This window comes from Epinephelus fuscoguttatus, linkage group LG21 (assembly GCF_011397635.1).
Source record: "Epinephelus fuscoguttatus linkage group LG21, E.fuscoguttatus.final_Chr_v1".
Classification (NCBI taxonomy): domain Eukaryota; kingdom Metazoa; phylum Chordata; class Actinopteri; order Perciformes; family Serranidae; genus Epinephelus; species Epinephelus fuscoguttatus.
Genome location: NC_064772.1, coordinates 8757671 through 9911103, shown reverse-complemented (window position 1 = coordinate 9911103; position 1153433 = coordinate 8757671). Strand labels below are relative to the sequence as shown.

The 1153433-nt window shown below is 41.1% G+C and overlaps 5 protein-coding genes, 3 long non-coding RNA genes and 1 pseudogene across 14 annotated transcripts; 3 read left to right on the top strand and 6 right to left on the bottom strand.

Moving 5' to 3' along the window:
- The window catches only part of LOC125882276 (uncharacterized), a 22764-nt pseudogene extending 7464 nt beyond the window's left edge, over positions 1 to 15300 (top strand).
- Positions 15301 to 191360: 176060 nt separating this feature from the next.
- On the top strand, positions 191361 to 277932 carry LOC125881764 (cadherin-6-like). Its single transcript, XM_049565078.1, has 12 exons — positions 191361 to 191706; positions 219853 to 220239; positions 234749 to 235043; positions 238838 to 238957; positions 246609 to 246776; positions 248958 to 249145; positions 256626 to 256879; positions 264095 to 264231; positions 266194 to 266315; positions 270384 to 270501; positions 270759 to 271010; positions 274091 to 277932. Exons 2-12 carry the CDS (start codon positions 220003 to 220005, stop codon positions 274591 to 274593), a joined length of 2394 nt encoding a protein of 797 aa, XP_049421035.1. The 5' UTR covers positions 191361 to 191706; positions 219853 to 220002; the 3' UTR covers positions 274594 to 277932.
- A 119-nt stretch (positions 277933 to 278051) lies between these two features.
- drosha (drosha ribonuclease III) lies at positions 278052 to 439688 on the bottom strand. Its single transcript, XM_049564597.1, has 32 exons — positions 439521 to 439688; positions 436394 to 437249; positions 436241 to 436309; positions 431874 to 432177; positions 430561 to 430702; positions 428611 to 428771; positions 421743 to 421823; positions 418292 to 418378; positions 417949 to 418035; positions 413731 to 413802; positions 413319 to 413400; positions 409785 to 409853; positions 406508 to 406677; positions 402745 to 402869; positions 396727 to 396826; positions 385608 to 385715; positions 378661 to 378768; positions 365744 to 365882; positions 365565 to 365625; positions 365159 to 365218; positions 360448 to 360547; positions 355202 to 355304; positions 343119 to 343189; positions 330267 to 330311; positions 325305 to 325462; positions 314004 to 314109; positions 308577 to 308718; positions 300521 to 300603; positions 298913 to 299016; positions 294302 to 294394; positions 293285 to 293331; positions 278052 to 279731 (listed from the first exon to the last, which is right to left on the bottom strand). Exons 2-32 carry the CDS (start codon positions 437245 to 437247, stop codon positions 279601 to 279603), a joined length of 4062 nt encoding a protein of 1353 aa, XP_049420554.1. The 5' UTR covers positions 437248 to 437249; positions 439521 to 439688; the 3' UTR covers positions 278052 to 279600.
- LOC125881506 (cadherin-20-like) lies at positions 423750 to 1136406 on the top strand. 5 transcript variants are annotated; one of them, XM_049564598.1, is made up of 16 exons: positions 903185 to 903356; positions 904040 to 904186; positions 931236 to 931455; positions 937737 to 937846; positions 1014873 to 1015026; positions 1096814 to 1097114; positions 1107796 to 1108090; positions 1109009 to 1109128; positions 1114110 to 1114277; positions 1116925 to 1117112; positions 1117805 to 1118058; positions 1124879 to 1125015; positions 1128126 to 1128247; positions 1129691 to 1129808; positions 1130941 to 1131192; positions 1134571 to 1136406. In XM_049564598.1, exons 6-16 carry the CDS (start codon positions 1096896 to 1096898, stop codon positions 1135086 to 1135088), a joined length of 2391 nt encoding a protein of 796 aa, XP_049420555.1. In that variant the 5' UTR covers positions 903185 to 903356; positions 904040 to 904186; positions 931236 to 931455; positions 937737 to 937846; positions 1014873 to 1015026; positions 1096814 to 1096895; the 3' UTR covers positions 1135089 to 1136406. The 5 variants fall into 5 exon arrangements, with proteins under 5 accessions (XP_049420558.1, XP_049420557.1, XP_049420555.1 ...); XM_049564601.1 differs by lacking the exons at positions 903185 to 903356; positions 904040 to 904186; positions 931236 to 931455 and adding an exon at positions 423750 to 423763; XM_049564600.1 differs by lacking the exons at positions 903185 to 903356; positions 904040 to 904186; positions 931236 to 931455 and adding an exon at positions 894667 to 894680.
- Positions 526293 to 530107, bottom strand: LOC125881509 (uncharacterized). Of its 3 annotated transcripts, XM_049564605.1 has the most exons (7): positions 529919 to 530107; positions 529124 to 529224; positions 528649 to 528908; positions 527529 to 527654; positions 527207 to 527347; positions 526900 to 527023; positions 526293 to 526611 (listed from the first exon to the last, which is right to left on the bottom strand). In XM_049564605.1, exons 3-7 carry the CDS (start codon positions 528814 to 528816, stop codon positions 526388 to 526390), a joined length of 783 nt encoding a protein of 260 aa, XP_049420562.1. In that variant the 5' UTR covers positions 528817 to 528908; positions 529124 to 529224; positions 529919 to 530107; the 3' UTR covers positions 526293 to 526387. The 3 variants fall into 3 exon arrangements, with proteins under 3 accessions (XP_049420562.1, XP_049420561.1, XP_049420563.1); XM_049564604.1 differs by having other exon boundaries at positions 528649 to 529224; XM_049564606.1 differs by having other exon boundaries at positions 526943 to 527023; positions 528649 to 529224.
- On the bottom strand, positions 531824 to 532699 carry LOC125881512 (uncharacterized). Its single transcript, XR_007448241.1, has 3 exons — positions 532391 to 532699; positions 532222 to 532305; positions 531824 to 531954 (listed from the first exon to the last, which is right to left on the bottom strand). It is a non-coding gene; the product is annotated as an uncharacterized LOC125881512 (long non-coding RNA).
- Positions 655646 to 657531, bottom strand: LOC125881510 (uncharacterized). The gene is made up of 4 exons (XR_007448239.1): positions 657434 to 657531; positions 656417 to 656852; positions 655927 to 656168; positions 655646 to 655836 (listed from the first exon to the last, which is right to left on the bottom strand). It is a non-coding gene; the product is annotated as an uncharacterized LOC125881510 (long non-coding RNA).
- Positions 676877 to 678411, bottom strand: mc4r (melanocortin 4 receptor). The gene has a single exon (XM_049564603.1). The coding sequence runs from the start codon at positions 677961 to 677963 to the stop codon at positions 676980 to 676982; it is 984 nt and encodes a 327-aa protein (XP_049420560.1). The 5' UTR covers positions 677964 to 678411; the 3' UTR covers positions 676877 to 676979.
- LOC125881511 (uncharacterized) lies at positions 748741 to 749739 on the bottom strand. The gene is made up of 3 exons (XR_007448240.1): positions 749656 to 749739; positions 749009 to 749164; positions 748741 to 748901 (listed from the first exon to the last, which is right to left on the bottom strand). It is a non-coding gene; the product is annotated as an uncharacterized LOC125881511 (long non-coding RNA).
- Positions 1136407 to 1153433: the final 17027 nt, after the last annotated feature.

The following is a 1153433-nucleotide window of genomic DNA, read 5'->3' as shown; positions in this document are numbered from 1 at the left end:
GAAGCCTGAAGTCTTTGTTAGAATAAGACTATGACTCTAAATCTACACCATGCCAGTGACACTGTAAAAGGCTTTGCTTAGCCTTGCTTACAATTTTTCCCACTGGCCACAAAAAAAAAATCTCCTGTGGCCAAGAAAGCACAGAAAACCATTATGAAACAGACATCTGTAAAACTGTCAGCAGAACACATTGAATTGCAACCAAGGCCAATCATGACTCTTTATATTATGAATTTTTGATCCATAGAGAGAAAAGTGATTTAAAAAATGTGTGGTGTCATCATAATGTAAAGTCTATGTGCTGAGCAGAAACCTGTGGGCGGAGCCTGCAGGAGAAACACTACTGTGCATATTCAGAGGGTTGCATACCCCGGAAGTAAACTCCGAAGCTGGAAACATTTTTGGTGTATGTGCCAGGCTAGCGGTTCTTCCTCAACTGAATAGGCGCCATCTTAGGGCGTGGTATCCAGATCTAATAATACATCCATGGTAGCCTACTAAGGTAAAGCAGTAGTTTTAGCTGTATGTTAACGTCAAGATTCTAACATGCTTACAATGACAATGCCAACATGCTGATCATTAGCTGTTATAACCATGTGCACCATCTTAATTTGCCATGTTAGCATGCTAATGTTTGCTAATTAGCACTTAATACAAAGTATGGCTGAGGCTGATGGGAATGCAGGTAAAAAATAAAAAAAAAATTGTCCTGTTTATAGCACTAGATGAAAAGTTGGGGGCATATTTTATCCAGCAGTTGTTGAGATATATTAGTCTGGACCAAAGAGAGCTGGATACAGCAATGGAGGGGGGACCCCATCCTTTTTCATAAAGATTGCTCAGAGGCACATGAAGCCAAAAAGCTCTTTTTCCGTGGCATGGAAATACCTGCATATTTCCCATTGTGGGGTGGAGACTTTCAGCAGCTAAACAACCAACTTCCGCTGGCTTAGTGGCTAATTAGTGGCCAATGAAGCACTCAGCTACTTTGTATGAGGATGACATGATTAAATTGTGCTGTTCCTCTAGACTTTATAAATGTTATCGGAACAAACAGATGAAATCCTGACAATGAAATGAGGAAGTGAGTCAATTGCGTGGGTTGTGACACTCAAAAGATTTAATCCCTGATTTACAGGCATCTCTTTCGCAGTGTCAGTCTATGGGAATAAGTTGTTTTGGGCCCAATGGAGCAATGTTCCATATTTGGCTGTAAAATTGGCTTCAAAGCTCAGCGTTGTTGCTGGGGGCTTAGTTAAACCAAAGCGGTGGAGCAACCAACTCACAGCCCAACACTGCCATCCTTGATGCCACGCTGCCGGCCACAGTTAAAAAATATTTAGTTAGTGTAGGGAAAGACTGTGGGCAATAATGGGCAACCAAAACTGAGAGGTGATAGAAAACCAATGGTTACCAGTGACCAGTGGTATCCTGTGGCCTCTACTTCATGCTGGTTATAATGATTTTTGTCAGGACAGTGAACAATGGACACCTTCTGATTGTCTGAGTGATGTATTGTAGAATGTGTGCTCGGCAACCTTTCTTCCTGGATAAGCCATCAAGATGCGCTGCACACTTTCCCTGGATGAATGTAAAACATTATTAACTGATCTAATCAAATAAGTTTAGGTTGGATTGGAGATCTAATTGCAAGCTGTACCTTTAAGGCATATGCTGTGGTATTATACAGTGAAAAGATTTAGCTCAAATATTCATCATGACAGCCCAAAGGCACTGCTTCAAGAATAAACCATCCTTCCGAGGAGCATAAAGGGAATGCCAGGAGGCAAATAACATATCTCGTGGTTCCTTGACTTTCTGCTAATCTTGCATGTTTTTCTGTTGAAATAACATTTTCTTGCAAAGTCCATGTGGGCGACCTTTGTAAAATCAAGTCAGCTCCAAATTGAATGAATTCACTGGTGACCTTGAAGGCATCTCTTTGTCTGATTCGATGTGCTTCTCTCTATACGATACCTCTTGCACAGGATAGACCTATCCATCATGTTCCCTTGTTCACCTTTTGTCTCAGAGACAACATTTTGCACCTTGTTTTTCTTTTTCTTGTCTTTCCATCATCCCCCTCTCTCTATCATCTCAGCGGTCTCTGGGAGAAGTCAGCCATGGATATGTTGGTGTGGATGTGGCTCTGTGCTGTCATGGATGCTTCAAGGTCAAGAGTGCTTAGCTGGATATTAAAGAGACAGATGGGTGTAGAGACCGAGTGGGATGGCAACGCAATGCAATTATAACCCGTGCCCACTGTCCACCACACACACACACACACTCAGTCACGCACAGCACGAGAGAGAGCGAAACCAGCAGAGAAAGTGGGTGAGAAATAGATAGACAAGAGATCACCGCTATCTCAGAAAACTCTGCGGAGACAATCTAATATCAGCATGAGTGTAAGTCCACAACAGTTGGAGCATGCACGCACCCGTGTACAAACAAACCCGTGTGCACATGCACGCACACACATGGCACAGAGATTGTCTGATAGGAATTGTAATGGCTCATTAAAGCACCAAAGTGATCCCGTGGATGGTTCCAGGAGGAGGAAAACAGAGTGAATGATTGATACAGTGATACAGAGTGTGCTCCCTCTACCAGCCCATTAGGGGTGATTTAGAGGGACTGTGGAGTGCAACTGGAATAGAAAAGAGGCTCCTGTCTTTACATTTTTGATTCCAACCAACTCTGTGACTGATTGAGAGAGCACAAGAAAATGACTCTGTTTTTCACCATCATAAGATCCCACTGTTGTTCATAATGGAATTTAGGAGACCGTGATTGCGAAGGTAACAGCCGCAACATAATAGGTGGTGCAATTTGGGGATGTGACACTCTCTCTATGCCCGCTTAATTGTATTTTAGGCTGTCGTATGAGTTACGAGTGGCACAGGGTCATGATATGGCTGCGCGTCAGTTGGTGACAAACCAGGCTGAGTGAAAAAGTAAAATGGCCCGGAAGAAAGAGTTCTTTGAAGGAACAGTGCATGATCAAGGCCTGGTGTAATTTGCCTGGATTGGATGTTATTCACTATCACTAATGTTCATGCAGTGAGGCACACTCTCTCGTTTGATTCTGTTCACGTGAGATATTTCACAGTTACAATAGTGCACGCATATATAATAAATTTGTTGTTGTTTTCTAAGCTGTATCTGTCTTTAATGTGCAGCACTAATAGATTTTACCACCTCATAACGCAAATTAGCCACCATGTACCTGTGGAGAGTTGATAGCATTGTTGGTCAGTACTAATGAGTAAAGGGTCACTTTGCCAGGTGCAATGACTCCACAGTGTCTGGCACTTTAAGACGCTCCCAATCCACTCACCCTACCTACTTGGATTTCAAGTGCTCAACATTAGATTACAGTGCTGTTTCCACGGAAGCACCCAAAATCCCTTGTGTCCTTGGTAAAAAGGCAAATTCCAAAGCAGGTGTATTATGACTTTATTTTTAGGGTCATCATTAGAGGTTGAATTCCTGTTGTGTCTGTGCTAGTTTATTATTTTTCCTCAAAACTGTTTGCAAATTGCTGATAGATGGTACATTGTAGACACATTAAATTTTCACCAGTGATTGGAAGTTGTGACTTAATGCTGGTCAGCAAATATAAGTCCAATCAGCCTGATGGGGGGGTATAATTAAAGGTCAAATTTAAACAGTCCTAACTGCTTTGTCATGAGTCCAACTGACATAAAACTTGGTACAGACATCCATCTCAAGTCTGACTGACAAGATTTTCTGCCATTTTGAATGTTTTGAAACACATTTCTGACATCTCCTTATGAAGGAGAAAACAAATGTTAGATTCCAGGAATAAAGTTGCAAATCTGTGAGAATAAAGTCACAAAATTACAAGAATAAAGTCGAAACATAACGAGATTAAACCTGTAATTTTAGGAGAAAAAAAAATCACAGATTCAGAATGAACAGTCAGGTAATGTGGTATAAAAAGCGACAAAGTGGTAATGCGTTATGTGAAATAGCATCACTCGAAATCTTGTTGGTAAGGCGTTATATTACTTAAGTACTGCTAAAACGTATATTACTGTCACCCTAAACACCTACCATGTTACCCAACTTCCAGGTCTTACATATAATTATATAAATATAAAATAATACTTCTCGTAGATTTACGACTTTATTCTGTAGTTTAAACTCTAGTTCCATTTTGTACTAAATTTTCTTTGGATTCAAAATTTGCATAAGTCTTGCTGGGTTCTCATTGCATTTTCAAGATGTTGAGCTATGAACATTTAAAGGGCATGGCTCAGCACATAAATAGACGCAACTCCATGACTGTTGGGCCCATCATACTGAAACTCGTAGAGCAAGTTCAGAAAAGTACCTGAGATATAAATAAAAAAAAGAATAAAAAAATGTTTGTCTAATCAAAATGTTTCATTTCAATGTTCAACCACGTGTGTAAAATTATTTTAAAATCACTCAATAGGGGGCGCCCTCAGTCCCTCCTTGGCTGGAGGCAAAATTTGGCCATAAATCAATCACAGTTGTTCCAAATATTACCAAACTTAGTCAAAATTTTTAGTTAATTTATTAAAATATCTTGCCAAAATGTTTTTCACTGTTGACCAATAGAAGGTGATGGCATTGCGGAAGCATTGCCAAAACTGTTAGAGATCTTAATCAGGTTTCAACTTTTAACAGTCATTGCTGACTCTGAAATGATACTTACCACTAAATTCATTATTATCTTTTTGGTTTTGTACCATTTTACTAGAAAATGTAATTTTTTTTAAATTTTTTTTTTAAAGGAAGACATAATGTCCCCAATTGCACTAAAAATGCTCTTTCTGCCTAAAAGCTGCTGCTTGGGCATCATGATTTTAAAAAACAAACAAACAAACAAAAAAGTATAAACAATTAACTAGCTGTTTAAATCCAAATTTCACCCACATTAATAACAACAACCCAAAAGCTTATACCCATTCCAAGATGTCTGGGTATAAGTAAGACCAAACACTGTGACCTCTACTGTAACAAAGTAACCATTACTTGTGTAACCTATACCAGATACTTTTTAATGTTGCTGAGATGTATTTGTCCCCAGTATGGAAATGAAAGTAAAACAACAGAAACTGAGAAATATTGAAAGCAGCTGGTGCCTTCATGTCATGTGTGATGATAGATGTTAAAGGGTGGCTTTGAAGTGGAAAGATTCCCTTTAAGGTGCCGATTTCCTTACAGATGCCATCCATGGTTTGGTCTGTGATGGCTGACTTTAAATGGCTATATTCACATAAAAGAGAGAAAGAGAGACATTTTCTTAATGCTGTAATACCTGTATATCATGATCGTGAACAAAGGAAGGTATTGCAGACTTACACACAAATATACAGAAAGAGACATGCAAGCATGAATAAATGCATAATGATGCCTACATGCCATCACTTCATTACCCTGAGATCTCATCCATATGTCAGACATGTAGCTCAGTGAACTTGAAGACAAAGTAAGGGACGATTACACTGTAACGCACTGCTGACAGTAATGTTTGTATTTTAATGTCAATTAAATGTTCACTTTAATTGCCCCTAACTTAGTTTTAATTTACGGTTGACCAATTGAATCTTCAGTCTTTCATGGCGGCTTGATTGTAACAGTGATACTCATTAAAATGAGAGTCAATCCCATTAGAGATCACAAGGCTGGGATCAGACATTGTAACGCATGATCACACAATGACCCTGTGTCATTATTTACTCATGATGATAGAGACGTCCGCTGTATGGACTCCCACATGAGTCCACATGATTGTGGACAAGAGAAGAAACAGCAGTGCTGTGAAATGGAGCCCAGCTCATGCTGAGGCAATTGAGACAGGAAATAGGGGTCGGTGTGAGGTCATGGCGTCCAAACTCAGCAATCTGAGGATTTTGTATTTCCCACAATCCCTTACTCACCCACCAGCTCCTGCTGTCACACAGACACACACACACAAATGCACACACGTCCAAACCCACTATGCCTCCCGGTCCTTTATCCCCTGGAGGTGAGAGTGTGATATCAACCAATCTGTTCCACCTACCCCCGTAACCCCAACAGTCTCACCAGCACCACCCCCGATCCTCACAGCTCCTTCCTGTTCATACCCAGTGTGTGCCACAGTGGAGCGACAGCCACACCAAAACACACTGCAGTGAGCACTGGACCAGCACTCGCAAAGAGGGTCATAGCGAAGGGTTAAGTGAGCTGAGGAGCGAGACATGAAGTCCTGCTCAGGCCCCAGTTTGACCGATATGGGTATTTCAAAGAATTTAAACACCATTAATTATCAGTCGGTGCATTTAAAGCAGCGGTAGGTGACTTTTATGTGTTCGTATTTGCTTAGAGGTAATAAAAATGGCAGTGGCCACAGATGAGCAGGATGATGTGTCAGAAACAGCGGTAGCCCCATCTCTCTGCTGTTCTCATTTCAAAGTGAAATGTGTGGAAACCCATCTGATCAATGAAGCGAGTTTTGAGGCGAAAACTGTGACTACTTAGCCAGCAGGAGGCCAGCAGGGTTGAGAGGCATGTCATCCCTCGTGTTGCTTTTAGATTCCAGTGATTTCTTTCCTACTTCCCCAACTTGTAACACTTTTGATTCAAGGTATTTGACAATTTATGCACCAAAAAAAGAAAAAAAGGAGACCTGATGATGTTTGAATACTACAACTTTTTACTAAAGCCCAAAAACATTGAGTTATTTGAGGTTAGATCTTAGTTTTGTATTCATTGGTTGAGAAGTATTTCACTGCTGGAAATAGTTTTCACAAAACAAGGCTGTCTATACTGTAAAATGATGGTGCCACATACAGAAAAAGCAGAGAAAAAGGGGCTGTGGCATCTGATTTTTCTCAAGAAGTAGAAAACCTACAACTTCCAGAATGCACTGCGCCACCCTGAAGCCAATACACACTCACGCTGGTGGGTGGCGTAATGCAAGCTTGGTGATTTTGACACAGGAAACAATATGGTGGCTAGTAACAAACAGTCTTAAATAAAAGTCAAATGGTGAGCCAAAATATGCTTCTGAAAACATCTGAGACAAGAAATAGGTGACGCAGTAACTGAATCTTGGTTCGTATTAGCACTGTTTAGTTTGTCGTTTGATCACCATTTTTACAACGCAGGAAACAGTATGGCCCCTGCTTCTTGTTCACAATTTCTCATATTACAGCCAAACAGTACACTAAAATAGGTTTCTGAAGACATTTTAGGCAAAAAAATAGGCAATACAGTAACAGAATCTTGGTTTATCTTTGATCAGCACTGCCCAGTTTTACAGTTTGATCGCAATTTGGTATGCTTTTGAGAGATAGAGAGGGGTGGATCTCTCTTGATCCGCTTAGTTACTTTTGGTGGTGGTGGTGATGGGTATACAAAAATGCGGAAGCAATCTGTAGTACAAGCAACAGCCCTAGAGCCAGTGAAAAGCATGTCATTCAGTGGAATTGAGCTGAGAGATGAATTTACCACAGTACATTTCCACATTCTACCCACATTGTTAGAATACAAAGCTGGCTAGAATTCAGCAAAGAAGCGAAGAGAATTCAAGCCTCATTTGTCCAGTCATATGCCAAGTACTTCCACAACACATGCACATTGCTACGACCTTACTGCTAATAACATTTACACATACATATGCAGACCCCTATGACTTCAATTAATCAAGACAGTTTTTGAATTCTTTATTCATCATAAAGGCTTGTGAGGAAAACAAAGTTTTCTTCATGAAGTCAATGTCATACAGGGTGAGTTACTGACATACAAATTGTCATTTTATAGTTGAATTATTCCTTTAAATTAAAAAAAGAAAATATGCATTTGTAACATTTCCTTCAGGGTGCCATAGATTGTTTTAGTGTTGCTGATGATCATTTTGGCAGTGGAAATATGCTTGGATAACATCCCATACCTAACAGAGGTCCAAAATCAGCCCCATATGCAGCATGTATCTGCAAGCCAATTTATTAGTTTAACAGTAGTTTCAACATCTCCTCTGTGAGAGGCGATGAGAGGAGGAGCACAGAGGGGAGGCAGTGATGGAGGCGATGAAGCAGAGCTCAATTTGGACATCAAACACAGAGGGAGAGATGTGAAGGCGGTGGCACGTGGGCCTGAGATGTCAGGAAGGAGCGGTGTCCTGACTCCATTTCCAGCCCTCCCATGGGAATCCCACGCATGTTGCAACAATGTGGCAACAGACTTCATCCCATTACCCCTGAGGCTCTTTACCCTCAATCTGCTCTCGTCTAGAAAACTGACAACTTGACTGTATTGAACTTGTTCAAAGGGTTTCAGGGTTCCTGGAAAGTCTGGAAGGATGAGGAATTAATCATTTCTGTGTCTTTGTAAGTTTAAGACTTATACAAAAAGCATCTGGGAGCACATGAGAATTTTTTTTTTAGAATTCAGATTATATTGAGTTATTTGACTCTTGCCATTTAACATACTGAGGAATGTAGCGGTAGAATGATTCAGCCTAGCTAAATTATATATTTTCCAGGCAGTGATAAAATACATATTGGACACCAGCAGAAATCTTCCATCACTGTAATAGTCTGAACTTAATATCTGTAAGAAGCATAACAGGAGTTTTCAGTTCAAAATGTGTTAAATCCTTGTAGATTTTAGTCACTGCATAAAATTCATCATTCATTAACCTTTAATTTATCCCATCAACCAATTAACAAAATCACAAGTGTTCACATGTTATTAGCAGAAGCTAAATGTGTGGTTTTATGTTTCATTCACTTCAGATCATCTACGTCAATTATGAAAGCAGTCCAATCACTCCTGTTCAATAAAACAGGGCAAACAAAGGGAACAATTAGTGGCCGTCATCAAAGGTGATAATTGCAAGTTGCACTTGTATAATTTTACTTCCTTCTGCGTGAGTGGAAAACAGTGTGAGTTGAATGTAAGCAGAGTAGCCATTATCACTAGCTGCATGATAAATGGAGATGGCCCAGGGATGCCAAATCTATAAGCTTTTTAATGATTGGTAAGTCATGGTTTCCGGATTGGAATGAATATGGAAAAGATCCTTATCCACCGATGGACTCAAGGTCACCACTGATCTCCTGTCCCCGGGGTGCTTACCAGGAACTTTTCACAAGGTGCAAATGATACCTGCTGCCCTGCTCTATTTTGCCTAGCCAGCATGGTGGAATGTGACACAAGCCATATCATTTATCATCATTTTTCAAAGTGTAATTAACAGTATATCAGGCAAAGGACACCAACATTTAACATATACCCCGTACAGTGCTGCATTCAGAGTGTTGTGCTTACAGAATGTACTGATATAGAAAAGGGTCAGCAGTGAGTGTATAGGTTGAAGGTTTCTGCTGGACCACAGCTACATAAAGCAATTAGTGAGACCAGCAATAGAAAGAGAGTACTGCAGAGTTTCTCAACCTTGTGGTCAAATGGGATTGCTGAATATGCGTATGTAGCTGTCAGGGTTTTTAAGACGTTTTACTATACTAATATACTGTGCTGGAAAGGGAGATATATTTGCATATCACCTGTGAAATGAGCCACTCAAAGAGTTTTTACATGAATCATAGTATTTCTGCTTTATTATACTTTACACATTTATTAATCAGAGAAAACACAATTAGCAATTAATTAGCATTAATATAATGTAAATGTGTCACATTTCAGACTTTTTATCTTCAGTCCCTGGGCAGGACAAACAAACACACAAGATAAATTGCAGACCAAACACCACCAAGCTGGCAAAACAACATTAAAAGCAGACAAAACATCATTTGAAGGCAAAGGAAACAACATTTACAACAGATAAAACAATATTAAAAGCAGACATAACATAAAAACCAGACAAAACAATGTTAAAAGCAGATTTATGAAAACAAAAGCAGACAGAAACAGATGAAAATACATTAAAGGTAGACTAAACAAAATGTTGCAAATGCAGACAAAACATTAAAACAACAACATTAAAAGCAGGTAAAACAACATTAAAAGCAGATAAAATAGCATTAAAAGCAGACAATATGACATCAAAAGCCAATAAAACAACATTTAAAGCAGACAAAACAACATTAAACGCAGATAAGGCAACTTTAAAAGCAAACAAAACAATTCTATAGGCAGACAACTCAACATTTAAAAGAAAATAAAACATTAAAAGCAGAAAAAACAACAACATTAAAAGCAGACAAAACAACAAATGTATTAGAACAATTCAAATCTCACTAAAATGGAAAACTATTACAATTATAACAATAAAAATAAGGAAAAAATGAAATCAATCACCTTAATAAAATTAAATAAACCTTTCAGTACAATTAATTTCCAGCTCTTTCTAAACTCTTGAAAATAGAACACTAAAGTGTGCCATATCCAAATTCGCATGTCAACTTGACAACTCTAATTGGGGTCATGAGAATTTTGGGACCTGAAAATGGGGTCACGGGCCGGGAAAGGTTGAGAAATGCTGTGTAAACGTGTCCCAGGTGGAGTAGATTGAGCTACCTAAAAGAATTACATCCATCTGTTTTGCAGTGGAGGATATGAATATCCCAATACTGTCTGAATCTTTTCAGATGTGATGGCAAGACATAATCTTTTTGACGTGTGCAGGTTTGTGATTTCATATAATGATTGAATAATGGCGAGTATCACCTTCTATATACAAACATTCTGACCTCACTATCAGGTTTCAGATGCCTGCACTGGGTGAGTCCTAATATATAGTGTAAGATTAAACTCTCCGCAATATGTATACGCACACATTCCCCCAAAAGAGATTACATTCATTTTTCAAATGAGCCAAACTGTCAGTGATTGATTTTAGCAGGAGGCTCTCCAATAATGAGATCTGTGTTTGATGCCACTGACCACTCTTTCTGGTGACTGATACAGTGATTGAGTGATGTCACCTGCACCTTGATGAACATGTCACCACCGCGACTGACAGGCTCTGCCGCCACCTCATGCTGTCGCCATCCGCGAGTCACTCACCTGATTTACCGCCCTGATCGCTCCGCTTGTCCTCATCATTTTTTAAAAGCTCCTGAAGTGTCATTTCCTGTGCTATGCTTGACTTGAATCTGAGGAAATGAAGCCTGAGAGAGGTGAATTATTACCCACGGTGACTTTTAGACTAATTGAGACCATTACGCTATGCAGCACAGCAAAGAGAGAGTGCCGACTCCGGTGGTGAACACAGACGCCCAGTACACACACACCCCCCAAAAAATACTTCGCCCTAATTTGTCAGTTAACCTTAAATGTCAAGGTGAAACTGCTGGTGAAATGCAAAGGTTGAATGTAAATTAGTGGCATAAAAAAACATGCTTTCGTGACCCCAATCTGTATAGTTCATGGTCTATGTTTGGATTTGCTTTTTAAATGGGTTATCTTTAATTATCAATGACCCTAAGGCTGAACTGCTTGGTTAGTTCATTCTGTTAACAGTCCACCGTGCAAGGATAGTTGACTAATCAAATGTCACAGTTCAGTTGCAACCACGGTGACCTGCATCATTCTGGTTTACTGTAGGAAGGGCCTGAACAGGGGGCATTACATTATCATGATATATGGCGGTGAATATGCCGCCACGTCTCTGAAATGTGATCCATGTAGTCTTGCCAACAGATAATACATGCAAGGCTGTAAAGAAGATTTCATCCCTCTGAGTGTGAGTGAAAAAGGAGAGAACAGAATGAAGCAGAGAGCAAAATGGAACCCAAATCCCTTGAGAATAATATGGAGATCTGCCTAACATAAGATCCTCGTGGTAATGCAATTTAAGTTAGAAGGAAAAAATGTCAGGGTAATCTCATCAGTCCGTCAGAGAGAGGGATGTCAGACGTAGCCTGTGGCGAGCCTCCAGCAGGGCTGCTTCTATCCTCCACTCTGCACCGCGCTGTCTCCCCTCTCCCCTGCCTTTCTTCCTTTTCTTTCCGTCTCAGAGCTATGCCATCACTCTATTGTGCCACCATCCTCTGTCAATACTTGTAGCCATGCAGACCTTGCAACATAACCCAAATCCTAGGGATAAAAACTGAACAATGCCAGAAACAAAAGGGCATGTAAACAAGAATTTGCATAAGAAAAATAGCCTTGCCATGTCAAAAACTCAGAGATTATGCCTCAGGTACCATATGCAATGTGACATGAGGTCAGCACAGTGCAAATATAATATAATATGCATTGGAAGGGTGAAATGACATGCATGAAAAACATCCTGTCTGTCAGATGTTCCTTAAAGGCTTGGCCATATGGAGATCTGTAAATCACTGGCCCCTGTAGGCCTGGGGGCGTAGAGGAAAGGGGCAATGACATCCCTAAAGTGGACTAGAGATAGTGGGTGGGTGTGGGGCGCCCTCAGACAGGAGGAGGCATCCTTTTTCTTTGGAAGCCTTGGGCAATGCTCGCTCCGAGGTCACCAGCCTGTTGGGGGGAGCAACTCAACGGGGACAAAACCACAGCAGGAGTACGGGGAAAAGACAACATGATGTGGGAATCATTCTTAGTTAAACTAATGGTTGATGGAGGGTGAATACAGCGAGAGAAGGCAGCCAGACGTGGTGCAGTCTGTGATATTTGAGGAAAATAATAGGCCCTGCTGTTTTCACTTTGTCTGTTGTTTCCTTTTTTTTCTTAAAAAAAAGTTATTTCACCAAATTTAGAATCTTTGAGTGGTGCCCGGCTATACTGACTCTTGGCTTATTGGAAAAAGGTGGCAATCCATAATTGCTGTCAGCGTTCTCAGATGCGATGCCGGAGGACATTGGAGGGTGTGGAAAAGTGGCTGTGCAGCATATCAGAGGGGGAGATAAGGCCAGATTGTGGTGTATTGATTATAGATAGACATCTACTCTCCAACACAAGCTGCTGGTCTGCTCTCAAGCGCTGGAGAAGGCCTGATAGGTTTGGATGTGCATGTCCCCTGTTGATCAGATCTGTTATTAGAATGCCTGGTTGGAGCAGTTACAGTAGTTTCATACACTGAGGCTCGGATTCATTTAAGGTTTACGCGGGGAATGCTCAGTGTGTCGCCAAAATGAACAAATCAAAGAGCTGTGTGGGTTTCTCACTGTGTGTAATGATTGGAGAGGGAGCCTAATAGCGCCGTCTAAAAATAAATCCTGTTGTCATCTGTTGTAGTCTTGGGCATAAAAAGCACATGTTAAGCACATTAGTTTACTCGTGTGCTAAACAGGCAAGGGAACAAAAGTCAATTTTAAAGATCGGGTGAAACAAAAATAAATATGTGTAATGCGTTTGTCACACCTCAGAAAATTGGGTTACAAACCACCCATTAATTTTGAGTGATTCAAAAAGAATATCAAGCAACTGCGAAGCAACTCTTATTAGCAGCTCACTTAATAACACAAAGCATAGACACACCCCAAACTAAAGTAGGCAGGCTAAGCAGCTACAGACTCCTGTTAGCGGCAGACTCACTTGCACAGTTGAATACAGCCGTCCTGTTCTGAAGAACAAGCCAACACACAGCTACAGACTCTTATTAGCAGCTAACACACTACAGAGTAAGATAGTAACATACACAATCCCTAAGCACAAGAATGAGCAACCGCACTGCATCGGATTCTCGTTAGCAGCTAACCAAGTAGAAGAATGAGCAACCGTCAACTATAAACTTTCCTTAGCAGCTAATCCAGTAGCACAATAATATACGCACCTCCTAAGCCAAAGAACAGGCAACCGCTTAGCTACTGACTCTCGTTAGTAGCTAACCAAGTGGCACAGTAACGAATGCACTCCCCAAGCGAAAGAACAGGCAACTAGCTATAGACTCTTGTTAGCAGCTAATTCAGTAGCATAGTAACATACACGACCTCAGAGCCAAAGAATGACCCACCGCGCAGCAACAGACTCTCTAGCAGGTAACCCAGTAGCACAGTAACATATGCATCTCCTGTGCCAAAGAACCGGCAACCATGCAGCCATAGACTCCTGTTAGCAGCTATCCCAATAGCACAGTAACATACACAACCCCTGTGCCAAACAATGAGCCACTGCACAGCAATAGACTCTCATTTGCAGCTAACCAAGTGGCACAGTAACATACACACCTCCGAAGCCAAAGAACCAGCAAACGCGTAGCTAAAGGCTCTTGTTAGCACCTAACCGAGTAGCACAGAATCATACACACCTTCTAAGCAGAAGAACAGGCTACCACACAGCTATAGACTTTTGTTAGCAGTGAACCCAGTAGCACAGCAACATACACAACCCCAGAGCAGAAGACTGAGCCGTCGTGCAGCAACAGACACTCTTTAGCAAGTAAACCATAAGCACAGTGGCCAGGAAGGCTGGGGTTGGAACCACCGCACCCCCTCCCCTTCTTTCCTTGGGGAAAGGAGTGGAGGCAACTTGTCCAGAATGAGGTGAGAGCAGCCATGGAAGAGGAGAGATCCAGCAGAGCAGTGGGAATGAGACAGCAAGGCGTCTGGACCAGATGGGAGCAAGTTGTGGAGAGGAAGATCTCGTGGACTGACCTTTGGCGGGCAGAGCCACATCGCATCAAGTTCTTGGTCCAGGCAGTCGACGACGTCCTTCCCAGCCCATCCAACCTGCACTGCTGGGGTTTGGTTGAAACACCAGCATGCCCCCTGTGCCAGGGAAAGGGGATACCTCGAGCACATTATGAGTTGCTACCCAAAAGCTCTGGGGGAAGGCCGATACAGATGGCGGCACAACCAGGTGCTCAAGACCATCACAGAGAGCATCGATAGTGCCATCACCAGCTGTCGGAGGTCTAAGCCCAAGAAGAAAACCATCAACTTCACCAGAGCTGGGGAGGAGCCAAGAACAACATCCAGAGCAACACCAGGGTGTCTCAACACTGCACAGGACTGACAGCTGTCAGTGGATTTGGGCAGCCAACTCAAGTTCCCCCAGCTTGTCGCTAAGACCACCCTCAGACCTGACATCGTTCTGGTGTCAGAGGCAACGAAGAACGTTGTCATGCTTGAGCTCACTGTGCCATGGGAAGAACGCATGGAGGAGGCCTTAGAGCGCAAGAGAGAAAAATACGACAGCCTAGTCAGCAACTGCCACAGACGAGGCTGGAAGGCAAGGTGCTTGCCTGTGGAGGTCAGGTGCAGAGGCTTTGCAGGACAGTCCCTCTGCAGAGCTTACACTTCCCTCGGCATCACAGGTGAGAGGAGAAGGAGGGCCATCTATAACAGCACAGAGGCGGCAGAGAAAGCCTCTAGGTGGCTCTGGAAGAGAGGAAATCCGTGGTCGAGTGCTGTTAGGGCACAAGCAGAGGCCTGATCAACCTCAGCTGTCTGATGCTTGAAAGACCCGAAACACCCTATGACCTCAGGTAGCATCACTGACGATGTGCCCTAGCTATGCATCAGAAGATGTTTCACTGTAATTGTTGGCAACTAACACAGTAGCACAGTAACATACACAACCCCTGCGCCAAACCATGAGCCACCGCAAAGCAACAGACTCTTGTTTGCAGCTGACCAAGTGGCACAGTAATATAGACACATGCCCCCTGGCTGTTTTATTTTTATGTATTTAGTAGACTAAAAGAGCTTAGTTAGCTTATGGAATGAGCGAACCTGCTAACATTAGTGGTAATCTAGTTTTAAGTTAAAGATGGCTCTAGTACATCATCAACCCACAATTTCAGGCCAGCCCAAAAAACCCTGGACACAGAGATGTTAAAAATCAGTCGGTCTAACTCTAACAACATCGTTCCCAGGCTTTCAACATTGTTTTCAACAAGTATTTTTTAACCCTATGGGCCCGAACAACACATAGTGCGTCCAAATTCACACCTGTTCTTCTCTATTGATTTTCTCCGCGACCGTACATCATAGCAGAAGCCACGCATATCACATGAAACAGTGGAATTGTAGCTTTCCGACAAGGCCAAGCACTTGTCGGCAGTCCAATGTTTTCACAGCAAAAAAGAATGATAAAATTACACTAAAATTATGTATAACAGAGCTTTCATACAGCTTTGCACACACATTACTCTTGGATGGATTACTCGCGAATGCAGGCTCGCTCAGAAATGCCACGTGTATCACATGAAAGTGCAGGAGTAGAGCTTTCCACTGAGCACAGTTACATGTGCACAATAATCAGATAACTGGGAATAATCATGTAATGGTAATAATCCGATTTGACGCGTTTACATGCACTTCATTAATCTGATAATCAGAAAAATCTGGTTTACATTATTCAGTCCTTCAGTTGGATTTCTCCCCAAGTACATGGCATAAAACTCAGACTTCCTGTTACAGTAGGTACTCATATCCTTGAAAAACCTCAAAAAGTACGCAAGTTATATATTTGCAAAATAAAGCACTCATCATGCTGACAGCTTATATTCTTACAGTACTGTTTGTTTTTATCATTAACAAATACATTTGAGAGCATTCTAATGTGTAATTTATCAATGTGGAGCCAATTTTACATACTTAGATAGGTAGATTTGGAATAAAAGCTGCAAACTGCAAAGTGCAATATACAAGTGTATTGTATATAAACTTGTCACACAAAGTGGCATATAAGTAAGATAAAATAAAAGTGACAATTTAAACACTGAGAATATAAAAATATATTATTTTATGTAAAATCTTTATCTGAAAGGAAACAAAAGCTGTCAGATTAACGTAGTGGAGTAGACAGTACAATATTTCCTTCTAAAATGTAGTGGAGTGGGAGGATAAAATAGCAAAACCCGAAAGAAACCAGATTAAAGGGTATACATGCACCGAATAATCTGACTACTGGGGGAAAAGCTAGGTGTGTTTATCTGATTTCTCATAATCAGATAATGGCTTTTATCTGATAAAGCCTATCGGATTATGCTGTTTACATGACCACTTGAATAATCAGGTAACTCCAGAAATCAGATAATGATCGGTTTATTAGTGTGCATGTAAACGCGCTACCACACACATCATTGTGCTGTCATCCCATCACGCTATAAATCCAGATTAATTGTCTACAAAATAAAAACCTGACGCATTTCTTTACAATCCATTAAACAGATCTTGTTATCAGTTACTTCATATAGTGAGGAATATCGTATCTTACCACGTCTTAGGCTTGCATGTGTTTCTCCCTGTCTGTCCACATTTGTAGTCCGGCTTTCAAGATGCAAATATCTCCATATTGTCCAGTTGACACTCCATCAAACTTTGTATGACAAGACCAGGGCACTTCATCTTTGTGCACCCAGACAACTGCAGCTTAATTATGCATGCTGACAGGGCTGTAGTCACCATGTGTCCCCCTCAATGCCCAAAATGCCCCCCAGTATATAACTGAAACTGAAAAACAACAACAAACTTTGTTTACTGCAAACAAAGTGGCAAATATTATCTTGGAGGACATCACTGCACTTGGTTGACTCTTTTTCTATGATCTTAGATGTAAATATTGCATGTTTCTTTCAGATAAAACACATTTTTGACTTGTGAATGAGTCAATGGAATTTCTTGCAATAATGAAAAAATACTGGCATCTATGTCCGCCTGGCACAAACCACATGTTTTGGACAGCTGGGAAGTGACAGAATGTCCCAGCATCATGGTTCTTATATTGCCAGATTCCAGAGAGGCTCCCCTCTTCAGATATGGCAGAATATGTCAACTTCCAACTTGCTATGCTGAGATACATGTCAAAATGTAAGAATTTAGTCATACGGGTTTGTTTTTTTTCATTGATATAAAATTAATATAAAATACAGGCACATAGAAGGACATGGAATGATGGCAAATCTGGATAGCCCACATTGTCCTGAAAAAAACCCAACAAGATATAGCATGTGTATGTAGCCTTTATAATGACTGTGATATGAGCTTAAAAGTAAAGGCAGTAAAAATACCCCAAAAAACGCCTAGGGCCCATATGGTTAATTACATGTGTTTAAAAATAAGTTGTAGAGTTGTCTTTACCCAGACTTTAATATCCAGTTCACAAGCACGCCCATATCATCTTATCACTCATTAAATCTTTTGAAATGTATAAAAATACATAACAGATGATTTGCTTCAGCCACAATGTCAAGTAATTAAGTGCTTCAGAATGGAGTGCCACCATCATAAGATTGGTCCTATAAATAAAGAATGCAACTTGTTTGAAAATAAGTAGTCAAGACACAATTTGTGCCTGCAACTTGTGTATAAGACAGCACTGTATAAATAGAAGAAAGAGTCTTTGTATTTGAAACAATGAAAGTTTGTAAAGGAGTCACGGACAACACTGAACCATTGTTAACTTCTCTAAATTAAACTGTGCTCATGACTGCTAACCTCAGACTGCACTTTACTTTCACACACTCTTTGTTATAGTCGCTGTATGTGATATGTGTATTTTTGACCTGTTTATAATGATTGTTTTTTACTTTACATTGCGTACATTTGCGTTCTCCACAATGGATAAAAACATATTGAGCCAAATTGAGTTGTAGATTTGCTCTTAGAGGTCTCCATTAACAGCCACTACACTAAGCAGTCTTCTGTGTGTCTCTGAAACGCTGCCAAAGGTATGTGGTAAAGTGCACAAGAGTAACGGTCATATAAAAAACAGTATTCTCGTTTTTAGCTGTTATCCTTTTTATGACCTTGTCCTTCACCGTGTTCTTTCCAAACTTCTGTAGCTATCGTCAGGGCCAATTCATTGTCAGTGAGTCCAGAAAACATACAATCAGTTCAACTTGAAGATACATATGTTTCAATGGTTCAGTTAGACTTAAAGCAGGTGGGTATTATTAGTAGTATACATACAAATATGGTATGAATTTGCAGGGAAAAAATACAAGCCAGCATTCACCTGGCTACAATGGCCCAGTACAACTTTAACCTTCCTTTTTATCAGTTTGTGTTAACAGCACCACACCGCACACAAGCACAGTAGTTTGCTAGCAGCTACTATAAAGACTTAGTTGGCTGGAGCTAGCGTGCATCACTTTGCTGTTCCATGATCGACTTTGAAGACTGTCCGCCCAAAAAGTTCATACATGCTGGGTTTTTACTAAAACCTTATTTTCTGTGCTGTGTCAAAGCAAACACAAACCTGGGCACTTGATACTATTCCTTAGTGCAAACACTCCTCTAGGACTTCCAGGGCTTGGCTGCCTGTACATATATTACCAGAGATTGAGGGGTTGGCTGCCAAGCTAAAGGTAATGGATGTGGGCCTACTTGTTACCTTGCTGTCCCGACCCTGATCCGACGGCCATACTCAGTCAGCTTGCTCTCCGTGGTCCAACATTGCTTAGCGTTGGCATTGACAATTCATTTGTAGACATTAACCACATGGCCAATATCCCTGTGTCTCTGTGTCATCATTGCAGCTGGGGGAACAACTGTGATGGGCTACGGTGGCACTTTTCACCATGAAAAATTTCCCATAAAATATTTTAAACCAAAACCTTGACAACTGGTAATGTTCCAGCAGGAATATAATCAGAAATGAGACAGAAATTAACAACATCGGCAAACAAGATTCCAGGTTTCCCTGATGTTAGCATGTTGCTACATGTAGCAGTGTACTTACACCCTTATGCTGTGTTCCCACCAAACCTGATGAACGTGATTTAATCGCTCGTAACGCCCGTAACGCCCGTAACGCCCGAGTTTGGACGCCTGACCATTTTGTTAATTCGCGTTATCGCGTTATTCACGCGAGTAGCGGGGAAGCCGGCTGTGTTAACTGGAGCTAAGCTAGTGCTAACGTTCATAGTACAACCATTCTGCAAACTAATTAAAGACACATATTTACAGAACTTACCAAGTAGACCAGTCTCCTCGGCGTCTTTCACCCAAGCCTGCTCCTTTTTGTTGTGGTGTCTGTAGAGTAGACATGTAGTATCATATAGCTCCGGGTAGCCACTGATGACCATGGCTGAGATAACCACCATCGCTGCTTTGTTGTTTACCTCCTCTGGAAGTCCCAAATGCGTCGGAGGGCGAAACGCCGTCGTTTTTGGATTCACCCTATCCTGCAGAAGCGCATCCAGCTCGGCGAGTTTCACCACCTCCTCCAGGAACTCTGTCTGGATGATAGCCACTTTCAGCGGTACTTCAGGCTGACTGGGGCCCAGTTTGAGGATCTGTTGGCGAGGGTTGGCGCCAGGATCTCCCGGCAGGACACCAACTACAGGCTGCTCCATTTCAGCTGCGGAGCGTCTGTCCATCTGTGTCCGGTGAGTAGCAGTTTATTGCTGTGTCAACAACTGGACGTTGTTGACACACGCCAGTGACGTCGGGAGAATCTCAACGCTTGATTTGCTTTCGCGGCACAGCGTCATGCGAATCAAAAGTTCAGTATTTTCAACTCGAGCAATGAGGTGTTGGGCACGAATTTCACGTCTATCGCGTCGCGCTAGACGCATCCATTGCGCCGCCCAGTGCGATTTCGCGTCTTATCGCATCTTTGCATTGACTTTGTTTGTAATCTTGACACGTGAATTTGCGAATTTGCGTTTGGTGGGAACACAGCATTAGAATGACAGTACCAGAGAATGGCAGCACTTTCTAAATCAAATCAGATCAAATCAAATCAACTTTATTTATATGGCACTTTTCATACGACAGTAACACAAAGTGCCTCACAGAGGTTAAAAACAACGACACACACACACACACACACACACACATACACACTAGCTATCACTAAAGAGACATGGCCGAGCACCGAGACCCAAGGCAAGGAAAAAGCCACCTCTGGGGGCCGTTCACACCGAGAGGGCCCATGGTCCACGGCCACAGGGAGCGCCACCATAGAAATCTCCCCGACCCGGGCAGACATGAGGCTCCACACCAAGGTGCAGTGCCCTACAGCCACCCAGGTCAGAGCGGTCTCCCGACGGCACCCCCATCCGGAGACCAGGAACAACTCTCAGTGTGGTAGGCCCCCATGAGGAAACACTGGAGCTAAAAACTGAGGGACTAAAACAGTAAGATAGGATAAAAGGTATAAAAAGAACCAAATAAACAAAAAGTTATTTAGCTCATAAAATTGAGTTAATAGCTAGGTAAGAATGATCTAAAACAGAGACATAAAATGCATCAAAACTAAAACCTATAACTAACATAAGAAAAGATAAAGGTTAAATGAGATAAGAACGTAAAAAGAGGAAGGGTAAGAACATAAAAAATAAATAAATTAATTAAAAAAAAAATAACAATAAAAATAGATAATAGATGGATAAATCGGTTATAAGAGGAATTTAAAATAGATAAATAAAGAGATCACTTAAAAGCCTGATTAAAGAGATGAGTCTTGAGCCTCTTTTTAAAAACATCAACAGTCTCTGCAGCTCTGAGGTTCTCCGGCAGGCTGTTCCACAATCAGGGGCCATAATAATTAAATGCCGCCTCCCCGTGAGTTTTAGTCCTAACTTGTGGCAGGACCATGAAAAACCATGAAAAATCATCAGTAAGAACTTTTAAACACAACCACACATGTTCCAACAGAAAGATGATCTGAAATCAGGAAGAAACTATCAATATTAGCAAACAAGATTCCAGGTATCTTTGACATTAGCATGTTACTACATGTAGCAGTGTACTTGCTGCCTGGGAATATCTATAACAGAGTGTGGCAGCACTTTCCACTGTGAAAAACCACCACTAAAAGCTTTCAAACACAGCCAGACATATTCCAGCAGAAACATGATCTGAAGTCGGGGACAAATTAACAGCATCAGTAACCAAGATTCCAGGTTTCCCTGATGTTGGCATTGAGCTACATGTAGCAGTATCCTTGCAGCCTGGGCAATATTGTAACAGGGTAAAGTGGCATACTCTACTATGAAAAATCACTTTGAAGCTTCTAAACCAAAATCCTCACAAGCAGACATGTTCTAACAGAACACGATTCAAAATCAGGGAGAAATGAACAACAGTGGAAACCAAGATTTCAGGTTCCCCTGACGTTAGCATGTGGCTACATGTAGCAATGCACACACAGATTACTTTTAAATACATTTACCTAATTATTTGCAGCTTTGTCCATGTTTAATATGAACTTCTGACATTGTAAGATTATATATACGACAGTAACTAAGGAATAGTAAGGTCTTCCTTAACGACTACTTTAACAATTACTGCAACACCCTTCTAATTGGAATTCCTGGCAAAAGTCTGCAAAAATTACAACTTATTCAGAATAGTGCTGCTAGGATCTTCCTGAAAGTCAGAAAACACGAAACACATCACACCCCTACTCCGCACCCTTCACTGGCTCCCCATCTGCGCCAGAATCAACAACAAACTTGCTCTTATCACCCATCAGTGTATCCATGGAAATGGCCCGGATTATCTCAATGAATTACTCACCCAGCAAGCTTCAACCCAGAATCTGTGCTCCCAAAACCAATACCTTCTCCACCTCCCCAGAACCAAGCTCCGCACTATGGGAGACCGTGCCTTTTGTTCTGCTGCCCCTCGTCTCTGGAACTGCCTACCCGGCCACCTCAGAGCCCCACAGACAGTGGATGCCTTTAAGAGAGACTTAAAGACTTTCCTTTTTCAAGAAGCTTTTGACTTGGCCTAGGACTTTTGAATTTGTGTTTATAATGTTTTAATTGATCTACCTTTTTACCGTGTAGCACTTTGAGATTTTCTTATAAATGAAAAGTGCTTTATAAATTAAATTTATTATTACCATTATTATTAACTCAACAGTAGAACATGGGCCTCTATAAATATTGGGTATTCTAGTAAACTTGACTATAAGCAAGAATATGACATATTCTTGGCCAGTACTGGATGTATTAGAGAAAACTGCATTTGCAAACACAAGCAACATTGACAAAAAAACATTGTCAAATCACAGAAGAAATAAATAAGATTTTATTTCTATTACAAAAGGACAGTAGGACAAACCCGTGTACATAAGGAACAGAATAACAATGCAACCAGCTGAAAACAACAACAAAAATCGAGGAAAAAATGAATCAAACAAAAAAAAAAAAAGTAATTAAGGTATTAACTGCCATGCCGCAGAAATATATCACTTTAACACATAAAGAATTGTGTGTGTGTTCCCTATATGTGGTGCTGCACTTCTGTCTTTGGGCACATGAAGTATACATTTTAATAACACTCATGGATGCCCCTTTAAACAGTCATTTGTTTGTGTCTGCACTGCACAGCACTGTGAGAGCAGGCTGTTTATCTGTAACATAAACTCAACAACATCGAGAAAATAGAAACCACTGGTTAAGAACTCTCCTCCTTTCACTTCCCCTCCCTCTGCTTTCTTGCTCCTAACGACTACACATACACAAACTGTACCGCACACTCACACAGGCTTGTACAGCAACACACACACAAAGCTGCACATTGAAATGAGAACAGAGAGGGCATTTTTCTCTCTATGGGTGAGAAATGGAGAGGACACTGTGGTTTTGTTGTTCTGTTGCCCTGTTTTCTTCTCCTCATTTATTCAAAGCTGTAAGGCAGCAGTCTGGTGCCATCAATCTCAATCGGTCTGCACTTCCTGCGCTGCTCTGATTGGATGTAATGATCTCCGGATGTCACTCCACACACTGATATGTTTCTCTCTGTGACCCATCTGCTTCCCTATTCTGCCACGAGCAGCCGGGTGTTTACCATGGACATGCAGGCGGGATCCTCCCACGCTCCATTCACTCCACACTACTTTACAATTCCATGTCATCATCATCCCTCCTCCCTATCTCTTTTGTGTTTTGCTCATCGTTGTTGTGACCTATGGATATCACTTGCGTATGTGGCAAAAAAATAAATAAAAAAATATTTTTTTTTTTTAATTCGAAGGTAGGTTTGTGCAAAAAGTTCATCTAGCCTCTCTTTGTGAGCTGCTGATGAGAGCATTGGCCTGCTGATCTTTACAGAAAAAAAAAAAAAAAAACTAAAAATATGCCACCACATGTTGCCTGTATTGTGTGAGAACAATAAATTCATTTTCCATGCAAGACCATAGTGTAGATGAATCCGCTCTGGCAATTATTTCACAGTTTTCAGGGTTTTCAGGAACTTTAATCAATCAGAATTCTCAGTTTCTGTGTCAATCTGGTACAAGGATTTTCGATGAGGAAACCCTGCTTTGTAATTCATGTTTCCATTAATCCTGATACTGTATAGCTTTGTAATCAAGGCCCATTTTCTTTGACCACTCCAGTTGAGCACTCACATTACTCAGATCTGATTCTTTTTTCAAGTTAACTGTAAAAAAAAAATGCTCAGCCTTCTGTTGCCTGCCAACCAAAGCATACCCTGTGTAAGTCTGTCTAAGTGGCTTTTGGTGGGAATCAGATAGCAGTCATGTTTCAGAGATTAGAAGGGAAGAAATGGCACAGTTAGGAGGCCAAATCTGTGTAAACGCAAGCCCCCCAAGAACACACATTAGCACTGCAAAAACAGCGCCAGGGCGAGACCCAGCACGGAGAACGGCAAGGCATTAGTGGAACAACAGCATGAGGATCACGATAAGGACGCCACTAAGTCAGATGATACCAATCTGTTTTGTCTGACTTTCTACTTGACATGGAGGAGTGGACAGTGGGCTGTATCACTGACAAAGAGAGACCCTCAGCTTAGACACCTGAGGCAGTGATCAGATAGGATGCTTTTATTGTCCAGCTTGAAATGCAGCTGTAAGCACCCCTGGTCACAGGAACATTCAGGCCTAGATTTATCAAGCATCTCAGGTTGTCTTTCTGGAAATCTTTAAAGGACCGAAAGCGGCCTGGAGTAGGACTTCAGAGTATCACATTTCCTATGACTGTTTTTTTTTAGCAAGGAGACTCCTGCTGAAATATTTCCTGCCCAATGCAATTCCTCTGTAAAACACACTATCCATCCATCCATCCAGCCAGCCAGCCAGCCAGCCATCCAGCCAGCCAGCCAGCCCCACCCAATCATTTATCCATCCGTCCATATGTACATCCATCCATCCATCCATCCACCCAGCCAGCCAGCCATCCATCCATCCAGCCATTCATCCATCCATCCATTCATCCATCCAGCCAGCCAGCCAGCCAGCCAGCAAACCCCACCCAACCATTTATCCATCCATCCATATGTACATACATTTATCCATCCATCCATCCATCCATCTGGCCAGCCAGCCAGCCAGCCAGCCCCCCATCCATCCATCCGGCCAGCCAGCCGGCCAGCCATTCATCCATCCATCAGTTTCACTATTCTTCACGTGATTGGGACGGGATGGGAAAAAAAGTCAACGGGAGTGGGCGTGACTGGGAATCATAATTCGGCCTGTCGCGATATGCGATAAGTCGGTTAATTGCACGGTAAATTAAAAGGGATTAATTGCCATATTCATGCGTGTTTGTTTTCCTCGTCTCTCTCCACCAAAGAGACTGGACGACAAGAGCGTTCACTTCCGTGCATCGTCTGGCAGCCAGGTGAGTTGGTTCATTAGCGTAACGAACGGAGGGAAAGCTCTTGTCATCGAGTGTCTTTGTCTCTGTGGGGGAAGTGGGGCTATGGCCTACACACACACCTTCGTGAGGGGGAGACGAGGCGGAGAAGAAAACAGAGTTGAGCGTAAGAGAAAGACATGGAACTTGTTCCTAAACCAAATGCCACGGCCCCTGTGTGGGAGTGTTTTGGATTTCAACCAAATGATAGAGGGCAGCCCAGTAATTTGGACGAGCCAGTGTGCTGGGGTTGTTCAAAAAACGATCTCAACAAAAAGAGCGAATACGACCAACTTAACTGCACACCTGCTACAACAGTAACATGCTGTTCTAACACTGATGCTTCAGTATTAATAATCTAATGATGTCATATATAATAATATCAGTCAGAGGAACCAAACACTACTTTTACTGCAATAGTTTAACTACATTTTTCTCTCTCAGAACTGGTTTTTATGGCATGTTGTCTGACCACATCAGAAATCAAATGTGTTTATCATTCTGAACAGCATCAAGGTGGAGTGAATGTAAAAATAATTAGGCAATAAACATCAAAACACAACATTAGATGTCATATTTGGGTTTATATTCAACTAAGGTAGGCATTATGTGATCCATGTACTATAGATAGGCTATATATATATATATTTTTTTTTTTTTTTTTTTACTGTAACTGAAACACAACATGGGAGCGGGATGGGACGGGAGTCATTCTTGTGGGATTGGGATGGGACAGGATTTTTTTTTTTCTTTTTCATGGGATTGGGATGGGATGGGATTATTTTTGTGGGAGTGGGATGGGACGGGATTGAAAATCCACTCCCGTGTCACCCTCTACCCCCCATCCATCCAGCCTGCCACCCACTCAGCCATCTATTCGTACATTTATCCATCCATACATTTATCCATCCATCCATCCATCCATCCAGCCATCCATCCATTCCCACACAACTATCCATCCATCCATCCATCCATCCATTTATTTATCCATCCGGCCTGCCACCCACTCAGCCATCTATTCGTACATTTATCCATCCATCCAGCCAGCCAGCCAGTCAGCCAGCCATTCATCCATCCATCCATCCATCCGGCCAGCCAGCCAGCCAGCCATTCATCCATCCATCCAGCCAGCCAGCCAGCCAGCCAGCCAGCCAGCCATTCACATAGTTAGGTTCAATTGTTTTACAATGCTTGTAACAGCAAGCATTGCTCATCCATGACTTCTAACCGACCAGTGGGAAAATAAATCTGCATGTTTTAAAATGTCATGACATCCGACTTGTTCGTTATGACAGATCAAACTCACCACTGTCGCAAAGCTGGATTTGGCCTTTTGCCATAAACTGTAAGGTTGCAGGGATCTTGGCTCCTGCAAAAAACGCTGTGTGTTCTCGTCATTGATGGAGCCATTCCATCCCACACAAGGTCAGTTACAAAAAATTTTCAATTTCTGTCAAAATGGCATTTTTTTTTAATAAGCTGATTTTCATCCGAGCGTTCCCCAAAACATCTCTCCTCTCGTGGAATGTGCCCACATATTTCTCAGCCTGACAGCACTCTCCTGGCAACTCCTAACAGGTTAGGACACCTCTCGAGGTCTCTTGAATATTGGCAGAAATATGACTCATTTCCTAGGTTAAGGAAGTTGATAATATGTTTTTACTCTTGAGCCTAAAAATACGACGGAATATGCATCCCTCTGAACTTTTTGCACAGTTATAAGTAATTCTCTACTCTGAGATGCTTGAGGAAAAACTGAGCTCTGATTACATGTAGCCTTTGTGAGCTGATTTTGTCATTGGGAGGTGGAGGGGATGCTGGATAATGTGACATCTGGTTGAGACAGCTGCCGGGCTGTAGACCACTGCTCAACGCCAACAAACAAGAAAAAACAGTTGTTTTTTGGCAAATTTGATATTACTGCGATTTCTATCTACATTTGTGCTACAACAACTGGGTATTTTATTTAGACATCAGTGACATTTCCAGCAGCATTTGTGCTACCAAATCTTGATGTTTTGTAGCAAGACATCACCTGCATTTTTTGCCTTGATTGTGCCACCAGGATGTTTTCTGGTGAGACATCTGCAGCATGATTATGCCAGCAAAACTACGTATTTTTACGTATCCATTAATGACATTTCCAGCAGTGTTTATGCCACCAAAACCAGGTGTTTATGCAAGATGTAGGCAGCATTTCCAGCCATATTGTGCTCTCAGAAATAACTGTTTTAGTAAGACATCGGTGGCATTTTCAGCAGCATTTGTACCATAGAAACATGGTGTTTTTTGTAAAATTTACAGCCGTGATTTGCCAACAAAACCTGGTGCTTTTTAACGAGATATCGCCTGCATTTCTAGCTGTGATTGTGCTACCAAAAGTGAATATTTCCAGTGATGATGGTGCCACAAAGCAGGTTTGTTATGCCAAAATATGATCTTTTCCTCACTGTAACCAATACGTTTTTGTGCCTAAACGTTACCACAACTTAACCACAGCATTGTTGAAACATACTGCAACATAATAACGTACAAATCTTACAAATCCGTGGTTTGCAGGAACGTGAGCAAGGTCTCACTCCAAAGTCATCAAGTGATTTGCAGCATAAGAAGCCAATGAAAAAAGGAGTCCTTTAACACTGGCATGATTATTCTGCTGATTGAGTTTACCTGAAAGGGCACAGCATGATTTAATCTCACATGACACAATAAACATTGACAAATTTATCAATTAAAAATGACCAAGTTAGCTTCGAGAAGCACAGGAGATAATATGAAAAGGGAAAATTTAGAAAGTTTTTCTCCTTGGTTCTGCAGAAAAGTCTGAAAACCCCTTTTTGAAATTAAGGAAGGAGCTCCATGATGTCCTGTTCAGGAGAGAAGAGCACAGAAGGTTTCATCATCTGGTCCAAGAGATCTGCCTACATAGCGCTCATTTTAATGGTTATTTCTGCATTGCTGTAGCAGGGCTAAGCTAAAGTAGGTTCATTATAAACATTAGCCACATGCTGTAGTGTGGAGGAGCTTGTCATGTCCAGAACATTAATAATGCATGGAAATGCTGCTGGTTGGTTAAAAGAAAAGCATCCTATGTGTTCCCGGCCTTAACGCTGAGTTGCTCAAGGTGTAATGGTTAAACAAAACAAAAGCTTTTGGGATATTTTTTGAGCTAGCTACCACAACAGCCCATAGACTCTGTGTGTTCAAGAGTGTGTGCATGTTTGTGTGCGTGGTGCAGTGGGGGGGCCTCTGATGATCAAAGCCTTGAGAAGTCTGTGCTCAGCAGGTAGAGAATGTGTTTGGCAAGCTTGAAGGAAGTGTGATCCACTTTATATACAAACCCTGAAAATTTAGAATATCATTCCACCATATGGACATCACTGCAAGGGAATTCTTAACTAAAGGAGTGGAGAAAAAAAAAGCAAAAACACAGAGAAAATGCAAGACAGAAAAAAACCACACAAACCAAAGCAAACAACCCAGAGGCATCCATCTGAACCACATTTCTTTTATGGTTTTATTAATATGAACAAACATTGTCCTGTGTGTATGAATAAAAAATCATGTTTCAGGGTATCTTTTCAAAGCCTTTGGTCCCTGGACACTTCTCCCTTGTGATGTCGGGGCTTGACAGTGGACATGAACAAGCACAATGGATGACATAGAGAGAATACGTTACAGCCAACAAAGGACAGGGGCTGACATGACCGCCGTGTGTCATGCGGGCATGGGAGCTGACATGCAACTATGAGTGTTTCATAATTCATCGGATCTCGACCGAGAAATAAAACAGCAGTCCCTGTCAAGAGCATTTAATCCAGGCTCTACAGTGAGTGAAGATATCAACAATCTGTCAGCCCCATTTGATGCTAAACTTTGTCATGGCTTCTGCCAAACACCTACACGGTTAAGTGACAGAGAGCTAAGGAGGTGGGGAGCACGGCGGGTCGAAGAGGAAGGAAAGATCCGATATGACAGCGGTGTGAACATGTCACAAACGATACACACATTGGACCTCATGCAGTAACATTTTCTTAAAGTTTTCTCATATTTTTAATTTGATTTTCTATTAAGACAAAGAATAAGAGACGTCAACCCCAAATGCACCAAACATTCTTAATCATCCAAATCTGCTCTTACCCAGGTCTGCTGACTCCCACCTGATCATAAGTAACCTATGAACATAGGTGACACCCTCACATCACAATACAAGAGCAGGTGTTGTACTGTGTGCAAAAACTACTCAGGTTCATGCCCAAGGAGACATACCACCAAAAAAAAAAAAAAAAAAAAAACCTTCAGCAGCAAACTCAAAGACAGTAACTGTGATGTGAAACATTCCAATCCTTGACTTAGAGTATTTTTGCAGTGTGGTAGTAGTACTTTTACCTGTTACTTATTAAAAGTCATGCATTGAAAATGTTAGTTAAAGGACCAGCGTGTAAGATTGTAGGGGGATTTATTAGCATCTACCAGTGAGGATTGCAGATTGCAACCAGCAGAAACCTCTTCTAATCAATGTTTCTTGGATTGTTTTTTTGGGATTGTTGCAGATGGGCCGCTAGCCAAGCTTCTGTTAATGTCTGCTTACCTTTTTTTCTGATCCAGATTCAGGAGGCTTTTAATCAGCTATCTGCAGAGGTCTCTTCCTCTTCACAACAAATGGACCAGGTGACTTTAACCAGTCAATGAAGAAAGACAACACGCACTCTCAAAAAAGAAGAAGAAAAAAGTCTGGAGGTGCTCGGCCACAGAACAACAGTAAAAACAAGAAAAAGCCAGCAACACCCGGTGTCCTTCGTTACAAACTTTTAACACCTCACTGGTACAGGTTTCGACAAGTGTCTTCCTCAGTGACACTTGTCGAAACCAGTCTGTGTGTTTGATCGCCTAACCTGTACCAGTGAGGTATTAAAAGTTTGTAACGAAGGACACCGAGTGTTGCTGGCTTTTTCAAATTTAACCAGCAAAAACACAGAATAAAGCAGTTTGACATAAATAATTAGCATTTTCTGAAGATGCTTGTTGCAGAGGGGTTGCTAAGTACTGTGGCCAACCCAAAAATGTGAATGGCCCTATCTAGAGCCAGCGCTGGTTTGTCCACTCTGGGCTATTGTAGAAACATGGCGTTGCAACATGGTGATCTTCATAGGCGAGGACCTGCTTTCTTTGTAGATGTAAACAGCTTTTTCCACAGTCACAAAAAGGCATTCTGATTCTTATAATCTTATACACCAAACAAAATATATTAATGATATTATATGCCATTTATGCCAACATGTCCCCTTATCAAATAACTGTAGCAGACCAAAAACTATAGTATAAGCACAGTGTAGTGGAGTAGAAGTAGAACATGGCATCATGGATGAATTACGAAAGGGGTCTATCGGGCACAGGCCCAGGGGTGCAAAGTGTAAGGGGGGTCTCTCGCCTTCACTTACAAAAAAATCACTTGAGGAGACGTACCAATCTTGGAAAGATTTAAAATGACCACAACGAAGCACAAAATGACTACAAAGAGATGCAAAACAGCTGCAAAGAGACTCAGAAAGACTACAAAACCATACAAAACAACCAGTATAGCCCAGATCAGACCAAGGATTCGCAACGAGATGAGCTGAAACAGGCAACTTCTTGCAATGTGCTGTTCTGCAACGTTCTAAAAACCTGCTGGTTCACACCAGTGTGACTGGATGAGACGGTGGATCATCTCAATGCAAGAACTCTCTGTACTTCTGTTCTGGTTACATGACAGGTGACGTGCTGTAGAAGGCTGCATTGGCATTGGGTCCCGCAGGACCCTACCCAAATCTCGGGCTCTGCGGGCGGGAACGGGTGGCTGAAAAAAAACACTGCGGGATTGGGATGTAGCCTATAGCGACAGGATGGAGTTAACAAATGATGTGGAAAAGAAGTGCAAACAAGGTCTGAAGGCGCACTGAGCCCTCTACTTCCCAGCGCTCTCAAAGCTGGCGTGTTTCATCTTCAGTATCCCCGCATCCAGTGCGCCTTCAGAGCGGGCCTTTAGTGTCTGTGGGCGCATCTTGGAAGAGAGACGCACGGGATTGGGACCACAGTCGGTCAGCAACATTCTCTTCCTCCACAGCAATATTATGGCCAAGTGATTCATTTGTTAAATTCATTTGTTTCATTCGTTAACTTTGTTTATTTTATGTTATTTATTAGTGTTATTTGAGCCACTCGCAGCCTACTCTCATTGCTATTTGTTAATGATGATGGTGGTGTTATTGAGCATAGGCTTTATCTTTATCTCATTAATGTTTCTTATTCAGGTTTCTCTTAGAAAAGAGACCTTAACCTCAATCACTGTGTGATTATATAAAGGTAGAAAAATAAATAAAATACAGAGGAGAACAGAATATGAAACAGCCTTTATTTCATTAAAAACTAAATGAAAATAACGAAATAGGAGTGCTATTCCTGACCCGTGCGTCAAAAGACATGCAGGCCAGGGAAACGAAACAAACAACCCCATGAATCTCTCTATTCATAGCTTATAAAATGATGTGTTTTCTCCTGCGGGACGGGAGAAGACACAAAATCAATGCATCTCTATTATTGTGCGAGCATAAATTCTCAGAGTTTTGCGGGAGCAGGCGGGAGTGTAACACACGCGTTGCGGTTGCGGGCGGTAATGATCAGAAATTCAGCGGGAGCGGGCAGGAGCGGGATGAAGAAAACAGTCGCGTGCAGGGCTCTAACGTGCTGCACGTTCTAAAACCAGCCACTGGCAGTTTGACCAGCTGAGTTGCCGGTGACACCATCAGTCGGCTTGAGTCAAGATCAGAGGGCCAGTCCACACTGCTGCAATGGTTTTGTCTTGTTGCGAATGTGATGCGGATTGTTTTTGTTGTTTTCGGGTTTTCTGTTTGTGTTCTTCCTTGTTTCGTGTTATCCATCCATGTTTAACGTGTTTCCTCTTTTATTTTGTAGACTCTCCTCATGTGTCCTGTCTGGTTTTACTTCCTGTCTGTGTGATTTCCTGTCTGTTTTCTATCACACCTCCAAATCAGTCTCGTTAGTCCTTCCCTGTTCCCAGAGTCTTCCCTTCACACCTATTCGATATTAGTCTTATTTGCTTCATCCTAGTGTTCCCCACCACATCCTTGTCGTAAACCAATCCCTATTTCTCTCCTTTTGTCTCCTACTCCAGCTGCGTCTCGTTCTTGGGATTGGTTTCCTGTGTGTGTCTGTATACCTGTGTGTTTCCCTTTGTTCCTTGTCAGTTTGTCTGTGTTCATCCTTGTGTTCATAGTGCTGTTTCTTGCTGGTTTCTTGTGTTTCGTTTTGGTTTTCTTGGTTCATTGTGTTAACCCAGTTGGTTTTCAGTTCAGTTTTGTTTCTTCTCTCTTTTGGACTTTCAGTTTCCTGCTTATTTTTGGATGTTTTTATCAGCTTCATTAAAGCTCGCCTTTTGTTGCCGACTGCTCTGCATTTGGGTCCTTTTCTGAACTGATTCCTGACACAAAAAGACAGATTGTAACAACTACAAAGAAATGCAAGACCGCAACAAAAAGATGCTAAACGACTCAAGTTTTTGTTTCTTGCGCTAATGTAGGAGAGGTGGTGAGACCTTCTGTGTGTCTATGCACAGGGGCCCATTGTTTCATAATCCACCTACGAGTGGCATGAGATTACAATACTCAACTTAAAGAGAAAGTACCTAAAATTTTTAGAAATTTGTTTTTCAAATATAACAGGTATGTTTCCTTTGTTGGCCAAAGAATTTACGGACTATGAAAACAAGGTGTTTTTCTCCCATCTTGAGGGAGAACAGGCTCTGATTGGAGGGAGAGCTAACCACGGCCACTTAGGAGACAGGAAGAGTAACCGTTTTCTTAACATTGGATAAGCCTACAGTGGGGTATCTCCTTTATCCAATATCTCTGCTGACCAACTGTCCTCTTTTGCCCGGACATGTCCACTTTTCACGTCCTGTCCGGGTCGTCTGGGGGGTGTTTATAAATTGATTATAATGTCCGGTTTTCCTTGTCTTGTGTGTGTGTGTGTGTGTGTGTGTGTGTTAGAGTGCAGCATATTTCTGTCTGAACCCAACAGTCATTCTGTTTTGTTATGTCTGAAACCAAACCGAGCCCGACATTATTTAAAGACTAAAGCACTGAGTTTGTGTCACACAGTTGTTATGGTTACAGGCTATTTAACAGGCCGGGCGTGCACTGTGAGTGCTCCGCAGAGAAGGAGACCTCCATGTTTGAGATGGGAGCGGGCGGCGGGAGGTCTGACGCTTCCAGCGAGGGGAGAGGGAGAAATAAAACAACATAAGATCAAATAGGAAAAACCTGTCTCCCTCTTTTATTTAATTTTCAGCGTTTAATCAAGGCGGAGGTGGGCTGTGGAAGGTCTGAGGCTTCCAGCGAGGGGAGAGGTAGAAACAAACAGCCAATGTGTGTGTGTGTGTTCTGTTCAGGTGTTGTCACGTAAATAACAGTCCCTAAGCAATAAACAGGACAGACAATAGGATTTTATTTATTTTTACACTACATTTTCACTGAAAGCTGACCGAATCCGACCCGAGCCCGAATACAATTTATACATTTTTGACCGAACCCGGCCCGACCCGTCGGGTAGGCCTACCGTCGGGACCCGTCAGGCTCGGATCAGTTAGCCACACTCTAGTGTGTGTATGTGTCCCCTATCTATAGGGGCCAATCTGAATTTCTGTCTTTGAGAGATATTATTTTGTAATATAACTGAATTTTCTATCCATACATATAAACTTTAAATATAAAAATTTTTAAATATATAAACTTATAAGGCATCTTTGAGTAAACTGCGAGTATCATTTAAGTAGGCTATGTCGTGGCCGGGATGAGTGTCCTCTTTTTTGGAAATCAAAATATGGTCACCCTAACGTTAGCTAGAGATGTTAAAGATAACTTTATATTTCTTTCCAGCAAAGTAACAATACGTTGCCTCAAACACAATGTTGACTTACCTTAGAACAGATGTAGACATCCTTGTTAATCTTACTCACGTTGAGTTGATGTTGTGGTCTAATGTTACCACACAACTTTATCCATAGGAGACACTTTTCTCGGTTGAGATGTGGTTTAAAGTGTAAAAAATACACATCGTCGCCCAGCCTCTCAGGATACCTTGTGTCGGAGTTGCATGTACCCCATGCACACCGTTTGACCATTTTTAAACTTAAAATCTCTGAAAAAACTCATTAAACCCAACAAAACTGACTTTCTGTAATGCATTTCAATGAACGTCCAGGCAGAGAATGTCCGAGTGTATGGGAATGGCTATATGCACTGTGATTGGCTCATCGCGTTTGAGGGTGGGATTTAGCCATAGGTCAATTGTAAAATTTTCTCTTACCCAACAAAAGAGCTTAATAAAAAATATTGGTAAATCCAAAATATCAGTGGGTGCTCAAAAAATAAAAGCAAAACTTGTGGATAGGAACAATAATAATAGGATATTTGTTTGTATAATGCTCCCTGCATAACAGCCATTGTCTGATTTGCAGTTCCATCTTTAGATGGGTTTCCTGTTACCCTTTGGATTTCCCCTATTTTCTCCAAATGAGGTTTAGGTATCGGGTTTGGTCACTTCTCCACCCAGAGTGAAATATGAACTGTCTCATAAAGAGCACTGAACACTGTGTCCACAGAAATATGGACTCAGCAGTGTTTGATAATTTCTCTCTCTGGTCAGTTTGTCTCTCTGGTCCCTTTGCTGTCCGTTTGGCATAAAGGGATCACAGTCTGGCTGCATTGGTAAACATTTGCCTGCTGTCTGCGGTTTACTGACATCATGTCACATGATTTGCAGGGCATTAAAGCTCACATTTTTCAATGTTTATGCCGTTCGCTGCAAAGTCGCCTGGTGCACCTAACTGTGGCTCTGTAATTATTTCAATGAGGGGCCGAAATAGCTGTTATGCTTCTCTCACACTTTATCATGTCGGCCTCACAAACACCTTAATCTTGAACTCATTTCTGATCGCAACATAATAAATAGAGATGTAAAAATGTAATCATGAATCATCACTGTTGTTGGCAAAGAAGCACAGCAACAAATACAATTAGGGTTGCTGTTTATAGCAGGATTTACTGATTTTCCAATTTGGACTGCAGTGGTATCAACCTTGAGCTAACAGAATTGACTGAGGGAGACGCTGCTAATGTTACTCTCTTCCTGTCACAGGGAAATTGATAAGGATATAAATATAAAATCTTTACCCTCACCACCTGCACATCTAAATCTATAATGTCTATAATTTTATCAAACAATCACAGCTAAAATAAACATCTGCTGACAAAGGTGACAACATATCAATTAAACTTGGAGTCAGAAATGTGGGATTAACAGATTAATTACACCTCATTACCCCTGTGAAGCACATACATGGGTCTAAAGATAGTGGAACGTTTTTGATGAGTCAAAGCACAGGTCACAAACCTCATGTTGTCTGTGTAGATGGAGGATAAGGATGTGTGCGCACTAGTAAAGACATAACTGCTTTAAGAGCATTGCAATGATTTTTTTAAAGCTGAGATTGAGTGGTATTACCCTTTAACCTTAACTGTCCATGTACTGTTTCTATGCCAACAGCAGAAGAGCCTTGTAGCTCTGACTGGCTACCGCATGTGTGTGTGTGTGTGTGTGTGTGTGTGTGTGTGTGTGTTGTGCTGTTTTGCCCAGCAATTTCTAATTTACTGCAGTTTTTGAAAATAATTGCACAAGTCATCTTGATATAGTTCATATACACTACATGGCCAAAAGTATGTGGACACCCAAACATCACACTTATTAATTTGCTAGAACAGGCTCTACTCATCTGGTTTCACACTATCCACCACAAGAGCATTAGTGAGGTCAGAGCCAGCGGGTCGAAGCATTTATATATCCCTCTTACCTGTAACAGTAAATACAATGATGATACATTTCCCATATTCATGCCTGAAAGAATCTCGTTATGTGATTTCAGACACCCCTAAAGTGGACCATACCATTTCTCAACCTTGACATTAGTTAAAGGTCTTTGCCTGCCTGCCTCACTCTCATCATTGCAGTGGCTTGCATCCTCATTAAAGATATAGCTCAGATCCTTTGAAGCAGAGCTGTATTACCTGCAGTAGCTGGCAACCAGCACGCCGCCAGTTTGGAAAAGCAGACAGGAGTACCGACACAGAAGCTCATCAATGTACTGCTGTGGACTGGGGCAGCAACAATAGATAGTTTAGCCACCTAAAAAAATTCCCAAGTAAAAAATCAGTTCAGTATTAGTTTAATTGTACCCTGTATTTAGAATACTTTTACCACTTTGTCTTGGTGTCAGACAGCGATTTCCAACAGGGAATGGAAGCCATTTTAAATATAGCGTACACTTTTTAGGTAGCTATAGTACACTTTGGTGCTTCCTTCGTGCACGACAGTTCATTGCTTAGCTACCTTCAACATTGGCTATGGATAAGTACCTCTTACAACCCCACATCAAAAGACCAAAATGAACCCTTTTACATCAATGCTCACCTGCTTCGTACAAGTCAGTAAAGACGCCATAGGTTATTGTAAGTAGGTTTAGCAATCCAGTGAATTAAATGCACTTTATTTTCTTACCTTCAGTGTTTCTGAAACAGATTGTGTCAAGTGTCAGCAGATGTTAGTTAAGCACAGGCCTAGATGCGGTATGGTAATAACACATCTGCTTACCTCTTTAGCATGATAGTGTCTTTGCTTCTGGGACAGCGTTGTGTGGGTCTGTGTTTGAGTGGAACTGATGGTCTGCTTTTGTCGTGTGTGTGCTGGTCTGACTTGCTGATAGTATTGCTCAAAGATACTTTGTTGGTCACAACTGAGCACAATAATTGTTGTGTGGTTTGTGCCCCATGATCTACAGACTGCGGATATTATGTTAAGCATGTAAGATACTGTAAGACTTTAGTTTACCAAAGCCCTGCACTTTATGCCCTGAGGACAAAGGCTGCCCCCCCCCCCACCCCCACCCCACCACCACACACCCACACGATTGACATTGTATAATTTGCACTCTGTTCTACACGCATGTTGGCTCATAAGGTCTTGCTCATAGTTGACATTCCAGTTAACCCGAAAGGTGTTGGACTGGGCCGAGGTCAGGGCTCAGCACAGACCAGTCAACCTTCTTTCTGGAGCTGGCTTTGCGCACTGAGGCACTGTCATGTTGAAACAAGAAAGAGCCAAACACAAAGTTAGAAGCACAATATTGTCTAGAATATCACTGTATACTGTAGCATTTAGATTTCTCTTAATTGGTGCTAAGGGACCTAAACCATGAAAAACAGCCCCAGACAGAAAAATCACTAAAGTGTGTCCTCAAAGTTGCAGTCATACACTATATTTACAATCCCCTAACATTACTTAACTGGTCAATATTTTCCAAGCACTGACCAGCAATCCTCCTGAAATGTCAATAGCAGTTTTACTTTCTTGTGGTGGAGTAGGTTCCAACAGAGAGAGAGAGACCTTATTTTGAAGTGGAACAGAGAAAAATATTTCACTGTGGACAGCTACGTGAGGTTAGAATACAATTGAGGCCATATTTTCAAGGATTGAGATCAGAGCTCAGTGTTATATTTCCTCACCGCTATATAGCTTTTTCCAACTTAATGGTCACCAAGAACAAGTGTGTCACTTAACAAATGGGCTGCTTTGCTCAATATGCAATTAACCTATATCGCTGGATGGAAGTTTTCAGTCCACCGAGGAGAGTTTTCATAGAGTGAATATCTAAAAATGGCAGTATACTGTGCAGAAATCAATCCCTTTCTCTCCATTGATTCCATTAAAAGCCTTTTTGGAGATTGATTACACTGAAAGCCTCCCTCTGCTTTGGATTACAGTTGCACAGTTCCAATCTCATTTTTTACAGTCCAAAGATATGGGCATTTATTCTATTACAGTGCAAGGTGCAAAGCCTGGAGCCTGAACATCAGAGACCACCCTTTTCTAAGAATAATACTTTGTACAGATAGTAGAACATCCGTTTGAGTATTGGGTATTGCCCTGCTTTTCTCAGATAAGCGTTATCACTCTTGTCGTTCCCTTTCAAGATCCGTTTTCTCCCATCAAGATCAAAATGCATGTTTCATGAAATCTGAAAACAACTCTGCAAAAAGGAACTGATTCAACCTGTTTCCAACTCCCTGTCGTGCTCCAATTTTTTTTTTTTTTTTTTTGCCAGCGCTGATGATAATACACTATTATTTTAGTGCAGTGGACTGTGTGAACTTCCGTTGTTTTCTGGTAGTCTTAGTGCAATATGCAGGAGCTTAGAGGTCTAAAAACCCAAGGAAAAACAAAGTAAATTACATATAGATTTCTTTGCATGCCATAGCTCTCAATATGGCAGCCTTATCTCTATAATGGAATATTTATCTGTAAAGAGTACAGCAAAAAAGAATGCTGCCCATGGCAACTGAATGCATAAAACATTTAGTTATTTCTTTGTGTTTGTATATCAACCAGATAAATGATCAAGAATATTAAGGCTTGTACAGGGGAATCCTTACTCAGCACCTTGTGGAAGTAGCCATTTTGAGGGTAAAATCAGGGGCAGTGTCCTTGCTGGCCCGCTGTATGATTCATTTATCTGTCACATATTTCTGCTGAGCATACCACTATCTGCTAGTGGGATGTTTATGAATATATCCACAAAATGATATGAAAGCAATAACACTTCACGAGATCTGGGTTACTCCACTGAAAAATCGATCAGATATGTCTCCTGAAATTGCATTTCTCTCACTCCGAGTTGTTTAATATTGTGTGCATTTCACAAGGGTGCAGCTATGTGTATAGGGAGAAAGACAGCTGGGTTTTTGCATACGCCTGTGTGTGACCTTTTCCTGGTCCGCTGCGTTGCTTAGTGCAGTATTCTGGCAGACTTAGGTGTTGTTGCTGAATAGATAAGCGCTCATCCTGAAACCTGTCCCTGTGAGGTCTGGCTTCTCAGTACCATGCTTGCATTTTAAAAGGTTACTTTAGGATGCCAACTTGAGCCGCCACATAGCCCAAGGCTACTTCCCCGTCTTGCCAGGCCCTCCTCCTCTGGCATCTACCAATAGGACGTGGATGGGGAGAATGACGGGGGACGGGGTAGGTGGTGGGCACAGAGTTTATTGCTCTGGCTGCCAAGTTGAGCCAGAGGACAGAAAAATCAAAAAGGGGCCTACAGTCACTGGACGTCTGCCCAAACAAGTTTATGACTCTAGTATGGCCCGAAAACATCTTTTCCATTTACTGTAAGTGTGAAAACAATGTCATATGATTATTAAATGCGTGTCTGGGCCTATGTGTTCATTTATTTCATGTACAAGTGCCCCCACAGGGACAGAAAAATAAGAAGAATCCTTCACAGGGAGGACAATTTGCCTTGGCACACTTTAACAAGATGGTTCAGTCCCTGATAGAATGTAACCTCACATTCAGTTTGCAGTTTAGTGTTACACCCAGTACCATAGCTAGATTACTGAATGGGCCTACCAGGCACAGGCCCTGGGGCCCAAAGTGTCAGGGGGCCCGCCTGGTCTTCACCTGCAAAAGGTCACTTGAAAAGACACGTACTGACCAAGAGGAGACTCAAAATGACTACAAAGAGACACAAAACAACTACAAAGACATGCAAAACAGCTGCAAAGAGACACAAAGATACTCACAATGATTATGGAAAGGGGCAAACAATCACAAAGAGATACAAAATGACTATAAACAGACACAAAGCAAATACAAAAAGACACAAAAATACCACAAGGAGACACGAAGCAACTACAAAGAGATATAAAACAGCTGCAAAGAGACAAAGAGTCTAACAGCAAGTACGGAAAGGGGCCAAACAATCACAAAAAGATACAAAATGACTACAAAGAGAGGCACAAAAACTACAAAGAGACATACACACAAAAAAAGAGAAACAAAACAGCTACAAATGTGCAAAACAGCTGCAAAGGAACAGACTCAGGCCCTGTAGTTTAAAAAACTTCTGTGTTTATATGACAATGGACCTCATTCACAAACAGTGCGTACGCACAAATCTGTGCTTAAACTGTGCGTACGATCGTTTGACGCGCAAATCCGGGATTCATCAATATTTTCTTACCCGAATTTGTTCTTACTCTGCGAACAAATTTAGAACTGCCTCAGACCATGCCTACGCACAAATGAGGAAGGCCGAACTGACTTAGAAAATGCAAACATACCGTTTAAGTACATGCAGAGTCTATAAAACCACATTCATGAAAAAGAGATTTAATTAACATTTTTTAAAATAATTAATTTACTAATATATTGGCCAAATGGATTAAATTACCATGAAATTGACACACGTTCACCCTCATCATTGTGACAATTAAAATATTAACAATAACATGAACAGAAAAACTATCACTCCATCAGCGTGCAGATGATCTGTAATGCTGACTGCCATATCCTTAAGGCTGTGGCCCGCTGGCCAGGAGGCACCACGACTCATTTATTTTGCAAAACAGTACAGTGGGAATGCGTTTGGAGGCAGGGGCTGTGAGAAGTGGATGGCTTGTTGGTGAGCATCTTTTGTTCTAGTCTTTTATTTCAGTTGTTTTAAGTTAGTATTTTCAGTAAGTCTCTATTCCGTTAATGCTAAAATGTTATATTGTTTGGGTAACCGGGCATATGGCCTTAAAACATGGCTGATGACACTATACGCAAACCCTGAAACCCCTCAAGAGGTGCGCTATAATAACATACATGCCCACACACGCACCATAGAGCGCACTTTTGCCATGCTTAAGGGCCGTTGGATGTGTTTGGATCAGATACGGCCGGTGGCAAACTACTTTATACCCCTGGGAAGATGTGCAAGATCATCTTGGCATGCTGTGTCCTCCACAATCTGACAATGACCCATGGCATTCCTGTAAGACCCGGCGCCATCACTTCTAACAAACTGTGAAATTTACTACTTCTCTCCTCGCGTAACCGCTTCCTTCATTCACGAATCAACTCTAGGCAAGTGGTTTCCTTATATGGAGAAATGGGGGCGTGGTAGTATGCTGATTGCAGATCGCGGACACGCGCCTGTCAATTTAGAATGGTTCTGATTTACTAACATACGCACGGTGGTGAGAACAAAATTGGCCGGTACGCACGTGTCATGAATCCGACGGTGATTTTGCGCAAGTACTTATTTTTTGCGGAGAGTAAGAACATTTCTGCGCAGATATTAGTGAATGAGACCCATTGTTATTGAAACGATCCCCGTTCACACGAGCCGCAAAATCTACTGGAAACGCTGTAGTATGCACGCCAGGCCAATGGGTGGCAGTGTAAATTTGCAAAGCAACACCACAGCATGATGCCATGCGCCTGCGCTGAAGCGCCTTCCTCTACAACGCGGTGATTACAAACCAAAACAAAGAAGACACAATGGCGAAAGCACGCACAGATAACTTTGTCTGGACGGACGACGAGGTGGAGTTGCTACAGTAGATCTACACTTTGCTGGAGAAGCTTTGATAAATTTAACAGGGTGAGCAGCAGGGGAGCGTATCTATGTTTCCCGGGTTCTATGTTCCCCACTTAACCCTGCAAAAAAGGTTCTATGTTCCCCGCTTACACAAAAAGGTTCTACGTTGACCGCTCAACCAAGCGGGAAACATAGAACCCTGGAAACATAGGGATGACCCCATGCGCATGTGCGAAAAGTCTCCGTTTTTAGAGGAACTGCATATAGTAAGTTTACATGACAACGGAGATGGTGCCGTTTCTAAAAAATTGCACTCTGGAACCCATTTTCAAAACGTTGCATTTTCAGGCACCCAAGACGCCGCTCTTGTGTAAACGATTGGCCAAAACGGTGAAATCGTTGTCGTATAAACGGGACCTCAAACGATCACAAAGACAAACAAAATGTCTACAAAGAGACACAAAAAGACCACAAAACAACTACACAGAGATGCAACACAGCTGCAGAGAGACACTAAAAGACTCATGGCGACTATGGAAAAAGGCAATGCAACCACAAAAAGAAATACAAAAATGTCTACAAAGAGACACAAAGCAACAACAAAGAGACTCAAAATGACTACAAAAAACACGAAATGGCCACAAAGGCACATAAAATGACTACAAAGCGATGCAAAGCAACTATAGAGACACGCAAAATCATAGAGAGATGCGTATCAACTACAAAGAGATGCAAAACAGGAACAAAAAGATCCTAAATAACTATACAGTCTGTGTGTCTTGCCCCTATGTAGCAGAGGTGATTAAGGCCCCTGTGTCTCACAATCCGCCCATGCCCAGTACTGCTTTTTAGTATCACTATATTTTGGGCCAAAATTTTGAAAAACCAGTTAGATTAATAAATACTTCTGAAAACAAAACAAAAAAACTCCAATCAACATGTACAGACAGTCACATTTTTAAACTTACACTGTGTACCAACCAAACACCATATACTGTACAGTAGTACTGACTGGCATTTTTCATCATGTCGTCACACTTAATGCTGCGTTGCCTTTGTTACTTACAATGTTAGACACTCTTTCTTTCCTTGCAGTCCTTGTGTTATCACTTGTTTTGTTGAGTTTCTCCCCCTTAATTGGAATTCCTGCCACACAGCAGACTGAAAACTTTAGTCCATCTTTACTCTAACAACATCTTCAGTGAATGAGTTCACTTGGACTCAGTGAAGGTACAATTGCTCTCCAGTGTTCAAAGGATGCAAAAACAAGAGCATTCTCATTTCTTTAAGAGCAGCTGAAAATCCCTAACATCTTTATATGCAATGTTTATTGTTTCAGCACACAGTTTCCAGATCCTGTTCCCTGACAATGTAGTTTATATTGAACAATTTCACAGCACACAGTACAAGGATTGTGTAGTACATGAGGATGAGCGCCCATCCCATCCATCAGTGTGTAGCAAGATCAAAGACAACAGTGTGCATGATGTCTCCAACCAGCAAGTAAAGTTGTGTTTTCCAGATCATGACCACAATCTCTCCTAAACCTTTCTATAATACAATACTCACACGTCTCTAAGTAAATGGAAAGTTTTTGGTTGAAGTCATTGTTCCTCTTGGCCATACTAGCCATCAAGACATCCCAAAGCAGAGGGGTACAGACTCCACAGCCTCCGCTCTGTACAAAAAAACGCCTTTTAACATCAGCCAAAGCTTATATGAGGCTTCAGCAGTCTCACTTAGTTAAATCAAGTGGGTATTTTCTAAACCTCCCGTCTTTTTAGTGTGAAATTCTGTCTTTGTGCTTCCACAGACTGTGTTTGTTTGCTGAGCCATGCCAGAGGAACAAGCTTGAGCTAAACTTTCGAATGCCTTTTACAAAGAACAAGGATTGTGGAATTTGTCCCCCATCACTTACATTGAAATTGCTTTAGCAAGGGATCCTTTTGCAGCCAAGAGACAAGAGGAACAATTCCAGCAACCAATAACCCTTTTAATTTAGTGTAGACTTGTGAAAATGTGAAGTTATCCTTTTTCTCCAGTTTATTTACCTCAACCTTTCCCTATTCTTAAGTACTTCCAGTAGTTGCCTAACCTTAATTCCCATGCACAGATGTTGTACAGGTAATTAATGTAAAGGAGAAACAAAAGACGCTGTCATTTATCATGTAAAATGTAAGTCACAGAGTGTAATGTCACAGTTTTTCTTAAAGGAGAACTATTTTATCACAGAAAGGTCAGTTGACTAGTTATGTGGAGAGCTGCTCAACCTGTGAACACAGTTGTAAAATGTCTTCTGTGACTAAAGAATATGAGCAGTCGAGGAAGTCACCCCATCGTCAGGGATTATTTTCTTGAAAGCCTGCTTTACAAACTGGGGTCACGGAATTGACAGACATGGGTATTTACCAGGCAGGGAGGTTTCTTACAGAAAGATGTTATCTTATACATTAAGCAAAATGTAAGAGCCAGGATTTCATTTTTTAGATGACTAAAAGTCAGGATAGAAGTTGGCCAGAGGTCTTCACAGGTCCAAAATGATGAGCCCGAACCCTAATGAACCCAAGAAATTCATACCGAGATCCAATTGGACTCGATGATGTTTAAAGATATATGTATACCTGACCCATTTTTGCTAGAAATATTACAGCCCTGACCCATGTCTGCATGTCTGAGAGGACGAAAAATCTGGAAATAAAAATTGCTACTAGAAACTGCATTGCACTGCTGAAAACAATTACTATGTGGGTTCTTACCCATCTTACTGTATATAATGTGTAGGAAGTTTTAAAGATGTTTCAGCTATTTTTCAATTTTTTTATTCAATAGTCACTTATTTTGTTGTTGTTGATGCCCCAAAAAGAGATATTTGTTTTTGTGCACACAATAAGTCTTATCTTAAGTTCACAAGTTAGCGTATTATCTTCTGCAAAAAAAAAGAAAAAAAAAAACCAAAATAACCACTTTTCTGCACAAAATAAAAAATATCACCTTTCAGGACGTTAGAGGCTGGTTTGACCTCTTTATATCCGTTTTCTGTTAGCTTTTCTTTTCACCTTAGTCAAGAGGGTATCCATCTTCCCTCCGTTAAGTCTCCAACTTCCCGGTGCTATTGCTCGCTTCTTTTCAAAATACACTTCTGTTCCACAAAAAATCTTATCGTTTCTGCTCATTCCATACGTACAGTATTTTTTCCAAATAAACTTACAATGTAGGTAAAACACTTGGTTTTTAGGTTTATGTCCTTTAGTTTAGGCAACAAAAGTCTGTGGTTAGGCTTAGAAAAAAAACACCATGGTCTGGCTTAGAAGAAGTACAGTTGGTACCAACACACACTACATCGTTAAACTCCACTGACTTTTGGTTTCAAACAGAATATGAACAGTGGGCTCTTACGTGAAAGTCTAAAGTTTATTTGACCATACACCTCCACTCCTGCCCACCCCATATAGACTTCCTCGCTTTTTATACTGTGAGAGTTGCCAGCAGCCACCGCCTGGTGTTTATCATGCCACCACGAAGGGTGCCTCTGTGCGTTGGTTTCTGACGTTGCAACCTAGTCTCACTCAAAAGTCGTGAAATCCAGCACTTAGGCAGTGATTTGCGACATCAGACACTGACGGAAAAAAAGCCGTCCTTTAATGTTGGCACGATAAATGGCTGTTTACTGTTATATGGAGAAACACAGCCGGGCAATGTCTAAAGTTACTATGGCAAAAGTCTGAGAAGGGTGGGTGGGACGGGTGGTGGATGGGTCTAAAAAACACTGACTTTCACCTGGGAGAGCGGCGTTTGCATCCCGTGAGATTATAAAGCCAAACCCTGTTCTTTTTTCCTAAACCTGACCATATGATTTTGTTGCCGAAATCTAACCATGTGCACTTGTTGTTGAAGGAAAAAAAACCATTTACAGCGTCATACCAATGTAGTGCTTTGATTTTGAAAGAGACTGTATGTAAATGTTCCATTTCCTGTGAAAACAGAAGTGTATTTTGAAAGAAGACAATGCATCTAACAGGCAGAACTTGACACGGCTTCTCAGAACGTCAACAACAGGGTACCAGTCTCGTCATATCTGGACGTAGAAAGTTCATGACCAATGTTGATATGTATCAAAGTCGGAGTGAGAATGTGTTGAATGTTGAGGTCCAAGGTCAGAATAGGCTAGACGAATGCTTATCATAGGTCTTCCTGGATCCACTTGGGTAATACACATAATGATAAACAGAGCCAGGACCTGTGGTAATAGAATAGAACCCGACCTGTACCTGACTAACCCTAATAAGTCTAGACTCAAACCCATGTGGATCTCAGGTCCTAGGGTCTAGGTACATAGACCTGTGAGGATCTCTACTCTTGGCCTTTACTACTTTCTTTTTTTTTTTTTACTGTTTAATTTTTAATCGATCACTTTGGAAGTGCGATACTAAATTGCAGGTAAACCCGTTTAAGATTTACTTTGATTATTGTTTAGGTTTAAGTTCAGAATTAGAATTATCTGTTGTAAGTGGGTTTCACCCACTAAGAAAACCCTCTCACACATGTGGACATACACAATGCACACCTACCCCACAGAGCCATGACTAAGCCTGCTAGATTACCCCATCCCTCTTGGCACCGCGCTGCTATTGGGAACATCGGGCCTTGTCCTGTGTGGTTGGCTGGCCAGTGTGCTGTGTGTCCTGGGGGGGCTGAAGTCACAGGGTTTAGCTGCTGCTGCCACTGACCACAGCCATCTGAACTCCTTTCCCATTCCGACCCCAGGCAGCACACAGTCTGCTGCTTCATTAGGTCACTCCACCACCTCTAGCTAGGGGGGAATTTTAAGGCAGGTCCAGCCTGGGTTACCATATGGCTCCTCTTGGTTATGCTGTCATGAAATATGAATCCAACACAAAGAATACTGCTCCTAACGCGCTCAGAAGTGTCACATGCACAGTTCGACAATGCAAGAACTCTGGGGGCATCGGTGTTGCAAAGATTTCATCACGCTTGAAAGTCAGGAGTTTTTGTATTGTGAGTTGCTCAGTTCACGGCACAGTCCACATTCTTTACCTTAGCTCAGTCTGCATTATGCTCACCTACTTCAGTGCACAAAAGATGATGCTTGACACAAATATTAAGGTGTTGGAAAAATCCGCTCTGCTGGAAAAATCGTGTTGTGGATGTCGTACTTGTAGTGAAACTAGCATCCAGGAGGAAAAACTCATTCTTCAACACCCTAATTGTCTTGTCTTCTTCTCCACCCACACCATCAATTAGTGTAAATAAAATCCTCCCTTTGTGGAAAAAGTGCAAAAAAAGCAACAGCAGTTTTACATAGTGTGCTGAAAAAAAATCTTTTAAACAGCAGATGCACAATCTGTGTGTCAGGTAAGGAAGCACTTTTATTCCTTGAGGCCCAGAGGTGGCTTAAGTGACAGAGGCCAGATGGTTGAATCAACATGCCTGCGAGGTGAACACAGACTGACAAGACAGCCGACGGTCCTCTATGATGAAGTGTGTACAGTGGAATGCCTCTATACAGCACTCATCTCGCTCTCAAACCATGTTGTTTTCTCTTTTGCTGAAATATTAAACATTACAGGATTAGCCTGAACAACATGTCAGATAAGTTTCTTTTCCACACTCTCTGCATGCATTTTACTTGCCAGCCCGCACTGCCACAAATCAGACTCACATTTTATTTAAATAACACAAAATATCATGCAGAATATTATTTAACAGTATTTTTTAGGTCAAAGCACTGGTATAAAAATAGAATGTAATAAAAAACATATAACACACCACACAGGAAACAAGTTGTCATACCCATCTGGCAGGTTGTCTCACTCATCTGGCGGTATATTTCACCCAACTGGCAGCATTTGTGTGCATGATGGAGAACTGGAACTGGTTCCGATTTACGTTGATAAACTTCTTCAGTCCCATTTGCCATTTCTGACAGGTGTTGGCCCTACGTAGGAAAAACAATATCTCAAACTCCCGGCCTTAGCTGTGGGACAACCTTTGGGGTGTTGAATGTCACCATCTGTTGAGGACCTGCTTAGTTGAAGTCATTACAGCACGTGGAGTGGAGAGCTCTCACCCATGAGGGCCACGGTTTATTGCACAGAAACTCAGGTGGGCCCTGATCTGATTTCAGAGGCTCAGTTGGCGATCAGTGGGAGCATTTGGGTTGACATTATCTGCTTCTAATTGTTGTGCACACAAGAAAATCCGCTCAACCAAAGATTAAAAGTGCCGAATTCATCAGAGTTTGGTTCTGTTATGTAGTGTTGGACAAGTTATTCTCAGAATTCAGTTAAAATGAATAAGTTACTTTATAATATTACACTCTACATAGAACTACATGTTAGTTATTACACGACTTTAGTGTTACTTCCACCAAAATAACCTCATAAAAATGACTATGCATTATATGGATGGCCCTCATCCATTAATCAATGAGGGTCATGTTTCATAGCAGGTGATTTAAATGCAGAAGCTCCAGTTTATTACAGGTCATTTCAAATCCAGTGCTGCACAGGTCTGACCCATTCATGCATTCACATTCAGTAGTTACCACTAAAATCCCCTGTTTCTATTAATAATAGCGTGATGATATAGAACCATTAAGCAGCCTTGACCTTCTAAAATAAATTAATAGCCTTGGACACAGGGAGGGTCAGGGAGAGGGTTCAAGTCTTAGTGAGATAGGGATCAATATTTGTGGGCTTATCATATAAAACACAACAAACAAATGCTAAAGTTAGTGCAACAAACGGAATTGCTTGCAAGTAAGTCACTATGACGAAGTGGCAACCTACAAGGCTGAAAATTGAAGCCAATGCGCAAGTGCCAAAAACTGCAGTTCATCAGATGGCCACTTGAGGCTGGCTCCAAAGCAGAGTAAACACCCATGTTAAAATGCCCAGCTTTACAGCAGAAATAAACATGTTTACAGCATGGTACAAAAACAGTTTTGGTTTCTTTAGCTAATTTCAGCATAAATGACAATTATATGGAGGCATGAATTGTTTTATAACTCACCTGTTTACATTTTATTGAAGCTTAAACTTACACATGTTTAAGGGCTCCTCCACAGCTCCACCCTCTCATCCAAGTATGGTCACCTCTGGCTCCCAAAAACCAAGATGGCGACGTTTGCAGTGTTGAACTTTAGGCTTCAAAATGGGTCCACAAATCAATGAGCTTCGTCGATTATTTCTCCAGTCTATGACTATGACGAGCATTAATTAATACACGGAGCTGGAAGACAGACCTGTGGGTTCCCTGTACACTGATCAGCTACAATAGTTTGTAAAGAGCTGTGCGTAGGAATTGTGTTGCTCCGTTGTTGTAGGTGATGTGAATGGAAAACATCCAACATACAGTACTAATGCACATTTGATGGCATTACCCAGATGTGCTGATCACCAGGACATGGAAGAAACAAACCGGAGCCTGACTCCTTATCCGCACTTCTGTCAAGCAGCCTTAGGTTTCAAAGGCAGAACATGTTACATTGTAGACGTTGGAGGTATATTAATGGAAACACTCTGAACATGATAACACGCAGTATAGCATCACCCAGATGAGCTGATCACAAGCACTTTTCCATAATGTCGTTAGTAATGACATGACAAGACAAAACAATCTCAGGGGATGTTTTTTTCCGGTGGTACACTGGCGGAAGTGGAGCGTTGTGGATCAGTGTGGATGAATGAAAAATGTAAAAAAAAACAAAAACAGTTTATTATTATTATTATTAATAATATTACCCCAATCCTATTGGTAATGCGTTATATTACTTTGTTACTGCTAAAACAAAGTATATTACTGTAATGCTTACTTCTGTAATGATTTTTTTGTACTTTTGTAACACCGTACCCCCAACACTCCTGTCATGTTATGTACTTTAAATATATCATGAATCCAGAAAACATTTTAATGTCCTGGAACAAGCTATACTGCTACAGAAATTACTCTGACATTTCTTTAACCACTGTACCTTCAATCAAACCTACCACTTCCTGCACAGATGTTTCACACATGCACGCAGGAACATTGTTCTGCTGAGGGGTGCTGCACGATACACATAACTATGTATGTGCATTCATTTACACAGGAGCCACGGGAGACTGCTTCGATGTACTTATATGGAGGTTCTGTCACCTGCTGGTCTAAATAATGTGCGCTTCCTGGCCTCACACACACAAAAAAATCTGGCCTGCATGTGCCAAAATATTTCATTTTGAATGGTATCCGATATCCAGTTGTCTCTTTGTTGAAGTTACTCATGTGCCCTGGGCAAGCATGCATTCGCTTGTTGTCTGCTCCATCAATAGCTGCCATAAAACTTCATCCCAATGGCTACACCCCAGCACTGGAAGTCCCAAGATATTTTATGATCTAAAAATCATCTCCAAAACTGTCCTGGCAATTTCCTGGTCTTTCTCAGCCTGTTTAGCCTGTCTGTGCTATTTATTAGCTGGTACCAACAGCAATCTGTCCCCAAGTTTAGTTGATTTATAAACCAACCTTGACCCTTGCACTTGTTCTGACTTCAAGTGTTGTTAGATTGGAGGAATAATCACATATGCACATTTAAAACAGCTTTTTATTTATCTGACAGGCACCTTTATCATATGCTGGTCTAAATTTAAAACAAATGTTCACATACCCCACTATTCACGGTAAACTGGCCTATTACTTACAAACTGTGTTGTTCCACCTTTTGTCAATATGGAGTGCTGCAGCACCCCCAGCACCCCCAGCACCCACCTTCCCGTGCCAATGGTTTCACATGTACTATGTGACTTTCTGAGACTCTAAAAAATGCTAAATTTTAAATCTACAGGAGCCCTGTGAGGCACGGTGAAAAGAAAATTGTGGGCAGTCAGGTTATCTCCAACATACCAGATAGGCCTATTATCTCCTACGTAAAGGAAGTTGTCTTCTACTTATGAGTTATTATCTTGTAAGTAGGAGGTTTTAGCCAACATCGCCCACAATTTTTTTTTCAACTTTCATTATTACCTGTTCATTTTTGGGGGGGGATGGGGGGTTGGCTAACTAGGGGCAGATAAACTCCATATACTAGCTAACATTTTAGCAAACAATTGGCTATCACCACCCAGCAAGCACAACAACACTAACAATAACAGAGTTGTGTTTTTGTCCACTTGATGAAAGTTGACCCTCTTTTAACTCTGGCTCAATCTCCACTAACTCCTGACATAAATATCTGGCCTCATAGCTGCTATATATTTGTACCATTTTCTCACAAGCTAGGTGTTAACTCTGTCTGATTGTCAATTGACACTATGAAAGCAACATACAGTTAATTTATCTCAGCTTTTTTGCTGAGAACAGCTGCCTACAGCTGCCAAAACTGAAATCAATGAGAGCTGTCAGACTGAACCAAACAGTCACTTTGCTTTATGCCAAAAACAATGAGCTAAAACAGGCCAAAAAGCTCAGTAGAGCCTCAAAGTCTGGTGAGAAGTAAGTGTAAGTTCTTTATCTATGAGAAGCCTCTCATGTCTCAGGTAGTGTTATTTTTAATATAAATGTAGAGATATGTACATTTTGAGTATGCATAAAATGCACTGCTGAGTCCAATGAAGCTCCCTACAGCAATAAGAACCCAGCTGTGTTCAGTCACCAGCTGTGATTATTGTCCTCTGTTTTGCAAATATGCAGTTAGTATATACAGTATATAAACAGCCAGCCTTTAAAGATTCTTACAGATGACTCAGGTCCAGTGCTTTGAGATACTACACAATTAGTTCCGTCAGTCTTCCATGGTAAACACGGTTTGATTAAGTTTTCTAGTGTTGATGTATGTATACACTGCAGGGCGCTCCATCTTTCATCCCTGCCTCAGGTTTCTGTCACACATCAGCAGGAAAGGAGACTGAGGTGCGCCGATTCACCATAGCCAAACTTATCTCCGAGCAGATAATTCTAGCGAGAGGAAGGTATTATGTTTCTCAAAACCAACTCACAGCCATAGAATCCTGGTTGATGCGCTTCTCAGGTGGCCATCATATTGCCTGAATGGATTTCAAGCAGTGATGTGGAACGATTCCTTTGAGAAGGGTACCCATTCAAATGAAGATAAAGTCATTAAACTGCAGCAGCTGTCCTTGGATCTTTGCTTTTTCCTCGATTGCCTGTGATGAAAATGTGTGCCGCATATGTTTCAAGGATAAGATACTCTCAAGAATGATGTTCATTCTCAGTGCTCTAGCATTAAGAGGTGTCTTTCTCTACTGCTGCTTGAGGACTGTAAGTTGTCAGTTTTTCACTTCTTGCCATTGTCAATCGGCATAAATCAGTTTGATCTGTACAGGTGAGTCCTCATAAACTTTGAATATGGGCATTTTGCCCACATATACATTCACCCCCTTGCACACACGAGCACACACTTGCAAAACTCATTTCTAGAGTCACCCTGCATTGCAGAGCTTACCCAGCCTCCCATTGAGTGGATGTATTTACACCCATCTTGTCTCGTCTCAGGGATGTCTGCCTGCTGGCCTGGCATTCTAGCGATTTGTTACAACCTGGCACATTTCCCGTCTTTTCTACAAAACCAACTCTGCCTCATACCTGGCTGGGTCTGCTCCATCTCCCCATGCAGAATGGGGGCATTTCTGTCCCACAGGTCTGCAACATGCTAGTCTCTGAAGGTGCAGAATGCTCAGTTGGCACAGAGGGGAAAGAGTACCAAAATATTTAACTCATTAACAAATGCTTATTTTGGTAAACCTTTGTACATAGTCACTGCCATTGCAAAGCCAATTAATACCTTTGTAATTGGTTTATATGAATTTGAAATCATGTAAGAATACTGACTATATCTGAAATGTTATCTGCAATATTGTAAATTGAAAATGTCATTATTGATGTTTCCTTTTGGTTCTGAATATGATAAACCAGAAAATGTCTCCTGTATTTGTGATGTTTTATCCACAAAGTTGTTCTGTAATCCCCTGTGGAACGGGCCAAATGTTTGGCACGACATGAAAATTGAAATAAACTAACACCGTTTGACGGTACTGAATTTAGATCTTGGCAAACACATCTTGTGCTTTTTACTCAGCCTGTGAAGTTTATCCCATTTTTATCGTGCATTTTGAAGTCAGATGTCTATTTGCACCTTGCTACTTGTTATCTTCATTGCAGATGTAAAACGCTACCGCTGAGGGACTCAAGAGGTTACCAGAGTCATTGAGTTAAAAATTCCACTAGTTTTTTTTTAAGCGATAAGGAACAAAAGCGAGGGGTCACATTGATGGGGCCGTGTTGCTACAGGGTAACAGTAAGAAGATGAAATACAGCAGGTCCATTTTAAAAGGCAGACAGCACTGAGTTTGCTCGTTTTTCTCCTTTGTCTCATGCAGAATGCTACAATCTGCATACTATAAGATGCACTATATGTGGATGTCCACTCAGTTTTGGTCTGAGTTTTTTTGTCCTTAGTTCTAATGAAAGGAAACCATAATGCTACAGCATTAAATCACATTTTAGGTGTGAGTCAAAATACTAACAAAGCTCACCTTCTGACGCCTACTGTGCTTTCATATTTTACCAAACTGAAATGACTGAAAGGAGTGCAATGCCTTAATAATTGGAGCCCTTAAGAACTCAAAAGATTGATATATTTAGAGTTCCAGACCTTGGTATGCAGAGGCAACATAACACTTGAACTTCCTGGCACTACCCATGAACAAAAACAGGTTCATTAGAAAAAGAACGGTTTTGCCAGTTTGGTGTGGAAGAACTTGACTGGCATGCACAAAGAATACTGCCCTCAACTCCGTCCAACACTTCTTGGGTAAACTGAAATGGCAGCCAGGCCTTCTAGACCAGCATTAGTGTTTGACACTCTTAATGCTAACATGGTTGAATGGCAGCCAATCCCTGCAGCCATCTCATACACCAGCTCCAGAATCTGGTATAAGGTACTGTATTCCCAGAAGAGTGGCAGAAGGCTGTTAGTGCAGCAGATTATTACTCACGGGGCCCTATCTTACACCTGTCGCAAAGCGGCACAGCAGAGCCATCACTGCTAGTTTCAGTCTGGTGCAGTTGTCATTTTCAAGGCAAGCATCCATTAGGTTGCAAATTTAGCTGCCACATTCTGTGCACTAATAGGTTTATAGGTCTAAAAATGAGGTGTGGTCAGGTGCATTGTTTGGATTTTGCTATTTTGAGGCCCCATTGCACCATTGACCAACAAAAACTTGGTCTTAAGTCAATTTTTGCAGTATTTTCCTGCTATTTAAAGGGAACATTATTCAGATAGTAAGATGCACCTATAAATGCGATATCGTAATGTCTGTATGCTCATGCGGACATGCAGATGGATTGTGGTTGACTGAAATAAAACATTAATAACAAGAAAAATATTACCTCCATAAAATGTGAACGTAGCAGAGAGCAGAGCAGAGCTGCTGTCCAACTCCCCATTAAGAGAGACGTTGTGTGTGTGTATACACACGAGGAGCAGCGTAAAAGCTAAAAGTTTAGTTCTGTTTCCTCTGTCCTTTTTATTTTGCTGCTTCAATGCCCCAAAATTTTTAATTTAATAATATTACTCTCAGCAGAAAACTGCTTGCCTCTCCAGTTTGCCAAATCGCAATTAGCACTGCACCAGGGGCAGGTGTACCTGGCTTTTAAAGGGAATAGGAGATGACATTGTAATTGATTGAACTTATGTTACACCTTAAACACCTATGATTAATCAAAGGACTAAATACAACCTCTTCACCCCCTGCGCCTTACTTTGCACCCAAATTATGTGTCATCTGACTAACAGGAATGGAGTTGGACACTGCCTAAATGCACATGCACCACACGCTTTAGACCATGCACTATGGTTGATTTAAATAGGACCCATGTTTTGAGATCTTCAGCAATCAGGAGTGGTATGTTTAAGTGTCCAAACACTTTGGCCATCTGGTGTATTTCATTGACCAAAGCTGTACGTTGCTGACTAGCATTGCATTGCACTGTTCTAAAAGTTGGTTCAGGGTCAACACTTGACGCTTTTTCTTCCTCAGTTTCTTTCACTTGCCCTCCATATATCTCACTGAATATGTTTATTCTAGAGTGCTGAAGGATGTGGGCTCTCAGTGTAGATATATCAGGGAATTTATGTCTTTTGGTCAGACAAGGGCCTTATGTTTACGCTTTCAACAAACTTACAAAAAAAAGCCCCGAGGCAACCATTCCAGGATGTGATGACACCAGTACAGAATGTAGCACAGGGTAAAATAAAAGCATTTCTGTTCAGAATCAGACAGATGGATGGGTAAAAATGCAGGTGAGTCACATCCAGAGGAGACAGCACGTCAAAATCACAATGTACAGGTAGATGTTAGGGTATAGGTGGGGCTTAGGGAAAGGCGAGAAGCAGCTGAGTGGTGAGGGCTGAAATCATTTGGTTTCCAGTGCAGTTTGTTCTGTTTTGATCTTTTTCTTGTAACAAATGTCATAAGATGGCTTGCTACTTCACAGTCATAACAGCTTCCCTGAAATGTCATGTTTTATGTAGTAAAGAAACTGCATGAGACCAGGAGAGTTTACATAGGAATACACAGGTCTTGCTATTTATTAGGAGCAGTCGAAACGCTTTGACCCACCCTATCAACTTAGCGGACATGTTTCAGTCAGTTTTTTTAGAGCTCTGTCTCACACTCCTTTATCAGAACAAAAAGTGTTTCTCTATTTTAATAAACTAACAATAATGTATGAAATGCCTCAGAAGAAATGGGTGTAATAGTGTAAAGCCATTGTCAGAGGTTTTATCCATGCTAGCATAAAGGCTCTAGAGATTTTTTCGCAAATGTTAGCATGCTAACATGCTAAACTACAGTGAATGTGCTTAATATTGTACCTTCTAAATATTAGCATTTAACATTTTCACTGAGGTAGTCGCAATCAACAGAATAAAATGTAGCCATTGTACATCTCTGCAAACCATGGAAATGTTTTGTATGTTTCATACATCTCACATCATAATCTCTAAAAGGACAGTTCAGATTACATGAATATGAGCTGAGTTTCTCATCAGCAGGACAAGGGGTTGGTGGATGGCAAGAAATTTAATGGAGACAGCTTGATGACATGTAAAGAAATTTCCAGCTGTGATTATTGTGAAAAAAAAAAGGCCTGAAAACTTTTTAACAACAGATTGGGACATTTCCAGGCATGTTTATTGTGACAAAACCTAGTATTTTTTAAAAGCATGTCAGGATATTTCCTTCACAGTTTGTTACGACGATCCTGGGTTATTTTTTCACAATACATCTGGAAATGTTCAGCCATATTTGTTGCAACCAAATGAAGAATTTCCTGACATTGCATCAGGATATTTCCTTCACTGTTTGTTGAGACAAATCTGTTTTTTGTTTTTTTTTAATGACACATCTTGAAATGTTCAGCCATATTTGTTGTAACAGAACCAGTATTTTTTAACACACTGGGACATTCTAAGGCGTCTTTGTTGGAACACAACTGGGTATCTTTTTACGACACATCTGAAAATTTTCAGCCATATTTGTGGCTACAAAACGCAGTAGTTTTTAATGACACATTTCCCGATGTGTTTGTGGGGACAAACCCGGGATATTAACCCAAGTTGTAATGTTTTCCTAACCGTAACAAAAAGTTTTTTGTGCCCAAACCTAACAAGGTTTACCACAGGGTTGTTACAACATAACGCTCTTATTATTTTCATTCTAAAATTGAGAATGGAAACACAAAGAAATCTATAATTTCAACAAATCAACTACATATAACCTAGATAGTACACATACATCTGGCCAACGTTGGCCTGATGTATCAAGTTTAGATCGTTAAGACGTAGCAGGGAGAGCGTTTGCTCATTGCCAAGACGTCGCTGACACGATGGCCTTTAATCGAAAATGACCACCACGCGATGTTCAAACGATCAATAAAAGAAGCTGTGCTCAGTGGGCGCTCCTTCATTAATATTCATATGCTTTGTTAACTACGACCTTTATTCATTTAGGTCGGACCTTTCAAACTACAAATATTTCACCATTCAATGTGAGAAATCAATGCTAACATTCAAAAATAGCTGATGTTACCGTATTTCGTGTGTAAGTGTGCACAACGAAGAGACAAAAGTCAATATGAGAAACTTTATTTTCAAATTTCCACAAACAACATCTGACGGCCAGTCCGCTTCTCCTGGCAGCCTGCAAGAGACAGAAAAGATGATGAGCACATAACTTCAAGAAACAAATCCCAACTTCACCACTGTATTTTTTGTTTGTTAGCATTTCAGCTGTCTTTTAGCCAGATTGAAGGCTTTGGGTCCGTCACTCTGCTTCATTTAGTGTTGAAACGGTTAAATAACGGAATCCGTTAACTCTGTTAACTGTTAACAGCAGCTCAACAATCAGTCCTTCATCTTGGAAAAACAGTGGCTTCAAAACTGCGCTATTACCTGTAGCCACCGGGTCAGTTTGCTTTGCAGAGGAGGAGACCTCGACTGATAAATTGCCATAAAATCACATGAACAACATACCAAAGGCATCCTTAAACTTCACTATTTGACCTCCGCGCTCCTCTCTGCGCCTGTCACCCGCACTCGAGCACCCGTTCTGGGATACACAGTGTCGGCCCACCCCGCCTTACCTCCGCGCTCCTCTCCGCTCCACTCCGCTCCTGTCACCCACACTCGAGCACCCGTTCTGGGATACACAGTGTCGGCCCACCCCGCCTTACCTCCGCGCTCCTCTCCGCTCCTGTCACCCACACTTGAGCATCCGTCCAGGGCCCCGGAGATCAGGCCGGGGGGCCGCGGGACCACGGGTGGCAGCTCCGGGCACTTCCACTTTAACCCAAACGAGTGCTCACGATAACCAGATGAGCAGATAACGTCAACTAGGGAAAATAAAATGAAAAAACCACAGTTATAGCCTGTTTGCTAACATGAGCTAAACCGCTAAACTAGCTAACAGCTAACAAAAGATAATGTTAGCTGGTGGGGAGCTGTGCTAAGCACACAGTCGTGCCTCACCACTCACCAGGAACCTCTTTTAATGGTCACAGAATAAACAACATATCTATTTTCTGCCAATTTACTCCAGTTAGCTTACCTGAAACCAACTGCGATGAGATGCTGTGTCCTGTGAGCTCAGTTCCAAACAAAGACCGCAGAGATGAAATTCCGCCTCTGTGGTGACTTCCGTATGTGGGCAGACATTCTACGGCACTGGGCCAACCCAAAGCCGACGTAATAGAGACGTTTGATAAGCTGGGACAAAAGAGTATTAAATTTAAAGATATCCGCCCATGCGGCCAACACTTGTCAGACGTTATAAATTCAGGGCCGATGTGTCGTCCTCAGGCCGACGGCGGCCAGATATATGTGTGCTATCTGGGAATACATACTAATGTAACATATCCAAGGTTTGCAGTGACACACAATGCCAACATATATTCTACCATGTGGATTCCATGGAGCACGTTTGCATGTCAATGTTAGCATTTAGCTGAAAGCATTGCTGTGCCAACTCTTGGTCTCGTTTATACATTATGCCACCCCAACTTTGGTACCTGTTTTAAATTGCAACAACTAGAACTGTTTGAAATGACATTGGTTTTAGTTTGTTTTTCATGTGAATTCAATTCAAATTGGCATCATAGCTATATTTTATTTAAGTGAACATTCTGATGCATAATTATGGCAAATGCTGGAACACGCATTGAAAAAAATACCCCAGCAGAGATCAATGTTGTTTTCCTTTTAATTTAGCACCTACCACTTTCAGTGTTTTGTCTTGCAATGTACGTATTGAACGCAGTGATCCCAAAAACTGACACAAGCATTTTATTTAATTAAAAAGAAGATGTGTTTATAACTTTTTTTGACAAGATGAAACTGCTGTAGAATTGTACCAAAAGTTTCCTCAGTAAACTGACTGCCAACCATCTTTTTCCAATTTTTTTGAGCAGTTCTTGGTACAAACTGCTGTTTCTAAGAATCTATCTTTCGCAGAATATGGTAAGAAAGTGAATGTTTTTGTCGGCATCTCGGCTACAAGTAAATGCTGTTTCAACATTTCAGTAACTGTTATTTCACCCTGTAAGAAGGACCTGCTTCAAACTGAAGTAGAGTCATTAAAATGCTTTTAAGCATCTTGTTCTATTTCTTTATCTCCACTTTTCAGCCAAATTTTGCCCAATTCAAACCTTGATGTCTAGACATCTTTTGACTTGCAACACCAAATCTGTACTTATATAATATCACATCAACAAGCACCAAGGAACACATCACAGTTCAGGTTCGCCTGTTGAGACTTGGACGTGACTGGCTACTTTTGTCTGTGCACTGAGCTTTAAAGTCAGAATGACTCAGCCTGTATCTCTAATACGAGCACACCAAACTAAGTGATCACACAAGTTATTTTAAAAGCTTGGATGTGGTATTTTCACAGGAAATAATGCTTCTTTGGCATTCTTTGTGGAATCGGTTAATTGATTGAGTTAAAAAAGAAAGAGCATCAGCCAGTCCTCTCTGAACAAAACACTTTCAAATCCATACAACAATCAGTGGAAAATCCATTTGATTTGCTTTATATAATTGCAAAACTCAAAATAATTGCTGTCATAACAGACCCTGCATGGCACAACTATCTTAAACAAGGCATTGTTTGAGACGTGTTGTTATCTACCCTTGCACTTAAAATAACTTTGCTGGTACCTAAAGCCTTTTCTGGCTGGTGTAACCTTGTTATACCAGCACAGCACTACAACAACACACTTAAGCATTCAGCCCACTGAAACGTTGGATCTAATCTTAAAAACTTGAACTAGAGTGAGTCTTTATTGATTGTGAGCCCAGAGAGCAACAATGGGCGCTTTACCCTCTAATGGGATTGTGTTCTTTGTTTGAACACAAAAGTACACCTCTGACATGACTTTTTTCATTTGCAATCAAACAAACCGTGTCCGCCTGCATCATGAGAAGTTAGCCCTCTAATGTTACCGAAGCCTGAAGCGCTCCTTGATTGTTACTGTGCCGCCAAAATTAAATCTTTTCTAATTTCGCCCAGCACTTGTCGAGATTGTTGTCTGTGATTTTTCAGATTGCTTTCTTTGATTGTTTTGTCTCTGAGCAGCTCAGATGGCCTTCAGTAATAATGTGTCACTTTTCATGTATCATTTTATTGAAGCCTGATGAAATGCGCTGTGAGAGACAGTAGCGCTGGATTACATTAAAAAGGCCGTTGGCTGTACCGAGTTCATTATTCATTTTTACCAGCATTATAAGCCTGGTCCCAGAGAAGCTTCAGAGATTTGTATGCTTGATTGTATCCTTGATGACAAAAAACGAGTCTCTAAAGGGTTGCAGAAGGATTATTACCCCATTGTTCTTCTTTTATCCAGGCCAAATTGTGTGTTAGGTTGAATTGGTAATCAATTGAAAATTCCCTGTCCTTTGGTTAGACTGCAGTAATCACAGTTGTTCACTCTCTATATCATCACAGTATACCACCTTGTCTCTATCAGGGTGTCTGGATGCATTCCTTCGTCTCTTATTTTTAGTTTTAAATTGAGTGCCACAAATGCTGCACTACACAAGATGTCTGTTTAAATTGCCGTGAGGAAGCATCACAGCTTCTGTTGATGCAGGACATGGCTGCAGGCACTGCTTATAGCTGTTTCTTTTCAACCCAGTTGCCAGAAAAATATTGGCATTGTACATTTCTGCAAACCATGGATACATTACATTTGCACATTAAAATGTAGCAATGTTGAAACTTCACATTTTGGCAATGTTGTGCTTAACATTTGCTCAGGTTTAGCCATAAAAACCACTTGGTTATGGTCAGGAAATGATAATGTTTTTTCTTAAAATACCCGGTTCTAGGGGCACATTCACTGGTGGTAATGCAGCAACGTCTTGGTAAAAAAACTGCCACTTTTCTTGCCATTGTGCTGGCTGAAAACACTGTAGCATCTAGGTGAAATACAACCACTTTTTGTGGAACTATCTCCACTAGAAAAAGAGCCACAGTTTGCCAAAAAAAAAGCACCCATGTTTGGGGGCTAAAAAGCCACTGGAATCACATCAATGACCCGCTAAAAGACAACTGGTTTGTTGTTTGTTGGTCTTAAACAGTGATCGGCAGAACAGCAGGTATCTCACCTAGGAGTCACCCCATCCACCATCCACACTACCTCCCAACAAAGGAAGCTCTGACACTCTGTCCCTTTGAAAATGCTGACATAATAGGTATGATATGTACAATGCCAATATATTACTCTGGCAAGCTGGCTGTTCTTTTTTAATTGCTCTACATGTACACACGCTTTCGAGCGCTCACAAAACCAGTTATGCAGTCCCTTCCAGGCAACCTGAAGCTAAAATCTGTGCTGCTGTTTAAATTATCATGATTCATCTGTCCATAATGTAACAAAAATTGCTGTATTTTCAGTTACTAAAGACTCCGTCCATTTGACAGCACTTCTGTAAATATTGTTGGATGACTTAAAGACACAGCGAAATGAAAAATAGCTTTCAAGTTCTAATCCTGTGTCCCTTTGCCAACTGTTGAGTAACATCAGACAAATAAATGTCAAGAAAATATTTTTGAGTGGTTTTATGTTTATGACTCATCTTGAACAGCAGACATGTACATAAATGTATTCAGTCAAATGTAATGTGGGTCAACCAGCCAACCCATTTCAACATATGTAACTACACTGAGGTTTCAGCTTGCAAAGCTTCACAGTTGGACATCTGTGTTTGGATCTCAGTCAACAAAAAATCAATTTACTTTGCCTAAAGAATGTGGCTGAAGACGCTCTTCCTTCATGTTCTACTTCCTGATCTTACATGGTGGTAAGGGATGTGTGGGTGGAGGCCAACAGTCCTCTACAGCTTTATATCTGTCTACAACTCTGTATTATGCAGTATCCACTATGCCCTGCCCATGTTTGAGTGATCAAATCGAATTATCATAGCTATACCTCGCCTGCATATTAGACTACAACACTTGATAGGAGATAAAAATGCTCCAGCTGCTGCTCCACTGTGACTTTAAGTGGCTCATATTAGTTTAAGGGTTATTCAGTCCAGTTTATCATAACTTTTTTTTTTTTTTTTTTTTTTTACACTTCATTATATCTGTCAGTTTTGATACTATTTTACAGGGATGGAGCAAGACATAAACATTTGGGGCTCAACACAAACCTGGGGGGGTTGGGGGCATGCTTCCCCAAGGATTTCCCCCCCTAATTTATGGCATCTTTACGCACTATTTTTAAGCCATTTAAGATAATAGAATGCTCTTAAATCGGACCATTATTTTGAAAAAATATGATAGTTGCTGAGGGAAAAAAATAATTTATGTTAAAGTTATGAGTAGAGGAAAAGTCTGCTAGCTGCTAGGCTAATTTATAATGCAATATAAAAGTGCTTATGCTAATAATGGGTGACTAGCAAAAACAAATTGTCTATCTGACCTTGAAAGTTATTACTGAGCTGACTTTTGTAAAATGATTTTGTAGTTTATCATGTTTTGCAGCCCCTTCAGGGCTTTAAGTGAGATAATCCTTAAGTTTTAGGAAACAGCAGATTAGGTTAATGAAAGCATTTCCTCCGGAAAGGCTTACTTATCATATGTGTTGTTTTATTTGTGTTAGAGGATTCAGTTTAAAGTAAACTTTACTGCACTTAAGTGGTTACAATTATTTACATCGTTTGTGTGTTATATCCTTTATGGCCAAAAGCTAAATAGAAAGGGGTGGCAACTTCTGTAACCGATTTTATTGAAAAATTATTTATCTCATATTGATCACAGGCCCCTTAATCACATCAAATCAAAATTGTATCATGGCAGACTTTATAATATTGGCAAATATCTTACTCAGTCTGAGTGCCGCAGTAGACTCTGGCACAAACTGGGCTGTTCATAAATTCTGAGCACTGTCTGAATGTACCGTTCAGTTGTTCAGAGCACTGCACTCTCAGAGTGGCAGAGTGTACTGTAGGCACTCTGTCTAGGGGGAAAGAGCAGCAGAGCTCCAAGCAGAGTAAACGTGTCATTATTTTAACCATTTGTTAATTTATATAGAAATATAACACTCTGTTTTTTCAACAACACTTGAGTGGTTTCCTCCGGTTTGTTTTGATATCAAAGCTAATGTTAGCCAATGAACTAAAAGTTAGCGATACGGAGAAATCAAATATTCCTCTTAATACTTCCCCGATTTCTGATTATGTGGACATGATAACTCTAAATACACATAACGTTATTCATTCCTACAACAGGAAATACTTTTTCCCTAACCTGATATGAAGTGTGCGCTGCACATGCAAACATTTTTGATGATCACCTCCGTCCAGTCCTTTCATCTTTTCCTATTTAACCATCGTTGTCCTTTTTGTTGTAGGGCAGTGGTGGCTGGTATTCTATAAAATTTCATTTTTGAGCCATGACTCCTTCTATTCTGGCTCCTAATAACATTTTAACACTCCTATGTAGCATACAGCCCTTTAGTGGCAAAGGTTTTGTTTTGCCTCCAGCTAATAAAATGATGTCATTGTGATGTCAGCCCTAGAAGGGTCTATACTCTGGATTAAATTTCAGGCCAACAGATGAACAATTACTCAATTATATTAGATACCTGTGTGAAAAAGTATAGATTCTGGGCTTTAGAGAAAATATGGGGGGCTGGAGCCCCAGAGACGACCTCTCCACTCCGCCCCTGTTGTTATCAATGTATTTGCTTAGATCTAGGAACATGGAGTCAAAACAACAGCAAAGTCGAATAGGACAAGAAACATGTGCTTACAGACAAGCAAACAGATTGGAACAAAACAAAAAAGTGAAATGATCTTTACCATGTTTTTTGGCAGTAAATCCGAAAACAATTATTTTCCCTTTAACTTCGACTGACCTGGGGGTTTGATTAAAAGTGGTTTGATTGTCTGACTTGTGTTTATTTTTACTAATGTCACTGTGTTCCTATATCATAACTACCTACAAATGACAGACAAACATACAAAAATAAAATCAGTGTTGTAATAAAATGGAATTATCCTTTAAATGAACTCATTAAATACTATAAAAATGTGTGATTTAGGTCATTGAAACACTCATAGCAAAAATCAAACGTCTGATCCGATTACAGTCTGATGCTTGTGTTTTGAACGGACAGGTTTTAATCATGTTTGGAGTCCAGCTGGTGAAGATTAAATCAGATGAGTGGGTGTGTTCCCTGCAAAACTGACATCAGTTAAAGACAATGTTAAAGTGAGTGACAAACACTAAATGTAATTATTATGCTGAGAAAATAAAGCTCAGGTTAAACATACTGAGGATAATCTTTTAACATTATATAACCATAATGTAAATATTTTTTTCTTCTTCTTTTGTGTGTGTATTTGGAGATTTTCATTGAATTGAAGGAAGCTCTTGTGGACAACTATGAACAAATTCCATGGATATCCTTGAACTTAACTTGGGATATGTTTTTAATGGTCCCAGACTTCAGTTTCTCTGATGTCAGCTGGAAGCGCCTCGCAAAAGAGCCTGAATTCCACTTCCACTGAATTTCTTGGATGGGTCGATCTCAGTGGCACACTGTAATGTAATTTTCCCCCCCATTCTTTTATCTACCATTTCAAAAAAAAGCTTTTGATCTGAATCTACAAGGGGGAGCCTGTGAATGTTATCATTATGAGCATAATTTCAACTGGAATATTATTTTTCAAGGAAGCTGCACAATAAGTGAAACTGACAATTTCAAGATGAGATAGAAAACAGATGGGGACAGAGACTAAATGAATAGTTCCCAACTTAAGAGGGGACTGTAGTTTGTGAAGATAGTCAAGCTGTCTGCTTTAAATTATATTTTCTTGGAGTCCTTGTTCTTTTTCAGTGTCTTCATCAGCTACTGAATGGAAATGGACTCACTTTTTTGTTTATTTGTTTCATGTGAGTTGGACTGGATCTAGTGATGTAAAAAGCACATAAGCTTTTAATTAAAATGTTCAATGTGGCCAAGAGGAGGCATTGTTTTTGTCTGCAGAAGTAGTGCTTAAGCAGAGAAAGGTCTTATATAACTTCATGTATACACACACACACACACACAGATAAACACACATTATGTTAAGCATTTTGAAATGAACCCCATTATAAAGACAAAGCCTTTCATTCCCAAATTATAGCCACAATTTAAAAAAAATTAGAATGTGTTGCAACAAGGCCGTGTTCGAACAAACAGAAAAATTGTTTATTTTATTTGTTTATTTGACCTTTATTTAATCACAGTGGTCGCTTGAGATCGAAATCTCATTTTAGAAACAGTCCTGACCAAAATGGCAACATAATCATGTTACAAGGACCACCAGATCGAGGGAAAAAAAACAAACATAAAAGGCACTGAACGCATTATACCCATTTCAAGAAACTCTGTTAATAAAAAAAAAAAAAGTTTGTCACAGTTATTGACTAATAGCATTTTTATTGACAATTTAATTTCTATTAAAAAGCTAAAATCCATTCTGTTTTCCAGCAATAGATGAAGCCAGCGTCCTTGATGCACAGCAAGTCCAACGTCTGTTTCAGACTTTGTAGTGGAGCCCAGTCCTGTGCACTGGCTGTATAACACTGTGAGGAAGTGATAACTTCAGACAGAGTGTGCCTGTACGACTTTGTTTTATGTCTCCACAGAAAGTATACTATAAAGAAACTTCAGTAGCATCAGAGAACCTTCAAAGTGCCGGAAAGCACAAGTAGGGTCTTGATTTTGTTTCTTTCCTCCCCTTTCTGTCTATCCTCAGCTGGAAAAAGTAACACAAGTCAACTAGGTCAGGGCTCTGTCAGGTTATCAAGTTGTCTGTCTTACTTCTCCTCAAACTGACTTTCAGACAGTCATATCTGGTGTGACTTTGTGCAGGTGTGAGTATATCTCTCTTTGTAACTGGTGGTGGTAGACCAGGAGTGAAGGGTGTATATCATGTCTGGGAAAAGCCAGAATAAGATAGTAATTACAGTGCACATATATATGTGCATTTAAGTTACAGCTTACTGTCATGTCAACCCAATCACCAAAATTAAAATTAGCATTGTACAATTCTGCAAACCACAGATAGGTCCCAAATCTAGAAAGATTTAGGGTCTGGCTATGAGTAATGCAAATGGCCCAACTCGAGGGCTGGCACCAAGCATGCATTTGAAAATATCACTGCACGCAATTGGATAACACTACAACCAATCAGAACAATACACAGGGTGACGTATGCAGAGCTTAGCTACCAGCGGAGCTAACTGGTAGATTAGACTCTTGCCGTATCCGGGCGGCAAAACAACAAAAACGTCCTTCTTGCAAAGGAAAGATTCAAGCTCCGTCTTCTGTTCCTCTTTTAGATAAAAAGCCAAGTCTATCTCGTTCATTGTAGCTGCCAAAGCCGTTTCAAACAATTGGTGTTCATCCGTAGCCATCTTGCAGTGTTTACTGACTGATTCCGGACTTCGTCATCGCAGCCCTGTTGTCATCTGTTTAGCTCGCCTCTGGCCCGCCTGTATCAGATACACTGATGTGATTGGTGCAGCTTGGCTCCAACAGCATGGGTAATGAGCATCATTACTGATTGCCAGAGTGACTCGCTGAGCAAATTCAAATTGTGCTCTCGCAAGAACTCTGGGTATTTTTCATCCCTGTTTATTGCTACCCTGGAAATCCAGTTTTGTTGCTACAAACAGGGCTGGAAATGTCCAGAACTCTGTTTAAAAAATAGCTGCTTTTGTCGTTACAGACACACCTGGAAATGTCCAGAAAGCTCTTTAAAAAATACCCACTTTTGCTGCTACAAACACGGCTGGAAATTGAGTAGTTCTTCATTGAAAGAAATAATATCCCAGTGTCCCAATAAATCATATCTATAGACTTACAACAACTTGTATTACCTGGTAGATTTACTCCACTTTCATCACATTTTTTGTGGTTGTTTTTTGTTGCAAATTTCTGGGTACATGTAAACACTGTCTCCAGTCTTAAAAGAATACTTCACCCACAAATATGATAATTTGTGTATCAATTACTTACACCATTTACCTTGAATTCCTGAAGACAAACTTTTCTTACTTTTCCTGTCATGGCTCCACAGTTGCATGCTTAGTACGCTAAAATGTTACTATTTAAAACACTTATGCATAAACAGTCTCATGCATGGACAAGTAGCTCACCTGGGCAAGTGTGTGTATTTGAACTCTGCTCAATAAAATGGCACGCAGTTGCCCAGGCATGCTATTCATAAGTGTTTTAAATAGTAACGTTTTAGCAAAAATGTATGTGTTTGGCAGGTCACGAGCATAGGACTGGATAAATGAGACTTGTATCATATTGCACAACTTGTGTTAGAGTTTGTAAATGGATGATTTGATATCATTCTGATGTTGTTTAACACAGTCGCTCTTTAATACGATTCACCAAGTATTTTCTGGTTTTTGGATTCTTCTTTCACTGTAAAGGCATATGTGAAAAAAAACAACCACACTATTTTTTACACTAATTGACAAATGATCGTTTTGTTGGTGAAGCATTTCTTTAACCCTGCTCACAAAATGCTGATTGGTTTTGTTGTTTGTCCAACGGGTGCAACAGCCATCAATAAGCACAATACCCGACCTATGTACAGCCCCCCCACCCCCCAAAAATATGGGAGATATGTGCTGCGATTCTGATTTGGAAACAGGCTACCATCATGTAACAACCTCACACCTTTTTTTTTTAGTATGAGTACACAGGTTTTGGTATGACTACATGGGCAATATTGCCAAAATGGTTGAATACATTTCCAGTGAATTATCTCATCATGTCAAAATGCATTCATTAGCCAATGATGTATCTGTGCCTTGATTTCAGTGGAAATTACAGCTAAGGTAATCAAATATTCTGCTTTCAAGCTGCGGAATGGAGCATGTGTGTTTCAAGCTTGTATAAAGCACTTTTATAGCATGTATAATAATGGCAGAGATGAATAGCTGGTTGGTGAAAAAGCAATATCTAATATGTGATTGGATCTTTGCATTGGCCGGGCCTGCTTGTTCTGACTGGGCTGACAGTGACAGCCAATCAATGAGCGCTAACTGCATCAATAGAGCCCGTTGTACTAAATACTCTAAATCGACAGAATTGGTATAATATATGGAGTTAAGAGAGCAGCTGTCATCCGGTGAGACAAGGTAAATGGATAATTATTCCTTTAGTGTTTATCACGTGTAATTTTAGTTTGTCGTGTGAGTGATTATTTCCTGCAGGAGGTAATAACATATGTATGTGGAGCCCCGGAGCTGCTTCGGTTGTTCAGCCTCTCACAGGTGTGAAAATATTTTTCAATGATATAATCAAATAATTAAAGTGCAAAAAAATGCAGGGCTGCAGGACTGACTATTTTTTCTCACCTTTCAATCTGAAATACAGCAAATCTGAACAAACAGCAGTCTGTTATTATACTATCCGCTTGACAGGCAAACCAAAATATTAGTGCTCGAATACAAACAAGCAAATAACAAGTATTAGAGTATGAAGTGACACGGATTTTATAACCACAGCATTACACTAATTACTGGCACATGGAGTATGATTCTGTAAGCAAAGGAACATTGAACACTACATATTCATCAAGTAAATAAATCATTACCGTGAGCTCAACAAATTAGAGGCTCCAGACTGCCAAAATGTCAAATGTAATTCCAGGCTAATGATATTTCTTATATTCTTTACTTTGTGTAATGAATCAGTTAATGTGAATTGGTGTCACCCCTTTTCAGACGCTGTATATCTCATTTTGGAACAAAGCTGTTCATATACAAACAGAGTCTCCTTACAAGCAGGCTGTGCGATCACACAGGGTCTTATTCATTCTGCAGCAGCAGCCTGTAGTCGCATATGGCAGCGTGCAGATGGACAATCTGTTTGGGGCTTCAAAGTTAGGAGGCAAAGTTCATTAACACACCATGAGCTTTGAGCCTGCGATTAGAAAATAATTTCATCATCCTTCTAATTATATTCAAACATTTCCAAAGTTTCCCTCGGCTTGCCAATCATTGCAACTTTAACTAAATAACTGCCTCGTGGAGGTTGTATTTGCATCAAAATCAATTCATTTGCCGCACAAAATAAATGTGCATTAGATAGTCTGGGTGTGAAGTGTCCGTCAGCAGCCATCAGGAAAACACCAGCGCATCCTGGCAAACTCATCACAGAAATAAAAGATGTCGCACTTGAGAGTGACAAAAGACTTTATATAAAACTGTTGTGTACTACTTAAACTGTGTATAACAGAGTAGGACATAAATTAAACAAATATGAAGAGGGAGTTCCAGATTTAATAATGAACACATTTTCATCCAATTAAGTTACTCTTCTTTGTTTAACACAAGCAGGCATGTTTACTTTATCTTGTTTGCTCTCTCCCAGTTTCCCCTCCTTCCCCACCTGTGTAGATGTGGGCTGGCAAAGAAGAAAAAAGAAGCAACTCTAAGAGCGTGGGGACATCTTCCAGGGAGATTCAGAAAATAGCTGGCTCTCCTGGGCCGCATTAGTCTGAAGGTCATCGAAGGGGAAAATGACCCTGGTTCCTCCCTCCTCTCTCTCCTGCTGGCCCTCTCCTCGTCTCTCCCCCCCTGTAATTGAGTATGGTGCGTGGTCAGGGAGCCTGTGCTCATTGGCGGTCTGAACATGGTAGTTAGTTACACACGTTTTCACCGTAATTACCAGGCAGACTCTCCCTGTCTCCAGATCTTTTCAAGGTCGCATCAATTTCACAGCTATCCACACTATCCGCCCCCGCTACATCTCTCCGCGCGCTGGCCGCTGTCATTACAGGCTTTCAGACCCTCTTCCTCATTGTGAATTTCCTCCTCCTCCTTTCTTAAAAGCATATCAAAACCAAAATGCCAATTATTAGTTGATCATCCAATCTTTTCCCGGCAACCGTCGCCGCTGCAGGAGGAGTGTTGCAATAACCTTCTAGTCTGAGAGTGACTCATCTCTGGCTGTAAATGTTATTACTGACTCACTGTAATGCAGATTTACTACTTCTCTAACCGCCATTAAATGCTGCTTGACTGCCTCAGAGGGAAGAGGTCAGTGATTTTGGCAAAGGCACCTAAACATTCGAGTGGCCTCGCAGTGTAATGCAAACCCAACAGAGGCCAGAGTCACTGACATAAGCAGTTCTGTGACACCTATGCATTCTGTTCACGTTTTCCCTCCTCTTTCACTGCATGTCTCGGATCAGCTGCATTGCTTATACAACCGGATGTCTGCTTCCTCCGTTCCTTTCTCTCTCTCGCCCCTCCACAGGCTCCTCTCATTTGCTTGACACCCTTGTCAGACCATGCCCAGCAAGGAGTCAGAGTCAGTACTTACTAGGTTCACAGCCGCTGTCAAGTCCTCCAGCAGGCCCGTCAGCCATGCCAGGGACAGTGTATACTTCAGTAGGCTTTAAAAGCGTGAGCACCACTCAAATCAAGGCACAGCACAGCAGAACATCTGTTTCACCATTTTATTCCATTTGGTGCCGCGTGTATTGGCAAAGCGCCGATAGGGCCACCTGTTTACCAGCGTCACGCCATAACCCAATCCCCTCGACCACAGTCTCAATTTTGGAGTCTTGCAGAAGACGTCCACTGAGTGCTGCTGAAATGATCGCTCCGCTAAGTGGTTGTGATTTGTTTATGTTGCCTATTAAACTAATAAGTCCTCATATCATTGTCAAGGCTTGACATTGGAAAATGGAGGAGGATGATACTAGCTGTGACTACATGGCACAATGATGGCACAGATTAGCAAGAGTGCCGCTTCACAGATCCTTGTCCTATGAGAAAGGGAGGGGGTGGGTAGGTGGATGGGGGGGTAAGGGGGTGGGGGTGCTTTATTGTGCCACTGTTTGATTGAGTTGCAATGTGTCAGGACTATCAGCCCATGCCATCTGCACGTGTCCCGCATCCTCAGTGCTGAATTGATTGAGATTTATTGTAAAGGATGATTAAAGCACTGGCGGCATAGTCGATACGAGGAAGAGTGAAGCTGTGAACACACATCAGCTTCCTGTTCTCTGACAGAAGAGGTTGACGGAGCCAAACAGCTCCTGCAGCTCAGAGTAACGAATCGTTAGAAGGGCCCACTAGTGCCGGGGTACCCAAATAGAAGTAGGTGAGTGTAAGGCCAGGGAAATGCAAGGTTTAGCAAGAGATGTGTGCATCCCCTCCCCCCCTGGGCTGACCGTGCCCTGGGATTGGCAGCACTCGGCCTAATGCATCTCAAAGCTGTCCTTGAGTGGATACAGTATCCACCACGCCAATACCAGCATGATTAATTGCTCGGGTGGTCTCATCACTTTTAGTCCAGAAAAGGCTCTGAACCCCTAAGGAACAAACAAACCTACTTAACCATTTAGTGCTTTCTCTGCCTCCGGTTACTACTCAATCCACCCACCTGGATATACTCTGACAACCGTGGACACAAGGGAAGCATAAATCTTACAACACTGCACTCTTAATCATTCTGCATCTTTGGGCAGATATATGAAGGTTATCCTGCATTTAAAGCACCTTTCTGCAATCCTCTAGCAATAAAAAAGTAATAATTTACTGGCTAAGTTCTCATTGTTGACTTTATTAAGTTCAACCTGCCTCCCTGTATGCATATGCGTGCACAAGCAGCTGACTATGTGCACATTAACTCTCAATGCATGCTCATGAAAGTGAAGTTGACTTTTTCAGAGGTTGCGGTGCTTTGCTCCGGCAGACATGAGTGTGCAGAAATGGCAGTGCAGTGGGTAAAGTCTATCCTGATTCAGAGCCAATCCCTCTGAGGCGAGCCTCCGAGTACAAACTGAAAACCGAGTTCTGTCCGCGCTGATAAGGAGGTCAGCGTGGCCGTGTGACACAGACCAAGATTGCCGGACTTCTCACGGTCAGCAACCTTTTCCTCTAATGCAGCCACCTGAGCTGACCCAGATTTCTGAACGTCTCCAATTGGCCCTTAAGGAGTCCATAGCAGATGGCCGTCATACACCAAAGGGTGTAGATAACAGCCATTTATCAAAGCATTAGAGGACTGCCACAGAATAAGGCCACCGGACATGCATCACCCGATCCACAAATTCTCACCGCTGTTTCCAAAATGTTGCTCATAAATAATTCAGCTGCCTTTATGGCCATGGGCGCCTCAGACTATATGGCATTTTTTCATGAAAAACACTGTTTATGGCCTCTGAAGTCACCCCCACCTCTGTATTGGATTCCCCCTCTCCCACACACTGACTGAATTTCTCTCTGTCTCTTTTTCACTTAGAGCTGGTCCAGCACTTGTGTGGTCTTTCTGAATTACTCGGCGCTTGACCTTTTTTCATCACCCATTAAATGAGGCTCATGTGTTCAAGAACCAGAGGCTTTTTAAATAGAACTGATGTGTTCTGCAACCACAATCTCATAATCGGGACTGATGCCTTCCAGAAGCAGAATTTGTTAAAAGAAGGTGGTTGTTCCTGGAACCAGAATCTAAGAAATGGAACCGATGTAGCCCAAACCAGAATCTATTGAATTACAGAACTTTTTTCATCTCCATTCATTCATCCATTATCTTTCACTCATCCATGGATGGTCACAGGAACAGCAGGATAAGGAAGTCATTCCAAATGTACATCTCTCCAAAAGCATTTTCCGGCTCCTCCTGGGAGATCCCCAGGCCAGGTGAGATATAAAATCCCTTCAGGGTATTCTGGGTTGACCCCTAGGCCTCCTACCAGTTGGACGTGCCTGGAAAACCTCAAATGGGAGGTACCCAGGAGGCATCCTGGCCTAATGCCCTTTCGAGGTGAAGGAGCAGCAGCTCTACTCCAAACTCCCTCCAGATGTCTGAGCTCCTCACCACATCTCTAAAAGCTGGTTAATCATTGTATGTTGGCTATACGCAGAGCCTAGACCAAGGCCTATGCAAGTGGCCTACACCACTGTGAGCACTGTGAGTACTTTTTTTAAGATATCCTTTGGGGCATTTTAGCCTTTAATTGACAGGAAAGACAAGTGTGAAAGGGGGAGAGAGAGGGGGAGCGACGGCAACAGCCTTGTACATGGGGTGCCTGTTCTATCCACTAAGCCACCGACACCCCAGCACTTATACTTTTGTGGTGGTGTATCTGTATCGCTCAGCAATAAACACCGCCAGAATGGTAGTTGGCAGTGGGGTTTCTGTGCCACTGGCTTGAGTTTCTGTGAATCAAAACACATCAAAAACATGACTTATTGCAACAATATTAAACAAAAGTACAAAATTCAGCTCCATTACAATTCACAAGGTTGACAGACAAAACAATTATGTTTAGCTAGACACGTTTTCCCCACTAATACAGCATGCTAACACTATTAGCATAAGCCTTTGATATTTTACACCTAGTGGCTAGTAGAGTTTTTCTTACCCATATGAAACAGGGAACAACAGCAACATTTCACAAAGGTTCCATTAAAAAATGTGGCTCTGTTATAACTACCTAGGTTCATAAACGAAACAATTGTGTTTCCCTAGACAAGTTTTCCCCAGAAATACAACATGCTAACACTATAAGCATAAGCTTCTGAAATTTTACATTGCATAAATTAACTTAGTGGCTAGTGGATTTTATTTTACTCATGGGAAGCCAAAATGAATCACTCACAGGACCTAAAATGTTATTTTGTGGGGCCTTTATTGTTTTCACAATTTACTGTTTTTCAGCCTACAAGAATAAACAGGAGGTATGCATCGTCGTACATTACTGGGAAAGTGCACATCAGACCACAGCTTAGGGTACCCATCAAAGCAGAGTTCATCCCATAGGTACAGTGTCGATGTGATGCAGAAGTATGAATTCAGCTAAAGTCTGAACCCAGCCACCCTTTTACATCTCCCATGAAATAAAGCAGACATGTTCCACAACCAGAGTCTATCAAATGGAACTGATGTGTTCTGGAACATCTACCTCTCGGCAAGAGAAGCAATCAATTCAATTCCAGAACCATAATCTGTTAAATGGATCCAGAATCTAATAAATTGAGCTGATATGTTCCAGAGCCAGAATCCATTAATTGGATACAAATGGTCTCAGATCCTTTAAGTAAAGCTGGTGCTTTCTAGAACTTTGTGTGTCAAGGGAAGTCTGAGGCATGCTAGTATCAGACTGCAGTGTTTTTTGCTATAAGTCAGATGTTACACAACATTTTAGATTTCTATGGCCAGAGACCACAGTTTGTATTGATTTTTGCTTGCACAGGGGAGCCCAATGGAAAAACATTTTTTTCTAATATTGAAGTTATTGCAACTTTTTTTTTTTATTTCAACGTCTCAGACCTTTGAAGCTAGGAGACTGATTAGTAGTTTGCCAGGGTCTTTGCTGTCCACCAATATCACTGATTATAATTTTCACTGTGTCTTATTGCGCCTCTTTTTTCGAGCCATGGGTGACACAGTTGGGTCTCACTGGCCTCTAGACACTTAATTTGAGGTAATCAACAACTTGGCATGAACTCCTCTGATTACTGGTGACTTCATAAGCCGCCCAGGAAACCTGCCTGCGATGACAGTTCAGCCTGCTATGATGGAGGGCAATTTCTGGAGGTTTGATTGGATATTTGTCATGTGGTAATTCCTAAATAGGAGGCATTAGTGATCTAGGTCAGAACACAGTGGTAGGAGTAGGGCTGTCATTGACCATAGTTCAGTTAGACATATTTCTTAATTAGCCTCACTGTCTGCTCCCCTCAAAGTAATTAACTTGATCAGAAAAGACCTTGCCTGAAGTCGGAGTAGAGTCAGAAAAAAATGTCATGGCAATGACTAACTACATTAAAAATTCTGAAATCATATGTTTATCCCAAGCTGTCTGCAATTAGTATGCATAGAGAGCAGCCTAATTTTAAATCCTCATAGATTACTCTCGGGGAAGTGATCTGGGAATGTGCTATCATAATTTATTTGGCTCAAGGTGTTGTTTTTTTTCCAACTTACAGAACATTGTTGAACAGGTTTGTACTATAACAACAAACAAATTAAAATTGAACATGACACTTTGGCCTCTGCTTGTTTTTATTTCCTGTTATTTGGCACACATGCTACATACTTCGGTTTTTGCACGTGTGAGAGAGAAAGAGGGAGCAAGAGCAGAATCCACAGAGACAGAGAGATAAAGAATCACATGATGGGCACTGTAATTGCATCCGAGACAACGAAGCACATTAAAAAATCCCCTCCCTTTCTGGCATGTTTTATTGTCTCATCCTCTCCCCTTGATGGAATTATTACCCTATTTGTCCTAAGAAAGAGGAAGCTGGCAGAAACCATTGAGACAACAGCCCATCCCAGAGGGTAGATTGTCCCCTGTGATATGGATGTGTTCCGACACAGTGATGGAGACCTATAGTCATATCAGTGGGGAGAGGATTTAAAGCAGCGATGGTCCTCTTTTCTGCAGTGTCCATCATCTCTCTATCTGTGGTCCTGAAGGCATGACGCTTTTTTGGGGAAGATACTGGCACAGCTGCATATTATTATCACCCTGACAAGATATTATTCTCATATATTTACCATAAACATTTCATCGCCCAGCTGTTGTCCCTCCTACTCACTTGCATTTATCACCAGAGCTGAGAACAAAAGGCAAACTCTCTCTTCTCTACATGGACTTATGCTGCAGATTGTCTGGATTTTTCCTCTTACCATCTCTCCTAATCTTTTGTATAGATCTGTAGGGCTTTAAAGTCCATCTTTTCCAATTGGCTAATGATCTATTTTGAGCAGTTGGAAAATATCTGTCTCAGTTAGTTCTGGTGTTGAAAAGTTTGAGAGATGGTGCTGAGGGGAGTGCAAAATCAATAAACCTATCAGAGAATGGTGACATGATATATGCTGGCTGGGTAGCCACTCCACAAGAGCAGGAGGACTTGGCAAAGGCATGAAAAGATGAATATACGCTACTTAAAATATCATAAACTGTGCACAGTAAAAACAAAACTTTATCGGTAGTTGTCTTTGCCTGTCGTTTATCACAAAAAGTAAGATTTAGTGTTGTTAGGGCCTTAAATCTGAGGCATAAACTGGTTTTGTGGCGAGAGAGGTTCTCTCATAACACAAGAAGACACAAGCTCAAGTGCCAGCATCGGCTGTGTCAACACATTTTCCTACTCGTCAAATACCAACACTTGTTCACCATTATTATTGTTACTACTGGTTCAAGAATTACTGCACTCCTGTATGTGGTTTGTCCAAGTAGTGTTCCCGTACCCCAGCAGAAACCTTTGTTTAACTGCTGCGGGTAGGTAGCGTACACTCACTGTATTTTGGACATCACCGAATTTCGAGCGCTTGACCTTTTGACGTACAGGTCACAAATCAAATTTAAATCTGTGTCAGCATTTATTCATCCATTTTATCTTTTGACCATTGAAGAAACATCTACTTAAGTTATTTGAGAGAAATCAGGGGTTTTCCAATGTCCAATCTGCACAACCATGGCAGGGTGGAGGATTTTGTGATGGGAAGCCTGTGTCAGCAAAATACGATTTTAATCATGATAAAGTTTGATAAAATAAAATAAAAAAGTCTTAAATGGTCATACAGCGTTTCAAAGCTCCTCTTTTATAATGTTTTTGTACCTAAATTATAAACTTTACAAGTTTAGAAGTAACATCACTGCCAGATATAAAGTTGTTAAAAAACTGAATGTAAGTGTTTTGAAATAACAATTACACTGTAATCAGTGACATTTAATAAAACAAATATATAATGGTTTTAGGGCACTGGAAATGCCTGCTGTCCTGGATACCATGAGTTGAATACAGCACCTGACCCATTACCAGAGGGGAGGCAAACAGTCAAGCTTGTGTGTGCATGTATTAAGACAATAAACCGCAAAGAGTGTCTGAAATATTATGAGTCTAAGTTACAACCTCCGTCGAATGTTGTAGTATCTCTCTATTTTATTACTTTCAAATGTAGTAAAAAGTTGAGGACTAGAACGTAATATGTTATGTTGGCTACATCAATGTCTATTGTTTGAGTTTTTGTTGAGAAAAAAATGTTAATTTCATAAATGGTCATCTGCTCACTATGTTATCATAAATGCCTGTCAGAACATTGCTGGCTAGCAAATAGCCCATACATTCTGAGCGTATTCCACTAGCTAGCTTTGCCTAAAGGTAGGATCCGCTAATGTTCCCATCAGTTGTTGATGGGAAACTTATTATTGTGTCACCATACCAAAAATAACAATTTATTTTAGTCAGGACATGTATAAAGATCTATCATTACCAAAACCCCCCAGAAGATTTGGTTCTCCCAGTGTTGACTCTGTCGCTACGGCCTTGGGTCAGTGGCACTTCACATCAAACTATGACACTCTAGGTACCCCTCCAGTGTCAGTTTTTGACTCTCTGTTAAAAATTTGTTATATGCATTGTGTCTTTTCAAAATAAACTTAGAATGTGGGTCCAAAAAAACTTGTCTTCAGGCTGAAGTTTAGGCAACAAAAGTATTAGGTTAGCTTTAGAAAATAATGAGTTTGTTTGTTTCTAACATAATGTAACTTCACATCCCAAACCTCACATACATAATGTGACATAGCCTATGTCTCTAGTGTAATGCTACCACAATACGTGGCTATTAACCCTATCAACCTGATCTCACAGAAATACGTGAAATGACCACGACCTCTTAACACCGCATTCCGTGGTGGCAGCACGTAATGGGTTGAAATTACGTGCTGCCACCACGAAAACAATGCCAATGTAAAGTCAAGGATCCTCTCCCGTGGTGGACACACGGATTCCCTGATTCAATCACGTCACGTCAACCTCGTTTTCCTCAATGATATCTTTAACATTCCTGTACACACACAAAAACACTCTATTTACACTCATATTAACTCAACAATATGACAGGTTAATGTCAAGGCCATAAAATAAAATAAATGTATTTTGCCAGCTTTTGATAGCGTAGGGCTTTAAGAGCATTGTGCTGTGGGCGGATGGGGCGCGTTCCACTACTGTTTTGTAGCTGCTGTCCGCCGTCTGTGGGCTTCATTCCATTTCAGATTGCCGTAACTGAATCCAAACGCCACTAATAAATAAATAAAGAAGAAGATAAAAATAAGGCCGAGCACGGAAGAACCAGAGAGGAAACACCATCACATGGAGCCGTCTGCCCCTGGCAACCCGGCCACCCTCCACTCCACCAGGGGAGAGCGGACCCCAAGCCAGCGCCACAGAACCAGCGGCTGCCCCCTGGTTATACCTCCGACCGTGGCAGCTGTCACACAAACCGCTGCTGAAAATAATACATTTTGATACAGGTAGGCTATATACATATTGCAAAACTCTGTAAAAGTACGCCAAAGCATATTTTCATTTCCAAATATTTATTTGAAAACGAAACCATTCATACGGTCAATATAAAACATTTTGTTAGTAATAAAAAACAAATGTAATCTCAATGTGACCACGCCAGCTGGCGGGACTGTGGCTGAACCACTTCCAATGTTCATTCATTCATTCATTCATTCATTCATTCATTCAATCGCGTGTTCAACATGTGTATAATAATAATATTATAATATCTATAAAATCTATAATATTATAGACCAAATGTTAATCTAATTATTATTGTAGAATGTATTTAGCAAATCACCACTCTCAACTGGAGACAGCAGCAAAAAAAAAAAAAAGGTATTATAAAAAGCCAACAAATAGTGTTAATTAATTGATGTGAGACATTGAAGAGGTTGTCTCCTATAGTCTGTAATTTTTTTATTTTTTTTTTATCATAACTTCTCGGAAATTACTCAAAAGTAGAACATGCTAAAAGTAAATACAATAATAGGCTAAATAGTATCTAAGCAATAATAAAGTGTCTAAACAATAATAAATATTATTTAAGTTATCTATTAGGCTACCATTCCACTCTGTAAATAGATTTTAAAATTTCAATATGATTTTAATATTATTTTTGCTTATTTCATTATTGTTATTATTGGTTTTACTTTTTAGTAGTATTGTATTGTCTGAGGATGACTCATGTTAGTAACTATCTACAGTAAAAAAGAAAAAAACAAGCAAAGAAACAAACAAAACTCATTTTATACACGGGGCCTTCAAAGTGTTCTCTGAAACTACACCTGGCATGGCTTGTGTCCAAAAAATGAAAAAATCTAAACTTTGTCGTAGAGCTAAACCAAATACATCATTGGAAAGGTCTCAACCTGGAGAGTAACATATGTCAGTATGAAGATTCTACATGGCTCCTGCTTTCAGCCATTGACCTTTGAACCTTGACCTCAGTGCATGTTTGAGGGCTTATAACTCAGCAACTAAAGGGGTTTCAGACATGGGACCAACTGTTATAGAGAGCTATTGACCTCAGCTATCATGTGAGTGTAGTCAACAACTGAGGGTGCTGTCAGATATGGATAAAATATGGATAAAATTAATTTTCACCCATTTAGAAATTAGATATTTAAAATCTGATTTCACAAATGTGTTTACCACCCTTAAAGTCCACAGTGTACTCTCAATTCAGTATTTACAACTTCCAAATCTGGGAAAAACACTTAGATTTTTAAAAAACTACAATTCCCTGGGACCGCACCATGCAGTTTGATACATATCAGCAACATAGTTGTAGTTCTTCTGATTTGCAAAGTAGGGCTCTAAATAGGGTCGTAAAAAGATATATCTACTGAATATATCTAATATCAAGTAAAGCCGAACTAGTTATTACACTGCACCTAGATGAACTATGGTAAGAAAAAGTAAAGATGTCGGCTAATTTTCGATATTTTAGCTAATACACTAGAAACGGCGTTTTTGGGACAGTAGGTTCGTTCGCGGCGTGTAAAATAGGGTTGTAAAAAGATAGATCTACTGAATAAATCTAATATCTAGTAAAGCCGAAGTAGTAATGACACTGCACCTAGATGAAATATGTTAAGAAAAAGTAGGCATGATGGTTCATTTCAGATATTTTAGCAAGTTCTCTAGAAACGGTGTTTTTGGGATTGAATATTTGAATAGGCTATAACAAATATCTAGAACAGCCGAACTATCACGTTATTATCATTATTATTATTATTGGTGGGAAATTATAACAGAGGAATATATTTGCCGTTTTAATATCAAGAACACTTCCGCGTTTTTGTGTGTGTACAGGAATGTTAAAGATATCATTGAGGAAAACGAGGTTGACGTGACGTGATTGAATCAGGGAATCCGTGTGTCCACCACGGGAGAGGACCCTAATTGACTTTACATTGGCATTGTTTTCGTGGTGGCAGCACGTAATTTCAACCCATTACGTGCTGCCACCACGGAATGCGGTGTTAAGAGGTCGTGGTCATTTCACGTATTTCTGTGAGATCAGGTTAACCCTATGGGCCCGAACGGCGCATAGTGCGTCCAAATTCACACCTGTTCTTCTCTATTGATTTTCTCCGCGACCGTGTGTCATAGTGAGAAGCCACGCATATCACGTGAAACAGCAGAAGTGTAGCTTTCCGACAAGACCAAGCACTAGTCGGTAGTCCAATGTTTTCACAGCAAAAAACTGATAAATTTACACTAAAACTATGTATAACAGAGCTTTCATACAGCTCTGCACACACATTACTCTTGGATGGATTACTTGCGAATGCAGGCTCGCACAGAAATGCCACGCGTATCACATGAAAGCGCAGGACTAGAGCTTTCCAGGGATACCACACACATAATTGTGCTGTCATCCCATCACGCTATAAATCCAGATTAACTGTCTACAAAATAAAAACTTGACGCATTTCTTTACAATCCATTATACAGATCTTGTTATCAGTCACTTCATATAGTGAGGAATATCGTATCTTACCACGTCTTAGGCTTGTGTGTGTTTCTCCCTGTCTATCCACATTTGTAGTCCGGCTTTCAAGATGCAAATATCTCCATATTGTCCAGTTGACACTCCATCAAACTTTGTATGACAAGACCAGCCACTTCACCTTTGCGCACCCAGACAACTGTAGCCTAATTATGCATGCTGACAGGGCTGTAGTCACCATATACATTGAGGAGGACATGCCCCCCCCCCATACCTCAAATGCCCCCCCAATATATAACATTATATAAAAAAACAACAACAAACTTTGTTTACTGCAAACAAAATGGCAAATATTATCTTGGAGGACATCACTGCACTTGGTTGACTATTTTTCTATGATCTTAGATGTAAATATTGCATGTTTCTTTCAGATAAAACACATTTTTGACTTGTGAATGAGTCAATGGAATTTCTTGCAATAATGAAAAAATACTGGCAATCATTTTCCGCCTGGTACAAACCACATTTTGGACAGCTGTGAAGTGACAGAATGTCCCAGCATCATGGTTCTTATATTGCCAGATTCCAGAGAGTCTCCCCTCTTCATATATGGCAGAATATGTCAACTTCCAACTTGCTATGCTGAGATACATGTCAAAATGTAAGAATTTAGTAACACAGATTTGTTTTTTCATTGATATAAAAATTGATATAAAATTCAGGCACATAGAAGGACATGGAATGATGGCAAATCTGGATAGGCCACATTGTCCTGAAAAAACCCCAAGATATAGCATGTGTATGTAGCCTTTATAATGACTGTGATATGAGCTTAAAAGTAAAGACAGTAAAAATACCCCAAAAATGCCTAGGGCCCATAGGGTTAAAGTAGATTGTCATGTAGTTTCTCACAGGAGACAAACAGCAGGCTTCCACCCCTGCCCGTCCTATGTGGACTTTATACCCCAGCAGTTGTTCGTAATATCGGGGACCCTGGCGTAGGGTGCCATGGTGTGTCGGTATCTAAAGATGAGGGCAGCTGGCCAGGTGTCAGTATTTGATGAGTCTGGAGTGAGACAGGTTTGGTTGTGTGTCTTCTCCAAGTGTCCTTGAGCAAGAAACAATGAACTCCCCTTTAGGTTAGGCATTATGAGATTCTCTGGGCGAGAGAGTCAGCAATAGTCGTCACATAAAGTTATCCTCAGGTCCATTCTGACTCAGCTCTATTAGATGAATTTGCTGTCCCCTGCTACCTGAATACATACAAAATGCCATAGCCGTAATCCTTGATGAATATACTTGCATTATACTTGCAATTACAGCACTAATCTGAAAACATGTTCTCTATGGCAAGTTGGTGTTTTCATTCTTTTCCAATCCAGGATTTAGGGGTGTTATGGGAGCCATAGCATTGTCTGAGCATGCATGGTTAAATGAAGAAATAGATTTTGTTAATGAAAAATGCAACAGATGGTGGCTGTAAACCCAGTCCCTGCAGAGCATGAACATTTCCTGCAGAATGACGGAGAGCGGATTAAGGTCATTTTTGCCTGGTTTTTCAATTTATAAATTCATGCTCAGAGGGAACTGAAAAAAGGGTACTGGCATCCTGCCTCGACACTCTTTGGGAAATCCAAATGTCAATGAGCACATATCGGAAATGTGCAAATATTAGAACAAAAAACACAGTTTAGGAACAGAACATTTAAGGCGGCCATCATAACAGACAATCAGACGTAGAGGCTGACAAGGGCCACCCAGAGAGCCCAAAGCCCAAAAGACAGACTGTTGTTTATCAGCATGAAAACAAGACTTGAGTTGATCAGAGGTATGTATTGTTTTAAAAGATGAAAAACAAAGTAAGTGCCATTCATTCAGCTCACATTCAATTCATTTTCAATTTCATGTTCATGCTTATTGCCAGATTATGATTCAGGCTCCATCTTTTTTTTTCACCATAATCATAAAAAAAAGTCCCTATTCATTAAACTATGTCTTTTCTTCTGTGTCCTTGCAGAGTCTGCAGACTCGGGCCAATGTCATTTCAATGTCATAATTTGAATAGAACAATCTTCCAGAAGACAATGGCCAATTTTCAGTGTACAAATTGCATTTCTTTTTTCTCCCATCGCTAACTGAATAGAAAACTAGGTTGGGTCTCTCTGTCTTGCCCTTTCTCCACCTCTGGCCTCAGTAATAGGCCGGCCTGTTTAAACCCTCTTTCTTCCCCATCAAAACAAAACAACCCCGCTTGTCGTCGCCATATAGGAGGTGATCAAACAGCCAACCCCCCGTTAGCACAACAGCACACTGATGTCCGTAAACGTGCAAAATGAGAGAGGAGGAGCCACGTCGTTAGCAGAATAGCAATGCAACGCGCTTGTGTTCAGCTCAAAGCACCCACATGGCAACTCCCCAGCGAATACACAAGCCAGTGGCCGTGACAGATGCCTGGGACGCGGAGCATTAAGTGTCACATATCTGCATATGCTTTTCGGCAGCGCTCTTAGCTGCGCACACATAGGAGCATATGTCTGATGAAGGTCAGTGATTTGAAAACAAGGCACCTCGGCTGTTGCTGTTACTGCTAATGTGAAGGCTGCTGGAGTCGCTCAAGCTCTTCACTTTTCCCTTAATCCTGCAATGACAGAATATAGCTAATGACCAGCAGATGGATGTGACAGAATGAGGATGATATACAGGAAGAGTAAAAATTGAAGGGAAGACGAGGAGTATAAATGAAAGCAGCCTGACTTACTGAAGAAACACTGCTGATATCATAGGGGGGCATTCATTTCTTTATCGCCTTGGGTATGCTTGTTTATCATTTTCCAAAGTGGGCAGGATCGGGGGAGGTGGTGAGCGATCATTTAACCCCTTCCATCTGGGCTTTAACCCCAACAATATCCTTGTTGGTCTGAAATTCTCTGCCAGCCTTGACATCGTCATTATCATCCATCATAATCAACACCATCCTTTATAGTTCTACGCATCTGGTGTATACAGAAGAAGTTGGCAATGCGGTGTTAAACACATAAACATTCTGCCAGAGGAAAGTTATGGCTCATGCGTGATTCCGATCACAAGCAAGATAAATTATGCTCAGATTGTGATTGTAATTGGGGAAGCCAGAGGTCTGAAGCGCCACACTGCCTGCTGGGAATAGCAGAACAAGAGGTGACGAATGGGAGGAGTCACAGAGTTGAGGACTTTGGTGGAAACGTGGCAATAAAAGGCAGGTTAAGAGATTAGCAGAGAGAAAGTGTTGTGGAGGAAAGGATGTTCCCCCATTGGAATTCAGGACAGGCCTTCAGAACACATCAGAGGCAGGAAAAAAAAAAAGTAGAACAATGAGCCGCTGCATCCTTTTATTAGAGACAAGAATGTCTAGAAATTTAAGACCACCATATTTTTAGAACCCCATCAACCTGGCCTTTATATAGCTCGATAAAATAGGCCTCCATGTTTCGAGCTTAACTTATCCCACCATCTAGCTGCTTTTGTACACTCACTCTCAGGGGGAGGACGTTCAGGCAGAGAAAATGTATGGGCTACATCACTGAATCTTATTTAGATTGATAGAAGCTGCTCAACCTGTCAGCATCTCAACATGTTTGCGAGCAAAATGATCCAGATTACCTCGGGAGCCCGGTGTGAAGCAATACGAGTGAGCAAAAGACAGACCTATTTGCTTGTGTGCTGTTGTTTGTATTCCTTTATGTGCATCTGGAGAAGAAACAAGCAAGTGAATAAATTTGTGTTCAGTTTCTCAGAGCTGAAAAGAAAAAAAAAAGTATCTAAAGACATCCATGAGCACACACATACACCCTCACTCCCTGTTGCCTTTCTCCCTGGGGTGTTCGTTAATCACCCTTTTAGATCTGTCAGCCTGTGGGTGGGCCCATTACCCTTCAATGCTGCCACTTTTGTTGCCCGAGACAGTACCTCCATTCAGATCCTCCACAGACGTCTCACCCCTCGGTGTGTCTCGCACAGGCCCCACCTTATTAGAGGAACATAAGAGATAATGAATAAATAAACAAAGTGAAGTGGATTCTGGAACGTGAGGGGCATAGTGACAGCTCAGGGTGTTCATTAAGACAAGGTGTCGGGTGTCGTGCTGCGTTCGACACCGGGTGGCAGCCAGGGTTTCAGCGGTGCCGCTGAGGACCCCTCCTCCACATCCCCCAAACTCACAGCCTCCTGTCTGTCTGTTATGGCGAGAGATCCGGAGCTCACCCTCGAGATGGGCAGAGCTCTTGTCAAGGGAAAGTGAGGCACCATATGGATTCAGGTTCAAAGATAACTAGCCTTGAGCTGTCAGGGTTGCCAAAGCTCTTTCCGTAAGGTCGGCTGCACCTTGACATTAAAAAATTGGTCTAAATGAGTGTGGGTCCGGCTCTTAAGACAGATTCGTAGGGCTAGTGTGACACATGTCGTAGAAAATGTACATTCAGACAGGTTGTCCTTTGAAATGAAATATGATTGTTGTTTTAAACATTCACATACAGGAGGGAAAACTGCAGCTGGAGAATGCTACACAGAATGTCCTACCGAATATGAGAGTTTTTTGGGTGAATTGTTTATATATGCTCTTTAACCATCCGTATGATGGGTGATTGTTATTACCTGGAATTAGGCAGGTGCTCATGAGTTGCAGGTTTGTAAATCAGAGTAAACAGTGAAGTTACCTATTAACCTAATTGACCAATTCCGTAAATGGCCAATAAATAATATGTTACTGCCAATTAGACTGTATCATGTGGGGTGTTTGTGGCAGAAGCCATCTGTTCCATCCAAAGGTGTCTGACCTTGGCTTATAAAGGTTGCATTTTAAAACCTTATTGGGTCATTATGAGCCAATCTAAAGGTGCACACTGCTTTGTTTCATATTTAACTTGCTCTGCTAACTGCAGTTGCTTAATATTCCTAAGAACTTAATCAGCTATGTGCAAAAGCATGATGTTCCTGTTGTTTTTCTAATTGTCTTAACTAACACTGTGTCTGACATTCTGATGAAACAATTTGGACATGCTAATGGACATAAAACGGGCTCAGGACATTGTGATTGAGAAACAGAACTCCATGTGAATTAGCAGTTGCAAATTTAAGTCTTTATGAAGTTGTGATGACTTTGTCAGGAGCTGGAGTAAGAATGTACTATTGTCATTGCAGTAGCAGTATCACAGTCCAAAGGTGATTGTAAGTGAGGGAATTTAATTAGTCATCAGTGGTGGGTAGAGCACTGAAAATCTAAACTCAAGTAAAAGTACAATTATTCCCATTTAAAAAAAAAAAAAAAAAGAAGTGAAAACTACCCTTTGAAAAAGTTACCCTAGTAAAAAAAAAAAAAAAAAAAAAAAAAAAAAAAGTATCTTAGCAATTACTCAAAGCGCAACTTACTTTTCATCTTGATATTTTTTAGGGTGTGCGGGCCAATGCAAAATAAAAAGATTAAAAAAACAGCACTTGTTGATAAAACCTAATGAATTAACTTAATGAATTCAAAAGGTCAAAAGACCACTAGCTACAAGATAAGTTAAAGGAATAATTTCTTTTTTTTGAAGTGGGTTGTATGAGGTACTTATCCATAGTCAGTGTATTACCTAGAGTAAATGTCAGTATGCGCAACCTCAGTTTGGAGAAGCAGGCTGGAGTCCGACACCGAAGTTGAGCAATGCACTGCTGTGGATGGGGGTCAGCAACAAAACATAATTTAGCCACCTAAAAAAAGTCCCACCTAACAAATTAATATCAGTTTAATTTTTAATTCTGAGTATTTTCAGCGTTTTACCTCCAACAGAGAGGCCATTAACAATTTTAGCTCCCTATCTATGTTATCATCAAGCTACCAGACTCTATGAACAAATACAGTCATTTTGGCTCGCTGACAACAGGAGCTGGTCTACCACTGCCACTATCAGTTAGTTACTTTGTGTTATTGTGTGACTTTGATGAATCTCATCTACCACTTTTAAACACCAAAGTCACACAATACCTAAGACAAACTAACTGATCAAGGGAGCAGGATAGCAGCAGCTCCTGTGTTCAGCAATGTTAAATCACTGTTTGTCTTTTTATGAAGTCTGGCTCTTAAGAGACCGATATAACGGCTTTACTTTCTTGTTAGAAATCACTGTCTGACAGCAACTTTACGTAGTGAAACCGTTCTAAATTTAGTGTACACTTAAGCTGATAGTGATTGTTTTTGGTGGGATTTTTTTTTAGGTAGCTAAAATACATTTTGTTGCTGCCTTTCTCTCCAGCAGTTCATTGCTTAGCTTCCGTCTCCAGCCCAGTGTTGCCAACTTAGCGACTTTGTCGCTATATTTAGCGACTTTTCAGACCCCTCTAGCGACTCTTTTTCAAAAATGCGACTAGCGACACATCTAGCGACTTTTTCTGATGTTATTGAAGACTTCTGGAGACTCTGTTGTGAGAGCACATATCATTCTTATTTTTCTCAACGAGCAGTGGATGCTGCCGTGACGTGGGCTCCTCTCTCGCCCCAAAGCACTCACAGATGGCCCAGTCCTCTCTCCCAGCTGCAGTCAGAGCAGGAGATGTTAACCCCTCCATGTCCAGACTGCAAGTGAATCGCGCATGCGCGGAACCGCCACTGGCTGATCCCGACCTGGTTTACAGTCAAGGCGGGATGTAAATGTAAAATTTTCTTTGTCTAATATAAATCACTGAAAGAAGGTTTATTTGTAGTTCTAAACATATTCAGGGTGTTTTTTTACTCAGTTTTTGTCTCTCCCATGACGTTATTCCTCTCTCCTACAGCAGCCATTACAATTACATGCATATGGACTATTATGCAAATTCAGCGATGACGTCATTTAATAATAATAATAATGATAATAATAATAATAATAATAATAATACATTTTATTTGTAATGCACTTTGAGATTTTTCGTTAAATATAAAGTGCTACAACAGCGAGAAAAGAAAAAAAATAAGTTAAAACAAGAGTTAAAAGCAGTTATCAAAGTAACATGAGCAAAAATTACAGATTAAAATATTTTTTAAAAAGGTACGTTTTAAGGCCCTTTTTAAAATAATCAATTGACTGTGGAACCCTCAGGTGTTCTGGGAGGGTGTTCCACAGTTGAGGAGAAGAGGAGCAGAAGGCTCGATCTCCCAGTGTGCAGCTCTTAGTCCTTGGGGGGAGAAGTCTGTGGCTGTTGGTGGAGCGGAGTGAGCGTGCTGAGGTCTGGGGGATGAGGAGTTCTTTGAGGTACTGGGGGGCGTTGCCATGGATGCACTGGAATGTGAGGAGGGAGACTTTGTAGTCAATCCGAGCGGAGATGGGTAGCCAGTGTAGTGAGTGAAGAATGGGTGTGATGTGCTCATATTTACGTACTCTCAGCAGGATTCTAGCGGCGCTGTTTTGAATGTGTTGTAATTTCTGTATGCTCTTGCTGGGAATCCCGCTGAGAAGTGCGTTACAGTAGTCGAGTCTGGAGGAGACAAAGGCGTGGACGAGCTTCTCTGCATCTCTTAAGGTGAGTGTGGGATGAAGTCTGGCTATATTCCTCAGGTGGAGAAATGATATTTTGCAGAGGTGATTTATGTGGGCCTCAAAGGTTAGCTGGGGGTCGAACCTGACACCAAGGTTAGTGACTGTTGATGATAGAGGGATGTCCTTGCCAGAGAAAGTAATGCAGGTTATGAGTTTCGAATCTGATGAGGGGAACCAATGAGGATGGCTTCAGTTTTCGAGCTGTTCAGCTGGAGAAAATTATGTCTCATCCACGCCCTTATCTCTTCCAGACATGCAGTGAGCATGGAGAGAGGTGATACTACTGATGGTGATGAATGAGTGTCCGTTTTGATGTATAATTGCGTGTCATCTGCATAACAGTGGAAAGATATCCCGAAGCGTCTGATGACTTTACCGAGGGGGAGCATGTAGAGAATAAACAGGATGGGTCCAAGCACCGATCCTTGTGGAACCCCACAGCCAACAGCATGTGAGCGAGACCTTGATCCTCCCATGGCAACGTATTCTGACCTGCCAGTGAGGTAGGACTCGAACCAGCTCAATGCTGTGCCTCTGAGGCCAACAGAGTCATGTAGATGCTGGAGCAGTATGTGATGGTCGACTGTATCAAATGCTGCAGATAGGTCGAGGAGGATGAAAAGGGATGGTGAACCAGAATCAGCAGTCATCAGCAGATCATTTGTAACTCTCAGTAAAGCTGTTTCCATGCTGTGGGTGGAGCGGAAGCCAGATTGAAACTTTTCAAAGATGTTGTTGTGTTGGAGGTGATCCTGTAGGTGGCCGGCAACTACTTTCTCTAGAAGTTTGGAGAGAAATGGCAAATTGGATATGGGCCTGTAGTTTGCAAGTACCTGAGGGTCAAGGGTGGGTTTCTTGAGAAGTGGTTTGATAATGGCTGTTTTTAGTGCAGATGGTATATGGCCAGTCTGAAGAGATTGGTTTATAACTGTGGTAATCAGAGGACAGAGGGCAGAGCTGTGCGCTTTCACCAGGGCAGTGGGAAAGGGGTCGAGGGCACAAGTGGAGGGTTTCATCCCTTTAATGATGTCTTGCACCTCAAGTTGAGTGATTTCTGGAAAGGAGTAGAGGGGCGACGTGATACCAGTCTGAGGGTTGACAGCTGGAACAGACAAGGGGGAAGGAACGGAGAGGGACGAGCGAATAGTATCAATTTTGGTTGTAAAAAAGTCCATGAAGTTATTACAGTGATCTTGTATAATTCCTGTAAGTGGAGGGTTTGAGGTTGAAGGAGGTGGCTTATAGTGGAGAACAATTGCTTGGAGTTTCCAGGACTGCTTTGGATGATGTTGGAGTAGAACTGTGACCGAGCGTCTTTGAGGGACTTGGAGTAAGTCTTTTGGTGGTCCCGATATGCCAGCTTGTGGACAGTAAGTCCAGAAGCCTTGTATCGGTGCTCAAGGGCACGTCCAGCTGCCTTCATTTTCCACAGCTCACTTGTATGCCAGGGAGCAGAGCAGAAGAATGTTGCTGTCCTGACTTTGATGGGTGCATGGAAATCCAGAATGTTTCTCAGGGTTGTATTGTAGAAGTCCACTGTTTCAGTGACTGATGACATAGGCACAAGGTGGAGGTGTTTGAGGTCAGAAGCCAAAGTTTTTGTGTCAATGTTTTTCAGGTTTCTGAAACATATTTCACGTTTGGGCTTGATATGTGATGACAGAAAATGTAACTCCACAGAGATTACCTATAGTCAGACACACCCATATCATACACAGAAGGTGCACTTACAGGGGCAGAGTCAGTGATAACAAGATCCAAGATGTTCCCCTTGATGTGTGTGGGAGAGTCTACATGTTGCCTGAGGTTAAAACAGTCCAGTAGCTGTAGGAACTCGGAGGCAAGGTGGCAGGAGGGGGTGTTGACATGGATGTTAAAATCTCCAAGAATTATGATGTTGGGGGAAGTTGAACAGAAGGTGGAAAGAAGATTGTACATCTCTGGGATGAAACGTGGATTTGGTTTAGGCGGACGGTAGTTTAAGAAAACAGTCATGGGGAGAGGATACTTGCTATTGAATGCAAGACATTCAAAAGAGGACAGTTCAGGGAGAGGCAGGGGAGACAGGACCAAGTGATTGCGATAGATGACAGCCAAGCCACCACCACGACCAGAGCTGCGGGCTTGTTGGAGGTAACAGTAGCCAGGAGGACAGGTCTCATTTAAAACTGAAAATACATCTGGTTGATGCCAGGTTTCTGTTAGGCACATTATATCCAAACACTTGTCCCGTATGTGATCATGTATGAGGCATGTATTTATTTAGCGACTTCTAGCGACTTTTAGGACAACCAATAGCTACTTTTCTTACTGAGGAGTTGGCAACAGTGCTCCAGCCTACCTCTCCAAACTCGGGGCATGCTGACTGACATATACTGTACTTCAAAGAATCTGAACTAGGCCTACCCATTAGCTTTTATCCGTTAGAGCTTGTTCACTATATTACATGAATGCTGCTGTCAAAGTGAACGTCCCACTGAGCCACATTCAAACTTTAAAGCTTTACATGAAAAAATAAATATGAATTGTAGAATATTGGTATGGATGAATCTGATTCAACTGACATAATTCTACAGTAACGTTAGAGTACAGCCCTAATTTTGATGTTAACAGTTATTACTGAAATTTTATGAGTAATTAGTTACACTACTTATTACTGGAAAAAGTGTAACAACGGTGTTGGGCAGTTACCCAAAAGCCAAACAACTCATTACAATGTTTAAAAAAAAAAGTTAGAACTTTTGTGATCACTTCGCCACTGGCTTAAAATACAACAGACTCGTTAGCATTAGCTGTAACATTACAGTCTAACAGTCTAACGTTAGCTTACCGGTAACATTAGCATTAATACTTCTTACCTCACTGACTTGGGTTGGATTCTTAAGGGGATTTATGGTGTGTTCCAGGCAACCCGTAACTCGTGTTTTCACAACCTGTAACCCGTGAAAGTGCACTGGAACGGCAGTCAAACCCGTAACTTCCCACCCGTGAACTCGTACCAGATCGATGTACTCCCAGTTACGCTTTCTGACGTCACACAGCCCTCTAAACCAGTTACCTTACTCCTCTAAATAACAATGGCAGCCCTATGGATGCGGTGTTGATGCAGGTGATACATGGTGAGAAATAGACATAAAATAACCCTAATGTTAACTCATTATTGGCAGCCGCTCTAACAGCTGGTTTCCAGTGCAAGAATAATCAATACAAAATACGTTTCCAAACACACAGATAACATAAAATAAAAAGTATAATAGCATCTGTGACCTTGTGCGCTGTTTTCCTCCTCCGTTTCACTCAAATGAGCAAGGAGCAGGCACCTTTGGCAATAGAAATATTGGGGAAGCACACATATACGGTTCGCCATATTCAACGTTAAACAGGAAGTAACTGGCAGTTTGCCGTAACTTTCCTGGAATGCTACAAAGTCGTAACTCGTGACTTGAAGTCGTGACTTACGAGTTCAAAAGCCTGCCTGGAACGCAGCATTACATTTGTGCGACAGAGCCTACGCCATAGCCTACGCATGGGACCCTCACTGTCGTGAGCATTTATAACGTTACTTGTGCAGTGGTGTGTCTGTGTCACTCTGCAGTTACACCTCCGCTAGCGGAGGTTTCTGTGAAGTGCTGTAAAGTTTAGTTGATTCAAAACACACCCAAAACACACAAGGCTTGATAGCAACACTTTCAAACACAAGTACATGTGAAGCCCACTAATGTGTGTTCACATTTGTGTATATTGGTTTAATATTAGTTGTTTAAAACAAGCCTTACTTATTAATTGTACATTATAAATTCATTTTTTTTAAATGCTTATTTATACTACAAGTAACAAATTAGGAAAGCCAGATGCAGTATAGATAATTGCCACGTTCCTGCCAGTAGGAGGCACTGTGAGCCTGTGGTTTGCCTGCATCCCGCTGTCTTCCCTCATAACTGAGGAAGATTCAGCAAAGACAAGCCACATCTCCCGTGTCATCCTTTGTTTTCTTTTGTTTCAGGTATGTGGTATGTGAAAACGTAATGAAAGTAGCTGTAACTGGTGGATAAATGTTTGAGGATAATTTTGCATTAGGTACGGGTTTGTTTGTAAGCCATGAGGTAGTATTTGAGTGTTTTCGGACTCGACGCCCGCCGAGGAAGTGGTGGTGGCGGTGCCATGTTCTGTCATTGCTAGCAAGTAGCTAGATGTGGAGGGCTAGTGTGGGCTGCACAACTATTTCTTTTGGTTTAATACATACCATGGTAAACTCCTTGATTTATTTTATTATGTTTAAAGGTTCATGTTGTGTGGAAGTGGTTTGAGAACTGGTTGATGGGAAATATTGAAAATCCATATGTCAGAAGTAATTGAGTAAAAAGTATACAAATTCATTAGAAATATGTTTGTTAAAAAGTTAATATGTATGGATTGATATAGAAGTTGGTTAAAAAAAAAGGTTAAAAGCTCATGTCTATTTACATGCTATTGTGTAACATGTAAGTCCAGGAAAATACTACAGTATTCTCTTTAAAGTACATTTAAAGTGCAATTATGACCAGTGTTGAGCTGGGACATGGAAAGGTGACATGAAGATGATATTGTGACGAAAGGTGGTTATTTTTAGTTTGATAGTGTGTTTTGTGGAAAATGTGTGTTTTATGAACACTGAAATATGTCTGGAAAGACAATACATATACAGTATGATGCTGAGTGAATATTAAAATGGACAGTGTTAACAGTACAGTGAATGACATGTGACGTAAATTAATATAACTGAGGAAGATTCAGCTGAGGAAGATTCAGCAAAGACGAGCCATGTCTCCCGTGTCATCCTCTGTTTTCTTTTGTTTCAGTTATTCATACAACTGTATACTGGTGCTGCAACCCGGTACCTGTAACATGCACAAATCAGCTTCGCTATAATTCATAGCATTCACAGACTAGGCATTTATCTTTATCTGGACACATTTTCTCCACAAATACAACATGCTACTGTTAATAGCATGATGGCATTTTACATTATATAAATTAGCCTAGTAGCTAGTGGACTTGTCTCTACTCGTATGAAGCCAGGGACAATAGCAACAATTAACAAAGGCAACGTTACAAAATTCAGCTCCATTACAACTCACAAGGATCATCGACAAAACAACTGTCTTATACTAAACATGTTTTCCAAATATATTTAAGCCCATGGCATTTCACATTTTAGCCTATAAATTAGATTAGCAACAAGCAGAGATTTTCTCTGCTCATATGAAAGCCAGGATAAATCCCAAGGTTAAATCACACACAAGACATAAAATGCTATTTTGTGGGGGCTTTATTTTTTTCACAATTTTATTGTTTCTTATCTGTGAAATTAAAATATATAAAAGATTTGTTTCCACTGAAGGAAATGGTTTCAGCTTACAAAAATAGACAAGTCTGGGTCGTCGTTAATTTCTGGGGATACGACGCAGAAATATAAATTCCGTCTTAGTTAGCTGTGGCTGTCATAAAGTCAGAGGCTGGCAGCTCTGTGCTGTGTGTGTTGCTAGTCAGCTTCATTTTCATCGCTGTTAATCGTAACATCAGGAGGGCTTTTTTCATACTCTCTAGGCAAATGTAGTAAAGTGCAAAGTAGATTATTGACTCAAAATATATTTGACTAAAGAGCAGAAGCACAGTTTTAAAAAAGAAACTTGAAAAGTACTGGTTTGTTAAAAAACTACTACTCATGTGTATCACTACCCAGCCCTGCCTGTCATGTGTGCACACAAGTTCCTCATGCAGACTTTGTTGAAATATGATTTCAGTGCTTGAATTTAGAATTTAATTAAAAGATTTTGTCAAAACTCCAGCCTCTTTGTTGTGACGAGCAACTAAAGTCTCTCAGTCTTTGTCCCAGAAGTTTTGAAATCCATCACTATGCATGTGCTGTTTCAGGAGACTGCCAGCTGAGCTAATGCAAAGAAATGTGGGAATGAGACTCATAAAGTCATTATGGCTAAGTAGAAGTTTTGCAACATTGAGAGACTGCAGTCTTAATCCCGAGCGAGTCGTTTTAACACCAGACTGGTTGCAGTTTATCATGAATTATGTGCTTGTTTACAGGCAGTTTTAGATTAACTCCAGTCAACAGTCACAACTGCTTTCGCTGTTGATTTGCTGAAGTTGCTAAACAATTACAAAAATCCTGCCAATCAGGTAAATTTTGCTGCATTTGAAAGAGATTAGAGGAGCTGTTGTTGTTGGCCTGTTGAGTTCTCTGCCTGTGAGAACATACAGTCCTTTTTACATATATTCTGGTATTAAGAGTGCTCTATTCAGGATTTTTGGGGCTGATCACCACTCACTCTATTTATTGTGTATTATTTATTTCTTAAACTTTTCTTAACAACATTGTATATCAAGTATTAACATTAAGAGATGAAAAAGTATCATGAACAGACAATTGATTATTTATTGGCAGGCAACATACATTTTCATTCACAGCGTTTTTAAATGAAAACAATGTACACACAAGCATTTTAGCACCGTCTTAGTTAAAGGTGTTAACAAAAAGCAGATTGTCTGCTCTCTGCCACTCTGCAGTTGGTTGCTTAGTTGCAGAAAATACCACGTACGAAGCAATGGGGAAAAGTAAGACCTGAGATTTATTTGCTTGGACCAACGACAAGCTGGAAATTCACTGTATAAGGTGGTCAAGGGGCAAAAAACATAGATTGGGAGTTGTTGCAAAGCAAAGACAGTACGACTAATGAGACCCAATCAGGAAGCAAAAGTGGATATCTGCATTAAAACTAGAGACACAACTTAACCACAGCCAATTGCCAGAAAAATAAATTGGCAGATATGTTACATTGTATATTATTATGTAGCGGGTATGTTGACAGTTTACTTTTCAACAACATTGTGATAAACATGTGGTTTTCAGCACAAAAACCATTTGGTAATGGTTAGAAAAATATTGCATTTTCAGTTTTAAACACCCAGGTATGGGGGCACAATTCCCGCTGGAGAGGCATCGATGTCTCTGTAAAAAACAACCACTTTTTGTGCCAGTACTCCCTGTGGATAAACACCAACAAGTCTAGGGATGGGAATCGAGAACCGGTTCCTGTTAAGAACAGGTTCCAACTGGTTTTCGATTCCGGCGAATCTTTACGTCGATGACGCACGTCACACTCGTCAGTCAGCAGTACGTTCAACAACAAAGAGGACGTAATGGCGGAGAGACAGAAGCAATCGAAAGCTTGGCTTCACTTCACCAAAAAAGACTCATGACATTCACTCATCACAACAGCATGGCGTGCAATTTATGCAGCACAGTAATTACATGCAAGGGCGGAAACACCACCAGTGCTACAGTGATTTGTTTTCCACTACAGGGCTCTACTGTACGAGCATTTTAACGTTACTCGCATTTGCGACTAAAAATAGTTTTGCGCGAGCAAAATAAATCATTCAGCACGCTGTGCGAGTACATATTTCAACCAGCAGCAGAAACGAAAGGCGAATCCTGCCGGTTGTGGGTTGAACGGGGGTCACAGACACAGACACGGACAGGAATACGTATTCCTGTCAAATACGGCAGCCATAGTGCTCTGCAGCGCAAGATAACGGCTTACCAGCGACCGAGAAGCTGGGCTCCAGGTCCAATAAGTTCCTCTTCTTGGTGTCATGGCTGCCCAAAACTACCTGAACAGCCGAGCCGTGGCGGCACACAGGTATGTGACGTGTCAGAGGAGAAATGAGCCGTTCACATTTCCACAAACCTCACCCCACTTAAGGGACTGTTCTTAAAGGGATAGTTCGACATTTTGGCAAATTAGCCTATCGCCGTAATCCCTATAGTCATATGAGTAGGTACATTACTTTTAATTGTCAGTGTGTGCTGTTCTGAGATCGGTGGGGCAGAGCTGCCCACTGAAATGGAGGTGAACAGTACAGGTCCCTCTCTCCCTCAAAACTAATCAAATACACCATCAAATGACTCCAAAACGCTCTTGTGGACAACTTGTAGCTTACACATTCACCACGCTATGAAATAATAATGTAATATTGCGAGACAGAGTTGTTTTGAAGCCAAATGCAGAGCCGGAACTACATTCCAGACATACAGTACTTGCTGGGCGGAGTGATTTCAAACAGTATATGTTTAGTGCAGTTACTCCCATCATCAAAACAACAAGAGAGGCTGAGGCTGCCGAGCAACCAGGGGCTGAGGGGAGACCCAGAGCCGGTGGTGTAAATGTGGGGCTTACTTGCCACTTTATTAGGTACACCTGTGCAATATAGAGTATGCCTCAAAATAATCACTGGAACACGGGGAGAACATGCTAACTCCACACTCATAAATCACCACAACTCCTGAAGGAACAACAACATAAAATGTTCCCTAGCAGTCTGTTTATTCCCAACAATGAGAAGTAATGGGTCCATGTCATTGGTTCGACAGTCCATTGGTTCGACATCCCATTAGTCCGACTGTCCGCAGTGCTCAACGGCTCGCGGCGGGCGTATGGCGTGCCGCGACCGGCTTGAGGCGGAGCAGGCTCACGGCTTATGAGTTTGTCACTTTCTTTTTCATTTTAACCCACACCATGATCTTTTCCTGACCCTAACCAAGTGTTTTTTGTGCCTAAACCTAACCAGACCTTAACCACAGGGCATCATGATGATTTCGGAACGGACTTCGGAACAATGAATTTAATATGGTCGGAACAATGGGATGTCGAACCAATGGGCTGTCGAACCAATGGGCAGTTCCCGAAGTAATGCCAGTCACTTCACTATATGCTCTGGGCAAGCACTTATCCATAACATAACCACAACAACATTTGCATTTTAGCCTTATTTACCATGCTTGGGTTGTAGGCTAATGTTACTCAACATGGAGGTAACATTACAGTGGAGGGATTGGTGAGCAAATTACACAACGATCACTTACCACATCTGCTCGTTTTGTGATGCCGACAGATGGTATGAGTATCTTTCCAGAAAAGCGTTTGAACCATTCCTGAGCTTCTGCGGTCCATCCTTTCAGCGTAGTCCTCCGGAAAAAAATGGCAGGAGCACACAAACATTTTCCGGACCATTTCCACAGGCGTGTTGGGATCGATGTCCAGCACAAATAGCCATTGTTTCATCCTGTCCGTATTACTGGTTGGAACTACATGAAACTTCACTTTGCTCCATGTCTTCGGCTTGTTACTGCAACCTTTTACAATACATGTGTAAACCATGATTTACAAAAACACTATTTGCTTCATGTGTCGTAATGTTACTTAATTATACATTATTATTTCATAGCGTGGGGAATGCGCAAGCCATGTGTTGTCCACTAGAGCGTTTTGGAGTCATTTGATGGTGTATTTGATTAGTTTTGAGAGAGAGAGGGACCTGTACCGTTCACCTCCATTTCAGCGGGCAGCTCTGCCCACCGATCTCAGAACAGCATGCACTGACAATTAAAGGTAATGTACCTACTCATATGACTATAGCGGTTACGGCAATAGGCGAATTTGCCAAAATGTTGAACTATCCCTTTAACTTGTCAGGGGAGGAGGGTGGCTAGTTGATTTTTATTTTATTTATTTATTTTATTTTGATCCCCCCTATGTTAATCACTGATTGATGCTGTTTTTGAAGTATGAATAAGTCAGTAAGTAATTTATTCCATTGAAATATCATTGATGTATTATAGAAAAATGATTTATCTTTTTATAAATGACAAAAGGCACATCTGCCTAATTTTTGCTGTGGTATCATGATACTACTCAGAACTGTGAAACTTTCACTGGTATTGTACCGTGGGTCCCAATTTTGGTACCGTGACAACACTAACAGATTCTGTAACTGTAACTGTAACAAATGCGGTACAAATATTCTTTCATTTGTTCCATTTTAGATGATAGCAGTGGACCAGTTTCATATTTTATTTACTTAACTTACTTAGCACTTACTTCTTGTTTAGAATAGAAACTCAACAAAAATTTATGTTGTTGACACCAAAAACCTGTAAGGTCTACTTTTTCTACACAGAAAATTCACAGGAGTAATCAATAAGGGAATCGATAAAAAATCGGATCGACAAGCAGAATCGAGAGTGGCACTGATATCAATAAAATCCCATCAATTCCCATCCATAAACAAGTCTCTAAAAAACATTTGGTGCCTATCCACCTTATTTTCAAACACAGAAGTAAATAGTGATCAACTTCCGTTTTTTTGTGCATGACTTCCGGTCAGCCGCTTTCCCTCATGCTTTCCCTTACCGGAGCTAACGGTGCAAGCTATTTTTTTTTTCCAATTTTCAGTTTTATGTTAGTCAATCAGTTAGTTAGTTAGTTAGTCTGTGTATTTTGTATAGATAACTGTGCCCACGTTTCCGTTATAACGGAAATGTATTCCATCTAAACATGAATAAATTGCACAACAATCATAAACTATGAACCAAAAAAAGCACAATCTATCCTGAGTGAGACAAACTGCTTGATCCCCATCTCCAGTGTACCAGCAGAGAACCTGCAGAACCGAATCAGCGAAAAAACACACCGGGCTAAGCCTCTCTACCTGAGCAGCTGAAGCTGCGGCTCGCACCCTCGACACACAGATGGTGCTTCTGCATGCCAGCCAAACATGTGCGCAACTGTGAGAAATAAATATGTGAGGTGTACGCTGCTCTTCTGTCTTTTTTTCTCTTTTCTTTCTTTCTTTCTTTCTTTCTTTCTGTCAGCGACATACACTCCTAACACAATCCCAATACCCTCTCAATACCCCCCCTTGTCCACTACCCCTTAGCCCTTAGCACTACCCCTAGCCATTGCCCACTAACCCTTGGCCCTCGAAATGAAGGAACGATGGGTACAGGTTGAAATCTTTCCCTAGGAATTGGGACACCACTCACTACGTCTCAGTTACATTCACGCATACATAACTATTTTTAACACGAAGCTGCGAGCCATCTACATTTCTTACCGGCATCTAAATGGAGTCTCCAGTTGAGTTGATCCTACCTATCGCGTATGCTGTATTCATCATGCTTTGTGTGATGAATGACAGATGACGGGGACTTCTGCTAGCTAGCTAGCTAACCAGCTAACATTACGAGGCAGCATAGTTATACTAGCTAGCATGTTATCGTAATGTGAAAAATCCGACAATTTTCCAGAACAGGACAGATGACAGACACCAGATAGTGCAAGCTAGCTAGCTAGCTAACAAGCAACCTGATGACGGTAACGTTAGCTATGTATGAACTTTTTTCCCCGTCTCTTGCTCAGTGGTAGCCATGGCGACGTCTACCTCTTGTTGGCAAGTCAGCATCTGAAATCCCTCGCTCCGAAGGGCTAGTTTCATACCCACTACCCCTTGTTATGCCCCCTACCCCTACACGCAAAAAGGAATTGGGACACCTCTACCCCTCGCGGGAACACGCAAATGTAGGGGTAGAGCCAAAGGGCAGGGCTAAGGTGGAGTATTGGGACAGGCCCAAAGAATGGATAGGGAGACAATTGTTGCTGAGGTTGAGAAATATCCCGGGCTAAACAATTCAAAATCCCGTCATTATGAGGACAATGGCCAAAAAGATATTGCCTAGCGAGTCATAGCTCTGGAGATTGGCTCTTCAGGGGAGAAATCAACTTTAATTAGCTGATGTCCACACTTGATCTCAGGCAAACGCATAGGTGGAGGAAGTACAGTGGTGGAAAAAAGTTTTCGGACACCCCATGCATTTGTGCAATATTGCATTAAGGATCACTCTTAGGTCTTCAAGTGCAATTTCTTTTAGTACAGTCACAGCCAAAATACTAAATAAATCCTAAAAAAGCCATTAAAAACTTAAAATTGATTGGTTCCATAAAAATACATAAGAAATTTTGACTATTGGGTCATTTTGGTACCAGTGATGAAGGTCGTTCTTTTTATTAAAAGACACAATTTTTGCCAAGCTTTGTGTCTACATAAAGCCAGCACATTTGAAAGTTCTTCAGACACAAAAATGGCTAAAACAAGGAACCTAACGCAGGAAACACGCCTGAAGATAAAGATTCTCAGCCAGGAAGGGTACAGCTGCCGCCAGATAGCCAGGAAGTGCAGATGCAGTCCTTCAGCAGTTGGATACACTCTGCAGAAATACAGACGAACCAACAGCTTGGAAGACAAACCAAGATCTGGCAAGATCTGGGCGTCCAAGGGTTTCTTCAGCAAGTAATGACCGCATCCTGATCCGCATGTGCAGGCAAAACCGCCGAATGATATCACAGGAGCTTCAGCAGCAGTGGTCAAACCAAACTGGTGCCCAGTGTTCCACCTGCACTGTACGTGGCCGACTTTTAGATCATGGCTTAAAGTCCTACAAGGCTATCAAGAAGCCCCTGATCAATGAGAGACAGAGGTTAGCCCGGCGTCTTTGGGCCCAGGCACACAAGAACTGGACAGCCAGGAATTGGAAGAAGATTTTGTGGTCAGATGAGTCCAGTTTCCAGCTTTATCTTTCTCCTACTAATGTGAGGGTACGCAGAAGGCCAGGTGAAGCATTATCTCCAGCATGTACAGTACCTACTGTCAAGCATGGTGGAGGCAGTATCATGGTTTGGGGATGCATGAGTGCTGCTGGTGTTGGTCATCTCACTGTCTGTGATGGCACATTGAACTCTACCAAGTATTGTACCATTCTCGAAACCCACATGCTCCCTTCTGCGCGTGCACTGTTCCGTCGAGGTAAAAACTGGATGTTTCAACAAGATAATGCCCCTTGCCACACATCCAAGGCCAGTAGAACTTGGCTGCAGGAGCACAGTATCCAGGTCTCAGAGTGGCCAGCTCAATCCCCGTACATGAGCCCCATTGAAAATCTGTGGTGGATTATCAAAAGGTCTGTTTCAAAGCATAAACCAAAGAATTTAGAAGAATTAAAAGCAGTAATTCAAGAAGAATGGGACAAGATTACCCCTCAACAGTGTGAAAGGCTCGTGGGGAACATGCCAGCCAGGATTAGAGCTCTACTACGTGCCAATGGCAGGACTACTAAATATTAATTTGATGATGTGATGGTCGGGCGGCACGGTGGTGTGGTGGTTAGCACTCTCGCCTCACAGCAAGAGGGTTGCCGGTTCGATCCCGGGCGTGGGAGCCCTTCTGTGTGGAGTTTGCATGTTCTCCCCGTGTCAGCGTGGGTTCTCTCCGGGCACTCCGGCTTCCTCCCACAGTCCAAAGACATGCAGACTGGGGACTAGGTTAATTGATAACTCTAAATTGTCCGTAGGTGTGAATGTGAGTGTGAATGGTTGTTTGTCTCTATGTGTCAGCCCTGTGATAGTCTGGCGACCTATCCAGGGTGTACCCTGCCTCTCGCCCGATGTAGCTGGGATAGGCTCCAGCCCCCCCGTGACCCTCAAGAGGATGAAGCGGTTAGAAGATGAATGAATGAATGAATGATGTGATGGTTTATTTATTTTTTGTTCAGTTTTGAACACATTCTCTGTTATTTGTTGACTTTGATACCGACAATGTTGAGAACTGACATATTGAAACTGTCAAGAATTTAGTTTTGTTAGTTTTTCTTGTAAACAATAAAGAAAAAAATATAATTTGTATTTGTTTGTATCTGCCTAATGCAGCCACACCTTTTGAAACACAAAAAAGATTTTTCCACAAATATTTCATGATAATATTAGAGATTGTGTAAAATTTTAAGGGTGTCCGAAAACTTTTTTCCACCACTGTACAGATTGTTCAGTGAAAGTAATAATAACGTGCGTGGTTGCCTGCGGATGAGCTACAGCGCAACGCATCCAGTGTGTGCTAGGGGCGACACTTGTCACACATCACGATGGACCGTGCCACAGTAGCGCCGGTGTGTTTTCAGCTTTAGACCTCTGCCACATCACTCTGGAAATGAAAACAAAGGCTGGCTGATATCCAGACACACATCTTTTCTTATCTCTCTCCATATTGCTCTGTTAGCCATGACAACAACACAGCCAGATGCACTTTTCTGTGACAGGTATGGCTTGCTAGTTGCCCACAATTAATTGGATGACTCATCAAACTTCTGAGACCATTTTACAGAAATAGAAGTAACAGGGATTTTGATGTAAAAATACTCTGAAACAGGTTTTTTCTAATTTATTAATTTGGCAGATAACAAGAGATAAATAAGTATTTGACACAAGGACACAGCATTAAAACCTGGAAAATGTAGTCTTTAATTATTATCCTTATTGTGGCAGAACATTATAGAAGAGAACATGGATAAACTGTAAATTAGGCACTTGAGCAACTGATATCGAAGCTGTCCATTTAAGAGAGGGCACTCCTGTCATTAAAACCATCTAACCCCAGCCATGAGATTCATGTTGTTTACAAACTCACAAAACACTCAGCAGTAGCACTCCCAGCATGAATCACAAAGTGATCTGATAGCGTTTAAAGAGCCTCACTGTTGTCAATTTGAATATAAGAAAATGTGCGACGACGCATCACAAAGCCAGCAACTGAATATGCAGGGAGAAGGAAATGGAGGGGAACAGGTGAGCAGAGGGAGGTCACACTTAGTGAAAAGATAAATAAAGTGAGGAAAACTCACATGCGCTGGCAGAACAAACAGCTGGAGCCATAAACTCGGTAGATTAATTAAAAACAGCTCTGCCTTCTTGTAGATATAAATTCAGCAGAGACACAGGTTATGAGTGATGACTTCCCTCCAACATGCTCTCAAATTAAGACTTAAACTTGCTCTTCAATAAAAAAAAAACAAAAAAACAACAACATTTTTCCCCCTATTCCTTGGGTAATGTAATATAGCTTTTGTATTTTTTCTACTAAAACCACAACTCAAACCTATCCTTCACCCCTCCTTTGTCCAAGCACTCAACCATTTTGTGCACTCACTACGCAACCACACATTACTCCCGATCATAGTTAATATCTTGAGTGGAGATGCATTATTTTTATTGTAACTTAAGGTTATCAAAGGGAGAAACAACAAACAGGCTTTTTCTTGGTAATAGTCATCTCTATCGCAAAAGCTCTTAGGGTTGAAAATGCACAGACCTCGCAGTAATACGTTTGAATTTACCCGTGATTGGTTGCATGGCTAATGGAGAGAGACAACACCTTGCCAGGTGAAATCACGTAACCCCAAAAAAGATTTCCACTCACGTTGCCCAGGGGTCACCTGTCCAGTCCTCTGACAACGGCATTTGATCAAAAGAGAAAAACACACATAAAAAATTGTAATGTACGTGCTGCGGGGTGTACCGAAGTAATGTGTGATTTGATGTGAACAGACAAGACATCATATACTGCGCCTGTTCTATCAAATAATCCTCCGTGCTGTACATGTAGACTTGGAATATTATGCTAATTTCTGAAATACGTACGGTACTTTGAAATTAAGAGTCAGGGTCAATGCTTGGACTTGTTCTGTATACATAAATTTCATGCATCAGGAGGGATGAGAGACAAGGTTTTCAAAGACAATGCACGCAGTGCTAAGTGGTCTAATGAGGAGCTCTGCACATTCTTCCGCAGGACCACTTTATTTCAGTCCTGTCAGTGCATTTCACATTATCAGGCCACCTGAAACACAGGATGTTCTCTGATAATAAAGCCAAGAAGGAGTCTCATACTTTTCAAAAGTTGAGATATGGGCGATGATGGAGTCACGAAGACATACTAGAGAGGCAGCTGCGGCCCTTGTCAAAGTGCACTCTTCTTTTATAACCTTATTACACTGCAGCCCATCACTCTTTGACTCACCGATACATATGTGGCACTTGCAATTATTGGAAGAATTGAAGAAATAGAGAGGAGAATAATAGCGTAGATAAAAGAGAACAGTGTTGGATTTAATTCTGTGCTGCTGGGTTGGCAAAGCAGAACCTGTTACTTTCCATTCACCATCATACCATTTGCAAGGTTGTTGTACCTTTCATTTTGAACTAAAGCAACCTCATGCACAGGATCAAGGGCAAAGATCTTCTTAATCACACGCAAGTCACTATGTAATTTGCACTGTTAACCTTCTGCTATCAAAGTTAATAGAAAAATTGGTATAACTAACCAATTTTTTTTGCAGTATTCTATAATTTGGCCTTCGCCATTTAGAAAAGAATTACATCAAGGTGACTGAAGAGTGAATACGAGAGCTCTGGCCTTAAAAAACCTGAACTTAAGAGACATTTGGAAGTTGTTCTGTTGATACCACAAATTACAGTCACTCAAAACACACTTAATTGCGTCTCTGACACATATGGTATCTCAAATACTATTGATTGCTGTTCAGAATTGCAGAAAGAACCTTGATTTCAACATAGCAGACTTCTCCAGAGTGCCAGAAAATTACTGTGGGGAGTGCTCTCTGAGACTCGTGATCGACCTCAAAACATCTGCCAACCGTTTTCCTTGCAACACAGTAGTCAAATAGTTCAACTTTCCAAAAAGGAGTGCAGATATGACACACTCGCTCACCCACCCACCCACAAACACCTCTTATTGCTGTGAAGGGTAGAGAAGGTAATTGGATTTTCTTTGGTAGCGCATCAAAATGACAATCTGCAAAAAACCTTTTAATTCTTTAACAACATATTTTGTGCTAAGCAGTCATTGGCGTGGCTCTGAGCAACAGATCAATATGTATACTTGCCAGGACATCGCTGGAAATTAACTATTAGCTAAATCTATTCTATTTTCCTGTGGTTGTATTTGTATTTTTACATGCTCTGTGGTGAAGGTACCATAATGAATAAATCTTGTGGCAATCAAATTGCAGGAAACTGTAATTTCCTGTTATTGACATCTGAGTTTCTGTAGGCAGCACTCTTTTTGTCTCTTCAGCCACACTGACTTCTAACTGTGTGTCAAGGCATTATTACAGGCCAAGGCCGACACAACAGTAACTGCACAAGCTCTCATGAAGTGGCAATACACTGAATCAGCACTGCGTTTTACTGTCTAACACTCAGGCATTGCAGTTCTCTTTTCTTCTCACTCAAGCCTCATTTCAGTCAAGCAGTTTGGTTCAGCTCAGTTCAGCTCGTTACACATTAGAATAGTGATTTTAAGCCCCGTTTACACCAAGCAGTCCGGTACGTTTCAGTTCAGTATGCATGTTTCCTGTTTCCACTGTGAAAAGTTGTCGATGGTACCAATGGAATCGTTGCGTACCTTCCCCATTTTTGGTCAGCCTTCTGTTGGGGTGCCAAGCACACACATCTGGTACTAAAAGGTGGAGCTGCCTCTTGCAGCAGTTGTAAAGAAAATTAACTTAATTCACTTGGCCGACTGCCTGCAACTTTTAAGGGGGAACGTCTTGTAATGTTGCTCAATGCATGAGCTGTTGACGTGAATCCATCATCCATCATGAATCCACCATTCCAATCAGTTTTTATTGTCTCTTTTGGATGACACAGACTTTTAGTAATGAGTGGATCTTCAAATGTTTAAAAATACATTCATTTCAACTGGATTATCGAAACTGCATATATTTTAAAACCTTTTAAACCCTAAGCCTTTTTTATAGGCCTCTGCTCGAAAATTGCATACCCATAATGAAATGAATATATCTCTGCAACCACAAGGTCTATTTGAATACTTTCGGTGTCATGGTAAAGGGAACACTTGTGAGATTTGTTAAGATGTGTAAATATCAGTATATGTGTTATATGTGAAGAGTAAATGAAGATGACACACAGCACAAATTAAACATTTTGAGGTTCGCCTAAATAAAAACAAAAAAAAAAAAAAAGCATTTTCAGGATGAGTATCCCTTTGGAATGATACAGCTGCAGCTCTAAACCTCTATCAAATCATAGTTCAATATGTGAACATTAACTCTGCAAAGGTTGATTCTGATAAAGTGAAGCAGAACAATATAAGAAAGGTTTTAGTACAGAAAATTCAGGTGAGCTCTCCAAAATTGCACCATGTTTGCATGTGATTTTTGTCGTGCAATCCTGTATCTTTCATTTTTTGTTTCTGTAAATCCCTAGTGATGTTTAGGGTATACACATACATCTGTCTGTTTCGGGGTTGTTTTTTTTTTCGTGAATTTCCCACTCCAAACTGACCAATACACATCTACTACATGTGAAACTGATTTTCTCTAATTCTCTCAATGGGAATGTAGCGTAATTTAACAGCAGAATGAGCTTTTCACGGCAAAAACAACAAAGGTAAGAGAAATATTAAAACTATAGCTCGACGAAACGATTTCTGTTGTTGTTGTTCTTTGGCCTCTATCTCTCTAATGCTTTGGTGTAGCGTGCTTTGGCGCATATGTGTGGAAACAGGGGAGTCTCTGCTTTCATTTGAGATGAATGGCGTGTGTTTTGCATAACGTGTCATCGAGAAATTTCCCGAGTGGCTCAGGATATCGGTGCTGTATGGAGTTGGATTTGTTGTTGTTTATTTAGGTGTTGTTTGAGCTGTGTTTGCGGCATGTAAATGGGGTTTATACAGCCTTGTAGCCCAGGTTCTGCTGTTTAATTTGATGTGCAACATCACTATATTCTTTGTGATCAGTGCATTGTTTCACACTCTGTTTGCAAAGTCGCTCTCAAAGTTTAACAGGCTAATCCTCACTTCCTGTGGGATCCGGCAACACTAAACCCCTGAGCTTGCCTGAGAAGGACAAAATGCACAAACCTGTTATTTTTAAATTTCTCATGGAGAGAGACTCTCACTGCAGCCTGTTGTATTTTGTTCTGAAAATGCTGGCATGCAACCTCGTCCTGTGGACAATACATGAGGTGCAGGTGTCCTGGTGTCCTGGATTGTAAACTACTTGACTGGCAGACCACAGTATGTGTGCTTGCAACGCTGTGTGTCAGACAGAGTGGTCAGCAATACCGGGGCCCCGCAGGGGACTGTCCTCTCTCCCTTCCTCTTCACCCTCTACACCATGGACTTCAGCTGTTGCACTGAGACCTGCCATCTTCAGAAGTTTTCTGATGACTCTGCTATAGTTGGATGTATCAGCAAGGGTGATGAGGATGAGTACAGGGCTGTTGTGGATAACTTTGTCACATGGTGTGAGCAGAACCATCTGCAGCTCAACGTGACAAAGACAAAGGAACTGGCTGTGGATCTGAGGAGGACCAAGACACCGGTGATCCCTGTTTCCATCCAGGGGGTCAGTGTGGACATTGTGGAGAGCTATAAGTACCTGGGGGTACACATTGACAATAAACTGGACTGGGTTAAGAACACTAACGCTCTCTACAGGAAGGGCCAGAGCCGTCTCTATTTTCTGAGGCGACTGAGGTCCTTCAACATCTGCCGGACTATGCTCAGGATTTTCTATGAGTCTGTGGTGGCCAGTGCTATCCTCTATGCTGTTGTGTGCTGGGGCAGCAGGCTGAGGGTGGCGGACACTAACAAACTGATCTGCAAGGCCAGTGACGTCGTGGGAATGGAGTGTGACTCTCTGATGGTGGTGTCAGAGAGGAAGATGCTGTCTAAGCTACGAACTATCTTGGACAATGTCTCACACCCACTCCACCATGTGCTGGTCAGGCACAAGAGTACTTTCAGTGGGAGATTCATACCACCAAGATGTACCACTGAGCGCCACAGGAAATCATTCCTGCCTGTGGCCATCAAACTGTACAACTCCTCCCTCTGAGTGGCCCTGAGACTTTTTCACACACTGCAATAATTTAATTTAACTTGTGCAATAACCCCATTCACCCTGACTGTATATATTCTGTTTGTGTAAATAATCTTGTTCAGTTTACAATATATATGTATATATATATATATTTATTTAAGTTTATGTTTGTTAATAATTCCTGTTTATTTAATTCTATATTTGTTAATACTATTGTTTAAATTTCTTATATTTTCACGTATCTTTCCTCTCTTGCAAGGAGCACCTGTAACATAAATAATTTCCCCTCGGGGATCAATAAAGTATTTCTGATTCTGATTCTGATTCTGAGATCTGTTACTTTTGGTTCCAAAGGTACCACATCAAAATTGTTTGGTGGAAATGGGACTTAAGTGATTCTTTCCATTGTCAAAAATCCTTGATGGTACCAACCACTCTTTTACAGGTACCTAGCAGACTGATCTGATACCAAAGGGCAGAGTGAGAAACACTGCATACTGTTGATTGGTCAAGAGAGAATCATCACTGTTGCCTTACATGGATTCAATGTACAAACCACACACCTGCCATTTTTAACATCCCATCAATTACAAAAGAGACCCTAAACATTCTAGCCTGTTCTTTTTAGTTCTAAAAATGCAGCTATTGATATCTGGCAACAGCCCTGCCTACATTTAAGAGTACTGTCTGGGGTTGAAATGCAGAACAGATCTGGAGTTTAGGTATGGGTTATATATGGCTTCTAAGGGTACAGTACTTAAAGTGTTTGGTGGAAACAAAGCTTTGGTTTTCATGTTATAGAGAACATAATGTCTGTGGATATTCAACCATGAATTTTGAAGTTATATGGCATTAGAGCGATCACTCTGTATTATTTATGACACGCTGGCCAGTACATTTTCTGCTTTACTGTCTTTTTTAAAGCACTTGTTAGTGTATAAACGCTGAAAACTGTCCCCTTCTTTTCATCTAGTGCAATCATCAGATGAAATATTTCTGTCATCCAAGCCTCAGCTGTACTTTGGGTTAAGTGCTATTTAGCAAATGCTAGCATGCTAACACTTCAAGGGAGAGGTGATTTGATCATTTTTAACACGGGAAACTGGCCCAGTTCTTTGAGTTCCCTTGTGGGAAGAATCAACGAAGAGTCTGTCCATTCTTGTTTAAAAGCTCTGTTATTGCATTTCTCTCTTTAGAACATGTCATATGAAATTATTTTTCTTTGACTCACTTATTTCTATATTGTCTCTTGTCTCATCTCCTCCTGTCTGTGTATCTTACTCACTGTTGCAATGCTTATCAGAATACACAGATTTGATTGTAGCATCATATTAGATAATTTCGCACATGCAAGTAGTCTGTGGGTTACCTGGGCTGCTAAACCAGTGCTACACATGCTGTGTAGGTTAAAATAGAGATGCTCTGTTCAAATTTAGGGGGCTCAATCATTTATATTATATATATTTGAACAAGAAGAAAAAGATAAGCCTAACGCTAGCTGCTAGCTGAATAGCACGGTGCATTCAAAGCTATAGTTAACTGTGAGAATGTGCACACTAATTTTTGCTACCAAAAAATAAAATTATTAACACAAAATGTCCTTACTGGAAAAACGGAATATATGACTCCTTTGAGGGTATTTTAATATAACCAATACTTTTTTATAGACCACCAAACTAATTAACTTTCAAGAACTGAAACCACACTTAAATAGCAACAAATAGCTATATGACTATGCCTTAATCTGGGGCAACACCATGGTTATGTTACCCAACCACAATGTTGCCATGGTAGTGACTTGTTAGCAGCCAGCACCCACGTGTTACTCAAAGTGGCTGCACCCTAATTATGCATACCAGTAACTTAAATCCTGAATAACATTTTAACGATTGAGTTATGTAAAAATTCATCCTCCTTAAGGTGGATTTATACTTCAGCTCTATGCAGAGCCTATGCCATAGCCTACACACGTGGCCTATGCTGTTGTGAGCATTTATACTTGTGCAGTGGTGTATCTGTATCACTTTGCAGTTACACCCTCCAAACCACTAGTCTCCAAACCACAAGTTAAGTTAATTAAAAACACACCCAAAACACACATTAATCATGGTTCCACAGCGACAATTTTAAACACAAGTACACAAATTGGCTTCACTACAACTCGCAGCATTCACAGACAAAGCACTTGTCTTTTGCTGGACACATTTTCACCACAAATACAACACGCTAATGTTATTAGCACGAGCCTAAGGCATTTTATATTGTATAAATAAGATTAGCGACTAGCAGACATTTCCTCTACTCATACAAAGCCAGAGACAACAGCAACATTTAACAAAAGTAACATCACAAAATGTTGCTCCATTACAGCTCACAGGGTTCACTGACAAAACAACTGCCTTATACTAAACATGTTTTCCAAACAAATACAATGCTAACATTATTAGCACAAGCCAATGACATTGTAAATTGCATCAATTAGCCTAGCAACCAGTGGACATTTCCTCTATCCACATGAAGCCAGGATAAATCACACACTAGGCATAGAATGCTATTTTGTGGAGGCTCTATTGTCTTCACAAATTATTTTTGTTTTTATCTGTGAAATCAAAGTAAATTAAAGCTTTGTTTCCACTGTGGGAAATTTAGCTTACAAAAATAAACAGGTCTGCATCGCCCCGACCTGTAGTTACATTTCCGGGGAGGTGCACATCAGGCTACGGTGTTGAGTACAGCATTGACTTGTCTTGGAAGTATAAATCTTGCTTTAAAGTTGTCATGAAGGGGGGAATTAGCTACAGAGGCCACAACTGTTTCTGTACCAGGCAATAAAAATGTTTATTTCTGCTATAAAGTAAGGCATATTAACATGGGTGACTATGGGGATTGACTGGCTTTTGCAGCCAGCCTCAAGTGGACACTCAAAATACTGCAGTTTTTGGCACTTTTACATTCCTTTTTCAGCCACTGAGGTTGTCACTGCTACACTGTTTATCACCAGATTAACAAGCTGAATCAGGTCTTTAATGGCTTTTGCACATGAGGCGATAATGTGATGTGTCACAGCTAAACAGTAAATGAGGATATAAAAATCAGAAACAAAATGTGGGCATTTATATTTAGAGTTGGATTCAAAGAGTGAGCAGGGAAGGGTCAGTGCCTTGTCAAAGAACTCACCGGCTTCTGCAGGGATTGAGCCTGCAACCTCAACGTTTTGGGATGTTTTTTTGCCCTCCAATCTCACAGGGAAACCTTGCCTCCTGAATGCACCTCAGCTCAGCACAGCAAGACAAGACCAATTAAAACTTGTCGCTTTTCCCACTCTCCCTGTTTTCCCTCACCCTGCTGTGTGACTGGTGGAGTCACTAATTCAAATCAAATCTGAAAGTTGCACAGGGAGAGAGAGAGATAATGACAATATGTTTGCAGTGGGGAGCATATGAATCTGTGTACTAACATAATTATTTGCATGCTTTTTGTTTAGGTAGAGGTTGCCTGCTGTTCTGGCCCAGATGTCCGTCATCAGCTGCCAAACTCTTTGAATGCATTACTGCAAATCTCGTCTCCACTGGAAGAAACGCAAAAGTAGACATGATGTCTGCATCTCAAGTGCAGTCGAAACTGAATACCAGATGTACAGCATAAGAAATCTACTCCTTTTGGATTTGTCCAACATTACATGTTCATACTTTTGTTTTCTGATGTGTAGTAAATCCACTCTGGCTGCTTCAAGCTGTTACGGTAAATTTAAGCAATAAGCCACTTGAGGCGGTGGTTCACAGTGATTTTAGAAGAGCTAAGGAGTGTTGTTTGGCACGACGCGACCCGAGTGCCTAAAACCCCCTTAGCTGATCGTCTTCAATTTTTGAATTTTGTAATACCGCTGTCTTTCCTGGTTTTACAGGCTGCATTACAGTACATTTTCTGAACTTAACAAGCTCTTCTATAATTGGCATTTACCCACTTAGTAATTAAATCCACATTTCTGATGATTATTTATTAAAAATATTCTATGTAAATATTTTGTAAAAGCACCACTAGTTAGCCCTACAATACTGATGCAATGTCTGACTTTCTCCATATCTCCCAGCTCTACCTCCTGAATATTATTTTGTTACAGTGTAGTCTGGTTACTTGGATTACTTGGAAAAATGATTTAGATCTTCTCTTCTAGAGAAGATGAGCATCGCAAGCTACAAATAAAAACATTCAAGCTTGCTAATGTTACGTCATTAACTTACCAGATATGGTTGGTGTAGTTTGTCCGCTTTTGGTGGATATAAAAGGCCGGTGGATTGGGCGTCAGCAACAACAGGTATTTCTTTGTTTTACTTCGCAGCAATTCTGTTGGATTTTTGTGTATTCATTGAATGACAGCATTGCACACTTTGGACTGATCTCTTCCTAGCGGATGATAAATAATTCGGGCTTCAGTTGCGGTTGCCGCTTTAGCTCTGTGTCGCATATGACAATAGTTGACTAATTGACACAGTAATACTGTAATTGTAATGAAGTCACAGCTATGTGTTTGTTAGGGCTGGGATGATATGGTTACTTCCCAATTTTTATACTGCCACGATACTTGGGTGTCGATTTGATATGTATTGCGGGTTTTCAGTATTGCAAATCAAACATATGATTTTATGCAATTTTTTACTACTGCACAATGGCAAAAGTCAAATCATACTCTTCTAGAGACTCTATATCATTAGGCATATTTCTAAAATCAATGCACATCACATTTTTTCCAGCAGCACGTATACAGCATGGAAATGTGGTAAATAAACTATTAACTGGTTTACAGTCTTATTTTTAACAATATTATTCCAGTGAAGCACTTTGTTAACTTGCTCTGTGAAAGGTACAACATTGAATTAATTAAATATAAATAAAACCAAATACTTTGTGAGGTAAAGTTAACATAAGTTAACCTGCTCCATTTAGCTGTTCTTGCAGTGTTCCCATTACATTACAAGACATCAACATTGACCACCACTGACTGAGTTGCTTTTTTTTTTTTTAGTATTTAAAAAGTTTAAAATCGTGTACCTTTGTAGAGCTGAGCTCAGCACTTTGATTCGCTCTGGCAGACCAGGAGAAGAGTGGGCAGAGGCTCTGGAGACAGACTTCTAGTAGTGTCCCCAGTGCCAGGGTGCATCACAGGCTGGGTCTAATCTGTGTAATGGCAGCAACAGCAAGTTTGCTGATCCGGAGGGGAGTTTAGACTGGCTACATTTTAGTTGCTGTTCGAGTTGCTGAAGGTCTGTGTCCTTGGCTGTCTGCTATTTTTTGCTCTCTCAGTTGGCTTTGTTTTTCTTGGACATGACATCATGTTTCTTATGAACTACCACAATAAAAGCTGCAACTTGTTTTCCCCTTAGCATTTGAATTATATCAATTAATTCATATAAACAAAGAAAAATCCTGAAAAAATGCAGTCCTCTTTCACTCAACCCCTAGTGTCTTACTATATAATGACGAAAACTATGTCTGTCTGTCTCTGGTTGTGTCTGTGTGTGTGTCTGTTCCACGTTTTTCTCCTCACTGACTTGGTCAATCCATGTGAAATTTGGCACAGTGGTAGAGGGTCATGGGAGGATGCAAACGAAGCAATATTAGATCAACTGGCCAAAGGGGGGCGCTATAGCAACCGACTGAAATTGCAGACTTTGAATGGGCATATCTCATGCCCCGTATGTCGTAGAGACATGAAACTGCACAGAGATGCCTCTCCTCATGAGGAACAAATTTCCCCCAAGAACCAATAACTTCTGGTTATATAGATTTTCCGCCACTTTGAATTCTTTGAAAAACACTTCAAATTGCTTCCTAAGTTCTCTAAATTCTTCCTAGGAAGTTTGATCGATCTGCATGAAACTCGGTGAACATAATCTAGGGACCAATATCTAAAGTTCCCTCTTGGAAAAAGTTGGAAAACTTACTAAAACTGAGCTTCTATAAGGCAATGAATATTGTGGAGGGCGTGGCTCATCACATAAAGGTGTATAACATCTCAAGGGTTTCACCGATCACCACGCAACTTTGTAGGCATATGACCACACATAATCTGAGGGGACCCCTCCATTATTGGCCCCATCAAACAAAATGGGGGCGCTAGAGAGCTAATTTCTTATCTAGGCCGAACCGCCATATTGATTTTTACTAAACTTGGTAGATATGTAGAACAGGATGCCTCAAGGTGACTGGAGAAATTTAACTCTAATTGACAACTGGGTGGCACTATAACAACAGAAAAATGCTTAAAAATGGCTAAAATACGACTGATCACTGTGGCCGAATGTTGTTGTTTTTTTTCTAATATTTGGTATGACTAAGTCAGGATAGGGTATGCTGTACATAAACTGTCAGTGTATTATTTTGTCAGTCCCATGTTGGACAAATGATACCATTCTACTATTATTGGCAATGGTACTACTGTACTTTTAATAAAGCAATCATACTATCAAATTCACAATCATACTATCAAATTCACAAAAACTCTGTCTGAATACATTGCTCTTCTTAATGGGTTCAGTTGACTATTTAATCTGCAATTTCCTTTGACCTGTATCCCAAACACACACCATGTAAAACTGTACGTGGGTAACTGTGCACTCAATGTGTATGGACAATTTATAGTATTTATAGTATATATTACAGTGGCTTTGAACACAGCTCCGTCAATCATAAATGAGAACTGCAACAATCCATTTTATAAACAGAAATGACATGTAAATGTTTTTAGAAACTTTAATTTCCAAAACCCACGTAAGTCACATTGGTTTGTTTTTGCGTTATAATATACAAACCAGAAGGACCAGAGTCCAGCTGTCTGTTAAATAAACCACTGAGACACTTTGCTTTTGACTCTTTGACTAAGTTCAGCTGTGTCACTTTCTGTGGGCAGAGAGGTCATCATAACCGACACCCAGACTTAATTTAGACAAATCTACAGGGTATCAATCAGGTTAAATGAGATACTCTTTTCAGCTGAACCCTTTTGTGATTCAGGCTGATAAGAGAGAGTGTATTCTTTTTCATAAAGTCCTGCTTTGCGCAGCTTTAAGTGACAAAGGGATGGCATGGCTGGGGTGTAACAGGGTCAAAGTCATCTACATGTGTCACAGAACTGTGACATTTAGAATCCACTCAACTGCAACCACAAAGGAAACAGAGAACAGCATAAAAACACACGGTGTTTGCCTCTGGGGGGTTTCTGCTTCCTGTGCCATGTCTCCCGCTCACCTTGGACACTGGGTCAGTGTCAGCTGTCAGTGTCAGGTTGAGAGCAGGAATGCTAATGGACCCTTACCACATTGCATCTCTCTCCTTCTCTCCCTCCCTCTCTCTCCTCTCTGCTCTTTTTCTCTCTGCGTTTTGTCTGAGGGAGCCCAAGCTATTAACTTTCCTTTAGTAGTGGAGCTCTGCATCTGACTATGGTAGCCTGCAGTCTCTGTCTCTACAAAAGATAGGCAGGCTCCCTTTGAGAACCGGAGACTAGCCTCAACACTGTCTGTCAGAGGCACAGTTACTCCATGTGCAGTCCCTCCCTCCTGCCTCTCTCTCTTCCTTGTGCTTGCATAAACGCCAGCAGACACTGCCAACATCTCCACTTCTAAACCTCACAAGAGTGCAGAACTGTCGGTGAGTTTGAACGGAAAAGGACCCATGGTCACTATAGTGCCTCTTTACTGCATCACAAAAGAAAAAAAAGTGTTTACAGAAAAGTTCAGTCTGAAGATCTACGATTGTGCCAGTGAGATTAGATATGATCTGAATGCACTTTCACCTATATCAGAATTAATAATTAGTGTCATATGCCTGAAGGAGAGCTTAAAGGATAATTCCAGATTGTTTCCATTTAAATTTTATTTTTGGAGCTTTGGCCATCATTTCTATCAGTTATGATAACATTGTACACACCAAGTTAATTGCTGAGATATGGGAAATTAATGCAATTGAAAACCGGCCAGATGTATTTATATTTTATTTTCAGCAATGTCACTGACGTCACACTATAATCAAACTACATCCTCCAAAAAGATCATAAAGCTGATTTGACATAAACTGAATAATATAACCTGCATATGGGGTAGGATTAGTTTCAGCTGGGTGTAAATAATAAACTTCTTTTAATCTTTTGAAATACTAATGTAAGACTTCTAGATCTTGGCTCCAGCACATTAACTAGCACAGTCACTTAGAAAATATTGTCATTTTACATAAATGAATGCAGCTATCAATTTCACTGTGATAGAGTTTACAAGTAAAGCATACTTCAATAGTCTGCCAGCAGATTTAAAATATAGGCAGAAATAAATGGAAACAAAAGGCTGCGTAGAATGAAATTGAATGAAGAATGATGAAAAGTTCATCCTGATTTCAGAAACACCGCAGCGTGGTTTGGTTAGCTGTGATCAAGCAGCAACGTCCTTGGGCTGAAAAATGAAGCCAATATGGAAGTCAACCCAGACTTAGGCTGAAGTCTCCGAAATCCGGTGCTTGGTCAGTGACTTCTGGCATCAGACACAGACGAAAAAGCCGTCCTTTCACATCAGCATGATATGTGGCTGGTTGTCATTATTATTTTACAGCATCCGGCAACGTCAGGGGGAAACTGGGGAACAACAACAAAAGTTAAGCCAGTGGAAGTCCAAGTAGGGTGGGCAGGAGGGGTGATGGATTGGTCCAACAACCACCGCCTTTCACAAGGGAGGCCGGTGTTTGCTTCCGATAAGATTGCAATGCCAAAAACCTGGTCTTTTGCCGCAAACCCAACCATGTGCTTTTGTTGCCTAAACCCAACCACATGCGTGTTGTCAAAAAGTAACCATGTGCGTTTGTTGTTAAAGGAAAAAACACCAATTTGCACTGTTGTACTGACGTAGTGCATTTATTTTGAATTTTTTGACTGTATGCAAACTGTACATTTCCTGTGTAAATGGAAGTTTGTTTTGAGTAGAGTAAAAACTGCAGTATGGAGATATTTTGTGGCTACAATTTTGTGTTCTTGGATGTTAGTCTGGGGCGCCGTCAGCCATTAGGTGTGCTAGCCGCTTCCCCTGCCGATCTCCGCAAGGGATGTGAGGACTCTAAAACTTCACCAGAGCGTTCCTCAACATGAGGGTGAGTAGATAATGGCTGAATTTTCATTTTTGGGTGCACTATCCCTTTAAGGGCTCAGCCGCTTTGAGTGACAGGTGGGTGGCAACTGTTGACAACGATGGTTCGGTAATGTAACCATGGCATAACCCCAGATTCACAAAGTATAGGCATTGCCACAGCTGTCACTATTTCAGTGAATTTTCAGTTCATGAAAGATAACATTTTTTACTCACCTACAGACGTTTTATTCAGCATTTGATTGTACTAAAAGACCTCCTCTAGTCGGATGTTCAGTTTTTCATGCAAGAGCATTGTGTTTTAATAGTTTTAAGCTTATTTTTGGTAATTAAAAAAAACAAGCATTAGCATTGTCACAGTTAACCATACCTTTAAATGCAATGTGGTAACCAGCTAGCAGCTCGTATTAGGCTTATCTTCACTTTCTCATCCAAATATGGTCATTTCTGGCTCCAAAAATACAAGAAGGTGACAGTCAAAACACCAAACTCAAGGCTTTAAAACCATGGATTAATAAAGAGAACCGGTTACAGCATTGGAGGTAGGCCGCTATTAATTCGTATGAAAGCTGCTCAGTGTGCATTAAGCCTAAAAAGCTTGATTTCAGTGTTATTACATTACCTGGATCTTTCACATTCTTGGGCCCACAGAGCAAACACACCAGATTCTTATGGCAGCTGAATGGCAAGTTTCCACCAGACGTGGTTAATTTCTGGTTTAGCCCTTACAATAAATGGGGATAAAAATGATTTAATCATGCAGCTCTTCCATAGAGCCATGGATGGTGTTGTGCTGGCTATGTCTGTTACTTTTTATATACTCTATGGCTTTGATGCAAAGTATAAATGATTTGCATGAAATGGTTTAAAACCACCAAAACAATGGACCTTTTTTTTTTTTTTTTTACAGAAGATATTTTGATGAGCCATAGTAGGAAAAACAAAGGTGTTACTAATAACGTTAACAATGGCTCTGTTATTTTCAAGTGTGTGTGACAGCCATGATGGTGTGACGGTGAGCAAGCATGCGCATCATTAATGTTATTATTTACACCTCTGCTTTATTCTTCCTTGACAAATCAAAATGTCCTCTGTGGAAAAGGCCTGTTGGCGTGATCCTTTCACTGGTGTTTTACAACATAAATAGGGTTTTTTGTTTGTTTGTTTATTTGTCTGTTTTTTTGTGTTCCAATACATGTAAATGTCAGTGAACAAATTTTAGAAGTCTTTCTTGTCAGCAACATAAACTACAACTCCCACCTTAAAAGGACAGTTTTTTTGTGAGTGAAGTTCCAGTTTCTGACGAAGGGGTCAAAACTGTTGCTCCAACATTTGGATGAACTTCAGAACATAATTATTGAAACTGACATTTCATGAAGATTTCAAGAGCAGTCTTTCATTAAGAGCTGAAATGAAGGGATCTGTTTACAACCAATCACTTTGAGGAATCTCATTGAACTATAATCTGACAACAACAACAGCAAGCTTTTTTTTTTTTTTTTTTTCCACCGGCGCAATTAATCAAAAAGCAATTACATTAGCATGCTCGGGAGATGGATTAAATGATTCTGACAATTTCTGTGGCTGCCTTGGCTTGCTCAGGCCCCGTCCTGCTGTCTGCTGAGCGTTAAAATCACGAAGATGAGAACATTGGGATAATTAGTCCAGAAGATGAGCAGAGGCTGTTCATGTCTGTGGCACATCTCCAGAACCAGCCCCCACGTACTGTTCCAGCCACCATGTATTAAAGCAAACGTCTGTTTAATCACAGTGCACCACATACCCTCCATGCTTTATTAGACTATAAATGTGCTGAATGAAGGCCCAGTGCCTAATTAGGGAAGACTTCAGTTCACTCACTATCGCATACTGTTTTTTCCCACCTTACATTCCCTCTCCCTGTGTCTCTTTCTCTCTACTGCTCTCACAGCAACTCTCAACGCAGTAGGAAGCAGGGCTGAATCCCTCCAGTCTTAAGAAGTCAACTCGCCTCCAACTTAGATGTTGAGGGGATTGCACTGGAGGCAAATCTCACTGCAGCCATTTCAGCCATTTTCTGTCTGTGCGATGCAGGTGGCCCTGGTGAGAGTGCCAGGGGGAAAGTAGTCATGCAGAGAGGAGTCCTCAATCTCAGCAGATGGACTATCGGTGGTGGGAGTGTAGTATCGAGGCTCAAAGAACCAACTTGAGAGGCACTGCTTCTGAAAGAGTTTCAAAAGGGTCAGGAGGTATCAGCCCGCGTGGGGCTTTGGAGTAAATGATGTGGAGAGAGACTTGGGAACTGAGGAGAACCGACTTGCCAGGCCAAACTAATAAGAGAGCCAACATACAGCACATAAGTGCATTGGTTAATAGCCTCAGCCATTGAAGATAATAGGTGCAGTCTGCGGGCCAGAGAACCTGAGACCCAGTCAAGGTCCCAGCGGTGGAATTAGGGTGAAGGACGGCGTTAGAGATATGGGGCGCTGGGAAATTGCCATGCCCACCTCACCAGTCATTTATTTATATAAGCCTCCTGGTTCATGGAAAAGGTTGGTAATTACCATTAGCAATTACCACTGAGCAAGTACAGACACCTCCGTAGCCTGGCTGAAAGTGCCAGATGTGATCCAGAGGTGAGAACAGGTCTCTGAAACACACCCGAGGGCACAGTTCTAGATCCCTGATGCAGCATCAGTAGTCTGAAGCACATCTTCCCAAACAGCTCTAACTCGACTGTAACACCGTACAACCTAAGCTGGCAGGCAGGCGTATTCCGGAGCTACTCTGTTTTTTATCTGGCACAAAAAATCTCCTTTAGATTGGTGTTATTATTATCTACTGGAGATAACAACTCCCTCTGTATGAGGAGAGGAGGACCGCGTCACACACAGCAAGGCAAGAGGAGAGAGGGAGAGGTGGTGGAAACACTGCTCAGCGAGAGAGAGAGAGGGAGAATTATAGGCAATGGGAATAATAGGTATGGCCAAGTGAATGCATCACTCTCTGTATCCAAGGTAAAATAGGGTCTTATTTGCACATAGGGGCTGCCCATTAGCAGCAAGTTAGCAGCAGGTTTTCAGGTACAGCTGCGGCTGGTGCTTTCAGGAAACGACTGGACACCTCTGCGTCCATGTCGTCAGCTCAAGGGGCTGGGAGGCAGGAGACATCACGCTGTTCACTGAAAGCACGGACACCCCACCACGACGGTAATGAGACAAGACCACCACCACTGAGAGAGAGGCGATAATTACACACACATATACTCTGCACAAACCCAAACACACAAAGCGGCCTTCTGCTAGCACACACTACCATTTTTTTTCCAGCAGAACCTAAGATATAAAATGCTGCAGTACCTTACCTGCCTTGTTAAGGGGATGTGAAGGTGGTTTGGAGACTGTCCTTCGAAATGAGACCGGATCATTTGTACAAGCAGCTTATTCCAACACATATTTACACTTATTTTTAGGCAGCGACTTCGGTCATAGTAATTCTGACGGGAGCAAAGGAGAAAGTCAGTTTGACGTGGTATTAAAAGCAAGAAAGTCTGCAGAGGATGGCGGTCGTGATGGACGAACAAACATCAGACTTAAGTTGGATTTATACTTGTGCATCAGTTCTCTTCAGAGCCTACGCTGTAGCCTAGGCACGTGGCCCACGCAGTTGTGAGCATTTATGCTTGTGCGGAGGTTTGTCTGCCACTCTGCATTTACACCTCCAAAACACTAGTCAGCAGTGGGGTCTCTCGGAAGTGCTGTAAAGTTTAGTTGATTCAAAACACACCTAAAACATACATTAAACATAACTTAATAGTGACAATTTCAAACACAAGTACACAAATCGGCTTCATTATAACTCACAGCATTCACAGACAAAGCACTTGTCTTTTGCTGGACACATTTCCCCCATAAATACAACATGCTAATGTTATTAACACAAACCTATGGCATTTTACATTGTATAAATTAGCCTAGCGGCTAGCAAACTTTTCCTCTACTCGTGTGAAGCCAGGGACAACAGCAACATTTAACAATTTTTTTTGGCTCCATTGTGTTTAAAACTGCAAAAGTGAACAGCCATATACGCAAAATACTGTAATTCACTGGTTACCATGAAATGCTACAAATTAGCCCCCTCGCTAATGATGTTACATCCTTAACGTAAAGTTACCAAATTAACTTAGAGTTGTGGAGGTCAGGTTTGGGCAAGTAAAGATACAGTAGTTAGAGTTTAGCAAAAGAAACATGGTGAGGACGTACTTTAAAATGACTCAAAGTTCACTCAGAGATCACAAAGTTCCGAACACCAGTCTCCTGGGGAAAGCCCAAGGGACAGTCCTGCATTTTGTGACTCATCCATTACCCCGCCTCCTTAGCAAAGAGCCTCCTTCTTTAGTGCATTAGTTACATGATCGCAGCCTTCTTAAATACATGGGTTATGCACAAATTACTGGCTCATCATCACGTGGGATATGTAAGAATTTTGGAGCACTACTTTTCCTAGAAAACCATACAAACAGTACATGAGAACAGCCTGATATAGGACTTATTCTGCCGTTTAGGTATGAGGATGCGTTGATCTCCTGCCACCGGTAGAGGTGCTAATTGAGGACACACTCTTGTGGGTCATATTAGAGGGTAGGAATAAATGATTTACTTGTTTTACTGTTGTAAAGACCTTCAAACATAGAGCATACACACACTAAGGATTTACATCATGACGTTTTGTACTATAATTAAAGTGTTCTGTTCTTCAGTTGTTATGGCAGCAAATGGTAGTGAGGTAACGTTAAGTTGAAGAACAGATCACTCTACCTGTTTGTTCTGCACAACATGAAACGCTAAATACATCTTGTGTGAACTCCAATCTGAGTGACAGACTGATTTCCATTTTTTGATGCAACATGAATTGCAGTTCAGATGTAAAGCTCTGCTTATCGTTATTTTTGACAGTGGATCGAATGACTGTATGTAATGTAAAAGGGGCTGTTTGCCTGAAAAAGCTACAAGGAACTTTTAAGCCTCTTTGGTGAATTGTTTTGTTTGCAAATTATTATTATTATTATTTTTTTTTTTTTTTAACAAAATCAGTTTGGAAGACCCATTTTAGGCTAACTACCGGATATTAAACTGCAGATAAAGTTAAAGTGACAATTCATTTTGGAATTTTTGGAAATGTTTTTGTTTGCTTTCTTGTGAAGACAACATGAGATCGATTAATACCATATCATGTCTGTCCATTTGATATGAAGCTTCAGCCAGCAGTCGGTTAGCTTCCTTAAGCTTCGCATAAAGACTAGGAAAATGCAGAAAACAGCCTGGCTCTGTCTGAAGGTAACACATTCTGCCTTCCAGCACCTCTAAAGCTCAATAATTAACAGTCAATGTAATTCCTAAAATCAAGTAGTGACGAATGAAGAATTCAATGGAGTAAACTAACAAGATATAACAAGTTATTTAGCTTTTGAGGTGCTGGTAGATGGATTTTGTTACCTTTGGACAGAGCCACGCTATCTGTTTTCCCTTGTTCCCAGTCTTCATGCTAAGCTAAGCTAACCAGCTGCCGGTTGCAGCCTCATATCTAACAGTCAGTCATTAGAGTGGTATCATTGTCACCATGTAACTCTCATCAAGAAAGCAACACGTCAAACTTCTGCTATAACAACTAGCTTGTGAAGAAATTTCAACATCTAGCAGCGGATGAGCCACATATTTCAACATGTTCTCATCCCAAATTGTCGCATATTGCCGCTTTGTCAGTGGAATGCAGCGCTGCCAGGTGGGAAATGTAGGATTATTGTACCAGAGACTCAAAATTATCGTATTTTGAGGGAAATTATCATACATCCGTCATAACCAAAATAATAATCCTACTGATGCGCTATAGGCAAATATAGTCACTCTAGTGTTTACTTTGTTGGTTTACTTTTTTTCCATTTTCCTTGCTTCTGTTTTTCCCCTATTTCTTCTTCTGTTTTGAATGTCATTCTCGCTTGACTTCCTGACTGGTCCTAGCACCTCGTGGGGCGGGTACAGCTGACCATTCAGCCAATCGTGCTCATTGTTCAGAGACCAACATCACCCTGATTACAACCACACATTCATGAAATGGTCAAATTATCGTACATTTGGCCTTTTTTGGGATTATTGATCGTACATCGTACAGAGGGCCAAATTATCGTACAAATACAATAATTATTGTAGACCTGGCAACACTGGTGGAATGGCATGTCTACCTATTACACATCAGGGTTAGGCTTCACATTCACACAGGAAGCAAACATGGGGCTCCCAGGTGAGTTTGTTGAATCAGTCCACCAACTTGCCAGCTTCTTATTTTAATTTGTTACCAGTGGCATTCTAAACCAGCGTTGTCTGGCAGCATTAGGAACTGACGTCACCTGGCCCGTATCATACTAACATAGTTACTGATGGCGTTTCTACCTGACACCACCTGGCGTGTATCATATTGACATTGTTACCACTGGTGTTTGTACCTCACACTGCCCAGCGGCATATCATACCAACATTGTTACTGCTGGCGTTATAAACTGATGTTGCCTGGCACGTATCATACAGACGTTGTTACCAGCAGTGTTTCCAACTGACTCCATCCCGCAGCGTTAAACACTGACACTGCCTGGCAGTGTATCACACCGCCGCAAAAGATGCCTTTTTGCAACATTGTTTCATGCTGAAATCACTGGCAACGAGGCAATATGTGACAGCTTAGCAATGAGAATAGGCTGGGTATTTTTCTCAGGAGTTCAGGATGTTGTGGAGTTTTTCTGTCCCCTAGTGGACGATAAATCAACTAATGCAACTTTAAATTTAGACAATGTATTCATCTGTTATGAAGAACCTCTGTGAGTTTTTTTCCTGCTGTTCAGACTGCAGAAAAAACAAAACAAAACTAAGCAACCATTTTATAAAACTGTGTGCAGAAGAATTTGGTATATTCTCACCTGAATATAAACTCAGATACTCGATTTGCACAAGCAGCAAACATACACACAAACGGGCACCCAGTTGTAATGTTGAGGTCAGACCTGCACACTTGTTTCACCCTCTCCTCCCAGAGTTGTTGTTCAGGTGGTCAGATAACTGTTAGTGTTCCTCTCTGCAGTGCAGCGCTGTGCCGTGTAATTATCTTTAGCCAGGATAATCAGTGGTGCTAAAAGGTGATGGATGGTGAGGGAATGCATCGCAATAAACGAAGCAGGCAGTCCTCTGATAAGCTGAACCACTCAACTAGGCACTTTAAACTTCTGATATATCTGACTCATTCCAAATCAAAACACAGAGAAATTACATGTCTTACCAAATGTTCTAATTGTAAAACATCTGCATGGGAATTTCTTTTTTTTTTTAATTTACTGAAATAGATAATTAAGATCTCACCAATTAACATAATTGTTGCTCTTTTCAGACAATGAATATCATGTAAATTCCGGTGTTTCTGAACAGAAAGGAAACTGTTTAAGCAGCATTTGTTAAGGTCCTAAACACATAAATAATAGGCTCTAAAAATATTGCCACTGCAAGGTACAATTTCATCATTTTTGCTGAATCTGATTTAAATGAGAAATGGTATGCATTTGCATTTAAGGCATTTAGCTGACGCTTATATTCAGAATGGCTTGCAGTGAGTGAGCACGCAGGGGTTCGGAGTCTTGTTCAAGGACACTTTGACAGGATACGTGGCTCTTTGGCGAGCGTATTGTCTGTTGGAATGATGAAAACCTGTGACCTTTCAGCTTGAGGATAGTTTCTGATTCTGAGTTTTAAAAGTCACAATGAACAATAGAGAGAATCAGTTTTTCTGCTTTTATCCTTTGAGTATTTGAGTGTTAAAAGGCCACTGAGGACTGAAACTATTTGCAACTTCTTATTTGCGCAAGTAAAAATGTTGGTTAGCCAGTGGTTTAGCTCATAAAGCTTCTAACAATGTATGTTGCTGTTTTGTAGCTGAAGTGCAAATTGAGCATTGACATTATTTACGGGAGCAAAGTTTATCTTTTACATTGTTTAAGATGCCAGAAGGTAAGTATCTACATGGCATGATGTCAAAGAGTGATCAAATTGTAATTAGCTCTGGTTGGACTGTGTTTATTTGAGATATTATTGACACTGTAATTATTGATTTCTAAAATGTATTTTAATATCCAAAACTGTAAACAAATTATTTGTAGCATTTATACTGCATCTGTTTTATTTATTATTGCATTAAGGGATTCATGCTTTACTGTGGGTGATTCTTACTGAACAATGCAAAAATGCTTTGATACAAGTAAAAGTCATGCAGTCAAAATCTGAAATACAAAAGAATTAGCAGCAAATTGTACTTTAAGTATCAAAGTGAATGTACTCATTCTGCCAAGAAATTGTCCCCTGTCAGTGTTATATTATATATCATTAGACTGTTAGATTAATTAAATTTCACTATTGTATCTCGTGACAAAACAACCCAGTCTCACTCCAGAGTCTTCGAAATTTGGTGCTTGGTCAGACGAAATAAGCCACATTAGCCGTCACTGCTATTGTTTAAGGGTGCCTGGGGGTGTCAGGAGGAAACTTCGCAGGACAACATTGACAGTTAAGGCAGCGGAAGTCTGAGTAGGGTGGGTGGGAGCTGTGTTGGATGGGTCCAACAACCACCAACTTTCAACCTATGGGACCGGTACCCCATAAGATTGTAAACCCAACCACATGCTTTTGCTGCCTAAACCCAAACACGTGTGTTTTTTTGGCAAAATGTAACCATGTGCAATTGCTGTTGAAGGAAAAAGCGTCCTTCAAAATTGCGGTGTTGTACCAATGTATTGTGTTTATTTTGAAAGAGACTGTATGCAAACTTTATATTTCCTGTGAAAACAAAAGTGTATTTTGGAAAAAGGCAAAGCATGTAACGGGCAGAACTTAACACGGTGTCCCAGGACATCAACAACCAATGCACCCATGGTACCTTGCATGTCATATCTTGACATGAAAAGTTCATGACAAAATGCTTATATGCGACGAGTTCAGAGTGAGAATGTGTTGGACATAACCACCTCTATCCTCCTGCATCCTCATATAAGGACATTACATTGTGGGTTTCCTGTACCTACTTCATTCTGCTTAACCTAGACCTGTTGTCCTCTTTTGTGGACATTTTTATGTCCTATCTAGTCAAAACTAGAGCATTATACACTATCGATGTGAGAACATGGCAGCCATCTCGGCCAAATCATTCTGCAGCCAATCCTGACGCAGAAGTGGACAATGTACAAAACCTGATCAAATTTTATGGTTAAAACTTGTTTATTTATGCTTATTAACATTTGTACTTTGATATGGCAATACACTGACTAATTTTAGCAATAGTAACAAGCTAACACCCTGTTAATTAGAAAGTACTCATTTGAGGACATTGAGACTAAATTATTATTTTAGCATTTCACATAGACCAATTAGGTGTGGCAGACTGTTCTTGAAGACAGTAAGGACCTTCTTAGTGTAAAATATGGAGCAAGAAAAATTCATACAGAGTTACAAAATAAACAAATTATAAGGCTTTATAAGGCAAGCGTTAAACAAAAAAAAAAAAACTGAACTGATGTTGCATTGTTGGTAACTTTGTTTTAGCAGAACAGTTTTCAGACATTGAAATAAATAGTTTTATACTTTAAAGGCTCTCTAAGTCTTCCTAAGCTTGAAAAGTTTTTGTCACATCTCTCCTGCCTACAGAGACATCTCTCATGTCTCTGTAGGCAACCCAGGCTCCGCAACTGGAAACAAAAACACTTCTGTTTACGTTCAGCAATGTTATCAAACACAACGGAGCTAGCCTCATTGTAGCCTGTAGCTCTAACTGCCTCTCTGGGCACTGCGTTCACGTGTGCACGCTTGCGCGAGATGGTGAGCTGGCTGGTTGGTGCAGCCTGGACCCAAATGTTTTTTGTTGCCATTTGTGGAGCCTGGGCTGCCTACAGAGACCGGACTTTTTCACAGCATATTCAGAGGACATGTAGCTAGTGGATCGTGAGGAGATGTTTGCTGTATGTGACAAAAACTTTTCATGCTTAAGAAGACTTAGAGAGCCTTTAATACACACTTGCGACCATTAAAAGTAAACCCTATGTTTCCATATGAGGACATCTTTTTTTTTTTTTTTTTCCTAAACTTACAGTTCAAACATAATAACTACTTCACTATACTTTTCAGGTCCTACTTATCCCATATAGCTAGGAGAAATGAAAAATGAATACCAAACAAAAGCTCGGGTCTCAGGAGACTATACAGTTTGGTACTTTTGTCCAGTTGTTCCCAACCACGGGGTCGCGTGCCAAAATAAATCTGAGGGGATGTGTGTTGATTAATGGGGAAAGGAAGAACGAAGAACTAAGTTCCACTGCACTAATTTCTATTCATTGGTCTAATTTGTGCTTTTTTGTGAAATATTAGATAATTTACCTCTTTGTACCTCAAACACTTATTTAAATGAAACCATCTGAGATGTTTAGAACAGATGGAACTGCTAACAACTCAGCGAGGCCCGACTAAGGGGTCACAAGCCAAAAATGTTGTGAATCACTGGTTCTGCTCATCATGTGCTTTAAGGGAAGGTTGAAATAGAAAGTAGCATGAAATGGAAATATTCAGCTAAACTGGAATGCTATAAATGTACTTTAAACTTACTTTTCACCACTGTGCTCGCTGTAAGTGATTCTCAGTGAATGTAACATATGTTTGTGTTCTTTTCTTTCTTGCAGTTTAAGCTGTTAAAAGGCTTCGAGTGGCCATGTGTTTGTCTTTAAAGGTCACTGACGGCAGTGCCAGCTGGCTTCAGGAATAGATCTTACAGATAACTGCATATCCATTCAAGACAAACATGAAGGCTGTGTGGCAGTAAATGCATCTGCTTGTATTTGACAGTGCACTTTTTGTCCTTAATTCAGTTCCACTGTTGCTACAATAAATTTGTGTGGACAGAAACAGTCTCAGTAGAGAGATGAATGTTGGTGCACTTTGTTGTATCGTACTGTACCTAAATATGCTGTCTGTCTGTTTTACTAGACAGTATTTAAAAGCTAAATCACTTATTGTGTTCTGTTCTCTGCTTCATAGTTGGAGGTACATACAGGGGTAGGGAGAGAACCAAAATCCTTCCCTTAGAAAAAAAATTGGGAATAGAACATGCTCTGACAGGGGTGTTTTAGGCAACACATTCTTACTCTCAACCCCACTGATACGGCCTCTTGGTCAGTGGTCCTGCACTTAAACTATGATGTACAAGGTAGCTCTCTAGCATCTGTTTTGGAAGTGTCACTCTCTCGTTACATGCATACACTGTCTTTTCTTGAATTAACTTTTTAAGGTTTAGGCAACAAATCTACTTTGTTAGGTTTAGGAAAAAGTGCAGGATTTGGGTTAAAATAACATTGACTTTTAGTTTCAAACGGGACACAAACACATCTCCTGATTGAAGTCCAATGTTTTTGACCCATCCATCAACACTAACCCCCTGACGATGTGGACTGTCTCTCTTTATTCAGCATCCATGGCTCTGATACCTGGTTTCCACCAACATGGAACCGGTTCCGTTCCAGTTCCTGCACCTAATGGTAGCGGCCCTGGGGCAGTGGTGAGTGTGAATGAGTGGAGTCAGCTGTCAGTCAGTGCTGGAGCAGAAAGGCGGAAGTTGTCCCCGCTTGATAATGTAAATGAGTATGTGTGTGTGAAGTGTGTGTTACACTAGAAGAGTCAGAGGACGGAGTCTTCTACGTGCTACCCCCTGGAGTGTTACCGGAGATTTTGGAGTGCTCAAATAAACGGGCCTTTTTCCCAAACGCAAGAACAGGATGTTGCGCAACACCCCGTACAGCTTTCATAGGCTGCCTCTGTCGGACGGTGAGATGCTGAAGTTGTGGCTAGTTGTGCTACAAATGGATGCTAACACTCCTGTCCAGACACTGTGCCTTGCAGACCATCGGGTCTGCAGTGCTCACTTCTCCCAAGATGACTACTGCCAGCCGAAGAAGAGAAGACATCCAATCCCGAAACCTCTTCCTCAAGAAAACGGCTGTCCCACGAGTAGAGAGAGCTACAGACACAGTGGAGCAGAGCTCGTGACATCACACAGCCCAGAGGTAAGGGAAAGGCTAAGTTAGCATGCTATTTACAGAGATAGCACTGGCGATCTGAACCGGTCAGTGGCGAAAAAACACACACTTCACACACACATATTCATTTACAATACCGAGCGGGGACAACTTCCGCCTTTCTGCTCTAACACTGACTGACAGCTGAGTCCACTCATTCACAGTCACCACTGCCCCAGGGCCGCTACCATATGCTATTTACAGAGATGGCACTGGCGATCTGAACCGGTCAGTGGCGGAAAAAAGCACTTTTATATGGGACGCATTTGCCCCCATTACCGTTTTAGCTCGTTTCGCGGCTCAATACTGAACCAATTTTAGAACGAGTGGTACCCATGAATCATACGCATGCATACACATAGGGAAATAGAGCCCAGGTTGAAAAATACCGAAGTTGTCCTTTAAGTGCAAACTGCAAATCAGTGGGCGCCAGGTATTTTGGGCCCCATGAAAAAAAATCACACTGGGCCCCCAAATTACCTACAGTTCTGTATCACCACCACTAGATTACATACAGTAGATACATGTTTTTGTTTTGTTTGTGTGTGTGTGTGTGTGTGTGTGTGTGTGTGTGTGTGTGTGTGTGTGCAAGCTGCTCAAATAAATTGCCCTTCATGGGAATAATAGTCTGTATCTATAGATGTCATTTAACGGCCATAATTCAGTCTAAATGAAAGCATCTAACTGGATTATTTTAACATTGCCTGTAACTTTAATACAGTTTGAGTTAGGTTACTTAATGTTTCCAACTGTCCAGCATCCAGTACAGACAGTTGTCAGCTGTTTTTGTTTCATAATAATCATTATGTGGAAAAATAATTTGTTTGAATTTCTGTCATTAAAAAATATTTCGTTTTCTTTTTGTAATGGTAAAAAAGAGCAAGAGAGAGAGAGAAATTGCCACAGACTCCCTACAATGATGCTAACTGGCATGTCATTCAACACAATGTTGCTCACCGTCTTCATTGGGACGGGGAGGGGTAAAGTTATGGGCAGACAGGGCTGCTGCTTCTGACTCATCTGTTGTTGAGTCTGGTAAAAGGGACAGGGACAACTGATTTAATATGAATATCTTGCTAAACATTTACCTGCACTGATTAAATGTAGGTTAAAAGGGGTGAAATGTAGGCTAACGCTAGTCTGTAGCTAGCTTATTTCACTATGGACATTAAGCTAACAGGTTCGTTTTTATCACTCAGACTATAGGCTACCCACCTTTCTTGGAGAAAGACTGGCTCACATATTGACACCCTTTCTCTTCTCTCTCTACTTTCTCTCTTTCCTTTTTTGAAAACCGGATTTTCTTTTAGTGCTAGGTAGCATGATGACTACAGCGTTCTAGCGCAACTACTGACTGCTACTACGCACCGTCACTGTCAGTGCGCTAAGACAGGACCAAACCATTTCATGCAGATACAGGGGGGTGGTCAGTCAATAAGGATGGTTACTTTTTGGTCAATGGGGATATTTAACTTTTACTGACAAAAACAAGTAAAAACAAAGAGATCATTAATCTTACTTCTATATTTGAAAAAAAAAATATTTTAATGATGATGGTTTAATAACTTTATATTAATTTTTACCTATTTTGGAATTGTCCTAACTTTATTCTACAGGTTGCAAAGAGAGGATGGAGAAAGCAACAATGGAGCAGTCAAGTCAGAAATTGTGGGGAAAAAAACATAGCATGCCATGGTCTCATTTAAAGCTGGTCCATGTTTGCTTTAAAAAAAACAAACAAACATTTGCGGGTAATCACTGTGATCCATGATTTTGCTCCTGCTCACTACTGTTGTGCATTGTGCAACACCTGATCATGCTTGATTACAGTGGTTCCACTCAAAACTGGAAATGCAGGCTGGTTTACTAGTCAGCACAAAGGTCCCACAAATCCTAAATGGAGCCAGTCAAGAGCCAGATCCAATTTTGTGGAAAAAGGGGTATGAGTGTCTAAAATTGCAATGGATGGGCAATGCTAGTTACTGGTTATTAGGCACACACATTCACATGCCATATATTGTGTTGTCTCATCACATGACAAATAAAGACATTAACAACATCAACATACATATTACCCAGTAATCATTTTTGAATATCTGTAGATAGTATAAAATAAGAAATTATTAATCTAATTGAATAGTTTTTATTGTTTACCATAAAACTCAGTTGAGCTATGGCTAAGCCCCGCCCTCAAACGCGATGAGCCAATCACAGTGCATATAGCCATTCCCATACACTCGGACATTCTCTGCCTAGACATTCATTGAAATGCATTACAGAAAGTCAGTTTTGTTCGGTTTTATGAGTTTTTTCGGAGCTTTGAAGTTTAAAAATGGTCAAACGGTGTGCATGGGGTACATGCAACTCCGACACAAGGTATCCTGAGAGGCTGGGAGGTGTATTTTTAACCCTTTAAACCAAATCTCAACCGAGAAAAGTGTCTCCTTTGGATAAAGTTGTGCGGTAACGTTAGACCACAACATCAGCTCAACGTGAATAAGATTAACAAGGATGTCTACATCTGTTCTAAGGTAAGTCAACATTGTGTGTGAGGCAACATATTGTCACTTTGCTGAAAAGAAATATAAAGGTATCTTTACCATCTCTAGCTAACGTTAGCTAAAGTTAGCCTAACGTTAGCTCCTAGCTGCGTTGTTCATCATGTCACCTTGTTTGCTGGGAGTTCATTAGCCTATTTTGTTCTAGTTTTGTACTTTGGTGATCGTACATCATTGTTAGCTGTTGTCCAAAGGGCTCTAGTTAAGCTAACGTTAACTTCTGGAGCTTAGCTTCATTAACTTATCTGTAATGGCAGAGATAACAAAGGTTGGCAACCATTATGCTGAATGATTCAGTGGAAATACTGTAGCACCAAACTAACAGAGAGACACTCTTGGTAAAGATGGTAAAAAGGCTGTTATCCTTTTCTCATATTCTGAGCCAAAAACCTTAACTTCAGTGGCACTTTAACTTGTTGTCTTTGATGGTGACGGCAACGAGATGCAGTTCACAAGTGTACACTGTGACCTGTAAATTTTGGCTTGTAATTTAAGCTTTTCATCGACCTTCTCAACGATAAAATAATTAATATATCCCTCCAATGCGTAGTTTAGGCCCTTTTGGTTACTTCTCAATGACATCTGATCGTTATGTCCCCAAAAATCATCAGTTGCCTCCTGCGAAAAGCCGTGTACTGTGACACCTGCCATAGCGCTGGTCACTGAATGTTGATTGTTTGTCCGAGTGAGTGGAGGGGGGCGTGGCTTAGCCATAGGTCAATTAAAAACCCAGTCCCTTTTACTAGCCCGGTGTGGCGACGTATTTTAACAAATAAAAACCTGTCTCAATTAAAAGCCTGGTCTGGTTGCCAAGCTGTTCATTATTATAGAAGTTAATGGATGTATAGAACTAGGCATTGGCTACCCACTTACGCTAGTATCAGTTAGCTGCTTCAATAACGCATACAAATATAGCCATGAGCACCAAAGAAGACAGTAATTCATTCAAATTTACTGGCCTGGTAAAAAGAGACCCCCCCCCAAAAAAAGAAGAAGTGGTGACTCCCAATCTGTAAAGCTGTCATAAAGTCAAAATATGTGTCCATTCCTCGATTAATCTGTAAATTATTCAGACTTTAAGTTATTGCTTCAGTCTGTAAGGGTCCTCAGATCAAGAGAATCAAAAGGGTTTTTCATACAAATGAATGCAAGTTGAGGATATTGTTTTAACACGATGAAGTGGTGTTGTGTTAGTCACTCTCTCCCTGATGCCCTGTCTGTCAACGCTAGATCAAATGAATGAGTCATAATTAATGTTATTTGAAGCTTAATTTTTATGCAAGTAATATTCATTCATTGTATTTCCCATCTTTGTTGAGCAACAGTCCTGTGTGAAAGAAATTAGAGGCCTATCCCATATAGATGCCTGTCCTAAATATAGGCCCTTTGAGCTCAGCGATTTAAGCAAATATTAGCCTTGGCTATTAACAGAAGTTTCACGGTGGTAGAATTAGGATATCATTGTATTATAGATTTCCCGACTGTCTCCAAAAAAAATGACAAACAATGAATACTGGCATATTTCTAAGGTGGCAATCTGACCTGCCCTCTGCCCAACACATTGTTGAAGGGCCCACTCTCTCTATAGGCCCCAGTGCAACCAAAGTGCCTTCCTTATCTATAATTACGCCCCTGATACAGATGCTAAAAGGTGCCTTGTGCATCGGTATCAGACACTGAGGGGCATGGCCAAGCATAGGTATTTGAGGCCCTGGAGAATGGTTGTAATTGCCTATTTACTGTATTTAAAAACAAATAAAAACTACTGGACAGATAACAAACATTATCTTGCCTTAGCATTAATTAAATATCTGAACTGTTGAATGCACATATTTTCTTCTATATAAGCAATAACAGTAAGAAATACCAGATACACAAAGTTAAGTAAAGCTTGTGGAGAGTTGCATCAAACTGCAGTGTAACTGCAGGAGTCAGAAGTTGCTGAATATGGAAATACTTGAGCAAAGTAGAGGTACTTAAATATTAATCGAAGTACAGTACTTGAGTAAATGTACGGTGTTCAGCTCCACAGCTGCCTCTGCCTTGTAGACCCATATGGTCCCCTAAGGTGATCATTTCTGCAACAGTTGCTAAAGTTAATTGTTAATATGTTTCCCTGCGGTGCTTGGGCAGCCTTTATGAGTGGGCATTCCTACAGGTGCTTTCAGGGGCTATTTTTACAGATTGTGTGCTTCCTAGAGACGATTCCACCAGGCACTTGAAGTATAAAATGAGCTTGCAGTGGGAGAGAAGGAAAGCATCTGTGAAGCTATAATGTGAACCTACAGAGTGCTGTAACAATATTTGAAGCTAAAATCACATTACCACGTGTCACAGTCTCTCCGTGATTGACTGAAGCAATGCTTAATGTTGATAGTAGTTTTAATTAAATGTTTAAAAATTCCAAATCCTGAAGTGGCACTCCCTCAGCACAGCTACAGTGACTCTGCACTGAGAGTGCTGTGAACAACAAGTCAACATGTCCTATAGAGCTGAGAGACTGGGGACCCCTGGCTGACATGCAGACACTCAACGAGCTTGTTGGCCGAGGGGAGCTGGCCGCTGCTGAACTTTTCTCACTCAGCGGACGTCAACAACCAGTAAAATGTCTGTGTTTCTGTGCTTTTCCATTTTGTTTTGTGAACACAGTTCTGCCTGGCAAGAGCAAAGAGGATGAGAAGTTGATAACAGCTTTAAAAGCCTCCCAGTTCCCCACAACTTTTATTTAAGCAAGCACACAATCTGTTTAAGCCCACAGTGCATGACCAGCAAATATGATTAATAATGAAGGTTTGAGATGTCTTGTTTATGATATGTTTTTGCATGTTTAAGATGAAGGTCAATGGTGCTGTACTCACTAATGTGGAAATGAGGGATTTGTTTTCCTCCCCAGTCAAAGCGCACACGGTGCTGTGGCTTAATGCTGAATGTCTGCACTAATGGTCTTCAGAACAAATGTAGCAAAGTGAAAACATAAGCCTCTTTTCTACTGCACAAAAAGGCCCACTAACACCCACCAACATCTGGCTTTTTAATGTAAAGGAAAAGGTTACCACTGGCATTCATACCTGGGTCAAATGACCCTGCCGCAGTCACAGGTATTTATTGGCTCCAGCTCTAATTGGCATTGATGGAAATACAACACCCAGGTGAACAAGCTAATTTTAGCCTCTTTACCGCTGAGATGCAATGACACGCCAACACAAAATACCATCCAGCAGCACTCAAACATTGATCCAGAGGCTGAATAAGTAAGAGATATATAAAAAGAAGTAACATCTGTAAAGTTTTTCCAGGCCTTCATGCTGCTCAATAATGTTTACTAACCTGTTTTCTGGCCTATCTGTGCAACAAATGTTCATTCATTCATTCATTTTCTGTAAAAATGTATTCTTTTTGGGGTCGCAGGGGGGCTGGAGCCTATCCCAGCTGTCACTGTCAGTGGGGTACACCCAGGACAGGTCACCAGACTATCACAGACGTAGAGACAGACAACCATTAGCGCTCATGTTCACACCTATAGTCAATTTAGAGTCATCAATTAACCTGCATGTCTTTGGACTGTGGGAGGAAGTTGGCGTACCCGGAGAAACCCCACGCTGACACGGGGAGAACATGCAAACTCTACAGATAAGGGCTCCCCCATCGCAGGGTTTGAACCCCCCACCCCGGGTTCGAACCAGGAATCCTCTTGCTATGAGGCGACAATACTAACCACTGTACCACTGTGCCACCTACAATAACTGTGACATACCAAAAAAAAAACAAAAAACCCACAAACACAGAAAGACATACTTGTCTGCTGCAGTATACACATCTCTGGTCTAGTGACAATGGGAAACCAGGCCTTGTATAGCATAGTTAGCATCAACCTCTATTGTTTGTCTGGCCAAATTAGTGACTGTAATTTATTTAAGATTGTCAGAATTCCACGGTTTTCCCATTCTTCACCTTGCGTCTTATTGCCTGTATCTGCTTTTGTTTTGTCAAAGGTTCAATTTTTCTCTTTCAGCAGCTTGTTAAAACTTAGTTCTGGGTTCTTTACCCTGTTGGTGGTCCATCCCACCATACAGCAGCTTTTAGCCATTTTCCTGTTGTTAGCTAGATCATGCAATTCAAAGTCAATAGAGAGGGATGAATTAGGTGGTAATGGCTGACAACATGGCAACAAAACCAACCGATTCTCACTCCCAACTCGTCAAATATCGATGCTCGGTCATGGCCCTTGGTGAATCTTATTTTGAAAAGACACAATGTATGTAACAAGCAGAAATTGACAAGCCATCCGTGAGCGTCCAAAAGTGACCATGGAGGGGTACCAAGAGCGTCATAGTTTGGCATGTTGGACCACTGACCAAGTGATGGTATTTGATGATAAAACTGTCATATACGTACACTATGCAACACGTCATTATCCATACTAAATTTTGTAACCATTCATTATAGTTTACAGACTAATATCCTGATTCAAATTCGTAGTTTTGAACTGCCATGGCCAGGGGCATTATGTTTTCCATTGGTCCGTGCCATTCTCATGAAGGCTTCATTGGATAAAATTACAAAGTAATTATATTTTATATCCAAAAGGTCTAAGGTAAACTTTGTCGTAACATCATAATGTTTTGCATTATGACAACACTTTTCTGGCCATTACTTAACATCATAACTCAAGATCAAAAGGGGAAAGTATATTTCACATTTGGTCTGATGCTACATGAAACTTAGCATCTAAGTGAAGACAGCAATGGTCTCAATGGAAATTATTCATTGGAATCATACATATCATATAATAATAACTTCCATTTAGCCAAAAAATGAAAATTCACTTTAAGTCTTGACTACATATATTATACCAGTCTGTACAGACATGGATGTATACACATGCAGCATACAATGCACTAATTCTAGTTTTAAACATTTAAAATGTTTGGCAAAATTTTGGGTTGTTGTTTTTTTGTTTGTTTGTTTGTTTGTTTTGACACCTTGTCTGATTTCCCGATTGGCAATATTTCTTGCTCCACTGGACTTTGTATATCGTGACTGCCAACACTACGAAAAAAAGAAACTCCCAATTTGTAATAAACACCAATTATCCCTTAAGCCTATGGTGCAAATGAGTCAACATTGGCTCAGATTCCTGGCAAACATGAATAAATCCATTAAGTATAATGAATTTACCCTATCCTTTGTCTATAAGACCACAGAATAATGTGGATGTTGATTTGAAGGAGAATAGTAGCTAATAAATGGCACTTGTGTTAAAAAAGGAAAGCCCTGAACTACACATAATACACACTTACCCGAAAGCCTTGGTAAAGTGAGAAAACAATGTGAAACTTAACTTTTTCAACATGGTCATGAACTGAATTTCTGTTCAGTGTCAGCGAGCTGAAAGCGAGCTAATCACTGACTGAAGAAAATGTACTCACAGTGAAGTTGCACAAGTTATTGCAGATGTCTGGATCAGGTTTACTGATTAAGGGCACCTCTTTAAGTTTCTAGGACAAAAAAAAAGAAGTCTAGGCAACAGATGACAGATGTCCTAACCATAATGCAAGGTCCATTTAGTCACATCAATACATCAGATATATAAAAAAAAATACAGGCTGTTCTCATAGACTGTTCATATGTTTCCCCATAGAAAGTAACGTACCAAAATACTACATCTCGTGTAATGATATGCCAGTAACTTGTGCATAACCCATGCATTTTGGAGGGGTGTGATCATGTGACGAGAGTAAACAAGGAAGTGGTCCCGAGCAGCCCTGTCCAGGAGGCAGGTAGGGGTGCTGGATGGGTCACAAAACACAAGACAATCCATTGGGACTCTCCTCAGGAGACTGATGTTCAGAACTTTTAGTGAACGTTGAGTCATTTTAAGGTACATCCCCACCATGTTTCTTTGCCTAAACCTAACCACAGTAAGTTTACTTGCCTAAACCTAACCTCCATTACTTCAAATTATTTTCATAAATTTACATGAAGGATGTAACACCTTATTCAGATGTATAAACTTTTGTACAAGGATTGCAATATAAAGTGTGATATTTCAACACGATTTCATCCCAAGTCGTCACATATTGCTGTTTTGTCAGTGGAACTTTACGTCTACACATTAGGCACTAGGTATCCTCCTGCACCTGCTGCTGACAATCCAGGAGCCACTACCAATGCCAGAATGTCGACAACAGCATGTGGCTAGGATTAGAAAAAAAACATCATGGTTTGGCTCTACACTGATACAGGAAGAGAACACCTGGCTCCTGGATGAAAGTCCATGGTTTGTTGGACCCATCCACCACCCCTCCCACCCACTGTATGGTGACTTTCCAACTCCTTATATTACGTTGTTACAGGCAGCGTTTCAAAATGTCACCATCCTGTGGCTTATCATACTGCCTTGACAGGTGACATCCAGCCGACCGGCAGCGTACCATTACCATCATGAAAGGTGGCTTTTGCCATTGGTGTCCAACGCTGAAGTAGCAGGTTGATGCTTGATTGATGCTTTTGGAAAGAGTCAAAAAAGGATGCAATTTTTGAGTGTCCACATACTTTTGGGCATGTAATGCACTGTATCTCAGCAAAACAATGTAATGCTACAAAGAGCAAAAGCTAGAGCAGTTGAAAACTTTAAAGCTTCAGCTGACTGCATAGGTAATGGAGCCTCCCGAAATCCATCAGGACATAGAAACCATTCAACCAAGCTGTTGGCAGCTTGTAGCACACATCCACCAAACCCATCAGATGGTGTCGAAAGCAAAGAAAGCCTTGCAGAAAAATGCCTGGTCATATGCGCTGAACCAAAACATTCACTTTCATCATTTTCTGTGGATAATCTGATCATAAATAAGCATCTCAAGATGTTACTCAGAGAAAGGTCTATTGTAGGGGTAGATGATAAATTCAGCAAGCCAGTGTTCCATTACAAAGTGCAAAACTGAAGGAGTCCACTGCATATGTAATGGAGCCTCTTGTACCACCCGAAATCCATCAGGACACAGATACTATTCAAGACAGACAGAAAAGAAATCCTCACAGAAAAGTATCAAGTTATATGTGCTGTATCAGAAAACACAATGTTTGTACAATCATTCTGAGTGTCCTTTTCAGATGGGTAATCTGGTAATATCGCAACAACTTGGGAAATGGCAAAGAACACAAGGGTTCATAAAAAAAAATGTCTGCCGCACTAAGCTTGGCTCAGTTTCTGATGAAACTGTCTGTCTTTGTTGTGCTATGCCATGTGTTCAGCATCCCATTCTGTTGTGCGCACGAGGCCTACAGCAAATTTGTGTTTATGGGTGTTGTGCGGTGGTTGATTCAGCCAAAAACCCAAGAGAGAGAGGGAGGCAGACATTAAAGGGAGAGAAAGAGACGAAGCGAGATAGAAAGAGGGACAAAGAGAGACAGAGGAGGGCAGTTACCTCAGATGCAGTTTGCCCACATCTCATTAGTGCCTGCTTTCAGCCCAGCTGATGTTCATCACCTACTGAATTATACATCCGCCACTAATTTGGGAAGGATTTAATATTGTATCTGCTTTATCTCTATCAAAAAAAAAAAAAAACTGCAGGCATTTCATAATTTATTTGTTAGGGCCCTCTAGTTATACCTTCTAAGCTTTAGAGGCAGGGGAAAGAATCGCAAATTAGCCTAATTTTGGGTGTTATGACCCACATGTATTTTCATGCATCTTGAGTGGCTTATCAAAAAAGAATAAAAACTGTTATTCACTTTCAGAAACAATAAAGTCTGCAAGATAAAATCTCAGAAAAGTTCCAAAACATGATATAGGAGTTTCATCTTTACACCAGTATTCTAATGTTAGAATAAATTACTGTGAAAGGTATTGTAAAGCAGGGGTGGAGCTGAACCCAAATCTAGGGAGGTCAGAGGGCACGCTTCTCTAAGGAGGAGATCATATTCCCATTTACAGTAGCTATATGGACTATTTTAAAACCATTTTAGATTGAGTACCTAAAAATTGGCAAGAAAAATATCATCCTGCATCCTATTTCATATCTAATTGTTCTCCAGCTGTCTTCATCATTCTAAAATCCTAACACAATAAATCTTAAAGTGGACTCATTTTCACTCCTGCTACCTAAGAAGACACAAAAATTATCTGTTACTATTTTTAGGTTACACAACAGTGCATTAACAACACTAATCTTGAAACCTATTATTACCATACTATGCTGGAGTTCACAGAATAAATGTTCAGCGAACAAATCTGCAACATTTGAATCTATGCCATAATAATCTGGGTTGCTCTAATTGCAAATTAAGGATCACTAACAATGCCAAGTGATCTCCAGTACTAATAATTATTAGGTCAACTAAAGAACATTTATTCAATTAAATCAGTTTTTTTAAGGAATAGCATAGTGGGATAAATAACACAGGCAATGACAAACTTCCGACATAGGCAGCCGCCTAGGGGGTTGTCAAAATTGCCCCCTATTTGTTTTTTTGTTTGTTTGTTCTTTTATTTAACATTTAAAAAAAATCAAGGTAATGGAAAAACTATCCAAAGATCTAATGCTCTTGGTCATTCTGTCATAGGGGTACCAACTCTAGTCCTGGCACTACATTTCACCGTAATGTGTTCATCTGTGGAGAGTTTGTGGCAAGAATAAGAGAAAATGAATAGGCAACACACTCTCATTCCAACCTCGTCACATATCGACATTTGGTCATGGACTTTCCACGTCCACGTATGACGTGCTAGGTACCCCGGGTGTGTTGGTTGTTGACATTCTGGGACACTGTGTCAAGTTCTGCCTGTTACATATATTGTCTTTCAAATTACATTTTCGTTTTCACAGGAAATTTAACGTATACCTACAGTCAAAAACACAAAATAAATGCACTACATCGGTACAACACTGTGGGTTGATGTGGTTAGGTGGTTAGGTTTAGGCAATAAAAGCACATGGTTGGGTTTAGGAATAAAGGCCAGGATTTGGCTTTAGAATCTTACGCGACGCAAGCACTGCTCTCCCAGGTGAAGGGCAGGATTTGTTGGATCCACCCACCCCACTTGGACTTTTGCCGCCATAACTTTTGTTCTGTCCTGCTGCATTTCCCCCTGACGCAGGTGGGCGCCAACAACGATAATGGCAACCGGCAGCGTATCATTTTTGTAGGTGTCTGATGCTGCAAGTCACTGCCAAAGCACCAGATTTCAGAGACTTCAGAGTGAGACCGGAAAAGGCAAGTGCTGTCCAGGGCTCAGTACAAAAAAAGACGGTGTGGTACGGTAAAAGATTTTTAGCAGAAAGGGTGGCCAGCAGGGGAAGCTTGCCCAGGGTGCCTGATGTTCTAGGTTCTGCACTGAACATGGGACTATTGTATTGTCTGAATTAGACAAAGTTGAAGGTATTTTTGAAACCTAAAAGATTCAGGGCTTCTCAGAAAACATTGGGGGCCAGAGCCCCAGAAGCCTCCCTCCTGCTCCGCCTCTGTTGTGGAGTAACTTACTGCATGCCAGATAAACTGCACTCTCCTGCTTGTATGAGACGTGATTGATGCATGTGTGCGGTAGATCCCCAATAAGTCATGCATATTTAATACACTAAATGATCTTTCACCTCCAATTTCACCTGATAGATTGCACGTACAGTATGAAATATTACATGGCTGTATTTTTAGTTATGTTAACAGAGCGTACACAGCACACAGACAGAGGCCACATGGGCTGATTATGTTACAGTGATAAAAATAATGCCAGCCATCCATCAGGGGCTCAGAGGAAAAGTCTATCGCTCTGAGGCTGTGGCGGGGGGGTATTATCTTTATGGTTGAACTGCAGCAACGCAGTCACACAAGCATTTATTCAAACTCCGAAGAGTTTACTCTCAGAGGAGGTAAATTGCGGCAAAGAGCTCAGACAGGTCCATCAGGCTTAGCTGAAGTTAAGGGGACTAGAATCAGATCTGTTCCAATCAGCACCTGGCAGGATGACAGGTTACCAAAAACGCTGTCCAGCTAACAAGCTGCTTTTGTTTAGAGGCCCTGTTTGCCTGTAATTGGGCAGTGTAAACGAAAACCAGCCAAATTTTAAAATAAAGAAATTGCACAATATAAATGCTTCTCAAAAAGGATAGAAGGATAATTTATGTGAAATATCATGTTTCTGATATACAAACATCATGTATCATCATGTTATCGTGTTATTCAGCCTCCAGGTTTCTTTGAATAATTAATCACACGAGCAAGGGAAATTAATTATCTTCTGTTTATGCCACAGTTCACCATTCTTTGTAGTTGCCCCATGACTCAGCCTTTGTTGTGTTTATGTTGCAAAGGCCAAGCTCCTTCTTTATTTAAATTCCTGTTTCTTTAATTGAAGTTTCAAAGCTGTCAGAATGTCTCTCCGTGACTTTTCCCTCAATATGCATATTTGTTTAAGAAAAAAAAATCAGAAATGAGTTGGAATGATGCTTCACTGAATGGCTCATTGGCCTTCTTTTAGCCTCCCACAAATTTCAAAAGTAAAATAAAAAAAGGCCAGTAAAAATCAGATCTACTTTCACTCACTTAATTTCAGATGCAGTATGAGGGTGTTTTTTTTTTTTGTTTTTTTTTTTTTTTAAATGGAAGTGTGAAATGAACTGCCAGTACCTTCTGCAGTATGCAGGCATCCCTCAAAAAATAAAAGACAAAAAAATAAAAATGAAAAATAAAACACGAGTAGCAACTCCATTCATCAGATAATAAAGAGAGATTCAAGGCAACATTTCTATCTCTGTTCTTCCAATAGAATGTTACACCGTTGCATCCTTATTACAGCACAATAGCTGGTGAAACATCTCATCCCTCCTCAAACTTATTGTTACTACTTTGAAGAAAAAAGGAGAAAATCTCAAGATTGTATCAGGACAGAAAAATAATGTAGAACCACACCAGGTTTTTTAGGAATAAAGCTGAAAAAAAATCCTAAAATCCCCAGCAAAACAAGCCCACACACAAGAAAAAAACTCACCAATTCTTGTGCGAGATTACTGGTTCTGGTGCTAAACACACACACAAGGAAATGACACGGTAGGAATCAGCAGAGTTAATCTCGGGCTGAATCACCTGGGGAATAACGGTCCCTCAGCTCATCAGAGTCCAAGGCAAAGTTGAGGAAGACACCTCTAGCAAACAGCACCATAACACATCCAATATCCCTGACATGTTCAGCTGTCTGCCCGTGTGTCCCCTGCCAGAGGAGAAAAACCTGGAGATTAGATCATATTAGATAACAGGGCAGATGACCCGCTAGGTGGGATTTTGGGGCGTGTTTTGAACCTTTTTCCATCATGGGCAGCAATTCTTTCGGAAGGCTAAAAGTGACACGGCTACACAGTTTGTCATAGCTCCTTCCTGCATCAGATAGATCAAAAAATGTTTTCCGACACAGTACTGCGGCACGGACACACACGACAGTTTGTTGCTGCAGAAAAAAGCATCTGCTGACAATAGATTCCCAGATAGATTCCCTGGCCACTCTGCTGGTTAATTATCATTCCTTTATAACTTTCAAAAACAGCTGAGCCCTCCATTTAAAAATCCATAGACAATATTCCCTAAGACTATACACACAGCCAAAAAACATCCCATAAAGCCAGCCAGCAGCAGACCCACTAGGCCTGCCACTATTTTCAAAACAAACGTTGACTGTTTAAATAGGTCTTTTTGATGAACTTCTCCAAACCCCATTCGAATTTGATTTCTGAATACAAAAGAGGATAATTACATAAACACCATCTAACCACGCACGGCGTATAATTAACAGCATCTAACAAGTCCTGCAGACAGAGAAGAAGTAGCAGGCAAGGAGAGGACTCCGTGTGTGGGGGAAGTGTTTGGTCTCAGATATCTACAGTGGGTACACAACGAGGTGAATGTTGCAGGGAAACATGTGCCAGGAATATACAGAATACTTTGGAAAATAAAGATGAAAGATGGAAACGTCTGTCTTTGGTATTCTGATAAACTGATCACCTCCCTCCCTCCTCCACATGGCTCACTTCTTTTGCAACCCCTCTTCAGGAAATCACAAAGGAGCGAGCTGCGTTTGTGAATTCCTACCATGGAGAGGCTCAAGGAGGAGCACTGAATTATGGGCACCCTGGTGCCGAATGAAAGAAATATTTCTAAAACTTCCTGCAGAGCAGCTGAGCTCTCCGGGCCGTGTGAACACAATTTGATTTATGTTTAATTTCACTATTTTTCTTTTTCTTGCACCTGACTCCTGGACAATGACAAGAGCCTTGTGCTGCAGCTGGAGGGCAGGGACTGTTTCCATATTGGCTAATAATAACATCTCATCTGCCATTCAGTTGCAAGGCATTATCTAGATTTTCTACAAGCTATTGTTTATTGGAATCCCTTCTTTGTGTGCGTTTTGACACTTTATGTTCATGCTAAACAATCTGTGCACATGTGGAGCTTAATTAGAAGTGTAAAACAATGATTCTTTCTAATGAAACTGTTTGTCATGATTTCCAGTGTGTAACCCACCTGCACATGGTCTCCATATGGAGAAGTTTCCACCAACGCCTCTCTGTGGTCCACCGCTCAGTTCTGTGGATTGCAAAAAGACTTTCATCATCTCAGCCATAATTGACAAGCTTGTTTTAACCACGTCTGCACACAGCCACGGGAATGCGATTTGACATCTGTTGCGGAAGCCATTGGTGTTGCATTACTTATGGTGGTGGCAATAGATTTTTTTTTTAAAGGCAGTACAGTAATACAGCTGTACTTTTTTCATCTCAATTTTCTCTCCCTCCCTCTCCATCTCTCTCTCTCTCTCTCCTCCCGCCCACAGTATATTCTGGTACTTTGATAAAACAGTGAAATTAGAGGTCATTTTGGTGAGCTCCAAAAATAGAAGGCAATCCAAGTTTTCCAGCCACCGGGTCTCTGTGGAGTCTGGTAAAATCAGAAATGTAATACTAAAACAATGTTAAGAGAGGACCCCTGGCTCCCTGCCAGTGACACACAAAGTGTGTACCTTAGAGAGACACACCCCTTTGGATAACATTGTTTCATTTGATCCACATGGCCGCACAAACATGATGTGTTTTGTTCAGAAAAACTCAGTTTAATAATTCAGTTGTTGAACAGAAAGTGATGACAGGAACACTGGATACACATCTATCTATCTATCTGCATTCACCCACCCATCCATCAGGCTGTTCTCATGCACTGTTTGTACCTATGAAAAGTAATGCAACAGAATTTATATGTAACCCTCATAATCATGAGCCAGTAATTCTTGTATTACCCACGTAATCCGGAAGGATGTGGTCACATGGCCAATAAGCTGACGGGAGTAAACAAAAGGTAGTATAAAGTGCGTTAAGTGCACCTAAGGAGATAGGTCGAGGTGGTCGAAGGGTCAAACAAACACAGGACTTTCCCCCAGAGGACAGGTGTTTGTCTTCTTTGACTAAACTCTGACTAATTTTATTCGTCACCATGTTTCGCTCTCTAAACCTCATCCGCTGTACTTTCCTAAACCTGGCCTTTGTACTTTATGTTATGTAAACACATTTTCACTCTGACCTCATCACATATTGACATGCTTGGTCATGGACTTTCCACGTCCACATATGACGTGCAAGGTACCCTGGGAGTGTCAGTTGTTGAAACATGATGTGTTTTGTTCAGAAAACCTTTAATAATAATTTAATAATTCAGTTGTTGAACAAAAAGTGATGACAGGAACACTGGATACACATCTATCTATCTATCTATCTATCTATCTATCTATCTATCTATCTATCTCTATCTCTGTGTGACAAAGCTTGTGACTGGTGGAGGACAGGGGGTGACGGGGGCAGCAGTAATTTCCTCATCCTCCTCCTCAGTGAGATGGTGGACAGAGGATGTGATGGGGCTGTAATGGAAGCCGAGTGTCACAACAACATTGGCAGGACACGGATGCAAGGAGATGAAGCACGAGAGAGAGAGGCTGGGGCCAAAAGGGCTGAGCTGTGAGAATGAGGGGGAAGTCTTTATGAGCTGTTTGGGATGAAGAGGGATAAAAATGGGTGTTTTTTCCACTGAACTGGCCTTATGTGGGGGATCATATAATGTCACTTTTCACTGGACTATCACTGACCAGAATTAACAGGAAGCCATTGCTTGTTTTCCATGCTACAGTTGGTTACAAAACCTCCATTAGCGAGTGATCAACCATGAAAATAATAAATGCAGCAAGTGCCAATTTAGACCAGGATTAGTATTGTTAAAAATGCACCTTAGTCATATTATTTAGTTTTGGTGCTGGATAATTTCCTGTTATTATTCCAGCCTGCAGTGTTTGAGGACAAAAAGTGGTAGACTGCAAGCTTATGTTGTTATTTTTATCTCTTATCTAGGTGCTGAGAGCTAATTGCTGTGAATTTTTTTTGCACTGCATTTACCACAATACTGGTACAGTGACACCTTTTCCGTGGATTGTTTGGCTCTCAAACTTGGATTTTTGTGAGTGGCACTCTTTTATACGCTCATCCAAATGCTATTCACTCAGTCCTTATTCATTTTAAAGTCACTGCTGTTGCTGAAACTTCAAAACAAAAGCATAGCCACATGCGCTCAAGGTTTTCATACTGAACTTAGCAACTGGTGTAACGCAATCTGAAACTAATGGTGTGCAGAACGATTGTGTACAACCCCACATCACATCCATATCAACACTTATTCAGTTACTACTACCACATCCATGCAAGGTAATTGCAGTATGGTTTGGGCTGGCTTCAAATAAGCTTAAAGGGATACTTCACCCCCCAGATGACCATTTGTATATCAAGTACTCACTCTGTGTTACACTGAATTCATTAAGAATTTTTTTTTCTTGCATGCCTCAACACATGGTGTGTGTTTGGGATACAGGTCATAGGAAATTGCAGATTAAATAGCCAACTGAACCCATTAAGAGCAATGTATTCAGACAGAGCTTTTGTGAATTTGATAGTATGATTGCTTTATTGAAAGTACAGTAGTAAAAAACTGCCAGTAGTGGGATAGTTACTGGGCTAAAACTGTACATTAGTAGCTGAGGTAGCACGTTGAAAGGCAGATAGTTAAAATCATTGCCTTATAGAAGCTCAGTTTTAGTAAGTTTTCCAACTTTTGCCAAGAGGGAACTTTAGATATTGGTCCCTAGATTATGTTCACCCAGTTTCACGCAGATCTGTCAAACTTCCTAGGAAGAGATCGATTTGAAGTGTTTTTCAAAAAATTCAAAATGGCGGAAAATCTATGTAACAGGAAGTTATGGGTTCTTGAGGCAAATTTGTTCCTCGTGAGGAGAGGCATCTCTGTGCAAAGTTTCATGTCTCTATGACATACAGGGCATGAGATATGCCCATTTAAAGTTTGCAATTTCAGTCGGTTGCTATAGCGCCCCCCTTTGGCCAATTGATGTAATATTGCTTCATTCTCATCCTCCCATGACCCTCTACCACTGTGCCAAATTTCACATGGATTGACCAAGTCAGTGAGGAGAAAAACCTGGAACAGAGACACACACACACACACACACACACACACACACACACACAGAGTTTTCATGTATGTATCCATTGTATAGTCAGTACTTCATAAACACTTTAATGCCAGACTCCATTGACAAAAAGAGTAATTTTACCTCACCGAACAAGGGAGCTGCTGGTCTACTGCAGCCTTGACCAGTTAGTTTGTCTATGTTAGTGTGTAACTTTGGTGTTTCAAAGAATTAATTTGAATTCACCAAAGTCATACGATAATGCAACATGCTAACAATCAAGGCTGCATTGGCACTGGCTTTGACGACAGCATGGACATTTCACTGTTGGTTCAGTTCCCATCGGAAAGGTCTGTCTGTTTGGGAAGTACTGAGCATACGACTCTATGTGCCTACGTGATTATAATGCTAGGTTCTAGACCCCTGGATTACATTTCACATCAGGCATTTTTTTCTTAGTGATTCTAAACAACCAAGAGTGCTGTATGTGGGATGAAGAATGGGAAAGTCATCTCCCTGTACTAGAGTCCATTACAAACAAAAATGGCAGTAAGCTTGGGTGAGATTGATGCAGCTATACAGGTTGTTGTCTTTTTATAGAAACTACAGAAAATTGTGTTTATGGAGCAGATATTCCACTCAGTTCTGATTGGTTAGGGCAAATATATTTATGCTACCGCTAGGGCCTGCCAACTCAAACAATCCTGCACTTATTGGCTTTTTAAAAACCAGCGTTACTTGTTGGTCTGACACAGAATGTGACCCACAGTCTCTACTCTACTCTACTGCCAAAGTTGAATGTCTTAACCTTACTTTTTGCCATGCTGCCTAAAGGTCACTACTATCTGCACTGGCACTGAGTTTTGGCATTGGATGTAAATGCCCTCACCCACTATGAACTTACCTCCTTGGAATACTAGGCTGGTTATATCAGCCAGCAAGAGTGAGGGGAGAAATACTGTAGATATTTATTTGAAGACATTCAGCACCGGTTGAGTAAACCATATTCTGATATGTTAGTTGAGGGCGGACAGGAGACAAAAGAGGAGGAGTGGTTTGACTGTTCTGTTGCAGCAGCTGGAGACAGTGCATTTAGAAGGCAAGCCTTTTTTAACCCAGGTCCTGGTGACAGATAGGAACGTAAACGACTGTAAAGAGCCCTGAAGAGAGAAAGACAGGATTGGAGAGAAGGTGAGAGGCTTGTTGAGAAGAAAGAGCTGAAGACAACATTTTTAGGCACTGACACTCTGAAGTAGAGGAGGATAGAGGGATACAAAACTTGGTGTGAGGAGAAAAAGGAACTATGAGGCCAAAGACCAGTCAGTTCCAGTGGTGTTCATGCAAATGAAAACCGCTGCAGCTTATTAATTTTCAAGGCCTTGTTTTGCCCTATATTCTCAAATGTCACAGTCAATCTGAAGCCTGAGAGAAATGTCAAACTTGTATCAGAATAAAATCAAACTCTCAGGTAGTCTGTGGTAAGGTATGTTTCTATATGTAGGGGGAGAGTCTGCGGTTAACTCAGTGGGGATATGCAGACGCCACTGTGGGCCCATTATGTGTAAATCAATATTTTGTGTTGCCATGAGCAAAAAAAAAAAAGATATTTATATCATACAGCTGTTACACAGTCTATGGTAATAATACTGTATGAATACAATGTTGACAGACAGCGTGTAAAGTGGAATAGACCCACTTAAGTGCTGTGTTTTAGGCTGGATAATGCGAATCAAGTGACATGGCGCCACTTTCCTGCAACCTGTCAGCGATTCATTGCCAAACCAAACCAATGGTTACCTGTCACTTCCTCCATTACCTCGTCCGCATTGTTAAAATATATTCTAATCTTCCTGCGATGTGGCTCACTTATTGGCGAGGTGAACATTCCCAGGTGAGGATGACAGGGACGCTGTCGACGCTCAGCGCTGACCCCGCTCCAATTTCCTCCTCATCTCATTTCTATCCAGCTGCACTCAACCAGAGAGAGAGACAGGAGAAGCAGATGAAGAAGAGGGGGAGTCATCCTCCGAATGGAAATGGCCACTTTGAAAGAGGCCCTGGAAAATAGGCCGTCCCCCAGTGTAGTTTCATCGGAGACGGGGGCATCAAAAGAGCTCTGCGCTGCTACAGCAAAGGATACTAATGATCCCATGACGCTTGGAAAGGGGTGCTGGAGCGTTAACCTCGCTCTAGACGACCCATCCTATGTAGGTCAAAATGAATAGGTTCTGCCTCAACACCCCTCTACCTGAAAATGACTGATTCTGTCCTCCTTTTTTTCCCCGGCTCTATCACAATATGACAAAGGAAGCCCTCTTTGTGACACATCTCTGAGTTTTACTGCAGTTGATGACACATTGGAAAAGCTTTTCCATTGTAACAGCGTTGTTTTTCTCTTCAAATGAGTAAAGACGTCTTCAAATCAGTTAAGGTAATTGTACTTGTTTCAGTACAATTTAGGTTGTTTGAAAGATTTTCTGGAACGGCAGCAAGATTACTGTGAAGAACAACTCTCATGCTTTCAGGTAAATTGTTCAATTCAGAGCCTTTTCAGAACTTAAAGATCACCATCCCTGAACCATAGGTAGTGCAAAATCTCTACAACTGACTGACAGACTAATACCCCTTTTCCACCAAATTAGTGTGTCTCTGCAGGTTTTTTATAAATGGGAAAACCTGTTAAAAATGGGGGATAAACTAGGGCCGGCTGTGGGCAGAGCGGGTTGAGTCCACAAATCAGAAGATTGGCAGTTCGATCCCCAGCTCTTCCAGTTCACATGTCGAAGTATCCCTGGGCAAGATACTGAACCCCAAATTGCTCCTGATGGCTGTTCTATTGGTCTGTGAGTATGAGTGAATGGTTACTGAGTAGCAGGCACTGCCATTGGGGGGGTACTGTTGCCAGTCAAAGTTATTCACTTCACTTGTCAGGACTTTTAATGTTTTGGCTGATCGGTGTACTTCTTTCCTGTTGCCAGTAGACCAGAGCCATGAACACAGCTCTGCAGCAGACAAGTATGCCTCTCTGGTTTACGTTCTACACCACAGACAAGCTGGAAAACATGTTAGTAAATAGTAGAAAGCAGCATGGAGGCCAGTGAAAATGTTTTTGACCTGGGAGTGAATGCTGATTGGAACCTTTCCCATGGTGTAAGGCCAGGTGTAAGCTGGTGTTAAACAGTTTTTGTGTCCAGTGGGAAAAAGGCTTAATACTAGGCAACAGTACAATCGAAAATATAGATCTATCAGTACATATCGATTCTAAATATTAGAAATGGTTTCAGTACTCTTTTTTGGAAGTATGGATATACCAAAACCAATGGTACGCTGTCATTCTACTGTTCTTTGCTAAAAGATTAGCTGATGTCTATTAGCCTTATCAATAAAATAATTACTCTGCCCATAAAATGACGAATGATGAATGCCTAATGTTTGTAAGTGAATTACTCACTCCGTGTTACGTTGAATTCTTGAAGAAAATCATTTTTCTGGCATACCTCTGTAGTGAACAAAGACTCCAAAAATCAAGAAATTTCTTGATCGATTACAGTAACAGAGGTCCGCATTCAACAACTGCAAAACTATATCAAAACATCTGTTTACAAACTCTCACACACATTATGAAGTATAATCCAAGTCTCATTTATCCAGCCATGTGCTCAGTACTTACCAAACATATGCATTTTGCTAAAGCCTTACTATTTACGACCAAGCTGCAACCTCCAGGTCTGAAAAGTGAAGCCAGTGTGGAAATGCTTGTAACCTATATTCTTTCTAACGGCCAGCAGGGGCATCTTCACTGATTGTATAGTTTATGAGAAAATTACCCTATTTCTCACCTGGTTTATTACTTAAGTAAACATTTTCCCACTGAGCTTTTATGGTCACAGTCAGTGTAACAAGGGATTGTTTCTATAGACCCAAAATGCAACCCAAAATGCTGTATGTGCACTTGCAAAACAAATCAATCATATTTGAATATTTTAGGAGACAGAGTTGCTTTAGGGTAAAACAATCCTATATATAGAATGCTGATTCTTTAAAAAACAACAAAACCTATTTTTTTATCATCATAAGAGCAAATATAATTGTACTTTATATGTTTAAAAAAAGGACAGATTAGGGTCTTCAACACTAGACAGAATGACTCAGTGAGATGAATCTTTTGTTGGTTTAAAAATGCTCCGTTAATTAGACATACGTCTTAAAGGCCTTGTGTGCTGCGATAGTGTGATGTGAATAATATCGCATATTGGAAGCATGAGTGTGATATTGATTCAGTCACACGTGTTCCCCTGCAACAGCGGAATAAAAGACATTTGTGGGAATTAATGAGCTGATTGGATTATGATGCAGTGTAAACTCTCTTTCAGTTCCCTTATGAGGTGATAATGACACAATTTATTCATACAGACATGTTGCCAGATTAATTTTCCACCAATTTTGAACAATTATCATTATTGGGTTGTGGGGGAGGGGGGATTTTATTCAAGATAAATGAGGTGAAGAAAAGTTTTGCTGGCTTCAGTGCTGATGAATACACAGACAAAGCATCCTTATTAAGCACCACTTCTAATTCCAAAAGCACTCTCATTCATCATTCATAAACATTTGTTTTGTGTAGTTATTGTATTTGTTTTCCAAGCCCTGCTTTTTCATGCCCAAGGCTTGTTTTCACACAGGAAAATATGTCCATTGTAAGACTGGAGAGCCGGCTCCCTCCCTTAGGACTCTTTAAGGGTGTTTAAAATGCATTCAAAAGATACGTGCTTGTTCTAATGCTTCTTGATGTGCTACGCAGTCAGGAAGAATCAGACTCCTCATCTCTCTTTATGCTGCATGCACATTAATATAACACTGACATGGTCATATGTATGAGGCTATATGGCAGCAAGGCAATCAAATTTGTCAAAGAAGCATTGCGTCCTGCTGATATTCTCCATTAAGCATGGCTTCTGCAGCTTTATTGGTTGCCATGCCAACTCCAGTGTTAACCAGGAAGCTAATTAGCAATGTGTCTTGTTTTCCCCTTGCTGTTATCCTCATGTTTTTATGCATTAGTACTCTGCCAGTCAAAAGTTTTCGAGCACCCTATATTTTAGCATTTTTGGGGGGGAATCTCAAGCAGGATGTGATTGTAAATGCCATAAATTAGAGGATATACATAAGGAATAATTATGAGTAAGAAATGTTTTGTGGCACTGTGGTAGATTTAAGTGGAAAGTGCCTAATGAACTCAAAATGTCAAGCTTGGATTCATCAGTCCACAATACCTTTTACCACCCTGCAGCAGTCCAGTGTTTACGTTCACAGCCTGAGCCTCTTAACCCTGTTTCAATGCTTTAATAAAGGTTTCTGAGCGGCTACACGACCCGTCAGCCCTGCGTCTTAAGTCTTCTCTGCACAGTTGAATTTTTCGTGTTGACTCTCATTCAGCTGTGCCTTGATGTCGGCTGCAGCAGCCGGCCCTGTGTTATGCCGGCTACAGCAACTTATGAACTTGTTTGATTTTGTTGTCGATCTGGGTCTGCCAGGCCTTTTTTTGATCACAGTCCTTCTCAGTTCCTCAACGCCTTTTGATAGCGAAAACCACAGCGCTCAAAGATACTCTTGGAATTTATTTTTTTTGGGCTATTTCTCTTCATGACAGTCTTTCATTCCTCAGAGTAAGAACAGCTTGCCTTCCCTGTCGTGAGCTGTCATTTTCCCCATGATGACTGCTGAGTGCCTCAGAGTGTTCCACCAGCGACGTCAGTCGATGTATTTAAGAACCTATTAATTTGCAACCTCTAAAATCCTAATGGATCTCCAGAAGTCACATTTCTCAATTCATTTTTACTTATTTCTCTTTTATATTTTCTAATTTAGGCTTTACAAAAGGCACACTTCTTGAGATTTAACCAAAAGTGGCAAAACGTGGTGTTAAAAAGAGGGGGAATTTTTAGACCGACTGAGCAGGTTGTAATATATACTCTCCTTTGTGTACAAGAAAAAAGAGATGAATGAAATGATAAAGAAAACCTCCATATATTTTGTATACACAAATATTTGTGTACAGAAGTATTCTGTATCTTGTGCATCTTTTTCTCCGCAGTGTGAGTACAGCCCAGTAGCTATATCTGTGATTGTATCGCTGTGCTGTATGCAGGCATTCCTATACTGTGAGCACGCTGCTTCCACAAGCAGCCCTGTGATGCACCATACTACAGAGTGGAAAGATGCCTGCACTACAACTCCTCTTTCTCCCGCAGCTGCAAGACGTTTCCTATCAGTGCAGATTATTCCCAGCCAGGCCTATAGCTTTCATCTAAATGTCAGTAGCAAAGGCGTGTCAGTGAGATAAAAGCCCAGATAGAAGACCGCCGTCAAGGCACATTCAACAATGCGGGGGTAGAGGTAGAGAGCAAGGGATTGTATACACACCAGTGCGAGGTATTGATGGATGCTGCACACTGAGTGCTATAGTCTCTGTGTTTAGGATTGCCATGCCTTTTTCACCCACGCCGATCCAAAGTTTATCTCTCCTCGTTTCTTAAGCGTGAGATGAACTGGTGAGTTTTGATAAGACTCCCGCTGTGAATGACACCCGCATGCATGCTATTTCCTTAAAGGGATCGTTTGGATCTTGTGAAGTGGAGTTGTATAAGATACGTATCCATAGTGTATTACATAGTGTAGATGTTAGTCAGCACGCCCACAGTTTGGAGAAGCAGGCAGGAGTCTGACATATTCCCCTTTTTCCACCAAAACTGACACATCTACGCAGGTTTCTCTGATTTCTTGTTGCCAATAGAACATGAACACGCCTCTGCACCAAACAAGTATGCCTTTCTGTTTTATTTTCCTGGTGTGTCACATTCAGCATCACTGACTGGCCCGAAAACAGGTTAGTAAACAGTAGGAAGATGCATGGAGGCCAGTGAAAATGTAAGGATGGTTACCCCTTTTTTTCATATCTCTTAATTATTCATTCTCTCTTTTAAACTCACTGCAGATTTGGACATAGACAGATGGTATTTTGTAGTGGTGTGTCATCGCATATCGCGGGTATCTCCATCCAGGTGTGGTATTCTCATCACTGCTGATTTGAGCTGGAGCCAATAAATACCCGTGACTAATGCTGAGTCATTTGACCCAGGTGTGAATGCCAATTGACCTATGGCTAAGTCCCACCCTCAAATGCGATGAGCCAATCACAGTGCATATAGCCATTCCCATACACTCGGACATTCTCTGCCTGGACGTCCATTGAAATGCATTACAGAAAGTCAGTTTTGTTCAGTTTCATGAGCTTTTTCTGAGATTTGAAGTTAAAAATGGTCAAACGGTGTGCATGGGGTACATGCAACTCCGACACAAAGTATCCTGAGAGGCTGGGAGGTGTATTTTTAACCCTTTAAACCACATCTCAACCGAGAAAAGTGTCTCCTTTGGATAAAGTTGTGTGGTAACATTAGGCCACAACATCAACTCAACGTGAATAAGATTAACAAGGATGTCTACATCTGTTCTAAGGTAAGTCAACATCATGTTTGAGGCAACATATTGTCACTTTGCTGGAAAGAAATAGCCATTTCCAAGTTATCTTTAACATCTGTAGCTAACGTTAGCTAAGATTAACGTTAGCCTAACAAGTTCATTAGCCTATTTTGTTCTAGTTTTGTACTTTGGTGATCGTACATCATTGTTAGTTGTTGTCCAAAGGGCTCTAGTTAAGCTAACGTTAACTTCTGAAGCTTAGCTTCATTAACTTATCTGTAATGGCAGAGATAACAAAGGTTGGCAAATGTTATGCTGAATGATTTAATGTAAATACTGTAGCACCAAACTAACGGAGCGGATCTTCAAGGGGGGATGATATGAACTAGGGAGAGTTTTATTAATGGTAAAAAGTTCACACAGCTGCTTTAAGCTTTTCATCGACCTTCTCAACAATAAAATGATGAATATATCCCTCCAATGCGTAGTTTAGGCCCTTTTGGTTACTTCTCAATGACATCTGATCATTATATCCCCAAAAATCATCAATTGCCTCCCGCGAAATGCCGTGTACTGTGACACCTGCCATAGCGCCGGTCACTGAATGTTGATAGTTTGTCGAGTGAGTGGAGGGGGGCGTGGCTTAGCCACAGGTCAATCGTAAGCTTTCCAATTACATATGAAGCCAGATATTAGTGGGTGTTAGTGGGGTTTTAGTGCAGTCGGAAAGGGGCTATAGAAGCTAAGCAATGAACTGTGGACGGGGTCAGCAACAAACAGTATTTTAGCCACCTAAAAAAAAAATCAATATCAGTTTAAGTGTACACTAAATTAAGAACATTTTCACTGTTTTACCTTTATCTCAGACAGTGATTGTCAACAGGAAACTGAAGCTGTTATAACATTCTCTTCAGAGCCTGACTCCATTGAGAAAAACAATGATTTAACAGTGCTGACCACAGAAGCTGCTGGTCTACCACTGCCTCGATCAGTTAGTTTGTGTTAGTCATTTTGTGACTTTGTGTTTGGAAGGGCTAGTTTGGATTCATCAAAGTCACACAATATCACAAACTAACTAACTGACGGAGGCAGCAGAAGACAATCAGCTCCTGTGTTTAGCAAGCTAAAATTACTAATTTTGTCAATGGAGTTTGGTGGTTTTGATGAGAGCATATATTGGGAACTAAATCGGTTAGCAGCTTCCTCGTTATAACAGGCTGTCTGACTGAAAGGTAAAGTGATGAAAATATTCTGAATATGGCATACACTCAAATCGTTATTGAATTTGTAGGCTAGGAGGCTGAAATATGTTTTGCTACTGCCCCCATCCATAGCAGTACATTGCATAACAACCAAGTCGGTACTCCTGCAGTTACACCAAATTGGGGGCGTGCCGACAGACATCTACTATATGTAATACACTGACTATTGATAGGTACTCCATGCAGACCCACTTCAAAAAGTCCAAACTATCCCTTTAACCATCTTTTATTTACTGGAGGCAAAACTCATTAAGCAAATTAATTTCCAGAGCCACACTGTGATCCTCTGAGCTTTATGAGCACCAAAGTCTGGCTTGTGAAGAAACAGTTGTAGTTTCTAGGCCACTGCTCTGCACCATCACCAAAACAAACTTGCTTTGTGAAGTGAAAATGTCTGATTTGTGTTTTCCTCTCCAACACTCACCTCCCACTCAATCAAATTAAAGCCACGTGCCGCCTCAGTGCCATCAGCGCCAGTGAGCTCCCTCAAGTCTTCCTTGTTTTGCTTGACCCAGACAATCCTCTAACCAATGATGCACATGATGCGGTCCTCAGCAGGAGGGGGAGGGGGGAACCCTGGTGAGAGTCCCTTTCACTCTGAACTCTAAGATGAGGCTGCAGCCCCACTCTCTAAGGGGGTTGCGGCCACAGATGGGGCCTGGCCGCCCGGCGTTCGCTGCTGTGTTTGATCTCCGAGTCACAGTCCCGGTGAGGCAGGGCCGCGTCTGAATTGGCCTCTTTAAAAACGGGTCTGTGTTTATGTTAACTCACAATGATTGGTTTCAGTGAGCGCCAAGGATAATTACCAAGGGTTTTCCTTTATTGAATGGTAATTACAAAAGACAAATAGACTCCAAGCAACTGACTTCCTGAGTAAAACAGCTCTCTCCCAGTGCAGCTGTGGGTGGTGATGCCGCCAAGAGTCAGTGTGTTTATTGGTGTTGCTATCCACTCAAAACACTGAGATATATAGCCAAAAGGTGGCTGATTAAAAAATGAATGAATGAGGGAATAATTATACAGTTTACAGTGTTACTTGACCAGCTTTCTTTATTTGTACTGAACACAAATTGCTTGCAGCTTAAGTGAGGGTAATAAATCAAAAAGCTTCAGCTCTGACTTACCTACTGCTGTACTGACAATACTACCATTGAATCTACTGTAGCACAGTTGATATCAAACTTTAACTTTTCCCAACCTTCAGATTAATATTATAATGACCTTTGACAATCTGCCATTTCCAAGGCCAGCCCAGTCGCAAGGTATGCGGCCAGAAATGGAGATCGCACATCATCACTGTAATTGACTTCTGTCCAGGTCTTGACTGAAGGTCACGCAGGCAGCCAGACAGATGAGTAATTAAAATCTCTTCTGCTCTTTAAGACACTCATTGAAGTCTACCCTTCATTTGGAACATCATTAGTCATGCTACAACTGACTCGAGCTTTCTATCATGAAACTTCCCGCCGCACATTTGCATTCACACACAATGTATAATCATTAGCAATATCCTAAGTAATTGAAGGTGGCACTTGGGAAATGGTTACCTGACACTGACAAGTGGAGGATGGAGGGCGCTGTCAGTGAGGTGCCAGGCGTGTTCCCGTCTTTGCTTCATCAGTCATAGTCTGTCAGAGTGCGATGAACGGGAGGTTAAAACATTCACCACAAGTCGGACACTTGAACTCAATTCTCCACTTTGAAAGGGATTAGGACAAATTCAAAATGCACAAATATCTCATCTTTAGTTAAACAGTACACCCGCAGAACAGTCTGTACTTATTCAGCTCTCAGAGTGTTGAGCCAATACTTACCATACATAAGTCAACACTCACATGGGCATCGCTTTAATGGGCAGACCAAGAGACAATGTACGCCTGGGCACAGATATGCAAAAGGCCCCCTATAGAGAAGCAAAACACAGAGACCTTCTGGTTTTGCCTCTTTGAAGTCATTATGTGCAGTTTTTGGTTGTTTTGTTTTTTACTGTTGCATCCACATGTGGTAATGTTGGTTCTTTTCCTGGTCTGTACATGTTACTGATGACGTGAGGGCTGACACTTTAAACCCCTGGATCTGTGCATGGTAGGCTCGTTTAGTACTCCATCCATGGTCACTTTGTGTTGAAAAGTGGTGGATCAAAACAGTTTTTAAATGGTCTTCAGAATATACAATTTTGCCAGTGTAATGGGGGATTAGTATGAGATCTGAGTCGATAGTTACGACAAGTCGGGGAAAAAATGCGTGATGGTGCATAAAATTTGCATAGCCTAGGCTATCACCAAGGGCGTATGTTTTTGTTTCAGCATTCTGGGGGCCACATATTGAGGAGGGGGTCCTTGGGTCTTCCCCCAAGACATTTTAAGCATCAAACACTTAATTTCCTGCATTCTGAAACATTTTTATCCACCAATTTAAGGTGGAATTGTATTTATTCATGTAAAGGGTGTTATGACCCGCTTGTTTAGGCCACAACAAAGAAGGGAGGGCCACACAGAAAGCTTAAGTTTTAAACAATGATTTTACTTGAAATTATAACAAATAATTACAAGAACAATAAAAAGGTATGAAATGTTAAGTCACTAATCAGTATGAGTGTGTGTGTGTGTGTGTGTGTGTGTGTTTGTGGTACAAAACAAAATAACCAAACCAAACAGAAACTGGCAGGATCTTGGCTGTCCGGGTAAGGGAATGAACTGAGGAAGCCTGCTTTTATAGACTTCCTCACAGGTGTAGCCAGCCAGCAATCTCAGATAGAGGTGGAGCCTCCCAACAAGCAGAGGTAGAGCTTCCCAGCAACCAGGAAGGTAAATGAACAGGAGATCAGCATAGCAGACAGCAGAGGGCCTTGCAAAGCAGCAGTGAAACCAGCCCAAGCCCAGCACCTGTAAAAGACAGCAAACAGCCAGCCAGACAGGAAAACAAAACACGGCCATGGCCGTCACAAGGGAAACACAAATTCAAACAGTAGTAAAACTCTCCACGGTATGAACAGTGGTTACATAAGCTTCAAAATCAGCCACAACTCAGCCCTGAGCAGAGTGACCGTCCGCTATTGACCAATCAACGAACTGCAGCATTCACAGCCCCACTTTTAGTACCAGATCTGTGTGCTAGGTACCCCAACAGAGGAGTGACCAAAATTGGGGACGGAACAGAAAGGTTCCATTGGTACCATCCACAATGGGGAAAAAAAGCGTACCGAACTGAACTGCACCGTACTGCTCAGTGGAAACATGGCTTATGTAGATATAAACTGCTCATTGTACCGTAACAAAAACCCAACAATTCTCATTTTTTGGTGATGATGTGCTTTTTTGGTGATTATACACCTTTTTACCTTCTTTATGCTGTACCTCCTTCCTCTTGGGCAAATTTAAAAAAAAACATGGCATCTCTTACCACTTTTATGCAGATGACACACAGATTTATGTACCATTGAAAAAGAACCACTGTGGCTCCCTGACACCCCTGCTTGACTGCCTGAATGACACCAAGGCTTGGTTGGCCCAATTTTTTTTAAATTTAAATGAAAGCAAAACTGAGGTAATCGTGTTTGGACCCAGTGGAGCTTCTGTTAACCCTTCCTTAGCTCTGAGCTCCCTCAGTCACTGTCTTAGAACCACCAACCTTGGCGTCAAAATGGATACAGATTTTAAACTCAACAAACAAATAAAAGCTGTCGTCAAATCCAGTTTTTATCATCTTCGGCTTTTAGCAAAAGTTAAATCTGTTTTATCGTTTAATGATTTTGAGCATGTGCTGCATGCTTTTATCACGTCACGTTTAGACTACTGTAATGCTCTTTATGCAGGAATTAATCAAAATGCCCTGTTATGCTTACAGTTAGTCCAGAACTCTGCAGCTCGTCTTTCAACAAGAAGCAAGAAACACACAGCACATAACCCCCATTCTGGCCTCGCTGCACTGGCTTCCAGTTCATTTTAGCATTGATTTTAAATTGATTGTTCATTTTTAAATCTTTGAATGGACTGGCCCCTACGTACATTTTGGACCTCATTCAAATCTACACATCCCCTAGATCACTGAGGTCCACTGGTCAGCTCCAGCTCATGGTCCCTAAGACCAGACTTAAAACCAGGGGTGACCGAGCTTTCTCTGTGGTCGCCCCTAAACTGTGGAACTCCCTACCCCCTCAGATTAAAATAGTCCCAACAGTTGAAAATTTTAAGTCTCGTCTTAAGACTCACTTTTATTCTCTGGCTTTTAACGTATCTTCTCTATTAACATCACATTTTTTGTTTTCTTATTGTAAAAATAAACCTTTCTCAAAGCACTCTTAATTTTTCTCATTTCTTGGTGCAAGCTATTTTTCCGAGCATTTTTAACAAACTATGCATTTAAAAAGTGGCCGTTTCCCCAGCGTCTCCAGTATTAATGACACCTGTGCACACTTATCAGTTTACTTAAAACCCTGGTTACTTGAAAACACTTATCTACATCTATTTTTACTCTATAAAACCATCAAGGACTCCAATCAACACTTAAAAGTCAGTGAGAAGTCAACACTTTGCAAAGTTTGCAAAGTAGTAGCACAAAACATGATAAAATGGGGTCTACTAAAAACCTCAGTTTGTATGCTGAAATATTCAGTGTTGCTTTATTTTTCTTACATGATAATGTTCACTTTCATTCATATTTAATGCATATGATATAGGGTTTTATATCATATGCAAGTCATGTACAAAACAGATGTTAAACTAACTAAAACACACTCATATTCATGTATTCAAAGCATACAAATTGCACATTTTGCAGCATACTGTGATTAATTTTTCAACAAATAGTATTAAATGGATACAAATAACACCAGATAACCCCTTATGATATAGCCATATCTGAGAAAAATAATTTTAGATGGTTTTAAAATGATACAGATGTAGTTATTCTGCTTTCTTCAGGCAATTTGTTCCATAATCCAGCGGCGCTCATTGTGACTAATTGTTCAGCTTTTCTATTATCTCGTGTTGCCCCTGAATGTGAATGTGGAAGCATTTGTAAACAGAAAACAATATGCACACATGGTCATACACAAATGTGGGCTGTGCCCATGAACAGATACCAACACACACAAAGCAGGAAAACAGTGAGCAGCACTCACATAACCAGCTGCTGTGTCCCTGCGTTCTCGTTTACAATGTTAGCTGTCGACACAGTTCTGCAGCAGAACCGCCAAGACACATCTTTACCTTTATTGTACTTGGCAAACTGTTGCTTACATGTGGTGATTGTGGTTCTGATTTCGAAACAACACAGCCATAACTGGGAAAGAGACAACGAAACACTCCCGCACGTACAGGCAATCACACAGACAACTCTAGTCTGGCCGGCTGTGGTGAGTGAAGGGAGAATGGACACATCACAGCAGCCTGCGGTGCTGATGGAGCCTGGCCCATCCGTGGCCTTGCCAATCTGTCATCCACTGTGTGCCCTACACACACACACACACACACACACACACACACACACACACCCCTAGCCGCCCATGAATCAGTCATCTCCTGCTCTTCTGCGACCTCCACTCACTGCCGTTCGTTGCCTGACTGACAAAAGCAGCAGGCCAGCCTGCCACAGCTCTGCTCTCCTCATCTCTGCAGGAACCTGTTTGGAATAGCCGCTCTTTGATTCCTGTGTGACCCACAGGCACGGGCTTCAGGTCCACTTCCCTGCCCGGCGGTGTCACTGGCAGGTCCGACTTGTCGGCAGGCAGACTTTTTAGGAGCATTCTCGCTCGGTTTACTTGGGTAGTTGCAAACAATACCATTTAAACTCGGATGGCGTGAAATAACTGCACTGGAAAATGCAGGTTTCAAGAGAACTGCAGGGCAGCTTGTTTGGAGAAAGAGTGATATCCACAGCACATAAACAACCTCGAACATAAGAGTTCATGAAGAGGCTGATATTGGCATCTGATGGCCAGCCGTTCATCAAACCCAGAAGCCAGAAAGATTAACGGAGGGCAAAACTCATATTTTGCTACTTCTTTATGTGTTCAGAACTGCTATTAACACCAGAGTAGGTAGTCAAAGCAAAGAAGTCCATAATGATTAGCGACAGCACTGCTGCAGGGAGTCAATTCAGAGTTATTTTGCCCGACCACCCACCTCTACGCCCCGCAGCCCACGCCAAATCTCGAACTTGGCAGGATGACAGGTTACCAAAAGTTTCTCCAATTAACAAGCTACATATGAGTCCATGTGACAAGCTCCTGGTTGGCTTGTAATTGGGCAGTGCCGACCTAAATGAGCCAAATGCAGAAATGCACCAAAGTAAAGTCTGACTTTGGTTGACAGAAACAGAAAACAAATGCTGGGCACCAGTACCTACAGTATTGATGGCTTGTCAGATTAAATGCATCACATTATACTGCACTGTGCATTTTCAGCTTTTCATGGAACTGATTCGCAGCCATGTATAAATAAACCAGCACAGAAGTCACAAGAAAATGTTATTTTACATCCCTGCAAACCACAGATATGTTCCATTTGCACATTTCAGACATATCACATTAACGTTTTTAAAGAAGTATATGAGCAGAATTTGTTATCTAAAGGTGGAGATGATGGTGGATGTCATGACACTTAGGCAAGACATCTGCCAAGCTGCAGACCACTGTTTAAGTCCAACAAACAACAAAACCAGCTGTGATACAGTGAGTTATTGCTGTGTTTCCAACGGCTTTTAAGCACCAAACAAGTTTTTCAGGCCACCGTTGCTGCTTTTCCAACAGATTTTTTAGCAACCTGTCGCTGTTTTTCCAGTGGATTTTTTTGGCAACAAGCCTGGGTGTTTTGTAGCAACCTGTCACTGTTTTTCCAGCAGCTTTTTCAACAACATATGGCTGTTTCCAGGGGCTTTTTAGCCACCAACCACTTGTTTTTTCAGTGGATTTTTTATCAACCCATCACTGTTTTCCAAGCTGCTTGTTTAGCAACCTGTCTGTCTTTTTCCATTGGCTTTTTTAAGCACCAAACCCAGGTGTTTTGTAGCCACCCATCACTTTTTTTCCAGCTGCGTTTTTAGTCACATATAGCTGTTTCTATTGGCTTTTTAGGCACCATACCTGGTGATGTTTTTCAAGGTGCTTGTTTAGCAACCTGTGGCTGTTTCCAGGGCTTTATAGGCACCATACCTGGTGGTGTGGTTGCAACCTGTAGCTGTTTTTCCAGTGCTTTTTAGGCACCAAACCCAGGTGTTTTGTAGCCACCCATCACTTTTTTCCAGTTGCGTTTTTAGCCCCATATGGCTGTTTCCAGAGGCTTTTTAGGCACCATACCTGGTGGTGTTGTTGTGACCTGTAGCTGTTTTTCCAGGGGTGAACATACCTTGGAGTTTTGTAGCGAGCTGTCACTGTTTTTCAAGCTGCTTGTTTAGCAACCTGTGGCTGTTTCTCAAGTGGCTTTTTTTTAGCAACATATGGCTGTTTCCACGGACCTTTTAAGCACTATACCTGGTAGTGTTGTAGCAACTTGTCGCTAGTTTCCAGCTACTTTTTTAGGCAGCAAATGTGGGGGTTTATAGCAACTCATCACTGTTTTTCCAGTGGCTTTTTTAATGACCCATGGCTGTTTCCAGGGGCTTTTTAGGCACTCAACCTGGGTGTTTTGTTGTGACCCATCACTGTTTTTCCAGTGGCTTTTTTTTTTTAGCAACATATGGCTGCTTTAAGGGGCTTTGTAAGCACCACACTTGGTGGTTTTGTAGCAACCTGTTGCTGTTTTCCCAGTGGCTTGTTAAGCCACCCATCACTGTTTTTCCAGTGGCCTTTTAGACAACAAACCTGGGGGTTTTGGAGCAGTCTGTCGCTGTTTTCCCAGAGGCTTTTTTTACACACCAAACCTAGAGGTTTTGTAGCAACAAGTCGCTGCTTTTCGAGCAGCCTTTTTATCAGCCCATGGCTGTTTCCAGGGGCATCAAACATGGCTGTTTTGTGGCAACCCATCACTGTTTTTTTCCACAACCTGTTGCTGTTTTTCTAGTGGCTTTGTAGGCACCAATTAAGGGTTTTGTTGTTGCAGCTTTTAACTGGTTTCCCAGCGGCTTGTTTAGCAACCCATGGTTCTTTCTAAGGGATTTTTTAGGCAACAAACACAGAGGTTTTTTAGCGATCTGGTAATTCTAAGTGCTGTGAAAAGCTGTTGTTCTCTACCTCTCTATCGCTGCTTTTCCAGCTGAGGCTGTGCTTCAGGTATTTTCAGCTAAAACATGATCTTTTCCTAACCATTACCAAGTTGTTGTTGTGCCTAAAGCTAACCACATATAAACCACAGCAAGTTTCAATGTATCCGCTACATAATAATGTGCAAATGTAATGTATCCATGGTTTGCGGGAACACACAATTTTCTGTTTGTTTTTTTTTTTGCCTATGTTGAAAGAAACAGGGTGTTGGAAGATGTGATTCAGGTGGAATCGACTGATTTTAAAATGCACCCTCTAAATGCATCAAAAATGACTATGATGATTGAGTAAATGTTTGTGCCAAGATGTTAACTGTGAATTTAACCATCATCTTCCTCCTTTTAACGCTGAAATGATAGGACCAGAGGTGAAATGAGCATTTAGGCATGTGTAACAGTTGCTACACATCCTGTATTATGTTGTCTGACAGACTTGTTTTACCAGATAATCAGAAACAGAGGTAAGCAGCATCCAAACCCCATCTGATGAATAAAACATTTCCAAAGACAATCAAACTCGCTTTGACATATATAGTCAAATCACACGCCGGGTTCTCTGATGGCTGTCAGCTAGAAACGCCAGCCCTGTCTTTGTTGAGAGTGGCGGGGAGGAAGTGAGGGAGAGTGAGCGGGGAGAGAAGCTCCAAGTCCATTATCTGTTCTCTCTCACTTAAACAGCGTGGCTTCCCCTCGTCCTCCCCACCATCACCTATGGACTTTCTCCCATGGTTCAACAGCAGGGAAGTCTGATAATTGGTTAGACTGCTGCACAGTCAGAGAAACACTGTTCTTTTCTTACCTCATTAGAGACACCCATATAGCTGCATTGAAATTTCAATAAGCTTTTTGATTCAAGCCACTTTAACATTTGCAGATATTTTATTGACTGAATTCATTCTATTACACCCTGATACATGGTCTGTATTTATACTTAATTTGCTGGCTTGTATGACAATGAGCCAAGATGCTTGTCTGAAAGGAAAGATAAAGCATTTTGAGAAATTTTTTTTATGTAACATCACACATTTGCATGTAAGTAATTGCTGTGCTGTTTGACATTATGTATGTTAGATACATAGAGAGATGTCTTTCTGAAGCAGACACTTTGATTGTGTTAAATGTATTGAACTGAATGCTTTTATCAACCCACGCCTTGTTTTTCTTGGTCGAAATGACTGTATACAGGTCTGTAAGGCATGTACCATCTGCGCTTTCTTTGCACTTTGTCAGTTGTTTGTACATCAGAACAGGAAGTTACTAGGAATGGCAAAACATTAATATCATATCAATATACTGTTATGAGACGAGATATTACCTTGAATTTTGGATATCGTGAGTGTTGTCTCTTCCTGGTTTTAAAGACTGAGTTACAGTAAAATGCTGCGATTTTCAGACTGGTCTAGCTGCTAGTCATTATATCCACATTACTCATGATTATTTGTCAAAAAGAGTCAACCCTACAAATATTCAATATTGTTGCATTATCTTTAACAGATTATTTTTGTCATTTGGCTATTTTGTTGTTTTTGATATTCTCCATATCACCCAGCCCTGAGAGTCACAAGGCTTTTTTCACAGGGACTGACAATATAGCTGCTGAATGTTATGTTTGTTTAAAGGCCAAAAGGATTTGTGCCCTCCTATTCTGAGAAAAGCTGAACTGCATTGTCATCATGGCATTATTTTAGAAGCAGAGCATCCTGTGAATTAAGTGACAAAAGAAGCATTTGAAAATATTGCTTTTCCAAAATTGATTTATAGATTATCTAAAGTAAAGTTAGCCGAAGGTTTCACAGCTTTTACTAAGCTACACTACCCTGCCAGCATCAGTGGTTTCCCAACATGCCCCGAAACGACACGTGATTGTATTCAAGTAAGTTTTGTCTCTTTACTGGTCAGTTCATGTGAGGCTGCACTGAGGAGGATGGTTGTAGATAAATAACTGATAATCAGTTGTGTGCTCAGGCTGCAGCACTGTTTAAAGACTTGGAATTTACTGTTTGTTTTGGCACAAGGGCTTAGGTTGCTGATGTTGTTCAACTAGTGAGGTGGTTGACATTTAATGCCTGTTACTCAGATAAAATGATTAAATATTTTCACAAGTATACTTTCACTTGAGTATAGTTTCTTTGGAGTAATAGTACTTTTACTTAAGTGCGGTTTTCTAGTATTCTTTCCACCCTTGTACAGTGACATTTACTCATGGATAGATAACTTAACGGGTACAGGCTACCAAGCTTTCACCTGCAAAATGTCACTCAAATAAACACATACTGACCAGGAAGAGGCTCAAAAAGACCACAAAGAGATACAACATGACTTAAAAGAAACACAAAATTATGCCAAAGAGACAAAGTGAACACAAAAAGACATGAAAAGACTACAAGGAGACACAAACAACAAAAAAGGCTCAAAATGAACTAACTCAAAGATGCACATTGTGAAGTCAAAGAGAAACCAAATGACCCCAAGGAGACACAAAATGAACTCAAAGACACACAAAGAGACATGTAATGACTGCAAGGAGACACCAACAACCAAAGAAAAGACAAAAAAAATTAACTCAGAGACACAAAGTAAATTCAAAGAGACACAACATGACCTAAAAGAGACACAAAATCAATGTAAGACAAAAGACAAAGACAAAAATGACCAAAAACCACAAAATGATCTGAAAGAGACACAAAATTTATTCAAACATGCACATTGTGAACTCAAAGAGATACCAAATGACCCCAAAGACACACAAAATGACTTTAGAAAGACAAAAATTAAGTCAAAGAGACAAAAAATGACTACAGAGAAATAAAGAGACACAAAACATGGGGCACACACACAAAAAAAACAACATGAACAGAAAAGAAAGACACCACAAATCTGTGGGTCTTGTTCCTCTGCAGGAGATACGGTGGGGACTTTTGCAAATCTGTACCCAGCAACCCATTGTCTCATAATACGCCCGTGCCTTTACTGTGCTCATTTAACTATGAAGCGAGGAATCTCTGTCTGTATGTCTGTATGCAGGGATGTGTGTATGTATCCTTTGTATATCTCAAGCACTAGAAGCGGTCATCCCATCTACTTCACTCTGAGCAGATGTACTGCTGGGGACCAAAGGACATGCACTGCCAAATTTTCTGCAGTTTGGACATGTGACACATCCAGTAAAAAAACAAACAAATAACAAATAACCTTCAAATGGAAATACAACACAACTGAGATACTTATTGTCGCCCTCCTTTTGTCAACACTGGCTTCTGAAATGTAGGCTACATAAATTTATTTACTTATTTAAAACGTTTATGTATTTATTGGTGTGGTAACATTTTCTTGTAAAGCTAGCTAAAATCCAGCAAGAACATATTTAAGAGAAATTACATTTGATCCAGTTTAGAAAATTGATTTATTTCAAGACAGAGTGTGTTTTGTGATCCTCAAAAACAATTTTTTTTTTTATCTATTAAAATGATTCAGTGTCCCAATTTGACAGTAACAGGGTGTCCCATTTTAACAGTAGGATAGCAGCAAAATGGGACGTGATCAAATTTCACTTTTTTCAAAAGGGGGACGGTATTGAATGAGTATTGAACTGATTCAAAGTCAGTTTGATACACGATTATGTCCCATTAAAAACAGTGAGTATTTGTTTTTAGATTTTTATAGACTTAATAATATTTATATCAAAACAGTCATTTCACTTACTGGTGTGATTCTGAAATCAAGGGTCAATGCCATGCCTACCTATATGGCGTCTCATCAGTGTGACTTCTTCTTCCATATCAGATGCCTTTTCAGTGAGTGATTTTGTATATTCACTGAAAGTTATTCATTGCAAAGCCTAACTGTCCCACTTTGCCAGATGTCTCAATTTACCAGTACTCACCCTACATTTATGGAAACTTTGAATGAACAAGCTAACAGCACTATGTGGCTCTGTGCAGCGGAGGGGGCGGGGCTTCAGGCCTCTGCAGAGAGTCAAGCAGCATGTCCTCCGCAGCAGGCCGACCACAGCTCATTGACTGCATGTTGGATATACATTACAATCGAACTCCTCTTCACTTCCATGGAGTCTACGGCTCTGCGGACTGAGTCAAGCTTGTTGTCCTCAGACAGCCAGCTGTGGCCCGCTGACTGCAGGTTACTGTTGAATGCTGGATGTAATGACGTTACAACCAAATACTTCTTCACTTCCCTGAGGTCAATCAGCATGAGCTCATACAGGAACAGTGCCACTCTGCCATTGCAACTCTATGTAAGTTTGCCATACTAAAACACCTGTAACGTTACCTTCCGCCAATTAAACCCATGTATTTTATAACCTTTGTGGTTAAGTTAAAGCAAGTGACTGGTTTCAAGGAAATCTCCACTAGTTGCTAGGCTAATTTATACAATGTAAATGCCATAGGCTTGTGCTAATAACATTAGCATGTTGTATTTGTTTGGAAAACGTGTTTAGTATGAGACAGTTGTTTTGTCGGTGAATATTGTGAGTTATAATGGAGCTGAATGTTGTAACATTACCTTTGTTAAATGTTGCTGTTGTCACTGGCTTCATATGAGTAGAGGAAAACTTCACTAGCCGCTAGGCTAATTTATACAATGTAAAATGCCATAGGCCACGTTAGCATGTTGTATTTGTGGGGAAAATGTGTCCAGATAAAGACAAGTGTTTGTCTGTGAATGCTGTGAGTTATAGCCTAGTGAAGCTGATTTGTGTACTTGTGTTTGAAACTGTCATTAATTAATTAATGTGTGTTTTGAATCAAACCAGCTTGACGGCACTTCACAGAAATCCCACTGCCGGCTACAGTTTTGAAGTTGTAACTGTGTAGTAACACAGACACACCACTGCACAAGTATAAATCCTTGCCACGTGCATAGGCTCTGCATAGAGCTGACAGACAAGTATAAATCAGCCTTAACTGGGAATGTTAGTATCTGCAGTGGTAGAGGAAGTGCTCAAACCCCCTGTGTTTTTTTTGAGGTTAAACTATTAATCATTCATTGTAAAACATCATTTTATGAGTAAAAGATATCCCCCTTAAAAACAAATACTGTAAAGTAAAAAAAAAAATTTTTAAAAAAAATGGGTATGATGTTAGCATGTCTAGGATGATGATGCATAACCAGCACACTGTTCAGGGAAATATATTGGTAAACATGGGCCAATTCTGTTGTTATGGCACAAAAATGAAAATCTTGCCCGGGGAAAGAAGCCCCCGAGCTTAAACGAGCTGTCTAACTAAATAAAACAAACTAAAATCCCAACTATTATCCATTAATGAATTATCTGGAAGCCTTGTAGCCTTTCCCTCAGGCTAATTATTTTTATTTCACCATGCCTTCCTCCAACAAGCTTGCTATAAATGTTGGCTAATTCTAGATAAGTTTTTCATGTACAACTCAAAAATAAATACACAGATTACTATTTTCCAGTGACAGAAAATTAGATCAGTTTGCACTTAAACCGTTCTGGTTGAATAAATCTTAAGAATGTAGCAATTCAGATGAAATGTCACAATTCACCAGAGCATAGCCATTCAGTAGATGCTATTGGTTGGGAGAGGAATTGAAGGAGTGGAGGCATCTTCCCCCATTTTACCCTACCTAAATTTACTCATCAATGTGTTCATGGTGGAGCTTTCAGTTCTAAAATATTGCTGAGTAGTTTAATGAAGGCATCTTCCCCCATTTTACCCTACCTAAATTTACTCATCAATGTGTTCATGGTGGAGCTTTCAGTTCTAAAATATTGCTGAGTAGTTTAATGAATAATGCATCACATTTTTATCATTATATTTCGTGGGTAATGTCTGAATCGGCAACATTACCAGTGACCCTAAGTGTTACATCGTAGGTAACTGAACTTGCTTGAGTTTCTCTCCTTTCATCCAAGAGGCTTCTTCAGTTCTGGTCTCTCGTGTCAGGAATTTCTGTCTGTCGTTCCTTGGCCTTAGTGTGTTGTGAGGTCTGTGCCCTCTCAACAAACCTGGAGACATTTCCCAGGACTTCACTGGGTACAACTGTTGTCAGAAGTGAAGAAGCCTCTTGGATGAGAAGTAAAATGTCTTTAAGAAACTCAAGCAAGTCCAGTTGCCTACAATGTTATTGCAATACTCAGCATATTGTAAAACATTTAACGGCGGGGTTTCTGTGAAGTGCTGTAAAGTTAAGTTGATTAAAAACACACCTAGAACACACCTTAAACATGGCTTAATAGCAACAGTTTCAAACAGTTTCAAACACAAGCACACAAATCAGCTTCACTTTAAGTCACAGTATTCACAGACAAAGCACATGTCTCCTCCTGGAGACATTTTCCGCACAAATACAACATGCTAATGTTTTTAGCACAAGTCTATGGCATTTTACATTGTATAAATTTACCTAGCAGCTAGCAGACTTTTCCTCTACTCATATGAATCCAGGAACAACAGTAACATTTAACAAAGGTAATGTTACAAAATATGGCTCCATTATAAGTCACAAGATTCACCGACAAAACAAGTGTCTTATACTAAACACATTTTCCAAACAAATATAACATGCTAATGTTAATAGCACAAGCCTATGGCATTTTACATTTTATACATTAGCCTAGCGAATAGCTGAGATTTCCTCAGCTCATATGAAGCCAGGATAAATCACACACAAGACTTAAAATGCTATTTAGTGGAGGCTTTATTGTCTTCACAATTTATTGTTTCTTATCTGTAAATTAAACTAAATAAAAGCTTTGTTTCCACTGAGGGAAATGGTTTAAGCTTTCCAAAACAGACAGGAGGTCTGCGTTGCTGCAATGTATAGTTACATTTCTGGGGAGGTGTACATCAGGTTACAGCTCTAAAAAGTGTTGCTGAAGAAGTTGTGAGTGGGTCACAGCTGTGCGAAGAGTGTGAGAGAGGAGAGATGCACTGTTATGCACCATGTAACGCAACTTGACCCAATATGAACGGTGTTGTCTAAATTTATATTTTGCTTGAAAATATATATTCCCTCTGATATCACATTTCCATGATGAGTATATGGCTTAAATTCCTGTACATGCAATAGCTACTACTATTTACTCCTAATGTGTGAGCATGCCTGGGGTTTTGGTTTCTGTTTTATTTGATTGCCCTGAACTGGCATGGATTTGACATGTCTGTTTACAACTGTTAAAGAGGGAAAACAAGAAAACTAAGCCTAACAACAAAAGAAATGTGTAATGAACTGTGTAACATGTTTTTCATGATAAAAACCATAATAAAATATTTTTAATATCCAAACATTATAATAAATCTATCGCTGTTTGGGGCCCAGGTGTATTGATCAGGACCCAAAGAAGTGTTGTGTCCAGTGTGAAGCTGTTTGGTTGAGCGGATCTCGATAAAGCTGCAAGCAGCAATACCACAGGCCAGGCAATCGACCTGTTTGGAGTAGGCATGTTTTGAATGGGCACAGCATTCGTGTGTGTAATGAAGACTTTCAGGACATTGGATTTGTGAAATGCTCAAACACATGCTTAAGACATGCAAGTTTTGATCCCAGGCCTACTTGTGAAGCCATTCATGTGAAAAGCTGTAATAAATAAATTACTATAACATTTTAAGTGAAATATTAGAAAATCACATTTCACGATGATTTAACTTCTGTTTTTTTTGGAGCGACCTTCTGTGATGAGATATATTGCTGTAATTTGACCATCTTGCAAGCAAAGCAGAGCTAATAAGCAGCTCTTGATGTACATTTAGAGAGTTTTCTCATGCACTGGCCGCTCTGTTACCTCCATCCAAACAGCACCTGTCCATTTTACACTAAGGACCTGATTCAGCGTTGCCTCCCTCCTGTTTTCTGACTAGATCTGCATTACGTTGCGATGTTCCACACTGATGAAAGTTACTGCGTTATATGTATGCACTCTGAAAACTGGCCTCATGGGGGAAAAGCAAAAAAAAAAATCTGCCAAGTAGACTGATACTGATAAAGCAAAATTATCCCAACTCATCGTACACACTCTGTGATCCTGGCTAATAGACATATTTTGCCTGTGTCTCGGTGATTATATGGGCAGGATGAGCCCCCAGCATGCCCCTGTTTTTGTCCTGCCATTTGCAAGGCCTTGTGGGATATGACTAATGGAGTGTTGTGCTTAAAGGATTGTGGTGTCTGGTGCGAGTGTTCCCTAGGTCGTGGTGAAGTTAATTACCTGGGATTGAACAGTTACTTTGTCCCTCTCCAGGGATCCAGTCAGCAGACAGGAGAGGAAAGTGATGCGTCTTGAACCGGCTGCATATCCAGGTCACTGTGGAAAAAAACAACACCTTTTTTTTGTTTTTTGTTTTTTCATTTGCCTCTTCTGCTTTAACCCTCCTGTGTGTGTCTTTGATCTTTGCATATGGCTTAAGAGCCAGAGTCATTTCATCAGAGCCATAGGACACCAATATCTCCCCATGTGGAGACACTAGGAAGCTGGCTCTCTGTTTACTCTGTGAAGGAGAGACAGAATGTGTCTCAGCTGTTCCCAAATTTATTATGTTATGAGGCACTGTGCAGCCCAGTCACCAGAAGAAAATGTTATTGTTATATTGCAAACCATGAATATGTTACATTTGTAGGTTTTATACATATCATATCAACATTTCTAAAGTAATGTAGTATATGTCATACATACCAATTAACAACAAAACTGGTTGTTTTTTAGCAAGTCATTGCCATGTTTCCAGCGGCCTCCTAACAACGAAACACAGGTGATTTTAGTGACCCACTGGTTTATTTTTTAATCAAAGATAGTGCCAAAAAAGTGGTTGTTTTTTATATTGCTGTATTTCTTGCCCGGACAGTGCCACAACATGTAGTTTTTTACTGAGACATCCCTGTGGGTGGGTTCATAAATCCAATCTCTACACTAAAATGGGAGTCCTATTGTTCGAAGAACCGAATCGTTCTCTCTACATGAATTAGTGAAAAGAAGCTAATCACACATTCACTCCACTTGGCGCTTCACTACTCTGTCTACCCAGACAGAGCGCCCAAAGTACACTCTGCTGTTCTGAGAGTGTGATGCTCTAAATAACCGAATGGTACATTCCAACAGCACTCTGAATTTATTAAAGTTTCAGTTTGTGCCAGAGTGCACCGTGACTATAATTGAATGCACCCTGTTTTTCCTGCCAGGATTGTGGCATGAAAATCAGGCATTTTGAACTGAAACATGACTGTCTCCTGTCTGTAACCAAGTGGTTTTGTGCCTGAACTAAACCACACGTTAACCACGGCATTGTTAAAAAGTAAAGGTTTAAAGTATACGCTACATAATACTTCCAAATGCAATGTTTTCTAACTCTTTTTCCAAACAAATGTTAGCATTTGTTCAGCGAATGGATTGCAGTGTAATATAGTGTGTGTACACTGCTTGCACCCATCCATGATGTCCTTGTAAAAACATCATATCACTATTATGCCTCCGTGCTAGTGACAGCATGACTACGCATTTTGTGTTCCTGTTTTTCATCTGTCTATCCGAACATCTGTGAATGCAAAATCTCATGAACACTTTAAGGGAATTTTTTCAAATTTGGCACAAGCGTCCACTTGGACTCAACAATGAAGTAATTCGACTTTTGTTAGACAAAGGTCACTGGGACCTCATCTGGCTCATTCTCTTGAACATGATATCTAAGGAATAACTTTAACAAATTTCCTAGAATTTGGCACAAACATCCACTTGGATTTAAGAATGAACTGATTAGATTTTTGTGGTCAAAGGTCAAGGTCACTGGGACCTCATAAAACATGTTTGTGGCCATAAGTCAAGAATTCACACGCTAATCATGAAAAAATTTCATACATACTATATCTATCAGAATAAAATGATGACGTGATGGCATTTTATTTCCAAAAGGTCAAAGGTCAGCTTCACTATGACATCATGTTCTAAACACTTTTTTGGCCATTATTCAATGTCATAACTCAGAAACAGAGGGGGAGACTGTACAGATCTTCTGTGCTGCCAGGTTGAAGCATTCATGTATTACATCTGTATTTAAAGCATTGTGAACTGTCATTGATACGTATGAGTCTGGACAGACATGGATGGAAACTTTAACTGCATCTTGACTGGTTCATAGAGGCAAACACCTGCAAGGCAGTGTTTCAAGTTTTATGTAAGGCTTTCTAAAATAATATTTACCGTCTTACTTACTTTTAAGGTGGTTTAAGGAAAGGAAATGAACTGAAACTTTGTTTGGGAGTCACCTGGATAAAACCTTGAATTACTTTACCACTTCCTTTGATAACAAAGTAGCATCAGAGAGAAAATGTCAGGTCTTAAATGCTCAACCTTTGCACTTCAAGTACGCCTAAAAACACCCAAAACAACCCAAACAACCAGTAACCTTCAAAAAATAAATAAAAGCCAATCTGAAAAAAAATAATTTAAAAGTGGCTGAATGCAGAGGGTGAAGAAATGAAAAATAAAATAAAAAAAGATGAAGAAATCCCTATGAGCGTTGGAGCGTTTATCAGGGGATATATATCCCCAACTAGTTGGCAAGTGTGCAATGAAGCCTGCCACAGTGTCACGCCGCACTGTGGCTTTTAATAGGAACACGGCTTAAGAGGCCCTTACATCTTTCGTTTCACTTGAAGTTGTCACTCAGTAATCCCTCGGTAAAGTGTAATGCCGCTGGATTAGCGCCGCAACCCCAGATTTCCAAATTATCATCTGAAAAAACCCACTGAATGATGTCGCTAATAGGAACCAAATTATGCAAAAGAAGAAGAAGGCCATTTCTCCCCCCTCCTTCTACCCTCTTTCAATTCGTCATGTCACTTTTTTCTCTCTCTGTGTAACTTTTTTTTAGCAGATTAGCATGCCGCTGTGTTCATGTCCACTAGCTGCTCGGAACTCAGAAAAGGGAAGAAAATGTCCAGATGAATATACAGCATCACAGGAGGATTTATTAATAGGGGGCAGTCTCAGTCCATCTGTGGTTGAGCTCAGGCCTAATCCTTCCCTCTGACTGAATGAGACTGTACAAATTCCCCATGATGGCCCACGTCAACAGCTGCTGGAGTGGGTGGAGAGGATGAGAAGCAAAGGGAGAAGGAGAGGAAAGCGTCCAAGGCCTCCTCCTACTGTCCATACTCCCTGGAGTCATCTTAACCAAAGCCGAAACCCGGGCTGACCATGTTTGTTGTGATCACTAAGCCCGGAGACTTCCACTTTCAGGATAAAGATGATTTCCACCGGCCCTCCTCCAAACCCACACACCAAGTCTGACTTCGATTCTTTTTTTGGCAAACTCTCATTGTGTGCTTTTTCTCTTCCACTCCCTCACTCATGCAGTACTTTCATGTACCATCTCTGTCTCTCTCCAAGTTTAAAGACTGAGGAGACTTTATCCCAGAGTGCATTTCAGCGCATCTCACCCATGCTAAACCTCGTGCACCCGGGGATCATGTGCTGTTTCTGTCCGTACTTTGTATATCAAACCGCTGCAAAGGCACAGCATTGTGACTGGGCCGCCACTGTAGCCACTCACCCCGCCCGCCGAGAGATCAATGCTGATAGAGAAAGAGACAGAGAGAGCAGACATGTTTTTGCCGTTCCACTTCTTTCTTCAGACACAGCCAGGGGACATAGGAGGAGGGATGATGGTAGCTTCAACCTGCCCTCGCAGCACAATTGGGCTGCCTGCCATGAGCCCCATGATTTATGATGCCGTCAAAATGTACACTGTTTTTTCGGTTGCTTCACCAAGGGTCACTGTGTTGTCTTAGATGCCTCTATCTCCCGGTGTGCTGCGATGCTCTCACATCTAAAAAAAGAACAACTAATCTCCGGCAGTCAGTGTCCATTTATCTGCTACACCCAAATATGATGTTAAAATGCTAATCCTGCATTTTTAATATTCTTTCTCATTCCTCGATGCTGTGATAGAATCCATTCTCTACCTTTGTTGCTGAAAAGGAGCAGTATCTTAGATGCTATATGCCTACATAGTCTTCAGATGTTAGCACCAATTACAGAGAAACCTGCAGAGCTGCATATCTACACAGAAGGGACTATTAGGCTTTGAATATCACCTTAAATGGTGAACTGCTTAACTTATACCTCTGCATATGCATGAAGCCATGTTATTCAAACCTCTGCAGAGATGGTGGAGAAAAAAAAAACCTCCCACACACCTTGCAAAATTCTGGAAGAAGTGGAATTATCATGATTTAACGGGACACTTTGTTTGTGCATTTCCTGCCAAATCTGGGAGAGTAAGTGCATTGCAAACTGTTTAGATGTGGGGCTAATTCATTACCCCCCACCATCCCCCCACCCCTCCCCACATGCTCATCCACACCTCCTACCCCCGCCGGAGTCAGAGCACCACCAGTTCATCTGCAGCGGCACTCCAACAGGGAGAGGGATTTCTCTCCGTCAAAGGACACGGCTCGGCTTGGCTGATTAGCTACGCTCACTGAGCATGCCCGGATGTCTAGGCCCCGCCGTTAAAGAGGTGGAATGGATGCGGCACCAGGAGGGGGGGGCAGGGTAAGAGGTGGAGGGGAGAGGTTTTTGCCAACGCAGAGTGCAAAAGCTGAGGTTGCATGCTAATAAACACAGGGTGTCACAGTGTCATGCAAATATAAACTCCCCTTGGCAATTTCTCTGCATGTTTGATACAGTCCCTGCGTGCCGCTCTCCCTCACTATTGTTAAGGTGGCCTGGAGTATGGTTTCGACTTCTGCCTTTTAGTTTCTGTAGAGCATGAGGTCCTCAAATTTGGGTCCAAATACCATTTAAAATTCTTTTCAAATGCTTCACTGTGATTTATTAAATTGCTTAAGCGAACCGGCTGAAGCACCAGGCCCCCTTTAAAACTGGCACTCCTGGTGTTCTTTAGCTTCAGAGAGACTGTGAGAACTTCTGACGCGCAGAGTCAAGCCATTTTCATGCTTTTCTATTAGCTTTTCAATAAACATGACAATTGAGACCACATGATTTGCCTCAGTGTATGAGTCATCTGAAAAGAGAAGTCACATCTTTGCGATATTTCTTTGTTAGGAATATGAATGTTTGCCAGTAAGGCTTTCATGATCTGGGATAAATTAGTCTCTTGGCTGCTGAGAATCCTTTAAAATATTCCCAGTGACTAATCTGCTGATCAGCATGAGGTGTGGCTGCCATTCTGTCAGCAGAGAATTATGTTGATTATTGCACAATGTTAGAAAATGTGCGCCGAGTTGGGGGGGGTTTCCAGAAACAGTTATTGCTCTGCTTTCCTCTGCATAACACCAATCTCCACTCAGTGGAGAGTAATCTGAATATTTCAGTGTGGGAATTTAACGGAGATGGCAAAGGACAGATCATAATCCCCGCCTTGTGTGTGTGTCTGTGTGTTTTTTCTCTTAAACGGGAAAAAATTGCAACACTATTCACTAATAACTTGCTGCTGAAGCTGGAAAGGGTATTTTGGAAACTGGGAAATGTCATCTCATTATTGGGAATTACCAGAGGAAGTCATATCCCCATGTTCAGTATATACACATACAGTAGAGGCCAAACACAAGTGCAAAGACCTTATCAGTTTTCTAAATTAGTAGTATGTGCATAGAAGAAACGGCACTAAGTCCGTCTCACTGTTAGCATGCAGATCCACAGTTTAATTGGCTTCAGTGTATGCTTAGGTGCCCGTGCCAGTGTCCTATTAAAACATGCTAACCACTTTATATGTGGAGCCACTGTACTGTAAATTAGATTAAACAGCAACTCCTTGGTCATTATAAAAAGTCGATCAGTTGGAAGTTGCTGAACAAAATACTATAATTTAAACTTTGCCTTGGTATTATTTATATAAATATACTGTACATATATAGATTTTTTTTCTACTTGGACTTATGATCTTATGTGCAACCACGAAATACAGAAACAATCTCATATCAGTGAAATCTGAAAAGGAGTATAAATCTCAAGGGGGAACAAAAACCTATGTTCTACGAATGCAAGCTTAATGCATATGTGGCTATGCAAGCAACAGACTGAAGCTGTGCACTCATTTTGCTTAATTTGGACAGATTTTCCTGAAGATATGAGCACTTTGACTAAATGACAACAACAGATTCCGTCATCGAAAAACTCTTGTAGAGCCACCGCAAGACGCAATTAAAGGATATCAATGCCAGCAATATCTATACAGGGTTCGCTAACATTAGCTAAAGTTAGCCACTATAGCAACGGTCAAACCAGACCAAAATGTTGACATTGTGCATTTCTGCAAACCTGTTACATTTGTACATTTTCTACATCTCAACAGTTCTAAGGTGACATCATATATGAGCTGACTCTGTCTTCAGAAGTTGGTGGGAACGATGAATGGTGTGTCACCTATGTGAGACTCCTGCCAAGCTGCAGACCACTGTAGACCGCTGTTTGAGACCAACAAAACTGGTTGTTTTTTAGCCAGCCTTCGCTGTGTTTCCGGTGTCGGGAATCGGAAAAAATCAACCGCTTTTCCTGACATTATTCCCAAGACAAGATAATGCCACAGAGAGCACTTATTTTTTACAGAGACATCACTGCATTTCCTGCCAGGGTAGTGCCAGAAAACGCATTTATTTTTTACAGAGACATCAATGCCTTTTTCTGCATGGATAACGCTATGTAAAATGGTTGTCTTTTACCGAGACATTTGCTGCGTGCCACCAAAACTGGGTATTTTAAGCCAAAACATTATCTTTTCCTAACTGTAGCTGTCTTTTTATGTCTAAACATAACCACACACTAACAACTGCCTTGTTGAAACTCAAAGTTTCAGTGTATCCACTACATAATAATGTACAAATATAGCGTATCAATGGTTTGCAGAAATGTACAATGCCAACATATTTTTCCAGCAATTGGTTTGGACAAAATTTTCTGAATGCACTGAACTGAACAGAGGTGCATTTTACTGCTGATGGAATCAAACTTCTATTTGCAAGAGGAAGAATGTGCTACTTTTTTTTTTTTTCAAAAGTTATTGTCCTGCTTCAAGCAATATTCAGCAAGTCAGAAGCCTTTAGAAAAAAACTTCTTCACTTGGATGCTGGTTTGACCACAGTTTATCTGGAGAAACCTTGGAAACCTTTAACACTGGCTATTTCCCTGCAACCAAACGTTATCAGCAGACTGTCATTATTACTATGGTACATATTGTCCTCCACCAGATCAGCTCTACAGCAGAATTCTAAATGTAAGGGTACATGCTCTGTATGAGGCTTTAATTGCACTCTACAGAGGGTTATGCAGAGTCCCTCACAGTGGTTTCCTTATTCCTTCACATGTACTAAAGGTAATGTCACATGTTCCACAGTCATTAGAGGAGCACAGACACATCCTCAGTGTGAACAGACCTCTGACACGCCTTATTTTCAGCTCAACATTGCCTGCAAAAGGTGGGATGAGTGTTTCTACTGTTCTTTCAGTGGTGTTTGTGAGAGAGAAAAAGGGATTTCATTACTTAATTTTGATCTGCTTTAGTTTATCTCACCTTAATCCACCATCTGCTGCAACTCCCACCTTGTCAGTATTTGCAAAAATATAGCATCCCCATCTTTGTCTGATTACACCATTTTTTGTTTTTTTTTCTCAAACTCAGGAGGACTTGGGACAAAGTCTGTTTTTCTGCCTTTCTCGGAAAGGCAGCTTGGTCAGCAGTCAAAGGAAATGTGCATCATATAGCCATGTCAAACCAATATTAAGGTCAAACCCCTAAGCAGTGGGGAAAACAATCTACCATGCAGTGGAAAACTTGTGACCATCAGCTGTTTTAAGTGTGAGTTACTCGAAACAGTGCACTGATTCAAGAAATGCCTCCAAAGATAATTACACAATGTACTGTATACGCTTGTGACAGAATCGCTCCTTTGTGTTAAGTGCTGCTTTATCTCGGTTGAGAATGACAGGAGAAATATGGTCGACGTTATGCAGGAGTTTATGCAGGAGCAGCAGCATTATTTGCGACTTAGTGAATATTTATGCCACAGAGTCCTCCAAGTTGAAAGATGCAAACATTTTGCCTTGTTTTTGTTTCTCTTGGGAGTTGGGAAACTATGTTGATAAAAACTTATCTTTGCCTCACAGAACAACAGTCTATCTGATATTCCTTAAAAAAGACTATGATATCTGTGATAGGGGGTGCTTGGGCGCCTGACTCCTCTGTGCTCCCTTGTTCACTTTCCTGTAGCATATTGATCTTTTTCTGGGATTGTTTATAGGACTCTGTGTGTCTAAAAGGAGACCTATTGATTTCCTTTTGGGGGGTTCTGTCACAGCAGAGCTCCAAGTCTCACCCATTAAATTAAACACATAATAAAATAAGTCAACTTAATCATTAATAACGAGTCTCCATAGTGAAGAACACATTTTTAATGGTAATCTGTAATCGCTGTATTTTTTGTTTTAGTATCGTTAATGCAGTGCTACTGTACTGCATGTTCCAGAATGACTTTTGTGTTGCTGATGCTGTTCAGCAACGGTGGCTATCACAGCTCATCTTAACTACCCAGGTCTTCTTTTAATCCAAACATACTGCCTTCCTTGTTCTGGATGAGATGCAACAAACAATGTAGGAGATAAGAGTGAAGTCTATGGACAGCTTGTGTGGCCAAATGTTGATAAAGGGAGTTCTTCATCCGTGCCATAGAGCTCCAGTGTTGTCCAGAAACTATAGACCCTTTCACAGATCGGAAACAATTACGACATACATACATAGGGGTGCGCATGCAGTATGCCAGCAGAAGTATGGCAGTATGGATAAGTTGTAACAAAAATTGAAGTCTTTTAGAAGCTTGTGTACCCAAATGTTAATACTGAGCTTATTTTTGTGCCGAAGAGCTCCATTGTTGTCTGAAAACTGCAGACCCTTTTACAGTTTGTTAACTATGATGACATACGTAAGGGTTAGCATGCAATATGTCAGCAGAAGTATGGCGTATGGCAGTATGGATAAAATGTGATGAGAAAATGTAGGAGATAAGAGTAAAGTCTATTAACAGCTTGTGTAGCCAAATGTTGATAGGGAGCTTAGTTCTTTGTGTTGTCGAGCTCCATTGTTGTCCAGAAATTATAGACCCTTGTACATTTTGTAAACAACAATGGCGTATGTAAGTATGAGCATGCAATATGGCAGCAGAAGTATGATGGATGGTGATAGCTTATTAAGCTATGCAAGGGTATTCCACCAAAGACTGTAAATGCTTTACCTTAATAAATTGACTTTGGTAAATGGTGACTGATTGTTAGATTTATGTACTGTTAGTGAGTGTGAGGATGTAAGCAAGTGGCCCAATATTTAGGTGCCAAATATATACACATATTTGGTGGAGAAACTACAGGCTTATGAGTTCATTATCTGTGGTCATGTACAGAATGTCAAGTCCCATGACAGTAGGTTGCAACAGTATGAGATTTCTCTCAGAAAATATTGTGGTTTCACGGTATCACAGTATGATAAAGCTTTTATTTCTAACAATCAGAATGACCCTTGAAAATAACTAAAATAAAGGGCAGATTCTCCGTCCATTTGCATTTTTTTTCCCAATATCGTAATTAAGCAAATGTACACGGTACGATACCCATCAACTCCAATATCACGATATACCTTGAAACCAGTATATCGCTGCAACCCCACATGACAGACTCAGAATTTTGTGTTTTGAAAAATCACAAACCCTCCGTAGCCAAAGATAAGGACACAAGACGACGGCTTCTGTTATGATTAACAAGCCAGAAAACTATGCCCTAACAGGGACTTGTACCTGCACCTTGTGTTGCTGGCTTGCTAGCTAGCATAGTTCAGAGCTTCATAATTTAGTTGTTATGCAAAAATGAACTCTGCTCCTGTTTTACCATAAACAGAGACTAACTGATTGTGTCCTCAGTTGAGTGGTAGTCAGTAGTCAGTGTTTCGGTTAAATGAGTGACCGTTTTGGGTAGATAACACACCCAGATGAATATGTAGTTCAGTTGATCAGGGTAACACTGAATGCTTTCATGGGGCGCCTACGTGTTCTCTGGTCATGTTTTCAACGGGTGCCATCACTACAAGCAACCTGACGCTTTTGGCCTAACCAGCTGAGACGGTGACTATTTAAACCAAAACATGGTGACCCTGTTGAAACTCTGTAGAACCAATGCCTAGAGCTTGCTTACTTGTCTGGATGACTGGGCAAAATGTCATTTCTGTTCCCAAAAAGTGCACGCATATTTTTTATGATGTTGGCTGTAAAAGGGTTTATTATTAAAATCATGCCCCCAGGAACAGCGCCAGGCTTTGAAGCCAATTTAACATAGCGACCAATCGTGGAATTGTGATGTCTAGGATTGTCATGTGATGCCATGGGGCCCAAAAACATTTTTCCCCATGACTCAGATTGTGAAAAAGAAGTCTGTGAATCAGAAGATACCGTTTTTTGAATGTGAAAACACTCCCAAAATTATTCATTTACCATTGAGATTTGATCCATTTCGTTTCGCAACATTTCGAACTTCTAGAGGAGACACACAATCAAATCATTTTATCCCCCTTCAAGTTAGCAGGGAGCTAAATGGGAAATTTGTCACTTGGCCAGCAGAAGTTTCTAGTGCATTTGCTCTAAGGGTCACAAATGTGGAAGATCCCGGTATTTTCATACCACGGAAGTCAAGCTTTTTTGGCTTTATGCACCACTGAGCAACTTTCATACGAGTGTACAGGAGCCCACCTCCAATGCTGTATCCAGTTCTCTTTATATACATGATTAAAACACATCAGAGAGCCACACTGTTGCACTGGGTGACATGTTCCTTAATTACCATGATCACACACACACACACAATGTGGTTAATTTTGACTCAATGCCACACACACAGTGGTGGTACTGTAAATACACACTAGAGCACCAAATGTGTGATATTGCCCAACTTAAAGTAGTCCCCAAAAAACAGACTATTTACTCCTGTTTGAGTAATATTTGGTAAAAACTACAGTGCCCAGCTATGTTAGCAAATTACAGAGCCTTCTTCAAAAATAAAGTTACATATTTATGACCTGATTTTCAAAGATTACCTATTGGTTCAGTAGGAACCATTTGGCTTAGAACAGAGTGCCACAGACAGAGTAGAGGAGTCATCTAGCTCATTACACATTAAGGTTTTGGTCTTTTAATTTTTATGGTCACCTGTTTACATTTACTTTTTAAGCTAATTTGCAACTTTATTCCAGGTTTACTGTGTTTACACTCACAACAACCCTCGTCTGTACAGGAATAAATTGCAGACTTAAACCTAACAACCACAGCCAAATCGCTATCTGTAATGAGTTCAAACAAGACATATAATAACTGATGAAGGAGGGTGAGTGGGGGTTGGGGTGACGGCTCAGGGGACTGGGTCTGAGGCCGGATGGTTTACTTTTACCAGGCGCTGTGAACAAAGCTTATTGTGTCCTCCATTTTTTATTGTCATTTTGACACAGACTGTGGCAAGGTGAGGCAGATTAATGAAATATGGGTGTCTATAAACACAGAAGCTGAGAGTATCGGCAACAAATGAGGTTGGATTTTCAGATCTGATGCTTTGAACAATTTCTTTCTCTGACAAATCCTGTAGTATTTCAGCTGTCAGGAATAATAGGAGTACAAATTTGTACTGAGGTTGCCCTCTACATCCCCTGTCTAACTCCATGCCCCATAACTGTCATTTTTCTGGAAGTAACACATGGTGCATAAGGATGAATATCCAGGCTTTCTATTTTAATATGATGCAGTCTATTACAAGGAAACTCTCACAGACATTTTAGAGGGAAATAAAATCTTTGCCTTGACCTTTTTTTTTTTTTAAATTTTTTTGATATTATAATACTATAATTAGTTAAGAGATAAGATACAACAAGCACTAATTACACTGGAAGAAACTGCATGTCCACATATTATTTTTAACAAGTACTGGGTATGGCATACTGGGACAGAATTGGTGTTTGCAGACCGCCTTCACTGTTGTGATATGTTTACGGAGGCAGGCTGTTAAATAAACTGCACAAAATACTGAGGCAATGTAAGCTCATTCAGTAGCAATGATGCAGTCAAGGGCAGCGGTTATTCGTCTCAGGCTGATCTCCTGATAGAACATGATGCCAAATGCAGACATCCCTTTGGCTCACTGCATTTTGCGCTATAGGCAAGAGTTTGATGTTTGGTTGAGAGGACAGGGCCGCAGCAAAGTGGATGCTTGGAGCGCTTCCAGGGATTAAACTCATGAATCTAACAGCAGCCAGTGGTCATCATGACACAAACACTGCATGGGTGGTAACGCATGCACAGCGTGGGGTCTTTGGCTTTGAAAAAAAAGGGAAAAAATTGAAACCATAAAACCGTAAACGCCTGCAGACTTTCCTTCCATCTTCATATTGCACATTTTATGTGTACTACATTTTTATTAGATGTGACACATGTTGTGTGGCTCATGTGTCGCTTAAGCTGTGCTTTGAAAATTAAGAGGCACAAATGAGAAATAAGTGTATTTCATACTTTCCTTCTGACACAATATCATATGAAATATCAAAAGCCTTCATTTGCTAAAACTAGTACAGGAATAAAATCATACAGTGCTTATAGAAAGTATGTACAGAAGCACAGCGCAGCTAACGGCTAAGTTTGATTTTATTCCCGGTATCTTATCATCACAACTTAATTATCCTGTTATCTCCAGAAATCACGCTTTGTTTACTTGTGTTTATAATTTCATTATCTCATCATCACAAGATAACACTGAACTGCTTCTGCGACATCACAACTTAATTATGTGACTGATTATAGTTCCAGTGTCCAGTATGGATATCTCTGTACAACACTTCTCTTAAAGGTCATCACTGACTAAAAGGTACTGAAACACACATGCATTATTAATTGTTCAGTGTGAGATAATTAGACGAGCATTGCAGTAACATGCTTTGTTTGAACTGGAAACTACATCATTTTATTATATTCTATGCAATCTAACAAAATGCATTGTTAGTATCTGCCTTTGCAACATTTTGTTATGTGAGTGCTTTGAGACTTGCATTGTTTACAACGGATTCTTGTCTTGGTGTGGCTGTGAGCTTTATTGCTACCATTTGTTGTTATGCATTTACATCCTCTGCAGTTCACAAAAAATAACTATTGTGGCCATCATATCTTGTTTGTTAGGTGTATAAGGGGCGCACGATATGCGAAACAAATTATATTGCGATTAACTTGACTTGACAGGTCACAATTTTAGAAGGAATACTTATTTTTGCATTTTATTTTCTTTCAAAAACAAAGATGATGATGATGTGACTTTTTCTGGGCTCTGTACCAACTCGCATGTTACCATACGTCTGGAACACTGGAACATGATTTGTAGACCAGGGCATCTCCTTAACACCACAATGGTTCGTGTATTATGGTATGTTCTGTCACATTTTATTGCAGCTCCTCAGAAACTTATACACTTACACCAAGGCTAGCAGTAAACAAAACATCCACTGTCTATGGTTTAACTGTTTTCTCAAAAAAAAAAAAAAAAGATGAAGCTGGATGAAAACTGCAGCTATGCACAAAGTTAGCAAAGTTCCATAGCCCATTTGCCTATTGCAGCCTAACCTGAATGAATGTGAGTTTACTCCTTATACATGTACACAGCTTTATCTTGAAATTTAACATCACAAATTCATGACCCAGTTGAAACAACCTCACCAGTTTGATGAAACAATTCCTCTGCCTCAACATCATAAAATAAATAACATGAGAAACTTTTCCTCATCATTTGTTGAGCTCAGACACAATAACGCAGTGTTTCCCATACATTCATTTATCTGTGGCGGTGCGCCACGAATAAATTATCTCCGCCACATATAGATTTTTCTGCTTTTGGCGCTACCTGTTCGACCTCGCTCATAAACACATTATAATGGGACTCAGTGTCTGTGAATGTAGCTTGTCGTTACAATTCCGGTGCAATAGGTGGCAGTATGCATCGTAAAGACGCACTTAACGCACCTGGTCCACCAGAAGAAGAAGAAGCAGACGTAGTAGCAGAACGGATCCAAAGACCTCTCGGTACAAATATGTGGGCAAACAAGTCCAAAAGTGGTCCGAACAACTCTAACTCATCATGTTATATTAGCTGTTTTATTAGCCTGTGTCTGTATTAACATAGCTGGAAGCTCAACATGTGCAGAGACATTAACTCACGCTGTTAGTAGTGTTAACTGCAGCGCGAGTCCCGTAGCAGCTCGCCACCCTGTTAATCAATTACAGCGGCTCCATTGGCAACGGGAGTGGCACGACAACCCCCGTCTGTCGCGCGACAACTCTCTATTTTACGCGGCTCTTCTATTTTTGTCGCGCTATGCTCCCCTACGTGACTCTCCAGCAGATAAAAACTATATGAAATAGTGTGCTAAACGAGCACAATGTGTTTTTTAATGAATAAACCATTATCAGAGGTGATATGTGATGATTTTTTCCATGCATTTACCCATGTTTATCCGTGACATTGTGTAAATGTCCGTGGCGGACATTTGAAAGCGAGTAGATGACAAACAGTACAGTAAACTTGTAGATAACTCAAATATATGTAATAACTTAGGTGGAAAATGCTTTAACATTTCATGCAGCCTACATGCAGCCTCTCGGCTTGGCAAACAGTAAACAACCCCGCTAGTGTCTCTACGTGTCGCTTCCGTACGCAGTCAGTGGAGCCCAAACGAATACGCCGCGACGCTATGCTGACGTGACGTAGGTTTGCAGCCGGTGGAGCCCGGCCGTGTGGTTCTGCTCGTTAGTAATTAACTCTGACGTTGGATGTTCACTTCTTCACACAGATGAGTATTGAAAAATATTTTTAATACACCCCCCCCCCCCCAGGACCACACCACCACGAATAGATTCCTGTCCTGTGGGAAACACTGAATAACGCAACACAAGAATGCATTGCATGCACATGTACTCATACAAATCAAGTATAACAGATTACAGTGTGTAATCTGGTCCAGGCAGAGCAGTGGATCAAGCATTTATAAGCTGCATTAGTTTGATTACTCTAAAACCCCACAGTTTACAGGCGTGGTCAGTAATCAGATTTCCCTCTTACACTTCTCCAAACAGAGTCTGACACCATTAACGGCTCCAAACATCAATGGACCATGTAGGTCAGATTTATTCAATTGCAAGGTAGGGATGGTCAAATCACTGTAGAGCACCCAGCCATGAAACAGTGACTTCAAGAAAGTTCAGTTATCTACCGGCAAGAAATTAAGTTGGAATTGAATTTGGTGGACTTTCAAAATAACAGTATAGCTGCAGGTTTTTGAGGTGACGGTGTTGTAAACTTGATCCACATGGTACAGTAAAAGCAAACGAAACAGTTTAGCATACAATGGATTAACTGCTTTGTTGATATTATCATATATTTTACCCAGATAAGGTGCCCATATTTGGCCCATACCCACTTGGTACCCAGGTAGTCCTACCACCTGTGTGGGCAACTGGCATGTGGCCAATTTGGAACCCATGGACAATCCCATATTGGGCTTATTTTTCAGCCCACTTACAACCCACATGGTTCCCACTTAAAAATGTTTTCTGGGTCAGGGCTCAACAGTACCGGTTGTAAGGTTTCCACTGGCAACCATTTTGAGAAATTGGCAACCAATTCTTGGCCTTTGGTTGCTGTCATCAGCTTTTTAACATATAAAAATTAGGGACAGCAAATGGTCACCCAAAAATAAATACATTTTTTAATATTTCAGGGTTCCCACGAACATGAAAAACCCGGACTAGTCATTAAATGTCCCAGTCTCATATTCCAGGCCTGGAAATGTAATGGAATTAGTAAAAATCATTGAAAGTTTTGGAATAGCCTTAGAATTTTATTGTGTGCAATAAAATTAATTTTTGCAGTCTCTTCGGTGGATAAGCTTCCATGTAATGTAACAAACATAAAGGTTGCTGTTTTGTTTTCATACAATTGGAAACATACATTTGGAGTCAAATATACCATATAGATCTGTTCATGTTATACATTGTGAATGGTCTTTAAATTTCATTATGGGTCCTTGAAAAGTCATGGAAAAGTTTTAAAATTTTGTCCATAAAATGAATGGGAACCATGATATTTGTTGCAGTAGTGATTTTAAGAATTGTTCTAGCATGTTACAGCGCTGCATGTGCAGTGGTGTGTTGACTTGTGTTTGCACAGACATCTGTTATAGAGGCAGTGATGAAGCAAATCAAGTTTGACTGTGGGGTAAAAAGTTCAGCTACACTGCCAACACCACAACTTGATTGACTGATTGATTGATTGATTGATTGAGTCAACTGACAAACACCTGTTAAATATCAGATAAAACACAAACTACAAAGAAGATTGTTCGGTTAGTGTAATAAAACTTTCAAACATTCTCTTATGTCACATTTTCATTATCTATCATTATAACTGTATTGTATTGTAATTACTCAAAATATAAGGTCACTAATAATGGCAACCATATTTTCAGTTTTGGCAACCCAAAGATGATGACTGGTTGTCAGCCATCCAACCACTTTTTGACATTAGTATTGAGCCCTGCAACTTAGAAATACTCCTCAGTATAATGCAATACAACTTGAGCACAGCACAGCCAACTGCAACAACTATAAGGAAAGGATTTGTAGCAATGCCGTCATATTGGACTGCAGTACTTTGAGCTAGGTATCATAATATTGTATTGGGGTCCATTTGATAATTTGGTGCACATACTACTAGTTGTCAGTGGTGTCATTAGACCTGAGCCACCAAGGCTTCAGCCTCAAATGTTTTATGAATAGCCCCAGATCTAAACATATGGGCTATAAGTAAATTTCAAAAATAAGAACAGGCCCAATAATAAAAACAATTAATACATTACCAGATATCACTATAATGTTAAAAGCTTCATATATATATATATATATATATATATATATATATATATATATATATATATATATAGCATAAAATGGAAATGCTCAAGTACAAGTAACCCAAAGTCCTCTAAATTTTAATGTTAGTAGTTGCAAAGTCTTCTGTTTCTACTCAGTACTAATTACAAACAGGATATCATCACAATACTTTGGTCATGATACAATATTATTGCTATATTAAATGTATTGCGATATGCTGAATATTGTTATAACATATATTGCGATGTATTGTGTGTTACTGAGATTTTTCATCTTCAAATTAAGTAAAAACTTAATTTAAACATCTGTTTTCATCTGATAAGATAAAGTTATCTCACTTCAGTCATTTTTATTGTAGCCACATGTATCTAGTCAACTCCAAGTTTCACTCCGAAATCATCAAAATCTGGCACTTAAGCAGTGACTTGCGGCATCTTATTTACCCATGAAAACTCCCAGATTAATTGGTAATTGTGATTTTAAAAATATTGGTAGTTATTATGGGCTGGGGGAAAAAAAACATACAGCATCGTATCGCGATATTTTGCAATATAGTATCAATACACAAACGCAATATGTCAATTTTTTAAATAATATAAATGATTAATGTTGCAATTACAAATTAAACTTTTGGACTTTCCATCAAAGTCCATGACCAAACATCAATATGGTCAGAGTGAGAATGTGTTCATCTAGTGGGCTGTAAAAGCAGTGATTCTATTGGGCTACCAAAAGTTTAATTTGTAATTGCAACATTACCAATTAATCTGGGAGTTTTCATGGGTAAATAAGATGCCAGAGTGCACAATAAAGCATCAAAATAGAGCTTGTTCATAAAAAACACTTCCCAGGGGAGGATCCCCCCAGACCCCCCCTACAGAGATCCAGGCTAAGCCTCCTATGTCCTCAAATTCTAGAAACGTCCCTGCTAGTTGTAATAGATACTGTAGCATTAATGATACCAGTCATAACAGCAGCGTTAATTAGTTGTAGTAGCCTTAAAGGTGCTGTATGTAAGAATGTGGCCAAAACGGTTACTGCACTCAAATTCAAAATACTGCCGCGAGTCGTGTCCGCCCCCCCTCCCCTACAGATTCGAGGTTGCCGGACAGCGGCACGCTGGAGGCTGATTTGTTTGCTCACGGGCGGCTGCCGTGGCAGGGCCGTGTCGCCGCGTCCCTGATCTTCGGTTTTCCAGCGGACCGTTTGAGCAAGTCCGGCTTCTCTGCTGCTAACACTGCTGCGGGATACAGCTGAGGACACTGCTAATGCTATGTACCGGGACACTGCTAACGCTGCTGCGGGATACAGCTGAGGAGACTGCTAATGCTATGTACCGGGACACTGCTAATGCTGCTGCGGGATACAGCTGAGGACACTGCTAATGCTATGTACCGGGACACTGCTAACGCTGCTGCGGGATACAGCTGAGGAGACTGCTAATGCTATGTACTGGGACACTGCTAATGCTGCTTGCCGTGCTGCTGTAGCTCAGTCGTAACTGTAACTGATGCTGAGACTCTACTGACTGCGTGACTGGTAGACAGCGGTGGGTGGCGCAACAGGCCAAAACACAAATTCAAAACATAAACATGATTTGCAGACCGTAAAATATTTTTTAAATGCGAATATTCTGGCTGTACTATTGTTGTCGGTGAGATCAGTATGTTATATGAACATTATTCCTTAGTCTCTGTGACATATTAGGAGGATTTTACGACTACTTGCTTTAGATTTCTTACATATAGCTCCTTTAATGTTGGGCTATTACTGACCGTAGAAGTGCAGGAATAGTAGCTGCATGGTCATAGCTGCAGCAGCAATTAGTTTAAAGACTTGATTGTTTAAGTCCAGCTAAACTGAGTTTGCACATCTCCGTTGGGTGCACACACACAGAAAAAAAAATGTCACTTAAATAGTACAAGCAAGGATATAATCATTAGAAGTGCAGCACTAAGCTGTGGTACTAACATGATAATATCAAACACATGCTAATTTGCACTGGCATGATAGTAGCTGCTGCATTTATTAATTCTCCTCATACAGAGGCGCCCAAATTTAATCAGCCATTGTAATCACACATGATCCATGGTTTCCAAGGTTTCAAACCAAGCACCGAGTCTTAACAGGAGGCTTTTACAAAAATAACCATTTATTGATTGATTCAAACCCACACTCAACCTCTGACTTTGCAACTATTAATCAGGGATTATGCAAATGTAAAGAACGCGCGTGCACAAAAACACTTGGCTCTTATTATTAAACTTGAACATCGCATGGCAGTTGAAACGCAGCCCCACCGGAGCACTAATCTCCCATTCTCCCCTCTCCCTTTTGTTTTTTATCGGTCGTGTTTTTCTTTTTCTTTTTTTTCCTCCCCTTCTCCTCCTTTTTTTTTACGCCGTGTTCTGCTGGGGACTTGTGAATGGCAGCCAATGGGAGGGTTGAGTCCCCTCAGCCTTTCAGCCTCCCTGACATCCACAGCGAGAAGTGATGCAGCGCGACTGAGACGCGCAGTTGAGGTGGAACAACGGGCAACAAAAGCTGCAGTGAACGGATACACTCGGCTCCGACGTGCGCCTCCACAACCCGGGGAAAAAATATCCTCCTAGAATAAACTTCATTATAAGGTGAGCGGCTCTTTTGCCTTCAACTTCTGTCCGCTGTGGAAAATGCTCTCATTTGTGGCACATTTCGCCGCCCGAGCAGACAACACTTACTACTTCTTCTTCTTCTTCTTATCTTTCTGCGGCGTTTTGAATTGTCCGAGCCGGGTTATTCTGGGCTGCTCTAACACACATATTAATGCGAAAAATAGTTGCTTATATAAGAGCTTCATCTCTTCTTGTGTACATTGTAATGAAATCGCTAGCGGAGCAGAATCCAAACGCGCTAATTATTGGAATGGCTCCGGGCTTTGAATTGGAAATGAGTTTGAATCGGAAGTTATTAATGTCCACAGCCGATTCATTCAACTTATATCGGGGGGTCAGTAGACTGCAAACGGGCTCATCAACTTTTGTATTCTGTTAAACGGCTCCGTGCGTAATTCTCATTCATGTGCCGATGTAAAAGGCAACGTGCCCCTCCGGTACAGAGGTCCTGCTCGACGCAGTACGCTTTGCCCCGCCGCGCAGGAGAAGTGATGCGGGCCCGAGCTCCTCTAAACGCACCTTTGCCTTATTTTATTCTAAAACTTCAGGCCTCTCTAACGCTCTATTGAATCAATCAGTGGATGTTTTTTCCTTCCCCTCCCTCCCCACCGATGATCTTGCTGCAGCCAGTGGCAAATCCACGGGATTGCGAATCGATGCAGGTGGGACAGCGTGCTCCGATAAAGGCGGATGACTGTCTATCTGTGGTTGCCTGCAGTCGCGCTGTGATGCCCTGCTGCCTTTTTTGTGCTTGCTGTTAAAAAAAGGAAAGGCCTTTCACCCGATTTCTTTTTTTTTTTTTTTGATTTGGGTGTGGAGGGGGGAAACAGTCCTGGAGTTGACTCAAGTTTGCTAAAACAACATGTCCTCTAGCGTTATTGACTACAAGATGATATCAGTGATGTGGCTGTGAATATTTAATGGGGCTCGCTGAATAATGCAGGGCAGGGCTATAAAAGAATTAACTTGGCTCCTTTACTCAAAAGTTGCAGGTATTGACAGAGGGAAGGGAGCAGAGGTGTGGTGAATCTAACTGGACTGTGCAATCTTGAAAATTGAATTTAGGAGAAAGTTTTACTGTCCTTCCTGTTGCCTGCAGATTGCTCCATGGTAGTTACTGCACTGGCTCAATGTAAGCCTGAGGTAATATGCCTGAAGGCGGCCAAGAAGTTGTTTGGGGGTGTTTTCAAACTACCCAGGGGATATTCCACAATAATCACTCCTCTGCGCACATGCTTTTTAAATTACAAACAAGGACTTGTGAGCATCAGGGGAGATTGGGCAACCATGTAGGCTCTGAGAACGAAGCTTTACATTTGTAGAGGGTAGGTTAACTTCGCTGCTTGTTTTTCTTTCTGTTTTTTTTAATTGGAACAACTTCCTGCTTGTTTTTAGAAGGCAGAGAGCAGCTTGGTGAACAGAGATTGTCTGAACCAGAACAGGTTTTGTGGTCCAGGTTTTTCATACGCTGGTTTTGAAGTTCAGAGATGAAAGGGACAGAGTAGAATCTGTGGCTGATCAAAGTCATACAGAAAACACGGCAGGTACTGAATATTTAAAGGCTCTGCAAATAGAGTTCCTGTGTGTGTGTGTGTGTGTGTGTATGTGTGTGAGAGCATGTGTGTGGGGAACATACAGTACAGCAGTGTGTTTATGGTCCGAGCTGTGCAAGCCCTTCGTATGAAGACATGCAGAGAAACACTGCAGAACTGATTTGACAGGCAGGGGAATAGACACATCAGAGCCATCTGCATGTTTTAAAGCAGAGCTCAGATTACAATAGACAGTCGCTCACATTTCATCTTTCTCTTCTCCCAAATATCTTCACTCCGCGGGTCATGTGCATCAGCTTAGGGGATATTCCAAAAAGCTGGAGTCTCAATCTGCTGGCCGGCTTCAGCCTGTCCCTGTGAGCGGTGACGTCACAGGATGGTGGGTTTACCCGACGGCCAGACGATGTTGACCGGTGACCCGAGTTGATTACATTATTTGTGCTCCAGATGGGCAGCATCATTTTGATGTGTCCTGCTCATAATATTGAGCGTTTCTAGTCCTCTCTTCAGCAGCATCTGGAGCTAATAAAATCATATCCCGGTGGCCGGCGCTGAAGCAAACTCCAATCCCCTATGGGAATGTCTATGGCCTTCTCTCCTCCTCCCATGTGTGCGCTTGGGTACTTGTGGACATTTGTTGAGCCTGCGTGCACAGCGAGTGGCTCTAATACGTATGTGCTTCGCTTATGAATGTTTGTGGCAGAGAGCACCCCTGGGCATTGTAGTTCACTAGATGCACCTTGATTGTTTGAGTGCATTAGTCACGGTCTGCATGATGTGATAATAAATCATGACGTTGTTTGTACTGCGTGTGTTACGGGATTCCTCCTAAGATTTTCTTGTGCCAAATATTTATCTGGAGTTGCTACTGTCAGTGCCAGCCAACTGGGCTTCCTTCCTTCCTTTCTTCTCTTCTTTTTCTTTTCTTTTTCCAGAACAATGCCCCTGCTGTACAGCACAGACTTTTGCCTAGCCACTTGGTGACGAATGGCGGATTTGACTTTTCTTTTTCTGCCCCCCCTACAGTGACATTGTCTTTTATTTCTCGAGGCGTCTTGTGACCATTAGAGCAAATTTCCTGCAGGCACAATGGCAACTTAATAACTGCTCCTTACTAATGAGACAGATTCCCTTCAGAGACGCCTATTTACGGAGCAGTCAGAACCATAATTGCACAGAAACCAAAATAAGGAAAGACATATTTCTCAACCACCAACACATAGAGACAGAAACCGTGCTGCCTATTTCTAGTTAAATCCACTATTGGCGGGGGCCAGCGTCACCTTCTCTCCGAAGGTCAACCTTAGTCCTAGATTGAATTTGCTATGACTAAAAAAGACATTAGAATTAGACGGGATACGTTTAAGCCATGGCGAGGCTGTTTCTCGACAGGTTTCAGCAAAAGGGATTTGAGAGCTGGACGGAGGCCAGGAGAGTAGAACGTCGCTGTAGAGTCTGCCTAAATCCCCCAAAAAGGCCTGTTTTGCTCTCTGTGTGCTGAGAAGATAAATACACACGGATCAGACAATTTACACCTCACTTAACAATGGGTAATTATCTCTCCCTGCTTTGTGCGGGAGAACACCAATTACACAAAAATATACTCATAAATCTATTTTCAAAGTGGTAAGACAGAGATATGAAGCATATGCTGTGTGAGAGTACAACCCAGTCTCCAGAAAAAAGGTTGGCACTGCACATTTCTGCGAACAGCAGATACATCACATCTTTACATTTTCATGTAGCAGATATGTTGCAACTTCACATTTCTTTATTTTTCAACAGTGCTTTAATTAGGATGTGGTTAGGTTTTGGCACAAAAGCCATCTGGTTATGGTTAGGAAGAGATTATGTTTTGGCTTAAAACTACTGCTTTTGTGGCAATATTCCCTTGTTGAAAAACAGTGACAGGTTACAAAAGAACCCAAAGTTTGCTGGCTCAAAATCAACTGCTTTTGATGGCACCATGTTGTAAGGAAAGACAGCAATGTCCTGTGAAAAAACATTGTTTCTTGAGGCATTATCACCGGTGGAAAAACAGCGACTGGTTGCTAAAAAACCCATGTTTGGTGGCTAAATGACGCTGCAAACACAGTGATGCTAAAAACAACTACCTTTGATGGCAGTACCCCAGAAGGAAACACAGCGGTGCATCACTGAAACAACAAAAGCTTTTTGTGGCACTAAATCTGGTGGAAAAACAGCAATTAGAGAGGGGTCACAAAAAAAAATCCATGTTTGGTGGCTAAATAGCCGCTGGAAAGTCAGGGATGACTCATTAAATTAAACATTTTTTTGTGGCACTATCTCCAGTGGAAAAACAGCAACAGGTCACTAAAAAGCACCCATGATTGGTGGCTAAAAAGCGACCGGAAAGTCAAGGATGACACGCAAAAAAAAAAACAACCACTTTTTGTGGCACTATCCCCGGTAGAAAAACAGCCACATGTCCCTAAAAAAAACAGTGAGGGATCACAAGAAATGAACATGTTTGGTGGCAAAAAGCTACTGGAAAACCGATTGGTCACAAAAAGTTTGGTTGGCTAAAAAGCGGCTTGAAATGCAGCAATGACTCCTAAGACAATGGACAATCCCAGAAGGAAATGCAGTGATGTCTCAGTGGAAGAAAAAAGCAGTTTGTGCCATTATTCTTGGTGGAAAAAAGCCATTAGTGAGGGGTTACTAAAAGAACAGAACCAGTTTTGTGTGTTGGTCTTGGACAGTGGTCCACAGTGGTCTTGCCAGATGTCTGGCCTAGGTGTCACTCCATCCACCATCCCTTCCACCTCCCGATGACAAAGTCAGCTGACATACAACATCACTTTATAAAGGCTGTCACGATACATATGAAACATACAAATGTAAGGTATTCATGGTTTGCAGAAACATACAGTGCCAACATTTTCTACTGGCGACTGGGCTGGAATGTATAGAGCTGGATGAAGCTGATAGTACACAGTGCATGGCTTAAGAGCGGCGATAAGAGAAGAGTCCAGCTTTATACAGTATGGCACACTAGGACGGATGTGACTATGAAATCACTTAGATTCATGTCTTTGGGGTGGGAGACAGTAAATTGCTGCCAATGTTGAATAATGCAGTCTGCCAACAGCTTTTTTTCTCCTTCTTCCCCCTCAAACTGTGGCTTGGCTCCACAGCTTTTCTAATTATGAAGTGGCTGAGAGATAGCTTCACAACTCCGATACTGTGGTGGTGAGCAGAAGCTGGCCGAATAGCAATCTAACTGAATTACCAACAAAGCCTGACAGACTTGTGGAGTTTAGTGAACATATTTGCAAAAGTAACATCCCCACCTACCTATTCAGTCACAAAACGTAGACACACACGCAGATGAACACACATTTTGAAGTATAGGCACACACAAGCACACACAGGCACAAATGCAAGCAAACAAACACGGTACAAAGAGTGAAGGTGTACAGTTCTCCGCACGCTTCTCAGCACAATTTAACAAGATATATTAGTCACCCAGGAGGCAGCGGAAAGCCAGGCATCCACAGTGTACAGCAGACTGCAGTCTGACAGTGGGAGATAGTGATTTACAACAAAGCCCCGTAGACCATGGCACAATTTCAGAGTTGCCGAAATGACACTGGTAAAGCAGGGGCATGAAAGTATATCCACCAGCCACGTCTCATTTCTTACACCATTTGCCCCAGGAAGGGGAGGGAGGAGAAGGAAGGGGCAGATGACAAATCTGGTATTGTAGCTACCACACAATGCGGAGTTGAGCCTGGGAGTCGAATTCTGTTTGGGTGTCATCTAAAATGTGAGCAGAAAAACTAGAAGGAAGCCACCCTCAAGGACGTCGAACATTCCCTCTTTCTTAAATTTAAGGTGAAATCGATTTCTTGACCCTGCGAGTGTAACGTTAGGGTTTGGATTGGATTTGGAATTAAATCTCTGTATCCAATATGTGGGGGGGGGGGGGGGGCAATAATCATCTAATAGTGGAAATCACAGATCCAGATCACTATCAAAATCTAATCAACTGGTCCTTGGCTCGAGGCTGATCTCCCCACCAAATTTCATGGAAATTTGTGTCATGATTTTTTCCGACACCCTGCTCACGTCCAGATTAACTCACAGAGGTGACAATACAACTTCCTTAGCAGAGGTAAAAAATGTAAAATGAAGAATGAACTTGATCAAAAATTAGTCTTTAAGATGCTCTCGCATCTTGCTTGCATAGATTTTATGCCCTGTGGGGAAAAGTACGCGCTGCAATGATTAATCGTTTAGTCGTCAGCTATTAAATTAAACACCAACTAATTTGATAACCCATTAATCAGTTTAAGTTTTTCAGGAAAAAAAGTTAAAATTCTCTGATCTCAACTCTTAATGTGAATATTTTCTGTTTTTTTTAACTCCTCTGTGACACAACTGTATGGCAGGTGAATGTTTTTATAACTCACCTGTTTACGTGTTATTAAATCTTAAAGTGACACATAAATAAGGGCGTGGCCACAATATGCCGATATTTTCCAACTCATTTTGGCTGATTGCCAATTTCCACCTAATTGCAGAGAACACTGAGTCTCTCTTGTAGCGGAATTATCATATTGTTTTGCCTAATCTTAATGTGATGGCCCACTGGCAGGTGTAGACATTAAATACATTTTTTTTTTTAAATAAACATTCACTGGGCAACTTGAGTTACATGTTAAACATGCTGTACTTATTTTTATTCAACATTTTCAAATAAAACTGTGAAATCCATCCTCCTTTAACGGCCCTGGATGATGCTCTCCTTTAGACGCTCCTGACAATAAAACCAGGGCAAATCTGACCTATTTCCGCTAATTAAAGTCACATAATTAAAGCATCCTCTTATGGGCCTGTTACATGGGCAGAAATGGTCATGTTGGGCTGATGCCGATATCTGCAGATAACGACGACCTACTAGTCTTATCAAGCATCCCTACTGTGAGGTGTCTGCATGTATGGAACTACTAAAACTTGAGAGAAAGTTATGTAATGTTAGTATAGTGATAGGAAAATATGCTATCTTTAGGAAAAACTTTTTCAGTTCATTGTCACAGTCAAAATGGGGAATTCTGTCTAAGTTTCCATCCTTCAACCCTAAGTAAACGATCAGTTTTTATTTTAGAAAAAAGTGTGTTATTTCAGTTTCCCCTAATCTGGTCATCTGCTCCTCTTCTACCGTATGTTATCCTACAGGGCAGAAAAAAAACATCCCAAATGTAACGTCTTGTATGATGTGTGTGTTTTGGTCCTGGCTCGAGGTAGCTAGTGCAGGAGGAAGAGTGTGAGTGAGTGCAGCAGACAGATCATGTCTGCAGGTCCTGCCTTTCCCCTCTAGTTGGATTCCTGTCTGTGCAAAGCCCAGAGGCTTAACTCTGGCTGCAGTAAGTGGACTGAGGAACGCTAAACACTGTCTGGGGGAAGGCTGCTGAACATGACAGCCAGTTAATAAGTGTATGGAAGACGAGCAAGTGCATGAAGGAGTGAAGGGGGGGGGGGCAACATTGTCTGTCTGACTTTTGAGACTTTTGTGAAAGCAAAGGGAAGGAGAGGGGAGGATTGGTCAGGAAAAGGGGGGGATAATATTGACTGTCGGATGACGAGAGGGTAATAGGAGATCAGAGAGTCCAGCCACAGGACAAGGAGCATTAGCGCCTGACTGGAGTACAATGAAGACAGAGTCGGCGGTGAAGGGAAAAGGGTCGGGTTGTGGATAAAAGAAGGGGAGACTTTGGGAGAACGTTATGCTTGTTCCAACTAGAGAGAGGTATGGCAAGAGAGAAGGCGATAATGATGCTTACTTTACTCCTGCAAGGCAGCCGCAGTGAGAGCTGTCAGCTTCAGGCAACACTGGCTGGTGGGACGCTGCTGGGATGCCACTTGGTATGTTAACCCCCCAGACATCCCTGACAGTATGTGATAGATTACAGGTGTGTGATTACATCTGTGTGTATTTGTTTGCAAGTGCGAGGAGAGATGGTGATGCCGTCGAGGCTGTTTGTGGGCCTTCTGTGCGTGCGTGTGCATATTGAGGTGCGCCTTTGTGTGACTTTTAGCGTGTCAATTTTTCTTGGCAGCGGTGAAAGCAGAGTGATGTGATTTTCCCCTCTAACAGCCTCCAGGAGTAATGATCCAGGTTATTGCAGATGACGTGTAACACCTCAACCCAGCGGACATCGGCGCTGCAAAAACCTGTCCTCGTAGGTTAGGCTTCAGGGAGAGTGTTGTCTTGGTGGCAACGTAGCGCACACAATTCCTCCGTCTCCCAAACCTGTCACCTTCAGATGGGCCCCTCCCTCTGTGGATAATGGTCTCCTGTCTATGTTGTGAATGATATCTGGACTCCATTGTGCACCCATTTCCTCCGCTGCGCTATTGTCCTGCAGAATGCCTTTGTGAGTTTTTCTTTTTTTCCTCCATCGAGGTACAATGTGCAAGCTGTATTCTAAGGTGCTGTAAATGAACAGGCAAACACATCAGCAAAGGTCCTATTTACTTTCAATCCCCAGAGTGAAAAAGAGAGGTTTCTGCCATTGTTCTGCTACTTCTCAAAACATTAGGATGGTTCATTGTGAAAGAGAGAAATAAAAAGACCTCCCGCACAAACTACCTGGCGAATCAAAGCGTGCGGGGACTGTATATTCCTCAGGGAAGGACACAATACAAGCTTTCTGCAGCAACATGGGACACACAGTAATAACAGCGCAGTACTGTGCTGGGCTGAATAATTCCCAGGGTGTCTCTCAGACAGTGGGGAAAACCTGTCCCCTTTGAGAAAAGGTCATTCTTTGAGAACCCCAACAGCTGAACACTGTGCTCTGACATGAATAACTGACAAACGGATGTGTATGGGTCTCACAGGCCTCCAATTACTGTTTCACGCCGCTGTCCATCAAAGACAAATGGGGCAGGACCTGCCAGAGGACCTTCAAGTTGCTGGAGCAGGCAGCCCCTGCGCCAGAGGAGCTGCAAGCGCTCTGCAATAATTGAGTTTGATCTAATGAAGGTAATGCCAAACTTGGGTTATTGTTTGCCTGAGGACAATGCAAAAGAGTTGAATTCGTTGTTGGGAAAGATGCCGGGGGAATTTCTTTGAAATGGAAAAATTGCATTAAACATTCCATTTGTATTAATTATATTGTGCCTCTTATTAACATTGGCACGCTGAGCAGCAGCAGCAGTGCTGCCGGTAGTATTGGGCTTAAAGCAGCACTCCAAGCAATAATATTAGAGGCAACCATCCATGCCTGAGGCGTACTGAAACTGCCTGTGATGTCACTGAATAAATGACTATAGCTTTATTCTGAAGCATTGTGTCTAGACCTTTGGTCCTATGAGACATCAGTCACTCAAGTTACTCACCACTAGATTCAATTAATCATAGCCTTAATTCAATCGGATGGTCGGGCCTCCCAGCTGTAAGCCTCTAAGTGGGTTTTAAGAGAGCCGGAGTCTGCTGGTGTACAGTCCTCCATGCAGGAGCTGAAGGGCTGCCTGTCTAGCAGGGATTTAATGACACTCCAGGGGTCAAGGGTTAGACTCACAGAGGCAGGTGGAGTGGTTACTTGGGTCTGGAGTGAATGTGCAAACACAAATACGTAAGCACACACTTGTGCATTGGTGCAAACGTGCAAAAAAAAAAAAAAAAAAGGTGGACCTGTGTATTCACTCATCAGCTTCCACCACAGACATGAGGAAGTAAGCGGATGTGTGTATGTGCGGGCACACACGGAATACAATGTCAGAACTCGACCTACAGTAGCAGAAGCAGACACTTGTGAAATGCAGTGTGGATCTCCTCAGTCTCATAAATAATGGACGTTGGCGAAGCATCTGTCAACTTTTCTGTCAACCCTGTTCCAGATGGGAGTCAGACAGGCCAGGCCGGAGCAGCGTGTTACATACACATAACAAACCTCCATCCAGTGTGTCTTAACGCACCCGCGCCCTGTTTACATCAGCACACTGACACCCGTGCTCACCTACACGCTTCAGCCTATCTGCTGATTTATTAGGTCCTGCACCTGGCTTCCCCCAGCGTTTCTTCTTGGACCTGCTCACCACACACACACAAATTTAATCATTGCGAGAAAAAAAGTGCAAGCGTGCTCCTAAGACCTCCCCTTGGTTCGATAAATAAAAGTAAAAAAAAAACAACATTCTGTTCTATCTAAACACACAAAGCTCTTCGAGTAAACGCATCAGTAGCACCTCATCACACAGCGGTGGGGAGATGGTAAACACACACCTCCAGCGCCTTACATGTTTGTTGACTTAAACATGGCACCGCTCACTTAACACTAAACACTCGCTGTGAGTTCCTTCCCAACGTAGCCACAGAGCTGTGCGCCCACTAACTTCCTTGACAACCTGGCTTTGAGAAATCTGGGTGTGTTGTCCACGGGCACAAGGCCAGGGAAAGGGACAGCGAGCAAACAAATGAGCGAGTTCTGAGGGGGTTTGCATCTCGGAACGAGTTTCGGCAGCGGCTCGGTCTCTGTCTTGCTTCCCTTCCCCTCTGGCAGCTGGGTGGTAGGATGAGTGGATCGGGTGCTGCCGGGTGGCGGTTACTGTACGGTTGCTTTATGGACTAAAGCACCGTCTTCCCGGCCTTGTCGTAATAGAGGATTCAGCTCATAAAGCAGCATCATGATTTGCAATAAGCAGAGTTAGGGGAGAGTAATGAAGGTGTAAATCAACTGAGCCATTCTTTTTTTTTCTTCTTCTTCTTTTAATCTGACATTGGCAGTCTCTCTCCCTCTCACTCCTTTCTCTTCGTCCGCTCCCCCCCTTTGCTCCCACCCCCCCCTTCTCTCTCCCTTTGCAGTAATGGAAAGCCTGGCACTCTGTAATAAAGCAGAGTGAACAGCAGTATTAGTAAACAGTCTCCGCAATCATTCAGCCAAGTCCAACTCCTTTATTTTGTGTGCGTGCGTGTGAGGTGTTTTATACCCCCGTACGGTGTTCGGGCTGTGGGCGTGGGGGCTAATGAATGAGGATGGAATGAGGAGTATTTAATTCCAGTCTGAGAGGGAGCGGCAGGGACTATTTGTTGGGCCTCCTCATAAGAACGCCTTTGTTTTCATTTTTTCACAGAGGTTCTGAACAAAAAGCCTTTTTCAGAGGCAGCATTGGGAATGTAGATGCAAATTTGCTGCATACAAGCCTCGCAAAGAAGGGAATAGGACCACACAGCCAACAAGAGGGCACCAGGGCTCGCCTCTCTCACTGCCCTTCCCTTAAATAAAGACGTCATCCAAATTTTGAAATGGAGTTGGATTGGAAGCAGTCATCAAAAGAGAGGGGTCCAATACTCCTGAGTTAAAATGCCTGGCTGGGAATCATGTTAAAATTTCCATTCCTCGCTCCAAATCGATCGTATGGGTCCCTGCTCTCCAATATCCATGGTCACCTTTGCTATAAAGTAGGGTATTACTTCTTTAATGCAGTGCGGTTTCGTTCTGTGACCAGTGAGGAGAGGAAGGAAAAGGAATGTATCTGGCGACCTCAAACACAAAGAAATGATGGCTGAGGATAATGAAAGAAAGTGGCCTGAATTTTCAATACACATATATATCGGTTCATGAGCAAGATTAGTTGCTTGAAGTCCGCCCATGACATCGGGTTGAATTATTTTCCTCGTCTGCCTGTTTAACTCCAGGTAGCCTCCGTGGACACGTTAATGCAGTATTGATTGTTTATCTGTAATAACACCGTGCTGTTGCTGCGCTGGCGACAACAGGGGAGGAAGGAGGGGGGCACAAGAGGGTTTGGGGATAGAAAGGAGGGTGGTGCGGTGGTGATAGATAACGCACTATACCCTCTTTTGACTGGTGGCTGGCGATTTTGAATCTGGGGGTAAAACGAGGTGGCTGAACATATCCTATCTGGCAATAGTCCAAGTGTGAAATGGGAAATAGAAACTGGGGTGAAAACGTCAGTGCAATGTGGCCGCCGCTCGATAAGGCTGTCTCCTGTCTCCGAATAATTCAATCCCCTGCTCCGACCATTCTGGTAACTTGCCGGTGCCAAAGCCGGCGTCCACCCACTCTCTGCCCCTGGGCCCGGAGCCCATATGGCCAGCTACAGTGTCTCTCCGTGACCTATGGCCAGGCCTGTTGTTCAGCCAACCCCCCCGAGGAGCTTGGTAATTACAAATAAGCTGGAAGTCACACCAGCCACGAGAAAAGGTGAGTGTGATTAAAGATGTGTGTACAGCAAAGTTCAAGGGGTGCTCCAGTGGCATGCCAGCGTATTGAATCGTGTGTCTCGGCAGTGCTCGGGAATCAAATGCTAACCTGGATCAATCAGGCTTCTTTGTTCATTAGAGTTGTCCGTTCCCAGGAGTGGCAATAAAAAAACAGCCCATCACAGCGCTCATTTCAATGATGAGGCTGCTGTCCCTCAGGGATAACTAGCCGAGGTAAATAAACATGAGTCACAGTTAAGGTCAGAGGAGATCATGGCCGTCTGTTGTTCATCTCAGACAACGCCCCGATCCCTTTTGACGTGCCTGGATTGAGGACGGTGCAGAAATATCCTTATTTTAGCAGCAATACTCAGTGGTGTCCCCAAGAGGGGGCCGGGGGGGGGGCATGGCCACTCTGATACAATTGCTGGTCCCCCACTGTCCCCCTTGCTAAAATAATTGGAGGCTGACACGGCTGTCTTTAAGAGGCCGTTGTGCGCTCGTGGAGGTAATGGTATTTTGTGAAAACTAGACAGCTTAAGGCATCCGTGGCACCAACTGTGTTGGCATAACTTGTCAGGAAGAAGGTAAATAGTGCTCCAAATTAAGGCTTACTTTTGGAGAGGGAACAACTGGCATGGCCATTTTCAAAAGTCCCTTGTACTCTCACCTTAAGATATCTGAATGAAAATGGGTAAACCCTAAACTTGAGAAAGCTTCCATCCATCCATCCGTCCGTCCGTCCATCCATCCATCCATCCATCCATCCATTCTCATCTGCTTATCTGGGGCTGGGTCGTGGGTGCACCAGGCTGAGCAATGTACTCCAGACATCCCTCTCCCCAGGAACTTTCCAGCTCTTACTGGGGGATCCCGAGGTCCTCCCAGGAACACGTGATGAGATATATAATCCCGTCAGCAATGATGCGGGTGTTGCGCTGTACCGTCATGGTAAAAAGGGAGCTGAGCTCCATTTACAGGTCCAGCTACGCTGTGACCCTCACTTATGGTCATGAGTTTTGGGTAATGACCAAAAGAATGAGATCTCCAATACAAGCAGCCGAAATAAGTTTCCTCCAACGGGTTGCGGGGCTCAGTCTTAGAGACAGGGTGAGGAGCCAGTGTTGAAAGGGGCCAGCTGATTTGGTTCAGGCATCTGATTTGGATGCCTTCTTGGCACCTCCCATTAGATTTTTTCCTAGAACATCCAGCTGGTAGGTGGCTTCGAGGCAGACCCAGAGCAAGTTTAAGAAGGCTTGTCCCAATAAGCTTTTTGTTCCCTACAATCAATGTACACCTTTAAAATAAAACTGTATAATTATTTGTGTTTTTAAGGAAAAGAACAGCCAGCGTATTTGAAGAACAACAAAACACCTAACCTGTGTGGATACATTACACATTTAAACATTCAAAATGTTAACTATACCAGTATCAGTCAATGCACGTCAGATAGTGGTTATGGCTTTTGGTTTTGGTGTGCCACCCCAAGATTTTCAGTGGCCACCACTTTGGAAAATTTCTGGGGGCACCACTGTTAGTATTGCATGATCTTTTCAAAATGTACGGCAAAGAATGAAAAGCCAGCAAATCCCCCCCCTTTCATTTCTTGAGGAGCTTTGCTAACGAAATATGTATTTATACAAGGCATTTGAATTCAGATAGCATCACAAATTGTGTGACTTATTCTTGAATGGCATTCATGCAATTTGTATTATTTTCATTTGTTTTTTATCCCGAGGCTGGGCTGATACCCTGGCAGAAGTCCTGCCTGTGACAAATGGCTTTCTTAACACTCGAATGCCTCAGTGGTTTTAGTTGGGTGCAGTTTGAGAGAATTTTGTCCAATTTAAGAACAGTCAAAAGCCATAGTGTCGGGGCTCGTCTCTAGCTTTTGAGTGTGTGTGAAGACTCCGGTATTAATAATGTAAAAACAGGTGCTCCTAACTGTCGCCGTGTTATTTTATGGTGGGCTTCGAGGAAAGGTCATTAGTCTTAGTCGAGGGGAGAGACACACTGCGTCTGTGCAGCCTTTTATTAGGGCCATATTTTAGGTGTGCAGTGTCTTTGTTTTAGCTCCATGTATTATTTAGTGTTGTGTGACAATTGTGTTTGTAGCTGTCATGCTGCTGACCCACTGCTACAGTCAATATACGCCTGGATGGAAATGTGCTTCCATGTCGTTCCTTCTCATGTAATTGTCACAACGGGAGGCTGAGACGAACGTGGGAACACAACTCCTTCACTGATTTTCAATTCACTGCACCAAGTTTGACCTTTGTGTAGGCCAATCAATGCATCTGCTTCCAGAGACGCACTATTCATTTAAGAAACAGCGGCTGCAGTGTGATCTAATATCCTGGTAGGGCAATATTATCAAGAGGTAAACAACATTATTGATATAGAAGTAACATATTTTAATTCTGTGATTTAATGTGAATAATATTCCTGCATTGATGCAGCTCTGGCCTTTTGCTCCTGATTGTTCAGGGCTAAATGTACAGAAAAAAACAGAGTCTCGTGCTTGACTGCACATGGCACACACAAACACTTGGGAAGCAAACACTGATTTGCATAGAGTCGGAGGCTCCCATAACCACCAGTGTATCACCACAAAGGCCACAGTGGGGAAAGCAGGAAACCGCCAGACCCCTCCATTGAGCCTCCGCCATCCTCCCATCCCTCCCCCCTCTGCCATTGTCAGTGCCTCTGAAGAGAGCTGTGTCAGACCACACGGCGGCTGGTGACAAAACATGTGCTCCGGTGAACACACAGGAAAAGCAAACAACCGAGGATGTCTCATCTGCAAAGGTGTCACCGGATGAATGCCATTAAGCTATTATTTCTTTGCTCTTTATGTGCGAGGATGTCTCATGCCCATTTGTTCTGCCGTCGAGCAAGGATGACCACATCTGTTTGCCACCGGGGTACTAGGCATTATTAATCTTCGCGAGAGGACATTTAGCGAAATCAAACCTCCATTTATTAGCCCCTAGCGCAGGATTGGAGAAACTGGCAAGGGGAGATAATGACTTTAAGCTCCCATTTAGTCAATTAATTCTGAGAAGTGGAATCAGAAACTGCACGCTAAAAAGTGAGAGTCTCTGTTGTTTATGATGGCACAGTTCAAAACCATATTTCAGGGCTGAAAGTCATTATTTGGCACTGGAGCTGGAACAAAATGATGCTGCCCTAATATACTAAGAGAATCTGGAGTGACTTCAGAGAAGAGGGACCCTTTAAAATAATGTGCTGAGAGGGTCCTCTTCAGCTGCTGTGCCGCTCGATGGTAAACACAGCCATAAACACTGGTGCAAGTTCATAGAATCCCATCTTTGTTTTTGTCAAAGTGACAACAGGGAGAAAGAAAAGGGAGTGAGCTGAAAAACAGAGCACTGTGTGGAGAGCTGGCAACCCTCAATTTAGTCCAAGCTGTGGAGACATAAAATCAAGTGCACTAGAGGAAGGGTTACTTCAGGAGCCCTCAGTGGGTTCTAAACTGGGCCACTCCGGCGACGGCTGTTAGAGCTTCGGACTGAGTGATGCAAGCTCTGCTGAATGATGGCACTGTGGAAATAACTAGAAAACAGGGAAAATAGGGGGCTCTCATTGACTTGGCCCAGATTGTATGATTTATATGGGTTATTTGGTATGCATTTGGGCAGCGAGGCAAGGTAATGTGTTTGCAGTGAGCTCTGGAGCAGAGCACTGGGATGAATACTGTGGGCACACCCCTGCCGCTGACAGGGATAGTATGAGCTAATTTGTTTGGATTGCTGTCATTCAGTCAAAGGCACAGTCCCACATCCCTATATGTGATGTATGATCCAGACAATGGTTAAAGGAATATGTCAGCCCCTCATATGATCATTTGCAGATCAATTATTTACCCTGTATTAGGCTGAATTCAGGGAAGTACAACTTTTCTTTTTTTTTTTTTTTGCAATCCTTTACGGTAAATGAAGAATCCAAAAAAGACAAACATTTGTGGTATATTAGGTCACAGGGTTCCCTCAATGTCTTGATGTAATTTTACTGTTGTTAAATTTAACAACAGCAAACCTACATCAAGACATCCATTTACCAGCCTAGTCTGACAACATACTGCTTTAGCATCTGTTCAAGACACATCAGGCTTTCTACAGACGTCAGTGTAAACCCATCATCATCATTACTAGATGCAGCATTAAGAGTGCTAAAGCCCTCATAGAGTGGTTGGGTCCAACAAGCACAGGACTTTGACCCAGGAGACCAGTGTCCGTGCCTTGTGTGAAACTAAAAGTCAACGTTAAGTTGTTTTGCAGATACAGATATCTGCAAAGAAAGTGTCAAGTTTTTCACAGCCCAACCCCAATGTGAAAGGTACAACTTCTGTCTCCTCGGGTTAAAAAACGAACACCGACACTTGTTTTAAATTGAAACAAATGCAGTCTAAATTTGAACATCTTGTATTTACAATGTCACTTTTACACAGTTTCAGAAAAACATATTATATTTTCATGAATCACTTAGATTTCAAATTTGGCTTTTTTTCAAGTTTCATTTCAGCTCAATGTGGTTACACATCAGGCTTCCTACAGACTTCATTGTAAACCCATCCACTTCATTACATACACAACGCATCATAAATAGCGCTAAAGCCTGCATAAGGCGGTTGGGTCTAACAAGCACAGGACTTTGACCCAGGAGACCAGTGTCCGTGCCTTGTATGAAACTAAAAGTCAAGTTTTAGTCAAGATCTGCCAACCACTTTTGCTTCAGAATACAAAAGGAGAAATTTGACAAGTGTCAAAATATGAGGAGCAGGCTCTCAGACATCTTGTACCGTATAATCCAAGTCTCATTTATCCAGTTGTGCCGTATGCTCAGTACCTTGCAAACATATACATTCTAGTCAAAACTGTAATATTAAAAATACTTCTCCACAAACGGCACAATTGCACTACTTGTCTGTGTCCTAGATTGTTTATGTAGAAGTGTTTTAAAGGTCTAGTTTGTAGGATTTCACGGCATCTAGCGAGGGGGTTGCAGAACTAAAACTTCCATAGGAGAACTACAGTGGCTGACATGAAACAGCGAAAGCTATCTCAAGCTTGTGTTTGATGTAGCCATTCTGGGCTACTGTAGAACAACATGGCAGACTCCGTATGTAAATATAAACGGCTCACTCTAAGGTAACGTAAACACGGTTTCTATGATCAGATGATGATAAAACAGTCATCAAAATAGTTATGAATATTATATTCCATTACTGTCAATAGATGGCTCTAAATCCTACACACTGGAGCTTTAAATAGTAATATTTTACCGAAAATGCTTGTGTTATTAAAGTACTGAGGATACAACTGGATAAATGAGACTTGGATTATACAGAACAAGTTGTGTGAGAGTATGTAAAAGGATGTTTTTGATATAGTTTTGCTGTTGTTAAATGTGGACCCCAATGACTTCAGTTCATGAAGAATGTTCACCTTTTTGGATTCTTCGTTCACAGCAGAGGCATGCGGAAAAACCCCCCAAAGTTTTTCTCACAAATTCAGTGTAACACTGTGCGAGTTACTGATATACAAATGATCTTTTGGAGACTGAAGTATTCCTTTAACCACACAGTTCACACTTTGAGGGTTTATACCAACCATGTGTTCTCTTGTGTATTTCTTAATATTTCCTCAGATATGTTACTAGTTTGCAGATAAACATCTAACAACATCCTTTAAATGATATTGTTAGGAATAAGTTGAATGTTGGCAACACATCTTGGAGTGAAACTTAATGTGCTATTTAGAAGCAGAAAGGGGACTTAGAGAACCGTTAACTAAATCTTGGTGCTATTCCAGTGTTGTAGGTTGAATCCTAATTTGGACTAGAGGACTCTGGTGTTTTGCACTACAGCACTGACATTCAGTCAGGAATTTCGGTTCAGCTTTGCATTCCAATTTGACTGGGGATTTTCAGCTGTTTATTCGCCGGCATTTTATGATGATGATTTTTGCCCTCCTCAATCCGTAGACAGTTTTTATTTTCCTTTGTGGTAATATCCCCCATCTGTCTGAAATCTCCTTTTAGTGATCAATTTCCTCGCCTTAATCTGTGAGGCGTGCGCTTTTGTATGTCAGATTGGAGTGCGGGGTGAAGTTATTTTCAAGACAATGCGGCAGTGTGTCTAGACGCTGTTTCTCAGCTAAACAAAAGATCAATATGTATTGACAGGGACTTTTTTTTTTTTGGTGACATCTGGGTCCATTTTGCTGCAAGGACAGGGGACACACACACCGCTTGTTTTTACACATTTGGAGAGCAAACGTTCACCCAGCTACACAGTTTTTAATCATTTGCCATTGGGAACTCGGTTGTGAACCACTAACCCACATGGGCAATAAGACAAATGGAGAGCCCCGGATTTGGGTCGAGCGCACGGTTTTCCCAAACCACACTCTGGGATTTAGCTGTAAATTTCTCCAGCGAGCTGCATAACATGAGTTGTGAATGACACCTACTCTGAGGCTGGGTCCTCTTAACAAACTGAGTCTGAGATGAGGTGTGGAGGAGGACGAGGAGGAGGAGGAAGAAGGGAGGGAGGAGGCCAAAGAGAGCAGAGATGGTGGAGCAACCTGCTGCTGACACCTCTGCACATTAGCCGCCTTTAAGGGTCTCCTTTGTGGATTGTAACATGACCACGTTACCTGTGGCACCGATGCCCAACCCTCCCCATCGCCCCTGCCTCCCTCACCCCCTCTCCTTTTCCTTGCTCATCCCCCTGGCTGACATTCTCCTCTCTCACTTTTAATTGCACCCCCGGGGCTCTTTCTGGGTTGCTGTGGAAGTCTTTGGCTCAACGGGCGCGATAGGGTGCTTTGCTGTGTCGCTCATATCCCTCGTTAGGGAAAAGAAAAAGAAAAACAGGAAGAGAAGGTGGGAGAGGTAGACAGAGGAGAGAAGAGGAGCAGGCCTACTCTAAGAGATCACTCCCAAGTCTAGATTAGGCTAAAATGCCACCCAGGTCATTGCGTGTAACGGCACATGTGTACTGGAAAGGCCATTAGCTGGCCAGATCCAATATGTATTGACAAATGCATTTGTGTGACTCTCTGTGTCCCTGTCTCTATCCTCATGGTCTTGTGTTCGATAAAACCAATAGATACATTTAATAGCTAATTGTCCTGATTCAAAATGTTATCCCAAGCAATTCTTTGAGCATGGAATCACGGAGCATTCGAAAATTGGCAGCAGACACATTAATCTTGCTTACCCAGCACCCAACACAATGCGCAAGTCTTATTGCTCTTTGGCGACTCCACACAATCTGTGACAGGCAATTTAAAGCAATTTACTTTTTTCATTTTTTCATCAAGCATTTTTTTTTAATGCAATTAAATGGCACATGATATGAAGCGAAGACGGGGCAGGCAAGAGAGCGAGACAAAGAGAGAGTGAGTGTGTGTAAGGAGGGAGAAAATAAAGGCAGCCTTGTGCTTGTTGTAAACACTGCCTCTTAACTGGGAGAATATAATTATGGTGTCATGTTCTATTACACACCTTCATTATGACGATGGTGCTCCCTGAGAAAGCGAACAGGGAAAGACGAGACCTGTGGCTCCTTTTCAAAAATCACCTCCAGCGACAGGCGTTGGAGGAAGATGGCTGTGAACAAGAACACACTCTTTCTTTTGGCACTTCTGTCATGGTCACACAGTCTTGTTCCTGCTTCTATTCCTTGAAAGGAAAATTCAGGTTTAATACAACCTGGGTTTGCAGGTTTTTCCATTGGTTTTAGTAACATTATAGTCATCATGTTAATTGCTGGGATCTGGAGACACGGTGACATTGTTACAATAAAATCTGATGGGGCAAGAAGCAGGTTTATTTGAAGGTAAAAGCGAAAGTGAGTGCAGCCGAAATGTCGATAATAATTAGTAATAAAACTGTGTGCCCACAATTACAGCAAGTACGGTGGGTCAAAGTTGAACCAGGACTTCAGTCTGTAAACTGTGATGGATGTTCACAGCGGACTGTTTTTCTCTTTCCAATTTAGTGCGACCAAACTGGGGATTAGTTTAAAATGTGCCTGATTTTCTGACTGCTAGTGTTTCCTGACCTGTCAGACTGCTTCTTAGCGATATTACCAAGTCATTATTGTCATTAATAATCTGAGTAATTAACTTGGTGCCAGTAGATGTGAAGGCCAGTGGGGGAGAGAGGGGTCAGCTGGGACACTTTTGTATTAATATGACTGAAAGACGACTTAAATCGCAATGAAAATATTTTGATTCCTGAACAGATACAAGTGTTTGCAAACAGATTATGTCTTTACAGCCCAATCCAAATGTGAGAGGCATAATTTTGTTAAATGTACAAGGAGTGCATTTTCCCAAGATTCCGCCTTTCCGGGATAAAAAGAAACTGCAACAAAAAATGCAGTCTAAATTTGAACGTCTTGTTACAGATTTGGAATTTGGCTTTCTTTCGACTTTCATTTCAGCTCAATATGGTGGCTACATGTAGCTTATAGGTTTATTGAGGCTATTAAGCTTGTTTTGTTTTGAAGAACATAACAAAACAAAACAAAAACAGAATAACAACAACTTGAGAGTTAATAAAAAGTTAAGTAGTTGTGGCACATTGAAAAATATGCTCAGGGGTTGACATGTAAGTCTGTATGTAGTTCATGCATTTTTGCACTTGGCCTATTAATTAAACCAGTCTGAACCATAGAATGTGTATAAAAAATGGACTACGTGACTCCACTTACCCCAACTGTACAAAACGCCGAAAATATCACAGATAACTGCCACTGCCATCTTGGGCTGGTGACCTCATTTTGAGCCTGCCCATCAGTGATCTCTGCAGCATCAGACCAATCACGAGCAGTGCCATCAACCGCGAGTAGACCAACTGACACACATTGCTGCCAATTATGACATCAAGTTGGCTTGACTTGCATACACAGTAGCGTGATTAGCACTACATTAAATGATAGAAACTATTGTTGAGGTGTACTTTGAGTTTTAAGTTACATGTTCTATCCACTAACGTGGAGGGGGCGGGGTTAATGACCTGTACTGACTGACATTTTGGCTTCACTTTTGGACTTTTGGGGAGCTATGATGTCTTATGTTAACATGTTAACTCATTTAGCAGTTTAAATATCAGGCTAAACATGACTTAAAGCACAAGTTAAACCAAGTTAATTAAATCATTCAACTATGAAAAGCCTTTGTCTTGCTTTTAGTTACTTTTTGTTTATTTGTAACAAGGTAGGAACTTCAAATAATAAATTTCCAACTGTCCCAGGAAAAACAGATACACTTTGAACTAGCTAAATCGGCCAGCACTGGCATCAACAGGCTGACTTTCCAGCAATATGTTTGTGTGTGGCATAACTAAAAACAATATGGTAGATGAAGGCCAAATGTTAATCCACATACTGTAGATTCTCAAACTGTGAATAAAATGTGAGGAATAGTCAGAGGGTCTTCACTTTGAAGTGAAAAGTGAAGGTGTGGCTTAGTATGAGCATAGTTAGTTTTTAACTTGCTAAAAAAAAAGGCATCGTCCCCTGTCCCAACTGACCCCACTCTCCCGTATTACAAGTAAGATCCAAGTCGCAGGAAATCAATAATTCTCTTTAAGTCTCCCTCCATCTTTTCTTCAACTCCACTCTCATACAGTACAACTATAAAGAGGCAGGCATTTTGTCATAGCCACTGGGCTACATGTGGCACCATGGCATTCTTAACCCGCTGTGACATTTTTTGATGTAGCAAAATAAAGCTTTAGCTGACTTACTCCTGGTCGTGGTCCCTTGTCAAGAGAATTATCAGGGCAAGGAGCTGTACAATATGGCTTCCAGGGTATGACAAATGTGGTCAAGGGGCGAACGCTCCTTAGGGACGGCGGAGCCCTCCATACAGTGAAAGCATTAGCTTTCCACAGTGACATTATGAAGAAATCTATTGTAAAGACCAGCTTCCTTGTGCTGGGGGACTCGAGGTAGAAAGCTTCATGAGTCCACCCTAGAGACCGACTGGTATTTCCAACTCCGCTGAAGCCTACAGCAAATCAATAGCTCAAAGTCCCACATGCTCCTCACCAGCGTCAATTAAGTAAATTCATAAAGTCGAGTGCGCTGGGAGTTGGGGGAGGAAAATAAAAAGGGAAATACGAGAGAGAGGGGAAGAAAAAGCTGGGAAAAAAGCATCCAGTCATGTAGCAAATTTGGATAGGAAACAGAGCTTCTGCCATGAGAGTTGCGGCTTAGAGAAAGTACAGAGTGGTGGTCTGAGAGACTATTTCTCTACGGGCGTTATTAAGAAGCCTGACAGTCCATCTCACTTTCACCTGCCTCCATCAGCACACGCACTGTTGACCCGGGAGTCTTTTTTTTCCCCCTCCCCGTGCTGAGCCAGGCAGAGGACACATGCAAAGTGACTGGCTTTCAGCGAAAAGCCCAGCGATAATGCATATCAGCTCAGGTCTATGCAAGCAAAGTAGGCAGCAGCAGGGGGATGGGGAAGTGGAGGCAGGAGGGGGAGAGTGGGGTTGTGCTATAAACTGCAACGCATGAGGGAAAAGAGAAAGAAGGGACCTAACCCCCAGCTTCAACCGCCCGCAATTTGCCTCATAAGGGGAAAGCAGGGCATGCCTTGGCTGCCTCTGGAAGACAGGTAGCGTAATGGATGGGCCAGTCTCCCAGCCTGACTGCTGACGCTGCTCTGACAGGACGTTTCTACCTCTCCTTCACTCCCTCTCTCCCCGTTTGCCCCTTAGTCTTGTCACGGTAACTACATCTGATTTCAAAAACTTTCAGCAAGTCTGTTTGTGAGATGCTGAAGTTCCACTTCAGCACCACATCTCGAGGGCGTAAACAAACAGCGGGATTTGAATTTGTTTAAAGAATAGCAGAAGTTCATTAAGACAGTTTGACGTCATCTGGTTTGGCCCAGAAACTCCCTGTCATCCAGCAAAGCAGACATGCAACCATCCGCTCTCAATTCAAAAACAATAGCACCAGCTGCACTGACACAAAAGCAACCTGAAGAGTGGACTGTTGGGAAACTGAAGAGGTGGCTACTCGTTTGAAAGGCTAAGATTATCTGTAAACTGTACAAAAGTAAATAATGTTAGTCAAAAATAATGATCATTCTCTTTTTCCACCTACTCAAATGCAGGAATTTGGAGATTTTCCCATGTTTTATAATTGTAACCTGGCAGAGAAAACTAGGCAAAAATACATTAGTTGCAGACCTAAAAATGATGTACACAGAATACAAAGAGCTAACTAGCAAATAAACGAGCAAGGATGTTGTTTTCTACACCTTCCCACCAAATGAGCTCTGATTCTTGAATTATCCAGCGAACCAGCCTGCATTTCCACCAGTTTTGAGCAAAACCTCTGTAATCTTTGAACAACTCACACAGGAAGTAAACAGCAGTAGCAAGGTGGCAGATTGCACTGATTACCTGCAAGCTTTAGTTCTGTTTCTACAAATATCTGTTGTTATCCAAAAAGAGCATTGACCAACTGTTAATGTTGAATGACACTGAACAGTGGTTCTGAAATAGTGTGTCGTGATGCAAATTTTAATGTCAGAGTGGGGCTGCCCATGACAGGCGCTCCGAGCAGTTGGGAGGTTTGGTGCCTTGCTCAGGGGCACTTCAGGAGTGCCGAGGAGGTGAACTGGCACCAGCTACCAGTCCATGCTCCATATTTTGGTCCATACAGGGACTTGAACAGGTGACCCTACAATTACCAACCCAAGTCCCTATGGAGTGAGCTACTGCCACCCAGTAGCATTGACTGTATCAGTATGTTGGCAAACTCTACCTAAAAAATGTAATTTAATTAAAAAATTCTTCACAGGGAACTTATTTGTCGCCGTCCATTTGAGGGAATCACAAGTGTGTGACACATCACATTATTTTGCATTGTCTTACATCATTTCCTGTTTAAATGGATGTTTCATTGGTGCTTTGATGTAATTTTAAAAAGTTGAAAATTGATTCTTGAATCATTTTGTTAATAAATATATCATGAGTAATAGTCGGTTGTTAAATGCTATTTGATATTAGTAAATAAAACATTTTTGACATTTTATGTGATAAATGATAACACATGTTATAGAGGCTATTGTGCACAGCTTTTGGCTTGCCCTGTGGTGTGCCTAAGGCACAAAAAGTTTGAAAACCACTGAACCACACAGAAGTCTATTGTGTACGGGCTCCATCCTCTTTTTCCAGCCTGTAGAATGTGACACGCCCACTGATGTCATCATGGTGTGCACTTCAGGTCAAGGACAATTTGCTGTTTTTTGGTCTCAGCTGGGAACCAACTTTTCTGGTTACAAACCTTTTGGTAAAGAAAACATTATCAGCATATCATTCGATATATGGACATGACCTCAGCCATTTTGCCGACTCTAGGGGGGGTCGTAAACGTCCTTTTTACTTGCCTGTGTTTGTCTTTTTTTATGAGCTCCTCTGATTTTTCCTCAGCAGCAATTTATGGAGAGTCATAGGGTGGATAATTGAAAGGCCAGTTCAATCAGAGCTAATCAAATCAGATTGATAGATGAGAGGTGCAGCTGTTTGTGACTCAAAGCAAACTTTGAGACCCAGTGCAATGAACGGTTAAAAGTTTCACTTTCACTGTGCCTGGCCTTCTGCTACTCTGCCTGTGCCCAGTGTTCACTCTGTGCTGCGAGTGTTGAGCATAAATAACCAAACGGTATATTTATTCCAACAGTGCTCCTACTAACGGTCCAGCTCCTAAAGTAGAAAATCATGTTTTAAAACCTGCATTGTCTGAATATTCTTAAGAATTCCAAATTTATTGCATTATCATGCTAAAATATTATCATTTTTTCAGTGGCATGAAATGGTATCAAAATGGCAATAATATTGTTCATTTTGGGGACAATATATCGTCCATCAAATGTTGTTATTGTGACACGCCTAGTTCCATGTCATTGGAAAAATGAGTGTGCCACACTTTTTCTCTTTTTACCATGTATGTTAGGACCTGTAAACTGTGGCAAAGTGAGGTACGCCACACTGTTGTTAATAAAAAACAGTTCACAAGTATCTTTACATGATGTTGGACTCTGAGCCATCGTGGCCCTTTGGGATGGGCTTGTAGGAGAGAGTGAAACTGTCTTTATGAACCCCTGCCAGTGGAACAGACAGAGCCAAATAGCTAAAAAACAGACAACTGTATCAAACATTCCATTATGTTTTGAACCGTATCCTTCTTCACCACAAACAGCTTGACAGACTGGCACAGGAGTGAAATATGCAGCTACTGTATTTTGTTTATCGAGCCAACAAAGACACCCAGCCGACATCAAAACCCCTGTACAGAAGTTGCTATAAAGCTTTCCCAGTCGATGTGGTAAGACATCTGTTTGTGTAAAGCTCAGCGGTTGCTCTGTGACATTGCTTGATGGTTTTTCTTTATTTCTCTGGTATCAGATTTTCAGATACTAAACTTAGCGCCAGTATCCGAGACAGAATTGTGATATTGTGACAGGACTACACTCCCCTTAGCCGGCACCTTTCCTCTCACTCCTCTTCTCTCGCTCCATTTCTCTCACTCCCTTCAGTCTGTCTGGCTCCACTTCTGCATGCAGGTCAGGGTACTTAATTCATGTCCAGAGACATCGTTTCCTCATTCCCCAACATACTGTGTGAGGAAAGCCAGCCAGACTTGCCATACATTGGGGCTAGACTGCACCCTCCTCCCCACCCCACCAGCCTTCTGAGAGAGCGCGATATGGAGGAACGTTGCAGACGCTCCCCAGCGGACCCACTGATAACCCTCCTACCAAACCCCGGCCGCGGAACACTGGCGGCCTGGATATTGCCCAGCCGGGGAGGAATAATGAGAACAAAGGCAGAATACATGGCCTTCTTTCTCTTTCTTCCCACCCCTCCTTCCCCTGCACCTCCATCCTGCTCTGTTCCTCTTGTTCCGTTTCCTCCACACATTTACCAGCACGTTCTGCTCCGGCCTTCAGAGGACGGCAGGCAGAGAAAAAGGAAAGGAGATGGATGCGAGAAAATGATTGAGAGACAGCGAGCGGAGATATTCCACTGCCCACATCAGGGCCCTTCTCTGTGGTTTGCAAACAGTCATTTTGTTCAGTATCTTTACACTGATCTTAAGGTAATAAACTGGGGTTGACATTGCCCAGGGTCTCCATTGGCATTCTGCTGGGTCTGATAACAAAGTGTGCCGAAGCAGATTGTTTAAAAAGATAGAATGGGCCGCTCCACATTGAGCCTTGCACTCTATTAGATGTTGATTCAGGGGCTTAATGCAGATAAAGTAGCTCTACACATGCTGTACAAGATGTAAGCCAATACATTGATGTGTAATATTTCTAATCTGATATTTATCAGGTTAGGCGGCACTCAGCCTGCCCATCAATCAGATGACTGACAGTCAACATGCAGCACGTGTGTGCACATGAATGTTTATCAGAGCTTGTGTGGATGTGGGTGTGTGGTGGTAGAAAAGTCAATCACATGCAAAGCTGTGTTACAGATTCGAAGTCTGCTCTTTGCTGTGTTGGCCTTTGTCTCATGCCAGTTTTTGACCTGGACTGGATCACTCAAAAGCTTCTGCCTCAAACTGTGTATTGTCAAGGAATGCAACAATTTATTGGTTGAGCATTGGTATTAGCTGATATTTGCCTTGTTGACTGCTATCTGCCTTTCGGCTAAGAAATAAGAGGACATTCGCTGATGGCAGTGGGCGATATTTTTCAGTTTTGCACAGGTTAAAATGCAGAGCTCCAGACTAATGGCATACCATTGTCAATAACTGGACAATAGTAAATGTGTTTGGAACAAACAGATTTTCTCTGAGGACATTTTCAGCATGAGAGGATGCAAAAAAAAAAAAAAAACTCACTATGAAGTGTCAGGGGATGCACCTTTGTTTCCCTCATATTTCCCACTACATTGTGAAAAACAAATCCACATTGAAATCAACAGGAGGAGGAGAGGTAATTAACATTAGCTGTTAGCGCAACCTCCGTTAGATGTTAGTTCCAACCACTAACTGCTAACAGCTGAGTTACATTTCACTAAAATTTAAGATTTGGTAAATTATTCTCATGATGTGTTCAGTGTAGTCTTGTACAATTTTGTTTTGTTTTTTTGAGAACTTCAATAAATACGATTGTTTGAAGGAGACATTTGATGTTTTCACAGCATTCTAGGGAATTATGATGTATCAAATATAGTAAAAACTAGAGATGAACCACTTTATCGGCCAAACATCTGTGTCAGCCAATATTTGCCTTGTTGACTGCCAATACAGCAGATAAGATGGCATTCACTGATGGCAGGGGCAGATGTTTCTCCGTTGTGTCACATCAAGTCTGCGCAGGCTAAAAAGCAGGACTTGAGATTAATACTGTCCTGTTGTCCTGGCAACAACAGTAAACAGTTTTGGCATGGACAGATATCTTCCCAAGGACGGCTTCAGTACTGAGGGGAGGCACCCTACTGTTCCCCTGATAATGCTACAAAATACTTTAAGTCTGTGCTGAAATCAGCAGGAAGAGAGCTAGTTAACGTTAGCTGTTAGCAGCAGGTGGCCAGAACTAACAGTCAAGGGAGGTTGATGTTTCAAATGTGATCTTGTAAAATGTCGTGTTTGGAGAGAAACCTAAAAAAAAATACAGTTGTTTACAGGAGAAATTTGTTGATGATACCAAAAAACAAATTATATAAATTATATTGAATAATTTGTTCTTTTGCTCTTCGATTTTAGGCAGGTCTTTTCAAGTGATTGCCACATATCAAGGGTCGCATCAGATCTGCCTTTCCAGCATCTTTAGTTTATTCACTAAAGCAGGTGGACACTGCAGAAGATGGGAGAGAACATGTCTGAAGTAAGACGATGGTACGGGATGAGAGAATGTAAAGAAAAGCGGAGGATTTGAGAGTAAAATTAACTTTGTGTCAAAAAACTAGGTCAATTGATTTCACTGAAACAGGCTGGCATTTCGCTGGTTTGTTTCATTCCTTGTTTTGAGTGTTTGTTCAAGGTTTACTTATTTTAGTTTTCATTTGTTTTTGTGTTCTCATAGATCTTTATCTCTATTGATTTTATAAAAAAAACAAACACTTGAAGCACATTTTTGGAAGTACATCTCGCGGAGGTTTTTTTTTTCTTTCCCTGTCTTTCTCAATCCCTATCTGCACTTGGTCTTGACTCAATTTTAAAAGCACTGCATCTTCAGAAAGCCTGGAGCTCAACTCAGTTGGTCTTGACTACAGGTTATGGAACAAAACGAGAGCTTGTGCAGTAACAAATCGCTGCCTCCCCTCCCAGTATTGACACTCTGTTTTTCTCTGTAAATGTTCCAGGTGCTGTTTGCCGCCCCATGTGAGTCAGAGGAGCCTTTCCTGCTTCAGTAGATTACAGCATGTGGACTGATCCGATACTCTGACCAAAAACCACTGGACACAGACCACTGAGGGGGGGGGGAGAAGACAGAAGGTTGTGGTGGTGTGGCCATGGATAGAAGGAAAGTTTACGTATTGATGGTGCTGTGGGTCATGGCCCACCTCAGCTCTCCAGGGTGCGGGCTCAGGGCCCTGCGGAGGACTACAGGGGGGCGGAAGGGGTCCACGGGGCTGACAGGAGAGGACGCCAATGGAGTGCCGCTGAGACGCTCCAAACGAGGTTGGATGTGGAACCAGTTCTTTTTGTTGGAGGAGTACACCGGGACAGACATGCAGTATGTCGGAAAGGTAGTTAAAGAGCATGCTTTCTTTCTTTTTCACTTTATCAGACACTCAGAGGACCTCACTGCCACACCAGCTGTAGACTACAGCTGCTCTTAATAGCAGTGCTGAACACACACATTCACATGCGTGCTCTGTTACACCAGTGATCACACAGCAGTTTCATGAGATGATCACAGATGAGTCCACCTTAGATAAGCTCATCTGATCTGAAACCAAATGTACACAATAATCAAACGGGACTCCCTAAAATCTTCACCTGGGGCCAATGCCTTGCATCCTGCTTCTCACAGAGTGTTGTGTGCCTTATGCATGTACTCGTCGGCTCACAATGGGTTGTCTTGTGACTATGTGGATAAGATAAGCAAAACTGTAAGCCAAACAGTTGTTTATTTACCTAATCTTTGCTCTAACCACGGATATGATTTTTCCTTTTTTGTGATCATCAACTTACGAAGATACACTCAGATTTTGCTCCTTCTGCTGCTGGCACGGCTGCAACCCCAGCCAGGCATCCCTGTAGATTTTCAAATGACTTTTATCTGACTGCTGATTACTTCTTAAATTGACCAGCATAATGTCACACTGGAAAATGTGTACAGCTACATACTGTTTAAATATATTGACATGTAGATGGACTAAATTGTGTCCAACAACAAAAATTTACTCAGACGGGGGGTCTGTATTCTGATATCAACGTAGTTTCTTCCATCAGCGAATGCCAAGACCAAACAGGCTTACAAGGCAGACTATCAGTTTCTACGGCTGTACCTGAATCAGCATTGTGTCAGTTGAATCAGATTCGGCTGTTCAAAACAAATATTCAATGATTTGTTTTCTTTTTTCCATTTAAAGTTTTAAAGTTTACTGGGGCTCAGCGGGACATTCAGTGTGACAGCAACAAACAGGTAATATAGTAAACAAGCTAAATATGCTAACAACAGGTTGGAAATGTGCTGCAACATTTTTTTGCCGACACTAGATATCAAACAAAAGCCAGAGACTGTGTCGTTATTAAATTGCTGTGAGATTTAATTCACCATTTCTTTTTTTAAAGATATTTTTTTACCTTTATTTGATGGGACAGCTATAGTGTGAAATCGGCAGAGAGAGGGGGAATGAGCACACAGCCTTTGTACATGGGGCACCTGCTCCACCAGGTTAGCTAGTGGGCACAGAAAATATCTCAGAGCCTTATGTTGTGTTCACACCAAATGCAACGCAAGTTTTTCGCATTGCGTTACTTGGGCAAGTTTGAACACTAGAATATTTTGTGTTGACTCACTTCTTATGGGCGTACAACTTGCATCATACATGTGAATCAATGAATGAACTTCTGCTGGTACGTCCTCGGCATCATACATACGTGGAGTATCTCATTGCTGATTGGCTATCTCGGCACAGATTGGTCACGGAAGTTCTGATTTTTAAGGTTATGATGCAAAGCCACTTTATTTGTGCTGCGTCATTCGCGTTACATCCATCATGCTACCCAGCGGGAATTTGTGTCTAATTTGCGTTGTTACATTGACTTTACATGTAATTCACTTGCACAAATTGTTTTACTTGAGCCTAGTGTGAACACTTTACACTGCAAAGTCTCTCCTCTGGGTCACTGTATCATGTCCACAACTGCTTGTACCTAAGAGCAGTATGAAAGTCAAAAGTGCTCACACTGCAACAGAATCTGGGGACCAAAATGTCCCAAGAAATACACTGCACAGCACGCTGACTGGCAAAATAAAAAATCAACTACTCAACTAGCGAAGCGATCTCAGTCAACTGAGGGGTCTTCAACTGATGATTTGAATCTCCAACTTTAGGGGGGCGGGCCTATTAATTTCCATGTGCATGACACACCGAATATTATAGGGAAAACATGAATTGTGTACTCTGTATGCCTACGTACTTGACATGTGTATTATCTAGTCTAGTCAGTCATAGAAAGCTCATGGACAGCACTCACAGCACGGGCTGAGACGGTCAAGGATTTCACCAAAGCGTGCCCTGCTAGTCCACAATTAACCACAATACAGTCTTTTAACTAGGGCTGGGTGTCAAAGTTCGAACGTATGTACTGTTGCACTAGAGAAAAGTTGGTCTGTTATCTCGTTCTTCTATTATTTGATCAGATCACTTCCTTATTTAAAAATTATTTCAGTCAGGCATAATTCTCACAGAGCTGCTGCAGACAGCACTTAACATTTGAAACTTTGGCTTTTTTGTAGCAAAAGAAATGCTTATATAACTCAAAGTTAGGTAATGAAAAAGAATTGTTTTGTTCTTGCAACTAAAACTTGGGTATCCTAATGAGACTGTTAACAAAACTCTTAATTATCACAGATTGGATACAAATACAAACACAGACATCAAAATATTCATGATTTATAATATAATTACGGCGCTCAGTTTGCTGTGAGGTTTATCAGATGCTGCACTGGGATCAGCGCTAGCTTTTCGGAAAAGAAAAACTGATGATCTTTGTGTTTTCGGGTTTGTCTACATTTGGAAGTTGTATCATAAAATCTGATATAAATCATGTACCTAAACTAAACAGTTTCAAACAGTAACCTTGCATTAGTAGAAATGTCTCTGCATCTATTTTCGGACCTGTCCAAACTCTGTCTTCAGCTGGACTCAGGTCTCTTGAGGGAGCCGAGCCCAGCTCCGAGCTCCTTCAGAATTTAAACTCTTTGACTCTGTTTTTCCATTTCTGACGGCAGTTTGTTCAGAATGAAAAAAGGAAGTACTCAGTAGTTGGTGTGAGCAGATGTAACCACCAACCACAGCTGAAAAGAAAAGAGTGGCACATACAGAAATTTCATCATTAGAGAACCCAAGGATACTTACCGTGCTGCTAAGTTGATAAGTGACCTCTAAGAAGTGAAGACACCGCAGCAGGGAGCACTTCAGTGTCGAAGATATCTGCAAGAAAAACAACGCCACGGTGTCCATCTCACTTATTGTAACGCTGAGCTCAGTTCATTACATCTACAGCTTTAGTCTCCTGAAGTATCTCTCCCTCACTCTGTGTCTTTTCTTCAATGTCTATTGTTTATTCTTCCAGGATTTAGTTTCCATGAAGCTACCGTCTACGCAACACAACTTGAACTTGTTACATGTCAACATTTGAAAAGTTGCTATTTTTTCTTCATTTAAAAAATGCCTCATTATGTACTGTCTTGTCAATACATATTCATGAAGACAGGGTTCTGCTTTGCTTTTTTTTTTTTTTTTTTTAAATCTTCTCCATCCATCAATCCAAATGAATGCTAATTTCACAAGATATTGGTTTATTTGCATATTACAGTCACACACACACAAAAAAATCTGAATTTGTAATGCAACTATTTTGAAAAGTTTAGTTTCTACAATAGCAATGAAAATGGAAAAAAACTGCTTGTGGTGCCTTTTCTTAGTGGCACAATGCAGTTTCACAATAATGTACAGAAAAAAAATCTGGTCTTAAATGCATAATGTCATTTTTTTCCCTACCAATTAGGATTCCTACAGTGTTTATCAAGGTTTTTACCAGAGGCCAAATTATTGTAGAGCTCCTTCCTCTCCAGAATAAACAGACTCATTGAAGACTGTAAAAACACTGAATAAAACAGTTTCACATTAAAGATCAGTGTTTCTCCAACATTGTTCGGCTCATCACGGAGGGGCTGCTATTCCTGCTCTTGCTAATGTGTGCTCACCTTTTTTCTCTGGTAACGTAAGCTCAAAGCCATTCAGGAGGTTTCTATCGGGAGCTGAATTATCCGCAGAGGTCTCTTCCTCTCCGAAACAAACAGACTCGCTGATTTAAACAGGTAAAAATACTGAATAAAACAGTTTCACATTAAATTCAGTGTTTGTGCAGCACAGCAGGGGCTGGAGCTGAGCTGCTGCTAACATTTACTCAGCTTGTTCCTCTGATAACTTAAGATCCAGATATCCGATGCCTTAAAGGAACAGTGTGCAAGATTTAAGGGGATTTAGAGGCATCTAGTGGTGAGGATTGCAGCTTGCAACCAGCTGAAACTTTACCCAGCCAGAATTCCTTCAGTGTTCTTTGTTCAAGAGTTTTGTACCAGGAGCCAAATCATCCACAGAGGTCTTTTTTTTTCTCCAAAACAATTGGACCAAATCAGTGTTTCCTTGTCACTGTTTGGTATGTCGGAGTAGGGCTTCCAGACGAGCTCCTGCTACTGTGTGTTCACTTTATTTCTGATCCAGACATTCAGGAGGTTTTTACCAGGAGCCAAATTATCCTCAGAATTCTCCTCCTCTCCAAAATAAACAGAACTGGTGATTTAAACCGGTAAAAATACTGAATAAAGCAGTCCCATGTTAAAAATCAGTGTTTATCTGATGCTGTTTGGCACGGCAGGGGCTGGAGTGGAGTTCCTGCTAATGTTTGCTTAGCGTGTTACTCTGATAACTTCAGATTCTGACATCCGATGACTCAAATCCTTTATCGGTTTAAAGTGTAGTTAAAAATGACCAAGATCTATGAAGTGTATTGTAACTATTGTGGCTTTAAACTGGTTAAAAAGTCAGCTAATGACAGCTTCTAGTGGACAGCCCTGAGGCAAAGGGGATATGATGGCTGCCAAATAACACGGACCATGTGCTTGATTGAAATTACAGATTTCAACATTTTTGGAAATATTTGGGATAATGTGAGTACACAACTTACCTAAAAAAAAACAAACAAATATTGGTGTAGTTGTTTTTAGACATTCATTGCTGAAAAGTTACATTTCATATCTTTAATGAGATGCTTAAAGATAAATAACAAGCTGTATATGAGTGTATGATTCTGTCTCTGAGAATCATCTCATCATCGGATAACAGACATGACATGATACTCTGATCGGCTAATGCTCATATATCGGACTTCTATCCATCCATCCTCAGGCTTTGTTTGCTGTTGGCTGTCCAATATATTTTGTGCTTACTGTGAGCTCTGTGGCCGCTTGCACGATGTCCATTCCACTCACATCAAGCCGTCCTAAAGCGGCTGTCTTGCCCTACAGTAAAATATGACTTCCTCCGAAGGTATTATTTGTTCAACAAAATGAAAACACAGTGTCGACCCAGATAACATTGGGGGATGTACAAGAAGACGGGCCAAATAATGCTTGCTTTACATGCAGCGGAGCGGAAGTCAAGATATCCGTCTCCTCTTCCAACCTACTGTAATTGAGGAGATTGTGGAGCGTTGTGGCAAGGTCAGGACGACTGAGGAGGAAGAAAGGCGGTTTTGTGTGAGGAGTTGAATGGGGCTAGTGCTTTGCATTCCTATCGTGTGTCCACGGAGGATAGAGTCATCCAACCAAATGAGATTCTGCAACATACGTCCTCCCAAAGTGAGGGTTGACTTTCAGCCCCAGTCTAAAAGGATTACAACACTCAGTATGGTATGAGGGGAGCAAATACAAGGAAGAACAGAAAAAGTTGAAAAGAACAAAAAAAGCACAGAGTGAATGAAGATCAGAAGTAAGTACCGAGCATGATCAAACCACTTTGTCTTCAGAGAGTGGTGATTGATGTGCCACTCGTCCTTTTAGCTTGTAAAAGGACTAATAGCAAAAGAAGAATGGATTATCTGAGTGTGGTATACACTTAGAGAGCCAGAGGCTGCGGCCTAAGAGCCCGTCTCCTGAAGATGCCATTAAGACATCAACCTTTGAGCACCACACTTAATCATGGCTCTGAGCGCTTGTTGTTTCCCCCAAGTACATGCAGCTGGGCGCTCCTCCTCATTGTCAGCTCACTAGCCAGTTGTCACACAGGATTGCAGTACGTAGATCCTATCTGATTGCAATTACTGTTTGTTAATTGCTTGATAAAGTACGAGTGATGAATGAGGCCCTAAAAAGAATGAATAGCTTTTGAGTCGAGCACATGGCTCAACATAGAGAACAACCATCTGCATCTGTATCCTCAGGTGGAGGCCATATTCTCACAATGCAGTGGGTCTGAAGAAAAAAAAATAAAACACCACCAGAAACACAAAAGGGAAGGCTTTTGTCATTGCAAGTGACATTATGGCAACTAGAGAACACAGCATGGAACAAAACCACTTTTGTTAGTGGTGAAAAAAATGAATTGGAAATAACACAATGGCAGGTTATTATAAACAAGGGAGCAGCTCTTGACACACAGTAAAAGATAGAATGATGAAACTATACTTGAATTACAACATCCCGTCTCCGGTTATTTGGTAAACTCAATCTCCCCCGGTTGCTTTTTTTTCGCTCCTTTTTCTTTTTTTACGACGGCTTTATCGAGTTGTGAAGTGCTAACAAATGAAAGTTTAATCATTCCTGAACAAGCGTAACAAAAGCAGTTGGAACGGGAAGGAATTAAGGGAAGCGATCGAGATGAAGGGGAACAGGAGACTCTGGCAGTGTCTTGTTGTAGAGCTGGTTGGCTGCTAATCTTGCTAATCTTGCTGTATTGGCCAATGATTTTTTTTTTTCCTGCAGGAGGGGAATCGTACACTGCCTCTCATTAGCAGGCGAGCTGCATGCAGGCCTCCGAGGGCCCGGGCTGTCACTGGGGGAAGAGAATGTTTGTTTATTTCATTATTTCTTACTTTACCAAAGGGCACATATCCACTGAAAATGGTTAATGGCCTGTGGTTTAGGAGTGTTTGTGCTGTACTATCATATCTCATAAAGTATTTACAGCCCCTGATAGGCCCCAGTGGTTCTGGGTCTGCTGGGTAGACTCCTCAACACAGTCCCTAGCAAGTGAGCAATGTTCTCTGCATGTGAACAAACACACCAGCGTGCACGCAAACACACAAACACACACACACACACACGCCTGCAACACTAGCCTCCAGTAATGGGCTGGAAATCAGAGGAAAGAAAAAAAAGGCAGATGAACTCAGACATAATATTCTTCCCAGTCCTGTATGACTCAGCGGTTGAGGCGACCTGGGGGAAGGACTCGAGCGTCTTACGGCAGCGGAGTGGAAAGGTGCAGGGATTTGTGTGTTTGTTTGTGGGGGTTGGGGTGATTTTCGGTCTCTGTTCATGCTCTCCCCATTACCAGCTGCTCACCTTGGCAAAGAGGCAAGGAGTTTGCAATATGGCACAGGCCTGGTTGTACTCGCGCCATGGCAACCCCTACGGTCTCCAGCGGCGACCTGGAGCACACATTGGCAGTGTTTGTTGATTAGGCGATAAGTTCCCGCGTGCACGCTGGGAGGGGGCGACTTCAATTATGCTCTTCCCCTTTGCCGTGTGAGCGGCGGAGGAAAGGGTGTGATGAGGTCATGCGGCGATGGGGCCCAGCAAACATCTGTCTGACAACGTTGCAGGCGTGACGCGATGTCTGAGCAAGATACGGCAACATAACCACAGCACCTCACAATTGTTTTCACACTATCACCCGCCTACTACTGTTCAAACACCCATTGGTTTTGTCAGGGTGAGATTAATTGATTTTCTATCATCAAACATTCAGGCTTTGTCTCTGCTATCAAGCAGATAGATGGCCAGGTTTAATTCAGATAAAATCAGATATGATATTCATTCATTTTTTGTCTGCACTGCAAAAAATCTCAACATTACATAAAGTTATTTATATCTAAATTGAGATGTAAAAACTACAGAAGCCCTGAGAGGCAAAGTGAAAAATAATATTTATGGGCAATGTTTATCTCCTGTGTAGGAGATATTATCTCCTTTATATTAAAATGATCTCATACATACAAGGTAAGTATGAGGTTATATCTTATACCTACATGCCATTATACATATGACATATTTAAGCTATTATCTCATAGGTATCATATGTAGGTTATGAGATAATATCTTGTACGTAGGAGACTATATCTCCTTTATATGAGATAAACAACAACAAAACATTTTTTTCACCCGCCTCTTAGTGCTTTTGTAAAAATCCAATTTTTAAAAAAAGAATAAATCTTTCAGTGCACATATTTTAGCCTCTTTCCATTAGAAATGAACTTCTCTTTGAATCTTATGAAAAATAACCTTTATTTAAGCAATATCACACTAGAGGGAGTGATGTTGTACTGTGATATTGTCACGGCTGTGATTCGGTCGTAGGCACGAGGCCGCAGGCCGAATCAGATGGATTCAGCTTCTCCTCTCCCTCATCTTCCTCTGATGACCATTCATAGTTCAATTCAAAACTTATTTTAGGAAATAAATCCATATTTTTGGCTGTTTGACAGTGGATGAATTAATTAGCCTACAACACAACTGCTGACCTAACTGACACTAACCGTCAGTTTTGATATGATTGTTGATTGCAATCAACTGTGAGGCGGAGTGATACATACACAGTGAAATAACCGTGATGTTGTACTCCAATATCATCACGGTTTTACTGTCTCTCGACCAATCAGATTGCAGGGCCGAACTAACTGTTAATAAATCTTAATAAAATAAAGAATTATGCAAGATGTTGCACTAGCGTCAAGAAAAATTAAACTTGATTTTGAACTTGAAAGTCGTTGAAATACACAACTAACTACACAACTTTTTTTTTTTAAAAAAAGATTATTTTTTTGGGCTTTTTGCTTTTAATGGACAGGACAGATTGCAATGGGGTGAGAGAGAGAGTGGGGGTTGACATGCAGCAAAGTGTTGCAAGCCGGAGTCGAACCTGCGACCGCTGCAGCGAGGCATCGCCTCTGTACATGGGGCGGCGGCACTATCCACTACGCTACCGACGCCCCAAACTACACAACCTTTCAAAAATATTTTAAAAAAAGCATGGTCAAAGACAAATATGAGGTAATAAAAATACTTTTTTGCAGTATAGAAATGCAAATTTTAGGGATATTGTTATAAAATAATCTCCAAAATCATATAAAAAGACACTGTACAGTTTGCGTGTAATTGTACAGTGTAAACAGCTACTCAGGTTGTTAAAATCCCCCAAATTCCCAAATCCAACACTGAGGACATGACCTCGGCTGTGGCCCTGCAGCAAAGCGAATACAAACTGTTGAGCATTGCCTGTAATTAAAAGATAACATGCAGGAAATTATGCATGGGGCACAAAACAAAAGATGTCAGATGTCCACAAGAGACAAATATATGTTAACTGACATTTCACCTTTAAGTCTCTGCAGCTCTGACCGCAGATCTCAAGTTTACACATCAACAGACATTTGATAGGCTATTTTTGTGCACAGTCTGAGGCTACCATCTGGCTACATAGAAGGCAGCCAGTTCTCGACAGGCCAGGACACAAGGCCTTAAAGGCTAACTGGCTAATTGCCCTAAGCAGCCCATTTCCAGTGCCATCTTTTTGGCCTAACTCGAGTGAAGCACAAATGGCGGCCAGATCGAGTCTGCACTAACATTTGCTGCACTTGAAGCAGATTAATTTCACAAACAAAGACGGCTCGCTTCTAAGTTCTCACGCACAGATGTCTGATGAGTACCACTTCATTTCTCAGCCCACTTCAAACTGGAAGGGTGAAGCACATAGAAATAGAAATAAATATCTTTGACTATAAAAAAAAAAAAAAGCCAACCATTGGAAATATTATGGTATCACTCAGAAGAAAAGGCAAATTAGGTGGAAGGTTTTGAAATATATAGCTTGTCACTGATGATTTCATAGTTTAAGTAAACGCTCAATTCACGGTTAATTCACTGCACAGGTATTGTTTCTAGTTGTTTTCGCCTTTGAGACATATTTTCTTAGTACATGAGAATATTTTAACCTGTTCCCAGTTCAAATAAGCTTTTGTCTAAATTCAAGTGAAGCGACCTCCCTTGATGTTTTGTCACTTCAGATATAGTGGCTGAGTCTTTAGCAAATTAAAACACAAGTAACAAAGAGTTTGAAATGTTTTCTCAATTCAGTGGTAGTCTGATTCACTTGTTTTTAAGGAAAAATAGGAGTAATTTGACATTTTGGGAAATAGACTTATCTGCTTTCTTGCTGAGAGTCAGATGAGATGATTAATACCTCTCTCCTGGTGTCTCAAGCATGGTGAATATGACGCCACCATGAGTTGCCTGTTAGCTTAGGTTAGCAAAAAGAGTGGAGAAACAGCTAGCTTAGGTCTTTCCAAAGGTCACAATATCAGAAAGCACCTCTGAAGCTCATTAAATATCACATATCTCATTCTTGTAATCTGTACAAAAAGTGAACTGTAAAATCAACAACTGTATGTTAGGCTAAGCTAACCAACTGCTAGCTGTAACCTTATATTTAACCGACAGACTTATCTAACTTTCGGCAAGAAAGCTTAAGCACCAAAATGTCAAACTGTTTCTTTGACGGTATACTATACAGGAATTGTCAGTTTGTAAAGACAACATTTTAGCTTGGTTCCTCCTCCTCTGCAAGCTACTTGTCTTAATGTTATTGTTATAATGGAAGAGCTCATACTACAGACGGCTAACTCACTCTGCGTCGTTCTTCATCCCCGTCCTCTCCTTCACTGGTGAAAGTAAAAGCAAACCCCAGATTCACTCTTATTTTGGAACAAGCTTTTTCCATTTTTCCTCGCTATATTTGCCTTTTTTCTGGTGCCTAGTTTTTGTTTTTTCGTAGCTTTCTTTTAAATGTGTGCGCACATGGGAGAAGTTTTCCTCAGGCCTTCTCCTAGAAAACCCTCTCTGTTAGAAATGTTTTCAGTTTAACCCAAACTTTTTTCTAACCTTAACCAAGCCAAAAAGCCATTTCTTGGTTAGGTTTTGGGAAAAGATCATGTTTTGAGTTAAAATGAATAGATTTTGCCCTAAAGGCAAACTACTCCCCTGTGTGTGCTGTTTATGGTCTGGCACCTGTTCACTACAATTTTGTAAAAACTTCACCTGCGTGTTGTTTTTGGCTGGGGGCTACACACCCATAAACATCCAGAACACAGCAAAATAAGAAGAAAATTAGAAAATACAGGCAAGTGGTAGAGTGTATGTACAAAAACAAGCCACTACACACTTCTAGATGGTCATAAGGGATGATTTAGAGGGATTACTTTTGTACAAGGCCATATATATATATATATTGTTTTAATGCCTCTGCGTCGGCAGTAGCCCAAGCTGAAGGCATTATGTTTCTGGGTTTTCCGTGCATCGGTCCCATTCTTGTGAACACAGTATCTCGAGAACACCTTGAGGGAATGTCTTGAAATTTAGCACAAACATACATCTGGACTGAAAGATGAACTGAGTGTATTTTAGTGCTGGTAGGTCAAAGTTCAAGGTCACTGTGACCTTGTTTTACTCATTCTTGGGAACCCAATTTCTCAAGAACAGCTTGAAGGATTTTTTTCAAATTTGGCACAAACATCCATCAAGACTTTATTTTGGTGGTTGGAGGTGAAAGGTTTTTCTCATTCTTGTGAATATGATATTTCAAGAACATCCTCAGGGAACTTTTTGGTCAAATTTGGCACAAACGTGCAATTGGACTCAAAGAGAGACTGATTAGATTTTGGTAGTCAAAGGTCAAGGTCACTGTGACCTTGTCCGTCTCATTCTTGTGAATGCAATATCTCAAGAATGCTTCGAGGGAATTTATTCAAATTTGGCACAAACATCCACTTGGACTCAAAAATGAACTGATTAGAATTTGGTGGTCAGAGGTCAAATGTCATGGTCACTGTGAACTCACAAACATGTTTTCGGCCTTAAGTGAAAAATATACATGCTAATAATGACAAAATATCACACAAATGTCTCATAGGAAAATAATGATGGGGTGTTGACATTTTATATCCAGAAGGTCAGCTTCCCTGTGACATCATAATGTTCTGCAAAAACACTTTTCTGGCCATTACTTAACGCTTTAACTCAGGAACAGAAGAGCAGGCATTTGGTCAGATTCTGAACTGGTGACACTAACCTTGGGTGCCCACCTTGAAACTGTACCGACTGCATGGATCTGCTGTACTGCTGGGAGTAAGATGTGTGTAGCGCATTACATTTTCACAGACATGGATGAAAACTTTAAGTGCAACTTCACATACAACCACAGGATGGCAATTCTAGTTTTAGCAAATTCCTAGATTGTAGGCTGCTATTTTAGATGGAGTGAGTTAATAAGATAGAGATTTTTTTACAATGCCGTCTTCTTTTACAAAAAGACCAGAAGTCCCAGTGCTAATGGATATAGCGTCATGCTCTCTGCCTTTTTTACGATTTGGTACCATAGGAGGGCAAAGGAGAAAAGGCTAGCTATTGATGTGCCAGAGCTTCTTGGTGACCATGCTGAATGCACATGTGGCTTTCTTTTCTCCCCCTGTGACAGTTTAATTGTATTTTCAATATAAATTGATCAAAGGGCCATTGTAAATGCAAGTTGGGCTGCCACATTGATTTCCGGGAGAGGTTTTTTTTTCCCCTCTTAATTTGAGTAGAAGGGCAGCAGTAAATTCTCCTCGCCAGCAAGGTGGGCAACTGGGAGGGACGGGGTCACTGCAGCAGGCGCTAGAGTTCGATACTCTGAGCCGCCTTGTAATATCCTTCAGGGAAGTGAGGAGGAACTCTTCAGAACCACAAGATCTCTCTGTTTCCATAGAAATGACACAGCATATGTCACACTGTCTATCTCACATCTCAGCCGAAAGGAGAGGACTCAACGGTTATTAACTGAATTGTCGTGCCGGCAGAGATAGGCAGCTTGATAGACAATCATAGAAAAGGACATTGCAGCTATAACAGCGGGGGAAAGATAATAATGTTGAAGTGGATTGTTTTCAGCCAACTGAGTCTCTGTTTGGGAGCACGTACTGTAAAGCAGAATAGAAAACAAATAAAATTCTGCAGGATATTCTCCTGGCTTGGTTAGACAGAGAGAATAAGAAAAAAACAAGAGTTGTTTTGACCAGAATTCAAGTGGGTTAATGAAACAGTGCTCCATGCTAGATCCTAATCCGAAGATGCTAAAATATTGCAACACACTCGACTGGCTTGGTTCGACAGACAGAGAAAGGAATGAAAACAGTCATTTTTACCAGCATTCAAGCAGGCGAACAAAATAGTGTTAAAGATGCTAATCCACAAAGCTGTTCGTCTCACATGTGCCAGCTTTGCCCTGATAAAACAGCATGAATTAGTAAAGCTTCCGAGCACCTGGGATGAAAAGCTTTTTAATATATGATGAGAAGGGAGACTTTGCAATGTGCTCCCACGTGACCCAGCTGCAACGCACAATATCCCCCCTCAGTCTGTCCACCGGCGAAGCCAACAACGCTTGTAGACACAACAGCAACTCGTGCTCGAAGGAAAATATGCATTCATACTGTTGAAATCAAACGTGCCGGCTCACTGGAGTTAACAGGGTGTCAACAAAGGATCTCACGAATCACATACTAGTAGTGCTCACTTATTGGGGTAAACATTCAGATGGCGTTTGTACTTTGCAAACACGTGCCCTCTTTTTGCCCTTTACCTCCCCCTGCAATTATTACCATGTCCTTGGTTATTAAAGGGGGGAAAGGGAAGTAGGCAGGGAAGCAGTGGGAGGGGAAACGACTGGACAAGCTTTTGATGAGTTCTCGGAGATAAATATGTTGGGGGGATTTGGTGGTGGAATTAAAATGTCAGTGCATGCTAAGCTGCTGTTCATGCAGAAAAAAATTAAACAGGAGATAGAGAGGGAGAGAGCAAATAATAATGAGAAGCTCCACAGACAAGTGGACTCTGGTGGTCCTCTGGCATGTTGGTCATGTTGCTGATCCATCAGAGATTGGCAGGCGGTGGACGTGCGCGCACTCATGCTGGTACTTCACAGACTTCGACCCACTGGCATTCTGTTTTACAGCACTGTGAAAATGCCACCATGGCCCCGCGGCAACAAGCATGATGACAACCTGCATGTAACAATACCAGGGAATGCAACATTTGAAACGCTCCGGCTCTGTGTTTTTCTCCTTGGCAGGATGTGAATTTCACAGAGATGAGGTGAGGCGGCGAATGTGTATCGTCATGACGCGTTGACAGTTTACTAAAGATGATATGAATCTGTTAAATAACACCAAACGCACTTATCAAAGCTGTCAGTGTTTCTTTGCCAAGGCCCAGATTGGTCAGATCACTGATATGTGCACAGTGTATCAGAAATACTTAAGTGGAAAACTGTGATTCTGCTTTGAAATTTGATTTTGTTGACATCCTTGGTACAAAGTGCTTATTGCTGGGATGGTTTTTTTTTTGCTCTGCACTTCTCAGAGATCACCCGTCAATCAAATAGTGCAGCCAGCTCTGTGATGTTTCTCTTTTTTCTTGGCCTTTATGTAGATGACGTTTCTGTTCACTCCGGCTATTTCTGCTCATGCCAACTAGGAGATATTTCCCTGGAAAGAGTTAGCTGACACTTGGTGTTTATGAAAGCAAATTAAGCAAATGTGAAAGCTTCCATAAACCCAAGTTTGAATCACTGTTGTGCCATAACAATTAGTAATAGAGCACTGCAAAGTGGAAATTTATTAAAATGAAAACGCCACAAACTGTTGCCTGAAATTGTTGTTCTGGAGCTACATTGATCTACATTATCATATTTGTGCTTCTCTCCAAAGCTTCACTCAGATTCAGATCGAGGAGATGGAAGTGTGAGGTACGTCCTCACAGGGGAGGGAGCGGGGACTCTCTTCAAGATCGATGAGAAGTCAGGGGACATCCACGCCACCAAGAGGCTGGACCGAGAGGAAAAGGCCTACTACATCCTCCACGCCAAAGCTGTCAACCGCTTCACCAACGAGGCACTGGAGGGTCAGTCTGAGTTCATCATCAAGATCCACGACATCAACGACAACGAGCCTCGATTTACCAAGGACCCGTACATGGCCTCTGTCCCTGAAATGTCTGACATCGGTGAGTTCCTGCTGTATATTCCTCATAATTCCACAAGCTCATCATGTTTCATGATTCCGAAATTCTGCAAATTGTAAGTTAAACTACCAAAGTGAGTTTTTGAAGTTGTTGTTACCTTTGCCAAGGATATTGTGTTTTTCGTTTGGTTTGTCTGTTTGTGAGCAAGATTACAGAAAAATTACCAGCCTGACTTTAATGAAACTTGGTGGAAGGCCGAAGCATGGGCCAAGGAAGAGCCCATAAAGTCTGGAGCAGATGTGCCCTTGTAGTTGTACATGTTTTTAGATTATGTTTGATGTTATACTTAATGGTACAACAATGGTTTACTGCATCAAAGATCAATTTGATTGAGCGTGAAGATTCAGCTTTGACCTTGGAAATTGTTTGACAGAAAACTCAAGGTCCACTTACTTGCTTTTCCAAAGCCTTAAACAGCATACCATGGTCTTCATCAGCAGAAACTCCATCCAGCTGATGATGAGGACTGTGAAGTGTGGTTGAAAGCTCTGGAAGTAGGTGGACCTTGAGTTAAGATAATGATTTTTAAATACATTTTCCAAAACACTAGTATTGTGAATCTCTTCAACCATATTTCACACCTAGTCTTTAGAGATTGTGCGCTGGCATTACCTTTTAATTGTAACTTTTTTTTAAAGGTTATTTTTTGGCTTTTGCGTTTATTAGACAGGACAGACATAAGTGTGAAAGGGGAAGAGAGAAGGGATGTCCACTCTAACCACTGAGCTACTGGGTGTCCCTATTCATTCTAACTTTGAACACAGTGAAACAGATTAGTTTACTCATGTGTTTGTCGAAGCCAGTGGGTTTTAATCTTTTTTCATTAACATACCTCATTTTGAAATATTTTTTTCAGCTAAGTACCCCCTGGCCAACGTATGACCTGGCTTCCTGGTGGCAGTTAACAGTTTATGGCAGTCAACGATTGTATTGAAAATAGGAATATTGAATATGAAATGTGATTTATAGAACCACAGTATAACCATTTAAGAAATTATGCATGACTGATATTTTTTAAATTAATATTAAAAAAATATGACGCACCCCCTGCAGTACTCCAAAGTACCCCTAGTGGTACCTGACCCCTATTTTAGAGACGCTATTCGAAGCGATGATGTCCCTATAAAAAATGTAATGAATAGATGATTAAATATTGCATAAGAGTGTCTGAGGAGCAACTTGTAGGTTGAATGTTTTTACTGAGTTTAGACCTAAGAATTATAAGCCAGTGCAGGTCAATCACCAGTACGTCCAGTCCTCCATTAGCTGTTATCTTTTCTCATTTTTTGGCTGTTTCCAGCCCTTTGCACACCTAGCAGGCTCCTAATTGCAATATTGTGGTCCGTCAAGCACAAACAAATATGGATTTTCAACCTCATCTGTGTCAGAACCAGCATGGAGGTCCATGCTTATAACATAGCTTGATTGCTCATCTTTATTTGATGCCACATACAGTCACTCTGTTTTGTGCTGGACATGAAAACTGCCTCAAAAATGACATATGTCACTTTTAAGTAAAAAATATCAATATAAGTTTCACTAAGTTATGTGTTTAAAATTCAAAACACTGACATTCTTTCTTTGTATTTATCGACTGCACTGTATAATTTTGTTTTTAAGCATTATGAAATCACCCCATCACCTCCACCCAATCCTGACGGACGCTACAGCCCTCCCCCACCATGGAGATGTTTTTGCCATAAAAGGAAATTAATTAGTTGATAGATAAGACAAATAAACAAATAAGAAACAGACCAGAATAACACTAGTAATAACATAAAAATAAATAAATCATGAAAAAGAAATAATTAATGAATAGAAAAAAATGCCATTTTTTGTGTACAGCAGGCAAAGAGAGCTGCATTTAGTGTGTTTAGTGTGTAAAACCATATTTATTGATCATCAAACACACAATAATTAAGTATTTACACGCATTATCGTGTGTGCTTGTATGTGTGAGGAGCTGGGATTAAAAGGCCTCTGATTCAAACAGGATAGAGATGTTATAAAATGCCAGTCTTACTGGATCAATGGGACTTTATCAATCATAATAACGATGCAGACTCAACAAAGAGGGCCCGACTAATTAAATGAGACTCAGAGCTGTTTTATGACCAGAGAATAAACAAGGTAAAGCGTCTCTGTGACGGTTACGGCACTGGCGCAGATAATCTTTTAAATACAGTATTGTATCTTATTAAAACAGTATTTCATTTAATTACTGGCATTGTCAGCTGTGTCATCGCAGTGAATAATTGAGGATTCCACTTTTCTGCAGTGGCAGTTTCTGAGACAGCACCATTTGCTTTTTTTCGTATTATCATTTCTTTTTGTCATTCGGCACCAAATTAAACTTTAATTCACCGTGCACTTTGGCTCTGGCTCTTAGTCTGAAAGTACATAGTGGCCTCATGAATATAGATAAACAATATAAAAAAGGCTCCTAATCAATACTTGCATGGAAACATGGTTTGAACTCTCTGTTCTGCTGCTGCGGAGCTTCAGGGACTGAGGGACATTGGTCTTGCAGCCCAGACATGTGACAGAGTTGTCACTTGGTTCAGCAACCCCAAGAGAGAGGCCAGCACTTATCTAAGGGCAGCACGGGTGCCCATGGCAACAACCGAGGTGTGATGTCACCGCTTGGCAGAGCATGTGTTCATGAGTGACTGCGTCGAGACACTGCCCCTTTAAATGTGACATACACTTTGAGTTTTATTATAGTCTCATGGCTCTGACATTCTTCTCTCGGAACTCTCAGTGTGGGACGACGTTGATGCGCCGCTCCTTTGACAACTGAACGATTACAGTCGAGGTAATTTACTCCCCCTGCACAAAAAACTGCGATTATTCCTGACTTGTTTGTCAGAAAATTCTTTTCTCAAAAGCTTAAAGCCAGCGATGAGATGGCTGATGTGGATCAGTGATATTTTCTAAAAGCCGCCATGTCAGAAAAGCCTCTTTGAGTCTAATTCCCTAGTTAAAGGTATTAGTGATCAAGGTTCGGTGAACTTGCTCGGGAATCCTCCCGAACTGTCACTTACACCAAATCAGACAGCCGTGGTCTTTCTCTCTCTGCTTCTTGGTCCTATATCCACCACACATACAAATGACATTGATTTTAAAGGAGGGAAACTCTCCTCTCACCCCTTACAGATCATAGCTGACATCAAATTAGAGAAGTTTCATGGGGTCGTTATCCCATTGTATTGCACAATTCTATATTTATACCACTTTGCCATTAAATATTTCTACTCAATTAATTTTCTTCTGCATGTAATGAGGCAACACTTGGCCCCGCAAGGCGCCATTTGGGAGGTAGCACTTGGCTAACCGTTTCCCTTTGTTCTACTGAAATAGGGCTTCAGCCTCTCTGGAAGAGAAAATGGATCACAGTCGTTCGCCTGCTATCAGATATTTGGCTTCTTAGACACTCCAGATCTGTGGATACACTAATAGGCTTCTTGGGGTTTGCAAAGAGCCAGTATCGGTGCCGCTTGTATGCTTAGAGAGATATACTTAGAAAAATACATTAGGACTTATCGATTACCCGCGAGAATCAATCATGTATAAGGGTATAAGTGGCCAAGGAGTAAAGATTGGTTTGGGTAATGCAAAGGGACAGAGATGATCAGTCACATTCTGCATGAGCATGATTAGAAGAGGATCCGACACCTCATCAGAAGGTGCATCAGCTTGACCAATTATCCAGCAGGCAATTTTCAGCAGTATTGAAGAGTTGATCTAAATCATTGTCATGAATCTTCTTCCCCCAGGCACCTCCGTAATTCAGGTGACAGCCACAGACGCAGACGACGCCACGTATGGGAACAGCGCCAAGGTGGTGTACAGCATTCTGGAGGGGCAGCCGTACTTCTCTGTGGACCCAGAAACCGGTCAGTGTTGACTTAAAAATCAAATCAACCAGAATGTACTCTTAATTTACAGCTATTGATGGTGTACTTTGTATTCCTGTCTCCATTTTGCTGCTTTTCCTTTCAAGTGTAGAAAGTGTGACATGTTCAGTGCAGAGAATCAGCTTCTTTCAAGGACTTTTTACAAATGACTGTCTGTACCTTGAAGAAACACACTCTGCTTTACTAGGATGAAGGAAAGGAATGAAGCAAACCTAAACATTACTTTATAAAATACTTAATTGGATTCAAGTTAACCCTATGGGCCCTAGGCGTTTTTGGGGTATTTTTACTGCCTTTACTTTTAAGCTCATATCACAGTCATTATAAAGGCTACATACACATGCTATAACTTGTTTTTTCAGGACAACCTGGGCTATCCAGATTTGCCATCATTTCATGTCCTTCTATGTTTCTGTATTTTATATTAATTTTTATATCAATGAAAAAAACAAATCCGTGTTACTAAATTCTTACATTTTGACATGTATCTCACCATAGCAAGTTGGAAGAAGACATATTCTGTCCTATATGAAGAGGGGAGACTCTCTGGAATCTGGTAATATAAGAACCATGATGCTGGGACATTCTAAGAACCATGATGCTGGGACATTCTGTCACTTCACAGCTGTCCAAAACATGTGGTTTGTACCAGGCGGACATGATTGCCAGTATTGTTTCATTGTTGCAAGACATTCCACTGACTCATTCACAAGTCAAAAATGTGTTTTATCTGAAAGAAACATGCAATATTTACATCTAAGATCATAGAAAAATAGTCAACCAAGTGGAATGATGTCCTCCAAGATAATATTTGCCACTTTGTTTGCAGTGTTTGGTGGGGGGGCACATGTCCCCCTCAATGTATATGGTGATTATGGCCCTGTCAGCATGCATAATTAGGCTACAGTTGTCTGGGTGTGCAAAGGTGAAGTGCGCTTGTCTTGTCATACAAAGTTTGATGGAGTGTCAACTGGACAATATGGAGATATTTGCATCTTGAAAGCCGGACTACAAATGTGGATAGACAGGGAGAAACACATGAAAGCCTAAGACGTGGTAAGATACGATATTCCTCACTATATGAAGTGACTGATAACAAGATCTGTATAATGGATTGTAAAGAAATTCGTCAGGTTTTTATTTTGTAGACAATTAATCTGGATTTACAGCATGATGGGATGACAGCACAATGATGTGTGTGGTATCCCTGGAAAGCTCTGCTCCTGCGCTTTCATATGATATGTGTGGCATTTCTGTGCGAGCCTGCATTTACGAGTAATCCATCCAACAGTAATGTGTGTGCAAAGCTGCATGAAAGCTCTGTTATTCATGATTGTAGTGTAAATTTATCTTTTTTTTTTCGCTGTGAAAACATTGGACTACCGACTACTGTTTGGTCTTGTCAGAAAGCTATGATTCTGCTGTTTCACGTGATATGTGTGGCTTCTTGCTATGAAGCACGGTCACGGAGAAAATCAGTAGAGAAGAACAGGTGTGAATTTGGACGCACTATGCGTCGTTCAGGCCCATAGGGTTAACATTAAATCTGAAAGTAGCAATGAACAGGCCCTACTGCGTCCCTACAAATTGGGGGGCACTATGGGACACTGGTCGATGCAGCCAGCATTTTGCATGGTGTGCACGTTGGCTGTATTGTAAATTTTGTACCACTTCCAGTGTCCACTATGTAGAGAAACAATGTTGCTGTGTGTGAAATGTAGACCCCACAATGTAAAGTTAATGTAAATCCGATGATGTTTGTCACACAAGGCCTACTTCCTACGATTCATTATTGGCATGTAGATGTATTCAGGCCTGGAATCTTACCAAGCATGAGAACTTTGAGGCAGATCTGACCATGTATGCTTATGTTTAAACGGTTTCCTGTTTTATGACGAAATAGGAAAAATGGCTGTTCTGCCATGGTAACGTCATGTCACAAAATCTCAAAATTGTATCAACTTTTCATCATTAATGTCTTAAGATTGTACGTCCAAAACTTAAAGTTAATTCGGTTAAATCGCTAGAAACAGTTTGTTAAAGTACAGTGCCTGGAAATGGTCAAAAATACACTAAATTGCACATTAAATCCAAAATGGCTGACATCTTGTTGGATTTAGGGTCCTTACTATTACTTCCATGGTTTTTCTTTAAGGACGTGGGGTGTTACATGTGCCCACCAAATATTATACATCCAGGTGAGATATACCACAAGTGCTACTTTGTTGAAATTATGTAGGGGGCAATATTGAGCCATACTCAAGTATGGCACCAATAAAATATAAGTTTTTTCCCCAGTTCCGATGCATATTTTTCAGCCATGCCCATGTGCACTGATCAATATGACTATCTAGATATTGGCTGATACTTGGCCCCATGTGCAAATTTGGGGAAATTCTGTCATCTGGTAATTGAGGTATGCCTTTTTTTATACCACATACACATACATGTATATGCATATACCACATTTTTTACACTTCATATATAAAATAAACGTGGTGCCTCGGATGAGTTGAGTTCAAAATGCTTTGGTAGGCCTATTCCCCAACACATACTGAAAATATCTACCAAGATTTATGAAGACTGGACAAATCATTACATTTTTGAGCATCTTTAGCCCCTCAAAAATGTGATTTCTTTGCTTAAATAATAACAATTCCTTGCTTTAAACTTGGGTCCTCGAACAGGTCAGTGCTCAAGTCCTATACTGTCAACCCTTGAGAGAATAAGATTTGATTACAGACAAAATTTATCCAGTGTAGTTGAGAGTTTTGCTGTGTTGAGATCTTTGCAGCTCAGCATGAAATTTAGCAGAATCCAAAACATCAAAAGTGATCTTTCAGATCTTGGTGTTAGTCTTCAGGAATCAAAAGACAGATAGGGGCTTCTTTGATCATTTTGCACCAAGATTTTTCACTCATTCAGGGAGAAATCCATCATAGAAAAGGCAAAGATTATAACGTAGCCTCTGTATAGCAGCATGCACTGCAGCCATGAAGGATGTTGCTTTCTGACTAATGTGCACAACTCCTCACTCTTTCTTCCGTGGAAAAGCTCTTATCCTTCTGCTATACTGCCATTGCTCTCCCCACCTACATATGTAACCGAACCCAAGTTTACACCCTTTCGTCTGGAGGTGGCCATTCTGGGAAGACATAACAAATCACTAACGCAAGCAGAAATAGAGGAGGCAAGCTGAGCTTCACCAACAAAGGAAATTAAAACAATTCATCACAAAATAACTCTTGGAATGCTGTGAATTTTCCTTTAACTGAACCAAAAATACCAACAACTCCTCTCGCAGCCTGATGGGCAAGGGGGATTTGTAGTAGAGAGAGTGGCAAATCACCAACCCCCCAAAAAATCTAGCCGCTTGCTAGTTTTAATCATTAATGTGCGCTTTGGAACACATCCCGCTCGTGTCTTTTTTGCTTAAACAAAAGGGGAAACGACAAAAAAAGCCATTTGCAGATTAGTGGAGGGATTAACAGTAATATGGTTTATCCCACATGTGGTATGTAAGCTGACATCCCCTCTTACACAAAGACATGCCTGGACATCACATTATAAGCAGGATTTGTTTCTCCTCTCCTCCTCGGTGTGTGTGTATTGTAGTCATTAAGCAGTAACAAAGGTAGACAGAGATACAGAGCAAGCGTGATGCTGCTATAAAGCGGCCATACGTTTGTTTCCTTTCCTCAACGATCGCTGCTCTCTTAACAGTGCGTTGTCCGTGAGATAAATTGCACATCGTTAGGTGGGAGAAAAAAAAAGAGAACTTGTCTTGTGCTTGCATTTTCCTTTTTGCCATGTTATGTATGGGAGGAAGAAAAGAGCAAGTTGGAGGGCCTTTTGAATAGCGTAGGCCAGTCTGATCTGAGCCTGAGTGATGCGCCACATCAGCCTCTCTTTCTTCCTTATTGTTTGATATGCAATGAATCATCTATTCAGACTGGAAGTGATGAAGTTTGTCAAAGCAGTTTATTTAGGGTGAAATTTATTTTTTCATCTTTATTCTCCCACTCCGCTACTGTCTGTGTACCTCTCTCTCTTCCCACCAACTTGCCTCTTCTTTATGCTGCTTCAAATTCAAACGTGTAATAGCAGACAGGATTTAAGAAGCCGCTCTGATGGGAGACGGAGCGCACCTTTTGAATATGCTGCCAATTACCGTTTCACTCAGTCTCTGTCCTGACTCCAAACTGGAGATCTAACGTGTCAGAGCGGAGAAGTAAGCAACTGCGCGGCACTTGAAAGGCAGAACATTAACAGAGTCCTAATTCCAAAGAGGAGATAAATGGCGGCAAATGCATTTGGAGGCGAATGTTACACGTGGAAAATTAAAGGAAAGCACTGTGGTTTTAGTTGATTGGCCCTTTGGTCCACTTACCAGTTAAATCATAAGAACACAGACACCAAAATGTGCTCCTGTGTGACCGCTGAGCTCCACGCCACCGCACGTACTCCGCAAGAGAAGTGACCTTTCAGTAATAAAATGTTCTTAGTGGTTTAATTATCTGGCCTGTAGATGCATAAATCTAAAAAATGAAATATCATTAATTCAATACAGCTGATGCAGACGGGCTTATTTTTAGATCTGTTTCAGGGGAGTACAGTGATCTTTAGATGTATGCAGTCCACCTGTGGAAAAGGTTCATTATTTATATGTCATGAGGCTGGCGGTGGATTTTGTGAAGGTTGTTGACAAACCTGCCGCGCTTGCAGTTTAAACAATCCTTTTCCATTTCACACACAGATTGCGTTATAGGGACACTACAAAGTCCCCTCTTTACACCACTTATTCATTTTTACACAGAACCAAACAATGGCAGCATCATGCCCATGCAGTGTGTGATTTTAGACAGCATGCAGGGAAGCAAAAGCGACGTGCCATATAACACAAGCATCAGCAGCGCTTGCTAAACAATAACAATGGCATAACATGGCAATGACAGTTATTTACTGTCCCTCTCATATGTCGGCTGATCTCGTCCTCTGGTCGGAGGGTAAGGCGCTCCTTCACCTCAGTGTTTTCCAAATTACATTTTGGGCTGCTGCACTTCTTTTACTTCTTTTATGAGTTAGCTGCTAACTGCTACTACTGCTTTTTAAATCTCCCGGGAGTGGGCCACACATGTAGCACGTCGTCAAATCATCAAACCAATCCTGCCGGCTTTCCCTTTTGTATAGACATTGTTTTGGTGCTGTTATTACCTCCTCCTATGCAGCCTTTAAGGTGAGACAACTCTGTCCCCCCATTCCACAATTGTACCTCTTATACAGAACAGCGAGGCAGTGTAACAGCGTGAAATTCCAACCATGAAGAGGCAGTGTAAAAGGGGTCTATTATTAGCACTGTTCATACTGTGTATATCATAGTCGCATATAGCTGCATTCACTTATGCACACTGTGTTTGTGCCAGTCCAGTCCTGACACTTTCAAATGCTCTAAAGTGGCACCCCCAGAAATTTTTCATAAGATAAGATGAAGCCTCTGAAGATTTTGGGGTGGCACACCAAAACCAAAAACCATAACTGAATCTCACCAATTCTTTTATGGTGTTGTTGTATACATTGTAGCTGAAAACTTTGTTAATATGAAAGTGAAGGAATGACATACTGATATACTTGGGTTTCTTATTTTACATTTAAAATGACGAATTATCTGATGTGACCAATGTCGGCACAGTTAACATTTAAAGTTCCACAACAGTCCTGTTTTTATGCGTTATGAATCTATACATGTTAGATGATTCATTACTCTTCAAACAGGCTGGTTATCCTTTTTCTTCAAAAGAAAGATTTACTGGGAACAACAAACTAGACCAACATGGTTGGCTCCAATGGATGCCTTGGGTTGTCTAGTTTCACAAAATACCACTACCTTCACGCTGGCTTAAAAAATGAGTACACCACAGCCTCTGAAAAGCATTTATGTTGATCTCCAAATATTTTTGCCAGGAGGGGCCAGTGAGGGTGCCAGCAATTATATCAGGGTGGTCATGCCCCCCGCCCCCAGCCACTGATGCCTTGTTTTACCCAGATCATACTCCTGGAATACTGTGAATTTATAGAGTCAAGTTATTTCTGCTGCTATAAAAAGACACTGTTGACCACAGTTGAAGGGTCAACGAAGTCAGGAGGTCCTCAGTAAATGCTTTCAGTCATAGAAAGTCAAGAGTAAAATGGGCAAATGAGCTGCTGATGATGCATCAGAGTCCCACTCAGCAAATACAATACAAGTGGTTAAAAGTTTAAGTTTTGTGCTGCAATTTTCAGCAAGGTCAGGTTTTCATCCAGACTTTTAACAAATTAAATGTCAGAATCAGAGTTGCCTTTACTGGCCAATATGTGCTCACATACAAGGAATTTGACTCTGGTACTTAGACAGACATATAACAGCCAGGAACAAGATAACAACACTGGATAGATAAGGGTAAAGAACAGACAGGTCTGTTATAGACAAAAAAGTTGTATAAATATGTGTAAAATGCATCACTGACCAACAATAGAAGTGAAATGTTTATAAAGCACAGCTGCCATCCGTGGCAGCATCTTCATGAACCTTGATAAATTCTGTCAGGATTGCAACAAATGGCTATTTTCATAATCAAGGAGTCTTCCCATCATCTTCTTGATTGATCAATTTATTGTTTTGTCTACAACATGTAAGAAAAATTGTGAAAAATGGCCATTTTAATTCACCATTGCCAGTGTTCTAGCTGACTGTCAATTCGAGACACTCATCAGGTATTGTGTGTGTACATATATATATATCAAAAAATAGCTGTAAATTCTTACATTTGAAAACTAACTTGCAAATGTTTGGCATCTTGGCTTGAAGAATGACTAAATCCCACCACTTTATTTGCTGATTTGTTTTCAGTCAACCAACTATGTCTCATCTTAAGCGGAGATGCTACTGATGAAAACATTTCTGGTCTAAAAATGTATGGAATTTTACAATTAAATATCTTTAAGAGCAATTTTTCCTCATACTTTTCTCCACTTCAGTAGCACTTACATACTGTGCACCAAACTTTCCATTTTTATTCCTGTCTATGATCTGAAGGTTTTTATAGAGGGATTTGTTCATATATCATTCATAGCCTGATATACAGTATAGTACATTTTATTCCTAAGAACATGGCAAGAAATGAATTTTTTAAGGCTGTTGACAGTATTTTCTGATTTATGGGGTGATAAAAAGAGATATGTAAGATTCTCTCGGTAAAAGCTTGACTCTAATATGTAAACAAAATGAAACAGGAATTTTGAACCTGGCTTTATCCAGTGTAGAGATTTCTGTTGTAGACATATTTAATGACATAATGCATCATTTTCATATTTAAACAGAAAATTTCAGTAAACTTGTAATAAAGAGAATAGTTGTTTTAATGCAAGTAATCACCTAGGAAAGTTTCATGGTGACATCTATAGTTAAAAGTTTTCCCCTCCTCACCTGTCATATTGAGATAAGGATTTTTATGAGTCTGCAGATTGTAAATCCCTCTGAGACAAACCTGTGATGTTGGGCTGTTTAAATGCTCTTGACTTGACTTTATAATAACCAGATGGCTGTTATTTTTTCTGAATAAACTCTCACCATAGATCTGCCACTTCTCCTCAGGCCTCATCAAGACAGCCCTGCCTGGCATGGACAGAGAAGTGAAAGAAAACTACCAGGTTGTGATCCAGGCTAAAGACATGGCGGGACAGATGGGCGGGCTCTCAGGCACCACGACGGTCAGCATCACCCTCTCCGACGTGAACGACAACCCGCCACGCTTCACGAAGAGTGAGCACAGCCTTCTGGAACACCCCCCTCTCCCTCCCTCCACACACACACACACACACACACACACACACACACACACACGACACACATACAGAGTGACCAATACTCATGAAAACCACTTGTCAGTGTGAGCCAGTGCCAGGCAGGCAGCCCCCATCTGGTGTCAGTTTCAAAATGAATTTGGATTATTGCAGGGAGCTCTGGGTTTTGTGTGACTAAGGCGGGCCTCTTAAAGGCAGCGAATAATTAAATATAGAGCCATATGACAGAGCGAAGGGTCCTGCAAAGTGCATCAGATCAGCACTGTAATCCCTATTAAATGAAGAGAGTACATTCACTGGGTTTTATCTCCCCTACTCTTCCTCTCTCTTTGTCTATCTCATGCTATTAAGTCTTTCTTCTGCTGCCTTTTACTCCATAAAAACCAATGTTCTCAATTTAGTGCTCCAACTGTCCTTGCTGCATTTTTTTCCCCTCCTTTTTGTTACCCTCTCACTCATCAATCATCAATCCTCCCTTTCTACTCCCATCCTACTCACTTTCAGTCTCACACATTGTCTCCCTTTCTTCTCTCACCCCCCCCCCCCCTCACCTCCCCCCTTCCCCCTCCCCCCTCCCACTTCCTCTCGTGCATCTGGCAAACGGCAGCCAGATCAGATTGACAGATTACCGGTGTCGTCGTGTTTCCCCTCAGTAACAGCAAGCGCCTACTGTACAGTGGGCGATGCGTGTGCACAGGCGCGAGGCACACACGCGACCGCGGAGCTCCAGCCGTACCCCCATTTATCACGCTCCCACCAGCTCGGGGGAGGGATTGAGTGGGGGGGGGGGGGGGGGCAGACGCTGTCATCTCAGCCCCTCCACCAATGAATGAACAGCGAGAGGAGGGAGAGAGATGGATACGAGAGGGATGGAGGAGGTGACAGGAGGGGAAGATAGAGGAAGAAAGAAGAAGAGTGATGCAGACGACAGAAAGACAGGCTGTGACGGAGGGAGGGGGGACAGACAGAGAGGGGGGAGATTGAAAGAGGGAGAAAGAGGAAGAGATATTGTAATGGGACACCCAGAGGAGGTAGAGTGTCAGGCAGCGATATCATTGTTGTCTGCCGGAGTGATGCCTCTTCTTTTCCACCCAATGCTAAATACCTGTTAGCCCAGGGAAACCTTCTCGTAGTGCGTCGCTTCCAGTGTGTGTGTGTGTGTGTTTTTGTGTGTGTGAAGGCAAGTGTCAGCGTCACAGAGACCTGCCGACTCAGGCGTTGCCAAAACACTGTCAGCATGTTTTATTAGTGTGTCAGTGCTGTTTGTCTCCGCAGGCTGTGTGTATATCATGCTCGCTCCCTCCTGCAGTCCGGCTATTTATTTAAGCATACGAGATGCAGCTGGGGCCGCTGCAGCCGACAGTCAGCCATCAATTCATCCGCCTCAAACCAGGAAATCATCTTACAGAATAAAAAAAAGGAAGAAGGAAAAGAAGCAATTAATTTATGTTGAGCAAATTGGCCCAGAATTTATGTTACATTCTAAACTTGGAGTAGTGAGTCGATACCGCTTGTAGCAACTCATGTGAAAGGCCAAATGTCTGTTTTGGAAATGAAATATGTTTTACCGCATATGAAATGGCTGCTCCACAGCTGATCTACAAACGTTGCAGCACTAAATCTCCCACACGGCTTTCTCCCTTTCACACGCTCTCCCTCCCCGGCTGCCTCGTACATTGCTGCTCTCTGATTGGCTCTGACTCACTCTCTCCCTGACTTGCTCTCTTGTCTTCTTGCTCTCTGACTCACCCGCTTACACTCATTTCTCTTCTTTTTTCACTAACAGGGTCATACAAAAGATACGCAGGTTGTGACGCTCGGCGGGTGTCAGGGGTTTCTTTTCTAGGCTGGTGTATCCTCCGTGTCTTTGTGAAGTAATCTTGGGTGGATTTTAGGGCTTCTCCATGATACTTTTAATCGTGATATAATCTCAGAAGACACATCAATGAAATGAATTGTGTGAAAAACTGAAAGTGGACATGAAAAGAAGGGCGTGACCTGGGTTGTCACGACCCTGCTCACATACACCGTCTCTGACTCACCTACCCTCACTGTAACCTTTCCTTCTCCAACTTTTTTCTTTTTCTGTACTTTTTTCATGTGACCACAGAATCACAAAGATAGTGTTGTGTCTCTGCAGCCCTCTATGAGTTCAGAGTGCCCGAGTCCAATGAGGTCGGGTCTGCAGTGGGAGTGATCCGAGCCATGGATGCTGACATCGGCGAGAACGCAGAGATGGACTACAGGATCATTGGAAGCGACGGCCCCGGGATGTTTGACATCACCACCAACAGGAGCACACAGGAGGGCGTCATCTTGCTGAGGAAGGTCAGGAGCTCTCTGTTGGTGTTCTGTGAAGGGTGTTGTGGGGTCGTATTTATAATGGTTTTCTCGGGACATGGTTACCCATGTTTTCTCCCCTATTTTAACAGTTCCAGTTTGATTCACTAACTTAAATCTCTTAGTCTTGCTGCTGCCAAAATCCAGAGGAGAGAAGCTCAGAGTTTCTGTGTTTCCCCTCTAACTGTACAGGCTCAGCCGGCTGCTATCTACATTTTTTGTCAGTTTCCCAGAGTTTCCATGGTCATGAAATTCCTGGAAAAGTTCTGAAATTGGAAAAACAGTATTCTAGGCCTGGAAATAGTTTAGAATTAACAGAATGCCTGAGAAGAGTCTTGAATATACATTGTTTTCTCTATTGTTAAACAAGTATAGAGGTCTGGATAAGCAATATCTGGCCACCGCGTTGGGTCAGTGATCCACTTGAATGTGGGAAGCCTCATGAGGGGACATGAAAGCCATCAACCTTAAATTCAAACAATCGTGTACGCTTAGATTCAGGCAGGTCGATCAAATATTATTAGATGTTAAAATGTCAAGAAATAAATGCAATCAAATACACATTAAATTGCATTGACATCTACAGGATGGTCAGTTTTCTTTCCCCCAAAAAGGGGCGCTGTCTTGATTGTTTTGTGAAGTACCCAAATGTGCCTGTCTGGTCTATTGGCATATGCAGCTAGTTGGCGACATGAATGTCTAATGAGCGAATAGGAGTTTGCTTATCCACAGATGCCTGTGAAGTGCAGGTGTAATAATGTATGGCTGTGTCACTGTATGGGTCTACCCATTAAACTACTGAAACAAAGTCATGGAATTGGGGTAAAATGTCATAAAAAAGGAACCCTGGTTTTCATACAAACTTAACTAGGGGTATAAGTACACACAAATCATGGTTTAGTTCATACTCCGCTATACGAGTCCTAGAAAAATGATTGCGTAAGGATCAGTTTGTTTTCATTTATTGTGAACAGACAGTAGTGCAAGTGTCAAAGACAGACAAAATCCTCCTGTTGGGGATCCCACAAGAAACTTTGGTAAACTATTTTTATTTTGAAAATAAGCAACATTTCAAACAGTTCTGTATTCCACACTTTCAACACTTTCCCACAAGGCAACAGGTCACAACAGGCTTTAAAACTGAAAAGTATCTCTCATGCTGAGAAATTGAAAGTACAAAATAAATAGAATGATAAGAAATAAAACTTGAACATGAGGAGTATTACCATTAGTTCCACCTTGGCTGTATGCCAATGTTAACACCAACTGCTTCAGTTTTTTTTTCTTTTGCCTCTAAATGCTGCTTGAAAGCACAGGGTAGAAAGAGTTGGGCCGCTTTTTGTTTCTTCCTTATCCCAGTGATCAACACGTCTGGGTGATGCAGTTGAGTGTGTGTTAACATGATGGACATGTTCACATTCGCATAGCAAACAACAGCGGGGCAACACTGACTCTTTCTGTTGCAGCTGTCAGGTCAGTCTTCCGGGAACTGCCCATTGGTTTGACATCCCACTGTTCCAACCATATTAAACTTATTGTTCCGAAGTCCCATTGTTCCGAAATCATCATGATGCCCTGTGGTTAAGGTCTGGTTAGGTTTAGGCACAAAAACCACATGGTTAGGGTCAGGAAAAGATCATGGTGTGGGTTACAATGAAAAAGAAAGTGACAAACTCATAAGCCATGAGCCTGCTCCACCTCAAGCCTTTCCCAGCTGAACTAGAGCCGGTTGCGGCGCACAATCAAAGCAGAAATACACCCACTGCGAGCCGTTCAGCACCGCGGACCGTCGGACCAATGGGATGTCGGACCAATGACATGGACCCGGTCTTCCAGCTTCAGTTTACAAAATATATAGTAGGGGGTGCTTGGCCTGAAAAACACTGAGGACTCCTGCCTTAGCATATGTTGCAAACAGCATACAGCAAAAGGTTCCTGGACTTTGGCTCTGCGTTATGTGCCTAAATGTTATAAATGTCAGGCACATCAGTGTGACCAATGAAAATGTTTATTTGCAGTTGGTTTGACATGGGTTTTGGTCCCATGTAGGTCAGAAATAAAACAGTGGTATCTGTTTACTGCTCAGTCAAACAGCCTCACTTTGTTTTAAGACTTGAGTCAGTCAATAATCAGCATTTTTCCATCAGGCCATCCACAATCTGAACAACCACATTCTGATTTCATGCTGCAAATGGCACAAGTAGTTTTCCCACACAACAGCAGGACACAGTGGAGGTGGTTACCTTGCTGAAGAGCTGGAGGTGTGCAGCTCTTCATCTAACAGCTCACTGTGGCTCCTCCTTCTTCTCTGTAATCCTGCAATATTTAAGACTGCATCCCAGAAATGACCGTCTGAACTTGTTTTGTGGAATATTTTTGATGAACAATCACAATAGGCACTATCCGCAGTGACAAATGTTTCCCAGTGACTGGTTCACAATAAGAACCCCCCTGTGTTTTGCCAATTGAAAGCCTTTATTGTGAAACAGCAGTGGTGCACGTTTCCTATGAATCACTGAAGTGTGAAGGCAATTTGACTCCAGTTTGTTTATTACTAATGCAGCAGTTAAAGGGATAGTTCAGATTTTCTTTTCTCGTGGGGTTGTATGAGGTACTTATCCATAGACATTTTATTATAAACAGTGGATATCAGTCAGGATGCCCCCAGTTTGGAGAAGCAGGTTGGAGTCCGATATGGAAGCTAAGCAATGTACGGCTGTGGAGGGGTCAGCAACAAATCGTGTTTTAGCCATCCAACAAAAGTCTCACCTAAAAAATCAATATCAGTTTATATGTAGCCTATATGGAAGGTATTTATGCTGCTTTACCATTACTGTATGTCAGACTGCGATTTCCACAAAATGAAGCCATTACATTGCTCTTTTAAAGCCAGACTCCATTAAGAAAAACAGTAATTTAACATTGCTGGACACAAGAGCTGCTGGTCTATCTTTGCCTCGATCAGTTAGTTAGTGTGCTTAGTGGTGTTTAAAAGGCTTAGTTTGGATTCACCAAAATCACACAATAAAACAAACTAACCAACTGATTGAGGCATCAGTAGACCGGCAGCTCCTGTTGTCAGCGAGCTAAAATTACTGTTTTTGTCAATGGAGTCTGGTAGCTGTGAGGAGAGCATTGATGGGGCCATTAATTTCTTCCCCATTGAAATGGGCTGTGAAAATACCCTCAATACAGCAAACACTTAAACTGACACTGATTATTTCGGTGGCTAAAATATGTTTTGCTGCTGACCCCTCCACAGCAGTAGATTGCTCAGCTTCCATGTCGGACTCCAGCCTGCTGTTCCAAACTGGGAGCATGCTGACCAACATCTACTGTATTTAATACACTGTCTATGGATAAGTACCCCATACAACCCCAGTTTAAAAAATCTGAATTATCCTTTTAATAAAGCATGAGTTCAGCATGATAACAATGTCATCATCTATTATTTGCAAGATTTTTATAACTACTGTAAATGTAGCATTCACATACTTTTACTTTTGTTTTTGTTTTTGAATTCATTTTTTAATGTTGTTTAAGAACACTTGATGTCTCTCCCCTATACCAAACCTACACTGTTGCTTATACTGTAGGCATCACACTTCTTATTTGGGCAAAGAAGAAATCACACAATGAACTGCACTCAGTAAAGAGAAGAGCAATGGAAACTTTTTATTACCATACGCTCTGACAGCCACAGGATGGACAGTAGAATGATTAAATTTCAACGTACACTTGCCTACAATCCTGGTACATGTGTTTTCAGCGAGATTCATTTTTCCTCTCAGCTGAAACCAAAGCAGAAATATTGATGCTTAATATGGATCGTAGCATTCAGCAGTGTGCTGTGGTGTGTTTCTGATGTATTCAACAGAATCTGCCAGTTGCCTTATCAGGCACCCTCTCTGCAGCCTTCGATTGATCGCTTCCATCATGCCATCATTAAGTAGAAGATGACATAATTGCCTTTTGTAGCCGCAGCAGCACTGTAGTGGATGTGGTGTGCGGGCAGAGTGTGTGTGGGGAGTGAGCGTGCCCTAATTCTGAACCTACTAATTAAACGGGCTTGTCAAGTGGGAGTGTGTCCCATCTCCGCTTGTACCGGCCCTTCAAAGCAACATATTCCTCCCATTGACGTGCTCCCCCCCCCCCCGCCTCAACATGCATCGGCGCAAATCACAAACTCACATTATGTTATTATTCATGGCTTCAGAAAACGGCTCGTTCCATCTGGATTTTTCATGCTTTCATTGGCTGTTTCCAGCGATCACGGACTCGGCATCCTTTCATATGTACAGTAGGCAGCCTGCAAGGAAGCTCACTCTGATCCAGCTGCTCCTGCTCAACGCTGGGCGCAGTATTCATTAAAATGCACCGCTCCCCAATTATCCCCATCAATGGGGAGATACCTTCAGTGGCTACAACTTCAAAAAAAGTTCATAAAGGGAAACATAAAAGCAGAAACATACCACCAACCTGCACTGAAATGCACAAGGACAGAGAACATTAGCAATCATGCAGGAATCAGGCTACTAATCATTGTGTGCAGTCCATAAATTATGGGATGTAAGAGCAGTGTACAGTAGATGCAGGATTATAGAGGATCACAATGAAAAATAACAAAGCTGTCTCCTTTTAAGTTAACAAATGGGTACAATGAAAGCATGTACACAAACAGAAAAGGTCTTGCATAAATATACATTATATTACTGTATATAAATATATTTACAGGCAAAAGCAACTACCACAAAATGAAGCCATGTTGATTCGAGATTCGCAAAATGCTTTACTACTGTCATCTGTTCAATGTGAACTTAACATCTGAAATATAAATGTAGACATAGAAGTGCTCAGCAGATGTGTCCTTCAGCAGCATGATATTATTTTATTTTGTATGTCTTTTTAATCTTCTCTCCTCGTTGATAGATTTGAATTTAGAAATGCGCACAACCTTGATACTCCCTACAAATTAAAGTGGTTGTTGTTTGTCTGCATTAAAATTCCTGTTTTCCATCTAGCAGTCAAATGAAACGGCACACCAAAGTTCTTCCATCCACTGACACTTCAAACCGCAATATTTTCTCCATCTCTTATAAACCAATCTGATGCACTGATCTCTGCATTTAACAAAAAAACAAACAAATAAAACAAAAATGAACAGATGTCACCCAGCAGACAGCGAGAGACAACTTTGATTGATTGTTTCATAGAGTGTGGCAGGGATCAGGGAATCAAGTTGAAGAGCACAAACATCCAACAAGTTGGGATGTCTTTATTTCTGCCTAAAGAAACAGAAACAGAGAACAAAAGAAACTTAACACTATCTAACATCAATGCTCAATAACTGCATTAATGAGATGCAATAAAAGACGAAAAAAATATAATAAAAGTTTACCTGAAATAGATTATTTGTCTAATCTATAGACTTTCTAGCTAAAGCTAGCTAAATTTGGAAAAGGCAAAAAGAAAGGCATAATTTGAAAATACATTCATCTCTTGCAGCTCTCCCCTCTCTATCCTAAGCCCCTCCCACCAGGCGATCACAGACATATGCACACACTTCATACAGTAACCTAGTGTTTCCCAAACATTGATTTATATAATATTCTTTTATTGTAAAGCCCTCTGTCATTTTATCAGATAACAAATGGGACAAGGATTAGTAAGCTAGCGTTAGCCACCCCGCAGTCCCGCCACCTTGTTCCCCGCCACTGTGGACTGCTTTATCAGGATGAGAGCTGGAAGCAGCTCCAGAGACTGATCTTCGGTCAGCAGATGTAGCGGCTTGAATTTGCCTAGCACAAACCTCCAGTGCTGCATGTCACGGCAGCTGCGATGGCTCTAACCTGTGTAAAAGCAGCAACTGAAAGTTTGTTGATCTGGCTGGATTCGCCGCAGTCTGGTCGCCTGGAGCTGAGGTTTGTGCTGGCTGGATTTGGGTTGTTGCTGCCGCTGACTAGGTGTGAGGTTTTCTGTAGCAGGGGGAAAAAGACAAGGGACACACTGCAGTGTTTCCCACAGAATAAGAATCTATGGGTGGTGAGAGCTGATGATGTTTCTTTTTTCTTGCCTGTGTGTCAGTCTGTGTCCCCTGTCTAAATTTCTGAGGGTTTTGTGGGTCTGTGCTTGCAGTCCAGTCCTAAGTCTTCATGAGCTCATGTTTTTCTTCAGTGGCAGTTTGTGGAATTTTGAGTCACGGAGTGAATAATGCATCAGTTGAACTGATTTGAGCTGTTCAGATCAGATCGATTGATTAGAGGATGGATGAGAGGAGCAGCTGCTGCAGAGGCGAGTGAAGGCAAACTTTTAGATTTGGCTGAATGAATGGTTGTGTTTCACTTTCACATATATATGTATATATATATATATATATATATATCTATATATAGATATATATATATATCTATATATATCTATATATATATATATATATATGTATACTGTGATTCAAGGCGGCTCTAAAATTAGCTCCATAGATGTGAGCCTTTAGTTCCAGTAAGCTGGACTCTAAAGTATTAGCAACAATTTCTCTCCATCTCTGAAACTCCTCCTCCATATTGACATGTTTTATTGCATGTCTTTTAAACTCTCTTTTTGATATGTCCGCCTTCCTTCTTTGGGTTGCTTTGCAGTGTAGGCTTTTCTTGCCAATGCTGGAATAGTATGTTTCTCTGCAGGATTCTCTGCCATCAAAGGAGGCTTTCACCATCTAAAGGGATGTCCACGAGCATCTGCATTAGTAGAAAAGCCAAAAAGAACGCCCTCTCTCTGAAATGGCCCTGGCCAAAGTCTTCCATAACTGGCTAGATTTTCTAAAGCCTGAAAACAGAGCCAAAAGGGACTACAGAAGTCTAGCTTTCTCCCAGACCACTAAAATTACAATACGCTGAAAGTTTATAATGTGTTTTAGCCCATTGATGCCAAAATTAATTTGAAACAACAACAACAAAACCACACTTAGTCCAACCAGATTCCCTGGCTGAAAATACGCACATTAACCCAGTCATGTTGTTGTCATGCTAGTTCCTCACCAAAATGCCACATCTTTTACGTTAGTCAGGATGTGGCAGCAGTTAATGAAAGGCCTTTACATGATTACAAGAGCACAGGTCTGAGCTTTGCAGCAGCCCTTGTGTGTCCATCAGCAGTCTTGTTAGTGTCCTTGAACAAGACACTGAGCTCCTTCACACGTGCTCATTAGACGATGCTCTGGAAAAGATTGCCAGTTTAATGAATAAAATCCCAATCTGACCTGAAATTAAATGTGGCAGGATGCTCTGAATGGTTATTAGTTTTCCCCAAATCAACAGCTAAATGTGCTGCTGCATACAAATGGGTGTTTAAAAGTAAATATTAAGGGACAAACAAAAAGTCACAGTGGAATTTTCTTTTTACTTCAACAAAACAAAGAAGCAAAGTCACGGTTGTGTTCAACATCTTTCCCATGCTTCTTTCTGTTTTGCAGCCTCTGGACTTTGAGAGGAAGCGTCAGTACAGTCTCCGTGTTCAAGTGGAGAATGCCCACATCAATCCTCGCTTCTTCTCCGTGGGCCCCTTCAGGGACGAGGCCACCATCAAGATTATTGTGGAGGACGTGGACGAGCCACCGGTGTTTGAGCGTGCCAGCTACGTCATGGAGGTCAAAGAGGATGCAGCCAAGAACACCATTATTGGCTCTGTCAGCGCGTCCGATCCTGATGACAAAAACAGTCTTGTCAGGTACTGAACCACATCACATCTTGAAGGACCATATCAGTGTTTCACAGTGTTTTGATCGGACTAAAACGTATCCCATGGCCTGTCCTAAGGAGTTATCTCTAGGTCTGAAAAGTAAAGCCAGTGCAGAGGTGCCTTTAACATTCATTCCTTCTAATGACCAGCCGGGGGCAACACCACTGATTTTCCTGATGAATTTAGGGTGTCAATCACCAGGCCCAAGTCTTCTTCAATGGTCCCATTTAGAGTAAAACAGACAGTATGCTTTAGGGTGTGGCTACCGTGTGATTGACAAGTCACTACCATAGTGGTGTCCTCTGATTCTCAGTCAGATCCATCTACTTCTGGCTCCAAAAAAACAAAACAACAAAGGCCAACATAGTAAATTCTAGGCATCACAGCAGTAGCCCACAAACTAATAGGTGATGTTATACAGGCCATATCCTTTTTTTTTTATACAGTCTATGTATGATATGACCTAAAAGCTCAGGAAGAAGCGACTAAGTAAATCACAGGTTTATAAGAGAGGTCGTCCTTTCAAGTTTTCAAATTGGAGGAATTTTATTCTGATAACTGTGAATTTTTTTTGTGTGTGCTCTTAAATGAATTTAAATGGTCCTGAATTGCTATGTCAGGCAATTACAGAACTTATTACTTTATGCATTCAAGCAGTGAAAGGGCTCCAATTAAAAGAGCTGTATGCAGCATTCATAGCATATCTATGATGAAGAATCTGAGCTGGGATTGCCTGCACATGGCCTCAACATGGAGGTAGTTAAACTAGCAGCTAGCAACTAACGGTGCTAACACCAGCAACAGTGCTGACAGAGCTAAGAGGCGAAGGGTGGGCATTAAACTTCCATGACAATGGCGTTCCACCACCATGGGTCGTGACAGTGTTATCAGCAGTAACCACCTTATAAGGGCAGCACAAAGTGGCGGCAAAGAGCTACCCACTGGGATACACGCATTAAGTGGACACATGCTCCAACATGCACATGCGGTTGGACCAGCTTCCAGAAAAAAGAACAGACCCAGCTGACCACCAGCATCTTTAGACACTGATATTTGGTTGAATTAAGGTTGTAACATCAAGCGACCAAAATCCAGTGTCAGGACAGATTCTAATGCCAATGTAAATGTGGCATAGAATACTGACAACAGATGGCGTTGATATTTTGTTCATTTTAAGTTTTGTGTTGTGAAGTAAACAAAATCCAACATCTTCCAATTGTCTCATGCCACTGCCATCTTGTTGTAGAGTAACAACATTTAGTCCCAAGATATGGAAAACCAACCCAACATCTGCAAGCATCATTACGTTATTGTCCACACAATTGTTAAACATTTAAAATGTCACCAGAATGGTTTTTATTCCAACCACAATTTAGCATCTGTCCAGCATTTGAGTCCACCGTCTTAATGACGTCGTATTGAGGTCGGGTGCCAGCTCATGATTAACTCGGATTACAACACACACACAGGGAGCGTGACCTCATTCTCTGGTCAGCACGCCATTAGTCCACTTTATCTTTAAATAGCAAATCTGTTTGCTGTGATATTAATTCTGTCAATGTCACATAGAGCACCTTAAGATGAATTATTTGACTATTAGAAATGTGGTTAAAAAGCTCCAAAGTGGATCTTTGTCCTGAGAGTTTCTTTACCATACACATAATCACAGCATTAAAGTACATGATAAGGCCTTGGCAGAGAGACACGTTGTTCTGTTAGACATACCAAACTCTGCTAAGTACTGAAATGTGACAGAAGTTCACCTACGCAACTTCACAAATTCACGGAGATACAAAATTATGCAAGTATTCTATTAAATGGGAGTAATGGCAGCGAGGTGTGAGGCTGCGCCTTCCACTCTGTCTCAAAGACTTTTTCATTTTTATGATGCACTAAGGGAGTTGGCTCTCAAGGTTGAAGTTCCACCACTTTATTGCAGGTGTCAAATATGATATCATTCTCTTTTATCGCCTATCATCAAGGAAGTAGCTACCCCGTGGCATTTAAAGCCGCGCAGTGGAGAAGGAGGGCCGGTAAAGCCCGGAGGCTGCCTGGCATGAGGAAGTCACAGAGACGGTTATCTTCATTCGCTCGCCGCGACAGAGGAGCTCACTTAGGCATGGATGTGTACACAAATCTCTCAGTAAGCAAGGGTGTCTGCGTACATGAACATTCAGTATGTGCGGCATATAGACACAAGAACACAGGCGGATTCAACAGGATCATAATGGCCTATCTCCTATTAGATTTAAGCAGTCAGTGTCATCCAAGGCCAGTATGATGGAAACTCATTATGTTCAAGCCCTTAAAACATGAACAATACTCAAGGTTCTCAAAAATTAATTTTTTTCCTCTTGTCACACATGCAGGGATATTTTTTGAATGGGGTTCAGATAACCAAAAGTTTTAAAAAGCTGCCAACTCTTAAAATGTTTTTTATCAACCCTGGTTTCAATAAAGTATTTTAGAGCCGCGATTTTCTAAATACTGTTTCCTGTCTTACCGAGGGCAGACCTTTAGAAAAAAATAGTTTGGTGTGAAAAATCAAACAATTTAAAAATTAAATAATTATTCAGTGTCATCAGTCTTCGGTTTTATTCTAAAATAATAACGCACCATGTTCAAACACCAAAGTGGTCAGTAAGTGTGGATTTGGTCATCTGAATTAAAGATCTGTGTTAGTCATTTATGTTTCAAGTGAGCAAAAATTTCAGGTTCAAAGTTTATTCTTGACCTCAAGGTCCGTTTTTGCAGCTATTCTGGAGCTTTCAACTTTGTTTCAAAAGCAGTCAATGTTGGCGAGCATGAATAAGAGGTTATTAAAGAGCATACAGTCATTAAAAAATGAATCTCTTCAATTCTTGACTACAGGCAGATTCTGTTTGTTGTTGACTATCATGTGATGTGATCACAAGGTTTTATTAGTCATCTGAATTCCACAAAACCACTGTTCAACAACATTTACAGAAATATATTTTGAAATGTAGGTAGGACTTACTTTACATTGCAATATAGTGGAAAGATTCAGTACAAAACTGGGACTCAGTTGCAGAGAAAAAACATGAAACACCAACAACAGTTTATTAAAACCAAATCTTTACTTAGAGGTCAGGGGTTAAACACGTGAAGGAAGTCAGCAAGCAGAAAAATCAGTTCAGGGAAATCACACAAAAAGCAAAATCCATAAATCCAAACAGAGTCAAAACCAAAGGAATCAAACACAAGGAAAGGCAGGAGAGCATGAACACAATCTGGCAACTGCATGTGGAAAACACTGGGCTTTAAATACGCAAGGGCTGATTGCTAACCACACACAGGTGAGTAGAACAAGACACAGGTGAAACACATGAAAAAAAAGGCAGGAAAACTCAGGAAGTAAAAGAAACACTAAACGCAATGAGAACACATTTCAAAATAAAACGGGTACCGGACACCAAGACATGGACGTAAACTTGACAGAATATCACATATAGTAATTTAAGTGTTGCTTAAACCAGTGGTTCTCAACCTTTTTCCTCTCAAGGACCCTAAATTAATAAACACTAGGTTATGGACCTCCATTTTGCTTTAGGGTCGTCCTTCTGAAAAGCTTTTTGTTGTTAGATATGATGAAAACCGGAATTCAGTTGTAAATCACTGTTGAGGAGATAGCCATGGGGGATATGAAACCCATGATCAGAAAACTCGCTCTTATGACTCCTGCTCACATTGGGCTCAATTTTTCAGTGGATTAAATAGTGAAAATAAATTACGTTATTCCCCATTTTTCTTGGGCCCCCCTTAATTTGTGATGAAAACTGAGTTTTTCTTGCATGCCTCCACTGTAAACGAGGAATCCAAAAACAGAGAAAATTCCTGATGAATTGGGCACAATGGGGGCCAAACTTAACAACAGTAAAACAATAATCATTTTTACTGAAACCTTACTATTTAAAACATTTATGCATATGAGTAGCGCACCTGGGTAAGCCTATGCATTTGAACTCTGCTCATGCTTTCCACTGAGCAGAATTCAAACTTCAGTTCAGGAAGACTTTTCTCCATTTATAGATTCATCGTTCACCTCGAAGGCATGCGAGAAAAAAGTTTTTCCACATGTAACACAGGGTGAGTCACTGATATACAAATGATCATTTTATGGGTAAGGGATTTCTTCAACAGCTATAAAACTTTTCATCCAAATATAGCCCAGGCAAAGCTAGACATCTTTTGACCTGCAAATCCCCAAATCAATACTTTGCTGGATTCCCACTGACTCTTGTTCTTGAAGGATATCTTCTGAAAGTACTGTGGCAAGCCAGCCGGCCATGTAGCTTCTGTAGAGAGGAAAGAGGATATATGTCCCGACCTGCTGATCACTAACATTTCTGTAACCCTCCATGTCCTTCTGCCTGGCCTCCCATCCAGCCAGCTGCCTGCCTGCTGAGAGCAGCACTTTGGATGCCCGGTCAGGACGAGGCGCGCTGTTATCTCCCTGCCATTAATCAGGGGAAGGGTTAGGCCCAGCCAGCTGAATTATTGGGAATATTAGAAAAGCAATTAGTAAAGCCCACGGCCGACACAGATTTAACGAGGTTAGAGTTACTGTCGGGCCGGCGAGGTGGAAGGAGTGGAAGCGAGGCAGGCAGAGATGAGGAGGGAGTGTTTAGATAAAGACACTAAAATGGTTGATGCAGGAGAGGCAGTAGGGAGGGGCTGGGGGAGGGGGGGTTGGAGGGGGGGGGACTGCGGAGAGGGGAGAGCGGTGCAGCGGTGCATTGAGAGCCCAGGTTCATAGTCTCCCCTCGGGGGTCTCCTCCCTCTTACGCCGGCCCTCCTGATGCCTGCTACTCCATTAATCACACTGATGTATCACAGTAGTCTGGGAAGCAGAGAAAAACAACACGACTGGATAACCTGTTGGCTCGTGTGTGTATGTGTGTATGAGTGGGACTGCAAACACTTACATAAATCCGTCATCAACACAGGACAGGACTACTCGAGACTGTTGACCCAGTGAAAGACAGTGTACCATGTATATAGCCCCTTTCCCACTGCACAAAAACCCCCACTAACACCCACTTACATCTGGATTTGTGGGAAATGACTGTACAGTAGTTAGGGGTAATTATCGTCTCTGGCTCCAATACGCATTTATAGAAATACAACACCAGGGTGAATGTGCTCACTGTAGCTCTTTTACTGATGAGATGCAATGACAAGCCACCACAAAATACCATCCGTCTCTGTCCAAATTATTCTGCACCGAATATGAAAAAGAGACTGGATAAGTAAAATGAATATAAAAAGAGGTAAACATAGTGGCATTTTCACTGACCTCCATGCTGCTTTCTGCTGTTTACTAACCTTTTTTCCAGCCGTGTATATGGCTCCAATCTACGGCCAAAGAGAAAGGAGTCCATATGCTATTTTTAGTGGGTTTACCTGTGTTTAAAAAACCCACATACATATGCTAATTTTAGTGGTAAAGGGCTATATGTTAAAGAGTCACTTCACCCTAACCATTCTCATATCTAGTCATGCAGAGTTTTGGTTTTATATCTGATTAACATGGGCTGTATAAAATAATGGCAGTAACCATTGTGATGTCATTCATGAATTGTGGGCTCCCTTTTAGAAGCCTCAAGTTTGCCATTTTGACAGTCTTTGGTTAACTGTGAAAATGCTAATGCTAATACTTTATAAATTAGGCTACTTTCATGAACTGAAAACCCACTGAAATAACAACAGCTACGGCTATGCCTATAATCTGGTTTTACACAATTGTTATGTTACCTAATCTGCAACTTGTCAACGATGGCACCTACCCGTCACTCAAAGAAGCCACGTCTTTAAATATGCTGAACATTAAGTCTTAATAAAGCGTAAATGGGTGAGTTATAAGAAAATTAAACCCTGTATAGTTTTCAAGATCAGGAAAATGATCTAGAGATCCCTGTACCAGGCTGTGAACATGTTTATTTCTGTTGTAAAGCTGGGTATTTTAACATAGGGGTCTGTGGGTATTGACTTGCTTTTCGAGCCAGCCTCAAGTGGCCATTTGAGGAACTGCAGTTTTTGGAACTTTAGCGTTGGCTCCGCTCTTCAGCTCCAAAAAGTTGCAGCTTGGTGTTCAAGATGTTGGTACTGAAGCATTTGATTCTATGTGAAATCAAACAAGAAATGCATTACCTGGAGGGAGAGAATAAGCTGGTAGTTCTGAGAACTTCAGTCATGTCAAAATTTTATCCAGGTATTTGTCAAAGCAGTTGAGAAAATCTGTAGAAAACCCTGCCAATCAATGTGAGAGTGACAGAAGCATCCAATCCCTTGGTTTGGATGTGGTGGGGCTGCAGTTGATGTATGATCACTGATTGTTTTTTTAAATACAGTGGAGGTGAAAGGGATCTGTGGGGACATTTGAAAGACTTAAAACTAACTTGTCCTTCTAGAAACAATATCCTGGTAAATCTGGATGTGTAAGGATGAAATAGTCCCTGATGTGAGGACTGTTGACACTTAGGTCTCTGGATCATTATTATTATTACCAGGACATTGTTTCTGTAAAAGGAAAGAGCTGTTGAGTTTGTTCGCAGCACATGTGAAATTCCATACACCATTGTATTTGTGCGATGGCAGATGTTTCAGAGGCGGATATGTCCAAAGCTGTGCACACAAACCTGAAGCTATCTGCATGCTTAGATAACACTAAGGGTAATTGAGAAAATATGTCTTTTTTGATTTGTGTAAAGTGACCCTTTAAACAGTAGTCTGAAAATGCTTAGAAGCGGCTTATTACCTCCTGTAGTTTGGCTCATTTGTGCAGGTGAAAACCAATTTTGTTCTCTTCAAAAAAACTTGGCCTTTCTTTTGAGGGCAAGCCACTGCTTGGATTGATGCTAAAATTCATCTTTTTTTCTTAATGCATTCTTGTGTGGTATGAATAGCAAAGAAAGGAAATAATGGCAGAGTGCAGACAAGTCCATCATGCTTAGTGAGACTTGTTTTGAGTACCCCCTGCTTGCCGAAACCCTTCTAACCACGCAGACTGTCAGTTTAACTCAGACTCACCAGTAAATGTGACCATTTTCACTCCAGTTCACACCTGAGAAACTCTGTAAATGTGACTGTTCCCTGTGTCCCTCACCCAGGGAATGCGACACACTTCCATAAAGCCTGAGCGCATAGGTTTAAAGCCGATGTCTGTGTGTGTGTTTTGAGCAGGTACTCTATTGATCGACGCACAGACATGGACAGAGTGTTCAACGTCCATTCAGGCAACGGGTCAGTCTTCATCCTCAGGGAGCTTGACAGAGAAGAGAACGCCTGGCACAACATTTCCGTCATCGCCACGGAGTTCAGTAAGTGCAACAGGATGGGAAGCAGACATTTCTGTTCACCCACTTTCTGTTGGTCTGTTGGCCAAATTGGATTTTGGGGATTTATACTAACCTCTGAATGTTGTGCTGAAGTAAAAAAGGAGTTTTTTGTAAAGCACTAGAATAGTCACTGCCAGTTCACCCCCTATTGGCTGGTAGGTGGTGTTTGTTTCCCGCCCTGAGTAGAACTCCAACACCATCAACTCTCAAAATATGGCAAAGGCTTTTAGTCAAAAGTTTTTAGCAGGCTTTTTTAATCCTGAGGTTTCCTGTAATTATTATATAACAAATTAGTGAGAAGCCTTCTGTCTCCATGTCACACTGGTTGTAGTGATGAATTCAGTATAATGTCCACAGCTTTATTTTTATTAGTACGTCAGTCATGTTGCACTCACCAATATGCTGCTCTGAGTTTTTCTTTTAAAAAGAATTACTATACCCATTTGTAAATTCATTTAACTTGCCTTGTGACATACTATACTCTGACTTTTTTTTTTTTTTTTTACATTTTTATGACATACAATACTTTGACTTTTGTAATTGAATTTTTAGATAGATTTAATGACATGCTAGACTATGACCTTTTATGACTTTTTATTGCATACTACACTATGAAATGAAAATTTTATGACATACTATACTATGATTTTTTTTTATGGCATACTGTACTATGACTTTTGATGACTTTTTTGTCATACCATACTGTGACGTACCATAGTATGACTTTTTTTTTTTTTAATTTTTTTTTCAAACTATACTATTAATTTTTTTTAGATTTCCACGACATTCTCTATCATGACTTTTTAATTCAATTCTCATGACATACCATAATATGGCTTTTTAAAATATATTTCTTGATTTTTGGATGGATGTTTTTTTTATGAGATACTATACTACGACATTGTATATGAAAATGTATAACAAATTATAAGATTTCATAAGATAAGAATCATAAGATTTTTTTAAATTATGACACACTACACTGACATTAAACTAAATTTTTATGGCATACTATAGTGTGAGCTTTTTAATTATTTTTTTATGACAAATTATGCCATGACTTTTAAATGATTCAATTTTTTTTTTTTTTTTTTTTTACATATTATGGTATGCCATTTTTTTTATGTTATGACATACTATACTATGACTTTTTTTTTAAAAAAAAAAATAAAATAAATAAATTTAATGTTATTCTGTGCAATGACTATTTTAATGAAATTTTTATGACTTAATATACTATGGCTTTTTTGTGTCTTTTTTATGACATTTTTTAATAATGACATTTTTATTTAAATTTTCTGGAATACTATTCTATGACTTTTACAAAACTATTCTTTATAAATGACAGAATTATTCAACAAGGCACGCTTCTGTAGGTTTATTTTACCAAAATCAGAGACAGCATCAGTTCAAATAAAGTAATATACAAAGCAATGCAAGAATAAAATTCACCCCCAAATCATATTTCACAAAAAGTGTATTTCTGTGTTGTCACTATGTAAAATGTGTGGATCCCAGAGAGAACAGTTGCTTCAGTGCAAATGCCATTGGGAATATTATCACAAACTTTTCTTACTTTCTCATGTCATACCAACTATGACTCTTTTCACTGATCTGATATTTTTTCAATATATCTATACTGACGGAGTGCATGTAGAGACTAATCAAAACGTGTATGCACCTTAATTGTATTTCTTTATGTGAGTTATTTATATATATTCAGTTACATGTCACATACATTTGTGATGCTGTCAAGAACAATTTAAATATCACAATTACGCTGTTGTCTAACAATACGTCCATTCTGTTTGCATGGAAACAGGCAATAGCTACACACACACACACACACACACACACACACCCACATGTATTATAGAACACTTTTGTTAGGCAAAGAAATAATTATCTGTGTAAATTCACTCTTCCCACCTTTGTGTTTCCTAGACAACCCGCGCCAGATCAGCCGCGTGCCTGTGTATGTCAGAGTGCTGGACGTCAATGACAACGCTCCAACATTTGCCACCAATTACGAGACATTTGTGTGTGAGAACGCCAAAGCTAATCAGGTTGGTACGACCAAACACAAAGCAGTAGCCATGGTGTCATCTCAACCTCTCCGTTAGGATTACTTGTCCGCTTTCTGTTCAGCATGAAAAAGTGCTCTCACACCTGTAGTTCACTTCATTTGGTCGCAACAAAGTGTAAAACAGAAACATTGTTGCATTTTAGTTTTGTTTCAGCTCCTGTTCACACTGACTTTTTGCAAACAAACCAAGAGATGTAAACACGAAGTTCAACCGAGTGACAGGTGACTCATTGTTTGGACAGTTTTGGTGTTTGTCATCCTGCATCATCAGGACCCACATGGGGAAATCAAATTCTGGTGACAGACGTTCATTCAGCAGCACTTAAATGCTTCTAAAGTGTTATTATTTTAAACTCATAGAGAAATAACTGATTGTAGGATATTATTAATCGATGGCATGTTATGAGTAATGACAAAGAGACAATGTAAAGAAGCCGTCTTGGAGAGTAATGTTTCAGTGCTTAATACTGTGGGATCACTGTCAAACAATGATGGCAGTTTTAGCAGCCTTTTTACCAGGGGAAACACCCTCACTGACGTGCATGTGTTACTATGGTTACATGTATGCATTGGCATAAATCAGTTATGGGATATATGTGGCTTTTATCAGGATCAGTTGCTATTATAAAATCCTGTGGTTGCTTTGTTTTCTTTCACACCACAAGCAAACTGCACCAGAGTCCGTTTGGAAGCGGACTAAGACCCACCTTATTGTGCGATCTCAGTTCGCTTGTTTGGTCTGCACCACGGCTCGACTGACAGCTTTCACACTACCCAAGTGAACTGTACTAACCACATAAATGGACTTGAGTTCGTTTAAACCGAACCAAACAGATTAGGTGTGATAGCACCCTTATCAGCAGACATCAGAGATCATTTGTAACTTGTGTTTTAAGCTAGAGGAAGTACTAGATGGGTGGGATAGCTTTTTAAAGCTCAAATTTCATGATGATAAAAACACCTTATGGATCAGTTTCCTCCTCCAAATAAAGATAAAAGATGTCAAGAACACAAACGCAGCTGTGGAACAGAGGTTTGTGAGGAAACAGCTGCACTATCAACTATTTGCATGTTATGTTTAACACTCCCAGTCTGACAGTTGTCTCCTCAGTTGGACTGCTGCCATGTCTCCTGAATTAGAAACCCAAAGTGCTGTGACACGTAACACATAAACTTTGACACTCTGAGTCTTCAGTTTCACTATCACTTGCCAGTTGCACCACACATTCTGTGTTCGCACTGGGGACTGAACCAAATGTCGCTGTGTGGGCTCAGAGAAAGTATGATGACCCGAGCCCTGGCTTGTTAGACTTGCACTATGGAATATTAAGCAAAGATAAAAAGTTTGTTCAGAAAGGGGGGAAAGAGAATTTATCATTTACGTAAATACCATAAAACTTCAGTTAAAAGCCTAGTCCCATTTAAAGACCCAGTCCCCTTTGCTGGCCCGGTGTGGCTACACATGTTGACAAATAAAGGCCTGTCTCAGTTAGAGGCCTGCTATGGTTGCCAAGCAGTTCATTTTTTATAGTAGGTCTTCAGATGAATAAAACCGGGGTTGTTGGCTACCTCCTCGATTACCATGTAAGTTATTCATATTCCTTTAGTCCCAGGGTCCTCAGATCAAAAGAATCAAAAGGGTTTTTCATAATGTACCAAGAGTTCTCATTATGCAGAATGTATTATTTAAAAATAATATATATTATATAATTGGATTATACGTAGTGATGCATTCAGGTGTAAGCATCATTTTAATGTTGGAGCTGTAAAAGGTGGGGCTAATTCTTACTACTGTGTGTACTGCTGGGTAACTTAAAGCTATAGTGCGTAACTTCTGTCGCCTCCCAGCTGAAAATGCGTTATTACAACTAATAAGCCGGCGGCACTTCGATGTACACAGAGTAACACTCGCCACACACCGCGTACACAGAGTAACACTCGCCACACACCGTGTACACAGAGTAACACTTGCCTTCGTAGTAGGATCCACTTCTGAACCGTGTCTCGGCCGCTTCTCCGCCATGTTGCTTTCTCTTTCTACCTGCGCTCTACTTCTTGCTATGAGACTCTCCTCTCTTCCTCCCCGTCCCTTCTTGTTGTGAGGAAGCATTTCCCGTGAGCCAGCACGGGAATGTCGGTGGTCTACACGCATACTAAAAATGATATATATTGAAAAATACCGCGAGATGTTAGAGGAGCTGATCGGCTTAATCAGCATTGTGTCATCTCCTCTAGTAGTGGCTTGGGTGAAACGGTCATTTACGGACCTGTAGAAGTTACGCACTATAGCTTTAACCCAGTGGTTCCCAACTGGTCCAGCCATAGGGTCTATATTTCTCTTTAATCATCACTGCAAGGCCCACATAGTTTGATATATTCAATGTCATACTTGCATTTGGCCATGTCGTTGAACAAGTTTGTTGTGTCTGTCAAGTAGCTGTCCATGAGTCACTCACTCTTCAGCAGGAAATTTACTGTACGTCAAAATAAAGTGTTTTTTTTTTCTTTTTTTTTTTTTAACAAACTTAGCACATTCACAAGTTGCTTGTGGTCTATTCAGAATGAAACCGGGACCCACCAGTTGGGAACCACTGGTTTAACCTATACAAATAACTAGTCCATACCCATTGGTAGCTTTGTCTCCTTCTACCTATGCCAATCCTCAATGCCTATGTGCAGTTTCACATAGACTGACCACGTCATTCTGTCTGTGGGACAGACAGAATGACACACTAACAGTTTCCGTGATTATGTATAGCATACCATACCATGACTTAGTCATACCAAAAATTAGAAAAAATTAGAAAAAAACCACATTGGGCCACAGGGGGAGCCACAGCGATCGGTCGCATTTTAGCCATTTTAAGCATTTTTCTGTTGTTATAGCGCCACCCAGTTGCCAATTACAGTTAAATTTCTCCAGTCAACTTGAGGCGTCCTGTTCTACATATCTACCAAGTTTAGTAAAAATCGATATGGCGGTTTGGCCTCTCTAGCGCCCCCATTTTGTCTGACGGGGTCAATAATGGAGGGGTCCCCTCAGATTATGTGTGGTCATATGCCTACAAAGTTGCGTGGTGATCGGTGAAACCCTTGAGATGTTATACACCTTTATGTGATGAGCCACGCCCTCTGCAATATTCATTGCCTTATAGAAGCTCAGTTTTAGTAAGTTTTCCAACTTTTGCCAAGAGGGAACTTTAGATATTGGTCCCTAGATTATGTTCAACAAGTTTCATGCAGATTGGTCAAACTTCCTAGGAAGAGATCGATTTGAAGTGTTTTTCAAAAAATTCAAAATGGTGGAAAATCCATATAACCGGAAGTTATGGGTTCTTGAGTCAAATTTGTTTCTCAAGAGGAGAGGCATCTCTGTGCAAAGTTTCATGTCTGTACCACTGTGTCAAATTTCACATGGATTGACCAAGTCAGTGAGGAGAAAAACTTGGAACAGACACACACACAGACAGACAGAATTTTCGTCATTATATAGTAAGATAAGATCTATTAGTTGACTATATGTTGTATTAATAATTTGTGTGTGTAAAGTAACTATAGTTGTCAAATAATAATAAGTACAGATCTTGAGTAAATATACTTAGTTAGTTTCCATCCCTGCTCTGCTGACGTATCCAGGCAACCATGATAACACTGTAAAGTATTGTGTGTACATGTATAAGCATTTTGAATGTTGAGGTTCATTACTTGTTAGCGAGCCATTAACTGTTTGTCTTTATGAAATCCCCGGGGACCAATCTACCCCTTTAACCAGAGTGAACAGCTGATGTTAACATGCAAATACACGCCAATAACAAGCTTGTTCTGTTGGTATCTTTGTTAATTAGATGGTTTACAGCTAGTGTTGGCCAGATATGGCATCATAATGTATACTGTGAGACAACAGAAATCAGAAACGTGTGAAAATGTTTATACTATGTTAGCTATTTCTTTTATTCTAAGCCATGGTGGGCGATGCAAATGCAGCTGGCCTTCAGTACAGCGTATTCTTAGATTTACATGTTGCTCTCTTGTCTGTTTCTTATTTCAGAGGATACAAACCATAAGCGCCACAGATCCTGACGAGCCACTTGGAGGACACCGGTTCTTCTTCAGTCTCGCACAAGAGGCTGCTGGGAAGGCCAACTTCTCTGTCCGCGATAACAAAGGTAATACACTCTCAGCCGATGCTTGTGGCCATCACATTAACTTACTCTTCTGTATAATGCTCCCATAAGGCACTTATACCTGTTGTTAAACTTAACCACATCTCGTGCTGCGCTGCACATGATGTGATTTATAGTTTTTCATCTCGCAGCACTAAAAGCGCATTCACAGACCAAATGAAATTTCTCGTGGAGTTTATTGAAATATTCATTCAGGTTATTGATTGCTGCGTGGTAACCGGACATCCTGTTGTTTTCAGACAACACGGCCTGGATCCTGACTCGGAGGAACAGCTACAACAGTCTGCACAAGAGCATCTACCACGTGCCTGTGGTCATTTCTGATGGAGAGTTCCCGATGCGAAGCAGCACCAACACCCTGACCATCAGAGTGTGCACCTGCGACCGCGAGGGAAACATGAAGCTGTGCAACGCGGAGGCGCTCACAGCGAGGGCGGGACTCAGCACGGGAGCCCTGGTGGCCATTTTACTTTGTGTCATCATTCTGCTCAGTGAGTAAACACAGGCAACCACCTGCATCTCCATCTTGCAAACATTTGTTTTTTAATTTGAGCTTTATTTAACCCGGGTGGCTTCACTGAAAATTAGATTTGAGCGCTTCTTAAAGCCACACTCGAGAGCTTCCTACTGTAGCAAAGCACCTCTCGCAGGTGATAAAGAGACAGTTTTGAATTTCACTCCTTAATTTGATTCATCACTTCCTGTGGGCGGGTAATTCTGCCAGTGACCACAGCTGACATGTTAATTTGATTTGAACAGCAAAGCAGCAAAGATCTACAGCATCTCAGTGGGGGGATGGAGCATCGTGCTTTATTGCAGAGCAACTTTGTGCTTTAGGTTAGTACATTTTTGCATAAAACGTGTGCCTACTGCAGATGCATTAGCTTAGGAAACACTATTACTATCTGTCTCTCAAGTCCTAACAAGGTACAAATGTTCCAGTGGTCTCTGGTTCTTGCATCACGCATGGCTGACTTCCTGCAAATACAAAAAACTTTTCAACCTCAGTCATATCAGAATATTGAGAATCTGTCCTCTCCAGGATAAAACAGCAATAGCACTTCAGGGGAATTTATGTCTGCCGTGTGAGGGGCTTAAATTCAATTTCTAAAGACTCAAAAAGAAGTGCACCATGACCCAAGTCAAGATGTTTTACAAAACTAGCTTTACGCCCATAGAGTTTCCAAGGCACATTCAAATTAGCTTCAATCACCATATTTTTTAATGACCTGCCATCGTTAGAAGCCATCTATTGAAGAAGGCTTTCAGCTAGATAAACAGAGAGACACTGATTCATGTTTGACTTCATCCAAAGAGGCCACGTCAGCTTCAAAAGCATCAGACAAATGAAGGACTGTAATCACCTACTTAACATTTTTAATGCACACCCCCATACATACTTCCAAGACTGACTTTTTTATGGCATTTTGACACAACTTTCTTTTAAATAACATTGTTCTGGCACTATACTGGCATACCATAACTTTTTTAATGAATGTATTGAATGCTATACTATGACATTTTTATATGACAAACCAAACTATGACTTTTTTTAATGACATTTTTGTTCTGTGACAGTTTTAGAGCATTTCTATGACATACTATACTATGATGTTTTTAATGATATACTAGACTGACATTTCATGACATATTATACTTTGACTTTCTATGACATTTCTATAAGATTAGAGACTTATTTGTTATCCATCTGTATATAAGGTGCAGTGCAATACACAGGGATAAAACAAAGTTTGCAGATGCGAGCGACAATATGCAAAAACAGGGACAGAAAAAGATACAACAAAGGGTAGCTACATATAATGCGGTATCAAAATGTAGTGCAGTGATAGAAATTTCTCCCATTGCTATTCATAGAGATGTGGGCTGGGAATAATGCTACCAAAAAAAAAGACAAAAGAAAAAAACAAGACAGATCACTGTTAATTGCTATTGTTGTACATTTTTATGATTTTTTAGTGACATTTTAGGCAGCATATTACACTATTACTTTTTTACCATCAATTTATTTCGACATACTATATACTATACTATGCCCCTTTTTAATGAATTTTCAATGACATACTGTAGTATGACTTTTTCTGACATTTTTCACTACTTACTGTACTTTGACATTTTTATGAAAACTTTATGACATACTATAGGCTACTGTGACTTTTGTAAAACATTTTTCATGACATATTATGAATTTTTTTGATTTTTTTGCGACATACTAAACCATGACATTTTAATGAAAACTTATTGGTAAACTGTAATATTTCTATGAAAATTTTATGGCATACTGTACTTTGACTTTTTATGACCATTTTCATGACATAATAAACTATGACAAACTGTACTATGACCTTTTTTTAATGACATCTTCATGACACCATGCAATGACTTTTTATGACATTTTTATGATTTTTTTTGACATTTTTCATGAAATACTATAATATTTTTATGAATATTTGAATACTTTATAACATACTATGTGATGACTTCTTTAAACAGATTTTTTTGAAAACTACTATGACTTTCCATATGAAAATTCTAGGGCATATTATACTAAAACCTTTATTATAAATTTTTTAAGACTACAGTTTGGCTTTTTATGACATTTTTCCATCGCATACCATACTGACATTTTTGTGAAAACATAATGACATATTCTAGGACAATTTTTTCAATGACAAATTATTCTGTGACTTTTTATGACAATTTCTATACCATGACTTTTATATAAAAATTCTAGGGCATGTTATACTATGACCTTTTTATGACATTTTTCATGACAAACTATCACATTTTTATGAAAATGTTATGATGTACTACACTATGGCCTTTTAAAATGAAATTTATACGACATATTATACTATGACATATTCGTGACATTTTTTATGAACATTTCATGGCATACTTTAGTAAGACCTTTTTTAAAACCTTTTTCATGACACACTGGACTATGGCTTTTTATGACATTGTTCATGACATACTATACTTTCTCTTTTCATTACAGTTTACATGACATATGGCAAACCATGCTGATCTTTATTATGATTTTTTTTATGACATACTATACTATAACATATGTATGACAGTTTTTGACTTAACCGTGACTTCTTTAAATTAAAATTGTATGATATTCTATATTCTTTTATGGTTATAAATTTAAAACAATAAACGTTAAAAAACGAAATACACTTACTGATTGTTACACTTGTAAACCCTGAAGTGTATTGTGATCACACTGCAGCTCAAATGTCCCAATGCTACATAATGGTACAGAAAGTTGTGTTTCTAGCACTCTGTGTACTTGTTCTTAAACTGCATTCTTTTGTGATCTTAAGCAGCAGTGGCCCTGAGGAGGGAAAAATACATAATGCATCCTTGTGGTAGCTGAGCCTGTTTCTACAAAGTCACAAAGTCCCTGAACATCAGTGAACATTCACGCAACATCAACAATTCCCCCTGGACAGTCACTGGCCTTCAGAACAAGGAGAGGGAGCAGAGAAACAACAGCAAAAGTCACCAAAGTCTGTTACTTGTTCTCTTTGTTTTGTTCTCCCTGTAGTGATCGTGGTGCTGTTTGCAGCCCTGAGGAGACAGAGGAAGAAGGAGCCTCTGATCATCTCCAAAGAGGATGTCAGAGACAACGTTGTCAGCTACAATGACGAAGGGGGTGGAGAGGAGGACACTCAGGCCTTTGATATTGGCACACTGCGCAACCCAGAGGCCATCGAGGAGAGCAAGCAGCGGAGGGACATTGTCCCCGAGACCTTCTATCCTCCAGTTCGACGGCCGGTTCTGCCCCCGACCCGGGACAATAACGGGGACGTGAGGGACTTCATCAACCAGAGGCTCCAGGACAACGACAGTGACCCAACGGCGCCGCCTTACGACTCCCTGGCCACCTACGCCTACGAGGGAAATGGCTCCGTAGCAGAGTCCCTCAGCTCACTTGAGTCGGTGACCACCGAGGGTGACCAGGACTACAACTACCTGAGTGAGTGGGGACCTCGATTTAAGAAACTGGCGGACATGTATGGGGGCGACGACAGCGACAGGGATTCCTAACGAGAGCCTGGCACACAGACAAGGAGAGAAAAGTGAAACAAAACACATGTTCAAAACTTGTGGGCAATCCTGGTGCATGTGTGGCGAGAAAAATGGCAAAAGGACCGAAAAACGAGCACCGTGCGCTTCCACCGCCACCGCTCACCATTCAGTTGTCCCTCCGGCGACCAGACGTAGGCTTTGTGTGTCCAGTCAGTGTTAGTTGCGTTTTTGCCAGGGTGCAGTGAAAAGAGACTTTGTGTCAAGACTTTTTTTGTGTGTATATGGGGTGTACATGAGGCCCAAATATATCTATACCGATACTTTTCTTTTTTGTTTTTCCAAAGCTGCGTGTGATGGACACGTTCAACAAGCAGTTTTGTAAACCAACAGATATGCCTATGTATTTTTCAGTGTTTCTGGGACAAAAACATGCTGCATATTGTGAGTTCTATCTTAGCTTGTGTACGTACGGTAATATGATACAATACGCTGTACAGTTGTTTTGTTTTTCTAGGGATTTCTATCGTCCAAATGATCCCCTCTTCCAGCGATGTCTGCCTCACATTAGCCACTTATCCACAGTTGTGCTCGAGACAGACTCACCAGAAAATTATGGTATTGTCGTCTCTGATGAGAAAATGAGAAATCTCAGTACACATTGGGTGGGGAAGGTATGCATCGATAAATTTGCGTCAGCCGTGGCCCATTGCTGTTGACAAGTGGCTAATGATATTTAACGCTTACATGAAGCTGTGGTAAAGAATGTGGATTTTACGGCCACGAAAAACATCCGCAAACACACCAGTTAGTCATCTGTGCAGTATCTGATTTTCATCTCCACACAGCTTCGAGCATTCGCTGTGAGGTGAGCCAAATACCAAATATTTCCTTATTGAGCTGAATGTCTTCAGAAACATTTTTCTCTGTGCTGCCAGCTCTTTGGCTGAAAAATGAAGTGCACAGAATAGTGTTATTTCCTACGATACACTGATAAAAATTCACCAATCTAATGTGCGCCAGGCTGAGTTGGAGGAAAATACTGGTCTTGTTGGACTTTTTTGCTCGACCACAGAAATGTGTAAATGATTCACTCTGTACAGCATGGTGTAAGTCAAAGTCACATTAACTCCCGGTGCTGAAATGATGCCACCGAGCTTGAAACTGCGACATCAAATTAGACTAGGTGAAACATCTCGTGGACAGTTACCATTAAAATTGATCATGCATTTTTATTTTCTTCCCTGAAATGGCTCATTTTATCGGTTCAGGTGATGAAAAAAAAAAAAAACAAACAGGAAAATGAGCATTTGAATCAATGCATCGATGATACTTCAATTGGAATTTAAAGAAGAATTATACACACATTTATAAACTTGGACTCTTTCCATCTGTAAAGCTTTTATACTTTATGTGACAAAGCATCAAAGTCTATGATGTAAATCAAAAGCCTTAAAATGTGAGAACAAATAACGCAATGAGAAGTGACCTAAAGTCTTCTTGATTTGGGGGTCAGATTCTTGTCACAATCATAAAAAAGCATCCACAAGCATCTAAAATAAGAGTGGTCCTTCCTTCTCAGATGAAATCTACATGTGTTTGATGAAGACTTAGTGTCCTGAGAGGGGCTCTGCTCTGCACAGTCGAATGTATAATAATGTAACATAGCGGTTTAGTAATGGAAATGTGCCAAAAAGCATAAAAACACCAGTATTTTCCTTTAAAGTCCCTCCAATTTCACACTGTCCCCTGCCCTTCATTACATGTACTGTATGTAGTGTTGAACATGAAGCCAGTCCGAAGCGTTCGCCGGCCTGATTTCCTGAGGGACGAACAGCCTTTTCCATAAAGGGGCTTATCAAGGGGCACCTGACCTTTGAGTGGTGTGGAATAAGGTTCTTAAACCCAGAAGTGTGTCCTTGGCTCCCAGAGAAGGTCAAAACATTATCCTGCAACAAGAACACAAACAATTTTAATGTGATTTTTCAAAACAAAATAAAAAAGCAATATTATCAAATTACTTGAAGACCTCCTAACTCTGAATAAACAGTTCTGGAATAAATGGGGCTTGCTGAACTTGGAGGGCAGGATGATAAAGAAGAAAGCTGAAACAAGCTCTGCCCTCACTCACAAAAGGCCAACCTGAGAAGAGGCTGACATTTATCAGACATTTGAAACAGTAATGACCAAACACAATGGTATAATTGCAACAGTGGCACACGTTTTCTCTCTGTACCCTGAATCAGGCTTGACAGCGACAACTGTGCAGCGCATTAAATAATCCAATTGATAACACAGTGGTTGGAAAATTTCTTTACGCTCGGCTGTTGTATACACGTGTTCTCCTTTTCGCCCCCTTGTTTTGTTTATTAGCTTGTTGCTGGAGCTCCCATTGTGCAAGTGGCCATTTCAGACTGCGGCAATGTTGCCATGATAAGCATTTAATGGGTTTAGAAACCCTTCACTCGAAGAAAAAACTGCTTTTCTGCCTCAAGGTACAGTGTGAGGTCTCAAATGGAAATCAACATGACAGCAGCACTCACCAAAAGCATTTCTTCCTTCAGTCTTCACTATTTTCCGTCTTCATTCAGGGTGTCAGCATATCGCCATTACGAAGACGTGCTTGTGTTTTCCTATGGAGAGTATAATTGCCTCCAAGCATTGGCGTCATGCTCCGCTAAGATAACAGAAAGTGTTTGCACATCGTAACGTACCGCACCGCCACTTCTGTTTTTGTTTTTTTTTTGTTTTGTTTTTTTAAGTTGAGGCAACTAGATGGTGATGCTCTCTTTTCTCCAGACATAGATCTGTGGTTGTTGATGTGTAGACACGGTCAGCCCCGGGGCTCACCTCTACTACGGTATATTATGTTGGTGACAATGTGATTGAGCAGTGGAGTTTTGTCAATGTAGAAACAATTTGAGAGGTCGTGGTAGTGTAAGGGGCCCTACATCATTGGCCATTCATCAATCTGCTTTGTAAAACGTGATATTTTGTACTGAATATTTATATGACACGATTAAATATCTTTAAAATCAGCCTCTCTAATTTCTTTGTGAGGTGTTCTTGCAAAATAACATAACGCATTAAACTGAGGGTTAATCATGTGACAGGTTTATATACTTGTGTAGCAGCTTCAGTGGACTTACTCTCCCTTTTTTCTTCTGGTTACAGAGGATAATTTAAGTTTTATCTGAAATGTGATAGCAGCCACAGGCTAGCAGGCAGGAAATTTACCACCCTCACAGGTATGTATATATTATCTACAATAAATCTTAGTATAAAAGACTCAACTCTACATGTCAGATAGTAATTCATGCGACGGCCGTTGTTAAATAGCTGGATCCAGAGGCGACTGAGCTGAGGAAATTGTTAATTAGACAATCTATAATTAAGATCTGTCAGACAGCCAATCGGATTTGGAGAGAGGTTAAAAAAAAAGAGGGGGGGAGGGGGGGAATCACATTTTGATTATTAGAGGATGAGTGGCAGATGTGAGACAGATGGTGACGTTGTGGTGATTGAATATAATTGACTCAACCCTTTTTGTGGTTTAGGCCTCTTAGCGGTACGCTGAGCAGGAGAGGATTACAATAAATACAAAATCAGATTTTCAACTGTTGATCTGAAACTTTATTTACAATAACAGATTTGATGGTTCATTTAGCATCTCATACTTCATTTAAAAACTTGTTCTTTTTCCTTTTTTTTGGCATGTGTCAGTAACATTACGAGCTCCTGTTGTGGTACTGGGTTAAAAAGTTAGTTCATGGAGTCAATATTTAAAGATTGAGCAACAAACATAAATATAAGAAAACATAAGGCCACCTTTGACAGTGCTACAGTACCAAACAGCATAAAACATAACAGTGTCTTGCTTTATTTCTAATTCTCTTTGCCTTCTGTCCTGCTTTATCTTTGGAAATTGTGGACTAAAAACTACTTTCACCTAAGTCTGTGGATACTTCGCCACAAAATGACCATTTGTATATCAATTACTCAACATGTTACCTTGGATATGCTAAGAAAATGTTGTTACTCTCGAACAAAGAATCAAAAAAGGGAAACATTTTTCATGAATTGAAGAAAGCTGGGATCTATATGAAGACATCCATTTACACTCATGTACTCAAATATTTTGGCTAAAATGTGATTTAAAACAGTGGTTCCCAACTGGAGGGTCCCAAGTTTGTCAAAAAACACACTTTATATTTTGAGGTACACTGAATTTCCAGCAAAGAGCTTTTATTTTGAAGTGCCGTTTCCTGTTGTAGAGTGAGTGATGAACGGCCAGCTCCTTGACAGAGACAGTAAACTAGCTTGACGACATGGTCAAACGTAAGTATGACACTGAATGTATTAACTATGTGGACCTTGAACTAATGACTAGTGAGAAATCTGGACCGTGTGGCTGGATCACTGATTTAAAACATGTCAGTACAAACAGTCTCATGCACGGCAGAGTAGCGTGCCTTGGCACACCCGTGCGTTCGAACTCCACTCATTCACTAACACATGGTCAGGCTTACTCAGGGTGCGATACTCAAAGGTGTAAGTGTACCAGAAAAATCATGTGTTTAGGAAGTTCTGAGCATCAGCTGGATAAATGAGACTTTGATAATACTGCACAAGTTGTGTGAGAGTTTGTAATCTGATGTTTTGACTTAGTTCTGCTGTCGCTAAATGACTTAGATTCATGGAGAATATTTGCCTTTGTTTGGAATCCCTATTCATCAGAGGTATGCAAGAAAAACAGCTTCCTTTACTCACTGAAGGTAACACACTGAGTAACTGATATAAAAATGGTTACTTTGCAGGTGAAGAGTCTTTTATACCAAGCCAACCAATCCTCCCTTGTGTCCCATCTATGTTCCTGTAGAACTTGGGAAACAGTCAATTATCACTGCTAAGCTATCACAGCTCCACCATCAACTAGTGGCATCACTCTTGCCTGGAGAGCTGCCACATCTGCAGTCAGAGCTCCTTAATGTGAATTCGGGTCCTGATTGGCCTCCGAAGAAGGTGCTGTCACTTCCTGCATTCCTCCGGCTCGTCGGTCTCCTTCTCCTGCCGCTCGCGCTCTCGTCTCATCTCCTTCAGCTCCTGTCTGTATTTCCGCTCGATGAAGCGCTTCTGATGAGCCATCTGTGGGAAGTTATCTGGTACAGGGAGAGGCAGAGCGGGAAACGGAGAGAAGTCGACCAAGGAGAACAGATAAAGAGAGAGAGAAAGAGAGAGAGAGACAAAGAGGCAGGGGTGCGAAGAGACAAGGTCAGTTTCCAACTGGGCGAGGACAGCAATTTAGGGCTCAAATTGCACGGACTATAGTTTTCATAGCGAGTGTCATGTTGTCACTTTGGTCAAATGAGCGAAAATGTTGCAGGCAGTATTGTGATTAAATTGCCCTCGTGTTGTTATTTCATTAATAATGATGAAGTAACAAGAAATTAGACAGGCCTTGTTTGGTTTCAGCACAATGACTATGAGATCTGATAGCATAATTACAATGAACATTTCTAAGTGAGATCTGTAATAAGATGGTGTAGTGTGACAGCAGAGAAAATAACACAAGCTGATAGGATGTTAACATATAGGAAGGAGACAACAGAAACTCTTATTTTCCAGCCAATGGATCACAGATGATCTATAAAAGTTTATTTAATTGTCTCTTGCTGCTGACGACTGCCAGACCTCTTTTATAGCCGACAAATGCTACTACTTGTTGACAACCAGTAAACTGTAGAAAAACATGAATGTAGTGTTGGCTACAGCAGCCATTAGTTTCTAAAATGAAGTTCTGAAGCCTCCACTTGGGTTTTCTGCTCCCTGCCAACTTGGCTGAAGCCACACAACCCAAATTTGGACAAACAGAGAGGGACTCTGGGTGGATGCTGTGAGAGTGGAGAAAAAAAAAAAGTGTCGACTGTAATGACTCAGATGCCTTTCAATTAATGAAATACACTCGAAAGTGCACCCAAACTTAAATGAGCCTGTAATGTGTTGCTGCAAAAATAAACTTTGTATTTCAATAAAGACATTTAATATTTTTGACTGAATCCCTGAAACACTTTCTTTTAGGCCAGCACCTAGTGGTCATTAGTGGTACTGCATGTCACGCCACTTTTACACTGTCTTGTGAAAACCATACATCTCTAGAATGTCCATTTCTCATTATCTAAAAACCCCCAAACGTCTGCTATTGCTCGTTTTGGAACAATAAAGACCTGCTCTATCAAGTGGACAAATATCCCATGTGTCCTACATCGGTTTTGTGGAAAATTGTGGGTTATGTTTGCCTACAAAAGTATTTCACTGTTGGAGAGAAGGTCATAAAACTAGGCTGTCTGCAGTAGAAAGACACAAATTCTTTTGAAACTGGTGCAAAAGGAAAACACAGAAAAAGGACTGAGGCATTTGCTTTTGCTCAAGAGGTAGAAAACCTACAACTACCAGAATTCACTGTGCCACACTGGACCAATAAACGCTCCCCCTGGTGGATGATGAAATGTGAGCTTGGCTTGGCTGTTTTGATACAATATCGGTCAGGTGGCAGCAAACAATCTCGTATTATAGTTAAACTGTAAGCTAAACCATGTTTCTGAAAACATTTGAGGTGAGAAATAGGCAACCGTTTGAGCTCAGTTTTCACAGTCCAGTATCATAATCTTGATTTATATTCAATCAGCACTGCCTAGTATTAGTTTCGTAAAGTTTAGTAGTTTGATTTTGAGAGAGAGAGGGGCGGGTCTTTCTCTTGATCTGCTTCTGTACTCTATCTGTCCATTGTGGCAGCATGGGTAGCAGGCAATACGAAAATGCTAGGTACAGCCTGTTGTTCGAAAGACAGCCCAGGAGAGCCAGCGGAACTCCCATTTGGTGAAATCTGGAGAGGAGTTCCAGCTGGGTTAGATGAAGGGAAGTTTACCACAGTTCATTTACACATACTACCAACATGATACAAAACTGGTTAAACATCGGCACAGTATCCCTTTACGCAAAGTTCTAGAAAACCAAAGCAAAATCCCATAACTTCCCTTAGGTTTCTCTTCCTTTGTTTCATTGTCCTTTGAAAGCTTTGTTGACCCACACGTGAAGTTGGTTTGTTTTTGGTGTTGCAACTATAATATGGTAAGGTTTTGTTTTAATTCAATACAAATATTAGTTTACCCAATTTGGTCCTAATGATGTGAGTTGGTAATGTACCATCAAAAGACAATCAAAGTAAAGTGGTCTAAAAAAAAAAAAAAAAAAAAAAAAAAAAACACATGCCAATGCATTTACTGATATTCATATTATATTAAAAGTCAGATGATAGATCACTAGATTCTATCTAGGTCGTATTTATCATCATACAGCAAACTGCTTAGTGTAATCAAAAACAAAGTTAGAGATCACACAGATGTTAATGCCTTTAGCCTTGGTATGACCCTGTATTATTTTGCAGAGTAGATGATGCAAATACTGAGTACTTTCAATTACGAATATGGGCCAGAGGTCAAGTTTGAGCTCAATGTCTTTAGATAAATAACTTCATAACAAAAACTAATAACTGTCACAATTCAAATATTATACCTACAATTTATTTATCTGGACAACAAAATAACTTTAAAGTCATTTTTCTCAATTCAACACTGGTGAGTTAGGGTCTTTAACCTCTGTGGGGCCGAACTGTTTTACCTTAAAGTTATAGTGTGTAACTTCTACAGGTCCGTAAATGTCCGTTTCACCCAAGTCACTACTAGAGGAGATGACACAAAGCTGATTAAGCCGATCGGCTCCTCTAACATCTTGCAGTATTTTTCAATATATATCATTTTTAGTTTGCGTGTCGACTGGCGACATTCCTGCACAGGCGCACAGGAAATGAAGGGCAGGGGGAGGAAGAGCGGAGAGACTCATAGCAAGAGGAAGAGCGCAGGTAGAAAGAGAAAGCAAGATGGCGGAGAAGCGGCTGAGACATGGTTCAGAAGTGGATCCTACCACAAAGAAAAAGCCTGGATGTTCGGCTGAAGGTCTATTGGCAAAGAAGGAAAGTGACCGACGGAGAAGGCAAACAAGGATTTGTATTGGCGTTGCTTTTCCTTGGTGGAGAGCCCTAAAGGAAGAAATTGGGCTGAGGGCATACACGGATGTTGCCTTGCTGCTGTTGGATAAGTAAGTGACTTGGTTTATAATTATATTATGAGTAGTATGTGTTGCTGTTACATGTACTGGACCTAGTACTTCATTATTTTCTTGGAAATGGTGCTATGAATGTAATGTAATGTTAGCAGCCTGGTGTTCGCCACGTTGTGTAGCATTGTGTACACTGTGTGAAGCGAGTGTTACTCTGTGTACACGGTGTGTGGCGAGTGTTACTCTGTGTACATGGTGTGAGGCGAGTGTTACTCTGTGTACGGTGTGTGGCGACTGGCGAGTGTTACTCTGTGTACACGGTGTGTGGCAAGTGTTACTCTGTGTACATGGTGTGTAGCGAGTGTTACTCTGTGTACGGTGTGTGGCGAGTGTTACTCTGTGTACATGGTGTGTGGCGAGTGTTACTCTGTGTATGGTGTGTGGCGACTGGCGAGTGTTACTCTGTGTACATGGAAGGGCCGCCGGCTTATAAGTTGTAACAAACACATTATCTGCTGGGAGGCGACAGAAGTTACGCACTATAGCTTTATAAAATGTCAGGAAATACTGAAAAATGCTCATTTCGACTCTCTAAAGCCAAAACAGACCTATTCAAACTACTAGTTTTGTCCAACCAGGAGTAAAAACCCAGAGATGTTCAACTTACAATCACAGACAACTTAGAAAACCAGCAAACCTCACTCAATTGAGAAACTGCAACCAAAAGATTCTTCTCATTTTAACTTAATAAAATGACTGAAACAATGATTGTATAACAAAATTGTTGGTGATTCTGCAAATTAATAAGTCAACTAATTAGCTCTGGGTGCATCTAACAATTATTCTGATTATAAACTGATTATTTCTTTTATCTATCCATTGATTGTTCAATCTGTATAGTATAAAAAATAGGGACATTTGCCCATTACAAGTTCTATGAGTCCCAGATGACATATTTAAACTTGATTTGTTTAACCAACAGTCAATTTACAACAATCTTAAACAGAGAAAAGCAGCAAAACTTCTCTTTAAGGGAGCCATTTGTTCCCTATTTGCTTTTTTTCTGTGAATCAGCTAATCAATAAATCAACTAATCATTTCAGCTCAACAGAGAATTTCACAGCCCATAAAGGAGCATATAATCCTTCAGTTTAAGTGACAAATTCACCCAATTTAGAGATACCTGGATTTAACTGGAAAGTGCCGACTGGCTTTGGTTTTCAGCCCTGACAGCAGGATTCAACCCAATGACCCACCAGGCAGCACTGTTTGTAATTTTGTTATTCAGAGCTTAGGTAATTTTCCATTAAGTGTTTACATTACTGGGTCTACCCACTGCACACTTCAATTTAAAACAGCACGCATGACAGCTGCCCGGTGGTTTGTGTCAACTCGCTGAGACACAAATTTGACTGTGCAGTTTTTTCCGGTCGCTGACCATGACCATGCAAACCTAAACAAATTAAAATACTTTTTTCCCATAGAAGTTTTAAAGTCAGTCTGTGATGGAAAATGGAGAGAAAATGGAGAGGAGCAACAATGTTTTTCATACTGGCCTTTCTGCCAGTGGTTTATTAGTCACAGTGCATTTTGTAAGTGACTGAACGGTAACACATTTTTTTTATTATTATTATTAAAGCTCTGTACTTCAGCATGTTGAGTTTGAAATAAGAGGGAAGGTAACAACTCTGACTTTCAGCTTTAATTCAACGGTGGAAGAACTGCAGCTTTTAAACACAGTATTCAAATTTAAAGGGCCAAAGGATATTGGACTAATTAGCAAACGTTTAAATAAAGTCATCATATTTAATATCTGATTGTAAAAGTCTGCAGGAGTCCATGACCCACATACATCAGAAGACACTTGCATTTTCACTGGTAAAGCTCTGTCAGCTTCTGCAGACTTGTTGACTTCAGTCTGATCTCAAACAATACACTGACTATTCCAAGAACTACTTGGTCATAAGTGGTCATCAGTTCACTCTGCTTTCTTTTTATTAACACCCTGTCTTCTTTGGTTGGTTGTTTAGGTTGTTTTTTTTTTCCTGCTAACCTTGGAAAGTGTGCAAGTTTGCTGTGTATAGATGTAAACAACCTTAAACAACCTTAAAGCTGGGAGTCAGCACTTTAACCTCACATATTGTTTCATTTAAAATCCAATGTGCTGCAGCACAGAGCCAAAACAACAGAAAATGTGTCACTGTCTAAATACTTAGGGCCTGCGCTGCAGATAGTGTATATTATCCTCTGATAAATGGGAAAATTTAATTATTACTATTGTCCAGACAGTGGACTCACAACTGATAATATGGCGCCTTAGGGTTTGAGCCAACTATTCGACTAGGCTATCTGGTGTGGATATTGTGTTTTCCGGAAATGGCTTCCGTCCCGCTGCTGCAGACCCATATCCACGGTCGGAGAAACACACCGCAGGAGGAGAAGTAAAAATGGTTCTTACATGTTGGAGCGACACATTATCCATCTGGTTTGTGCTCAAATCACTCTCTGGTGCTGATAAGTTCTTCGTTACCAAATCAGGCGTTTGAAACCCCATCACTCCAACAGTTTATTTAAAGAATGCCTCATCTACTGTCTAATAAAGAGCACAGTCTGAACCTTTTTTGTGTGTTTCTTCTGCTAAACAATTGAATGTTTGGGAATTATGAGAATTTATTTAACATTTAAGTCATTTATCAAGTTAGAAATGTAAGAAATGCTGCTCTCTTTGTTGGTTGGACAAAATAACACAATTTAAACATGTTACCTTGAGTTCTAAAGAAACTGTGTGGTATGTTTTCACTATTCTGTCACTTTATGGACTGAATAGTATTTGGCCTCAGTGTGTTACAGAACATTCTTACACTGGTTGGCAGAATAAAGTGGCTGTGAACAACTAAAGGCCATGTAGTATCTTATGTTGTGTCTCAAATCAGATACATCTGTACTTAAACTAGGTAATTCAAGTGCAAAAGTGTTCACACTTAAGGGCTGAAAAATGAAGTGCCAATGCATAAGTGTCAAAACCATATTTCCTGGTACATGAATGGTTTTGATCTCTAAATCTAGGCTGACCAAACGTCCTCTTTTGCCCGGACATGTCTACTTTTCACGTCCTGTCCGGGGCGTCCGGCCGCATATTTCTGCCCGAACCCGACAGTCATTCTGTTTCGTTATGTCTGAAACCGAACCGAACCCGACATTATTTAATTACTAAAGCACTGAGTTTGTGTCACACAGTTGTTATGGTTACAGGCTATTTAATAGACCGGGCGTGCGCCGTGGATGCTCCGCAGAGAGGGAGACCTCCATGTTTGACACGGGTTTTTTTTATTTTATTTTCAGCGTTTAATCGAGGCGGAGGCGGACAGCGGAATGTCCGAGGCTTCCAGCGAGGGGAGAGGTAGAAACAAACAGCCAGTGTGTGTGTGTGTTCTGTTCAGGTGTTGTCACGTAAATAACAGTCCCTAAGCAATAAACAGGACAGACAATAGGATTTTATTTATTTTTACACTACATTTTCACTGAAAGCTGACCAAATCTGACCCGAGCCTGAATACAATTTATACATTTTTGACTGAACCCGGCCCAACCCGTCGGGTAGGCCTACCGTCGGGACCCGTCAGGCTCGGATCAGTTAGCCACACTCTAGTGGTGTTTGTGTGTCTCCTATAGGGGCCTATCTGAATTTCTGTCTTTGAGAGATAATTTTTTGTAATATAACTGACTTTTCTATCCATACATATAAACTTTAAATACATTAAAATTATAAGGCACCTTTGAGTAAATTGCGAGTATCATTTAAGTAGGCTATCTCGTGGCCGGGATGAGTGTCCTGTTTTTTGGAAATCAAAATATGGTCAACCTGTCTAAATGTAATTGCCCCATTGAAGGGGGGGTGACATTCTATATGACTCACCCATTAAATGTTATCAAGGCGTTAAGTTATGGATAATTCAGGGACCTGACTACTTTGTGTGACAGAAGAGTGCCATCTGTTGACAAGTTACTAGCAAGGTGATGAGCTGTTGCTATTTCAGTGTTTTTTCAGTTCATCAAAGTTAACTGTAATGATTTGGTCATCTAAAAAAGTCTTTTACAGTGTTCAGTTGTGCTAAAAGACCCTCTAAGGAAACGTTTTTTCTTTGTAAGCTCATTTTGTTTTAATGGTTTTACAACTCGTTTCTTGCTGGCAAAAATTAGTGTAAAGTTTTATCAGAGTTAAGCATAGATTTGAATGCACAAGGCTAACACAGCTAGCAGCTAACGGTAGAGTTAGCTCCCCACTCTTGTCCAAATATGGACACTTCAAGTTCCAAATATCCAAGATGACAACAGCCAAATGTCAAACTCAAGGCTCCAAAACAGGAGTCCAAAAACAAATGGGTGACGTCACAGTAGTGATGTCCATTATTTCATATTGTCTAAGGTTTACTGAAGAATATGGCAAAATGCAGTGCATCATGAGTATCCGAATGGTGCATTCATGACAGTCATAAAGTAACCTACGGAGTTCAAGAGGCAGGACCACAAACACATTTCAAACTTTAGATGTAGCAACCAAAAGTAGACACTACCACACTGAACACTGACACACTGTATAAATGTAAGTTAAGTTATGCATGTGTTTGTTTCAATACCACTATACTGTTGTCAGATATAAGTCATCAGTTTGTTTATTGGATAACTTCTGTAAGAACGATAAAGTGAATGCTAACACTAGCTTGCTAGCTAGCTACCAACGGCACATATCGCATAGCAGACATCACATATCAGACGTTAAATGTGTTGTGGAGTAAGCAAAAGGACCTATGGCCATAAGTTACCTTTGGTGTTAATACATGTTCGGCTGCAATTTGCCAAGTAGAGGAAGAAGAGCTGTCAAATTTGCAATCATCATTTCTGGTAAGTGCACAGTGGCTGTGTTTGATGTGAGAACCCAATACCCAGTCAAAGTTTGTGCACTATGCAAAAAGTACATTGTGTACGCAGCATATTACATGTAAGTGTACTAACAGAAATATCCAATTTGAGACACAGCATTAGTTGTCTGTAGTTAGACTTCCTGTAATCATAATTTTCAAACGTCCAATGGTAAATCAGACACATATGTGTTTGACTTGTGAATAGAAGAGGAGGACATATTCTTCGTCTTGCAACACTCTAATTCGTCATGATGGCAACAGAGAGGAAAAGTGCAAGATAAGGGCTATATCCTATTAAAAAGGAGACGGATCAAAAAAAAAAAAAAAAAAAAAATCCTGAAGAAAGGACGCACTATCATTCCGAGGGAAATTTCAGACACACACATGCATGGATGCACACAGAAACACACAGTCTATTTCAATATGCTTTCAGTGAGTAAGGAACACTTGGTGAGCCTTGGAGAGAAAACTACATATTGCAGTTAAAATATGGAAATCACCAGCATTTTTCCCTAGGAGATGACTTGTGAATAACCCACTCGAGAGGAGCAAAAAAAAAAAAAAAAAAAAAAAGCTTCGGCCATTTACATTGTTTAACATGCGGCACAAGAGCAGGCGTCAAAGAATAAGGTTGCTGAAGAATACACAAGGCTTTTCATTTCAGTCTGTGTTGGGCATTGCAAAGACATATTGAGAATTCTCAGCTGTCCGGCGTTCTGGAGAAAAGCACCTTTGAGAAATGGTGCGCTCTGCATACTGATAACCTTTGGTTAAGGCATTAACGCACTTAGCTCGGCTCAGGTCTTTTGTTTATCAACAATGCAGTAATTCCTCTCAAGGACCGAGGTTGCAGTCTTGAGATTTTGGGGTTGTAGCTGCTTTTGGAGCAGAGCTGGCAGTCGGAGGGCCTCGGCAACAACGCGGCCTGTTGTGCCCGCCGACAGCAGTGCTGAAATGCGCGCTCACACAGCAGCTGGATGTGGAATCTGTGATGAGGGATCAGCTCCCCTTTTAAGGGCACAAGAACATACAGTGTCCTTTCACTTAGGCATTCACTATTCAGCCTGAGCTCAGGCTGTGAGACGACTACACAATAGACTGTGTCGGCTAAGTCTATCACCTAGAGCTTGGGCGCACCACATCAGTCAACAAGCCAATAGTGCACCTGTATAGCGGTGCTGATGAAGGGATTTCCCTGCCATGCCAAAGGCCAAACAAAAGGCTCTAGCCATTGAATAGAGATCCTGCATACTGTACTTTACTTTGCCTCTATCCATCCAATGCTTTTATCCAGAGATTAAGGGGTTTAGAGAAAGCTGAGGAAGAAATGAAGTCCCCTTCCAGCTACTAGCCACATCGAGGCTCATTCTCTTATTCAACAGATATTGCATTGTTTGAGAAACAAGCAGCTGCGAGGAAGCTAAAAAAATGCAAAGGGGAGGGGGCTGAGTGTTGGAGAGAGTGGAGACTTTAAACAGAGACAGTACTATCTGTAAGGATGCATGATAAATGGTTAAACCGTTTCCATGTATATTTGATGTCGCCCGGGCCTAGACCTAAGGGTGCATGGTGCATGGAGCCTCAGGGTCTGAGAAACTCTGCACCACAGACTTCTTCCTCCCGTCAACTGTTCCCCAACCTGGCTGCTCTCAGCTCGATTTGTTTGCACTCATGTTTCTCCCAGTCTGGGCCTTGGTTAACATTTAATTCTGCCTTGACGGATACAGGCAGGAGACTGTCAAAACGTGGGCCATCAAATAATGAAATGTGAATCAGCTGAGCCACCAGCAGATCGGCTACAGACAGAACGCGCGCACCAAATATTGGGCCCCGCTCTCTTTAATGAGCTCTGAGCTGTCTGACTGAACACAGCCATGTCTCTCACCTCTCCGACACCGCTGGAGCCGCGGCTTTCTGTCTGCCGGGAAAAGCTCTGCAGCAGAAACAAAAAGTTCAATCCTGCTCAAAGTGCTCCTGATACTCGAGGAGGCCTTAAATAAAACATGGAAATGAATCCTGACACGTTGCGGAGAGGTGCTTTCGATCCGAGAGTAACACAAGGTAGGGCTGTTGTACACGAGGAGTAATGGTGCAGCCAATGCTGCAGTGAGGGCCAACAAGACAATCAATGACGAATTACATGACACCGAGGCTAATGTCCTTGATTAGTCTTGCTATGTGAACAAATGAAGCGAGGCCCTTGACAATCACATGAGAGACAATGCGGCTCCAACAGGAGTTGATGCGTCAGGCGGCTCTGTGGCAGCTGAGCTCGAGACTGGTTATATAAGCCCATGATCAGGAGACAGAGATCCTTAAAAGGCTTGTTTGAACTCAAGCTGGAAATATATCAATATTTTATCAATATCATGATATGGGATGAGATATTATTTGGATTTTGGATATTGTAATATCATACATGTTGTCTTTTCCTGATTTTAAAGGCTGTATTACAATAAAGTGAAGTAATTTTCTGAACTTACCAGACTGTTCTAGCTGTTCTATTAATTGCCTTTACCAACTTAGTCATTACATCCACATTACTGATGAATATTTATCAAAAATCTATTTGTGTGAATATTTTGTACGAGCACTAATAGTACAGTATTGTTGCGATATAAGGTCTCCAAAGGTAGAATGAAAGCCAGAGCCTTCAGCTATCAGGCTGAATGAAAGCCAGAGAATGAAAGCCAGAGCCTTCAGCTATCAGGCTCCTCTTCTGTGGAACCTTCTTCCAATTTCAGTCAAGGAGGCAGACACCGTCTCCACATTTAAGAGTAGGCTCAAAACTTTCCTCCTTGATAAAGCTTACAGTTAGGGCTGGCTCAGGCTGGCCTTGGACCAGCCCCTAGTTAGGCTTGATATAGGCATGGTCTGCCGGGGGACTTGCTATGATACACCGAACTCCTCTCTCCATTTGCTGCTGCACACTGCAGTTTATCAAATGACCACTCGAGGCCGGCTCCAAAACAGAGTCAATCCCCCCATGTAAAAATACCCAATTTTATAGCAGAAATAAACATGTTTACAGCTTTTCAAAATTCATGACAACTGTACGGGGGGGTGAATCTTTTTTATAACTCACCCATTTATATTCTATTAAGGCACAAAGTTGTGAATATTTAGGGAGAGGCTGTCTGCGAGGTGTTGCTGCAGTCTGTGAGCCAGATCTACCACTTGCTCCTCCACACCTCCAGCCTCTCGTCCAAGTATGGTCACTTCTGGTTCCAAAGAAGGGATCGGGACCGGGATCATGGGTCGTGGTTGCACCTGGATCATGGGTCGTGGTTGCACTGCTGCCATGGTCCTGCCAGATGCCTACTACTACAGCTATTATTATACCATTATGACTATTACTGTCACATACACATACTTTAATATATTAATATGTGCATATATCATATATACTATTATTATAATACAATATAATACTTTTATTTATAATTTATTTTTATTTATATTTTTATTATTATTATTTGTCATATGGATTACTGTACATTTATTATGCTGATCTGTTCGGTAAGATATCTATTGCACGTCTGTCCTTCCTCGAAGAGGGATTCTTTCTCAGTTGCTCTTCCTGAGGTTTAATTTTCATTTCTTTTCACAGTTAAAGGTTTTTTTGGGGGAGTTTTTCCTTATCCGCTGAGAGGGTCCAAAGGACAGAGGGATGCTGTATGCTGTAAAGCCCTCTGAGGCAAACTGTAATTTGTGATATTGGCCTTCATAACTAAAACTGAATTAAATTGAATATAAACATTGAGGTATTTGGTCAAAAATTGAGTGCTATTTGATTTTCTCCACATCGACCAGCCCAGAATTTGAACCCTGAGGACTGACCTTGGGTATTTATCTCAACAACAGTGGAATAAGAGAATATGCATGCTACAGTGCCATTTCTTGCAAAGAAGTAATTAATTTAGGCTTGGATAGTGAATTCTGGAAAATAATAATAATATAAAGATAATCTTACTATATTTAATTGAAAAAAAGACCTCCTAATAATGAGTACTTCTGGGAAATGATGGATAGTGGAAAAGATCTGATCAACCACAAGTGACAATTCACTCGTGCAGATTTTTCAGCCTGTGTAACCGCATCAGAGCTGTGTCGATAACCCTCCCTTCAATCTGTAAATCAACACTGTTCCTTTTCTATTATAGGACCAATATTATTGGTAATATTTAAAAGTGAGCAGTCTGTCTGTGTTTTTCCCTCTAATAATTAATTAAAATCATATAATTGACAGGCTCACCTCAGTTGCTCAGGAGCACTGGGTGAAAGAAAAGAGTACATTGAGCCGAGGGGCGCGTTGTAAATTGGCGGGTTTAAATTAAGTGACAATACAAAGTCAAACAAAGCCCTCGAACTGGAAGCATTTTGCACCGAAGGAAGGAGACTTGAAGAGATGATTTTAAATTAACTGACCTTTTAAAAGGCATTGCTAATCTAGTCACATGAAACAGCAATTTATGAGGGGGGAAATGTTCATTTACTAGCAATGAGCATCTATCAATCATGGTGACAGAGGTGTACACTGGGGAGAGGAAATGGGAGGAATTAAGGGAGGGAGGAAGACACAGGAGAGAGAGTGTGTGCACTGAACTACGCCCCCTGATAAGGAAGGAGGGAGATGAGGGAGAGGGGAGACCGGAGGGAGACACAGAGGGAGACTGAGAAAATGGTGTTAAAAAATACCACCATAACACTAATGTTTCATAAAAAGCTAAAGCTTGGACGCACAAACAGTATCAATCACAAGAGGCTGGAGGCCTCATTTATGAGCCAAATTAAATCAAAGTCTGACCTTCCTGCCCTTTGCAAGCTCTACAGGCCTGTTCCAACAAAGCCATTTGTGCTCACCTCCAGATAATTAGTTGAGTAAAGAACAAATTGTACATTTGATTAATGTGGTGGTCGCAGGGATGGCAAGCAAGACCAGTCCAAAAAATTACACTTGAACACATACCAAACTCTACACGCTCAGTGTAATGCATGATATTATGCATCCACATACATATGCATTGAGTATAAGAGGGGAATGGGAGATGATGGAAATGGCTCGTGGATGTGTTTCTAAGAGCCCTGTAATTGTATTTTTACTTGGCAGTGAATGAGACATTGTAAATGCCTAAAAACCACTATCTATTTTCCTTAAGTGGTGGTTGATGACAAGATGAAAAACAGCCAAGGAGTGAAGCAGCACACAGGGAACGCAGCGGCCGCGCTCCTTCAAATCTGAAGAGGAGTGCTGAGCACAAGAGAGTCGCTCCGAGTGTGAAGCCTCGCTCTCATGGTCTGAAAAAGGGCTCCAAACACAACAAAAAAAACCACAAACTTTGCCGGCCCTCGACACAAACTTCCTGCACTCCCTCGGGATGATCGACATGGTCGAGGACGCTTAGCTTCCCCCGTCCTTGTTTTATTGGTTCTCCATCTCTGGCTAGGCCCCATGCCTGTGCTCTGGGCTAGCACTTCAAACAGCCTAATGTCCTATATGTCGCAGCCAACCGGCTGGTCAGGCCACAGCTCTCTGCCAGCCATCTTGCATACTGTACAGCCAAGGCTAATATTCAACACTGAGGCAAAGCGTGTGAAAGGCTTAAAGTGTGAATATGTGTGTGTGTGTGTGTGTGTGTGTGTAGGGGAGGGGTTCACGTTGCCAAACAACTCACATTTTTCGAGCGCATCCATCGCAGCTCCCATTTCTGCCTGTTGGATGCTAGATTAGAAATATTTTTAAAAAGGAGACAGAGAGAGAGGGAGAAAAGGTCTTTAGCATATTCAAAAATGTCCCTTTTTTGAAATTCTGGAAAAAAAAAAGAAAAAAAAAAGAAAAAAAAATCAGGCCCAATATTGAGAGGATTATCAAAACTGCTTTATATTTGTTTTGAAAGAGCCCTTTTGCCTGATAATCCCAGGTAACACAGTGCACACATTTCAAAAAGGTAAGCCTATTGGCGCCTCTGCGCTGGGCACTGTTTACGCCTGCAATTCACCGTCCCTCCGTATATATTATGTGCTGCGTGATCATAGCCCAGCAGCGGAGGTGGCTGGGAGCTTAAGTCATGTAAATACAAAAACAGTAAGCTGTCAAAGATCCTATGGAAGGGACAAACTTATCGCCAGCTTAGAGCAAGAGAGAGTGCTTTCAAGTAGGGGGCCGTGGAGGGGATTTCCACATGTGGTGGTGGGGAGGGGTGAAAGATGCTTGATGGATTTACGTTTCATTTCTCGCAGGCTCAGCTTCAGCTTTATTGTCAACCCCTCCAACCCTGAAAAGGCCGTCTCGCGGAGATTCACTTTCTTTACTTTACAAAAGCGTGACTGTGGGAGCGCACACAAAGGTGTGCAGTCAAACACAAAAACACACGCACAAACACATCACTGTCCTGCTGTGAACACAGAATCCCAGGTATGCCAAAACGCAGCTACAGTGCCGCCTGGTCACAGACTCTTCTTCTGCACAAAGTGATATTTCCATAACACAATTTACGTCAGATCAATAATGAATCGATTTATTTTCATTCTGCATAATGTCTCTCCCGATAGAATAGGCCAACAAGAGCTTAATTGCTATAATAAACACCATCAATAAAGCGCAGCCATTATTCTCAAGCCCATTAGCGGTGCATTGAAAAGTGGAGCGCCTTGTCCTGTTGTGTCTTATTATATTGTACTGTCTTACTCACCTTGGGCCTTTGCCACAGCCGATTCGCTCCCCTTTGAAATACACTGCAACGGTGTAGGTGCGGGCATGAGAGGGCCCCACTGTCTGCAGGGTCCTGCAAATTCAAACACAGAAATATGGGATGACAGGGAGGAGGGTAGAGTTGAGAAATAATAATAATAATACCCAGGAGAGAGGCGCAAGGACACTCAGGGACATTGTCCTTCAGAGAAATAACAAGAAAAAGGGAGGTGAGGGGAAAAAAAGTTTTCAATTGGAACAAATATAATTCATCTCAAGTGGCGGGTTGAGAGGAGGGGAATAGCGCTTTGATTCAGTAGCGTGCTTTGAGAGTGTGCAGAAGCCATCTGAGGGACATATAAACAACTTTTAAAGCCTCCCAAACTCCCCACACCCATCATCTTCAGATACCAAGATCTGTGTTTGGTAAAAAAAAAAAAAAAAAAAAAAAAAAAATGACATGTTGGGAGAGGAATTGACAATAGTCTTTGAGACCCACGAGTCTTTGGTGCGCTAGAAGGGTAAACAATGAAAAAGCTTAAGAGGGACCAAGAAATCTAAGAGAAAGATGACAGCAGAATATCACTGAACTAATTTACAGATGTACCTCATTTAAGACAGAGAATAAAAATCATGCTGTCAATTTTGTTACATTTCTACAGGGACATAAGTACAAGACAGCAGACAAAACTTGGGAGATGTTTGAAATGTTAACATTAGCATAAACATCTCAGACCCAAGCTGTGAGTCACCTAAATTATTCACAGACAATTTACTTATTTCAGGAGAGCAATCCATTTTTAATGCAATGTGGTCACTTATGACACTTTATCAATAATTCAGCCCCCCTTTCTCGCTTACAAATGAAGAAGCGAGTAGCATGTGCGGAGCAAATAAGACTCCTGTGAGCGGCGTTTTAGCCAAATCTCAACAGGGAGAGCGTGTCACTTGGAATTATCACGCTGCTAAAATAACACAAAACGAGACGGAATAAAAAGGAAATCTGTGAGCTGTTGGGAAATTGTCAACTTCAAGGCTGCACACAGATGGAGGCGTGCGAGGGAGAAGAAACAGCACCGTAGAAGGACTGTACGAGCTTCAGCTCACACTAAAAGGAGCTACTTACTGACTCAGGCCATTCTCTGCACAATGTGAAAGTGTGTACGTGCTTGCTCCCTGGTGTGTCCTGCCCAGACGAGATGTACAGTAAAGTGATGGTGCTGGGGTTGAGGTGCGAATCTGTCATCAGCTAGACACATTCGCCAGGGAACCTTTAACAGGGGGCTCACTGCATTAACTCCTTTCCTTCCCCCTTTTCTGTGTCCTTTCCTGCCCTCCCTCATTCATTTAGTCTCTGTCTGTCTGACTCACACTCTTGTCTCACCCTCTTGTTTCTCTGCTCTTCACACTTGTAAACAAATTCAGACGACCCCTTAAGACAGTCTGACAGACTTGACGCCAACAACTGCTGATGAAAAGCTATAAAAGGTCTATGATTCTGGCTTATCGACCAACAGGGGTCAGGTCATCTCATGAGGAGGCTGCTCCAGATCATCGGCTGCTCCTGTGCATCCATGGAACAGGACAAAATAATTACACTCAAGGCTGTAGCAAAAGCCTCAAATTCACTGGTGGCTAGTTTTATGTAAGATGGTGTCTATTCTTGTGTATGTATGTGTGTGTTAAAATGTTGAAATTCAAGTCACCCAGGAGCTCTATTTGTTTCTCGTTCACGTTCTTGCGGGCAACAGAGTTGGAGGGAGGTGTTGATTGTAGTGTCAGAGTTATGTTGTGTCAAAAATCACCATCCGTCGGGCAGATAGACGGAATAATAAACAGAGGAGCGCTGAAAAGCTATCAAATAAGTATGCGGAAGATAGAGGGGAGGAGGGAACTGATTAAAAGCTGGATTGCAGAGTTCATTGTATATAAAACTGCTCCGTCTCCAACTGCCCTTGCTCGTCCAGCTGACCACCTTTTTTTTTTTCGCTCAGAGAAAACACTGTTTGTCAGTTTCCATGGCGACAAACACAGTGCTTCATGGCAGCTCTCAAAAGCATTCTGTCAAATGACACTTGCTCCTTGACCTTTTGTCAAATAAGAGGTCTCTTTGGGCGTGTTTATTTATCACAACAACAGGGACCTTTACACAGCTATTCACAATGTTCAGGGACCAATGCTGAGGAGAAAAGTCCTGTAAATTATGTTTGTCCCATTTTATTTCTCTGAATGTGTACCGTGGGCCATGTGATGCCCGAGTGAACCCATTTCAACTGTAGACTGGGTTATACTGAAGAGAGGGAAGAGACTTTTTTTCCTGTGCCTACACTTATGTATGGTTGTTAGAGCTTACATTTCTATCAATACAACTGGCCAGTACAAAAAATACAAAGTTAAAACAATAGATCATTTGTGAGATTGGGCAATATGACAATATGCACCTTGAGAGGACAGAAATGTGTAAACCATCAAGGATTTAGCCATTCTGTTCATATCATGGCAGCTTTTATGTTTATAGAGATATTAGTCCAATGATTCCCAACCATACTACTAGTTTTGCAGTTGATTGGTGCTACGTGAAAAGATGGAGGCAAAAGCAAAAGTAAATAAATAGTTCAAACAGCTGGCAGTAATGTAATAATGGATGTACTAATGGATAAATAATTTAAAGGAGTAAAAGTAATAGATAGACAGTGGAAATAGTTATCTCAATGTAATAGATAAATTGAAATAGTAAGGTTAAACATAATGGAATAAGGCTGGATTGCACCAACAAGGATTCACTTTTTCACTTGATAAAATCACAGTTTAAGTTTTAAATTCTGTTCCACTAAACTTTAAAACTATCTTAAAATTAAGAAAGATTACATTTAAAACTCTCTCTAAATCTTTAATTTTTACTCTAAACCTAGATTAAATTTACTTCTGTTGCACCAAAACTTTTAACTCCATTTCAATCTGTGATCCAGGGCTAACGTTAAATCTACAGTTGAGTGAATGGTTGCTTTGTTGAGATAGATTCAGCAAAATAATCAAGTTGTTCGAAGAAAGACAGACTCAACCCACTCAATCTTTATGGTGATGATGATGAATTTTTGTCAAAATCACCAAGAAAACTGTTTTGGTGCTGAACAGAAAGATTGGGTCAACTGTCAAGCATGGTAGTGACAGAAACACAGCTGCACCGCTGATGTTTCAACTCCTGTTTCCAGATGGTGGAACTCACAAACACAAACCCAACAAGTTTTTCTCAAAGGAGGAAAATCTGAGCCTCTCTGCCAAACCAGATTAATTTTTAATGGTGCAACAGGGATCTGCTTAATGTAAAATCTGGATTTACTCATTTTAAACCTAGTTTTACTAAACTCTGATTGGTGTTAATCTGAGATTAAATTAATTAGAATTAAAGAGATAAAAAGGCTAAAACTAAAAGTAGTTGAAATAGCTAAAAGTAAGTGATGAACAGTAAAAGTAGTTTGGTAAATGTAAAGGATAAACAGTAGAAAGAGTTAGCTAAAAGTAAGGGATAAATGATTAAAATAGTTGGTTAAAAGTACAGAATTAATAGTTGAAATAGCTTAAAGTAACAGATAATGGATAAATAGAAACAGCTAAAAAATGTATAAACAGTTGAAATATTTATGTAAAGTATTAAAACTTGAAATAGTTAGCTAAAAGTAATGGATAAACAGTTGAAATAGTTAGCTAAAAGTAAAGGATAAATGATTAAAAGAAGTTGAAATAGTTAGCTAAAATGAATGGATAAATAGTTGAAATAGTTAGTTAAAGGTAAGAGATAAATCTTTGAAATAGTGAGCTAAAAGTAATGGATAAATGACAAATGGTTTCAATAGTTAGCAAAAATGAATGGATAAATAGTTGAAATAGTTAGCTAAAGGTAATGGATGAATAGCTAAAATGGTTTGCGACAGGTAAAAGACAAATAGTTAAAATAGTTAGCTCAAAGTAATGGCTGAATGATAAATGGTTAAAAGAGCTAGCTAAAATTAATGGATAAATAGTTGATATTGTTAGCTAAAGGTAATGGATAAATAGCTAAAACACATCGCTATGGTAAAAGATACATAGCTGCAATAGTTAGCCAAACGTAATGGATATATGATAAATAGTTGAAATAGCTTAAAGTAATGAATAAAGTATAAACAGTACAAATATTAGCTAAAGGTAATGGATAAATAACAAAAAGCAATGAAGAGTTGAATTTGTTAGCTAAAAGTAAATAGCCAGTTGGCACAGCTAGGTAAAATAGCAGATAAACAGTTTAAATAGTTTGGTAAAAAGTATTGTTGAAATACATGAAGATGGGAACCACTAAACTGTACATATTGCCCACTTGTAATAATGTATCATTACTCTTAGATCCTGTTAATCCTAAAAAAGGCTATATTAAACTGAGACTTTATTTTCAGTGGTAAATTTTTGTGAGTGGCAAAGTAACTATGTCAAGATATTTTACAAAAATATAAACATATTAACCTAAAGTTAGGTTGGGCAAAAAGTCACTCTTGGCAAATCTTTTCAAATTCCTAAAATTCACTGTCAGTGCTAGCTTCAAATAGCTGGTGCATCTCTGTGCTTTCTTGGGTCTTACTTGTACAGTGGGATATCGGGCTCCTTGCCCTCAGTTCTCAGGGTCAAACAGCACTGCTGCAGCTGAGACTTTGGGTCATTCCAATCCTGGTTGAGAATGAACTCCTGTAACACAAAAAACACACACGGAATCAAACTACTTCCTTCGCAAACTTCTTCCAAAGAATCAGAAACATAACAAACAAAAATCAGCAGCAGCTCTCTCCCTTGGCTACTCATGCTTTTACTTCATTCTTGCCATGACCCTCTCTACCATTTCCCCCCCTCCTTGTGCACTCACTTATTTGCTCTCTCCCTTACTGACTCTCCATCTATGTCTTCACGGTGAGTACAAATCACAGGCTACTTAAGACAAAAGCCAATCCCCGGCCAGATATAAAGAGCGTCTGGGAGTCTCCCAGGTGTGCATCCCTGATACATTTCTCTTATCCAAGGGGGACTTCTAAAAGCCCTTCCATTAACGGGAGGCAGCCTTGTCATAAAAAGGCAGACTTTGAATCCAGAACTGTCTGCTCCTATTAATTTTCTACAAAGAGTGCTTCTGCTTCTGTTGCTCGCTACTCTCTCACTTTACTGTCCCCCCCCCCCCCCCCCCAAACTCCTGCATCTCTGCTGTTCTTGCTTTTGCGCTTTACTTCCCTTTTTCTCCTTCCCATTTTTCCTCTCTCTGGGGGGCATCTACACCCCTTTAGCCGAAAGCAGAGAAATTAGGCTGTTTTCGAAAGAGCGTAGCTTTATTCTACGCTATCTTTTTAGTACTTTATTTTATAAGGAAAGGAGCGAACATAAGGAAAGGAGCGTTTATGTCCCTGGTTTTGCCTCTCTATTCCCATCCAAATTGGATGAAGCAGCACAGTGTGCAACACTGTGGTTTCCAGAAGGCTATATAAGGAGACGTGCTGGCTGTTTCACAACTTTTCTCTTGGAAGTGGAAATGAGGTGCTCTCTTGCAGCGACCATGACGCAAAGCTCAGCTCCTCCAGAGTTGGGGATTCTCCCTGGAGAGGCACACCAAGACAGCAATTAGCATGGCATATCAGACCACTGCAGCAGCTTCACAAGGAGAGGTCCATGCTGTGTGGGTACTCGCACATGAGCATGTGTGTGTGCACACTTGTGCGCATGCCCGTTTAGACATGAGATAGTATGTGATAGTTTGTGTCTTTTACCACAGCAGCTCTATTAATGGGAAAATAGCAGTCGTAGGGCTCTTCTGTCTAAATCTGGACAATCCAAAAGTGCTTCAGAATAAAATGCCCTTCCTTCCTCATTCAAATCTGACCATGGGAGTCTTGACTGAAGCGATTCATCCAAGTCCTGGAACACTCCAGAAGTGGACCCCATCAGCACTTCTTGGACCAATAGAAAAAGGCTGACGACACTGTTGTGATTCCCATTAAAGGTGACTAAAATAGTGATCAAAGCCGCCGTCGCCGAGAGTCGTTCAACAGCTGAGCACCACTTCAGGTCTTGCGTCGATGCTAGCGCCATTAAGGCTCAGCCATTAGCTCCCTTCTAATCATCTCCCTGGTTCTTTCTCTATGTGGTGCCTGGCTGAGCGGCTCATTGATCAGGTGCAAGTGGTGAATGACTATCAATAGGGGCTCACCTTCAGGCGCGGGAAAAAGCAGACGTTCATGAAGGTGTGCACATACTCCAGGTCTTTATCTATGTAGAGAGCTGCGATGAAAGCTGCAGACAGAAAAATACAGACAGCAATTGCTGAAAAAATAAAGCAATAAAAGACAGTATTTGACGTGTGGGTTCTTCTTCTGCTTTGCTTAACAGTTGGTTTTCTTCCTGCTCTTAAAGCAAATGAAACATTAACAAAGAGGACAATCCTCAGCTGTGGCCTTCCACTGCAAGTGATGTGATGTTAATATAAACAATTGGAAAAGATGGCTCTCTAGTTCCCTGCCTTTTTCCATCAAACAGGAAATTGGTAAAGCGAGGGCCACGCAGAGTTCACAGAAACATATATAATATATAAGATAAAACTGTATGTCAAGCTGAACTGAGAGTAACTGGCAGTCTAACTGAACTGAAAATGATTTGAAATGTAAGCAGTAGGTGCTGGGTGTCATCTTCATCTCGTAGCTGTCCCTTTGTTTTCCTCTTCTATTAGCTGCAAGTGCATTCACTCATCACCGCGACTAAGACAGTGGGACATGGAAGAGGAATAATAGGTAATATTTCAGGAGGCCAGTGAGGGTCTGCTGTAGCTGCAGGGCATGACTGTTCATATGCGCAAGAGCTGCACTCATTTCCAGCGCTGACCCTCGTCCCCTTCCTGTGTCATCAACTCTGCTCCGGCCTCAACTTTGAAAGATAATTTCAAAGGCAAATGATGTGAAGCTTATGTATTAAAGGTCTGCCTATTGAATGCTGACCTGGAACGCATTAGTGCTTTATTCTTTTTGTTTTTCCTACTTTTTCTGCCAGTCTGGACAGTCCCTGTCACTGCTAGCTCTTTGTTGGCCTAATGTGGACTGCAGTGGGTCTCCTCCAACACACATGAGCTCAGTCCTAATAAGGCCTATACACTCTCTCCACTCTGTCTCTGCTTGCATGTTCCTCTGATTGTGTGGAGGGGTCACCACCTTGTCTGCTAGTATTAATCTGGACATGCACAGAGCTCAAAGCTTTGCTACATCTTCCTCTGCCTCTTCATTGTGGCATTGAAATCAATGAACAAGCATTGACAACTGAATGATTATTTGTATAAAATCACTCACCTTGTGTTTGGTTGAATTTGGGAGGAAAAACTGTTTTTCTCTTGCATGCCTCCAGGGTGAACGAATAATCAAAAAAAAAAGGTCAACATTCTTGATGAACTAAAGTAAAGGGGGCTGCATTTAACAACAGCAAAACTGTATCAAAACATCTGTTTACAAACTCTCGAGGCTAAGGGAGGTGTTGGCCCCAGGCTAACACTGGCTAAATTCTGACACAGTTCAAGTAGGCAAACCCTGACTTTAGTCTAGGGCTTCCTGGCCCTGCTGGGGAGCAGGGTTACCACCAGGTTTGAAGGGTTATCTCCTAAAAAAGGACTTAACCCGGAGCTAAAAATTGCCAATGTGAAACAGGGACACTTGAATGGTTGTGTTTTTGTTACCTTAAAATGAACCATTTATATATCTACTTATAAAGCAGGTCCTCTTCCATGGAGTCTACCATGTTGTCCTACAGTAGCCCAGAACACAGAAATCAAACACTGGCTCTGGATGGGGCCATGCTTGATTTTTGCATTTTCTTCTCAGCCACTGTAGTTCTCCTTTGCGCTTGGTACACAGGAGAAGTTTCAGTTCTGCAACCTCACTGCTAAATGCCTCAAAATCTTAAGCCCAGTTCAGATTGATGATTCACAACGAGATGAGACCGTTTTGGAACGTTGCAGAGAAAAGTTGCAGTGGTGTGAACTGGCCAGTCTGAGCTGGGTCTGTCACCTGCAACTCAGCTGGTCAAATCGCAGGTGGCTGGTTACAGTCCATCTGATGCTGGTTTTGTTTAAGTTTTTTGACCGTTTCATCACCACTACAAATGCAACTGAAGCCAGTATCTCACTATCACTATCCTCATTCATATTTTAAGAAGCTACAAATTATATTCAGCCACAAAACAAGCCCGAAAAGCTGGAAACCAGAATGGAAGTACAGAGAGTTGTTGCATAGAGTTAATACACCATGTCATCATCTCTTGTATTGGTGTGAACCAGCAGGTTTTTAGAATGTTGCAGAGCATCAATCGCAAGCAGTCACTTGTTTGAACTTGTCTCATCGCGAATCTTTGGTCTGAACTGGGCTCTACACACTGGACCTTTAACCCAGGTCTAGTAGAATGGCAGTTTGCATGTATAGCCTTGGGCTTAGTTTAACCCTTGGTTAACAATGGGTCAGTGAAAAGCGGCTGAGTAAGCCCAGGGTCAACTCTAAGTACTTCAGGAATACGAATTTTCGCTAAAACCGTAGTATTTAAAACACTTTGGGCAGGCATGCTACTCGTCTGTGTGTAAGAGTGTATACGCTGAGGTGGTTGTAATAGTAACATTTTAGTAAAAATGCACATTTGGGAAGTACTGATCATACACCTGGATAAATGAGACTTCAGCTATAGCTTGCAGGTTGTGTGAGAGTTTCTCAACCGATGTTTGATGTAGCTTTGGCTGTTGTTAAACATGGACCCCTATGACTTCAATTCATGAAGAATTTTTCCTGTTTTTGGATTCTTTATTCACCGTGAATACATGCAAGAGAAACTAAATTTTCTTCTAGAAATCAAAGTCAAACAGGGTGAGTGATTGATACACAAATGATCATTTGGCAGGTGAAGTGTTCCTTTAAAATAAAGGAACCATCACTTTGTCTCTAGCTGTATTTGTATCATAATATGCAGGCCTAAATAAAAGAAGAACTTATTATGTATTTTATATCTGGGGACTGGGGGACATTACGCATTCATATCAGAACAGCAGGACTCCATTATAGCCAGACCAATATTGGATTTCTTAAGGCCAAAAACAATAGATATCTGAGAGCTTAAAAAAACATTAAGGGATTCTTTTCTTTCTGTGGTACGTGTTTATGAAAAAAACATGATCTATGTTGCTGGACTTCTAAACTCTTAAATATTGATATCTGTATCGGAATTGTGACCACGATGTGTTTGAGCAGTACATCAACAACTTGCATAATGAAGACACTGCTTCTTAGTCACCTTAAACATGTTTTGGCATTTCTGTTGTGTAGTCAGCAGGGATCGGCCTGGGAAAGGGCCAGTAGGCAGGCTTCCCACCCACAAGCACTGCAGCATGTGTTCGACAGAGCCTCACCAGAAGCACCAGTGAAAAGCACTGAACTTGCTCCCCTGTGATGTCGCCCTCTTTATACTTCAAATATCTGTCAAACTTAGCACGAGTCCTCACCACCACTGCACATTATCTTTTTATTTTTACAGTCAGGTCCATAATTATTTGGACAATGATACAGTTGTCGTTATTTTGGCTCTGTACACCACCACAATGGGTTTTAAATGAAACAATGAATACGTGCTTAAAGTGCAGACTCTCTGCTTTCATTTAAGGCTTTTTCAAAAATGTAGTATGAACCATGTAGGAATGACAACCATTTCTTCACACAGTCCCCCATCTTTAAGGGCTCATAAGTATTTGGACAAACTAACATAATCATCAATTAAACAGTCAGTTTTAATACTTGGTTGCAAATCCTTTACAGTCAATGACTGCCTCAAGTGTTGGACACATAGACATCATCAGATGCTGGGTTTCTTCCCTGGTGATGCTCTGCCAGCCCTTTACTGTAGCCGTCTGCACTTCCTGCTTTGGTTGCTTTTGCAATATGCTTCAGGTCAATGTCCATCTGCACTGTGAGGCATCGTCCAATGAGTTTTGAAGCATTTAGTTGAATCTGAGTAGATAATGTAGCCCCAAACACTTCAGCTTTCATCCTGCTGCTCTTGTAAGCAAGACAAGACTTCACTAGAATAAATACAGAGGGTTTATCACAAGATGCAAACCATTGGTTAGCCTTAAAAATGGAAGGCCAGATTAGAGTTTGTCAAAAACCATCTAAAAAGCCTGTACAGTTGTGGAACAGCATACTATGGACAGATAAAACAAAGATCAACTACCAGAATGATGGGAAGACAAGAGAAGGAAGAAGGGAAGGAACTGCTCATGATCCAAAGCACACCACCTCATCAGTGAAGCATGGTGGAGGTACTGTTATGTCATGGCCATGTATGGCTGCCAGTGGAACTGCTTCTCTTGTATTTATTGATGATGTGACTGCTGACAAGAGCAGCAGGATGAAAGCTGAAGTGTTTGGGGCTACATTATCTGCTCAGATTCAACCAAATGTTTCAAAACTCATTGGGCGATGCTTCACAGTGCAGATGGACAATGACCTGAAGCATATTGCAAAAGCAACCAAAGACATTTTTAAGGCAAAGAAGTGGAATGTTCTGCAATGGCCAAGTCATATCATCTGACCTGAATCCAACTGAGCATGCGTTTCTCTTGCTGAAGCCAAAACTGAGGGCAAAACACCCAAAACACAAGCAGGAAGTGCAGACTGCTACAGTAAAGGGCTGGCAGAGCATCACCAGGGAAGAAACCCAGCATCTGGTGATGTCTATGTGTCCAACACTTTAGGCAGTCATTGACTGTAAAGGATTTGCAACCAAGTATTAAAACTGACTGTTTAATTGATGATTATGTTAGTTTGTCCAAATACTTATGAGCCCTTAAAGTCGGGGGACTGTGTGAAGAAATGGTTGTCATTCCTACACGGTTCATACTACATTTTTGAAAAAAGCCTTAAATGAAAGCAGAGAGTCTCCACGTATTCATTGTTTCATTTAAAACCCATTGTGGTGGTGTACAGAGCCAAAATGATGACAACTGTATCATTGTCCAAATAATTATGGACCTGACTGTATGTTGCAATAATGCAATGTTATTGCAACCAGTTATTTAAATGAAGACAACTTTGACTTTCTACCCTTCATCCCATTAAATAGAAAATGTCCTCGGTACAGCTACGACCACATGAAGAAACATGCAGTCTAACAGTTATACTGATTATAATGTATGACATATTAAAACACATTTGAAATATAAGCATTAAGTGCTGCCTACTCACTGCCACTGCCCTGAAGCACACTTATTCTTGATTTTATTGCTATTAATTTTCTTTTTTTCAATTAGTTAACAATTAAATAGAAACTAACTCTCAGTGTGCGAGAGAGACTGATGCACAGCTACCACTGCTGATAAACCTACACTGCTGTGTTTTCAGTTTGAATTTTTTGATGCTTTATTAGACTCTACCTTCCAGGGCAACTGCCCACTCTGATTTGTATAATATCCTGAAAGCAGGACGTTAAGTCCACCAAAGCCAGGGTGGGTGAAATCACCACTGGACAATGCAGATCATTTTCCCTTAAGCTGCCAAATGTAACTTTTCCGCCATCCACTTATCTTACTAAGCATATTTTATGTTTTATTCTGTTCCAACAATCTATTAAAGGGATAGTTTGGAGTTTTTGAAGTGGGTTTGTATGATGTCCAGCGTTGGTGTATAACCTACAGTACAAGGCAGTCAGCACAGGGGTACAACATGGAACCTAACCAATGTGTTGCTGTGGACAGGGGCAGGAGCAAAATGTATTTTAGTCATCTTAAAAAAAAAATTGACATCAGTTTAAGTGGAGGCTGTATTGAGAATATTTTTAACGCTTTACTTTGTGTCACGCAGCCTTTCCTTTGGCTCTACATTTCTCAACTGCAGAGCTCCCCTATTCCTGTTCAATAGCGCAACAGTTCCATGCATTGTATTATGCAGCAGGTCAGCTGTTCCGGTTAAAAAAGTGCTGTTGTGTGATCAGACCAAACAAGACTTCACTTCTCTAAAGATTTCTACGATGCGTACTTGTGTTTTCTAAGCTAATTTAAAATAAATAAATAAATAAATAAATAAATAAAACAGCTGTGATTAGTTACACTGAATATAGACACCAACACTTCACCTGCAAGACTGAGGCAACTTGGTGTTTATAGTGAACGTTTCTCTCAAAAGGATTATGTAAAACCACCCACAAATATGCCACTGATGAGAGCACTGATGCATGCAACAGTAGGGCCGGGCGATTTAAAGATATAATATTGTTATCAAGATATGAGACTACGTACTGTCTTAGATTTGGATATCGTTGTATCGTGAAATGGCATAATTGGTGACTTTTCCCTCGTTTTAAAGGCTGCATTGCAGCAAAGTGATGTAAATGTATCAACTTACCAGAATTTTCTATTTGTTTAAACAATTGCCCTGACCCACTTGGTTGTTATATCCACATTATTGATGATTGTTGATAAAAACAAAAACAAAATAAAAACAATAGTCATCCCAACAACTCTGTGGCATCAGAGAGGGTATTTGGTCAGAAATATTCTTATGTTTGATTTTGTCTTCCAATCCTAGCATTGATGAAGTGCTTTTGAGGAGATTTAAAAATATTGTGATATGTATTATGTATCAATATAGCCTAAAAATATCATGATATAATTTTCAGGGCATATCACCCAGCCCTATGCAACAGTCAGGTAACATTAGGCCAGATACCTACAAATAAATGAAAAGATTTACCCAAAAACCAGTAAAGCGTGAGGCGCTCACTCTGGATAAGCGCTTCAGATCCTGAAGTTGTGTTGTAATTAAGTCCTACTCATGGCAGCAGTAGCTCTCTGGCTCTGTGAGCAGGTGTTTCCAGTTTAGGCGATTAGCTTGTGCTCTGTCTCAGCCTCCGGTTTCCACAGAAGTTTCTGCTCTCTCTTTTTTGCCCCATTCAGTCCCCCTCTGCAAAATGTCTTCTGTATTCTCTCATCTCCACAGGAAATGACATTCCATTGTCAAAGTCAATATCATTTTTTTTTCTTGTGTTTGGTGTGTTTTCCATACACCACTGAAAGTCTGACCTGAAATGCTGACCAGCAGCGTAATACAGGTGTGGCATAGCTGCAGCACAATTGCACTTATGCCTAAGAAATACTTAAGTTATAGGTTTGAGAAAATGTAGCGCCAAGGATAAGGGCTATTTGATGGCAAGATAAAGCAGTGAAAGCATTCTGAATATAGTGTCCACTTAGACTGCAAGTCAAAGACTGTATATAAAGATGGACGACATGACAGCTCCCCAAAAAGTGAAGCCGAAACATCTCGATCGCCCCCTATTGGCTGACTGCAGTACATATCATAAAGCTTGTCCCTTGCATGTTAGCAGATGGTACATAGCCAACTAAAACCATAAATACATTTATCCCAAAGATGCTTTTAGTCATTTAAGGTTGTTTTTATCACGCTGCTGTATGTTCAAGTGTTCGTTTTCCTGCTAAGTTTGGTTTTTAATAAATTATTTGATGCTATAAATACAGGATGTGACATCATGATTGGCAGCTACGTGCACCAATCTGTGCAGGCAATCAATGGTGCTGTTCACGATTGGGTCAGACAGGTGTTTGGGTGGGAAATTGACGCCTCAGATATTGCTACTGCGGAGACGCTGGCTCCAAATGATGTCACCAGCACAAGATGGTGGGGGCTGTATCAGGGATATTTTGGCTTCATTTTTGTACAGGAAGTATCAGTAATATAGAGTCTATGCTGCAAACCCCCATTCACAGCAGTACATTGCTTGGTTTCCATTGGTAGTACTCTGGCCTGTGTCTTCAAACTGCGGGTGTGCCGACTGACATCTACTCTTTGTAATGCACTGACTATGGATAAGTGCCTCATACAACCCCAATTCAAAAGATCCAAACTATCACTTTAAGGTGGTAAAAAAAACCCACAAGTAGCTTATTTCTTGTGACAACAGTAGCTGGTGGAATCAAAAAGAAAAGAAAAAAATCACGACTAACTGCTCCAGTCATACTAAGCACATAGGGAGGTTCTCCCAGTGTCTTCAGCAGAGAAGTGACTGTGTTTGACATCTAACACAAAGGGAACAAAGAAATCAATAATGGTCCTTCATGCTGCCATCTTAAACTGCACATTCTGGAGAGACGTACAAGAAAGAGGTTGAAGAGAGGGTTTAAAAAGGTCTATAAAGATTTTTCTTTTTGCAAATGAATCAAAGAGATGTGAACATACACTCCAGCAGGTCGGCCAGAGTCTTGGTCCGCAGCGCGACTGGCCGTTTGGTTTTGTCGTTGGTGATGGCGAACTCCTGCATCCCCAGCTCCTCCGCCACTTTGGCTTGCGTGCGGTTGTTTACCAGGGAACTGCGGAGCAGCTGTGGACAAACAAAAGGGGCGTCACCTTTTCATGTCCACCTGTCAGAAATGTACTCAAACACTAGACACAGAAGTACACAGAAACATCAAAAAAAACAAAAAAACAACACATGGAATAATTCATCAAAGACAGAAATGGTAATGCAGAGTAAATGTTTCAGGGAGATTGCACGTTGCTCTGTTAAATATTACATTGTGACTCGCAGCTTAGCGGATGACAACATGTTAGAGCGGGTAAGGTACATTTACGTCTCTAAAAGGAAAAACACAAACATGTTAAATATAGCCACGAGATGCGGAAAAGAGCAAATAGAATGGAATATGACTGTCTGAATTCGTCTTGCTGCGATGTGCCCTCCTTAACAGTACACACGCAATCAGAGCCCCACACACACACACACACACACTCACATACACTAGTTGAATAAGCACTTTTCTCCCCGATTTGAAATCCATTTCAGATGTACCCCATCTTGACTCTTGGGCATAGGCATTGCTGGAGCTTTCAGTCTCTCAAAGAAAGCTCGCTGGAAGCTTTTAAACAAGTGACGTCACCGCTTCCATCTATAAGGAATATCCACGAATAAATATCAAACTGCAAAGGTTCTTATTCAGGTTCAGACCCGCTCAATCCCTCTGGCCTCAAGTAGTCAGACTTCTGAAGAGAAGTGCTGAAGCTCAAATGAAAAGAGGGTGTTGTAACGCCATCTGTCAGAAAATGGACTTGCATGTTCAAAGTGTGATCATTTGCTTTGTACCTCTGTTACAAGCCATGGAAGTTCGCATACACACGTAACTTCATTTTTCAGGCGGTTGACAGCTCGGGCAAAAAAATCCGCCCACAAAGATGTGTTATTGAAAACCACTGAACAATTTTGTCTCATGACAATACCCATCACACGGAGTACAGTAAACATACAGGCGCAGTGTGGGGTGAGGAGTGGAAGAGAGTTATTTTGTGGAAACAAGAAAAAGAGGAAGGGGGTGAATACCTGGCTGGCACTCGGAGATTCAAAGATTGATGGGCAGGAAGGAAGGAAGGAAGGAAAAAAAAAAATCACCCACACATACAAACACAAAAGCACAGCTGCAACTTCATCTCAGGTAAACTCGTGAAAGAAGCGGGGAGCAGCCGTTTTGAGAAACCTCAGACAGCAGCGAGACAGCACAAAGATGGAAGAAAGACACAACACAGGTGCAAAGATGCAGATGTAGATGTAAAAAATACATACCTATGGATGAGAAAACAGCCTGTGAGTGGGTGAATGTGACGACATATGATTTAAAGATATAAAATGCAACTTTTCTGCATTAAAATGTCGAGAAATTACCGAGACCAATGTTATATACTTTATTGAGTTGGGTACTTAAATTATCCCAAATGTTTCCAATAATGTTCAAACCCTAAGAAATCAGTTATTTCACGCCACGACCTGTGTCAATTGTTCACAGTCGCCTGTTAGTGGCATCATATCACCTTTGCACAAGCTTTGTTGTGGTTATCTGTAAAAAGCTCTCATAAACTGACTTCTACTACACTTTTTAGATCTTGGTCGTTTTGTATTTTTATGTCTTAAGCTGGTGAAACGGATTTTAAGTGATTGGACGTCTGGATCTTAAGTTATCAGGGAAACATCAGAGCTAACAAACGTTAGCACAGGGCTGGGCAACAGAACAGTAATGAGAATTACACTGATATAATTTTCATTGATAGAGAAATTGTAAATTTGAATCCATCATCCATATAATTACACCACTCATGTAATGTACCAAAACACCAGGTGCCTCCTGCCATTAACAGGAAGAGGAAGTAGTAGCAGTAGTTGTAGCAGTAGTAGTAGTAGTAGTAGTAGTAGTAGTAGTAGTGGTGGTGGTAGTAGTAGTAGTAGTAGCAGTAGTAGCAGTAGTAGTAGCAGCAGCAGTAGCAGCAGCAGTAGTAGCAGCAGTAGTAGTAGCAGTAGTAGCAGCAGCAGCAGCAGCAGTAGTAGCAGTAGCAGTAGTAGCAGCAGTAGTAGCAGCAGCAGCAGCAGCAGTAGTAGCAGCAGTAGTAGCAGTAGCAGCAGTAGTAGCAGCAGCAGTAGTAGCAGCAGTAGTAGCAGCAGCAGTAGCAGCAGTAGTAGCAGCAGTAGTAGTAGCAGCAGTAGTAGCAGCAGCAGCAGCAGCAGTAGTAGCAGCAGTAGTAGCAGCAGCAGTAGTAGCAGTAGCAGCAGTAGCAGCAGTAGTAGCAGTAGCAGTAGTAGCAGCAGCAGCAGCAGCAGCAGTAGCAGCAGCAGTAGTAGCAGCAGTAGTAGCAGCAGCAGTAGTAGCAGTAGTAGCAGTAGTAGTAGCAGTAGCAGTAGTAGCAGCAGTAGCAGTAGTAGTAGTAGTAGTAGTGGTAGTAGTAGTAGTAGTAGTAGTAGTAGTAGTAGTAGTGGTAGTAGTAGTAGTAGTAGTAGTAGTAGTGGTAGTAGTAGTAGTAGTAGTGGTAGTAGTAGTAGTAAGGCTTGTGCTGGTTTGAAAATTTTCCAACCAGTTTGATTTAAAACCAAATATCTAACCGAACCAATATATCGAATTATATACCTACTTTTACCACTGGGGGTCGCATTTGGGCTATTTTTCCCAATAAAAGCCTATTATAGGTATAATGCGCTTCCAATCCACTAGGTGGCGATAATGCTGTATTAACCGCCAACACACACAAGGTTACACAAGAAGAAGAAGAAGAAGCAGAAGGACACTTCTCTCGCAGCAGCAGCAGCAGACAGCTGAACGGAGCTGCGAAGTCCGCAGTCTGCGGAGCCTCTGAGACAAACACTTATAGGCTCCTCAACTTCATTTATAAACACACATAAACCTTATTAATTTGTCATAATGCATGTTTCAATGCAAGATAAGTTGAATATAGTCCCTTGACACGCCGCTGATGTGAAAAGCCCCCACACCCAGTTTATCCGGTTGACGTGAATTAAATCGGGTGGAGCTCTAAACCAGACCGAAAATTTCTGCCTCTGTCAGATTAGAGAGATTTTCATCTGCAAAAAAAGACACCACGATATTACATACTGTTGACATACAACTTGTACGGAAAGTGTCCACCATGGTTGAGGTTTTTGTTTTGTCTACTTCGAGCAGTGAGGGTCTGCTGGGAACGCCTGGCAGAAGAACCTGCCAAGATGATCTTCAACTCCCACTTCCGGGAGAGCTTTGACCGCGTCCCGAGGGCAGAGGGAGACATTGAGTCCGAATGGGCCTTGTTCCGCTCTGCCATTGTCGAGGCGGCTGTTGCGAGCTGTGGCCGCAAGGCCGCGGGGACCAGTCGCAGCGGTAACCCCCAAACCCGCTGGTGGACACCAGAGGTGAGGGGAGCCGTCAGGCTGAAGAAGGAGGCCTACAGGGCATGGTTGGTCTGTGGGTCTCCAGAAGCAGCTGACGGGTACCGGCGGGCCAAGCGGAGCGCAGCAGAGGCAGTCGCGGAGACAAAAACTTGGGCGTGGGAGGAGTTCGGTGAGGCCATGGAGAAAGACTATTGATCGGCTCCAAAGAGGTTCTGGCAAACCGTCCGGCGCCTCGGGGGGGAAGGCGGCAACTTGCTCACATTGTTTACAGTGGGGGCGGGGAGCTGCTGACGTCAACTGGGGACATTGTCGGGCGGTGGAAGGAATACTTTGAGGAGCTCCTCAATCCCACCAACACGTATTCCAGTGAGGAAACAGAGCCGGGGGTCTCGGGGGCGGGCCGTCCAATTTCTGGGGCAGAAGTCGCCGAGGTAGTGAAGGAACTACGCAGCGGCGGAGCCCCGGGGATGGACATCGGGGGCAGTGGGGGCATGGGAGTTCGCCCAACCAGTCCACACATATTTTGTGGATTTAGAGAAGGCTTACGACCGTGTCCCCAGGGGCATCCTGTGGGGGGTGCTCCGGGAGTATGGGGTGGGTGGCCCTCTGCTAAGGGCCATCCAGTCCCTGTACCGAAGGAGCATGAGTCTGGTTCGTGTGGCTGGCAGTAAGTCGGACCTGTTCCCGGTGAGGGTTGGACTCCGCCAGGGCTGCCCTTTGTCACCGGTTCTGTTCATAACTTTCATGAACAGAATTTCTAGGCGCAGCTGAGTGGTGGAGGGTGTCAGGTTTGGTGACAGGAGGATCTCGTCCCTGCTATTTGCGGATGACGTGGTCCTCCTCGCTCCATCGAACAGTGACCTCCAACTCTCGCTGGGACGGTTCGCAGCCGAGTGTGAAGCGGCTGGGATGAGAATCAGCACCTCCAAATCTGAGGCCATGGTCCTCAGCCGGAAAAGGGTGGATTGCCCACTCCAGGTTGGGGGGGAGGTCCTGCCTCAGGTGGAGGAGTTTAAGTATCTTGGGATCTTGTTCACGAGTGGGGGTAGGATGGAGCGGGAGATTGACAGGGGGATTGGGGCGGTGTCAGCAGTGATGCAGCCGCTTAACCGGTCCGTTGTGGTGAAAAGGGAGCTTAGCCAGAAAGCGAAGCTCTCGATTTACCGGTCGATCTACGTTCCAACCCTCACCTATGGTTACGAGCTCTGGGTAGTGACCGAAAGAGTGAGATCGCGAGTACAAGCGGCGGAAATGAGTTTCCTCCGCAGGGTGGCTGGGCTCAGCCTTAGGGATAAGGTGAGGAGCTCGGACATCCGGGAGGGACTCGGAGTAGAGCCGCTGCTCCTCCACATCAAGAGGAGCTAGTTGAGGTGGTTCGGGCATCTGGTAAGGATGCCTCCTGGACGCCTCCCTTGGGAGGTGTTTTGGGCATGTCTGTCTGGGCTTCTTTGCTGAGGCTGCTGCCCCCGTGACCCGGACCCGGATAAGCGGAGGAGGACGACAACAATGACTTCTTTTGTTTCCATTGTCAGCTCAAGCACATGCAAAACATTTTAAATCATGTTGACAAAGAGTTTGACATATTCCTGTCCAGAATTAAGATTTCTCTGTCTATTTATTGTTTTGTCTGTTGACGTCAGATTTGTCTCCAGTTTCTGTGATGTCAAACAGTGTTGGAAAAACTGTGATTTTTAATGTGAAACTGTTTTATTAAGTGTTTTTTCCGGCTTAAATCATCATGTCTGTTTGTTTTGGAGAGGAAGGGACCTCTGCGGATAATTTGTCACCCAGTAAAAACCTCCTGAATAATGAACACTGAAGGAATCCTATTTGGGAGAAACTGACAGCAATGACGGCATTGCAACTGTCTTTTGTTACTGTTTTGATTGAGACACCCCCAGCAGCAGAAAATTACACACCGTACATGATTCAAGTCTTACTGTTAAATAAGAGGAATTTGATCTTACTGTTAAATGTCCTTCATGGTGATCTGGGAAGTGGATGAAGAGGTATTCTGTGGCAACCAGCTGCATGATTGAGTCTCCAAGGAACTCCATCCTCTGGTTGTGGCCCCTGGAAAAGAGAAAGCAAGGATGGATTGATGGAGGCAAACAGAGAAAAGGACGAATGAGAATAAAAAAAGAAAATGAAAACACAAGGTTACAGGAGGATATACAGTAAAGGGATTGACATAGTAGGGGTGATGTGGGAGGGCAGGGGGAGATTGTGCAAAAATAGGGGACAGCGAGGTTTCACATGAGGTTATTCAGCTACATATCAGTGGGGCATGAAAGGCATCATGCACTGTCGACAAATCTACCAGGCTTTTAGTCTTTTAACAGGAATGGTGAAGTTGGCTGATGTACATTTCACGGGTGGCCTCTGGGAACAGCTACACTGACAGGCTGTGTGACAACTCGGAGGCTGCCTGGAGTAGCAGCCCTTCTGAAGAAAAACGCCGGGCTTTGATTGCAATTTGAATGGGGAAAAAAAGAAAAAAAAAAGAAAAGAAAAAAAAAAAAGCATACTTAAAAAACCTCTGGTACACCTGCAGGAGTGTCTGTCAAAATCCTAAGCCCATAAAGCAGCAAGCGTGCACATGGGTTTACTGAACTTTCTACCTTCTAACAATTCCTAGAAAAGGCTAATGGTAGCACTGTGATGCTGTACATCAGCTTCCTGCGTTTCTCCCCATCAGTGAAAGGCAGGTCATTAATTAAACAGAATTATAGATTAGCATTGCAGATGTGGACTGGTGCTGTGCCAGGCAGGCAGGAAGCATTGGGTGGGGGGGCGTAAGTACAGCGGGGAGGTATATACAGCAGCAGCGCACACATCCATCTATAGATATGTGCTCCTCGCAGGAGAGGAAACTCTGAAGAAGATGAGAGAGAAAAGATGCAGAGGTAGAGGCAAGGAGGAGGCTGACATCAAAGAGGAAGAAAGGTCAAAGTTTATTGTCCGATTTCTGGCTCTGCCTTTTATGAGCATATCTGTGCAAGAGATCTAAACGAAGGACTCAGAGAAACAGCAGCTTGAGCTTCTTTAGCAGGGCTGCGACTGTCAGTTCCTCAATTATTAATTCATCTCGATTATCTTTTTGCAGACTAAATGTTTCTTGTGTAAAAGATTGAAAAAAAGGGCCAACACAATCTAGAATTGTTTGTTTTGTCAAACAAACAGTCCAAAACCCAAAGGTATTAAAACTATAATGACATGAAACAGAGAAAAAGCTCATTCTCACACCTGAGAAGCAGGGCTGGGTGATATGGCCTATAAATAATATCGCAATATTTTAAGGCTATATTGCATTACACAATATATACATGTTAATGAGGAAAAATAGGGAGTGCTGCACTGGGTTAAGGCACTATGTGGTTGGTTGTAAAAAAGATCAGGTGCTCTTCGAGGATGGGGCAAATAGTCACATAAGGATAAAATACAATGACTGGCTCACTCAGTGTAAAAGTCCAGTAAGAAATATTTATAAAGGATTTTTAACTACAGTCAGAGTGCCTAAGATACATTTTTAAACTGCCTGACTGTACCATGGACCATGGTCGTTGTTTATTATCCTGATATACATACATACTGATACTTTGAAATCTCCTCTAAACTCTTGTGGACTGCAAAAAAAAACTAAACTACCAAATGAAAAAACTGTTATAATAAAGTTAAATTAAGTATTGTTACAATAAAATGAAATAAAATACTGTCATAATAAAACTAAATAAAGTACTATTACAATTAAGTTAAAGTACTATTAAAATAAAGCTAAATAAAGCACCGTCATAATAAAGTTAACTTAAGCACTGTTACAATAAAGTAAAATAAAGCACTGTTAGAGTAAAGTTAAATTAAGTATTTTACAAAAAAGTTAAATAAAGTACAGTTACAATATAATTAAATAAGGCACTGACTTAATAAAGTTAAATAATGAATTCAGCCACTCTACTCCCCAATTCTGGAATTCACTCCCCCATGACCTCCAAAATATTGATTCACTCCCACACTTTAAATCCAGGCTGAGAACTCACCTGTTCAGGCATTCCTACTCTCTTTGAGTGGGTAAGCCTGAACAGATGTTCTGTTTATGTTTGTTTTGTTTGCATTTTAAACTGATATTTGTTTGTTTGTTTGTTGTTAAATGTTTAATTATCTTGTACTTTGTATTTTATTGTATTTTACTCTGTATTTTACTCTGTAAGGCGACCTTGAGTGTCATGAAAGGCGCCCAGAAATAAAATGTATTATTATCATTATTATTATTATTATTAAATAAAGTACTATTACAATAAAGTTAAAATATTGTTACAATAAAGCTTTTAAATAAAGCATTGTTACAATAAAGCTAAAATAAAGCTAAATAAAATACTGTTAAAATAAAGCTAAATAGGATACTGTTAAAATGAATTTGAAATGAAAAGTGTTCTAATAATGAAGTTAAATCAAGTATCTTTAAATAAAATAAATTAAAGCGGAACCACTGTTGCTTTTATTCTGCTAGTGTTGGTGATATAGTCATTTTATACATCCTACATGGAGCAAGCCGAGATACATCAAGTATAGTCAATATGTTACTGAAATCCCTACTGAGAGGCTCAAACCAGAGAATGTTCCCATGAATAAAAAAATGACTTCAGTCAATCAATTATTAAAAGTGTTATTAATTAACTTTGATTAACTTATTGGTTTATTGTCTGAGCTCTAATCAATCTGAAGTCTCTAAGAACCACAGTGAACCCCCACCACCTTATTCACTAATAGAGCACTGCTTGCCTCCATAATCACTTCTCTCGCCCACACTGCTGTATAAGAGGGCAGAAGAGGAGGGAAAAATGAATACATTCTCGTCACTTAAACTACAATGGCAGCACTTTTGGAAGTGTGCAAAAACTTTCTTCAAACTGACGTCCAAGTACATACCTCTGATCTACGACAGCGCCCAATTATTTTTCTAACAGATTCATTTATGGATTATTTTTCCCATTCATTGTTTAGTTTAAGACATGTCCAGAAACAGTGCAAAAGGCTCATCAGAATTTTCCAGCATATGGTAATGTCTGAATTACTTGTTTTATATGTTCAACTGTTTAAACCCATAAATACTATTTAAATGACAAGCATTATGGTTGATTCATAGTTTGTCAGTCATTTAGCTCTAGTCAAGTGTAGTTTTATATGATGCGAAGGGTTGGCTGGTTGCCCAAACCCCCTTTGAACAAACAAATTAAAAAAAAAAAAAGTATTTTGATAGATACCAAAGATAAAAGATAGCAATGTCGTTATTGCGGGGACATAGGATAAATAAGAACTTGAAAGGCTACTTTTTATTTCACTCTGTCTTTAAGATCCAGAACTGAGCTTCATTAGGAGGGAAGGGACAGCGCCTGACGCACACTCCCACATTAAAAATAATCACAGAGCGTCTTAATGAAAAGGCTCTGCCACAACACATGAGAGTGTGAAGAAGCGGAGGTTGGGATGAGGGGGGAGGTGGTAATAGAGGAGGGAAATAAAGGCCGTTGGGAGGCTGACAGAACTCCCTGTTCATCCTTCACTTCAGTACTGTACATGTGAACGCGTGTGTCAACAGGTTTGCTGCGGATTTTCTCAAGACCCATACCATGCATACTGTGTGTGAGCTGGGAGAAGGGTACAGGAAGAAGCAGATTGAGAAGGTGGAGCATGAGCTAATTTCATGTCCAATCGGAGGCGGAGAGAGGATGGGAATAGTGGAGCAACAGTGAGAGAGGAATGGAAAATAGAGAAGCGATGGAGGGAAAAGGGAGAGACAGAGCGGGTCAAAGAGGAATGCGTTGCTGTGTGAAGTGGCGCAAAGAGCCATCCCTTATTCACTTCAACAGCAGAGGCACAATGCTCTAGTAAGGTGGGGGAAATTGAAGTAAAGTGTGAAGCCGAGGTCTTTATTTGCCTTTGACTTTGATCTAAAATACCTTTAACAGCCCCTCTGAGGAGGCAGCGACAGGCTGCCCACTCCAAAAGAGCGGGGCGCTCTATCTTTTAAGGCCATTTTTCCTCTCAGTTCTTTGGGAAATAATGTTCTTGTTTCATATGTGCATGCTTTTGTAAGGTTCAAATTTGGAATCTGTACTTTCTGCAGAAGTGGTAGTGTGGGGGGCAAGCAACATCCAGTGTAATTCTGGGTAAAGGCAATAAAGAGAAACTCTGTTGTATGATATGAGAATAAATTTAGCTACATCAAAAGATCTTATAGTGGCTAAGCTTAAACTTAAAGCCACTGAGTGCATAGAGAGGCTACTTACTAAAGCCCTGTTTCCACCAAACACTTTTGGTATGGTACCTTTGGAACCAAAAGTAACCCTTCAGACATGGTACCTAGACCCTAGCGTTTCCACCCCAAACAGTACCTTTAAATGTAGGCGGTGCTGTTGTCACTCACTGCTCCATCCAGCACTCACTGTATTTCCTCATTACCTGTGACACAGAGGGAGGTCTGCACCTCATTTATTGTCCACAGAATGAGGTTGCACGCCCACATTTTCAGAACAAAATAAAGCAGGCTGCAGTGAGATTCTCTCTGCATGGGATATTTACAAATAGCTGGTTTGTGTGTCTAGTCCTTCTAAGGCAAGCTCAGGGGTTTAGTGTTGCCGGTGCCCACAGGAACAATGCTCTCCAGCGCTTCATTTCCCCCTCCAAGTGAGGATTAGAATTTATAAAGTTCACAACCCAGTCGAAATTAATATATATAAAATCTTGAAGATCCACTTGTTACTTGTATGTCGATAAAAACTAAAGTACTGGTCAAAGTTGTCACAGTGATTTAAGGTGTGTTGATTGATTCACAACGTCAACTCAGACATGGAGTAACATAAGTTGACATTTCACCTTAAAGGTCACCAGCAGTTGGCCCGGTGAATGAAGTTATTTTTCACTCTGACTCCAGCTGCTGCAAGAGGCAGCAAAACATCCTTTCATTTTATAGTTACAGTTTACTGATAAAAATCTCTACAGTATGAACAGTGGTTACATAAGCCTTAAAGCCAGCCACAACTCAGCCCTTAGCAGAGTGACCGTCCGCTATTGACCAATCAACGGACTGCAGTGTTTACTAATCCACCTTTTAGTACCAGATGTGTGTGCTAGATACCCCAACAGAAGGGGACCAAAAATGGGGATGGTATGGAATGGTTCCATTGGTACCATCCACAAGTTTTCACAGTGGAAACGGTCAAAAAGCGTACCAAACTGAACTGTACCGTGCTGTTTGATGGAAGCGGGGCTTAACTGACATGCTTGCCTGACCTAATCAACCGCTGCTCATCAGATGAAAACAAAGAGTCTATGTCGTCTTCTCCTTTGATGCATAATTCAATTATCACCTCTGGGGTCTTCAATGAAAAACTTGCAAACATCCATGAGTCTGTGTCCATAAACAATTCAAAGGTACAAATTTACAACATGACATTAAGCGGCGTACACCTGACTTGACATGACCCAGCAATGCGGTCAAAAAACTATTTGTGCCCCCGCATCTAGCAACACCTGTCCCTCAATGAATGGTTCCTACCTATACTGACAGACACCCATGACAATACAGTGATGTCTTCAGGTCAAATTAGCATCCCACATATACATTTTACACTGGGGATGGCTCCTATACACCACCCCCTACTTGTCATGTACCAAGTATAATAATTTAACAATTCCCATATTTAGGAGCCATAATCACAATGACACTATCATTAATATAGTTTACCACATTTAAGTCAAATGTCATTGACACATTGCTGTAAATGATCTGCTACTTTGCACACTCATGTACCAAGCAAAGTTTAGTCACTGGAATCTCAATGATGCCACTGAAGTCCATTCCTGTCATGGGCAGCCTCCAGGAGTCTTCCGAGTGGCCATGATCCTTGAGAGGCAGATGGATCCATTACAACCACAATAACTCCAGACGTAAGGTTTCTCCTTCTTTGGTTCCATTTTTGCCTTTGCTGCAGCAAAGGCAGGTATTCCCTTACCCATCGTGTTCAAAACAGATCAGGGATGTACTGAACTTGTCTCCGTCGCCATTTTATATGAATCCATCAATTAATCCAGTCATCGCATAAGAAATACTTTTGCCTTATCAAAAGCAATAGTAAATATGCAAAAGAGAAAATAAAAATACATCTAATCTCTTTCCCTCTTAGAAAAATCAACATTTTTATTGCTTAAATTGCAACAACAATTAGGCTCCAACTGCTCGTGACACCACCTGATATTTGGATATTTGGGGTATTTATGCATGGCTCTGAGGGGAGTACTGTAGGTGTGTGACTATCACAACAATAACATGAATGAAGCTCCAGCTTTCACAATTTGACTGCAGCATTTTATATTCTGTGTTTATGTCCCTCAGTTAACTCAGTGTTGCTCAAGAAAATAACCTCAGTAAATAAAATGCTGCAGCCAGTTAGTGAGAGTTGAACCAGCCACCAAATTGATGGACGTTGTTCAAAGGGAAACACAACTGATTTTCAAACAGCTTGGAGTCACGGCAGTGAGGGCATCTGTGCAAATAAACGGTGTTCTGCTTCCTTCCGTGCTGCCTGGAGCTCCCCGTTCATCTGCCAGCGGTCCCTGGGTTTCCCGTCATACTGCGGACCTTTGCTGGTGGATGAGCGGCGAGCTGCAGACGCTCGCAGCCTGGAAGGAGGCGAACATCAGTGTTACCTTGTGTCGGGTCCACACTGTGGACTGAATGCTTTCTGCTGAGGTCCTACTGACGTCGTGCTATTGTGGTAAGGTAGTTTGGTTTCACAACAGATACTCAATGATTCAAACTTTGGACAATTTCTGTCGTTTCCTGTCCTGTCTCTTCTCCGTGGCCCTCGCTATTTTCTCTCTCTTCCATCATTTTGCAATTAGCACTATTAAATTCCATCCTGTATTTTGAGCATGGACATATGAAAAACAAAGTGCGCTGCAGCAAAAGAAGCACCAAGTGTGCATCTTGCCCGCCCACTCATGGTGTGCTCAGGACAACTTGGAAAAACAAGCTCTGACTTGTTAAAATGAACTCAACAGCTGCCCAACTCGATTTACAATATGGAAAAGTGCGGGGGACATAGGGGACAGATAGGGCAGCTGCGAGGGGCATGTATCCTGCATACCCCGCATCCACCATGCCCCTGCCTTTGTGAACCACTCAAGTTGCACCTACAGTTTACATCTATGTCTGTGAAAACTTGGACGCTTCACACACATCTTCCCCCCCAACAGCTCAGAAGATCTATACAATAGCACAGTTTTGAGGTGGACACCCAAGAGAAGTGTCACCAATTCAGTATCTGACCAAATGGCTCCCCATCTGTTCCTGAGTCATAGCGTATCGACTAGAACATTTTTTTTTTTTTCTCAGAACATTATGATGTCACAGTAAAACTGACCTTTGACCTTCTGGATATAAAATATCACCACTGCATCATCCTATATCCTAGCCATTTGTGTAAAATTTTGTCATAGTTGACATATGAATTTATGAGTTGTGGCCAAAAACTGGTTTTGTGAGGTCACTGACCCTGACCTTTGACCACCAAATTTTAAGCAGTTCATTTTGAGTCTAAGTGGACATTTGTGCCAAATTGAGGAAAGTCCCACAAGGCCTTCTTGAGATATAGCATTAAAGAGGATGACACGGATGCAAGGTAACAGTGACCTTTAACCTTCACCCACAAAATTCTAATCAGTTCATCAGTGAGTCAGAGTGAAGGTTTGTAAAAATAAAAAAATAAAAAAACTCCCTCAAAGTGTTCTTCAGGTACTGCGTTCATAACAAAGAAACATACAAAGTCACAGTGCCCTTGAACTTTGACCTATCATCAGAAAAATTTAATTAGTTCATTATTGTGTCCATGTGGACATGGACAGTTGTGCCAAATTTTAAAAAAATCCTGGCCACAGCTATCACCAGCACGACAGCTATCGCCTATTGGACGACATTAAAGCTCCCCAAAAGCGAAGCCAAAACATCTTGATTGCCCCTGGTGGCTGGCTGCAATACATGTCACAAACCCCACCTCCTCCATGTTAACAGATGGGACATGAGTCAAACTAAAAGAGCACCAGAAAACTACTGGAATTACCTAATCCAGTGGCAAGTCATCATCATCATTACATATTATTTTTCACGTGAAATTGGATGCTAGACGACAGTGATATAGATAATTTGCAATGTTCTGAGAATAAAAAAGCAACAATTCTGTGCTATAATTTGTTATAGAAAAAACAAAGCTGAAAAAAAAAAACAAAACAAAAAACTGAAAAAGCCAGAAACTCTGCATTTGATGATTTACTTAAACTTTTAATTGAGTATAGCCTCAATCTATTTCATAAAATGTAATTTCATGTGTAAATGTGACCAGTGACTTCTCTCAAACATGCACAGAGAGATGTACTTTATTCACTTGAACTTGAAGAGAGAGATGGATCCCTTTTCACTAACAGTGAAATTCTTGCAACACCCAGCTCTTCCGCTGTGAGAGGAGATAGGAAGCCCAACGCCTTGGGGCCACAGCTCTGCTGTCTGATAGTAGCCTCCGGTCTCCACTGCCTCTAAACAGGGTCAACTCCCTTCTTTGCTTCTTGTGCTGTCTTCTTCTAGGTCACTTTGTCCTCTATTTCTGCATAAAGTGATAGGCTGAAGGCCAGCCTGGGTCCTGTCTTCTCATCTGCTGCCCACCTTATTGTCTGACCTCTCTTTCCGTTATCTGACCTCGTTGTTCTCTCCATCACGACAGCATGACCTACTTTGGTATAACCTTTAGTCCTTATGGTCAGACGCTGCTCAGTTTCAGCTTTCAAATGAGTCTGCTCTATTTAGGTCAGCCTGCCTTCGGCCACTAAACGAGCCAATGAACATAAATTATTCTGAAAAATATATCAATTATTTCCTTTTGCTCCAGGAAAAGTAACAATACAATTCTGAGAAATAAAAAATGCATTAGGTTAAATTTCCACCTTAAATATAGTGAACGAAAGGCACTGGATGCTATGCCACCAAGATAGAAAATATCATTGGTATCAACCTTGAGTTGGAAAGTCCTCAAAGTAAAGCTCAGCGGGAGACAAACCTCTGGACCTCTAATCGACTTCACTGACCATGAGTGGGTAGAGGTTTGACATTTAAGTGATGGATTAGAACATACACAGCAGTGTACTGTATGTGTGTATACATCATATACACACACACGTCCACGTACACACTCACTCTCAAACACACACACACACACACACAGCAATGTCCTTGTGGCAAACCTAACCAAGCAATTATAGAGTGCAGCCTGCCAATAAGATATCAGAGGTGTGCTGCCAAGGCTAATTTGCTTTAGCTGTCAAACTCACTATTGTGTTGTTTTGTGAAGCTCAGAAGTGAGTTAAGCTTCCTTTGCAAATAACACTCTCAAACCCAGCATCAGAAACACCTCAGATTGGAGTGAACAGTCTCATTAGTGAAAATGTTTCCTTATGAAAATAGCAATCTGTTCAAACTTGTGTTCTATCAATGAATGAGGAAGGTTACACAGTAGCTACACAACGGTGGCATGTTTGTTACAACAGGCAGGGTTGTCCAATCAATTTCAAGTGTGTAGAACTGTAGAGGTTTGTAACTTTACTGGCTATTGAATAAATGTCATAGTGGAAGATGAGAGGAAAAAAAACATTTCAAATGTCAGGGCTAAATCACCATAGCATCTCTTTGAAACTTTGCAATTAACAAAGAAAGTCAACCAAAAAAACAAAACAAATACAGGTATACTATAGTATTGTATGTATGATACATGAAGTCAGATTAAATCTGAATAAAAACTAATTTAAAGGAATACCTCATTCCCTAAATTACTCACCTTGTGTTATGTTGAATTTGTGAAGAAAAGGTTTTTCTTGTATGCCTCAATGATGAACGAAGAATCCAAAAACAGAAAAACTTCTTGAAAGATTGAAGTCATAGGGGCCTGCGTTTAACAACAGCATAACAATATCAAAACATCTGTTTATAAACTCTCACACTACTCGTGCAGTAACAGTATCTCTCTTTAAAGCCAGACTCCATTGACAAAAACAATAATTTGACCTTGCTGAGCATGGTAGCTGCAGGTCTACAAATGCCAAAATCTGGTTGTTTGTATTATTGTGTGACTTTTGTGTTTTAAAGGGTTTGTTTGGATTTAGCAAAGTCACACAATAATACAAACTAACTAATCAAGGCAGTGTCAGACCAGCAGCTCCTGTGTTCAGTGAGGTAAAGTTACTCATCTTTCAATGGAGTCTGGCTCTGAAATGAGCGCAGATTAAATTTTACTTTCCGTTCAGTTCCCTGTTAGAAGGGGCAGTCTGTTGGGAAGTACTGAGCATGTGACTGAATACATGAGACTTAGATTATATTGCACAAGTTGTGTGAGAGTTGGTAAACTGAGGTTTTTGATATAGTGTTGCTCTTTTAAATACTGCCCCCACGACTTAAATTCATCAAGAATTTCCTCTGTTTTTGGATTCTTCGTTCACGGTGAGAAAAAGTTGTTTTAATGAAGTCAGCATAACACAGGGTGAGAACATGATATACAAATGGTTATTAAGGGGGTTTGGACATTACTTTAACTGAGAATCCAGGAATTCACAAGTGGATTGAAGCATGACAATGACAGAGAAAAATCTGTCAAATAAGAGATGTGGCTGCAATGAATGAAAAAGAGAAATTTTAAACCCTCTACCCTTGAATACCTAGTGAATCAAAACCCCATTTCCCATGAGGCACTGAGTTATGGCCTCACAGAAATAGGCAGACTACACATACGGGGACTTTGGAGTCCCCCTGGGCCTCTGAAACCCCTAGATTAGGGACTGGGCCAAAAACCAGTGAAAGAAGCTATCTCTCCCTATGGCTCTTTGAACTAGAAATTCAAGGCTTCACTTTTTATACAGGCAGTCTTAGTGACTGCAAGAAAATGTATAACCTGCAGGGGGTAAACATAATGATGATGTGGGAGGAGGAGGCTGCCACATTCACAACAGATAAAACAATTTAAAATGCTCGACGTATGATAAAACTCCCAGCATCTCAGATCATATTATATATTATAATGCACCATGCCTCATCACCTCTGAAGGGAACAACAGACAAAGTCTGGCTAGTTCTGCAGCCTCCTTGCAAATTACATCTGGCCAACTAGCGCCTCACTTTGCATTTTAATTGGTTGTAACTCCATTATCAACAAACAAACACTGACCGTACTTACAGGGTGAGGTGGTTGAAGCCCACAGTCCTCAAGGTGAAGGCTCTGGCCAAGAGACGCACATGTGTGAACAAAACTCCGATAGAGTCCTCGAAGCTGGTGAGTTTCTGGAGGACAGGAGAAGTCTCAATCAGCTGCCTGTCCGTCTGAGGCTCCTGGACCTGAACAAAAAAATGCACAAAGGTAGTTTTGTCACAAAAACGGGGGTCTTGTTGTTTCCGAGCACAGGAATTTTACTTGGCATAGTCAGTATTTAGTTAAAATATTCAGAAAGTATTCTTTTTTGACACCAATGTAACAGTGCTGTACCAAGGTCTATTTCACTGTTTGGGCTAGGGTCCTTAGTTCCAATGTATGTTACAGCATAAAATTATATTTTCAACAATAGTGTTCTTCCCATTTTCTTCATGTTCAAGAACTTGACTGGCCTGCACAGAGCCGGACCTCAACCACATCCAACATCTTTGGGATGAACTCAAACGCCAACTGCCAGCCAGACCTTATCATCCTACATCAGCGTTGTACCTTACTAATGCTCTTGTGTCTGAACCATAGACTGTATATAAAGATGGACAAGGCATCTTCACTTAATCCCACTGTACAAAAATGAAGCCAAAATATCATGGATTTCTTGCGCTGGTTGAGAAAGCAGTAAACATCATTTGGAGCCAGAGTCTCAGCAGCAACCCTTGTTGTACGCACTTCCTGCCCATACATCCGTCCAACTAATAGCAAGCTGCGCCACTTATTGTAACCACACAGATTAGCTCACATATCTGTCAATCATGACATTAAACCCCCCCTTTTAAAGCATCAAATAACTTACCAGAATAACTAATCAGAAAAATGAATACTTGATCATACAGCAACGTGATAAGACCTACATAAAATGACAGAAGCCATCTTTGGGAAATAACCTATACTGCAGCCAGCCACCAGGGGGTGATTGAGATGTTTCTGCTTCACTTTACGGGAGCTGTCATGTCGTCCATCTTTATATACAGTCAGTGGTCTGAATGGGAGCAAATCCCTGCAGCCAGGTTCCATTAATGGCTTTTATTTTGGGATGATATGTTCCAATTACCACATATGGGTGTAATATTCTGAAGTCCACATATTTTTGGACATGCCGTGTGATTTACTGGTCTAGATTTTAGACAGTTTACCACACAAGTAAACTCAGAATTGATGAAAGATTATGAAGGGAGGTGTACAAACTTTTATTAACACAGAGGAGAGATGAGTAAATGGTCATAATGTGCATTGTTCACAAGATGACTATTTGCTTTATTTGCGATAGTATGTCTACTTGGAACAACAAGTGAATAAATATGAACTAAAATCCGTTTCACATCAAGCAATGATTTTCATTTGAAAAATATGCACAGAAATCGCCCCATGGGGCGAATAATACTCAGACGGACCTTGATTCCAGCTGATTTCCAACTGCAGGAAATGCCCAGTGAAATGTCTTGTTCCAACTGATGTCGTACCTCGAGGTCATAGCTAGCTTGATACCAAAATGGAGGAACTTCTTAAAAGTTTGGTTTCTCAACAACTAATATAGTGCAACAAACACCATGATGACCACCTCAACAACCAAATAAAGGACAATATATGTCTAGAGATCATCCAGCAGCTGGGATACCATAAAAAAAAAAGAAAAAAGTAATGTAGCTGATACGCACTTGCTAACATTGAATGTTGGTCACGGAACGTGGCTAGCCAAAACAGCTAGCATTAGCATCAAATTTGGGGTTGTATTAGTTCACGTATTGTGTTGTTTACTTTAGCCCCTCAGACATGTCTAAATCTGGATAGGTAAGAAACTGCTTTAAGTCTGTAATATAGCACTGCAGTCTCTATATAACATATTTACAGAATGTATGTTTTTGTTTATGTTATATTTTTGCAATTGTGTTACTTGTATAAATCTAAGACAGCCAAACCAAAGGGAGAAGACAGAGCAAATGTGTCTAGAAACAACCTGCATGACCACTTCAAGGATCCTTAAACCAGACACACAAAAACCCTACTTGCTCAATGAAGTCGCTTCGCATAAGAGTGTCAAATAAAATCCTTAAATGAAATGAACCTCTGCAGTATGTGCTGCTTGAGGGCCTGTTTAGAGTGTGTGTTATTACTCTGCCTCAAAACAAACTCTGATGATCTGCAGCAGATGGAATCTCTTAGTCATTAAGTTTTAAGTCAAACAGCTCGCTTTTCTCTCTCTTTTTAAATCTGGTGATTCAAACGGTCAATTAATATCTCTGGTGACTCAGTCGTACAGGAAGTCTTGTTTGGTCTAAAGCAGGCTGTATCAGAGACTCCCGGCCTTGTGAATTTGATAAGTCTTGAAAGAATAGTTTTTGGTTGTGGAAATTGCTGTGGATTATGTCTTTAACATTAGCTTCAGGGCTTGGTGAGTTTGGCGGTAGATGGGTTCAGTAAAAACATGCTGCTTGCTTTAACTACAGTATTTGCTCATGTCTGTGCTCATTAGAAAAAGAAACGATATGCTATGAAAATATGTGCATGCATGTTTGTTGAATCAAGAGATATCCTTATGGGTGCATTAATTAGACTGCTAGAAACATCTAATTGGTCTCTGCGTGGTACAACTGTAAGCTTGACCAAGACATCTTTTACAAAGAAAACAGAAACATCAAGCCACATAATTTCATGTGGACATTCAAAGGGAATTAAAGTACATTAAATTGACTCTGTAAGTGTGCTCCATTTAGCTGTACATAAAGTGCCCCAAAAATAAGAATAAAGAAAGCTACACTGAAGGCTCTCCAGGGGAAGACGGCCACTTTCGTCATTTTCCAGCATCTTCTTTGTCTGTGTTTTCATGAAGAAATGACGAGTAAACAGCTTTCTCACAGTCTCCCATGTCAAGCCACTGCACAGAGCAGAGATGTAGCTTTAAACTCAGTATTTTAATTGGAGTGCTGCCGGTAATGTCATGGTTCCATCTTCCAGTATGTCCTAAGAAACATTTCATTTCTGCCTTTTTTCCCTCTGTTAATTAATGAAAGGCGTTTAAATGTCATGCATCACAACTAACGGCATCTGACGAGTTCAGCCCTCATAGGCGCGAGCTATCCTTCAGGGGGAATGGCCAGCAGCAAGGCTTCAAACGAAGTGAAGAGAGGAGAAAAAAAAAAAAATCAACAGCAGTTTTGAAAAAATAAAAAACACTTTTGAAATGGCTTCAAAGCATCACTTTCAGCTCAGTCCAGACAGAAAGCAGAATCAGAGCCGAGGTCTTTTAAGGCCCCCAAAAAGCTTAACACTCATGTATCTCCCCTATAAACCAAAGGAATAACGCTGAAAACCAGACTCAACGTAAATGACGTTGTGGTGAATTATTCTGGAGAGCCAGGGGTGATGATGCGCTGGTGCGAATCGAGCAAACTCCAAAGACATAAAGACGTGCCTGCCGACCACAAAGCATTCCACTGCGCTCTGTAGGGCACGGCGGCGGCAAGGCTAATGTATGCATGTATGCCAAAGACGGGCGTATGCTTAATTACCCACGCCATGGCGGGCTGCCATTGCCATCTACTCAAACCTCATTAAGACAGCTCCTCTTTCACCTCCGTTTTGTCTTCCTCATCTTAGCGAGCAGGAGAGAGGGGTGGCACCTTGTTAATTCTCAGCAACAATTTTGGGCATAATGTTCTCTCCCAACTCCTGCGGGCTTTCATCAATTATAGAATAAATAATGAAATAAATAAATAATGAAGGGAAAGATGTTTTTCCTTGTGTGAAACTGCTTAGATTATATCATCTTGAGCCAAAAGGTCAGGATGCTATCAAGCTACCAAGAGGTTGGCACAATTTAACAGGCGTTACCCCACTGGCAGGGGACCACCCTGAGGAAACCTCAGACACGCGCAGTGTGTGGTAATGAGGCCGCGGCTCAGAAGCGGCTAATGACTACTCATGCAGCACACTGTGGAGCTTCCCCTCGCACCACAGAGCGGTTGTAGGGCTGACCCTGGGGCTCCACCCTGACCGAGGTGCCCACCGCTGGGGCCTCCACTGTGCTACTCACCAGGAAAACAGACTGCTAGATACAGTGGTTTTATTCTGAGCACTGAGCTCAACAAAAACATCCATGCGCTCTGTGGCTGCTCAGCATTTGGGGATGAAACATGCAGGGGTGAGGAGGCAAAGATGTGGAAGAAAACCAAACACGTATATGCGGATGCATGCAAACAGAAACGTTATTTTGGGCCAAACATGGATATGCAAAAATGTACATTTGAGGACGCAGCGACACTCGTGCACACTCAGGGAGATGAAGAGAATAAACTGCTTAAAGACGAGTCTCGGCATCCACACAAAGAAACACTTTCTCCACACAAACACATCAGAGAGAAGGATGCCTGACGGTCCCTGGAGGCCCCATGTGATTCGGGACTGTAATCCTGTTATGGCATCTTTGATCTCTTCTTCCAAATCCTAATTTCAAACAAACACTGTTGACATGTTCAATGTTTCTGGGCAGATCATGCAAAGCAAAGAACGGCAGAGCAGAGAGAGACGGAAGAGAGACACAGGGAGTGAGTGTATTATGATGGAGAAGGGGAGAATGATGCTGCAGAGAAAGGAGCGATGGCGAGGAGGAAAAGAGGCTGGGTGAATGAAAAAGAGGATTAGGGTCTCGACCAAAACGGAGAACAGCGAGACACGGGTGCAGAACAATGAAGACTAGTGGAGGGCTACTGGGGGCCTTGTGACAGCTATAAAGAACCCAGTCAGCCTCAGGCAAAATAACTAACAGCTTGCCCACCTCTGTTAACAACACACACACACACACACACACACACACACACACACACACACACACACACACACAAACATACATTCTTTTGTGTTGGGGGTGAGTTGAGTTTTAATGAGAGGCACCACAGCCCAAAATAAACATCAATAATAAAACATCTCTCAACCAACCTGCAGGGGATGTGGTGGGTAGTTGAGCCAGACCTCCTGTAGGCCCTGCAAAGACAGGAAAGGAGGGAAAGAGAGATGAACAGTCAGAGGAAAGAAATTACAGTGTTTCCCCCCCCTTTGGTGTGAGGGTCATCTATGCGGAAAAAAAAAACAACAGCATTCTAACAATACATTTACAGTGCAAATAAACATAGTAAATTATACACTACAAAAAGTAAACACTGTATGATATTATAAGATGCAATTACAGCCTCAAGTACTTGTTTGCTCCACAAAAAATTAAGGACCCAGCTTCAAAACAAAAACCTTGTATGATAAGTTAGATTTCTAAACATTTCTTTTCTTGAATTTCATCAGCCTTGCACACTTTCTGTGATGTAATGGTAGTACTAAAATTTTACTGCCCTCTCTGATTGACAGGAAACCTTCACATTGACTCAAAGTTCTTTAACCCGCACATATAAGGAAAAAAAAACAACAACAACCTGAAAAGCTTAGTTGAGAGAGCCAGACCTCCCAAGCTCAATCGGCCGATGTAATGTAAGCTGCAGGTAACATTTCTGTCAAGTGTCTTGTTATCCTACACATCTATACAACAGATTTGTATGGACATGTATGGTAACAGGCTGGGCAATGTGTTGTCTATTAGAGAGAGCAACTGGAAATTGCTCAGGATAGAATACTGTCCAAAATGAGGAGTGCAGCAAATGAGAAGCATAGCTCTTCTGGCCCCTGTGAACTGCGCTCGCCCTGGTTAGCCATGTTTATTAAAGCTGCAATAATTGAGATTTTTGGCCACTTGGGGGGAGTGAGACAAGCTGTATAAGCAATCTTGACATATCATTACATTACAGTTAGAAATTTGTAAGGAAACGATCGCCTATTTATCTAATGATCCAGCAGATATTAAGCAGCATTAGCTTTTATTTGGAGTCAAGTTTCTTGACACATCCAGGAAAATATGTTCAATATTTGCTCTGTTTGGCTTTCCACTGACTCCTGGGGGATATTCTGGCTCTTTAGTAGGTAAATGCTCAGTCAGCTGGTTGCTTACTTGGTCTCTCTACCAATAGGTGCTGGGCATGGTTTGCTGCATGTGCGTTAATGATAGCAGTGAAAGTGGAGCAAAACAAAGTTGCCATTATAATACAAAATGAAACAATAGGCTGAAAGATACTTAAATACTTTGTAGAGCGGGGAGAACTGACATATCAGGTCATAATTCTTTGAACAACCCCTTTTACATTACACACAGTCATTCGTAGGCATGTCATGATACCAGAAATTTAGCTGTCGATACCAATACCAGTGAAATTTTATCATTCCCGATACCCAGTTGGAGAACACGGGAAAAAAAACAAAAAAAAACCAAAACAATAACTGCAGTAACTCCACTGAAACATTTAAATGTGATTTAATTTAGATATTATTATTAACCCCTGATGATCCGTCTAAAACGTAAAGTAGTGCTCTGTGTAGGTCCATGAGATATTGTGGGCAAGGAAACATCTATTAATATATAGCCTAAAGTTTATTAACACATTTCTCCTCCATCGTTTTCCTTTATGGTAGGCAGTTTGTCCCGTCCATTCTCCACTTTGATTGGATGTCTGTGTAAAAAGTGACAGTGACGAGCGTAATGTTTTACCCAAAGCAGAACATTTTTAAACTCTCCACAAAAAAGCATGCCACATCTGCAGCATTCAGCACAGAATAGATGCTCAGTGCGTAATTACACTGCTGCCAAATGTAGCATCATGTAAATACGTGGTGTTTCCATTGCAAAGAATTAACAAGGCATTCTTCTTCAAGCATTTAACAGTAGACTAGAACTCTTGTAGGCATACATGCTGCACTGTCAAGTCTGAAAGAACTGCATCCTTGGTACCTATGGTACTAAAGCAAAACAAGTGCCGTAACATTAACAGAATTTTTGCATCGAATTGGTACCTAAGTATCGGTTCTCATAGTATGCCTTGTCATTTGATCCATTGCAATGCAGAAATATTGATAACAGCAGATTTTAAAAATGCTGTCAAAAAGGACACGCAACTTTATTTACACTTTTCAGCCTTGACAACTAACTCTTCACCGATATAAGAGGTAGCAGTCCTGTTTCTCGACATTAAGAGTTAATTTAAAACTTAATGTCGGCATTTGTTTTTTAAAATTCTGTGGCAGAAAAAAAAAGGAGATTGTGATTCTATCACAGATGGTTCTACGTTGGGGACACTCTGCATTCCTTTGGTCCAAGTGCTTTTAGGTGCCATCAGCAGCCCCAGTGGGGGGGTGGTGAAATAACAGCAAATGAGTCAGAATCTCATTTTCAGACCAAGAGGTCTGTCTATCGACCACCCACTGGGGAGTGAGGTGGTGGGGGTGGGGATGTGGACTTGAGCGGAAGGCAAGGGGTGCTGCGGTTTGAGGGTTGGTGGGATTTTACTTTGAGAGGTGTGTTGTCTCTGGAGACACACACTGACAGTGCTGGACTCCTTTTGCCTCCCTCTGCATGTGGAGAGAAATATGTTCAAGATCAACATGTTTCATGGAACCCTGCTCTGAGGTAACCACACAAGTGGAATGGCAGAAAAGACTAAGTCTGAAAAATAGACAGCAGAGAGAGAGGGGGAGAGAGAGAGAGAGAGAGAGAGAGAGAGAGAGAGAGAGAGAGAGAGAGAGAGAGAGAGTATACGCTGTGGCTCTCAAGTTGTTGCCATGGACAACGCCAGTCAGAAGCAGTTTTGGGCCTGGGGTCTAATGTTGGGTGAGTCATAGTAGTGATAGAGATGTGGCGAGGGCCTCTAAAGTACAGTATCACTCAGGTGTTTAAAAGGTTCAAGGAGATAAACCTTTAAAATGCGGTGCAAGCCCGGGGGTGGGGGGGGGTGGGGGGGGGGGGGATGGTGGGTGGGGGGGGGGATGTGTGTGGTCAGCGGCATGGAATGGGCGCCTCATCTTCTCAACCCACCCAGCTGGCAACCCATCGCCTTGAGCAGCCAATGAAAAATTCATGAAGGTGGTCAATACATTTGAGCAAATGCTTCCTTTTGGTTGCTTGTCTCTAAGCCTGAGACTGGAGTTGAAAAGAAGTAAGTAAATGGCAGGTATCAAGTTAACGCGGAGCCTGCTCGTGAATACAACATAGGCTTTCGGTGTAGTGACTTTGCAGCTTCACAAATTGCCGTAAAATACACATGAAAGTGATTCAAGCCTAAGATATGCATGCACACTGGCAGAAAAAAAGGACACAGAACAAGAAAAAGCAAAAAAAATAACAAAGAGAGAGGAAGTGAAGTACACACAAGTTGCTTCGGGTTGTGATCGAGGCTTATGATTAAAATCCGTCCACAGGGCGCACGCGATCCGCCCACATGCTGTATATAGACCCGAACAGCTAATGTTTCAATTACAGCCATTCCAAAGACAAGGCAGACAATGATTAAGCCAGCATCGAGTGGGGATTTAAGAATAACAACAGGTTTTTTTCTCGGTACTCTCTCCCTCTCTCTCTCCCAGCACAAGGAAGGTATAATTACTGGGGGAACAAATCATCATGTGCAGCAGCTGAATCTCAGCCATTTGGAGGATGGACGCTACAAACACAAAAAAAAAGAAGAAAAAAACATATGCAAACATATTTATTTGAATGTCAACGGCCTTCCCATAATGAGAGTTGAAATTAAATGCAAAATGAGAGGCAACTTGGTAAAACCGCCTATGATCTCCGGTTAAAGATGGGCTTCAATCGGCGCTGCTACAACCCACGGGGGAATCAAGGTGCAGGCTCAGTCTTGCGCATACTCGGGGCTCACAAGCCATCCGTGAATAGTCAACACCACTTCACCCTCTGCCCACACTCTCTCTACTCCCACACACCCCTGGGATTGTTGGCCATCCATGATTGGGACATAATGGTGCTCTTCTCTGACAAGGTCCATTGCTCCCTGACAAATTGGTCTCCAGCTACAGGCTGCCAATCAATCCATCAAACGTAGTAGTGCAGCAGAGAAATCGATAAGAGATAGCATCCCTAATCAATACCAACATAAAAGAAGCCCTAAGTCCAAGACGGAGACTTCTGTCAATGAATGGTCAAGGTGATTTTCCAAATATTAGAAAAAGAATGTAGACTCTTTGGTGAGGTCATCACGTGATTTAGGGTTAAGGTTAGGAGCACAATTTTTACAGTTATCATTATTGTGGGCAGAAAACTGCGTGAACAGAAATTGTCTGGTAAATGTGCGTGTGCATTCATTCTCCAAGCTATTGCCAAACCAAGGACACAGTGGAGAAGGCACTCCCATTCAAACAGTGGACATACTGGCTGTAGTTGTCACATGATAAAGCATACAAACTGCACACATATCAACAGAGAACAGAACAGGGATGTTGGGGTGTTGAAGGGGTAAAGAGTAGCTGAGTGAAAAGAGACGTTTGTTGTTCATGTAACAGAAAACAGTTCTCACAAAGGCTCATGTCATGTGGATGTTCTTTTAAAAGGAACAGAAATGAATAATCTGTATTTATGCACAAAGAATGGGCTTGAATCCACCAAACAAAGACAGAGGTTGCTCTTGCTGTATGCCAGTGAGGTGACCTTAGTATGGAGGGAGCAGTCAGCCAGCCACTAACTTGTATGAGCATGCAAGCCTAGCACACTCTACTGGTGTACCAAGAGACCAAAATGATATTAGAGTAAGTCATGATTATGAAACACACTTAAAAGCCAATTTACTGGCAACTTTTGCAAAACCACTCCATTCAGAGTACACAGCAGCACTGCTAACAACATCAGGGGTTTCCAACACATTCATTTATTTGTGGCAGCCCACCTCGATTAAAACTTTTGCCACCATGTTTTGATTTTCTATTTTTGGAGCTGAACAGTTCATTGGGAGCGCTGTTGAAATATATGAACTGTTCAACTATTCATTGCGCCATACTCTCAAAGCAGTGCGCATACTCAGGGCACAGACTGAGCAGCAGAATGCTGGGCGTAACAAAAGTGAAACTTAACCGTTCATTGCGCTGGGTCTACAAGTTCCTCTGCAACAGCTGCTCCTATCAGCCATTGATCTGATCAGCTCTGATCAGATCGACTGATCAATTATCCACCTCCACATACCCGCAAAAACCTCCAAATTTAGAGAGGTGAAATGGAATGACATACGAGCCCTCCCCCCGGTATCAGCGACCACCACATATAGCAACACCGAACAAAAGAATGTGGAGAAAAGGTTGAAAGATTCACCATATCTCTCCTCAAGTCAGTTGAAAGCACTGCACCCAGAAGTGAGGGAGGTAGAAAGAGGGCTGCAATGACAAAGTACCAACAGCGACCATCGCAGTGCCATGGTGACCATCCCCGTTGTCACAGCAACCTTTGCTGCATTTGGTGTTTTGAGTGTGCATGCTTGTGTGTAGTGGTGTTAATAAAAGCCAACTGATTAGCCCACGGGTAACTCGTGAGATCATCATTATGATGATTGCTCCTCAAAAAAGACTCTTCCCTCAGGACAGCACAGTGTCATCGACATATTTTCCCGACAATATTGCACTGCTGTTGAGTCCAGGTTGGGAGCAATCGAGCAGCTCCCCCTAAAGAAGTTGCTTCCTGCCTCTGTGCTGAAGCTTTAATAACCTCCACAGTAACATCATTAGCAAATTAGCATCTATTGTTTCCTCTGGGCTTCTGTGTGCAATGAAGCTAGATTCTATCCTCGGCGAGAGCACTGTTCTTTGGGAAACGGTGCCAGCAAAGGTGATATGTTGAGAGAAAAACAAGGGGACGGAAATAACTGTTGCGCTCCAGCCATGAATGCCATACCAATTACTGAATAACAGAAAGAAAGGGGAAAGGGAGAAAAACTGGGGCCACTGTTCGCCTGGATAGGTCTTGAGGTGGAAATTACATGCATGCTTTGTCTTAGGTAGTCAATTCTGAATTCTACCTCCGGAGTTGTGGAGCTTTTGTGTTGACTTGTCATAAGAGGACTAGAGCAAAACATCTGTGGGGGTAATGACATCCTGGAGTGTTAGAGAGAGGAAAGAATGGAAAGGAGAGACAGAGGAAACAAGAGGGAGCAAAAGAGAGACACCAGCCAGCATCCTGTTGTTATGGAGAGAAAAGGAGCACATGGGATTGATCACCCATGTGTGAATGGAATACCATACCGACAAATAGGAGCGGCAAAACCTTGCGGGGCGTGATAAAGAAAAATGTAGAGTCCTTCAATTTTGCACTGCCTCTCATTAGTTTGGTAATGTACTGTGTGAAGACCCATTCTCACATATTAAGCTAGAAATACAAAAGGATTCAAGTGGTGCTGCAGACCACAGAAATTTATCACACCCTCTGTTCCGTCCATCTTTCTGGTCTGCCCCACAACTCCCCACCCCCATACCCACCATACCACCCGGCTAGTGTTTGGCTTTCTGGTCTGTGTCCATCTGTCTTCTCTCAGCTTTGTATGACAGAGCAGCCATCAGGAGGATTCAGCAGGGGGGTGACAAGCCATACTATTTCAATCCTCAGTCAGCATGTCTAAAAACCTTCAAGCCACAGTTGAAAATCACTCAACTTTGGTCTGCGCAACTTCTCTTAGGAATCTCAGCCACATGCAACCTGACCAATATGCTCCCTCAGCATCTTAAGTTGTACTGCATTAAGTGTGTGATCTCAGCTGTGGTTTTACTTTACAGTAGAGCTGAGCATATTGACTGCACTTAATGGCTGTGATTTTATCAGTGATTGCTATGCACTGTAAAGGTTTTATGTAGTGAAACTTGAACTGTACAGAGCCTCTTCACAGTTGCACAACTGACATGATTGGCTGTCAGGTTGGCAGGGGCTGGTTGTATGTTGGCAGCACAGACCTTTTTTATGAAGTCCCCTTGATGAATGTGACCGGGAACCTGTGTTGGACGGGCCCAGACACACCAAACTGACTTTAAGGAACTATCAGCGATGAAAGCCTCCTGCCTCCTGTAAATTCTGTACCTATGTGAGGGGAAATAGCTCTCCACACCAGCAGACAGTGGTAGTCTGCATTTGTCATTCAAATAGGAAAACGGAGACCATCTTGACGCTAGTAAGCCAGAAGACACAGTAGCAACACAATCCAATTTTGAAAGATCAAAATCACATTTACCATGCGCCAATGAATGATAACACAAACCATCACAAAAGGTTTATGTATATATGGAGGTATGTATGTATTACATTTACATTTACATACATTTATATACATTTATGTATATATAAAGGTATATGGAAATATTCCTATTACTTTGATTGCGTTGGGACGAAAGATGACAGAACAGTGTTATTCCAGAAAGTGATTCTAAGACTCTTTCCACTTTGAAAAACACGACCTCATCCACCTGAAACACCTAACTATGACAACAGCACATCAACGTGAACCTCATGGAAATACAGCCCACCAAAGCTGAGCTACCCGTGGACCTGGAGGATGGCTCTAGCTCAACAATGACTAAAAACAAATGATGGACAGCTACAGGCTACAAGCAACAAAGAACAAATGAAGCTTGTGGCTTTACATGTGGTGGATGAAATGTTGCTGATCTCCATGTTTGACTTTCAGACAGGTCCTTGGGAAAATACTGGTCATAGGCAACAAAAGACACCCAGGTGATTTTTTTTTTCTTTATAAACCCAACCACCACCACCCCTAGTGGGAACCTTTCTTTTTTCCCTTCTTCTTTCCTTATCTTTTTTTTGTCATTTTTAATGGTAATTATTCATAATTTTCTGGTAATTTCTTGTCACCTCTGGCATTTAGAAAAAGGAATTCAGTGTAAGCAGGTGGTGATTACATACAACACAACCAATACACAAACAAACAGCATCACTCCATTATAACATAAATAGAAACAAACTAACTGACAAAGAAAAAACAGAAGACAAAAGCTAAACAATGTACCTCACACGACACATGGACAAATGGTCGTACAGTAACAATTTCATATTGGCATAACAATATTCCAAAACTAGCTCGACTGCAACAAATACAAATTGACAAAAAAGGCATTCTTCAAGAGATAAGAGTAGAGACCATACACAGTTTTAAGTTTCACCACATATCTTTTGTCACTACCCCTCAGCTTCAATTAACTTTTCCTACCTATCTAAGTAGCTGAAGAAAGGAGGACGCACAACTCCCATATTTTTAAAAACAATGTGGGCAAGTGCCCACAAGTTTTGTTTTTTTTTACCTATCTAAGTAACCTTGGTTATAATATCCTTCCTATTTCTAGTTGCTAGAAAATTATAAATTATTCTTAATTGAAAATATCTTGTAAATGAGTCAACAGTTGTTTTATATATCAAACCAAAAACCAGTTTTCATGGTATATTGCAGTCTAAAGTATCTTCCCATTTTTGATAAGTACTGTAAGGAATACTTCCTAAGGACTGGTACATTAGAGTAAATGTTTTGATTTGATTTGATTTTGATTTTATTCCTGTTTTGCAGCCATTTGAGATTTTTTATAGCTGGCTGACAAACTGACAGTTTATAATTTCCATCCATTTTTTTTTCTTTTCAAGTGCATTCTAAGAGCAGAAACCAGTTGATTAAAGGATTGGAGGGAACAAATACTGCCATACATAACAGGGAACTGGTTGTTACTCATAAGCTTTCCTTCTTCACTAACAAGATCATTTATACCACCCAGGTGAAAAATAATTTTCAAGTAGTTTAGCCTTAGTTGCACTTACTGGAAATTAACCTGATATTCAATCAGTGGTGCATGTGCATAGGCATAAGTAATATAATGAGCAGTGTAACAAAAACACTGTTGGCAAAGAGTAATAAGAGAAGCCATATTACTTTCGAAAAGAGTAATGAGTTATAATTACATTTTTTGAGTAATGAGCCCAACACTGCCAGGCATCTGGTATCTTTTACTTGCTGGATTAGTGTTTGTTTCTGACCCTCCAATCCTTGGAAAGTCTTTTTAGCCTTGTTTCTACTAAGCAGCCAGGTTCAATTAAATTTTGTTTAGTTCAGTTCAGAACACATTATAATGGTTATTTTTTCATTTCCATTGTGAAATGTTGTGAATGGTACCAACAGAACTGTCCCCGTTTTTCGTCACCCCTCTGTTGGGGTACCTGGCACACTGATGTCTAACTTAAGTCCGTTGATTGGTCAATCGAGAACTATCAGGGCTGAGTTGTGGCTGGTTTTAAATGTTATGTAATCACTGTTCATAACATGACAAGTTTTTTATACACTAGTAAACTCTGACTATAAAATAAGATGTCTGCTACCTCTAGCAACCGCTATAGACTGAGAAAAAATAATTTATTTCTTTGGGCCAAGTGCCGGTAGCTACCGGCAACTTTGAATGTGGATCGTACATTTAATGTTACTCAGTGCATGAGTTGACTACATCAACACACCTTAAATGTCAACATGACAACTATGACCATTCTATTTGTTTTTATTGTCTCTCTTAAATGACATACGCTTTAGTAAACAGTCCAAACTGTACTTTTGTATTTAAATTTACATTTACAGTCAGTGTGATAACAAACTTCAGGAAGGACCTTGAATGAGGAGAAACACTGCAAGGATGGAAGCTGGTTTTGGCCACCTGTACAACAAGCAGCCAGTCCAATCCCAGCCAGTTCATTCAAATATCAGTGTAAAGCATGGCATCTTGAGGTTTATTGATTAATTTGCTTATGCGGCAACCCCGCTTTGTGTTAAAGGCCATTCAAAAACTAATGTACCACAGGTGTGAACCATGCTGATCATAACATTTTACTTAAGATCTTCCTTGTTGGAATCACAGAGACTACTTTACTTTCTATATGAAGTGGTTTCTATTGTGGCATTTTCGCTTCTTCCTGTCATACGTGGCATTCCTCAAGGTTCTATTTTTAGTCCCTATCAGTTTTCTATTTACGTGCTCGCCATTGGCAACATCACTAAGAGACATGGTGTCTCTTTTTATTGTCATTCAGGTGATAACAAAATCTACAATTTAACCCAGAGTGAATCACATAATTTTGCATTTTGTGCAGAGTTGCCTGGTTTACATAATGAAAGGATTATTGATAAACTTTATCTACAATAGGACAGATGCTTTTATTCTCACTTTCAAGGCCATGTACAAAGGGTTGTTAAATCATGTTTTTTATCCTTTTCAGATTTGGAGAAAGTCATTCATGCTTTCATTACTCTTGTATTGACCACTTTAATTCCTAGTTTCTTGTGTAAGCTGCAGAGCTCACACTCATCTCCAGCAGTTCAAAATGCTGAAGAGACACTTTAAAGCAGAACAAAGAATACAGATCACATATCCCACGTTTGGCCATCCTTTGACCAGCTCCCATTAGATTTTAGAATTGATTTTAAGATCTTGCTTTTCACTTGTCCTTCATGACCATTAATCTAAGATCCTGTGGTGCAGTTGTATTGTTATTATTCTTATACAAAATACAGACTTCAACTCAGATTGACCACAATATAAAGAATTGTGAATCTGATATTATACTCCTTGTCTACTTGGGTTCCTGTTTTTTCCTTCAATCATGCTACTAATACACCCTGTCTTAATCTTTTCTTTCTTCACTGTACACGGATGCTCCATCTGGAAATTTTACCACAAACACACCCAGTGTTTCTCTGTTGTCTCCCTGAATGATGAAACAAACAGTATAACAGCAGGTATCTTTTGTAGCCATGGGATATCGATGTGCTTAATGCCTTCTTTTTTTTTTTGCCTTTAGAAGACATGTTTGTGAGTACATGTGTGTCTTTGTCTGTATGCTGACTACTGTTTTTAACAGTCTTGATAACGGTGTATCCATCCTCTTCCCGTTCCAATAGATGCTGCACTGCTCTTCGTAATAAAGTTATTAGAATACTTGACATTTTGTGGGTTTTAAATCCACATCTGTTCAGCGGCTTCACAGAATCAGTCTTTACAAGGGAATCTCTCATACAAATAAAGACCTCCAATTCATGTCAGCTCAATAATGTGATAACTGCTGTCTACGTTCATGGCCAGAGGATGACAGTAAAACAGAACCAAGGATGTTTCAGCTCTCCACATGGAAACAAATACTGTACAGTCTGCACTCAAACACAATGGCTGGGCACGCAGCAGAAAAGACTTACAGTAAATTTGACCAAGTAAATGGAGACAAATCAAGGCTAACTGTTTTGTCAAAAACGAAAAAAAAAAAGTAAATAAAAAGCTAAAATTTGAAAAGACTTTTTTGGTTGAATTACTGGTCTTGAACCCTGAAAAAAACATGTCACAATAAAAGTTAGTGCTAGAATTACTGCCTTATATGCACGTCTGTGAAAACACAGGTGCTTCACACACATCTTCCTCTGTGCCGAATTTCAAGAAGTCCCCTCAAGTTCTTAAGATTTTGCGTTCACAAAAATAAGATGCATGCAAGGTCACAGTGACCTTGACCTTTGACCACCAAAATTAAATCAGTTCATTGAAGAGTCCAAGTGAACATTTGTGCCAAATTTGAAGGGATATTTGAGATATCCCGTTCAGGATTTGAGACCTAAGCAAGGTCAAAGTGACCTTGCCCAAATATGAAGATATTCCCTGAAGCTGTTCTTGAGATATTACGTTCACAAAAATTAGAAATGCAAGGTCACAGTGACCTTAACCTTTAACCAACAAATTCTAATCAGTTCATGCTTGGGACCAAGTGAACATTTGTGCCAAATTTGGAAAGAAAATCCCTCAAGGCTTGCATTCACAAGAATGAGACAAGGTCACAGTGACCTTGACCTTTGACCTATTACCACAAAATCAAATCAGTTCATCGTTGGGTCGAGTGGACATTAGTGCTGAATTTTAGGCTTTTTTTTTTTAAGGCATTCTTGAGATATCCCATTCATGAGAATGGGATGGATGGACAGACAGACAATCTGAAAACATAATGCCTCCTGCCCAAACTACTGCCAGCTCAGAGGTATAAAAATACTTTTTAGTCAAGTTAAATAGATTTAAAAGTTCTAGCAAATTTGTCACTGGAGGGATGATCCCCAATTAGACAACCTTCCCCAGTTGTTCCTCCATGTGAGGTTTTCAAACATTTTGTCCTGAAGTCTCTGAGCTAGTCTCTTGAAAACTACCCATGTTGATCAAACATGTCTGATAGATCGTTGTGTGTCCCGCAGTGTGGGAGTCACCAATTGAATCTCAGACAAACACCTTCAATAGCCAATTAGACCAAAGCCTGCTGCTACATACTAGATGTGCTGCAAGTTATTTAATTGACTCATAACATTTGTTGCCAAGATAAATGCAAATACTGATCCATTCATCAATTATTCATGCCTGCTGATCACACATGCACACACTCAAACAATAGCAGGTGTCCTGCTCAAAACTGGCAAACCTCAATGTTCCACACCTCCAGTTCGAAAAATATACCAGCCATGCTACGGCTTCATCCAGATTTTCTTTCTTCTTGTATTGTTTTATCTTTGTGCATATCAGTGTACACACAATAAGCAGCTAGTCCAAAGTGTTGCAGGGGTAAAGCAAGATTATGTGAGATCTCAGGTTCTGAGGCTGGCAAGGCCACAATATCGTGCAATACGTGGTACTTGCCAAAACACGCAGTGTGTGGGTTTAAACAAATAAAAGAGGCCGGTCTGGTGAAAACATTACACACAAATCGAAATAGGAAAATCATGTCAAGCGTGTCCGCTGCTCATCTCTGTGACTGATGTGTACACACATATGAGTGTCCACAAAAGACAGAGACATGCAAATACACAAGCTGGACATAAAACTACTGAGAAACCAAATTAAAGCAGAGTAAAACATTTTGTCAGTTACCCCTGTGTTGAAAAGCAGTCTACCAAAGAGCTGCCGGGCCTCCTCCAAGCCTCCTTCCAAATACACAGCACCTAAAAAAAACCAAAACAAAAAAAACATGAATGACAACAAATTCAATACCTTTAATCAATCGAGTGTGTGCAAACTGTGTGAAGTATTTGCTGGAAATTCTGCAGGAGACTTTCTATAATATGCGAAAACCCACACAGATTTCAAGTAACTGTGAAAAGCATTACATTTCAGCAGTGCATTGCTGGTGTGAAAAAATTCTAGCAATTCTGAGGCAATTTCAGACTTCTCTCCTAATGGAAAACTTAAAATTAATTGAACTCGGCAATGAGTTATAATTGCTTTATTAAAAGTAGGAGTGCATTTTTATTGCTTTTTGGCGGTGAAAATGACCTCAGGGTTCCCGTGCAGATCCACCTCCCCCTTGTCAGAGCGCAAGAGGAGGAGGAGGAGGAGGAGGATGAGGAGGAGGGGGGGGGGGAGGAATGGATGGTTGCATCATCACAGTGAGATGGAACTGGCCAAGGTCACATAAACATCAAACTTGAGGCAGGCAGAGCCTTTGTCACATGTTTAGGTATGAATAGGGCTCTCAAACACATACGAGCCCACATACAGACTTTATGCTCAAACCCATTCATGGACAGTGTGGACAAAAGTATAACACCCTCTTTGTCGCACACCTACACACTCAGGCATGACTTATCTGTGCAGATGTCCACACAACAAACAGAATGTGGTGAATCCAACTTGAATTGTGAGGGGAAAAAAAACACATTTCATACAGCATGTGCATACACCAACACACAAACACACACAAAAGACAAGGGACAAAGAAAGAAATTCGATAGAGGATTGGTCCCAAATTGCAGAGAGCTGCTGTCACAGCGAGCAAAGAACAAGACAAGTATCCCAAATTTTTCCCTCTGTGGGAAAGATATGCAGTGTCTCCAGCTCATTCAGTTGCAATAGTCAGCCCCTTTTGCACAAGTCGACTCTCCTTTGTGTGTTTTGTTGTTTTGCTCTTCTACTGTTTCTACTAAAATCAGTGACACTATCATGGTGCCTTTAAGCTGCGTACAACTTCGAACCATCACACTTAGGGTGGCTCATTCAATTTAGAAAGCAATAACCACCTGGCAAATTGGGTATACAATCGTGCAGCGGTTTTTATTATGTGCATAAATGAGCCAGTGGAAATGGGGCGCGGTGCGGTTGCAAGTCTAAATGCTCAAACTGCTTTCATGGACGACATCAAAAACATATGAGGGATTCATCATCTGGGGAGGGAAACTGCTTTCAGATGGCTAACAGGCCATTTACACACACACACGCACACACACACACAAACAGTGAAGATGCAGCCTACATAACCGAAACCATAAAGAAATACAAACAAACCACCTAGCACAAAGACAAACACAAATGCACACCCACTCTATCTGCCTTGCATGCCCTTTACTTCTAAACAGAGTGGGAAATTACTACCAGCCATTTCCCAAATGTTCCTAAAATTTGATTAAGCCCGACAACTTTGTCTCACCCTAGCAGCTACTTTGGCTAGTAACAAGCTCTCATTCATTTGGAGGCCCTTTACTAATATAAAAATCTAGTTGAGTGGCAAAATAATGAAAGTAGCTTGTGAATTTGGAAGGCACCTGTTAATGTGGTTTTTGGACAGAGAGGTCCTGCAATGCTCAAGATCAGGCCTGGATTTTAGTAAAATTAGGGGCAAGGCCACCTGGCCTGCAGCGAGGCACAAAGGCCACATGCCAGGGCAGCAAGGCCTCATGATTTGATTTCACTTGAATCAATGAATCCATTTTGGAAAACATTAATGCCTTTTTAATACAGAGTGTAACACTTCTCGAGTATAAAATCATAATTTTTATGAAAAGAATATTTTATTTCTGAATGTTATTGATGATTCTACGTTTTCTGGATGCAGTCAGATGAGGTGTATGAGGCTAGTATATGATAATTTCTAGTTACATCACATCTATTCATGCATACGTGTGTGAGAAACATACTCATTGCATGTAGTTTACATATTGTGTCAAATATCAGATTTATGTATTGGATGGTTCTCTATGGAGAAATAGTCAATGACATTAATAAACAACATAAATGACACTTAATCAAAACCATTCTGAATTCAATGTATTGTTTTTTCCAGAGCTGATGGAAGTAGCAGGGGAGTGAGCCATCTTTTTTCCTTTCTATCTCTGTTGAGAGCTGCACATGCGCTGTGCTGATCAGTTCGTCAGAAACTTCAAAACCAGAGCTCGTTCATGGTTGTGTTTTCATTGGTCATACCACTCGTGTTGACTGAAATCCAATCTGATGCTCTTCGCTATACTGAGAGCGCTGCTGTTTGAGGACATGAGCGATCTATGTCTATATAAATTAATGAACAATTAAGTTTGACTTTCACTGTGCTTGGCACACTGGTGCTAAGTGCCCAACATACACTCAGCCACACTAAGAGCATGGTGCTCTGAATCATCAATCATAACATTTTACCAGTGCTTTCATTTAACAAATGTTCCAGATGGTGCCAAAGAGCGCACTAGTGCTTAGGAACTAGTGCTTATCAATAAGTCATGTTTTCATTGTCACCGCAAAGCGAACATGCACAATCAATACATCCCAAATGACTTTCAGAAACGTGATGAAATTTTCGGTTTAGCGAGTAAATCTCTGAAGGCAATTTGCCACACTGTAGCAGGTAAATGTTTACACCAAAATAGTCATGTATTAAAAAACTATGTTGAGAGTCTCATGTTTGTCTGGGTCAGAGTGCAGCAGAGTGCAGTATTGGAGGTGGAACCCGGTTCATTTCTTCAAAAGTTACTCAGTGATGCAGGAAGCCAAAGAAGTTCAATTTCTTGGGTTTGAAATTACCCAAATCGTTGGGCCATAAAGGAAGTGCAATAAAGACTTCACCAGCTAGGCAAGTAACTGCCTGTTTAGCACTCTGCTAATTCTACGATTATTTCATTGTGCAGCTCTTCTAGGTTTTCAAAATGTTACTGGACTGACAGGACCAAATCCCGACAATGAAACAAGTCCTTTCTTGGGGGTTGTGATGCTAAAAAAAAAAAAAAAAAGTAACCACTCATTTACAGATATCTCTTTCCCAATGTTACTCCAGTGGGAAAAAAGTATTTTTGGGTCCCATGGCATCACGTGACAAACCCAGAAGTTGTAGTGACATGGTTTGGCCACTACGTAAAACTGGCTACAAAGTCCGGAGCACTTCCTTTGTCAGAGTTTGATCTCAGTTTGACACTAACACAGGAACAGGGACTTCATAGTGCGCTCTGATACAGCTAGTAAACTCTTAAATCTACGTTGCTTTGTACAGGAGGCAAGTTTTGTTTTAGCTGGTGGGGACTTTATGGTGCATTCAAGTGCAACTTGTAAACTCAGCAATCAATACTCAAAAGGTCACACAGGCTCTTTAAAACTGAAAAGTTTCTATTTTTTCTTATTTTCCTTTGTTGACATACATAGGTCTATATCTTCAATCACATTCTTGTTCTTTCACTGCAGCAATTTTAATAATTAGATGTTAAAATCATTACAATATTCCATTAATTTGTACACAGGCGTATTTTTAAAAAAACAATTCAAGCTGTATTACTGCACCATTTTTCAATAATTAAATACTACCATAGTCATACCCAATATGCTTACAATTTGGCCAGTAAGATATGCATGTTCAAAACAATTAATTTCATTTATTTAATCGGAGGAAAGGCTATAAAAAGTTGGGGTCTATCACAGATTACCTACTAAAGCAGAAAGACAAAGGAACTGTATCATAAATATGCCCAATTGAATATGTGTTTCTTTATCGCAAGTCATATCGTCAGCGCAATATTGAACAATTTTGTCGCACATATCATCACAGATTTTCCACATATTGTGCAGGCCTATCAAGAACACGCCCGACTGTTGACCAATCAAGTCCGTGTACGAATATTGCCAGGGCAGACTTGACAGGAGAGGGTAGAGAGGCAAGAAAAGAAAAAAATACACTGACAGGCAGAAAGCAGGGCACCAAGGCCACAGCGGCCAATGGGCATATGATTTTCAGAGGAGCATCAAGGCCAGACAGGGTGAAATTCCTGCCCTGACTAACCATTCAAAATCATAACACAATAGGTCCATAAATCAACATCTATAAATCTAAACTCCTCCTGAAGTCCACACACACACAGCAGGCTGCTACACCCCTTGCAGATGTGTATCAGTAAGCAGGCCTCTGTAATCTTGGCATGTTGGGGTGAGCGTCTCACTGAGGCTGACCGCAGCGGGCTCTAGAGAGGGGAGCGGTTCTTCGCAGGATGTTTTCCACTAAGCATCAGCACTGAGATTTGTGGTTTTACCATAATGTGGACCTCACTTCTAGACGCTGCTTCATAGCAGATGTTTCCTCTGGAGACCAGCTGTGGGAGGATATGAACTCCCTCCCAGGACCAAGTTTTGAACGTCTTTCAACTATCACTCATAATGCATTCATGTGTGTGAAAACTGTAGCTGGGGGTGTGTGGGTGGAGCTGGGAGGCAGTTTTCTTCATGTTTTGATGACCCAGCAGATTTGGAGAGTACACCAAATGAAGGCCTCAAAGTCGGTGAAACTCAAAGTTTTTCCTTCTTATTAGATTTTTAAAACTTCTTCCAAGAGGAAGGAGAAGGTGGAGGGTAAGCAGGGAGGAAGGGAGAAACCAGGGGAGCCTCAAGGGATTTAAAAGGTATTAAAAATCTCAAAGCAACACCTTTGGTGTCAATCAAAGGGCCTGTGGATGAAGAAACCAAGATATGCAGTTAATTCTAGCGAGAACACTCTTGACAAGGCGGCTGTCCGTGCAAAAAGTGTGCCCCAAAGCGATCCAATCAATCGCACAACTTGCCGCAATCATAAAACGGAGATCTGTGCTTCGGAGTCCACCCCGTCAGCCTGCAAACTTGCAGCTGACGCTCTGAATACACACAGCTCACAAAGACACCCAGCCAACTCCACTGGCAATTATATGCTAGCATCTCTCTGCAGCTCATCTCGCAGTAACATCATGCCTGGGCCAAATCACTCTGCAGTCTCAGAGCTCTGGCGCATTCAACCCACTGAGTTGTTGACTGCCAGGGAAGCCAGTGCACAATAAAAGAGGCTACAAGTGAGGTGAACCTGCCCAGAATATGCACAAGAAGAATCACTGACAGTGTAGTGGGGACAGTGAATCTGAGTGTGCACTGGAGCCCTTTTGAAACTTCCAGGAAAATGTGATTGAAATCAAAAACAATATTTCTTCTTTTACCGGTAGTGCTATTTATCAGTCTAGATTGTTTTGGTGTGAGTTGCCGATTGTAGATATACCTGTCTTCTCTTCAGTATAATAGAACGAGATGGCACTCGGCTTGTGGTGCTCAAAGCACCAAAAAAATACATTTGAAAAACTCCACAGCAATGTCTTTTTAAGATAATCCACAGACCTTGTTGTGTGCAGTTTTATGGATGAAACTATTTTCTTTCTACCAAACCACACCTATTAACCATACCATTGCGCAGGAGGGTTACATCTACTCATGGATGAGAGACTCGTACTCGTATCAGAGTGAGATGTAAACACTGATGGCATCCTCCTCAACTACTTCAGCTGTGCTAGGTGAGCTAGCTGAGGATGTATGCTTCCCTCTGTGCAGTAATATGGCTGGTAGACAGAAATTACTTCCTGTAATAAACTGCTCACAGCAAAGTCTGTGGATTATCTTGAGTAACCGCGTCATGATTTCTGGAAAGAGACATTGCTGTTGAGTTTTTCAAAAAACAATTTGGCATTTTGAGCACAACAAGCTGAGTGCCATCTAGTTCCATTATATTGGAGAGAAGGCAGACCTCTCTACAGCTGGTATCTTTAACACTCTGCAACTCACACCAAAACAATCAATAACACCGATAAATAACATCTACAGGAGAGAGGAAAAACATGTATTTTGATGGAAGTGAAAATGTGTAATACACTGGAAATATTTTTCAGATTATCTAAAAAATAAAACAGCTTTCAACTTTAATGTGTATATACGATTTTGTTTTGTTTGGGACTTTTAGATATATGCTCTCTATATTTACTTTGTTTTGCTTGTTTCTTTCATTTTTATTGATAAAAATGATGCACACACATCTTCTGTTTACACAGAATTTTCATCTACTGTAAACTTGTTTTGCTGAATATTTATTTGTTATATTGTTTTTATTATTTTATTATATAATTTTTATGTTACCTCATTTTATGTTATCTCATTGATATTTTTAATCTGCTGTTATTTTCTCTGTCTTTGCCTGTACGGTGACCTTGAGTGTCTTGAAAAGGCGCCTATAAATAGAAAAATATTATTATTATTATTATTATTATTATTATTATTATTATTATTATCCTTATTATAAATCTAAATTTCAGTTGCATAAGTTGGGAAATCACCCCAAAAAATAAAAAATAAAAAATAAAAGATGAAGAAGAAAACTGGGGGGGTTGGCGCTTTGAGCACCACAAGCCGAATACCATCTAGTTCGATTATACTGAAGAGAAGGCAGATATCTCTACTGCCAAGATCGACACTCGACAACTCACACCAAAACAATCTAGTCTGAAAAAGAGCTCTACAGGTAAGAGGAAAAATATGTTTTTTGATTTTGGGGTGATGTGTCCCTTTCAGAACTCAAAGTTCAGTGCACTTATATTCCAGCTCTTTCAACATGCATTACCTTTTTGTAATGCTACACTATGCAATGCTGTTTCAATGAATGGTCACTTTCATGCTGCTCTTTGCAGCCTTCACCTTGGAGATTTGTTACACACTGAGGTTTATGAATCTGGGTATTTTCCTAACTTTAAACTGGACCAAACCATAGAACCAGAACCTCACGGAGCCCAACCCTATACTGCAAATGTAATACAGGTCAGAGAGAACACAGTTTACAAACTTTAACCAAGTTTTCAGCCACTGCTTTGTAGAGGATATCAGTCATGGCCAGAGAAGGCCAGCCACTAATGAATCTCCACATCTGTCATGAGTCTAATGCAGACAGCCGTGCCGACTGTACAGTGTTATGTTTAGGAATGGAATTCCAATGTCTGTGGGCTTTCAGTGACCAATAAAAACCCAGAGTCAGGGGCATATGAAACACCAGCGGCTGACAGTCACATTAATAACCTAGAATGAATTATTCAAAAACGCTCAGGCTCTAATCCATCAAATAATATATTAAGCCGCTCCCTCTCGGCTCAATGGGGGCTGAAGCAGCAGACGGACACAGAAAGCAACACATTAAAGGCTAAAAAAAATAAAATAAAATAAACGAAACGAAAACATGAAAATAGAAATTTCACCACAGCGGCAACAAAGGCAGGCTGAGTGCATTGTAACATCAAACATCTTACTTTTCAAAAAATGAGGTTCGGAGCGGGAGGGGTTAGACGGAGAAACAAAAAAAAAAAAAGAGGGCATGCGAGAAACCAACTCCACCACTGCTACCATTGCGGCAATTAACAAAGGGAGCAGCACTCGCTCAATGAACACACCGGCTGCATTGTGTATGAATCTGATATTCAGCAAGTGAGAGATAATCCTTTCTCTCCGTTCTTTTAATAGGAAGAGCTTAGAGAGGGGCCCTCACAAAGGTTCACCATCTGTATCCCCCATGGCTGCTGGCAGCGTATAATCCACAGATCAACTATACAAGGAAATTAGGGCCATAAAAACAGAGTGGGGCCTCTTTTCTTCTTCTCTCAATTCTTTTCAAACAGTTTGGTAGGAAGGAAGCGACGTGGCTTATCAGTGAAGAGGACCTGAGAGGGAAACGGGAGGGCAACAGGCGTGCAGAGTTTCTATGAATAAGCGGAGGGAGAAAGTGGTTCCTAAAGACGAAGAGGTAAAGTGGGCAAGAGCAAAAGTACAGAGGGAGAGGGTGAGAGAGAGAAGGGGGGAGGGGGCGCTACAGAATGGGAGGTGCGCAGGCCAAAAGAGCCCAAATGAGAATGGCCCACTCCGGCAGAAGTTAATGACAGGGGATCAGAAAAGCAAGATTTCCATTCAACACTTTGAATTATTCAGGGTTGCAGGGCACCCATTTGCATTGCAGATGCCTTTGCTTTCCATTCCTCTACCGCTCTCCCTCCATTCTTCCTCTCTCTACCAGCTCTCTCCCTTTCTTTCTCTCTCTGTCTCGAGCAAGAGAATGGCCCTGCCTCAGGGTTAGGAGATAGACACATTCTCGGCTCCATGGAGGGAAAAGCTTTGCCCATGCAAAGCAGGAGATTATCTGCCATTTCCAACAAAGCCCAGGTTCAATGGTCACTGTGGCAAAGAAACAAATAAAACAAAGGTCAGAAAACATGCATAGTAAGCCGTTAAAGCTATCTGCCAGGGCCTTGGAAATATTATGAGCATGTCATATTCCATCACAGCAATCGGTGTATAGAAAGAAGCTCATTTGAATTCGACACAGGTGCATGCTGGAAGGGAAAAAAGGTGTGTTAAAATAGAAAAAAAAAAATATCCAAAAATGATGGTACCTTCAGACAACAAGGCAGCGACATGTCTGTTGATGTGGTGCCTGCTGCTTTTGGGAAAGTGGTGGTTTGACGTCTCTGTCAGATGGAAAGAGCGTGCACGAGGATGAAATGACAGCGTTTGTGAGCCCCTCGTATCCTACGGCACGTGCGAGCGATCCGAGTTCTTCTTGCGAGGAGAAAATGCTCTACTCGGTGAGCAAGTTGGAGGGTGAGGAGGGGGAGGGAGGAGATGACAGAGTGACATGATGACTCATCATCTGCGTGGCACATCTTTCACCTAATAACACCCAAACTCTAGATCACAGGGGGGGAACAGAGAGAGACGGAGGAACGCAAAGGGACATAAAGAGTAAGTCAGAGACAGGGGGAGGGTAGAGACAGATAGACTGCTCAACGACGAGGTCTTAAAGGAGGCGTTTGAGCTAAAAAAAAAACTGGAATGAAGATGACAAAAGTCTCTGTGAAAGAAAAGAGGCAACATCAGACGGCATTCTCAATGCAAGTGACTTTGTACGTCTTGAATCGGTGTGTATGTGTGCATGTTTTGCCCCTCAGCATGTGTGTCTGTGGTGTGATGGGGGGGGGTGATATTTTTGAGTCAGTACCCATCACCACAGGGTGCACTCTGACAGCGGTTTTCTCACAGGTTCCTTTATAACAGCAGCCCTGTTTATTCATCACTTTTATTAAGTTGAAATTTGAAATAGAAGACGAGAGAGGAAGGGGAGGGAAGAAAAGAGAGGCACCCGGTGTCATGGCCCTGCTGCCTTGCTCGGATGTGTGCAGCAATGAGGCGGCGACAGCCACGGGACAGAATAGATTATGACTTTGTCTCTGCCGATAATGAACCCGTAACAAGTACGGGGCCCCGGGGCCGACAGGGGGCCGTGGTGCCAGTCAGCACTTTCCCCGCCACTCTTTGCGCACTGCTGTTTTGGTGCAGGGGGGTGGGGGGCGCGAAGAAGATCTCTTTAAAGCCACCCACTTTCTGTATCTATCATCAGGGGAGCGCAGAGATGGCTGAACTGGTTCAATCAAGATGGTGATAAGATGAGGAAAGCTGCCGACTCTGCAGCTCTCCAGGAGCGAGGCTTAGCATTGCGCTGCCCATGGGGTTGGATGGAGAAAACGAGACAGTCCCCACCATGATTTCTGTGTGAGGGTTTTCGTGTGGGAGGATTTGAGAACAAGGTCCTAATCACTGCACAAACTCTATCACTGAACTGCTAGCGAAGATGAATAGCAAGCTTGTGTATGTGTTTGGTGCGGGTAAAGGAGAGGGTTGCTCCGGGGATTGCCTGTCCAGCCAGAGGTCAAACCACATCTCCTGAGATCAATAAAGCTGTGTATTGTTTCCACGGCCTAATGGGAGATCCACTGCAGCTATTTACACAGCTTAACACACACATATCCCGAATTAAAGGTCCAATATTACGCTCATTTTCAGGTTCATACTTGTGTTTGGGGTTTCTACTACAACATGTTTACATGTTTTATTGTACAAAAAACACATTATTTTTCTCACGCTCTCTGCCTGAATTTACCTGTAGTCGTCTTCTGTCTGAAACGCTCTGTTTCAATACCTGTCTTTTTAACCCTACTCCCAAAAAAGCCCAATCTGCTCTGATTGGTCAGCATTTCCTGGTCTTCCACATCTACCCTCTCAGTGTTTATGCACTGTCACTGCAGCCATGGAATGACCCTAACAGCAATGTAACGCCAGTTCCTGTCTTTATATGGTTATTATAAGTGTCTGACAAGCTTATGGAGAGAATTCCTACAGAGATGAGCATTTTGTCAAAGAGCAAGACCCTTTTTGTTTCATACTGAACAGGCCTGAAACTGCTATCTTCAAACCCATCAGACTCCATTGAAACAAACAGTAATTTTATCATCATAAACACACTTCATTCAAAGTCAAGAGAAAAAAAAAATCAAACTCACAGAAACCATCTTGGTTTCTTGTTTCACTGTTCCAACAATCACCAACTCTGGTTTGGTTGAAATAAGCCTTCAATTCACCCAGCCAGATGTGAAAATACACTAGTTCTACACATGCTAAAATTACTGTTTATTTATATTCAGGGGCTGTTTCTGGTTAACAGGATAGTTTGCCGATTTTCAAACAGTGTTGTACTTAACAATGTGGGTAGCATATGTAAATGAACTGTGGTAGACTTCCTCCATCTTACCAGCGCCCAGATTTCCCTGCTCATCACTCAGGTCAAATCTTGCTGGCTCTAGTGCTGTTGCTTCAATAATAGATTGTGCTTCTGCATTGTCATATATCTGCCATCACAGACACAAAGAGTAAAGAAGTAGATCAAAAGAGATACCGGACCCTTTCTCTCTTTTTAATGCAGACCAAACTTAGATCAAACGCTAAAACTAGGCAGTGATGATCAAATATAAACCAAGGTTCTGTAACTGTGTTGCCTTTTTCTCACCTAAAAGGTTTCAGGAACATATTTTAAGTCACTGTTTAAATATAATTTGAGATTGTTTGTTACCAGTCATATTGTTTGCTGTGGAAAAGTCATTTTTCTCTGCTTTTTCTGGTCATGTAGCACCAATTTCAAAAAAGTATTTGCGTCCTTGTACTGCATAGATAGCCCAGTTTTATGAAAAGACCATCTTTCCAGCAGTGAAATACTTTAAACAAAGAGGATCTAATGCTTCATCCAAAGGGCATCCAATGACCTGTAGTTCTTGAAGCTGCAAATCCCTGCGTGATAACATTATAGCACATCATCAAAAACACAGGCTAATGGCGTGGAGTAACGTTAGCGCTGCTATACTGTCTCGAAACGTGCATGGAATTCACTAAAACATGCTTGTCTATTATGTCATAGTGTTAAAAAGAATAATATAGTAAGTTAAATTTATCATATCTATAGTAAATGTAATTGTGTCTCTTATGTGAGTTTAAAAGCTGCACTTGCAGCATTTACACCAATATCAACTGTATCTATAGTATAGTTGTGACATCACAACTTCACAGATGTCCTGACAGCTCGTTTAAAGAATGTCTGAATACAAACTGTGTGCATTTCTCTGTGGATTGAGCTTTTTTTCCACAGTACTTATACGGCCCCAATGCCTGGTTTATAATAATTAGGAAACAAAAGACATGGAAATCTGACTTTTTACAATATGGAACCTTTAAACTATTAAACGTTTCAATTGTATTCAAAGCATACAGAGTAAGCAGGTGAATTAAACATATTTATGCCTAGAGGCATTACCAATAAAAATACCTACATGCTGCTGCAAAGTCCAGCAAAGCAGCACACCACTAAAACTGGAGTATTAAACCCCCTCTTCATTTTTGTGTTGTGTTTATAAGAGCTGAGAGCCAGTATTTGTTTTCAGTATATGGAAATCTACCCTTTCAGGAATAGATTTCCATATTTAGTTCACTCAAAATGTATTCCTCTTTTTGGTTGTCCCACACAACCATCATCCCTGCTTCTATTTTTTGCCTCGTGGGAGTCTCACCGATAAGAGCCTCGAAGCAGTTGGCCATGGCGTGTCGCAGGTCCGACTCCCGGCACAGATCTGGTCCGTGAGCGTAGAGCATGAAGCGATCTAACTCCAGTTTCTGTAAAAGACAAACACATTCATATCAGTGTGCTGCCACCGACACCTCAGTAATAGCCTCTTGAAAAGGTAATAGCATTTTTTGGTACTGTGCATTTTCATAGGCTCTCCATGGAAAACAAGGGTGGAAAAAAAAGGCTAAAAAACTCGAGGGAAATGAAAAAGATTGCCTTGGCCTTGCTGGAAAAGGTTCTACTTCATGGCACTGACAGATGCGCCCATGTGTTGTCCAGCTGTGGCATGATGCACTATAAGCCGGCACAGGAGGAAAATGTTCACACGTGTGTGTACGTGCACACATCAAATCACACTGGCACACACAAACACACAGACATGCTGGATAATCCCAAAATGAATTGTGAAATCGTGCAGTGGTGACCTTGATTCTGTCTGAAGAGTAGCGAGTTCTTTCAGTGGTAAACCACTTTTACAATAACATACATTAGTACACTATATATGCATAACAGAGACATGGGCTTTAAGCTGCACCATCAACCGACCTTTCACCTCAATGATGCTGAAAATACAAAGAACTGTTAGCAAATTTATTATAATGGCAATTATTGTAAAGCTATTACTGAGCCTCTAAAAATGTATTATCATTACAATAACAATGTCCAATGTTTTTTCATATCCCTGAATTATTTCATACATGTACTTACCATGTGTGCATGTTTGTGTTATGTGTGCAAATAAATTCAGTGTATATTTTATCATATATTAATCTATAATCCAGAACCTTTCCGTCCAGTACACATACTATCTACTAATGTATATTATCAAGCACTATATTGTTTTAACGTTTGCCTCTATTTTGTCAGACTTTATTTTATTCTAGATGTTTGTTTTTATCAGTTATGGCTTTGTATTGATTTGTGAATATTTCCTATGTTCCTCCTCGAGTGTCTTTATGTCATTTGTTTTATGATTTGTGTGATGTAGCAGCTGTGACGCTGTAATTTCCCACTGGGATTGAAAAAGTGCTCTATTTCCCCTTTTTGTTCTTCTCTGTAACTCTGCTGTCCCTGTTGTCTTTACAAATGCTTCTCCATCTTTAATGTGTTGTGGCTTTGGGGGAGTTATCTTATGATAGAAGTGCTGCTCGAGGTATAGCTGCTGATGTGGGCCTGCTGAGCCCATCGAGACAGTTTATGCCATAACTCAGGGGTGTCCAATTTTTTTTGGAATGGGGGCCAGATTACATAATGTGAAAATACATGGGGGCCAGCTGCTTCTCGCTTCATACGGGTAATTAAAAAAAATGTCCCACACAAATGAGACAATTGTTTCATCTTTCAGTGAAAAAGAATTCAACTTCCCAACACTTCTCAAGGCAGCGGCCCTCACTGTCGACTTTACGCCTCTTTGCTGTGACCATGTCTGCTGCCTAGCAGGAACTGTCTGCTGGTAGGTAACTGGTCATTTGCTTGTTAACCGCCTGTTAATGAAAACACATTAGTTCTGCCTGTATAAGTCCTACTTGGTGTGTGTCTACAAACTGCTACTGATAGTCCTGCCAGTGTGAGGTGAACGGAAAAAATGCAATGTGAACTTGCTTGTTTAACCAAAAGACCACATATTGTATACTCTGAACAACAAGCTATGGGCTGTTTAAATATGTAGTAATAAACTAAATGGCAAACTCCCTCATAAATGAGCCAACAGCGACAACCAAGCTACTCCTGAACAAAGCAGTGAACTCTTATGGAGCTAGTTGTACTGGTGAACCTGTGGGTTGGATAAAGCAGGACATCATCTACATAACTATAAATGATTAGTCTGATAAGATAATATATAATAATAATGGTGCTTCCAATGATGTCAAAAAAAATGCATTAATTATTGCAATTAATTTGAATTATTTAACGTATTAAATAAAATGGTGGCACGATGGGGCAGTGGTTAGCATTGTCGCCTCACAGCAAGAGGGTCTTAGGTCGAAACCTAGGGTGTGGGGTTCAAACCCTGGGGTGGGGGAGCCCTTCTGTGTGGAGTTTGCATGTTCTCCCTTTGTCAGCATGGGTTTTCTATCCGGTACTCCAGTTTCCTCCCACAGTTCAAACACATGCAGGTTGAGGATAGGTTAATCGGTGACTCTAAATTGTCCGTAGGTGTGAATGTGAGTTTGAATGGCTGTCTGTCTCTATGTGTCAGCCCTGTGATAGTCTGGTGACCTGTCCAGAGTGTACCACGCCTCTCGCCCAGTGTCACCTGGGACAGACAATAAATTAATGAATTAATTCAATAAAATTCATGTTGTCTCAGTGTATCGGATATTTTAACTTAATGCTTTTTGATGCCTTTTCAAAATACCTTTTAGCCAAATTCATGCAGGTAACTAAATATAAAGTACATGGACGTACACGGATGCAGAGCTCACTGAAACTGAAGAGCGGACAAGGAGAGAGAGGGAGCAGTGTTACTTCGGTAGCGCATATACTAAAATTGCAACAGGCAAAGGAACATGTCCGAATCCAGCTAAAGGTAAACACAGACGTTCATTTCTCCTTTCCGTTATGTTGTCGGATAATTATACTATCAATCCGAGCCGATCTGTGTGAAAAAAATGCACTTTTAGTGGACGTATTTTGGCATTGTTTGACGCTGTCTGAGTGCCCTATTATTTAATATAGCGCACGCTCACGGGCTGCAGGCAGGTCAGCCCTAGTGTCATACTGGAGAACATCCTATCACTCATTTAGACAAAAGTCGATCGGAAAATAGGGCCCAGGTTGAAAAAAAACATTAGTTCCCCTTTAAGATTCAGTGGTAGGTTTAAAGATGTGTAACATCAGAAATGTGAACCTTCACTCAGAAGAGCTTGAGCCAATTTGACAAAAAGATGGACCTCTGAAATTAGATATTTGCAGCAAGTACCACCTCACAAATTCATATTTAAAACTATTTAATGACTTTTAACAACTAATATTTATCTAAATGTTATCTAAGACACTTTCAGACTGTTTAAGGACCTGCAGACACCCTGAAATTAACTTAATTAACTCTGCTGTGTTTTGTTAACTGCCTGAGATGGCTGACCTATCCAACATGTGCCGCTTAATCGAACCCTCCATTCTAAAGATGGATAATGACAATGGTGGAGTTTTAGGCAGAAAGTTTCTCAGTAAAAAGTTACTTAATAGATCTCTGGGAAAAAAAAAAATAAATAAATAATCTACGTGGTTTGCAAAGCCAGATTTATTTACCACAGAATAAATTTGTCTATGATGTATCACCTCAAAGCAAAACACCCAACTGAAACTACGGGGCTTTGCAAATCTACAACACAGCAGTGTGGTATTTGGGGGCAAATACTGAAACCTGTAAATGAGAAGGTAACTGTGCTCTGGCTACATGAATGGCTAAAAACTGCTGCCAAAGTAACACAGTAGAAGATGACGGACTGAGAGTTATCATTGGAACTGCATCGGGAGACAGGTCCGATAACCTACCCTCCAGAGAAACAGAGCTATTCTAATTTTGTATTTTTCATTTTTCAGTTTATTTGTATTGTTTCTAAATGTTTGGTTTTAGTTTAGTGTTTATTAGTTTCTGTATTATTTGTAATACAGAGAAATAATAAAGGGGGCATGACCCTGAACCAGGATAAGCATTTACGTATAATGAATGAATAAATGAATGAATATGAGGGATATTAGTCAGGGGCGAGATCGCATCACGCTGATCCTGGCTGCCCTTCAATGGTTACCTGTGAGTTTTAGAATTGATTTTAAGATTTCCTGCTTGTTTCTAAAGCCTTGAATGGTCAGACTCCTGCCTATATGTGTGATCTGTTAATTCCCTATGAGCCTGATCGCTAGTCTTCCAACAAGGCTCTACTAATGGGTCCAAAATCTCCATCTGGGCCCCTCAGCTGTGGAGTTGTGGAGGATATCAGGCAGACAAACTTGGTGACCTCTTTTTAAATCTCTAAAATTCACTTCTGTCATTTGGCTTTTTCTTAACTGGTGGTATTTATTGCTACTTTTTAAACTATTTTGTCTTTATCTAGTATTCAAATTTAAATATTATTCCTTTGTGTTGACTCTACATTTATTCTGTGATTTTACATTTAATTGTATTGCATTATTACAAGTTTCAGAGTTATGAAGAAAAAAGGCGACTATTGACAGAAAATTGTGCGATTAGTAAGTTAATTTTTGTAATCAATCGTCAGCCTTAAATAATCATTAAATGCTTAGTTTCAAGTTAATGTAAATAAGTGCTTTGATGTTTGGAAGTGTGGGTCAGTCAAACTTTCTGCAACTATTCCTTTGAGCCACGTCAAAAGTAGCCCAACTTGGTTTTACTGGCAGTGCACCACAGACGAATACCCGGCAAAACACAGTCAGGGTGCTATTTAATTATGGCTGATAACTGTTGGTGGTATCCCACCCCCCGTGATTGCACACACAAATTAAATCACAATTCATAAATACTCCAACTCAGAGGGAACCCGTTCTGACTTTTAAGCCTTCCAAGTGAAGTGGCGGATTGTGCTGTTGCTCGCTGAAGATATTTTTTGAAAGATAATTGCGAGTGTTCTTGAGCAGACGGCTTTAGAGGAGCCTGGTAAACAACTTGGCAACGTCGAACACTGTATCACACTCACTTTACCGCAAGCGGCAAATTGAAACAAGCCAAACTGCTACACAGCACTAATGCAGATTCGGGCGGCTGCATCTTTGTATTCAGCAGGGAGCAACATGAAAGATTGAAGTTTTTAATTGCTTTCTCCACATCACGGGACGATTATTGTTGTGTTCTTTACAAACGTGCCAGTGAGTGCGGCTTGGCTGTACAATGCTGCCAGCGAGAGAGAGAAGGAGGGAAGCAAGGGGGCCTAGCGATAACAGGAACTGGAGAGTGTTTCAGGAAGACCTCTAGGGGCCCACAGGGACCCCAGCCGCACTAGTCTAGTCCTCCAAAACAACAACCTTTTAACTCCAATTACAAACCTGAGGGGTGAAAAAAAAAGAGTAGGGATGGCAGCAAGACAAAATTACTCTTTTCCCCAGTGCCCCCTTAGAAAGAAGCAAAGTCATAACGGCAAGACGGAAAACAATAACACTGTCTCAAACATGTTCTCCTGTCAGACCTTTCACTGCTCTGACCTGCAGAGGGAGGACTTGTTATGAGTTTACCTTGGCTAGCATGGCTAAGTGCTGGTTCTGTACGATGGCTGTTCTGTAGGTGGCCAGGCCGCCCTCCTCTAAACTTGGGAAAAGGTAGTACAAGTGGACACTGTGAACGGAGAAATGAAAACACGTTAGAACAGTTGAAGAACAAGTCACTGGATCTCAGACTTTTAGTTGGAGAATTTTCCATTTTCTTACAACACTGGTAAATGCAGGATGAGGCACATACGACAATTATCTCACAAGTTTTATCAGACTAGGATACACATTTTTAAAAGTTGTACACCTACTTTCCTTCATTACACATTTTTGTTTTTGTTGGTCTGAGGAGTAACTTTTAGTAGATTTAGTGATGTTGTCATATTTCTCTGCTTCCTCTATTGTTGTGTTATCAACACTCATCTTGATATTCAGACCAGAAATTAAAGGAATACTTCACCCTCAAATGATCATTTGTATATCAATTACTCACCCAATGTAACTTTGAAATTGTGAAGAAAACTTTTTATTTCTCACATGCCTTACAAAATAACATAGATTCCAAAAACTGAGAAATAAAAGGTTGAATTGAAGTCATAGGAGTCTGCGTTTAACAACAGCAAAACTACATCAAAACAACTGTTTACACTCACACAACTTGTGCAGTATAATCCAAGTCTTATTTATCCAGTCGTATGCTCAGTACTTCCCAAACAGACAGCCCTTTCTGACAGGAAACTGAACGGAAAGTGAAATTTAATCTATGTTCTTTTCAAAGTCAGACTACATTGACAAAAAACAGTAATTTAACCTTGCTGAACACAAGACCCTTGATCAGTTGGTTTATGTTACTGTGTGACTTTGGTGTTTTAAAGGGTTAGTTCAGATTTGCAAACGTCACACGATAACTAAAACAAACTAAATGATCGAGGCAGTGTTAGACCAGCAGCTCCAGTGTTCAGCAACGTAAAATTACTGTTTTTGTCAATGGAGTCTGGCTTTGAAGAGAGCATAGATTTTTTTTACTTTTAGTTCAGTTTTAAATAGTAAGGTTTGAGCAAAAATGCATGTGTTTTGGAAGTATTGAGTACACAACTGGATAAATGAGACTTGGATTACACTGCATGTGTTGTGTGAGAGTATGTAAGCAGATGTTTTGATATAGTTTTACTGTTGTTAAGTGGACCCCTTTTACTTCCATTCGTCAGATTTTCCCATATTTTGGATTCTTCATTAACAGTGAAGGCATGCAAATTTATTGTCACACGGGTTAAGTAATTGATATACTTTAGCGTCTTGTCTTAATACAAATATGAGTGTTCATATCACAACAGTAAAAGAAAGGCAGAAAAATATGACACCAAAAATGAGAATGTATAATGAAGAAAAGTGGGTGTACAACTTTTTAAAAAGTATAGTCAGATAAGAATTGGAAGATATTTTTTCCATTTGCCTCATCCTGCATTTTCCAATTTTGTCAAGACCACCTAATTAATTTTCCAGAGACTTCCAGCCTTTCCAGGCCTGTGCTGGAACCCAGCAATGGCCGCAGACGCTTCAGTAGTTCCACAGCTGGGTTCCGGGCGAGCAGGTTCCATTTTCATTACGGTCCAGCGTCTCTCTAACCACAGCGCATCATTTGATTTCATTTGAATTAAAACAGGCCATTTAATTTAGTCATTTCTAATCAATGCAAAGGGAGGAAAGCAGGTGGTGTTCTGGTCTCCAAATTCACGAGAGGTCTATTTGTCAGGGTATTGTGATCTTAGTGTGAAAACAAAGCACTTGGAATTAATAAAGACCACTTAGTGTAATGAAAAATAATTAGGCCAGAGACTCCTGGTTTGCTGGCAAAAGTGTCAGTCACACACACCAACTCACTGGACTGCGTAGCATTCTTCAAGTACAAACACTGTATTTGTACTTCAGTTTATTAATCAGAAGCTCATCCTTTCAAGATAGTAGATTCATAAAGAAAAAATGTTCATGCAGTGAACTATCGACCCTACTGACCATGCAGTACATCAAAGGGTCATTAAGTGAACATAAAAACTGGAGCTCTTTCCATCCAGTAACTCTGAAGCTCATCTGTAATTCATTTCTCATGTGCTTTTTCCTCACGTTCTGCAGTAGTGCTTCTTAAACTTTATGGGTAAAAAACACAAAAACAAAAGTGATGTTTAGTCACATTGCTGTTTTCTTAAAGGGACAGTTTAGAACTTTTTAAGTAGAGATGTATGAGATACTTATCTATGGTCAGTGTATTACGTATTCCCCTTTTTTCCACGCAAATTAGCGCATGTACGCAGGTTTTTGAGACGTGGTAAAACCTGCTTAAATTAACCTATAGACTCCTTTCCCACTTCCAGTAGACTAGAAGCCATGCACATGGTTCTGCAGCAGACGAGCATACCTTTCTAATTTTGTTGCATGGTGTGTCACGTTCTACGTTGCAGCTGGCTGGAAAGCAGGTCAGTAAACAACAGAAAGCAGCATGGACGCCAGTAAAATTGTTACGGTGGTTACTTTTTTTTATATATATATCACTTACTTATTCACTCTCTCTTTCAAACTCGGCGCAGACTAATTTGGATCGATGTATGATCGATGCTTAGGCGGTGACGGACCAAACTTTGTGGTGGTTCGTTCACCCCAGTGTTGTATTTATACCAATTCCAACAGGAGTCCATAAATACCCATGACTACTGTTGAGTCATTTGACCATGGTGTGAATGCTGACTGTAACATTTCCCATCACATACAAAAGGGTTTTTTGTGCAATGGGAAAGGGGCTATACAGAAGATGGTGGTTGACACAGAAGCAGGCTTTGTAATGTAGTGTTGTGGACAATTCAGCAGCAAAGTGTATCCTAGCCACCTTAAAAAAAAAAGTCAATAACAGTTTAAGTGTACTCTTTATGCTTTCACTGCTTTACCTTGCTGGAGACAGCCCTTTCTGACAGGCACTTACTGGCTTCAATTCCCCATCTATGCTTTGGTCAAAGCCACCAGACTCCATTGACGAAAACAGTGATTTTAGCTCCCTGAACACAGAAGTTGCTGAGCTATCACTGTATAGATAATTTAGTTATTTCGTGACTTTAGTGAATCCCAACTAACTCTTTTAAATGCCAAAGTCACACAATAATAATAACAAACTAACTGATTGAGGCAGCGGTAGACAAACAGCTCCTGTATTGGGCAATGTTAAAAAAAAAAATTCTAATAGAGTTTGGTGGCTTTGAAGAGAGCAACATAACCGCTTTGGTTACCCATTGAAAACTGCTGTCTGACGGCAAGCTAAAGGGGTGAAAATATTCTAAATATAGCATACACTTCAGCTGATATTGATATATGTTTTCTCCTGTCTGCCTCTCCAAACTGGGGGCGTGCCAACCGCCATCTACTGCAGGTAAGAAATACACTGGATATGAATGACTATCTCATACAACCCAAGTTGAAAAGATTTTATTTCATTTCCAAAGAAGATTTCTAGTTTGCCTTTTCAGGCCTTTGTCTTTTAAAATCATTACGTATTTAAACCTTACCTGAACTTATGTTACTCCTTCTTTTGAAATATTTGCTTTTTCAGAAGAAGGATCACAAATATTGCCAGTGGACGTTTTTTTTTTGTTTTGTTTTTTTTTACATCATCTGCTGACCCTTTTTAAAAAATCATGCCGTGACCCCCCTCTGTTCAACACTAACTCCCTGTGTTGGGGCTATTCAAATGTGCAAAATATTCTGTTGGCTGGACAGCAGAGGCACAGATAGCCTCCAAGGGCAGCACGCACTGGAGGTGCACAAGGCAGTTGGCTGGATCTGCTGTACCCATTTAACTGGACAAGAGGCTGTTAAATAATTCAGAGGGGCAGAGCGCAGGCCAAGCATGTCTCGTCAGACGCTAACAATCAAAGAACGAAGGCAGAGGAAGAGGGGGAAGAAGGAGGGGAAAAGTGGCAAACATGCCCAGAGATATCCAGAGAAACAGAGGCTAACCACCTTCTTTGTAACACTGTTCCTGCTGCATAAGGAGCTGAGGCAGTGTCCTGTGTAACCCAGAGTCAGTTCCCATTAAGGTTTAATCCTGCTCCTGAATGTTCACTGTTGTGGAAGTGTTAGCATCGAGGGTTACGGATTAGATTTTGGTAGTAGAAGATATGCTGTTGGGCAAATGGAAGTCAGATAAAAATCTATTCTTCCTTTATGCAACTTGTGTGTGTAAGTACTACACCCTGTGGCAAGAGAGAAAGTTCTTTTCTCATATTTTCATGTAGCAATATCCACTCAGAGGATGAGGTACAGTGTGGGCTCCACTGTGCTACGTAGTGTGTGAGATTAATAATAGCTACATATAATTAGCACTGTGCTTAGGTAAGTGCTGGGCAGCAACGTCCGCACTCACCTAGGAGTCAATAACACAGTCAGCATTCCAGACAGCGATTCCAGACAGCTAATTGCAAGTTGTCATGGAGAATTTCAGGCCGTTAAAAGGGGGTACAGGTGGGGGGGGTTTACATCCCAGTTCCAATTACCAGTAAATCACTGTCTTGAATGAGTCGAAAGTATGGAGAAGAGTGTGGTTGTGACAGACACAGATAGATGTGGACAATGAGAGAGAGAGGGAGGAATGGAGTGAGAGGGTGAGAAAGGAACGCGGGGAAAGAAAGGCCGATGGTGTTGTAGTCAGCTTCAATTAGCGGCTGTGTCTATCAAAGATGCGCGAGCGCTTTCTCACCTGGTGAGGAACTCGACAACGGCATCACCCAGGAACTCCAGTCTCTCGTTGTGATTGATCCTAGGGGTGGGGTGGGGGGGTAGTGGGGAACGGGAGGAAACGTGGACAGTCGAAGAAGTAGTGAGAAACATCAAGTTTCGTCAAACCGCACATACACACACACACATACACAGCGGCTCACCTAATCAGCACTCTGAGAATAACAGCAGCTCACATTCAATAATAAGTAGCCGTTGCCCTTAAAATTAGCTCATTTCATTTCCCCTGTGATATTCCTTCCTTTCACAGTTAAAGTTAATTTTCTTGTCAGCAGGCCTGCCGGGTATATTAATCACAAGGATCGTCCCTTTGATTGCTCCTGTGGTCAGTGATAGCATGAACAGATATGTGCCTGCAGGCAGCCTACCTGGAGGGGGAGGGGTCATCCTGCCCCAGACGAGACATGATGTTAATCAACGTGTTGATTCCTGAGAACAAAGCCCCGCCGAGAAGAGGTTAGGGAACATATGAGACAGCATGGTCATTTGACAGTAAGGACAGAAACAGAGACAGGAACAGAAAAGGATACATAGGCAAATGACGCACCTTTCTTCCTCATGTACATGTGGTGGACCTTCCTGTCTCCGTATTTAGGCTGGCGGATGCCACAGTTGGAGAGGGAGTTGCGGGCATGATCAGGATTCATACCAAAGTTAAGGTGATGACTGGGATGAGTCATGGCCAGCTGTAGAAAAGGATAAGGGAGTTAGCAAATAGGAGTAAGTTAACACTTTTCAACCACAGGACTATTTTCAGGAAACATTCTAGGAACTCAGGGACTTCACCTGTGCTAATGTTTCAGGAACCAAATGGTAATGGACTTGCACTTGTAGAACGCCTTTCTAGTCTTCCGACCACTTAAAGCATTTCAGTGCTACATGTCACATACACCCATTCACACACACATACATGGTGCCATCTGCTATTCAGTCAAAAATTCACACACACCCTCTTAGAAATCTGGGGGTTAGTATCTTGCCCAACCACCAATCTCACGATTAGCAGATGACTTACTCGACCTGCTGAGCCACGACTGCCCTTCTTAGAGCCTTAATTCAGGCCCTGTTTACACATATAGAATGGGACGGACATGAGGTCACACAAGACCTTTGACCACCAAAATGTAAAAGTGGACGTTTGTGCCAAATTTGAAGAAACTTTTTTAAGGCATTCCTAAGATATTACCCACTTGTACACTGTTCTTTATAAAAGGTACGATCAAGGAATGGAGGAACGGAGCAGCGCTGAATTGACAACTGTGTAAAAGGGACAGCCGGCAGGACGGGACAATGGATGGGACGGGTGTAATGTTTTGATGACATGTTATGTGTGTGGCACACTGCTGGGAGATTTAAACAGCAGCTAGAAGCAGTTAGCAGCTAACTCAAAGAAGAAGAACTGCAACATAAAATGTCCGCAAATTGAGGAAACACTGAGGTCTTGAAGCTCCTTACCCCCTGAGCAGAGGAGGATATCAGCCACCATACAACAGGGACAATAAATGATTGTTACTGCCATGTTATGCCATTGTTATTGTTTAGAAAGCGTTCCCTGAGGTGTATGGCATGAGGCACACTAGAGGCCAAAGCTGTTGTGTAACACGTCACCCCTCGTTTTCTTCAGGAATGCTGGCATGCTGGTGCGGCATTATGCCACAGTTGTTTGGTCCAGCATAAGAAAGCAAAGGGAGCGTACGGACCTTTGTACTGGCCCTACTCCGCGAGCTCTGTGTGAAAAGGGATACTGTGTTCATAAGAATGGCATGGACAACCAGAAATGTAATGCCTCATGCCACAGCTGTTGCCAAAGCTGAGGCAAAAAGGAGGCAAAAATAAAGTGAGTGTAAGACTGCTAAAGCAAAACGGTTTTGAGAAAAACACTCTAGTAGGACTGCCGATTTTCATCATTTCAAAATAGTTCTAATGTGGGAATAACCAAAATATTGTTAAGATCTGCTGGGATTTATAAGCACACCACCAGGGGGCATTCCCAAAAAGAAATGTCATTCACTATGCATGTCCTCATGGTTTGCTTAACTACTATCTTTATCTTTGTTTTGCAAAATGGAACTATTTCTCTAACCTTGTGACACTAACAATCCGACATTCGAAATGTTCATGTAAACAACCAAATGTAACACTATAAATGTCTTCCAGGAGTGACTGTCTGAAAATGTGCTCCATTATCCCCATATTTCAATGATACGCATCTCCTCCCTCTTTATGGCGCCCTGCTTTTTGATCCACCTTCCAGTATTGTTCGAAACAACTTGTTGGCCAACACGTGCTATGAACACGTTCCCTTACCCTTAGCAGACGTTCCCAACCCTTGGCAGTAGCAACAGCATAAAAAATCAGTTTAGTGTGCCCTAGTAATCGAGCGCAAGCCATATAATCACAACGTCACAGGTTTTATTCTGGCTATGGAATCTTTGTTTCATGTCATACTCATCTGTGTCCACCATTTCTACTCTGTCCTCTGTCAAATTAAAGTGAAAATGCCAAAGAATCTGTGTAGGATAGGTGTACGTGGGTTGTTTTTAAATCAGTTTAAGCAAATACATGTTAATTCTCATTCATTCAAACTTTTTGTTATGGAAAGGTGTAAAAAAGTGACAGATCAGCACTTTCTTTACATATAGGCCTTTGTGGCATTTTCCCAAACATCCACTCAAACATCAAAGTCTCAGAGCAGTAAATGACAAAGAATCTGCAAAGAGACTGTCTTATCATACGCAAAAAAATGTGACACAAATAAAAGCCACTATTTCCATTATCAGTCTAATTTACCTAATCTTCACAGGTCGTCAGATGTTGTTGAAATGCAAACAGGAATACACCAAAAGCGCTTTTACTGCCTGATATAGTCTCTGACTTTAGCTTCTGGAGCTCTTTATTTCCTGGAGCATCGTTCCTGGTCACATCGGGCCAGTCGTGTACACAGTGAGGAACAAAAGCCAAACTGACAGCGTTTAGACATCAACAACATGGCCCTGTGAAAACCCTCCACAGAGCCTGATGCGTTCCATACCCTCTTTTGACTAATGACTAATTACAAACGGTAACACTGTTCAAAGCAAATCAGTCTAATAATGTTGGATCAGCAGTCGCTCGGAGGAAAAGAAGACAGGGAGCGGCATTTAGGTGAGAAAGCTAGAGTGTCCCCTCTTGCTTCTTTGTCACGGTGAAGTTGTCTGTATGAAAATTAATGACTTAAACTTTCAAACCTGTAAAGAGAGGCAAAAGTGGGAATTTAAGGTAAAATAACCCTGAAGGAACCGTATTAGTCGACGCTCAGCTTTGTTTGAAAAGAGGACAAAAACTGCTGTGCCTAGAAAGACTGCCGCGGCTGAACATCTCAAACTCGCTGAGGGAAGAAAAAGGAAAAAGATAGGGCTCAGTAGGATATGTCAAGCCTTTATCAATCTTACATTAGGAGAATGTTAATCTCAGCCAAAAAAAAAAAAAAAAGAAAGAAAAAACTCCAACTACTCTCCCCCCTGGGCTTGCTTTTCAAAATGCTTGTCTCCTTTCAGCCAACTTCAAATCAATTTCAAGCTCCAATGAGATATATATGTAAAACGTTAACAGAGAGGTTTCAATATTTATAGTTGCTCAAGAGGCCTTCAGCTTTGTAGCCTTGAACACGGAGGCGACAAATTCAACAGCAATTGTATTTTTTTCCTGTGGTTAAGAGGAACAGCATTTTTTTTTTTCTGGGAGAAAAACACTAGTTATTTGACATGACACAAGCAGAAATCTAGCAATTCTCAGCGCCACATTGACAGTTTGATAAAAAAAAATACAAATAAAAACAACAACAACAACAACCGCGTCTACTTCCAATTTCAACTCCCCCATTGTGCGATGTCAGACACAAGTCAATGACTGCCTACTACACAGCCTCAACTACTGAGTTTGCTGCTCTAAAGGAAATGCATCAAGAAAAACACATCAGTTATTCTGTAAACACTGCAGGTCCTCCACAGTTAAGGACAACATCCAACAACAGTATTGGCTTTTAAGCTGAATCTGTGGGGAGGATTGACATCTGCAACTGTTCCTGTCAACATAATGACTGCGTAAAGTATCGCAGGGATTTAGATTTAGTGATCACTGCCTCGGCTGCTGCTCAACTGCCTTTGGCTAAACGGGAATAAACATCATCGCTCAGCAGAGAGCGGCAGACTTGACTGGAAATAGTGTTCTTGAACCCGCATGCAGGGAAAGTGGTGGGCAAACTGCCTGCTTGGCAAACAGCACCCAACAATGGCATTACTTTACACTGCATTATTTAATACACAGATTAATCAGGACTCAGAGGTAAACAAAGAGAGAATGGACTGGACCTGCTTGAAATATCGGAATATTCAATCCTCATATTGCCCTGCAAATAACTGCGACAAACAATATTATTGTCATTTTGAGACCATTTTACGCACTGACATCATGATAATACAATGTTATAATAATTAGGGATGTCCCGATCTAATCTCAAAGAATGGGATAGAGGCCGATCAAGGCATTTTTTAACTGATCGGGATCGGGTACATTGAGCAATATAGAGGATCCAATCCTTTGTTTTACGTCAGCTGTCACAGGTGTTTTTATTCCCAAAGCTTTCATGCAGAGACCATGAGCAGACCAGAGATCCAGTTCTCTGTGTGCATGCAAGAGCAGGGGCTGAGTCCCACCCATGGCAAAACACCACACACCATAACCAAGAGCAAAAATGCACTATGAGACTGTTTATGTTTTTAAAATTATGAGTTTTATTTCAGCTCAGCATGAAACTCTTGTGTGTTCATGGTGCATGGTGGTTTTCCTTAGGCAGAGGAGAGACAGACAGCAGTGCAGAAACAATGACAACCATACTAAAAACGCCACTGCCAAGTGCAAGACAAGCCCAAGGAGCAAAAAGCACATATATTATTAGGGCTGCCCCTGATTAAGAATCTTCCTAGTCAACCAATATTCGTCATTTAGGGCCATTAGTCGACGAGTCACCCGCATGTTTACTATGTTAATTTAATTATTAAATTATACATTTCGGGCGGGGCAACATAATGGTTTGAGTTGAAGGTGTGAGAAAGAATAGTATCAGTAACATCGTTAACACTGCTACATTACAGAGAAATACAAAAAAGTACTAATGAACCTTCATTAATATAGGCCTATATTTTATCTACAAGTGCACATCACACACTGAGCGAGCCGCCTGTTAATGACGCTGTCGGCAAAGCAGTAATGATTGTGCTAAGTGGCTACTTACATGTTTCAGATGATACGTCATGTTTGTAGATGATGAATGATATTTGCCTGCAGAGTTTACATATCACCTTGGGTTCATCCTTCACCTTCTCAAAATGATCCCACACTTTGGATTTCCTGCCCGACATGTTATTAACTAGCCTGTGGAATAACTGCAGGTACCAGCCATTTAAATTAACGTGTCTGACTGCTGAGCGTGGCCACTTCCTGTGTCTGTCCTCTCAAATTAAATTCCATGATTTATTTTGACAAGGTGCAGCTCCTAATAGAGTTTTACTTCTTTTTTTTTCTGCCACAAAGTGACCAATGAAATCTTGCCAACTAATGACCTTTCTGGTCAACTAACGATTGGTTGACGATTGGGGCAGCCCTTATCATTATATTAATGTAGCCTAATCGGTGCTAAGGATATACAGACAATGAAAAGATGCGCTACACCAAAGCAACAAACACTGAAAAATACTCTCTTAAAGGGACAGAGACATTCCCTCAGTAAAAAAGCCAAAGGGATTAAAGGGAGTGTTTGTAATTTTTGATGTATTCACCTATTTTGTAAAAAAAAAAAATTAACATTAAGGACCCACTTGGACGCAAAGACTTTTTTTTTCTTAATGCACTGCAGAGCTTTTCAGCTGTCAAGCTGATACATCTTTAATGTACTTTAAGTGTGCACTGTGCAGCTGTATTGTTTAGGAAAATAGAAGTATTGGATTGGGACTTGGTATCGGCAAATATTAAATATTAAATGACTCCAATCAGGGGCAAAAAAAAAAAAAACTTGATGGGGACATCCCTATAAGAATACCCTTTCAAAAAGCAATTAACTTTGAATTCTTAAGGATATTCAGACATTGGAATTGGGATATCAAAAATGATTTAACATTTTAATATAAATAATTAACACCTGTAAATATATAGAAGACCGTACATGTAAAAATATAGTACCTTTAATGGAGTATCCCAGAATTACTCATCTTGAGACTTTTTAATGAGGGCGAAAGACGAGATCTGTTTCCGCCTTCTTTTCAGTTTTATTTTAAATATCATAAGGGAAGTTTAGTTGAACTAAATATTAATGTTAGTTTAATACTTCAAAAACTGGTTAGAGGGGAACTTTAAAGAATGATATCACAAAAATCAAATGCAATATACAAGATTCCAACACACATTTAGTGATGAATTTTTAAACTTTTCTATAACTGTTACAAATGCTATTTTCATGACTTTACTCAAGTAATTCAAAACGGGTAGGCCTATACGGCAATACAGCTGTACATTATTCAACATGCACTTCCCAGGCATCTGTGTGTAAGTAATCTGAACCAGAACGTATTTGACACCTTAATAAATTACAGTTGATCGCTGTCATGTCCCTTCAGTCCTCCCCCGTCCAAGTGGATCACTGACCTAACACACTGGCCAAATATAGCTTATCGGGATATCTACCTACATGAATAGATGGTCGGTGTGTATCACGTGATCGATCGATTCATCGGTTTGGCCGATTCATCGGCGCAGATAGCATTTTATATGAACTATCGTTAATGACGGAACAGGGCTCCAATCGTGGCCGATGGCTGTTCAGATCACTGGGCACATGAGTATGGCCGTAAGGCTTTAGCAGAGTACACCACATGCAAAGTCAATGTAATGTCTGCTTCAGATAATCTGTATGATTTAATTGGAAGTAATTACTAATAATGAACTAATGAAGGACAGCTTTACTTCTTGGGCATAATAAGGTTGCTAATTATAGCATATCATTATGTGCTTTCTCTGTTGTTCAAGCAAGCCTGGCTGGTAAAATTTCGCTAGAATTAAGTAGCAAGCCTAGCACTACCTATGTATGTGAAATTTAGTCAGGCGTTATTGGCTGATCAATCAGCTATCATTTCTTTCCTGCTCCAAACTATCATTATTATATTGGCCATTAAAAATCCACTATCAGTTGACCTTTACAAGTGACGTTTCAATGGTCATGCAGCACAGCACTAGATATTAGATCAGTAATATGAGGAACATATTTTGCTTAATGTTAAACATGTTTGGGGATTTTGTATATAACAGTCAAAACAATGTATATTCAAAACTTCCCCAAAACATTCTGACTGCTCCAAGTTTCTGGGCCTGGAAAACAGTTTTTCTGATTGCATAACTTCTCCAATTTCATGACTGTGAGAACCCTGAATATATCCATGTGGCGTTGTGTTGGTGATTAACTGGTAAAATCTGGCAAACTATGAGTCAGAACTAAGTCCTAAGTATATACAGCTGAACTGTCATGTACCGCTTGTGTCAAGTATTAATCAAACTCAAGCTGTGGCTTGAGGTTTTGGTTATGGTTTGGACTCGGTTTTAACCAATATTCGTTCACTGTTGAGTTCATACTTGCATCACATATAAACACATAGTACTTCATGTGTGCCATTGCTATGCAGGCCATGCCTTGCATTGCTACTATATGTAACATTTTTCATTTGTAACAAAAAATATTCAGATACTCGCTCACAAACACAAGCAAATATCCTAAGCCTGTAAAATGGTAATCAGGCCAGCCCTACTTGAAACAAATGGACACCTCAATCACATGGCTGAGCATGCAACGCCATGAATAACAAAACAAATAAAATACCCTGGTACTGTGTACACAGAGTCACAGACACATTCGTGGGGGCACACAAACAAAAGCATGCAATATCAGAGCCGAGGCCGAGGACTTGTACAGTTAAATTATTGAGATCCTCTCTGATGCCTCTCATTCTGTCAGCATGGGTCAAAAGTGAGGAATGGGGATGAAGCAACAGGGGGTGGGTAGGATTATGAGGGTCTGGTGGATGTGGGGATGCGGGAGCATGTGGCGACCATGAACACACGTCTCTCCAACCCTAGCCCACCAACCACCCCCCCCACAAGTTTTAAATGTTAAATGTTTAACAGGGAGGCTCTCAGAAGAGGAGCTTCAAAGGACCGTGGCTTCACTGGAGCCAGGCAGGGGGAAGTGCAGAGTGCTGGGGCTCCAGCTCTCAGGCTGGGTTTTTGTCAGTTGCCTCATGCCAGGATCACATTGCCATTCTGTACTGAAATAACAGGTACGTTTCTGCACAAAGAGTCCATAGCTTTACTGGCTGAGTATAGTACAGTGATTATACATTTACGACATATGTTCTCTTTGCAATTTTGATTCGCAGATATGCTTTCATTAAAACATTACAGAGAGCAGCTGGAAACAAGCATTGATTCAGTACAGACCCACCAAACCCTCTGGTTTCCCAGATGATCTGCTGCTTTCATCTTTTCTAAGGAAAATAAGAAAAAAGGGAACTAAATTCTCATTCCTTTAATGGGAATACAGCTCATTACCCTTCAAAGCAAGAACAAAAATTCCCATTCTGAAATGCCAATTCAATGGCTCCAAACTGAGAATGACAGCCAAAGACCTGCTCCTCTGTAAAAATACTTGCAACCTGCGCTAGCTTTCATACTGATGCTGTGTATGCTCACCATGTCAAATCATCAATGTCAAAACATAAAACTAAAACTAAAACTCCAGATTAGTACTGTTTCTGACTTCTATTATAATCAATCAATGTTGAGTACAGGAAGCTGCAGGACTGCCTGAAATGTGTACAATTAACCTTTTATTTTCATTTATAGGCATGTATCCACAACAGGCAGTTGCATAGAGGTGATTATGCAAAGAAAACTCAAACATGGCCACGTTCAGTCCAGTGCTTCTTAGCAGGCCTTGGCAGTATCACAGTATTACGGCATATCAGGGTATTTGGAAACCCTAACGGTATTATTTTCAATACCGTCAAAAACAGAGATGCCCTCCTTTCTATCAAAGTGATACAAAGATGCTATATTGAGGATGTACTGCATGTAGTGCACAGCGTACACCACCATTGGTCAGTCTCTACTGGTGGAACAGTGGGTGTGGCACACAAATTCTGAACTATACTGAAAAGCCTGGTGAAATGTCAGAGAGGTACGAAGGTATGAAAAATAGATGCCACCTAAGCCTACTCCATGGTAACCTCAGCAAGTCCTCAGAAGGAGAGAACCCAGACCCATTTCAGGAGTTTTTTCTAGAGCTGGTCCTGTATAAAAAGGTGAGCCCAACTACCGAATATCTAAGTCTTCCCACACTCCTTCTCCACCAAAAAGGATTGTTGGCCTACATGATGGCCACCCCATGCTCCTTTTTGAACCTGAGCTTTATGAGGCGCAATGTGCCACTTTGTGTAGGGCGTTGACTTGGGTTTACAGGAGATATGAAATGTGATCAGATGTCATGGCAATGAAAGAAAATTCATAGAAATCGTTCAAACCATTCCTAAAGCATAAGCCACTAATTTAAATTGTTTAGTACAATTAAAACACCCATTTTGCCTGGGTCACAATCTTGGAATCCGCCCACTTCACTGAGTTGACTGTCTCATCTAGCATCCTAACATGAAACAGTGCTTCAGTGATTAGCCAATCAGAGGCAAGGTTGGGACTAATGTCACTGTTAAGCTGTTGTCAAGCATTGTTAAACTGAGTGCCAGAACAATGAGGAGTCATAACAACAATGGTATTTGCTATAGACAAGATAGATGCTGCTATTGAGGCTTAATACTACCCAGCATCTTAGTTTGTTTTACTTAGCTCCTCTCCACTCTTTCAACCCCATCAAACCAGAATGTTGTTAAGGCAACACATCAATGTGTACCTAAAATGATGTTAGATTCAGAGTGACACAACAATCTGTCGTGATTTCTTAAGGAAAATCGAACCCCCTACCCCACGCAAATCAGTTTGAGTGAGGTGAGATGTCAGACTGAAAATGGATAACTGAGAGTAAGGAGTTGACAATTCTGTCTGATATCAGGAAAACACTCTTCGCTTCCCTCTAGCTACATTTACAACTTTAATAGTCACATATAAGGTCTCAGGCATCTGCAGGGCTGTGGTACAGCCTGTTCTCATTCTCGAGACCATGTCTTGCGGATGTTGTTCCTGGCCGCTGATTCAGGATAGAGTGTTGTTGGATTCTACCAACATGATGCATGATGCTGGTAGAATGCAAGCAAGGCTAGTCCTGAGCTCAGCAATTTCTGCCACAGTCCGCTAACAGTAACATCGCTTACAGCAAGCTACTAACTAACTACTACAGCCAATTTTAAATGGTGAAATGTCAACAAATTCCATAATAATTAAAGGTCCAGTGTGTAGGATTTAGGGCAGGGGTCAGCAACCTTTAATATCAAAAGAGCCATTTTTGGTCAATTTTTTTTTTTCTTTTTGTGCCTTAAAATAAAGGTAACACAGCCTAGTAAGTCTAAATCAGCCTGTCGTCATTACTAATAGTTTTAAAAGAGCAGTCATTCATACGTTTTACCTTTTCTTTTATGTTTTATCCTTTTACCTTTAATATGATTAGTTGTTACCCTCCAGCGTGCTATTTCGATTATTTGGAAATTTTAAAGTGGCAGTGTTGGCCATGAAGCAAGCAAATCTGTCCAAGCACTATTAAATTCTTGATGTTCCTCTGAGACTTTTTCTTTTTCCGATTTGGAATCTATAACCAGCCTAGCTAGGGAAACTCCTGCTATCAATGTTCCCCAAAATTTAGGAAAAAGCACCAGACTGTTGACATATGATGCACATTTTAGTTGATGGAATGATAGAACTAGGACTGGGACTTAAACACGTTAATTTTGATTAATTAATAACAGAAAAAATAATGCATTAAAAAAAATTGGGCATTTAATCGCACCGTTCTCAGTTCCCTAATTTTTGGCATTTTTTCTTGATTAATTAATTACAAAGCCTCTAATTAATTAGATTCATTTTTTAATCACATCCCATCACTAGTTAGAGTGTATAGGCTACACATTTTTTCAACTGGAAAATATAAGAATCACTTTCGGCCTACAACAATGACAAATGAAAATTAACATGTAAAAAATAATTGTTTCCATGTAATTTTTTGTCAAAGCCACATAGAGCCACTAGAGAAGGGCTAAAGAGCTGCATGTGGCTCCAGAGCCACAGGTTGCCTATTTGGGCAGAAATGGGAATATAATAAAATAAGTATGTTTTCTTTAGTGTATAATCACCTGAAAAAGAGAATTATTGTGTTTCTGTTACCGTCAAATAAGCTGTTTATATCTACATAGGGAGTGGGCCCTTGTTTATGGAGATCATGTTGCACTGTTTCTACAGTAGCACAGAATGGACAAACCAAGCACAAGCTCTAGGGCCATTTGCATTATCACATTGGACACCATAGTTAGCAGGTCCCTCATGTTAAGAATGTCAGAAAAAAAAACAAATTTGTTTTAAGTAAAACTGCTTTATTCATTGCTTTTACTAGTTTTAATTACCTGGACCATTTGTTCTAGGAGGAAGAGACATCTGTGTATAATTCGGCTCCGGGTAAAATCCTCCTAAACAATAAACACTTAAGGAATTTTAACCAGGAGAAGTCTCAGCTGGTTGCAATCTGCAATCATCACTACTTGAAGACACTAAATCCCACTAACTTCTATACACTGGACCTTTAAATTTGGTTTCTTGAACAGGACTCGATTTGCTTCGGACTCGGTCTTGATTTGGACTCCAATTGTACTCAATTAAGTTGGTCTTGACTACAGAGCCCTGGGCATCTGATATAGACACTCAAACTCACATTTTCAGTTTAGTATTCCTTCACAGAGCACAGTGTTATAACATCCATACTGTCGTTTGAAAATGATTTAACTCACCCACACATTCTGTAAAGCCAGAGATAAATTAATTCAAAGCACACAAACCATGAATTGAAGCACAATTCATTTATAATGCAATCACAGAGTGGTACGAGCTTCTCTCATGTTGGAAATCGCCACCGGAAAACATTCAACTCATTAAATGTGATCATCCCATCAGAAAGGAGGCAAATGGGAAGAGACGGCAGTTCTGAAATCAGTTGTGACTCGGAGAGGGCTGTTTGAACAAGCACCATTGCACTCCTGCAGCTGTTCTGTCCAAATCTATCTGGGCACAAAGTGTGTGTGCTGTGGGACATTAGCCGCTGATGTGTGTGTGTGTGCAGTAGATGAGGAAGGTGCTGTAAGCCCGGCAATGATGGCTCCATACTTGGGCCATTTCAGGTCCCAGTAGTGGTGAACTGCTGACAGCCCTGGCTTTATCCACACACACAAACAGCAATGTCATGGTATTAACACCTCAGTGGAGAGAATTGCGATGCAGACAGACAGAGGGGCAACACACACTGCAGAGGCCTGTATGTGAGCTGTCATGATCAAACCAATTGTTTTTCTTTTGTTTGTTTGTCTCGTTTTGAAGATGAAGGACTTGAATGAGAAAGAGGGAGGGACAAATCCATTATCTTCTCCCCAAGAGACGGAGATGTCAAGCTCAAATGGGCGTCTCCTCAATGAAAGGGCTGCAGCTTGTCGGCCGCCGGCTGGCCTCACAGCGGGTCAGTGTTTCCTTTTTAGCACTCGTGATGACAGGTCGTCATTATCCAAATGACAAAAAGGCCAATCGTTGATCGATATGTGCAAATCCCCACACATAAACACACCCTTAGCGCTGAGCAGTCTGGCACACGGACACACACACACAGAGCCTTGAGCGCATCTTAATGCATCCTTCCCCTTTTTAACTATGTATAGGCTACAACACATTGATTTCTAATGTATCAGGTTATGACAGCTCTTCAATATTGCTGGAGGCAGCCGTGGGGCTTACTCCAAGAGCACACAGCTTGAGGCTGCAGACCTGACAGGGGAGAGCTGGCATTACGGAGGAGGCTGTTGTTGTCCTGACTACTGTCACTGCAACTCACAGTAGACCCGGACTGCTTGTTGCAGAGATATGACTCAGGCCGGTGTGTGGGTTACCTTAGCTGACTCCTGAGCCCCTGTTTCCACCTCAACTATCCCTGCAGAGGTGGAATGGGCACAGTAATGAGGCAAACGCTGCCTCCCTGGATCCCTGCGCACAAGCAGCCCCTGCACAAAATGTTTACTTTTTTATCTGACCGACTGTAGAACTGCACCCTGCCTAAAAGAACCACAGGGATTTGCCTACCCATATCTATCCTGTTAGTTATCAACCATGCCAGCCTTTAAATAATGCAGCCTGGGTTGGGGCGTAGAGTCACTTTGTAAGTAAGGAGCTGTCGTGACTGTGTCTTACCTGAAGGAGGCAGCGCTCCTTGAAGACGTAGCCAATGAGCTTATCCAGGTGCATCAGACACTGGTGGTACCGGATATGGTGGGTGAGAACAGGCAGCATCATGGCGTGCTGTGGAGGACAGAGAGAATTGGCAAAAAGGGCAAGAGGGAAAGCCAGCAAAGGGAGACAAAATTGAAAAGGGGGAAGAAACAGGAAGAGACAGGGAATGGGGATCATGCCTTATATGAAAGAAGAGTGTGTTTTGAGAGAAAGTGTGATGAAGAGATTGCCAGAATGAAAAGGGAGAGGATTGATAGAGGGAACAGGCAGGGAGAAATCAATCAGCCAGTCATTATTTATTAAGTGGCGCTCTGCAACAGAGAGATGAAATAATCAAAAACCCAATCGCTGCACTGTGAGGGGGAATGACAGTGAGGAGGGAAAATTCACATTTGGACAGGACAGTCAAATCGAAGCCCATCCTGGCATGTTGACACACTTACACTCGGACAAACACTGACAGCCCCCTCTGACCCTCATATATTAAAAAAGAAAAAAGTTTGAGAGCAACAAAGTGAAAGAAAAGTGAAACGGAGGAAGCTGAGAAACTGGTGGATGGTTTGTGAGTGAAGTGAGTGTTTATATCAGCAAGGGAATGTGACATGGAAAGTGAGAAGCAAAACAGAAAATAGTCAGCGGTCAGCGAATTAGTCTGACAGTCAGAGAGCCAATCTACAGAATCATTAGTGGAGGCTTATCAAGTCGGTCGTTCGGAGTGGCTGAGGAACTGTAGCAAAGGCTGGTGTACACACATTAACCCCGTGCCACCACATGAGAGAGGAGGGAGCCATGCATGTTTTAATTAGTGCTGCTGGGGAGGGTGAGCCCGAGGCCCAGCGGCTACAAGCAGTGCTGCCACGTAGCCCTGGGGCCATCACAGGGGCCGTGGTGACACACTCCCCAGGCCTTGTTAAGCAGCCAATTAACAAAGCCAGGCCCTGGTCATGTCTACAGCTCCCGACCTGTTCTGATGAGTGCCGGAGTGAGTGAGTATATGTGTGTGCAGAGAGGCGAAGTGGGGGCTTGTTAGAGTTGATACTCTGGTAATTAAAAGGTGGGAAATTTCTAATTTACTGTCACGGATGATGTTTGGGCAGTTTGGACGCTGTCCAACCTGACCGGCGGCCTGAATTTCTTTTTCCCCTGGCTGAAATATTACAAGCATGAATTTTAAATTGCACTTTAACACACTTTATCATTGTTTTATTAACTGGAATGTCATAAAGTGGTTATTCCAGCTTGTTTTAGATTTGAAGCTACAGTTTGTAACTTTTATAAAAATAACTCTTAGTCATATTTGCTGAAACTGTCACTACAACCACACAGTAGTACATGAGACAGATAGTCTGAAAAAATCATCGTGTTCTTCCTCCTCCTCATAGTGCTTCTGATGGCATTTGCTAGAATTCACTATGGCTAAAGGTAAACAATCAATCAGAGCCGAAAAGTCTCTAACACAGCCGTCAGTCATCTTAATTACTGCTCATGAACAAAATTGTCAATGCTGATCCAAGAAGCAACCTCTGAGGCTGAAAAATGAAGCCAGAAGTGCCAAAAATAGCAGTTCCTTGAATGGCCACTTGAGGCTGGCTCCTGAAGCGAGTCGATCCCCACAGATCATGTTACAATGCCCACATTTACAGCAGCTGTAAACATGTTTACAACCTGGCACAAAAAATCACAACAGCCCACAAGTCAGATCTATCTCTTGATCATTCACATTAGAGATGGGCATTTTAAGTAACTTCTATAATCGAGTACTTGCACACAAAAAAAAAAAAAAAAAAAAAAAAAAATTATCTAACAAAAGAATAGGACTGTTAGTTGGCAAAACCATAAATTTAAAGTTAACGTACGAGAGTTCAGCAAACCCTCTGTTGCTGTTATTACATAGGTTGGACACAGCACTGAAGGACCGTCTCTGGGGTCCGGAGATGATTTCATCACGGTCAGGACAACGTCTGCCCGGTTAGCACGAGCTAACACAGCAGCAGTGGCTAACATCCCACACTGAGTCATTAGACATGACGATGGCTCGAGTATCCATGTCCATCCCTAATTCACACCTCTGCCCTCTCATCCAAATATGGTCACTTCTGTCTCCAAAAAACCAAGGAGGCGACAGCCTAAACTCGAGGCTTCAAAACGAGTATTGACGAACCATTGGGTGACTCAAGGTAGCTACGTCCAATATTTTACAGTCTATTTACTAATAAAATATGAATCAAGATTCTGCAACTGTATGGCCTATTTTTTGCATGGAACATTTTCATAAACATATTCTGCTATACTGTTTAGCTATAAAATGAGAATGCTTGCTCCAGCTGCCATGCTGAAAACAGCTGAGCCAAAACCAAGCACCATCCACCAGCCAGAGCAAACTTTCTTATACTGTTGTGTACGTACTGTTCAGATGTAAGATTGCAACAGTTTGCTCCAGCCGGCAGGTAGTGCTTGGTTTTGCCTCAACTGTTTCCAACATCGTGGCTGGGTCACAAACTCTATCATTTTACAAGTAAACAGTGCACTAAAACATGTTTCTGAAAACAACTGAGGCGACAAATATGAAATGCAGTAAAAGAATCTTGATTCATATTTGACTGGTGCTGCCTAGTTTGACATTTTGACCTGAGCAGTAACTGACAGATGTGTTAGAGACTCCTCGGCTCTGATTGGCTGCTTTCATTCAGGTGCGGTGGATTCTTGCAAATGCCATTAGAAGCACTACGAGGAGGAGGAACATGATTTTTTTTTTAATTATCTGTCTCATGTACTAATGTGTGGCTTTAGTGACAGTTTCAGCAAATATGACAAAATGTTTTTAACTACAACTTTGTTCACATCCATTTGATTCTTACAGAATAAAAAATAACTGAGCATTTATACTTATCTGCACTGTAATTTTGTGTAATAAAGATGTCATTGGAAGGCTAAAGGCTTTACAGTGCTCTACTCCAACTTATTTTAGTAGATTTTATTAGGCAACATATATTCAGCAATGGCAAGTATTAAAGCAATTTAAATCTGTAGCAGAGATTTAATCTACCTCCTACCTGCCTGCCGGCAATGTCACTGTAGATGGAAGTATTCCTCTGTGTTCTGGCTTAGTTATGTGATAAATAAGTAAGTTGATTAATGAATATAGTAAGAAATGTTAAGTAAATAAAAGTGTCACACTGTTGCAGTGAATAAAGGCACGCCCACACTTATTTTCCCTGATGCAGAAGAGAAAACAAGCTGCCTTTCTCTTGAAATGTTCAAATAAAGTGATAGCCTTCACATGGATGTGATCAGGGACACAAACAGACAAGAAGACAAAGCAGAGAAGCAGCAATGAATCAAAAAATAAACATATAAATATAAAAGAAAAAACACTGATGAATAAGTAAATTCCAGCCTTCAATGTGTAGCCTGGTCCTTGACTGAGCCTTTCAAGTGGAACAACCTTGGTGTAGCCGAGCGATGTCAGTAACGAGGGGGTTGATTCCGTTCGGAATAGAGCACCTGCTTTTAGAATCAGGAAAACTATGGGTCAGTTTTGCCGTTCTATCTTGTCTGTGTCACACGTTGTGCAGAGTGTACCGCCGCAGTTCGAACTGAAATTATTCATGAACCAATTAGTCGTAGCAGTACAGCTTGAAGCAAATATAATTGGGCAGCAATTATGGATCGGATCCTTCTTTGCTAGACCTTGCTATAAGAGAGGTCTGGTTTGCAAGGCTAGAACTTTCTGTCATCCCTCTCCAAATGTGAGCATGAGTACCAGCTGTAGGCTATCCTCGCTGCATACAGGGATGTGTTCAGAGAAAGAGATGTGCAACGGCACATCGCGGTGGCAATTATTTTCTGAGTAACAGGCAGAAAATACTGGAATACACAATAACTAAAAGAATTATAAAAGTAAAGCCAGTCCACTTCATTACACTGACAAATCCATGAACAAATGCAGTCCTGTATGTTTCAGTGGGCACAGCATGGCACTAACACATTCAGGGTTATGGTTCAAGTCTCATTAGGGCCGCCAAATTGTATGCGCATGGAACTGTAAGCTACATATGTTGTCCCACGTCCCTGAAATCGAGATAACATGTTGACCATATGGAGATTGAATTCCATTCTGGTTTATTTTGCTGCTAATAAGTGCATGAGGAAAGATAACGGTGCACTCACTCTTGGCAGACTGAGTGGTGGTGAAGTTGTATATAAATAAAATGGCAGGTCTGAGACATTACTTAATGAAGGGTATGGTTGCTGAGGCTCTGTGGGAGTCCACTTTCCTTACACAGATCTTGACACTTGAATAGAGAAGTGACGCAATGTGTGGAAAGATCAGAAGCCAAGTTTCTGACTGTGGCTGTGCTGTGCTGTGAGCACTGGTCCGTGTCGGTCTGAGTAGAAGTACCGCTGTGTGCATGTATGTGCAAATTTAAAGGATAATTGCCATGTAATACAATGCATATTACAAGGTTAGAATATCTAAACCTCTTGATTTGGAGGTAAAAACCAAAAGTGTGCGCATCCAAAACGTCAGTAGTGCTCCCCACATGGCCCAGGAAAACTGTATACAATAACACAGTGGATCAAAGTAGAACCAGTAATGTAATAAGGCAGAATTGTCCATTAAATGTGACCACAGCACTTAGTATTTAGCTGCCCTGAATTGGCTCTCACTCAGTTTTAGAATTGATTTTAATATTTTATTGATAACTTCCAGGGCTGTTCGTTGTCTGGCTGCTGTTGAGATTGCTGACACTCTGACCCTGTAGATAACAGAGCATGATTTCAGATTCAGTCTTAACCGTTGCACCAAAGTACAGATTGGTGTCACTAGATGTACGGACATTTGCCATCAGAGAAGCCAACTTCTGCAAAGGCCCAAAGACACACCGTCCCAAACAGCACGCATCAAAACAGCCAGTCCTATTATTTTCTATACACACACTTTAAACACGGAGGCGGCAGTGTCCAAAACTAACTTTCTGACTCACTGACCAAGGGGACTGGTAGATTAAAAAAATCCACCAGCCCAGCATATTTTTTACCAGCCTAAATGATGCCTCCTGGTGTCACATATCCATTAGATTTCATTGAGATAAGAAGGTTTTATGTTGAATACAAACTTAAAGAGGGGGCCAGAGCAAAATTAAAAGCAAAATTATTTAAATAATTTAAGCCTGCATACAACTCAAGATATCTTGATCTAAAAACTCTACTGTAGTATTTCCTGTTTAATGTACTTAAAGATCAGACATGAAAGTAAATTTGAAGGTTTTGTAAACCTATCAGATGCTTAACGATTTTAAGCATCTTAAGCCTCCGAATCAAATTCTTAAAAATCTACCGCAATCACCCCCTTCTTTGCATAGTGGCAAGTGATAGTTCAGCAGATCAGCTGATGTCCCTTATGGTAAACAGTGCCACAGAACTAGGAGTGCTTGAGAAGGTCAGTTTTGCGGTAGGTGTGCTATTTTTGGCAGATTCAGCACATTGATTCAGTGGTGGAGCCTGTCGGTGAGAGAAATCACTCTGACAGGCAGTTCAGCTAAGCGCCCAAGAGGAGAAACTGAAGTGAGGAAAGTAAACAATTAACTAAAGTCAAGAGGGCACAAGATCAAAACAAACTTATTATATCAAATCAGATTACGTTTTTAGCTACTGAGTGCTTTAAATGTTTGCAACTGTTTGTGTTATTGCGCACTAGCACACAGTAAATATCATTTCTTCTTTCAACATCGGGTTGTGTTCTCAATGCGCTAAGTGGCTAACTAGCATCCCAAAATCATCCTGTTGATGTCCTTTGTGAATGTTAAATACAGCTTCCACCATCTGCTGGTCTGGAGAGTCGTTTCCTCTCACACAGGTCGAGACCATATGTGCTAGTTGGCTGTCAGCTATAGTCTTTGCGGTGTTATCAAGTGCAGCTTTCTGGCCAAAAGACAGGTGATGTGAGGCAAGGCAACAGTCACCCTTCCTCACCACTAGTTCTCTGATGTCAGTTTGATGTGTCTGGGTCTCAACAGTCTGCCTAAAGAGCTTATTTGATATTAATTTATCATTTAAAGTCATATACCAAAAAAAAAGCTTAACACCCTCTGCTGTCAGCTTCGTAAATATGAGGATTTGCTCTTTAAGGTGTTTAGCCACCATGTGACACCAGAACAGCTTCAACGTGCCTTAGCATTAAATCTACAAGTCTGTGGAATTCTATTGGAGGGATGAACACCATTCTTCCAAAAGATATTCCCTCATTTGTTGTTTTGATGATGATGGTAGCAAAGAGCACTGTCTAACATGCCTGTCCAAAATCTCAAAATTAAAAATAAAAATCAGAATCGACTGGGCCTGCTTAGCATTTTTAAACATACCATACAGTGCATCTGTGTGGAAGCATCTGCTTCTGTTACATGTCTTCACTCGTTTAGTAGTGACTTGTTACCAGTCTGTATATGTGACTGTAAGTTAAATATTTTGGAGTTTTGTCTTTGGGCTGTAGGAACTTGTGATAGTCAGTTGTATTTTTGTTTTGTTTTTTAAATTGTATAAAAAGAAAAAAAAAAAGTCACTGAAACTAATCCTCATTTTCTGTCCTACTGCTTTTGAATTGCGGTTGAAAGCCTATTTTAATAAAAACGTTTCTTACTTACATTACTTTTTGTGTTCTTGCCTCCCTACTGTCACAGCAATCTTTTTACTTACAAAGCACTTTGTAACACTTAAGACACATGGTGACTTTCATTGTTACATAAAGGTTATGTAAATGTCAAACAGTGTGTGTTTGAGCGAGTGACTGCAAGTAGACCTGTGTCTGTGTGTATACCAACATCTGAATGTGTTGTTCTCTTTCACGTGTTAGATCCATGTGTATGTACTGTGCGGCATGTATGTATGTGTCAGCTGACGAGCGTTACCTGACAGACGTCGGAGCGGATGCCAGTCTTCCAGAAGCCTTGACTGCTGAGTTCCACCGTCACCTCACGGCGCATCGTGTTCTTCTGACGGATCTTCTGAAGAGCTTCCTGCCAAACAATCAGCCAGTCAATTATTGATCTGCTGGAGCACAGCCTTCGGGGACAGCTCCCTTCCTCAAAACCCCTGCCCAACCCACCCTCGCCCCCCCCCTCCCTTCCTTCACTCCTGCTCCCACAACAGATAAGCTGGCACATGCAATAAATTGAAACCTCCATAGCATGACATAAATACAGTACAGCAGTGGACAGGAGCAACAATGGCAGTGACAGCTATCCTGGTCCTGGCTAATTGAGGCACTGCAATGGGTCAGCAATGTGGCTGTGGGCAGTGGTGGTACTGGGAGTGGGAAAGCTGATACAAAGGCTTCAGTCCCAGTCACCAAGAGCCAAGGCACCTGACTGCCCATTAGGACCACCACACAAGAGCCTAGAGGTACCTCCATCAGCAGCAGGAATCATTACAGACACACACACACTCACACACACAGCACCATGCCAGCCCCACAGCAAATAACTCAGTAGCGAGGGGAGGGGGGGTCTGAGACAAAAGGGCCCTACAAATAACAACCAAGATGGAAGATGTATTGACAGACTGCACCTCCTAAAGTGTGTGCGCTCGCATGTGTTTCATTCAACTGAGAATTATCGACTCCGTCTGAGTTCACCGTGATCTGCCTAAAATGGAACGCCAGGAATTTTTGACTCGCAGAGGAAATAAGAACAACAAAGGCATGAATAAATAATGCCATCCTACTTTGAACTGTGCATCAAAGTGAACACGCTCGCCCACGCGCAGCACATGCATGCGCACCCACACACACACACACACACACACACACACACACACACACACACACACACAGCAAATCTTTCCATGGACAGCCAGCCACTGTATATATGGAAAGCAGTAATCACAGCGAACTGTGAATATGTAAATACTTTATTATGCAAGGCGTTCTACAGGGTCAGGCAATGGACAGAAGTATAAAAAGTAAATAATTGACCAGGAGGAGGAGGAAGAGGGGAGACTAACTTTCTACTGGTCAAACAGACAAGTCATGGCCCATTTGACTTTTATCATCACATCCTTCTGCTGAGAGAAGTGTTTGTGTTTTGGATCAGGTTGAGGTCAAACACCAAAGACACTGTCTAAAACTCACTGCCTGCCGAAGGCAAGTTCACATCTGCTGCGTGTGTGCTCCCTTGCTTACGTATTGCTTTAACAGGTTCATTTAGGAGACTTGAGCTTATCCTATTGTTCACATTACCTTAGAAATGTAAAGCTAGAGGATTAAAGCGGCTGCAGTTGTCGGTAGTAGAGCATAAAGTCTGTTAAAACTGATGGCCGGATTTCTATAATATTTGCAGAGGGTATTCATGGTTTCCAGAGGATAAATCTTAATGTCTTTGAGAACCTTCCTGACCTTTCCTCTTGGACCACGCCAAGACTAAGATGCTGGCAAAAAAACAAACTACACTTTGAGTACCCCAAGACTGATTCAGCTCTATAAATACCAACTGATATGCAGTTTATTCTAAACAAACAAGCGTGGCCAAACTACAGCCCATTTGCCAACGTTCTCAAATGGCTCACGGCCGGTTTTTAAAAATAAATTAGAACATGGCTGAAGCTTCTAATAAACTGCACTGTATGTACAGTCCACAGCCTAGTTTAAACACAGTGTCACTGTCATCTTTAACAACCAATACTAGCAAGCCCAGAAATTGCACTTCTTAATTTGTACACTAGATGTTGCTTCTTGAACCCATAACGACTGCTTACTACGGGGTAAAAACATTTACCTCTGAGAACATGGTGGCAGACCTGAAAAGACAGAAAATACAGTGATACTTTCTGCAATATGTGGGCAGACCAATAAACCACTGTAATGTCAAATGTTAAATTGTTAAGTTGTGTTGCTTGGTAATTTAATTAATTTACAAAAGAAGAAGAAAATGAGCTTTGGGGTCTAGAAACACTGGTTTTCTTGCTGTGTAACTAGTTGAAAACTATGTATATACTGCTGTTTGGCCCATGACTCTATATAATTTCCTGAATATGGCCTATACTTACAAAAGGCTACTCCTGATCTATAACAAAGCACACAAAAAAAGCATTTTTTATGCACCGATTTATTGGTCAAACATCAGTATCAGCCGACATTGGCCTTGTTGACTGCCATCAGCCTATCGGCAAATAAGATGACATTAACCGATGGCAGTGGCTGATGTTTTCTACTGTGTCACATCAATTGTGCGGAGGCTAAAAAGCAGGACTCCGGGAAAAAGGCACCCCATTAACCCTGTGACAATAGAAAACGTGTTTGGGATGAACAGAGATCTTCCCTGGGATGCTTTCGGGACAAAAGGACACAGTAAACTCACTATTGACGAATTAGGGGGACGTTCTCTATTGTTTCACTGATAATGCTACTTTGTGAACAACAAATCCATGTTAAAACCGGCAGGAGGAGAGCTAGTTAACTTTCTCTGTAAAAAGTCGATGGCCTCAACTAAAAGCTAATACAGGTTGCATTAACTTACATTATGGTGCCCTCAAGCTCTTTAGAAATTTAGTGTATTGGACAAAGGTAAATTAGAACGTTACCATTATGTGTTCGAATGGAATCTTGTAAAATTGTGTTTTGGGGGAAAATACAGTTATTTGAAGGAGAAATTTCTGGTGATGTTTTCACAGTAATATAAAATTAAAGAGGGAATTATGACATACAGTGGTGGAAAAAAGTTTTTCGGACACCCTTAAAATTTTACACAATCTCAAATATTATCATGAAATATTTGTGGAAAAATCTTTTTTGTGTTTCAAAAGGTGTGGCTGCATTAGACAGATACAAACAAATACAAATTATATTTTTTTTGTTTATTGTTTACAAGAAAAACTAACAAAACAAAATTCTTGACAGTTTCAATATGTCAGTTCTCAACATTGTCGGTATCAAAGTCAACAAATAACAGAGAATGTGTTCAAAACTGAACAAAAAATAAATAAACCATCACATCATCAAATTAATATTTAGTAGTCCTGCCATTGGCACGTAGTAGAGCTCTAATCCTGGCTGGCATGTTCCCCACGAGCCTTTCACACTGTTGAGGGGTAATTCTGTCCCATTCTTCTTGAATTACTGCTTTTAATTCTTCTAAATTCTTTGGTTTATGCTTTGAAACAGACCTTTTGATAATCCACCACAGATTTTCAATGGGGCTCATGTCCGGGGATTGAGCTGGCCACTCCACTCCAGTTCTTGTGTGCCTGGGCCCAACGACGCCGGGCTAACCTCTGTCTCTCATTGATCAGGGGCTTCTTGATAGCCTTGTAGGACCTTAAGCCATGATCTAAAAGTCGGCCATGTACAGTGCAGGTGGAACACTGGGCACCAGTTTGGTTTGACCACTGCTGTTGAAGCTCCTGTGATCTCATTCGGCAGTTTTGCCTGCACATGCGGATCAGGATGCGGTCATTTCTTGCTGAAGAAACCCTTGGACGCCCAGATCTTGGTTTGTCTTCCAAGCTGTTGGTTCGTCTGTATTTCTGCAGAGTGTATCCAACTGCTGAAGGACTGCATCTGCACTTCCTGGCTATCTGGCGGCAGCTGTACCCTTCCTGGCTGAGAATATTTATCTTCAGGCGTGTTTCCTGCGTTAGGTTCCTTGTTTTAGCCATTTTTGTGTCTGAAGAACTTTCAAATGTGCTGGCTTTATGTAGACACGAAGCTTGGCAACAAAAATTGTGACTTTCAATAAAAAGAACGACCTTCATCACTGGTACCAAAATGACCCAATACTCAAAATTTCTTATGTATTTTTATGGAACCAATCAATTTTAAGTTTTTAATGGCTTTTTTAGGATTTATTTAGTATTTTGGCTGTGACTGTACTAAAAGAAATTGCACTTGAAGACCTAAGAGTGATTCTTAATGCAATATTTCACAAATGCATGGGGTGTCCGAAATCTTTTTTCCACCACTGTATATTGTAAAAAGGTTGTGAAGCAGTTCTTTAAAAATAGTTTTTTCTTGTGAAAGATTATATTAAAAGGTTGTTTCATACATGTGAGTTCTTGAATTTGTGCTCATTCAAAGACAGTGTAATAAACACAGACTGTAAAAATAATGGACCCAGGCCAATTTGCGAATCCTAGGATGGTGAAGAAATGACCTACTCTCCCTCTGATTGGCTAGTGCTTGTTGCCTTCATTGGTTGTACTGGTTAGGTTTAGGCGAAAGGAGTGGGATTGGTTAAAGTAAGGGTTTGAAGGTCAGGGTAAGCCAGTCAGATGCAGAGTAAGGCAGAGTAAGGGAGGCATTCCTTCACCATCTTAGGATTCGTAAATTTGCTGGACTTAGCTACCGTAACGTCAGCCATTGGTTTGTGGACTCCTGTTTTGAAGCCCCGAGTTCAGCACTTTGTTTTTTGGAGCCAGAAGTGACTTTATTTGGGTGAGAGGCTGACACTGTGGAGGAGTGAGGGATGGATCTGACTGAAAAGCCGAGGACACTATCGGCAGACAGCCTACCACTTAACTACATTTAAACAGGTGAGTCACATAAAATTGACACCCATGTACAGTTGTCATGAAGGAGAGAATTAGTTCTAGAGACCAGAACCTTTTTTGTACCAGGCTGTTAACATGTTTTTTACTGCTGTAAAGTTGAGCATTTTAACATGGGGGTCTACGGGGACTGACTGACTTCTGGAGCCAGCCTCAAGTGGCCGTTAAAAGAACTGCAGCTCTTGGCACTTCGTGTTGGCTTCATTTTTCAGCCCCAGAGGTTGTTGCTTGGTAATGGAGGGCTAAAATGACTATAAGTTATTAATTGTTTTTATCATGAGGATTTTTTTGTTTTCCTGTCAAAAAAGGGAGAATAAAGAACAACAAAAACAAAATAAACAACAAATAAAAAAAACATTGGTATTGGCTATCAACTAAATCGTTATTTTAAACATTGGTACTGGCCCAGAATTTCACAGTTTGTGTTTCCCTACATCAATTTACTCTCTATATCTTTGCCTGCTGGATCTTTTTGTTGATTGCTTCCTAAAAAGTACACTAGGGACCAAATAAATGAAGATTTTTGTCAAGAAACATGTTTACATGCCAAAATCTTCAGATTGGGCCAGTTTATGTTGCAGTGAGACAGACAATGATCCGTAAAAATACAGCCCAGTCAACGCTGGAGCAGTCTGAGAAAAACAGTGTTAAGTTCTCGTGTGGCCCAGCTGAAGCCCAGACTTGAAACCAATGGAAAATCTGTGGAATGAGTTGAAGATAGCTTTTCAAAGATGCTCCTCATACAGCTCAACTGAGCTCGGCCAAATCTGCGAGAAAGAATCAGAGCAAATCCCCAAATCCACATATGCCGAGCTGATAGAGACGACTCGGAGCTGAATTCACTGCCAAAGTACTGACTTGGGGCTGAATAGTTATTCAAATTAGAGACAGGAGATAATAAAGAAACATTCATTTTCAGTACAGTTAGACAAACGTTTTATAACTTGTTTTTCTTGCAATTATTGGTTATATTGTGTAGACCAAGAAACAATGAACATTTCAAGATGATTGTTATATTTTGAATGCAAAATCATCCAAGAAGCATCAGAAAAAAACTGAAAGGAGTTGGAGTGTTTTCTGAAGACAATATCAGTCTGCCTGTTTGAGGCCAAGTCATGCATTTGGCTAAGGGACTCACAAAAAATCCATCTGGGCAACACACACAGACAGTCTGCATGAAATGTTTCCCCTACCATTATGCTGGGGGGACGCCCCCACCCTCCGACAGACGACAAATTATTGATTTCATTTGTTTTTGTTTTTTTATGATGAATAAATACACAGTTATTCTGAAATAAACCTGGCATTTAAGGTTGAAAAAATGTTCCTTAATTGTGTATAGTTCAAGTGTTGCATTTCTGAATGTTGAGGTGTTATTATTTCATTACAGGACTATCTTTCGCATTCTTCAGTTCAGTTGTAGCATACAGAGTTGCAGCAAGACGCACTTCCTAGAACCATACGTCTGACAAAAAACAAGGCAATCAAACACACTCAAATTTTTTGAAAGAGACAATCTCCATCAACCTGGCGACTGGGGTGGTATAAAGACATCACACACTGTTTCTCCTCCAAAGAAGCAGATGAACTGACTGATAAAGAGAGTGCAGTCAAGCTACCCTCACTTGCTTCCTCATGGTCAAACCACCTGCTGCTAAAGTTGGAGTGCACCTTCACTCTGACCTTTATTTTAAATGCCTTGAAATGGACCAGGATACACATGTGACTACATCTGCTTCTCAAAATAAGGCGCTAACACAGAGTATATAAAAAATACATAGATAAATAAGATTATTTGGATTATATTCACACGAAGTATAAAGCATGTAACCTCTGTCCCTGAACTCTCACTAACGTGAGGGAAATAACTTTACACTGATTTGGGTTGCTGAAAAAAAAAAAAAAAAAAAAAAAAAAACCTTTTAAATTAAAAAATTAAATTTTCATTGAAGCATTTAATTGCTGGAAAGATGGTCTTTTCATAAAACTGGGCTGTCAGTGCTGTCACTACTTTTGAAACTGGTGCTATGTGACCAGAGAAAAAGGATGCTTTCGCTCAAGAGGTAGAAAACCTACAAGTACCAGAATCCACTGTGTCAAACCAGAGCAAAAAATGCTACTGCTGGTGGATGACTTGGTGGGAGCTTGTGTGCATTAACACAGAAATCAATATGGAGGCCAGCTGTTAAACAATCTCGAATTACAGTTAACTGTAAGCTGAGATACAGAATCTTGGTTAATATTCGATCAGTGCTGCTTAGTTTTACGGTATCATCTGAGTTTGGTCTGAGTCTGACGAAGAGGCAGCTCTCTTTGTCTGTGGTGAGAAGAAAATCTGTAGTCTGAGCAAGCGAAAATCCTCCGGATGACGCAAAAGGCATCATGTGGAGGATCTGATCTGAGAGACGAGAAAGAAGATCTGGCTGTTGTAAGATGAAGAGATGTTTACCATTGCTCACTTACACATACTACCCACACTTTTAGGATTCGAAACTGGTTGAAAATTGGCAATCCCTTAAAGGACAACGCTGACTACATACAGACTCAAAACCAAGCTTCTTTTTTTTTTTTACTGTATCAATCTGGAAAATTGCCAAAATGTTTAACACATCAAATACTTGATGTGTAAACATTAGTAAGTTCAGCTGCAAACTTCAGAGTTATGTACCTTAGAGTTTGAGTTTTTCTTTGAAAATGAAACAGCACATTGGTATTTCTGTAAACTGTCTATCAATTACCATAACATTTATCAGTAACGTAATTAAGATGGAAAAAATATGAATGTGTCACGCTGCATGTTAATTGAAGTGGGACTTCTACATTTTGTGCTAGTGCTCTTAAAATTTTCAGTAGCGAGCACCAGTGCAACTTGTGGTAGTCTGGATCCCTAAAATTCATCTGGGCAACACACACTGAGAGTCTGCATGTCCCTCATTGACACACCAGCTCCGCCCACACACCCGCAACCCTCCATGCTCTCAGCATGAGATCTGGAAATGGGTGCAGAGACGTGCTACCTGGTGTGAAGGCCAGTTCCAGCCAAGACGTACACCTTCGACCTCCCTGCAGCTCCGTGGACTCTAGAATGAGCACAGAGGCATCAAAGAGCTAGCTGAAGCAGCATTGCTGTGAACACCTCTGACAGTGTGATTCTTAATGCTAGAAAATGCAAAATAAACACACGTTTGGTCTTTCACCGAGAGAACATTTACTCAGGAAGCTTGAGTGTTCTCTCAGGCATTAAATAGGCAGCGATGCCACACTGCCGCTGCAATGAAGAGACATTGACATGGCTAATGCATCGTGGTAGAGCCTGATGGACCCAGTGTGTGAGTGTGCATGTGTTTGGGTTCACTAATTGCTCCAGTGCAGGTTGACAGTAGGATTGTCAGGGCCTGATAGCCAGAGAGCTTTTGCCGAGCTACCTGGGAAACAAGCTAATTGAGCTCTGAGTTCTTACTCATTATTGATTCAGAGTGTATCAAACAGACCAAAAGAAGAGACACACTCACAGCCACAGATAATAGAGAAGCTGTATCTACTGTAGAGAAGTTACAGCAGTCCCTACAGGAGAGATATGGTGGGACGAAGCGTGTGCTCAGCTACCTCAGGCCACACACTGCACTGGTGATTCCCTGTGGCTACATGGTCATTACTTCACCAAACCAGGACCTTTTTTCATTCTCAGTCCCTGGTGGTGGGTCGACCTTCACACTCGACTCAGGACAGCAGTTACAGCAGTTTTAGGCTGAGCCCACACATACAGTACATGTGTATTTTTGAAAATGAGGTTTTTCGGTCCCCAACCAAAGCACTGTTAAAAACAAACCAAACCAAAAAAGCCAAGGAAGACGAAGAGATGTTGGCGGATCAGAGGCATGAAGAAAAGCTATTATCAGAGGGCTACATTGAGCAGTGACCTCTGCTGCACATTCTGACGCCTCTGTTCCTCAATAAAGTGGAAAATAACTGTACATTTATGTGTTATCATGTTAGAAGTCTTGTTAGCAAAGTTAGAGTCCACCACTGCACGAATAGTGCCTCATTTGTGACACCTCTCAAGCCAAAGCCTGTTTTTTCCTGTCTACACTGAAAAGTTTCTCAAAATCTTCACTCTAGGCGAAGTTTTACACAAGGTCAGTTTTCAGTGATCTAAAACTTAGTGTGGGGGTAGACAAAAGGCCAAAACACATGGAAAAGGCTACTTTTTAAATTACATATACCTGTGTGCATGTGGATTAGGTCTTAAGGCCCTGACACCAAGCCAACGGTTAGCCGTCAGTCAGTGTTGGGCCGCTGGTAAGCATCTGTCGCCCTGGTTGGTGCGATGTTTCCCGCACTGTTGCCCCTCTTTGCACAATGAATCAGTGTCAGCCATGGCGGAGCCCATTGGTGAATGAAATCACTCTGATTGGCAGTTCAGCTCAGCGCACAAGAAGAGAAAGGCAAGTGAGGAAAGTAAACAAAGAGCTAAAGTCGAGGGAGTGAGACCAAAACAAGCTTGTTACATAAGGTGAGATTATTTTTCTTTAGCCGCTGAGCTCTTCAGCAGAAACGTTTTCTGATGGTTTGCATTATTGTTCACTGACACACCTAGTTATGCTCTGTTCTTTCAACATTGGATTGTGTTGTTAATATGCTAACTGGCTAACTTGCGTCAAGACCGTCTTCTGGTTTCCCTCTTTGAATGGCGATTACAGACAACCGCTGTCTCCTGGTCTGGAGACTTGTTTCCTCTCATGCAGGTGCAGAACGTGTGCTGGTTGCCTGTCAGCTGTAGTCTATACGGTGTGTTCATGTGCAACTTTTTGGCCGAGACACGGCAACGTCAGGCGACACAGCAGGGGGTCTTCATCGCTGCTTGTTCTTTGGTTAAGTGTATCTGAGCCTTTATTCTAAGTAGAATTGGGAAAAAAACAGTACCGATATGGCTCTAGTTCCTATAAGGCCGATGCCTGCAGGACCGAATAACAATGCAGATTTCAGTGCCCAGTTTCAGCGCCAGATTCTTTACACAGCAAGTGTGAGAGACGGAGGGAGACAGAGTGTGATGCTGATGCCTGACGGTGAGGCTGCGCCGACAGGAGCAGAGAGTCTGAAGTTAATTGTAGCACAGCAGCGTGTGTACGGTTGTGGGCTTTTTGTCAGTGAATAAATGCTACAACTCCTCAAGACCTGAGCCAGGTTCCCATGTTTTGTTTGCCACCTGCTGATTAAAGTGAAGGAGGTTAGCCCTGAAGATAGCGGGCAAAGTTAACCTCCCATTGGAACCCAACCAGGCTCACTGGACCGTAAAGGTGGACCACCTGCTTTTACTGTAGTGACAAACAGATAATGGAGAAATGTCTGGCTGCCGAGTCTCACATGAGGGAGACAATAATTCATCTTAACTTTGAATTTATTTTGATACAGAAACTGTTTAGTGTTAACTCATTGTAGCTGTGTTAAATGTAATTTATTATGTGAATGTGTTAATTATAGTTTGACAAAAGATGTATTCATGTATTATTGTTCAATTTCAAGTTCAAATTGCCTTTGCAATGAAAAAGCTGTTCTTTTATGTCTTTGACCATGGATCTGTGCTAGTATCGGTTCAGGCACAATTAAGGCATCGGTACTGTTTTAAAAGTATAATTTTAGCACCACTATTGGAAAAAATAAACAATGCCCAACCATAATTCTGAGATGCAAATTCACCTAACTAATGCATTATTACATTGAGTAAAAGACCCTGCCTATCCTTTCACACCAAATAAAGGTATTTATACCTGAAGTAAAGACAAGAGAAGACATTTCTGAGCTGAATGTGACCATGATGAAGTAAAGGGTCTGAAAACTGAAAAGGATAAATAGTTACAGGCGGTGCAATCTGTCAAACATCATGCTCATGCTTTATTCCAGTACCTACATACAATTCTTCTGTATTTTCTTAATGAAGGTTGGATCATAATTAACAGGAGATATTTGCTAATACACATAAATTCTGGACAATTTGACTGTGTAATCAAAATAAGGCGAAAGTTAAGTTTAACACATTATTATATAATAGCACATATCTAGTCTAATGGACATGGTGCTAATGTGCAAATGAATTTTTTTCTAAGGTAAAGCCCTGGATGCAGTATTTAAATACTCCTCCTCAGAAAATAATGTTGCTCTTGTATGTTTTGGCTGTCTCACTTTTGTTTAGAAAAACAGCATCCTTGTTACTTTCGGGCATTCGCTCTGACTACCAGCGGCAAGTTCCAGATAAGCAGCATTTGAATCAGTGCGCACAGCAGGAATAATAGTAATAGTTTTACTCTTATTTCTGCAGAGTGTGCAAATGCACCAGTGTTTCAGCGTAACCTTTCATATCTGCAGGAAATGAGCTCCCGAAATATTTAAATTGAAAGCACAATGCTCCCACATCCGCATAACAAGTGCAGGCCACCTGACAATGTTAAAATATGAGTGTGACAAAAGAGTGTTTGTGTTCTTTCAACCCACCTCTCTCTGTGTCAGCTTCTGCTTGTCAATCTGCTTGACCTTGGGGCTGTTCGCCAGCAGGTGGCGTAGTTTCACATAGCTCTTCCACAGCTTCTGGTACCTGCAGACAGCAAATAAGGAGGTGTCAGGCTGACAGCAGTCAATCTCCCCCCATCACTCTCCTGCTTTGCAACAACACATCAATATTTTATCTGCAGCTTGCCCGATATTAAACATAATTTAACAGTTGCCTGCGGCCGTTATTGCATTAGCTGCTTGTGGACACAGAAGGTTCTCTGTTTTTCAGATGTCCACTGTTTGAACTGTGAGCACAGGTTCACACTGACTAATGATTTCGCCTTATTTTCTTTTCACGTAAAACGCTGTAAGTCATTTGAGCAGCCCTGACGTACGGCTCGAAAGCTATTTCACAACCTCCTTATTCTCATTTTCTATAAAACCCCCATTGTCTTTGCTCTCATTTGCATCTGAAAAGAGGCAGGGAGTTATCGGCAAGGTGACATGTAGCCACCATACTAACCACCTACCCTTCCCCCCTCACCCCCCCCTCTCTCTTTTCAATCAGACCCCCTGATTGATGCACTGAGGGCCGAGTGTGACCGTTCTGCTCCCATTCAGGAGACTTTCTCCTCATTTACCCAGAGTTATTCAATTATGATTGGTGGGATGGAGGGGTGAGGTGGTGGGGTTTGGGGGATAGGACGGTGCATTGACAGAGAGAAAGGCAGAGAGGCATAAAGATGGAGAAGGAGAGAAGGGAGCAAGGAAGGAAGTAAAATGAGGGAAGTGGGGGTGGAATAGAAGAATTATAGAGCTTTAATAGTGGGGACTTCATTAGAGACTGAGACGAGGGAATGAGACGGCTTTACCGCCCCGATTATCAGCTCACCACCACCTCCGCACAGAAGCAGCCCGAGTGAACGAGAGACAGAGAGGAAAAGTAAGAGTGAGCGAGACAGAGAGAGAGAGAGAAAGTCTATCCAGCCTGGGAGGCCCCCTCGTCCCCAATCCGCTCCAATGACCTTTCCACGGATCCACTGTGTGCTCTCAGGGTAGCAGTGCCGCCGCTCTCGCCACTCCCTGCACATGCTTTCATTAGCATATGCTGCCTCTTTCGTTCTGCCCCCCCACCACCCCCCGCTCCTGTTTCCTCTTTTCAGGCATGGTATCTGTAGCACTGCTGGCTTCATCTATCTGCTGAAGTACTGGCTTTTTGGCATTCCGTAACGGCTCTACTCAAACATGACAGGACCATTACAGATAGAAGTGCTATACTTGCGATATTTGGCACCAGGTGGGTGAGGGAGGCAAAGAACAGCAGTGAATTAGAAAATACTGATCACAAGCGATAAACTTGTTTTGCAGTTAAATGAGTGTTTACCTTAGTGTTTGCATAAATGACGGTTGTGAGCGCAGGGGACGCTCATCAACTACTCTTCACTAGTCTAACCACCCTTACAGACCCCTGATAAAGTTTCTCATCACTGCATCACTCATGAAAATAGAATACAGAATACTGTGTGTAGGATTTAAGGGGATCTATTGGCAGAAATGAGATGTGAAATGTAATGTTTTGTTACCTTAAGGCCACCACAGGTTCTCCAGCTTTTTGCAATCTGCAACTTTACCACTACATGCTACTAAATCCGACTGCCCCTTTCAAGCATTAATAAAAATGAGTGATGTTGTGAATTCCGTTAAATTCCTAAATAAAATGAGCCAATAGAAAGCTGAAAGTTAAGGTAAAGTGATAGTCTAATGATTGTTTTTCTGCAGAGTAAATGTGGAAAATAAAATAAAAACCGACAATTAAACGACAAATCTATCACAGTCCTTTTAAAGGGTACTTTAAAAGGACCATAAATTCAGACAGAAATCCAATCAAACTCTAAAACTAGGCAGTGCTGATCGAATATAAATCAACATTTTGTTACTGTATTGACTATTTCTTGCCTAAAATGTTTACAAAACATGTTTTAGTGCACTATTTAGCCGTAATAGCGAGAGTTTGTGAAAAGGAAATGGGTGCCATACTGTTTTCTGCACACTGAAATAAAACTGAGGTAACAGTAAAATCAGTCTGCACTGATCAAATATAAACCAAGACTCTGTTACTGAGTTGCTTATTTCTCACCCCAAATGTTTTCAGAAACATGTTTTAGCGATATAGCAATTTAGAGATATGAACATTGATCGCATCATCCTTGGCTGAGCTTTAACGTTAGCTAGCTCAGTAGCGCAAGGTGAGCTAGCAGTAGAACCATGCTTCCTTCTGCACTGATATGATTGGTGGCTGTAGGTTATTAGGTAGAATATAATTCCTTCATCAAGCTGCCAACAACAAGGTCTGTGGTTTATATTGAGTAACTCGGTCAGGATGTCTGGAAAAAAGATATTGCTGTTGAGTTTTTCAAATGTATTTTTTTTTGGCGCTTTGAGCAACACAAGTCAAGTGACATCTAGTTCATTGTTTATCTCCAGCATTCAGCAACTCACACCAAAGCAATCTATACTGGTGAATAACACTCCAAGTAACAGGAAAAACTTACACCTTTGATTTGGGGGTGAACTGTCCCTTTTGTCTCATGTTATTTAACCTTTGTGCTGGAAAAGTGACAGGATGCTATTCACTGAGAATGAATGCCCTAAAAAGGTGCCCAGCAGCACGAAGCACGAAGTTCACAAAGGTCCAATTTTATCAGAATATGCTCTGACACAGGCCAGACACAACCTGACAACAGCCAATCACATGAATTTTGCTTTCCTTGTGAGACTGAGGCACACGTTTTCTACTCCTGTCAAGTATGTAAAAAACTTCAGCTACCAGGGCTTAAATAAGAAAAAGATGCATGGAAACACAGCACTCAGGAAATGGACTACTTATGTGCACCAGTAGAATGGCAGTGCGAGGAAAAAAACAAAACAAAAACGGCCCAATCAGGGCTAAGTATGTAAATTATGTGCTAAACTTCAGGCTTGTGAGAGACATGAGACACCCTGCCACTCTGAATCCATATGTGTTACTGAGGCGTTAATGTGAGAGCATTCAACCAAACGTGTGTTACAGTGTGCGTTAATGGAATGCTACTTGGTCAAACCCTGTAAGATTGCCATCACTTTTACAGAAAAGAAGCTCTGTGGCTTATTCAGTAAGACTGACATTATAAACTTATAGCACATTTATGACTCGGTCTGAAAGGGGCTTCTTTCTCCTAGTAGGAATGTGCTACAGATCCAGACTCAGTATCTGTATTGGTCCGATAAGATGCCATGTCTGGGGCGTTGGTGGCTTAGTGGATAGAGCAGGCGCACCATGTACAAGGCTGCTGCCGCAGCGGCCCGGGTTCGAATCCAGCCTGTGGCCCTTTGCTGCATGTCACCCCCTCTCTCTCCCCTTTTCACACTTGTCTGCCCTGTCCATTAAAGGCAAAATGCACAAAAAATATCTTTAAAAAAATGCCATGTCAAAGCTGGGGTTGTCAGAAATCTGGAAAAGGCAGCAGCTCTGGAGGTGGACCTTCGGTCAGCAGCTGTAGAAGCTCAGTGTCACAGCAGGCTGGTTGCAAGTGGCACCACCAAGTTTAACCTGTGTAAAGGCAGCAACAGAAAGTTTGCTGATCTAGTGGAGAGTCAGGACTGTCCATTCTCCCAGAGCTGGGGTTTGCACTGACTGTATTCAGGTTGCTGCAGCCGCTGACTGGGACACACTGTGATTGGAGGCTCTAACATTAGCTACATGAACAAAAACTTCAAGCTATAGTCATGAGCCTTTGGCTCAGGTTAGCAGAAAGCTAAACTACTAGCTACACTCTCTATCTCTAAAACTCTTTGCCAATATTGACACATTTTGTGCAGTTTATTGTCAGACTCTCTTTTAGATTCTCCCTCTGATAAGTCTGTCTTTCTATTTGGGGTTGTTTTGCGGTGTTTGCAGTTGTTGGCAATGCTGGAAAAGCAACTTTCTTTGCAGGATTCTCTGCCATTGAATCAGGTTTCACGGCCAACAGGAGCACCCCCTCTCTCTCTGAAATCACCTGTGATTGGCCAAAGTCTCCAGTTGTGCATTAGATTTTCTAAAACCTGTAAACAGAGCCAAGAGGAAGTGCAGAAGTCTCGTTTTCTTTCAGTCCACTCGAATTTCAATATGCCCAAAGTCTATTGCCCCGATTGCCTTTTGCCCAATGAAGCCAAAATTAAACTGCTTATCCAAGCTTTAAAAGTTATAGTTATTTAAGTTACGGTCTACATTGCAACTTGCTTTTGCTATGTCACTGAGGTATAGGCTACTTTGTAGTAGCAGCCAGTATTTTACACTGGATTCCTTTGTTACTCTACAAACTTATCTTTCAAGTTTTGCACAAAGTTGCACATTAAATTTAATTTTGAATGTTTGAATGGTCAAAAATTCTGCTAAAAGTTCTGTGTGGAAAAAGTTGAAATAAAAAGAAGCAGCAGTATGACAAAACTGAGTCATGTTGTGGGTTACGTATTCCTTCTAGTAGGGGAGTTGAATATTTGCCTCACAGTTTGAGCATGATGTTTTTTAGTTGCTCGGGTTAAAAAGCGTGCGTCCATACAAATGTATTATTAACAATTTAGTTGTTTACGAAAGGGGAAAAAGATGGTTTGGGATTGGCATCAATATCGACAGAGACTTAAAGTTGCAGTAACGATATGGGACACAAAAAAGAGGTATCGAGCCATCCCTGCCTCCCAGTCTCAACCTCTATTCTTAGAATCTTTGTCTGTCTCTTAGATTATCTTTTCATTTTTGTTTCTGCATGCAACTCATATCCTTTTCTCGACTTTTCCCTCCCACAGTCCTTCCATCATGTTCCTTTCATGTTTCATCCCTCTCTTGTCTCTTGTCTGTCCCATTCCATCCTTCCATCCTGCTCTCTTTTCTTTACATCCCCTGACCTCTCTGACATGTCATCATTCTTGCCTCAGCTGTTGTTATGGAGCTGGAGAAGCTCGAGTGGCGGCACAAACGCGTCCAGCAGACAGTGTGAAGCGAACAAGACAACACAGCTTCTTCATTCTCCTGAGTTAATATATGCTGCTGTGTCCAAGGCTCCCTCTCTGTGGCATTGCCACCGCCGCAATCAACACCGACTCCTGCCCTCGCTACACGCATCATTAGCAGTGGTAGGAAATCCTTTCCGCTGGTCTCTTACTACTCGTTTCTGCATCAGCTAATGATGTCCCAGTCCATCCATAAATTTGTCGTTGTCTGCCGCTTTGAGAAGTTTGACATGGCAGCAGGGTGCACAGGGATGAAAGAGCTCAGCGGACAGTCGGCTAAAATGTAGCGGCAGGGGGGAGGGGACATTAGTCAGGGGTAAGAAGCAAACTAGTTCTGCCTAAATGGATTTCCTAATGATCGTCCTCTTGTTTGCGTCTTCATCGCCACTATTTTTCCCCCGCACATCCCCCTGACTGTTGTGATTGAGACCAGATATTGGAGTTGAAAAAGAAATCCACAGGTTTAAAATTAGAATGAGAGCGCCGAAACGAAGTTGTGCACCGACTTCTGATTGGTACTCGCTGTGCTGTTTGTCGCATCTCTGAACGCCTCAGAGAACGCAGCTCAGATCATCTAATACACTGCTTTTGTTAATTATGCAGCAGCACAGTAGAGTATTCCCTGCTGCAGCCCTGTGGCGTGTGTGGCATTACTATTCACGAGACATAAACCGCAGCGGCTCCCACGGCGGAGGCACCCAGCGGAAACCTGGGACCCGTGACGACGCATGTGAAAATGTCACGCTACTCATTTTCTCATCCTTCTATTCCCCATATTTCCGTCTCTCCGTCTATCTCCCCTCCTCTTCTACATACGCCGCTCTTGTCCTTCTCGACGGGCAACATGAGAGATTCTGCCCTCACGGTGTCCTGGGAGAGCGCCTCTGAATGAGGAGGAGAGGGAACAAGGGAGACGATACACAGTGGGTGGGGGGGAGACATCTGTATGGGTGGTCGACATTTATGTGTGTGTGTACATGTACGTGATCTTACTGAGGGTCTCCGGCGTAGCTGAGCTGAGCAGGCCGAATCCCGAAATGAACGATGATGGGGAAGGTGATGACGTCTGGGTTGAACTGCTCCCTGTCCAGTTGGTCGATCCGCACCGAGCTGGGTTTCTAGGGCAAAGAAAGTCAGCACAGTGAGTCATGTTACAGTATAAACACATTCACAGCTACAGGGCAGCCATCATTCAATCATCCGCTATCGATATGTGAAATAACAAATAATCCACGCCACGAGGGCCGTCTGTCACTGGAATATAATGAGACGAGGCCCAGATTCGGCTTGTAGTGTGAGCACAACAATGATAAAGTGATGTCAGGGATGGCGAGCTAACTTCTGACGCTCTTATCCGCGAGGAGATTGACAAGCAACATGTCCTCAGCTGACTCCCAAATCACAGTTAGCCTGTCAGGCATTTTGCAAGATCAGAGGAAGAGGGCTGTAGCATAAGGCGTGATGAGCTGCGCGGCAGATGGCTCGAGGCTCAGGCTCACCTTGACATTAGCCGCGCCCGCTCATCACGGCCCGCATACAAACTTTGATTTGAGGGCAAGAGGTCACCAGACATCTTTGATTTAGCCTTTAAAGCAACATAATCAGGTTTGATTGGCTCGATGGAAGGCTCGATGATTGCCCTGTTTACAATCCAGACACAAATACATTGTACATGCTAATTTATATATACGAGGCCATTTAGCACCCACTGCTTCTTTACCAACGCTTTAATGCACCATGGCTGTTTGGAGGTTGATGACATCTGTGCCCTCATTTGTCGACCATGCCACAGTGTGAAATAATCACTTGAGCATGGCATGTTTGATTGGCACTGGGCTCCTTCATTTGGAGTAGTACATGTGACCTTGACATGTCACAGCGGGAGAGATTTCCACAGAATGAGAGCATGCGTGGACTGAGCTGGGCCACCCAGTTCTGAGGGGACTGTTTATTGATTATACAGCAGCAACTACAGTGTGTTGTTTGAATTCTGCACCTCCAAGAATAAAGTTTCTTCACCAAAGTAGAGGGTTGTTATCACTATAGATTGAGTCACAATGACTGTTTACAAAAACTTGCAGGTAGAAATCTATGGAAGCCCATTTCTGCCAGAGTGATTAAAAAAAAAAAGAAAGAAAGAAAAAAAAAGGATCCTGTAAGTCATAACAATGAGACACGTTATAAAAAATAATTAGTTAGCATCATTTCTCTTTATTTTTGACATATAAAGTCAATAGTTCTATTTCAAGATACCAACTCACTATTTTGAGATACTAAGTATTGATTTTGGAATAATGCAGTCATTACTTTGAAAATGTTTCACATTACTGAGAAACAAACTCAAGACTTTTTAGAAACTAACTCACTATTTTAAGATACTAACTCATTATTTTGACAAAGTTTCTCTTTATTTTGAGATACAGACTCAATATATTCAGATACTAACTCATCAGCAGTTTGAGATCCGAACTGTTTTTTTTATTTAAATACTAACTCATTTTTGAGATATAAAGGCATTATCTCGAGAGACTGACTAATTATATAACAAAGTTTTTCGTTATTTTGAGAAACATTCTCTATTTTTAAAATAGTAATCAAATAATCTCATTATTTAAAGATACTAACTTATTATTTTGAGATATAAGTCATTCTGAGAAACTAACTCAATATTTTAGGAAAGTTTTTCTTTATTTTAAGAAACTATCTCTCTCTATAACAACTTTATTATTATTTGATAAACTTAGTCATTATTTCAAAATACTTACACATTATTTCAAGAAACTTTCTCTTTGAGATACTAACTCATTCTTTTGAAATACTGACTCAATATTTTAAGAGTTTTTCTTTATTTTGAGTTACTAACTCATTATTTTGAGACATTATTTTGAGATATTAAGTCATTACTTTAAGATACTAATTATTTTGAGAAAGTTTCTCTTTATTTTATGATACAGACTAAATATTTTAGACACTATGTCATTATTTTGAGATCCCAACTCTTTGTTTTGAAATACTACTGGACATTAAGGCATCATTTTGGGATACTAATTCATTATTCTCAGATACTCAGTCTTTTTTTGTTTTTAGATAAGTAAAGCATTATTTTAAGAACGTGTCTATTTTTGAGATAGTAACTCTTTATTTTTAAGATACTAACTAATTATTTTGAAAGTTTTGAGTTTCTGAGAAACTCACTCAATGTTTTAGGAAAGGTTTTCTATATTTTGAGATACAAACCCGTAGATTAAACATACTTGTTTTTTTAAGATAAGTGATTTTTTTTAGACAGTCTCTCTTTATTTTGACATATTAAGTCATTATTTTTAAGATACTAACTCATTTTGGAGGGGAAATTTCTGTTTATTTTGGGATACAGACTCAATATTGTTGGTTACCAAGTCATTATTCTGAGATCCTAACTCTTTTTAAAAAAACATCTAACTCATTATTTTTGAGATATTAAGGGATTATTTCGAAATACTAACACATTATTTTAAAATACTAACTCAATATTTAAAGAAACGTATTATTTTGAGATACTAACTCATCATTTCCAGAAAGTTTCTCATTATAAGAACTAACAGGCTCTTTTTTTCATCACACTGATGGAAACAGGCTTCCATAGGAAACCCCTACATCACGTACCTACAATTTAATAGCACTAAGAGCTTAACCACAAGACTAAATGTTAAGTCATATGTATGGCGGTTTCTGGTAACAGTTAAGAGTGGAGAGGGGTTAGAGTTTTTCCAGATTTCTTTCTGTGAAGAGCAAACATGATGAAAGAAAGCACTGGACTTGGCTTCTGTTATTTGTGTTTTCATCTCATTCATCTAAAATGCATGTTTGATGCTTTCATATCTCATTAATATCAAGACCTAATTTACAAGTTGGGCCACAGGCTAAAGAAAACTACTGCCTGAGTGTGCCTACAACTAGCAGTTTGTCCGATGGGCAGTGAGATGTTGCTGCTGGGTAACGGTAGATTTGGTCTCTCAAAGATGCTAGCAAATCAAAAGTCAGCAGAAACGACAGATAGGAAGGACTACTGGTGTTACACTATACGGTATATCTTCAAACGCTAGTTGCAGCTGAAAATGACAATAGACATAAACAATTTGGTTGAATGACCCCTTAACTATTACCAACAAACCACTATTCAGAAACAGCGCAGGCGTGACAAGGAAGATGACCATTATTGACTATTGCTCAGAGAGTAGTACTTTTTTTTTTTTCAGAACAAGGTAAGTCTATTTATGTGACCTTTTTAACAGCCTTTGTTTGAGTGGCAGACCAATCTTTAACTTGAGTCTAGGGATAGAAGACTATTATGCACCCACCTATCTGAAAACCCTGACAGCTACAATTCAGTCCTGCCAGGAAGAGCAGTTGACTCGATAACTCACCCACGCCAAAGGTTACACAACCATATTCACTGCTCATATGCAACCTTTTAGCTAGCAATGACATCTTCACCTTTACCCAGACACAATTACTGTACATCCTTTAAAATATGGGCCAGACAAGAAGGTTAACCAACTTCATCGTGACATAAAAGCTTCGGCCCGAATAATGTTGATGACAGCAAACGCCCTTGGGGATAATAGGTGAAGTTGCTGGTGTCACAGGCTAACAGGAACAGCCTTATTCCTGCAGTGTCGGGGTTGGGGGTTGGGGGGGGGGGGGATGGACATGAATGCCCTTGAAAGAGCAGACAAGGCCATCTCCTGTCCTAACAGAGAAGCTGTGGCCTCACCATGCCTGGGTTGGTGACGATCATGCCTTTGCACTCCTCCGCGTATTTCTGCCACTCCAACTCCTCCCACTGCAGCATGTCTGCAATCTCCTCCTCGGGGACCAAGGGCTTGCTGCTGCGCAGCAGGTAGAGCAGCACCTGATGCATGGACAGCACCTCCTTCCCGCCATCTGAGACAATTTGTAAACATAAATACAGGCCAGGAATTAATCAGGGTTCCCACTCTTTTCTAGAGATCATTTCACAGGACATTTCCAGGACATTGTATGAGTAATGATCTTGCTGGTATGACAGACAGGGATCGCCCTATACACCAACATGCTCCTCTTTGTGAAAGTCTGACTTAAAAGACGTGCAGAAATCCTGTCTTACACGTGTACAAATTATGACAAATTGATCATAGAATAATGCCAGCCAGGAGTAATTAATATTTATATTTAAAGGATAATGTAACTTGCATTTTAATGAGTTTCAGTCACTTAAAGCTACAGTAGGTACCTATTTTAGCAAATATTACAAAAAGTGAATTATCTTATAACCGTCACTGTATCCTGACAGTAGCACATGAGGCAGATCAACTGTGAAAAAAGTTGTGTTCCTCTGCCTCCTCATAGTGCTCCTAATGGCATTTATGAGAATCATCACAGACAACCAATCAGAGCCGAGGAGTCTCTAATGCAGCTGTCAGTCATGTCAGTTAGGCTCGGTAAGTATCACAGTATTACCAGAAATCCCGACAGTACAATTTTCAATACCGTCATAAATACAGGCGCTCCTCTCTCATTAAACTTGTTGTAGGTAGCACACAGCACGCAGCACCAGAGGTCAGTTTTCAGTCTCTATTGGTGGAACAGTGAGCTGAGCTGACACATGGCAAATCCAAGTTGTGGGGATAACACCAAAGGACTGTAAACAGCCAACCTGCAACAGCAGAGAGGGACTGCAGGGAAAAAACTGCATAACATCTAACTCTGTGACTTAAGGGAATATTTCCACCAAACCAGAGCTGTTGATTGTTGAAATAGTGAACTACAAAACTAGACGAGTAACTAAGAAGGTTTTGGTGAGATTTATTTTGTTTCTGCCAGTTTAAATGAAGTGAATTTTAAGATGGGTTATCTTCGATTCAGAAGGTGTTGGGTTATTTCTTTGTTTAATAACTAAATAGGTGTAAGAATCTTACCTTTCTTAACACTTTGGCAGGTTCTACTGTGTATTTATTAGACTGAAAAGCTAAGGGACGCCACAGCGCCATACTGCCATATACTGCAAACCCAGATGAAATGTTAGTAATGTGTACCAAAAATACCAAAAATCATACTGTCAAACAAGGCAGTGCTGACTAAATGTAAGTAACATGATAAGATCCTCTTACTGTGTTGTTTATTTCTTGCCTCATTTTTTTCAGAAACATATTTTAGTGTGCTGTTTAGCTGTAAAATGAGGAGGTTTGTGACCCAGTTGCCATACTGCAAACAGTTAAACGGGAGTACTAAGCACCACCCACAAGCCAAAGCAAACATTCTTCTCTTACAGCTAAACAGTACACAAAACCTTTGAGACAAGAAACAGGCAATGCAGTAGCAGAATCTTGCTTTATATTTGAGAGCTGTCTAGTCTGACAGTTTCAATGCAGTTAACGAGAATTGACTGACATGATTGACAGCCGCTGTGTGACTGGCCAAAATCTACCATCACTGGCTGGATTTTCTAAAGCCTGGAAAGAGAGCCAAGCCGCGGTGAAGAAGTCTGGTGTTTTGTCAGAACACTTGTACTACAATATGCTCAAAGTTCAGTATGGGATTTTGTCCAGTGATGCCAAAGTAAAACCGCCTATCCAAGAGTTAAGTTGTAATGTCATCCGACCTGCATGTGCCACCATGTGACGTGACTTGGGGGTGTGTAGCCAAGAACATATTCAAAATATTTTTGTCCATAAACTACCCTAAAAACATGTATGATCTTGAACATAACTTAGCCTTTTTGGATGGCAGTGTTATTTGTCTGTCTGACTACGATGGTGGAGTAATTTTCCAATCAGTCATTTTCCATGACTGCGAAATTGGCTTTCCAGGTTTTCCAGGACACTTATGAACCCTGTAAATGTATTCATGGACAGAAGCATACAAACACCAGCACAAGAAAGCTCTTTTACAGTTGATTGGAAAAAACAAACAAACAAAAAAAAACAAAACGTAAAACCCCAGTCTTTATAGCTACAGTTTGTGGAATTAAACAAGCCATGACTTTTTCCACAAGGGGAAATGTTTCACCGAGCTTTCGTACAATGCATTCTTTCCCTGTTCAAAATCTTTGGCTCAAAATCAAGGCTGATGTTGGAGGAAATCTTTGTTTTCATACAAGCGTCTCACCCCGCCTCACCTCTGCCAACTCGCAGTTTTTAAGCCAAAACTACATAGTGAGAAAATGTCCCCATGCATCGCAATCGCATTGTTCAGGGAACGCACAGGTAAACAGAGGCGCTGATGCAAGGTCGGATGCTGTACAATATGTGAAGGCTCATGATGACACGTGTATAGAATAACATTCAAAACTGCATTACAAGGGAATGAGCACACGCAAGTGCATGTGCAGAGAAAGACTGCCTGGCGCACGCATGCAATCTACCGGGTCAGATAGAGTCGGTTTAATAGACACTCATGCAAAATTGATTGACCTCCATTTACGAGTGTTCACATGGACAGACAGACAGACTGCCCTCTCAAGCCAGGAAAAGCATTAAGACAATAACAGATGCATACACACGCTCTCACTGCAACTTTCAAACACAGCATCATCGTGCTCTCCCTGTCTCCTCTCACTCTCCGTCTCTTCACAGATCACATCAGAAACATCACATCGGACAGGTTTTTCTTTTTTTGTGCTTTTGTAAAAGAGGCAGATAAGTGTTTGTAGCGAACTAAATTGGGAGAGCTGGGAGAGAAATTGTTTTTTGATGGAAAGAAGGTAGGTGGCACGGCTGTCATAACAAACACTGCGGCAATATCACAGTGCACCAGCACCATCATGTGTATCAGAGATGAATACCATGCAGCTACACAGCAGCTCAGGCACTGTGAAGTCAACCCATCATTTTGCAGAGAACAAATAGTAACACCTGCGTATGCAGAAATGTTTAGAGGACACATTACAGGAGACCTTTCTTCTTTTCTGTAGCAGGATTAAACTTGAGAACTGTGTCACCACTGACCACCAGAGGGAGACAAATGACTGAGGAAAGCAGTGTGGGTTCTTTGTAGGTTGTTAAGAGTCTCACCAGGTAAGAATCGCACAAAACGGGGCATGAAATGGAACCGCTGGCATCCAGAGGCCTCAAACTCAGGACCTAGAAGAAAGAGCACAGTTCTTTGTTTTCACACAAGTTTAATATGAGGAGTATTAAACTGTGGTTGAAACGATAATCACAATTATGTTGCATGACAGTTTATTAATCAGAATCAATTGTAACAATTTTAATTTGTTATCTTAATCTCAAATCTTATCTGTGAAAAAGAAATAAGATATTTACCAGTGTAAATATTCCATGATTATGTATGATGATGTATGATGCGGAGACTGAATTCATAATCTTATAATTACATCTTGGCCAGTCTTGCCTGTGAGGAGAGGCCTCAGATGCTTTCTGCACATATTTCAGATGCTCATTATTACACCGACAGGTGCATTAAATTGGAATACTGAATGTGGAAAATAAATTAAAAAATAAGAAATGTTTTTTTCTTGTGTCGCATTGAGGGACTATAACACAATTTCTTATGCAACCCTCTTTTGTAGAATGACAATAAACAAACCTTGTTCCTTACTAACTTTACCATAGACACAGTTTACTAAAAGTCAAATATTGCCATTTTAATTTACCACAGTATCAGAATATAATTTCAACCTACTTCTATAAAAAATGAGCATGTGATGAGCAGGGCTGAGTATTGGTGCTCGAAAGAGTGCTTTCGGACCTAGAGTTTGCTTGCTTTGGTCAAAATCAGGGACTCATTTTGTTATAAAGTTGCATAATTTTCCAGAGCTGGTTTGGGTTTTTACGGCATTTACAAGCAGACTAGATAAAATTCTTTGCTTGAGAAAGCTGCTCCTGATTGGTCAGATTTTCCTGATCATTAGACTTTCTAATGTCACAATGGAGGGACAACTACACAGGTTGATGTTAGCACTGGTCATAGTGCACTAAATTGCTTGCATTGTTCATTTTAGGCAAACAATGCAGTTTGAAAATGAGGCGCGGCTCCAACTAGAAGACAATGTTTTGAGGCATCTGATGCACCAAATGCACATATTAAGGCAAGACAGGCGGAGGTGCACATTAATAATCCTCCAGGACTGTAACGTGCTCATGTTTGTTTAACTTAAATAATGCGTAATGTGACTGCAGTTGGTTTGGATCAAGGTCAAAACACATTCACGCCACAAATGAACTGCATTTGTGTTTGTTTGTAACCGGACCAAGACCACCTCTTCAAGAGGGTCTCGGTCCGGTTGTTTTGGTGCGCACCCGAATGCGACTGCTGTGTTCACACCTGCCCAAGCAAACTGCACTTGAGTTCCAGTGAACCTAACCAAACAGGGCAGGTGTGGAAGCACCCTAAAGTATCCACCAATATAACTCAGTACCAAGTAGTATCGAAACATCTCCAGTTTAAGGACACCAACATTTGATCCTTTCTGTACCCAGATCTAGAATTTTTGTGAGGTTTTGCTGACGGCCAATCACTGCAAGCATTCTTTGATTTACTGCGACATGTGGCGTAGTGACTACAACCTATACAGTCTGTGCTGTGGCGAGCATGGTGTATTTGACGGAGATGGCAGTTCAGCCTGCTGAGATGCCACCAAAACATTTAAATGTATTTTCTTATCTTCTTCTTATTTTGCTGTTGCTGTTGTTTCCTGGGCACAGCGTGCAGGTGAGGTTGGAACTTTATAAAAAGAAAGCGACCAGGTGCCAGAACATAAGCAGCACGTATCCAAGAGGCGATACTGTTTACAAAACAGTAGATGACAGTTGCTACAGAGTATACCTTTGAGTGATCACTACAGCAATTTAGAAAATACAGTGCATGTCAATCAAAAGAATGCCAGGACTCATAACACTTTCACATAAATTAAGGATGATGTACATCAGGAATGAAGGGATCCAACTGTCAACCAGGGGCCTGTTTCACCATTTCTGCAACATGCAAGCTGTGATCTGAGATCATTTCCGTCTTCTCATTTTGACACATTTCACAATCAAAAGAAATGTCATACTTTGAACCGCTGCTCAAGAGCCAGGTAGGATTTGCAAATATACCTGCAATAGGGGCTTGTCACGCTGTGCATTCTCAGAGCCGAAGTAGGCAGAGGCAGCGGAGACTTACTTCTGATTCTCTACAGCTCCCATTGAGAAATCGAGCTAAACCATGGTGCAATCAAGTTGGGAAAAGTCGCTGCAGTGTCCTGAATTGTTTCAGCCACAATCTGATGCATCCTTATTAAAGTTTCTACAACTTTCCATTGAGTGATGGATTGTGAGCTTGCTGGGTTACAGCTCTCTGAAGAGACGAGGGCACCATGCTCAAAATTCTTTGTGGGAGCACCTGCAGTATGTCTGTACTTTAGATTTTATTGACGAGGCTATCTTTTTAAACCTGTAAGGCTTAAGACGTAAATAGGGCTCTGTCCTGTCAAGGTTTGTCAGGAACGACTGGGGAAGAAGCAAAAACTAACTTGGCACAAAAATCATGCAGGTGTTTTGGAACACTTGTAATAGCAATGTAGCACTAGCATGCATAAATACTGCAATGTCCTTGGGCTGCATTCACAAATATTCAAAGAATACTCTCAGAGCACCTAACTTAGCCTAAAACATTTTTGACAGTCCCAACTGAGGATTGATTTAAGAACATTTTCAGAGCAACTCTAGGCGAGGAAGGGACAGAGATTTTTACCTCGTGGGGAGGTGTGATGCATTCTTTTAAAAGGTGTGATTGGTTATGCGTTTATGAGCATGCAAGGTGTGGACACCCAGTGGAAACGAGATGAACTCAAGTCTTGTGATTATAAGTGTGATCACTCTGCTGATGGAAGGCTGAGAAAAACCAAAGTCATCTGCTGCACTGTTGCATGTTTCTAGTTGCTAAACATCTTAGTCTTGTGCTCACTTTATTTCTGGTGTTATATCGATGTTGCATTGGGTGGGAGATGTGAGCACATCTGTAATAAAATTGACCACAAACACAATCTAATCTGTAGCATTTCCATCCAGCATTTGGAGAATATTTCTCGGACCTCTTTGTGTTCCCGCCATTTTCCTGTCTTCTTAAGACGCTCTTAAGTCTCTTAAAATCCTCCTTCCTACTTCAGTTATTCATCTTAGATGCTTTGTCAATAACTTACCTTAAGCTTGATCTGGTTTTAACTTTAAGGAGAAATTCTAAGAAAAAGTCATAATTCTAAGAACTTTCACTAGAAGTTCCTCTTTGTATTTGGAAGTTTTGTGAATACAGCCCCAGATGTTTTGCTGGACTAAAAGGAGTCTCTGTGAGTGCAAGAGAAAGTATCTGTCATGCCAATATGTCTGTAGCTGTCGGAGCAGATTCTCTCTGTTTTTATGAATCGGCAAGTAGACGGAAGTAAGTCTCTGCTGCCTTTTCCTACCTCCGCACTTGGAACGCACGGCAGGAGAGGCTGCTATTCGTATGTGGCAATCATTTGTGAAGCTGCCGCCATTAGCTATCTGCACGTCAGCACTACTTACAGATCCCCTTTGTGACACAGGCCCTTGGTTTGGGAATCTTACCTGTCAGGTTCCAGTCATAAAGCTCAAGTATGTCCTTGAACAAGTAGGAGGCAAACAGCTCCAGGCCTCGGACACAGTAGTTCTGCATGCAGGAGACAAACTTCATGTGAGCACACGGTACAAGAATACTCACAAAAAAGCACACTGCCATAAAGACTACCTTAATGTAGATATGACTGATAAGTAAATCCAGTGCTTTAACTTTATCACATAAGCCACCTTATCGATGTAATCAACCTCTGCAGGTTAAAAAGAATCTCTTTTCCCTCTTCTATAAGGATTAGCACCTTGGCTCACCCAGGCACTGAGGTGTGAGGGTTACGTGTGGCTCAGCTGTGCTCAGACTCAGCCATTTGAGATAAAAACAAAAGGGGTGAGAAAGAGCTGCCAGATAAAGTGGGGTTTTACTGACCTCCGGTGTCATCTCTTCTATGAAGTGAATGGTGTAATCTATGTTGAAGCGGATCACACGGCACAATGGAATCTGTGATGATGAAAGGAACAGAGGACGAGAAGAAGAAAGGACGGGCCGACTCATTACCATGGCATTAGGCAGAGGTTACAGCTTTTCAAGGAAACTCATTAAAACCTCATCTCTGCTGCTGTGGAGCTTGCCCAAAAATGGCGTACACACAACCATGCAAAGATAAACTATGTACGCTCCAGGAACCACACTGTAACTCACTGTTATGTGTATAAGCACGCACAACCTTTGGCCAATTTAAAAACCTGGACATGTACAAACACTCACTGCCATAAATCACATGCCGCCACACATACCAGCGTGCACCTGACTCTTGAAAATTAAGTAACTCAAATCTCGCTAAATAGATAAGCCTGCTCCTCTTTGTTTAATCTCCCTAGTTACACGGTCTTTGTTGTCAGAGCGCGGGGGTCCATTTTAAGAGATTAACCTGGGAGCCACATTCATTCTTGCCCATCCCGGCGGCTAACTAGCAGGGGGCTAATATCACCACGCTCCCGAGGTTCCTAATCCCCACACTGCCCCGCAGCGTTTACCCCAGCTTTTAACCAGCGCTGCTTAAATTATCCAGTTCAAATCATGCCTAATCCTCAGGGCTCTTTTCAGGCTCGCCAGATATTGACCAAGTAGTTTATTATTCAAACACACTGGACAAATACGCACGCAGACACTGACGGACACAAGTGCACATGTGTATATAGACAGTGAAATATTCCCGCTTTGAACACAATTTCAAGAACTGGGGTGTGGTGGTCCCCTATCGATTTCTCGATTCCCTTTTAAAACTTCCTCCTTAGAATTAAAGTCAGGCACACAGCTCAAATGGCTACAGGAAGAGAGGGTCCTTTTAAGTCACGACCTCTCTAATGTTTGACCAGCACTGACAGGCCTTCAAAAGCGAGGGAGAGGAATCTGCGACAAGGTCAGCACAGTGAGAGAGGAGCACTTTGTCCAGGCAACAAAGAAGCCGACCCGAAGCAAAAAGCTGATTTGAAGTTATTTCTGAAGAGAGTAGAGTTAAAAGGAGGAGAGGATTTTTCACTCAAACGCTGACCTAAATTATATGTGTCGCCTTAACAGACATATAGGAGGAGGACGGGATCATATGTGGCCGGTGCAGACTGCCTGACTAGCAGTCTAGTAGTGAATGGAGAAGGGATGTCACGAGAACTGTTACTTCGCTACTAAATCGATGCTTTTGAAAACGTAATGGCACTTGTTTTGCTCTAGTAGCGTAGGAACTCGAGGTACTGGGGATTGAATTCTTCTGTAGCATATATGCTTACATGTGTTTTAGTGTGCAGTCTGCAGGTTTGGCGTTTTTCTCTGGTCGCAGAGAGCTAAAAAGGGTTCAGCTTTGGGTAAAATGCTGCGCTCATTAGAGTCACTTTTTACAGTGGAGGAGGGGCGGGACAAATAGCAAACCACAAAGATCAACCAAATATGTTAATATACAGAAGGCTATATACTAATATGTTTCCTCATTGACAAAATCTTAGGGACCCACATAGACTCGTATTTTGCATTTGAGGTAGATCATCAGGGATTAATATCAAATCTATATTAATTGTTTTCAATAACAGGCCTGTATGTTTAAGTGTGATTTATTGTTTTGTTTTTGGTTTTCACGCTGGTATCAAATTGGGTATCATAAGTCATGAAATTTGCCTGGTATTGGTATGGACTACTAAATTTCAGGTATTGTGATATGCCCTGTATGGAGAGAGGTAATCAAACCATCCTGGACCTGGCTGCTTTACACAGCAGAGGTTCATCATGACAGCAGGCTCACACACCACAACGAAGAGAGGACAGACTTCACAGTAAACGTGGGTGGAATATGATATATATATACATATGTATATGGCAAATATATTAAAAACATGTGAGCAGAAGCTGATTTTGTTTTGAAATAACAAGGAATAAGACATCCTGCACCCTGTCAGTTACTTTTAGCCATTATGAATGAATCTTACCATATGATGCAATAAAGTGAAATAAATCAAATGAAAATGTCCCGACTAACTCAAGTACAACTGACCGATGTTGTGCTGGCTTTCTGGTTCCTTTTTGGTTTGGGTTTTCAGCCTCGTGCAGCTGTCAGCAAGACAGAATAGTGTTTTTGAATTGCTCTTTACTTTAAATAATTTATGTTAACAATAGAATTTTGTGAAACATATTCATAACGTTTCAATACAATACCCCTTGAAATATCAGCATGCAATGATTCTAAAAGAAGCAATACACTGAAACTCATCTGTGCTAAAGGTTTAGGCTTCTCTATAGCATTTCTATAAGTGATGAGCTTTGAGTCTTTGGTCATCCAGAGTTTGAAATATCACAGGTCAAATTTGAGCTGTGCACAAAATTCTCAGCTCTACATGCACTGGCACACCCAACTGTTAAAGGCTGCCGACTGTCACGCATAGACCTTACTCAACACTTTTCACACACTCTCACGCAATACATAAATTTTCTCACGCAAGGAAAAACCACTATATTACTGATAATGTTGCGGTGTAAAAAGAGGACACTGACAGCGCTCGAAAGACGAGTGGCACAGTGCAACAGCAGCACTGTATATACTACGATCAAGTGAGCAGTCATTGGATTTTGATGTGCATTTTTTGAGTTGTTAGGGAACCAGTACTTTGAGCAGCCAAAAAACATGACGGAAAACTCACATTTGTGAAAACTAGAATTACCACCTTGTGGTTGTTTGCCTCTGCGCACAACTAAGTTACAGTTTACATCCATGTCTGTGAAAACATGGATTTTTCACACACATCTTTCCCCCGGCAGCACAGAAGATCTATACTATCAGCACAATGTCAAGGTGGACAGCCAAGATTAGTGTCACCAGTTCAGTATCTGACCAAATGTCTCCCCGTCTGTTCCTGAGTTATATCGTAATGGTCGAAAAAGGGTTTTGCAAAACATTATGATGGCAACATGAAGGTGACCTTTGACCTTTTAGATATGAAATGTCATCACTTCATAACTCCATCCTGTTAGACATCTGTGTGAAATTCTTTCTTAATTAGCGTACAAAGTCTTGAGTTATTGCCTAAAACATATTTCATGAGGTCACAGTTACCTTGACCTTTGACCACCAAATTCCAATCAGTTCATTGTTGAGTCCAAGTAAACATTTTGCTAAGAAGCACAACAGATCTCTGGTCCAACATGGTTCCTAGGACCATAATAAAATTGAAGTAGTTTCTCTGTACATTACTGTACAGGGAAATTCAGCTTACATGATTATTTGTAACACACTGAAAAGGTTCTCATCGCTACACTGTCATAAATTAATCGAATAACAGCTTTTTTCAGAGGTTTGCAGATATTTTTAATATAATCCTGTTCAGGATGACCTTGACTATGACCATGTAAAATTGGATGTTATTTTACTGTACAGCTTTTGGAAAAAATCAAAGAGAAAGTTAGCCCAATTTACATTATAACATTCATAATTTCTTCATATTGGAACTGTCATGAAAAAAAGGCTTTGATGGGTTTGCTGAAATGTTCAGAATGACTATGACCGTGTGTAATTTTACATTATTTTACTGTCTCACTCTAAACTTTATTGAAAAGTTTGCAATCTGGCTGCTGCCGTGGCAGATGTGCTGTGAAAGAAGAATAAATACACCAAATGGTGCAGTAAAATTTGTTTTTGGTGCAAGTAAAGAACGTTTGGTATAAGACATTTAAAAAGTTGCATGCACCAATGCATGTACACAGGAAAAAGTATCATGAGCCCTGTCATTAGCTACAAAGTTAGTTATGTTGTGTCGAATATAAAGAGGATTTTATGTTTAACATGCATTTGTATTCGAGTACGAAATGACTGTGAAATGAGGAAAAGGAAAAGTGGTAAGTAACCCTGTAAACTCTGTTTCACCTCTGCGAGGTTTAACAGGACTCTTTCCGATAAAATAGTCAAGAAAACTCAGTGTGACACCTGCCCCCAAAATACAATATGAAACGAACTGCACATTCCAAGGAAATAAATAATAAAGGTGACATTAAATATTAAAAAAACAGACACAACAGGGAGAAATGGCTATGCAGTAACATACACTGTCAAAACAGTTTGTGGTGTGAAATTCATGGCTTATCGCCTGTACCGTTAACAAGGCTTACGTTAGTGAGAGGTGTGTGGGAGAAAAGCGAGAAGCCTTCAAACAGGTACTCATGGTCATCGTACTCGATCACCGTCGGCCTGTCAGTCTGAAACAGAGAAGAGGAGGACCACTCAGACACACAGCAGCTTAGGTGTAGTGCTGTGAATATATATACAGTTATTACCGCCATGACAGCATTAAACACAATACAAAATCATATTACTGTACTCAAGTACTGTAATACAATACCAGCGAAAAAATGCAGAGAAATACTCAGGAGAAATCATGATGTAATGGCACAGATAATACACAGTCTGCTGTTTAACTTCACTCGTTTAAAGCCTTAACAAAAGGAGACATACCAGGAAGTTGGTGGGAGGAGAGACAGTGATCCTGTAGTGAAACAGTTTTCCTGCATTGTTGTTCATCGGACGACATTCTTTCACCGGCTGAAAAAGATGGACAAGCTCAGTAACTGACACATTAAGTAGTCTGTCGTTTTTAAAACAGAATTTGTGCTTTGTTTTTGCATCGTGCTGGTTACACCCCAGAGCTTATTCCACGTGTAATGTAAATCACGTGTATGAATGTGAACTAACTTGTTGGCCACATGCCCCCAAATTTGTAACATCCCAAAACTTACTAGCCAATTTTCTAATTTTTAGGGTTGTCCCCAACTAAAAAAATTGACCACAAGTCAAAGAACTTCCTTCTCTAATCAGTCAATGTAAATGTGGAATAAAGTATTGCTATGTATAAAACATATACATATACTTTAATTTCCTTTGTTGTTTCCCAGGGGACAAAACAAATGCAGAATGCCCTATAATACATGCATTTTATTTATTTAATTATTTTTTTATTTTATTTATTTTTTCTTTCCCTCATGTACATTATTATATTTTGTTGGCCACTGTGCATTTTGTTGTTGATTGTTTCAAAATATCGTTTTTAAATCTAGAAAAAATAATAGAATAAAAATAAAATTTAATAAAAAATACTGTACTTAAAAAAATAGAATTTAAGTATTACTGTCCCTGTGTAGATGAATGCAGTCACACACAATAGGGATTCTATAAAATCTAAACATTACTGAAGACCAAATCATATTTATGAAAATTATTGTGATACAGAAACCTGGTTCATAATTTCCAGTAACGCCTGATGACTCAATTGACACCCTCTTAATAAACACAGTCACATTTCCCATGTACTGTAGGAACCCATAAAAAACAATTAACTGACTAACAATTTCCAGGTCAGCCAAGACCGCAACAAGCAATTAGTGAACTAATCGACTTACAAGGGGGCGAGCCCTGTTCTTTTTCCCACCCAAAAAGATCTCTTAAGATATTAAAAGACCTTCAAATAACGCTTTAGTGCCTGCAAAATTGGCTGATGAGTAAAAACCTAATGTAGCAAACTTTTCCCAATATTTGTCAGGAGGTTGATTTGAATTTACCTTCATGAAAAATACTTTGCCATAGGTTAAACCATGCATTAAGTATTCTATGGCACTAATTGGTCTCGACTAGCAGCCGAAAGAAAATACAACAACACTGATTGACTTTTCCTCCTGCACCAGCCTCCCTTTCTCCTTAGAGTGGACCTATTATGCTTCTACTTATTTTCTGCCATACATATATCATTACAATGTCGGATGTTTATATTAAAAGTGGCCAAGTTTCAAAAATGAGGTAAACATTATGTAAAAATAATCGGCCAAAAACATCAGGCCTCAGACCATTCTGAACTGTTTTCAACTGTTTTCTCGATACTGTTTTCAATCAATTTTTTTTGCGATTTTGGCTACAAGATGATGTCAGATCATCACAGATTTTAGGTCAGGTTACTGCAAGTGTTTATATTATGCAGCCTATTATGCTACATTAAGCTACATGCTAATGTTAGGAAAACATGTCATCTTGGTTGCAGATGTTGTAAAATTCTCCCTGAACTTGTCCGGTTGTGTTTGGGAGCTTTTTTTTGGTGATTGTTAACAGGAGAAAGTGCTACTACACACAGTCATTTCCCAGCCCAAGCACACTGCTACATGTAGCTACATGCTAATGTCAGGGAAACACATAATCTTGGTTGCAGTTGTTGTTCATTTGACCCTGATTTCGGATCATATTCCTGCGGGTACACATCTGGTTGTGTTTAGAAGCTTTAATTGGTGATTTTTAACAGGAGAAATTGCCGCTATACTCCATTTCAGTCATTTCTCGGACGCAAGTACATTGCTACATGTAGCTGAATGCTAATATCAAGGAAAAATGTAATCTTGGCTGCAGATGTTGTACGATTCTCACTGAACTTGTCTGATTGTGTTTGGGAGCATTTATTGGTGATTGTTAAAAGGAGAAAGTGCTGCTACACACAGTCATTTCCTAGCCCAAGTACACTGCTACATGTAGCTACATGCTAACATCAGGAAAACCTGTAATCTTGGTTGCCAATGTTGTTAATTTCTCCCTGATTTCAGATCAAAGTCCTGCTAATATGTCTAGTTGTGTTTAGAAGATTTATTTGGTGATTTTTAATGGAAGAAACTGACGCTATACTCCATTACAGTCATTCCCAAGCTGCAAGTACACTCCTACATGTAGCTACATGCTAACACCAGGGAAACGTAAACTTAATCGTTGATTTTCTAAATTTCATTCCGATTTCTGATCTTCTTCTTCTGAATCATGTCCGGTTGTGCTTAAAAGCTTTTATTGTTGATTTTTAAGGAGAGAAAGTGCAGCTAAACACAGTCCTTCCTCAGCCCAAGAACACTGTTACATGTAGCTACATGCTAATGTTAGGGAAACATGTAATCTTGGCTGTATATGTTGTTCATTTACCTCCCAACAGACTGTATTCCTGCTGGCACGTGTCCAGTTGTGCTTAGAAGGTTTAATTGGTGATTTGTTGCTATACTCCATTACATTCATTCCCCGGCTGCAAGTACACTGCTACATGTAACTACATGCTAACATCAGGGCAACATGTAATCATGGCTGCAGATGTTAATTTTTCCTTGATTTTGGATCATATTCTTACTGAAACATGTCTGGTTGTGTTTAGAAGTTTTTATAGTTGATCTTTTGCAGTAGAAAGTGCTCCGTTGAAGTCATTCCCCAGCTACAGAGACTGTATAGAGACACAGAAATAGGGACTACCTGCAAACATTGACTAATCAGAGCAGACGGGGCTTTTTCAGGAGTAGGGCTTTAAGAGACAGGCAATAAGGTTGAGCTTTGAGTGAATAGAGGTGTTCCAGCACAGTCTGAGAAAATGTGTGTTTTTTGACCATTTAATCATGTTAAGATGTTCAAGTACAAACCCAAAATACAAGTATTAAACTGAAAAAGAGCATAATAGGTCCCATTTAAATGTAAATAGTTTAATAAAGGAGGAATAGCAAACCTCAATGTCACAAAAATAAAACAGCTTTAAGATTTGCTGTTCTTTGTTGCCTAAATGTTTAAACTATTCAGCTGAAGATGCATCTGTGTGGGAGTTTTTGTTCCAAAACAGAGGAAGCCAGAGAGCAAGTCATGAAAGCCAGAAATCTTAGCGCCTGGCAAAATAATCAATGAGTCACTGGTATAGATCAACTCCACTGTCAAGTTCTTACAGTAATGTACATGGAACATCATTATTTGTTTTTTTGGGATGAAAAAACCTCACTTATTGTCCCTTTAATACAATAGAAAATGGTCACTGTATAGAGAATACATTTAGGCTGACTAGAATAATGTCCTTGCCCCTCTGTGGCACAGCTTCAAGGTTATGAAAGGGTGATTTATTCACGGCGTGTCATACCTCCTCCCCCGGGTAGATGCTGTGGCGGATCCCTGTACGTCTGGCCTTGGCACTGCACTTACACAGGGGACCATCATTCATCTGGACAGAGAGAAAATACGTAAATCAGACACAACTGCTTCACTTGCCACGAACAACACAGAGGCTGCAGAACATTTTAAATCTCAAACCCGCATACTCCTGACCTTTCTTTCTTCACTGTTGTTTTGAGTTGAAAGTTGCCCTTTGTGATAGTGTCTAGGCAATATGAGGTAAACTCTGACAAAAACGTTTTATCGACAGTCATTTCCCAACATCAGAGTTGGAAATTCATTCTTTAAAAGAGAAAACAAACTCTTCAATAACCTTTGAACACTTTTCCAATGACGTGGTCAGATATCAGATGCCAAACTGCCTCCTCAACTGAAGCAAATGATTTCCAATATTTACTAGAATGATTTCAGAACCTCAGAGAGAGGAGCCTGAATGTTGTGTTCTCAATCAAATATTGCTGCAAATGCATTAAACGTGGAAAAATACTTGACAAAGTATTACATCATGATGTGTATCTACATTACAGACACACTGGCAGCCAACTTGCTATACAAGGGCAGAAGTGCATCCCTCCATAACTATGATGAGTCTATATATATATATATATATATATATATATATATACAGTACAGGCCAAAAGTGTGGACACACCTTCTCATTCAATGCGTTTTCTTTATTTTCATGACTATTTACATTGTAGATTCTCACTGAAGGCATCAAAACTATGAATGAACACATGTGGAGTTATGTACTTAACAAAAAAAGGTGAAATAACTGAAAACATGTTTTATATTCTAGTTTCTTCAAAATAGCCACCCTTTGCTCTGATTACTGCTTTGCACACTCTTGGCATTCTCTCCATGAGCTTCAAGAGGTAGTCACCTGAAATGGTTTCCACTTCACAGGTGTGCCTTATCAGGGTTAATTAGTGGAATGTCTTGCTTTATCAATGGGGTTGGGACCATCAGTTGTGTTGTGCAGAAGTCAGGTTAATACACAGCCGACAGCCCTATTGGACAACTGTTAAAATTCATATTATGGCAAGAACCAATCAGCTAACTAAAGAAAAGCAGAGGCCATCATTACTTTAAGAAATGAAGGTCAGTCCGGAAAATTGCCAAAACTTTAAATGTGTCCCCAAGTGGAGTCGCAAAAACCATCAAGCGCTACAACGAAACTGGCACACATGAGGACCGACCCAGGAAAGGAAGACCAAGAGTCACCTCTGCTTCTGAGGATAAGTTCATCCGAGTCACCAGCCTCAGAAATCGCAAGTTAACAGCAGCTCAGATCAGAGACCAGATGAATGCCACACAGAGTTCTAGCAGCAGACCCATCTCTAGAACAACTGTTAAGAGGAGACTGCGAATCAGGCCTTCATGGTCAAATAGCTGCTAGGAAACCACTGCTAAGGAGAGGCAACAAGCAGAAGAGATTTGTTTGGGCCAAGAAACACAAGGAATGGACATTAGACCAGTGGAAATCTGTGCTTTGGTCTGATGAGTCCAAATTTGAGATCTTTGGTTCCAACCGCCGTGTCTTTGTGAGACGCAGAAAAGGTGAACGGATGGATTCCACATGCCTGGTTCCCACTGTGAAGCATGGAGGAGGAGGTGTGATGGTGTTGAGGTGTTTTGCTGGTGACACTGTTGGGGATTTATTCAAAATTGAAGGCACACTGAACCAGCATGGCTACCACAGCATCCTGCAGCGACATGCCATCCCATCCGGTTTGCGTTTAGTTGGACGATCATTTATTTTTCAACAGGACAACGACCCCAAACACACCTCCAGGCTGTGTAAGGGCTATTTGACCAAGAAGGAGAGTGATGGAGTGCTGCGGCAGATGACCTGGCCTCCACAGTCACCGGACCTGAACCCACTCGAGATGGTTTGGGGTGAGCTGGACCGCAGAGTGAAGGCAAAGGGGCCAACAAGTGCTAAACACCTCTGGGAACTCCTTCAAGACTGTTGGAAAACCATTTCAGGTGACTACCTCTTGAAGCTCATGGAGAGAATGCCAAGAGTGTGCAAAGCAGTAATCAGAGCAAAGGGTGGCTATTTTGAAGAAACTAGAATATAAAACATGTTTTCAGTTATTTCACCTTTTTTTGTTAAGTACATAACTCCACAGGTGTTCATTCATAGTTTTGATGCCTTCAGTGAGAATCTACAATGTAAATAGTCATGAAAATAAAGAAAACGCATTGAATGAGAAGGTGTGTCCAAACTTTTGGCCTGTACTGTATACATATATATATATATTTGATTTGGGGTTGGGCAATATATTGAATATATCCAGTATATATTAAAATTTCATTTTATGTGCAATATGGCAGATTAACATATTCTCATATCCAGATATTCCTTGTGCATTTTAGTAATTTATTTATGCATTAAAAGCAGGCCGCGTTTATGTGCAGGTGACTTGTTTTAGATCTAACGCACACAAACACACCCCCAAACTTATCAACCATGCCCACCAGTTTAATGTCAATCACTGAGTTCATGTCAATTTAAATTGGAGGAAGATCCCACAGCGGGTCTATCATCTGGAGATGGTTCCGTTTCAGGAGAGCAGATGTGGAACAGGCTAATATCCTTTACAAAACATGTATACTAGGCATTACGACTGACTTCAAAATAAAAGCAACCTTCCAATTAACGTCAAAAAGTAAGTAAGTCTGTCTGTCAATAATAACTAAAGAAAAATAGGTACATAAAGTTGAATAACAAAGCATAAAAATTACCATCTGCAAACAGTATTTCTGAGAAAATTTTAATTTCAATAGTGGAAGAATTAGTCATACTTAATAATTAAGTATACATTTCTGTACTCTAATCTGACTCCAAAATGAGTCAGATCTCATCACAGATGTGCAGCCAACAAATCTGCAGCAACTGTGTGATGCTATCATGTCAATATGGACCAAAAACTCTGAGGAATGTTTCCAGCACCTTGTTGAATCTATGCCACCAAGAATTAAGGCAGTTCTGAAGGCAAAAGGGGTCCAACCTGGTACTAACAAGGTGTACCTAATAAAGTGGCCGGTGAGTGACGTGCATGCTGCTGTGGGTGTTAAAATGAAAGTAAATGTTGATGTTGTTGCTGCCTGATAAAAACAAGAGTCAAATGCTATTGGCACATTTTCTGTTAAAGTGTGGAATTAAATGTGTGTTTGAATTCTAGAGGTGCATGTTTAATTTAACTGAGGAGGATTATATTATTTATTTGTGTTATTCATCTGGTAAGTTCATTAGGCTTCACCTGAGCACCATGAGCTGTTCAAACAGCCTGCCATCACAGAATGAAGCACAGTCGGTGCTTCATGTCGGCACAGCATTAGATGTTACAGGATCATGTTTATTGGGATTTACAGCTTTGTGTTTTCACTATTATCTACTGCCATCTACTGTTATCTGTAAATTTTGTGATAAGGATGAAAGTGAAGATTTCAGCTGCTGTCAGGGGGCCTAATGTTTTTGGTAAAGGACTGGATTTGGTCCACAGGTGCTGATTTGCCTGCTACTGACTCCAGAGAATCAGTCAAGTGTGACAAAATGTTTCACCTGACATTTATTACATTGATGCACGTGTAAAGAACCAAGGACCACAAGCAAGAGTTCTGCCTGGAAACTTTAAGCTGTAGGCCTACACTGATGCTGGGGCTAGCACAACAAGCTGACTGGCATGCAAATTAGTCACACTATGACCACGCAAATAAAACGCCTGAGCTGAAAGACCCAACTGCAAGCTTCAAGCCAGCTACAACAGCGACAGAGAGAGAGTTGTGTATAAGACAAGGACGATATGTTGGTGTTGCTCCGCTGTTGTAGAGTCTGTGAAAAAAGACACATCCAACATGTTAACGGACATTCAACTCCATCATCCAGCTGTGCCAAGCACTGGGACGATGAGAAGAAAAAACAAAGTCCAACTCGTCATTCCTGCTGCTATCAAGCAGCCTTTAGATGCAAAAGCAGAATGGAAATATTTGGCATTTACATTGACATATAGCCAAGGTGGGGCAAACTGTAACACTACTTCTAATGCACAAGTTTGATTTTTATTAATTCATTTATTAATTTATTCATCTATTAGTATCTTCATTTTCATATCATAAGAGATACTTTTCAGTTTTATAAGCTGTTGTGTCTTGTTGCCTTTTGGAAAGGTGTTTGTTCAATGTTCATACAGACTAGTGTTTAAAATACTTCTTATTTTTACAATAAACATACCAAAGTTTACATTTACCAAAGTTGCCAGTGGGCAAAACGCTCTCAGTCCTCAGCAGGAGGACTGTGACTGTCTCTGACATTTGCACAATGTTTGTTCAAAATAAATGAAAACAAGCAGATCTTTTTTTTTTTGGTTGTCCTTTTTTTCTCCACTGTACCAAACTCGCACTGAACTGCAACGCCTATGCCAGGGTATGAACCAAACCGTGACTTCTGGGTACCATCGCACCCACACTTAAAATATACATAATGTGTATGTATTTGACAAAGAAGGTAACATGTTCTGTATTACTGCGGCACCAAAAAGCATTGCGAAAATGCTTGGATTGGATTCAACTAAATAATGTGCTGATTATCGCTTAAATTTTTTAATCGCAATTAATCACTGAATTTCAATGGTTAACTATGATTAACCGCATTTTTAATCGCATGTTTAAAATCCCATGATTTTATTTTTCCAAACAGTTCTGAAGTCCATATTAACAAAGTAAAGCAGTTCTTATTGTGTGTGTCTTGACTGAGAATCAAATAAATGCAAAGAAGTTTACTCTATGATCTTGACTTTTAGATTTATTTCTGACAAATTTGTGCTGCACTGCTACAACAGGTTGGTCCTGAAACCATGACTGAGGTAGGACACAACTTCTAAGTGCTTATTCTGTAAAATACAGTGTTGTGTGTTTTTCAAAGGATCATACTGTTCCACATTGAGAAATATGCAGGACAGCATGTCCAATCAGTGTCACTGTGATGAGCAATTACTCAAAGATAATTTGATGATTCACTGATGTCCAACGATCCCTGGTTAATGCGAAAACATTGGCACCTTTCAGGAGTTTTGGTTTAATCGCTTGCTCTGAGTCATACAGTTCCTGTATGTGTGACACTATTGTTCCCCGCAATAGGATGTCCATTAGATCCAGGTCTTCCATGATGTTGACTGGTCTGCAGTCAGTTGCCACCCATTTAGCAAGCACTGTAGGTTACTTCTTCAATTTAATTTCATCCACAGGTCTGTGGTGATTTGCACACTTCAAAATGGTGCTCTGATGATGTGGTAGCCCGCTGACATCAGTCTGATTAGGTACACCTGTATGCTCAGCTCATAGGTGGTGGCTCAAACTAAAAAGCACTTCAGTAAAAGTTCAATTCCATTTTAAACAAGGATCATATTACTTTTGACTTGTCAACTCAGGCGTCTGGGAATTTTTAAAGTGAAATGAGCCATTCAAAGATGCATTGGTGTCGTTATTTTCCATCGTAGCCACAGCAGGAAGCAAGAAGCCACTGAGACGTTATGACTACAAGTAAGGGTGCATTGAAGGGACAGAGTAGCAGAAAACAATTAAGGAAATTTAAAAGAAGACAACTAGGGCTGTCAACCTATTGTTGTTTTTAATCACAATTAATCGCTGAATTTCAATAGTTAATTGCAATTAATCACACTTTTTAGTTGCAAGTTTAAAATTCCATAAATTTAAATTTCAAAACAGTTTTGAAGTCCATATTAACAATGTAAAGCAGTTCTTAACAGAGTGTTTAGATTGGGAATCAAATGTATGACTTTGACTTTTAGATTTATTTATTTCAAATCAGTGCTGTGCTGCTACAACAGTGTGTTCAAAAGACAAAATAGCAGCACACAATTAAGCCTCTGAGATCCATGGGGGGGCAGGGGGCAAATCAATACAGCATAGTATCGTGATATTTTTGTGTGGCAATATCAAATTGTCACACAGTGCCAAGTATTTTTTACTACATAAGTTATTAACATTACAAATAAAAATTAAACTTTAAGTAGCCTATTAAAATAATATATTCAATTGCTTTTACAGAAGTTGACAAAGTTGGGGGGTTTTTTACACTTGAAAAAAGGTAATAATCGCAATAAATCTCAACATGTTTTGTCGCAATATTCAGCATATGGTAACATGCTTAACATCGCAATAATATTGTATTGTGACTGAAGTATCATGATAATATATAATAGTAGAACCCATTTTAATTAAGAAATCTTGAGGTGAGAGGTCAAGGGACCTCTGTGAAAATGATAATGCTGTTTTTCCCTCGCCAAAATTTAGCTTAAGTTTGGACCGGTTTTTAGCCCCCTTCCTGGAAGCTAGCATAACATTGGTACCACTGGATTCCTTAGGTATTCTGGTTCTTTCATCACTCTACCTTTAACACTCAGCCATCTATAGCCTCTGAAAGACAGGTGGTGGCAAAAACAGCAAGTTAACACAATTTAAAAAAATTAGCGTATTATGTTCGGGTCTTAATCGCATTGTGATTAACGCATTAACGCTATAAGCCCTAAACATAACGAGTTATGTTCAGATCTAAATGCTGACAGCCTTAACCTAAATGAAAAATTAAAGCGCACTAGTGCATCCAATGTAAAAAGTCTGGGGCCCTGTGTACAGTATAGCATTAAAGTGCCTCAGGAATAGTTTCAGATGGATCTTCTTACCAACTTTTAATAATTTGTGGGGACTGTTTAGAATAACAGAAGATTCTGTGCAAGATAAAACAAATGGGGGTGAATACAGAGTTTTGTTTTGTCACATCATTAATGTCACACAAAAGAAAGACCAACCTGCCCGGGGTCGTTGTACCACAGCTCCTCGTGCAGGCGGTCGGGGTGCGCTTTCTTTCTCTTGATCTCAGCGATGACATCAAAAACCTCTGAGTCAGAGCTGCTGGAGCAGGTGCTTTCTTCCCCATCTGACTCACAGTCTGACTCACTACTGCTGTCGTCTGAAACCAAAGTGCAAAAAGGTCTTTAATCATTAGAACGTCAAAGGGCTGACAAGTGAAACATCATTCTGTGAGCCGGAGCGAGTTCAGTGGTTAAGCTCCCCAGCTCAGCAGTGCTCTCAAAAAGTATTTTGCAACATAAAGTCTCAGTAAAGCAATCCGTCAAAATGCTTTCAAATGGTGCGCACTCAGGCTCTGCCAACTCCACATAATGCAGGTGATGCAGCAACATTTCAGATCTGTTACCTAATTTGTATAGTCTTAATGTTTCTTCAGGAAACAAATATAGCTTAGCCTGATTTACATAACACTACGTTGGATTCATTGAGAAAATATTCTACTTCATTACAGTTTCTACTTATCAAGGCAAATGCAGACTTAAAAGCATCTATGGGATTAAAAGAGCAGCACAGCTGCCAATGCTGACATCTGGCACTCATGTTTTCTTTCTTTCTCGCACACTTGTCACTTTCGCTTAATAAAAAGAACCCAAAACGAGGATTATAATTACCAGTCAGCTGAACAGTTTGTGCTTCTTAGCTAAGCAAAGTCTTCAATTCTTATCAGCGCTGTAACGCGAGCACTTGATTGTGAAGTCGGTGCCCGGAGCAACATGTTGAGCAAATTAGATCTCCCTGAGCGAGATTTATATTATTGCTGTGCTGAAAGAGACAATCAGGCTGACAGCCCTGCAGATAACATCATAAACACTGAACTTAATCTCTGCCTCAGCCTAATGCACTGCTGAGAAGACAGCAAGTTTGTATGCATATCAATTACAAAAGATTGCCAACAGATGTATTAACTGTTTACACGTTGTTATTAAGATGTTGCACTTCAACAGAACAACTTGCATACTAACAAAAGTAACGAGAACACAGAAAAGAGCGGAAAAGGTTTGACTTTAGGAATAAACCTGTAGTCCTATTTACACAGGGGTCCCACAATACTCCCGCATCTAAGACCCTTCATTACATACGGCATTACGCAGCGTATGCATGTAAACATGTATTAGTGGAATATTCCTTTTCATTAGCCATATTAACTTTGTCTTTTTCGAAATACAGGCAAAAAAGTGAATATTTTGTGCATGAAAACGTTGTCATTGTCTTCCCAATTTGCAAACATTTTATGTTGCTGTTCTTCTTCCTTGAGTTAGCTGCTAACTGCTATTAGCTGCTTTTTCCTCACATTAATGAGTTGCACACATAACACATAGTCAAAATATTACTCTCTCCTGCCAGCTTACACTTTTTTAATGTGCAATGCATCAGAAGGTGTTATTTATATTTACCAAATTATTTACTGAAGCATAAGAATTTTCATTCTTTGCCTGGACCTCATCACACGAGGTGCCAGTATGCATGTTTTTCCCATGTAGTGATCTCTCTCTGTTACTGTTTGTAAACACAATCACAAGTCAAAGTGAGATTAAAAGCCAACACCAGATCCACTCTCGTTTGGCGTTTAGCGTTTTGCTTCGCTATATTTGCATTTTTTCTGCACTGTGTCTCTTGGATGCCTGCTATTTACGGTCTGGCATCGGGTCACTTTCTTTTTATAAAGCCCTGACCACACAGAAACTAAGAAGAAAATAAAAAACTACAGGCAGAGGGCAGTCTTTGCTAAAAAGTACTCCATCACTTGTGATGAGATTGCCTCTGTATAAGTCCATACATTGTTTTTCGGAAAAATCTTGCAAGTATATCTTCACAAAAATCAAAACTATGCGTCAGTGTTTTTCACATATCAAAAATGTTCCCCCAAATAGTTCTCCAGGACTACCCACCTGGATCCTCGTCCAGTTTCGTCTTGGGCGGGTCCCATTTCGGTCTAGCAGCCTTAGCTCTCTCCTGTCTCTTCCCCAGCTCTTCCTCAAAGCGCTCGTACAGGTCCCGCAGTTTACTGGTCCCCACCACAGTGGAGTCTCCCTGAACAAATGTAAATAAAATACATGGCATTTTTTTCCCCCGCAATTTTAAACAGAACAAATACAGATAAAGGCCCTTATGATACCACAGTCTGTTTTGTTTGTGTGCATGCACTGGAGTTTCTCTAATATGTGTACACCAACAGTCACTCTATAAATCAATCTTAAATTATGTCAATGCATGCTTTAAACAGGATTAAGCTTCACTGGGGAGTAGAGAGTGTGTGATCACACCAATCTAGAAGTTGGTTTGTGAGTAAAAGCTCTCAAAAACATGCTCCACAGCGAAGAAGCATATTGATTTCAGACCCCATGATGTTTTTGAGAAATAACTAACCCGTGGTCCAAACATCAAAGTGGTAACAAAAGACCTTCGCTGCTGCAAGGCTGTCAAAACTACTACGCTAAAAATCATTATACCAAAAAAAGTGGAATTAATCTGTGTTTAAACGTATTCACAAGAGTGCGTTCAGGCATTCTGTGACCTGCCCTCAATATGCTATAAACCATCAATGTGATTCAATACCCTTTCGGGACTACTACACCAACTCCCACAGGTAGTATTCTCACTTCACTTTGGTTTTATTGAAAGACGAGTCAGGTCTTGGACAGATCATGTAATTTGTGTCAAAAAAAAAAAGTAGCTGATGACAGCATGAAGCACCCAGAGCCCACTGGTAAAGGTCAGAGTTTTAGACAAGAAAAAGGAGTTGGCACGATCCGAAAGATCCAAAGACATTAGAGAAGCATCTGAGAGGGCAGGTGGTGATTCGCAATTGGCGACTGAGGCATCTTTTGAGCACCCGCCGTTAAGTGAAAGGCTGAAAAAGATAAAGCGTTGGAGAGCAGCTAATCCAACTCTTAAACACCACCATCAAAGACAAAATTGATAAAATGGCAGAGAGAAGATTAAGAAAGTTTCCTTTGCCGGTCAGATGGATAAAACAGTATCAAACAAGTCTGTGCTCTGCATTAATGGGCACTGTGTTAAATGCAATGAATTAAAAGAGGTCATTCTCCTGTTTAATCTGCCCTCAGTAAACTGCAGGCAAGGACATTTTTATGCAGTGCAATATGAAACTCTTGCAAAACGGTGCAATATTAACAATTAGATATTACAGCAAACAATCAGCAGCTGAACTCCGGACAGATGTAATTAAAACAAACAGTACCACTTGGTCCATGGGGTCATTAGAGTAGTGGTTCTCAGCGTGCGTGCAGCGGATCCAGGCAGGTTTCAGCAGTTCTTCTTCCTCTTTCTCATCGTCCACCTTCTCTTTCTCCTTCTCCTTCTCCCTGTCCCGTTCCCGTTCCCTCTCTCGCTCTCGCTCTCTGTCGGCGAAGGCCTCTTCGGACTCCCTGCTCCTGATGGAGGAGGAGTAGCTGCGCTCTCTGCTCAGGCCCGAGGAGCTCTCCGACCTTCTGTCCCGCTCCTCTTCCCAGCGACCACGTTTTCTGTCTCTGCTCGTGGACCGACTGCAAAGCACAGATTTGAAGAAAAAAATAAAAAGAGCCAATTATTAAATTCAGCCAAGATGGAGGTTAGGCCACGTTAGGGTCGCATGATGACACCTGAGGCAGCGCCCATAGCTAAATGAAGAAGCAACAAAGTTATTAAAGGTGAGCTCTGCTGATTTTACAAGTCAAAGTCAAATTACTAGTCACTGAAAACTCTACTCAGTCTGTGGAAACACTGTAAAACATAGGTGTGTGCCATATAATCTCATTCAAGATAATACTGGTGTAATTCCTAATATGATATGAAACTAGGGCTGTACCCAAATATTCGGATATTCGTTTCTATGGGTAGGTATTCGTTATGAAAATTTGGTATTCGATATTCGTTTTTTTTTTAAGCCGCTACAAGGAACTTTTAACTGGATATGCAAAAGTCTCTCGTTTCTGCTGATGTCTGTGTAGACTGTGTAGACAATAGTCGCTATTCCTCCTCCTCGACCCGACGTCCGCGGGGAGTTAAAATAGCAGCAATCATCGGGTAAAAGTTCTGTGAAAGCACTGGACTCACCAACAGTCAGCCACGTCTCAGTCACACAGAGAAAATCCAATCCTTGGGAAGTCAGGAAATCATTCAGTATAAACGTTTTGTCCGATAGCAATCTAGCATTAACCAGCCCAATCCTGGCAGAAGCCAGCAGGTCCACGGCGTTAGCTGTCCGTGGAGCCACACACAGAGGCCGCAGGTTGCGCAGATTCACCCCGCACCAGCGGGGACGAGAAGAGCAGGGGCCGCGGAGCTGGAACACCTCATCCGGGCCAACGACAGGTACCAGCCAGGCGTCGACAGGGTCCAGCGAGTGCCGAGAAATAAAGAGGCGAGGCACCGCTCCATACTCAGTCCAAGAAGCTGTGGAAGTGCTCACCAAACAGGCCTTCAGCCTTACACGCCGACCGCTACGTTTACCCCGGTGGCGGTGGCGCTTACGGCGGAGAGGTGGAGCTGGGTTGCGGCAGAGGTGAGCTGGGATCCCCAACAGGAGCGGGGGCAAAGTTTTCCTGTCTTGTTGTTTCATTCATCCCCAAAACAAACACATGCGCGAGCCAGGTAAGCGTCTTTATGACAATACGCGCTAGAGCTCATGGAAAATGTAGACTTCATTCCAGCAAAACACTACCGCTTTTGTCCACAGGGTCGCCAAAATCAATTCAAAATGAAAGTTCCTTGTAGGGGCTTTAATTAATTTATTTTTTTTAACTTTTTTTGGTGCTAAATGTAGTCTTTCTGTTGTTGGTAAATGTAGGTTATCAATAAAAATCAAAACTTTTAAATTGCATTGTTAAAAATGTGAAAATATAGTCTAGCCTACCAACTGAGCTTGTGCACACAGCACACTTGAGCGCATCCATCTGAGGCTGTGGATCAATGCCAAGTTTTACCACTTTATCACTATTCCCTCTAACTTGTAGCTGTTTTTTTCGTTATCTTTTGAATTTAATATTAATTATGGAACCGTTTTTGTCAACGTTTGTTTCCCCCTTTTTGTACAATAAATTATTGTTTAAAGTTTCAACAAGTTTCTTTTGAAGTACATGACACTAGTGTGTTTTGAAAACGACCGCGGACTGTCACCTGCTCAACGCATCAGTACCTTCGGATGCCATGACAGTAATAGATTATAGATTAATAGATTATAATAATAATGTCAAAATATCATTTACAGACCAATTTAACAGACGATCACTGCTGCCCGACCCACAGGTCCATTTGCGGGTCCCGCGGGTTACGGGTCGACCCGCGCATCACTACTCAGCTCAGTCTATAAGGCTGTACACAACAGTAGATATTATATTCTATTCAGACCGGCAGAACTAGCAATGCATTGGATCTACAGTGCACGGCACTGCTGATTAACCATTTTATTGCAGCACAGAGTGTCTGCCTGCAACCAATTACTTGCAGAGGCTTCCTACAACTTGTTTCAACGGTTCCGATTTAATCAGAAGACAAATTAAACAGGATGACTAGCCAATGTGAAAATCAAAAGAAAGTATAGAATAATGTACTGAAGGAGACTGTTGTGCCATCACATTTTTTTGTGGTTTGAGAGCAAAGATCCGGTCGCTGCTGTGCAAAACTCTGCAATACAATTAGGTCCGAAAAAACCCCGGAGTCCGCCGCCCCCTCCACCCGGGCCTGGAACGAATATTCGAATAGTCGTTATAAATTCTGCCGAAGGTCCGAATGTTAAAAAATGGTACTCCGGACAGCCCTATATGAAACATTCATACCGTGATACTCGCGATATTTTGACTTGTTTGACTTGTCTTTTTCCAAATACAGGCAAACAAGGGATTATTTTGTGCGTGTAAACATTGTCATTGTCTTCCCAATTTGCGAACATTTTATGTTGCTGTTCTTCTTCTTTGAGTTAGCTGCTAACTGCTTCTAGCTGCTTTTTAAATCTCCCATTTGACATCATACTGTTCTGCACGGCAACAACAAGCATGGCTGAAAGCGAAATATGACAAACTCTGTGGTTTCAAAAAGAGGAGCAACTTCGGTAGTGTGGAATAAACTGTGAATAATCTGTCTCCCGCAAGTCTCCCACTTTATGGAAGCATGACTGTGTACTTGGGCGTCAAATTTTCCCCCATATGACAGTTACAGTACAACTAACACCTAAGCTCTTCATGTCACAGCGAACCAGCGCGTAGGGCTCTATGATTATGACCAAACTGACAATTACGATTATTTTGATTAATACTAGGATCAAAAGTATTTATCAACATTAGTCATTGCTTTTAGGGACAACAATTTTTATTGCACTTTAACTTTAAATAAACAACACTGCTTTCCCTTTCACGTTGTGCTACATTTCTGCTAATAAACAAATCTGTGCATCAAAATCAGACTTAAAATAGGGTTCTTCTGCACCTAAATTCAGTGCATCTTCTGAAAGTGAAATATAAATGAAAGTATTATTGGACACACATCTTTCTTGAATGGAATATGATTGCATTAGATATCTTAGACTGTCTTTGGGAGCTGGTTGGATGTGGTGAATCAGGGCAAAGCGTCGCTGTTATGGATGTCTAAGTTGACGTTGAACAAGGATGGAGATTCAGTGAGGTAACACTGGCGACATCATTCTTCTCCGCCTCTATGTTCTGCAGTCTGTAGTGGTTTTTCAGTTGGTTAAAAAGTTAGTTGTGTTGCTTAGCGGCGCAGATCCAAAGTACTTCCAAACAACAGATGATTTGTACAGAGGGACTAACTCTCCATCTTTTGCTGATTTGATTTTGATTTTCAATTTGCTTCTCTGCTTTCTGTTATAATCACTCTTCTACTCAAGGCTGCAGCTGCAACATTCAGTAAAGTTATTTACAGGTGGCTGCTGCGAAGGCACCCTGCAGCGGCAGCCCTTGAAAAACATTACTGCTACAATGACTGTTAGTTTAGGAAGCGCTTGATTTAGTATGCAGTGGAGCGCATTTAAAATGTCAATATCACAATCGATCATGTTGATTTAATTGTGGGAAGCCAAAATCGTGACCGAGATTAATATTCAATTAATTGTGCAGCCCTACTGGCAAGTGGTGTGTTCGGAATTTTATACGATCTGTAAAGAAGAACCTGAACAATGCACTTCCTTTGGTGTTGTTTTTTAGGCTTACGTTTGTTTTTAAGGACTGAAAATTCAGCTCCATGTATATTTCATTTTAAAATAAATACAGTACATACATATGTTCTTTAGTTATCCCTGAGGGAAACTACATATCATTGAAGTATTTCATAACTAAAATACATTCAAGCAACTCCCCCAGAAAAGAAACATTTAGAAAACTCTCTCTATATAATGTGTGTGCAATACAGATATACCTTATTAATCCTTTACTTTGTGAACTTAAAAACCCCAAGGTAAATAAAGACACACAAATAAAACAGGTGTGAGAAAGGCTGCCAGCTGAACCTGAGCCAAAAAGTGACCCAAAAAATCATCTGGCACATTTTGGAGAGGTTCAGTCGTGATTAGTATTTCACTACAGTTCTTCTAAGACAAATAATGGACTGCATGTGTACCTTCGAGGCCTCTTTCTGTGCCTGTCAGGCGACTGGGATCTCCGGCTCTCTCTGTGACGATACCTCTCCCTGTGAACAAACACACACGTGGAAATAAGAAAAAATAATTTCACAGATTATTCGCATTTAGGAGAGTTACTGCTATTGGTGTACCTGCTGCGATCCCTGCTTCTGTGTCTGGGGGACGTCCGGCCTCTGTCGTAGTCAGACCTGTAGCGTCCACCCTCCGGCCTACCGCGCCGGTCTGGACTCCTCCCGCGGTCCTTCCTCTCTCCAGGAAATTCTATTTTATGCCTATCGCCATGGCCACCGTAGCCATAGCCCTTCTGTCTGTGGTCATCGTGGCGATATCCTCTTTCTGGAGATCTCCTGTTGTCCATGGGCTTCTCATACTTGTACTGGCCCCCTTGCCTAAAGCTGTGGTTTGGTTTGAATGAGCTGGGGCTCTGAGTGTAGCCAGGGTTGAAGGTAGGAGGAGGGAAAGGAGGGTGGGGAGGGTGGGGGTAGTTCATGGAGTATGGAGGGTGGTAGCTCATTGACTGAGAAGGTATGGGGGGTGGCATGGGTGGGTGTGGTAATGGTGGTGGGGGCACAGGAGGCATCATGTAAGGGTGGTAAGGATTCTGAGCAGACACCTGGGACCCCGATGTGGGACCACCTGTGGAGCTGGGAAGGGGAGGAGGTGGAAAGTTGGGTGGGGGTTCAGGGAAGCCCTGACGAACAGGGGGCTTGGGGAAGGGTGGGCGCACTGGGCACTGGTTAAGAGAACTGGGAGTCTGGGATGGCGCTGGCGGAGGGTACTGCATGAAGTCAGAGTGTGGAGGCATGTAGCCGCTGTTTCCATGGTAGCTTGAGCTGGGAGGAGTCTGAGGATCGTAGTGGTACGGAGGAACGGGAGGCTGGGGAGGTGGTGGCCTCAGGTTTGTGGGTCGGTAGTTTTGAGGAGAGCCGTGTTGGCCTGGAGGCATTCCTCCCCTGGGACTCCCCCGGTCCTGATGGAAAGACATGACTGTGGACAGGACAAAATGATTAAGTTACAAAACATGAAACTAATCAGAACCTGAAAGGAAATGCACCTATATTATAGTGTTACTTGACTGTAGGGCTGCATGATGAGAAAAAAAAAAAAAAAAATCATAATGAAATTACTCTGACAAATATTGCAATTGTAATATGAGTCACAATTTTAATATGGATATCAATTTTTGCTTTTCATTTTCTCTGAGAAAGTGAAAAAGAGACAATGATGTGATTTCTGTTGAGGTCTGTACCAAACAAGGAAGTTCCCTTATGTTTAGAATATCTCTGCAGCACCACAATGCTTCAATTGTAATGGCATGTTGCAACACATTTAAACTTTATCAAAAAATTGTGGTCCTGCGATTTGGATCTCACACTTGGCAAGGCTTAGGCTGTAGACGGTATGAAGGTATGAAAAACACTTGACCATATTGCTATTTTGATAATATTTCGATTAATTGTGTAACCCTACTTAAGCGGACTTGCTTTAATTACTTAGTAGGTGCAAATCATAAAATGTCACAGAAATATAATCCCTAAGTTTCTTTTCAACACAGCATCCTTTTTTTCATTAACTGCATGCCATCACAATACAGCAATCCCACAGAGACCCAGTTTTAATGATACGATATTTCAATATTGATCTAACAGCATGTTATGGTTTACTCAGCAGGACAGGTTTACTGTTACCCCTTTACCATCAACATGAACCAGGCTTTGTTGCAGTTTCCTCTGCTAATTTCAGAACCGTTCAAAGCATTTCGACCAAAAATTAATTGGTTTGGAACCTGAATCTTAAGGAGTTGACAAAAAGTTTTAAGTATATATTAATTTCAAAGCAGTCATGGTGAGTAGCTATTTTATTTTTCAAGTTTTCAAAGTATCTTGATACTAATCAAAATACTAATTTCTAAACCATATTTCTTATTTAGTGTTGATTTAGAAGGTGTCTGTAATTGGAATGTTATTTAATGGATTTATCAGTACAGTTACCAGTTACCAGTACGTGAGCAGCATTCCTGTCTTTTTGAAAACCAGGAAGTGAGACAGGAGCTCTACTGATTAAACTAAACCCCTGTTTTGCCTGATCAAATCATGTTTTTGTACAAATCTGACAGAGCTGACACTCTTTTTCTTTCATCGCTGATTAGCCACATGCCTTAGTTTTAACTTTACATCCAAACTAGTTAGAATTATGCCCCAAGTACTTGTGATGTTGACTTTAGAATCTAACTCAAGGGAAAAAACTTACACATGGTGCAAGCCAGGGCTGGGGTAATGGATAGTTATTAACAACAGTGATGCCAAATCACAGGATAAGTTAGATTTAAAAGTCTGTGGTACCAATCTTGTGTCAGTTCAGTTTTGCCTTCAAATAATGTTTCCAATAGGACTGACTTCTACAGTTGAGGTTTGGGCAAAATTAAAGTTAACATTAGATGATGGTTAGGAGCAGTTGAAATGACTTGATGGTTGATGTTCAGGAAAACACAAACTGATGGGAAGCAGCCTTCGTCCCAGCAACAGTACTAAGGATCTTGTTAATGGAAGCCAGAGACACGCATTACTCTGGTGGATCGTAAAGTTTGACTTATTAATATTTCCAGATGCAAAACTTGTAATTGTTGTCTTTTTGTGTGATAATTATTTTGTGTGACTGAGTTGTCCAGTTGTTTTTTTGTAGAGGGGAAGGCGTGGTGCAAAACTTAGGAAGAATCAAGCAAAAATATTTGTAGCTCCCAGGATGGTCATGATTTAAAAGAGAAAAGAAAGTCATAGCCCAGCTACCCCCTTCTCTGATACATAAACTACAGTCTCTAACATACCCTGATGTCTTCCTTGCAAAAAAAGATCTTTATCTCAATGAGACATCCCAAAATACTGAAGCATAATAAAATAACCGATTTACACTATAAGTCGTCCGTTCGTCATTTAAGTGCAGCTTTGGCACCATAAGCAACAGCGCAACACCGTTAATCGAAGTGCCTGAATGCAGCGCAACTTAACGCTAGCTGTTGAGCATCATTAGCTAGCTAGCGTTAGCTACAACAGACGTCATTTTCCAAAACACGCATAAAGCGAGGGAAAGTAACTGACTAAATGTTACCATTAGAAGAGAAAGACGTCACTCTGGAACAATATTACCATTAATTCTGAGCTAACAGCAGCAGCTATGTTAGAGCTCCACTGCATACCCGGTGGTAACATGTTAGCAAGCCCCCTGCTAGCACTAATGACAGAATATGAGTGGAGAAATTACCTTCAAACAACAAGGAGCACTAGCACGAGGAGTGTAACATTCCGTCTTCACTGCTGGGTCAAAAACCTACAATTACACCAACGTAACTAGTTTGAAACAGGATTTATTTTATGAAGCTATATAATACGATGAGCTATTTGCTGGGCATCACGCTTTCCAAGGGGTCGTGTTTCTGGCCGGAATGGTTAGAGAGAGGGACACGAATGAACCAATCACCGTTCAGAGATTCGGTCCTTGCCCAATGAAATACCGGTGTAGTTTTGAAGGGTTCTCACCGGACTGGAGCGTCAGTGTAGCGCTTTAACAACCCATTTTATCGTATTATATTACTGTAAATCTGGAGGTCTTCCTTCTTTAGACTTTATACTAATGCTTTCATAATATATTACTGCATGCATCTGCTCATGTTATCTCGATTTGTTTATATATATATATATATATATATATATATATATATATATATATATATATATATATATATATATATATATTATATTTGTATGAACTCTAACTGGTTCCCAGCCTTTTTCCTGAAGAGACCCCTTTTCTATCATTGAATGAACTGACGACCTCTGACCAAGTGACATATTTTATTGATATTTTATATCATATTTAACAATAACAGTATGAAACAACTGATGAACTAGTGAACCCAATAATTGTAGGAAGTTCGTGTAAAACAAATGATTGGATTTATCTGATTTTTTTATTTCTTTACTTTACTTTTTTACTTTTCTTTGTACTGTGTACTTTACTTTGTATAATAATAACAATAATAGTAATTAATTCAATTATGTTAATAATCACCCATACCTAAAAGGCTTCTCTTTGACAAATTCAGTGTTGTCTTGTCTCTGACGCTTGACCCTTGTTCAGGTCTTCACTATGCCCTCATCCTGTGAGACATTTTTTAAAGGTTATATCTTGATTAATAATCTAAACTTTGAAAATAATAAATTTGTTTATTTATCCTCACAGAAAAAAATATAATGCTGAGATTTAGATCTGTTGTATATGTTATGTGTCAAGTATTCATTTTACACATTTAACATATATGTGGAAAAGACAGATGTATTTGAAATCAAATAATTATCCCAAATTAGGCAGAACAATAAACTGTATTTCACTGAAAGCCAGACAGGACATTCGTTTGTATGTTTGTTTGTTTTAAGTAAATACATTAAATATAACTATTAACTGAGTAATGCTTGCCATAAAGGACTGGGGGTTCATATTTATAAGTGTGAATACCTGTTACATTAATAGTTGCTATCAGGTTGAGGCTATCATCTCGCAGGCTTCACATAACTTCACATATATTAAACGTACATACCTTATACATACGTTTCATTTACACATTGCAGATATATGATGGTGGAGGGCACGTCAGCTCTTACCTACTGTCCTTAAAATCTCTTCTGTACAAATGTAAAGGGTTTTATCTGGAAGATGAATTCAGTGCTTTCTTAAAAATATGAGCCCATTTTCTTTATTTATTTGGCAAAATCAAAGAAAAATGTTTAACACCTTTCTGGATTTGACTTGATTGAATTTAATTGTATTTACTTGTGTTCTTACATTTATTTTTAGTTTGGCAGCTGTGTGTGTTTGAACTTGTCTTATTTCTTGTTTAATACCGTTGAATACTGAAATAAAACGAAAAATACATTTTAAAACTGTGACTATGTACTACTACAATGTGTCCACTAGAGAGCAGCAGAGTTTTTTTTGCAAAAAACAGCATGACAATATTTTAGCACAACATCGCCATGGAAACAAATCACACATCATTCACATTATGAATGGAGCAGAAGCAACAACACAAATGTGAATTCATTTCTTATGGCTAAACTGTGTTAGAGCCCGCTGGGGAGGACTTTGGCCTCAATCCATGCAGCTTCTCCTGTATTATTCTGACTGGGGAACAAATTAGACTTGTGCTCCGTATTGATCTGACCCTGCTTCAGGAGATGTTTGCCTGAATACATGGCTCACAGCCCAGTTAACCTGTGTGTGGTAGCAATGACGCTCTCCCTGCTGTGATGATCTGCTCTGCACATTCCTGGTGGATGAATCTATGTGGAGGACCAAGGTTAAAGTGCAGAAGCCCACACAGTTTGCTCTAAGACATTTTACTGTTATGACCACAAATCACCAGCTTGAGATATTCTCTGAAATAAACATTAAGACTGCTGGTAAGAGTGTTTATTACATTATTTAACTATTGGTATGCAGACATCACTGCCCACATATGTGTTTCTTTTACATTTGGTCTGAAGATGTTTTTTCATGGTTTGAGTTTCTATCCAATTAAGAGGAGTCTTAATGCGACAGCATGCATGCATGGTTTCAACATTATGACAGCATTTTAAGTCAGAATGTTTACAGAGTAAACATGATAATGTCCTCGTACATCCAACACTTTTGGGATGAATTTCAACTGTGACTGGGGCTGCAACTTACAATTACTTTGATGATGGATTCTCAACCAATGATCTAATTGTGTGGTTTGAAAATGTCAGAAGGGTGAAATCAAAATTTCCCGAACCTAAAGAAACAGCTTAAAATGCTTATTTTGTCTAACAGCCTCTCCAAATCACAAAACATTTAGTTTACTCTCAAACATGATGAAGAAAAGCACTAACACGTCACAGTATAGAAGCTAGTCATTTTATAGCAGTTGTGCTTGCAAAAATGTGGAACTAAAATTTTTTAGTGTGAAGCAGGATGCATCATTTTCCTGTGAATCCTTAGTGCTTATGGAAGCACTCTGAAATCCAATGTGGGGATGGCGGACCCCGCCACCACTGATACAAACTACTATGGAGACAGATTATCTCAAAGACATATTTCACTGAGATGTTTATTTTATGTTTTTGTCATGAATTCATGATTATTTGAGTTCATACAGTCAAAGTGCAATTAATAATAGGTTAAAAGGGTAACATTGGTTTAAAAAAAAAGTTTAAAAATAGCACTTTTAAAATGAGGTTTGGTCAGAAACTTGTATGTAAGGTTTAATGTCCTGGTCTTCAATAAGGGCTCTGTGACCCCTAGGGGGTCCTCAGATGTATACTGCAGGGGGTCTGCCAAATTTATTTATTTATTTATTTATTTTTTCAAAACATATGTTTGAAAATACACTTTAACATGAATACAATATATTGTTAACAAATATAAATCAGCCTATTCATTAAAAAATACCCTTTGTTTACAGTACACATTATTGAAGAATGAGTAACTGTTACCTATGAATTACTGTGCAATCACATGTGCTAATTAATGTTCAATTATTGTTTGGCACCTATCCATAATGGCGAGGTCAACAAGTAAGCTAACAGTTACATACTATTGAAATATACTGGCCAATTAGCTGTTTTATTATTCCAAGTGTACAGACGTTCTTGTGAGTTACAACTGATTGTTTTGTAATTCCAGCAAGAGAATATGAAATACCGTCCACCTCAGAATCCACCAGCTAAAGTGCAGATGGTGAGGCCAACGCTATGGTACAACTGTTCTCTGACTTGGAAGGTACAGGTAAGTGTGAATGAGAGACGACCTGAAAATATTCAAATTATCTCATGTGCAACTAAATTTTAAACAGTATACTGTATGTAGGGGGGTTCCTGGTCCGTCTCTCTTTGAACTAAGGGGTCCTTGGCTTGAAAAACTTTGAAGACCCCGGGTTTAATGTCAAGTGAAGGTGTACCAAGTTAAGTTAATCTATATACGTGGCATTATGGGTAAAAACCAACATGGACGCAGAGGAAAGACAAACAGCCTCAAGGGCACAAGGTCCGAGAGGCAAACACATTGTGTTTCATTTCTTTTATAATTGTGTATAATTTTTGTTTATGTGCCTCTACGTGGACAAAGTGAAACGTTTTCAGGCATTTCATTTGTTTCATCACATTTCTGTTGTGCAAACATGTTTGGGGCTTTTAATCAATTAACCCTAGCTTGAAAGACTTTGCTGAGAATCTGAGGGATGTATATCTAAAAAGCAGAGAGACTAATTAAAACTTCAAAAGACATCTGTATGATGCATGGCTGTCATTTAATTCGTAGTGTGGCGACAGAGATGATTGCCACATGCAGTAAATTGATTCAGCAGGAAAAAAGCAAACAATTAACAGTATGGTTTTAGAATGAGTACAGTTGTCCACATACTTTTGGCCATATAGTGTAGTAAGAGTGAGGACTTTTAAAAATGTGGTTATGTTTAAGTTCATAGTAATTAAAATCTTCATTTTATAATCACCCTTTAATCAAACCACTGTAGCAATGACATTAAAAATCAACTTGAAAATCCATCAGTCTGTACACTGAACACCACTCCCCGGAGCAAACACATGCCATGTGTCTTTTGCTTGCCAGTCCAACTCACATGCCTCGCCTCCATCTGCTGTGTGTTTATCCACCCTGATGTTTCATCTCACAGAAATATATGAATTTCATACTTTTCATTCACATACAGTACGGGGGAGACAACACATCTTAATGGGGCGTCTTGGTTTTCTTCTGACATGTCTGATAGTCAGCAGACCTTCATTATGATTCACTTCAGGTTGAGCGGCATTAATATCTCTGCCTTTGTGCCGGTCATGCCCTCTCTCCTTCCAAAACAAAAAGGTAAAGAATATGAAAGAAGGCGATTTTTCTTTCTCAACAGATCCGTGACATGAAGCATCCCTTACATGTGTTTTTAAATATTTATAAAGACAAAACAGGGATGGGCTTGTCTGATGTCATGTCTAAACTTTGTTCACTGCCTGCTCAGCACTTAAACTTCTGCTTTTAGTCATTTACCAGCTGCATGTCTGATCGTATTACCAGGAGCTGAACAGATACTTTAATTGAATGTCATGTTTGATTGCCACCAATCCTGTGGGGCAAAGTATAAATTCAAGACTCATAAGCTCATAGGATCAAATGAGACTGTGCAAGTACCAAATAAAAAGAGAATCCACACAATAAGCAGCAAGTGTTCACCTTGCATTATAGTGAGGCATTGAGACAGCACCTCTGGAGAGCGAGGTAATGAGCGAGAACAAAAGGCGGATTGCATTTTAATCTAGAGCTGACAAACACCTGGCACCTACTGAGCATGAAAACACACCTTGTATTGTCCCTGCTGAGGATTCTTTTCAGAGAAAAATGTTTTATTTTGTTTGAAAAGACACAGTGGAGAAGTGAAGAGTGATGAACTCGGGGGAGGGTTGAGTTGGTGAGTGTTTACAGCCAACAGGTTCATTCAGATGAGACGGAGGAGCTCTGAGGTGACATTTATCAGCGGGGACATAATTAATCTGATTTGACATCTGCCTTGACAGTTTGGATCAAAATAACCTGACATGCCACGTTATAAATAATTTACCATAAGACTGGTTTAAAAGCTTGATTCATAATAGCTGCAGTTCTGTGTCAGTTAATCTATAGCTGCAGTTTTCTATTTGCAGTAGTTGAAAGACACATATGTCTTCTCTAAGTATGATTCAAATGCGAACTAATCACACAAGAGGTATATCAATCAATCATTTATTTGTTGCATGGAATTACACATGGTACAACTCCAGAGAAATGCGTTCCCATCGGTTCATTGTTCACTGTATTTTATTCTGTTCCCAGAGTCTTCCCTTCACCCCTGTTCTGTATTAGTCTTGTTTGCTCCACCCAAGTGTTATCCTCCACACCCTTGTTGTTAGCCAATTCCCATTTCCCTCCTTTTGCCCGTGTTTCCCTTTGTTCCTGGTCAATTCGTCTGGCGTTCATTCCTGTGCTCATCCCTGTGTGCTTGGTGTCATTGCCTGCTCAGTTTTCTGCCTGAGACCTTGGGCTCTAGTTTCCTGGCGCAGCGCAGGGTGGCGCAGGGTGGCAAACCCCACGCAGAGCTAGTTTCGAGCAGCACAACCCGAGGCGCGCTCAGGGCCGAATTCACAAAAGGATTGCGTGGCTTTTGCGGCCGCTAAACCGGTAAAAATGGAGCAAACAGATACGGTCTAATTCACAAAGCACGCGCAGAGGGCGAAATGCTCCACTAACTGCGCTGCCAAGCAGACTGCGTCTCGGTGCTCCGGTGTTATTTGCACGTATTTAAATGAGGTAATATGCATATATTTGGCGCTATAATTTCTCCTTTCTATGCAAATGAGCCTCATTGATAAACAACCTCTAATTCACTAACACCAGCGCTAATAGCCACACGCAGTTTGAGTGAAGTAAATAATGTCTTTAGAAAGCTGGTGCAAACTGGGCGCTCCTCTGTGGAAGCCTCTCGCCCAGACTTTCCAGTGATCGTGGCAGCATTTTGACATTATTATAATCATTATTACTTTAATGGCATCCGAAGATATTGATGCGTTGAACAGGTGACAGTCTGCGGTCGTTCTCAAAACGCACTTCTGTCAGGCACTTCAAAAGCAACTTTCAATAATTTATTTTACGAAACGGGGCAAACAAACGTGAACAAAAACGGTTCCATATTTCATATAAAATTCAATAGATAACGAAAAAACAACTACAGGTGAGAGGGAATAGTGATAAAGTGGTCAAACTTGGTCAGATCCACAGCCTCAACCCATCCGACACTGTTAGACTGACTCACCAGCAGACATCACTACATGAGGGTATACAGTATTCAGTACTTTGCCAAACAAAGTCTGCCATTGTTCTGCCACGGTGTTCTTGGCGCAAAGCCAGCATTTATACTTTGCCATGTGTGGCTAATTGCAATCAGGGGCAAATCAGGGCCAAATTGCACTCAGCTGCCAAACTTTGTGGGCGTGTTTGCGCTGGTATATCATTAGCGCAATATCCTTTGTGAATAGGACGTTAAGACGGAGCAAACTGCGGGTGCAAGTGAAGTGCAATTCAAGGTGCTATCAGCGGCCGCAGTTCATTCTTTGTGAATTTGGCCCTCAGTTTGGTAGTTTGGCAGACTGAGGTGCGCCGAGATGGGTGTGGCGGCGCAGCAGGGGGAGGTGTCGACAGATCCAGGTTGGCGCAGTGACAGTTTCGTGCCAAAAGGCTTCACTGAAGGTGCGATAAAAGCTCGCCAGCTGAAACCAGGTCTACTGTCAGCGCAGGGGGAGCGCAGCCGATGTAAGCCAAAGTTTGGCTGACCGGCGGACAGTGCACACACGTCACCAAAACCTCACAGGCAAGTTTCCAGAATATCAGGCACATTAACGATGCAATAAATACCCAAAAAAACACTATTCAATGCAACTATCTGCAATCAGCACATAAATGTATCTCTATATCGACTGTCCCGTCACATCTGATGTCAGATCAAAGGGGATTGGCACCGTTTGGCACGTTTGGCACGCGTAATGGAAACCCAACCTGATTTGATTAACAATTAATGAGTTCACATCCCTCTCAGCCAACCACAAACAGCCACAGCATCAGATAGGGAGTATATATTCAGCATCTGTCATCTTAGAAAAGTCAAAAGAAAAGAAACAAAGTGAGACTGCGAGAGAGAGAGAGCGCGCGCGCACGAGAGAAACGCAACATTGATTTACAATTGTGGTGACCTCCTCCCAGGCTACCTTTGCATCATCAGCCCGTGGAGGTCTGCTCACAGTTCCGTATATTCGGACACTGCGAGCTTGGACCTCCCGGACCAAAACATCAGTTTCCTCCTGGGAGGAGTTTGGCCGTCTGACGCTGCTGCTCTCTTCTCATTACACCTTTGCACGGCGCATTTAAGGGCGAGGAGAGGGGCTCATTTGATTGGTGTGATGTGTGTAAAACTCACTCCACGCCTTCTCTCCTCCCTCTTCCCGACTTGCGCAGGTAGGAGGGACGGAGGTGGGACGGACGAGTAGCTGCACCAGGCGCACGGTGTGCCAAACTCACAAAATCCGCCTGGCCACACCCAGTTGGCAAAGTGCAGGTGCGCTGCGCTCCCACCTTGCCTGGTCTGCGAAACTAGAGCCCCTTGTGTTTGGATTTCTCACCTGAGTTCATCATATTTTTCCTGGTTGGCTTTCAGTTTGGTTTTGATTCTGCCTTCATTTTGACTTTTAGTTACCTTCCTGTTCTGGATATTTTCAATCAGCTGCATTAAAGCTTGCTTTTTGGTTAAATCGTAAACCTGCCTGTTGCTCTGCCCTTGGGTCCTCCGTGACCTGATTCATGACTGCTGCTTTATGACTGTCCATGTTTCCGGACGGTTCTGGTAATCCATGGTTCAGGCTGTGGAATATATTACCTGTCCACACATCCCGACCTTAACAAGATGGCCATATAATCACTCCTCCCAAATACAGGCAGTGCCACTCTGCAGGCGGCTCTGTACAGCCAGACCATTCCCATTTCGAAATAATCAAATAACGCCGCTTTGTCGGTGATTTCGGCATCAGACACCAATGCAAAAGCAACCTTTGGTGGCAATATGACACTGTGGTGTCAGTTTGAAACACGCAGCTACACAGAACTTTTCGTGGTGTTATGAAATGGTGCCGGTTGGCCAGACAGCACCTGTCACATCAGCATAATACGTGCCGCATGGTGGAACCTGTCTCGGCAGGATGAAAAACCACTGGACAGCATCAGTGTGAAACGCTTCCAGAAACAAAGTAATAAAAGGAGCTTGAAAGTCAAGATAGGGTGGATGGTTCCAGACAGAGAGGTAAATCAAACTCTGAGTCAATCACCATGGCAACTGACTCTGTGAACCTAACCTGCTCACTGGCAGGTTTTCTTTAAGAAACCCTGAGTTCACCCCATCTCCTCCCTACTGCCAAGCCTGAAGCAAGCTGGCAGATAGACATGGGTTGTCTGTATGTAGGAAATCCCAATGATATCGAGGCAGAATTAATTCGCAATGCCTTACACTGGGAGAGGATCTTCAGACCTCGCTTAGATGTGCTGTCATTCCCCAATGAATATCTGTTTGAACAGTACCGTTTTTTCATTAGACTCAATCATTTACCTGCCACACATATCAAATCTGACACACCGTGGACGTGCACTCTCATCAGAGCAAATGCTGTGCATCGCACTACGTTTTTATGGTGAACGGTAGCTTCATATATGATATTGGTGACCTACAGTACATAATAAAATAGCCACTGAATGACAGGTTATTTAAGCTACTTTGATTAATAAATCACATGTGAATATAACTAAAGAAAGGTACAGCCATGGCCAAGTAAAATATGACTTACCTGTTTGATGAATATCTTGATGTTTTTTTATTTCATTTTAAGCTGCTTTCAAGTGTGTTTTTCCCCTGTGAGATTGCACCTACTTGGGGTATTTTGCCTTAACTTGACAGAACAGTTATTGACATGCAGCAATGTGCCACAGGCCAGAGTCGAACCTAGGCCACTGCGGCAAAAGCCATATATATGGGATGCCTGCTCTATCCCCTAAGTCACCAACATCCTGTCAAGGAGGATTCTGCTTGCTAATTTCACATGCTGCCTCTCTCTCCTTGGCAGCTCATATATATATGCTCATATTCGCTGTAGGCATTCATGAGTGCCTCCAGTTCCACAGGTGTAAAATAAGTTGATTGCTTTTGCTCTCCGTTTGCCATGGTGACTCGAGGTATCGGGGCTCCATTGATGATGGCTTTTTATTGTGGTTGTGCACGCGCTTAACTCAAGGTGTACCTACTCAGAGTTGATTGAATTGCTTGGGACGATGGTACTGAATGCCGAGCTGTAATCAATAAAAAGCATTCTTACGTATGTCCCCCTCTGGTCAAGGTGTGTGTGCTTAATCCACTACAGTGCACAGTGTAATGATAGTAAACCTTTCATAAGTAATCTTTCCTTTTGAGGTAATTTGTTCAACTGCAGCGGTGAAAGAGGTCACAGCAGTGCCACAGTCAACCCCAATGATATAAGCAACATTGAAAACAACTATTGTGCTGATTTTGTTCCTTCTAAGTGTAATTCATTAATTCAAGGTTATAAGATGAATCTAACAAGTGCTTTTGTGAAGCAGTTAGTCATCTGCTTTTATACGTTCATTGTTGAAAAGAATAAGGGCAAGGCCAGACCCCGACTGTGACACAGGAAAACATAAAACATGGCTCTAGTCCTTGCATTTACTAGTCCTGCTCACTGCTTGTCTGCAGTGTTCAGTGTACATGATGTTTGTGATAATGTGTTTGGGCTTTGACGCCCACACTCCCTTGATATTAATGTACATGGGGAGACAGTTTTTCTCCCTCACACACTCGCACAGAGACAAATAAGTGTATTCATGTGTGGCGAAAAGCTAAAAGGCTTAATGTGTTTTTCAGGCAGTGCGTCTCTTTTTTTATAGAGGGATCCAGAATACTTATTATATATGCATACATAATGTTCTTTGTATAGATCCCTCTGGGATAAAAGCATCTGTTCGACATTTGGGGAAATGAGCTTATTTGTTTTCTTGCCGAGAGTTAAGCCTCTTACACACATAGCTTCCTGTAAATTACTAGGATAACTTCTCAGGCAGTAAGGTTTTACTATTTACAAATCCTCAAATTAGTTATTTGTGGTGTCAAAGTTTTTTAAGACCATAAATAGAGAGATGTTGAGCTTTTCAAATGATAATCTGTAAGTGTGTAAATCATCCTTTAAACCTGTCAAAAACTCTGCTGGAGAAATGCCAGTTTTAAGGTGTGTAGTATTTAAGTCTAAATTAAATCTTTTTAGAATCTGTCACCTTGCTTCTAATTTCCAGTACCTGCAGTAGCCTAATTGGAATAGTTAAAAAAATAAAAAAAAAACATTTTGACTAAACTTAATGACTAAAAGTTGAATAAAATGTTTTGAGTTGCCGTAGACTGAAACTAGACAAACGATGAAGGATAAAAATGACTACAATGTGATTAAAACTTGTAAGCATTTCCGTCTATAGACCAAGACTAAATCTAAAATAGCTGCCAAAATTAACACTGGGTGGAAGACATCTTTCAAGGCTGACTTATGCTCAATGTTAGATACGTATATGGACACAGAGAGAGTCCTCTGTCTGCACTCTGTGTTTATGTCTGTGTTTGTCATCGACAATGGCTGGAGCTACTGTGACATCATCCATTGGTTTATGGACTCCCTTTTTAAAAACTTAAGTTTAGCATGTTGGCCATTTGCCATGTTGGTTTTCTCAAGCCAGAAGGGATCATATTTGGACAAAAGGGTGAAGCTGTAGAGGAGGGTGAATCTGACTCATAGACTGTAGCAGCACCTCATAGATAATCTGCTATTCAATCATGAGTAACTCTAAAAGCAGATTTATACTAGTGCGTCTGCTCTATGCAGAGCCTACACCGTAGCCTACAAATGTGGGCTATGCTGTGAGCATTTATATTTGTGCATTGGTGTATCTGTGTCACTCACACAGTCGGTGGTGGGGTTTCTGTGAAGTGCTGTCAAGTTGACTTGAAACACACCCAGAACACACATTAAACACGGCTTAATAGTGACAATTGCAAACACAAGTACACAAATCTGCTTCACTGTAACACGCAGGATTCACAGACAAAGCATTTGTCTTTTGCTGGATACATTTTCCCCATGAATACAACATGCTAATGTTATTAGCATGAGCCTATGGCATTTTACATTGTATTTTAGCTTAGCGGTTAGCTCACATAAAGCCAGAGACAACAGCAACATTTAACAAGGTAATGTTACAAAATTTGGCTCCATTACAGCCCACAAGGGTCACCTACAAAAGAACTGTCTTATACTGGACATATTTTCCAAAGAAATATAACATGCTAAAGTTATTAGCTCAAGCCTATGGAATTTTACATCTTAATATATTAGCCTAGCAACTAGCGTATATTTCCTGTACTCATTTGAAGCCAGGGACCACAGCAACATGTAACAAAGGGAACTTTACAAAATTCAGCTCCATTACAACTCACAACATTCACCGACAAAACACCTGTCTTATACCAAACACGTTTTCCATACAAATACTACATGCTAACGTTATTAGCACAAGCCTGTGGCATTTTACATTGTAGGCTTAATTAGCCTAGTGAACAGCAGAGATTTTCTCTACTCATATGAAGCCAGGATAAATCACACACAAGACTTAAGATGCTATTTTGTGGAGGATTTATTGTCTTCACAATTTATTGTTTCTTACGTGTGAAATAAAAGTACATGAAAGCTTCATTTCCACTGAGGGAAATGGTTTTCAGCTTACAAAAATAGCAAGGAGGTCTGCACCAACACGACATGTGGTTACATGTGGCTGTAATGCTGGGCATTTTAACATGGAGGTCTATTTGGATTGACTCTGTTTTAGAGCCAGCCTCAAGTGGCCATTTGATGAAATACAGTTTTTGGCACTTAGGCATTTGCTTCATATCTCAGCCTCAGAGGCTACCGCATTTGTGTTTGTTTTCTTTACTGAAAAGAAATAGAGCAGTACCTCTGGAAATCACAGGGGAAGTGTATCGTAGTTCAAGTGAGACACGATGAAGACATTTTAAAACACAATGGAAATACTGAAAAGAATTCTCCATCCACATTTCGCAGTATATCTAATGGCCTCATAGACCACAGTGGTTTACAGCACTGCCTCTGTTTAAAGGTACATTATTGCCATACTTGTTACTATCGGGAAACTTTTGACTCTGCCCTCTAATGCCATCTAGTGGATGTATCTATGGAAACATAAAGGACGCATATGGGCAGTGATGGTTACAATGTTTGAATTGAACTATGTATTTTTGTACATAACAGGAGTGTAAATGGGCTTTTATTATGTTCAGGAACATGGCTTGCAAAGAGCTGTTTTTTCAGGTTTTAATGTATTCAAATAAATTTGGAAGACAAACTAATTTTTTGCACAGTGTAAATGCTACACTGTGAACGAGTCGAGGATTCAAAATCATCAATCAAGTCCTGTAATTGGTTCACTGTCTCCATGTGAAAGAGTCTCGCATCACACAAACATAACCCTGTATGTGCTTATTCCTGCAGTGCTACTGCTTTCATTCACAACACAGCCATGAGGGCATCTTCCCTAAAATGTTTCAAGGTCTTGAGGTGGAAATTGGCAGCACAGACTCTCTTAATATCCATCCTTGCTCCCATTCACACATGACCCCATGCAGAAATGTTCTTGAATATTTCAGGGACAGACTGCATGTGGCCTCAGTACCACGGCCGTGTTTTTAATTTTTTATTTAACCTTAATTAAACAGGTAATCTCATCTCATTGAGACATGGAGTCTCATTCTCAAGGAATGTATTGATTATATTTTCCCTAAATGTCAATCTATGCCTTGAAAGTATGCATAAGTGAACATGGTTTGATAAATAAGACAACCATGCAAGATTTACAATGTGCACTGTATACTGCAAATAGTACATAAAGGCACTTGAACTCGAGTAAAACACTTATTTTATTAGGTATTAAATCAATAACTTTTATATGTCCAAACAATTTTACAGGAACAGGCCTGAAAATTAGCATTTCACTCAAACCAAAATGACAGTGATATGAGCTTCCTTAAAATAACTTAATTTGAGACATCTTCCTCATGCTGATTCAGTTCCATGGTACTTACCTCCAAGTTATTATTGTGGTCTGCAGGAGAACTAAAGGGTTTTATTATTTAAAAAGTGTAGTAAAACCCAAACCATCGTATCTTCACTTATTTAACTTCTCAGGGAAAATCAGAGCTGAGCTGCCTGCAGGGTAAAAAGAAAAGAAAGTGAGGGTAAAAGCTTGAGCAGCATGGTGGAAAGCAGTGAATTATCTGAGCCCACAATTTGAAAGAGTGCATGGGAGCGGAAATGGAGCCTCTGACAATGACTGTTGTTCTGCCAAACTGACTGGTGGGATAAATGCACAGACTGGGCACAGCTGAAGCTTTTGCAGCACTGGACTGTTGATGAACTGCGGTAAAAAAAATAAAATCAATTCTGCTCACAGGTCTGTTTTCAAAAAACTGTTTTCCCTTGAAGCATTAAGTATATATAACATGCTGATGTTCTGTTTAACCAGAGACATTGACGTGCTCTTACTGTTTTACTTGAGTTTTTCATTTCTTGTTCAAATTAAACTTTTTGGATAACCACTCACAGTTTTCAAGATATACTCTAATCAGAATTAAATAATATGATCAAGGCTGCCTTTCTTGACATCTCTTATGTACACTGAGGGGGAAACAAAATCTATTAAGTCTTGCTGATTTTGTTCAATGGTGTCCTGCTGACAGTTAAAGATAACACAAACTGCTCTAGTCCATTATAGTCCTTTATACCAAACGGTAACCTCACATTGGAAATGTCTTGTCTGGGGTGTGTCTCTGGCTCTCTGGGGGTGCTGGCCATTGCCGCCCTGGGTCCTTGGGCCTGCATGGTGTCCTGCGGCCTCTGCGGCTCCCTGGGCGTGGGGTCTGGGCGCTCCTGCGGTCTTGGGGTGCCATACCGCCCGCCTTCCCCCGCAGGGCTGGCCCTGGACCCTGGTGATGGTTTTCATAAACACACTGGGAGGGTTCAAATACACGCATGCATGTTCGATACCTCAGCTCCGTGACGCATCGCAAAGAACCGATGGGATCACTTAAAAGGGGCCCACTTGCTTCTCGAACCTACCACACTGCGCTGGCAACTCTTCTCCACAATTGGGCTTTCCTCCACCACCAAGACTCTCACATTTTTGGTGTTCAGTATAGACTTCTCTTTTGTTTTTGTTTTTCAGTCCAGTATAGTAGACGTGTATATGCTTATTTTTGATAATCTGCATGGAGCACAACCACCTCAAGGCCACAATACATCAGCTACACTGCCTGTTTCTCCTCTGTTTTTTTGTTTGTTTGTTTGCTTGTTTGTTTGCTTTTTCCTCCTTCTTCTCCGCATGCACTGTCGCTATGTAACTCAGGACTTAAGGAAATGTCTTGGTTATTGAATCACAAGTGGAGCACAAAATCAATTTCAACAGTATTTGAAGAGTTGCGTCACTTGCACAAATATCCAAGTATTGTATACCCATTTTAAATGAATCAGAGAGAATGACTCAACCTCACTTTTAGAAAACAGTATGCTGCAGTGCAAGTTAAATTACCACATAAGACCTTTTTTTTTCTGGAAACAGAACAACATCAGAGTACCACTGTCTACACACATTTTACATAACATAGATCCATGTAATAGTTATGTATGTGTGTAACCAATATGGTCACTATGGTGGACAGCTATGGAGTGCTGCAGGGATGGCGGTTTTTTGAAGGCCAACCAGGAAAATAGCATTACCATGGTTCCCTTGGAAAAAAAAAAAAAGCCAATGGGATTTTTCCATTGGATTATGGATTACTGTAGAAACTGCGCTCTGTGACAAACAACAGTTTATGATTCTTACACTTTTTGTTTAGCAATATAATCTTCACAAGTGAACACCAATTTTATGATTTTTGAAGTTTAAACACAATGGCAGAAGTAAAAATTTGGCGTTAGGCTTTAAACAGTCGCATAACTTCAACATTGCCACCACAACGAGGCTGTAAAGCTGTGCACAGTGAAAACCACTGTAGTCTCATAAGCCCCTTGTTGGGGACTGTTCATTACTTATAAGTGGGGAGGGGATGGTGCAAAAAAGGTGGAGGCATATCAAATACTTTTTTAAGCACTGGGGTGGTACTAGTTGATTTTTTTTTTTTTTGCTAAGGGGATGGGCATACAAATTTAATGGTTGTATTCTTTATTGTTTTTATTTTCCTGCTGATTTTTAAAGAAAACATGTGGGTGGGTTTGGAAGATGTTTTTTTTTTTATTTTTTTTTTTTTAGAAATTGTCAAATTCGCACCATTTATCACCATTTATTTAGTCAAAAACTGTAAAAACAGAAATAAGCATTCATTTTTCAAATTTCAGATGATCACTTCTGTCAGGAAAAAAAAACAAAACCAAACAAAGCCAGTTCTGAGCTTGAAATTGTGATATTTAATCAAAATCAATTTATTTTGTCTGGTTTAAAATTTGGTGAAAAATAAACCATTAGTACGAGCTAACCAGCATGCACGACAAAAGTGAAAAACCAAGGCTTTTTTCACCTCCACAGTTTTGTAATCAACTTTTAACTTTGAACTTTTGAACTTCAAGGGGTAGGTTCTAAAAATCTAATAACTAATTTATGGTGGAGGGAGGGTCATGCATTTTCCACCAGTCACTCAGGGAGGCTCAAGGAAAAATATTTGTAGCCTCAGGTAGGGTAAAAAAAAACCCAACCAAAGAAACAAAAGAAAACACACCCCAGTCACCGCGTCCTCTGACAAGTAAGGAACAGTCCCTTAGCAACTGCCTTTTGTAAGAGTGAGGTTCAACATTCTTGCATTGTATTGAACTGCATTAGAATATGTGAATACATTAGTTTTAAAGCATCAAAATAAAGATTATTTAGTTTTCACATAATTAATCATTTTATTCATTGTTTTATTCAATCTAGTTTTTTTTAATGCCTAAAGTGGAATAAAGCCACTTAGGAAAAAAAAACTGACTGAAGTTGTGCATGAATGGGGTAATATTAAAGAATAACTGACATTTCCATTCTTCATAGGAGGGTTAACTGCTTTTTTTTTTCAGGAGACAGCATGGTCAGTTTTGTGAAAAGGCTCTGTTCTGTTCAAGAGAAAAAGGGATTCATTCAGATGCTGATCAAAATCAGACAACGTCGCTTTCTTTATGGATGTAGATGATGATGTCATTTTCTTGAGGAACATGCTTCTTATTAGTTCGCATTCATCATCTCACTCACTGTGTGCTGCGGTGCTTGTGCACACATGGAAAATCATAATTACCGAAGGTAACATGCAGAGATTGGAACACATTTTTCATTCAGCAGAAGATGATGCATTTCAGTGGAGTGCTGGGAAGAGGAAATGAATTTCATAGAAAAATAAGGGTCAGGCAGTTTACTTTGATGTACCCAGCTTAAGCATTGAGGCGCCTGTTGTTGCTGTGATTATGTGTGATTACCTTAGTTGCTCAAAAAGCATTCGGTTTTTAATATAGTCAAGTGCAAAATATAACTAAATGTGTATATATTTGACCAATTAAAAAGTTTAAAAGCATTTTGTTCCTGAATTTCACCCTGAGTCCACCCTTCATATGGAATTAGAAAATCCTGTTTTGTTTTGTTTTGATGAAAGGTATCTCAATCCTACTGAAAAGTTTCGAACAATACACACTGACTGAGATCAAAACAAGACTAGAGTAGGTGATCTAATCGAATTTCAGAATGTATTTTTTCTATTGAACAACCCGTTTGCAAGATTTGATCCAATCCAATATCTGAAATCTGATCAGATTATTTCTGAACACCTGGGCCCAGGATGTGATGCTGGTCAAGTTTGCACATCCACATTATCAACACTTACAGTCACAGAGTATTCCCATGCACAAAACAGATACAAAACATTGGGGTTCCTTCTCTTTATAATAAAGTAGCCCATTTGTTTCCCCAGCCTCTCAGTGGAAAGGAGGATGAAGCTCTAAATTTGATGCCTCTTAGTTGGCTGGCTGACATTCCACTTCCTCCAAGTCCTCCACCTGTTGACATCCATGCAAAGATGTAGCCTGATGTTTCTGACATTGGGTTTCCTTCTGTGGATGATGAAGTGGCCTGTTTGTTTCCCCAGTCTCTCAGCATAGAGACTCATGAGGTTGCACTGCCTCCAGGTCCTTCAGACTCTGATGCTCTGGATGACGAGGTGGCCTCTCTCACATCTGAGCCTTTTAACCTGCTGCCTCAGAAGGCTCCACGGCCTCACAGTTCTGGAACTTCACATGGGAGACACTTCTGAGAAGACACACCCAGAGTCGAAAAACATTGGGTTTCCTTCTCTTGATGATAAAGTAGACTGTCGGTATCCCCAGCCTCTCAGCGGAAATGAGGATGAAGCTCTAAATTTGATGCCTCTTAGTTGGCTGGCTGACATTCCACTTCCTTCAAGTCCTCCACCTGCTGATGACGCGTTGGACATGGGAAGCATCCATGAAAAGATGTATCCAAAATTTTCTGATGTTGAGTTTCCTTCTGTGGATGATGAAGTGGCCTGTCTGTTTCCCCAGCCTCTCAGTGTAGAGGCTCATGTGGTTCCACTGCTTCCAAGTCCTTCACCCACTGATGCTCTGGATGACGATGTGGCCTCTCTGACATCTGAGCCTGCCTCCTCCAGCAGGTTCCACTGTCTCCAAGCCCTTCTCCTCCAGAGGACATGCTGGACATTAAAGAAACTTGTGAGAAGAAGTACCGAGACTGGAAAAACATTGGGTTTCCTTCTCTTGATGACGAAGAGGCCTGTCTGTTATTCAGGCCTCCACTACTGTCAAGACCTCCACCTGCTGAGGCTGTGCTTCTCATTGGAGACACTCGTGAGAAGAAGTACCCAGGTTTGAAAAGCACTGGTTTTCCATCTCTGGATGATGACGCTGATCCAAATCATCCAAACGTGGTGCGTAAAGAAGATCCACTGCCTCAAAGACCTCCACCCAATAATGCCCTTCTTCACACTTGGGAGAATGGCTACCCAGATTGGACAAACATCGGGTTTCCTTCTCTGGAAGATGAAGTGCCTGAACTCAGTCTGCTGGGCGAGGCTCTGCCTGTTGAAACTCCTCACCTTGCGGAGAAGAAATGGCTTGATTTATCTACTGTTGCTTTTCCTTGTGTGGATGACATCTGAGCCTGATGAAATAGGCTTGTTTTATTTGTATTATTTTCATTTACTTTTTTCTTGTGCTTTTAAGGCCCAATCCCATATGTACCCCGTAAATCTTCCACCTGAAACTGAGTGCCCTCGTTTGTGAGATAACCCTTGATGAGGAAAGTGAGAAATATTAGGGTAGAGATCTTTCCTTAAGAAATGAGACACCACTTCATGCAAATTGGCGTGGCTGACGTGCAGGCATACGTCACACGTAGTAGCGACACAAGATACCGGTAGTCATTCAGGTTTGAAAATGCCAGCTCCTGGGTTACCTGTGGCATAAGCTATATTTATTCTTCTCCATCTGATGAATCAACGGAGAAGAAATGCTGAAAACAGGAGGCGCTTATGACGTATTCTAGTTCTGATTGATTTTGTTTGGGTAAGTCAATTTGTTTGAATATTTTGATGCTGTGTCAACCGAGTTGCTGATGAGTTTACGCTAGTCCAACCATCTGTTATTTGCATAGCCTACATTCCGATCGTACAGTAACAAATTGTAGCCTATATCTGCTTTTGATGGGTATGCTATTGTCTATTGGCTAATAGTTGTGACTAAAGGAGAAAGTTAACAAAAACAAGCACACAGCTATGGTCCAACTAGACCAGTGGTTTCAAATCATCTCCAAAGTCCTCTTTCATAATTTGTCTAGCCCCCATCCCCCACTGATCTCGAGGAACGACACTCATCTTAAGCCCCCTACTGTGAACGCTAGATCCAGTGTGCACAGAATAATCCATAAGGTGGTACAATTCATTTGGGACAACCTCTACCGTGGAATTGCATTTCCAAACACTGCAGACCTGGACGCTGTGGGTCGTGGCTTTGGACAGCTTTCTGGGACAAGCCGTTGGTGCTATTGACGGCTGTCACATTAGGCTCAAGCCCCCATCACTCCATAGACTGGACTATTTAAACTACAAAGGGTTTTATTCAATAAACATGCAAGCCATCTGTAACTCAACAGGAAAGTTTCTGGACATTTTTGTAGGATACCCAGGCTCTTTACACGACACGCGCATCTTGAAGAGCAGTTACTTTTATTTCACTATTTCACTTATTTAGTGCACTGCCTGCACTGTCTATATTTACGCCCCTGATTTGGAAGATTATTTTATGGGGACAATATCCTTTAGGTAGCATCTAGGTAAAACTACATTAGTAGTTTTAGTTTTAAAAACTACATTAATGTCTCCTTGATGTACTGAAGGCCTAATTTTCTTTTAAACTTTAGGGGCTCAGGAGCTTGTTACACAACTACAACTATAGATTTCACTTTGTACATTAGTGTTTTAAAGACTGATGGAACTGTGGAATTAAATTCTAATGTGAAAAAGGTGTGACAAATAAAAAACTTTTAACAATAGGCGAGAGAAGAAGTGTGCTTTCATGCAAATAAATTAAAGAGGGGAAAAAACAACATCAAAAGACACAGTCAGCTCAAAAGAAAACTCAAGAACGAAAGGAAAAGTAATTTATATGCTAAAATATTATTATTATATCTCTTGATAAAATTACATCTGCTTCAAGTAAATTGAAAAGCTCCTTGTATGATATTTTCACCTCCCAAAGGTTATTGCAAACAGACAACCATTAATTCCACAGGTGCTCATTTTTGTGTCATGATGTGTTCAACATATTAGAGCCAAACTTCATTTTATTTGTCCTTGATCTGAACTGCAAATCTGAGTGTTAGTAATAAGAGAATTTATTACCGATGTAACATTTTACCTTCTTTTATCCAGGAAAGGTGTGTTAACGGGTTCTCATTACTCATAACATATTCTATTTCTGTACATACAAAATTAACCAGCTTATTTCTTTAAAATGCTTTCCCTTTCCTCTGATTTTATGAAAACCCAATGTATAGAAAATAATTCATTAAATATCAGTAAAGCTTACATCTATTTTTTCCTATTTTATACTAAAGCTTTGAGAAAATGGCATTAAAGGAGCAGTGGATTTCGTGGCATCTAGCGTTGAGGTTTGCAGATTGCAGCCAGTGTAATTTAAAGCTATAGTGCATAACTTCTACAGGTCCGTAAATGTCCATTTCACCCAAGCCACTACTAGAGGAGATGACACAATGTTGTTTAAGCCGATCGGCTCCTCTAACATCTCGCGGTATTTTTCAATATATATCATTTTTAGTATGCGTGTAGACCGCCGACATTCCCGCGCTGGTGCACAGGAAATGCTTCCTCACAACAAGAAGGGAGGGGGAGGACGAGCGGAGAGTGTCACAGCAAGAGGTAGAGCACAGGTAGAAAGTGAAAGCAACATGGCAGAGAAACGGCCAAGACATGGTTCGTCTGCTTATTAGTTGTAATAACGCATTATCCTCTGGGAGGTGACAGAAGTTACGCACTATAGCTTTAAAGTACAAGAAATTCATGCTCCAGAGAAAGGATCAGCGCTCAGTGATGAGCCTCCTAAGCCCTATGATAACTTATTATGGCAAGGCTTAAGTATACAGACCAGTGAGCAGTGATAACTAACATGTCTTTGGGGTCATCAGGTGGGAACCTCCTTTCACCAGTGTTTCGTCTAGTTGGCTCCACAACACCTCCAGAAGACTAGACAGTGATTTCTAGCGTCCCAGAGACACTCCCCTAATGCCAGCTCTCACTGCTCCTCGCACCAACCCTACAACCTCCTTTACTTAACCTATATTACCACATGGCCTTCTCAGCCCAAACAGCACTGCCACCTTCAACCAACCCAGGCTCCGTTTATGCAAGCTTCAGGCAGTGACCATGCTGATACTAACATTCTTGGCACATTCACCATACCCTATTTCACATGCTCCATACCACCATACCACCAACTCCAATACATGCTAAAGTTAAAGGAGATAGAGAAGATAAACTCAAGAAATCAGCAAACACACTCACCTGGGTTGCACAGTCTCAGAGACTCAGATAGGCCACTCTCACTCTTGAATAACCTTCTTCTTCCTGGATTTTCTCCTGAGATGACTGATTGGTGGATCTCTCCACCTGATCTCAAGGAGTTATGTACCCTGCTTGGTAGGTCCCCCTGATGGCCCCCAGCTGACATTATTCCTCCTCATCCAAATCCATTGACTGGATCTAGTGGGCTTCAGACATTTCCTTCACTGTCCTCCTTAAACTCTGTCCCCACACTTCGAGTTCCCCCAGGAGCAAGACAGCTGATCTTGCGATGAATCCCCTACATCCCACTTCCACTGGACAAATCCTAGTTTTCCACCCTCACTGTTCAGCTAAACTTCTCCTGGTTAGAATTCCTTCAGTGTTTGCTGTTCAGGAGGTTTTTAAAATGAGTGTTTTTCTGAAGCTGCTCATTGTGGAGGTGTTGCTAACGGTCTGACTAGTCCTCAGGACTAGTCAGACCGATGCATTGAGAACTGATGAAGCCGCTTGGATAAGAAGCGAAACGTCTTCTAGACAAAATCAAAGTCCAGTTGCCTACGATTTAATTGTTGCCAAAATTTACCCAGTGTAGTTGCCTGACTAGTCCTCAGTGAGGACTAGTCAGACCGATGCGTTGAGAACTGATGAAGCCGCTCGGATAAGAGGCGAAACGTCTTCTAGACAAAATCAAAGTCCAGTTGCCTACGATTTAATTGTTGCCAAAATGGAATTGACCTGGATAAATGAGAATATCCACAGACCTACACTGGGTAAAGTAAAAAAGGGAATGGCCCTATCAAGAGCCAGTGTTTGGTTTGTTCATTCTGGGCTACTGTAGAAACATGGCAGTGCAACATAACCAACCTGGTCTCACTCCAAAGCCGTCAGAATCCAGCGCTTGCAAAGTGACTTGCAGCATCAGACACCAAAGAAAAAAAACGTCCCTTAATGTCGGCATGATACGTGGCCGGGGGGAAACACAACGGAACAACAAAGAAAATAAGGTGGCGTAAGTCAAAAGCCCCTTTTACACTGCCAGATTTTCTGCGAATGTTGGGCTGTTTTGCCGGCAAGCTGCGAGCGTTCAGACACACAAAGCCAGACTGGCAAGTTGATCCGAGGTGCCCAATTTCTGCCTCGTAGGGTAGACATATTGGCGGAACTGTTGTAGCTTAAACAGATTGAGGCGGCCTTCCGCAACGAGAGGGGCTGTTGATGACCCTGCACGTGCGAGCCACTGGCAGTGGATAAACAGGAAACAGCTGATAGCAGGAATTAGCGAGCAGCTAGTAGCAAGAGGGGAACGCAAACCTGACAGAAACTGTAAAGATGAGCAACTGGGGAGACAAAGAATTGCGCACTCTCCTTGCCCTCGCAAATGAAGAGGCCATTAACCCTCAGATTACAGGAATGGTGAAGAATGAGAGAATCCCCGAAGGACTGACTAGCTGCAGCTTCCCTCCCATGTCACTGTTTACGTCACATGCTGAGCTACACGTTTTGTTATTTGCTCACGCCCCCCCATGGTCCCGAAAAAGGTGCATTCTGTATAAACAAAAGTAGGTAGGCGGCATTTTGCTGCACTCACCGATTTTGTATTTATACTGCCAATGCTGAAAAAAGACTGATTGGGCTTTCCTGCAAATTTGCACAACTCCTATCTAAAAAGGGCTAGAGTGGCATGGGTGGGAGGGTTGGCGGATGGGTCCAGCAAACACTGACTCTCATTCGGGAGAGTGGTGTTCATGTCCCATGAGATTATAAAGTCAAACCCTGTTGTTTTTCCTAAACCCAACCACGTGCTTTTGTTGCCTAAACCCAACTACGTATGTTTGTTGTTGAAAGAAAAAAACACAATTTGCAGTGTTGTACTGACGTAAGGTGTTTATTTTGAAAGAGACTGTATGCAATCTATACATTTCCTGTGAAAACGGAAGTGTGTTTTGAAAGAAGATGGTAGAAGTTGACTTAGTCTCCCAGAACATCAGCCACCAATACACCCAGGGTACCTTGCATGCCGTAACTTGACGTGGAAAGTTTTTTAACCAAAAGTCAATATGTGATGAGGTCTGGGTGAGAATGTGTTGACATAACGGACTCAGTTGACAAGGACGTGCTCCCTATGTGGATTAATTTTAAGGTAATGACAACACAATAAGCCTTAATTTCTGGTATTATACACTAAAGAAAATATACTTATTATCTTATCTTCCATTTCTATCAGTATATTTCCAAAATCCTTGTGTTTTGTTTTTTTTTTGTTTTTTTAAGCAGGCTGCCGAATTATCTTTCTTTTATTTTCTTGTCTGCTTTCAACTTAAAGTGCAGCTCTGAGTCATTTGCAGAAATCACGCTTGATGACTGTGGTTTTTGAGTGTAGGTTTAGTGGGAAGAACCACTTACTCCTGAAGGTGGTCAAGATAAGTGGGATGGTGCTGGTGGATTTTCAGAAAATGAAAACTGACAAATCCCACGTCCATTCTTGACACGGGAGAGTGAGGTCCGAACTGGACTAAAAGGGCAAATCTGAGGCAGATGAAGGAAGTGAGTGAAGTCTTTGAGGGAATTCTCCAGTGAAAAAACATGACTGAGTGTCCACCTATGGACACAAAATGTGGCCTTGAAAAGTTTGTAGGTTGCTCTTTCACGGAGGACACAGCTTGAATTCACAGCATGAATCAAGCAGTGACTCAGTTTCACAGAGAAATAAAATATCAAAATGTCCAAGGAAACTTTTCAAATCACTCCTGCGGCATATGTCTGCTTTTTTTTTTTACCCACACACTGCTTCTGTTTGTTGCTAACGTCATTAGCTCTACAGAGCCACCTTTAGGTCCGTAGGCAGTCTTTGAATCTGGAGCAAAGTACATTTTAAAGCGGAACCTATTCCCTGTTTTCTGCTGTAGGCTATATATAATGTTGCAGTCTTGCCATATGTTACAGTCTCAGATGTTCATATTAAATGTGGCCAAAGTTATAAATAATGAGGTTTATAAAGTAATCCCTGTGAGGAAAAACCTCCAGCTTCAGACTGTCAATACAGTTTCCAACCTTTTTTTTCTTTTTGGCTACAAGCTAATGTTGGATATGATCACCTGGTCCAAGCCATAGATGTATAAAGGGAACAGGACACAGCTTTAGAGGCGGGACCCTGTTCATTCCTATCAAAAAAAGTTTAATTTCAAGGACATAAAATGACCTGGATCTTCTGCATCATTGGGCCCACAGAGCAAGTGGTAAAAAAGTAAAGATCAGGATAGCACTCCAGTTTACATTTTTCATATTGAAACACAGATACTTTGAGCAAGACGCCCTTCTTCAGCGTGTATTCTGGCAATGTCATAGAGCCCATAGAGCAAGCTCTCTACAGACTTTTGGTAGCTGAGTGGCTAACTTCCAATTTAGTATTCCATTAACTTCAATGGGGATGAGTAAGTATGATGCCAAAGTATCCAATATCAGTTTTTAATGACAGTGGTTGAAGCATTCCACCATCCATCGAGTGCCTCTGCAAAGGGGATTATCACGCTTATATCACAGTCACTAACCACAAAAATAAAAAGGAAGAATATTTGTTTATGTTTTCATTCTTTTAACAATCAAAATCTAGTTTTTCACAACCATAACTTTCCCTGGTAACACCTGAGGGTTTACTTAATAAATGGAACAATCATTACCATCCCAGAAGGTTCTTATGCAATGTAAACGTTATTCACTACTCCAGTAAATAGGAGGAACTTTAGCTACGACTTAGCAATGAGAGGTTTTTGGAGTTGTTATGCTGTGTCATACCAACAAGATTCAAAATCCATAACATTGCATACAGTTGACAAATAGTAAATATAATTTGACAGTATGTGTAGCAACAACACTAGCTAGCTATCCAGCCATGTTATTGTCCCTGAATCAGTACCAAGATAAATATGCCATGTGTAACATTACTGTTGGCCGCAGCCTGATATAATGTGGTGCATTAATTATGAATGGTGAACAGACAGTTTCACTGCTACTTAATAGGTGTCCAATAGTTTTTAATAGACACCCTGCAGCCATTTATGATCAAGTATTCACCCAGACCCATGGTTTAAAATGATTTAACCATGCGGCTCTTCTAGAGTTTTGGAATGTCATTGTACCAAATGGACCAAATTCTGATAGTGAAACAAATCATTTTATAGGGGCTGTGATGCTCAAAAAAAAGTATCCACTGATTTACGGATGTCTCTTTCACAGTGTAAGTCTATGGGAAGAAGAACTCAGTCAACATTTATATGTAGGGCCCATGTGGGTATTAAGTGGAATGAAAAATGGGCCCTAAATGGGATTGTTCATGGATTCCATATTGGCCCCATTCCAGTTCCCCTCAGGTGTGGGTTTCCCCAAGTAGGCCTCAGATGAGATGCCCATTTTGGGCCCATACCCACTTGGTACCCAGGCAGCCCTAGCATAACCATAACCATGGGGCCCACTTGGGTAAAGCCATAAATGTGGGCATTTGGCATGGGGCCAAATGAACCCATGGACAATCCAATATAGGGCCCAATTTTAACCCATTTACTACCCACATAGACTCCAAATACAAATGTTGGCTAGGAGGTTGTAATTCAAGTTTGGCTGCTTGTTAAGTTCATTTCAAAGCACAGTGCTCCTCCTGGGGGTTTGCTCCAGGCACGCTTCTGCAAGTGTTTACATTAATTTATCATGTTGATCTGTACGACATCTATTGCACGTCTGTCCGTCCTGGAAGAGGGATCCCTCCTCAGTTGCTCTTCCTGAGGTTTCTACCTTTTTTTTCCCTGTTAAAGGTTTTTTGGGGGGGAGTTTTTCCTTATCCGCTGTGAGGTGTCCTAAGGACAGAGGGATGTTGCATGCTGTAAAACCCTCTGAGGCAAATTGTGATTTGTGATATTGGGCTTTATAAATAAAATTGATTGATTGATTGATTGACATCAGGGAAATATGTAGTCTTGGTCTTTGATGTTGTTAGTTTCTCCCTGATTTCAGATCGTATCCCCACTGGAACATGTCTGGTTGTGTGTAAAAGCTTTTATTAGTGATGTTTCATGGTAGGACATATCGCTATACTCTGTTACAGTCGTTCCTTGGTTACAGTGAAGTTGCAGAGATGCCAAGATGTGGAAGACCCATAAATGCTGACTAATCAGAGTAGACTGGGCTTTTTTAGAGGGGGGGGGGGTCAAAGAAACAGGCGCTAAAATGGAGTGTTTCAGGAAGAGGGTGAATACAGGTTTTCCAGCATAGACAGCATGGTGAAAATAAAGTTTCTGACAGTTAAAGCATGTAAACACGCTCAAGTATAAACCTTAAAAAAATTGAATTATAGCTTAGATAGCCTTTCAGTATAAGTTGGGGCAGAAGACTACAAGTTTGAAAATGAAAGAAAAAAGGCTCGAGGTTACAGCAGCCACCACAAGTGTAATGCACTTGAATCTCTGACAAACTGTGGTTGAGTTGCATTGTGCGGGCCAAAGGTTTTCACAAGGAAGATGAATGCATGGTAAAAAAGCTCTAGCTGTGCTGCACTGATTTCTGTACTATTTGTTTTAAACTTTCTATCAGGAGTCCAATAGAAGTGCAGAGATACAGTAAATTAGTGCATTATTCTTGGAACCCTACTGTGTTTTTGTGTCCCATGTCTGGTAGTTTGGCTGCCAAATAGCTTTACATTCATTTAAAACACTGCACTAGCAACATCATTTTGTGGTTTCAGGGTCTGAAATGCTGTGATTGTGTGTCATCAGTGGGTTTGTTGTACATTCAGTCATGTACATCAGATAGAGAGATCTTGTCTGAATCTCAAGTGAGCATGTGTGTTGGTGTTTAGTGGAGACAAAATCCAGTTAAGTCTTGTTTTAGCTTAGTGAATGCTGTAAGCATCATATTTAATTGACATGGACAAAGGCAATTAACACATACAGGATGGATGAGGGGTGTAATAAGATGCTTTACTGATTCCTGTATGAAAAGTCTCTGTTACTGCAACCAGGGAAGCATCGGCTCAGCTGCAGAATTACATCCTGCTAAAGAACATTTTAACAGAGTGGATGTGATAAGCACGAAGCACAAAGAACTCAACAACAACAGCACCTGCTGCAAAACAGAATTTCTAAGAGATATAACTCAGCTTATCCAGCTCAGTCTGTCCTGTCTGATGTAACAGAAATGCAACAAAACAAATGGATCTCCAAAGCTTAGGGCTTCTGTCATATTCACTCTAAGAAAGAGTTGAGTTTTTTTCTAAAAAAAATATGAGTCATAAGAGAGAGTTGGATCACAAGTGAACCCAAGCTTTTTGACAGTGGAAGTATGGGTCATTGAAGGGGAACCTATTATGTTTTCCTTATTATTGTGTTTTATATAATGTTTCAATGTTGGCTGTTTATATAAAATGTGGCAAAAGTTTCAAATAATAAGAAAACATGTAAAAGTAATCCATGTGAACAAAAACCTCAGGATCCAGACCATTCTGAGTACTCTGTTTCCAGTGGTTTTTTTTTTCTAATTTGGCTTCAAGGTGACATCAGATTATGACCGATTTCCTAATATGGTCATCTGCTCCAGGCATGCCACCTCCACTGCTACATGTAGCTACATACTAACATCAGGGAAACATGTAAACTTTGTTACCGATGTTAATTTCTCCCCAGTTTTGGATCATATTCCTGGTTTAACATGTTAGGTTATGAAGGTTGTGGTTTTAAAACTTTTATTGTGTATTTTTCAAGCTAGAAAGTGCCGCTATACTGTGTTGCAGCCATTCCCCGGCTGTTAGTACACTGCTTAATGTAGCTACTTGCTAACATGAGGGAAACCTGTGAACTAGGGATTTTGTCATTTTCTCCCCGATTTCGGATGTGAAGATTCTGATATAAAACCTTTTATTGGGGATTTCTCACAGCACAAAGTGCCGCTCCACTCTGTTACAGTCATTCCCTCGCTGTTAAGCACACTGCTACATGTAGTTACTTGCTAACATCAGGGAAACATGTCAACTAGGTTGCTAATGTTATTAGTCTATCCCCAAATACATATAAGATTACTGCTGGAACATGAGCTGCTACATCCCATCATTCCCCAGCTGCAATGATGGTGCAGAGATGCCGAGAGAAAACCGTTTTATTAATGTAATTTATGCAGTCTGTAGATAATAATAAATAAAGTCCATTACACCAGCTCATGGGGCACAAACCACACAATAAGTTTTGTATTCAGGGGTCAACAACTAAGTATTCTGGGGCAAAACTGCCAGTAAGTCAGACCTACACACACACACACACACACACACACACACACACACACACACAACAACAGCAGAAAATATCTATGGTGCTGTACCAAGACACTCTCAACAGGTGAAAGCAAAGGCATACAGTATTTAGGCCTGTGCTTGACTAACATCTGTAGACACTTGATACAACCTACTTCAGAAACTCTAAAGGTAAGAAAGTAAAGTAGATTACACTAGCTACATAGCTAGTTGCTTGGATTAACCCACAGCGTCTCCATTGGCTTGCACAAGTCATGCAAGTGCAGACTTTATGGAGGACGCGTACCACTGCAATGATGGCAGTGAGGCAGACAAAGAGATGTTCAGCTATTGTCAACATTCGGACATGGCATGTGTGATGCTGAGGAAAGTCTGGGGCTAAAACACGTCCATTTTCTTCTGCTGCTTTGCATCAATAAAAGCCCTGCATTCTAATTTGTGAGCATCAATGACTTTTTTGGGATTGGTGTCAATGAAACTCTAAAGACATTTGAGTTGAAGTTCTTTGGTTTAAGAAATTGTATGGTCCACTATAGTGGTGTCTTAAATCGTATAAGGAGAAGGCGTGATGAACATGGGAATTATATTTTCATATTTACAATTACAGGTAAGAAGAATATATAAAAGTTCTGACTCACCCAACTTGTTGTTTTTACCTCTTTTGGGGGATCTAAGTCTTCATTATGAGGGTCAGACCCCCACTTACCCCTGTATTTTAAACCCTGAAAACAGGTGTTCCAGCTCAGACAGTATGAGGAAAATAAAGGGGTTTTTAAACATCAACACATGTAGAAATGTCCTTGTAGAAACCTCAAATACATGTATGAACCTGAAAATGAGCGTAATAGTCCAATTTCCTGCAAATGGACTTTCTCCTGCATTGCTCTTTTCAAGTTAACAACTTTGTTTTTCCCCACACTGTATGTGTGAAGCAGAGGAACAGCCATTAGCTTATGTGTCCAACTAGTCATTATAGCTATTAGAAATATAAAATGTCTCTGTATAGAAAAGGTCCGACTCATTTGTTGCTTGACTGTTGACTATAAAGGGAAATAATGTAGTTCTTGTAGCAGTCTTTGCATTATTATTTTTCAGATGTAAACAATGGACAGTGCTTTTGGCAAACTTCACAGATAACTCTCACTAGCCCTGACCCTGTATTAAAACTGCATGGTGAAGGGCAGCACAGAGGGAGCATATGGCAGTGCATTGCCAGCAGAAACAAAATAATTGCACAGTATGTCATTATAACTCAAAATGTTTCTTGTTTTAAAAAGATTTTCATTTTTATAATAACATATTTGTCATGTACGCATGACACAGTATAATTACCAACTTTCCTCATTATAATACGACAAGCTGGCATGCTTCAAAACATTTCTCATTATAAAGAGACATTTTTAGGAGGGTTTTCTGTGCTTTTTGCAACAGTATGCAGCTTCTCAGTAAGAGCATGGCTAACCTCCAAAGGAAAGAAGGGATTTGGAGCACACTGATTCAATTTTGCAGAACTGTGTCTTCATCAGACTCAAAATGCACAAAGCACAAGTCTCATCTATTGGACAATGGATTAAAGTTCCAAGTGTCCGATACCTCATGTATAATGATCACATCAGAAACAAAAGAAGATATATCTTAAAGTTAAAATGACGAAAGTGCAAAAAGTACAAGTATGACATCCTTTGAGTATGATTAATATGAGGAAATGTGACAAATTCAGTTCTTCATTTAGGCCAAAAGGCTGCACTTTCTCAAGAGTGTGAATCCAATATGCCTCTTCGTCGAATGGTGAGTTAATAATGTCTCCACCTCTAAGACAGGGGGACAATTTTCCTGTTCCCCAGAACTTCAATGATGCTGCAGAGCCAGGATTAGTCAGTGCATATCTGGCTCAGCATATGTAGACTGTGGCTTTAAGCCTGCCATTGCTCCCTCTGCTATCTGCATGTTACCAAAATCCCCAACAATAACCTCCAAGCTAACAACCTACACACTGACAAATCAGTGCTAGTGCTATAGCAGACTGTTCTATGTTGTGTTACCCTCTTGAGTTGGAGACTGCCCGCGATCCGGGGAGCGACCACAATATCCATCATAGGGGTTCCTCAACTGATATCTCACCACTACCACAAATGTAGCTGAGCATCCTGGGTAGGTCAACTGAATGATTAATAAAACAATGTAGGGGATGGAAAACTGTGTGACAGCTCCAACAGCAACCACTGCCCATTTATTTTTTTTCATGCCAAAACTCTCACACATGCATGAGCCCCCCTAAAACAGCAGAATGTCACCCCAAAACTTTCTCTGCACTACAGCAACTCAAGAGGGACATACAATACAGAACAGTCTGTTACAGTGCTAATAATAACTAGGGATGAGCTGGATACTTGTATGAAATGCGTATCCGGTAAAGATGATGTACTTTTTACAAGCACGAGCATCACCCGAATAAAACATGTCAGTATCCATGCTCCTGATGAACAAAAATAAAACATCAAAACGCATATTTGGTAGCTGCTGTGTAATGGCTCACATAGGCGATACAGCCTCTGGGGGCAGACCCCTGATTTTTTGGCATTCCGGTTTGATTTGGGCGGAGGAGGCGAATTTCTGTTTCCGACTTCTGTTTAGCTATATATAAGTAAATATGCTGAACCATTGCGATGGATTCAGAGTTTGCAGTGATGCCAATTATGTTCCGCCTCGTTAGTTCAGTTTAACCTGGCAACAACTGCAGCTGGCTCAAACGTGATTGGTCAATACCATGCGGACTACAAACAGCTCTTCTTCCAGAGGCAAGATCTCTGGGGTTTGCCTGCAAACTACATTCACTGAATGTAGAGTCTGTATATAGAGACTACATTTACATCAATAAAGCTAATATTTCTTTAATGCATGTCAGCATCCTATGTAGGCCATGTAAGATTCTTTGAGGGTAAGTAGCGCTGAAGACGTCTCATGTAACCTCTGCGGCCTTGTGCTGCATTCATTTGATGTCAGAAAAATCTGAAAAATGATGCCCCATCATATTTCATAGATTACGTGATCTGTTGCCTTTGCTCCTCATTATGCTCTGAGCAATAAAATACAACATATTATCTTTGTAGCGTCCATGACCCACACTAACTCTCTTGAACAGGGAAAACACAATGGAACACAACATGTGAAATATAAACAATTTGTAACTGTACATTTACAGAATTACACAATGGAACAGCATGTTGGGTACAGCTCGCCAGTAAGCCAATTAGCATGACAGTCTATTAACAGCTGGGAGAAGCTACGTTGCATCTCTCTGCAGAGAGGGCTTAAAATCTTCATCATTAGGTCAACAGGAGAGAAGGTCCACTTTTGGAAATGCATGAAAGCCCTGAGTCAGGAGCGCAGACTTTTCTTTTTTCATTCAAGGTTACAAATAATGTTATGTTCCTTAAATGGCTTGATTTAGTTATCAAAGTTTCATTTTCGTAACAATAAAGATGTTGTGTTCATCCATTCTAGTTCTCTTATAACTGCATGTTATTATAAAATAACTTCAAATCAAATCCTTAATCATTGATAAAGGATTGATGGTCTGGGGAGGCTTATTCTTAAAGGGATAGTGCACCCAAAAATGAAAATTCAGCCAGTATCTACAGAGAGGCAGTCAGAGCTGCAGGCTACAATGAGGCTAAAAACAGAGTTCAAATGATGTTTTTCCAAACAGCTTTTTATGTCGGGGCTTCAGGACACTTAGATCACTACAGACGAGCGATATGGAGATATTTTGTGGTTTCAATTATGTGTTTTTGGACGTTTGAATCTGGGGCGCCGTAAGCCTCCATTAGGTGGAGTTGTGTTGCTACCCCCTCTCTCCTTGGATCTCCACAAGTGTTGTGAGGACTCTAAAACTTCACCTGAGCCTCCCAGCACTACTGAAAATAGGAAGCGTCGATGTTGCTTCATTCTTTTAGTGAAGAAACAAATACAATTAACAAAACAACTTGTGAATGCAACTTGATAAAACCCGCACTCCGTCTTGCAAGACTTTCATGGGTGATGTTGATCCGTTTTCTGACACAGCCAGTCAGAGTTGATTTGCCACATCTTTTTACGCTGGCAGCGATTTTCACCAGTGTACCAATCCGTTCCACCTCACACTGACTTCAGGGATGACTTCAGTGATATCACTGTAACTAAATCATTTGTGGTTTTAACTAGTCTGCATACATCTGTTGCTGGTTTTCATGGCATTTTTGTTTGCAGAGAATTAACCATTTTAGTGACAGTGCTCGGCTCCCCACGTGGAAATGCTCCACCAAAAAAGTCATCCCGACACTATTTTGGAAGGACACAGTCACTGCATCAAGGGCTTAGTTCTAAGACGATTGTGATTGGTTTAAAGAAATACAAACAAACTAGAGCTTTTTGACCCAATAGCAGAATGATAGTGTGCTTCCAGACCTTTCTCTAGCGCTGACACAGTGCTGTGGTGATAGATCTGGCTATGTGAGACTAGCCTGTGCAAAGTGCAGAGCAACATAACAATCCATGTTTTGTGTGCGTATGCAGTTTGTGTTCAGATATACGGATCTTTAAGTTTGTCCAACATAAATCAGACCCGAGGGACATTTCAACATTTACAACATGAGTTTATGATTGCTTTTATGTTTTTTTCCCCAGTGCGTGGATGTATAAAGTACTTAATGTCTGACGGGTGAAAACCAAATCTCTCATACACATGACATTTAAGAAAAAAGATAGCCAAAAACATGAGTTGAGATTGACAGAAAATAAATATGCAACTTTTTTGATACACTCATTATCTCAGTAATTTTCTAAGCAAAATGTCAAACATCTCCTGGTTGAAGCTTCTCAAATGTGAATGATTGCTATTTGTCTTTTCATTTTCAACTCAGTACCTTTGGGTTTTTTTACATTTGGACAACATAAGACATGTGAAGACATCACCTTAATCTTTGAGAAATTAGGATGGCCATTTTCACAATTTCTTTTACATTTCCAAGACTTAATGATTAATCAAGAAAATAAATGTCAGACTAATCAATAATTAAAATAACTGCTATAGTTGCAGCCTGACTGCATCAAATTCTCCACTGATTTCCTTTTGTGGAGTGTCTTCACTTATTACCCGATTTAAGGGGAACTGCACTGATTTTACACATAAAGATCAGCTTTCTTATTACAGGGAGGGAATATTCCTCAGTGTGGGAAAGCAGTTTTGTAATGTCTTCTCTTTGCTCTGGAGGAGCTTCGTTATGTCATGGAAAATGACTCAGAGTGGATTTACAGATATATAAAGTATATAAATGTGTAAATTTGAAACTGGGAACATGGAGTTTACTGTATGAGACATGGGCAGACAGAGGGGTCTACTGAAAGATGCTGTGAGTCACAGGATCCAGCATTTTTTAAGCTTGAACCTAAGTCAGTGAATTTTGGTTTCTGCTGCTTTAATTTTCACTACTCTTTTTTCAACTGGACAGTTCACCTCATAATCAAAAATACACATTTCCCTCTCAGCTGTAGTGCTTTTTATCAGGCTGGATTGTTTTGGTGTGAGTTGCAGAGTGTTGGATATATCTGCTGTAGAGATGTCTGCCTTCTCTCTGAGATAATGGAAGTAGTTGGTACTTACAGATGAGAGACTCGTGCTCGCAATAACACGAGATGTAAACGCTTACGGCCTCCTCCTCAGCTGAGCTGTGCAGTGTTCCCCAAAGAATTACAACCATGCGTGGTGGTAGCTAAATTTTTTTCCTGCCTCAGTGTCCTTGTATATTAGTCCATTTCTCATTTCTAAATTCACAGGTCTGTGAATGCAGCGCAGGCAAAACTCCCCTTTTTTCCCCCCTTGAGCAGCAGTTGTGTGGAGTTTTGAGTCACAAGCTGATCAGATCAGATCAACTTATGAAACTTTAAACCCAGCACACCGAAGGTTAAGTTTCACTTTCACTGCTCCTGGCGTTCTGCTGCTCTGTCTGTGGAGCAAATGATAACTAAACGATATAAATATTCCAGATATTTTAATTTAACGTGTGGGGAAACCCTGCTAACTTTATCTTGCTCAGTGGTGCTAGGTGAGCTAACAGTAGCTGCATGCCTTCTTTTGCGCAATAATAAAGTTGGCGGGTTTAATTCAGTAGATATGAAATAGTTCGTACGTGAAACCACTCATGATAAGGTCTGTGGATTATATACTACCGCAACATTTCTGGAAAGAGACATCACTGCTGATTTTTTCAAATGTATTTTCTTTGTTTTTTTGGTGCTTTGTGTTTCATTAGCTGAGTGACATCTAGTTCCATTATATTGAGAGGGCAGACATTTCTATGGCCAATATCTCCAACTCTGGGCAGCTAACATCAAAACAATCTATATGTATAAAAAGCATTACAGTACTGGACTGTCCCTTTAATCTTCCTCTGGCAAGCCTCACCACCTTATAGAGGTGGAACCACTGGAGAACCTCTTTGAAACAGAATGTGAGATGCCACTCAACCTAAATCGAATAGTATGGCTCCATACTAATCTGGATGGGCTTTATACATGACGGTGTCTGTGCATGTACAGTATGTGCTCATACAATGTGCATCAATTTCTGCCAAATGAAAGGAGAGATATTCTTAGCAACAGCTGAACACCTGGTGTCTCAGAATTTGCATCACACACTACTGATCAGCTGTCTCTTTCTTGTTATGTTAGGTAAGCAGCCTGCCCTCTGCTCTCCCCACAACACAAAGTTCTATATACATTATATTTCGACACAATTGAGGAGGTATTTATAACTGTGAAATGTACCACATCTGTGTTGTTTACTAAATAAAAGGATGAGACAGATGAGTAGTTTGAAATACATATTGCGTGTAATCAGAACAGCAACAGAGATGCGTGGCAGCTGCATACATCAGTTCTTCTCAGAGGAAAAAAAGAAGCAACAGGCAATAATAAAATCATATTTATTTTAGACGCATGTTCAATTCGCTGTAATGGCAATCACACTCTTGATGAGCAATCTCACCCGCGGCACATGTTCTTACAAATTAACATCAAGATCGCACTCAGTGACGTGTGTGTGTCTGGACTTATTACAGAGGGATTTCCAGCAGGCTGAGCAGCGAGGTTACTGGAGCTGGAAGGTTTGCTTTCTGGTCTGTGCTGCTGGAGCAGAGCTGAACGGAGCTTTGTTACAGGACTGATAAAACCCTCATTATTGATCCTCAATCCAAATTCGGAGTAAACAAATCACAGTTTGCCTTGCCAATGGAAATCGCTGAGAGAGCAGTCGTTAAATCATAAACAGTAATGTCTTCTGAAAAGAGAGATTTCTCCCACAGTCCACCTGCAAGTCAGGTAAAATAAAGACTTCAAGTTCCAGTGAAATGGATGTTGGAGCATCTTTAGCTCCTGCACTGTGACGTTTTTCCCCAGTGAAACGGAATATTTGAGTGGTGTACAGTTACAAGAGGGATTTACTTGTCAGTCAAATCCTTTGCATTTGATTGGGTTGCTAAAAAATGGGCGGGCTCAGAGTTTAGCACAATACAAAGTGTGCCGGACTTGAAAGCCAATTTTTGTAGTGGCCAGCAGTGTAATTACCCCATCATGTGATGCCCCACAGCCCAAAGAGACCTTTGACTTACATGACAAAACAGACAATGTAATCCACTAATTTTAAAAATTAAAATTTGTTCAAGTCGAGATGACTTTTTAACTATTGGGATTATTCAATCCAATAACATCTGGAAAGTCTAGAAGAGCTGCATGATTGAATCATCTTATCCCCATTCAAGTTAGTGGAGCACTAAACAGGAAGTAGCTTGTTCGGCTGGTAGGAGTACCAAGTGTTGCTGCTCTATGGGCCGCACGGTGCAGAAGAAGTGCCGATCATCAGGATAATTTTATACGCTGCAGTTGAAACATTTTGGCTTCATGAGCCACTGAGCGATTTGGACCCTGCCTCCAACGCTGTATCTAGGTCTCTATATACATTCGAGATATACACACCTCAATCGCTGTTAGATCGGGAGGTGGGGGAAGGAGAGATGGCCACATTGTTTTGGAAATGAAACAAAGGCTTTGCCCACTGATATCCAAACACACATCTCTTCCTGTCTCTCTACATATTGCCCTGTTAGCTACTACAACCCACAAGCCGTGAAGTGCGGTTATATATGACATATATTGCTAGCTACTTGCCTTAAGTCTTATTTAATTGGATGAACTTTTGTAAACGCCCCAGAGTGCAAGCTGACTCATCAAACATTTGACATATAGAGAATCTTAGGTTCTATCCAGCCCATTCTCACTCCCAACTTGTCAAATACCCCGAGACTGATGCAGCGAGGCACCTTTTCTGGCAGTATGATACCATCAGTCTTAGAGGCTTCAGGCAACACCTTAAGTCATCAAATACCACCACTTTGACACCATGTTTGTGTCAGACACAGACATAGACACAGACACTGAATGCAAAGAGGTATCCTACATGGCAGTATGATACACACAGGTCTGCTGCTGGCAACTACTGTAATATTAAGGGCAGGCAGAAGGGGAGGTGGATGGGTCAAACAAACTCTAGACTTTCACTTGGAAGCCAGCTGTTCTGTTCCCGTGAAATTTTTTTTTTTTTTTGGGCTTTTTGCCTTTAATGAACCGGACAGAGTGAAACGGGGTGAGAGAGAGAGAGTGGGGGTTGACATGCAGCAAAGGGTTGCAAGTCGGAGTCAAACCTGCGACCGCTGCAGCGAGGCATCGCCTGTATACATGGGGCGCCGGCACTATCCACTACGCTACCAACGCCCCCTCCTGTGAAAATTTAAGCCAAACCATGATATTTTTTGTAAACCTAACATGCTTTTGTTGCATAAACCTAAGGATATCAACCAAAAGACAAGGTATTTTACCTACGTTGTAAGTTTATATTCAAAAAGACTTAATACATGCAGGGTTGGACTGGGAACAATATTGGGCCCTGGCATTTTTCCTTTGGACTGGCCCCATTGTTAAGCATTTGGGACCGTGCAACCCCTAATTAGGCCTGCCAACATCAAGTGGGCTGCAGCCAGCAGGTCTTTTTTCCACCCATAATTTTTCTTTCAACATTGTTGGTAGTGGCCTTGCAGCCCATCTGGCATTTGCCAGAACCGCCTGATGATCAGTCTGTTCCTGAATGCATGTAATGAGCAGAAACGTGTTTTTACATCATGCCATATGAGATGTTTTGAGAGCCAAGTGCATGCATTCAGTCCAGAAATGAGATAGTTTAAGATGTCTGGGTTTATGGATGGAGGTAATGCAACAAGGTCTGCAATCCAGATCATTGATATGTTTTTTATACAGTTGCCTTACCACTGTAGCAGCCTCAATAACACAGGCCTATCCAGGCCACTTTAACATGTTGTGATGTCTGCTTCACATTCTCTGTATTTGTTATGCAACAAGAGAGCACTATAAAAATGTAGCCTATTTTTCACTTTGCTGTTTCTTTCATGATGACCACAGGAGTGAATGTCTTTGTAACTGTGTGTTCAGACTGACAGCTTTTCTGAGGTATTTCGCTTGTCGCATTCTGGGAGCAGCTTTTTTATCCTGTGACCCTGAAGAGGGACAGGGTAACTATAAACACGTCCACATCTTTTTCTTTTCTTGATGAAGACTCAACAATAAAATGTGTGAAATATTTTGGTGATGAACCTATTTTAGCAAACTATGAGAGTTTTCATAACACTTTACTTGAAGGCATCTACATAAGAGTAACATGACACTGTCATAACTATGACATGACACGGTCATGAATCTGTCATGAACATTATGTACATGTACATTAATTAAAGTGACATTACCAGAAGTTGTCTTTGTCATGACAAGTTGACATTAAATTTGTTTGGGATGTCCTTATAATGACAACTTGACATTAACCAGGATGACATTACCAGAAGATGTCTTTGTAATAACAACATGACATTAACAAGAAATGCACCTCTTTTTGTGTTTATGACAAGTTGACATAATTATTATGATTAGATGTGCAAGGTTACAGACCGATTCTAATACTCGTCCAGATAGATGTCTGGCAGGTTACGACACAAAACTGTCAAGACAACCAGTCTTATCCTTCATGATATCTTAATGACAAATCAAAATGGTATCACTTTACTTTAGGTCAAAGAATCTATTCATTACACTGTCATAATGGTGTCATGACAGCTAGTTTTGTGTAATATCCTTCCAGACATCTATCTAACCGAGTGTTAGAATCAGTCTGTAACCTTGGACATCTAATCATAATAATCATTATGTCAACTTGTCATAAACACAAAAAGAGGTGCATTTTTTTTTGTTAATGTCAAGTTGTTATGACAACGACATCTTCTGGTAATGTCATCCTGGTTAACGTCAAGTTGTCATTATGAGGACATCCCAAACAAATTTAATGTCAACTTGTCGTTACAAAAACCGAATGACACTTAATGACAGTCATAAATGACGTACATGTCATAAACGTTTATGACATGTACATAATGTTTATGACAAGTTCATGACAGTGTCATATCATAGTTATGACAGTGTCATGTCACCCTTATATAGAGACCTTCAAGTAAAGTGTTACCAAGTTTTCTTTCTGCTAATACTGCACATAGTACTAACAGTACAGACCAGTCACCAGAATTACGTTTTGGCATTATTTCAACACAAGTTTGGAATGTGTTCAGCTGTGTTTTCATGACCAAACCAGGTATTTTAATCCAAAACAGGATATTTTGTGTGACCCTTACCAAGAGGTTTTTGTGCCTTAAACTAACCACATCTTAACCTGTGTTGTCACAACATAAAATTGAAATTAAAGAGGCAACAGTTAGGATTCATTTTTTTTTAGCTTGGCACCACCTAGTGTCAGTGGTGTTGTGTCGCACTGTCGCAACGACCAAATTGACCATGGGTATCAGAGATAATCAATAAAATGTAGGCTGTAAAGCCACCGGTATACCTCTATGTATATGTAGAATGAGAAGGTGTGTGGACACTTTACTAAATAAATGAATAAAGAGACTGAGCAACAATTATCAGATTTATCTGAAGAAAAAAAAATGCAAATAATTATACCAGAATGCACAGTACCAGTACAAACAACTCACAGTAAATTATACCAAAATGTACAGTATCAGTACAAACAACAGTAGACACAGTGGAATTATACCAATATGCACATGGAAACAGTCCCGATTCTAGAATAAACGGTACTGTATGGAAATGATGGGGCCGGTTGGAGCTCAAATTGAATGGGAAACAAAGTCCAGTGTTCACTTAGCTGGGCGTAACTTAGCTGGGCGATGTCCGTCGATAGCTGCCTACGTGAGAAGAGAACAGAAGGAAGGGAGGGGGTATCACTGTCCGAGGGCTGCCGTAGAATGCCAACGAGGATGTCAGCTGACCAACACTTGCTACTCAGTCCCTGGTTGCGGCGATTTGCGATGCTGGCCAGCTAGGAATGAACTAGCAGCCAGTACAGTGCAGTCCTCTCTCGGCTAGCTAACATTTAGCCGTGTTACTTACTGATCCATTAGAAAGAAAGCTAGCTGGACATTGGTTTTGAAGCCTCTTTGGTCACGGAGCTCCCTCCATCTCTTGAACGCCTGACTGAGGTTTACTCTTGTTTTTCCTCTTCTTTTATCACTCTCCATTTTGCTCTTCTTTGCCTCCTCAGACAGAGGAGCTCCTTTTCTTTTGCTAGGCCGTTTTTCACTTGCTTTCAAACTTTGTCCGTCTGCCATTGTGCTCGTGACTCAACTATCTCATGCCCAACTCCTCATAAGGACCCGCTCCAGTCCCTGATTGGCTGACCGTAAAGCAGATTTTTTCCGTGAAATTTCGGCACCGATGGCAGAAGCTTATTGCAATGCCACTAAGTAACCTGTGTAAACGCTGATAGTCTGATTTTACTGTGGCCACTACCCTGTGTAACCCACATTATTTTCACAATGATAGATTTAGGGAAAATTGCTATCTGTTGCCTCTTTAAAGCCCCTACAAGGAACTTTCATTTTGAGTTGATTTTGGCGACCCTGTGGACAAAAGCGGTAGTGTTTTGCCGGAATGAAGCCTACATTTCCCATGAGCTCTAGCGCGTATTGTCATAAAGACGCTTACCTGGCTCGCGCATGTGTTTGTTTTGGGGATGAATGAAACAAAAAGACGGGAAAACTTTGCCCCCACTCCAATCAGGGATCCCAGCTCACCTCTGCCGCACCCCAACGCCACCTCTCTGGCATAAGCGCCACCGCCGCCGGGGTAAACGCAGCGGTCGGCTTGTAAGGCTGAAGGCCTGTTTGGCGAGCACTTCCACGGCTTCTTGGACTGAGTATGGAGCGGTGCCTCACCTCTTTATTTCTCGGCACTTGCTGGACCCTGGCGACGCCTGGCTGGTACCTGTCGTCGGCCCAGATGAGGTGTTCCAGCCCCACGGCTCCTGCTCTCCTCGTCTCCGCTGGCGCGGGGTGAATCTGTGCAACCTGCGTCCTCTGTGTGTGGCTCCCCGGACAGCTAACGTCGTGGACCCGCCGGCTCCTGCCAGAATTGGGCTGGTAAATGCTAGATCACTTCAGAATGTTTATCCTGAAGGATTTCCTGACTTCCCGAGGATTGGATTTTCTCTGTGTGACTGAGACGTGCTGGACTGTTGGTGAGTCCAGTGCTTTCACAGAACTTTTACCCGATGATTGCTGCTATTTTAACTTCCCGCGGACTTCGGGTCGAGGAGGAGGAATAGCGACTATTTATATGAGTCTCTATAATTGTAAGCAGCTAGGTAAGATGACGTGTGCCGTAAATCATTTCGTCCTGGAAGCGACCTGGGGCAGACCTGGAGACAGTTTCTTAAAGGTATGGATATACACTATATAGAAATAGCTTATCTTCACACCGATGGTCTCATTTGCTGTTGTAGGTCACGCACAGACATCAGCAGAAACGAGAGACTTTTGCATATCCAGTTAAAAGTTCCTTGTAGCAGCTTTAAGAAACTTAAAATTTCAACATGCATGCTAAATACGAAACACACAAATATAACATATCCATAGTTTGCAGAAAGATACAGTGCCAACATTTTTTCTGGCAGCTGAGTTGAAATCTAACGGTACTCAATTTATCCAGATGGTTAAACTTCTGATAAAAGGTAAAAAAATGATCAGTATTTATAGTATTTCTTCTAAGTTAGGCATAATGCCTGGCAAGGTGCCCATTAAAACTTTTTAACAGCCAGCGTGGAGGCGTGAGCCATCTGACATGCAGCAGTTGCCTCCTGGAAGGCTTTTAAAAAGTGATAATGGACACCTCGAAGGACGCCTCCCACTTATACCATTGCCACTTACCTTTCAGGCAAGACACCCTTTTTCAGCGCATATTCTGGCAATGTCATAGAGAGCAAAGAGCAAGAACACTACAGACAGATTTAGCCTTCCTTGAAGGTGGTTATGTAAGAGATGTGCCAGACAAGGCGTCCATTATCAGTTTTTAATGGCTGACATGGAGGCATTAAAGTGATAGTTCAGATTTTTGGACATGAAGTTGTGTGAAACGCTGACCATCTGTAGCTCTGATGTGACACTGTCACTACTGTCAACGAGCCTCCTGCTCTGAGAAATCGCCTGTAGCTTACCGGAGAAAAAGTAGTTCTGAAGATGTACGGGTGACACGTAACCAAAAGGTTTTAAGCTACAAAAAAGTATGCATGTGTTTTGTTAGACTATTTCAATAATTTTAAAACATCCCCGCATTACGTCAGACCTTGGTATCAATTGGGACTATTTTCTGGCCAGTATCACTCCGCTGTGCAGGCCTGCAAGACAGCACGGCAACAGAAATCAATTAGACAGTTCATCACCACGCCGTGCAGGTGCGCAGGATAGCAACGGCTAACAAAAACTTCATTGGCTGTTTCCAACAGAGAACCAGCAGGCTGTTATTAGTGAGGAAAAAGATGTGCCAGCCCTATATATACCTACTACTACAGCGCAAACACCGGCTCAGACTCACGACACACCCTCGTCAGCTGCTGTAGGTAAACAGAGGAATACCAAAATGGTGCAAACTTGTGATTTCCCCAGCTGTGGGAATAAAAACATCGCCGGCTCCCAATTCCATTGGTTTCCTGTTACAGATGTAACCCGTAGGTAACTTTGGCTAACCCACCACCAGAACAAAGCAGAGACTGGTCATAATCACATATGAATTCACATTTCTATGTGATTGATTACTCATGTCATGGATTTAGCAGTTAGCCTAATATAATAAACTAAATGCCTACGGTAAAACGAGGCCGCGTATAATGTACTCTCCACAACACAACAGGCTATTAGTTCAATCAAACATTTTGTTTTACAGACAATCAGCTACAGACATCGTTATATAGACTGGTATTAGGTCTAATATATCTCTCTTTGGGCACAGCAGTGCGGAAATTGTGTTTTCTCTGTCCGTCGGGATCTGTGGGCAGCTGAAGTGAGCCTGACATATGTGCAGTTGCTTCACCCTCGCTGGCTTGGCAGCGAGGTTCACCCCAATTGACACAAGCCAAAGTTGCCTACGGGTTACATCTGTAACAGGAAACTGATGGAATTGGGAGCCGGCGATGTTTTTATTCCCACAGCTGTTCGCACCATTTTGGTATTCCTCTGTTTACCTACAGCAGCTGACGAGGGTGTGTCGTGAGTCTGAGCCGGTGTTTGCGCTGTAGTAGTAGGTATATATAGGGCTAGTACATCTTTTTCCTCACTAATAATAGCCTGCTGGTTCTCTGTTGGAAACAGCCAATGAAGTTTTCGTTAGCCGTTGCTATCCTGTGCACCTGCACGGCATGGTGATGAACTGTCTTATTGATGTCTGTTGCTGTGCAGTCTTGCGGGCCTGCACGGCGGAGTGATACTGGCCAGAAAATAGTCCCAATTGATAGCAAGGTCTGATGTAATGCGGGGATGTTTTAAAATTATTGAAATAGTCTAACAAAACACATGCATACTTTTTTGTAGCTTAAAACCTTTTGGTTACGTGTCACTCGTACATCTTCAGAACTACTTTTTCTCTGACAAGCTACGGGCGATTTCTCAGAGCAGGAGGCTCGTTGAGAGTAGTGACAGTGTCACATCAGAGCTACAGATGGTCAGCGTTTCACACAACTTCATGTCCAAAAACCTGAACTATCACTTTAACTGTCCGTTTTTTTGCCTCTGCAAAGGGGATTATCCTGCTTAAACCATAGTCTCTTACCAAAGAAATAAAAAGTTAGAATATGCATTTATATTTTTATGCTTTTTTATTTATTTTTGTGTTATTTGCACAAGCCATAACTCGATTTCCCTGGCACGGCCTGGGGGTTTACCCAATACCTGCTACAATCATTACCATCCCATAAGGTTCTTAAGCAAAGGAAACATTATTCACTACTCCAGTGAATAGGAGGAACCTTATATACGACGTAGCAACAGGAGATATTCTAGTCCACCCAGCTCATAGAACTCTAACGTTTTGCTTGCAAGATTCAAAGTCAGAAATATTGCATACAGTTGACAAACAGTAAATGTCATTTTCCCCAATCAAGATTTTTACAAACAAACAATACACCATTTGTAACATTACTGTAGTCTGCAGCCTGAAGTAAGTTGAATAATGGACGGGATGTGAAATATTGCTTAAGTTCAGAATGGTGGTGTAGTACATGCAGGGTGTGTAACTTCAGGACTAATGCTACTCTCAGTGTTGTAAGTTAATTGTAAACAGATTAGAGATACTAATACTTTTACGTAGCCAGTGCATTAATTTGGATCAGTGAACAGAACAGTTTTACCAGAACTACTGAGTAGGTGTCTATTATCAGTTTTTAACAGACACCCTGCAGCCAGTCAGAATCGATATCCTCCTGAGACCCTGTGTCCTTGTGTGAGGACATCACATTTTGGGTTTACTTGACATTATACTTCATTCTGCTTAACTTAGACTTGTTGTCCTTGTTCACAGCAGCCATCTCTGACAAGTCAGTCTGCAGCCGATCCCAGCACAAAAGTGGACAAGGTCCAAAACCTGATCACATTTTATGGTTGAAACTTGTTTATTTATGATTAATAATGTTTGTAGTTTTCTATACAAATTTGACAAATTACAGCAACAGTAACAACCTAAGACACTGCTAATTAGGAAGTACTTATCTGAAGACATTAGGACTTTATTGTCGTCTCATTTGAAGACATTAGGACTTTATTGTCGTCTTATTTGAGGACATGGGGGCTTAATTATTGTTGACAATGTTTAGTTTTTTATACGTATTGGGTCCTGCTGATCCCAAATAGCTAGGTGAAATTAAAAATGCATACTAAACAAGAGTTCTGGTCTCAGGAAGATATTCACCAAGACCGTGGTATAAGAGAATAGAGAGATCAATGCACCCGTCTAAATCTTTATAGTTTGATCAAAGTGTAGTCCTGTCTGTCAAATCAGATGGAATTAAAACTTGCAGTAGAATACATTACAGTCCTGATCGATGAAACATCGTTACATCTGAAAATCTGAAATGAGGAACATGTCCGTACAAGAATAGACTCACGTTGTAGAAAAAAATGACCACATGTTCATTTTAAAGCCACAGTGTGTAGGAATTTCTCCCATCTAACGCTGAACTCATATATTGCATTCAAATGTATAGCGCACTCTAGCACCTCACTGTTTCAAACGCGTATCGCAGCAACGGTAGCCGCTCTGTACCAAAAAGCTTTGATAACATTGATGAAACCATGTCATCCGATATTTCATGGAGTATTCATTCAGGCTCCTGCGCAGACACACGCGCCGCGAGTTGACAAACCCCCTCCTCACCATGCTGGCTGTGTTTACAATGTAGGACTGTTGGGACAGGTGTACATCGAAACGAACCAGTCACGTCTTGTCTTATGGCAACTGACAAGTGGCTCAACCTCACACACCTCATCCCTCTCCTCGCAACACTGCGCCACTAACAGCAGCTAACAGCTGTTAGCGGCGCTGTTAGCTGTTAGCGCTGTTAGCTGTGATTGCATTACCTCTCTCCTGCAGCAGCTCCTTCCACCTGGAAAGGCTACCCCCATGTTGACCCTCATTTTTTGAATTCGCCGGTCTTGTTGCCTTTTTGATTCCCTTTAGAGCTTTTTTGGCAACGAGGATTCTGTCTCCCGTGATGGTGCATATTCATGATCCTGCATTATGCTGAAAGAGTGGGACTTTATTTCAAATTTGCTGGGGTAGTAGCGAAGTGCCTCTTGCTCCTCTCCTTCAGCTGGCCTGGCCTGGCTCTCAATGATGCTGCATTCGTTTTGTACTCGGAGGTCGGAAATTCCCAGTTCCCAGTCGGAAGTTTAAACTCGAACACACCCTGAGGTCGGATTTCCAACTCGGAAACTCGGAGCAACCGCATCAAACCCGACTTACAAATTCATGATGGCTGCCGGTCACATACATAGTGAGTAAACACTCTGCTAAAGTACTGTTTATAGCAATTCTATCTTATTTGTTTTACATCATTTTACATTTACATAGTACTGTTAAATTTTTATCCGTGGGCATGTTGCTATGCTCTCTGCATGTGCAAAATGCCACGTAGAGCGTTGTTATCAACTGATATTGCTAACAGTGGCTACGGCTAGCCCAACGGTAATACGGTAACATCCTTTTTTTTTTTTTCCGACTTGTCCACCGTTGTCAACTAGAATGCAAAAACTGTTGTCAACTCGGAGGTGACGTCATTCCCACTTCCAGCTTCCGACCTCCGAATACAAAACGAACACAGCATGAAAACGCCGAAGGCCAGGCTGTATATCCCTTGCTGGCGGATGTATTCTCAAGGTGGCGCATGTACATGATGAGACATCGGTCGCAATGTATATGTAAATGAGAATTTAGGAGCTTACAGACATACTTAGATACGCTGATGGAGGTAAATACACATGTGCTAGGACACACTTTTGACTGCAAAATTTGTTTGTCTCAAAGAACAACTGAAATTGTTACACATAGTGCCTTTAAGGTCACACTGGTCTCCCTGCTTAATGACTAACAACCATTGAACAACTCTAATCAATCCAAATGGTTGATAGAAGAGATGACTAACATACTTGATGACTGAGAGGGAGAACAGAAACTAGTACTGATGTAAATTTAGGTAGAAAATGAATACGAACAAACTCTACCCATTAATAATCTGAGGAAATCAATTAAATCAGGTACGTTTTTTCCATTTCCAGGGACCTCAGTGGCTAGCAACATCTCTGAATGCATTTAAAAGTCTTTTCACTGGAACTGGTGAACAAACCCAGGTATTAACCCTGAGATCTGCGACAAATGAGATGCAACAGGGCAGCCTTGAGCTGGAGGTTGAAACAGATTGGAGATGCAAAACAGCAGAGAGAACAGAGAGTTTAGACTACAGAACCCTCTCATTTTGTAAGGGCGTGTGTGCTTAATTCAAATTGGGTACGAATGAGAAAACAACAAATGAAAATGCAGCCCTTGGCAGTTAGACATGTGGCACCGTGCAGCCAGCAGGAGAAAATCACAAACAACAGATATGTGGAGAGAATGAAAACACCAGTATAACATCTGTTTATTACAGAATATGATGCAGTCATATTAAAACCCTGGCTTGCATTTTATTGTACAGTAACCCTGTTTCACCCACACTGAGGTCATTTTAATATTTGGCTTATGTAATGGTTAATGGGAGAACTCAGTTAATTTCAGTTCACTTCAGTTTTTAATTTTTCCCAGAGGGCCATTTCCATCTACAGTATTGCAGGGTGCATAAAGCATTATGCTGCATATCCCATTGTGTTCTGGCAAAAACAATCCACCCCTCAGCCATAGGCACAGGCAAGTATTAGTAAACAGGCTCCTACAAATCACACATTATTCACTGTTCATGCACAAATATAAAGACCCTAATGTGAGTGCACTGAAATTATTTATCATGGTACCTTTATTTTCCCATATAGCAATTAGGTTTATCAGTCTGTGTCATTAAGATGATCATGACGTCAATGTCCACTGAAAACCATGTGTGTATTTGGTAAATTGGGGGTTTTCAGAAAAGAGGAATTGAATAAACTAAAAACCCATTTAATTAAAAAAAAAAAATACATTGTTGCCAAAGTTGAAACAAGGCTGGTTTTCCTCCAAAAGTCCTTCAAATGAAACATTAAAATGTGGTTTTCTATCTTTTCTTATTTAAAGGAGCTGTAGATGACATTCTGAGTTTTACAGCAGCAGTCCACTATTTGCTACAGTATGTAAAGATATAACTTCCTCTGTGTGTTGTAATCCGAGCTTCTCTGTCCTTTGTTATGATAGAGCACTGATATTCCCGTGGGTCAAATCTGGCCAGCAGGGTGCCCATGTGTCCTGCAACCATTTTATAATTCACAAGAAAAATTATTTGAATGACACTGAAAATTTGGGTGAAAAATATGGTGCAGAAAAACTCCTCAATATTGTCTAACTGTCAAAAATAATGATTTGTAATGCTGCAACATTTAGGTAACTAGACCTACAAAAAAGAAGAAAGAGCAGAAAGAGAGGGTGTTTGCGCTCTTACTACAAGTCCAAAGAGAAATATTTCGGCTACACAGCCATCCTCAGTCTGCTTAACCTCAAAGTCACTTTTATGCTATAGATATATTTCTCAGCCAGTTATAATCTCTTCTCACCTGTGAAGACCCTGCATGATCATCCTTGCTGGCCTCTGGTCCACTGTCTCCTCCCTGACCCTGCTATTTATATTGTGGCAATAAAGATTAAAAAAATATGTGCAAAGCAATAGTGAGCACAAGTTCTGCGCAGAAATTAAGGAGGAGTGGGTTTATTCCTAGCATGACACCAGCTAGCAAGCGATTAACATTAACATTAGTATTCTTGTTTACTAGCTTAACTTAATATATTGGCATCATTTAGCTAACATTATCTAAGTGCAACAGCATTACTCAACTTACAACTTGTTTGGAAGAAACTGTGCAAGGTTATTTGCTTCTTGCTGGCTGGTTTGCTGAACATAGTTAATACACAGGAGCACTGCCCAGTAGAACACCCCTCATCTGTGTGCTATTGATTCTGATCACAACATGACAGCATGTGTATGCGCCTGCCTACTCATGGTGCATTTAAAGACGGCTCGGAAAAACACCTTACCACATGTTAACATAAAACAGATGTAAAAAAGTGCGGGGGATAGAGGGCACAGATACGGGAAGTGCAGTGTCCCACGCGTACCCCGCGTCCGCTAGCCCATGGACAGATGACCTGAAAGGCCTTTTTTATTTTAATATTCGTATTTTTCTGGATATTGAAGTGTTGTTTTTGAACCATGATGACTCATATGTTGCAGTGGGAATTGACTCGTCGGCTGGTATGCCTGCACACGCTGTGAGAGCTCTGTCCTCCTGCACAGCTCTCCTCAGAGGAATGGCAGTATGTGCAGCTGCATCGTGAGCTTCACCGTGTGCTTGTATTCCGTTATATCTGTATGATATATGTGAATTAAGTTTTCAGTAACTCATTCAGTATTGAACGTGCCTGCAGCCAGCGACACACTGTCAGCTGCACACACACACGCACGCCCACACACACACACACACACACACACACACACACACACTCATCACTGTAGAGTGCAGATACATGGGCTGCTAGCTTTATATGCTCAGGCTCTCCTCTTACTTGTACAAGGTTTTGGGACTGTCACAGTACATAGTGACTGTCCTGCCTTCTCTCCAAATACAACTTCACTAACTGTGATTGTATGTGCGCTTGCTGTGCACACCTCCGCGCCATAAGATGTTTACCTCTCTCTCACCCCCGTGGCTATGAGTAATTCTGTCCTCATATTCCATTGCTGGCATGCTGAAACTTGTGTAATGCGTCATGCTTGTCGCAGCTCTCTTACAGCAGCAGGTATGTTATAAGTGGAGTTTTTTTTTTACTCTGACCATATAGATGGGGCTCGGAGCAAGAGAGGAAGTATTTGAATCCTTTACTATAATAAAAGTACTAATACCACCTTGTAAAAATAACTCAGCTGCAGGTAAAAGTCCTGCATTGAAAATGTTTCTTCATTAAAAGTACGTAGCAAAGTATAATGAGAAAAATGCACTCAGAATATAAAAAGTAAAAGTACTGTGCTGAGAAAACTGCCCCCTTTATTGTAGTGTATTATTATGTATTATCTCATCAGATGATTCTGACTCATGCATTAATGTAAAAGTAGGATTTTTGCTGTTGTAGTTGGCTGAGGTGGAGCTCGTTTTAAATTATTAACTAATGATTATTTTCATTATGGATTGATCTGCTGGTTATTTTCTCTGTTAATCTGTTTTCTGTTAATCAAACGATCTTAAAATTCTGAAAATAATGAGTAATGGTGTCACAATGACCCAGAGCCCAAAGTGACTCATTCACAATGTTTTATTTGTCCAACCAACAGTCCAAACCTCAACATTGTTGGGAAGAGGAGGAGCCAAATATGATCATTGGCTAATCAATTCATAATTATTAATATTAATTATGGATTATTAAAATATTTGATTAATTAATTAATAATTAATTAATTATTACATAAGCATAATAATCAAATTAGCTTACAGCGGGGCACCACCGGGAAAACCGGACCAATGATCAGACGTAAATTCAGTCTCAAGAGTGTTCACTTAGGAAGCTAATTCTAGGGAGATATCAGCAACTATAAGATGAACAGGAAGGAGTGGAGCTCAGGCACTGACTTTGTCAACCAGCTTCATCACAGTATACAATGAAAAACCAAAGCAACTTCTCTTTGCAGTATAACAGGGTTTATTCACACTGATGACATTAATTTACAACCAACATCAACATTGCTCTATAAACCCTATCAACTATAAAACATTACTGAATCAACCAGCAAGCATCAAGAAGGGTGTGTGTGTGTGTGTGTGTGTGTGTGTGTGTGTGAGAGAGAGTGGGTGAGCGGGCGAGAATGTGTGTGTGTGTGTGTGTGTGTGTGTGTGTATGTATGTCTGAGCGAGTGGGCGTGTGAGGGAGAGAGATGCGTGTGAGCGTAGCAAGATGGCGGCTGTGACGCTGCGAGCTACGTCACGCAATGGCGGCCTGCCAAGAAAGCACGCACTCAGAAAAGGAGGAGCCGGTAGAGAGGGAAGTTCAATTGCTCGGCCCAAGTGTAGGTTAGTGGAAGAGAGGAAGAGAGAAAGGGAAGCACTCAGAAGTGTGGTCACGCAGGCGGTATTGAGATGCAGTAACCCGTCTGTGTTACGCAGAGACGCGCTCGGCTCAGCTGGTGAGCGGCGTGAATCTGGACATTGAACCAACACAGCCGAAATACTGATCAATCCCGCGTGCGGGGCGACACAATAGCGGTCCGACGAGGTCGGATCACTACGTATTACAAGCAGACACAAACGGGCAGGAGAATAACAGACAGCAGCAACACAGGCAATATTTTTACAATAACAATGCAGCCAAAATCGGACGCGGTCCGTATCAACAAGCCTTACAAACTTAAAAGAAAAACACACTAACTACTATCTGCCCAGAGCTAAAGCCTCTTACTGTTGCAGAAGGTGGAGTGATGTGTCGGTCGCTCGCGTCCCTTTGTTACGGCAGAGGTGAAGTGGTTAGCGGCTCACAGCGGCTAACGGGTCCTCGGCGAGGGGCAAGTCTCTGGCGAGGCGAGTTAATTCCGCTCGTGAGCGGGAATCACTCGGGAAAGAAGGGGGCCCTTGTCCTTCTTCTTGAAGCAGGCAGTCCTTGTTATCTACCAAACTTCGTGCATCCGCTGGGCATCCGGGTGAGAGGGTCAATCCGTGGTCTCGTACCGGGCTATTCTGTGTTCCTCGGCGCACAGAGTGAGGGAGAGGAGAGGAGATCAGCTCGACCAGCGAGGGAAATCCGTAGGCCTAAAACGCGTCTAACTGTGCACAGTAATAACTCTTTCTAAAGCGTTCGCCACGTGGGACGAGTTGCTAAGCTTTAGGAACAGTTGTGGGTACTTCTATTAGCTATGAGGATCACAGCCAGAAGCGTTTCCCTCAGGTACGCTCTGTGATGATATACCCCGGCGTGACGTCACCGGTGCGGGGTTGGCCGTGGCGGATTTCACCCAATGGGAGCTGTGTATTTCAGGGGACCTCTGCTGGTCAGCTGGGGTGCTGTGTTGGGGTTGAATCAGCTGATTCACACAGAGAAAGGGGGTTGACTGATTCCTTTGTTCTTTTGGGCGCCAACATGTGGTCTCAGGCTTTGATTGTTACATGTAGGCCCAAAAGTTTATGGATAAAGTGTAGGCCTTTGTTATAAATCCTTGTACGGCACAACAACATCATTAAAATACACTGAAATGACTCAATAATGAAAAGCAAAAGTAGCAAAAAAAATAAATAAATAAATCCTCACATTTGTGAGGCTGGAACCATGGGATCTTTTAGCATTAAAAAATGACTTCAGTGATTATCACATTAGCTGCCAATTAATTTCCATTCACTTCATTAATTGACTAATAGTTAACGTTACTTGTACATTTTCATGTTTTGTGTGCAAAAATCTTAATTTGTAAAGTAACTAACACTGTCAGACAAATGTTGTGGAGTAGAAGTAGAAAGTAGCATAAGAAGAAAATACTCAGATTTGCACTTAACAGTACCTGAGTAAATGTATTAATTATATTCCATCACTGGGTGCAGCTTATGTTATATTATCTTTATGAATTTGTGAGTATGACTTGTAACTTGCTTGACCTGACCAGTGACTTGACTCGACTTGGTTGACTTATAGCAAGGACTTGACTTGATGTGCTAGATTCTCACCACAGTGACATATGTGACTTACTCCCACCTCTGTGGACAGCAGGGGCGTCGTTTCAGCAAAAGCTAAGGTATGGCAATATGACATATGACATAACGTCACAGAGCTACTGATGATGGAGTTTCAAAAATATGAACTTATATAAAACTTCACTTTGGTCTTTGACCTGTTAGAAGTACATACTATGCTATTGAAAACTGTTTCTAAGGACATGAAGCTGTTTCTCACATTCATAATATCTCATGTCTGCATGTAATGCAGACGGTATCATTAGTCACGTGTTTAACTTCACAGAAAATAAAGAAAATAAATTAATTACAAGCTCATTTCTTGAAGAGGGCGGCACGGTGGTGTGGTGGTTAGCACTGTCGCCTCACAGCAAGAGGGTTCCCGGTTCGATCCCGGGTGTGGGAGCCCCTCTGTGCGGAGTTTGCATGTTCTCCCCGTGTCAGCGTGGGCACTCCGGCTTCCTCCCACAGTCCAAACACATGCAGATTGGGGACTAGGTTAATTGATAACTCTAAATTGTCCGTAGGTGGGAATGTGAGCGTGAATGGTTGTTTGTCTCTATGTGTCAGCCCTGCGATAGTCTGGCGACCTGTCCAGGGTGTACCCTGCCTCTCGCCCGATGTCAGCTGGGATAGGCTCCAGCTCCCCCGTGACCCTCAAGAGGATGAAGCGGTTAGAAGATGGATGGATTTCTAGAAGATAACCAAGGGGTCCGGTGTATGAAACACAGTAAAACAAAGGCCAATTTGGTACAATACTGCATAGGCGAATTTATTGGAGTGTCTCCAGAGACCGAAAATACAAGCTTAACATGCCGACATGAAGAAAAAACCCCACATACAATCAGACAGGCTTCAAGACATCATTTAGACAGGCTGTCTACAGCAGCAGAGCAAAATGCTTTTACAACACAGAGATACTGTATGGCGCTGGCATTTATTTCACAAAATCAATTTTGACCCCAGGCGTTTAAAAGAACCAGGCGGCTATTTGCGACCTGCACCAGGCCGTTATTTGGTTACAGTTCCTGTCCAGTATGTTTTTAGTGCAAAAATACTGTAAGGTAGGGGTGAGTTCGTGTACAAAAATCTCTAAACATTTAGAGTGGGTCATTTTTTTCGTGTACACGGGTTTCACCGCTTGGTGGTGCTATAGCATTATACCAGTAAAGCCCCAGTTATCCGAATACCAACCGAACGGGCCATTTAACCAACAGTTACAGGCCGCCACACCGAAATATCGCCATCCCGACTGTCCGCCATCCCGAATTCTGGTCCCTGAGTCCTGACAGTAAGCTATGGCGAGCCTGTAGAAGCTGTATTCCCCATGCATGTCAGCGATTTTCACCGGGGACGCACGTGAGTAATTCATTCTGACATTACCTGTTTTTCAGCGAACTCTTCTGGTAATTTTGTTAAAAGGCATGGCATATAGGTCCACAGTAACTTATTATTATCATCATCATTATTATTATTATTATTATTATTATTATTATTATCATTATTGGATCTTATAGGAGTGAGCTACAATGAGTACCGGCCATCAAATCACAGCATCCGCGGTGAGAAGACACGGAATTGTGTACGCTTTTACGCACGCGGGTCAAGGCGATCACGGATATTTGATGTGGGAAAGATGTAGCCAGATGTATTACCTGTTTAAGATACGTGGCTGTCTGTCCGTCCGTCCGTCGCACAAGTCATGTGCACCACTTCACCACCGACCCGTGCATAAAAGCGCAAACAGTCCCTCAAGGAGGGACAGCCATGAGGCAATGAATGAGGAAATAGTCGCCCGGGCGTTTAATCGGACTGGCGTTTAATACGCCAAATGGGGTCAAACTCCCGGCAGCTATTAGGTGCCCGGCGGCTATTTGTCATCGGGCGACTATTTGGAAATATACGGTAACTCACATAACTCATAACTCGCGGAGGAGCGAAGTGACGAACAATTTGATTCAATAACACTCGTATTCACTGATGAGCATAGGCGTTTCTAGCCCATTTTTGGGGGTGCTGAAGCACCCCTAAATTGAATCCCAGCACCCCGAAAATTTGAAAGATTTTTTTAATTTTTTTTTTACTGTATGTCCTTTTTTTACAAGCTAGAAAAGTGTCAAAACCATACAGTACTTGGTTGAAATGTAATATTTTAACAACAAAAATACAGCAGCAGCCGCCTCCCCCGCCTCAAAAATGGTTTGATCCACCCCATCCCTCCCACCTTTCCCTGACTCGGGCTCTGAGCGCTCTATCTGCACAGAGCAATGCGCTGCCTTCCAGAGTGGGTGATATGCAGTAGTGGTATAAGTACCTGGCTGAAACCAGGATATGTGGCACATTTCTTAACTTCTGCCACTCAATACCAACACATTATTATCATTACCAGTCCTCATTTTTGCTGCATTTAATTGTAGGTCACTGTTAGTCTGTCTCTAGTTTCGCAGACCGGGCGCGGCGGGGGCGCAGCGCACCTGTGCTTCGCCAACTGAGTGTGGCCAGGCAGATTTTGTGAGTTTGGCACACCGTGCGCCTGGCGCAGCTACTCCTCTTTCCCCCCTCCGTCCCTCCTACCGACGCAAGTCGGAAAGAGGGAGGAGAGAAGGTGTGGAGTGCGTTTTACACACATCACACCAATCAAATGAGCCCCTCTCCTCGCCCTTAAATGTACCGCGCGAAGGTGTAATGAGAGTTTACTCAATTCGCCATTGCAGAAGAGAGCAGCAGCGTCAGACAGCCAAACTCCTCCCAGGAGGAAACTTATGTTTTGGTCCGGGAGGTCCAAGCTCGCAGTGTCTGAATATAAGGAACTGTGAGCAGACCTCCACGGGCTGATGATGCAAAGGTAGCCTGGGAGGAGGTCACCACAATTGTAAATCAATGTTGCGCTTCTCTCGTGTGCGCGCGCTCTCTCTTTCTCTCTCGCAGTCTCACTCTGTTTCTTTTCTTTTGACTTTTCTAAGATGACAGATGCTGAATATATACTCCCTATCTGATGCTGTGGCTGTTTGTGGTTGGCTGAGAGGGATGTGAACTCATTAGTTTGCAGCTGTGTTAATCAAATCAGGTTGGGTTTCCATTACGCGTGCCAAACGTGCCAAATGGTGCCAATCCCCTTTGATCTGACATCAGATGTGACGGGACAGTCGATAGAGAGATACATTTATGTGCTGATTGCAGATAGTTGCATTGAATTGTGTTTTTTTGGGTATTTATTGCATCGTTAATGTGCCTGATATTCTGGAAACCTGCCTATGAAGATTTGGTGACGTGTGCACACTGTCCGCCGGTCAACCAAACTTCGGCTTACACCGGCTGCGCTCCCCCTGCGCTGACAGTAGACCTGGTTTCAGATAGCGAGCTTTTAGCGCACCTTCGGCGAAGCCAAGCTGGATCTATCGGCACCTCCCCCTGCTGCGCTGCCACACCCATCTCAGCGCACCTTGGTCTGCCAAACTACCAAACTGAGAGCGCCTCGGGTTGCGCTGCTGGAAACTAGCTCTGCGCGGGGTTCGCCACCCTGCGCCACCTGCGCTGTGCCAGGAAACTAGAGCCCATTGTGTTAAATCATGAGTAGAGGTGCAGGACTTATATTAAAGGGTCGGTTCTGATGAGCTTTGCAGGTTTGCAAAACTGGACCCGTGCATGAGATTGTGACATATTGAGATTTATAATCTTTTTTTTGCAATTGCAAATTATTTCCCCAAAGGAAAATGTTATCAACATCGGTTTTACCTCATAAGCTAAAGTTTTTAGTCTGTTTTTTTTACAGCAAAAGCTAGCAGGTATGCTACACCCATGTTGTCTGTTACCACAATCCCTCATTCTTGTGCTGCATTTTGTAGGAGGTCTGCAATATTTGCTCCAGTGTGACAGCAGTCGCCAGTCCTCTGAGAGATAATGTGCTGTTAAAGTCACATTTGAATCCACTGACCTCGAAGTCCAGGCGTCACAAGTTAAAGCCACCCTTCCTACTGTACTCAAATATTCCTCAACTTTGTGCTTCACTTCTCTTCAGAGCTTGGGTATGACTGTATTGGTGAAAAAACATTGGGACAGAGTCCCATACCTGGGGTCCAGCATTTTTAACATGTAATAAAAGCCTTCATTTCCATCAGCGCTGTATGGACGCAGATCTTTGTACATGAAGTAGGTGATGGACTGTGTTATTTTCTTAGCTCTCTCAGAATTGCATGGTAGTTTTGTCATGCTAAGTGTGTCCAGTGTTTAAGCGTTAGCTTGGCGGTCAGCGGCTAACACTATCTCTCGATGGTGGTGTGAGGTGAGCCCTCATGTTTATAGTATTCCCAGAGTATTCAATTCTCACATGACACTGCTTGCAAATTGCATGTGTCATATCCAAGTTCCGCTTTCCTTCCATGTAAAAAATCCAAAATAAGTCCAGACGTTTGATTTAAACGCTGACTGTGCATTTCTGAATTCTGTCTTCGGTGCCACCAAATTTGTTTTAAGGAACATTCTGCCAAATGCTGCTGACTGAGACTTCTGCTGACCTCATCAGGAAAAAAACAGGACCATCTAGTGGACTAAAAAAGCTATTGATTTTATTATATCTAGTACTTAAAGTTGTGTCAAAATGTGCATTTGCAAAAATTAACAATGAAAGATTGATACTTGACTTCCATGTGTTGATACAATATCGCCATGCAAAATATTGATACAATGCTGTATCAAGTTTTACCTTCACCCCTAATTTGCTCTGACTGTTACATACAGCTACTGTAATTAAAAGTTAATATTTTGGACATACATGATTTTCACTGGATGTAATAACAAGTTCCAACCATACGTTTTCACCTGCATCACCTACAGCTGCTGTTTATGCCTTACATTGGAATAGAGCTAAATCAGAGTTTCGCTGAGCTCTATTTGCATAAAATACAAGTCAAAAAAACTAACAACAAAAACCATGTTGCCATGATCTCTGAACAAGCTCATTTGCACACAAGCATGTGATTGGACCAGCAGTAACTATCTGTCTTGTATCCACCAGTGAGTGAGTGGCCATGACAGCAGTGCTGTACAAAAGCTGCTGCCCTTCATTTTTGAGTTCATTCCCAATTTATGAACCACCAAGGACATATCAGTTCAGGGCTCCAGTTCTTTTCTGGCCCAATTTAATAAATCTGTTCTTGCTTTGCCAGCTTTTGAAAAACATTCAGAGCCGTATAACCAATATGTTTGAATGATGCTGTGAATCAGATTTGAATCATTTATTTATTCAGCACCTGCCTTTTATCCATTTTTATTTGCCCATTTATTTCACTTCTTGTTCCAGCTCCTAAACATATCGTCTGAATCAGGTCTGAAATTGGCAGCTGTGTTTACAGGCTGGTATAAATTGCAAGTTGAGGAAAAAAATCACAGATAATAAGGGACTCGTGAATATGACACACCTGGCAGATTATGCAAGAAGCTATAACGCTGTTAGAAGCCTGAATCTTTGCCAACTGTGTCATTATCCTGATTGCTTGCCCTCAGTGACTGCACTATTGATAATGTTGAACGATTTGGATACAGGACATGATTCCATCAGGAAAGTCCGAACATCAAATCACCTGCTGCCAACATGCATCATGATTGCAATTGTGACTGACCATGAGCACTCTGTCATGTCTGATTCCACGTGAAGACAGTCCATAACACTTCATGAAAAAAGACAGTGTGTGTGTGTGTGTGTGTGTGTGTGTGTGTGTGTGTGTGTGTGTGTGTGTGTGTGTGTGTGTGTGCAGTAGAGAGGAAGGAGCTTTGGACTGGTCTGAGTTTGTGCAGAAGGAAGGGACAGAATGTCTCAGAGCAACTTTAGACCAAACTAGCAGTTCCCAATTCCAACAAGTAAGTAACAAGACCAAGAGTCTACAGCCTTGCTAGCAGCTTTATCAGGCTGCAGCACTCATTTTAAAGAAAACCACACTGTTAGATAATAAATCAAACTATCAGCAATCTGAAAATTTGTCCTGATAATGGCACTATATGAAAAGATCAGTGCTGCTGCCACATTAAAATGTTGGCATTGTACCTTTCTGCAATCCATGATTACATCTGTACATTTTATGCATAACATAAACATTTCTAGTGTGAAATAGACTCACCGACCATTTCATTAAGCACACCTGTTCAACTGCTCATTAACGCAAATAACTCACCAGCCAATCATGTGGCAGCAACTCAATGCATTTAGGCATGTAGACATGGTCAAGACAACCTGTTGAAGTTCAAGCATTCGTTCGAGCATCAGAATGCAGAGAAAAAGCGATTTAATTGACTCTGAACGTGGCATGGTTGTTTGTGCCAGATGGGCTGGTCTGAGTATTTCAGAAACTGCTGATCTACTGGGATTTTCACACACAGCCGTCTCTAGGGTTTACAGAGGATGGTCTGAAAAAGATAAAATATCCAGTGAGCGGCAGCTCTCTGGGTGACAATGCCTTGTTGATGCCAGAGGTCAGAGGAGAAAGGCCAGACTGGTTCAAGATGATAGAAAGGCATAAGCAACTCAATCAACCACTCGTTACAACCAAGGTATGCAGAAGACCATCCAGAACCAACATGTCGAACCTTGAAGCAGATGGGCTACAGCAGCAGAAGACCATGCCGGGTGCCTTGAATTTCTGCTATGAAATTCAGATGGTAGGGTCAGAATTTGGCATAAACAACATGAAAGAATGGATCCATCCTGTCTTGAATCAAGGGTTCAGGCTTGTGGTGGTGTAATGGTGTGGGGGATATTTTCTTGGCACACTTTGGGCCCCTTAGTACCAACTGAGCATCATGTCCATCCCTTCGTGTACTTCTGATGGCTACTTCCAGCAGGATAATGCACCATGTCACAAAGCTCAGATCATCTCAAACTGGTTTCTTGAACATGACAATGAGTTCACTGTACTCCAATGGCCTCCACAGTCACCAGACCTCAGTCCAATAGAGCACCACATCCCAAAGGTACTCTATTGGACTGAGGTCTGGTGACTGTGGAGGCTACTGTCACCAGATCTCAGTCCAATAGAGCACCTTTGGGATGTGGTGGAACGGGAGATTCTCATCATGGATGTGCAGCCGACAAATCTGCAGCGACCGCGTAATGCTATCATGTCAATATGGACCAAAATCTCCGAGGAATGTTTCCAGCACCTTGTTGAATCTATGCCACCAAGAATTAAGGCTAAGGCAATTAAAGCAGTTCTGAGGCCAAAAGGGGGTCTAACCTGGTGCTAGCAAGGTGTACCTAATAAAGTAACCAGTGAGTGTAGTTAAGATTACATGTTTAGAGCTGAGTTCCTCATCAGGAGGAAGAGGGGATGGTGAATAGCATGGAACCTACTGTAGGTGAGACAGCTGCCAAGCAGCAGACCACTGTGAGAGATTGGGACAGATCCAGACTTGTAGAGACCAAAAGCCAGAGAGCCAGCAAGCTGGAAGATGAGCAGGGAGATCTGGGCACTGGTAGGGTGGAGGGAGGTTTACCATGATCTATTTATGTGACCTACACTGTTGTGACACAAAGCTGGTTGAAAATCAGTGAAATCCCTTTAACCCTTTGGGCCCGAACGACGCATAGGGCGTCCAAATTTACACCTGTTCTTCTCTATTGATTTTCTCCACGACTGTGCGTCATAGCGAGAAGCCACGCATATCATGTGAAACAGCGAAATGGTAGCTTTCCCACAAGACCAAGCACTTGTCGGTAGTCCAATGTTTTCATAGCGAAATTAAAAAAAAGATAAAGTTACACTAAAATCATGAATAACAGAGCTTTCAGCTCTGCACACACATTACTCTTGGATGGATCACTCGCGAATGCAGGCTTGCACAGAAATGCCACGCATATCACATGAAAGCACAGGACTAGAGCTTTCCAGGGATACCACACACATCACTGTGCTGTCATGCCATCATGCTATAAATCCATCAAATCAGTCATGTCCGCCTGGCACAAACCACATGTTTTGGACAGCTGTGAAGTGACAGAATGTCCCAGCATCATGGTTCTTATATTGACAGATTCCAGAGAGTCTCCCCTCTTCATATATGGCAGAATATGTCGACTTCCAACTTGCTATAGTGAGATACATGTAAAAATGTAAGAATTTAGTAACATGGATTGTTTTTTTTTCATTGATATAAAATTAATATAAAATACAGGCACATAGAAGGACATGAAATGATGGCAAATCTGGTTAGCCCAGGTTGTCCTGAAAAAACAAGCTATAGCATGTGTATGTAGCCTTTATAAAAGTAAAGGCAGTAAAAATACCCCAAAAACGCCTAGGGCCCATAGGGTTAAATTTGCAGGTGTATTTAGATTTTTTTAGGTTGAACGTTGTCCTCCCCTGTCATTTTGACAACAGCTGAGCTATGTATTAAGTAAGTTTTTCACTGCTGGAGAGATGGTCTTTTCTTAAGACAAGGTTGTCTATACAATAGAAAGATGCACACTCTCGAAATTGGTGCTACATAACCAGAGAGAAAATGGACCATGGCATTTGCTTTTGCTCAAGATCTTGAAAACCTACATGTACTAGAATGCACTGTGCCATACCTAACGAATAAATGTTCCCACTAGTGTGAAACGTAATGTGAGCTTGGCCATTCTTCCACAGGAAATGATATGGCCATCAGTTGGCAACAAACAATCTTGAATTACAGTTAAACAGTAACCTAAATTATGTTTCTGAAAACATTTTTAGGCGAGAAATAAGTAACATTAACAGAATCTTGGTTCATTCACCTAGTTTTACTGTTTGAGCAGAGTCTGGTCTGTGTTGAGAGAGAGAGAGAGAGAGAGAGAGAGGGGGGTGGGTCTTTCTCTTGATCCACTTCTATACTCTTTGTGTTCATGGTGGCAGGCTTACAAAAATGCAGGATGATGAAAGAAAGAAAAAAAAGTATAATCTGCAGTTCAAGCAACTAGAGCTCTAGCGAAAATCTGACAAAAGACAAAAGAATGAAATAAAGATGAAGTTCAATGCGGAATATAAATTGACAGATTACCAAATGATTTATGCTGATGAAATTTAACAAGTCTTTGGCGCTTAGACACCAGAGGGAAATTATTTGTGATTGTGGGACACCTGAACGGCAGCGAGATAAATCCCCCCATGGAGTCCAGACACTGGTGGAGGTGGTGGTGGCTGATGACTTTAACTGATGACTGATGAGGCGAAATGAGGCCACATCCGAGAAGAATAGAGTTGGCAACTTTTGTGATGTCAAACAAACCTATAAAGGTTATGGATGATGATTACTCATGATAAAGTATGAGCCATGTAAAATATGGTTTCCCAGGAGACACAACACAACAGGAGAGAACTGGGGGAGGGCCTTAAACAATGGGAGAAACCCAGGAAAAATAAATGTTGGCAGGTACGGTTGTCACCACATGATCAAAGAATAGAACTTCAGTCAGTTAATTTGTCAAACTATTTTCAAGAACTAAAAAAAACTTTCACAGTCAACTCAAGAATAGTTGAACTACATTAAAACAATTCCCCCTTTAACAATTATAAAACAAAGTGACTTTTCTGTAGCTGAATACACTGATGGAAATTAAAGTGCCCCTCAGATGCTGTCGGCCTACAGACTAAAATGTAACTCCAAATGTATAAAAAGCTTTTGCCCTCAATAACACAGCGACGAGCTCAGCAGACAGAGCGAACGCTTAATTTGTTTGAATGTGATTGTTCTTGTTTAATTGCGTACATGACCTTGAACACTACGTGTGGCCTACAATCAGTTAGCAGGCTCTCGATTTGGCACTCACACAAACACTTGATGAAATTAGTATAATAAGCACTGAGTCTTCACTTAATGGATCAGAAGGGGGCAGAAAGGTCTGAAAGAGGACCAGCACCCAAATATTACAAAAAAATAAATTAAAAAAACTCGCTGCACTTTGAAATGCAGGAGTAAGGCAATTTGTGAAAATGGGTGATACTTCCCACTGTGGGAAAGCACAAATGGCTCATTAGAGCTACTAAAAGGCTGTGCTACATTTAACATAATGCAGTCTGTTCACCCTGTGATCTGTGAAGAGTTTTTGTTAACAGGTTTTGCCTCTATGAAAAATGAAAGAATGGAATGAAATGGAACAGAAGTTTTTTTGAGAGTTTAACAATTATGGTACATTTTATCCTCTAGAGTATGCTGCAGTTAATGTTTAAGTTTTTAAGATAAAAACACTTTTTAACTTATGCTAGACAGTAAATACAGACAGAGCTGGGAATTATTATCCAGCATCAAAAGTCATCCAAGCCTTGGCCAATATAATACCTGAGTTTCAATACCTATTTCAAATGATCAATTTAAGCATTTAAATATTCTTCAAGAGCACCTTTTGAACGTATCAGAAATTGCTGTCTAACAGCAAAGTAAAGCATTGATAAATACTGTAAATATAGTGTACACTTGAACTGACATTGATTTTTTTTTTTTAGATGGCTAAAATACATTTTGCTGTTGCCCCCGTCCACAGCAGTACATTGCTTTGCTTCTTCGGGAGTACCCCTGCCTGATTCTTCAAACTGGGGGCGTGCTTACTGACATTAACTGTAGGTATAGGTAAGTACCTCATACAACCCCACTTCAAAAGATCCAAACTATCCCTTTAAATTAACATATGAAAACTACAAACAGCCCTTTGTCTAAAGAAAAAAAAAACATTAAAAACAATAAGTAAAAAAAGATTACAGTCAATGCAAGCTTTTGGTACATACTATAAATTTAATAGACTGGGCTAGACTGGGCTATTATTTGCTTTAATCACTGAAATCAACAGGCGTATATTTGGGACAGGAATCTATTTGAGACAGGTCTTTAATTCCGCTCACACAAAACTGTCATTCAGTAAACATGTAGAAATACAATTGTTTATTTAAACCAGTATGAATATTACTTGTTTAAAAATTAGGTTTTGGATAACATATCAATTATGAATCATTCATTTGATCTAGCTCCGACAGACAGCACATCAAAGGAATACAAATAACTTACCAGGTAATCGAGGAATAGACACATCATTTGAGGTAGCCAACAACCCGGTTTCAAACATCTTAAGAACTTCTGTTAAAAAAATGAACTGCTTGGCAACCAGACTGGGCCCTATTTCTAGCCTGAGTGTCAGACTGAAGCTCCCAGAACCTTCAGCCTGACATTGCCTCCACTGAAGGCGATTTGCAAGGGGGAGGGAATTTGATTTTTCTCTAACCAATCAGTAGAGAGCAACGACTCACCCAGAATCTGACGTCATTAGCATCCATGCCTCGGGGGTGCCGAAAACAAGCGGGCATTGCCCGTTTAAAATGTCTCCGTCGTCGTGCACGCCCAGCTGCATCGTCGTTAAATCCAGTTTAGCAGCTTCCTTAATTTGGTCCTCCATTAACGCGAGTAGTGGCGAAATACCTCGATAGCATTGTTAATGTGGTCTGTAGGATCTGTAGCGGTCGCCATTGTTGCTATCCTCACCAGTTACCCACCGGCGTACAGCTTGACATCAGCGTGGCGCTGATTGGCTAATCGCTAGACCCCAAGCGTTCATTGGTCCGTCCATCGTTTGGACGAGATAAATCGCAAATTCATTGAAGTATGCCAGACCAGAGATGCAAGCCTACTCAGTTGAGTGGGCGGGGTCTATGGTCTGGAACCAGGCTACCCTATTTCAGAAAGCAGGCTCAACAAACTCTGAGCCTTGTCCTGATCTCTGAGTTGACTGAGCCTGAGCTGGGAAACTGGGTTTTCGGTTCCAGAACAGCTGATCAGAATTAGTTCAATCAACTCTGAGTATGTTCAGCCTCAGGGAAGTGCATTCACAGTGAGCACCACAAGCCGTCATCAGTGGAGTGCAGATAACGTGATTTTCAGAGGCAGAACGCGGAGTTAAAAGCAGAACCACTTTCTTCATCCCAACTGAATCAGAGATTTCAATGACCGCCAGTGAAGACATGAAAAAAAAAATCTATTCCGGCAGCTGCAGCTAAACAGCGTGAGGTGGGATGGAAAAGACTGCAGACCATGTTAATAGGTAATGTGAAGTGATGTTATATAATGTGATGCGTTAATGTGTGTCTAATCTACAGAAAATACATCAACATTTTTATATCTTTACAGTGTTGATATATTTTAATATTATTTGCTGTATCATGTTATTCAGCTGTAATCTGATGGGGCCCAAACACACTGGGCAGAAACTCAAAATCAAACACAAAATATTGTGCAGACTGGTAAAAGTTTTGCTTATACTTTCCTCATTGATTTGATTTGATTTGATTAATTCATGCTCACAGTGGAACCGAGGGTTCACTGAAAAAAATGCAGAATTTTACATATCTAGTTAAAAAACATAAGCATACATATATAGAGAATGGATGGCACTTAAAAACAATCATAATGACAACATGGTGACAGTAATTTCAGAGACAGCAAGACAAGGCAAAGGTAGCAATCAAGGTGGTAGGCAATAAAACAAAAGTAACAAATGCATGTCTGTAACTTTCTTTGTGAGTCTATATGGCATCATTATATAGCCTAACTGCAGTGTGCAGAGTTGAGTTCCTCAGCCTGTTGGTTTTGGCCTTCAGTTCAGCCAGCTTATGCTGGTTCCTGAGTGTTCTGGCAGTACAGCTGCCTCGTGTTGGTGGTAGGAGGTCATGCAATGGATGTTGGGAGTTGTGCATGTCCCGGATCAGTTTCACAGCAGCCTCCTCCCTCCTGAACTGGAGTGAGGGGAGAGCTTGTGCTCTCCTTGTGATGATTTTGCAGGCATGTGTTTGGACCCGCTCTAGATCTGCTTGTTGTTTTTTGATGCAGCCCAGCAAGAGTACTGAGCTGTATTCCAGACATGGTCTGATGAGGGTTGTGTAGATGGTGACAAGGTCATCTGCAGGTAATCAATGTCTTGCCATGACAGTTACAGTGTGTTCACACCGGGCGCGAGGCGAATTTTTCGCGCGATAAGATTACATACAAAGTCAATGTAAAGAGGCGAATAGACGCGAATTTGTGCCGGCAGCGCAAATGACGCGAATGGCGCGACGCGAATGGAGCAAACACGCGAAATTCGCGTCATTCGCCTCTTCGCGCAAGTTCAAAATATTGAACTCGAGCGAAATATTCGCTTGATGCTGTGTCGAGGCAGCCTATCAGTGTTGAGATTTTCCTGTCGTCACCGACGTCACTGACGTGCTGCTGCCATTGTAGTAAACAACATTCATTCATGTGACTTGCCAGATACAGTGAACATTTATTGATTTTCACACGCCAAAAACTGCCACTGTCTCGCTGTAGTAAACAGCATTCATTCAGGCGACATGTGACTTGCCAGATACAGTGAACATTTATTGATTTTCACACGCCAAAAACTGCCACTGTCTCGTTGTAGTAAACAGCATTCATTCAGGCGACATGTGACTTGCCAGATACAGTGAACATTTATTGATTTTCACACGCCAAAAACTGCCACTGTCTCGCTGTAGTAAACAACATTCATTCAGGCGACATGTGACTCGCCAGATACAGTGAACATTTATTGATTTTCACACGCCAAAAACTGCCACTGTCTCGCTGTAGTAAACAACATTCATTCAGGCGACATGTGACTTGCCGGATACAGTGAATATTTATTGATTTTCACACGCAAAAAACTCACCGGAGACAGATGGATATTTATTTTGGTGCTAATATTTAATGCAGGCTCCACTTCACCGACGGCGACTGGGATGCTTGCCCTCACTGCAGGTGTCTGGGTTATGGAGAACGCAGGTAGCCTTCACACACTTCTCTGCCACATCTGGATGGACCTCAATGGTCAACAACTGCCCCGCGCTGTTCCGAAAATGGAGGACAAGCTAATAAAAGCTGTTTGTGGCCACCCTGAGCTTTATGACGTTAAGTCCCCAAATTATAAGCTTATAGCCGATAGTTGATTCCAACTATCGGCTGTATGTTTCTATCAACAAAGTTAGCACTAGCATTAGCCCCAGTTAGCACAACCGATGTAGCTTGCTTTCCGGCCGGCATACTTGTCTCATTTACTAGCGGTGTGAACACACTGTTGCTCGCTTGAATGACTCGTGTGAATGTCGCGAGTAAAAACAAATATTCCAGCGGTCAAACTAGCGCGAGTAGAGCGAGGCGAATATTGCACCCGTTGTGAACACACTGTTAGGTAGTGCAGCCGTTTAGAGGCTGTTTTAACTGCCTTTTCGATGTTCACATCTCCACTAAGTTTTGTGTCTGGGTGATAACCCAGATATTTTGTTGTGTCCACAACAGGTACTTCCTGTCCTCCAAGCATCAGGGGAGGGGGTTGTGGTGGATCCCTTGCAAAGCATATTCGCAGCTCTACTGGTTTCTGCCCGTTTAGCAGCATCTTATTATTTTCCACTCAGTCATCCAGCATTTGTGCCTCCTGGTGCATTGATGTGTCCATCATGATGTTAGATAGGGGGATTGCCCTCGACAGCCCACATTAAGAGTGTCCTTGAACACAGCATCACGAGTGGCCATATAGAGGAGGAAGAGGTATGGGCAGAGATATTGGATAAAGGAGATACCCCACCGTAGGCTTATCCAATGTTAAGAAAACGGTTACTCTACCTGTCTCCTAAGTGGGCGTGGCTAGCTCTCCCTCCCACGACAATACATTCAGAGCTGCCGCTAGTCTCCTGCGGGGGCGTGGCACTGACATCACTGAATCAGGAAGTGAGCTGAGTGGGGTATCTCGCTTTATCCAATATCTCTGGTATGGGGACACGACTCCCCCTTGTGGCACTCCAGATGTTACCTTGATCCAGGAGCTGTGAGCACCATTTGCCACCCATCTTTGTCTCCTCCCTGTGTTGTAACTATGAAGCCAGGCTGTCAGGACTGGGCACAGTTCATTCTTGCAATATGAGACTGAGGTTAATTGAATTGCTGAATTGCTGTGAAATGACTTCCTATTCACGTAATCTCTTTTATTCTTAGATGGAGTTATAATGGGATGTTGAGTCCCATAAATGCAGCCAATTACACCACAGAATCTATGAATATATGAAAAACATTCATAAAACATTGCATAATGTATCCACGTAGATTTCTCACTAACACTGACAAACCTGCAGTTCTGTGGAATTACTCTTTTTTTTTTAAGATTATTTTTTTGGGCTTGTGTTGCCTTTAATGGCAGGAAGGGGGGAGAGAGCGAGGGAGACATATAGCAAAGGACTGCAGGCTGGAATTGAACCCGCGGCCGCTGCAACAAGGACCAAGCCCCTGCACATGGGCCACCCGCTTCATCCACTAAGGCACCGATGCCCCATGGAAATCTTATATGATAATGCTTTCTGATTTCAGGGAAAACCACAAAAACGGGCAAAAGTCTTTTCAGAGCCAGAGTCACTTTTCTTACAGCCCAACAAATGGTTGCCTTGCTGATGTGTTCAGTGTCTCTGATGTTATAAAGAAAACTGCTGCCATAGAATCAAAGGGCAATGCATAACATTGGGTCTGATGATAATGTAAATCCACAATGTGTAATATTTGATATATGTGGGTGGAACAGATTGTTTGATAAATGATAGAGTGTGAGGTGAAACAATATCTGTCATATAGACGCTCTGGGGAGACGTATAAATGGGGTCTACTCACCTTCTCCTTACGTAACAGCCTCTGAATAAACTGTGCCTCAACATCCACGACTTCATTCACAAAAGGACACGCCATGTTTCTCCTACCTGCTACACGCTCAGGCTTAGGCTCAGGTGAAGCAAACCTGCCAGCCAGCAGTTGCCATAGCAACTGACTCAGGGTTACGCTTAACTGGCTTTGTGAAATGAAAAACTCAGCGTTTCCCTCATCTCAGGCTCAACATACTCAGAGTTTTCACTAATCCTGCTTTCTGAAATAGGGCCCTGGTGTCTGAGACAGGCGTTTATTTGTCAAAATGCATAGCTACACCAGGCGAGTAAAAGGAACTAGGCTTTTAACTGGGACTAGGCTTTTAAGTGAAGTTTTACGGATTTCAGTAACAGTTGGTACTAAACAAATATTGAGGTTGGATACCAAAGCTTAATTATTAATCATTTTAATACAATAAATAGTAATTAAATCTATTTCAATTGTAGGCTATAATGCTCTGTTAGGGCTGTTATTAATTTGTACATAATATCCTATAATAACATTTACAATCAAAATTAAAAAAAAAAATAGGTTATCATAGGTTGGCTAGAAAGTTGTTTCATAAAAAACTAATTTATCATTTCTTTTTAGTTGTGGGTGTAACAGTGCAACCTCTAATAACAAAAATACTTGTATTAAAGTAAAACTTGGAGAAGCTCATTTAGCATTTACATTTATACATTGAGAGAAATCATGCAAACAAACACCGTACAAATATAGATTTGCACCGTGTTCTTTCAGTTTGTGTACACTGGACCTTCCCCTTTGCCTCAGTTTCTATATAAAAAAAAGAAAGAAAGAAAGTTCCAAATCTCAAGTTAAGTACCCCCCTTTCTAACTTTTTTTCACAGTAGATTAACGGTAGTGAAGTCAAGTCACTCCTGATGGCCAGTGAGAGCCCAGACACAGTTGTAAAATCTCTTCAGTGCTCAGTTTTAAACATCAACAATAAAGAAAGCTCTTCAGTTTCCCCTCTGAAGCCACAGTGTTTCCTGCTCCCTTGCCCTGAGAGACAGAAACACATTGACCTTCCCTATTGATGAGCAGCAGGAAATCCACTGTCAAAGAAACAGCGTGCACACCTGGCACAGCAGGTCTCCATGAAGCCTTTCGCTTCAAACCTTCTGAGGGGGGGATGGGTCAGTAAGTCACGGCACATATAACCCACTGAGTGATGTGGTTGCACTGACCAGACTTGACAGATAGCTAGACCAAAAAAATGGAGGAAATGTTGACTTTAAATGTTGACTCTAATATGCATGGTGTTACATACCTTATTTAATGTCAAACGGAAATAAAAAATAACTCTTTTCACCTTTTCAAACCCCATCATGTACATCAGCACCTACCGTAAGCTTCACATATTATAAAAAAAACAATAGTGAATTCATAGACTGCAAATACAAGCAGCCCTAGCATGCACCATCCTGACAGGCAGAGATGGATTTATCCCTTTTATGCACCTTTCCCAACCTTTAAAATGTCCAAATTATCAATTCAAGGTGCCCTAATCCATCACAGCGAGACCAGACAAATCAGTGGATGCTTTTAATAGCCAGAAAGGCAACAAATAACGGTTCCTGCTGGGCTGTGAGGAGTGGTTTGCACTCCATGACTGTAACTATGTAGACCAACAGGGCTTGTTTAATGAATAATCAAGGTACACTGCTGGGTAAATCAATCTATTCATCAATTATCTCTATGTGAGTGTTTTTGTACAATTCCGTGCAACTAAAACTCTCCACCACAGGGCTGTAGGCTACATATAAGTCTTAAAATGTTGTATTGTTGTGTTATTGGGAGCCAGAATAGAATGAGTCATGGCTCAAAACTTAAATTTTATCACATACTAGCCGCCACTGCCTGTCAGCAAAAAGGAGGACAACTATGGTTAAATACGAAAAGACAAAAGGACTGGACAAAGGCGATCATCAAAAATGCTCGCATGTGCAGCACACACAAGTATTTACTACTTTAGCACAAGTAGGTGAAACTCCCATGTCCCTAATCATGTTTGCTCAACTTACATTACAAATATAAGTAATGCACTCATGCAAAGCATGTGTCAAAATCAGCACAATCTGTGTTAAATTCCTACACATCAATGAGTTGAATTTGGGATAACATCATCACAACTCATCAGCTCTTTCCACTGCACAAGTACAAAAGTGGTCATTAAAGGCCCAGTGTGTAAAATGGGTTGAAAACAGTGACATCAGTGGTCAAATTCTAGATTGCAGGGCTCACTCGCTCACCCCTCCCGTCGGGTAAATGACGGTGGCCTCGTAGGGACAAAAAGCCTTGCGCACGACTTTTTCAGGAGTAGGTCTATCTAGCGACGAGGTGTATGTTTATTTAGAAATCTAAGCCATGTTACGATATTGTAATGAATCCCTCATGAGCAGGAGACCAGAGGAGCATTCGGGAAAAAGGCCTGTTTATTTGAGCACTCCAGAAACTCCGGTAACACTCCACTCCGTCCCAAACTCTGACTCTTCTAGCATAACAGACACACTTCATAACTTTACACACATATTCGTTTACCATACCGAGTGGGGACCCCCCTCCTCTCTCTGCTCCATCAATCTCCAGCCCGCACACTGACTGACAGCGTAGCCTGTAAACAGAGCTCAGCTGTTTATTTAGCCTAGCGATATCTCCGGACTATAGTAGCTGCAATGGACGACTTTGAACGCGATTTTGAAGAGTTTCTTGTAGCGGACACAGACCCAGAGCCATACCTGTTTGAGCCGGAGCATACAGACGAGGAACTCCATGTGTTTGATGCTGAGCGGGTGAGAAGAGAGGCTGAATGCACAGAATGGGATTCGGTGCTACTGCTACCATTGTTGGGGAGATATATCATCAGGAGGAAAAGCACTGCAGAGAGTGCATCACAAGGAGTGAAGTTGCGTCTTCTTTTCCTCGCAGATGACGGTTCAGGTTAATTCTCTCCTGTTGCGTGGTAAGTGTGGTCCATTCGCAAACTTTATAACTAAAAAAACTTTTCGCTACTCTCTATCGACGAACTACTAACACTCTCTGCTGTTTCCTCCTCCTTCTTCCTTCCTTCCGCTGTCTTCGTTGGTTCATTTATACACGTGAAACGCGTTCTCTGGCTGGCTGGATTGTCCACTCGGTCTGCCGTACATACATGGCAGCGCAAGATGGCGACCTCTCTGAAGCAAGGCCCTTGCTATATATATATATATATGTATATATATATATATATATATATAAAAGCATAATTATAAGGCTATGAAAACCAAACAAATTTTATTTTATAGCGATCATACACTTGTATAAACATATTAATCGGTAGAATATTCAGATTGAGATTGAGATTGACAATAAACCATGCCAAATATTACACACTGGCCCTTTAAAACAGCTGACATTCACAAGATGATGGGATAGTTCTGACTATTAAATAGTGAGTGCGCTACACAAATATGCCAGCAAAGTGTCCTGATCTTACCAGGAACTGGCTGTTTACATACAGGGCAACGATACATTCACAGTTGATTAAGGCCAAAGCCTGAAGCTTGCCAGTTAGCTGGAAAACTCCAGATCTTTTCTCAGTGTTTGACACCAGCAAGTCATTGATATATTTCAGAAAGATGACAAATGAAGCAAGCTGAGTAGGATAAGCAACATTGCATGCCTAGAAAAATGCAAACAGGTCATCTAAGCTCATCAGCTGTCATCATGCAGTGGAATGGCACCCTTGTCACTTATATGGCAATGATGACAAACTGGCGTGCTTTCTTGGTCAGATGTCTGATGCACACTAACTGTATCTGATGGTTCTGCTGATGGGTCCTCAAGGATCCCTCATCACTACTATAGTACAAAGGGAAGGGATGCTGGTCACATGCTTGAGAGAAAAAAATGTCACACACAAATCTCAACCACAAAACATTTAAAATATTAGATACGCTTCACAAATGTGTGTGCGTGTGTCTTGTATGTACACAAATTCATCCAATTGCGAGCAGTTGGTGTATATTTTAAAGCATTACACTGGGCATTATGACGGACTGTATAAGCTTTTTCTTTAGACACCATACCTGTTCAAAGTCCAGTAGACACAACATAGCTGACTTCACGCTGCGTTGGGTTGCGGATGCAGCACCCTTTCCTGAAGCTGTTGATGGAAGCATGCTGTGACACAGCTTAAATATTTGAAAAGAGCACAAGCAAATAGTTTCATAAATGTAAAATTATTTTAATAGTAGATAATTTATTTAAGAAAGTACCCTAATATATGGTAATCAATCACTCAATGAGAACAAAAACAAGGATAACAAAGTACGTATAAAATGAAAGTTATTTACCATTCTGGTGTCCAATCTGATCCAACAACAAGGACAAAACACCCTTCTCAAAAAAGACAGTTTGCTTTATTCTGCTTAACAGTCTTCCAAACTCAATATCTAGCGGAAACATCAATCACAAGCATGTGTTATCTTGACATAAAATTATTACTTTAATGTTAAATTATCGACCAAACTTTACACTTCATCCGGAAAGATCCTATAAGTGAATATCTGGGATAAGTAAATATGAGCCTTACTAGGCATGCAATGTCTATGCAGTGATGGTACTGCTGGATGATGTCTGCAACTGCAGGTAATTGGATGCTGATACAGTTCCTGGAACAGTTCCTCTTCTGGTAGCGCCCTTGGCCCTCTTCTAGACTTTGTCTTCTTTTTTGTAGCTCAAAAAATATATAACTACATTTAAACATGAATGACAACTCTGCAAGTAGATCTGATAAATGTAGGTTGTCTGCTCTGCATCTTTAATAATTTATCAATACTTACATATCCTTCCCCCTCTCCCGAGATCATCATGTTCAACAAAAGGAAGAGTGTGGTTAAGGATTTAGCAGTCTTGGCCTGTCGTCCACAGTCTGGTGGTTGACAAGGGTTATTTTCAGACAGCTCCATTTAGGCTACTGCAGAGGGTAAGTAGAAGTAAAAGAGATTTGATATAAAATACAAAAACAAACTTCACAGTGAAAATAAATGTTTTTCAAAATGGAAATGATAAGACAATGGGGAAATAATTTCAGCTTACATATCAAAACTAATTAGCCAAGTTCAGGGTTCTAACAGACAGGGGCAGGTCAAATTCAAGGACTTTTTTTCCCCAGGGATGCAATTGTTTTCTCCACAATCATCTATTGCAAAAAAACGTGTGCAGATTTATAAATAGAGCTAACACATGCTACCAGGGTCTAAAATTAACTAATTATTAATTAACTGGTTATTCATTCGTTCATCTTCTAACCGCTTCATCCTCTTGAGGGTCGCGGGGGGGCTGGAGCCTATCCCAGCTACATCGGGCGAGAGGCAGGGTACACCCTGGACAGGTCGCCAGACTATCGCAGGGCTGACACATAGAGACAGACAACCATTCACGCTCACATTCACACCTACGGACAATTTAGAGTTATCAATTAACCTAGTCCCCAATCTGCATGTCTTTGGACTGTGGGAGGAAGCCGGAGTGCCCGGAGAGAACCCACGCTGACACGGGGAGAACATGCAAACTCTGCACAGAAGGGCTCCCACGCCCGGGATCGAACTGGCAACCCTCTTGCTGTGAGGCGAGAGTGCTAACCACCACACCACCGTGCCGCCCAATTAACTGGTTATTATTATTGTAAATTTATATACAGTATATATTACATTTCTAATATGTTTCATAAAATAATTTAGCATTCTGTTCACCTCTTAAGTACTTTTTTTCAAGGACCAAGTTAAAAGATGTGTGACTTTTCAGGTATTCCAGTGTCAAATTAAAGTACTTCAAGCACCTCAAGCACCTTGTACAAACCTGGATTGGAAATTAGCACCAGCTACCAGCCAAAGGCCAGTAAAATATGCAAGTGGCAGCTAGATTTGCAACACTGGTCAGCCAAAAAAATCTATGTTAGTCTATTGAGTGGTAATTTCCAACCCTGGTACAAACCCTTGCTAATAATAATGATTGCCACAGTGGCGCCAAGGTGCGAGGTAGCAGAACTGGACGAAACTAGAACACTAGGCTCCGTATTAGCCATGTTAATATTTACACTCACTCCAAATGAGTTATGTTAGTGTTACCCATTTTGGTGTTAAAGATGCAAAGATGGATCAATAATAATAATTATGAAGTTTTGATTTGTTGATTTGTCATTGCCTGGCTAGTTGTTACAAACAAAGAAATATTTTATCTTCATTAGGAATCGTAGCTATATAGCCAGCTAGCTAACATCAGTAATGCATCCTTATGGCTGTGTGTTGGCCTAACATCACTCGACTAACGTTAGCTAGACAGCTATGTTAAAGTGCAGGTTACATTTTTAAAAAAAAAACCCAAACAGCTGCATTTCACCATTTGTGAATATGCCGAATTATTGTGTTTGTGCAGGTTTGTGCACAAACTCGAGTCTGTCAGGACATCGAGTCCACCGTTTTCCGGACAGAAAAAGGAGTGGAGTTAGTTTTCGTGCCTGGGTGCGTTTTGTGCAGGTGAAGAGGCGCAATTTCACGGCTTCATCTGTGACCAAAAACGCGGTCGTGTGCAGCGCTCATTTTGGACAGGAGGATTATGTTCCTGGCAGAGCCCGTCCGCCCTTGCACATACCCCCGAGGCGCGGAGAGGGAGACCCGAGCCTCGAGCCTCGGGGGTATGTTCGAGGGCGGGCGGGCTCAGCGGAGAGGGAGGCCTCCGTGTTTGAGACGGGAGCGGGCGGCATGAGGGTTGGTGGGCAGTGTGAGGCATGTTATGTCTGGTCTGGGGGTCAGATTCTCCACCAGAGCCTAGAAGGCATCCACCTCCCTGCAGCACATACTCTCCACAGCTGAGGACATGGGCTGGCAGTTCCCACACAAGCACCTATCATACAAAAAATTATCAGGAAATCTTCGTATCTCTCTCTCTCTCCCTCTCTCCCCTGCGGACATATTTGCGCATTAGTTGCTGTTATGGGTAAGTAGCAATAGTTATCTAATACTGGCAGAACTATTGGTAGCTTTGTTATAACCTAATACGTGATGGCAAACTTAATGTTGTGATGTGAACACAGTGTTAGACATCGTTAGCTGTCGTTAGCTAACGCTGGTCGCTCACCAAGACACCTGCCCAGTTCTCCACTGGTTCTCCTCACACCACAGCTCTATTCCTCTCCTGTGGCCTTACTTTTCCTAACCCTGATCTGTTCCTGGTCTCTTGGACGCCTAGCAGGCTCATAATTATAAGCCTGTGGGCTGTCATATGCATATGAATGTACATTTTCAACCTCTTCAGTCTCAAAACTAGTACTGGGATCCATGTTTATTGATGTTACACTCAATCGAACTCGGCCGGACTCCCTTACGCTACGTCATTTCTGGTTAGTGGGTTTTTAGATGCGGAAGCAAAATTCTCTCACAAAAACGACCCCAAAAGTCACTACAAACTACAAAGTTTCTACATCATTTTCCTACACATTTATTCACCATGGTCTCCAACCTGCAAGTTGGGCTTTAAGTTACCATATAACATATCGATATATTGATTATGTACAATATATTGATGTATTTTCAAGCAAGATATAAATTAAGAAAATACTGTTTGTATCGATATAGGGTCAAGTTGCCTCACATAAGGCACACCAGCGATCATCTCTCCTCTCACACTCTACGCACTGCTCTGCCCCACTCACTCATTCACAGGTCCTCCAACAGCACTCAGAGAGACACAGAGCTACTCCTCTGTTTAATCTGTCTGTTAATTAGTCTACAGTGTGACATCGGTCTGTATATTGCACCGCTATGCTAAAGCAGTCTGTGAGATTAATGAACACGTACAATACTGTGAGCCTTTTCCTATGTAACTTTCAGCTGCTTCTAGTCAAGCCATGTTGCACTGCTTTGTATTTCTGCTATCAGTTTAGATGCACAGTGCCACGCCGAACTGCGCACCTACTCCTTCTCCGGAGTGGGTCCAAAAGCCGGGCCACCCGCCCTCAAGCGGATGGCCTTGCCGTCTCGCCAACCAAAGCTAACCTCCGACCACCCCACTTCTTCCCATCAAACAAGCCATGCATGTGATGTGAGACTCTCCTCACCTCTGTCTGCAGGAGACCAGATAGAAATTGTGTTTAAAACTCTCTGTGTTCAGCTCTCAGTACTTTTGTAGCTTCTGACTGGAGCTCTGTGGTTTGGAGTTTAGTTTCTCTCCTGCATCTTGTTTTTACTTTAAACATCTGTTTTATTTTACTGTTTCATGTTCGCTATCAGCTGTGTTAGAAGTTGTGTGAAGTTGCTGCTGGAAAACTCAACATTTCCTTATTTTTCTGTTTTTACATAACAAAATAACAGGGGACTTTTATTTTTAAGACTCTACAGGAATTAAAAATTATTAGTGGCTTTTCTACAATTAGACAAGTCTTATAATATGGCAAGGAGGAAGAGTACAAGTAGAATGAACCACAGTGAGATGTTGATGAAGAACTGCAGACAACAGGCTCTTACTGCACCTCTGCAAACAGCTCACCTCCAACGATTTCTCTTACCTGCCCTGCTGTGGAAAAACACATGCAGCAAAAATAACGGGACTTTAGCCGTGGATCAGCTTGCAACTGAACATATAGTCCACTTAGTAAAAAATACCGGAATATATATATGTCGTGTATTGCTATTCAGCCTGAAAATATCGAGAAATGAATTTTTGTCCATATTGCCCAGATCTTGTTACCATGTTAACCTCAAATTTTAAAATTAAGGGCTCTAGTTTCCCGGCGCAGTGCAGGGTGGCGAACCTCGCACAGAGCTAGTTTCGAGCAGCGCAACCTGAGGCGCGCTCAGTTTAGTAGTTTGGCAGACCGCGGTGCGCTGAGATGGGTGTGGCGGCGCAGCAGGGGGACGTGTCGACAGATCCAGCTTGGCGTAGTGACAGTCTCGTGCCAAAAGGCTTCGCCGAAGGTGTGCTAAAAGCTCGCCAACTGAAACCAGGTCTACTGTCAGGGCAGAGGGAGTGCAGCCGGTGTAAGCCGAAGTTTGGCTGACCGGCGGACAGTGTGCACACGTCACCAAAACCTCACAGGCAGGTTTCCAGAATGTCAGGCACATTAATAATGCAATAAATACCCAAAAAAACACTATTCAATGCAACTATCTGCAATCAGCACATAAATGTATCTCTATAGCAACTGTCCCGTCACATCTGATGTCAGATCAAAGGGGATTGGCACCGTTTGGCACGTTTGGTGGAAACCCAACCTGATTTGATTAACAATTAATGAGTTCACATCCCTCTCAGCCAACCACAAACAGCCACAGCATCAGATAGGGAGTATATATTCAGCATCTGTCATCTTAGAAAAGTCAAAAGAAAAGAAACAGAGTGAGGCTGTGAGAGAGAAAGAGAGAGCGCGCGCACGAGAGAAACGCAACATTGATTTACAATTGTGGTGACCTCCTCCCAGGCTACCTTTGCATCATCAGCCCGTGGAGGTCTGCTCGCAGTTCCGTATATTCGGACACTGCGAGCTTGGACCTCCCGGACCAAAACATCAGTTTCCTCCTGGGAGAAGTTTGGCCGTCTGACACTGCTGCTCTCTTCTGCCATGGCGAATTGAGTAAACTCTCATTACACCTTTGCACGGCGCATTTAAGGGCGAGGAGAGGGGCTCATTTGATTGGTGTGATGTGTGTAAAACCCACTCCACGCCTTCTCTCCTCCCTCTTTCTGACTTGCGCAGGTAGGAGGGACGGAGGTGGGAAAGAGGAGTAGCTGTGCCAGGCGCACGGTGTGCCAAACTTGCAAAATCCACCTGGCCTGTGGCGAAGCACAGGTGCGCTGCGCCCCCGCCTCGCACGGCCTGCGAAACTAGAGCCCCACGTCTCAACCCTGCACCCAGTTTTATTCAGTCTGAATGAAAACCCCAATTGAGCCAATGTTGCCCGTTTCAGGGCTTGCTAGCTAGCTAAAGTTCGAACTGTGAAATAGTAGTCAAAACAGCCATCAAAGCGTGAGGAGAACTGGCAAATATTACAGTCTTAGTTTAGAATATGACACAACTGTAAAATGAAACATGTTAAACACACAGTCACTGTCGGAAATCTTTGCCGGAGGCAAGTTTTTTCCCTCTCTCTTTTTTCCAGAGTGTTCCACCGAGTATTGGTCTAGTGTGCTGTGATTGGCTAATATTTCCATGCTGTGATTGGCTAATAATGTAACACATACGGGTGTGTGAGAGGGTACAGCATGCAGGAATTGACACAAAGTGTGTTATTTTGCTCTTTACACATTAATTGTGTTAGAAAACAAGACATCTTTATTAAGAGTGTGGAAATCAAACAAATGATACATTTTCCGTTATTGTTGTGTTGCCTTATTTATAATATTCCTCACCAAATGTTACTGTTTGTTATCTAAATGTTTTCAGTGCTTTAAATTTTTTAAATATGTTGTGTCCCTGAGTCAACTGTCCCCCCATTACTCTGATGCAAGTCATACATTTTTGGTGGGAAAACCCTCTACAAGAATCAAAGTAAGTATTTCTCTTTAATATAAATTACAAATGTTAGTAGATCACTGTTTGACTTAATAATAATGACTGACTGATATACTGCTATATTACCTGTATACTGTTACCTGTATGCAATATTTGATTGCATTTTATAACGTTTCAGTATGGAGTTATATCAGTCTCAATATTAATAAATGCACACAGAAGGATTCACAAATACATGTTAAGATTTATATATAAATGACTCTCTCCACACAAATATTTTTAATGCACACACATATATTTGGCATTTTATATAAATGTAAAAAAAATCCACAAATAACCAAAAAAGTTTCACAAATGTATTTCTGATGCACACACAAATATTTATTGTTTTAAACATATGCAATAAAAATCCACAAATATATGTATTTTTATATATTTTATTTATTTATATATTGTATTTAAAAAGTATTTGCAATTTTCATCAAAACATATGTGGATGTTGATACATTCATATACAAATGCTTTTATTTTGTGAACCTCCGCGCATTTGTGTGTGAATCTTTTTGAGACTCCCCTGACGTGACCCGATCCACAAATGCATTTTTTCTACCAAGGGGATATAGGTAGCCAATCAGATGTCTCCTTCCTCTTCAGCCAATCACATGAGCATCCCGCCACCACCACCACCACGCTGTTGACCTTGAAGAAGGTCAAGAGCGTATGGTCAAGAGGTGTAAATTGCAGCATGGCGGTAAGTGTATCCACTTGTTGTAAATCATGACTCTTTATTGAATTATTAGTGATTGGTTTTCCTAAGGTGTGTGGTAGCCCAGTTAGTTAGCAAATTATCTGAAACTTGCTTAGTTGGTATAATTGCACCATGTAACTGACGCTAACGTAAGAGTAAGAGTAAGATACATGTTAAAGCATAACGTTACGTTAAAGCACAGCGGCACCCCCTCTCCCCATGCAATTTATTCACACATTAATATATTTTTTCGAGCAATTAGCTAAGGTTTGTATGGTCTCATGTCTGTAATAGCTGCTGGTTTCGACCAGGGTGTCCAGATGTCCCGCTCTGAGCGGGACTGCACAGTATTTTTAGCACCTTTCCCTCATCCCACATAATGAGAAGACAAACCACTGCAAGACAGACGCTTTTCTTAATTCTGGCTTTTATTCAGTGGCTGCGAAGACAGCGGTTAAGGTTGTCATCACGGGGCTGTATCTGATACCAGTCTGTTTACATTTCGGTCAAGTGCTGGTGAACCCCTCACTGTCGTCTGCTAAGCTAAGTGGCTACCGGATAGCAAAGAACTGTGTGATTAATGTTAACGTCGCTAAAAGGGAAAATAAAGTGTTGACTGCTTTAGTGGAACTAGTTTAGGTTTAATGGACAGTGGGTAATAATCCACAGGAATGTAGAATATAGTAAATTTAGCGAGTGACAGAGCAACACTGAATGGAGGAAAGAGAGTTGGAAATGGCAATGCGCTACGAGGGAGAGGAGGGGAGAGAGAAGAGAGGAGAGGAGAGAGAAGAGAGGAGAGCAGAGAGAGGAGAGGAGAGGAAAGAGAAGAGAGGAGAGCAGAGGAGAGGAGAGAGAAGAGAGGAGAGGAGAGGAAAGAGAAGAGAGGAGAGCAGAGAGAGGAGAGGAGGGGAGAGAGAAGAGAGGAGAGAGAAGAGAGGAGATTTTAAGGCTTAAGCTCCAACATTACTTTAACATTATAGTGAATAGAATTGGTTGTTGATAAATTGAAGTTGTCATTTTGTGCTGTTGCGTGAGCTAACTGTCATCATTGACCTATCCACATTTGTCATGTTTTCTTTATTTATCTCCTAGGAATCATTGAAGTGGAACATACTTCAGAGACTGCACGACCGATTAGTACACATCTTGGAGAGAGAACCCCTGGACATTGAAGGGTTACAGTTTGTGTGCCGTCAGGATTTAGTTTTATTGAGTACTCTATGTGGCATAGCTGATGTAGGAGATCATATACTTACTGCACTTACAGATCTTAATACTGTCATCCAGGAGCAGAGAGAGAACAGTCATCTGTGACACTAGATTTTGAAAGGGGTTCTCGTGGGCGTCCACGTTTGACAGTGTCAGTTGAGACTCTCACACACCTAATTGAGCTTGGACTGCCATCAAATTGTATTGCCAGACTCCTTGGTGTGTCTAGAGCAACACTATTTAGGCGGATGGCCGAAAACAATCTGTCTGTATCAGCCACATACAGTGACTGCTGTGACAATGAATTAGATGTATTGGTCACAGAAATTAAAACAACAATGCCAGATGCTGGATACAGAGTAGTCCAAGGTGCTCTTCTCTCACTTGGACACAGAGTGCAATGGGACCGAGTGTTTGCGTCCATGCATCGTGTGGACAGTGCTGGTGTGCTCTCCACGATGACCCGCCTGGGATGTGTGGTGAGGAGGACCTACACGGTTCCTTATCCAAAGTACATGGTCCATGTTGACACCAATCACAAGCTTATTAGGTATGTCTTTATGCTATCTGTGTGTTAACTGTTAATTTTACCTCTATACATTCCAGGTGTGTGTGTGTACTCATAACTCAACAAGCGTTCATCTGATCAAATTCACACTTGGTGAGTGTTTTGCTGAGGACCGAAGGGAGTGTAGTGTGAAGTCGATCAGATGAGCATTTCTTGAGAACACTGCAAACAGCACTTGAAGGAATACTCCGACGATTTGGGAGTTAAGCGCTTTCTCTATTGTTTTCATAGTGAGACAACATGATCAATATCTTTTTTTTGTGTCTGTGCGTCCAGTGGCTTGTTCAAGCTGTTAGCATCACGGCTTAACTTAGTGCAAATCATTGCAGTGGGTAGGAATCAGTAACTTTTGTGTTGAAAGTGAACAACATAAACCTTACAGAAACCCCGAAGCTGGTGTTTTTACATGTGCATTTATAATAAACATTTTTAAACAATAATTCGAAAAATGAGAGTCCTTTTTACTGTAGTTGTTTTAGAAGAAGTTTGATACACAGAACCATAGTGTTTCTGTCATGCGCTGTGATCCGGGGAGCCAAACACCAGTGACACACTGTAGTTCTACATATCGAATTTCTTCTAAAGGACTAAAAAGGACTCTCCTTTTTCAAATTAATGTTTAAAAATCTTGATTTTAAATGCACATGCAAAAACGCCAGCTTCAGGGTTTCTGTAAGGTTTATTTTGTTCACTATAACCGAGTAGGCTACTGACTCCTATCCACTGCAATGATTAAGCTAAGCCGCAACGCTAACAGCTGGAAGCCAGCCACTGGACGTACAGACAAAAAAAGATATTGATCATGTTGTCTCACTATGAAAAAGATAGATTAAGAGCAGAGCTTTGAAATCTGTGGAGTATTCCTTTAGTTTTAGCTTTCGTTTGGCTTGAAAACAACTCTGTCTTGTAATGTTACATTATTATTTCATAGTGTGGTGAATGTACAGGACAGGTTACAACTTGTCCATAAGAGCATTTTGGAGTTGTTGGATTGTGTATTTCATTAGTTTTGAGGGACGAAGTGACTTGTAGCCTACCATTCACTGAGCAGAGTGCATCTCTGTCCCACCGGCTCTCAAAACAACAGCTGCTGATAATTAAAGGGAATGTACCTACTTATGTGACTCTAGGGATTACGGCAATAGACCAAATTGCCAAAATGCTCGGCCCACTGTTAACAGCCATGCTATCCAAACAAGCAGTAATGGGAGCCAAGTAATTGACCTATTCTGAATGGTTATGGCCCGAATGGACAATACAATGTTTTTGTTATCATGATTTTTTTTTTAAATTATATAAAATAAACACAATATTGAACTTTATTCAAAAGCATGATAAATTGATCTTGTCCTGCTTAATTACCCAGAGATATTGTATCGTAAGACCTATGCTGTTAGAGATGTATTGGGTTTGGGATTTTCTTCTTAACTTGTCTTTTTTTAAAATCCTAGGTACAACTTTGTCATTTTTGGGGGAATAGACGGGTATTCAAGGAAGGTAAGACTTTTCACTGCTATGGATCAAACAAAGTTAAGGCCAAGCCAGAGTCCACAAAGCAATGTTACTAAACATCCCCGTTTGGCTGTTAAAGAACTTTTATCAGTTGCCAGTAAAACTAATTCTGCAAGGTACTGATGTGGTGTTCTATTTGTGCTTGTATGTGTAGATTATGTACCTGAAGGTAGCAGACAACAACAGGTCTGACAACCACTTGGCCTTCTTCAATGAAGCTGTAAGGGAACATGGATTTCCTCTGAGGTATTCACATTTTTTCTAATGTAATTATTTGTATGATTGCAAACCGATCCATAATTTTGATGCTTATCAAATTGGTTACAAACCCATAAACCTAATAAACATTTAATAGCAAATACTACAGTGCTTTGCTGTAGTTCCAATGAGCCTAGTCTTTAAATGTGACAGCTAGAGTATACAAGTTCAAACAAACACTACCACATACCTTTCCAGAACAATGCACTCTGAAAGTTGTACTGACACAGCTATGTGTTTCTAGGACAAAACGAAAATCTCTACAATCTTGCAATTACATGGGCTAATATTAAGTCATTCTCGTCTCTGACATAACTGAAGTAGAGCATAACCTCACACATAGACTTAAATGAGTGTATATGAATACTTTTGTTTTAATGCATTTGAGGGGAATTATCACTAACTTTGATTTTGTATCATTGCATGCCATACCAACATCAAGCCAGTTTAAACAGAAATGGATGTGATAACACATAGAACAGAGGACTGGTGTATCCATCAGTGGTATAGATATAGAGCATCTTTGTAGATGTAGCAAGATGAAAATGGCATAACACATGACATACTCAAATGTCTTTTGTCAATAACCCTAACCCATTCAATTTACTGTCATATAGACTAAAGATTATGTTTACTGTCAGAAAAAACACATTTGAAAAGTTGGGATCAGAATTTCAACTTTTAAAAACTGACAAATGATTAATTGATCAATTATATGATTTTCCAGTACTAAGGTTTTTAGATCAGTGATCACAGGATTGGTTTACCTTGAGCCATGTTTTAAGTGTTTTAAAAATGCTTAAGGTTGTGATTTGCATGAGTGGGAATTGAGTGCCACTTATCTGCTGCACTTATCAAATGGAACCTGTCATATGTTTGTGATGCTTGAACTACACACCTGTATTACACACCTGTACTTAACAATTCTGCATAATTATGTACTTGATGATGCATACTATTATTTTATCTTTTTAGAGTGAGAGGAGATCACGGCGGAGAAAATGTAGGTGTGGCAGAACTGATGTTCTCAGTTCGTGGAACTGACATCAACAGCTTCACTGCAGGGAAAAGCGTTCACAGTCAACGGTGAGTTAAAACTGATTTTGGAGGTTTTTAAGATATTTATTCTCCAGATTCCCTTTCACAAACATATATAAACAGTTATTAGAACCAAAAAAATAGCATAGAAATTTAATGGCCATGATTATGAACATTTCAAAGCAAAATATTTTTTTTAAACTCCATGGTGTTAGAAATACGGCAACTGATTCAATGGGTGGGGCAAAGTGAACAGTTCCTTGAAGGATTTTTACATACATTGAATTACAAATGTCTCTTCCCCCTTTTTTCAAATACAGAATTGAACGGCTCTGGCGTGATGTGTTCATGAGTGTCACAGGAGTTTATTACAACATCCTGCACTCTCTTGAGGAACACCACCTCCTGGACATCAGCAACATCCAGCACATATTCTGCTGCCACTACGTGTTCCGGCCACGCATCCAAGCCAGCTTGGACGTCTTCACTGAGGCATGGGCCAACCATCCCATCAGGACAGAATAAAACCTGACACCCAATCAGTTGTGGCAGGTGGGCCAGGCCCTAAATCCTGTTACTGATCCAGAGGTAATTTATGCATTTGTTAAAGGAATAGTTCACCCAAAAATGAAAATTCAGTCATTATCTACTCACCCCTGTGCTGATAAGACGTCTGGTGTAGTTTTTTTTAATCCAACGAGCACCGCTGGGGTACATTTATTTGTTTTTTGCCAGTGGTCCCACAGATGTCCATTGTTTGGAAATTTACTGAAAGCTATTCCCCCGGTGGTACTCCAGCAGTGCTCATTGGATTGAAAAACTACTCCTGACGTCTCCGATCCCATGTCCCCCACTATAGCAAACTTTGGTGCATATTTTTGCACACCCAGGAATCTTATAGTGCTTTTCATACTGATTCACACATCAATATTTTTAAGGCCCCTATGTAAATGTAAAGGTTTAATATATGTAATGTTGATACACAATCTGTTTTTGACAGGGTATACTCATACCAGAGATTGACTGGGAGGAGAGTGGCTATATGAATGAGCCTCATCCTGGAGTCAATGCTCCTGCACTGGACTGTCCTCTCTCTCATGAGGAAATACAGCAACTGCAGGCCAACATCGACCCCCTGCAACAGTCGGACTGTTTGGGAGTGGACATTTATCCCAACACTGTCCAGTACATAGACAATTTAATCCAGGCAAGATGAGAGAGAGAGAGAGAGAGAGAGAGAGAGAGAGAGAGAGCCCTCACACAATCTGGACACACCAAATTATGGACAAGCAAAAAGAACATTACATTAACTATTGCACATCTAACACAAAAACGCAAAGCAAACTTCATTACATATCTACATTTTTCTTTATTCATTTTCTTTTTTCCCATACTTTTCTGACTTACTTTTATTATTGTACTTGTATTATTGAATTATTTGTGAATTTGTAATGGCTTTGGCAATATTGTTAGTCATGCCAATAAAGCTTATTAAATTGAAATTGAAATTGAGAGAGAGACAGAGTCACAATCCATGCTTACACACACGCTACAATAGCTCTTGTCTGGGCTGTAGGCATATAGCAACGTAATTAGGTCTGTTTTGAGCTGATAGAGGAGCAGTAATGTGATACACACACATGCTTCTGTGATTAAAGACAAAGCCAATGGCAAAAAGAGAGCAAAAAGAGAGAAAAAAGCAGCAGCACTAGAAGAGCAGAAGAAGAAGAAGAAGGGAGCAAAAAGGGAACAAAAATAAAGATTAGGGTTAGGTTTTTTTAGGGTTAGATTTTAGTTAATATTTAAGATGTAAGAAATCAAATACATATCCAGTTTTCAATTTCTGAAATATCTAACCAAAAATTCACCGTTTTCATGATATTTAAAGTATTTGAGATGCATGTTTATATCACAATACATTAATAGATCTGTAAATTCTATTAAGAAATGGCTTAAAATAACCACACCATATTCCATCACACAGTTTTTTTCTTTTATTATGAACAAACAAATACATCTCTGCATAACTAGGTGGGGAGTACATGTAACAGCCCTCTGACATGAGGCCAACATGGAGTAACTTCAAAACTACATTGTATCTGAAGGTTACCAGAGGTTGACAATTTGGTTGCAGAAACATGGAGAATTCACTGTACTTCTCATTTTATAACCTCAGTAAACTTTTTCAGTAAACTTTTAAAACTTACTTCCTCAATTTTGTTGTAGCTCTTCCCCTCCTTCCCACTCTTGCCTTCCTCCGCCTTCCTTCTTTTCTCTCTCTCTCTTCCTCCTTTCCTTCCTTGCCTCCTTCCTCCTTTGTTTCCATCCTCTTTTCCTTTTTCCCCTCTGTCCCTCTTTCCTCCATCCTTTCTTTCCTCCCTCCTTCCTCCATCCCTCCTTTCCTTCCTTCCTCCCTCTGTCTTTATTTTTTTCCTCCCTCTTCCCTTCCTCCTCCATCCTTCCTTCTTTCCTCTCTTTCTTCCCTCCTTCCCCCTTTCTGACGATTCAACTCGATCCTTCTCCACTCCTCCCTCATGTCCAACAAGTAACTTCTGTGCGCACATTTTGAACATGGCGCTTTTCATATCCCCAAACTATTGGCCTAAAAGCCAGAGTCCACAAAGCAATGCCATCACACCAACACAAGCCCAAATCCAGAAACACTTGATTTGAGGGCCATGACCAAGTCCTGGTGAAACTTCTGGTAATTTTGGTAGTGGTCAGGGAGCCTCAACTTGTGGAAACAGGTGAGAGCCACTGGGTAAGTTGAGGTTACAACCTCAACTTTGAGATTTGATGGTGGCAGCTCCCACCCAACCCAGAACCTCACGAGGTTGCGCAGGTCCTCCTGTGACGCTATGGAAGAAAAACATTTATTTGACACCTCCAAAGTATTCATCAGAACATGAAATTTGAGCACATAAAATGTACAAAATATCAAATACACCACAAGGGGGAGGATACACCATGGTATTAACCTTGCATGTTGACTAACTGTTGAGGTATATGTAATGCAACTATTTAATAATAAACTGTACTTACAGTATGTGCAATTTAGAGATGTGTACTGTGCTGTATGCTGTTTTTTTTCCACAACTTTATTCCTCTACAAAATGAGATAACAGCTGCAATAGAAAACGGTACCTCCCTGGATGAATTTGCGCAAAAATCCAGTGACAAGACTGACTTTTTCCAGTGGAATGCGATCGTCGTCGTCATCATCACTGTCATAGTTAGGTTGTGGCCACTGAATGTGCTGCATCACAAGCTACAGGGGATCAAATACATGGTTCATGTTAGATTGAAACTGGTTAGATGCTGCTGAATGATCTTAAATCGTACAGCATTGATTTTAGATGTACACACCAACACATTTCATAAATGAAATTACACAGTATTTGCAAACAAATCACAACAATAATAAATACAATAAAGACACAAGGCAGCATACCTGTGGATTGAGTTCCTCAGTAGACTCCCTCGGGAAAATGATGTGGTGAACATCTGGTCTAGCTGAAAGAAGTGGCCAGATGCCTGTTTCTTTCAGCCCTTTGTGGATTTGTTTGATAGGCTGCTTAACACGTTTAAGTACCTGCAAAAAGAATTGACAGACAGAAGGCAACAATTACTCTAAGGCACTGCGTGGGTGTAAAGATATAGTAGATTATATGACATGAAACACGGCACAGCTCCAATACCCATCTTAACTGGTTAGACCGTCATGTTACCATAATATTGTTTGACTAAGATAATAGTTAAAAATGATTACTAACAGCATGTGAAAGCAGTTCCTGGAACAGCCAGTCACGATTGTTGGCAGTGGGAACAGGAAGATCCCATGACAGGCACAGATCAGTCAAGCGGGAGTTTTCTTCGGCAGTAAGTTCTGCATTCTTGAGCTAAAACAGGTACAAATTCACAAAAAAGTGCAAGAATTTCTGAATTACCGTACATCAGAAGTTATCGCAATCAAAAAAAGGCAAAGAAGTACAGTCAAGCCAACATCATGAGTAAATCACAGGTATACAAAAATCTATGGAAATCACATCTTGCCAGACATCTAAGCACTGTCTCATGTATTCCATCTATTTGATGAAGTGTGACATAAACACACATATCATGGTGCTCTTCGGGTGCATCAGTGGCTTGATCGGCCCAAGGGTGTCCTGATGGCTTTTACCTTTGTGCGTCATGATGTCTCTCATGTTGTGAGGAGCGGCTACAGCATCCCATACATTTTGTGAAATTGCTCTGCTTGTGGTTTTTGTAATAGTTGTTTTATGGGAGTGGGTTATCAGCCCTCAGCCCAACCCCCAACCTGGAGGACCAGGGGATCACACTTCGACTGGTCTCTACCCTTCGACCTGTTCAGCGTGGGTAACCCTACCAGGACTAAAAGACTCCTGCTGACATAGCTCTAGGGGTCATGGAGACACACAAACCGGCCCACCATGTTAAGGTGGTGATCCCTTTTGGGGGTAAACACACATATAGTAACTAGAAAATGCCATTTCTGAAGAAACTGCAGTGTGAATGTTGTCTGCTGAAAAGCTGGAGCCAAATTTGGATAGCTGAAGCTAAACTGAAGTGCTAAATTTAAGTTAAGATGAAGTAGCTGAAGCACAGAAGGAGGGAGGGAAAGAAAGGAAGAAAGACAGAAAGAAAGAGGTAGGGAGGGAGGAAGGATGGATGGTGGGAAGGAAAGAAGGAAGGAGGGAGGGAAGGAAGGAATAGAGGAAGAAAGACAGAAAGAAAGAAGTAGAGAAGGAGGGAGGGAGAGAGGAAGGATGGATGGAAGGAAGAAAGGGAGGAGGGAAGGAAAGAATAAATGAGGGAGGAAAGAAAGAAAGAATATTGGTGTAGGACATGCCAACATTTAACCAAGTTACTCACAAAAACAATTGTTTCTCGATGATCAAGATCAGGGCAGTCCTGCAAGGTCAGAGCTGATGTAGCAGTGTCGGCGCTCCCACTAGTCAATAGAGTGACCACAGGCAGACTGACGCCAGAGAAACCAAAACCAGAATGCAGGAAAGAATGGCCTATCATCCGACCTGCCATCTGAAAAAGGTTGCTCTGCTGAAGTACAGCAGCTGCAGATGGAACGCGATGTTCTTTTTCACTCCCAAAAAGGGTTCTAAGAGGAGCACTGCCTAAAAAGAAAAGGAGAAAAAATGTGTTTATATACCAGTGCATATTTAAGTAGGTCCATCTCACATTCTGTACTTTGAATATGAACTGATATTCACACGATACAGAGCTCAGAGGTATAAAATGAAATTGTTTTTAGAACTCCTTTGTGCCTGTATCTGTTGGAATTTTAAGGATTAGTGTAAAATGCTGTAAGCAGAGGTTATAGAGGATGTACTGCTGTCCAAACACCTAAATTTATAGTGAAGTCAGTCTTCAGTTTCTCCATGGTCATTGAAACAACATGTCGGTTGACACCTTCGCCGACTGCTGCATCTCCTTGAAAATAAAGATAACTTCAGATTAAAACCACAAAAAAAATAAATGATATCCAATATACAGTTACTAAGACACAGCATGGCTATTGATCTAGCATGTATTGGCTTTTCTACTACACCAACATATGCAACAACTTTGGTCTTTCATGTTTTAAATGGAATAGTTTAATTTTGATGAAAATTCAATCATTATCAACTCGCACTTATGCTGATGAAAGGTACATTCTAGCTTACAGCCACTAACGAGCATATGCACACTGGATGAAATGGTGTGTGAGCATGGTGAACGCATGTGCAAGTGCAGCTCTGAGCTGTGCTGCAGCAGTGAAGATTTACGGTAGGCAAAAAAACAAATTACTTTTTTCTCAGCTATTCATAGAGTGGCTTTCGTAGACTTGGATCAAGGCACTTTTCGAGGCATTTTTAGATTTTTGTTTTGTTTTGGTTGTTTAATGTTTTTTCAGTAGTTCCATAGTGACCTTTATGTGACAAAGCTGCAAGCTGTTTTCCTGTGAATCTCTAGGAGGATTTTATGGATTCAAAATATAATGACTGAATTTTCATTGAAACTATTCCTTTATGAAATATACATCTTTTATGCAAGTAAACAAACAGTCAACAAACAACAGTCAAAATTCATTCCATCTATAAAAGAAACAAAACAAAAAAACAAGTTACACTGTTTTCAGTAATACCTGTCAGCTTGCACTTGAAAGGAGCGGCCCAGTTAACATTATACTTCTTATAGAAGGACATCAGTGAACTGTCCTGTTCTTCCACTGTGTGAAACATGTTGACTGACAGAAAGAGGCGTGGACATTATGAGTTCCGGTCCAGTAGTTCTTCTAGGAACAACCGACATGCTGTTTGGGGATCTTCCTCATTCAGCCATGCTGAAAATTTAATTAAAAAAAAAATAAAAGTTGTTGGTGCAAAGGAACTTCCAAATTGGATACTCATTTCAGCGTCTATTCCAGAGTCAAACTAAATTTGTTGTCTCGACAGTAACCTTTTGGAAGCCCAGCACTGTAAAGCAATATGCTGTGGTAGGTACTTGGTATTAATATTACTTTTTTGATCATTGTTTTGTGTTTGTGAGTGATCACTTTAATGCATTTACAGCCTCAAAAATGGTCCGGTTTCAAACTACCATCTAAACTACAGTATCTTAATAAAAAGAAAACTGCATATGGAGCCAGAGTGTGTGACACTGTTTTTTTCTTCCAGTTCCAAACGACACCATGGCAGCAGTTGTTATGGATAAATTATCTGCTGAAACTGGCATTGGTGATCGTGGAACAGAGGGTCCTGGCAAATCCTCGTCCCTTGTTGGACTGGCTGCTTCACTGGAGTGAGCTATGTCCATTCGTAGGACAACCAAAAACAACAAAAAAACAGGTTACAAGAAGAACATGTGAATGGGAAACAGAAAAACCATGAGTTGTGGTTATCTATTTATTACATAAATGTCTTCCTGCATATAGTATTTATACTAAGTCATGTATGAGGTGTGGGCAAAAAGAGGCAGGGTTGCTCCTGTTGTGAATGACTGACACACCACACAATAATGGACTTTTAGCAGGTTCGAGCCATAACCCTTTTGAGTAGGTGTGCAAAGTTTCCTTGCTCTATCACCATCAGCACTTACATTACACATGCCTTTGCCTTTGTGCATTTCAAGCACCATCTGTGATGTATGCTGGATCAATGCTGCTACATCACCAAAACAGCAAGCCGTCAGCTCAAACTTCATTTGGAGAACAGAGAGAAGTCACAGGGAGACAAACTGTATCATTGTACTAATCTCCAATGACCTCTCTTAGGGCCAATCCCAATTGTACCCTTAACACATTGTGTAACCCCTTAGCCCTTGGTTTTGCGCACTCACGTCAAGTGAAGGGGTGTCACAATTCTCCATAAGGTTAAGGGATAGGGGAAGGGGAAGGGCTAGACAGCCCTTGAAACGAAGACAAACTCGGACCTCACTTGAAACCAAGGGATAGAGAAAAAGCAGCCAAAGCGGGCTATAGATGTGTATATATTCGTAATTATTATAATTAATTACATTATGACAGTCACATTTTTGTCATATTCCATCTTGTGTTGCTATATATAATGCAACCAGGTTCACTGAAGCTTTTTTTTGAATCGCTAATTTGTCATCCGCCGTTGTGCATTGTAATCGTTATTTATCATGACGGCCCGCACTGCACTGTGGTGCACTGACCAGTGGTCAAACAAACCGGTGTAGTACACACACGCAACAGCGTGTACATCAACGAGACTGCACACTTACTCACAAGGGTTATGGGTGGAACCAGCAAAATGGCAATAACTGTGTTGTGCGCCATTCGTTCACAACAGGATCAGTCCTGCATCTTGTTGCTTGCACCTCGTATAATCAGATGAAAGCTTAGACAGTATGTAGATCTCGTCTGATTGCAATTACAAATGTGCAACACATGCTCTGATGCAGCCACTGCAGTTATAACATTATGGCATATTAAACTCTAAAACAGAAACAGGAGCATTCACAGTACATAATACTCTAGTTAGGTGTCATACTCTTAACATAGAAACTGAGGACATGTTCTTAGTGGGTCATGGGTCCTCAGATTCAGAATCTTTTAACTTGAATCCATTAGTCATAAACTTCTTACCTGTCACCACAAGCACTTGCATGGGATGGGAGGACATCGATTGGAAATGACTGGAGACAGATTGGACAAACCTGCCAAAAAATAATTTAATGACAGATCAAATAATTATAAGTGGTTTGTTAAATGAACATCTGTCAAGAGATATATTTGCCAGCTATAGGATTATTTAATCTTATACAGTACAAAACGACAGTTTGATGAGATGGATTATACCCCACATGTTAATGCACCTACAAGCATCATTTACTGAACTGTCTACTACATTGCTTCACATGGTGAATAAATAATGTTTTATTACAGAATTGCAAATAACAAAAAAGACAGCACTGAATGACTACCTCGGAGGATTCTCCCATCACACCGTTTGGCTGCTCAAGAACCAAGCAATCTTCATCCCTACAGCATGTCTCTGATTCACTCTCCTAAAGTAAGACAGAAAGACAGCCATCTGGACAAACTAAAAATGTACATGTTTATTTGAGAAAGGAGAGAAATGTAATAACTTACATTCAATGTGCCATTACATCCCTCAACGTGCAAAGGCAACATCTGCAAAGGCATTTGCTTTTCACATGAAATGCACGTTGCCTGTGGCATCTTTGCGAACTCTGGTGCATCATAGGGTAGTGGTTCCTTCGACAGCTGCTCTTGTAGTGGGACAACAAAAATGACATTTTTGCCATTGTTGGACGCCAATTTTAGTAGCCTTGCTGAGTACCCCTCAGAGTCAGTTGCAATAACTGACAGCTTGCCGCCTATTTAAAAATGGAAAGAGGCAAGATACAAGAGTCCTTTAAAACCTTGCATACATACATTAATATCAGGCAAATCAGTCATTATTTACTCACCATCATGATGATGGAAGGCCAGGTAAATCTTTCGAATCCATAATACACTTATATTTATACACTTACCCTCAGATTCACTGTGACAGTTGCAGCACTCTCCCGTAAAACAGAGGCCCAAAAAACCCATAAAAATGCCTCCAAACATCTTGTGTGCCTTTATCCAAGTCTTTTGAAGACACTACATGTTGAGTTGACTTGAAAAGATGTCATTTACAGTGTTTTTTCTGTTTGTTGCCTCAATCGTCACTGTTGCTATACAGCTCAGAGCACCGTTGTGGCTTCAATCTATGATTTACAGTGACGATTTAGACTAAAAACTGCACATGGCTCCCTCAGGGGACTTTAAAAGTTTAAAAAAAACCATAATAATGCTAATAATGTGATGTGAATTGTATTTCAAAGTGGGATGACAACATCTAGAGCTTTGAATGTGGAAAAATATTAACATCCATACTTTGTAGGGGTGTGCATCTCACTGACTGAGACCGATTCGATACGTATCTCGATACATGTTCAACGATACGATATGTCTTAGAAAGTTTTAAACAGCCAATGATTCGGTTCGATACGATTTAGCTCTGTCACGATACGATTCGATATGATGCAATACATGAAAATGCAATGTGTGAATCTTTACATTTTGATTCTATTAATGCTACATTTGTAGAGTGCTATTAGTTGCAAAAAGACATCCAGATAGTTTTACTAAATATAATAACAGTAGAGACAGAGAGAAGGAGACATTACAGCGGTGTTAACATCTTAATGAGTCTCATGTGTAAATGAGATCCTGTAGCCTAAATGAGAATCTGTGAACAAACTTTAAAACTGTTTAAAATCTGAGTATTTTTGCAGTAAGATGATCTGCTGCTCTGTTTCATATGAAGAGTGCTGTGGTTTGATCAGTGTGGAGGAACAGTGATGCTCGGTGTTTCCTGCTCTCTCAGTCACATGACGTCTCTGTGGGTCAGACTCGTGGCTCTGTTCTCTGCTGTCAGACACGTTTTACATAAATGATCTGCAGGAGAGTTTCTCATCTTTCTTATAAAACACAAACTTATTCTACACTTGCGCGTTCTGAAAGTATGGTGGTGCAACGCGGTACAATGTTTCTGTCGCTGTTTTCAGCGCAGTCTGTTTCGAGCAGATGAAGAGAGGACACAGCAGAGGGAGGAGGGAGTGCTTGTTTTGTGTAAGCGCGGAGGAGAGAGAAAACGGAGGAAAGTTAAAACGGCACTTCATTGATGGCAAAAATTAAACATATGCGCATCCTAACGAGATATATCGATACGCTAGTGCTGAATCGATTTGTTTAGCGATTCATGTTCAGCTTTTTACCGATACAGGCCGTCTGAACCGATGCACTCATATCTAACACATTAAGGTCCGATGCATCAGATGCACGAGTGAATCGTTACACCCCTAATACTTTGTCATTGGAAATTTAGTTAAGAGGATACCTGTCGACTTGAAGAACATCCACCCTCCTTTTAAATCCTTAAGTTTGGGATATTCATCTTCAAGAGCAGCAACAATCTTTAAAACACATTGAAATAACATTCACTATGCAGCAAGTGATTAACATTTTTTATCATTAAGCATTCAACAATATGCATAAAGCTAGGGCTAGACAATATGTCATAATTGATTGCGTTTCCCAATAAAGATTGTTCTTTGGACTTAAGAAGTTCTTTGGTAAGAAGGATCGCTAAGATAAGAGTGTTTCCCAAATGCCTTCTTCACACCCTTCTTAGGAGCTGCACTCTTAAGGAGAACTCTAGCAATTTTTGACATAAAGCTGTACAGCTCTAGGTCACCGAGTACTACAATAGGAAAAGACCCGAGAAAATTATGTGCAGACAGGACGGAACTCTCCTGCTACATATCTGCTCAACAGCGCAAGTAATGGGGGCAAATTTTTTAAACCGCGACTTTGGCCTCTATTGTGCTCAAAATATCACCAGAAATGCTTTGCAACATCCACCAGTTCCTTATCTCACAACGCTGAGTGTGAATAACTCTGTTCATATGACCCTGACTGGTGCAGTAGGCCTGGGTACAGTTTGGGTGCTACCTCCTGCCCTGACAAGTGCATGCCTGCTGGGTTCCGCACTGCCCCCTGCAGCCCTCCCTGACAGCTCCTGGGTCAATAACGCCACAAAGACCCGTGCTGCTACCTTAATTTGTGATGATAGTGCCTGTAAAACAGCTATCTTATTTTCACCAACTTTGAATTCATCACAACTTGGCTTAAGGTCTTAACACAATGAACAACACAACAACGCTACTACTCGCCAGCAAATATTGTATTACTGTATAGAGTTGGATGTTATTGAGCTACCCAGTATATAAAAGTGAATCCATATTGATGAAGTACATAATCATGCGCTCATGTGTTTGTTAGTGACACAATCAAACAATAGTCTATAATATATTGTAGTAAGATAACACTGCTTAACGAGTACATTTTGCTGCACACAGTTAAATACTTTTATTGAAGTAACAGTTTGAATTCAATAGTAAATTAGTCGGCACTTCTACTTTTACTGAAGTAAAAGATCTGTTTACTTCTTCCACCACGGTCTGAGTGCTGCACAGTGTGATAAACCCTGGTTATTTCAGCTGCTGCTACCTTTATTTGTCTGGCTATCATCTTTGAGTATCAGTAAAAATGCAACCATAGAGTCACACGTATTATGTCGTGACTAGCTACATATCGTATTCTTAGCTGACTCGCACTTTACCGCCGGTGAGCGGAGCTAAACGACAGTGAGGGGTTCACCAGCACTTGACCGAAATGTAAACAGACTGGTATCAGATACAGCCCCGTGATGACAACCTTAACCGCTGTCTTCGCAGCCACTGAATAAAAGCCAGAATTAAGAAAAGCGTCTGTCTTGCAGTGGTTTGACTTCTCATTATGTGGGATGAGGGAAAGGTGCTAAAAATACTGTGCAGTCCCGCTCAAAGCGGGACATCTGGACACCCTGGTCGAAACCAGCAGCTATTACAGACATGAGACCATACAAACCTTAGCTAATTGCTCGAAAAAATATATTAATGTGCGAATAAATTGCATGGGGAGAGGGGGTGCCGCTGTGCTTTAACGTAACGTTACGCTTTAACATGTATCTTACTCTTACGTTAGCATCAGTTACACGGTGCAATTATACCAACTAAGCAAGTTTCAGATAATTTGCTAACTAACTGGGCTACCACACACCTTAGGAAAACCAGTCACTAATAATTCAATAAAGAGTCATGATTTACAACAAGTGGATACACTTACCGCCATGCTGCAATTTACACCTCTTGACCATACGCTCTTGACCTTCTTCTTCTTCTCTTCCTTATTAATTTGGCGGTCAGCAAACAATGTAGTGGTGCATTACTGCCACCTTCTGACGCTATGACGTTAAAACCATAGACTGTATGTGATTGGCTGAAGAGGAAGGAGACATCTGATTGGCTACCTATATCCCCTTGGTAGAAAAAATGCATTTGTGGATCGGGTCACGTCAGGGGAGTCTCAAAAAGATTCACACACAAATGCGCGGAGGTTCACAAAATAAAAGCATTTGTATATGAATGTATCAACATCCACATATGTTTTGATGAAAATTGCAAATACTTTTTAAATGCAATATATAAATAAATAAAATATATAAAAATACATATATTTGTGGATTTTTATTGCATATATTTAAAACAATAAAAATTTGTGTGTGCATCAGAAATACATTTGTGAAACTTTTGGTTATTTGTGGATTTTTTTTTTTACATTTATAGAAAATGCCAAATATGTGTGTGTGCATTGAAAATATTTGTGTGGAGAGAGTCATTTATATATAAATCTTAACATGTATTTGTGAATCCTTCTATGTGCATTTATTAATATTGAGACTGATGTAACTCCATATGTTATGCACCACCAGTGCTAATAATATGCAGTATGGTTAAGAACAGCTACTGTGTGATGTTTAATATCAATGCTGATGTGCTGTCATTAAGCTCATGACTTAAACAAGATACATACATGTCTATTTCATGGATAAAATGTCAAATAATCATAATTTAATGTGTAAAATGTTAAATAATCATAATTCATGGTTAAAAAGCTAAAAAGATAAGTTATGTTAAAAGGGATGAAATATTTCATGAGAAATGCTGAACAGTAATCACTACTGTGTTACAGTAGTGTTTGAAGAATTTTGATGTGATTTTATTATGGCCAGAAGAGACAGGAACTCAGACATAACCCAGAGAGTAATAGCCTTGTTTCTGCACAGGCTAGGTTTTTGAGATTCCCTGGAGAAAACCCCTAGATTTGGATGTGGATTCAGATTCTCCTTGATGGAGGAGATGGCGAGCCAACTGTGAAACTGAGCATCTCCTCATCCGAGGAGCTGGAGTGACATCACCCTTGCCCCAAGGAGGTAACCCCCCTTCCCGTCTTTTCCCCTTTGACCTCTGTGGTGGGACTAAAGGTCACACCTCACTACCTGACTTGACTGATATAAAAAGCGCTTGACTGAAATTGACTGTCTGACTGATGCTAGCTGAACTGAACTTAAAGGAACAAAACAAAGGAACACTGAACTGTTTTTCAATTAAAGGGACATTTTTTGTGATTTAAAGTGAACGGTGCAATTTTATGTGATTTGCCTTACCTGTTCAAAAGGGTGAAATATTGTTGATTTGTTGCATTGAATGCGCTAAAGAGTCTCAACCGGTTGAGTGAAGCTAGAGTGTTGGTTTAAACAAATATTTTATTTTGTTATTTTTCCAAAGTGCCTTTAATATAATTTTACATTTAATACATCATCTGGTTCCAGCTACTTATTGTGTCTGTCATTCTCTCTTTAAATCACTCATACGAATCTAGACACTGGTCCTAACTATTTAACCCTTTGATGCACAACATGGGTCTAAAGTGACCCGACTGAGTTTTTATGTTCTATATCTTTGCAATAAATTAACTTCATCATTCAGTATTCCAGGTTTTCCTCAATTAACTTGTTTTTGATCATTATACATCCTTATTTTATATTTTCCTTTCTTACTTTTTTAATAAAAACCCTTTTTGTATCACTACCCTTCTAATGCACAACATGGGTCTAAAATGACCCATATCCATTTTCTATGATATTTCATGTATGGCTGAGTGTTTCTATGATATATCTTTGAAATAAATGTATTTTATCATTTATTATTCCAAGTAATCAGTAAATATCTTGTTTTTGTTTAGCACAAATCATCATTTTATTTTTTTCCTTTCTTATTTTATGAACAAGCACAGCTTTTGTATTTCTACATCAAGTTTGCACACATGGGTTAGCATTTGGCGGGAACCTGTGAAAGTTGTTTGTTTGCAAGTAAGAACATACTTACCACGGACAACTATTCACAGCTCAGCACAGCTCCCTTTGTACATCTGATACATGTTAGTCTTGTTTTACAATTGTTCAAACATTACCCTAATAAAATATATGATGATAATTGTGAAATATAGTTGTACATTATATTTGATTAGGTTTAGGTTACCTTGAGAGTGAGTACATTACTTGTAAGTAATTACTGTTAGCTAGCTAGCTGTTGACATATTCTATTTTAGTTCTTTGTAGTTAGCAAACTATTGTAGTTAGCTAAGTCGTTATCTAACTATTTGGCTAAGTAGTTGGCTAAGCTACTTAGCCTAGGAGTTAAATCACTAACTTAATAGGATGGTGTCCTCCAGACTTGCTTCGTTTCAACAAAAAAATCTCTTCTTGAATAAACTCTTCTCTTCACAGAAGTACCCATTAGTAGTTGAGAAACATATAATAAAATTCAGTAAAACTAAGTAAAATTGCAGAGCTACCAGACTTTGCTGCTATAATAGTTGAAGCGCGTGTTCTAGAATGAAACACCACCCCTCCTTGAAGGTCAAGTTAATTTTATTTAGTTTTATTTTCTATGTAGCACCAGATCACAGCAGAAGTCATTTGAGGTTACCTTTCCTATAGAACATGTCTATAACTTGTCCTTTTATTAAACAAACTCAATAGCCCCATGTCATTTATCTTGTTTACACCATGGCATGTCATTTCTGTCTCTACATAGCCATGTTATCTGTTATCAGAGGTATGTGTATGTGACAAAATGATAAATAAACATGTTGCAAATATTGTATGAGTGTTTGGCCCCACTCACTGCTGAAGTAATTATTTGAAACAAATTATTATTATTGTATTAAGTCATTTGATTTTAAATCACACTTGGATGAATGGGTCATTTTTGATCTGTGTGTAAACTTGATGTAGTAATACAAAAACTATTTTTGTTCATAAAGTATGAAAAGAAAAATGGAAATAATGACCTGTTGTAATCAAATACAAGATATTTAAAGAATACTTGGAATATTCAATCATAAAATAATTTGATTTCAAAAGATAGAGCAAAGAAACACTCAGCCAGCATGAAATAACATGGGAAATGGATATGGGTCGTTTTTGACCCATGTTGTGCATTAGAAGGGGTGTGCATATGTTGTGCATCAAAGGGTTAACTACTCAGTGTACCCTATCAGAAGTGGGTTACATTCTGTACTGTTGAAATATCCATAAAATATGCCCCTTAGTCAAGAGTCATCAAATTACTCAGTGACAAGAAAGAGGTCCCTTAAAGGAAAGGGTTGGGAACCATCCATTCAGTAGTTGTTGAGATATTTCCATCTGGACAAAGGCTGATGACTGACAACATTGCTACCACTAGCACGGCCACCAGGCAAAATAATATTCAATTAAAAATAATGTGAATAAGAAGTAATTCAAAAGCAGATGGAACAGAAATAGGAAATTATTTTAATTTTCTGCCCAGGTGCTCACACTGAGGAAGATGTTTTGCCTCTGGATACAGTCTGAGAGTCTGCTGGAAGAGCTGAAGCTGCTGTTGAATAGATAATACAGCTAAGAAATTAAGTCAGTCAGTGGGGCAGTGTCAGGCTATCCAGAGACTTAGATCAGGTCCAGTGATGACGCACTGTCAATGAGGAGCTATAAAATGGGATACAGGGCTTGACGTTAACTTTTTCCCAAGGAGCACATGTGCTCCTAAGTTGAAAAAGTAAGGGGCGCACAAAGAACTTTAGGGGCACAATGTAAATTGATCAAATAATGTGTTTTCCGTAATAAATGTGATGCAAATAGACATTTACAAGCAAAATTGTTTAATGAATTAATACAAAATGTACAGAAAGATAAAATCATCAAGTTTTGAAAAGTATTGCAATTTAATTTTGTCTTTAATGTTATTATCTTATATATATGATCTTTGCAATATGATTATCTTATATAATGTTATTACCTATCCTGTGCCGACAGTGGCTTGGAAAACCGCCCATAACCGTGTCACATGGGGAAGAGGGAAGGCGGCTGGAGTTCCTCCAACATTTGCGGTTAGATTATAATATTTTTTTTATTGACAAAAATATAGGCTGCTTCGGCTGATTTTTTTTATGCGCACATGTGCCCCTAAATATTTTTTAGAGTTCGCGCACACCTATTTTTAGTCGCAAATGCGAGTGAAACGCTTGCACTGTCAAGCCCTGGGATATGTCTGTCAGGTCTTTGTTTGAGTTTTGACTGTGAATCAGTGGATGGGAGATGCAACGAACAACACTTTATTCACATCATATATAAACATTCCAGCTGTTGCAGTCAAGCATTAATTATTTTCATCAGTCTCCTCTGTCTTTGAAGATTGTTATTAAAGTTTAAATCCTGGTTTATTTGGTCTGATAATCCCACAGTGAGAGTCCTAACACGGTTTAGTGTGACTTCCAGTTTGCAGCTATTTCTACAATATTGATTGTCAAATAAAGCGTAAGTAAGGATTACCCCGGTGCCATCACCCACTGGGTGCATGAAATGATTTGATACAGTGTGACCTACAGTGTTTCCCACCATTTGTGCCAGGGACACCTCTCAGTGATGAGTCACCTGGGGTAAGTGAGGATGATTGGGCTATCAGATACATTTTGAACAAGGTAACAGCAGCGCTAGTATACTTCAGTTTGTCTATAGCAGTGAGCTAAAGTCACAAAAGACAAGATATTATCTTGGTATCAGTGCCCGTTGGTCTTTCACTTACTAACAAGGCCAAAATGTTTACTGTAAACCTTAAACCAGACTAAAATGAACAGAGGGTGCCATTTGACATCGTCATAACACCAGTGCCAGTGTGCATTCACATATAGTGTGGTGACTTGAGTAAATCAGGCTGTTCTCATTCTGTGTTTGTACTTATACTCACAAAAAGTAATGCACTATAATTGGTATAGAACCCACATAATTGTAAACCATGTGGATGATCATGTGACTTATGTGTTGCAGGCTGTAGGGAGCAATGGCAGTAACAATGGCATAACATGCAGGGTGTCTACAGATATAACCAAGGTAAATTTAAGACTTTTTAACACCACTTTATATGAAATTTAACACCAAACCTGCAATGGAAATACACATTACTCTGTGTGTGTGTGTGTGTGTGTGTGTGTGTGTGTGTGTGTGTGAGAGAGAGAGACACGTGTAAGTACTCTTTCCAAGTAAACACACTGAAGTCAGTTCAAAATGAACAGTAAGAAAAAACGACAATTAGGTGAGTTTAAATTTAATGTGTTGAACGTAAAAAGGAAACCTCAAAATCTCATCGCTGTCATATGCTATTCATTATTGCAATGCTTCAGTCTGTCCAATGATTGTAAACAGTCATTGGGTCTGTCAGGCTGGAGAAGTTTGCACGGTAATGTGACCGAAAATATTTAAGACCCATCGAATCTGAATTTAAGAGAATTTAAGACTTTTTTAGGCCTTATATTAAGAAAACTTAATTTAAGACATTTGAGGACTTAACAATCATTTACCATTCCTGATATATGGCAGTTGAGCTCCTAGATCTCACTGTTCATCGCAATTTTCCGTCATTTATAGCCGCTGTTCTCCTTCTTTGAGTTAGCTGCTAATTGCTATTAGCTACTTTTTAAGTCTCCTGCAGTGGGTCGCACACATTACATGTCGTCAAAACATCACACCTGTCCTGCCCATTGTCCTGTCCTGTCAGCTATCCTGTTTATAAAGACACCATTTTGATGCCTTAACTACCTCTCGTGGTGAATTAAAAATGAGACAACTCTGTCACCAAATTCCACAGTTGCTCTTTATATATAAAATGGCGAGGCGGCATAATGGCGCTATATTCCCGCCTTGAAAAGGTAGAGTGAAAGGGGATGAAGTTAGCATCAAGTGGCAGCCTCCAGGGCGGAAAATTAAGCCATCATGGAAGTGCCAAAAACTGCAGTTCCTCAAATGACCACTTGAGGGTAGGTCCAGAATAGGGCTGTGACGGTATGTATTTTTTCTCACAGCGGTGACAGAGTGACGTATCCAGATTAGGGCTGTGATGATATGTATTTTTTCTCACAGCAGTGACAGAGTGACGTATCACCGTGGTATGGCGGTGATACGTCACTGGTATTTAAAATAAACATGTTTAAACATTAATTCAAAAAACAAGAGTCTGTTTTAGTCGTTTTAGAAGAGGTTTGATACATGAACTATAGTGTGTTTACGTCCTGTGCGGAGGGATACACTGGTGAGCAACAGCTGCAGCTGGCTCTGGGACAGGTACGCTAGGTCCCTCGGTAAAAGCAAACAAAGACACGACACGGATGATATTACTCACTCAACTGAAAGCTCAGCTCCTGCAGGCCTGGGCGTTTTTTCCAGTTTAACTTAGTGATTGCTGCAAAGTTTTCACTCCTTGTGATGCACTCTCTGTGGCGGTTTTCCTCCTGATGATATATCTCCCCAACGATGGTAACACAGAATCCCATTCTGTGCAGCAAAATGATTCCACCTCCGTAGCAATATGTTAGCTAGCCCTGCATTTACACCACCAGTCTTCCCCTGGCCTCCGTCTCCCCTCGGCCCATTGCTGCTCCACCGCTCCGGAGGATTCAGCCTCTCTTCTCGCCCGCTCAGCATCCAGCATCTGGGAGTTCCTCATCTGTATGCACCGGCTCAAACAGGTATGGCTCTGGGTCGGTGTCCGCTACAAGAAACTCCTCAAAATCACGTTCAAAGTCATCCATTGCAGCTACTATAGTCCGGAGATATCGCTAGGCTAAATAAACAGCTGAGTTTTGTTTACAGGCTACGTCTGTGCCTGTGCCTGCTCACCGGTGTATCCCTCCGCCAATCACAGCGCCAGACATACAGCTAACCGCTGAGACCCACGTACAGACGTACAGACACAAAAATGATATCCATCATGTTGTCTCAATATGAAAATGATAGCGAAAGGGTATAACTCTCAAATCGTCGGGGTATTCTTTTAACATTTGGCTTGGGAACCAGATCCGCCGCCATGATGAATCAGCTTTATTTAGTTATTTATTTATTTATTTTTGTGCGGTGATGACCTCTTCACCGCGGTAGGCATCATGTGACCGCGGCATTGCGGTGATGGGGTTATTGTCACAGCCCTAGTCCAGAGTGACTCAATCCCCAGAGACCCCATGTTACAATGCCCAATTTACAGCAGAAGTAAACACGTTTACAGCCTGGTACAAAGAACAGTATTGGTCTCTCCAGCAAACTTCCCTCTTCATGACTGTGTGGAGAGTGAATTTTTATATAACTCACCCGTTTACATTTTACTAATGCTTGTAGTTACACATAGGATGGGGCCCTTGAGTGACTGTCTGTGTGGTGTCACCACAGTCTGTGAGCCGGATCCACCCCTCGCTCCTCCACAGCTCTGCCCTATCATACAAATTTGGTCACTTCTGGCTCCAAAAAAACAAGATGGTGACAGCCAAAATGCATAATCCAATGCTTCAAAACAGGAGTCCACAAATCAGTGGGTGACATCACAGTAAATATGTCCATTATTATATACAGTCTATGGTCCACACAGGCAGATGGTTAGGATGGATTGATCAAACAAACGTGTTCATGTCCTGTGTCAAACCAGTTGTCAATGTTGAGTTATTTTAAGTAACATACATAGATAACAACTCACCATCACCTCATGTTAATTACATAATATGATTCCTAAGATTTCATACGAAGATTTCATATCCTTCCTTCTTTCCTCCCCCTTCCTTCTTTTACTTTCTCCCTCCCTCCCTCCCTCCCTCCCTCCCTCCTTTCTTTCCTCCCTCTTTGTGTGTGTTTTCCTTCCTTATTCCCCTCCTTCCTTCTTTCTCCCTCTCCCTCCCTCCTTCCTTCTTCAGCTCTTGAAGGTGTTTGAACTTCATCTGTTTAATTTTCTGCCTGGATATGTACAGTGGGGTCACTGTGGTGATACTGCTCTTCCTCCTCAGAGATGGGGATGGATAGGGTTCCCAGTTGTCTGAGTGGCACATCTTGTAGTCCATCCTGCCATCCACGCAGTACCTTGTAGACAGATAGAAGAAATTGGACAAGAAAAGACAGGACATTTATGTGACCTATATTTCAGGAAAGAACTGTCAGATCCATTAATGTGTTAGTGGAGTACATTAAGTAATTACTTTGTATGTGATACCTGAAAATATGAGGCAAAAAGGTAATATTCATGTGAGAATGTATGTGTATGATAAAATACCTGATTGCTCAGAGGCCATGCACTGTAGGATCGCCAGTGGTATTTCCTGGTCGGATGGACTTGAAGAGGTTCACTTGGCTGAAGTCCATGAAAAAAGTGTGGTCCACATACTTCACCTGGTATGGCCTGGGATTGGAGCGAGCACCCCGGATCACTGCAGCATACTCAGCTGGAACATGGATGTCTCTGTGCTTCAGTCTTCTCTCTATCACACTATGGACAGAATCACACTCCATTTGTGTGTGACCTCTTTCAAGGTACTTCTGTGTCACTGGCTTCTGCATTTCGGTGGCAAACTTGAGGAGGGCATTGCTCAAGAGCAGGTTTCGGTTCTGGTAGCCGCATCCGTTACTCCAGATGATGTACTCGTCATACGATGGGTGTGCTTCAAGATAATTAACAATGCATGAAGCGAACTCATTGGCAGAAAGACCAGCTTCACCCTCATGCCACAGGTAATTTGTTACATCATGTGATACCATGTCAAAGATGGTGAAGTTATGAATGCGAAGCTTGGTCTTGTAATAGAGGGCAGAGGCTTGCAGCTTGGGACAGAGCAGGAGCCCCTGCAGATCCATGCACACCAACAAGGTCTTCTCACCTGCCTCCTCTTTGTCCTGCTGCTTCATGGCTCGTGCACTGTCTTTTTTAAGGCAGTGCTCCTCCCACGTGTCAGCGTTGATATTCCCTGCCTTGAATGCGCAACAGGTATCGCACTGGTCTTTTTTCGGTTGAAAAAGAGAAAGATTTAAATTGTGAAAAATGGTGGAAAACACCTGCCTTGACAGAAGCTGGATACCATGTTCCGCACGAGAGCACTTATACTAAGTGTGGAGGTGACTGATGGACTTGAACACAGGCTCCAGATACACCTTTGAAGAAGAGGACCTACAGTAGTGTGATGGGACTTTTGGTAGGTCCAGAAGGAAGGTCTTCAGGAAGTCATGTTCTTCTGTCGCCACCCTCACTCTCACTCAGTCTGCTGAGGACTTTTCCCTCTTCTCCCCACCCACTTCAAACATAACCACTGCTTTATCCCTAATGTTGACATGAACATGCGCTGACACACTCTCTGTCTTCTATCATCCACAACAAGGTGATAAAAAATGGAAACTGACCTCCTGGACTCTTCTGCTCCTGTCCGCTGCCGCTTCACATTGCTCAACTCCACTAATGATTTGACATAAATCTTCCTCTCTTTCCAGTCTAATTTCTCCCAGAAGTACTTGAAAATCTCCTCTATCTTTGGCTCATCAAATTGACTACAGTTCAGTTTAGATGACTTTTGGCAGGCCACAGACTGGCATGGCATGCCCATTTGTCTCACCTCCTTCAAGACAGTCTCTTTATTTTTTCTACCAACATAGGATTGGCCCCTCATTCGCCTCCTTTTCTGGACGTTGGTCTTCCAGGTCTCAGGATTTGGCCTCTTCCTCTGCCTTGCAAGACGAGCCTCACCACCTGAGTCCACCTCAACTGCTTCTCCCTCTGATTCAAAGAAAAACAAAGAAAATAAGTGTGTGAGATGTGTGTGTCTGTGTGTACACACGTGTGAGACATCATACACACACTTTAATGTGTGCCATGTGTGTCTATGCTATTCAGTACTATTTTAATATTACATCTTACTCTATGATCTGTGAAGTGCTTCCTCCCTCCCTCCTTCATTCCTCTTTTCCTTTCTCCCTCCCTCCCTCCTTCCTCTTTTCCTTTCTCCCTCTCCTTCCTCTTTTCCTTTCTCTCTCCCTCCCTCCCTCCTTCCTCTTTTCCTTTCTCCCTCTCTCCCTCCCTCCCTACTTCCTCTTTTCTTTTCTCCCTCTCTCCTTTCTTTCCTTGCTCCCTCTTTCTTTCCTCCCTCCTACCTTCCTTACTTCTTTCCTTCCTTCCTTCCTCCCTCCTTTTCTTCCTTCCTTCTTTGATCTGAGGACAGCAGGTAAGTAAGTATTTAAAACATACAGGTAATTAATAATTAAGTATTTAAAACATACATGTAAGTAATAAGTAAGTATTTAAAACATATAGGTAAGTATTTAAAACATACAGGTAAGTAAGTGCAGTTATGTCTTCTACCATCCACAACAAATTATGAGTCTCCTAAATTATGAGTTTAGAAAGATGCCCACTGATGGACTAATCCTTTTGCAATACAGCAGCAATAAAACATAGCTTTAGGGTTTAAAACATCCCTTTGCGTATACTACATCTAGACCTGTTAAGCCCTTGGAAGTGCAGTTTTCTGTGGATAAGTTTCCATACAAAATATATTTTGATAATACCTTCATTTTCAGATTCCTCTTGGACATACTCCGGAGACTCATCCCTGTCACTCTCGAGTGATTCTTAAATAAAGAGAAACAGCTTTAGTACACTGAATGGCGTAACTCAAAAGTTTGCATCCTTTGCAGTGGCTGACTTAACCCTATTTTTTCCCTCCATTAACCTTCACTTGTGCTGACACTCGTCTCTGCCTTGGTTTCCCTAACATACTTCACTTTAGCAATAGCACAAAGCTCCTCTAAAGAGAGAGACATGTCTATCCTGAAAGAGAGAACAGTGACTACACCGGACACATAAGATGTTGATGAATACATCTCGGTCAGAAATCTAATGTACAAGTAAACAACACTGTCGTGATGACGTCGTAAAGCGTTTTTCCATTTGTCAAGTAGATACCCAACACATCAGTTGCTAGGGAGGAATGCAGACATGCCGTACACTGTAGAATATCAAAATTGTCAAAAGTGGAGATACGTGTTTTTCATCGGACAGCAACGATATACAATAAGTATATTGAGGAATGGAAGTATTAATAGATACAAAGTAGAACAAGGGTTCTGTCATAACATCATCTAATTACAAAGAGGAGCCAAGCAGTCTTTCCGCTCACTTATAATAAGAATAAACCTTATTATAAGATTGATGCTCTCGATGGAGAGATTCGTGACTTGAAAATATTTAAGAACATATCAAAGGAGACTATAGAGTTGAAACAGTGAACATTAATGGTGTCTCCCATTGTCCTTTGTTTAGTTACTGAGATTTTATGTTCTTCAACACTTCTTTGGATGTTTTCTGTTAGAGCATTCTTTTGTTTTTTTAAGAAGCATATTGGGAAAAGTACTCTTCTAACTGTGCGTTCACACCAGGCGCGAGTGAAGCAAATTATTCGCACGTAACGCGTGAGTTTGGATGCCGGACCATTTTGTTAATTTGTGTTATCGCGTCAGTCGCGCGAGTAGTGAGCCCGCCCATTTTCACTAGATAACAACATCTTGCCCGCCACTCTCTCCTCAACCATGGCTGAGATGACCACCATCGCTGCTTTGTACCTGCTCTGGAAGTCCCAGATACGTCGGAGGGCCAAACGCCGTTATTCTGCTCTCCCTGAACGTATAGTGTTTGATTGGCAGATAGTTAACAATTTCCCAAATGAGAGGCAAATGTTCTTCATTCAAGCTGTTTATTTGTCACTCCCAGATGAAGCTTACTGTAAAACTAACAAACAGAACAAAAAATGATTAATCAGACAGTATGTTTAAGCACACAAATGACTAAGTAAACCACATATTCTAAAACAGCCTTCAAAGTATTTTTAACACAGCATTACTGCCATAATCATTAGCTTAACATAAAGTCCGCTAGCTTAATGCTAACATACAATATAAAACGCCATAGACGGGCTAACGGAATTAGCATCGCTACCGCGATAATTATAAACTGTCAATCAGCTTATTTCAACTCAAACATGGCAGTAATACATACACGTACAACAGTACTTACAGGCATATATTCTCTCAGCTCTTGTGAAACAATAGAAACTGCAGGAGTTTAGCTGCTGCCTGTCTGCTTCTGTCTGCTGCTAGACATCATCAATCAACTCAACTCTTGTCACACTACTGCCCCCTTTAGGTGAAGGCGTGCATGCTAGAAGGGGCAGCACACTCCCCGCCTGGTATAATACTTTATACCACTACATACTGTCCTTGGGGAAAAATAAGACAACTTCTGTGATAGGTCGCAAATACACTTTAGGAGTGCCTTGTTTAACCAATTTAACTTCCATCTTGCGTACCATATTGTCCTTGCTTGGTACAGGCTTAACAACAAGTCCAGTAGGCCACTCAGTTCTCCTGGCCTGTGAATCCTTTAGTAGAACAACATCTCCTACTTGCAAGTTGCGTCTGTCAGTGTGCCATTTTTTCCTGGGTTGAAGCGTAGTCAAGTATTCTTGTTTCCACCTCCTCCAGAAAGCATCCGCAAGGCCTCGAACCCTTTTCCAGTGCTTGATAGAAATATCATCTACATCAAAATCACCTACAGGTGCAGACAGGGTATCGGCCTTTTGTGTCAACAACATTGACGGAGTGAGAACTGCAGGAGCATCGGGATCAGAAGATATTGGAACCAACGGCCTTGAGTTCATGATGGCGGTGACTTCTGCCATCAAAGTAGTGAGCACTTCATGTGTCAGATGGGATGTGTTTGTCTTGAGAAGAAGAGCATCCAGAATGCGTCGAGGAATGCCTATTAACCTCTCCCACACTCCCCCCATATGGGAGGAGTGAGGAGGATTGAAGGTCCAGGTGCATTTGCTGTCCTGAAGATGCTTCTTCAGATCAGCATCCTCTGTGTTAAGGTTGAGTTCCTTACATGCCCCAATAAAATTTGTTCCCCGATCAGATCGTGTGTTTTAGTGGGTCCTCTGAGAGCTGTGAACCGTCTGAGGCCATTGATAAAGCTGGCAGTGGTCATGGTTTCCAGGACCTCAATATGCACCGCCCTGGTGCTCAAACAGGTAAATATGGCTGCCCACCGCTTGTTTTCCGCATGGCCTCCTCTTGTCCTTCGCGAGGTCATGGTCCATGGGCCAAAGACGTCCACTCCCACATGTGTGAAGGGTGGTTCCACTGACAGTCTGTCTGCTGGCAAACCTGACATCTTCTGTTCCTCTAGTTTGCCTCTGAGCCGTTTGCAAGTGACACATTTATGTATAACAGAAGACACAAGTTTCTCTCCCCAATTAGCCACAGTCCAGCTGATCTCACGGCACCTTCTGTTAAATGACGTCCCTGATGTGCAACTTCAGCATGATAATGTCTCACCAACAATGTGGCGGTGTGAGACTTTGAAATGATCAAAGGATGTTTACCATCAAAGGACATATCTGTCGAGGATGTGCGACCGCCGACTCTCAACAGTCCATCTTGGTCCAGAAATGGAGACAACTTCACAAGAGGACTTTGTCTTGGGATTTGATTCCCTTTGGAAAGACGTTGTATTTCATTGAAGAAGACTTCTTGCTGCGCTGCCTTGATGATCACAGTTGTGGCTTGGGCACTCGCATCTCCTCTACTGCCATCACTATCAGGAGCTTTGACATCTCTTCTGACTCTGTTGATTAGTCGGGACATAGACTGAACCAGTGACTTCCACGTGGAGAACCTTTCGAACCGACGTGCTCCAAGCAGACCCTCTGACACCTTAGTACTGATGGTTGTCACCTCAGGACAGATTTCTTGATCCTGGTCTGGATCCACAAGCTCAAAGTCGTACGTAGGAGCAGTGTTCTCTTGCTGAGGCTTTGACAAAAGGATGGCCCAGAAAACCAGTTGATGTGTTTGAGGGCTGCATCACTTAATGGCCGGGTCCCGTGGTCTGCAGGATTTTGTTCAGTGTTGATGTAATGCCACTGGTGTGGGTGAGAAGACTTCCTGATTTGTTTGATTCTGTTGGCGACGTAGACGTAAAATCGGCGTGAAGTGTTGTTAATGTAACCTAGCACAATTTTGCTATCTGTGTAGAATTCCACCGACTGAATGTCAATGTCCATTTCGTTCTTGATGAAGTCTGCCATCTCAACCGCCAGAACCGCAGCACAGAGTTCAAGACGAGGAACTGTGTGTGCAGGACGTGGTGTCAGTTTGGATTTTGCCATGACAAAGCCCACATGACACTCTCCTGTCACAGAGACAGTCCTTATATAAGCTACAGCGGCTATAGCTATGTCTGAGGCGTCTGAAAACACACAAAGTTCTCTGTGCTGAGTCTGTGTAGCCAGTGAAACAGGAACGTTCTTGGGATCTCAAACTGCTCAAGCTCTTTCATAGAGTCTCTCCAAAGCTGCCATTGTGCTTGTTTTGCTGCTGGAAGTGGAGCATCCCAATCATACTGTTCCACAGAAAGCTCTCTCATGATGTTCCTTCCCCCCACAGTAACTGGCGCCACAAACCCCAAGGGATCAAATAGACTGTTCACTATGGAGAGAATGCCTCCTCTTTTGGTCACAGGTTTCTCCTCTGAAGAAACACAGAAGGTGAAGCTGTCCGTCATGGGGTTCCAGCTGAGGCCAAGGCTTCTTTGTAGGGGCGGTAATTCTCCTCCCAAATTCAAGCTTTTAACGCCTTTAGCCCAGTCTTCTGTGGGGAATGCTTGCATGACGCTGCTGCTGTTGGATGCTATCTTGTGTAGTCTAATGTTCGACTCTGCTAGCATTTCTTGAGACGTTTGTAAGATGTTGATGGCATCTGTTTCTGTGGGGAATGATGCAAGTCCATCATCCACGTAAAAGTTGCGCATGACAAACTCTCTTGATTCAGAAGTGGACTCTGTTGCTTCCAAGGCAGCTCGTCGTAAGCAGTAAACCGCTGGCGATGGACTGTTGCTAAATACGTCTAACAGTAACTGAGACTGGTTCTCTGCGGAAGTGGATCAGTACCCCAATGAGGATGTTGTTAAGATCAGGACCGCTAAGGAATGTGTCATTAAGAGAAACTCCCTCATGTTTGGCACTGGAATCGAACACTACTCTCATCTGCACTGGCTTGCGAGGATGGTAAATGCCGAATAAGGGTAGGTACCAACATTTCTGGCCGTCTTTCAGAGGCGGAGCTGGCTCTGCTTGCCTGGCATCAAATATCTTTTGCATGAAGTCGATGAAATCTTTCTTCATCTGTGGTTTCTTGTCTAGATTGCTTGTTTGGAAGACGGTTCCGTGGTGATCGAAAGGGTAAAGGAGCAACCCAAGTGTTTGCGTTGTCCTGATATGTGTGTTGATCCAGTGTTTCCAGAAAAATCCTATCTTCAGCTGACAGATCAAGTCTGTCGTCGTGTGGTGTTCTCTCAAAAACTTGGCCACCAAGATCATCAGTCTCTCTCACCAGGTTAGTCATGGAGCTTTGAAGAGTCAAGCTTGGCGTGTGGCTGCTGAACCTCTCTTTGACCTGAATGTTGCTGGTGCATGGACTCAGAAGCGAAGCTCTTCCATTATGTAAAACATTGGTTTTGTAGACGCTGGTTTTGGATGACTTGTGTGCTGCTCCAAGACGCACCTCTCCAACAATCACCCACCCAAGATCCAGCTGTTGCGCATATGGTTCGTTGTGAAGTCCATTATGCTGTTCTCTGACCTTGTGCACACAAAGAATATCTCTGCCAAGGAGGATGAGGATTTCTGCATGTGAATCGATTTCTGGGATCTTGCCTGCAACGGGTTTGAGATGGGAATAGTGAAGAGCAACTTCAGGTGCTGGGATTTATGCTCCATCATCGGGTATCATGTCGCACTCGATGAGAGTGGGAAGGGAGAGCCGTGTCATACCATCCAGGGACTCAATGATGAAGTTGTTTGTTCGTCTTCCTGTCACATCCATGACCCCTGAACATGTCTTCAATGTATATTGTTCTGAGTGTCCATCTATACTGAAAAGGTTGAAAAAGTCTGTCTTTGCCAGTCAACGGTTACTTTGTTCATCAATAACAGCATACATCTTGACTGCTCTTTCTGACTGTCCAACAGGATACACTCTCACCAGACATATTTTTGAACACAATCTGGAGCCAGCTAAGTTCTCACATATTTCTGTGCACTTTGATGTCACTGTGATGGAGTGATTTTCTTTCTTCTAGACTCTTACTTCTGAACAGGCGACACTTTCTCAGTGGGTGTGACTTATCATGCAGGGGACACTGCTTATCAGGGACCATGATGGACGTAAGCCGCTCTGATCCTTCTTGCTTGAGCTGCTGATTGTGGTCCAAGCCACTTTGAGAGCAGGTCCAGCTCTTCTTGTGGTAACAAAGTCAGATCCCAAACTGCGGACTGGAACGACGTCTTCCATGCCCAATAGTTCTCAGGTTGGTCGTCGAACCTCAGCAACCCCGAACTCACCATCTCTCGTCGCATCAAATATCTAGCAAGGTCTGAGGTCTCCGAAGGATAGACGTCAGAAGGTCTTGGTGTGGAAACATTGTGCCCAGGATGTTGTAACTGGCTGTTGTTGGTAGGCCTCATTACAAACTGACCATGATTCCGGCCAGTGTATTCTCTCTTAGGACTTACGGCGTAGTTGTGTTGTGGCATGCTCATCCCAACATGCTGTCTTTGGTCAGGTGCAAGAAATGGTAAAGGGTTAAACTCTTCCTTGCTGTGCACACTGCTCTGGTAACCGCGCGGGTCTTCGTGAGCTACAGCCGCTTCTCTGTTGTCCATGGCTGGCTGTACTGATGCAGACGGAGGATCTGGAAGGTGGACTTGATGTGTTTGCAGGTCAGAGCTTAATCCTGCATGTTGCTGCACATATTCTTGAGTGCGTTGGGTTGGATTCATAAGTGGCATCTCGACCAGTTGGGGCTGTTGTGGGTTTCCGGTTTCCTGTGCGGATTCTTCCCAAGCTTGAGCCTCAGCTTGTGCTGCTGCAGCTGCCTTCTCCGATTTGAGCACATGTAGATCTGCATCTAACTCAGCTTACTTCATCATTTGTTCAGCTTGTTTTTTTCAATATATCTGCTTCCTTCTGTGCAAAGGAAAGCTTCACTTGAGCAGCTTCAGCCTTTGCTTGTGCCCTGGCAGCAGCAACGGATGATGAGGTGAGTTGACTTGAGTGTAGAGAACTAGACGCTCTTGATCCAGTCTCCAATGTATCTTCTTTGTTTCCTTCTGCAGGAGTTGCCATGGTTGACAAGTCTTCTCTTTTGCTTGAAGCACTTGCAACTGAGGAGCAGTCCGTCTGTTTCTCAGCAGAGTGTGATGAGAAGATGCCTTTTTACTGTTCTGCTCTCCCTGAATGTGTAGTGTTTGATTGGCAGATAGTTAACAATTTCCCAAATGAGAGGCAAATGTTCTTCGTTCAAGCTGTTTGTCATTCCCAGATGAAGCTTACTGTAAAACTAACAAACATAGAACAAAAAATGATTAATCAGACAGTATGTTTAAGCACACAAATGACTAAGTAAACCACATATTCTAAAACAGCCTTCAAAGTATTTTTAACACGGCATTACTGCCATAATCATTAGCTTAACATAAAGTCCACTAGCTTAATGCTAACATACAATATAAAACGCTATAGACGGGCTAACGGAATTAGCATCGCTACCGCGATAATTATAAACTGTCAATCAGCTTATTTCAACTCAAACATGGCAATGATACATACACGTACAACAATACTTACAGGCATATATTCTCTCAGCTCTTGTGAAACAATAGAAACTGCAGGAGTTTAGCTGCTGCCTGTCTGCTTCTGTCTGCTGCTAGACATCATCAATCAACTCAACTCTTGTCACACTACTGCCCCCTTTAGGTGAAGGCGTGCATGCTAGAAGAGGCAGCACAGCCGTCATTTTTGGGTTATCCTATCCTGCAGAAGCGCATCCAACTCGGCGAGTTCCACCACCTCCTCCAGGAACTCCGTCTGGATGATAGCCGCTTTCAGCGGTACTTCAGGCTGACTGGGGCCCAGTTTGAGGACTGTTGGCGAGGGTTGGCGCCAGGATCTCCTGGCAGGACACCAGCTACAGGTGCTCCATTTCAGCTGCGGAGCGCCTGTCCATCTGTCTCCGGTGAGTAGCAGTTTATTGTTGTGTCAACAACTGGACGTCAGGACGTCAAGACGTCACTGACATCATGACGCCAGTGACGTCGGGAGAATCTCAAAGCTGACTGGCATTCGCAGCACAGCGTCACGCGAATTTGCCTCAAAAGTTCAATATTTTCAACTCGAGCGATGAGGCTTTGGACGCGAATTTCGCATCTGTTGCGCTGCGTCTTTCGCATCCATCACGTAGCGCTAGATGCGTCCATCGCACCACTCGGCGCGTAATCGCGTCTAATCGTGTCTTTGCACTGACTTTGTATGTAATCTCAACGCGCGAATTTGCGCTTGGTGTGAACGCCCCATAACTGTGTGCCTCGTCATTGTTGCATTTCTTCTGTGAGAAACATTGTGTTACCTACATCCAAGATACTACACAAACCTAACATACCTCTCAAAACCCATATAACTTAATACCCAGCCCATTCAGGACCACACATGCATGATTACATTTATGTCGTCTATATTTACTTTATTTTCTTTAAGTATTAGATATCCCACTTACCTCAGATCCTTTAGAACATGTTCAAAGGGCTGTACGTATCTGAGCTGTCAGTCTAAATTTATCCCATTGGTGGTGTGAACCAACACATTCTCACTCCCAACTCATCACATATCCTGGCTTGGTAAGTGAACTTTCACGTTTTAATATGATAGGAATCCTGAGGCCTGTTTCGGGGTTAACGAACTCTCGGTCTAAACCTGAACTCTAAGTTGGCTAGCCCTGAGATGGTAAGGTCAGGGTTTTTGGTTTCAGAAAAGCTGATCAGAGTCAGTTCAATCAACTCTGAGTATGTTCCCTCTGAATTCATGAGCTATGAATAAAAAAAGCCATCATCAGTGAAGCCCACGAAACTATGATTCACCATGGCAACAAGTAAATAAAGGCCATAACCTTCATTTTAAATCAGTGGATGTAGAGATATTAATGTGTGACTATGCAGAGTGTGCACATTTATTTAAAAATGTCCGAGTCAGAGCAGTGAAAAATGTCCATCAATTGACATAAAGTTTAATTCAATGCCATCCATTTATTCATCATAAGGTCATAGCCTCCAATTCATTTAAATATATTTGGGACAAAACATAAGGGTGAGGAACTGAAGATGAAAAATATAGTTGAAGATTTTAAAATTATATATCTATATCAAAGACATGATTGTAAGCTTACAATCTGATCTAGTAATAATGAATTTGGTGATTTGCACTCGAAAGGCATGGATTTTATTAGGGTTGTCAAACGATTAATTTTTTAATTGTTAATTAATCGCAGAATTTCCATAGTTAATCGCGATTAATCGTGTTTTGAATTGCATGTTTAAAATTCTGTTATTTTGCATTTCAAGGCAGTTATAAGCCCATAATATAAAGCATTTCTTACCAGAACGTCTTAATTGGGAATCAAATGAACACAAAGAAAGAATTTCTTTTTTGACCATTTGTATTTTCTTTCAAAAAAGTGCCATGTAGACCAACTTAATACAATGTCTACGTCAAATACAGTTTTCAAATTAGAAAAAGTGCCATGTAGACCCACTTGTCTACTTCAAAAATACAGTTTAAACAGAATGCTACAACAGTGTGGTCATGAAACCATGACTTAGAGGTAGGAAACAACTTATAAGTATTAAGAGGAATAAAGTAACGTAGTGCTTACTTTGAGAGATTCAATATATCAGGTCACTCTCTTATGCTACTTCAAAAATAAATAAAAATAGCACCATTAGCAAAACAATCATACTAATCCTAACTTGAAATAACAGCAATCAAGTGATATGTAATACTGGTGTGAAATTTGTACTTCGCTTATGACAAACAGAACAGTTCAAAACATAGACAGCCACAGTAGGATATTTGTAACATTTTTAAGTTAGAAAATGAAGAATGTAACCCTCATAATTCACCTGTACTGCACGGGGTGAAATAAACAATGTCCCAATGATAGTAAAGTGAAATGAAAAAAACTGCACTCATTAGACATGAAATTCAGAACTGTCTGAGTGCTAAGTTTTCCCTCTTATTTCTTTTCTTTGAGCCAGTTGCTAACACAGACCAGTCTGGTGACATTATCAGTGGACAATGCTGCTCTCTTCTTTTGCACGATGTGACCAGAGATTGACAACAGTCTTTCACACAGTACCATTGTTGCAGGTGTAGCCAGATATTTCTGTGCCAGAGGGGCCAAGCTTGGGTAGGCCCTGCGTGTCCAGACCACCATTTCAATGGACAGTCCTCTATGGAGATGTTGGGCTCACCTCTGTACCGATCCACAGACATGTCAGATGCTGGGTCCCCTTCTTCATCTGAATCTGATGCAGCTAACAGGAGGTTCATCTTCTTTTTAGATCTGGCTCTGTTTCTCTGTGAGGCTCAGGCTGCTGGGCACTCTCTTCTTTAATCGACTACCAGACTTCCTCCCTTTCAGATCTGGGAAGGCATTTCAGATCCTTAAATCTGGGGTCAAGCGCCATTGCCACTTTCAACCACTGGACATTGGTGCTTTCTTTCCACTTTGACAGGTCAGATGTGAAGGCCGCTTTAAACTGGAACGCATAGCCTGGATCATCGACAGAACCCTCCATCACCCGGAATAAATGGCACCGTACAGGCAGGACCACGGAGCAGGACATGTACTGTTCTCCTCCCAAAAGCTCAGTCACATACCTGCCATGAAAAATAAAGTGCAATTAATTGCCAGTTATAATAGAGAGAAAAGGGAGGAAGTCCTGCACACTGTTAAGCTCCAGAGAAATAAAATTTAAAAATTCATTTTTAGAGCCTAACAGTGTGTAGGCCTTCCTCCTTTTCATCTTGCAGTGTTTTTTAAATTCATTATAACCACCACAACTGTTGAAACTACAACAGCAGCATAATTTACTTTTTGCAATAAATTACCAGCGATCAAAGAGAAAATAATAAATCACATTTTCATTTTCAACAAAATAAATTCAAAATATTTGTTGTTGTGATTTTTTCAGTACCTTACCTGCACGGTTCAAGGAGTGCTTCAAGCTTTTCTATCTTCTCCAGTTCAGCATTAGTCAGCATGGCTGGTGTGCTTCTTTGCTGATGGAGCTCAAGTGTAGCTCTGACTGCATCCTTGTTTCTGAGAAGGCAGGCGATCCTGCTGAGAGTGGAGTTCTACCTGGTGAAAACATCTTGGATGAGGGGCTCCTGTTGCTGTCCAGACTCCTCTTGTTGCCGTCACAGTTCTGCTGCATTTGCTGGACTGTGCTTAAAATGTCCAACCAGTTTGCAGCATGAGATCACTGTCACAGATTGACATTGTGATCGACCTCTGTAAACTGCGCAATGCATGGCATGTGCTCGTATGGCAGGAGTCTTGCTGCTGAGCATATTCCGGGCACTATCAGTGCCAATTGTCTTCACCTTCCCCGCAACATCCCACTGCTCTGCAACTTCAGAAAAATGTTGGGCACATGTTTCTGCGAAGTGCCGTTCTTCTGTATGTCGAACCGTTAAAGCAAACAAGTGCAATTTCCAGTCAGTGTCTATATGGTGTGCAGTAACTCCAAGATAATTTTGGTTACTCACTGATGTCCAGTGATCTCCAGTTAATGCCACAGCATTTGCATTTTGCAGGAGGTCCATTTTAGCTTCCTTCTCAGTTTCATAAGGCTCCTGTATGCGTGTAACAACTGTTCTCCGGACGGTAAGGTATACACCGTGTCAGAACATGCCAACCTGAAAGCATCCCTTAGACCTGAGTCTTCTACGATGTTGACTGGTCCGCAGTTAGTTGCCACCCAGCGATCGCTTTAGTTAACTTCTTCGATGTACTTTTATCCACGGGTCTGTGGCGACTCCCACGCTCCAAAATGGTACTTTGATGGAGCTGAGGCTTGCTTGGCTGGGGTGTGCCGGCTGCACCTGGGTGTTTAGCGTAGAGGTGGTAACTCGACGTACTCTGGTGGTAGTTAAACTCCGTTTGACACAGGTTGCATTTTACTTTTGACTTGTCAACTGAACCATCTGGAAGTTTTTTTTAAAGTTAAACAAGCCGTTCAAAAGTCCAGTAGCACTCTTTCTTTCCATCGTTTCGAAGCATGACGCTACAGCTAGAGGAGCCGACTACGGGTGAGTAGAAGGGACAAAAAGGCTTGCGAAATTAAAACACATTATGGATTGCATTAATCTAATCGCGATTAACTCATTAATGCTGACAGCCCTAGATTTTATACATCTGTTTAAATCTTCGACCCAACAGTGTTCAGTGGCTTTATTCCAACTACTGTAACAAATGTTGTAAATTTAAAAACAACCACTGAAATTCTGTTCTAGACATCCTTTATATTAACATATCAGCTCCAGTATTACTGGAATTATGTTTTGTTAATGCAGCCAATCAAATGACAGCAGCCAAGCCTAAACTTAAAGTCACTGAGGAGCTGCAAGGACAGGCCGCTCCGTGCTCACCTGACCCAACCAACTGCTGCTCACCAGGTGAAAACAAAGAGTCCACTTCTCCTTCTTTGATGCGCCTTTTTTTTTTTTTTTTTTTTTTTTAACCACCGCTGTAGTCTTCAATGAAAAACACACATGAATCTGTGTCCATAACCCATTTAAAGGTACACATTTTCACCATTACACTGAGCAGCGTACACCTGACTTGACGTGGCTCAGCACTGTGGTCAAAAAACTGTGTGCTCCCCCATCTAGCAACTACTGTCCCTAAATGAATGTTTCCTACCTATATTGACAGACACCCATGACAATACAGTGCACCCTGCAGGACAAATTAGCATCCCACATATACATTTTACACTCAGTAAAAGGGCACTACCACTCACAAAAAGAAGGACATGCATGCTGCTGCGAAAGGATGGCCTTTTTTTCAATTGGTGTCTGACATGGAAATCAATGACCAAGTGGCAGTATTTAAAGGAGCTAGGGGCAGGATCAAGAAATAAGACTCAATACTGACACAATGGCTGTTAGGGTAACTGCAGGCATCAGCCAAGCCGTCGCGGGAGCGCGCATGAACTTTTCACAGCAAGTTTCACCAGAATGACGTACTAGTTACAGCTGCGAACAGGCATCATGTCGACCGATGAAGTAAGTAAACAAACAATGTTTATTTTAGTGTAATTTTAGTATCTTTCTGTGACAACATTAGCGCATTCATTCAGCAAAATGACAGTTGTAATGTAAAGTAGTTTACCTTCCACTGTCCAAATGATTAGTAAGTGTTCACATTTCACTAGCCACTCATGAGATATTGTGACTGGTGAGTGAGGCTAATCTGCCTGCCACTAACGTTATCGTATTTTACGAGCATTTGGCTTTGTGGCTGCAGCTAATTTCTGACTATGTTCATTATCAACATAGCTAACATTGATAACATTAGATAAAGCCTGCTAACAAGCTGATGTAAGTGTGCAGTCATTATCATGTAGCTAACAACAATAGTACGATTCATTGTCTCAAGCCAAGTGTTATGTGCAATTTGTGACACTATCTCCATTAGAATACAATATGAATGGTATGAATAGTACTGCGCCATAACAAAGTAAGTAAAAGAAAAACAGAATAATCAATATGTAATAACTACTAATAAATACTGATTGACAAGAGGTGTGAGACTGTTCACACACTAGTTGGGAAACTCTTCAAGTAGGTCTACCTCAAGGTGTAATTGTCAATCTTGAGCACTTGGTGTGAAAGTTAGTATGCACACAGACTATCTCAGTTTGTATGTAGTATTATAGTTGAATCACAATAAAAATAACATGCTTAGATTAGATTAAATTAGATTAGATTTAACTTTATCGTCACTGCACGTCACAAGTACACAGCAACGAAATGCAGATAGCATCTAACCTGAAGTGCATATAAATAAATAAATAAATAAATACATAATAAATAAATGATATAATGACTATGGCTACAGTTTGTACAGACTATAAACAGGCTATGACGGTAAGAGTAATTATAATGATATTAATGTCAACAGGTATGTACAGACTATGAACAAGGTATGACTGATATAGTATGAATACCTATAAAGTATGTACAGAATGATCATTCCTCTCATTGTTTTTGTTTCAGGATTTGGAATTGACTCTGGAAGGAGTGGCACTAATGGAGGAAACTTCAGAGGAGGAATATGTGCCTCAGCCTGACCCAGACTCTGATGAGTCATGGGAAAGGGTGAGGCCAGGGGGTAAAGGCAAAGGCAAACAAGGGAAAGAAAAGGGTGGCCCTGCAGATTGGGGAAGGACACACTCAAGGGGTGAAGGCAGCAGTTCATGGTCCAGAGCTCCTTCCAGAGCACCAGGGCGCCGGGGCAGGCATCGTACTGGAGCTCTCAGGGAGGAGGACAGAGTCCGGGTCACAGAGCGTAGAGCTGCCACTATAGCTGATATGCAGGTTGGTTATAGCTATTTGTTTAAAAAAAATCTTCTTCTATGAATAATATGAGTGAAAGAACACACAGACTTGAAATATGAATCTAGCCATTGTAAACACATTTCATTGGTCAATTTCTAGATGACTTTACAAGATATGAGCCTGGAGGAGAAGGATGACATTATTCTGAAAGTGATGACCCGCCTGCCAGGGGTGATGCTGGACATCTGGGAGTTCCGGCAACAGACACCAGGTCCACATGTGCCAGACAGAGGGCAGCCAGCATGGTGCACCTGCCTGGTCGTGTTGCCGTGGGCCGTGGCGACTTTAACTTTTAAACTTTTACACATCTTTCAGGTACGGCGACGCTGGACAGAAAGACGTGCTGTGTAAAAGTTTAAAAGTTAAAGTCGCAACATCCCGTCTCAAGTGCTGATATAGATTGGTCGTGTTGCTGCGGGATGTGGCGATTTTAACATTTACACTTACACAGCACGTCTTTCTGTTCAACGTCACCGTACCTGAAGCCAAAGTATCGCCATGTAACAGACGTTGCGTTTTTTTCGCCACCAACTCAGCCTGTTCATGGTCGTGCTTATGCTCTTCTTCAGCGTCTGTGTTGGTCACTGCTGCACGCCGGCTGCACGCACCAGGATAGCTTGTGGGCGTGATGTCAACAAACTCCACATACTACAGGGGGGTATTCCATCAACATAGCTAAGAATATCCAGACTAAGGTGTCATCTTGAAGTTTGACTAAACGCCACCTCCCAATCTAGCTCCAACCCGTTCCATCAAGTGAAATCAGCTGGCTCCAAATGACGCTAATTCAAGCCTCACCTGTTAAGCCTCAACTCATGCGCGCGCCCCGGGAAAATAAAAAGCCTACACTAGTCGAGTGCCAAAAATGTTGCAAAATGTCAAAAAGCAAAGGAAAGGAGTGAGTGGAGGCTTTTTCTGCGGCGGAGCAAACGCTCCTTATGGAACTGTATGAGGACTATGAGGACATAATAAGAAAAAAGGCAGTACTGCAGCAGTTAATAAAGCAAGGCAGGTGGCGTGGCGGAATATTGCTGACAGGCTTAATGTGCAAGTGACAAAGAAAATTAAGCATTTCAGCATAAGATCATGTTCTATAAATCCTGCATCAAAGGGACAAAATATATGTAGATAAGAACACCTATTAAATCTAACAGTTCAAGTATGCCTAATGAAATTCACCAAATGTGTAAACTAATATTAGTGACAGACTGTTTATCACATTTATCTACTGATTCCTATGTAAAGTTCAGATGATGCATTTAATCAAACTATTTTATGTCAATCATCACATTTATCACACCATTGATTGTAGATTATGACATTTCTGAAATGATCAGTTCATAGGAAATAATCACATGACATTTATCTATTGATTGTAGAAAATGACATTTAGCAAATCCATTAGTTCAGTGGAGATGAGGAAACCTATTAAGTGAATGCAGGTGATAGTGAAACAATTATCTATTTCTCATCATTTGGGAGTCAACTGTAAGCTCTATCCCTGATTATATCAAAATAAGGAAAATCCCCTTAAATGTATGGAATGTGCTATAGGATGAGGAACAGACAGACCACAATGGTGTGTGTCCCATTTTAATGTGGTTGCTTTGTGTCATGGTTAATTCATAAATATAAAAGATAACCTATGTTAATGTGAACAAATCAAGCCCTATGCATGATGTAGGTGATGCTAAAAATAATCAAAATGAATAGAAAATACACCCTTTTTACCTCTCTGCAAAGAGTTGCCTTACTTAGCCTCTCAGCATCACCAACACTATACAGGAATGTACCGCTAGCAAAGAACCTCAGTGCAATACAGACTGACTGCACAGTGGTCAGAGACTGGCTGCGGCGTGTGACCTTTATAATGTGTGGTTCCAGCAAACTGCATAGATACACTATGCTCTGCCTGCTGAACTGGTACCTCTCCCAGAGATAATGTGTCCCTCTCCTTCTCTGGCCGTTGTCAGTTGACCTTAATTGGCTGTGAATTTGCTAGCCAGTTGGAAACAGAGTGGGGTGGGGATGGGAGGGCGATTTTTTTTAATGCCTCAGTTTCATTTTATTATAGTTTTGTTTTTATTAAATTGATTTTGGCTTTACTGTTGTAAGTGGTTTTTTTATTTATTTTATATTTTATTACATTTTAATTTGTTTTTTAATAATTTTTTTTAATAATTATGTTATGTATTTTATTATCTACATATTATTTTATCATTACATGACAGTTGTGAGTGTGTAAAGCACTGGCAGAACTTTTAGCTGTCTGTTCTTGTCTATTGAACATGTTTTGATCATAGATGGAGCTAATCCTCACCTTAATCCTGCTACAGACCAGGATTGCCTGGCAGCATAAGTTACCATGGTTACTAGGCTGGGATTCGGGTTAACCTCCTTGATGGAACGGAGTTGTGGCTCAGGTTGATGGAACGGAAACCGGAGTTTAGCTCGATGTATCAGGCTTAGCCAGAACCATGGTTTCCATGGTTACCGATGTGAGGCTACTCTTAGCCACTTTGATGGAACAGACCTCTGGCTCACATTAGCCAGACTTGGCCATTTAAGCCTGGATTTGCCCTTAGCCTGCTTGATGGAATACCCCCCAGGAGAGGCAGTCACATTCACAGGCACACACATTAACATTTATTTAGCCTACATTAAATCGCAAATCGCAGCCTTTTATGCGGTTATGTAATCGCACAGCCTGACATCGCGATTGCAATTAGATTAATCATGCAGCACTAGTACATAGTTTTCTCTTCTTTGTTTTTACTTTTTTACATTATAAAAATAAATAAATGTGTGGTGACAAAACGGTTTCATCTTCTCTCCTTCCTTGTTCCCATCTTTGGATCATGTAGCTGAGGCCTTTAGGGAGAGAAGAGAACAGTAGCATTAGAACACACACCAATACTCCATAATCAAATCTGGTCATTATTATTTTCAACTCCACCTCATCAGAACAGATATAACTAATGGCTTGATGCTGATTTATTGAGCATTACAAATAGAAGTACCTGACTTTCTAATGAATTAGTAGTTTTTAGAATGCACAGGATTGGAGATAGTGAGCAGAAGATATAAACTGTTCTGCAACATTGGACCTTAGTGCATCTGGCATTTACAAGGAATGACTTGTGTGACTGACTTCTAAATTATATATATATATATTTTTTTTCAAAGAAGGATGTTTTGACTTGACCTGCAAAACATGAATTACAAACATCATTTGAAATTGATCAGCATTAACGTAGGATGCAGGAGACTGACATATCTGTCCTCTGCGAATTTGTGTCTGGACCAGTTCTGCCGTTGGTGGAGGCACAACTCCTGCCAGATTTCCAAAATGCCTTGGGTCACCTGGCCGGTGTTTAGCTTTTCTCGGAAGCGCCCCTTCATCTAGACGCCGCCTCAGGATGCAACGCTGCAGCTCTGGGATGTAACTGTAATCTTTTGCAATCTTAACCGTTTGTACACGATAATTGCACAACTTCTTGCTGTAGAGTCTCTTGTATCTAGAAGACAACACTTTCAAAATTACTGCATGTCCCCCTCTCTCCCCCATAACGTTCCTGTCAACCTACAGTCCTACCAAATAACTTATGTAGTGACAGATTCAACTAAGTCAGCCCATTTTACAAGTAATTTTGTAGTACAGATCATGTTTAGTTGTCTTGAAGATTGCGCTGACAATCAGTAAAATGTGAAACTACAATTTGTCATTATTCTGGTTGCTGTAATCTGGTCGGTGGTTGTGATGGTTGTAGTCTAATGCAGCAAGCAGGCACCTTGATTCATAGACAGGAGGAGATAAGGCAAACCTGGGTGGGGGACAATTAGAGGCAAATGATTTTTACTATTTGAAATCTGCAAGGACTCGATTCTCTCTCTTGGGCTCACTTGAAATATATCTTTTCATTTCTATGTGACTGGGATAACGTAATAATTTCAAATTTTCTTTGTAATTATAATTGAAAAGTGAATTAATCAAATCAAAATACATTTTTCCAGCATACATGAGAATGCAATTCTGGAAACTCTCAAGTTCTGAAGTTGACCTGTAATGCAGAGCAAAGCAAAACTTTTGAACTATACATTTTTATGAATGCCTGTTGTAATGTATCAGGTTTTATATTGATACTTTAGCTGTATTACTAATACCATGTTCTGGTACTGAAAAGAATGAAAAAAATTCTGACAGACAAGACTGTTAATAATTTACCGAAAGGTCAGATACTTCGCGACATCCTTCAACCAGCGTCTGTTGAACATGACTTGTTGAAGAGCCTCATGTGGTGCAGAGCCTGGTACCATGAGCTCTTTATCACGGATCGACTCATCGAGTGGTCCATGGTCACACTTGCCACGGGTCCATTCATGCTTCCCTGGCACCCCCACCCACATATCCTACGACAAAATACAATTTTGAGAAGAAAAACATTTGTCATGTGACCGAAACTCTTCAGCCACCAGAAGCAAGTGTGGTAGCAATCGTCCTAACAGAAAAATAATTATTTCTACATTGAAAGCACTTCCCAGATACTGTATTGTCTTGTGAAATAACAGTACTTACATTAAACATCTCACGATGTCCGGCTTTCTGACAAATATACCAAAATTGGTTGACGAAATTGGTTTTTATGTCGTGGCTGCAGCACACTTGGATCACTACAGATGAGCAGTATGGAGATACTTTGTGGATTCAATTTTGTGTTCTTGGACGTTAGTCTGGGGCACCGTCCACCATTAGGTGTGTTGGCGCTCCCCCTGCCCATCTCCGCAAGGGATGTGAGGACTCTAAAACTTCACCAGGGCCTCCATCGGCATATGGGTGAGTAGATAATGGCTGAATTTTCATTTTTGGGTGCATTATGACATTTCCATCATTTATAATGAAATTAAATACTAAGGGTTTTTTTTAAATAGAGCTCTTTATTCCTCCACCCAGGGATATCTTAGACTGCTTCACCATTATGGGTTTTCACATGCTGAACAGTGTTAAGTGTTATCATGCTAATGGGTGATGAAGCGTTCCGAAACAAAAGAATGAGCTCAGCCACGGATCTCAATATAAATCTGAAGTATAAAATAGACCAAAATATATACGGTGCACACTGTTTTAATATCTCTTTGCTTAGTGTAATATTATTTTGCCTGACGTGTCTGGATCTGTGAGCGTTTGGTCACTAAGAAGACTGTTAAGAGCGGGTCAGCTCGATCTTACAACTCCTTAGTGAAAGATCTTCTTAAGCTAAGTGCAAATCTGGGAAAGGCGTTTTTCTTTCATGGGAGGCTTAAGAGCGTTCTTAAGAAGCTCTTAGCGCTAAGATCTTCTTAACTGGATCTGGCAAATGCGGCCATTATAAGTTTACTAGTACAGTCATGTGACAGCAGACCTAGATGGCTTCTTACACAGTAGGAGTGACAAATAAAATGAAGCTCAGCATAAGTTCAATCAGGAAGACCTTCCTGTGCTCATTCATTCACAATGCTCCCTCTCCCACTCCTACTGCTTCCTCCAATCAGCTGCCTCTGGGCGTTCACTCTTCTGGCTATCCTATCAAAATTTGCCACAACCTCCATCAGCCAATCAGGATGTCACTACGGGATTTTAAATCTGCTGTCTCCTCTGCTGCTGTCAGCTGTCATTCTAGGCAGAATTGCCGCTTATGGCTCACGCTATTCTTACCTTGTGCTGCATCCTCTTGCTCACCCTTAACCCAACTCCGACTGCGACCTTGATCCAGTTCCGGAGGATTTCAGTCCTGGCTTAGATAGCTGCTACTCCCCCGAACAATTCCCGAACTCCCCCGAACTAGCTGGCAGTTCTCCATCGGATGAGTCAGAACTCCTGCTGTCTCAGCTTCAAGATCATGGCATTATCCCAGCCCTAGGCCTCCCTGTCTCTCAGCTCCACGAGCTGGCGGTTGAAGCCACACACCACGATCCGGCAGAGACTCCACTCCCCTCTGCTCAAGCACCTGCCGCTCCAGTCGGGTCCTCCGCTGTGCCAGCTCGCGGCCGCAAAAGAACCAGGAAACCCGGACCTTCTAAAACTCCCCAGCCGAAGAAGAGAAACATCGTCTCTCTCCCTAGTTCTCCCACTCCCACTGCTCTCGTCTCCTCATGCATCACAGACAATACTCTGGTCTCCACTCTGCAGTCCCTGGCTAATTCCATGAATAACATCAACGTTCGTCTCCGGGCTCTGGAAACTACTTCAGCGCCTGCCTCTTCTTCAGCGACCTCAACCGGCATCCAGACTTCCATGCTGCAGCCAGCCTTCATGCCCAGCCAGCCATCCACTCCTCCTGAAGCTTCGTATCACTCTCTGGCCACAGCCGTCCCAGCCCCTCCTCTAGGTAGGCCATACATTCCACAAGCCGCTAACATCTCTCCCCGGTTAAGTGCAAAAATCCTCCAAGGCAGAGAAGTTAATCTCATTAGCTTCATCCTGCCCTCCCCAGAGTGCGATAAAACCGTCTCCACTGGAGGAGACATCACTGTGTTGTTCAAATCCGCTGATCCCCGGCTATGCAGAGACCTATCAGTCGGCCAATTCATCACAGCTTTCGGCATTTACCGGGATGTAATCTGCTCTGTCTTCCCAGAGAGAGGGCAGGAACTAGACTCGTACTTATCCGATTGGCGACCTGAATCTTAAATATGGCAGGAACATTTTCTGCCACCATAAAGCCTTCTCCAGTAAAGCTGCGCTGTTTATTGAGCAGTTTAATACTCGCCTGGATTGGTCCTTTCTGGACACGGAACTATTAGTGATAATAATAATAATAACTTTATTTATAGAGCACCTTTTAAAAACAAAGTTTACAAAGTGCTTCGACAAACAAAAGTACAGTACAGTACAGTTCCCATTCACCCATCTCAGTGGAATCTCTTCGGCATCAGGGGTGACTCAAAATACTACTTCTCTACTCGCCTGACTTTCAGGTGCAGAAGCAGCCCATACAATTTCAACTTAGTCTCGGAGGCCCTCTGCTGGATACTGTTAAACAGAGTCAGAATCCCCTCCGTCCTCCATCTGGTCGATGATTTTCTCCTCATAGACCCCCCTTGTGACAGCACCGGCTCCTCTCTGTCTAAACTGAAACTGCGTTTTCAGGCTCTTGGCCTCCCCCTTTCAGAAGAAAAAAATGTTAGGTCCAGATACACGCTTAGAATTCCTCAGCGTCACTCTCGATTCTATTGACATGAAAGTATGCCTCCTGGCCGAGAAATTGCAACACATCTGTGATATTTCAAAGCCCTTTTGTGCTGCCGACAACATCACGAAACAACAGGTGATCTCCCTCGGCCACCTCAACTTTGCCATGCGCGTCATCCTTCAGGCGCGATCCTTCATATCTCGATTACTGGACATTGCGTCTTCCGTGCCAAATCTCCATGACGTCATATCCCTAGACGAAGGTTGCCGCTGCGCTTCTGGTCTCACCTGCTTGATCATTGGAACAGCATCACTTTCTTCTATGACGAGCTGGTGCATTCCTCCGATTCTCTTAAGTTTTTCATGGATGCTGCTCCATTCGTGGGTTTTTGGGGGTTCTTTCAAGGCCAGTGGTTCACCAGCCACTGGCTCCCCTCCTTTAACAGTTTCGAGGCATCTTCAGCGCTGTTTGAAATGTATCCCATTGCCGTAGCATGTTATGTTTGGGGCCATAACTGGAAACACAAGCGCATCTCAGTTTTGTGTGATAATCAAGCAGCGGTCGATATTAACAGAGGGCGCTCTTCATCAAAAGATATCATGCCTTTTATGAGAAGCATTACATGATCTTCCATGTCCATATGCATTTCTTTTAAATCTGTTAAAATAAATATAGTCTGTGCTTTCATTTGTTACTGTACTGGATGTCAGGCACTTTAAACCTCAGTACATCCGTGGGTTGATTGCTGGAGTCCAATTTAATATAAGATGCCCTTACCCTCCTTTCCCTAGCTTATTTGCCAACCCAGCTGTAAAACTTATTTTAAAAGGCATTGCTAAAGCTTCTCCTCCCATCCCTGATAGTAGACGACCTATCACGCTCGCTATTTTGCATAAGATGTTGTCAGTTCTCAGAAATGGCATTTTTTCTCCCTTCATTGATGCCCTACTCAACGTAGTGTTTCTGTTGGCCTTCTATGCTTTCCTTAGAGCTGGGGAATTCACTACGCCCTCTCTTTCATTTGACCCTAGCAAAGATGTTTCTTTAGCCGATTTAGCCTTTCATCCCAGTCACTACATTTTACGCCTTAAACATTTCAAATGCAGAGGTGCCTGCTCCGTAATTGTTGCCCGCATTGACTCCCCTTCCTGTCCATTTATATCCATGTTAAAGTACCTAAAATTAGACCTAAAACCAACGCTTTCTCTCCACTTTTTCTCACCTCTGAGAATGTTCCCTTATCAAAGTCTCGTTTTAATTATTGCTTAAGGCAAGTCGACATCAGAAGCAAATAACCCCCTCAGCATTATTAAGGGCTCTCTTTTAGGATTGGTGCTGCTACTTCTGCTGCCAATCAAGGCATTTCATCTTCATCCCTGCAACAACTGGGGCATTGGTCTTCATCGGCATTCACCTCCTACATTCGCCCCGACACTAACACTGATTTTGCAAATCAAAGAGCTCTCAAGCCTTAGTTTCTCTGTAAGTCAACCATGCTGTTTTTATCTGCAGGTCGCAACCATTAATTTCTATTTGTCATGCGGATGTATGTCTTCTGACCCTAGTTTCTCTTCGGTCTGTGACCTTTTATTTCGTTGGTCTTCTGACCTTTTGTTCAACACATGGGGCTCTAGTTTCCCGGCGCGGCGCAGGGTGGCGAACCCTGCGCAGAGCTAGTTTCGAGCAGCGCAACCGAGGCACGCTCAGTTTGGTAGTTTGGCAGACCGAGGTTGCGCTGAGATGGGTGTGGCAGCACAGCAGGGGGAGGTGTCGACAGATCCAGCTTGGCACAGTGACAGTTTCGTGCCAAAAGGCTTCGCCGAAGGTGTGCTAAAAGCTCGCCAGCTCAAACCAGGTCTACTGTCAGCGCAGGTGGTGCGCAGCCACTGTAAGTGGAAGTTTGGTTGACCGGTGGACAGTGCGCACACATCACCAAAACCTCACAGGCAGGTTTCCAGAATGTCAGGCACATTAACAATGCAATGTCATCTTAGAAAAGTCAAAAGAAAAGAAACAGACTGAAACTGCGAGAGAGAAAGAGAGCATGCGCACGCGAGAGAGAAACGCAACATTGATTTACGAATTAAAGGGAGGAGTTTGACACATTTTAAAGCCATCTCAATCTGCGTGCTCTCACATATTTTCCTCTCACTCTGTGACAGACTCAGGATGTTTGAAGGGCAGGGGCGAAAACGAAAAAAGGGTACCTACTGCATGACATGGGGCCCCATTGGTGCGCAAAAAACCAAAATTTGACCCCCTAAACATGCTCAAAAACTCACCAAAATTGGCACGGTTGTCAGGACTGGCGAAAATTTTGATCAAATGAAAAAATTAACCCAAAAAAGGCCAAAATGGGCTCTCTAGCGCCACCTAGACACACTATAATGGCCACTGCAGCCCGTATGAATGTTGTAGAAAGATTAAACCAAAACTGGGTTGTCCGTGTGATCAAGACCTACAGATCACACACTGGCACCCCTGACCTAAATCCAACAGGAAGTGAGCTAGTGCCTCTGAAAGTAACATGAGCAAATGTGGAGAAATTGTCAGTTGTGGGCTAGAGTGGAGAGCGGTCTAAAATCGTATAAAACTTTTGTCTTTAACTGTCTACGTGAGCTGGAGGCCGAAACGGCGTGAGTCCGAGGTCCCGCCCAACGATGCTTGCAGCTTTAATTTCTGTTTAGTCTTACGATCCTTTATTTCTGTTGGTCCTCGTTGATCTTTTATTTTCTTCAACATAGACAACCATGGTCTCCAGAACCATGCACTTTCTCAGCCTCCTCCTGTCATATCACCATTATTCTTCGTCACAGCTATTTCACCTCTGGCTCCATTTCGGTGGTTAGACCTCATCAAGCTTCCTCACTGCCAATTTCCTTTTCAATGCTTATCTCACATCTCTCATTTTACTAGATAGCAGCTCCCCAGTTGTCATCCCATTCTCATTAAGGTTAAATGACCTCATTCAGGAATTACGCAGGTTATCCAATCTATTCATACACATTTCACTGCCTTCTCATTTAGGTTTGTTCATGTTTTTTTTTTTTAGCAATGCATTCCCTTCTAATTTTCCTTTGCTTATTTCGTAAGAGGCCTGTTGCCTCCTGGTAAGGTAAGGACTGTCTCATGTCAAATGGATTGTCGTCCCTCTCACTTACTGTTTTGGGGGGGTTCCCTAATTGACTACGGATCCATCACCCTCCTTAAAGCACACCATCTCGAAGGGGTCTAATCGCCAAAGACTTTTCACATTTTCATTCTTTTGTGCACTTGTTATTAAAAATTTTCTTTTTCCAAAACTAAAAACGAGTCTCTCCTGATTGAAATGAAGCTCAGCGTAAGTTCAATCAGGAAGACCTTCCTGTGATCATTCATTCACAATTCTCCCTCTCCCACTCCCACTGCTTCCTCCAATCAGCTGCCTCTGGGCGCTCACTCTTCTAGCTGTCCTATCAAAATTTGCCACGACCTCTATCAGCCAATCAGGATGTCAGAATCTGCTGCTGTCAGCTGTCATTCTAGGCAGAATCGCCGCCCCTCCTCCACCCCGTTCACCTCCAGCCGTTGTATCCAGGGTCCAAGACAAGCCTGAAGACTCATACCTCTATTCCTCCAGATCATCAACACCCATCCATCTAATCCTTATCTCCTTCTCATGTCTTCTTCACTAACTCTACCACCACCAGCGTCTACACCCCGGGGGAGTTCCCTAATTGACTACGGATCCATCATCCTGTTTAAAGCACACCATCTTGAAGGGGTCTAATCGCCAAAGACTTTCCACATTTTCACATTTTCATTCTTATGTGCACTTGTTATTAAAAATTTTCTTTTTCCAAAACTAAAAAACGAGTCTCTCCTGATTGAACTGAAATATAAAACAAAATCCCTTTGAGAGGAGAAAACTAGGATGCAGGGAAAACTAGGGAAGAATCCGGCTATTGATTTTTCCATACTTCTCCTGACAAACAGACAAACTAATCCAAACTTTAATATCACACAGAATTATGTGTATTTTTTCTGTACAACTTTCGGATAACTTCTTTAATGTCAGTGAATGAATGATATCTTAACATAAAAGAAAGTCATTCATTCAATTTTGTCTCCTCATTTGACAGGAGCAACGTGTTCAGTTCAGGGACGTATCATCTCCTCTCACTTCTGAAGTAACTGAAAAGTAGGAGCTGCCATTAGTGCTGGCAAAGTCTTTCTTTCTCAGGGCTGGATGTGTGGAGAGCTTTTATAAAAATGGCCTGCATAGAGGATGCACTCTGTGTGGTGAGGCATCAAAGCAGAGCGAGGAAAAAAATGGTTAAAGGAAGTTGAAGCTTTTACTTTTATCAAAAATACACCCTTGTAATAAATCACAAAGTGGAACTGAAATGGAGGTGATGAGACCATGCTGATTTTATCTCAATTAAAAGTTCAGCTGGGGGATGGTCATTGGTGGAAAAGTAGTGTTGAATCAAAAATTTAAGAACTTCTGCCTCCACCGCTTATGTTTTACAGAAAATTAAAGTCTGAAGTGTATAAATGTAGTGCTAATTGCATTACTATGACTAAAAGCTAGAAGAAAGTTGCTGTACTTTAGATTCAACAATTACATGCAGAGCTTCCACTTAAGCTTGTTCTCTATAAAAACCTTTATGGCAAGAGGATAATAATACAAACTCAAGTGTCACTTGTTGACCTGTGAGCTCATTTTCTCTGTGAGCCTGAGATAATATCTGAGTCTCAGAATAAACATGCTGAGATGGAAGCCCTGCATGCAATTGTTAAGTCTCCTGCTGTTCTTACGCAAACTTTCAAAAGTTCAAAAGCAAAGTTTTCCCGAATAGGTTTCACTGTGACCGCAAGTTTTCATGACAAGAAGTGGGCAGAAATGTCATGTTTGAGAGAAGAGTATAAAAATTAAAGCTGCAAACAGAAATAAAATAGGGCCTCACACCTTATCCCACGTTGGGGGTTGCTGGTGGGACACTGTTTGACGCTGCCATGCATTTCTGGGACTGTCAGACACTGCGTGCAGGACTTAGACGCTATTTCATACAGTGAGTGTGTGGTGCTTAAAATGACTTATTGTAAATTGTGTATGGGCTAGAAAATACATTAGTTATACATCAGGTTGCTATGTACCATTTATAGACCACACACAGATGATCACTGTAACACAAGGCTGACATTCTGTTGTCAGTTGGTGGCACTATGACTCAATACAGACATGTAGATGTGTTCAGGCATGGACTCCTATCCAGCATGTGAAATCTGGGGCAGAGTGGACCATGAAAAGTCAAGGTACAACTGTGTCCTGTGTCACTGTGTCAACATGCAAATTCCCCAGCTCATCACGACAACACCAATCCATGAAAACAAAACAAAAAAAAAAAACATTGTGAAGGTCTTGGGTTTTTGCTGATTGCAAATTTGAAATTACTTTGTTGAATCCTTCAGAAGTTTGGGAAAAGTCCCATACCTGTAAAATGCCTAAAATGGTGTGTTGTCACATGACATATGACATCATCATTCGAGCTAATAAATATTTCTTTGCAGTGCAGCATCGTACTACTCTGAGGGTTATACCACCAAATTTTGAAACATATCTGATAACTCTCGAGGAGGAGTTTGAAAAGTTAGTTTAAAATACATGAAAGACTTAAAAAAAAATAAAAATGTATGACTGCTGGATGGACGGAGCTCATGAAACTTAGGGCTCTAGTTTCCCGGCGCAACGCAGGGTGGCGAACCTCGCGCAGAGCTAGTTTCGAGCAGCGCAACCCGAGGTGCGCTCAGTTTGGTAGTTTGGCAGACCGAGGTGCACTGAGAAGGGTGTGGCGGTGCAGCAGGGGGAGGTGTCGACAGATCCAGCTTGGCGCAATGACAGTTTCGTGCCAAAGGGCTTCGCCAAAGGTGCGCTAAAAGCTCGCCAGCTGAAACCAGGTCTACTGTCAGCGCAGGTGGAACGTAGCCGGTGTAAGCCGAAGTTTGGCTGACCGGCGGACAGTGCACACACGTAACCAAAACCTCACAGGCAGGTTTCCAGAATATCAGGCACATTAACGATGCAATAAATACCCAAAAAAACAATGCAACTATCTGCCATCAGCACATAAATGTATCTTTGTATTGACTGTCCCGTCACATCTGATGTCAAATCAAAGGGGATTGGCACCATTTGGCACGTTTGGCACCCATAATGGAAATCCAACCTGATTTGATTAACACAGCTGCAAACTAATGAGTTCACATCCCTCTCAGCCAACCACAAACAGCTACAGCATCAGATCATTGATTTACGATTGTGGTGACCTCCTCCCAGGCTACCTTTGCATCATCAGCCCGTGGAGGTCTGCTCGCAGTTCCGTATATTCGGACACTGCGAGCAGACCTCCCGGACCAAAACATCAGTTTCTTCCTGGGAGAAGTTTGGCCGTATGACGCTGCTGCTCTCTTCTGCCATGGCAAATTGAATAAACTCTCATTACGACTTCGCACGGCGCATTTAAGGGTGAGGAGAGGGGCTCATTTGATTGGTGTGATCTGTGTAAAACCCACTCCACGCCTTCTCTCCTCCCTCTTTCCGACTTGCGCAGGTAGGAGGGACGGAGGTGGGAAAGAGGAGTAGCTGCGCCAGACACACGGTGTGCCAAACTTGCAAAATCTGCCTGGCCACCACCAGTTGGTGAAGCGCAGGTGCGCTGCACCCCCGCCTTGCCTGCGAAACTAGAGCCCTTAATGAGAAATGTGTCCAAAATGATAACAGCAATGTATATAAACGGCCTGTTGTTCAGGCAATATATAATATACAATATATTATCAGATTTCAGATATGAAATGATCAAATTACACATCTTTAAGCTCATTATAACAATTTACAGCAAGTTAGACCCCTGGCCATCTGGAAACTTTTATTTCGACTGGTCACATAATACCGATACCTGATATTTATACTGAGTAGTGCCACTCAGTTCTTTCTTGTGACTGTAGGTACTCATGGTGAAGTTATTATAAATATTGAGGAAAATGGTCTGATTTCCTGCTCAATAAAGCAGTGATGGGAGATAAAAAGTACAATACTGGGTCTATATGGTCTTCACATAATGCAGCAGTAGAAATAAATTACAACAAATTAGTTGTTTTGTGAAACTAATCATTCTTGCTCGTATATTCATGGCTCCAAATGATGAATGCATGCTATGCAGGCTGCTGGTTTTAAGCACTGACAGCTTTTTTCTTTCTCATTTTAGCTCTGTTGTTGCTGCTGTGTTTACTGTTGTTGGCTGAGTCAACTAATGAGGCACCGGGTGTGATTGTTACTGCCTTTCTGTGGCAACTCTATTAACAAGTTTGTTTACTTCCTTCAGTTCATTCCAGCTCCCAGTCACAGGTGGTAGATTCTCCGAACATGTGACTAAATGCTCTTTGATTTTGTCCTGAGCCAGTCTGATTAGTTCTTCATTGAGCTGCCGTTTGCCTCGCTGACCTTGGTTGTTGTTGTAGAAACTTTGATTTTAAAGGCTCTATTGACAAGACAATGACTCACAGTTTGCTATAAGACAAAAGTTGTCAGTCATTGGTAAGTCTGCCTGGGGAATAAAGGGATCACCTTTATATTTATTTTGTCTTGATATGTTTATTGTAACTTCGTTTATTGTATGCTCCCAAGGCAAATTCCTTGTAAGTAAAAACAAACTTAAGTTTGCTCCTTAAGTATGACACAAGGCTCACATGAAATACCTCACCAGTAACTGACTGGAAAGATCCTGTTGCATAAATCCACAGAGCAATCATTAGTCGTAAAAGGCTGGAAGGGTGCAGGTTTGGAAAGTTCAGTGATCCAACTTCAGACAGTCACAATCATAAATTGGATTCTGGTCAAATTTAAAGTACAAAATCAGTTGCTTGTCATTAAGTGTGCCCATCGAAGTTCTCCTGGTCATGCAACACTCCTCTTTGGATGGTTTAATTTTTCTCAGATGGAGTTAGATGTACTTCATTCTTTGCTTTAAAAGGTACATTTTGGGAAATTATACATTTCCTTTTTTGCTCTCATAGGGAGCTGATTTTGGTTTAGCAAAGCACTAGCTTGGAAGCAAGATTGAACAGCTAACCTCTAAAGCTCACAAATCTACATATCATAGCCTAACTTATTTGTTTATTCTGCATTTTCCACATTAGTTATATGCAGTAAATTATGGGGTGCCGTTTGTAAAGTGTCTCACGCTGAAAATAACATCAACATTTTGCCACATTTAGCTTCAAACAATGTTTAAAAAAGTATCGTGATTTTTTTAATGTCACCTTTTACCACATTTACAGCAATATTTGTTAACTTAGAAATATATTAAATAGTTAAATCTAAATATTAAATGTGGCACCTAAATGTTAAATGTTAAATCTAAATGCTAAATCTAAATCTAAATCTAAATATTAAATCTAAATCTAAATATTAAATCTAAATCTAAATCTAAATGTTAAATCTAAATGCTAAATATAAATATAAATATAAATGTTAAATCTAAATATTAAATCTAAATCTAAATCTAAATGTTAAATCTAAATGTTTTGGGTGAAACTAAATATTTAGCTAATATGCAAATTCACACTGCCGGTCACCGGAAGTACCAAAATAAAAGCTCGAGATGGTCAGACTGTGTTTATAGAATCAAATAACGAATTAAAACCAACTTATCGGGGGAAATGGACACTTGAACATACATTAGCGTGATAATAACTACCTAAAATAACAAGAAACGTGTTTGGAGAAATTTTATTTGTCGTGTACTTTGAGTTGTTAGTGTCCCTTCGGAGGGATTAACAACCGTCAGTTCTTAGCCCCGTTAGCAGTGTCTGTAATGACTCATTAACTCTTAAACGGTCCATGAAAAAAATATTTTTTTCCAGCGGATGTCTTAGTTACAACATGATTGAGCTAGCAAAGCAGTTTTGTGTTGCGATGTGTGGTATTTATTCAGTTTTGGGAAATCACGATGTCTAGAAAGCACCAGTGAGCAGCAGCAAAGCTGTCAGGGCGTCATCTGTTAAATGTCTCCCATTGTCGGATACGACATTAAACTACTCCAGTTAGCTCAATCATGTTGTAACTAAGACATCCGCTGGAAAAATATTTTCTTCACGGACCGCTTAGAGTTAGTGAGTCATTACAGACACCGCTTAACGGGCTAACAGCTAACAGTTAGCCTCGCTAATCTACGATAACCATGTTATTAATTTCAGACCGTGATAGTAATGTTTGTTCAGTCATAGTGTTTATAGGCTTTACAAACACCAGATTAGTCTAAACGGTGATACAGTGACGTGAAAAACGTGAGATGTGCATATATATATGTTGCTAAACTCCACTGGTTTTCTGCCTGGAAGTATTTGTAAACAACAAGGTGATTCCCTCCGAAGGGACACTAACAGCTCAAAGTACACATCAAATAAAATTTCTCCAAACACGTTTCTTGTTATTTTAGGTAGTTATTATCACGCTAATGTATGTTCAAGTGTCCATTTCCCCCGATAAGTTGGTTTTAATTGCTATTTGATTCTATAAACACAGTCTGACCATCTCGAGCTTTTATTTTGGTACTTCCGGTGACCGGCAGTGTGAATTTGCATATTAGCTAAATATTTAGTTTCACCCAAAACATTTAGATTTAACATTTAGATTTAGATTTAATATTTAGATTTAACATTTATATTTATATTTAACATTTAGATTTAACATTTAGATTTAGATTTAGATTTAATATTTAGATTTAGCATTTAGATTTAGATTTAATATTTAGATTTAACATTTAGATTTAGATTTAGATTTAGCATTTAGATTTAGATTTAATATTTAGATTTAACATTTAACATTTAGGTGCCACATTTAATATTTAGATTTAACTATTTAATATATTTCTAATTTAACAAATATTGCTGTAAATGTGGTAAAAGGTGACGTTAAAAAAATCACAATACTTTTTTAAACATTGTTTGAAGCTAAATGTGGCAAAATGTTGATGTTATTTTCAGCGTGAGACACTTTACAAACGGCACCCCATAGTAAATACACCAAAAGAAATGCACAAAGTACAAGACAACAGGATCTCAGTGACCTCCTTTTAGACTCCCCCTGCCTCCAGTCTTTATGATAAGCTACGCCCACTGCTTGCTGGCTTAAGCTTCATATTTAGTATACAGACATGATTGCGGAATCATTCTTCTGATCTAGCTCTTTGTTTGCAAACATGGAGAGGCGTATTTGTCAAAATGTCAAATTATTAACTGCTCTTAGACGTAAAGCATGAGGAAAAATAATCTATATTGGGTTTTAGCTTTGCAAGGTAACGCTTACATACAGTGTTACGTACTCCAGTGCAGCACTTGAATTGACCAAGTTTAATAATGCATTATTCACGTCACTTTATACAATCAGAATCAGAATCAGAATCAGAAATACTTAATTGATCCCCGAGTGGAAATTGTTTATGTTACAGGTGCTCCTTGCAAGAGAGGAAAGATATGTGAAAATATAAGAAATTTAAACAATAGTATTAACAAATATAGAGTTAAATAAACAGGAATTATTAACAAACATAAACTTAAATATATATATATATATATATATATATATATAAATATACATATATATATTGTAAACTGAACAAGATTATTTACACAAACAGAATATATACAGTCAGGGTGAATGGGGTTATTGCACAAGTTAGATTAAATTATTGCAGTGGGTGAAATAGTCACAGGGCCACTCAGAGGGAGGAGTTGTACAGTTTGATGGCCACAGGCAGGAATGATTTCCTGTGGCGCTCAGTGGTACATCTTGGTGGTATGAGTCTCTAACTGAAAGTACTCTTGTGCCTGACCAGCACATGGTGGAGTGGGTGTGAGACATTGTCCAAGATAGTTCGTAGCTTAGACAGCATCCTCCTCTCTGACACCACCATCAGAGAGTCACACTCCATTCCCACGACGTCACTGGCCTTGCGGATCAGTTTGTTGAGTCTGTTGGCGTCCGCCACCCTCAGCCTGCTGCCCAAGCACACAACAGCATAGAGGATAGCACTGGCCACCACAGACTCATAGAAAATCCTGAGCATAGTCCGGCAGATGTTGAAGGACCTCAGTCGCCTCAGAAAATAGAGACCGCTCTGGCCCTTCCTGTAGAGAGCATTAGTGTTCTTAACCCAGTCCAGTTTATTGTCAATGTGTACCCCCAGGTACTTATAGTCCTCTACAATGTCCACACTGACCCCCTGGATGGAAACAGGGATCACCGGTGTCTTGGTCCTCCTCAGATCCACAGCCAGTTCCTTTGTCTTTGCCACGTTGAGCTGCAGATGGTTCTGCTCACACCATGTGACAAAGTTATCCACAACAGCCCTGTACTCATCCTCATCACCCTTGCTGATACATCCAACTATAGCAGAGTCATCAGAAAACTTCTGAAGATGGCAGGTCTCAGTGCGATAGCTGAAGTCCGTGGTGTAGAGGGTGAGGAGGAAGGGAGAGAGGACAGTCCCCTGCGGGGCCCCAGTATTGCTGACCACACTGTCTGACACACAGCGTTGCAAGCGCACATACTGTGGTATGCCAGTCAAGTAGTCTACAATCAGACAGAGATTGGCAGGTCCAGCAGTGTCAAATCTGTTAAAAAACAGATTCAGTTCATTGGCCCTGTTCACGCTGCCTTCAACTCCTCTGTGGTTGTTGGTCCTGAAGCCAGTGATGGTCCTCATTCCACTCCAGACCTCTCTCATGTTGTTCTGCTGGAGTTTCCTCTCCAGCTTCCTCCTGTACCTCTCCTTAGCCTCCCTTATCTTCATCTTCAGCTCCCCCTGTATTGTTCTCACCTCCTCCCTGTTACCAGCTCTGAAGGCCCTCTTCTTTGCATTTAGGATGGCTTTGATGTCCTTTGTTACCCACGGTTTGTTATTTGGGTAACAATGGACAGTCCTGGCTGGGACAGTGGAGTCCACACAGAAGCTGATGTAGTCCGTGATGCATTCTGTGAGCCCGTCGATGGCCTCCCCATGTGGCTCACAGAGTGCCTGCCAGTCTGTCACACCAAAACAGCCCTGCAGTGTCTCATAAGCCTCCTCCGACCATCTCCTCACTGTCCTCATGGTCGCTGGCTCTTGACTAGTGGTACATAGCAGGGGTTGAGGTGCACCAGGTTGTGGTCTGACCTACCCAGAGGGGGGAGGGGAGAGCAGCTGTATGCATCTTTGGCGTTTGCATACACCAAGTCCAGTGTCCTCTCCTCTCTGGTAGGGCAGCTCACATACTGTGTAAATGTGGGTAATGTTGTTGCCATGGTGACATGGTTGAAGTCACCCGAGATAGCTATGAAGGCACTCGGGTGTTAAGTCTGCAGGCGGGCTATGGCGGAGTGAATGACGTCACATGCCGACGTCGGGTTGGCAGAGGGGGGGATGTAAACAGTCACAATAATGGCATGTGAAAACTCCCTGGGCAAATAATACGACAGCAAACAGTTCAATGTCTGGGCAACAGATTTGTTCTTTAATAGAAATATGGTCAGGACTGCACCAGCGGTTATTTACAAGAACAGCAAGCCCCCTCCTTTGCGCTTACCGCTCTCGGTGCAGTTGATGGAGACGTTGTTGTCGGGAATGTCCTGGTGAAGCCATGTCTCAGTGAAGCACATCAGACTACATTCCCGGTACTCCTTCTGACTTTTGGCGACCGCTGTCAGCTCGTCCATCTTATTTGCCAGTGACCTCACGTTGCCCATGATGAGAGAGGGGAGACACGGCTTATATCTTCTCTTCTCCGTAAGCCTCCGTTGTCTCAACCCTGCTTTTTTCCGCCACTGTTTACTTCCTCCCCTGCATCCTCTGTGTGTTTTCCTCCACAGTTCAGCTGGTATCTCCGATGTTCCGGCCGCCAAGCCGGCCGGCCTCAGCGCGATCAGCTGATCTCTGGAGTAAACAATGCAGCCATGAAATTGTTGCGCAATGGTGCCGGGTCCGAATGAAATAAGTAATTCCAGAGTGAGGAAAACGAGTACAACTCTCTCAGTCAGCATGTTTTGAGAGGGCGCAGTTTCAAAATTACAATCACAAAAAGCAAGCACAAATACCAAACTTAATAAAGCAAAAAAGTAAGAAAACTGAGAAAAACGAGCAGGACTGCAACAGGCTGCACGCGCGGGCGCATGCGCACTAGTAGTACAAGTACTGCTGTTATGAAATAAATTAGGCTTATGGCGTATGATGATGACTCAGATGGCTCCATATGATACCTCATAACCATGGCTGGTCTGCTCTGATGTCCCATTCATTAATGCATACAAAGCCTCCCTAATAATAGGAGACAGTCCCCATGCTTACATAAAAATACAATATGCATGTCATATATAAAAAGGATGTAAATAATGATTTTTCCAGCTAAATCTATTTCATTAATGTAGAACAATTAGAGATGACAGAACATATATTGTTCTGTTATCTTTAATCTTTTATGACAGACCAATCTCAAACCTGCCTTTTCTGGGGAGGATTTTTGGGGAAATAGTTTTAAAACAGCTGAATGACTTTCTTTTAGGCCTGTCGCGATATGCGATAAGTCGGTTAATTGCACGGTAAATTAAAAGGGAGACGGAAACATTCCCGGCTGCGATTAATTACCGTAATCATGCGTGTTTGTTTTCCTCGTCTCTCTCCACCAAAGAGACTGGACGACAAGTGCATTCACTGCCGTGCATCGTCTGGCAGCCAGGTGAGTTGGTTCATTAAGTAATGAACGGAGGGAAAGCTCTTGTCATCGAGTGTGTTTGTCTCTGTGGGGGAGGCGGGGGCTATGGGCTACACACACACACACACAGACACAGAGTGCGATCTTCGTGAGGGGGAGACGAGGCAGAGAAAAAAACAGAGTGTTGAGCTTAAGAGAAAGACAGGGAACTGCCAAACGACAAATGCCACGGCCCCTGTGTGGGAGTGTTGTGGATTTAAACCAAATGACAGAGGGGAGCCCAGTAATTTGACAAGCCGGTATGCTGGGTTTGTTCTAAAACCATCTCAACAAAAAATCACAACTGCACACCTGAGAGTGAGAGACTGACAGTCTATTTTTTTGTATATTTATTTATTTGGATATTTTTACATGTTATCTAGGATATTTAAATTTTCTTTTTTGCATTCCTAAATATTCTTGTTAAATAAATGTTTATTTCTTTTTAAAAGGGTGTAGTTGTATCAATATGCCTTTATTATCATTATATAAGTTTATTAAAAATGGTGTTAATAGCACAATATTATGCAATATTATCGCTTATCGCAATAATTTCTGACACAATTAATCGCCTAGCAAAATTTGTTATCGTGACAGGCCTACTTCCTATGTGAGAACAATAATCCAGTCTGGTTTCAGGGCGCAGGACAACACAGAAACAGCCCTAGTCAGAGTTGTGAATGACCTCAGAATGAACACTGATGAGAGAAAGCTTTCAGGGCTGGTCCTGTCAGATCTGAGCGTTGCATTTGATACAGTTGATCATAGTATTTTGCTGGACAGACTGGAACAGAGTTTTCTCCATTCTGTATACTACCACTCTGCAATATTATTAGACATCACAACATCAATTTCCATAATTATACAGACGATAAGCAGCTATATATCTCGGTATATTCAAATGACCATAGTTCTATCAATAACCTGATTGCATGTATATCTGACATAAGTTTGGGGATGGACTAGAACTTCTTACAGTTGAACAAAGAAAAAACTGAGATTCTTGTTATTGGAGTAAAAGCAGAGAGAGAAAAAAATATCCAACCACCTGAAATTATTTGTACTGTAACACCAAGGAACATGCAAAAAACTTTGGTGCCGTCACTGACTCTGACCTCAAGTTTGAACAACACATTAGAAACGTGACTAGTGTGCTTTTTTCAGTTGAGGAATATTGCCAGACCATTTTTCTCTCATGCAGATATAGAGAAGTTGATACATGCCTTTATCTCCAGTTGCCTGGACTATTGTAATGTGCGTCTGTCTGGTGTGTCTAAGAAAGCCATTGGTAAGCTATAGCTTGTACAGTATGCAGCAGTCAGAATGTTCTGACAAAAACCAGACAGAGAGCCCACATTACTCTACTCTTTCAAATCATTGTTTGTTCCCTGTCTGTCACAGAATTGATTTTGAAATTATTTTATATTACTATATTACTATATTATATTATTATTATTATTATTATTATTATTATAACATTAGGGCTCTTTCAGGTATTTGACACAAGTTCTTAATGAGCTTGTTCAGACCTGTTATTAATATGCATCTTGAGTGATCTGATCACAAGTGGACAGCGCTTAAGGTGTTAACAACCACAAAGACTTATTGTGATGTGATCACTTAAACCACTTGTCAAGGTCGTCTGGGAGGCATTCGACCACATATCTTTTGTAGTGTTAACGCTAATGTGTTGTGATGCATCCCCGACAAGGACTACATCATCAGTGCTGGCCATCGTCATTGTTTTAGGTGACAAGGGGTGACAATACTCTATAACTTCACCATTGAGTTGGTTCCCATAGTTCCTATGGAAGGACACATGTTGTATTCTGCAATACTGCAATACTATGATACTACAATACTAGCAAGTAGTGCTGCAGGATTTGATAAAAATGTGCAACTGCGATTTGAGTGGACAATATTGCATTTTGTGATTGAGATTACAATATAATAAATGGTATCATTAGTCTTGCTTGATTCAGTGTTTCCCCTACATTACACTGGGAGGCACTGACCTGACCTAACACATGCTCACATGGCAGTGCAGCGCAACACTGTACCCACAGCGGAGCGAGCCTGTGTTGCATTCAGGCGTTGTCATGTAAATGACAAATTCCAGCAAGTGAATAGGCCATAACACAACACAGCAGCATGTCAAGTGGGCCGAAACCAAGCAAGAAGAGTCCATGATTTCCCTGTGACACTTACAAATGTTTGCGTAACTGTGCTTGGATGTCGTTTTATGAGGCTCTGGCGGCTTTCAGTTGTCTCTTTGTCTTTAACGTTACACGGCTCGGCTTTCTCTCGCATGCATTCCTCCGCATGCATTCCTCCTCCTCTGTGCTGTCTCAAGTGTTGATATAGATTGGTCGTGTTGCCGCAGGACGTGGCGACTTGAACTTCTAAACCTTTACACAGCACGTCTTTTGGTTAAACGTCGCCGTACCTGAATCCAAAGTATCACCATATAATAGACGTTGCTTTTTTTTTCACCACCAACTCAGCCTATTCATGGTCATGCTCATGCTCTCCTACAGCGTCTGTGTTGGTCACTGCTGCACACCGGCTGGTCACCTGACCATATAATAATAATAATAATAATAATGATAATAAATTTTATTTGTTGGTGCCTTTCTGAGCACCCAAGGACACCTTACAATAAAAACATACAAAAATATAAATAATACAACATTAAAAATAGATAAAATACATGACAGAAAATTAAACCGGATAGACAAGTCTGAACAGATGGGTTTTAAGCTGTGATTTAAATTGTCCAATGGAGTCAATCTGACGGATATGGGGGGGCAGAGAGTTCCAGAGTCTGGGTGCAGAGCAGCTGAAGGCTCTGCCACCCATAGTGGTCAGTTTGAAATTAGGGACAGACAGAAGAGCAGCTGAGGAGGAGCGTAGAGCACGGGTGGGGGTGTAAGGGTGGAGAAGGTCTGACAGGTATTGGGGGGCCAGGTTATGGAGAGCTTTGAATGTGAGGAGAAGAACTTTATATTGGATTCGCTGATGGACAGGTAGCCAGTGGAGCTGAATGAGGATGGGGGTGATGTGGTCGGTGGATTTCATATGGATGATGATTCTGGCGGCAGAGTTCTGGATGATTTGGAGACGATGGAGAAGTTTGTTGGGGAGACCAGTGAGGATTGAGTTGTAGTAATCGATACGTGAAGTGACAAGTGCGTGGACCAGGACCTGAGTGTTGTGTTGGGTGAGAGATGGACGGAGTCTGGAGATGTTACGTAAGTGCATGAAGGCAGTACGGGTAATGTTACTGATGTGGGGGGAAAAAGAAAGAACACGGTCCAGTATGACACAGAGGCTTTTGACTTGGGAGGAGATATGGACCGGGTGACTGTCGATGGAAATATTGAAGGGATGAGTGTTGAAGAGTGTGGACCTTGTGCCGACGAGAAGGACTTCGCTTGTGCTGCACACACCAGGATAGCTTGTGGGCGTGATGTCAACAAACTCCACGCACTACAGCAGAGGTAGTCATATTCACAGGCACACACACGTTAACATTTATTTATATTAAATCGCAGCCTTTTATGTGCTTATGTAATCACACAGTCTGACATCGCATTTGCAATTAGATTAATCGTGCAGCACTACTAGCAAGTATGCTAATGAGAGATTGGAGGTAATTACAGCGCAGTAGGTCTTTAACCTTCGAAGGTAAGTGATGTAGGCAGTGGGGGTGGGAAAAAAATAGATTTTTATATTAATTGCGATTTTTTTCTCGGACAATTCTAAAAATTGATTCTCTCTCCAGGATCGATATTTTTCTTTTTAGGCCGTTTTCTCAGATAACCGTTAAAATACGTTTCTCTATGCCTGAAGTCTCTACTCTTGACTGTGTAATAATGTCCCACCTACAGCCCCCACCGATTGGTTAACATGGCACAAGTGATAGCCAATCAACACTGGAGCTTCTACATGAAGCTTTCTATAGAGTGTGCCAGGACTGACGTCAAAACCCGGAAGCATCGCGCTGGTTCCCGGAAGAGAAAGTGAATGTGATTTTTGCATTGCGTTTTGGATTATGTCAGAAAATAAGCTCTGTAGCTAACACAAGTTTATGATACTTACAGGTTTTGTTCAGTGAGATAATCTTCACATATGAACACCTTTCATATGGCATTTGAAGCTTAAATGCGAGAAGTAAAAAGCTAACGTTAGGCTTTAACGGACTACATGACTACTCCACGGTTGCATGACTCTTGACGTCACCGCCACTAATCTTTCAGCTGATTTCAGCTGCTTTATTTTAAAAACATTGTATAATGGGAAAATCGGACTGTTTAAACTAAATAAGAAGCTGTAATGGCGGACTGCCAGCACTCTCGCCTGTTTGGGGGTGATGACATTTAATGTCCCCAACAGGGTTTGCAGTCCTACTGAGCAACTTGTTAGCAACCGCCTTTTTCACGACACGTAAAAGCTTCAAAATTCACAAGTAGGGTATTTACTGATGTATTTTATGTCGTAGAACATAACCTGAAACTCACTTAAGCTTTTGTTAACCACAGACCTTATTTGAGGCATTTTACCAAAATCCCATTCAAAAAACGTATTGACTTTTAGACGAGAGAACCGGAAGTGCTAAAAGCGCTAATGGAGTTCCAGGTTTACTGGCACACTCTATTATTGACAGACTTGGAGGAGAAGCAGACTGCCCCGTGAGGCATGGCAAAAAAAAAAAAAAAAAAAAGAGAGATTTAGGCTAATTGTCATCAAGTGAACATGACCTGGAGCTCCTTTACTTAATAAAAAGAAGACAGAAGTTAACTCAAAATATAGCTGGCATGAGTGCCACAAATGTGGAAAAACAATTAGCGCATGGTCCGCTAGCATAATGCTAACATATAATGGAAATCTTCATAGATGTGCTAACAGAAATTAGCATCGGTGCCGCAACGGCATTACAATGACAAACAATAAAGTGCAAGTGAGCAACTCTACATAACATAAGCAAATCAACTCAGAGCAATACATTTGTACTTAGACATATTTTTCCTGTGCTCTATTAATAGAGCATTTTAACTTTAACCATAGCTGTGTTCGAAATCGCTCTCTATCACACACTATAAAGTGGCAAACACACTATATAGTGCACTATATAGTGTGTTTGCCATTTTGTAGTGTTGTTTGAATTCTCCGTGGTTAATTTCATTCACTATATAGTGGACTATAAAATACCCACAATGCACAGCAAACGTGAGTGAACAAACGATGTACCCTACATTTATACCACAATGCAATGCGGTCGTCTTTTGCCAGAGGAGAAGAAGAACAACTGTAAAGATGGCAGAAAAAGGCGCTGCTTTCATTTATAAATGTAAGTAACGATAAAGTATCAACATTTTATGTGTTTAACACGTTAGTAGCGTAGCTTTATATGTGTTTCAACAATTACACTGAACAAAAATAAAAACACTTTTGTTTTTGCTCCCTTTTTTCATGAGCTGGACTCAAAGATCTAAAACTTTTTCTACATACACAAAAGACCATTTCCCTCAAGTACTGTTCACGAATCTGTCTAAATCTGTGTTAGTGAGCACTTCTCCTTTGCCGAGATAATCCATCCCACCTCACAGGTGTGGCATATCAGGATGCTGATTAGACAGCATGAATATTGCACAGGTGTGCCTTAGGCTGGCCACAATAAAAGGCCACTCTAAAATGTGCAGTTTTGCTTTACTGGAAGGGTCTGGGGGGGGGGGGGGGGGGGGACAGAAAACCAGTCACTATCTGGTGTGACCACCATTTGCCTCACACAGTTATATTTTTGTTCAGTGTATAAATGCCTCACACAGTGAGGCAAATGATGCGAAGTTGCTGGATATTGGCAGGAACTGGAACACGCTGTCGTTTACACCGATCCAGAGCATCCCAAACATGCTCAATGGGTGACATGTCCGGTGAGTATGCTGGCCATGCAAGAACTGGGATGTTTTCAGCTTCCAGGAATTGTGCACAGATCCTTGCAACATGGGGCCGTGCATTATCATGCTGCAACATGAGGTGATGGTCATGGATGAATGGCACAATGGGCCTCAGGATCTTGTAACAGTATCTCTGTACATTCAAAATGCCATCAATAAAATGCACCTGTGTTCGTTGTCCATAACATACGCCTGCCCATACCATAACCCCACCGCCGCCATGGGCCACTCGATCCACAACGTTGACATCAACAAACCGCTCACCCACACGACACCACACACGCTGTCTGCCATTTGCCCTGAACAGTGAAAACCGGGATTCATTCGTGAAGAGAACACCTCTCCAACGTGCCAGACGCCATCGAATGTGAGCATTTGCCCACTCAAGTTGGTTACGACAACGAACTGCAGTCCAGTCGAGACCCCGATGAGGACGACGAGCATGCAGATGAGCTTCCCTGAGACGGTTTCTGACAGTTTGTGCAGAAATTCCTTGGTTATGCAAACCGATTGTTGCAGCAGCTGTCCGGGTGGCTGGTCTCAGACGATCTTGGAGGTGAACATGCTGGATGCGGAGGTCCTGGGCTGGTGTGGTTACACGTGGTCTGCGGTTGTGAGGCCGGTTGGATGTACTGCCAAATTGTCTGAAACGCCTTTGGAGACGGCTTATGGTAGAGAAATGAACATTCAATTCACAGGCAACAGCTCTGGTGGACATTCCTGCAGTCAGCATGCCAATTGCACGCTCCCTCAAAACTTGCGACATCTGTGGCATTGTGCTGTGTGATAAAACTGAACATTTTAGAGTGGCCTTTTATTGTGGCCAGCCTAAGGCACACCTGTGCAATAATCATGCTGTCTAATCAGCATCTTGATATGCCACACCTGTGAGGTGGGATGGATTATCTCGGCAAAGGAGAAGTGCTCACTAACACAGATTTAGACAGATTCGTGAACAATATTCGAGGGAAATGGTCTTTTGTGTATGCAGAAAAAGTTTTAGATCTTTGAGTCCAGTTCACGAAAAATGGGAGCAAAAACAAAAGTGTTGCGTTTATATTTTTGTTCAGTGTATAAATCGATGGAATTGGCTACTATTTCTTAGTAGAAAAGTATCCTGTGTCCTCTATTTGTATCTGTTAGCTAATGCTACCATTAACAACTCCGACGCAAATGTACTCATAATAAAATAAAGAGGGATAAAGGGATAAAGAAAATGGTGTTAAAAAGTTCACATCTGAGTAATGAGTTTGTTTAGATTTCTAATGCAACGTTATGAGGAGACACTTCGCTCACATCTGATCTGTGTTTGTGTCATTTTCCCAATTGGCGATTAGTTATAAAATAACTGCTCCTCTCTCACTTTTTCCAAAGGACTGACGAGGATGTGGAAACTCTCATAAAATTTAGAGTGAAGCACACCGCCGTCTTTTCAGGACGGCGAAATGTGGCACTTCATGTATGGGAGTAAGCAAACATCTTTGAGTGATAGCATTGTTTTGTTCCTCTCTTAATTTTATTCTTGTGTCAAGTAATGGTAGTCCTAAACTCAAATTACCTGTGTAAATCAGTGCATCATAATCTGTAAATCTTAAGAATTCAATTCAATCATGAAGCTAGACTTATTGAATAATGTAATATAATATCAAGCTTCATAATATCAATGTATATTTAACAGTTATTTTGAAGAATGCAAATGTAAGTCATACTCTGTTTGTATTAGGGTTGTCCTTAAAGAAATGGGGCGAGAGGGGGTCATAACCCCAGCCAGGGCTGGCAAGAAGTGGGAAAACCTTAAAAAACTTACAAGGTATGATTTGACTCAGCTCTTTGTAAGAAACAATAAATTTAGTCAATAGTGACAATAAATTTGCCTTATTATATCAATGTATGACAAGTCTATTCCTCCACAATTTTAAGAAACTCAAGAAGCCCCCAACTGGCCAGGGGACAGAGTCGGGGGAAGACACTGCAGCGTCCTGGAAATGGTACCCCCTTATGGATGAGGCACGGGGGGAAGGCCGTCTATTCAGCCTCCTGTCCTTGTTGCCTCAGCCTGGGGGGAAAATTCCAGGGCTGCTGCAGTGTCTCCCCCTGATGCCCAAGCGTCCCCTGAGCCTGCAGCAGGAGGAGAGAGCAGTACAGGGGAGACAGGGCCAGGGCCAGCCAAGAGGCAGAGGACAGACCCCGTCCTTGAATTTCTGGAGGCAGAAAGTGCAAGGACAGAGGAGAGGGCCAGAAGAGAGGAAAAGAGGGAGGAGAGGTTGCTGTCTCTTCTTGAGAAAATTGTAGATAAAATGTGAAAAGTTAAATAAATGTTTGTGAGAGTAAGTAAGAGGTTTCTGTGTATATTTCAAGAAAAAAAAAGAAAGTCAAGGTGATTACAAGATGTGCCAGCCAAAACTCCCTGTTTTGACTTATGGATTTCAAAATGTAACCAAAGCTCTATCATAGGTCTGGGCAATTTATTGTTATTATATTGATATCGTGATATGACACTAGATATCATCTTAGATTGTGGATTTTTGGTCCATATTGCCCAGCCCTACTCTATCATTATCATAATAAAAACAACAATAATAGATAAATATAGTTATAAAGCTATATTACTTTAAGTAATTAGGGACCTCGGCCTGAAAGGGCGAGGACCCTCTTGTTCTTGTAGTGTTTATTATTATTATTATTATTATTATTATTATTATTGTTTCTTTCTTTCTTTCAGCGTACGTGACTTTCAACTGGAATTTGACCCCCTAAACATGCTCGAAAACTCACCAAAATTGGCATGCCTGTCAGGACTGGTGAAAAATTTTATAAACTGACGAAATTAATCTGAAAAGTGCCAAAATGGGCTCTCTAGCGCCACCTAGAAACACAAAAATGGCCGCTGCAGCCAGTAGGAACGTCGTAGGAAGATCAAACCAAAACAGCCTCGTTCGTCTCATCAAGACCTACAAATCACGCGCTCGCACCCATGACCTAACTCCAACAGGAAGTGAGATATTTCCCTTTCAAAATAAGAGTTTTCCTCAAAAAAAAAAATTCCTTTAAAAATCAACTAGTCCGACACCGTTTATCGTATCGGCTTCAAACTCGCACACATTATTCTTCAACGTGTCCTTATCAATTATTGTGCGTAACTTTTTCAATCCTCGACTGGTTTGGATGTTATGACGCGTTTCAGGTGATGTGCCCCAAAACCTCCTGAGGATTTGTTGTGCCACCTAGACACACTAAAATGCCCGGTGCGACGGGTAGGAACCACTTAGAAAAACCAAACCAAAACTGTCTCGTTCGTCTCATAAAGACCTACAAATGTCGCGTGCAACCCCTGACCTAACTCCAACAGGAAGTGAGCTGTCGGTCTTTGAATGTAAGATGGCGTTTTTCACAAATTCTGTCGATCAAAAATTATTTGCTCCTACACCGTTTATCATAACTGCTTCAAACTTGCACAAATTACAGCTCTACCCCTGCTGAACATTACTTGTGAAGGACTTTGTCATAACTTGAACGGTTTGGATTTTAGAAGCATTAGAAGGTGCAGGACACAACTCCTCATGATGATCTCTGGAAGAAAAGATGAGGGCCAACACACTGTAAACTTGTGATTAAGGTGACATTTTTCAGTCCATAGACATACAAGCTTTATATGTTTGCGTTCAGAACAAATTTATCTATCTGGTGATGTTTTCAGATTGAAGATGGGACCCACGGTTTGGCATCTGGAAGCATTTGTTTGAGAAAGTTTCAAGCCATTCTGCTCTGTGTCTGAGCTGCATGCAGTCCTTAATTAGCATAACAAAGGCTTCACTCTGACAGTCTGTGTGTCAGAGTGAAGTGTATGTGTGTGGTCACACACACATGAGGTTTTAAATTACTTTAAAAATGACCTTAAAAGTATTTCCATGTATTTTATCAATTTTATGTCTCTGAACCCAAGAGACTGACCTGGAGGGTTGCAGTAAATTACCTCATTTCAAGTACAAGTCAGTAACAGTGTTACAAACATCAGGAAAGAATATACATCTTTGAGGAAATGTTACATTCAACAACACAGTAGTCTCATCAAACACCTTTCTTTTGATGTAATTGACAGAAAAATTAAATGCTGTGTTTTTGATGCATATAACATTATGTATACTTCGTGCAATCTGTAACTTTGTCTGCCACAAACAGGAAGTATGTGAACATGTGAGATATGTCAATATGTCAGCAAACTCTCTCTCTCTCTCTCCCTGACCCCATCTCTCTCTCTCTCTCTCTCTCTCTCTCTCTCTCTCTCTCGTGTCCTGTTACTGCATGTCAGTAACTCGGCCTCTTCTTCAGAGCCTTTGTGCTCCACTGTCTTGCAGGTTAACTTCTATCACAAACTGTCAAAGTTTCATTAGGTCACATGGCTTATGTCTACAAATTGCAAAATATACGCTCACACCACCTTCATAAGAACCCTTTACAGTTTTTAAAATTGAGTTTGACTTATGATTCTGGCTATTGTGGTACAACATGTGGGAAGTATATATTAATATCTGATGGTATACATATGTGACAATAATCATATGTGTGTAATAACAGGAGAAGTATGGCACACAAAGACAGAAACGGACACACACACACACACACACACACACACACACACACACACCAGTCCCTATCCCCCCTCCCTCTCTCTCTCTCTCTCTCTCTCTCTCTCTCTCTCTCAATTCTCAATTCTCAATTCAGTAAGCTTTATTGGCATGACTGTAGATTAACAATATTGCCAAAGACATTAAAAATTTACAAATAAAGTACAATAATAAAAGTAAGTCAGAAAACTATAAAAAAAAGATTAAATATATGATATATAATACAAAATACACCAATCTACATTACAATACACCAATATATAATATAGAAAAAAAAATGAATAAAGAAAAATGTAGATTGTGAGTTACAAGGACTGTAAATATAGACAGGTGTGTCAGGTGTTGTGATGGTTGTCCTCAGGCTGTGGCATAACCTGACATATGTTGCTGCTTCTAAGCTGCTCTCTCTCTCTCTCTCTCTCTCTCTCTCTCTCTCTCTCTCTCTCCTCCCTCTGTCCTCTTTCTCTCATCTCTCCCTCTCTGCATGTTGAGAACTCGGCCGTCTATGTCTGTCTGTCTGTGTGTGTCATACTGCTAGTGTTATTATACACATATTATTAGTGTCACATATGTATACAATCAGATTTTAATTCAACATTTGTAGGTCTTAGTATATATTTGTGTCTGTTTGCTGCACTTAGATCCTCAAAGCAGCCAGTACACATCACTCAAGCTTTCACTAGGTCACATGATTTCAAATGAATATGGATGTGTAGTTTGATCATCACACATGTCAAAGTTTCATTAGGTCACATGGCTTGTGTCTACAAGTTTCAAATTATAAGCTCACACCACCTTCATAAGAACCTTGCATTTTTAACCCTGCGGGCCCCCTTATAAAACATCACACCTGTCCCCTTCGGGACGGTGTGAACAACTAAAAAACAAGAAATATTAACATATTTCTCTACATGTTTTTGCTTAAATCTTTTAAGCAACTTGTTCTCAGATTATGCATATCTAATATTCATTCCTTTTGAGGATTTTCACAATATATTTGCCATTTTATTTACATGAAGTCACTGTTACTTTAATGGAAAAAAAAACATGAATTAAGATTAACTATATAATAAATGTTGGATGGATTTTTTTATTTTATTTATCACAGTCTGTGATATGTGAATGATAAATAACAACACCAATTTTGATGCATTATCATTTTTAGGCAGTTTCTATTTTTCAATAAAAATAGACACTGTTCCCCTTCAGGACTTTTTTTGTCTTTGTTGAAAAACAACCATAAAAATATTAATTTTTTTTTTTTGATTTTTAACTCCTAGTCAGAGTATACATACCAAATATTCATTGTGGGTGTATGTATGAGAGAGAAAGACAGGGAGATATATTATATTATAATTATATCTATATATATATATCTATATACATATATATATATATATATATATATATATATATATGTAGAGAAAGAGAGAGAGAGAGACATGGAGAAAAAAAATAATGTAACCTTAAAGCAACCTGCAGTTCATAATTTGCAAATTTTAGCGACAAAATTACACTCACACACACACAGACACACACACACTCCATTCCCTGTCCCCTCTCTCTCTCTCTCTCTCTCTGTCTCTCTTTCTCCCCCCTCTCTCCTCTCTCTCCCTTCTCTCCCTCTCTGCTTGTCACTAACTGCCGTACTGCATGTCAGTAACTCGGCCTCTTCTCCAGAGCCTTTGTGTTCCACTGTCTTGCAGGTTAACTTCTATCACAGCGGTGCCTGGATAGTGTGGTGTGTGTGGTTGTGTTGCTGCTGTGGTGTCAAATGCGTCCTGCTGATTCTGTTATCATTAGTCATTAGTCAAACTGAACTTGAAGTGCCTGTGCTGTCACCTAAGTACGTGGTCATTAATTAGCATAACAATGGCTTCACTCTGACAGACACAGGCCTGTGTGTGTTTGTGTGTGTGTGTTGTTTGATCATCGCACATGTCAAAGTTTCATTAGGTCACATGGCTTAGGTCTGCAACTTGAGCTGGGGGACGACGGCGGGGGGCCGAGGTCCCTCCCAACGCTGCTTGCAGCTTTAATTTTAATTGCAACTTCAATTCAAACAACATGCCCACTATGACAGTCATGTAAGCAAACAATGGTAGCAACATAAATAAATAACTACAACAATGTTTAACAATAACAATTATTTGATTTGATTTCACAATAAATTACAACAAATAAATAAATAATGAATAAATTTAGCTTATAATCTAATTATTTGATTTGATTTCACAAGAAATTACAAGAAACAAACAAATAAAGTAGTAAATAAATGATAAATAGTAATAAATACCCTAACCAGCCACTCCTGAAACACAAGTGAACCATACCTCACCTAAAATAACACTATTTACAAATTGTCTTTTCCATTTTCAGTAGTAATCGTGGTCCTCCAGAGCTGCCACTGGACCATCAGGAGCAGAGACAGCTGCTGCTAAGCGTTCCCTGATGTGCTTCCCACTTTGCTGATCCAGGTGGTGATGTGGCTCATCCACATTATCATCAGGCCTGAGGACCTCCTCTGCTGACTCCATGTCACTGTTTGACAGGCAAATGTTGTGGAGTATGGTGCAACAGGCGATGTCATCTGGTGAGAAGGTTGGTTTTACCTCCAGTGCCTTCAAGAAAATCGCTCTCCAGCGAGTTGTTATGCTGCCAAACGAGCGCTGGATAATGGACCTTGCCTTGGCTTGGTGATGGTTGAACCGTCGGGCTGTTGCCAGGAGGACTGGCTCCTTGTAAGGGTGATGGGGGCAGAGAGACAAGGGTACCCACCGTCCCCAAGGATATAAAAACCTTGGGGTGGATACAGCTGCTGCCTGGTGTATATTGGGCTGTTTTTCAATACCCTTGAGCCATGGACAGATCCTGGGTAACCAGCGAAAATGTCCATGTACTTGCCCTAATGGTCACAGACTGCCTGTAATTGGATTGATGGAAACGGTTTCCGATTGGTGTAACACTGGGAATCGACAGACGGGGGTTTTACTCTAATGTGGCAACCACTGATACTGCCCACTACCTTGGAGAACACAGGGGACCCTGCAAGGCGAGCAAATCCATTTCCTATGTCCTCCAGCTCAGCGACAGATGGGGAACGGATTACCTGATTTTTAATCCTGAGCAGCTTTTTGGAGACTTTGTGGACCATATCGTGGACTGTTATACGGGGTATGTCAAAGCTCTGTGACACAACATGGTAAGAGGTGGCACTGGCAAGCCAAAACACAAATACTAGCACCTCAAGATAGTGGCCCCATCCATGGTCCTGCTGGCTACTGGTGACTGCCATTAGGTGCTCCAGAGAAGCCCTGGTCAGATGGTAGTCTGGCTTTGGGTCTGCCTCCCCGTCCAAGTAAAGGCAAAGGACTGGCATGGTGGCATTAAGGTGGCAGTAGGTCTGGGGTTCCAGCTAAAATGAACATCATTTTAATGTTAAATATTATTTTGGTAACTTATCAAATTTGCACTGGTTGAGTATGATGTTATTTCAATCAGGAAGACATTTAAAACCATTTCCCTTTTTTTGTTGTTAAAAACACACAGACACAGCTCTGAAAGGAGAAGCCCTTCTCCCCCTTACAACAACTGGAGACAGCTCCAACACAACAAAAGGCTTGGCAGGGTGAGGACCAGAACCAGTTATCTGTAGTGTGTGGAAGGATTTAAGGTCTTCTTTAATTGCGGCCCCACTGTTCAACTTATACACATGGTTTTGGATAATTTTTCATCCTTAAGATATATTTCACAATTTGCAAATTTCATTTGAATCTGATCAAAGTCTTAGGATACACTGCCTGCCACATCAAAGTTTCTCTAAGGCCCCGTTCAGATGTAGCATCTAAAAGCGCGTGGAAAACGCCAGCTGTGCCGTTTCCATCCTTTTATCCAAGGCGCTTCGGAGGTTGCGCTACTGTCGCGCCTGCCGTTACTAAGCAACCAAAACCACCTGTCACTCCCTGTCACTTAACAGGGGGAGTAAAAAAGTTACAAAACAGATTTCCAGCATCATAAATCCCTCACGGCAGCTTTACTGCCGTACTTTACAACCGTTGGCCATAAAAATAGCGTATCATCATGCTCACCAGTTATCCCAAGCTCCGAGCTGATAATTCTCCAGGCATTGTTCCTTCTGTTGGAGTCAAAGTAGTACGACGAAGACAGGTCATATAACTCTGGGTATCCCTGGACAAGAATGATCAGTTGCTCCTCCATTGCTTGCTGCCTTTCACACCACCTGATGTTGTTCAGTCCGTTGGACGGAAAGGAAGAAGCAGGTCCATGGAGCTGATTGGTTAATTCTTATCACATGGCATGCAGTGCGCTTGCTGCATTCGAAAAAGTTGAGATTTTTCCATCTCTGTGCACCTTGGACGCGCATGAAAAACAGGCGCGTCGGACCGAATGCGCGCCGTTACGCTGTCGCTTTCACTTGACGCATGTCTACATTGAAACTAATGGATTTGTGCGTGCAAAAGACGCTACATCTGAACGGCCCCTTATACTAACCCCACTATTGATATCAAATTAGTGCAAGGCAAGCCATAAATGTTAAGTATATACATGTGATTTTCTGTTTCTGTTTCTGTTCTTGTCACAATAGTGTATTGTGTTGTGTTTTGCAGTTGCTGTCATCTCCAGCTCCTTCCAGAAGGATTCCCTTGACAGGGAAGACTGTTTTCCTGATTCCTGCCTCCTAATGAAGCCTTTGGCAAATTTATATTTCTTGTTTTTAATTAATAAAATATTTGTAGAATTCATATTTGTCTTTCCTGATTGAAATGTTAAATTTATAAATATAAGTGTCAATGTTTAAGGGTATAGAAATTAGGGCTGCAACAGGTATTTTCTATTACACTGAACAAAAATATAAACGCACCACTTTTGTTTTTGCTCTCATTTTTCATGAGCTGAACTCAAAGATCTTAAACATTTTCTATACACACAAAAGACCATTTCCTCACAAATATTGTTCACAAATCTGTCTAAATCTGTGTTAGTGAGCACTTCTCCTTTGCCGCAATAATCCATCCCACCTCACAGGTGTGGCATATCAAGATGCTGATTAGACAGCATGAATATTGCACAGGTGTGCCTTAGGCTGGCCACAATAAAAGGCCACTCTGAAATGTGCAGTCTTATCACACCGCACAATGCCACAGATGTCGCAAGTTTTGAGGGAGCGTGCAATTGGCATGCTGATTGCAGGAATGTCCACCAGAGCTGTTGCCTGTGAATTGAATGTTCATTTCTCTACCATAAGCCATCTCCAAAGGCGTTTCAGACAGTTTGGCAGTACATCCAACCGGCCTCACAACCACAGACCACGTGTAACCACACCAGCCCAGGACCAGCATGTTCACCTCCAAGATCGTCTGAGACCAGCCACCCGGACAGCTGCTGCAACAATCGGTTTGCATAACCAAAGAATTTCTGCACAAACTGTCAGAAACCGTCTCAGGGAAGCTCATCTGCATGCTCGCTCGCCCTTATCGGGTCTCGACCTGACTGCAGTTCGTTCTGTCGTAACCAACTTGAGTGGGCAAATGCTCACATTCGATGGCGTCTGGCACGTTGGAGAGGTGTTCTCTTCATGGATGAATCCCAGTTTTCACTGTTCAGGGCAGATGGCAGACAGCATGTGAGGCGTCGTGTGGGGGGGCGGTTTGCTGATGTCAACGCTGTGGATCGAGTGGCCCATGGTGGCGGTGGGGTTATGGTATGGGCAGGCGTATGTTATGGACAACGAACACAGGTGCATTTTATTGATGGCATTTTGAATGCACAGAGATATCGTGACGAGATCCTGAGGCCCATTGTTCTGCCATTCATCCACGACCATCACCTCATGTTGCAGCATGATAATGCACGGCCCCATGTTGCAAGGATCTGTACACAATTCCTGGAAGCTGAAAACATCCCAGTTCTTGCATGGCCAGCATACTCACTGGACATGTCCCCCCCCCCCAATAAAGCAAAACTGCACATTTCAGAGTGACCTTTTATTGTGGCCAGCCTAAGGCACACCTGTGCAATATTCATGTTGTCTAATCAGCATCTTGATATGCCACACCTGTGAGGTGGGATGGATTATCTCGGCAAAGGAGAAGTGCTCACTAACACAGATTTAGACAGATTTGTGAACAATATTTGTGATGAAATGGTCTTTAGTGTGGATAGAAAATGTTTTAGATCTTTGAGTTCAGCTCATGAAAAATGGGAGCAAAAACAAAAGTGGTGCGTTTATATTTTTGCTCAGTGTATTTGTTTTAAAAAGTTGCAAAACAAAACAAAGAAGCAGACATCCTCAAATGTTTAGTTTTACTCACAACCCAAAGATACTTATGTCCCTGTCAGATAGCATAAGAAACCATAAAACACTCATGTAACAAGCTGGAATCAGAATCAGAAGTATTCAAATGGATTAATCAAGCATGATAACCCAAAGTAGGTGATTAATATAATAACTGGTTACTTAATAATTATCCAGTCAATCATTGAAACTAATATAAGTTAATATGTAAGAGTTTAATGAATGTTTCAAGAAAACTGTTACATTATTGCCAAGATCGTATTTCACAGGGGGTAATTGCCTAGTGGGTACTCAGCAAAACAGGGAATAACTTCTATCCATGATGTGTCAACTATAAATACAATGCTGACAAAACCAAACGTCCACACCATTGACATTTCAACAATTTATTGACAAAAAGTACAACCACCATACAGTTCGATTATCCTCAAAGCGCCCGGTTTGTTTACATGATGCTTGGCGCGTCCACTTGCATCACAGGAGTATGCGGCGCAGCTACTGACGCAACGACGTTCAGAAAATTTCAGTTAGCGTCCGAAATCTCGTTCAGTCGTTCCCCGTGTAGTGCACTATATAGTAAACACGAAATAGGGAATATTGAGTGAGTGAGTGAGTGAGTGAGTGAGTGGACAGTTTCAAACACAGCTCATGTTGTTGTGCACTACTGCAAATCTGCATATTCTTCTTCTAACACTACTCAACACTGAAAAGGTTTAACGACTTAAATTCAACTCGTGCGCCACCTAGTGGTGTGGTGGAGCCGCTGCATCAAGAGAGGTGGCACATTACAATGTGGTTGATTGCCTGAATGTGTTTATAGTTCTTTGAAGTACAGATGTGCTAAATTAGAAAAGAGATGCTTTCTTTGTTTCAGGACTCTACACTGAACAGAAAAACAATTGCACTTTTGTTTTTGTTCCCATTTTTCATGAGTTGACATAAATGATCTAAGACCCTTTGTTATGCTCACTGAAGGCTTATTTCTTTCAAATTCTGTTTACAAATTTGTTTAAATGCATGTTAGTGAGCAATTTGCCAATATAAACCTGGATTATGTTTACTTGGAAGTGAAGATTCTGAACTGTCCAGGGGCCTCATTTATAAAAGAGTGCTTAGGATTCATACTAAAAGTTGACGTGGGCCCAAAAGCTGAAAATGGTGTGCGCCAAAAAATAATCTGATTTATAAAACCGTGCGCACGCACACTTGCACACAATGTTCTCTTTATAAATCACAGACCTCCTGGAGTTGTGCGCACCCAGATCCGCCTCATATTCCGTCCTCTACACGCCCTAGTTCAACCATAAATGGTCATGCAAATCACCTCATGAATGCGATCTGCATATAAATAAGCCGGCATGCGAGTGTTCTCTCATTGTGTGAGTCACGGCGACAGGTGTGAGAAACGAACCAACAAATGGAATTTCTCTGAGACTGAGCTAGAGACCCTTTAATGGGAGGTGGAGGACTGAAGAAAGATTTTATTTGGTGGCCACAGCAGCGGGATCACTAATAAAAGAAAGCAAAAAAAAGTGGCAACACATCAACGCTGCTGATGCTGTCAGCTGTGTCTGTGGGACTGCACGGACAGTGACAGAACAAAAAAGAAGTGGTCTGATCTAAAGGTAGACCAAATATTTCTACTCCTTTACCAACATGTAGTTAATGTGTTGCTTTCAAATTTGAGGATGTTTGACATTGATGTGTGACATAAAGAATCACATTTATTAAAGGTGGAAGCAAAAAGGAGTATGTGCCAGTGCCATCTTGTGCAATTCAGCACGAGGGTCACCACAGTATTTATATGTTAATGGCAATTAGTCTGATCAGACTGCCGGCCTGAATTACAGCATGAACCAGTGGTATCCCTGTCCCAAAATACAACGTGTAATTTGAAATACAATTCAAAATGAAAGTGTAATAGGCAAACACATTTCTTCATTTTGTCATGAACAGCACGTCTAAGTAGCGTTGATGAAATGAGTGTAACGGTTGTGTTTAATGGCTGTATTTCGAGACATGATAAATGCACTGGAAATATTTAGCTAAATAAATAAATATATTCCATGCAGTCGCGCCATCCTCTCCCCCTCCTGCGCTCACAGAGTGGACAATGAGACGTTAGAGGCAGTGCGGATTAAATACGTATTTAGAAAGAATTTCAATTCAGGATTTGAGTTGGATTTTACAATGTTTTTATGACACAATTATCACTCACTCCAAGCGCAAAATAAGGCTGCTGGATTTAATTTCAGTGATAACGTGGATCTAAGGTGGATATAGCGTGACATTAAATTTGTGTGAGACATCAATAAAAATCTGACTCCACTTCTCCACCTCGCCGTCTGCATCGCCACTTCCCAGTGTCTCCAAAATGTGCGCACGCATGACTCAGAGTTTGCTTACAGGTGCGCACATTCTCCCGACAAGTTTATTTTTATAAATCACAACCTTTGCGTTTGTGCGTAAGCAAGCTTTATAAATGAGGCCCCTGGTCTTTGGTCTGCAGATGTGAGGACGGTTGGATGTACTGCCATATTTTCCAAAACAACATTGTAAAAAACTTATCGTATTAAATGAACATTCAGTTGATGGTCAGCAGCTCTGGTGGCCATTCCTGCAGTCAGCACGCCAATGTCATGCTCCCTCAAAACTCGCAACATCTGTGGCATTGTGTGTTAACTGCAGCAGCATTGTCACCCTCGACAAAGCCATCTCCAGTGTTGTTTCTGCAAATTTGGCAATACATCCAGCCATCCTCACAACTACAGACCACATGAAACCACACCTGCCCACGACATCTACACCCAGCATCCTCACCTGCAAGAGACCAGCCACCCAGCTGATGCAATAATTGGTATGCACAACTAAAGAGTTTAGCACAAACTGTCAGAAACTGTCTCGGAGAGGCTGATTTGCATGCTTGTCATCCTCACCAGGGTCTCAACCTGACAGCAGTTCAAACGAGCTACTGCTCACCTTCGACTGTCTGGCACTTTGGAGAAGTGTTTTCTTCACAGATAAATCCCAGTTTACACTGCACTGGGCAGATGGCAGACAACGTGTATGGCCTCCTGTGGGTGAACGTTTTGCTAACGTTGCGCTCCATGGTGCATGGAGTTATGGTATGGGCTGGCACAAGCTATGGACAATGGACACAGGCCCTCAACAAACCCACAGTTTGATGGCTCCAAGGATGTTGCCAGGATCTGTATAGATTTCCTGGGAGCTGAAAACATCCCAGTTCTGCTATGGTCTGCATACTCACCCATGTCACCCATAGGCATGTATGGCAACATCTTCCGATCAACTTTTTTTTCTATCAACTTTGCACAGCGACTGAAAAAGATTGAACCAGCACTCCACAGGCCACAATCAGTACCTGAGCAACTCTATGTGAAGGAGCTGTGTCACACGGCATACGGAAAATGGTGTCACATCAGATACTGACTGATTCTTTGGAGTATCTGTGACCAAAGAATAGCAGTGTTTCCCCTACCATTATTACCCCAACGGGTAATGTGTCTCTCTGGGTGTGTCCCTCTCCTTCTCTTGGATGCACTCTTTACTCTTTATATGGCTGTTGTCAGTTGACCTTAATTGGCTGTGAATTTGCGCGGGTGGGGATGCTGGGGCAATCACATATTCATGTGGTTTGGTGTACATATACAATCTTTTTTTAATGCCTCAGTTTTATTTATTATAGCTTTGTTGTTATTAGTTTGATTTTGGCTTTATTGTTGTAAGTGTTTAATTAATTAATTATCTTATCTTTATTACATTTTTATTTGTTTTTTAATAGTTGATGTTTTTTGATTAATTATGTTATATATTTTATGATCTACATATTATTTTATCATTACATGACAGTTGTGAGTGTGTAAAAGCACTGGCAGAACTGTCTTTTAGGTGTCTGTTCTTGTCTATTGACCATTTTTTGATCAAACAGGGCTTGAAGCAAGAAAAAATCCTGTGCCTGAAATTTCTTTTAGATGGCATGAAGGGGAGGGGGGTGCCTTCTGCACTAGGGGGGTCAGGGGTCATGCCCCCCCGGGAAGAAAATTTTAAACATTTGACGTCTAAATGAATTAATCTGGTGCATTTTGAGAGTATCAATCAAGTATTACATCAAGAAGCTAGAATAACAATTTCAGGGTTTTTAATGATGAAATATGAACAGTTCACCAAAAAAGGAAAAATTTGGTCATCAGCTACTACAAAATGGCTGGGGCTGGGCAATTTTAGGCAATTCTGAGCAACAAGAGGCAGAATAGGAAGACAACAAGAACGTCTGCATTAAAATGTACGTTATACATCAGTTGACACTTGAACTCACAACCACAGCATCTTCTATCTGACTGAGCTAATTAGCAAGTGACAACACTTCTGTGGCTCAAATTATCTCTCACTTATCTCTACACCCCCCTCACCCCTTTCTTTCTGTACGTGTGAATTGCAACCCCCAACCTGCAGCCATTTCTCTCTCAGTTCAGTTCAGTTCAAGCTGCTTTATTGGCATGACTGCATTCAAAACAATGTTGCCAAAGCATATTAACACAATACAACACAAATATAACAAGCATAAACAATAACAATACATTAATAATAATGGCAATTTAAAAAAAACAAAACATGGAGAGCATGAGTGGCTATGGCAGGGTAAAAGTCATAAAGAAATGAATTTATACAACAGATTAATTATCAATATATAAACAATTATCAATCATCATGTGTGATGTGAAGTTGATGGCAGGCTGTTACATATTTTGCCGCCAGTACACAACAGTTCTCCCTCTCTCCCAGTAGGACCGGAAGTTTCTCTAAATTATTCCAGTGCAAGAACTCTGGGAATATCTTTATTATTTTTGCAAAATACTCTTCTCTAATGCATTGATATTTGTCACATTGAGTCAAGAAGTGCAGTTCAGTCTCTACTGTTCCCTGGTCACAGTGAGAACACAACCTCTCCTCTCTGGGCAGCCAGCTCTGTTTGCGTCGGCCGACTTCTACTGCCAGGTTGTGCTCACTCAGTCTGCACTTAGTCAATGTTTTCCTCATATTTTTCCTCAGGTAGGTTGCCACAGAGTACTGTCTGTTGAGGGCTATATACTTATACTTATTCCACCAAATATCGAATGTGTTTTTTTGCTATATTCGGCCGAATATATTCGGTGCATCCCTACATAGGAGCCTTCCCCCACTCCCCACTCCCCACTCCCCTCACCGCTGCTCTCCTCACTATACTGGCTGCTGCGCTGTGCAAGTGCACAGATGTCTCAGAGAGGTGGTGCATTTGCAAAAATGTTTTGAAGGATTATTGCAGCAGCGGCGGCAATAATTTAAATGAATGTAGCGGGAACACTGATGTTATTACTATCCTAAAACATTCTCCAGGTCCTCTGAAACTCTGCAGGACTTATTTCCATCCTGTCCAGCAGCGGTACCGTGGCAAACGGTCCCTAACTGCAGGGAGAACGGAGCAGGCCTCCCCGGAGGTCCGCCGCTTTCCCGGTCTGTCTCCTCCACACTTTGACTTAATTCCACCCTGCCGACAGTGGGACTTATATTCACTGTGCAACCGACAGTGGCTTGGAAAACCGCCCATAACACCAGGGCCTGCCCTGCCTGCAAAGCGCAGCGCACCGAAATTCTCCCGTGAGCCAGAGCACTTCCGTTCACATCAGACGCACATTTCTCCACGCTGGTCGACAAGCGGTTCTGCTCCCAGCTGTTGTCTCTGTCACATTTGGGGCTGTTTTTCCATCATGGGTAACTACCCAGCTTGACACATTCGCTCGCGGCTTGCGCAGAAAATAGACCAGACGCCGAAATGATCACTGCAGGGCCGGCGGCAGAGCTGCGCAGCGCGGCTGGTGTGGATGACACAATGGGTTAACATGGGCGCCGAAAGAAAACTGGCTTCACTTCTCGGCGCTTCGAGGCTATTCGCGGCACTTCCACGGGCGGTGTGGTTCTTAACCGTGTCACACGGGGAAGAGGGAAGAGGGAAGAGGGAAGGCGGCTGGAGTTCCTCCAACGTTTGCGGTTAGATTATCATATTTTTTTTATTGACAAAAATATAGGCTGCTTCGGCTGATTTTTTTATGCGCACATGTGCCCCTAAATATTTTTTACAGTTCACACACACCTATTTTTAGTCGCAAATGCGAGTGAAAAGCTCACACTGTCGAGCCCTGACTGGGATTCAGGTTAACCACCTTGATGGAACGGAATTGTGGTTCAGGTTGATGGAATGAAAACCGGAGTTTAGCTCGATGTATCAGGATTAGCCAGAACCATGGTTTCCATGGTTACCGATGTGAGGCTAATCTTAGCCACTTTGATGGAACAGACCTCTGGCTCACATTAGCCAGACTTGGCCATTTAAGCCTGGATTTGCCTTTAGCCTGTTAAAACCCAAAGTCCCCAAGTGGGGGACATTGAGAGCGACTTTGCAAACACAGTGTGAAACAATGCACTGATCAGGAAGAATATAGTTTTGTTGCATATCAAATTAAACAGCAGAACCTGGGCTACAAGGCTGTAAAAACCCTTTTCACATGCCCCAAACATAGCTCAAACAAAAATAAACAACAACAAATCCAACTCCATACAGCACCTATCCCACTCAGTCTATTTTGGACTCTAACTCGATGACATGTTATGCAAAATGGGTCCATGTCATTGGTTCGACAGCCCATTGGTTCGACATCCCATTAGTCTGACTGTCCGCGGTGCTGAACGGCTCGTGGCGGGCGTATGGTGCACCACGACCAGCTCTGGGTCAGCTGGGAAAGGCTTGAGGCGGAGCAGGCTCACAGCTTATGTGTTTGTCACTTTCTTTTTCATTGTAACCCACACCATGATCTTTTCCTGACCCTAACCAAGTGGTTTTTGTGCCTAAACCTAACCAGACCTTAACCACAGGGCATCATGATGATTTCGGAACGGACTTCGGAACAATGGGTTTAATATGGTCGGAACAATGGGATGTCGAACCAATGGGCTGTCGGACCAGTGGGCAGTTCATATGCAAAACACAAGCCATTCATCTCAAATGAAAGCAGAGACCCCACTGTTTCCACACATATGCACTCTACATCAAAGCATTAGAGAGATAGAGGCCAAAGAACAACAACAACAGAAATCGTTTCGCCGAGCTACAGTTGTAATATTTCTCTTACCTTTGTTGTTTTTGCCGTGAAAAGCTCATTCTGCCATTAAATCATGCTACATGACATGACAACCGACATGTTGTCCGTCATTTAAATCAATCCGGGCGAACATGATGGCCTTCAGGTTCCAGGGATAAGCATAACAGTAGCTGTGTCCCAATTCAGGGTCTGCATCCTTCGAAGGGCGAATTTGAAGGCCGCTTACGTCACAACACTGCGTGAAGGCTGTCCCAATTTTTCCAAATTCGAAGACTCCTCCAAATGCAGCCAACAAATGCGTTCTCCTTTTCCCTGTATTCTGAGGATGAACCACGAAGGAATCCCATTTCCCAAGATTCTTTGCGCGCCTTTGTTCAACCTGGATCTTTTTGACAATGGCGGCAAGCTCAAGCAGCAGCAGCAGCACCGGCACCGAATACACTTTCAAATCTAAGTAACGGATTTTTACTTAAAGCAGCTGTGCGGAACTTTTCATTTTTGTTGATTATAGCGCCCCTTTGGTCGAAGCGGTATAACACCCACAGCCTGGTGTCGTAAAATTCCGACTGCAGCCGGCAATTACCGCATGCATTTGTTTTGGAGAGCGAGAGGATTAACTAACGTCAGGTCAGTCCAAGTAATTATTGGAAACAGCAAAATTACTCAGTAAATTCTCCTGTCGTGTTTCTGTTCTGATCTAATCTAATCTGGTGTAATGTAGTAACCGTTGTTGTGCTACTGGAAACAATGAGAAGCAGCCGTGTACGTTCGGTGTAAGGAGGAATAAACAGTTAACAAGTCATCTGCTGAGTCCTCATTATTATGTGAAAAGAATACTCCGACGATTTGGGAGTTATGTCCTTTCTCTATCATTTTCATATTGAGACGGGGGTAGCATGGCACTTGTAGGGGGTCAGTACATCTTGCGCGGAGGGATACACCGGTGAGCAACAGCTGCAGCTGGCTCTGTGACAGGTACGCTAGGTCACTCGGTAAAAGCAAACAAAGAGACGATATTACTCACCTGACTGAAAGCTGTCCATCAGCTCCTGCAGGCCTGGGGTGTTTTTTCCAGTTCATCTTAGGAACATGAAAAAAAGTTTCAGTCACGCCAGGATTAGTGATTGCTGCAAAGTTTTCACTCCTTGTGATGCGCTCTCTGCAGCGCTTTTCCTCCTGATGATATATCTCCCCAACGATGGTAGCACCGAAGCCCCACTGTATTTCTAGGCTGTAAAACTGTAAACGTTTGGATTGAATATAGAGCTAACTTCAGGAGCATTATTGTTATTATCGTTGTTGTACAGTGATAGACTGGCCATCTGGCATTTGGGCAAATGCCAGAACGGCCGCATGGTCATGCAGCTGCTGGCTGCCAGGCAAAAAAACAAAAACCAAAAAAAATAAATAAATAAATAAATAAATTTAAAAAATTAAATAAATAAATCTTCTCTTGGCGGCCCAAAACATTTTTATCAGCCTCAATATAGCTACATATAAGTAGTAGCCTAAATATAATTTTAAATAAATATGAGTGAAATGGGGCTACCGGTAATACCATATAAAGTATTTTTTGGTCATCAAGCATTTTCTCGCGATCATTGAGTGATGACATTTGACATCTGACAAGTGACAAATGAATGATGGGTAATGTATTCAACGTCAACGACATCAACTTCATAACAAGAAAAGAAAATGGATCGAGGCACTAAAAGACGGGTGGAGAAGGGTGGAGCGGAGAAAAAGAGAAAGTAAAAAAGGAAAGCTATGCTTGCAGTCAGTGAAAAGTATGCTAAAATATCTGACTTATTTATAAAAAAGTGTTTACCCGGCAGCGGCAGCGACGGACTGAGCACCTCTGCAGCAAATGCAGCTAGCAGTACAGCCTCTGCCTCAGCTAGCATGGTTAGCGTTAGCTCAGAGGATGAAGTTCAGGTGGACATAGCGGCAGAGGAGGTAGCGGAGACAGTAGGAGGACCGATGGGAGATGCCAGTGAAGTGGCGGCAGAGGAGGCATCAGCAGGAGGAGGACCGAGCGGGGCAGCCGGTGAAGTGGTGACAGAGGAGGCATCAGCAGATGGAGGACCGAGCGGGGCAGCCGCCGGTAAAGTGGCGGCAGAGGAGGCATCAGCAGGCGGAGAACCGAGCAGGGCAACTGGTGAAGTGGCGGCAGAGGAAGCAGCAGCAGGCGGAGGACCGAGCGGAGCAGCCGGTAACGTGGTCCAGGGGGATGTGGACTATGATTATTTCAAACGGCCCAATTTCAACACACTTGAACTGTTTTTCAAGTACCATCCACATCAGCCTTCTGACACACAAGAATCCATAAAGAAATCATACAAACACAAAGATGCATCCCAAAGGAAATGGGTGAGCTATAATTCTGAAAAACAGTCATTATTTTGTGCAGTTGGCTTGGCGTTTTCCAGAAAGACGGACACAAATCCTTTCATTGAAGGATGTAAAGATTGGAGGCACATACACTAGAGGCTAAACAAGCATGAAAACACCATTATTCATATGGAATGCGTAAAAGCATATATTTCATGGCTTAGTAAGACAGACATCCCAAATCTGCTAGATTCTAATCAAATGTCAGCTCAACGAGAACAAGTGCGCAAGAGGCGCAAAGTCCTTGAACGTGTGGTAGATGTGACAAAGCTGATAGGCAAACGTGCACTCAGTTATAGGGGAAGTAAAAATGAGGCTGCTCGCTCATTAGCAGACATGTCTGTGGATCACGGGAATTTTCTTGAAATTCTTCTGCTTCTGAGCAAATATGACAGGTGTTTACAGCAGCACGTTCAAGAATGTATCCAAAAAAGCAAATCAGGCACTGGCAAAGGAAGAGGCTCATTAGTGACATTAATGTCAAAAACCACTGTAAATTCAGTTGTGGAGTCTATCCGGCTACTCATCAAAGAAACAATTGCTATAGATGTAATCCAGGCTGGGATGTATTCTGTACAAATAGATACAACTCAGGATATTACAACGAAAGATCAATGCAGTGTTGTGGTCCGCTATGCAACAGACACCAGCATTCATGAGAAGCTGCTGGCAGTTGTTGAATGCAAATCATCAGCAGGGCAGGACTTTGTTAAACTGCTCAAAGAGACTTTGGCCTCTTGCAAAATCGATGTGAAAAACTGCATAGGAAATTCAACTGATAGGGCTGCAAATATGCAGGGGCAATACAGGGGTTTTTCTGCCTGGCTGTCAAAGGAAGTCCCAACCCAAGTACACGTATGGTGTTACGCCCATCTTCTTAACCTAGTCATGTCTGACACCACAGGTATAGTGATAGCAGCAGCATCATTATTTGGGTTGGTTAATGAGATCGCAGTGTTTCTTCGTGACTCATTCATTCATTCATTCATCTTCTAACCGCTTCATCCTCTAGTCGCCAGACTATCGCAGGGCTGACACATAGAGACAAACAACCATTCACGCTCACATTCACACCTACGGACAATTTAGAGTTATCAATTAACCTAGTCCCCAATCTGCATGTGTTTGGACTGTGGGAGGAAGCCGGAGTGCCCGGAGAGAACCCACGCTGACACGTGGAGAACATGCAAACTCCGCACAGAAGGGTTCTTCGTGACTCGTATCAGAGAATGAATGTTTGGGAAGATGTGAGTCAGGACCCCCATCACCGAAGGATTTCACTGATTGGTGAAACGAGATGGTCTTCAAAGGATGCTGCATTAAAGAAGATCTTTGGATCTTTTGCCCAGCCAGAAAATGCTCTGTATGTGGACCTAGTTGAAACATTGTCCAAGATTCAAGACAATCCACAGTTTAAACCAGCTGTGTGTGTAAAAGCACAGGCCTTCACTGAGTCGCTGCTTAAATACAAGACAGTTTTGACTGCACAGGTGTTCCTGCGTATTTTCACACTAACGTCACCTTTGTCAAAGTACCTCCAAACCAACACCATGGATGTCTTGGCTGCCAATCGCATGGTAAAAGAAACACACGAGAAACTGAAATACCATGTCAGAGACTTTGACACAGTGAAAGAAGTGACAGACAATTTTGTGAAGTGGGCCAATGGTAGATTCCAAAATGTGGAATCTGAAATGGAAGTGCAGGCTGCACTTCCACCAAAATGCACAAAGAAGAAAAAAACAATGCCAGGAGAGTCTGCTGATGCAGAGAACACAGCGACAGACTCATTGACAGCTTACAGGATCAATGTTCACAGCATCATTCTTGATGCAGCCTCTGAGTGTATGCACTGCTGCTTCCTGCAGCATGGGAAACTTTATGCTGACTTGGCATGTCTAGATCCTCGTCATTTTCCAGTTATAAATTCAAATGGACTTCCACAAAATGCACTTCAGGACATTAGTAAATGCTTCATTGCTTTTGATGAAGATGCAACAGTCAAAAATCTGCAGTCTGAGTTGTGCAACCTGGCCATCCCCTGGGACACTCTGAAAAAGTCCCCTCTCAGTGAATACAGATCCAGAGTGTCACAGTCTCTTATCTCTGAGGAAGAAGAGGGCACTCAGATGCAGCAAGAAGAAGAAATTGATCTGGTGAGCAAAAGATGCACGGCCTGCAAGAACTGTGCTGTGTGTTGCTACTTCTTCCTCCAGCAGCTGAAGTTGTTTACGCATGCATACCACAAAATACAGCTGGCCTATACATTTTTATTGACCCTCTCCTGCACACAAGTGGCATGTGAAAGAAGCTTCTCAACATTGATGTTTATAAAGAATTGTCTCAGGAGCAGAATGGGACAGGACCATTTGGAGGCTTTCATGCTGATGGCAACAGAAAAGGACATCCTCATGAAGCTGGACTCAGATGACGTAATCGACAGAGTGGCAGAGAAGAGCAAACTCCTTCGCAGCCTGCTAACTACTTAAAGGTAAGACGTAATAATAATAATAATAATAATAATAATGATAATAATAATAATAATAATAATAATAATAACTTAATTTGTATAGCACCTTTCAAAACGGAGTTACAACGTGCTTAACAATAAAAACAATTACACATTAAAAACAATTAGTACATAAAACAATAAAACATCAAATAATTTAACCCATAAGAACCCACTGTGACACAGGTGCCACACATCCTTTAAATGTTCTGGAAAATTCCATGAACAGCTTTCTCCTTGACTTTAACTCATGAAGTCCCAGAGTGACACATACTTAACATCCTGGTGGATCATGTGACAAGTCATGTGATTTGGTCTTCCCACAACAACATTTCCAAGATGTCTGTGTGCCAGGTTACCACTAGGGGCAGAGCTAGCTAAATTTAAAAAGCTTGTTTTTGGTTGCCAAAGGTAAGATTCAAACCATTTAAGAATTGTAATGCTTACATAACAAGTCCTTTATTACATTTAACCTGTTGTGAACACATTTCATGAACAGATTGATATAAAACAAGTCAGGTAAATATCGTTGTGACATATATGTCACATCGGACCTTTAACCTTAAAATTGTCATGGAAAACCTATTGTGACATATATGTCACAATAAGAAATTTTTTTATGATCTGCTCAGTTAACTTAACTTTTTCAATGATATTTAGTTAATACATTTTATATTGTTCAATTCAAAGCATATTAAAACAAATGTAAACAAAAAATCACATCATATGAATCCAATTATTAACAAAATATATAAGGAAACCATTTTTACCCATCAGTGAATAAAAACAGACCCTATATCACTTTGTTCTACCCTATATCATTTGAAAATTTAATGAAAATAAATAAAAAAAATTCAAAAAAATTGAAAAGAATAATTGAAAATTGTAATTTAATTTTATCTGCATTATGGATAAGAAGCGATACAGTGTTCAGGATGCACTGACAGTCATCCAGGGAGACGACAGTGACTTTGAGGGATGTGAAAGTAGCTCAGATGACGACCTTGAAGACCCTGATTACACTCCCAGCAACAAAGACATGGAGAATGACAAGTCAAGTGAGTCTAGTGATTCAGACTGCAGTCAATCAGGTGATTTAGATGAAGTACCTCAACCAAAGATGAACCCTGGACAGCAAAATATAACTACCCAGTAGTAGTTTTTATTTTTATTCAATTTGCAAATTTTTGCAAATGTATTCATTTGTGTGTTGTAAAACAAATATGAAAAGAAAATGTTGTTGTTAAACCTAAGAGGTAAAGTTAGAATCGTTGTTACCAAACAGAAAAACATGACCAGAAAAAGACTGTAGCTCAGTTTTTTACAGCTACAATGGCTTGTTGAGAAGACCTCCAATATGATGAGGCAGTCTTTTTGAATTCAATTTGCAAATTTTTGTATTGTGAAATAAATCAAAATTTTGTTGTTAAAGATTTTGTTATTAAACCCAAGAGGTAAAGTTATGATATTGTGGAAACGCAAATAAAAAGACAAAGCTTTGTTATCAAACCAAAAAAGACTAAGGCTGATTAATTTTCAAAAGAGGAATGAATTTACTATTAACACCCATTGACAGATCTTTGATACTAATGAGTGTTATTTTGAGAAAAATGTCAGAAATGTGTTCTATATGGTCTATTTAGTCTATTTTATATCCCCCATAATTACCTTTGATGGATAAATTATCCAAGTTCTTAACGCCCAATGTGACATATATGTAACATTACAGATCTCTGACAGTGAGGGGTGGTATTTTGAAAAAAATGTCAGAAATATGTTCTATGTGGTCTATTTAGTCTGTTTTATGCCCCCCATAATTTTCCTTTAAGGAGAAATTGGTCTGGGTTCTTATGGGTTAAAAACAGTTACAATAATTAATTACCATCAATTAAGAAAAGACCATACGATAAATGTGAGTCTTAAGAAGAGATTTAAAAGAAGACACTGAGAGACACATATTTGTCTTTATGCTCTAGCTGTGCAGTGCTCTTGTCATGTTTTGCTGAAGCTGTTGTAATATGCATTGTGGTTGGTGTAAGATTTATGTTTCTGTTGTTATAATTTGGTTGTGGTGTCTTCTGTCCAAGAGGGGGCGCCTATGGTTAATGGTGGAAGTAGGCTAAGCCTTTGGGATGAAGTTGTGTGGTGTTTGATTTCAGATTTCCATGTTTTGGTAGACATAGAGCTAGTATTATTAACCGAGGTTATTAGTCTGGCCTTTTAACGTGCCTGAATTTGTGGGGGTTCTGCTGCCGCCTTATTATCTTGTGTGCTGTGCATTGTTGTCTACTGTACCAGTGCGATTGTAGTGAGTTGATTGCGTGGTGTGTGTTCTGAATTTCTGTATTCTTATCGTATGGTTAGCTTTCCACATGCTCCCATGCAAGCAACAAATCAATTTTATCATTCATAATGACTGTGTCAGTATATCTCCTCTTCTACTGTGCATCAAGGCAGTGAGTGAGTGTGTGAGTTACTCTGGTAGTCGTGGAACAGTCTGTGTCTCTGTGGCGCTCTGACACATTCTGCCAATGGTCGTGTTTTTTATCTTAGTTTGTGTAAAATCATCCATCACAGTACCCAGTAATATGTGGGAGGGGGGATATGAGACACCACGCCTGTTCTTTCACAAATAAGGAACTGATGATCTAAAATGACGTAAAAATGCATATTTTTTTGTAAAATAATACGAAAATTTTTCACCCCTGGCCGGCCGATGTGCCGCCATGGGGCCTCTGTGTCAATAATGCCAGGGCCTCTTTTTGGTCCCAGTCCGTCACTGTTGTTGTATATATATAATTTTGCCCGTTGACATAACAGAAAATATGTCTTACATTTCATTTTGTTGTAGGGAGCAAGGAGCAAATGGAGGAGTTTATAAAACTCTGTGGTAAAAATGACCACCTATTTACAGGGGCCAAAAATACGGCCACACTCGGATGGAGGTACCTGTTAAGGCAATAATAAATAGCCCATTTGTACCCCATACATAATTGTATGTAAAGGTTACTTAAATTAACCCAAATCCTATACAAAGACCAAAGTACAAATATAATCTTTAGATCACAAGTGAATGTTGTTTTTGGGTTGGAGTGGGAGTTTAATGTCTGTCCTGATGTCACTTTTTGTGATCTTGTGTGTTTACCTTTTGTAATGCTTCTCTCTTGTTTAGAACAGTCCTTTAAAAAAATGGGCCTGGAGGGAAAAGTGGAGCCTCAACAGGCAAAAAAAAAGTGGGACGACCTAAAAAAAAAATACAAAGTATGTGCAGGTTTGGATAATGATATGGAAACTACATTTGTTTTACCCAAGTTAATACTTTGATAAAGAAATGCAGAAAAAACTCCAAGGCACTCTGCCATAGTAGTTACAGTACCTTTATTCTTTATTCCTTGAATCTCTTTAACTGCCTGATGAAGACTTGATGCCGAAACGTGTTGAAGGACTGTGTTTTTAAGGTTTATATGACTATGGCTTGAGAATAAAGGCATTTTAACTGCTTTGGGAGAGGGCCTTGGAGTTTTTTTTCTTCGTTTCTTTATCACTACATGAATCCCATTCCAAAGAGCACCTCAAACATACCTCTTTTTGAGTCCATGATGCAGTCCTTTTTCAAGACTTTTTCAATAAATACTTTGCAGAAAATTGCTGCTGTTGTGATTGATATCCTCTGCCTTAGGGATGCAAAGATCCAGGGACAGGGCAGGGGGTCGGCATGATGCCTCCTCATGCTGCTCACCCACTGCAGCACCTGGCCCTGGTTTGTCCTCATGGATGAGGTTTTTGGACAGAGGCCTTCCATTGCCCCTCCTGTCCTAATTGCCTCCATCCCTGAGGACACACCAGGGCCAGGTGCTGCAGTGGGTGAGCAGCATGAGGAGGATGAGGAGGCAGCCAGGGCCAGCGACAGGAGGGACACGGAAAAGAAGAAGGGAGAGAGAAGATGAGATGTTGGAGTTAATGAGAGAGGACATGAGATTGCAGAGAAAGGCCGTGGAGAGGAGGGAACGAGAGAGCAGGGAGAGGATGGAAAGACTTTTAATTTATTAGAGAGGATGATTGAGAGGCAGTGAATTTTTTAGCTGTTTTTTTTTCCTGTTCAAATTAAGTTTTATGTGTTGCTGTTTCTGGTTTCAAATGTTAATTTAAAATGTTGTATATAGTTATAGTTGTTCCGTTATCTTTTTCAAGTGTTGTATATAGTTAAATTAAAGTCTTGTAATCATTATCCGTTCCATTTCTTATTTACAACTAGAGTAAACTTTTGAACTACTTTTCAGTGACAACACAATTTATTTTTTTATCAGATAACTATTTACAAAGATACAATCTGAACATTTCTAACTATTTACAAGTGGGCATTCTTAACATGTACAACTATTTACAAATGATCAGCAGAAATTACTATTTACAGAGAACAATTATGTAACACATTATTAACATATTAACTAACAAAAAACTACATTTATTTACAGTATAATTATTGGCTGAGCAGGAGTCCCTGGTGGTGCTGCTGGACTGGATGGGATGCCACAATAAAGACCCTGGAGTCTTCCGTCTGTGAGTGGGATTGAATTGTTTAAAAGAGAGGCAAGAATAAAACACATTGCAAACAAATACTACTGCACAACTTTTGAAATATCCCACCATAAACTACTTCAACAAACAAAAATGTTTGCAAAACACTTTAAATAGGAATAGCATTAAAATTATTTTACTTGCCCTCTAAAGGTAATCACGGTCAACGAGACCCTCCTCCAGGGCAGACACCTCGGCAGACAGCTGGTCCTGCCACGGAGCACCACTGACTGCCTCCAAACCGTTCTCCCTCTCATCCTCAGGCATGTCGTCCAGAACTTCATCCTCTGGGGCCATGATGTCACCAGCACCCAGGCAGATGTGCAGGATGGCACATGCTGTTATGACCTGAAGAAAAAAAAAAAAGATTAATTTACTCATAATTACCATTTAACAATAATTCTGTTGCATAATGACTTACCTGTGGCACAAAGGTGTGGTGCACCTCCAGCGCTGAGGGCCCTGAACTTCGTCTTTATCATCCCAAAGGCACGCTCTATGATGAGTGTGCCCTGGAATGATAAGCGTTGAAGTGCTGGGCTCCCACACCGTGTACCGGCTGCTTGTAGGGAGTGATGAGGGGGAGTGGGTTTTGGAGGCATGGATACCCACCGTCTGCCAAGATGAAGTACCCAGGAGGAGGGTAGATGGCCCGCCCGTACAGTGGGCTGTGCCGGAGTACTCTGGAGTCGTGCACCGACCCCGGCCAGCCCACATACATGTCGATGAAGCAGCCCTGATGGTCACAAACTGCTTGCATGATGATGGAAGCAAACAGTTTCCTGTTCTTGTAGCACTGACCATCAGGGCCGCTTGGTGGCTTGATCCTGACGTGGCAGCCGTCGATTGCTCCAGCAGTTTTTTGAAAAGCTCTGTGTCTTGCCAGCCCTGCAAACTCCCGAGTTACTGCCACCAGGTCGTCAGCGGTCTTGGGGAGGTAGATGACCTTGTGGCGAATGGCCACCACCTCCTCAGTAACTCAGTGGATGATGCGGTGAACAGTGGAGCGAGGCATCCCAAACACCCTTGAGACAACCCTATATGATGCCCCACTTGCCAGCCAGAAGAGAAAGACCAAGGTCTCTATTGTGGCACCCCATCCATGTTGTCTTTCCTGGTTGAGAAGGTCCAGCAGCACCTCGAGGGACTCTCTGCTCAGCCTGAAATCTCGCCTCTCTCTGGTGTCATCAGGATTAAAAAAATTCTGCAGCACTGGTACAGCCAGGTTTACCCTGCAATACAGGGGCCTGGTCTGGATGGGGGAAAGGAGGGTAAGAACAGGAGTACATAAATGATCAAAGCAACAATAGATATTTAATTTTAGTTAATAAGACAATTCTATTAAATGCTATAGCTTTATATATATATATATATATATATATATAAAAAATAATATTTAATATGGTTTAATGACAAAACATTTTAATATTGAAATTAAGTCAGGGCTATTTACAGGATTCGTACACATTTTACTAGGTCCAATTCAAGCACTTTATAAGCCCTTTCAGGGCTCTACGCTAACCTTTTTCACTGCTCCTAGGAGCACAGAAAGAAATTTAGGAGCACAGTGAAAATGTATTATTATATTTAATAGGAAAACAAACAAAATACAAAGTTCATCGGATGAACTCAGCTAAATTTTAAAAATCTAATTCATGGTGAAGGGTCATGTATTTTCCACCAGTCACTTCGAAAAGCTCAAGGAAAAATATTTGTGGCAACAGGGGGGATCAAAATAAACTAAATAAATAAAATAAAAATCAACCAGCCACCCTCCTCCGCTGATAAGTTAAGAACAGTCCCTTGTCAGTGCATAAACAAGACACATCATGCAGCCCGGTTGGTATATTTTAATACATTTCCTAATAGACCCACAGTGGGCTGGGTGCTAACAGTCACTGTGGAGAAATTATTGGACCTGGAGCCGGGCTTCTCGGTTGCCGGTAAACCATTATCTTGGGGTGGCCATGCTCCGCCGTATTCCAGTCTGTGACCCCCATTCAACCCACAACCGTCAGGATTCGCCTTTCGTTTCTGCTGCTGGTTGAAATCTGTACTTGCACAGCTGCTCCTGAATGATTTCTTTTGCTTGCACAAAGCTATTTTTAGTCGCAAATGTGAGTAAAATGCTCGCACTGTAGAGCTCTGCCTTTCAAGCATCTAAACTGAAATTCAAGCACTTTTCAGACCGTGAAAACACAGCATTAAAATTACAGCATTTTCAAACATTTTAAGCACCTGTATGAACCCTGTATCAAGTCTAATGGTTAAATGATATTGACCATATATGCTAATCTATAGTTTATATTTTAATTTTTTTTTTTTTTTAAATTTTACATACTTTATTAATCCCCGAGGGGAAATTCAATTTTTCACTCTGTTTGTCAATTATACACAGGTCCGAACACACACATGCACAAACTGGACCTGACACCCGAGAGATGTCAGAGTGGGCTACCCATGACAGGCGCTCCGAGCGGTTGGGGGGTTCGGTGCCTTGCTCAGGGGCACCTCGGCAGTGCCCAAGAGGTGAACTGGCACCTCTCCAGCTACCAGTCCACACTCCATATTTTGGTCCGGACGGGGACTTGAACTCCGGTTCCCAACCCAAGTCCCTATGGACTGAGCTACTGCCGCCCCAACATGGCTAGCGTTTGTCACTTAACGGTATTGTTTATTAACGGGTATCGTTATATGAATTACCACGAACTGTGCTAGCTGTATGAACATTAATCACAATCATTGTGGGTTAAAATAACAGGTTTACCTTGCGACGGCTCTCTCAGCCGCAGATAAATGAGCCACCTGTGTCGCCTGAGTCGCCTCTCCTCTTCCTCAATCAAAAAGTAAATTAAAAAAAACAAAACGATATGTTCTGGCTCCATATTCGTTGCCGGTTTGTTCCTGCCATCAGTTCTGTTTTGTTTTTGTGTTTTTCCCGGGCTTGGGCAACAGGAATCATGACGTGGTGACGCAACCAGGGAATCCTCCGTAGGCTAGACCATCCCATTTAACAACGGTTGATGACTCCTTTGGAGGCGCCTCCGAAGGACTAGCCTTCGGAGGGTGCGTAGGCCGCATCCTCCGAAGGATGCAGACTCTGGGACAATTGGGACACAGTCAGTGACCACTCACAGCGGCCGACATCTCCCCCACAACGGCGTTCTGCTGACTCTGATTGGCTTACAGTGCTGTCAGTCTCGTTTTGGTGGGTATGGCGTCATTCTATTGGCTCTAACGAATCAAACGAGGTGTCAATCATCAAATCGACCAATCCCTCGCGGAGATACGAGCCAGAAGAGATTTTCTCACAGAAGAGAAAATCAGTTTCACATGTAGTAGGTGTGTATTGGTCAGTTTGGAGTGGGAAATACATGAAAAACCAAACAGACAGATGTATGTGTATACTAAATATCATTATGGATTTTCAGAAACAAAAAATGAAACATATAGGATTGTACATGACAAAAATCACATGGTGCGATTTTGAAAAGCTCGCCTGAATATTAAACAGTAGGCCTATTAAAGGATTAAATTCCTGGAGCATGTACTAATTGTACTGTTTTACTGGCTTCCTTTTAAACATTCAATATTACAAAATGTTGCTTTATGCCTAGTGGGTATTAACAGTGTGGGTAGTAGTGCCTGAATACTGAACAAATAAAAGATAGAACACATAGAGAGAGGGATGATGATCAGTATGCCAACTGCATGCAAAGGGCAGCTGAAGATGGGGGAGATGACCATGTCAGCTCCTGTCAAGAGAAAAATTCATGAACCTGGTGACCTCTGTGGCAGAGGTCTCTGTCGCGTGGACTGTTCTGCATTCTGAGCAGTGCAGCCATTTGGAAGCTCAGAAGATCACAATCAGGTGCATCATTATTAATACCAATTGTTAGTTCTCTGTTTTGAGAAAGGAGAGGCAGAGTTAATACTGACTACACCTCACAGGCACCACATGTTGACAGAGTAAATTGAAGCAGCAGTGAAAGCAGGTTGTTATGTTTTCACTAAATGAGTAGTGCGAGGTGGAGGGGATTTTTTTCAGGCTCACTTCAAAGTAATTTAGCTTCCTTTAACTGACTCTTGGTGTTTTATTGGCACAGACTTCTCTCAGCTCTGATTTCATTTCTAAGATTCATATCAAACTTCAGTTTCCACACTTTCATTTACGTCAGTGACTTAGATGTGAGATGACAGCTTGCGAACTGTTTTTTTCTGTCTAACACTGCTATGCCAAACTGGACATAAATCTCCACTACAATCTCGAAAACATAATCAATGATTCTGGGGCTACATTTGATCACATTACACCCATTCTGAGCTGTTGCTATAGGCCTCTAAATCCTGAAGCCTCTTGGGTGAGTGCAAAGTACTTCACTTGGCTTTGATTTAGTACTTTTAAATACTGATTTGCTATCACTACATAACCTTGGACTGTAACAAGTGTGACTGAACCCAAATGCAGCACTTTGGCCGTTGGTAATGATCTATATTTATGCACAAAATAAACAGAAACTTGAGCTGACCAAGACATTAAGGTAATAATTCATTCTTTGGGCTAAGAGCCCACACACAGTCTCTGGGTTCAGGGAAAGAGGGGCTTACAGATGACGTGGATGAGAAGGGGAGGGGTCTGGAATCATAGGAGTAGTCCAGCAAGCAGCAGAGATGATGAGGGATGAGGGATGATGATGAATTGTAGGGGAGTAGAGATCAGGCGGTGGATCAAGGAGCTGAAAGAGGACACACACACAAGGCAGTGTGTGGCGTCTCACAGCAGGCAACAGACAGGCAGGTGGGAACACTCACTCTGAAACATTGTAGCAGGAAAACACCACACAGCCACAGGCAAACGGAAACCAGAGACGCAGAGGCAGAACTCATGGTCAGGGACTGAAGACTGGTGAGTTTACAGGAACACAGATGACGTAGACAGGTCAGACGCAGGCAGGGTTGGTAACCGCGAATCAAGCTGAGAATGAATGCTGGAAAGTCTTGCATAGTAAAAGAACAATCTGGCAAAATGTTCCCTTCTTCTTTTCGTTTTATGGCGGATTGCAATCTTAGCTTTAGAAGGTGCATATCGCCACCTACTGTACCGGAGTATGCAGATGAGTTACTGTTATTTCACACTCCACTCGCTCACCACTCCGCTGACCACAAAACTGCGTCGTACTATCCTAACCTGTAATCTTCTATTCACAAATAAAACATGAGCTTGGTAGATTCTCCGGGGAAGCCCACTCCCCGCAGTTAGGGACCGTTCTACACGGTACCGCTGTCGGCAGGGTGGAAATAAGTCAAAGTGTGGAGGAGACGGACCGGGTTAAGCGGCCGACCTCCGGGGAAGCCCTCTCGCCTCCTCCCGCAGTTAGGGACCGTTCTCCAAGGTACCGCTGCTTCTCCTCTCAGTTTCTTTTCTGAAGTACACAGTAAACTCCACAGTTTTGAAAGAAAATAATGTGGGTGTGCGCAGGTGCAAAGATGCATTCTGGGTGGGGCATGAGCGACCGGAGCGAAATTGGAGTGAGAGATAAGGCTCCGCTCCACCTTTTAAAAAAAATAGCCGCTCCTCGCTCAACACAAAATCCTTCCGCTCCCCGCTCCGCTCCACTCACAGGCTCTGATCAAGGCTTTCTGGGCACCTTTTACCCCATCTCCATACGTCCCCGGTCAGAGATGGGACCAGGTCACACATGTGCAAGTCTCAAGTAAGTCTCAAGTCTTAACCTTCAAGTCTCAAGTAAGTCCCAAGTCATTTTTTCTTGGGCAAGTCAAGTCAAGTCAAGTCAAGTCAAGTCACGGGTTATGTCAAGTCAAGTCAAGTCAAGTCCTGTAATAGGTCAAGTCAAGTCCAAGTCAGGTCACCTTATTATTGTAATTTTATCTGAAGAATCTGATCTTAATAAAGTGAAAAGACAAGATATAAGTAACTGTCAGTAAACATTGACTTCATCGCTGCAATGTTTACTTTGCAGGGACGACCCCCATGCGTGCGCGCGCACACACACACACACACAAACCAAGGCAGCAGCCAAAATCACCCATTTAGCTCATTTAACCCTGTGTTGCTTGTTCATAAAACGTACAGCCGGTCTTGTGATGAACCGGTCGGAATGTTCGCTCACGTTTTCCACCATTCCGAAAGTCGAAGCTGATGACTCTCGGTACCCCTCCCGCTGACATGTTGATGCCTATCTGATATAAGAGGGCCTGTTTCTCCAATAAACACGTAAGGTACATAGAGAGGGCATGACTGATTGACAGGGTAGTGATCCAATCATGACAATGCCATTCTCAGCCTGCGCTCCTACTGGGTAATTGACATTATTTTTTAAATTAATTTATTAATTTTATATTCTAACCGAAAACATGATGTCAAGTCATATAAGTCATCGTGTCTCAAGTCAAGTCAAGTCCGTAGTCTAACTTCCAAGTCCGAGTCGAGCCTCAAGTCTTTTATTTTTTGTCAAGTCAAGTCACAAGTCATCAAAACAGCGACTCGAGTCAACTCGAGTCCAAGTCACAATGACTCGAGTCCCCATCTCTGTCCCCGGTATTCCCTCTAGACTCCACTCCCTTCCTACCTCCCTGATCCATCTTTGCAGATGTTCCCTCTCCTCTATGTATTTATTGCATTCCATAATTGACCTATGGCTAAGTCCCGCCCTCAACGCGATGAGCCAATCACAGTGCATATAGCCATTCCCATACACTCAGACATTCTCCGCCTGGACGTTCATTGAAATGCATTACAGAAAGTCAGTTTTGTTCGGTTTTATGAGCTTTTTCGGAGATTTGAAGTTTAGAAATGGTCAAACGGTGTGCATGGGGTACATGCAACTAAGGTATCCTGAGAGGCTGGGCGACAAGGTTTATTTTTTACACTTTAAACCACATCTCAACCGAGAAAAGTGTCTCCTTTGGATAAAGTTGTGCTGTAACGTTAGACCACAACATCAACTCAACGTGAATAAGATTAACAAGGATGTCCACATCTGTTCTAAGGTCAGTCAACATCGTGTGTGAGGCAACATATTGTCACTTTGCTGGAAAGAAATATAAAGCTAACATTAGCTAAAGTTAATGTTAGCCTAACGTTAGCTCCTAGCTGCATTGTCCATCATGTCACCTTGTAGGGATATCGGCTGCTGATATTAGCAAAAAAAAAAAAAAAAAGATCGGACTGCATGGAAAAAAGCAGATTCAAGAACTCCGATCCAGTTTTTCATGGACTCCGATCCAGGTTTTCCAGCCCGCCCAGCGCTCCGCGATTCAAGCAGTCAATTCCAGTGATCCACTCCAGCACTTACTATCAATCCAACAGGCCAGCATGCAGACACACAGGAAACAGCAGCACCAGGCTGGCACTGACACTACAGAAATAACTGAAAAGGAAAGGCTGCATTGTTTGTTAAAGAAGCAATAAGCAAAATTCATCATTTCTAGATTGAAGGAATTAAAAAATTGCTATGTGAAGAACTAGAGGTGTAATTTCATCTGGAGTATAGCATGACCTCACACACCCTCTCTCTGTGTTGATCTCCAGCCCATTGTTTACAAGCCGGTCCAGCTGCGCATTCATGTATGTTCATGTGAATCCCCTCTCCCGCTCCTCCTCCTCTCGGAGCCCTTGGCCCTCCCTCCCTATAAAAGGCTACAGCCAGTGAGCAATGGCAGCGCATATTTTTTAAATGAAATGGCAGAGAGCGGGGCGTCCACCTGAAGACGATCAGGATCTGACATTACCTCTAAAGAAACAACGGTTGTTGGCGAAGAAGTTGTCGGATAAAGAAAGGGACAGAACCCGGATTAACATTGGCCTTGCATTTCCAAGGTGGAGAGCACTGCGAGAGCTAAAGGGGCTACAATCTGACTCGGAGCTAGCTCTTCTTCTCCAGGACAGGTACAACATAAAGTCAAATGTCTGTTTTAATTAGTGTTACAGTAACGTTAAGCACATGTCGCTATGTTGATTCAATTAAATTTAATGTTATAATCATAGCATGGGTTAATGTCCGGAGCTTGAGTTATTAGCGGCTCGGTCCCAGCAATGGGTCAGGCGTTACGGTTGTGTTAGGTGAGTAGCCTGGCAGCCCAGTTAACATTTGCAATTAGTATTGTAAAATGTAGCCTGGCGGCTGTGTTTAGCTATTCCCCTGCCTACTTCAATGATGATGGTACCTGTAATAAATGTAATATATTTGCTGAAATGGAGGCGAGACTCAGTGACTAGAAGAGCTGGTAGAAGCACTCCATAGCTGCAAGCTACTCGAGTAGCCATAGTAGCTCTAGTGCTAACTCTGGGAGCTAACGCTAACATTCCTCTCTTCTCCGTGAGCCGGAGCCGGGGTCTCATGGAGAAGAGTTGGAACGTTAGCATGGCAGCCGACTAGTGCTAACGCTAACGTCCGCACGCTTCTCGGCTCCGGTGAGCTGCTAATGTTCCAACTCTTCTCATACCAGCTGTTGTGGATCATTCTAACTAACCCGATTAAGTTGTTCTTGTTAGAGTAATATCGCTTGATCAAACCTTTTCTAACATGACTGACAACAAAATAAGTGAATATGTATAATACGCGCTTGGATCGGATTGGTATCGGTATCAGCCAAAACTCAAGGCTGTAATATCAGTATTGGATCGGAAGTGAAAAAGCTGGATCGGGACATCCCTATCACCTTGTTTACTGGGAGTTCATTAGCCTAATTTGTTCTAGTTTTGTACTTTGGTGATCGTACATCATTGTTAGCTGTTGTCCAAAGGGCTCTAGTTAAGCTAACGTTAACTTCTGGAGCTTAGTTTCATTAACTTATCTGTAATCGCAGAGATAACAAAGGCTGGCAAACGTTATGCTGAATGATTCAGTGTAAATACTGTAGCACCAAACTAACGGAGAGACACTCGTGGTAAAGATGGTAAAAAGGCCGTTATCCTTTTCTCATATTCTGAGCCAAAAACCTTAAAGGACAACTTCGGTATTTTTCAACCTGGGCTCTATTTCCCCATGTGTATGTGTGCGTATGATTCATGGGTACAACTCGTTCTAATTGGTTCAGTATTGAGGGAGGCGGATGCAACTGGAGCCACGAAACGAGCTAAAACGGTAATGGGGCAAATACGTCCCGTATAAGTTTGCGCATTAAAAGTGCTTTTTTTCGCCACTGACCGGTTCAGATCGCTAGTGCTATGAGTGGAGTCAGCTGTCAGTCAGTGTTGGAGCAGAGAGGGGGAGGGCTGCCCCGCTGGGTACTGTCAGTGAGTATGTGTGTATGAAGTGTGTGCGTTACGCTAGAAGAGTCAGAGTTTGGGACGGAGTCTTTTACGTGCTACCCCCTGGAGTGTTACCGGAGTTTTTGGAGTGCTCAAATAAACGGGCCTTTTTCCCGAACGCAAGAAAAGGATGTTGCGCAACACCCCATACAGCTTTCATCGGCTGCCTTTGTTGGACGGCGAGATGCTGAAGTTGTGGCTAGTTGTGCTACAAATGGATGCTAACACTCCTGTCCAGACACTGCGCCTTGCAGACCATCGGGTCTGCAGTGCTCACTTAAGATGACTACTGCCAGCCAAAGAAGAGAAGACATCCAATCCCGAAACACCTCTTTCTCAAGAAAACGGCTGTCCCACGAGTAGAGAGAGCTACAGACACAGTGGAGCAAAGCTCGTGACATCACACAGCCCAGAGGTAAGGGAAAGGCTAAGTTAGTATGCTATTTACAGAGATAGCACTGGCGGCCCAGATTGAAAAATACCGAAGTTGTCCTTTAACTTCATTGGCACTTCAAGTTGTTGTCTATGATGGCGACGGCAACGAAATGCGGTTCACAAGCGTACACTGTGGCCTGTAAATTTTGGCTTGTAAGTTAAGCTTTTCATCGACCTTCTCAACAATAAAATGATGAATATATCCCTCCAATGCGTAGTTTAGGCCCTTTTGGTTACTTCTCAATGACATCTGATTGTTATGTCCCCAAAAATCATCAATTGCCTCCTGCGAAAAGCCGTGTACTGTGACACCTGCCATAGCGCCGGTCACTGAATGTTGATAGTTTGTCCGAGTGAGTGGAGGGGTGCATGGCTTAGCCATAGGTCAATTATGTGTTCTGTATTTTCTGTCTTTTTACGGGGTCTGCCCATTGGTCCGACAGCCCATTATTCTGACAACCCATTGGTCCGACATCCCATTGTTCCGACCACATTAAACCCATAGTTCCGAAGTCCCGTTGTTCCGAAATCATCATGATGCTGACTAGGTTTAGGCACAAAAACCACTTGGTTAGGGTTAGGAAAAGATCACAGTGTGGGTCAAAATGAAAAAGAAAGTGGCAAACACATAAGCCGTGAGCCTGCTTCGCCTCAAGCCTCTCCCAGCTGACCCAGAGCCGGTCGCGGTGCACCATCAAGGCAGAAATACGCCCACCAGGAGCCATTCAGCACCGCAGAAAGCTCCCCACACAACCCAGACCCCAGAATTAATAACAGGAGGTTATGTTGTTTCATTCTCTCCTCTCTATGACACTTGTATCTCGACCAGTAGCCTACTTTTGTTGTGTTTGCTGATCCTCTATGGTACACAAATACAGTATAGCCTAGTATAATCAAATATCGGAACAACGGGACGTCGGACTAATGGGATGTCAGACCAGTGGGCTGGCCAAAGACATGGACCCCTTTTTACACTGTTAACATTTACCTGACTGTGATTTCCCTATCATGAATAATGTCTGATTAAGTCCTGTGTGATCAAATCTTAGTCTTGTTAATTTAACTTCCTCCCTCCTGTTTCCCCTCAAAACACCCTTTAAATGTATTGATTTTTGTACTCTATAATATGTTCGCCCTTTGCTGGCTCCATCCCATCTTTCTTGCCATTTCCTCATTATCTCTTTTTTAATTATTGCTTTTCCTTCTCCCTTTCCAAACGGAACATGTAGGATGTTATACGTAATATTAGTTGATCTTTTAGCAGTTTTATCAGCTGCTTCATTACCTTTTATCCTCTACATGTGCAGGCACCCAACAGAACCTTACATCCTTGCCTGTTTGATGCAGTCTATACAGGCTCTGATGTATTTCAAGAGTTAAATCAGGTCTTACAGATTCCATAGATTTAATACAAAGTAACGCTGCCAACACAGAATACCACCCTATCCAGCTTAACATTTTCCACCCACTGCAGTCCTATTATTATTGCCATCATTTCTGCAGAGAAAACTGACAAATGATCGGAAATCCTTCTTCCTATACTGGATTTTTGTCTTTGGTATATAAACACCTTTACCTACTTTACCAAACTCATCTTTTGACCCATCTGTATAAATGTCTATTTCAAAATCAGCCCACTCCTTCTTTAATTCTTTTATGTTGATGTCAAGGGTGGGTAGAGTACTGAAAATCTGTACTCAAGTAAAAGTACAATTACTGCCATAAAACATTACTCAAGTAGAAATAAAATTACTATTTGAGAAATCTACTCAAGTAAAAGTAAAAAGTACCTGGTTAATAATTTACTCAAGTACAAGTTACTTTCTGTTTGAATATTTTTTAGGGTGTGTGGACCAGTGCAAAATAATGAAAAAAAACATATAATATATTTTCACCTATATAGCAGGCTATGTGCTTACTTACTTGCAGAGATTTGACAATGAGTTTTTGAAAGCAAGGATCTCCTGTTTTTTTTTGCAGGCACAGGAGGCACTTCATCGAGTAACTGTTCTTTTTTATGGATTTTGGCACAAAATGCGAGATGTGGCCAGGGATGGTCGAAGGCAGCTCCCGCTTGCTCTTCGTTTTCGACCTGGCTCTGACATGATCTTCGCGGTCGGGGTCAGGTCAGGAGTGGAGGACTGGTGCTTGCTTGTTAACCGGGTTCAGAACATGGCGCTTCAGCGTGGTGTTTGTTTTTCTTCTGTTGGCATCTTGCCATCTGCAGTAGAGACATGCCTCGCGCACCACCTAATGTTCAACTTAAATCCCTGCATTTAGAGCAGACTAGTTGTCATGAAGGTAAATGGCAAATGTAGTGAAGTAAAAAGTAGATTACTGGCTCAAAAATATACTTGAGTAAGAATAGAAGTACAGTTTTAAAAAAGGAACTTAAAAAGTACTTGTTCCTCAAAAAAACTACTTTTTTACTCACGTGTGTTACTTGTAACGCGTTACTACCCATCCCTGGTTGATGTCTACTTCAGGTTTCATAAGTAGCCATGGGGGAACATTGCTAACAGGAGTAGGGGAACAAAAATCAGTATTGTGCAATCCATATTCTTCTGCTTTACTTTTTGCTGTCCAGCCAAATCCATTTCCCTGTAACCCATATTCCCAACATTCCTGTAACACCCCTTTAGCTGGCTTTTCATTGCCACACCTGCATAGCCTGATCCAGTATGACATCATCAGTTTATCCCTTCTCAGATCAACTGGTACCTCTCCTGCCTCTACTTGAATTGCATTGATAGGTGTTGTTCTCACTGCCTGGCAAAGAGTGTGTGTGCTGGAGAGGCTTTTATACCAGGCTGATTGGCTGATGAGCTGCAGCTGTGGAAGCAGGTGAGAGGAGTTGTCTTGATGAGCGGGGCGTGACTGGCTTGCAGGGTGCAAGTGAATGGAAATTTACCAGGAGCAGGTGAGGGAGAGAAGCAGACTGTGACATGGACATTTTTATCTATCTAATTTTATCCTTCATTTTGTACTCCTTTGGCCCTTCAATCACAAAATGCTGCTCACACACTGCCTGCAGTTTTTTTGTCTACCATGCTCTCTGTGACAAGACCAAGTTTCACCTTGTGATCAGGGGAGCTATTTCCCAAGAATACTTAAAATCCAAAACCCATTTTAGTCCCCTCTATCACCCTAGGTTAGATGGCTTTACCATGGAAACCTGCTTCTGGTAACCCAGGGAAGCAGAACTAGCACCGCAGTTTATTCTCGTGTTTATTTATTTCAAAGGAGTCTGGTAGATTTGAAGAAAGCGATTTCGAGGTGTTTGTTCAACAAAAAGGACCTCACTCTTTAACAAAATGTTCTTTCTCTTTAGGGATCCTTTCCATAAGATGTCAGAGACTTAAAATAACAATCTGAGCCTGTCAGTGGCAAAAACAAACACTTTTAGTGTACTTACATTTAAGGTGCTCAACTTGCTAATAGGGAATACATTGCAGCCTGTTTTCCTGCTGCTGGCTGCAGTGGTCTCAATAAGTACTGTACCAGTTTAGAGAATAATTGTTCCTATTAGTCACTCAGACACAGAAACACGGGAAAAGGGTCCAGGTTGAAAAGTTACCCTTTAAGTGGTTAGCTTAAGGCAACAAAATCACTGTGGCTGAGGTTTGGGAAAGATTGTGATTTCTGTCAAATGTTAATGGAGTTGCTCCCTTTTTTCATTTTAAACCAAGGATTATGGTTACCTGGAAGTGGAGAACCCAGACTGACCTGGTTACACATAGTCTGCAGATGTGAGGATGGTTGGTTATACTGCCAAATTCTCCAAAACAACATTGTAAACAGCTTATTGTAGTGGAATGTGAAACACTGAGTTCATGGGCAACAGCTCTGGGCGACATTCCTGCAGTCGGCATGCCAATGTCACGCTCCCTCAAAACTTGCAACATCTGTGGCATTGTGTTGTGTGATAACAATGCAGCAGTTTGAGTGGGCAACTGCTAACCTTTGACGAAGCCGTCTCCAATGTTGTTTCCGTAATTTGGCAGTATATCCAACCACACTTAGAACCACAGACCACATGAAACCACACCAGCCCAGGACCTCTACATCCAGCGTCTTCACCTGCAAGAGACCAACCAGCCCAATAGCTGATAGTTGGTTTGCACAACTAGAGAATTTCTCCACAAACTGTCAGAAACTGTCCCGAAGAAACTTATACTGAAGTTAGTCTTTAAGCTGTTAGGTTAAGGTAACAAAATCACTGTGATTGAGGTTTAGGAAAGGTTGTGGTTTCTCTTAAATGTTGATAGAGTAGACATACTGTGTCTCATGCTTCACATTATTGCTCCCTTTTTTCATTTTAAACCAATAACATGACACCTAACTCTTACAAAGTGCTTTGAGTGCCTAAACATAAAAATAGTTCATTATGCTGTAAATGCATCAGTGGATGTTGTAGGAAATCGGATAAATTATGTTTTCAGTGAAAGTTTTTGATATATTGAACTTGAAGATAAAGTATATGGTCAACTTGTTCCATTCCACCAAGGGTGTAAGAATAAAATGTTCAATTAGATTAAAAATCTTAGAACTCAACATTTACTTGTGATAAGTGATACTGAAGTCTGAATGCATACTCAGGCACCAGCAGGCAGTGGATATTAGCCTTAACACCCATTTGAATGTTGAGTGGCAGTTCATGCCCACGAATCTCATGAGACGTTCCTCAGATAGACTGCAGACTCTCTAAACTGTCTGATAAATAACACCGCTTTCCCGCTCCCTTTTATTTAACAGCAGTTGTGGTGTCTGCACTGCAAAGTAGTACAAATTAGCCATTGTGAATTCAGTCACTCACCTGCGCTCATGTGCAGCATGTACCTTTATTAACCTTCTTATTGCACCTTCATTCACTCAGTGTGGCTGATGTGCAGCTTTTTCAGTCGCACCCTGTTTAATTTTCACATTGTCAGACCTTATCCACTGAGAGATGTTGAGAACAAGCAGTCTCATTCTCCTGCCCACTGTCTGACCACAAGACATCTCCCTCCATGAGTTTGTGACATGTAAAAGGGGTCTATTGTTTTATAACCACAGCTATGCAGAGCAGAAGTCACTCTAACACTCTGAAACATGTGTTATTTTTACAGTACCTAATTACCACCCTGTTGCTGTCAGTAATACAACAAGGTCTGTCTAATGCATTAATTGAACTGAGGGGGGGAGGTGGATGAGTATAGAATATTTTAAATGGCAATAAATCATGTATGACATCTTGTTTGACAAGTATGCCGGCTAATTACAGCTCCAACAAAGACGAGAAGTAGATAACAATATAGACGCAATGTACTGTGCTGGGGTATTATATGATCTTAGGTTTGTATAGTTTTTTTCTTGTTATTCTTGACTGACCTTTTTGAACCACATCAACACCTATTTTTATCCCTCATGGATTTTCCATATGAATCGCAGTAAGCTATGGTTCATCATTTAAATGTTTCTCTTGTTTTCTTTTTGTGTGACAAGATTTTACACACAAACTTTTTTTCACTGACATTTCAGAGGCATACTGACATGCTTTTTGCAGACCCTAGTAACATTCATTTTCTCCCTTTTGTAGACCCCTACACTTTTAAATCATCTTATTCCACACGGTCTGACAGCATCGCATATTCTGTGTCAGCATGTTCCACCTCTGTATTGAAGCTCATTGAACTGGGTGAAATATTGAAATCCCAAACCATGTTTTTTATGACAGAAATATTCTATAAGTCATGTGCATCATTTTGCACAAATTTACCCCAAAATCAACACACTGGGATACTCATTAGAATTTAGAATAAAGGTTTTTTTTTTGTTTAGGTGCACTGCATGAGTTTGTGCAGACACTGGTGCTGCTTGTTAAAGGGGTAATTAGTGTCAGTACAGTTAAATGTCATATTGATTAGACTGATTGGGTACAATCTACACTTGAGGCCAGTTGTGTCAGCTTCTGTCGACATGTTTCGATTGATGCACATTTCATTAAAATGTAAGAATAAGGGGTTATTGCTGGCTGTTACAGCACTTTTTAGTGGGGAGTTTGGGACAAAATGTGAGCTCTGGAAACTAGACAAGTAATCACAGACTAAGAGATAGCTGTCTCAGAACATGTTATAGGAGAGGTTCACTCCAAAATGGAAAATACATACTTCCCTTCCTACCTGTAGTGCAATTTATCAGTCTGGACTGTTTTGGTGTGAGTTGCTGAGTGCTGGAGATATTGGCTGTAGAGATTAGGGGTGTCAAATTATCGCGTTAATTGCGAATAATTAATTAAAGCCATATTTAATGCGCTATGTTTTTTGATTGCGTTAATCTCATTTTTAATCTCTAAGTTTACTGTTTCTGTATACCACAGAGTTGCCTTTTATAAAATCTGTCTGTAGGCATACGATTGGGCTTCTTTGTGCTTGAGTTGTGGGAGAGCTGCAGTGCTACAGAGTAGAGCCCAGCATCAGCATTGTATGAAAAGCTGTCTGCCCTAGCACGCAAGTATCTGACCTCCCCAACAACCTCCGTGCAATTTTCAGGACAATCAGGGCAGGATTCAGGATTCAGGACAACTCCAAGCAGTTGTCCTGAATCCTGAATCCTGCCCTGATTGTCCCGAAAATTACACTAGAGCAGAGTCTGGTGTAGTTATTGCCCGATAAAACATTAAAAACTGATCTTGGTGGTTGAGTTGTCATGCAGCTCCCACCGGCTGCACATTGGCTGCAGCAGTTCCTACATGAATTATGGGTGTTGTAGTTTGAAGAAGAGAAGACAGCGCAAATTGCAGCCGCAAGGACAGGGAAAGCGCGGGCAGCCACGAGAAGGAGTGATTTGCATGTTGCAGTGCAGCCTCATGTTCTAACTGTTCAAAACTGTTCTATAAACTGATACAGCTGTAACGAATGTACCAGGTGTCTTTTATTTTGTTAGCTTTTATTTTTTATTAAGTTTAAAGGACAAGTGCACTTAGCCTACATTGATCACTTCCATGAAATAAAACGAGAAATTGGAAAAGAGGAAAATAATTTAGAAAATTGTTAAAATAAAATTAGGTAACTGACCACAGATGTATTGTTTCTGTGTGTTTTTACATCTATTGTTGTGTTAATCTGCAGCTATGCTTTTAATGGTGCTGACATGTCATGACAGTCAAGCACTCCCCTGGTGGTTGAGACTGAAGGTTGCAGCACTCTTTATTGGGACTAATAAAACAATAGAATGTAATGGCTAGGTGTACTGCATCTGTGTTCAAGTGTGTTATTGTTGAAAACAATAATTATGACTTTATAAAACCACTTTTTGTAATATATATCAATCTTTTGATCATCTGCCACAATAATGTTATGAATTTAAATGAAAATACCTCAAGTTGAGGGCTTTTCTCTGCAATTTTGAGATGAGATTAAAAAAGAGATTAATTAGATCAATTAATTACAGATCATAATTAATTAATCTCTCCATTTTTTTAAATCTCTTGACAGCACTAGTAGAGATGCCTGTCTTCTCTCCAATACACTCATCAGCCAGAGGAGAATGGTCAGACTGGTTTAGGATAACAGAAAGGCAATAGTAACTCAAATAACCACTCGTTACAACCAAGGTATGCAGAAGACCACACCAGGTGCCACTCCTGTCAGCTAAGAACAGGAAACTAAGGCTACAATTCACACAGGCTCACCAAAATTGGACAGTAGAAGATTGGAAAAACGTGGCCTGGTCTGCTGAGTCTCGATTTCTGCTGCGACATTCAGATGGTAGGATCAGAATTTGGTGTGAATAATGTGAAAGCATGGATCCATCCTGCCTTGTATCAGCTGTTCAGGCTGCTGTTGGTGTTGTTATGGTGTGGGGGATATTTTCTTGGCACACATTGGGCCCCTTAGTACCAACTGAGCATGGTTTAAACACCACAGCCTACCTGAGTATTGTTGCTGACCACGTCCATCCCTTTATGACCACAGTGTACCCATCTTCTGATGGCTACTTCCAGCAGGACAACTCACCATGTCACAAAGCTCAAATCATCTCAAACTGGTTTCTTGAACATGACAATGAGTTCACTGTACTCCAGTGGCCTCCACAGTCACCAGATCTCAATCCAAGAGAGCACCTTTGGGATGTGGTGGAACAGGAGATTTACATCATGGATGTTCAGCCGACAAATCTTCAGCTATCATGTCAATATGGACCAGAATCTCTGAGGAATGTTTCCAGCACCTTGTTGAATCTATGCCACCAAGAATTAAAGCAGTTCTGAAGGCAAAACGGGGTCCAACCTGGTATGAACAAAGTGTACCTAATAAAGTGGCCAGTGAGTGTATAATAGAACTAGATGGCACTCTGCTTGTGGGGCTCAAAGAGCCAAAAAAACCCAGTACATTTGAAAAACTCAACAGCCATTTTTTGTCTTTTTCATGCAGAATAACAGTATCCAACATTCTTGTATTTTCATTTAAGCACAAACTTAGAGTAGGCACAACAATGTTCTGGACATGGGCCTCTTACAAAACATAAAAAACCTTTTCATAAAATGGGCCTCTTCATTTGAATATTAATGATAGAAAGTAAGATGCGTGTTTTTCTTTACAAAGATAAGAATCCCCTCCCTGTTGCAGCTCAGTCTCTTTCTTTTCTGATCCAAGATGGGAGAGGCAGAGCTGATCAGCAGCTCACTGATAACAACCCACATGTGTACGCATGTGTCCTCTTATATCATGCCAGAGTCGCATGGGTATGCTTTTACCGTAATTAACCAACACAACCTTTAGCCAGCACTAAATCAATAGACGCAACAGAAAAACATCGGCCACTGCCACTGGTAAATGACATCATATGTGTCAAATTATGTCAGTGGCAATCAACAAGGCCAATACAAATCACTGCATCCCTAGTTAGTAAAAATCTATTCAGTTTGTAAACTAATAATCACAGCAGTACAGATATGAAAGAAAAACTCAAAATCAAATCACGCCCATACAAAGACATCTTTTATGATGTCCGCTGTGAGGGTCCTAAGGACAGAGGGATGTCGTATGCTGTAAAGCCCTGTGAGGCAAATTGTGATTTGTGATATTGGGCTTTATAAATGAAATTGAATTGAATTGAATTGAATTATGAGAACTTTCAATACTAATACAGCCCAGTCGCCAGAAGAAAAGTTTGGCATGGTACATTTGTGAAGCCAGGAATACATTACATTTGTATGCTTCATATATATCATACCTGTATTTCTAAAGTGACATAATATACTGTATGAGCTGGCTTTGACATCTGGAGGTGTAGTGGATGGGGGATGGTGTGTCACCTGCCAAGGTGCAGAAGACTGCAGACCCTGACACTGTTTTTCCAGTGTCACCGTGTGTCAACCAGGGGCGGGCTGCCCATAGGGAGGTTCGGGAGTATTCCCGAATGGGTGGTCTGTTCCAGGCCGAACCGGCCGGTGGTCGGAACGTTTTTTTACCCCATAAAATGCAGCCGCGGTTGGGCGCAGCAGCCTGCCCTCGCAGCCGCAGGTGGCAGTGGCACAGAGTGGAACGTCAGACTGGGTCAATCTAATATTTTGCATATTAAGGGGCAGGGCCGGCCCAAGCCTCCATGGGGCCCTAAGCAAAATTTGATTTTGGGGCCCTCTATTACTGCCAATAATACTGATTATTGATTATTCACACACCTACTATAAGTTATTTCATGTTCTACTCGGTCATCACTTGTAAAACTAGAGGTGAGAACTTTTTGTTGTAGTTAGATTTTAATCCACAGTGATTAAGGCCATGGAAGCAGACAACAGATTTGAAAACTTGCAGAAAAATCTTTCAATTAATATTTGGCAAAGTCAGCAACTCCCCCTACTGGTCACACAGAGAATCAATACATAAAACCTCAACGAGCAGCCTGGCATGTTTTACCCATCTATGGTTTTTAATCTGAAATCTGAAAAGAGCAGCCTGGGGTTGATTTACACTTAAGATTCAAAGTGTTATAGTACAAAGTGGGATACCAAATGTCACCTAGGCCAACTAAAAGTAACAAAATAAACCAGTCTTTACTGTAAACACAATCTGCTTTATTTATTTATTTATTTATTTATTTATTTATTTATTTTTGTTTTAAATAAACTGCAACAGCAAATGTACAAAAGCAGACAGTATTAAATAACATTTTAAAAAAAATCTAACAAATACTTAAATAATGATGTAAATGAACAGTGGCACCTGAAACAAGGTAACAAAAATGGTTTATAAATAAAATAAAATTACAAAGGCTTTTGTTGTTAACTTACCAGGTAGAGCTGAGGTTGTAGCAGACACAGAGGGGACAGTGGGCACAGAGGATGGGTCAGAGGATGGAGATGGATCTAAGATAAAAAATAACAACAACAACAAAAGCTAGTCATGTTAGATGTCATATTACACTTGAAAATTATGCTGCTTATTTTCTAAATAAATAAGCAGTAAAATATAGGGAAATTAAATTAATATTTTTGGGCAAAATGATTCATCTCAGAATGTTCTGCAGTACACTGAGCAATTACAAATGCTGTTTTGTTGTTAACTTACCAGGTAGAGCTGAGGTTGCAGCAGACACAGAGGGGACAGTGGGCATGGATGGGATGGAGATGGATCTATGATGAAAAACATGTCCTTTGTCATATGATTATGTCTTGTTATATTAGTAGGTGCTGGCATGGGCTAGCAACCCATGGTAGCAGTGGTAAGGCCTAGCAGCCTTACTACAACCAAAATTAGCTACAGCCAACATTGGAAAAATACCCCAAGAGTCACCGAGAGCAGGGGTGGAAGATGACTCACAGGTGGATTACACGGTAACAGACATTGGAACGGACACGACTACGCATTGGATCTGTGACTCAGTGAAGGAGAGGGGCACGGACCTATCCACCAGGGCTAGAATTAGCAGCACTCAGGGCAAGGCGAGCGCATCTGTAGAGGATAAAAGTAGCACAGTTGAGAACAAGATGCTTCAGGTTTGTCCTTGTGGCTGGCAGAAAGTAACATCAATAAAAGGCCTCAGAACTCATCAGGGAAAGAAGAAGCGTATGGCAAAGAAAGGGCAAAGTAGCCGCATTGATCAGTACTTCCTAAGAAGTCAGTCGAGTCAGTCGGATGAAGTCCAGCGGCAGGTAGAAAACCACAGTTCGCAGGATATCAGTAATGCTGCCACTGAGGAGGAGGAGGAGGGTGTAGTAAGTGAGGATGCAGGTGACAATGAGGCCAGTGTGCCAGTCAGAGAGAGAACCATGGAGCAAAAGGCTAGAGTTAGATGGCTTAGGGCAAATGACAGTAAAGAATGGGAGATAGTTAATAGAGATTTGTCAGTAATCTTAAGTAGGCTTAGAGGAAATGCAATAGAAATGTTAGAAAAGATGGGAGATATAATTTACTCATATGGTGTAGAGAGGTTTGGGTTGCATGAGAGAAAGAGGAGTGAGAAGGTACAGTCAGGTAAATCTAGGCGGCAAAGAGAAATAGAGGAGCTAGTCAAGGAAAGGAGACAGTTAAGAAAGGTGTGGAGAAAGGCTACAGAAGAAGAATGGGAGGGATTTAAGGTGTTGCGAAGAGGAGTTGAGAAGCAGGCTAGCAGTTCTTAGAAGGGCAGAGCATCTCAGGAAAAAGAGGAGGAAGAAGGAACATGTAAGGACAGGTTTTTTCAGGGACCCTTTTAAGTTTGTTAAAGGATTGTTCAGCCAGGAAAAGGGAGGGCAGCTCAAAGCATAAAGGCTAGAGGTTGAAGAATATTTGAGAAATACATATTCAGATTTAGAGAAGAATAGGATAGTAGGTTTCCCACTCGATATCCCTCCATTAGAAGGGATAGAGCATGAGATGGATGTCAGACCACCTAGGTGGAAGGAAGTTCAGGAGGTGGTCAGGCGTGCAAAGGCTTCTTCGGCCCCAGGGCCTAATGGAGTCCCCTACCGGGTTTATAAAAGTGTGCCTGATACCCTTAAATTTTTATGGAAACAGCTAAGAATAGTTTGGGAGAAGCAAATTATACCAAGAGCATGGCGTACGGCAGGGGGTGTCCTCATTCCTAAGGAGAAGGAGTCTGTGGACCTTAGCCAGTTCCGGATGATTTCTCTCTTGAATGTAGAGGGGAAGATTTTCTTTAGTGTAGTTGCGCAGAGATTAGCTAGCTATTTAGAAAGGAATAGCTTAATAGATACCATGGTGCAGAAGGCAGGAATACCAGGTTTTTCAGGGCATTTAGAGCATACTAGCATGATCTGGCACCAGATTCAGGCAGCGAAGATTAAGAAAAGGGACCTGCATGTAGTATTTTTAGATCTTGCAAATGCGTTTGGTTCAGTACCGCATAGCCTCATTTGGAGTGCGTTTGACTACTTCAGAGTGCCACAGGTAGTTGTTAACTTAGTGAAAGCATATTTTCAGGATATTAGGCTGTGTCTAAGTACAGCAGGTTTCACAACAGGTTGGCAGAGGCTAGAAATAGCCATCATGGCAGGGTGTACAATTTCTCCATTAGCATTCACTATGGCAATGGAAGTAATCATCAGGGCTTCTAAGTGGGTGGTAGGCGGAGAGAGATGGCAGAATGGGTTGCATTTTCCACCAGTTAGGGCTTACATGGATGACATGACACTGGTGACCACAACAGTGCCATGTACAAAGAGGCTATTAGAGAAGGTAAATAAGAACCTCAAGTGGGCCAGCATGATGATCAAGCCTAGTAAATCTAGAAGCATCTCGATACGTAGAGGAAAGTTAAGTGATAGGAAGTTTGTCATAGATGATGAGGAAATCCCAACAATTAGGGAAAAGCCAGTGAAGAGCTTAGGTAGGTGGTACAATGTGGAGTTGAATGATGAGGAACAGGTGGTGAAATTTAGGAAAGATGTGGCAGAAGGATTGGATAGAATAGATAAATCCAAACTTCCAGGAAAGCTGAAGTTGTGGTGTTTGCAATTTGGGCTATATCCTAGGTTAATGTGGCCATTGTCAATTTATGAAATTCCAATATCTGTAGTGGAGAGAATTGAAAGGTTGGTTAGCTCCTATATTAGGAAGTGGTTGGGTGCTCTTAGGTGCCTAAGTAGTGTTGCATTGTATGGAAAAGGGATACTTCAGCTGCCAGTATCTAGTTTAACAGAGGAATTTAAATGTACCAAGGTCAGGACAGAGCTGTTGTTATCTGGGAGTAAGGATGTGGTAGTTAGGAGTGTGGTTCCAAATCCAACCAAGGGGAGGAAGTGGAACCCAAGATCAGCAGTTCAGGAGGCAGAGGCAGCTCTTAGGCATGCAGAGATTGTAGGTAATGTTCAGTTTGGCCGGGGAGGCCTGGGGCTTGGCTCAGGCAAACCGGTATGGAATAAAGCAGGTCTCAAAGATAAAAGAAAGCTGGTTGTAGAACAGATACGTAGACAGGAAGAGATGCTAAGGGGTGCAAAGGTAGTGGCCCAGGCTAAACAGGGACAGTGGTTGAATTGGGAAAGTGTAGAGAAGAGGAAGCTTAGTTGGAGGGACCTGTGGAGTATGGAGGAGAATCGTATTAGATTCCTGGTAGGGGCTACATATGATGTGTTACCAACCCCCCAGAACCTAAAACTGTGGGTAAATGAGGACCCATCATGCCCATTGTGTTCACGTACCGCAACCTTAAAGCATATTTTGTCAGGCTGTAAAGTTAGCTTGTCACAAGGCCGATATACATGGCGACATAACCAGGTGTTGAAATGTTTAGCTGCAGGCATCAAAGGGAAACGAAGACAGGTGAATTCAGAAGGTGTTAAGGATAGGAGTTTAGTAATTCAGTTTGTCCATGAGGGAGAGAAACACAGAAGAGATAAGTTAGTGAAGAGGCAAGGATGTGGCCGCCTAGAAGGTGCTTGTGATTGGGAAATGCAAGTAGATTTAGGGGGAAAGCTTGTTGTTCCCCAGGAAATAGTTTGTACCAGGCAGAGGCCTGACTTAGTGTTGTGGTCAGTGAGTCAACGGATAGTTTATTTCATTGAGCTGACAGTTCCTTGAGAAGACTCAGTGGAAGAAGCCTATGAAAGAAAAAAGCTTAGATATGCAGACTTAGGAACAGAAGCTGAGCAGCGAGGATGGAAGACTAGGATTTGTCCAGTGGAAGTGGGATGTAGGGGATTCATAGCAAGATCAGCTGTCTCGCTCCTGGGGGAACTCGGAGTGCGGGGACAGAGTTTGAGGAAGACAGTGAGGGAAATGTCAGATGAAGCAATTAAATGTAGCCAGTTTATCAATAAGAGAAGAAGTAATGTCAGTTGGGGGCCAGCAGGGGGAACTACTAAACAGGGCACATAACTCCTTGAGATCAGGTGGAGAGATCCACTTCCTCTCAGGAGGAAATCCAGGAAGAGGAAGTATTTAAGTGTGGGAGTGGCCTATTTGAATCCATTTTGTTTGAGGCCATGCGGCAAAGTGAGTGTGTTTGCTGATCCTGTAAGTTTATTTAGCTCCTTTAACTTTAGCTTATATTGTAGTTATGCTATGTAGCGTGTGAAATAGAGTGTGGTGAATGTGCTAGGAAAGGTAGTATCAGCCCTGCTTCTACCTAGAGCTCGCATGTACGGAGCCTGGGTTTGGTTGAAGGTGGCAGTGCTGTTTGGGCTGAGAAAGCCATGCGTAAGTAAGGTAAAGTAGGTTATTGGGTTGGTGCAGGGAGGGGAGCAGTGAGACCTGGCATTAGGGGAGTGTCTCTGGGACGCTAGAGATCACTGTCTAGCCTCCTGGAGGTGTCGTGGGACCAACTAGATGAAACACTGGTGAAAGGAGGTTCCCACCCGATGACCCCAAAGACATGCTAGTTATCACTGCTCATTGGTTTGTACAGTTAAGCCTTGCCATATTAGCTTATCATAGGGCTTAGGTTTTTCACTGAGTGTTGATCCTTTCTCTAGAGCACAAACTTCTTGTGTTTATTTGAACGTATATCTTAATGAGATAATTTGACTAGAAATTAAATATATATGGTGACAGTTTTTCCCTCACCTGTTTCATTAGCCTTGGCAGAGCCTGAGGAGGTGGACTGCCCCTGGGCTGAGTCAGTGCCTCCTCCAAAATACTTTAACAATGCTCCTGGGGAAGTTTCATATAACTCATGAGCATAACAGGGAGTTGATGTAAAAGGAATATGTTTATTTACTCACATAAATTACTATGCTCTGCAGCAAACAACATATCTCAAACTATAAGTTAACTAAGTTAAATCATTAATGCAAAAACATATTGCTAGCAAACGTCACCGCGTCTGTAATTAATGTTAGTTGTTATTAAACATTTGCTATCAAACATTGTTATCAAAAACGTTGTTTTGATGCCAAAAAGTGACGCAGAATATATACATTGCCTATACATACACCGAGAATCAACATATTCATACACAAACACAAAAACGTTAGCTTGAATAGTAAGCTATCTAACCTTCCAGTTAAAAGAGAAATTTCTCTGGCTTTGAACTAACATTAGTTAGTAATTTGCTATTATAGGCTAACATAGTTGGAATGAAATCAACAATAATTAGGGACACCAAACGTTACATTACCAAGACATGCAAACATACTTTTATCTTGTTGTCTTTTCTCTTCTGCCTCTTTCTTTCTTTTTCTTTTTTTCTGCCCCTTAAGAGTATGTCCTTTGTTGCAATATTATTAGCCACCTGCTCCTAGCTCCGTGGATGCACAGTGTGCACTGCACGGCTGGATGCACACCTTACTAGCAGAGCTCTCTGACTGGCGGTGCTCCTGTGGTTGCTGTGACTCCATGCCCACAGAGGAAGAATGTCTGTGTTGCAACAAGTGGGACCTGCTGCCCAGTATTCATGGTCTCGATGTGTCCTGGGATGATACAGAAACTACCAAACGCTGTGTAGCTACGTTAGAGGATTTCCCCACTCTGATCAACAGGGCAGTGCTGGATACCTTTTTTTCATGTGCCCAAAATAAATTGGAGGAGGCGGCCAAAACCACAGGGACCAAATGGTCAATTATCCATCGAGTAAGTATAACTAATATGTCTTTATGCATGTAATACTGATACCTAGAATTGTCTCCGAGACGCACATTTACTGCTGCATAGTTTGCCCTCGTATATCGTACCCTGTTTTCTTCCGGCAACAAGCAAAGCTCTCGCAAGATGACGTCACAGCTGGGAGGAGGTGAAGGGTCAGGGAAATGCTTGGTATGCTATATACAGAGGTAGCACTGGCGATCTGAACCGGTCAGTGGTGAAAAAAAGCACTTTTAATGCGCAAACTTACATGGGACGCATTTGCCCCCGTTACCGTTTTAGCTCGTTTCGCGGCTGCCGGCTGCATCCACCTCCCTCAATACTCAACCAATTTTAAAACGAGTTGAATCATACGTACACATACACATGGGGAAATAGAGCCCAGGTTGAAAAATACTTAAGTTATCCTTTAAGGGACGATGGCTCAATATCTTCTCGTTACAGTTTTTACTCATTTAATGCTTGCAGTCTCTTTTGAAATTAAACTCAGAATATAGGTAAAAAACTTTAGCAGCAGGAAACGATAGATTTACTTCTTTAGATTTCAGCAACAAAAGTACACAGGTATCGAATAAAACATCATGGTTTGGCAAAAAATAACTATGTAACTATTGTAATGTAATGTATCGTCACGTGACATACGTCACTAGCATAGCATGCTACACATACTAGCACATTACATTGTATTAAAATAACTCCATTACCTTTTGATTTCACCATGGACTTCATTCATTCATTCATCTTCTAACCGCTTCATCCTCTGGAGGGTCGCGGGGGGGCTGAGCCTATCCCAGCTACATCGGGCGAGAGGCAGGGTACACCCTGGACAGGTCGCCAGACTATCGCAGGGCTGACACATAGAGACAAACAACCATTCACGCTCACATTCACACCTACGGACAATTTAGAGTTATCAATTAACCTAGTCCCCAATCTGCATGTGTTTGGACTGTGGGAGGAAGCCGGAGTGCCCGGAGAGAACCCACGCTGACACGGGGAGAACATGCAAACTCCACACAGAAGGGCTGGGATCGAACCGGCAACCCTCTTGCTGTGAGGCAAGAGTGCTAACCACCACACCACCGTGCCGCCGTGCCGCCCCATAACAGTGGACTTGTGGGTGAAATTCCTGAGCGTGTTTCCCACATCCACCTTCCCTCCCACTCATCCTAGGAGAGTCTTAATTGAGAGGAAAGAGGGCTTTTGGTTGGGGATATCTATCTATTCTAAAACAAATTATCACATTTGTCAAAATCAGCAAAGGTTGTGTCAGGTATTTAACTGTAGATCTTTAAACAAATATGATGGAAGGATGATTCATTCCCGCTCCCTCTGCAGACTTTCTCATTCTTTATACTATGGGCAGCCCATTGCATAGGCAGTATGGGCGAATGCTAAGGGCACCGTCATGGGGCACTACAAATGGGGGAAGAAAAATATAATGTTTATCTTTTACTATTTCTTACTAATAGTATTACTATTATTTTTTTAATATTACATAAGGCCACAACAACATCACCACATAGCAAAGCCTATTAAATGACAGAGAGGCCTTTTTTTCTGGGTTCCCGCCACCAACCCCCCACCCCTCCCCAGCTTGTTACACTTTACCCACTCTTACATGAACCTAAAAACATGCTGTATCATTATCATGTCAAAATGACAAAAGCTCTCTGGTACCTACTCAACTACCACCACGCTACTGAAAGGAGGGTATGTGGGGAGAAAGAACATGAAATCAACAGGAGAGCTGGTTATCATTACCTCTGAGCAGCTGTTGGCCACTTTGAACAGCTCACAGAGGTTACATTAATTTATGTTATGAAGTGTTCAAGCTCTATTCAGTAAAAATGACCATTGGTCTCATGATGTGTTCAACATAATCTTGTAAAATATAGTTTTTGGTGAGAAACTTGAATAAATCCAGCTGTTTGAAGGAGAAATGTGTTGAAGTTTTCACAGCACTATGAAATAGATATGAGAGGGGATTATGATGTATCATATACACTAAAAAGGCTTTTTGCCTTTTTTAATGATGTTTTTGTGATAGAAGGTTTTGTTAAAGGTTGTTTCATAAATGTGTATTATTGAATTTGTGTTCATTCAAAGGTAGTGTAATGAAGGACTGAATGACGTTAAAATTGTTCATTTATTTTTTTAAGGTGTAGTTTCTGTGTTTCCCTGGCACAAAGAAAGAATAAATAACAACAAGAAACAAAAGAAACACCAATAAAAAAAAACATTAATATCATCTGTTGACAAAATTTTTAGTTAAAATATTGGTATCAGTGCAGAGTTTCAAACTTGGTCATGTATTCATTCGTAATTTTTTTATTTTTGATGGATGCTTTATTATAACACATGTACAACATGTTATTGAAAGCAAATTAGTATGGAGCTTTATCCCTATCTTTATTCAAGAGAGTGGTCTATCAGTTTGAAAGCATTATTTATTGATTTCACGTTCAAAAACCCTGCCCTCGCACTCAAATAGCCTTTGCTTGCACTTGGATCTACTCTGTCTCTGCTCAAACTGTGTGCTCCCACTTTTTTTTTTTTTAACTTTTTTTTTTCATGTTTTTTTGTACAAAACATGGGCAGCATCAGTGTAATGAACAGAAATAGGCATGGGAACAATACGATGCGGCTAAGTAATACAAATGCTAGCCATGTAGTGCAACAACAAAAAAGGAGAGAAGAACAAAAGGTATATGTACACATATGCCTGTGCACCTGATCTCACGAGTGCACATGTTCACTTACACCCATTTGTCTAAATAGTCATACACAATCATACACAGTTGCACACATACATATGAACACTCAAAGGAACGAAACATGAGAGAACCGTGGGGTTGCGAGTAGGTCGTATGTCACATACATTACAGCAATATAGTTGCAATATTGTTTTTCTTAAAACCAAAATATATAAAGCATTAAGGTTGGTTATCACCTCTTCTTGTAATATAAGTGCTCCATTTTTCCCAGAGGGCATCACCTTTTTAGGCTGACCAACACGTCATCCGCATAAAGACATATTTTGTATTCTACACCTTTTATTGTGATGCCCTCAAGGTCAGGATTCTGTCTTACAACCTGAGCGAGAGGTTCAATGAAAAGGTTAAAGAGCACTGGGCTGGCTGGGCAGCCCTGGCGACAGCCGTGTTGTAGGTGGATAGTTTCTGAAAGGCCTCCGTTTACCTTAATTCTGGCTACGGGGGACGTGTAGTGTTTTGATGTGTTTAATGAACTTCTCGTGGAAGCCAAATTTTTCCATGACTGTATAAAGAAATTCCCACCCCACCGAATCAAATGCCTTTTCCGCATCCATACTAAGTAAAATAATAAATTCGCAGCCTCCAGGCTAACAGCTTGGATGCTTTCGAGCCTGCCTCGTAGTATCTCTGTTTTGTAAACCTGAGATTTTCTCTACTTCATCACAGTAAATCTTATCTATTTCTTGTTTGAGTGGTCTCATCTGTAGAAGTAATTGTGGATCTTTACTTTTACTATGTTGTTGTTCCAGTTCTTTTAGTTGGTTCTGCAGGTTTAACAGTTTTTGAGTTTTCATTTTTTTTATGAATGCAGATTCTGATTTAATTTTCCCCCGCAGGACTGCTTTGGCAGCATCCCACAACATCACTGGGTTCACATTACCGTCATCATTGTCTTCCAAATATGTTTTTAATTCTTTCTTTATTTTCCCTTTAAACTCAGGGCTGTTTAACATGCTTACATTTAATCTCCATGTTGTCACTTTGGGTCTAGTATCTAGATGTAACTTCAAGTGGACACTAGAATGATCTGATATATCTCTCTGGTTTATCTCATATTCCTTTAGCCTGTGCCTCTCTGAGTTATGCATAAGTAGGTGGTCAATTCTTGAATATGCATTGTGACGATTTGAATAGAAAGTAAACTGCCTATCTTGATGGTGGAAATCCCTCCAGACGTCTATCAAACCCAGGTCTTGAATTCTCTTTTTAATCCATCTTTCAGTAGGAGTGATTTTCCTTTTTTGATTAGTTGTATCCAACTTTGGGTTCAAAATTACATTAAGGTCTCCTGCACAGATCAAGACTCCGGTAGAATGGACCGCTATTAAATCAAATATTCTCTTGTAAAATGTTTTGTTGCTGCCTGGGGGCGCATATACATTCAACAGGGTCACGTCCTTATCATCTAATTTGCCCTTTACCATTATAAACCTGCCCTCCTTGTCTTTAATCTCTGACTGGAATTCAAAATGAACCTTGTTTGGTATCAAAATAGCCACGCCCCTCTTGCGTCCTGCTTTAAAAGATCAATAGTAAGTATGTTTAAAACCCATACTCTTTATCTTTTCATGCTCCTGATCTGTTAGATGGGTTTCTTGCCAAAATATAATTTGTGCCTTTTCCCTTTTTATTTTGGATATTGCTTTGCTTCTCTTGACAGGAGTCGACAAACCATTGACATTTAGGGTGATAACCTTAAATTCTTTGTTACTCAGCTATAAACCGGTATTCTCCTGGACACTCACTCGCTTCCCCTGAGGCTCAGATACCATGTTGCTCTCACTCAGATACCATGTTGCTCTCACTCAGATACAATGTTGCTCGCACAGATTTCCTGTTCGAGCTTATATGTGTATATATTTAAGCAATATCTCATGAGAGGGAGTGATTTACTGTACATCGTCATAGCTGTGATTCGGTCATGGGCACTGTGGTCTCGTGCCATAGACAGTTACAGCCGTGATGATATACAGTATCAGAGTTGGGTATAACGCGTTACAAAGTAACGTACGCGTTAGAGTACTTTGATTACTTTTTGCAGTAACGAGTAACCTAACGCGTTAGTTTGCTGTTTGAGTAATCAAATACTCAAGTGCATTTTCAAACAAGACATCAGTTACTTCCGTTACTTTTGGAACGCTGGTCCTTCACCTCCGAAACAGCAACGGCTGTCGTTTGGTTCTAATAATGGAGATAACGTTAAACCTATCAGTCTGAAAGAAGCCACGGAGCTTGTGGCTCGCTACGTGGTCGGAGAAATGCTGCTGTTGTCTACGGTGGAGTCTAAACAGGTGGAGTAGGACTCGCTGACAGACATATTTCAGACTCAGGACTTGCATTATGCCTGGTACACGCTCCACGCTGGTACTCACCAATTATCCCCGGTCGTCTTTCACAGCGTGTTTGATGTCATCGGATTATTCTTGTCCTATTTTTATTACTTTCACTATTATTTGAGTCCCTGCCAGAACTGTGTCTGTTCATGTGCCAGCCGACATGTTGTTGTAGTCACCTAAAAGCGTCAGCAGACGGCAGGAGCTACATTTGAAGTGCCATATGTAAACTATCAAGCTACTGTATCTTCCACAGGAAGTTCTGACAAATGTTTCAGAATAAAAGCCTATTTAGAAAATGGAGGGATTCTCTAGCCGAGGTTATAAGGGGCTTTTAATTTGAAACAAGTGTTGAGTTTGAAATGACGGTGCGATATGTTAACTTTACAAAGACAACGGAGCAGATAAAAGTAAATATATAAACACACAGAGGGATTAATAAATAACGGACCGTCTATAATGTAGTCTGTTTCAAATGGAGCTGGGAGCCTCTGCAGTTGTGGTGAGTAAAAGCCCCGCTGCTATTTGTTAATGTTATTACTTTATGTCCGACCGTGAGGTTGTACCATTGTTTGCTAGCTTGATGCTAATGACAGTAACGTTAACTCAGCAGGTTGACAAAGTGCCTCTGCTGTTTCACACCATCATTTCCCCCTTTGACTCTGTGTGGTAACATCCCTAGAGGAAATATTAAAAACACTGGGGTGTTGTTGTCATACAGTTGTCTACGGCAGCAGATCGTTCTGTGTTTCTACTGGTCAAAGTGACGGCTGTGATGGGAGAATTGGATCTCGGTGAAGGGCAAGTGGTCCATAACTTTAATTTTGGAGACAAGAAAATGTAGGCTTAGCGCCCTGGGGTCCATTGCCCAATAGGCAATGTAGAATACTCAAAAGTACTTTAAAAATGCTTGAGTTACTTTTCTCAGGGAGTAACGTTGGAAGTACTTTTAAAGTAATTGAGTTACTTTACTCAGGGAGTAACGCAGTAAAGTAACTGGTTACTTTTTTAGAAAGTAACGCAGTAACGTACTTTGATTTCTTTTAAAGTAACCCTTACCCAACACTGTACAGTACAACGTCACAGCCTCGAGTGTGATATTGCTTTTATACAACAGTTCAACAACAGCTTAAACAGCAATGCTGAGTAAGGAAATGTTAACAAAAGGTGAAATTAATTAAATTATAATTATAAATTATTTAAGTATGTTATGTTATTAAAAACCCCAGTTCCCCCAGTCTGTTGCTAGGCAACGCAGCACAAATGCCAGAGCGATAGATAGATAGATGTTCTATTTATTGCTCTGACACACGCCAGGAACTCACAAACTACTTTGTATCTACATTGATCTGCAACTGTGTAACGTCGTCCAGTTCGGCTGATGAAATGTTGTCAAAACTGGATGTTGGTACGGCCGGATTCAAACACACCTGGAGGTCTGCACTGAAGAGTCCTGGCTTTCCTTTTCCTCGTCCTCTCCTGACGACCACTCATAATTTAATTCAAATGTAATTTTGGGGAAAAACATCCATCTTCTTGGTGTAACGCTAGTGTTAGTTTGAGTCAGTGTAGCAAGTGTGACAGTTGGTTAATTAACGGTTGTATTTATAACACCTGTGAGCAGAGTGATTTTACTGTTACATGCCCCAGTGATGTTATACTCTATATCAGCACTCACCCCAGATAGCACACCTGGCCGATGTTGGCCTGATGTATCAAGTTTAGATCGTTAAGACGTAGCAGGGAGAGCGTTTGCTCATTGCCAAGACGTCGCTGACATGTCAGCCTTTAATGGAAAATGACCACCACGCGATGTTCAAACGATCAATAAAAGAAGCTGTGCTCAGTGGGCACTCCTTCATTAATATTCATATGCTTCGTTAACTATGACCTTTATTCATTTAGGTCGGACCTTTCAAACTACAAATATTTCACCATTCAATGTGAGAAATCAATGCTAACATTCAAAAATAGCTGACTGTTACCATAGCCTATTTCGTGTGTAAGTGTGCACAACAAAGAGACAAAAGTCAATATGAGAAACTTTATTTTCAAATTTCCACAAACAACATCTGACAGCCAGTCCGCTTCTCCTGGCAGCCTGCAAGAGACAGAAAAGATGATGAGCACATAACTTCAAGAAACAAATCCCAACTTCACCACTATATTTTTTGTTTGTTTTGTTTGTTAGCATTTCAGCTGTCTTTTAGCCAGATTGAAGGCTTTGGGTCCGTCACTCTGCTTCATTCAGTGTTGAAACGGTTAAATAACAGAATCCGTTAACTCTGTTAACTGTTAACAGTAGCTCAACAATCAGTCCTTCATCTCGGAAAAACAGTAGTTTCAAAACTGCGCTATTACCTGTAGCCACCAGGTCAGTTTGCTTTGCAGAGGAGGAGACCTCGACTGATAAATTCCCCATAAAATCACATGAACAACATACCAAATCCATCCTTAAACTTCACTATTTGACCTCCACGGTCCTCTCCGCTCCTCTCAGCCACACTTGAGCATCCGTCTAGGCCGCGGAGGTCAGGCCGGGGGGACACGGAGGTCAGGCCCGGGCGGGACCATAGGTGAGTGGATCCCAAGTCTTGAGCCCTGCCCCGGACCACGGGTAAAAACGAGTACTCACAATAACCAGATACGCAGATAACATCAACTAGGGAAAATAAAATGAAAACACCACAGTTTTAGCCTGTTAGCTAACATGAGCTAAACTAGCTATCAGCTAACGAAAGATAACGTTAGCTGGTGGGGACATGTGCTATACACCCAGTCATGCCTCACCACTCACCAGGAACCTCTTTTAACGGTCACAGAATAAATAACATAGCTATTTTCTGCCAATTTATTCCAGTTAGCTTACCTGAAACCAACTGCGATGAGATGCTGCTCCCTGCGAGCTCCGTTCCAAACAAACACCGTGGAGATGAAATTCTGCCTTCAATGGCAACTTCCGTATGTGGGCCGGTATATTCTACAGCACTGGGCCGACCCAAAGTAACAGAGACATTTGATGAGCTGGGACAAAAGAGTATTAAATTTAAAGATATCATATATATATATATATATATATATATATATATATATATGGCACTCGTGTGTAAATTAACAGTCCCTTTATTCCAAAAGTGGTAAAGAAAGCAAGGGAAGAACATTTAATTTACAGGGCTTTCCCTGGAGGGTGGGAGTGGATGAACCCGGTTATAGAGTACCCACAGGGACGGAACGCTCTGAACTAAGGTGAGCATGCCCACAACGAGGCAGGGATCATTTCATTGGTCAACAGTAAATCTGGCATTCTATTGGTTGGGGATTTTGACAGGGTTGTTACACAAACAAATCCAAGCGCAGGGCAGAAATCTGAGAGCAGAAATTCTGCGAGTGCAGCCGATGTAAGCCGAAGTTTGGCTGACCGGCGGACAATGCGAACACGTCACCAAAACCTCACAGGCAGGTTTCCAGAATATCAGGCACATTAACAATGCCTGTGGATATTCTCATTCATCCAGGTCATAGTTATCTCAAGGCAATTGAATCGAACGCAAGTGGACTTGGTTTTGTCTTAGAAGACGTTTCACCTCTTATCCAAGAGGCTTCATCAGTTCGTGCTTGTCTGACTAGTCTGGAACTAGTCTGACAAACTGGTGTGGAAGCACCTAGGTATTTAACCTCTGGGGAGGTCTTCACAAGGCCAGTGATGTCACTGGTTCGTTAGTGCTCCAATGGTGTGTCAACGACAGTCGTTGAAACTCCTGCTGCAGCGGTTCTCACTGGAGTTGTTAGAGTCACATGAGGCCATTTGTGAATGACCATTGTTTTTAGAGGTTAAGTTGTTAAACCTCCTGGGTATAGGTGGGGGATAGGTGGTGTCGCAGACCTCCTCCTCTATTGAGAGATGGCTTTTCCAATTTCACATAGATGGCTTCTTTTACACCTCTTTCAGACCATCGGTCTACCCTGTCCAAAATGTGCACATTGCTGTCTTCGAAGGAGTGTACTTTCTCCTTGAGGTGTAGATAGACAGCTGAGTCTTGCCCTGACGAGTTAGCCCTTCTATGTTGGGCCATGTGTTTGTTTAGTGGTTGTTTTGTTTCACCAATGTACAAGTCTGGGCATTCCTCACTGCATTGGACAGCGTACACTAGGTTGCTCTTCTGAGTGTGTGGTGTACGGTCTTTTGGGTGTACCAGTCTTTGTCTGAGTGTGTTACTGGGTTTGAAATACACAGGGATGCGGTGTTTGCTGAAAATCCTCCTGAGTTTTTCAGATACCCCAGACACATAGGGGATGACAGTGTTATTGCGCTTGTTCTTTTCTTCCTCACCCACTTTGTTCTTTCTGGAACAGGCTGCTGATTTCACAAAGGTCCAACTGGGGTAACCACAAGTTTTTAGAGCCTCCCTCAGATGTTCATGCTCCTTCCCTTGGGCCTGAGTGTTGGTAGGTACGTTATCAGCTCTGTGTTGTAGGGTCCTGATAACACCTAGCTTGTGTTCCAGTGGGTGGTGAGAATCTAACAGTAAGTATTGGTCTGTGTGAGTGGGTTGAAGCCTCTTGGATAAGAGGTGAAACGTCTTCTAAGACAAAAAACCAAGTCCAGTTGCGTTCGATTCAATTGCCTTGACACATTAACAATACAATAAATACCCAAAAAACACTATTCAAAGCAACTATCTGCAATCAGCACATAAATGTATCTCTATATCGACTGTCCCGTCACATCTGATGCACCATTGCACCGTGCACCGTTTGGCAGGCATAATGGAAACCCAACCTGATTTGATTAACAGAGCTGCAAACTAATGAGTTCACATCCCTCTCGGCCAACCACAGACAGCCACAGCATCAGATAGGGAGTATATATTCAGCATCTCAGCATTCAGTCATCTTAGAAAAGCCAAAAGAAAAGAAACAGAGTGAGACTGCGAGAGAGAAAGAGAGAGCGCGCGTGCGCACGAGAGAAACACAACATTGATTTACAGTTGTGGTGACCTCGTCTCAGGCTACCTTTGCATCATCAGCCCGTGGAGGTCTGCTCACAGTTCCGTATATTTGGACACTGCGAGCTTGGACCTCCTGGATCAAAACATCAGTTTCCTCCTGGGAGAAGTTTGGCCGTCTGACGCTGCTGCTCTCTCTGCCATGGCGAATTGAGTAAACTCTCATTACGCCTTTGCGCGGCGCATTTAAGGGTGAGGAGAGGGGCTCATTTGATTGGTGTGATGTATGTAAAACCCACTCCACACCTTCTCTCCTCCCTCTTTCCGACTTGCGCAGGTAGGAGGGACGGAGGTGGGAAAGAGGAGTAGCTGCGCCAGGCACACGGTGTGCCAAACTTGCAAAATCCGCCTGGCCACACCCAGTTGGTGAAGCACAGGTGCGCTGCTTCCCCGCCTCGCCCGGTCTGCAAAACTAGAGCCTAAAGTGTCAATGTATCAGCTGCATAATAACGTACAAAGGTAACATAGCCTTAGTTTGCAGAAATGAACAATACCCATATTCATTCTGGCAGCTGGGTTCAATAATCACTGCATTTAATTCATGGGCTACATTTCTAAGTAACTGACTGTACTTGAAAAATGTTGTCTGCCTTTGGTGAACTTATGAGATAAAACTTTGTTGACTATCAAAACATGGTTTAAATGGCTTCAGGTTTGCTGAACTCCTTTCTCCTGGGTGCTCTTCTCCTCTCACAGAGGAGGGTGTTATCTGTTGCCTGATCTTGCGGCAGTTTTTTTATTGTCATGCAGGGGTGTTAGATTGTAGGTGTGTGGATGAAGTACTCAGTTTTACATTTTAAAGAATAAAGACAAGAACTCTTGAGGCCACTCACAGGTTTTACAATGTGACGTCTTGCACAAGCATGCGTTGTTATGGTGACTATGGCACCATTAGCCTTCAACTCTCCATCTCTCATGCACGCACAAGCAGAAAGACACTCTAATACTCTGAAACACACTGGGGGATAAACAAAGCAGTTACATGCACTCATGAAAATGAGATAAGAAGAGGTTGGGAAATGGCAGGAACATAACAAGATTCAATATATATTAGATACAGTAAGTAAAATCACCACATGATGATGTTTCTGAACTGCACAGTGAGTGAATGTATTTCCTGAGGTAATCTGGTGTCTTGTACAGTCTTCAGCTGGCTCAGAGTAAACCACTGATTGCAATAAAAAGAAATATTAATTCCACTAACTCTATTTTCACAGTGTAGAAAATTGCTGTCAGAGAAATACTATTTCAGAACAAAGGACAATACCAATGCATTTTTCCACAATTAATTGAAGTTAACAAAGAGGACCTGACTTGGAAGTAAATTCCAGCATTAGTTACTGTGGTGAGGGATGGCAAGAGTAGAGTCAACATGGTCTAATTTGATGCAGTAGCAGTTCTGTGCACACAAATCCCCAGGAGGCCAGCATGATAAGGATGATCAGAGCCGATGAGAGTTTTGGTGAAGCAGTGCTTCAGGCCACACACACAAGGAGAAATTGCAGTGGTGTTGGGGGTAAACAAAGATGCAGCACCTTCTCTGCTTGTAAATAAGAGTAAGGAATGATTCTCTGCTAAAGAGAACGATCGCATTGATCATTTAAGTGAGTTTCTGCTGATTCCTTGGCTGTTTGGAGTAATGAGTGTGTAGGTGATACATGAGAGGCATTCAGGCGAGGCTCTCCTGGAGTTGGTGATACAGAAGTTTCTCTCAAGCTTATTAGGATTCTGCTAAAACCTGCAGTCTGGCTTTAAGATGATGTACCACCGTCTGAGGAGCAGAGAAACGAAGCATTACATCACTATCACACACCAGGAAAAGGATTTGGGTGAATTTTGGAAGTCCAAAGAAAAGGATGGAATTCAATTCAAGAAATCCGCAATGGATTAGATGACAAAGAGACTTTCTGGGTGAATTGACGAGAACAGTGTAAGACACAACAACTTCATATGTTCAATAATTTTATGTATGTGCAGTGAAAAAAATATAAATGCAACACTTTTGTTTTTACTCCCATTTTCATGAGTTGAAATAAAAGATCCCAAACTTTATTATGCACAAAAATACTTTAAAAATGCTTTAATAAGCATCTTTGCCGAGATAATCTATGCACCTGACAGGTGAGGCATATCAAGATCTTAATCTAACAGCATCATTATTACACAGGTGTGTCTTGGGATGGTCACAATAACTGGGCACTCCACTAAAATTCAATACCACAGATGTCACAAGTTTTGAGTGAGTGTGCCATTGGCATCCTGATGGCAAGAATGTCCACCAGAGCTGTTGTCCATGAACGAATGTTCATTTCATGACCATTAGCTGCTGACAATGTTGTTTTATTGAATTTGGCAGTACATCAAACCATACTACAACTGTCTGATGTGTTACCATGCCAACCCAGGACCTCCACATCACGATGCTGGTTGAACAGCAACATTACTACAAGGGTGTGCCTTGAGATGGTCACAATAAAAGGACACAGTTTTATCTTGAAAAAAAGACAGAAACAGAAACTGAGCATGGCATTAGTTCAGGCAGGACACAATGTCAAGCTCAGCTCACATCCCAGCTACAACAGCTGCTCTCAAACAGCCCAATCAACTGATGGAGCAGCTGATCAATGGAAGGGAGACAGCTGATTTCTATACAACCACTTGGCGAATCTTATTCAGGGTGCCCTATTTAAATTGTTCTGGCCTACCTACTGTTGCTGCTTCCTCTGCAAGCTGCTTAGCAACCCGCCTCCATCCCAGCTCCGCCTTTTCATGTTGCGTCTGACTTATCAGTGTCATTTCTGTTTGTCATTGATGCTTGCTCTGTTCTGTTCCTGGGGGGTCTTTGCTGCTGCTCTCTCTGCCTTAAGGCCTGAACATACTCGGGCGGACCGTACGCGGAACGGACTCCGCGGAGGTCTGCGCGGACTCAAAGAAGACGTCCACAAGGCCTGTGCGCGCAAAGCTCAGATTTTACGACCGCGCAGACTCCGCTCCGCGCACCAGTGTCACACAAAAGACTGCTCGGCATGTATTTTTCACATCAACCTCCATGAAATGTGACACCGATCGGCATTTTGTATTTGCCGCCATCGCGTGGTGGAACAGAGCGGGAGCGATGGAGGCGAGCTTTGAGGAGAGACTGGCAGACGAGGTGTGGAAGTACACACACCTTTAAGACACGTCACAGAGAGGATACAAGGACTTTCAGCAGAACAACAACTCTTGGGAAGAGATCGCCTATACACTGGGCAAGGATGAGGCAGTGTGCAGAGCTAAGTGGAAGTATCTGAGGGACAGATTTGTTAAGGCAAGAAGAGAAATGAAGGGGAAAAGTGGGGATGGGACTAGTGGAGCTGGCATTCCCCCCCATTTACACCATGCTGTCATGGCTTGACAGCTTTGTAAAATTTCGGGAGACAGACACAAATATTCCCAGTGAGGTAAGTGATGTATTTGACAGTAGCAAAATCCCATTTAGTTAGCTATTCTTTTTTCTTTTTTGATTGAGTCAAAAAGCAAGCTTTGATATTCATAGCATGATTTATCCTACACAGATAGGTGTTACTTTTAATCATATGCCTTAATAAAAGTGTCCTTATCTTTTACTTGAAACTAATCAGCATGTTATGATATTTAGGAATTTGATGGCAGTTCCAGTGGGCCTTCACAACCACCTTCACCAGCCTTGTCTGAGTCCTCTACTCCCACCCAACCACCCCCCACCAGCCTGCTCTCCTCCAATTTTTTCAGCCACGACAAGTCACACCCCAGGGAGCAGCACCTCAGATAACGGCACCCCAGGGACCAGCCGTAAGCAGGTGAAGAAGAGGGAGAGAGCGTGTGATGACATTAGGCAGAGGTTGGAAGCCCTTGACCAGCGCAGAGAGAAGAGAGAGAGGAGAGAGGACTCAGAGGAATCTCATTTTGCCAACACCATGACTGATATGTTGAGGCGCTTACCTCCCCCACTGAGGTCACAGGCTCAATTCAGAATCCACGAGCTTCTGTTCAACATGGAGCAAGAGTACCTGTACCACCAGCAGCAGCCGAGCTCACACAGTTATCAGTCTTTGTAAATGCTGATATAAAAAAATATGTGTTTGTATATTCAGATCATATTGTTTGAAAAGTTCAGGAAATGATCGATGCATGTTTTCTAATTTTATCATCTTCACTTCAGCATCAGATCATCTGAGGATGTTTTGTTTTTAAGATGCTTTTGAACAATGAAATGTTGCACCATTAAAATATTGCATTTTCAAATCTGCCCATTTCAATGTTTTAAATACAGGAATGATACAAATTGACTTCAGTGTAGGCCAATGGAAAGTGAAATTACTTTGTTTTAAGAGAAATGGATAAATATAAATGAAAAACATAGTTGACTAGTCTCTGACCACTATAAAAGCTACTACAACGACAGGTGATTTTATTAATTGCACAAAACAATGGCTCTCAACAGTAATCATTGTTTAGATTTTACTTGAGGTTGTTGTGGGCAGGTGCTGATTAATGAAGACATTAAAGTTTACTTCATTCAGAAATTCATTTTATTAGACATTGCCGCACGAGAGAAACAAGGCTAGAAATAGGAGAAAATAGAGATTTTTTTCTGATTCTCTCTCAGCGGTGACATTCTACAGCAAAAATAAAGAAGTGCAAACTTCCTCACATCTCTGCAGACAGATGATTAAGTCAGATTTGACCTGAATGAACACTACTGAATGTTCAATCTGCCTCTTCTTATGGTGGCAGTTTGCCATGGCACAAGACCATGAGGGGATGAGAAGAAGTCTCGTATATTGTTCCGAAAAGCATATGCTGTTCTGCCAGCACTCCTGGTAGCCCTTGATCTTCTGATCTCAGAGAGGTTGTCTGCTCCAGCTGTCTGCCTCCATTCACCTGCAGGTATAGGAAACAAGAACTGGAATTGTAAGCAGAAACACTAATCAGCGATAAAAGGGTTTACTGTATTGTAGAAAGAGAGCCAACCTGGCAAAATGTCTCCTGATGGGGTAGTGGTGTCAGCGTAGTTTGGTGGAATGTACTGACGACGGTCATCGGTGTGGGTTAGCCAGTTGTGTAGCGCTACACATGCTTTGACCACTTGTACGGTCTGGGAGGGATGATACTCAGTTGTGCAGCTGACAGGATGCCAAAAGCATTCTCAGTAGTTCTCCAAGCTCTGCTGTGGCGGTAGTTGTATACCTGCTCCGGTTCTCCCAGATTTGAGCCTATGTTTGATTAAACAGTGAATATTGAAATAATAAAGGTGACATTAACATGTGCAATACGAGTAATTTAATCTTCATGTCAAAATAAGTGTTGAAATATAGATGGATACTAGTTTGCACATGGTGAGTAAATGCAGCTGTGGATGTGTTTCTTTTGTGTTCACATGAAGTTAACTGAACAGCAGGTTTCCATACTGGTAAAAACCCAGATTAAGCACACCAGCATAAAAAGATTTTCAGAAACTCACCAGGGTAGGACATCAGGTGGTGGTATGTCCAGTGTGCCACTCATGAGTTTGCGACCAAACTCACTGTCCTGGAAGATGCCACCATCACTCTGACGTCATCTATAATGGGCGTCACACACAGCCAGGAGGACTACGGAGTGTGTCCCTTTGTAGTTAAAAAAATCACTCCCCGGAGGGCAACGTATCCTGATGTGTTTCCCATCCAAGGCTCCTGATAGATGAGATTAAATAGAATTGTTAGCAAGTGATGGATGGAAATATAATGTTGGTTAGTGATAGATATGTATAAATACAGTGATGGACAGGTAGATAATAGACCCAAAAGGTTAGGATAATCCCAGAATCGCCAAAAGTCACGTGCAATAACTGTCCACTGATGTCCAGTGGGGAAAGCCACATATTCAGGCTGCAGAACCCTCCATATGGCTTGGCATACCTGTGGTAGAAAGTCACATTTAGGAAATTTGGAGAATGTCTCTAAATTTTATTTTTTCTTCTGTGTATGTGTGAATTTTGTGTGTATGTTGCTGCTATGATAACTGAATTTCCCCTCTGTGAGAAAAATAAAGGAATATTGAACTGAATAAATTAAGGCCAATGAAATATAGTCCACACTTATTTAACGTTGTCTCTTCTCATGTGCCCCATATGGAATATTTCAACATGTTATGATCTTTTGTGCAGCTAATTCACTTTAGTTGTGTTTGGTTTGACACATATTTATACAAAAATTGTCATACAAAAAAGATACCCTGAATCTTCATCACCTTTTTTTAAGCATGAGGTGGACGTATGACAGGGTATATTTGTGGTTAATTTTTTTCCCCCTTTGAGTGGGATATGGGGGATACAAACAAAGAATAGGAGCAGTAACCTATGTGAAGATAAACAGTCCCTGATCACACTGAGGTGATGCAGGCTGCATTATGTGGATGTGGTCAGTTACCTAGCCTGCCCCGCAGCATATCATAAAATCTATATCAGGTCAATATATGAATGAAATGTTCCACGACTCACCTCTGAGACAATATTCAGACACAGTTGATGTGCCAAGTCGATAACTGGCTGTAACACTTTGCTCTGAGCAACCGGTAGCGAGCACTCTCAGAGCGACAGCCGTCCTCTGTGCTGCATTCACGGGTGAGCGTTGACTCCCAGAGTGCAGAAGAAGCGGGGCTAGGCGCCCAACTAGATCGTCGAACTTTTCACTATTCATTCTAAAGTATTTAAAGTGCTTATGTTCGTCAATACTTCACATGTCCCTCACCAACATGGCAAACTCCCCTTCCTGGTCTCTTGTGGCATTTAGTGGCTGTATGTACCACCGTCTCTTCAGTTTATTACCTTGCAGAGCCAGCAGGCAGAGCAGCTCCTCTTCCTTGTCGTCAGTGGAGAACGCCATGACAGAAGAGTGTAAACAACGCGCAAGAATTGTGGGTAATGTAGTGTTTCACGGACATTTTTACAGGAAACTACAACGCGGAAGTGCGCTCGACTATGGAAGCCCGAATGACTGCGGACTTTCCGCGCGGAGTCCATTCCGGGTACCGTCCGCCCGAGTATGTTCGGGCCTTTAGGCTTTCCATGTAGGCCCAAGGAAGGGCAGGGAAATTTGCTCTCTCTGCATCAGGCTGTCTTTGTTTGCGCAAGGAAGGGCAAAGAGGTGTGCTCTCTCCACTTTCTACTTAAGCCTAGGAAAGGCAGAGAGGCCCCAAAACAGAGCCATACTGCCACATATAATACTGCAAACAGAAATAAAGTTTTCTTTGACTAAAGTGGTCCTGACTGAACTGCATTCTTTGGTCACAGACACTCCAAAGAATCAGTCAGTATCTGATATGACACCATCACTGACAACACAAGTTATATGTATTTACATGATAAATAAATGTAATTTTTATCATTTAAACACATTCAGCATGCCGTCTGATACTCCCACCTTCCACAGATATTGTGAAATAGTGTGGTCCATCTGACAGCAGGAGTCAGATGCTCAGAACATACTGAACATACTGCTAATTTAAACGCGAGGTGGACTGCAGCCTGACAAGCTAAGTCAGGATGCCTCACCAAGAAACAAGAAAATGAAGGGGGCAGAGAGGCATTGGACAAATGTCTGTCAAAATGTGAAGAAGCAGCAGGTATGACAGGCAGAGCTGAAGGTGAGCAGAGAAGCAAATTAATTTTTATTTAATAAAACCTGCTGTATCTGGCTCTGTTTTAAAGCTGCAGTGAAGTCATAGGTATTATATTAAACTATATGACCTAAGGCTTCCATGGGTACTAACTATGTTAAGCTATCTTGTCAGAAAAGGGGGATGAGTAAAATAATGCTAAATTTTGACCAGGGAAAAAGGAACCTTGCCATTTTTTTTGAGAAATGGTGGGTTTAAATATTTCTGCATACTGGGGCCCCTAAACAGTCTTAAAATGACATAAATTGAGTATGACTGTAAAACTGAGAGTTGACAACTATATACGTTTTGCACTATTTCAGTTCTGCACACACTTTGACCAATATTTGATTAATGTAGCCCTCAAGATTGAATGACTAAATGAACATAAAAAGTATTTGTTCAGTCATGATTTGATCTTATGATTTCATACATTGTAGTAATTTATTTTACTTTTCTCCAATCATTTATTGGGGCATTTTTTCCACACATGGCACACATGTGACTATTAGATCTTAACACAGAGGAGATACAGTACAGAATACATGTGGAAATATGACTAACTGGATTAAATCCACAGGAAATATAAAATTGTGTGAGGTGCTATGTATAGTGATCCACCCCCACAAAGTGCCAGAAGCCATAAAAGGTGAGCAGCTGCCCACTTAAGCTGCTGTAAGGTCAAGACCCTGTTGAGGACTAGGGACATGCAGATGAGTTCCTCTGAGATGGTTTCTGACAGTTTGTGCAGAATTTTTTTGGTTATGCAAACTAACTATTGCAGCAGGCATCAAGGTTTCTGATCTAGTCCCTGCCCGTCACTCACATCAGGATTATTTAAAACATACATCCCGCAGCTAAAGAAATATTAATGAATTGTTAATACAGTGAGAAACAGTGTTAACAGTGAGATTTTTTTCATATAAACAGTTCATTAACTGTGAACCACAGCTCGCTGAAGTTAACCTCTAATCAAGCTCACTTTCCTCAGCTCTCTGTTCCACTTGTTTCTGTGACTCAATGCTGTTTCTGATTCAGTATGTCTTTTCTCAGTCCTTTCAAAAGAAAAAAAAGTATATATTTTTTTGATGACAAATTGGCTCCACCACAGCTTTTGGCCTGTGAAGCTAGAACTGCCTTGATATTAAAAAAAAAAAAAAAAAAAAAAAGTTAAACAATGACTACTACAACTACTACTACAACTGAAAATTTATCATGGATTCACAGAGGCTCTTTGGAGCATTTATCCTCCATTTCTTGGATTTTCTGTGCAAAGTGAATCACTGTTTTGGATGGATACCTGTTTCTGTTTTGGTACTGAAACATAGAGAAGAATTTGTGTTCTTGAAAGATTTTGGGGGTTGCTTAGGGACACCACTCAAATAATAGTCTGCTGTTGTGTTCCTCAGTCATTTATGCACCTTGTTCTCACTGTCAGGTATGTAGATTTATTAAAAGTCATTGTATCTTGTTTAAACTAGTTGTTATATTTGCCATGTTTCGTATTTGCATAATTACTGATTGCAATTGGCCCCAACATCAAATACAGTTTTTGTCCAACTAGAATACAAAGTAGTAGTTGTTTGTCCATTTTTCATCCATCCAACTATTTTGTTTTTTCATCAGTAATAATTATTATAGCCTCACAGAGCCACAAGCATAGCTGCGAACTTCTTGTCTTGTTAAATGGACAAATCGTATCAAATCTCAATGTGGAAAGGTTCCAAATGATTTGAAAGTAGTTCAGTAGTTTGGCAGTTCCTGCATAAAAAAGACAATGACACCCAGATTAGCAATTACAGGCCTGTGTCAGTCCTACACATAATATCCAAAATCTTTGAGAGACTGAAAATCTACAAGAATATCTACTTAAACACAAGAACTTTTCAAGTACCAGTCTGAACTCAGGGCAGCTCACTCCACAAGTACATGTTAGATCAATCTTTTTGACTGAATAACATGGAAAGTGATGAATGAAATTAAATGGTTATGGTCAAGTTAGACTTAAGCCTTGACACAGTCTATCATGGTATTTCTTAACAAAATTGAAAGGTATGGGCCCTAAAGTCAGAGCAGTAAATTGGTTTTAATCCTATGTGGCAAACTGAAAACAGGTTTGTGGGGGTCAGCTGTGGGGTACCGCAGGGCTCCATTTTGGGACCACTGTTGTTTTTAATTTATGTTAATGATACGCCAGCAGTAGTGACATCTAATGTTATGCTTTATGCAGATGATCCTACATTACTAGTGTCTGGAAGAAGACAGAATAATAGTATAAGTAACATTGTTAATGCTGTGCTACATTACAGAGAAATGCAAAAATGTACTAATGAACCTTAGTTAATATCGGCCTATATTTTAACTACAAGTGCACATCACACTCTAAGTGAGCTGCTGGGCATGTAGCTATTTACATGTTTCAGACGACACATCATGTTTGTAGTTGGCAAATGAAGATGAGTTCACATATCACCTTGGGTTCGTCCTTCACCTTCTCAAAACGATCCCACACTTTGGATTTCCTGCCTGACATGTTATTAACTAGCCTGTGTAATAACTGCAGGTACCAGCCCTGTAAATTAATGTGACTCCTATCTGACTGCTGAGCGTGGCCACTTCCTGTGTCTGTCCTTTCAAATTAAATTTCCACATGGTCCAGTGAAGTCTAATAAGAGACTGGTAGATTGACAGCAAGCTATCTTTACATTTGGGCGAGACAGAGTCCATTGTATTTGGCACGAAGCACAAGCTTAAGAAAAGCAGTACAATTAAGGTACAATGTGAAAACAATATGATTGACTCAAAAACCAGTGTCAAATACCTTGGAGTCTCTCTCAACCAATCTGTCTCTGGGAAGGAGATTGCAACAAGAATCTTATCTAAAACTGCAAAAAAAAAAAAAAAAAAAGCTGAAGTTTTTCTATTGTTACACCCAGTTTTTAATTTTAATGTGAAAAAACTTGCCTTATGAATTTAATGCCACTTTGACTATACTTGTGCCACATGGTATAGTGGGCTTTCCCAAAAGCTTACAAACAAATTGCAGTTAGCACAGAATAATGTAATTTGATACATGCTCAGTGTTCCTCCTAGGACACATCTATAATGTGTAGTTATGAAGCAGCTTGTATTATTACATGTTAAAGATCGAGTTTGACAACTGACACTTAACCATGTGTTTGATATAACTGACCAAAGGGCCCCAGAATATATGTTCTATTAAATTGATATGCTTGGATAATTGCAATATAAGAGCAAGAATTATGGCATGCAGAGTTCCTTGTGTTAACGGTAAAATAGCAAAAAGCTAATTTTTCCATTCTGGGATCTCCCTATGGAACAACATGCCCCTGCATATCAAACACAGCCAAACAAACATGATTTTTAAAACAAAAGTTAAGGAGGACTTGTGGGGAAGGTTGATGGTTCACCTCAGTGGGAGGTAATTTTAACTATGGCTGTGGAGTTGCCACAGTAGCCACAGTAGGTTCATCATGTAATTAGTATGTTTGCAATTATCTATTTGTTCTCATTTATGTCTTTGCTGCCTCCACTGGAGCTCTTTGGACATAAGTGCCTATAATAATGCTTTTAAGTGCAGTCCTCTGGGATTTTTTATGTCATGACACTCCTGTGAGTCCATGTGTTTTTAAATTTCCACCTAAAAAAAACAAATCAAAATCAATTGACTGAAAATATTCTAAAAAAGTTGCAGAATTAGTCTCTTTATATCATCCTTAAGTGTATGTGTCCAACCTGCCAACAAACAAAACCATCAATAACCAAACCAGTATGCAACAAAGAAACAAAAAGTCTAAGAATCCTGTTATTTATTCTTGGTCAGGAGCTTGGAGGAACATTTTTTTATAGATAAATGCACTTGTATACCTGTAGATAAGCAGAAGGTGCAGGCGCACACTGTGAGTGTGTTAGCAGTATTGAACAGTGAATAGTAGACTAGTCCTACCTCGACACACAACAGTTTCTCACATAGTGTCTCACTACATATTACTTTTCTAATTTATTTATTTTTTTTACACTAAGGTGAAAATACAATCTTGATTTCTATATCAAAGATGTGTTGTCAGGGACATAAGACGGTCATTAGATGGATGTTAGGATCTACTTTACCCTACTACTAGGATCTACATCATTCAAGAGGCTATTGTGAAACTGTGAGTCAGGCACGCTGTATTGTGCTTGTTTAAAAAAAAAAAACTTGAAATAAAGAATGAAGGTTTGAATGTGATCTCAGTGAACCGTGATAAACACTTCAGACACCTTCATGTCTGAATGTCAGAGCTGCCTCTACAGCATAATGTTGCTTAGATACACAGTTTGAAATGCCACAGTCAGATCTCACACACCATTAAACCTCCATTTGTACAAAAATGTGTGGAGGACATTCACTTTCTTCTGCTTTGTTTTTCATAAAGGCTGCACAAAAATGTAGTTTTTTGTGATTGCATTTGTAACCTTCTAACAGGCTTTGCTATGATTTCCCAAATTTGGGCTCTGCATTGCCGCTTTGAGAAAGATCTTTGCACCAACTGCTTTATCAGGTAGCAGCATGTATGCCTTGAAAAACAGCTATGAACTTGAGCTTTGAAACTGAAGCCAGTGACCAGCTAGACATGCAGTTAGAGGGCTACACATGTACATACACTAAACTGAATTCAGCCAAAAAGTTGACCTTGGCCAAAAAGTTGCACATCACACAAGTTCAGTGCCTGCATGAGAGGAAATAGCTCTCCACAGCAGTATATGGTGGTAGTCTATAATCGTCATTCAAAGGGGAAACCTGAAGACCACCTTGACACTAGTTAGCCAGTTAGCACATTAACAAAACAATCTAATATTGAACTGTGCACCTGTGAACAATAACACAAACTGTCAAACAACAATTCTATTGAAGTGCTCAATGGCTAAAGAAAAATAATCTTACCTTATGAAACAAGTTTGTTTTAATGTCACCCCATCCTGACTTTAGCTCTTTGTTTACTTTCCTCACTTCTATTTTTCCTCTCGTGTGCTGAGCTGAACTGCCAATTACAGTGATTTTTTTAATTGACGGCCGTTGTCAACACCAACACCGATTCAATGCGGTGATTCAGCCCAACAGAAACCAGTGGGGGAAGACAAGGGGCAATGGTGCGGGACACACCACACCAACTAGGGTGATGGATAGGGATGTGTATCTTTAAGATTTTCTATACTCTTACCAGTTATTTTTTAATTCTAAATAATTGCTTTTTAGTAGGGGTGTAACGGTACACAAAAATCACGGTTTGGTACGTACCTCGGTACACAAGTCACGGTTCGGTTTTTTTCGGTACAGTAATGAAAAAAATAGACAACTATTAAATATCTTTTACTTATTGGTAACCTTATTAAAACATACCACCACAGCAGTTAACTCTTTTTACACAATTTTTGAATGAAACAAATATATATAAAATCCTGCTTTTTCACATTGTTTGAATGAAAATAGAAATATAAAAGTGAATAATAAAATCCTGCTGTTTTTTTAACACATTTTTTAATGAAAAATATAAATATAAATTTCTGCTTAAACAGTTTTACTCAATTAAAATAAAAAGTATAGTGCAGCTGGTCAGCTTTAAAGCCTGCTCAGATTCAGTTTTACTAGGAACTTACTTAGCTTTCCCACTTTGTTAAAGTGCAGTAAACAAAACATGCTTATATCTAAAGTGCAGCTTAAACAATTTTACTCAACTCCAATGGTGTTGGTTATTTCTTTAGTGCGATGGTCAGGGAAATGCTCTTTCTTTTTAAACGACGACGATATCGTAGTTTGCACCAGATTGCTTTTTCTAGTCATGCCGGTTAACGTTCAAACTCGGGTGGTGTCGCTTTAGATGCCTTAGCATGTTAGACGTGTTTCCAAGTACATACCCAACCGCTGTTCTGCAGTGTCGGCACACTGCTTTTGTCTTGTCAGCTTGTTTATTTCCATCTTCGTATTTTACCCTCAAACCAAAGTGTTCCCGAACGGAGGACTTAAGGTTTGTGGGTGGGTTCGTCAGGCTCACTGGCCATGTTGTCAAAATGCGAGAATGCGCTGGACAAAGTGAAAGTGGAGATTTATGGTTGGACTCGGTCCGTCACTCAATTATGTCCATCGGGGAACTAGATATTTTAAATGGTTCGGCTCACAAAAACGGAATTAAAATAAAACAAAATAAAATAAAATAATATCCTGCGCCCAATAATTCGGTACAGGGTCGTGCCGAACCGAAAGTCGCGTACCGAACGGTTCGACACAAATACATGTACCGTTACGGCCCTACTTTTTAGAAAATATATCAGTTTAAAAAAGAATTAATTAAGAACAGGATTATTAAATATTTTGACTATAATTAAATGTTGTTGTCAGAACAGCAACAGTAATTTTCACAAATATAAATAATATTCCTGACATCACAATGCTAAGTGAGGTTTAGTATTTATCAGTCACTGTAAGTCACTCCTCCTGTCCTCTGTCCTCCTGTCCTCTGTCTTGCTCCCTCTCTGCTGTGTGCAGGTATCATTAGCGCAGATAGAGGGAGGAGGGGCTGTTTGTATCAGCCAGCAGCTTAGTCTAAAAGCCTCTGCCCAATTATTAAATAAGTAGCTAAGCTAAACAATTAGACTACCTACAGACAGCTGTATTCACAATAAGCATGTTGTCCTTGTGTAAAACATAATGTTAGCAGCAGTGAATTAGAGACTGCGGACAGAGCAGAATGAAATATCGCTGTTTGCATGTTCGAGCTTGTTGAACACGTGCATTGATAAAGTACTGGCTAATTTTATCTTCAATTACTAGTATCCTCCACAGCCTCTGTAGTGTTCACTGACTTTACTCTGTGTCGTGTGTGTGTGTGTGTGTGTGTGTGTGTATTTGGAGGAGATCAGCCCTGGCACAGAGCGCAGATTAGAGGCTACAGGATGATTTTAATTAAACCAAAATGTTAAAAAGTACCAATAAAAGAACCAATAATGTCTGAGCTTATCAATACTACAGTCTTTGATAATTTAGCCCAGGGATCATTTAATACTGGGTTTCAGTACCCATCCCAAGTGACAGGTGCTCACCAATGGCCTGATATCGACCGATGCCAGGGCCCTTACCTGTAGTGCTGTTTATCAGCTGAGATTGTTTAGGTGTGAGTTGCCGAGTGTTGGAGATATGGGTCCAGATGTCGGCCGTCTCTCCAATATAATGGAACTAGATGGTACTCAGCTTGTGGTGCTCATCTGAAAAATGTGTGTTTCCAGAAAACATGACCCAGTTACTCAAGATAATCCACAGACCTTGTTTTGAGCAGTTTCATGCGGGAACTATTTTCTACCAAACTCCTACCAAGCAAATCGCCACGCAGAAGTAAGCGTGCATCTACTGCTAGCTCACCTAACATCTCTGAGCTAGAAAACACAAACAGCTCAGCTAATAAGGACACCATTTATATCTACATCTCATGCTGTCACAAGCATGAGCCTCTCATTCATGATATGATGCATGCTTACTTCTGTGCAGGGATACAGTTGGTGGGTGTAGTTTAGTAGAAAGAAAATAGATCCTTCATGAAACTATTCACAACAAGGTCTGTGGATTATCTTGAATAACCAGGTCATGGTTCCTGGAAAGAGATGTTGCTGTTGATTATTTCAAATGTAGTTTTTTGACGCTTTGATTTAGTTCTATTATACTGAACAGAAATCAGACATATCTACGGCTGATATCTCCCAACAGTCAGCAACTCACACCAAAACAATCTAGACTGTTAAAAAGCCATACAGCTCAGAGGGAAAATGTGTGTAATGGGTTGAACTGTCCTTTTTACTACTACTTCTGTTTCATATGTGTTTCTCCCTCGAAAGTGCTTCTCTTTTAGTAAACACTGGAAGTGAAAGCTGTTAGAGGTGTGATGTACTCCCAGCTGGGCCCCACAAATGGAGGCTGATGATAGTAATGGAGATGGGAAAGGAAAATCGACGTGTGCTGCTTCCTCATCAGTATGGGAACAGTACGCAAGAGTAAGTCCTATAAATCTGATAGAAACTCAGCATTTGGGCTGGCTTAGTAGCATGCAGTAATCAAGGAGAAAGAAACTTTCTCCTCATTCTCCACATCACATAAGATGGGGTGAGGAGAAGTCACCACATCCCAGGTGGGTTGCTTCACCATAAAAAAAAATTCAGTGAGAAGCACAGCTGCACGTTGCTGTACACCCAGTGTGTTGAACAAGCAGTGAGCGGGAGGTATGTCAAAGAAACCATAAATACAAGAGGCTCTTCATTCACCTCACCTGAGTTGGGAGAGCAGGTCAAGAGAAACTTTCACAGGACTTGCTGAGAAGGAAAGCTCAGTGGCACCAGACAATGAGGAAAGTTTCACTGAGTGCTGTGTCTGTATTAAAGGTAGCTGAGTGAAAAATAGAACGTATACCTGCAGCCATTTGTCATTCGCATCATGCCATCTCAGTTTGTCTATGCTTTTATCCAAATCAACAACTGTGACTCCCAGAGGAACACAAGCCTGTGACTATGGGAGTGTCCGGATGCCCACTTGTTCCGCTTTTTTTCTTTACACTTCAGACTTTAGAAACCCAAAAGAAGGCTGCTGATATTTGAAGTGATTTCTTTGGGACTTTGTCCTGCCAAAAAAAACAAACAAAAAAACCCCCATGAATAAATATAGCACCTAACCGGTACAGCACGAAGCCCATCCGCTGTGCCCATGACATTTTGTTCCAGTGAGCTAAGATGAAAAGACACTTTAAAGAAAGATGAAAGGGAAATCAAGAAGTGATATTATACAGCTGGGACCAAAGTGAGGCTGTCAATCTGAGATGAATGGAAACAGCATGGTGAATAACCCTTCTAGCTATTTGTAAAAGATTTCATATTTCATTCTGCTTGGTGCAACATTCATTACAAACATATTGCTTACTCCTGGATGCATACGATGAATGCTTCTGCCTGCTTGAATGTGTTTCACTATTATAACAGCAATGATATATGAGAAATACACTCTTAGAAATGAAGGTGCTTACTAGAACCATGGAGTTCTTTGGCTTGTTCCATCCGTAAAACATTTCTCTGAAGGCTAACTGGCAGGCTCCATCCATTTTTCATTAGCTGATCCACAGACAGGTCACAGGGGCAGCAGGCTGAGCAAAGCAGCGACGCTTTCCAGCTCCTCCTGGGGGATCCCGAGGTGTTCCCAGGCCAAGTGAGAGATATTATCCCTTTAGTATGTTCTGGATCTACCTCGAGGCCTCCCACCAGTTGGACATGCCTGGAACATCTGTAACAGGAGGCGCCAAGGGGGCATCCTAATCAGATGCCTGAACCACCTTAACTGGCTCCTTTTGACCCGAAGAAGCAGTGGCACTACTCAGAGCTCCCTCTGGATGTCTGAGCTCCCTACCCTATCTCTAAAGTTGAGCCCAGCCACCCCATGCAGGAAACTCATTTCAGCCACTTATATTTGTGATCTCATTCTTTCACTACCCAAAGCTTATGACCATAGGTGTGGGTTGAGACATAGATAAACCAGTAAATTGAAAGTTTTGCCTTGTGGCTCAGCTCTCTCTTCACCACAACAGTCTAGTGCAGTGACCCCATCATTGCAGACGTTGCGCCCAACTGCCTATCCATCTTACGCTCCATTCAACCCTCACTCATGAATTAGACCCCAAATACTTATACTCCTTGACTCGGGGCAGAAACTCCCTTCCAACCCAGCGAAATCCACCTTTTTTTTTTGGCAACAGTCTTAGAGGTGCTGATTCTCATCCTGGCCGCTTCACACTGGGCTGCAAACTGCCCCAGTGCATGCTGGAGGTCGTGGTGTTGTAACAGTCGAATATATGAAATGTGCCTTTAACATGATGTATACTGTGTCGCTTAACAGCAACGTCATCAAGCAGCATTTGTTATGATTTGAGTCTGTTGAGAGCGCACCCAACGCTGGTCGGACGTACACCTATGTGCTCCCGCTTTTTCTTTATGTCTCTCAACACAACAGTAATGGTTGTAAGTACGTGTGGTGACTATTATGTTCATGTATGAAACTGTAGTAGCCATACAACTGGGCTTGGTAAGGTTGGAGTGTTTTTAAGTGGACGTAAAAATAAACGACGAGCATTTGTGAAATCCCACACGTGTGGAAGTGGGTTTCTGCCTGTCCCCTAACTCCAAAGAGCTACACGGACCCAAAACCATTACAGTGTGATGAAACCAACAGAACCACATCATCTGGAAAGAGGCGAGATGCAATTCTGAGGTCTTCAAACCAGACCATTTCCTCCCCAGGCTGTGCCTTGAGATCCTGTCCATGAATATAACAAACAGAATCAGTGACAAGGGACAACCCTGGCGGAGGCCGACAACCACTGGAAATTTATTTGATTTTGTGCCAAGTATGCGGACACAGCTCTCACTTTGGCTGGCTAAAAATGATCATTTGAATCACCTCGTTAAATGCAGATTTTGTAGGTTTTGCTTATATTGAATAGGTTTTAGTTTATTTTCCCCTCTCTGTTGTTCTCCCCTTCTCCATTGTTTCCTGTTTTTTTTCTGTCAACTCTCCCTTCTTTCTGTTCTTATCCCTCCTACCTTCTGTTGTTACACCTCTCCTTTTCTCTTACACTTCCCCAATCCATCCCTCCCTCTTTCTGTTGTTTCCACCTCCCCTTTTCTCTCATGCTTCTCCAATCCATTCTTCCTTCCTTCCTTCCTTCCTTCCTTCCATCTTGCAGAGGATTAAGGCTGTGGCAGCCCTCATTCATGGTGGGGCCAGCTCTTGTCTCACAGACCACTGTGGCCTCTAGAAGCTCACCTCCCCACTGGACCCTAACGAGAACAAGGACCTGCTGATAAAAGCCCCCACCCACACCATTGTAGTGACCATGATGTAAAGGATTGAGGCTAGATACCCCTTTTTCACCACATTGGCTCTGGTTCTCAAACCAGTTCAATTCAGGATTCTTGGAATCTTGGTGCTATCTAACAAACCAGCCTGCATTTCCAGCAGTTTTAACTGGAATCATCTCCATCGCTACCTTCTCCATCCTCTTTTTCCAACTTGTAAAATATGACACACCCACTGATGTATGAGAAGTTCGCACTCAAGGTCAAGAAAAACCTGCTATCCTTTAGTCTTGCCACCAGACAATCAGAGAGCTCCACCTTCTGATAGTCTGGGGACACTCCTTTCTAAAGGAAACAAACGCACAGAGAGCTTGAAAATGGATGCCGAGAGATTTAACTCCGTTTTATTAAACGTGTGCTCATCCGTAAAGAAAATATTTTTTTCCAGCGGATGTCTTAGTTACAACATGATTGAGCTAACTGGAGTAGTTTCATGTCCCTGTCAGCTGCGGCCACTGATGCTTTCTAGACAACCTGATCTCACAGAAATATGTGAAATGACCACGACCTCTTAACACCGCATTCCGTGGTGGCAGCACGTAATGGGTTGAAATTACGTGCTGCCACCACGAAAACAATGCCAATGTAAAGTCAATTAGGATCCTCTCCCGTGGTGGACACACGGATTCCCTGATTCAATCACGTCACGTCAACCTCGTTTTCTTCAGACACTGAAGAGGTTGTCTCCTATAGTCTGCAATTTTTTATTTTTTTTTTTATCATAACTTCGCGGAAATTACTCGAAAGTAGAACATGCTAAAAGTAAATACAATAATAGGCTAAATAGTATCTAAGCAATAATAAAGTGTCTAAACAATAATAAATATTATCTGAGTTATCTATTAGGCTACCATTCCACTCTGTAAATAGATTTTAAAATTTCAATATGATTTTAATATTATTTTTGCTTATTTCATTATTGTTATTATTGGTTTTACTTTTTAGTAGTATTGTATTGTCTGAGGATGACTCATGTTAGTAACTATCTACAGTAAAAAAGATAAAAACAAGCAAAGAAACAAACAAAACTCATTTTATACACTGGGTCTTCAAAGTGCTCTCTGAAACTACACCTGGCATGGCTTGTGTCCAAAAAATGAAAAAATTTAAACTTTGTCGTAGAGCTAAAATATAAAAATACATCATTGGAAAGGTCTCAACCTGGAGAGTAACATATGTCAGTATGAAGATTCTACATGGCTCCTGCTTTCAGCCATTGACCTTTGAACCTTGACCTCAGTGCATGTTTGAGGGCTTATAACTCAGCAACTAAAGGGGGTACAGACATGGGACCAACTGTTATAGAGAGCTATTGACCTCAGCTATCATGTGAGTGTAGTCAACAACTGAGGGTGCTGTCAGATATGGATAAAATATGGATAAAATTAATTTTCACCCATTTAGAAATTAGATATTTAAAATCTGATTTCACAAATGTGTTTACCACCCCCTTAAAGTCCACAGTGTACTCTCAATTCAGTATTTACAACTTCCAAATCTGGGAAAAACACTTAGATTTTTAAAAAACTACAATTCCCTGGGACCGCACCATGCAGTTTGATACATATCAGCAACATAGTTGTAGTTCTTCTGATTTGCAAAGTAGGGCTCTAAATAGGGTTGTAAAAAGATATATCTACTGAATATATCTAATATCAAGTAAAGCCGAACTAGTTATTACACTGCACCTAGATGAACTATGGTAAGAAAAAGTAAAGATGTCGGCTAATTTTCGATATTTTAGCTAATACACTAGAAACAGCGTTTTTGGGACAGTAGGTTCGTTTGCGGCTTGTAAAATAGGGTTGTAAAAAGATAGATCTACTGAATAAATCTAATATCTAGTAAAGCCGAAGTAGTAATGACACTGCACCTAGATGAAATATGTTAAGAAAAAGTAGGCATGATGGTTCATTTCAGATATTTTAGCAAGTTCTCTAGAAACAGCGTTTTTGGGATTGAATATTTGAATAGGCTATAACAAATATCTAGAACAGCCGAATTATCACGTTATTATCATTATTATTATTATTATTGGTGGGAAATTATAACAGAGGAATATATTTGCCATTTTAATATCAAGGACACTTCCGCGTTTTTGTGTGTATACAGGAATGTTAAAGATATCATTGAGGAAAACGAGGTTGATGTGACGTGATTGAATCAGGGAATCCGTGTGTCCACCACGGGAGAGGACCCTAATTGACTTTACATTGGCATTGTTTTCGTGGTGGCAGCATGTAATTTCAACCCATTACGTGCTGCCACCACGGAATGCGGTGTTAAGAGGTCGTGGTCATTTCACGTATTTCTGTGAGATCAGGTTGTTTCTAGACATTGTGATTTCCCAAAACTGAATAAATACCACACATAGCAACACAAAACTGCTTTGCTAGCTCAATCATGTTGTAACTAAGATATCCGCTGGAAAAGATATTTTTCTCACGGACCGTTTAATGAGTTATTACCTATTACAGACACTGCTAACGGCTAACAGGGCTAACAGCTAATGGTTAGCCCAGCTAAACGTGCACACAGAAATAGTAATGTTTGTTCAATCATTGTGTTTATAGACTTTACAAATCTAGTCTAAATTAGTCTAAACGGTGATACAGTGATGTGAAAATGTGATATATACATATATGTATATATATATGTGTATATATATATATATATATATATATATATATACACATATATATATATATCTGCTGGTTTTCTACCCGGACTATAGACTATAGAGGGAATCGCCTACAAGTCTATAGTCCGGCCAGACGGATGAGTCATGGCCTTGTAAAAGATTATGTTTGTGTTTTTTTTAGTTGGTGAGGATGTGTCGCCGCAAACGCGACAAACATCCACTAACTTTGACGGCGTTTTCTGCGAGCGCGGCTGAGCCATTTTGTACCGCTACACGTGTTTCTAGTGGGACTCTGTTTACAAGCACAAGAGTTCAGCGAACATTATAAATACGAACATTATAAATGGTCATGTCATTTATGAAGCTACCAGCCTGAGACTTGCTTTGGCATTTCGGTTCTCTTGCTTTCCCTTGTAGCTCTCTCCCTCTCATAGACACACACACACACACACACACACACGAAGAGACTCTCAAACTTGATACATTGTACACACTCCTCTGCCTGTCCAGATCACCTTCTATCGAGCAATAGTGTGTGAGCCACAGGTGATGTTTAGGTGTTTCTCGTCTACAGGGCTCCTAACTGTGATTTTTTACTTATAATTTGCGACCATGGAGCACTAATGCGACTTGTAAATGTTGTCAAAACATAAACTGGAAAGCTGTTAGTTTGTTTTCTTACAGAGAGTGAGTGATCACATTTAACAGTTCCGTGGCAACAGTTTAACTTAATGGGATTAGCGATAGAGTGAGCAGAGGAAGCATATATCTTTGTAACTACAGGGCTCCAGATAGTGAATATGAAGTCACATTTTGCAAACCTGAAGTACCATTGGGGCTTGCAAATGCATTCAATATATAAAGTGGAGAGCTGTTACTTTGTTTACAGCTCACAGTGAGTAAATCTTAACGTTTAATCATGCCGCTGTGATGGTTTAACTTTCTGCTAACTGTTAAGCGGCAGGTTAAGTTCACAGAAGAAACATCAACACTTTCGGCCTGAGCCAAGTCAGGTGCTTCAAAATAAAAGCACCTGTGGTCCTGCTTTGATTTAAGCAATACTTTATTTAACTTTATCATAACAGTACTTTACTTGACTTTGTCATAATTGTAGTTCATTTAATAATTTTGTATTTTAGTAGTCTACAGTAGTTCATATTGCGTATTATATTTTGAAATCTCCTCTGAACTACTGTAGACTATTAAAACACAAAATTATTAAAAAATAGCCTGAACATATTGTGATATTATTTTTAAGCCATATCACCCAACCCTAGGTATAAGAGAGGTTCTATCCAAAACCTTTCCACCACTAAAGGTTGCTAAGAATAGCCCACCCAGGGAGTTCTACCAAGAACCATTTATATTCTAAAGGTTTAATTTAGAATCCATCCAGGGGGTCTTTAAAAATGTTTGCACACAGATTTATTTATGATGTTTTTATCTTGTCCTGTAAAGCAATGAAATGTAGCACTGTGCCCAAGATGAATTTCCCTTAGGGGACAATAAAGTTTACTTTACTTACTTTACATTCAGAATGGACCCACACCCCACTTTTGAGACTGCGACACACCAGTTGGAAACCACTGCCGTAAGGAACCCTTTCTTTCAAAATTGCTTCTTCAGAGGCAAATAGTTTTGGGTAGAAACTCAGCCCTTCAGGAGAAACCCTTTTTAGGACCATTATTTCTTAGATTGTACGGACAGTTTCTCAGTTTTCTTTCTTCAATCCATCACCTTCTTTTCATTTCCAACCCTTTTGTGTAACTTGTATAGATTCAATAAGCAGGGTCCTTCCTTTATCAGAAAACATCCCTGATGTTTTGCAGATACAGTGTTTGATATCCATTAATCCATTACAACCTAACAGTCTATTAAGATGTTATTAAATTCAGAATGAATTAGTGTCAATTTGTGACACTGATGCTCCTGAGGCAATATTGAATGCTTGTTTCGAATTTTGTCGAATAATATTTTCCAGGGCTCTGAATGTTTTGTTTACCTCAGCTTAAATTATTCAACCTGATGGAAAACGCTGTGGGTATTTTTCTTGCACATAAACTTCAGTTTGTTGCCTCAGGGAGGAAACTGCTACATTTCTTACATAAATTCAAACCTGTTGTTGCAGTTGTGCTTATGTGAATGCATTTGATTCAGTGATATTAGAACAAATTCATTTGTATCTTCATATAAGTCCAGTTGTTTTTGAGTGTGAGGTTGCTTTCGTATCTGAATTTGTGGAATTGCGTGTGGGGTTTTTTCTGTTAAAGTAAAAAGTCAACAATGTAGGCTTTGTGTAAAGGTTAAAGTCTGCACTCCAGAGGAAAGCGGACAAACAGAGGTGCTGCTGAGGTGGCAGTTTGATTTATTGAAGTTACTTTGCAGCAGTGATTCACAGAGGATGCATTGTTCAAGCAACAGCTTCATATCAGCACGCATAAATCAAATTGCAGGCAAAGCTTTTAACAGAAAATGGGAAACCCGTTTACAGCAGTTTTCTTGCGTGTTTTTATGAGCTCAGAAATGCACTTTGAGTTTAAAAGGCATAAATAAATAAGGCAATATTGAAAATAGCACTTACAAACATATAAAGACTGATCACATCAGTTTCTTAAATACTGGCACAGAGAGTGAGGTTGCTCTTTACATCACAGTGCAACATATTTAAGGCAATAGCACAAAACACATACATAAAAATACATTCAGTAAAAGCTGTCCCTTTTACATACACATAATGAAAAATAGATCTCTGTATCGTCACACGTACATGCTGAGAGTGAGAACAAACCCACATGTGCAAGTTTACACAAATACCTACACAGATCACAAGTACACAAGAGCTTAGATTGGAAATCAACAAATGTCATGAGTCAGTGCAGACTGACAGATGTGTCATCAGGTCTGTGAAGGGCTTGTTTTAGCCATTCGCTTGGATAAATTTCATGATTTGCAGACATTAAACTGTTCTTCCCAGGGATCTGACGCTCTGCTGCAAAGGGGAGATCAAAGGTGAGGGTCTATAAAAACTGCATCCTTGATTAGTTAGGGTGTAAAACTGCAATCATAGAGCCAAAACTGTAGATTCTAGGGTCACCCTGAATTGTTTTCCTTTTTTTTCTGGAGGTGCAAATGATCTAAAAACAAATAAAATCTAAACAAGAAATGCTTATGAAGTACCATCTTTTGGGGAACTGCCCATTGGTCTGACATCCCATTGTTCCCACCATATTAAACCCATTGTTCCGAAGTCCTGTTGTTCCGAAATCATCATGATGCCCTGTGGTTAAGGTCTGGTTAGGTTTAGGCACAAAAACCACTTGGTTAGGGTCAGGAAAAGATCATGGTGTGGGTTAAAATGAAAAAGAAAGTGACAAACACTTAAGCCGTGAGCCTACTTCGCCCCAAGCCTTTCCCAGCTGACCCAGAGCCGGTCGCGGCGCACCATCAAAGCAGAAATACGCCTGGCCGGGAGCCGTTCAGCACCGCGGACAGTCGGACTAATGGGATGTCGGACCAATGGGCTGTCAGACCAGTGACATGGACCCCATCTTTTGTGCCTGAGACATTTTCCTGACTTTCCCTCTTTAAAGTCACGAATAAATCTTTTTGTCTCCTGAAATTTGTTTTTCAGTACAATCTACAATGAGGCTATATAAGCATTTACCCTCATTACCAGTGAGTGATATTACAACCCTGTATTTAAGATCCCAGTCAATAAACATCATGCTTAGGCATAAGAAAACAGCCTGTGGTTACTAAGCTGAGCAGATCAGACACAGGAAATAGCAGATGAGGAAAGAGCAAAAATGGCATTATTTGTTTGTGCTCTTGTTTTGTGATTTCCTGAAGCATGTAGTTTGATGTCAGTGTTTTTATCTTTTTAGAGCAGCTTGGAAAATCACACCTCATTGCTGCAAAGTTTGAAACAATCTGTTTCCCCCTGTGTTGGATTTCTGCGGTGATGGCTTTACTTTAAACTAAGAAAAATGCCACCTTTAAAATAAAGGTGAAAGCTGAGCAGGTTGTACCCTGTATTTGCCTTCATCTCCTCCATAATTGGCACATAATAAATCAGTGATCCCATGTCATATATATATAGATATATATATATATATATATCTTCGCATTCATTGCAATGCAAAACAAAAGGAGTATATGCTAAGGATATACCTATCTTTGCTTGCAGTGTGCAAAATACTCTCATAGCTTCTGCTGTGAGGTGGATTAGACTCTCAGATATGGAGGTAGTGTGTCATATACTATGTAAATCTCTTTGCTGGACATGTACACGCACTGTGGCATCATGGCGCAACAGCTGTGACATTTAAGTGCTATAATCCATGTAGATACATAAAGATTTTAAACATAACTCAGAGTACTTTTGATTTGCTTTCACAGTGAACAAGAAAAGTGTTGTAGGTAGATTTCAGAGGGAGAAAGAGAAAGGATTTGTAAATGAACCACAGTTTGAGCATGTGTATTTGTAATATACATGCTGGTTAGCATTTACTTAAAATTGCACTTTAGAACGGCGCTTACTACAAAACAAAATAGCATTGGTCTACAAAGCAGAACTCTATTTTACAGGGGGTTTGTAAACCTACCTCTTTAGCAACCTGACTCATGAAACCAAAGGCAAGCGCCCTACTTATTAATCATTTACAGCCGGCTCAGAGAGCACAGGGCACAGCAAGTCACATCAGTCCACAGTGATTACAGCTGAAAATCTCAAAGTCTTCGTCAGTGTGATTTAAATTGCTGATTGTATCTGTCAAAGTGGGAGCTCTGCTGACACTCAACAGGCAGCTCACACACACAACAGAGCTTGCGAGCAGCAGAAAATCTCTTTGAAGGTTTTTCTCATCTCTTGGCTGCGAAAGGCGTAGATGATGGGGTCGATGACGGAGTTGCACATGATGAGGATGAGGTACATGTTGAAGTGGGACATGAAGCAGGTGCAGTAGGGGTTCCTGGGGCAGGTGATCATGAGGATGAGGTGGAGGAAGAAGGGCGCCCAGCATACCACAAACACCCCGAGGAGGATGGTGAGGGTGATGGCGCCCTTCATGTTGGCCCGCTGGTGGATGGGCGCGTTGCCTGGCAGCGCCGCGATCCGCTTCATGTGCAAACGTGCCAGCAGGAACATGTGGACGTACAGTGACGCCATGAGCACCAGCATGGTGAAAAACATGGTGATGAGGCAGATGAGCACTGTGGTGCTCTCTGAGTAAATGATGAACAAGATGCCGGAAACGGTGCAGCACGTCCAGATGCTGCTGATGACCAGCATTGCTCTTCGCAGGGTGACGATGTTGTGGTATCGCAGAGCGTAGAAGATGGTGATGTAGCGATCGACGGCAATGGCCAGCAAGCTGCAGATAGATGCCAACAGAGAGCTACAGATCATAGAGTCAAACACATTGTCCATGCTTTTGATCAACGTGGCAGGGATGGCCAGGTTGCCTCCGTTGATGAGTGCTATAACGATAGTCTCAGAGGCGTTGGAGACACTGACGAGCATGTCAGCAACAGCGAGGCTACAGATGAAAAAGTACATGGGCGAGTGAAGGTTCTTGTTTTTAACTATAGCAGCAACAACCAGAATGTTCTCCAGCAGGCTGAGAATGCCAAGAGTGAGAAAAACCTCTGTGGAAATGAGCAGCTGTTCGTAGCATCCTGCCGATGAGTCCTTCTCCTCGGCTGGTAAGTCTTTGTTAAGTGGCAAAGCGCCTGAGGTTTGGTTCCTATTGTGGTAGCCTTGGATCAATCCATGGTTCTCTGTGGTGTTCATAATGTCTCCTTTTAAATCCTCTGTCCTCTTGGGTTTGGTCTTCTCTTTCTGTTGTTATTGGTCCATCTGATTTGTTCAAATCTCAGCGTGTGTGTTCCTCAGTTATCCTCATTATCTGGAGGACAACCTCTGCACTCTTGAAAGAGAATGAAAAAAAAATTTCTTTCTTCCCTTTTTTCACCCTTTAGGTTTACCAAGACAGGCAGTTATCTTCAAACATCTGCTGCTGTGTTTGCTCTCAGCCAGAAACAATCCCAGTGCTCTCCTCTAATCTCTCCACTCAGTGAGAAGTTGAAATAAATGTTCCCTAAAAAGATGTGAGCAAGGAGTGAAGCAGAGAGTTGCGTGCAGGAAGGAGCATGTGTGCCACTGATTAACAATGACCGAGAATATGAGAGGCAGAGAGATCAGAGCGTACAAGCTTGCCGTATGAGTGCAGGCAGATCATCACTTTATAAGCTACTGTGGTCTTCCCACTCCGTCTCTCTCTCTGCTATTATACCAGGCACACAAACACCCACACACACACACAGACACACACACACACACACACACCCCTGGAGTTTTTTTGTCCTATCCGCTCACTGAGAAAGTGGGAGGAGGAGCAAAGCTCGGCTTGACGTATGAATGAGTAGAATAAAAAACTGAATGGATATAAGAAACAAAGGGTTTTAACATGATTCAGCCTTAAAATATTAAATGAATATACACAATTTAAAAAAAAGCTTATGTTGAAACCCAAAAGTGGAAACATTATAAGGACTGAATGATGAACTACAGATAGAGCAAAGTCTTTTTACATACTATATCATACTATACATACTGTAGCTTCATTGCATAATATGATGTTAATCATCAGTGGGCTGTGCAGACAGAGGGCAACTGAAGGCAAAGACTGCAAACTTTGCACAAGTGCCTATGATTTGCACTGTTTGTGGTTGTTCCACTTGATCAAATTGAAAAAAAAAAGCCACTTAAGGTCACAAAACTAATCGGATGTAAAGGGGAGAAGTAAGAAAAAACTAGAATAACAGCCTTGAAGTTGTATGCCTCCACGCACCAGTCAAGTTGCACTTACAGTTTACATCCATGTCTGTGAAAACATGGATGCCTCACACACCTCTTCAACCCAGCAGCAGGGACAATTTATACAAACAGCACAGTTTTAAAGTGGACACCTAAGATTAGTGTCACCAATTAAAGGGAAATTTCGTTTTATTTCAACCTGTCTCCTATCGTCCTAAGTTTCAGGTGACTAGTGACATAAAAATAATAGTTAGCATGTTAGCCATTAGCCTAGACCAATAAAGTCCACTAAACAAGCTTTTTCTCCACAAATACCGCCTCATATCGTTAGGATAAATGTCAGAGAACGTATAGGAAACGACATGTAAACGTGTTGTCTTACCTTACCGGTGTGCTGCCATGTTTGTGTATCCCTCTAGCTCTGCTTTCCAAAGTGCGGCCAAAATATATCTAATATAATAAACCAAAATTTCCCTTTAAGTATCTGACCAAATGTCTCCCATTCTGTTCCTGAGATATCAAATTGAGTAATGACCATGAAAGTGTTTTTTCAAAACATTATGAAGCTCTAGCAAAAGTTCAGTCAGGAAGACAACACTGTAAGATTCATTCTCACCCTGCCATTCACTCCTTGCACGTATGCTCGCTCACTGTCTTTGGGTGTCATTGTCTGGGTAGGTCAACTGAGTCATCAGTTGAAATACAGTCAGCCAACAGCACAGCGACACGCCTTCTCTGTCACCCTATCATCTTACTGCTCCTCATTTTAGATATGGTTCTTTCTCTGCCGTAGTTATTTCTTGCTGCAGTCGTGTGCGTCCTTCCTCCTCCTCGTCACCATTCATCTGTTTCATTTGCCTCAGCAGTCAGCAGCCTCAGAGTCAGCAGCCTAGTAGACATTTTTGTGAAATTTTGTCACACTTAGCAAATTAATTCTTGAGTTATGGCCAAAAACATGTTTTGTGAGGTCACAGTGACCTTGACCTTTGACCACCAAATTCTAATTCGTTCTTAGTTGAGTCCAAGTGAACGTTTGTGCCAAATTTCAAGAAATTCCCTTAGGGTGTTCTTGAGATATCATGCTCACATGAATGAGACAGATGCAAGGTCACAGTGACCTTGACCTTTGACCACCAAATTCTAATCAGGTCATTGTTGAGTCCAATTAAATGTTTGTGCCAAATTTGAAAAAAATCCCTCCAGGTGTTCTTGAGATCCCATGTTCATGAAAACGGGATGACCATTCTGAAAATATAATGTCCGTGGCCACGGTTATCGCCAGCGGCCGATGTGGATCAAAAATCTTTGTCTTTAATCTGGAGGAGAAGAGTCTACTAATTTCAGACTTGCATTATAAAGGGTTGTGTAAATCATGCCTCGAGTTGGATGCAACAACAGTGTGTTGTGACAAATTCGATTTGCACAACCCAGATTTACACCAGACCTCTGCAAATGGTTGACCCGGTGGATAGAAAACTGTGGCTAAAGTTAGTCTGAAAGTGGTGCATCCAAGCACAGAGTGGGAATATAACACAGTTACACTCTAGCACATTTCCTCACGCAATCGTTTTAGTCGTGTACCCGACAGCACACAAAATAGTTAGAAGTCTACCAGATCTCTGTACGCTTTCATCAGCTCGCCATTAATATTAGTAACATTACGGGATCTGGATGATCATTTTTTCTTCATTTTGTATGGATCATATCCAACATGAGATTTATTTTTCTTACGATACCCGCTGCCTGCAGCACTTTTGCATAGTGACTCCACTACCAAGTCCCGGTTACTAATCATTTTATTGCAATAGTTAGTGATTACATCTATTTCAATTGTAGACTTTATCACTCAATACATTGCTTACCTTCTGTGGCGGTACTCCTGTCTGCTTCTCCAAACTGGAGTTTAGGAGTGCCAACCCCTTACTGTGGATAAGTACCTCATACCAATCCACTTCAAGAGAGCCCAATGATCTCTTTAAATACTGTGCTTTAGTAAATGTATTTAGTGTTTTTTTCCACCACTGTGGAAGACAACACAGACTTATTATTATCTTATGTAGTTGATATGGCTAAAATGTTAGCAATCACTGTATGTACACATCCAAGAGACACAGAGCAACACAAGCCTTCATTTGCAGTCCAATAGGTAATTTCCTTTTAGCTCTGTTTTTGGTCTGTTAAATGCTCCACTACATTCACTAGCTATTTGCCAATGTTTCCCTTTGGTGCTGAGCAGCTTTTTTGCTAAAAGCAGCTTCCCTTCAGCTTTAAACTACACTATGAGTGCAGTGAGTCTAAACCACAATAGTGAAGCTGTGTGATGTAAAACTTAAACAATGATGCCAACATGTTTTAGCACACAGTGTATTTAAAACAACCCTGAACATACCATTCAGAAGTATGAGTCACAGTATACAGTATTGGTGTGAAAGTCAAGTTCTTTCAAGGTTTTTTGTTTATTAAGTGTATTTGCCTTCTTTCAAAGTCGGCTCTTTCATAACTGATACACTTAAGTAACATCACTGTGCACATAAATGAAACCGTGCAAAGTGGAGTATGTAGAGATAAAAAAAAGTAGCTCTGGATGTTGTGCCAATAAATCTGGCAGGAAATGAATGAAGGATAAGGTCAGGCTCAATTAATTAAAGCTGCTGACCAGGAAACCAGTGATCTTATAGTGTCCTACACACCTTTCCCCTTTGTTGTGGCAAAACATTGACAGTATCAAAGATTATTCAGTTGTAGTTTAATATTTCAAGTCAATACTGACAACATGCTGTAACACAAGTTGTTGTCTCAAGAGACAATATCTAAAAGCGAATGTCAGTGATAATGGATAACCTTCAATAAAAGGGCAGCCAGCCTCAGGAGGATAATGCAATGGCAGACCAGACAGTGATTCATTTTTGGGAGGCAGAGTAGCACTCATTGTCACAGTGCGGTAATTGTCTTTTTGTGTATTTGCTAATTATGAGGTAATTATTAGCACAAAAGGTAATTGCCTTTCTAAGCATTTAACTATTGCTTATGTACTTATGTGGTAATTATTTCCACAAAAGCTAAATTCCTGGAATAAGTACGTAGTATTTGTGGTATCAAATTATCAGCCTATGATCATATGACTTGAAATGATTAAGTACAGAAAAAAAACCCTCCTGTACCACTGTGTCTCCTGCAGAATATTACCCTTTCTCCTGTGGTAAACTCACTGAGCTCCAAATAATCCCTAATATAGCTACATACATACCTCTGTTTATCACCTACCAATAAAATGACAATGAAGAAGGCAAAGATGTGGAGTATGTTACAGGAGGTGTTTGTGAGTTTTCTAAGAGCATTTAGACATTTAAAATAAAAGATTAGGACTCCTAATGGATGTTGTTTGAGCTTTTACAATCACATATTGCATTACATCATCTGCAGCCCGTTCTACCAGTTCTGTCTTTGTTAAGGGTATGAAGTCCACACTGAACGATATGTTGAAACTAGTCAGTGCGATCGTAATACTGTGTCGATGTCGATGCAGAACTATGTGTGGTTACTCACAGGCTGACAGCTGCACACAAACAAAATAAAAACACTACATAAAAGCTAAATTTGAAACATTAAGACAAGATAAGAACAAGGTAAAACCACAGATGATCACAACATAGAGACAGCAGCGTGCATAGTCGCAGCGACCCAGAGCTCTAATTGCCAGCCCCCACACCCCTGCTGCTGTGGAGGAGGCGGTGATGGAGGCTACAGCTCTGGTGAAGAAGCTGTTCCTCAGTCTGTTAGTCGGTGTATTTATGGTCCTGTATCTCTTCCCTGATGGCAAAGAAAGAAATCGACTGAATTGGAATTTTAAGGAATCATGTTCATATAAATCTTTTTCTTTGAATGCAACCAATGAAATATTGTTACACTGGGACAGTATGTTAGTGGTAATGTATGACAGCCATTCAAGACATTCATAATGGGGGAACTAAGTTCCCTTTTAATGTGTCTCTCATTAATTTAGGTGCTAGCTAGATATTTTAATAAGGATTTACTTGACACATAACTACTGATAAATATTTTTCATACATTGTCTAAAAAAAAACAAAAACAAAGGAAAAAAAACAAAAAACACAAGGAACATGGAGGGTACAAGCTGTGACAGCTGCGACATTTGCAATATCTGCAAAGCCAGATATGGTGATTAAAGTGATCCCCAGAAGACAGGATTGGATCATGTGCATTGTTTGTGGGCACTGGATTCATGAGACTTTCACCAACACTGTTAATGACACGACATTAAAAGCATCACAGATGGTATGCCTGCACTGAGTTTTGGATTTTTCTGTAATACCAGTTCAATCAGGGGTGACAGGAAGTGAAGTAAAGAAAATATTTAACACAGAATATGAGTGTACAGATTAACAGATGATCTGTGCTGATTAGGATTTAATAAAAGTCTTTGGCACTTGGACACCAGCGGCAGATATTTTGTGATTGCGGGACATCTGAGCGGCAGCAAGATAAATCCCCCCATGGAGTCCAGACACTGGTGGTGGTGGTGCTGGCTGCTGACTCTGAGGCTGCTGACTGCTGGGTGGGATGAGGCTGATGAATCTGTTGATGGGGAGGTGGAGGGCGCGCACGACTGCAGCAAGAAGGAACTACAGCAGAGAAAGAACCATATTTAAAATGAGAAGCAGTGAGATGATAGGCTGACAGAGAAGGTGTGTCACTGTGCTGCTGGTTGATTGTGAATCAACTGATGACTCAATTGACAGACCCGGACGAGAATGACATCTAGAGCTAGAGAGTGAGCAGACGTGCAAGGAGTGAATGGCAGGGTGAGAAAGAAACGTACAGCCTGAGCATGAGAAGTGTTTTGTTCCTGACTGAACTTTCGTTACAGCTTCATTTGTGTGTGAAGAATCTTTTTCAGGGTTCTCTACTCTTCTGTCAAGCTATGGTGTACAATGGTGATGTTGGGATGTCTCTTTCTTAGTCCTTGGTCAGTTGTGTCAAACCTTACCTCAGCAAGGTAACAGAAAATATAAGAGCAATTCAAAAAAAGGTTGCTGAATGAGGCCTAGTGTGTTTTAATTGTTCCAGGAAAGACGTCCCAGTTTGACAGCAGTGCCTAAAAAAAATTTGTTTCTAGGTTAATATGTTTGAGGAAGAGTCAACCTTCCTGTCTTTATATTTATTTATTTATTTATTTGTTCTTTATAGTAATTGAGAGCTCTGAAGCTATTTAGAAAAGTAAGACGAAGACATTCGAATCATAATTAAAAGTGACACAGAAGGCAAATTATGATGGTAAAGTGGAAAAATCTTGCACCCTATATCTCTAATTCTCTCCATGTTTCAAAAGTCCTGTTTCCACCGAGCAGTATGGTACAGTTCAATTCAGTTTGGTACAAATTTTTACTCTTTCCACTGCGAAAACTTGTGGATGGTACCAATGGCACCATTCCATACCATTGGCATTTTTGGTCCCCCTTCTGTTGGGGTACACACAGAGTGTAAACACTGTAGTCCGTTGATTGGTCAATAGTGGACGGTCACTCTGCTCAGGGCTGAGTTGTGGCTGGTTTTGAGGCTCATGTAGCCACTGTTCATACCGTGGAGACTTTACGTAGTTAGTAAACTGTAACTATAAAATGAGAGGATGCTTTGCTGCCTCTTGCAGCAGCTGGAGTCTGAGTGAAAAATAACTTAATTTACTGGACCGACTGCTGGCGACTTTTAAGGTGGAAGGTTAACTTATGTTACTCAATGCATGAGGTGACACCATGAATCAATCAACACACTGTGACAATTTTGACCATTACTTTAATTTTTATATGACATTCACTTTTAGTAATAAGTAGATCCTCAAGACTTTATGTATTAAAATTTGACTGGGTTATGTGAACTTTGTATATTCTAATCCTCATGGTGACGAAACAAAAAACGTCATGGAGCACCACAGCATTCCTGTGGGCTGCAGCAACACTAAACCCCCAAGCTTGCCTTAGAAGGACTAGTTGCACAAACCCGGTATTATTAATTATCCTGTGAAGAGAGACTCTCACTGCAGCCTGTTTTATTTTGTTCTGAAAATGTGGGCATGCAGCCTCATTCTGTGGACGATAAATGAGGTGCAGACTTCCCTCTGTGTATCCAGTGATGAGGAAATACAGTGAGTGCTGGATGGAGCAGTGAGTGACAACAACCCTGCCCATATTTAAGAGTACTGTTAGCGATGGAAACGCTAGGGTCTAGGTACCATGTCTGAAGGATTACTTTTGGCTCCAAAGGTACCATACCAAAAGTGTTTGGTGGAAACAGGGCTAAAGGCTCCATCCATACATAAAGGAGTAAAGGACAATATTGCTGGTATGAGTAAGAAAACTCACTAACCCCAAACTCACCTGACAGTTGGAGATGGATTACAGGACTGGATAACATGTCTGTTTGCCTCTGTTTCATTTTCTGTTTACAGTGTATTGCTATGATTCACCAGGTGTTGCTCATACAAGCTGCTTCGAAATGGATACAGTAAAGTCTGAAACACAGATTGCATTCAGTATTTATGCACATCTGAGACAGATGTGTTCATTTAAAAGCAACATTAGCCTCTTTTTTAAATTTAGCATCATCACAGTTATCACAGTTTACAATTTATTTGTCTCTTAATCATTGTATTTTTTGTTTTTTTTTCTGCTGTTTTTCAAGCTTCTGCTCTCTCCACCATGAAACACATCAGTCATCTCCAGATGTCGTCAAGAGGTCCATGGTCGTACTTGCTTCACTGTAAATTCAACTCTTCATACAAGGAGCATTTTTCCTGCTGTTCAAAAAGCACACAGACATGAGAGTGGAATGTCTCAAGTGTTGCTTTCTTGCCCTGTTGAGAAATGACATCCATAATTGTCGGGGGGTGTTATATAACTGACGTGTCTGAATGACAAACAACTGCTGTTTCACAGTGCTGACTTTTCTTAAAGAAATGCAGACAAAGGTGTCCACAATTCAACATAAAACCCAAAGTGATTTAATTGCTGAGACTGTGAGCGATGCAGTTTCTGACGTAAGGTTTGAAACAACTGACCCAGGACTAAGAAAAAGACATCCCATAATCACCAACAGAAAAGGAGAGAACCATGAAAAAAGATTTTGGACAGACAACTGCAGTTGTATTTCTAGTAACACCTTATTTAAGCTGGAAGAATCAATTTGCCCCGTTCTGCTCTAATACTGCTGCAAACTCTTTTTGCTACTGCTGTTCAAGACCCACCTCCACCCAAACACTCGTGGGCTCAGCACACCACTCAGAGAAGTCTTTGATCTTCAGAGCACGGACTCCCAAGGTGAAAGCTGAAAACTAACAGTGATTGTGGTCTTGTGTGCCTCCCACATAGTCTCAGATAAGCCTGTACAACTTCAATAAAACTGCAGCAGCATGGTTAAGGCTCAATGGACAATGACAAAACTCCAGCACATAAACTCAAGATAACATCTTTAAAGTGTTATTGCAGATTGGATGCATAATTTATCCAGTATAAGCATAAGTCTTTACATGATGGCCACCATGTTAGTCGTCCACCATGTAACGGCCAATTTCCACCAGATGCGTGTTGGCTGCGTCTCCGCTCCGGCACGGCAGCGGAGCCGATAGGATTCAATTCTAGTCAATGTGTGTGTTTCCACCGGCTGCGGCTGTGCTGCGTTCCGGCTCCGTCTCAGCTCCGGCACTCCGGAGCCCTCCGCAACAGATACGCAGGACTTCTATTTTTGCCGGACGCCGGAGCACAACACAGCGAGTCAGCACAGAGCAGATCGTGTGCGGCAGGAAGTCGTGCACAGAAACACAATAAAACATCCGGTTAATTTTCAAAATAAAATACACAGTGTTCACGGCGGATCATATTACCCTGCACTACACCTTGAAAACGTCATAATGGGCAGAGGCAGGCCTGAAGTCAACAGGTCAGAGGTTTTCAGACGTCATTTCACCCCGTGAACACCATGGACGAGGAGATATTAATCATGGCAGTGCACCGAGATGTCTTCTGGCGGAGCTGCACCGCACCGCACAGCAAACACAGCCGGTGGGTGTTGACGGACGGCGGAGCACGCAGCGGATAACCAGTGCTGCCGTTCCGCAACGGACACGCATCCAATGGAAATTTGGCGTAAGTCTACAGATTGTATGCACAAAAACAAAAAAGACCAAGATGCAAACCAACAATAGTCTTTCTCAACATCGCCACCTTGTGACATACATTAAATGCACTAGCAAAAGGCTATTGGACGGCCAACCTGCTTTACATTACTATACTATATATTACTATATACAAAAAAAGTAACATTTAAAAAAGAAAACAACCAAAAATATACATATTAAATTTAAACAACTTTAAGAATTTTTTAAAGTCCACCAACTTTATAGATATATACCTGCTATTATATATGTAAATTATCATCACTCCCCAGTCTCTTGGTGTATGATCATAGAGAGTGATCAGGTTGGATCCTACATGCCAAATATCAACTCTGTAAAGATTCTCTATTTACACTTTTAAAGGGTAGATTTGGTTGATTTCAACCCTGTTTTCCCATGTTTTGTGTCTAAATGACTGATGGGAACAACAATTTTTGAAATTGGTCCAGTTTTCAGTGAGAGCGCTGTAGCCAGGCTGCAATGCAACCACATGAAGCATGTTCGCACTGTCAATTTACACCCACTTAAAGTGCTTATTTTTGCCACTGACAGGCACAGCCTATTATTTTATTCAGACAACATTATTAAACGATCCTCCAGAGAGACCTTTTTGTTTAAGAGTAAGATCCTTTTTGTTTCAATATAAACAGCACCAGAATCGCTATCACCAAACCCACCGGACTCATTTAAACAAATGGTAATGCTATCATCATAAACACTTAGTCTAAGCTGACAGAAAGACAAAAAAAGGATAAGGAAACTCCTGGAGTATCCGGAGTACAGCACAGGACAGGATGGACCCCTGAATGGAAAGAACTGGACACTATTAGTGTTGCAGAAAAAACACTGTTGTGTTTATATTTATGTATCTATCTATTGAATATTATTTGGTAGTTAAGAAGTTTTCTGTCGTTTTCATTTTTTACATTTGCTAAAATAAAGTTCTTTTGACAAAAGACTTATTTGTCATTTCTTTATTAGTGGGTGTTCAGTTAGTGGGTGTTAGTGTTCAGAATTGAGTTTACACAGTTGTCTCTCATTACATGTCATAAAAACCTACTCTTCTTCAGTTCTATGCCCTAAGGGTCCATAGTCATACCTGTAAATGTTGTGGATGTTCTGTGGGGTGTATGGATTCAAACAGTCAGGCTCCAGGCCTGGATGGTGTACCATGCATGTAGGATGAACTGGAACGTGGTCCATTACCCCAAAACCTAATAGGTAACAAAGACACAAGGCATACTGTTTTATTGGTAAGCAAATATGGACTCAGGAGACAACATCACTGCATAGAACAAATGTGTTTTACTATGAAACTTTGATTTCATATAAATGCTGTGAAGAAACTGTAATATGTTGGTACACTGGGGTCCATGTCATTGGTTCGACAGCCCATTGATTCGACATCCCATTAGTCCGACTGTCCGCGGTGCTGAACGGCTCGGGGCGGGCGTATGGTGCGCCGCGACCGGCTTGAGGCGGAGCAGGCTCACGGCTTATGAGTTTGTCACTTTCTTTTTCATTGTAACCCACACCATGATCTTTTCCTGACCCTAACCAAGTGGTTTTTGTGCCTAAACCTAACCAGACCTTAACCACAGGGCATCATGATGATTTCGCAACAGACTTCGGAACAATGAGTTTAATATGGTCGGAACAATGGGATGTCGGACCAATGGGCAGTTCCCGGTACATTGTACATATTGTAGATTACAAACACAAGGTGAAGATAATTATAAAATGCAGCTTGGTTTCAGTAAACATGACAGCTAAGACATCTGAACGTACCAGTTATTTCTATTCATTTGTTTTTGTATAATACAGAAATCTGTCATCTCAATCTGTGTGGTAAGTGACTATATTGTTAGAAACCTTTTGCACTCCGCAGCAGACGTTTCCAACTTCATTCAGTCAGAGGACAGACATGTAGTTGTTACCATAACATCAGATAAGTTAGTTATCATGTAACAGCTGAAATATAAGACGGCTACAAAACAAAAACTTGTGAAACGTCCAGCTCCAGTATTGTTTTTAGCAGCTCATGCAGGCTTGGGAGGCGAAATCCAGTTAAGGTAGGGGGCGTCATGTTTCCGATACACGCTCTAAGTGTTGCATCAATCACAACTGACTGAGTGAGCTGACCAATCAGAGCAGACTGAGCTGCTGGGGAGGCAGGACATAAGCCCAAACTGAGCGTTTCAGACAAAGGTGCTGCAGCAATGGGCAATATAATAAAAATAATGTTTTTTTTTAACATTATAGTACCTAAATCTATTCCACCAGACCCCAATATTACAAATAAGACCTCATGAGTACAATAGGTATTCTTTAAAAATCTTGTCTAAAATAAAGACAAAAAACAACTATTTAAATTTGTGTGCCCCTCCTCTAAGTCAAAATAAAAAAAACATTAAATCTCTCTCCATACTTAAAAATATATTTGACATGCCTCCCCTCTTTTCTACCATCCCCTCCCCCCTCGTAAGTAACAAACAGTACCTAACAAAAAGGTTCTATCTCTGTAGGGATCTTTTTTGCAAGTTGTCAGGCACTTACAATAATAATCTGAGCCTGTCAGTGGCAAAAAGAAACATTTTCTGTGGACATACATTGATGGTGACTAAACTATCCCTTTTGGCCAGGACCACACCTTCAAATTTGTAGAGTTGTAGATAGATAGATAGATAGATAGAACCGCGATAACAACGACAATGACGACAACAACAACAACAACAACAACAACATACAGGGTCGTCTAGCAACCCCTTATTAAAAGACACTTATACCAGTGTTTCCAGAGCAGTGACGTGTAACGTGTGGCACTAAATGCAATGTTCGTCAGTTCCAAAACAATCTGATTTTCTGAGTTATTCAGACGGCAGATGAACTTAAACATGATGTTTCTTAAGACAGATTGGAGAGTGTTGACTCGAGCAGTCACAAACATTTCGGTGGCGCTGGTCCATCTGGGCCGTTTTAACAAAATTCTCAGAGAGTCATTGTATGCCACTTGCAGTCTCCGAAGGCTCGCTTTTTTATAATTTGACCACAGATGTGCAGTGTATAGCAGTGTGCAATAAGCTTTAAACAGAGTCAGCTTCACGCCATCAGAGCAACAGCCGAACTTCCGTATCAGTACATTTGCTTGCACATATAACATGCGAGACTGACGCAGAATGTCCTCATCATCGGTCAGTGTGTCTGTGATCACATGACCAAGATATTTCACCTGACTACAGGTTTTTAAAACATGACCTGACAGCTTAAAGTCAGGGAAAACCATATGTTTATCCTCACTTGTTCTGGAGATCATAATAACACTCTTTACATCATTATATTTTATGTCATGTTGCTCTCCATACAAGGAACACACATTAAGGAGCTGCTGCAGACCAGCTGAGCTCGGACTCAGTAGCACACAGTCATCCGTGTACATGAGATGGTTCACCACTGTACTGCCAAACATACAGCCAGTTTTACACATTTTTAACTCTTTTGACAAACTATTCATATAAAAATTAAATAAAATAGGAGATAGAATGCTCCCCTGTCTGACTCCATTACTGACTTGAAAGGGAGCAGATACACAATTATCCCATTTCACCAGCATAGTTTGGTGAGCATACCAATAAGACAGGATTCTCACTGTGTATTTTGGGACGCCTGCTTCGCTCAATTTTTTAAATAACTTCCCATGGTTCACGCGGTCAAATGCCTTGGAAGCATCTAAAAAACACATAAACATGGATGAGTTTTTTCTTTTGTAGTTACTCAACAATTCTTTTAAAACATAAATACACATATCCGTACTGTGCTTAGGTTTGAAGCCAAATTGATTTTCTGCAGAGATAATTAATGCAGTGACTCTTTCAAGAATTTGTTCAACAACTTTAGACAATACTCTAGCAAGAGCAATGGGTCTGTAATTGTCTGAGCTCCATACTTTTCCTGATTTATCCTTGACAACAGGGACCAGCAGCACTGTCATCATAGAGTCTGGAAGACAGCCATGGACCATGAAGGCAGTGAAGCATAGGGCAAGCAGAGGAGCTAACCTTGAGCTGGCAAATTTGAGATGTTCAGCAGAGATAGAATCCATACCTGTAGAATTACTGACTGATAGGTTACTGATCACTTGATACACCTCATGGGTCTTAATTGTACTCACACCTTCAACATTATCTACTTGATAGCATTCAGTCAGGACACAATTAAATAGTTTAGTATAATGCTGTTGCCAGAGTGCAGCAATAGCATTTGCACAAGAGACTCCATCTACTGTACATGGTAAGGATGGTTTGCAATTATTAACACACTTTGCCTCTTTCCAGAAAGCTTTGCTGTTTTTATCTAAAAGTTTCTTGGCCATGGAGTCAGCCCTCAAAGATTGTGTCACTGATGTGACGTATAACATATTTATATTTTGCGTTTGTATGCTTCTTGTATTCGTAGATAGGTCCCTGTCTTGGTTTACCAGCCATTGCCCAAGATTTAGTATAGCTTCACAGGCTTCCGATTCAGAAGCTGCTCCACTATGTGTAGGTGCTCCACTTTCCGGAGTAGGCCGCATACATCCATGTTTGTGAAAGTCACTGGTGGCAACTCATCCAAATGGTGAGATACAAATCTTGGAACATTGTCCCCACACTCGTTCAGCACCTTGAGGCAGCTCTTTATGTTATTGACATCTTTCTGTGCACCTTTATGCAAGATGTTCCGCTGCGTAGTAGGACAGAGCTCAAACAGCGTTTTCTTTGAGGTTTATTTCAATCCACTCTGAGTCGAAGCTGTTGGCAGCTAGCAGGACAATCTCGTCCTGACTTAATGTACTTATTTTCATAGCAAGGAAGTGTAACAGCTCATCCTCCACTATTGTTTTACCATCAACAGTCTTATATACTTCAGGTTTTAAACGAACTCTGGCAAATGCTATAGCACCTGAGGAGCACGCTGCTGTGACGTCCGCCATCATGGCTTCGATGTACGTAGGCCTGTGCATAATGATGATAATGAGACACACAGAGGAAAAAAAAAACAAACAAAAAAAACAAAACAAAACAAAACAAAACAAAAAAAGAGACAAGGATCATTTATTTATTGTACATAACTTCTCATGGGACTGGCTAAGTGCACAGAGGATACTTTTTACAGAGGCTAGTAGTGACTAGTTTGGAGGAGCTGATATCAACCCATTTGTATTTAACCCATGACAAGAGGCACTGACTGCAGTTCAAAGCACTACATAGTACAAGACTTCACCTTTGAAAGTACAAGCCAATCTCGCATATGCACATTTACAGTCTTTAAAACTCCTGAAAAACACATTTAAAAGCACAAGCTGAAAGTACTGAGCCCTCTATTTAATACATTTAAAGTTGACTGCATAATCAGAACTACAAAGCACCAAGAAGTAAAGAGCCATTAGTCAGTAATACCGCTCTTCAGTATGAGTGCTGGATGTGCCAATCATTCATTGAGGTCAGTGCACCTGTTGTGAGAGATACTGAATAAGGTAGACTTATCTCCCCTGGTTACATTTATACTGTGATTCAGCTCTGACCAAGACTAAAGATTTATTATTATAATGTATTAAAAACTGCAGCATCATTCATGTCTTTTTTTTTTTTAACACTTCAGAACTGCTCCTTCAATTCACATCTAAAAAATCCTATCAGCGTCATGCATTAGAGACAGATACTCTGTTATGAACATCAAAGGAAACCACAGTCAAGGTTGTTTCTCCTCTCCTTTTGAAAGCTGTTACCATGGTAAACGTGTAGGTAGATAAAAAAAAAAACATTATCTTTATATCTAACACGCAAACTTCCTCTGAAAGACGAGGAGAAAATGTAGATACCTTATAAACACAACTTTAACTTGTGATACAGATTAATTGCTGATTTAATGGTCTTTTTGGTTCCTTGCATGGCATTAAAAGCTGCAGTAAACTGCAACACATTTCTACCACAGCTATTATTCTCACTTCTACACCTTTAGTTGTTCCCCCTTCTGCACCCACACTTTTCACTTCCTCTTAAAATACTGTCTCCTTCAAAATGGCATCAGACCGAGTTTAACTACAGCCTGTGAGTAAACTAACCACACATGCAGCTGATCTACAGTAAAAATAGAAAAAAGGCAGTACTCATGTTCATGGTTGTCTTTAATTGCTACAAATTCCATCCTGAAAAACAGTGGGAATCCATGTGACAGAGTTATGGTGCTCTCGGGTAGCATGCTGAAATGATTGATTGAATGATGGAAGCAGTTTCTCTTTTCACTGTACACAGCATCGACAGTTACCAAGGTGTCTTTTGTAACATCAAAGGCCTTGAACGCCATTGATTTCGAGGAGTGTACGCTTTTAGTATTGAGTAACAAGAACAGTATTATGTTATGTTATGTCATGTTATGTTATGAATTTAATTTAAAGGTTTTACAGACTTCACAAACCAAGTTCAGGGACAAATTTAGACACTATAGCCACCATATAATATTAAATGAAACTAATTTATAAAAGTGTTTGAACATCAAATCCAAACAATTATACTAATTTTCTCAAAGTGTCTTACATTTAAACACAATCAGTCTTGTGTAACAACTGAAGAACTGCACAGACATTTTAGTTTCCACTTAGTTCACATGGAACTTTAATGTCCACACTAAGAAAAAAGCATTGTATTTTTTTTCCCTTAACATTTTTTATTCCCTTATTTCCAAGTCATGGTCTGTGCCTTTCCTTCATTCCTCATGTATCAGCTGTTCTCCCCCCTCCCCTTTGCTTCATGTGGTTCCTTGTTTAGGCTCATTCAAGATGAACTGGGCCTCACCTGGAAAGTAGACGAGATCAGACAGCTGCAGCAGGCAGCGGTCACAAAAAGCTGCGGTGAAGTCGGACAGTTTCCCACCCACATCCTGTCCGATTATGATGTTGGTTTATTGAAAATGTTATCAGACTCATATATCTGTTTGTTCTCAGTCTCTAATTGTTTTAATTATGATAGATTAATTTATTAAAATGGTTTACAAGTTTTCTGTAATTGCGTTTCATGGTTCAACCTCCATTTTACATGAATTCTCAATAAATCAGCATCATATCAGTTTGCTGTTGCAGAGCAGACCTGTCTCCTCAACTACACAGGCTAAATAAATTGTGTCTGGCTATAAGGTTAATATTTTCATAGGGGGAAAAAAAACAAGACAACAGTTTTTTAAAAGATCAGTCAGATATAATCAGTATATAATATATATAATCATATATACACGTTATCTTAAGAATCCTCACATCCCACTGACCGCAAGTCTCTGTGTTAGTAAACTGTCCACTTCAATAATAAACAGTCCAATGTTAATATACAGTAGACTTCCCATCATGCTCCTGGGTGTTGCAGTCGGTGGAGAGCAACTGCAGCCTCTGGCTCTAAAAACAGCGGCCGCCTTGCTGTTGTGAGATTATGGCTGTCCAGTTTTGCATGACATCAGAGCAAGTCGGGATGAAGTCGGACACAAAACTAACTGGCATGCATTGTGCGCCAATCGCCGGTGTTCATATCTGTGCAGGCCTGGCTCATCTCGAACAAGCCTTTTGTCTCTCTTTGTGTCTGTTTGTCTGGGTGTGGCTCTCATCATTCCTGCTGCCAATCTGCCTGCTCACCTGAGAGCCATCCACTAATCAACCCCAGCAGTACAAATACCCCGCCTCTACAGTCCAGTCTCTGCCAGATCATTCAGTCTACTTTGTGGTACTAACTACGGCTTACTTGTTGCTTATTGCTTGTTGCCAGCCTGCCAACCTGTTTCTATGCCTGCTCAGCTTGCCTACACTGTTTTCCCTGAGTGCCCTGGATCAACCCAAGACACCCCTTCTTGCTTTATTTAAAATAAATCCACTTAAAACTGAACAGCTGTCTGAGTCCGGCTTTTGGGTCCAGTTCTCTCCACACCAGTGTTGGGTAAGGGTTACTTTAAAAGTAATCAAAGTACGTTACTGTGTTACTTTTTAAAAAAAATAACTAGATACTTTACTGCATTACTCCCTGAGTAAAGTAACTCAATTACTTTAAAAGTACTTCCAACGTTACTCCCTGAGAAAAGTAACTCAAGCACTTTTAAAGTACTTTTGAGTATTCTACATTTCCTATTGGGCAATGGACCACAGGGCGCTAAGCCTACATTTTTTTTGTCTCCAGAATTAAAGTTATGGACCACTTGCCCTTCACTGAGATCCAATTCTCCCACCACAGCCGTCACTTTGACCAGTAGAAACACAGAACGATCTGCTGCCGTAGACAACTGTATGACAACAACACCCCAGTGTTTTTAATATTTCCTCTAGGGATGTTACCACACAGAGTAAAAGGGGGAAATGATGGTGTGAAACAGCAGAGGCACTTTGTCAGACCGTGCCCCAGACTAACGTCCAAGAACACAAAATTGAATCCACAAAGTATCTCCATACTGCTCATCCGTAGTGATCCAAGTGTGCTGCAGCCGCGACATAAAAAGTTGTTTCGTTTTTAGCCTCACTGTAGCCTGTAACTCTGACTGCTTCTCTGTGCTCCACATTCAAGTGTGCACGCTTGCGTGAGACCAGCGAAAGCATGAGCTTTGCTCACCCGTGTTTACATCACGTGACACATGCACCGCAGGGGGGGAGACAGCAGTAACCACAGAGCTAAAGGATAATTTGCACTACGGTCTTTTAGCAAAGGACAGCCCAACATGTCTAAAGACTTTGAAATTGAGGAGGAACAGCATTTCTTTGTTGAGCCGTATTTGTTTTAGCCCGAGTATACGGACACGGAACTACTGGACAGAGCAGCTGCCGCAGCTCATGAGCCAGCCGCAGAATACCGGAGTCGAGTGCTGGAAACCTGGTGGTGTAGTTGTTTCAAATGCAAAGCAATGCCAACGATGCCTGCACTTGAGAATCTGTACATCAGTACTGACGAGACTGCTGCTCTTCAGAGACCGTGCATCACCGATCACCCTGAGCGTGAACACGTGAGCGCGGAGCACAAAGAAGCAGTCAGAGCTACAGGCTACAGTGAGGCTAAAAACAGAGTTCATATGACGTTTCTCGAAACAACTTTTTATGCCGGGGCTGCAGCACACTTGGATCACTATGGATGGGCATGTTGGAGATACTTTGTGGATTCAATTTTGTGTTCTTGGACATTAGTCTGGGGCGCCGTCAGCCATTAGGTGTGCTAGCCACTCCCCCCGCCGATCCGGCAAGGGATGTGAGGACTCTAAAACTTCACCAGGGCCTCCATCGGCATATGGGTGAGTAGATAATGGCTGAATTTTCATTTTTGGGTGCACTATATCTTTAACAAGAGCAGGTTGACCATGACTGAAAGACATCAAAACCTTTTTTTCCCGAAGTTTTATAAAGAGGAAACATTCTAGCTTGTCCAATTCCCAGTGTAAGATTATTCTACAATTCTACAATTGTGGAGCCCTTACAGCAAATGCCCTATTATCCTTTCCCCCAGGCTTCTCCCCAAAGAGCAACTGCTGGTGTTCAGATCTGAGAGTACGGGCAGGTGTATACGGGGTGAGAAGGTCAATAATGTAAAAAGGGGTGAGGCCGTTCAGTGGTTTAAAAACAAGCAGAAAATCAATTCAGAACACTGCGGGTAACCAGTGCAATGAGGCATGAAAAGGGGAAATGTCTTCATATTTTTTTTTAAAGGTGACCAGTAAATGTAACAGCATAACAACACAGCTGACCTTCTCCAGGTTGGCTGGAAAGAGAAAAAACATGATTAAAAGGTAGACAACACTACCATTTTTACCAACAGAATAACACTTTTTTGGTGTTTATGTTATTCAGTTGGAGACAGTTCTGAATATATGAATACAGAAATTGGGCATCAATGGAATAACAATGAAAAGAAAACATGGGCTTTAATACACAAACCATAAGTGCACACATGTGATGTTGCTTGGATACACAAATTTATAAGTTTAATATAAAATTGTCATCATTTAATATCGCATCAGCAGTGCCAGGGACCTATTAATGATGTCCTGCTAAGCTCCTCATGTCCCAGTGGGAGTTTACTCATTAACGGCTGTTAGATTTTTGCAATGTAAGTGTATGGCCCTGTTGCAAGGATGTACTGTGTTTGTTGTAATCACAGAGGTACAGTAGTGGTAAAAGAAATAATGGTGCTAGTAGTAGCATCAGTTGTTTTAGTCTAAGTAATGACAGATGCGAGATGAGTTTTGACTGTTTCAGCAACCTGGAAAGAGATACAGTAAGTGAACGGATTGGCTGGTTTAGCACCATGGAGGGAGACACAGTTAGGGAATGACTCTGAATGTTTCAGCCCCATGGGGAGAGAGACTCAGTGGGAGGGTTTGATAGTTTCAGCAGCATGGCTGGTTTCAGCAGTTGTAAGGGAATAACTGCATGTTTAAGCACCATAGAGAATGACAAAGTAAGTGGGTGAGTTTGGGTCTTTAAGCACCATGAACAAAAAAACCCCAGTGCATTTCAATACCCATACTACCCTACTATTAAGTATGCCAAAAAAAGGATTTAGTATGTCCCAATACATAGTATGTCAAATGCAATACGTCAAAAGTACCAGGATGCGCTACTACACCTTGTCATATTTTGCATTTGCTCTTAGGCTGCAACAAGGATTGGAGATAAGATTAATTTACAAAAAAGAGTTAAAGGCTTATTTATTCAGAAAATACTGATAACCAAATAAATGTCACACCCCTCAATGGAAAAACCAGCAGACCACAGCTTTCCAAAAATTCACAACTGCACAACCATACAATTATTTTTAATGTTTGATTATATGCATGTACCATACTGACCAGTTCTGAAGAAATTTCCCTCCAGCCAGCCAACGAAACTCCAACTTGCAACTCAGCAACTCCAGCATCTGAAAAAGCATTTAAGAGTGAACAAAGAATGACACAGAAGACTAGAGATGCACAGTACAGCACGAAATTCAAAAGCAAAGTGATTCTAACATGGCAATACCCCATAGGCAAAAACAATCCATCACATCGACCTACAGTTTGGGCAATGCAAAGAGTAGGGAAACTGGTTGTGCTCCAAGACTTTAAAATGTTGCTAACATAGGATCTTAAAGGCTTCATTTAAAATCTTACTCCCTATAACCTGTCACCTCACTTGAGCAACTTTGGATCCTTGGAGCAAATTAAGAGGAAGACTAAAACAGACAGAGCAGGAGAATAATGCAAAGACAGCAACTGGTGGAACAGTGACATATTTTACAGTATTACAGTGAGACATTTGATTTGGCTTGTCAGGACCCTAAATGTCCACTTCCTGACCAAGAATACAAAAATGTTGAACCTAGTACCTGTGTTTATGTGTCTAGCCAAGCCAATTCAGAATTACAGCTAATCAAAGCACACTGAACTGGAATTACACATAAGTGCTCCACAGAAGAAGCACTCAAAAAGCCCCTCCAAACAACCCCAATCCCAAGACAGACAAAACAAAAGTACACCAAAGCTAAATCAAAACTCACCCCACCAAGGCATGAGCTAGAGCTTCCCATCATAAACTACAAGCTAATGTGGCAGAACCAGATTCCAACTCATAGGCTGAGCTCAAATAGACCCAATGCACAGCCAGAACATCACTAAAATACATGTACTGAAAATGTCCCGTAAGCAACTGACACTAACTGCGTTGCCACAACACTTCCACAAAAACAAACTGATGCGACCCAAAACGGAAATACCATACAACCTAGCAGGGACAGAAAATCAGTGATTTATGACCAATGACCATGCACATGGACCTACAGAACATGTCACCATTGAACACTGCTCAGTAATACAAAAATTCAACCCTCAGAACTAAACAACTTGATATTAAACCCAAAGTAGCAAAAACAGCTTCTCACCAAACTCGGTTGTCTCCCAACAAAACCAGCACGCAGCTGAACCAAACCACCTAATCAGCACATGCACTAAAGCATGTGCCTGCTGCTACCAAAGGTATAAACATACACTTGCCAACAAATCAACCTGAATGGACAAGCTCTCAGTTGTCACTTTTGGTAGCAACACAATCAAACTGGGCAAAAATACCACAAAGCCTAGACCTCATTTTACCAGCCCCAACTTGCTCTTAGGCTACCACAATGATGGGAGATGACACAAGTGTACAAATAGTTAAAAGCTTATTTATTTACAGAATAATGATAACTAACCAAATAAATGTTAAAGTCAGTATTCAGCCATGTCATTCCACGTGTGTGGAAATGTTTGCAGACAAAGCAAATGCAGCTGTGCCGTGAGGGAAGAGAGAAGTCTGATGAAAGGTGGTGAGCTTCATGAAGCACACTGGGCCAGGTGTGGCTCATGAGATGACCATCTGCCTTGTCCCTCATCCTGAAACAGAAAGAACAGCCAGGGGTCGTCACACAAGCCAGCATGCTTTTCTGTTTAATCAGACCCACATCACATCTACTGAGCCACAAACAGCTGGTTGACAGCTGTCAGAGGTCGCAATGATGGATGACAGCGCATTCAAGTGACTGATGACCGGTCAAATCATAATAATAGGAATATTAATTGTTTACGTAGATTAACAAAGTATCACAAAGATTAGCAACAACAAAAAGACATAACAATGAAAATAATAATGACAGTGTAATACATATGAAATTATTCTGAGTTGAACATAATGTAAGAATTTACAATATATGGAGTTATAACTTTAAAGTTAAAACTATATACATTGCAAAGAAACAAGAGCAGAGCTCTCCAGGTTGACCTTAGTCTCTGGGGAGCTGAAAGGCATTTTGTTTTATCTTCATGGTAAAAGGTACATGAACAAGAGGGTCAAAGCTCAGGGTACAGTAAGTACTTTTTAAGGGCAGCTGCAGTGCATACTAAAAGGGAAGAGAAAAATGTATGTGATTCGGAACGTACCCATAGGAGCTGAGTTTAAAAGTTTCAGAACCACCGAGTGACATAGTTAGCAATCCAATTGATAAGAGAAGTCATGCTCTACAAGACCTCCTAAATTACTACAGTAAACAATAGTGACCAGAAGCACAGGCAGTAGTGCAAATCAGGAGAATGCCAGCCATACTAGCTACGATTTACATGTCAGGTACTGAAGGACATTCAGTAGAAATCACCTGTCCATCGTGATCACGGTTACAGTGATCAACGGCTTATATGCATCAAAAAGCTACACATTCCTACATGTTACTATACAAATGCTGTTTAGAAAATTTGCTCATAATAATTAAGTCTGCTTACAGTGGTCATTTGGGATCCTCTCATACATGACAACAATAAAAAAAAACACTTTTTAAAGCTATGGTACTTTTATTTATTATCATAATTATTATTTTTATTTACTTTAAAATAATACTTTGCCTTGTGGCAACCCATCTGTCCAACCAGCCTGGCTGGTTCTGTGTGAACACTGAAATCATGACAGTATAATGAAAGTCATTCTCTCAGGCTGTCTTGTGTAGTCTACTCAAACAATGACGAAAAGTCATGACTACAAAAAAGACAGGAAACATTCTTGAACTGGAAAAGCAAATTTGGTTAAAGGTGCCTGATTGTCATTTTGACTGACAATTCCTGGTCAAGTCGTGAAGCCCCCATAATGAAACAGGCGAAATGTAATATGTAATAAATATTCGATGAGAAATAAAGAAAAGGGGAAAAAAAGGCTATAATAATCATTTGCTTAATGTGATCAATTTCACCTGGACAAACATGATCACGATAAGCAGCCACTGTAATGAAATGCAAAGGGGAAACATCTGTAACAAAATCCAACTACTACATTTTTTTTACTGCATAATAATCACTTTATATGCTAATGCTATGTTTAAACTGTTAAGTACAGCTAACATTAAGTTAGCATTGACAGTAGGAATTTGAATTTATTAAAAGGATAAGCCGCATGGTGGTGAACTGGTTTGCACTTTTGCCTCACAGCAAGAGGGTCCCTGGTTTGAACGAAGAGTGGGGGGTTCTAACCCAGGGTGGAGGAGCCCTTCTGTGCAAAGTTTGCATGTTCTCCCTGTGTCAGTGTGGGTTTTCTCTGGGTACTCCGGCTTCCTCCCACAGTCCAAAGACATGCAGGTTAATTGGTGTCTCTAAATTGCCCATAGGAGTGAATGTGAGTGTGAATGGTTGTCTGTCTCTTTGTGTCAGCCCTCTGATAGTCTGACGACCTGTCCAGGGTGTACCCCACCTCTCCCAGTGTCAGCTGGGATAGGCTCCAGCTCCCCTGCAACCCCTAACGGGATAAGCAGTTATGGAAAATGAATGAATGAATGAATAAATGAATGAATGAATGAAAGGATAGCCCCTTGAGATGTAGCTTATTTTCAAGGGGGGTCAACTAGACACAAATACAAAACAAAAACATACAGACAAAACTGCTTTACATAACAAACATACACTACAGATACACAGATACACACATCTCACTCACTATCTCCCACCCACACCCCCTGCCCTTTGTTGCTTTACAGGAAAAATTAGAATTGGATATGGTGACCTTAAAGAGATATAAAGCAGTTTTCAATATGACATTTTAAAAACATGAGCAAGTTTATTTGAGATGTGAATATAAAGAGGTCCTGGAGCAGCAGAAAGATAGTTTAAAGTTAACAGAGCTCAGGAAAAGTGGAGGAATATATTCTAATCAGATAGAGCTTTGTATTAGAATGACCTTTGTCCAACTTCTTTGAAAATTCTGGGGACAAAGAAGAGAGTCCATGGTGTATGGAGTCAAAACAGTTTCAAATACAAGGGACAATTGAAAGAAATGAACACATTTGAAAATGAATTGAAACCAGTGAAATGCCCTCTAGATTTAGGCTGCAGCCAGTTCAATGATTCATAGATGAAACAATGGTGAGTTATATATGGTAACCTCAACACAAATATACATAGAAAATGAAAGCTACATTAAAGCAACTCTTACCGTTCTTGCATTTCACACAGCACTCAGAATAAATTTGAACATCCACAACTCCCGCCTCCTTCCAAAGTCCCATCCCCCTCCTCCTGCAACTCCACCTCCCTCCAAAGGCCTACTCCCCCCTCCTCCATTACGTCCTCATTACGTCTATGATAGACGTAGGCGTTGGCAAGGTAATGTTAGATACACGGAAGAGGACAGCGAGCGTAACGTTACAACCAAGACAGTCAAACGCAACCCCAGAGTTTTAAAACTCAACCAGAGTCAGTGATGACTGATGAGTTTTAGAATAAGGTTACAGTGCTAACGTTAGATAGTAGCGTTAACATTACTAGTAAGTGGGAACGCACAAGGAAGATAACGTTAATGTTTCAGAGGCTACCCTACAGTAGGCTAACGTTAGCCATTAGCAACTGGATGCTGTGTTGTCATACATAACGTTATGAACTGAACTGAACTTCTTTATTTGTCATTTTCATGCGAGCCACAAAAACGAAATGACATTTCGCATACCCCAAGCAAAAAGAAACAAAACATTTAAAAACAATTTGTGCAACATATAAGAAAGAACATATAGTGCAATAGTAAGATGAAAAGGGTCGACATTCACAGTCAAAAACTCCACATCCTGAGAGCAGAACTGGGAGTTCCTCTTCACATCACAGCACCATGAATTGTTTGTGTATATTGCCAAACCATCACCACAGCGCTTACCAGATGATGCAGCCTCCCTGTCTGTTCTATGTAGTGTTAGCCCTATTAGCTCAACACCGGAGTCTGATATGTTACCATTCATCCATGTCTCAGTGAACACAAGGACGCAGCAGTCCCTCACTCCTCGGTGAGTGGATCTCCACAGTCAGATGTAATCCATTTTCGTGTGTAGCAAGTGGTTACGTCAGTCGGAGGTCTCCACGTAGGGAAGACAGACAGGACAGGAGAAAATTTGGTCCCAATGCAATGATTGGTCGAAGTTTTCTTCAGACCATATGAGAATGGTATAATTTTGAGTTTTCATCTCTGGTGGAATTCACTAACATTTTAGTGTGCCATCAGCTTATTAATAGTGTTGCTTTAAGGGGTCTAAGATGAGGGTTTTGATAGACAATGTCAGCATAATTAATCATAGGTAATATCAACTGTGATTTTTTTTTCTCTTACCTGTAATGTGAAAAATTAATCGATAGAGTTAACAGGAGGTGATCCATCATCAAAATTAATATGCAAATTAAGGGGATGTGAGCGGTTGTGTTGTGTACCAAAAACCATGCTGCAGGACTTCTTCTCATTCAGCACAAGATTGTTGTTATGAAACTAATTTTGGACCAAGTTAAAATCGAGCTGTAAAGAATCCTGGAACTGTAATATATCAGTTGTATGGAACAACATTCCACAACGCTTTCTTTTTTTTTTCCATGCGATGACTGGGATGTATACAGTTCACATAATACGGTCAAAATTAATATATAATTTTAAACGCTTGATGATCCACTTATTACTAAAAGTGTATGTCATCTAAGGGAGACATTAAAAACTAAAGCAATGGTCAGAGTTGTCACATTGAAATTTAAAGTGTGCTGGTGGCTTCACATTGTCAACTCATGCAAGAAGCAGCAAAACATTGTTTCATTTTACAGTTATAGTTTACTAATATATGTAAAACTCACCACAGTATGAACAGTGGTTACATTGGTCTCAAAATCAGCCACAACTCAGCCCTGTCTGCTACTGACCATTCAATGGCCGGCAATGTTCACAGCTCCACCTTTTGGTACCAGATCTGTGTGCTTGGTACCCCAACAGAGGGGTGAACAAAAAATGAGAACGGTATGGAACAGTTCCATTGGTACCATCCACAGCTTTTCACAGTGAAAATGGAAAAAATACTGTACTGAACTGAACTGCACTGTACTGCACTGCTTGATGGAAACAGGACTTTTGAACACGATTGGGGTAAATCATTAATTAAAATATAATTTTATAATTTCCATAACTTTCTATAGTTCAGATATATAAAAAAAGCCCCAGTGAGAGCCAATAAAAACAAGATGTCAGAGTGCTGTATGTAAACAACCCCACTATCATGAGCTAATCAGACACTAGACTTGACCCCCCTCCCCCACTGGCCAACTTTGGCTACACTTTTGAGGTTAAAAAAAAAAAAGTCAAGCAAAAGACTTCAAACTGAAGCTGCTGGAAGAAAAACCAGACACTCTGCCTGCTGAGCTCTATAAAAATGGGGGTCAGCAAACTAATATTTTACTCCCCAGTGCTTGGCCCAGTGCAGTCACCCTACACCACCCCTCTGCAGGAAGAAAAGACATCCATAATAACTGGAAAGTACAGCTAAGAGAGTGTGACGACCCAAAAACAGTGGTAACAACTAGCAACAGCTACAAAACTGGCAAACTGTGGTGCAAGACAACTTAAAGAACGTTCAGTTTGAATTTCAAACCCTCAAAATACAAGCAGGAACAAACAGAGAGAGAAATTTGGCCCTGTTGCTGCCCTGCCTTTGTATTCTTATTGTTTATATGATGACGTTGTTTGGCGTGACTGCATTGTATGCAGTCACGCCAATAAAGCCATCTAAATTGAACCTGAATGGGTTTGCCTGGTTCAGCACCATGAAGAGAGACATAATGAGAAATAGGCTGCAGCTGTTAACCCAAACTGTGGATTTATCCAGGAAAGTGGCACAATAACGCGAACAACATTAACAGGTAAATGCTACATCCATTAAAAAAACAGGACACAGACAAGATACACACTAATTTGGAAAGCACTTGGGTATGATATAATGAACAAGCTTCAAGCATACAAACAAGATCTCACCCATCTCAGTGCGGATGTTGTGATTCCAACCCCGTGCTCACGAGGGTCAATTAAAATTGCATGCTCTTAAGGCCTGTGGTGTGATGAGCATTTCCTGGGATCTGCTGTTCAATAGATAATTAGCAAACATTATAAAAGAGCTCTCTGTAACATTATGTGTTCTGAATATGAATCAGACTTTCCTTAAAGAAAAAAGTTTTTGCTTCTCTACTTTATTTCTCCAGAGAAGCTTCAGTGGTGCGGCTGCTGGGGAAGATAATACCAGAGACTATTACTTTGAACAGACCCCAGGAGTCTTTACCAAAAAGCACGCAAGACTGCCAGTCTGGAGTTTTCACCTGCTTTCGGATAACTTAATTGCTTTTCATTTGTGCTGAGACTCTCTTCTTTTTCTTTTGCCTACTTTGAGCTGCTACTTTGGACATCTAAAGGGGAAACTATGTAGGTATAGGTATCTTTACACCTTTTGTCAGGGTGTATAGAGATTTGCAACATTTCCACGTTGGTATCCTGAAATTTGTTCTCAAAGCATCCATTTTCTACAACAGTCAGTGTATAAGGGGCGACAGGAAAGCAATCCAAGCACACCAAGCAACGAGGAAGTAATATTAAAAAGCCTACAAGATAGTGGCTAAGTCATTACAAGAGCCAACATGTTTCGACCACTGCAGATCTTCGTCAAGGCTTTAAAAACTTAGAACTCAGGTATGGCAACACCTATGTAGGCAGGGACCAATCAGAGGCCATCATATGACCCGTGTAATGGCATGACAGGTTAAACAAATAGTAATGAAAAAAATAAGTTAACACTTATCTTAAGCCACAGGCTATGAAAAAAATAGCAAGGCTTGTAGAGAATAAAGACAAATCACTAAAAACATGTGAAGTCTATATCCTCATTGAGACCAGGATACATTAAAGCAGCATCCAAAAAGCTTCCCTTTGATTCAGTTCCTGTATTCTGTCACCCCTCAACGTGTATGTGTAATGTGTATGCATAATAAGGAATCATTAGCATTATGAAATTCACTGAAATGTCTTGCCATGTGGTCGTGATTTTTTGTTCTAATGGCAATTTTATGCTCAGCAAGGCAATCCCTCAGAGGTCTTTTTGTACGGCCCATGTAGAAAAAGTCTTAGACTAGACGGTAAAAAAAAAGTAGTGTTCCACAAAATGTTTAGTTTGCATAACATTGTCACAGTGAGGGCAACACATACATTTAAAAGTGCCAAAAGCGTTTTTTTCTGGTGGAAGATGTAAATGCATAAGTCTGTCCCTAAGCATGGGGGCACACATCTGAAAGAAAAAAAAGAGGGTTTAAGAAAGAATTTACTCAAAAAAGTATCACTCTCAGTAATAGCCCAATTATGTGGTGATGAAAATGGACGAGACTGATGTGCAGGCTTCTGCCTAATGTGTTTTTGAAGAAGTGTATTATGCTGAAGCAACTGTGGTCTGTAAAAAGCTTGCTTAACCACTCTGGGTTTGTAAGTTCTTATAAAACCTATTGGGATAAGGGATGTTTTTTCCCTCCTCATTTTTGTATTTTTTTTTTTTTCCGAAGTGCCCTTCATTGCTTCCTGTCAATCCTGTTGTTTCCTGTTCTCCATAAGCACCCAGCAAAAGATTTTGAGCTACGTTTGTATATACAGAGCAACCAGTAGTCTCGGGTCCATGTCACTGGTCCGACATCCCATTAGTCCGATGGTCCGCGGTGCTGAACGGCTCCCGGCGGGTGTATTTCTACCTTGTTGGTGCGCCACGAGCGGCTCTGGGTCAGCTGGGAAAGGCTTGAGGCGAAGCAGGCTCACGGTTTATGTGTTTGTCACTTTCTTTTTCATTTTAACCCACACCATGATCTTTTCCTGACCCTAACCAAGTGGTTTTTGTGCCTAAACCTAACCAGACCTTAAACACAGGGTATCATGATGATTTTGGAACGGACTTCGGAACAATGGGTTTAATATGGTCGGAACAATGGACCAATGGGCAGTTCCCAGTCGTCTCTCTCTTTTTCAACTGTTTTCGGGGCACTGTGAGTAAACATTAATGAATTAATACAGGGCCAGGGAAGGGGGATAATATGACAAACCAAAGAACTCACAAATTTACAAGAAAAAACTTGTAAAAAAATAGTTATGAAATCACAAATCTAACCCAAAGCCCATATTAACTCTGTATTGGTGTAACCGTTATTAGATCTCTCCGTGAAAGTAAATAGACTATATTACTAGACAATAATGGCTAGTTGATGCACAGATTTGCATATATTAGTACAAGGGTTAAATAAACACATGGTATTTTAACAAATATATTAATTTCTTGATTGTGTGTTACAGATCCCTTGAGTCTAGTGTTACATGGGGGGGCAGCTAGGCTATTCTTCCTCATTGTTTGTGCACCCGTTAACTAACCGAGACAGATCATCTGTGGGGACAGAACATACTCCTCTGCCTGCTCTCTAATGGCCGTACTGCATGTGAACAAAGACAGCCAGTCAGAGCCAGAGTCTCCAATCAGGACAATCACTGCTCTTGAGCTGCGGTCAAACTGTCAAACTAGGCCGCGCTGATCAAATATGAATCAAGACTCTGTCACTGCACTGCCTATTTCTCACGTCAAATGTTTTCAGAAAAATTATATATAATCTTTACAATATTATATATATATATATATATATACATACATATATGTATATACATACATATATGTATAATATTTGTGGTATGACAGGGACATGGTTTGATATGAATCAATGCAAAAAACAAACAAACAAACAAACAAACAAACAAAAACACAGGAGGCCAGTCACAGCTGCAGATGTGCACATTGCTTGCATCATCGGAGAGACCTCTCTGTCAATCAGGAATTATTCCTGACGGAGACAGCAACATGCCTCCACTGGAGCTGTCAACGGCAAACTCAGAGGGTACAGTGATGTACGTTTTATATTAAGTGTTAACATTCTGACATTCTGACAGCCATCACTGATAGCTTCGTGTTTGGCCAGTAACGTGGGTCTCACAGTCTCAAACAGAAGATCAATTTGTGGTGTTTTCTCTCCTGATTCAGTCCAGTAGGAACGGGATGCCAGAAATATAGAAAACACATGTATTAAGTTGATTTAATAACCCATTAACATTTTTTAGAAACTTAATCTGCAGTTTAAATCTGCTAAATGCTGACTAATTTAGCTAAGTGTGTTATTTTTCTAATCTCGTCATGTTAAACTTAACATGTTTCAAATGCATCTGCGTATCTGTGTGTGAACATAAACATAAACAGAGCACAATACAAATTAAAATTGTAATTCCTAATAATGACAAGCAATTGATTGATTAATTGATTGACTGAATCCTAATTTACACAAGCACTACGAGCAGTCAAGAAGCAGGTGTAGATTTTGTTAGTAGCTATGAAAAGATCAGAGCAACTAACATATTGATGAGTGCCGAAATACACCAATACACACAAATTTGTTCTGCTCATGTCTCATGAATGAGACCCACTGTGTTAAAGGCCCAAGTTACCCATTACACAGTAATTAATGTTTATGCATTTTACAACGGTCCTAATGGGTTACAGTTAATGTTGTAGTAAAAGACTTTGCACTGTGAGTTAAGTTGTATGCACAGATAGTGACCTCCCACCTATGTGGATATTAGAGTGTGTAACATGAAGTTGTGCAGAGGTGAAATAAAGAGCACTTCCTGGTTCTCTCTCTGTGCTTTATTCCTGCCATCGAGAAACATAAACGGGCCACAACATATTTTTAAAGCTCAATGAGATTTAAAAAAAAAAAAAAAAAACGGTTGTAAAATGTGCAGTCAATGTTTTTATGTTCATGTGACATATAATTAAATGCTCAAACAACAACAAAAAAGTTATATTAAACTGTCAGACAAGGGTCATGTGACAAATTTATTTTGTGTCTGGTGTGCTTAAAACTTTTATGTTATTGTGCTGTACTAAACCAAAAGTTTTGAATGCCAGCTGTTTCCAAAAAAAAATTTAAGTTGAGTGAGTGAAGTGGGGTTTACAGTGTACTGTTTAGCTGTTAAATGAGAAAGTCTGTGAACAGGCCGCCAGGTTGGATACAGTTTAACAGGAGTACCAAGCACCGCCCACCAGCTAGACAAAACCCTTCTAATAAACAGCTAAACAGTCTCTAAAATATGTTTCTGTAAACATCTGAGGTGAGAAATAGGCAATGCAGAGACAGAATCTTAATTTATATTTGATCAGAACTGCCTAGTTTGAAAGTTTGACTGCAGTTCAAGAGCAGTGATTGGCAGCTGTGTTAAAGACTTCTTGGCTCTGATTGGTTGTTGCTGACCATGTCGCAGGCTAATGTAAGCAATTGGAGCTCTAGTGAACGTTCAGTCAGGAAGAAAACACTTTTCATGCTCAGCCTGTAAGTTTCTTTCTCACACTGCCATTCACTCCTTGGATGCATGCTCACTCACTATCTCTAGGTGTCATTGTCTAGGTCTGTCAGTTGAGTCATCAGCTGATTCACAATCAACCAGAGAGGCCCCTAATAAAATTATAATACTGATAAAAAATAATATGACACTAAGTTATTAACTAACTTATAATCACAAATATATTTTATTTACAGTGTACTGGTAACAATAACTTTATTTGTTTTGGAAACATTAACGCCTCTATTTACATAAAATGGTTCAGTCCGGTCGTAATTTGTCACAGACAGTGGCAGTGGTGTGCACACTTTGAAGGGCAGGGGCGAAAAGAAAAAAAAGGGCACATACAGCGCGTTCTCGCCACTGAAGAGGGCACTAAGTTCCCCGTGTTTTCGAGGGCACTTTAGACATGTTTATATGTTATCCGTAGTGTGTTTTTTGGCTCCAAAGAGGGCACTTTAGCACGCGTTTTGGCTCCCAGGAGGGCATTTTGGCTGCCAAGAGGGCACTTTTGTGCGCGTTTTGGCTGCCAGGAGGGCACTTTAGCGTGTGTTTTGGCTCCCAAGAGGGTACATTAGCACGCGTTTTGGCTCCCAGGAGGGCATTTTGGCTGCCAAGAGGGTACTTTAGCGCACGTTTTGGCTCCCAGGAGGGCATTTTGGCTGCCAAGAGGGCACTTTAGCGCGCGTTTTGGCTCCCAAGAGGGCACTTTAGCGTGTGTTTTGACTCCCAAGAGGGTACTTTAGTACGCGTTTTGGCTCCCAGGAGGGCATTTTGGCTGCAAAGAGGGCACTTTAGCGCACGTTTTGGCTCCCAGGAGGGCATTTTGGCTGCAAAGAGGGTACTTTAGCACGCGTTTTGGCTCCCAGGAGGGCACTTCAGCATGAGTTTTTCAACAATTGGGCCACGAGAGGGGGCCGTGGGTAAGGAGGCAGAGACGGCAATATGCCTCAAAAATCAGGTAGCCAAAAATGGAAATAAAAGAAGCTAACTGTGCATTCACACCAAAAGCGTCATGAGTGCCAGCGGTCGCTCAGGTTGCTGGCATCGCGCTGCCTGGCAGCAGCTCCAGCAGGCGCTTGCAGTGGCCAAAGGGGCGGGGCCGGCTGCTGTAGATGTGTCCATCAAGGCTGACACGGCTGTTCACTTTACAAGGATGAACAAATATATCATTTATGTCTTCACTTTGTATTATCCATGACTTTCATTACACAATTAAAATAACGCTAATAAACACAGTCAATATATCCTTTATGAGTCCTTTATAATTATGATTTTACTCTCCTGTTGGCACGTAGGACTACTGAGAAATGTAATTGGTGGTAAATAAGCGGGAGCTCATTAATCGCACTTTTGGAAGCCTCCTTTGCACTGCATCGGCATATTTGCTGAGGAAACACGGGGCCCGGAGCCGTCAGGCCGTCTGGGTCCACAGAGTCCTGCAAACCCGGCAACTCCACGGTGAATTTCACCGGCTTGTACAGCTCTGGGAGAGCCCAGACCTCCGTACCCGAATACCGGTCTGCAATTGGCTGCTGCTTCGGCAGCAGCGCTGCTCATTCGCATAAAGTTCAGCTTCTCTCAACTTCTACTTGATGCTCTGGTCACTGGCATCTCGCCGCTCGCTGCAGCCGACGCCCCTGGCGCCCTTCGTAGCAAGCGTACATTGAAAATGAATGGCTGCCAGCCGCTTATGACGCTCATGACGCTTTTGGTGTGATTGCACAGTAAGAGAGGAGAAAGAAGCAAAGGGTCGACAGTATGTCACCCAGTATTTCAAAAAGCAAGGTGGGTTTGTTAGTGGTTCATGTGGTGGAAAGTTATGGAATATTAACTTTGTCCCTGGTCTATAAGCAGCTTATAGACCAGGGACAAAGTTAAAATTCAGAAGAAGATGATCATTTTAGTTGGGGATGAGCAAGCATTTTTTTTTAAATAAAAAATAACTGACTAATAATAACTAATAACTGACAAATTATGGTGAAAAGGTAGTTTCTTGCAACCCTAGAATTAAGATAAAAATATTCACAAACGAAAAAACACTTCTGGCTGCTGATAAATAGTGTTTAACTTTTGATTTAACACTAAAAAAAAACCCTCGGCGCGCACTGCAGCCCAAGCAGACAGATGCGCGACTCAGAGCAGCATGTGTCACTGACACCAGACTCAGAGCGCAGCGGACCGGTGGAAAATGTCACCATCAGCATATTATCTTACATCAATAAAATCTATTTTATCATTATTTTGAGTCACATTGTTGAAAGAATTTAGTTGTCTGTGTTCAAGCAGAATAATAGGTCTCCATTCATTGCACGTTGGGCTTTACATTTCCTTTTTGGAGATGGTGTTGCGTTCAAGGTCCCCCCAGAAAAACAGGAGAAAAAAAAGGCTGAATATTCAAAAAAAAAAATTCACAATCGAATCCCGTGCCATCGAACGAAGCTTCGAAGCTATGAATTTTTTGGGTCAGCCTTATAACGTACACTCTACAGAGCCAGGTCCAGGATCCTCTTCAAGTTTGTCTGGGAGGAATGTGGAAGTGGAGGAAGAGATTGTTCTTTTTTCACAAATGTGGGAATCATAGTCAAAAATACCATCAAAATGCATTGTTTTATGTAAAATAGCTTCAAAAATTTTCGGTGGCCTCCCGGCCAGCTGTGTGTAGTGCCCAGTAAAAATTCTTTTCATGGGGCCCAAAATCCCTGGCGGCACCCCTGCTCATGTACTTCCTTCAGAATATAGTGACAGTTTCAGCAAATATGATTTTATGATATTTTCATCAACGTTACCTACTGTATCTAAGCTCAGAGAATTCATGTGTTTTTTTTTCTTGCAAATTTACAGCTTTAATCTCATATTTTTTGTTTTGTTTGTCTTAAAATCAGAATCCGTTGCCTGGCTTCGTTTAATTTAATTCCTATTTTGGCCCTAATACTTGATCGTACTTTTCAGTGTGTCTTGGTTGCGTGTTTAGCTTGCTGCTTGGCAAGCTAAACACGTAAATAGCGAGGACATATAAAGTGTGTCACACTGACACAATCAGTGTTCAATGGGAGGCCGTGATTGGCCATTTGGGAACTTTTTTTTTTTTCTCTCTCTATCATGCTGACTCTAAAATGTCCTCTCGACATGCTCCTGTGTGAGTGAATTAGCCCTGTTTTTTTTATTTTCTTTTATCCTCGGCTACATACAGTTTTGACTCAGCAGTCGGAAATCAGGCTTTGTCAAAGAGAGATAAACACAAACTCAGACAGACATCTGCTCACACGCTGTGGACAAATGGAAACTGGTCAGTTTGACCTTTAGAGCACATACATGAAAGCACAAACTGGAAAATAAAACAACCAAAGACTAACTCAACCTTTCAAGCACACACATGCCAATATGCCGCATGCGAATTTGATGGTTGTGTGCAGGGATGGGTCACATTGGCCTCAGATTTACTGGAGGGCAGTTTTCTACACTGGATTTTGTTGTCGTTTCTCCATAGTGTTTGAAATATAGGATATCCTGTGTATATAATACATCAGGGGTGGGCAATTAATTTTTAAAAGGGGCCACATAAGAAAACTGAGTTGTGTTGGAGGGCTGAACCAACAATAACTTGAACTTAATTCTGCTCAGTATTAATTTTCCCCATTGTAAAAAGCATTAAATTACATATTTTTGATTAGTTGCTACTGGTATTCAGAAGAATAAGGATATTCTGTAAATATTTATATATATGAAATTGTGGTGTAGGAAAATACTCCTATAGAAGTAATGAACAGTAAAAACAATAATTGCTTCAGTGTTTCATTTTATTTTTAACATGTTAATCTTCCCAAATACTGAAAAGGTGTTTTACAGTCTGTTAAAGATAAGCAACTGTCAACTTGATGCAAAAAGCAATAAATGCTTTTAATGTTTTACAGTTCATTTTACTTATTCAGTGGGAAAAATCCAGCCTGCTCTGGGCTTGAACAAGTGCATTGAAATCTGGCTGAATGTCTGAGGTGGATATGCGAAGGACAGCTGAGAGGTAGTCATCAGTGATAGAGGATCTGTATCTGGATTTGTTGAACTTCATCACTGAGAATGTCTGTTCACACACATAGGTAGATCCAAAGAGGACTAGAATCTTCTGAGCATGCCTCCTCATGTGTGGAAAGTTCTTCTCTTTGAGGAAAGAGTAGAAGTCAAGCAGTGAGACTGACCTAAAGTGCTCTGCCAGAAGTGTGTCAGACTGCAGGTCAATCAGTTCCATCTGAACATCACTGGGTCCATTCTCTACACTGCAGGTGAAGGGAGAAGAAACCATGTGCATTTCACTCTCAACTGTTTTAAAGTCCTGAAATCGCCTTGAAAACTCACCATGCAGTGCTTCTAACATGGATGAGTACTTGTTGAGGTGATCAGCTGATTTTGTGGCTTCCTTCAGTGTTGGCAAGTGGGTGAGAATGTTGTCCTTCATTTGGCTTGAGAGAAGCTGCAACTTCCTCATGAAAGCCTTTACTGCGCTGTACATTTCATGTACAAAAAGGCCTCTGCACTGCAGTTTGACATTGTTCATTCATTAGTGCTGTCACATCTACAGCAAAACCAAGGTCTGCAATCCAGTCTGTATCTGAAAGCTGTGGAATGTCATTCCTTTCTTCACACAGATCTCGTGAATCTCTTCTCTCAGGTCCCAGAAACTTTTCAGTACTTTGCCCAGGCTGAGCCACCTGACAGCTGTGTGGAAGCCTATGTCACGATGTTCAGTCTCGCTTTCCTCTAAAAGTGAAACAAACTGTCTGTGATTCAATGCTCTTGTCCTGATGAAGTTAACTGTTTTGGTTACAACATCAACAGCATGGTTCATTTTTAACACTGACTTACACAACACTTCCTGATGTATAATACAATGCAAAAATGTCAATTTCTGCTCAGGGTTCATTTCTGTCACTTCATCCTGCATTCTCTTCAAAAGTCCAACATTTTTCACCGTCAGATTTGGACAACCATCCGTTGTCACACCTGCCAGCTTGTCCCATTTTAGTCCCAACTTGTCCAAACATGCATTTACAGTACCTCCGTGAATAAATCACTCCCGGTTGTTGTCCCTTTCATTGACTGGCTGCCAGCTCCTCCGTGATTTTAAAGTCCGTAGATATCCCACGTATGAAAATGAGTAGCTGGGCAGTGTCACGTACATCGCAGCTCTCATCCAAAGCCAGGGAAGAATAGTCGAAGCTGACCGCTCTGTTCTTCAGCTGAAGTTCCAGATTCCCCGCGATGTCCTCAACCCTCCTCGTTACAGTCCATCGTGAGAGAGGCACGTTCTCAAAAGCTCCCTTTTTCTCCGGGCATATTAGGGCAGCAGAGTCCAACAAACACTCTTTAATAAACTCCCCGTCAGAAAACGGTTTACTTTTTCTAGCGATTTTGTGGGATATGACATAACTTGTCTTGACAGCTCTTGTATTTCTCCTCGTGTTTGGTCACGTAGTGGCGATTCAAATTGTAATCCTTGAACACGGCGACCTGTACACCACAAACTAAGCACATGGCTTTACCTTTGACTTCTGTAAATAAATAATTAGCAGTCCATGTCTTGTTGAAAACGTGGCATTCTGTATCGATTTTTCTCTTTTTGGCTGACATGTTGAGGGCTAGCTTACCAGCATCACATGTAGCTGTTCGCCTAAGCATGTGCGTCACTACGTAAATAAAAAAAAAAAAAGGGACAGCCAATGGGCCGGATGTGGCCCGCAGGCCGTAAAATGCCCAGGTCTGTAATATATAAATAGTACTTGAATTCAATTCTATTCAATTCATTTCAATGCCTTTGTTGTCATTGTACAGCTGTACAACAAAATGTTGTGATCTCTGGGCTATTACACATAAAAACAGCAAAAGACAATAAATAATATCAATAACCAGCAACAGTGAGATGCATAAAATACGCTATGGATAAAAAAAAAGGAGAATATATAATGCAGTAATCAATAAATAGATAATATAAATCAGTGCAGTGTAATAAGAGCAGCAGCAGTATAGATTGAATTGCACATCTGGCCCAGCCAAGGAGCATACACACTATGCACTATTGAATATTGAATTATTCATTCATTCATTCATTCATCTTCTAACCGCTTCATCCTCTTGAGGGTCGCGGGGGGGCTGGAGCCTATCCCAGCTGACATCGGGCGAGAGGCAGGGTACACCCTGGACAGGTCGCCAGACTATCGCAGGGCTGACACATAGAGACAAACAACCATTCACGCTCACATTCACACCTACGGACAATTTAGAGTCACCAATTAACCTAGTCCCCAATCTGCATGTCTTTGGACTGTGGGAGGAAGCCGGAGTGCCCGGAGAGAACCCACACTGACACGGGGAGGAATATTGAATTAATATGAATAAATTATCTCAATAGCACTAAATAGCACAAATCAAAATACTCAACATTATGCAAAGTCTGGTATTATTCAATGTGACCTAAGACAGCAGAATATCCATAATTTATTATTAAAGTCATTAATTTGGACTCATTATCAGGTTAATGTCTTGCTAACAGACAGTGCCACTTCATTGAGAGGGGGAACCCATTACTGTGAACAAATGGCTGAATGAGTCTGCCTGGCTTTGCAGCAGAATGACTGCCCGTTATCTCATTTTGCACCGCTGAGAGCAGATGAGAAGCTGCAGCTTCTGTCAAAATATGAGCAGGAAATATGAAGCTTTGGGATTTTATCTCCAACACTGTGTGCTGCAAGACATTATGTATTCCAAAGGATTCATTCCTCCAACACAAATGAACTCATCAATCTTTTGAATGCTATGGACTCTGTTCAACATGCTGAATCCACAATTACAGACACACATATGCTTGACTTGGACATTTAAATTGAAAATGATGACTTTAATAATAGATGGTATAATTTTCTCTAAGGTTTGTCAGTGTGATGGCTGTAAAATGGATATAAATCAAGAGAGGTGTTCAAATGTAATTTTAGAACTACATTCAGGACCAGAGACCAGAGATGGGACCAAGTCACACATGTGCAAGTCTCAAGTAAGTCTCAAGTCTTAACCTTCAAGTCTCAAGTAAGTCCCAAGTCATTTTTTCTTGGGCAAGTCAAGTCAAGTCACAGGTTATGTCAAGTCAAGTCAAGTCCTGTAATAGGTCAAGTCCAAGTCAAGTCACCTTATTATTGTAATTTTACCTGCAGAATCTGATCTTAATAAAGTGAAAAGACAAGATATAAGTAACTGTCAGTAAACATCATTGGCCAATGTGTCCAACCTGTTTAAAAAAATATGACAATAATTTGGATTTGCATTGTAATTACTGATATTCAGTAAAATACATCATGGAATCAAACAAAACAGAAATAACTTCATAAAATTATTTATTGGCTGGATGGCTTTCAGTCTAAACAAGATCACTTCTGCCAACAGTGTTTGAAATATTTTAGTTGCCAAGAAAAAAAAAAACATATGAAAAAAATATAAAAATCTGAAAGAATAAACCTATTATAGAGCATCAGAAACATCTGTATGTGTTTCATCTGTATCATCCTGAGACAAAAGAGCTCTAAACACTTCAATTTCAACATTGAGTCCATAAAAAAAACAAATAACAGCGTATCGTTCTTTGAAAAAGATTCCCTCACAGCGAGGGTACAACATTAAACTTTGTTACATTTCACATATCTTTGTCTGTCTGCAGAGTATATCAGTAAGTCACTCCCTTTTTACAAGGTATTGCACTTGCAAAATATAAGATTCGAGAGGGTCTTGTCTGCAAGCCGAGCACGATGTGGCCTCATGATGATCCCACCATGGCTGAAGACCCTTTCAACTGGGGCACTTGAGGCTGGCATTGAAAGAGCTCTCCATGCGACAGGAAAAAGTGCAGGGAGGATACCCCTATTTGCATCCCAAAAGGACAGACAAGCCTGCCCACAACAAAGACCAAAATAGTTATTTAATTGTGTCTCTGGACTGCTGGTTGTGTTCTGCTTGCAACGTTTTCTGTACTCTGAGAATAACCCAGTGCTCTCTTCCTGCTGGTTCTCAACCTCTTGGAATCCAGGACTCTGGGGTGTTGTGTCAGGTGGCACCTCATGTAGAATCAGATCTAATAAAAACAAAGACAAAAAACAAGAGTTAATTTAATTTAAAGGGCAAGTGTGAAAACAAGCCCATGATTGTTAGAAAGTGAACTTCCTCATTCATTATTTCACAGCTCAGTTTGATATGCTTGCAAAAAAAGCTCTAAACATTTATTATATTGTTATTTATACAAATGTTGTGAATCAACATCTTTTAATTTCCATAATTTGATAATGGTGACGCAAAGACATGCCTAACTGTATATCATGTTGTTAAAAAAATACATTCACTGACCTTTCACCATGTCAGAAATGTCATTCTTTATGTCATCAGTGACAAGCACATCATGCTGAAGCCACATCATGGAGAAAGCTGGGTCCAGGACAGCTGCTCTGATGTAGAGCGGGTCTGCAAATGGCAGCTCTTCTCCTGGTGCCGCTGATAACATTTTCACATTAACAAAGATCCCCTGGAATCTTTTCTTGAGAGAGCACTGTAGGCTATGGATCATGCTTCCCAGGAAGCGCACTTGCTGTTTCAATTTTTCCAAATGGTGGTTTAATGACAATACACAGGGGAGGACAGAGCTGACCGTCACAATGTTCTCTCCCTGAGTAAGATCGGTGGCCTCGGCAAATGGCTGTAGTACATCGCAAACCTCCTTCATCATATTCCACTCCCTAACTGAGAAGACCAACTCGTTGTGGCCTGTGCCCTGAACAACATTGCACAGTTCCTGATGACTGAATGACAGCACTGCTTTGACTTGGCGGAGAGTTGAATTCCACCGTGTGTTCACAGGAGCAGGGATCCCTCGCTGCCCAAACTTATCTTCAAATGCATCAGGTGCTAGATGTATGCAGGAGAGAGCTCAGTTTGGAGCATTTTGCAAAGGTGCTGTTCATGATCTGTGCATCCTTGAGGCCATCACCAACAGTTAATTGCAGCGTATGGGCAAAGCATTGCTGACGTATAGGGCTTCCTCTGTTGATCATCCGGTCCACAGTCTCCCATTCACCTCTGGATAGGTCTTCCCACAACTCTGCATCGTCCAGATTGTCGTCATCAGTTACTTCACCATCTTGCTCTTTTGGAAAACACACTGTAAATGCTCGCTTCATATTTGCAGCATTGTCACAAATAACAAAATCAAGTTTTTGTCTGATGCCATATTCATCACATATGGAATCAAAGGCTTCTGATATCCGTGTGTGAGTTCCTTTGAATCTATTGCAGGCAAGCAAGTATGATTTCAGCTGAACTCCCTCAGATGTTGCCAGTACATGGCCAGTGACTCCCAAAAAGCCACACATTCTCCTGTCTGACCAAATATCCACTGTAACTGATACATGGTCTGCACCAGCAAGAAGCACTTTTATTTTCTCTCTGGTATCTGCAACAAGGGATTCTATCTTTAAAGTTATTGTCCTCCGACAGACAGGCTGGTACTTGGAGTCAGCCAAAGACAGGAAATGTCGGAAATGCCCATTTTCCGTGATTGAAAGGGGCATGCTACATCCTATCACCAGGTCTGTTACAATGGCATTTGTTATGGCCTTCTGTCTTGGATGGTTAGCAGAATACGCTTCCTGAGGACGAGACTAGAGGAACTGAGAAATTGCCGGCTGTGTAGAATCAGTGCAGGCGTTTCTTGTCTTTTCATATTCTGCATATCTGTGAAACAGAAGCAAAAAACAAGAATGGGATGTACTGTATGGTTGGACAGACATGCAACATACAACATAATATATGGTAAAAAAAAAATTAGTTCTTTGAGGCTTAATTGTAGTTTTTATTTATTAACTTGCTCCATATTAAATCATATTTACTTAATTAATTCGGTTTTATCATCATATTCATTGCATTAAAGCTATATATACACCTCATTAACTCAGCTGTTAACCCAAATCAACTTCATATGCTGTTTTTAACTAAAAGTTACTTCATTTTTAAATCCTATTTATTTCATGTACTGTTTTAACATATTTATTCCATTTTAAATTATATTCACTTACTTTGCTAAGTTTTAAACTCATATTTATGTCATGATCTGTTTTTAAGCAATATCTACTTTGTTTACTAGTGTTTTAGCATGTAATAATTACTTGATTTTAAAACCATTACTTCATTTAGTCCATCTCAAACAGTATTCACTCAACTTTACAACCTAAGTTACTTGGGTTACTCAGTTTTAACCAAATTTTAGGTGACTTTATCGCTGCAATGTTTACTTTGCAGGGACAACCCCCATGCACACACACACACACACACACACACACACACACACACAATAAGGCTGAACTAGACTGGTGCACACAGCTGTTACACACACCCCACCACATGCAGTGAAGGGGCGCCCAAAGTCCACCACCCTGTCTGTCTAGCAGGACACTAGAGGAAGAGGAGACAAAAAGACGGTCAGAAGCTGGGATAAATCACAGCACAAAAATTCGCAACTCTCTTAAGACCTAGCCTTTGGCAAAACATTTACAACAGCCCATACACCTGTAGCTGAGTCGAGTGATAAACATTCACATACAAAAGCATGGTATAACTGGCTACAGTTTGTCCGGCAGGCAAAACAGCAGTGGCTATACAACCCTAAAACGAGAATTTAAAAACAATTAATACATATAGCCACAGAACTACAACAGTTATCGTTTCTAAATACCTTGCACTTCATATCTACCTTGACAATGCAGTATATAATGAAACCCAAATCTGGCTCCCGCTCATGCAATGACTGGATGTTTAAGGTAACTGCAATGTAAACCAGTGTTATCACAGGCAAACAACATACATGTGTTAAGTTTCACAGCTGGACCAGGTAATAACTTTCACCTCAGGATATTGGCTTCCAGTCTCATCCCTGTGGTGAGTTTAGCTTAACCGGGCCTACAAGGTCTGGGTGACAGGTAGCTTAAAATGCCTGTAGTAAAAACAAAGCAAAACTGATCAATAAAAACATATTTTAAAGTGTTCACAAAGTTAAAACAAGTAGCCTCAAATCATACCTTCAGGACACTAACATGCTCCTCAGCCACCCTGGACAGAAAATGCATCAAGAGACATCCTGAGTGCTCCCTGAATATAAACTCTTAATGAGAATAATCTCCAGGTGTGTGCCTGCTAATGGAGAGGCAGAGGGTGGAGCTTGCTTATATTCTTAAAGCAGCAGTACGACAACAACCTTGTTCTGCTAATGCTTCATCTGTTGAGGAGGAGAAGGGAGGTAGAAGACCGTGCTGTGGCGAATGGAAACCAGTGAGTGCAACAAGTCCGACTGCTCTATCTCAGCCTGTTGCTATGCAGCCCGTTGCTATGTACGTCATCGCGCCAGAAGGGCAAGGAAACGAGCATGCGCAGAAAGACCGGAATGAATTTAAAGAGGAATGAGCACACAAAATTCTTTTATTCGGAATGACAAACGGAATAAACCACCCCCTTTAATCGGATTTAATTTTCAATCGGAATGACTGTTTACATGACCACTTTTAATCGGAATGGCCTTTCATTCCGATTAAAAGTGGAATTAAACTGTCCATGTAAACGTACTGACTATCACTTAAAGGGCCAGTGTGTAATATTTGGCATGGTTTATTGTCAATCTGAATCTGAATCTGAATATTCTACCCATTAATATGTTTATACAAGTGTATGATCGCTATAAAATAAAATTTGTTTGGTTTTCGTAGCCTTATAATTATGCTTTTATACATATATATATATATATATATATATATATATATATATATATAGCAAGGGCCTTGCTTTAGAGAGATCGCCATCTTGCGCCGCCATGTATGTACGGCAGACCGAGCGGACAGTCCAGCCAGCCAGAGAACGCGTTTTGCATGTATAAATGAACCAAAGAAGACAGCGGAAGGAAGGAAGAAGGAGGAGGAAACAGCAGAGAGTGTTAGTAGTTCGTTGATAGAGAGTAGTGAAAAGTTTTTTTAGTTATAAAGTTTGTGAATGGACCACACTTACCACGCAACAGGAGAGAATGAACCCGAACCGTCATCTGCGAGGAAAAGAAGACGTAACTTCACTCCTTGTGATGCACTCTCTGCGGCGCTTTTCCTCCTGATGATATATCTCCCCAACAATGGTAGCAGTAGCACCGAATACCATTCTGTGCATTCAGCCTCTCTTCTCACCCGCTCAGCATCAAACACATGGAGTTCCTCATCTGTATGCTCCGGCTCAAACAGGTATGGCTCTGGGTCTGTGTCCGCTATAAGAAACTCTTCAAAATCGCGTTCAAAGTCGTCCATTGCAGCTATTATAGTCCGGAGATATCGCTAGGCTAAATAAACAGCTGAGCTCTGTTTACCGGCTACGCTGTCAGTCAGTGTGCGGGCTGGAGATTGGTGGAGCAGAGAGGGGAGGGGGGTCCCCACTAAGTATGGTAAACAAGTATGTGTGTAAAGTTATGAAGTGTGTCTGTTATGCTAGAAGAGTCAGAGTTTGGGACGGAGTGGAGTGTTACCGGAGTTTCTGGAGTGCTCAAATAAACGGGCCTTTTTCCCGAACGCTCCTCTGGTCTCCTGCTCATGAGGGATTCATTACAATATCGTAACATGGTTTAGATTTCTAAATAAACATTCACCTCGTCGCTAGATAGACCTACTCCTGAAAAACTCATGCGCAAGGCTTTTTGTCCCTACGAGGCCACCGTCATTTAGGGGTGAGCGAGTGTGCCCTGCAATCTAGAATTTGGCCACTGATGTCACTGTTTTCAACCCATTTTACACACTGGCCCTTTAAGTGACCAACGAAATCTTGCCGACTAATGATCTTTCTGGTCGACTTACGTTTGGTCGACTATTATGGGGCAGCCCTAATTAGAATGTACTTCTAAACTGACCATTTCAAAAGGGAGCAGTTTTGATATTTTATTTCAGGCAAACTGGGGAATAATACATAACTTTTCTTAAGACATCTGACAACAGTAAAGCCTCCACAAAAAACTAAGTCCATCTGCACAGAATATCTTTTTTGTATTTGAGATGTTTGAATTCCTTTTGTTTGTATTCTCTATAAAGCAACCTTGACATCAAACCCCACACCAGAACTGTTAGCACAGCAACAGATCTGGTACAAACCTTAGTCATTTTTTCTCATTAACGACACATCACAAAACCATGATCTTTGCTCAGAATGCCTGCAACACTGCTTTTTAGAAATGTGACTCATAATGGTCTTCCGAGTTAGGGTTTTAAAAAACTGAGACAAACAGAAAAACAGTACCAAAAGGGAGAAGTTCTTAGGAAATGTAAAGTTGTCGATGTTGCTGTCTTTGATTTAACTGATATGCTGTTACTTCCTCTGCCCTGTCCGGATTTTATTTGCCTTTATTTTGTTTTGTTGTGCTTTTAATTTAGCATATGTTTTACTGACTCAGGTCACTCCTATAAGAGCTGAGACAAAAGCTATCAAATGGCTGTTTCTGGTTAATATAGGATCTGCCACTTATACAACGTTATGGAAAGGATACCTACAGAGATGGACCTTTTTGGTTGGCACTGAATACCAATCTGTCATGTCAGTGGCAAAAACAAGCACTGTAAGTGGGCGTACTTATATGGGCACAGTTGTGTGGAGTGATTACTTTGCAGCCTGTTTCGAGGCTGCTGGCTGCAACGGTCTTGTTGGATACTGGACATATTCTAAATATTGTTGTTCCCATTAGTCACTTAAACACACAGACTATTTGATAACAATATACACTTGTGCGCACATCTGGAACAGATATTTAGTTTAATATAGCACCTATCCAAAATACTTGTGCTATGATAACAGTATTACAGAACGCTTACATGTATGCTCTCACAAACATCTTCCTGGAAAGATACAAACCACAGTTGTCAGTCTCAAGTCAAACACAACACACAACACACTTTTTCATTTCAAAACAAACAGCCTCTGACAGCATTTCTGTGGGCAGGATCCCTTCATTTGTGAACACAAGGCTTTTAACAGGACAGTGTTGTTGACCCGTGGCTTGCACAGAGTATCAGCTTTTAATTGTGGAAATACATTATTTACAGCAGCATGCAGCTCTGCAGCGACACCACAGCAACAACGCTGTCAGTGTGGACACCACAAGCATGTGAGTTGCAGCAGTACGGCAAGGATGCCATCATGTGTTGCTCATGCAAGCTGTGAGTTCCGGGATCCCTCAGGGCCCATACACATGCCACGTCTTTAACTGCCTGGAAAATGTGAAGTCGGGCACTGGACGCTGCTTTTGTGCTTTTTGGTGTCAGCTTTAAGGAGCTCGGTGTCAGGTTGCAACTGAGGTTGCTAAGCAACTACTGTACAAGTACTGTATTGTAGACTATTTACCTGAAATCCTGAGTGAAGAGCTTATCCTCTTCTGGCCCCATCAACTTTTCCGTATTCATCACGGACTGATATTTATGGAAGATGAGAAAGATAGCTGTAACCTCCACTTGTAATGTAGGTAGGCCATAAGCCTTTAGCACAGAGTACCCCTCATGCAAATATAAAGTGATGTGTGCTTTAAATAATTCATATGATTTAAATGAAAGTCAACTAATGTAAGACAGCTTTATTTCTTCATTAGGGGCATAATAAGGTTGCTGGTTATAGAATAGCATTATGTGCTTTCTCTGTTTTGCTAGCAAGTATGGTTGGTATAATTTTGTTCGAATTAAGTAGAAAGCCACTGGCAACATTTGTAAAATTAATTTCTGATAATCTAAATGACTATTAACTCATAATTACTTTGAGACTGGAAGGCATTCATTGCGCTCCAGCCATAAATACACAAAAACGTTCTCCTTTTTACATCAGATATAATTTTCTCAGAAAGCAACTGTCCCCGCATTTTTCTGGTGACACAGACTGTGACTTTGTCCCTGGGGACCTGCTGATTTTAAGGAAGCGTTCATGTCGAACAGACCTGCTTTCAGTCAATTTATCCCCACAATAGTTGTCTCTCAAAGCTGTTCGTGATTATCTGCTTTGCTGGATTTTAACAGTATTAATGCTGTTCTTACACTGTTCAAGTGCAGTCAGGGAATAATGTGCAATCCCACATAAAAATGATTTTAATTTGTGTCCCATCATTTATGTGCAGGCCACATTTAAGCTCTTTGTACACAATACAAGGATAAGAAACTATTCAGTTCTACTCACCAGTTTAGTGTCAGCCTACTCCCTTCCAAATAATCCAGCCATGTAATTATCCATTAATTGATATCAGTCGCACAGACTGACTCTCCTAAAGCTCCTCCTAAAACCACCTCAGTGCCACAGGCACCGAGTCCATGCATCGGGGCCCATGCACCCACGGGAAAGTCCAGGCACTCACGTGCACCAATGTGTAGTCTTTGTTCTGTTTTGTCCCGCCACACTGATGAGCCAATTGATCCTTCGCTAAGTCCCACACCCGTACGCAGACTGGCCAATCATAACGTAGCATCGGCCCGCTCAGACCAAGGTCCGACAACAACACAGCTGTGCTCCATTGACTCTAATGCAGTCGTTTCAGATTTCCTTCATTTTCAGGCTGGTTGTGTGGATTTGGAGCTAAATGTTGTGTCTGGGGCACGTCGTGTATTAATGATACTCATTACCTGGAGAGGTTGGAAAAGGATATACGTTTCTTTCCTGTTCCAAAACCAAAATCAAACCCTGAAAAGTGTAGGGTTAGCTAGCTAGCTACTGAAGATATAGCCTACTGAGTGTATACACATGCTGCTTTTGCTTTTTAATTATTATAACACTTGATAAAGACTGACCCTGCTGTACAGGAACCAGTGAAGGGAAGCAGGGAAACTTTGCTGATATTCAACCAGCTGTGTGTCATCACACTGTGTGCAGATGAACGTTGTTTGACTTCCCCTGGAGATCCCTGCCAATCCAGCAGCAGAGGTCCGGGCGCTAGCAGCGGCACAGGTGCGAAGCCAACCACCGTTCATCTGCGCACACTGTGATGCCACACAGCTGGTTCAATATCAGCAAAGTTTCCCTTTATATTTATTGTCTTCTGTGGCAATAAGCAGTGATGTGGTGGTTCACTTTTACACTGTGATCTGTAGCCTATAGTTCGGCTTTAGCTTCTAACTGTCTTTGTCTTTTTAACCTGTTTTTGCTGCTGAGTGAGTTTGACATCTGGATATATCCTTCAAGCACATTTTGTAAACCCCTCTGTCTGCTTCTCTCTAGAATCACTTTTTCCTTTATTCCAAAAATATGACAATATTCAGGGAATGCAGTTAGTAACAGTAAGGCCCCCATTCGTACTCTGACAGCTTGATGAACCATCACAAAGGGGTGAGGCTTAGTGAGAGGTTGCCACTTGGCCTGTGATTGGTGTTCAGGTGAGCCTTTTTACAGAATAATATCGGTAGACTTGATTATTACTATTCAGTGCATTTCATGGTGTGTATCGTTAGTGATAAATTAATTGATAAATATCTTGTTTGTGTCAGGTTAGCAGTCGCTAAAATTTCAGGACCACAGACAGAGCTGTTTGTTGTGTGTACACGCTTATGTGGCCTCTTTGGAGCCATTCCAAAAAGCAGGATTAACATGAGTGTAACCCTAGTTGGTGTTTTGCTCTTGAGTAAAGTAACATGCTACAGTAGAACGTTCAGTGGCTTTATTTCAGCTACTTGGCAACAAGAGTAGTAAATTTAAACATCTTCAAACAAGTGTGACGACCCTCTCTACCCTGCCTGCCTTGTTGTGTTCTCCCTTGCAGGTAGCAGTGGGCGTGGCTGAGGGTAATCAGGGAAGTGGCAGCACCTGAGCTCAGTGAGCCTTAAAAAATTCTGGCTGCTCACTGCTCTTTCTCTTCACCTTCCTGAGGCAGCATTTGGTTTTGGGTTTGGTTCTGTCTTAGTTTCTACACCCTGCAACATCACACACATACATTGTTTCACTCATGCCCTCACATACACCACTGACTTCACTGATTGCAAACACCATGTTTAATTAGGTTCTTTTTCTTATGTTTATTCTTTAGTAAATAAAATCCTTTAATTGGCTTTCCTTATGTATGTATGTGTCTCCCTCTTTGTCATGGCTGTGCGGCCCGTTTCATGACACAAGATGGTGACTAAATATGTATATATATATATATATATATATATATATATATATATATATTTATATTTATATTTGGTGTTTGGGTTTGGTGGAACTTGTTTTTTAATTTATTCACTAACATTAACCCAAGAAAACGTGAGCGAACATTCCGACCAGTTTATCACAAGACCGGCTGTACATTTTATGAACGAGCAACGCAGGCTTAAATGAGCTAAATGGGTGATTTTGGCCGCTGCCTTAGTTTGTGTGTGTGTGTGTGTGTGTGTGTGTGTTTGTGCCCTATTCACATTTTTGTCCTCGTAACACCCCTAGTACCGTTGGCATAACATCTACCCTATTGCTCGAGCTCTTATCGTGTTTCATGAATAAACTGCCCCAAAACCTGATTTTTAGCATATATGTTCAATAAATTGCCCCTCCAGTCAAAGGTTATGTCTCTGTATTTTATTTATTGTGGGAAACCTATGGTAACAGTTCATTAATTATTTGGGGCTTTAACCCCTCACCACTTGACTCGGTTACATAAGTAAAAATAAAACAAACATGAAACTCTCTTAGGAGCTGCGCCTTATCAAAATAAATCAAAACCTGTATAACTGGAGCATGTAGGAATTTAATTTGAAAGAACACAGGAAGAAGCCACGCTCAGCAGTCAGGAGTCATGTTACAAACCAATCACAGCTGACACATATCCTTCCCTAAATATCAGTCTGATAAATACATTGGTCATTTTAGCATTTTAGCACAGGGCTACCCAGAGCTTTACATCTGTCCCACAGATGATAGGCTAACACACTTACCAACAATGCCTGGAAGAAGATCAGCTCTGCGCTTAGGATTTCAGATAAACAGGCTATGATACCATGCTTGTTAAGATTGCTTAGCAACCTCAGGTGCAACCTGCTGCTGTGCTCTTGAAAGCTGGCACAAAAAAAGCCACAAGACAGGGCTCCAGACTTTTATTAGTGGGAGCACTGTAACTTCTAACTGAAAATTTTAGGAGCACAAGCAGAAAATTTATGGGCACATCAAATCATCCTGCAATGCAGTTATTCACATTTTTGGCCATGTTAACTATAAATAAACTATAATCTATATCTATCAATGGGGTGTGAAAATTCCTTAAATAACATCTATACAGATGTGAAGCCTTGACTATATCTGACTGATCTTCCATGAAAGCTGTTGTCTTGTAGTGATGTAACGTTCGCGAATGAGCCGAGTCTTTGAACCGGCTCTTTGAAGTGAACAAGTGAACCAGCTCTTTAGAGTGAAGGAGTCAGTTCCTAATTTCTTTGTTTTTTGCTTTAATTTACTGTGTATCCATTAATTTCAGATTATTTGATCCAGAACAAGTTGAGATAGACTAGTTTGTGAGGGAGAAAGACAGTGCAGCCGCTCACTCGTTCACTTCAAAGAGCCGGTTCACTCGGCTCGTTCGCAAACGTAACATCACTAGTTAGAACAGAACAGTAGGAAGCTAACCCACTATCCGCTAGCACTTGCTTGTATTGACAGGCTTGTTTATAAAGGGCGTTGCTATGGCTACACCAAACTTTATATCTGCGGAGTCTATTCTGGGTCCATGTTACAATATCCAGATCACGTGATGCGATAAATCACCAATGCGATTCGTCGCTGAACCCACTAACCCCCCCTCCCCCTCACACACACACACACACACACACACACGAACAAACCACATCTTTGAACCGACTCTTCAAAGTGAACGAGAGTCAAAGAACCGGCTCTCACAAGTGAACGAGAAATCTCATCACTATTGTCTTGTATTTTTTTCCTCTTAAAATATTAACCTTATAGTCAGACACCATTTATTTAGCCTCTGTTTATATGAGAATTCATTTAAAATGGAGGTTGAACCATGAACAGCAATTACAGAAAGCCTGTAAAGCACTTCAGTAACTCAGTCTATCGTAATTAAAACAATTAGAGACTGAGAACAAACTGATATATGAGTCTGCTAATATTTTGATAAATCACCATCATATCAGACATCATCATCATATTGTGTTTCTGTGACTGAAGGCTGCTGGAAACTGTCAGAAAACTGTCCACCTGAATCCAAGGCTGAATCCAAATGACCACCCTCAGGACTTGCGGACTGAGCCCTTATGGACTTCACTTGTACAGTAGCCTACGTAGTGTGATGTATTTACTGTCATCACTTAAAGTCTGCCAGGGCAGAGACTGCAAGCGGCTGATAGATAGCAATCTTTCAAGCTTTCCAACTGCCGTGATTTCAGTTTAGCCACCGTTTCCATTTTATCTGACTATATCAGCAGAATCCGAATACCACAAGGCCACCACAGATTAAAGGTGTGTATTAGCTTTTAGATTAGTGACAAACCATTTAAACAATGAGTAAATGATTTATGAACCTGATACAAGAATATGTGTGTGTGTGTGTGTGTGTGCGTGCGTGCGTGCGTGCGTGCGTGCGTGCGTGCGTGTGTGTCTGACACTCTTCTCTGAGGTAAAAATGTTTTGGTAGGCTAAAGGCTACTGACTGCAACGTTTGAATAAGGTGAAGCAGACTATGCAGGATGTGTTAAGCTTAAACATGTTATCAGTGAGACTTATCACTACTGAAGGACAGAGGAAAACAAATAACCACTGAGTGTTTAAATTAAAAACTGCCAGTGGTACTTGAGTCTAATTAACACTTGCTGAAATTACAGTGGAGGCTGTGTTGTTGTCTTGAGGGCATGATTTATGTGATGATTTCTTTCCCATTGATTGTATTTAGTGGTGGGGAGCAAGGAAATGACAGCACAGTGTAACCCTTAGAAAAATGAACGAAATGAGGGCTTGTGTGGACCTCTATCAAACCTAATTTTAGAGCCGCAGCAAGGGTGGGCTGTCTGTGCCATTTGCTGCTTTTATGAAACAGCTTTATCAGATGCCATTAACTTTTCAGTGACTACGCAATGAGTGGAACATGTGCTGGGGAACAACGTGCATGAAAAATCTAAACCCAAACACACACCACTGTTGTCTCGCTCTAACTGACATTTTGGTTTATTAACTTTAGTTTGGTGTCATGAACTCTGTTACCAGAATAGCTTTTGTTTAACTGGTGTAAATGTGAGACATTTCTTGAATCCACACATTCATCATCTTTCACTGGACTTGCTTTGCTGAGAAACGCAACAAATTGATCCCTCTGACCCTTAATGATGTGTAACTGGTGGGCTGTAATACAGCATATTACTCATCTCCTGGCACTTTTCAGTCTCAACATGTCATGGGTCCATTTGGGGCCATTTTCTCCCATAGCCTGGGCTGCTCATGCTGCTGAGTGGTTCACTGTAATTGCTTAAATTATTTAACTTATTTATGTGGTTGTAAGAACTTTAACATCTGCCATGCCTTATCATGTTGAATTTGGTGTACGTTCACAAACTTTTTTACGCTTTGTTATCTATTTTTAGCCTGTGGCAAATAAAAGAAGAACAGTGCTTGCACAAAGGATTAGTATTTCATATGAATCAGTTTCAGAGACTGTGTATGGAATGCCCGGAGGGTACGTTGATGTCACACTGAGTGACAAACAGCACTGTATGTAGGCATAGAGATCAGGCAGGTGGTCAGATGCAGAGACTTTAATGTTTGGGGCTAATCAGAGAACAGCTGGTTATATAAATGAAAAACACTGCAGAGAAAAACAAGAGCTTAGCTGGACACATTCTCGGAACCCATCGGCTGTATTTGGCGTATGACTTCCAGCAGACGGCGATACAGCCTCTGGGGGCAGACCCCCGATTTTTTGGCATTCCGGTTTGATTTGGGGCGGAGGAGGCGAATTTCCGTTTCCCACTTCTGTTAATATATAAGTAAATATGCTGAACCACTGCGATGGATTCAGAGTTTGCAGTGACAAAAATTATGTTCCGCCTCGTTAGTTCACCGCACGGAGCGCTTAACCTGGCAACAACTGCAGCCGGCTCAAACGTGATTGATCAATATCACGCGGACTACAAACAGCCTACAACCGGAAACCAGGGCTCTTCCACTCTTCTTCCAGAGGCAAGATCTCTGGGGTTTGCCTACAGACTCTACATTCACTGAATGTAGAGTGTGTATATAGAGACTAAGCTGGAAAAAGTTTAGTGAAAATCATGAGCAGTTAACAATAAAATTCCATAATAAAACTCCTGAGGACTAATACACAACTCAGAATTTTATTTCATATTGCTCGTTGATTACTTCTTCCATTACTGGTTACCGTGGAAACAACAGCTCTTCCTGGGGTCCAAAGCTACACCCAGTATCATCCAACAAACACTAAACACTTACACTAAACACAGTGCATCATTTTGACATCATTGTGCAAAACATCCTAAAATAACCTGAGGAAATTGTAATTTGAGTGATCTGGCAGAAATTAGACCTCCGTACCTCCTCTTGGCTCTGTTCTCAGGCTTTAGAAAATCTAGCCTGTGCGAGAGACGTTGGCCAATCACAGGTCATTTCAGGAAAAAGTTCATTCCCTTTGACAGTTATACAATTGGAGACGTGGGTGCACGTCCCTTTGGTGAATGACTGACTCAGTGGCGACGAACCCTGCAGAGAAAGTTGATATTACAGCATTGGCAACAACTGCCTACACTACAGAGCAACCTAAAAAAAGTAAGATGGACTGATCAAAAAGAGACTCTAAGAAAAGTCTGACAATAAACAAACAAACAAAAAAAGTCAATATCGGCAAGGCATTTCACAGATGGAAAGAAAATTTTGCTAATGGTTTTACCTTCTGCTAATCCTTGCTAAAGGCATGGCCCCACAGCTGCAGCTAATTTAAATAAATATTTATGCTGCTAGCTATCCTTGAATCATAGTGTGTCATCTAAGGGGCCGTTGACAAACCAAGTTCAACTTTTGGAACGCAGCACTCTGCATTGCATGTTACGTGATAAGAAACAACCAGTCACAGCTGACAGATGCTTTTCCCTTCTTCCATAAATATCAACCTGTGGTAAATACGGAAAAGTTGATCATTTTGGTGCAGAGCTGTCAAAGCTTTTTATCTGCCCCACAGACAATATGCCCACACACAGAAACAGTGCCTGGGAGAAGATCAGCTCTGTACTCAGGATTTCAGTTAAACAGACTATGATATAATAATTGTTAAAATTGCTCAGCCACCTAAGATGCAGCCTGTCACTGCACTCATGAAAGCTGGCTCAAAAAAGGCACAAAAGTAGCGCCCAGCATCCAACCTCGTGTTTTCCCTGCGGTTAAAACGTGGCACCGGACAGTCCCAACTCCATGACAGATCTGCAAACTTTCTGTTGCTGCAATTACACTGGCTGGATCCGATGCTGCCACTAGGCCAGCACTGGGGTTTGCACCATGAATATTTGAAGAGACCTGGATACAGTGTTGGAGGCGGGACCCTGTTTATTCCTATTTAAAGTTGCTCTGTGGCACATGAAGCCAAAAAAGCTCTAATTCTGCAGTAAGGAAATACCTGGATGATGCTGCTTCCACATCATTGGGCCTAATAGAGCAGACTAGGGACTTGCGCTGGCCAAGACAGCTACTTTCTGTTAGCACTCTGCTAACTAGAATGGAGATAAAATTAATTTATCTTGCAGCCCCCAAATGTTATCAGACTGAATGGATTAATTCTAATAGTGAAATGAATCATTTGGCGGGGGTTGTAATGCTCAAAAACATTTATCCACTGATATACAGACATCTCTTGCCCCATGTAGGTCTATGGGAAAAAGTCTTTTTGGGCCCAGTGGCATATTGTGATGTACTCGGGAGTTGGAATTCAATTGTTTGGCCCCAACTAAAATTGACCTCAAAGCTCCTCACGCATTCTTATGGCTTGATTTGCGCTCACTGAATCTGAGCCGCTACAGAGACAGACTGAAGGTCCATCTCTCGAGCTGCTGCCCGCTCTTCTATGAATGAAGTAGTCTATAGCGGTGGGGAGTGTGGCGGAAAGACCGTGGGGTGGCTAGCTAATTCTTGTCTCATTTGTGGTCTGATAAACAGAATGAGAGAGAGTGGGGCAATGAAATAAGGTTCAATAAATTGATGTGTGAGAAACACAGGGTTGCTGTATGAAGCATGTGCATATGCCTGTGGTTGTCTGGTGGGAAGGGGCTTAGAAAAGACAGGGAAGAGCTGCAGACAGAGGATGTATTTTCAAATTCTGCTGTTTTTTTTTTTGTTTTGTTTTTTCCTTAAGAAGGAAAAGCCCTGGAAGTGTATTTTCTTAGGGGCTGGACACATGCTGCGTCTTTAACCACCTGGAAAACACAAGGTCGGGCGCTGGGTGCTTCTCTTCTGCCTACTCTGTGCCAACTTTCAAGGGTGCGGAGACAGGTTGCGTCTGAGGTTGCTAAGCGACCATAAGAGCGTGTATGATAGCCTACATACCAAAAATCCTGAGTGCAGAGCTGATCTTCCTGATGTTGTTTTGTAGGTGTGTATTAGGCCAAAAAACTTGTCCGTGGGATAGATGTAAAGCTCTGGGTAGCCCTGCACTAAAATGATTAAATTCCTCTCAATATTTATTACAGACTGATATTTGCGGAAGAAGGGAAAAATATCTGTTGGCTGTGATTTGTTCCCTGTCACATGACATGCGGTTCACGCTGCTGTGTTCCAAAAGTTGAACTCTGTTTATCACAGGGGGCAGTCATCGCACCATGAAAACTAGGCCCTCAGGAATGCATGAACACCACTCTGGTGTTGTTCTGTGGTTTGAGCGTGTCCACCGTGCGTCTACATTGAAAATAATGAATTTGAGGGCACTTAAAAGGCAGCATGTGCACAGCCTCTTAATCAGCTTTATATTATGAGCAATTGGGTCCAACAGTTTTTTAGTTATGTGACATGAGAGATTGCTGTATTTGTGTTTTTGTCTGTGGGTGGGTGTTAATGAAATAGGTGATGTCACAACCTTCTGTGATCCAAACAGGATTTAGTAGCATTTGAATCTGAATCTGATGAAAAGCGTTGATGAGAGGCGTTTGCTAATCAGTCAAATCTGTTCAAACCATACCCAAACAGTCCTAAAGAAGATTTACAGGGTTTCCAAGTTTTCATAAATATAATCTATTATCTGTTATTGTCCAAACCTCCACCTCCACCTTAGGCTACACTATCTGCTCAGCACCAAACAGGAGACACAGTTAGATACTGGCTAGTGAGCACAGTGGAATATTTAGCAGCTGAAGAACCAGATATTTCCACCGGGATTTGATAAACATGCCTGTTTTTTACTGACATTGGACTGAATAATGGCTCAACTTTTTCAGCTTGGCTACACCCGGCTTTCCATGTGACCATGGCAACCACTGAAACCACACTGAGGACCAGATAATGCAGGGACTGATTTGACTGTCATCCGAGTTCCCTGAACAACACGTCTCTTCACCAACAGAAAACAAACATATATATGAAGACAAACAGTGCTGGAGCGACATCTGCTTCAAAGTTAAATTGCCTCCTAAATCTGCGATAACAATGTCGCCCTTTACTCCTCTTTCACAGCTGAATGCTCGTCGAGCTGCTCTCTCCTGCACTGGCTGAAGCTTTATGCAGTTTTGTTTTTTTTTCCCAACATATCCCCACAGTCTCATTTAGATTGTGGTCACTTCTGCCAGAGAGACCTGAGTACAGAGAGAAAAAACAATCATTGTTTGTCTGCAAGGTGGGAGTAAGATGGGAGAAAAACACAAATGTTGAATTGGAACATAATGTCAGTGTTTTTCCCTGCATGATACCTATTCCAGGCAGTGGCTGCATTAAGTCCAGCACAACTGCCTTCAACTGCTGTAACCACTTTTTTTTTCCTCCCTGAAATTCAGGATTATGGGCAAAAATAAAACCATATATATAGTATTTGCAAACAAAGCACATTCCTTTTAATCTAAATAATATCTTGTAGTCTATGATGCACCATTCTTTTTCAGATTTTGTTGTTAGGGTGTGTTCATGATTTAAGAGCAGATAATTCTTGACTTAATGTGTGATGTAACCAGATTGAGGATGTTAAAAAACTTTAATATCAGCTAGGTTTAAGGTTACTGTTAGTAATTTCCTGACGCAGCAACTTTGCTTTGTCATAAAAGTCCTTTTTATCTGATGTTACTTTTCTCTATTCAAACCTTTTGCTTAAGCAGGATTTCTGTGTCAGAAGGGCAGCAAAGTGTGAAATATGGTAAGACATTACAGCTCCAACCAAAGACAGAGGTGTAGGATTATTATTCTTTCTATTGATACAGAAATGGTCACTTACACAGGCCATGTCAATAAAGGTAAAATTTGAGAAAAGTTTATTGTAAGTGATGGATTAAGGGTCTGGAGGAAAGAATGAAAGGACAAAAGGATGAGGGTCAAGGGATAAAAGGATGAGTGGATGAAGGGTGAGGGATGAATGGATGAGGGTCGAGTGATGAAAGATTGAGGGATGTAAGGATGAGGGTCAAGTTGCGAAGTTGAGGGATAAGGGATGAAGGGATGAAGGTGGAGGGTTGAAAGCATGAGGGATGAGGGTCAAGGGATGATGGGTTGCGGATCAAAGGGATGAGTGGATGAGGGTCAACGATTGAAAGGATGTGGGATTATGGGTTGAGGGTCAAAGGGATCAGGGATGGAGGAATGATTGGGTGAAGGTTGAGTGACGAAGGGATGAGGGTCAAAGGATGAAGGGATGAAGGTTTAGGGATAAAAGGACAAAAGGATGAGGATTGAGGGATGAAAGGATGAGTGGATGAAAGGTGAGGGATGAATGGATGAGGGTCAAGGGTTGAAAGGATGTGGGTCGAGGGATGAAAGATTGATGGATGAGGGGATGGGGGTTGAGTGATGAAGGGATGAGGATCGAGGGATGAGGGTCGCATAATGAAGAGATGAGGGTGAGGGATAAATGAATGAGGGTCAAGGGTTGAAAGGATGATGGATGAAGGGATAGGGGTTTTGGGATGAAAGTACAAAAGGATAAGGGACGAGGGCTAAAGGGATAAATGGGTAAGGGTGGAGGTTTGAAAGAATGACAGTTGGAGGATGAATGGTTGAGGTTTGAAGGGATGAGGGATGAACGGTGAAGGATGACTGTATGAGGGCCATGGAAAGAAGCCGTGACAGGATAAGGGTTGAGGGATAAAAGTGGTCTCCAAGCCACGGATGAGTGTGATGATGGAAGTTTCGGTCAAAGGCAGGACCACAGGAGGGAACTGGGGGAGGTGAGCTTAAATACTTTTGGGCAGGAATGGGATGTGTTCAAGGCATAGTCTCTGGCAGAGATGGGACCAAGTCACACATGTGCAAGTCTCAAGTAAGTCTCAAGTCTTAACCTTCAAGTCTCAAGTAAGTCCCAAGTCATTTTTTCTTGGGCAAGTCAAGTCAAGTCCTGTAATAGGTCAAGTCAAGTCCAAGTCAAGTCACCTTATTATTGTAATTTTACCTGCAGAATCTGATCTTAATAAAGTGAAAAGACAAGATATAAGTAACCGTCAGTAAACATTGACTTCATCGCTGCAATGTTTACTTTGCAGGGACGACCCTCATGCGTGCGCACGCACACACACACACACACACATACACACACACACACTAACCAAGGCAGTGGCCAAAATCACCCATTTAGCTCATTTAACCGTGTTGCTCGTTCATAAAACGTACAGCCGGTCTTGTGATGAACCGGTCGGAATGTTCGCTCACGTTTTCTGGGGTTAATGTTAGCAAATAAATTAAAAAACAAGTTCCACCAAACCAACCCATCCCCCCACCACACCCCCGTATTGTATCAAGCTAACATTAGCTAACTACCGACTAACCAGATAATATTAGCTAATTGACAAGCACTTACTGGGCAGAATGGCTCTTCAAATGAAGTTTGAAGTTGTCGCCTGGCTGTCCGAGATGTTTATGCCGCATGTCTTGCACTGTGCTGTTCTTCTTTTGCCGTAATAATGGTAATTCCAAAAGCCTAAGACAATGACTCTCAGTACCGCTCCCGCTGACATGTTGATGCCTATTTGATATAAGAGGGCCTGTTTCTCCAATAAACACGTAAGGTACATAGAGAGGGCATGACTGATTGACAGGGTAGTGATCCAATCATGACAACGCCATTCTCAGCCTGCGCTCCTACTGGGTAATTGACATTATTTTTTAAATTAATTTATTAATTTTATATTCTAACTGAAAACATGATGTGAATAACACTCAAGTCATTCAAGTCATCGTGTCTCAAGTCAAGTCCCGAGTCTTTAACTTCCAAGTCTGAGTCAAGTCTCAAGTCTTTTATTTTTTGTCAAGTCAAGTCACAAGTCATCAAAACAGTGACTCGAGTCGACTCGAGTCCAAGTCACAATGACTCGAGTCCCCATCTCTGGTATTTACGTTATATTATATAAGTTATATTAGTGTTATACTAGTATTTATTAATTGTTTAACTGTACCAGATCAATTCAACTGTCCATTTAAAAAAAATGCATATAAATAATCAAAGTGGCTGCCTCTCTGATAGAAATCATTTACTCTTTTGATGTATCACATTCAGTGACTGATATCAGCCAGCTGGGAGACAAAGTATTACTATGAGTTTAAGTGTCACCATGAGGACAACTCTAAAGTACATGAACTCAATTCCCAGCAGATATGTAAACATAGTGCTTTGTGACAATTTAATAGATGTTTTTGTAGTAATATGTATAACTGAAACATGATACCAACTAACATTATAAGGGCCTTAAGGCAAATCCTTGTTTATTACATGACCTTAATGTTCTGTCCTGAAGAAGGCCACAGGCAAGGCAAGGGAAGGCGGCTTTATTTGTAGAGCATATTTCATACACCATAGCAATTCAAAGTGCTTTACAGAGCAATGAAATATAAAACATAATAAAATATACAGAATTCAATAAAGAGTAAAGAGAAAAAAGGATATAAAAGGTAAAATTAATTACTAAATGCCTTACAATTTTGAAAAATAAAAATTAACTCTGGAATAACCTGCCCGAGGATATAAGGCTGTCTGAATCACTGGCTTCTTTTAAGTCTCTCCTAAAGACATCTACCGGAAAGCATATCCTGTACAGTTTCCCGGTCCAACTAACAATAAATGAGAGACAAATAACTGATAGATTTGTAATTGTAAATTGCTTTAACGAACATTTGACCCACATCAAAATGTTTTGAATGTACCCCATTCAGAGGGAGATAGCAGCACTAGTGCTGGCTTCAATTTCACTCCTATTAGGAGGCATGAGGTTTTGATGGCCCTAAAAACACTTGATACACACAAGTCTGCTGGGCCTGATGGAATTGAGCCCATTTTTCTGAAACATGCAGCAGAGATCATTGCTGATCCACTGACATATATTTTGAATTTATCACTGTTACAGAATGCAGTTCCTGAAGACTGGAAATCTGCTCTGGTTCTACCACTGTTAAAAGGTGGTGACCCATCTAAATTGGACAATTACCGTCCAATTTCTAAACTTTCAGTGGTAGCTAAGATCTTGAAATCTATCGTTAGTGAGCAATTAAAACAGTTTTTGGTTAATAACGATATTTTGTTGACCTATCAGTCTGGTTTTAGAATAAATCATAGTACTGCTACTGCCACCATGAAGGTATTAAAAGATGTAATCAGTGCTCTTGATAGCTGTAAATCATGTGCTGCATTATTTATTGATTTAACTAAAGCTTTTGACACTGTCAGCCATGACCTCTTATTATTGCTGTTAGCTAGTATTGGTCTTTCTGAGAGTGCTATAGGCTGGGTAAGAAGTCATCCTGTTAATAGTCTTGCCACCAGACAATCAGAAATCTCCGCCTTCTGATAGTCTGGGGACACTCCTTTCTAAAGTGTGCTTAACACACCAGCGAAAACGGCCGGCAACAAAGCAACACCTCTTGCATTTTTGAATAGGACACGCCCTCCCGGAAATGTGCGCTCCCCCTTTTCTCATCCGCAAGGAAACAAACACACAGAGAGCTTGAAAATGGATGCCGAGAGATTTAACTCCATTTTATCAATCATGTGCTCATCCGTGAAAAAAATATTTTTTCCAGCGGATGTCTTGTTACAACATGATTGAGCTAACTGGAGTAGTTTCATGTCGTATCCGACAACAGGAGGCTTTTAACAGATGACGTCCTGATGTTAGTTTTGCTGCTGCTGTTAGCTATCCCTGTCAGCTGCAGCCACTGATGCTTTCTAGACATCGTGATTTCCCAAAACTGAATAAATACCACACGTAGCAACACCAAACTGCTTTGCTAGCTCAACCATGTTGTAACTAAGATATCCGCTGGAAAACAATATTTTTTTCACGGACCGTTTAATGAGTTATTACCTATTACAGACACCACTAACAGCTAACAGGGCTAACAGCTAATGGTCAGCCCAGCTAATCTACGATAACCATGTTATTGAAATAGTAATCTTTGTTCAATCATTGTGTTTATAGACTTTACAAACATCAGATTGGTCTAAACGGTGATATAGTGACGTGAAAAATGTGATATATACATACATATATATATATATATATATATATATATATATATATAACCCATTTGGTCTTGTGGATAGGTGACTCGTCTTTTTTATCTTTTTCTGTCCTTTTTGGTCTTGTAATTCAAGGATACTTATTTAATTGTTTATTGGTATTGTTTGATCATTGTAATGTGATTATAGCTTGTTTGGCTGATATAGCCATTATATAGGATTTACCTTTAGAGTGATTACACTTTTTTCATGTCATTATTTATCTGGATGTTTATATATGCATTTATACTTGATCCGTTCAAGTTTTTTTTGATCAGTCACTGTTGAGATAGTTTTTGACGTACTAAGGATAGTCATCTGATTATTTTAATTTTAATTTAATTGGATTGTAGGCTCAGCATACCTATTGGCCACTCTTTGTATTGTCTTTACATCTTGCTCTGTGGATCTCTGGATCCGATTGGTTGATTGACTGATTCATGCCAGCTGGAGTGATTCAGCAAGGTCCTGTCTGTTAGATATGTGGGTTATACCCACTTTGTGCATTAACACTGAGGAAAGCCAAGTGCTGAAACGCGTCCGTTTGTGATACTGCGGTGCGTTATTAAAAGACTGATATATATGATATTTGTGAGTGCTGACATTTGGATTTATTTAGTTTGTGAATTTTGGGTCAGCACCCTGTGATTTTTCAAACGGCGAGTCGAGCACGTCAATTTGCTTTTAGGTTTCTACTATAGAAACAGCTTTTGTTTTACACAGGAAGCTAGAAAAAGATTAGTGGAATCTACCTTCTTGCCTGTTTTAGATTATGGTGACATGTTTTACAGACATTCTAAACAGACACTGCTACAATCTCTAGATTCTGTTTCATTCAGCGTTAAGATTTCTAACTCATGCAAGGTACTCTACACATCACTGCTTACTGTATTCAATGGTTGGCTGGCCTTCACTCTACATAAGAAGACATAAACACTGGTTGACCTTTGTTTATAAAGCAATAACTCATTTAGTCCCCCATATATATGCTTTTAACATCCAGTACAACTGATTACAATCTTAGGTCAAGCAGATACATACTGTATGATGTTACACAAACTAATTCAGAATTTGGTAAAACTGCTTTTAGTTTTAGTGCTCCAACTTCATGGAATGAATTGCACAAAGAGCTAATGTTGGAGTCTTTTATTTCACTTACTGAATTTAAGTCCTATCTAAACAAATCATGTCAGTCTGTATGTTCTTGTTTTTAAATTAATTTTGTTTTTATTTTTAGACAAGTGTTGTCTAGAAATGATTTTTTTTAAACTTATTTCCTTCTTGTAATTATTTTTAACACTGTGTTGTCTACCACTGTCTATTTATTACTTGTTATTTGTACACTGTCTAATTGTGCTGCCTCTTGTCCAGGGCTCACTTGAAAAAGAGATATCCTATCTCAACGTGACTGTTTTCACCTGGTTAAATAAAGGTTAAATTAAAAAAAAATCAAAAAATCATTCTCCTTGTGTTTTAAATGTGTTCAGTTTTATTGTAAAGCACTTTGTGACTGTGTTTTGAAAGGTGCTATATAAATAAAGTTTATTATTATAATTATCACTTGTGAAGCCTCAGTCTAACATTAGTGTGTTTTGTAGCCGTGTGCTGTGCCCGTCTTCCCACAAGACCGGGACTCCTGCAGAGTGTCTGTATACAGGCCAGAGAGACTGAGGCGGCCTGTTGCCCGCAGACAGTGTCCATGCTGCAGTGATGACCAGGTCAGACATTTGACTTTCATATTCTGGATAGGAGCAAATGTTTAAGTCTTACATTGTTCTGAATGTATTACCAGCATGTTTGGTCCGATAAATTAAACCAACCTCTCTGTTTACTATCTGTTTATCAGCATCAGCATAAACCTGACTGCCTCTGACCTTGAACTTTATCTATCGGAAAGAGCTCTTCTGGCTCCCACTTGTCTGAGCTCAAGGTAGAGTGGATCAGGCTGGTGTATAGCAGTATGAGATGTTTGGTGGCTCAGTGTGTAGCCACACATTTTCAGTTCATCTTATTTATGAATGCACTTTAGAAATGATTGAGCCTGTAGAGGTCATTGAGTGAAAACAAGATGTTACATATCAGTGTAACGGAACATCTTAGAATAATATCTGAGCTGGATACTCTTTGTGGTTTTCTCCAGGCCCCGATGGATTTCGAGATCCACTAGGAACTGATCAACTGCCTTTTCAGCTTTGAGCAGTTAGCTTACAGTGGTAGCTTTTAGCACTTCGCTTATTATACCCAGGACGGCTGCTGTGTTTTAGTTTTTTTTACTAAATCAACCCGGAATCTGTGTGTAACAGCAAAACTGTTTGATATGTAGAAAGCGCTGAAGGCCCCTTTACATCCCTGCTGATCCGTATATACAGAGACATACATATTGATCCAGCTGCTGTGTGATGACTGCAAATATTTGATAAACTGAAAAAGAAAATAAAAATCAGCTTAATACAAACAGTCGCAGTGAAGAGACACATAATGCTCAGTGGGGGTACAACATAGAGAATCTAAACATTTTCAAATGGTATCGATACAATGATGATATTTTCTGTCTGAGATATGTATGAATTAAAAGAGTTTGCAAGACTTCTCAAGGACAAAGATCCAAAGTTAAAGTTCACAATGGACTGTGCCTTTGATAGAGTCTATTTCCTGGACACGTGGGTTAAAAAAAAATCCAGTACACTGAGCACTGCTCTCTACAGAAAAGAAACAGTTTGAAATAGTTTACTCCTTGTAAATAGTTATCACCCCACATGCCTTAAACATGGTCTACCAAGGAGTCAGTTCCTCAGACTCATACATATTTGTCAAACCACAGAGGATTTCATTAATAAATCGGTAGATTTAGAACAGGTTTATGTAAGTGACTGTGTGGAAGAAGCCTGTCAGGGAGCCTTACAGGAACAAAGAAACAAACTGTTAAAAAAGAATTTCCCACAGAAAAAGAAGAAACACACCATCATGTTTAGTATTCCCTCAATTGTCAAAGACTGGGCTCTAATATTAAAGAACACTGGCACATGTTTTCATCAGACCCAACGGTGTCCATGAATTTAAAAGAACCACCACTCATTGATGTCCATCTAATCTGCCGAAGAGGACATAACCGTAGAGACAGCTTGGTACATGCTGATGCAAAATCAGAGAAAAACAAGAGCAATATAATGATAACCTGGAACAGGAAAAAAATATATATTTTGAATATTTTGAGTTTGAACTCATCCTGGGGACGGCTGCTATGTTCCAAATATTTTCACTAAATCAACCTGGAATCTGTGTGTAACAGCAAAACTACGTGATATGTAGAAATCTCTGAAGGCCACTTCCGTTTAGATCCCCACCAATCCTTTTTATCAATTTAAACAGATCTAATTTATGAAGTTACTGGTGCTGTGCCATGTGCGGAAAATGAGCACAGCACCTCTTTTTCAATGTGGAGACGCACATATTGATCCAGCTGCTGTGTGATGACTACAAACATTGAATAAACTTAAAAAAGAAAAGAAAAATCAACTAAAAACAAACAGTTGCAGTGCAACACATAATGCTCAAAGGTAAAATATACAGGATCTATTTGATCAGATAAATTTTGATGTAAATTTTAAAATGCAATAGAGCAAAGTGAGAGAGACAATACTCAATACACATTTTGGTAACTTTGAGATAAGTAAAAAAAAAAAAAAAAGGAATACTACCGTAAATGAAGCTGCAGTATTAAATAGTTGCCAACCCCCATAAGTAGGCCTGTTCATAAGACTGAAGCAAACCTCTAGCAGACAATATGAGTGAGGACTTAGGCTACATTTACACATAGTTTGATATGGAATTGATTTCAGGTGTTTTGCAGGCTGACTGGATAAAACTACAGATGAGGTGAAAATCAGTAACAAATGTGTCCATTTCAGCTACTGTGGGATTAAAGATAATACTTTAAATATAATTAAATTAAATAGTAGTACCTGTGGTGTAAAGAGACAGTTCCTGATCAAGTAGAATGGTTATACTGCATAGGTGATTAAGAAAACAAAATTATGTGACTATCATATAACCATGTTTAATGCATAAGTTCTTATAATACTGAGTGTGGTGTATCTATATGTGTTAAAATATTGATATACACGTCAAAGTATTCATAATATAAGCTATAAACATTGTATCCATATACTAAAGCACTTACGCACTCAAGTGTAACCTATTATGCTTTGTGAAATAATAATGCACACACACATTCAAATGTTTGTATTATCTAGTGCACATTAAAGGCTCATATTGCATACTAACACATAAGGGCACAAGGGGCTGCATAAAGAAAGTCCCTAAAATTCACATGTTTTTTAAAAATAAAGTGAAAGTGAATCCGGAGCTAAGGGTGGGACATTTGGGGAACTCCAGGCTCAAAGCGAAAGTATTACACCATTAAAAATGGGCCTGCTCATGATTGGACAAAAAGAAAAAGGTATCCACCAATAGAATTGGGTTAAAATGGGATGGATTGGCAAAAAGAGGTGGAGACACTGCCCAGTCTCCACCAGCATAAAAGCAGGTGCATTGAGAGGTGGTTTTCAGTCCAGCTCCGGGGCTTGACTCGATGAGTTGTATGTGTTGGGCTTGTGAACACATTAAACTCGATTGCATCGGACTCTGCCTGTCTCCAGTGTTTTCTTGAGTGCTGATTAGTTGATTCCAAGGTACCAGCCTGACATCTGAGGACAATTGAGAAGCATCGTTGAGGACAAGGTCGGGAGCCTACAGGCCCACTTCCAGGCACCGATTTTTTGCCTCTTCATACCCCACATTAGGCCAATGTAAAACCGTCTTTGATATAATACTTTTCTTTTATAGTGTTTAATACTTTCCCCATCTGTTACAGAGTAGCATCAAATGAGTAAAACAGTGGCCCCATGTGTTAGTGGTCAAAACGGGATATTACACCTTGCCGAAATCTATGCCAAGGGAAAGCTGCATCTCTTAACACTTTCCTTGCAATGTATTATTTATATGTTTCCAGCCACCACCAGCATTTCTGATCATATTCACTGATGTTTCAAGACCCACAGAATAATTTATGCCATGAATATGTAAACAATATATACATCAAAATAAAGAGGAGATCTTCTGTTTTTATACACACACAAAAAAAACCATTTCATTCTATTTGTTCCATTTCTTTTTTATCAGCACTTGAATCTGCGCATTTTTATTAAAAATAATCATTTCAGACAAAAAAATTGAGAAAACTGAATTTTTATCAAAGACAGTTCATTTCATGTACAAAAAAAATACATTTACAACACCACTGATTGATGTCCCTGAGCTGTCCCTGATCAGTGGTCTTAGATATGAGTGTCGTCCGGCGTTTTTTGAGTGCCCTCAGCAGGGTTCCTGAAACCAATCATGTGGAGAACATGTGCGCCAGCTTCTTCCCGTTTGGATCCCAACTCAGCAGGAGTTCCTTTGTGATGCTGCCATGCCCTGGGGAGGAACAGTTCTTCATTGTTGGGAGGTGTTTCATGTCTTCCAACAGAGTAATTAGTCGACAAAAGACCCAGTTAACCCGTGCGCCCTAGACTGTCAAACTGACCCAGCCCACAGAATGGCCTGACATCACCCCATCTGCCCTTGAAGACTGAAGCAATCTCAGACAGGGGGATGGAGCAAGAATGTCCCGTTTGTCCATCCAGAACAAGTGATGCCAACCATGCCCTATCTACAGACAATGCAAGAATCAACAGGCTCACTGCCTAGACCTGCACTGCCTGCCCTCCCCGTGGACCAAACGCCCAACAGGTCCCAACTGTCCCCCACCGGTCTGAGAAACCAGGTCCCACCTTTCGACCCACTTTTGGGGTCATGTTTGAGGAGGCAGATGCATATGCTTCATGCAAGAAATCATCCTCCATGATGGGGATTTTGCCTGTCTCATTAGCACTCCCCTCAGCATTAAGGACCTCATAGAGCGTGTCCTTGACTGTCTGCTGCAGTGTGGGTGGAGTTGAGGAAATCACCAGTAATCCCCTAAGCCGTTAGCCCTCCAATTCCTTCAGCTGACAGACTACAACGTGGTCAAAGAGCTCTATGCAAGAGTCTGCACTTTGACCTAATCTGCTCCCCTGTTTTCTCCATCCTGGGGGGAGCGGCCAGCAGCTCACAGAGGCAGGCAGATTGCACGTCACAACACTAAGGAGCTAGCTCGCTGACCTCCTCGACCGAGCACAGGCCAGAATTAAGGACCCGCAGACGGTGGCCGCCTGGAGCCGACCTTTCCAGCATGTCGGCAGCCATGTGTGCGTGTTGCTTGTGCAAGGAGACACAGATGGCCGAGCAGAACACCCTGGGACAGCATTTGCACTCAAAGCTGCCCCAAGCCATCAGTCCCCAACACTTGGGTAAGTGACAGGAAATCTGGTGGCGATTCGACTAGGTCCACCCACACTTATGGCACCCCCACAGCACAGACACCACCCAAACTCACAAGGTGACTCGCAAGCTCAGAGGCAGTGCTTGTCTGCGCATCACACTATCCACATGGTCCAAAATCAGGCAGCCAGACCACATACGATGAATCACCAGAACCCCCATGGCCATGTTGGGACAACAGCACAGATTGATTGATTGATTGATTGATTGAAACCACCACATCCCCAGAGTCCTCCCTAGGTGTCTGGCCAAGTGACCGACCAATGCCACCCCGCAGGGGCCACTGGCACTGGCACTGGAAGGACACAATAAAGTGGTTATAGGGAAACACCTTGCAGGATTCCACCTGATAGACCACAACCAGTGCTGCCCTTAGCCAGGGGACAAACATTTAATGCGCCAGGCCAGAGAGAGCAAAAGCGCCCACCTACCAATCTGTCATCCTCCTTAGCCTCAGACTGGCACCCGCACCCTTGTCTCTGGTCTGTGCCTTCATAATTCTCAACTAACAGGGAAATAGTAGCGACACCGACTAGCAACAGATTAGCAGGTTGTGGCGACAGGGCCTGACAAGATCCTGACACACCAAGCTGATGGTCCGCCATTGGTCAATGTCGTCAATGAGTGCCTGTCACCCTTGCGTTCCGCACCGTTGCCCCTCATTGGCCCCTGTCTTCTTGCTAGTTGAATTGACATCAGCAATGGCATTGACAACAGCAGAGCCTGTTTGTGAATGAAGTGACTCTGATTGTCAGTTCAGCTCAGCGCACTAGAAGAGGAAATGGAAGTGAGGAAAGTGAACCAACAGCTAAAGCTGAGAGGGGATGAGACCAAAACAAGCTTTATATATGAGGTGAGATTATTCTTCTTTAGCCATTGAGCTCTTTAGCAGAAATGTTTCATGACAGTTTGTGATATTGTTCACTGGCGCACATAAATATGCTTTGTTCAACATTGGATTGTGTTGCTAATGTGCTAACTGGCTAACTAGCGTGAAGACCAGTTTCCAGTTTCCCTTTTTGAATGACAAATACAGACAACCATGGTCTGCTGCTATGGAGAGCTATGTCCCTTCACACAGGAGCAGAACATATGTGCTGGTTTGCCACTGGCTGTTGTCTCTGTGGTGTGTCCATGTGCAACTTCTTGGCCAAGATACGGTGACGTCAGGCAACGCAGCAGGGGCCCTTCACCACTGCTAGTTCTCTGAAGTCAGTTGAGTGTGTCTGGGAGAGAACACAGTCATTTTAGGACAATCTGTCAGCTGGGTTGTCAGAAAAACTAATACAAGTTATTTAAAGCCCTTGAATAACAGTGCTGTCACTTGAGGATAGTCTTAATCAGGGTTTTTTTTAATTTTCAGCTACAATTTGAAGACAAGTTTTGCTGTTTTTCCTCCTAAATTGTGCACTTGTCTGCATGAACACGCTTGGTTCATTACTTATCATACTACCCTGAGGTGAAAATTGATTCTAGGGATCTTGTAGTGATCAATCTTTATCTATCAAGCTTTTCAAAGCTCTTGGGGACTGAAGGACAGCACCCCCAGAAACAAAGATTGTGTTCAAACAGGGGGGAGTGAAAAGGAAAGGGAGGACAAGCCAAACTGCAGGATCAACAAATAATATAGTACAATGAAGCATCAGAGCGGTGTGCTTTGTGTTAATAAAATAATGAGATGTGGCAGAGGCTCTACGAATATTGTCCACTAAGTGGCATTTATAGCCTGCCTGGCAGATGAGACTGTGTGAGTAAGCATCAAACGCAGGGGAAAAGGTCTGATTCACTCGATGTCCTCATTTAATTCTATTTTTTTGCAGTTTTGGCTTAGTGTGATTGCTAAATGATTCCTGGTGTAATTTAGTAATATTTGGTAAATAATGCCACCACAGACACCAGTATGGGCATATCACCATGCAGGGCACACGTTGCTCATTCAACAAATTACTGTGATATATACAAGAGTTGGTGCTAATGAGAGGGCAGCATGGATGCAAAAGACAGACCCAGCTTACAGCAGCTATACTCAAATCTAATTGTCCATGTGCTATTAATGCACATCCTGTGTTTACTGCGATTTTGTCTGTTTCTTCTCCAAAAGAAGTGTTGACTTTGAAATGGAAATTCAACGGAAATATTTTTTTTCTGTGCATTTTGGCTTTGCAGCTGGTGGCAGATAACACACCTGCTTTACAAAAGCAGCTCAAAGGTCATAATGGAAATAATTTAAGGTGTGTGAACAGGACTTTACCAAGACACCAACCAAGACACATTCTCCTTCGAACACAGGTACAACAGGAGACCATTTGAGATCTATTTGCTGTTTGATGTTATTAAGCAGGTATTTAGATGGTCTGTGGTAACTGGTAAATATCATACAGTATAGTAAACCATTTGAAAAACAATATAACAAGTTGCAAATAGTGGTAGACAGACACATGGCACATTCACACAAGTGAAGCTGTAGCGAAAGTTCAGTCAGGAAGACAATACTTTTCATGCTCAGGCTGTAAGTTTCTTTCGCACCTTGCCACTCACTCCTTGCACTCATGTATGGAGCTCACTCTCTATCTCGAGATCTGGGTCTGTCAACTGAGTCATCAGCTGATTCACAGTCAACCAGCAGCACAGTGACACACCTCCTCTGCCAGTCTATCATCTTACTGCTCCTCATTTTAATATCTTGTCTTTGGACTTTATTCATTTTGAATATAAGTCAAAAAGGATTTGATTGTTATTATTTACATTTTACACAATGTTCCAACTTTTTTGGAATTGGCGCTGTATTATGGAACTATAAAAACTCCCACTGAAAAATACATTAAAATACAACCAACAAAATCTTAAAGTCCAGTAGTATTTATTTTCTTTGATTTTCTTTTTGTAGTTCTCCCCAGACAGCAAGCCATACTCTGGCACAATACAGGACCATCTCTACAGCTGTGGTGTCGATGCTGACGAGATGACTTGGGTCTGTCCTGCTGTCCAGCGACTGTGAGGTGACAGTGGCAAGGAAAAACTACCTGCTAGAGGAAGAAACCTTGGGAGGAACCAGGCTCTCTGGGGGGGCCCCATCCTCCTAAGGGCGAGGGAACCGTCAGCTGCTCCTGGCCACGGGACATCTTCTTTGTTCATCCTCCAGTCGTCTTTCCTGGTCATCTGTTGTCCACCATCACGTTGAACAACTGCACCAAGAAAACAGACAAGTTTAGAAACTCACTTACCTTCCTTGTCCCGTGGCGGGTCTCCTGGCTCCATGATGGTCATCCTGTCTCTGTGTGGTGTATCCAGGTCCCTTAGTCCGACATCACGTCTTGACTGTGTCCAGGTCTCTTAGTCCGACATCACGTCGTCAGTTGGGTTACACTACTGAGAATGAAGACAACACACTTGATATAAACACTATGTTGGCACATTTAAAAATCTCTCTGTTCTTCAGGACTTGAGTTAAGGATGTGACAGTGTTGTCCTCTTACTTCTCCTGTAGAACAGGATGTTAGCACCCCTCTCCTGCTGCTCACAGACTAACTTGCCGGACGTCTCAAAGACCATTGAATCATTGTAGGTGAGCCAATGATCATCTGGTTCGTCTGGATTGTAGTCTGGGTGGATGCCTTCACTGATGTAGTGTCCTATTAAGAGAGAGATCTTGATTAATATCTTAAAACATAGTGGAGGTTATGAAGGTTAACTGATAACAAACAAAGGGGTATTTTTTAGAATCACGACAGCTTGGCGTATAACTCACCCATAAAGCATTATTATTTATTTCTTAACCATTCATAAAACCATTAGTTACAACTTAGAGAGTGGTATCAAAAAGACTCTGAATATGACATGATGTTTAAAACTTTTATGGTTTTACATAAAATATAAGAAGGTAGCAGAAAAGAGTTCCAAATAAAGCAGAGAGTGCTAATAACTAAATTTATCAATCAAAATAGTAAAAAATAACCATAAATTTCACACAGAAAAGGATAAAGTTCCACTAAAAACTACTCAGAATAAATAAAGTGAATAATTATTATTGGTTAATTCCATCAGGACTTGAAACGTTTCTATCTACAACATGACAGAGGACGACAGACGATCACATACAGCCTTCAGTGTGTGCTTCTCTTACCCATTTCTGTGGAGCCAAAATGGCTGATGGCACTGACCAAGCTGTAGCAGCCTCCATCCTGTGAAGGAATACAGTTCATAAGAGTTAGCTTCACACGTACACACACAAAACAACAGCACACACTGTCCACATGGTTACTTTCACATGAGCCTGATTTTTGTGTTTTCTTAACCTGTGTGGAGGAGACCAGCAGGTCTCTTATCAGCCTGACAAGGTCATCAACCTTCTCAAGCTCAAAGAAGGGAGAGTAGCGAAACCTCTCCAGCTGCAGGATGAGCACTCTGAGGGAGAAGGTATGAAAATATGAAAGGATTAATGTTGAGCCTAAAGACAAAGTGGAGCAACACATTCTCATCCTAACTCGTCAGATACTGACGCTTTGTCAGTGGACCTACACCTCAAAATATGACACCCTAGGTACCCCCCACCCCCCCCCACCCCCCCGGGGCCGGTTTGGATATTCAGGGACGACATGATAATCTATGCTCCTTACATGTGTCTTTTCAAATACACTTCTGTTTTCACAGGAAATGTGCAGTTTCTGCTCATTACGTGCATACGTTCTCTCTCAAAATAAACTTGCAACGTAGGTAAAAGACTTCATTTTTATGTTTACTTCCTTTCTATGTCAGGTTTAGGCAACTAAAGTTAGATGTAGACAAAAACCAGCATGGTTTTGTTTAAAATAGGTTCAGTCGTTACCAATGTTGTTATGTTACATACGTCACGTGACATACTTCAGTAGCGTAGCGTGCTACACATGCTAGCACATGTTATTATTAAAATAACTCCACTGATTTTGGTTTCACACTGGAAGTGAACAGTTGGCTCCCAGCTGAAAGTCCAGCGTCTGTTTGACCCATTCGCCTCCCCTCTTGCCTGCCCTACACAGACTTTTGTTTCCCTTTATACTACAGTTGTTGCAGGCAGTGTCACAAACTGCTGCTGCCCAGTGCGTGTCATACTGCCACAAAGGGTGCCTCTGTGCATCGGTGTCTGACGCTGAGATCAACTGACTCTCAGGGGTCCCTCAGGGTCAGTCGACCACAGTTTGGGAGCCACCCAGGTCAGGTGATCATTTATGTCAGATGTGATGTCACTTACTGTGGCACAGTGAGGAGGGATGATCTGCAGCTCGATGTGTTCCCTCCGCAGTCACACCTGAACTCCACCTCCGTCTCCTGCAGAGCAGCACAGAGAAACAGGATGTGTGTTATGAACACAACTACAACACGTCCACATGCTCAGACAGAGGCAGTGTGTATGTGTGTGTGTGTGTGTCTGTAGTGTTTGTTGCATGATGTTTTAGATAAGTCAGTGATCATGTGACCCACATGTCCTCCACAGAGCCTCCAGGGATGAGGTCTAGAGACAGGTTTGTAAATTCCTCCTGTTTCACTGACTGTGCGCCACAGCTGCACATTAAAGAGACAATACACATTAATATTGGCTGCAGTGGTCACAACACAATTTTGTTTCATAACAGGACAAGAGCAGGGCTTATTCAAGACCAGATCATTAAGGTGGCACCATTGAAAATTGACTGTGTGTGACCCTGAACTGTGCAGTCTCACCTTTTGCATGTCCTGGTGTTCTCCATTGTGATCACTAGGTGATCGTCTACAGGGCAGGTATAATGTGTGCCCATGAAAGCTGCTGTCTCCTGCAGCAGAGGGGCCAGACCTCTCATCTGTTCCAGGACTGCAGTCAGGAACTCATGAGGGTCCTGAATACACAGAGAAGAGTTTAAACACAGAGCCCAGACAGTCAGGAGGTGAAACAACAGAATGTAAAGCCAGCTGACTCACCTTTTGCAGAGTGTCCCAGAACACAGGCACCTGGGCAGAGACCACATCCTTAAATGACTCCAGGAGCGGGATTTTAACTTGAGCGTATATGGACGAATGAACGTCCCTGACATCCATCAAGCTTCTGCAGAAGGCGAGACGAAAAAAAAAGAGACATTTTTGCATGTGTTTCATTTTGGTACTCAGGTTTGTGGAAAAACTTGAGAATGACGTAAGTGTGAATGTGTGTGTGTAGCTGCTGTGCCTCATCAGTTGAGCCTCAGGTACTGAGCTCCAGACCTGCTCCATGCAACTGATGCCCCCAATGAAGTCCTCTAACATTAGGAGACTCTGCAGGCTTGTGTTCATATAGCAGGTCTGCCCAATGTTTGGAAATCTGACACAGAAACACAGCAAGTCAAAACACACGTTAGTATTAATTCTTCACTGACCAATCACAAACAGGTATTTCAGTTTGATTTGATGGATTCAGCTCTCGTTACAGCTTTGAGTCATGTGCAGCTGTACTCACCGGAAGTACACCTTTAGTTCTTCACATAGCAATTTTTCAATTCCTTCAATCTAGAAATGATGAATTTCGCTTATTGCTCCTTTAATTGTGCCTGGTCAGGCCAGAGAGTGACTGGTAGGAAAATTCATTTGTGCCTCCTCCTGACAGTGTGGGAAGTTTGGTAGCATAGTGAATACATGCCCTTTTGTCACTAAGTGGACAATGGATAGATTCAAGGAAACACAATTCGAGGAAAAGTGAATCAACTCTGGTTTGGCTGACAGCAAACCTTGCTGCACCTCTTTTCTACCCCCACAGAGCAGGTTCATAAAACATTTATATCACATTCCCCAGAGGGTCAGCACTGTCAGGATGGTTTGGAATTGGCCAACAGCACAGATTTGCATGTAAATGTGCCAAAGTTGACACAACTACACAAAATGAATTGATTTTGGTCTGAAATTTTGACTTAGCTGTTACCGTCTGGGATTATTTCCTCTCTATTATCATAGGAATATTTTGGCCATGTACAGATCCAAGTAAATGATTTTTTATTAAGGAACATTTGGCACATAAACATTTTCTTTTTGTACAACATTGTTCTTTGTCCTGGAAGGCTAATATACCAAGGGGCATTACGTCATTAATTAGCCCTTGCAGCAGGCAGGTGGCAAGCAGCCAAGAGAAAAACGATGAGGATAACATTATTACTCTGAAATAAATCAGTGTGGAAATATTATCAATTTCGGAGAAATAGGGTTATCAGACAAAGCACTTGGTGTATGTTAACAATGCAGTTCTAAGATCAAACATGCTTTCTGGGCTTTATGGGCTTTTTTACCCATAATGCACTGTGATCTATTATGACATTAAGTGCACAATCTTTGGATTCAGGTAAAGAAATGTAAGTGCACTCTCCCCAATAGCTCTCTTCCTGCTCTTCTCTTTTCATTAACCAGTCCTTTTGGAGTGGTTTGGATTTCTTATGTTATCTCCAAACTAGAGATTACATCCACATGAGTATATCACATTTTGAGTCAGTTCAAACGCAAACAAGCCAGACAGCAGGCAGGAGACTGATGTATGTGTTTGTGCGGTCATCTTTCTGCTGTTAGCTCTCCTGCTACCTGTGGCATACCCCCTTTGCAACCCCCTTTGCATACCCCCTTTTTGCAACCATCTCATTTCTTCGTTGGTAGTCACACAACAACATTAAACTGAAGTTTCTTTGGTAAAGCACCATTTTCCCAATCTCTTCCTTTTATTCTTATTCTTTTGAGTTTTCTTCATTGTGAAGCCGCCAAAGTGGAGAGTGTGATTGTAGAAGGGGGTGCTTCTTGTTTCAGCAGGTGCTTCTCAATGAAAAACATTGATGACTGCGCATGAACCTACATCCTGGCCGGCCTAACGACGTTTGCAGGAGTCATACACCACAGCAAGGTTAGCTAACTGCAGTCGCCTGGTGGAGGTGTCTGGGGATCCGCATCACCAATCTCGTGGGAGGCAGGACTTTTGCAATCCAGACGCTCCGGCTAGCGGCGAGGCTAACTGGCTATGGACGCTGGTTGGAAGAGTCAAGGGATCTGTACTGCTAGCTGCTGGCAGCCTTGGCTTTTGCCATCAAGACGATCTGGCCAGAAGCGAGGTTGGCTGGCCACAGACGCCGTGATCCACATTATAAATTGAGGTGTTTTACCATCCAGAGGCTACAGCCAACCAACAGCAGCTAATCTATAGGCCTACCCAGTTGCTTAGCAATGAAAATGCAACCAATAAAGCAGTCAGAGGAAGACACTGTGTCCCTTATAGTGGTGTCTGATCTTAGATCAACCAGACATTTCACAAAGACTTGATTACATAGTAAAAACATTGTTTCAAAGATTTTGTTCAGATGGTTTTGAATTCAAGAAATAAACAACTAGATGATCTGACAAGAGAAGTGCAGTACTGATCTCTCTTAACTTCAGGATATGTATCTACCACAGGGAAATGTTTTCAGCGGAAAACAGTGTTGTAGCCAAATCTGGTACAACTGAAGTAAATGGTGACCAGTTTAAGTGGTCTGTAAGCAGTGACATTCAAATTTGACCAGAAAAGACACCATTTACACTGTGTTGTTAACCGAAATGTCAACTGAAGCCTCTCAGACCAAAGCTGCATGCATGTTCGGGAGCACACACCTGAAGTGGGTGCATAAGTGACTGCATGACACAAGATCAATGACATCTCGTGATGTCATCTCCCTATATTTACATGCTACCAGGAAGTGACTCATACAACAGTGAGAGATCTGTGTGGATATAGTGACTTATTTCACATACAGCTGACTTTGCAAACTTTAAAAAAGAAGCCATATTTGTTTTGAGCCGGAATATACTGACGAGGAACTCAGACAGATGGACAGGTAGCCACGGACTACAGGGAGAGAGCAATGGAAACATGGTGGTGTTGTTGTACAAACTGCAAATCAGTGTGGTGTTTGTGTAAAAATCTGAAAATCTATTAATAAAATATTTTTAAAAAAGAAATGTAGTTGGAGATAAGCAAATAATATTCATGCATCTAGCTTGAGGAAAGTTGCCTTAATTGGTCTTTTATTTCACGTTTCTGTTATTATTTTATGTGATAAAGCCTGCTTGAAAGTCAGATGTTTCCACTTTTAATCCTCAGCTCCCTCAATACTCCTCCCTCTCACTCTGCGGGTGGGTCCTTATGTGACGCATCCTCTGCAGCTGTGTATTACAAAGTGGTGAAAGAAAGTCAATGAGGGTATAATAAATAATTGTTGGCTTTGGCCATGACTGAACAGCAAAAAAAATAAAGGACATTTTAAAGAGGACTGACTGAATAGTAAATAATTGTGGGGAACTGAAGCTCTGTCCAGGCATTGATCAGCTCAATCTAACTCATGAAAACGCTCAAGCATATCCCCATCTCTCATAAATCTTTAGACTGAATCTGAACATTTTGTAATTTGGGTTTAGTCAGTCAGGAAGGAGTGACATCTTCTGCTGCCACTGCTTACTCTCCATCAACCCCTCAAGCTGAGTTGTCATGGAAACCTGATGTGAGGATCCAGTCAAGGTTTCAAGATGATAGTGAATGATACCCTTGTCACCAGGTATCCATCATCAGGGGATATGGGGAGATTTTGATGAGTTTCTAAAAAAGGCTCTGATCAGTTTTCTCACAGGAAACCACAGGCTCTGACATATAAGCCCTAACAGAAAGCACAGTGCATGGGGAGCTTGCTGTCTCATGATCACTCACTTCTTAGAGTGAACAGTTCAATTCCAGTAAAAGTGCATGTTTGAATCAGGAAGAGAGGAAATCGCTTGTGTTGGTATATGTGCACTTTTTCTAGGATGATGAAAAGGTGAAACCTTCTCTTTTAAAATGATCAATACGACAAACTGTACAAACCATCCATATCTTTTCTAGCCCCCATGAAACCTTATCTGAATTTTGGGCACAACTTCTGGCGGTAGGTTGGGACAGCCAATTACCAATGGTAACAATAAGCTAACAGTACACTAATCCTCTTTCATAGAGTTTTTGGGAAATAAGAGTGAAACACACCACCTGTTACATGTCAGACGGGAAAACATGATCATACTTCTGCCATCTCTGACAGCCATTTCAATCAGACTTCCTGATTAAATGAAGGTTAAATAAAAAAGAATAAAAAGTGATTAGCTTGCCTTGGTTTTATTATTTCTTATGTGAAAACGTATTTTAGAGTAGAACGTGCACAAAGATACTGGTCAAATAATATTGACAGTATTGACCAGTAGAGGACCGTGCATTTTCTACTCGTACTCGTCGTCCTCCGCTTATCCAGGTCCGGGTCGCGGGGGCAGCAGCCTCAGCAAAGAAGCCCAGACAGTCCTCTCCCCAGCCACTTCCGTCAGCTCTTCCGCGGGAACCCCGAGACATTCCCAGGCCAGCCAGGTGATGTAGTCCCTCCAGCGTGTTCAGGGGTAGCCCCGAGGTCTCCTCCCGGTTGGACACGCCCAAAACACCTCCCAAGGGAGGCGTCCGGAAGGCATCCTTACCAGATGCCCGAACCACCTCAACTGGCTCCTCTCGATGTGGAGGAGCAGCGGCTCTACTCCGAGTCCCTCCCGGATGTCTGAGCTCCTCACCCTATCCCTAAGGCTGAGCCCAGCCACCCTGCGGAGGAAACTCATTTCGGCCGCTTGCACTCGCGATCTCATTCTTTCGGTCACTACCCAGAGCTCGTGACCATAGGTGAGGGTTGGAACGTAGATCGACTGGTAAATCGAGAGCTTCGCTTTCTGGCTCCCTCTTCACCAAAATGGACCGGTTAAGCGCCTGCATCACTGCTGACGCCACCCCAATCCGCCTGTCAATCTCCCGCTCCATCCTACCCTCACTCGTGAACAAGATCCCGAGATACTTAAACTCCTCCACCTGAGGAAGGACCTCCCTCCCGACCCGGAGTGGGCAATCCACCCTTTTCCGGCTGAGGACCATGGCCTCAGACTTGGAGGTGCTGATTCTCATCCCAGCCGCTTCACACTCGGCTGCGAACCGTCCCAGCGAGAGCTGGAGGTCACTGTTCGATGAAGCTAGGAGGACCACGTCATTCGCAAAAAGCAGGGACGAGATCTCATCCACCCCCAGGGCTCCACCGCCTCGGAGTTGTTTCACTACCTCAGCAACTTCTGCCCCAGAAATTGGACGACCTGCCCCCAAGACCCCCGTCTCTGTTTCCTCACTGGAATACGTGTTGGTGGGATTGAGGAGCTCCTCAAAGTATTCCTTCCACCACCCGACAATGTCCCCAGTTGACGTCAGCAGCTCCACGCCCCCACTGTAAACAGTGTGAGCAAGTTGCCGCCTTCCCCCCCGAGGCGCTGGACGGTTTGCCAGAACCTCTTTGGAGCCGATCGACAGTCTTCTTCCATGGCCTCACCGAACTCCTCCCACGCCCAAGTTTTTGCCTCCAGGACTGCCGCCGGTGCACTCCACTTGGCCCACCGGTACCCATCAGCTGCTTCCGGAGACCCACAGACCAACCATGCCCTGTAGGCCTCCTTCTTCAGCCTGACGGCTCCCCTCACCTCTAGTGTCCACCAGCGGGTTCGGGGATCACCACCGTGACTGGCCCCAGCGGCCTTGCGGCCACAGCTCGCAACCGCCGCCTCGACAATGGCAGAGTGGAACAAGGCCCATTTGGACTCAATGTCCCCCTCTGCCCTCGGGACACGGTCAAAGCTCTCCCGGAGGTGGGAGTTGAAGATCATCTGGACAGGTTCTTCCGCCATGCGTTCCCACCAGACCCTCACTGTTCGTTTGGGCCTGCCAGGTCTGCGCGGCGTCTTCCCCCACCATCTGATCCAACTCACCACCAGGTGGTGATCAGTTGATAGCTGTGCTCCTCTCTTCACCCGAGTGTCCAGAACATATGGCCGCAGGTCAAATGATACGACTACAAAGTCGATCATTGACCTGCGACCTAGGCTGTCCTGGTGCCACGTGCACCAATGGACATCCTTATGTTTGAACATGGTGTTAGTTATGGCCAAACTGCGACCCGCACAGAAGTCCAATAACTGAACACCACTCGGGTTCAGATCGGGCAGTCCCGCTATCATTGCCCACGTGAGCGTTGAAGTCCCCCAGCAGAACAATGGAGTCCCCGGTTGGGGCACTGTCCAGCACCCGTCCCAGGGACTCCAAAAAGGGCGGGTACTCTGAACTGTTGTTCGGTGCATAAGCACAGACAACAGTCAGGACCCGCCTCGACCCGAAGGCGCAGGGAAGCAACTCTTTCGTCTACCGGGGTAAACCCCAACGTACAGGCAGAGAGTCTGGGGGCTATCAGAAAGCCCACCCCGGCCCTCCGCCTCTCACCTGGAGCAACTCCAGCGAAGGAGAGAGTCCAACCCCTCTCAAGGACTAGGGTTCCAGACCCGGAACTATGTGTTGAGGTGAGGCCGACTATATCTAGCCGGTAGCGCTCAACCTCCTCCACAAGCTCCGGCTCCTTCCCCGCCAGAGAGGTGACATTCTATGTCCCAAGAGCCAACTTCTGTAACCGAGGATTGGACCGCCAAGGCCCCCGCCTTGGTCTGCTGCCCAATCCACATTGCACCGAACCCTTCTGGATCCCTCTTGCGGGTGGTGGGCCTGCAGGGGGACGAGCCCATGTAGCCGGTTCGGGCTGGGCCCGGCCGGACCCCATGGGCGAAGGCCCGACCACCAGGCGCTCGCCCACGGGCCCCAACCCCAGGCCTGGCTCCAGGGCGGGGCCCCGGTAACCCTCCCGGCCAGGTACACGTGTCCTTGTTTGTATCCATCATGAAGGGTCTCTTGAACTGTTCTTTGTCTGACCCTTCGCCCAGAACCAATCTGCCATGGGAAACCCTACCAGGGGCAAAATGCCCCCGACAGCATAGCTCCTAGGGTCATTAGGGCACTCAAACTCCTCCACCACGATAAGGTGACGGTTCTCGGAGGACCGTGCATTTTATTTTTCAAAATGAGACAGTCTGGTATAGGACACAGTACAGGTGGCAAGTGTTGCACATTTGAATAAAGACTCAGTGTGAGCTATAGTTCTCTTCCTTTACTTGGCTTCCTGCAAAATACACAGACACTGAAGTACATTGTTACACGTTTCTGTCCAGCTTGTATGCATGCAACAGCATGTGCCCTGTTTTTGTTTTTACTTATGACAATTTAACAAAAATAGCTTCCAACCAATAAAACAAAAACATATATTACACAAAATATTACTTACCTTTCATTACCATATTCACAGTCGGGTACAAGCAGTCCAAAAGCACACCATCTATACGGCCTGGCAAAAGTTAGCTTAACGGCTTCTTCTAATTGGATAACAAGTTACACCAAAACACACACAGCGGGAATAAACCACCAACTTTCCCACCATCTCCATAACCCCCTAACATTGCACACAAATGTTCACTAGCCTACCTATGTTATATCTGCTTACCTGCAAATTCTTTGCACTAATCAGTTGCGGCACTTTAATTTTGTTGCACTATGTGTAATGACAATAAAGCCATTCTATTCTATTCTACACAGACATTGTTACACATTTCTCTCCAGCCTTGCTTTAAAGCACTACAGCATAATGCATGTGCCCTGTCTCTGTTTAATTCTGACAGAAGCCACTAGACTCCCTCTTATGGCCAAAAGTTGCAACAACAAGTACTATGCCTAAATGCAGGAAGCTGGAGCATATTTTGTTAACTACATCAAAACATTAAACTATACATTCTTCAGTAAACAAGACACGATAATCTCTGAACTACGTATTTACATAAGCCATGAAAATTAAATGCATATGATAAAATGACATGAATACCAAATGAATAAACAATATATAGAGGGTGACTTCTTTTGCTTCTTCAGATGAACTTCTTATCCCTACACGACCTATTTCTCCCTGTCGGTTAGCGATGGAAACTGTACTGTACTGTCCCTTACAGCGATTTCCTTTTGTTCTGTTCAACACTGTTGAAGCCACAAATTAAGCTTAGTCTGGTTATTGGTAACGTCACAGATATGGACAGCCCAACAGGTACCAGAATAATGCAGGGACATTTTGAAAAATGTTAATTTCATTGAGCTCACCTGTGTGTCTTATAAAATGTTTGGTAGCTCAGTGTCTTGTAATACCCTGATGAAGACAGTCTAGTCGAAACGTTGGTACTTGAGTAAAAGAAAACTTTTTTGCATAGAGTCTTAGAGTGTGCGGCTGGGCACCTGACATCTTCTTTTTTCAAATTCGGATATTTTCGTCAATGGTTAGCACCTCTCCAACACTGGTGTGCACTCCTCCGCTCTCTTCACCCGAAAAATGTTAATTTAACATTAGTAAAATATCTGTAAAAAATCAAAGCAGTATTTGCTAAAGTAGTTTTAAAACTTGCTGCCATTGTTAGTCACCAAGATTAGCCACTGGGATTAACCATAAAAAGTCAATGCGGCTAACTAGCGCACTGCTACTTCTGCTATCTCACTGGAAGTTGCACCTATAATCATTTTTACAGTAGCACCCTCAGGAATAAGTTAGATAGTGGTAAAGTAACTAGGGTTGGTTGCACCTTACATTAAGGAACTACACAAGAGTTTCATGACCCAAGGTCACCAACATAACAAGACTGTAAAGCTGTGTTAAGCGCAACTCGGCATGATGACGTTCAATAGTCTCAGTTAGCCACTTGTTAGAAACTGCCTTTTAGACACATAGAAGCTTCAAAGTTCACAAGTGGGGTATTTACTGACGTATTTTATGCTGTAGAACAAAACATGAAAGTCTCTTAAGCTTGTGTTAATCACAGATCTTATTTCAGGCATCTAACCAAAAACCCATTCAAGAAAACTCACTGGCTTCGAGACAAGGGAACCGTGAGTGGTAAAATGCCAACTTATTCCTGGGTTTCAGGACTCATTCTTGGTGCACTCTATTTTTCCAGATTTGTTTTTTTTTTCTGGAGGTAATACTGGACTCTTACCTCAACTGACTGGCATTTATTCTAAATAAACAAAATTTTAATAGACATCATTTTGTCTAGTAAAGGCTATTATTCTTTATTTTCTGTTTTTCTTAATGTTGTTAATTACCCATTACAAAATGCAGTTCGGGATGGGTAGTGTGAGAGAAAACATAATGGCAGCTGAGCTACATGGCACCAAAATCTTGTCCTACAGCAGCATCTGCTGGTTTAACTGAGAACTGGTCTCACTGCATTTTTACTGCAAAGCTGCATCGTTATAATACAGTACAGTGCCCATGTTGCAGGTTGTAACATGTAAATGTATACACCATAGTCTAGTGTGTATATATTTTGTTGGTCGACCTCAACTTTAACTTGATGCACAGTCTATCTTTGTTTGAGTGATGTTCACCCTTGGTCCATGAAATCCCTTATCTTTCTATTAAGGGATTCTGATTACAGAGAATTATTAAATTGGAAAATATAACTTTTTCCTCTGTGGGTAACAGCATGCTTAATGAACCGAGCCTAAGTCTTTGTTTGACTTGTCTGTTCTGAGCAGTTTGCGCATTTGAAATGTCCCTGCGTTAACAGATGTTTCAACACTGATTAGCAGCATTGTGTAATCAGGCAGTCACTCAGAACAGCTCTCCACTCCACACTGTGGGCACTCAGAGTTTAGAGCTGTTTAACTTAATGGTGCTGGAAGATGGAGCGAAAAAAGGAGATTTTTCTCTCATGGAAATCAGTGTTGAAGCTTTGAGAAATTATATGCAAATATGCTTTCACATCTCTTATACATGGCATCAATTGGCTCCAGCTTAAACACAAATATAGCAACTTGTGTACAAATATGGACTGACCAAAGCAAAGGTTTTATGAAAGCAAAGACAGGAATGTCCTCACTTCATGCCTTTTATTTTATTTTATCCCCATAAAATCACTGGCTTAGTCTGTACATAATACCCAGAAGGGCAGATTTCGCACTCCACATGCAGACAATCTTTAGGAAATGAAAGTGGGAAATGTCACAGCATTCAAATAAGTTCATTAAGCTGTCTTATTGGTTTTAGAAAATAAACTGAGAAGTCAGTGTTAATGGAAATGTTTCTCTGTTTAGTGTCAAAATTAAAAAGTTAATGTTCTGATGAGTTGAAATTTGGTGCTGATTTCTCCTGTTTTCCAGCTGAAGCATTAAACAGTCTGCATGTTACAGTGGATGGGTTTGCTGTTTGTTCGTCCTATTTTTGGAATCATCAGCAAGGTGAAAGTTTACAGAGAGTAATAAAGTGAACTGTGTGGATGTGTGTGCATAAATAGATAACAGTACAGCACAGAGTTGGTGTTGAAGAGAAGGTGATGATGAGAGCTGCTGGGCCTTTTGGAGGACTACTCAGTCTAATTTAACCAGATGGCTCTGATGTGACACATGTACAGCTAATGCTGGACTGAAAACTGACTTTTAAAAAAGTGAATTGCACGAAACAGGCAGAGTTAAACAAAACTACCAAACAAACCAGGTCAGCTCATAAAAGGTAGACAAGACACAGTTGCTGATGAAAACTCTGAGGGACCGACAATAACTGCAAGGAAAAATGTTCCTTTAAATGCACAGAAAGCTGATTTGCATATGAGAAGGTTCATCTGCACAGACAGAAAACCATGCTTACGAGTTCCCTAGGTAGTTTACATGTACAAAATATTCCTGTTTTTGGCCTTAATTTGAAAATGACAATATTACTACTAAGCTGTTTACATGGTCAATGAAAGTGTATATACCTCTAATATTCCTGATTACATGCAGCTGTGCATATTCCAATTAACACACCCTAATGTCCTTTATCACATCAAAATATGACTTGGAACGGCTGGATCCGCTTGTCATTTAGCTTCTTTGCAACAAAATAGATTTTTTTAAGTTTCCTACTAGTGACAGAGTTGGTGGACCGTGTGAAGACAGCGTCTCTTTTTCATTCCCTCAATCACCTTCTTGAAAAGGTTGGTGCTTTTGCTTTGCGCATATACAGAAACCTGTTGATGTCCAAGTCTTTCGTAACGTTGAAATGTAGGTGTTTTTCCTTCTGACCAGAAATGTTGACTTTTCTGGAGCATCTCTACACCAGCTTTGCAAACTGTTGGCGAGTTGGTTTGCATACAGTCTATCCATGACAACGCACAGAGCTGACTGTAAACACACAAAGGACATGCAATTCAAACCTGCTTAAAGACTCCAGTTTAGATGCGTTTTTCAAATGTCCTGTATACATGTCCAAAGAATGCTATTAAAACCCAAATAATACCGGCATATCCCACGTGTCTTAATTGGGAATCTCTACACAAAATATGCTGTTTATTTGACCCACATCAAATTCACAATACTGTCATATTCTGAATAATCGTGGAATATCTGTGTGCAGATAAATGTAGTCAATGACTGCAGGGAAAAATCCTCCTTTAAATGCACACAAAGCTGATTTGCAAAGGAGGGACTGCAAGACACATTTGAAAAAATCAGGTTCACCTGCACATACAGAAAACTATGTAGAATAACTGTTACCAGATAGTGGCTACGGTTACATGATGGCTTCTCATTCGGAATGAAATAAATCTGAATGAAATCATTCGGAATTAAAGTTTTTCCAGGTATTTTACATGGGAAAGATTCATTGTGAATGAGGGTTTACACGGGAGATCAGTTTAATTGCCTGTATTCAGGTCTGCGCAAGGTTTGGGGCAGGGAAGGTTTCTGATTGGATAGGGGGCGGGGCGGATGTTACGTGTAACGGAAGAAAACACTGTAGTCCTCGCTCCGGATAACAAAATGCTTGACGACGCCGTTCTTTGTGCCTTTTTTGGGCGTGTTTTACTTATATTCTTAAAGCAGCAGTACGACAACAACCTTGTTCTGCTAATGCTTCATCTGTTGAGCAGGAGAAGGGAGGTAGAAGGTCGAAGAAGGGAGATAGAAGACCGTGCTGTGGCAAATGGAAATTGGTGAGTGCAACTAGTCCGACTGCTCTATCTCAGCCTGTTGCTATGTGCGCTATATACGTCATCGCGCCAGAAGGGCAAGGAAACGAGCATGCGCAGAAAGACCGAATGCACACAAAATTCTTTCATTCGGAATGACAAATGGATTCAACCACCCCCTTTAATCGGATTTAATTTTCAATCAGAATGACAATTTTTCAATCGGAATGATTTTACATGACCACTTTTAATCGGAATGGCCGTTCATTCCGAATGAAAGTGGAATTAAACCGTCCATGTAAACGTACTGAGTGTTGCTCTCACATACACAAAGAATGTATTAGCACTTTTTATTTTTGCCATTGAATAAATAAAGGTTTTCTTATTTTGTATGTGGACACATTTATATTAACTCTACTTAAATGACTTTAATTAAACTTTTTAAATAAGCAGGGAAGGAACTGAAACATGGAAATAAAAAGGAGTTTAGATCCCCTGCAGGCTAGATACAAACTGTAAAACAGTTTAAGCTCTTTCAACTATTCAATTCAAATGAATTCAATTCAATTTTATTTATAAGCCCAATATCACAAATCACAGTTTGCCTCACAGGGCTTTACAGCATACGACGTCCCTCTGTCCTTAGGACCCTCACAGCAGATAAGGGAAATCTCCCCAAAAAAAACCCCTTAATGGGGAAAAAGTGATAAATAAAACCTCAGGAAGAGCAACTGAGGAGGGATCCCTCTTCCAGGAAGGACAGGCGTGCAATAGATGTCATACAGAACAGATCAGCATAACAAATGTACACTGATGATCCAAATGACAAAATGATATATTAACAAAGATAGAGATGCTTGGCAAACGGTAACGATAACAGCATTTTGGTAGTATATGTGTTATATGTATATATTACTATATAATAGTATATGTATGTGACTACAACATATAATCATATGTATATAATAACAGTAGAAGTATAAATAACAATAACAGCAGGTGTAGTCGGCACCAGGCAGGACCACGGCAACAGCTGAACCACAACCCATGATCCAGGCTTAGCTGTGATTTGCAGGAACCTGCAAAAAAGTGGAGCACAAAGGCTCTGGAGAAGAAACCGAGTTGGTGACATGCAGTAATAGGACATGAATGTTAGCAAATGAAGAAGAACCAACTTTTCAGAATCTGAGTGATGGAGAAGAAGAGAAGGGGCTCGGTTTATCATAGTTGGTTCCCCGGCAGACCAGTGGCTGTATTCACAAAGCTTCCTAGTACACAGAGTTGCTACCTGAGCCAGCTCTAACTATAAGCTTTATCAAAAAGAGAGGTTTTAAGTCTAGTCTTAAATGTAGAGATGGTGTCTGCCTCCCGGACTGTAACAGGAAGATGGTTCCACCAAAGGGGAGCCTGATAGCTGAAGGCTCTGGCTCTTGTTCTACTATTGGAGACTTTAGGGACCACGAGTAACCCTGCATTCTCCGACCGCAGAGTTCTGGTGGGATAATATGGCACTATGAGCTCTCTAAGATATGACGGAGCTTGACCATTTAGAGCTTTATAAGTTAGCAGTAGGATTTTAAATTCAATTCTGGATTTTACAGGCAGCCAGTGCAGAGAAGCTAAAACAGGAGAAATATGATCTCGTTTCTTAGTTCCTGTTCGTACACTTAATGCTGCATTCTGAATTAGCTGGAGAGTTTTTAAAGACTTATTAGAGCTACCTGATAATAGCACAACTCATGGTTCGGTTCAAACCTTGGTTTTCAAAAACTACTAAAGAAACATTTCAAAAAATTCCTGAAAAAATGTCTGGATTTTATTAATTATTAAACAAATGTTCATTCATTCATTCATCTTCTAACCGCTTCATCCTGTGGAGGGTCGCGGGGGGCTGGAGCCTATCCCAGCTGACATCAGGCGAGAGGCTGGGCACACCCTGGACAGGTCGCCAGACTATCGCAGGGCTGACACATAGAGACAAACAACCATTCACGCTCACATTCACACCTACGGACAATTTAGAGTTATCAATTAACCTAGTCCCCAATCTGCATGTCTTTGGACTGTGGGAGGAAGCCGGAGTGCCCGGAGAGAACCCACGCTGACACGGGGAGAACATGCAAACTCCGCACAGAAGGGCTCCCAGGCCCGGGATCGAACCGGCAACCCTCTTGCTGTGAGGCGAGAGTGCTAATCACCACACCACCGTGCCGCCCTTAAACAAATGTTGCATTGCAATAAAGAACATGAACATTACTTAAGTTATATCAACTTACAGTTCACAATAAATAAAAAAAAACACGTTAATCTCGTAACAGTCTACATTATCTAAATAAATAAAATAACTGAAAAAAACTTCTTACAGTCAAGGTTTGGTTCAAAACCTTTACACCCCTTTCTCCACTGGCAATTTGTGTGTGGGAGGGAGATGCACTTGAGGCTGCATCACTTGGTGCTGAGGTGGCTGCAGTTACGTTAGGCCCAGGATTTGCAGAGGTGTGAGAAATACTTCAGAAGTGCATCTAAAAAGAGGAGATGTGTATATTTGACAAACTGGGCTTTTACAATATATTAATCAAATAGTTGTTGATTGTGAAACCATCATGGCATAACCATAATAGCACCTAACATTACAGCCTGCCTTGATCTAATGACATTATAAACACAGCAAACAGCCAAAATATGAAAAATGCAACTGTAACATCACAAATTGCACAAATCTGAAAAATGGAAAACATAAATATACAGTATATGAATATATGCCTAGTTGGTAAACAGTGAGTGGTTTGTGCAGCAGCACACTAAACATTAAATGAAAAGATAGGCCAATATATTAAATTATGTTGCTTATTCATTCCCCCAAACACTTTGGGCTCTAGTTTCCCGGCGCAGCACAGGTGGCGCAGGGTGGTGAACCCCGCGTAGAGCTAGTTTCGAGCAGCACAACCCGAGGAGCGCTCAGTTTGGTAGTCTGGCAGACCGAGGTGCACTGAGATGGGTGTGGCGGCGCAGCAGGGGGAGGTGTCGACAGATCCAGCTTGGCGCAGTGACAGTTTCGTGCCAAAAGGCTTTGCCGAAGGTGTGCTAAAAGCTCGCCAGCTGAAACCAGGTCTACTGTCAGCGCAGGGGGAGCGCAGCCGGTGTAAGCCGAAGTTTGGCTGACCGGCGGACAGTGCGCACATGTCACCAAAACCTCACAGGCAGGTTTCCAGAATATCAGGCACATTAACGATGCAATAAATATCCACAAAAACACTATTCAATGCAACTATCTGCAATCAGCACATAATGTATCTCTATATCGACTGTCCCGTCACATCTGATGTCAGATCAAAGGGGATTGGCACCGTTTGGCACGCGTAATGGAAACCCAACCTGATCTGATTAACACAGCTGCAAACTAATAAGTTCACATTCCTCTCAGCCAACGACAAACAGCCACAGCATCAGATAGGGAGTATATGTTCAGCATCTGTCATCTTAGAAAACTCAAAAGAAAAGAAACAGAGTGAGACTGCGAGAGAGAAAGAGAGAGCGCACGCGCACGAGAGAAACGCAACATTGATTTACAATTGTGGTGACCTCCTCCCAGGCTACCTTTGCATCATCAGCCCGTGGAGGTCTGCTCACAGTTCCGTATATTCGGACACTGCGAGCTTTGACCTCCCGGACCAAAACATCAGTTTCCTCCTGGGAGAAGTTTGGCCGTCTGACGCTGCTGCTCTCTTCTGCCATGGCGAATTGAGTAAACTCTCATTACGCCTTCACGTGGGGCATTCAAGGGGCTCATCTGATTGGTGTAATGTGTGTAAAACCCACTCCACGCCTTCTCTCCTCCCTCTTTCCGACTTGCGCCGGTAGGAGGGACGGAGGTGGGAAAGAGGAGTAGCTGCGCCAGGGCGCACGATGTGCCAAACTTACAAAATCCGCTTGGCCACACCCAATTAGCGAAGCGCAGGTGCGCCGCGCCCCTGCTGCGCCCGGTCTGTGAAACTAGAGCCCTTTGAGTCTTTCTTTGCAACTTTCTCTAAGATGGGAGCAACATTAACTGACATTAACTCTAGCTGAATGCTGAAAGTATTCCTAAAACAAGTGGCTAATGAAGTCGCAGTAACACTGACGTTACGTAGTAGTAGCCTAACAGTGTGTTCACACCGGGAGCGAGGCGAATTTTTCGCGCGATAAGATTACATACAAAGTCCATGTAAAGACGCAAATAGACGTGAATTTGTGCCGGCGGCGCAAATGACGCGAACGGCGCAACACGAATGGAGCAAACACGTGAAATTTGCGTCATTTGCCTCTTCGCGCAAGTTCAAAATATTGAACTCGAGCGAAATATTCGCTGAACATTTATTGATTTTCACACGCAAAAAACTCACCGGAGACAGATGGATATTTATTTTGGTGCTAATATTTAATGCAGGCTCCACTTCATCGACGGCGACTGGGATGCTTGCCCTCACTGCAGGTGTCTGGGTTATGGAGAACGCAGGTAGCCTTCACACACTTCTCTGCCACATCTGGATGGACCTCAATGGTCAACAACTGCCCTGCGCTGTTCCGAAAATGGAGGACAAGCTAATAAAAGTGGTTTGTGGCCACCCTGAGCTTTATGATGTTAAGTCCCCAAATTATAAGCTTCGGATCAAGAAAGACCTGGCGTGGAGGAAAGTGAGTGAGGAGGTCGGTCTGCCTGCTAAGTTTTGAAAATTGATTCCAACTATCGACTGTACGTTTCTATCAACAAAGTTAGCACTAGCATTAGCCCCAGTTAGCACAACCAATGTAGCTTGCTTTCCGGCCGGCATGCTTGTCTCATTTACTAACGGTGTGAACACACTGTTACTCGCGCGAATGACTCGTGTGAATGTCGCGAGTAAAAACAAATATTCCAGCGGTCAAACTAGCGTGAGTAGAGCGAGGCGAATATTTTACTCGCGCCCAGTGTGAACACACTGTAACCACTAATCATTAGCGGCTAATGAGCTGAGGTTAGCCTGCAAGTGCTTAAGTAACTGTAACATACGTTGTGTTTCTACCATTTCAAATGAAGTGTTACATCATTACCTCGGTCTTGTTCACGTTTCTCGCCCCAAAGGGCTTTTGCCTCTTCATGACGATGGCACCCGACTGTCAGTTTGTCACTCAGCAGCATCACATTACAGAAGACGGCAGGTAGTAAACTATTGTCATGGAGAAAGTCACACAGCTTGTTTGCAACTACTTTCTCAAGGATTTTTGTAAGAAAAATGATATGGGTCTATAGTTATTAGTTCTATTGCGAGCTTAAAAATGTAAGTTAATGGAGCTTAGTTTTAATAAGTTGTCTTATGAGTTGTGAAAATGTTAAATTTATAGCTAATTTCTACTTCTGCAAAAAAGCTGCAGAGCCGCAGAAATGTTTTACAGGGCTTGCAGATGGACGCAGAAATGCACCATGCATCTCCTAAAAAGGCTTCAGACACTGCAGAAGTTTGATTGGACATCAAAGCCAGAAGGTGTGATTTGGGGACAAATTTGGTCCCAACATGAACGCAAAGGCACACAGCCGCAGAGCTAGACTTATCAGTCAGTCAGCTAGACTTATCATAACTAAACTTGACATACAATTTTACTGAACATTTGGTTTTAGTTAAAGCCCCTACAAGGAACTTTCATTTTGAGTTGATTTTGGCAACCCTGTGGACAAAAGCGGTAGTGTTTTGCCGGAATGAAGCCTACATTTCCCATGAGCTCTAGCGTGTATTGTCGTAAAGACGCTTACCTGGCTCGCGCATGTGTTTGTTTTGGGGATGAATGAAACAACAAGATGGGAAAGCTTTGCCCCCCCTCCTATCGGGGATCTCAGCTCACCTTTGCCACACCCCAGCTCCACCTCTCCGGCGTAACCGCCACTGCCTCTTTATTTCTCGGCACTCGCTGGACCCTGTCGATGCCTGGCTGGTACCTGTCGTCGGCCCAGATGAGGTGTTCCAGCCCCGCGGCCCCTGATCTTCTCGTCCCTGCTGGCGCAGGGTGAATCTGCGCAACCTGCGGCCTCTGTGTGTGGCTCCCCGGACAGCTAACACCGTGGACCTGCCGGCTCCTGCCAGGATTGGGCTGGTAAATGCTAGATCGCTAGCGAACAAAACGTTTATCCTGAAGGATTTCCTGACTTCCCGAGGATTGGATTTTCTCTGTGTGACTGAAACGTGGCTGACTGTTGGTGAGTCCAGTGCTTTCACAGAACTTTTAACCGATGATTGCTGCTATTTTAACTCCCCGTGGACGTCGGGTCGAGGAGGAGGAATAGCGACTATTTATAACAGTCACTATAAATGTAAGCAGCTAGGTAAGATGACATGTGCCGTCTGAATGCCGTAAATCATTTAGTCCTGGAAGCGACCTGGGGCGGACCCGGAGACAGTTTCCTAAAGGTATGGATATACACTATATAGAAATAGCTTATCTTCACACCGATGGTCTCATTTGCTGTTGTAGGTCACGCACAGACATCAGCAGAAACGAGAGACTTTTGCATATCCAGTTAAAAATTCCTTGTAGCGGCTTTAAATCCAGGGATGGAAGTACTACTAGGAAATTGTAATCAAATAAATGTACTGTTACTTCAAAGAAATTTTACTCAAGTAACTATAAGTTAAAAGGGCAAGTGTAAAAATGTATCCTACTTCAAAAGAGGAAAATGTAGGTTTGTTAGAAGGTATGGGGGAACACAAAAATTAGCCTGAAGAACATTTTTAAATTACAAATCAAATTGCATTGAATGTCAGTGTTCTCACATGGCGCAACATCACCAACATGAGCTGTGATGTCCAAACCAACAATAACTTCATCTCTATAGACGACACTTTGCAGCCTGCGCATACAACTGATTATCAGTTAATATACAACCTCCCTCCATGGTGACTGTATCCTTACAAGAATAAACCAGTAAAGAGACAATACTCGGACAATTTAACAAAGATACCTGACAATAAGTAACCTCTGGACACCACAGTGCAACAAGTAATATTTAGCTACATAAATTAAATTACCTGCCACTTGTTACAGAATCAACAGCAGAATAATCATCACCAAACCAACAACACAGCGATGTAGAAACAATAAAACTCCACTGCAGCTGCAGCCACAAGAGAGCAGCATACACACACAACACTACACTACACTGCTAGACACCCACTGGCTGTTCTCATCAGGCAACACAGTCTCTTCCCAACTCATCAAATATTGTCGTTTTGTCAGTGGCCTTTCATGTATACGTATAACAGGCTAGGTATCCTCCTGTGTCTGTTGTTGACGTTGCAGGATGTCATGTCAATTAAAACTTGTTAAATGCATTGTGTCTTCTGGAAATTCATTTCCATCTTTACAGGTAATGTACAGTTCCTGCTTGGTAGATTCATACAGTCTTTCTCAAAACAAGCGTACAACATTGTTAAAACACCTTGTATTTACATTTATTCCTTTGTGCAACAAAAGCATGTTTTCAGGTTTAGGAAAAAAGAACACCATGGTTTGGCTCTACATTTACACGGGAAACAAACAGAGAACTCCTGGCTGAAAGTCCAAGGTTTGTTGGACCCACCCACCATCCCTTATGCCCGTCTTATAGAGATTCCAGCTTCTTATGTTACGTTGTTACTGGCAGCTTTTCAAACTTTGTCATCCAGTGGCGTTAAAAAATTATGGTACAGCCACAAAAAGTGCATTTGTGCGTCAGGGTCTGACACATAAATCACTGACAGAATAGGGATATTAGACAACTTAGGACTGAGAACAGGCTGCACCTGGAGAATGAGTTTAGTGTGTGTGTTCTGTCTGGATGGCATTCTGCGAGTCTTGTGCACCGCAAAGTCCTCCACCATCTGCTCTTTCATTCTCAGTGATACAACCAGTTCCCTCAGCTTCTCTGTCCCAGTATAACCAGTCTGTTTATCTTCTTGGTCCCGCTGTGCTCCTCAAAAATGCTGAGGCTCTGCAGTCATAGGCCTCTAACTCCCCACTAAAGATAAAAATTGATTTGGATCACTTATTTTGCTCCCCAGAAAGTGTATCAAATCAGTGAGTAATTAAAAGGTAGATGCAACGTTTTGGTAAATATGCAGAGGTATTATAATGTTATCATCCTTAATTTCATTGCACATCATTGTTTTTGTTTTTTGTAAACCTCTTATTAACTGCTAACCCTGCCCGTGACCTGTCAGTTAAGGTAAAGATTTACAACATGCATCTCTTTGCAGAGTATCAGCTGAGTGCAGATTGTGACAGCTCACCAGCTCTGCTCTCCTGCTGCTGCTGACACCAGCAGCTTCAGACAGGCAATCATTATTATGTTACACATACTTAAATTACGTAACAAATTGCATTGTTCGAGGGAGCCAGTTACCAAAGTTTTTCGATGGCACCGACTGTTCTTGTGATTGATGTTCATTTGACGATAAAGAACCTGATGTTCGTGTCAATGATGATTTTTTTTTTTTTATGTAAAGCACATATGGTTTCTTTGTAATGCACTCTGGAAATAAAGTTGCCTTGCCTTGACACTTGAACCAGACACACCAGCAACTTCAGACAGACAGGAGAACACACACACATGCAACTTGGAATTCGTATTTCTCTTCGGGCATTAATAAAGTTCTTTCTATTCTATTCTATTCTATTCTATTCTATTCTATGCTTCTCTGCTGCAGCTGCTGATTTATCTCTTTTCTTTAGTTCTATCCTCACTCAGTTGTTTAGGGGCATGTTAAAATGTTAAAACAGTATGCACCATTTTGCTGCAGTTTCTGGGTTGAAGAAGTACATGGGAGAAGTTTGCCTGGAGGGCATTGTGGCAGAAAATCTATTCATTTTGACCCAGACCAAGGTTTTTTTCCCCAATCCCAACCAAGAAATCCCTTTCTGACAGACAGTCCAGACAGCTTTGACTGACAAGTTTTCTCAAAACGGTGTGTAACAGGCTCTGACGTACATTTTCTCATGTTTGGTGAGTGAGTCAGAGTTGTTACCCGATCAGTAGTGACATGTGTATCTGCTTCTTCTTCTTTGAGTTTTAATGGTGGTTGAAAAACAAGCTTTTAGTTGCATTACCGCTACCCGATGGACTGGCTTGTGGAACAGTAGATTGGCAGGAAAACAAAATTTTAACAGTAAAAAAAAAACCCAAAACAAAACTAAATTCTCTCCATTATTCCTGTTACTCTTGGGTAATCATTTTAACTTGTATAATTTCCCTGAGGTGTTTCCCAGCCGACATGCTTATGTAATATTGTAAAATGGCGTGTATATAAATCCCACCTTATTGAAGGGCTGACTTAAGTTTTTACTTTGACTAAGTAAGAAGCCTAAGAAAAAGTTGAATTACAGGCTGAAAAAAAGGAAAAAAGTACATTAAACACGACTTTACAGTAACAAGAGTTAATTTAAGTGGCACCCAAGGTACCCCTCTAGCATTATTTTTGGACGCTTAAGGATAGGGTGTCAATTTTTAGCTCATTACATGCATTGTGTCTGAAATGTAAAGTTTCCGCTAGTTAAGTGTAAACAGTTTGGTTCCAGAAAACACTTCTAATGAAGGTTTACCTTGATTTTAGGTTTACTTCCTTAGGTTTAGGCAACAAAAGTGGTTAGATTTTGAAAAAAGATTGTGGTGTGGGTCACAGAAAGTATGTCTTACTAAGGTAACGTTATGTCACATATGCCACATTTTTACGTTGTTAAAATAAATTACCATTTACTTTTGGTCTAACACAAGACAGCAGTCTTCTGGTCTAAAGTCCAAATGACGCTGCCCAGTGTGTCACATACGGACACTAAAGGGGGCCTTTCTACGTCAGTAACTGATGCAGAGAGCCACTGGCCAGTCGTTGGTTGGGACAAGTAAAAATGAGGATCGAAAAAGTAACACACATGCTGCTCCCTTCATCAGTATGAAAAGGAACAAGCAGGACTTACCAGACACAGAGCAAATTTATATCATATATATCTTGTGCAAACTACAAAATAAGGGTCATCTCCAAATTTTTACCCCATAACAATGCATGCTGGGAAGTCCATAATAGGTTTCCTTAGAGACTAAATTTAGTGAGGTGAGTGAGCTGGAGGCTTTGATCAGGCTATCCTTAAGAAGGTTCTGCCTGACTTTAATCAACATATTGACTGCGCCACAAGGGGAATACAGACACTGGACCAATGTTATACAGAGTTCAAAAGCGGCTACAGAGCAGAATCCCTTCCCCCCTTCAGCAAGACTGACCATGTGGCCATCCTGAAGAGATCAAGGAACGTAAACAAACTTGGGTGCATGCCCCCGGTGACATGAGGGGGTCTGTAAATGCTCAGGTCAGTCTGGACTACACGATGGAGTCTGGAGCAAGTTTCAGGACATCCAGATCAACATCACTGATGACATCCATCCATCCATCCATTTTCCAAATCAAGCGCACTGCACTTTTGGTCGTCGTAGAAATGGGATATACTTGCGCACTTACACTAAGCACATGGACGCGCAAGTCAAGTGTCCAAGTGCAAGTGTGATCAGGTGCGTATAATGGGACAGGCCCAGTGAAACCTAATAGGTAGAGCGGGAAATAGTGGTGACTGCAAGACACACACAAAAACACAGCACACACAGAAGCAGAAACTGATGCCATGTTCATGTCCTATGGGACAAGTAAGGTTCCCACAATCATGACCTGCATGTTCAGACAACTCTGGTAAATATGTACATGCACATTAGTATCCTGGTTTTGATGACTTTCATTATTTTAATTGCGGTTTTGACCATTGAACCACCTTCACTGTTAGTAACACAGTCAGTCGACATTTGGAGCCGCCTGATGGTCGTTACCATGGGAATCTTTTCCCTTCATCCCACATGACATGAACACAAAAAAATAATAAGTGTAATTTTCACACTAAATGTGGTTCTCCAGCAGATGTAAGATTTGGGCAGTCTGTGACAAGTGAGGAAAGAATGTAGATTGCATGATTAAGATCGTTTAAAATTAGTTTCTGTTTATCTTGAAGGGTGGACTGGTGCTGACATGAGGAGATTTATTTAATTTATTTTTGCTTTCAGACATTATTTAGCACCAAGTCAGAAATATTAGTGCTTTTAGATTCCCAGTTGTGCCGTAATCACCACTTGTGGTAGATGTGAGCAATTTCAACATGTCAGAGATTGGTAATAACAGCCATGCATGATGTGATCAGCAAAGGAATAAAAAATAACAGCTCTCTGATAATAATCACAGGTTGCTAAAATGCAGGAAATAAGATTTTTGAATCAAAAAATATTCAAAAAAGAAAAGCCTTCTGTATTCTGCTTGATTCATCGTGAGAGCAGGAGAGCAGACAACCAGTGACGGAGCATGTGGCGGTTTTGAAAGACAGCCGACTTGAGGGAACACACTCCAACTGGTTCATCGTGGCTCCAGCAGCATCCAAAGGCTGGCTCAGCAAACTCCCAGTAATGCTTGAGAAGAACAGCTTTTGAGCTCATAGGCTAAACTGCAGACTCACATTAGAAAACAGAGATTGGAAGGAAAGAAGCTCAGGATCCAAATTGGAAATGACTTCACCTGAAAGGATTGTTAAATACAAGAAAAGCTTAAAGACATCAGTGCTTTGGGGAAATAAATGATTTTCTCCTTCTTATAAAGAATATCTCTGCTTATCCATCCCACTACAGTTTGTTACTAATTTGCGATCTGAACCTGCAGCTACTCAGAAAATGATTTCTTTGCTGCTACCACATGTGGATTATATGCTGCTGCCCCCTCAATAAATACATTACATGTACTGAATCACCTCACCTCTGCTCTCATTTTCTAAAGATGTTCTACTTCTTGTTCCACTGTTGTTTATTTGTCACCTCAGGGACATTTGTTACATCTGCTGCCATGGCCCTGACACCTGGAATGTCTCTGGGCTGTTATTGTAGCTATGTAGCTTATGTCACACTTCTGAGTCATGACTTCAATTTCAAGTTGATGTAGATCTGTTGCCAAACTTTCTTATACCATGTCACCAGCCCAGCTGCCAGAGGGAAACATTGTCAGCATTATATGTTTCTGCAAACCATCAATATATTACATTTGCAAGTTTCATCATATAAATGTTTCTAAAGAGAATTGATATATGAGCTGACTTTGTTTTTTACTGTTACATAGCTGTGTTTCCATGCCAGGATTATGCTACAAAAAGCTGTGATAGTGCCACCAAAACCAAACATGATCTTTTCCGAACTGCAACCAAGTGTTTTTTTGTACATAAACCTAACTATGTTAAAGGAGCTATATGTAAGAAATGTAAAGCAAATAGCAAATGTTTAAAAAACATTTTTACAGTCCGCAAATCATGTTTATGTTTTGAATTTGTGTTTTGGCCTGTTGCGCCACCCACCGCCGTCTACCAATCACGCAGTCAGTAGAGTCTCAGCATCAGTTACAGTTACGACTGAGCTACAGCAGCACGGCAAGCAGCATTAGCAGTGTCCCGGTACATAGCATTAGCAGCTGGCTCCTCCCAACCTGATCTCACAGAAATACGTGAAATGACCACGACCTCTTAACACCGCATTCCGTGGTGGCAGCACGTAATGGGTTGAAATTACGTGCTGCCACCACGAAAACAATGCCAATGTAAAGTCAATTAGGGTCCTCTCCCATGGTGGACACACGGATTCCCTGATTCAATCACGTCACGTCAACCTCGTTTTCCTCAATGATATCTTTAACATTCCTGTACACACACAAAAACGCGGAAGTGTTCTTGATAACTCAACAATATGACAGGTTAATGTCAAGGCCATAAAATAAAATAAATGTATTTTGCCAGCTTTTGAGCTTTAAGAGCATTGTGCTGTGGGCGGATGGGGCGCGTTCCACTACTGTTTTGTAGCAGCTCTCCGCCATCTGTGGGCTTCATTCCATTTCAGATTGCCATCCGTCTGCTGTAACTGAATCCAAACACCACTAATAAATAAATAAATAAATAAATAAATAAGAAGATAAAAATAAGGCTGAGCACGGAAGAGCCAGAGAGGAAACACCATCACATGGAGCCGTCTGCCCCTGGCAACCCGGCCACCCTCCACTCCACCAGGGGAGAGCGGACCCCAAGCCAGCGCCCCAGAACCAGCGGCTGCCCCCTGGTTATACCTCCGACCGTGGCAGCTGTCACACAAACCGCTGCTGAAAATAATACATTTTGATACAGGTAGGCTATACACATATTGCAAAACTCTGTAAAAGTACACCAAAGCATATTTTCATTTCCAAATATTTATTTGAAAACGAAACCATTCATACAGTCAATATAAAACATTTTGTTAGTAATAAAAAACAAATGTAATCTCAATGTGACCACGCCAGCCGGCGGGACTGCGGCTGAACCAATCAATTCAATCAATCAATTTTATTTATAAAGCCCAATATCACAAATCACAGTTTGCCTCACAGGGCTTTACAGCATACGACATCCCTCTGTCCTTAAGACCCTCACAGCGGATAAGGAAAAACTCCCCAAAAAAACCCCTTTAACGGGGAAAAAAACGGTAGAAACCTCAGGAAGAGCAACTGAGGAGGGATCCCTCTTCCAGGACGGACAGACGTGCAATAGATGTCGTACAGAACAGATCAGCATAATAAATTAACAGTAATCCATATGACACAATGAGACAGAGAGAGAGAGAGAGAGAGAGAGAGAGAGAGAGGGAGAGATGCAGGTAATGACAGTAGCTTACAACAACATTAATGAAAGTAATAATATTATAGTTATAGTTCTGGTTACTGCGGTACAATATGTTGAAAGTATGTATTAATACCTGGCAGTATACATGTGTGACAATAATCATATGTGTATAATAACAGTAGAAGTATGACTAATGACTAATGATGGCAGCAGCAGCAGGAGGCATCTGGCGGGACCACGGCAGCAGCACAACCACACACGTCAGGCTGTCCAGGCACCGCTGTGATATGAGTTAATCTGAGAGACAGTGGAGCACAAAGGCTCCGGAGAAGAAGCCGAGTTAGTGACATCCAGAATGGCCGGGTTAGCTAGATGCAGTAATAGGATACGAGAGAGAGAGAGAGAGAGAGAGAAGGAGAGAAGGGGCCTGGTGTATTATAGAGGGGTCCTCCGGCAGACTAGGCCTGAGCCAGCCCTAACTATAAGCTTTATCAAAGAGGAAAGTCTTAAGTCTAGTCTTAAATGTGGAGACGGTGTCTGCCTCCCGGACCGTAACAGGAAGATGATTCCACAGGAGAGGAGCCTGATAGCTGAAGGCTCTGGCTCCTGATCTACTTTTGGAGACTTTAGGGACCACGAGTAACCCTGCGTTCTCAGAGCGCAGTGTTCTGGTGGGATAATATGGCACTATGAGCTCTCTAAGATATGATGGAGCTTGACCATTTAGAGCTTTATAAGTTAACAGTAGGATTTTAAATTCAATTCTGGATTTTACAGGGAGCCAGTGCAGCGAAGCTAAAACAGGAGAAGTATGATCTCGTTTCTTAGTTCCTGTTAGTACACGTGCTGCTGCATTCTGAATTAGCTGGAGAGTTTTTAAGGACTTACTAGAGCTACCTGATAATAGAGAGTTAGAGTAATCAAGCCTAGAGGTAAGAAAAGCGTGGACCAATTTTTCTGCATCTTTTCGGGTCAGGATAGGCTTAATTTTCGCAATATTAAGCAGATGAAAAAATGCAGTCCGTGAGGTTTGTTTTAAATGATAATTAAAAGATCAAATGATCAAATATTACTCCGAGGTTTCTTACGGTAGTGGCAGGGGCCAGAGCAATGCCATCTAGAGAAACTATGTCATCAGATAAAGAGTCTCTGAGTTGTTTGGGGCCAAGAACAATAACTTCAGTTTTGTCTGAATTTAACATCAGGAAATTGGTGCTCATCCAAGTTTTTATGTCTTTAAGGCAATTATGGAGTTTAGTTAATTGATTGATTTCTTCTGGCTTCATTGATAAATACAACTGAGTATCATCCGCATAACAATGGAAATTTATAGAGTGATTTCTAATGATGTTACCTAAAGGAAGCATATATAGAGTAAACAGGATTGGTCCGAGCACAGAACCTTGCGGAACTCCAAAACAAACGTTAGTACGTAAGGATGGTTCATTGAACCACTTCCAATGTTCATTCATTCATTCATTCATTCATTCAATCGCGTGTTCAATGTGTGTGTGTGTGTGTGTGTGTGTGTGTGTGTGTGTGTCAGAGAGGAGTATCAATAAAAAAAAGTAATTAGCCTATTTCAGTGTTTATTTCTTTTATTCTTCTGTTTTTTTTTTTTTATTAAAATGCGTAATATAGTCAACAATATTATAGACCAAATGTTAATCTAATTATTATTGTAGAATGTATTTAGCAAATCACCACAGCAAAAAAAAAAAAAAAAAAAAAAAGGCATTATAAAAAGCCGACAAATAGTGTTAATTAACTGACGTGAGACACTGAAGAGGTTGTCTCCTATAGTCTGTAATTTTTTTTATTTTTTTTTTTTATCATAACTTCTCGGAAATTACTCAAAAGTAGAACATGCTAAAAGGAAATACAATAATAGGCTAAATAGTATCTAAGCAATAATAAAGTGTCTAAACAATAATAAATATTATCTAAGTTATCTATTAGGCTACCATTCCACTCTGTAAATAGATTTTAAAATTTCAATATGATTTTAATATTATTTTTGCTTATTTCATTATTGTTATTATTGGTTTTACTTTTTAGTAGTATTGTATTGTCTGAGGATGACTCATGTTAGTAACTATCTACAGTAAAAAAGGAAAAAACAAGCAAAGAAACAAACAAAACTCATTTTATACACGGGCCTTCAAAGTGTCTCTGAAACTACACCTGGCATGGCTTGTGTCCAAAAATGAAAAAATCTAAACTTTGTCGAGAGCTAAACCAAATACATCATTGGAAAGGTCTCAACCTGGAAAGTAACATATGTCAGTATGAAGATTCTACATGGCTCCTGCTTTCAGCCATTGACCTTTGAACCTTGACCTCAGTGCATGTTTGACGGCTTATAACTCAGCAACTAAAGGGGGTACAGACATGGGACCAACTGTTATAGAGAGCTCTTGACCTCAGCTATCATGTGAGTGTAGTCAACAACTGAGGGTGCTGTCAGATATGGATAAAATATGGATAAAATTAATTTTCACCCATTTAGAAATTAGATATTTAAAATCTGATTTCACAAATGTGTTTACCACCCCCTTAAAGTCCACAGTGTACTCTCAATTCAGTATTTACAACTTCCAAATCTGGGAAAAACACTTAGATTTTTAAAAAAAACTACAATTCCCTGGGACCGCGCCATGCAGTTTGATACATATCAGCAACATAGTTGTAGTTCTTCTGATTTGCAAAGTAGGACTCTAAATAGGGTTGTAAAAAGATATATCTACTGAATATATCTAATATCAAGTAAAGCCGAACTAGTTATTACACTCCTGCTAGATGAACTATGGTAAGAAAAAGTATAGATGTCGGCTAATTTTCGATATTTTAGCTAATACACTAGAAACAGCGTTTTTGGGACAGTAGGTTAGTTTGGCTTGTAAAATAGGGTTGTAAAAGATAGATCGACTGAATAAATCTAATATCTAGTAAAGCAAGTAGTTATTACACTGCATCTAGATGAACTATGTTAAGAAAAAGCAAGGATGTTGGCTAATCGTAGTTATTTTAGATAGTACTCTAAAACGGGCGTTTTTGGGACGGTAGGTTTGTGCGGCTTGTTGTAAAACAGGGTCGTAAAAAGATACATCTACTGAATATATCAAATGTCTAGTAAAGCTGAACTAATAATGACACTGCACCTAGATGAAATATGTTAAGAAAAAGTAGGCATGATGGTTCATTTCAGATATTTTAGCAAGTTCTCTAGAAACGGCATTTTTGGAATTGAATATTTGAATAGGCTATAACAAATATCTAGAACAGCCGAATTATCACGTTATTATCATTATTATTATTATTGGTGGGAAATTATAACAGAGGAATATATTTACCGTTTTAATATCAAGAACACTTCCGCGTTTTTGTGTGTGTACAGGAATGTTAAAGATATCATTGAGGAAAACGAGGTTGACGTGACGTGATTAAATCAGGGAATCCGTGTGTCCACCACGGGAGAGGATCCTAATTGACTTTACACTGGCATTGTTTTCATGGTGGCAGCACGTAATTTCAACCCCTTACGTGCTGCCACCACGGAATGCGGTGTTAAGAGGTCGTGGTCATTTCACGTATTTCTGTGAGATCAGGTTGCTCCTCCTCAGCTGTATCCCGGCAGCAGCGTTAGCAGCAGCGTTAGCAGCAGAGAAGCCGGACTTGCTTGAATGGTCCGCTGGAAAACCGAAGATCAAGGACGCGGTGACGTGGCCCTGCCACGGCAGCCGCCCGTGGGCAAACAAATCAGTCTCCAGCGTGCCGCTGTCCAGCAACTTCGAATCTGTAGGGGAGGGGGGGCAGACATGACTCGCGGCAGTATTTTGAGTTTGAGTGCAGTAACCGTTTTGGCCACATTCTTACATACAGCACCTTTAACCATAGCGTTGTTGGAATAAGTTTTAACTTATCCACTACATATTAAAATACAAAAATAACCCATTCATTGTTTGCAGAAACATAAAATGCTAACATTATTTCTTCTTTCTTCTTCTTTCTTTCTTCTTAGGTTGCAGTTACATAACATTAATAACCTAATACTTTGCAAGATTGTCGGTTACTGTTTTAAACACATTTGCCAGCTAAGTTAAAGTAAAAGCCAACCCAAGACTCACTCTCATTTGGTGTTTTGCCTCCCTGTATTTGCATTTTTTGGCACTGTGTCTCCTGGATGTCTGCTGCTTATGGTCTGGCACCTGGTCACAACCTTTCTATAAAGCCCTGACCTCACCTGAGTGCTGTGGGGGTACATGCCCGAAATGTCCTAAACAAAGAGAATAAGAAGAAAATAAGAAAACACAGGCAGAGGGCAGAGTCTCTGCAGAAAAAAAATCACCACATACTTCTAGAGGGTCAAAAGTGATGATTGAGAGGGATTGCTTCTGTAGGAATCTATACATTGTTTGTTTTTTGTTTTTTAAAATCCTACATAGCTTACCTTTAAATGAACTGAATGAGGCTTATTTTCAGCTTAGAAATACATCTGCAGTTTGATGTTGCAGTGTAGATTTGGAGATAGATATTAAACTAACTAAACATGTTATATAATAACATATTTTACTATAATCTATATAAAATACATAATGTGTAAATTATTTAAATCTGATTCGAAATTACTTTATGTTTCGTTATTCCCACAAAACATTCCATACATTTCCACATTTTGTTCTCTGAATAGTGAATCCATGACCATAAGATCTGGCAAGTGAAGAGACATGAAATAAACAGGACAGGTTTACAAACAACATATATCATAACATGTACATTTAAATCTAGCTAGAAAACATGATATAAATGGTAAAATTTTGAAAATATACTAATATACTTGGCTATATAACATGACTTGGTTGTTCTCCCTCTCGAGTTTGTTAATATCAAATGTCCACCCTTTACTCTGTAGTTCAAGGACCAACAGGTTGGTAGTTTCCATGGCAACAGAGTGACAACTTCCTGTCTCTCAATACTTGTACACAAGAGCTCAAGACAACATCAGTGGCATCACTTATTCAGGTGGCGCACTGGCATTTAGCAGAGCGGACTGTTTCACTTTATTCACCTCACTGTGTCTTTATTTTTTATTTTTATTTTTATTATTATTTTTTTTTTCCCCCCCGTTAAAGGGGTTTTTTTGGGGGGGAGTTTTTCCTTATCCGCTGCGAGGGTCATAAGGACCGAGGGATGTCGTATGCTGTAAAGCCCTGTGAGGCAAATTGTGATTTGTGATATTGGGCTTTATAAATAAAATTGATTGATTGATTGATTTATTTATTATTCACTGCAACTTGAACAAGATGGCACTCACTGTGTTGCACTCAATATTTTGCTGTACATTTCTCTCATACAAAAAAAGTAAATGTGAGTTTATCACAGGTGAAAGAGCATTTTTTCATGTGGAAAGTCATATGAGCTCCGGTGTCCTTTGGATTACCGTTCAGCTCCCTCAGCCAGTCAGACTTAAGGAGCTGTCTACTGTATGTATCTACAGTATCTACATGAGGCAGACGAACCCCTGCCAAGATCAAAAGAAGCATCTCTGAGCTTATATCTATATCAGAAGCTTGCAGATGCAAAGCATTTCAGCAGCTCTCTGTGAATCCGAGATCAAATCGTCCTAAATCTGCCTTTATTCATTTTTTAGACCTGGCGTGGTTTGAAGTGTGTACGTCACATTTTCACCGCAGTTCGACCTTGTTGCTAAAAGTCGGCTCTGCACCTTTTCTGCAGGATAAGCACCCTCATGTAGGATTTATGCCTCATGTAGACATGAGAAATGAATTGTCTTCTCTTGTTCTTGTCAATGCCAGGACATCCATTTTTCATGTTGATGCCCTGACAATATGCACAAACATCAATCAAGGATCATCTCCAAGCACAGCAATTATGGAGAAGGCATGTCAACTCACAACATTATAGATGTTGTCACCACAAGAAGATAGCACATGGAAGAACACAGCAGAGGAAGAGTCACACATTATGAAGATTTAGCTGCATAGGAACACCAGAGGGCAGAGTAGCATGCTTTATTTCCCTCCACCTCACTGCTAAAGCTGATGCACAGTAGTCAGATATGCCTGATTAAGAGAAAATTGCCAATGAGTTTGAACTAATGAAGTACTAAACATGCTTTACAGAGACAAAATGAGGATTTGCTAAAGTCATAACCTTTTTATCCCCATGTAAATTAAAAAGGAAACTGCATTCAGCGCAACTCATTAAAAATAGAATTAAGGAAATAAACATGCACACTTTGCAGCCACTCCATAAATCATCTTCAAATCAATATTTTTCAGCAACTTTTTTCTCTGCTGCCATCTTTAAATGTTGATTACAGTAGTTTCACAAAACATGTTTTGATTCAGTACATTTCTGTGTGGGGGGAGGGGAGCCAACTCCACTGGGTAATACAGTATTCATTATCCTCAATATAGCACTCCATGGATGTGCTTTGTGTTTGCTGAGTGAACCTCAGGTTCAAATGTGTAATCTGTCTTAAGTTAGGTTCCTCACTCTAGTAAGGATGACACTACTGCAAAAAAGTCATTCCCCACAATATCGCACATACTGTAGCTGCATTAGGTGAGATTTATTTATGACAAATGTAATGTGAGTACGAGACCATTGAGTTTAAACATGAGTTTATTGACTTGGCTGGTCTTTGATGACGAAAACAAAAGAAAACAAAGGAATGGCAGATCAAAAGGAAAGATCTAAAAGTAGATCCAGATTTCTGCGGACGGGTTGCTTGCCGCAGTTCTGCCGTACAAAACAGAGCACAAAACTGAGTGACATACAGAATCTCTTTTACCAGATAAAAAATATTACACCCCAGAAACTTTTTATTTTTGGGGAACCACTATATAAAATTGGGAAGAACTAAAGACTGAGAACAAACTGCACTCCAGTTAGTTAAAGGGAAATTTTAGTTTATTTCAACCTGTCTCCTATCGTCCTAAATTTGTTTCAAGTGACTAGTGATATAAAAATAATAGTTAGCATGTTAGCCGTCAGCCTAGATACAGCTGGGGTGCATAGTAGCGTCAGACCTGTAAGTGAACGGGCATACTTCAAGTGCAAAGTTAGTTCACTAAACAAGCTTTTTCTCCACAAGGACCACCTCATATCGTTAGGATAAATGTCAGAGAATGTATAGAAAACAACATGTAAACGTGTTGTCTTACCTTACTGGTGTGCTGCCATGTTTGTTTGCCATTTAGCTCCGCTTTCCAAAGCGCGGACAAAATATTGCGAGAACAAGCAGCGATATCACATCGTGCCTGAAATCTTGCGAGCTCTAGATAAAGCCCAGCTGGATACTACTCCAGGTGGAGGTGTCTTGTCCTCGGTCACATCCAGACCTTGAAAATAAGGCTGCAACTGGTCCCATTCCTTGCAACAGAGGCATTCCTCTTCTGTGGGCACTGGGGCACAGCATTCACAGGTACACCACCAATCTCAAGAGCTACGCAGCCTTGCAGCAGCCATTCCTCCCCTCTCGTCCTCTACCTGTTGCACCCCTCTCTCTCTCCTCCTCTGTTCTTCAATTTCATGAACTCTTCGTCAGTGTATTCTGGCTCAAATAAATAAGGGCGGCCATCAAACTCTGCAAAATCAAATTCCTCCTCCACAAAGTCGAAGTCTGGCAAAAAGAGATTGCCAGACTTTCAGATTTCAGGCACGGTATGAGGTCGCTGCTTGTTCTCGCGATATTTCGGCTGCGCTCTGGAAAGCAGAGCTAAATGGTAAACAAACATGGCACCACACCGGTAAGTTAAGACAACACGTTTACATGTCGTTTCTATATGGTCTCTGACATTTATCCTAACGATATGAGGCGGTCTTTGTGGAAAAAAAGCATGTTTAGTGGACTAACTTTGCACTTGAAGGTTGCCTGCTCACTTACGTTTTAACAGGTCTGACGCTACTATGCGCCCCAGCTGTATCTAGGCTAACGGCTAACATGCTAACTATTATTTTTATGTCACTAGTCACTTGAAACAAAATTAGGACGATAGGAGACAGGTTGAAATAAACCGAAATTTCCCTTTAAGAATTTAGCTGGTGAGAGAACCTTAGCTAAAGCTAATTTACCATGGATGTATGAAGAGAACTGGAGACAGCATTGGAGGCCAGGCCCTGTTCAGTCCTGTGAACATTGCTCAGTGGCGCATGAAGCCAAAAAACTTCCACTTCCTGGGTTTAAAATTACCTTGATCTTCCACATCAGGTCAAAAGAGCAAGCACACTACAGATTTTGGCGGCTAACTAACAGTTTAGCCATTCGCTAACTTGAATGAGGTGAGGAATTGATTTAATCGTGCAGCTCTGCTAGACATTCAAAATATTTTTGGGCCAAATTCTGATAGTAAACAAATCATTTTGCAGAGGTTGTGACACTCAAAAAGTTTTAGGCTATCCACTGATGTAGATGATGCCTGGGGCACTTCCTGGGGGCTTTGAATTTAACAGTAGAGTCAGTTCTTGACTTTGTTATACCACATACAGGAGACAGGAGTTAAATGTGATCACAGTGGAGAAACACACCAGATATTGCAGTATCCGAAGTTGCATTTCTGCAGCCTGAGTTAACATGATTTGACATTGTGAAGCTACATTTAAACAAATCTATTAATATTTAATTAAATATTATTTCAGTTCAAATGGACAAGACAGCTGAAGAACAGTAACTCCACAGCAGCTACAGGCTAGCTGGTTAGAACATGGATGTGTAAAGAGAACTGGATACAGCATTGGAGGCAGGGCCTTTTTTATTCCTTTGAAAGTTGCTCAGTGGTGCCTGAAGCTGAAAAAGTTAAACAGTTGCGTATAAATTTACCCAGAGGATCAACGCTGCTACCGCACTGTGTGGCCCATAGAGCAGGCGCAATAGACTTCCGCCAACCAAGCTGGCTACTTCCAGTTTAGCGCTCTGCAAACTTGAATGGGGATAAAAAGGTTCAATTGCTCAGCTCCTCCGGACTTTCCAAGTGTTAAAAGACCAAAAGGATCAAATTCTGATGATGTAACTTATCAATTCGTGGGGGTTGTGACTCTCACAAAAAATGTAGCCACTGATTTACAGATATCTTTTTTGCCTGTAAGTTAATGGGGAAAAGTATTTGGGTACGTGACGGTGTAATTACACTGATTGGCCACTATGAGACTTGGCTTTAAAGCCCGGTGCACGTCCTGGGGGCCTGCTACTGTCACTTCTGGCTGAAAAAGTCCAAGCTGGCGATGGCCAGTAATGCCACACTTGAGGCACAGCTATTCAACAGCTATTCTATACCACATATTAACTGAGCTAATTCTAATCATACTTGAAGAAAAATGAAACACCAGGTAGCTTATGCTAAAAGGTAACTAGCCTTTCTTTACAAAGTTGCAGTAACTATGATTTCTGCAGCCAAAATTAGTGTTATTTGATGTTGTCAAGATACATTCAAACCACATATTTAAATGTATTACACACACATTGATGGAACTCGGTCTTTAGTTCAAATGGAAAAGAAAGCTACAGAAGTAACAACAAACTGTTAAAATATCCTTTGCTGAAGCTAATTTACTCACTTTTTTCGGTTCCTAAAAGTCAACTTTAATGCTCCAACATCTCAGTAATGGAGTTTGTTATACCACATAAACAAGTTAGTAACTAGATCTAATTATAATGGGGAAAAACATACCAGATAAATTAATCCTGTTAAGGATAACTAGTGCTGTCTCTGCAACCTCTGACTCAGTATTCTTAGTGATTTGAGCGGTTAAGTGAGCTCTATAAACACATATTTAAATGCATTTACTTAAAAGTTTCTTTTTAAAAATAACTTAGTAGTTAAAAGGGACAACAAAGCTAAATAAGACATATTCATATCTATATTTTCCAAGCACATGGCAAATGGTCCAAACAGAGCACAGTTTCAAAATATTATTTTAGGTTTTCTGTAAAGTCTGTGCCAGTGATTAATAATCAATCTAAAAGTTGGTAAGAGCCTTCAAACTTCCAACCACTTTTTTTTCCCGAAACTTTGCTGTTGCTAGTTATGGCTCTCTGCCTCTCACAGGTTGATCTGCAGCAAGAAGTGTTCATAGTTTCTCAAATATGGGAGAAGTAGACAGCTTTTCTTTATCACAGTCCTACATTGTGATGTAAACTGACAAGACAGTGTATTTGTACATTCTTGACTGTAAAACTCTTGCCTTATAAGATAGACACAAATGGCTTCCCAGCTAAGCCAACTTAGTGGGTGTTTGGAGCGGTTCGAAGGAGATGGAGGGATTAGAGAAGAGAAATAAGAAAATGAAAAACCAAGACAGATAGACGGACAGACAAGGAAGTAGAGATGGGAGGAAGTGGAGGAAGAGATGGAGGGTGGCTGGTGCCTATAGGGATTGATGCTCTGTGAAGGTGACCTGGGATTACTCTGGTCCTATTCCACAATCTCATCCTGGTATCTGAAACTCATCGCCCAGCGGAATGAGCTCAGCTGTCCACATCCCTAAGTAAGTCTTCGGCTGAACCCCAATCTGCCCGGAGCAAAAATGTAAGCTGGGCTAGAGGATATTCTTTTTTTCCCAGCAGACAATGCCACTGGATGTTAGTTTGCAGTAGATTTGGGTGATGACATTTGGTCCGAGAAGATTCCCTGCACATTAAAGATGGGATTTTACTGTAGCTTCTGCTGGTTGATGTAAGAAATCCATGCAGTGCTAAAACATAACGTCAGAATGAAAAGCCCATATGAAGGTAATGTTAATAAGCAAATACAAAGTTGAAAACTGCGCTAATGTTTTTTTTTTCTATGTTTCTGTGCATTTAACATGTTAATATTTAAGACCTCTACACAAAAACAACTTGACACATTCTGTAAATTGTTTCTATTTTCCATTTTGGTTGCAGGATAATCCTTAATATTCATATGCCCACAGTACCCAGCTAGCTGATGCCAGTGGTTTTGTGTATGGCCAATAAAAGGCATGTTAGAAAATAAGATTCATAGTCTTTTATATTAATAATGAATGATGTGTAATTTACTGAGCTTTAGAGCATCTTTTACCTCATTGTTTTGGTTTTATTTACTGTTTTGCTTCAGTCTTACCACTCTCTTCTACCTCATCTCAAGCAGCTCCACCTTTTTTTTTTTACCATGCAAGCTCTGGTGAACCTTCTATATTCCAGAGGTGTGGACTTGAGCCATGTGACTTGGACTTGAATCAGACTTCAGTGACGAAATTGATTACTTGACTCAACAAAATTCAAATAAAGACTTGCAACTCAATTTGGTCTTCAACGCCTGGCTTTTGACTTAACTTTGACTTGAGCCTTTTCAATCAATCAATCAATCAATCATTTATTTGTCACAAGGACACACTCAAGGTACAACTCCAGTGAAATGTGATCCCATCAGTTCCTTTAACTTGAGCACTGTAATTTGGACCTTTGCCTCTTTTCACATTGTTGGCTGGCTTTGTAACTGTCCATATTTCCGGATGGTTCCGATAATCCATAGTTTCTGGTTGTGGAATGATTCACATATCCTGACCATAACAAGAGCCATATGGTTGCTCCTCCCTAACACGGGGAGTGCAGCACTGCAGTTGCCTCTGAATTATGTATAGCAGTGATCCACAGCAGGAACAGGACAGCATCTCACATTCCTAGTGTCACACCAGTCCTTATTCATTGTAGAGCACATGCTTCCTCTCCATCTCTCACCAGAGTCTTCTGCTCTGTCAGATCGGCATATAGAAAAAGAGCCACCTGGTTAAATGGCACTGTCCAGGATTTAGCCAAGTTGCGGTGAATCAAAGGATATTACAGTTCCTGATAGCCCATTGGGAACTGATGTGGCACAGAGGTCATCCAATTTATTTCTAACGTGTACAATGGCACGCAGGATGCTAGTTAAGCTGGTGCCCATCTTCTCCATGTTTACCTCAATGTTTACTGATGTTAAAATTTGAAAACATTGACCTGGCTAGCTAGCAGCAAGCTAGCTTTAAGTCTGCAGGATGGAGAGTTGACAGACTGGTGGGTTAATTTCCTCATCCCAAGGAGTGACTTGCAGCCATATGCCACCCACTTCCACAGCCAACCACAGAAAACACCACAAAGACTTGACAAATAGACATAGGAGCCTAAATTTAGCGAAGCTGACCGAAAGGTGACTGATGAAATCTTAAAATATGTGATATCTTCCCCAAAGCCATTTTGGGAAAGGAAATCTAGACATTTTTCTAATATGAAGTATAAGTATAAGTGTCAAGTATCAAGTCATCACATGTGGCACCAAAACTACGAGAGAAAAAAAGAGTGAGTCATTAAGGCTGTCAACAAAATCATCCTACTGTCACTGTCCTATGAATGATCTTGAAAATGTCAGCTTTTCAAGGGATCAAAAAGAAGTGGGAGGATTCTCAAAAGAAACACTTAATTTTGTTTATCCTGGAAAAAGAAATCAAAGCCAGAATAGTGGATACGTGCATTTCATGAGTGAAATGAGTTATTCAGATTGCAGAGTGATTGCATGAGTGGTAATTAGTTCTTACTGGGACAAGGCCATTTTATCATAACATGAAATCAAAGTGTGTCCTGAATTCCTTTCAATTAAATATCTTTATTTCTAATGCTTTATTTATACGAGCAGAGTGATCTGCCAGATCTAACTCGTTTCAAGGTTGTGCCTGCCGTCTCACATCACCAGTTAGTGATTGCTCATCCCTCAAGAGAAATAAACACCTTTAAATGAATGTTAGACTCACTATTTAAGACCAGTTCAAGGTGGTCTGGTGGTTATAGTTTCACCTATTGGAAAGTTTTGACACCATGTTCCCATCAACATTTGCCAAAGTGTCCTCGAGTAAGATGCCAAACTGCAACTTGCCAACTCATCATAACTCACTCAGGATAACACCATCAGTTACTCTCCAAAAATAACCTTACAAAAGAAAGACACTCGTGCTTTCTGACTATATAAAAAAATAATGATTTAATCCTTCAACAATGCAGCCTGTCCTATTTAAGAATAGTTCCTCTAACTCGTCCCAGCTGTCAGTCACTCCGGATCGGAGCATCAACTTAATGTGTAAATATAAATGAGAAATCAACAGATGTAATGGTAAGATACAACTATAATTGCTTTCTTGAGATTGCCTGCAGACACTGTGTGAACCCTTGTTGGTTTTTGCTTGTCAAAAATAAAAGATAAACTTTAAGAATAAAAAAAAGTTTTCATACATAATAGAAAACATGTTTATCATACTGGTAATTAGTTGTAGTGTTGTGTTTCCTCAATGTTCTAGTGGTACACTAAATGTCATTGCACACACAATCATATGTAGGCCCTGAAAAGAGCATTCTTCATAATTGCAATCAAATTTGGTTGGAGTTAATGAGATCTATTCCACAGTCTCTAAAAAAAAAAAAAAAGCAACTGCAAATGTATTTATGAAACCAGATTGATTTGTTGAGCTCAGCGTGATAAAACTCTCCTGCCTCAGTTGGCTGCAGCCTGTATCCATCAGCCATGCTTTCTGGCAAACCAGAAAAAGGAAGAAATGGGAAAACAGAGGCAGGTAGCTGGAAAGAGCCAGAGCTGATGGAAGAAAGGGGGGATTGAGTGAGAGGGAGACAGAGTATTAGAAGAAAGAGAAAGAGTCTGGGAGGGAGAGGAGAGGGATGCTGAATAGATGGGGGCTGAGCGGGAGTCAAAGACATGGTAGGAACTGGGGAGAGCGAGGATTTACATTTCATTTGAATGGGATGATGAGCGGCGCACAGAGGCAGGGAGGTGGGACGGCAGAGCTCCTGCGGCCCTGCGGTGGAGCTGCATTCAACATAAATACTTTGCCATTTCAAACCCATCAATTCAAGGGGACACGCTCATCATGTGCTTGTTTTTCACTCTGTTCTGTCTCTCTTCGGCTCTCCATGCTATAATTGCTTTGCTTATGTGCAGGCACATGGGTGATATATGCAGTCTGCCTGCGCGCAAAAACATGCTCGCAGCACCACTCCTCATTGTACGTGTGTGCTCCTGAATGTGTGTGTGTGTGTGTGTGTATGTGTTTGTTAAAGCTTAAGGGCAGCTTTAATTAAAAAACAACTTCTTATTGTAATAGCTTTCTTGTTGTACGCTGCAGCCTTCTCGTGGTTGAGTCTTGATTAATGAGATTATCATACGGTCAACCCCTTGTTGGTCCCGCTCCCAAAGTACCGTCAGTGAATAAACTACAGAACAGTAAAAAATGAAAAACAAAACAACTTCATGCAGCCTTTGGACTGAACACATCTTTGTATCTAATGGATTCCTGTCTCTGCTGCAACCCAATCACCAGCAAAAATGTTGACACGTTACATTTGTACGTTATTATGTAGTGGTTACGTTTAAACTTTACATTTCAACAACACTGTGATTAATGTGTGGCAAGGTTGAGGCACAAGAAACTTTGTCACGGAGAGGAAAAGATCATGTTTTGGTTTAAAATACCAGGTATTTGTGGCACAATCCTTGCTGATAATGCAGTTTTTCACGGTAGTAACCCGACAAGAAATGCAGCAATGTCTCCGAAAAAACAACTGTTTTCATGGCACTATCCCAGGGCGGGATGCAGCAATGCCTTGGTAAAAACTCAACCTTTTTGGGCACCATCCCGGCTGAAAACACAGCAATGTCTCAGTATACAACAACCACTTTTCATGGCACTATCCCGGCAGGAAGTGCAGCAATGTCTCAGTAAAAAACAACCACTTTTTGAGGCACAACGCAGCAAATTCTTTGTGAAGAACAATTCCATCCTGTAGCAATTTCCCGGCAGCAAATGCAATGAAGACTTGTTAAAAAACAATCACATTTCATGGCACTATTCTGGCAGAAAACACAGTGATATCTCAATAAAAAACACATTTTGAGGCACTATCCTGGCAGGAAACAGCGCCATGAGAAGCAATCGTTGTTCACCAAGAATTTGCTATCACAGCAGCAAAAGCAGTTAAGTCTTGTTAAAAAACAATCACTTTTCATGGCACTATCCCTGCTTGAAACACAGCAATGTCTTGGAAAACAAACACTGCTTTTCATGGCACTATTCAGGCAAGGAATGCAGCAATGTCTTGGTAAAATGCAACCACTTTTCATGGCACTATTCCGGCTGGATGCACAGTGATGTCTCAGAAAAACACAACTGCTTTTGATGGCATTATCCTGGGCGGGAACACAGCAAAGTTTTGATAAAAAACTCAACTGTTTTGTGGCACCATTCCGGCTGAAAACGCCACCCACCACCCCCTCCACCTCACGAAAACTTAGTCAGCTCTTATACAGTACTATGTCACTTTAGAAACACTGATATGACAGGAATGAAGCATACAAATGGAACATATTTGCGGTTTACAGAAACGTACTGTACAATATACTGTACAAAGCTTTTCTGGCACTAGGCTCAGTGAAGGGAAGACTTAAGAAAGATTCACTTGCAAAATCAGCTTTTATTCTGGTGAAAAAAAAAATCGAATGCATATTTGCCTCTGGGTTTTGAAATCAGGAATCTCAGCTTTACAACCATGTTTGGAAAGAGAGAGGTGATGTATTACACCCAAGCAAGGTCACAGCGCACAGGCATGATCACTTTCTGAATAAAGTGCTTTAACTGTGGGGAACCGTTTCTGTTTCTTTTCCAAAGGCTATCTGTTCCACATATTACGAGTCATTCTCAGGTAAGTAAAGGTTGCAAAATTGACTTGCATCACATAGCTATGAATAAATTGGTAAGTTGAAAACAGCTTTGGGACGAAAGCCTCCTTTTTGTTACTGTGCCTAATGATAGTCTCTTGTGGCAAGGTCACCTGCACTTCTTTCAAGAGATGCCAATAATTTTAGAATTACATGAACATCATCCTGGCAGGTTATTTCTTTACTGAGATGGAAAGGGAGACAACCTGGGCGTGAACTGAAGAGTATATTTCCAAATGTGAGCTCCAGAGTTTCAAACAAAGTATGAATGGAGTGCAGATGGCAGCTACAGTAAAAGCAACATTGTGTTTTTACCAACTTCCATTTACTGACTTGTGATTTTCAGCTTGCACATGTATATGATTGAAATTAAAATTACCTTCATCTTATATCAGCCCTCCTTCTCTTTATTTGTTGGATTACCTTCAAGGAAGATCAAGGGTGACTTTCCAAACTCAGGTGCAAAAACAGTCCATCCACCATTTTGTTCCCTCGCCACCAAAAGGGAAAAGATGACCGTAAAATACCCATGTTATTTGGAGGGAGACAAGTTTTGTGATTTCATTTTGGAATCAGATATTCAGCGAAAATCCACTGGTATGCCATATTTTCATGACACTTTTTAAACAATTTTTATTAGTTTAAGGTTTGTCTGCCACACATTTAATCACATAATCTTGTTTTAATGGTTGAGTGCTACCCAATTAGAGAATTAGTTAATCCATAATTTGAAAAAACAAAACAAAACAAAAAACAGCAGTGGATAGCAACAAGCATTAATTTGTGTTTTCTTTGACCAACATGAAGTGCTGCTCTGTAGAGGTGTGGACTCTGGACCTGAACTTAAGTCAGACTCGAGTCACAAATGTCATCACTTTAGATTTGACTTGACAAGACCAAAAAAGACTTGGAACTCCACTTGGACTTAAACAGAAATCACTTGTGACTTCACTTCAACTTGAGCCTTTCGACTTGAAAATACTTGATACCTTCCCCCAAGGTCAAAGATTAAAAACCATGTTATTTAAAAGTGTGCCATGTATCAGTTCATTTCCCTTCAATTCCTTAATCAACTTACATCAACACTGTTCATTCCCAGCAGGTCACTTGCTCCCCCAGAGTCACTGCTGAACAGCTGAGTAACTTTTTAACAAACTTATTTTAACAAATACATGCAAAAAAAAGCACTCATGATTTTTATGAATTTAATATTGGCATTACATTTAGTGAAAAGCACGTTATGAGTTGTTTAGGACTCAAAACTCAGACTTGAGGACTTGTGACTTGCCAGTTTTGACTTGGGACTTGAATGCAAGACTTACATGTGACTTGCAAAACAAGCACTTGGTCCCATCTCTGCTGCTTTGTAGGAAATGATCCAAAATGACTTTGCGTCAGTCCACCAGTTGTTTTTATTTGTGTGTTCAGCACATTCATATCCCTATGCCACTTTAATTCTGAATGGAGTTACTAACATTTATTACAGCAGTAAGAATTGGTCTCAGTGTGACTCCTGTTTCCATTTGCTCTCCCACTTGTTTATCTCTGACAACTAAAAATCAAATGAACCATTACAAATTTAATATAAAGTTCACTCCTGTTGATGTAGCTCTGAACAACAATGACACAAATCAGACAGTTGATGTGGCAACAACAGTCTCATGGGAGACATCAGGCAATGCACACTGGATTCTGGAAATATTGAATCATGAAATCAGACAGACAGTTTTCTGGAAATGTACTGTTTGATTTTTCTGACTGTTTTTTTCCCTAATGGATCCAAATAGAAAAAGAGTCCAGTGTTCAGTTTCAATGGAGTGTGTCCTCCATGAGATTTCCTTGTACCGATACATTATTTCTAAGAACAAAGGCTTCCAGCTAACAAGGATTTTGGTAGGAACTCCATCGCTTGTCTGATTCCAATTTCTAGGGACCAAATTGTTTCTCTCTGCACATACTAAAGAGACTGTAAATGTTTTTTTTCTTCTGTTTTTTCCTACATTACAGCACACATCCCTGAAATAGTGTTTGATCATTAACATGGGACTTTGATTCCCACTGCTGTGTTGTAATTAAAAAGTGAATTTTCTGATTTTCTGAGGTGATATTCCAGCGCTCCCGAAAACGTCTCTGACTATGGGAAAAGAAAGCTGCCAAAAAAAAAGAGACAGTTATGCAAGAAGTTATGCAAAACCCAAAATTGCATCGACAAGGCTTTTAAATAACTCATAAAAACTCAAAGTTTTGAAGGGGCTGAAAAGTAATGCCCAGTTCTTGGTACTTCCAAGAACTGGGCAGAGAAACTGCCAGCTGGGAAGCTTCCTCAAGAACTACGTACCTTCAAGGACTTTTTCTCTTTTTGCATTTGCATCATCAATAGGAATGCAAAAGTGACTTAAGTCAGGTGCACTTTTGCGTGACATACCAGTGTTATGTATAATCATAATGATAAATTATAAAGTGGATTATTGATACATTTGGCATCATATTTATTTACTACAATGTCATCTTAAAGAGGGCTTCAATTAACCTTTGCATTCAAGGATTCATGTTCTAACAGTGGTGGGGCGCGGTTTGTAGTTGTGTGTTGTATAGGCCCCCCCAGTCTGTTGACTGTGGCTACAGCTATACACAGCTAACAGATTTTTTTTAAAATTATGTTTGCTGCTGCTGTCTTGGCTTATGTGTTCGACTAATAAACGTAGCCTGTGTGATATCCTGCAAATTAGCACCTCACACAACGTTACTTCCTTAACATAAAGTTATGTAATTAACTTCAGTGCTATGTCGTAGGCAACTGGACTTGCTTGAGTTTCTTGAAGACGTTTCGCCTCTCATCTAATGGACTGGTGCGGAGTCAAAAGCTTTAAAATGACTCAAGGTTCACTCAAAGTTCACACTGTTCTGAACACCAGTCTCCTGGGGAAAGCTCGGGGGGACAGTCATGTGTTTTGTGACCCCTACACCACCCCAACCTGCCTCCTTACTGGAGGACTCCATTCTTTTCTCCCATCAGCACATTAGTCATGTGATCACAGCCTTCCAAATTGCGTGGGTTATGAACAAATTACTGGCTCATGATTACATGGGATATGTACGAATTTTAGTGCATTACTTTTCATGCGAAAATGTACAAACAGTGCATGAGAACAGCCTGGTCTATTAACAAACACTTACGTCACTCAAGGTTTCTCTTGCGATGGAAGACTACCTGCTCTGAGACAGAGCTAAAAAAGTCCCTCTAGATGGCAGACTAAGACAAAAAAAGGAGGGGTTCTTCATGAAGAAACTCCCCCAGTCTGTAAATGCCTATTGTTTGGTTTTATTGTATAGGTTAGAGGTAAACACTGCTCCACTACTGCTGCTGTGGCAAATACTGTAAGTTGCTGTGGTGAACACTGCTGCGCATTCATGTGTTGACAGACGTAGGGAGCGACAGACGTAGGGAGGGAGGGCAGTGCAGCCTGCGCTCTGAATTGCAAAAAAAAAGTCAAATGAGGTATTTTCCTTTTCATATCACCATCTTTAAGCATTTCAGGACACTGTCTCAAGGTATTTTCAATTACTCTATCTGACAAAGGAAATTAAACCTGTCAGGGTTAAGGAATGGTGTCTTTTGAAAAGCCTTCACCTCACATTTTCCCTCATGCTGAGCTGCATAAATTAATTAGATCAATGGCCAGTCAAAGAGAACAAATGGAAGATGCTTTGTACAACTGAGTTTGTTAAAATGGAACAGGGTCTTTTTTTTCCCCCTCCACCCGCTTTAGCTGAAGTCACTTTATTATGGTTGAAGGAAGGAGCCAAGTCAAATTCAAATTTCTCCTTTATACTTCAATCTCTGGGCAATGAAAGCCACGGTCCCCATGAAAGACCAGCTCACCAGGGTGCTCGATGCCATGAAATACAGAATATTTTTAAAAGCAGTCTCTTCTCTTTCCATGCCCCCAAAACCTACAAAGGTTTTGTCAGCTGACTGCCCCAAGACCTGTTCCAATTCCTCTTCTTAGGCCCTTAGACACGTCAAGATGATATGCTTTCTAACTGCTCTAATTTTCATGACAAGCTTGTGTGCTTATGGAGCTCCCACACTGACAAATGGCAGTAAAAGATTACAAGATGAGTGAAAAAAGGATTACATCTAAAAACTAATAAGGCTTTCTATTTTCCTATAAACTGCGATCAAAATAAAACTTGCTGCTTAAAGACAGACAGCAAATAACAATAATAATGGATGCTACCATTGTATCATTCCAAACATGAGATATTGAGGCTTGAGATGCAGTTTTGCTATTTTATTTAATTTGATTTCATAAAAGTAGTCACAACGCTCCCATACACAAAAGGCCTTGTGAATACACTAAACAGGTCAACACAGCCACAAGCCAGGTCATTAATGCAGCATGAACAGTAACCAGTAAATCCCATGTAGGCTGCATGAAAAGTTTCGTGACTGAAGCGTGACATTTACTGGTGGAAATGGAAGGTTCATGGCGAGTGGGCTGCAGAGCAGGGATCACCATATGAATGCCACACACTCTCACCAAATAACAAATTATCTTTCTAATCGAGGCTCAGAGGGTTTTATCACAGATTACCAAGCTCGCATTCAGGGGTGGATTCATTTGACTGCCACCAGTTTCTCTCATGAAAATCCCACCTGGAGACAGCAGGTAAGTTTAGCCTCGCTCACAGTTAATTAAAAGGGTTTTGTGGCTTCAAATTGTTAATCAGTGTGTGTTCCCAGAGGTGGAGGAGATTTACTGTGGTGCTCATGACTGCAATTTCATCTTGGAATGAAATGTATGAGTCTTAAAATCTTATTTTTTGCAGTGGAAGTTGTCTCAATCAGCCTTTTTTTCATAGCTAAGATTCAGTCCTCAGACATAGGTATACTAATACTAATATTTATGATTAACATGGGTCTCCCTCAAATTCTGGATTTGGCCTTGCACCCTGCAGACCACTGCTGCTTGCCCTAGATTTGTTACTATAACCGCAGACACATCCAGTTTGCAGCATACACAACATGCCCCTACAAACTCCGCCTACAACTACTAACCCACCAACGCAATGGCTATGTGAACCCTGCTACAACACTGTAGTGAAAAAAAAAATGAGACCAAATGTGGCAATAGTGCACTTTATGATTCAGAATACATGAAGATGTGATTCCCTTTATATAGACCCTTTTACTGTTAGTAAACAGTATGATGTTTTTTGGTGGGCAGGGCTTTGCTGGAGGCAAAACAGTTCTTAACAGACATTAGCTAGCGCTAGCTAGCAAGTTCTGTTAATTTTTTTTTTGCCAGTGGTGGAAGATGATGCAAGTGGTGTATTCAGAAATACTCATTCGGAGTGCCAGAGTGCACCCTGGCACAAACCGGATTGTTCGTAAATTTGGAGCGCTGTCGGATTGAACCATTCTCTTATCGGGCTCTCTCTGCGCTCTGCTGCTCCGTCTTCACAGACGTTAACCACCTCTCTTTTGACATAATACTCTGTAATCTCTAATTTAGCAATTTTGGTGTGACTTCAGGTTCCAGGCCAAGGAGTGAAGGGGGCTGATTGTGGACTGATGTGTAGGTATGGTGGGCTAGTGATGTAGCTGGAGCTGCAGTCTGCAGATACACACTCAATAGGTTTTGCTGTTTGTTATTTCCAGCACTTCTTGCACTAGGTTGACTGACGGAAGTGCAGTTTACATCAAGATGGCTATTTTGAGCCTCTGTTGGACCCAGACTCAAGGCCCAAACACACTTAAAGCACATCTATTGTTTTAAATGGCTGAACACACACCAAAAGCGGTTTAAGGGTATGCAGCTTTGACGCCTCTATTTCAACCTTGTTTCAATTTTGGACTATCAAATAAGGACCCAGCCACCAAAGTCACAGAGGCAGAAAGGAGAGACAGAGACACAGAGACGTGAATGGGCAGCCAGAGCATACAACAGTGCTGGGCAACAGTTGAGGTTAGCTCCATTAGCTTATCTTAAAGCTATAGTGCGTAACTTCTGTAGCCTCCCAGCAGATAAAGCGTTATTACATTTCCAAGAAAATAATGAAGTACTAGGTCCAGTACATGTAACAGCAACTCATACTACTCATAATATAATTATAAACCAAGTCACTTACTTATCCAACAGCAGCAAGGCAACATCCGTGTATGCCCTCAGCCCAATTTCTTCCCTCAGGGCTCTCCACCAAGGAAAAGCGACGCCAATACAAATCCTTGTTTGCCTTCTCCGTCGGTCACTTTCCTTCTTTGCCAATAGACCTTCAGCCGAACGTCCAGGCTTTTTCTTTGTGGTAAGATCCACTTCTGAACCGTGTCTCGGCCGCTTCTTTGTTGCTTTCTCTTTCTACCTGGGCTCTACCTCTTGCTATGAGACTCTCCACTCTTCCTCCCCGTCCCTTCTTGTTGTGAGGAAGCATTTCCCGTGAGCCAGCGCGGGAATGTCGCCGGTCGACATGCATACTAAAATATTGAAAAATACCGCGAGATGTTAAGAGGAGCCGATCGGCTTAATCAGCATTGTGTCATCTCCTCTAGTAGTGGTTTGGGTGAAACGGACATTTATGGACACGTAGAAGTTACGCACTATAACTTTAAATCTTTAGGAACAATGAGGTTGTAATTCTACAATACTAAATGAAAACAACTACTGCCAACAACTATGAGGAGATGGAGAGGAGGTGATGAGTCTATTGTGCACTAAAACCAGCCGTTATATCACAATGGTAAATACCTAGCATCTTTGAATTTATGTTTGATAGCTTGCTTGTGGCTAATTGTCATGTTATGTACATCAACTGAAAACTGATACTTCATAAAAGACTTAGTTACATCCTCATCTCTCATCGTGACTGTTTCTCACTGAAGTTTCGATGCCCAAAAACTGATACTCAGGACAACCCTATTAGTGTTGTGCCTAATCTAGTTTGCCTGGGGTACGTTTTAATCTCAGATTTTAGGATAGTGTGGAAACTTTTCCCAATTTAGTAGGGGAATGTAAACACATCTATCTAGTAACATATTTTGCGCAGATAAGTCATAAACAGAAGAAAAACACATTTTTGAGTGGAGGAGGACTTGAAGGACTCCAAAGACACTGGATTTGTTTAAAATCTTTTTTTTTTTTTGCCATAATACAATGACGTCTGCAGTTTTCCTTTTGTGTGACACTGCAGTTTACATTAAATAACATTCTTTTTGGCCTCAGTATTAAAGCTCTCCCCTTGCCCGCTCTCTCCCTGACATTTATTTTTTCTAAGGCCACTTTCAGTGTTTGGAATTTTTCCACTTTTGTTATCCTTTTTGTCAAGTTTGGAGTCAAAGTTAACCAAAAGGAAGCTGTAGTGAAATGTCGAGAGGTGAGAGGCTCAACCTTTAGACATTTGCAGAGGTAATCAATCAGGTTGACAGTTGTGCCCAAGCACACAGTGCATGGTGCCTGATGCTTGTAAAACACGGCAGCACTGTGCCATGTAGGAAGGCGGAGCTCTCATAAAAGTAATTAGTTTCAAAACTTCATCATAGAAAAGACCAATTAAGAAAAAGGGTCAAAGCATGGGGTCAGCGTGTGGCCTCGCTGCTTCATTATGAGCTCCAGGAACAGAAATGCACTTTTATGTGTTATTAGTTTAGCTGAGTAGGTCATAATGGTCATTATCAACATGCTATAAATCAGCATGGGTTACATACAGGCAGGCATAGACTCGGGAACAATTAAAATAACAAATGCATGATTATGGGCATTAATAAGACTGTGTCCACTGTGGCCACCTGACAGCAGTGAGTGAGAAGGCTGCAGGATGTGCCCACTCTTATTAAAAAGGGGAATAAACAGACACTGTCCTCCTGGATTCAAGTATGAGCTTAAAAGAGTTTGTCAAAACTGTCATCCACACCTCAGACATGTTTTCTATTATATTTTCTTTTCAACTGGAGGGTCTACAGGGAGCTGATTGGCAGGCAATTGACTGACAAAGGTTTAAAGAGATTGTTCTCTCTCTGAGATTCGGATACAGAGTTTGTGGAATTTGTCCATAAAAGCTATTTGATGAAAGAAATGAAGGTTTTGAAGGAACTGTCAACACTTCTGGAAAAAACATAAATGTTTTCTGTCTAAGAGTTAGATAAGAAGATCAATATTAATCTTACGTCTGTGCATTAGGTACTAAGCTGGACCAATTAGCCTAGCTTAGCATACAAAAATGAATGGAAAAACAGGTATGTATTTTTAGTACAGGAGCTTTAAGGGAGACACTTACAGATCAACAGGACTTTTGACTTATAACTATCACCATGAAATTCCCCCTGTTAATTACTTAACAAAGAAAAGTGTAAAATTTCCAGAAAGGTAAGTGTTGCTTTAAGGTTAAAATGCTATTAATATGCTGATGGCACTCTAAAATGTAAGTGAATTCTGTCACCAGAAATAAGTACTCATAATTATACCATTCTCATATGGTTCTTAGTGTCCTGTCTGTCTTCCCCACATGGAGGCCTTCGACTGACATAACCGTTCGCCTAACATCTTAACATTTGAAAAAGAAAAAAAAGAATCGATGGCATCAGAGCTCACCAATACTGAAGTCCTTGAAAATGTAGCCCCGGGGCTAATTAAGTACCAGATTTCAGTACCCATCCATAGTCAACATCTAAAACGCTTGTGTTGTCCCCTCCTTGTTATATAACTCATGTAACAACATATATAATGTTCAGGCCTAGTAATGATATTGTGAACAGCCTCCATGTAACAGAGCTCCAAGTAAAAAAACGCATACATTTTCCATAAAAGCCAATTGACAATCAGTTTCATCAATCAATCAATCAATCAATCATTTTGACATAATTGCAGGTCTGATTGCTGCCTGTCGGCACAGATAGAAATGTTTAAACTTTTGTCAATATGGGCATGCTGCATATTGTAAGCTCTATCAGACTCTCCACAATTTAATTGTTAAATTCATCTTATTGAGACTAGCAGTGTAAGTTATTGTACGCCGAGTAGCAAAAGCATTTCAAAACAATAGCTTTGGTTTGCCAGTTAGCCGAGACCTACAGCTATAGGCCCAACGCTGTGTAAAACACAAAGGAAAAGGGAGCATAATAAGTCCTCAAAAGCCAGTTTACAATCAAACTCTGAGTACAGCCACACTTTTTGATGAATAAATGCAGCTCTTAATTTGACCCCAGGTCTGACTGTTTCCTGTCTGCTAATCGCTCAAGCTAGCGGCAGCTTAGCTCGGGCATCACACATAGAAATGTTTCAACGTTTGTCAATGCGAAACATATTAGCTCTGTAAGATTCTCCACAATTCAGTCAGTAAATTCATCTTACTGACACCACCCAGCTAGCAGTTTAACTTACTGTATGCCAAATAGCAAAAGCTTTTTAAAACAATAGCTTTTGTTAGCCAGTTAGCCGAGGCCTACCGCTAAACATTGGGTAACGTTATACGGCCTAACGTTAGCTCCACAGCTCTACAGCCATTTACTCCACACTTCAACACTAGGGAGCAGCTTCCTAGTTTGTTTTTACACAATACATTCACAACTCATAGAGCATACAAGTTGTGATCCCTAATCTCCAGTTTTGTCCAACAAAACTGCCCCATCTTTCAGGATTTACTGCTGTGAAAATCCTGCAGTAAACTGTTGCCAGTTTGAGAAGCAGTCCTCAGGAAAATAGAGGGAACACAATAAAATGTCCAGATTGTATTGTGGAGGTATTGTATAAAAAAAAATTCCAACCACTTTTTCTTTGTTCCTTCGTCCTTTGGCAGTCCAAACAAGGGTAATTTTTGGTCACAATGAAGAAAGCAGCATCTCCTAGACATGGCCTCTCCTCAGGTTCAAACTCTGCAGCCTCTCTCCTCCGCCTCTGCTCGGAGCAGGTGTGTTTGGGGATGCGGCTCAGGTGGGCACTGTGTGCTATGCCAATTTGTACATTGTTAGGAAATAACTTCACGGAACTAAGTAAAGGCAGGAAATTCAAACGAGCTGTTTCAGGCAGGTCAGGACCTGTGTGTCCGTGGGGAGACAGAACTCCCTTTAGCCTAGACTATTTTTTTTGACTTAGCAGACCTTATAGAGGCAGAAAAATGCTGTATAACACACTAAAGAGGGAACCCCCCCAAAAGCATAATAGGTCTCCACCAGGTTTTGTTGCAACAAACATGGCTGGAAATGTGTGAATGTGTCATTAAAAATACTCGCTTTGTTGTTTGTTGGTCTCAAACAGTGGTGTGCTGCTGTCTGCTGCTTGGCAAATATCTGGACTAGGCATCATGTCCACCATCCCCTCCTCCTCATGAAGAGAAACTTAGTTTATACTTGTTATCAGAACTACAGTATGTTACTTTACAAATGTTGATACGTTACAAATGGAGATATCTGTGGTTTGCAGAAACGTACGGTGCCAACATTGTCCTCTGGCAACTGGGCTTGTGTGAGGGGATTGAACAAGAAAAACATGTAACTTAGTGAGCTTTTGAGGTGTTGCTAGGTGTATAATTTACTTTTACTTTAAGAAGCGCTATGCTAGCTGTTTCCCCCTGCCTCCACTTACTCCAATCTAGGCTAATCGGCTTTTTAGCTCCAGTTTCGTACTTAACACACAAAGACGTGAGAGTGTTATTGATCTCCTCATCTAATTCTCAGAAAACTAGCAAATGTTCAGAAACCAGCTTGGCTACAATCCAAAAGTGAGGAAGGCCAACATGAACATAAACAGCTACAAAGAACAGAACAAGGACAGGAACAGTGGCTACAGTTACATGATGGCTTCTCATTCAGAATGAAATAAATCTGAATGAAATCATTCGGAATGAAAGTGTTTCCAGGTAGTTTACATGAGAAATATTCATTCTGAATGAGGGTTTACATGGGAGATCAGTTCAATCAAAGGGTTTGTTAAATCTCAACGATACATACAACTTTGTGTTTAGGTAAATAATGCTAAATGTAAGCACTTGTTTGTTTTTTTAAAAAGAAAAACTCTCAAGGGCCTAATGGAGCTGAGAGAGGTCCAAGGCTGAAGGAACGGACAAAGAGATGAAGAACATTTCTATATGTTGCATTATAATGCATGGTCATAATGCACCGCTCAGCAGTCACACACATCTAACAATACAGGCTGTTTTCATGCACTGTTTGTGCGTACATCTACGAAAAGTAATGCACCACAATTGATATAACCCACATAATCATAAGCCAGTAATTCATGTCACCCAAGTGATCGGGAAGGCCTTGATCATGTGACCAATGCACTGATGGGAGTAAAGAAGGAAGTAGTATAAAGAATGAAACTCTGCAGAAGGAGGCAGGATGGGGTGGCGGATGGGTCAAAAAAAATACAAAGGACTTTCCTCCAGGAGAGACTGGTGTTCATTACCGTGTGAAACCAAGAGAACTTTGAGTTATTTTGGAGGTATTTCGTCACCACATTTCTTTTCCTAAACCTTACCTACGTAACTTGATGTTAAGTACATAACGTGATGAATCCCAAGCACGTTTCTTTTCCTAAACCTTACCCACTTAACTTTACATGGAGTATTGTAATGTGATTCGTGGTCGTTGGGCTCTAATATGCTATATATAATACGAACCGTTGTATAAGAATACATTGAACAATAAGGTCCCTTTCCCACTGGACAAAAAAAACAATACCGGTGATGTAGCAGAGGGTATATGCAGGTATACAGGATACACCCACCTCATTTTCCGGCTGTTTACAGTACACCCACCTATTGTCTTCCGCTCCAATTGCCAGAGATGGAGATGAGACACCTGAGTGGACATGCTAATTTTCGCTTTTGCCAACTTGACTGTGGGTACCTCTGTAACTCTTTGTCACCTCAGACACAGATTCTGTGTGTCTCCATCCAAGCAGCGCTCAAACAAACCGCAAAAGTACTTGGCTCTGAGTTCAATAGACAGAGTGATTAAGTAACATATTTAAATAAGTGACCTGACCACCGTAATTCTTTTGACCTCCATGATGCTTTCTACCGTTTACTTACCCCGTTCTTCGGCGCATTTGTGATGTTAAACATGACACATCAGAAACAACAGAAAGGCATATTCATCTAATGCCAGTGGGAAAGAAGTCAATTCAGTTGTCTATTTTAGTGGGTTTTCCCGCTTTTAAAAACAGCATATATTTTCTTATTTGGTAGGAGGCAGCCCTGTCTCCTAGTAATTCTGTGTACAACTAATGTGAAACAGCAAATACATTTTGAGGGAAACATGGTGCCAAGCAAATTATGTTTGCTATTAACATAATGGGGAATTTTGCTGATTAACATCTGGCAAAAATGTTGATACTAAAGGTATCAGCAAAATGTTCTCTGACAAAGTACAGTTGTTTTGCATCAAAACAGGCAGTCTTGTAATACAGTATCCACTCGTGGTGACAATAGCATTATATCTTTTATTACTACTAACATCTAACCAAAATCACAATCTTTCCCAAACCGTAACCAAAGTACTTTTCTTACCTAAAACCAAGATATAAATCTGGATGCTAAGTCAAGGTTCTGGTGTCAAAGTCGTACTTTGTACGCTCGCCATCATCCCTAATCCCCATCCTTCTGAAGCATATGTGGTACATCAATATAGTAATTAGTTACCAGAAATAAATATGGTTAGTTTAGTAATATACAAGGGTAATTTCTAGTAGGCAGGTCATGACTTGTAGCTCTGCTAAATTATATTCTTTTATGTTGTTTAGAGGTTGGTAGATCATAATGGTAACCCGAAGCTTTGATGATTTGAAGTAGAAGTTTTTGAAAATATTTCATTTTATTTTATTTCAGTGCCCTCAATGACATTTGTCCATCCTAAAACTTGAAGAACTAAGTATGAACACCTGAACCACTGCTTTTACAAGTATAGTTGCACATTTGAACCCTGCAGTGCTGAGGGATTTTGTTGTTGATTATAACATAATCTTTGAAGCCACAGCTTATTATTTTTTGGAAGCTTCTCAAAATCACAAAAACATGCAGGAACGATCAAATCCCTCTCTCCCACTGCAACCACTTCTAGACATTTCCCTACTGTTGTGTGTGCTGATTGGTGGCTGATTATTTTGACTGAAACAACAAAACAAGGAGTTCATAAGGCGCTCCGCTGTTTGTTGTCTGGGGGAACTAAATAATGATTTTCTGGTAGAAGTGAGTTCTTAAACAAAAGGAAGAAAATGTCAGATCATGACTAAGTTACAGGCAAAGCTGTTGAAGGCAAAGTTGCATTGCCTGTGTATTGATTTAAGAATCTGTATTTGATCTATATACTTAGAAAAATAAATCAGAGAGAAACCTGTAGAAGCTTTGAGTAATATATGCTATAGCAAAAGACAGGAAAAGATAAGGGCTTAAAGCTGGGGTAGGCATTTTTTTTGTTGTTTTTATTTTTGCATCCCATAATCTTAAAATAAACTTAAAGCATTTTGTAATTTTAAGTGGACTGAGATAAAACTGTTTCTAGATGGAGATAAAATGTTCCTAACAGTTTAGCCCTCAGCTAAGCGGAGCTAAAGGCTCATGGCTGCTGCTTCCGCCTCACTCCCCGCCACTCCAGACCACCTTGCTGGGAGTAGAACAGGCAGCAGCTCCAAAGATGGACCCTCGGTCAGCGGCTGCAGCAGCCCAAATCCAGTCAGCACAAGCCCAGACTCCCGCCAGATCTGCAAACTTTCTGTTGCTGCTGTTACTCAGTTCAGACCCCAGCACCGTCACTAGCAACCAGCCTGCTGTGACACCTGGCACTGGAAGGTTTCTGCTGGCTGAATTTGAGCCGCTGCAACTGTAGATCGAAAGTCCATCTCCTGAGCTGCTGCATGCCTCTTGGTTGGAAGTCCACAGTGGAAGGAAGCAAAGCAGAGGCACTGTGGATTGTTTCATATGTTGTCTGATGTAGAATGAAAGAGAGCTCTACAACAAATATCAAATTAATCAATGTATGGGAAACACTGGTTACTGTATGAAGTGTGTGCATATGCATGTGGTCGTCTGGTGAAAGAGGCTTATGACAAAGAGGGGAGAGCTGCAGGAGTAAATTCTGGCTTTTTTTTTTTTTTAATTTTTGCCCTTTCCATATTTCTGCCTACACTAGTTTTAATAGTTAAATCAGTCGAAAACTCTGTGATTAGTGCTTTCAAAGGCTGCTTTGAGAAAAGTGAGTTATGTGTGGCCTTCAATGTGGACACTGTCACTATACCAGGTGGTCTAAAACCATTGTTTCAAGTATTTCACTAATATTAAACGAAGACTTTGAGGAACTTAACATATGAGGGAAATCAAGAAAGAAATCGATTGAAATGTAAAAATGTGGGGTTAAGGTTAGGGTTCTTTGAGTTTTGAATAAAATCAAACAAGTGACAAACTCCTTAACAGTATCTTCACCCTTCTGTTGTAATTCAGGGACTTAAAGGACAGTTTCAAGGCCCTGCTGTAAACTGAAATATTGCCTCCTAAACAAATAACAATGACTGCTTTGACATGCTCCAATCAGTGGACTGAGAGAAAAAAGATGGATGATACATAATTAATCCCTAAAGTGGGAAAGCACAGCGAGCCATGCAGATTTTCTTGTTTTCGAGTGGTGCATCTACAGCACATCTAGACATGAACTGTTCATTTGTTGCTCGAGTGAGGAAGCCATCGAGTCAGCTCAAAAAGCTCGTCCCTTTTTGAAATGCGCTTTTTTTATTTTATTTTTCTCCCTGTGAGCTCCCCAGTTGCGTGTCAGAGTTTGATGGAAACTTGGCAGTTTGAAATGAGAGCTCCGACAAAAGGAGTGACAGCCCGGCGTTGGGAGGTTGTGAAGGACATCTGTTTGTGACCTCAGACCCCACCAGCTGCAGCTGCCCTCATCCAAATGCTCCTCCAAGGCTTCAGCCAAGCCCTCGCTCTTGGCATTGCACGACAAACTTTCTGCAGCACTTCAGCTTTGCCAACTTTCCACTTTCAATTTTAAAAGAGATGGTTCACCCCCTGAATCTGACATTCGACATAAGCCATATTCCTCAAAACTTGTTGACATCAATTAGGAAAAAAAAACAAAAAACAAAACAACTTTAATGTGTAATTTTTTCCCATAAAAAAATGACAATGCTATAGACTTTAATGAAACATATTTTTTGTTACTCATTTTATGAGAGGACATAAAGGTGTACTGCAAAAAATCTAATCAAAACTTCTTCTTTTTTTATGAGTCTGTAAAAAAATGGGTTTTTACATTTAGGAAAATAAGCTTATTCTTTTTATTATGGAGAGTTAGACAAGAGCATTATTACCACTGTTTGACATAAGAGTGGTATCTTCTTTATTATATCAGTTGTTTCCTGATTATGTTCATTAGTTACATTGTTTGCCAGATATTTTTGACAAATAACTATAACTATATTTTGCACAAAGTTAAGAAAAATAAAGCCATTACTTAAATGGGAAGATGGTGTATGACTTTAGTAGAAGCTGGAGGTCATGCTTCATTCTCCAAGCCTGCACAGGTGCACTGTCATGCCTCTTTATGTCAGCGGCAAAACAGATAAACATCACTGTGAACTAGCCAGTCAACCTATGTGGTATTTTGATTACACTGAAGACATAACTGATGTGGACTGTTCGACATGTGCTGCAGAATCTTTTTAATGGCCATTAGAGATGTGCGGGTCGGCCCACAGCCTACAGGCAGTTATTGCGGGTTACGAGACGGTCATAAAGTGACAAAGCAGTGTAAGTAAGAGTCAGAGTAAGTCATTATGACCTACAGAAACATCCAACGTCCACCTTCTCCTCTCCTCTCTCTGTCTCTCATACTATATGCAGCTTTATCATCAGTGCTGCTGCACTCAATGTTTCCGTTATTCAGCTTTTGACCTGGAAAATCTGTTATAGTCTGACATCTTTGAATCAATCTGGTCATAATGTCCGGCAAAAATATTTCCCTCTGTTAGAATGTTGGTCTTAACCATGTCTTAACATAAACAGTCCATTCTCATTCAGAAGTTGTCAAATACTACTGCTCTGTCAGTGATTTTGGCATCAGACATCAACGCCAAAAGCCACCTTTCGCAGTGGTATGATTCGCCACTGGACAGCACCTGTCGCAGCAGTATGATACATGGATGAGCAGCGTCTGTTCATAACACAGCTAGATGGCCCCTGTTGCAGTGGTATGACACGCCACTGGACAGCGACAGTTTGAAATGCTGCCAGTGACTACATAATACAAGGGGCTGGGATGTCCCTGTTGGGTGGGCTGGAGGGATGGGGGATGGGTCCAACAACCCTGGACTTTCACGTGGGAGCCTGGTGTTTGTGTCCGACGTAGAGCCTGACTATGGTGGGGGTTTTTTTTTCTCCAAATCTAACCACGTGCTTGTGTTGACATCCCGGTGTTGGTTGCAGCATCCCAGAACGTCAACACCAGATGCAGAGGGACAACGTGACAGTATGTGACGACTTGATGGGAATGCGTTGCAACAAACCACTGTACCTATCAGCTGTGTGCTCATGTAAACAAACCACATAAGTTATCAGCTGTGTGCTCTATATCATAGATAAGTACTCATTGTTTTTCTGTCATTTCTACTTTTTAAAACAGAAAACACATTTTATATTGCTATAATTACTAGAAATGACAAACAGTATAGCCAACAGCAAGTAGGTCATTACCAGGAACATCCAGCTCTGGTTTGCAGGTTTGGGATCAGGTCACTGATTAATGCATATGTTTACAGGTTGGGGCAGGGTGGACTGGCTCTCATAGCAGGCTTTAAAAAACCCTGAACGGTGCACTACTACTGGCTACACTTGCAGCGCACATATGGCGTAGGGTTGTATGAGTTACAAGCAAAATCAGATGGCAAGCTTTTGTCTCAGGATTGTGTGGAATTGTTTCTTCAGACTTTGGCCCCAGCACAGCTCTGTGAAACTTCAACTTTACATCGAGTTCCTATAATATGGTTAAGTTAACCCATACCATTGAGTTACTGTGCAACCTCCAGCTGGTCTGGCAAAATAAACGCTGACATACGGGTTTAAGACCCCCAAGAGGAAGCCCTGTATGATACAAAGCCGTCAATATATATTTGGGCTAACTTACTTGTCAAAGATAATTATAAATTTACAGGAAATTTTAAAATTTGGGCATTTAATTAACTTCTTGTTGGCATTAAAGAAACTGGCCAACATACTGTACAGGTTACCTGTATCAACTATCAGTTAAAAAGCTAAGTGGTCCTCATTCAGATGTAATTAAGCTCCAGCTAAATTTACCATCACATTTCCTTCGGGTGAAGGAAGGGGCGAAAAGTCTTCCACCTCATAACTTATGTTAGAGTGACTTCACCTCCACCGACATTTCCACGAACGATTGCAATTTTCTTCAGTGCCAGTGCATAACTATGTTGAAGTGGTGTAGTGCAGGCCCAGCTTAACCCCCTCTTTCATGATGGGAGCTCCGAATATTCGTTTTGTTAAATTCCCAAAACATGAAAAAGAGCCTGAGAGAAAAGCGCTCTGGGCGAAGGGTTATGCCATAAAACAGAGTGGAAAATAAAACCTATTCATTTATTAGAAGATTAATGATAACAACTAGTTATCTGCCAAATGAGCCCCTTTCAATACATCAAAATTCACCTGTAAAATGTAGTATCAGTGTATTGTACAGTATATTTTATAGGTCACTAGAATCATTTTATTGTTCAAGGCTTTCCATTTCCACTCTAATTTAAAAACAGAGCTTCTAAGAAACGGAGAGATTGCTTATGCACAAAGCCACTAAACACAAATTATTTTTAGCTGTATTTTAATTGTGTAAAGTTTATTTTATCCCTGGGGTGATAGCTGACAGTGTAGCTGATTTTACACTCTGATCCCATTACTGCTCAGAATCACATGAGGCATCTGTGACGATAACTGCAAATAAAAATGAAAGACAAAAAAAAAACAAAAAAAAACACTTGGTGATTATAAATGCAACATTTTGATTGGATAGACCTCATCAGTCATTGACTCCATATCCACTCTTTGCTCTGGTCTGGCATTAGCGCACTTAAAGTATTTTTATGTGACGTAGTCAGAGTAGTTTCTTCATCATCCAAATAAACAACTTGCTTTGCAGTGCCAGCAGAAGAGTCTAATGAGTAGAGTGCAAATGTTACCAAAGTGAACTGATGGCCTCTCACTGACTCATTCATGATTCAACCTAACATGACAAGGAAATCTCTACTGACAATCCTCCAGTCCACAAAGCTTCAACTTCTGTCTATAGTGTGCTAAAGCATTTGGCTCGAGCTAAGAAATGTAATCGGCTGACATTTACACCAAAAAGACAGTGATTAAAAAAATGCCTTTCATACCCATATCAAATGGTTAATGTTTGTGGATAGCACCTCTGCCATCAGTGTTTGAACCTCCAACAGCATAATGGCTTGGTTAACTGAAAAAAAAAATTAGCTGAAAAAAATAAAGTAACACTGGCTTGAGTGACGGTTTAAAGCCTTACATTTTAAAAATAAGTGGAAAAATCTTCTAAGATGTTTACAAAATGAATAAAAAGTAACTAGAATAAAGCATCAATTTCTAATTCTAATGCAGCCATCAGATTTATCCGTCCTTGGTTTAAGAGGGTTTTCAGTGTGCTGCATGTCTCAATTGTATACCCTTTAAATATTCTTCAGTGGTGTCTTTTAAAATGATTTACCATTTATTATCATCTGTGTCTAGCTTTCATTTCTTAGAACATTTAGAGAAGCATGTAGTAATACTGTGCTGACATTTTAGCTATATCTCTCTCATTAAAAAAGTAAAATAAACAAAATTCAAATAGAGTTTTAAGTTTGATACTCAGCACTTACTGCTGTCTTGACCAACAAATATAACAATTAAGGACATGCTTTTATAAACGTGACAGTTTAGCTTGTAAAACACCTCGTATTTAAGGAATATTTCCCAGCAGACATTTCCTTTCCCTCCTGTGACTGTCAGGTGATTGACAGTGAACAGAGTGGCAGCAGTCATATGGAAACACTCAAATAGGGCACAATGAAGTAATGATCAAATAGAAACTGCCAAACAAATTAGTGATTCATATTCAGTGTTATGGATTATCTTGATCTATTGAAGTCGGTTTTCCATACTGCTGAGGGATGAATGGCAGCAAATGGCTTTTTCTGAAGAGAGGGAAATGAGGGCTCAGACACCAGCAGGGGGAAGAATGTAAAGAAGAGGAGCAATCTTCTCCATTAATGGAGTTTTGGATCAGATGGGTGTGAGCAGATAATGACTCAGTGTATTTAGAATCTGGGAAGACAGCATGACTGAACAAAATGTTTTATATGAATAAATAAAAGGTATTTAGAAATAGTGATTAAAGTCAGTTTTTAAGTAGTGTGATTGACCTTTGAGCCTGCATCAATAATAATAGTTTATTTGTCATTTTTGTTTAAGTTTAGCGGTGAAATAGTCCTTTAATCACTCACCCAAGGCTTCCATCACTGAGCAACTGTTTTGTCTGCATTCAGTAGCTCCAAGTTTTTAGTCTTTTTTCAACACCTAAGGGGAAATATCTGGCTCTTTAATGGCTAAATGTTCACTAGCTAATCGTTAACTGTCTGCGTGCTCATGGCACAGAAGTGCAAAATTAATCAAGATGAGGAAACATGGCATGACCTATACCTGCTGCCTTTAAAAAACACAAATAATGCAGTAGTCAAATAATATCTGCAAATAAATAAATAACAAACAAAAAGTCTCTTTGGAATTAAATATAAACTACATCTTCAAACATCCATGTCAGTATTTCCCTTTTGAACTAAGGGAATCAAAGGCTACAGGCTCTCTCGATTAACTATATTACAAAATAATATTATCAGTTCTAGATTTTTTTTGGACCTGAGCAGAAACAGTAATATAATTAAAATAAAATAACAGTTATATTAAATAAAAGGTAACAAAGTCTCTTTGTTGTTGATCCTCTACAGTTAAATAACTGTGATGTTAATGTTTGTGTGGGGGCAAGACCTATATAAATTAAAAATTGAATGAAATATACATATCTATCTGTGATAGGCCAATATCTCTATCTAATCCTCTATAATATAGGAATAAGGAAGCCTCCCACAACATGTACATATATGTAGCAGTACACTGATCTCACTAAGTGAAGCATCCAAACGTGATTCTGTGCCTCTCATTAGCCACAATGAATTGCAACCCCAACACGGTGTCAAGAGCGACAGAATGACAGACAGATACTTAAGTTAAGCCAACAGCTCAGAAAGTCCGAGGCCCTGCTCTCACTGCCTGCACGGAACCGAGAAACAGGACATGTGCTGATATGTGACAACCTCTGCACGGAGACAACACGTATACCACAATGGACGTTAAGCGCTAAGTACAAGAAACTTAGCTCGGCAACAACCTCTCGGAACCTGCTTTCATCGCCCAAATGGGACAGAGAGACAGGACCTGGTGTAAATGGCACGTGAACCCCCGCACGGAAGCAATATGCCAACACAGAGGAAGACGCCAACAAAGGACTAACGTTTATAAAGGATCAACGTTAACAGCCAACGTGAGAGCCGAACATCACACTCTCTCATACCATCAGGTAAGTGGCACAGACTGCTAATGTTGTTTAGTTAAGAAGACAGAAAGATACAGAATTGATTTGTCTCAAAGCAGAGCGACACACACGCTGCTCCAGTGGAAAAGAAAAATCAATGTGGGCGTGGTCGACAGGGGCTTAAATAACCGGTCTGATTGATAGCCACGTCCACACCACAGGTGGTTTGTCTTAAAGTAATTACCCACACACCTGACCCTGATGACCCTGGATCAGGATTCGCGTAGAGATATATGTTATATCTCTGAGGTGGAGGGGAAGCCTCCTTACGATAGAGAATCAATTTCCACTACCTGACCAGCGGCAAACAACAACAATGGACAAAGTTAGCGATTAGCTGATGATGAATGTGGAGCAATTAACAGCTAAAGAGCAAGATATGCTTAGTGTGTGTATATGTCCCCTATTGGGGCCTATCTGAATTTCTGTCTTTGAGAGATATTATTTTGTAATATAACTGAATTTTCTATCCATACATATAAATTTTAAATATATTAAAATTATAAGGCATCTTTGAGTAAACTGCGAGTATCATTTAAGTAGGCTATGTCGTGGCCGGCCGAGTGTCCTCTTTTTTGGAAATCAAAATGTGGTCACCCTACACTACGTAGTAATTTAAACTCATTCGTTTTTGGGATTTGAGTAAGCATGTATAGTTACAGCCCACACTGTAATAAGGTACTGTAATGCTGTCTTTTTAAAAAAGAAAAAAGAAGTTTAACGTTAATTTAAACTCATTTTTATGGCTCGGATGTTGTTATACTGTAATTTTATTTCCTGAAGAGGTTGTTTGGAAAAGTAACCAAAGCTGCTTAAGAGGTTATTGTGTTTTGAATGTGTTTCAAATTAAAAATAAAGGGAAACGTTTTTATTAACAAATAGTAATATAAAACCTTGTTTTCCCTGTTTGAGACCTTAAAAAATACACTGTGACTTATATGCCAGTGCGACTTATATTCCGAGTTTTACGGTACTTTGGCTTTGAGACGTGGGAGTGCTAAAATGTTAACTCATTTTCCGGTTTTAGGACTCAATGCAGGGGCACTCTATATCAAGGCTCTGTGTCTGCCAGGTTATTGTAGAGTTCTTCTGCCCTCTAGTGGCAAAAAAAATCAATTAATAGACCTTAAAGGAAGTACAATACATCAGTTGACACTTGTGTTATTAACTTTTTCCGTTGTTGAACAGATACATGGTTTATTAACTCACTTTGTTATGACTGGTCACAGATTCACAATTAGGCATGGTTTGTACTTCAACAGAAAGACTAATTATGTTTGCTTTATTTGTTGCAAACCACCGAAATGCCAAGTATAAATAGCATCAGTGAAACATGTCATAAGGTCTCCAGTCTGATATCAAAAGGAATTATTTGAGACAGTGCCCCCACTGTTCTCCTTCTAACAAAGTAGGCTTCTCTTTCACAGTTCATCTCAGTCCTTCCCTGCAGCATTATTTATTTTTTCCAGAGGAATCCCATGACTTCCAAAGAAGCAACATGACTCCAGCACTCATGAGATAAATACACAAGGCAATAAAAAACCTGGAAAGACAAGCGAGAATTTTTTGCAAGTGTAAAAGATTTTTGAAAGTTATTGGAGCTGAGATCAATAGTAAGGTCTGAAATGGCCACAAAAAGAAGCAACAACCACAAACACATCAACACGTGGCTTCTCAGCCCTGTTTTGATGTTCTCTCCTGGTATCAGTATCTTTCTACTGCTGTAAATAAATAGCTTCAGGCTAATGGGATCTGGTCAAGGGAGTGTGTGCACACCGGAGGCTGCAAACACACACACACACACACACACACACACACACACACACACACACACACACACAAAACACATCTGTCTTTTTACCTGCTGCATTGCAAATCAAATTCATGCGAAGCAGCAGAAAAAGCAGTAAATGCAAATCCTTGAAAGGATGAGAAGCTGACATCTAATCGCACACATTGAGCCATTAGGATGAATTATTGATGTGTGCTCATATTTATGCAGGTAATAATAGGAAAAGTGTTAATCTTTTCACCCAACCTGCAGCGCAAAGTGCCTCCATCACTGTTCCTTCCTCAGTGGCTTTATTTTAATCAGAAACAGACAGCGAAGCAGCATGCAGTACGTATCGAATTAACAGTTCTGGCAGTTTCCCAGGAAGTACATTATGGGAAGACATCTTCAGCGCTCCCACTCACTGCCTCACCTTACCTCAGTCTGAAAAGAGGTTACAGCGCGGTCGGATGTCCTACCTCAGGATACTGATGGTTGCATTTCTGTTGGAGAGACCAAGTGAGGGCCAAATTCTGAGGTGGACATATTGAGCTGTAAATCATACAGCATGTACTATTTAATATGTTTTGTTGTAAACTCCTCTGGCTGTCAGAATTCACAAAAATAATACATTTTGGATGGATCCAGCAACCACTGACTTTCATCCAGGAGGTCGGTGTTCACTTCCTGTAAGATTGTAAAGCCAAACCCTGTTCTTTTTTCCTAAACCTAAATATGTGCTTTTTGTTGCCTAAATCCAATCACATGCATGTGTTGGCAAAACAACCACGTGCGTTTGTTGTTGAAGGAAAAAATACAAAAATTTGCAATGTTGTACCACACTTAGCACATTTATTTTGAAAGAGACTGTATGCAAACTGTGCCTTTCCTGTGAAAATGGAAGTGTAGTTTTGAAAACAGACAATGCATGTAACAAGCAAAAAGTGACATGGTATTCAAGAATGCCAATAACCAACGCACCCAGGGAACCTTGCACTTCATTTGTGGATGTGGATAGTCAATGACCAAACATTGATATGTGACGAGGTCGGAGTACGAATATGTGTTGCATAATCCAAATTTACAGGGTGTCTATACTCTACATAGGCATAGGTGTAGCTGTCGCTATTTTCTTTTTTTTTCCCAGTGTGTTTTCAGTTCATAAACGTTAATGTTAACATTTTGGCCTCCTAAAAATGTCTTGTTTAGAGTTTGGCTGTACTAAAAGACCCTCTAAGGAGCCAGAGGTACAGTTTTTCTGGTCAGCGCATGTTTAACAGTTTAAAGCTTGTTTTTCACTGGCAAAAATCAACTCAATCTGCCACTACAGGGCAGAAGAACTCCACAATGACCCGACAGACAGTGAGTCCCGATTCATTACTCTCATGTAAACTTGTTAAAGCAAATGTTTTACCAACCAGCTTTTAATGACACATTAGCTTATGAAGTCCAATATTCATTATCCGTTTTGGTATATCAGGCTTTGTAGCTTCTAGATAGTCCTCTCTGTTTACCAGTTGTTAACTTTGTTTGTCCCTTGTTGCTGGGAGATGGTGTAAAGTGATTTTATCTGAGCTTTTAGCCTATAAAACCCAGCAGTACACTGAATCAAAATCTGGCTAGACTTGCTAGAATTTGTATGTATTATTGAACACGTCTTTGGAGAGCTGATGAAGTGCTAGAAAGTTGTGAAAAGTATGAATTTCAACCCAAAATAAGATTTAGGTGATGATATTTTTAAAATAATGTTCCTCGCCAAAATACAGTAGTATATTTTACTTGAGTTTAAAGATTTTATGTCTTTGCGCATCAAAAACCTTTAGTTTCTTGCTGCAAGAAAACACAGTAAACAGGTTACTGATGCAACACTTGCAGCTTGGAAAATACAATACTTGTGATACTAGAAAGTGACTGGAGAGATGGGCAGAAGGTTTAAATGATGTTGGTAAAATATATGTATGTATATATATATATATATATATATATATATATACACACATTCATTTTATATATTCCTATATTGTATTTCTATATTTTAGCTGCTGCTCTATTTAATGATTTTGTTCTAACTATGTCAATTTTTATATATATAAATATATATATGTATGAGAATTTCATTACCACTGACTACTTCACTATGATGTTGTACAGATGACAATAAAAGAACTTAAAGTTGTTTTCATTGCAGATGAACAAACTATTTTGCATGCATGCACTGGTCACTTTTGAGACTTTGGGCTATTTAGCTTTCATATCATGTCTTCTGTCAGACTAATGGACAGAAAACAGCCAAAATACACATTTAGGTGTTGATTTAAGATTTTCAGTTCTGGAGATGTATGCAGAAAGCAGATATATTTAATTAGATAATACCTTTTTGCATATCTTAACAGAAAAATGCAGAAACTTAGCCTTATTTTCAACTTTAGTTGTACTTACATACACCAAACTTTACAGTTTTATTCCTGTCTATATTCTGAAGGTTTTTACGGAGGGAATGGTTCATTTATGATTCATAACCTGATAAATGGAATATTTTTTTCCCAAAAACATGGCAAAAAATGGGTTTTCTGATTTATAGCATGATAAAAAGAGATATCCAAAACTCCCTCCATACATTTTGAACCTTACCAATCCAATGTTTGATTTGTGTTCTGGAAATATATTCAAATATCGTTTCGATAATGCCTCATTTACATTTTTAAAAAACATTCAGAAAAATTGTAGTATAAAAATAATTGTCTTACGATAAGTAATCAACTAGGGAAGTTTTATGGTGATTCTTGTTCGTTAAAAATGTTACCTTGGATGCCTCCCCTCACATAAAGATGATTGGAGTTATCTGAAAATGCAAACCAATCCTTGGACAGAGAAAACAAGCATAAAGAATATTGATATAGTGCGGGCTCTAAATCTGGACTTGATTTGTATACCTTCAGTAGGATCACTGAAGCCAAAGTGTAGAGGTAGAGTTCTTAGTGATTTCTAGCCCTTCTTATTCCACTGCTTGCTCGATTGCTGCTCTAAATTAAGTAACCTGCCACAAATGTGCAGCTGTAATTTAAAAAGGGAAGAACTGCAGGCTTGCATGTGGTCTAACAAGATAAAAGGCAGGGGGGAGAAGAGGGCTGGCATTTATTTTTAAATCTTCAGAGGGGAACATTCTCCTCCCCTCCGTACCCCCACACCCACTTGAATTAAAATAATCCACTTTTTCCTTCACCACAACTTGAATGTTTCCAGAGGGTCTCAATGATACTTGACCACATGACGCACTAACAGAGTTTTTTTCCCCTCTGAGACACAGCTGTTTCAAGTCCCATTACAGTGCATATGAAAGGAAGGCGATTAAAGCGTCAACATCCCTGCTTTTCCCACTGACATCTTTAATGAGAAACATATTTCAACTGAACAGAAATGCCTTTTTTTACTTGCCACTGATTGCATTTAAATGGATCCCATGAAGCGAGGAAAAAAGATTCAAATTTGTTTTTTAAGACTGCTTTGTCACATGATGCAGGTTATTCAATTTCACACACACACACACACACACACGCACCACCCATATTGAGCATATGTTTGATTTTATGACAACTTCTGCCATCCTCCCCGCAAACATTATTGCATCTGGGTTTATGGGCTTTCCAAGGCAAACAGCGCTGTCATTCCTGATCATATTCTCTGATTTATACCATTTCTAACTCTATTGTAGTGCCGAGCTGATGGTTGCCTCTCATTGAAGACCTCATCTATCTCAAGGTTTCTCAATGACATCTTAAACCCTGGACAGAAGAGGAATAAAAGAGTGGGAGAGGGAGAGACTGAGAGAGGGAGAATAAAGAAGATTGGAGCAGAGAGACAGAGTGCAAAGTAGAAGTTAAGAGAGGTAACTAGAGAAAGGCTGATGGGGAGAGGGCTGAAATTGAGAAGTAGGAGATGGAAAGAAAGAGACTCTCAGAGACTCACTTCATCATGTTCAGTGTGTGAGTGACCTTCAGGTGTCTACACACATTTGTGCACCCACAATTGTTATTTTCGCACCGAGCAACAAAGAGAGAAAAGGTTTAAAGAAGCATAGGTGTTCTGGAGGAATAATCTCACACCCACATGCTGTCAGGCTCATGATCAATGAGGTTGGTCGCAACTTTGACTGCGGTTGATCAGATCAGCTGAGTTAACCCAAGGCACCTCCATGCTATGTTTATATGTGAAAGCAATCCCACTTATAAAGGTGGCTGTCTGTGCATGACAGGTTTGAACATGTAGGATGACACAATCACGTATGGAGAAAACACCTGCCAGGGCTGTAGAACTGAAAACTGAACTCCAGTTAGACCATAGTCCCGAAAAATAGGATATGAGACCTGAAGCTTGGACTTCACTGCAGTGAGCTTTGACTTGACTCAAGATCTGAATGCAAAAATATACCTCAGTGTTAAGCCTTATCCTTTGGAATAACTTGGTCTAAGTTAAATTATGTATAAAAAAATATTCCTAACTTAAGTTGGAAAGTAAAATGTTCCAAAATCGCTCAGAGGCCTGAAAGGTTTTTAAATAACTCGTGATGACTTGAAACTTGAGTTGGACTTAAACTAGAGGTCTTGAGACTTTACTTGAAACTTAGGGAACTTCTACTTTGCACCACTCTAACCGATAATGTCAAGGCCTTGGTACGGAAACAGCACCAATGGGACCTAAAAGGCCCTTCAAAGAATAGTTCATTCGGCTAAACATACAAAAGGTGGAGCTCTACCCTGCCTGAAGGATGTTTACACCAGGCGCTGTGAGAATAAAGCCAGGAAAATCATTCAAAGATCCCAACCATCTGGATAACTGCCTTTTCTACTTGTTGAGGTTGGCAAGAAGGTACCAGATACACCAGGCCAGCACTGAGCGGCTCAGGAAAAGTTTCTACCCTTAAAAACAATGCTGGATTTGGGGCGTCGGTGGCTTAGTGGCAGAGCAGGCGCCCCATGTACAAGGCTGTTGCTGCAGCGGCCCGGGTTTGACTCCAGCCTGTGGCCCTTTGCTGCATGTCACTCCACCTCTCTCTCTCCCCCTTTCACACTTGTCTGTTCTATCAATTAAAGGCTAAAAAAAAAAAAAAAAAAACCAATGCTGGATTTGATTACTGCCTAACACCTGCTTTGACAAGACAAGGCTTTTCTCTATTGACTTGAGACTTAACCTTCAGTAGACTTAAGGTGTGTTCACACTGGACTTTTTATTTTTTCTGCTGTTGCTCGGTTCGCCCCTTTGATATCGCTTCATTGCTCAGTTGCAATCGCTCGTCAATGTGGCAGAAATCAACAGACTTGCTTTTTCGCTTTGATGATGTCATTGAAGCAAGATTCTTGACTGTCATGACATGTCAGCTTCATTAAAAGTATAGCTGCAGGGGCGAAAATCCCATTTCATAGTTGGAGGGGGACAATAAACAGTAAAATTTTAGAGAATAATTCCAGGGGGGGACAAGGAAAAAAAGTTGTAGCCTGTCTTTTGTACAGCATCTTTTACCGCAATTTGACGCTTTAGTCTTCTCTCTGTCTCTCCAACAGGCAGAGTGAATGTCTATACTAACTAAACTAAAACTAAACATTTCCTGCAATTAAACTGGTAAACTGTGAACTGTGAGATCTGCCGCTGCGCACCTCACAACCGTGCGTAATAGTCGCGCATAATGACCACTCCTCGTCTGCACGTCTTTGATGTTTGCCTCACTGACAGGAGGAGAGCCTACAGACAGGTACCCATTAGCTACGCTCCGTCACAACCGCTCCTCGTCTGCACGTCTTTCTTGTCTCACTGACAGGTGGAGAGCCTAAAGACAGGTACCCATTTCTCCGCCACTGACTGCTCTTGTCCTGTCCTCTCCCTCTTCTTTCTCTCCTGTCCTCTCTATCACTAAACTCTGAGCTTAATCATTAGCTTTTAGCTTAGCAGCACTCGTAATTGAGTAGGCTTTTGAACAATGCAGGAGAAATGTTGCAGACAGTTTATATTATCAGCCTGGGCCTGGGGCTTGTTGTAACAGTAAATGGGATGTGTTGTAACTTGTGTAAGTTAAACTGTGTCTGCGAGTGTACATCTTACCCTGCGATGCGCGATGTTGGCAGCAGCCCCGCCCGTTGGAAAGAGTCTGGGATATACCACTACTAGGAATGGGAGGGGGAACTAAATCTTTTAAGATTTAAATAGCACATTATTGCGCGATTATAATGAGCACTGCTTACATTGTGCTTTTAATAAATACTACTGCACTGTTCAAAAATTATTAATTGTGTCTCAAATGATTCTAGGGGGGGACAGCTTTACTGAAGGGGGAGTCCCCCGTCCCCCCCGGGATTTCCGCCCCTGGCTGCAAATTAAAAGCAACAATAGATGTAAAAACACACAGACAATGCATCTGTGACCAGTCCCCTAATTTAATTTTAACAATTTTTTCAATCTTCTCCAGTTTCTCACTTTATTTGATGGAAGTGATCAATGTAAGTGCACTTGTCCTAGAACCGCCATGACGGTTTTTATAATGCAAATAACTCTGTTTAGATAAAACCTACAAGCTTCTCTTCCTATGACTTTTACTAAAAATGCATCTTGTATGTTTTCTGAAGCCTTTAAGTTACAAAAATGAAACACACTAGACTTCTGAGCATTTATACCTCCGACCGCATCAGACTGCTGCTGAAAGTTATACATTTTGATACATAGGCCCTACAGGTGGCTATACATATTGCAAAACTCTGTAAAAGTACACCAAAGCATATATTTTCATTTCCAAATATTTATTTGAAAACAAAACCATTCATACTGTCAATAAAAAAACATTTTGTTAATAATAAAAAAGGAATCTCAACAGTGACCGCGCCAGCCAGCGGGACTGCGGCTCAACCGATTCCAATGGTCATTCATTCATTCAGTCGAGTGTTCAGTGTGTGTGTGTGTGTGTGTGTGTGTTAATATTCAGAGAGGAGGAGTATCAATAAAAAAAAGTTTCCACTAATTATTTTGGTGTTTATTTCTTTTATTCTTAATATTTTTTTTTTATTAAAATGTGTAATATAGCTGTGATGGCCGCACTTGCAGCCACACAGCTGCATTAAGGTCTGTCCCCCGGTGGCACTCACACTTTGGTTTCTTTTACATTTGTAGTTCATTTTTCCCTCATTTAGCTAATCTTAATTACATTTCACATTACAAACAAATAAATGACAACACATTGGATTTTGTTTCATACATCATACTCATTTTATTTTACAGTTTTGACAGTACATTAGTTTCTATTTGTAGCACGCACATTTGGTTAACTTTTGTACAGTCACTAGTTTCTTTAAATTGTTCTAATTTTCATTTCTTGAGTTACTAGTGTGCAGGTGCTGCTCCTGAAGGACATCTGGCCACGCTCGAGCAAAGGATGTGCCCCAGGAACTGAAACTGTTAAATACAGGAAGTGGCCAATTGGGCCGTACCAATTCCTGCCACCTCATAGGGAGAAGCTGTTATTTTTCCGTTTAGTTATATTGTTTGTTTCTCTTGATTAAAAATTTAGTTTTGGTATTTTTGGTTTGGTTAATTTAGTTGAGTTAACCTTTTTTGGGGGAATTATTCTGTTTTGTTATTTATTGCTTAGTTGGTAGTGTTTGTCTGTCTGTCATCCCTCTTGTGTCTTAATGGTCTGATCAGCCAGTATATATGTTCCCCATTGTGTCCACTTTATGAAGGTCTGTTGTTGGTGTTAAGGTCACTTCAGTTCAGTTTTGTTTATTTGACCTCTTTTATGGGCCCAGAACTTTAGTTATACATTTATCATTTGTACCTTTTTTTTGTAGTATTTGTGTAAAATAAAAGCCTTTTTTTTGAAAACCACCTGAGTCTCCTCTTGTCTGCCCTTACAGTAGCCAACATTATTATAGACCAAAAGTTAATCTAATTTATTATTGTAGAGTGTATTCAGCAAATCACCACTTTCAACTGGAGACATGGCGCAGCAGCAGTGCAGCAGCAGCAAAAAAAAAAATATATAAAAAGCCGACAAACAGTGTTAATTAATTGACACGAGACATTGGAGAGGTTGTCAGTCCTATTCTATAGTCTGTAATATTTTTTTTTATTTTATCATAACTTCTCGGAAATTACTCAAATGCATTTTTGGTGTGCTTCTGAGCACACAGACAACATCAACAATGAAGTTACAGATGTTGCGGCGCTTGGAGGGGCGCTGTAATCCTGGCGGTCCTAGTTTTAAGCACCATGGACAGCACCAATGTATCTATCGCTGTAGCGCAGAGGCTCTGATGCCTGAGTCAGAGCATGTGAGCGGAGTTAGAGCTTGGAGCGGGAGGATTTTGTATGTATGTGCCAGAATAGGTTAAAAAAAATCATAATTTCTTCGTCTTTTGTGTAATAAAATATTTGTTAACGAAAATGTATGCTTTGGTGTACTTTTACAGAGTTTTGCAATATATAGCCTACCAAAATGTATAACTTTCAGCAGCGGTCTGATGCGGTCGGAGGTATAAATGCTCAGAAGTCTAGTGTGTTTCATTTTTGTAACTTAAAGGCTTCAGAAAACATACAAGACACATTTTTAGGAAAAGTCATAGGACGAGGAACTTGTAGGTTTTATCTAAACAGAGTTATCTGCATTATAAAAACCGTCATGGCGGCTCTAGGACAAGTGCACTTACATTGATCACTTCCATAAAATAAAATGAGAAATTGGAGAAGATTGAAAAAAATTGTTAAAATTAAGTTAAGGAACTGATCACAGATGTATTGTCTCTGTGTGTTTTTACATCTATTGTTGCTTTTAATTTGCAGCTATACTTTTAATGAAGCTGACATGTCATGACAGTCAAGTGACTGGTGAGCACTGAAGGAAAAGATGAGAATGAAAAGCAATGCAGATTTGGCCTGTTGTGTTGGACAGGTAGGTGCCAGCAGTTAGTTTAGTAGTCTTGCCAAAATACTTTCCCATTACAACAAATGTCACGTTCCTACAGTAGTAGCCCACACTGTGTGTACAAGCAGTGTAGGGAGGAAAATGATGGGTTTATTAACAGTAACCAACTATTTCTGTGTTGTAAACTGTTAAGCAATTGAGGTTTGACTCATACCTGTTTTTGCATTGTACTTACCTTCCATAACTTGATACCTGACTTAAATTTGACTAAGAGTAGACAAAAACCTGGGGCATAATAGAGTTTGCCTTAACTGGCTTGGGGCTAGATTTAGACTTGCCCTCTGTGATTTGAGACTTGAACTAAGACCAAGGGCGGGTTCACACCTAAAGGTTAAGTTCCTGAATCAAACCAATGCGAGGATGATATGCTGTTCTGATTTTCCAGCTGCATTGCATTCAAAAAGGCAAAACTCAAACTGCCCAGAAATTGTAAACAAAAGCCATGTGACTATCAACAGCAGATGACGATGAACTGTTGCATGCTTCTACAGGGTTCTTGTCCCCCTCCTTGTACAACTCAGCAACATGTACCAGGCCCCCCTCTGAGTTACTGAATTGACCACTTTTCTGCAGAGCACCACATACTTGTATGTACTGTTGACACAGTTTTTACACTTTTACACTACAACGCTCAACAGCGCTCTAATAACTCTCCTTCATTTTCTCCCTAATTATTTATGCCCCCCTTTCAAGTTATTGAGAAATGCTCTCTTGAGGACCATATACCAGAGGTGGGTGACTCAAGTCACATGACTTGACTCGAGTCCAATTTGAGTCGCAGATTTGAGGACTTGGGACTTTGACTTGACACAAATGACTTAAAAAGACTTTTTTGTATTAAATATTTGTATTTTTCTAGATACTGAAAAGGTATGTTTTGTTTTTAAATATGATGATGCATATGTCGCAGTGGAGGAAGACCTGCCACCTGATATTTGTGCCCATGCTATGAGAGCTCTGTCCTCCTGTTCGCAGCTCTCCTCGGAAGAGTGGCGTATGTGCAGCAGCATCATGAGCTTCACTGTGTGCTTGTATTTGGTTCTATGTGCGTGATACATGAGTTAGGTTTTTAATAACTCATGCAATATTGAACATGTTTTGCAACCAACGACACACTGTCAGCTCCGTGCCGTTACACACAGTCACCACTGTGAGAGCTGAGGGCTCTAGCTTTCTACATGGGCTGCTAGCTTTCTGTGCTCACGCTCATCTTATTTGTACGAGGTTTTAATACTGCCACAGTGCGTAACGACTGTTCCTGCCTGCTGTCCCAAAATAAGTTCATTATCTGTGAGTGTGTGTACAGTATGTCTTTTATTTTGACCAGAGGGCTTGGAGCAGCAGAGGAAGTATTCAAATCCTTTACTCTAGTAAAAGTAACTGATACAACCCTGTGAAAATAAGTCAGATTCCCACATTTAAAATGTTACTCAAATAAAAATGTGTAAGTATTATCAGGAAAATGTTCTTTAAGTATTACAAGTAAAAGTATTGTAAAAATGTCCCCTGTGACTGTTGTAGTCTACTTCTATATATGATGTCATTAGATGATTCTGACTCATGCATTAATGTAAAAGCAGTTCATTATTGTGGTTGGTTGAGGTAGAGCTCATTTTGAACATTTTTGGGTAATCTGCCTATTATTTTCTCCATCAATCGATTGCATGACCTGAGCTATGACTTGACTTGACTTGCTTAACTTATAGCAAGGACTCAGTTTGACTTGCTTGATTTTCACCATAGTGACTTGGGACTTACTTGAGACATGAAGGTTATGACTTGAGACTTTCTTATGACTTGAGACTTTCGTGTGACTTACTCCCGCCTCTGCCCTATACTGAGGAGTCATCTCACTTCGTCATGAGTCCAGGATTTTCCCCTGTCACTCAACATTTTGGTAGCAAACTCATATAGAGTATGGCCTACTACTATAGCCTACCAGTCAATAAAACAGCAAGAGAGAGCGTTTTTTTTTTAAATCCAATGGAATGACAAATGAAATGGTATGCTTCCTGTGATTGGTTTAAATTGTGTTCACACCAGAAATGAACCACTCCAGAGTTCACTTGACAGTGGTCCAAGACCACCCCTTTGAGGTGGACCAGAGAGCAATTGTGTGGTCCACAGAATGGTCAGAGTTTGGAGTGGTCCAGAATGGTCCAGGGTTCAGTTTAAACAAATCTGGTGTGAAGGCACCCTGAGACGTGATACCTAACTATGACTTGCTTTGACTCAAATAAGTTTAATTTTTGCACCCCAGACTCTCATTTGTGGCCAGGCAAATGTTTGTGAAATGTTTCAACTGGTTATGTTGGTGTATTTAAAAGTGTCTCTGTTTCCTTTTCCAGTTCATTGCTTTTGTTTACACCTCTGTTGCATTTACTAAATCCCCAATATTCCCCAAGCTACCTTTCTGACTCTTTTGTTCTGTTGTTGTTGTTCTACATTTTTGTCACTGCTGCTTGTGGTTTCCCCAAGTTATGGTTAACGCTCTAATGTTCACATCCCCGGCTGACAGTAAATAAACAAACAATACAAAGCTTCAGTGAGTATTCACAGATTTGTATGCGATGCCGTGTTTCCTTTTGGTTTAGGTACCTTTGTCTGTAATGTTAGGATGTACAGAAAAGGATTAATAGGCTGTAGTATAGGTTTGACAATGGTACAGTCCAGACAGGAAGAGGCTTCACTGTCCTGTCTCATGGATACATGGCTTTTAAAATACACAAACTGTTGCTCTGCCCTGAACCCCGAGACCACCCTGCTAATGTTATTACTGCTCACATTCTCCACCTCTAACACCAACACACCCCACACATTTTACTGACTCTCCAGAACGAACCAGGCCAGCCTAACCTAAACATCTGGCTTCTTTGACGTCAAGCAGGCCGCACTGAGTCTGACAGGAAGTTGTATGTAGTTTGTGTCAGCAGGGTTGTCGGTGTGTTATGTGCACTGCTGACATGACTGACTGATGTGTAATGCAGTGGTGGCAACCTGTGTGGTAATTGTTAATTAGACAATGACAAATTGTTGCCTTGGAAATATTTTGAAATATTTATTGGCCTGGTATGAGGATGAAAACAATGGAAGTGAGGATAGGATGTTCATAATACATGACTATAGACTAGTATTGTCGATACTATACTTGGGAGTTTCTATTTTGTATAATTGTCTTCTACTGCTACACTTGATTTTAGGTAAATACTGGGCTTTTTGAGGCTGATTTATAGTGTTATATAGGATCAACGCAGAGCCTACGCTGATAATGCCTTCATGACCTCTTGTATACTTGTGCAGTGGTTTGTCTGCATAGCTCTACAGCTACACCTCCAAAACACAAGTTGGCTGTGGTGTTTCTACAGTGGTGAGTTTTTGTGAAGTGCATTAAAGTTTGATTGATGCAACTAACACACATAACACATGGTTTTAACATCAACAACACTGTACACAGTTCCGCTCTGTTTTAACTCTTGAGGTTTACAGACAAAACAACTGTCTTTACTTAAATAAACATTTTCCTCACATATAAAGCATGTTAGCATTAATAGCATAAACCTATGTCATTTTCTATCTCATAAGTTAGCCTAAAAGCTTGCTGACTTTTCCTCTACTCATATAAAGCTGGAAAAAACTGCAAAAACATTTAACAAAAGTCACAAGGTTCACAGAAAAAAAACAACTGTCTTTTGTTGGACACATTTTCCCCATATATACAAGATGCTAACGTTATTAGCATGAGCCTATGACATTTCCATTCCATAAGTGAGCCTAGCAGCTAGCAGACTTTTCCTCTAGGCTACTCATATAAAACAACAACAGCAATAAACCTATTTAACAAACGACATAATTTATTTCCAACATAACTCACAAGGTCCACCAACAAAACATGTCTTACTGTATACTAGACATATTTCCCACACATATACAACATGCTAACGTTATTAGCATAAGCCTATGACAATTCCCATTACAAATCTGACGTGTGGCTAGCAGACTTTTCTCCTTCTAATATAAAGCTGGGAACAACAAATTTAAGAAAAGTACAAAATTAATTTCTAATATAACTCACAAGGTTAATCAACAAAACCTGTTTTCCCCACAAATTCAAAATGCTAGCGTAATTAGCAAAAGCCTATGACATTTCCATCCTAGTGGACTTAATGCCTAAATTAGCCACACGGCTAGCAGACTTTTCATCTATTCAAAGCTGGGAACAACAACAGCAACAACATTTACCAAAAGTACAAAATTCAGTTGCATAATGATTCACAAAGTTAGCAGAAAAAACAAATATCTTTTGCGAGACATGTTTTTCCCATATGTACAATATGCTTGACATAAGCAAGTGACATTTCTATTGCATAAATTTGCCATGCAGCTAGTGGACTTTCCCTCTACTCATATGAAGCCAGCATAAAACACACCAAAAACTTAAAATATTATTTTTTGGGGGCTTTATTGTCTTTACAATTTATTGTTTCTTATCTGTGAAATTAAAGTCAATGAAAGCTTTCCCTTCCACTGACAAAAATCATTTCAAAAGTCAAAACATACTGTACTGCAATCTTTTTTGTTAACCTACTGTATGGAAAATCATTCAACTTAAAATTATGTACTTTTACTTGATGTATTTTTCTGCCAATACTATCATACATCAATATGAGTACAATTTTAAACAGTGGACTTTTACCCATAATAGAGTAATATAACGCTGCAAAGTACTATTTGTACTTTTTAACCATGGTGTTGCTCTAGGGAAGACACATTTGGTCAGCTCATCACTTTGGTACAGACTGCTATATGTCAACAACTATTTGATGGAATGCCATAAAATTTTGAACAGGGCTTCACGGTTCCCCAAGGATGAAACTTACTTTGATGATCCCCTGACTTTTCCTTTTTCCAGCCATGAGGTTGGCATTTGTGGTTTTGAGTGAAAGTCAACAGTTAAAGTGAAGAATCTGAATACTTCTTTGACCACTGGCTTCATCCTGATCTAAGAAACTGCTAACCCACTTAAACTAATTTTAGTTTTGGTTTCAGCAGATGTTACATGTCCTTTGATGTCCTTTAGTGGCCTTGAGGAGAAATGGTCAAATCTCTGATTTAGTATCAGACTTAGATGTTATATTGATTCTAACATCTAACATAGTAAGTAATTTTGGGTCAATTGACCTGAACTGACAATTTGATCAATCCACACACAGATGTCGCACTTAAGTATGTACCAGATTGTCTTGCAGTCAAAATCTGCAGCTGTCTGGCACTTATTCTGTCACTTCCTCCTTTCTGTTAAACCGGGGCAATGTGACATCAGCAAATGCTAAAAGAAGCCACGAAACTATATCAGGATTCCATGAGGCGCATCTGCTATAAACATACAGGTGTGAGACATGTTGACGCATGGAGGAGTGGAGAGTGTGTTTAGGGGTAAAAATAAAAATAAAAAATGTATTAATGTGACATAGTTCAGTCTGCATGTCTTCAATGTGTCTGAATGTGAGGGGAGTTGTTTAACTTTTGAGAGGAGAAATGAATTCCTCCTTCTATTTTTATATTGTTCTGTCTCTTTGTCACTTATTTTGAATGTACATAGCCAGACTTCACATCCCAGGATCTTTTCAGTGTGATTTTTATGTGATTATAGGACAGACAATAACAGCATGTTACATATTTCTAGAGAAAATGTTCATTTTAAAGGGACTGAATTTTTCCAAACGTGTGTGCTGTTCTGCTCATATTCACAAAGTTTATAAATGTTAAGTACATTTCACCCCTCCCCCTCATCATGGCAGCACATGTAAATAAAAAGCTACAATTAAGTTTGTCAGTTTTGACACAGCTAATTGTTACCATGGTTGGTGGCCTACCTGTGTGTAGGTGTGTGTCAGGAAAAGGTCCACTGGGCTTAAACTGAATTCTGCACGCTACAGTAAAACACCACTAATACAAAGTGACATCTTAAATAGTCTCACTTCCTTTCAGCTCCATTTATGCATGAAGCCCCCGAGATACTGTTTATAAGACCTTCCAAAAATATGGATCAACTGCACAGTCACGCGTTTTCACCCTTGCCTGCATCTCCCCCAGCCGAGATCCTGTCTTTCCTTTCAGACTCACAACATATGAAATGTTGTCGCTGTCACAAGTGTTTTAAATGTCACCTGGTGTCACTGCTTAGTTGGGTGTCAGAAGAGAAAGGGTACTGGAAATAAGAGCAGAGCAACCTGCCAGCTCTCAAGTCCCTTTCCATATACATTGCTCTATGGCGAAGCTGAAAATAAACTGATTAATCTTTGCCTCACCTCTCCGGGGATCTATTGTTTTGAAATACCTGTTATTTTAGTTCTCGTGTGCGAGAGAGCAAAGTGCTTGTGTGCTGCGGTGTGTTTGTCTATGAGTGAACGCTGCTTCTCATAAAGGTTTGTGGCATGAGTTTAACAGATGGATGGACTACTGAACGGGTCTTTGTTTGAAGTGACTGTTGACATTTATTGCTGGAAAGTCAATAAAACAGGGTCTGCCCTATGTTCCCTCAGCCCTATACTCCCTCAAGACCTACGTTTTTTTTTCCCACCCAAATTAGGTGCTCTGTTCCCCAAGTACATAGAGACAGCTCTTCCATATCTAGGTTAGGGATAGGTTAGGGTTAGGATTGGGTTATGGCAGATAACAGACAAACAAACAGGGGCAAAAACACTACCTCAATGGTGGAGACACTGATCTGAGGGAACATAGGGCTAATAGAACCTAGATACGCTTGGCAAGGAGATGCTACATGACCACAAGATGTAAAATGACTCACAGAGAGATGCAAAACTACTACAAAGATAAGCAAAATGACAACAAAGAAAAGCAAAACTACCACAAGGAGACATAACATTGATAAAAACAGACCCAAAATTACCAGAAAGAGATGCAAAACAACAACAAAGAGACATAAAAAAAAGTCTCTTTTCAAAATAAACCTTGGACATAGGTGAAAAATTTAGGTTTTAGGGTTCACTTCCTTTTCCTTAACAAAAGCACATGGCTAGGTTTAGAAAAGAAAATCATGGTTTGACTTAAATATATAACGTCATGTCACATACGTCACTAGCATAGCATGCTACACACACTAGCACACAACATTTTTATTGAAATAACTCTACTGACTTGGTTTGAAATGGAAAATGAACAGCGGGCTCCGGGGTGAAAGTTCAGAGCTTGATTGACCCATCCACCTCCCCTCCCCACTGCCCAATATAGACATTCTTGCTCATTAAACAATGGCAGTTGCTCAGAGCGTCAAAAAATGCTGTGTCTTACATATATGTAGTATTTGATGAGCTAGGAGTGAGACCAGGTTGACCACAAAGAATACAAAATGTCCACAAAGACACGATATACCACCATAACAAGACGTAAAATGGCAAAAGCGATGCAAAATGACTACAAAGACATGTTAAACAACCATTAAAAGAGGTAAAATGACTACAAAGTGAGGTTTAACAACCACAAAGACAGGTTAAAGGACCACAAAGACAGGTAAATTGACTACAAAGAGATGCAAAATGACCACAAAACATTCACAAAAATGCAAAATGTCTGTAAAGACAGAGATGTAAACCAACCACAAAGAAAGGCCAAACAACTACAAATAGACACAAAACTACTACCAATAGATGCAAAATCACACAGAGAGTTTAAACATCTATGAAGTGATGTTAAACAGCAAAAGAGATGCAAACCAACTACAAGGAGATGCAAAACAGCTACAAAGAGAAGCAAAATGACTACAAAGAAAAATAAAATTATGAGACCCCAAAAAACCCCACAAAATGTAAAACTACTACAACACATGCTGTACACAGATGTAAAATGACAAGAGTTGGAAACCAGCTACAAAGGGATGCAAAACAGCTGCAAAGAGATGTATAACAAGCACAAATAGACACAAACTACTACAAAGAAAGGTGAAACACACTGAAGAGATGCAAAACGAACAGAAAGAGCAAAAATGACTAGAAATAAAAATAAAACAAACACAAAGTGACACAAAACAGCTGCAAAGTGATGCAAAGCTTCCAGAAACAGCACAAACTGACTACAAAGGGAAGCAAAATAGCAACAACGAGAAGCAAGTGAAAAGAGACATGAAGTTACCTCAGAGAGAAGCAAAACAACAAAAAAGTGACACAAGACCACAAAGAGGTCGAGTCGTTTGGAGTCATTTTCCTTCTCTTCCAGTCTGGTTCTCATAATCTGTTCATTAACAGCACGCAGAGGATGCATGTCAGTGTCATTAATCCCACACAGATGACACACTCACATTCACACGTGAGGTGAGGAAGTCTTTCTGTGCCTGCAGAGCTGTGAGCAGGCCCCAAGCTCTCACCTTGGCTGCTCACTCTGCTTGCTTGTTAATACCACTCTTGGGATGCCACCCCCCCCTCCCCCTCCACCCTCCTTTGGACCACGTGATTAGGAACTTACAGAAGTTCCTTGTTCTCTTTGCAGTTTCTCTTCATTCCCTTACCTCTAGGCATCAAGGGAAATGAAGGTAATCCACTGATGGTTTGCCAGGTGAGGCGAACAATGGAAAAATGGAAGGAACTGGAAGGTGGATGTGATTCATCATGAGGCTCTTTTCATTTTGCAGGAGTGCGCCTGGCACAGCTGTTTGAAATGGCACCCCTTGCCTGCAGACTTTGGGGAAGGACGCTTTATGAAGATGCATGAGTCGGAAAACAGACTATTAAAGTTAGTGAGAGTTCATTAACCTTGTAGAAGTAGGCTCTGGCTCCCATAAAGCGCCATATTTTAGGATTTTGCCCATCATTTTTTATCATAAGTGCTCTTGGTGGCCTGATAGTTCATTTCACACGTGACAAGCATTAAATGAGACAAAGACAATAGGAGTTGGAGCTACGCACACGTGGCAGCTAATGACTGATTTTGTGGCCTGTTATCAAAGAGAAGTTAAACTCAGCACTCCTGCAGTTTATCTGGTCTCCGGCACCAACCTCTCCAAGTGTGTTTTTTCTGCTTTTTTGCACTCAAACTTAGCAACACCTCAAGCTGGGTCTAAATTAGAAAACACAGAAGGTAATCGTAATCAAGCACGTTGTTGTCAGGCTAACATGTCTAATCATGGACAACTCAGAGGGGGTCCTGCGCTAAGTGATATGGCGCTATTGGTGCACGAGGAAGACGTTAAAGGAAAATGGGAGCAATGAGTGAACCAGCATGGCAGCTTTGACTCAGAGACAGAGCGATTATAGTTCCTCTACCATCTGGGTGAGTCATCTGCTCTCTCCCATCACTGTATACCAGGTTCTTATAACCATCATCATCACCATTTACACTGCCGGATGTTACCCTTTGGACTAACTCCATGTCAGATTTTTTCTGCAGAGCATCACTGTCACTGCTGCAAACAAATAACATGCTATGAAAATACACATGAAGACAACAGAGAGTCTGGAGAGTCCTAGAGCTGAGCTCGTATGCATGTTCATTTTTTGATGAAAGTATTTAGAGGCTTAATTTTTATTGAGCTGTTTGTGTGGATATTAGCCTTGCAGAGTTTACAGCCAGATTTTTTTTTCCAGCACATCAGGGTAACCTCTGCCAAATTACGGAAAGAAAATAATGACTAATTCGGAGCAGATGTACTAGCGTGCTTAACAAAAAAAGTTAATATATGCAAATCACTGCTAGGCCTTATTATTTGAATGAGGGAGGCTAAATAGGCAAGTGCTCTCTCCACATTGTTTTCTTCATGTGTGATTTCTGGTGTGTGATCTGGGAATGATCGCTCCTCTGGGCCCTCGTGACTAAAGATCCACAGCCCACGAGCTAAATAAGGCTGTAATTTACTAGCACAATGACGTCTTTTAGCTGCGGGGCAGGGCATTCAGAGAAGGCTTCCTCTCACTGGGCCAACATCAGCACCAACAACCAGTTGAGTCAAATGGTGGTCAACACACTGGAGAGGCGCAGCGCATGTGTGGGGTTAATCGCTCGGCCCAGCTCAACGTCCCGTTGCGCAGCTTCCTGGGGAAACTCCCACTGTGGCGCTGAACAGCCGGCAGCTGCTTCCATCTGAGGGGAGAGACAGAGGTCGGCTTCCAAATTTAGGCTTGTCAGCAGGCAGCAGGCTGATCAATACAGACTGAACACACACACACGCACACACACACACACATGATTGGGGGCTTTTTCAAACTGGACTCTCCCCACTCTCACTCTGTCACAAATTGTAAAGTTGTAGTCACTAGAGATGCATGAGTATCTGCGTCTGTTCGGCCAACTAAATTATCTGTATCCAAATCTGTACTCAGAATGGGCTAGTTTCGCGTCACTGGGCTCTTCACGTAAGGCGAAGAGCCTGGTTTCTATTCACTCTGAATTTTGTCTGGATTCTGGTTCCGGTCTAGAGAGCGGATGCGGAATTCACCAAATTCACCAAAGTAAAAGTGTTCACCAAAGTAAAACTTAAAATTCTGGTGCACCATCGATTTGGGATGATGAGGGGTGTAAGAAAATCGATTAACTTAATGGCTTGGGGCTTTTCTTGTAAATTATATTCTTTAAATTAAAAAGATTCACCGCATTTTTATTAGCTTGGTGCTTTTATTTTGATGGAAAGGCGCATCCATCGAATTCCGGATCCTGTCTCACTCGCCCTGGTTCCGGTTTCTTACCAAAACGGCCACTAACGGTCCCAGACTAGAATGGGCAGTTAAATCAGGAAGTGGGTGGGCACTAACCAGAAGAAGACATTTTAATCCTGAAATTGATATGGGTTGATTATTAGTCTAATAAGTATTTATTTATTTGAAAAGTGTTTACAAAAAAATCTCAGAACAGAGCTTCATTTTTGATCACAAGAGTAAGTGATTGAACATAGTTACCAAAATGAGGATCTTGACACATTTTGCTCGGATGATACTTGTACTCGTAAAAAAGTATATTATCATATCGGATACTCATTTCATCTAGGGGTGTTACAATCTAGTGATCTTGATCAATATATCGATTCAGTGATCAACGATCCAATATCATCAATTGCAAAGTGAAAGCATCGATCCACGTTGTCATCTTTAGGATACGCACTTATTTTGAAATTCTGTATCATTGTCAAACAGCGGCAGGCAGATGGCAAGCAGCCAAAGAAAGACAATGAGGATAATGTTTTTTACTCGGGAATAAATCAACAGAGAAAATATGGGTCAACAGACAGAACACATGCTGTATGTAAACAATGCCCGTCACAAGATAAATCATGACGGACCTGCCTAAACAGGCATCTCACCCCGTTAACTTCTTGTTCCAGCAGCATTAGCTGTTTTGTTTTATTAATGTTCAGCTGTATAAATGTGCATGCAGGCTGAAATTCAACCGTGCTGTTCTGTCAGGAGATGCAGTGACTTAAACAAACAGTGAGTAAGAACAATAAAACGTTACATGTCATTTATTAAGCTATAAGTAGAAAAAAAAGTTCACTAGCTGCGAGGCTAATCTATGCAATGTAAACATGCTTAAGCTAATAATGATTCACTAGCAAAAACAACTGTTTTGTCCATGAACCTTGACAGTTATTACTGAGTTGAATTTGATGCTTTTGTTAAATGATAATGTTGTCGTTATAACATATTTAACAACTGCTGGGGGAACTTTGCTTTCAGGGCTTTATGCCAGATAGTCCTGAAGTTATAGGAAAAAGATAACTGTTTGGGTTACAGTGAAAGCATTTCTTCTTGAAAGGGCTCTCTGGCAGAAAGCCCCGAAGGTTAACTTATCCCATGTGCTGTTTAATGTTGTTAGTGGAGTCAGTTTAAAGTAAACTTTATTGCAATTAAGCAGGTACAATTCATTTATTGCCAAAGGCATAAAAGAAAGGGGTGTCAGCTTGTTCTGTAACAGTTTGGGTTTTAGTTTCCCGGCGCAGCGCAGGGTGGTGCAGGGTGGCGAATCCCGCGTAGAGCTAGTTTCGAGCAGCGCAACCCGAGGCGCGCTCAGTTTGGTAGTTTGGCAGACCAAGGTGCGCTGAGATGGGTGTGGCAGCGCAGCAGGGGGAGGTGTCGACAGATCCAGCTTGGCGCAGTGACAGTTTCGTGCCAAAAGGCTTCGCCGAAGGTGCGCTAAAAGCTCGCTAGCTGAAACAAGGTCTACTGTCAGCCCTGGCGGAGCACAGCCAGTGTAAGCCGAAGTTTGGCTGACCGGCGGACAGTGCGCACACGTCACCAAAACCTCACAGGCAGGTTTCCAGAATGTCAGGCACATTAACGATGCAATAAATACCCACAAAAACACTATTCAATGCAACTATCAGCAATCAGCACATAAATGTATCTCTATAGCAACTGTCCCGTCACACCTGATGTCAGATCAAAGGGGATTGGCACCGTTTGGTACGTTTGGCACGCGTAATGGAAACCCAACCTGATTTGATTAACACAGCTGCAAACTAATGAGTTCACATCCCTCTCAGCCAACCACAGACAGCCACAGCATCAGATAGGGAGTATATATTCAGCATCTGTCATCTTAGAAAAGTCAAAAGAAAAGAAACAGAGTGAGACTGTGAGAGAGAAAGAGAGAGCGCGCGCACGAGAGAAACGCAACATTGATTTACAGTTGTGGTGACCTCCTCCCAGGCTACCTTTGCATCATCAGCCCGTGGAGGTCTGCTCACAGTTCCGTATATTCGGACACTGCGAGCAGACCTCCCAGACCAAAACATCAGTTACCTCCTGGGAGAAGTTTGGCCATCTGACGCTGCTGCTCTCTTCTGCCATGGCGAATTGAGTAAACTCTCATTACACCTTCGCACGGCGCATTTAAGGGTGAGGAGAGGGGCTCATTTGATTGGTGTGATGTGTGTAAAACCCACTCCATGCCTTCTCTCCTCTCTCTTTCCGACTTGCGCAGGTAGGAGGGACGGAGGTGGGAAAGAGGAGTAGCTGCACCTGGCGCACGGTGTGCCAAACTTGCAAAATCCGCCTCGCCACACCTAGTTGGCAAAGCGCAGGTGTGCTGCGCCTCCGCCTCGCCCGGTCTGCGAAACTAGAGCCCTTTGTGTTAAATGGGCAGATGATATCGTCTCATATTGATTGCAGGCACCTGAATTACATCGAATCGAAATCATATTGTGACCGACTTTGCAATATTCAATTCAATTCAATTCAAATTTGCTTTATTGACATGAAAGTTATAATAACAATATTGTCAAAGCACTTAGAGAATTAATAACATAAAATAAAATAAGTGTAAAAATAGTATAACAACAATAATAGTAATAGTATTAGTAGTAAAAGTAGTAGTAAATAATAGTAATAATAAGTAATAACAAGTGATATATAAAATTTAACATTAAACTATATACATGTATGTGTGTCTGAGGGGGTTGAAGTGTTACATTGTTGTGTTTATGTGTGTGTGTGTGTGTTCATGTGTGTGTGTGTGTGTTCGTGTGTGTGTGTGTGTGTGTGTGTGTGTGTGTGTGTGTGTGTGTGTGTGTATTAGTTGTGTATCTCAGTGTCCACTGGTCGTTCTCAGCTCGTTACAGCAGCAGATGAATTTTGCTGCAGTCGTTAAACATTTGGGGATTTCTCCCAGTAAATAAGGGAGTTTCTCTGTGTCTGTTTTAAATTCAAATTGGGGCATGTTTGTGTTATATGTGTGAAATATTTGTTTCTTAACGCTTGATATTTTGGACATGAGGTGAGGAAGTGGAGCTCTGTCTCTACCTGTCCTCTGTCACACTGGGAGCAGAGTCTGTCCTCCTCTGGCAGCCAGTTCTGTCTGTGGCGACCTGTTTCTATGGCAAGACTGTGTCCACTGAGTCTGTACATAGCCAACACTTTCCTCACTGAAGCACTTTGGATTGTGCTCAGATAATTTGCTAACGTGTATTCTCTTTTTAGGGCCAGATAACATTGTAATTTACTCTGTGTTTTGGTTGTTTCTTTCCAATATGTAATGTATTTTTCTTTCTGATGGTTTATCATTTGGTTGGGTCTGATTGGGTTGGTGTTTTGGTCTGCAGAGAGCCTCAGGACCAGCCGGCCGAGGGGACTCTTCTCTGGGCAGCTGAGGGCTTTGTGATGGTATGTCTGTGGGTGACTTGACTTCAGGTGGTTGTAAAATTTAATTGATCTCTTTTGTATTTTTAAAATAAGGGGTATTGGAGTTCTGCTCTGCAGGCGTTGTTTGGGGTCTTTCTCTGGACCTGTAGGATGTTCTTACAGAACTCAGTGTGGAAACTTTCTATGACTGTTTTGTCCCATTTGTCGAAATTTTGATTTAATTTAGGACCCCAGATTTCACTTCCATATAGGAGAATTGGTTCAATTACAAATTGGAATATTTTTAGCCAGATTCGAATTGGAATGTTTGTTTTTATATTTCTTTTTATGGCGCAGAAAGCTCTTCTGGCTTTGTCTCTCAGATCCTTCACAGCCATGTTGGTGTTTCCTGTGTATGTGATGTTTAGGCCGAGGTATGTGTAGTTTTTGACTGTTGTAATTTAGTGTTGTCCAAATAGAAATTGTGTGTGTTCATTAGATTTGTGCATTGCTTTTGAAAGATCATTATCTTTGTTTTTGTGGTATTTACAGTCAGGGCCCAGGTCTGACAGAAGTCCTGCAGGATGTTCAGGTGCTGTTGCAAACCCTCTTTAGTGGATGAGAGCAGCACTAAGTCGTCTGCATATAGGAGACTTTTGACCTCTGTGTCTTTCAGGATGAGGCCAGGTGCTGTGGACCGATCTAATTGGTTTGCTAATTCATTGATATATAAATTAAAGAGGATGGGACTGAGGTTGCATCCTTGTCTGACCCCCCGGCCCTGGGAGAAGAAGGCTGTTTGTTTGTCTCCAATTTTTATGGCATATCTGCTTTTTGTATACATATCTTTGATGAAATCGTATGTTTTCCCCCCAATTCCACTTTCAAGGAGCCTGTAGAAAAGACCCTCATGCCAGATGGAGTCAAAGGCCTTTCTGAAATCAACAAAACAGGCGTAGACCTTTCTTTTCTTTACATTTAATTCTTGGTCAATTAAGGTGTGGAGAGTAAATATGTGGTCAGTTGTGCGGGAATTTGGCAAAAATCCAATTTGGCATTTATGTAAAACATTATGTTCAGAAAGAAAATTTACTATTCGTTTATTAATGATGTTACAAAATATTTTTCCCAGGTTACTAGTGACACAGATCCTGCGTAGTTATTTGGGTCATATTTATCCCCAGATTTATGAATTGGAGTTATTAAACCTTTGTTCCAGATGTCTGGAAAAGTGCCAACTGATATAATTATGTTGAATAGTTTGAGAATCATTTAATTTTATTGTTTGAGTATTTGATCATTTCGTTTAATATTCCATCGACTCCACAGCTCTCTTTTTGTTTTGACGGATTGGATGGTTTCTGTGAGTTCTTGTTCTGTTATTGGGTAATCTAGGGGTTTTGGTTTTCTTTAGCGCAGATTCCAGGGTTTTCCATTTATTGTAGATATTGTTTTGATCACTATTTGTTGTGATATTACTATACAGATCTCTGAAGTGATTAGTCCAGGTATTGCCATCTTGAAGTGCCAGTTCATCTTTCTGGTTTTTGTTTATGGTGTTCCATTTCTCCCAGAACCGGTTGGACTCTAAGGATTCCTCGATTTCACAGAGCTGGTTCTTGGTGTGCTGTTCTTTCTTTGTTTTTAGGGTATATTTGTATTGTTTCAGAACATCATCATACTGAAGGCGTATGTTCTGGTTATCTGGATCTCTGTGTTTTTGATTGGATAATCTTCTTAAAGTTTTTCTCAAGTTTTTGCATTCGATGTCAAACCATTTGTTGTTGTTTATTTGTTTATGTTTTTGTTCGGAGATTTTCAAATTAGATAATAAAGCCAAATGATGAAAAATTGAATTGATTTTGTTCACAGCAAAGTTTACACCAATGTTATTATGAGGAAACATTTCAGACAGAAATAAATGAATTAAACTCTGTATTTGCTGATTTTCCAGCGCCTCCTGGTACTTCCCTACACTGTCTGGTTTCCATCTGAATGAGTGTGTGCAGTTATAAAGCTGACATGGTCGGGGACTGTGTTGTTGGATGGTGCCCTTTTCAGATAGATTGTGATCTTGCTGTGGTCTGAGAGGGGTGTGAGGGGGCTGACTGTGAAGGCTCTGAGAGACACTGGGTGTAGATCTGTGATGAAGTAGTCTACTGTGCTACTGCCCAGAGCTGAACTATAAGTGTAGCGACCCAGAGAGTCCCTCGCAGCCGGCCGTTGACTATGTACAGACCCAGTGCACGACAGAGCTGCAGAAGCTGGATGCCACTTGTATTTGTGACTTTATCAAAGCTCTTTCTGGTTGGGCATTCAGGAGGGGGAGTATATCCCTCCAGGTAAATGTTTGTCTCCTGGGTGTTCAGAGTGTCTGCTCTTTCCCCTGTTCGAGCATTCAAGTCTCCACAGATCAGAATATTTCCCATGCTTTTATAATGGTTAATGTCTTCCTCAAGGATAGAAAAACATCAGGGTTATAGTATGGGGACTCTGATGGTGGGATGTAGACTGCACACATGTAGACATGTTGCTCAACACAAAGCATCTTTTGTTAATTTTCAGCCAAATATATGATTCTGCTTTTTAATTATTTCTAATGAGTGAATGAGTTCTGATTTATACCATATAATCATGCCTCCTGAGTCTCTTCCTGTGTGATTGTGGGATTGTTTGTTGATGGGATAATAATCTCATTGTATTTTTGAGGACGACCAGTGGAAACGTCTTCTCTGCACCATGTCTCCTGTAAGACAATGATGTCAGAGTCTTTTAACTCTCTAATAAAGTCAGAGTTTCTGCTTTTTAGACCAAAAGCAGAAGTTCTGAGACCTTGAATGTTCCAACATGTTATTGTGAGTGACTTCATCTGTAATTGTGATCTGTTAAAAAAAAAAAAAAGCATAAGATGAACACTGAAAGAAAAGAAAAATCATGTGTAGATAAATAAAAGGAGTGAAATAATATATGATAAGTGAACTGATAATATGTGGTTTGAAATATTGTTAGGAATTGTTGTTTTCTAACAAACCACTTAAAAAAAAAAAAAAAAATCTAAACATCATGTTTAACAGTTAACTATCATTTGATCATTAAGCTCTCTGCTCTTCTAACAATCAATTTAAAAATCTAAACATCATGTTTAACTATTATTTGCTCATTAAGCTCTGGGCTCTTCTACCACGTCCCTATGAGGCGAGAGCATAGCAAGTTTAACATGTGTTGTATGTCCCTGATGTCACCAGAGGAGGGAGGCCGATGCTCCTCTCACAGCTGCAGCGTAGCTCCGTCCGATGTTCTGCTGCTCTTGTAGTCTCATCTCTGCTGTTGGGAGGGGAGTGCAGGACCTCCAGGCAGGGTGGTTCTCCGGCTGGGTATTGGAGGTCTGTGTTGGATCAGCTGTGGTGTAGGCTGCTCGTTGTGATGGTGGTGATGCGGCGGGTGTCGTGGGCGGCCATTCTCTCTGATGCTCTGGGGTGAGTGTATCGTGGGGGTCTGGGTGGTCTGGAGGGTTGAAGAGATCTTGATGGTCTGCGTGGGATCTGCGCTGTGCGGTTGTTCCTTGGGGTATCTGTAGGGTTCCTGCTGAGGGCAACGTCTTTCAGGGTCTTGGCAAAGATGGGGACTGCTTCTTTGTGCAAATGGACGTTGTCATAAAGGCAGTCCAGGTCTAGAGTTGGATGTTGAGCCAAGAAGACGTTGGTTTTGAGTGCGCAGTCCCTGGAGAGGCTGAAGTTCACTCTGTCTATGGTGCGGGGGTGGAAGTCTCTCCTCTGCAGCAGTGTGGAGATGACGATCTTGCTGTTGGGGAAAGTGGTGGAGGCCTTCTCGATCACTCTCTTCAGAGAGTCTGCCACTCTGTCCTGTTGGGGCCTTAAGTCGTTGGTGCCTGTATGGATGATGATGTGGCTCGGCTCACCGAGCTCACGCACCGTCAGCAGCTCCAGAGCTTTCTTCGTGTTGGGGCACCAGATCTTTTCTGCTCTGTGCCTTGGGAACAGGGTTTTGTCATCCAGGAACTTTCCATTAGAGTCCATGAGGAGGAGGATGTCAGCCCTTCTGCCTGGGAGTGTTTGTTGACTCTGGGCTGTGTCTGGATGTGGGGCTGTTCCTGCTGCTGCGGTAGTTTCAGGTCCAGAGCTGCAGGTTGGGTCTCCAGTGGACATGGGGTTGGCTGGTGGTTGGGTCAAGGACTTGCCCGAGGTGTGACTAGAGGTTGAACTTGGTATATGTATAGTGGGGAGCTGGTTGGGAGAGGAAGGTGAGTAGGGGCTACATTCGGCTGCGTTGGAGGGAGTGAGCCCGAGGAGAGGACTATGTTGTTCTTCAGCCGGTGTAGTCTGAGTTTGGCTGGACCTGGTCTGGATCTGAGGGGGGTCTGTGGACATAAGGGACTGTATAGAGTTCAGTCTTACTTGCTGACTGGACAATGTTCTGTCCCTCTCCTTCAGTTCCTCTCTCAATGTGGCCAGCTCAGCTCTACAGTCGTCTCTGTCTTTCTGTAGTTCCTTCACCTCTTCCCTGAGATGATCCAGCTGGTTCCTCTGGTTGGTTGCTTCTTGTTGAATCTCTCTCAGTTGTGAGTTGACATTGTCCAGTTCTCTCTTGAGTGTTGTTACGATGTCATTTTTGGGATGAGAGTTAGGTTGTTGTTGGTCCATCTGCTCCCTGAGCTGGACTAACTCGATCTCCATTTGGGAGAACTGTTCCCTCATGCAGTCCAGGTCCTCAGAGCGCTCTAGGAGAGGAAACTCGCTGTCGGCATCTGTCGGCCGTTTGTCTGGAGCCGGAGGAGAACAGGACGCTTTGACTCCCAGGGTTGTTGGTGTGCCTGTGAGATTCTCTTTCTCCTTCTCAACACTTGGTTTCATAGCAGCAAAATCGTGCTCAAACTGTCCAAGGTATCCTTGTATCATGGCAGTTCCATTTTTGAACAGGTTGATTGTTGTTCTGGTTGAGTCTGGATCATTGTCTTCCAATATACTGATTTTCCATCCATTACAAATGCCTGCTCTCTTTACTGTTGAGTAATAAGAGCTGATGACATTCAGCCAGGCATAGGGTTCATCAGTCCAGAAGATTAGATTGCAGGTCCTGCCATCTTTGTAGTGGTCCAGGAACAGGGTTTCTGGTCTGTCTCGCAGTGTTTTTTGTTTATATTTGTTCCTTGCTGTTTTGCTCTTAACAGCTGGAGGATAATCGATTGTTTCAGAGCAGGTAGACATCTTGACACAGTTGTTGATATTCAAGTATCTGTATGTTTTGCCTTGAAATAGGGAGGCTTCTATTGCTGCTGCTGCTATTGATGGCGTTGCTAGGCAACCACACACAGCCAACTGTTGTTTAGCTAGGATTAGCTTGTTAGCTGTTAGCTTCAATATTTCAGTTGGAGCTTGTGACAAAACTCACTGATTTCAGTGTCCAGTAGCTGGCTGATTGCTGTCACTTTCCTTGTCCTCTCCTTCCTCTTCCTTCTTTGTTTGTTTTGCTTTTTTCTTCCTTTGTTTGATGTCTCTCTCTCTCTCTCTCTCTCTGAAGTTTTCCTCCAACTGTATTTCCTCTCTTTCTTCCTCTTCCTTTTGCTCTCTCCCTCTCCTCTGATGGATTTTCATCACTCCTTTTACAATTTTCTCATAAATCTTCTGTGTTCATCCAACTTTTCGACAGAAAACAACTGGTTGATTCAGGAGCTATCATGAAGCATGACTGCTCTGCTGCTCTGACATTCTATATCAGCAAATATTGTATTGTTGTCCAAAGAATCGATATAATATTGTATCATGATGAATCTGATGATTTACACCCCTAGTTTCATCCAAGTATTTGGCTTAACCCTATAGTCACACCAAAAGCTGAAGGAGGCACTCTTCATTAAGGTGTACAACATAAATACAGCAGCAAGCTTTGGGACGTCTGTAATGTCCAAACTGTTGTAGGACCTGGGAGTCATGATATGAATGGATGTGTGAGTGTCACTATGTGTGTTGGTATTTGTTTGTGCATTTCAAAAAACGTATGTGTAGGTACATGCAAATTTGACTGTGTGTGTACAATGTAAAAGTATCATTTTTATTAATTATGCCTCCAAAACAGCTGTGGCTGTTTTTGGGTTGTCCGTCTGTCTGTTCATCCATTCTTGTGAACATGATAGCAAGAAGGCCTTGAGAGAACTTCTTCAAATTTGGCACAAATGTCCACTTGGACTTAATGATCAATTGATTAGAATTTAGAGGTTGAAGGTCAAGGACACTGTGACCTTGTCTCCGTTTCATTCTTGTGAACATGATATCTCAAGAAGGCCTTGAGGGGAATTCCTCAAATTTGGCAGAAATCCTCTTGGATTCAAGGAAGACCAGATTAGATTCTGATTGTGGGTCAACTGTCAAGGTTGCTGTGACCTTGTCTGTCTCATTCTTGTGAACATGATCTCAAGAACACCTCAAGATAATTTCTTCAAATTTAGTACAAACGTCCATGTGGACTCAATGACGAACTGATTAGAGTGTGGTGGTCAAAGGTCACTGTGACCTTGAATCCATTTCATTCTTGTGAAAATGATATCTCAAGAATGCCTTTAGAGACTTTCCTCAAACTTGGCACAAAAGTCTGCTTGGAATCAAAGATAAAATGATTAGAATTAAGTGGCCACTGTCACTGTGACCTTGCATCTGTCTAATTTTGAACATGATGTCTTGAGCGGGCCTTGAGGGAATTTCTTTAAATTTGGCACAAACATTTGTTTGGATTCAAGGATGGCCAGAATAGATTTTGGTCATAGATCAACTGTCAACAAATTTGGCATAATTGTCCGCTTGGACCTAACAATGAACTGATTAGAATTAAGTGGTGGGAGGTCACTGTGACCCCACAAATCATGTTTTTTCACCATAACTCAAGAATTCATATGTGAATTATGGCAAAATTTCATTAAAATGTCTAATTGACTGAAATAATAAAGTGATGACATTTGATATTGAAAAGGTCAAAGGTCAGCTTCACTGTCACATTAGAATGTTCTGCAAAGACACTTTTATGGCAATTTTTCAATGGCATATCTCACAAACAGAACTGGAAGCATTTGGTCAGATCGTATGGATCTTTTGTGCTGCCGGGGGGTAAGATTTATTGTGAAGCATCCATGTTTTTACAGACATGGATGTAAAGCGTGACTCCAACTAGACTGGTTCACTGAGGCATACAACTGCGAGGCGGTAATTCTATTTTTTAATATGATGTTTATTTTATGGACCACAGAACACATCTGAACAAGGGGGGCATATGCCGTGAAAACAGACATAGGTCGATATAACTGATGTATGAGTGCTGAGTAACGTTACAGAACACTGTTTTAGTCTGACACCACATACTGCCACACCTGCATGATGAACACACATACTGATAGGCTCAACCCCTCTGATTTGCTAAAATGCATATACAACCAACTGAGGCTGTTTACACTTAACATACAGATAAGAAAATAGCGAACAACAAACATCCAGTCCTGAACCAAAACATCTTGCAGCAAGTCTAAGTTAACATCATGTTCATTGTTATCACAAGCACTCTGGAGATAAATATCTTTTACACTAAGACACAGACAGGGTGTGCAGAGCCTTGCTCCAACCCACACACTTGAAACAAGTGCTGAGGAATTAAAAGTAGTCAAGTCAGTGGGAGTGGGTGATGGGGACCAATATTGTTTGGCTCGTTAAAAATACAAGTTTTGAGGAAAAAAAACACAATTCAGGCTTTTGTTCTAATAAATATTTTACCATGGTTTATGTTACTTGTCTTTGTACAATGAAGTCTTTAAAAAACTAACAAAAAAGTGCTTAGTATTTTAATTCCACAGACCCTGGCATGATGAGGTCACTTAATGACTGCCTGCCAGATGTCAGTAGCTGGATGTCAAAAGTTATCTTCAGCTGAAATCTAACAAAAGTAAGATCCTTGTCACTGACTTCCACCGTATGACACAATAAATTCTGCATCCAGCTGGTCCCCTACTGGATAATATCAAGTCTGTTGCAAGGAAACTTGGCATCTGGTTTGACAGTGATTTAAGTTTAGAGCAGCACGTCACAAAGGTTGTGCAATCATGTTTTTATTATTAAAGAAATATTTAAAAAATACCATCCATCTTTGCTTTTAAAGACACAAAGACCATTTCACACACATTCATCTCTTCACGCCTGGATTTCTACAACAGCCTCTTTACTTGCCTGAACTAAAAATCTATTGATTGACTCTGGACTGTACAGAACTCAGCTGTCAGGCTTTAATCCGACCCAAGAGATGTGACCACATCGTTTTTGTTTTAGCCTCTTTACCAGAGGCGTAGCACCAGATTCTGGGTCCTTCATATAAGTAGTCTCTTTGGGCCCCTTCCACCCATCCTCTTTTGATCCATGTCTCTGTCAGGCACCTTTGATTTTTTGTTTTGTTTTACAAAGACAGTTTGCTCTGTTTCCCTTTTCTTTCATTCTTTGTTTTCTATCTTGGAACCCCAATCTCCCGTTCTTTGGGAAACATATGACAGTGAAAGTTGATGCTCCAGCAGCATAACTCACTCATCTCCAGGTCCAGGGGCCTCAAAGAGCTTATCCTGTTAGGGGTCACGCGTGGCCGGACCCTATCTCAGCTGACTCTGGCCGAGAGGTGGGGTTCACCCTGGACAGGTCACCAGACTATTGCAGGGCTGACACATACTGTAGAGACTGACAACCATTCACACCTTTGGGCAATTAAGAATCAGCAGTTCACCTAACCTTCATGTCTTTGGAGTGTGGGAGGAAGCTGTACCTGGTGAAAGCCCACGCTGACATGGGTAGAACATGCAGACTCCACACAGAGGCCTGGCTGAAAACTACAGGGGACAGAGAATTTGCAGTGAGAGCCCTAAGGCTCTGGAACAATCTGCCCCAGAAAGTCAGATTAGCTCAGTTAGTGACTTCCTTAAAGGTAGGGTCTGGAGGATATTCCAGTTGCTGTTTGTAAACACACATTCAAATTCCGCCCCTCCCATCAGGCTCAACTCTACCGGGAGGTACGGGAGGTACGGAAGAAGGCTTCACAGAAGAGGTTCGGGCAAGGCTCGCGCTGGTGCACGCTCGGGCACGGCACCTGCGCTCTCTCATTGGCTGGGGAAATCTCCGCCCAGAAGTGGTCCAAGCTCACAAAAACATCAAAATACAGTTAAAGGGCAGGAGCTCTGCAAACAGAGTCACCAAAACACATGAGTAGAAGCCCATAGGTGATGATTACCCAGGATTTCATTTGTATATGTCTATATTTTGTTTTGTTTGAAAATCCTCCAGATCCTACCTTTAAAGTACATTCTTTTTTAAAAATGTAACTGTTTTAATTTTGTTTGAACTGTCTCTTATTTCCTGGTGTTATTATACACCATTTCTTTCTAATCTGTTTTCCTTTAAAACCTTGTTGATTTTAGGGCTTGTCTGTTTTATTTTGCTACCCTTTAAAGCAAGGGCGTAGGTTTGATTTTCACATTGGTAGGCACATAAAAGTGCTCCATGACGGCGAGCTGTACGTTGATGATTTTTTAATGCAATTTCACGTCATGTGAAACTGATCACTGCTTTATAATGCATATTTAGATATCTACACTAAATACAAGAATGTCTTGGTTAATGTATTCTCTAATGTTATCAGTTACATGAATGTATACTGATAACTTCACCACATCTGTCCTTATGTGCTTCCCAGGGTAAACTATAGTAATAACAATAACAGTATACTCCGAAGGGGCTTAACTTAAGTACCAGCCTGCGGTCTGCAGTTGGGTTGGTGACAGTGATCCAAATTGATATTGATATTGGGTAAAAACATATATTATGCATGAATCAATATTTTTACTTACCCCTAGTCACAATGCTGAATCTCACTATCAACATATATCCTTCACGATTCAGTCTCCTGTCTCTCCTCTATCTCCCCCTGTCTCTCTTCCATTTCCTTCTGTCTCTCTTCCTGCCTCTCCTCCTCCATCTCCTCCAGTCTCTCTACTACTTGTCATCTGACAAAAAATATATTGATGCAAGACATGTGAACAGTGGGACAATCTGAGATGCAACAGTCATAGATTTTGATTGTTGTAGCCCGAGGAAAACATACTGTATGTTTTACAATTGTGTAATTCATTAAACAACATCTGAATAGGCTAAAGAACAGCCATAATGTCAACACAAGTTAGTCAGCTTCATCATGTTAAACATAAATAAAACAAATCAACAAAAATGTAAATGCTCCAAAACCATTATAATACAACTGTGTGCAAAATGTTGCACTTACACCCAATATCTATTACATGAATATGACTCAGTCTTGGTGTTTTTACTGGGAGCAGTGGATCTTTCTCCTTCACACACCATGGATGCTGAAGGCTGTCACTGAAGGAGCTATTATTTATAGTGTTTACACTTTATTTATTCAGACTGTTCCTATCATGTCTTCTTACTACAAACATTAATTTGAATTGTGTCATCACTACATGACATCTATGATTGCTGATGGAGCATGTGAAGTAGAATTTCATGTTCTCTGGCATATAATATTGATCTAATAGTTGCCAAACTTAGCTCAGCTAGTATTAGCTTGTTAGCATCTCGTTATATAGCAAAGAGTTGCCAAGGAACGCCATTCAGTTAGCCTAACATCAACAGGTGTTGGCAGAAAATACAATTTTTTTTAGCTTATTTACTGACTCACCATTTACACTCGGTGCTCCGGTGTGGAACGCTAACTGTGACGCGCGTGTATGTGTTGTTCCAAAGATACTGTATTACTACAAGATGGCCCACCTACAATATACCCCCATTGTATGAAATGGTATACATTTCCAGTCTCCTAAGTAGGTGCTGTCCCCCGTAGCCCAATCAAAGACGATGGAGAACCGCCAATCAAAGACGATGGAGAACCGCCAATCAAAGACGAGTATCCCCAACCTTGCTTGGCTATTGTAGATTAGCTGGGCTAACCATTAGCCGTTAGCGGTGTCTGTAATAACTCAGTAACTCATTAAACGGTCCATGAAAAAAAATATATTTTCCGGCGGATATCTTAGTTACAACATGATTGAGCTAGCAAAGCAGTTTTGTGTTGCTATGTGTGGTATTTATTCAGTTTTGGGAAATGATCTCTAGAAAGAATCAGTTACCAAAATAATGGTAGAGCCAATAGATGAGCAATACGAGGTTAGAGGCGGGACGTATGGTAGACACCAACGATTGTTAACCTTTTGTGTACCATATTGAGCGGACGCCGACAGCCAGTGTTTATATTGGTAGGGACAATACAGAAGGGGCTGAATATTGGTAGGGGCGTGTCCCTACCGTCCCTACCCAGTCCTACACCTATGCTTTAAAGCACTTTGTAACTCTATTTATAAGAAGTGTTAAAAGATTGGTGTTATTTTCAATTTATCAATATTAGTGGTAGTAATTGTAATGATAGTGGTATTGATGTTGAGACACCTCAGATGAAAACGTTGCAGTTTTGGACTATTTTGCTTCCATAACATGTCTCCTGTCAGAATCGTGAGGAAAAACAAAAAACATCCAAAATACAAATTAAGGTGTTTATTTTCATTCAGACATGTGTCTGTCTCCTGGGAATTTATGCCAAAAGTAGACATTTTCATATTCAAACATAAAATTTCAAAAAAACTTGCAATGGCAAAAAATGAGCCTAGTCTCACTCCAAAGTCGTCGAAATCAGGCGCTTGGGCAGTGACTTGCGGTGTGAGAAACCAATGAAAAAGGTGTCTTTTAACATAAGCATGATACACAGCTGGTTGCCATTATAGTTTAGCGGTGTCCAGCGGCATTAGGCGGCAGGACAATGACGAAAGTTAAGGCGGTGAAAGTTGGAGTGGAGTGGGGCGGGCAGAAGGGGTGGTGGATGGTCCAACACACACAGACTTTCAGCCCAGAGAGCAGTGTTCATGTCCTGTTCCAAACCCTGTTCTTTTTTTCCTAAACCTATCTTTTGTTGCCTAAACCCAACCATGTGTATGTGTTGGGAAAACATAAGCATGTGTGTTTGTTGTTGAAGGAAAAAAAAAACGGCAATTGGCAGTGTTGTACTGACTGAGTGCATTTATTTTGAAAGAGACTGTATATAAACATTAAATTTCCTGTGAAAATGGAAGTGCATCTTGAAAGAAGACAATACATGTAACAGGCAGAACTTGACACGGTGTCCCGGAATGTCAACAACTAACGCACCCAGGGTACCTTGCACGTAGTATGTGGACATGGAAAGTCCATGACCAAACGTCAATATGTGACGAGGTCGGAGTGAGAAAAAAAAAATTGTCTTAATGTAAACAATCAACTGGGGACGTTTCCTGGTGACACCCGTTGGTTAAACTTTTTTCCTTATTATCTTATTCATTATCTAAAAATGTATGGAATTTTATGACCCCTATCTTTAAATGCAGTTTTCTCAAAATTATTTTTTTCTCATACTTTGAGCCAAAAATCTCCACTGCAGTAGCACTTACAGACACCAAACTTAGAATCTACAATTTGAAGGTTTCTCCAGAGTGGTCTGTTCATATATCATTTATAGCTTGATTTATAAAACATTTTATTCCAAAAAACATGGTAATGGTGGATGGTGGATTTTTATGGCTGTTGGCAGTATTTTCTGATTTATGGAGTGATGAAAAGAGATAACCAAAATTCCCTCTATGAAAAAAAGACTCTAATATGTCAACAGTATGGAACAAGAATTTTGAACCTGGTTTTATTAAGTGTTTAGATTTTTGTGCTGGAAATGTATGCAGATCGGCCCATATTTGATTAGGTATTGCCTCATTTGCATATGTAAACATTTCAGAAAACTTGCAATTACAAAAGATAATTGTCTTAATGTAAGTAATCAACTGGGGAAGTTTCATGGTGTTATATGTTAGTTTAAAATGTTACCCTATTCACCTGAGATGTCTCCCAATAATTCATTCTATTTGAATATTCACATTATTATTATTATGTGCATAATATATGTTACAGTAAACATGATCTAACAGAGGGCCCATTTGACTCTTTCTAGTTCAACCATTTTTAACAGTGCATTTGTCCAGTATTTGATGATTATGATGATGATGATTATTATTGTCATTAATATTATTTCTATACTGCGATACAGAAAGTTTTCTCAGAGTATGTGAAAAGATGATGCTTCTGAAAGTATTGCTTTGGTGGCGAAAATATTTCCTAACTGTCAGAAAACTTTTTTCCACCAGAAGAGTAGCAGTTTTAGGAATATAAAGCCCCACTGTTCATAGTTTCCATTTCCTTTAATTTGTGGGTTCCTCTCATTATCCAGAATGTGAGTGGAACTTCTCTTACAAGCCACCGGTTGTTGATGGAGGAGCAATTTTACGTCATGAGCAGCCCAGACGCACCGAGCAAACAACATCAAGACTGTTTATAATAAGATGAAGTCCACTCTATTCCCTTAAATCATTTAAAATTCTTTGTTGTTAATTGAGCGCTTCCGCATGAGACGGAGCAATGTTTGTTTCAGTCCTCTGTGAACGTGTTTATGACTCAGATCTCCGCTTACCTTGCCAAAGCTGGATGCCAACTCGTTATGCACATCCCTTGCACTCATTTGCGTGAAATCAGAAGATGAGAGGAATTAGTTCCTGTCTCTTTTACCCCCCCTTCATCCTCCTCTTCATCTTCCTGTAGGAGTGCAGATGTGGTGGGTCCTTTGAGGGCCCATCTGTTGTGCTGTCGTAGCTTTGGCCCAGCCGGCAACTGACTGGGGGCCAGATGATTAGGCTCCCATCCAAGGCAATCCACCCAGGTAAGCCACGGCTCCATCGCCCTGACCAGCCCTATCAAGGAGAGACAGGAGACGGATGTTATACCAAACACATCATGCAAAGCCCCAAGTCCAGCGAAAACCAGAAGAGGTTTTACACGGATATACACAAGTTGATGACGTGAAAACCCTCCAGGTGCAGTGTCTCTGCTCGTTTCACCTCAAGCTCAAACAACAATGAGTTTTCCTTCATTTGCCAACAAAGGAGATGTCTTAACAAGGGTAATATGAGAGAACATGGGGAGGAAACAAAGCCACAGCAGCCCACAGGGACACTGCACTGCACATTTGGATTGGTAACAGTGATCTGGGAACCACTTCTGAAGCTTTTACAGCTGAGAGGAAACTACCAAATATACAAATGAAATGAAAACCGTATTAAAACAATATTAATACCCACTTTAATTGTGTTGTACTATTTCATTCTTTTTCCCCCAGCTGTGACCAACAGAAACATTAGTCACCAAGAAGCCATTATTCATCATCATAAGTGCTAAATAGCCAAATGACAGCCTGTTTAGAATAACAAATGAAGGGACTGCACGGAGAATTAGCAAACTCAAGTGACCTTGTTATGTTAGCGGGAGACAATTCTCAGTGGACTGGGGTTGGTATTGTTGTAAGAAGCTTGACTTGAGGAGCAACATGTTCAGAAAATGAGAAAGTGAGTTTTGGTGCCAGTAATGAATTTGATGCTGGGATCACACTTGGCCCATAATGCACTTGGGCTGCTGCTCACTGCATGTGCGCAGAGTTGTTGGGGGGTTTTTTTGTTGTTTTTTTTTACAATGGTCTCATGTCTGAAATCTCCATTCTTCCATCTCCTTCATCCTCCAGGACATGCCCTATTGTCCATTGTTTTATTTTCTATATCTGTTCTATAACCTGTTTCAAAAACTACTTTATTTTTTTCCTTCTGTGCAGTTTTTGGGATGATGAGCAAAATAACAGCACAGATCTTCAAGTCAGGGGAAACAGGATAAGAAAGTCATGAACCACAATAACCAGTTTCCCTTGTGGCCCTCATTTGGGGTCATTATTCAGATGTTTAGGAAGTTTGGTGGTTGGGTGTCTCACTTTCAAGTATTCCATATCAAGTCTTCATTTGTAGAGATACTTTATGAATGGTGACCTCACACAGAACAACTTCTCAAGAGATTTCACTGTTGCACACAATGTTCCAATGAAATAAAATCGTGAGAGTTGTGACACGCTCCCTTGACCTCCATTGTTTGGTGTAAGGTGGTCCTAAAACCCAAAGCCTTTTCACACCAAGTCCTTGTTTTGTGTCTGAAATTGTCGCACGATTAAAAATAAATATGACCTCTTGTTAGTCAATCAGGTTTACAAACTGATTTAGAAACTTTTGTTGGCTATTAAAGTTCTTGGAACAGGTCCAGTTTTCCACAAAACCAACACTAACTTCTTGATCCAGCTCTCCCTATTTTTTCTCCATGTTTAATATTATCATTAGTTTTAAGCCTTGGCTCATGTAAATCAAGCAGCAACCTCCAACATGTAGCCAACACATTAAGTGCCAAAAACTACAGTTCTTTGAATGGCCACTTGGGGCGGGCTCCAGAAGCCAGTCAATCCTCATAGACCCCCATGTTAGAGTGCCCAACTTTACAGCAGAAATAAACATGATTACAGCCTGGCACAGAAAACAAATAGTTCTCTATTGCTAATTTCACTCATCATGACAACTGTACAGGGGGTGAATTTTTTATAACTTACCTGTTTACATTTTATCAAGGCTCCAAGGAACCTATAATGACATGAACATTGTCAACAACCAATAGCTGTGCTCATGGATGGGACACCGAGAAGCCACAAGAACACAAGTCTTAGTTTGCTTGTACTCTGGAAAAGGAGGAGAAAAGAAGGAGGGGGAGAAACTGGTGGAGTTTTGGAGTGAACAAGAGTCTGTGTTTAATTTGGAGTATATCTGATCTACCAACCAGCATTTACTTCAGTGAGAAATGGAAAAGGTTCACCTATCATTTCCATAGTTTCCTCCTGCTAAAATAGTCCTGCTTACCAACAGAGGCTGGCGGTGAGTTGAAGTGACAGAATCCAAAGTGTAAAGTTTGTATGCAAATACACTTTATCTTTATGGATTATATTGATGCTGAATTGACAAGATTACTGTTGATGTATGACACGCTTTATCGTGTAATTCTAGAGTTATGTGTTTTTATGGAACATTAATGGGTCAAAGCTGACTCAAGAACAGTGATAATTTCTAGCTTGGCCGGAATGGAGTTGCAGCTGTGGCTAAGTAGGAGTATGTCTCTGGGGCTGCTGCCCGCTCTCCTCCCATTGAAGTGGAGAAGTTGTAAATGTGCACTGTCATCATGCTGTAAAGTCCTGTGAGGCAAATTGTGATTTGTGATCCTGGGCTTTATAAATAAAATTGATTGATTGATTGATGTCAGGTCAAAGTGTGAGAATCAGGGTCAGCTTATGGATCACCTACACTTGGGGAGAGATTTGTAGTAGTGGGAGCTAATTAGTAGCTTGGACAGGTTGAACAGGCTCAGAAAGACCGAAAATTACCTGGAAAGTTTTAGAGCTGCTTTTTTGAGATCAGTAAAATACCTTGGACTCAAGGGACTTTCACGGTGGATTATATCCACTGGGATAGAGTTTTGTAGCAGCTAATGAGTTCACGACAAGCAGACGTAACAGTATGATCTACCCAGGGGAAGGGAGTGGCTCCAGCGAACAGACAACGGGATGTCCGACAGCATTCAAAAGGAAATATTAATAATTATGGCACATGCAGACCAAAGAGAAACTGTGTCCAAGGTAAAGGTCTGAGCAATTTTCCTTTAGCCCCTCAACCCAGTTGTCAGGACAAATGTTTGAACTGTATGTTTCTCCAAACTGTAACACTTAAAGGAAATGTCATTTCCTTTAATATGTAACAAATATGTTGAAATGTGACATTTTTTGACATTTCAATAATACTGTGGTTAATGTGTGGTTGTACTTGGGCACAGAAACCACTTGGTTACAGGTACAAAAATATCTCATTTTAGCATAAAATACCTTCTTTTGGTGGTGAAAAATCATCGGGTGTCGCTAAAAAAAAAAACGGTTTTGTTGTTTGTTGGTCTCAAACAGTTGTCTGTAGCTGGAAGTCGGCTTGTTAATGATGGGATTTTTGCCTAATGACACCAAAATAAAACTGCCTAGCTCAGCATTAAATGTGATGAAGCTTAAAATGCTCATGAGGTAAAACATCTTCACAATTTGATTTTGTAAATCTCCACATGCATTTAATGGTAGACTGGGGCTCTTAAGAACACCTTTTTAAATTTTTGACAAAATTATACTTTTTAAACTTGAACCCTGGATGCCATCTACAGTTTGATTACACTTTATCCTGTACCTGTCTAAGGCCTGGAAATTAAAAACAAAAAATCAAGAATAATATAGCCTGTGTAAGCTCCTGTGATGTGAATTTTGTGGGGGAATAAAAGGCAAGCTGCAGTTTTTTATTTGATAGCGAGAGCATTCACGGGTTTACCAATGTCCCATGGATGGATGATTTCTTCTGTCTCTTCTCCCTGACTCTCATATCCAACCAAATAACAAACTCAGCAGGCCACATTTGCATCCATATCTCAGCATCTCAGAACTAGGCTGAACTTTTCAATAATGTTTCATTTAGCAGCTTTTCTGAAGACAGTACACCAAAGAGATGCACTACCAACACCTATGTCATCATCTCCTGCAGTCAGGTATCAATACCAGACAAGACTTAGTGCTTTATTTAGGGATGGATATGCCATTGATTCTGCACTTTTCTGTTGAACTTTTAAATTGCTTTTTAAGTCAGTGCACATAAAATACTCAGGCCTCAGTCAACACAGACACAGCATTGTGTCTACTTGATCAATTCCTGAGACATTTTAGACTGACAGCCATTAGAGGCCAGGTTGAGGTTACCTTATACTGAATCTTACCTACTTCTTTGTATTTTTGAAACAAGTTTAGACTCTCAGGGTGAAGCTGGATAGGGTGCAGGAGAGTGATTCATTTTCTCTATTGCTTTGAATGAGGGCTGGTGAACCATTTGCGTGGAAAAGGATTCATTTAAACGACAGGAAACAAGTGACCTTTGACCTCAACAGTACACACTAATGACATAATTGAAACAATAGTCGTGTTTCCAGAGATGCTGCTGACCTCCAAGTGTTTTATGTTTTCATTTCAATGTTTCCATTTGTATGTATCTCTCCCCAAAGAGAGCTTTTAATAAATTTGTGGCTGGATAGCTGGGAATGCAATTTTCAAAAAGATATTATACAGGTTAAATGAATGAGTTTCATTGGCTATTAGCATTCTCTGTTCCTGGACTGCAAACTGTGATCTCAGTGGGGCAGGCTTATATTCTCAAAAATTTACACTTTCTGGCAAGAGCGTCGCAGCACTTTGAGCATTATATGTCAAAACAAGGTGATTTATTTGGTAATAACTGTCCTAGAAGGAGATGTCAGTATTTGTGGAAACCAAGCAACATGGTTAACTGCTGCCAGTTGATATTCCAATTGGTGTTTCTTCCTTTTTTTGAGTAAGTTTCATTATGTTTCACTGATTCTTTTTCAGAAATGTTATTTGCACTTATACTGCAGTTACCACTGATATCAGGACAGAATTGTCATGGAAGTGTGGCGTCCACCCTCCAGTTACCCCCTGATTAACACTGTTATTCTGTCAGCACTGTTACCATTGCTTAGTGTTGTTTAAGGAGTTAACTTCGAGCCACCCTGTTAGCTGACCCTATGTTGAGAACCATGTCCAAACAAATCATACACTCTGAATTTTGCATAGAGCCCCTTTAACTTTTCTATTTCTATATTTTATTCTTCATTTTTGTAGTTGTCACAAAAGCCAATTAAAAGACCAACACCAACTCCACTTCCCAATATTATCTGTGGTTTCAAGCCTATTCATTGTAAACTGATGATCTAAATCTGCAAAAATTGCTCGTAAATATGTAGGCTTTTTTTTCCCCTGAGGGGCTCACTGATTTCCTTAAACAGCTGGGCACTGTAGGACTTAGCAGACATTACTCAAACAAGAGGAAACAGTGCATTGCAGTATTTTCAGCAGCGGATTAATCCACATATGGTGCTCTAGTGAGTATGTTTGTCAGAATGATGGTGAACATTTCACTCAGTTCAACAGTGTGGCTCACTGATGTGTTTTTAGTATATACCTGCCAAACGGCAACCTCTGATGCTGAGAAACGAAGCCTACACAGAAGTGCCAAAAACTGCAGTTCCTCTAATGATCACTTGAGGCTGGCTCCAGCAGCAAATAAATCCTTATAAACTCCCATGTTAAAATGCCCAACTTTACAGCAGAGATAACAAAAAAAAAAAAAAAAAGGTTTTGGTCTCTATAGCTAATTTCACCATTTATGACAGCTGTACAGGGGGTGTTTTATGTAACAAAAATGTTATCATTTTATTAAGTTAAGTATATTTAAAGGCAGAGCCACTTGAGTGACAGGCTGTCTGCGACTGTCTTGCTACAGTCTGTGATTCAGATGCACCCCTCCCTCCGCCACAGCTCCAAATATGGTCACCCACGGCTTCAAAAAAACAAGATGTGATGGATGAAATGCCAAACTCCAGGCTTCAAAGAGTCCACACAAAGAGTTGCTGTGTCCATCATTTATACAGGCTATGACACTTATTTTATATAAAGGCTGCAAGCAAGCGGTCGGGTTAATATTGCGTCAGTGGAAAACCAGTCTAGCGGTCATTTGGACAAGGATATCTGCCTTGTCAGACACCATGAATCACATCTTGCAAAGATACTACAATTACAATGTTAAATGTAGATAAACCTTGATTTGCAGGTAAAGTTCAGCCCTTACTTTATTTTTATTGCTGACATAATATGACGTATTACTGTTTAACTAACTTAATGTTAGGTAACCAGTTGCTATAGTAACGTTAGCTTCCCATATCAAAGTTGAGATGTGTCAAGATAAATTCTTTCCATCCAAAATATCTCCCACCCTGTTTACAATGGAAAGCTTGCCCGTTTGTTAGCTCATCAGATTAGCTAGCTAGCTAACATTTACGTAAGTATATTGTGTAGTACAACGATACAGTCATAGTTCATAGTTACAGTCATAATTCTGTGGTTGGAACTCTTACCTCCACTGCATCCATAATATTATCATGTTTAAAGACCCATCATTGTGGCATAAGGAAAAAAATTAAATTGAAAGTAGGGCTAGGCGATATGGCTTAAAAATAATATTGCGATATTTTTAGGCTGTATATTATAAAACATGATATATATCGCAATATTTTAAAAATGTTATAATACATTTAAATAAAGTATTGTTATACTTAAATAAATCAAAGTTGAACCACTGGTGCTTTTATTTTGAAGCCCCTGGCTCTTCTCTGGCCAGAAGTGTTGATATTTCTGCTGTGAACTAGAGGCTTGTGGTCAACAGTTAGATCTTAGCAGTTAGCACAATGTTAAACTGGATTTATGAGCTGGAAACAAACTAACAGCTCTCCAGTTCATTTATCAATAATATTTACAAGTTGAACTGGTGCTCCTTGGTCACAAAATGTGACTAAATAGTTACGGTTTGGAGCTCTGCAAACATAAAGACACAGTTCCTCTGCTCACACTATTTTTTTAATCTCAGTAAGTTAATCGCTATTGCAGTGTCATGTAACATAATGATCTATTCACCATAAGCTGGAAACACATTAATAGTTCTCCAGTCCAAATACTGATAACATTTGAAAGTAGTGCTCCATGGTCGCAAAATGCTACTAAATAGTAACCTTGCAGATTAGAACCTTGCTATGTCCTGCTCATACGCTGTCACTTGACTGTCACTGTCAAAGTGATCTAGATGGGTGAAGGAGTGTGTGTGTCCCGTAAAATGTTTGTAAATCTTTCTTTAAGGGTGTTAGTTTGTACGAGAGATAGAGCCACAGGAGAGAGTGAAAGACCTGAAACGCAGAAGCAAATCTCATGCTGGTGGCTTAAAAAAAACATGTCATGACCATTTATACTCGGATGTTCGCAATATAGTCATTTTGTATATCCCGTGTGAAATAAGCTGTGATACATCAAGTATATTCAATATATTGCCCAGGCCTAATTCAATGTATCATATTGCGTGTGACGGATCACAACACTGATGGAGTTTCAACGGACCTGATGGATCATTTAACGTTGACACCTGTCTTTATGCTTTATTTTCTTTTCAGAGTGCACCAGAATGCTTTGTTTACATCGTAAAATCTCAAAAATGGTCACCTTTTGCAGGTCTGTTGATAGTTTTTGGACAACATGGCACAAAGGAAGATGATGTATCAGGGTACAGAGATCATACCTGTTAGTAGGATCAAGTCACTGTTGCTTTGAGTCTTTTCATTTGTTAACAATAAAAAAATAAAATAAAAGTAGACTTATCCTTTAACCCAAAGTGTGACAATAACTTAAGGGTATATCCAAAACATGTTAATTTATCTGCTATTATTGTATGTGACAAGTAAACAGAAAGGTGAATAACAGACTCATCACCACAGATCCTGAAGGTGCCTCCAGCTGTCGCCCCTGGCTACTTTACCACCAAATGAACTGCAGACAAACTGACTTTGACGGCCTGTCTTCTACTTTACACATAGACTCATCTCAGCTCATGGCTCCACATTCTACAACTGTTAGAAATGTTGAAATTACAAGACACCAACATGACTGTTTACCTTCCAACTGGCAGGGGTTGTTTATTATATGCAGTTTTTGAGAGAAGACTTAAGCAGAATAAACACATTTGTGTTAATACCCCAAAATATTATATTCTCCATGCTCTCCTTTAGATGAGGGCGCATGCAATGCACAGGCCTGGAGGCACAGATTATGCATGAATCACAGATTGCCACCTTAGTCATCTTTCCTTAGCTCAAGCGTGTATTTACCGACAGATAATGCAAACAATAATTCATGAGTAAACATCTTGGTTTACAGTAATTTCTGGAGCATTTTATCCTTTCTTATCTGAATACAGAGGGGGTGGAATATTTTTTGCGGCTTTTGTGTGAGGGCTGCTGTGTGTGTAGAAATTGCGATCATTTCCATTATTCCCAGTGAATGCACCGTTTCTCCTCTGTGACCTGATTTGGCACCACCCCTGTCGCATAGGGCCCCGAACACAAAGGTGGTGATGCTCGTGCTTTGGAGGGTCTCTTTGTTAAGCCGGTGGGAGTTTGATTTGCCATGGGGAAGAAAAAGGAAGCATTTCACAAGGAACGAGGTCCTGTCTTGATTGTCCTTATTGCAAAGCATAAGCTGCAAACGGAGCCTGGGGGGGGATTGAGGAGGTCAGGCAGCCTGATCAATACACACATTTTCACAATAAAACATGTTGAATATGTATGAGAGCATTCTTCCATGCAGCATCTATTTCCCTCCTTATTTCCTTGTTGAATGACACATTTGATGCCATGTCCTGGCACCAGTCCCATATCCTTCGTAAATGACTCGATTTGGAAGTGAGATATGTACGCCACAGTGAGAAAAGCTGAGATACTGAACACCCACATCAGTGCCACATTCTTCACAGTAGCTGAAGCATCTCGTATTGATTGAGATTCTTGTGACAAATGACATCATTGAGCAAAAGGAGTTGGATACGTCTTCGCATTCATGGCGTGTGTTCATGAAACACTCCTCACTCTCCCATCAAGGTCTGAGTGCCATTTATCTGAACAACTTGAAAAGCGAGCACAAACTCAGGAGATAGTGATGAAACTGGATCTGAAATTGAGTCAGTTTTCACCTCCCTAACTTATCAACACTTTTCTCTGCTAATAAGCAAAGTTTATTTATAAAGACTATTTCCAGAGTTGATGTCACAAAGTGCTTTAAAATAGAAGAGAAAAAGGAAAATAATAATAATAAAAAAACAATCGCAATAAACAACTTAATAAAAGCAAGTCTAAAGAGGTAGGTGAACTGATTTTAAAAAGTGTCCACAGATCTTATGTTCAAAGGGAGAGAGCCACAACCTCTGAAGCACAGCCTCCTTTAGTTTTAAGCCTGGAGCCAAGGGCCAGATAAACCTACAAGGGGGCCTGAGGCAAAAAAAAGATGTGGGCCCAGACTGAGCCCCCACAAACACACATCCCCCCCCAAACCCATTGTACCAGGAGTCCCAGACACCAACCAGTAACTCTATTTCTATGAAATACCACCCTGCCTCAGGTTATATACATGTTTGGTATTTTTTATTTGATTAAACATACTTTTGTTAAAGAATATACACCATGTATGGGCAATGTTAATCCAATTATTCAATTTAAGTGTATTAATACCAAATAATGGCCGCTAATATACTGTACACTCTTGTTTAGATTTTGAATGGGAGTCAAGAAATCGAGGCGTCACATGAGCAGCAGTGGCGCCAGAGAATAGTGACTGGGGGGATTGTACGGGGGGATTGTTATTTATAGCAGATGATAATGAATTTTGACACAACGCATGATAACAAATGGAGCTCAGCGTAAGTTCAATCAGGAAGACTTTCTTTGTGCTCATCCATTCACAATTCTCGTCCTCCCACTCCAACTGCTTCCTCTAATCAGCTGACTATGGGTGTTCACTCTCCTAAACTCAGCACAAAAAGTAAGGAAATTTGTGTTTGGTAAATTATTTCTTTGTTGGAACAATGCTTCTTGGCAATAAATCTTATACTGAAATCCTGTTTATTTCCTCTTTAAATGGTAAGGATCATACATTTGTGGGATAAGCAGCAGAGCTGAGTATGTTGATTGTGCCCATGAAAAAATTGCCAAATCTTCTCTGCCAATGCCAAACAGCTTCCTTTTTTTTTTTTTTTGCTGTTGCTACTGACTTCTGTTTTGAGCTTCTGGTACCCCCACCTGTGAGCATGGGCCCTGCTACAGTGGTCAGTTGGTGTCTGCTCCAAGAATCGGCATGCCATGTTTAACTGGCACCTCAAGCTGGTGTTCCGCAAAACTAAGTTGCAGCATTATTTAGAGTGGGTCCCAGTACCATCTGCAAACCGAAGGCCCAGTTCCATATAACAGGGGATGTCAGAGACAGGCTGCGAAGTTGGCGCCCCAAGAAGACAGCACCCCAAGAAGACCTTTTCCTCATCCTGTCAGCACTTAGGAACTGTAGGCTGTCTTGTACAGTCAAGGTTGCAGTCAAGGTATGCAGGATGATATGGCCGACGGCTCTCTGCCCAGACAATCTGGAACAGACTGCACGCAGCCAATCTCTGGTCTCATAGGGCTGCCAGGAGGCCTGCCATGACTGCCTTTCACCAACAGGCTCGTTTGACTTGGTGTCGGCAACACGTGCACTGGAACCTGAACATGTGGAGGAACGTTATGTTCAGTGATGAGTCCAGATTCTGCCTATGGCAGTTGGATCATAGGGTCAAGGTATGGAGAAAAGGCAGAGAGCATCTTTTGGTGGAGGAAGTGTCATGGTGTGGGGCAGCATCTCCCTAACTGGAAAAACAAGGCTTGTCATCATTGGAGGCAATCTCAATGCAGAGAGATATTGTGATTAAATTCTGCAACCAGTGGCAGTCCCATATTTCCACAGTCTGGGACCAAACTCTATCCTCCAAGGTGACAACGCTCACCCCCACAGAGTGGGGTTCATCAGAGACTACCTCCAGAATTTGGGAGTGGGGAGGATGGAATCCAACAGTCAACAGCAAAAAAAAAAAAAAAAAGCTGTTTTGCATTGGCAAAAAAGATTTGGCAAATTTTTAATGGGTGCAACCCACATACAGCTGCTCATCCCACAAATGCATGTTCCTTACAAATGTGGCACCATTTGAAAGGGAAATAAACAGGCTTTCCAACGGTATAAGATTTATTGCCAAGGAGTATTATTACAACAAAGAAATAATCAACCAAACACAAATTTCCTTACTTTTTGTGCTTAGTGACTGCTGATCTACTGGGATTTTCACACACAACCATCTCTAGGGTTTACAGAAGATGGTCCGACAAAGAGAAAATATCCAGTGAGTGGCAGTACTCTGGGTGAAAATGCCTTGTTGATGCCAGAGGTCGGAGGAGAACGGCTAGACTGGTTCAAGATGATAGAAAGGCATCAGCAACTCAATCAACCACTCGTTACAACCAAGGTATGCAGAAGACCGTCTTTGAGTGAACAACATGTTGGGCCTTGAAGCAGATCGGTCCCAGCAGCAGAAGACCACACTGGGTGCCACTCCTGTCAGCTAAGATCAGGAAACTGAGGCTACAATTCACACAGGCTCACCAAAGTTGAAGTCTCAATTAGAGTCTCAATTTCTGCTGTAACATTCAGATGGTAGGATCAGAATTTGGTGCAAACAACATGAAAGCATGGATCCATCCTGCCTTGTATCAGCGGTTCAGGCTTATGGTGGTGTAATGGTGTGGGGGATATTTTCTTGGCACACTTTGGGCCCCTTAGAACCAACTGAGCATGGTTTAAACACCACAGCCTACCTGAGTATTGTTGCTGACTGTGCCCATCCCTTTATGACCACAGTGTACCCATCTTCTGATGGCTACTTCCAGCAGGATAATGCACCATGTCACAAAGGTCAAATCATGTCAGACTGGTTTCTTGAACATGACAATGAGTTCACTGTACTCCAATGGCCTCCACAGTCACCAGATCTCAGTCCAATAGAGCACCACATCCCAAAGGTGCTCTATTGGACTGAGATCTGGTGACTGTGGAGGCTACTGTCACCAGATCTCAGTCCAATAGAGCACCTTTGGGATGTGGTGGAACGGGAGATTCTCATAATGGATTTGCAGCTGGACAAAAAATCTCTGAGGAATGTTTCCAGCACCTTGTTGAATCTATGCAACCAAGAATTAAGGCAGTTCTGAAGGCAAAAGGGGGTCCAACCTGGTACTAGCAAGGTGTACCTAATTAAGTGTCCCGTGAGTGTAGTTATGGCTCTTTGTCTGATATGTCTCATGTGGTGATATGCAGAGTAAAATAAAAACTGTTTAACAGAGTGTGATAAGAAAGCAGCATTAACACTATAGGAGGGTTGATGTGTGTCAACAGAATATTGAACTGGGGAATATAGGACCTTGCATGGGAACACAGATAAACTCCCTTACAAACATGCACTGAAAACCTGACACATCAAGGTACTTCATTGCACTGATACTACATTGCTCATTATGCAAGCGGAAATAGTAAAGGGAATGATCGGTGTAAACTGTACAGCAAAAGCTTGCAGAGTTGACAAATCTCTGTTGTGTTATGGTTTATATCTTCCTATAACTCTAATTAATCACAGCTATAAACTGATCAATTTAATGCTCATAAGAGGCATTTGACTCTTACGTTTTGTATTTTTGCAGTACAGGAAATGTTTCCTTTTGTTTTGTAAAAATGAAACTGAATGCATGTAGTTTTTGATATGAAATTGTCAAATTCAGGAATGATTACCAGCTCAATACTCAATTTTTATCTTGTAAAATATTGGTACAAGCCCTCAAAAATCCACATCGACCAAACCCAAGGGCACTCTGGTTTAATCATGAATTTAAAATAGAAACTCCTCCTTGGCTGTCTGATCCCCTGAGACGACTTCTCTCTTGGCATTTAAAAAACAATCAACCTGTGGGAAACTTTCAAAATATCACTGGATTTAAAAAGGAAAACACCCCCGAGCTCTTGCAGCGCTGCATGCAGCACACCCCTCATTCTGCAAGTCTTTGTCATTTTCATATCCTTCCGACTGCGCCGCAGGCTTTTTAATAATTGAATTAATTATATTGACATTGTTGAGTATCCTCCTCTAATTGTAATAGCATCACTGGGATGATAAGAGTGTCTGTCAGAGTCAGAGCTGCTCACCTAGAACCCAGCTGCTCTCTTTCTGGACACGTATGGAGACGACAGATAGGCTGCAGATGAGGCCAGCAGTGTCATATGAAATTGAATTGTGTGAGAAAGAGAATCCTACTGTGTGCGTGGGCAGTGTGTGCTTCTGATGGCCTATTTGTACATGTTTTTGTATGCACTCGCCTTGGCCTGTGTTTATATAAACAGCAATACCCTATTTGTTATTTCTATATTGTTATTCCTATTCAGTCCTTACAAAAACCTAAACCATCTGCTGTATAACCCCACACTGGAAACACAACAGCGGACAAAACGGTCAATCCGTCTCTGCAAATGACCTACCAACTGTTTGAGATACTGTAGGAGCAAAAATCTGAACAAATAATACATTTGTTAATGCGTTTCAGTGCTGTTGCAGTTGTAACCTTTACATTCTTATAACTTGCTTAATATCTTGAACCATCTGTCTATTTTTCCTCATAAATATCCAGTTTTCTTGTCATTTTAACTTCAGAAAAAGAAAAAAACATGAAGAATCTTGCCTGTCCTCATTAGAAAATAAATTACTTTTATCATCTGTGGTGCAAAATGCAAGATGAATGACTACTGACATCTAAAGATGCGTTAGGCCTCCATTAAATGATCAATATAGGGTCCTCTAATAACCTTGGTGCATTTGCTGGGAAAATACATCATGATTTACAGTATAAAAGCTGCATACCTAATGCTTGTTGCTGGCTTTAGAAGATGCATTCAAAACTGGAGAAAATTGGGTCTTTTTCTTGAAGGATCTGATCCCAGAAATGACCTTTTAATACAACTAATTAGTCACAGGAGACATGTTTTGAAGGATCCATAAAGCCACACAGATGCAGTTTGCTAGTTAAATAACAAGTTAATAACATTTAGTTAATTAACATTTTCATGGTTATGTTTAGGCACTTTGCAGCATGAGGTTAAGTGACTTAAAGCACAGGTTCATATAGAAATCACCATATGTAAGAGCTTTTGTTGCCAAAACATTTGTTTCATTAAAGCAAGTTCAGTATTTCTCATCATAGATTTATTTTTTCCACATCTTTGTGTGCTAATGACTAATGGGAATGGTAAGTTTTTAAACTGGTCAAGTACTGAGAGACAGCAGTGACAAAACAGGCTGAAATCTAACCACTCAGGGTATATTTGCACCATCAATTTACGTCCCCTGAAAGCGTTTGTTTTTGCCACTGACAGGCTCAGATTGTTATTATAAGTTACTAACAACTTATGTAAAGGATCCCTACAACAAAGACCTTTTAGTTAAAGAGAAAAATGAATTTTGTTTAACCAGAAACAGCTCCAAAATCGCTATTGCCAAAGTCACTAGATTCCATTCAAATATTGTAAAACACACTTCATTCAAAGTTGACAAAGCCAAAATAAAACTCATAAAAAACCTTATTTCAGTCAGGACCACTTTTATTCAAATAAAAAATGTATTTCCATTTGCAATATTATATTTGGTGGCATGGCTCTGTTCTGGGGCCTCCCTGCCGTTCCTAGGCCTATGTGGAAAACCTAAGGTGGAGACAACACACCTCTTCGCCCTTTCACACGCAAAAGAGGAAAATCTGAGGCAAAGAGAGCAAACCTCCCTGCCCTTCCATGCGCCTACATGGAAAGCCTAAGGCAGGGAGAGCAGCAGCAAAGACCCCCCAGGAACAGAACAGAGCAAGCGTTGATTCCAAACAGAAATGACACTGATAAGTCAGACACAGCATGAAAAGGAGGAGCTGGGGTGGAGGCGGGATGCAAAGCGGCTTGCAGAGGAAGCAGCAACAGTCGGCAGGCTGAATCAGTTTAAACAGGGTGCCCTGAATGAGATCTGCCAATTGGTTGCATAGAAAGGAATCATGTGATCTATCAGCTGACTCCCTTCCATCAGTCAGCTGCTCCATCAGTTGATTGGGCTTTTTGTTATCAACTGATGTAGCTGGGATGTGAGCTGAGCTTGACATTGTGTCCTGCCTTAACTAATGCTATGCTCAATTGGTTCGTTTTTTCACTGTTCCAACAATCACCAATACATGGTGTATGGTTGAAATGAACCCTTCATGTACCCAGATAGATGTGAAAATATGCTGACACCACTCATGCTATAATTACTATTTATTTGAACTAAGTCTTGTGTGTTTGGCTTGGATGACTTCGGGGCTGTTTCTGGTTTACATAAAGATTTCACTCTCTAACAAAAGGTCTGTCTCTGCAGGTGTGCCTTCCATGAATTGTGACTAAAAATCAAATTCTGAACCTGTCAGTGGCAAAAACATTTAGTGGACATAAATTGACGGGTGCACAACTGCCCAGAGTGGTTACATTGCAGCCTACACCGCCACGGCCAACTGCAGCAGTCTCACTAAATATTCAACCAGTTTTACAGATTTTTGTTCCCATTAGTCACTAAAACACACAAACACAGGAAAATAGGGTCAAGGTTGAAACAAACTTACCCTTAAATCTGAGTGGAAAATAATACATTTTACATCATTACAGGTGAGTCACAACTTCCAAACAAAAGTCTCACAGACTCACAAGAAACTCTTTAATCGGACAGAGTTTTGATCAGCAGTCTTCCCGCCAGGTTAGAGATTTTGTCAGCAGGGGGTAGCCAAAAGGAATCCGATTTATTCCACCCCTGGTAACTTTGTTAAGTATGACTGACTTATCTGCACTGTTAGCTCTAACTTTCAAACTTTGATACTCATACAAGTTAGTGAGTGTGTTGATCTTCCTTGCAGACATCCCTACATCTGCAAATCTGCTGCGATGATGAAGTCCTCATTAATCAAGCCATGCTGTGATTCAGTACGTGGGCATAGTTGTAATTTATACATGTGTATAAAAGTGAAAGATGGAAATAAAATCCTCTGGATGAAAGTCGCTTTAGGAAGAGATTTAAAAGATGAAGATGAGAAGAGTTATTTCAAGAGTTGCCTTCAAAGATCTGACAGGTGAAGCCCTCTCACCTTTATATACCAAGTGTCACCTACTTATACCTGTAACACCTCACATTTTTGGTTTGGCTTTTGTTCCTGCAGAGTGAAGACAGACTTTCTTTGGAGCCATGCCATTGCTCTGATGGCTCATAATTCTGAAGCTCCAGTAGTCCAAAAAAGTGCCACTTAACTGAAAAGCCATTTGTTCAACAGTGTGGTATCCTGAAAAGAAACCTCATTGCTCCAAAGGGACGTTTCTCCTTCAACAATCTCCCAAACAGGAGCACATGGCTAATTATTATGCAGAATTACATGATCGGACCTTACTCTGATTGGGTTACCCTGTTATTCTAACCCTAAACTTAACAAATCTCACTCCTCATGCCTAAACCTAACCAACCCAACCCAACCAACATAGGCACTAGACAACCAGAAGCAGAGTAGGCTGGATCATTCCTTCACCATAGTAGGAAGGTCAGTAAAGTCATTTTTTATAATGATTCAACGCAGTCTCACAGAAATACATGAAATGGACATGACCTCTTACCTCTTACTGGTGGGCATGAAATGTGTTAATAGTTGCCAGCAACATGAAAACAACGCTGAAGCAAAGTCTGTTATAAACGATCGCAGTTTCAAACATGTTGTCAGCGTGCTTAACGCTGTGAAACGATCGCAGTTACTTAGGTTTACAGAAAGAAAAACACTAGGTTAGGTTTATAGAGCAAAAAATACTTAAGGCTTAGTAAAAGATTGTGTTTTCAGTTAAAATGATTACATACAGGACTTAAGTGACCTAAACTTTGCATTGTTACGTAAGGTTTGTAAAGTCACGTAACTACATTGACATTTATTTTCAAGCCCACGTTTGCTTGACCGAAGCACCAACTCTCTTGGCTGTGGTACACAGACTTTCTCACCCTTCATACTTAGATCGTGTGTCTACCACTACAAAAGATCGTCATTGACTTTGCACTGGCATTGTTTTCATGTTGCTAGCATGTAATCTTAACATGTTTCGTGACCACTACCATGTAATTTGTTTTTAAGAATTCGTGTCCATTTCAGGTACTTCCATGAGACCAAGCTGACTAATTAGCCATGTACTCCTCATACAATGGTTTGTATGATATCCTACCAATTATTGCCCCATGAACGACATTACTTATTTATCATAAAGTTACCTAATTAACTTAAAGTTACAGAGGTTAGATTTGAGCAAGTAAAGGTACTGTGATCGGGTTTAGGAAAAGAAACATGGTGAGGATGTACCTTAACATGACTCAAAGTTCACACAGTTCAGAACACTGATCTCCTAGGAAAGTCCTGTGTTTTGTGATCCGTCAACCACTCCAGCCTGCCACCCTACCCTCCAAAATATGTGGGTTATAGACTAATTATTGGCTCATGATTATGTGGGATATGTACAAATTTTGGTGCATTACTTGTTGTAGGAAAATGTACAGACAGTGCATGGAAGCAGCCTGTGAGAGTCTATGGACTGCATTTGGTGACACAGTCTTTCGTAGCAATGCAAGTTTTTTTGTTTGGCATAATGGTGTGTCAGACAAATGGGAGTTCAATCCAAGGGGACAGTTTTCCAACTATTGTGGCTTCGGAATTGTGCGTTGTTGGGACCAAAGGCAGTCCCTTCTTTTCAGGGTTCATTTTAGTCCCAGAAGACCACAGGAGTGCATACAACCCAAGACGATTTCAGAGCCACTTCACTTGACTACAGGGGCACTGGAGAGGCCCTTGGGCTGATCACAGGGGCACTTTAGGAATTTGGGAAAATCAAAGGGCCTTTGTCCCAGCAGTTGCTCCTTTTAGTGTTGCTATTGGCCAGAAATAATACAATGAAGTGTCTCTGCAGGGCACAAACATGTCCTATTTAAAGAAAGCATACCAATGCTTGTGCTTTAACTACATGTTGTTAAACATTTCAAATGCATGCTGCACAGTTTGGGGGTTTTGGTTGTATTTTCCTGCTATTCTAAGATTCTTTAATAAAAGTAACACTACCACACTGTGAAAATACTGTAATCACAATTGAAAGTCTAACTTTGAAAATGTTCACAAGCAAAAATTTCCAAAATGTCTCAGAAGTAAAAGTGCTTGTTATGCAAAAAAATGACCCTGTGAGTGTCATAGAATTGGATTATTAATAATGTTGCCTTCATGTGAGAGTATTATTTCACTGTTGTAGCTAGTCGAGATGAAGCTAAATTTAACAATTTTATATATTATAGCAGTGAATTGTATTTTATAATCCCATTATGTTTTATGTTACATCTTAATTTGTAACTAGAAACTAGTTAATTTAGCACAAAACATACAGTTGGTTATAACCAAGTAATTTCATTGGACAGACGGCATCTAATGAGTGCTAATATAGAACTGGGACTTTTACCTATGCATGCATCACTCTACTTTACAGGGGTTCTAAACCATTAATTACATTAAAACTTAATTAGCCTACATTAACAGTCATCGTAACAAATTTTGCACCACAAACAGGAAAATATTTCCCCAAAATATTTCAGTTAAATTGCGAATGATTGTCAGAAAAGAGGGTAGGAAGGAGGGCTGGATACTTCACTGTGAACATCCAGGTGTGCTCATTTCACATTAGCCAGTGTTGCAACATACTGTCAGATTAAGCTGTCATCAGACACTCACGAATGCCACCAAATGACTGTCAGCAGACTCCTGTTTTTTTCCTGTGTCACAATAAATGGAAGCATACAGATAAATGTAGGCCACATGATACAAAGAAAACATAACCTCCTTGGTGGAGGTAATTAGTCACCTAGTTCACATCCCAAGTCATCACATATTGCTGTTTTGTCTGTGGGCTTTCATGGCTACATATTACACTCTAGGTACAGTATACCTCTGCATCTGCTGTTGACATTGCAGGAAACCACTACCAATGCCAAGATGGCAACAAAAGCACATGGTTAAGTTTACAAAATAACATGATGGTTTGGCTCTACACTCATACAGGGAGCAGTCATTGGGCTCCTGGGTGAAAGTCTGGGATTTGGTGGATCCATCCACCACCCCTCTTCACCCACCCACCCACCCTTTCCAGTTTCTTGTATAATGTAGTTACGTAGTAAACGACAGAGTTTGTACCTGATGCCGTCCACCAGCATATTTTACCACTGCATCAGGTGTCGTCCGGTCAACCTGTGGCACATCGGAACACTGTGAAAGGTTACGTTCCGCGTCATTACGTATTGACAATGCCCGGCCTCGTATCATACAGCCACCAAAGGTTGCTTTTGGTGTCAGGTGATGCTGAAAATACTTTGACGCTTGATGACTTGATGACTTCAGAATAAGAACGGGCTAAATTAGCTGGCCTGTGGTAACATGTAGACCTACACAAAGTAGCACGCTAGTGTGCAAGAATGTTTTTATGTTGCTGTATCGAACAGCAGCACGGCTGTGATTTAGTCATCAGCACAGGGCAGCAATTGAATCATACTGGAGTAGAAGTATAAAGTAGCATTAAATGGAAATACTCTTAAGTACAAGTACCTCAAATGTGTACTTAACAGCACTTGAGTAAATGTACACAGCAACAGACCTGATCAATCAAATGTTTGAAATGGAAAAGAAAAAAAAAACATGTGAAGATACTCAAAAAGTCAAGTTTTTTTTTTTTTTTTTTTTTAAAGGCATATATGAACATCTTCATTCGATCCAGATGTGTGTTTGCCTCAGCCCACGTTAAAGAAGCATGTTTAGCCTTGAGCCTCCATAGTGAACATCATGTCTGCATTCATTCTTTTTCAACAAAGTGCAATCATGTGGCAGGCTCCTAGCCTGAGTGTCAGACTGAAGCTCCCAGAACCTTCAGTCTGACACTGCCTCCATTGAAGGCGATTTACAAGGGGGAGGGAATTAGATTTTTCCCTAACCAATCTGTAGAGATCAACAACTCACCCAGAATCTGATGTCATTAGTATCCATGCCTCAGGGGTGCCGAAAACAAGTGAGCATTGCCCGTTTAAAATGTTTCCGTCGTCGTGCACGCCCAGCTGCATCGCCGTTAAATCCAGTTTAGCAGCTTCCTTAATTTGGTCCTCCATTAACGCGAGTATTGGCGAAATACCTCGATAGCATCGTTAATGTGGTCTGTAGGATCTGTAGCGGTCGCCATTGTTGCTATCCTTACCAGTTACCCACCGGCGTACAGCTTGACATCAGCGTGGCGCTGATTGGCTAATCGCTAGACCCGCCCCCACCCCCAGCGTTCATTGGTCCGTCCATCATTTGGACGAGATAAATCGCAAATTCAGTGCAGTATGCCAGACCAGAGATGCAAGCCTCCTCAGTTGAGTGGGCGGGGTCTATGGTCTGGAACCAGGCTAGCAGGCTCCTCAAATCAATACGCATTTAAACTGCATTACCACACAATGAAAATATAGTAACATGAAAAAAAAACTTAAAATACACAGTTAGCTGTGATATAAAATATATTATCTGTGCTTCTTCTGTGCTTTCAAGCTCAGAACTTTAGATTTTCATAAGATCTGATTTATTAAAATTCGTAAGCTTTGAGTTCATATTATTCTGCCACACATCCTGATCCCAAAGCCAAGAATGTAGCTCCATGCTCACTAAGTGCTTTGTGTGTAGTAAATTGGCTAGAACATGCAAAACTAATAGTGAGGTCCCTTAAAACCAAGTTCCAAAAGCATCCACTTGTGCACCACTCTGTTCTCATTTCCACAAAACATTCCCGCAGTTCACCTGAAACAACTCTGAGGCTCGTATTGTCAGACCTCCAGTGTGGTTATTTTAGTGCAAAGGTTAATACGAAAGCTCCCAATTGATCCAATGGATTATTTCTGTAAAAAAGAAAAAAGAAAAAAAAAAAGCTTTCTCCAAACACGCTCGTGTGAATGCATGCTGAGATTCATTTGTCTAAAAGCAGACCTCATCCAAAGGTTAACGCCTCCAATGTTCAGCCGCAGGACAGCTGCTTGTTTGTGGGAGACAAAGTGTCAGAGTGCATCATGTCCAAGGTCCTGGGGAGAGGGGATACATCAGACACCCAACTGTAATGGGCTGTAATTAGAGAGCTGATTAGTAGAACTAATGATCCAATAAATGATCCTTCTTTCATATCTCAATGTCTTTGGAACGAGGCTGGAGCGGGAGATAGGGGACAAACAGCGTAGCTGGACGACGTCAGGGACGGCCCCGCTCTCGTTAACCTAATTAACATCTATACAGGTGAATACGTGATGATGGAGCACAATGAGGCGGTGAGGGGGAGTATATGAGATTTCGGCTGACAGCTGGGTAGCTATTGTTGTCATTTTTAATATTAGATTTTGCACAAGAGGAAGCTGTTGTGACAAAGATCCTCGCAAGGAACAAATACATTTTTCTTTTGTATTAAAACCTCTGCACTTCCTCCATGTCGAGCGATGATTCTACGCCGCCACAAACAGAGAGCTCCCTCTCTTTCTGTATTCAGCAGAGAGTGCTGCAGGCCACGGGGTAATAGGTGGCTTGGGGCACATCAGATGGGGAATAACAGTGGTGATTATGTTCTCTACCTCCTTGAAGTAATAGATGAAAGCCTCGCCATCATGTAATAGGCTACTTAAGTCTGTCAAGGCGGGAGAAATTTTTACCCTGTCCTTATTTGCCTGGCTCTACTCTCCCCTCTTTTGTGGTTAAATACGCTTTGTCTGAATGCCCCTGATGAATAGCACCCGGCCTTTCTTCCTCCCTCTTCCCTGACATGATAATAAAAAACCACACAGGCGATGTGCTTTTAGTTACCTTCAGGCTAAATCCCTGCAATCAAGAGTCATTTAAGATATGACACATCCAGGCGCTAAAGAGCAGCCTGGCCAGGCAGGAATAATCATACTGTTATCCATACTTTGACATCATTAATGAGGCGGAAGAGAGGGACAAACCCTGAGGTGAGGAGGAGTAGAACGAGGCAGATAAATGGGCTTGTTTTTCAGGGGAGATCATATAGCTGATGTTTTTGCGCGATCATATCACTTAGCCCTCTGTGGCTGCCTCAGCAGGAGCTGTTGTTTTGGAAGAGACAAAGCCAGTTGTTAGCAGCGAGCAATGACACCTTCAGTATCTCTGCAGCATTGATCTGAGGGAGCGTGTTATCTTGTTAAAAGCTCACCTCTAATGGCTGCTGATACCTCAGAGTTGGGTTTTAATTTGCATCAAGCACCACGCACCCATATGGTAATCCTACAGCACCTGCTATGTCTTTGCATAATTCTGCATAAAATCCTTATCGTACTCTTTCATGAGATGTGGAAATGTCCTTTAATGTTCTTATTGGGAAGACAACCCGAACGCATTGGAATCAACTTTGCAGAGCAGATAAAACTATCTAAATGCAAATAAACAGCGTAATCGTGTCACAATCGATTCAGAGTTTATCATACCACGGCTCCTGCAGGGCACATTGTTTTAAATCAGACACTTTTTTTGCTTGTATGATCACATCCTATTCTTCCATCATTGTTTTTTATTACCAAGGACCATGCTTGGCCAGACCTAATTTGTTATCCCTTTATTGCGCTGTAGCCAGGGCAAATTTTAAAGTCCTGAGAAGCAGCTTCCATCTTTTCTTAAATGCACATTTAATCTCTGTGATTCAAAGCCATTTCTCTTGCTTTTCTCTGTGAAAGCCGATTTCACAACACTTATTTTAGCTGTACCACCTCAAACACTGAATGTGTGATGTGACGATAATGGGGGAACATACAGTAGCGTGTGTCTGTATTGTTAAAGGCCCTTCAGAACTGAATTCTATGGTCTCCATATGAATTGTGATTTATGATGATAGAGTGAAATTATGACATTAACAAGAACCAAATCGAGAGCCCGGATCAGGTGCTTGAGACTTATGTTTATCATTAGCCCTTTTTAAACAGGAATTGTGCAAATTTGCAGGAAAGCCCAATCAGTCTTTTTTCAGCATTGGCAGTATAAAAACAAAATCAGGGAGTGTGGCAAAATGCTGCCTGCCTACTTTTGTTTATACAGAATGTGCCGTTTTTGGGGCAATGGGGGGTGTGAGCAAGTAACAAAACATGTAGCTCAGCGTGTGGTGTAAACAGTGACATGGGAGGGAAGCCGCGGCTGGTCAGTCCATCTGCGATTCTCTTGTAAGTCAGCCCATTCTTCACTGTCCCCATCATCTGACGGTTAATGGCCTCTTCGTTTGCGAGGGCATGGAGGGTGCGCAGTTCCTCAGTTGCTCATCTTTACAGTGTCTGTCAGCTTTGCCTTTCCCTCTTGCTACTAGCTGCTCACTAATTCCTGCTATCAGCTGTTTCCTGTTTATCCACCACCAGTAGGTCACACGTGCGGCGTCATCAACAGCTCCTCCCACAAATCTCCAACAGCCCCTCCCATTGCGGAAGGCCGCCTCGGACTTTTTAAACTAAAAGGGTTCCACCAATATGACTACCCTACGAGGTGGAAAACTGGGCACCTCGAATCAACTCGCCAATCCAGCTCTGTGTGTCTAAACGCTCGCAGCTTGCCGGCAAAATGGCCCAACATTCGCAGAAAATCTGGCAGTATAAAAGGGGCTATTGTCTGCAGGCAGGGGAGCAGGAAAATACATCTAGATAGACTTTGAGACTAAAGGCTTTCAGGTGATTCACTCACTTTTATTAATTGCTCTATTCCACCTGTCAAAGACTTATTATCTACAGAAACAATTGAAATTATGAAAAAATTTTTAAAAAATGGCTTCAATTCAAAAATTGAAGCCAAAAAGTATAAGTGTGGTTCCCGGTAACAGTTACCGAGGTTCAGACAACACTAGAAGCTACAGTGATGGTCTTAGGTCCACTGTTCATTTGTTTCATGGTGTTTTATTATTCACTTATGTCACTGCTACAGAGATGTCAAACATGCAGACTTTTCTGGTCGTTTAACCAAACCTTCTAGCCTGGCATCTTCTCAGTTCATTTTGGATTTTCAAGGGTCTTTTTCCAACCTGTTTTCAAACCAAGGTTGTCAAATACCGACACTTTGTCACACCCCTGGGCATCTGATATCAACACACAGGGCACCCTTTAGCATATCTATGTGTTTAACAGCTTAAACACATCTTGACATGTGGTTAATGTTGTGAAACACTTGCAATTTAGGCAAAAGTTTAGGCAACAGAACTACTTGGTTATGTTATGCTGTTATGCTAAACCTGGCTCATTAAACCTCATCAACGAAGGCTAGCAAGCCTGTAACTAAGTGCTTCTCCTTACGTGTTGCATTAGACGTGAGAAATGTACCTGGATCTCCCTGAGTGATTGTGACCTGTCCTATCTGGGGTGTGTGTGTGTGTATTTACATTGATAAGTTGTGGTAGCGTGTGAAACGCCTCCTCAGTCTCTTTTTGTCTTCAGAGTGTCTTGCCTCTGGCGTCTTCCTTGTGACGTGCCCATTCAGCTCAAAGGCCTCTCCAGCTCTCACTCCAGGTGCGGCTAATAGTGACATCAGTGTTGACCCTGCCTCCTACCACCTGCCTAAACCACACCCACATCTACAAGACATTCATTAAACTACCAGTAAGGCAATTAGTTTTAGAAAAAAGATCATGTTTTGGGTTAATGTAAGTCTACTTGTTATGTAACATGATGTCAGTGTGCCATAACTGTACAAAAGTTATGTAGCGCAACGTAAAAACAACACTGACTTTTGGTTTTACATCGGACAAAAGCTGTGATCTTTCGGATGAAGTTCTTATTTTGATTGACCCATCCAACTTCACTCCCACTCACCCTACATGGACTATCTCACCCTCACACTATGTCAGTTGCTCTCAATGTAAAGTATTGCCGCAGATGGTATCATTACATTGGTATCAGTCTAAAGCCTGGAGTGTCTCATAAAGACGCTAAAGGGTGACTTGGGGTCTATAGAATGTGCCAGTAAACCCGGACCTCCGTTAGCGCTTTTAGCACTTCCAGTTCTCACATCTTAAAGTCAATATGTTTTTTGAATGGGATTTTGGTAAAACGCCTCAAATAAGGTCTGCGGTTAACAAAAGCTTAAGCGAGTTTCAGGTTTTGTCCTATGACATAAAATACGTCAGTAAATACCCTACTTGTGAATTTTGAAGCTTTTACTTGTTGTAAAAAAGGCGGTTGCTAACAAGTTGCTCAATACGACTACAAACCCTGTTGGGGACATTAAACTTCATCACCCCCGAACAGGCGAGAGTGCTGGCAGTCCGCCATTACAGCTTCTTCTTTAGCTTAAACAGTCCGATTTCCCCATCACACGTTTTTAAAATAAAGCGGCCGAAATCAGTTGAAAGCTTAGTGGCGGTGACGTCAAGAGTCATGTGACCGTGGAACAGTCATGTAGTCCGTTAAAGCCTAACGTTAGCTTTTTACTTCTGGTGATCGCATTTAAGCTTCAAATGCCATATGAAAGGTGTTCATATGTGAAGATTATCTCACTGAACAAAACCTGTAAGTATCATAAACTTGTGTTAGCCACAGAACTTATTTTCTGACATAATCCAAAAGGCAATGCAAAAATCACATTCACTTTCTCTTCCGGGAACCAGCGCAATGCTAAACTTCCAGGTTTTGACGTCAGCCCTGGCACACTCTATATCACATGACAAAGTGTCTGTATTTGACGACCTGAGAATAAGATCAGGCTGGTAGATCTAAATGGCTCTGAACACAGTTGGATACACCTATAACTAATTGGAGCAATCAAACATGTGATGTAGCACTGTGACAAATGTAACCAGATTCTAGCGTGCAGAGATGAGCTGTGATGGTGTAGCATCAATACATCTGTAAACAAGTTTTGCCATTTTTGCCATCAGCATTTGAAAAATAGTACTTTCACATCAGCTGCAGCCATTTTGTTTGTTTTCATAATGCCCCAGTGGTGCTCCTCTTTACTGAGCTACGTTTATGCTCGCTGTTGTGTCCCTGGCACGATGGTGCATGAGCAAATGTTGGCATTGTGCGTTTCTGTAAACCACAAATACGTTACATTTGTATATAATGTATCGGTGTTAGGGATCAAGCAGTGAGGCAACAAGGACACAGGAGCTGTGGACAGAATCGTAGGGTTTTATTTACCCCAGAAATGCATGAAAATGTACAAACCAGGAAATTAACAACTAGGCCTAAAGAAATAAATAAAACAATTTTACAGGAAATATTAATTCTGTGAATAAACTTAGAAATGAAGAACACAGCAAAGGAAAAGCTTGATGGAAACTTAATATCTCAGTTGTTATTAATCACACCATAAAAGAAGTCCCTCACACTCTGAAATTCATTTGGGACAGTTGTTAGGCCTGCAGGCCCTCCTTGTTTTTTTTTCTCCTTGGTGCATTTGCATTTTTGTTAGGGCCCAAGTAGTGAGGCAAGGACACAGGGGTTGTTGACAAAATCGTAGGTTTTTATTTACCTAAAAAATGTATGAAATCAAGAAATGAACAACTAGGCCAATAAAACAGGTCAATATAACATAATTTCACTCAACATAATAACTAAAGGAGGTGTTCACTGAACAAACTGACCTGTCAAAATATATAGTAGTTTGGCCAAACCAAATAATACACAAGGGGTAACCAAAGTGGATGGCAACTAGAACTCATTACAAAGCAAAACTAACTAAACCCAAATCCCGCCCCCGACATGGTAGCACATGGTTTAATCCAATAAGTTGACTCCAGGATTTAAGAGTCCTTAGCCCTCAGCCATGCATCTTTCTCCACCAGGAAGGAACCTCCCCAAACAACCACGGTAACTCAAAGACAAAGAAACAGTTGACTAATATCAAACAATTTGCCTGTGTAACCCTAAACTAAACTACCACTGCCATCTTGGTCCACTGGAATTGATTGGGACACTGAGACTCAGTCAGGTCTGTGAGTAAAGCCGCCCTAGTGGAGAACTGTGGTATGAAACAGTGACAGAAGCCTACCATGCCCAAAATGGATCGGAGTTGCTTCCTTCTTTGTGCAAAGGACACAACTCAATGGCCTGGATCTTGTTGACTTGCGGCCATATCACCCCATTTCCAATGATGTAGCCCAGGTACTCTGTTTTGCGGCAGCAAAGATGCAGCAAAGACGCACCTTAATGGATTTACTGTCAGCCCGGCCGAATGGAGACAATCCAAGACCATGCGCAGATATTCCAAGTGGTGCTGATAATGACAATGGCATCTAGATATGCTTCAGCAAAACCAGAGAAATTACAAAGTACCTGGTCCATGAGCCTCTGGAAGATTGCTGGAGCACAATGTAATCCAAATGACAGGACTGTGAGCTGGAAGAGACCCCTGGCATTCTAACGTTTCCAGAAAAGCGTTCAGACAGTTTGCCTGTGTAACCCTAGAACGTGTACACTTAAACAATGTAAGGTTAAAAGCAAATACACAGATTCTAAATAAAACCAACTGAGTGATGTGAATTGTTCAGGTTAACATACTGTGTAGATTTGCTGGACAGAGATCCCCCCTTTAGTTCAGTTATTTTCAAAGGGGGGACTTTTTATGCATACTTCAATTAACAAAATGGATTAAAGTTTCAATTATAGTAATAAAACATTTGTTAAACCAAATAAGAAACCCTTCTATTTTCATTTCTTTATTGGTAATGCTCACTTATAATAATATAAATTCTGTAATACCATGAAACCACAATATTTTCTGAGATGGTTATAGTACCTTAAAAATATCATACCATTGCAGCCCTAATTATGTAGTGGATAGACTGAAAGTTTAGGTTTCAACAACACTGTGTTTAATATGTGGTTTGTATTAGCACAAAAAACACTTGTTTATGGTGAGGAAAAGATCATTTTTTGGCTTGAAATACCCACTTTCAGAGGCACAATACCCACTCAGTAGTAAACAATCATGTTTCCTGGCAGTATCCCGGCAGGAAATACAGTGAGGGGTTGCTACAAAACGCACACGTTCGAGTGGGTAAAAAGCCGCTGGAAACACAGCATTGACTCCCTATAAGCCAACCAGTTTTGTTATTTGCTGGTCCGCAATCCCCTCCACCTTCAGACAACTAAGTCAGCTCATATACTACGTCACTTTAGAAATGTTGGTATATGTGTGAAACGTGCAAATGAATTGTATTTGTGGTTTGCGGAAATGTACACTGCCAACATTTTCTTCTGGCAACTGGGCTGCAAAGATGACGTCACATATAATATATTTTGTGTTGAGTACAAAGGCTCTGCAAATTGCCAGTCATCTTATGAAACTTGCCCTAAAGCAGAGAAACCATTGTGATTGGCCAGAGGCCCCAGGTTGGGCGGATATCTGTTTAAATGGGAGAAGGACCAGATGCATCTGTGAGAGAAAATATAACATGAGCTCACAGATTCGTCTGGTTCCCGGGCTACAAACCTTTGCATTCTTGCAGTAATGAATACGATGTGTATTTGAGGCTCTAATGTCGTCTTCTTTCAGGATCAGCTCAGATCCTCTGATGCACATCTGAGTTAGTCTTGTAACTGATCTAAAGACAGTGTTTTTCCAGTGTTGTGTTGGCTTCATAGAGCTCAGCTGGTGCTCATTTGATAAACAATATCAGTATATTTATATATTTATTCAAAGCATCTCTGAAGGAAAAAAAAGCTTTAAAAACACATTTGAGTGCAGCACATTCAGACAGCAAGGAGAGGGAAATAAAGGCACGGATCTGAAGTGGGAGAGAAACTAATGTAACTGGCAGCGTGTTTTGTTTTTGTGCACAGAGAGCTTTCCCTCACAATGGCCTCCCGCATGTGACCGAGGGAGCTCATCAGCAAAAAGTGAAAGCATTAATTACCTGAATAAAGGCAGCTGGCATGGCACTTTTTAAAAATTCACCCTCTTTCAAGCTACGTGTGAGAGAAGAGAAGAGATTTCAAAGCTTATTGGGTTGGGAGCAATTTTATGTAGTCTATAAAAACCATTATTCTCTACATAGTTGACAGAATTGCAAGATGATATGATTGAAAGGAGGTAATGGTGCCTCTTTCAACAATAACAGTTCCCAGTTTATTCCAACTAAATTACCTTTTAGCAACGCAACAAAGAAAATTTCCCTTGTTGCACTACTAAGGGGCAATTTCCAGTTGTTGCAGATCATATTTATGCATTCTGACTTTATCTCTTGTTCATAACAGTTACTGATTACTTGCTTCTTCCTGCTTATGACTTCTGGTTAAATTGGTTTTGCATCCAGCTCGTCTTTCAAAAGAATGTGAAAGCTTTCATTCCAAAATGATCTTCTTTTATAGGAAAATATGAAACAAACTTATCATGTCTTAATTCGGGATTTCACCAATGGAATCTGATTGGAAATGATCTAAAAACACTGTATGTTTCTCCTCATTTATTTGGTTCAGATAGAGCTATCAATACTGTAGAAACAAACAAAGCTTGTTGTGTTCTCTCAAACAGAGAAAGGACAATAAAATCAACCTCCCACAACAGTGCCCAAACCAGGCTGCATGTTGCTGTGTGAAATAAAGCTGCCATGCTACTCTGATCCCACTGTGTTGTGTAACCAGTCATTACATGGCCCGGGCTTCAACAGGCACCTGTAGACAAATCACGCTGCTGCAGGTATACAGCTTCAGCGGGGGGAAAAGTCAGCGGCTCGAAATGGTGACAAATATCAGAAAACACTGTTGCCTTTCGATGTAACCACTGCTATTTTTGAGTACATTGGAAAGTGACAAAAAGTTGCTGTTGGTAAACTGTGCTAGGTATTTACTTCAGAATCAATCAAATCATAGTTTGTTCCTCTCATTACATCCAAGTCACAGAGCTCAAGGCCGAAACACACTGCAAGCACCTAATACACACCAAAAGTGTGCCGGGGTGTGTCAAACTGCCCTGACGCCCCTACTCGGACATTTTTCAATTTTGGAGCGTCAAATGAGAAACCTCCAACCAAAGTTGTATTTTTATATTTTTACTTTTTATCCAGTTAATGCATCACACCGTCATTTCAAACGCAACACTGTATGTGCCTGTTTAGAATTAAAAGCTCCTATAACATGGGTTGAGAGAATCCCTTCATTTTCCAAATAGGCTTTTATTGTGAAACATTTGCAGGAACTTGTTGTGGAGGATTCAGTGACTTACATAGTTTGCATGAGGTACTTCAAATGTAGCTCCTGCCATCTGGTGACACTTTTTACATACAATTACAGTTCAGCTGGGACATTGACAGCCATAATGACTGAAATAATAGTAATAAAAAAAATAAATAAAAGCAGGACGAGAATATATGATTGGTGTGGACCATTGTGTAGTCCGTCATGTCTGTCGGCCAAGTCAGGGTAAAATTTTATGACTGCAGTCGCCAAATCTGACATAGTGACTGTTGGAACAGACAAGAATGTCATGTGAACCTGGAATTACATGTTCCTGCAAACCACAGATACATTTGTATGGTTCATATGTTACATATCAGCATCTCTAAAGTGACTTGGTATATAAGTTTACTTTGTCATCAGGGGCTGGAGGGGATGGTGTATGTAGGGTTGCCACACATTCTGGATTTCCAAGGATTGATGTCATTTTTTGAGCTGCCTGCCCCGGAAAATTACTTTTCTTTATTGGGACGCAAATTGTCCTGTTCTATTCTGTTTTTCCTCTTTACGTTTAGACATCTAATCACGTGTCCACAAACAGGTAAATCTAAGTAGAACACAGCGACGACTGGCCATATGCCTGTAGACCCATTTAATGTTAGTAAACAGTAGGATGTTTTTTGGTGGGCAGGGCTTAGCTGGGGGCAAAACAATTCTCCACAGACATTAGCTAGCACTAGCCAGCAAGTTCTGTTGGCTTGTCTTAGACAATGAAGGAAGATGATGGAAGTGGTGCATTCAGAAATACTCATTTAGAGTGTCGGAGCGCAATCTGGCACAAAGTGGAACAGTTTATAAATACATTACCCTGTCATAATGTACTGCTTGTTTATCCAAAGCACTGTACTCTCAGAGTGGCAGAGTGCACTCTGTCTGGAGAGACGGAGCAGCATAGCACCAAGCGGAGTGAATGTGTGAATATCTTAACCGTTCGTTAATTTATATAGAAACATAACACTCTGTTTTTTCGATCACAGAGCTCTTATTTTAGTGTAGAGCGTCAGACTGAATTTACAAATGCACCATGTCAGGTCACTCATTCTCCTGTACCACAAGTTTTACTTGAATAAGTAAACACTGACCAACGGCACCGGACTGGCCGACCCATATGCCCTCACTCAGTGGATGGATGATGAAGGTGGGATGGCCAGCTTCATCTTACAGTCTTACAAAGGAGGACGACACTTGAATGGTGCCCCCAGTTTGTTTTTCTGTCAGAGATGATAATAGCTAATGTGCTAAAAAGCTAGGGTTACAGGGACTTCCGGTTTGGGCGAGCATGTGTAGGCAGCACTGTCTCAGTCTCCCGCAGAGATAACTTTGAAAACTTATATTTTCTTCAAAAACCCCACCCAACTAAGACTGAAAGAGCTTACATCTGAGCCCTAGACATCTTAGACGAATGCCGAGGAAGAAAAAAGAGCCTATAATGACAGAAACAGAAACAGACGCGCTGCCTCTCTAACAGATGATAGCACAGTGCTAACTAGCATAGCTAACATGCTGGAGGAGCACAGAGCTAGCATTGCAGCCGACTTCAAAACTACATTCGCGACCCTGGAATCAAGGCTCGACAAAATACAGACAACGATTACAGAGCATGGTCAGCGAATGGACTCACTGGAATCTCACGCTGAACTGCAGGCTCAATGAATTCAAGCCCTGGAGGAGAGGTGTGTAGCATTATAGCAACACCAAGCTAACTGCTAAGACTATCAATCTCGAAAGCCACAGCCGCAGAAACAACATTTGGATAATTGGCCTCCCAGAGTCAATAGAAGGACCCAGGCCCACAAGCTTCTTTGCCGACCTTCTGGCTGAAATACTCGGCGACCAGATTCTTCAGTCTCCTCCTGAACTGGACCGAGCCCACAGAGCGCTCACCGCTAAACCGCAACCTGCCTCTCGGCCCAGACCGGTAATAATTCGCCTCCATCGCTACCAGACCAAGGAGTTGATCACTCGAGAAGCTTGTAGGAAGCGGGGGAAGCTCCGGTACCGAGGGTCACCAACCCAGATCTTTGAGGACTACACACCCAACCTGATCTCACAGAAATATGTGAAATGACCACGACCTATTAACACCGCATTCCGTGGTGGCAGCACGTAATGGGTTGAAATTACGTGCTGCCACCATGAAAACATTGCCAATGCAAAGTCAATTAGGGTCCTCTCCCGTGGTGGACACACAGATTCCCTGATTCAATCACGTCACGTCAACCTCGTTTTCCTCAATGATATCTTTAACATTCCTGTACACACACAAAAACGCGGAAGTGTCCTTGATAACTCAACGATATGACAGGTTAATGTCAAGACCATAAAATAAAATAAATGTATTTTGCCAGCTTTTGATAGCGTAGGGCTTTAAGAGCATTGTGCTGTGGGCGGATGGGGCGCGTTCCACTACTGTTTTGTAGCTGCTGTCCGCCGTCTGTGGGCTTAATGCCATTTCAGATTGCCATCCATCTGCCATAACTGAATCCAAACGCCACTAATAAATAAATAAATAAGAAGATAAAAATAAGGCTGAGCACGGAAGAGCCAGAGAGGAAACACCATCACATGGAGCCGTCTGCCCCTGGCAACCCGGCCAACCCTCCACTCCACCAGGGGAGAGCGGACCCCAAGCCAGCGCCACAGAACCAGCGGCTGCCCCTGGTTATACCTTCGACCGTGGCAGCTGTCACACAAACCGCTGCTGAAAATTATACATTTTGAAACGGGTAGGCTATATACATATTGCAAAACTCTGTAAAAGTACACCAAAGCATATTTTCGTTTCCAAATATTTATTTGAAAATGAAACCATTCATACGGTCAATATAAAACATTTTGTTAGTAATAAAATACAAATGTAATCTCAATGTGACCACGCCAGCCGGCGGGACTGCGGCTGAACCACTTCCAATGTTCATTCATTCATTCATTCATTCATTCATTCAATCGCGTGTTCAATGTGTGTGTGTGTGTGTGTGTGTGTGTGTCAGAGAAGAGTATCAATAAAAAAAAGTAATTTTTTATTCTTCCGTTTTTTTTATTAAAATGTGTAATATAGCCAACAATATTATAGACCAAATGTTAATCTAATTATTACTGTAGAATGTATTTAGCAAATCATCACTCTCAACTGGAGACAGCTGAAAAAAAAAAAAAAAAAAAAAAAAAAAAGGCATTATAAAAAGCCGACAAATAGTGTTAATTAATTGACGTGAGACATTGAAGAGGTTGTCTCCTATAGTCTGTAATTTTTTATTTTTTTATCATAACTTCTCGGAAATTACTCAAAAGTAGAACATGCTAAAAGTAAATACAATAATAGGCTAAATAGTATCTAAGCAATAATAAAGTGTCTAAACAATAATAAATATTATCTAAGTTATCTATTAGGCTACCATTCCACTCTGTAAATAGATTTTAAAATTTCAATATGATTTTAATATTATTTTTGCTTATTTCATTATTGTTATTATTGGTTTTATTTTTAGTAGTATTGTATTGTCTGAGGATGACTCATGTTAGTAACTATCTACAGTAAAAAAGAAAAAAACAAGCAAAGAAACAAACAAAACTCATTTTATACACGGGCCTTCAAAGTGCTCTCTGAAACTACACCTGGCATGGCTTGTGTCCAAAAAATGAAAAAATCTAAACTTTGTCGTAGAGCTAAACCAAATACATCATTGGAAAGGTCTCAACCTGGAGAGTAACATATGTCAGTATGAAGATTCTACATGGCTCCTGCTTTCAGCCATTGACCTTTGAACCTTGACCTCAGTGCATGTTTAAGGGCTTATAACTCAGCAACGAAAGGGGGTACAGACATGGGACCAACTGTTATAGAGAGCTATTGACCTCAGCTATCATGTGGGTGTAGTCAACAACTGAGGGTGCTGTCAGATATGGATAAAATATGGATAAAATTAATTTTCACCCATTTAGAAATTAGATATTTAAAATCTGATTTCACAAATGCGTTTACCATCCCCTTAAAGTCCACAATGTACTCTCAATTCAGTATTTACAAATTCCAAATCTGGGAAAAACACTTAGATTTTTTAAAAACTACAATTCCCTGGGACCGCGCCATGCAGTTTGATACATATCAGCAACATAGTTGTAGTTCTTCTGATTTGCAAAGTAGGGCTCTAAATAGGGTTGTAAAAAGATACATCTACTGAATATATCAAATGTCTAGTAAAGCTGAACTAGTAATGACACTGCACCTAGATGAAATATGTTAAGAAAAAGTAGGCATGATGGTTCATTTCAGATATTTTAGCAAGTTCTCTAGAAACGGCGTTTTTGGGATTGAATATTTGAATAGGCTATAACAAATATCTAGAACAGCCGAACTATCATGTTATTATCATTATTATTATTATTGGTGGGAAATTATAACAGAGGAATATATTTGCTGTTTTAATATCAAGAACACTTCCGCGTTTTTGTGTGTATCCAGGAATGTTAAAGATATCATTGAGGAAAACGAGGTTGACGTGACGTAATTGAATCAGGGAATCCGTGTGTCCACCACGGGAGAGGATCCTAACTGACTTTACATTGGCATTGTTTTCGTGGTGGCAACACGTAATTTCAACCCATTACGTGCTGCCACCACGTAATGCGGTGTTAAGAGGTCGTGGTCATTTCACGTATTTCTGTGAGATCGGGTTGTACACGCCTGAAGTCGCCGAGGAACGAGCTAAGTACCGAACGGTGATGGCCGACCTCTACAACCTGGCTCTCCGGCCAACGCTTCTCTTCCCGGCCCGCTTACAGATTACTCTGGAGAGCTGCGCGAAGAAGAGATTTTCATCACCCGAGGAAGCCACTACCTTTGCAGCCAAATACCAACAGGCCCCGAGGCCCGATTAGCTTAGCTTAATAGCTGTTTCTCCCGTGGCTAATGTGAGTAATGCTAATCTAGTTTCCTCACAAGAGGAGCTGATTTCGTTTTGATAAGTCTTTAAATGAAGACGGGAGCCTGGAAGCCCTAGCACTTTTTGCTTTTTCAAGGACGACATATTAAGTTAATTATTATGTTTAGTTTAAAGGGACTTGAGGACTAATCACACGTGCTGGAGCCCAGGCCTGATGTTTACCATTTAGCCTAACTGCTGCATTATCCTAGCCTTGGTGCTATCCCAGCTGGTTCAGAAACTGATTAGACTTAATTTCAATTTGAAGCTAATTAAAAATAAATAACCTGTTTTATCTTACTTCATATCATTATATTTCATATTTAAATTAGAAAAAGGTTGGAAAGGTACTACATAATTAAAAACTATTATTATAAGAAAAAGGACACCAACCTTACTGTTCACTTAATGTTTAATTCTAAGTGACCAATGCCATGCATTTTATTTCTACCTAAAATTGACCTTTTTTCTATTTTTTGTTTTTATCACTCTATTAAGATACTTCGGAATCACTTTGGGCATTCAAATCAAACTGTACAAGTGTCATGAAAATGTGTTTAGGGTTCATTACTATGGCGGTTCTAACTGATCTTTTAAAGCTGCAAAAGCTGAGACAAGTAAAGGAGAAGAGGAGAGAAGATGCAGAAAGGGAAGTATGACAGTTCGGGCTTAGTTTTGATGATTGGGGCAGGGGAATAGGGATGGGGAATAACGCTTTCACTCAATTTTGTCTATTTTGAGTTTAGTGCTATGTGTGAATTCATTTTACATTGTGCTGTTTTTGTACAGAGGATTCCATTCACTTGTTGCTGCTTGCTCCTTGAGACTGACCTGACAATATTACTGCTGGACACCGAACCATGGCTAATGTAACCAAGGGGGGCGCCGCTGGTGGACAGGCTAATTTGGAATTAATTAATTAATTGGCTAATTTGAGGATAATTTCACTAAACACTGGTGGGCTAAACGCTGCAATTTAACGTACAAAAGTTTTGACACACATTAAAAATTTAAATGCTGACATAATGTTTCTTCAGGAAACGCATTTATGCAACTCTGACCATAGGAAACTAAATAGGCCTTGGATTGACCAAACTTTTCATTCTCATTTCAATGTAAAAACAAGGGGCACAGCTATACTAATCCGGAAAAATGTTCACTTCACTTTCGATAAAGTAATTACAGATCTGAACGGCCGCTATGTTATTGCCACAGGTACACTATACGAAAAACAGGTAATCCTAGTATCAGTCTATGCTCCCAACTGGGATGACCATAAATTTGTGAGTTCAATGTTTACTACCATCCCAAATTTAGATTCCCACCTTTTAATAATGGGAGGAGACATGAACTGTGTGATTGATCCAACACTGGACAGGTCTAGCTCGCGATCAACTATGCCTATGAAAATGTCTCAGGCTTTTTCCACGTTTATGAATTAATATGGATTCGTTGACCCTTGGCGATTTTCACATTCCTCCGTGAAACAATACTCCTTTTTCTCTCATGCACATCGCTCATTCTCGCGCATAGACTACTTTTTGGTAGATAAAAATCTCATCCGGGAGATTGTCTCCACCCAGTATTTACCCATAACAGTATCAAACCATGCTACAGTAATTTTAGACCTTCACTTCAGCATGAAGCCAAAGGGATTCAGATATTGGAGGCTAAATCCTCTCTCTCCTTATCAAATATCCCACGCATTCTGACAGTATTAAACTCCTTTGGTCGCCTATCTGGATATAAGCTTAACATTTCCAAAAGCGAATACTTCCCAATCAACCAATTAGCCATAGACATACCACCATCGACTATACCCTTTAAAATAGCCAACACAGGATTTAAATATCTTGGCATTGCAATTTCACGATCCTTGCGAACAATACGAGAACAAAATCTTACTGTATTAACAACGACGGTCAAGTCCGATCTACAAAGATGGAACTACTTGCCGCTGTCCCTAGCCGGTAGGATTCAAATTATAAAATTGAATGTTTTACCAAGATATCTATATGTTTTTCAATGTCTGCCCATTTTTCTTCCCGAATCATTTTTCACGGCTATAAACAACATTATTTCATCTTTCATCTGGGCTGGCAAATGACCAAGAGCTGGTTGCTCACTTCTCTGTAGGGATAGATCAGCTGGAGGATTGAGTTTACCTAATCTAATTGGTTATTATTGGGCATCCATCATGCATAAAATATTATCCTGGTGCACGTCCCCTCAAACCAGTTGGTGCCAGAGTGAAGCGGCCTCCTGTTCCTCGTCGCTACAAGCTTTAGCATGCAATACCTCGCATTTGTCCCCGTCAAGTCTTTCCTCCAATCCAGTTGTTGTTGGAACACTAAAAATTTAACTTAAAAAAAACCCAACGTTATTGCCTTTGCCTCTCTTATTGCCCGTAAAAGAATTCTGTTGCTATGGAAATCACCTCAACTACCATCAATCAAAGTCTGGTTTCATGATATTTTAGGTCTTCTGGGGTTGGAGAAGATCAAGTTCTCACTTAGAGGTTCTTCTGACAGGTTCTATACTCATTGGAGACCATTACTTAAATATTTAGATGAGCTACCAGCTCGGGAAGTTTCTCTGTAAAAACCCATTGCATGGCCAAACTTACGCGCCTTATTACTGTGTAGCTATATGTGATTTGTCTTTTTTGCATATGTTTATACCTTCTTTCTTTCCTTGTTGTTTCTTAAGTGTTTTTTTTATTAATTAATTAATTGATTTTATCTTATTTTATTTTTTGAGAGAGTATGTGGGTTAACCCACCTATCTATGTTATACTTAATCATAAGTTACCAAGGGAGGGAGGAAGGGTGGATGGGGTGAATTGAATGTTATAAAAAAGAAAAAAGAAATAATACTGCTTTGTATGTACTTCATGACTGTCTGGCATTTGATAAATAGAAAAAAAAAAAGTTAGGGTTACAGAGAAATCCAATATTCCTCTTAATTCCTAAATTTTTGATTAGGTGGACATGATAACCCTTAATACACCAGCTAACAAACTAGCATTGTGAAGTCGGCCCTTAAAGGGTTGATTATCTTCTCGCCTAACAACTGTTGCACGGGCTGTCGCTGTCGTTGTGCGGCTATCCAGTCATCTCACATGATTTTGTGCAGTTAGTAGGGTACTGTATTCCCTGCCATTCTGTGAGCGCATTACACTTCATAAATGCAGAAATTATTTTATCTTAAAAGCCCCTGACTGGATGTCGCTCCTCTCGTGTCGTGCTGCTGTTGGGATGATTAACAATTGTAACCTCAGTTTTAACAAATCATTGCATGCATCAAAAGTCTGCATCATTCTGAAACTAACTGACAGTAATGGTTCATATGTAAAACTCAGTGCTCCTCAAAATCCAGAGTGTCATTTATCGACATTTTTCAAAATCCTCAAAGACTTTTCAAATCATCTGGATGAAAAATAAATAAATAAATAAATCAGTCTGCTGTATGATTAAATAATAATAATAATAACAATAAGTCATAGAGATTTCCTATGTTGGGCCTCACTTTTTGAATCCAAGTAAAGATGCTGGCTACAAAGTAAACCAGAATTTAAATGTAATAATATCATCAGTTTTTGTTTATGTTAATGTTCATTTCAGTATTTCATACTTACATATAAATTAACAGATTCATATATTGCTTGTTTTTCACAAAAGAGCAAGAATATGTTATTTCTGGCTACCTGTATTAGGAAATATGGTTGTAATTCAATTAACAGGATAATAAATAAATAAAAATAAATAAATAAATAAATAAATAAATGTTTATTTATATTGTACAACTGAAACAAGGACATCATTTCCTGCTAATATCCTTTATTCTTTGGAGGAGGAAGAGACGAATCATTCAGAATGTGGGTTAAAAATATTGTTTGTTGTATATTTTCGATTGGAAAAGTCTTTTGGGACTCTGAAAACCTTTCAGGGAAGTTTACTTTTTCAAAGATTGCCTGGTAACAATAAAGTACAAACTGTGGCTAGTTGAAGGCTACATCAGATTGAAATGCTGCTTTTCCATCTTAAACAAAACAATCCCCAATGCTACTGAATCATCTCCTCATTTAAAGACTCGTTTATGGACCCGAGTCTCCAAGAGCAACCACATCCAAACCTATTAACTATCTCCTTCAAAACTCATCAATTATTCCGGCTGAGACGAGATGTCCATTAACCGAGCATACAGAAAGCTGCTATTATAAGACACATGGGTCTCTTGTCATTTTACCTTTTTATGTGCAAGACACCCCATAATCAACAGGCACTGGACTGAAAAAAAAATTCTGTTCAGCAACAGCACTGAGAGCATAAATCAACCCAGCTAACTGTCACAACCAGGCTGGGCTAGCATTAAAGTCTTGTTAGTATCTATGCCAGTGCCCATTAAGCTACATTATTCCGTGTGTGCAATTAGGAGTGTTAAAACTAGTTAGCACAGGGACTGTTATTTTATGTCTGTGATATCTCCCAGTGTCAGAGATCACAGAAAACCTTAGACATCTTTTTCAGAACATAAAAAGTGTTTTGTGGATACTCACATGCAACTGAAGATGCAAAAAGAGATCCTTTGACTGACTCCTACTTCTTTAGGTACATTCCAGTATGGGTGTTTTAAAGTGTGTTCTCACCATGGCTGTGGGATGTAATGAAACTGAAGGGCCAGTGGAGCGTGGACACGACAAGCAATGGTGGGTAATCAGCAAGCTGAAGGCAGGAGACGATAAGGAGCAGTGAGGTAAAACCAGATAAATCTTGTGGCCTGCTGAGAATCAAGATACTCTATAAGATAAACAACTTCATGAGCAGGGATGTACACAGGTTCTTTCCAAAGTTCTCTGAGGTACCTATTGCCCTCTTTGGCAGAGCTGCCTCTCCAGGGGAAACACTGATTTGATTTTTTTATGTTGTGAAAGAGAAACCAGAAGAAAACTAGAAAAGCACTCGGAGAGCGCAGACCTCCGCCAAGCAGCTCGGATTTCCCGCCATTTTATTATTTTATCCACTTCACTTCAACTGATCACCACCAAAATATCATGCTGATGTATCGTCTGGTCCTTGTCCCATTATCAACCTTTCCTGAAAATTTCATCATAATCCGTTTAGAACTTTTTGAGTTATTTTGCAGACAAACAAACAGACAAACAGACCAACGCCAGCGAAAACATAACCTCCTTGGCAGAGGTAATAAAAGTGACAGAAAATGACACAAAGCAATGCCCTGTGACTCCCATCATGTGACATTGTCGTTACCAACCAGTGAGGGCTCTGCTGGGGTGAGTCTTTGTAAGTTTTGGAAACAGCATCACATGAACCAATCGTAGTTATCAAGTTAGCTGGATAATAGCAAGCAGGCAACATGTAAGCTCCTAGGAACAGTGGCAAGCTCTAAAGCAAATTTTCCATAGTGGCCAACTGTGGAATTACAATGCCTGGGTCCAAAAAAACCCCTTAAATTTAGCACCAAACCTGTTAGACAAATATTATCAACATAAAAAATGCTACAACATATATGACATAATTGAGCATGGGAATGATCATCCTACACTTCCATCATAGTGTTCTAAGCCCCTATACACTCTTAACATTTAAGTTTGAAGAGGTGCCTAAACAAATAATAAGGGGTCTCATTCATGAAACGGCCAGAGCAAAGTTGTGTGTATACTGTTCACAGAAGGAAATTTACGTGCATTGCAGCATTCATCAATATGTTGGTAGCTCCGATCTTTTTGTAGGTACTAACAAAATCTCCGCCTGTTTTTGACTGCTCGTAGTGCTTGTATCAACTAGGATTCCACATAAATATTGTTTGTCATTATCAGAAATTACAATTTTAATCCGTGTTGTGTTTTTATGTTCACAATACACAGATGCATTTGAAACAGGACATAAAATTAGAAATATAATACATTTAGCTAAATTAGTCAGCATTTAGCAGATTTGAGCTTCAGATTAGGTTTCTTTAAAATGTGAATGGGTTATTTAAATCAACTTAAAACGTGTGTTTTCTATATTTCTGGATTCCCGTTCCCACTTGAATCAATCAGGAAAGAGAACACCATATATATATATATATATATATATATATATATATATACACATATATAGCACCGATAGCTTGCTGTCCGGTCAGTAACGTGGGTCTCACAGTCTCACCACTCAAAGAGAAGGTAAATTTGAGAACAAAATATATACATATACAGTACAGGCCAAAAGTTTGGACACACCTTCTCATTCAATGTGTTTTCTTTATTTTCATGACTATTTACATTGTAGATTCTCACTGAAGGCATCAAAACTATGAATGAACACATGTGGAGTTATGTACTTAACAGAAAAAAAGGTGAAATAACTGAAAACATGTTTTATATTCTAGTTTCTTCAAAATAGCCACCCTTTGCTCTGATTACTGCTTTGCACACTCTTGGCATTCTCTCCATGAGCTTCAAGTCACCTGAAATGGTTTCCACTTCACAGGTGTGCCTTATCAGGGTTAATTAGTGGAATTTCTTGCTTTATCAATGGGGTTGGGACCATCAGTTGTGTTGTGCAGAAGTCAGGTTAATACACAGCCGACAGCCCTATTGGACAACTGTTAAAATTTATGTTATGGCAAGAACCAATCAGCTAACTAAAGAAAAACGAGTGGCCATCATTACTTTAAGAAATTAAGGTCAGTCAGTCCGGAAAATTGCAAAAACTTTAAATGTGTCCCCAAGTGGAGTCGCAAAAACCATCAAGCGCTACAACGAAACTGGCACACATGAGGACCGACCCAGGAAAGGAAGACCAAGAGTCACCTCTGCTTCTGAGGATAAGTTCATCCGAGTCACCAGCCTCAGAAATCGCAAGTTAACAGCAGCTCAGATCAGAGACCAGATGAATGCCACACAGAGTTCTAGCAGCAGACCCATCTCTAGAACAACTGTTAAGAGGAGACTGCGCCAATCAGGCCTTCATGGTCAAATAGCTGCTAGGAAACCACTGCTAAGGAGAGGCAACAAGCAGAAGAGATTTGTTTGGGCCAAGAAACACAAGGAATGGACATTAGACCAGTGGAAATCTGTGCTTTGGTCTGATGAGTCCAAATTTGAGATCTTTTTCCAACCGCTGTCTTTGTGAGACACAGAAAAGGTGAACGGATGGATTCCACATGCCTGGTTCCCACTGTGAAGCATGGAGGAGGAGGTGTGATGGTGTGGGGGTGTTTTGCTGGTGACACTGTTGGGGATTTATTCAAAATTGAAGGCACACTGAACCAGCATGGCTACCACAGCATCCTGCAGCGACATGCCATCCCATCCGCTTTGCGTTTAGTTGGACGATCATTTATTTTTCAACAGGACAATGACCCCAAACACACCTCCAGGCTGTGTAAGGGCTATTTGACCAAGAAGGAGAGTGATGGAGTGCTGCGGCAGATGACCTGGCCTCCACAGTCACCGGACCTGAACCCAATGGAGATGGTTTGGGGTGAGCTGGACCGCAGAGTGAAGGCAAAGGGGCCAACAAGTGCTAAACACCTCTGGGAACTCCTTCAAGACTGTTGGAAAACCATTTCAGGTGACTACCTCTTGAAGCTCATGGAGAGAATGCCAAGAGTGTGCAATGCAGTAATCAGAGCAAAGGGTGGCTATTTTGAAGAAACTAGAATATAAAACATGTTTTCAGTAATTTCACCTTTTTTTGTTAAGTACATAACTCCACATGTGTTCATTCATAGTTTTGATGCCTTCAGTGAGAATCTACAATGTAAATAGTCATGAAAATAAAGAAAACACATTGAATGAGAAGGTGTGTCCAAACTTTTGGCCTGTACTGTATATATATATATATATATATACATATATATATATTTGTTCTCAACCCTCAACCTCTCTCTCTCTCTCTCTTTGTTTGCTCCATGTTCGCAGGTTGATAGGATGCACCTATCCATAGTTCAAATAAACACAAGAATTTTGTGCTCTAGAAAAGGATCAGCACTCAGTGAATAACCTCCTAAGCCCTATGATAAGCTATTATGGCAAGGCTTAACTATACAGACCAGTGAGCAGTGATAACTAACGTGTCTTTGGGGTCATCGGGTGGGAACCTCCTTTCACCAGTGTTTCGTCTAGTTGGTCCCACAACACCTCCAGGAGGCTAGACAGTGATCTCTGGCATCCCAGAGACACTCCCTTAATGCCAGGTCTCACTGCTCCCCGCACCGACCCAACAACCTCCTTTACCTTACCTTACACATAGCTTTCTCGGCCCAAACAGCACTGCCACCTTCAACAAACCCAAGCTCCATTTATGCAAGCTGCAAGTAGTAACTGTGCTGATACTACCTTTCCTAGCACATTCACCATACTCTATTTCACACACTACATAACATAACTCCAATATAAGCTAAAGTTAAAGGAGATAGAGCAGATAAACTCACAGAATCAGCAAACACACTCACCTTGCAGCATGGTCTCAAACAAAAGGGATTCAAATAGGCCTCTCCCACACTTCAATAACCTTCCTCTTCCTGGATTTTCTCCTTAGAGGACTGATTGGTGGATCTCTCCACCTGATCTCAAGGAGTTATGTACCCTGCCTAGTAGGTCCCCCTGCTTGTCCCCAACTGACATTATTCCTCCTCATCCAAATCCACTGACTAGATCTGGCTGCTTCATCTGACATTTCCTTCATTGTCTTCCTCAAACTCTTTCCCTGCAGTCCGAGTTCCCCCAGGAGTTAGACAGCTGATCTTGCTATGAGTCCCCTACATCCCGTGGTGTCCTCCGTCACTTCGGCTCTCAGTTTTAGCTTTTAAATCTAGTTTTTCCGCTATTTTGAAAGACCTGCGTTTTTAAATTCTAACTGTTTAATGTGTGTACTTTGGCCGGATGGCCGATCGTGTATACATGCTCGGCGGATCTTGAATTTTTAGGGCATCTGTGCGGACAGTGACAAAGCCGCACCCAAACTACATTGGCGTTTCGCCAAACTTTCAGCAATACACATCCTTCTTTCCGCCTATAACTGGTTCTCGAATTATGATACCGCTCACACAACACTGAGAAACCCCCATAACTACATCGGCCAACCCTGATGCCTCTTTCACACCATTCCTGCCGTTTACTGTACACCGGAGTGACTGCTGCTACCTGGTTTTGGGCATCCATTCACCTAAACGCGCCAGTAAGTGCCGCTCTCTGCAGGACATAAGATTTATCTGATCTGTGACTACACACTGCTGTGGACTCCTTTTGGAGTCCCCGTGTGTAAATTTCCTTTCTGTGACTCAGTACACTGCTAAAGCTGGTGGAAGTAGCCTCCCGACTAATACACACAAACGTATTACGTCACCACACACTCTATTGCTGCTGTAGTTGTTTTTTGTTTCCTACGCAACCCACCTGCTCCCCATGGCTCCACTCACTTCTCCACATGACTGTGCCAGCTGCCTCAACAAGTCCCAGAAAATCGCTGAGCTGGAGCGACGTATCTCCAACCTGTACTGGATCAGGGATGAAGAGGCTCGCCTCGACTCTGTGGTTTCCACAGCAACTCATGGTCCTGGCAACTCCACAGATCTTGACTCCACTGTCCCAATGTTCGATGCCAGTTCGCCGGTTGCTAACCCCGCCAGCTTGGCCCCAGCCGAGTGGACTAGTCACGGCTCCTCAGCCTCACACTGATGATGATGCAGCCACAGCTACATCCAGGCCGGCTTTCTCTGTCTCAGCTCCTCATCTCCCTGCTGAGGACCCGTGGCTGTTGCTGGGGGCCAAGCCAAAATGGGCCACCAGGAGGGCTGAGACTAATTTCACCTTCAGCCCAAACCCAAGGCTCAGAGCAAGCAGCTCCACTCCCAGCCAAGAGCCCTGGACCACGGTAAATGGCAAAAGGCGAGGGAAGTCCAGCCCGCAATCTCTCCCACCCTGTGAGCTCCAGTTGGAGAACAGATTTAACATCCTGGGTGTCGAGAAATCCCCTATGCTTCAAACTGGCTTCTCTCCTCCTCCTAACCTGGTTAATGTCTCGCTGCCAGGGGCCCAGGGGGTTAATGGGCCTGCACTGGGACCCCTGGTCAGGTCCTCCATCTCCTCCTCCAGGCGGAAGATCGTGAAGGAGGCTGTCCTCAGAGCAAGACGATCCGGTGGACTTCCCCACCGTGAGGGGTCAGGCGAGCCCGCAGCCACAGCTGTGCCCCCCTCTTACCCTCCGCCGGAGGGGTCATGCAAGCCCGCAGCCACAGCTGTGCCCCCCTCTCACCCTCCGCCGGCATCCTCCCCCACTGAGCTGCGGGGCCCGCCACCTCCTCCGCGTCCTCTGTTCCCCCCAACTACTGTCATAGTGGGTGACTCCATAATGAGACTGTCTCAAAAATCATCAGCAAACTCCCGGATTTACTGCTTTCGCTCCCAGACTCCATACATCGCATTATCCTGCGTGTTGGAATGAATGACGTAGTCCGGTGTCAGTCTGAACTGCTGAAGGCTGACTTTAACAGGCTATTCACCACCTTGAAAGACTGCAGGAAGTCAGTCTTTATTAGTGGCCCTCTTCCCACACTGGACCTCGGCGCACAGTGGTTCTCTAGACTCCTCTCCCTTCATTCCTGGCTCCGGACTTCCTGCAGTACCCTTGGTTTTCATTTTGTCGACAATTTCGACTTATTTTGGAATTGCCCCTCTTTCTATTGGCATGATGGTCTGCACCCGAGTAAATTAGGTAGCCGCATGCTCACAGCAAACATACAGTACACTGTAGGCCTACACGCCATGGCTCACGCACACGCTTGACTGTTTACATGCCACACCCCCTCCACAGTGCTCTCTCCTCCTTCTTCTTCTACAAAGCCCTCTGTGAGTTCTGCGAAAACTGCCTCCCCTATCGACCCCTGGTGGCCTGGCGGATTAACTGCGCCTGACAAGCACCACTGTGCAGTACGGTATAGCTGTAAAATTCACACCTCTGGCTCCCCCCCATGGCCTGGCGGGCTTATTGCACCTCATCTACCCAATCCTATTCCTGTCCATATTAATAACTACTGCTCGTCTCCCTTGCCATACTGACAGACCTAGAGGAGTTACAAAGGATAATCTATTAATTATTTCTGCCAACTCCACCACTCACTCTTCTACTCTCAACACGTTTTCTCCTGACCACATGCACATTCATTTTGGTTTCATCAACATTAGATCAATCAATAACAAGGCTCTTCTTATTAATGACATGATTGTTGACCATGGCATGGACATAATGGGGTTATGTGAAACCTGGCTGAAACCAAATGAATTTCTTCCCCTTGTTGAAGCCTCCCCCGCCAGTTATTCCAATTCACATATTGCCAGATCATCGAAATCTGGTGGGGATGTTGGCCTAATTTTCAACTCAAGTTTAGGTCTCTCACACAATCATAGACATAAATTGTCATCCTGTGAAATTCTCACCATGCACCCCTCTGCTACAGCTGGCCTTGGTTCCTTCTACTCAATCATGTTATATTGCCCACCAGGATCTTATTCTACTTTTCTGGTTGAGTTTTCTCTTTTTCTTTCTGATAACATCATAACTTTTGGCGACTTTAACATACATGTTAACTGTAAAACCGATCCACTCACCAAAGCCTTTACTTCCCTAACTGACACTTTTGGTTTTGCTCAGCTGGTCCATGAACAAACGCACTCCAATGGTAACACACTAGACCTTGTACTCACCAGGGGCGGAAATCCCGGAGGGGGGGGGGGGGGGGGGCAGGGGGGACATGACTCCCCCTTCAGTAAAGCTGTACCCCCCTAGATTCATTTGAGACACAATTAATAATTTTTGAACAATGCAGTAGTATTTATTAAAAGCACATTGTAAGCGGTGCCCATTATAATCGCGCAATAATGTGCTATTTAAATCTTAAAAGATTTAGTTCCCCCCTCCCATTCCTAGTAGTGGTATATCCCACACACTTTCCAACGGGCAGGGCTGCTTGGCAGCAGTAGCAGCATGCGGCTGGAACTGCCGCCCACATCGTGCATTGCAGGGTAAGATGTTCACTCACACAGACACAGTTTAACTTACACAAATTACAACACATCCCATTTACTGTTACAACAAGCCCCAGGCCCAGGCTGATAATATAAACTGTCTGCAACATTTCTCCTGCATTGTTTAAAAGCCTACTCAATTACGAGTGCTGCTAAGCTAAAAGCTAATGATTAAGCTCAGAGTTTAGTGATAGAGAGGACAGGAGAGAAAGAAGAGGGAGAGAACAGGACAAGAGCAGTCAGTGGCGGAGCAATGGGTACCTGTCTGTAGGCTCTCCACCTGTCAGTGAGACAAACATCAAACGTGCAGATGAGGAGCGGTCATTACGCGCGACTATTACCCACGGTTGTGATGGAGCGGTTCGTAGCTAACGGGTACCTGTCTATAGGCTCTCCACCTGTCAGTGAGACAAACATGAAAGACATGCAGTTTAACCGTCGAGGAGCGGTCATTACGCACAACTATTACGCATGGGTGTGAGGTGCGCAGCAGCAGATCTCACAGCACACTGTTTATAAACCAGTTTACCAGTTTAATTGCAGGAAATGTTTAGTTTTAGTTTTAGTTTAGTTAGTATAGACGTTCACTCTGCCTGTTGGAGAGACAGAGAGAAGATTAAAGCGTCAAATTGTGGTAAAAGATGCTGTACAAAGGACAGGCTACAACTTTTTTTCCTTGTCCCCCCCCCCTGGAATTATTCTCTAAAATTTTACTGTTTATTGTCCCCCCCAACTATGAAATGGGATTTTCGCCCCTGGTACTCACCCATGTTATTAACATCTCTGACCTGTCAGTTTTGTCATATCCTCCAACACTTTCTGATCATTGCCTTATTAAATTTAGAGCTGACCTGCCCCACCGGCGGTCAAGCCATACTGATACTTTTAGCAGCCGCTGTATTGATGACTCCACCATTTCCAAACTCGCTGGTCTGCTCCCGCACTCTCTTGCTACTCTGCCAGAGCAATCTGCATCTCTTGATGACCTCACAAATGATTTTAATTCAATCTTAAGTGCCACGCTTGATTCCATTGCGCCCCTGCACACAAAAACATGTTGCTCCAAAAAACACTCGTCCTGGTTCACTGACACCACGCGTGCAGAAAAACGCATATGCAGAAAGCTACAACGTAAATGCCGCTCATCTAAGCTTGAGGTTTTCCAATTAGCTTGGAGTGACAGCCTTCAGGATTACAAACGTGTGCTCTCTGCTGCTAGAGCCTCTTATCTGTCAACTCTTATTAACACAAATAAAAATAACCCAAAATTCCTGTTCAACACTGTTGCAAACCTTACTCACCAACCCTCTTCTGATACTAACTATCCATTTACAGCTGATTATTTTCTTGATTTCTTTAATGGCAAAATCTGTATTAGAGATGAAATTAGCAGCCATCTACTCAATAAGTGTGTAAACCCATCCCCTAGTCCGGCTTTAAGAATCTTAGATGAGACTATGACACTCTCGCACTTTGAGACCATCTCTTTAGATATATTCTAAATTAGTACTCTCATCTAAACCTACAACCTGTTTATTTGACCCTCTCCCGGCAAAACTAATTAAAGAACTCCTTCCGATTCTAGGCACTCCGCTACTCAACATTATTAACAGGTCCCTCTCATCTGGCATTGTCCCCACTTCTTTCAAATCAGCTGTAATCAAACCACTACTCAAAAAACTACTCTTGATCCTGAAATTCTGAACAACTTCAGACCAATCTCAAATCTCCCTTTCATCTCCAAAGTAATAGCCTCCTCGATCCTTTTCAATCTGGTTTCAAATCACTACATAGCACTGAGACTGCCCTCATAAAAGTAACCAATGACCTTCTCTTTGCACCAGACTCCAATTCTTCTTCACTTCTCATTCTCCTGGATTTAAGTGCAGCTTTTGATATGGTCGATCATAACATTCTGCTAGATCGTCTATCCAGTCACGTAGGCATCCATGGTACTGCACTTTCCTGGTTACAATCCTATCTGAATGACAGAAAGCACTGTATCTCATATAAAAACACTACATCCATATCCTCCTTAGTGCAGTTTGGCGTACCACAGGGATCTGTCCTGGGTCCCTTACTTTTTGTATATACTTACTGGCCCTTGGTGACATATTCCGTAGATTTGGCATTAAGTTTTTTAGATTTTTATTTAAAACCTTAATGCCAAATGTACGGAATATGTTCCGTAGATTTGACATTAACTACCATTGTTATGTGGATGACACGCAAATTTACATTCCACTTACACCCCACAATCAATCCCAACTTATAAATCTTGAATCCTGCTTAGCTGCTGTTACTCACTGGATGTCACAAAATTTTTTACGACTGAATGCCAACAAAACCGAACTTCTAATCATAGGCCCGAGCACCCAACTACCACTCCTTACTGACCTTAGTTTAAACATCGACAACTGTGTTGTCACCCCAAACTCAACAGTTAAAAACCTTGGTGTGACTTTTGATATATCTCTGTCTTTCGACGCTCACATCAGGGAAATCACTCAGATAGCATCTTTCCATCTACGCAACATCTCAAAGATCCATCCCCTGCTAAATACCTCAGATGCAGAAATCTTAGTTCACGCCTTTGTTTCATCTAGACTAGATTACTGCAATATCCTCTTCTCTGGCCTACCGCACTGCAGCACAAACAAATTACAACTTGTTCAAAATGCAGCAGCCAGGATACTAACCAAAACCAGGAAATATGATCATATAACCCCAGCTTTAATCACTCTTCACTGGCTCCCGATCCAGTCCAGATCAGACTTCAAACTGCTTTTACTCACCTACAAATCTCTACATGGCCTAGCACCCCCATACTTAAAATTATTTTTCTAATCTATTTTTTTTCTATGTGAACTGTAAAGTATTTCGAGACCATGTTTATGGTGATTTTACACTTTAAATAAAGCTGAATTGAATTGAATTGAATCCCACTACCACTGGACAAATCCTAGTTTTCCATCCTCACTGCTCAGCTTCTGCTCCTAAGTCTGCATACCTAAGCTTTTTTATTTCATGGGCTTCTTCCACTGAGTTTTCCCAAGGAACTGTCAGCTCAATGAAATAAACTATCCATTGACTCACTGACCACTGACAACACTATGTCAGGCCTCTGATTGGTACAAACTATTTCCTGAGAAACAACAAGCTTTCCCCCTAAATCTACTTGCATTTCCAAGCACATCACAAGCACCTTCTAGGCGGCCACACCCTTGCCTCCTTACTAACTTATCCCTTCTGTATTTCTCCCCCTCGCAGACTAGTATCTATATACAGACTCTACATTCAGTGAATGTAGAGTCTGTAGGCAAACCCCAGAGATCTTGCCTCTGGAAGAAGAGCGGAAGAGCTCTGGTTTCCGGTTGTAGGCTGTTTATAGACCGCATGATATTGACTAATCACGTTTGAGCCGGTTGCAGTTGTTGCCAGGTTAAATGGTCCGTGCGGTGAACTAACGAGGCGGAACATAATTGGTGTCACTGCAAACTCTGAATCCATCGCAATGGTTCAGCATATTTACTTATATATAAACGGAAGTCGGAAACGGAAATTCGCCTCTGCCGCCAAAATCAAACCGGAATGTCAAAAAATTGGGGGTCTGCCTCCAGAGGCTGTATCGCCGTCTGCCGGAAGTCAGACACCGAATACAGCTGATGGGTTCCGAGAATGCTCGCAGACAAACTGAATTGCTAAACTCCTATTCTTAAAACCTTCTGAATTTGCCTGTCTTCGTTTCCCATCGATGCCTGCAGCTAAACTTTTCAACACGTGATTATGTCGTTATGCATACCGACCTTGTGACAAGCTAATGCAACCCAGTAGAAAACTGAGTTCTGTAAAGTTATTTTACTCCCAGTGTTATTTTATGTATTATTTATTACATTCCAGCATTTTTTATTTTCTGTTTGCTAATCAAGGTGTCAATCACAGGTATCCTACATATACTTAATTCTTATTGGTTCAATCAGCCAATGCAGACTTCTGATTAGAGAGGAGAGTCAAGTCCCACCCTCTTCATGTATCAGTCCGTCAGTCAGAAGCACGGAGACGACACTAGCAGAAGAAGCAGACTTAGTGCTAAATGAGTTGATAACTAGCAAAACTAAAACTAGTGGTTTGTATAACTTTAAGCAGAAGTCTGAGTGTGAAGTGACCAACCGGATCCACGGACCTGTGCGCCAGGAGTTTAACAACTTTTGGCAGCGTCTTGGTGAGTTGAGCCGAGCTAAGCTAATGTGGCTAACTGCAGCTAACAATGGTAGCAGGTCTGCGTGCCAAGTTCCATGTGTCGCCATGAGGTCCTGCAAGAAGTTTGTTTGCTTGCTAATATGTGAACTTGACTTTCTACACACTGCTATGATATGAAGAGTGTTAAAGCAGCAGAATTTTTGCATTGGTAACCTGATAGAAAAATATACAATATGAGTAATAAGTCAATTATTTTCTGTTGATGGTGGATTCATTATTTTTGTATTCTTTTTATGTTATACTGGGTACACTTGCAGCATAGCTGTCCTGTTATGCACCACCAGTGCTAATAATATGCAGTATGGTTAAGAACAGCTACTGTGTGATGTGTGACATCAATGCTGATGTGCTGTCATTAAGCTCATGATTTAAAAAAGATAAATACATGTCTGTTTCATGTCATGTATATAAAATGTCAAATAATCATAATTTAATGTGTTAAATGTTAAATATTCATAATTCATGGTTAAAAAGCTAAAAAGATAAGTTATGTTAAAAGGGATGAAATATTTCATGAGAAATGCTGAACAGTAATCACTATTGTGTTACAGTAGTGTTTGAAGAATTTTGATGTGATTTTATTATGGCCAGAAGAGACAGGAACTCAGACATAACCCAGAGAGTAATAGCCTTGTTTCTGCACAGGCTAGGTTTTTGAGATTCCCTGGAGAAAACCCCTAGATTTGGATGTGGATTCAGATTCTCCTTGATGAAGGAGATGGCGAGCCAACTGTGAAACTGAGCATCTCCTCATCCGAGGAGCTGGAGTGACATCACCCTTGCCCCAAGGAGGTAACCCCCCTTCCCGTCTTTTCCCCTTTCACCTCTGTGGTGGGACTAAAGGTCACACCTCACTACCTGACTTGACTGATATAAAAAGCGCATGACTGAAATTGACTGTCTGACTGATGCTAGCTGAACTGAACTTAAAGGAACGGAACAGAGGAGCACTGAACTCTTTTTCAATTAAAAGGACATTTTCTGTTATTTAAAGTGAGCTGTGTAATTTTGAACACACATGCCTATGACTAAATCCAAGTTTTCTGCAGAGTTCATGAATCAGGTGTGGGTATTAATACCAAGGTTTCTTATGTGAAAATCTACTCACAGGTTTACTAACATTTTTTGAATGAGACCAAATGTCTTTTACATATTTAAAACTTGACACAATGCTGAGCTGCATCTCAAATTACTCCTCAGGTTCCCAGCTTATAGTTCCCCGGCATATACTGTTGACCTGCTATCTTTCCATAAGCCCCCACCCCCAAAAAAAGACAAAAATGGTCCATGGTGGGTCTCAGAGGGTTACGATAATGTTAACATTTGAAAAAAAAATTGGCACATTTGAAATCAAAGCCTCTCTAACATCAGCCTTTTTTAAAGAAAGACTTCTATTTGACTATTGATGGTAACCTCTGACGTACAAACAATCTTAGAAAATGCATTCAAACAGCTACAGTGTAACAAGTAGTGTGACTGCATATAAACGGCAAATTAATGCTAATAAAGTTCCTGCACACACCCTGCAGACTCTCTGATGAGTCAGTCACCTTCAGCTCAGGCTGCACAGCCAGGAACCAAGAATCAAATGAGCATTCAGTGCAGGTGAAAGTCCAACTGGGCCTCAAGTGAGTTAGAGGCAGAAATCAGGCTTTAGTGGCAGCCTGTGTCCTCCCAATTCCAGTAATCAAAGCTCTGTAAATTACAATGGCCCGGGAGATAAACTGTTTTGAAACCTTGCCATGGATCAAATGGGCAATCTTGATTCACGCCAACTACAAAATTAGCCAGCCAGTTCCAGTTGTTTTTCTTTTTTCTTGTTCTCCTTCCAGAGAGAAACCCAATTTAATTTCACCCCAAGTGTGCAGAGAGGTTGCTTGGACGGTGTGATCAATTGATAATAAGAATATGGGCCAAGCAGGACAGAAGTTTCATTATTTTAATTTCTTTATAGCTGCCCTCAAGCATGGACCTATTTGTGGCTAGATGAGAGGATTAGTATATTGACTGCATACATGATTAAATATAACAAAGCTTCTAATGAGGGCTTCTAGGAATTTAAAAATAAAACCATGAATGTGAGACTTTGTGATGTCATAAGTCTATCAAAGTGCATTTGAAATGTAATAGTTGGTCTTTGTTTTCTCCTGATGACTTGAAAGCCTTGTTTTTTTATGTCCCCTGTGTGTTATTGCTATACAAACTGTAAGTTACTTATTTCAGCCAGTATATTACTGCAGACTAATGCTAAGAAAGCAGCAGTACACTTTTTATCCCCCTGCTCCCTTATGAGTTCTGAGTACAAATCACAAATTTAGTTTTAATGTTTACTGTAACCATAGCAGCTCCCTGCAGGCTCATCTGTAATTTCAACAAATGGAATAATGTACTAGTGAGCTGCATTATTCCCTTTCCTTCTTCAGATTCTGGTGTGATGAGCAGCATGACAGAACACTATACAGTGGATTGTAACCAGTTTTCACCCGTTTATGTCTGAAATGAAAAAGTTAACACGGGCAACAGATTGCTTAATTGAAAATTCAGTCCTGCTCCACTTATGTTAGCTTATGGCTTTATGAGACTGTTTGCTTTTTACTTTCTTGGTCAGGTTTTGACTCAATATTAATGCTTTTCAGTACTGTGCTGAAAAAAATTTGAAAAATTAGTTTTGTGCTTCAAAGTCATATTACATAGTATATGTTATAGTCTGTCACCCTAGGTTTTATGGTGTGTCCTGCACTGTTGGCCTTAGATTTTTTTTCAGCTGATTCAGCATGTCTGACTGGTGTCAGAGTTGGCGGAGCCCGTTGATGAATGAAATCACTGTGGTTGGCAGTTAATCTCAATGAACGAGAAGAGAAACAGAAGTGAGGAAAGTAAACAAAATAAAAGTAAAGAGGGAGTGAAATCTAAACAAACTTGTTTTATTCATGTTTTTTTTTTTTTTTAGCCATTGAGTCCATTAGCAGAAATGGCTTATGATGGTTTGTGTTATTGTTCATGTGAAAATAGTAAATATCATTTGGCCTTTCAGCATAGGATTGTTCTGTTAATGTGCTGATTGTCTAACTAGCATCATGAGGTTCTTCCAGTTTCCCTTTTTAAATGATAATTACACACTACCACCACCCACTGGTCTGGAGAGTTATTTCCTTTCACACAGTCGCAGAACATACATGCTGGTGGTTGTAGTCTTAAAGTTACAATGTTTAATTTACGTGGTTATTTATCAGCAAATATCAACTATTGCTTTCATAAATACATATTTACTAAAGTGTAATGCAAGTCACATACAAATGGAAGCATTCTCATAGGCTTAGAGTGATTTTATCTAGAACTTGCCGTCACTGGAGACAGAGAAGGTGAAGCTCAATCCAGGGTGCTTCTGCGTGAACCTGCTTTGTACTTTTATGATTCTGTCGCACTTTAAATGGAGGACCACACACATGTTTTGCCCCGTAAAAGGGAAACCATGCCACCAAATAAAAGAAAAAGATCAGAGAAGTGAGGGTGGGACAAAACGCGTTGCTTATTCCAGGTGGAAAAGACTCCTGTGGAAGAACACTCTGGAGACGCATATGTTATAATCGTACCAACCTATATTTGCCGCACTGTGCCGTGACTATCACATAAAACGTGTTGTTTTGGCATTACTGTGCTAATGTTTGCTCTTGTTACCAAAACAATTACAGATAAAACACTCCTAACATAACGTTATATCTCACAGATAACCTGTATCTCACTGGTAAGCTATAATATACTGTAGCGTCCGCCAGGACGTGTGGAAAGGATGACGCAGTTATTCGGCAAACCACCGTTTATTACTGAACAGTACAGGTTACTGTTGGCCGTAACTACACCAAGACAAGCAACAAACAAGAACTTAGCTGTAACTCCAACTGTGCATTCCTGCTCTCTCCTCCAGCTCGCTCATACACACACCAGCACTCACACAGCCCTCAATCCCGTCACACTCTCACCCCGCCCCCTTACCTATACTCATTCAATCCCAAACATGCCATTAACTCACAGAACATTGACATTATAACAGAACATTTACTGCAGGGTCGCTACAATATGGTAACATTGTTTAGATTACTAAATAAATATTCACCTCATTGCTAGATAGGCCTACTCCTGAAAAACTTGAAAAACTCATGGATGATGCCATCTCTGACTGTGCAAGGCTTTCTGTCCTACGAGGCCACTGTCACTTACCCGACGGGAGGGGTGCGCGAGTGAGCCCTGCAATCTAGAATTTGACCGCTGATGTCACTGTTACTCACCATTTTTACACACTGAGGCTTTAATGGTACGTTCAATTGCAACTTTTTGGCCGAGACACAGGCAGCGTGAGGCCATGTAAGAGTCAGCTTTCGTCGCTGCTAGTTCTTTGATGTCAGTTTAGTATGTCTAGGCTTTTAATTTATGCATGTTAGCTACCTAACGTGACATAGCCTTCAGCAGTGTAATTAATTTTCCAGGTATTTTAAAGTTACATTTTTTGACCTGATGATTGAGCAAATAAACAGGTTGAGGAATATCAAAGTAATTAGATTTCATTCTGACGAGGAACAACATCGTATCAGATCAGATTTTAAAGTCATAAATTTGAAAGAAAAAACTCACAAATATTCAATAAAATATTCTCTGAGGTTCTAAAGTCATGTATTTGTGAGGAAAAAAAATGGAAAAATAGTAAAGAAATCACAAAACACATATCTGTAATCTCAGGAAGAATCCCAGTGGATATCTCATAAATTATTCATTTAATGTAAAAAAAAATCGTAGTTTTTTTTTTTAGAACAACCTTCCACCCCTCAAATCTGGCACAAATTTTCACCCGGACTCAATGATGAACTGATTAGATTTTGGTTGTCAAAGGTCAAGGGCAATGTGACCTTGCATTATGTCATTCTCGTGAACACAATATCTCAAGCAGGCCTTAAGAGAGTTTCCTTAAATTTGGTAAACATCCACTTAGACTCAAGAATAAACTAATTAAAACTTGGAAGTCAAAGGTCAATGTCACTGACCTCACAAACTAGGTTTTTGGTCATAACTCAAGAATACATACACTAATTAGAACAACACATGTCAAAAAGGATAAAAGAGTGATGACTTTGATATCCAAAAGGTCAATGGTCAACTTCACTGTGACATCGTAATGTTTTGCAAAAACACTTTTCTGGCCACTACTTAACATAATAATTCAGAAACAGTAGTGGAAACATTTGGTCAGACACTGAATTGGTGACACTAATCTTGGGTGCCCAACTTGAAACTGGGCTGATTGAATAGATCTTCTGTATGGCTGGGGCAGACATAGATGTAAACTCTTAAGTGCAACTTTAATCTCAGAGAATATCTGAGTTTTTATCCTGTTAATTTACACCTTAAATCTTGGAAATTCAGATAAATTTTATTGTAATATTACCCCTCTTCCATTTTATTACCTAAATGGTAAATGGACCTGCATTTCTATAGTGCCTTTCTGGTCATCTGACCACTCAAAGCGCATTTTAAAATTAGAGTCACATTCACCCAGTGTCCAAAATTAATTTTTTGACTCACCGGCCAAATGGCTAGTGAATGTTCAAACTTTACCAGCCACTCAATAGATTACATTGTTATTTTGGCTGGTGAGTGAAGCAAGGTTAATGGCTACTTGCTTATTTTACTAGCATTTGGCTAGTGGCTAGTGTTAATTTTGGACCCTGCATTCACCCATTCACACACACAATTATACGCTGGTGGCCGAGACTACCGTACGAGGTGCCACCTGCTACTCAGTTTTTTTGTTTTTTTTTTAAGTCACTCACACACCAGCATGCAGACAGGAGGAGCCAGGGATTGAACTGCTGATCTTCTGATTGGTGGACGACCTGCTCTACCTTTGAGCCACACCCTTCCCCTTGGTTGTAGAGGGGGCAATGAATGTCTACACCTTATTATATGGCAATCCATCCATCACAGATGAAAAATTAAATATGTTTATAATGTGATAATCTTCAATATCACCACAAGCTATACCAAGGTAATGGCCGGTAATTAATTACCTTGACATAGAACATGGCAAAAGTATGTGGACCTCCAAGCACTGCACTTCTTTGTGCTTGACAGAAACATATCCCAAAACAAGCTACATATAACAGCCTCCACTCTTATTAAAAAGCATCAGGTCAGATTTTGGAACCTGGCTGCAGGGATTCTGCAAGGAAGGCTGCAGCTCAGGTGGTAGAAGGGGTCAGCCATTAATTGTAGGGTCAAAGTATCCTTGAGCACGACACTGAACTACACATTGCTCCCGATGTGTGTATGTAGGTGTGGGTATGTATGTGGAGGCAAAAGAAATGGATGTTGAAAGCCAAATAATTGTAATGCTGTGTAGTGTCATATAGGTTTATGGGTCTATGTCTCATACAGTGTCATAAGGTCTGGCTTGTTGTCGGTGTACCAGTTCACTCCCAGAGGTGTTGGATGGGGTTTAGGTCAGGCCTCTGTGCCAGCTGGTGGTCAAGGATGCCCACTTACTTTTGTACTTGTGTGTTTGATGTATGCAGAGATGGTTATGGAAAGTGTAAAGTTAGTATTCTTACTGCAGAGATGCTAGCTCTTGTTTAAAATAAAGTTGTTAAACAGCATGTTGTTGTCAATATTTGTATCGCTAGTACAAAATAAGATACAGACAATTGAGCAGGGTACTTGTGCAGAGCCCTCAGGCCTCTCAGTGAGTCAATCCAGCCTCCCAACAGAGTTTTAGGATAAGAAGCACTCACAAAAAAAGGCTGGGTACACCTCCAGGCTAAATTCAAAAAGCAGGGAAAAGCTTTCAGTTGGAGGAGATAGCTGCTTTATCTCAGTGTGGTTATGAGCTGGTAGTTTTTAGCATCTTACCTCCACATCACTTCATCTGTGACTATGTCTTCCTCTCTACCATGGCAGTCAGAACATGACCATTTAAAAAAAAAAAACCTAGAATTACCACCTTGCAGTTGCAGGACTCCACTACATCCATGTCAGCATGAAAACATGGATGCTTCACACACATCACACACACACATCAACCCAACAGCACAGATGTATGTAATTAGCATAGTTTCAAAGTGTACACCTAAGACTTGTGTCACCAATTCAGTATCTGACCAAATGTCACCCTTTCTGTTCCTGAGATATGTTGAGTAATGTTTGCAGAACATTATCATGTGAAGTTGACCTTTGATCTTTTAAAGGTAAAATATCATCACTTCATCATTTTAACCTACAAGACATAAGCGCATGAATTCTTGAGTTATGGCAAAAAACAATGTTTTGTGAGGTCACAGTGACCTCGACCTTTAACCACCAAATTCTAATCAGTTCATCCTTGAAACCAAGTGGACGTTTGCACCAAATGTGAAGAAAATTCCTCGAGGGATTCTTGAGATATTGGCCTATAGTTTTCATGGCGCGGTGCAGGGTGGTGAACCCCGCGCAGAGCTGGTTTTAAGCAGCGCAACCCGAGGTGCGCTGAGATGGGTGTGGCGGCGCAGCAGATCCAGCTTGGCGCAGTGACAGTTTCGTGCCAAAAGGCTTCACCGAAGGTGCGCTAAAAGCTCGCCAGCTGAAACCAGGTCTACTGTCAGCGCAGGCGGAGCGCAGCTGGTGTAAGTGGAAGTTTGGCTGACCGGCAGACAGTGCACACACGTCACCAAAACCTCACAGGCAGGTGAGTCAGGCATATTAACAATGCAATAAATACCCCAAAACCACTATTCAATGCAACTATCCGCACTCAGCACATAAATGTATCTCTATATTGACTGTCCCGTCACATCTGATGCCAGATCAAAGGGGATTGGCACCGTTTGGCACACGTAATGGAAACCCAACCTGATTTGATTAACACAGCTGCAAACTAATGAGTTCACATCCCTCTCAGCCAACCACAAACAGCCACAGCATCAGATAGGGAGTATATATTCAGCATCTGTCATCTTAGAAAAGTCAAAAGAAAAGAAACAGAGTGAGACTACAAGAGAGAAAGAGAGAGCGCGCGTGCACGAGAGAAACGCAACATTGATTTACAATTGTGGTGACCTCCCCCCAGGCTACCTTTGCATCATCAGCCTGCTCACAGTTCCGTATATTCGGACACTGCGAGCTTGGACTTCCCGGACCAAAACATCAGTTTCCTCCTGGGAGAAGTTTGGCCGTCTGACGCTGCTCTCTTCTTCTTTTTTTTTTTTAAAGATTATTTTTTGGGTTTTTTGCCTTTAATGAACAGGACAGAGTGAAATGGGGTGAGAGAGAGAGTGGGGGTTGACACGCAGCAAAGGGTCGCAAGCTGGAGTCGAACCTGCGACCGCTGCAGCGAGGTATCACCTCTATACATGGGGCGCCGGCACTATCCACTACGCTACCGATGCTCCCTGCTGCTCTCTTCTGCCATGGCGAATTGAGTAAACTCTCATTACGCCTTCACATGGCGCATTTAAGGGCGAGGAGAGGGGCTCATGTGATTGGTGTGATGTGAATCGGCTGTGTAAAACCCACTCCACGCCTTCTCTCCTCCCTCTTTCTGACATGCGCAGGTAGGAGGGACGGAGGTGGGAAAGATTAGTAGCTGCGCCAGCGTGCACGGTGTGCCAAATTTGCAAAATCCACCTGGCCACACCCAGCTGGCGAAGTGCAGGTGCACTGCGCCTCCGCCTCGCCCGGTCTGCGAAACTAGAGGCCAGAGTGTTCACAAGAATGACATGGAGGGAGTGTCACCGTGATCTTGAAGATCTAATCAGTTCATCTTTGACTACCGGTGGATGTTTGTGCCAAGTATTTAAAAATTCCCTCAAGGTGTTCATGAGATCGCATTCACAAGAATGAGACAGACGAGGTCTCAGAGACCTTGACCTTTAACCACCAAATTTGAATCAGTTTATCCTCGAGTCCAAGTGGACATTTGTGCCAAACTTGGAAAAATTTCCTAGAGGCGTTCTTGAGATATCGTATTCACAAGAATGAGGTGGGTGCAGGGTCACAGTGATCTTGACCTTTAACCACCAAGATCTAATCAGGTCATCCTTAAGTCCTGGTGGACATTTGTGTTGAATTTTAAGAAATTCCCTCAAGGCATTCTTGACATATCACATTCACGAGAATGGGATGGACAGAAAGATGGACAGATGCACAACCCAAAAAAATTATGCCTCCAGACATGTCAGTCACTGGCACTGAGGCATAAATAAAAATAAACTGCACATCAATACTGACTCTTAGCTCTTACGTGGTGGTCTTAACTGTCATCTAAAAAAGCTCTCTGGAGCAGCAGTGAGACACCTTCGCTTCCCTCAGATCACAGTGCACCATGTCACAGATCCACACCAGATAACAAGCTCCAAAAAGTAAACTAATCTTTGGAATCTTTGAAAAGCAGACAGGCAACTTTTCAATGTTTACATTAATGCACTGTTTACATAAATGTGGAGTGAAATAAAGCATTTTGAAGTGTGATGTTTTGTATGACAAAATAATGATATTTACTGTTTGACAATTCACTTGTGTTTATCTTTAATAGGTTAAACTGAGAGGCTAAAGCACACAGACGCTCGCATACACTTTTGACATCATTAGTTTATGCCTATCAAACTGACAGCACTGATATAAACACTGCAGGGTATGTATTTATTTCCAACTCACATTTTTTATGTTCTTTTGTACCTATGTTGCAAACAAGTTTCCCCTTTGTGATAATAAAGTCATTAAATAAAACATAAAGTTAGAGAAATGCTTTATAAAAACTAACAAAAGCTACTGAGTCCCTTTAACTTTGAATACTGGATGAAAACTAAATCTGTGACAGTGCTCTATCAAGAGTTCCTGGAGGGGCGTCAGGGGGCATGCTCACCTGTGGGATTTTTTTCCCCTTCATGGCAGATTTATTATGCACTATTTTTATAGCAATTTGAGATAATAGAGTATCAAGAAATCTGAACATCATTTGTTTGAAAACATTATAGTTCCTGAGAATAAAAAATCATACTCTTGCACCAGGGCTATTCAACTACAAATTCAATTGGGCTGGATTTTAAAGCCAGGAAATGACATTGGGACAGACATTTCCAGCAGCAAGTAGCCTCTTCAAAACTCTATTATATCCTCTGGTGATGACAGATTTTAAACAAATGCAAATTAATGTAGTAAAAAACAGCAGCATTTACCATTTTAAATTTGACAAAGAAAAAAAAAATTTATTCACATATCTGTCCGAGACACATCACAAGCAGACATCAGGAGAGAGGCTGCACCATGATAATGAATGAAACCAAAATGTATAAAAAGTACCAATAAAAGAACTAATAGCATTAGAGCTTATTAATACTACGGTCTTTAATGATTTTGCTTGGGACCATTTAGTACTGGGTTTCTAATCATCCCGTGCTGGGCCACTCTGAGTTTGCTTGTTGGCTGGATGTGGCCCGTGGGCCGTCAACAGAATAGGCCAGCTGAAGAGTCTACATCCTATTTTGTATCTAATTGTTCTCCACTAGACTTCATTATTCTGAAACCATAACACAACAAATGTTGAAAATGACTTATTTTCATCCTTGACACTTAACAAGAAGCAAACATTTTCTGATGTTACTATAGTTAAGGAGGAATTTCATAGCTGGAAAGATGTTCTTTTCATCAAACTTGGCTTTCTACACAGTACAAGGATGCTAGGGCTGAAACGATTCCTTGAGTAACTTGAATAACTCGAGGCATATAATTTGTACAACTATACAGCACACTGAGTTTCGTAAAAGTTTATTTCTGTTAGACAACCCGCTGACGTTACTTCCGCTGTAGAGCCATAAATTAATCGTCAATCTGTCTGATGTGTTATAATGAAGATTGAAATATCACTGTCATGATGGTTTGCAGGTAGGGCTACATGTAATGAATTAGTGGCATGGACGCTATTAATAGCCACAGTCGTGTGTAATGGCCGCGCGTAATGACAGCTGTTCTGTCAGAGAATCACATTGGTGTGAGACAGTCTGTAAAACTGCACTTCTTCTCTGCCGTATTTTTAACTGACAGATCTAATGAGTGGTGGAGCGGGCACAGATATCGATATGCAAACTGACTGAAGGGTGTTTGTGTCTCACTGTGTGAGAGTAAACAAAGCTCGTGCATGTGCGCCCAGCTCCACAGTGACTGAGATATAAGTGCACGTGAGGCTTTATGAATCCATAAGCTCCATAAGTTTAATATCCGGGCATAAAGGGACCTTCAGATAACTTTATCAGTCAGTCAGCGGGTCAGTCAGCGGGCTAACAGTGGTCCTTAGCGGAGTCTCCGTAATTATGTCAATGATAACGCTGAGTGACAGACCTGCCATTATGTGACTCTTGATTTAATATTTCTCCAATATGTCTTGTTAAACTCTTTCCACAGAAATGAGGGACAAACTGCATCCCGTACTGAATCAGTAAGAATCAATATGGGACGAGGGGCAACTCTGTTGTCTCATGCCTTGTTGTGGCACTGACGTCAGTCACATCAGTTATCCTCAGTTTTACTGTCCTTGCTTTTATCCAGACTTCCACAGGAAAAGAGTTTGCTGCATTTCAGAGTTTTTCCCGGGAAAAAGAATTTGTATCTTTTACGGAGGCTACTGCACTACTCGGTCAACCAATTAACATCACTCCTGAAAAGCTATTTGACTCAGAAAGTAGTGACGTCACCACCACGCTACTGAGAATGCTGTTAAATTCGTAAGGTTGCACCTTGTAGTGAGCTACTCCCCTACACTGATTATTCCTGACAGCATGAGAAATAGTGGCGTAGCATGAGTGCGTATGAAATCGCTCATTTGCATGACTGGTCGACAGCTCTGACTTTCAAAAAAGGAAACAAACGTGTTGCTCATTTTTCTCATTTCAGAGACTTCTCTTATTTTCTCTTTTATATATTGTCCTTAAATAAAGCTAAAGTAATCTAATAAAAACACAGTATTTTTTATCCGATTACTCAGTTAATCACCAGAATAATTGATAGACTAGTCGATTACTAAAAGAATTGATAGCTGCAGCCCTAAAGGACGCAGATACCTTTTTAATTGGTGCTATGTCTCTGGAGGACTGTGGCATTTGTGTTTGCTCAGCAGGTAGAAAACCTATAACGACCAGAACACAGTCCCACTGGTGGGTGAGGTAAAGTGAATTTCCTGTCCGGAAACAATACGGCAGCAGGCTGGTCAGTAAACAGTAAGCTAACGTATGTGGCTAGACACATTTTAGACCAGAAACACAATCACAGAATCTTGGACCCAATCCCAACCACTCCGTTTTGAATACTGCTATGTAGTATAGGGTGTCCTGTGTCTTTCGTGGCACCGAGGGGTAGTGGTCATTCAGCCCTTTAGGTGGCCCTCCACCTTCTTGTTTTTAGATGCAGACTCCAAACTGAGTGGTAGAAGAAAATTCCCACAATTTTTTGTGAACTGCTGCTGTCAAAACATAACAAGCAACATGGCCGCTACAGGCGTAGGGAAAGAAGCCCTTAAATGTAAATTTATCTTTGTAAATAATAATGCAAAAATGTTCAGATCCATTGGGATATCATAGTTTTACGCAGATTCAAAGCTAACTAATGCCATTTTTAACGACATATCAGTTACTTTCAGCTGACTGTTCCAACCCTTATCTATTCTTTTAAGCTCACTAAAGCAAACTATTTCAACCATTGTCCAATTTTATTAGCTAACTACTAACTTACATGAGACACTGTTGACATGATGACGTCTAAACCATTTCCTAGGTTTACATTTCAAACCCTACCCCTTGTGGCTCCATTCTGAAGGGCCACTGCTCCGCTGCGGGCCCTCCAAAACTAGGTGTAGGGCAAAGAGGGAGAACTGTGATTGGGCCTTGGTTCATATTTGATCAGCACTGTCTAGTTTTACCATTTGAGATAAGTTTTTCATCCTCCATTCACACAATACAGGAAACGGTATGTCACCCACTTCCTGTTCACAAACTACTTTAATACAGCCAAACAGTGCACTAAAATATATTTGTGTTTGGTTTATAAGAGAGAGGGGCAGCTCTCTGTCTTGATCTGCTTTGATACTCCTTGTCTCCTAATGTGTAAGTACAATTTGTAGTTCAAGCAACAGCTCTAGGACTAGCGAAAAATCTCCTGGATGACCCAAAATGCCAAGAAAATGGGGTTTCAATACTTTGAATTGAAAATTAGGCCAACAGAAGAACATTTACTTAATAATATTGGATTTATTTAATAAAAACATAACTTCAGGGCTTTTGAGAAAATAATTGGGGCTGGGCCCCCAGAAGTCAACCCCTGTTCCACCCCTGTAGCAAAACAAACATTACATTACTTCAGCAGCATAATCCAAGTACAAGATACAGTTTAAACACTTACATTTTTATAGCACCTTTCCTGGCCAGACTCTGAAGCTGTGCAGTCAAGTTATACACTACTTGAAGGGCATTTAGTTATTTTCATAATCCTACAAGGAGGCAGCAAAAGCTATTTTAGGAGCGTTATTAATATTCCTATGAGACAGGTCCAAGTGTCTCTATAACTTGTCCATTAGATAACATAAAATCCTGAAGACAAAAATTATGCCACAGCAAATTAATCTTTCAAATACTCAAATTCATCCTCGCATTACTATATTTTTTGCAGTGATGACCAAGCACTTAAGACACTCATTTAGGCTGTTGTCAAATCCATCTCCATCTATTCTGTCTTTCAATAACACAAGACAAGAGGGATGCGAGACCAAATGAAGACCCCCTACATATTTTTTTTAAGTCAGCTTAAATTACTCTCACTTAGCGAAATGACTTTGTCACCCAATTTCACCCTGTTGGAAAATAGCCAGAGAACACTGGGGGAAATTAGTAGATGAAAAATCATTAATGAAAGACAGTTGTCATTTTCTGACAAATGACACAATGAATGGATTTGTCTAGGGACAGCAGCAAATTCAGGACAGCGAGGAGAAGACGAGAAGTGTCGAAGGACATTATGTCTGGAAGTCAAAAATGCACATGAATGAATACCTTATAGCATTTTCCCTTCAGAGAGTAAATCCTACAGCATTCAAGTGCTGGAATCAAATTGTCAAGCCAAAAGCTTCCTTTACTTTGTATAAATTGCATGGAATTGTCCACAAATCGCAGCCTTTCTGATATCAAGTGCAGTTTATCTTACAGGAAAATAAGAGTCAATCTTTACATCAAAAAATGTATTCTTGCTGTCACAGCTGGAGGGGATGATGGCAGGATGAAACATGCTTTCGGGATGCTCACAGTAACCAGTTTGCCATTGATTTTTGCCCTTACGTCACACTACAATACATCAAACAATGCTTTTACATTGTCAATTTGTGTAACAGACTGTTTACAGTATAGCATGAGTCCTTAACTGAGTTACTGTTGAAGTTGAGTTGTGTTGAACTGGGTTCTGTTAAAAAGTTCAGAAAGAGGCTGCCGTAGCTTAAGGCAATGTCTCAATATGACATCATGCATTAGTGAATGCTGTTTCTACTGGAATCATACTGTATCCTGTGTGTACACAGTACAGCTCACTGAAAATTTCCTGTACAAATGTGTTTCTTTTAGCACTGTACTTTGAAAGCTATAATATGTAACTTTTCTGCATTAAAATGTCAAAAAACAGCTAGACCAATATTAGATTTTTTTTTTTAGCATCCCAACCTTTCCAACAATATTCGAACCCAGAGAAATCTGTCATTTTGATCCCGTTCTCATTCCCAGGGCATCAATTACTGTCTCTTTGTCACGTAGTAGTGTAGGGCGGGAGGTAGATGGCTCAAACAAAACCGGACTTTCATCCAGGAGAGTGCAGTTCATATCCTATGTAAAACCAAGGCTTCCTTTGTAAAAATAATGCAATACACTAAAATGAGAGAGCTGCTGTTCGAAGAAACAAGACATTCTATTTCTAGATTAATTAATGAATGGTTAAGTTCATCACATTTTCACCCTGCTCACGCTCTGTTGCTCTGGTTTCCCACAGTTACATGCCTGCGTCTTGTGTGAAATCAAAAGTCAGTGTCATTTTAATGTAATGTTATGCAGTCAAAGGTTGTATTGCACTGATATCAGTCACTTGAGGTTTTTACATCACACTACGTAACAAACACAGTTATTTTGACCAAAAACATGATCAACCAAGTTGCAGATGATGTTGTTCTGTTGGCTTCATCACACTGTGACCTCCAGCATACACCAGGACGGTTTGCAGCCAAGTGTGAAGCCCATGGTACTCTGCTGGAAAACAGTGGATCGACCCTCTGGGTTGGGAGTGAGTTACTGCCCCAAGCCAAGGAGTTAAAGAATCTTGAGGTCTTGTAAGTGAGGGTAGAATGGAGCATGAGATGGATCGGCAGTTTGGTGTGGCATCTGCAGTGATGGGGGCACTGCGCCGGACTGTTGTAGTGAAGAGAGCGCTGAGCCAGAAGACAAAACTTTCGATTTACTGGTTCCAGCCCTCACCTGTGGTCATGAGCTATGGGTAATGACCAAAACAATGAGATCGTAGATACAAGCAGCCAAAATGAGTTCCCTCAAAAGGATGGCTGGGCTCAGCCTTAGAGATAGAGTAAGGAGAGTGGACATCCGCAGAGAGCTCTGAGTAGAGCCACTGCTCCTTCGCGTCGAAAGGGGCCAGTTTAGGTGGTTTGGGCATCTGATCAGGATGCCTCCTGGGCGTTTTCTTTTAGAGGTGTTCCAGGCATGTCTAACTAGTGCGAGGCCTCGGGGCAGACCCAGAACACGTTGGAGGGATTATATATCTCATCTGGCCTGGGAACACCTCAGATCCCCCAGGAGGAGCTGGGAAAGGTTGCTGAGGAGAGGGGACGTCTGTAATACTTTACTCAGCCTGCTGCTCCTGTGACCCAGTTTTGTATAAGTGGTTGAGAATGGGTGGATTGATAACCAAAGAGTTTTGTTGCCTTAACCTAACTGAATTCGTTTCACAACATTATTCATGTTTTACATATGTGTTTCAGCTGTGAGTCACCTTGAGACACTAAAGGCTGCCCTGTGCGTCACTATGAGACATTAAGGGGCTCGACAATAAGTTTGTATTTGAATGAAAACGGGTTGAGAACATGATATGAGACATTTTGTCACTGTTGGCTGTTAGTGGCATCATATCCCCTCAGCACATGAATCAGGGTTGTGGTTGTCAGTCAGAAGCTGTCAGAAATGGACTTTTTATTCAGTTTTAAGCCACATTTTTATAATTCATAATAATAGAATATTATTTATAATGTAATATTATCCTGGTTGTTTTTAACTATGTGCTTTAAAGGAAAGAAGGATTTTGTCATTGGACGTCTGGATCTTAAAGCTATAGTGCGTAACTTCTGATGCCCCCCAGCCGATAATGCGTTATTTCAACAAATAAGCTGGCATTTCCATGTACACAGAGTAACACTCGCCACACACCGTACACAGAGTAACACTCGCCACACACCGTACACAGAGTAACACTCGCCACACACCGTGTACACAGAGTAACACTCGCCAGTCGCCACACACCGTGTACACAGAGTAACACTCGCCTCACACCATGTACACAGAGTAACACTCGCCACACACCGTGTACACAGAGTAACACTCGCCACACACCATGTACACAGAGTAACACTCGCCAGTCGCCACACACCATACACAGAGTAACACTCACTACACACCGTGTACACAGAGTAACACTCGCCACACACCGTGTACACAGAGTAACACTCGCTTCACACCATGTACACAATGCTACACAACGTGGCGAACACCAGGCTGCTAACATTACATTACGTTCATAGCACCATTTCCAAGAAAATAATGAAGTACTAGGTCCAGTACATGTAACAGCAACACATACTACTCATAATATAATTATAAACCAAGTCACTTACTTATCCAACAGCAGCAAGGCAACATCCGTGTCTGCCCTCAGCCCAATTTCTTTCTTCAGGGCTCTCCACCAAGGAAAAGCGACGCCAATATAAATCCTTGTTTGCCTTCTCCATCGGTCACTTTCCTTCTTTGCTAATAGACCTTCAGCCGAACGTCCAGGCTTTTTCTTTGTGGTAGGATCCACTTCTGAACCGTGTCTCGGCCGCTTCTCCGCCATGTTGCTTTCACTTTCTACCTGCACTCTACCTCTTTCTGTGACACACTCCGCTCGTCCTCCCCCTCCCTTCTTGTTGTGAGGTAAAACGCGGCATTTCCTGTGTGCCAGTGTGGGAATGTCGCTGGTCAACACGCAAATTAAAAATGATATACATTGAAAAATACTGCGAGTTGTTAGAGGAGCCGATCGGCTTAATCAGCATTGTGTCATCTCCTCTAGTAATGGCTTGGGTGAAACGGACATTTACGGACCTGTAGAAGTTACACACTATAGCTTTAAGTTATTAAAGAAACAAACTGAGCAAACGTTAGTGGCAACTCAGCTCCAGCCCCTGTTGTGCCAAACAACATTGGAGAAACTTTGATCTATAATGTGAAACAGCGTTATTAAAGCCCCTACAAGGAACTTTCATTTTGAGTTGATTTTGGCGACCCTGTGGACAAAAGCGGTAGTGTTTTGCTGGAATGAAGCCTACATTTCCCATGAGCTCCAGCGCGTATTGTCATAAAGACGCTTACCTGGTTTCCGCATGTGTTTGTTTTGGGGATGAATGAAACAACAAGACGGGAAAACTTTGCCCCCGCTCCTGTTGGGGATCCCAGCTCACCTCTGCCGCACCCCAGCTCCACCTCTCCGGCGTAAGCGCCACCACCACCGGGGTAAACGCAGCAGTCGGCGTGTAAGGCTGAAGGCCTGTTTGGCGAGCACTTCCACGGCTTCTTGGACTGAGTATGGAGCGGTGCCTCGCCTCTTTATTTCTCAGCACTTGCTGGATCCTGTCGACACCTGGCTGGTACCTGTCGTCGGCCCGGATGAGGTGTTCCAGCCCCGCGGCCCCTGCTCTCCTCGTCCGCGCTGCCGCCGGGGTGAATCTGTGCAACCTGCGTCCTCTGTGTGTGGCTCCCCGGACAGCTAACGCCGTGGACCCGACGGCTCCTGCCAGGATTGGGCTGGTAAATGCTAGATTGCTAGCGGACAAAACGTTTATCCTGAATGATTTCCTGACTTCCCAAGGATTGGATTTTCTCTGTGTGACTGAGACGTGGCTGACTGTTGGTGAGTCCAGTGCTTTCACAGAACTTTTACCCGATGATTGCTGCTATTTTAACTCCCCGCGGACGTTGGGTATAGTGACTATTTGTAGTTGTTGCTGTTGTAGGTCACGCACAGACATCAGCAGAAATGAGAGACTTTTGCATATCCAGTTAAAAGTTCCTTGTAGCGGCTTTAAGTGTTTTACTGGTGTAAATCACCAGGTCTGTTTGTTTTGAAGAGGAGGGGACCTCTGTGGATAATGCGGCTCCCGGTAAAAACCTCCTGAGCGTCTGGATCTTAACTTACCAGAGAAAAATAAGTGAGCACTTAATAGCAGGAGCTGGGCTAGCTGAGCAGTATCAGAGAAATACTGACTTTTAATGTGAAACTGCTTTATACAATGTATTGACCAGTTTATTTCTGTGGGTCCACTTGTTTTGAAGAGGAGGAGACCTCTGTGGATAATCTGGCTCCCGGTAAAAATCTCCCAAACATTTAGATCTGAAGTTATCAGAGCAAAAAGGTGAGCGCACATTAGCAAGAATCTAGCAGCTCCTCCATGACCACCCAAACAGCGTCGGAGAAACACAGATTTTTTAAAATGAAACTGCTTCTTTCAGTGTTTTACCAGTTTTAATCACCTGGCCCATTGGTTTTAGAGAGGAGGAGACCTCTGTGGGAAATTCAGCTGCTGGTAAAAACCTCCTGAATGATGAACAACGAAGGAATCCTAAGTGAGAGACTGCAATGACGGCTTGGCTTCATCTTTTGTCATTGTTTCAATTGTCAGACCCCTAGCAGCAGAAAATTACATATTGTATGTTTAATATTTTAACAGCATAGCTCCATGTATGGCTGGCCCACCACACTGATAATTATCTGTGATTTGCACAGTTTGTAAACCTAGGATGCATATCCAGAGATGCACTTCTTTGCCTCAACACTTTGGATTATGCCAGAAGACTACCTTGCTTGAAAAAACATCAGCATTTTTGGAAAGTTCAGTTAGTAATAAACAAATTGTAAAAGAAAAGCAGTAGTCTTGAAAGAAAAAGGAACACTGAGCAATCTTTGAGAGCTCTAACATCTTTCCACTAAGGAGAATAGAAAGTTAAATTGTCCAGATCTTCATAAGTACTTTACAGCACTGCAGCGGCACCGTGTGACCCTCTCAAGTCCAATTATATGCAGAGCTCTTTTCTCAGAATCCCACCGAGCTCACCTAAGATGCTAAGCTTTGATGTTCATTGGCTATGCAAGAGGTGTTTGTCCCCAGAGAGCTTACACCATCTTTGTTAATTACCCCTTGTCTTCCTTTTGCATTCGACACGGCTCCCATCTCTTCAAGTCAAGATGAGAAGGGAAAAGTGCGAACCTTGAAGTGGGCAATTATTCCTCACATTGTTCAAGTTTCAACTGCAGTCAACTCAAGAAGAAAAGATTGAACTTAAACTGACTGCAGTGTAGCTGTTTGTTTTAACTGTATTGGTTTAACTCAATAAAGGCTCTTAAACACTGAAGGAGAGGAGCTAAATGTCGCTGACTGTTAAATGTGTGGCAACAGATTAAAAACAGACATTAAGTCAGCATCCACCATCACTTTGATTTAACGGGTTTGCAGGTAAAAAGATGACTTGATGTTTATGTTAAAAACCAGAATACATTTGATTAAAAGTGAACATCTGCAAAACCTTTAGGTTAAGTACCAGTGGCGCTGCTGGTCTTTCAGGGGAAGCTCACTTTAAGTTTACATCATAAAATTTGTCATATTATAGTGAGGCAGTTATAAAAGGAACATTTAATTAAAACAGGTTGTCAACCACACTTATGCCATAGAACCACAGCAAAACACACCTCAAAGATTTTCAGATGGGTTTAAACACCTGAACTGTGTCTACACCACCACAACTGATTTTTTCTCAAAATAAGTTTCCCTGAAAGGAGCAGCAGGTTAACACTGGCCCAGGTAACAAACAGTGCTATATAGCATCATTCTCAAAAATTATTGAAACACACATTTATTATATGAATTCTGCCCACCGCTCCTTTTGCAGAAAATGCTCTGTAACTCTGTCATACTAACTGCACACACACAACACAACTACAGCTTTGTGATTGAATGAACAGAGAAACTAACTAACAACACTAAATAGGGTACAAACTCAATAATGCAATGTTTATGTCTTTATTTACAGTGTGTGTTGTGTGTGTACTGTACAAACTGTGAAAATTAGCTATATAGCTTATAGAAATAAGGAACTCCAGACAGCCCTCTGTCAGAAGACTCCACTCGCCGATGCCGGTGTGTATTTCCTAAGCGCTGTCGATCACAAAGGGGTTCAGCCTTTTAGACAATTCTTCCAATCATTACGCATACACCGAACATCCTCTCCTGCTTACCGCTCTATTAGGTCCCAGGGAAGAACCTGCTCAGCACTGTCTCACAGGAATGCTTGGAGGCTCTGCGTCCACCGTGCTGACACGAGAATGTATGACAGGGGAGTCACGTTTGAAAACTGGTGATACAGCAGTGATACAGCTGACGTTTGAACATCACAGTCGTGATGTGAAACACATCCTAGCGCACGTTTAATGCAATGTAAATTCTCATTTTAATGTAAATTCAATACTGCATATTTGACCATTTCTTCTATGAAATTTTAGGGGAAGTTCAGCCTCCCTTGTTGTCTCAGAGTAATCGCCCTTGTTAAGTACATATGCATTTAAATTTTTCAAAGTGACGCAGGTTTTAACTACACATTGAACAAGACCAAAAATGCACACCCATGTTAGCAGCTCTGTGAGACTGTAGTCAGGTGCAGCAGTGCTAAATGCTAACATAAGCATGATATGGTAACATGCTAATGATGAGAGTGCCAATAGGCTGATGTTTAGCAGGTATATTTACTATTGTAGTTTAGCCTGTTAGCGTGCTAACATCTGCTACTTAGCATCAAACATAAAGCACAGCTGAGGCTGATGGGAATGTTGGTTTTTAACCTATTTTGTCATGAAATAAAAACAATTGTGTACTCATTTCATGGGATTTTATCTGTTTGGTCCAATAACATTTCAAGAGACTCGAAGAGCTGCACGATTAAGTCATTTTATTCCCATTAAAAAAAAAATAAAAAAATTGTAGCAGCTTAGCCGGCAGAAGTTAGCCCCTTAGACAGCGAAGTCTCTAGTGAGCATGCTCTAGAGTCTATAGAGCCTAGAACTATACGGAAGATCAAGGTAATTTTACACTCAGGAAGTTGAACTTTTTTGGCTTCATCCACCACTAAGCAACTTTCATAGTAATGAACAAGGCCTCACCTCCAACGCGGTATCCAGTTGTCTTTATAAATCCATGGTCCCAATACATGGTATCAAAGATACTCTATAACATGGATGAAATGACAAGACAATACAATACACGATACACAGTACAAAGTGTGTATTGTGTGTTTGTCCCTTATTTTGCTGCTAGTTTTTAACTGCGAGATTGTCTGATTTCAACCAAGTGTAAGATCACGTCAGTTGTTGCCAGATCCAGTGTTGAGCAGTAACACATTTCAGTAATATTACTTTTTCCAGTAATGAGTAGTGTAACTACTTACTACCCCCAAACCAAACAACTTGAAACAAAGTTACTTTTGTTATCACGTCACCAATGACTTGAAATCCAACAGTCACATCAACAGACTCATTTCGGAATCGTCGCACTGCTCAGGCACGTCACAAAGCAGCAAGCAAGCTAATTAGGAAGATGGAAACGCTTACCTTAGTGGCTGGAAACATTTCTGTTACTTTGATTTTGTCATGAGGAAAGATTAAAAGAACATCATGGCTGCAAGTAGTGGTACTAAAACTCTTTCCACTTTGAAAAACACATCCTCAGACATCGCCTGTAGCCCTATACTGGCTATGCAACAAAAACTGAATTTTAGTCATGGACAGCTGCAGCTGCAAAGAAGTAATGCGGCTCATGGTTGGATATGTGGTGGATGAAATGTTGCTACACGAGTGACTCTTCATCTTTCAGGCAGAGCCTTGGAAAAGTACCAGTCACAGGCAACTGAAAACCCCCAGGTAAAAATAAAGTAATGGTAATAATAATAATAATAATAATAATAATAATATTTTTGCAGTCAGCAAGCCAGCATGCTTTTCTGGCCTCTACACAGTGGAAGATATGTCACACCTACTGAGCCGCAAACAGATGGCAGCTCACTGACAGCTGACAGAGGCCGCAAAAATGATCATTAAGAGATAACAAACAGGACATAACTATGGAAATATGAGTAACAGAGAGATGCATTTTACTATCATAAATATATATATATATATATATATATATATATATATATATATATAATACTGCATGTTAGAATCCACATTGTTTGCAGTTATAACTGGATGTAACATTGGAGAAAGATAAATGTGTCATTTTCATTTCTAGGTTGTCAAAAGTCGATGGACTGTGGCAGATATAATAGAGTGTCAGAGTTCAAGATGCCATGTTACGACAAAGTAGTATATCCCATGTATGCGTACTACATGCAACAGTATGTACTTTGTAAGGGCAGCTGCAGTGAGTACTGAAAGCAAATTGAAAAAAATCGACAATTAAGAATGCACTGCAAATTAACTTTTTGATGGTGCAAAATGATCAACAAAATTACTACAATTCAACCCTGAAGGGAACATAAATGTTTGCACTAAGTTTCATGGCAGATAATTGTTAAGAAATACTTGGCCCAAAGTAGTGGATCAACTGACTGACAAAAGCAAAGCTGCTAATTTGGCTAATGACAATCACTGCGGAACCTTAACCAAGTTTTCCCTGTTTAATAATGTTGTCCTTAACTTGCAAATAACTAAATGGATGCATGCTTGGGATATAAACACCCTTACATTCCATGTGACCACTAACTCAGGTGTCTTTAATTTAGACTGTGTTGATCCCACAAAAACATAATGCACTGACACTGGCAACAAAAATATAGGCCTACCAAATGTGTAAAGATACTCTTCAGATGTTCACGTTAGTGACATCAGCATCATGTGAACTTTAACATTAGGCTTAAAATCAATTATAGTGACTTCAGAGCATTAAAAGCATGTGACAGAAAAGGTGTAAAGTTTAATGGAAACCACGCTGTTGACACTGTTGAACATCAGTTTAATGCAGTGCTTGATTGCTTTGAGCAGTGTTTGATTGCATTTTTACTCTTTATACACACAAACATTGAAACTAGCATTAGTACTACATGAAATGTCAAACATAGCAGGTGTTTCTCTCTGACTTCAGCTTCATATGTCTATCCATTCCCTATAATTGACTATTGGAAAGGGCAGGAAAGAGTTATGGATAATTATCAAAGTAACAACATTCTGTGTTGGAAACACGTGTAGGAAATGTCACGTAGAATTGCCCAGGGCTCCAATTCTTATTAGAAAGTAGTTTGGTAAAGCTTCCTAAACTTAGTCCAGTGTTAATGTGAGAATATGATGGATTCTTTGAAATTTGGACTTCCAAATAACACAAGTGTGACTCTCAAAGGCAATAAGGTAGTGTGGGAGAGCAAACAGCAGCATGACTGAGATTTATTATAGTTCCTATATTACTGCACATTGTGAAAAATCAAACTTGTGACAAGAGAAATTATTTTATTGCAGATGTTACCAAACTTCATACAAGTCCTGATCCATAACAGTCAACCATAATAACTGGAGGTTATGAATATAACCAATGTTCCCTAAGGGAGGGAAACGAGGTACAACACATGAGTATAGGGATTTCATCCTCACGAGACCAAGGCAGTCCCCATATACATGTGTTGTACTGAGTGTACTGTACCTACTGAAAGGGAACTGCATGCTTTGCTGGCATCAGTCTTAAGGTGTTTTTATTTGTACTGTGTTAGAGTAGACTGTGGCTCCTCTCCACTCCCCCGCCACTTGGCTTTCAAATAAGTAATGTTGTTTTGTACCTGAGAACATTTGCGTCATCATGTATGTGACATTTGTTTATGTTGTTGCTACAGCATAAAACAGAGCAACAAATGCAGGATCCCAAGCCCATTCCATGGAGTCAACCTTTACATTATGCCTACTTTTATTTATTTTTTGGAAACAGTGTCAAAAACAACCCTTTCCCCTCCTTCCTACTTTATTTCCCATGTTCGTTGAGGTCAGAGGATGTGATCAGCACGGGCTGCGGGCATATGCAGATTTTGAAGGAGACCAGTTATGTTTAATGGTTGTGTGCATTTTCTGCAGAAACTTAAGACAGTCATTTACTTAAAATGAGACCACTCGGTTACTGTTTTGATGTGTGCTCTACACACAGGTCTTTATTGTTTGACTGAATTTGCACAAAGTAGATGCAGACTAGAGCTTTGATCTGTCTGAACACGATTGGGCACAACCATTCTGATTCCTGACTCTTATTGATGAGCAGAAATGTTATACAGTATATGACATATGTCTGGGCTGTACATTTGGTACAGAAGGCATGTCAGAGATTGTCACACAAATGCCTGTTACTGCACTGAAAAGACTTTAGCTTTTATTAAATATTTTAATATTAAGGTTTTTTTTGTTTTGTTTTTTTGGTTCAGGCCTAAAACTGCTGCTGTCATTTGCATTTTGGTCAGGCTTAGACAGAAACTATGTAGGGTCATGTAGGGTCAGGCACGAGTTTTACTTTTGAGGTAATCTGGCCATCAGGATAGCGACATGAAAATCTTGTGAGGCTAAATCATAATTCAACATGTGCATTACTAGAGTTTTGCCATGTTAACCTACCTCAAACATAATTAATTCCATTTAAATGGATGTGTGTTTAATAATACTTTAAAGAAAAGTTAAAAGAGAGAAGAGAGCCTTCCCTATTAGCTTTCTTGCAGCAAGTTAATACTCTCATGTCTGCACGGCTGCATATTTAGCTAGAGCTAGCAATCAGTCAATTTTTACACTTTGGATTTTGGAAGAAGTGTTTCCAGTCTTTATGCTAAGCTAAGCTAAGTGTCTCATGGTTGTAGCTTCATACTTAGTGCCCACTCAAGAGTGGTATTAACCTGCTCATCTAACTCTTAGCAAGAATACAATGTCAAACTATTCCTCTATAACCAGTAAAACTCTCCTCTGGTTTAAACTTTATGCAAATATCCAGTCGTGGCTCAATGGTAACCCTAGATTTGCAAAACATGCCTTGGTTAAGGTCTGGTTAGGGTTAGGTACAAAAAGCACTTGATTAGGGTTAGGGAAAGATGATTTGGATTTGATTAAAATGATTACTTGGAACCCAGCACATGGTATCATGAATCAGGGGTTACCATCAAGACACAACCCAAATATCTAGATTACTTAAACTCTCAGTCCGAGTCCCTTATGTCATATTGTTTCATTAGCAAAAGGTATTCCATAAAACATTCAGGTATTCATTTAGCTCAACAGAAAACTTGTAGAGTTTTAGATGAGAGTTGTAGATGCTTTTGACATGATAATTGGATTTATCAGGAGATTCATATTTATTAAATTGCTTTAATGCTGCCTTTATAAAATGGGATCACACTCAAACACAAAAGCTGTTGTCTACTTTTTCCCTCCTATGAATATGAAAACCACACATTCGGACCAAAATGTGTGCAGCCTGAATTGGTTGACCTTTCTAATGCATCTGCCTTTTGTAAACCACTAATTAAGACACCAAAAGGGACCTGACACCTCAACAGTGAACACATTGTTATAACACAAAGATCCAGGCCTTTAATGGAACACTGAGTGCAGGCAGTGGCCCAAATCTGATTTTTTTTTTGCTCAAATGTAACTCAGGTCTTTTTTTTTTTTTTTTTTCCACGTGGAATCCAACCTTTACAATTCTGATTTGGGCCACTTTCACATGTGGACCTAAATCAGAGCTGAATTTTTTTGCAGTGAGACCTCAGTATGAACAATTCTATCATAATAAATGCGACTTTTGTGTCACTCTAGGTCAGTGAATAAAAACAGAGGCACTGACAGATGTAGTTAAAAGTAGCCTCTTGACATCCTGAAATTTTGGATCCACACCAGCCTCCGCAGCGTGCTGCATGTGATGTCTTAGTAATTGTTATTTTATGCATGCACGTCAGGTCAGGAATGTGACTGGTTCACAATGGAATCTGACGTTTAATAAATAATGGGTCTCAGTCACCAGTATCTTCCTAAGTTTTTTTTCTAAAATTTGCTTTTAAGCAAGGTCCTTAAATTTTTTTTTACGACAGATTCATGGTGTGTTCTTGAACCCCATAATTGTTTGCACCTGTGTTCTCATCATAATGAATCTCATTGTCCCCATCAAGTGAAAGTGTGTGCAAGTTAATAGCACAGGTGAACCCCTTGCAAATCCCCATAAAAGGGCTTGAGACCGCAGGGAGATGTGCACACTGAAATAGAAGTAGAAAACGAAGAAGAAAAGTTGAGAGAATTCAGGGTCCGACATTAACGGTTGCACGAATGACCAGGGCAAGTAAAAATAGCCGGCGGGCCAGCAGACCCTGTGCAGACATGCCGGATCGGGCAAGCAGCACCAACTGGGATTTTTTTTGTCTAATTGCAGGGCAGGAATTATACCACGGCCTTGCAGGGGTAACAAAGTGGGAGGCAAAGATCCTCTCTGAGGAAGAGGGTTCACTTTGCTGCAGGGTTCACCAAAAGGTTTTTTTTTTTTTTCTTTAAATAAATTGAAAACACATTAAAGAACATACAAGTTCCTGTAGAGAATTAATACATAAAATACAATACAATAAACATTGTCAAATTAAATGAAGGAAGAGGATTGTTTTAAAGCCAAATAAAATATTGGGGGTTTATGTAAAAATATACATAGAGATATATAAATAATTATATAATTAAAGATATGTAGGCTATGTTAGGTGAATACTCCTGTCAGTGACCCTGACCTAGGCTGACCAAATGTCCTCTTTTGCCCGGACATGTCCACATGTCCGGGCCGTCCGGGGTGGTTTTATAAACTGATGATAATGTCCGGTTTTCCGTGTGTGTGTTAGAGTGCAGCACGAGCCGCATATTTCTGTCCGAACCTGAACTGAGCCCGACATTATTTAATGACCAAAGCACTGAGTTTGTGTCACACAGTGGTTACAGGCTATTTAACAGGCCGGGTGTGCGCCGTGGGTGCTCAGCTGCGGAGAGGGAGACCTCCGTGTTTGAGACGGGAGCAGGCGGCGGGAGCGGATGGCGGAAGGTCTGACACTTCTAGCAAGAGGAGAGGGAGAAATAAAACAAAATAAGATAAAATAGGAAAAACCTGTCTCCCTCTTTTATTTTATTTTCAGCGTTTAATCAAGGCGGAGGCGGGCGGCTGGAGGTCCGAGACTTCCAGAGAGGAGAGAGGTAGAAACAAACAGCCAATGTGTGTCTGTGTGTGTTATGTTCAGGTGTTGTCACGTAAATAACAGTGCCCAAGCAATAAACAGGACAGACAATAGGATTTTATTTATTTTTACACTACATTTTCACTGAAAGCTGACTGAATCCGACCCGAGCCCGAATACAATTTATAGCTACACTGAACCAGCATGGCTACCACAGCATCCTGCAGCGACATGCCATCCCATCCGGTTTGCGTTTAATTGGACGATCATTTATTTTTCAACAGGACAATGACCCCAAACACACCTCCAGGCTGTGTAAGGGCTATTTGACCAAGAAGGAGAGTGATGGAGTGCTGCGGCAGATGACCTGGCCTCCACAGTCACCGGACCTGAACCCAATCGAGATGGTTTGGGGTGAGCTGGACCGCAGAGTGAAGGCAAAGGGGCCAACAAGTGCTAAACACCTCTGGGAACTCCTTCAAGACTGTTGGAAAACCATTTCAGGTGACTACCTCTTGAAGCTCATGGAGAGAATGCCAAGAGTGTGCAAAGCAGTAATCAGAGCAAAGGGTGGCTATTTTGAAGAAACTAGAATATAAAACATGTTTTCAGTTATTTCACCTTTTTTGTTAAGTACATAACTCCACATGTGTTCATTCATAGTTTTGATGCCTTCAGTGAGAATCTACAATGTAAATAGTCATGAAAATAAAGAAAACGCATTGAATGAGAAGGTGTGTCCAAACTTTTGGCCTGTACTGTATATATGTATATATAATATATATATATATGTATATATATATATATATATATATATGTGTGTGTGCAAAGCATTAAGAAAGAAAAAAAAAAAAGAAAGCTTCCCAGTTGTCCCATAAGGTTTTATTTAAATAGTATCAAGATAGCTTATCGGTGGTTCAGCAGTACAAAATGTAAACAAATTCAATATCTTCTTCTTGTCTTCAACAAACAAAATAGGCTTATATCTTTTGTAGTGGTTTGACACATGAAACAAATATTTTTCTTTTACGCAGTCAAACCCCACAAAGAAACCATAAAACCCATAAAACAGGTCCCAAAATTAAATTGTTGTTACCTGGTTTCTGTAGAACAAAAGAATTATACTCAGTTTTCAAAAATACAAATACAACCGTAATCAGTTTCAAGAAAGTACATATTTTTTTCACCAAAGAAAAGAAATGTTCCGTTCAGTCAGTTCAAACAAAGAACTCCACTCTGGGATTTCCAAATAACATATCACAGTTCAATTCAGTTCAATCCACGCAGTTCGCTAAACAAAAGAAAACTCCACCCCATGTTTTCTCGTAAACGAGGAAGTAAAGAAAATCCACTGCTACTCCACTTGCCCTGATTCAGTTCAGTTTCAAAACAATAAATCAACCCAGCTCGAAGGTTCCAAATAAGGAATAATGAAACAAAAGTAGCCCCTGGCTTTTGTGAACTCACAGGACTGTGTGTGAATGCCGTAATGCTCCGGCGTTGTTTCGAGCGCGGAGGCTCAGTAGGATCTCTTGATATCCGTGGCAGAATCTCTGAGGTTGGTACCTGAGCTCAGCTGATCGAGCCATCCCACTGGCTAATAGCACTGGAGGGTGTATCTGGAGGTGAGCAAGCCATCAGCTGTTAACCACTGACTTATAAAAAAATATATATTTATAAAATATACAGGATCGCCACACTTAATACATTGGAAAGCAGAGGCAACAGTGAACAACATAGATGAAAAACCTGGCCATTTTTGTTGTTTTGATTCCTCCGATCTTTCATTACCGATTCCGATTTTGTAAAAATAACGTGATAGGTGCTGATACATCCCTAAGAGTCACCAATTAACCTATCCCCAATCTGCATGTCTTTGGACTGTGGGAGGAAGCCTGAGCACCTGGCAAAAACCCAGGCTGACATGGGGAGAACATGCAAACTCCGCACAGAAGGGCTCCCCCACCCCAGGGTCCTAGGGTTAGAACCCCCACTACCCTGGGTTCGAACCAGGAACCCTCATGCTGTGAAGAGACAATGCCAACCACTGCACTACTGTGCCACACAACAAACGCAGGAGGTCATTATCATGTACCTTTTAATGGAGGCAGCGTTGTACATGGCTGTGGTCTGTGAGACTATTAAAAACATCACGACAGGCCGTCAGAGAATTCTTTTCACTATATAACCAATTAATTCGTCATTACTTAAATTTCTCCATCATCTCCTATGATCACATCTTGCTTGAACCACACTACACTGCCCCCATGATCTCCAGTGGTACTGCTCCATACCGTTGGTATCCGTAAGCTTTCAGAAAATGTGCACAAATACGGACAAAATGAATGCAGACGGACAGATGGCTCTCTCCGACTGCGTGTACGTATCTAACGCTGAGCATAAATAAGCCCTAAGAGCTCTGCGGTCATCATAAGGCACATGACAGCTGTTATTAAAGGCTGTTATTAGTCTTAGAAATAGAAGACTTTCTTTTAAAAAAAATTAACCAAAAAATTACACTTTTAATATCTTGAAGAAGTGCTCTCTGTATTAAAAAGCAGAAAGATAATAAAATAAGAAGAAGAATTTATAGTCCGGCAGACCTTTAAAACTTGAAGAAATGCAATCACCAACTGATAGGCCAACCTTTAGTAATTATTTTTTGGGGGATATTTACAGAGTTTACTGCTTATAATAGCAAGTTACCTTGAGCATCTGCATTTCCCCTTTAGTGAATAAAGACATTTTGAATTTATAGTGAAAAGATGAGCTGATTGAGTTTTTCTATTTGCAGTTTCTTTGAGTTAGTCATGCAATATTTTTTCCAAAAGGTTCTGATGTTCTTGAACTATCCCTTTGAACTAAATCTGATTCTGTTTATATGTGCAAATTTCTTTCTTTTTTTTTTAATTTGCACTGAAACATCTCCAGTCTGAGCTCGTCCTAGTCGGGATGTGCTCACCGTGCTCAATGAGCTCCTGTGTTTGAAACGTGATGGTTTTATTATGAAAATGTCCTTTCATCTCTGTTAAGAGAAGTAATTTTACTAATGAGCCTCTGGCTGAATTATAATTGACAACTGCCAAAGACCAGGTGTTTTCCTGCATTTGAATTTCAAAATTGTGCTGGGTAGATGTTTGCTTAAAGCACGTATTCAAATGCTGAGTGTGTCGAGATGAAGGACCAGCTTTGGCACCAGCTGCCTGGCACTACGGAGCCCCTGATTACGGCACCGGGGGCGACATGTCAGCTTGAAATACTACGCCCTGGGTTAGCATGTTTTGAGGCCAACAGCTCCAGTAAAAACCCCAGCTGGATCATGACTTTACTCAATGTGTGATGGAGTAGGCGAGAGAGGGCTGCAAAAGAAGCAATCCCAGGCAAGGGCATCTGCAAGGCCAATAAATAATGGGGTGTGTAAGGAGCTGGAGTGATGGCTGGCTGTATTTACTCTCTGCTCTTCTTGACAGCTCAGTGAATGTGGTGTTTTTCTTCTTTTTAAACTCTCTTGCCTGCAGAGGGACAATTAAAAAAGCCCATGCTTGGTTCTAGACTCACTGAATGATTATGGAATACTGATGAGAGGTAACGCCCGGCCAATCCTAACAGAGTTTCACTGCGGAGTCCTGCATTGATTTGTTTCTGTTCTACTTTTATTTGGCCGACTGGATGAAAAAAGGCTCCACCAGTTGACTAATAGAAAATATAATACATTTGCTGGAGTCTGATGAGGTGGCAGGGTAAGAAATATACACAGATAAAGCTCTGAGCTGAGGAAGTTTTTGCCCAGGAAACAGAATATATGAGAAATTAAAGCATGTCATTTACATTTCACATTAAGTTTTGCCCTGATTGCGCTCTTTATGTTTGAATATCTGTGTTTACTGAAGCTGGGAGCAGACATAAAGACAAATGCAAAGACTCTATGCCCAGGGTTGGGGCTAAATGCATTTAATTATAAAATCTGAATCCAGTGTCACAGATGGGGGTTAGCTCCCCAAGGCCCACGTCTTACTGATATTGCACCAGACCTCACATGGCAGCAGACCCAATTTGTTTCATCAGGCTTAACCCCAGCCCAGTCGCCAGAAGGAAATATTGGCATTGTACCTTTCTGCAAACCACAGATACATTACATTTGTATGTTATATATGTATCATATCAACGTTTGTAAAGATATCGACAGCATTTCCAGTTGTAATTGTGCTGCCAAAACTGGGTGTTTTTTAAAAATATGTCAGCATCATTTACAGCTGTGACTGTGCCACCTGAAACCATGGATGCTAAAGTGAGACATTAGCACCTTTTTCTGCCGTTATTGTGCCACCAAAGCCAGTTGTTTTTTTAGTGACGATGTGTCCTAACTGGATGGGATGTGAGCTAGCGTCAGCAACTAAATCAGTTTGATTGCACTGTTTTCCTTTGGACTGCCCTAACTGGTGGTGAGCAACGCTGACCATTTTGTCGGACACCCCGTTTCTATTTTTATTCTGTCACTTGCGGTGAAAGTGCTGGAGTGGACGAGGAACGGCTGATTCATGAAGTTTAAATGAGGTACTTCCCACATGATACCTTCTTATTTTACTAAAATAACCTATGTAATATGGCAGCTGGCTGGAGGGAGATTGCCACAGATTTTTAAGTGTCTGATTGGTATTGTGTGGGTTGCTCAGCAGAGCTTGCTAGCAAGCTAACTTATTTTACAAAGTAGAGATGGTGGTATAATGCAGTATGGAAGCTACAACAATATCTATAAATTACCCCCGATATAATTGTTATGAGTATGAATAATAAAGAAGTATATACTCATCCACCTTTTCAGTGGACTCTGAGACCACAGCCGCCAGGTGTGATGTTTGTTTACATGACGTGATTGGAGTTAAGGGTTGATTATCAACTTTTTTATCCACATGTTACTGTGGCTATTGGATCTCAAAATCTTCCAGCCACTTAGCAGATTACCAACATTTTTTTAGCTAGTGACATAAGAAAAGCTAGCAGCCACTTGAGTATTTTACCAACATTTGGCAAGTGGCTGATGTTAATTTCCAACCCTGCCAGAGTTCCAAATTTAACAGATCCTGTGTGGACAGAGTGTGTCTGTGATTGTGCTACCAAAACTGGTTGGCAACATTTCTAGCTGTGATAGTGCCACCAAACCATGTATTTTTTTAGCAAGACATCGACGGTATTGTACCACTAAAGCCAGTTGTTTTTAGTGAGACATCAATTTAATCTCCAGCCATGAGTGTGCCACCGAAAATGTGTGCTTTGTAGCAAGACGCCGGCTTCCAGCATGAAAACATGATATTTCCCTAACCATAACAAAGTGTTTTTTGTGCCTAAACATAATCACACATTAACCACAGTCCCGTAGCAGAATCATTAAGCTTTAACATATTTGTGACATATTAGTGTACAAATGTTACATATCCGTAGCTTGCAGAAATGTATAACATTTATTCTGGTGATTGGGTTGTAAAATTGGCTGTATACCCAGCTACCAAGATTTTGTAGTTTCCTCAATCCAGGCAAGGTTGCTCCATTCATAAAATGCCAATTTAGAGATGCGTTTAATAAATCACTCCAAGTTTGGTCACTGTGTGACCAGTTTGCTGTAGGAGACCCTAGCTAGAGCTATTGCCCCCAGCAATGCAGCACCCAGGGTCACACATCTTACAGTAGTCCTACCCAGAAGCTGGGGATATTATATATCCTATCTGATTTGGAAGGGAGAGCTTAGGGAGACTCAAAGTCTGGGCTGAATACTTAGCCTACTGCCACCATGACCCAGAACTGAATATTAAAAAAATGGATGGATGGATGAAGTCGGCATTGGATTTACCTACCAAATCAGTATTCTTTGAAACCCCAGATAAAGTGTATTTATTATTGGTTTACCATGAGCCTAAAAACCTATATTCAAGAACTAAAACCACAAACACTGGTATTCAAAGAACTAAAACTAGGTTTTACTCATTTATACATTTCAAATTTATCTACATAAACAAAAACATGACCAAAAAAAACTCAGAAGGAAAGAGATTTGTTAACTGGTCCACCAACTTTGGACCAACAAACCAAGCAAACAAAAGAAGTTAGTATATGATAAGACATGATATGCAACTCTCCAAATGCAAGAACATACACTCTACCTTGATTTAGACTCATATTGGTTGGAACATGTTCATCATTCAGGCATTTTAATTTTGCACAAATCCTACAGTGTGCCTTAAATTGTTTTGAAGGAGACTTGCATTTTATGTATATTTATATTTCATTGTGATAGTATTCCACCAATTCAAAGAGCCCCTCACAAGATGGAATAAACAAACTCTTCCATTTGTCTGCCGAGTATCGTACATATTACATTCATATTGGATAATGCCAGTGCTCAATGTAATACTGTGCTATAGTGTTCCTTTTGTACAGTGAATCAGTAGCGGTGTAGAGGCTGGGTAGTGAATGGGTGCATAATGCATTCTGTCACAGGCATGCAATTATTTCTCCTTTTTACTGTAACCATGATCTTTCCTTAACATTTCCTAGTGTTTTAGTTGCCTAACCCTAACTATGTCTTTAGCATAATTAAATTGCCATAATTGCTATCTTTTCCTAACCTTTCCTGTAAGAAAACATCGGCATTAAAGGTTTGTTTTTTACGTAGTTCGAGGTTCAGCTGAATTAACCATCACTGTTTTCTGGTGACAGACTTGCATTTGTACCTCGATGGAAATGGCCATTCATCAGTAAACAATGTTGTTCCCCTGTGCTGCAATTTACAGTAAATGATAGAAGACTAAGAAATGGCTGAAAAAGCCAAATGTGGATGGAGTGATGGATGCAGTGACTTGGGCAGCAAGAAGTATAAACTCTGCAGAGAGAGTTATGAGAGGTGAGTGAACTTTGTAAACCTGAGATGAACTCAGCTCTGCACTGAGACCCGGATGAACTGGATTATAAAATAATACTCTCTTTCTCATAGCACAGTGCAATATCTTTCTGTTTGCCCTCTGTTTTCAGACAGGTTTTATTATTATTATTTCTCCCACGCACTCTTGTAATGTCGACTGTCATGATTTAACTCCTTAAAGTGTTAGAAATAATCTTAAAGGGAACAACTGCAGTGAATAGATGGAGGCAGAAGATCAGAATCTTTAAACACAGTTTTATCTCCTGACTGTCTTCAACAAACTGGACCCTGGCTTGGTTTTATCAGTTAAAACGTCCAGTTCTAACATGAGCTTCTTGATCATATGACAGTAAAACCTTCCATTGAAGGCAGTAGAAACTAAAATCTTTCAGGCCGGTTTATGAGCAACGTGCCTCCCTCTCCTGAGCAGCAGGAAAAACTCTGAGCTGCAGACTGAACTTGGGATTAAACAACAGGAGTTCTCAAATCTTGCCTGCAAAGGGCAGTATGGAATGTGAACTAAGCTGCTCACAGTACGTGATAGGTCAACGATGGCTGCCACAGGTAAAGAGAGAGGATCACACAACACGAGATCTCAGTCATTCAAAAATACAGTATAAAAAAAAAAGTTTAAAAAATGTGTTATGAAAGAACGTATCGGGGCATTTTTGTGATTTAAGGCCTTTACACAAGAGGCATTTTTTGAGTGCATTCATTTGCACCTCAGTAATTTTGAATTCATTTCATAAGTATTTTTGCACAAAACACAAATACAGAGGCAAATATGCTGTGTCATTTTTTTCATAATGAGGTTGATTTTTCTGAGCTTCTGAAAAAATAAATACCCAACTCCACTCACTCCCAACTCATCAAACACAGACACTTGGACAATGGCCCTTGGTGCGGGATCCTGATGCATTGAGGCATTCTTAGACTTGGTATGAGATGTGTGCCAAACAGCAAGAGAGCCCACCTAGGGTGGGCTGGTCAGCCAATTTCCAGACGTTCACCCAGGAGACTGCTGTTTGTTTCCTGTGCGAAACCAAAAGTTGACTCAGTTGTTTTAATGACAATGTAACGTAGTATGCTAGTATACCTAGCATACCAGGCTAGGGGCGTGGGGTCGCGGTCATTACGCGTTGCCGCTGAAACGTTCACTTATAGCCTCTCTTTGACGTTTGAGCAGCTTCATAAAACTCTTGAATGGCTGTAATGTAATGGCTCTTTAATTAGCAAGTTGACTTTACATAGACGGCATATCTTTTCAATTTCTCCTGACATTGTGTTGCTGTGTTGGCACGTCAGCGGCGCGACACGTCTGCAGTGTGAGTCCCGTAGCAGCTCGCCCCCCTGTTAATCAATTACAGCGGCTCCACCGGCGATGGGAGTGGTGCGACAACCCTCTATTTTACGCGGCTCTTCTATTTTTGTCGCGCTACGCTCCCCTACGCCACCCTCCAGCAGATAAAAACTACATGAAATAGTGTGCTAAACGAGCACAATGTGTTTTTAAAAGAATAAACCATTATCAGAGGTGATATGTGATGATTTTTTTTCATGCATTTACCCATGTTTATCTGTGACATTGTGTAAATATCCGTGGCGGACATTTGAAAGCGAGTACACGACAAACAGTACAGTAAACTTGCAGATGACTCAAATATATGTAATAACTTAAGCGGCCTTCACATGATAAGAACAATGCGCTTTGCTCACCGCCAGGTGCGGCGCAGAGGTCAGAGGTAAACTCAGCACTCGGGCAGAAAATCCAAGCAGTACGGGACGCCAAGGGTAGCAGTGCCACTTTGTCAGGCGTTGCCGCCCTCTCCATAGACAAACAATGGGACAGCCAGCGCAAAGCGGTTTTACAGCTGATCATGTGTATAGAGGCCTTTTGGTGGAAAATGCTTTAACTTACGGCCGAGATCCACCGGGCACATCAGCGGCGCGACACATCTGCAGCGCGAGTCCCGTAGCAGCTCGCCCCCCTGTTAATCAATTACAGCGGCTCCACCAGCAACAGGAGCGGTGCGACAACCCCCGTCTGCCGTGCGACAACTCTCTATTTTAGGATGCTCTTCTATTTTTGTTGCGCTACACTCCCCTACGCCACCCTCCAGCAGATAAAAACTACATGAAATAGTGTGCTAAACGAGCACAATGTGTTTTTTAATGAATAAACCATTATCAGAGGTGATATGTGATGATTTTTTTCATGCATTTACCCATGTTTATCTGTGACATTGTGTAAATGTCCGTGGCGGACATTTGAAAGCGAGTAGATGACAAACAGCACAGTAAACTTGTAGATAACTCAAATATATGTAATAACTTAGGTGGAAAATGCTTTAACATTTCATGCAGCCTACATGCAGCCTCTCGGCTCGGTTTCTCTATGTGTCGCTTCCGTACGCAGTCAGTGGAGCCGATATGAATACGCCGCAACGCTACGCTGACATGACGCTTACGTTTGCAGCCGGTGGAGCCCGGCCGTTACCCATTTCATGCAGCCTACATGCAGCCTCTCGGCTCAGCAAACAGTAAACAACCCCGCTGGCTTCTCTACGTGTCGCTTCCGTACACCGTCAGTAGAGCCCAAATGAATACGCCGTGACACTACGCTGACGTGACGCTTACATTTGCAGCGGGTGGAGCCCGGCCGTTAGTGTCAAGCGGGCGGAGGCGTTGATCTCCCCCCCTCCTCCCACCCTCCGCTCTCTCACTAAGCAGCCTCCCTCTGTTTCCTCTCACTCAGCCTCGCTCAGCCTCGATCTCGTCAGTATGCACCACACATGCGCTGTCTCTTCGTCTCTCCTCGTGATTGCATTGTCATTTAAAGAAGACATCGTGAAACAATCCTTCTATCGCCAGTGGGCGATCTGATCGGCACAACCCTATGCTGTATACTTATATTCTTCTGTTTCACATTCTTATTCTTACTTCTTAAAATTCTCTATTCTTTACATCGGAGCCACTGTATCAAAACACAATTTTCCCTCAGGGATTAAAAAAAGAGAGGAGAGAATCTAAATTTCCTCATAAATGGATGTTAATGGCAAAAGTGAATTGTTTTCCAGTTCATTTTCTCTGTTTTTCCTCCTAAGCTGCTGTTAGCATTTGCCAGCATCACTCTCAGAACTTTGTGAGCCTTGGATTGCTTCACTTTGCATGAGCCCGGACAGACTGGGCTTGTCAAAATCAAACAAAATTATTGTTGGATTTCAGCTGCTCTGGACTTATAATAAACCAATCACCTGTTATGGAGCTTTTAGTGCCACAGGGAAACCCTCCAGACCAGACTGGATGGTCCGGATGGGCTTAGAAAAACTTTCTGTGTGACCTCAACTTTAGTTTATTAAAAGCAGGCCTCCATGAGACTCGTCCTGATTTGGTCATTCAGCGTCTCTATTGTCCTGTTTAATGATACGCTCCTCATCTAATCTACACAATAGCACAAGAGTGTTGTGCTGATTACAGTTGACCCTAAAAGTAATTGGCAGGCTGCTTGCCAAAGCAGGGAATTAATCTAATGTTTTGGAGCAATGATGAATCAGATGCATTCAGTGGGGATAAATCACAAGAGGCTCCACAAACAAATGACAGTGACTGTAATTATCAAAAGGACTTTGTTTTGCAGCTTCACCTAAGAGCTCAGTGTACTGAGAGAAAGGCAATAAACCTCTCTGAGACCGAGGACGCAGTCTCAGCAGACTCTGCTATTGTGTAAGTCGATGCCCGGCCAGGGGAGACAGCAGATTATAAGCCTATGAAGTGTGAACACCAGGTTGCTGGTTCAAAGTTAATATGGAAAGCTCCCCCCGTCCCTTGAGACCTATAATCAGTGGACTCTTGAGCAAGGCACAAAACAGAGTGTAACTGCTCAATGGTCAAATGAACACTCTTATAATGGTGGGGAGCCAGGACCAAACAGCAACCTGCAGGGCAGAAAATGATGCCAATGTGAAGTACCAAAACCTGCAGTTCCTCCATTGGTCACTTGAGACAGGCTCCAGAAGCGAGTAATTCTCCATATACCCCCATGTCAAAAATGCTCAACATCACAGTAGAAATACACATTTACAGCCTGGTGCAAAAACAGTACTGGTCTCCATAGAGTGCTCCAGGGATGATATTTTTCTGTAGGTCGACAAAGGAGTTAGCTTTGCCTTGCCTATGGGATTGTTCCATTGGATTTTGGATTACTGCAGAAAATAAGGTCTGTGGCAATCAAACAATTATGAAACTTACACGTTCTGTTCAGCAAGATAATTTTCACAAACACCACTTTCATCATTTTTGAAGCCTAAATGCTTTCAGAAGTAAAAAGCTTATGTTAGGATATAAACAACTACAGCTTGGTTGCATAATTCAATGTCACCACCACAACAAAGCTGTTAATTCATGTTTGGTATGATGATGTTCTGTAGTCTCATTTTGCAACTTGTTAGCAACCACTTTTTTAAGACACATAAAATCTTCAAACATTTTCAGCATATTTTATGTCATAGAACAAAATGTGAAAGTCTCTTAAGCTTGTGGTAATCACAGACCATATGTCAGACATTGAATCAAAAGCCCATTTAAAAAAAACAATTCACTTTGAGATGAGGGAACCAGGAGTGCCTAAATACTAACTCATTTCTAGGTTTTAGGACTCATTCCTGGGGCACTCTATAGTTTAGTTCCCTGTTTATGACAGCTGTACATGGCATTACAGTTGAATTAATAAGGGCATGGCTGTTTTGAGCGATAGGTGGGTGCTGTTGAGTTGGTGAGATAACCATGGTGTAACCCCAGATTCGCAGAGGATAGACATAGCTGTAATCTAGTTATTGCTATTCGGTCGCCCAAAAAAAAGTCTTTTTCAGTGTTTGGTTGCACTCAAAGTAAGGCTGTATTCGACCAAAGAAAATCTTGGTTGACTTAAAATTGTACCTGATGTTTAACCAGTCCATTGGTTGATGGAGGGGAAATATCAGCATGTTATCTGTAAATTAACTAAATTGGGCACAGTGCTCTGAGTGCTTTCTTCCTGGTAGTGTCATGTGTTTTTTTTTTTTTTTTCCTGTCACAGGACTTACCACTTCTGGCTCCCAAAAACCAAGATGGTGACGGCCAAAATGCCAAAATTGAGGATTAAAAACTATAGTCCGTAAAACCAAACAGAGGCTACATTCATTATTTTATGCAGTCTATGGTCAGGACAGAGACCAGGAGTTTTGAGATGTATCACAAAGTTACCAGCGTACAAGAAAAAACTAAATTCTGCCCTGTATTTCAGACTTTCATGTGATTTTTGTTTTTCTTTAAAATAGTAAACAGTTTTACCACATCAGGCCAATAAAATGTGTCCAAATAAAACAGGAAAAATCATTTAATCTCAAATAAACTGCTCAAACCTCACATGCACTTTAAAAAGAGGGATCACAAGGAGATACAGCTTTGAATTAAGGGGTCAAAAGCTCCATAGGTTGAAAACAGCATACTGTTTTTGCAGCTGGTATACAAGAAATGACTGAATGCACTGAGGTTTAATAGAAAGCACAATAAAAATTCAAGAATTTATAGTGCGCATACTCCAGTTTAAACACACTACACACTTGAAATCTACTTAGAGTGACTGTGTAATATGAAATTGGGACAGTGCTTTAGAGAATTCCTTCTTCAATAGAGCTTGTGAAGAAAGAGGAGTCAATTTTTGGTGGCCATGGCTTTATAAAATTAAAGCCCTGTTCATATTCTGTAGACAATGTTAGATGACTGACAGTTGAGGCTTGGCTAGATGGACAGACGAGTGAACAGAACGCTAGAATGAATCGTCAGTGCAAAAAATTAACTATTGCATTAGAAAGTAACTGGTTGTTTGATAAAGCCTTTTAAGAAATATTCAGTCAGCTTCCTTAGAATTATGTTGAGGATAAAGATTATACTTTTAAGAAAGCTGACAAAGCTGAAGCACACAAATCTGGGGCCCTTTTACCCACTTAATGCATTTAGTCTCATCATGGATGTATAAAAGAGAACTTTACACAGCATTGGAGGTGGGGCCCTGTTTATTCCTATGAAGGTGCTCAAAAAGCCGAAATTACCCAAATCTTCCACATTGTTGGACCCATTGAGCAAGAGCACCACAGACTTCTGTGAGCAGAGCAGCTTACTTATGCTGGCCAGGTGCCTAGTTTAGTGCTCTGCTAACCTAAATGTGGAAACACTGATTTAATCCTGCAGCCTCTTCAGACTTTTGAAATGTTATTGGACCGAGTGGATCAAGTCCTAAGAGTGAAACGAGTCATATTTCAGGGGTTAATGCGCTCAGAAAAATCTATCCACTGATACACAAGCGTCTCATTCCCAATTTAAGTCTATGGGAAAAAGTATATATAGTATTGGGCCCAGTGGCATCATGTGACAGAGCCAGAAAAACTGCTCAGTCTTGTAACAAAATTTTCCCAGTAGCCACTCACGTTACTGCAGCAAAAAAAAAATGCCCTGCAACCAAAAAAGCATTTTCCCCATAGGCCACCATTCTAAAAAAAAATATGTCTGTTAAACTGTAAAACACCTTGAAATACAAAAATTATGAATCTGTCATTTCTGTGTTTTTGAGCCATGGTGGTTTTGTATTTGGAAAACATTCCTGAAGCCGAGAAAGGCAGTTTAAAAACCCATGATGTCATCGCAATATAAGGTCTGTGAGCCGAGTGGGATCTCGTGGGTGGAGCCAGCAGGTGAAAATACTGCGTGTATTCAATGAGCCGCATACCGCAGAGGTAAACCCAGACATTTTTTTGAAAAAAACTTTTTTGACGTATGTACCAGGCGAGCAACTCAATTTGAATGAATAGTTGCCATCTTGGTGTCCAGGCCCAGCACCCTCTCAGGGGCTTGACTCTCATATACAAATGGCACCAGTTTTGTTTTGGACACAAAACAATGGTTTTCAAAGTATGAATTCAAACAACACTAAATTACTTGTGATGCAAATTACTTAGAATTCTCCCCATGTTGGGTACATTGCTAGTTGAGTCCACTATTTTGAAGGGGGGTGACATCTTGAAACCAGATAAAACATTTGGCAAATTAAATCAGTCCATATTTATTCCCAGGTATTGTAGTATTCAGAGCTACTCTAAAAATCAAACTGAAAAAAAAATCAATAATATTAGAAACCAAGCTGGAATAATTAAGACTGACAGCCAGGACATAGACTTATTAAAGTATATTCTAGCAGACCTTTTTGGTACTGTGTTAAGGAATATGGATAATTAAAATAAGACAATCACATAAATTTACAGTGGTGGAAACACTTCTTGGTCCGCTGTTCCTCCGATAAAGGTTAACAAGGACATGTTTTTGCTTCTGTGTTTGCAATTTGTTCTTAATCAACATCTGTTCTTTTTGTATATTATATCACAGGGTGTCATCAATTGGTGAATGCAAATCAGATTTAAATGGGCGGCTGTAAAATCAAACAACATTGATTTCTTTCCAAATCTAACAATAAAAATAATTTTGAATCCAATTACCAATCATGACTGATGAATTATGAAAATATGTCAGCAGGCAAACGCCAGAAAAGCAGGCCTGTTAGTCAGCATGCTGCAATGTTTTGTTTGATGTGGTACAGTTTGCTCACAGATACACTTTGGCCACCGTCGAGAGAGCTGCTTTCTTTACATCTACGATGTGCTGAAGGTGCTGCTTGTGGATCTTTTAGAAGAGCATAAACATGGGTATTCAAAGGATTCTGGAGAGCTTTCTGAATGCTGCAGAGCTGTCCCTCACCACGGCTGAGACAGTCACAAAATACCTCAAATTAAAGGATGTTGGGCAAACACTCGAGTGGGAAGAGAAAGAGGGGAGGAGGGGGCAGATAGGAAAAATCGAGAAGGAGGGAGAGAGGCGAGTGAGGAGGCAAGCCAGTGCTTTCATGTCCTTCCAGTCCTCCCTCTCACATAAGGGTTTACTCAGAGAAATCTGCCGCCTGTGGTTCTTCATAGAGTTCTGAATTGGCCCTATCGGTGGGATTTGTTTGCACAAAAGGGAGACATTTGGACTGGGATTATCACAGGCCCAGACCTCCATGTCTCGGCTCAGTGCAGCAGCCTGCCAGAGATGGTCGTTCTTGCCAAACTCCTGCAACTCTGAACCAAGTCGGTGCGCATGGGGCTGTAGTAAGAGCAATACTTAGTGTTTAAAGGAGTTGGTGGGCGGTGTCTTTTTTTAAAGGATTTTCAAAACACAACAGCAAAAATGTAAAGACTGGATTAAACAGTGTGTTTATAGGCTATTCTGTGGTATACGCTTCAATCCTTAGCATGTCCGGCTAACTAGCTTAGTACCTACAGGACATCCAGGAACAAGAGATCTTGTAGCTCAATGAGACCTTCCTGGCTAAATGAAGTAACGTTAGTAATACTGTTACTCAAAGGCGCATATCAGCTAACTGCATTAGTTTTGGGGTTTACAGGTTTAAAAAAAAGCCCTGTTTACAACTGGAATACTCTGTTTATCGTTTACCCACTGAGGAGGAGGGTCCTGGATGCAGCTCTGTCCTCTTCTTCATTCTCGTCCTGTAATGTTAAGTGAGAAAGCATTTCAAAAACGAACAAACTACCTAGTTAAGCTAAGCAGCCCAAGTAGAGTGAAACAATCATTTGACCTTAGAATTTACTTATCATTCCAGGGTTTCCAACTCTTTCTCACTCCGACCTCGCTTGGTCATGGACTTTCTATGTCCACATACTACCTGCAGGGTTCCTTAGGTGTGTTGGTTGTTAACATTCTGGGACACGTTGTCAAGTTCTGCCTGTATGTCTTCTTTCAAGATACACTTCTGTTTTCACAGGAAATTTACCGTTTACATACAGACTCTTTCAAAATAAACACATTATGTCGGTACAACACCGCAAACCTATGTTTTTTTTTTTTCCTTCAACAATTTTCACACATGGTTGAATTTAGGCAACAAACACAAGTGATTAGGTTTAGGCAACAAACGCACTTGGTTGGGTTTATGCCTGGTACACACTAAACAATATCAGCCCGATTATAGCCCAACGCAACAACAAACAGTGTCGGCATGGAACGTGAACGACAATGAGTGTCGTATGCAATAACCCATCGTTTCATCTCATTTAGTGTCATAGTAGACAACAAGCGACGCCACGTCTAAGACACCTCACGTCGTTCCAACAGAAAGTCTAGCATGTTTGATTTTCTTTTTGTCATTCACGACTTCTCCTGTCATAGCTGTCACTTTGACCAATAGGAACACAGAGTGATCTGCTACCAGGACAACTGTACCGCAACAACAACCAAGTCTTTTAGATATTTCCTCTAGGGACCTTACCACAAAGAGTAAAAAGGGAAAAATTATGGTATGAAACAGCAGAGGCACTTTAGCAACACGGTGAGAACTGCCATTAGCATCAAGCTAGCAAACAATGTTATTTCTTTATAATGGAGATGGACATAAAGTAAAAAAAGCAAAAAACAGTGGCTTTTACTTAGCACAACTGCAGAGGCTACCAGCTTCATTTGAAATAGACTACATTATAAACAGGCCTTATTATCTCCCCTGTATTTTTATATTTTTACTTTTTATCCCATTTACCTCAATAAAGTTAATGCATCACCATCATGTCAAACTCAACACTTCCTGTATCTGTTTCAAATTAAAAGCCCCTCATAACTTTGGCTGAGAGAATACCTTCTTTTTCTAAATAGGCTTTTATTGTGAAACATTAGCAGGAACTCGTGGATGATTCAGTGACTTACATAGTTTGCACGCAGTACTTCAAATGTGGCTCCTGCCATCTGGTGGCACTTTTTTTCACATTACTACAACATTTTGGCTGGCACATGAACAGACACAGTGACTGAAATAATAGTAAAAGTAATAAAAATAGGACAAGAACAACGCGATGACATTACGCACGTCATGAAAGACGGGTCCATGTCATCGGTTCGACAGCCCATTGGTTCGACATCCCATTAGTCCAACTGTCCGTGGTGCTGAATGGCTTGCAGCGGGCGTATGGTGCGCCGCAACCGGCTTGAGGCGGAACAGGCTCACAGCTTATGTGTTTGTCACTTTCTTTTTCATTTTAACCCACACCATGATCTTTTCCTGACCCTAACCAAGTGGTTTTTGTGCCTAAACCTAACCAGACCTTAACCACAGGGCATCATGATGATTTCGGAATGGACTTCGGAACAATGAGTTTAATATGGTCGGAACAATGGGATGTCGAACCAATGGGTTGTCGAACCAATGGGCAGTTCCCGTGAAGGACAACCATGAATAAATTGGTGTGTGCCTTCGTGTAGTCTGTCTGTTGGCAAAAATAGGCACGATTTTATGACTCCACAATCGCGTAATGTGACATAGTGACCATCAGAATGGACAAACTTGTAGTGTGAACCAGGCATTAAGCAAAAAGAACAGGACTTTAGAATCTTACGGGACGCCAACACCACTCTCCCACTCTCCTGAAAGTCGGTATAACGGCAACCAGCCACATATCATGCCAATGTTAAAGGATGCCCTTTTTCATTGGACGACTTTGGAGTGAGACTGGGCCCCAGAACACCATGGCAAATATCACAGCTAAACACACAACAGAGTTGAACAATCTTGTGAAGTTGAACGCCACACGTACCTTTTTTTCATGCAGAGAAAAGCAAATATGTGTTATTGCTGATAAGATCTCTGATAGATTGATCAGAGAGCAAACTGACGGCACAGTGAGAGACGCAGACAAAGAGCGGACCTTTTCCTCACAGCACCAAAGTGTCTGAATTAACAAACAGTCAGACTTTGGATGGAATTTAGGATGCATTAGTTGATGTCTTTCATCTAACCACTCTTAGCTGTGCTTTCATCATTATTATCAGAGACAGATTTAGTGATTTGGCCCCAGACAAACTGCCTTGCTTTATTGTCACCCTTTCTTTAACTGGGGATGTTGGTAGGCTATTGACAGCTTTAGAAGAAGTAGGCCCACTCAAATCATAGTAGTTCTTATATGTTTATTTTTAAATGTTTGAGCGTATACATTGAATTAAAAATAATGTGCTAGAGTGCATATAAAGCATCAAAATAAAGCTTTTTTATTAAAATAATAAAAAAAAAGTAATTTCCCCTATAGTTAACAGGTTATCAAGCCCCTGGTATCAAAATCTCACTTCAGCCAAGTACCCAAAGTTGACAGCCCTGTCATATCTAATAACACAAGGGCTACAGTAACTCTATGACAGAGACAGCACATCCATTATACTAACAACTTTGTTATAGTCCTGAGGCCTGTACTACAAAGCAGGATTCAGAGTGAGAGAGGTCACATAAGTGTTAACCCTAGGTTTTCAGGACCATGAAAATAGTTCAGTCTTTACTGGGATAAATCACTACGGTAGCTTATGCTGAACAGCTAACCTGTTGCAGAGCAGGCTAGCTTCAGAGGATCAGATCACAACCTGTTATTCTGTCTGCTGAAAACATTACTAGAGCATTGCATTGTAACATCCTCAAAATGTTTTTAGAACCAAAAATTCTCAATCCAGTCACTGAAGTACACAGTGCTAAAACTTCTCCCTAATCTTGTTGCAAATCTGTGGTTCAAATGGGGCTCTGGCTTTGGCCTCAGATTTTTAGCATGTGGCCTAACAGTCAAGTGCATATTTGAGACACTTTTTACAAGATTGTTTTTGAAAATGTGCCCTTTTTAAACATTAGAAAGTGAGCCAAAGACAGATTTTTAAACCATTTGTAGAACAAATGCTAGCGTAATTAGTTAGCGCTAGCGTAATTAGTTAGCTAACAATGTCTGATAAAACCTAATGACAATTAACATTTTGGTGGGAAAAATCGAAGGTTGCCTGAATGAAATCAAGAACCCATCATTTTAAAAAATTACAGAAAATTTCAAGCACTAACCCTGCCACCATTTTTGTAATCTGCAGGTTTATAGTAAGAGTAACAAAAGGACAGGGCTGTCGACTCCCCGACAAATGAGCAACTGCGTCACAGGAAAAAATTTATCCATGGACAAATATCTATAGTGACAAGTAAAAAGAGTATATTTGATTGGTAAGTACAATAATTTCATTGTTTCAGGCTCCTTTTTTCTTCACTTTTAAACAGAGCTGCTGACAAATAGAAAAGAGATCATTTAGGACACTAACCAGATGATGATGATGATGATGATCTTAGCAGCATTTTAATTGTGTAATGTTTATTTTATCCCCGGAGTGATAGCTGACATTGTGATATTACACTCGGATTAGGGCTGAATGATATGGAGAAAATTTCATATCTCAATATTTATGCCAGATATCTCGATACCGATACGATACGATATGACTATGGGTTCAGTGAAAACTAAGCATTCTTTATAAAAAATTAAAAAAAACAAAACAAAACGAGTCCGAGCCATTTTCTGGAAGCCCTCTTTAGCGACTGAATACACAGGAATCCTGTGTAGCAATATGGTACGTTATAGCATTTGTAATGTCTTTGTGCCTGCTGGACGTCGATTGGTATGGCATTATGCTACTGAATGCATCGGCAATCCGACCTTGCTTGGGCTTGACACAGGAGGACCCAGATGTCCCTGCCGTGTCTTTTAATGCAAGGCACTGTTCATACAGTCCTCGGTAGTGTTGTCACGGTACCAAAATTGGGACCCACGGTACGATACCAGTGAAAGTATCACAGTTCTGAGTAGTATCAGGATACCACAGCCAAAATGAGGCAGATGTGCCTTTTGTCATTTATAAAAAGATAAATCACTTTTCTATAATACATCAATGATATTTCAATGGAATATATATATAATAACAAAGGGGGGATCAAAATAAAAAAAATAAATTAAAAAAAAAAAAAAAAAAAATCAACCAGCCACCCTCCTCCCCTGACAAGTAAAGAACAGTCCCTTCATAAGTAAAGAACAGTCCCTAAAGTGCGGTGAGGTTTGTGGAAATGTTAATGGCTCGTTTCTCCTCTGACACGTCACATACCTGTGTGCGCTACAGCTTGGCTGTTCCGGTACTACTGGGCAGTCATGACACCAACTTATTCACCTGGAGCTGGGCTTCTCGGTCGCCGGTAGCCTCGCGTCACCAGGCTCTTCACGTACAACGAAACGCCAGTAAACTACGTTATCTTGTGGTGGCCATAGCGCTCCTCCGTATTCCTGTCTGTGACCCTCGTTCAACCCACAACCGGTAAGTTTCGCCTTTCGTTTCTGCTGCTGGTTGAAATCTGTATTCACACAGCATGCTTAATGATTTAATTTGCTCGAACAAAACTATTTTTAGTCGCAAATGTGTTGTGTGTACTAGCAAGTTGCTAGCAGCAACACGTCTCCCTCGCTCAAGGGGATGTTTGTGATTGGCTGGCTTTGTTGTCGATCCAAGGCAAGTAGGAAATGAGGTTTGTGATTGGCTGGGCTGTACATGCAGGTCAAGCTGGGGAAACTCATGGGGAAATTATATTGTCAATATCATTGCCTTTTGGGATATTAATATCTTGCATGTTCATATCTCGGTATAGATATGATAACGATATATCATTCAGCCCTAACTCTGATTCCAACACTGTAGCTCAGAATAATAGGAGACACCTGTGTGATGACAATTGGAAATAAAAAGATAGAGAATAATCCACACAGAGTTAATTGGCTCCTGTTATTTAAATGCAACATTTCAGTCAGATAGACCTCATCAGTCATTAGGCTAATTACTTTTCCACTCTTTACAGAGACAGTCTGGCATTACTTTTGAGTGTTTTTATGTGACATATTCAGAGTAGTTTCTCCTTTATCCAACCGGGTTAAGCAACTTTATAACTTTACGTAAATGATTTACGTAAATGAGTTTTTAATGGCCGACACGGAGGCATGAACCATGTTATCACCAAACATTTTTAGGATGTTTGGGAAAAGAAGAAAAAAAGTTCTCAAACCAGTCAGTAACAACTTTACAAGCTGAGTCACAGGCAACATCATCAACCATCCAGAGCTGAGCTGAGACGAGGCAATTCACATGGAAAAGTTTTTTCTACAAAATTCTAAAAAAATCTAGAACTGAGCTTTAGTTTTAGCCTCAGTCTAAAAGCAAGCTAGAGGACAAAATTTGGAACCCATTTGTGGAAATATTGTGAGCTTAATTAGTTAGCTATCTAGATCTGATAAAATCTAGTGCCAGCTGACATTTTAGCGGGAAAATCAAAGATCGCCAACTTGAAATGAGGAGCCTACTTTTGTTTTTGTTTTGTTTGTTTTTTTCAACCCAATGTTGCACCTCCGGGTTGGGAGAGAGTTACCTCTCCAAGCAAAGGAGTTTAAGAATCTTGGGGTCTCGGTTTGGTGTGGCTTCTGCAGTGATGCAGGCGCTACGCTGGACCGTTGAAGAGGGGGTTGAGCCACAGGGCAAAGCTTTCGATTTACTGGTGGGGTGGCTTGGCTCAACCTTAGAGATAGGGTAAGGAGCTTGGACATCCGGAGGGAGCTCAGAAAAGAGCCGCTGCTCCTTGGCGTCATGAGGGGCAAGTTGAGGTGGTTTGGGCATCTGATCAGGATGCCTCCTGGTTGCCTCCTGTTGGAGGTGTTCCAGGCACATCCCACTGGTAGGAGGCCCCGGGGCAGACCCAGAACACACTGGAGGGACTACATATCTCATCTGGTCTGGGAACGCCTTGGGGCCCCCTAGGAGGAGCTGGAAAGCCTTGCCGGGGAGAGGGACATCTGGAGCGCTTTGCTTGGCCTGCTGCCCCCTCGAACTGTCTCTGGGTAAGTGGATGAAGATGGATGGATGGATGGATGGATAAACCTACTGCCATTGTTATAATCTGCAAGGGGGGCAACAATAACAACAGGTCAGTGCTTAGCGAAAGGTCATACTGTACGTCCGCTCAGTAGAGTTCCCCAGAAATGAGTCCTAAAACCCAGAAATTAGTTCGGATTTTACCCCTCCCCATTCCTTCATCTCAAAGTCTGTGGATTTTTTTTTGTATGGGTTTTTGGTTTGAGGGTTAGGGTTAGACCCCTGAAACACAGTGGTGATCACAAGCTCAAGGAACTTTAACTTACACTATAGAGTAGGTGGGAGGTATGGAGGATGGGTCCAACAAACCCTGGATTTTCACCCAGGAGAGTGGTGTTCACCTCCTAAATGCCAAACCAAGATGATTTTTTCTAAACGTAACCACATGCTTTCCTTGCTTAAATTTGACCATATGCTTTTGTTGCCATCCCGGCGTTGTTAGTGTGCCTTGGAGCGTCAGTGGCAGATGCAGAAAATACCTTGCGTGTAATGTGTTGACATGAAAGTCCACTGACAAAGCTGCAATATGTGACGACTTAGGATGAGAACATGGTCATGTGACCATGGTGTATTTTGTTTGTAGCCTTACATTAGCTTTTTACCTCTGGTGATTGCATTCAGGCTTCAAAAGTCATAAAAATGGTGTTCATTTGTAAAGATCTTGCTGAACAAAATGTGTAACATTTGTAAACATTTGTTTGCCACAGAGCTTATTGTCTGCAATAATCCAAAACCCTGCGAAAAAATCTCATAGGCTTTTTGACGGGAGAACCAGGGCAACGCTAGCTTCCACGTCGGCCTACAGAAAAACATTATCACTCTGTTCATCATTGGAACTAATTATAATGTTTTGAGATCCATAACAATCTTATTATAATTTTTTTTGTGTCAGTATATTTATAATAATAAAATCTGATCAAGAATTGCAGACAGACATTTGCAATCTGGTTCAGATCATTCATTGTTCTCTGTCCATGTTGAAGGAATGAATACATAACAGTAAAGGATGTGCACAGGAGCCTCTCTGAATCCCCATTTCCACTTGTTCATTACCATTCTTACCCCTGGCTTTTACCACACTTAAATTAATTCTCAGCATCACCCCATATCTTTATTGCTAACTGGAGGAAATAATGGATATTTTCAAAAGGAAGTTAAAAAATCACTGTTTTCACAAGATAACTGGTGCCATTAATCACAAGATTACAGTGTCAACATCTTCTTTTGCAGTTGTGTCTCAACCATCTGCTGCGTATCATGGAGTATGCTGTGTACAAGAAAACAAGCAGGGAAAGGCACTGATTAAAGGAAATTTGGTGGAAAAAAGAAATTCTCATTAATTTGAAGCATAGCTAAGAATTCTGTGTTTCTCCATTGAACATGAAAACGGTGCAGCTGCTTATCCAGCTCCCACAAAAAAAATTGAAAAACAAAGATTAGTCTTGTGAGATCATTTCAATCAGATTTCCCTTCAAAAAGATAAAATGGCATTGCATCATGTCTCTTAGAGAAGCATGAAAATGTTTATTCTGTCTCTGTTGGTGTGTATTCTGGGCTGAACACACAGCAGCATCGGGGTTTGCCCGGGTAACGATCCCTTACACTGAAAGCCGCAACAGCAAAAATAAATAAATAGATAAAATGCTGGGAGGGAGACAAAAAGAGTCATGGAGGATTTGCAAAGTGAGAAAAAGATAACATTACAGCTGATTTTAAGGCACAGCTGCATCTCATCGGCAGAGCTTGAACCCTGGAGTCTTTTCACTGCCCTTTTCCATACAGATGCAACTTCTACCTCTCCCCCTTTTTTCTTCTTCTTCACATCATCTCTTCATCTTCCTCCTCTTGCTGTTCCCAGTTCTGAGCACTACTATTGTGAGCGTAATGGCCTCTGATGCACAAAAACAGAGATTTAAAAACACATAAGAGGAAGGGTGGAGAAAGAGAGAGAGAGAGAGAGACTCTCCAGAGGCGGCGGCATATTTTTGTTAAGCTTCTTTACCGCATGCCCCACAGATGTACAAGAGGAGATGCAGCTACCGCGGAGCAAAGACCTGGAGAATATCATGTTTGCCTCATTAAAAACGACACTCGGTGAGGTGAGCGCAAACAAACAGACAAAAGGAATAATAAGAAGCCCTGCAGCCCCTCACATATTCAAATAAGTGGGATAAATGCAGATCTGCACTTCATTATTTGAAACTGTTCCATCCACACTCACTAAATACGACCAGCCATCAGAATAAAACAAGCAGGGGGGGAAAAATGAATCGATTCCAGAGTAATTCATAGCCGTGAAACTCATTAGTCTCCAGACAATTAGGACGCATGTTTTCTCGGTTGTGTCGACGTGCAATATGAAGCCAAATGCAGCAGCTAAAAGGTGAATTAATCAGTTAATTAATCAGAGGCTTTTCGTTGAATTACACACACAAGTTTCAACAACTCAAAGGGGATGAAAACAGATACGAGAAGAGGAGTCCCTTGATATAATTGCATATGCATGTTCATCTACATAAGCAGCAGTCCCTCCTTCTACTGCTAGATAGACACACCAAAAATACTTTCATTAAAAGTTTACTCCCAGAACTACTATTTAATATTCAGATCGCTCTGGAGTCCAGAGTTATTTAGTGTAATTCCACAGTGGCTTGAAATCATTTATCATCACAAAGATAATAAACACAGAGATGATTTTCACTCCATCAGAATTAAATTGCCACTAAATAAATAAAGTTAATCAAATACGTCCATGAAACTCTCCAGTTAGTTTACCCACTGTCACCCTTCATCTTTTTATTTTGTTTTTTTACTTACTTGCTCTGAACCTTCCAATCCAATAGTTTAAAAGAGGTTATACCAGCAGAAAAATTTAAAATAAAGATAAAATATACAATGAGCACATACAACATGCAACAATTATATTGAGAAAGTTAAGAAAAATACATGTATGAACCAAAAACAATGTTTCCTATGACTTTTGCTGAATGTCCCTTTAGAGAATCACTTTGTTAATTAAATTCCTGTGGCGTTAAAATGTAGATTTATGTAGCTCATAATGTGGGTTATTGCTTTAACTAAAGGGTCTCTTCTGGTGCTGCGTGACTTGATAAAAAGCAACCTGGACTTAATTACAGTCCTCAGGTTCATTTATTCCTTGAGAGAATCATGAAGAGGGGCTGGTGGTTTTTACGTCCTGTCACTAGGACACATGGTATGCAGTAATGGTGGCATCTGTCTGAGCGCACACTTATTTTTGTAAACACCATAACTTAGAAACGATACACGAGAGAAACATCACAGTCACACAGGCTCATCCTCAAGAGGAAAAAATCTGCCTTGAGAAGTTATTCAAAACTTCTCTGTTCTTATACAAATCATAAGTGAAACGAGGGACATTGACTCACAAATATGGGCTAATTAAGGAGTTAATTGGTTTAATTAATTATCAAATTATTATGGCAAGTTATTGTTATCATATTATTGGAACTATGAAGATTAATTCACTTCCCACAACAACTTCTTGGCAGGAGCCATAGCCAAGATGTTAAGAATACTGATGTCATGAATTCTGGATGTGTGTCTAACTCCAGACAGTGTCAGACACCGACAAAAAAATACCGTCCTTTCATTTTGGTTGCCATTTTTGTGCAGCAGCACCCAGCAGTGTCAGGAGAAAACGTGGCGGGACAACAACATAAGTTAAGGGGGCTAAAAGTCCAAGTATAATGGGCAGGAGGGGTGGTGGTTGGGTCCAACAACCACTGATTTTTACCCGGGGAACTGGTGTTTGCTTCCCGCAAGATTGTAAACCCATACCTTGTTCTTTTTTCCTAAACCAATTTGCGGTGTTGTACCAACGTAGTCTGTTTCTTTTGAAAGAGACTGTATGCAAACTGTACATTTCCTGTGAAAACGGAAGTGTATTTTGAAAACAGACAATGCATGTAACAGGCTGAAATTGACATGTCATCTCAGAACGTCAACAACCAATGCACTCAGGGTACCCTGCAGGTCATACATCGACATAGAAAAAGTCTGTGACCAAACGTCGATATGTCATGAGGTTGGAGTGAGAATGTGTTGTGGTACTAGTGGTGCAGCAGTACAATGTTGGTATGTTGGTCAGTCAGACAACTATTGGATTGGTTACTATGAAATGTGCTTCAGTCATTAGTGGTGACCAGAGGATGATTCCCTCTGACTTTGGTGGTCCCTCTGACTTTTCATCCAGCCCAACCATCAGGTCATAAATATCAATATCTCCAGTACTTCATTACCAAATAGAGTGCTGCAAGAATGAGTCCTAAAAGGGTTAGAAATTAGTAAGCATTTTAGCACTCCCTGTTCGCGAATTTGCGAATCCTGGGATAGTGACGGAATGACCCTGCTTGCTCTGCCTCTGGTTGGCTTACCCGGACATTCATACCCTAACCACACCTATTCCTCATGCCTAAACCTAACCAATCCAACTTACGAAGGCAACAAGTACTAGCCAGTCATATGGAGAGTAGGGCGGGGCATTCCTTTGCTATGCTAGGATTTGCAAGTTTGCTTCCTGTTCCCCTATCCTGGAGACAATGGGTTTTTTGAATGGGTTTCTGGTTAGATGCCTGAAATAGGGGTATGGTTTATACAAGTTTTAGAGATCTTCACAGATCAAGTCAAATGTTGTTCTACGACATAAAATACATCAGTTAATACCCCACTTGTGAATGTTAAAGCTTTTACATGTCTTACAAAAAGGCAGTTGCTAACAGTGGCTAAATGAGTCCACAGAGGTTGTCTCGGACATTAAAGGTCATTATGCCAAAGAACAAGCTGAGTGAAAGTGATATTATGCAAAGGTAAAATAGTTTGTTTGCAGTCTAACATTAGCTTTATACTTCTAGTGTTAAAGCTTCAACTGAGCAAAACATGCAAGTTGGTCCAACAAGCACAGGACTTTGACCCAGGGTATTCGTGCCTTGTGTGAAACCAAAAGTCAGCGTTGAGTTAATTATCATCTGAGTCCTCACTTCCTAGCCACTCATTAGTCACTTGAGTCAGCTCATGTGACTAATATCAACCATGCTGTTTTCCAAACCCTCACCAAGTAGATTTTAGTCGCATAACTTACCGTCAACCCCTCAAGATGCAACAATAAAGTAGGGCTGCCCCCGACCAAAGATTTTCTTGGTTGACCAGTAGTCGTCATTTAGACGAATCGTCGCAGATAATGATTTCAGGGAGCAACAAGACAGTTTGTATTCCAGGGCTGAGATAGAATGTTAAGTAATATTGTTAACAGTTTGCTTGCTACATTACTGAGAAATAGGCCTACAAAGCAGTAATAGTTAGCCTTTAAAATAGGTTATTATTTTTTACAAGCTCACGCACGAAGCCAACCTCCTGCTAATGAGACCTGCGGCAAAGCGGTAATGATTATGATGTGTCAGAACAACCAGCAAGGAGAGGAGACTGAACATTTAATTGATTTTCAATTACATAGTATAACTGTAGCATCTTACAGCCTTGGCGACTGAATAACTTAAAAATTATGAGCCTTAAAACTATCAATTTTACAAGTGTGCGCAGCCGCGCACAAAGTCAGCCGCCTGTTAATGACACCGGCAAATTATTTCAGATTCTAATTCTGAATGCGACAGAAAAATCAGCAAGGAGACTGTCGGAACATTCTGATTATTTATTTCAACACACCACACAGCTTCTGAACTTGATGCAACACACTAACTTTGTAAAAAAACAAACATACAAATTAAATATATTTTCGTTTCTTTTTAAAATGTAGATAACGAATAAATAGCTCTACAGCAATCTAAAACAATTAAAAGAAAAATATAGGCTGTCATTCCAAAAATAAACAGAACAACGGAGAAGTAGCCTCAACATGAAATAAAAACTTAAATTAGGTCAGAATGCAAATAAAATAAGCAAAAATGAATAAATAGGCATTCAGCAATCAGTGCAAATAAACAGACCAACAGAGAAGTATAGCCTTAAAATGAAATAAAACTTCAATTAGGTCACAATGGAAATAAAATAGGCAAAATGAATAAACGAATAATTAAGTATTAAGCAAACTGAAACACTTAAAACTATCAATTTTACAAGTGCACAAAGTCAGCCGCCTGTTAATGACACCGGCAAATTATTTCAGATTCTAATTCTGAATGCGTCAGAAAAATCAGCAAGGAGACTGTCGGAACATTCTGATTATTTATTTCAACACACCACACAGCTTCTGAACTTGATGCAACACAATAACTATAACTATAATAACACAATTAGGTCACAATGGAAATAAAATAGGCAAAATGAATAAAGGAATAACTAAGTAGGCTATTAAGCAAACCGAAACACTTAAGATAGCCTAATTGGCTAATCGGCCTTGGAGAAGATGCGCTCTGATGGTGTGGACGTGGATGGGATGGAGTGCACACGCTTGGCTGCTCTGGCCAGCTTGAGATAGAGGTCCTCATGTTTTTGCCACCATGATAGCGGTCCCGAATCAACTTTTGTTCTGTCCTCCAAATATTGTTTCATTTCATCGTTCCGTCCTTCTGTCTGCTGCTCTTCATCTGTAGCCATAGCCATCAACATGGGTATCTCCTCCTGCTTTTCCCGCTTCTTTTTTGGTGCAGGACTGGGCTCACTTTCATCTCCACTGCTGTCCCTGTCCTCTCTCTGAGCATCAGCTTCTGCTGGAGATAAGCTCTCGGCCAAATCCGACACCGTCGTGTAAGCCTCGTCCTGTTTCTCTACCTCGAGGAATGACAGGCTTTTGAATCGTGGATCCAAGACAGCAGCTTGGATGTAAATGCTAGTCTCAATATTCCCTCTGAGCTCCCATCTCGTGTCAATTTCTGCAGTGAGCGTTTTCTTAAGTGCGGTCACAGTCGTGTTGTCATCATCGCGCAGCAACAGGTGGCGTCTTTTCATGTTTATGAGCATGGGCAACGTTGCAGACAGAGACGCATTAACATCCTGCAAAAGCAGCTCCGTGAGTGTGACCATCGGCTTCATCACCGAGACGATGTCCTCCGCTATCCTCCAATGGGCCGTGGTGAGATCCAGATCACGGTCAGACCGGTGGGTGGTACCGGGTCGGAAAGCACGGCTGTGACCGGCCACCTCTGTTCCAGGAGACGCTCCAGGATTAAGTAAGTGGAGCTGCTGTAGCCTTGGCACTTTTCTTGAAATGCCCCACAAAACGTCTGGCAGCTGCAGTGACTCGGCAGACTGGATCTTTTTTAAGAGCCGCATTTATGCACAGCTGCAAAGTGTGCCCCACACAGCGAACTCCCTGGACATTACCCCAGGACGGGTTATGAGATAGCTGATCCATGCACAACACCATGTTCGCAGCATTGTCATGTGCAACAGCGGCCCTCTTTTCTGCAGGGATCCTAAAGTCTGCCATTACCTGGCTGAGTCGCTCTGCTATGTTAGCAGCTGTGTGGCTCACCTCCAAAACTTTCGTTTCCAGCACAAATGAATGCAGTCACCAGTCGTCAGAAATGAAATGTGCAGAGACTGTCATGTAACTCTCCATCTGGTTAGATGTCCAGATGTCCGTTGTGAAGCTGAGTGCTGTACAGCTTTTAATCTTGTCCAGAATCGCTTCTTTCGTAGTGTTGTATTTGGTAGTAATCGCGTGCATTACAGTTTCACGTTTAGGAAGGATGTATCCTGGCTCTAGGAATTCAATCAATTGTCTAAAACCTTCACCGCTGACAATATTTACTGGTCTCATGTCGAGCACAATGAAATCCGCTATTTTTTCCGTTATATCTCTCTTCCTTTTTTCGGAAAGAGGGGGTTTAATAACGAGCTTTTGCTGCGTCAATGCTGAAGTGGAGGGTGCCGTGTCATCTCCGCAGTAAAGTGGATGCGCCTGTAGAGAGATTTACACATTAAGTAAAACACACAGTGAGCTGGATAATTAAGCTTCCCCAGTAGGCCTATACTAGCGCATGACAATATTAGAATGTATTATTTATCTCGGCTTTCAAATGTTAGGGCAGCCGTGCTAGGCAAGTAGCTACTTAGATGTTTTAGATGATACATCACGTTCGTCGTTGACGAATGATAGGCGAAGGTCTGTTTGCAGAGTTTGCATGTCACCTTCTTGGGGTCGTCCTTTTTCTTTTCAAAATGATCCCAGGTTTTAGATTTCTTGCCCGACATTATATCATTAGTTACTGTCTACAATCGCGATATTGCAGGGACCGTGTAAAAAAACTGACCGTGAGTGTAACGACTTCCTGTATCTGGCCCTTCAAATTAAAAGCCCTCTAGCTTTTCTTTTTTTTTTTCTTTGACCAGTCAACCAATGGAATTTAGGTCGACTAATGACGTCTTGGTTGACTAACGCTTGGTCGACCATCTGGGGGCAGCCCTACAATAAAGGCTGTCTTTTGCGTCACTACAATAACACCAGGAGCTTCTGCCCAAGCATCAAAATATGATGAATAGGGATAAGATCATGTTGGTTTAAGGAGCCAGGGCGTCACCAACTTCTGGTTTGGCCACAAAAAGTCATCCCTGCACCACTCTAAACCTGCCGAACATACGACTTTTCTATCAGCCTTAGCTGTACTTTGTGCCTACTGCTAATTAGCAAATGTTTTTGTTTTTTTCTTCGTGTAAATGTTGCAAAAATGCCGAAATAGAGATATCAGGTACATTTAAACACAGTTGATGATGTAACAGTATCCATTTCTCATTTTATTTTGTTGACTCCATTTGGCATAAGTGACTATTTTCATTTTAAACTTAAGTACAGATGTCCTGACCTCAATGTTTGCTGAAAAGCCAACCCAATGACTGGAATAAATGTTGGCACTGTGACGGCCCTGGCCTATAGGTTCTGTATGTTGCTTTTGAGTCCCTCTCTGTTTCCTGTCTGAGGTGTAGCCTGATTGCTTGATCTGGAGCACCTGGGCTAGGTACTCCTCCAGAAGATAAAAGGCTGAAGCTCCAGTGCTTCAATCTCTCTTACCATCCTGGCAGCACCCTTGTTGGTTTTGTTGATCCTTTTGCACACACAACACCATGCAGCATATTCTCACACACCCACATGCGCAATACTGATCCTACTGACTTAACACATCTCATTCCTTATCTCATTCGTTAGTATTTGTTTACTTTAATAAATTACTTAATTTACTCGTATTCTGAGTCCTTTTCCCTTCTTTGCCATAACCTCTCGAGCCAGGGTTATGACAGCACAGTACGTTGCTGCAAACAACAGATATGAAATGCGGTCGATGTCTCCCTAAATAAAAGATGGGTTTTGGTGGCACAATCACAATTGGAAATTGTATTGATTTCTTGCAAGACACACCTGCTTTTTGTGCCACTATCACGGTTGGAGATGCAGCCAATGTCTCACTAAGGGGCTGTCCACACCAACGCAGGTATTTATAAAACCATGACTCTTTGCTCACGGTATGGCCTTTCATCCACATGTAACCGCAGTTTTGGGCCCCTGTAACCGGAGTTATTTGTAACTGGAGTCCAGGGTGAACTTTTTGGAAAAGTCCGGCGTCAGCAATCATGTGTGGACAGGATAACCGCAGTTATTTTGTCTCGTCTCCATTGTGTGACGTCACAGTGTGCGACGTAAACAGAAAACAGCTGTGTTATTACCCGATCCAGTGTGGGCGAGAGACAATTTGAGGATGGACCTAAACAAAATTCTGCTGCTATTTAGCAGCATATCAGCACTTTGTGGCTGTATCATACAACTAATGCTACTCAACCACATCCAGCAACAGAGGCGCAAGAGTGTGCTATTACAAAGACTGCTCCTACTGCTCCTACTGCACAATAGTACGCTTGTTGTTGTTTTTCCGGTAATGACGTTTTACTGCCTTCCGATTGGCTCCAATGGCCTTACAGTTAGGAGTTATATCGCCACCTACTGCTTTGGCATGTGTATTACATTGCTTGATAGTGGAATTTGCGGTGTCATGTGGACGGAGGTATTGTTATTACACCACTCGTATGGACACAGATTTTTTAAAAACTGGAGGCCAAAAAAGTTGGGTTTTAAAAATACCCTTTCTCGTGTGGACTAGGCCTAAAATACAGCCAATTTTGGCAGCATTACTGCCACTGGAAAAGCAGTTGATGCCTAGGAAAAAAAACAAACAAAAAAACCCCCAATGTGTTACCAAAAGGAGGGAAAATGGTTTTGTTGTTGGTCTTGAGCATTTTTCTGAAGTGGTGTGTGTGCAGTTTGGCAGCCATCTTACCTAGATGTCATACCATCCTCCGTCCCCTTCACCTCCCAATGACAAAGTCAGCTCATATACTGTACATGTAATCATATGTAGTAGTAGTAAAATACTGATACGATACCACTTATTCGTGGTTTGATGAAACATACAATGCCAACATTTTCTCCTGACAATGGGGCTGGCAAAGCAATGTTCACACATGTTATTTGTGAACGGTTCAAGTTTGTAGCATTTACACCGTATATTAAACTACTTTATGTGCTGTCAAATTCCTGCTTAATGCTGCCACTCAAAAATATCAGTATGCCATTTTTTGCCAGGGAATGGCCAACAACAAGGCAATAAACTGAAATATATGTTTGAATAATGCATATGTGAGGGAAGTGCTGTGAGTACAAAGCATTAGAAACAGGTCCTCAAATACTGAATGTTATAATAGAATTCCACTCAATATGCAAATTTTCTCCATGTTTTCAAGGCAATCACAAGTTTGCTCAGCCATTGCTCCTTCCTGTCCTGGACACGGTCTATTTTTTTATATTGAATTGAAATATGTTTATTTTCTGAATTAATTTTGTCTCTGCTCATCGCAGTTTACAGTATCCAGGCAGAGGAAATGGATGCATTTTTTCATGGCACAGACAAACACTAACAAGGATTTAAGGAGATAAAAGCTGATGAATTGATTATGTCTCTGTTAAATTTTACTGTTTTCCTTCTTTCCAGCTTTGTGTTTCTTGTGGACTGAGAAGTTGCAGGCACTGCATACTAACAGATGACAAAATCAAAATTAGTTTTTTTGTCTGCAGTGTCCAAAGCAGAAACATGTACATTTAACAAATTGATGTTTTATCAGGCAGCTCTTCTGAACTTATGACAGTCCTCTGAACACCCCGGCGGGGGGCGGAGGAGTCTCACCAAAGGGTGTCATTAGAGTGACGAGAGAAATGAACGGTCAGATTCAAAGTTTCCTTTGTGTGTAATTAAGGGAAATTATCCTTCACAGTTTTGGCAGGGCAACTGGCTGATGAAAATTTCGCCTCCACTGCAGTCAGACTGACTGCAAAGAGGATAGTAAATAGCTCTGTCGCTGGGTCAGAATGACTCCTCAGACCACCTAATGTTTTAAATTGAGGCTTTCCTTTCAGTTGAGGTGACATTGAAGTGACTTTGAATCCTGTGGCACAAATGGACTCTGTCTTATCCAACATTTTACTTTTGCAAAAAGTGTAGTCACAAAAAGAAACCTTGAAACACACTTTTTATAGCATACTTTGAGGCAATTATTTGATGGAGAAGTTAGAAACATGACAAAACAGCTTGGTTTGCTTTGGCAAAAGAACTAATTAATAAAATTGTGTTGTAAAACATTAGGCTAATATATTGAATTATTTAAGCTGCATGTTTTTTTTAGCTGTGTAGCCAGTAACCATCTGTCAAATGTAATAATAAATAACTTTGCTTTGCTGCCATCCAATTTAAAGTTTCACTATCTAACACTGTCCATTGGCATATAGAGTCAGGACTCTATCTGTTAAATACCAACAGGTTATATGTTGCCTGACTGCACACAGTCAGGCAACATATAACCAGCCTGCCTGTATATTTTCAAGCCAAAGGGACTCGACCAGTGGTGCATATAAACAGGTGTACAGCATATGCCCACCCCTGTGTAGGTGGATGCTCCATATATCGACCCTAAAATAGCCAAAAATATGTCAGTGTACATCTTGCAGAGCAGAGCTGTGGACAATCATGTTACAGTCCTACAGTGTTGCTGTTCTTCAAATCCTGCAGCAGGTTTAAAGGGACAGTTCAACCCCAAACCAAAAATACATATTTCTCTTCTAGACATAAGGGCTATTCAGTCTAGATTGTTTGGTGTGAGCTGCTGAGTGATGGAGATAGCGGCCGTAGAGATGTCTGTTTCCTTTAAAAACTCAACAGCAATGTCTCTTTCCAGAAATCATAACCTGGTTACTCAAGATAATCCACAGACCTTGTGAGCAGTTTCATGTGGGGACTATTTTCTCTCCACTGAACTACACCTGCCAACTGTATCACTGCACAGAAGAAAGCATCTACTCACGCAATATGTTTACATGCATAAAACATTACAGTTTTTGCCTTTCCTCCAAAAAAGACGACATTCCTACCAAGGTATTTACATGGATATTATAAATTTATATTCCATTAACATTCCATTTTACATGCAGCTGTGCAAATCTGATTCACAGGTCTGATCGGGCCCAAAACATCAGGCCGAACCCGAGCCAAAGCAGCAGTTTTGGGCCTTAGCCCATTTAAAAACCCAAATTCCTACTGTAAAAAATATACAGTGGTGGAAAAAAGTTTTCGGACACCCCATGCATTTGTGAAATATTGCATTAAGAATCACTCTTAGGTCGTCAAGTGCAATTTCTTTTAGTACAGTCACAGCCAAAATGCTAAATAAATCCTAAAAAAGCCATTAAAAACTTAAAATTGATTGGTTCCAGAAAAATACATAAGAAATTTTGAGTATTGGGTCATTTTGGTGCCAGTGATGAAGATCGTTCTTTTTATTAAAAGACACAATTTTTGTTGCCAAGCTTCATGTCTACATAAAGCCAGCACATTTGAAAGTTCTTCAGACACAAAAATGGCTAAAACAAGGAACCTAACGCAGGAAACACGCCTGAAGATAAAGATTCTCAGCCAGGAAGGGTACAGCTGCCGCCAGATAGATAGCCAGGAAGTGCAGATGCAGTCCTTCAGCAGTTGGATACACTCTGCAGAAATACAGACGAACCAACAGCTTGGAAGACAAACCAAGATCTGGGCGTCCAAGGGTTTCTTCAGCAAGGAATGACCGCATCCTGATCCGCATGTGCAGACAAAACTGCCAAATGACATCACAGGAGCTTCAGCAGCAGTGGTCAAACCAAACTGGTGTCCAGTGTTCCACCCGCACTGTACGTGGCCGACTTTTAGATCATGGCTTAAGGTCCTACAAGGCTATCAAGAAGCCCCTGATCAATGAGAGACAGAGGTTAGCCCGTGTCGTTGGGCCCAGGCACACAAGAACTGGACAGCCAGGAATTGGAAGAAGATTTTGTGGTCAGATGAGTCCAGTTTCCAGCTTTATCTTCCTCCTACTAATGTGAGGGGCACGCAGAAGGCCAGGCGACATTATCTCCAGCATGTACAGTACCTACTGTCAAGCATGGTGGAGGCAGTATCATGGTTTGGGGATGCATGAGTGCTGCTGGTGTTGGTCATCTCACTGTCTGTGATGGCACATTGAACTCTACCAAGTATTGTACCATTCTCGAAACCCACATGCTCCCTTCTGCGCGTGCACTGTTCCGTCGAGGTAAAAACTGGATGTTTCAACAAGATAATGCCCCTTGCCACACATCCAAGGCCAGTAGAGCTTGGCTGTAGGAGCACAGTATCCAGGTCTTAGAGTGGCCAGCTCAATCCCCGGACATGAGCCCCATTGAAAATCTGTGGTGGATTATCAAAAGGTCTGTTTCAAAGCATAAACCAAAGAATTTAGAAGAATTAAAAACAGTAATTCAAGAAGAATGGGACAAGATTACCCCTCAACAGTGTGAAAGGCTTGTGGGGAACATGCCAGCTAGGATTAGAGCTCTACTACGTGCCAATGGCAGGACTACTAAATATTAATTTGATGATGTGATGGTTTATTTATTTTTTGTTCAGTTTTGAACACATTCTCTGTTATTTGTTGACTTTGATACCGACAATGTTGAGAACTGACATATTGAAACTGTCAAGAATTTAGTTTTGTTAGTTTTTCTTGTAAAAAAATAAAGAAAAAAAATATAATTTGTATTTGTTTGTATCTGTCTAATGCAGCCACACCTTTTGAAACACAAAAAAGATTTTTCCACAAATATTTCATGATAATATTTGAGATTGTGTAAAATTTTAAGGGTGTCTGATAACTTTTTTCCACCACTGTATTTTCTATATTATGTATTTTAAATATTGAAACATAATCCATGGTGATGCGGTGCGCAGATGATGATCACCACTCTTTGCTGCAAGTTACACACATTTCCCATTGCTGGGGAGGCAGAAGCAAACACTGCCAACCGAGTTAACTAGCAGCCCCCTTTCTTTCTCCCGCTTTCTCTTCCCCTTGCACACGCTCTCTCTCAGTCACACTCCCCCCATCTTTCTCCCTCTTTTCCTCTTGATTTAGTCTTTAAAATCTGCTGCCAAAATGCCATTTACACAACAGACAGTTTCATTTGAAAAAACAAACAAAAAAACACTGGTAAATTGGTTAGGACTTGACCTGATTCAAGTCTGGAGGAATAATGAGAAATTACATCCCTGCCTGGACCGAAACCGGCAGGCTGGGCGGAGCCTAATAAGTATTGGGCTCGGGCACAAAGTCAGAGCTCTACTCTGATTATTGCGCCCTAACATGTCATTTACCATGTCAAAATATAGAAATGTGGAACAGCTGGAGCCACTGGAGCCCATTTTGCATCTTTGCAGTAAAAAAAAAGAAAGATTTCTCAATGTTTTCCAGCAGTGGCAGACTTGTTTGAGCGTGTAAACACTTCTCAACAACAACTTCTCTTTTCCATTCCTTCCACCAGCGTCTTAAAAAAGTTAGTGCTGCAATATTGCACGCACTCAAAAACCTGGACTTTTTCTATTGGGCATATATTTCTGCCCCACAGCCTTGCAAACTGTCTGCAAGTTGATTTAGGTACAACATATCCATGACAACGCATGTGTTACAAATTGAGTCTCAGTCATCCAGGTCATGGTAATCCTATGTGCTTCGGTTCTAGAACTGAAGAAGCCTCTTGGATGAGAGATGAATTGTCTTCAAGAAACTCAACCAAGTCCAGTTGCCTACAATATAGCACTTAGAACCCCAAACTGAGACACATAGTCTACATGTCCACAGAATGCTATTAAAACACAAATAATACGGGCATATCCCACATCTTAATGCTAATTTCAGAAAAAGGCCTAATTTGTGATGTCTGAACGAAATATCTTTTTGCCATGACTCATCATATGCAGAATACTGTCATATTCAGAATAATGATGGAATATTAGTGTGCATGTAAACGGAGCCATGGACAAGAGGCTTGTGACAGCACAAGATGTAAACATCAATGCCGTCCTCCTCAGCTGAGCTGTGATGTTAGCTAGCTCAGTGGTGCTAGGTGAGCTAGCACCAGATGCATGTTCAGTGCTGCACGGTGATATGATTATTCAATTGTGACTTCCCTATTTCTAGTATACCTTTGCTGCATGTTGTTCCCAATCCCTCCACAGTAGAGTTTCTAATGAATTTGGGGGAGTATTCTTACTCAATGTCATCATCCGAGGTTAAATAAAGGCCCTGGCACACCAAGCCGCCGGTTGGCTGGTGGTCAAAGTAGGGCCGTCGGTGAGCGTGTGTCGCCCTAGTTTTTGCGGTGTGTCCCGCACCGTATGCACTTCGGTGTCGGCGTCAGCGGCTTTTCGGCCGATTGAGCATGTTAAATCAGCGGTGGAGCTTGTTGGTGAGAGAGATCACTCTGATTGGCTGTTCAGGTTTATTTCCTCACCCCTGTAGCGAGTGAATCTGCCTGTAGTGAAACCGGGGCTAACTGGTGCTTGCATGACTGGAGGGAAGCACAGCCACTTAGCCTCCGCTAGCTTCCCAGCTAGCCCCGGCTCTCTGTTTGGATCCAACCAGAGCACAGAGCCCTGGTTTGTTATTCAGGTTAAAGTGGGAAGAAGCAGCGGGTTTATCGGGCAGCTGAGTGAAGTGGAGCCTGTGGACGAAACACCGGGACCATCTGGATGTAATAGTCCTTGGAGGTGCTGCGGTGCTCGGCTGCACAGATAGGAAACTCCTCAGCTGACAGGATGTACCACTCTCTCACTCCGCTCTCTCTCACGCAGGCGCAGAACGTACGTGCTACTTGGCCGTCGGATGTAGTCTTTGTAGTGTGTTCAAATGCAACTGACACAGGGCGACGTGAGGCAACGTAGACGACGCAACAGTTGGCTTTCATCGCCGCTAGTTCTTTGATGTCGGTTTGGTGTCAGCACCTTTAGATAAGTATCAGCTTCATGTCTGTGAGGAACAAGTATGGAGCTGGAGATGGACATGCTTAGCCTAGCTTAGCATAAAGACTGGAATTTAAGGGGAAACAGCTAGCCTGGCTCTGTCGAAAATAAAAAAAAATAGAACTAATATTATATTATTAAAAACAGATCAGTGAGCCACACTGGGTGACCGCTTCTTTAATAACCATGAAAACACACACACACTGCAGTTTATCCCCACATACATCATCCTGCTGCTACAAATAGGCCTACTCACTATAGCACCAAATGTGAATTAATCCACTGCTGAAAATAGTCCCCAACAAATGCACTATTTCCTCCAGTCCTGGTCCTCTGTGTCATTCTGTCAAGGCACCAGAGCTTGAAAGGTCTTGTCCTCACCTGAACCAAAGTAAAGAAGTAAAACTGATTTTAAATGAACAACTCTAATTAATCTTAGTGTGATGAGACACGTCCTTCACCTTGACTGTGAGGATCTTTACACCACGTTTCCTCAGTGGAGAAGGTTTAGCCGTTTTCTTTATTAGCCTGTACGCTGAATAATATCAGCTGAAACTATCAGGAGAACCTTTTCATACTTCATGTGCTCTCTCTGGAAATCAAAATAAAATCAAGCTGCTTGTTACAGAAAAAAACTAGTATTGTTTCACATTTAATTCCATGTCTTGCTTTCTTGATTGTCTTACTCGGAGGCACGCAGAGGTGTTTTGTCTTCATTGCCTAATGTTTTTAGAAATGAACGCACAACAGGTCTGCCAGATTGCCCACACCACCACCACCACAGCTGCTGCCGCACTCTTCTTTCCTCCCATAGTCTTTTTGTCTTCTCAGCAATGCTGCCTCTGGCATTTTGATCACAGCTTCAGTGTCCCCGATGCCTGAGCTTAAGTTAAAAGCATCAAGACAAAGCAACTCCAATTAGGTTTTCTCTCCTCTTATAATTTATTTTCAATCAAACAATCTTTTTTTAGTCTTTTAAATGGAAGGGACAACATCTGTGCTGGTTTGTGGGCTCCTGGGGCTACTACAAGTTATCTGACATGAGTTTGACAATTTCCTCCCACTCTGTATGAATTATAATGACACACATTGACGGAGCGTTGTACAGCCCCTGTGAGCTGCTCTCTCTCTCTTGGTATTATTTTCTCCCCATTCCTATTAGTTGTGATTTGTAATTTACCAGCCTACTGTTAAGCAGCAGGTTTTTCCCGCAGGGAGCCAAGGGATTCCCAAACTAAACTAAATTACAGTAAAGCACTGATTATTTTGGCTAATGCTTTTAAATATAGACTGCAGAGGAAATATCCATTTCTAGAATACTGATGGGAGGGGAAATTCGGACTGAGCCTAAAATGAATTTCTCCTCAGTCCAGCCCAACCTAGTTTGGACACCACAACACATACTATTAGTATGCTGCTATAATAATAAGGTTTCCCATCTTTACAACAACTGCAGACAGCTGTATAATTGCTAAGCTGTCTATATCAGGATAAAACATACTGTACATTGACAAAATAGTGCTATATACCATAAAATTTGGATTTAATTACTTTGAATGAAGGGATTTGATGGATGCAAGATGTCCACATTTGTTTGTTTTTTCAGGCACTTTGTATAATTAAGCCCTAGGGATGCACCGAATATTCGGTAAACGAATATATTCGGCCGAATATTGCAAAAAAAATTGGTATTTGGTGGAATAAGTTCAAAGCAAGGCCGAATAATAGCGGCGTGTTTTGATAACGTAATCAAACAGCGTGCCGTGACGGGCGGAGTAAAATGTTGGCAGTGTGGCAATCCGTCCGTCACTGCACTCGCATTTGCGACTAAAAATAGTTTTGAGTGAGCAAAATAGGCTTAAATCATTCAGCACGCTGTGCGAGCAGCCTAGGCGAATCCCAGCGGTTGTGGATTGAACGGGGGTCACAGACAGTAATGTATTCCTGTCAAATACGGCGGCCATCGGCTTACCGGTGAGGAGAAGTCGGCCCCTAATAATATCCTCATCTTGGCGTGTGGACTGCTCAAAAGTACCTGAACAGCCGAGCCAGCCGAACACATGTATGTGATGTGTCAGAGGAGAAACGAGCCGTTCACGGCCCACAAACCTCACCGCACTTTAGGGACTGTTCTTTACTTGTCAGGGGAGGAGGGTGGCTGGTTGATGTATATGAAGTATGAATAAGTCAATAAGTAATTTATTCCTTTTTATAAATGACAAAAGGCACATCTGCCTCATTTTCGCTGTGGTATTGTGATACTACTCAGAACCATGATATTTTCATTGGTATCGCACAGTGGGTCCCAATATTGGTACCCTGACAACACTAATCTGGAGGGGGTTCATCTGCAAAAACTAATGAAAAACTAAACAACAATATTCGGTATTTGGTATTCAGCTTCAGCTTCGGCCACAAATTTTCATTTCGGTGCATCCCTATTAAGCCCAAACTTCATTATTTTGGAGCTTTTAGAGTTTGTCAAATTTTCTAGGTGTAATTACAACTTGGATGCTGACATGAGTGATTTTTTAACACATTCTCACTATGACCTCATCATTTATCCACATTTGGTCATGGACTTTCCAATGTCCAGATACAACATGCAGGGTACCCTGGGTGTGTTAGGTGTTGATGTTCTGAGATGCTGTGTCAACCTTAGCCTGTTACATGCATTGTCTGTTTTCAAAATACACTTCTGTTTTCACAGGAAATGTACCGTTTGCAAAGTCTCTTTGGAAATAAATGTGTTATGTTGGTACAACACCATGAATTGACGTTTTTTCAACAAAAGCATGTGATTACCTTCTGCCTACACACACAAGTGGTTGGGTTTAGGAGAAAAAAACAGGGTTTGGCTTTAAAATCTCACAGGAAGTTAACAGCAACCACCCGCATGAAAGTCAGTCATTGTTGGACCCATCCACCACCCCTCCCACCCCACTCTGACTTGCGCCACCTTAAAGCCCAACTTGCAGGTTGGAGACCATGGTGAATAAATGTGTAGGAAAATGATGTAGAAACTCGATTAAAACGAAAAACATATACACACTATAGTGACTTTTGGGGTCATTTTTGTGAGAGAATTTTGCTTTTGCATCTAAAAACCCACTAACCGGAAGTGACGACTAGCTAACGACAGCTAATGATGTCTACACTGCAACGCTGTGTTCACATCACAACATTAAGTTTGCCATCACGTATTAGGTTATAACAAAGCTACCAATAGTTCTGCCAGTATTAGATAACTAATGCTACTTACCCATAACAGAAACTAATGCACATATATCAGCTTGTATCAGACGTATCTTGCTATGCGTGTTATAACTCCGCATTACGGTGTATTGATGTCCGCAGGGGAGAGAGAGAGATACGAAGATTTCCTGATAATTTTTTGTATGATAGGTGCTTGTGTGGGAACTGCCAGCCCATGTCCTCAGCTGTGGAGAGTATGTGCTGCAGGGAGGTGGATGCCTTCTAGGCTCTGGTGGAGAATCTGAACCCCAGACCAGACATAACATGCCTCACACTGCCCATCAACCCTCATGCCGCCCGCTCCCGTCTCAAACACGGAGGCCTCCCTCTCCGTGGAGCCCGCCCACCCTCGCACATACCCCCGAGGAGAGGGAGACCTGAGCCTCTGCGGAGAGGGAGACCCGAGGCTCAGGGGTATGTGCGGGGGCGGACGGGCTCTGCCAGGAACATAATCCTCCTGTCCAAAATGAGCACTGCACACGACTGCGTTTTTGGTAACAGATGAAGCCGTGAAATTGCGCCTCTTCACCTGCACAAAATGCACCCAGGCACAAAAACTAACTCCACTCCTTTTTCTGTCCAGAAAACAGTGGACTCGATGTCCTGACAGACTTGAGTTTGTGCAACCTGCACAAACACAATAATTCGGCATAATCACAAATGGTGAAATGCACTGTTAACAACCAAAAAAATACTAACTCACAAGTTTACTACCGCTCAGACTCACTACAACCTACTACTGCGCATTGGACAGAGGCAGGGTCAAGGACGCAGAGTCCCTCTCGTGACGTAGTATCAGGCGTTGTTGAAAAAAAAAGTTTTTAGAAAAAGAGCTAAAAAGAGCCACTTTTTCCTCTGAATTTGTGCCCTTATGTCGTGTAAACCATAATAAATTCTTGTCTTCCTGCAGAGTTTCCCCCAGTTAGTGTTTAACAGTGCCAGCCGCGTATCATGCTGATGTGAAAGCACGTCTTTTTTCGTCAGTGTCTGACGCCAGAAGTCACTGATCAAGTGCCCAATTTCATCGACTCCGTGAAGAGACTGGGTTGGGTATTTACAAATTTAACGCTAAGTAAGAAAACAAAAAGAAGTAAAGAATGTTAAGTAATAAGACTATAGATATGTCAAAGGCCCATCTGGGAACAGGCATTGCAAACTAGTGTAGGTTATAAATGCTGTGGTCTGTGGCATTTGTCTATTCTGTATCCTTGTCCCTATAGCCCCTGAAATTAATGGAATGCTTTACCCACCACATGTCCTTTTATATGACAATTTTACTCACCTCTTGTATTGTTGAATTTCTGAAGAAGCCACTTTTTTCTTGCATTCCCCCATGGGGAGGTCAAAAAATTAAGTCATAGGTGTCCACGTTTAACAACAAAACTATATCAAAACATCCATTTAAAGGCTTTTGCACAAGTTGTGCATTACAATACAAATTTCGTTTATCCAGTCATATACTCAGTGCTTTATAAACACATGCATTTTCAATAAAACTATAAAATTTGAAATTGAACTCAGTGTAACTTATCCACGCTCACTTCAAAACCAGACTTCATTGACAAAAACAGTAATTTTACCTCACTGTACGTGGGAGCTGCTGGTCTAACACTGCCTCAATCAGTAGCTACTTTGTTTAGGTTATTGTGTGACTTTGGTGAATCCGAACTATGAAGTAGCTCCCATGTTCAGTGAGGTAAAATTACTGATCTTGTCAGTGGAGTCTGGCTTTGAAGAGAGCATAGATAAATTTCACTTATTGTTTAATTTTGAATACCACGATTTTTCGCAAAAATGCATGTGTTTGGAAAGTATTGAGCACACTGCTGTACAGATTAAAAAAGTTTTCTTCACAACATTAACAAAACACTGGAGGAGTAAATAATACAAAATGACTATTCTGTGGGTGGTTGGGGGTGATATTCCTATAACAATGTGTTAAAAATGTATGTGTAATGTGTAAATTGTCATGTTGTCGTGTTAGTCAACTATAGATAAGATGTGATATGTGAATTTCAGACTTACATTCATCAGGTGGGCAGAAATACAACTCAAAATGGATACCAGTGTTGCTCTTCATCTGCAGGATGTGTAAACACATTCTCCATTAATAAAATTTTAAGGCAATGATGTGTCAATGCTGTGTTTACAGTTTGTTCTGCTGCCCCCAAGTGGGCAAAAAAATCAATTAATGCTGTTTTAATGTCTCCTCAATACAACAATAACTTTCAGAACTGGCACCGAGATGCACATTTGAAGAAAATCTTTTGATGCCCTTTACAGTACTTGTGGAAAGCAAATATCTGTGGAATACCCCTGGAGAAAAGTTTGAAGTTTTCCAACTTACATTAAACAGTCCGGGATATTACTGAGCTAGCACCTGGTGGCCAATAGAGGAACTGCATCTGAGGGCACTTCAACATCTTAGTGGGAAATTTATACAGTTACTTTTTTTATTCTTCTTTTTTAATTGCTCTTTTAGATCGTAAGTACTCATGCATATGTGCAAATGCCCTGCTTACACATTACAAGTGCATGGCAAGATTGTCCTCAATGTGCATTTTCACATCCTTGTGGAGGTAAAGCACCTTCTTCTTTTCCACTTACCACAGCATTTCACAGCACTTTCTACCACTTATTGTGCAATAAACGTCATCCGCTCCAATTTCTCATCTCACCTCCTCACAAATGCTCTCAAAGTGTGTTTTCTTATGATGCTTGGAGAGGGAGATAGGTAGCAGGCTGAAAAGTCTAAGCCAATCAGTGTTACTTGGCTCCTTCCTGGATGTTCACTACAAGGTAGCCTGGAAAGCTGACAGAGCCAATCACCACTAAAAGGCCATACATACCCCTGAAACCTCCCCCTCCCATCTGAGCACCTCGTCATGTCACATTAACCTCCCACCGCACGCTGAAAGACATGCGTGCATCCCACCAACTTGGAATCTAGCTTCATCTGAGGAGAGCTTTCATCAGCAGGATCATCACGTTGCAGCTCTTCAGCCCCCGAGGCAAATACTGTATCTCCTCTGAATTACTTTGTTAGACACTTAAACTGCTTCAACACAGGTAATGTCACTCCTGAGATCTGCCAAGAAACCATTCATGTTATCGCCTTATTTGCTACATGAAATACACAGAATTTATAGGCACAATTTGAAATATTATACCCTAAATTTGCAATTATTCACCCACAAATGCATTTAAGGGTTTGATCCATTGATTTGAAATCACATGTTCATTTTTTTTCTTTAATGAAGAGAGTAGGCGTGCTGCTTTAGAAATATACCGTAGGTTTATTAATCTTCATGGGCAGATTAGGTTGCCGTAACAGCACTAGTAGGAGGATTCTGCAGTGAACCAATAAGGCAGGTGTAATGAGAACACTTCATTTGTACACCATGGGTGCTGACCTTAGATGTATCACAATACTGAGATACTGGATGCCAAAATGGCGCCTATTCATTCCAGTAAAAAAAAAAAAATCTAGCTTCCGGGTTTCCTTCAGAGTATGCAGCCCATTGAATATGCGCAGTGGTGTTTCTCCCACTGGCCCTGCCCACGAGTTGCCACTCAGATCATAGATTTTATATTGTGATGACATTAAAGATTTTTAAATCGCTTTTCTCCACTCACGGAAAGCTTTACAATTACAAAACCCCCATGGATCAAACATTCATAGTAGAAAAAGTCATAATTAACCTTGTTTTGCAGTTCAAGGTGTCCTGTCAACAATTTTGCAGATGTCTCTTTTACAATGGTGTTCTATGGGGAAAACACTTTTTGGGCCACAGGGGAATTTTTTGCTGCAATACTCCGAGTGGCCACTGGGAAAATTTGACTGCAAGGCTGAGCAGCATTTCAGGGGCCCTGGAGCTGACCATAGACTGTATATGAAGATAGACAACACGTCTCCACTTACCCCCACTGTAGAGAAGTGAAGCTAAAATATCCCGGATACAGCCACTGCCATCTTGCTCTGATGACATCATTCAGAGCCAGTCTGCACAGTAGCAGTCTCCCTGGTATTTCCCAAGGTGTTTTCCCACCCAAACACCTGTGCACCCAAGCAGCTCCACTAAATATGAGGCCACCAATTGGCTCACACAGTTATCAATCATGTTGTAAAATCCCATTTTATAGCATTAAATAACTAGTTAAAACCGAACAAAAAAGAACACTTGAGCAAACAGCACTGTGATTAAAAACTACCTTAATTATAATAGAATCCATCTTTGGGAAAAATGTATTTTATTTGTGCTTTGAGACTTTAGTTTGGCCCCTGTCCCGTCTACTAACATGGACAAGGCGGGCTTTATGACCTCTACTGCAGCTAGCCACTAGAGGGTAATCTAGATGTTTCAGCTTCACTTGTTGTTCTGACGGACAAAACAGTTCGGACTTGGGGAAGGTGAACTTTTCAAACTAAAGGTAGGCTCTAAAAATAAACCAATGAACAGTTGGCTATTTGCCGTTGCGTTCTCAGGATAGGATTATATAGCCTATGCCCATTTTTGCCTTTTTATTTATTGTTCTGTTGTCCTAGAACTGGATGCTGTAGAGCTGTGCTTTTAATTTATTTGATTTATGTTGATAGGCTCTAAAAATAAACCATCGGACAGTACCCGTTACCGCTGTTATTTATTGTTACTTTTTTGGAAGTGGACTGTAGCCCACAGACAATTTGTTGTTATTTCATTCTGTTTGGTTAACTGCTGTATTTGCACTTTTTTAAATATTTATTAATTAAAGTTGTTAATGTTGTACATGCTTTGTTGTTATTTTTTCAGTATTCTTAGGCCTATGTAATGTTTGCTATTCTGTTTCTGAACGGTATAGACGCAGGCCACATTTTGGCAACACCCTCCGAGCCCTCCAAAGTGATTTTTAATTAGTCGCGATAATACAGTACCGTTATAGGTTTAATGGTAACAAAATTTTGATACCGCCAAACTCTACTTTATGTAGAGACAGAATGGTCCGTGTCTTTGACCAACAGCGTTCTCATTTTAGTGTAGAGTGTCAGACTGAATTTACAAATGCACCATGTCAGGTGACTCACTCTCTATGACCTGTATAAGTAAGCACTGACCAATGGGACCAGACTGGCCAACCCGTATGCTCTCACTCAGTGGATGGATGATGAAGATGGAATGGCCAGCTTTGTGGTTGATTACTATTCCAATCTTAAAAAGGAGGACAACAAAAAAAAGGAGGACAACAGAGTTGAGTTTCCTCTGTTTGTTTTGCTATCGAGGCTAACATTAACGTGTTAAATGCGTATAGTATTAGGGAGAAATCCTATATTCTTCTTTGTTCCTTTTCCAATTTCTGATTATGCGAACATGGTGACCCCTAATACACTAGTGTTGTCACGGTACCAAAATTGGGACCCACGGTACGATACGAGTGAAAGTATCACAGTTCTGAGTAGTATCACGATACCACAGCAAAAATTAGGTGTATGTGCCTTTTGTCATTTATAAAAAGATAAATGACTTTTCTATAATACATCAATGATATTTCAATGGAATAAAGTACTTATTGACTTATTCATACTTCAAAAACAGCATCAATCAGTGATGAACATAGGGGGAATCAAAATAAAATAAATAAATAAAATAAAAATCAACCAGCCACCCTCTTCCCCTGACAAGTAACAGTCCCTAAAGTGCAGTGAGGTTTGTGGACCGTTACCTGCCACAAAGAGAGAAATGTGAACGGCTCGTTTCTCCTCTGACACGTCACATACCTGTGTGCCGCCACGGCTTGGCTGTTCAGGTACTTTTGGGCAGTCATGACACCAATGAAGAGGAAATTATTTGACCTGGAGCCGGGCTTCTCCGTCGCCGGTAAGCCGTTATCTTGGCGGTGGCCATAGCGCTCCGCCATATTCCCACCTGTGACCCCCGTTCAACCCACAACTGGCAGGATTCACCTTTCGTTTCCGCTGCTAGTTGAAATCTGTACTCGCACAGTGTGCTCCTGAATGATTTCTTTTGCTCGCTCAAAACTATTTTTAGTCGCAAATGTGAGTAAAATGCTCACACCGTAGAGCTCTGTGGAAAACAAATCACTGTAGCATAGCTACCGTAGTACTACGGTATTCAACATGATGGTATCATATGTACCATGGCGTTTAAGAACCGCGGTCTACCGTTGGTACCAGTATACCATGCAACACTATAATACACATAATGTTGTTCATTCCTACAACAGTAAATACTTTTTCCCTAACCTGATATGAAGTGTGCGCTGACACACATGCATTTTTGATAATCACCTCTGTCCAGTCTTTTCGGCTTATTGCATTTAACCATCTGCGTCTTTGTTTTTGTTGACGGGCAGTGGCGGCTGGTATGTGATAACAAGTTTTGAGCCATGACTCCTTCTATTCTGGCTCCCAATGACACAAGAAGATGACATTTTAAGACTCCTATGTGGCCTAGAGCCCTGTGGTGGTGAGTCATATTTTGCCCCCAGTTAATAAAATGACATCATTTTGATGTCAGCCCTAATGGGGTCTATTTTGAAGAGTTTCTGTTGAAGACACATTAGACATTTGTTACATTTCACCAGAAATTCACAATTGAAAATGACATCTGTTGTCTTTTCACTACAATGGCATTGCGCTGTGCCATCGTCATTATCTGATCTGATATCCTGCCAGATGTTCTGAGCAGAAGAGCAAGAAAGCCAAGGCTGTGTTTCATTAGTCGTTTAACATGCCCTTGTTGTCAGGGGAATCATCGCCACCATCATTAATTGTTATTCTATTTTTCTGAAAGCTGAATTAACTTGGGGAGATCAACCTGTGAAGGGCTGAGAAGTCAGAACTGGTCTATATAACCCACAACGTATGGCAGTTATACATCAGGTGCAAGAAAATACATCCGTAGTTAGGTGGCAATAATGTCAAGCTTCAGTTGCCACAGAACGAGAAGATGCAAATGGATGAAAAAATAGAAAATATCTTATAGGTATGGCTGTTGCAACAACTGACAAGCATACTGCAGGGGATGGCAAGCAACCACCACTACCACTATGTTCTGTGTTTTTTCTTTTCTTACATTGAAGCACCAGGTACCGCGTACCATGCTACAAACATCAGCAGTGTGAGGAGAAGCTGAGCATCTACTTTGCTCTGAGCGGTGCACGTTTGCCATTTTTGTCTTGTTGCCGAGAGTTCAACATGTTCAACTTTGGGTAAAACACTGCAGCCACTTGTCACTGTCATTTTTTACCCAGCCGTTCAATCACAGTGGGGGATGGGGCGGGACAAAATAAAAAAAATTAAAAAACTGTCACATCACTGAACACGACAATGGAGGAGAGATTAATACTGTCCTTCACAGACCATCCGTCCTTTCTCCCTACGTGCTTCAGCCTTCCCTTCATCCAGAGGAAATACTCTACTTTGTGCTGACATTTTTACCTCTGTGGATAGTCTGTATGTGGTATTCTGCATGCTCCAAACATTATCTGTAAATGCATGAAAACCTGCTGTTTTGTAAAATATGATAAACCTGTAACAATAATAGGTATAATTATAATACAGATCACAGATTTTTCAATCAGAAACTAATGCAGCTGATTACTAAGTGTTGATGTATTGGAATTATCCACAGAAAATACTTTCACCTCATTAAAATGAATCTGCAGGTATTCCTGCTGATTTGTAAAAAGCAGTAGGCCTATAGTGCTAAGCCTACAGCTGACAGTATGATAGTTTGGACTTAAAGTGTACTATAGGAGGTGCATTGCATTTAAATTCCCTGTCCACTTTCCCTCTGCTCCCCTAGTGGCCTAATACCAACGGCTGAAGGGAAGTGAATGAGTAGAAGTGGAACAACTAATGAATCGCAGCCATGGTGTCCCGACATGAGCACAAGACCATTCAGTGAAGGTTGGGACACGGTCTCTGATCCCATGGGGGCAGTGGGATTTTGCGTATGTAACTGGAGCTGCAATGTTGCAGGGTAACAGCACACATCGCTTGAAATAAGGTGTCCACTCAGGTACTCTTTGGGTGCACTATTTTTAGTTTTCTTGGTTGCCTTCAGGCTGACCAAATCTTTCAGGTACGTTTACATGGATTGTGGCCGATATACAGTAGAACAGAGGCCTTCAACGTTTTCAGACTAAGGACCCCTTGGCCCAAAAGATAGACAGCAGCAGGGGCATTGCACCCGTGGGGGATGGGGGTGTTTTGACACCCCCACTTTTACAGCAAGATGATTTCATCCCCCCCACATTTTCCAAAGGTAAACCCGTTTGCCCACCCTGGCAGTGCACCAGCATACAAAAATGGAGCCCCCCCCCCCCCCCCCATGCTGCATGAAAAGGCATTGGTCAAACTGAACGGACATTCACCCAATCACAGACTGTTGTCCGCGACCGGCCGCCGGCCCGCGAAATTTGAAGTTACGTCAGTCGGAGCTCTTGTCACTCACCGATGACTGACATTGAACATTGACACACAACACAGAGAAGAAGGAGGCAGAGATGCCAAAAAGGAAGAGGCAGCAGCAGAAAATTGACTTCTTTTTCAAGTCAAGTTAAGTAAATGCAGAGGAAACCAGCTCTCCGGCGCCCCTCAAATCAACATCATCTCTCTGTCGGCGGAGACCCTGCTCTCCCCCGCAGCCCGCACCACCCCACACAAAGGAACTTAATGGGGAAAAATGTGATCAGAAGCTTACTCTTTTGGCGATCTACGGTGGGCTCAGGACAATCTTTTCGAGAAATCCAAGCCGTTAAGTGCAGAGATTTTTTTTTTTCTCTCCCAAGAACCTCGTAGCCTAGGCTACAGTAAATCCACCGTGATAACTCCGCGATAGTAATTAAATATTACATTTTGTGATTAAAAACGTGTAAATTATGATACCGGACCTCCATTGTGAGGCTTGACCTTTTTTATAGACGAATTCGCCGAGCCGCTTGTGTATGCTGCCATCTTGCGGCAGCGCCATTGCTGCGGTGACATGTGTCAGTCATCAATTCATTATGCTGTCATTGTGAACTGACTCTCTACAGTGACAGCATCATGAATAGCTGGATTGATGATTTTAGACAGTGGCCTCCGGTAACTGATGAAGGTATCTTAAATGAGTACCAATATTAATTTAGAAATTAATCATTTGTTTGCAGGAAAGCAGGAAAGATTAGAGTAATAGGGAGATAACAGACTGTATCATTAAACACTGTGTAATATAACGTTAGCATACGTTACGTGTGCTGCCGTTAGCAAGCTAGCAGCGTGACATTTAATCATTATGTTATGGACAGACTACGTGACCATCACATCATATTGAAGGCCTTCAATATGATGTGATGGTCGTCTAAAAGGCGGTGCAGAATTTGCCCGACCCATCCGCAGCTCAGGTAATTTTGACCCTCAATCAGAGACCTGTAATTGCCGTTTTTCTGGTCATCGGAGGCCAGGCGATCAATAAAATATTCTTGAATACCTAAAACAAAACACAAACACGTGTTGTTGTTGTTGTTGTTTTTAGTCACGTAGCCGCCTCCCCCCAGCGGCATACACAAATCGCTCGCCGAATTTGTCTATAAACAGTCTATGGGCTTGACGTAAACAATGACGACTTCTGGTCAGTCTATCGACCAATCAGATGCTACTATTTCTTCTTCTTTTGTTTTTGACGGTAGCATCCAATCAGGAGCAGCCAAAGATCAACTTGAGGCAAGATAGTTTTCTGACAGAATTGAAAAGAAAGGAATAGCCTAATAATCCTCCATGATAAAATAAAGATAAATTGATAACTGTTGATATGTGTGTTTTTTAAAAATAAAATTCTGTGAAATTCAATTCCCGGTTATTTTTTAAAAAAATTTTCTTTTGTTTTTGTAGTCATATAACTTTTAATCCATTCATGTGACATCATTAAATGATGTCACATGAATGAATATGTATGCTGAAATTTTCAGCATACATATTCTGATTTTCCTGGTTGTCCTAAAAAAGAAAGATATTCATTACTTGACTGTACTTGAAAGGGTTGAGATTACACATATTGTACATTAATACAAAGAGACATTATATGAGACCACTTATTAGTTTTGCAAATATTGGCTATAGTAAGAAATGTGATTGTTAGGTTCAAATTAATTTGATAATTTGGCCATCTAATAAAGATAAATGTTATGTTGTTGGTTGTTAAAACCAGGAACAGGTCACCGCACTCACGACCAAGCCAAGGTGCCAGAAAACCACGTGTGAAATAGTGTGAAAAAGAGGATCTGCACACTTGGATCAATGCAAGTATCTTTAATTCACCAAGCTTTCGGTCCGAGGACCTTCGTCAAGGTAACAGTCTGCACCTGAGAACAAAGAACAGTCTTATGTGGTTGATCAAGGTGGTCCACAACACTCCACTCCCAACCCTTTATTTAGGGGTATGCATAGATTCAATCTTCTATTTGTTATACTGTGTATATATGTATATATTTTTTTCCTCTGTTTTTTCTCTATTGTCTAGTTGTTATCTGCACATGGTTCTTGTGGAGTGTTTCCTGTACTCGAAATCTATTGCTGTGCAGAGAGGACTACACACCCTGCTTTTGAACTACATCTCCCATCTAAGCAGGAGTGGCACAGCACAAGTGTCGCTGATCGCCTTGATCAACCATATAAGACTGTAAATTTTCTCAGGTGCAGACTGTTACCCTGACAAAGGTCCTCAGACCGAAAGCTTAGGCTTTATGCCCAGCTCCAATACTTCCTGAAGTTAAACCAGCTCCTTTATTTCCTGTCTTACATTATTGGACAAACTGATTAATCCAGGTGTGTCTGACCATTGTTGTGACTAGTACTGAGGTCAGACACACCTGGATTAATCAGTTTGTCCAATAATGTAAGACAGGAAATAAAGGAGCTGGTTTAAATTCAGGAAATAGTGGAGCTGGGCATAAAGCCCAAGATACTTGCATTGATCCAAGTGTGCAGATCCTCTTTTTCACACAGTGTTGTTGGTTGTTAGAAATCTAGATGAAGGATGTTTTATTTTATTTTGTTTTAATTGCAAAGAAAATATTAAAATCTTCAATGAAAGATTAGTTAAAACAGTAAGAGCAATAAAATATATGTAAATGTAAAGTAATGTAAATTTCATTGCCATGGTTCTGTCTTATTATAATTATCACGTCATGTTGGTCTCAGGCAAGTACATCTGTCTTGAAACCCATCAGGACACTCCACAAACAAGCCCTGAAAATCTTAGACAGAAAATCACGACAGTATCACCACTGTGAAATACTTAACAAATATATAATGCTTAGCTTTGATAATTTAATGTTGTATTCTGATGTCCGTTTAGTACACAAAATAATCCATAATGTTGCTCCTCTTTTGTCAAACTCCGTTCTGAACACACTATCAGAGCCTCAAGATCTGTCTCAAGTGGAAATTGTAACATCCCTGTGGTGCTCATGTGCCACCCCTGGAACACCCCCACATTTAAAATCACTGCTCCACCCCTGGATAGCAGGGACCCCTACTACATATATTTTTAAAAAAAGAGTTGCACTTGAGATAGTCCTGAATATTTTTCAGGTCTTCTTTTGTTTGCCTAGCTGCTAACTAAGCAGGAGTTGTAGCATTGCTAGGTGCATTAGCCTCACCCTCTGCACTTTCAGTGGTGGTTTCTACAGTGGACGGTGTGTCAGAGTCTATTAAAAAGTTATGAAACAATCCATTGTGTTACACAAGAATATCTGTACACTTGACATAGTAATACAGCTAACTGGCTAATATGCAGAAATAATTACAGGTGCCGCACAGTGATGTAGCGTTAGCTAACTCACATGATTGCATAACGATTCGTGGGTAACAGTCAGCCTATCAAAAATGTTGTGTACTGTTAACTAATAGGTTTTATGAATAGGCTGATTTATCTTGGCTAATAATATGTTAGATTCATGTTAATGTGGATTTTCAGACACATTTTACTGACTAAAACTTTCATTAGTTAATTAGATTATTAAGAGGTCATTTGGTGGTGAAGACCCAGGCAGTAGAACATTTTCATATAGAAAGCATTTGTTTAAGGTCTTGTTGTGGAAAAAAATATTGAATATGGAAGTATCTGAATGACATCATGTTTGATAATAGTATGAATGTACTATTCATCTATGGTCATGCAGGGTTCAATGCTATGGTTTTATTCACTTGCCCGGTCGGGCAAGTTGGTCAGAGATCTACTTGCCTGAAGTCAGTTTTTACTTGCCCTATAAAAATTGTTTAATTTAAGCGGCTATCAAATAACAAAGACTGCAGTTATTTTTATGTTATGTAATCTTTATTCACACTGTATTTATTAATTAAAACAACATACGTCATGTATTGTAGCTTAATTCCTACACAAAAATGGCTGTCAGGGCTTAAAGTGAAAACTTTGTCAATCATTCTCCGTCTATAATTTTGCACCCTACTTGAGCCATGCCCACCTCTATTTATTTTTCACCCCTCTCTCCAGTTCTGCTGTATTAACACCGGGTTTAATATATTTTGCTTCCATCTCTCTGCCCTGCTCTACTCTACTTCAACGCTACTTAGCTCTCTCTCTACTCTACCAGTAGACTACCACATCCACCTGTTGTACAAAACACACACAGCAGTGTTTACCCTAGGATGGAGTTGTAGCAGCGGAGGTGAAGCACACGCATGAAAAATAATTTTCACATGCGTGAAACTTTTTTGTATGCTTGCAAAGCACAGCCTGCTGGGATGCTTCTGTGTATCTACTGGCACCAGAAGGGCTCTTTAGGACTAAGTACATACAGTACATGTGTGCACAGTATGAGCAGGTGAAATGTCTGTCTAGCTTACATATGAGGTGTCTCAAGATTTAGGAACATACAGTTTTATTGAATATAATAAATAGTGGTGCACGATTTGATAAAAATGTGCGATTGCAATTATGGTGGACAATATTGCAATTTGCGATTGCGATTACAATATAATTACAATAAAATGTAATAAATAAATGGTATCATGAGTCTTTTTTGCTTGATTCAATGTTTCCCCTACATTATATTAGGGGGGCACTGACCTGACAGTTATTATTATGGACAGACAGTGTGTCAATGACCATTAACAGGCTGAGCACAGTTAAACACGCTGCTCACACAGCAGCGCAGCACATCTGCAGATGAAAATTAGCCTGTATGGCTAAATTTGGCACATTTACGTGACTTAAGTGATTATGTTAATTAATGTGCACTGTCCCTTCTTAAATAAAATAAACATAAACACAAACTGTACACACAGCGGAGCGAGCCTGTGTTGTGTTCAGGCGTTGTCACATAAATGACAAATTCCAGCACGCCATAGCACAACACAGCAGCATGTCAAGTGGGCCGAAACAGCAAAATGCTCAATTTTTCATTTGTTATGGAGTCCATGATTTCCCTGTGACACTTGACACAAATGTTTGCTTAACTGTGCTTTGATGTTGTTTTATGAGGCTCTGGCGGCTTTCAGTTGTCTCTTTGTCTTTAACGTTACACGGCTCGGCTTTCCCTCGCATGCACTCTTCCTACTTTTCCCTGTGCTGTCTCAAGTGTTGATATAGATTGGTCGTGTTGCCGCGGGACATGGTGACTTTAACTTTTAAACTTTTACACAGCACATCTTTCAGGTACGGCAACGTTGGACAGAAACACATGCTGTGTAAACGTTTAAAAGTTAAAGTCGCCACATCCCATCTCAAGTGCTGATATAAATTGGTCGTGTTGCCACGGGACGTGGCGACTTTAACTTTTACACTTACACAGCACGTCTTTCTGTTCAGCGTCGCCGTACCTGAATCCAAAGTATTGCCATGTAACAGACGTTTTTTTTCCCCACCAACTCAGCCTGTTCATGGTCGTGCTCATGCTCTTCTTCAGCGTCTGTGTTGGTCACTGCTGCACGCCAGCTGCACGCACCAGGATAGCTTGTGGGCGTGATGTCAACAAACTCCACACACTACAGGAGAGGCAGTCACATTCACAGGCACACACGTTAACATTTATTTAGCCTACATTAAATCGCAAATCGCAGCCTTTTATGCGGTTATATAATCGCACAGCCTGACATTGCAATTGCGATTGCGATTAGATTAATTGTGCGCACTAATAATAAAGTAAGAAGTCACTTGACATGCTGCTGTTTTGCGCTATTTAAGTGTTGGAAGTTGTTATTTACGTGACAACGCCTGAACGCAACACAAGCTCAGCATGAATGCCGTACTGAGCTGCTGTGCGAGCAGCTGTTTTTCTGTGCGTAACAGCAGTCTGTTGATGGTTATTTACACACTGTCCATTTCAGTAACTTCAGCTGACAAACTGCACCGGGCTCGGGGTCAGGTTTGGTCAGGAAAATGCGGCCCGAGCCGCTCTAGCGTGCTCACCTGTGTGTGTGGCGGAACTCCGCCATGCGCCTGCATCAGAGCAGAAGAGCACGTTTTAAAATACATTTATTTTATCAATTAGTTATTAACTTTTACTATTTTTAGCAACTTGCCCGATCGGGCAAGTGAGTTGTTAGTTTACATGCCTGACCGTGAGTTTTACTTGCCCCGGGCAATCGGGCAATCCTTATTGTTGAGCCCTGTCATGGTTAGATATTGTGATAGGCCTCAGAGTCCTTCTGAGTTCTGCATGCAGGCATAAGGGGATGTCTAAAGGTTAAGATACTGTAAGAGTGAGACCTTGGAGATGAGGCCCTATTTTAGACACTGCCGTGTGTGACGTGTGACTGTTTAAGGTTGAATCGTTGCTCTGTTAATTTTTAGTATGTCTTTGTTCATGCACATGTGCTGTGTCAAAAGCTTCTCTAATTAGATTAGTGTTGAATTAAACATATATTCAAATGAGATCAGCTGTGGGTCATTGGGTTTATTCTATCATTTATCAAAATGTAGACTGACCGGAGTTCAAGTTTTTTCTTCCATATCAGGTCTTTTAGATTTTTTTCTAAAGGATGTTTTCAATAACTGTATTATTGTTATTTTCACCCATTGCTTCATTTTTCATACAAAAATAGTCCCACGCGAGGCCGACTGCATACAAGAAAACTATAAAAGAAGGAAGAAGGTCATGACAACGGTGACAGCATTCAAGGAGCCAGGCTTTGGTGCCAATTCTGTTGAAGACAATGGGGTGGGCACTGCAAAACACACTTTAACCCATCATACTTTTGTAGATTCCTTGACTGCGGACGCCTCAGTGAAACGAATCAATCCTACCCATGTTCTATGACGTGCCAGCTACTCAAATTTTTGGCAAGTGCAGATCTGATTTCCCTGCACATGTTGTACCCGAATGATATGACATGATATGACATCATGACTTCTCCTCTTTTTAACCTCCTTCCATGAGCAAAAGCAACATGTGTTCATGCACAAGTGTTTGACCCTGGCTGATCGGACCTCTGGTCTGGTGGAAGCTGGCTGGAGTTATGAAAGATATTATGTGAATTTATATACAATCATATAGGAATGACCCCGAGTTAAAAGGGATACTGATTTTCAACCAGCTTTGTATCCAAACAATGTGGGGAGTATGTGTAGATGAATTCTGGTAAACTTCCCCCTATCTAACAAGTGCCTAGATATCCCTTCCCAACTCCCCGGCGTGACTGGCTCTCAGGCTGATGTTCAAACTATAGGCTGTACCACCGCATTTTTGCCCTGCCCGCCAGTCATGCCGCCACCACTGCTGACACCAAGAGTATAGGAGATCAAGAGACAGACTCGCCCCTCTCTCTGTCTCTCTCTCAAACTTGGACCGAAATCCGATCAGTGGTAAAACTAGGCAGAGCTGATCGAATATAAATCAAGACTATCTTACTGTATTGCCTATTTCTTACATAGTGTTTTTAGAAACATATTTTAATGCCCTGTTTATCTGTAATAGCAAGAGTTTGTGAACAGGAAGTGGGCGCCATAGTGTTGCCTGCACAATGAAAACCGAGGCTAAAAAAAACTGAGATCAAACAGTAAAACCAGGCAGGGCTGATCAAATCTAAACCAAGATTCTGTTGCTGAATTGCTCATTTCTCACCTCAAATGTTTTCAGAAACATGTTTTAGCTCACTGTCTAACTGTAAGAGATAGAAATGGTTTCATGCCAGCCAGCTGCCTTTGTTTCAAATGGACGCATTTGCATTACGTCACCCACTAGCGGGAATGTTTATTGGTCACTGCAGTCTGGTAGCTGTAATTTTTCTCCGTCATGTCAAACGCATCCTTTTCTCTGTTTTCTCTGGTCATGTGGCACCAATTTCTAAAGTATTTGCATCTTTCTACTGCATAGCATCCTAATTTTATTAAAAGGCAATTGTCCAGTGGTGTAATACTCCTTTAAAAAAAGTTTATGTAAAACAGGTTTGTTCTGTTGTACAGTTTGTTGTTTCATCAGTTCTGTAAATTTTTTTGAATACCCGAAGAAGAGGTTATGTTTCTCAGACAAAAGTTTCCTCTTCAAGAAGTCTCTTTGAAATGTATTTCCTTCTACTCAAGTCAAAGTTTGTTTTTCTTCTGAAGCCATGGTTTCCATGATGCTTTCTTAACTTCAAAGAGAACCACGGGGTAACTTTCACCACCGAGTCAGAGTGTGTACACTCTGCTGTTTTTACGAGGTCCAGTTTTTTCCCCTCACCTTTAGATGGAGGACATTTTGGCCAGTACTCACTTTGTTAGGGTTACTTGAGGGTCAGATTTTGGTCTTCACAAACTCTCTGCCCCAATAGGTTTATTAGACAATTTAAAGCTGTTGCTACATTTCTCACCTGTTTGCCATGTAATATAAAATGTACTGTATAGGTTTATGCCATTTTGTTGTCCTGTAGAAGGTGAAAAGCTTTGATTTTCAGGTTTCAGTTTAGGCACAAGTGAAGGTAAAAGAAGCCTGAGCACACCTGGATTACAACGCCTTTACTCTCTGCTGCTCCGTTTTATTTCTTGTCATGTTACTTCAGTTGGGAAACTCTTTATTTCTCATTTATTGTGTTTCACAAAAAAGTCAGTGTTGTATCTAGCTCTGTAAACAGCTAAAACAAATACGTTTGTTATTTTTCCACTTTCTGGGGAGACTTGAAGCTGCCTCTGTTTCCTTCTTTTGTTTGTTTTAGAGAAACATCGTTATTATGATGTCTTTACAGCAAATTGTGAAAGTCTGAAAAAGACAGGTCACAGCTCCCCTTGTATTTGCACATTAAAAAGCCTCACAGTTTCCTCTCCTTATTATTATTCATTTTTTTTTCTCCCTCTCTCACTACAACGGTGAAAAAGGTCCCCGCAGATGTTCTCTTGGCTTTTATGTCAAAAGCTATCTGACTGATACGAGGAAATGTCAGCCGAATCCAAAAGTAAAAAACAACCTGATTATTCCTTTCTGTGAAAGGTCACCTGTGACACGGTATCTCGAGAATGTAAGATAAATTTGTACAACATTAGGTGTACCCAGCTGTACCCAGGCTGGTCACGTGTCTCCGTTCGGCCTAAAAAAATTAAAATAAAAAACAATTGGTTGCAGACACGCTCAACTTAAGCCACGGAGTTGCATGTTTTTCCATTTGTTTATATAATCTATGGCTTTCTGATAAACCCCATGTAACACGCTGGAACTCATCATTGGCCTTTTGTTATGCCTTCACTGCGGATGTACACACTTTATAGCAGCTGACATTAGTGTGTGTTCACACCACGAAATCCGATGTCTCCATCAGGCTGATTGTGTGCATGCAGTCATTTTCTTTTCTTCCACAGGTGACTGCCTTGTTCAGTCATACAGGCAATGGAAGATGTAAGAAGATTGCTTTTTATGGATTGCATTTTTAGCAGCTGGATGTGATGCTTTTCTCCGGCTGGCTCTGGCTGCTCGGCACAAAACCCAGTGGGCGATGTAGACGCTTTGCATTGTGCGGCAGCAGCCGGGAGAAGGTTCTCCTCTGATGGCCGTGGCAATTTCAAGTCCCAGACACATTTATCTTTGCAGGAAAACTGCAAAAGTGTGGTAATATTGTGCTGTACGTATTTTGATGATTTACTGTATATTGCTGGTAATATAAAGCACAGTCTAGGACCAGAGTGGCTGGTTCAGAGCAGTATATACACTGGTGGGTGTTTCATGTGGCTCCCCGCTGAGGGTGGCACAAGTTTCCATTGGAACTCTGACAGTGAACGCAGCACAGCATGCCTTTCCTCCTGCCTAATGATGCACATTATTAAAATGATTTCCCTCCACAACCTGTATCATGCATTTCCTTCCAGAAATAATTGAGGAATCTTTTTATGTTTTCAATTAGCTGCGCTTTTTTCTCTCTGTCTCTCTTCCTCCCTGGTTGACATTTGTTCTAATTGCAAAAGATTCAGGCTTTGCTTGGAGATGTTGCAGGGCATCACAATAACAGACACTTTATTTTCCCTGTCAATCTTCTACAAGGGGAAGGAGAAGAGAGAGGGAGTTTACAAATAATTACTGGAGGAAAAACATTATTTTTTTTATTGCCTCAGAAAAAAATACACACATATTCCTCTCAGGGAGTAATTACAGTCTATATTAATACAGTACATTTTTCGTTGTTGTTTTCAGGGAAATTTGCTTCAGTCACACCTGATACACAAACATCTCTAATCCTGCCTCCATGTACTTTTTTCTCTGTTGCCTTTAAACAACACCAAAGCCTCTCACGTCAGCTTCCTCTTGTTTTACTGTTTCATTGCTTACAGTAAGTATGATAACTGATAATATCTTGCGCTTCATCTGTAAAGAAAATACCAAGCTGCAACACATCCTCATCCCAACTTCTCAAATACCACTGCTTTTTCAGTGGACCCACACGTCTAAATATGACATGCCAGATACCCTCCTGCATGTGTTTTGGACATAAAAACATAATTAAAGGACCTGTAAAGTCCCTATAGGGCAGGTGGGTGGGGCGGTGGATGGGTCCAATGATGCTGGACTTTCATCCACAAGGGTGGGCTTTATTTACTGTATGAATGTAAGCCAAAACCATGACATTTTTTTTCTCAACCTAACCATGTGCTTTTGTTGCACAAGAAAATAAATGTAAATTGGAGATGTTTTACAGATGTAAGATTATTTTGAAAGAGAATATGTATGTGCTGAGCAGAGACTGTCCATTTCCTGTGAAAACTGACGTGTATTTTGAAAAGACACAATGCATGTAACAAGCATAAATTGACACGCCATCCTGGAACGTCAACAACAGATGCACCCAGAATACCCTCACCTGTAATATGTAGATGTGAAAGTCCACCGACCAAATGGCGATATGTGATTAGTTGGGAGTGAGAATGTGTTGTGTAGGCAACAAAACTTTATGGTTAGGTTTAGGCAGCAAAAGCACATGGTCTGGCTTAAAATTCAGATGGGAAACAAACAGCAGTCTCCAGGGTAAGAGTCCGCAGTCTGTTTGACCCAGAGGTCATCAACCTTTTTGTAACAAAAGAAAATAAGCAACAATGTCAGTGTTAATGAGAAAACATGACTATTTAGGGCAGCCTGGACAGCAGCGTCTATCTTGTGTGTCACACTCGCCATTGTGGTTATTACTCCACCTGACCACCCAGCAAACATTTCTGCGTTGAAAAGACATTTAAAAAACATCTTTGGTCTACAACAAATTGTCAAAATAATTTAACAAATTTATAATTTTGACACATGATGTTACCGCATTTTAGCTGGTTGAAAAGAGGTGTTAGATGTCTAGACCAAGCATCACCCTGTTCTCAACTAGAATTCAATGTTCAAATCCCGGTCGGTGCTCACTGGGTAGTGTTAAAACCTCCCAATCAAAGTGCCTTTGTTACCTAAACCTGTCCACAAACAGAAGACTGGATCTAACCCCGGGATTCTGGTGTCACAGTCCCATAATCCTTATGTCTATCATCCACCATGACCACCTCTCTGCAAGTCCAGCGTGGTACATAAATGTAGTGTTCCATTAACTCAAAGGAGCGCTGCTTCCGAACATAATCCAGACAGCAATTATGTTCTCACCACAACGTAATGATCAAAACCATTTTGTAATATATAAACCTAATATCTAGGAGACGGGGTGGCCCTTGGATGGATCAGGGGGGACATCATGCACACATATGGATATAAACTCACCCTCCTGACTCTCCCAGTGTCCTGATGGAGGTGAAAACTAGGCTAACCTTCCTGGCTGTTTCCCTCGGGAGGAAGTGGCAGATGTACAGAACCATACTTGCCCTCCCTAGTACATATGCAACACACACAATCACACACGCACACACACACACACACACACACACACACACACACACACTAAACCAAAAAGCTCTCCAGGGTTCTGTCTGAAGCCGAGCCAAAAACCCAAGCTGGGGTAATCCCAAGGGAGCTCAACTCTACCACCGGCTCTCCCCTCAAATCCTTTTGGGTCAGAAAATCCAGAGAGCAACTGCTCCACCACTGAAGGCAGGAGGAGTTAGGGATGGGGGGGTGGGGGGTGGTTGTTTTGCTCACAGTCCTATACAGTGCTGTTGTCCCTGTGGAGACAGTGGCAGAGGGAGCAACTCGGACACAGGGACGCTTCATGACTTTGTGGGGCCCCAGCTGAGTTTGGCCAGCTGTGAGCACGCTGTGTACTACCATAAAAACACACATATACAGTGAATATATACTGTCCCAGCTCTCCTGGGGTTCAGCACCACTTCACATGTTCAACAATTTACTTTCATCTGGAGTGATTATGTCACATTAGAAAGGTAGAAGCAAAAACAACATGGAAACAATTTCTGTCATCACTCACAGCATTCTGGAAGCACAACAATCAATTTCAGAGTAATCCGACCAAACACAGCGGTCAGCTAATCAGCAGCGAGGCCACAAGGTTTGCCTTGAATCATGGCATGGATGAGTCTTGCCGGGTGGCTTGGTGCTGGCGTGAAAAATCAGAAAATGTGCCAGAGAAGATGCTGTTTAACAACTGAACTGGAGAATAAAGATAACAGAGATACTGTCAGATTTTGTCAGTGGCGCTACAGGGGATATCAGCGGGCGCTAATAGCAGCAAGTGAAATTATTAATAGGAAGCCATGTGTAGGAATTAGTCATGTTCTTGTGTACATTATGACATTTTAAGTGACATTTTCCTCGCATATAAAGGAAATGTCTGCACATTACAAAGTGTAGCTTCATGGATGTGAAAAAACAACATTTCCAGTGAAAATGCAGGTTTCTTGATTCATTTATTGGATTATCTTTAATCAAAATGAACACACTTTGAAAAAGACACAAAGCACAGCTTGGCCAACTATGCAGCATTGATGATTAAAATGTACCTGACAATGATACTCGGACTAAAAGCCTTCATACAAACCACCTCTCAGCATCAAAATCACATCAGCCTCCTCAGGGATCCATTTTAACAGGCTGTGCAGATATGATTTACATTCGTGAAATATTTACATCTAATATGCACATACAATCTGTGAACTGCTGGAGTGGCCTAATAACACCTCATTTCCCATCCCCCCTGTGCAAAGCAACCAAAGGTCAACATCTGCTCTCGCCAGTTTGGAAAACACTAGGAGGCCGAGAATGACTGGGGAGGGAGGGGGGATCTGGTGTCATTAATTGGCAATCTGAATCTCAATCACTTTATTCGCTCTGTGAAGGGAACGTTTGTGTAGGTGATAATGATGTGTGGTAAAGTCAGCAGTAAATATAGTAATTTGTGTGCAACAGGAGCTCAAACATGTCTGTAAATGGATTCACATACGGCATCACTCTGCATTCAACATTAATGGGGAGGCCTGTCATGCCATGTCATGCATTAGTGGGGGCGTTTTCAAGCTGAGACAGGGTGTAATGAAATCATGTTTTATCCATCGTTTTGGCATAGTGGACAGCTTTATATATTTCAGTGTCTTACAACACATGACGGCATTAGGGGGTGATGCGGCCAGACAATGTAATGTAAGTTGAACCTAATCATGTGCGTTTGTTGGCTCAATGTAACCACATGCATTGTTGAAGGAAAAAAACATCAATTTGCGGTGTTACACTGACGTAGTGCGTTTATTTTAAAAGAGACTGTTTGCAAACTGTACAATTCCTGTGAAAACAGAAGTGTATTTTGGAAAGACACAATGCATGTAACAGGCTGTAACATAGTTATCTGTTATCAGTTTTTTTTAATATTTTGGACTCATGATATAACCAAGAGAGTTTCCTGTCAATCCAAGCTGTAGAAGAGCTCTAACTGTAATCAGGCTTTCATCCAAATGTAGTACGAATTTTAACTTGATTTTCAATAAATCTCCAAAAGAAAATGTAACTCTTTATGCTTATCCATCCCACTACTGCTTTGTGAATATTGGGAGTTGGGTCAGTGAGATAATCAATAGGTGGCACTAATTCTCCAGTCTGGAGCCACTGCAGAAGACGGCTAAATGAAAAGTCAAACCTCAAACAAAGGAAAACAATGGATATAGAGAGCACAGTGGACAATGGACAGAGAGTTTGAACAACTAGTATTACAGGTCTGTGCTCTCTCTGATTCTGATGATGTCTCTTGTAATTAACACCCCGCCTCTTTCACATGAACACGCTTGTTGGTGGATAGGAAAACTCTGAGTTAACTGAACTGGTTGATAACTAGCTTTGTAGTACTGGTTATCCAGACAGCCAGTGTTAGGGTTAGTCAAACCAGATAACAAGAAGATATCCAAGTTGAACTGGCTTTGTAGTACAGGCCTCAGTTTGCTTTCAGATTTATTTTTAGATAATTTCAGTCTTTTTTTCTGCTCTTACAAGTCCCCCTTGTTTCTGTTTTGAGTAACACAGAGAAGAAGCTGATATGAGAGGAAAAAGTACTTCCTTAACCAGCAGCTCATCCTAATTTCCATCTCTTCTGCCAAATCATGGCTTAAAGGACAGCTTCGGTATTTTTCAACCTGGGCCCTATTTCCCCATGTGTATGTGTGCGTATGATTCATGGGTACCACTCATTCTAAAATTGGTTCAGTATTGAGCTGCGAAACGAGCTAAAACGGTAATGGGGGCAAATGCGTCCTGTATAAACGTGCTTTTTTTCACCACTGACCGGTTCAGATCGCCAGTGCTCTGTAAATAGCATATGGTAGCGGCCCTGGGGCAGTGGTGAGTGTGAATGAGTGGAGTCAGCTGTCAGTCAGTGTTGGAGCAGAAAGTAATGTAAATGAGTATGTGTGTGTGAAGTGTGTGTTTTTTCGCCACTGACCGGTTCAGATCGCCAGTGCTATCTCTGTAAATAGCATGCTAACTTAGCCTTTCCCTTACCGTTTTAGCTCATTTCGCAGCTCAATACTGAACCAATTTTAGAACGAGTGGTACCCATGAATCATACGCACACATACACATGGGGAAATAGAGCCCAGGTTGAAAAATACAGAAGTTGTCCTTTAATAGACTTCTTCTACCTAACCCTGCAGCTTCTGCCAGGGGTCCACACACATCATACACATAAATACACAAACACACATTCACTCACTTCTGCATCATCCATGTAGGAACTAAGTAGTTACATACCTTAAAAACAAATCACCAGAGTTATGAAAACAAGTACAGCCAGAGTACAGCTGTTCTCTTGACTAAAGGAAGAATAGGAGGTACATCAGTACTTACAGATGAGCTCAGTAGGTTAACAACGCATGCGCCAGCATTGCGTTTGTCCGTCTGCAGCTCTTCAAAAAACTGGCAATTTTTTTTCTGTTTTATCCAGTTCTGAACCCATAATATTACACTACACTTTAAGATCCTGACTATCCTTTCATTCATCTGGACTGCCTCGACTGCTGCTAGCTTAGCTAGGCTTGTTTTTAGCTTGGTGGCTAGGCTAGCTGGCCGCGTTTCTGCTAAAGATCTTAAGGAATCCCGCTTCTGGATTTTACTCTGACATTCCCGATTGAGTGGTTTCAGAAGCTAAGCTCTCTGCTGAGTGTGCGGACAGTACTCACCCCTTCTAGTCATGGGCTTTCCACTTGAGAGACTGGACTGCTAATGCTTGTTAGCAGTGCTGTCAGCACTAATATGGCTCCTGCTGAACTGTCCTTCCTTTAAATTGAGCTTTAGTTCCTGGAGAAGCTCATCCACAAGCTTCAACACCACCAGTCTCAGATCGTCTCCTGGCTCCAGCTAGCTGGTATGGATGTAGCTGATGACTGCCAGCTCCCTCCTCCGTCAGAGTCATCGGAAGTTCCCTCCACCCCCTGGACCACAGTGCCAAGGAACTCAAAGAGGCTATCCATGCCTCTTTTCCCAGATCCCCTGGATGAAGCGGACAATGACCCACTCCACCTTTTCAACCACTAAGGGCCACCACAGGGACTAGATGACAGAGTGGATGGACCACTGCCTCTCAACTCTGCTGTCTCCCCCACTTAGCTCCGGCCCGGCTCTGCGTCCTGGGCCTCTGTTGTACGGGGCGGCGGTGCTGGTACTGGACCATCGTCCTGCAGGAAGAGCACCTCTCCCTCCAGAAGTGCCTCCAGCTCCCAGACTGCCTCTACCCCCTGTAATCGACCACAAGTTGGCTTCATGGCACGAGTTGGCTTCATCACCAACTCCTTCCACCTCCTCAAACCTCACTCCCTCCCCTGCTGTTGCTCCTGCAGATAGCACAGCTAATGCTAGCACCCTCCTATTTCCACCTCCAGAATGTATCCTAGTAGGCGACTCCATGGTAAGATGCGTCGCTATTCCAAATGGCATCACATACTCTTTCTCAGGTGCATATCCCTGCTATCATTGAGCGTGACCCTCTGCTCACACAGTGCCTGTGCATTGTGGTGCCAACGATCTCAGGTGTAGACAATTAGTCAAGCTCCAGGATGATTATGAACCCCTTGTAGGGACCATCGAAAGCCTTGGCAAAATTTGCAAATTCTCTGGCTTAATCCCCACCCTCAGACGGAGCTCCAAGATGTTTAGCCGTCTCTACAGTGCTGACCAGTGGTTAGTCAATTTCTGTTTAGCATTCTGGTTATGGCTTTATGAACCACTTTGACTCATTCTGGAAAAAGTTTGACCTTTATAAACATGATAACCTACACCTGAACAATAAGGGAATCGAAGTCCTGGCCTCCAATTCCTCCTGCCATCTATCCAGTCTTACTGTCTGATGATATGCCTCTGTTAATGTATCTGCCAAAAATGAAGACAGACTTTCATATCCTGATCTGCAGGAAAATAGCAAAACCCACCTTCATCTTGCTGCCCATATCCCACCTATCCCACTCTCTCACCTGCTGCTTGTGCAGTGAGCTCCCCATGTATGGAAGACCAGGTGGCCCAAAGATCCTCTTACTACCTCCCCATCCCCATCATTGTAACCCACAGAACAAGTAGACAGCAAGCGACAACAGACAGGTGTCATTTAGGAGCAAACGCCTGTCACCTGCGCCACAAGTGGCAGAAGTCCAAGTTGCTGGTTCATCTCGACTTATATAAAAATTCACTTAGAAACTACAACAGAGAAATTTAAACTCTCTAGACAATTATACATTTATAAGATAATACATGACAACCATAACAATGCTCATTTTTTATTCTCCACCACTGACAAATTGCTCAACCCAACAAGAACCATTCCTGTCGAGCTTCTCTCCTCAGTTACATGTCATGAATTTGCCACCTTCTTTCAAGACAAAGTTTCTGATATTATAAAAAAAATCTAACAATTTCACATACTGATGAATCTGACCTGTCTCTGCACAATGCATAATTTCTTCTTTATTACCCTCAGTGATCTACAAGAGATGATACAGCAACTAAACTCCACCAGCTCCTTGGAGCTAGTTCCCCACAATTTTTTTCAAAAGTGTATGAAATTGCCTGCCATCAGATGTACTCAGTATTGGTAACAGCTCTTTACAATCTGGAATTTTCCCCCCTTGTCTCAAGAGTGCTGCCATTACACCACTACTAAAAAAGAACAACTTAGACCCATCCATAATTAGCAATTACAGACAAATCTCCAATATCCATTTTCTTAGCAAAATACTTGAAAAGGTCACCTGCAAGCAATTACACAGCTACCTCTCACTCCATAATCTGTATGATGTGTATCAGTCTGGCTTTAGAACCAACCACAGCACTGAAACAATACTTATCAAAGTAAACAATGATTTAAAGGTTAACAGAGCAGCTAACAAACTCTCCAACCGAGTCTTATTAGACCTAACCGTGGCCTTTGACACTGTCGATCACACCATTTTACTAAAAAGACCAGAAAACTCAGTTGGCCTATCTGGAGATGTCATTACCTGGCTCTCTTCCTACTTAACCAGCAGTTTAATGTTTAATAACCTTTATATGCTGCCACTTGGTTCCATCATACAGAACGCCAATATATTTTATCATTCATATGCAGATGATACACAATTATATATTTGGATATTTTGGAACATCTGGATGACCAAAAACTTTCTACAGTTAAAGACAAAACTGAGATTCTTGTGGTGGGCGCAAAACATCAGATGGAGGAGATCTGGTCTAAACTGATTTCACTGTCTCTTAAACCCAGTGAGCAGGTCAGAAATCTAGGTGTTGTCATGGATCCAGAACTCAACTTTACAAGCCATATTAGTATCACAAGAACATCATTTTACCACCTTAAAAACATTTCCAAAATTAGATCAATGCTTTCTCAGTCAGATGCTGACAAACTGGTTCATGCTTTCACCTCCTCCAGACTAGATTACTGTAACGCCCTTCTTGCTGGACTCCCTAAAAAGACTGTGGGATGGCTCCAACTTATTCCAAATGCTGCAGCCAGAGTTCTCACTGGGACTAGAAAAACGGAACATATTACTCCCATACACAAAACACTTCACTGGCTTCCAATAAAATACAGAATTGATTTCAAAATACTCCTCACTGTTTACAAAGCACTTAATGGTCTGGCTCCTCAATACATTTCTGACCTGCTCTCAGCCTACATACCCCCCAGAACCCTCAGATCATCAGTCAGTGGTCTGCTAACTGTGCCCATGATCCAAAATAAATTTGTTGAAGATGCATTCAGTCACTCTCTGGAACAAACTGCCCGATTATCTGAGATTCTCTGCAACTGTGTCATCCTTTAAAGTCAAGCTTAAGACCTACCTGTTCTCCCAGGCCTATGAATAGTTAGTGCCTCTGTCTGTCTGTCTGTCTGTCTGTCTGTCTCTGTCTTCCCCTCTCTGGTGTTTCTTCTGGGGATGTGTGATTGGGTATGTCTGTGCGGGTGGGTGGGCTAGGGACGAATTACTCTCAGGATTTAATTTGTTTTTATTCACACCTGTTGTATGTAAAAGCTCACTGAGATTACTTTGGAGGAAATGTGCTATATAAATAAAATTTAATTTGATTTGATTTGATTTATGCATGAGATTTAAGTGTATTAAGCAACATATTTGCAAAAAATGATTGTTTGGACACACTGAGGATAGACAAGTTTCCATAAACTTTTCTTCACAGTGAAAACTTTACATCTATTGTAGGAATCCAAGCTGTTCTGTGTGTAGGAGCAAACTTGTATGTTTTTACAGCCACCTTTGAGACACTGAAGGCTTAAACAAGGACTGGCTACACAACACCCGTTTGTAATACAGGGTTGAAAAGGTTAGATGATCGCTAATTTAAGCTGCACTGTGCACTTTTGCATATTCATGATCACGCATGACAACAAGTGGTGATTGTTTCCTGTGGCTCTAACTGTAACTAGATGTCAGTAAATCTCACACATCACCTGGCCAGTTTGTGATGCCTTGTATCAAAAGACTCCACAGGGACAAGATTTATAGTCCTGTCTTTTGCAGACTGAGTTTGGGAATTAGACTAATACCAAAAGAAATCTGTCTCTCCCATCTGTGTGGTTGGCTGTTACATCCAGTATATCTTATTAATTCTAATAAAATTGTAGATATTGGATTTGATTTGCATCCTCATGTGCACAGCATGTATGGATCACTCTGCATGGCATCTCACATTTCACACATCTCATCACTGCAGAGGATAGAGACAGTCCCTGTGGTGAGACAGCAGCTTCTGCCAGAGGTCCATCATATAAATAAATACACAAACACACCGAGGCAGAAACACACAGTCATGCTGAGATACTTGGAGCAGAATGACAGAATTTGGCTGAGGGAAAAAAAAGGCAATCCAGTTTATTTGCTTGTTGACTGGCAGGTTAGTGCATATGAGGTTTGTGAGACAGAACACTGAACATCAGCTGACTAAGTGTAGAATCAGGCCATGATCAAACTCCAGCTCCAATTTTCTCTGATCATCCTCAGGAGGAAGGGTCCGACACATCACCTTGGGGACCTTCGAATAACTCTCCTTCAGCAGCGTCCTCGTGATTTTTCAGGGTACGAGTGAGCGGCTCTTCATCCAAATTATTCATCAGGTCAAGACGAGACAATCTGCTGCAAAACGGGAACTGAGAGAATACTAAGTCATGAAAGAAATTGGTCGAGCCCTTTTCTTCTCTCCTCTGCTGGTTCAAGATGCTAAAAACCAACAACACATCAATCTTACATGCTGTTGACAGATTTCGGAACACCTTTCCAGCGACATTTGCTCCGTCATTTGAATAATTTGTGCCATTGTTTTTTCGCGGCCGGTCCATATCAACAATTTACAGCAGCAGTGCGGGCTCTTGTGACTCTGTGTCTTGTTTGGTATTTCAAACTATGACAAACTTTATGTGACAGTTGAGTTTGCAGTGTAACACTGATTCAATAGAGAGAAGTGTGAGGCTCCCAAACCTAATTTGCCATATATGGTACCCTGGTGGCTCAGTTGTTTCTTGTGCTATACAACTGTTTTGATTTATCTTATGACTACATGGCCATATGACTCATTTATCATCCTGATAATTTCAAACTCCCTGCAGATTTGTGTAAAACTGTACAAATCAGACACTGTGTTCTTTATAAATTAGTAAGATAATATGGTCAGAGGAAAAATTATGGTAAGATGTTCTGGGGCATAAAATCATCTTGCTAAATGCTCCTAGTGTAATCAAAAATTCTTACATTTCATTAAAGGGAACCTATTACGCTCATTTTCAGGGTCATACTAATATATAAGGTTTCTACAACACCATGTTTACATGCTTCAGTGGTCATAAGACAATTTATATTCCTCATACTGCCTGTGCTGGAACACTGTTTTAGCTCCTGTCTTTTAAAGCCCCCTTCCCAAAAAAAGCCCAATCTGGTCTGAGTGGTCACCGTTTCGGGATTTTCTGCATCTTCACGATTCTAAGTCCCCAGGAAGAGCACCAGGCTTTGAAGCCTATTTGACATAGAGGTCAAACCATGTAATTATAACTTCCAGGTCACTTACATGATGGCATGGGGCCCTGATAGACTTTTCTCTATAGATTTATATTGTGAAAGAGACGTCTGTAAATCAGTGGATACAACTTTGTGTCACAGTTCCCATAATATTACTCATTTCACTCTCAGGACTGGATCTATTTAGCCAATAACATTTTGAAAGTCTTGAAAAGCCACAAAATTAACTAGAAAAGCACTCGGAGAGCGTAGACCTCCGCCAAGCAGCTCGGATTTCCCGCCACTTTCAAAATTTCATCAAAATCCATTGAGAACTTTTTTTTATTTTGCAGACAAACAAACAGACAAACAGACCAACGCCGGCGAAAACATAACCTCCTTGGTGGAGGTAATAATTATATCCCCATTCAAGTTAGCAGAGGGCGAAACAGGAAGTTAGTAGCTCGCCTGATGCCTGGAATTTTCTGGTGAGCTTGTTCAGTGGGTCCAACAATGCTAAAGTTCTGCAATTAATAATTTTATACCTGAGAAGCTAAATGTTTTGGGCTTCACATGCCACTGAGCAATTTTCATAGGAATGAACAGGTTCCACCCCCGATACTGTATCCAGTTCTCTTTATAGACTGCATCCATGCTTCTGCACCATCAATGCAGCTGGAGAATGACTGCAATGGCCAACAGTGGCATCTTTTGCTGTGAAAAATTACCAATAAAAGCTTCTAAACACAACTGGGCATATTTCAACAGAAATATGATCCAAAATCAGGGAGAAAATTAACAGCATCAGCAGCCAGGTTACCCTGATGTTAGTATGTAGCAATGCATTTGCAGCCGGGCAAGGACTGTGTATAGCAGCTCTTTAACTGTGAAAAATCATCAGTTAAACCTTCTCAACACAACCAGACATGTTCCAGAAGGAATATGATCCGAAATCAGGAGAAAAAAAACAACAACATCAGCAACCAAGTTTAGATGTTTCCCTTACATTTGCATGTAGCTACATATAGCAGTGTATTTGCAGACAGGAAATGACTGTGTATAGCTGCATTTTCTTTTTCTAGAAGTAAATTACAATCAGAAATCAAGATTATGGTATCCAGATTATGTTATCCTGATGTTAGCATGTAGCTACATGTAGCAATGTATGAATGTAAACTCTTGCAGTAGCATGCCTGGAGCAGATGACCATATAAAATAGGAATACAGTTGGAAACAGAGTATTCAGAATTGTCTGATGCTTGAGGTTTCTGCTCACAGAGATTACTTTCACAAAGGTGTACCTCATTATTTCAAACTCTGGCCGTGTTTCATATAAACATTAATCACTGTAATATTATATATGGGACAGAAAATGAGGAAAATAATAAAAAGTCAAGTTTAGTATGAATTTTAAAACTTTTAATTGTGCATTTTTCTAGTCAGAGTACATTTCCAGACTGAAAGCAAAAGCCCTCTCAGCCAGTGCAGAGCTTGGTTTTTGTACTGCTACTTACAGTAACAAGGGGCTGAATCATAAATCAGACAGCCAGGACCAGCAGCCACTGCACATGTCCATCACAACACAAGTGGCAGTTTGCATTACTGTAGTCCAAAAGCCACTTTCAAACCGCCAGCTAGTCACAAAACAGGCTACCGTCACGAGGAAGAGATATAGCTGACAATTAGGAAGCTGTCACTGTCATTCACTCCCAATCATTCACATATGAAATTGACCAGTGGTCCAGAATGAGAGGATAGACTTCAACCACTGTTTTTCTTCTTTTCTTTTTTTTTTTTACTCCACTGTTTTCTCTCATTATCTCCTGTTGATGCTTCACAGAGACTTTACCCACTTGTCAATTCTCTCGAGCAATTTGGCCATCAACCACAGCACACAGAGGGCATCTGGCATATCGCAAGTTTCCCTTTTGTATGACTTCCAGGAAACTGCTGTGTCCAGGCACAGTGGGCGAAACAAAAGTGAAATGGTTTTAAACTGGTGTCATTTAATAACCTTCTGCCACATCTGCATTGACTCAAACAGTGCCTTAAAGGAAATGCTGTGTTATGACTTTCCATCATTTGTATATGTAACCCGGTTAAAAATACCATATGTAATAAAGTTAATGTTTAAAATTGTTAAAACATTAAAAGTATCTTAAATAAGGTTAAAAATTCAGTTACATCATGAAAAAGATACATCATAAGTAAGGTTAAAAAAGTTGTTTCCTGTAAGATTAAAAAATTCGGTGGAAAAAATAAGTTAAACAGGTACGGATGTAAAGATATAAGTATGTTGAGTAAATGTTTATTTTATTTTGAAGAGTGTTTTATTTTGAAGGTAATAGCAGGAAAAGGAAGTGGTGTGTGAATGTGTGTCGCTTGACTGGCTGAGTCACAACGTGTAAAAAAGTCCATGAAAAGTATGTAGTTGGTGTTTTTTAGGGCTGCCTATCTGACAGTTTGTGCCTGGACATTCTACATATCTTCTGTGAAGAGCTGAGAACATTTCTACCCGAAGTGTGTTGAACAGTTTTTCATGGTAGGCCTATGTATTATTAACCGATTAGCTACCATGGTTAGCCGGGGTGTGCATGCATCACTAGCCAAGTGAATGAACTTTTAGCGACAGAAAAGCTAAGCTAACTCAGTTTACTAACAAGGCTGTAATTCATCTTTGCGAAGAGGAGATTTGAAGAAGAACAAGAAGGAGGAGAAGGACGAGAGGCCCTGAGCTACTGACTACACCGTGAGCCACCCAGATGAAACTCAACAGTATCCTAATTGCTGACTGCTGGTTCGAGAGACTGCTTCATACCGCCAAACTGACTTCACTGTTTGCTTAAGGTACCATTTTTATTTGTTGCTCTTTTGAGTGAAGCGGCCAGAGAGTTTTAAGCCTCACCGTACCCGAGCATCATATCAGGCCTGCAACGAGGGAAAATTTAGAACTAATTGCCGGAGGGTGACTGTGTGTGTGTGAGCTTGGTGAGTGTGGGCCCACTGGTATTTTATTTTATTTTATTTTATTTAAAAGAAAAGGGATAATTGAATATCAGTTGAATATTGTGTTTATCCAATTTAAAAGTATTATTGTGGAAGTTTATATGTGAGTTTAAGAGACTAACAAGTGGTCTAAAGAGACTGAATTATATTATATTTTAGAAAAACACTGCATTTTATTTGTTTGATATCTTTCTGTAAAAGTAAATAATTGAGTTTACTATTCTTACCACTGATTCCAGTGTGATTTTTGGTTATTTCATTCATTAAAGGTGTTTAAATACAGGTTAAAATCAGTGAAGGTTTTAAAGGAGAAGGCACTTGGGTTTAAATGAACTGGTTAAAGGATTATTACTGTGCTTAGATTTACAGTTAATTTGCAGTGAATAAAAGACTCAAGATGCATAAAAAAGTTTAAAAGGTAACAGAGAACAGATTACATCACCTAACTATTAGTTATTGTATATTATTTTATTTCAGTTAAAGAACTCAGGGCCCTTCCCTGATTATATTAGGGGATAACTGGGCTACTTATGCGTTATGATTTATTTAACCTGTCAGTTTAATTGCTGGGTTCTGGGGATGTTGTAAGACAGGAGACAAAACTTTACAATGGGAGTTCATTGACAATAAGATCAGAGCAGCCTCATAATCAGATTTTTATTTCATTATTCAGTCTTGTTAGCCGTATCCGTCCCATAGACATCATTATCAGTCAATACAGAAGCTGGAGCAGCAGTTGCTGAGAGAAGCTAACTTGATGTATCAAAGAAATGTGTTAATTTAACAGCTGTTATCTCTGTAAGTCCAATTACAACAATCTGTATATCTGTGTCAATCTCATCCTCCTCCTGCGTATTTCCATTTCCATTTAGAATGGAGTCTGTCTCTGGCACAATACCACGACGTCTCCATTTTGAGTTGTCAGTGAGTTGTGGACACTAAGACATCAGATGTGATTCAGAGGTCTGCAACAGAGATATGACAAGACAGGTGTAAAGAAAGCACTAGTTTAAAGCAAAATGTTGTAAATGATTTATCTGAAATTAAACTGAATGTGAGCCCACACATTATTATTGTACACTGTATTAGGAATAGTTTGAGTAATAAATTGTGTGATGTCCTTAGTTTTCTGAGGTGGTTTGGATAACTGGAGACTTACTTAGTTCCTGCCCGTCCAAATGTTACAAAAGGTTTGACCTCTATGTTAAAACGGGGCCAAATTTGTTTCTCCTAATAATCAACACTAGTCCATACCCATTGAGTACAGCATATCATACCATGACTTAGTCATACCAAAAATGAGAAAAAAACAAAACATCGGTCGATCGGTCACATTTTAGCCATTTCTAAGCATTTTTCTGTTGTTATAGCGCCACCCAGTTGCCAATTAGAGTTAAATTTCTCCAGTCACCTTGAGGCGTCCTGTTCTACATATCTACCAAGTTTAGTAAAAATCCATATGGCGGTTAGGCCTAGATAAGAAATTAGCTCTGTAGCGCCCCCATTTTGTTTGATGGGGTCAATAATGGAGGGGTCCCCTCAGATTATGTGTGGTCATATGCCTACAAAGTTGCGTGGTGATCGGTGAAACCCTTGAGATGTTATACACCTTTATAGAAGCTCAGTTTTAGTAAGTTTTCCAACTTTTGCCAAGAGGGAGATATTGGTCCCTAGATTATGTTCACTGAGTTTCATGCAGATCGGTCAAACTTCCTAGGAAGAGATTGATTTGAAGTGTTTTTCAAAAAATTCAAAATGGTGGAAAATCTATATAACAGGAAGTTATGGGTTCTTGAGGCAAATGTGTTCCTCATGAGGAGAGGCATCTCTGTGCAAAGTTTCTTGTCTCTACGACATACGGGGCATCAGATATGCCCATTCAAAGTTTCAATCAGTTGCTATAGCGCCTCCCTTTGGCCAATCGATGTAATATTGCTTCATTCGCATCCTCCCATGACCCTCTACCACTGTGCCAAATTTCACATGGAGGAGAAAGACGTGGAACAGACACACACACACACACACACACACACACACACACACAGACAGAGTTTTCGTCATTATATAGTAAGATATACTAAGATAATAATAAATATCCTCACCTAAAAATATTCAAATACTTAACTTCCATGACCAAAACAACCATTTCAATACTTTCTAAATGTCTAACCATGTCTGTAGCACCTAACTCTGAGTCTCTTGGTTTCCAGTGAGGAGAATATACAGTTTCATCCTTAAAAAAGTCTCAATAATTTACTTACACAGTTGGTCAATGAAATTGTTAATTAAAATTTATTTAAACAGCAAGAAAAGGTGCATTTATTGGGGACTATTTCTAGCAGCGGAACAATCCACATTTAGTGCTCTTGGTGCTTTAGTGAGTATTTGCAGCAGCAGGACAGTGAATGTGGGATTGAGTCAAAATAAACCACAGTGTGTGTAGTCATGGTAATCAAGGAAGATGCAACCCAGTGCAACAGTGTGGCACATTGATGTGTTTTTAATAGTTTTTGGACAACAATGGAGCTCTAGGGCACAGAGGAAGAAGATATATCATGCTTAAAAATGTGCTTTAAATATGTTTTAAGCAATGATTTAAGAACAGGAAATATGCTAGCCAGCCTAATCCCTGCAGGCAGAGAGTTCCAGAGCTTCAGGGCCTTGATGGCAAAAGCCTGGTCACCTTGTTGGTTACTTGCAATTAATAATCCACAACTAATGACCAACAATTAATGTGTTTGTGTGTAATAATGTCAATGTTTTCTCTATGTTATATGTGTCAGATAGCCCACAAGAAGTTTAAGTAAAGTGTCATGTTGCCTGTGCACTTTATGTAGACAGTAGTAGCTTCCATTTAATGCACATTTTGGAGACTCGGGTCGGTTGCAACAAGTCTTATTCCTTCAATCAGAAACATGCTTAAGTAATGACACTTCACATGCTCAATTAGGACCCATCCCTCTTCCCCCACAGCAGTATATTCCATCATGCACAAGTCATTGTGATTACATAAAAGGATAATTCACCCAAATATTTAAAACCGTTAACTATTGCCTGCATTGGCTTATTGAGGCCATTGCAGAAGAATTAACATGTTGCAACCATCCTTGCGTCATGTTCTGTCCCCATGTTGGGGTCAGTTGCAACATCTGACTTCTTCCATTCAAATAAATATTGTGAACAATATGTCATATGTAATCATCTTTAAATGGCACGAGTAATAATATCATAGAAAGTGAGTTTATAATAATAGAAAGTGAGTACTCAGATTTGAGATTTGAAAGATTTGGTTCCCCCCAATGTTGACTCTGTGGCTACAGCCATGGCTGCAAAATACATTTTTTTTTTATTTATTTGTTTATTTATTTATTTATTTTTTACAAGGAATAGATAATACAGTGTTTGAAAATTTACATTTTGTTATTCAAAAGGTGCCATTTATTTGATAAAAGATCTTTTTAAAGATTCTAATCTTACATAAAGTGAAACCTAAGTCTCTACCTAACACATCTTACGCAGGATATTGTAGGTGGAGAGGAGTCCAATGGACTCCACAGGTCAAAATAAAGTAGGTCAGGGTTAACAAAAAATGTCTGCAATGGTGTGGGAAAGATATATGTGATTTAAAAAAAAAGCTTGCTCTGCCCTACATTTAATGATTTTTTTTCCCTGACACTTTCTGCACCTTTGACAGTTCATACAAGCATCATCCACATTTTGCCTTTCTCCTTTCTGCCTTCATTTTTTTATTGCCTATCTATCTATCTATCTATCTATCTAGGTCTTACTTTTATTTTATCTCTGTCTCAGTGTGTCTGTTTCCATGCTTCTCTAATTGTTTTCTCATCTCACTCTCCGGGGATGTGTAGGCATGGCCTTATTATCCCGGCTGATCAATGTGATGTATAGGTTTAGCGAGCGAGACATGCAAACTTTCTCATCTCCTGGGGATAAACCGAAGAAATCAATCACACGCACTCACTGTGAGTGTGTGGGCCAATCCAGACCTGAAAACTACTTTCTCCAAAGACCATCCTGGAGGCAGTGGCACTCTTCAAATCGAGCTTCTCTGTCTTAAGTTGTTCTTTTTTTTCTCCCAAATACTCAATTTAATCTTTATACCAGCATGGTGCTTTATGCGTATGCTAAAAATACACACAAGCTTGATGTTACTCAGCTGAAACACCTGGAAACACATTTTCATGAGTTACCATTTTGCATCTTTCACTTCAGTTATGCTGATTAATTTGTTTGTGCCATTGCTCTGTGCAGTAATTTGCCATGATGCAGATGGCCTCCTTGTTAACATAATCACGCTGGCCCTCAGGAGGACAGCAGGATATCATATAGCTACGGAGATAATTCCCACCAAGATTTGATGGTAATTGCTGTCTCCGTTTTTTGTTCAAAGAATCGTGTTTTTTAAAAGCACTCAGCTTCATTAGAGAAGAAACAGCAAGAAGCACCACTCTTGATCCAGACCTAGACTGACTGTAGACTTGCAGCTTGTGTTTTTATTGATCGTCTACATGACTCAGACCGGCTGATAAAAGCTTAGGGACAATAAAAGCCTTCCAAAGACTGCAGTGGATTAAAGCTTCTCTGATTTTTTTTTTTAAAAAACCTCTCCCTTATCCTTGATGATGGATCATACTGTGCACCTGCAAGACAGGTGTGTGACTTCAAATCAACATACAGCAAGCTGCGGTAGCCACAGCGGGACCTCCACCGGATCAATACCAATGCAGTTTAGCATTCTCAATCAGCCTTAAGCCTGAATGGAGCAAGTGTGCATGTAAAATACTCTGAATCATCTCCAACCAACTCAGCAAGGTCAGATGTTTTGGGTTTTTTTTAGTTTCCTTTAGCAGTAGCCTTAAAGTAATGACACTGAGAACTGTTATTTGCAAAGTTGAGAGAGAGCCTACTGCCAGAAAACAAGAGTCCAATGTGTTTTGACTGTGTTATTTGGTTTAAAAGTGTCCACAAGGAATTTTCACTAGCTACATAACTGTCTCAATTTAATACAAATGCACAACAGTTGCACCCTGAGATAAACAAAGTTTAGCTTTAGGAATGCAGCACATTCAGGCAGCAGGTATCTGTACTCTCATCTGTGCAGTCTAAGGTAAAATGTGGAGGAGAAGTTCATTCAGTGCAGGGCTTCTCAGAGCTTTAATTATGATACATCTCAAGGGCAATATTTTAATACACATTTTAAAAAACACCTAGATGAAAATCAGCTACAAACTCATGATTTGTGGTAGGAAGGCTATGATACAGTGCTGGTTATGGTTACTTCGCAACTTCAGGTGCAACCTGCCTCCGTGGTCTTTAAATTTTAGGACAAGAGTAGCACCTAGCGCCCAACCTCACATTTTCCAGGTGGTAAAGGATGCAGCAGGTGTCCCAGCTCTAATCCTCTGGAGACAATGGCCAGTATTTCAGGGGCTCCAGTGTAGTCAGTGGATAATTTGATAGCAGATCAAAACTTCCTCTTCTGTGTGCTGGTCATTGTTCACAGTCTGATTAGCAACTTCAAACACAAGAATGGAGTTGGGATACAACGTCTATGACCAGATTGTTTCTCTGCATTCATACGCACATATCTATTTATAGAGATTAATAAAAAGCCTTTAGCCCTGTTTCCACCAAACACTTTTGGTATGGTACCTTTGGAACCAAAAGTAACCCTTCAGACATGGTACCTAGACCCTAGCGTTTCCATCGCTAACAGTACTCTTAAATATGGGCAGGGTTGTTGTCACTCACTGCTCCATCCAGCACTCACTGTATTTCCTCATCACTGGATACACAGAGGGAAGTCTGCACCTCATTTATCATCCACAGAATGAGGCTGCATGCCAACACTTTCAGAACAATATAACACAGGCTGCAGTGAGAGTCTCTCTCCATGGGATATTTACAAATAATGGGTTTGTGCATTTAGTCCTTCTAAGGCAAGCTCGGGGGTTTAGTATTATCGGAGCCCACAGGAACAATGCTCCACGATACTTTTTTTTTCTTCTCTGAGTGAGGATTACAATATATGTGGTTCACATAACCCGGTCAAAATTAATGTGTATAAACACTTGAAAGTCCAAAAAATATCAAAGGAGGCCAGCACTCACAAATGTCCTTTTAAAGATCTTTTTATCTAGGCAGCAGAGCAAAAAACAACGGATGCGTTGTTAAAGTGAAACTTATGCAGTACGTTTACATGGACAGTTTAATTCCACTTTTAATCGGAATGAAAGGCCATTCCGATTAAAAGTGGTCATGTAAACGGTCATTCCGATTGAAAAACGGTCATTCTAATTGAAAATTAAATCCGATTAAAGGGGGTGGTTTATTCCGTTTGTCATTCCGAATGAAAGAATTTTGTGTGCATGTATACATTCATTCCTCTTTAAGTTCATTCCGGTCTTTCTGCGCATGCTCGATTCCTTGCCCTTCTGGTGCGATGACGTATATAGCGTGCATAGCAACGGGCTGCATAGCAACGGGCTGAGCTAGAGCAGTCGGATTCGTTGTACTCACCGGTTTCCATTCGCCACAGCACGGTCTTCTACCTCCCTTCTCCTGCTCAACAGATGAAGCATTAGCAGAACGAGATTGTTGTCGTACTGCTGCTTCAAAAATATAAGCAAAACTCGCCCGAAAATGGCACTAAGAACGGCGTCGTCAAGCATCTTGTTATCCGGAGCGAGGACTACAGTGTTTTCTTCCGGTAAACGTAAACACGTAACATCTGCCCCGCCCCCTATCCAATCAGAAACCTTCCCTGCCCCAAACCTTGCGCAGACCTGAATAAAGGCGATTGAACTGATCTCCCATGCAAACCCTCATTCAGAATTAATATTTCCCATGTAAACTACCTGGAAAGACTTTCATTCCGAATGATTTCATTCAGATTTATTTCATTCCGAATGAGAAGCCATCATGTAACCGTAGTGATGGTGTGTTGATTGATTCACAGTCATCAACATTGAGAAACATTACAAGTTAACCGTCGCCGACAGTCAGCCCAGTGAATTAAGTTATTTTTAACTCTGACTCCAGCTGCTGCAAGAGGCTGCAAAACATCCTTTCCATTTATAGTTACATATTAGTAATAAAACTCTCCACAATATGAACAGTGGTTCCATGAGCCCCAAAACCAGCCACAACTCAGCCCTGAGCAGAGTGACCGTCCGCTATTGACCAGTCAACAGACTGCAGTGTTTATAGCTCCACCTCTTAGTACCAGATCTGTGTGCCCCAACGGGGGGTGGGGGGGGGTGCAAAAATGGGGACGGTATAGAACGGTTCCATTGGTACCATCCACTGTTTTTCAGAGTGGAAACGGAAAAATGCGTACCAAACTACACAGAATTGTACCATACTGCTCAGTGGAAACAGGGCTTAATTGTCTTCAGACAATAGCCGATGAGTTGAAAGATGCATTTTGGCCAATGTGTTCTCCAAATGGACTGTTTACCTGCATGCAACCAAAGCTTGCTCTAATGTGATTGTTCAATACTACTCAGACAATACACAGACTACAAATCGACACCTGATAGTAGTAGTGGGTAGAGAATTGAAAATCTATACTCCAATAAAAGTAAAATGACTTCCATAAAAAAATGACTCACGTCAAAATAAAAATTGCAATTTCAAAAAAAATAGTTACTTTTGTTTTAAAAAAGCAGTTGTTGCTAAAACTTTTTTTATGAAGTACAGGTAGGTTATGACTGAACAATTTAGCAATATCACACAAGAGGGAGTGGAGCTGAGCGCTAAAGAAAGAAAGTCACAGCTGTGTTGACATTCAGCACAATAGCATGACCTCGAGTGTGACACTGCGTTTATACAACAGTTCCACAAGCATCACTTATGAATTAACAGCCAGTGGCAACCTCCGAGACTGAAAAATGAAACCAATGCAGAAGTGCCAAAAACTGCAGTTTCTCAAATGGCTGTGAGTCAGTCCCCATAGATCCACCTGTTAAAATTCCCAACTGCCCACTAAACATGTTTACAGCCTGGTTCAAAAATGGTTTTGGTCTCTACAGCTAATTTCCTCCTTTATGACAACCGTACATGGAGTGAATTTTTATATAACTCACTTGTATATACTTTATCAAGGCTTAAAGTTGTGGGCGGGGCCACTTTGAGTGAGAGGTTGTCTGTGAGGTGTCACCACAGTCTGAGTTTGCTCCACCCTCTCATCCAAATATGGTCACTTGCAACTTGTAACACATTACTACCTAACCCTGAATGCTTCTGAATGCCCTGTTGCCTACGGATTCTGTATACATATGCAGATATCTTTTCATAGAGATTACCAACTGAGAACAGCTCCAGTAACCTATCCTGGTTACTGGTCCACTGTGTAAGATTTAGGAGGATTTAGTGGCATCTAGTGGTGAGGATTGCAGACTGCAACCAGCTGAAACTTCTCCTGGTTAGAATTCCTTCCTTTGTTGTTCAGGTTTTACCGGGAGCTGAAATACCTGCAGAGGTCTCAGACCAGGTGATTTAAACCAGACATTACAAATCAATGTTACTCCGATGCTGTTTGGCATGACAGTGATGGTTTATTCATCCAGCGCCTGCTAATCTGTGCTCACCTTTACTCTCTGAGAACTTAAGATCCAGATGTTCAAGAGGTTTTTACCGGGAACTGAAAAATTTGCAGTTTTCTTCCTTGCCAAAACAAATAAACCAGGTGATTTAAATGGGTAAAAACACTGAATAAAGCAGTTTCATGTTTAAAAAAAACATCTGTGTTTTTCCAATGCTCTAGTCTCTGGTGGGCTGCTAACTACAAAGGCCAATGTAAAAACACAAATGGTCCAATCTAGAGCCAGTGTGTGGTTTGTCCATTCTGGGCGACTACAGAAATATAGCAGTGCAACATGGCGAGCTTTGTGGACAAGGACCTACCCCCTATGTAGATACAAACAGGTCATTCAAAGGTTACAAAAAAACAACCATTCTTATTTTCAGGTGAGTATACACCAAAGAAAAACAATTTCTGCCGATACATCCCTGTGAATCTTACACACTGGACCTTTAAAGCATGTGGAAAACAAAAGAAGTAACAGCCGAACAGCAGCAGAACATATGACATATCCTACATGTTATTAAGTTACTATATTGGGATCTATTGACAGCTATATTTCCTTGTATGTGTCAACGTAATTGGCCAACAAAGTTGACTCTGATTGTGTTTCTGTTGAAGTAAAGATGTAATTGGCAGTAATCACGCAGTAATCAAATCCAAATCACAATAACAGACTTGAGACTTGACTCTGACTTTGATTTGGTGACGTCTGAACATCTCTGGGTTTGCTGAGCTCATCGGAAACAGTCCTCAGCCTGAGGGGACACGACCGGTTTACTGTCGCTGGATGATTTTTATCTGCCTTCCAATGGCTCAATATCTTCAATTAACTCCAATTAGAATTGTTAAGGGACAATTAATCATTAATTAACCAAGGGAGGTGGGTGGTAAATATTTACTTATTCATCATACACATTTCTTGTTTTGCTTCTGATTATTTTATGAGCCAATTTTTGTATAATGTGTGTGCAGCATTCTAATCTAACGGGGCTGGCGTCCCTGATTGCACATTCATCATGGATGTTTGACCATAATCTTTTCTCCCTGCCTCAGACAGTCTGTTGATAAAAATCCAGCAGAGAGCAGGGACCACAAAGTTAATAGACTATCACTCCCCCTAAGAAGAACTGATTGTACTATTCAGGAGGGTCACATACACAGTCAGAGGGGTCGCCACAAAAGCCAGAACAAAAGAAAAACTGGGGGGAAAGTGAGTGAAGCGAAAGAGTGTATTTTGAGTTCTGTGGGTTAATTCAGAGCCTTTCAGCTACAATTGCCATGTCTAAACATTCATGAGCCGTAGAGGGTTGAAGGGAGGGAGGGAGGGAGAGAGAGAAGCGAAGGGGAATGGATGGAGCAACAGCACAGCGCTCAGACACAAGAGGGAGAGCTGGAGAGGCAGCTGCTGTGTGAGCTCGTCCACAATGCTCTGAGCAGGTAGAGCGAGCGCGGGCAACAGAGGTAGAGAGAGAAAGAGGGAGAAGAGGGAGGGAGGGAGGAAGTCTTGTCTTTTCACCTGAAGATTACTTTGTCTCACACTTCTTTCACCCCGAGCGCTGGAAGGAGCAGCAAGGAAGGGAGCAGAGTTGATCAGGAGGTGCCAGATCTCGCTCTCTGGTCTTTTTTTTAATTTATTTTTTTCCTCTCTTCTGCACTGGGGTCAGCTGGACCTCTTCTCTGCAAAACCCCGGTGATCAGCATCCACTGGAAAGACTGAGAAATACAAACCGGTGCATCAGGGAGAGAAGACGAAAGAAAAAAGTGAGGAAACTGCAGGAAAAGGCTGCACAGGAAGAGAAGTTTGAAAATCTTTTGAAGGTAGGATTTATTTGTTTAATATTTCTGTGTTAAAATGCATCTGATAAAACTGCACCTCAACTGGTGAATGTGGCTGCTTAGATCTGGATTAACATCAAAATCCCCATCATATCTTGATTTGTTGCACAAAATGATCAGAACAACCTGTTACAAGGTAAGTCTTTAAATGCTGCCTTTTAGTGCTCGTCTTTTATCGATGCATGTGCTGCAAGCACAAATATAATTTATTCACTTTTTACAGCAATTTTCACTTGTTATATTTGGTTGAGCCACATGTGGTGAAAATGCTTTGACAAGATAAATTGGAACAGGAATAAAAACAGAAAATGATTAACAAGGAAAGAAAAGAAAAATCAGAAAGAGAGAGAGGTAGATCCGTGGGAGAAACAGGGGGTCAGAATGAACAGTGGGGAGTCAGAGAAAGATACATGAGTGTGAAGGAGAGTTGGACTGAAAAAGACAGATAGAGAGAGTAAAAGAGGAATAAGAGGAGGAGGACTGGAGTGGCGGGGGGCTCGCTGGCAGCCAACTCAGTAACCAAGGCAGCTGACATGAGGGAGAGCCAACAGGGGACAGTGGGATTTCTATTTTTCACCCTTGCCGAGATACGCCGGGGCTCTGCCAAGTCCCCTGCCTCATCCCCCACGGATAAAGATTTCATTGTGCGGAGCTGTGACCGAATTCATTAAGCATCTACATGTACTCTCTCCTGGCTTCTCTTACTCTCTTACGCTCTCTTTCCTCCCCGAACTCCCTCTCCACTCGCACTCTCCCACTGATACTCACTCTCCCCCGTCTGCTCCTCCCCTCTCGCTTTCATTATATTCTCAATTGGCCCTAATCAGCTCGACTCGTGTTGCATCAACAGTTGTATTTTGTAAAGCCCTGCAGTGAATAATAAACACACATGGTATGATTCTTAAGGGGGGATTTCTATCATTTCTACTTTTGGCAAGACCCAAAGTTTATCAACCTTGGTGCATCAGCTGAGGGTCACAGTAGATTTAATAGATGGAAATTCGGTGACTTTGCAGGCATTGTGGGACTTTGGGGGAATTTTAGGCCAGTAAAGGGCTGTGAAATCTGGTTGAACTGCAGAACAAAATTACCTCCAGAAGGATGTGATAACACTGAAGTGCTTTTATAAATAATTTTATAACAACACTGGATCACAGGATTATTTGCATGTGAGAAGGGGTTGTTTGTAGTGACAACCCCACAGAGCATTATCCCCAAAGTCTGCAGTTACCCTCAGCTCTGTGGATCTTTTTAGTGTCTTTCAGCTCATTGTTTTAGTTTTACAGCCTGCAGCATTTCTGTTCTGCTCCTATATTCAGTCCCTCCAGGTTGTTGTGGGCTGTTTTTGGGATTGTTGCAACCTGATAGGCCTGATTTCATGGCAACTGTTCTACAACATTGCAATTCATGTCACAATGTTTATAGACATTTATTCATTTATTGCAATAAAATTGCAAGGGCATGTGGAAATTGCAAATATAGTTGTAATGCTGTCTCAGATTTGGAGCATATTATTATGAACATTTAGGGTTTTTTTCCCCACAGAATTAGAATCTATTTGTAATGTTATGGTGGATGGGGGCAGCTTGGACAGAAGCCCCAGCAGCGGGTAACATTCGACACCCAATTGGCTTGACTCTGACTTTACTGTCTGTCTGACTGTTGGGTGACGTTAGCCACTCCATCATCCCATGCACAGAGCTCCATTCCTGCAGCAGTGGTGTCATAATTAACAAAGATCGAGCAGTGATAGGACACAATTGCAAGTTCGCCATAATTTGCGTTAACTGTTGCAATTGCAACATCCTTTCGAGACTGTGTATTTCTTTTCTAGGAACAGCAAGCAGCTGTTTCCAAAGGTCTGATAAAAGAACTACTACCTGCCCAGCACCAAAGTCACTATTTTTTCTTTCTTTTTTTCTTGCAGTTTTCTTAGAACAATCACAGTTTATTTAAAGGAATACTTAACACCAGAATAACCATTTGTCAGTCAGTCAATCAATCAGGTGCTCACCCTGTGTTACATTGAATTCTTGAAGAAAACTGGTTTTCTCCATGGTGAACGAAGAATCCAAAAACAGAAAAGTGTGATGAATTTGAGTAAAAGGCGGCTGCATTCATTAACGGCAAAACTATATCAACACATCTGTTTACAAACTCTCACACAATTTGTGCAGTATAATCCAAGTCTTATTCATCCAGTCGTATGCTCAGTGCTTCCCAAACACATGCTTTTTTGCTAAAACTTTACGTTGCAAAACATGTGCGTATCTGTGCATGACACCGTTTGTGCTAAAGTGTTTGAAATTGTGAGGTTTTAGCAAAACTGCATGTGTTTAGGAAGTACTGAAAATACAACAGGATAAATGAGATATGGATTATACTACACGAGTTGAGTTTGTAAACAGATGTTGTGACATAGTTTGCCTTTTACTTAAGAATTACATCAATAATTTTCTCCGTTTTTGGATTCTTCGCTCAAAGGCATACAAGGAAAACAAAGTTTTCTTCAAGAACTCAAGGTAACATGGGTAAATAACTGACATAAAAATGGTCATTTTGGGGGTGAAGTATTCCTTTAAGAGGTCATACTGAATACAAGGATACCATATTAGAGAGGGGGATGACTAGGGTTGGAGAAAGCTAGATTTAAATGGTTTTTATATGTGTTCAGTGGACATATCATAGTCTTTTCATGCCCTTCCAAGTCATCATCTCTTTAGGTAAAATGCTGATGAAAGGCTCCTTATTGTTTCCAGGATGTGAGACACTTCGCTTGTGGTGAAATCAATAGCCCAGTAAATTCTTAATTGAATGACTGCAGGGCCTGGAGCCTGATGGTGCTTTATAGGCTACCAGAAGGCGCCTTTGAGAGCACGCGGAATAACAAGGACCCTGCCGGCATTGTTGTGGTCTGGGAAACAACGTCATGTCAATCAGCCAAGCCTGGCAGGCTTCAGCAGCAGAGGGAGGGTGCTAGTGCTTGTACACCTGCCATGTTCCGCTTGAGCCAAGGCTGGTGTCACATTACCTCCAATTAGCCTTTGTTCCTTTGAAACACTTTTTTTGGCTGATTTGATCATTATGCAGGGACTGGTATCAGAGATGTCATCATGGTGATTGAAGACAAAAACCACCCTCAGGGTAGAAACATAGTTGACAGGGAATGGACATATGTCGAAATGAGATTTATGTCTTCTATACATGAAACACCGTCATTGTGTTTTGTAGCAGAGCGAATCTTTTTGTTAGAGCTGTAACTCATCTGTCTGAGCTGCGGATAGATTGACTGACCTCGGGGCTCTTGTAGCCACTTTAACTGAAGCAGAAGACTACAATGCATACTTTTGGTCAATTTGCTGAGTGTCATGCTTGTGTCATGCTGCAGAATCCCACCCAGCACTTTGTTAACCAGTTTGTCCACAACGGCAACAGTGCAGATGTTTAATAGCAGAAATTGTTTACTGAGGAAGCATTCTGTTTTCTTTTAGGCTTTTGATTTTCTTGGATAGGAGAGTATTTAAGCTTGAGGGGGGTACAGAGAGGGGATGACATGCGGCGAGGGGCCACTGGCTGGAATCAGACCCGCTGCTGCAAGGACATTGCCTTTGTACATGGGGTGCCTGCTCTACCCACTAAGCTACTGGGTGCCCCAGTATTCTTTTAAACTGAAATGAAGGGAAGTCTTTGAGGATTTAACAGTGTAAGTAAACCAAGGCCAAATATTTTCTTTTGCTCATAAGGAATTCTTGTTTCTGCCTTGTTTTAATGGAAAGTAGTAGATAGCACATGAGAAAATTTCAATACATGCGCCCACAGAAAAGCTGCTGGGACAGACAGGAGACAGCTGCACTATAAATTCCTGTGAGTTGTCTACTTAACTTTACTAAATGGTTACAGACGCATTTTGCCAGAGTGTATTTTGTTCCAAACTATAGCAAGGTTTATGTTGCATTCACATGGAATCAGGCAGATGACAGGCAACAAACCGGATATCATTTTTGCGGGTAAGAGCAGAACAGGAATATTAGGTGAGGCCAGCACATACAGGCGACAGTAACAGCAGACAACACTACTGTCCAGAGTTGAATCATTTTAACTTTTTACTGTACTTCATGATGGAATTTACAACTGGACTTACGTAGCTCTTTCACACAAGAAGAAAACGTGGGAGAGCTGGACAATTAGGGGCGTTACTACAATAATTACATATAATAATAGACACAAATAATTTTTTTAGGATATATTCCAGTCTTTGTGAACAATACAACACCACCATCTTAATATATTGTCATGTGAGTTTCATTTTGCCGCCCTGCCATTCTGTTAGCTGTGTTGTTCAGACTCTGTTTCCCATCTGCCTGATTCCATGTGAACACAGCGTTAGAAATATGAACAGTGTAGCAAAAGATGTCTGAACCAGTGTTGTAATCAAGACCCCCTAGCCTTAGACTAAGTCATGACCAAGACCAGAGAGTATCAAGACTTAAATAAGACTCTGAGGGGTTGAGACCAAGACAAAACCAAAACCAACCAATGTATAAAAACACCAACAGAAAACAAATGAAGCTTTATTCACCTAGTTTTTATTGCCGTACCATATAAATGTATGTATAAGTGGACCATGACAAATGGCTTGATAAAACAATAAAAAGGCATGGAGGTCAATCTTATGTATTCCTTGGTTGTCTACAAGCAGAGAAATGCAAATACATTAAGGGGTTGAAATCAACTTAACGATCTTGATTGGGGTCCATGTCATTGGTTCGACAGCCCATTGGTTCGACATCCCATTAGTCCGACTGTCCGCGGTGCTGAACGGCTCGCAGCGGGCGTATGGTGCGCCGCGACCGGCTTGAGGCGGAGCAGGCTCATGGCTTATGAGTTTGTCACTTTCTTTTTCATTTTAACCCACACCATGATCTTTTCCTGACCCTAACCAAGTGGTTTTTGTGCCTAAACCTAACCAGACCTTAACCACAGGGCATCATGATGATTTCGGAACGGACTTCGGAACAATGAGTGTAATATGGTCGAACCAATGGGCAGTTCCCCTTGATTGAACACTGTTTTTTTTTGTTTGTTTGTTTTTGCAAAGGCAATTCATAAACCAAATACCTTTTCAAGTGATTTCATTGTCATAGACATATTTCTAATGTCAGAATAAAATCATGTGAGTTTTGCTGCAGATGAAGCGGTTAGAAGAAGATGAGTTTTGCTGCAGTTGTGGTGCAATCCCATGATCTCAGTCATTGGTGCAAGGTGGTCAGAAAACTCAAGCTGTTCTGATTCTTTTTCATTTTGATGTTCTGAGAAAATTAAAAATGTTATCATAAGCTTAAGTCTTGACCCATGCATGAAGTTCAATGACATGAGCAATGTCAACAATCAACAGCTGCGCTGTCTCCAGCACCAAAGAAGAAGCAGCTGATCAAGTCTTGGTTCTCTTGTTCTGTGGAAAAGGAGGAGAAACAAATGGAGTTGTGGAGTGAACAAGAGTTTAATTCGGCCAGTATCTGAGTCACCAAGGAGCACTAGTCTGGTGAGTTAAGGTGACAAAATACAAAATGTAAAGTTTGTACACAAATACAGTTTAACTTAGATGGATTATATTGATGATGCCACATTGACAAGAATTCTGTTGACATATGACACCTTTTATCTTGTGCATGAGTGATGTGTTTTTGTGGACATGTCAGGCATCGGTTATATGTAGTATTTCTTAAAGGGAGTTTGGCATTTAATAATTTCCACAAGGGAAAGGATGGGAAATAATCTCAAAAGGAATTTAGCTGGTCTTTGCAAAATCTTGTAGTGTGTGACTAAATACTCACATTGTCCTTAGATGTAAGAAGGTGTCAGACTTTATTCTTTTAAAAATCTTTTTAAAGCCTTTTCGAAGTCTTCTCATGTATGGTAGGCATTAGTGATATCCCCACAGGTGTGGTTTGACCAGTGTTGGGAAAAATATCCAGATTTGTCTGAGATCAAGACAAGACAGAGTAGAAATGAGGCCAAGACCTTCAGAAAGTAGTCTTGAGACCGGTCTCAAGTACTACAACACTCATCTGCACTGTGCACCCTCTTAACAAAAAAGCCACAACCAGCACTTTTCCTGAGGCATCTGTTTAGCAGTACAAGTTAAAGAAGAGGCACACCGTGAACAAATGCACTGAGGCAGCTAAAAATACAACTGTAATTTAAACTGTCAGCACCAACACCGCTAATACAACTCCTCCACCTTAAAGAACACCTACAGCAAGTAATAAGTTCAATCCCGTGACATTCTGAGTTTTTAAACAGGCAACTCTTCCTGGTTTTTCCTCAGTGTTTATACAGTACAATAATGTGCGTAAATCATACGTGTGCAGGAGCTATTGTTTGTGTGTTAGTTGGAACAAATTCCTGAATGCCCGAGCCTGATCACGCACCAGAAGACGCAGGTTTTCATTTCATTAAGCTGCTCCTGCAACTCCCTCTAAACCCAGACAGTGAATTATTCCATCCCCTCTTGGGTTGAAGAAAGCAATCATGTTTTCACTTCTTCTTGGTTTTTTTTTTTCACAAGGACTGACATTCAAAATGAGAGTTGCTTAGAGTAATAGACAGAAACACCTCATCTCTGAAATTAATTTGAATTGATTTTCCCTGGTCCTTTTCCCCCTCCTGCTCTCACAAGGTTTTGAGAAGGAAATTCCAAATGTTCAAGGCCACATGTAAAAATCAATTTCCAAATGAAGCAGATTCGAGAGATGAGCCGTCTTTCTCTCTCTGTAGTCGTCGCTGTGGGCAGGAGAGCAGTCTGAGCACATACCAAACTTGCTTTAACTGTTGCACAGTAACTAACACACTGTAGAGCTCATTAGTTTTCACTGAACAATAGGGGATTGCCTATAAAAAAGAAACAGCACTGCCTGTTTTTTAATTCATTTCCAAAGCCCACAAACAGTGATTGCCATGATTTGTACGTAATCATACTGCTCATCTTAATGACCAAGATGACATATCAAAATCACCAATAAACCACAACAGGAAGACAGAGGTTAAAGACAGTTTGATGCAATCTGGTCTGTTGTAAATCTTTAAAGCCTCTGTTACACTACAGTGTGCAGACACATAATCATCCAAAGAAGAACAGTGGCATTGGTACACTTAATGATAAGACACAAACATACTGGTCTGCACTATGCATTAGACCGCAAATTACGGGTACTTTGCAAAATGTCAAGGCCAAGACTCTTTTGGGGGGATGGAAAACCAATGATCATATAATCCCAACTTGTCAAATATCGTCGCTTTGTCAATGGACTTTCATGTCTAAATATGAAATCTTTGATATACTCCTGCATCTGTTGTTAACGTTCGCTGTGACAATCTATGCTTGTTACAGGCATATAGTCGTTTTTCAAAACACACTTACAACATAAGTAAAACAATTTGTTTTACATTATTTTCTTGCATGTGGTTAGGTTTAGAAAAAAATGTCATGGTTTTGCTTCTTATTGTCATGTGAAGCAAACGACAGGCTCCCAAGTGAAAGCCTGGGGTTTGTTGGACTCATCCATCTCCAGTCCCTCCTGCCCGCCCTATAGGGCATTTTCTATTCCATTGTTGCCAGCGCCGTTACAGACTAACACTGTTTGGCAGCATTACAAACTGACGCTACCTGGTGGCACATCATACAGCTGCAAAAGATGCATGGAAGGGTAGGGAGGTTTGCTCTCTCTGCCTTAAGCTTTCTGCGTAAGCCTCGGAAAGGCAGAGAGAGACCCCAGAATAAAACCATCCGCCAAAGGAATTAAAATTTTCTTTGACTAAAGTGGTCCTGACTGAACTGGTGTCAAACTAGAATCTTTACAAAGCCACATTTTGCAATGAGATGGGAGTACACTAACAAACTGATGTTAGCCTAATGTTGGCAAGACTTGTCTCGAATATTGTAGCCACGTGTTTTCTCCTCAAATGGACTAATTTACAGATCTGGTTGTTTGAATATGACTGCAGGTGTATGTGCCTCAAAGAAGAAGAATGTTTTTATGGTGTTGAATAACCCAGTCACTAGCATAAATGTTGCTATTGTACGTTTCTGCAAACCACAGGAATATAAAACATTTGTATGTTAATATGTTGAGGACACTTTGAAACTAAGATTCAACAACACTGTGGTGAATGTGTGGTGAATGTTTAGGCACAAAAACCGCTTGGACATGGTTAGGAAATCATTATGTTTTGGCTTAAATCAACATGTTAAACTGTTGTCTGAAGCCTGGAGGGCATCTCGCTTAGGTGTCACAATAGCCCATTTTACTCTGCCCCTTTAAGGCAGGAATTTCATGTCAAGTTATGCCACCCCAGTCTTCATAAAAGGTACAATCATGGAATGGGGGGACAGAGTTGTCTCTTATCTGAGCTGGGAACAGAGGTAGTTGGAGTAGGCAGCACAGATGTGACATTTTGAAGACATTAAAAAGTAGCTGTTAGTAGTTAGCGGCTAACTCAAAGGAGAAAAAAAGCAGACTAAACTGTCTGCAAATTGGGAAAACTGAGATTTGGGAGCTTCTTACCCTCCCAGCAGGACAAGATGGGCCACTATATAACAAGGATGGTAAATAATTGTTATTGTCATGTTAATGCCATTGATAGCCAACGTATATGTTACATGTCATACTAGAGGTCGATGCTGCTGTGTTAAATATAATGACTGTAATACTTCTCTTGATCCCGCAATGATTGGATTCTTTCTTAAATCGTAAACTGGAGTGGAATGATGCCTCCATTGTTTAGTTCTGTGTAAAAATGCAAAAGCAGCTCTTCTGTAGTGATCGTGCATGGTGAAATATTAAGTTGAGGCAAAACGTAAGTCACATCACCTGCAGCACCTGCGAGACCACACAGCTCAGCATCAGTCCACGCAGTACACTCTGCAATTGGATTGGTGGACAGAAAGTAAACAGGATGATGTCAAACTGTCTTACTTCTACCAACACAGGAGACCAAGTAGTTGAGAAGGCTGTCCCCCCACTGAAATGCCACCAGTTTAATTCATGCAACAGCAAATGTGCTCACTGTCAACCTGTTCAAACACCCTACCTACTCAGTTATCACACTCTGGATTAGAGCACAGAGGGAAAAACACCTAAAATATAAGTGCAAACTATGGTTCATAATTACATCAAAACCAAACATCCCCTATTTAATTTTTAACAATCAATCTCTCAGGCATAGACGAAAAATAAACAGCTAATCGACCTTCAGCGAAGGCCAAAATAATCATCACATTGCATAAGGAATACAGTGTGACCTTGGTTCTGGCAGACAGTGATTACGTTTTATTGGCCCCAAAAAAGAGCCCAATACTTACCGATGTACTCTGGCTGGATAAAATGGAGCGTGGTGGGGAATGAATTATAGTCTTTGGAGTCGGTGCGCTCCAGTCAACTTTTTCTCTCCTATAGCAATGGAGGGGATGAGCCGCCATAAATCTGACCCAGAGATCCATTAGGTTTCTGTACTCTGCAGCACACAGTATAAAACTACTCTCTCCTTTCTCTCACTCTGTCCACTGCTCTTTGGGCCAGCCCTGATAGTAACATTATCTGTAATGTTAATGTTACTCAGGATTATGTTCATGCATTTTTGAGAACACACAGTATCTGTCTCTGTACTTCAGTTTTTTAAACAAACCACTGAATTACTAGAAATCTCTCATTTCTTTGTCGAGCCCACAATACAGGTCATCATGGGCCCAAACTTTTGGACCTGATCCTAAATTCAAACCCAACATACCAAAATTAAGAGAAAGAGATCAAAGATAACCAGATCCCATCCAAACTAGAACCAAAAATGCGGTATACCCAAATAAATCCAAATAAGTAAGACAACTGCAATTAATGAGCAGCCACAGACAATCAGCGATAACTGATTATTCTGACGTTGCCAACCCGTCACATAGGGCCTAGTGACGCTTGGTCATGCGTGGCCCTCGGCAGCAGACACGGATGCACAACAGCACCCTTAGCGGTGATATGAGGTGTCCAGGAGGCATCCTGATCAGATGCCCGTACCACCTCAACTGACCCCTTTCAACACGAAGGAGCAGCGGCTCTACTCTGAGCTCCCTCCAAATGTCCGAGCTCACATTTCCTGTGAAAACAGAGGTGTGTTTTGAAAAGACACAATGCATGTAACAAGCGTAAATTCACATGTTGTTCACAAGCATTCAGAAGTGACCCAAATTGTTACTTCTGCTTTATGTTTTGACGTGTAGGGCCACTAATCAAACGTCAGTATTTGACGAGATGAGGTGAGAGCTTGTTGATATACAGGACCTGTTAATTGACCTCTTGTACCACTGACCCTAAAACCTCACTCAACCTACTTCACTAACTTTTTATACATAGTCAAAACACCATTGTCTAATGCCTGTTCATTGTGTATATTTTATTCTTAACAAGGATAAAATGTGGAAAAATTACAAACAATTACACTTTTGAAAAAAAAAAATTGCCATTAATTTACAAGTAGATTTAATAATTTACATGCCACTGTTACACACCCCATGACCAGAGCTGATTGCAAGGTATTTCCTAACTGAGTATAATTTGAATCCAGCCTGACTCAGATCCTAAGTCAGGTCTTGGATACAAGGAAGCAGTACGACATGTCTAGACTTTTACCCACACCATTCATGAAAATTACAGTACTATTGTAGTAATCAAAACGCTTAAAATAATCATATCAGCAATAAATATAGAAAATCGTGGCTGGCAGTCAGTGGTTGTGATTTTTGGGCAGTACCTTAAACCCTTCAAGGGAAGATTTGTACAATATAGAATTATACTTATGAGCACATTATGGCCATTGAAATCGTGTTGTAGTTTTACCTGTAGAACTGCCATCAAATTTTCCAAGATTGCTCAAAATTTATATATACGAGTGTCATCAACAATTGACTGCAGCTGCACAGTGCAAGCAAAAGTTATAACAGCTCTTTAGAAATAGGTTACTACAGCCAGTTTTAAGAATAAAAATACGAAACTTCAAAAATATTTTACTCTAAATGGGGAAATCCATAAATATTATGTATTTAATATGATAAAGATTGGACAGTAGTTTGTCACAGAAGTGGTAAAAAGGTTTTGCAAAAGATTAAAAATGCCAGTACGTATGTTTTGCACCACTGGGCACGATCTGTACTGATACATCTGTAGTAGTCTGGCATAACCAGACCTATCTCCACAGTACTAGAGAAAGGTTTGGAGGCACCCATTATATTCTACTAAAAGGGGAAGAAAAAACGCTCAAGGTTGTTTGTATTTGTTTTTCTCTAAACCAATCAAAGTCATCTTAGGCAGCACAAAGCCCAGGATGCAGTGACAGTGCCCTTGCAAAATGGTAGCATGGAGATATTGGAAGGGGAGGAGAATACTGGCTTAAATGAGAAGGGTCCAGTGGTGGACACACGGCACCTCACTGCACATTTACTCCTCATGATCCTCCTCCTCCTTTACAATCCTTGCCCAACAACGCTGTACCACTAATCTTGTCTCAAAATTCCTCTTCTCTCCCTTCTTTCTCTCCCTGGTGCTAACCAGTTTCTCCATGGCTGTGCACTGTGCACCTATGTTTTATACGAACAGTGCAGATGTAGCAGCTGTTAGCTGAGATACTAGTGGAGGGAAGTTTTTGTTCCCTAGGATAGCGAAGACATTACTTACTCTGCCTTTGATTGGCTTACCCTGAATTTTAATACCCTAACCCTCACCAGTCTCACTCCTCTTGCCCAAAGGTAACCAACCCAACTGTCAGAAATAAGGTGGTGGAGGTTCGTGAGGAGTTGGAGAGTAATGAGGTGCGGTGAGGCCACCACTTGATATGCTTGTCTAAAATAACCAGTGGCAGGCTTATACCTACAGTCTACATCCAGTGAGTCAGATTACACTTGTATTTGTCCAAGAAATTCAGGATAAAAACTTTTTTGCTCCCGGAAGTCAGCACTAAAGAGTGATAATGTCGATTTCTTTCAAATTGGCCTCTTTGTGTAGCTCTAAACAAAAAAGCAATCGGTCAGTCCTTGACTCATGGCCGAATTTTCCATAAAATGAAAGATCAAATATGTATTTTCTGTGATCATTTCATGGAGCCAATGCAACTGGGTTCTTTTCGTTTTCATGTTCAGGCTTGATGTGAAACCTGCCACCAGAGTGGGATGAGCACATGTTTATGTGTGAGTGTATACTTCTTTTTCAGTAACCTGTGGGTGTGGGGGGGGGAGGGGTGCATGTATTTGTATCAGTGTAGATTGCTCATGAAACACGACCTCTGGAAAAGTTTCCTGTCTGCGTTCTCCTCCCTTGAACTCCAATCCATTATCTTCAGGTATCAAATTTATCCCAACAGGTGTAGTAGTGTGTTAAATGATACGGGCCCCTGGCAGCCTGCCACAGATGCTGGGATGAAAGAGAAGCACAAGATCAGGTGCCGAGTGCTGGCTCTGCTTATACACACAAACATATATACCCACATACCTTGCACATTTCACAGGGGCCCTGTACTGCAGTTATCGCCTGCATCATCTGCAGCTGTGAGGGAAGTGAGAGCATCACAGTGTGACAGTCATCTCATTGAAGTTTAGTGAGTTCTTGTCTTGAAGGAGATGTGACTCAAGTTTTGAAGACACATTGCACTGTAAGATACACTTTGCTCTCTGATTGGCTGAAAAGCTTTTATCCAAGCTTTATACTCAAACATGATTCTTTCTTCCATATCCCGAAGCATCCGATCAATACAGCAAGAGTCATGTAGACAAAGAAGCCAAAGTCAGAAAAAAGAAGTCTCACATCTGTTTCTTTCCCGCTGTTTGCTGAGACACGCAAGAATTGCACGTTGTTTGAGGTGAAAGAATAAATCTTTGGCTACACTTTTTCCTTACAGCACTGGAAATGAAATAGACTGGACTCATCCACTGCGGCCACAATCTTCTGCACCACTATAACAACCTAATCCAGACATCAGTTCTCTAACATTGCTAAATTCATCTGCTGAAACAATGGATTTTGGGCTTTTAAAGCAGCTGCGACTAACATATTTATATTAATAATGGATTAAATGACAACATGTAATATAAAATGGGCTGCTTGTACAGTAATGATGGACCCACAGAAACCAAACCATCGGACTCTGTAGGAGCATTATAGCTTATTCAGTACTTCAACCACAACATGATCATTTGTATATCAATTACTCAATCTATGTTATGTTGAATTGTGAAGAAAACTTTCTGGCATGTCTCCACGGTGAACGAAGAATCCAAAAACGGAGAAAAATTTTGATAACTGAAGTCAAAGAATCCACATTTAACAACAGCAAAACAATATCAAAACATCTGTTTACAAACTCTCACACAACTTGTGCAGTGTAATCCAAGTCTTATTTATCCAGTCATATGCTCAGTACATCCCAAACAGACAGTGCTTTTCAACTGGGAACTGAACTGAAAGTGAAACTCATCTCAGCTTCTTCAAAGCCAGACTCAATCGTCCAAACCAGTAATTTTACTTTGCTGAACACTAGAACTGCTGGTCTACCACTGAATTGATCAGTTAGTTAGTTTATGTCATTATGTGACTTTAAAGAAAAACAATGTTTTCTTCACAAATTCTACGTACCACCGCGTGAAGAACTGATATATAAATAAACATTTTGTGGGTTAAGTTCTTTTAAGCTCACCGTTTTGGTTCACACTCACCTTTCTCTGCTTTGTTTTTGGCTGCTGTTTTTTTTTTTTAGCTAAAAAGCTCTTAAGTTCTCTTAAGAGACTAAAAACAAAGGAAACACGTGAACATTGTGGCACATTTAACAGCTAAAGAGATGAATAAGCCTCTAAAGAGTTGGTGGAGACCAAAGAAGAGTTAAAAGGAGAGTGAATATTGGCCAGAAACACAACTCCAAATGAATGTTAATGTTGCTCCCTGTTTGCTAACACACTTGCCATATTAATATTAGATCAGATCAGTTGCTGAAATGTCAGTGTAGTGTTAACAGCGTGTTGCACTGTCCTCAACTGGCCTAAAAACATCAGTTAATTCAGCCTCAGGAACATAAAAAGATGTTGGGTTGCTCCTTTTTGGTCATATTCTCCTTATAAACTTTAATTTTTATATTGATATTATAAGAAGTTACCACGGCTGAAAAAAATTTAAAATTAAGGTTGAGTGGTGGTCTGGTAATTGATGTAGCTTTTTCTCATTAGTGCCAAAATAAGAGGGCAAAAAAGTCAGTGAAAACACACATCAGCTCAACAGAAATGAGGAGAATTCTCTTGAACTTAAAACAATTAAATTACATATTATATCCTATTTTTACATTTTCTGTCCGCGCTGAGTATGTGACGTACATTTGCGTGGAATCTGCAGATTTTTCACTCAATGTTTAAGGTGAATAAGCTTCAAAATAGGATTTAAGATAAAATTATTTGTGAGGACAATATTTTTTTCAGTTGAATGAAACATGTTGCTGAGAGCTTTAGTCAAAACCTATATATTTGCTCGTGCTGAGCCAAACTCCCCGGTGTTCATACAGGCTGTTTGATGGGGCAGACGTCACTGACGCCTTGTTGCAGTGATGGGTGGGAGTGTTGGGGCGGGGCACCATACCCCCCCTCTACACAGAAACAGAGAGGAGACGTTTGATCTCACTCAGAAGCAATCTCCCCCTCAACTACAGTCGTGAAACCCCCCCCCCGCCCCACCTGAAAACACACTTCAACACCCATCCTCCCTCACATCCCTCCTCTTGGTATCGCTATACTTCCCTTTGAAATACCATTACCTGTGTCGTCTTTTTCATCTGAGGAGTGTACAGTAGTAGATGAGACAGAATGAAAGATGTTGAGGACTAGTGAAGTGAGGAAATAACCACAGTGAGAGTTCACTATTGGCTGCCTTCAAGAATTCCATTCAAGATGGGAGGATCAGCTCCTCTTCTTACTGTATTCAGGGTCTCGCATGTCTCTTGAGGAGATTTAAGTGTCTCATGTGGTGGCCGTAAACTCAAACTCGTGGAAAATGTGAAGCAGAACATTTTACCATTTCCCAGTAAGCTTGGTATTGATCATTCACAGGTCAGTAGATGTCTAAGGTTTTTAGACATCTAAGTATCATCTAAAATCATTATTTGAGACACTTGAGGCGGAAGAACAGCCTCCAGTCAAAACATAAAATCATTTTATAAAGTTGATATAGTAAATACTTGTCTACATCACCCGGCTGGCCTGGGAACGCCTCGGGGTTCCCGCGGAAGAGCTGATGGAAGTGGCTGGGGAGAGGACTGTTTGGGCTTCCTTGCTGAGGCTGCTGCCCCCGCGACCCGGACCCGAATAAGCGGAGGATGACGAGTACGAGTACGACGAGTAAATACTTGTCGGTGGAGATTCTCAGTCATCCAGGTCATGGTAATTGTAAGTGCAATATCAGAGGCAAACCTGCAACTCTGTACCAGTCATTTAGAACTGAAGAAGCTTCTTGGATGAGAGGCGAAATTTCTTCAAGAAACGCAAGCAAGTCTAGTGCCTACGACATAGCACTTATGATGTAGTAAATACGCTCGCTCACAGTTCCCTAGCCAGCCAATTTGGCTGTTATCAGACTAATAAATGGCAGTTATCAATGGTTATAAGCGTGATATGGGTTAGAGGGGGTCTGCCACACCTGCTGAGGTTCTGAAGGTTATTATCTGATATATTATCTGGCCGTGAAATGACCCTTTATGTTTACTGTTAATCAGCAACCTCTCGACTGTAGTAATTATGATAGGAGCAAAGGAGGAAGTCAGGTGACGTGAAGAAAAGGGGAGAAAGTCCACATGGGTGTGAGGTAGGACAGACATGTGACAGATGGGTCAGATAAACATAAAAAGTCAACTTTGACTTACTTTAACCACAGACGGTTGTTTTAACTGATGTTTAACAGGCCCCCTCTAACCATATCTGCGATGCTTATAACCACTGATAACTACCATTTAATGGTCTGCTGGCTGGGTAACGGTGAGCTAGTATATTTACTATATCAACTTTATAAAGTGATTTTATGTTTTGATTTAAGGTTGTTCTACTGCCTCAAGTGTCTCAAATAATGAATTTGGTTGATTCCACAAATATCTATGAAGCTATTGCACAGATAACGGCCATTTAATGGGTTGATAACATCTGAGTCAGGTGAGGAAGCTTTGGAGCAACATTAAAATTATTAATCATTTTGTGTTTCTGTCCACCTGACAAATTCAGTGACAATGTTGATTTTCCTTTTAGCTCTGGTTTGGTCTGTACCGACTTCTGAGGGAAAGATCTGTCTCTTTAACTTCTAAATGCTTTACTGTGTTCACCAGCTATTCTCTAACTTTGTCTGTCTGCCATTTGGTGCTGGACAGGTAGCATACGGTGGGTTTAGTGACAGCTTTTTTTTGGCCAAAAACAGCTGCCTGCTGCTGCTTCTGGAAACAAGGTTGATGAGACAGAGTAAAACTAAGTGTGTTACAACCAGGACAATGAGCTGAAGCTCTAAAAGTCTTCTTAAAATTTAGGGGAACTGCTGAGTTGGGTGGTATTTATATATTATACACTGGTGGTCAAGGTGCCACCTGCTTCTCAGTTTAAACATTCACACACACTCACACAACAGGCATATTAGTTCAGTATCTTGCCCAAGGATACTGCGACATGTGTGCCAATTAGCATACAACCAGCACAACCTCCTCACACCGTGTCCTAACTGAATACAGCGTAACTATCGGGCTGCATCACCTTACATAAGACACTCTCTGTCCACATTAGATCCAAGTAGAGAACTCTGTCATGTAAACAAACCACTCAAGGGGGATTTATACTTGTGCAGTAGACCCTACGCCATAGTCTACACACATGGCTTACACCGTTGTGAGCATTTATACTTATGCGGTGGTGTGTCTGTCACTCTGCAGTTACACCCCCAAAATACTAGTCAGCAGCAGAGGTTTCTATGAAGTGCTGTAAAGGTGAGTTGATTCAAAACACACCTAAACACACATTAAACAAGGCTTAATACAGACAATTTCAAACACATATCCACAAATCGCTTTCATTATAACTCAGACAAATCATTTGTCTTTTACTGGACACATTTTCCCCACAAATACAACATGCTAATGTTCGCACAAGCCTTTGCCATTTTACATTGTATAAATTACCCTAGCACTGACAAATATGCTGTTCTATACTAAACACGTTTTCTAAACAAATATAACATGCTTATGTTATTAGCACAAGCCTATGGAATCTGTGAAATTAAAGTAAATAAAAGCTTTGTTTCAACTGAGGGAAATGGTTTCAGCTTACAAAAATAGATATGAAGTCTGAGTTGCTGCACCGCATAGATACATTTTTGGGAAGCAGCATGTCACGCTCTACGTCGATGCAGACCCTATGGCGTTGATTCCACGCAGAAGTATAAATTCCTCCTGACCCAGCAGCTGTGTGCTCAGTATCCACTGAAAAGATGGGTGAGTGTGTACTTCCCTATTATCTATACTGCACTATCCTGGGGGCGTGGTGGTGCAGTGGTTGGCATTGTCACCTCACAGCAAGAGAGTTTCTGGTTCAAACCCAGGATGGGGGAGTCTTTCTGTGCAGAGTTTGCATGTTCTTCCCGTGTCAGTGTGGGTTTTTTCTCCAGGTACTCTGGCTTCCTCCCACGGTTCAAAGACATGTAGGTTAGGTCAACTAAATTGCCCATAGGTGTAAATGTGAGTGTGAATGTCTGTCTGTAGGTAACTCCTTGTTTAAACTTCCTGAATCGTTGCTCATACACTGCAGTGCTTTCAACGCGAGCGACAGAATAAAAATAGAAACAGGGCGTCTGACAAAAGTTCAGCTCAAAACGACATGCTGCATTGCGTTATTCACATGTATGTAACATTGAAAGGTTCTTGTTAAAATTGAATAATTTGGTAATTAGTAATAAAATATATCTTTAATAACAAAAAGATCTTGTTCAAATGAGAAACGTTGCTTTGGTGGCCCAGTTTTAACCTAGAAGTTTTTTGACCTACAATCTAGTGCTTACTGGGTTATGTTTCACATCCAAGAGTACAGCTCCCCAAAAACAAATTATCTGAATATATCATTGCTAGATAACAGAGCAATGTCAGTCAGGGACACAGGCACAGTGGTTTGGCTTCCCTTCTTAACTTCAGTGCCGAGCTCCCGTGGCCATATGTTTGAGTAAGTGCCTGTCTTGTACAACAACCTACCTCGCCTTGTCAAGTGGGCCCTGGGATCCATGTTTGCAGTCACTTCAATTCTTAAATCCTACCTTTAAATATTTGAAGAGCCAGACACAAATTAAGAACAAGGAGAGAAGAGGCTACACAGCGCACATACAAGAATAGGAATGCATCCATAATGAATGCGCCTCACTTCCCTCTCTTGATTTATTTCAAGGCGAATGAGCATAGTGAGCAAGAGTGAACTTAACTTGTTTTACGCACTTAACATGTGATGTGAATGGTAATTGTTTTTTTCCAGATTTGGGAATGCAAGAACTTGATAATGATTTAAAGGGAAATAACACATTTTTTTTGTCATCAAAGCATTCCAGGTGCTTTATTTCTCAGGTAAACTCACTTCCTCTCCCCCTGGCTTGTGCCTGTCAACCTCAGCTTGTCATTTCTGACATTTCCCAGAATATGTTTTTGAAAAGTGGCAGACAGCACACTGTATGCAGCAGTGGGTTACATGTGAGCTACAGTGAGGAAAAAATAGGAGTCATGTAGTGCGCCCATGTCCTGTGGCTGTACGGCATCATGCTCTACTGAACCCTTTGTTTTTTGAGAAATTGCTCTGTCTCACCATGGATTTTTTCCTCTGTTTGATGCTTCAGATGGCTGAAAATGTTGCTATCAGACGCCACTGTGGTTCAGACATTTTATGGATCACATCATCATGAATGGAAAAAAAATATACCACTAGAGAAAAAGAGAAAGATGTTCAGCAGAGAGGATTGAGTGTTTTAGGATGGACTTTTTACCTTTAGATGACAACATATCATTTCAAAGATTAGATATAATCTGGGAAATGGCTGCAGGCTGGGTGAGTTTTATGGTTTAACATTCTGAACTACACTACAGCAAAACACTGAATCCCTTCCTGTTCACTCTCTGGTGGGCAAAACCGACCAAAAACTGCAAAAATAATGATAATAATGTTCCTTTTTGTTTGTTTTGTAATGGGAATTGGAAGCACATAGAATCACAAGAGAACCCGTATTTGAAGAAAGCGGTTCAGACCTTCATGTTTTATTTGCTTAGTGGACACTCTAATCTGTCATTTCAACACCGACAGCTTTACACATTTGGCGTTGCCGAGTGGATTTGTTTTTTATGGCTGAGTGTTTATTAGAGCAACTGAAGTAAATTACTTCTCTTGAGGAAAACGCTACGGTGCAGTTTATTCCCTGCTCCTACAATTACACAGCTCAATGTAGGACAACTTAACAACATGTACACCACTTTTTTGTTTACTACAGTTTTGAAATTTGCAACTTTACAGTGTGTGTGTGTTTTGTCGTCTAAGAGTTGGATGATTAGTATTCAAGCACAAGAGAAACCGAGATTGTGTGTGGTTCTGTTTGTAGACAATCCATGCAAGTGTGCCAAGCTGGGGGAAAAAAAGTCAGAACACTGATATGGTGTGAGTAAGAAAGAGACAGACGTATGTAAACAAAGCAGGCAGAGAAAAAGTGAAGTGGAAGCCTGCTGAGTGTTGGACTGTGGATTTGTCTTCTCAGCTGCTGGCTAAGTCTGTCATCTGTTCAATGGTTGAATCAACATCTGGTGAAACCCGCATAAACACAAGCTCTCCGAGCCAACGCCAAGGAGGAGGAGGCAGTGAGGGAGAGGGAGAAGCTTACACACTCGACTGAGTGTCACAGTTGTAATACACATATAGAGAAAGCACAGAGGCGGAAGGAGTAATACGGCGTTCTCAGCACATCTGTAGTCAATTCTGTTGGAAGTAATGCATCAGAAAGCACTGTAATCACATTACTGCTTCCTGTAACAGAGTCATGCTGGATATCAAAGGTCTACTTTTAGTCATCACATCACATTTACTGATCTTATCAACAGGTCATGACTCATATTACATGTACAGTATTATTAATCATTCTGAAATATCATACCTATTTAAGGCTTATGTATTTAGCTTGTTCCTGCGTCTGCATTACAATAAAGAGAGCAGAGAGGTAGAGGATGTGTGCAGGGAAGATGAGAGGCAGTGAGATGAGAGAAAGAGATCAGACCTGATAGAAGACGTAGCTTCTAATGGCCAGAGGAACAGATTTAGCTTTGCTTATTGTCATCTGGCGAAGCTCAAGAGACTTTTCCAGGGGTTAGAGGTGTGGTGAGTGGGCCTAAATTATTTTGCAGGCAACTAGCTAAACTGCGGGCAAAACAAAACACTGGTGTAGACTATGTGTTGCTACAGGTGCTGGTTAGAGGATTAAATGTGATTCAGGTGGTCCAGTTTGCATAAATATCCATGACTTTGAAGGCTTATTAAATACCAAAATACCTTACAACGGTATATAGTACAATGAGGTGGAATTTTACAGCTCATGGCAACAATCATATCATGAGATAAATGGTACAGGTATGCTGTTTGAGTTATATCAGCCAGAAATATGTGCTTGCATGTCTTTGAGCCCCTCCAGGATGTTGCAATGTCATGATCACAACATTTAAGTTGAATTCAACCAATCCCTGCAATTTTTGAACAACCTTGCAATTTTTTCAAGTCACTGCAACTGATCAATCAATCAGTTTTATTTTTAAAGCCCAATATCACAAATCACAATTTGTCTCACAGGGCTTTACAGCATACAACATCCCTCTGTCCTTATGACCCTCACAGCGGATAAGGAAAAACTCCCCTCAAAAAAACCCTTTAACGGGGAAAAAACGGTAGAAACCTCAGGAAGAGCAACTGAGGAGGGATCCCTCTTCCAGGACGGACAGACATGCAATAGATGTCATACAGAACAGATCAGCATAATAAATTAACAGTAAAACAGTAATCCGTATGACACAATGAGACAGGCAGAGAGACAGAGAGAGAGAGAGAGAGAGAGAGAGAGAGAGAGATGCAGGACAGACGGTAATGACAGTAGCTTACAACAACATTAATGAAAGTAATAATATTCTAGTTATAGTTCTGGCTACTGTGATACAATATGTTGAAAGTATATATTAGTATCTGGCAGTATACATGTGTGATAATAATCATATGTGTATAATAACAGAAGAAGTATGACTAATGACTAATGATGGCAGCAGCAGCAGGAGGCATCTGGCGGGACCACGGCAGCAGCACAACCACACACGTCACGCTGTCCAGGCACCGCTGCGATATGAGTTAATCTGAGAGACAGTGGAGCACAAAGGCTCCGGAGAAGAAGCCGAGTTAGTGACATCCAGAATGGCCGAGTTAGCAAGATGCAGTAATGGGATACGAGAGAGAGAGAGAGAGAAGGAGAGAAGGTGAGAAGGTGCCCGGTGTATTATAGGGGGGTCCTCCGGCAGACTAGGCCTAAGTCAGCCTAACTAGGGGCTGGTACAGGACAAGCCTGAGCCAGCCCTAACTATAAGCTTTATCAAAGAGGAAAGTCTTAAGTCTAGTCTTAATATGTGGAGACGGTGTCTGCCTCCCGGACGGTAACAGGAAGATGATTCCACAGGAGAGGAGCCTGATAGCTGAAGGCTCTGGCTCCTGATCTACTTTTGGAGACTTTAGGGACCACAAGTAACCCTGTGTTCTCAGAGCGCAGTGTTCTGGTGGGATAATATGGCACTATGAGCTCCCTAAGATATGACGGAGCTTGACCATTTAGAGCTTTATAAGTTAAGCTAAGTTAAGGATTTTAAATTCAATTCTGGATTTTACAGGGAGCCAGTGCAGAGAAGCTAAAACAGGAGAAGCAAATTTGATCAATTGTTGTAGTTTCTTGTGAGTTTCACCAATCATAGCAGTCCCCAACACGACATTACCAAACTCCCTTTCTTGCTAAAAACTGTGCAAGGCATTTCCCTGATGTCCTGCACACAAGCAGGGGTAACTGCTCGACAGCAGACAAGACAAATCACCATGGCAGATGTATTGCACGTGCCAAAAAGAATGAAGGTGAGTTAGATCAAAAGGCACAGTTAGTAACATTAGTGTGGTATAAAACATAATGGATCAAGTTGCCTTCAGGTTTTTTAATGAATTATCCCCCAAAAAAGTGGAACTATTTTTGCATTTGAAAAACTTGAAAAGCTGCAGTGAATCAGGCATTTTAAGCCACAACAATCCCAAAAAAGCCTGCGAAATCCCGGAGGGACTGGTATTTGTTTGGCCAATGTTGCAGGATGAAGTCGCATTACATTGTAGCCAGGTTCTGCTTCCAACCAAAGCCCCCTACATTGGTAACCTTGCTGCTCTACTTACACATTTAGCATTGTACTAATCTTTGATACCTTCACATGATGCTTTCCTTATTAAAGTGACAACAATATTAATAGAGAACAAGGTCAGGTTATGCAGAATTTGTGCACATACCGGTACGTTACCTTCCACTAGTAATATATTGTGCATTTCATTCATGCTTTTGCCCAAAGTCACTCACATTAATTGCATTCAAACTCAAAAGGAATAAAAGCTACATGGGGGCAGCCCATTGTTGCAACAGCCAGGTAGCCTGAAAACAACAATGTATCCTAATACAAAGGTTCATGTGATATCCTACTAAAAATGCACAGACGACAGTTCGTATGATATTCCACAAATCACCCCAACCTTCCTCCTTTCAGACCACTCAGGGCCGCTTCATTGTTTGCTCCCATCAGCGCACTGTCACATGATCACAGCCTTCCAAAATACGTGGGTAATGCACAGATTACAGGCTGATGGTTACATGGGACACTTACAAATTTGGGTGCATTACTTTTCATAGGAAAATGTACAAACAGTTTGTGGGAATAGCCTGAAAATAAATGTGTACTGATCCAAAGGGCCATTTCTTGGTTTTCCTTGGTTTTACCCTGCCTCTGATTGGCCAGTGTTCATTGCCTTTGTTGGCTGGTATGTTTAGGTCTTGGCATGAGGAGTGAGATGGATCAAGGTTAGGGTTTGAATATCAGGCTAAGTCAATCGGGGGAAGTTCGGAAGATAATTTGCCATGTGCTTTGGAAAAATGGCGCTTCAGAGCAACAACCAATTGTCTTCAGGATACTGGGTTGTCAAACAAATAATCTATCGGTCAAATGGGAAATTGTTTGGACTACTGGAACTTCGGATTTATGAGCCAACAGATAACAGCAAGGCACCATCAAAAATGGGAATACAGGTAAATGCATGTTAGATAGTTACATTGCAAGTTGAATCACATTGAATTTTGATAAATAAAATATCAATGTTCTCAAATTTCCATCCAGTTGGACAGAGAAGGTGGTATTGACCTCTATCATTAAGCATTGATTGTTGCGTTTTCTTGCTTGCATTACTGCATCTGTGTTACTAACAAGCATGTATGGTAATTTGTATGCATACTTTATATTTTAGCATAAAGAATGCATGTCTGATGTAAAATAATGAATATAAAATGTAAAGCTAGTTAATTAGAGGTTTTGTTTTCATTGGCTGGAGTCAGTCAGTTTCAGAAGGTGAGGAATTAGTATTTTACTCTCTTGACAGCAGCAACAGCAGTTAGATCGGCACAAGTGAAGAAAATGCCGGTAATTCAAAACGTACCCCAAACACTCTTTGATAAGTGATTGTAGGAAAAAACAGAGGAAACACCACAGCAATGGCAAAATCCTCCTAAAGATGGCGCCAAAGTCAGATAAAAACAATTCACAGATTACCACTTTAAATGAGTGTGCAGTCAGTGTTTCAGTCAGCTATCACGAGCCATCGTCAATGAATCAAGCTGTCGTTCTATTTCAGTTCCGTGGTAGAGAGACGTCCTATATCAGTGCCTGTTCAGGCTCGCTTTATGGGAGACCTCCTCCTCTTGCAGTTCAAGTCAATTGTCAACATGATTTATGGAGACGTGAGCTATCTCCAGACTGGCTCCTCAATCTTCCCCTGACGAATTGGTACCATCGGCCCATGTAACCGTCGTTTGTTTTCTTCACCAGCCAATTTTCATCCAAGCTAACAAATTAAACCTGCCATGTTTCTGAGGAAGCCATTTCTCCCCTCCCTTCTCCTTTCTCCATATATGACCTGCTCTACAATTACCGGAGATAGGAGATTGACACAGAGGAATGAACTTCACAGAACAGTTTGGCACTTGTCTCTTTTTCACTCCTCCGAGGCTCTGATATGAGTAATATCCAGATTTTTAATGGAGGTATAGTGTCATAACATTTAATGGTTGGGAACTTGGTTTGGATGACACGTTCGGAGTGTCGCATCTCTCAAAGACACGCACCACTTATTGTCCCAATCATCTCGTATAGCTCACCAACACCAATACAACTTGATTAATGTGGCTGGCTTTTATGAGCGGGATAAAAGGCTCTGCATATTACCAAGGCAATTATAATACCCCAGGAAACTCTTCTAAAAACAATGGAAAGCTCATGCAATCAACGTAAGTGGTGGTAACTTTTAAAAGTTTGGCTATTTAAGTTTATAATTGACTCCTCTCCACCACCACTAAAAGGAAATTAGGGTCCAGTGAGCAATCAGCCATATCTTTATCCAGTAACTTTGCTGCCCTGCTCTGCCCTGACCTGCCTGCAGATTAAGGGAAATTAACTGCCGGTGGCAAGGTGGCTGAGAGGTTGGAGAAAAGTGAAAAGGCAGCAGGTTTGACACATGAAATGGCCAGTATGTCCATCTGCAGCCTGTGAAAGTGTCAACAACCAAAGTACTGTGTCGGAATGTCATCAGCTTAATAGTCAGTACAGCTAAAACGGTACGTGCTGATCCTCATGAACAACTTGATGTGTTCATCAAAAGTTACTTAGGAAGAATTGGAAACAGCACATGCAATGTGAATTCACAGGAGGCTGTAGTTAGGTGTATTTTGACTGAAATGTCAGTTTGCTAATATGCTCACAATGACAATGCTGAAATGCCGATGTTTCAATTTAAATGCCATTGTTGGCATTGTACATTTATGCAAACCATGAATGGTATTATGTAGGCAATATATTGAAACTTAAACTGTCTTTATGTTTCAGTGACACTGTGGTTAACATGTGGTTTGGTTTAGGCACAAAAACCACTTGGTTATGGTTATGAAAAAAAACATGTTTTGGCTTAAAATGCCCAGTTTTGGTGGCATAATCCCAGCAGGAAATGCTGTCAATGTCTCTCTATAAAACAACTAGTTTAATTTTTTGTTGTTCCTGAAAAGAGGTTTGCAGCTTGGCATGTCATGCTATCCACCAACCCATCCTCCTTCTCCTCCGTGGTTTGCAAACACGCATACTGCTAACATTTTCTTCTGGCGAATGGACTAGGGTTTTAGCAGGAATAGTGTTTAATATGCTCACAATCTGGCTAGCAGCTAACTGTGCTAACTCCTTAAGCATCACTAACAATGGCAACAGTGCAGTAAGAGCTAACAGTATTAATCAAGGAGGGACCAGATGATGGGCGTTATGCCTCTGTGATGACGCCGTTCCAATATCAATGGAACCGCTGTATAAGCATAGTGCAAAGTGGAAACAATAAGCTTGCCAGTGGGATGCACACACTAAAGCCCCTTTTCCATTACACAAAAACCTGCCAATATCCGCTAATGTCTGGATTTTTAATGTAATAGGAAAAGTTACAATCACCATTCACACCCAGGTCAAATGACTCTGCAGCAGTTACAGGTGTTTATAACACAACACCCGGGCAGATGCACTAATGTTAGCCCTTTAACAGGCAAGATGCAATGACACGCCACCAGAAAATACCGTTTGTGTCGGCCCAAGAAGAGCTCAAACATTGTTCCAAATTAGTCTGCATCAAGTTTAAAAAAGAGAGACTGAATAAGAAACTCTGCTCACTGCACACACACAGGTAGCATGACTTCTCTCTGTTCTTAGGACCTCATTACGGCACTACATCTTGACATAGTAAACAGTGGCGTGCTGCTATATAAATGATGTCAATGTTGCACACGGAACCTTTAAAAAGACAAAAAAGAAAAATATATAATATGAGAATTTGCGATGATTAAATTATGGAAAGTAAGTAAGTAAGTAAGTAAGTAAATTTATTTACATAGCACTTCTCACAGAGAGGATTCACAAAGTGCTTCACAAGTTAAAATAAAAAAAATACAATAACAGAAACAATGCAAATACACAAAAACAAATAAAAAAGTAAGGTGCAGCGAAATACAGAGATGATAGAATGGACTATTACTGGAACGCATGCCTAAACAGATATGTTTTTAACTGCCTTTTAAAAATGTCCACGGAAGAGGCCGCTCTCAGCTCATGAGGTAGTGCATTACATCATTTAGGTGCAACAGCCTTAAAGGCTCTATCACCTTTCGTCTTTAATCTTGTGTGAGGGACAGTAAGTAGGTGGCTTTCAGCGGACCGCAGTGACCTGACAGGACAGTGAAAGGACACCAGATCCGTCAAGTATGCAGGTGACCATGGAGGGCTCTGTAAGTGATGGTTAGAATCTTGTACTGGATCCTGAAATTAACAGGGGAAAGATAAAAATGCTGTTGTGTTCACTTTCCTGCACGTAGCATATTTTAAAAGCAACATCCCTTGATCTGTCAGAACAAAAACAGTGGGAGCGTGTTGTGATTTCAACACTGCAAATAGAATTACTGAGAAAGAAATGAAAAGTAATCCCACTGTTCATGACTCTGAAGTTAATAGGAGCTTTATCCTCTGGCAAATATTGTCAAATTGAAACAACAAGATGCTAATTGTCAAAATTCCTAGTTGTTTGTTATTTTTCCTGTGACCACCAGCAGAAACTGTAGCTTAGTCGTGCCTACCGAAGACTCCTGTAGAAATTAAATAAGTTGTGTAGAACTGAAAGAAAAGTAATCGGGCTAAAAACAGCAGCGATGGTGATTCATGGGAGCTGTGGATTTCAGGAGACAGGAAGCAAAGCTTAAGGCTTTTAAGACTCTTCATCACACCCCTCCCCACCCTTTCTTTCATTCCACTTCCACACAACACAAAACAACACACACAAAGGCACGCACGTCGGCACACAATCACACTCTGGAGTATCTCCACCTATAGTGCCAGCTGAGAGAGATGGATGGGGAGGCAATGGTTTCTGATTTAGTCCGCACAATAAGGCTGAGTGATTTTCTCTGTGTAGCATGTCTTGCCTCTCTTAACCCTGCGAGGGGGAAACTCGTCCCCCCCAGCAACCCCCGTCCTCTTACCGCACCGTACCCCCCCAGCACACTCCTTGGTGCTCAGAAGATTGCCTCCCTTTTCCTGGTGCGATTGAGGTGATAACCACTAATGGATTCGGAGCCCTGGGTGCATTTAGGAGGAGAAATGTTGGTGAATCTTGCTTCAACTCCATAATAAGCAGAAAATGCTGGAAAACACGTTGACTAGGTGCTATATGGTCTGTATCAGGGAGAAAGATTTAAAATATACAGGGCCAGGCCTCTCATTTTGCATTGATTTCATCTGTCATATGTTAAGACAAGTATAAACTATTCACAGATATCATGTTCAAGACCTTGGAGGAAGTCAAATAAAGCAACACCCTCCTCCCTCATATGGCTAGAACACTTGAATGAGCAGGAAAAACAACAGCTCAGCAAAGGGAACCTTAAGCTATATAATCATGAATTCATATACGCAGGCACAAACACAAACAAGTGTGCACAAACAGCGGTGCCCCCTGCACAGCATGATCCATGTACAGGCCTCTTTTAGCTCGCCTCGGGGCGGGGAACCCTCATTGTCATGTTGAACAAAATGTGCCGTCAAAGCTGCACTTTAAAGATGGGACGTGTCACGGGGGGTATGCGAGTAGGAAGTAAACACAACAGGCGGCAGAGACAATCCTTGGCATTTGGCTACGTGCGCTAATCTTAGCTGCTGCTGAATACATCATCTGGAGTGGAGCAATGATAAATATCCTGACAGGTAAGGAGGGAGAGCTGTAGCCAGACCTCCAGAGGGGAAGAGTTATTGGGTTTGAGGTGAGGAGCCAGAGACATACTGGGAGTCCATTTGACTTTCGTCCAAACAGAGCCAAATCAGATGATGGCTTTGTGCTGTGGGGCTTGCTGGTCCACTACACTTCTCACTTCATAAGAAAACTTCTTAAAGTGTGTCCATGTTTGAGTTGTGTTCATATTAAACAAATCCGGGAATTTATCAGTCTTTAAAAAAAAAAGTGAGAAAATGTACCTGTAACGGGGGGTGGGGGGGTTCTGTAACACAGCATTGGTGTTATTTGTTTTTTTGGCTTCTGCTGCAGCACATTGCACCTGCCTTCAATGCTGAGAACACTTGAGAAAAATAAGTGGGCTGGTGGGGAGACACAAATCTCAGTACCTTGCAAAGTACCTGTTGCTTTATTCGAGGATCATTTTGTGAAATCAGACAGCAATGACTGTATCTCTTTAAGATGAGGAAAACAATCTGTCAGTGGATTTTAACATGCAGCTACAGTGGTTTTCTTGAAACAAGTGATGATATCTCACTGTGGCATCAAGATTGTATCATTTTATTCTCCTTAAACAAGAAGACGGTGATCTTATCTCATCCAGCTGGCTGGATATGTATCAGCCACAACAGCAGGGCTGGTATTGTTTTTACCTTGTGTGTGTGTGTGCGTGTGTGTCATCATGGCAAAATGTGGTCCTGGAGACTCTTTTTATAATGGGAACAACCACATAAGCCCTTTCGAGTACTTTGCCACGACGAAGGCCAAGTTCGAATATGCAGCCTATTCTCATCCCAAGGTCATCAAACACCCTTTGTCACACCCCTTGGTGTGTGATACTGATGCCCAAGGCATCCCTTAATGCTTTCATGAGGCGCACTGGGTGCCGAGAGCAACTGATGTAGTATAGATAGCCATAAAGTCCACATGAGGTGGGAGGGAGGGGAGGTAGATGGGTCAAACAAAACCGAATTTCACCCAAGGGGACCACAGTTTGTGTCCCATGTGAAACCAAACATCAACCTTGTTTTAATGTATCGTTATATATTTTAGAGTTGTTTGTTATAATATTAATTGTTTGCTTCTGGAATAGCGGCATGCTGTCAAAAGTCACACACTGTGGCAGCATTAAAAGACCTGGGAATGAGAACTGGTTTGAATATGGGTGTGTTTGAGCGAGGGGAAAGGTGGTGGGAGTAGGAAGTAGGAAAGGGGCCATTAGCATCCCCACTTTACGCCCCTGGCCCACATTTGTTTTAAGTTGTGCATCAGTATAGCTGCTTGTGTGATCCCATTGCATGACGGTCTCTAGCCCTTGTTCTAAGAAAAGTTTGAAGACCCCACTGCAGGACTGAACTGTTTGTTGAGATGATTTTTTCCAGATCTCCTTCTGTTCATCTCCTCCTGTTATCGTATTCGTATGCCCTGTTTGCACCTCTCTCTATTTCGTCTGTCTAACACGCTGCCTCAGAGGGCTTTCATGCTTCAGTAGGTGTACATGGACCTAGATGGAGCTTCTCAAATGGGTAGATAGGTCAAACACTAACAGAGGCAGGAGTGTGGTTGACGCACAGCTCAGAGCTGGACACACGGGCAGTGTGGCCAATTATTTTTTTCCTCTGCTCCATGTTCGCTTCTTTTTCCCTTTTCTTTTTCACATGTACAAACACACTGATGAGTCCTGCTTCAAAGTGAAAAGCACCCTTGTCTTGTCTTTTAAAAATGCATCGAAGGGAGCTGGAAAGGTGTGGGTGGACAGCTTTTTTTGTGTCTTCTTATCAGTTTCATCCAGTCTGACAAGTTTCCTGGCTACTCTGTAAAATGCTTGGCATCAGAGGAGGAAACCAACCCGTGCTGGCCCCAGTAAGAAAGTGTGAAAATCAATGATGTTTAGATAAGCTCACTATCAATCCTGACATCTGCTCTGCCTCCTCTTCATCTCTTTCCTCTACGGAACAACAAGAAAACAAGCCTAAGAAACATTGTGTTTGTGTGCGTGTATGCACGTGTCAGATCGGAGCATGTCGGGTTGAGAGGGGGGAAATTGGAGTGCAGAGGGAAGCTAAATATTGGAGAAGTTTGTGGGTAAGGTTGCAGGCTGGGGATCATTCACTCTAAATTATGCTAATTTCACTCAAATACTGAGCCTCACACCAGCAGCAGTGGTGAGATGTGGAGGAGATCTGAGACGCTCAAAGTCTGGAGTGAAAGTTTGCAGATCTCACTGTGAGCGTGATGTGGGAACTCAGGGATGGACTGGGGATGGAAATAGTCACTCACATGTGCAGCTGGGACTCTGGAGGGTATGAGAGAATGTTTTTTAGGCATAAAAGATAATACAGAGGTTGAAATGCTGAGGTGCTGTTGTGATTCTGTATTGATTTTATCATTCCATTTTTAAAATGTTTATTTTTATTTTATTTATTTTTAGTATTTTTTTTGACATTTTTCTATAAATTGTACTTAATAGTTATTCATCTATTTATATATTTATTTTGAAATATGGGAGCACTGTATCAAACTTTTTTTAGAATTGTATAACTTATTTAATTTTAATCATTTATCTTGTGTATTTAATGTAATTTTTATGTAATTTTCTACATTTGGGTTTTTTTTTTCATTTTTTAAAAGCAGGAGATGGTATTTTTTAAGTTTTATATTAGTTTTATTTTTTATCGTGATTGATTTATATTTCCAGTTGTTTAAGTAAATACAATATGTTTTATTTATATTAAATTATTTTTTCAGCGAATGTATTCTTATTTATTTCTAAATCATTATCATAATTATTATGATATTTTTTAGTAGTAGTAGTAGCAGCATTATATTTGGTGTATTTTTATTTTTTTTAATATATGTAGTTTTCAATTATTTATGTGATAATGTATTTGTTATAGTGTTATTATTTTTTAAATTATTGTTGCAATTATTTGGGATCCTTTAAAAACTGCACTGATATATTTTCATTACTTTTCTTACACTTTAAATATATTTCATGTTTTCCTTATTCATTTATTTCATATTATTAATTATATATTTCTTTTCCCCTGTGTCTTCGTTTGCTCTGTTTGTATATATCATTATTGGTTTTTAGTTATGTTACAGAGAGCATAACTAATTGATGTCCATCTTAAATCAGAGTTGAGTCACATCTGCTGGTTGCACAAAACCCCACAGACGAGGATCAGAGAACTTATCGCAGCATTCTGGTCCTGAGTTTTCTCTTATCCAATTGCTCTCCCTTCCGCCTTACTCCATTTCAGATGTGCTGAGAAGGGATTGAGACCCAATATTCTCTCACCCCACCTCACATGAGACGTGACAGGTGGCAGGAGATTGAAGATTCAGCTCCTCTGCACCAAAGTAAGCCTCAAATTACCAGATAGATTAGACGCAGCGTCACAGGGGCACAGCAGGCCTCTCAGGGATCGGAAATACCTGGTGTGAAGAGGTGCAGGTCAACACTGGAGTGGACCCTAAAGCCACGGCTTGTGGCATGTGGAATTACACGTAATGAGGGATACTTGATGGAGGCTGGAGGATAGGCTCTGGGGTTATGGTGAAGGATGGCAACCAGAGAACAAAGGAGCATACTCATGTCTGATTCAGGAAGCCCAGTGAAACACAGAGCTAAGTTTCTACTAGATGAGAGATATTGTCTGTTCTTTTCAATTCAGTTATTATATGGGTGAGTGGAGAGGGATGTGGACAGAGGAATAAATGAGGAATGAAGATGTAATCATGGTTGGACAGCAGTGGAGGATCTGAAGAGGGAGATGAGACTACAGCTGTACTGTTATAGTGCTTCAGATTCTTTTTTCCCCTTGTGTTTAGTCACAGATTGGTAGTTGAACAACTTTTTCAGAGACAGAGCTTCTTGTAGGGGGAGGGAACAAGTTTTTAAAAAAAAAAAAAAAAAAAACTAGTTACTTAGTGTGTATCAGCAACACCGGAGGCTGACAGGAAGTCACTGAGTGACCACACCTATGGGAAGGTGCAACAGTTTTCTCACATCTTGTAAGGAGCCTCTCCAGAATTTTTGTTGAAGTTCAGTGCTGCAAAGAGTTCTTTACAGACCTCACTAAATACCCTCTCTGACAACAAGTGTTTGGCAGCAAGGTGGCAGTATTTCTCATATTTCTTGAACACCCACTATTGGACAAAGTCAGGTCAATATTTATATGATTATACTTTTAGTTTTGGTATTGTTATACATCACATACCATCTATATAGTTCTTCAAATTTGAATATAGTTTCTCCAATGTGATCACATTCTGCACAGTCATATTTTGACTGCAGTAAGGTTAAGCTAACAAGACTACTTGGTTAGGGTTAAGAAAAGATCGGGATTGGTCATGTCAGTCAACTTGTGACAAAATAAAATCGACTTTTAGTTTTACACGGGACACAATCGCTGCTCTCCTGGATACAAGTCCTGTTCTTGCTGGGTCCATCCACTTAAGAGCGGACTTTTGCACTCTTCATACTACGTCCATTACTCTGAATATTGGTTGAAAGCCATACAGACGCTAAAGGGTGCACTCCATATCTGACTCAAAGGCTACTAACCAAGCACTGTTTTTGGTCACCCTAGGAGAGAAACCAGGTTGCAATCTGAGATCCCAATGGGATATGGCCAATATTATGGGAGAATCCTTGTAGTCAGCAGATTTATCAGCCAAGACTTCAGGTTGGCTGTAGCTCTGGAGGTAAAGAGGGTTGTCCACTAACCAGATGGTTGAAGGTTTGATCCAGTTTGCATGATGAGCAAGATACTGAGCCCCAAATACCGTTGCCTTCTCCATTGGTGTGTGATCTTGTATTAACATTTAAGAAACTGAGTAGCAGGTGGCACCTGATATGGTTGCAGCAGACACCACTGTATGAATGTGTGTGTAAATGGGTAAATGTGACAATTAGTGTGAAAGTGCTTTGAGTGGTTGAACAACTAAAAAAGTGCTATACAAGTGCAAGTCAATTTATCATTACCATTTACTTACACAGGCGGCACGGTGGTGTGGTGGTTAGCACTGTCGCCTCACAGCAAGAGGGTTGGCGGGTCGATCACCCTTCTGTGTGGAGTTTGCATGTTCTCCCCGTGTCAGCGTGGGTTCTCTCCGGGCACTCCGGCTTCCTCCCACAGTCCAAAGACATGCAGATTGGGGACTAGGTTAATTGATAACTCTAAATTGTCCGTAGGTGTGAATGTGAGTGTGAGTGGTTGTTTGTCTCTATGTGTCAGCCCTGCGATAGTCTGGCGACCTGTCCAGGGCATACCCTGCCTCTCGCCCGATGTCAGCTGGGATAGGCTCCAGCCCCCCCGCGACCCTCAAGAGGATGAAGCGGTTAGAAGATGAATGAATGAAGATGAATTTACTTCCACTACTTTGTGCTGCTCATTGTTTACAGTTCAATTTGCATCTTGAGACAGGTCCAGATAACATTTTGGTTTATCTCTGTAAAAGATATCTTCATATGAATGCAGAAAAATCATGGTGAGATGATATCTAGTGGGATGCAAGATTGCATCTCAGCCAATGCGTTCCCTCTCTTTTGTTGTTCACGCAGACTGTGAACCTTGAGGCAAACAAAGCTCATTCAGACGTGACTGATCTATACTACTTGGACTACGAACAGAAACCAGAACACTCCCAACACCAAAATCCTGTACTTTTGTTCACTGATTCCGCATACATACGCTCATATCCGTCAACAGAGATTAGAGTAAACCCAACATCTTTCATCAGTTCTGATGGCTACAAGGGACAGTAGTCTGTAGCTGTTGGTCATTTACTCTTCTTTGGATTTACTTTAAGTGTCTAACAATCCAACAATGTGTGAAGATCAGTGTTAGTTTTATTTTTTAGTTTACAAGAGTGGGTTTATTCCAGGGTCTGGATCCTCTCTATTCAATGAAATTAGTGTTAGTGAATCAGCTCGCGACATGGGTAATCTAGCAACATCTAATGACCTTTGGAGCAGCTTTAGCTACTTTCCATAGAAAATAATTGGCAGCAATGGCAAAGCTGTGCATGTGGTGTCAGTTTGCCAAGGCAGAGCCTCAGGGAGGAAAGCTCCATAGAGGCTGGAGCTTGTGTGGAATTTAAAGATAATTTAGCAAGACATTTTGGAGATAAGCAAGTGAGCCTTGCTGACCTTCCAAGATTATGTCATTTATTTGGACCACATTTCTTTTTTGGCCATTGAGCCAACTTGCACTCTTTTCTTCACTGATGATTAAAGGAACATTTGAGAAGTATACTTGATTTGGTTTCTTGCCGAGAGTTAGATGAGAAGATTTATACCAGTCTGAGATCTATGCAAGAAAATATGAAGCTGCATACAGGAGGTGGATTGTTTAGTTCAACATAAAGACATAGGGAAAAACAGGGAAACAGCTCATCTGGCTTTGGTCAGGGGGTGGATCAGTCTGGCAGCTCCTTCTAAACTTAATTAACACATACTATCTTGTTTGTTGAAAACTTAAAAAAGTGTAAAAACAAGCTGTTTCACACTTTTTTTCAGTCTTTATGCTGGACAGTTTCCTGTCTGCAGCTTTGTGTTTAACAGACAGACATGAGGGAAGTATTGACCTTCTTATCTACTTCTGCAAAGAGGCGAAGAAGCATATCTCCTAAAATGTCTAGCATTTGGGAGAAACTGAAAAAAATCCTCGAGTAATTCAATTGCTAAAACTAGCTGCAAAACAGCTTTGTTTACTCATGTAGACAGGTGACTTGATTTGATGGAGCAGAACTGCAAAATGGAGGAAAGGAGAGAAAATAGCAAAGAGAGGCAAGAGAAAACAACAAAAAGTGTCCAAAGTTTGGGATCATTTCATCTGAAACAAAACAATGACTCTGTGAAGTGCGTCTATCGTAAAACCAAACTAGCCTCCCACAATCGCATGACGTTAATTCTTCCGCATCTCAGTAGAAAGCAACCAGTCCACGTACACAAAATGTAATGTTAGCATTTAATGTAAATCAATATGATTGCTGGTTGAAATTAAGCCCCAACCTCCCCACCCCCCCCAAAGAACGGTTCGTATGATATCCGAGGAATTTGCACCCCACGAATAACGTTACGTCTTTAATGTACAGTTATTTAATTAACATAAAGTTACAATTAGGTTTAGGAAATAAAAGTTAACAAGGTTAGGTTTAGGAAAAGAAACATCGTGAGGACCTTAAAATGACTCAAAGTTCACACAGATCCGAATACACGACTCAAGGGGAAAGTGCCGGGTGAAAGTCCAGTTTTTGTGATCCATCCACCACCCCAACGGTGCTCCTTTCAAGCACTGGGGACTGCTTCCATGTTTACGTTGTCAGCACATTGGTCATGTGATCACAGCTTTTCAAATTACATGGGATATGTACGAATATGGGTGCACTGCTTTCTGTAGGAAAACAAAGACTGTTCTCACAAAGACTTTGTGAGAGCAGTCTAAATTCCCCCTTTCAGGACAACTGTTGGCAGGGGGCTCTTTGAGTGACAGGCTGTCTGTCAATAGCGTCCTCAACTTCTCAGTCAGATCCACCCCTCGCTCTTCCACAGCGCCAGCCTCTCGCCCAAATATGGTCACTACTGGCTCCAAAACGCAATATGGCAACGACCAAGATGCCGAACTCGAGGTATCAAAACAGGAGTCTACAAACAAATGGGTGATGTCACAGTGTCTACGTCCGTCATTTTTACAGTCAATGTTTGTTACAGCTAATTACTGAGGATCCGTTTCTGTAGCTAGCGTTCGCTCTCCTCATGTCAAAATAGACTCTGAGTGGCACGATGAGATAGCATGCTACACACAAACACAGGAGACCAGTCTTATTTCCTCTTTTGTATATTTACTGTAGCTTTAATCAAGCAAAAGCATTTTCTATCTGATTACTCTGTTAATTTTTTCCTATATTGCCATTGGGCTTTCTGTTCTTTCATTTTTGTATTATTGTAATTGTTGATTTTATTTGCTTCAGTGCAATCTTCAGGGCAATTTGTTGCCAACATTGCTCTGTCTTATCAGGGGAATTTATTTTTATTGTTGGAGTTCCTTTGTCTTTGTATTTCTTAAATTTCCCTGATTTTATTTGCCTAAATCCTACAATGTTTGAAATACAGGTTCAACCATGTAAATCACTTTGTAACATTATTTTGAAAAGCTTTTTATAAATAAAGTTTATTATTATTATTATAATCAGTCGAAAAATCAGTAAAAGCTTTGATTACTAAAATAATCAATAGCTGCGGTCCTATTTGAGTCCACAGAGTATTTGTATTAATGTCCTTGTTTCATCTGCCTATCTAGAGAGGTTTGATAATCTATGCTGCTTGTGTTTTGCTGTTAATGAAAACAGTTGCATGCTAACTCTGAAATTATTTTTGAACTTGTGACCTTCCACATTTCCAGGATTTAATGCTGTAATGAAAAATAAAGTTCAAATGAGAACTAGTCATGAACTAGTGGGGAGTAGAAATAGGGAGAAGAAAGTAGATGGCACCCTTGGGCCTCTGCTTGTGTCATTTTGTTAAAACCCATCACTGTGCCAGTCCCCATTCCCTTTGGGCTCTATTACAGCCTATACCAGCTCCTGCTGCCCGGCCAGATACAAACATAATCCCTCTGTGGCACAGTCAAGCCAGGAGCTTGGGGCAGGGCGCATGTTTAACATCTCGATTCTTCTTATTCCACTGTGGGGGAAGCGGTCTTGGCAAGATTCGGCTCCAAGATCAACACGAGGTTGACGGCCATCTGGTCTACAGCACTGACAATCCTCAAATGGCAAATACCACCCACAGCCTGGGCTCCGTCTCCCAATAAACACAGCAGCAGCAGGAGGCTCCAACAATCAGTCAGGCAGGCCAGCGCGACAGCAGAGCAACGGCCCCGGACCAAACTAGGGAGATTAGATCAAACAAACGATCCCATGTGTGTGGGAAGGTGGCACGTCTCTTTAAACAGTGAGGTGATTGGCTTTGTACTCTTTTATTTATAGCAGCGTTTATCTGAGGGGAGAAATAGACTTTGTGAAGGCCAGGAGGCTCAGTCATCCGGGGGAGCAGAGTTTGTGAGCCAGTCAAGGCTGTGCACCACACTCCGATGTGGATGGAACGGAGCTGTGCACAAGGGTACTATTATCCTCCTTCGCTAACATGCCCTCTCTGGATCATCATTTCTATGAGAGCTGCTATAAATCATTTTTACTGCAATGGAAACATCTATTGTGATTGCCTGCCCTTCTATTGGCAAATGTCATTGTCATAATAATACCCGGGAGGGTTCGCTTTACTGTGATTATGAGTGCCACGCAGATGCGACTAGGTGGGCATCACCACATAATCTGAGTGAAGAGCATCCTCGGGGGGAGGATGACTTTTATACAGCAGCTCATGTATGAAAAGTTCTGTGTGAAAAGTTGAGTGCAAACCGGAGAAATATCAACAGTAACTCTGTGGATAAATCCATTAAAGGCCCTGAAAATAGATTCTCTCACACAGCGTCTTTCTGTAAACGACTGGATTCTACAAGAACACACTGTGAAAGTTGTTTTGGTTTTTTCACAGCAGCGACTTCAGTATGTGCTTTTCTCGCTGGTTTGAAGGGTATGGTTGTGTTGGGATTCACAGGACCACAGATGATTTATCATTTGGTAAAATCATCACTGATTTCAAGGCTTTTTCGTCTGCATGCTTTTTGTCTTCAAACAAAGAGAGCTAAGTGGCACCCATCTCCACAGGAGGTCTCACCTCACACCTCAGTGAAAGTCAAGTCCCAAAACTTGATTGGACAAGACCTTTTACAGTGACATGTGACTCTGTGATGTCACAGGCCTTTTGTACAAGATCTGCACCCTTCCACAGAACTTTCTCTTCTCTGCTCCAACCATGGAGCAGTGCTCTTCTTGCTCCAGCTGTTGAACAGCTAACACCTCTTCCTGTTTGGGCCTGGACAGCAAAGGCCCGAACCCCTGCTCCATAGCCCAAACCACTAAAGGGAGGGCAACTGATCACAGACTCTCTGGCAAACACAAGGTTTGCAAACCAGCTTTCCAGCAACAAGGAACTAAGTGAGTTAGCACCCAGCGTCTAACTCTGCAAGGACCCCGAGCGACCAGCTTCCTCGGATCAGAACCTTTGGAACAAAGGACCCGACAAAGACTGCAGCTGGAACCATCTTCCCAGCCTTCTTCTGCCGGCTAACAGCAGTACACCACCAAGTGACTCTTTCTTCCATCCACTCAAGGATCAGTAATGTAACAACTGGGCATAGCTTATCACAGCTTTACAGGCTAAGCAAGACTGTTTGACTTGTTGTATGTGATTTGATGCTGTTCATTAAGTTATTGTTGTGATTGTTGGCAGTTAGGTCATTGATTAGTTGGCTTCGCCAAAGCTAAGTGTTTAGTTTGCTAATACTGTTCACAAACAGATTCTTGTACACGACTAAACAATCTCTGCATTAATTCAGGCCGTTTGCAACACACGTCACATTGACATAGACTCATTAACAAATAGGCTTTCCAACAGAGCTACATTCAAACAGGCATTTCAAAGTTCCCACTTCTTTTCCTTTGTCTTTGTCCTGACCATACGATCAGACAGACACCTCCCCCGAAACTGAAGCAGCCTTGATTCGGCCATTTTGGTAGTTCTCTGTTGTCAGCCATTTTGCTTTGTAGGCCAAACGGCTCCTTGATCACCGCAAACGCCTTTGTCTTTCTCTTCTTTCTCTCTCTCTCTCTCTCTCTCACACACACACACACACACACACACACACACATATATACACACCAAGCTTGTATATAGTTAGTTAGAATTTGTGTGTTTTGGTTTGCTTTGCTAATTTGTGAATAAATATAATTCTTTGGAATCATGCCTGCTGTCTGTTTAATGTTGCACAAGGGTGAATGAATAGCCAACCTCTGCTGCGTCAAGAACTCCGAAATCCTTCAGGCATTACCATTAATTTTGGTTGGTGTCATTAATTTAATTATTAATCAAACTCCAAATTAATAGTTTAGCGTATTTTATGAGACTAATATCTTTAACTGGCTATCATTTTTCCCTTTACGGGAATGGTGCCCCACGAGGTGATTTAATGTTAATTAAGTCACATTATTTAACATAATTATTAATTATTAATAATAATTATTAATTATTTCCGATAGCCAATTTAACCCCAACATATTTGGTTCCTCCGTGTGAAGCCTAAGGTGTTGACCCCAACATATTTGGTTCCACCGTGTGAGGTAAATATATGTTGATTCCCAACAGTTGAGAGAAAAGTGACGTCACATACCTCAGTGCACCAATCAGAATAGACAACAGTGGTGAGCTTGTATTTTAAGTTTATGGGGTTAAAATCTTTTGCTCATCAATTGTTTCTTATTTAGTCATAAATATTAAATGTTACAGAGAAACACATTTTAAAGCAAGTTTTCAGGCACATAAGCCATGAGGTGTGTCCTTATTCCACACCACATACGAAAAGTGTACAGTTAGTACTATATGCTAATTTTCTTGTAACATCATCTCAATGACTACATTTACAACTGCATGAATGAAGAAGTAACAAAGTGTCATAAATGTGCCTACGCATACAGACATCTTCAGCAGATTGAAGTATACTTCTTTAGGCTTTGTTTTGTCATACTGTCCTGACATTTCACTGGGGTCTACAGTATATGATGAAATTTGTGTTTAAAATAAAAAAAGTCAAAGCTGAGCTACTGGTTAAAGAAGTTATTGTAGCGTGTTTGTCATTGTTCAGCCTACAATGTGTGTTTCTATACCATTAGCCCACTTAGACAAGTCTTGCTCGGTTTAAATAAGTATGGCCCTTAGAATAATAAACAGACTGGAAATCTGTGTCCTTCTTGCTGGAGGACCCAGTGGCATTTGTTGATGCATGCAATCATGTGGCTAATAAAGCTCTTTTAAATAACCCGGTCTCACTGAGAAGTCATCGAAATCTGGCGCTAGGGCAGTGATTTCCAGCATCAGACACTAATGAAAAAAGCTGCCCTTTCACGTTGGCATGATACGTAGCCAGTCACAATAGTTTAATGGCGCCTCTCAGCATCAGGGGGAAACGCGGCGGGACAACAACAAAAGTTAAAGCGGCAGAAGTCTGAGTGGGGCGAGCGGCAGGGGTGGTGGATGGATCTAAAAACCACTGACTTTTACCCGAGAGGCCGGTGTTTACTTTCCATAAGATTGTAACGCCAAACCTTGTTTTATTTTCCTAAACCCAACCACATGTGTGTGTTGGCCAAACATAATGACATGTTAATTTGTGGTGTTGTACCAATATTGTACGTTTTTTTGGAAGACTGTAGGAGCGCAAACTGTACATTTCCTGTAAAAACTGAGGCGTGTTTTGAAAATAGACAATGCATATAACAGGCTGAACTTGACACGACTTCCCAGAACGTCAATGACCAACGCACCCAGGGTAACTTGTATGTTGTATCTCTATGTGGAAAGTTCATGACCAATACTTGAAGGATTTCTAAATATCCCGGCATACCTTAATACCTTGGTGCCGCTATTGACCATCAGGGAACATGACCTGAAACAAGCAGGCTTGTGTCTTCATATGACTTGTAGAAATAGTGAAATTTAACCACCTTTAGCACCCAGAGTACCTTTGCAATTAGGGCTTATTTTATGGACACCAGAAGCACCTGAAATGGTCCCTTGTTTGATGGTGGACGAGAGGAAAGCGCTGCAGCTGGCAGCGAGTGTCAAGTTGGTCACCAAGGTGAAAAAGCCAGTGACAGGAATCCCATGAGCAGCCTGGTGCTAACATTAGCTCCTTTAGCATGGCTAGTTAGTGCTGTCTCTCCCATGTTCGAAATGTTGAACATTTTTCAACACAGTCCACATTTTGCACGTCCCTAGTCCTGTTCTCTCTCAAGTCATGCTTTATACTTATCCAAGTGAAGCCAGACATTATTAAAAAGGCTTTTTCCTGACATTGCGTGAAATTTACATCTCATTATCTGTAACTCAAGCTGAAGTCTGACGTTATCCACGCCAAGTGACATGACTGTTCTCCCCCTAACATTAAAGTATTGTTGAATCAACAGATTTTTCTCAGTCTACCCTAACTGAACCACATTTACTTTGTTATATAGATATTGTGAAGCAAAATTAGATGAAGTTTCCAAAACTCTCTGGGCTTATTCATTTTTCCAAAACCTTTCAAGGCCTTGAATTTTATTTTTTTCAAATTCCATGACTTTTTTATGTTTTTCATGACTGCACGAACCCTGACAGTGAACAACCTTAAGTATAATAACCTTAAGGACAAAGCTGTGCACATACAGTAGGTGTGTAGGTAATTACTGAAAAGCTGTGATTTGCTTACGAGCAGTCAGGCGCATGAAACAGGCAAATCCTGCGAGCTCTATGCAAAAGGGGAAATATCTTCAATGCTTGAATTTTGCAGCATGCAGACACCAGCTCCCAGCAGCTTTTTGTAAACAATATCTTCCAGAAACCTATATGTCAAACATTAGTATGCAGAGCAACTGACTAGCGCACAGAGGAATTCTGTTGTTTGGGACCTGGGATGTGTCATCCTGAGTTAAGGATATGTCAGCTACGAGGGTGGCTTCCTGCTTCCCCATCACCCTCCACTGCACCCAATAGATCTATGTAACTCCTTTTTTTACAAACTTTTTTTTCTGGCTTCCAGTCTGTACAGTCACATATCAGGTTTTCTTTCCTGACAGACGATCCTCCCCATCTCTATGGTTAGCTGCTCATAGATCAATCTTCTGCCCGTTTAGCTAATTGTGGGGTATTGTGAGCAGTGTGTAATTCATCCCCAGGCGTGATCCATCAGCCGATCGATTGCATTGACGTGCACAAGTCTCGACATGTGTTTATCACAGTGCTGCAGAGAACACATGCAGAGGGGAGGCTGATGGATGTGTGTCATGTTGATGAATATGGAACAATGCACTGGAGTGGGGCGAAAGTCGAAAACTGCTCAATGCAAATGTTATTATAAAGTTTATGGAAGTTCATATTATTTCTAAGTAATTTTTAATAAAATTTTTACCATATTGCTTCTTATGTTTTGCCTTGAGCATCCACATCTTCTCCTATCTTTATGACTAATATGACAGAGCTGGTGTAAAGACAAAATTGGTACCGTACCAATAAACTACTGGTATGTAGTTTGACATTTTAAAATCTTCACTCAAGGTCCACGTACTAGCTTTCTGGAGCCTTCAAAAGGCTTTGGAGAGCAATGAAATCTGGTATTTCCAGGGTCAAGAATGAACTTGCTTGATTACTAGTACTTACCAGAGGTGTGGACTTGAGTCACATGACTTGGACTTGAGTCAGACTCAAGTCACAGACTTAATGACTTAAGACCTGACCTGCAACACAACTTGAACTGTAACACCAATGATTTCACTTGGATTTGAGCGTTTGACTTGAAATTATTCAATACCTTCCCCCAAAGATGAAGAAGTAGGCTACGTTCTTTAACAAGTGTGCCACTAATCAGTTAATTTCCCTTCATTTCCTGAATCAACTAACATTAAAGTTATTAATTGTCCTGAAGGAAACATGTTGTTGCTTTATATAGTCCTTGAGATAGAGGTAACGTGTGTCACTGGTATGATTTATATATCGCTCTTCTTTTACTATTTTCCCTTGTGTTGCTTTAATGTATTGTATGTGACTGTGTATGGGTTTTACTGTTTAACATTAGTTTATTTTTTTAAATGAAACTGATTATGTTGATTTTGACACCGGGAAGGTTCCATAGAAGAATGGAACAATAAATAAAATAAAATAAAATAAATAATTCCCACTGAGTCTAAGTCCCCTGATCCACCTTGTCTGAAGCAATCCGACAGCATTCAGTTGCAGGAGAGAACCATGAAAAACTATTGTTACATTACTGAGTACTAGTTGGATAAAAAGGATACCAAAGTTAATTTTGTTTGCGTACAAAAACAATTCAGTGGACAACAAAACTAACAAATCGATGTACGCAAAATGTATGAGTCATACATTACAAAAGGAAACACAACAACTTGTAATCAAGTAGCAACCTGAGGGGCTGAAAAAGCCAACACATAAGTGCCAAAAACTGCAGTTCATCAAATGGCCACTTGAGGCTGGCTCCAAAAGTCAGTCAGTCCCCATAGACCCCATTTAAAATGCCATGTTTACAGCCTGGCACAAAAAACAGCTTTGATTTCTATAGCAAATTTTCCCCTTTATGACATTTTTTTATAACTCATCCATTTACATTTTATCAAGGCTTAAAGTTAGTTATTAGGTAAACCTAATTAAAGCAAGATTTATACTTCTGCGCTCTATGTCGATGCAGAGCCTACGTTGTACCCTATACCGAAGCCCATATAACTACACGTCACAGCGTCGCAGACCTCCTGTCTATTTTTTTTAAGCTGAAAACTATTTCCCTCTGTGAAAACAAAGCTTTTATTTACGTTTATTTCACAGATAAGAAACAGTGCATTTTGAAGACAATATAGCCCCCACACAACAGCATTCTACGTCTTGTGTGTGATTTATCTTGTCTCATATCAGTAGAGAATAACTCCGCTCATCACTAGGCTAATTTATATGTTGTAAAATGCCATAGGCTTGTGCAAATGTTAGCATGTTATATTTGTTTGGAAAATGTGTTTAGTATGTTGATACTGGTATTGGTTTTGGACAGTTGGTTAGAATAATTTGAGGAGATAACTTTAGGCTCTAAGCACATGTGAAGGCAATGCTTAGGTGATTAATAAAAAAAAATCAATTCTTTATTTAGTAACAAAAATAATCATTAGTTTTGTCCCTAGTCAAAAGTCGTATTGTTTTTGGTTTGTTTTTTTGGTATTTTGACAGACGCCTAATTCTGTAAACAACACTGGATGCAGCACACCTTTCTTGACAGACACACAGGGCTTTAGAAAACCTGAAATCCTTCCCACAAATCATTGTGTGAGTAATGAACAGCAGGGCCCAGAACTCATTTTTTGATGGAGATGAATTACTGAGAAAGAAACAAAGAATGGAAGACAAAAAAAAAACAACAACACAAAAGCAGCAGAGACACCAACTGACAACACAGCCTCAGCGCTCAGATCTGAAAGTCCAAGTCTCTGACAACAGAGATGGCAGCGCCTGCATTGGGTGACAGGCCCGATCCATTTGGCGCCGGAGAAGACACAAACACAAGCTGTCTGAAGGGAGTAAGGTAGACTTCAATCAGCTAAAAGGTGATAAAACATAATTAATTCAATCACCCACTCACTCTCACTCCCCCCTCCCTTTCTCCCTGTCCTCTGAGAGGAAAGCAAAAAATAAAAAAAAAAGCAGTGAGTTTTTCCTCGTGTGGGGATGCATTCACACAAGGACGTTAATGGGAAACTGCATTCACAGTTTCTTTCAAAAGAAGCCTGCCCTTTCTTTGTATTTAGCCACTACTCAATAACAAGCTTGCATCTTAGTCTGTGCCATTTCACCACATGGCTTACAATATAGCCATGACTATTAAACATACACTCACACACACTATTGTCTGTGCACTCAGATCTTTATAAATGCATTGAGACACTTTTCACACTTCTACCTCCAGTCATTAACTGTAAGACCTGGAAAATGATAAATGGCTGGCGGGTGAGAGGTAAATGACTGTTGAATGAGCAGCTATATATACGTCTGTCGAGCGTGATGCGAAGTAAACCAGTGAGAGAGCGCCATTAGCATTGCTCATTGCCCCCACACTGACTGAGAGACCATTAACTCCCCAAACCAGCCCAGATTTTGTCCGTCAGGGTCAAGTAGGCCCCGATTACTCCACCGCGCCACGCTCCACATCTCCTCGAAAAAGCCAGTGTGAGATGGAGAAACAGGCTTGCAGGGAGGAGGAGGGAGGGGTGTAGCCTCTGCAAATGAGTTAGCATCAGATTTCTTGTCAGGCAGGTGTGAAATATGCGCTGGGAAAATTAGTTGTCTGTGAAGATCACAACGGCCCGAAGGTAGATATGGAGAGATCAGAGAAGCGTGTGATTTGTGAAGGTGTGCGCACCTTTTTTTTCTGTGAGGTACAAATGAGTAAGTGAGCAGGTAAAAGTGTGTGAGTGAATCTGAATGAGAGAGTGGATGTTCATTTCAGGCCATACTGGCAGTATATCCCTGAGAACTGGTGCACCGGTAAAACTAGAAGCCACTTCCCCGAGGCACTCCTCTCCCACTAAAGCAAGGTGTGAGGAATGAGAACAATAGCCGTTGAAGGCAGAGTCATGTTTCAGCGCAATTGCTGCCTGCTGTAATACAAGGCCGCTACATCCTGTCTCCCATGACAACCAAGTCCTACGCTCCAGGGACTGGATGGTAACAGGAGAAGGTTTGTCCTCTCCGGTGTTAACCTGACCGCAGAGGAGAGCTGCCACTGGTGATATCGTGGAGGAAAACAACAACCTCCTGCTAACAAGACAAAAAAACTTCAACAAATCACAACAAGTCAGTGACTTTTTAGAAAAGGCTCTCATTAGTCTAACACTACCTACAATTAGATTTCGGCCGAGTTTTTCAAGGCCTTATGTTTCTGTAATGTCGCTGCCAGTTGCAGCTGTCTTATATCAGTCAGTATCTTTTGATCTATTTTTAAAGTTCCACTGATCAATATTATATTAACAATGAATCAAATGACTACATGTAATGTGAAGGGGTTGCTGGCAGCTGTAGAACCCACCAAGAATTACCACCATAGATACAGAATCAGAGTAGAAAGGACATTCCCATTCAAATCAACATAGCAGGACTGTCAGAGTGGTGGCCGTTTTTACATGTCATTGTCATTGCAAAGAATTGTGACTGTTGTAGCAGGCAAATTCAGTATAAACTGACTTGAAGCAAGTTGTGAACTCTGAGGTGAGAATGTGCAGTAACGATCAAACGAGCAGTGGAATAGTACAAAGCATGAAGCATCTTTGGTGCACTATCTCTGTTACCTTGATGCTAGAGAGTAATGTTAGTCATTATTACAGGCTACATGATGAGCATCAACAAGAGACAAACAGAGGAAAACACTGGCTTAGTGTGTATGGAAAATGAAGTTCTCAAACTATTGAGTGTGAAACACTTTACACAGATTAACAACAGTTGCCAGTTTCTTTTGAACTAGTCAATGACCACAGCAAATAGTTCAATGTCTTTTCTATTTATTAAATTTATTGTATGTTCACTAACATCCAGTGCTTACTAACCTACCTTAAACTACCTGCCCAGCACCAGATGACAAAGCTAGTGACTAGCTGGTAAAGACACCAGGACATCTAGGCTAGCTGCTAACCATTCAGATATTTTTTCAGGGTCGGTGGGCGCCATGAATGTATTAAGAGAACCAGATACAGTGTTGGAGGCGGGGCCCCATACAGTCCTATAAAAGTCATTCAGTGGCGCATCAAGCCAAATAACTTTGATTTCTGTGTGTAAAATTACCCAGATCTTCTGCTCTGCTTCCGCATCACTGGCTCATAGAGCAGGCCCACTTGAGACTTGCACCGGTGGAGCCCTCTACTGTCAGTTAAGCACTCGACTTACCTAAATGGGGATAAAATTATTCAATTAATTCAGTGGATCGATGAAATGGATCAATGTCTGATAATGAAAAGAGACATTTTGAGGTGTTGTGAGGCTCAAAAATGTATCTACTGATTTATAAATGCCTCTGCTGCCATGTCAGTTCTATGGGAAAAATTATTTTTTGCCAAGCCACTTAAAAAATGGGCTTAACAATCCAGTACACTTCCTGGGGGCGTTGTGGAGAACAAACCAGAGCCAAAATGGAAATGACTACTAGATAAACTCTTTTTTCGCTGACACGCTAAATGTTAGCAACATTTAGCTTTTGAGGCAATACAGTTTAACTGTCACCTACTGTCCACTGCTTTTTATATTTTTTATTTAACCTGTGAAAGGTATCGCTTATGGTAGTAAGTTGTAAATTTTGCAACTGAAATTAGTTAGTGAAGAAAACAAAACATATAGCTGCTACCCAGTCAGACGTTTCTCTGAGACCAAAGCTAAATTGTGAGTGAATACTGGACTTTTATTCATTAGGTGAACACAAAAAGAACTCTAAATGAATGCTGATCTTGCTCTGTGTCTTCAGGATGTAGCATATAGGCTAATTAGGCAACTGTTTTAGCTGACACATTACCGTTACAACATGTTAGCAACAATTAGCTCACAATTGCGACATTTTTAACAGTTTCTCTGTCACCTACTGGCCAAAAAATGAATCAATATTTCCCCCCACCTGGAAGACAAAATTAAAAGATGAAATGAGATGGCTGGTGGTTTTACCCGTGTTTTACTGCCTACCAACTGACAAAAGCAGCAGCATGCCCAACAGTTCCAGTTCTGCCTTATGTAACTTTATAAGCTTTTCATAGAAATGTATAGAAAATTAATTGGGGTATCTGTAATAAACAAAAATTTCGCCCAAACATAAAATACTGCTGGTACTTTCATGCGCCAAAAGGGGTGCATCAGTTATCACTTTCAATGCATCTGGGCCTTAATGGCCAAGAGCCATGAGGCAGCTTTAAGCAAACATAATTACATATATCCAGCTTTTCCTCTTAGTTGAAAACTATTGTCAGGAGGGAGCAACTTATTAAAACTTTGAGTCAACTTCTGTTCATGGTTTGCTGCTCCTTAAAGCTGATGACTCACTCTGCTGGTTCAATAAAGTTAGTCTGTCATATATTGCTTTGATATGAAAACTTATTAGCAAACAAACAATATATGCAAATACATCCACCATATACAGATTGATTTTATGTCACAAAAGATAAAAACTTAGTATTAGCAAACTCATATATCATTCGAGATTCTTTATGACCAGAAAAGTTTGTGGACTTCGTCTTTTGTGCAGCTAAAATAATATGTAAACTTAAATTCAATGGCTTTACTCTCCGACCTGATGATAGATTACTACATCATCGTGCAATGTAGCATAGCCCGCATGCAGGACAGCACATTATAATCCCATTATAGTAAACAAGTAATTTAGTTTGAATTGAGTCTTATAATCTTGTTTTCCTGAAACCAGGTCAAAAATGTCTTGCCAGTGGGTGACATCGTAATGAATACAATCATAATTTTATGAGTTTCTAAAGCTGTTTTGCCTGTTAGGAGAATATCCACACTGTAATAAATGGACTTGAGGCAGGTCACAACACAAAAAACAACACCTAAAATTGTTTTGGAGCCCATTAAAATTATGAGATGGATGTTTTCCAAAGCTGAAATACAGTTCATTCTGTTTTTTGTGTGTGCAGCAGTGGGTGATGTTGCCCATCAAGGAAGAACTAAAGAGCAAAAAGAAAGAAAGCATAATAGTTAGACAGACTCGCACAATGAGACAGAGAGCGAGGGGGAAACACAGGGAGGTTTCTGTCTCAATGTGGATAATTACATTTCTACCTTTCTCTGGCAGTTGCATAGCCTTAATGCTCGTAATTAATTTCATTATTTTTGGCCCTGGCTGTTGAGTGCAGATTAGTTCTCTCTGAGTTGTGGGGATAAACACACGGTAATTGCTTATTACTCTCAGAGCCTGCATTAGATTATACTAAAGCCAACGAATTAGAAAATATCCAATCACCTTTAGCTAAAATTCAAAATCTTTGTTGTTACCGTCGCCTGTTTTCATTTGTCCAATACGTCTTTCACTGTGTGCTGGACACTGTGGATCCACTTAAAACAATGTTGTGGCCTCTGCTACCCTGCTGCATTACTTATATCTCTGATGGTTTAATGTTATTATTCTCATTTTGTTTATATATTTCTCTCAATTTATGACAAGACAGTTTGCTAAGAAGGTCTTTTTAACACATCTTAAACAAACAATATATTAAAATTGATATATTTTGATATTCTTTGAAACTAGTGTTTACAAAATCGGATTCATTTTCAGTACAATGAGCATTTTCTGTTTCATCAAACTCAAGTCGCCATGTTTTCTTTTCACCTTTACTATTTTTGGGAGGGTTACCGGAGCATTGCTGGCCTTTTTTTCCAGTCTATAGCTCTCTTCACAGTACACAGTGACATTTTTCCCCGGGAGCTGGCCACTGCAAATACAGTCCTCTCCTGCTGACTACTGAGCAGCAACAGGGATGAGGAGTCTTGCCCAAGGGGACATCATGGTGGTTTTTGTTTATCAGCGCCTTACGACTGAGAATTTACTGGCTACACTCAAATTGGCAGCCCTCTGGCCACAACACTGGTTCTCCGACATCTGTCTAATAATTAGCTGGTGTGTAAAGTAGGTTTGTATGACAATTCTGGTCATTAACACGTTCACTAATTTTTAGATAACTTGGATATTAATCTCACATGGCAGTTTTTTCCTCATCATGTCAATTATTTATTTCTCCTTACCGAATGAGCAGAATAATGACATGGCATGCTTTGTGTAGTTTGAGAATTTCTAGAGGAAGAAATACAATATAACACTCTTTAAATAAATAAAACACAGCCACAAATCTTTGATCCATTTCATTCATAATTGGACTTTTAACAGTATTAAATGCTGTCTGCTGGCTACAGCACAACATAGTAGGAAGTAACAGCAATGAACAGACAAAAAAGCCACTTTAACTATGATATCTACTTACTTACTTATAGTAGAGGAACAAACATCAAGAAAAAACGACCAAATTAACTAAATCTGCAAGTTTACATAATCAGGCAGGCAAAATGTTACACTTCTGAAATGCTTCTGGTGTGGTATAATGCTGTGCAGCAGATGGAACTAAACAGGCTTCTACCCTTACAGTCAAGGTGGCAGTGAATATAACAAAAACAGGGACAGTTTCATCCTGTACCTTCCCTAACTTTAGTGGATCCTAACATATTAAATTGTATAGAATTAATCTGCAGATTCTCCAGTTCAAAATGAGATCAGACTTTTCTATGGATGTCCGGTTGACCTGCAACAAAGTCCAAAATGTGCCTGTAAAGAGCCCGGTGTCACTCTGAATTCGTTAAAATCCAGTGCTTGGCCAGTGACTTGCAGCTCCAGAAACCAACCAAAAAAGGTGTCCTTTCACATCAGCATGATACACGGCCTGTTGCCGTTATAGTTTAATGGCACCTGGCAGCGTCAGGGGGAAACTCAGTGGGACAAGGATGAAAGTTAAGATGGCGAAAGTCCAATTGGGGTGGTGTTCACGTCCCGTAAGATTTTAAAGCCAAACCATGTTCTTTTGTTGCCTAAACCTAACCATGTTTTTGTTGCCTACCCAACCATTTGCGTTTGTTGTTCAAGGAAAAAAACTGTCAATTTGCAGAGTTGTACCAACATAGTGCATTTATTTTGAAAGCGACTTTATGTACACATTAAATTTCCTGTGAAAACAAAAGTGTATTTTGAAAGAAGACAATGCATGTAACAGGCAGAAATGCATAAATGTAATCACCAGAAGTAAAATGTTAATGTTAGGCTATAAACAAACTACACCACTGTTGTGTGACTTCCCCGGCTGTCACTCAAAGTGCCCCTTCACGCAATTGGAAAGATGGAAAACCAATCAGAGTAAACGAAACGTGTGACGTAGGCTAGCATGTAAACAGACCAGCAAGCAAGTGCAGCGTGCAGCGGAGATGAGCTGTGATGATGTCTGGGCAAGAGTGTTGCTGTCTTTGCCAAAAAAATATGTCAGTAAAAGGTGTTATTACAAATGTAACACAGACTTTTGGTGCGAGTTAGCCACAAACTAACCACTTGTAAGTGCGGTGAACTTCATCCACTACAATCCCCATAAAGTTTTCTTGGAAAACCGTCGACTCCAACATCTTTCGCCACTTGCTGTTCAGCAGCCAGGATTCTGGACTACCAAATAAAAGCTGGCAATGTCTGCTGCAGATTTCCTCCTCACTGTGGACTCCGAGTTGCATGGCTGTGATTCCCAGCTTGGTTGCTTCCCTGACCTGCTCCTCCATGAGAGCAACTAGCAGAGAAACAACAATAGTCACTGGGTTTTCACAGAGTCCCATCTTTTTCCCGAGCAACAGAGCCAGTTGGTAAATTAAACTTTTACCAAACCCCGTAGGAAGGACGGCAAACACATCCTTTTTTTTCAATAAAAGCTTTCAGTGCAGCCGTTTGCTCTGCTTTTAAAGAAAATGTACATTCCAGTTCATTCAACACATTTACCATCGCAGTTTCAAAATCAGTAGACATGTTGGTTGTTTACGAAATGCATTCACCCCGCTCCTTGTCCCCCGCTATTCTGATGACGTGATTTCAAATAACCCGCCCCAAAGTAATAAACGGTTGTGATTGGCCCGGTAAGCCAAAACCGATGCCAGAATTCACGTTTATGATTCCATGGCCAGACTGATCTGCAGAGCAAAATAGAGAGTCATGATAATAGTCCCCTAGCCTAACTCTAGTCCATGTCTATGAAGCGAATACAGTACTGGGTAACATCTTTATAGGTTCCCATTATGTGCTACATAGAGCTGGGGAATATAGAGCCCTGGGAAAATCAGACCTTTGCACATGTGTGAAACTGGGAAACATAGGAATAACAGCAGTACAACACTGCTACCTAGCATTCAGGGGATAAACACAACACAAAATGAACCACTGACACCAATCTTTGCGAGTAAACTATTCATTAAAAAAATCAAGGGTTTTTGAGAATTGATACAGAATCACAAAACATAACATCACGATACTCAACCATCAACATTTTCTTATCTCTAACGTACAGTTACATATTGTTGACAGAGAAAGCCAGGTGTCAGCTGCACTCAGAAGCCTTTTGACAGTGCTCCTGGCTCTACTTCACGGTCATGTTCTTCCACGCATATGTGAAAGACAGTAGACCTGAAGCCTAAAAATGAGCCTCAGGTTACAGTTACACACATGAAACATGAGTAGTTTTAGGGGTGGGCATAGATAACTGTAGATGTTTGTCAAACCACAGTTGAAATGGGTGTGATGTAGACAATGTGTAGGTTCTAGAGAAGCCTAAACACTAGAGTTAAAAACAGAACCTACACTTTCTGAGATACATAAAAGAGGATGTAAAAGGGAACATAAAAACTACTCAAGAACAGTACATTATAAATAGACAGATAGTAAATTATAGTTATCCAGTACAACATTCTCCCCTTCTGTAAGAAGTACCCTAATTTCAAACTTTACCCTTCTATTGTGTGGCTAGTATCTCTCTGACTCAGAGCTCAATATGTGGTTACTTCTGCTCAAAGGCAGACAGCCACTTATCTGTCACCACCAGCAGAAAATCTACCTGAGAAGCAGATCAGAGTGCAGGCCGTTATGAATAGATCATAACTGCTGTTACAAGATCTCGACACAGACACCTCTTGTTCCATCGGGCAGGAGGGGAGTTTGAGAGCGACTGAGGTTAGGACTTCTGACAATGCGTCTTTGTATGTAGCCAATTTTGAGTGTAGCTCAGTGAAAAGGCAACGTAACGAGATCTAGCAGAGAGAGGAGACAATGACCCAAGGAGAAAGAGAAAGACAGAAAGAGAGGTATCACTGTGGCAACAGGAAAATATATCTTCAAGAATGTGTGCAAATGTTTTTTCTCAATAATTATAATTATAATCATTTCTATTCGTATCCCAGCTGCTCTGCATTTACCTATTTCTACATCTTTACTCTTCGTTCGGACATTTTCTTTAATCACCTGAGAGCTAATGAAGCTAACAAACATGGCAGTCGGCCTCCAATCCAAAAAATCTGGTGGTATACAGTCAAGCAGATACAGCAAATCAATTTTGTTTTTCTTCAGAAAGGTTTTTGAGATGCTTGGCTGCAAAGAATTTGCTGTTCAGACTGCTGACAGTATGTTCTCTGGATTATTCAGTTAAAACCATTTGACAAAAAGCATTGATTTTAGTCCAAAAATTTGCATGTAAATGTATAAAACTAATTTGTTTTTTCCTCTGCAATATAAACTATTTGGACAGACCTCAATATCTACCTGCAGAAATATCTGTTTGACCTATTAAATCCCTTGTTTCAACTGTTGTCATATCTCATGTCATAGCTAGCTTGCTGCCAAAATGAGAGAATGTCTTACCATTTTGTTTTCTTAGCACCCAATATTGCATGACATACACCATGACTACTACTTCAACAACCAAATCAAGGACAAGACTTGGCTCGCAACTGCACGGACACCTATGTTTGGCTAGTGTTTGCCAGTGTCTTATCCATATCATTTGACCAAGTGGGCCCCATATACATTTTCCCATTTGGACCCATACATTGATTACCTCTTTGTGCACTATCTGGGAGTTACGTAATCAGCATATATGGGATCAATACTGTTTGCACATGTCTGTCACACTTGGTATACCCAATGGGCCCCATTCGTATTGTCCATCCTGAGCCAGTGCACTCATTTCCAATTAGGGCCCCAGCTAAGACCCACATGGGGAGCCCATGTGTGACCTTCTTACCTTTCCTAAGTGGGCCCCAGATAAGATGCCCACTTTGGGCCCATACTCACTTAGCACCCAGGTATCCCCAGCATAACCCATGTGGGGCCCACATACATATGTTGGCTTGGCACCTTGGTAACATTATATGTTGGTCACAGAATGAGGCAAGCCACAACAGCTAGCATTAGCATCGAATATGGGGTCCAAATAGTTTATGTATTGCGTAGTTAACGTTAGCCCCTTAGACATTCCCTGTCTTCTTGAGTTTTTGTTGTGGAGAGTGGACACCAGCATTACTTAGAAAGACACTCATTGGGCCTTATGTTTTTGTTTCATTTTAAATGAAAATGGAACATGGCGATGTAGCCAAAAAATCAATAAGTGCATATTTAAAGAGAAGTATCAAGTGACATGATAAGGAGTTTAAAAGCTGAGCCTTATTACATGAGTTTTGTTTAAAAATCCAATTTTGAGTCATAAATCATTTCAGTTTGCATTTTAATGTTCCATCTTACTAAATCTAAACCTTTAGACAAATTGCCATGTCATGAACCTGGGATCAGGTAGTATGCCAGCATGGTAAAAAACAAAAAACAAAAAACAAAGCACACTGCTCATAGAGTGTGAGGAACAGGAGGCTTAACAGTGGCCTTGAAGTAGATTTTTTATCCCTAAGGGCCACCTCACAGTCGACTGGTTCCCAGACCTTTGAACACGCCCACTCCACCAACTTGACTGATTCACCTCGTATCGTGACATGAAACAGTGGTGAAAAACAATTGATGCAAGGACAGAACTAATGATTACCCAATCAGTGCCACAGGCCGCACTGACATGGTTGTCAAGCAACATGACATAACCAATGAGGAGTAATAACAACAATGGTGAGCATTGCACAATACACAGATGTATCAAGGCTGTTCACAATTGACGTTTTCTCAGTATCCCCTGACATCTTAGTTTATTTTTACTTTGCTCCACTCCAGTCTTAAAACCCTGGCAAAACCAGTATGTTCTCGTTGCTACACATCAGTGTCAGTGAGGGGTGTAACCGAATTATGTCAGTCGAATCAGATTTGGCTGTTCATACAAATATTCAATGATTCTTTTTTGTTTTTGTTTCTTTTCCATCTAAAGTTTTAAAGTTTGAACGGGCGCAGCGGGACATTCAGTGTGACAGACACCAGATGTCAAACACAAGCCAGAGACTGTGTTGTATTAAGTTGCTGTGAGCTGTAAATTCACCACATCTAAGCAGAAGAGAGAAGATAATGTTATCTCAGAGCCTTACAGTGCACAGTCTCTTCTCCTCTGTGCTGCTGCATCATGTTTGCTACAACCTGTACCAAAGAGTATCGGGAAAATCAAGGGTGCTCATTCCCCAGCAAAATGCAGAGACCAAAATGTCTCCAGATGTACACTGCACAGCACACTGACTAGAATAAAAAAAAATTCTCAACTTGAAGCAATCTCAGGCAACGTAAGGGGCTCCAAACTGATGATTTGAATCTTTATCTTTTATGGGGAAGTGTTAAAAATGACTTTAGATGTAAGCAAATACATTAGTCTCTAGTGATTTGTCAGAGATAATCAAATGCCTCTACCCTAATGACCTAATGAGTTGACATTTCCACTTAACATCAGCCAAACTTTGCAGGTTAATCCAGGAATGATTTATGCTTAATTTATTTTTTTCAATTCTTCAAGTACAACAAACAAATTGCCACCGCAGTAAGGATGGTACCCAAAACGTGTTTGTGGAATCTACCTACAACATGCATGGCTTCATTGTTAGAGGTAATTAAGTTGGGGTTATTGTCTTTTTGTTTTGGTAAATTGTTTGAAGCAACCCTTTTCTAAATGCTGTTACATCTACTTGGAGTCCATGCACCTCCTCCACCATTCTGAACTGGAGGCTGCTCCTCATGCTAAACAGTATATTCTAATCACTTGCAAACTAATGAACCTAACTAACACAGCAGCCGGCTCCTTCGACAACCAAAAAAGCTGAGTCTTCTTATGGAGGCTGATGGGCTGAGGGGCAACACATTCATCAGCTTACTAACCTAAACCTGACTTGACACACATATCAAATATGAAATCCATACTGTCAATTCCTCACTATCAAGTCCACACATACATAGATACGCACGCAGAGTGCAGTGTGCGTCTGCAGGGCTGCAAAGCGCTTTAAAGCCTGACTAAATTTCTTCTGAAGAAGTGGAGGAGCTCTCCTGGGATGCAGCAGCCTGGCCCTGCCACTAAAGGTAATAGGGTCAGACAGCTGCATATTAGCCGTGGATCATCTCCTTTGACACAGCCGTTGATCTCACTGGCGGCGGCAGCGCAGAGCCCATACCTGTACCTGCCAGGCATATCTGTGCACACTGCAGAGAGTGGGGAGGGAGGGGGAGGGCGGGTATGTTAAAGCAGCGGGCAGTGAGTGGAGCGCCTCTTCCCCCCTCGCTTCCCAGATACACTTCACGCCTCACATACTCTCCGTGCAGCGCTTGCCTTTCGAAGATACCTCACTCTCTGCATGTGAAGGATGGAAGGTTTGTTTCTTTCAAAATGCATTGAAGCAGGTGTACACACACTCTTATCATAGGGTACACTCACTCTAATATTCAACGCCTCCTCTCCCATCCATCCCTGCATTTTGTTAGTGGATAGAGGATAAATCCTGGGAAAGCAGCGGGTCAGGCCATTCATCTCACGGAAACAGGAACCGATCAGACTGAAAGAGCTGTGTCTCCCCAAGGCCCCTCACTTCAACAAGACAAACACAACGTCTGTAATTAAAGATGTAACAAAAGCTCTGTCAATTGTTCCTCCTCTTGTCTCCACCGGCGCGTCGCCTTGCATTATGGCACAAAGCTCAGTCTGCCGTGCTCCGTACACAAGACTGCTAGCTCAGGTTCAGCTGTCCTCATATCCACTCAGCTAAAAACTTCGCCTCTTTTGAGAGGAAGAACAGCACTACAGCTTCGATGTTGTTCTTTTGTTTTAAGCTTCATAATATCAGCGAAGGAGATAATAAAAATCCTTTAAAGCTTGTAGTGATTCATATTGCATGACTGAGCAGGTGGGGATATGGAGTCTCGCTCAAGGACAGTTTGACAGCACACATGTCTGTTGATGGACGCGTGCTGGCTGTGGAGGGAATTGAACCTGTGAGCAGATTCCAGTTTTTGCCATGAACATTTCTCGGAGACAGAGCTGCTCTGGAGGTGGAAATAATCTCATTGATTAAGTTGAACCTCAGTGGGCAGAGCCAAAGAGCTGCTGTGTTTTAGAGCGTGTTGCGGTAACTTACAAAACATTGGACAAAATATTTTTTATGTAGAGTTTTTAGTGGTTCTACCTCCCCTTGATCCTTAATGTAGCCTCATGGGAAATATGGACATTTGTCCAATTAATATCCACTGATATTAGTGCCACAAATGTTCAGCTTCCTTTAAAATTTTGATGGTGTTATAACCCAGCTCATAAAGGGAAAAGGGAAGCAACATAAAACCAAATGTTTGTGGTTAAATAAAATTATTAATAAAGGAAATTAGGATCATGTTACAAACATAAGGTGAAGCAAAATTACAAAGGAAAGTGACTCATGGGTGCTGTTTATTCACAGAAAAGAATATAACAAAAAGAAGGCTCTTTAGAACAAGGGCTACTAATCTTAACTAACAAAATCAAAAGCATAAATACAAACCTATCTGTCCTAAATGGCCTGGTGAAAACAAAACACAAATGAAACAGCACCCCTGCACCTAGTATGTCTAACATAAGAAATTCTGAAATGTGAGTACAGTATCTCAACTAATAATGTCACAATTGACAACAGCAAGAAGTACGATGGCGGCCGAAAGCTGCCGCATCAGTCAGGTTGGCCAGGTAGAATCCGGCTAGAACCAATCCGCCCTGGCCTACCTGTAAACACATGCATTAATCATTGATCATTAATAACAACCTACTTGCTGCTGGCTTTTTGTATAATATTGTCATTTCCAGTAAATATCACAATATAAAACCATAGGCTGCATAAATAATGTATGTAGCTACAGTGATGTCACCCACTGGTTTGTGGACTGCCATTTTCAAGCCTCCAGTTTGGTATTTTGGCTGTCGCCATCTTGGTTTTTTGGAATCAGAAATCACCATATTTGAACAAGAGGCTGACACTGTGGAGGAGCGAGGGGTGGATCCGACACACAGACAGCCTGTCAATCAAGTGCCCTTTGGGCCTTAAAAAATGTAAACGGGTTATTAACGCTATAAACGGGTTTATTATAAAAAATGTACCAGGCTGTAAATATGTTTATTTCTGCTGTAAAGTTGGGCATTTTAACATCGGGGTCTCTGGGGATTTGCTTTCTTGTGGAGCCAGCCTCAAGTGGCCATTAGAGGAACTGCAGTTTTTGGCATTACTGCATTCACTTCATTTTTCAGCCTTGGAGGTTGCTGCTTGTATAAAACATGTGTTTTGTGTTTAAAAAATTACAAACATAAGGAGACAACATGCTCAATCACATTTTAAGTGGTCTTAAGCCTGATCGCGAGCACACGGCTGATATGTACAGTGGTGTGTTTACATGACGTTACATAAGTGTATATTTAACAGAATGAGTGTGGACTGAGAGGCATTTGCTTGCTTTTAGAACAAGGTGTTAGGCCTATATATTTGCAGAGGGAAGTATTTTTACCAGACCTTATGACTGGAAAAAATCAAATATGTCAAAATTCAACAGATTTGCACTGATGATAAAGCTGCTTGCTGTGTGAGAGACAGAGGGGAGATGTGAAGAGAAGGTGGAAGTGGAACTATTGCACAATGTTATTAATAACTTACTGAAAATGCTGCTCTGTTATTTTATGATCTGTCTGCCTGAAACCCGCAATATTTTATAACAAGTTTACCCATACTGCAGGCTGTGGGTCAACTCCCACATCAACTCTCAACTGCACTATTGACCCACAAAAACCTGGTCTGAAGTCAGAATGGTGTAGTATTTTCCTACTCTTTAAATGGCACTTTATACAAATAGTAAGGTTTACAACATGTGTACACTGCTTGAAACACCCACAGCAGTGCATGGATGGGTTTCAGTGGGGGATATAATGCATCATTAATGAGGAAAATATTAATTACAGTCTTACATTCTCTGAAATATGAATGTAGCAGAGAGCACAGCAGAGCTGCTGCTCGACTTTATGCAAAGAGAGATGCTCCATTATTACTACAGTTTTTGGTTTTGCTGCTTCGAAGTCAACAATATTTGTGCAGTGACATTACTGCTCTCACCTCATTATTCTCAGCAAAAACTTATATTGTTCAGACTTCTATTCCTCAATGCCATTGGCACTGAAAGTAAATCTGACTGTTAATATATTCTAGAGTATTACCTTTCACCGAGACCATGTATGTGCTTATACTCCAAGTAGTTCAAGAACAGCTTTCAATTTAGTTTGGGTATGCCTTAGATAAATGGTCTAGGCGAATTTCACAGGAACAGTAAGAGCTCTTTACAATTGATGATCAGAGGTGAGAAGTTGAACCAGCCGGAGGTAAGCACAAAAAACATTTTTGGGTGCTGTTAGGTTGCTTTTTATGAATGTATATACAATGGCTCCATTGCAGAATTACAGTGTGAATGGGAACCATCAGTGCACCATAGATTTTTCTGTAATAAAATCTAACCATACTGAGATGGAAAAAGGGGTTTGTTTGCAGCATGCACCAAAAGTTACACTGGGTCATTTTTTCCAGCCATGTACTTTAAAATACTCTGACACTAACTGATATTCTGCTCCTAATATTTCATGTCACTCTGACTTTCTGGCTACAGTGTCTCTTCTACATTTGCAGATGTCAATTCGGTGAATGTGGAGGTGTCACATTATCCCATTTTGTGCAGCAAGGGATGAATTCTGATTTAATTTTCCCGCAGATAATGCCCAGATCAGTCCCAGAAGTGTCACATCTTCAAAACTTCATTCACAGCAGCAGCAGCAGTGATGGCAATTAATTCTGACTTTTAGGAGCGTCGGCCTGCTTTCTTCTACTTTCGTCAAAAGCAAAATGTTTCCACATTCTTGGGATAGTTTTTGTCAGCTCCGTAAATGAGGTATTAAAATCCTCCTTTGCTTTCCGTGGCTGTCTATCCAGCACACAAATGACTCTCTTTTAGAAATAACTGATGGCGACGTTTCTCAGACGCCTCCGGATTTCAGCAGCCCAGAATGCTGCTTCACCGTGGGGCTGAGCACAGCAGTCAAGTCATTAGAGCAGTCAGAGAGAGATGATTTCAGATCAGTCTGTCACCAACCCCTGGGTTGCAACCCCAGCGCAGAGTTAATGGGAACATTATTAAATCAGTGAGAAAAACAGGTGCCAGATTTTACTCTGAATCAAGCAGCCACTTAAAGCATTGTTTCATCCTGCTCTCCTGCTTTACTCTCTCCATCTACTTTTCTCTACATGTGTCTCTCCACCAGCAGTGTAACAATCAGATCAGCTCATGATACGATAAGATACAAGATAAGGAGTTCAGAGATCAATACACTTGTGATATTTTTGATAAAGTCGAAATGAAAACTATGGCTGTATAAAATTCTTTTAAAAATCTTATTCGGGGATCACATTTACATAAAATGTGATTTAAAGTTTCATCATTCCAACTTCAACAATGCATAAAATAGAATCTCTTCAATAAAAAACAAGGAAGCTTTTGTATAGGGAGATGTATCTGTGTAAAGGCCTGGACAAACCAAGCCAACGATTAGCTGTTGGTCAATGTTGGGCCGTCGGTGAGCATCTGTTGCCCTACTGTAGTTGGTGCAATGTGTGCCGCACTGCTGCCCTTCATCAGTGCCTGTCAGCATGTTGAATTGACGTCAGGGACAGCAGAGCCTGTCGGTGAATGAGATCACTCTATTGGCAGTTCATTTCAGCGCATGAGAAGAGAAACGGAAGAGAGGGAAGTAAACAAAGAGCTAAAGTCGAGAGATGGTGAGACCAAAACAAAGTTGTTACATAAGGTAAGACTATTTTTCTTTAGCCATTGAGCTCTTTAGCAGAAACGTTTCGTGATGATTTGTGTTGTTGTTCACTGGCGCACGGTGAATATGCTCTGTTCTTTTATCACTGGATTGTGTTTTAATGTGCTAACCGGCAAACTAGCATCATGACAGTCGTCTGGTGTCCTGTTTAGCATGACAATTACAGCATAACCACAGCATACTGGTGTGGAGGGATGTTTCATCTCTCGCAGGTGTAGAATGTACGTGCTGGTTGGCCATTGGCTGTAGTCTTTGCAGGGCATTCGTGTGCAACTTTTGGCTGAGACATGACAACGTCAGGCAATACAGCAGGGAGCCTTCATTACAGCTAGTTCGGTTTGGTGTGTCTGGGCCTGAAAGCTAAACTGAACAATGTGTGAAAAAGAGTGTCCTGAAATTTAAAAGATTTCAGATTTCTTAATAGGACAAAGGTGTTTGTTAGCCACACAGGGCTAGGAAATAGAATGAGCCAGACTAAAATATCCCAGCAACTATTGAAGAGATTGCATTAAAATTTGGTACAGTTACTGAAGGTTCCCAGAAGATGCGTTCTTATGACTTAGGTGATCCAGGGATTTCTTCTCTAGCACCACCATGAGGTTACCATTTGCGGTTTGAAGTCAAATGTCACAGTAACATTCATGTTCCCCTAAGGAAGAACTGTAAAAAGTAACCAAACATGTGCTAACATATGGAACTATCTGCTGAACATCAGCATGTTCGCATTGTCATTGTGAGCATGTTAGCGCACTGATATTGGCATTTAGCTCAAATACCGCTGTGCCTAACCTCACAGAGCTGCTAGCATGGCTACAGACTTTTATTATAAAATGCAAATATCAAGTCTGCATCAGGATGTAACTGCATAATGGATTTTAAGATATGGTTGATTTCTGCAGTAGGACAGGGATAATTCTAAGACTAGAGGTGCATCCTCTGGCATTTAATGTATGCAAACTGATCAGTTTTTGCAATGTTGACCAGATGTCCTGGTCTGTGGGGGACTGTCCCGGTTTCAAGCTGAGTGTCCCGAATCCTGACAAATGTCTTAAAACACTGAAATGTCATGGTTGTCAACATTCACTACTAAATTGTCCCAGTTTACAGCACAGTTCAAAAACTAATCACAATATTATACTTGTCGCCATCCTTTCATAGATGTTTATCATGTTCTGTGTCACTCACTCTTACCTGACAAAGTCTGAAAGCATAAACAATGCACCAATTCAACACTGATTTGTTTGTATGTTTGTCAATGTGTCATTGAGCCTGTTGCTATGACACTTGTGGCTTTTTCTGACACAACGCTAAGGGTTAACTGTCATGCCAAAGAGAAAGCCAATATTTTCTAAAGAGCTTCAGGTGGCTCACTTCTGTCTTCATAAAGTACCAGGCAACAAAAATGCTGTGTTCATGGCATCCATGGTGTGCACGTTAGGTGTGCTGAGCAATGAAATAACCGTTCCAGTTTTGATGGGGGAGACAGAAGGTGTATGCAAGGTGCAAGCTGTCGCTGTCTCCTATAAATTATGTTTAAATACAAATAATTTGAAACTGCAAATATGGTTTTGAGGTAAATGCAATGCCAAGCAAATTTCAATTTCTATTAACATATTAAGGAAATGTCGCTGATTACTGATGTCACAAAATGTTTATACTGATTATATCAACAAAATGTTTTTCACCAATATGGACACTCTCACAACACTCTGTTCACACATAGTTACTCCAGCATTATTTTTTTATTGTCATCTTACTATATCTTATCTTCTTCGAAAACTCTGTGTGTGTGTGTGTGTGTGTGTGTGTGTGTGTGTGTGTCTGTTCCACGTTTTCCTCCTCACTGACCTGGTCAATCCATGTGAAATTTGGCACAGTGGTAGAGGGTCATGGGAGGATGCCAATGAAGCGATATTACATCAATTAGCCAAAGGGGGCGTTATATTGAAATTGCAAACTTTGAATGGGCATATCTCATGCCCCGTATGGCGTAGAGACATGAAACTTTGCACAGAGATGCCTCTCCTCATGAGGACCAAATGCCTCAAGAACCCATAACTTCCAGCTGTATAGATTTTCCGCCATTTTGAATTTTTTTGAAAAACACTTAAAATCAATCTCTTCCTAGGAAGTGTGACCGATCTGCATGAAACTCAGTGAACATAATCTAGGGACCAATATCTAAAGTTCCCTCTTGGCAAAAGTTGGAAAACTTACTAAAACTGAGCTTCTATAAGGCAATGAATATTGCAGAGGGCGTGGCTCATCACATAAAGGTGTATAACATCTCAAGGGTTTCACCGATCACCACGCAATTTTGTAGGCATATGACCACACATAATCTGAGGGGACCCCTCCATTATTGACCCCATCAAACAAAATGGGGGCGCTAGAGAGCTAATTTCTTATCTAGGCTTAACCATATCGGACGCCTCAAAGTGACTGGAGAAATTTAACTCTAATTGACAACTGGGTGGCACTATAACAACAGAAAAATGCTTCGAAATGGCTAAAATGTGACCGATCGCTGTGGCTCCCCCTGTGGCCCAATGTTGTCTAAACACTTTAACTATCTGCCTTTCAACGTGCTACCTCAACTACTAATGTACAGTTTTAGCCCACTAACTATCGCACTATTGGCAATGGTACTACTGTACTTTCAATAAAGCAATTGTACTATCAAATTCACAAAAACTCTGTCTGAATACATTGCTCTTCTTAATGGGTTCAGTTGAATATTTAATCTGCAATTTCCTATGACCTGTATCCCAAACACACACCATGTGAAACTGTACGTGGGCAACTTTGCACTCAATGTGTATGGACTAGTGTTTTTTATTAACAATTAACTGAAATCATAGTCTTTCCCTATAACCTTAACCTAAGGGCTTGTGTTGCCTAAACCCAGACAGGAGTCTGAACTAGAACCCAGAATTTTGGTATCACAGTCTTACACCTTGTACGCCCAATATCTACCCCAACCACCTTGCTGTGAATGCAGTGTGGTACATTAATGTAGTGTTTCTTTAACTCAAAGACACATCTGAACATAATCCAGGCAGTGATTATGTTCACACCACAATGTAATTTTCGATGCATTTTAGTAATTTACATACATATCAATGTAATTTCTAGTAGACAGAGTTGGTGCATACCTAAGTGTGTGCATGAATGTGCAGTAAACATAAGGGTCCCAGTTTGGTGTTTTGAAAATAGGGTCACTTTTTTGTTATGTTGTATTCCAGTGTGCAGCTTTAATCATGACACCCTGTGTCACAGTTTACTGTAACCTCCTCACTGCCTCTGCCTCTGTCTTGTTACTCCTCCTCTCTCATCTTGTGTTTATACGGGATGTTTAATGCTAATGTTCCCTTCTTTATCCTGGCGTACGCTCACATGAGGTTGCAAAGAGGCTGACTGCTTCTTACAAAGAGGCACACACACACACACAAAATAAACACATGTGCCTTTTATCCTGCGGCACCTTGTGAAGCCACCAACATGGGAGTCTTCAACATAATCGCTGTAAGTGCACAGAGGAGGAAGTCATGTTCTTTGGTAAAAGGGTTCACATTCTACAGTCCAAGATTCTTTGACCCCCCAGATAGCGTGTTTGTTTGAATAAAACCAGTGGCAAAGCAAAGGTTTTGTGAATCTAAGACCTGCTGAGATGAACGGGTCCTTTGAAGCTTTTAGTTGCCAGGTGACAGAGAAAAAAATTTATTTTCCCCCGCACAATTCATCCGAGCATGCTGTTAGAGACCCTGGGAGTAAGACTCCAGGTGGAAGGAGGACTTCATAACTACCCTAATTGATTTTTTTCATGCACCAGTAGTTAACAAGTAATTGGCCAAGATTGAGCAACAGCTTCATCTACAGTGTAGCACAAGTTAGGAGATGACGGAATAAATACAGCATCCCCTGCTCCTGCTATAACTCATGTTCCTGTCCTCTGTTTCGACTCATCATGTTTATGTAGTTGGAAAAGAAAAACGGAAACTTTTCACGCATGTCGCTTTGAACGGAACCACTGGTTTTTCCACTGTGATAAGCCAGGTTTGTTTGGAGGTGGAAGGCGAGTGGCGGACGGTGTTGTTTAAACCCCCGCTGAACTATTTCTTCCTCTGATCACTGGATCAGTGTGGAACTACAAACACACAGAAACCAACAAAGGAGACATTTATCCTGCATGTGTTTGTTTCTGGTTAGACGTGGCTGCCTGTGCATACACCCCCCGCATACCAAGCGTATAATGGAGCGCGCGCACTCCCACTACTTGTTATACTATTGACTCTGGGAAGTGGGGTTAGGGACTCAGCCAAATCTGCTGATATGAGACACATGCACTTGCTACCAGAGCATGAGCCCTTTTGAACTTCATATTTTGGTTAATTGAGTTCAGGGAAACAATGTCTTGAATTCTGCGGCTGTATGAGTTTAAATACTCTGGAATCTGATGTTATTTTTCATTTGTAGAAGCATGTTTTCCTTTCTTTTTCCGACATTCGTTTTTGTTGGCTTCATGTAAATAATTAAGCAGGAATAACACTGCAGACAGCATACATGCATAATTCAGGCATTACATGTTCCATGTGCATTTGTAGCTTGCATCAGTAACGACATACAGTATGTACCCCCCTGCTTTGCGACTTCAAAAGTTACTTTAGTCTTTCATTTCACATTCAGCTGCACAGACAGGGTCACAGGGACAGAGCGGAGAGTAGGGGTTATGGGGAATGACAGAACAAGGAGGGGTAAATATCAGAGCAAGGCACACTGTGCCTGAGGTTTGTGGTCCTGCTGCTGCGAGGCCCCATGTCTCCTCAGCTCCTGTCAGCTCATCAAGGCCAAGTCCCTGCCTATCCCCGCTGGAATACCGCATCAAACAGCCCGGGGAGCCTTTTATCCCAAACAGAATGCCGCCTCTTGTCACAGCGGAGGCTCTGCAACGAGCCGCACGCGGATGGCAAAGTTTAACACGGCGGAGTGAAAGTCAATACCCTGCCGAGGTGCCGTAGCTGCAGACACAAGAGGGGGGGGAAATGGTGAAAAGGTCACCAGGAAAATGGGATCTTGAAAGACACAGCTTGTCTGAGACAAGAGCACGCAAAAGCAAGGAAACCAAATGATGCCAGGCAGGCAGTTAATGTCACGGTTCACTCTTTCGACCCCTGTGCCAATTCTCATGTCTCACAATTAAGGCCAAACATCTTATTTTTGTCTTTTCCACCAATTACTGTAAAGGTTACCGCTTCAGTTGTGAACTTGGCTTGTGTATACAAATGCTCCTTTCACATGTGCATCCCCCGCCAACAAAGACACAATAACTTCCCAACGTCTAATTTCCTTTTGTTTCGACCTGTAGCTGAAATCAGACACGAAAAGGCTTGACTGCGCACCCTAAAGACACAGAAGAGCTCTTTGTACTCGGGCTTGTTCTGCTCCATGCCATTTTTAATCTCGGGCAGAAGGGAAGAGAGCTGCTCCTCTTATCTTAGATGACATGGAGGCTTTGCTCCCTCTCTCTGGTGCTCTCTCATCTCGTTCTTCAGAAACCTAACCCTCTTTCATGCTTTCCCCTAGTGGTGGTTGTGGTGGCAAAGTGATACGCTGGATGAGACTGGCTGTATTTTGTTTAGGTTATTCCATCTGAAGGCTGTTACATGATAAGTGAGGGTAAAGAATGGCAGACAATGAGTAGGGTATTACCTTCCTGGGCTGGGTTTTTCATCAAGTCCAGTGCACCTAAGTGTTGCCATTATTTTTAATTGCCTATTGGAAGCAAACCACTTTTAAGACCTTATTTAACTTTCAGTCTTGGAAGAGAGGGTCAGGAGTGTTTACTTGGTGGAGGATCTGAAATGTCGCCCATAACTCTAGTGAATGGCTACCTACGTAGTTGACACAACCGACCCAATCAAAGGCTTTTTCAGTGGTACTGAAGTTGGTGTTCTGGTGTTAGTCACAGCTGTGGGAGCATGTTTTGAGTAAGAGATGCCCTGCTCTTGAAGCCACCAGGAAAGGTTTCTGCTGCTTGCAAAAATAAAAAAGATATTGTGGATTAAAAGGGACAAGGACAGGAGGGGTGAGATGCAGTGGTCACTGAACAAATATAGCCGCCCTCAGCCATCTAGACACAAGTGCTACTAAAGCTGTCTTACAGTACCTAAAATCTTTCGCTCAAAGTCTGTTTCTCTTTAAAAACTATACATTATACATAAGCTAACAGGCTAGCTTGCAATTGTTGGTCAAACTGCCTGCAAAAAGGACAAAGCAGTGTCCTACTGAAAATGGCTAGCACTTTTTAGGCTATTTCACTGTTGTGGACAAATTTCCAATGTTGGAATAAAATCCTGAGAGTTTTCCTAGAGTTTTGGCTTGCAGCTGTGACCTCCATCGTTTGGTGCAAGGTGGTCGTCAAGCTCGGTCAAGCATGATTGATATTATCAAGTTTTTAGTCTTGGCTCATGCAAATACTGAAGTTCAATGATGTGGACATCCTCAACTACCAATCGAGCTGCTCTCTCCAGCACCAAACAGGAAGCAGCAAACTAGGTAGAAAGCAATCTGGAAATCCATCGGTAAAAAAAAAAAAAAGAAGAAAAAAAAATCTTCCTTTACCTCTGGAGGCACAGCCTGGAGTTTTTCGACGGAAGTGCAGGAGCCTCGGCGATTGCTCACGCCCATAACTTCCAGCGGTGTCCCCAGGGAATCGCCGTGTTGTTTACAAATACTTCGGGTAGAAAACCAGCAGAGTTTAGCTATATATCACATTTTTCACGTCACTATATCACCGTGTAGACTAATCTGATGTTTGTTAAGTCTATAAACACAATGACTGAATAAACGTTACTATTTCTGTGTGTTTTGTAATTAACATGGTTATCATAGATTAGCTGGGCTAACCGTTAGCTGTTAACGTTAGCCGTTAGCGGTGTCTGTAATAACCATAGACTGTATAGAAATAAGGTAACATTAATAACTCAAACGGTCTGTGAATAAAATATTTTTTCCAGCGGATGTCTTAGTTACAACATGAGTGAGCTAGCAGAGCAGTTTTGTGTTGCTATGTGTGGTATTTATTCAGTTATAGGAAATCACGATGTCTAGAAAGCATCAGTGGCTGCAGCTGACAGGGACAGTTAGCAAAGCTAACATCTGGACGTCATCTGTTAAAAGCCTCCCGTTGTCGGATATGACATGAAATTACTCCAGTTTGCTCAATCATGTTGTAACTAAGACATCCGCTGGAAAAAAAAAATTCACGTTGATGAGACGGTGTTTTGGGTGAAGCAGTCACTATGGACGCAGAGCTTGCTGTTTCTGTAGGTACACATTTCCTGGGGACACCTGCACATCTCGGCCACGCCCCCTCCATTGTGATTGGCTAAAGCGCAGCATCGTTCAAACTCAAAGCCCCGCCCTCCCCCCCGTAGTCATCTTTCACACAGGGCTGCCGACAGATTCTACAATGTAAATTGCAGAATCTGTCTTGAGAGATTAGGTAGAAAGTAAAAAAGTCACAGTTCTCTTGAGCCCCTTTTCCACTGCACAAAAAAACCTACCAACACACGTTAACATCTGGCTTTGTATGACATGGGAACATGATCAAATGGCTCTGCAGTAATCACGTGTATTTATTGGCTCCGGCACTGATGAGCATTTATGGAAACACAGAGTCCGGGCGAACTCGCTAATTTTAGCTCCTTTATTGGCGAGATGCAACAACAAGCCACCACATAGAAAACAGTCAGTCTCCGTGCAAGCAGCACTCAAACATTGATCCAAATTAGTCTGCACTGAGTTTGAAAGAGAGACTGAATTAGTAAGAAATATATAAGAAGAAGTAACCGCTGTAGTTTTCACAGGCCTCGATGCTGCCTTCTACCATTTACTGACCTGTTTTACACAGCTCTGGTCTACTGGCGATGGGAAAGAGTCTATATCTTATTTTTAGCGGGGTCTCCCACAAACACATGCTAATTTTGGTGGAGAAGGGGTATTTTTCTGTGGAAAAGAAGGAGAAACACGGAGTCAGTGTTAAATTGTCATGTATCAGTTCCATCAACCAGCTCTTATTTTAATGATAAATCTTAATTTTTCAAACCGTTTGCCTCGGAGGCTGGTAGCAGGTTAAAGGGATACTGCACCCAAAACTGAAAATTCAGCAATTATCTACTCACCCATATGCCGAGGGAGGCTCAGGTGAAGTTTTAGAGTCCTCACATCACTTGCGGATCCAAGGGGGGAAGAGGTAGCAACACAACTCCACCTAATGGAGGCTTACGGCACCCCCTTTTTTCATTTTTGGGTGCACTATCCCTTTAAGGCAACAAAATCCAAAATGTAAGGTTTGTACACTCATACAGTTTATCTAAATGGATTATATTGATGCTGAAATGACAAGAATCCTGTTGACATAAGAAGCCTTTTATCTTGTGTTTGCAGAATTCTGTGTTTTTGCACACAGGTAAGGAATTGTTAAAATGTCGTATATATCTTAACGGGAGTTGGTGTAGTATTTTAAACCAGGAATAAGATGGGAAATAATCTCAAAAGGAATCTAGTTGTAGTCTTGCAAATAGTGATCCTGCAAGATCCTCACTCTTTGCAAAGTCTTACAGTGTGTAACGAAAAACTTGTCAGCTTGTCTTAAGACGTGAAAGGGTGTCAGACTTTGGTCTTTTGAGTCTGCTAATATGTGGTAGGGGTGAGCAGTAGCACAAAATTTGGTTTGATCTGATACCAAGCAATACAGGGCCAGAATCGTAGATACTGATACTTTTTCATTATGGCTTATGTACTTTCCTTTTGGGGAGAGCAATGTGTAGTGATTTATGAGGTGAATAATCAGTCTGCTAAAGTAAAAGTAAGTGATGACCAATTCCAGTTTGAAACTAAGATAAACCAATCCTGAAGATCCGATTTGACTAAAATATTAATTCCACTACAGTTTCCTGGATATTTATTGCCTGAGCCTCTCTAAACAGACTCTGCCGGTGAACTCTGTCTCTGTGTCGGGGGTCTGGATGCTGACACATTTCCCTCCTCCTCTCTTCTTTTCTGTTGCAGCTTCAGCTTCTCTCTGTTTTTTTTTTCCTCTATGCTATGACTGCAAATATGTTTCGGATTATACGAGTCAGGGTGCACACTGTGCTGCACTGCATGTTTGCTACACATATGTTGTTTGAGTTCACACAACACAACACCAGTAGTGGAGAAGCAAAGAGTACATGTAGGCTTACTACATGTGTTCACAACAACAGAATGTTTTTTACAGGGATAGTTTTATTTTTAAAATATGAATGGGTACAACATAGAAAAAAGACTCACATCCCTCTTTTGGTATCAACCCTACTGATGCTACATTTAGTCTTCAAAAGTTAAACCAAGTATCTGAAGTATTGATATTTTGGTATCAGCTGGCCCACCCCTGGAGTATGGTAGGCATTTAACCTAAGCTTTCGTCCAATACAGTCAAGCTGAAACAATTAGTCAATGAATCCACTGGTTGATAGAGAATGTAGCAGGCTGGTAGCTAACATTTGCAAGCTAGTAATCTAGTGATCTAGTGATGCTCCAGGAAATTGCAATTGGCATTTTTCAATCGTATAAACTAAATGGTAAAACAAAAAGATAACAAGACAATAAAAAACCTGTTAGCAGAAGCCAGAGTGTACAAGAAAACAATATACTGGTGTTTTTATCGCGCAGCAACCTACGGGACTGAAATATGAAGCTATTACAGAATTGCCTAAAACTGCAGCTCCTCAAATGGCCACTTGAGGCTGGCTCCAAAAGTGAGTCAGTCTTTACAGACCTCCACGTTACAGCATGTCCAAATTGGATGCAACGCAAGCAAGCGTCAGCGACTTAATCAGTTTGATTGCACTGTTTCCTATAGTGGACTGTCATAACTGCCTGCAAGTGATGAGGCGTGCCATTGTTACCAACATTGGATGCCCCATTTCTATTTTATTTTTGTCGCTTGCTTTGAAAGCACCACAATGGAAAAGGAACATCTGATTGACAAGGTTAAAATGAGGAGTTACCTACAGGATACCTCCTAATGTCACTACTAAAATCTGATTGAGATGGTATCTGGCTGGACGGAGATCATCAGGAAGCTGAACAATTCTAGTAAATACTGGAGATGGTGTTTTAGTATGGAAGCTACAACAATGATATCTATAAGTTAGATAGTAGTGTGATAGTAGTGTTGTGATTATAAATAATGAGTCAGTATTTACTCATTCACCTTTGAAGTGGTTACTCTGGGACAACAGGTCCGTTTACATGAGATAGTGAGTTCCATATTTAACAGATTCAGTGTGGACAAAGGGCATCTGATTGCAATAGTCAGACACTCGCATCCAGTTAGGACATGTGTTATAATGCCCAACTTTACAACTGTACGGGGTTGAATTTCTATATAACTCACCACTGTTCATTTTATTATAATTAAGAGAAGGCTACTTTGAGTGACAGGCTGTGGGAAGATCTTGTCATCTGGCCCACAGTCAGATCCACCCCTCTTGTCCAAATATGGTCACTTCTGGCTCCATAAATCCAAGATGAAAACAGCCACAATGCCAAACTCAAGACTTCAAAATAGGAGTCAACAAAGCAGTGAGTGGTCTCACAGTAGCTACATCCATAATTTTATGCAGCTAATGATATACATGTTGGTAGTATATTGACTTTTCGCTTTCATTGTGAAAAAAATTATCTAATATTTTCTATGTTTGGATACCAGATTGTGCAATGTTTGCTCATTTAATCAACAAATTGTCTTTATATAAACACAACTGCCATTCTCTACTTGAAACTGTAATGCTGCCTCTGTGTCGACCAAAAATCATATCAGGATACTTAAGTCACGAATGACTGCTTAAGAGAGGGAAATGGCCAATAAGCAAGACTGATTAATGGAGTGGTAACCAAATTGAGAGGATACTTGTAACTTTAACAACCATGAAATCTGCTCTACTAATGAAAGAGCTGAACAGTCTGTTGTGCGTGCTGGTAAAAGGTACTCTGAGGTGACAGAACAAGTCATGGTCTTTATAAGCCTACAGTCCTCAACCTTAAGAGTAGGCGTACCTGATCAGATGCATGAAAGCACCGTGTCCCTACAACATCCTGCATATTATCTCAAAACCAAAGTCCGGCGACATGCAGAACATAACTGTATCCAATCTATTTCTACGGCGGATCTGAGCCTTTGTGAGGGGGCACAGAGGGACTTGTTTTCCAGACGTCTACCACCGTAACAGACTTTAAAACAGACAGAGGCCCTTCCATAAGCCCTATAGGTTCAATTTGTTCTGCCAATTATTATCCTCTGCTCTGCCACAGTGATGGAAGGTGGTGTTCAATGGGCCTGAATGCCACCCTCTCTGTGGCCCGCCCCAACAAAGAGGGACCCCCCTGCCTTTTTTCTGGGGGTCCAGTCAAGCATTCGCTGACAGATTGGCTGGGGCGCTAACCAGTCAGGTCTTCAAAGAGACAAAGAGGATGGGGAGGGCAGTGGGGAAGGGAGGGGGAGCGACCAGTGGTGAAGAAGAATGACCTGCCAAATGAGAAAGAAGACATATTGAAAGGGACAGAGTGGGAGAAAGAAAAAACATATTGAACCAATGGAGAAGTACAACCTTTTGACCATCTGGCTCGCTAGGTGACAACAGCCTTCATCTGTATTTTTAGAGCTGGACAACAAACCAAATTACTCTGTCAGGAAGATTAAGGAGAGTCAAAGGGCTGTCGAGTGGAGGAAAAAAAAGAGCAAAGTCCTTCCAATTGGCTATGAATAGTGGGGAAACTTTTAGCTGATATCTGGAGCTCTGTCACTTTATTTTGTCTGTAAATATAATATGAAAACAGCTCAGAGACATAATGAAAAAATACCAAATAAGAGCCCGAGCAGCAGCCTAGAACACTTCTTGTTTCTGTGTAATATATTCTCATTTCTGTTTAAACATGGTTGAGTACATCTTCAATATGATTTCATTTTCCCAGTCCTTCTCTTCATGAGGAGAAATATGCAAGAGACTCAACTCTGAAAACCTCTTTTTGCTGCATTAATTCCATGATTGCTTAAATGAAACACTGCTATTTTCTCGCTCAGTGCTAAACAGGGATCAGATCTCCGTGACCATGACTAATCTTCCGCTGCGCTTTTTGTGTGTATTGGCGTGCGCCTAATTTTTCAGGATCTTTTTGCCAATTTGGAAAACTAATTGCTTTGACTCTGACTGGGCAAGCAGCGGAATATAATGCAGTTTAAAGCTTCATCTTTTATGCCCATAAATCCCTCTACAGATCCAGCCGTGTACAACACCGACTCATTAAAATGCATTAGGGCAGGTTCGCTGCCGTGTGAGAGAAGGTGATTTCTTCCCCCCCCCTCCTCATCCTTTGCGTTTTCTACTTGGCTGGTCAGTGATCCAAGGACCCTGCACCCGCGGCAGTCTCCACACACACACACTCCTGAGTCCTTCCCCACCACGCTGGTCACTTTTTTCACTTGCAAATACCCTGAGATGAAATGCTTTTGTGGTGCTCCCGGGAGCATTTCCCTCCACCGCTCACTATCTAGCACCTCATGTCTCCCTCTTCTCATTCCTCTATCCCTTTGCGCGCCTGATTTCACTCCACCTCTTTGATTTCCACCCCCCCCACCTCCCCCTCGCTGTAATTTCACCCCTATCCTGCTGTCAATCTACCCCCCAACGACTCCCTCTCCCCTCCTCTTCTTCCTCTTTCTCCTCCTCCTTTCTGTTTCTTGCTCTGACCCATGCTTGAGTTTGGAGATGGCTGGGTTACATTGGAGTCGCGGGAGGCTGTCCCACTGATTGTTAAGTGAGGGACAATTGGTCCTTTAGTCTGATTGGGTCCCCAGATAGGCAACACCAAGGATGAGAGTGTGCAGACAGCTATGAGAGGCAGAAAGCAGCGGTGACAGAGTAGTGGCAGCAAGAGAACATATATATATATATATATATATATATATATATATATATATATATGTACATATATATAGATGGAGAAAGGGGAAACTTTACAAAGAGGACAGTGAGCGAGAGCATGGACTCAAGGTGACTTTAGGGAAACTGATGCACTGCAGGCAGTAGCTTTCACAACTTTTACAAGGGAAATTTAGGGAGCGTGCAGGGAAAAGAAGAACAAAGAGATAAGAGAAGAAGAAAAACGAGCATTTTTCACAGAAGAAGGACTGAGAAAGAGGAATAAAGTTGAAAAGGAAAAAGGTAAGGCGTGGAATTTTTTGCATGTGAAAAATAATCCTTGACTTTCACCGGTCATGTTTTGAAACACAACAGTGCCAATGAGAAATGCCAATAATACTTTCAAGCTGTAAACAGTGAATGGTGAGGATGATTTAAGGGTGACTGGGGATTTGTCAGCTGTAACTGAGCGTTGAAACTCTCTGAGTGGAGATGGAGAGCGCTGGGAGGAATAAGACATGAGGTGGGAGCACCGTTTCATTACCGCACTGAATCGATGGTTCATTTTTTTTCCCTCTCTGTGTGTTAATTGATAAACAATGTTTACAGGAACAAATACATTGCATATCTGGCTGTCAAAAGTAGGTCACGGTGAATATTTGGAGAGCCTCGACTCAGCCGGGAGGGGGTTCTGTGACACATTAAAAAACTTTTGTGAACACGAGCTCAGGCTCAAAGCGTGGCTCCAATTCTCAGCACGTCTACACTGTCGCTACTTCAAACAAGTCATGCTGAAGGGAGAGGAATGCCTATCTGCTTTTTACGGACCTCTGTTTGGCATTCAGACCTCATCCCTCAGTCTGAGCCAAGGTTCTAGTTTCTCAAGATGAGAACAGATTCATTTTTTTTCCCCTATAAAACCCATTAAGCTATCGCCTGTCTTGTAAGCTCCAGCCGACAAATAAGACACTAGACTGGCATGCGCGCTGTCGCCAGGGCAGCAAGACTTTTCCAGCCATTATCAGTGTCAGCAAGAGGCGGTGAAGGATCCTCTGAAAGATGAGCATTATGCGCCGGCCTCCATATTAACAACACCTTTCAGGTTTCTGCGATGGTGCTCTTGGTTGAGATATCTTAAATGACATTCCAACGTAGGAAATGCTCTAATGGAGGGGAGGATTCTCCAGCTGCAGCCATGTGGTGGATGAAAACTGTCATTCTCCTCAGAGTCAGAAACCCCCGAAATTCAAAAGAGATTACGAGTTCGATATTAATTTGAAAGGGTCTGTCCCCAAGACACTGCTGTCTAATTTGCGGCGGAGTGACACTGATTGCAAACTTTTTTTCCGGATGACGCTTATGCATGGTGACATCATCTCCATGCACCAGTGGCTGGGATGAATGCCAGTTTGTGTGATTTAATTTCTTCATAAATGACAAGGCTCTTTTTATGGCCTCCACACAGCAATGAATGAACTGAATGTGCACCGGGGAGGGGAGGGGAGGGGACGGAGAAAGGGTCTGAGACGAGAGACAGGATTAAGGGAAACTAAAAATAAGTGCAGAGTATGAATGATACAGATGTAACACAGATGTTGGAAAGGACAGACAAGAAAGTAGAGGAGGTTACAGAAGCTGGAGTATCAAAGCAAACTTCTGAGGCTCACCAGGCGCACAAAGCCAGATCAAGAGTGGAAGAAGGGACAAGTAATTAAAAACACCTTACAGTAAACGAGCCGCCGGGGAGGGAGACACTCGTCACGGCACAGCGGTGGCGGCGGCGCACACAGCTGCACATGCCGAGGCCCGGGGAGCTCCCCACAATTAGAGAGTACGACAGAAGCAGGTTCAAAGCCTGCCCCATGCCAGCGTCTCTGTCCTGAGGGGGGTACAGGGTTAGAGGAATGAGGACGAATAGAGGGTAGCTCTGACAAACACATACATAAGCATGCTGTGCATCCACAGAGAACTCATATTCATACCCGCACACAAACAACTGTGTGATCTTGAGAGTTTGGCCAGAATACACACCTCCCTGAGCCTGTCTCTGCCTTTGAAGGCTCCCATCTCTCCCTGCTGAGGAAACTGGGTCCCTGCTGCGGGCGGTGACGGTATAGACCCTTTGCTTTAGACGCCACAAGACCTGGTCATTTTATTCCGTCTTTATATACACACATACACAAACATACCAGAGGCCACACTGCGGGGACAGCCTGCTTATTAAAAGTTGGTGCTACAGCAGACTTTAATTACGTGCAAATAAGTAAATAAACATTCAGAAATTAAAAAACTACGCTTGGTTGAGGAATGTGGCTCGTCACGCTCAGCTCGGCCCGGGAAGCGAAATTAGATTCAGCGGCTGTATTTAAGAAAACGCCTTTACATTTTTGCAACAGCGCCCGCTCAGCTTATTGTACTCGGCTTATTGAAAGACACTTTCTCATGCCGGCACTTCTGCATCTTAAAAAAAAAAAAAAAGTCAAAGTGCATCGATGCAGCCTCCCGCCCGGGTCGCAGATATACAGAGCCTTCGCCGTGGCATCCACCGTGCAGAATCAATTGTGGTTAACAAATTGGCCGTGACGTTTTGCACTGCCAGGGTGGGTGGAACCCTTTTTCATGGGTCCACCCAGTTTTTAAGGACCTTTTCCACAGTCTGGGAGGCCTCCTTTTAGAGCCGAGGTGAGTGGAGCACAGACATGGCCACTGTGAAATTAACACTTAATAATGCTCCACATAGCACTTAAACAGGGCGAACCCATACTAATGTACCACACACTGAGTTGGCCCCTGGTAACCTCATTCAGTGACTCGGACCGAAAGGTCTGGGTGAAGTTTGTGATAACATTAGCACTGGAACGATTATTTAATCAACATGTTTTTTTATGTCTGACTTACTGTCCAAACCCAAACATATAAAGTATACTCTCACATAAACCTGAGAAAAGAAGCAAACCCTAACATTTGAGAAGTTAGGTAATGTGGCATTGTTGCTTGAAAATGACTTCAATGAATAATTGGTTTTAAAAAAAGTTGCCTTTTATTATTTATTATTAATTGACCAGTTGTTCTAGCCATAGGTAATAGTTTGTATTTTTGCGGTCTTTTATTTTATTTCATAAATATGATGGCTGCGGATGTCTTAACACTATATAACACTTGTTTAAAGGAATACTTCACCCCCAAATGATTTTTTGTTTATTAATGAGTCACTATGTGTTGCACTGAATTTCTTCAGTGAACTTTGTTTTTCCACATATGCCTACAGCCAACAAAGAATCAAAAAACGGAGAAAATCCTTGACGAATTGAAGTCATAGTGGGTTGCTTTAACAACAGCAAAACTTTAGCAAAACATCTGTTGACAAACTCTCACACAACCCATGCAGAATAAGTCTCATTTATCCAGTTGTATGCTCAGTACTTTCCAAACACATGCATTTTTACTAAAACTTTACTAATTAATGCTAAACTTAAAGTGAAACAGGCATTTTACCTTGCTGTACACAGGAGTTGCTGGTCTACCGCTGCCTCAATCAGTTTGTTAAGTTGCGTTTTTGTGTGACTTTGGTTTTATTAAAGAGTTAGTTCGAGTTTATTAAAGTCACACAATGACACAAAGTAACTAACTGGTCAAGGCAGCGGTAGACCAGCAACTTGTGTGTTCAGCAAGGTAAAATGACTGTTTTTGTCAGTGGAGTCTGGTATTAAAGAAAGTGCATGGATACATTTTACTTTCAGTTCAGTTCCCTGTCGAAAGGGGTTGTCTGTTTGGGAAGTACTGGATACCGAGACTTTGGTTATACTGCACGAGTTATGAGAAGGATGTTTTGGTATAGTTTCGCTGTTGTTAAACGTGGACCCCTATGACTTCAATTCATCAAGAATTTTCTCCATTTTTGGATTCTTGGTTCACTGTGGAGGCATGTGGATTTTCCTCTTGGATTCAATGTAAAACAAGGTGAGTAACTGATATATAAATAATCACTGGGGGAGAGGAGCATTCCTTTAAATTAGCAAAATAAGCCAAGCGTTTCAAATGCATCAGTGATTGATTTTCTGTGAACACATGTAACCAAAATCAGAAGTCTAAAACTGGTGATATTATTACATGATTTGGATCATAAAGTATCAAATACCAACTTTTAGATTTTAAGTTTTTACAGAAATCCATAGTGTTTCCTAAAGTTATTAGTTATTTTGGGCATTACTGACTCATTAATCTGAACAGGTGGAGTTAGTGAGATTATGCATGCTGCCTCTGCCTGGAGGTGGTGAGTCAGTCATACTGTAAGAGTTCTTTCTGGGTTTGTTTTCCTCCGTTGGAAGGAAACGCTCACCCCTCTCACTGCTGTAGGAGCAGTTTGATGTAGTCTGTCTTTGTCAGATCGCAGTTAATGGAGCAGCAGGTGGACTTGGAGTAAGATGATACAACAATATGGCCCATCATTTTGTCACACCAGCTGCTCCCCCTGACAATCACCGTCTCCTCCACTGTCACTCAATCTCTTCCTCCCTCTCAGCGAACACCTTTGCTTTCAGGGGTTTCTTGCTTTTCAAAACAAACATAAAAACCGGATGTTGCTTTTCCACTTTTGCCGTTAATTTGCTTTTTTACTGTTGCACACTAACAAACAAATTGTGTTATTTTCTTTTGAAATGCTAGGCAGGTTTTCAAGTGGGAAGAATGTTTCAGCCTGGTGGGAAAATACCTCAAGTCTTTGCCTTAAGCTTTGTCATATGATTGCTTCTCCACCCTCCACCTCGCTCCTCATCCCTTCATCTTCCCATCCCTCCAATTCACAGCTTGTGTGGCAAACGCCAGCTGCCTTTTTTTCTATTAAACAAGCGAAATGCCATAAGAGAGATGTGTGAAATGTTTTGCCAGCACAATCACGTCACATGTCACCTCATTAGGGACAACAAAATGGAGCAAAATGCTCGGGTGCAAGCTGTGACCTTTGAGGGGGGGAGCCGAGAGGTTGAGGCCGGGGGTTTTTGAGCAAAGAACAGGGAGCTAATTTTACTTCATAATGGCAACCAGGCAGCTTGAATAGGCAGAAAAGAGGGGTGCAACGAGGTCAAGTGTCACCCATCCTGCCAAGCAGCAGAGGAGGCACAGAAACACACTCACACATATGCATGCACGCACACACTCGGCCCAGCCTCCTGCTGACAATGCAGCCACGCCCCCCACCCTTCCTTGCCTTTTGTGCCTCTTCAACAATGATTAACTGAGTTTGGCGATTCAGAGAGAGTCTGCAGCAGCACAATGCACTCTCTCTTACAAAACATAATGGAGTCAGCCCATGAGTCAAACAGTCTCTTTTTCTTCCGCTGTTTTTTATTTTCAGCCCCAAACTTTCCACCTCCCCCTGCTAACAGCCTCTTAGCTTTTCTTTCCCTTTCTCCCCCTGTCCTCTTTCTGCCTTTTTACCATCAATCCGCCTATTTTCCCCCCCAAGCTCGTTAATGCAGGCAGAGTGGGCAGATGCGGCCGTCCTCCTAATACATAAAAACAAGATGCAGATGGAAAGAGGCAGCGTAGGTGCGAAAAGGTATTGATTAGCTCAGATCGATGTGTAACCTTAAAAAACATCTAGTGCCAGAAATTCACGGAATTGACCTAGCTGATCTTAAAGATTCCTGTGATGTTCGTATCAAAAAGAGCAATGCAGCGGGAGACAGTATTTAGAGGCATAAAATCCAACATCCAGGCAATACCATAGGGGCCTTCCAAAACCTGAGATATAGGGAAAAAAACACAGTACACTTGTAATGAGCGGTGTGTAGTGCTGAGGGGATATTGTAGAACACGGTGTGAGTAAAGCTGAGCAGGGGTGTTAACAGAAACACTACAATCTCAGAACATCACACCCCCGGGCCTTTTCCAGGAGGTGTGAAGGAGCTCGCCTCTCCTCATGACAGGAAGAGGAGGAAGGAAGGGGAAGAGTGTGGTTTCACTTTTTTTTTTTTTTTGTCGATGTGAAATGCCTGATTGTCCCGAGCTGGAGGGAAAAAGCAACTGAAGCTGGTGGTTTTGAAGCGTGCAATCATTTCTGTTTTCTCCTGCAGGATCCAATTAGTTCTGTTTCCATTACAAAGTTTTAAAGAGGACCTTTTATGCTCATTTTAGGTTTATATTTATATGTTGGGTTTCTAGCAGAACATGTTTACATGCTTTAATGGTCAAAAAACTCTTTGTTTTCCTTATACTGTCTGTGATGGAACACATGTATTCACCCTCTGTCTGAGATGCTCCCTTTTAGCGCCTGTCTCTTAAAGCCTCCTCTAGAAAAGCCCAATCTGCTGTGATTGGTCAGCATTTCGGAACTGTTTATCAGTAACAAAATCATTAGAAAAGAAAGCTTCTAAAATAAAATCTCCAGAAATGGACATGTTCCAACCAATATGTTCCAAAATCTGGGACAAATTAAAAACGTCAGCAACTAAGCTTACGTGTTTCCCCCACGTTATCATGTAGCTACATGTAGCAGGGCACTTGCAGCCAGACAATGATTATAATGAAGCATAGCAGCACGTTCTTCTGTTAAAAATCACCAATAAAAGCTCCTAAACCAAAATCCTCACAACTGGACATGTTCCAGCAAGAATATGATTCAAAGATCACGGACAAGTTAACCAAGAGAATTAAACAATCAACCAAGATTATGTGTCCCTGACATTAGCATGTAGCTACATGTAGCAGTGTTTGTAATGTAAAGTTATTCACCGATCTGCCATTGCCGCCAATTCAATATGCTGAATTGGCTGAAAAAAAAGCTCAGCATTGACTGACAGCCAACCATCAGCTTGCTTTGTCAGGGCCTTAAGGCTGTATTCACAGCAAATCAGGTGCTAGTCCGCCCATTTATTTAAATGAGGGTAGTGCTTCTAGGCTACGTCCGTAGGCCCCCCATCCCCCCAAAACAAAAATAAAAACGCAGCAGCCTGTGGCAGAAAGTTGAAACAGAGTCAACTTTTGCAGAAACACAACCTGCTGTCATGCTGCAGTGGCCAATCTGTCTATAGCTTGTGTGTACTATCCGACAAAGGAGAGCACTTGATTTGCTTGTATGTGCATGCGCTCTTTTGTGGCAGTAAAGATACAGTAATGACAATCAAGAGGAATTCTACAGATCTCTTAAGTCAAAGTGAACAAACTTATAGCGGTGACAAATACTTACTGAGATGGGGAGATTTGCTCTCTGTATTTGGTGTCCACCCTCGACTCCCCCACAGATGGACCATTTAAGTGATACTACCGAACCGCCACACAACCTTGCAACTAATCACTGCAACACATGATTTGTTGTGGACGCAGCCTAAAGCTCAATTGTGAACCCAATTGCTACCTGAAGTCACAGAAATACTTGAAATGACCACAACCTCTAAACGCCACATAACGTGCTGATGGCACGACGATTAGCTTTAACCCCTGCTTGCTCCTGTGTCCACCATGATAAAGGATTCTTATTGATTTCTCATCTACATTGTTATCCTGGTGCTGACACTTAACTTGAACACATTATGTGTTACCATCACATAATGCGGTGTGAAGAGGTCATGGTCATTTCTCTGAAACCAGGTTGCCTGTTTGTTTATGCTGTCATGTGGTTGCCTGGCTACCCAGTGGTGGCGACAACACCCCCGGCTGTTGTTCACCAAGAAATAATTACACCACGTAACCTGCCAAACACCCTTGACATCCAGTCTTCTGTTCTTTATATTTATAACTTTCTGATGGTGGGAGGGTCTGTAGTAGTGAGCGGCAGCATGACATGAACGTTTTGTTGTATACCCATTGTCCCCGCCTTCTCCTTCTCTGATATTACCTCCTCGCCTCCTCCATGTGGCCTCTTCAGCAGCATAAGAGGTCCCCTTCATTCAACTGTGTAAGGCTCATTATAGCTCAACAAAAACTCAGTAGTAGAGGGCTAATCTGGAAAGCAGGAGAAAAAGCTGCGAATATGTGTCATCCGCAGGCGTCCCACAGTGCAGCTCAGTGTACGACAAAAGGATGACGGCGTCCAAAAGGAAATAAATCTGAGGCTAATCTGTCTTCTTTTCTCTTCCAGGACGCCAACAGTAGCCAGAGGGAGCCAGGGAACAACTGCAGAAATTGGAAAAGTTTTCTCAAATACTACCCTGCACTTCACAATGGGAGACCGATTGCATCTTCCAGCAGTTGCCAGCAGCGTGCTCCCTGTGGCCCTCTGCATTTTGACCCTTATGCCCCACAGCCTTCTGGGTAAGCCCACAGAGGAGGAAAACACAGGCAGCTCAGCATTGCTCCAGAGGGTGAAGAGAGGCTGGGTGTGGAACCAGTTCTTTGTCCTGGAGGAGTACACCGGACTGGAGCCACTTTATATCGGGAAGGTCAGTGTTGCATACATCCTGCACACATACGTGCACACACATAAAAGGTATAACCTGGAGAGATGCAAAGCCTGGATGTTCCTGGCCTGGTAGGGGAGCAGCATTTCTGCATGTCCTCTCCACTTTGTGTACATGGGGGTGCCTTAGTGTTGGTGTTTCAAAGAGATTTCAACTAGTAACTTTCAAACAGGGCAAACTAATAGATCTATAGGGGAGCTCAGCAGCCTGCAGGTCATCTGCTGCTTGAGCCAGAGCCGAGCGCACGAATGCAAAAGAGAAGATCATGGGTGGGCAGCACAGCAAACTTCAACCACAGCGAAAGAAAAAAAATCCCAATTTAATCCCTGGATGCACTGCGCCCATACTACAGACGGGCTCTCCTCTGTCCACTTTGAACCAGAGCCAGACAGCAGTGATTGAGTTAATTGACTCGAACCGCGGCTTCACTCAGTCGGCCTCATTCCACAGAAGCGGACGGAGCACGTCTACAACACAACTGACATGCTCTGAAAAGAGCAGACAAGGGATGGATACTCACAAAGGAGCACTTTGATCGCTCAGTCGCTAAAGTGAATTGAACATTTGATCAATAGTTGTAAGGCCAGTCATCATCAGCAGGGAGACACAACAATCTTGTTTTTAAATTGTATGTACACAGTGTTTGAGCTGGAGAGCGCCAATGTGAAAATGCTTTGAAAATATCCCATTACTTTAGCCTCTCTGAAAACCAGTGTCATGAAATCCCAGGGATAGATACGTGTAATTAGCAGGATTCTCCTATTTATCAGCTGTAGCATAACTTTTCTAGCATGTCTAAAAGTATGATCACTGTCATCTGACTCCACCCAAATGCACAAACTTATTTAACAGGATGCCTATAAGCCAATCACAGTATTCTACATTATCTTAAGTGAACTGCCCCCTTTGTAATGAGCATAGCCAACTGTGAGGCAAGGAGTAAGCACAAGGCATATTCTAATTCATTTACTGTTAACATATATAAATTTTGTTTAAACTGTGCTCAAAGTAAACATGACATGTTACATTACTTACACATGTCAAAATATCATATGAAAGATTTAAAACTTAATCCGTCTATTGAAATGGATGGTTGATCTGATGGTGGATCTCAAAATATGTAGGCCATCAGTAGCGGCTCATGGTGAAATTGGGTGGGAGGGCTAACGCATTAGGCCTATGGCCTATACTGATCAATAGTTCAGCTGCAGTAACAGTAACATCACACCGAGATACAGTACCAGGTTACAGCAACAATGCACTACAACAAAACTAGAGAATTAGGCTAACTACAAAAATGTTCTGATGCCAAAAGCTGGCTTGCTGGCTCACTCACACACACACACACACACACACACACACACATCCACACACACACACACACACGGTAAAGAAAGGAAAGGAGTAATGCTCCTTTAATAAGAGGTTAGGGCTTGGGCCTAGGGCTGGGCGGTATGGCCAGAGATATTGGATAAAGTGAGATACCCCACTCAGCTCACTTCCTGATTCAGTGACGTCAGCGCCATGCCCCCGTAGGAGACTTGCGGCAGCTCTGAATGTATTGTCGTCAATGAGGAAAATGAACGTGATCACAATTTATGGTCAATTCTTTCGCCCTATAGTCACTAAAGTAAATATTGGGTTTGTTTTCCACAAGCCATACATCTTACCAACATTCTGACACTAAGCTGCATTTTTCATCCGTACAGATCAAGAGAAAGTTAACTTTGTTTGAGCCCTGTCCGTCTCAGAAAACAAGTTCTTGCGAGATCTCGTGATCTTTGAGGGAGAACAGGCTCTGATTGGAGGGAGAGCTAACCACGCCCACTTAGGAGACAGGAAGAGTAACAGTTTTCTTAACATTGGATAAGCCTACGGTGGGGTATCTCCTTTATCCAATATCTCTGATATGGCCTAAAATCAATATCATGGTATTATTTTGGGGGGATACGGTGAGGGTATGATATCGCGGTATCGTCTTCTCTCTTTTTTTTTACACCTTAAATAAATCAATTTAAAAAGCCATACAAGTCTAGGATGGAAACTACTTATTGTCAGAAGTAAAACGGTTGCTATTATTGTGTATAAAACGTTATATAGTATGTATAAACATTAGAGGGAAGAGGGAGGGCTGGCAGCTCCCGGGCCCCCTTCTCCCGCAGGCCTGGGTTTGGGGCAGTCGGCCAGGCCACCTCCATCACGCAGCAAGGGAGGAGCATAAGGCAGGCCACCCGGCCGCCGGGCCCCGTTCTGCTGTTCATGTTTACTGCGGTAAGTTACCGTCACCGCGAATACTGCCCAGCCCTACTTGGGCCTACCTTATTTGAAAAGAAGCTCACATCAGCGGCCTTTCTGGGATGCAAACAGGTTAATCACCAAGTCATTTAAATTAATTTTTGGATGAGGTCCCGCTCAATAGACAGCATTTAAAATAATCCATCTCGTTCAGCATGATGCTAACGCATTTCGTAAGACTCAACGCTCACTCTCTCACTACAGTAACAGCGGGCAGGCCCTCACTGTACTTCCATGCACTGTCATTGGCCAAAAGTCAGTGGCCTGAGCTGAATTAATTTAGCCCAACTGGACAGTAAAGGCTTGTCACGACACCTGTCACTCACGATGTGACAACAATGACTGGAAGCTGATTCTAGGAGTATGGGCTGTAAAAAATCAGCCCATTTAGATAAATCCTGCATTTTTGTGACTATTTTAGTGCTGTTGCTGCTATAGGTTCCACCAAAAACAATCAGTTCTAAGGTTCATTAACTAATATTTTCTTTAATTTAATAATTTTCTCATCTTTATTGTAAAAGATAGGCAGGGCTTAGCCCTGCTAGCCCATTTATACCAGCAGTCTCTGTAGGCCATGTGTTTTAAAGCATCACTTATATGAATTAACCATTGATGAAAAAGAAATAATCTCATGTTTTTTTGTTTGTCATTTGTAATGTTATGTGGTTTCTGCATACAGATTCTTCGTCCATTGGAATGGATGGAAAAATTAACACAAAGGATCCTCATCAAAAAAAAAATATTTTGCTAATGATTTATGAGTTCATTTAGAGTAGAAATACACCATTACAGTATTATTTGTGTGTGTTTGGAACATAATTGGGTTCTGAACAGGTTATAACTAGGCCTACAACTACAAATGAAACTCATCAGGTAAAGATGCATTACAGAATTTTGCACGCTCAGCTAAAGGTGGTTTTGTTACAGACAGATGCCACTCTGTATTGTTTTGGCTGTTTGACAAAAAGACAAAACATATTTGTACTGTACTGTGGAGAAACGTTAGCTGCCTGCATGTCATTAAGTCACCAACTGACAGTTCACGCTGGCACATAATTCATCGTTAGAGTCCTTTTTAGATGATCTAGATGAGCAGTTTGTCATTGTTACTATGAGTGGAAAACACAGTAATCATTGAATGAATGCCACTTCAGAATAATTAAAGTATCCCAGTACGATAGCTGTTGACACTAAATGTGAGTTACAGTAAATTGGTCTAGTTACTTGGAAGTTTTCCAGTAAAATAAAGATAAATAAAATATTGTCAGAGGCACATTTCAGCATTGATGAAACAAAGAGTTGTGCTGTATTAATAACCCTATTATTTATGTGATATGTTCTGTAATGTAATTGAATATCACATTAGGTGCCTGATATAATATGTCAAACGTCAATTCTCATCCATTTCTGAATATTTTGTAGCACCCAGTAGGTATCCAGTCTTTACAGTATTGTTCATTATCCACCTTGAATGAGCAATGACCTTCTAGAACGGTACTAATGAGCCCATTTGACACCCGCCTACACAATCATGGCGCAAACACTGTATTATACTGCATGTAAATTGTGAACTCAGATAATATCTGTGCTGATAACAAATTGGAAATGGCACTGAAGTGAATAAAGCCTGATTTCTGCAGAGCGTTCTGTCAGAACTTAACTCTACACTGAACAAAAATATAAATGCAGGAATTTTGTTTTTGCTCCCATTTTCATGAGTTGAAATAAAAGATTTTATAATTTTTCTATGCAATAGTTCTCTCTGTTTACAGATTTGTTTAAATGCGTGTCAGTGAGTACTTCTCTTTTTCCAAGATAATCTATCCACCTGAGCAGTGTGGCATATGAAGATGCTGATTTAACAGCATTACTACTACACAAGGGTATCTTGTGATGGTCACAGTAAAAAGCCAGCTTAAAATGTACAGTTCGATCACACAACATGATGCCAAACATGTCATGAGTTTTGAGGAAATGTGCCATTGGCATGCTGACTGCAGGGCTGTCCACCAGAGCTGTTGCCCATGAACTGAATGTTTATTTTACCACCATAAGCAGTCTCTAATGTCATTTCTGAGAATTTAGCAGTACATCCAACTGGTGTAAAGAGCCAGCCCAGGACCTCCACATCTGGCTCATTCACCTCTAAGATCATCTGAGATGAGCCATTCTGCCCATGAATTAAATGTTCATTTCACTATCATTAGTTGTCTCCAGTGTCATTCCTGAGAATTTGGCAGTACATCCAACCATCCTCATAGCTGCAGACCATATGTAACCACAACAGCCCACTACTCCACATACAGCGTCTTCACCTGCAAGACTGTTTGAGACCAGCCATCCAGACAACTGATGCAATACTTGGTTAAACTTTCAGCACAAACCATCAGAAACCATCTCAAGGAAGCTCATCTTAGTGGCTTGTTTGAGGCGATCTTTCAGGTGAAGAAGCAGTAGATTGGTTGGATGTACTGCCAATTTTTTAAGAAAGCCACTGGAGATTAACCTGGAAATCCAGATCCCCCGCCCCCAGCAAATTCAAATTTGCACTGCACGGGGATCTGGCTCGGATGAGCAGAGCCCGGTGAATCAGATCAGTCTATCTGACAGAGGCAGGCTCTGGGCGGGCGTAACATGATGAAGACAGCGCTGCGCCGTAGGAGTCGAAAAGTGAACAGCCAAGATGGCAGCTGCCGAGGGACCGCATCCATTCAATTTAGCTTTTGAAGACATGCTGAGCCAACTACACTTATTGTTCTGTTCCCATGACGTGTTTTATACAGCTAGTATGTTACTTCTAACATGAAATTAAAGCATTAACTCAAATTGAGGGCAAAACACTTATCTTTTTCCTTGAGAGACGAACAGGAGACTGCCCTAGAAGCCTTCGCTTCCAGGAAGGAAGTTTTTGCTGTTTTGCCGACGGGATACAGCAAAAGCATAATATATCAGTTAGCCCCACTGGTCGGCAAACAAATGGGGCTTACTGCAATGAATATGTCACCTTGTTTTTTGCTCTGATTGGCTATCGTGCTATCCAGTTGTGTGCAGCGGCATGTAATATGCCTCAGTTAGTGCCGCCCCTTGGGTAGGAAGGGTGTATCAGTGAGGGCCAGACTCAAAATCTTTCTAGATTTGAGTCTGGATTTCCAGGCTAACTGAAGATGGCTTTTTGTGGTCAAATGAATTCACGGTAACAGCTCTGGTGAACATTGCTGCAGTATGCATGCCAATGGCATACTCCCCCATAACTTGCAGCATTTTTGGCATTGTGTTGTGTGATCAAACTGCACATTTTAGAGTAGGTTTTATTGTGACCAGCCCATGTCACACCTGTGTAACAATCAGGCAGTTAAATTAGCATCCTGATATGTGACACCTATAGGTGGATGGATTAAATATTATGTTGGTAAAGTGCTCACTAACATGGATTTAAACAAATTTGGGCACAAAGAAAGAACAAAGGCTTTTGTGTGCAAAGAAAAATTAGATCAAATCTTTTAGTTAAGTTCAGTCATGAAAAATTGATGCAAAAACATATTGTGTTTCTGTTTTTCTTCTGTGCATCTCTCTCAATGCCCAAATGTAAAGGCATTAAAATACTCTCTGTTCCCAAATTCCTGAAACTACAATGCCTTGATCTTAAAACACAGACTCCTGACCTTTGAATTTGCCTCAGTATTCCTCGTCGACTTTTAAAACACTGAACCGCACATCCTCTGATATTTCCCATTGGAAATGATGCAAACCTGCCTAATTAGTGCTCTGGAATAACTTCCCCTCCACCACTCGGGAATACCGAGGAAAAAGCCAGGATCCAAAAAGTCATGTGCTTCGACCAGATACGAGAGTAACAAGTCCTGAGAGGGAACCATGTATGCTGTGGTATAAAGTACTGTATCTGCTTACAGTCGCTGTAGCATATTCACTTCCATCTTTCCATTTATCGTTTCTTCAATGATTCTTTTTAAAGCCGCACACCCTCATTTTTCCAAGCTGAATGAAATAAGTAACTTTGACATGTCGGGCTGTTTCCCAGAGAGCCACTCATGGCAGAAAGCCACTGTAGGATATGACAAAGCAGGAGACACATGTACTGTAGGTTTTTTTCTCCTCAGCTCGCCCTACCTTGTGACTGTTGAGGAGCTTAGTATTCAGAGCTGTGGGGATGTCGAAGGTTTGGGCTGAGACGGAGCAGGTAATTGATAGCCTGAGTGTCAAACTCTTTTCATAGGTATGAGTGGAGAGGAAGGATCAGTGGAGGAGAAGGCGGATGAGGCAGGAGGGGAAGGCACCGGCCTGAGATATATCACCACGAGGCACAGGGCTGAAGCCCACAATGGGGTGTTGATTAAAAAATATATTCTGGGCCGAGCTCGAATGCGTGGCACTTTCCAGGAGAGAGTGCAGGTGGTTCACGTTGTCCGAAGAGATAGGAAAAGCTGTATTGTCTGGCTGCTCGGGGAATGATAGGTTTTGTGAAGATTGCTTCTGAACTATCACCGGAATAACAACAATGAGTTCTGTAGCTGCAAACTTTTAGCAGTTCAACAACCTCAGCTCGGTCATTTCACGTAGTGGCCCCAGACGACGAAAAGGCAAAAGCAAGTATCTTGAAAAAGAGTGTGGTTTTTGAGTCAGTGGGGGTTTTTTTGTCACTGCAGTGTTGTGAGCTCGCCTGTTGATTATATACCAGACAGACGTCAATGGGGGCATTTAATTCTGCACTGCCAGTGTGATGGCAGTAAGTACTCATCATATGCAGAGACCCTTTAAGTACAAAGTAAGGAGTGATTGCACATCAACAGGCTGGCATTTGCACTCACAGGCCACAAAAGGCAACTGATTGCACTGCAGGGCCCATGGCAACAAACAGGCCGTAAGCTGTGATTACATGTCTACTTACAGCTGCAGTATTAAAGTACGCATTAAACCACACACCACCCCTGGAGGTTTGGCGTTAATTTACCCACTGGTTTAATTAGGAATTAATGTTTTGGCAGAACTGTCTTATACAGGTTTTTGTGCAATTTAAAACAAAGACCCAGTGGTGGTTATTCCAAATAAATAGTAGTAGTATTAGTTTAAAACAATAAAAGAAAAACATTTAGATTTTTTTTACTTCCCCCATTTGAGGCACCCCCTATGGATGATGGCACCATTAGCATTTGCCTGTACTGCCTATACTATGGGCTGGCACTGACAATGTAAACATTGGATTCTAACTTGTAATAGCAAATTTGGGCTGTAGCTGTAGCAGTGGCGATCCTAGACTCTAAGGGCCCCCAGGCAAAGAAGCCCATCGGCCCTGACTGTCCTAAATAAGACTATTCATCTGTCACACAGTGGCTTGAAGTGGCCCCACTTAAGGCTCATTTAGGCCCTGTCTATGGATACACATATTTTTGAAAAATGATATTTTCCCACTTTAACTGAAAATAATTTTGTCCACACAACCTTTGCTTTGGGAAACATCTCTTGTCAAAAGTAGAGTGCAAAGATAACCCCAAACGCTTGCCCATGTTAGCTGGCTTCTACAGTCTCCCGTGGTTGCAAAGGTAGTGAAGTATAGCTGCAGGCTCATGTTACGTTTTTCAAAACACCTAACATTACTGGAGATCTCATCACCATTGATTCCCATTCAATAGAAGGCAGAAGGAGCTCACTCAAGGATGTGATTAATGCTCTGTGCATCGGAATGTTTTTTCACTCCTCATCCACAACAGTTCCATTCTCAAGACAGTCTCACCATCTTCCGGTCTGACCAAGGCTAAAACCATCATTTCTGGCGGACTTTAAACTGCAGATGCTAAGGTTGACCAAAAAACACTGGATGCAGCAGACATCTGTGTTTGTTCATGCAGTGGTGCAGCAATAGGTCTGATTGTAAAGCAGTCATTCATCCAATCAGTGCTAACAAAACAAACCAACAATCTGCCTCTGTTATTGTTTCTGGTGCAGGCTCATTACACAAAGCAACAATGGGCATTTAGGGGGGGACGTCATTGTTTCCCAAATGCTCCATGTTACACATCCACACAGATATAATGCAACGGTTTTAAAAAATCTGCCCCTTAGAGGGCATTTTCAAAAATATCCGTTTTAGTGACCTAAAGCTCAGTTAGTATGTGGACAAGAGGCCAAAATGTAGAGGAAAATATGTTTTCAAAAATATCTGTATATTTTATACAAAAATAGATACGTCCATTTCAAATGTTGTAAGCGTAATTGCCACATTCTTCCATGTCATTTATATTGGCATGAATAGCCTACATGCCAGCAAACAAAACCAAATGGAACCAGTCATAAATGTTGAACAATTTATGTACTTGGGCACGATTATTGATTAGACCCTAACTTTTAATGAAAACTCAGAGAACATTTTTAAGAGAGCCAATCAGCATCTGTTTTTAATCAGGAAGCTGAAGAGCTTCGGTGTACAGAGGTCCAGCTGAAAGCATTTTATCATTTCCCATTACAGCATGGTACGACAATTCTAGTGCAAAGAACAAAAACAAGTTCTCTAGGATTGTAAACATTGCAGGGAAAGTGATTGGCAAGTCACAGAAACAACTCAGCAGAATAACTGACAGTGCTGTATACAGGAAGGCTAAGCATATAATTGACAATGCCTCACATCCATTACACTCAGAGTTTGAGCTGCTCCCTTCTGGGCGTCAATATAGGGTCTCAAGAACTAGTTGAAAAATATATAAGAAGTCCTTTATTCCCTATGCCATATCAGCAATGAACACAGAATGATTGTACGAGGGAAGACTACTATTTTATAAGATGTGCTCTCATTTACTATTTATACAACTTATTGCTCCTATCTGCATATTTGCACTATTGTGTCATATTTTTTATGTGTCTGTACATACCTTTGATATGTTTGAGAGAAGCCAAAGACAAATCTTGACTGAGGTGGACAATAAAGTTATCTATCTATACATCCTCTAGAAAGCTGCTGTCTCAAATGGACCTCCACTTTTTCTCTGCTGCCATCCAATTCCATCCAATCTCCTCCCAGCTGTTCTGTAGTGACTGTTTGTCCCTGTGCCCCAGCAAAGTAACATTGTACTGATGTTTAAATTTAGGACAAAGTCACATAACCGCTCAAAAAGTTTTGCTATTTTAAATTGTCTTTGTTGTAGCCCGTGTTCGTATCTTGCTAGAACTATTGGTTACTCTGCCCCCACAGTTTGTGGTGGTACTGTTCCATTTCGTTCATATCCGTAAGCTTTCAAAAAATGTTCACAAATATGGACGACACAAATGCAGAGCAGACAGAAGGTTCCATCCATGTCCATATGCATATCTAACGTTGAGAAGGGGGGGCACCTTTGCACTCCATACTGCCTTTTTGGAAGTTTTAAGGGGGTTTATGGTTGCCATTGCAAAATGTGCCAGTATGAGTGGCCATTAGGGACTCCTTTACCTTTACCTTTACCTTTTAAACTTTTGCCTGGTTTCCTCTCAGTGTGCCACTGAGCAAGCTGAATGAATAGAAATTGCTCTCTAAATATACAGTAGTAGGACTGTACACATTTTTTGTTGTTGTGTTGGCTCTGTACTCCAGCCCAGTGAATTTAATTGCTGTGAGGTTTAAGTGCAGACACATTGCTTTAATTTGAGGGTTTTTATATCTACACTGGATGAAGAGTAAGTAGGGGTTTATGCATCGTCCCCGAATTTTAGACAGTAATTAGACAGTTAAACATAAGGTGGCATAAACAACTATTGCCATTATTGATTAATTTGTGATTTATATCAATTCGTATTTTATTTGTCCAACTGTCCAAAGCACAGGGTTTTAATTTACAATGGTACTAAACAGAGAAAAGTAGCATTATCACACTAAAGACGCTGCAACCAAAGATAGCTTTGAATTTTTGTTTGTTGAAATATCATTATAGGGTTTCCAAGACTGTACATTCAGCGCAGACTTGGCAACACTTGAAACTGATGTCACTAATACATTTTAAGTTGGACTGAGGTCATGTGATTGATTTGGATATTCAAGAACTTTTTATTTTTTTGGCCCCAAAACATGCTATGGTTGTCCTGTCTATATGTTTAGGATCACTGTGCATTGTTCTAAAATTAAGAGATGTGAGCTAATTAAATCTCCTCAAAAGCATGTCACTGTCTGACCGTAGTTTTGGACTGCACAATATTTCTGTCATAACCCTGTTGTTAATGTAATCATGATTTTTGAGACTCATCTCCTTAAATTTTTTTACTGAGGCACCAGCAGTTTCTACAACCCTTGAGATGTCTCTAAAATCAAGAGAGTGTATATTCCACTTGAGAAAATGCATTGTGGAATAAACATTTTTTACTGCCATCTGCATGAATATCTCCACAGCTCCACTCAGACATGGATAAAGGTGATGGCTCCATTAAGTACATCCTGACAGGCGAGGGCGCAGGCACCACATTCACCATCGATGACAGCACGGGGGACATCCACGCCATTCAGAGGCTGGACCGCGAGGTGAAGGCCCAGTACGCCCTCCGCGCCCAGGCCCGCAACCGCCTGACGGACAGGCCTCTGGAGCCTGAGTCTGAGTTCATTGTAAAGATCCAGGACATCAATGACAACGAGCCGAGGTTTCTGGATGGGCCGTATCAGGCAACTGTACCCGAAATGTCCAAAATAGGTAAGCAGGGGAAATGAAGGCAAACATGGATGAAAGCAGAACCTAAACTGTTGTCTGAGGTGTTTGTTTTTAAAGGGATAGTTAAAGCTTTTTTAAGTGGGGTTATATGAGGTAATTTATAGTCAGTGTATTGCATACAGTAGATGGTGGTCGATACCTAACCTAAACTGAAGCTATTATATTGCCGTCTTCAAAGCTACCAAACTCCTTTGACAAAAACAGGAATTTTACCTTGCAGAACACGGGAGCTGCTGGTCTATTACTGCCTCAATTGGTTAGTTTGGGACTTAAGTGTTTTTTAGGGTTAGTTTAGTTTTTGTCAATGGAGCCTGGCCTCAAAGAGATCAATATTATGGATTCAGTTCCCTGGCGGAAATTGCTGTCTGACAGCGGGAAAAAGCAGTGAAAAAATGCTAAATATAGTGTAATCTTTAACTGATATAGGGTTTTTTAGGTGGCTAATTCAATTCTGCTGCTGCGCCTGTCAACAGCAGTAGATTGCTTAGATTTTGTGGCCATACTTCTGCCTGCTTCTCCAAACTGGGGAAGCAGGCTCTGGGGAAGCAGGCTCTATGGATAAGTACCATACAAAACCCACATTAAGAATTTTGAATTACCCTTTAGGGGGCAGCTGCAGCTGTGGTAAACAGTAACAAAGTATAAAACCGTCCTGCGGAGTCGTTGTTTGTTCTTACAGGCTCATTTCTATCTGCTTCATTCACTATTCATAGACCTACTTTTTGTGGATACTTTGAAGTAAATAATCATAGTTGATTCCTGGATCTGCTCCAGCCACAGTCAGAAAAACTTCACCCAAAATTATTTCTTTTTATTTATATGTTGTTAGTAGAGTAGCTGACCAGCATCTATCTTCCACCTCTTCATCTCCTCCTCCCCTTTGCCTCCACGTGTACCCAGGAACATCTGTGATTCAGCTGACCGCTACAGACGCCGATGACCCCACGTATGGCAACAGTGCCCGTGTGGTCTACAGCATCCTGGAGGGCCAGCCTTACTTCTCAGTTGATGCCAAGACTGGTATGACTTTACACATGCTGCCTGCTAAAAAGAAACACTCAATCTGTAACCACGGCAACTAACATTTTGATCCATTACATGTAGAGTCTGACGGATTTCAAACTTCACCAGCCACTTTGACTATTTTATGAGCTCCACATGAATTTGTAATAAGTATGAATGATGTGAGATGACCTGATAAAGTCGACAAACTACCACCGACAGCCAGGATCTACTAACACTCTGCCGACAGCTGCTGCTAGTTCCCCACCTTGTTTCGAACCCGGTATCACTCTGTAATTGCATCACAGTCTGATTTTAACGGTCCACGCTTTAAGCCCCTGTGTATACCAACCGGCTCTGAGTGTGGGAAGCTCGGCATGGCTCCCGTTGTTGTTACAAGAATACTGAACACTTGCCTGAAACACGGCACTCTTTTGTTGCAACTTGCAATAACTCAAACTCCTGGCAGTCGACAGAGAGAGATGTGCTAAACTCAAAGTGTGACTTCTTTGATGAAAATGAGGACAGAATGAGACAGACAGCCCCTCGTAGTGAAGTGATCGGGTAGTTCCAGAACCTGCCCAAAGGTTTCATCCCTTAAAAATGGATCCATTTGTCATTCAAATGACTCATGACAATAGGTGTGTTTACAAGGAGCCTAATATTCCACTTACGTACAATCTAAAGAATTGCTTAATCAAAACAAAAATGCCTCATGTAACCACCTCAATCAGAAGAGACTGACTCGATCTGCCCTGATCGAAAGGAATCAGGAGTGGTAGTGTAAATCCTCGATAATTCGTTCAATAGGAAAATATTAGCACCTTATAACTAGGGATGCACAATATTGGATTTTTTTGCAAATATCCAATATGCCGATATGTAACAGCTCATTTGACTGATAATCAATACCGATTTTGATATATCCACCTTTTTCTCTACCTAATTTTAGTGATCATCAGGTATCCACTGTAGCGGAATTAACATCATAATATGCATGGATACTCTTATCATGATGGCCCACCAGCAGATAGAGACGTAAAATACAATGCTTTTCAATATATACAATCATTCATTGTGCAAAATAAGAAAGAGCATGTTAGCCGATTCTAATAGTTCATTTTAAAGCCAATATCAACCAATACCGATGATGTGCAGGTATTATCCTACATCCCTACTTATAACAATGTAAATGCATGGTATCCCTCATGGGGGGGTAAAATTAGGTGATGAAGCTGTTGGGTGTGCTGTACATGACATGCCACAACAGCTGTTCCTAAGTGCCCCACTCCATGCCAATTTTAATAGAGAATCATTCGTAAATTCAAAAATATTTTACACTCTGCTCGTGCTACATTCCAGTGAGAGTGCTCTCATTAATGTATGTATTATGATGCAGTCATCCAAAATCCACTGGTGACCAATTTCCACATCGTCCCTGCAACACTCTGGGTTACTCTTAGGTTACTTTCCTCTGAATTGTATTAACAGTCCGAACACTTCTTTTATCCTTTGTGTATTGAATGAATTGAATTTTGTCAATAAGCGCAAGTCCAAAAAGCTATATTCTGATTGGGGGTGTAGCAATATACCGCTATTGATGATAACTGTGATATTTAAAAATAAAATGTTTATGTTAATGTATCATGCCAATAATACACATACAATAATATCACGTAAATAATGTGGTGCCTCTTAACTAATATCTTTCCGTTTTCGCTTTGTCTTCCTCCCCCAACACCATCTGGTTATATTTTAATTATTTAGTGTAACTGCCCTTTTTGAATGATTTTGTACAGTTATTGCTACAGATTCTTGCTCCACCTTTCAACACTAATATCTGGAGTATACTTCATTCATTTATTCATTCATTCAATGCTTTGGGGCATGTACACACATCTTATCAGATAACTTTACTTAGCGTCCAGGTAAACAGCTGGAAACTCTAATCAGAACAATGTCGATTGTGTTGAAGGAATATTGCAGTTAGTGGTTTTGCATGTTTTAGTCTGTTTACAACAAACCAAATATACTTGACATTGCTGCCAATCATTTAGAAAACAATGCTACTGTGATTTCCTTCATTTGAACAGATCTTTAACCAAATTTTCTTGTCTTGTTGAGAGTTAGACGAGGAGATTAATACCACTCTCATGTCTCTGCATCAGGTGCTGAGCTAGCAGTTGGAGGCAATTAGCTTAGTTTAACATAAAGACTGCTAGCTTGGCTTTGTCCAAAGTTTAAAAAATACATCTACCAGATGCTCTTAAGCTCTTAATCTTAGTTTAAAATCCACACACACAAAAAACTTAAATATACTGACAAAACCCAAGCTAGCTGCTTCCCCCTGCCTCCAGTCTTTATGCTAAGCTGAGCTAACTGCTTCCTGACTACCATACCATACATCCGCCTGACCAATTGCGAGCAGCGTCGCTAAATGCTAGCCCACCGATTGGCTCACACAGTTGTTTATCATGTTGAAAAATCCCTGTTTTATAGAATTAAATAACTAATTTAAAACCAAACTAATCAGAAAAACAAAACATTGGAGGTCACATCCACTAACACGGAGAGGGCCACCAGGGGGCAATCCAGATGTTTCAGCTTCACTTTTGGGGAGCTGTCATATCGTCCATCTTGATATACAGTCTATGATCTGAATGGGATGAAATCCCTGCAGCAAGGATCAGCATGTGGTGAAGAGACTGAAACCAGATGCAGGCTGTTATAGCAACAGATTAATGTATGTGATTTTTAAATGAGGAAATTCACAATGTAATGCATAGGTGTCCACATACTTTTGTTCAGGTGTCCACTGACCTTTGGCCATGTTGTGTAACATATCAAAGAATCACATAAGATGGTAGCAATAAAAATTATGTGTAAAAAACTAAAGGTGGAGCTTAAAATCCTAAAGCTTTAATATCTAACTGGTAACAGCATTCATAACTCAAGCTAGCAGTTCCAAAAATCCATTACATCCCTAAAAGCAAAGAGTCACTGCCCATTTTTTACCACAGCTGCTTCGTTTCCTTGTTTGTCAGCACAGAAATCTCTTGCCAAACCTCTCAGGCTGCGGTGCCCATCAGCAGCCGGTCACACTGCTGCTGCTGTAGGTTCATCCATCACTGAAACACAAGTGACTTTACAGCTATCAATCAGCCTCCCTGACTGGGCTATAAGCACCACACTGAGGCTTTTATTGGTGTGACCACAATCTAAAACTTTCAACACTCATAGGTTAAACCCACACATGCACTCCTCCTCCTTTCTTACTCCTCAGCACAAAACATCACTTGGCCTTGGTTGTGTTCTGCTGCATCTGGCAAAGCTGTAGATGTGTTTGGTAATAATACAGTGCTGATAATAGTGTACAGGCCACAGTTTTCTCTTGCAGCCCCTTACAAATCCTCTACCGTCCAACCATTCAAACTAAGCTATTCTTCTTCTTCTATAAGCTGCCATCCTTCAGTTTGTTTGTAAAAGTTTACATTTATCTTAGTTTGAATGCGAGCATGTACCAAGTCAGATATTGATTTTTCCTTTTCTCCTGCCACACCAATGTCACAGTCGTACTCTCCCTACTTTAAGTCTTTGCTATGCACACGAAAAATTATGTTAAAGCTGGGGCAGGCAGAAATCTGTAAAAGGCAAAAAAAAAAAAAGAGCAGAATTTGAAAATACCCCTTCCTCCAGCAGCTCTCCTCTCTGTCCGACGCCCCTCCCACCAAACAGCCACAGGCATATGCACGCCCCTCATGCAATAAGGTGTTACCTATTTATTTATGAGACCACAAATGAGACAAGAATTAGCCACCCAACAAACCCCCCAGCGCTGGGTGTCACAGCAGGCTGTTGGCCAGCAGCAGCACCAGGTCTAACCTGAGTAACAGCAGCAACAGAAAGCTTGCTGATGGGGGGGGGGGGGGCTCTCCTGTCCCCCAGACCTGGGATTTGTGCTGGCTGGATTAGGATTGCTGTAGCTGCTGACTGGCAGTCTGTCTGTCTCTAGAGCTGCTGACAGCTCTACTCCCGACAAGATTGTCTGTCGTGGTGAGGAGTGAGGCAGAGGATACACTGTGATTCGAGGCTCTAGCTAACGTTAGCTACATAAAGGGGAACTTGAAGCTACAGCTATGAGTCTTAAGCTCCAGTTAGCAGAAGGCTATAGCAATATTTTCTCTCCATCTTTGAAACTCTTTGCTGATAGACGTGTTTATTTCCTTTATTGACATACTCTCCTTTAGACTCTCTTTTTGATAAGTTCAACCTATTTTGGTTGCTTTGCAGTGTAGGCAGTTGTTGCCAGCAATTTTCTCTGCAGGACTCTCTGCCATTGAATCAGGCTGTCACAGAGGGGGCATGCATGCACATCTGCATTTGTAGAACAGCCAATGGGAATGGCTTCTCTCTGAAATGACCTATGATTGGCCACAGTCCCGCCACAGCCTAGATTTTCTAATGCCTGAAAAGAGAGCCAAGAGGAGATTCAGTAGTCTAGTTTTCTCTCAGACAAAATACATACAATTCAGCAAATCTCACAATTTAAAAAACTGGGCTCAAGATATAAAACATAACGTAACATTGGCTGATGAAGCTATGACACTTGTTTAAGAGTAAACTATAGGTATTTTTACCCCTTAAATCTCCATTTGTCTCTGCTTGTGGGTGAAGAATTATAAAGTGCAATGAAAAATGATGTTTTTCTTTATTGCAGCCCACTGATGAAGTTGTGTTCAAACCATATTGTTTTGTATGAATGCTTAAACAAGAAACCCTGTGATTAAAATCATTACTTAAAAAGCAGACTAGCACAACAAGCTGAATGATAAATGACTTATGCAGCCTCGCGTCCAGTCCATTGAGAAGAGCATTGACATTCCAGGACACAATCCCTTGGACACATGACCCTAATCTGTGTCACCAGCTCTCTGTAGCTGACCTTTCATTCACCTCGTGTCTTTGTTTGTCCTTTCTCACCCTCTTTCTCTCTTCTCAGGCATGGTCCGCGTGTCCCTGGCAGACATGGACCGGGAGACCAGAGAAAACTACACCGTGGTCATCCAGGCCAAAGACATGGGCGGCCAGCTGGGAGGGCTCGCCGGTACCACTACAGTCAACATCACGCTCGGCGACGTCAATGACAACCCGCCCATGTTTGACCAGAGTAAGAGGCAGAATGTTCCTCCTTACTGCACTACTGTCTTATTGTTTTCTCTATGTTTTTGTTTTCTGTGCTGATTCACTTTGCTCGCCGCTCTACCTGAACCCACATCACCTTTTTCTAATCCCTCCTGATACTCTTACAGCTGAAAAGAAGAAGCAAAAATCAGAAGTTCTGGACACTTTCTCTCAGCTGGAGAGAAACAGTGCAGGAGTGTGAGACTATTGTGGCTCTGTGAATAATTTTATACAAAATACAAAATTATGACTAAATGCATCATGGAGCTGAAAAATGGATCTCATGGATGAGTCATGACTAAGTTACAAATCACTGTTTGCATGAGGGCTGCAGCTCAAGGTTATTTTCATTACCAATTAATTTGCCAATTCCTTCTTAATGTCAGAAAATATTAAAAGAATAGTAAAAACTGTTGCAGTGTTGAGCCCACATTTGTCTGATCAGCAGTCCAAAATTTAAAGATATTCAGCTGACAATGATGAATGAACAAGTCATCACATTAGGGAGCTGAAAACACTGATTTTTTTTTTAATTTTTGGCTTGAAAAATACTTAAAGGAACAGTTCACCCCAAAAATCAAACATACATATTTGCCTTCTTACCTGTAGTGTTATTTCTCAGTCTATACTGTTTTGTTGTGAGTTTCTGAGTGTTGCAGATATTGGACTTATAGATGTCTGCTTTCTCTCCAATATAGTGGGGTGAACTCTCCCTTTTAAGGTCCAGTGTGTAGGATTTAAGGTAATATATTGGCAGAAATGAAATGTAATATAATAAGTATGTTTCCTTTAGTATGTAATCACCTTAAAATAAGAGTCATTGTGTTTTTCTGCCACCTTAGAATGAGCTGTCTCTACACAGGGAGCAGGTCCTCAGCCTCTACAGTAGCCCAGAACAGACAAACCAAACACTGACTCTAGATAGGGCTATTCAAGCTTTTGCTTTTTTGCGTCAGTGGGGAAGCATTTGGTGTTTAGACAAGTGTTTGATCTTTACAAAGACATCCTTATATGTATATTATATTCATGTTTTGTGTTATGCAGATACAGTTCTGATTGTACACTAGCTGCTTAATGTTTATGGAAGAGATTCTTTAATTTGCATTTTGCACCAAAAGAAGTATGATTTTTTTGTACCCAAGTATGGCATAAATAAGGAATTTTGTTCAGTCAGTTTGTTTTCATTTAAAAACTTGAGGGAATTTTGCAATGGGACCACTCCAGCTATCATGACGTTATATCACGACTTGAAACCAACATAGGCTAGGGGTGTAAATTGAGGACCAATGTCCCCTTCCCTACTTCTGGCCCCCTGCTTGGACCACAGCCATCTTTAAACCTGACTTTCATTTTGATTTCAGCTACAGACTTGTAAAGATATTGACTGCATCTTGCACAATTGTGGCACTACCATGTTCACAAAATGTGCCAACAGAAAGACACAACTGGCAAAATATTCAAAACAGCTTCTGTGGTAATTCCCGCTACAGTAGGTGTCACATGGACCACATTTCATTGTGATGACACACACACGTGAATTCCCAAGGTGAAAACAGTACCAGCCATCTGTAACTATCGTAAGTATTGCGTTAAAGTGATCATGAGTGTACAGTGAATCCTGCACTGTATATTGCATTGCACTATGAGCTTACTGCTTTGTTAAATCTCCAACTCTGCATGAGACTCAAACGCACCACAAATCTCAAGTCAAAGCCTTCAAAAGACCCTGAAGTTCACTAGGATTTCAAAAAACAACTCGTTGTTTTGTCTCAGGGTTGAAACTTAACGTGGTTTGACTTGTCACTTTGTTTTAGCTGCTATAGTCGGCATGTGTGTCCGCAGTATGGAATGTATGCAATGATGCACAGGACCAAAAAACAGTGTAAGCCAAGTGTGAGCGCTGATATCCAGAATGAGAGTTTACCATTCTGTGTGGATGACAAACAGCCCACACAAACCCACACATCTCCCTACCCATCCACCTCATTTCTCTGGAGCATCCAAGCCGTTAGCCCCTCTGCCCTTCTCCCTCTGTCCACTTCTGGCCACCAGTCTCTGGCCATTTACCCCCTGGCTTCTCCCTCCTTCCCTCACTCAGCCACCAGTCGCCCCATGCTGTCTCTTTGATTATCCCCATTTCTGCTGCTCTCATTACCGTCCTCCTGAGGTCAGGGGTTGTCTAGCTGTCCGCGGTCATCTCTTCCCGGACGACGGGTGGCTTCGCTCTGAGACAAAGAAAACACCCGCCGCCGCCTACCTCCATCACTGGTCCCCCACCAATTAGCGCCATCACTTCGATGGAACTTTGATCGGTTGTGAAGAGCTTCAGGGATTCCCCTCTGTCAAGCACAATGTGCAGGCATTTCACTTTGGACTGCGGGGAGCGCCACAAATTGGGCAGCTGTCACCTCTTCTTTGAGGTTAAACGGTAGATGAAATTGAAGCCGACCCACGAGACAGTATATAACCCAATTGTGAGGCGTTTATGGAGCCATTTATTTTAAGCTGTCTGAGATGTGATTCGGAGAGGAGAGAGCGGCCGTGGAGGTGATGGAAGAGGTTTGGCTCCCTCTAGAGGATGAAAAAAAAAAAGGTATGACAGGATGATCATTTTGTTTCATTTATTTCCTCAGGGTTGTATCAGATGAGCATCCCAGAGTCGGCTCCTGTGGGCTCAGTGGTGGGGCGTATCTGGGCAAAGGACAGGGACATCGGGGTCAACGCTGAGATGAGGTACAGCATCATTGATGGAGATGGGAGGGACACCTTTGACATCAGCACCGACCCCACCAACCTCTTCGGCATCATCACAGTGAAAAAGGTACACGGGAAATCTATTTTTTATTTGTGTTTCAAGCCACAGGTGCTGCTTGGTTTTAACTTTCTCCATCATTCCTCAAAAAGCAGGAAAAAAGTTTTATTTTACAAAAGGCTTTTACAGATTCTATAATATTTGTTCATGCATTTATTTCACGTAAAGATGCATGTTTAACTCATATAACTTGTGATTTATGATACACTGCGTACAAAAAGGAGAAACAGTCTGGGGTTGGTAAAGCTGAAGGCTCGTTCATCATACAGGAGAAAGTTACAAATCTCCCTTAAGAAATCTGGCAATTAAATTTTGCCTCGAGAGGAGCAAACATTGCATAACTTGTAAAGTGCTGTCTACAACAAATTCTTCACTCTTGGTGTCTAAAATCAACACTTTTAAGTTCAGGTTTTTAAAGAAGTATCTGACTTGAACTCTTCACCTTGCTGCTGTTCTCTGGCATCCTTCATCGCTTTGTCCTGGCGTGTTACCTGATGATCTTCTACTGGACATTTTTGTTCTGATATACCCAGAATGCAAAGAGACATCATGTTCATCTCTTTAACAGCAATCCAGCAGGAATTTTCACTAAGAATTCTGACTGCAAAGAGCATCAACTTGTGTTTCAAAGTGCAGCCAAAGTTCAATAACGGTGCCAGGTTTCATCTGTATAATACCTTTATGTGTGTTTCCCCCTCCAGCCACTGAACTTTGAGAGCAAGCCCAGTTATACTCTGAAGGTGGAGGGCGCCAACACACACCTGGACCCTGCCTTCCGCCACCGCGGGCCCTTCAAGGACGTCACCATCGTGCACGTGAGCGTGGAGGACGTGGACGAGCCCCCGCAGTTTGACTCGCCGGCGTACTACATCGAGCTGTCAGAGGATGCCAAGATCGGGACGGTGGTGAAGACGTTGTCAGCAAGGGACCCTGATGCTGCCAACAACACTGTGAGGTGAGGAAGATAAGGAAACAACACTGACCTGGCTGCTTGTGGCTTTCAGAACTTCACTCCTTGTTTTCAACCTACTGTCCTGCTGCATTCCATAGAGCTGATAGAGTCAAACAAAATGCCACATCCGACTTCACTATAAATATATTTACTATGGATGTTATTTACAAGTTGTGTGAGTCCACAGTTTATAGTCCGAGTTGCCAATTAAATACACCAAAGAAACTAACTTCCACAGCCAAACAATGTGTGGATGACCTTAATGCATCCTTCAGCAAAGTAAAAACTGAGTAAATTATATAGTTGTGTTCACTATTGTTAGTATTCAAAGTCTTTTAAGAAAACATAGCTATCCTCCATTGAAAGTCTCTTTTTATCTTTTTTTGTTTTTTACCAAGACCAGACTATTATTTTTTATTTTATTTATTTAGCATGTTATGCCCCAAAAAACTTTTTTCTCTCTCTTTCAATTTTTTATTTTTTACTTTTTTTTATTACTTAGAACACAAACACGGTAACACACGGCAGGGATACGATAACACACGGCAGGGATACTTAACATGTTTGCCCAGGGCCCACTGCTGCAAACCACAGGAAGCCAGGGGCCAATTAATGAACAAACTTTTTTTTTTTTTTTTTTTGACAAACAAGCTGCTTTTGTCACTCTGGCATTATTTACATACAAAGTAAAAAAAAGTCCCAGTGTTAGAAAATGGTCAGCAGGCCACCCAGTACCCTTCTGTGGGCCAGATTTGGCCTGAAGGCTGTAAATTGAACGTCACCATCATCCTGTATTCTGTAATTGCTCTTTTAGCAGCAACACTCAGTCTTCCAAATAAGTATTTTGTTTTAATATTTAAAGATGTTAAAAGTAGAAGAGTGAGTCTGTCTGTGAGTGTTCCTGTATTCTTCATCAGGCACAGACAACAGGCTGTAGTGCCAGTAAAGCATATGTGAGTAAGGCTAATTAGCTGTTATTAACACTACTACCATGAGTTGGCAGTCAGAGTTTTTCCTGGCTCTGTAGATGTAATGCTCCCTGATCACCAGCAGGGGGCAGCATCACAACATGCCTTCTCTCAGCAGCTACCACTGCAGACATGACCGAGGCACCATTTATCAACATGTGTGTCTGAGAGCTCAGCTGATGCTGATGGAGGACAAACATCATAATGTTAATAACAAGCTTCAACATCCAGCAATTAGTCAGCTCACAGAGACGAGAAGCCGAGGACTTTCACTTCTCTCAATTATTGGAGAGTATGTTTTGTGCTCTAACAGAACAGATGTTGCGTGGTGGGTTTACTGTCCAGACTGCACCTCTCATAAACTAATTAGACATAAAGCCTTTAATTAGGCTATTAATCATCTGAAGGAATCAATGACTGCGGCAGTAAATGAGTGTTTCACATGGCACAGGCTGCACCCCGTCCCAGCTGTCCGCTTTACAGCCTCGATTAGGGCTAAAAGTAGTGCATGGGAAATGGATATAGATGACGCGGCGGCTGCTTGTGTGTGTGTTTAGTGTGTGTTTGCTGTTAAACTCTGTCTGCATAGACAGTCAGCAGTTTATCTATAAGTGCTGTGTCCGAAGTTCCCTCCTCATTCACTATTCTCCACACAGCAAATGGTCAATAGTGAGCAGGAAAATTCAGACGCTTCATCAATCTTCCTGACAAGTTAAATTGTCACATTATTGTGAGTTTACACATCTAAAAGCATAGCACTGCATTGTGGGACTTTCACACGCTATGGACTCGTTTTTTTAGTGCCATTGTGGGGATTTTTGAAGACGAAACGCTTGGAAGTTGGACACTTAAGCTTCCCTGTGGAGTTTTTCATGTCTAGTAGCACTATGAGTGGGGCCCTGTTTTCTTTTTCTCATGCACACAATGCAATACACATTCCTGCCAACAATGCTGGATTTAAAATACTTTAAAAAACTACTCTGCAAATGATTTATCAGAAAGTAAATGCAGTCGTGTGTCGCTTACTGACACCTTAAAGGTCCAGTGTGTAGATTTAGGAGCATCTGTTTGCAGAAATGGAATATAATATTTATAACCATGTTCTCATCAGTGTATAAACACCTGGCAATAAGAATTCTTTTTTTCTTTTTTTAACCTTATTATATCTACATTTGGAGTGGGTCCTTTTCCATGGAGTCTGCCATGTTGCTCTACAGTAGCCCAGCAGGGCAAAACGCACACTAGCTTTAGATAAGGCCATTCACACTGTCATGTTAGCCACAGAAGTTCTCCACATTTAGCACATGGAAAACTTTTCACTTGGTTGCACTCTGCAACTTCCCCAGTAGGTGCCACTAAATCCTTTACACTACATCCTTCACACTTAAAGATAGATGGGCACTTTACTTATCAACAGAGGGAGTTTGCATGTCACAGTAACAGTACACCAATGAACCACGCGGTACAAAGAACAGTGCAAAACAAATGTCAAACACACTACTAACATAAGAGTTAAAAAGCTGTATGAGACATTCAGAGTCTGGGTTACAATAGTTTGAACACAGTTCTTAACATGGAGGCGTGGCTGCTAGCATCTAACAGTGCTAACTCAGTTAACAGTGCTAACAACAGCAACAGTACTGATAGAGCTAACATTAATATCAGGAGCAGGAGGGTGGGCTCTTAGCTTCTGCAATGATGCTGTCCCAATATCAGTGGTAACCGCCATATGAGTGCAGGACAGAGTGGCGGCAATTGGCTAGCCAGTTGGATACACTCACATGGACTCCATTGCACTAACATGTATACAGAACTTGACTGTCGACCACAACAATTTATAAAGAAGCTCAGATTACAACACACACAGATATCATGATTTCATTCTCTGCTCAGGGCGTCATTACTTCACAATATCTTTACATAGCAAATAGTGGTTTGTTGCTGTATTAATGCTGTGAATGTAACATGCAGATCCTTTAAGCATGTGCATGCATACAAGTGTGCAAATGCAGTAACGCAGTCCATAAGGACTTGGGTTGAGAACCGGAAGGTTGGTAGTTCAAGTCCCCATTCGGACCAAGTATGGAGTGTGGACTGGTAACTGGAGAGGAGAGTTCACCTCCTGTACTATACTGTATATAATGTTTAATAATGTTTAGGATGTCTATCTTTATTTAATTGTATTTTTTCATCAATTATTTTGTTGTTGTTGTTGTTGTTGTGATGTGAGCTGCTGCAGTTTAATTTCCTCTGCCCAGCCTCCAGCTTGCTGCTGCTGCTGCTCCATGTTTTTTTCACCCTACTTCTGCTCTTATAATCTCATCAGTCAGCCTCATCATCATGCAAGCTACACACACATCACTTATGAATTTCTCTCGTGATCAGCGCTGATCATGGGTCGTCTTAGATCCACTTGGGTATTGCACATGGTAATAAATAGACCACGCACCAACAGTGACAGAGTGGGACCTGACCCAGACCCAATGGACGGTAATAAAATGTGAAAAGAACCTGAACAGGCCCCAGGTTGGATCTTTGGTCCAAGGTTCTAGGGTCAGGGTAAACCAATGAAAACCTCTAGTGGATAGCACCTTGTACTTATTTTGGTACCACATTGGCTGAGCTTTCAAGTGAGCTAGAAGGTGGAGTTAAAACACTGCAGTTAAACACCACTGACTGGTCAGAAAGAATCGTCATTAGTGTGACACAGGACATCCTGCACAAACCTGCCATTTTAAACAGCCAAGCTACCATCAATAGCTTTCTACTCACTCGACCCAGATTTGAAAAATTGTCAGCCAGCAAAACTGTGACATACACTACATACACTGTGCCAAGGTGCAGATGTTCCCTGAGTTGGTTGCTGATGAAAGCTTTCAGCAAGTGTCATGCTGAAGATGATGTCAGCTAAGAATCCCACCTACACTGGTGAGGTACTATCAACAGTGAAAAACAAAATAGAGAAAAGGACCTGGTGCCAAACGTGATTTGAGTCAGACTTGGGCAGCATCTTCTTCTCTGTTACCACCTGCAGAGAGTTCAGCCCCGACTCCTCCTCCATCACATAAATCTCTCTCTTACTCCCTCAGATTCTTAGACAGTCCCGACCTCCACATTGGGAACCGCTGCTTAAACTCTTTGATGCTCGAGGAGCTCCGCTGATGACAATTAACCGACAACTCTCTCATTCCTGAAGAGAGAGTGGGAATCAGAGCAGCCACTGATGCAGCTAAATCCCCAGAGCTGGCACTGTACTCTGGCGGTGAATCAGTGAAAAGAGATTTTCCAACAAAAAAAAGCCAGTTTGTGAGCATGAGGAGAGTTACAGCACCAGAAGCAGATAGCTGAGGAATCAGTTCAGGGTGACAGTGAAGAGCTGAGATACTGCAGCAGCAACAACAACATCAGATGACAGATAACGACAACAAGCAGCAGGTGACCTTCAGTCTCTCTGTCTGCCTCATTTCCATTTTACATCTTTCTGTCCTTTACAGACAGTAGCATGACTGGCAGACATATCTGAACCCACACACACACACACACACACACACACATTTTCACCTGCTATTTGACACATTCATACACACACAGCAGCCCCCACCCATCATGAATGTGGCGAGTGATATTAATAGAGATCCTTCAGGGAGATTCTTGCGAGCAGAGGATGTGCCAGTCATGACTGTTCCCTGTCGGTACACAGTCCAAAACACACACAGTGCAAACAACCCTGCAGACATGAACACGCAGACATGAACACACACACACACACACACACACACCACTACAGTCTTCCATTGAACAATTAATGGAGAGCTTTGTCATTTAAACGCCTTTGAGTTTATTGAAGTCTTTCCTTTCATAAAATCTTGTCAGAAGGTTGCTTAAAGGTCCAGTGTGTAGGAGTTATGCTCATCTATTGGCAGAAATGCTTTATAACATTCATAACTATGTTTTCAGTGGGTTATAATCACCTGAAAAGAGTCCACCAGATCATTTCTACAGTAGCTCAGAATGGACAATCCAAACACTGGCTCTAGGTAGCACCATTTATTCTGCAACCTTTACAACTAGATGCCACTAAATCCAGCACACTAGACCCTGGGTCTTCAACAGAGGGTCTGGCACCCCTAGGCAGTCCTAAGAGTTACTGCACGGGGCACCACATGACTGTTTGATATTGTATTGAAAGTCTATTTTCTTTTCAAAAATTAAAATATACACACTAACATGAATCCTGGAGTCCTCCTCAAACTGCTCCAGCTGGGAGTAAGCAAGCTTAATTGCTTGCTTACTCCCAGTGCAAAAGTCCACTCGGCCTCTCTGTCCCAGTATAACCAGCCCACTCAGCCTGTCTGTTGTCACATCAGAGATTACTGTCACAAACAGCAGAACAGGCCTCACACACCTCACTGCGGGTGAAAGTTCCTCAATGAACTGGAGAATCAATATTAGCATTTAGCATGTTACCCACAACCAGCAAGCACCTGTTGGTTACTCATTGTAGCATCAGACAGATTACAGATGCTAGAAAGCAAAGGCATGAGGCTCATGGCAACTTTGACAAACAAGGAGCAGTGCGGAGAACAGGCCAACTATAAACTCTATCCCCAATGTGGGAAAATAGGAACAGGTGTGTAGCTCAGCGGGAGTTCATTCAGGTGGCTCTGAGGCCATCTAGTGGATGGTGTGGGGATTGCAGGTGTGGGGAGTATGAGAGGAGATTACATGGCCTGAGGTTGGAGATGAACAGAGAGCGAACAAACTAGAAAGTCCTCTTGAGCTCTCAGTCATTAAAACATATAAATATATTTATAATATAAATTATTTTATTATACACAATACAATTATACACTGTAATTGTACGCTATATTAAGAGTACTTCTGGTGCTTTTCATATCCGTCAGACAGCCAGTTTGGACGTGAAAGCTATTAATGGCTTCACCTACCCATCTATGCTCTCAGCAAAGCCACCAGACTCCATTGACAACAACAGTAATTTTAGCTCGCTGAACACAGGAGCTGCCTCGATCAGTAAGTTAGTTTGTGGTGTTGTGGGACTTTGGTGAATCCAAACTAAACGCCAAAGTCACACAATAACACAAACAAAAAACTGTGTAGGGCAGCAGTAAGTACGCTTAAATAGATAGTTTTTTAGGAGGAACTTTTTTTTCAGGTGACTAATATACACTTTATTGCTGACCAATCCACAGCAGTACATTGTTCTCCTCCGTGTCAGACTCCAGCCTGCTTCTCCAAACTGGGGACATGATGACTAAAATCTATTGTATGTAATATACTGTCTGTGGATAAGTATTTCATACAACCCCGTAAATCAATTCATTCACTAATCATCATTTGTTCTGATGCAGAGAGACACCTTCACCTCCTCCAGGTGACAGCAGAGTGAGGCAGGTGTATTCAGTCCATGTGTGAACACAGAGGACACCTCATGGTTACATAAACAGGTTTCTGCTCCACAGCCTGGAAGAGGATGTGCTCTTCTGTGTTTGTGTGGTGTGTGTGTCTGTACTCTCAGAAGAGTGTTTTGGAAATGTGCCGGCGGTGGCAGGAGATGAGCCAGGGCTGCAGGTCTGTGTATCCTCAGCGTCAGTTTGGCAGGGGAGGCAGATACTCTGATTAAGCCTTATCTGGAGTCTATTCTTCTTCTTCTTCTTCTTGTGCCTTCAGAAGCTGCCAGCCTGACGCCTTATCGCACAGATACACATGTGGTGGTGCACATGCTGGATTGTGTGTGTGTGTGCATCCCCCTCAGACAGGATTACAAGCTCCCAAAAACACACACAGCACTTTATTCAACACTGATGCTTAACACACGTGTCATTCTGTGTCGACAGGTATTCCATTGAGAAGTCTAGTGACCCAGAGAAGTTCTTCTACATCGAAATCACTTCCGGGTCGCTGATGACGGTGCGGTTACTGGACCGAGAGGAGATCGGCTGGCACAACATCACCATCCTCGCCATGGAGATGGGTATGTCATGAACACACGCAGGCCTTCTCATGCAATCTCAACCTCATCAAGTCATTTCTGTCTATAACTGAATCATTCATTTCATGATAGTGCTAGGAAAATATTTCACATTGTTTATAGACATCAGTGTTTCATGACATCTCTAGAAATGGGTCTGTATCTTTTTTAGACAACCAGAATGTTACAGTTAACTTGACTGATAAAGCTAGTGCTACTGCTAACTTTATCTAGTGACAAACTGGATTTAAACCATTCAAAAATAATGTACTTATGTAGTTTAGGGGAAAACTGGACATCTGACTTCTCAGGGGGTCTTTTAGAACAATGAACAAGACTTTTTAAGGCTACCAAAATGTTACAATTAACTTTTGTCGACTTAAACCACACCGAAACAGGGACACCTGCCACCCAAAGCAGCCACATCCTTAATTAATTGCATAACTTTAAGCCTTAATAACATTTAAAGGGTGAGTTAAAGGAAAATTCACCCCCATACAATATTCATGAACAGAGAAAACTTAGGCAAACATGTTTATTTCTGCTGTAAAGCTAAGATTTTACCATGGGGGGTCGATGAGGATTGACTCACTCTTGAAGCCAACCTCAAGTGGCCATTAGAGGAACTATAGTTTTTGGCACTTCTGCCTATTTTTTTTTATGGTCCCGGAGGTTGCTGCCTGTTGATTACAGCCTACACATCTAAAGTCAGATTAAAAACAACTTCCTCTTTACAACTTGTAACATTCTGGAAGGCCCGTTGTGCTGTTAATGAGTTCTACTCCACAGAAAAAGTAGCCTCCTATTATTTGCGTTTATTTCCACAAGGTGATACTTTTGCATCATCTAAACTTATGTGACTTATTTTCAGTAACTACAGTTTTGACCAAATAATCATAAAAATCCAAGGATTTACACTGAAGTTTAGTTTGGCTTTAATGACTTTCAGTTACAGACAAAAGTGACTTGATAAGAAGTGAATTCATGGAGACAAAACACCCAGAATAAACAGATGGGTGAATATTTGTGCATAAACACAGAACCAGTCATTTTTGAAAACAACTCCTGCAGAGTTATGTAACATAGAGCAGGAGATGCCCTGCAGTTCTGCACACAGCTGGTAGCACCAAAAGTCACCTTCACGCTCTCCTCCCTTTGCTTTGTTTGTCTGTTTGTCTCTTTGTTTGGTAGACACACCTAAAAGGAGATGCTAATTGAATTAATGACTAATTGAATAACTTTTCGCATGGTAGCTAATTAAAGATGTGATGGAGAGGGCAAGAGAGGACACAGGTAGGAAGGGATGGAGAGAGAGAGATAAAAAAAAAAAGTGACAGAAACAATGTGGAGGAGGAAAATTAGCCGGAACGAAGTATAGCTGATGGATTGGTAACTAATCAATATTAAATGAAGCGAGAGTTATTAAGTCAGTCACATACTTTACTCATTACCTCTAAGTTACACTTTTCTCTGTACTTTCTTTGACTTTTCATTTGACTGAGAGGGTTTTTCTGTCAAACTTTATTGATCATTACACTGTTAAGCACTTTAAACTGTACTTACGCCACATGATACTGTGATGATGAGCTGTGTGTTCGCACTATCATTGAACATCTGAGATTTTGAGAACAAAGATGCAAGTTTGGAAAAGTTAGATTAAAGAGATAGTGCACCCAAAAAATGAATATTCAGCCATTATCTACTCACCCATATGCTGATGGAGGCTCAGGTGAAGTTTTTGAGTCCTCACAACACTTGTGGAGATCCAAGGGGAGAGGGGGTAGCAACACAACTCCACCCAATGGAGGCTTACGGCGCCCCAGATTCAAACGTCCAAAAACACATAATTGAAACCATAAAATATCTCCATACTGCTCGTCCGTAGTGATCCAAGTGTCTTGAAGCCCCGACATAAAAAGTTGTTTGGAAAAACATCATTTTAACTCTGTCTCAAGCCTCATTGTAGCCTGCAGCTCTAACTGCCTCTCGGTACACCTTACTTCACCTGAGCCTTCCTCAGCATATAGGTGAGTAGATAACGGCTGAATTTTCATTTTTAGGTGCACTGTCCCTTTAAATAATTATTTTGCGGGTGGAAAATATAATTTTACAACAAAAGTTATTAATTCTGAAAATGTCCTCATATTAAATTTCAAGCTCAAGTTTTACAACAAATTTTAAAATGTGTATTTGTGTATGTATATTTTATATTCTGTAAGGTGACCTTGGGTGTATTGAAGGTGCCTTTTATATAAAATGTATCATTATTATTATAATTATTTTGAAAATCTATTAATCTATTAATTATGTAATATATAACATATTAAAGTCAAGATATTATGAAAATTAAATATTAATTTTACAAGCAAATTGTTATATGATGAGGAGAAGTTATAATTTAAGGACTTTTTTTGCATAAGAGTAAACTCATATTTTCATGTGAAAAAATGATAGTATTATGAGCAGGAAGTCATACTGCTCTAAGAACATTGTTGTGATTTGACATTCTTCACTCTTTTATTAAATAAAGTCAAAACTTTGGTCACACATCCTTTTCACATTCTTTGTAGAAGCTTGTTTGGAACAAAACTAAAGCAACTCAATCAATATTCACATTTTAATTGAACAACTTCTTACTGTACTTTCACAGCACTGATTTCACTTCACTCTGGTAAAAGATCAGCAAAGTTTCAGCACATTCAAGTGCTGCTTTCTGACCCTCAAACACACACACACTCACACAGTTATATACAGTATAAACACACACTCTGGGCCGTGTGCTGCTCCGACCTCCAGAGCTCCAAAGTCACGCCATTGATTGATCGATCATGTGATGAAACCTGAGAAAGTAGTTACTGCCCACTAATTGCGTTTCTATTGCCTATTACACAGCTGGTTAAGATATGCAAATTGCTGATTGGTAATGGGGAATAATAGAATTGTAATCTAAGCGTGAGAAGGCCTAATGTGCCGCAGGCTCGCTGTAAATGAGGGGAAGATTAAGAGAGGCACAAACTGAGCTCAGCAGGATCCTCAAGGAGTCATTTATCTGAGTCCATCAACATGTCTTACAGCTTCTGACCAATTTGTGCATCTTCTGTGTGTTCCTGCAGATAACCCCACACAGATCTCCAGCGTGTCAGTGGCTGTGAGGGTCCTGGATGTGAATGATAATCCTCCCTTGCTGACGCACTACTTGGAGGCTTATGTGTGTGAAAACGCCAAAGCAGGGCAGGTACGAAACATCTGACATGGAGCATCACGGCATGAAGAAAGATATAGCTGATAAGTGTCGGAATGAAAACTAAGTACATTTTTTCAAGTACTGTACTTCAATACAGCGCTTGAGGTGCATTTTATACTTACACTCCACCAGACTACTGAAGAAAATACAAAACTTTTTACTCGAAAAGTACAATACCATAGTGCTGAAACACTTAAGTAAAAGTCCTATATTCAAAATTGTACTTGGATAAAAATACAAAAGTTTTAGCAATTTTTGCAAATGATCCCTACAGAGGTCAGCCTTTTTGTTAAAGTGTAAGATCCCTTTTGTTTAATTAGAAACAGCCCTGAAATCACAATTGCCAAACCCACCAGACTCCATTTAATTAAACTGTAATTTTAGTGAGTATAGAGCCAGATATTCTCACATCTAATTGTGTGAATTAAGGGTTTATTTCAACCAAACCAGAGTTAGTAATTGTTGGAACAGTGGAAAGATGAACCAAGATGGTTTTTTGTGAGTTTTACGTTTCTTCTGTTGACTTTGAATGAAGTGTGTTTTACAATGATAATATAACTCTTAATTTAAATGGAGTCTGGTGGGTTTGGTGATGGCGATTTTTCGGGCTGTTTCTGGTTAAACAAAAAGGATCTTAATCTTTAACAAAAAGGTCTATCTCTGTATGGATCCTTTCTATAATGTTGTCAGACACAATAACAGCAATGTGATCCTGTCGGTGGCAAAAGCAAGTACTTCTAGTGGACATAAAATTGACAGTGCATAATTGCCCATTGACATTACATTGCAGCCTATTTTGCCGCAGCCGGCCACTATGGCCTTGCTCAGTATTGGATCATTTTCAAAAACTGTTGTCTCTATTAGACACTTAGACACAAAAACATGGGAAAACAATGTTTAGGTTGAAAAATACCACAGTTACCCTTTAATTTTTACAGTTTGTACAGATGGAAGATTTAGTTACTACATACATATAGCTGGGTAGCTTAATCTATAATAATATATCATATTTTACATGTTGTTATATTTTGTATTAACTATCTGAATCTGTAAAGTCATTAAATAAATGTAGTGGAGTTAGAAGAAGGATATTTTCCTCTAAAATGTAGTGGAATAAATATATAAAGTACAAGAACCTCAAAATTGTACCTAAGCACAGTACATGAGTAAATGTACACGTTATTTCCCACCATTGCATACAAAAAATACTGACATCTTTAAAAAATATGATGCATTATTATAGATTAAGCACCCAGCAGTATACTAAATAATTAAACCTAGCTCCACAAGGTCATTCAGTACTTACATTTGTGATACTTAAGTACATTTAGCTGATACTTTTGTACTTGATACAGTTGTGAATCACAACCAAATATGAATCAGTACCGTTCCTCCACTGGGATCTGACTGATGTATCTATTTGATGTAATCCAGCTGATCCAGACAGTGACGGCAGTGGATCCAGATGAGCCGCTGGGTGGACAACACTTCTACTACAGCTTGGCTCCAGAGGCCGTCAACAACCCCAACTTCACCCTGAGAGACAACCAAGGTAGACAAGGCCAGACTATTTGTTCTTTTAAACATTTAACATGTTGACTGTCTATAGTTGTGTTTTACAGGCCTGTACAGTAGATACAAAGAGAAGTCCATCTTGTAGGATTATATCACTGCTTCATAGCATTGATCAGATCATCAATGTCCCATCCTTCCTCTATCTTCCTTCACCAGATCTATGAAAGCTTTAGCTCCACTTGAGTAACCATTCTCTGGTTTACATACAGCAGACTTCCTCTGAATCTGACAATGTAACAATGTAGAGTCAGTGTTTGTAAGAGGGAGTTAATTGTGCTAAAGTGAACTGCTCAAAGTACTGTCAACTTTCTAGAAAACACAATGCAAGTCCTTTGTATTGGACTTGCTTTACCAGATAAGAACCATCATGAAGCTAACAGGAAGTGAGTGAGTATTTTACTCACATTTGCCCATTGTAACTGGTGCTAAAATCTTACACATGCATCTTTAATCATCATTTTGTCTCTCAAGACTGTGTTCAAATGTGGCTGAAACTTAATAACTGATTATCTCTGGAAGAACAGCACCCAATCTTGATTAATGGGTCACAATGTACAGAACGTTGTTTGCAACGATGGTCACATATGATTTCACCTAGGTGGCCTGGGTCTAACTCCTGTTATGAAAAGAAAAATTTAGTTTTTTATTTACGTGAGATCATATTCTTGGTCTTTAAATACACATGGGGTTTCTGAAGGCTGGTGTTGATGGGGTTTTTTTAGACTTAACACTATTTTTAGTCAAATTAATTATCTAAATTTGTTAACATATTATACAGGATTAATTATTTCTCCACCACATGCCAGCAGACAGACAGTCCTTCTAGCACTGGTCTAATATGTTGACAGTAATAATCATAGTAAGTGAGAATAACAAGCTATGACTAACTGGTGTTACATCTCTGCCTATAACACCTTCGTCTTCACAGCTGCAAAAAAATCTTCAGTTCTCACAGTCACCCTCAACTCTCATCTGTTCGTTCACAGTTACCTCCTGTGAACTTGGATATGTGCCATCTATGGCCTGAACCCTGTTATCTGTAAAAGTCAGCTGAACTCAAAGGACTCCACTGACTCAACCTTTTTCCTGACCTCTCTGTCTCTTTCCAGACAACACAGCGTGGATCCTGACACGACGAGGAGGCTGGTCACAGCAGGATCAGACCATCTTCTACTTGCCCATCTTCATCTCTGACGGCGAGCAGCCGGTCCAGACCAGCACCAGCACTTTGACCATTCGCGTGTGCAGTTGCGACCACGAAGGCAACGTCATGTCGTGCAATGCCGAGGCGTACAGCCTGCCCGCGAGCCTCAGCAGAGGGGCACTCATCGCCATCTTGGCCTGCATCTTTGTCCTGCTGGGTGAGTTATGACCTGCTGCAAAGAGGAGCCGGTGGCCTCCTGTCATTTAATGATAACAGTGACAGAGATACTACTTGAAATTCTTAGCAAAGACTTTTTTTTATGATATATATGTTATTTTAGTAAATTCTTCAGATTTTAAATGCAGTCTAGACAAAAACATAAATAACAAACATGGAAAATGGAAAACGTGCAAAAGAAATAAAATACATTTAAATAATCTTCAGAAATTAATAAAAGAAAATAAACCAAATCAACAAAGCACAAGACAGAGATGCTGACATTAGAACTGTAGGTAGTAAGCCAAGCAGACTGCAGTTTACATTAGCAGACACTGCTCAATCCATTCTGAACACTTTTGCCCGTGCTTTTGGCTTTAGAGAATATAGAATAAAATTTCCTCAGTACTTTTTGCAACAATGGATCTTTGCTGAAACTATGAAGTCCTGAAAGGTGATTTTTTTTTTATTGTTTTATCTTGTATGCACAAATATATTAACTTGTGGTAGCAAGTGAATTATCGTGTAGGAAGACACTATATTGTGGGAACAAGTTAATTATCTTGTCCTCAGGCTACCATATAATAACTTGTTCCCACAAGATAATTCACTTGTTCCCACAATATAGTGTCTTCCCACAAGTTAATTAACTAGGTCCCTCAAGATACTACTTGCAACTTGTGTGCACAAAATAAAAAATTATCACCTATTGGTACTTTAGGGGTTCCTTGATTTCACAAACAAAAGCAGGTTTTGCATTTTCTAGCCACTGACCGTCAGTTTTGCCAGCTGAAATGACAGCTAGCTAGCTAACTAAACTAATGTTAGTTTCATGAGTTGCTTGCAAACTCTATCTCCTGCTGACTTTTTTTTATGTTTTCAGTTGGCTTTACTTTTTTCTAGCTTTTACTTATTTAAAGAAAAAGACAATAATACTAACGCAAATACTGCAGCTAGTAAGCTAGCTAGCTAGAAATGTTAACGTCTGCAGCCAAGGTTAGCAGAAACACATTGTTTAATAGCATTCTTTACACTTTTGCTCATAGGGTGTTGGGAAACATAGAATACAAAAGATTCCCTCCAAAGTCTCTGATACAGAGGAGCTTTGTTTTTAATTACATTTTGATTTGATCAGAAAACTGTCATATGTTTTTTTTTTTTTACTTTACTTGCCCCTTAAATGCTAATCCAGTAGGTAGGCCTACTTAACATACCTATTACATAAATCTAACAATATTTAACCCGTATTAATAACCATATCTAAATGTCTTAAATAATATCTTGATACAAAAAAAGTGACATATATTTAACAATGATCAGGAGGACAGTTAAAGTTCTCTGTTACCATTGACATTATGAGCCAATTAACACTAAAAAGCAGAAATAATTGTCCCTTAATTGCATATTTGATATATTTAACAAAGATCATTTAATAATCCTTCAGCTAAAATGGATAAAATCAGAGTTATTGTCTATTCAAACAGTGAGCTCATACTTTAAGTGAGCAAAGATGTTTTAACTAAATGTATTGCTGCCTCTCGGTGGAGCCGAGTGACTCAACCAGCTGAGCCCTCCTGCTCACACTTAGAGGTCTGCAGGGAGAGATAAAGTGGGTCCATATCAGCCTCCAGGGGAGAAGAAAGTGTAATGCTATAGGGCAGCTGGTGCTAATGAACGTTAGACATTTGCCAGGATGCAAAAAGAAACCCATATTTAATCCTGCACGGATGATGTCACAGTGGGAGATGGCTTAGCTGACTGCTTCTAATACCCCTGTGGTATCTCTTTTCTCAAGCTGAGAATTTCTACTCTCAAATGTTGAGTTTAAAGACGAGAGTTTATTGAGTCTAAGACTGAGTTTTGCTTCAAGACACACCAAAGTGTGCTACAGTCCCCCATTTCAGTTGTTCTTTTGTGGTTAAAACAAGTGTGACTGATTCCTTTATTCTAGAGAAGCTTATCAGGAATATACAGAAGAAGCGCACTCACCATCTGAAAGGTCAGGGTGCTAAACAAAGTGCTGCGGTGATTTTAATCAAGGCCGACCTCTACCCCGGGGCTTGCCCTCGGTCAGTACTTTCACATTAAACTAGAAAAGTTTTAAAAACAGTCTGACCAGGAAATTGTTTTCCAGCTGGAATTATCTCGTCTGGATTCATTTGCCTTCATTGTGCTTCTTATAGATGTGATTTGACACAAACCTTTGGAACAAAGTTGCAGTCTTTGTGGGCAGCAAACAAAAAAAACATCAAACAGTGGATTATTTTTTTGTCAACTAACTTCTTCTTTTTCTGATCTTCTTATTGCTAGTTGCATCCAACCAACAGTATAAAACCAAAGAAATTCAATTTGCAAATTATATAAAACAGAGGGGGGGAAAAGCAAATTATTACATGAAAGAAGCTGAAGGCATTTAAGGTTTCATAATTTTTGCTTGATAAATGACTTAACACATTACAGAGTAAACAAAATAGTATCAAATTGTCATCCATCCATGGATAGATTACTGAACAGACCTACCAGGCATAGCGTCAGGGATACAAAGTGTCAGGTACCAGGAGGAGACTCACAACAGTGAAGAGGGAATGATCCCAAAGAAAGACACACAAAATACCTTGAAAAAGGGTCAAAACAACAACAGACAGAAAACAACCAAAAAAGGCACAAAATTACCTTAAATGGCCACAAAATGACTACAATGTGGCATAAAATGACCAAAAAAGCAACACACTTACATCAAAGAGACACAAAATGACTATATAGAGACATGAAATGACTACAAAGAGACACAAAATAACTACAAAGAGACATAAAATGACTACAAAGATATATAAAATTACTACAAAGAGACATAACATGACCACAAAGAAATACAAAATGACTACAAAGAAATACAAAACGACTACAAAGAAACACAAAATGACTACAAAGAGACATAAAACAACTACAAAGAGACAAAAAATGACTACAAAGAGACATAAAACAACTACAAAGAAACACAAAATGACTACAAAGAGACATAAAACAACTACAAAGAGACAAAAAATGACTACAAAGAGACATAAAAAAACTACAAAGAGACACAAAATGACTACAAAGAGACATAAAACAACTACAAAGAGATATAAAATGACTACAAAGAGACATATAATGACTACAATGATATACAAAATGACTACAAAGAAATACAAAATGACTACAAAGAGACGAAATGTGACTACAAAGAGATACCTTTTGCATATCTGTGCCCTGGGGCCCATTGGCTCAGAACTCACCCATGCAACCATCAGGTCTCTGATTTGTAAAAAGCCTGTATCATTTCTCAATTAATTAACATCCATTAAATTCGTCTGGCTGACTGTTTCCTTTCTCTTCCCAGTGATGATTCTGCTCATGCTTTCCCTGCGCACCCATCGTAAGAAACCCTACCTGTGCGACGAGGAGGAGAATGTCCACGAGAACATCGTGCGCTATGATGACGAAGGCGGCGGTGAAGAGGACACCGAGGCTTTTGACATCGCCGCCATGTGGAACCCTCGTGAAGCACACCACCACCTAGGCAAGATGAGACAGGACATGCTGCCTGAGATTGAGAGCCTGTCGCGTTACGTCCCTCAGGCGTGCGTCATGGGCGGCGGCAGGGACAGTAACGTTCACGGATATGTGCTGGCAAAGCTCCTGGAGGCTGACATGGACCCGTGCGCCCCACCATACGACTCCCTGCAGACCTACGCTTACGAGGGAGAAGGCTCGGTTGCCGAGTCGCTCAGCTCGCTCCAGTCGGGGACATCCAATACAGACCATGAGTACGACTATCTCAACGACTGGGGGCCTCGCTTTAAAAAACTGGCAGAGATGTACGGCGTGCTGGAGACAAACGCTCCTCCAATGTGGTAGAACAGGAGAACCTTTGCCTTTTTAATCTGACAAAAATTACAACAAAAAGAGACCAAAATATCAGAGAAGTGACACAAACAGACAAATCGTGTGCACAATAAAGCCAGGATGTGCTCACGTCTGCATCCATGACTGTTAGCACTTGAATTCCTGCCGAAGCCTCAATTCTCCACAGCCTTGAAGGCCTGAGATGCCCGCAGCAGCAGCAGCAGCAGTGTGAGCTGGTTTTAAATCTGCCCCCAGAGACTGAGGCTGGATTGGCAGCCATGCGAGGCCCGCAAAGGAACGGCTTCAAAGCACATGTTAACTCCCCTGCCTGACCCAGCCACGGGCAGAGCCCCTTTGGTTCAAAGTGTTGCGCGATTTATGCCAGAGATGAAAACGAGACTCACAGCAGCACAGGAGACAAACTCTGAAATGCTGATCCACTGTTCTGTGCTTTTAAAGACGACCCGAGCCACAACACTGAGGGGGAAAATGAAAGAGAAAAGTCATTCCTGTATTCAGAGATGTGTTCTTCTTTTGTTTCATCTGTGGGCAGGTCTTAATTTATTTCTTCGTTTCATGTGCTGTATTTATATTTTTTGCTAACTTATTTGGGTACTTCAAACCAACACTGTACTTAAACTGCCGCTATATGAGGACGTCTTTAAAAGATCACGTATATGTTGTAACATACATGATGTAAAAGCTCTTGTTTTCAGTCTGTGTGATGACAAGTTCTCTCCAAATGTCACATGACATGTGCAGGAGATGGCAAAGCTGTAATCCCATGTGGGTTTTCCAGGTTGATATGTTTATTGTATTCTTGTTTTTGTATAATTTTTAAGCTTTGTATTGTAACTATTTTTTTTTCCAAAAAACATAAAACAGTTCATTCATGAGGATATGAGGGAAGCCAATGTTTGGATTTATCCCAGCAGGCGGTCAAATGTTAAATAAGATGTGAATGTCCTGCACATCATCCCCGAACCTGGACGAGCACACGACTGAGTCGCCTTTCATTTCGGGATACACCACCGTGCCCAACCAGAGTCGGATGATTTGTCCTGTTTGAGATGATGTGTTGCTTCTGTCACCACACAAACGTGGCTGAATCCTCCATTCCTGTGGACTTCAGAGACATTGATAATCTGCATCAAGTGCCAAATGTAAAATAAAGGACAAAAAAGATGTTTTGGATGAAAAAAATAGAAGAAATCAGCAAAACAGAAACACCAAAAGATTTTAAAAAAAAAAAGGATTTTACAAACTGGAAGGAATTGAAGGTACATTTTGATAATTTGATTGGGTAAAGTTTACTTGAAATCTATGTGGTCAGTCATGCTGCAGTAAGTGGTGTGTGAATGTAGATATTTTTTGTATTCTTGGTATAATAAAAAGGTAAAAACAATGTTGCTTCTCTTCTCATTAAACCACTTGGAGATGAGACAATCATCAAAACACTGATGCAAGGAAAGAAATTATGCCTTCTGAACATCTGGGTGGCAGCACTTTCAGAGCACTTAGTAATAATAAACTGCTTCTTTTGGTGGCGAGGAGCATTATGCAATCCCCCAAAGCGTGACAGAAATGTAAGTCCTTTAAAAGATAAAGCAGCTATTTAAATTTGCAATCATGCGCTGAATTGTGCTCCAAAGTGTTATTGCAGCTGAATCACTTTTCATTACAGTTTCTCCTCAAAGTGCTTAATTTGCTTGACTTATTTTGTTTTGCAGCGATAATACTAAGCATAGATTAACACACACACAAACACTGACTGCCGAGCCTTGAGTCTCAGTAGCACCTCGCAAAAATCGTTCCATCTGATTGCTCTCACCGCAACTTTCATTTGAGGGAACGCAAGATTTGCCAATGGGAATCAATCAATTACAAACAGGCGTCTCTACTTAATTGCTCACGTCAATCAAGGTGATACCAATGAAGGACAAGAAAGGTAAAAGGAAAGAAAAGATTAGAGAATTAAAGTGATAATCTACCCCATACAATATTTTCCACTGCTGTGAATTTCCATTTCAATTGTCAAAACAAATAACAAAGAAATAAGTCTGAAATCGGTGGCTCTGGCTTACCTGCTGGGTGGCATTCAACAGTGAAATTGCACAGAAGATGAGCCTATAATATTCCCAGGATTTACATTTTCACTTTCATATCCTCTGCATGCTGAGCAGAACACTTCAATTACACACTGGGGATTTTTCTCTAATTTGTCTTCCTTTATTTTAACATTCAAAGGTCCGTAAAGTCTCCACAAATATTTATGTTTCTCTAACGTGCATCAGATCAAAGTTTTCTCATCAGAAATAGTTTCTAACCCCAACTTCACCAGGCAATGCTAGTGTTGGATGGTTCCATTTCCTGAAGTGTGAGGAGCGACTTTGTTAGCAAGTTTGTGTTGTCTTTTTGTCCTCCAGTGGTCAAATATGGATTTATACAGCTTTAAATTTTACTCTTTGAAATATTTGCAAGCTGAAGGAAGAATTTAAGAGCATAAATGTGTTAAAACAAGCCAACTAGCAGAAAAAAATGTTGGCATTGTACATTTCTGCAAATCACAGATTTGTTCGTGAAACATTGTGTGGGCACAAATAACCACTTGGTTATTTATGTTAAGCCTTAAAATACCCAGTTTTGAGGGGACTCTCCTGCCTGGAAACGCAGCTTTTCTTGTCACTGTCCCCGCTGAAAAAACAGTGACGGGTTGCTACTGTAACAAACACCCATGTTTGGTGGCTAAAAAGCTGCTTCTGCTTCTTTCTTTTTGATTGGTCTCGAACAGTGTTCTGCAGCTTCACAGGCATCTCGCATCGGTGTCACATCGTCCACCACCCCCTCCACCTCCTGATGACATGGTCAGCTTATATGCTATGTCACTTTAGAAACCATATGTATAAAATGTGCATATGTAACATATTTGTGGTTTGCAAAACATACAATGCTAGCATTTTCTTCTGGCAGCTTGAACTCTGCAATAGAATTGGTCTGGCAGCCCTTACATTGATATTTTTGCTTATTGTGGTGTCATAACTTCAAATGTTTGATATCTCTAAAATCTGTACAACTTAAACTAAAAGGTTATGTGATAAACCATTATTATTGATAAAGCATTTGAATTGAGTAAAATAATACAAAATAAAAACACAAAACATATTGATGCAAAAGATTTTTAAATATAGAAACATAAAGAAAATATTTCTCAACACTCCACAAGTTATTTGGTACTGGCATAATTACTGTGAAATACTACGTTTGCACAACATGTAAGGTAATGTAACGTTAGGTCATGACAGGATGACAGGGAAGACAGAGGCTTAAGTCTGTGTTAAGCTAAGCTAAACTAAGCTAAGCTAAGCTAAGCTAAATGCATCCTTGCGTCCTTGCCTCCTCAGCAAAACAGCAAAATAAGAATATTTTTGGTAATGTTGCACAGTCAACAGTGCTGGTACAAATTTAATCAAGTTTTCATTCAAATGTTTTCTAAACTCTGACTGGTGAATAAAAGAATGAAACATCACTTTCCTGCATTTCCTGCTCATAACTATGGCTGCAATTCAGGATTATTTTCAGTTGGCTCCTTTTCCTCTCTATCCCCTGACCTCCACCTGCTTAGTTTTGCTAAATTTGGTTAATTTTTAGTTGAATTTCTTTAAGTAAAGGTTTGACTCTTGCATTGTCTCTCTTCCTCTGTCCAAACTTGACCCGGATTGTGCAAACTGCCTGAAAATCTCATATTCAGAACCAAATGTCTTCTTTTTCTGAAAAACAAAAAACTTTAAAGGCTTTTGGTTCGTAATAATGGAGGTAAGACAAAGGAAAAAGCTGAAAATATAAAGGCAAAGTTGAAAATATTGAAAAACTTCTATTTTTGCGAGACAGTAAGGTTTTATTATTCTGCGAATGTTATTCTCTAAGTTACCAAACTTTCAGTCGACTCCACAAGAAGGATCTGTGCTCGCTGTGACCTTATTCCCATCACTCCTTACCATAAATCTCTTGTCACGAGCATTTAGAGCTCGTGTCCTCTTTCCTCCTCAGTGCCCTTCCCGACACTTTGCCCCATTCGGCTGCATAAATTACATCCTAACAACCCCTCACACAGATGCCCCATCGCGACCTCCCCTCCTGCCCTGTTGCCAGTCTCTCCCAGGGCCATTTCCAGGCCGGAGCAGTGCCATCCGAAAAGGCACTGAGGGGGTAATTTGTCTTAGGCTCCGCTGCTCTTTCTAACAGACGAAGGAGCTCAAACGGTAGAGGATAATAAGAAGCCTTCCAGCTCTAATCCTGCTGAGGGTAAACCGCAGCAGACCCAGTGAATCATCCCCTAATGCGAAGTGGAAAAACACACTTCGCTCTGCTGGAAATTGAGGGGCGGAAAGAAAGGCAAACTCGAGGCCCTGGGAGGGAAGAGCAGGTCCAACCCATTTGACATGTGGAGTTAGAGAGCGAAACATATATACAGACCCAAATCGCTGCCGGGCTTTCTCTCCCTGATCCTCTTCTTATCTGTCTCTGTCTCTGTCTGTCTCTCTACCTCTTTCATTCTCCCTGCAGTTCAACTCTTATTCTGTCTGTCTCCTCCAGCCCTTCAAGCCCTCCATCATGTCTTTCCCTCCCTTCTTCCCTCCCCAGTTTCCATCTCTCCTCCGTCTTTGTCTTTCCCTCCTCGTCCTCCTCTCAGCCCGGCTCATGAGTGCAGCGATGGGTTATTTCAGCGTTATCTCTTTAAGCTGCAGCAGAACATGAGTCTCTGCCATCAGGGTGTTTGCTGCGAGAACAGAGCATCTCCTGAGCGTCGCATCATCAGCGTCTCACAGAGGTTTACAGTAACTTCACACTCAGCTGCAGACGCTGGGGAACAGCATTAATTTTAAAGCAATAATCTGCTCATTTCTTTTGTCTTCTTCTTTCTTTTGGATTATTTTCCATTAAATCTTGGGTGCTAAGTGACCATTACTGAAGGGTTTGTCTTAGATAAAGTTCATGTATCAATCGTGTATAATATTGCCAGTTTTGTACTTTATATTGCAATTTTTTACCTTCCTGTTGCCATTTTTTCTTCTGTCTTTTTTACCACTTTATTGCCATTTTGGTGATCTTTACATTGCCACTTTTACCTTTCTTTTGCCACCCTTTTGCCTCTCTTTTACCATTCTTACTTTTCTTTTACCTGTTTTTTGAATCTGTATTGCTGGGTGGGATATCACCTTTTTATTGCCACTTTTTTATCTTTATATTGCCAGTTATAAAGATTCATGTATCAGTCATGTAATACAGACCAAATTGAGCTCCTTGGTTTTCTTTCCATAAATTAGGAAATTTACAAGACTTAAAAATCAAGCCTTTCAAGAAAACTTTCACTCCTTTTGTCTGAACGAGTGGTTTATACTCTTCTAAAAACTTGGATTTTCACATTTAAATTTAAAAGACAAAAGACTGAAAAAATGTTAATGTCACAAATGTTTTTCCACTTGGCTGAGGTGGTAAAGAAACTGATTAATAAGGGGAACAAAGTGCAGCAGAAACGGATTTAGTAAATAAATCATGATGTGTCCACTGAAACAGATCCGTGTGGCACGATCAGGAGACTAACCATCAAGTTTTCTTCCACCAGCTGCTTATCTCAGGGAACCAGCTCCTAACATTTGCATAACAGTAATGGATGGAAAATGCACACTTTTTTGTGGTCAGTTTTCTGGAAACCCAGTTAAAATTTTGCACTACATTTGGCTGGAAACTTGTGGGAAAGTTGGATGGGAGCCTGCTGGTGAGATGTGCAGGAGCGGCTTCATCAAGCAACAGAAAAGTTGGCTTTAGTTAGAAGTCTAATCAGCCAAACACCAAACACCTGTGTGAGCTGGACAGCTCTCTGAAAACAAAGTTCTGAGGGAGACTAGGATAATAATAAGACACAGTATATACACCTGTACTCCCACAATGTCATAATGCTTTTACCTTTCTTTTGCTGCTTTTTACCTTTACACTGCCATTTTTTTACCTTTCCATTGCCACAAATTTCTTTTATTGCCACTTTTTACCTTAATATTGCCACGTTTCACCTTTCCATTGCCCCCAATTTTCCCTTTCTACTGCCACATTTTACCTTCACAATGCCACTTTTTGCTTTTTTATTGCATGTTTTTCCCTCTTCATTGCCACTTTTTACCTTAACACTGCCACTTTTTGCCTTTTTATTGCCAGTTTTTTAGCTTTCCATTGCCCCCTTTTTACCTTTCTATTGCCACTTCTTACCCTTACATGGCCACTTTTTATTTTTCCATTGCCCCCTTTTTACCTTTTTATTTCCACTTTTTACCTTTGTATTACCCCCTCCCCCTTTCCCCCCACTTTTTAACTTTGTTATTGCCACTTTTTACCTTTTTATTGCCCCTTTTTACCTTTCTATTGCCAATTCTTAGCCTTACACTGCCACTTTTTATTTTTCCATTGGCCCCCTTTTTACCTTTCTATTGCCACTTTTAATGTTTTAAACTGCCACTTTTTGTCCTTTTTCCCCAGTTTTTTTACCTTTCAATTGCCTTTCTTTTATACCTGTCCATTGCTGTCCATTTTTAACCTTTCTATTGCCTCCTTTTTCAACTCTCTATTGCTGTTTTTCACCTTTACACTGCCACTTTTTACCTTTTTATTGCCACCTTTTCACATTTTTTGCCTTTTTATTTCCCCTTTTCACCTTTCCAGTGCCTCTTTTTTGACCCCCTTTTCACCTTCCAAATGCCACTTTTTTAAAACTCTGTTGCCCCCTTTTGCCCCTTTTGTACCTTTACCTTGTCACTTATTACCTTTCTATTGCATCTTGTTGTACCTTTTTATTGACACTTTTTACTTTTCCACTGCCTCCTTTTTGCCCCTTTGTTTAACTGTCTACTGCCGCTTTTTCCTTTTTATTGCCAACCTTTTTATCTTTCCATTGGCCCTTTTTTCACCCTTCTTGCCACGTTTTACCTTTTCATTGCCACTTTTTCACCTTTCGCCTTTACATTGCCTTTTTTTTAACCTGTCCTTTGCCATTTTTTTACCTTTATGTTGCCACTTTTTTACCTTTGTATTCCCACTTTTTCCCTTTCTGTTGCCACTTCTGTCGCCTCTATATTGACAGTTTTTTTTACATGTACATTGCTACTTTTTTACGTTTCTATTGCTACTTTTTTATCTTCATATTCCCACTTCATAACTGCTGGCAAAGATTTACTCCCCCTTTCAAACTCATTTATGGCTGCACTGCAGCCTGGATTTTAAAGTGCAATCATTTGCACTGAAAAAGATAAATTTGGAGTATCTGTATAATTAGTTGGTTCTTGACACCTGACAGCTAATGCTAACAATTATGTTCTTCTTTTCTTTATTCTAAAAGTAAAACACATTATTCCCTAAAAAGACCTGCCAGACTTACTTTGATACTTGAGATTGTTATATTAACAAGTGGGAAGCAAATCTGACAATTTAATGAGGTATTTTTTGTGGATCCCTTTCAGCTGGTGCCATTTTGGTAACATCTTATTTCCTGGAGCCACATAAAAACAAAAGAGCCAAAAAAAAAAATCAAAAGGCAGCATCAAAGCATCCAACATCTTTCCCACCTCCAGAAAACAATGCTGAGAGAGAAAGAAAGTGCAGAAGCATCTTGAAACCCAAGAAATGTATAGGAGTCACTGCAGGTAAAGATGACAGCACCATGACAGAGGAACACAGGTACATGTTCAGCTTTCTGTCTGATACCAAGTCTGTTTTTTGATCCTGTGAGATTTGTCTTAGTTCCGCCTGCTTTGCACATTTTATTATTAATGGCAGTGACAGACACCTTCGTCTTGGAGCTCACATATGTGAATTGAAATGAAGTGGTGGTGAAGGTGTGAAGTGATCCAGGAGGTGTTAACTACAGTTGTCAGAGGCAATGGATTAGAACAAGGAGGCTAAATTAAAAAAAAAAACTCCCCCCACTGGTCCTCCAATCCTTGCTACTTCCTCTCTCATCCTCCTCACAATGACCAATTTGTCTGTTTGTCTCCTTCATCCTGGGAGGAAAACCCCAGCACTTCTTTCTGCTTCGACTAAAAAAAGAAAAAGAAAAAGAAAAGTGAAGCATGATAACACAAACTGGATCTGACAAATTGCACTTGGCACACAGCGTATTAGGTATCCGAGACCCTTACGATGAATGCCACTCTCTACAAATAGAAAAACAGCGAGGGGACTGGAAGGGAATGTGATGGAGGAGTCGAGAGCAGGTAGATGTGAAGTGTTTGTCATATCAGAGCTGGGGTGGGATATGGCTACAGCACTGGTTGTTGTCCCTGTGATAGTGTTCTTATTGAGCTGCCAATCTGGTGAATCCCAGCAGGCCTGTTTGTTTACAAGCCTTCTTTATGTTGTCAGAGCACAAGAGATTGAGTGTATGTGGATGTGACTTCTTTCAGATAGATAGACTACATCTGTGGGGGTTAAATAAGCCTGTCTGTATCAGAGTCTTTATTGAGTTTTTTTATTAGAAAAATTGCTTGTTTTCTTTAAAAGATGTTCTCTGCAGTTTCTGTTGCTGAATTAAATAACAAAGTGTGTATTTTGTGACTCAGCTCCATATGTTCCAAACTGTCTCAACTACTTTTCATCCTTAAACCATTTGGAATTTTTCAACCAAGACCTCATTAAATAAAGGTAATCCTTAGGGCCTGAATAAAACACTGTAAATAGCTTTTTTGTGAACAGAAAGTCAACAAAGCATGTATGTACACTGGCATTAATTCTATGGTTTTGCCTGCATATGACACGTGTCACAGTTCATTTAATGATCATATCTTAGAACACCAAATATGACATAAATTACATTGCAGTCCATTAATTTGTTCTTTTGACCAGATTATACATTTCTACAAACCAGGGATCCATTACATTTCAGCGTTATAATGTAGCAGATAAACTTTTCTCTACATTTCTTAACGTTTCAGCAATGTCTCTGTAAAAACAAGTGCCTTTCATGGCACTATTCTGGCTGGAAACACAGCAATGTCTTAATAAAAAACAACCATCTTCAGCAATGGTAATGGTTACAATACCCTGTCTTGGTCGTACAGTCCCATCAGAAATGCAGCAATGTCTCAGTAAAAATCGACACTTTTTCTTGGCACTATCCTTGTTCGAAAAGCAGTGTTGTCTCAGTAAAAAACAACTGCATTTTGTGGCACTTTCGTGGCTGGAAGCAGCAATGTCTTGGTAAAAGCAACTGCTTTTCATGGCAATATCCCAGCTGGAAATAAAGAAATGTCTCTGTAAAACAAAACAACCACTTTTTGTGGCACTTTCACGACTGAAAGACTTTTTGTTGCACTATCCCAAGTGGAAACGCAGCAACGGGTCTGCTATAAAGCTGCTAAAAGCGCAGTGTTTTTGTTGTATGCTGGTCTTGAAGAGTGGTCTGCACCTTTGCAGGCCCCTCATCTTCGCATTAAATTCAATATTTACAATATTTAAATTTCGATATTCACAAAAATATCTTGTCTTGTAATAAAGGTTGAGAAGGATTTGCACATCATTGCATTCTCTTTATATTTACATTTTACAGTGTCAGAACTTTTTTTCAGAATCAGGGTTGTATGTTTTTGTCCTTTCTAATTTATTAATCATCTTTTGATAACTCAGAGGTCATGGTCATCTCATGTATTTCTGTGAGACCAGGCTGCTTCCTACTCCTATAAAGACCCTGACCCACATGTAAGTCCATGCATTATCATAATAATCTGCTTTGGACCAATTAAATCACCTGGGAAGGGCAATCATGTCCCCTGTAGGCACTGAGCCACCAGTCTGCAGGTTTTCACCTCAGCAGGTGACTTCACTGAAGGTGATTTCTACTTGAAGGTGTGCTAATCGGTAAAATCAGCAGGTGGACTGTTTAGCTTAAATTAAAGCCTGCAGACTCTCAGCTTTACATGGCACATGCTTGTCCGTCCCTGGAGGCTAAAGCCACCTAACGTGGCTGAAGATAGACAAGAAGACATGCAGCTTGTGTGCATCCAGTCACGCACACATGTAAGCCCAGCTGTGCAGACACAGGCTGCATAAAAGTACATTTTGAGGAGGGAGCGGGACTGCACGCACACACGTGCAATGCACTTTGAGTTTGTCCACTATGTCACGACAAAGCAAAGAGGATCAAACAGCCGGTTTCTTAAATGGATGATAGAATGAATTTGTAATAAATTTTAAGCTCAGTGTTCATCAAAACACAGGAAATATTCAATTTGCCATCTGAAAAATATTTCTTTCTCTCAGTTTGGTTTTTCTAACATCTTTAATGCTGTAGCACTGATGACCTTCAGTTGCCTTTGGTGTTGAAAAGACTCCACCAGAGCTGTGAAATCAGAATTCCTCATATATTCCTCAGTACACTGAACTGATTTAAACCGCTAAATGTTTCAACGGAGTTCAACAAAGCGTAATTTTTAAAGCTTCAGCTCACCATTAGCAGCATGGACATTCAAACACAAAGTGAAGTTTGGTTACTGCAGTGTTGCATTGGTCAGGAGTTCTCTTTTAAGCTGTCAATGAACAGAGTCTTGTACCTTTGATTTTTTTAAACCGGTAAACCAGAATTTCCTTTTCAGCCCATTTTTTCAGCTTTTATTTTCAGGTTTTTCAACTGCCCGTCTTCTCACATTTTAGTTGTCATAAATTAAAATGACTGTAACTTTTAACTGATTGGTATTCACTTTGTACAAAATTTTAAAATCATTTAACAGAGAGAAAAGAACGAGAAAAGAAAAAGAAAAATCTCCCACGTCCATTACAGGGAAATACCAGTGTAATCACAGAGAAATACTACATTAGCACTGCACATTAGGTACATGAGGTAATGACATGATGAGGAAGACAGAGGTCTTAGTTTTCTGCTGCAAAAAGACTGAATGTTGTGGCTATTATGGTTCTTATTTGTATTGATTTAAACGGGATCATGCAACAATGATCTCCCGTGGCTATCCAAGGGAAGTCCATTTTCAAAGGGTTAAATTTTGGCAAAAAAACTTTAACTGAAGCGCTTTTCTCTACTTCTCTACTAGACGCAAATGCCAGAAAGTCCTTGAATCAGTTTTGACAGTTTAGTTGTTATTGCCACTCCCCACTCCCCCTGCGTCCAAGTGGGGAGTGACAGTCTCGTAAAGCTGTACATATTCAACATGCACATAATAATCAGTTCATACGGTTGACATTTCTCTACTGTTGTCTGTCCAATTAGTGTTTAGAAAACAGCTCTGTGGCAATGTGCACACGAGTCATGTGTTTGGCATTTTGAAAAATCAATATTTGAGTCTCGTCGGGGAGCATCTGTTTCACACATCTGCAGCATAACTGAAGGCTCATTTTACTTTATATGTTAATGCATCTCATCTTGTTTAATTAGGTAGACACTTAATTACATTATTAACAGAGTTGTGACTGCAGATCTGAATGCTGGAAAGCAAAGATTTTGCAGACAACCGGAGGAGATTTCAAAGAGGCCTTGAGGGCAAGAAGTTTGGAGGCCATTTCCCCTTGTCACAGAGCATCAGAGGTCAGTCGTGACAACCGCTGACATCCACGTCCTCAGGTGGGGCTTTGAAGGGCGAGCAGCGAGGCAGGGCACGCCTCGGGCTACATCGCCGGAGAGCGAGGGATGGATGGAAAGCGAGGGGCTGTCATAATCAGTCCAGGATAACTTGTGAGAAAGCACGGCCTGTGGTCGATGCATCACGGGAGCTGCCAGCGTACATCACTCACGGACACACTTCACGGAGATCCAGCCATGTGAGTGAAGAGCAGCTGCCTTTGTCTGGTTTTACCTGCGGGCTACTTAATCTGCTGAACACTGTCTGATAGGCTGTAAATCTTCATATGTAACAATGTGATAATATACCTTAAAAGATCTGATCTTTTGTAAAACTATCTTTAAAACTAGTCTGTAGTTTCCATTGATTGTCACTAAATCTGATACACTTTACTGCCTCCAGTTTATATTTTTAATATCTTGTAAAAAATCCAGTTTATATTTTTAATATCTTGTAAAAAATATCTATACCTTTAATTTATGCTCCTAATATCTTAACTAGCTGTAGTTATTAATGTGTTTTATGCACATATAAATTTAATTTGTGGAAAACACAAGACAATTTTGACTCAGAAATGATCTTGTTTTTCTAAGTTGGATGTTTTGAGAGAGAAAAGCTGTTCAGACATGTTTAACATGGTGAAAAGTTCCATCAACATTCAGACAGGGTTGTTGCGTTTGCTATTTTTTGCAACTTAAGAAAACAGGCAAACCAGCAATTACAATCAATGTAGACGGCCTGTCATATTTATCTGCATTTCTTGTGTTGTGTGGGCTATTTAATGTATGTAGAAATAGAAAAAAAAGACACTGTTCTGTTAAGGGAAAATGTACCCAATGATGGGCGCTGTCTCCACATCATTTGGCCCATAGAGCAAGTACAGTAAAGGCTTCTGTTTAGCACTCCGCTAACTTAAATGGGAATAAAATCATTTTATTTTGCAGCTCTTCTCGACTTTCTAAATATTATCAGACCACATGAATCAAATCCTGATAGTGGAACAAGTCATTTCAAGAGGATGTGATGCCCAAAAACAATGTATCCACTGATTTACAGATATCTCTGTCACAATGTAAGTCTATGGGGAAAACTCTGTTTGGGCCCAATGGCATCACATGATGGGCTTGTGTAGTTGTAATTCCACTGTTTGGCCACTGCAAGAATTGGCTTCAAAACTGGCACACTTTCTCAGGGCCTGGGGCCTCATTTATAACCACTGAAATGTGCATATGTCACATTCTAAGCACACATTTGTATTTGTAATGAGAAAATAAAGAAAAAAAATGTGCGTAAATTTAGGGAAACTCTGACCCGTGCCTATGCACTTTTTGGAGATAGGGTAAGTTGGCGACACAGATGGTGAGGTGGTGAACTGAAGAACAGATTGTGGAAATTAGATGTGAGAGGAATCATTATATGTAAAATGATCTCTCACACATTCAAATGTATTACATGTTTCTTAAAGATTCACTACAGAAACATTCAAATACAACAGTGTTATCTGTGTTTGTGCCAGTAAGCCATATCTTTTACGAAAGCACCCGAAAGATAGAAGTCAACTCAAATCTTAAATCATATCCCACTCAATATTTCATTAGTGCTATCTCTCCATCACATTACTCACTACCGGAGCGCAGAGGAAAGGGTCGGGGCCGGACTCTATGCTGCTGACACTCATGAAAGTTTAACTTTATCATACTGAGTCATTTTCACCTCAATCATGTTAAGCAGCTAAGTGATGAAATGAACATTGCTGGTTGCAGAAATCCAAGATAACATCAAACAGCATTAAATAACTGAAGTATACTGTATCCACAGTTTTCAATAATCTCTTCTAAAACTGTGCAAATATCACCAAGTACCATTTTAGTTTTCAGATAGTTTTTGTGTGTACAATAGCTGCAGGGAACACGAATGTGTTGTCAGGTGCACAGAGCGCACTGGAGACACCGCAAAAGCTGCCACACACACTCCGCATCCCCCGACACATCTTCACCACCTGCACATATGGATTGTGCAAATTACCAAACACGTCAGGTTGCAATTCTCTGCATTGAATGTGGGTGTGTAGAGGGCGGGATGTGAGGCTGGTTCACGTGCAGTCAATTCCAAGTTGATTTTGGATTTATAAAAGGAAATAGCATACTAGCAGGCATACGCACATTTCCTCATTTGTACGTATGCAAACATTTACTGTGGATTCTCTGCAGTTTTATAAATGAAGCCCCAGGTGTGACTGATTCTTATATATACCTTTATGCATGCTGTACACCACAGAACAATCAGAGCCTTGAACCTGCTCAGTCTTACTAAAAGTAGCCCAAATTATTCTCTCTAACTAGAGACAAGTTTTCTGCCTATTGATTTATGTGTTTTGTTTTTTTGTGGAGTGGAGAGTAAAAAAACATACAAATAGCACAAAAAGTATTTGCTCCCTTACAAGCATCTGTGAGCTAAACACACTGTTTTAAACACACTGTTTTCTGCCTGGACTCATTTTATATCTTATTAGAACAATAAATCCAGCTTAAGTGGTTACATATTTAACTTACATATTTAACCTTCTCTGCAGAGTTTGCCCAAACACTGACTGTGCAGTATGTCTTCTACAGTATCTCTCTCACACTGTAAGTACAATCCTACAGGTAAACTCTCAAGTTGACTGAGTCTGACTTTCTCCTGCTGAGAAAGTGAAGTGAAGCATTTGTCTTCACCTCTCCATACCCCTCCAACCAAAAGCAGCAAGAACAGAGTGGCTGTGTTGTGTCATGGCCTCCCTGACCAAACTCCAGTGACAAATTGGAGGACGAAAGAGCTGGTGCACACTCCTCTGCAAGTACAGGATGTAGTTTTGTCATTATATATTCATTTTCAAGGGGAATCAAGCACTGTTTTCGGACTCAGGAGGAGTTACGGAAACATAGACTGAACTTATTTCCTTCTCCAACGATTAAGGATCTTTCTCAAGGGCACCGTGGCAGTATGTACGGTTGAATAACCTTGAAAGTCCCGTCCGAAGCATGTCTCTATCCGGTATGTGTCAGGATGAAGGTGGATTTGGGCAGGCAGAAATTGGTGCATTGTGAGAAAGCATCTCGTCAGGCCACAGCGTCCACAGAAAGCAGCATGATGCATATTTCCAGGATTAGACACATTTGTTTTGAGTTGAGTATGACCTCCTTTAATCCGTCATGCCGCCTCTCCAGCCTCCCCGGTGCATTCATTAAGACCGAGAGGCGTAAACAGATCGATGGCATCAGAACAGGTAGAAATGGAGCCTCAAACAGGGTCAAATGCAGTCGCTGCTTATATGTAGAAACACGAGAAATAATCACCAATATCATCCTGACTGAATCAGCCACATTAAATGAAACACTTACAATCTGTTTATCTTTAGCTGTACTCCCCAAGGCAACAGAGACACACCTTAAGACTATGAATGGTACATATCCTTTTAAGGGAGACTGTCCTTCCCGAAAAATGACACCATAGGTCGATTGTACAAGCAGGTTATTATGACCCAAATTTAAATGTTATTGTTAGGCAACAATCTGTAGTCACTGTGTAATTATAACTGGGACAAAGGAGAAAGTCAGGTGATGTCGTATAAAGAGCAACAAAGTCCACTTAGGAGGGGATGGTTGGGTAACAAAGACAGAGACTGCTGTTCATGTCCCACGTGAAACAAAAAGTTAGCATTGAGTTATTTTAAGTTAAGTTAACTGATGTAATGTTTCGTAATATTATGTAAGTGAGGATAGCCAGGACACATCGCCGTTGACACTTGTGTCTATCATGCATCTCCAAGGTGTCCAGCTGATCGCATATATTCAGATTTCGTTACTGCCTACGTCACTACTTAAAGGCAAAATTAAACTCATTCCATAAGGCAAAACGATGGACAACACTTCATCCTGCTCCTCTTAAAATGGACAAGTTACAGAGCATCAGCATGCTGTCTCTGAAATAACCACCATGCCCTGCAGTCATAACGTTGTTTCCTGTAACGTGCTTGTCAGGACACATTTGCATTTGGTCAAATGTGGCATGTACTTAAATGCATCCCAGACCACCTTGGCAAGTGGTTTAAGTGACTGATTCATAAGGTGTCCTGCAGCTTGTTTACACTTGCAGGGTTCGTATGGTCAAGACAAATGTAGAAAAGTTGTAAAATATGGACTTACCCATGTTTAAAATGACCTGTTGAAGTGGAAAAACTGAGTACTGATGGGAATAGACGAGTGGAATCGATGTTTAACCGACGCGGAGAGCGCAGGAGAAATGCGCTGCCTGTGTGGACAGTCAAGCACCTGCGAGTATACTCGCAGGACTTCTGCGGCACTACTGCATCTGGTGTGTCCAGGCCGTTATGTTAACAACACTACATGAAGCAGATGAATGACTTTTTCTCTGCAGTGTGAAAACGGCAGCCACTTAAACCACTGACTGTGCACTCCGCCACCAAGTGGGCAGGGGTGGTAATTGCAACCGGTCAAAATGACCGACGGCCTTCAGATTTTCCAGTCATTGTTGTAAAAAAACGGTCAGTGACCGAGAATATCCGGTTAACGCGACCCCTGTTTTAAGGTGTCTTATGTGGTTATTTTGGGTCAGTGGTGACCCAAAATGGCCAAGTGGCCAAGGGTGAGGCATAAGAATGCAGATTTATCAATGTCTGGCTTCACTTGGACAAGTATAAGCATGGTTTGACAAAGACCAGGATGGAGTACGTGCAAAATATGGACTGTGTTATAAAAGGTTTGAGATTTCAAGCATGGGAGAGGCAGTGCTAGTTGGCCATGTTAAAGGAGCTGATATTAAGCACAAGGCTGCTGGTGCTGTGCAAATCAATTTCTTAATCTGAACATAAAGAGGGGAATCAAACTGCAGAGAGTCCAGAACATGGCCTCCAAAATCACAGGGAAGCAACAAAGGCAGCTCAGTGGCATGTATGAAGAACTCTTATGGGGTAAAGCTTACAGAATTATTAATGACCCTTCTCACCAACTGCACAGTGACTCTGAACTTTTACCCTCAGGGAGGCCTTATAGACAACCAATGGCTCATAGAAATATCTACAAGAAATCCTTTGTCCCACGAGCTGTTAAGATAATAAATGAAACTAGGGTCCCCACGTAGGACTGTAATACAGGGTGATGCTCCTGATTCTTTGCTGCTGCTTTTTGCATAGTAGATTCATTCATTTCATGGATGCTTGTGTACTGTGTATATTACTGACTTCTATGGTGACTTGTGTTTATTAAGAATTGTGTATTGTGAATTGTGACATCTTAAAGCATTTTGTATTTCTGCTTTTATGTAGCCTATATGTTGTTGTATGTATACTACTCAGAAATATTAATGGAACACTTAAATCACACATCAGATTTTGATGAACGAATTATGCAAGTTGAAAATCTTTAGTTTCTTTAATTTGTTGACAACAAAATGATGTACCAACAGTCAGTGGAAACCAAAATCATCAACTCACTGAGGGCTGGATTCAAAATCACACTGAAAATCCAAGTAAAAAAATTGGGCATCAGTGAGCTCCTGGACAGTCTGTGGTGGTAAGTGGTGGCGTTGGATGCACACAATACATAACATCCCATAGATGCTCAACTGGATTCCAGTCAGGAGAACAAGAGGGCCAGCCAATGTGAGATTTCAAGCATGGGAGAGGCAGTGCTAGTTGGCCATGTTAAAGGAGCTGATATTAAGCACAAGGCTGCTGGTGCTGTGCAAATCAATTTCTTAATCTGAACATAAAGAGGGGAATCAAACTGCAGAGAGTCCAGAACAACACAACACTCAGGGTACTGTTGGCTATGGCATGGAGGTCTGTGTGACCCTCCAAGGATATGCCTCCCCAGACCATCAGTGACCTATCTCCAAACCAGTCATGCTGGATGATGCCACAGGCTGCATAATGTTCACCACGGCGTCTCCAGACTCTTTCATGCCTGTCTCATATGCTCAGTGAGAACCTGCTCTCATCTGTGAAGAGAATGAGGCGCCACTGACGGACCTGCTAATTCTGGTGTTCTCTGCTGAATGCAAATCAAGCTGCCTCATGCTACCAGTAGTGACAAGGACACTAGCAGAACACAAAACTAGAGAAGAATCAGTCAGGAAGGATAAGGAGAGAGCAACTGTCTGTGGCCTCCACATGCAAAACCAATTCCTTCTTGGGCGTTGTCTTGCTTTTGCCTCTCCATTGCACCTGTTGTCACTTTTATTTGCACCAAAGCAGATGAAACTTGCTATGGTGATTACATATTTTTTTATGTATGTCTTATGGCATGTGTTATGGTAAAACCAAAGGAAATTTCCATATTATGGACAATAAAGCTTTTGTATTCATATTACCAGCATTTTTTACCCCAGTGACCAACCTGACACCTGGTGCCAGCTGCTGTTCTCTCTCATCCAACATCAAACAAGGGACCATTTCATGTACTGTGTCCATAAACACAGCCCTAACTGCAGAGGTACTGTGGGCACTAAAGGCAGCTAATTCTCACTCATGTTATTCCCACTAGTTATAGACACAAGCCAGCTTTTTCAGGTCATGGTTTCCCCGACAGCCAGATAGCTCTCAGATTCGTGTGCAGTAAACGCTAGCGCTCATACAGTATGGGTGCCTCCTTATTTTAAACTGACTGTGCTATACACAGATGTGTGGTGATGAAAACTTGCCTCAAATGCATTGAAAATGATGAGACAGTTATGGAAATGTATGGGTAAA

Bases quoted from the DNA above. Each gene is read 5' to 3' on its own strand.
- drosha (XM_049564597.1), bottom strand. From the start codon at position 437,247: ATGTCTTTCCATCAGGACCGGGGGAGTCCCAGGGGAGGAATGCCTCCA. The intron at 385,716-396,726 runs GTGGGTTGAAAG...ATTGTTTGGCAG, and splicing joins AGAAGCTGACACAGAGAGAG to GAAGCTCTTCAGAAGATCCG. The intron at 314,110-325,304 runs GTAAGTACGGTC...TCTCTTTTCCAG, and splicing joins GGCTTCAACCACCTCACCCT to GGGCCACAACCAGAGGATGG.
- mc4r (XM_049564603.1), bottom strand. From the start codon at position 677,963: ATGAACACCACAGAGAACCATGGATTGATCCAAGGCTACCACAATAGG.
- LOC125881764 (XM_049565078.1), top strand. From the start codon at position 220,003: ATGGATAGAAGGAAAGTTTACGTATTGATGGTGCTGTGGGTCATGGCC. The intron at 220,240-234,748 runs GTAGTTAAAGAG...TTCTCTCCAAAG, and splicing joins ACATGCAGTATGTCGGAAAG to CTTCACTCAGATTCAGATCG. The intron at 246,777-248,957 runs GTGAGCACAGCC...GTGTCTCTGCAG, and splicing joins CCCGCCACGCTTCACGAAGA to CCCTCTATGAGTTCAGAGTG.
- LOC125881506 (XM_049564601.1), top strand. From the start codon at position 1,096,896: ATGGGAGACCGATTGCATCTTCCAGCAGTTGCCAGCAGCGTGCTCCCT. The intron at 1,117,113-1,117,804 runs GTACACGGGAAA...TTCCCCCTCCAG, and splicing joins GCATCATCACAGTGAAAAAG to CCACTGAACTTTGAGAGCAA. The intron at 1,131,193-1,134,570 runs GTGAGTTATGAC...TTCTCTTCCCAG, and splicing joins CTGCATCTTTGTCCTGCTGG to TGATGATTCTGCTCATGCTT.
- LOC125881509 (XM_049564604.1), bottom strand. From the start codon at position 528,951: ATGCACTGGTATATAAACACATTTTTTCTCCTTTTCTTTTTAGGCAGT. The intron at 527,348-527,528 runs GTTAGTAATCAT...TTCTTTTTGCAG, and splicing joins AGGAACTGCTTTCACATGCT to GTACTTAAACGTGTTAAGCA. The intron at 526,612-526,899 runs GTACCGTTTTCT...TTTCTTCCATAG, and splicing joins GCGCAAATTCATCCAGGGAG to CGTCACAGGAGGACCTGCGC.